The sequence below is a fragment of the Microcaecilia unicolor genome, chromosome 9, assembly GCF_901765095.1.
Source record: "Microcaecilia unicolor chromosome 9, aMicUni1.1, whole genome shotgun sequence".
Classification (NCBI taxonomy): domain Eukaryota; kingdom Metazoa; phylum Chordata; class Amphibia; order Gymnophiona; family Siphonopidae; genus Microcaecilia; species Microcaecilia unicolor.
Window position 1 is genome coordinate 192,421,918 of NC_044039.1, and position 1,153,433 is coordinate 193,575,350.

Consider the following 1,153,433-nt stretch of genomic DNA (forward strand, 5'->3'; position numbering starts at 1 on the left):
ACTTAAGCTAGTTAAAAATATATATATATATGTATATTAAATATTACACACACAATACCAGGACATTCACTTATTCCTTCTGCATGACATCTGTCAAGTATATTACCAATAACCATAATACATAACAAAAACATGTTGTGTGTTACAACATGGCTTAAGGAACGATGGGACATTCAAACATTGCCTTTGTAACAGAGGACTTCTAGAATGTTCTAACATTTGTGTGAAGGAAAAAAATTCATAAAACTATTGGATCAATTACACAACTCTTTGAGAATTGACTTGTTGAAACACAGGGACAAGTTTTCTGCCACTAATCCTGAAAGGCTCCAAGATTTGAAATCAACTGTAGATCTGCTGACAAGCATTAACATTTTTTCAAATGAAGGTTCTAACTTTAACAGAACTCAATTAAAACATGAACAATATACTGAATAAAGTTACAATTAACAAGAATCAGTCATAAACATACAATTCTTCAATTCAATCTTAAAAAGATGTTTTCAGGTTTTTGCAAAACAGTAATTATTTATACGTACTCTTTCCTCGGGAGTCTGATTCCATCATTTGGATCCTAAGTAACATAGGGCCTCTTTTATCAAGTTGCACCTGCAATTCCTGGTGCGGCAATGCTGACAAAGCCCATTCACTTTGAATGGGAACCGCAGTTCGGCTTGATGAGGCCTTTAGAGCTGCAGTGTGAGCTGACTTATAGGTTATGCTTTTGCAACTGGGGAGGTGGAAGAGTAGACAGTCTCTTATTATTAGGTCTGCATTCCATCTAGATAGATCAATTCAGGGCTGTCTCAAGAGGTTGTTGTTGTGTTCTTGACCAACTTTTGTTTTTTTTGTGCCCCCATGCCCTGTCTCCCAATCGTCCTGCCCCTTGCCCCACCCTTACATTGGGGCCAATCTGGAACTATGAGCTGCACAAACTACATCTAAATAAAATCAGAAAAATAAATTGGAACATTTCATTCAGTTGGCTCATCTCTGGCATAGGGAAATGATATAGAAGACCGAAGAGAGTAACAGGCAGATAGTGTCTCTCTTTGGGGGCTGCAGAAAGGTGGTGTACCTCCAATCCACCCTTTATGGCACATGATTCACCCCCATTAGCCTGCCCCCAATCCCCACATGGAACATGATTTCTCCCCTCCATGGCACACATTTACCCCTTTAGCCTGCCCCAATCACCCCCCCCCCCCCACCCATGGCACAAACATAGCATTTCCCTTCCAGAAGCTGTTTCTCTTCCCTTCCCCAAATCTTTAACATCAATGACACACAAGGATTGGCTTTCCATAATTCTCTTTATCCTTCCCCACAGCTATGGCAGGTAGCACATTGGGACTGGGTGAGCTTACTTATTCTAGTGTAACCTACTTGTTTTAAGCTCCATTATAGAGGGCACACTGTTGAGCAACATACTACTACTTCTTAAAATGGGGGACTGCAAATCCTTCCTCTCTTTTATCCCAGAAAAGGATGTGCCCTGCCACTCTGGGTGGGCCGTGGTGCTATACAAATCAGAATACCCTCCTGCGTATTAATTGAAAAGCCTGCTCTGGTATGGTAATGGGCAGTGTATCAAAGAGGTAAAGAAATGTGGGTGGGGGGGGGGGGGGGCATAATTTAAACTGTTTCTACCCTACCTAACCAGGAGAGATGTAATCCATTTCATCTCTCCAGCTACCTAGACATCTATTCCATTAGGAATTCCATTTTAAATGCAAGATCAATCCGTTACCAGGTGGACTCCCATCTGTTTTATTACAGACACTGACTGGAAATTGCTTCCTCACTTCCTGTGCCCAATCAGTAAAGGAATAATCAGGACCTCCAACTTTATCATGTTTGCTTTAAACTGGACAGCTGCAGGGGAGTGGGGTTATTGGGAGACCTGTAGGGATCCCCTCCAGGTCCATAGGGAAGGACACAAGTGTAGTGCCAGGTCTGCCTACCTATTCTTTCCTTGTGTTTCTAAGCTAGATTAGTAATTATAACAACACACAAAAAAATTAATGGATATGGGTAATAGCATTGAAATCTCCATAAGCAATGAGGGGAAGTTATCAACATGGGTTACTGTTAAATTGGGTTATTTTAAGCCAAGGGACAGGTGGGGATGGAGGAGGATATTACTTGATGGATGGGCAGGCACTGAGGAGATGCCCTAGAGATAAAACTACTCCATTAAGGCCTACAGTGGAGTGGCCTAGTGGATAGAGCACTGGTCTTGACATCTAGAGGTGTTCCTTGTGATCTTGGGCAAGTAAATTAACCCTCCATTGCCCCAGCTACAAACTTAAGATTGTGAGCCCTCCTGGGACAAGGAACTACCTTATGTACCTGAATGTAACTCACCTTGAGCTACTCCTGAAAAAGGTGTGATCAAAATCCAAATAAACATGGGCTCTGGGTCAGTCACCATAAAAAGAATAGCATCTTCAAATAAAGCTATTTTGTGTCCCCCCCCCCCCCTAAAACCAATCCAGAATCCATACTTTTGCTTGTCCCCTGCGCCCTCTGTACTAGATGGTCCATAAACATTTCAAATAGTTAATAGCCCCATTAATTTTAATGCATGCCCATACTTTTTATTTATTTATTTTTATTACATTTGTACCCCAAACTTTCCCACTCATGGCAGACTCAATGCAGCTTACAAATTATATACAGGTACTTATTTGTACCTGGGGCAATGGAGGGTTAAGTGACTTGCCCAGAGTCACAGGGAGCTGCCTGTGCCTGCAGTGGGACTCAAACCCAGTTCCCCAGGACCAAAGTCCACCACTTTAACCACTAGGCCACTCCAGCTGTAAGGTTTAGGACTAAATGCCATCTCCTTTAGCACCTGAAACATAAAGGACCAAAAGATCCAATGGAAGGCTTTATCTACATCCACTACCAGCAGCAAGTACGTTTGTAAAAGCTTGGGCTTTCCACATAAATTTCAATACTCTCAAATTATTATAGGCCTGCTACCCCAGGATGAAACCTGGTTGATCTTGACAAGCAGCAGATTGTTCATTCCACATCTTTGTCAACTTATTATCTTGCTGACCTATAGGAGTCCCTTGACCCCTGATGCAGGCGTTTGTACGCCGAAACATGGACCGTGTCGGGTCTCCATTATAAATAAAGAACTACATTTTTCTCAATCCTGAAGGCCCAGTGTTTGCTTTGTTTGGTTGTTCTTGTATACTGTATTCCCTCTCTTTTGTGCCTGATCTTGACAAGCAGCAGGAAGCAATAGACCAAGACCACTGTAAATAAATTTCAAAACAAGGCCCAGTAGGGATATTGGACAGTAAAACCCACAACTATTGCTATTGTTTCCAGCTTTGTGCATTGTTGTAACCCCAGCTAAACAGACCATGGATCAACAAAGTGCTCTCCCACACCCTGTGCATCCTGTGAGTTGCACAGATTTTTATATTAGTGTATCTCATTACTGCTTAACCCACAGCAATTTTAGGCAGGTGGCATTAGGGCCATTTAAGTCAAGTTAAGGGTCAAATAATACAAGTTAAAGCCCTAACAGTGCCTGATGACTTTGCACCTGTCTTTTAAGTGCACTATAGAAAGGTAGAGCCTTCCAGAGAGTTGAGACTGGGGAGGGAGGCAGCACTGCAAATTAGTTTTAAAAAAATGCTTAATGAAGAAGGGATAGAGATGAGTTTACTGTTCCTAAGACCAGAAAGCCCGAGTTGGAACATGAGGTATAAGAAGATTTGAAAGTATTCCAGTTCTCCAGTATGAAGTGCTTTATGAACCACAGTTAAGAGAATAAACTTAATACTATGTAGGCAGCCAATTACAATCAAATTTCTTGGCATTATGAAACAGTTTAAACATAGTGTTCTATTTAGTAGCTTCAGATATTGTAGAAGAGTTTCAACCCATTATAGAAGGAATTACAACAGTCAAGATGTGAAAGAACAGATACATTCCACTGGGTGCAAAATTCCTTAACTGCTATTAGAGGTTAGAAGGCATGTAATTGTCACAGCATGAGAAAACATGTCTGAACAATTTCAATGACAAGGGACAATAGTACATGCCAGTATTTCAAAGAGGTGGCCAATAAAACTGAAAGGCCTAGCATGAAGAGGCTGCCTTGTGATTTACATCATTACCTGCACCTTTGTGTGATTTAGCTTCAACAGATTATGAAGCCAGTGAGCAACTGCATGAAGATACTTATTTAGGGAATCTAAACTTGTCAAGAACTGGATTGCCAACCCCCAAACTTAATGTTTACCTGCAAAATAATCACCTTTAGCATCAAGTGACTGTATCAGAGTTGTCTATGGACTGAGAAGCAAGGACTGATCCTTGGGGGAACACCACGATCCACACAATAAGATTATGATGAGAGGAGATTACTTGATACATTTGATCAGAAAGAAATGATTTAAACCAAATTGAGGAAAGTGTCCTAAAGAAACCATTAACTGACCTCCCTTGACTCAGAAAGGTGAGGAAATCATTCACAAGTCTAGTTAGTAGTCCAGTTTTCAGGATATCCACTATGAATAATGTGTTCACTGTCGATATTCTGAAAACCCAATTCCCACAACCAAAATTTGGGAAGCCCTGATTTACATGGACCCAATATCATATGAAAACTTCAAGTTATTTATACAACTCCTTAACCGAAAACAGTTTAGTACTCTACTCTTAAGGATATGTAATACATGACAGGTTATACTGTATATACAAGATCAGTTATACCAGAATTTTTAAACAAAGGTCAGCTATACTGAGTTCTCCCATTTTGTATGTATGATTTTTTTTTTTAAGTTAGTACTTTTTCCTTTCAGAAAGAGTGGTATAGTAAATCTCTAAATAAAACAAAATCAGAGACTTTTCTAAGTAAATAATTTCCTGCATGTGCTAATTTACTCATGCTAAAATAAGCAACTACACTGAATTATTCCTACATAGGGAATTTTAGACCAACTAATAGTGTAGTACACATATGTTAAAAAAAGTAACACCTGGCACCTTCAATATTTAATTTTGTTAACAGGCAAGGCAAAATGTTAGAAAGCTATTTAAGCTTACATTAGGATTTTGTGCAAAAAATACATGATAATTCCCTATCAATTTCTTTATTCTTCAGATTTTTTTTAGTTCTTCTAATGTACTGTCTCACTTTCAGAGATCAACAGAAGAGAGGCTGGACAATAATACAACCATGTTTATTCTGAGTTAAAAAGTAATTTGACTGAGCTACATGTTTATTATTCCCTCCATAGTTTTTAAAAAGGCATTGCAGCTAATGCACCAAAAGCTTGAAGGGCTCTGAAAAAAAGAGGTTTGGCATTTAGTAATGTGATTATCAACTGCACTGAACACAACTAGGCACGGTGTAAAGGTTCAAAGACACTACAATTAAAAACAGTAGTGATTTAGCCTCGAGTTTACCATTGAACCACCACCCAAGATAAACATACAAGGTACCTTATCCCTCCCTCTCCAGGCACATGTTGTAGGCATTAAGGAAATATACAAAAAGGAACAAAGCTTTCATTTGTTAACCCAAACTCATTATACACTGTGTATGTAAAAAGAAATGGCCGGATGTCTAATCTCTACAAACTGATCAAGTTGAGATGAAGTCTAATTATAAATTGGACTGAAGAACGAGGCTTATACCTTGTTTGTACTATGCAGTTAACAGCATAGAAACCACATTATATCTAAAATGCAAGATGTGCTGCATGGGTGGCGAGATAGTCCTACAGCTGAAATAGTCATGGTGCAGTATGCAGTTGCTTACCAAACCCCCCCACCCAACTCAAATGTTATTGTTACAGAACCATGAAATACAGGATTCAAGCAATGCAGAAAGGAGGTGGTAGAATGGAGGTATTAGACTTGCAAAATTACTGGCCCTGCTCATTTTAAATGCCCATATCAAAAAGTTAACATATTGCTTACGTGAAACCATACAAGGAATTTCTTGTACAATGTATTACTTCTGTACCAAACATTTAATTCCAATGAGTAAGTACAAATCAATACAAAACAGAGTAAACAAAATACCCTGTATAATTCAATATTGTTTAATATTTGAATTAGAAATATCACTACTCATCTTCAAAAGATGAATGACTAGTGTATTGATCCATTCCCCCAATCACCGATTTAAATTTCTTGTACATATAATACAGAGTTCATTGAAACTGGAAACAATATCAAAATAAATGTTTAATAGATACAAAGGATATTCTCTCTCTCAGGTTTTCCAGGAGTCCTCAAACACCCATTTTAAAATAATTTCTCAATTAGCATTAAACTATTTAAGTGCAAACAATTTTTTTTAAATCTATGATTGCAGCATCCATCTTCCTGAATTACATTTTCAAGTCAGAAAACGATGACGTTTTATCCACAAGTGCATTCCAGGCTGTCTTCTAACCATTTCTGGTTAAACAAAATCAGTGCAAAGTACACAGTGGTGAAACACTAACTTATAACTATCTAACTAACTGGGATATTTCAAGAAACATTTTTATTTTATACACTATGTATATCATTAAATTACATCAAATGTCAAAGTATAAAGCAAGAAAAATGTTTTTGTTTTTTGTTGTTGTTGTTTTTACTGCAACACCAAAGCATTGTTAAAGGTAAATGTGTCTTTGGCTAAGCAGTCTACAAAACTCACTAAAAAAAGAACCCATTTCCATAATTCTTCTACCAAGAATCGTTTGATTCACGGAATACCAAATTTACACACTTTCATTTTCTAATTTTGTTGTTCTGTGGCTGAAGAACAGCTCCTGGCTCCACTGTCATTACTTCTTGTCCTGTGGCCAATGTTTTGCTAGCAGTAGTGTGTTGGCTATACTACAGTCCCACTTGGAGAATTGGCTTGGTTTTGGGATGACAATAAACCCTGCAAACAAAGCAGTTTATATTAATCCAGCAAATGATCCTGGGCATTTTTTTTAAAGACACTGTAAAATGTTATAAATATTGTGACAAATTAGTTTTTACTAAGGAAAAACAAACATTTTATTTAAGCTCTGCCTATGCGGTCTCAGATCACGCACCATTTTTAAAAAGCATTCCTACACTAAAAATACAATTCAAGTTTAAATATACTTTCAATTATTTGGCACATCCTTTAGAAGGAGCAGCAGTAGAGGGAGGTATGTAGCAGAGGGTTTAGGTTAGGGAGGTGTTATTAAAATATCACACTATTTTCCAAAAGTATCTTAAGTCTGCCCAATATATGAACTTAACTACATTTAAAAACAAGAACCACCAAATTCTTTCAACAATGAAAATTGGGCTTAGCTTACATTCTTCTCAGTTATTGCGAATACAAGCAATTTCAGAGTAATCTTTCAATGTACAAAATGAAAGCTATTGTTTCCTAGGCTTTCTTGCATTACTCAAATATATCAATAAAATATACAGTTGCACAGGGACAGAAGTTTCACCCATCCATCCCCGCAAGAAAATCTCCTCCATTCCCTGCACTAAAATAACCCGACTTGGGGTAAAATAACCCAATTTAACAGTAGCCCATGTTGATAACTTCCTCTATCAGTGCTTATGGGGATTTCAATGCTATCAACCATATCCATTAATATTTTTTACTATTATAATTGCGAAGCTATCTAAGAAACACAAGGAAAGGATAGGTATGCTGGCCAGGCACTACACTTCTATGGGTACCCTGCAGGACTAGCATCCATCCTTGCAGGATCCCTGTGGGCCTGGAAGAGATCCCCACTAACCCTGTTCCCATGCAGCTCTCTAATAAAACGCTGCAATAGTTTCTAGTGAATACAGAAATACAGTACTGTAGGGCTGGCCCAGTGGCAATGATGTGTACTGCCATGTAAATGGACCTGGACTTGACCACTGGCTAAGATCTTCTAATCCCCAGCATCATAGCACAAGGGAGGGAGGCAAGTCATCCTGCAATAGCAACTAATGGTCAGTTAGGGCCCTAGTCAATGACTTAGCAAACCAAGTTGAGAGGGACATGAAATAGGGGAAAAATCCACAAGTAATTCTGAACGTAGGTTTATGGCTCCAGACTGCAGCTATGGCAGCAACTGAGTTCAAAGCTCAAAGGATAGGAGTTAAGTATGATGTAAGAACATCCTCCGCTCTCGATGCTATAAACAAACATTATTTTACAAAAATGCAGCATGAAGACTACACATGTAGTTTTCACCAGTATGGGCTGCTATTAAATTACCCCTTAAAAGTACATTTTATTAAAAATGTTTATAAAACAAGATAGTTGCAGATTACCAGTCTCTCTAAATCTTTCATAACAGACGTTTGCAGTAGGCATACAATGCAAGATCACTTCAAACAGAATGAATCTTCCATAAATTTGGAGAGGCTGAGTCAATTATATATAAAAGGGTTAGCTTGTCTTTTTGCTGCAGTTTAGCAACATTCAAGACTAGTTCACATTGGGGGCCTTTTACTGAAATGCACTAGAATCTAGGCTTAAAATCCCACACTTCTCATGTGTTATATGCTAAGCTCAATTTTAATGCAATACGTTTAGGATTTTGTTTTTAATATGGAAAAATGTCTTCTTACCTGAATTTTCTATTCTTTAGTCAGTGACACTGTTCAGAACCAATGGGTGTTATCCCTTCCTACCAGCAAGCGGGGGTAAAGAAAACTGAATTCTGTCAGTGACATCACCAGCATAAGCTAAGGCGCTCCCTGGAACAATCCAGTATGTATCTGCCCAATCAGCAGAAGGTCCCTTTGTAACGCACCCATGCCCCATCAACCATTACAGCTGCAATGATAGCCAAGCTAGCAAAACAAATACAAGGATGTAGTGATATCACAGGAACCTGTATGGACAATTTCTTTTCTTGAAGCACTGAAAAGGAAGCAAAGAGCACACCCATAACCCTGAGCCAAAGTATTCCAAAGACAGAACTTCAGAACAGTGTCACTGATTAAAAGAAAAGAAAACGATCAGGTAAGACAATTTCTCATTTCTTCGTGTCAGCTCCACTGTTCTGAACCAATGGGATGTACCGAAGCAAATCTATTGGGTGGGTGAAGACAAGGACCTCAAATGAAAACTCTGCCAAAGTCTGAGCGGGCTTTGTCCAAAATATCCAATCTGTAGTGCTTAGTAAATGAATGAAGCGATAAAAAAGTTGCCACCCTGTAGATCTCAAAAGGGGATATCGCCCAGCCCTCTGCCCAGGAAGCAGCCTGAGCCCTAGTAGAGTGGTCAGAGCCCCTGAGGCACTGGACGATACTTGCCGATGTAAACGGACTCAATAGCTGCCTTAATCCACCTCGTAATGGAGGCCTTTCTAGGCTGCCTGACCATTCAGGAGGGCCATGAAAAGGTACAAAGAGGAGGTCCGAGAAACGAAACTCGTTCACCTGAGCAGCATCCTCCACACGTACAATTCACATGGAACAGAGACACCACCTTGGGAAGAAAGGATAGAACTGTGCACAAGGACATGGAATCCTCCAAGAAGGAGAGTTAGGGATCCTGATAACAGGGCCTGCAATTCCGAAACCCTCCTAGCAGAAATGAAGGAGCTTAGTCAAGATCGGGAGGCAGGGCTGGTGCTTGGGAGGCGGGGATAGTGCTGGGCAGACATACGGTCTGTGCCAGAGCCGGTGGTGGGAAGCGGGACTGGTGGTTGGGAGGCGGGGATAGTGCTGGACAGATTTGTACAGTCTGTGCCAGAGCCGGTGGTTGGGAGGCAGGGCTGGTGGTTGGAGGTGAGGATAGTGCTGGGCAGACTTATACAGTCTGTGCCAGAGCCGGTGGTTGGGAGGAGGGGCTGGTGGTTGGGAGGCGGGGATAGTGCTGGGCAGACTTATACAGTCTGTGCCCTGAAGAGCACAGGTACAAATCAAAGTAGGGTATACACAAAAAGCAGCAAATATGAGTTCTTGTTGGGCAGACTGGATGGACCGTGCAGGTCTTTTTCTGCCGTCATCTACTATGTTACTATGTATTCTTGATGGAAGCCAAGCGCAGGGGCTCAAATGGAGCCTTGGACAGTGCCTGGAGGTCCCAAGAAGGAAAGGAAAGCTGAAGGGGGGGGGGGGGGGACACAGATGTGCCATCCCCTTCAGAAATTTAGCTACCTCTCTATGCAAAGCCAGAGATGTCTTTCAATTCCCTTGAAAGTTGGACAGCACAGCCACCTGGACTCTCAAGGAGATCAAGGCCAGCCCCTGTTCCAGGTCCTGCTGCAGAAAACCCACAACAGGAACCTGAGCCCTACAAGGAGATAGGGACTGTTCCCCGCTCCAGGACACACACACCAGATTCTGACATAAGCAAATGACAGAGGACTTCCTGGAGTGAAGCAAGGTTGATGCCATTGCAGGGGAAAACCCACGCTTCTCTATCGCCTCTCAAAAGGCCGGACCGTAAGCCTAAAGAGATCTGGATCTTCCATCTCTACTGGTATGCAAAGTCAATCTGATGTCACCCGCAAGACCAGATGAGGATGACGCGCAATCCTGAGCAACAAATGGCGAATGAAGGAAGATATAGAGGGACTCTATTACCAGTCAAGGCTGTACACCAGGGCATATATCCACTGAGAGATCAGGTCCCTCCATTGACTGAAAAGGCGCACCGTTATCGCACTGGCTCTGGTAGCCATCAACTGACATTGAGGCCCAGAGGGGCACATAACAAGCTGGAAGACCTAAATCCCAAGCTCCCATTCTCCTGGATCCAGGAGAGAGCGACTGAGAAAGTCCGCCTGCACATTGTCATTGCCCATAATCTGGACCGCTGAGACAGCCTTTGAATGCATCACCGCTCGACAGATTCACTGCCTTCCAGGGCCACCTCCAAATTCCTGGTTCCACCATGCTTGTTGATGCAAACCAACGCTATGGTGTTGTCCAGTATCACTCTGACTGCTTTCCCTTCCAAGGGCAGCTGAAACTTCTGCAGAGCCAGATAGACCGCCCCGTTCTCCAAGTGGTTGGTGGACCAGTATGCCTCAGGTACCCTAAGCCACAGGCCCAAGACTGTGCGCTCCTCAACTGAGGAAATTTGCATCTGTAGGGACCAGCAACTACCAAGGAGGATCCAGAGGAACCCCTCTCAAAGGTTCACCAGACTGTCCCATCAGGCCAAACTGATCCTCAGCACCCACCAGGACTACAGGGCCTGCTGTACAGGGAGCACGTGAGCCCTCACCCACGGTACCATCTCCAGAGCTGTGCCATGGAGCCTAGGAGCTGCAAATAGTCCCAGATTGTGCACTATGGAACTCGCACAACCGGTGCCTCTGTGCCCTCAGCTTCTCTGCCCACTCCTCCAGAAGGAAAACCACCCCCCGGCTCATGTTGAAACGGACTCTCAAATACTCCAGAAACCTGACACACAGTGAGGTGGCTCTTGGATTGATTCATGACCCAGCCCAGGGACTCCTAAAGAGATGACCTGGCCTAACTGGCCTCCACCACTGAATCCACTCAAAGCAGCCAATTGTCCAGGTAAGGGAGAACCTGAACTTCTGGAGTCAAATATGTGCAGCCACCAGCCTTTGGTGTCTTGTAGACAATATGCTAAAATCTTCTGCCCAGTGTGCAGCAGCGGCCACAAAAGCAAAAAAGGATGCTAGGAATTATTAGGAAAGGGATGCAAAATAAGACCAAGAATAATGCCTCTGTTTCGCTCCATGGTGCAACCTCACCTTGAGTATTGCATTCAATTCTGGTCACTGTATCTCAAAAAATGATATAACGGAATTAGAAAAGGTTCAAAGAAGAGCGATCAAAATGATAAACGGGATAGAACTCCTTCCATATGAGTGAAGGCTAAAGAGGATAGGGCTCTTCACCTTGAAAAAGAGATGGCTGAGGGGGTATGATTTGAGGTCTATACAATCCTGAGTGGTGTAGAACAGGTAAAAGTGAATTGATTTTTCACTCTTTAAGAAATTACAAAGCCCAGGGGGACACTATGAAATTAGATGGAAATACTTTTAAAACAAATAGGATGAAATATTTTTTTTTCCCACAAAGAATTGTTCTGGAGCTCACTTCCAGAGGATGTGGTAACAGCAAATAGTGTACCTGGGTTTAAAAAAAGGTTTGGACAAATTCCTGGATTAAAGTCCAGAGTCTTATTGAGAGGGACACAGGGGAAGCCACTGCTTGCCCCGGGATTGGTAGCATGGAATGTTGCTACTAACTGGGTTTCTGCCAGGTACTTGTGACCTGGATTGGCCACTGTTGGAAGCAGGATACTGGGCTAGATGGACCATTGGTCTGACCCAATATGGCTATTCTTATGTTCTTAACATGTGCAGTGATGTAGCCATGCCAAAAGGCAACACCTGAAATTGAACATGCTGCCCCAGCGCACAGAAGTGATCTCCTGTGATGACCCACAATGGGAATGGGTAGAGAAACCTCCTGAGGTCCAGGGAAGTCAAAAACTCCTGACCACACAGACGTGATGACCGAGCACAGAGCCTCCATCCAAAAGTGCTGGATTCTGAGGCAAGCGTTGACCTCTTTGAAATCTAAGATAGGCTGGAAGAAACCACGCTTCTTTGGGACCATGAAATAGCTGGAGTACCAGTTCAGCCCGCGCTTCGCTGGCAGAACAGGTTCCACTGCTCTCATATCGCAGATACGCTGAAGGGTAACGATGAAGCCTGGCACTTTAGAGCTGAGCCACAGGGAGAGGTCACGAAGGTGTCTGGAACCGAATAGGTGAACTCCATGGCGTTCCCCCCCTCGACCACCTCCAGAACCCACCGATCTAAGATGATGTGGACCCACTCATTGCAGAAGAGAGAAAGCCTGCTTCCCACTGGTAACAAGGGACCCTGCGCACCCTCACTTTGGGCCTACTCTGTGCAACCCCTCCCCCGGGCCTGGTCTGAAGGGCGCCAAGCGGACCTGAAGCAGTCTGCCCCCTTGAGGGCAAGGAACACTATGCACCCTTGCCACAGCTCAGGGAGACAGAGCCATGCCTCCCCCATATCCTCCACCAACTTCTCCAAGACATCACCAAAGAGCAAGTGCAGCTGACTCAAAATATTCTTGGAAGCTATACCTATACCCAGTGGTGAAGCCACAACCAATGGCGACCCCTGCCGATGCCACTGAGCAGACCAAAATAGGCCGACCCAGACTCCAGGTGAGATGTCTCCAGAGAATCCGCCAACGTCTGGAACCAGTGCGGCATGGAGCTAGGTAACTGCCACATATAGTAGCCTGAATGTTGGGTCCCCCCCACTGAAAAGGCCAGGCAGAGCTGCTGCTTCACATACTTTTCAAGAAGCTCCCTAAGGACCAAGCCTCTTTGGACAGGTACAGCAGTCACCTTTGTGACTGCTGTAACCAGTGTTCACCTTCAGAAAGGTCCAACACTTCACCTCCTCAGCAAAGGCAGATAGATGAGCAAGAGACCCTGTGACCATGAGGGGATCACCCAAGGACTCCCACTCCGCCATCAATCAAGCGGATGATGACCTTACGGCGCAAAAAATGCTTTGAGGCTCCAAGGGGCCCACTGCTGGAGACTGAAGTATATAGCCAAGGCCCCCATGACCTTGTCTAAGAGAGACAGCTCCTCAAGACAAAAGGGCAGTCAGACAGGTCTGTGTGCATCCACAACCGGAATCCACGGGGGACTGGGAGCCCAAGAGGACCTCTGAGTCCTCCACTTCCTCCAAAGAACATGGATCCCCCACAATGACCAGATACATTCTTCAGTGCTGAGACCCCTAAAATTGGCCTACCAAGAGCATGAGGGTTAAGTGAAAGGCTAGGATTAGTCCCAAGAGGCGAACTGTTCATCATCGGAGTCAAGCTCTAGAGCCAAAACACCAGCAGGGCCCAGTCAGGGACTCCCTCTACAAAAAGAGACCTGGGGTCAGCAGAAATGAAAACGCCCATCACATGACTAGGGACTTGTCCTCCCAGTCTGAATGAATTGCGAGAGAAGAAAGGATTCTAACTGCCAATGTGTCTTGGCAGGCACAGATGTAAGAGAGAAATCTATCCATTTGAACTGAAGTGGGGAGGGAGGCAACAGCACATGTAAAATGCTTACAGAGAAAAGACAGACTGTATGAGTCCACATTTACACACTATAAAAATAATCCAACATTCCTGATCAGTTACTGGCTCTGAAGGCCATGCAGTGCATGTTGACAGCATGCTCTACCACATGGCAGATGCACACAGACCTGTCTGACTGCTCCGGCCTACCTTGGCCTAGGGATCAAGCAGGGACGTAGCCAGACCTCGGCGGGAGGGGTCCAGAGCCCGAGGTGAGGGAGGGCACTGTTTAGCCACCTCCCCCCCCTGCTGCCACAACTGCAAACTCCCCTCCCCCCCATCAGGTACCTTGTTTGCTGGTGGGGGTCCCCAATCCCCGCCAGCTGAAGAGTCTTCTTTAGCGCCAGTCGACTCCGGCGCCTTCATTGTGTCATCATCTGTTTCTGACGCCTTATGTCCTGCGTGGGGCTACATGCACAGTGCAGGACGTAAGGCATCAGAAACAGATGATCACACAACGAAGGCGCTGGAGTCGACCGGTGCTGAAGACTCTTCAGCTGGCAGGGTTTGGGGACCCCCGCCAACAAACAAGGTACCTGATGCGGCGGCGGGGAGCGTCAAGGCGTAATCTGTGGGGGCCCATGCCCCCACGCAGCTACGCCCTGGGATCAAGCATCTCTGCTGTTCTCAACTCTATCTGGGTGTGAATAGAGGGAAATACCCTACTCAATTCTTTACCATAGCATTAGCCCTTGACAAAGGGCATAAAGCTAGACAGGCCAACTGAATTTTTTGAGGGCATATGTGCTGCTGAAGCGAGCATTTTTGGAAAGCCTGGCAGCTGAAGGGAGAGTCTGTGGGGGGCAGTAAATCCAAACAAGGTGAACAGGCAAGAGGGGTGGGGGTGAGAGGATTAGGGACCTACATCCCTCAAGCAAGGCCCTGCATGACCAAGCGAAAGCCTCAAAATGGCATTAAGAAGTGTGAAATTACCAAGCTCAGAGCTCAACCAAGTATGGTTCTAAGACTGTAACCTTGGAGCGTCTGTTATGCTTCACCATGCTGTGTGGCGGCTATGACGAGCAGAGCAGGGAGCTAGGCCAGGGACCAGAGCTTCTTCAGTACAACCTACCACTTGCTGAAGATAGAGAAAAACACTGGACTGTTCCAGGGCACACCTTGGCTTATGCTAGTGACCGAATTCAGTTTTCTCTACCTCCACCTACTGGTAGGAAGGGATTACACCCGTTGATTCAGAACAGTGGAGCTGAAGCTAAAATATTTTTTTATTGCAGGTCATGCACCAATGTTGTCATTAGTGCATGGTACCTGTATAGCGTTAAAGCATGAGTAAACAGGAGGCGATGAGTACTCATGCGTTAAGTGCTCTTTCATTAACTGCATTATCCAGTTAGCGTGCACTAATTATAATGCATTAGGTGGATAACGCAGGGATGCCCACTCTCTGCCCATGACATGCTCCTCAAAAAAAATATTTTAAAATGGTAATGCATGGGATAACATGGGCAAACTGCAAAACACTTTAATATATTTCTGCAGTAGGTGGGCTCCATTGTTAATATCTGCCTTCTGAAGACAACTCAACATACTAGTCATTTCAAGCCAAAACAGTACCCTATGTTTTCTTAATTTGCAGGTTTCACATCAAGTGTGAAAATAACTAGGGAAAAATTACCTACATTTACAGTTCATTCACAGTTTTATTTAACTACAGTATAAATAGAACAAACTGTGGCAATATAATTTTGTAAATCAAGTATTTAACTGAGGTTTTCTAACATTGACAGCAAAACAGTATAAACAGTGTAAAACATGATTAAGTTATAATTATACCAGAATTAGAATACGGATGTTTTTAAAGTTTGATAGGCACTATTGCAACATTTAACAATCTCATGTTAAAAAGGCTCTTTATGAATATGCTCACCAAGTTATCAAGATATTAGATGAATGTAGAACACTCAACTATTTACTATGAATATGTGTGATCTAATTCTCTTATGATCTTGTATATAAATCACCTAATGTTAAATTATAACCCAGCCAGGCGTACAGTATTAATAAAATATAAGTAGTAAATGCTAAATCTTTCACACATGGATGAGTGATTTAGTTCTAACATGTATGTGAACTAGACAGTTCTCAAACAAAAATGATATTGTAGGGGGATTAGGAGTGGGGGATGGCAGTTGTACAGTCATTTATGTAATATAACCAAGCTACAAAATGTGATGGTTCAAAACTGTTTAAGCATTCGTTTTGAAAATATATTTTCAGAATTATAAGATAATGAAAGCTAATAAAGGCAGCTTATAAGTATGGCTCAAATGACAGGTTTCTATTTCCTATTATAGTTCTCTTAATATTTCTTTCCTGCAAAAATCACTCTTTCCAATTTGATATGAGATCATGTTATGTAAATTATTTTTTCTAATACAAATATGAAAATGAGTTTTATTGTAAAACAAAGGTAATAGAGGGAAATAAAAACCCTTTTTGTACTAATTGCATCACCATTTTGCAATCTTAATACAGTTTTTTTTTTATTTAGAAAAATTACACCATTCTAAAAATATGAATCTACAATTGTTTTAATTTATATATTCACATTGAAATAAAGCATTTATAACAATCATAAGCAACAAATCTATTTAGGTGCTCTATCATTCAGAATTATCACAATTATATTCTGTCCAGCATCCACTGCCATTTCCTTAACATACACACTATTGTTATACAAAATTTAGGAATCGCTTTATTGGAAAAGGTCAAAAGGATTCTCTTTCGCTTTGTGCTCAAAACAAATTATTAATGGATTAAGCCTTCACCACCCTCAAAGCTTTGTTTATTGTACCTTGAGCTTAGTCATAAATTGAAATACATAGTAACCTGTGGAACTTTGTAAGTGTTAAGTGCTTTGAAAATGAGTCTCATGGTGTCCAGAAAAAAAAAAAAACAGGACTCACATTTTTCCAAACCACCTCAAAACAAATGTACTATTATTAAAAAATGACTACTACTGACAACTGTTACTGTAAGATATTGTAAAAACTGGATGATCCCAGTTTTCAACATGACATCATTCAGGAAGTGACCATTAAGATCAGTTTTAGCAAAATGATGTTCAGTGAAGATGATGCCTGCAATTAAAATTTTATGACAAAATAAAGAATATGGCACACAGCGTTTGCTAAGGGATTTTCCTAATAAAAGGTTGAACTAATGTATTTTCAAAGGTCAAACTAAGGGCTAGGTTTACTAAGCGGCACTATGGGTGCATTAGCATTTTTAACATGCGTAAATTGTGTACACGCATTAAACGCTAACGTGCCCATAGAAATGTATAGGCGCGTTAGCGTTTAACGCACCTTAAATTTACAGGCACGTTAAAGTAGTTTGAATATGTTACGGGGTCCATTTTTTTTCTGGACACCGTGTAGTTTCCTAGATAATAAATATTAGCCTAACCTATATTTGCAACCTGTACCTTTTTTTCTTCTTTTTTAAAACTAACAAGGCTTTAGTTAATACATTTATGTAAATCTTCCAAGTATCCTCTTTGATAATTCATTGCCTTCAAGATTTTGAGAAAAAAGGTTTCAGAAAGTATTGCTACCTGCTATGAACAAAACCAGAAATGCAACTGCTTAAATGCAATTTCAACATACAGAATTTGTTATGCACCAATATTATCTAGCATCCTTGATTTGCTCAGGAATATTTCCTGAAATTGACGCGAGAAATCTTTTGAGTTCCAACTCTACGGAATCTGTTCTATGCAAAACAGTACATGAAATGGGACCCTAGCTGTTAAAATAGTAAATATACTGGGTCTTTAATTAATATGTCAAATGAGCTAACTAAACTTTCTCCCAGTCCTAAGATGTTCTATTTTAATATTAGATGTTAATGCTTTCTAACTTTGGGGCCCTTTCACTGAAGGGCATTAAGCCCTAACGCATGCTTAACACAAGAAAACACTGAGTTAAGGCAGTAAGTACTCTTGTGTTAATTTTTTTTTAGCAACGCTTGTGTGCTAATGAAACGATTAGTGCAGGACTTGCAAAACATTTTTTTTTAAAGCCTTCAATACTGCTGCATTGAATCTAGGCTTAGCACGCAGGAAAGTCCCACATTAAGAAACTCTAACGCCCTTAAGCAAAGGGCCCTTTTAATTATGTTAGGGAGATTACACACAGTACTTCATAATTAACCTCCATCTACCAGTTCTAATATTATAATGAAATCAATGTTTTCACTTGTAACTCCTTATTTGCCAAGATATCCTCTGTACAAAATACATGAACTACAGTGAGTTGGGGTATGAATGGATGGACACTGGGGCCTATTTTTGCAGTCTTTACCTAGAAAGATAGTACCCTCTCCCCACAGTGTTCTCTCTGCTCAGATATATATTTAGTACATGGCAAGCTAACAAACCAATTTCATCTTGTAGATTTTCAAAGATTTCTTGCCTTCAGAGAATGAAATGTGTTTGGTTACAATTTGTCTCTTCACTAGGATCCACAGAAACTGAAGTGCTGATTCCTCTCACTAACTGGTGAATAATAAAGACTAATACGAACTGTCCAGAGATAGCAGGAGGCATGACTGCAGATGGCGTGGTGCCCCCATGGAGATGGAAAAATGCTATCAAATTTTATTCTTGTCCATTTTAAAGGGCTTTGAACTATTTTAAAGGTGCTTTCCCATTTAACTTCTGTATCATCCTACTAAAAAAATAAAATAAAATAATACCACTTAACTGGCTGTTTTAAAAATCACAGACGTCTGTATTTTTCAAACTGTTTTTCATTTTCTACACAAACTGATGTTCTAAGTCAGTGGTTCCCAAACCTGGCCCTGGAGGCACCCCAGTCAGGATTTTAGGATACTCACAATGAATGTTCATGAGAGGGATTTGTATGCATTGTCTCCATTGCATGCAAACCTCTCTCATGAATATTCATTGTGGATATCCTGAAAATCTGACTGGCTGGGGTACCTCCAGGATCAGGTTTGGGAACCACTGTTCTAAGTGAAGTATTTAGATACCTCATCACTTGGATGTAGCTCGCTGCAGAATAAAGTGGCCTTAGTGTACCCTTAACATGGTTTTTCCTGCGCGCTAAGGCCATTTTTAATTTCCATTTTTTTTCAATTAATGGCCATGCATTAGTGTTACCTTTAGTGCACAGCCATTAATTTAAACAGAAAAAATTAGCACACGAATATTTACAGACACCTATTTTGTAAGCGGCAAGGGCTCACGTGCTAATCCTGCACTATCAGTTAGTGTCTAATAATGAAGTTACACCCACCACTCTCTGACCCCAGACAAGCTTCTTTCTGCAATAAAATAATATTGTTTATAGCATGTGGTTTGTGAGCACAGACCAGAAAACTACTGAAGGATGCCCGAGTGTGTCCGACGGTAAGCCATTTTAAGATGTGGTAAGTGCGTACTACTGCTTATTGTAGCATAGTAAATAGACCCCTAAATTTACAGTTCCTTACTATATTTTATACATTTTAACTGCCATGTTGATTTGTTCATTTTAACGTACTGAAATTTCATTTAATCAACGAAGCTCAAGATACAAGGAGAAAAAAAACATTAAGAAGCAATTTAAACCATGGTATAGGCAGGTCTTCTTCTGCAAAGTTAGATGGTTTATTAGAAAAGTCCAAATTGAGAAGTCAGAAGGTAATAGGCTTGATCCATGAGGAAAGGAGAGGAAGAAACCATAAAGGTCTTTGACTGCTCCAAATTGATAATTATGAAACATTTCTGTCAATCTTGTAGATACAGGAACATCCTGCCTTACTGTAATGTGATAAGCAAGGTATGTATAAGTCTGAAGAAAAAAAAAAACACTGATGGAAAAGGAAAGACAAAAAGAGTAACGGTGGTTTGGGAACAACAGGATAGGTTCTGCCCATTTTCAGACTTCTACAAGCAAATGTACTAGTGAAAACAAAACTTTAAAAAAAAATCATAAATTAATCATTAGTGCTTTTTAAACTTGGAAATCTTGTACAAACTACAGTATGTTTTGTAAGAATTCTACTGCTCTATAAACAAAGAAAAATGAATATTATACTTCCTCTATAAAATAAACACTCCAAAACAGTCCAGTTCCTAGAAACATTTCTAGTTTATGTTAGGTTCACTGTAAATACAAACAAAATCAAATCAGAGACAAGATTAAAGTCATTCAAAAAAATGTATATGCAAATAAATATGCCCTAAACAATACCCTGCATTTACAAAAGTGCAATATATTAATTTTGCAAAAAATAAAAAAGGAAATTCTTCATGAAGACTACTTACCTGTAATAAAACTTTCCCAAACTGCGGGAAAAAGGGCCTTGCACTGGAAGGGGGGGGGGGGGCTTTTTCCCCCATGCACCAGGGCCCTTTTTACCACAGCGGGCAAAAAAGCCCCCAGCTCAAATGGCCATGTGGTAACAGAACTCCTACCGCATGTCCATGCGACGGGAAGCCTTACCGTCACTCATGTTGGGCTTACTGTCGCTCTGTAGAAGGGCCCCCTAAGTAACTTGGAATTTTTGATACTGCATTTCCAACATCTCAGAAACATTTAAAATTTGATATATTTTGGATCACAATGGCAATTCTACAACTGGGTTCCTCCATTTAGGCTCCCCGAGTGCATGTAGTAGGATCCTGTCTATAACAGAACCTAGGCAATTAGATTCCATTAGCGAATATGAGTGTAACCTGGCATTGGTGTGCCTGTTTAGGTGCCCACAGATATACCAGCATAGAGCTGGCTTGTGCAGGCGCGTAACCGGACACACACAACTTTACAGTACCTTATAAGTTACATGTGTAAATGGGAGCCCTGCCCATGCTCTGCTCCTATGTCCCCACCCCCCTTATACATACGTGCTATATTAAGCAGGTGTTTGTATAATAAATAGTGCTTAGGCACCCTTCTAGTACCAATGTGGATATATGCACACATATGCATGTAAGTGATAGTATTCTCAACATTTATATGTGCAAGGGGCATTATAACTGCAGGCACATGGATTATAGCACTGCCCTTAAGAGAACCTGAATTGTTGTTTACTTTGTCTGCCAATAAAGCATAATATTAAAATGGGAAAAAAAATCCTGAAAACAGAATTTACAGTTGTTTGGATTATATCCAGTGTAAAACCCACAAACTTACTTGTCCACTAACCTTTTAGAGAAAGCTCATGTTGAGTAGAAAACCTCCAAATAAAGTAGGGGCAGAAGGGGCAGATATTTGTTCTACTGTACATGTGGCTTCAATACTGAAATCTGCAACTATTTATATACCTTGCTCTCAAAATATAAAGGCCCAAGAACGGCATTTTCTTTGCATTTACCATTTCATTCAGCAAGTTCACTATTGGGCAATCATTCCTAATTAGTAAGTTATTTAAAAGGCGAAAGATACACAGTATTATTCTGCAATCAACTGCACCAACTCTAGATGTTTACCTGGCTATAAAAAAATGCCAATTTGTATGTTACTGTTTTGGGGTCTTGCCAGGTACTTGTGACCTGGATTGGCCACTGTTGGAAACAGGATGCTGGGCATGATGGACCTTTGGTCTGTCCCAGTATGGCAATACTTCTGTACATGTTGATGGAAAAATTACTTATTAATGGCTCAAAAATATAAGCCTCAAATTAGATACATCAGATACAAACATTTAAACACTGTTTGGGTAAGGGTCAGAATTTGTTTAAATTGAAAATGGCTGCTGATGGAAATTTCCAAAAAGCATTTATCTGGGTAGAAATGGTCCATCTAAAATGTTGTACTGGTGTTTATCTGTTAAAAAGTAGAATTGGAAGTTCTAGTTATAAATTTAGATTACCTTGAAAAGGATTCTTTAGGCTTATTGTTGTGTCAAGGACTCTTTATGCTAAATGGCTCAGCCATGAGATTAAAAACAAAAACCACTCCACATCCCTATCTGCTAAAGACAGTGTCCATTACTAGTGAGAAGACACAAAGGAGGAAAGTGTCATTTAATAAAGCATACTGGCTTATCAGACTCAAAAATCTGGTTAAGGTAAAATACAGATTGTTTGGTTATAAAAATACTGTACACTTACTGGATGAACTTTCTATTACAATACTCTACTTTGAAAGCAGTGCAAGAAAAAGGAAGCTTTGACTATTTGTAGTGAAAGCAAACAACAATTAAAATCCCTCCTTTTTTTTTTGCTCAGGTTTATCTGTCTTTGAAAGCTACTATTTAAGCTTCTCCCATAGTTATTTAATCTAAGCACATCAGAACACTGCTGCAATGATCTTTACCAGAATCCATTTTAAGTATAAAAATATAATACAAATGTCAGCATGAGCCTAGAAAAACAGAGCCAATCATAATTATAAAGGGTCATACATTTATTTCTTAGCAAACAAGAGAAGTAGATCAAGGAATAAAGACCCATAAATGAAGCAACAAAGCTAAGAAAAACTGAGGTAATTTTCTGGAAAAGTCTAGACAGTGCTGCTGTTTTAAATAAATAAAATAAACACTAGGAGAGCAACTGCAAAGTTCTCACAAATGAAATCATAACCTCATAACTCAGGTTGTACTGAAATTCCATATTCAGATTTGTAAAAATGCGATGGCCTGTGAATTTGCATGTTATGTAAAACATATAATCTAAACTCATGATAGTCTATTGCGATATTAGCGCCAATTGATATAATGAAGCAAAGGGATAATCAAAAGCATGCTTTACGAATTGCCATTAAATTTACTCTAAGCCCATAGAGTTAGTGTTTAAACAATGCAGTCCATTTTCCGACATACATTCTTCATAGCCCCCATTTGGAACAAGACAAAACTTGCAACAATTTGTGGATATTACTGAACAGTACAACACATTATTACAAAGATATAAACTGAATTATTCCCTGACTACTGGCCTTCATTCAACCTTTTAGGACCTCTTGAGATGACAGAATGGATGTAAACTTGTATCTCAGCAGCTCATCACCTCTCCCCTTAATAAACTGGATTATATGCAAGTTGCAATGCCTTTTTAGTGCACCAGGTATTACTGTACACAAACCTGTGGAACCACATAGGACTGCTATTTTGTAGGGTATGTCAACAGAAGATGCCATAATCTGAAAAGAACCCAATGTTCTTCAGAATAAATGACTGCTCATACTTCACCCAATAAGAAATAGCAACAGATTTCATATTCATTCCTCCTTCCTGCCTGAGGAGAAACCCCACTGCTTAGTAAGAGGAAAATAGCAATACAGGTTACGCAATTGGCCAAAAAATGCTATATTCACTAACATTTGTGTGAATGTACAATCCAAATGACATGTAATAATTTTGTTTCCTAATGAGGATATATGCGGTGCCTTGCTTCAGTATAAACCGATTACACAGTATACATTTTACTTACCTGTCGCCCCAATGCATGTCTGATGGACATTTACATAGAGAAATTATAAGACAATAAAAATGGATTTGAACAGTTTTATACTGAAGTAATGCAGTGTCAAAGGGCATTATTACTGAACAAAATAAACACCATGTCAGGTGGACTGCTAATAAAAATCAAATTTCTCAAAAAGAAAGAAAGAAAAAAAGATAAGATTGCACAGTGGTATAGTTATTCTAAACTGCAGATATCAAAGCCTCAATATGTCAGTTTTCCTTACAAATAAGTTATATCAACCTTTAGTGGTAAATGCAGTAGGAAAAGGGATACAATTATAAAATTTTGTAGGTTACTCAAATTCATTTATCAATGAATTATAGATAATTTAGCACTGAGAGGTTAATTCAACCCACATAACTGTTTTGAATTTTTAGAATAGATACTCAAGACGTACAGTACCTTTAATTATTCTCTCTTTGGTTGGCACTCATTGCTAAAATATATTCAAGGTACTGCACATAAAAAAAAATTCAAATGATTCCGAAGTAGATGGCATGCAGTATCCAAAAGTATGGCTCAGAGAAAGATTCTCTTTTTACATTGAGCATAAGGAAATGTCACTATAGTCAGCATTCAGTATTTTTTTTCCCAGAAAACTTAGCGATTCAAGTTGTAGTTCTTGATGCAGCATTAAGGATTAAAACTTACCACTTTACCAGGCCTTGCCCATGTGCAAATAAATCCCTCCTGACAAGCAGTGACTATACAGTCTTCAAGAAAAATTAACACAGTCAGTCTTTCATGTGCTATCTTTTTACAGATAAGAGGCTCTAACAAGGGAACGTCTTCCATTCTGGGACAAAGAGGTGTTCCCAAGGTTTTAGCTGGGTCCGTTTTGGTTTTACTAACTAAATTCAGTTTGTCACTGCTCTTACTAGATATATGTCCCATGCTATGGTTTCTTTTGTGATCTTTTTCATGGTGTCTTTCCTTTCGATCATGTAGTGATAGGGTTGCAAATTTGCTAACACCAGAAGCAATGGCACCATCCATGACACTGCTTTTACTGCCAGCATTAGAGACTGCAGAATGTGGAAGGCTGTTTGATCGAGGAAGAGGAGGAGGTACAGAGTTTCCAGGTGTGGTGATGCTGTTTCCATTGCTTCCTGGATTAGGACCACCACTTCCTGCAGGTGGACTTGTGGCATTCATGACATTTGTGTGTGTCCTCGCTCTTGACAGAGGCTGGTGAGGGAAAAGAATATCTTCTGTAAGGTCCCATAAACAAAGCTGTGTGTCCTGCCCTACTGAGCCAAACCTATATGTTACGCTCACTGGACGACTCTCTGTAGAGTTCCTTTTCGATAACCTAGATTGTGTACTGTTTGCTCGATCTCTTCCAAAATGAATTAAATCCTGGAAATCCTCATCACTGCCACTAAATTCCATAGGGTCACACTCTTCTACACTAGTAGTATAGGGGTCAAAGGCTACAACACTGACCCATGATTTATGTCCATGGCCTCTAGCTATTACTCGGCAGTCCACAAAAGACCACACTGTTACCAAGTCATCCTCTCCACCTGTTACAATATATTTCCCGTCTGGACTCCAACATACACATAACAGTCCTCCAAAGTAGCTTTTCATTGTACCATGCAATTCCACTGAATCAAAATTAAATACACGAAGAAAACCATCCTGGTTCACACATGCAAAGAATTTCCCATCTGGGGAAAAGGCAAATTCATTCAGAGCTCCCTCTCCTACTGTCCATTTGAGCAGAGGGTTTCTTGTGGATTTGCTCTTGCAAGTATGGACGGCAAAGCTTTCTCCTTGTTTTAGGAGCTGATAGTGTGGGGCTGTGGTACCACAAGTGTGCTCCACATTATATAAGTACATATTGCCACTGGAATGAGCCACTAGGAAAAGGCTTTCTGAGCCTGGCACCCATTTTACGCAGCTTACTCTGGACTTGTCTATTAGCCTCTGTAAAAAGAAAAAGAAAAATGTTAAAGGTTTACAGTTCAATATTTTGTTAAATTGTCAACTTATTAACACAAAAACAGTCTGGTATATTTTCATGAAGCTCCTGAAATGATAGCACATTATGGGGATCAGAATGAAGTTGAAATCTAACACACAGTGAGTACTATGTTGCCTGTAGAATATGACTCCTAACCTGAAATTACACTGCACATCAAATCAAGACTCCCTTTTTCTACAGTTATTTTTTTAAATGTGTAGCATGCTAAACATTAATACTTTTAAATTCTCTTCTAAAGAAATACAGAATAAAAATTAACACAGAATACATTTCAAGTGTTACTGGATTTTTACATAATCAAACATAATGCCAGTTTTTTAAAAGGGTAAAAACTAGTAGAAGTCTATAAAATAAAATTGGTTAGCAAAATATTTTAATAAAAGAGAAAAAAAGACCTCAGGACTTAAACAGCCTTGGGTCACTTAGGGTTATGTTTACTAAGGCGCGTTAGCGTTTTTAACGAGCTTATAAAGTTAAGGCGTGTTAAACGCTAACGCACCAATACATTCCTATAGGCGCTTTGGGGTTTGACGCACGTTAAAAACACTAACATGCCTACAGTGCGCCTTTGTAAACACAGGCGTTTATGTGGTACTTTCATAATAGCAGCATTTCATTAGGAGTATTGAATGGGACATTTTGAGATAAGTATGAAATTTGAGTTCTAGAAGGTTTTACATGCTAATATGCTTTTAATTCATCATATTGCAATTGATAGTTTTTTTTTAAGATTTTTTAAAATTAAAGTTTTAATCTTGTATTACATACAATACAGAAAAAAAGAGGCAATTATATATTGGGGAAAATACATTTAAATTTATCTTCAAGTCTACATCAAGAGGAAAATTTCAATATACAGAAGAGAGGAAAAAATATAAAAGAAATCTAACTACATCAAATGTTTTGCATTACAGGCCAATAAACCTAAAATCTAATACTCTAACCTCCAGCAGTACAGGATCTAAGAAAACATAATGATTCTCAGTCTATCAGGCACAAACAAGGAAATTTAAGGAAAATGAATCCTCCCACAGCCAAAACTCTAGGATTAAGCCGTAGGAAGGCCTTTCTACAAATTTGAGTTGGTCTGGACACATCTGTGAACAACTGTATTGTTTGAACACAGAACACTAAATTCTTTTTAGGAAAATAAGATTCAAGGATCTTCAACTTATATTCCTTAGATTGCATAACCACTAATAAATGTAGCATGTTTATTTATGATATCCTGAGAGGATTCCAAAAAATGAGAAACACCTAAACTATCCGGTGAATTAACAACATCAAATGCTCCTCCTTCTTTCATCTCCTTAGAGACTCTAGGTAGGTAATATTCATTTACTACTTGAACTAATTCATAATCAACAAGTTACAAAACATCACGTAAATACATTTAAAAAAAGTTCCATTGCAGACAGCCAGTGTGTGACTGGGAAGTTGAGTAACCTCAAATTCCGTGCACACTTGGAATTCTCAAGAGACTCCATCTAAAGATGTATCAAAAGATTATCCTTAGTTACATTGGTTAAAACAGCCTGAGCCATTTTAACCTGAGAATCGGTTTTTAGTAATGTTTATTCAAGAGTCGCTATACGATTCTCATGTTCCACTTACATAGATGAGTCTTCTACTGAGAATTTAGATAACAAATGCAATGTTTTTTTCTATCCAGAATAGAGAAGAGCCAATATCTTTCAAAGTAAGATCTTGTAAAGCTACAGAGTTAACCTTAGAAGAAAAAGAATCAGCTGAAAGTTTTACTGGAACCAGTAATAACTGTTGAGAAACCATTAGGAAAGCGGGAGAAAGCCCTAACAGCTGATAAATCAGCTTCAAGGGCTTTCACTCCTCCAAACTTTGGAAGGCAGCAACTTTTCCTGCACCATCGCAGGCTGGGGAGGTAGGGTACTTATGCCAGGCTTCCAATTTATTTATTTATTGCATTTGTACCCCACCTTTTTGCAGGCTCAATGTGGCTTACAGAGTAGGGTTATGCTAAGGTCAGTACAAGATTAAAATACAGTTGATCAAGGGCTGAGGTAAACAAGGAGTTAGCTAAAGTCAGTACATGATTAAAAGATAGTTGATCATGAGCTGAGGTAAACAAGGCGTTAGATGGACAGATGTTGGGTGGGATGTGAGGTGTTTTAGGTGTGCTTGGGTGGTTTGGGGGATGATTTGTATCATTGAGGGTGACTTTTGTAAGCTTTGTTAAAGAGGTGTGTTTTCAGAGCTTTGCGGAAGCTGGTTAGATTGTTCATGGTTTTCAGGGCCTTGGGTAGCGCATTCCAAGACTGTGTGCTTTTGTATGCAAAGGTTGTAGCATAAGCCTGTTTGTATTTCACTCCTTTGCAGCTGGGGAAATTCAGATTGAGGAATTTGCTGGCTGATCTTTTGGCGTTTCTGGGCGGTAGGTCCACTAGGTTTAGCATGTATAGTGGGGCGTCTGCATGAATGATTTTGTGCACGGTTGTGCAGATCTTGAATTCAATGCGTTCCTTGAGCGGAAGCCAATGTAGTTTCTCTCTTAGGGGCTTCGCACTTTCAAATTTAGGCTTTCCAAAGATGAGTCTGGCTGCCGTGCTTTGGGTTGTTTGAAGTTTTTTAATGGTCTGTTCTTTACAGCCTGCGTACAGAGCGTTGCAGTAGCCCAGGTGGCTTATTACTAGCGACTGAACCAGGGTGCGAAAGGCGTTTCTTGGGAAAAAAGGTTTAATTCTTTTGAGTTTCCACATGGATTGGAACATTTTTTTTGTTGTGTTCTTCACGTGGGTATCGAGTGTGAGGTTTCGATCAATGGTGACTCCAAGAATTTTCAGGTTTTCTGAGATAGGAAGTGTGCAGTGAGGTGTGGTTATGGTGGAGTAGTTTGTGTTGTATTGGGAGGTGAGAACTAGGCATTGGGTTTTTTCTTTTTTTTTATTTATCTTTATTAACATCAATACAATACATGCGTTCAGTATGCCAGACATTGTACTTTCCTCTATTATATCGAGAGTCTATTACAAGTGTCCGTTCAATGGAACGCTAGTGCACTAGCACAGCACAATTGCATCAACATTTTTCATTTTTTCCCCCCCGTACTATTAATACCCCTCTTCTGCCCCTTAAGAAACTCTTCATTCAGAAAGAAAAAGGATTCACACCCTTCTCAGACAGCCAACTTATACACATCCCTTACCTATCCCCATCCCTTCCCCCCTCCCCCTTATGGTACCTGTAAGTAAGACATATGTTTGAAAGAACCTTAGTTCCTTGCGAGCTCCTTGAGCCGTTGCCACAACATTGCATATTGTCTGCCTTCCACATTTGCAGATTTCCTATACAATGAAATCTCATAGTGTGCTATCTCTTGTACTTTTACCAACCAACATGCATACGAAGCCGGGACCTCACTTGTCCAAACCTGCAGAATGGTCCTCTTGACCGCCAGTACTGACATGTACAAGAATCTCCTCTGCGGCTGAGACAAGCCTTGTGCAATTAATTCTGATTGATCCCCCAGCATCAGTGCTTTATATGACCACTCCACCGTTAACTGTAACACCCTGTTGAGCAGTGCAAACACTTCATTCCATATCAATTTAGGACATTCCAAGAAAGTATGTAGGAAAGTGCCAGTTCCCGACTTACACTTAATACATCTGTCTGAGTCCCACATGTTCATTTTTTTCCCCTTCTCACGAGTAATATATGCCCTGTGTAGCAGTTTAAATTGGGTTTCTTGCCAGTCTGCCGATTTTACCATTTCAAATAGTGTCACATACATCATGTTAAACTGTGGCTGTGAGTAATCTGTTCCTAATTCTTCATTCCATCGGGTAGCAGCCCCCACCGCTCCACCCTCTGGAATGACCATTTTCACCAACTTATACCAATTGGATAGCCGGTTGCCCGCTACTGGCATCCGCAGCATCAACTCATCCAGGCTACCATAAGTCCAAGACTCCCCATATTTCGCTTTCATCTGTAACCAATAGTGCCTGGCTTGCATGTATTGTATCATATGAGTGTTGGGGATCTGCCATGTGTCTTTCACCTGTGCAAATGACAACGTTATCCCCCCCTGCAGGGACCAAATCTCCTAAAGTCACACACCCTTTCCTTGCACATGTCTTGAAGTATGAGGGGCCCACCCCCGCGGGAAAATCTACCAGTCCCACCAGTCTCAGTAAGGGTGATGCATACGGACTCCGTGCCTGTCTGCTCCTCCACCACTTCCAAGCCATTCTCAATGGTTGAAGAAAACTATACTGCCTGTTTAACTTTGTGCCCAACCCCGGAGGTGTATGTAGTAGGTTTATAAACGTATACGGAGAGCACCAACCCTCCCACCATTGAGACGGTGTAAATTTCGACTGCCCTATTATGCCCTCATAGATCAGTCTCATTAGCGCAGCCACATTATATAGTCGGAGATCTGGCAACTTAATGCCACCCTTCTCCCTATTAAGTATTAACGTTTGATGTGCTACTCGGGAACCCTTTTGCCTCCATATAAACGATCTAATTATAGACCGGAATACTCTTTCATCTTGCCGTTTTATCCAAATTGGCATGGCCTGTAACGGGTATAGGAGCTTTGGCAGCAATACCATCTTAAACCATTGCTACTCTACCAAATAGTGACAATGGTAAGTCTTTCCACCGAAGACATGATTGTCTTATTTTATCTATTTGGTCTAGAATATTTCGTTTATACATCACAACTGGATTAGTACTCAGGTGTATGCCCAGATAACGCATTGACTGCTGCACTGGTGGGATTGGCAGTTTCCCAAACCTTGAATTTTCTTTGCTACCTGCTAGGGGGAGTAGTTCAGATTTATCACAGTTGACTCGTAAGCCAGAGATTCCCCCAAACTCCTTTACCAGTACTAGTGCCTTCTCCAGGTGGGTGAAGGCATCCGCCAAATAAAGTAGTATATCATCCGCAAGTAGGTTAATGCGGGTCTCTCGCCCCCCCACCTGGAGACCCTTGAGCTGGTCACTCTGTCGTATTTTTATAGCTAATGGTTCAATTGCTAGGAGGAACAAGAGTGGGGACAGCGGACATCCCTGTCTCGTTCCTCTTTGTAGATCAAAACTTTCTGTCAGTGTATTGTTAATCAGCAGTCTAGCCTTTGGCTTGGTATAGAGAACCCGGACCCAATCAGTAAATCTTCCCTGTATGCCGTACTGTTCCATCACCCAAAACAAGTACTTCCAGGAAATACTGTCAAAGGCTTTTTCCATGTCTAATCCCGCTATAGCCTCCTTCCCCCCTTTCCCTCTATAGATATGTATGGCCGCCAGAGCTCTGGTTAGGTTCATCGAGGCATACCTCCCTGGGACAAAGCCCGCCTGGTCTTCATGTATTACTTGAGGGAGGTATATGTTCATTCTCCTGGCTAGGATAGCTGCTAAGATTTTAGTATCTTGGTTCAGTAGCGAGATCGGCCTGTATGATCCTACTTGCTCTGGATCTTTCCCTGGTTTTGGTAACAATATAATGTGTGCTAAATTAGAATGCTCACCAACCCCCTCCCGTTTGAGGCTATTATACATGTCAACCAGTGGGCTAGCTATATCCTCTGATAATAGTTTGTAAAATTCTGGTCCATATCCATCTGGTCCCGGTGCTTTAGTGGGCTTTAATACCTTGATGCCCTGTCTGACCTCCTGTAAAGTTATGGATGTACTCAGCCCTTGGATTTGGTCTGTGGTGAATTTTGGTATAGACAGATCCTTAAAGAAGGCATCTCTCTGTGCATAGTCCATCTCCCTCTCTTCATACAAAGATTGGTACTATTTAACAAATTGTTGTTGTATTTGGGCCTCCTGCCGGTAACTATGGCCAGAGCTATCTCTGATTGATGTAACCATCTTGTCTCTTTTTATAAGGTCGTACCAAGTTAGCCATAAGCCTTCCAGCTTTATTCCCCCATTTAAACAATTTAAATCTTTGGAAGTATATGTCCCATTCAGCCCTGGAATTGAGCAGTTGGTCAATTTGTCTACGTAGCTCCAACATGCGCATTTTTACCGTTTTATCTAAGCTGCTTACATGTTGTTGCCGCACCCTCTGGTACTCTAGGGATAATTGTAACAATTCAGCCTCCGTTCTTTTCTTCTTGCTGGCTGTATACGCCAAAATATAGCCCCTTAACACTACTTTGGCTGCCTCCCAGTATATAACTGGGTTCACTTCTGGCGTCTTATTATACCTCTGATAATCTGCCCATTTCTCTCTTAAAAAAGATCTGAAGTCATTATCATAATACAACGAAGGTGAGAACCTCCACACCTTCTCTGTTGTGCTCGCTGTGTACGATATAGTTAGAGTTATGGCCGAGTGATCAGACAGGGTATTATCCACTATATGCGCCGCTATATGCGAAATGAGAAAGTAATCTATTCTAGAGTACATGTTATGGGGGGCAGAATAAAATGTGTAATCTGTATCGTGTGGATGTAATAGTCTCCAGATGTCCACTGTCCCCAACTGGTTTAGCAAAAAATTAATTCCCTTGCTCTCCATCCCTTTACTTCTCTTTTTGGCTGGTTTACAATCGATAGTTGGATCTGCATATGTATTTAGGTCTCCTCCCAGAACCAATTGATATTCAGGATGTGCGCCCATATTTGCCACTATATCAGAAAACAATTTGTGGTGATAAACATTAGGACCATAGATATTACAGAGACCTATCTTTCTACCCCACAATTCTCCCAGAACTATAACAAATCTTCCTTCCTTATCAAGTAACGTTTTATGAATATTTAAGGGAAGCTTTTTGTGTATGAGTATGGCTACCCCTCTTTTCCTGCTATTAAATGATGAGTAAATTACTTCTCCCACCCATCCTCTCTTCAGCTTCACATGTTCAGTATCGGACAAATGTGTCTCCTGCAAATAGGCGATATCCGCCCCCTCTTTGCTCAGCCACGACAATATTTTGGTTCGCTTGACCGGGGAGTGTATTCCATCCACATTAAGAGATAAGCTTTAAGTTAACCATTGCTGTATTTGTCCATCAATATTGAGCATAGATTCCTCTCTTACCAACCAGCAAGCCTCCCAGCCAAGCCTGCCAGTTTCGATTTCCTCCTGTGCAACTGCCCTTTGTGTGTAATTCTGCTGTCCTATCTCATACAGGCCCTCGCCCCCTTGCCCCTCTCCACAGGTACTCCCCCTATCGCTTTTTCCCCTCCCCCTCCTATGTACATAACCTTCCCCCCACCCACCCAGTCTACCCTCCTAACCCACCCTCCCCCCACTTCCCCAAAACCCCATCCCAAATTAACTATCCAACACATCCACCTTCTCCTTCCCCTGACCATACAGCAAGATAACAGAGCTTAACGTCCCACATCCTCCCTGCCCCCTTTTCCCCCTTCCTCTTAGGTGAATAAACTAAAATTAAACAATCCAGTCCCAAAGAACATACAATCTGGGAAATCATCTGGTGCCTCAGCATGCCCATGTATCTTGACTTCTTCCGCTGCTGTTCCTCGCTCTCCTTCACAGCCTCTCTCCCGTCACAGTGCTTCCATCCGACATTCCTTTGCTCTCTGGAACTCAGTTTATGGTTGTAACTTTGATAGCCTTGTACTCGCAAATTGTATCTGTTTTTATAATCCTCCGAACGCTGTGGTTACTGCAGTCTTTTAGGGCTCTCCCTCAGGTCTTCCCTGTTAAAGTTGTCCAGGAAAGCCCTGGCCTCCGCTACTTCCGAGAACAGCAATGATTTTCCTCCATGCCACACTTTCAATTTGGCCGGATACAATAGCGAGAATCTGAGTCCTTTTCTATGCAGTAAAGTGCAGGTGGGGGCCATGGCACGCCTTAGCTGCGCCACCGCGGCAGAGTAGTCTACTACTACTACTACTATTTAGCATTTCTATAGCGCTACAAGGCATACGCAGCGCTGTACAAACAATAGCAATATTTTATGACCATCGTACTCTATGGGCTCTCACCTGAAACGGCTGGATTTGAGCAACAGCTCTTTTTCCCTCCAATTTAGGTAATGCACTATAGCTGTGCGGGGCTTGCTATCCCCCTCTCTTCGGGCCCCGATGCGGTGTGCGCGGTCACACTGCCATGTGCTTGCGTCTCCCTCAAGGCCCAGCTGTGATGGCAGCCATGAATAAAAAAATTTGTAAAGTTCTTTATCCTGCACAGTCTCTGGTAGTCCTATAACCCGCAGGTTATTACGCCGGTTTCCGTTTTCTTGCTCTTCTACTCTCTCTTTTAAGGCTGCTGCTTCTTTTTGGAGTTCTGAGATTTGTGCCACCATTCCATGCGTTGTTTCTTCCTGCGCTAGCACTCGTTGCTCTACTTCTTCGAGTCTGCGCGTCTGCGAGTCAAACTTCTCATTTATTTCTTCTACCGCTGATTGAATTTTATTCAATCTATCTTCCAGCGCCGCGGTTACCGTCAGTGATACCTCTCGTGCCCAGTCTCCCGCCATTTTTTCACTTACATTCGGGGATTCTGGGGCCGGCGCCATCTTGCTTGCCTTCATCGCTGGAGCGTTTTTGTTCTTCAAGCCTCCCTGGTTCCTTGTGGGCATACCTTCTGCCCTCGGGCTCCGTTTTCAATTTTGCTGCTTTCTCACAGCTCACCAACCCTGCGCGAGACTGTAAGGTGTTCCGGGGTGATTTCTAAACTGTTGATAAAGCTGATTTTTGCAGGGATTCTGAGGAGCTCTCTGCTCTCGCTGCCGATCAGGAAGCAGGCATCACGTGACCCCGCATTGGGTTTTTTCTGCATTGAGCTTTAACCGGATTGAGTCCGCCCATGAGAGCGTGATCTGGAAGCTCTGGCTGATCTTGTTGTTATTTCGTTTAAGTCACTCTTAAACGGGATGTAGATTGTGACGTCGTCAGCATATATGTATGGGTTAAGGTTTTGACTGGCCAAGAGTTTGGCTAGTGGTATCATCATTAGGTTGAAGATTGTGGGTGAATGGGGGGAACCTTGAGGTACTCCACATTCCGGTGTCCAAGGCGGTGATCTGGCAGTCTTCGTTATAACTTGGTTGGATCTAGTGGTGAGGAATCCTTTGAACCATTTGAGAACTGGGCCTCCGATTCCGAAGTATTCTAGTATGTGTATTACTATTCCATGATCCACCATGTCGAAGGCACTGGACATGTCAAATTGTAGTATGAGTAAGTTCTTGTCAGTTGCAATTGTTTTTTTGAAGGAGTTCGTTGCAGACACAAGTACGGTTTCGGTGCTATGATTTGATCGGAATCCTGACTGTGACTTGTGCAGGATTGAGTGTTTGGTCAAATAGTCCGTGAGTTGCTTCGTCACTATGCCTTCCATCAGCTTTGTAGCGAGTGGGATAGAGGTGACTGGTCGGTAGTTGGTTAAGTCCATTGAGCTATTCTTGGCATCTATTGGCAGCGGAGTGAGTAATATGTTTCCATTTTCCGTAGGGAAGAGACCATGTAGGAGTCTATAGTTTATTTGGTTCGTGAGGTCTTTTTTGAATTGTTTGGGTGCAGCTTTTATTAGGCTGGTAGGGCAAACGTCGAGTTTGCACTGAGATTTGGCATATTTTTTGAGCCAGTGTGAGAGTTCATCTACTGAAATTAAGTCAAAATTAGACCACATTCGTGAACTGTTCACAGCAGAAGACCCAGGAAGTGAAGCAATAGAAGGTATATGCTGGGCCACTGAGTCGGTTCCAGTAAGAGGTCCAATCTTCTTCACCACTCCTCTTCCATTCCCCATATGAACAATCAAAGGAAGAAAACCTTGTCTGCTCCTGACTTCTCAGAGCTCCAAAGGGCTGTTCCTCTTCGGTCACACCCGTTTGGGCACACACCTACGTCCGCGTTCACGGCAGAGTTCTTAAAAGATCCTTCAGGACACGCTTGTGATGTCTGCAATGCTGCCTCCAACCGCAGTAGTGCCTGCACATAAAAGGCACTTCCCCATACCCGAGATCTTCCCATGGAGCAGTGGCAGGGCAAAGTTCTTGGAGAAAGCATTGCAGACGTCACATGCAGGTCATGAGGGATTCTTTCCCTCATGACCTGCATGTGACATCTGCAATGCTGCCTTCAACTGCGGTAGTGCCTGCATACAAAAGGCATTTCTTCATAGCTAAGATCTTCCCTTTTTTATTAAGATCTTAAATTCACTATCATGTGACACAAGCCTATGTAAGTTCTGACATTTTTTTTTCTCCTTTTTAATTTATTTTTGTCACTTTTGAGGTGAATTGTTAGATTAATGGTGGTTTAGTTACTATATTCAACATCCTGTTTCCAACAGTGGACAAACCAGGTTACAAGTACCTGGCAAGATCCCAAAACAATACAATATATTTCTAGAATAAGCAGCATAAAATGAGCAGTGGATTTTCTCCAAGTCCATTTTAAAAAAAGATCTATGAACTTTTCCTTTAGGAAGCCAGTCTAAACTAACCCCACTAAACTAACTGCTTTTACCACACTTTCTGGCAACAAATTCCAGAGTTTAATTACACGTTGAGTGAAGAAATATTTTCTCTGACTCATTTTAAATTTACTACTTTGTAGCTTCATCGTGTGACCTCTAGTCCTACTATTTTTGGAAAGAGTAAACAAGCGCTTCACATCTACCTGTTCCACTCCACTCATTTTATCGACCTCTATTATAACTCCCCTCAGCCGCCTTTTCTCCAAGCTGAAGAGCCCTAGCCGCTTTAGCCTTTCCTCATAGGAAAGTCATCCTTTCCCCTTTATCATTTTCGTCACCCTTCTCTGTACCTTTTCTAATTCCACTATATCTTTTTTGAGATGTGGTGACCACACCATGGAGCGTATACAAAGGCATTATAACGTTCTCATTTTTGTTTCCATTCCTTTCCTAACAATACCTAACGTTCAATTTGCTTCCTTAGCAGCCACCACCACACTGAGCAGAGGATATCAATGTATCGACTACGCCTAGATCCCTTTCCTGGTCGGTGACTCCTAATGTGGAACCTTGCATTACGTAGCTATAGTTGGGTTCCTCTTTCCTACATGCATCACTTTGCACTTGTTCACATTAAACGTCATCTGTCATTTAGATGCCCAGTCTCCCAACCTTGTAAGGTCCTCTTCTAATTTTTCACAATCCTTTGTATCACCAAATTTAATTACCTCACTAGTTACTCCCATCTCTACATCATTTATAAATATGTTAAAAAGCAGCGGTCCCAGCAGAGACCCCTGGGAAACCCCACTATCTACCCTTCTTCACCAAGAATACTATTTATCTTACTCTCTTGTTTTCTATCTTTTAACCAGTTTTTAATCCACAATAGCACACTACTTCCTATCACATGACTCTCCATTTTCCTTTGGAGTCTTTCATGAGGTACTTTGTCAAATGCCTTTTAAAAATCCAGATACACAATATCGACGGGCTCAGCTTTATCCATGTTTGTTCACCCCTTCAAAGAAATGTAATAGATTGGTGAGGCAAGATTTCCCTTCACTAAATCCATGTTGGCTTTGTCTCATTAATTCATGCTTTTGAATATGCTCTGTAATTTTGTTCTTTATTCCAGAGATCCTGCTACAAAGCAAGTGACTTGTAATGGTGAGAAATTGGGGTTCACTCCTGTAGTCTGGGGACAGTTAGTTCCTATTTCTAGGCTGTCAAAGGATGTTAGCTCTCATGGGCATGGTTCATTAGCCAAATATCTTCAGCTTTTAGTATTCTCTTCTCAGGTATAATTCTTAGTACTGTAACAGTATATGCACAGATACTAATTTCTGTGTAATTCTTACTCAGATCTTTAGTGTAATTCTAGCAGTATTTATTTTGTGTGCTTGTTTGTCATTCTGCTAATTATTGCACAACAAATATATTTCCACATTGGCATAATTCTTCATTGGGTACTACCAGTGGGAAACAAATCCTGTTTGTTCTGTAGTACCATTCCCTAGACACAAGAATCCAGACAATTCCTAGACTGGGTAATTTCTATCTCTGGAAGAATTACTAAGTTCTGTGATTATCTGCTCTTTCCTAGCATTTTTCACTACACTTCAAGGAATCCTTCATGATTTCGAGCACTCAGTGCCTGTAAACCATAGAGATCAGTTCTTCCATCCAAGCTCCAATTTAACGACTATCCCGCCCATTAATAATGTATGAGTGGCATAAAACCTAATGGAAACAGCAAAGAAAAAGAAAACAACCACAAAGAAGAAGTGGGCAGAGGGAAGAACTACAATGTTAATAGAAAAGGAGATGAGGGAAAAAACACACAAGGGAAGATGTGTGAACCAGGTCCAGTGCGCGTGTGGCCCTGCTAGGATATGCATCGGTGAACAGGTGAGTTTTTAGATCTGCTCTGAAGAGTTGAAGGGAGGAATGGCGCCTGAGACGACTGGGTAGTGCATTCCAAATTTCAGGACCCTGAACAGAGAAGATTATGTATCTGATAGAATCGTGGACTATGTCACGGAATGAAGGAATGAGTCTGTTCTGCTAAAGGGAACGCAATGTTTCAGTTTGACAGTAGGGCATCCATCAGAAAGCAAGGCAGTCGAGAGATGCAGATCCTGTACACCAGATGAGCTTAAAAATAAGACAATGGGATACAGGCAATCAGTGAGTGGCCACTAGGAGTGGTGTGACGGTCAAATTTCTTATGACCAGTGATCAGCTTCCCAGTCGTGTTTTGATCAAGCTGGAGGTGTTTCAGTCTGATTCTAATTTCCCGGTAAATTACAATAATCAAGTGCCTCATAACGAGTGAATGTACAAGAATATTTAATGCAGATTGATCTAAGAAGGATCGAATGGAGCTGATCATTCAGAGCTTGTAGAATTAGCATTTGACAGAGGAAAACTGAGTAGTGAAAGTTAATGACTAATCGACAATGACTAAGAATCTTTACAGTATTGGTCAATGGAACAAGTGTGGAACAGAGAAGTATAGGCAAATCAAGAACTGTATTTCTAGTGCCAGAAAAAAAAAAAAAAAAGGATAGCGTGGGACTTAGCAGAATTGATAGGCAGTCTGTTATTGTGCAGACAGGTGGTAGCTGTTAGCAGATGATTTATAGTGGAAATCTGTTGCGTGTCAGCAGGATCCAAGGGAACTAGGCCCCTCATGAAGGCTGACATATTCTAAGACTGGAGGAGAGTGAGCAGAGAAGAATAATCCAAATCATAGTTACCTAATGCTGGGGTCCACCTTAGAAGTCAGCACTCAAGAAAAAAAAATCTAGGTGTCATTCTAGACAATAGGTTGAAATCTTCTGCCCAGTGTGTGGTGGCAGCCAAAAGAGCAAACAGGATATTGGGAATTATTAGGAAAGGGATGCAAAATAAGACCAAGAATATTATAATGCCTCTGTTTCGCTCCATGATGCAACCTCACCTCGAGTACTGCGTTCAATTCTGGTTGCTGTACCTCAGAAAAAATATAGCGAAATTAGACAATGTTCAAAGCAGAGTGACAAAAATGATAAAGGGGATGGAACTCCTCCCATATGAGGAAAGGCTAAAGAGGTTAGGGATCTTCAGCTTGGAAACAAGACGGCTGAGGGGGGATATGACTGAGGTCTATAAAATCCTGAGTGGTGTAGAACAGGTAGACGTGAATAGATTTTTCACTCTTTCGAGAAGTACAAAGACCAAGGGAAACTCTATGAAATTACATGGAAATAGTTTTAAAACAAATAGGAGGAAATACTTTTTCACTCAAAGTGAATTGTTAAGTGCTAGAATTCACTGCCAAAGAATGTGGTAACAGCAGTTAGCATGTCTGGGTTTAAAAAGGTTTGGACAAGTTCCTGGAGAAAAAGTCCATAGTCTGTTATTGAGATGGACATGGGGGAAGCCACTGCTTGCTCCAGGATTCGTAGCATGGAATGTTGCTACTAACTGGGTTTCTGTCAGGTACTTGTGACCTGGATTGACCACTGTTGGAAGCAGGATAGTGGGCTGGATGGAGCACTGGTTTGACCCAATATGGCTATTCTTATGTTCTTATATTAGAAATGTTGACGAGAGTGGGCGCAAGAACTGAGCCTTGTGGGACACCGAGTCGAGGTAGATCCATTTATGTGAACTATATGAAAGGTACGAAGAGAACCATTTCAGAACAGTGCCATGAAAGCCGATCTGGTAGAGTTGGTGCAACAGGAGAGAGTGATCCAGAGAGATTGATCCACTAAGTCAAAAGCTGAAGAAAGATCGATGGACAGGACATATTTGCCCCGTTCCAGATAGGAGTGAATAAATGTGATACACAGAAGGGTTGTTTGTGCTGTGATGAAGCTGGAAGTCAGTCTGGTTTGGGTAAAGGGCACTGTTTTTATCCAAAAAATCTAGTAGCTGATTGTGAACAACAGATTCTAAGATCTTAGACATGAACATTAGGTTGGCAATGAGGCAGTAGTTACTGCAGTTGCTGGCAGAGTTCTTAGGGTTCTTTAACTTTGGTTTTACAGCAGCAAGTTTCTAGGTGGGAGATTCATGGCCATCCTTAGGACTGGAAGTAACCAGCAACAGAAGGAAAGGAAAAAGGAGTGCATAGAATGTTAGATCATGAAAGCATTGCTAGAAAAGAAATGGAGAAAACATAAGCATTGTACCATAGTAGGTCATGTCCATCTCCCACAGAAAGTTAACCTACTAACTACAGAGACCTGCTTCCAGTCCTTGTGGCTGACTGAGACCAAATGATTACTACCGCTGAGACACCAAACAAGAACCCCAATCCCTCAGGATCTCAGCTGGCTCTGGGATCCTTGCAGACCAGAGAGAACCCCAGGCCCCGCTTCAAAACAGTAAGCTTTTTGCATAAGCAGCATAAATTTCAGAGAAAAATCTGCAGTGCTCTGAAACCTCCTTCTCCTAGAGGCACCTATCAGCCAACCCACCTTCTTCTGGTGATACTATCAGAGCACTATAGTAGTGACTTCCTCTGCAGACATTAATATTAGATGCATAAAGTGCTGCAGAAGTAAGAAGTAGTAGTAGGGTGGGAGGGCCAAGAGACCTTTTCAGGCTACCCTTATGCAGCAGCCTCGTACCTGGAAACCTTCCCCCGTCATGTTTTTTCTATTGTAGGAGCCTCAACACAGCCCACCCACGTCCTCCAAGCTGCCGTGGCATAATTTTATTGTGTCTTGATCAAAAATAGTTTGAATCTATGTACAACACGTATTGGATTTGCCAAAATTTCCACTACTTTCAAATTGAAAATAGCTCACAAATATTAAATCAACAGAACCTCAAACTTCCCAGTAGGGAAAGTGACAAACGGCACTAACAAGTCCACTACTCTACAATGGGAACAGAGTATTATCATAGGTTCTTAAAAGTGTAGGATTAGAGGGAAAAAGAACCCCCTGTAAAAACCACTTAAGGGAGAAAAACCAGGCAGTTCCAAAATACCACAATCCAAATCAAAGAAATCTGGAAAGTCCATTACATAGTGACAAGAAAAAAACCTATACAGGTTGCCAAAAAAAACTGAAGAGGCACAACCACTGTCTGCAGCACTGAAAAAAACTGCAAAAAATATCTGCAATAGCCTAGATTCAAATAGGCCCAAAAACTTAGGGCTAAAATAATATAAACCCTCTAGGTACCAACAAGAACCCACAAAAGAAAAAATATATTAACCCTTAGCTGCTGGATGTCTTCAAATGGCGTCCTCAAATACAATTTCAGAGCAGATGCCACAACTTATATCAACTTCATCCAGTCAGTTCGGTCCGTACTGGGACGGTATTTCTCCAAATATTTCACAGAACAATTCCTGCAGAAATCACCACACAGGGGGAACACCCTCAGGCCCGACAGCAAATCTCACATTCAGTCCAAAAAATATGTCCTTACTTCCTTCATTCAGTCCAAAAGTATAACATCCTTCAACAAGAACGTCTTGTTTCGCTCAAAAAAGCTGCTTCAGGAAGGACCAAGGCTGTTACATATCACATTGAATCAAAATGGCGGGAGACATTTGAAGACACCCAGCAGCTAAGTGTTAATATATTTTTCTTTTGTGGGTTCTAGTTGGTACCTAGAGGGTTATTATTATTTTAGCCCTAAGTTTTTTGGACTATTTGATTCTAGGTTATTGCCGATATTTTTTGCATTTTTTTCAGTGCTGCAGACAGTAGTTATTCCTCTTCAGTCTTTTTGGCAACCTGTATAGGTGACTTGTGCCTGCACAGTGCTTCTTGTATTAAAAGTCTCAGAAGTATCATTTTTCTATCTGCTGGTAGAGGGGCAAAACATAGGGTTTGGGACTGGTGGGACAATAATCAATACATTAAAATTCTATTACCCGTCACCTTTCGCTATATTTCATTTCTTGATATAATACTATTCATAAGTGCTTATAATAAATTTAAAAACACCTAGAGACATCTTCCTTTCTTCAGATCAGTGGCATACTTCTTATGATTCACTTCTATTTTCTAGTATTGTTATCTTTTGCTTATTTTGTTCAATAAAGATTAAAAAAACAAAAGGTAGAACAGAAATAAAAAAGGTATGTAAGTGAACGCAGCAACCATGCTAATTTTTACAGTTCTTTTCTAGTAATGCTTTTATGATCTAGCACTCCATATATGCATCTTAACCCCCATAATAGGAATACTTATGCTATCATTTATGCTATGTAAATTAAAAATATTTTAACCCCACAAAAGTTTTAATATACAGACATCCCAGAAGAAAACTAACTTGAACAAAAAGCTAAATGAAAGGAAGAACAGTAACAGTTCAGTAAATGGCTAGCCAACCCTTAAAAATAAATGCAACAAGTAGTTTCCAACTTTGTAATAACTAAGAGATGACCAAATTTGCCATGGCTCTTGCAGATTAGATGTGTCAATGCTATGAGGTGCTTAATGTGGTCATTCTTAGCATGGGAAGAACATCTGAAAACTGCCATATTTATAACACTTTTTAAAAATAACCTAATAAAATAAACTTACCTTACTTTTCTGTACATAAAAATGAAGGCATTTGTTATGAAAGTAAAAACAATAAGCATTTATCAAAAATAGATTAGAGATTGCCTATTGCTTGCTTGATCCCATGCAGCTCAACATATGGAGATTGGTATAAATAGAGGAAGAAGGAAAGCAGAGGCCTCACAATGAACAAAGAAAAAGTGAATGACTTAAGGACTAATAGTGACAGGGATGCTAAAATCCATAACCAAGTTCATTTGTAATTCTAGGATTCTTCCCATCTCTGTTTCCCCTGCGCCTTGCAGCCGTCATTGCGATACACTCAAAGTAAACCTATGTAGTCCACTGTAAGCCAGCAAGGCAATTAGGGTAATCTCTGTTTCCCCTGCACCGTGCAGCCGTCATTGCCATACACTCAATTTAAAGCAAACCTGTAAGGTGCTGCATCCACGTTGTCGTTCACCGTCCTCCCTCCCCTCTCGTAGTAGACAGGAGTGGAAGTAAGCCTATGTAGTCCAGTCAGTGTAAGGAAGGAAGGCAATTAGGGTAATTCTGTTTCCCCTGTGCCGTGCAGCCGTCATTCCCATACACTCACAACAAAGGAAACGTGTGAGGTGCTGCATCCACATTGTCGTTCTGCTGTTGGCGCGGCGGGATGGCGAGCGCGAGCAACTGCGAACATCGGGGAGGAGGGTGAGTGAGGGAGGGCTCAGGGCGGGGTGATGTCCAGCGGCGCTGGCGAGTTGGGACAGGAGGGGGCCTGGGGGGAGGGAGACAGCGTACTGCGGGTCCAAGGGCGGGGCTGGAACTTGGAGGAGAGGGAGGGCGGCAGCCAACAACTCAGGCTCCAAGGGGCGGCAGCGGTTCGGGAGAGGAGAAGGAGGTCGGCGGCGGTTTTTTTGAGGGCGGTTGGCAGGGGGCTTACTTCCACTCCTCGGAGGGGACCGAGGGAGGGAGGGGGGATAACCTTGCTAGCGCCCATTTCATTTCAGCCAGAAACGGGCCTTTTTTACTAGTTTTACAAATAAAAACAGCTATAAGGATGTAACATTTTTGTTGCTAAGTGGGATAATAAAACAAAACCTGAACCTGACTGAGCATACTATGTCCAAGCTGCTACACCGCCACTCTTACTATCATTGTATATACAACTAACTGCACATCTAACTGAATATTGGTAATATATAACCAATTCCAAAAGAAAAAAAAAATCCCCTGAACACTTCACATCTAAGCAAACTATGAAAACCTTGTAATAAATGTATATTTATGTATACTAAATATAAAAAAAAGAAAATACATACTTACTTCTTCATTAAATAGCTTGCTGGTTTCTTTTTTTATAGGGTCAATAAGTTGGACTTGGCCTGCAGAGAAACCAACTAACAGTGAAACACTTTCTGCTGTGGCCGTTAGGTGATTGAAGTCATGACACGTAGGCTGTGTTCCTTTGTATATCCTTTTGTCTATTGGTTTACTCAAGTCAGCAGCCTGTTAAAAAAAAAAAAAAAAAAAAAAGGCACCACCACACTTAAAAAATATACACTGCACATTCTGGCTATCAGCATTATTTTCAACAACTAAATTAAGTCTTATTTGGTGAATATTTTTGATATAGGTACCCATTTAGTAAATAGGGTTTTTGAATCAAGGTTCTGCATTGTCTGATTCAGTTATAAGAAATTTAGGGCTTCTTTTACAAAGCCGATCTGGTGATTCCCGCATGGCACATGAAAGGAAGCCCACAGGAATTGAATGAACTTTCTCTCGTTTGCCACACCACGAATTGGTAGCACAACTTTATAAAAGAAGCCCTTAGTAGACAGAAAAACACATTTTGAACTTTACCTACATATGCAATGGATCACTGAGAAATGAATATAAGAAAATCAAAGAACAGGTGCATGGTCAAAAACCAACTGAAGTTCAAAAGCAACAGACACACTGTTGGAGGAAAAGGCTTATGAAGCACGACAATATAGTTATGTTGTAGGGAACATATTTAAAAAAGGTATAAATTCTAAAGATGGTCACAAGGCATAAACACTGAAAAATGTTAGAAAACTGGTAAAAAAAATTCTATATATTAAAGACTCTCTGAAATTGCCATATTGTACAACTATAGCCAAAATTTAGTGTCAAGATGGGGATTAGCACCACTGCTCTTTTATAAATTGCCTTAGGACCTAAATATCAGAGCGGTTCTTTCACTAAGCTGCATTAGGCACCAACGTATGCCTAATGCAGCAAAAAGCCTATTGTGCTATGATGTGTGTTTTGGTATGTGAGCATGTAGGAGGAGTATGTTGTTACCAGTTGCAATTGCTTGTTTGAATGAGCTCATTGCTGATACTAGAACGGTTTCGGTGCTGTGATTCGACCGAAATCCTGATTGAGACTCGTGCAAAATTGAGTGTTTATTTAGGACCAAATTACAAGGACACTGTAATCCGTTGGGTTGGTCGTGAGCCCTTGGGCCCTGGCCGAGGCCAGCAGGGCGCCGACCCAGGCCAAGGGGAGACCGACCCACCACCGCACACCCCAGCTACACAATACCCCCTAAGCTACCCCTCCCCCCAGTCCCTCAGGAAGAAGGGAAATAGGCATACAGGCGGGCCTTGCGGCCGAACCGGAACCCACGCAGACAGAGCCACTCGTGCGAGCCTCACGGCTGAACTGGAACCCAATCACACACAGGGAGGGGTGAAAGAACCCAGAGGGCCCCAAGATGCCAGACACGCGCTGAACACCAGCAATAGGGCAGAGGGGGAAACAAAGGACCAGAGCGGGCCACGCCCACGCAGGGGACTAGCGCAGGACAGGGGAACTAACACAGCAACCCCCTCCCCACCAGGGTAGGAGCCCCAGGCAGAAGCCAGAGGAACCAAACGCAAAGGAAGGCAGAAAGCCTTTGCCTCAAACCCACTGTAGACAGAGGCACACAGAACATAAAGGGTTAAGCTTGTAGAGCCAGCAGAGAGAGAGTGCCATAAATCAACAAACAATCAGAGAGAATGCTTCCCCTCCCGAGAGGGAGTGGGGCCCATCCAAACAAACACACTGGCAGAGGCAGGAATACAATACACACAGTACACAAAGGGTTAAACTCACTGAGCCAGCAGGCCAGGACACTGGGAAGAGAAATCCTTAAAACAAACAAACAAAGGAGAACGCTCTCACTCAGCCCAGAGCCCCTGAGGCTGAGCAATGCCCAGCCCCCACTAAACAAACGAGCAGCTGACCCTGATTACAGAGCTACGCGCACACACACACACAGCAGCAGCTAACCCAGAGGGAAGGAAAAGAATACTCTAAATCAACACAGATCCCTGTCAGAACCTAGAGCACGTTCTGAGAGAAACCTATCAGGCTTTCCTGTTACCACCAGATAAGTAACGCAAAAGCAGAGAAACTCTTCAGCTGCAGGCTAAAGTACTATCCCCTGACGTCAGCACAACCCCTGGCAGCCAATCAGAAGAGACGTCCCCCCTCCCCCTCAGCCAAACCGGCAGAATCATATCACCACCCCCCCTTCAAGGGCCCCTCCTACCCCGTCCACGAGGTTTAGGTTTGTGAGGGAAAAGGCGATGGAACCGTCTGACTAGGATTGGCGCGTGGACATGAGTAGCGTCCTCCCAGGAATTGTCTGCCGGTCCATATCCCATCCACGCAATGAGATACTGGAGATGTCCCCGGAAGCGCCTTGCATCCAAGACATCCCGGACTTCGTATTCCCCCTGGGAGGCTGAGATGGCTGGACTAGCAGGCAACGCGGGCAAAGCCCCTTTTCTCAGAATCACAGGCTTCAGCAAGGACACATGAAAGGTGTTATGTACCCGTAATGTAGGTGGTAACTTTAGCTGATAACAGACCCGATTCACTTGCCTCACAATGGGATACGGGCCCACAAATCGAGGTGCAAAGCGGGAGGAGGGAATCTTCAGACGAAGATTACGCGTGGACAACCACACCAAGTCGCCAGGCTGGAAGTGCGGTTCCACTCTGCGAGACCGATCCGCTTGGCGTTTCATACGAGTGGAGGTCACTCGCAGCGCTTTCTGAACTGATGACCAAATTGCTTGGAGCGAGGTCACCACATCAACCGCTGCCGGGACATCCAAGTTGGTTTTCAAGGGGGCTGGTATCCGCGGGTGTCGTCCATATACGATGTAAAAGGGCGACGCGCCCGTGGCCGAGCTCACTCGGTTGTTATGAGCGAATTCTGCCCAAGGCAGCAGCTGACTCCAGTTGTTGTGGTGCTCATTGACATACATCCGTAGGAACTGCTTCAAGCATTGGTTCACTCGTTCTGTTTGGCCATTGGATTGTGGGTGATATCTCGACGAAAAGTTCAGCTTTACTTCAAGGGCCCGATTCAGGGCTCTCCAGAACTTTGAGACAAACTGTACTCCTCGATCAGAGGTAATAGATTCTGGCAGACCATGGAGACGAAAAATAGAGCTGATGAAATACTGTGCCAGCTTCACCGCCGAAGGAAGGGTAGGCATGGGTATGAAGTGGGCCATTTTAGAAAACCGGTCCACCACTACCAAGACAACTGTGTGCCCTTCAGAGTTAGGCAGATCCGTAACAAAGTCCATGGCAATGTGGGTCCACGGTCTCTCAGGTACCGGTAAAGGCATCAGCAACCCCTGGGGTCTCCGACGGTCAGCCTTATGCTGGGCGCACTCAGGACACGCAGCCACAAACTCCTGCACATCCCGATCAAGTGAAGGCCACCAATACTGCTGGGAGATGAACCGCTTGGTTCCCAGGATCCCGGGATGTCCTGCCATTCGAGAGGCATGCCCCCATTGGAGTGTCTTTTCTCTCAGCCGGGGTGGCACCAAGGTCATACCTGCAGGTACTGCTAGCGTCATCGCGGGCACAATGACATCAGGTTTAATTACATACTGCAGGGGTTCTTCCTCCAGGTCAGCCTCCATGGACCTGGAGAGGGCATCTGCCTTGATGTTCTTCTCCGCTGGACGATAGGTCAGAATGAAATCAAAGCGGGAGAAGAATAGTGCCCACCGGGCCTGGCGAGGATTCAGCCTTCTCGCTTCTCGTAAATAAGTCAGGTTTTTATGGTCCGTGAACACCGTGAAGGGCTCCTGCGCCCCTTCCAGCAGATGACGCCATTCTTCCAGGGCCAATTTAATGGCTAATAGCTCCTGATCCCCGATGGCATAATTCTTCTCGGCAGGGGTATACTTTTTAGAGAAGAATGCACATGGGAGAAGTTTCCCACTGGGGTGGGCCTGGGACAGCACTGCTCCTACGCCAACCGATGATGCATCCACTTCCACGAAAAATTTATTTGTCGGGTTGGGATGGCGCAACACTGGAGCTCCAACAAATGCCTGTTTCAGATTCTCAAAGGCCTGACACGCCTCAGGCGACCAGTTGCGAGCGTCAGCGTTCTTCTTAGTCAAGGCAGTAAGAGGGGCAGTCAGGGACGAGTAATTCCAAATAAACTGCCTATAGTAGTTGGCAAAACCTAAGAAGCGCTGTAGAGCCTTACGCCCCGTAGGTTGCTGCCAGTGCAGGATGGCTGTCAGCTTACTGGGGTCCATACGCAGCCCGTGGTTAGAAATGATGTACCCCAGGAAGAGCAGTTCGGAGCGATGGAATTCACATTTTTCCAATTTCACATAGAGGTGGTTCTCCCTCAACCGCTGCAATACGGTCTTCAGGTGCTCCTGGTGCTCTTCCTCAGCCCTTGAAAAAAATCAAAATATCGTCCAAGTAGACCATCACAAACTTATACAGGAGATCCCTGAAGATGTCATTCATGAAGGCTTGGAAGACGGCTGGAGCATTAGCAAGTCCAAAGGGCATTACCAGATATTCGTAATGCCCGTCGCGGGTGTTAAACGCCGTCTTCCACTCATCCCCCTCCTTGATCCGCACAAGGTTGTAGGCCCCCCTGAGATCGAGCTTGGAGAAGATCTGGGCCCCCTGGAGGCGGTCAAACATCTCAGAAATCAAGGGAAGGGGGTATTTGTCCTTCCGCGTGATGGCATTGAGTCCCCTGTAGTCAATACAGGGGCGCAACCCCCCATCCTTCTTCTCCACGAAGAAGAATCCAGCCCCCGCGGGTGATTTAGAGGGCCGGATGAAGCCTCGAGCTAGGTTCTCTCGAATATACTGGGACATGGCTTCCGTCTCTGGCCGGGATAGGGGGTATACGCGGCCACGGGGAGGTTCAGTGCCAGGTAGTAGCTCTATGGCACAGTCATAGGAGCGATGAGGAGGCAGAATCTCTGCTTGCTGTTTGGAAAAAACATCTCCAAAGGATCTGTAGGGCCCCGGTAACATAACATTGGCTCGATCCAAAGGAAGCGTCACTGGGGCTGGCGAGACCTTATCCAAACAGACCTTCTGGCAGCCCGGGCCCCACGCCGTCAATTCACCCCGGGCCCAATCAATGCAAGGGTTATGCAGGCGAAGCCAGGGTAATCCCAGGATTATGGCCTCAGTGGCCGACGGAAGGACGTAGAAGGAGATAACTTCTTTGTGTAAGACTCCTACCCGTATGGTCATAGGCACTGTTCTGGAGCAGAGAACTCCCCGAACCAGTCCCCAAGCCGCTGAGACGGTGATGGGCTGAGGTAACTCCATCGTAGGAATTTGATGAACCCGCACCAGGTCCGCGCTGATAAAGTTGCCTCCCGCCCCCGAGTCAACTAGCGCCTCAAAACAAGGGGTATCCTTAATCGCCAGTAGAACTGGCACCAAAACCTGCATCCAAGGGGAGAAGGACTTTGGCCCTGACCCGGTCTCCCTAGCCGGTATCAGGGCTGCTGGTTTCCCGACTTCTTTCTCTTCGGGCACTCACGGACAAAGTGCCCTTTCACTCCACAATGCCGGCACAGCCCCTTAGAGCGTCTCCGCTGTCTCTCCTGGGCCGCCCGGTCAACCTGCATAGGTTCAGACCCATCGGGCACACCCAGCGACGGGGAAGCAGGGCTCTTGTGCGAGCTCCTCGAGTTAGCCCCTGCAACCTGCTGACCAGCGCGACGTTCACAGGCCCGCTCCCTGAACCGGATGTCCACCTGGGTACAGAGACGGATGAGGTCATTCAGATCTGAGGGCAGCTCCCGGCCTGCGAGTTCGTCCTTAATGTTGGCCGAGACACCATGCCAAAATACCGCAGTCAGGCTTGGGTTATCCCAACCTAGCTCTGCGTCCAAATTCCGAAACTGGATGGCGTACTCACCCAGAGAGAGTCGCCCCTGATGTAGGTTCAACAGCTGAGTCGCCGCCGAGAAGGGCTTCCCGGGTTCCTCAAAGATGAGCCGAAATGGTTTCAAAAACTCTGCCAAATTATCCAGGAGGGGATCCTTCTTCTCCCATAAGGGCGAGGCCCAGGCCAGAGCGGGGCCTGCCAGTAGAGAGATAATATAAGCCACCTTCGCCCGATCCGAAGGAAAATCCCGGGCCTGCAACTCGAAGACAATTTGGCATTGATTGAGGAACCCCCGGCAGGTCTTACTGTCGCCCTCGTACCTCGGGGGCGTAGCCACCCGAATCCCTCGGCCACAGGCGTGGGAACTAGGCGGAGTAGCTGCTGGCGGGACCACCGCAGCCCCCGTGACAGTCAGCGAGTCTACCCGTTGAGACAGTGCGTTCACGACTCCCGATACCTGTTGTAGCTGAGCATGCAATTGCTGGAGCAGCTGCATGGGGGATGGATCGGTCGAGCTCATGGCTTTTGCGTTCTGTAATCCGTTGGGTTGGTCGTGAGCCCTTGGGCCCTGGCCGAGGCCAGCAGGGCGCCGACCCAGGCCAAGGGGAGACCGACCCACCACCGCACACCCCAGCTACACAATACCCCCTAAGCTACCCCTCCCCCCAGTCCCTCAGGAAGAAGGGAAATAGGCATACAGGCGGGCCTCGCGGCCGAACCGGAACCCACGCAGACAGAGCCACTCGTGCGAGCCTCACGGCTGAACTGGAACCCAATCACACACAGGGAGGGGTGAAAGAACCCAGAGGGCCCCAAGATGCCAGACACGCGCTGAACACCAGCAATAGGGCAGAGGGGGAAACAAAGGACCAGAGCGGGCCACGCCCACGCAGGGGACTAGCGCAGGACAGGGGAACTAACACAGCAACCCCCTCCCCACCAGGGTAGGAGCCCCAGGCAGAAGCCAGAGGAACCAAACACAAAGGAAGGCAGAAAGCCTTTGCCTCAAACCCACTGTAGACAGAGGCACACAGAACATAAAGGGTTAAGCTTGTAGAGCCAGCAGAGAGAGAGTGCCATAAATCAACAAACAATCAGAGAGAATGCTTCCCCTCCCCAGAGGGAGTGGGGCCCATCCAAACAAACACACTGGCAGAGGCAGGAATACAATACACACAGTACACAAAGGGTTAAACTCACTGAGCCAGCAGGCCAGGACACTGGGAAGAGAAATCCTTAAAACAAACAAACAAAGGAGAACGCTCTCACTCAGCCCAGAGCCCCTGAGGCTGAGCAATGCCCAACCCCCACTAAACAAACGAGCAGCTGACCCTGATTACAGAGCTAGGCGCACACACACACACACACACACACACACAGCAGCAGCTAACCCAGAGGGAAGGAAAAGAATACTCTAAATCAACACAGATCCCTGTCAGAACCTAGAGCACGTTCTGAGAGAAACCTATCAGGCTTTCCTGTTACCACCAGATAAGTAACGCAAAAGCAGAGAAACTCTTCAGCTGCAGGCTAAAGTACTATCCCCTGACGTCAGCACAACCCCTGGCAGCCAATCAGAAGAGACGTCCCCCCTCCCCCTCAGCCAAACCGGCAGAATCATAACAGACACACACAAACTCTTCTCACTCAAACTCCTAAATACTACACCAGTCACCTCTAACAATACAGACACCCCATCATCAACCAATCTTGCGAACTACTTCAATTAAAAAATCATAAAGCTCCGACTCAGGATACCCACCAACATAACAGATTACACAATCATCCTTGAATGTCTATATCCAAAACCCGAGGAATGCCCAGCAGATCGATCATAGACCAACTTTGACACGCTCTCGTCAGATGAAGTCTCACATTGGCTCGGAAAATATGCCAAATCACAATGCAAACTTGATATTTGCCCTATCAGCCAAATAAGAACTGCACCCAAACAATTCAAAACAGACCTCACGAATCACATAAACCACAGGCTTCAAAATGGGCTCTTTCCCACGGATAAAGGAAACATCTTACTTACTCCGTTGCCAAAAGATGCTAAGAAAAGCACAATGGACTTAACCAATTACTGCCCAGTAGCATCTATCCCGCTCATAACTAAACTCATGGAAGGCATAGTAACGAAACAACTCACTGAATACCTAAACTCATGGAAGATATAGTAACGAAACAACTCATTGAATACCTAAACAAACACTCAATTTTGCACGAGTCTCAATCAGGATTTCAGTCGAATCACAGCACCGAAACCGTTCTAGTATCAGCAATGAACTCATTCAAACAAGCAATTGCAACTGGTAACAACATACTCCTCCTACAATTTGACATGTCTAGTGCCTTTGACATGATTAATCATGAAATACTATTACATATACTAGAATACTTCAGAGTAGGAGGCACAGTTCTCAAGTAGTTCAAAGGATTCCTGACCACAAGATCATACCAAGTAACAACGAACGTGGACAGATCACCCCCATGGACACCTGAATGTGGAGTTCCCCAAGGATCCCCCCTCTTACCAATCCTATTTAACCTAATGATGATACCTTTAGCCAAATTTCTAGCGAAGCAAAACCTCAACCCCTATATATATGCAGACGATGTCACAATCTACATCCCGTTCAAAAATCTCAATGAAAATCACCTACGAAATCAACCAAAGCCTCCAAATCATGCACACCTGGACAGATGCATTCCAACTAAAACTTAACGCAGAGAAAACACAATGTCTTGTACTCACCTCACAACATAACACAAAAAACTTCTCCACCATAATCACACCATACTGTTCTCGGCCCGTCTCACAAAACTTGAAAATTCTTGGAGTTACCATTGATCGAAACCTCACCCTCGACACCCACATGAAGAATACGACGAAAAGATGTTCCACTCCATATGGAAACTCAAAAGAGTAAAACCTTTCTTCCCGAGACACATCTTCAGTACCCTGGTACAGTCAATGGTAAGCCACCTGGACTACTGCAACGCATTGTACGCTGGCTGCAAAGAAAAGACTATCAAAAAACTCCAAACAGCCCAGAATACGGCCACCAGATTCATATTTGGAAAAACTAAATATGAAAGTGCAAAACCCCTAAGAGAGAAACTTCACTGGCTCCCTCTTAAAGATCTGCACAACTGTACACAAAATCATTCACGCAGACGCCCCAATCTAAATGCTAAACCTCGTGGACCTACCTCCCAGAAATGCCACAAGAACATCCCGCAAATTTCTCAATCTGCACTTCCCCAGCTGTAAAGGACTAAAATACAAGCTGATGCATGCTTCTACCTTCTCTTACATGAGCACGCAGTTATGGAATGCATTACCTACAGACCTTAAAACAAATCGACGAAATGAACAACTTTCGCAAATCTCTGAAGACATATTTCTTCAACAAGGCATACAAAAAGAACCCACAACCATACTAATCCACCTCACCAACCACCCAGTTATGAAAACCCACCTTCTATACTCACCCGCCTAACAGTCTCCTTCTTTCTCCCCTTCACTTAATCTTTGCACATCACTAATTGTATCTGATATCCTGTATAACAATGTCATAACAAAACTATGTAAGCCACTTTGAGCCTGCAAATAGGTGGGAAAATGTGGGATACAAATGCAATAAATAAAATAAAATAATGTGCTAATTATTTCTGTAATTGTTTTTGAGAGGGCATGTCAGCGATGGAAAGTGAGAATACCTGCACTAACCAGTTAGCAACCAGTTAGCATATGGGAGCCCTCACTGCCTACAAAATAGGTGGCAGTAAGTGCAAATATGGTAATTTAAAAAAATGGCAACAATAGTGCATGGCCATTAATGAAATAAATAGAAAATTGGGGTTTTCATGACCTTGGTAAAAATGGCCTTGGCGCACAGTAAAAACCTGCATTAGGGCACACTAAAACCATTCCATATCTTTCAATACTGTTACCACTGCAGCCGATTGCTTTCTTTTTATAAATGCATCTAAGTATATTACTAACGTGACCTATCCTGGTCTTCTGTGCAATACAACTTCTTAGTGTTTTTTTTTTTTTTTTTTCTCTTATTCTCCACTGGATGGTTCCTTTTGTGTGGAAGAATGGCTCTCTCATACGTTCCTGCTAATGCTTCAGGAGGCCCTTGAACCATTTGAAGACTTACCACAGGGGGTGAAAGGGCGAATCATGGGTGTGAGGAATTTGAGGAAAGGTGTTTTAATCTGACTGATAATAGCATCCTTATTGAACATGTTGAACAAAAGTATGAAAGATTTGTTGAATAAAAGTATGAAAAATGCGGAGTGGAAGGCTCCATGATTACAACAAGCTGTTTTAACACTAACCCTCCTGAGGCATGAAAAGAATGTGGCAACACATTAGCCAAAGGCAGGCTCCAGAAAGTCTGTGGGCTAGAAGTTAGGGGGGGTAATAGAAAGCAGATGTTCTGCACATGATTAACAGTTTGTGGTACTCAGAGACTTGCACAGGAATGTTGTATGAGAGAATTAGTCAGAGGCCCGGTATAAAAAGAGAGGGAACAAAGAAATAAGTAAGCATTTTGAATTTCTCTTTGTCTGTGTATAGCATTTTGATTTGCCTTAAGCTTGCTGTATATTGCTTGTGTGTAGATATGCTTTGAGTACAGAAATGCTTCCTGACTACCCCTATTGATGGTAATCAGTTTGTACACTAAACAAATGAGTAAACTTTTTATATTAAATACTCGTTTAGCCTTTTCTTCAAAGTGGCGAGCCAGCCAGGAGTAGGCCGCAAACGGAAAAGAGAAGGCGAGACGAAGAACAAATTAAGTGTGTGTTGTTAATGAAGTTTTTTACAGGATTTTGAGAGAGCAAGCGTTGTTTAAGCCTAATTTCTGTGCTCCACTGATGTGGGATTGATCAAACTACTGACGTGGACATACAGGTGATAACTCCTGGGCTTGCTAAAAAGAGAAATAAGAAGACGCGTGAGTAAGCTTACACTGTGGCCTTATTACTGGTATATTTGTTTAGCTTTGTAGTTTTCTGTTTTGTATATTTTCTTGGTTTAGGTGCAGTAGTATATTTTTGTAGGTTGTGGCTTTATAGGAGAAATTGTAATAGTCAGAATAAAATGAAAGGGAAAGGGGCAGATAAGAAAGAACAGCCTCCTGTATATGCTATGTATTTAGATTTAGATAGTTCAAAAAAATGCTCCCCTTTGCAGCATGTCATAGAATTATTCCCATTAGAAAAAAAAACAGATTGAAAAAATACATGAGAAATGGTATGATGCAAAAGATTCTTTTTTGAGCTGGTCTCAGTATGGATCGTTTGAAAAAATACAGCAAGAGCGGGAAAAGCAACCTTTTGTTCAGCCTGAAGGTTGAGGAATGTCATCTGTTTTTGATTTCTCGGGTGTCTGGCTTTACAGGTTAGAAAGGTCAAGAAGAACTGAAATTTTTTCTTTGTTCCTTTTAAAAGATTGTTTTAGATTAGATTTAAATAAGTTCTTTGTCTTATAGGGAATTCTGATCTCTGTTTATTTTAAAATATGTGTTATTCTGTTTCTAGTTCTCTATGTGGAATGTCTTTGCAATTTAACTTTGTTTGACTCTTTTTTAAGTGAGATTCCTGCAGTGTTAAGAGATCATCTGGCTTAAATTAGTCACAGTCCTAGCTAGTTTTGTGTGTAGGGCTAATAGGGGAAAGAGGTGATTTAAAATCTTTAATAAACATCTGAACAATATGATTTGTCAGCAATATGGTTACTATGCTTCAGAATGTTATCAGAATGCAGGAATGCCCCAAGTACAAATGCAGACGCAGCAAGGATTAATGCCACAAGTAGTAGGGATACCTGCGAGTGCCCCGCAGACTGCCTTACAGCAGCCGGCGATGCAATCACAGGGACCAGGAGCTGCAGTACAGAGACAAGGCACTGTAAATGCCTTTCCAACTTGGCAGAATATTTCAGACCAATGCTATTGACTGGAAGCAAACCCGTGTCAGGAAGAGGGAATGATTTTCAGATTAGACACAAGGGAACCCTTTATTACATTGACAATTGGCAAATATGGAACTCCTGTGAGATTTTTGATAGATACAGGGGCGAGTACCTCTGTGTTGTGTGCAAAACCGCAGGGAGTTAAGCTTTCAAATCAGTATAGAACAACAGTGGGATTTACGGGGATAGAACAAAGAAAAAGGCTAACAGAACCCACTCTGGTGCGCTTGGAATGCCAACCGCACGGTTCAAGGGAGGCTGTGGTACCCTTTTTAGTGGCACCTGATTGCCCAGTAAATTTGTGTGGTAGAGACTTATTGTCTCAATTAGGATTGTGTTTAGATTTTGGAAATAAAGAAATACCAAGTTTGCTCACCATGGTTCAACAGTTGAATAATGAAAATAAAGTAAGGGTTATGGAAGAATTACCACAACATATTTGGAGTACAAGTGATTCACCATATGGACTAGCCATAAATGCAAAACCCCATAAGATAGAATTAATAGAAGGGGCAAAGGGGCCGAAGCAAGACCCTTACCCCATACGACCTAAATTAGTATCCAAAACCCTGGAGCACATTGATAAATTATTGAAATGTGGTATTATTGAACCTTCAGTATCCCCGTACAATACCCCATTGTTTCCTGTCCCAAAAGGGGAAACAATGTAAGGATAGTACATGATTTAAGAGAGCTAAATGAGGTTACAAAAAATCAATTTCCAATTTGTGCAAATCCTGCTACACTTTTGCACACTCAGAATATATATGCATATAACACTGTTATTGACTTGTCTAATGCATTCTTTTCAATACCTCTTCATCCAGAGTCTAGGGATTTGACGTCATTTATAGTACAGAATGAGGCATACAGGTGGACTAGGATGCCTCAAGGCTTTACTGATAGTCCATCGGTATTCTCAAAACAACTAATGATGGATTTAAAGGATTTCAGGAGTCACTTGCCTGACACGGTGTCATTGTTTGTCTATGTAGATGATATTCTACTGTCTGCTGAGACTGAAGCAGAATGCCTAGATTGGACTACAAAATTATTTTTGTTATTAGGAGAGTTAGGATATAAATGTAACAGGGAAAAATGTATTATAGCTCAGTCTACTGTCACCTTTTTAGGACAAAATGTTTCAGCAGAACATAAGGTAATTATACCGGAGGTTATATCTATTTTAAATGAGACTCCGGTACCGCAAACAGTTACCCAGTTACGTGCTGTTTTGGGAATGTTAAATTACTGCAGACAATGGATACCAAATTATACACAAAAAGTAATGAGACTGTATAAACATTTGAAACTGCCCGCAGCCACACCAAAGAATACACTAATTGTATTGGAAGAGCAGGATAAGATGGTACTGGCTAAGATTGTGAGGGATTTATTATCTCCAGGACCGTTAGCAGTAATAGATATCCAATCACCTGTGCATTTGTGGGTAAAAGACATGGGAAATAGTTGGGCAGCTATGATTAATCAAAATAATGAAGTAAATGCACCAGTAGCTTTTTTGTCAGGCTCTTTTAATCATGTGGAGAAGGGAATGAAAGAAATACCAAAGTTACTGACAGCTATTGTGGCAGCAATAGGCAAGTGGAGAGCACAAATGCCTTTTGTTCCTATTGTAATACATACTAACCACACGATTAAAACGCTGTTGAGCCCTAGCCAGACGGCATTGACAGCCACTAGATTTGGAAAATATCAAGCAGTACTTTTAGGACAAGATATAAGAATAATACCATTAACTAAAGAACAGAGAAATAAGATAGATCTGCTTTTTCCTGTCAATCTGGAGGGTGAGATCGATACTATAGAAATCCCTACATTTCACTGTCTTACTTTTGAACCCTTATCTGATGGGTTAATATGGTTTGCAGATGGAGCTTGTGAGAGGACTGTTGCAGGCTTTGCCTGCGTGCAGGTAGATGAGAATCTAAGAAAGATAATGCAAGTACAATATAAAACCCCTCCTAACCAGACTGCACAGCATGCTGAACTTTTGGCCGTTATTGCGGCCTTGCAGCACACTGATATGACTCAGGATGTCACTATATATACTGATAGTGGTTACGTTGCAAGTTCACTACAGTATCATATATTAAAATGGCAGCGTAGGGGGATGATAACCAGTGCAGGTAAAAATTTACAACATTACACATATTGGAAATTGCTGTTTGAAATTTTGGCAAGGGAACGTGAAGGTAGAAAAACTGCAGTTGTGTGGACCCCGGCCCACACTGAAAGGCCAACCTTTGAGGCACTAGGTAATGCAATGGCTGATGCAGCAGCAACGGAGGTGGTTAAGCAAAGTGAAAAGATTTTGTATAATACTAGACAGACACAGGAAGGGCCACTTACGAATGTAGATAAGATTGAAATGTGGCAGCCAGAGGGACAGGAAAGTGAAAAATGGTTGAAGAGAGGATGTATGAAATTGGGAAGTGAATGGTTTAATGCAGAAGAAGGATTACCTTGTATGCCAATGAGCCAGGCGATTAAGGTATTGGCTGGTTGGCATGCAACCATGCATTGGAATAAGGAAACAATGAGGCAACAGTTTGAGCAAAGATTTTGGACTTTAAAAATTGATAACTTGATTCAACAGGTTGTGCAGAATTGCATGGTATGTAATATTAACATACCTAAACGAGGTCCTAAAATATCGCCTGGGACACTTCCAATACCAGAAGGCCCAGCAAAAGAATGGTATATTGATTTTACCGATATGATTGTTCCAGTACAGGGAAAAAGGTATTTGTTAGTTTGGGTGGATGCTTTTTCAAGGTGGGTAGAAGCATTTCCATGTAAAAGGGAGACAGCACATGAAGTGGTACAATGCCTGGTAACTCATATTATGCCAAGACATGGGTGTCCATCTAGAATAATTTCTGATAACGGGACACATTTTAATAACAGTGTTTTGAAAGAAATGGCAACGATTATGGGTTTAACACACAGAAAAGTATCAGTGTATCGCCCCACCTCCAATGGTTTGGTGGAACGCTACAATGGTATTTTAAAAACTAAATTGAGAGTATTACTGAAGGCTTTAAACAAGGAAACAGCAGGTAAACCATATACCTGGCTTGATTTGTTACCATTAGCTTTGATGGTTATAAGGGCCCAACCTAATGGGCGTACTAAATTGACCCCATTCCAAATTCAGACAGGACGTCATTTTTTCCCGATGCAGACAGCAAGTACTGATAGCACAGCTCAGTACTGGCAAAAGCTACAACCTATGTTGAACCTGACAAGTGATATGATCCGAACAAATGTAGCATCACAGGCAGGAACTACTAATGATGTTTGTGCTTTTAAAGTAGGTGACCTAGTGCTACGAAAGAATTTTACACATAAAACATGGAAGGATCCTGTGTATGTAGGGCCTTTTGCTATCACGGCCCTTACTCAGACCGCTGCCTGTCTGGAAGGTCATACTTCTTGGATACATTTAGCAGATATTCGACGAATTAATAACATTGAAATGGACAAAGAACAAACAAACATCATGTCCCTAAACATGATGGTATTGGACTGTTGTTGTTTGTTAATGGACAATGAACACATATGATAACAGACTTGTTGCAGCGGCCAAAATGTTGAATTTGACTGATTGTATCATATGTGCCCACATCCTTGTCCTTGCCAGCTATGATGTATGGGACTACAATGATAAAATTGAGTGGGCACCATGACTGTGATCCCAATAATACCTGTGTAAGAGATGATGAAAACCTTCATTGGACAAATGAGACTATTTATAAGCAAGCCTTGCTTATGGACAAGTACCCACAGACATCATGTTGGTGTCTGATTAATAGTATGACAACTGAACACATTCCCCCGATAAAGTGCACTTACATGCAGAATGTTGTAACAACTGATTCAATGAATGTTATGCTTTTAATTTGTGTAATTGTTAATGCCACATCAGCTAATGAAAAGTAAGAATGAATGACAGTGTACTTCCCTTTGATGAAGCTCACTGTCCTATAAATTATATACCTCAAGAGATATAAATTTTGTACCCTAGTACAATTAAATCTGTTTAATGCAACATGTATTAGCATGTTTGCAAAGATGTGCCAGGATGCTTTTAAAATGACAATGATAACTGAAATTCAGAATAAATAGAACTTTAATATGTCAGCCAAAAATATTGAAAAAGCGTGCAGAAACTGAATGCCACAAACAAGGGGGGAGGAAATTTAGAAGGGAGGTAAGGATACAGACTGGAGCTAAAACAGATGTTTGAGTCCTGGAATACCAGGCCTCAAAAGGGAGGATTTGTTGAACAAAAGTATGAAAGATTTGTTGAATAAAAGTATGAAAAATGCGGAGTGGAAGGCTCCATGATTACAACAAGCTGTTTTAACACTAACCCTCCTGAGGCATGAAAAGAATGTGGCAACACATTAGCCAAAGGCAGGCTCCAGAAAGTCTGTGGGCTAGAAGTTAGGGGGGGTAATAGAAAGCAGATGTTCTGCACATGATTAACAGTTTGTGGTACTCAGAGACTTGCACAGGAATGTTGTATGAGAGAATTAGTCAGAGGCCCGGTATAAAAAGAGAGGGAACAAAGAAATAAGTAAGCATTTTGAATTTCTCTTTGTCTGTGTATAGCATTTTGATTTGCCTTAAGCTTGCTGTATATTGCTTGTGTGTAGATATGCTTTGAGTACAGAAATGCTTCCTGACTACCCCTATTGATGGTAATCAGTTTGTACACTAAACAAATGAGTAAACTTTTTATATTAAATACTCGTTAGAAACAAAGACCTTAGAAATTTGTCATCTAGCATGCCACACTCTACAGAAGGGAATAGATTTCTGCCAAGTATCTAAATGGTTTGCTAGATGGCTAGCAAATATTGCCTGGCTGCGTGGCCTCTTGCTTACAGTAATGGGTTTCCTATGTGTGATTCTGGACAGAATCATCGGGGGGGGGGGGGGGGGGGGGGGTCCAGTAGGAGACCAAGGAGAAACAGGGTCTTTGGTCAGTCATATAAAGAATTAAGGTGTTTTTTTTAATGAGAGCTGTAACCTTGGAGGGAACGAGCTATGAATATTATCTATTGTTTAGCTTAGCACAGATCAATCCAGAACTTGTGTGTTAAGCCAGTCTGCCAGCGGGTGGAGAGAGAGGGCACTCAATTTCACCACCCCTAAGAGCCATTGCATAGTTAAACTATTCAGTATCCTCTAACTCCAGGAGGTGGATGATAGGTACGGACGGGGAGAGGGATCTTGGGGTGATAGTATCTGAGGATTTGAAGGCAACGAAACAATGTGACAAGGCGGTGGCCGTAGCTAGAAGGTTGTTAGGCTGTATAGAGAGAGGTGTGACCAGCAGAAGAAAGGGGGTGTTGATGCCCTTGTATAAGTCGTTGGTGAGGCCCCACCTGGAGTATTGTGTTCAGTTTTGGAGGCCGTATCTTGTTAAGGATGTAAAAAGAATTGAAGCGCTGCAAAGAAAAGCTACGAGAATGGTATGGGATTTGCGTTACAAGACGTATGAGGAGAGACTTGCTGAACTAAACATGTATACTCTGGAGGAAAGGAGAAACAGGGGTGATATGATACAGACGTTCAAATATTTGAAAGGTATTAATCTGCAAACAAACCTTTTCAGGAGATACGAAGGCGGTAGAACGAGAGGACATGAAATGAGATTGAAGGGAGGCAGACTCAAGAAAAATGTCAGGAAGTATTTTTTCACGGAGAGAGTAGTGGATGCTTGGAATGCCCTCCCGCGGGACGTGGTGGAAATGAAAACGGTAATGGAATTCAAACATGCGTGGGATAAGCATAAAGGAATCCTGTGCAGAAGGAATGGATCCTCAGGAGCTTAGTCGAAATCCGGAGGCGGGGCTGGTGGTTGGGAGGCAGGGATAGTGCTGGGCAGACTTATACGGTTTGTGCCAGAGCCCGTGGTGGGAGGCGGGACTGTTGGTTGGGAGGCAGGTATAGTGCTGGGCAGACTTATACGGTCTGTGCCAGAGCCGGTGGTTGGGAGGCAGGGCAGACTTATACGGTCTGTGCCCTGAAGAGCACAGGTACAAATCAAAGTAGGGTATACACAAAAAGTAGCACATAAGAGTTGTCTTGTTGGGCAGACTGGATGGACTGTGCAGGTCTTTTTCTGCCGTCATCTACTACGTTACTATCTCCTGGTTTTGGGGTCCTTTGGCAGTCTGGTGGTGCCATTTCTCCTACACCAGATTCCCTGGTGTCAGTTGAGTGAGGACCCTCCTTGACTTGAGGCTGGGACCCTTTCGGCTGTTCTCTGTTCTCAGCTGGTCTCTTTGCTCTGTTCAAAAAAACAAAACAAAAAAAAAAAACTCACAAGGGAGCTTCTGCTGTCAGCCAGCATCACCAGAGGATTCTTCACAGCTGCTGTTGAGGAGGGGTCCTCTAGGGGCGAGTACTGCAGTTTTTCCTGCAACAGGGACGATGGCACCCTCAGAAGCAGACAAGTGCTGTACAAAAAGAATATATCTGACAAGCTAGAAGCAATCCGGGCGCTTTGTAGTAAATGGAAGGACTTTCCCATCTCATTTTTAGGCAGACTGGCATTGGTTAAGATGTTCCTTTTTCTTAAGATACTGTACCCTCTTCAAATGATGCCACAATGGGTTTCGAGTAAGGATGAGCGAGCTTACAAAGGAGTGTTTTCTTCCTTTATATGGGGAACACGGAGGGCATGAATTGGGTATAATAAACTTATTCTAGACAGGGGTGGGGGAGTCAACTTGCCTGATGATATTGGACTATACAACGTTGCAGCGCTCTTAAGATGGATTCATGAGATACACACAGGGACTTATGTACTTTCACCCCCCCCCCCCCCAGGTGTATGGGAGTCTGCTGTAGCGCCCTCCTTTGTATTTTCTGCTCTTCATAACCGGGGTTCTCAGTTTAGATTGTCACCACTTATGTGACTGCTTAGATTGGCCTGGGATTGGTGGTGGAGTAGGCTGGGGGGGGGGGGGGGGGGGTTGGCATTTCTTGGAACTACAGAACCCACAGTTTTCAGCAGGGCAGGGTAGGTCACCTTTTCTGTTATGGGCTAGACTTGGGTATTGTTATGTGGGACAGTTGCTTGTCGCAGGTGGGGTCAGTGTTCCTTCTTTTCAGTTTGTCAGGCTACTTGGCATCTTCCACAGAAACTATTCTTTTCCCATTTACAACTTTCACATTATATCCAAGCTCTGAGAAATCCTGACAATACATATCCAACATTTACCACTTTAGATACAGTTTTTATGCAGATGCCTACTGAACAAAAAAAAGATTATCCCAGTGGTACCAGGTAGGTAAGGATTGGCGACTTTCCCCTTTTTTTTGCTCAATTAGCAGGGCAATGGAGTACGATTCTGGGGGTAGAGGTGACAGAGAAGGAACTGTTTCACTGTTTCCTCTTAGCATTCAAGATTACTCCTAACGCAGGGTTCCATGAAATTCAACTTAAAATCCTACATAACGCATATATCACCAGATGTAAGGGTAGGGCGATGGGTCTATGGGATTCAGAGGACTGTGACAAGTGTTTGAGGGGCAGAGGTACCATAGTACACCATTTTCTAGAATGCCCTGTTCTGTGGGATTTCTGGTGGGGAGTTCTGGTTACATTGGAGGAGGTACTTCACTCCTCGTTGGAGTGGTCCCATGGAATTCTACTATTAGGATCAGACACAGACCTTGTGGCCCAGGGGTTTTCTGATTATCACTGCAAGTTCACCCTCCTGGCCATAGTGCTGGCTTTAAAAGTCATTTTGCAACAGTGGGTGGATAAAACTCCCTCTCCCATAGCTAAATGGTATGCCAGTATGCTGCAGATGGCGGAACTGGGAGGGGGGGGGGGGAAGGGAGAGGACTCTCGATCCAACCCGTAAGCGTGATTATATGTACAGTAGTCTTTAGCGGAAGTGTCAGGAAAAACTACTGCCAGTGTCAGACACAAAAAACAGCCCACACAGTTGTAGGAGAGTTTTATTCAGCCTGAGGGGGAGGGGGTGTGGGGGAGGGAGAGGGTGGTAGTGTGGGTCGGGTTTTTTTCTCTTACTTTCTGGAGGGGGGGGGGGGGGAGTGCAAGGAGAGAGAGAGATTTTAGTGATTTATTCCTGATAGGCTGGTCACAATAGCGGGTGATGAGTATACAATGTATTGTATAGCACTGTAGAGGATTTCATTGTATCATTATACCAAATGGTAAAATTATGTCTTACCTGCTAATTTCCTTTCCTTTAACTGCAGCAGATGAATCCAGGAGCTGGTGGGTTAAGTCCATCTACCAGCAGATGGGGATACAGATAAACAAACTGAAGGCAGTGATGCCAGACGGCCAACCCCTTTCTCATTTAGTATGTCATTCGTAAGCAGTAACCAAGGCAAGAATAAGAAACAAAAAACCACTCTCACTATGAAGAACAGAGAACCAAACAACGAACTTGAATCGACTTCCATTTGTTCTACAAACAGGCATTCCTTTCGTGGCCCCATGTCTGTCTGAACTCTGCAAAAAAGAACATAGAAGGAAAAGCCACATATTCCTTGCGAAAACAAAAACAGTCAGCTGAGCTAGGGGGGGGATCCTGGATTCATCTACTGCGGTTAAAGAAAAGAAAATTATCAGATAAGACAATTTTACCTTCCTTGTCACCTGCAGCAGATGAATCCAGAAACTGGTGGGATGTACCAAAGCAATCCCTAATTAGGGTGGGAAGCCGACGCTCCCCACGCCAACACTACTGCCCCAAAACTCGAGTGTTCCCGAGCAGCCACGTCTAATCTGTAATGCTTCGTGAAAGTATGTCAGGATGCCCAAGTAGCCGCCCGACAAATCTATTCCGGAGATAAAGCAGACGTCTCCGTGCAAGAAGTCGCCTGTGCTCAAGTAGAATGGGCCTTCAGAGCCCCGGGAGGCGAACGTCCGTGTAAAATATATGCCGCTGCAATGGCCTCCTTAATCCACCGACCAATGGAAGCCTTAGAGGCCGCCCTGCCTCTGTTCGAGCCCACCAATAGCACAAAGAGATGATCTGAGCGCCGAAACTCGTTAGATACCCGCAGGTATCTAAACAAAGCAACGCAAAATCCTCTGGATAATTCTCCCTTCGAAATTAAGGAAGATAAACAGTCTGATATGAAAAACCGAAACTACTTTAGGCAGAAACAATGGAACCGTCCCAATCGACACTCCAGCCTCAGAAAACTGCAAAAATGGATCTCGGCAAGACAGTCTGAATCTCTGAAATCCTTCGAGCCGAAGTTATGGCCACAAAAAACACCGTCAAGTGTAAGATCCTTCTCAGAGGCCTTGTTCAAAGGCTCCAAAGGCGGGGCCTGTAGAGCTCATAGCACTAAATTCAAATCCCACGCCGGACACAGCCACTGCAGAGGAGGGTGGAGATGAAGAGCCCCGTGAAGAAAATGAACCACATCTGGGTGAGCTGCCAACGAGGAACCGTCCAGTCTCCCTCGAAAACAGGCCAGCGTTGCCATCTGAACTCAAAGGGAATTATATGTCAACCCCTTTTGAAGACTGTCCCGAAGGAACCCCAAAATCACTGAAATGGATGCCCGAAAGGGCGACTCTGTATGCAGCCCACACCACACCGAGAAGGCCTTCCACCCGAGCATACGCTGCCAAAGTGGACTGCTTCCATGCTCTCAAAAGGGTGGTAGTGACTGGTTCCGAAAATCCCTTCTTCCTCAATTGCCGCCTCTAATAGCCAGACCGTAAGAGCAAAGTGGGAGGGACTTTCCATCTGGACTGGTCCTTGATGCAGAAGATCCAGAGTCACCGGTAGTCGCAACAGCGGCTCCGAGAGCACCCGAATCAGATCCGCATGCCATGGACGCCGGGGCCACTAGAACCACCAGCCCTCGATGACGCCCTACGTGAAACAGAATCCTCCCTATCAGAGGCCATGGAGGAAAAACATACAACAGTTTCTCTTCCAACCAGGGCTGAAGAAAAGCGTCTAACCCTGCGGTTCCGGGTTGCCTACTGCGACTGAAGAACTAGGAAACTCTGGCATTGCAGGCCGTGGCCATGAAATCCATCACTGGCGTTCCCCAACGCCAACAGATCAGACGAAACGCCAAGTCAGACAGCGTCCACTCCACCACATCCAAAAGATTCCGGCTGAGAAAATCTGCTTGAGCGTTGTCTTGACTCGCAATGTGTGCTGCTGATAGACACAGAAAATGAGCTTCCACCCACACCAGAAGACGAGACACTTCCTCCGCCAGGGGGAGATTGCAAGTGCCTCCCTGTCGATTGATGTAGGCCACCGTTGTGATGGTGTACAAGAAAACTCGAACCGCCTGACCTCGCAGAAGATCCTGAAAACTCTGCAGCATATTCACGACTGCTCGCAACTCCAGGCGATTTATTGGCCAAGTTGCTTCGAGTGGAGTCCAAGATCCTTGGGCTGCCCGATTTAGACAATGGCCTCCCCACCCTGAAAGGCTGGCATCATAAGTACATAAGTATTGCCATACTGGGAAAGACCAAAGGTCCATCGAGCCCAGCATCCTGTTTCCAACAGTGGCCAATCCAGGTCACAAATACCCGGCAAGATCTCAAAAATGTACAAAACATTTTATACTGCTTATCCCAGAAATAGTGGATTTTCCCCAAATCTATTTAATAATGGTCTAAGGACTTTTCCTTTAGGAAGCCGTCCAAACCTTTTTTAAACTCCGCTAAGATAACCGCCTTTACCACATTCTCTGGCAACAAATTCCAGAGTTCAATTACACGTTGAGTGAAGAAATATTTTCTCCAATTTGTTTTAAATTTACTACATTGTAGCTTCATTGCATGCCCCCTAGTCCTAGTATTTTTAGAAAACATGAACAGACGCTTCACATCTACCCATTCAACTCTACTACCACTAATACTACTATTTAGCATTTCTATAGCGCTACAAGGCGTGCGCAGCGCTGCACAAACATAGAAGAAAGACAGTCCCTGCTCAAAGAGCTTACAATCTAATAGACAAAAAATAAAGTAAGCAAATCAAATCAATTAATGTGAACGGGAAGGAAGAGAGGAGGGTAGGTGGAGGCGAGTGGTTACGAGTCAAAAGCAATGTTAAAGAGGTGGGCTTTCAGTCTAGATTTAAAGGTGGCCAAGGATGGGGCAAGACGTAGGGGCTCAGGAAGTTTATTCCAGGCGTAGGGTGCAGCGAGACAGAAGGCGCGAAGTCTGGAGTTGGCAGTAGTGGAGAAGGGAACAGATAAGAAGGATTTATCCATGGAGCGGAGTGCACGGGAAGGGGTGTAGGGAAGGACGAGTGTGGAGAGATACTCCACTCATTACTTTATCGACCTCTATCATATCTCCCCTCAGCTGCCTTTTCTCCAAGCTGAAGAGCGCTAGCCGCTTTAGCCTTTCCTCATAGGGAAGTCGTCCCATCCCCTTTATCATTTTCGTTGCCCTTCTCTGCACCTTTTCTAATTCCACTATATCTTTTTTGAGATGCGGCAACCAGAATTGAACCCAATATTTGAGGTGCGGTCGCACCATGGAGCAATACAAAGGCATTATAACATCCTCATTTTTGTTTTCCATTCCTTTCCTAATAATACCTAACATTCTATTTGCTTTCTTAGCCGCAGCAGCACACTGAACAGAAGGTTTCAATGTATCATCAACAAGGACACCTAGATCCCTTTCTTGGTCTGTGACTCCTAACGTGGAACCTTGCATGACATAGCTATAATTCGGGTTCCTCTTTCCCACATGCATCACTTTGCACTTGCTCACATTAAACGTCATCTGCCATTTAGACGCCCAGTCTCCCAGTCTCGTAACGTCCGCTTGTAATTTTTCACAATCCTCCCGCCATTTAATGACTGTGAATAACTTTGTGTCATCAGCAAATTTAATTACCTCACTAGTTACTCCCATCTCTAGGTCATTTATAAATATGTTAAAAAACAGCGGTCCCCGCACAGACCCCTGGGGAACCCCACTAACTACCCTTCTCCATTGAGAACACTGACCATTTAACCCTACTCTCTGTTTTCTATCTTTTAACCAGTTTTTAATCCATAATAGAACACTACCTCCTATCCCATGACTCTCCAATTTCCGCTGGAGTCTTTGTCAAATGCCTTCTGGAAATCCAGATACAGAATATCAACTGGCTCACCTTTATCCACATGTTTGTTCACCCCTTCAAAGAAATGTAGTAGATTGGTGAGGCAAGATTTCCCTTCACTAAATCCATATTGACTGTCTCATTAATCCATGCTTTTGAATATGCTCTGTAATTTTGTTCTTAATAATAGTCTCTACCATTTTGCCTGGCACCGACGTCAGACTCACCAGTCTATAATTTCCCGGATCTCCTCTGGAACCTTTTAAAAAAAATAGACGTTCCATTGGTCACCCTCCAATCTTCTGGTTCCACGCTTGATTTTAAGGATAAATTACATATTTCTAACAATAGCCCCGCAAACTCATTTTTCAGTTCTATCAGTACACTGGGATGAATACCATCCGGTCCAGGAGATTTGCTACTCTTCAGTTTGTAGAACTGCCCCATTACATCCTCCAGGTTTACAGAGAATTCATTAAGTTTCTCCACGTCAGCTTCGAATACCATTTCCGGCACCAGTATCCCACCTAAATCTTCCTCGGTGAAGACCGAAGCAAAGAATTTATTTAATCTCTCCGCTACAGCTTTGTCTTCCCTGATTGTCCCTTTTACTCCTTGGTCATCTAGTGGTCCAACTGATTCTTTAGCCAGCTTCCTGCTTTTAATATACCTAAAAATTTTTTTACTATGTGTTTTGCCTCCAACGCAATCTTTTTTTCGAAGTCCCTCTTAGCTTTCCTTATCAGCGCTTTGCATTTGACTTGACATTCCTTATGCCGTTTCTTATTATTTTCAGTCGGTTCCTTCTTAAGGATTTTCTTTTAGCTCTAATAGCTTCCTCACTATTTAACCACACCGGCTGTCGTTTGGTCTTCCGTCCTCCTTTTTTAATACGCGGAATATATTTGGCCTGGGCTTCCAGGATGGTGTTTTTCAACAGCATCCACGCCTGATGTAATTTTTGACCCTCACATTCGCTCCTCTAAGTTTTCTTTTCACCGTTCTTCTCATTTTATCATAGTCTCCTTTTTTAAAGTTTAAACGCTAAAGTATTTGTTTTCCTATATATACTTACTTCAAAGCTAAAATCAAATCCGATCATATTATGATCACTGTTATCAAGCGGCCCCAGCACCATTACCTCCCGCACCAGATCATGCGCTCCACTAAGGACTAGGTCTAGAATTTTTCCTTCTCTCGTCGGTTCCTGTACCAGCTGCTCCATAAAGCTGTCCTTGATTTCATCGAGGAATTTTACGTCCCTAGCGTGTCCCGATGTTACATTTACCCAGTCAATATCAGGGTAATTGAAATCACCCATTATTATTGTGTTGCCCAGTTTGTTTGCGTCCCTAATTTCCTTTAACATTTCTGCATCCGTCAGTTCATCCTGGCCAGGCGGACGGTAGTACACGCCTATCACTATCCTTTTCCCCTTTACATGTGGAATTTCAATCCACAGTGATTCCAAGAAGTGTTTTGTTTCCTGCAGAATTTTCAATCTATTTGATTCAAGGCTCTCCGTAACATACAATGCTACCCCTCCACCAATTCGATCCACCCTATCACTACAATATAATTTGTACCCCGGTATGACAGTGTCCCACTGGTTATCCTCCTTCCACCAGGTTTCAGAGGTGCCTATTATATCTAATTTTTCATTTAGTGCAATATATTCTAACTCTCCCATCTTATTTCTTAGGCTCCTGGCATTCGCATATAGACATTTCAAACTGTGTTTGTTGCTCCTATTTATATCATGCTTAGTACTTGACAGTACTAATTTGCAATCTTTTGTTTGATTTTTATTTTTATTTAGGGACACCTGATCTACTACAGTTTCTTTTGCAACCTCACTATCAGGATACCCTATCTTCCCTGTTTTGGTGATATCTTTGAAAGATACCTTATCTCGAACCATGCGCTTTTGAGTGACTGTCGGCCTTCCCCCCCCCATTTCTAGTTTAAAAGCTGCTCTATCTCCTTTTTAAATGCCAATGCCAGCAGCCTGGTCCCACCCTGGTTAAGGTGGAGCCCATCCTTTCTAGAATAGGCTCCCCCTGCCCCAGAATGTTGCCCAGTTCTAACAAATCTAAAATCCTCCTCCCTGCACCACCGTCTCATCCACGCATTGAGGACTCCGGCGCTCTACCTGTCTTCTTGGGCCACTGCACGGTGAACGGGGTTTTAGCATTTCGAGAAAATTCTACCCTAGAGGATCTGGATTTGAGCTCTCTACCCCCAAGTGCCTAAATTTAGCTTCCAGAACCTCTCTCCCACATTTTCCTATGTCATTGGTAACCACATGTACCAAGACAGCCGACTCCTCCCCAGCACTATCTAAAATCCTATCTAGGTGGCGCGCAAGGCAGACAAGTCACCAGGCGATCCTCACGTCCTATGTCATTGGTACCCACATGTGCCAAGACAGCCGACTCCTCCCCAGCACTATCTAAAATCCTATCTAGGTGACGCACCAGGCAGGCAAGTCACCAGGCGATCCTCACATCCACCAGCTATCTATATATCCAATGATCGAATCACCAACTACAACAGCTGTCCTAACCTTTCCCTCCTGGGCAGCACTTGGAGACATATCCTCGGTGCAAGAGGATAGTACATCCCCTGGTGGGCAGGTCCTGGCTACAGGAGTACTTCCTACTTCACCAGGGTGATGCTCTCCTTCTAGGAGACCTCCCTCCTCCAAGGTAGCACAAGGGCTACCAGACTGGAGGTGGGACTTCTCTACAACATCCCTGTAGGTCTCCTCTATGTACCTCTCTGTCTCCCTCAGCTCCACCAAGTCTGCTACTCTAGCCTCAAGAGAATGGACACGTTCCCTGAGAGCTAGGTGCTCTTTGCATTGGTCACACACATATGACATCTCACCAACTGGGAGATAATCATACAGGTGACACTCGATTGAAGACTGGATTAACCCCCTCTCGCTGCTGGACTGCTGACTCCATCTTAGTGTTTTGGAGTTTTTCAATAATTTAAAAAACTTGCTACAGTATTAAGGCTATTAGCCTAATATAAAAGCGTCTTTTAGTTTATATAGTATATTGTATGATTTAGTTAGTGTTTCCTTCTTAGATGGTAATGAAATGTATTTAAAACTCTGTAAGAGAACTCCTTGCTTGTTACCCTAATTACAATAACTGACTATAAATGAAGAGTTGTCCTAGGGGTGGGTGGGAAGACTAAACTAGATCCTGTTAATGATGTGGTACGAAGTTTTTAAAACTAAGTGGAAAAGACTATGGAGATTAGTTGATAAAATTTGCTTTTTATATTTTTATTTTGCCTAACACTAACCTACAGTTCCTCCTTTAAACCCCAATCTTTAAGTTTCCAAAGCACAAAGCAAAATAGCGTTCACTTACCAGAGAAATGTTCACTTCTCTCGGAACGTCTCAGAAAGAAAGTTCAGTGGGACCTTTCTTCTTTATATAGTTTTGAATCTAAGGGGCCTATTTTAAACAGGCTCTTATTGTGTTTGTAATGCTGTTATCCGCTTTCCAAAAATACTAGGACTATGGGGCATGCGATTAAACTACAGTGTAGTAAATTTAAAACAAATCGGAGAAAAGTTTTCTTCACCCAACGTGTAATTAAACTCTGGAATTCATTGCCGGAAAATGTGGTGAAGGCGGTTAGCTTAGCAGAGTTTAAAAAGGGGTTGGACGGTTTCCTAAAGGACAAGTCCATAAACCGCTACTAAACGGACTTGGAAAACTCCAAAATCCCAGGAATAACATGTATAGAATGTTTGTACGTTTGGGAAGCTTGCCAGGTGCCCTTGGCCTGGATTGGCCGCTGTCGTGGACAAGATGCTGGGCTCGATGGATCCTTGGTCTTTTCCCAGTATGGCATTACTTATGTACTTAGAGTTGAAGGACTGTGTGGAGTGGAACCTTTTGAAATAAATAAATTATATCTTCCTGGTTTACAGGTTTGTGTTTCTATCAGCACTGATTATCATTTCTTGCACTGGCATCTCTCCCACATCTTCCTCAGTGAAGACTGAAGCAAAGAATTAATTTAATCTCTCCACTATGGCCTTGTCTTCAAGTGCCCCTTTTACCCCTTGGTCATCTAGCACAGTGTTTCCCCAAGTCCAGTCCTGGAGTACCCCAAGTCCAGTCAGGTTTTCAGGATATCCACAATATGCATGAACTTGATTTGCATACACTGCCTCCATTATATGCAAATTTCATTCATGCATATTCATTGTGGATATCCTGAAATCCTGACTGGCAAGGGGTACTCCAGGACCAGACTTGGAAAACACTGATCCAACTGATTCTTTTAGTGGCTTCTTGCTTCTAATATACCTTAAAAAAACGTTTTTACTATGAGGCATATTTTCAAAGCACTTCAATGCAAATTTTTTTTCTACATCTCTCTGCCTTCCTATCAGTGCTTTGCATTTAACTTGTCATTCCTTATGCTGTTCCCTATTATTTTCAGTCGGATCCTTTTTCCATTTTCAGCAGGATTTTATTTTAGCTCTAATAGCTTCTTTCACTTCACTTTTTAACCTTGATGGCTTCATTTGGCCTTCCTTTCTCCTTTAATACTTGGAATATATCTGGTCCGGGCTTCCAGGATGTTTTTTTTAATAGCATCCATGCCCAATGTAAATTTTTGACCTTTGCAGCTGCTCCTCTAAATTTTTGTTTTTTTTAACCAGAGTTTCCTTTTTGAAAGTCAAATGCTAACGTGTTAGATTTCTTTTGTGTACTTAATCTAGAGGACAAAGTTTGCTCCTGTCCCGTCCCCACAATATCTGCCCTCATCCCCAAACTAGCAAACTACGACTGATCCCATCTGCAGAAGCCTCGCATAGTTAGGATTTTATATTTAAAGCATTTTATTAAAGTATAAAACAATATTCTGTACAACTGCCATTTTATAAATCACAAATACAGAACAAGGATCAATAAAACCCTAGTCTCCTCTCTCCCCTCACAAATATCCCCTCCACTACCAGGAAAACTGAACATGCCAAATTACTACAGAATACTACTAGAAAATTCATGCTAACATAATACCTTGGTCACACACACAGAACATAGCTAACTAAAAGTGATAAACATAAATTAAACCAAAATTTCAAGCTGCCACACCAAAGAAATAGAAAGAAATGAATGTCCTCCAATATTGTACAAAATATAAAGATCATGCATGCCAGGGATGGTGTAGGAGAAGTGCAATTAGGATAACTGCCCCCTGGCTAGAGAGCCTAAGCCTGTTGGAATCTGAAAAAGGCATGACCTGGGTTTTGGGGTCCCCTCCCAAATTTCTGCCCTAGGCCCCATCCATGTCTAACACCAGCTCTGGAAGGACACATATTTCGAAATCTCTCTAATAAATGACCTGTGACTGACGTGACACGCCTGCGTCACTACACCCACTACGCCGCCACTACCACCCCTCCAACCCCACGAGGTCAACGCCGCAAGCGCTACACCCTCCAACACCCTCCCCGAGGTCACATCCGCAGGAGCACCTACCTCCACCCCCCTTCCATGACGTCGCCACTGCCGCACTCCTCCGTGAAGGGCTCAATAACTACGCCGCCGCTCCCACACCTACACCCCCATGAGGTTGCCGCAAAACCCTCCACGACGCCGCACCCACCCCCTCCATGCTGGGCCCCCTGCACTGACATGATGGCGTCTCTCACCTACATGTTAAACCACTGCAGATCGATGCAATGTCACTGCAGGGAACCTGGTGGCGAGGAGAGTTGCTGCACGGGGGGGGGGGGGGGGGGGGGAGGCCAGGAGAGGAGGGTTGCTGGACATAGAGGAAGGGCAAGGGAGAGAGCAAGGCAGCCAAATGGAAAGTTGTGTGGGACCGCGGCGGAGAACAAACAGGAAACCGCAAGACAACAAAGACATGGAGACCACTACGCCGCCACGCAAACGCCGCTGCACACCGGACCCGAACTAAGTGGATCCACCCGCATACGCTACGTTTCAGATGTAAAAGTTTTAGTTAAAGAGGACAAGGTAAATTAATTGAAGGATCTAATGCTGTTTACACAAAGCACAATCTATATAAATAATTCTCACCTCCAACGTTCTGAACCTCACTGTGTGGCAGGGAAACACTGAAGCCTTGTAGTCTTCTAGGCTGTCAGCACCACTCACTCTCTCTCTCACTCATAGACCCGCCCTCAGCCACGCCCCATCCACACCCCCAACATTCTAAATGCAAATTTGTAGTTGCAAGATCCCATGAGTGTATGCCCCGCCCTCGCATCACAACATGATGATGTGGAGGGCGGGGCTATGACACTCAGTCAATCGCCAGTTCCACCGCCCTCCGACGCTACCCCCCCCATGTACTGCGAGAAATACCGGCCTACGCAGGGCCTCCACCCCCCCCCTGACGCACAGCGATAAACACTGAGCTACGCAGGGGAAGGAGTGCCATCCGAACACCTGATCCGCCGGGACCCCGAAGCTGCCGCCCGCCAAAAAAAAAAAAAAAACTACCCACCTGCACCCTCCCCACGCTGCCGCAAGTAAACCTTGCTAGTGCCCGTTTCATTGCTCACAGAAACGGGCCTTTTTTACTAGTAGTATATAAAAGTGTACTATAGACCAACTCACATTACGTTCATCAACTTTTAAATTACATTTCAGAAATAAAAACTCTTGCCCGTTTTAATGGGCTTAACGGCTTGTTTCACATATTCTAATTACAAAACAGAAATAAAAAAGAAATAAAACTATATTTTTTCTACCTTTTGTTTTCTGGTCATTTTTTCAAATCATGTTGGTCCCAGGCTCTGGTTCCTGTTTCCCTTTATCTTCTCTTAACTCACTCACCAGGGTCTCCTAACCATTTAACATTTCTTCTTTCTCCAGGCTCACCATCCACCTTCAATCTCTGTGACCCATCTTCCCCCATGTTCAGCATCTCCCTTCTCTGTGTCCCCTATACTTCCCTGTCCAGCATCTCCCAGCATTCATCATCACCACCACTCTATATCACTATCCCTTCCCCCTGTGTCCAGCATCACTCCTCTGTGTCCCTATGCCCCCAAAGTCCAGCATTTCTTTTCTGTGTTCCTATTCTCCTCCATGTCTAGAATCTTCCTCTGTGTCCATATACCCTCCCCCATGTCTGGCATTATTCTACTGTATCCCTATACCATCTGCATGCAGCATCTCCCCTTTGTGTCCCTGTCCCTCTACGCCCATCCTCTACCCCGTTTCTAGGTTCTCCTATCTCTTCCTTCCACACACCAATGTATCTCTCTCCCTCTCTTTCCTCCTTCCGCTGTATGTTCAGTATTTCACTCCCTCTTCCTTTATCCCCTTGATTCTTAATTTCTTTTCCCTTCCCTCCAGCCCCCAATCCCATGGCCATAGCACCCTTTCCCTCCAGTTCAAGCCCCCCTCCCACCAGCTCCAGCACATCACTCCCTTCCTTTCTGCTCCAGCACCTCTCTCCCTTCCCTTTTGCTCCAGCCAGCCCCCCCCCCCCCAAGTGGGTCTTGCACCTCTGTCCCTTCCTTGAGCTCCAGCCATAAGTAATGCCATACTGGGAAAAGACCAAGGGTCCATCGAGCCCAGCATCTTGTCCACGACAGCGGCCAATCCAGGCCAAGGGCACCTGGCAAGCTTCCCAAACGTACAAACATTCCTGGGATTTTGGATTTTTCCAAGTCCGTTTAGTAGCGGTTTATGGACTTGTCCTTTAGGAAACCGTCCAACCCCTTTTTAAACTCTGCTAAGCTAACCGCCTTCACCACATTTTCCGGCAATGAATTCCAGAGTTTAATTACACGTTGGGTGAAGAAAGATTTTCTCCGATTTGTTTTAAATTTACTACACTGTAGTTTAATCGCATGCCCCCTAGTCCTAGTATTTTTGGAAAGCGTGAACAGACGCTTCACATCCACCTGTTCCTCTCCACTCATTATTTTATATACCTCTATCATGTCTCCCCTCAGCCGTCTCTTCTCCAAGCTGAATAGCCCTAGCCTCCTTAGTCTTTCTTCATAGGGAAGTCGTCCCATCCCTGCTATCATTTTAGTCGCCCTTCGCTGCACCTTTTCTAATTGTACTATATCTTTCTTGAGATGCGGCGACCAGAATTGAACACAATACTCAAGGTGCGGTTGCACCATGGAGCGATACAACGGCATTATAACATCCTCACACCTATTTTCCATACCTTTCCTAGTAATACCCAACATTCTATTCGCTTTCCTAGCCGCAGCAGCACACTGAGCAGGGTTTCAGTGTGTTATCGATGACGACACCAGATGCCTTTCTTGGTCCATAACTCCTAACGTGGAACCTTGCATGACGTAGCTATAATTCGGGTTCTTTTTTCCCACATGCATCACCTTGCACTTGCTCCCGCGTGTCCAGCAGTTTGGCTTCCTTATTTACCTTATAGAGCCTGCCTGCAGCCACCAACAGGATCCCCACTGGCCTGCTCCAGGGCCTTCCCTCTGTTGGGTCCCACCTTCTGATGCAATTTCCTGTTTTCGCAAAATAGGAAGCTGTATCAGAAGGCAGGACCCGGCAGAGGGAAGGCCTTGGAGCAGGCCTGTGGGGATCCTATTGGTGGCTGCAGGTAGGCTCCACAAGGAAAATATTGCAGCGGGAGGAAGAAAACACAGAGATGGAACCCCTGAGTGGTAATAGGGGGAGGGGTGTTTTACCGCAGGAGCAAGGCTTCTTATCTTTCCCATGGGCTGGTTACATTGTTTTGCTCCAGCATCCACAGTAAATGTAATTTTTTTTTTTACCACGGATTTATCATGAGTTCCCATCCCCATGTTATTCTCTAACTTACTCTGGAGATTATATTAAATCTGATCATGTTATAGCCCCATCACCATTACCTCCTGAACCAGATAATGCATTCTAAGGATTAAGTCTACAAATGTTCCCTTTCTTGCTTGTTCCTTAACCAGCTGCTCCATAAAACAGTCCTCAATTTCAGCATGGAATTTTACCTCCCAGCATGCCCTGATGTTACATTTTCCCAGTCAATATCAGGGTATTTGAAATCACCTATTATTGTGTTACCCATTTTGTTAGCCTCCCTAATTTCTGATAACATTTCTGCATCAGTCTGTTCAATCTGGCCAGATGAATAGTAGTATACTATCACTATCCTTTTCCCCTTTACCCATGGAATTTCTATCCATAAGGATTCCAAGATGTGTTTTGTGTTTTGCAGAATTTTTAATCTATTCAATTCAAGGCCCACCTTAACATATAATGCTATCCCTCCACCAGTTTGATATACGATACCAGACTTTGATGTCCTTGATCTTGAATTTTTGTTATGTTTATTAGGAGAGTTTGGAATTGTAGGGAAAGTAATAACTTGGTTTGAAGGTTTTTTTTTTGAAGTTTAGGTCTTACAGAGAGAGTGAAGGTGGGAACTGAAACATCTAAGCCTTGGCAGGCTATGTGTGGGGTGCCTCAGGGCTCCCCGCTTTCCCCAGTTTTATTTAATGTTTTTATGTCTACCTTAAAAGGTCTGTTTGATTCTACTGAAATATGCCTCTATACTTATACTGATAATATAAAACATTGCTTATTCCTTTCTCCTCTTCCTTATTTAGTGTTTCACCTCAATAATTCACTGTTCTTTTTTGAAAATGGAAAGATAGGCTAAACATGCTACCAATCCCAGGGCAAGCAGTGGCTTCCCCATGTCTAGCTCAATAGCAGACAATGGACTTTTCCTCCAGGAACTTCTCCAAATCATTTTAAAATCCAGATATGCTAACAGAGTCCCAGAGCTTAACAATTTGTTGAGAAAAAAATATATTTCCTCCTGTTTGTTTTAAAAGTGTTTCCATGTAACTTCGAGTGTCCCCTAGACTTTTTTTTTTATTCTTTCAAAAAGTACAAAGATTCACTTCTACTCGTTCTACACCACTCAGGATTTTGCAGTCCTCAATCATATCTCCCCTCAGCCGTCTCTTTTCCAAGCTGAAGAGCCCTAACCTCTTTAGATTTTCCTCATATGAGAGGAGTGCCATCCCCTTTATAATTTTGGTTGCTCTTCTTTGAACCTTTTCTAAAGGGAAATTAGGTCCTACCTGCTAATTTGCTTTCCTTTAGTCCCTCCGGACCAGACCAGAATGACTGATAGGTTATGCATGCCTACCAGCGGGTAGAGACTGAGAAAACTGATTTTGAGCCAGCCAATAAGTGCCCTGCTCAGCCTCCTGGAAGCCTCAGTATTAATGCATCAAAGTAGCAGGAAAAATAGAAACCAGACATCTGTGTGCCAGTTGGTTTACACAGCCACCTACAAACAAAGAGAGCCACTGCTGGCAACTGTTAAATAATTCAACTACCCAAAATTGAGATCAATATCAGTAAGGTACCTATGTGCAACCATGTAGTACCAGTTGTGTAATTGGTCTCTTTGTTGCTGGTTTTTTTTTCCCCAAATAGCTCACGGAACTACCATAACTACCAAAACCACATAGGGAGAGATCTGGGCCAGTCCAGAGGGACAAAAGGAAAGCAAATTAGTAGGTAGGACCTAATTTCTCCTTCCTTAGCGTCCCTCCGGACTGGCCCAGAATGACTGATGGGAAGTACCAGAGCAGTAATCCATGGGAGGGACCGAACAGAACCACTGTAACAAGCTCCTGACCAAAAACTGGACATCTATTCAAGAATCCAAACAACAAAAGTTGTCAGGAATCCCTGAGCACAGATGTGCCAACCTTCACCAATGGCACTGGAGAATGCTCCATTTAAAAGGAAACCTGCCTTCTCAGGAAACGAGAAAGAAAAAGTCTCTGAAACAAGACAGAACCAAATGAGCTGTCAAGTCACCAAACAAGGGCCACCTCAGACCCCTCCGGGCCTCGTCACTCTCCCTCTAATCACACAGGGACAGCTACCCCACTGTGTGCACAGACAACTTAAATTGAGGAACAGTGATCCTGAGAATCCCAGGCAATGCCTAGAGGAATAAGGACCATAAACCGGAAATATGAAAGGACAACCAGACCTTTTGATGACAGAAAGGAACTGGTCCACCTTACATCTGCATGGACCTGCAACATACACACAATCCCATCTGCAGAGGAAGCCCCCCCCCCCCCCCCCCCCCCAAAATAAAGAGAAGGGAGAGGAGAAAAAAAAAAAAAGAAAAAAGGATGAAGCAGAGCGAAAAATCTAAGATTGAAATCACGAGTGAAGAAAGAACCCCTTTAAAGATTGAAGAGAATTAACACCTCACAACATCCAAAAGACTCGTAAAGAGACCCAAGGGGAATCCTGAAAGAAGCCAGCACTGCCACCTGAAAGGGAAACAAAGGCTATTCTCCAAATTAACCATTCTGTAACAAAGAATTAATCAAAAATCTCCTGAACATCCCATGAGACCCCACAGAACAGGACCGAGCAAACCCATGACCATCACATCGATCTCTGGAATGTCCCGATATATGACAGCAGGCAAACAAGAAGAGTGATGCCCAGAAGCAAGTTTACTAACCATCACTTCCACAGAAAAAACGCCACCGTCTTAACAGGTGCCTCACCAGAGCCACACCAAAGAACATAAATGAACTGGACACGGCCATTGCACCTGGAAGAAAAGAACTATCAGCTTGAGAAAAGGAAGAAATTACCCCACAACCAGATACTGCACCACAGAACAAGGACACCCAATGCAAACTGGAACAGAACCAAACATTGAGCCTCTCCATCCACTAGACCAGCTGGCCTCACCAAAGCAAGGGAGGGCAATCAAACAGGAGACTCCCCAACTCACCAGGGAGGATAACAGCTTCTCGAGGCTACTGACTGCCAAACCTATGAGGAGAGCAGACATCTCCATCGGCAGATGCCTGATCATGCTGCACCAACAGAAGACAAGAGTAACACCGATGTTTCAATGACCGACTAACCTGGCAGCATCATTATGCTGAAAAGAAGCTGAAACTTGCAGTGCAACAGTCAAATCACTGCATTTGAGGAACCTGAGAATGTACTCCAGCTGACTCACAGTAGGCCCTGAATCAGAGATATGTTCATCCTCGATGCAGATCAGCCAAAACCAGTAGCCTAGCGGTCTAAGGAACACAACTGTGGTGACCACTCTAAAAGGAGAGGCGACATCTGGGATAGCAGGAACCCTAGAGTCAAGATAACATCCAAGCAGTAATAGACCTATAGAAACCCCTACCCCCACCAAAAACAAAACAAAACCAGAGTTCATGGGATCAGAATGTAACTTATCTGGTCTTAACCCATGTGAAAAATGATGGGCCACTAGCTGAGGAAGCCAACATGTCTCCAGATACAAGGGCAATAAGAAACTAATATAAGAAACCAACATCCGATTCTAACCCAAGAAAAAAACCACCAAAATCTCAAGAACGGCATCCTGGTAAGGTTGCAAACATTCATGAAGCCATAAGGAAACATGTAACCTGCATAAAATTTGTGACCTGGATTGGCCACTGTTGGAAACAGGATGCCGGGCTTGATGGACCTTTGCTGTCCCAGTGTGGCAATACTGATGCACTTAATGTACTTTCATGTCCCTCCTTGCTTGTCTATGTTCAACAACCTTTTGAATGAGATGTACAGCATACTCGGTGAAGGAAGGCAGTCTTAGGTGATGTAAGTCACAGCCATATTTGGCTGTGGGTTACATCACCCAGACTGCCTTCCCCTGCACCAAGTATACTGTGATCTCATTCAAGAGGACAGTCAGCACAGTCTCAGTAATATGTCCAACTCTAAATCCTGATTGGTAAGTGATGAAGGTTATCAGAATGTTCTACACGGTTAGAAACCCAGGAGAAAACTAGTTTCTCTGTAAACTTAGATTTAAAAAAAGATTGAGTCTGAGACAGTTGGAAGTAACAGAAGAATCATCAGACATGAGTTTCTTCAGTATATGGCAGACAAGAGCTCACTTCCAGGTCAGAGACCGTCCCAGCAGCCAAATTATATTAAATAAGGAATGCCAGAGGAGTAAGATCTAAGACAGGTTCTCCATAGCCCACCTTCTTGTTCTTCAGCAGTAGTATTTGCTGATTCTCTCAATGGCAAAGTAAACCTGCTCACACAAGCACATTTTTCAATTCCTGCCAATGAGAATGTACAAAAACTTTCAAGATCATTACTATGCAAGTTAAATCTTGATAGCTCAGATGCACCACCTTCTTTGGATAATTCATGTCTTATTTTCTTCCTGATTTATAACCTGCCTTTTCAAAGACAGAATTAAATTAAGTTAGTATTTATTACGGTAGGGTACACTTTTCTGTGCCTAATAAAAAGCATAACTTTTCTGGCAAGTTTCCCTGGGATTAATATTTTTTTAATGATTACTAAAGCCCTGCGCACTACGTGCTCTAATAAACTTATATCCATAAAATTATTTTTCAAAACTCTCTACAAATTATACTATATACAACTTTAAAAAAACAAACCACCATTTGTGGTCTGGCTGAGACTCCTGGCTGTTAAGGAGCCTGTTTAGTAGAAACACAGTCAAGGTGTTGCTATAGCAGGCCTTATTTTGCGGAATGTTCTGTCTATTGAACTCTGTCAACTGGATTCTTCCTTGGCTTGTCAGAAAAAGTTAAAGTACCATTTACTATTAATAAATGGATTTAGAATTTGTTGCTTATCTTGTCATTAGCAGGATATATATGATGTTTTCTTGAAAGTTATGAAATGTTTTTGTTGATTTTATGTATGTTTTATTGTGATCCAACCTGAATAAAGGTGGAATATAAACTGTGAAATAAAATAGTTATTCAATGTTTAACATATTTTTGTATTGGGCTATTATGTATTAAATAATGATGTATTTATGCTTGCTCTTCTAATCTGCCATCACCACTTTGGTTTGTACTAGTTAAATAAAAACAAAACAGCTCTATTACAAACAAAAAAAAAGAATATATATCTGGAAATATTCTGTACTTCAAGTTGTGAAATACTAACAGAACTGCACATGATTCTAAAGACTGACAAGAATTCAGGGACTAAATTCAAAGAATATACTGGAATCTCGTGAACAAAAGGGATACAGAATAACAAGCCATAACTTACTATAGGTACAGGCAACCAAATTAGTTCTCTCTGAAGGCACTCATTTTTAAAGGGATTCATAACCTTATAGCATTCACTTGGTGTAAAAATGAACATTATGGAGAAGACCAACAAAGAACTAGGTACAGAATCAATAACTTAAGCAAAACATTATATTAAGAATTCATAAGAACAATACTGTTTACCCAGAGAACTCACTGGTTGAAACAAAAATAAAAAGCTAGCTTAGCAGCTCATGCAGAGGAATCTGCATTCAATTATCAAGCTCAGGCCATCTAAACTGTAGAGACACATCCAAAACCTCTACGGCAATATCAACACCTAGTGTCTGAATGTGAAGGGCAATTCTATAGCCTAGGCATTTAAATTTCTATGTTTAGAATACCAGCACTTATACGTGTATCTGCAGCACATATTTGTAAGGGGAGTGTATGCAAGGGAGCAGCATGAGTGAAACTTAGACATGACTCCCACTTATATAGGTGAATTACAGAGGTTTCCCTGCTGCATTTAGGTGCCCACACTTACGCCAGCTCTAGGGCTGGTGTAACTGTGAGCTCTTAAATGTTAGGCACGCTAATACTGGGATATGCTAGTATTGTATAACAGAAGTAGGCACTTAGATGGCTCAGAGCACCTAAATGGAGGCTCCCACTTATAGAATTTCCTCTTTAGGGCCCACAGTTGGAGGATGGTCAGGAGCAGCCCTGACACATGGACAGTGCAATGGGTGGGCTAGATAAGTTGAATTTCTGAGTGAGCTGGAAGCACAAAGAAGCAGACAAATACCATGATGTATAGAAACAAAAAAAAGTAGTAAGCTTTATAATCTTAATAAGTATTAAGATGAAAGCTTCAGAAACATTTAGCTCCCTAAGTCTCTAGAAATGACATTACCAAAAAAGATAACACAAAAGTCACGTGGACATATGCATTAATCTCACAAAAGTACACTTTGTACATGTTAGTTAATGTCCTTTAAAAACATTTTCTGGCACAGTAACAGTACCTCTTTTATACATTGTTAAGCAAGCTATCCTCTACGTTTTGTAAGGCATAATAAGCATTTTTGGACACACAAATCGGAACAAAGTTGTGTATCATATTAGCTGTGTTTTACACATCTATTCTTTAATGCTTAAGGAAATATACCAGACAGCCATTCATAAACTCCATAAACAGTGAGTGTAACTTTAGCTAACCAGTAATAAGACGGCTGAGGGAAGATATGATTGAGGGCTACAAAATCCTAAGTGGTGTAGAACGAGAAGAAGTAAATTTTTACTCATTCCAAAAGTACAATGACTAGGGACACTCAAGGAAGTTACATGGAAATGCTTTAAAAACAAATAGGAGGCAATATTTTTTCACTCACAACGAATAAGTTAAGCTCTGGAACTTTTTGCCGGAGGATGTGATAACAGCGGTTAGAGTATCTGGGTTTAAAAAAGGTTTGGACAAATTCCTGGAGGAAAAGTCCATAGTCTGCTATTGAAACACATGAGAAGCAACTGCTTGCCCTGGGATTTGTAGTATGGAGTGTTGCCATGATTTAGGTTTCTGCCAGGTACTTGTGACCTGGCTTGGCCACTGTTTGGAAAACAGGATACTGGGCTAGATGGACAACTGGTCTGACCCAGTATGGCTACTCTTATGTTCTAAGCAGAAGAACGTAAGTTAGTACAATCTTAAACACGTTTATCAAGAAAAAAACTGAATACCACCCAGTTCAATAGATAACACAAGACTTTACAAACATGTTATAACGTCTATATACCTAGCCAAATATCAAAGCCTAAACTTACAATAAATTACAGCCTCAACTTCTTCCTCATCTTCTATAAGTAAAACAGCATTGCTCTCTTCAAACCCATAAACAGAAGGGCGTTGAAGCCATATGCCATTGCCAGCTGCAGGTGAACCAGGCCCACCTTCAACATGCATGCAAATAAGGAGCCAAGGAAACATAAAGGAAGGCAAAAACATGCCAATAAAGGCAGGAAAACAAATCTAAGCTAGAAGCCAGATACGAAATAAGAACCCTAAATACCTTTTTGACGCTCTTGTAAATGTAGAAATAGAGCTCCCGGCCCACATTGAAGCAAATTCTATCCCCGTTACCAGACTGGTCATTCACGTTCACAAATGAGACTTTCACCGGGTTGGAACCCTGGGAATTAAAAGGTACTCTATTAGGGCGGCTGTATTCGGAGTGCGTAAGAAGTTTATAAAGACCTTCCCGGGTAGTGAACTGTGTTTTAATTTCGTTCATCTCTTTCCCTCCTCCCTCCGCCGCCATCTTGGAAAGTAGCATTCATCCTGCCGTGTACCCGGATCTAGCATACTACGCATGCGTATTCCTCAACTCACTTTCAGATTTTTGTTACTATCGCTTTTTTTTCTCTTTCCGCAGGCGTATACAATTTACGACGTCAGGAGGCTTGTTTACTGGTGGAGTGCGCATGCGTACTAGCTGTTCATCTCGGAGTTTTGTTTTCGGACGGTGGTTGGGGAGAATTTTTAGGTATGTTTCTCTGTTAGATATTTATTATACATGTAAAGCCCCTAGAGTGGGGGAACGTTTAGGGAAGGAGAGGACCAAACAGCGGCAGTGGAAACGAGGGGTTCAAATTTCGTGGCCAACTCTGGTATTGAACTCACATCCCAGAGCATCGTGTGAACTTTTAAAGGTGTTATTTGTATTCTTTGCCTCTGCTCAGTGAAATCAGTATAGCACGTCCTATACTGCAGCATAATAGGGATGTCAGAAATCCAGGACTGACTTGAAAGCTCCCTCCTGGAAATGGGCAATGAAGAAAATGAATGGCGGGGTTGCCCAGGTACTGTTAAGTACAAGCATTGCTCTTCTGAGACAGGCCAAAGGTCCAATACGCTCACTATCCTGTTTCCAACAGTGGACCAATCCAGGCCACAAGTACCAGAAAATATCTCAAAAACGTAAAACAGATTTTTTTTGTTGTTGTTGCTTGCCCCAGGAATAAGCAGTGGATTTTCTCAAGTTCATCTTAATGGTTTATGGACTTTAGGAACTTTCCCCGAACATTTTTTAAAACCCTGCTATGCTAACCACTTTTATCATGTTCTCTGGCAAGGAATTCCAGAGCTTAATTACGTATTGTGTGAAGCAATATTTTCTTTGATGTGTTTTAAATGTAATACTTAGTAGCTTTGTTGCATGTCCCTTAGTCCTTGTATTTTGGGAAAGAGTAAATAAGCAATCCGTGTCTACCACTCTACTCAAGATTTTATAGACCTATATCATAAGTCCACTCAATTATGAACGCACACCCTCTATAACTACCTTAACAACTCTCGTCCTTCTTCCCTCTCCCCATCCTTAATCGCTACACATAACTAACTGTATCTGATATCCAGCTATGACAATGTTATCAAATCTATGTAAGCCACATTGAGCCTGCAAATAGGTGGGGGAATGTGGGATACAAATGCAATAAATAATAATAATAGTACATAAGTGTTGCCATACTGGGACAGACCAAAGGTCCATCAAGCCCAGCATCTTCCATCCAACAGTGGCCAATCCAGGTTACAAGTACCTGGCAAGATCTCAAAACAGTACTGTACATTTTATACTGCTTATCCTAGAAATAAGCAGTGGATTTTCCCCATGTCCATTTTAATAATGGCTTATGGACTTTTCTTTTAGGAAGCTAGCCAAACCTTTTTAAACCCTGCTAAGCTAACTGCTTTTACCACATTCTCTGGCAACAAATTCTAGAGTTTAATTACATGTTGAGTGAAGAAATATTTTCTCAGATTTGTTTTAAATGTTAATGTACTACTTTGTAGCTTCATTGCATGCCCCCTAGTCCTAGTATTTTTGGAAAGAGTAAACAAGCGATTCACATCTACCCATTCCACTCCACTCATTATTTTATAGACCTCTAGCATATCTCCCCTCAGTCGTATTTTCTCCGAGCTGCAGAGCCCTAGCTGCTTTAGCTTTTCCTCATAGTCATCCTATCCCCTTTATCATTTCCGTCGCCCTTCTCTGTACTTTTTCTAATTCCACTATATCTTTTTTGAGATGCGGTAACTACAATTGCACACAGTATTTGAGTTGCAGTCGCACCATGGACTGATACAAAGGCATTATAATGCCCTTATTTTTGTTTTCCATTCCTTTCCTAATAATACCTAACATTCTATTTGCTTTCTTAGCTGCTGCTGCACACTGAGCAAAGGGTTTCAACGTATTATCATCGATTGCTCCTAGATCCCTCCATCGCTGGAAGTCCTCTCACAGCACCTCTTCTGTTTTGCATCTTATTATTATGCAAATACCATAATTTGATTTGCAATGATATACCACAATTCAAATTAAGGCCAAAAAAAAAAAAAAAGCACAGTAAAATAAGTAAAATAACCCCAGCTTTTTGCAGGTTATTTCACTGCCCAGGAGCATCAGGCTGCAAAGCCACCGCCCAATGCTCTCTGGCCAGCAGAGCAGAGTCGCCCTGACCCACCGACCACCCCCCAAAGACCATACATGCCCTCAGTTCAAGCCATACTTATCCATATAAGGAAAAATGACACCTAGTGGTAATCACGTGAGACTACCACTGCAGGCGCCGTTTTGCATCTAGCGCTGAACTGGGCAGGAGTGAATGAACATTGCTCCTGTCTGAAGACCACTCTGGACCACCAGTGGTTATAAAGGTAGCCCTTTTAAAGGGTTGAAGGCTGGGAAGTGGGAGGTGGGACAGGGCTTGAGCTGGTGGGGCATGTATGACCTGTGTTAAGCCTGTAAGCCAGGGGGACCCCGCTCTGCAGGCTCAGGAGCATCATGCTGCAGCTCTTTGGCCCAATGTTCCAAACCACTGGAATAACAGATACATCTATTTAATAAAGCAATGTATCCCCCATACCCAGAACAATGTTGTTTATTAAATAACATTTTTTAAAAACTTTTTTTGAAATTTCAGATAAGAACATAAGAGTAGCCATACTGGGTCAGACCAATGGTCCATCTAGCCCAGTATCTTGCTTCCAACAATGGCCAAACCAGGTCACAGGTACCTGGCAGATAAGTAGACGCCAATCACATCCATGCTGGTAACATAGTCCATGAAGAAATGATGGAAAAGGAATATAAGGTATTAAATATTCACAAATACCCCTATCATATTTTCCCTTCTTCAAGCCAAGGAGCCCTCTTTAGCCCTTTCCTCATAATGAGGTCCTCCCATCCTCTTTTTTTCATTTCAGTCGCCTTTCTCTGTACCTTCTAATTCTATAACTTTTTTTGAGATGCGGTGACCAGAATTGCACAAAAATATTCAAAGTGTGGTATGATACAAAGGCATTATAATATTCTCAGTTCTCCATTCCTTTCCTAATAATTCCTAACAATTCTATTTGCCTTTTTTAGCTTCTGTTGCACAATAAGCAGAACAGTCCAGTCCCCAGCGTGAAGGGTCAAAGAGTGTGCCCCTTCACTCCCTCCATAACCACCACAACACCCTGATGGAAAGACATGGTAGCCAAACAACTTACTGACTATATACACAAATTCTCAATATTACATGAATCTCAATCAGGATTTCGCCCACTTAGTGGCTTACCTAGGGTAGTGACACACCGGCGGACCCGGTCATTTTTTAACCACCCCCCTCCAAAACCCAGTACTAGGCATACCAAGAATACAAAACACTCCAGGACCTATAGAGCAAGTCTACCATACCATAAGCAGTCATTTCTACGAGTCACACAAGGAAAAAGAAAGCATCTTAAACACTACAGTGAGCACTAGAACATCAATTCACCTATTGTAAAACGAAACCAGACAGAATAGTACAGATTGTCAATCCTGCACAGTCAATGCCAACTGAAAGTCATGTCTTTTTCACAAACACAGATACACCCTAATCCACTATAGAACAAGTAATCATAAACTTTCTATTTAGACAAAAATTAAACTGAACCCCCAAGATGCCAGACTCTGCATACAATGCAACACCACAGAAACAGAAAATGTCCCCTAGTTCTGTGCAAAATATAAAGACAGCAGATGTAAATTTGAAAAAAACTAACAAATACCAATCACCACTTTACAAATTAACAAATAGAAATAAAACAAATATAGAAAATAAAATACCATTTTATTGGACTAATACATTTAGCTGTCAGAGGCCAAAACCTTCTTCCTCAGGTCAATACAGTATAGTGTGTTACAGTGTCCTAACCTGACCTGAGGAAGGGGGTTTTATTCTCCGAAAGTTAGTCAAAATTTATTAAAATTAGTCCAATAAAAAGATTACCTTATTTACATGTTCTATTATAAACATTTATTTACACAGCTACAATACTACTTTATCCTAAAGCAAAAAAAAATATATATATATATATTTTATTTACAGTTTGTTGTCTCTGGTTTCTGCTTTCCTCATCTTCTTTTCACTGTCTTCCTTCCATCCAGCATCTGTCTTCGTTCTTTCTTTGCCATCCAGTGTCTGCCCTCTCTGCTGTCCCCTGCATCCAGTGTCTGCCCTCTCTCCCTGCCCTTTCCATTCACTGTCTGCCCTCTCTCTCTCTCCCCCTTCCATTCACTGCCCTCCCTCTCCCCCCCCATCCATCCAGGGTCTGCCCTCCCCTCTCCCCCCATCCATCCAGGGTCTGCCCTCCCTATCCCCCCATCCATCCATCCATCGTCTGTCCCCTCTCTCTCTGCCCCTTTTTTCAGCCCCCAGTTCCAGCCCTCTTATCCCACCTGCCTCTAGTTCTAGCCCCAGCCCACATCTCCCACTTGCCCCCCCCTTTTCAGCCCCACTATCCCACCAGTCCGCAGTTTCAGCCCCAGCCCTTTTCTCTCACCAGTCCTGAGCTTCAGCCCCAGCCACTTCTCCTTGTCCCCTTTTCAGCCCCCAGTTCCAGTACTAGCCCCCTTATCCCACCTACCCTCCTTTTCAGCCCCCAGTTCCAGCTCCCTTCATCCACATGCCTTGCATTAGGGACCCCTTTTCAGCCCCAGACCCATTTTCCCACCAGCTCCAGGCATGGCTCCCATTTTCTCGCATGGCCCTTTCCCCACCCCCCTTCTCCCCACCCATCCCCTTCTCCCCTCTTCTCCCATCTGAGATCCCCCTCCCCACCCTAGTCCCCTTATCCCCTCTTCTCCCATCTGAGACCCCCTCCCCACCCCAGTCCCCTTCTCCCATCTAAGACCCCCCTCCCCGGCAATCCCCTCCCATCTGAGACCCCCCACCCCCCCTTTTCCCCACCTCAGTCCCCCCTTCTTCCCTCTTCTCCCATCTGAGACCCCCTCCCCACATCCCCTTCTCCCATCTGAGACCCCCAGTCCCCTTCTCCCCTCGTCTCCCATCTGAGATCCGCCCACCCCCCTTTTCCCATCTGAGATTCCCCTCCCCAGTCCCCTTCTCCCCTCTTCTCCCATCTGAGGCCCCCCCTCCCCAGATCCCCTTCTCCCCCTCTTCTCCCATCTGAGGCCCCCCCCCCCCACCCCAGTCCCCTTCTCCAATCTGAGGCCCCCCTCCCCAGTCCCCTTCTCCCATTTGAAAACCCCCTCCCCAGTCCTCCTCTCTCATCTAAGCCCCCCCCCCCAACTCGACCCACCTACCACCTTCGTGGAGAGACGACAGCCTCCTGCCTCCATCCTGCTGTGCCTTTAAAGAAAAATTTGAAAAGCGGCATGGCAGGCATGCTTCGCGTCTGCCCTGCCTGCTTGTAAAAGAAAGCAGCAAATCTCCTTGTCGACATCGCGACGTTGCGTCGGGTCTTCCCTCACTGTGAGGGAAGACCCGACGCATCGTTGCGACGCCAACTAGATTTGCCACTTTCTTTTACAAGCAGGCAGGGCAGACGCGAAGCATGCCTGCCATGCCGCTTTTCAGATTTTTCTTTAAGGCACAGGATGGAGGCAGGAGACGAGGGCTGCCTGCAGTCTGCAGCGCCGACGGAGCATCCCCCCACCCACTGACACCCGGGGCGGACCGCCCCCACCGCCCCCCCCCTTGGTACGCCACTGCGCCCACTACACAGCACAGAAACAGTACTACTCACTCTTCTAGCCAAATTCAAGCAGGAAATAGCAACAGGCAAAAACATCCTCCTCCTCCAATTCGACTTGTGTAGTGCGTTCGACATGGTAAACCACAATCTACTATAATAAAACGCAGCCTCAACGTTCTGAGGACACTGACGTCACTGAAGTCACTCACACACCGGTTTGTGGTTTCATGGTGGTGAAGCCACAACATCTTCATGCCCCGCCCTCGCGTCACACATGATGACGTCGAGGGCGGAACACGAAAACAAATTAACGCACGGGGAGCAGTACTCCTCCCCTTCCAACAAATCCCAGCCACCGCCGACGTGCACATGAACCCGGCCCCTTTCACCACATAGCCCCATCCCTTACAACTTACCGCCCCGCCCACGGTAGCACACGCTTAACCTCACCAACCTCCCTCCCCCCCTGTCACCTCCCCTCCCCTTACGCGTGTCTCCCTGGTGGTCTAGAGGTACCTGTTCCGTCGGCCCAGGAAAGAAAGAGCCCCCTCTTTCCTCCCATAGCGGTGTCTTCCTTGCTGCATCGTGTGGGAGTCCGGCTCTCGGCGTTTGAAAATGGCCGCCGAGAGTTCAGCTGCCTCGCGAGACTTCAACTCTCGGCGGCCATTTTGAAACGCCGAGAGCCGGACTCCCACACGATGCAAGCTACCACCACCGCTACGGGCAGGAAAGAGGGGGCTCTTTCTTTCCTGCCCCGACCGAACAGGTACCGTAAGGGGAGGGGAAGGGAGTCCCGTGCCCGCTAGCGCTCGTTTCTTCGGCGCCAGAAACAGGCCATTTTTACTAGTATACTACTAAGACTCCTAGATAAGTTCGGGATTGGTGGTAACATACTTAGCTGGATCAATGGTTTCCTAACCACAAGAACATACCAAGTAAAATCAAAATCAACCATATCATCACCGTGGAAAGCAGACTGCGGAGTACCACAAGTATCACCGCTATCACCAATTCTCTTCAACCTAATGATGAGTCCTTTAGCCAAGACCCTAGCCAACCAAGGCCTGAACCCTTTCATATATGCTGACGACGTCATCATATACATCCCTTACAAATCTAAACTGACAAATCACCAATGAAATCGAGAGCAGCTTGAACACCATGGACTCCTGGGCAAACACATTTCAACTAAAACTAAACAGAAAAAACTGACTGTCTCTTTGTCTTATCCCAACATAACGCGGACAACTCTACATTTATCAACACCCCAGATCACACCCTCCCTATCTCAGACAGCCTGAAAATCCTTGGCGTTATAATAGACCGCAACCTAACACTAGAGAAACAAGTGACATCCACAACTAAGAAAATGTTTTACTCAATGTGGAAACTTAAACGCGTGAAACAATTCTTCCCGAGGAATACTTTTCGCAACCTGATCCACTCAATGGTATTAAGTCACATGGACTACTGCAATGGAATCTATGCGGGATGCAAAGAACAAACATTAAAGAAACTCCAGACCGCCCAGAACACGGCTGCCAGACTTATCTTCGGAAAAACTCGATTTGATAGCGCAAAACCTCTCTGCAAAAAACTACACTGGCTGCCAATCAAAGAACGTATTGCTTTCAAAATCTGCACAATGGTCCATAAAATTATCTACGGTGAAGTCCTGGGATACATGATAGACCTGATTGACCTATCAACCAGAAATACTTCAAAATCAACACGAACGTACCTAAACCTGTACTACACAAGCTGCAAAGGACTCAAATACAAGTCAACTTATGCATCCAATTTTTTCTACATAAGCACACACGTGGAATGCATGTCCAAAAGCCTTAAAAACTATATACGACCACCTACACTTCCAGAGAACACTAAAAACGTATTTGTTCAAAAAGGCATACCCTACCACCTCAACATAAATGCCTGACTGCTGCAACACAATCAAAACCATAATACAGAATGAACACATTAAAACCAAAATAACCTTATCCTATCTCATGTGGCAATACCACATGAACCTTTTCTTATCTCCACATCACACTGTATTTGTTTACACCAGAGTCTGCAACCGCACCTCCGGTACTATGTAAGCCACATTGAGCCTGCAAATAGGTGGGAAAATGTGGGACACAAATGCATTAAATAAATAAATAAAGTATGGTCCTTTCCACCTTCATGTGCATACACACTCATTCACTATAATTCCCTTCTCCCACATACTTGATGTACTTTATAACTAATTATGCAGTATTTTATAACTATTATACAGTATTCTTATGAATTATGTACTTCATGTCTTATATATTATGTGCTTTGTTCCTTATCCTATGAAATAGCAGAATATCAAATGAATATTAAATAACATTAATACCCCATACCCATAAGACCCACACTAAACATATACTCCCCCAAGCACACCCCCTACACAGATACCTCCTTTCCTTACACATTAAAGGCAATTCTTTAACAAGTTGCTTACATTTATGCACAACCTCTGTGCCTAAATGTACCGAATACTGACATTTGGCCATAAGTGTAAGCTTACCCATAAAAATGTCATTTAAGTGCCTAAGTGGTATTCTACAAATAAGCACTCAAATGGCATGGCATGTATTTGTAAGGGGATGTCACATGGGCAGAGCATGGATTGGCCATAGGTGGAGAACAACTTACAGAATACTTAGTTATTCATGTGCCTACTGCATGTAAGCACCCCCATTTACACCAGGTCTATGGCAAGTGTAAATGGGAGCACTTAAATGTACACTAATATTGGGCTCCTAAATGTAATTGGTATTCAGTAAGGGCACTTGGAGGCTCATTTTCAAAGCACTTAGCCTCCCAAAGTTCCATAGAAACCTATGGAACTTAGCCTCCCAAAGTGCTTTGAAAATATGCCTCTTCGGCACCCAAGTGTGCATACAGAATAGGCTTTCACACTGTATTACTAAGGCACCTAGGTGGAGGTACCTTGTTGTAGAATTGCCCCCATAGAGCTAGAGTAATTGTGCACCTGAGTGCCCATGATACATGTGTAACCTATAGTAATCTATATGTTAAAACATTTAAGTGTGAGTCCTGTTCATGTTTTGCCCAGAGTCCACCCATGTGTCTGCTAGAGGTGTGCATGGGGATGCAGTCAACATGAAACCTGTGGAAATCCATGGGGATGGGAGGAAATGGGATCAAAAATGAATGGGGATAGGAGGGGATAGATTGGAAGTGAATGAGGATGGGGAGAGTGTGGGGACCACATTATGTCCCCGTGCACACCTTGACTTTGAAAATTGACACCAACACTTCAGCTAAGAACAATAACAAGAAAAAGGAGCTCACCTTGATGAAAACTGGTACATGTGTTCAGCAGTTTTGGCATGGAGAGAGACCACTGATAAACCAGTGAGAATATCTGTCAATTTCTTTTGAGCATTTTCGCAGAGTATAATCTCCACTCATCTATATGCCCGATAATGCAGCTAATACGAAAGCAATAATTTGAAATAAGGTCTGGATGGGTTGTTCAGGTCATAATCTCATTCTCGTACTCTCTCATGGACTCCCATCCATCAAAAACTGAAGTTGATCCTAATGACTTCCCCGGTGAGGTAAGTGGACTTATAACATTGTGCAAGGAGGTGGTTATATTCACCAAGCGAACAAAAGTCAACTGTTCGTAGAACAAAATGCTCAAGCAATGCATGTCAACTTGGTGGAACAGCATTCTACTGATATTGAAACCTGTGGCAGAGGATATGGAGGATCTGTGTGCAATTGCCACTAAACCAGGTGCAAACAAGTCAGTTCCTGACCAAATTGCAGTTGATGACTCCTTGCTGGCAGATGTTGATATGGCGTTGGAACCATTTGATAGCTACAAAAGAACTAACGACAAAATATCAGTTGAAATGGCATGTGACAGTTTATTTAGATTTGATATACCACCCTTCACAGTTCCATCAGAGTGGTGTACAATAACCAATTAAAACCAGCAGGAAAGGAACTACAAATTACATAGAAAAGAGGAGAGAGAGTGGGAAAAATGGACTGATTAATTCTTCAAACTAAGTAAAACAAAATAAAATTAGGTAGGCTGTAGCGCTGAGCCAGGATTGCTGGAGGGGGTAACTAAAGGAAAGGCTAGTTTGAATAAATGGGCTTTCAACAGGGACTTGAAAAGGCAAAAGGACTGTTGGAGCAGAGGGCTAAAGGGAAAGCATTTCATAGAGATGGGACCAGATAAAAGAAAGCAGAGTGGCGGGTAGATTCTAAGTAAAAAAGATGAAGTGCGGGGATAGAAAGGCAAGAGGCAGAAAGGGAATGGAGAAGGGATGTAGGGAGAGATAAGAGTAGTAAGGTAGGTAGGAGAGTCTAAGTGAAGAACCTTAAAAAACAGAATAAGAAGCTTGAATTAAATATGATAGAAAATGGGGAAACCAGATAGCTATATGATAGCTTCCTTAAAGAATCATCTTGTAAATCACCTTGATCGCTATATTACAGTTACAGAGACACACTTGGCAGCAACATTGCAGGATCTATAGCTGAAGAATCATTTAGATCTGACAGTCGAAGGGTGGAACAGTGCTTTATAAACAGACTGCGAACACTGACAACTGAGGTGCAGCTGTGGAAGAGGTCCAATAGGGGACCAAGGAAAAGTGGAGAATTTGTGTCAGTGGGATCCAGTAGGAGACTAAGGAGAAATGGAGTCATATAAAGAAGAATTATTAAATTCTTCTTTTGATGATAGCTGCAACCTTGGAGGGAACAAGCTGTGTTATCTGTAATTGCTGAACCAGAATGTACTATACAGGACCTTGAGAAATTAGACATAAGGGAGGAAATATCTGTGTAGTCTGGCCAAAGAAAAGGTGTGCTGTAAATGTTACAAGCAATGTGTGAGAAAGAGAGAAGTACATTTTGCGCCAAATTTGTGATGTATAGAATGTGCAGTTATGTTTGATTATTGCTAATAAAAAAACAGAGCTTAGAAGAGAAATCAGTCAGTTGCACATGGCTGCTCAGTTTCTGCAGCTATGACACTGACCTCCCTAAAGCTTTAGCTAACTTGCAAATACATTTGGTAGTGGTATGTCTTATTCCCTCGTACACACCTACGGCTCGACAGAAGAGACGAGGATACACATATTGGGGAACTGGACCACCAACATAATGTCCAAAACGAATTGGGGGCAGATGATTTTTTTTTTTTTTTAGACTTGTTCAAGAGCCAGGAAGCAGCTTCAGTGACTTATGAAGTGAGTACATTCATATGGAGCTTGGACAAAGACTTCTGCTCATCGGTTACTACCTACTGGCAACAGAGGTCCCATGTGTGGCCGAAACACATGTTGCTTGCCCCCTACTTGGAACTCCTGCCACCAGCACATCATCTGAACATTATTTTTGAGTTGCAGGACAAACATTTGAGGAACGTAGAACGGAACTAAGCTCTGTCTCTGTAGTTAGTTTATTATTTTTACATAGTTTGAAATGATTGTTAAATATGCAAGAAAAACATTTAGCATGGACTGCAAGAAAACAAATTTATGCTATTGTTTTGTATTAAATTTTAACAAGTTATAGGATTCATTTTATGTTTTTTATTTATTTTTGTTTATTTATTGCATTTGTATCCCACATTTTCCCACCTCTTTGCAGGCTCAATGTGGCTTACAATATATCGTGAATAGTGGAAACATATAAGAAAGTGTACATTTAGTAAAATAGAAGGTCTTGGGTAACATGATAATGATAAAACATAATAGTAGATTAACAAGCAAAAAGGCAGTTCTGAATGTATGTTTATATTTGTTGGTCTTTGTGGTATGCTTTGCTAAAGAGATGGGTCTTCAGTATTTTGTGTAAGTTAGTTAGTTCATATATCGTTTTTAAGTTGCACAGCAGCGCGTTCCAGAATTGTGTGCTCAGGTAGGAAAAGGTTGACGCATGCGTTAGTTTGTATTTTAGACCTTTACAGTTGGGGAAGTGAAGATTAAGGAATGTGCGGGATGATTTTTTAGCATTCCTGGGTAGTAAGTCTGTCAGGTCTGACATGTAGGCTGGGGCGTCTCCGTGGATGATTTTGTGAACTAGGGTAATGTACAATATCTTTTAATGCAGATTAGGTACAGGGATAGTGAAGCGACGGCACCAATATGATAGTAATGGCGTGGAGCTGGAAAAGAATTCACTGGGGATAGTAAGCAGATTGTATCAATATGATGGGAATGGGTGGGGGGACGGAATAGAATTGACAGGGGATGGATGGGGACCAGATTATGTCCCTGTGCACACCTCTAGTGCATGCCCACCTGTAAAATATGCGCAATGAATGATATGCACATATTTACGGAATAGTTCATAGATGCATATCTGACGTATTCTCATATGTGCACACATACCTGCATATATTCTAGTATTCTGAACATTTACTGGCATATAAATGTTAGTGCTTCATTGAATTGCCCCCATACTCCAAATATACCACTTATGGTACGCTGAATTTGCTGTTCAATTTGTCAGCCATTCTCTTTGGATTTTTAACTGTGTCTTCCTTAGCGTCCCTCCAGACCGACCCAGAATGTGACTGATGGGCTGTGCACGCCTTCCAGCAGGTGGAGACTGAGAACTCTGACACTAGGGATAGCTAGAGACAGATCCAATATTCTCAGTCTCCAGCAGGTGGAAGGTGGTGTGCCCTTCAGTCTCATTCCTTGCTATTTCTCTCTTTTTCCTTTTTTGTTCTTTCTGTTTTGGTTTGAGGATTAGCAGAGGATAACTCTGTGGATCCAGGGTATTGCCTGTTGTTGGAGGCTGAGGCCCGTGGGGGTCTCTAGCAGCCTTGGGAGTGTCACACTCAGGTGGCCGGGTCCTTCCCCTCATGTCCTCCCTAGCATCGGAGTGATGCCCTGTTATTAATTGGCTATGTCTCAGTCTCTTCAGGGGAAGAGCTGTGTAGACAGGGAGAGGCTACCGCTAAAAAAAAAAAAAAAAAAAGGAAGCGATCAGCTGTTGCTTAGGTGCAAGAAAGCAAGGCAGCTCCCTTTCTCATTTCATTGTGGCTGGCCTGCCCTTTTCTTTTTGCTGCTTTCTGCGAGGCATTGTTTAAAAAAAAAAGCCAGTTCCCAGCATCATGGCAGAGAAAGTCCGGTGCTGTTCTGTGTGTCAGTGGCAGGGCCTGGGAGTGAGCGGTTGCTGTAAGTATTGCACTGCAGTGGGTATCTTGTTGGAGGTAGGTGTGGCTGCTTTTAAGTCGTTGCTGCCAGTGTCGGGGGGGGGGGGGGTCCCATTCGTGTGTTTCAAGAGATGTACAGTCGGCTCCGGTTTTGGCAGGAAATGCCGCTGTCTTGTCTCCTCTGTCAGTCTTGGCATCCCAGCCTGCTTCTTTGCCAGTGCCTCTAGCTTTGCTGCCTGCAGCGAGTGTTATGAAGGCAGCGTTTGAACAGGGGGTTTCCTCCTGAATTCATCCTGCAGAATTATCAGGTCTTTCTGCTTCACAAATCTAACCCTCCTGAAGCTCCTATCAAAAGGCCTGTGGTCAGTTGATCTCTGCTAATAGACCTAGACTGTCCTGGGATCTGGAGGAGGACTTAGCCTCTGATCCAAACCAGGAGATGCCATCTCTTGAGGAGCCAGAATTTTTCAGTGAGGGGCAGTTTGCTGAAGATTTTGATCAGGTTGATTCAGGAGCTGAAGCTCTTCCCCTGGGGGAGGACCTGTCGGTGGTAAGAATATTGCATAAGGAGGATTTACAGGAGCTAATTTTGTTAGTTTCCACCACTTTGCATTTTGAGGAGCAGGAGTCCCCTGCTGTAGAGAGACGGAGGGTTGACCTTGTGAAGGGCATTCGAAGGCCAGGTAGGACCTTTCCTATCCATCAGGATATTGGGGACATTATTCAGGTGCAGTGGGATGTGCCAGATTTCTTATTTTCATCTATGTCTATGGTTTATGGCGAAGTCTATGGTTTGTCTTTATCCGGTTCTGGATTCAGACAAATCTCTTCTGAAGCCACCGGTGGTGGACGCTTAGTCTCTGCTGTTACTGAAAGGAATACAGTTCCCGTAGATGGCAGAACAGACCTTAAGGATGTTCAAGATCACTGTATAGAGTCCTTGTTAAAGAGTAGCTTTAATGTCTCTGCTTTGGTGGTGCAGGCGGTTATTTGTGGTGCTTTGGTAGCGAGAGCTTGCTTTTGGTGGTCTGAGAAGGTGCTGGATTGGTCTTGGCTATAGATACCGAAGTGGCTAAGATAGAGATGGGTTCAGCCTTTTTGGCAGACGCTTTGAATGATTTGCTGAGAACCTCTGCTAAGCCTATGGCTTTAAGTGTGGCGGCACGTAGGTCTCTTTGGCTACGAGGTTGATCAGAGAATGCGGCTTCTAAGTCTAAGCTCAGTAATTTCCTTTTAGGGGTTCTCTTCTGTTTGGTGATAAGCTGAACAAGTTGGTCCGCAGTTTGGGAGACACTAAGGTCATCCTTACTTGGACGATTGGCTGATCAGAGCAAAATCGTATCAGGAGAGTGTTCAAGTCATTGACCGAGTAGTAAGCTTCTTGCAATCCCTAGATTGGGTAGTCAATTCGCAGAAAAGTCATCTGCAGCCATCCCAGTTACTGGAGTATCTGATAGTGAGCTTCGATGCTCGGCAAGGTGGTTGGGTTCTTCTTTCAACCTGTATCTTCAAGTTGCAGTCTCAGTTTTGCCTGTTTTTGCAGTCCTCGGTACCGAGTGCAAGGGATTATCTTCAGGTATTTGGATCCATGGTGGCAAGGATAGAGGTAGTGCCTTGGGCAAGGGCACACATGAGACTTCTTCAAAAGTCTCTGCTTTCCAGGTGGTCACCACAGAGGGATTCTCTGCAGAAGAAATTGTCCCTCCCAGCACAGGTGAGGGACAGTCTCCGCTGGTGGCTCTGGATGACCAATCTATCCAAAGGAATACCTTTAGATTCACCGAGATGGATAGTAGTCACGACAGATGCCAGTCTCAGGAGCTGGGGAGCTCACTGTCAGGGGCAGTATGCTCAGGGTCTTTGGTCTCAGCCGGAGACAACTTGCTCGATCAACCTCTTGAAAACCAGAGCAATTCAGCTGGCTCGCCAGGCATTTTGCCACCTGCTGTTGGGTGAATCGGTTTACATCATGTCGGACAACGCCACAGCGGTGGCCTATATCAATCGCCAAGGAGGGACGAGGAGTCATCAGTTGGTGCAAGAAACGGTGAAGCTCCTGAATTGAGTGGAATTGCATCTGGTTGCTTTATCTGTGGCTCACATAGTGGGCATAGAGAACGTTCAGGCAGACTTTCTCAGTCAAAACACCTGGATTCCAGAGAATGGGCTGTCAGCGAGGTAGCATTTCAAACAGTGGTAGAGCGTTGGGGGCTTCTGATGATGGATCTTTTTGCTTCTGCGCTCAATGCGAAGCTTCCTCTATACTTCAGCTGAAAGGACCTCAAAGTGCAGGGAGTAGATGCGCTCCTTCAGCCTTGGCTGGTGCACAGGGGCCGGGTAATCTTGGTGTTGCTGGATTGGCCTTGCAGACCTTGGTCCGCTGATCTGCAGCTCCTTCTAGTCGGTTCTCCTCTTAGGTTTCCAGAGACTCTCGGTCTCCTAGTACAGGGCTCGGTGTCTCATCCAGACTCAGGTAGATTTTGCCTTATGGCTTGGCTCTTGAGTGGGCGCAGTTGACAAAGAGAGGGTACTCTGCGAGCGTGGTTGCCACGATGCTTCGGTCAAGGCGTCAGTCTGTGTCTCTTAATTATGTAAGAACTTGGAGGATTTTTGAAGCATGGTATGCTGATTTGAATATCTCTCCCTTTGGCCCATTGGTACATCGGATTTTGGAATTCTTACAGCAAGGGTTTGACAAAGGTCTAGCATTGGCTTCCCTTAAAGTACATATTGTTGACTTGCCCTATTTTTGGGGACACGTTCAGGGAAAAGCCCTAGCTAGCCATCCGGATGTTGCCTGGTTTTTATTCAGGGTGAACCTCATCCGTCCTCCCGGTTGGTTTTTCCTCTGGGGGATCTTAATTTGGTGCTCTCGGTTCTCAAGAAGCCTCCGTTTGAGCCTTTGGCTTCCTGTACTTTAAAAGACTTGATGTTCAAGACGGTATTTTTCGTGGCTATCGCCTCAGCAAGGCGAGTAATGGAGTTGCAGGCTCTTTCTTGTAAGTCTCCGTTTTTGGAATTCACTAAGGATCGGGTGGTATTGCGCCTTGTTCCTTCCTTTCTCCCTAAGGTCTTGTCCCGATTCCATTTGTCTCAGTCGGTGGTTTTGCCTATACTCGGTTCTTCTTCAGGATCGGAGGATCTGCGTCGCTTGATGTCAGGAGAGTTCTGAAGCATTATTTGAAGTCTATGGAGGAATTTCATAGGACAGGTCGTCTGTTTCTTCTGATCGGGGGTTCGCGTAAAGGGTTCATGGCTTCTAAGCCTACTATTTCTCGATGGCTTAAAGAAATGATAGCTTCTGATTATCTTCTCTCCGGAAAGGGGGTAAAGATACACTCTACTAGAGGACAGGCGGCATCATGGGCAGAGTGTTTTCTGGTGCCTCCTTTGGAAATCTGTAAGGCGGCAACTTGGTCTTTTTTACATTCTTCTTCAAAACATTATAGATTGGATGTACAGTGTCATCAGGATGCAGTTTGGTATAAAGGTTCTCACAGCATAGTTACTTGGATCCCTCCCATGATCATACTGCTTTTTTACTTCCTATCAGTCACATTCTGGGCTGGTCCAGAGGGGCACTAAGAAAGGAGAATTTAGTTCTTGCCTGCTAATTTGCTTTCCTTTAGTCCCTCCGGATCAGCCCAAATCCCTCCCTCAGATTATCCTGTCTGTTTTCTATTATTCTGAATGTTTGGGTTTTTTTCACTTGGAGCTTTGTTGTACATTTGCTGTTGCATTGTTCTTAAAAAAAAAAAAAGAAAGAAGTGCTCTACATATATTTGCATATCCAGTGGGCACATTCATTAAGAGGTGTGTGCTCTATGTTAGCAAAGTGCCAGTGGCTACTCAGGTTCACGGATGCACATACGGTATTTCTTTTCTTTCTGCTTTGTTACGATAATACTGGATCTGTCAAGGGCACTTATTGGCTCTCCCTAGATTCAGAGTTCTCAGTCTGCATCTGCTGGAAGGCGTGCACAACCCATCAGTCGCACTCTGGGCCGGTCCAGAGGGACTAAAGGAAAGCAAATTAGCAGGTAAGAACTAATTTCTCCTTAGTTTACTTTTTAATACCTTGCCAACTCCTGATGCAGACTTCTTAGCTGAAACACAGTGACCGTTTCAGGTCATTTTAAATAAAGGTTGTTTGGGATTGCACATCGCCTTCACATATTACCACCCGCTGCTGGTGCATTAAGTGGAAGGGGAAATATGCTATTTTATCACACTATAAGTGTGCATGTTTCATCTTGTTATTATTCACTGTCTTGGTCTTCAGCAGTACACCTAAAATGTTTGCAATTATGTTTGTGGGTAGCAATGTGCTTTACTAGAATTACTGCCTAATGGACTGTTATCCTATTAAGAGGCTCATTTTCAAAGCACTTAGCCTCCCAAAGTTCCATAGAAACCTATGGAACTTAGCCTCCCAAAGTGCTTTGAAAATATGCCTCTAAGTCTACTGTGAAAGTTACATGCCAGTCTGTTCACCGTCTGCACCTCAGCGTATTTCTCTGCTGTTGGAACTGTTTGTCTAATTGATACTCACACTGATGGTGTGCGTGAAGCTATACATTATATTCTGAGGATACCAAGTTCCACATCATATGATACTCGGAGGAATATATCATTGAAAACATCAAGACGTTTGAAAACTGTCTGTAGAATCCTCTCTTGTCATTGGTGTGACCCCTGACGCAGGTGCGGCAGCACTGAAACACAGCCCGTGTCGGGTCTTTCTTCAGTCAAAGTTCATTATTAAAGTTATTTTTTCAATGAAAGAATTTTGTACCCTTCGTTTTTAAAGGCCCTTTGTGCTGTTTTTTCTGTTATGCCCCTTAGTGTAAAACAGCATACAAAATAATACAGAAACAAAAAAGCAACACTGGGCCTTCAGGATTGAGATGATCAAAGTCTCTTGTTTATTAATTGAGTTTTTTTCAGTTGCTATTTCCTCATGCTGATTAAAAGTTTACTGATATTTACTGGACTATTAAGTTGGTAGCTGAGCTGATGTTTAATGGTATTGTTAATTTGTGTGGTGGTTGTGATAGAATATAACCATTTTAAATTGCTGTTCTAGGGACTTGCTATGTTACAAGGGGACTTGATTATGTTTTAAATTATATCATGGCTGAATGGAATATTCCAGCTCAACTGTTCAACAGAGACTATTATAATATCTGGTTTAGGAGATCTGTTAATCCAAACTATCTCATTGATTGCTTTTATTCATGGTAGAAAATATGCCAAGTTCTTTCCAGGTAATACCCATTTAGTAATATAAATGGTGGGAATTTGATATATATTTAACCATCAGCTGATGTGCTTAAGTTATTCACTTTGGTACCCTCAACTTTCTTTCTGAGAAGTTGTGAGAGAAGAGGACATCTCTGTGGGTAAGTGACTTTATTTTATTCAGAGCTTGGTAACTTAAAGATTAGGGTTTAAAAGAGCAAACTTTGTTAGCTAGTCTCCATAGCCTTTCCCCCATAAGTTTAAAACTTGAAGCTTCTGCCACAGCTTAAAGATTAGGGTTTAAAAGAGGAATTGTAGGATATTGATAAACACAGAATTTTAAAATAAAAAAGTAAGCTAACTTTATTACCTAGTCTCCATACCCTTTTCCCCATAGTTTTAAAACTTGAAGTTTCTGCCACAGCATTAACAGATAGTCTCTAGAAGGCACAGAAGGGCCCAGTCCCCAAATCCCACCAACCCCTAGCTCAACTCTTTATTTATAGTCAATTATTCTAATTAAGACAACAAGAGGGCAATTTTCAATTTCATTGAAGTCTGAATTACATTTAATTAGTTTCTAAGAAGCAAACCCTCAATAAATTACAAATTAAAGACGTGAAACAATCAGTGTACCTTCTTGGTAAAGCTTGTTATCATTTTGGATTCTGCTGATGTTTGTTATTAGAAACTGTGTAAGAGCATATTATTGGATTTTGTGTTGCCATCAATAAAAAATTGTTTCAAGTTAAATTACAAATTAAAGATCATTATATTAATCTGATATTCCTAGTGCCTTAAGAAGTTTTAATTAAACACGATGCAGACAGTAGTCCAGCAGCAAGAGGGGTGCTATCCAGTCTTTTGCACTGAGTGTCACATGTATAATTATCTCCCATTTCGTGAGATGTTATATATGTGTGCTCGATTCAAAGAGCTCCTAGCTCTCAGAGAACGAGTCCGGTCTCTTGAGGCTAGAGTAGCAGACTAGGAGGAGCTAAGGGAGACAGAGAGATACATAGAGGAGGCCTACAGGGACTTGTAGAGAAGTCCCACCTCTAATCTGGCAGCCCTGTGCTGTCTTGGAGAAGGGAGACCTCCTAAAAGGAGAGCATCACCCTGGTGAGGCTGGAAGTAATCCTGTAGACAGGACCAGCACACCAAGGAATGCAATATCCTCTCGCACCAAGGATGTGTCTCCAGGAGCTACTGCCCAGGTGGGAAGGGTTAGGACAGCTGTTGTAGAGGGTGATTCGATTATTAGGCATGTAGGTAGCTGGGTGGCTGGTGGACGTGAGGATCGCCTGGTGCCTTGCCTGCCTGGTGCAAAGGTGACGGACCTCACGCATCACCTAGATAGAATTTTAGATAGTGCTGGGGAGGAGCCGGCAGTCTTGGTACATGTGGGTGAGCCGGTCGTCTTGGTACATGTGGGTACCAATGACATAGGAAAATGTGGGAGAGAGGCTCTAGAAGCCAAATTTAGGCTCTTAGGTAGAAAGCTCAAATCCAGAACCTCTAGAGTAGCATTTTCTGAAGTGCTACCCATTCCACACGCAGGGCCCAAGAGACAGGCAGAGCTCCGCAGTCTCGATGCATGGATGAGACGATGTTGCAGGGAGGAGGATTTTAGATTTGTTAGTAACTAGGCAACATTTTGGGGAAGGGGGAGCCTATTCTGAAAGGATGGGCTGCACCTTAACCAGGGGGGACCAGGCTGCTGGCATCGGAATTTAAAAAGGAGATAGAGCAGTTTTTAAACTAGAGACTGGAGGAAGGCCGACAGTCGCTCAAAAGCGCATGGTTCATAATAAGGTATCTTTTAAAGATATCACTAAAACAGGGAAGATAGGGTATTGTTTTAAATCCCCCCCCTTATAGACCTCTTTCTGACTCCGTCACACGGGGGACTAAAGGTACTTATTTCATATATCAGGTTCTGTATAGTTTCTCTGACCTCCATTGTCACCCAATCACAAGGGGGTGGCATTAGGAGCCGTAATTGAAAACTAATTCCCATAACTACTGCTTTCTGTCCAAAACTGAGTGTCACTTGTATGTGATCTACCTTGTAGGCTAAATGTTAGGTAAAGAGAAGATAGAATCAATAAAAATAGAGACAGAGATAGGTTTAGATAGATAGGTACATTTTATTTCCATATCATCAAGCTGATCAATCCATAGACTGGTGGGTTGTGTCCATCTACCAGCAGGTGGAGATAGAGAGCAAACTTTTGCCTCCCTATATGTGGTCATGTGCTGCCGGAAACTCCCCAGTATGTTCTCTATCTCAGCAGGTGGTGGTCACACACAGCAGCAGCAGCTCTGGCTAGGCCTCCAAGCCTAATTTTTAGGTTTTGTTGAGTGCCTGGGGTTGAGGGCTCTTTTGAGCAAGTGCAAACCTGGTGGTGCCAGGTCCCTCCTTTTCTCCCCCCTCCCGCTGGCTCCGTTAAAAAAAAAAAAAAAAAAAAAAAAAAAATTTTAAACGTCTTTAAAGGCGTTTATTTCGACGTTTCTTTAAGCGTCTATTGCAGCTACTCACTGGGACACCAGGTCGTTACAACTCGGAGCGGACAGCAGGTAATTTTACCTTTTATAGCGGGCGGGGGTTCCCCGATTCTTCTCCTCGTGGCACATGGCGTCGGAGGGCGAGGGCGCAAAGGGTCGCTCCCCGGGTCGCTTGAGCGCTTCTAGAGGGGATGCGGGGGTCTTAAAGCCTGATTCGCCCTTGTTGGGTGGCAGTTTCGTGACCGATGAATGTCCCGGTCCTTCCTCCGGCGTGGCGGTTTTTCCCGCCATAAACGCCCATCCCCCGCTCCTCGCCTCCGCCATTTTGGCCGGCCACGCGGCTCGGACGGCTTCTTCTTGGGCCGCCCTTGAGGTTGGAGACATTAATGCCATGAACGCCCTTAATTTGGGCGACGGCACAGAAGCGGCTAAAGTTAAGAGCCGTTCTTCCCGCGCGGCTCCTTCGCGGAGTTTCGCGCCGGACGCCATTTTGGATGCGCAGCAGGCCTCTCCCCCGCTGTTGCGAGCGCCGGTTGAGAGTGCGCCTAGGGCTGTTGCCCAGGCTGCGGAAGTGCACAGTCTGGGGGGTTTCTCCCCCGAGTTTGTTTTGCTGCTGCATCAGGCCTTCCTCATGCACAACGCTGCCCCCGCTCCCTCGTCTGGTAAAGAGGTTGAGGTTCCCAGAGGTAAACGCCCTCGGGTTGATTCCCAGGCCTTGGAGGAATTTGTCTCCTCCGATGTAGATGAGGGCAGCGTGTCTGAGGTCTCCCAACGGTCCTTTGCGGATTCCTTGGAGGAGACGGATCCCCGCTCGGATGGAGCGGATGACCCCTCTGCAGCGCGGCTTTTTCGCCCAGAGGATTTGCCCAACCTGTTGTTACAGGCCATGGACACTTTGAAGATTTCCTCTCCGGAGGACGTCTCTCCCTCAGCCCCTGTTGGCTCTGCCATTATGCTGGGGACGAAGCGCCCGCCTAGAACCTTCCACGTGCATGATGCCATGCACACCTTAATTTCGGCTCAATGGGATGTCCCAGAAGCGAGCCTTAAAGTGGCTAGGGCTATGTCCCGCCTCTATCCTTTGGCTGTGAGTGAACGTGAGGCCTATCTGTGGCCTACCGTGGATTCTTTAATCACTGCGGTGACTAAGAAAACGGCATTGCCGGTGGAAGGTGGCACGGCCCTAAAGGACGCCCAAGACAGGAGATTGGAGGCGGCCTTAAGGTCGTCCTTTGAGGCGGCTGCTTAAGTTTGCAGGCCTCAGTTTGCGGCTCCTATGTGGCCAGGGCGTGCCTGACTATGGTGCAGCGGGCTTCCCCCTCGGATCATTCCTTGAGGGATGATTGGCCAGCCCTGGAATCGGGCTTAGCCTATGTGGCAGACTTGCTGTATGATGTCTTGAGAGCCTCAGCTAAAGGCATGGCTCAGACAGTCTCTGCGCGGCGGTGGCTTTGGCTGAAACATTGGTCTGCTGACCACGCCTCTAAATCCCGCCTGGCTAGGTTGCCTTTTAAAGGCAAGCTGCTCTTTGGGGTCGAGCTGGACAAAATCGTGACCGATCTCGGCACATCTAAGGGCAAGAGGTTACCAGAGGTCAGGGCTCGGGCTAGTGCTCGTCCCGGTACCTCCAGAGGACGGTTTCAGGAAGCCCGTCGGTACCGCCCGGGCAGGTCGGGTTCTTCTGCCCCCTCTTCTTTTAAGAGGCATTTCTCCCCCAAGCAGCGTTCCTTTCGCAGAGACCGCCGTCCCGGAGGTGCTCCCTCCGGTCCTCCCCCAGGGTCTCGTACCCAATGACGGGGTCTTGGTCCACGCCCCAGTGCAGATTGGAGGACGGCTGTCCTCGTTTCTGGGCGAGTGGACCACAATGACTTCAGACGCTTGGGTGCTGGAAGTCATCAGAGACGGCTACAAGCTAGAGTTCTGCCGACCCTTAAGAGACGGGTTTGTACTCTCTCCCTGCAAGTCTCCGGTCAAAGCTGTGGCAGTGCAGCAGACTTTGGACAATCTGATCCGCCTGGGTGCGGTCGTTCCGGTGCCAGAAAGTCAGCTTGGCAAGGGGCGTTACTCCATTTACTTTGTGGTACCAAAGAAAGGAGGTTCTGTCCGGCCTATCCTCGACCTCAAAGGGATCAATCGGGCCTTGAAAGTGCGGCACTTTCGCATGGAGACTCTCCGCTCTGTTATAGCGGCAGTGAAGGCAGGGGAGTACCTGGCTTCCTTGGACATCAAGGAAGCGTACCTGCATATTCCCATCTGGCCTCCTCATCAACGCTTTCTGCGTTTTGCAGTCCTGGGCCGACACTTCCAGTTCAGAGCCCTCCCGTTCGGGTTGGCTACTGCTCCGCGGACCTTTTCCAAAGTAATGGTGGTCATAGCGGCCTTCCTGCGAAAGGAAGGAGTACAAGTCCATCCTTATCTGGACGACTGGTTGATCCGAGCCCCCTCTTATGCAGAGTGCGGCAAAGCTGTGGACCGGGTAGTTGCTCTTTTGAGCTCCCTGGGATGGATCATCAACTGGGAGAAGAGCCAGCTGCGCCCAACTCAGTCCCTGGAGTATCTGGGAGTTCGATTCGACACCCAAGTGGGCAGAGTGTTCCTGCCAGACAATCGGATTGTCAAACTTCAGGCTCAGGTGGACCAGTTCCTGGTAGCCTCTCCTCTTCGGGCTTGGGACTATGTGCAGCTGTTGGGCTCTATGACGGCCACGATGGAAGTAGTGCCCTGGGCCAGGGCTCATATGAGACCACTACAACACTCTCTGCTGCAGCGCTGGACTCCGATGTCGGAGGATTATGCGGTGCGTCTTCCCTTGGATCCAGCAGTGCGCAAGGCGCTGAGCTGGTGGATGCAGGCAGACAAGTTGTCTGCAGGAATGCCTCTGGTGACCCCAGAGTGGATTGTCGTCACGACGGACGCCTCATTGTCGGGCTGGGGAGCCCACTGCTTGGGAAGGACAGCGCAGGGGCTCTGGTCTCCTGCAGAGGCGAAGTGGTCTATCAACCTCCTGGAACTCAGAGCCATTCGGTTGGCGCTTTTGGAGTTCATCCCGGTACTGGTGCTGAAGCCTGTACGGGTACTGTCGGACAATGCCACGGCTGTGGCCTATGTCAACCGCCAGGGAGGTACCAAGAGCGCCCCTCTAGCCAAGGAGGCTATGAGTCTATGCCAGTGGGCGGAAGCGAACCTGGAACAGCTGTCAGCGGCCCACATTGCCGGAGTCATGAATGTCAAGGCGGACTTTCTCAGTCGCCATACCTTGGAGCCCGGAGAGTGGCAGCTATCTGCTCAGGCGTTCTTGGACATCACGAAGCGCTGGGGCCAGCCGAGCCTAGATCTGATGGCGTCATCGGCCAATTGCCAAGTGCCGCGCTTCTTCAGCAGAGGACGGGACCCTCGATCCCTGGGAGTAGATGCTCTTCTCCAACAATGGCCGACACAAGAGCTTCTCTATGTGTTCCCACCCTGGCCCATGTTGGGCAGGGTCCTAGACCGGGTGGCAAGACATCCCGGCAGGATAATCCTGGTGGGTCCGGATTGGCCCAGACGTCCCTGGTATGCGGACTTGATCAGGCTCTCAATCGACGATCCTCTGCGGCTGCCAGTGGAGCAGGGCCTGTTACATCAGGGTCCCGTGGTGATGGAGGATCCCTCCCCCTTTGGTCTTACGGCCTGGCTATTGAGCGGCAGCGTCTGAGGAAGAAGGGCTTCTCAGACAAGGTCATCGCCACTATGCTGAGAGCGAGGAAACGCTCTACTTCTACTGCTTACGCCAGGGTTTGGCGTATCTTTGCAGCGTGGTGTGAAGCAGGCTCACTTTCTCCCTTCACTGCTCCAATTTCTTCAGTGTTGGCGTTCCTGCAAGAAGGTCTGGACAAAGGCCTGTCGCTCAGTTCCCTTAAGGTCCAGGTAGCGGCTCTGGCTTGCTTCAGGGGCCGCCTGAAGGGTGCTTCCCTGGCTTCCCAGCCAGATGTGGTGCGCTTTCTCAAGGGAGTTAATCACCTGCGCCCTCCTCTGCACTCAGTGGTGCCTGCGTGGAATCTCAACCTGGTGCTAAGAGCATTGCAGAAGCCGCCGTTTGAACCCTTGTCGAGGGCATCTCTGAAAGACCTGACGTTGAAAGCAGTCTTTTTGGTGGCTATCACTTCAGCCAGAAGAGTTTCCGAGCTCCAGGCGCTCTCATGTCGAGAGCCTTTTCTGCAGTTCACTGAGGCAGGAGTGACTATTCGCACAGTGCCTTCCTTTCTGCCCAAGATTGTTTCTCGCTTCCATGTGAATCAGCAGCTCTGTCTCCCTTCCTTTCGTAGGGAGGACTACCCAGAGGAGTACTCTGCTCTTAAATATCTGGATGTGAGACGAGTCATCATCAGATACTTGGAAGTGACCAATGATTTCCGGAAATCGGATCATCTGTTTGTACTGTTTGCAGGTCCTCGTAGGGGTCTGCAGGCTGCTAAGCCTACAGTGGCAAGATGGGTCAAGGAAGCCATTGCAGCGGCTTATGTGGCCGCAGGGAAGGTGCCGCCTATCCAGCTGAAGGCTCACTCCACAAGAGCTCAGGCGGCCTCGATGGCAGAGGCCGGTTCCGTCTCCTTGGAAGAGATATGCAAGGCGGCAACTTGGGCTTCGGCCCATACATTCTCCAAGCATTACCGCTTGACTGTGGCTGCTCGGGCGGAGGCCCGGTTTGGAGCTTCAGTGTTGCGGTCAGGGATTTCTATGTCCCGCCCTGGGTGAGTACTGCTTCGGTACATCCCACCAGTCTATGGATTGATCAGCTTGATGATATGGAAGGTAAAATTATGTATAATCATACCTGATAATTTTCTTTCCATTAATCATAGCTGATCAATCCATAGCCCCTCCCAGATATCTGTATTGTTTTATTCTGGTTGCATTTCAGGTTCAAGTTTACTCTTCAGTTACTTCAGAAAGACTTCGTGTTCAAGTTTTTTCACTTGGATTCTTCAAGAGTTAAGACGAGTTTGTGTTACAGTGAGCTGCTGCATTCCTCTCCCCTCCGTTTTACGGGGCTGGTTTGAGACTTATAATTCTGCCGGCACTCCCTCCCGCTTCGTGCGGCTGTAGGGCAGTTTTGTACCCCTCCCGCTTCGGCGGTGTTCGGGTCAGTCAGCTCCTCCCGCGGTTGCGGTTGCAGGATAAGCCAGATCCCCCCGCATCGGCGGGTGTGGTGTCCCTCCCCCGCTCCGCGGGGATGAGCTGGACGGATTCCCCTCCCCCACTTGTGTGGGGATGAGCTGGGTTAATTCCCCTCCCCCGTTTCGGCGGTGGTGAGCTGGGCAGAGTGTCCCTTCGTGGGTGTAATTCTCTAAGTGCTGAGTCCTGCGGATGGAGCTTTGATATCGACATACTGAGGAGTTTCCGGCAGCACATGACCACATATAGGGAGGCAAAAGTTTGCTCTCTATCTCCACCTGCTGGTAGATGGACACAACCCACCAGTCTATGGATTGATCAGCTATGATTAATGGAAAGAAAATTATCAGGTATGATTATACATAATTTTACCTTCTTACCCAAACACAGGTCTTCAAGTTGATACAAATACAGACATCAGATTCTGGTTTCATCCGCACAGGGCTTCGCCGTCTGACAGAAGCTTTGGAGAAGACTCTCAAACTAAGCCAAAATCTCCCCTCTTTTATACACAAACCTCTCCATAGAAGTGAATGGTGAGAAACCTTGCTCCTAATCTTTCTCACTTTCTGAGATCATACTTTCCCATGCGATCTGCTATCTGATGTGCCCACCTCCTTCCGTTCTCAGCTACTGCTAATTATCAACATGTTTTGGGAAGCGTTGAGATAACAGTTTCACATCTTCCGGCTGCAATACTTTTCATACCATCTCATGAACTCTGTATTACCTCTGTATCATTGTATACCAAAACTAATAAGCTCCATTTTATTCATCTGATCTTTCATTACAGGTGCTATATTTGAATTAAAAATTGTACCAATTTGTGGCAGGACTCATTGTTCAGACCTGCTTTTTGCAGATTCTCAAATATTAAATCATTTCAGTACTTTTTAGCAGTTTAGGCTGTTTAAGGTATGTAAATTGACCCACCACTATTCCAGTGGATGGATCCCAAGCGGGGACACATATTAACTTACAGGAAATGCAAGTCCTTGCTCAGCCAGTCATAGATTTTTAAACCTAGCTGGTATTTTTACAGCCTGAGTCCTAAAATCTGGCCTTCCACCCTTCCGGTGGGCATCCAGTGAGGGCCTCTTGCTGTAGTATAATTATACATTCCCCACTTGTCACCCCCTCTGGAGAGGGGTGACACAAAGCTCGTCAAGCTCGTCATCATCCATTCCAGAAGGTGGCAAGCTATCAAACGAGAGGGGGAGTTTTGCTCTTATGCATTGCTAGCAGATATTATGCCAGACAGAAAACTTCATTCGTAGGTGGTATATTTTTGGGCATATGGAATTTCCTTTATATTACCCAAACCCTTGGGCTTAATCTTGATGTTACCCCTCTTGAGGCGTACTCAAACCTGTAGTGAGAGAGGTTTTATGATTGGAACAAAACCATGAGTTCATCTACAAAATCCCATGAAGTATAGGTATGCGGGTAATAGCAATTTCAGGTGGATCATACTAATAAACACTTTCAGGTCTTGCTATGACTTCTATTGTATCTGTTGCATAGTACATGGGGAGATAATCTAATGTATCTATCTCAGTGGTCCTCGGAAGGAACAGTGGTTTTGATTAAGCATTGTTATGGGCTCAACAAATATGTGATTAGTATTCAGATTGCAGGCTGTTGTAGGTATTCAGAATCCTTAAACAGGTCGGGATTCCTGGACCTTACTAGTACTCATCATTGGCATCCAATCATGAGCACTAATAAGTGGATAGCAAGTATGAGGTTGCCTCATACAGCAAAAATGGTCAATCCTAGGAAAATTTATATTAACCAAGGTCATGCATGGATCTTGACATATGCATAATGACCTGGAAGTATGGGAAGCATTGTATATATCCGTTACCCCACTTGGAGCTTAGTCAAACCTACAGAAAGACATGCAGCTCAAGTAAGCCTACACCAAAGTTAAACAATTGCATAACAGGTTGATACTAACAGAGTTTACATCTACATTATGATATCTTAGCCAGTATTAGGGTTTGATGTTACCCTTGTATCCGAGCAATATCGACTTCAATTTAAATTACATAAACAGAAATAACGGGGAAACTCGTGGAAAAACAATTAGAACAATAAAGGAAATAATAGGAAATAATAGGAAAATAAAAATAAAACCTTTTCAATATCTAGACAGGATTGCTGCTAAACTGAAAATAAAACATAATATGAATCTATAATGTCCATAAACAGCAACAGTAGTTCTCAAATTAAGTATCAGTTCAAAAGTTTCTTTCATCGATCATGGTTGAGGCGGTGGAAGCGCTGAAGAATCTGGACGGAGATCTGGAAGATCCAACAGGGCTGGGAAGTGGCCGGTCTTGAGATGGTTAGGCTGGTAACATCTGGTTCTGCGGCTGAGTAAACACGTATATCTTTCACATGTGGTCCAGTAGTTTGCAAGGTGTAAAGATTATTGCCACAACCTTGGGGGATCTAACATCATTTGGACCTTAAAGACGTACTTATGGTGTACAAATTGGGATCTTTCCATGTCTTTATTCTACCATCAACTTAAAATTAAATAAAAAAAAAATTGGAATTGGGATTTGGAATTGGGATTTGGAATTGGGATTTGCATAATATATCCCCACTTCTGGCTTGCATAATGTGCGAGACAGATTGGTAATTTTTAGAAAGACATGATCAAATAACAATGGTAAAGTATATGGAACAAAAGAGAAAAACAATTAAAATTTAGAGATGATGGTAAATGTTCAATTATTGATGTATGGAGGGCAATGCGTCGCCATTTATCGCCAATAGATATGGAATCTTCACCTACGATGACTACCATTCACCAAGGGTTGAGCCCTCAGCTGCAGGAGGCCAGCAGGACTTACGAGTTAGATGATTCAAAAAGAAGGGTAGAGGCCAAATTTTCTTGCAACTTCAGTAAGTGGAGAGCCTGTCTCTTTTGTTCATGGACCAATTGATGCATCTGTCGAAACTCACGCTCAATAATGTCTTGTTTCTGAAACCAGGTAATGTTGGGGTCTGTGCATCTGTCTTTTAATTTAGCGATTCTTTGCTGTAACATAACCTTCAGATCGGATACATTATCGGGTAGCTGTTCTTTGCTAGCAGTCGTCTCCTCGGTGAGGGACGTCAACGGGATTCCTGTATCCATCTGGGGAAAGGCAAAACTTTAAACAGACCAGTAGTGCAATTTATGTGGTTAAGTTATTGAATGAAGTCATAATGCTAGGAGGCGGGTCGTGGGTATAAATGGGGTCCAGGAAGGAGGCATGGTAAAAAACAAAGCATCGAGAATGAAAAAAAATTAAAAAAAATTAAAATATTTAAAAAAAAAGCACCTTGAAGGGTGTAAGACAAAAATAGGCTTAAAAAAAAATAAAACAAAATATGATACATCTGAATTGCAACAAGGCATATTCAAATGGCAATGCAAGAAAAAGGTTCCTCAAAAAAGACAAATGGAAGAAAAAACATTAAAAAGTGCAGCTACTTGATTGACCTTCACATAGAGTTTAAGTAACCCTTTTCAATCAGTCAAAAAAGTAGGGAGCAGCATATCGCTTTAAGACAAAACCACTACGTGGCAAGAGTTAGTTGAAGCAAGGTGTTAGTTAAATACACAAAGCATAAATTACACACAAACAATCTACATCAGTTTTTCTCACAATCACTCACAGTGAAAGACAGAGAGACAAAAAGAGCAATAGTTGCCATTCCTGTTTCGAATAGAAAGGAATCAGAAAGTGGAGTGCATAATTTTCCTTATTCATGTCTGAAAGCCTCACCAATTCCCAGTTCAAGAATACTACAAAATCTATGAGCAGCGCAAAATGATCCCCCAAATGGCCAGTTCAAGGGAACATTTCTCCGCATTTATTCCATATAACGGATAATGGTTATTAAATATTTCTTCTTTCTTAGACAAGGAAATAATGAAAAGCCTTCAGATATCACACATACCATAGAGAGATTTCAAAAATGAAGGCTTTATATTCATGAAAAAAACTAAAGAAGTGAATGTCACATCAATTTAAACAGCATAACAGTTAAAGCAGAAAACATTTTAAAAATGTGCAATACACAGCTTTTATTAAAAAGGGATCCCGTATAAAGTGAAATGGCATAAATAAGTCAGTTCAGGTATACATATAAAAAACATAAAATGAACATCCTCTGGGGATCGCTCATCCCTGCAGTTGATAAGGACTCCCCAGGGAAGGTATGCAGAGAAATAAATAAATAACTTGCTGACTCAGTTAGGTCATTTGTATGGTACCATAAATATACACTTGAAATTAAACCAGGAGAAATATAAAATAAAAACATGTTACCTGCAATAGAAACAGAAACATCACACCAACACATATACAGAGAAATGGTTTCTGGATACTAAATGAGGAGCTGAGTACTATGAGTAATTGTGAACTACAAAATCAGATCGGGTTCGGAATACGCCTAGTCATTATGGACGGGTGGGGTGGGCGATTTTGATTTCTGGGCCAATGTTGAACTGGCAGAAGACATTTAGATGCATAATGTCCAATTTGACGGCAACGGAAACATGTCACACTAGCACGGCGATAGGGACTAGATTGGGAATCCTGGTTTCCAGCTTTAAGGCCTCTGCGATTGTCAGCATACCTGAATTGGGGGTTATGTTTTTCATAATCTGGCAAATCAGGGTAAACACGAGGGCAAGTAGTAGGTGAACTGGAACTAAGGATAACAGGGTACCTAGTGCCATGAGGAGAGGAAAGCAAATATAGGGTGGACGGGGTGCTAGAACTAGAAGGTGTGGAGGGGCTGATCTTAGAGGACATCTTAGCCTTCAAATCAGCAATCTGCAACATTGTGAGATTCCTGTGCAAAACCTGGTCCCGGCGGACCTCTCTTTGCCTATTCTCAATTAGTTGCCTACAATAGTGAAGGACATGTTCCCGAACCTGTGGCCATTCCATGTGTTGTAAACCTATCGTCTTATCTAGGTTCTTCCTGACCTTAGAGGGTAAGGTCTGTTTAAGTAAGTAATAGAATACAGGGAGAGCATTGTCTGAGTCAAATCTTTCCTCAATCTCATCATGAAACAACTGCTGCATCCTAATTAGGTAAGCTTCAATCAGTTCTGACCCCACCTCCCATCGTTGTGAAGTGATGACGGAGAAATCTTTCTGGGCAGGGAAGGAAGTACGTATCTCTTGAAACAATTTTTCTTTAATCACTGTCAAGGGGGCACTATCATACTGATTCTCAGTCACAAGTTCAGCATAGCCTGCTTGTGTGAACAAATCAGTGATGCTAGCATGGGCGGTCCTGCCCAATATGGCCTTCATATTTCCTACTGAAAGAGCTGTCCCTAGAGTGGCCTGTTGTAGTTTTAGTAGCCACTTGTTCCCTCCTTTAGTAATATTCGGGAGTCGCAGAACAAGGTCATTCAGCTCAGTTGCAGACAGGGGAGTAGTAATATACTCTGTATGAGGAAGACCAGCTGACATTCTATTCAGCAGGGGGAAAAGATTTGCAGCTCGGGAAAAGTTTAGCACCCTCTCCCCAGGAGGGGGTGGTGTGAGGGTGATCATATTGATTAAAATATCCAATGGTGGAATTTCAGCAATGATCTAGAACGTAGGTAGATAACTGTGGGCTAGAGCAAATATACATGAAACCCAGGCCTAGAACCAGTGGTTTGAAGCCATAAGTTAAGGACGGGACAAAATAAGTATCAGTGATAGTTGTATAGTTGTATAATAGTGAAAATAAATTATATAATAATTTTTTTCAGAGCCGCTATAGAACCCGATTTTGAACACAGTCCTAGGACCAAGGTTTCAGAGAATACAGTAGAATTATGAAAAGAGCTAGGGGCGGTACGCCAATAGTTTACAAGAGCATGCGATACTCACGTGTCTTCTATTATACTCCAATTCTGTGTAGGAGGTCCAAAATATAAATGATCAGTCGGCATAAAGATCTACATACTAGTCGACATACAGAGGAGAGGTATAGATAATTCATATTAAGATAAAGGTAAAGATAAGAATATACGCTAGTGTGTATGCAACTATGTATAAATACTGCCTTCCAGGGTAAGCCTCTGGTCAAGAGCCAAATAAGCGCCTCATCAACCACTCTAGTCAAGAGCCCACTAAACGCTTCATCAACCACCAGGAGCCAAAATACACGCATCTCCGGTGCCAGGAGCCACAATACACGCTCACTGGTAGAGCCCTAAATCAGGGAGTGCACCCATCAAGGGATTCAAGTACCCGTGAAAAAGGTACAGTGAATCCGGAAGGCAGTAACCCAATGAGTTTTCACGTGCTAGGAGCCTTAAACGCATCAAAAACGCATCAACTGTGACAAGAACCCTAAACGCTTCAACCAGCTCCCACTGGGTTTTCAATTAATCAAACTATAAATTTACGACCTCTGATTAGACTAGCTAGTAGGAAACGGTACAGAGGCGTCCCTCAGGAGTACCGGTGCTACAGGTTCTAGCCTAATTGGAAAAGAGGCAAGTGTTATAGACTGGGGGGCCGGGCACACCCTGAAAACTGGGTGGTATTAATGGCCCAATCCCTAACAATTTAGGTACCGTCATCCATCCAAGGGACAAAAATTTTGCCCCGTAGAGGGGTGTAAGCCCTTCCCCTTACCTTTCGCCGGGCATCGGTACGTAAGCCAATGGTTCTAGCGTAACACAAATAGGAATGAGAGTAAGGGTATAGTATGTATCAGGGAAGAGTCCCTAAAATATACTTCAGAAAAGGAAAAGAGGGGTGGGTGTGGATCATTAAAAGGAGTTTAGCCTGTAACAGGAAAAAAACTTTTGGGCACCTTATGGGCGGCGGCCGATCCAGAAGACTTTAAGGATCCAGCCACGAAATAAAAATAAAGTGTACATATTATATGGAAAAAACTGGGCCTACCTAATTTGTAATGTAAGGCCAAAATAAGCTGTAAGGGTAGGTTGGGAGCTGTATATGGCATCTAAATATAGACTTTAAACAAGACATGAAACTACTACATACTATAATAAGAGGAACAGGGGAGAACCATATATGTAACTGGAACACCGATTTCAACAAAAGGCAAGAAAATGTATACTAACAAAGACATTATAACATGTGTAGTCGGGAGTTATAGCCCTAGAATAACTGAAATAAAGTTAAATACATATTAAATGCTTTTGGGGCGGGTACCGGATAGGTTGGAAGTAGCATCTAAACAGGAAAATATAAGAGAAGCATATAAATCAATAAATTTTGAAACAGGACACCAAAATCGTGGTGTAAAGATGACAAGCTCATACCCATAAATATACACTCAGAAAAGGGACATAGTAAATAAAATAAACCCGAATGCAATGGCAGGAAGCTTTTGTGGCTAAACAGGTGAAAGGGGAAAAAAACAAATTAAAACATGTGATTCTTACACCAAGAACTTCTAATGATTCGGCATAAAACATACATAGTCAGTGACTGAAATGATATGTCTAAATGATGACAAACAGAACAGCTGCAGCATTAGAAGGAAAGAGAAGGTGGGTTGGGTTATAAAGAAACAACAGGAAATAACTGGAGATGTGAAGCAACGTTGTATTATCATGGCATGCAGCCATCATCTTCTCAACCAAAAAGGTAAAACTTATTTTATATGCATATCTATTAAGGTAAAAGTAAAGGAATGCTTCTATATAGTACATAATACTTCTACTATCATATAAGTTATACAAGGGATTATCTAGCTCTTAATGTAACAATAAACCACTGTAATTTTATGTGACTTTCTGTGTTGGATCCCGGTTTACAATGCTGTCGAGTAAAAATAGAAAATTTTTTATAAAGACTTACACAATTTAATACATTATAGAACCATATTATTTAAAAGTGATTGTCATTCTTAGAACGTGGAAATATTCATCAAGAAATATTATAACCTAGCTCATTATTACAAGTGTTTAAAATAAGCCAGGACGAAAATCACAATGCAAGCGAGGAAGTGTAGTATTTCTTGTAGATAACGTTATAATATAGTCCTTAAAATGGGACTTAAATATGAGGACAATTTATAATTCTGACAATCTATAATACTGTTCAAAAATCAATGTTTCCTGAAGATAAGCAGGCTTGTATTAAACTAACACGATAGTACGGTGCTGGGGCTGTAACTTATATTTCTTTTAAACGAGTACACCATTAAAATAGAGTACAAGAAACTAGAACCAGAGTATCGGAGATCCAAAGCATACGAGAATCTTATCTAGAGGGTAACATTGTGGTTAAAAGACTGCTTCTGGGAAGTAAAACTTTTAATATGATTTAGCAGTAATCCTGTAGAGAGTTTAAGAAGAACCAGAACATCAAAGAGGTTTACAGAAAATTGTTATAAGGATTTAATGTTGACGTGGATGTTATAGGAAAAGGAGAATAAAAACCAGAAGGGAAGTGTGCTTCCTGTGCTTAATTTGAGTTTACTGCTCACTGCAAGCATTGGACATTACGGCTACTGAAAATAGAACTATACAGCACATAAAAACTGTAAGTTTAATTTTTCATATTAAAACTTTCTGCTGTTATAATTAATCAGGATAGGATTTTATCAGATCAAACGTATTGCAGTTCTTAGGAACTATTGTGTAAGGAACCAGGGAGTTAAAGTTTGAGAAAGTATGACAATTCTAACTGCGTTATTACTTTACTTACTCAGATAGACAGCCGTAATCATTATGTGTTCATATGAAAGCTGAAACTGTCAATTCTACACTTAATACGACAGCTCCTTTAAGGCAAAAATTTCTAATGTCTTCTACTGTGTTTTTTAAAATAACGGCAATCTAAATTTCATTACTACCAGCATATTGCTTGATTCTGTTAAGTAAGGGTTAATTTTTAGTTTCCGGACTAAGGCTTCCTAGAAGCATTGTAATGTGATCACAGGAAACCACACTAGGACAAAGAAGGAGAAAGCTGGTTTTTAAAGGGGAAAGTCAAGTAATGTATGTTTGAAGGAAAGATACCCTTTTAAAACTTTGTAACCACATGGTGTGGTCTATCAAACTGTCACTTGCAGTACAAAAATAAAGAAAAACCTGTCTCGGGGTTAAAATCACGGCTCAGAGACAGAATGAGAAAGCATTAGAGTCTCAGACGGTCTATTGTTTAAGGGAAATGAGATAAAAGAGAAAGAAACGCTCAAAAGTCAAAGCAATATGAGCAGAAAATTTTGGAAAGTGGGGGACAACGTCCTAATAAAATGACACAAAAGAGGAGAAAAAAGTATGCCCTGATAAAAGGAGAATGCAGAGTAAGACTAAGATACAGTGAAAGCAAAGAAATACATCCGTACATTCTTACATGCTCAGAAGTGCACTTACAACGGACTTGGCAGTATGAGGCATGAAAAGATAAGTCATTTTACAATTATGGTGCCTGCTTAAGGAACCAATTTTTGAGGGGAAACCGGAGTTGAAAGATACCTGTGTATCAGCATAGAACAGGGACAAAAACGAACGGAAAAGGGGGAGAGAAAAAAAAATCACTTTCTTAGCTTTTAAAAGTGAACTGTAGAGCCTCCTCTGCCAAAGCAGTGCTGGATTGATAAGGCAGCTAAAGTGGGCAATCTTCCCAGATTCTCATGTCCTTGAGATAGTGAACTACAGCACTTGTTAGGGAAAACCTTTAAAAGCTACCGAAAGAAATGGCAGTTTCGGAAGCCTGGATAAGGATATTAAAAAAAAATATGTGAGAAAAAGGGGTTTAGAACTTACAACTCTTCGGGCAAGTTTAAATAGATTTACAAAGGCAGATTCGAAGCCCAAGAGGGAGTATATATTTACTAGTAATGTAATAAGCTTTGTTCCGGAAAGAGAATCAAACCTCACAGCACATGGGACTGAGAATGAAAAAGAAAAGTTTTCTAGGAAATCCAAAAAAAAATGATTTCTGGTTTGCACAAGAAGCTAAAAAGGTGTCTGTAAGGTATTAAGTTACCCCAATTGGTACCACAGACATATGGTGTAGGAGTCGGTAGAGCATCAGAGAGGAGGGCAGGGAGGATTATTGTGGCAGAAAAAGGGGGACAAGAACAAAATGTTGTGGAGGAAGGGATTCAGATTGGACTTAAGGAAAGAAAAATGGCTATGGGGGTGGGGTGAGAGCACAGGACTGAGCAGCTGTGAAAAAGAGCAATCAGTTGAACTACGCAGTAAATAATAAAGATTTTGACAGGTGGAAATGAGAAATAAGAAAAGCAGAGACGGCAGACAGAGTGCAAAGACACATACAAAGATGCAAAAGGAAAAGGAACGGAATAAGAGATACTACGCAGTTATTCATGCTGCACTATGAAAAAGAGCCGAGAAAAGTGTGGACAGGAAGGGGGGGCTGTGGGCAGAGTGGTTAGAGAAAAAGCATAGTTCAGAAGACTGAAGGAACTGATTAGATAAGAGGAAAACAGCAGTTGGACGACGGTAAGCAGCTACAAAGCTGAACACCGTAATTACTGTTTTCAATAGGAAAAAAAATGAGGAGGAATAATAAAAGGGACAGTCCCGAGACGTGAAAAGAATCTCGTGGATAACTGTTACAGCACAAGATCGCACACACGGAGTGTAGGCAATAGCAGATGTGAAAAGGTGGGGGCTGTCTGTCAGTTTTGAAGAGTGGTTATAAGAACAGAGAATTCAAAAGGATTTTAAGGGAGAGAGCAATCTGAAAGCGTGCTGTTCTCCTAGAGTACCGGAGACAAAAAGGGGGTGCTGACATGGACTTACGTAGGGAACGAAGTCCTTCTGAAACGTATACGAGATCATCTCCTATAGTGGCTAAGGTGAGGCCGGGGGACGGCAGACGGCCTGCACCTGAAGGGACTGGCGTGTCAAGGGGAAAGGGCTTGGGTAGGTCAAGGTGAGAAGAATCTCCTTCCCTCGAGGAGGAGAAACTTAGTACTGGGGGAGGTTCGTTTCGAATATCCTGCAAATCAGATTTACTTGGAAGTTGTTGTTTTAGTACTTCCCAGGCTTCTTCTAATGGAGAAGATATTACTTTTGGTAGACCCCCGGTACCTGGTTTGGCTGGAAGTATGAGAGGACGGCGGAGAAGAGCCAGATCCTCTGCTAATTGGGGAATTTTGCCCTTGGGGCGTGCACCCAATTGATCCCATCCAGGAGGAGTAGAACACTCAGGTTCTAGAGTGGGTATGGAAGAGTCTTTCGGAGCTGGGGGAGTTTTAATGAAACCCCGATCATAGAGTTCCTGACAAATAGTCCGTGTCTGTGTGGCAGGACTACATGGAATGAAACCCATCTGTCGTAATTGGGACAGAATAGACTGTAGGGATTCAGCAGGCAAGGGACCAGTTTGGACAGAAGAGTCCAAATGTAGTGGTGGAGGTGATGTCTGAGTTGTGTGCCCCATATATGGGTAGGTAGAAGTTTGGGTGGTCATGTGTGAGGTCAATCCTGATCCAGGATAAATGGAGGTCTGGGCAGCCACATCAATTTGATTGATGGCAGGGTGCTGGACGGTGACCGGAACCGATGGGTTCGGGACACAAGGATATTGCTCAATAATGGGTGGGGGTATCTCAATCTCATAGCCTCCAATAGAACGATATACATGAGGTGGTGGTGGGGTTAGCGTCTGGGTTGTTGCTTGCATCGTTGGAGTAGAGGTAACAGTGGGTAATTGGGCAGTGGTCGTGGCCACTGGGATTGTTGAAGGGGTTAAGGGCGTCTGGGTTTGTACTGACCCCTGAGATATTGGAATTGGGTCTTTTTGTGATGAGGGAAGAGATAGATCAACTACACCGGCAATGTGTACGGTAGTAGGTGGGTCAAATCTTATAGGAGCAGGAGATACCGCAGGCAGCGAGGGTATCACTGTCTGAGATGCCTGAGATAAGGGGATTTGTGTCTGAGATCCCTGAGAAATTTGTAGCTGAGGTTTATCACAATATCCTGGGGGTATTGGTGTATATCCCACTGCACATGGTAGAAGCTTGGTAGTACCTGCAGCATCATAAGGTGGTGGGGCAGTAGGTGTTATTGCCTCTTGGTAAGGGGCTTGATCGCAATCAGACTTCGTTAGGGCTCTGTCATGCTGGTGTTGTGCAATAAGTATAAATTTATTAATAGCAGCTAAATGCTTCTCCCTAGATTTTCCTGTTTTGTTGGATTCATTATAGCAGACCAAGGCTTGGAGCTTGCCCTGATCAAATGAGCCCTTTGTTGGCCATTCCAGTCCCGGGTCTTTGGCGGACCAAACGGTATGCCAGGTCTGACATAAACGGGAAAGTTCTTTTTTATCAGCGGGGAAAAAGTTGAGAACTCTTTCCAGGGGACTAGTGGAGGACTGAGTGGACATAATGGAATTAGGAATAAGGGGAAAGCAATCCACATAGGTGGAGGTGTGCAGTGTAAAATGGCAAATTAAATCTCAAGTTGGATCCTAGTTCAGCAAGAGGCCCTCACTGGATGCCCACCGGAAGGGTGGAAGGCCAGATTTTAGGACTCAGGCTGTAAAAATACCAGCTAGGTTTAAAAATCTATGACTGGCTGAGCAAGGACTTGCATTTCCTGTAAGTTAATATGTGTCCCCGCTTGGGATCCATCCACTGGAATAGTGGTGGGTCAATTTACATACCTTAAACAGCCTAAACTGCTAAAAAGTACTGAAATGATTTAATATTTGAGAATCTGCAAAAAGCAGGTCTGAACAATGAGTCCTGCCACAAATTGGTACAATTTTTAATTCAAATATAGCACCTGTAATGAAAGATCAGATGAATAAAATGGAGCTTATTAGTTTTGGTATACAATGATACAGAGGTAATACAGAGTTCATGAGATGGTATGAAAAGTATTGCAGCCGGAAGATGTGAAACTGTTATCTCAACGCTTCCCAAAACATGTTGATAATTAGCAGTAGCTGAGAACGGAAGGAGGTGGGCACATCAGATAGCAGATCGCATGGGAAAGTATGATCTCAGAAAGTGAGAAAGATTAGGAGCAAGGTTTCTCACCATTCACTTCTATGGAGAGGTTTGTGTATAAAAGAGGGGAGATTTTGGCTTAGTTTGAGAGTCTTCTCCAAAGCTTCTGTCAGACGGCGAAGCCCTGTGCGGATGAAACCAGAATCTGATGTCTGTATTTGTATCAACTTGAAGACCTGTGTTTGGGTAAGAAATAAAATGTACCTATCTATCTAAACCTATCTCTGTCTCTATTTTTATTGATTCTATCTTCTCTTTACCTAACATTTAGCCTACAAGGTAGATCACATACAAGTGACACTCAGTTTTGGACAGAAAGCAGTAGTTATGGGAATTAGTTTTCAATTACGGCTCCTAATGCCACCCCCTTGTGATTGGGTGACAATGGAGGTCAGAGAAACTATACAGAACCTGATATATGAAATAAGTACCTTTAGTCCCCCGTGTGACGGAGTCAGAAAGAGGTCTATAAGAAGAGGTAATTAAAAACAGTATCCTGATAGTGAGGTTGCAAAAGAGACCATAGTAGATCAGGTGTCCTTAAATAAAAATAAAAATCAGACAAAAGATTGCAAATTAATACTGTCAAGTACTGAGCATGATGTCTATATGCGAATGCCAGAAGCCTAAGAAATAAGATAGGAGAGTTAGAATATATTGCACTAAATGAAAAATCTCTCTATATAAAAGGCACCACCAACGTTCTATGAAGCCTCCAGCCGGAAGTGTGAAGGGGGAGAGATATCCGGTTTCCCCATGAGTGTCTGCCCCGCCCTCTCTGTAACACAAACAAAGCACGAAATCAAATCGCTCTCTCTGTAACAGTGAAGGACTCAGAGGGGGTAGGGGAGAGAGGGCAGAGGGCAGGGACACACACACTCCCACATGCACACAGAAGAAAACGTTGCTAGCCCCCGTTTCATTTGCATCAGAAACGGGGCTTTTTTACTAGTTAGATATAATTGGCATCTCTGAGGTCTGGTGGAAGGAGGATAACCAGTGGGACACTGTCATACCGGGGTACAAATTATATCGTAGTGATAGGGTGGATCGAATTGGTGGAGGGGTAGCATTGTATGTTAAGGAGGGCCTTGATCAAATAGATTGAAAATTCTACAGGAAACAAAACACATCTTGGCATCCCAGTGGATTGAAATTCCATGTGTAAAGGGGAAATGGGACTTGATATACCGCCTTTTTGTGGTATTTTGCAACTACATTCAAAGCGGTTTACATATATACAGGTACTTATTTTGTACCTGGGGCAATGGAGGGTTAAGTGACTTGCCCACAGTCACAAGGAGCTGCAGTGGGAATCAAACCCAGTTCCCCAGGATCAAAGTCCGCTGCACTAACCACTAGGCTACTAGGAGTGTACTACCGTCTGCCTGGCCAGGATGAACAGACAGATGTAAAAATGTTATTGGAAATTAGGGAGGCTAACAAACTGGATAACACAATAATAATGGGTGATTTCAATAACCCCGATATTGACTGGGTAAATGTAACATCAGGGCATGCTAGGGAGGTACAATTCCTTGACAAAATCAAGGATTTTTTTATGGAGCAGCTGGTACAAGAGCTGACGAGAGGGAATAATTCTAGACCTATTCCTTAGTGGATCGCATGATCTGGTGCGGGAGGTAATGGTGATGGGGCCGCTTGAAAGCAGTGATCATAATATGATCAGATTTGATGTTACCTTTGGAATAAGTGTAATCAGAAAATCCAATACGTTAGCGTTTAACTTTCAAAAAGGAGACTATGATAAAATGAGAAGAACTTAGAGGAGCAGCTGCAAGGGTAAAAAATTTACATCAGGCGTGGATGCTGTTCAAAAATACCATCCTGGAAACCCAGGTGAAATATATTCCATGTATTAAAAAAGGAGGACGGAAGACCAAATGACAGCTGACATGGTTAAAAAGCGAAGTGAAGGTAACTATTATAGCTAAAAGAAAACCCTTCAGAAAACTGAAGAAGGATCGACTGAAAATGATAAGAAACAACATATAATTTCCTAATGTGTCTATCACACATGACCTTTATTCTACCATAACTTCACTCTGTAATTGTTCATACCAGTATTGGCGATTGCCTCTACGGTACTATGTAAGCCACATTGAGCCTGCAAATAGGTGGGAAAATGTGGGATACAAATGTAACAAATGTCAAGTCAAATGCAAAGCGCTGAAAAGGAAGGCAAAGAGGGACTTTGAAAAAAGATTGCCTTGGAGGCAAAAACACATAGTAAAAGCTTTTTAAAGTATATTAAAAGCAAGAAGCTGACAAAAGAATTACTTGGACCGCTAGGTGACCAAGGGGTAAAAAGGGCACTCGGGGAAGACAAAGCCATAGCAGAGAGATTAAATGAATTCTTTGCCTCGGTCTTCACTAAGGGAGAGATACCGGTGCCAGAAATGGTATTCAAAGCTGAAGAGTCAGGGAAACTAAATGAAATCTCTATAAACCTGGAAGATGTAATGGCGCAATTTGACAAATTGAAGAGTAGCAAATCACTTGGACCAGATGGTATTCAACCCAGAGTACTGATACATTGAAAAATGAACTTGCAGAACTATTGTTAGTAATATGTAATTTATCTTTAAAATCAAGCATGGTACTGGAAGATTGGAGGGCAGCCAATGTAACGCCAATTTTTAAAAAGGTTCCAGAGGTGATCCGGGAAACTATAGACTGGTGAGTCTGACATCAGTGCCGGGCAAAATGGTAGAGACTATTATAAAGAACAAAATTACAGAGCATATTCAAAAGCATGGATTAATGAGGCAAAGCTAACATGGATTTAGTGATGGGAAATCTTGCCTCACCAATCTACATTTCTTTGAAGGAGTGAACAAACATATGGATAAAGGTGAGCTGGTCGATATTGTGAATCTGGAGTTTTAAAAGGCATTTGACAGAGTAACTCATGAAAGACTCCAGAGGAAATTGGAGAGTCATGGGATAGGAGGTAGTGTTCTATTGTGGACTAAAAACTGGTTAAAAGATAGAAAACAGAGAATAGGGTTAAATGGTCAGTATTCTCAATGGAGAAGGGTAGATAGTGGGGTTCCCCAGGGATTTGTGCTGGGACCTCTGCTTTTTAACATATTTATAAATGATCTAGAGATGGGAGTAACTAGTGAGGTAATTACATTTGTTGACAACACAGTTATTCAAAGTTGTTGAATCACAACCAAGATGACGTCCGTGACCAGACGCTAGGAGGATGACCTCTGTGTTGCTTCCTTTCAAGTAAGGATCCCCCACCCTGCTTAGTCCCCCATTGTTAGCTACTGCTCCCCTTATCTATTCTTTGTCAACTTTACTATATTTTCTTAAATTGTAAATTTTCCTAATTTTTCTTTAAGCCACATTGTGCCTGCATGTGTGGGAAAATGTGGGATACAAATGAACCATAAATAAATAAATTAGTACTCCCACAGTCTCTCAGACTTCTGTGTTGCGATTCTTTTCCTTAGTTTCAGCTTCCACTGGGGCAACAGGAGACTTGCTTGCTGTGCTGGAGAGAGAGGGAGGCTCTCCCACCCTTGAGGAAGATGGCTCGCTGTCCTTCAGCCCATATTGTCCCACAGCCCGCTGCTGTAAGCTGTCCACTGTTGCAGGGGGCATGCTGCTGGAAACCGGATGGGAGACAGTTGAGTTGACAATTTGGAGTTCCCCGCAGGAGGCAACATCGCGAGGAGCAGTGTTGCAGCTCTAAGCACTCAATGCAATGGGACCCAAGGAAACTCTGTTAGGGCTGCATATGGAGTCAGCAAAGGCCCCGACAGGATTCCCAGAGGGGCTGGTGGCCCTGCAGAGTGGGAGTACTGTCACGGTCCCAGGCTTTAAACAAAGTCACGGACTCTGGAACAACGTGAGCCCTTGGCCTACTGTCATCGAGTGGCAGCAGGAGGCAAACCCCCCCCAACTAGGACTGGACTAACAAGCAAGAATAGAGCTAAGCTGTAGGCAGGCAATGCTGGAACAGAATTCAGGATACTCCAAGCAGGATTCTCAAACAGGCTTGGCTGGAACAGGATTCAGGATGCTTAAGCAGGATTCAGGATGCTCAAGCAGGCTTGGCTGGAACAGGATTCAGGATGCTTAAGCAGGATTCAGGATGCTCAAGCAGGCTTGGCTGGAACAGGATTCAGGATGCTTAAGCAGGATTCAGGATGCTCAAGCAGGCTTGGCTGGAACAGGATTCAGGATACTCAAGCAGGATTCAGGATTCTCAAACAGGCTTGGCTGGAACAGGATTCAGGATACTCAAGCAGGATTCAGGATTCTCAAACAGGCTTGGCTGGAACAGGATTCAGGATACTCAAGCAGGATTCAGGATTCTCAAACAGGACTGAAGCTGAAGGTAGAGGGGACTAGAGCAAGCAAGGCAGACTAGGCAAGACACAAAGCTGACCCACACAGACAAACAACAGAACTAAGGCTGAAGCTGAAGGTACAGGGGACTAGAGCAAGCAATGCAGACTAGGCAGGACACAAAGCTGACCCACACAGACAAACAGAGAAGAACAGAAGCAAAAGTGCACACAGGCACCCTAAACAAGAAATCAAGACAGAAGTGCCCACGGGCACACAGACTATGAACAAGGCTACAAAAAAATCAAGACAGAAGTGCCCACGGAACAAGGCAACAAGAAATCAAGACAGAAGTGCCCACGGGCACACAAACTAAGAACAAGGCAGAAGTGCTTCACTGCACACAGACTAACCTGGAGACCTTTGGCATTGCAAAGGCCCTGAATGAAAGTCCACCACTTCCTTATAAACGGGACAAAGGCAGGAAACGCACTGAACACCAAAGTGAGGCTTGAAACACACAGGAAGTGGAAACCCTACAGGACAGAGGCAGGAAACACACTGAACACCAAAGTGAGGCTTGAAACACACAGGAAAGAAACAACAATGCAGACAGGAGCCAGCTTAGAAGCTGACCATCGGGAAATAAGGTGAGTCAAAGAGAGGTCACGACCACAGTCGTGACAAGTACTATACCAACAATGCCGGTAACTCTTGAGACTCTCTGGCAGGCTATTAGAAAGTTGGATTTATCTGTAAGTGGAAGACTTTTTCAAGTAGAGAAGGACTTGGAGCGTATAACATTTAAGTTTATAGAATATGAAGGGACTTCAGTGGGTGATTTAACCTCTAAGGAAGACCTAGGCAGGAAGATTGTTGGAGTACAAGAAGTTCAAAGTAAGATAATTCAGGACTTGACAGGATTACATTAGAAGCATGAAATGCTGGAAAACAACACGCGAAAGTTAAATTTACATTTTTTTTTACTTTCCTTGGATACCCGATGTGACACCAAGGGATCTTTTTAAGAAATATTTAAGAGAAATTCTGAAGTTGCCACTTGAGGCATTACCCCCACTGAATAGGGTTTTCTATCGACCCTATAAGAAAAAGCGAGCTGTGTGTAAAGTGACATCTGCGGCTTCACCAGATTACTTGAATCTAACTGATATATTGGAGATATCTAACTGATATAGTGGAGGACCGAGCAACTCTACTTGTGTCATTTGTTTTTGGATGTGATAGAAATACTGTTCTAACTTTATTTTTTCAACATAGATTTGAATTGTTTTTAGATCAAAGTGTATGGTGTTTTCCAGGTATCTGCAAGGAGACCCAGGAAAGGTGGAAGCAATTCCTGAGTTTGCGAATTAGAGTGATTCAGAATAATGGTATTTTCTTTTTGAGATTTCCTGTAAAAATTTTTATTTTTGTTACATTTGTACCCCGCGCTTTTCCCACTCATGGCAGGCTCAATGCGGCTTACATGGGGCAATGGAGGGTTAAGTGACTTGCCCAGAGTCACAAGGAGCTGCCTGTGCCTGAAGTGGGAATCAAACTCAGTTCCCCAGGAACAAAGTCCACCACCCTAACCACTAGGCCACTCATATTGTTTTATGACCCTAAGCAATTGTAGTCATTTCTTGACAATAAATTTCCTCAACTTGTAAACCCTAGCTAGTTAGGTTACAATGAGGCATATTTTCAAAGCACTTAGCCTCCCAAAGTTCCATAGAAACCTATGGAACCTAGCCTCCCAAAGTGCTTTGAAAATATGCCTCAATGGTTATTAATACGGTTATATTTATTAGGTCTGGATTAGGGTCTTTTTCTTTTCCTTATGGATTCAATTATTTAGTTGTTTCTTAATTATTCCTTCCACGTTTTCTGGAGTCCTAGGTACTGGGGACAAATGGGAAGGGAGAGCTAATTGATTTGTTGGGGGGGGAGAGTTTCCCTCCTTCCTTTTTCTTCTGTAAATGATGCAACTTTTTATTAGTTTCTGTGCTCATTCCTTCCCTTATTTCTGAGCAAGTGTATTTACTATAAATAAAATATATAAAAAAAATTTAAGTTGTTAAATCGAAAGAGGATTGTGGAAAATTAAAAGAGGACCTTACAAGACTGGGCATCGAAATGGCAGATGACGTTTAATGTGAGCAAGTGCAAAGTGATGCATGTGGGAAAGAGGAATCCGAACTATAATTACGTGACACAAACCAGGAAAAGGCTCTAGGTGTCATCGTTGATGATTAATTGAAACCTTCTGCTCAGTGTTTGGCGATGGCTAAGAAAGCAAATAGAATGTTAGGTATTATTAGGAAATGAATAGAAAACAAAAATGAGGACTTTATAATGCCTTTGTATCACTCCAAGGTATGAGCGCACCTCGAATATTGTGTGCAATTCTGGTCACTGCATCTCAAAAAAGATATAGTGGAATTAAAAAAGGTACAGAGAAGGGCGACAAAAATTATAAAGGGGATGGGACGACTTCCCAATGAGGAAAGACTAAAGCAGCTAGGGCTCTTCAGCTTGGAGAAAAGATGGCTGAGGGGAGATATGATAGAGGTTTATAAAATAATGAGTGGAGTGGTAAACGTGAATTGCTTATTTACTCTTTCCAAAAATACTAGGACTAGGGGGCACGCAATGAAGCTATGAAGTTGTAAACTTAAAACGAATTGCAGAAAATATTTCTTCACTCAACGTAGAGTGATCTGGTAGCCATTAGTCCACTTTTAAAGGTAATCAATATAAATAAAATAAAACATAGAAAATAAAATAAGATGATACCTTTTTTATTGGACTAACTTTTTTAATTAGCTTTCAAAGGTAACCCTTCTTCTTCAGATCAGAAATAAGCAAATGTCGATAAATAACAGTATATATAAGTGAAACACCAAAGCATTCCAATGACAGTCTGACAGGAAGAGGGTGGGGTTGGTAAGTTGAAAAAATGGGAGCTGGGTGGATGAGAGACAGGGAGAGATGCATGGTAGATAAGGGTGACAAAGCAGTAGAATGTTAATAGTTTACAAAGGGCTAGAAAACCTAGATCTTTGTAAAGTCCTGTCAGGTCGGTGTCAAAATATTTAATCATTCTGTCTTCAAAGGTCTTACGTTCCTGGATTGTCTTAAAGTTTCCTTTTAGTATTCTCACCATAAAATCATTGATACGGTGTTCTGGTTTTGTAAAGTGCTGTTGCACAGAGGTGACATCCTGTTTGGCAGTGGCATTTTTCATTTGATGTCTATGTAAATTAAATCTCTTCTTTACCATCTGGCTTGTTTCTCCAATATAGCACCCTTCTTCACACTTTTTACTCTGGAATTCATTGGTAGAGAATGTAGTAAAAGCAGTTAGCTTAGCAGGGTTTAAAAAAGGTTTGGATAGCTTCCTAAAAAATAAGTCCATAAGCCATTATTAAGATGGATTTGGGAAGAATACACTGCTTATTTCTAGGATAAGCAGCATAAATGTATTGTACTGTTTTGGGATCTTGCCAGCTGCTTGTAACCTGGATTGGCCACTGTTGGAAACAGGATGCTGGGCTTGATGGATCTTTGGTCTGTCCCAGTATGGCAACACATATGTTCTTATTTTCATACGGTATTGTGTATCCACCTCCTTGAGTGGAAAAGACAGTCAACATCTCAGCACTGGGCTCTTCCTCCGTCTCCAACTTAAATGGGGTGGCAGCAGTTATCTCCTTTACAAACCCAGTGAAAGACAGTCCCTCAGGAGGGGATTTTCATTTCTCTTGAGGTGGAGAGGGATCAGAGGGTATTCTATAGGATTCCTCTTCTGAGAAGTAATGTGGATCCTCCTCTGATTCCCATGAGTGGTGTCAGTCAAACTCTTCAGCATATTCAGATATAGCTGAGTAAGTCTGCACCGGCCATGGCCCAGTGGATCTATGCCCATGCTCCGAAGAGCCCCAAGATACAGCCCTAGCATCAGGCTCTGGGGAAGTTTCCTCCTCTGATATTGAGAGCGATATGTGTCGATGTCAAAGTCGATACCCTTCAAGGTGCTGATGTCGAGGATCTCTGCACTGGCTTCGATGCAGTCTCAGTGGGGGGTTTGGGGCTGTTCTGCCAATGGCACAAGGACCTTCGGTGCCTGTGTGGTGTGCCTGCAACCGCCCATTGAATGCAGGCATCAGCAAAGGCAGGAGAGCAAGGAAAGAGGGAGCCTGAGAAAGTTTCAGTGTCGAACTGGATGTGGGGACGTAGCTGCTAGGTGACATGCACACCCGCATCTCTCCCGAAGAAGGGGAATGCTCTCCTCGGTGCCGGCGCTTCTTAGGTATCAGTGATTCCAATGCCCCAGCACTTCTGACACTGTGCATCGAGGAGGACCGTTACTAATCCTTCTTCGGTTTCCCCCGATGTATAGTGTCCCGCTCCCCCTTTGCTAATGAGGATGATGTTGAACCCGCATGCAGCCTCGGTGTCATATCTGATGCTGACTGATCCCGGGACATGCTATCAACACCTGATATCGAGGCAGGTGGAGACCTCCTCGATGCTGGTTCACTCTCAGTGGATGTAGAAGTCTTAGCAGCCATGGAGGTGTAAGCTTCTTGAGCAGGGACTGTCCTTCCATTTTAAATTGTACAGCGCTGCGTAACCCTAGTAGCGCTTTAGAAATTTTAAGTAGTAGTAGTAGTAGGTCGATGTATCATCCTTCGAGGAGCTAAAGATAGCTCCTGTTAATCCTTCCACACCTGCTGAGTTCTGAACTGCATTTTTAAACAGAAAGAACAGGAGTTAGGCTCATGGTCAGGTCCAAGGCACCCGATGCACCACGAGTGCGGGTCCATTACAGAAGTCACCCGATTACATTGAGTTCACCTTTTGAAGCCACTGGAGAGATCTTCTGAGACATTGAAAAAAGAATCACGGCTAAATTAAACTCCTCAATCTTGAACTATCAAAATGGGACGGCATTCAAATTAAGGTTGGGGCTGCAGCATAACTTGCCCAGCCCCTGACAAAAAAGAAAGGAAACTTAAAAGTGCCGCAAGCATCAAAATAAAAAAGAGAGGTAAAAAATATAATAACTGAAGGAAAATAAGGAAACAAAGTGCAAAACACCTGTACGGGAAGACACTTCCAAAAAGAGAGAAAAATTTCATGCTGATGGAGATCATTATTACAAGACTTTCTTCCCCTTGAGTTCCCGACCTGCCATTTAATGAGCAGATATATACCTGGAACACCTCTTTACAGGAGGCATTTAATCATATAGCTCTTCTTACCTTTGTCCAACACCATGTGAATAATCATCAGGCTTGGTTTCATAGTGGTCTAAAACTTTGTAAGTGCCAAGTCAGGAGGGCTACAAAACTAAAATTAAAATCTCACTGAAAATTGCTAGGCTTACTCAACAGTTCTATGTATCTCAACTTCATGCTGTCAAAAGATGTATTTTTCTGACCAAATTCGACAGGTAGCTAATTCTACAAAACAGCTGTTCTCAGTTTTCAATAGACTTACTACTCCACTTCTCCATTTCACGGCACTTCTACAGTTCATTTAACTTTTGATGTTTTAGCCACCTATTTCACTTCAAAAATTGACTCACTACAAGCTACCATCTCTTGTTGTGTCTCTCCAATCTTCCCCTGCTCCGCAGGCTCTGTCTGCGTCATGGGCCACGTTTAACATTCTTTCATTTTAATCTTCTTAAAAATGTATTTATTTATTTATTTATTTATTTATACATACATACATACATTCTTGTATCCCACTATTTTCCAAAAGCAAGATTCAGTTCAAAGTGGCTTACAATTTTACAGTAGAAAAAAAAGAGGAGGAAAACCCTCACATGCAACAAAGGCAATAGAACAAAAAAGTGAGGACAGCTGAAGGAGGATGTCAAAAAGTCTTTAATATAACAGCTACAAAAACGACCCGACACGGCCGTGTTTCGGCTCCAAGGCCTGCATTGGGGTCTATTAAATCTCTTGTGTTTGGCTGATGGCTTAATCAAGCGAAAAGTAGCTGTTAGGCTTCCTTAGCTGAGAAAATCCAGTACTGCTGTATACCGTGATGGTGGAACGCTACTTTTCTCTTGATTAAGCCATCAGCCAAACCCAAGAGATTTAATAGACCCCTGATGCAGGCCTTGGAGCCAAAACACGGTCGTGTCGGGTAATTTTTTTAGCTGTTATATTAAAGACTTTTTGACATCCTCCTTCAGCTGTCCTCACTTTTTTGTTCTATTACAATTTTACAGTTACAGTTTTAGCGTTAGGTGAGGTTACAGGTTAGAAGTGGCTTACAGTTTTACAGTTACAATTTCACAGTTAAGTGACATTACAGTTAGAGGTGTTTTACGTAATTTGCAGTCTTTGTTGTTAGTTATAGAATTTTTTGAAAAGGTGTGTTTTCAGTTATTTTCTGAACTGTAGTTAATTGGTGATGGTTCTTCAGCCATGGGTATTGAGTTCCACCATTTGGAGCCTAGGTAGCTAAACCCAGCCATGTAGTTTGTTTTGTAGATTGTGTTTCTGCAATTTGGTAGGTGCAGAAGTAGGTATCCTGGTTTCTAGACTTGCATTTCTTAGGGATAATTCAATCAGGTCTAACATATATTCTGAGGACATTCCAAATAATATTTTGTAGATGAGGGTACTTATTTTGAAAACTATTCTTGCCTTGATAGGTAGCTAGTGTAATATTTCAAGAAGTGGAGTTGCTCTCTCGTATTTTGATTTTTTTTAATATCTGTCTTGCAGACGTGTTTTGGATGTACTTTCTTTTCATCCTGCATATGCTGCATTACAGTAGTCTAGTTTTGATAATATCATCATTTGTACTATTAGCCAGAATAATTGTTTTGGAAAATAGTCTCTGATCCTTCTCAGATTCATAAGTACATAAGTATTGCGGGACAGACCGAATGTCCATCAAGCCCAGCATCCCATTTCCAACAGTGGTCAATCCAGATTAGAAGTACCTGGCAAGATCCCAAAATAGTACATTTTGTGCTTCTTATCCTAGAAATAAGCAGTGGATTTTCCCCAAGTCCATTTTGATAATGGCTTATAGACTTTCCTTTCAGGAAACTATCCAAACCTTGTTTTAAACCCCGATAAAAGCGAACTGCTTTTACTACATTCTCCTGGCAACGAATTCCACCTTTTACTACATTCTCTGGCAACGAATTCCAGAGTTTAATTACATATTGAGTGAAGAAATATTTTCTCCGATTCGTTTTAGATTTACTACTTTGTATCATTTTCGTTACCTTTCTCTATACCTTTTCTGATTCCACTATATCTTTTTTGAGATGCTGTGACCAGAATTGCACACAATATTTGAGGTGCAGTCGCAGCATGGAGTGATACAAAGGCATTATAACATCCTCGTTTTTGTTTTTCATTCCTTTCTTAATAATACCTAATATTCTATTTGATTTTTTAGCAGCCACCACACACTGAGCATAGGGTTTCAACATATCATCAACGCCTAGATCCCTTTCCTGGTCGGTGACTTCGAATGTGGAACCTTGCATTATGTAGCTATAATTCAGGTTCCTCTTTCCCATATGCATCACTTTGTACTTGCTCAAATCAAATGTCATTTGCCAATTGGATGCCCATTTTCGCAGTCTCGTAAGGTTCACTTGTAATTTTTCACAATCCGCTTGCGATTTAACAACTTTGAATAACTTTGTGTCATCAGCAAATTTAATTACCTCACTAGTTACTCCCATCTCTAGATCATTAATAAATATGTTAAAAAGCAGAGGTCCTAGCACAGACCCCTGGGGAACCCCACTGTCTACCCTTCTCCATTGAGAATACCTACTATTTAACCCTACTATCTGTTTTCTATCTTTCAACCAGTTTTTAATCCACAATAGAACATTACCTCCTATCCCATGACTCTCCAATGTCCTCTGGAGTCTTTCATGAGGTACTTTGTCAAATGCCTTTTGAAAATCCAGATACACAATATCGACCGGCTCACCTTTATCCACATGTTTGTTCACCCCTTCAAAGAAATATAATAGATTGGAGAGGCAAGATTTCCCTTCACTAAATCCATGTTGACTTTGTCTCATTAATCCATGCTTTTGAATATGCTCTGTAATTTTGTTCTTAATAATAGTCTCTACCATTTTGCCCGGCACCATCAGGCTCACCAATTCATAATTTCCCAGATCACCTCTTGAACGTTTTTTAAAAATCGGCATTAATTGACCACCCTCCAATCTTCCAGTATCATACTTGATTTTAAAGATAAGTTACATATTAACTAAGTTCATTTTTCAATTCTGTCAGTACTCTTGGATGAATACCATCTGGTCCAGGCGATTTGCTACTCTTCAATTTGTCAAATTGTGCCATTACATCCTCCAGGTTTATAGAGATTTCATTCAGTTTCTCTGACTCGTCAGCTTTGAATACCATTTCTGGAACCAGTATATCTCCCAAATCTTCCTCGGTGAAGACAGAAGCAAAGAATTAATTTAATCTCTCCACTATGGCGTTGTCTTCCCTGAGTGCCCCTTTTACCCCTCGGTCATCTAGAGGTCCAACTAATTCTTTTGCTGGCTTCTTGCTTTTAATATACCTAAAAAAAAATGTACTATGTGTTTTTGCCTCCAACGCAATCTTTTTTTCAAAGTCCCTCTTTGCCTTCCTTATCAGTGCTTTGCATATGTCTTGCAATTCCTCATAATTTTCAGTCAGATCCTCCTTCCATTTTCTGAAGGATTTTCTTTTAACTCTAATAGCTTCCTTCACCTCACTTTTTAACCATGCCGGCTGGTCTTCCTTCCTCCTTTTTTAATACACGGAATATATTGGGCCTGGGCTTCCAGGATGGTATTTTTGAACAGCATCCACACCTGTTGTAAATTTTTGACCCTCGCAGCCGCTCCTCTAAGTTTTTTTTTCACCGTTCTCATTTTATCATAGTCTCCTTTTTGAAAGTTAAACACTAACGTATTGGATTTCCTGATTATATTTACTCCAAAGCTAATCAAATTTGATCATATTATGATCACTGTTATCGGGCGGCCCCGTCACCATTACCTCCCGCACCAGATCATGTGCTCCACTAAGGACTATTTTTATTTCTCTTATTGGCTCCTGTACCAGCTGCTCCATACAGCAGTCCTTGATTTAATCAAGGAATTGTACCTTCCTAGCATGCCCTGATGTTACATTTACCCAGTCAATATCGGGGTAGTTTAAATCGCCCATTATTATTGTGTTGTCCAGTTTGTTAGCCTCCCTAATGTCTGATAACACTTCTACATCTGTTCATCCTGGCCAAGTATATGGTAGTACACTCCTATCACTATCCTTTTCCCCTTTACACATGGAATTTCAATCCATAGGGATACCAAGATGTGTTCCGTTTGCTGCAGAATTTTCAATCTATTTGATTCAAGGCCCTCCTTAACATAGTAACATAGTAACATAGTAGATGATGGCAGAAAAAGACCTGCACGGTCCATCTAGTCTGCCCACGATAAACTCATGTGTATACCTTACCTTGATTTGTACCTGTCTTTTTCAGGGCACAAACCATATAAGTCTGTGCAGCAGTATTTCCCGCCTCCCAACCACCAGTCCCGCCTCCCATCACCGGCTCCGGCACAGACCCCGTATAAGTCTGCCCTCCCCCATCCTAGCCTCTCAACCACCAACCCCTCTTCCCCCCGCCACCCAATTTCAGCTAAGCTTCTGTGGATCCATTCCTTCTGCACAGGATTCCTTTATGCCTGTCCCACGCATGCTTGAATTCCATTACCGTTTTCATCTCCACCACCTCCCGCGGGAGGGCATTCCAAGCGTTCACCACCCTCTCCGTGAAGAAATACTTCCTGACATCTTCCTACCCCTCCACCTATTCACCCTATCACTAGCTGGTTTAGCGATCACATTATTCAGCAAGAAATGCACAAAGGGATTCTATAGGCTCTTTTCTGTTCACGGTAGCAGCCAACAGGAGTCATATGCAAAGTTATTATAATGACTGATTACTATTCAAATATGCATTCTGAGCAATGCACAGCCATTCCCGAGTGATGTACTTAAAGGAACGCCTACCTTTTCTGACTAAATTTTAATGAGAGGTCAGGAGCTGTCGTAGCACAATGGTAATGAAGCTGAAGAGGCAATTTCTTCTATGCCTTTAACCCTCCTTGTACCTGTTCTTTGTATTCTTGTGTATTTTAACCCCCTACTTCTCCCTGAGGAGAAATTTATTTCAAGACATCTGAGCGACTGTCTGCATATTCGTTTGCAAAGTTATTACAATGACTGATTACTGTTCAAATATGCATTCTGAGCAATACACAGCCATTCCCGAGTGATGTACTTAATGCCTACCCTTTATGGGAAATTTTAACGGGAGGTCAGGAGCTGTCGTAGCATGATTGTAAGGAAGCTGAAGAGGCAATTTATTCTGTTCTCTGGTACTGTTAACCCTCCTTGTACCTGTTCTTTCTACCCTTGTGTCTTTTAACTTCTCCTTCTCCCTGAGGAGAAATTTCTTTCAAGACAGCTGAGCGGGTGTCTGCATATTGTTGAGGCGCGCTTATGGCACACATGTAGTTTAAAATAAAAGGTATACATGGCTTTCATACACGCACATAATAAACCCATGGCATGTGTAACAGCGGAACCACACAGAGTATCACAGTACCTCGGGGGGGGGGGGGGGGGGGATACTCATGAGGTTTGTCCAGATACCTCAAGTTTAAAGCAAGTTCTGTTACGTTCATAATGTTTATCATCAATAAAAAACGTTGAAACACAAAGCAAGTTTTGTTACACACCACGCTTTCTTGCCTGCAGACCTAGCAAAACAGTTTTCCCTAGGCTGGTTTTCCTTCTGTGCAGTTCTAACAGCTTCCTTCCCCTCCTGTTCTGGGCATGCATATAGCATCCACGCTTAGCAAGAGTGTTCTGGGCATGCATATAACATCCGTGCTTAGCTAGAGTCTCCTACGCATGTGCTGCTTTACAGATGGTCATTTTACGAGTGCGCTGGCTTTTTCCCTACTATGTAAATGTAATTGCAAGCAGCTGATTTGCATACGATTCTCTTTCAGCCAGGGGTGTAGCTATGGGTGAGCCCCGGCCCACCCAGGCAGCCGGCAGCTGTCCGGTCCTCTTCCTCCTTCCTGCTTATTGTAAGGAGGTTGGAGGCTCTAAGCAGGTCAGGAGGAGGTATGGGGCCAGACTACATTCCCCACAAGGCCCTGAGAGAAGGGATCGGGGGGGGGGGGGGGGGGTAGGTCCCAAAACCCGGTAGGGACACCACGTGGAAGGGAGGGGGAAAAGGACTGGAAAGGGCAGCTGCTATGGCAGACGAGGGTCAGAAGGGGGAGCCGTGATGGCAAAGCTCAATTCCCTTGGGTTAGAAATCAGTACAAGATTCTTTCCACCTGGGAAGGGGAGGAGGTCTCCAACCAACAGCCTAGCAGAGAAGCAGAGTTAATGGAGTGCTTGGAGGAAGGAGAGTCTGGAGGGCCTAGTACACCAGGTTTGGAGGAACCGATTGACATGGACTGTAATTGTACTTTGGGGTAGAGTTGCAGGGACTGAAGGCAGCAGGGGTCACAGGAGTCAATTAGCTGTGTTGTGGGCGGTGTACTGCCATTCTGCAACCACCCAAGCAGAAAGACTTTTAAAACTGAAACCCAGGCAGTTGAACTGGGGAGAACTTGGATTTAAAGAGAAGTTTTTTTTCTTGTTGCTTTGTTTTGAAACTGAATGGGACTTTAACCCCCTTGAACTGAGATTTGTGGAGGAGGGGAAATAAACTGCTTAGAACTAAAAGCTGTGTTGTCTGGAAGGACTTTGTTTGTGGACTGCTGAAGGGAGCCTACCACCCCCTGAAGGTTTGCTACCGGGATTACAGTTATTATATTATATATATATATATATATATATATATATATATATATATATATATATATATTTTTTTTTTTTTTTAGTGCAGGCCGGGTCCTGAAGGAAGTTGGTAGACTATTGTAGCACTGCACGCCGGTACTCATTCCCTGTCCAGATTCACTCTGCTGCTATGCCTTGCTTGTTCCCCTACCCCACCCAGTGCTCAAGACAGTGCTACAGTGCTGCATGGAAAAATATGCCCTGCTGGCTGCCGTCAGTGTCGCGGACTCACGGTTCTTTCACAATGTGCCCTGCTGGATCAGGATTAGCCTTCCCCCCAGGCCTCAGCACTCCCCCTCGGCCCCACAACAGCTGAGCACACACGGAGTAGAGCACATTGAGTGCTCTCTGTCAGCATCACCTGCCACCACTGAAGCACAGCTGCCCAGGTAAAGTGAATTATTTATTTATTTATTTATTTTGCATATTTATATCCCACTTTTTCCACAGGGATGCAGACTCAAAGTGGCTTACAATGTTGTACAATTACATGAAACAGGAGAGAAGGAGCAGAGTTAGAAGAAACAGGGAAAGGGAAGAGAGACTATCTGAAGATGGCAGTCAGAGATAGGCTGGTCTTTGTTAGACTCCAGATGTTGAGATGGCTCAGAGTAGCTAGGACAACTGTCTGCATGGCAATCCATGATGGAGAGCTGGCGAAATACCCATCCAGACCAGGAGAAAGAAGCAGGCCACAAATAGAATCGGGGAAGGCTGGAAAAGATGTGAAGAGGCCGGACTGGCCAAGCCGGAACAACATGGTGCTGACCACCAGCACCCTAAACGAGTGGAGCAGCGACCAGGAGATGAGGTGCTAGAGGCCCAACGGCGCTGCAGCAATGAACAATGGCTGGTGAACAGGCTGAGTACCAGAAGCAGGAATGGCCCGGAGAGATGAAACGGGAACTGGGGGCAGGTCCAGCTGAAGGTAGTCAATCTTGGGAGAGAGAGCAGGGAAGTTGTAGCCAGGAACAAATGCTAACGCTCACAGTACAAACAGGTCAGACCGCAGTTGGTCGGCGGCTGGTCTGCGGAACCACAGCAATGACTAGACAGACGGTAACCCATGGCGCCCCGGTCCAAAACAGGCACAGGTCCAGTGGTAAGGAGCCGATCCACAGCCAAGCACCGGCGGATTACCCGAGGGCCCCCAAGACCAACGACACAGGCAACACGAGCACTGACGATGTGATCGGGCTGACAGCCGGCCCACTGACACACAGGAGATGAGCTATGTTGGCCAGAGCTCCCCCTCGGTTTTCCGCACCATAACAGGTAAAAAGGAGAAAATCAGTTCACCGCAGCAACAAGGGAGCCAGCGCAAACAAAATGGGGCCAATATACAGCCAATATGTAACCGATCAACGGTTAGCTCCGAGATGGCATCAGGAGCTAACGGTTCTTTAGCCTGTTATGCAGCCGCCATTTTGGATTTAAATATGTACAGTGACCAGTCAGTGGGTGGGCTCTTCACTGCCTAGGGCTAAAAATGGTATATTTCATCATTAAATATACTTTTTTTTCCCTAGGCAGTGAAGAGCCTACCCACCCAACCATCAATAACTTTTAATAGTACCCAGGTTAAAATTTTTAAAAGGTTGCATATTATTTGTTAAGGTGCCTTGGTAGGTTTTTGAGTGGGACTGGTCTCTGCAGTGCCTGGGTTAAAAATTAAAAAAAAATTTACTCTAATGTAGGTGGGTTTCTGGGTGAAGGTGGGCTCTGCAGTGCCCAGGACATTAAAAAAAAATTATATATAAGACCTTTGTCTTAAATATAATTCTGGTTGTCCTTCAGGGTGAGGGAAGGAGATTCCAGACCATGGGGGATGGGTAAGCAGTAGGACAGGGAGGGGCTGATGGATGGTGGGGAAGGGAAGGGCTGATACCATGCTATAGGGATGGATAGGAGGGGGTAAGGTAGAGAAAGGTAGGGCTGATGCTGGGCTACAAGGATGGATGGGGGGTAGGGAAGGGAAGTGCTGATACTGGGTTACAGGACAATTTCTAATTTTTGGTCCTTTATTCTGTAATTGATGAGGGTTGGTCTGTGTTCTGCATGTGACCAAGTAGGTGAGAAATTCTGCTGGTATGTGGTTTGTGTGGGGGATCTACGCGTCTTGTCTGGCTTTTCCAATGGTATGCATAGTGCTGTTGTGTATATTGCTGCCTTTGTAAGGTATTGTTTTTGGAATTGGTGTTAAGGTTTGCAACTTGAAGTCTCTTTGCAGGATTTAGTGTTACTTTACAAAGTACCTGGCAGTGACTGGATTTTGTTGCTATTGTTGAGGTGCTACCAGAATTTGAATATATTGTTATATATTATTGCTGTAATTATAGTGCAGGATCCTGTCATGTGCGTTGAGATGTTTGCCATTATAGTAGACATGTCTGGTCAAGTTTGATATGGCATAATATATTTACAAATATCAATTTTTCCATTAAGTATGTATGTGGTTTATATTGCTGCAGCGCAGATGTTGGGCAGACTACTTAGAAATCCATCATCAAGTGCATTCTAAGGCATTATTTTGTAGTATCCCAAGAAACACTACTCACATAGTAACCACCCACATTAGCTCTGGGCCCACCCAAAAAGTCAGGTCTGGCTACACCACTGCATTCAGCATTGCTCGTTATTTCACACTGGTTAATCTTTTACCTGGAATCTCAAGCAACAGGTTTTTTAGGGCATTGTGCATCTAGGCCTGAGTTTCTATTTAATTCTCTATAGTGGTGCTTCTCAATCCAGTCCTCAAGGCACATCCAGCTAGTCAAGTTTTCAGTATATTGTCAATGAATAAGCATGAGATAAGGGGGCACAGCATAGGCATTGTGAATATCCTGAAAACCAGACTGGGTTGAGAACCACTACTCTAGTCTCTGGACTTCATTCCCATCTGGAAAAATTGAGTAAAGGGGTTTCTAAAGCTATAATATGTACTATAGCTGATTTAAAGGGGGGAGGGGTGTGATGTACAGAAATGTCACTTTGACTTGCCTCCTCTCCCAAATACTTTTGCCTAGTGACACCACTAGTTATAAATACAGAGCAAGGACCAGCCAAAATATTTCTTCCTAAAAGTGAGTAAAAGGCACATTCATAACACTTCTCCAAGACATGGTAAAAATAAAGCTCAGAGCATGACAGAAAAATCAAAGTAGTCCCATTACTATGGCATGAATTAATCAGCTGTATCCTACACCTAGGAAGCGAGAAAGCAGTTCAAACTTGCAAAGACTATAGGTTAACTGAAAGTAAGACAGTAAAAATGCTTCAAAGAAATGCATCTCCCTAGTTAACCAAAGTTAGTGTTATGAAGGAAGAGATATTTCCTAAAGAGAATAAAACAAAAACAACAAAAAAAAAGCAGTTACCCCTCAGGCTGAACTGTAGCAACATACCAGAGCTACTTAGGGAAATGTTAGAGCTGTCCTGGTTTTCTGACAATCCTTTTATGGTGCATTATGGGACCTCCTGCATGGATTTCAATAGGTAGAACCTATAAATCTCACACTGCTTTGGTTATGTACATTAAAACCAGGATTTACCAGGTGGTCTCTTAGAACTGGTTAAGTAGCATCTCTAAAGTAGTGCGCAAGATTCAGAAGCAGAGTATAACTAATAAATGAATAGTTTAATGTGTTTGGGCTGTTATAGTTAACCAAATAAAGCAGGGGCGCAGCTACGGGTGGGCCCAGGTCCACCCAAACTTAGCTGAGGCCCGCCCAGTTTGTCCTGCTCCAATGGGTGCCGGTCTTCTAGGCACTGGTTAGGGTCAGCAGCTGCACTGTGGAAGTGCACAGCCTTTTAGTTTGCTGTGGCTCAGCCATGTGTGTTTAGGAAGCATCTGCTTCTACCTGTGAAGCAGCGGAACCAACTTATTTTTGTGCAGGTCGGGAATGGTGGCTCCTTCCAGCACTGTGCTATTGCTGCTGCACTCACTGCTCTCCGACGAGCGTCTCACTCAGGATGCCTGCCTTGCATTGTCTCTATTCCCCGCACCGAGCACAGAAACATCTGCTGCCAGTGCCGCAGCTCAGTCTTGGCCTACAGGGTTTCCTTCACTGTTCCAGGCTGCCAGCAATAGTTGAGAGGTTTGATGCACCAGCACAGGAGCCAGCACAAGGAGCACACTGCAGTGCTCTCTTGTTTACACAGATAAGCCCAGCTGCCAGGTAAAACAAATGTTTTTTTTTTTTGTTAAATATATGTACAGTGTAATGGTGGTGGTGGGCTCTTCACTGCCTGGGGGGAAGGTATATTTATTTAATCATTAAATATACCTTTTTTTCCTCCTTGTCAGTGAAGAGCTCACCCCCACCCAGAAACCCAACAACATTAAAACATGTTGTTTGTGGGTTTCTGGGTGAGGGTAGGTTCAGTGCTCAGGTTAAAATTTAAAAAAGGTGTAGTTTTCATGTTGGTGTGGGTTTTTGGGTGGGGATGGTTCTGCAGTACCCAGGTTAAAATTTGAAAAAAAAAAAAAAAGTTTTATATGTAATGAAGAGGGGTTTCTAGGTGGGGTTAGTCTCTGCAGTGCCCAAGACATTAAAAAAAAAAGTTTTATATTTAATGTTGGTGTACTTCAGAGTGTGGGGAGAGGAGATGCCAGACTGTGGGGGGTAGGACAGGGCTGATGCTAGGCTACAGGGAGGGGTGGGGGTAGGGTAGGGCTGATGCCTAGCTATGGGATGGATGGTAGGAAAGGGAAGGGCTGATGCTGGGCTATTAAGATGGATTGGGGGGGGGGGGGGGGGGTGGTAGAGATGAAAGGGCTGATGGATGTATGGGGGTAAGGAAGGGACAGGCTGATGCCAGGCTATGAGGATGGATGGGTGGGTGGGGGATAGGGAAGGGTTGATGCCGAGCTATGGGGAGAGGGAAGGGACAGGCTGATGCTAGGCTATAAGGATGGATGGGGGACAGGAGAGGGAAGGGCTGATGCTGAGCTATATGGGAAGAGGGAAAGGCTGATGCGGGGTGATGCCTGGCTATGGGGATGTATAGTGGCCACCCAAAATGTCAGGTGTGGCTACACCACTGAAGTAAAGTGCATTTACTGTAACCATAGGAGCCAACTTTTCAAAATTATTGGGGGTGCTAAGTCCAATGGAAATAACCCCTCCCTGGATACATACAAGGAATTTTCTTAATATTGGGGGTGCTCAAGCACCCACAGAGTCGGCTCCTATGACTGTAACTACCTACAGAGAGACTTTGCACCCAATAAGGGCATGTTTAGCTCAGTAGTTTTAACAAATGTAATTACCATTAGACACATTTAAAATGGAAGCCTTTCATTTTCAGTACAGTTCTACCACTCTACTTCCTGTGACTTTTTTTTTTGTAACTTATTCCCTTTCTCCGTAACAAATTACATCACTGTAAACGACTGTGTTCTACAAATTTCTAGCGTTTTCTACATTGTTCATATCTATGCTGAGCGGATCTAAAATACGCTTGCGCAGAGCGGCGCCTGGGGGCGGTTGGAACTGTGCTTTGCAGAACCCCGCCCGCTTCTCAGTGTCCCTGAACATTCCAGACGCTTCTGGAAGGTCTGAGGCGTTTCAGTAGGTGCCAGCAGAATATATAATTGTCGTAAGACGCTTGACTTCAATTTAAACTGTCATTCTGTATAGCGTGCGAGTTAGCATTACTTGGAGGAGTACAGTAGCGTGGTAAGGTAAGGTAAATTAAGCTTCTGGGGGCATTATAGATACAATGAATACAGCGTGTTTTGGAAGAGGTATTGTGAAGAATTATAGGGTTTAGGAAAATGTGATTTTTTTTTTTTTGCTGTACTCTATAGTATGCGATTGTTCAATGACTTTTTTTTTGTTTTTTGTCTAGCTTGTAGGTAGGTACTAGCCGAGTAGCTTATAAAGTAAAGTGACCTGGCGGATATCGTGGCTTAATAAACTTGAGTTTGCTAGTGTAGTGGTGTATTTGTCTCTCTCCCCTCCCCATTTTTTTTCGTGTTCTAAAGCAGTTTTTGCATCCTATTACTTTTATAGTGCAAGCGATATTATTTCTAACGCAAGGTTTTTGTCGTGTTGTGAAGCTGTTTTTTTTTTTCATACTATTCGTTACTTTTATCGTGTAAGCTATATTGTTCCTAACGCGTTTTGTTTTATTTCGGGGCGTTCAGCTACCGCAGTGCTGCGAACATTAAAATGTGCGCTCGAATAAGAGACATATATAAGCAACATAAATAATGGCTGATTCTATCGTCTCTGTTTTAAGTGAAGGGATTAGCGGGAGGGGGGGGGGTCTGTTCAGGTAACGAAGGCACGGAAAAAGGATTACTGGGAAGAAAAAGGGCTTATGGATTCGTTCCTGTCAATTCCCCCCCCCCCCCCCCCCCCCCCCCCCGACAGCAGTATAACTTTTTTTTGTTTGTATGCAACAGCTACTTGGAATCTCCCACGCACATCAAATAAAATCTCTTCACTACATTGCTGGAAGAACTGGGGGGGAGAGGGGAACCTTGATATTTTAACTAAGCGTGGTGCTGATAACATCGGGTAGAAAAACTTAAAATAATCTGGGGGAAAAAAGGCCTGAAACAAACCAATGAGAGTAGGCTATAACCGCATCTCTAGATGGAAGCAGACTAAGGTGGTTTGATGTGGGGAAAGAAAACATCTGAGCTTCTATATGGATGAGTAAAATGAAGGGGATGTCGTTCTTGTGGGTGGTGAAAGCCTAGGTAGCTTCTAGAAGCTTGCAGTTGTAGGAAGCTGCCTTTAGGGTAGCATTGCCATTTAATATCACTATTGCCTGTATCCAAATTCTTTTTGGGTAGGCTTACCAATGGATTAGATTTAGACCCGTGAAGCCACTTTATATCAAGTAAAAAGTATTGACTGTTGCCAGTAGTACAAACGAATTATCGGTCTAGTAAGTTTTATACAGAGTCTACTTAACAGACCAGGTGAAAATTTTGACAAATGGGACTCTTTAATACCGAAGAGACATATTAACCTTCATGCATTTTGGTATTTTTTGATTAATAAAGCAGACATAAATACCTAGAATTAGTAGAAGTTTTGGATTTAAAAAAAAATTGTAGTTTAAGGTGTTACTGGATATGACTTGAACGATTTACCACGTCTCTCGAGTAGGTACAACCTGTATGAGACAACAGCAAAACACACTGCTGATGATATTCACTCTTAAACTTCTTTCCATGCCCTTTAGAGATCTTTGTCCAATGTGTGGCCTTGAATTGTCAGTCTATCCTTCCCCCTCCCATCCCTCACCACTCCAAAAATTAAAAACAAACAAAGTAGGGTTTTAAGATCTCTGTAAAAAGATATGCAACAATAGATGTTTGGTTTCATTCAACATTGATATATGTTAAACATGCAACTGTAGTCTTATCAGGACACAGGTTTCCCCTTTTAAAAAAGGATTTCTATTAAAAAAGATTTAAACATAAAAGGTAGTGTTTTTTTTTTTTTAAAGATATGCAACAATAGCTGTCTGGTTTCTTAAAGTATTGCTGTATGATGACCATGCATCAGAAAACTTTTTATTGGGAACTGGATTTGATTAGAAACTTCTTTTGTTGTATTTTTTATAACTAAGCGCTAAACCTTTTAGTGCAGCAGTCCTTCTCCAAAGAAGAAAAGGGGTCTTTCCAGCTCCAGCACTCATAACCTGCTAAAGTGCTGTATCCAGTAACACATTCTCAAAAGGGCTGGATCAGCAATCCTTCTCCAAAGAAGAGGGATCCTTCCTGCTGCAGTACTCATAACCTGGTAAAGGGCTGGATCCAGCAGTCATTCTTCTCTGAAGATCCATGTCCACCCGGATCCAGCACCTAATCCCTCTAAAAGAGCTGGTTCCACCCAGATCCATTGCTCATTCCCACCGGATGGGCAGTATGTACCCTGATCAGCACTTCCTGTGGGGGCAGGACCCAGCAGAGAAGAATAGAGCACATAAGTTCTGGGGCATTCATTCTTAAGGGAGTACTGAGAGGATCTGTGGAATCCAACTTTTACCTTTTTTGTTGGAAATACTCCTTCAGTACCAACCTCTGTCAAATGGGAAAGCAGTCTGTACTATTTCTATTAGAAATTAGCTTCTGAGCTTCCAGACAAATATGAGAAAGCAACCTATAAAATGCTATAGACATTCTATCTGATTACAAACTCAATACTGGCAGCAGAGATGGTAACATTCAACTTCAAAAGTGTAGCTACTAACTTTTTTTTTTTTAATTTATTGAGAAACACAAAAATTGAGAGAGTTGAACCTCAACAGGCCACCCTTTTACAGATCTAAATTCCCCAAACTGGAGTAACTGTCCAATCCACTCTAGTATTGCACAAAATGCGTGGGATAAACATAAAGGAATCCTGTTCAGAAGGAATGGATCCTCGGAAGGTTAGCACAGATTGGGTGGTTGGGAGGCGGGGCTAGTGTTGGGTAGACTTCTACCGTCTGTGCCCTGAAAATGACAGATAAAAATCAAGGTCGGGTATACATATAAAGTAGCACACATGAATTTTATCTTGGGCAGATTGGATGGACCGTACAGGTCTTTTTCTGCTGTCGTCTACTATGTTACTATGTCCCAAGTCAAGTTTAGTCATCTGGTAAATATCCATTTTCTGAAGGACTTTGTCCATATGGGCTGCCTGTGATTGCTTCCAAGTAGGTGCAAAAACAAGCTTGCTAGCCATAAACATAAAAAGGTGGTATTTTTATGTTCCCATTGGTTTAAAATGAAGTAAACAATACATTGCCTGGACGGGGTAAGTCACCTGTAATATCTGCTATAGAGTAGTCATAATAATGCTCCAAAAAGGCTGTATTCATTTTGTTTCAGCATTTGTACCCCATGTTTCCAATCAAGTTGTCGGTTCAATGTGGATTACAGTTTAGTTCAGTAAGACTTGTTAAATTGCTGTTTCGAGTATCAGCAAACTTTGTTCAGTTTCCTTCAATGATCAAGCATCATGGTGAGTAGGTTCGCTGTGTGGGTTTGATAGATTTTCTGAAGAACTGGTCTGGTGTTCTTGGAATAGTCATTCGTGCATTTTAGGACTTGTATTCCAGATCTTGGGGCAAGATGTATGTGAAGTTGGTCAAGTATGAAGATTCCTATTTTAGTCCTTGGAATCTAAGGTTAGGTATGTTCTTTCTTCAATGTGTTGCATGTAGGTAGTTTTGTTAGGTTTGCTTGTATTCTGTAGGCCAGAGAGAATTTCTTGAAGGATATATGTGATTTAATGGGTAGCCAGTGTAGGTTTTGGAGCAACGGTTTTGTGCTTTACGAATCGGTTTGTTCCGAATATTAGTCTTGCAAGCTGTGTTTTGAGCTGTATGCATTTTCCTTAGTAGTTCACTACATGCAGCATAAATTCCATTGTAATAGTCTGCATGGGGTTGGATTAGCAGGCAGAATACGTTTCTTGGGAAGTAATTTTTTTCATGCATTTTAGTTTCCACATGGTTTGGAATCACTTTCTTCATAGTATTTGCGATTTGCTTGTCAAAGGTGAGGTTGCGGTGCATGATAACTCCTATCAGTTGTGGGGGAGAGAGATACCCATGACAGTGTTTGGTGAAGTGAGTGAGAGTATCAGCAGTATGTGTGTCTTTTCCTTGTTCAATTTGAGCTTGAACAATGCTGCCCACGATTCCATTATGTTTATGTAGTCTGCTATTTGATTATAATTCTGTATAAGTTATTATTGAAGGGGGTATAGATTGATATTGACATATGAGGGTTGAAACCTTGTTGGTTAGTATTCAGGCAAGAGGGGGGGGGCATTAAGTTGAATAGCATTGGTGAGAGTGGTGAGCCCTGAGGGGACCCTACATTCCACTTTTCAGGCAAGAGAGAGGGAGGTGTTTTCTCTTGGTAGGATCTGGCGGTCAGAAGCCTAGGAACTATTTAAGCACCATTCCTCCAATTCCAATTTTGTCAAGTGTTCTTTTGAGGCTTTGAAGGTCATTACTTATCTAATCAGTTAATTGGTTGGCTGCTGTCCCATTGCTTTTATTAGGGGTATGGATGCCACAGGTCTATAGTTTGAGGTGTCGCTGGCATTTTTCTTGTTGCCTTTTGGGATGAGTTTGAGCAGAATATTACCTTTTTTGTTTTCTGTATAGAAACTGGGCATGGCCATCGGATATGGCACATGTTGACCACAGTTTCTCCACCAGTCTCCAGTACCACCTTTATCTGGTTAAGACAACAGGGGGTTAGTATCAGTGACATTTCCATAGTGTCCCACAGATCAATCCAGAGATTTGTGGGTTAGGTCCATGTACCAGCAGGTGGAAATAGAGAACTCAGAGGTTTATTGTATGTGGTCATGTGCAGCCAACTACACATCAGTATTCTCTGTCTAGCAGGTGGAAGGTCGTAGCTGTGCAGCTTTGGACTGATGCGGCTCCTGGTACTCTGCTGATCTGGTTGAGGCCCTGAGTGGGCATTCGGGGTGCACACCTGGTGGTGCCAGGTCCCTTCCACTCTTTCCCCCCCCCCCCCCCCCCCCCCCCCCCGCTGCTCTGCTGGGGTTTATTGGAATCCAGCTGTCTCCTGCTTTAAAATAAAAAACAGCCCCGAGGTAAGATTGGTATTTGCTTTGGAGGACTCCTCTCTGGAACAGTAGTTTGGCTCAGAAAGGAGGGGCAGGGACTGTTCTTTCGGCGGTCTTCAGTTTGTGATGTCTGTCTTCAGAGGCTGCGAAGCGCCGGTAAGCAGTGTCCGGGGAGTGCAAAGCGTGTATGAGGCAAACTGCGACTGAAAAGAAGTGTGCTTTGACTCCCCCCCCCCCTCCCCCCCAGGCAGGCTGATGTCAGGACAGCTTTGAGCATCAGTTTGACAGGAAGCTCTTGACTTGTCGCGTATGCTGGCAGGTGCCATTTATTTTTTCCAGTTTTCCCGCGTCCAGAAAATGTGACTCTGGGATGCATTTCGGCAGCTCTCCCTTTGGGCGGCGATGAGCTCTCCTTTGATTCAGAGACAGTGAGTGCCTTGGCCTCTGCAGCAGAGCCTTTTTTGCCGGAATTTGTATTGTTGATGCACAAGGCGTTTCTTGCACACTGGGGGTCCTTTAACCTCTTCTTCCTTAGCATCCCTCCGGCCCGGCCCAGGATTGGACAGATGGGTTGTGCTCGCCTTCCAGCAGGTTGGAGACTGAGAAAAAAACTCTGACTCTAGCGAGCCAATAGGAGCCCTGGTCACGTGACCCTAGCCTCAGTATTTTCTCAGTCTCCCAGCAGGTAGGAAGTGAGCCTATTAGTCTCTCTCTCTTTCTGACTTGTCTGAATTTTTTGTCTAGTTGGTACTTTATTCTGTGCCACAGGAATTCTTTGGAGGCTTGTTAGAATTTCAATTTTGCCTCAGGGGTGTTATACTTGGGTGTCCCGGGTCCCTCCCCCTTTTTCCTCCTCACCTCCCTGCTAACGAGTAAAGATTTTCAGGGAAGGGCCCCCTTTTGACAAGCAAAAGGGTGTTGCCTTTGGGAGAGACAGCCAGGTTTAAAATATATTAAAAAAAAAAAAAAAAGAGAGAAAGCTAAGCAGAAGCAGTGCTTTCCCATAGACCTAACGAGCAGACAGCTCCGTTTAGTGTTTGTTATTTTTCTGTCTGTGTGCATGTTAGCAGCTCCTTAAAAAAAAACAAAAAAAAAAAACGCTGAGAACTTTTCTGTTTCTGGTTCTCCTATGGTTGTTTCGCGGGTGTGTAGTTTGCTAAGCGCTATTTTTGTTTTCGGAGCGTCTTTGGCTTTAAACGAATTTAGGCGCCAACCAGCTCGTCGCATGCACGCGCGTTCCCGCGATGTCAGCAAAGCTTAAGCGGTGCGCTGTATGTCGGGGGGGGGGGTGGTGGCTCCTCCGGCGCTTGCAAATTTTGTACGGCGGTGATTGGAGTGTCGGGCTGTACGGTTCTTTCTGCTTCGGGGATTCAGTCTTCAGCTCCCGTTCCTGCGCCGTCGCGGTACGCGCGTCGCCGCCATGTCAGAGATGCTGAAACGATGTGCTGTCCGCCAGTGTCGGGGTTTTCTTCCGGCTCCTGTAAGTACTGTACCGCTCAGGCGGGTTGCGTCGAGCCCTTCTTTGCCGTCGTTGTCGGCAGTTCCGTTGTCGGTTCAAAGTTTATCGCCGTCGATGCCGGTGTCAGTAAGTTCTGAGGGGTCAGGTGCCCGCGCCAGAGGCCGCTCCCGTGGTTTGGTGCGAACGGCGGCCACTTTGAATCTTGCTCTATCTTCGCCATTGCGTGCACAGACTTTTTGGACATCAATGTCTCCAAGCCGGATTCTGGTATTTTGGGAGCTCTGGTGCAATCTGGGCCTACTCAGGCAAGGGGTTTTCCTCCTGAGTTTGTGCTCCAGATGTACCAGGCCTTTTTGATGCAGCAGCTGGGGCAGGGAATTCTGTCAAGCCTGCTCTTCCACCTCCAAAAAGATTTAGGGAAGGTGATTTTTTATGGCGATCAGGAGAGGTCCTATTTAGTAGAGCAGGAAGAGCTTGCAGAAGATTTCTGGGATGGTCTCTTCTCTGCAGATTCAACTTAAGCGCCATAGTAGCTCCAAACATGTCTATTCACCTATTCTTAGGGCATAGGATAAAGCATCTTTGTGCTTGCTTAAAGAATTGTTACACAAAATATTACTTTTTCCATCAAGCCATATACTTTGCATGGCTTTACATGCAGCAGTTTTTCTACAAGAAATGCTTTCTTTTGGCAGGAAAGCCCTTTGTACATTGACATGGCTCTTTAAGCCTATCATGCTGTATGTTTTCTTTGCACACTGGGACGCAGCTGTTACAAGCATGTTTTTTCTGTTGGAACTTCACAGGCCCATGTCCTCCGAAGTAGTAAAGAGAGTCACCTCTCCTTTAGACTACTGCAATCTGCTTCTTGCTGGCTTCCCACTTAGTCACCTCTCCCCTCTCCAGTCAGTTCAAAACTCTGCTGCCCGTCTCATCTTCCGCCAGGGTCGCTTTACTCATACTACCCCTCTCCTCAAGACCCTTCACTGGCTCCCTATCCATTTTCGCATCCTGTTCAAACTTCTTCTACTAACCTATAAATGTACTCGCTCTGCTGCTCCCAGTGTCTCTCCCACACTCGTCCTTCCCTACACCCTTTCCTGTGCACTCCACTCCATGGATAAATCCTTCTTATCTGTTCCCTTCTCCACTACTGCCAACTCCAGACTTCGCGCCTTCTGTCTTGCTGCACCCTACGCCTGGAATAAACTTCCTGAGCCCCTACGTCTTGCCCCATCCTTGGCCACCTTTAAATCTAGACTGAAGCCCACCTACTTAAGATTGCTTTTGACTCGTAACCACTCGCCTCCACTACCCTCCTCTCTTCCTTCCCGTTCACATTAATTGATTTGATTTGCTTACTTTATTTTTTTTTTGTCTATTAGATTGTAAGCTCTTTGAGCAGGGACTGTCTTCTATGTTGTGCAGCGCTGCGTATGCCTTGTAGCGCTATAGAAATGCTGAATAGTAGTAATTTTAGAATAATGCAGTTTGTTTTTCTTTTCAATGCATCTTAAAAGCTCACATTTCCCTTCCTCCTCCTTCCCCCTCCCCCTCCCCCAGTTTATTATTTTACTGGACATTCCCACAGGAAAGCTTTAGGAACAGTAGGGAGAGTAGCACTGCTACTTTCAACAGCTATTTGCAACATCTTAACGGTAATAACTAGTCTACTCTTTTACATGTTCATAGATCTTTAAATACAAAGAAAATACAGAAACTGTTTTTTCATAAACCGCTCGGTGCAAACCAATTGAGCATAGTTTTGAGGCAATTCTCTGGCTGTGCACAAGGCTTCATTTGTTGGCACATTTCCAACTTTAAGCTGAAGCCATCTTTTGTTCCCCTCTCCTTCTCAGAATGTCAAGATGCTCATAATTCTGTTTATTCAAACAGCAAAAGTATCCTTGGATCTGGTATAGGCAGTTGAGGGAAGTTCTGTACTAGTTTTCAGATTGGAATACTCAGAGGGATTTTGTTGAGCAGTATAACTGTAACTTATTGTGGTCTATACTACCAGCCTTCTAGATCTATGAAAATTAAAAGCAGTCTTCTGGTACAATTTTGCACATCTCTTCAACTCTGCATGCTGCCTGAGAAAAAAAAATGTACTCTGGTTCAAGACATTCTAGTCAGCTGCATTGTATTTTAGCCTACTTATTTACAGGCAAGAATGATCCACAAAACTAGTAAACCTGTAGCACTTATAAGTGTTCTATTTAAAATGCCCTATGCCTCCACACAATTTGGGGCATTCAAAAAATGTTACTTCTACTATATTAAGTGTAAGCATTGTGGATCATCATACTTGTTTTCACTGACCTTGCTACTGCAAGTGCAACTTTTCAGGGCAATACGCACAGCGCAAGACGGTTAATGGGATGTAGGTGCTATGAGAACAGTTAGAGGAGTGTGCCCATCCCTTATGGAACCCTCACATTTAACCAATTTTGAAGCCGGTTTTCCACACAGATGTACAGGTTAAAGCTTAGCTTAAGTCTCGGCTCTAAAAAAAAAAAAAAAAATTTCATATTTGAAATTTTGTAAACAAATAGCAACTCATTATTTCTCTATTACGTGGGATAATTGTAAGAGGTACCCTGGGGGAAGGGGGTTCACTATATTGGGCTCCAGCATATCTCTGGTTGGACTGACGATTTATCAGTGAATGGCACCCAGTGGCTTGGTGGCCTGGGAAGAGCACTAGGGGAAGATTAGACTACTAATTTCACAATGGATAGGACCTTGTTACAAGACAATATCAATTTGGTTTTGGGAAGAGACAAGTATTCTTTCCCCCATTTTGCTTGGTCTGCCAGGCAACTGCAGATTGACTATATCCATGTCCTCTTTCTTTCTTCAAGTGCATCTTCTTTACTGGCGTAGTATCCTGCTCTTTTGCCTTTCTGCCGGTTATAAGGCTGGTAGTTCTTGACAACGCCTCGGCAGTAGTCTATATCAATCGGCAGAGGGTAACAGGGTGCCAGTAAGAGGCGGGGTGTTCCTGGTATGGGCAGAAGCTCATCTCACTGCCATATCAGCCTCGCATGTAGCAGGAGTTGACCAATATTCAAGCGGACTTTCCCAGTCGTCGCACGCTTGATCCAGGCAAATGCGCTCTCAGCAATCTATGCATTTTAGTTGCTAGTACGTCATTGGGGCACTCCTGTTTTCCATCTGTTTGCTTACAGACAACTCAAAGTTCCTCCAAATTTCTTTACGCGCTTCCTCCGTAGCCTCTATTAGATCGTTTCCTTCAAAAGATAGAGGAACATGGGAAGCCAGTAATTCTGGTGCTCCCAGATTGGCCTTCACGCTCTTGATACGCGGAATCTGCAGCGGCTGAAGGTGATGTCTTCTCTTCGACTTCCGCTATACAAGTCCTTGCTGATTTCAAGGGCCAGCTTCCCCGCTCGATTTTGTCTTACGACTTTGTTTATTGAACGAGCCCGTTTAGATCATAGGGGTTTTTCCTTTCCACCGTGCTTAGGTCTCGTCGTGCCTCACCTCTCAGCTATGTTCGCACCTGGAAAATTTTTGAGACTTGCTGTGCAGATGCTGCGATTGCTCCTTTTCAAGTTTCCGTGGCTCAGATGTTTTGCTGCAGCGAGGATTTGAGGAACGACTGTCTTTCTTCACTTAAAATGCAAGCGGCCAGTTCTTGTCCGGTTTCATAGGTCGGATTTGGGGTAAGTTGGTGGTGGTCTTCCCGACGTCGCCCATTATCCCATTTCTTAAAAGGAGTTCGCCTTGACGCACCGGTCAGATCGATCTTGCCATGTTGAGACCTTAATCTGGTGTTTTCGGCTCTCACGGGGGCCTCCGTTTGCACCATGGCAAACTTGTTTTTTTGAAGGACTTAACCCTAAAGGCAGTGTTTTTTGGTGTCTCTTGCGTCCGCTAGGAAAGTTTCGGAGTTGCAAGTTTTTTCCTGCAGGTCTCCATTTCTACAGTTTTTCTAAAGAGCGAGTGGTCCTTCTCTCTCGCTCTTTCATCTGTCAGTCTGTTTTCTTCCTGTTCTGGGATTGGTCTCAGGAAATCTGGACTGACCCTACTCGACATTTCGCCCATTAGATTTTAAGCTCCTTGGAGCAGGGTCTGTCCTTTTTTTTTTTTTTTTTTCTTGATCTGTACAGCGCTGCGTAACCCTAGTAACGCTTTAGAAATGTTAAGTACTACTACTTAAACATTTCTAGAGCGCTACTAGGGTTACGCAGTGCTGTACAATTTAACAAAGAGAGACAGTCCCTGCTCAAAGAGCTTACAATCTAATAGACAAGTGAATGGTCGGTCCGATAGGGGCAGTCAAATTGGGGCAGTCTGGAATCACTGAACGGTAAGGGTTAGGTGCCGAACGCAGCATTGAAGAGGTGGGCTTTAAGCAAAGACTTGAAGATGGGCAGGGAGGGGGCTTGGCGTAAGGGCTCAGGAAGGTTGTTCCAAGCATAGGGTGAGGCGAGGCAGAATGAGCGGAGCCTGGAGTTGGCGGTGGTGGAGAAGGGTACTGAGAGGAGGGATTTATCCTGTGAACGGAGGTTACGGGCGGGAACGTAAGGGGAGATGAGATTAGAAAGATAGTGAGGGGCAGCAGACTGAGTGCATTTGTAGGTAAGAAGGAGAAGCTTGAATTGAATGCGGTATCTGATCAGAAGCCAGTGAAGTGACCTGAGGAGAGGGGTGATACGAGTATATCGGTTCTGGCGGAATATGAGACGTGCAGCAGAGTTCTGAACAGATTGAAGGGGGGATAGATGGCTAAGTGGGAGGCCGGTGAGGAGTAAGTTGCAGTAGTCCAGGCGAGAGGTAATGAGAACGTGGACGAGAGTTCGGGTGGTGTTCAGAGAGGAAAGGGCGAATTTTGCTGATGATAAAGAGGAAGAAGCGACAGGTCTTGGCTATCTGCTGGATATGCGCAGAGAAGGAGAGAGAGGAGTCAAAGATGACTCCGAGGTTGCAGGCAGATGAGACGGGGAGGATGAGGGTGTTATCAACTGAGATAGAAAGTGGAGGAAGAGGAGAAGTGGGTTTTGGTGGAAAGACGAGCTCGGTCTTGGACATGTTCAGTTTCAGGTAGCGGTTGGACATCCAGGCAGCAATGTCGGATAAGCAGGCCGATACCTTTGCCTGGGTCTCTGCGGTGATGTCTGGTGTGGAGAGATACAGTTGGATGTCATCAGCATAGAGATGATACTGGAAACCATGAGATGAGATCAGGGAGCCCAGGGAAGAGGTGTAGATTGAGAAGAGAAGGGGTCCAAGGACAGATCCCTGGGGAACACCAACAGATGGGGGTGGAGGAAGATCCATGAGAGTGAACTTTGAAGGTGCGGTGGGAGAGATAGGAGGAGAACCAGGAGAGGACAGAGCCCTGGAACCCAAATGAGGACAGTGTGGCAAGAAGTAAGTCATGATTGACAGTGTCAAAAGCGGCGGATAGATCGAGGAGGATGGGATTGGAGTAGTGGCCTCTGGATTTGGCAAGGAACAGGTCATTACAGACTTTAGAGAGTGCTGTTTCTGTCGAGTGAAGTAGTAGTAGTACACACGAGCAGTAGACATTGCGTGCTTTGCATGGTAAGAGAGTGCTTAAACGATATCTCGCATCGGATTGTCTTTTGCTTGTTGCTGGTCACCATAAGAGGTTTTTTTTTTCCGGCTTCTAAGCCTACGTTATCTAGGGGGGTTTAAAGAGATAACTTCAGCCTACCTCTTGGCAGGCAAGGCAGTCCCGGAGGCTAGTAATGCTCATTCCACTACAGCGCAGGCAGCGTCCTCCACGGAGTATTCCTTGATGCCTCCTGCAGAGATTTGTAAGGCGGCGACTTGGTTCTCTCTCCATTCTTTTTTCTATACATTACAGAATTGATGTTCATTGTTGGCAGGAGACGGTCTTTGCATCGCGGGTACTCACTGCGGCCTTGCTGGGGTCCCACCCGTAGAACTACTGCTTTGTTACGTCCCATCAGTCCAATCCTGGGCCGGTCTGGAGGGATGCTAAGGAAGGAGAAATTAGACCTTACCTGCTAATTTGCTTTCCTTTAATCCCTCCGGACCGGCCCAGGCCCCTCCCTGTTTCAGTTTTCTGTCTGGGTTTGCATGTTCTATTTATTTGTTTGCAGAGCTGTTTTTTTGCTAGTTAGACAAATATTTAAAAAAAACCCCAAAACAAAATCATTGATCTTCTGTTATGGTAAGGGTATGTGGTGAGCCATTACAGTGAGGCCATACCGCTGCTCTGGTAAGGGTACGTAGTGAGCCATTACAGTGAGGCCATACCGCTGCTCTGGTAAGGGTATGTGGTGAGCCATTACAGGGAGGCCATACCGCTGCTTTGGTGAGGGTAGTTGGTGAGCTATTAAGATAAGGCCATACTGCTGCCCTGGTAAGGGTACGTGGTGAGCCATTACAGTGAGGCCATACCGCTGCTCTGGTAAGGGTACGTGGTGAGCCAGTACAGTGAGGCCATACCGCTGCTCTGGTGAGAGTTGTCGGTGAGCCTTTATTAGAGCACGTTTTCAATAGTGCTCCCTGGTTGCTGGAATTCCTTGGGGCACAGAATGTCTTGTTCTTCTTTGTTGTTCAAATACTGAGGCTAGGGTCATGTGACCAGGGCTCCTATTGGCTCGCTAGAGTCAGAGTTTTTTCTCAGTCTCCAACCTGCTGGAAGGCGAGCACAACCCATCAGTCAAATCCTGGGCCGGTCCGGAGGGATTAAAGGAAAGCAAATTAGCAGGTAAGGTCTAATTTCTCCTTTGCCCTCTCAGACTGAGCCCACTCCAGCCTTTCCCTCAATCTTTTTTGCCCAAGCAGCCTTGAATAGATTTAATGGATTTGGAGGATGTATCAGAAGGAGAGGAGTATCGCTGTCCTGAGGGTTCTCCCTCGGGATAATGTGGAATTCATGGGTGATGCGGAACTTCAGCCAGAGGAGGGGGGTGACTACCGTGGCACGGCTGTCCTGCAGGGAAGAGCTTTCTAATTTGATAGGGCGCTGGAAACTTTGGATATTTCTTCACCGGATGCGGGTCGGTAGTGCCGCCGCCTCCTCTTTCCATAATGTTGGGCACAAAGTGCCCAACCAGTTCTTTTCATATTTATGAGGCCATGAAAATCCTTTTCAGCTCAATGGGACATACCTGATAATGGCCTCAAGGTGGCGCGAGCTATGGGGGGCGTCTTTATCTGCTCCCGGCGGTGGACTTTTTTTTTTTTTTTTTTTAATTAATTACGACAGTCACCACTCTCCCTGTGGAAGGAGGCACAGGCCTTACAGATCCTCAGGATAGGAAGCTGGAATGTGCACTGAAGTTATTTTGAAGTGGGCGGTCCCTTGTCTTCAAGGATGTGTGTGGGTCCTGTGCGGCTCGGGCGTGCCTGTCTTGGGTCCAGAAAGTTTTCTCGACAGGAGCTGGTTAATTTTTTACCGGCTCTGGAGTCCAGCCTTGCTTATTTGGTGGATCTGCTTTATGATCTCCTGAGGGCTTTCGCCAAAGGGATTTCCCTTGTGGTTACTGCACACCTTTGGATATGGCTGTGACATTGGGCAGCGGATGTGGCGTCTAAATCCCACCTGGCGAAACTGCTCTTTCGAGGGAAGTTGGTGGTTCGGAGAGGAATTAGCAACGATCGTGAAAGATCTGGGGGACTCCCAAGGGTCAGCAGCGTCTTCTGGAGGATAAACCTAGATCCACAAGATCTAACTTCCTCAGTCTTGCTTTAGGGAGACTAGGCATTTATAGGCTGGTTTGGCTCGTTCCAAAAGCCTCGTTTCTCTCAAGGCCCACCCTTTCATGGAGACCAACCTCGGGCTCTCGATCTCTGCCATTGGCAAGAGCTTCCCAATGATGGGGGCCCTGGTCCATCCCCTGTCACTCATAGGGGGCCGTTTGTCCCTCTTCTTGGGATGAATGGGTCTTGGAGGTAATCCAAGACGGTTACAAGCTGGAGTTTGCTCGTCTTCTGTCAGATTTCTTTCTCGAGTCTCCATGCAAGTCACCCACCAAGGTGAAGGCAGTCTAACAAACCCTGGACAATTTACTTCAAGTCAGGGTGGTTCGGCTAGTTCCTCAGTCAGAACTTGGGCAGGGATGTTACTCCTTTTACTTTGTTTTTCCCCAAAAAGGGAGGCTCTCACTGGCCAGTTCTGGATCTCAAAATGGTAAACAAGGTGATCCGGGTGCGCCATTTCTGCATGGAAATCCTCCGTTCAGTTATTGTGGTGGTTCAGCCAGGAGAGGTTTTGACCGCCCTTGATCTCAAGGAGCTTACCTTCATATTTCCATTTGGCCTCCTAATCAGCGCTTCGTTTCGCGGTCCTTGGGCGTCATTTTCAATTCCAGGCCTTGCCCTTCGGGCTCGCTACTACTCCGCGGACGTTTCCGAAGGTTTTGGTCGTTGTGGTGGCTTTCCTCCAGAAGGAGGGGTTACAGGTGCATCCTTACCTAGATGATTGGTTTATTCGAGCACTTTCTTACCAGGAAAGCGTTTGGGCAATGGACTGGTTGATCTGCCTTTTGCCATCACTGGGCTGGGTTATCAGTTTTCCCAAGTATCTCCTGTAGCCCACTCAGTCTTTGGAGTATCTGGGAGTGTTGTTCAACGCCCAGGTGGGGACGGTGTCCCTCCCAACAGCTCGCAGTATGCGGCTACAATCGCAAGTTATGCAGTTTAATGCAGAATCCGGCACCCAGGGCCTGGGATTACGTGCAGGTCTTGGGATTGATGGCGTCCAACTTGGATGTGGTTCTCTGGGCCAGAGGACACGTGCGGCTGCTTCAATTGCATCTGCTCAGTCGGTGGTCTTCCCTCAGGACTACTCAGTCCAGGTTCCGTGGTTGACGCGGTTGCAGACTGAGATGGGCTGGTGGTTGCTACCGGAGAATCTATTCGGGGATGCTCCACTGGCCCCCCTGGAATGGGTGGTGATAACTACGGATGCATCCTTCATGGGTTGGGCAGCGCACTGCCTCGGTCACACAGCCCAGGGAAAGTGGTCCATGGGGAAATTGACTTCCATCAACAGGCTAGAAAGTCCATACGCTTTGCTCTGAGGGAGTTCCTCTTCTCGATCTGGGATCGACCAGTGCGGGTAATCTCCGACAATGCATTGGTGGTGGCTTATGTGAACAGAAGGGGGCACCAGGAGTGCTCTACTGGCTCGAAGTGGCTCGTATTTGCCTTTGGGCAGATGCTCATGTGTTCCTTCTGTCAGCGGCCCACATAGGGTCGCAGAATGCCCAAGCAGACTTCCTGAGCCGTCACAAGTTGGATCCACAGGAATGGGAAATTTCTCCCCTGGCCTTCCAACAAATAGTATCATGGTGGGGACTTCCAGTACTGAACTTGATGGCGACTCTGCGCAATGCCAAGGTGTCCAGTTTTCTTCAGCAGGGGCAGCGAGACGGGCTCAAGCAGGATCGATGCCCTTCAGCAATGGCTGGGTCTCCTATACGTCTTTCCTCCCTGGCCCATGGTGGGGAGGCTGTTAGGTTGTATAGCTGGTCACCCCGGCTGAGTGATCCTGGTTGCCCCAGATGGGCCACGGCGTCCTTGATATGCGGATCTCTGGCTGCTGTTCGACCGCCCTTTACGTCTCAGCATAGCGGATGGCCTTCTGTTTCAGGGCTCTAGGGTTATGGAAGATCCCTCCTCCTTTGGTCTTATGGCATGGCCCTTGGAAGAGAGTGAGGAAGACAGGCTATCCAGAACCCGTCATTACCACCATGCTTCAGGCTCGAAAGCAATCTACTTCTACAGCCTCTGTGAGAGAGTGGTGCACTTTTGAGGCATGGTGTTCAAGGTCAGGGGTTTTAGCGATGTCGGCCTCCATATCCGTGATCCTCGCCTTTCTTCAGCTGGGACTGGAAAAAGTCTCTCCTTGGGTTCATTGAAGATTCAGGTGGCGGCATTAGTGTTTTTTAGGAGTAGTCTTCAGGGTACTTCTCTGGCAGCCCATCCAGATGGGCTGTGTTTCCTGAGGGGCGGTAAATCATGTCCACCCTCCTCTGTCTCCAGTGCTTCCAAGTTGGAATCTCAAAGCCGTGGAAAGACTGCCTTTCGAGCCTTTAGGGAAATTGACGTGGAAGGATCTTACTTTGAAGGCCGTCTTCTTGGTTGCTATTGCTTCAGCCAGAAGGATTTCAGAGTTGCAGGCACTGTCGTGCACAGAATCCTTTCTTCAATTCACAGAAGCTGGAGTGTCCATTCATATGGTCCCTTCGTTTTTACTGAAGGTGATTTCACGTTTCTATGTTAGTCTGTCATTGCCGGTGTTTTGCGGAGAGGGTTACTCAGAGGATTTTTGGGCCCTTCATTGCCTGGATGGCAAACGTATTTTGCTACGTTAAATGGAGGTGAGTTCCGGCATTCGGATCACCTTTTTGTGCTTTTTGCGGGGCACAAGTAAGGTACTATGGCTTCTAAGGCTACGGTGGCCCGCTGCTCCGTGAGGCGATAGTTTCAGCATACTTGTCCTTGGGAAGGTCCCCTTCCCTACAAGTTCGGGCTCATTCTACTAGGGCACAGGCTTCTTTGCATGCGGAAGTGCATTTGGTGTGGTTGGAGGATATCTGCAAGGCAGCCACACGGGCATCAGTACATACCTGCATTGAGTGGATGTGGTGGTGCGTCAGGACGCTGTTTTCGCAGCGGGGTTGGGGATTTCCCACCCTACTTGACTGCTTTGGTACATCCCATAAGTCTCTGGATTGATCTATGGACCGCTGTGGAAGGAAAAATTAGTTCTCACCTGATACTTTTCTTTCCATTAATCCCAACAGATCAATCCAGAGGCCTGCCCAAATATATATTTTTCTGCTGTTCGTTTTTTTCAGTTTTATTGTGAATTCTACGGGGATTCCTTAGTCTGGTTTAATAGTTCGATTTGTAGTTGAATGTTTTCCCGCAGAGGTGGTTGAGGTTCTGAATTCTTACTGAAGAAGCAGGAGAGTGGGGCTTCTATTCTTTTCCACTTCTTTGGTATCATGTTGACTGCACATGACCACATATAGTAAACCTCTGGTGTTCTCTCTCTTTCCACCTGCTGGTAGAGGGACATAACCCTCAAGTCTCTGGATTGATCTGTTGGGACTAATGGAAAGAAAATTTAGGTGAGAACTGATTTTTTCCAAATTTCCTATTTTCCACTAAACTACTAGCAATGGAAACGGGCAAATATTTCAAATTTCCCATGACTCCCATTCTCAGAGGACAAGCAGACTCTTATGTTTTCACGTGTGGGTAGATGTCAATCCACGTCTTCTGGTCTGGCATTTATGCTAAAGTTAAAAAACAAAACAAAACAGCTTTGTGAAGCGCAAGCTGTGCGCCATTGCGCGAGTGCCTTCCTGCCCGCCACGAGAACATGGTTTCCTTAGTTTCTTTTTCTCTGCATGAAGAGGTGCACTTTTTCAGTGTCTCTTCACACACCTATTTTTTTTTTTTGAGCTTTTGAGTGCCTTTGCCCTCTTTTTCTTACCCAATTTTGTTTTTCTTAGCTTCTTGGGCTGCCCTAGGCCCTGACTCCGGTCAGGGACCTTCCTTTTTTTTTTCTTTTTGTGCCTTTGTCCCTTTTTTAGGCACCATCCAACTGTTTGATTTGGCTAGCAAGGTCTTCCTGTTTATGGCCACAAAGACTCCAGTGGTTTCAAGCGTTGTACCCAACCAGACCATCTCGGGGAAAGACACCCATTCTTGGTGTCGGCAGTGTCTTGGGCCCAACCATAGGGCCTGTTAACTCTGTTCTCTGCCTTTTGTGTGAAGAAGAGAACCCAGGTTTCCCGAGAGGCTCAATGCGAAAAGATATTTTATAGCCAGGTTCGGTTTCACAGCACCAAGGTAGGAGGCATCGGCATTGATGTCAAGTGACGTATCGGTAAGCGTGGCTGCTTTGAGACCTCAGGACACTGGGAGCAGTGAGGCATTGAGTGGGTCTCCACCTGTCTGGAGGCCTTCTGCTGTACAGGCCCATCGTCGGACCCGACCCCAAGGAGATGTGAAGATTCAATGTCGGCACTGTGGAGTATGGGTGACATACTTCAGGCAAAGGCCAAGAAGCACTGTTACCGGTCGCCCTCGATCCATGGTACTGGGAGCTCCGGGGCACTGAGGGACATAGCACCCGAGAAGTGCAGGGAGGACCGATCTGTCGACACCCCCCCACCCCGGTGGTTCTGCAACCTGTGCCTCAGTTGAGACCCCAGCTTTTCTCGATGTTGGCCCTTAAGCCCATCTGAGCCTTGCTCTTGGAACTGCTGGATGGCCTTATGCAGCGATGTGCTATGGTGTTGATGCTTGCACCTGCTTTACTTCCCACTGCAGCCCTGTCTGGCCCTCAGCCTGTGGTGCGGCCTCCGGCGCCACTTGTGGCCCCAGTGTTGACTGCCACCCAAGCTGGTGGTACTCGGATGTCTGTGGAGGAAGCTTTGCAGGAGTTGAGGCGGGAGCCAGTCTCTTCGCCACTCAAGGACATGGTTCCTGGGCATTGAGGCAGGCTCGGTCATCTCGTAGGAAGACACCGAGGAGGAGGGCTTATGGGAATTGGAGGAGGATCCCAGATAATTTTCATCAGTCCTATGGGATCCCTTCTGAGCCTTCACCACCTGAGGAACAGTCTCCACCCAAGAACCTCTTTCCCACCTTTTGTGAGGGAAATGGCTGATGCTATTCCATTCCCCGTGGAGGATGAGCCCATGGCAAAGATCCTCAAGGTCCTTGGCTATACCTCCCCTCCTAAGGAGGCTGTGACGGCTCCTCTCTGCAAGATAATCAAGGCAGTCCTCGTTAGGAACTTTGTGTCCCTGTTGTCCCCTCTATCCCCAAGAAGAGCGATACCCAGTACTGGATCCACGGTGAGCCTGGGCTTGTGTGGCTTCAGTTGCCTCACAACTCATGGCTGTAGTATCTGCTGTCAAAAGAGCCAGGACTATGGGACTATGCCTCTGCTGCCCCAGGCAGAGAAGCTAGAACCCTGGATTCTTTTGGGAGAAAGATGTACCAGACCTTTATGCTAATCTCCCACATTCAATTATACCAGCTCTTCAGTGTTTTTATTTGCGGAATGTGATGACACAGCTGTCTGACTTGGTTGATATTCTCCCTCCGGAGCAGGCAGTCTTTTCGCCATTTGTCAAGTAGTAGGTGTGTCGCAAGTCCTTGGCTGGGGCACTTGACACTTTCGATGTGGCATCTAGGATCTCTGCTCAAAGTATAGCAATGCACAGACTCTCATGGCTGCGTTTTTCTGACTTGGAACATTCTGTTCAGCAGAGGTTGGCGGATGCCTTTTGCCGGGTGTTCAATCTTTTGGAGAGAAGGTTGAGGAGGTCACTGACCAGATTAAGAAACACTGACCATCTCGTCTTTCTCCTATCGGACGTTTTCTGCATCTCTCATCTAGGAGATTTTTAGTAAATCAAGGAGTGGCCCCTACTATTACTACTCTAGGCGCGCCAGCCTGCTCAGGCTCAGCCCCAGTATGCGTTCTCTTCATTAGCGTGCGCATAATCCTCTGTCGCTCACCAGTCAAGCAAGGAATGAGATTTTGGCAGGTACAAGTGTCCGTCCCAGATTACTTGCCGGGGGGGGGGGGGGTGTGGTCTCGCAATCTCCGACCGGTGGTTCTTTTTTTAAATTTTTTGTTACATTTGTACCCCGTGCTTTCCCACACTCATGGCAGGCTCAATGCGGCTTACATATTATATACAGGTGCTTATTGGGGCAATGGAGGGTTAAGTGACTTGCCCAGAGTCACAAGGAGCTGCCTGTGCCTGAAGTGGGAATTGAACTCAGTTCCTCAGTTCCCCAGGACCAGAGTCCACCACTCCTCCACATAGTCTTCAAATAGTCTGTCTTGGATACACCCTCAATTGGCATTCCAAACATCCAAATTGCCCAAAGAGAGCTGATTAATTCAGTTCTCAGCATAGGCAGTTACTTGCAGAGGAACTCTCCGTCCTTCTGAATGCCCATGCTATCAAGCCCATTCCACCAGGGGAAGAAGGGGAGGAATTCTATTCCAGATACTACTTTGTGCAAAAGAAGAAAGGGGGGGGGGGGGGGGGGGGGGGGGAATGTGTCCCATTCTAGACCTGAGGGCCCTGAACAAACGTCTAGTCTGAGAAGAGTTCAGGATGGCTTCCCTGGGTACCCTTTTCCCAATGATTCAGGAAAACAATTGGTTATGTTCTGGATTTAAAGGACACATATACTCATATCCTGATACTGATATAAATATACCATCAGACAATCTAAAAGGTCTTATTACAATTCCAAAATAGGGCAAGACTACAAAGACTTAAACAAGCTATTCCAATTTGTACATAATCTTCTAGGTACCATATCAGTCACCTTAACTAATACAGATACCCCATTAGCAGATGATCTAGCTACTTTAATGAGAAAATCATTAAACTAAGATCCACCTTACCAACTAATTCATCTTTTGCTTAGACCCAACTATGATGAATACCCAGCAGACTGAATATGGACAAATTTCTATTTACTAACGGAAGATAATGTTGCCCAAGGGATCAACAAAGTCACCAAATCCCACTGCAAACTGGATGTATGTCCCAGCTACTTAATAAAATCTGCGCCCCCCCAGCGTTTCATAACAGATCTCACCCTCCTACCTAAACCACATCCTTCAACATGGATTCTTTCCCACGGATAAAGGCAATATCCTACTCGCACCAATTCCCAAAGACCAGAAGAAAAAAAAACTAAATGATAAACCAATTATCGTCCAGTGGCATCCATCCCTCTAAGTTAATGGAAAGCCTGGTAACTAAACAACTTACCAACTACTTGAGTAATTTCTCAGTATTACACGCATCCCAATCTGGATTCCATGCTAATCACAGTACCAAAACAGTTCTTATAACACTTATGACCAAATTCTAACAACTGGTAATGTTCTTCTTTTACAATTCGACATGTCTAGTACGTTCGATATGGTTAACCACGATATTCTAGTAAACATCCTAGAATATTTTGGAATTGGAGGAAATGCTCTGAATTGGTTTCATCATTTCCTAATGGCAAGAACATACCAGGTGATTTCTAAATCAGTCATATAATCGCCATGGAGACCTGAATGTGGTGTGCCTCAAGGATCTCCGCTTTCACCGATTCTCTTTAACTTGATGTTACCACTGGCCAGATCATTTATCCAACCAAGACCTCAACCCATATATCTATGCTGATGATGTGACGATATATAGTTCGTTCAAAAACATCAGAAATTGCAGATAAAATTAACCTCAGCTTCCAAATTATGAACTTACGGGCGGATGCATTCTAGTTAAAGCTTAACGCAGACTGCCCCTATCGGACCGACCGTTCACTTGTCTATTAGATTGTAGGCTCTTTGAGCAGGGACTGTCTCTCTTTGTTAAAATGTACAGCGCTGCGTAACCATAGTAGTGCTATAGAAATGTTTAGTAGTAGTAGTAAAAGACACAATGCCTTATATTATCATCGCAGTATAATAAAATCAGTTATACCAATATAAATACACCAAGCCATACTGCGGACACCCTGAAACTCCTAGGTGTAACAATTGACCAAAATCTTAACCTAGACAGCCATGTGAAAAATATTATAAAGAAAATGTTCTATGCAATGTGGAGACTTAGAAGAGTGACGCCTTTCTTCCCAAGGGAGACATTCTGCAAACTGGTGCAATTTGGTATTGAGTCATTTAGACTATTGTAACTCCTTATACGTGGGATGCAAGGCACAAATCATTTAAACTCCAGACTACCCAGAACACCGCAGCCAGACTGATATTCGGAAAGGCGAAATATGAAAGTGCCAGACCCCTTAGAGAAAAATTGCATTGGCTCCCACTAAAAGATCGAATCGTATTCAAAATCTGCACATTGGCTCATCAAATCATTTATGGAAATGCCCCATTTTACATGTCTGACCTGATTAGATTTACCAGAGAGAAACAACAAAAGTTAACCACGTACCTTCTTAAACCTCCATTACCCTAGCTGCAGAGGACTTGGTACAAATTATACATCTAGCTTCTCATACATCTGCACACAACTATGGAATGAATTACTGACCATCATAAAAGCACACGATTTGACAACCTTTCAGAGATTATTGAAGACTAACCTGTTCAAAAAGACGTACATAAAAGATCCTCCATAACGAACTGATACCTAAACTTCACCAGATTTAACTACTTGGAACTCCTCTAATTTTGTTCATTTTAGTTACACCTTCATTACTGAATACTATATACTGCCTGATCTCGTTGTGCTTTATCCATTTATCTACGTCTAATCCTACATGATATTTTTATGCGCCTCATTTGTAACAGCTCTGAAAATCTCATTCCATTATTATGATTGCCATGATATTCTTAGGCACCTTATTTGTAACAATATTCTGAAATTCTTATTAAATTAATGGGATTATCTTTATAACATATTGTAAGCCACATGTCTGCAAATAGGTGGGAAAATGTGGGATACAAATGCAGGAAATAAATACTTTGTCAGGAAGTGAAGTATCTTCGATTTCGGCTGAGATCACATCACTTTCAGTAGCACATGTTGCCTTTTGGCCTTGCGTCAGCTCCGAGGGTCTTCAAGTGTCTAGCGGTAGTCACAGCATCGCTACACAGACTGGGAGTCCATGTGGTCTGAATCTCAACGATCGGCTGGTGAAGAGCACCTCAGAGGACAGTGCTTGGGAGTCCATGTGGATGACTGTAAGGGTGCTAAAGCTACTAGGGTTTGTTTTAAACTACCCCAAGTCCTTTCTGCACCCTGTCCAGAAATTGGGAGTTGATAGGAGCCTACTCAACATGCAGAAGGTATGAGCCTCTGCAGGTTACAGCTCAGCAAATGTTAAAGATTACTGGAACACATGGTTTCCACAGTGTATGTTACACCCATGACATGTCTTCACATGAGGCCAGCTCAATGGACCCTGGCTTCTCAGTGGTATCAAGCCATGGGAAGCCTGGAAGATATCATCCAGGTGTCCCCAGAGCTTGTTCGCTGTCTTCAGTGGTGGACAGTTGATCTAATTTAATTCTGGGACTTCCATTCCAAATTCCTCAGTCGCAAAAAGTGGCTGACAACAGATGCATCTCTCCTGGGATGGGGAGCTCATGTCAACGGGCTTCACACTCGAAGATCTTGGTCCCTCCAGGAAACGAAACTTCAGATCAACCTCCTGGAGCTTCGAGCGGTCTGTAACGCCCTAAAGGCTTTCGGAGATAGGTTTCTCGTTCAGACAATTAGTTTGCAATGTATTATATCAACAAGCAGGGGGGCATCGGATCACGTCTTCTGTGTCGGGAAGCTGTCTGAATGTTGGCATTGGGCTTGCCTGCATGGCATATTCCTTTGAGCCACTTATCTGGCGGGCATAAACAATGGTCTGGCCGACAGACTGAGCAGAATAATGCAACCACACGTGTGGTCTCATCCACATGGGCATGGCCCGCAAGATCTTCTGAGCATGGGGCACACCCTCCGTGGATCTTTTTGCCACTCAGATCAACCAAAGGTCCCTCAGTTCTGTTCTAGGCTTCAAGCCCACAACAGACTAGCGTTGGATACCTTCCTCATTTGGAGGGCAGGTCTCCTATATGCTTATTCTCTGATACTTCTAGAAAGAAAAGGTTTGAAACTCGAGCAAGACCATGGAACCATGATTTTGGTTACGCCATACTGGCCAAAACAGATTTGGTTCCCTCTTCTGGAATTATTCTCCAAAGAACCATGGAGATCGGAGTGTTTTTCTATCTTATCACACAGAACGAGGGGTCGCTGGTACATCCCAACCTCCAGTCTCCGGCTCTCACAGCTCCGATGTTGAGAGCTTAGAATTAGCGTCCTTGAGTCTTTCAGAAGGTATTTGGGTCTTTCTGGCTTCCAGGAAAGATTCCACTAAAAGTTGTTATCCTTTTTAAATGGAGGAGGTTTGCCATCGGGTGTGACAGCAGGGCCCTATATCCTCTAGTCCTACACAGACCCTGCTTGAGTACCTTCTACACTTGTCGGAGTTGGGTCTCGAGACCAACTCCGTAAGGGTTCACCTTAATGTAATTAGTGTTTATCAACATGTAGAAGGTAAGCCCATCTCTGGGCAGCCTTTAGTTGCTCACTTCATGAGAGGTTTGCTTTTGTCAAAACCCCCTGTCAAACCTCCACCAATGTCATGGGATCTCAATGTCGTTCTCACCCAGCTGATGATAGCTTCTTTTGAGCTACTGAATTCCTGCCATCTGAAGTACTTGAACTGGAAGGTTGTTCTCTTGGTGGCTGTTACTTCAGCTCATAGGGTCAGTGAGCTTCAGACCTTGGTAGTGGATGCGCCTTTATACTAAGTTTCATCACAACAGAGTAGTCCTCTGCCCGCTCCCTAAGTTCCTGCCAAAGGTGGTGGTGGAGTTACATCTGAACCAGTCGTTTTATCTTGCTAGCATTCTTTCCTCAACTTCATGCCTATCCTGGCAAAAGCAGCTTGCACACCTTGGATTGCAAGAGTGCATTGACCTACTACATGGAGGGGACAAGGCCCCACCCCACAGACGTTCCACCCAGCTTTTTGTTTGTTTTGATCCCTACAGGATGGGGGTTGCCATCAGGAAATGCAATCTGCCAGCTAATTAGAAATGGTGCATTTCCTTTACATAATGCCCAGGCTAGCCTTAGAGGGTCGTGCCATGGCTGCGTCGGTAGCACACGAGCTCAGCCTCCATTGAGGAAATCTGCAAGGCTGCAATGTGGTCTTCAGTCCACACATTCATATCTCACTAGTGCCTTGAGCTGGATACCCGACATGAGTCGGTTTGGGCAGTCAGTGTTGCAGAATGTTTGGGGTCTGGAATCCAACTCCACCCTCCCTAGGTCCATTTTTATTCTGTTCCAGGCTGCACTAATTCAGATATAATTTCAAGTTTAATCTGTGTTGCGTCCTCGCCGTTGCAAGGCCTAATTGACCACTGTTTTGTTGTTTGGTGTGAGCCTGGATGCTAGAGCCTGCTTGTCCTTGGAGAAAGCGAAGATAATTACCTGTAGCAGGTATTCTTCAAGAACAGCAGGCTTCATATTCTCACAATCCCACCAACCTCCCTTTGGGAGTTGTCTTTTTTTCCTTGTTTTTGCTTTAAAATTAAACTGAGGGAACCATGGGTGGGCAGGAGGGCACTTATGTATGCGCAGTGGAGCGTGGCTCGTGCTTCACAAAGATTTTTTTTTTTAATTTGGGCATAAATGCTGGACTTGACGTGGATCAGTGTCTACCCACACATGTTAATATGAAGCGTGCTGTCCTTGAAGAATACCTGTTACAGGTAAGTTATTTTAGCTTTTCTGCCCCAAAGCTGTTTCCCATGTGTGATACTCCCCTAAGCACCTCCCCCCCCCCCCCCCCCCCCCCCACACACACACACACATACTGCATGCTCCAAACGTCTGCACCAGTCCCAACTCAACCACAGGCCCTTTGAGCAATAAAATATCTCAGCTGCCAATACTGGAACTGATTGTATGTCTAAAAGCCCTTTTGTCCTGCAGATCTGAGTAAGGAAGAAACTCCCCCCTCTCCAGATCTGGGCCAAAGTGCAAAGCCCCTGCCACTACCACCTCCTCACCTCCTATGTTTTGTAAAACTCAAGACCCTTCAGGAGTGTCTTCAGTAGAGCAGGTTTTGGGAGCCAGATTACAGCCCAGATTGGAGTCTCTCTGAATCATGATTGCGCAAGGCACACCCAAGCCTTGGAGGAGCCAGAAAGCCACTCGGAGAAAATGCAAAGCTAAGCAGCTTGAAAATACAACTATAAAATTAGGAACTCCCATTTCTCCATTAGTTTTAGGTTGATATAACACAGACCTGTGGACACTCGGGGTGTGTGGGAGGGGTGCTGCCTCCAGATATAGGTGAATACTCACTTGAGTATTCTTCTACTAACATTTCTTTAATGTATTGATTCTCTTCAACAGATGCCAGAAGAAGTAGTGACTGCACCTGAAGATTCCACAATGGAGGAAGATGTGGAAACTTTTGCCTTTCAGGCTGAAATTGCTCAGTTAATGTCTTTGATCATAAATACCTTCTACTCGAACAAGGAAATTTTCTTGAGGGAGCTGATTTCCAACTCATCTGATGTAAGTTGGGTTTTTCCTAGTAAACTATTACAACTTCTGTTTCTTTTTTTTTGTAGTTAATATGATGTTTTTGGATGTTTGCAGGCTCTTGATAAAATAAGATATGAAAGTTTGACAGATCCAAGCAAATTGGATTCTGGGAAAGAACTGAAGATTGACCTTATTCCCAACAAGGAAGATCGTTGTCTGACCATAATAGATACTGGAATTGGTATGACAAAGGCTGATCTGATTAACAATCTTGGTACTATTGCCAAGTCTGGAACCAAGGCCTTCATGGAAGCATTGCAGGCTGGTGCTGATATATCTATGATAGGCCAGTTTGGTGTTGGCTTCTATTCTGCCTATTTGGTTGCTGAGAAGGTAACGGTTATCACAAAGCATAATGATGATGAGCAGTATGCCTGGGAATCTTCAGCTGGAGGATCATTTACTGTCCGAATTGATAGTAGTAAGTACTACTGCTATGAAACTTGGTGTACAAAAGTTATACTTGAGGCTAATCTGTAGCAGGGTGTGTTAACTAATTAGGTGGACTAATTGATAGTAGAAAATGTGCTAATACCTGCAAGGGCATGAACACCTATAATGGGTACATAGCAGTGATAAGTGCTTCTGTATGATGATCACTCAAATATAATGGTAGCTTGATAGAAAATGGGATTTTTATTTTTTTATTCTATACGGAGGAAATGGAGGATCCTGCAGTCGTCAGAGCCTCCATCTTTTAAAGTGGTACTTTTTTGGCTGATCTGTGTGCTTTTTTGTAAGGGCAAACAAGTTACAACCAAAACTGATCCAGCTCTGTAAACAGTAGTATTGCAGATAGTCTCATTTAAGTTTATTCTGGATGACATTTTCAAAGAGATAAAGCTGTTCATGCAATACTTGCTCCTCATTTCTGTTAGTCATATTCAGTTTTCAGTAACTTGAAAAGTAAGCAAGGTTATGTTCTCTTAAGGTGAGCCTTTAGGTCGGGGGACAAAGGTTATCCTGCATCTGAAAGAAGATCAAACAGAATATCTGGAAGAAAGGCGCATCAAGGAAATTGTGAAGAAACATTCTCAGTTCATTGGCTATCCAATAACACTTTTTGTAAGTAGGGGAAACATGAAAGCACAAAAATTGGACTAGCAGAAAGGCGGGTAACTCCTCCTTTTTTTTTTTTTTTCTGGGAGGACGGGCAGCATTGCTAACATTGGGTCAAAGCAGTAGGAGCTTTACATAGTCTCCTGTCCTACTGGGATTGGAGCTAAGACTGCATCTATCTACCCCCTTTCCTCCCCCACCCCAATCAAAAGTTGCAATAACTTCTGCGTTGTTACTATGCTACATAACAGCCAGCATTAAGCTATATTTGATATTCTGTGTAGTAGAAACTAAAAGGGTAAAGCTTTTAAAACTGTTGCCTATTTCAGTTGCATCCTATAGCTGGTGATGAGCACAGGTGACACAAGGTCTTATAGGACTTGCCTGCTTCTCATGATAAAACAGCTCTAAGCTTTGTCACTTGTTGAATGCTACTAGAACTGGTTAGATGCTGTCTAAAATATTTTCCTGACAGGTGGAAAAGGAACGTGACAAAGAGGTAAGTGATGATGAAGCAGAAGAAGAAAAGGAGGAAAAGAAAGAGGAAGAAAAGGCAGAAGATAAGCCAGAGATTGAAGATGTTGGCTCTGAAGAAGAGGATGAAAAGAAAGATGGTGATAAAAAGAAGAAAAAGAAAATAAAGGAGAAATATATTGATCAGGAAGAACTGAATAAAACAAAACCTATTTGGACCAGAAACCCAGATGACATTACTAATGAAGAATATGGAGAGTTCTACAAAAGCCTAACTAATGACTGGGAGGACCATTTAGCAGTGAAAGTAAGTGAACAGTACTAAATACTTAAAGAGATTGTTTAATTTGATAGGCTTGGTGATCTAAAGACGCACTTAACAGAAAATGTTGCCCCACTAGAGTGTTTGTTCATTCAGTCTTGTGTCCCACATTATCCAAAAAGTCGTTTTGGTTCAGTGTGACTTAGTTTCAGTGAAAAGAAATTAGTTGTATTATACAGTTCCATGAACAATATCAGATAGCAGGTACTGATACATTAGCTATACAATTGTCTTGAGAGGGTAGGTTTTTAATGTTCATTCCGTAGATCACATTTAGCAAATGCTTTTTTTTGTCAGGAAGGGTAAAGAATAGTTTTGTCTGCTTCTGCTTACAATATTAACCCACAAGTCTTAACTGCAAGTGCTATCCAAACATTGGAAACCGTTTTTGGATCAGGGATTCTAACCTGTTAAATGTGGTTTGATCAACATGTAAAGCTGCTCAGTGGATTAACTGGACCCACTGGAACATGTAGCTATTAACATGATAGGGAAATTCAGCTTTAAATGTAAGCATGTATTCTCAAAACAATGGTAAAGTACAGCCTTAGTCAATCTGACATCAACTTCTTTATTAGCATTTTTCTGTAGAAGGCCAGCTGGAATTCCGTGCCCTGCTCTTTGCCCCACGACGTGCACCATTTGACTTGTTTGAAAACAGAAAGAAAAAGAATAACATTAAATTGTATGTGCGTAGAGTGTTTATTATGGACAACTGTGAGGAGCTTATACCAGAATATTTGAGTAAGTAGAAGTTTTATATATATATATTTTTTACAAGCTACAGTAAACCTGGCTACTAAATAAAGGCTCTAAAAATATTGTGTTACAGACTTTATCAGAGGTGTGGTGGATTCTGAGGATTTGCCGCTTAACATTTCCCGTGAAATGCTGCAGCAAAGCAAGATCTTAAAAGTTATCAGGAAGAACTTGGTCAAGAAATGCTTAGAACTTTTCACAGAATTGGCAGAAGACAAAGAAAACTATAAGAAGTTTTATGAACAATTTTCTAAAAATATTAAGGTCGTTCAATGACTAATAGCAAGACCAAAAACGGCCCACCCACTTTGCCCTGTAAAGTGGTTTGTGTTGTAACGGATATTCTGCGTTCATGACTCCCCCCCCCTCCCCCCCCCCCCCCCCCCCCCCCCCCCCCCCCCCCGCCTTAAGTGTAAAAGTTAGGTTAGTGTGGTTGAGCCAAGGTATGTAATAACTCTGTTTCTGTTTTAGCTTGGTATCCATGAAGACTCGCAGAACAGAAAGAAACTTTCCGAGTTGTTAAGATATTATACTTCTGCATCTGGTGAAGAAATGGTATCGCTGAAAGACTATTGCACACGTATGAAGGAAAACCAGAAACACATTTATTATATCACTGGTAGGTTTAAATGTAGTCAAGACTTGGGAAATTTGTAGAAATGGTGCCTTTTAGAATACAAATATTGATGGAGTGCTTATGCTGCATGTTAAATATGCATAAAAATGGTAACCAGTAAGGGTCAAGAGCAGGAATAGCATTGCACATCATACATATGTGCCTTGTAGAGGCTGACAACTGGGACAGTGTTTGAGAGGATAGCAATAATCTTGGTTGGTGTTGGGAGGTGAGCACAGGCATGAAATAATACTGCAAGAATCTGAACTCTTACACAGGTTTTGTGCATGACTGTACAGTGCAGGAACCCGGATGAAGTGGGGGTGGTGGCTTAAGACGTGCATATTAAACTCTTGCCACTTCCATGGCTTTTTTGTACATAAGGCTTTTAGGTTTGTAATTAGCTAGATCCTTATACATGGTAGAACCAATTTTAACATCTTGAAAGTATGTTGCTTTTCTGCCTAAAACACTCATCCAATAGATAATGCAGAATTGCCTTAAACATAAAATCCTTTCTCCGAGGACAAGCAGCCTGCTTGTTCTCACGACTGGGTTGATGTCCACGGCAGCTCCCACCAACCGGAAGAAAACTTCGCGGGCGGTCCCGCACGCAGGGCACGCGCACCGCGCATGCGCGGCCTTCTTCCCGCCCTTGCGCGACCGTTCCCGCTCAGTTTTTTCTATTCCGATCTGGAGAGAGACGCGTTATTGTCTCTCTCTCTCTCTCTGTCAGCCCCGGAAACTGGATCGTGGCCTAGCCGCGATTTTTCTTTGCGTACGTGTTCGCATATTTCTTTTTTCAATTGTTTAAAAAAAAAAAAAGGGAAAGTGTCCTCGTCGTTCTTAGCTGCGAGGGCGCGTGGTTGTGGCCGCGCGGTCGTTTTCTTTTTCGGGTGTGCCTTTTCACCGCCACCATCGACTTTGACTTCGCCGACGCGATTTTTTTCGTCGATGTCCTCGAAGGTCCCGAGTGGATTCAAGAAGTGTGGTCGGTGCGGCCAGCAGATCTCGCAAACCGATACCCACGCTTGGTGCCTCCAGTGCCTCGGGCCGGAGCATAATACCAAGACGTGCACCTTGCGTCTCGGCTTAAGGAAGCGGACACAGGTGGCGAGGCAAGTTCTTCGGGACCGTCTTTTTGAAACTTGCGCCGGCTGTTCGACGTAGACTTTGACGCCATCGGTGTCGACAGCCGCATCTTCGGTACTGGTACCGATGACGACGAAATCGGCGCCGACTCTGGCACCGACCCCAGGAGTACAGGTACCGTTGGCTCACCGGCCTGCCGGTGACAGCGGGGGTGAGCGGCCTCGCGGGCAGTGGGCCCCGGCCACTCCCTCTACCCAGGGCCATCGGGACCAAACCCTGTCGGATCCGATTCCTCGAGGCCGAGGAGGGGTTCTACCTTCTCTTCGTCTCTGCCACCGAGCACCGATGACGGGCATCGAAAGAAAGCCAAGAAGCACTGTCATCTGTCGCCCACGGCGCACGGGACTGCCAGCTCCGGCACCTCGAGGGAGGACTCGACGCCCAGGAAGCGGCAGTGCCGGGAGGAGCGCTCCCCCTCGGTCGAAGAGGTGTCGCTGCGTCAGTCCGCTGGTGCTTCGGTACCGTCTCCTGGACCCGAGCAACTTTCGACACCCACACCGGCCCCCCTTCCTTTCCCGACAGCGGGCCTGGACGAGTGCCTCCAAGCCATCCTTCCGGGGATTCTGGAAGGGCTGATGCGCCAGGCTCTGCCGGCACCGGGGGGTGCTTGTGCCCCCGGCGCCGGTGTGCTCTAGCCCGATGCCGAGGCCTCCGACGCCGCTTGCGGCACCTGTCGACCGCCACGCAGGTGGAGTCCCCGCCTTCGATGGAAGGAGCTTCATCCCCGCCGGCGCGGGAGTCCACCGCTCGACGCCATCACCGAGGACGTAGTTCCTCGCAGTCGAGACGGGCCCGGTTGAGGTCTGAGCTGCAAGAGCTCATGTCCGACACCAAGGAAGAGGCGCAGCGGGGGGAGGAGGAGGACCCCAGATATTTCTCCTCAGAGGAGTCTGTTGGCCTTCCCTCTGACCCCACTCCATCACCGGAGAGGAAGCTCTCGCCCCCTGAGAGCTTCTCATTTGCCTCAGTCAGGGATATGTCTATTTGCATTCCCTTTCCCGTGGTCACTGTGGATGAGCCAAGGGCTGAGATGCTCGAGGTCCTCGACTATCCATCACCACCTAGAGAGTCTTCCACGGTGCCGTTGCACAACGTCCTCAAAGAGACACTGCTTCAGAACGGCTGAAGCCATTATCTAACTCCACCATCCCCAAGAAAGCGGAGTCCCAATACAGGATCCACTCAGACCCAGAGTTGATGCGGCCTCAATTGCCTCATGACTCGGCAGTCGTGGACTCTGCTCTAAAGAGAGCACGGAGTTCCAGGGATACCGCCTCGGCGCCCCCTGGGCGGGAGTCTCGCACTCTGGACTCGTTCGGGAGGAAGGCCTACTAATCTTCCATGCTCGTGACCCGCATCCAGTCATACCAGCTCTACACGAGCATTCACATGCGGAACAACGTGAAGCAACTGGTGGACCTGGTCGACAAGCTCCCTCCGGAGCAGTCCAGGTCTTTTCAGGAGGTGGTCAGGCAGCTGAAGGCGTGCAGAAAGTTCCTGTCCAGGGGTATCTATGACACCTGTGATGTGGCATCTCGAGCTGCGGCCCAAGGTATAGTGATGCGCAGACTCTCCTGGCTGCGTGCCTCTGACCTGGACAACCGCACCCAGCAGCGACTGGCGGATGTCCCTTGCCCGGGGGGATAACATTTTCGACGAGAAGGTCGAGCAGTTAGTGGACTAAGTACACCAGCGGGAAACCGCTCTCGACAAACTCTCCCACCGGGCGCCTTCAGCATCCACCTCTGCAGGTGGACGTTTTTCCCGGGCCCGGCAGGCTGCTCCCTACGCCTACAACAAGCGTAGGTACACCCAGCCGGCCCGAAGGCCTCCTTAGGCACAGGGATAGTCCCAGCACGCTCGTTCCCATCAACAGCGTGCGCCTAAGCAGCCCCCTGCGCCTCCACAGCAAAAGCTGGGGATGGGCTTTTGACTGGATCCATGGGAACATAGTCGCCATCAAAGTGTCCATACCGGACGACCTGCCGGTCGGAGGGAGGTTGAAAGTTTTTCACCAAAGGTGGCCTCTGATAACCTCCGACCAGTGGGTTCTCCAAATAGTGCGGTGCGGATACACCCTGAATTTGGCCTCCACTCCACCAAATTGCCCACCGGGAGCCCAATCCTTCAGCTCCCATCACAGGCAGGTACTTGCAGAGGAACTCTCCGCCCTTCTCAGCGCCAATGCGGTCGAGCCCGTGCCACCCGGGCAGGAAGGGCAGGGATTCTATTCCAGGTACTTTCTTGTGGAAAAGAAAACGGGGAATGCGCCCCATCCTAGATCTGAGAGGCCTGAACAAATACCTGGTCAAAGAGAAGTTCAGGATGCTTTCCTTGGGCACCCTTCTACCTATGATTCAGAAAGATGATTGGCTATGTTCCCTGGATTTAAGGGACGCTTACACTCACATCCCGATACTGCCAGCTCACAGACAGTATCTCCGATTCCGTCTGGGGACACGGCACTTTCAGTATTGTGTACTGCCCTTTGGGCTCGCCTCTGCACCACGGGTGTTCACGAAGTGTCTCGTGGTGGTTGCGGCGTATCTACGCAAGCTGGGAGTGCACGTGTTCCCGTATCTCGACAATTGGCTGGTGAAGAGCACCTCAGAGGCAGGAGCTCTTCGGTCCATGCAGTGCACTATCCACCTTCTGGAGCTGCTGGGGTTTGTGATAAATTACCTGAAGTCCCATCTCCATCCAGTCCAATCTCTGGAATTCATAGGAGCGCTGCTGAATTCTCAGATGGCTCAGGCCTTTCTTCCCGAAGCAAGGGCGCAGAACCTTCTATCCCTTGCCTCTCAGACTAGAGCGTCTCAGCAGGTCATAGCTCGGCAGATGTTGAGACTCCTGGGTCATATGGCCTCCACGGTTCATGTGACTCCCATGGCTCGCCTTCACTTGAGACCTGCTCAATGGACCCTAGCTTCCCAGTGGTGTCAAGCTACCAGGAATCTAGAAGATGTCATCCGCCTGTCCATCAGTTGCCGCAATTCGCTGCACTGGTGGACCAATTTGACCCTGGGATGTCCATTCCAAATTCCGCAGCCTATGAAAGTGCTGACGACGGATGCATCTCGCCTGGGGTGGGGAGCTCATGTCGATGGACTCCACACCCAGGGACTGTGGTCCCTCCAGGAACAAGATCTTCAGATCAACCTCCTGGAGCTCCGAGCGGTCTGGAACGCGCTGAAGGCCTTCAGAGATCGGCTGTCCTACCAAATCATCCAAATTCGGACAGACAATCAAGTTGCAATGTATTACATCAACAAGCAGGGGGGCACCGGATCTCACTCCTGTGTCAGGAAGCCGTCGGGATGTGGCGTTGGGCTTGCCAGTTCGGCTTGCTTCTCTAAGCCACATACCTGGCAGGCGTAAACAGTCTGGCCGACAGACTGAGCAGAGTCATGAAACCGCACAAGTGGTCGCTCCATTCCAGAGTGGTACGCAAGATCTTCCGAGAGTGGGGCACTCGGTGGACCTTTTCGCCTCTCAGACCAACCACAAGCTGCCTCTGTTCTGTTCCAGACTACAGGCACACGGCAGACTGGCGTCGGATGTCTTTCTCCTCCATTGAGGGATCGGCCTCCTGTATGCTTATCCTCCCATACCTTTGGTGGGGAAGACCTTACTGAAGCTCAAGCAAGACCACGGCACCATGATTCTGATAAGGCCTTTTTGGCCCCCTCAGATCTGGTTCCCTCTACTTCTGGAGTTGTCCTCCGAAGAACTGTGGAGATTGGAGTGTTTTCCGACTCTCATTTCGCAGAACGACGGAGCGCTTCTGCACCCCCAACCTTCAGGCTCTGGCTCTCACGGCCTGGATGTTGAGGGCGTAGACTTTGCTTCGTTGGGTCTGTCTGAAGTGTCTCCCGCATCTTGCTTGCCTCTAGAAAGGATTCCACTAAAAAGAGTTACTTTAAGTGGAGGAGGTTTGTCATTTGGTGTGAGAGCAAGGCCCTAGAACCTCGTTCTTGTCCTGCACAGAACCTGCTTGAATACCTTCTGCACTTATCAGAGTCTGGCCTCAAGACCAACTCAGGCATCACCTTAGTGCGATTAGTGCTTACCTTCATCGTGTAGAGGGTAAAGCCATCTCTGGAGAGCCTTTAGTCGTTCGATTCATGAGAGGTTTGCTTTTGTCAAGGCCCCCTGTCAAGCCTCCTGCAGTGTCATGGGATCTCAACGTCGTCCTCACCCAGCTGATGAAACCTCCTTTTGAGCCACTGAATTCATGCCATCTGAAGTACTTGACCTGGAAGGTCATTTTCTTGGTGGCAGTTACTTCAGCTCGTAGAGTCAGTGAGCTTCAAGCCCCGGTAGCTCATGCTCCTTATACCAAATTTCATCATAACAGGGTAGTACTCCGCACTCACCCTAAGTTCCTGCTAAAGGTGGTGTCGGAGTTCCATCTTAACCAGTCAATTGTCTTGCCAACATTCTTTCCCAGACCACATACCCGCCCTGCTGAACGTCAGTTGCACACATTGGACTGCAAGCGAGCGTTGGCCTTCTATCTGGAGCGGGCACAGCCCCACAGACAGTCCGCCCAATTGTTTATTTCTTTCGACCCCAATAGGGAAGGGGGTCGCTGTCGGGAAACGCACCATCTCCAATTGGCTAGCAGATTGCATTTCCTTCACTTACGCCCAGGCTGGGCTGACTCTTGAGGGTCATGTCACGGCTCATAGTGTTAGAGCCATGGCAGCGTCAGTGGCCCACTTGAAGTCAGCCACTATTGAAGAGATTTGCAAAGCTGCGACGTGGTCATCTGTCCACACATTCACATCACATTACTGCCTCCAGCAGGATACCCGACGCGACAGTCGGTGCTGCAGAATCTGTTTGGGGTTTGAATCCAACTCCACCCTCCAGGACCCGATTTTATTCTGGTCAGGCTGCACTCTGTTAGTTGTTCTTCGTAGGTCAATTTGTTATACCCTCGCCGTTGTGAGGTTCAATTGACCTGGGTTCTTGTTTTGAGTGAGCCTGAGAGCTAGGGATACCCCAGTCGTGAGAAGCAGCCTGCTTGTCCTCGGAGAAAGCGAATGATACATACCTGTAGCAGGTGTTCTCCGAGGACAGCAGGCTGATTGTTCTCACCTACCCTCCCTCCTCCCCTTTGGAGTTGTGTTTTTCCTCATTCCTTTGCTTGTCATTCAACTGAGCGGGCACAGTCGCGCATGGGCGGGAAGACGGCCGTGCATGCGCGGTGGGCGTGCCCTGCGTGTGGGACCGCCTGCGAAGTTTTCTTCCGGTTGGTGGGGGCTGCCGTGGACGTCAACCCAGTCGTGAGAACAAGCAGCCTGCTGTCCTCGGAGAACACCTGCTACAGGTATGTATCATTCGCTTTTCCTGAGCAAAGATTGTGTCTCTTTCAGGTGAAACTAAAGAGCAAGTGGCTCACTCTGCATTTGTGGAGCAACTCCGGAAGCATGGCTTAGAGGTTATCTATATGATAGAACCCATTGATGAATATTGTGTGCAGCAGCTAAAAGAATTTGAGGGCAAAACACTGGTGTCTGTGACTAAAGAAGGATTAGAGCTTCCAGAAGATGAAGATGAGAAGAAAAAACAGGAGGAGAAAAAAGCCAAGTTTGAAAATCTATGCAAGATCATGAAGGACATATTGGAAAAGAAAGTTGAAAAGGTATTGTACATGCCTTAAAACTTCACACTGCTAACTAAATAGTGGATATCAGCTACTGCATTATGGACTAGTACAGTATAAGACACAGTGGTTCTGACCATGGGGCAGTGTGTATACAAGGCTGTTTGTCACGGAAGCATATGTGCATTAAGTAGCTAGTAGTGGAAATGCCTTAACTTCCCTTGCATGAGTTCTCCATCATAAAAGCCATCTGGGTCAGACCAGTGGGTCATATAGCTCAGTATCCTGTCTCTTTATTAGTGGCCAATCCATGCCAAGTACCTGGCAGAAACCCAGATAGTAGCAGCAGTTCATGTTACCAATCCCAGGGTTAGTGGCTTCCCCATGTCTATCTCATTAGCAGACAGTGGACTTCTCCATAAACTTTTTTTTTAACCCATGCACACTGACTGCTGTTACCACATCCTCTGGCAACAAGTTCCCAGAACTTCTTGAGTGAATAATACTACTAAAAGCGTCTGTAACTTCATTGCATGTCCTCTAGTCCTTCTGATCTATACATGTAATGGCTAGGCAGGGCATAGAGGCAAAGCAACCACCAACAGACACCACCAGTCAGGAAGCTGATGTCGGTGTTTAGATACTAAAATGCTACTTACCTGTCACGTTTTCCAAGCAGGAACTGGGTTTTGGAGCCCTTGGGCCGCTGCTGAGGAGTGGCAGCAGCAGGCAAAACCACCCCACACCAGAGGCAAGGCAGAACTCTGGCAAACAGTGAGACTTCACCTGCACATGGCCACCTTTCACCAAGAGTTGAGCCCCTGGCTGCAAGTGGCCGGCAGGACATAGGACAGGGCTGCACAGGGACTGAGGGTCAGAGGGGAAAGGAAATAAACATGGACCGCAGGGCAAGGAAGGGATAAGCTAAAGGACAAGACAGGAAGCTGCAAGCAGCCACTAAAACGGAACAAAACACTGAATAACAAGACACAGAACTGCTGCAGAGCAGCCACCAGGACACACAGACTAAACACAAAACTAAACCCAGAGACAAGACTAGCAAACAAACCACCTAATCTAACTACCCACAGACTAACTAAAACAGACAAGAATCAGAAACCAGACTGAGCAGAAGTGCAAACAGCATCCCAACAAACCTCAGGGCCTTAGGCGATGCAAATTCAGAGAATTTCCAACTGACTAATAAGCACAGCAATCACTAAGCAACTACGGGGGCTGTGCAGGTTCAAACAGAGGAAGTCTGGCAGTCTGGAAGATCCGGACCGGACTAGCCTGAAATTTGGAACGGGTGACAATAACCAGACAGTTCATTGCAGCCACCAGGTCTGGCCACCAGGTGGCGAGAGGAAGGGGAGCATGAAACATGGGCACAACCGTGACATTACCCAGTTACTATCTCAAAACAAAACCTGTATCTTTGTGCAGGCATTTCCTGAAATGTGGCCATGTCACTTGCTTTCAGTAAAGCATCATGGCTGCCAAACAAATGCTTGCTCCTTTGTTCATTTGCCTGGTTTTCTCCTGACCCCAGGGTATCTGTCTGCTACTAGAATGTAATATGTCTTGCTGTGCTGGTTCTGTGCTTTCATCTGTGGAAGGTCATGATGTAATAAGGCATTTATTTGATTACAGGTTGTTGTCTCCAATCGCTTGGTGACTTCCCCATGTTGTATTGTAACAAGCACTTACGGTTGGACTGCAAATATGGAAAGAATAATGAAAGCTCAAGCACTTAGAGATAATTCTACAATGGGTTACATGGCAGCAAAGAAACATCTTGAGATAAACCCTGACCATTCTATTGTCGAAACACTAAGACAAAAAGCAGAGGCAGACAAGAATGACAAGTCTGTGAAAGATCTAGTCATCTTGCTCTATGAAACAGCACTCCTGTCATCAGGCTTCAGTTTGGAGGATCCACAGACACATGCCAACCGCATCTATAGGATGATAAAACTTGGTCTTGGTATGTAAAACTGAGGGGGGAAGAGGCTAGGAACTAAAGATCATTTTTGTAACTCTGCAATTTGAAGTAATTTGAACTGATCAAATGTATTGATACAAAAGAGATTCCAATGTATGAATAAAGTTTAACTTTTTTCTTTCTCTCCCCCACCCCCAATCAAATAGGCATTGATGAAGATGAGGGTGCTACAGAAGAGTCGAGTCCTGCTGCAACAGAAGACATGCCACCACTTGAAGGGGATGATGACACATCACGAATGGAAGAAGTAGACTAGTGTAGTCACTGTACAGTTAACACTTCAGCTTAATCTGAATAGGCTGGGGATTTGTATATCATGAAAAGTGGTTTATCTTAATGTTTAAAGTTTATTTTTGTTACATTATACCTTCCCCTTTTTTAAATGTTAAGGTGAGGTTTTTGTTAAATCAGCTGTTTGTAAATACTGTAATTGACAAGGAAGCTTCAGATATGCAGGAGTTGAACGGTAATATTGCTAGTAGTCAACACTACTGGCTTATTAAGCTTCTGAAATCTCTTGTCTGGCATAAGCTGTACCAAGTAGCATGCATGTGCATGGTAGTCAGGGCTCTTAAAACTATCTTTACTACAGTAACATTTAAAGGTTTTAACAGTTTCTACTGTAGTCACTAAAATCTGTTAAGCCTGTGACTTCCATATTTGCATGTATGGTAAAGATGTGAGTTGAGAAATAAAGGTTACATGACTTGATTCCTTCTGTGAACGTCTGTTTTTGTCTTCAGCATTTTCAGTTGTCAGTGCTGAGAAGTACAATGTTTTAGCTGTTGCCTCAGTCTGGTACCATGTGATTGGCAAAGTACAGCCACTAAGCTTCAGGCTATAGTAGCTGGACTTATAAAATGTAACAAAGGGGTGGGGAAGACTTCAGAATAATACGTATCAGTTTTTGTCTATTTCCTGGAAAATATATGACAGCTTTTGGAGCATGGATCATTTGTATTATGTGGTATGTCCTCTATCCTCCAGGCAAGCAGAAATTGTTCCATAGAAACTGAATACTGTACTCTATGCTGCCTTGTCACTTCCAGCCCCAAATGACTTAAAATAGCTCAACCCTGGTTACTTTTATTTGCTGCATTTGTATCCCACATTTTCCCACCTCTTTGCAGGCTCAATGTGGCTTACATCATGCCGCAATGGCGATCATCATTATCGGAATGAGAAATACAGAATATTATTGTGTTTAAGGTACAGAAAATGTAGTAGAAATTAGAAATGAATAGATATACATTCATTTCAGATATTTGAGAACAAGGATCAAGTATAACATTCAGTAATATCAATGAGATTACAGTAAACAAAAATTTCAATGTTAGCTTGCGTAAAGTTGTGGTGATAGTTCATTGAGATGGGTCCAAATAAGTCTCTTTGAACAGGTTAGGTTAGTCTTTAATAGTTTCCAGAAGGCTACCAAATTGTGCGTTGCTTTAATGGCACTTGGTAATGCATTCCAAAGTTGCGTGCAGATATAGGAGAAGCTAGATGCATGAATTGATTTATATTTGAGGCCTTTGCAGTTGGGGTAATGGAGATTCAAGAATGTGCGTGATTTTTTTGTTCCTTGCTGGTAGGTCTATGAGGTCTAACATATAAACCGGAGCCTCACCATGGACAATTTTATGAACTAGGGTACAGGTTTTGAATGTAATTCGGTTTTTTAATGGGAGCCAGTGTAATGTTTCTCTGAGGGGTTTGGCTCTTTTGTATTTCACTTTTCCAAACGTGAGTCTGGCTGCCGTATGCTGGGCTGTTTGGAGTTTCTTAATAATTTGTGCTTTGCATCCGGCATAGATGGAATTGCAATTATCCAATTGGCTCAACTCCATAGACTGCACCAAACTTCGGAATACCTCCCTCGGGAAGAAAGGTTTTATCCTTTTGAGTTTCCACATTGCGTGGAACATTTTCTTTGTTACATTTTTCACATGACAATCTAGTGTGAGATTTCGATCAATAGTGACTCCCAGAAGTTTCAAGGTGTCCAAAACAGGAAGAGTATAATTTGGGGTATTTATGTTGGTATGATGGATCTTGTTATATTGCGATGAAAAGAGGATAATACGTTGTCTTCTCTGCATTTAGCTTCAGTTGGAATGCATCTGCCCATAAGGTCATTATTTGGAAGCTGAGATTGATTTTGTTTGAGATTTCAGTGAGATCATTTTTAAATGGGATGTAGATCGTAACATCGTCTGCATAGATGTATGGGTTGAGGCCTTGGTCTGATAATGATTTGGCCAGTGGAGTCATCATTAAATTGAAGAGATGGAGAAAGCGGTGATCCCTGAGGCACTCCACATTTAGGTTTCCATGGTGGTGATGTAATCGACTTCGAAATCACTTGATATGTTCTTGCGGTTAGGAAGCCATTAATCCATTTCAGTATGTTACCTCCAATACCAAAATATTCTAGGATGTTCAATAGAATATTATGGTCGACCATGTCAAACGCATTGGACATGTCAAATTGTAAAAGGAGAACATAGTTGCCCTCTGCAATTATTTGTTTAAATTTAGTTAAGTGTTAGCACTGTTTTTCAGTGCTGTGACTGGATTGGAATCCTGATGAGATGCATGTAATATTGAAAAGTTGTTTAAGTAATCGGTAAGTTGTTTAGTGACTAAACTTTCCATTAACTTAACTATAAGAGGGATGGATGCAACCGGGCGGTAATTATATCATTTAATTTTTTCTTAAGGTCTTTAGTATATTTCCTTTATCCATAGGGTCTTTAGGTACAGGAGTGAGTAGTGTATTTCCTTTATCCATAGGGAAGAATCCATGTTGAAGCATGAAATTTAGGTAGGAGGTGAGATCTGTTATGAAACGTTGAGGGGCAAATTTTATTAGATAACTAGGGCACGAGTCCAGTTTGCAATGGGATTTGGCGAATTTGTTGATCATTTGGGTGACTGTTTCCTCCACCAGAAGATTGAAGTTTGTCCAGATTTGGTCTGCTGGGTATTCGTCATTGGCTGGGTCCAAACAGTTAATAAAATTTTCATAATCGGTGGTGGATCGTAATTTTATAATTTTCTCGTTGAAGTAAGTAGCCAGATCATCAGCTGATGGGGTATCTGTATTGGTTGTGGTGACTGGTGAGGTGTCAAGAAGTTTGTGTAATGGAAAAGTTTGTGTGTGTCCTTATAATCTGGCCCTATTTTGGATTTGTAAAATCTTTCCATTGCGTCCCCAGATCAATCCAGAGACTTGTGGGCTATGTCCCTCCACTAGCAGGTTAGAACACGAAGTTCGCCCGTAGAGGGCATGTGCAGCCAGCCTAACTCAGTATTCTCTCTATCTAGCAGGTGAAGAGACATATATTGTGCAGCTCTGCAGTGATTTGGCTCCTATCCCATTCCCTCGGGGGTTGTTGAGCTTATATTGGGGTTGACGTGCTTTGGGCACGTTGGGGTTACACCTGGTGGTGCCAGGTCCCTACCTGTCTCCCCCACCAGCCTGTCTGCTTCCTCAGGGAGTTAGTTCTGTTGGTGTTTCTCCTGCCTCTTGAAGAAAAAAAAAAAAAGATACAGAACGGAGATCCCTAAAATTAAAGCAGCGATTTCTGGCTCCAGACTTCAGAGGTACGTGAGTGCTAGGGGGGGAAGCAAGCTTTTGCCCGATGTCGGCGTCAAACTGTCAAGAGGTGTTCGTGGTGTGATGCGCGTAAGATGGTGTCCGGGGCATGTGAGAGCTGTGTCGGGGCCTTGGGCAAGCCCTGGCCAGAACAGGCAGACTGTTCTGTGGAGGGGGGGGAGCGGCGGAGTCGACCGATCCCCACATGGCAGGAAAGCTGTTGACGGCAGCGCGTGGGTCGGCCGCCGCCATTTTCTCCCCTTCTGCTCCTCAGCCGTAGGTAAGCGCGGCGGGGGGATTGCAGCTCAGCTGTTTCTGCCCTGCAACGCGGAGTCTCGGGGGCACCACGTACAGCGGCGTTTTCTCTGGAATTTGTGCTCCTGCACAAGGCTTCTTTATTAAAAGCAGCGGGAGGAGGCGAGATGGACGGCATTTTGGATAGCCAGCGTGGCTCTTCTACTGATTTCTCTCATGCAGCCCCTAAACGCGCCCGTTTGAGTGTTTTGGCCCAGGAGCTGAGGTGTCGGGACAGTGTGACTCTCTGATGAAGCTCAGTTGTCAGGGGATTCCCTACGTGAGACCCTGTAAGACGGGGAAATGCCGGCGGGAGAGCGTGATGACCCTACCATGGCAAGGCTTTTTCGTAGGGAAGAGCTTCGATCTTTTATTATAAAGGCGATGGAGATATTAAATATATCTGCCCCTGAACCCCCGGCTCAGTCGGAAGGTGCGCCCTCTATTATGTCAGACACTAGGACTCTGTCCCGAGCTTTTCATATTCATGAGGCCATGCAGGTGCTCATTAAGGCACAGTGGGATTCGCCAGAGGCCAGCCTTAGGGTCGTGCGGGCCATGGCCAAACTCTGTCCCTTACGGCAGGAGGATTTGGACTCGCGTTTGCCGACAGTAGATTCGTTAATTACTGCTGTGACAAAGAAAACAACTTTACTGGTGGAGGGCGGCACTGCCCTCTGAGATCTGCAGGATTGAAGACTTGAAGCTTCGGTGAAGGCATCATTCGAGGTGCCGGCATTGTCATTACAGGCCTCTATTTGTGGATCTTATGCGGCAAGAGCTTGTCTGTCCTGTGTTCAGCAGGTGGCGTCTACTGAAGACCTGGTTGAATGTCTCCCGGCGTTGGAGTCAGGTTTGGCTTACCTGGCGGATGTCCTTTATGACATTCTCCGAGCTTCATCAAGTTTCGTTGGCCGTGTCGGTCCGTAGAAAGTCCCGTTTGGCGCGGTTGCCTTTTAAGGGGAGTCTCCTCTTTGGGGAGGAACTTGCTCAGATTGTTAAGGAATTAGGAGATTCCAAGGGTCGTTTGCCAGAGGACAGAGGTAAGTCCGAGGCGAAGACCTTCAGGCCTCGCTTTAAGGAGGCCAAGCCATTATAGGCCTGGTAGATCTGGGGGGTTTTCAAAGCCCCATTTTCAGCAGAGACCGCAGCCCTTTTGGCCCGCCCACTGTCAGCCTATTGCGGCCTCTCGCAATCAGCAGGGCAGCAAAGGTACCCAATGATGGGGCCCTGGTTCATTCCTTTCCGGCAATAGGGGGATGGCTGTCTCAGTTCGGGAAGGAGTGGGCCGGAGTAACTGGACGAATGGGTGCTGGACATCATTCGAGACGGCTACCAGTTGGAGTTTGCCCGTTCACTGTCAGACAGCTTCCTATTGTCTCCTTGCAAGTCTCCGCTAAAGAGAGCAGCGGTACAGGATACTCTGTTGGAATTACTGCGCTTAGAGCCAGTAGTTCTGGTACCTTCGGCCGAAATTGGCCAGGGTCGCTACTCTATTTACTTTGTCGTGCCAAAGAAGGGAGGAACGTTTCGGCCAGTTCTAGATCTCAAGGCGGTCAACAGAGCCCTCAGAGTGAAGCATTTCAGGATGGAAACTTTGCGCTCCGTCGTGGCGACTGTGCAACTGGGAGAATTTGACAGCTCTTGATGTAAAGGAGGCATACTTACACATTCCCATTCGGCCGCCTCATCAGCGCTGCCTGTGCTTTGCGGTTCTGGGACAGCATTTTCAGTTCCGAGCAATGCCTTTTGCTCTGGCTACAGTGCCTCGCACCTTCTCCAAGGTAATGGTGGTAGTGGCAGCTTTCTTGCGAGCAAGAGGGGTGCAAGTTCACCTGTATCACGACTGTCTCATTCGTGCGCCGTCTCAGGAGGAGTGTGCCTGGGCTACGCAGTCGGTCATGAATCTTCTGCGTTCGCTGGGCTGGGTGATGAACATTCAGAAACGTCACCTCATGCCGACCCAGACTTTGGAGTATCTCGGCGTTCAGTTCGATACCTCTCAGGGTAGACTGTTTTTTTTTTCTCCCGGAACCACGCAGATTGAAGCTGCTGCAGCAGATTTCCTCAGTCCTAGAAGTAGCGGCTCCGAAAGCGTGGGATTATGTTTAGGTGCTTGGGTCTATGGCAGCGATGCTGGACGTGGTCCCTTGGGTCATGAGTCATACGCATCCGTTGCAGAGGTCCCTACTCAGCCGTTGGTCCCCGTTGTCTGAGGATTATGTGGTTCGAATCCCATGGGTGGCTCGTGCTGGTGGCTCCAGCTGGAGAATCTTCACGGCATGTTCTTCGCCACTCCGAAATTGTGGGTAGTCATGACTGATGCCCGACTGGGGGGCTCATTGCCTGGGTCATTCGATGCAGGTTGTGTGGAGTCTGAGGCTCGCTTATCAATCAATCTTCATTGCGGGCAATTCGGCTGGTGCTGCAAGCCTTCGAGATGTTAGTGCTGAACCAGTCGGTACGAGTTCTCTGCAACGATGTGACAGCGGTAGCCTATGTCAATCGCCAAGGGGGCACTCGGAGCGCTCAGTTGTCAACTGAGGCTCTTTCCCTCTGCCACTGGGTGGAGAAGCGTCTTTCTTTTGTCAGCGACTCGCATTGCGGGAGTTCTGAATGTGCAGGCAGATTTCCTAAGCCGGAACCGGGTTGGATGCGGGGGAGTGGGAGCTCCCTCGAATAGCATTCGACTGGATAACGCCCCATTGGGGGATGCTGGTAGTGGATCTAATGGCCCAGTTTTCCAATGCCAAGGTGCCCCGTCCTTTCAGCAGGGGCAGGGAATTCGGGTCCGAAGGAATAGACGTGCTGTTGCGAAGGTGGCCGCAGGATTTCCTGTATGTCTTTCCTCCATGGCCCATGATCAGTCGTGTGGTTGGCAGGATCGCGTGACATCCAGGAGTAGTCATTCTGGTGACTACGGATTGGCCCAGGTGTCCTTGGTATGCGGATTTAGTGCGTCTGTTGATAGATGAACCGTTGAGGCTGTCGAACATTCCCGATCTTCTGGTTCAGGGATCCCATCCCGTTTGGTCTTACAGCTTGGCTATTGAGAGGTCGCGACACAAGATGCAAAGGATATTCTTTTTATTTATTTATTGATTAATATATTTCAACATTTCACTACAAACTGTGAGTAAGCAATCGGCATTACAATCAGGAAATCCATAAAAAAATAAGGAAAAAAAAATCTTTTAAGGCCTATTCGTCCACAATTTAAGGAAAATTAGATTCCAAGAATTCAGAAACATAGATAACAAAGTAATTTAAGAAAATAGTTTACCGGTTGCTACCTCGGGTTACCGACCCTAGCCTGCTAATTATGGAGGGCATACAACATTCATATCTACTCTAGCATCAAGAAATTCTTTTAACTGTTTTGGGTCTACAAACTGAAAATGTTTACCCTCAAGCAGTAAGTTACATGTACAAGGAAATCGTAATACAAAATTTATTCCCAGTGCCAACGCTGTAGGACGCTGCTCCAAAAAAGCCCTGCGCCTAGATTGTGTAGGCTTTGAGAGATCTGGAAAAATACGGACCTTTGAGCCCATAAACAGGTTTTCTAAATGTCTTAGAGAAAGTCTTAGAACAGCATTGTGATCAGGCTCCAGGGCAAAAGTGACCAGCATAGTTGACCTCTGGGTAATAATTTCCAGTGAGCTCTCGAGGAATGAAATCAGATTCATTCCATCCCCCACTACTGGGGGGTTTCCATCGCCCCACTTCGGGTTCCAGATGTAATAGGCCCGTGTTATGGGGGGTAGCGAGTCCTTATCCATTCCAAGAATGTCCACCATATATTTTTTTTTCCATTTCAACAGGTGAAATTAGAGGAGATTTAGGGAAGTTAAGAAACCTAAGTGTCTCTTAGCCTGATTCTCCAAATACTCCATTCGTTTATGCAGAAAATTATTATCCTTAACCAATGCAGTTTCTAAAGTTCCCATTTCTTGCAATTTAATATTCACATTTTCCAGTTTCAAGGATTGCTGTGCAGTCACTTGCGCTTGAGTAGCGCAGCTTCAGAAAGAGTTTTTATATCAGTATTTTCTTTTAATGTAGTTTGCATAGAGGTTTGAATGTTATAGACCATGTCCCATAGTGACTCTGTCACAGTTGCTGGTCTAACCACGCCACTAGCACCAGGGAGGGATTGAGATTGAGCCTCAGCACGAGAGAGTCTAGAAACAATGTCCTGAGGTAATACCTGTAGAGCTGATTGAATTAATGCCTCTCGTGGTTGGGGTCCATTCTCAGTCGCTGCAGACCTTCCCTCGAGCAGGTTAGGTTGAACCCCATCGGTTTCCGTCGCTGCTCGGGCTGTTAGCAACTCCCTCCCAGGCTGAGGCGGAGCAATGCGCTCCACAGGGCTCAGGGAAGCCCCGTTAGCGCTCTCAATCGACGCTGACGCATCGAGAGTTGCAGAAGGGGTCAAAGTTCCCCGAGGACCCGGTTGTTGCTTCGGGAATCACAGAGTCGTCTGCCGCCACGCCGAAGATGTTTCAGGAACCGAGGGATGTTCCTTAACTTTTCCCCTCCGTTTCCCCATTGAGAAAGATGAGGCTACAGCGGTAGCGAAGAGGCTGATCAACAGAGCTACCTCGGGAGCCAACTCAGGTGCGTCTGTTCAGAGCGCCATCTTGGAACCTCTGGGAAACAGCCCGCAAAGGATATTCTGAGTCAATGATTGGGACGATGTTGCAGGCGCGCAAGTGATCTACTTTGGCGTATACTAGGATCTGGCGAACCTTTGTATCTTAGTGTTTGTTGTCAGTCATCTTGCCGGAGTCTGCCCCTCTCATCACTATTCTACCCTTTTTGCAGGAGGGGTTTGAGAAGGCGCTGCCATTAAGCTCTCAAGGTACAGGTGGCGGCGTTGGCCTGTTTTAGAGGCTGCTTGGGTGGTGGTTCGTTGGCCTCTCATCCGGATGTAGTTCATTTTCTCCGAGGCGTTAGCCGTGTTAGACCGCCTCAGGTGCCGGTGGTGCCGTAATGGAATCTGAACCTAGTACCTTAGGCGTTTCAGCGGGCTCCGTTTGAGCTAATCTGTAAGACGTCTTTGAAAGATCTGACGTTGAAGACATTTTTGGTGGCAATGACTTCAGCCAGAAGGGTATCGGAACTTCTAGCTCTGTTGTGCAGGGACCCATTTCTGCATTTTTCGGAAGCAGGGGTTTCGATTCGTACGGTGCCGTCCTTTCTACCGAAGGTGATCTCTCGTTTTGACGTTAACCAAGAAGTGAATTTGCCGGCCTTCAAGCAGGAAGATTACCCGGAAGATTTTTGTCAGTTGCGGTGTTTGGATGTAAAAAGGGCCCTGATGGCCTATTTGGAAGCGACTAATTCCTTCCGGAAGTCCGATCATCTGTTTGTCCTGTTTGCTGGACACACAAAGAGAGAGATGGCTTCTAAAGCTACGATCGCTCGCTGGCTTCGGGAGGCGATCGGGTCTGCTTACCTTTCCATGGGGAAGCCTCTTCCTCTTCAGATTCGAGCGCATTTGACTAGGGCTCAGGCTGCGTCATTTGCAGAGTACCGGTTGGTACCGTTGGAGGACATTTGTAAAGTGGCTACTTGGGCGTCGGTTCATACTTTTTCTAAACATTACCAGCTAGATGTCGCGCTTCGGGATGCGCTTTTTGGCGCTTCTGTTTTGGCTTCCGGGGGAGTTCGATCCCACCCTGCTTAAGGATTGCTTTGGTACATCCCACATGTCTCTGGATTGATCTGGGGACGCAATGGAAGGTAAAACTAGTTCTTGCGTGATAATTTTCTTTCCGTTAGTCCCATCAGATCAATCCAGAGGCTTTTTAGCTGATTCTGTATGATGTATATATTGAAGGTTTTGGTATGGTTTCTTTTGCTTCTGTTCACGTTCTTCTGTTAGTCTGGAAGTTTTGGTTTAAACAAGTTATTAGAAAACAGTTGTTACTGTGGAGCAGCATGGAGGTTTTTCTTCAGATATATGCTGCTTTCTAGAGGCAGGAGAGAACTATTCAAATGATTTCTTATTGCTTTGGTATCGTATACTGAAGTTAGGCTGGCTGCACATGCCCTCTAGGGGCGAACTTTGTGTTTTCTCTATCTAACCTGCTAGTGGAGGGACATAACCTACAAGTCTCTGGATTGATCTGATGGGACTAAGGGAAAGAAAATTATCAGGTGGTAACTAATTTTACCTTTGGTTTGTCTGATTGTATACTTACATTTTAGCATTTTTTTCCATGCATTGAATGTGTTTTCATCTTTCCTTTTGTTCCATGCTCATTCCAGTCTCCTTACCTGGGTTTTTTTAGTTTGTTTTTTTTTTTTTTTTTCAGATCTTCTTTAACCACGGTAATGAGCTAAGTCTTCACGAGGTTCTTGTTTGTAGTGGTGCAATTGTGTCCAAAATGCTTTTACATCTATTGTCCCAATTTAGGAGGTGGTATTTTGATTCTATTTGTAATGTCCATTCTTTCATATATGTCACAATTGTGACTATATTTCCTGTCTGACTTGCTTTTGGGGTTCCTACAGCCAAGCTAAGTCGGCGTGGAAATCCTGAAATCTGTTCCAGTCCAGGCTAGTCTATTCCGGGATCCTGTTCCAGCCAGGCTGTGCTCTGCTCTTGTGTTGCTAAGCCCCACCCTGCTGGTGACCTCACCTGTAGTGCCTTTATTAAAGCACCTGGGAAGTTTCAGGCTTTGCCTTTGCATCGCTATAGGTCAGTTGGTGTGCTTCTGCGTTCTGTTTGTGGGCTTTTGCCCCCTATTAGTGTGTGTGTGGGATTTTGTCTACTGCCTTCGCGTGTGTGTTGGTTTGTGGGCTTTTTGCCTACTGCCTTCGCGTGTGTGTTGGTTTGTGGGCTTTTTGCCTACTGCCTTCGCGTGTGTGTTGGTTTGTGGGCTTTCTGTTGTGTTCTGGTATTAGGTGGTAGTTTTAGCCCAGCTTTGGGTTTAGCCTTGTCTATTTTGTGTTCTTGTTTCCCTCTTCCTTTCCCTCAGTCCTTGTTTGTGCAAGCTTGTTGCTGAGTCCTGTTACCTGGGGAGGTTTCCCCAGTTCTGTGTCCTGATTCCGGGCCCTATTAGTCAAGCTTGCTCTTGAGTCCATTCCCCTGTGTGTGTTCCTGGATCCTGTAAGTCCTGCTGGCCACCTGCACCTGGGGGCGCTCAACCCCTGGGGAATGGTGGTCAAGTGTAGGTGAAGTCTGTTCCAGTCCTGTACCCCTGCCTGCTTATCTACGTCTGCAGTTCCCTGCCATGTTGGTGTGTTGCCCAGTACTGGTTGGGGGTTTTGCCTGCCACTGTTGCTCTACGGCAGTGGCCCAAGGGCTCACAAATCCGGTTTCCCCTTGAGAGGCCTGACAATATAGAACTGTTGGTGAATATAACAGAAACCCTCATGAAATTTTTAAACAAAAATTATTTCTCTCATTACTCATATTATATATATATAGTTACTTTTTGTGCAGAATCCAATAAAATATATAGGTATTTATTTGTTGTGCTCAGTTTTTTGGTGTATTGCTGTGGACTGAAAATCCAAGCTTAGCAGGGACACCACCCTTACATCATAGCACATCCTACCTCCATCCTAATAATGCTGTTCAATAGATGGGCAAAGTCCAAGAAAAATATTAAGACTTGATGTTCAGAAAAATTAAATAAAATCTACTTAGCTTAAGCAGAGATGTACAGAATCAAAGATCTTCTTCCTGCCAAGTTCTAGTCCACTGCAATACTTTTTTTCAAAAGAATCCTTCCGTGCAAAGTTTAAGAACAAAGAAAACACAGTCCAGCAATTCTAATTCCCTACATGGGCCATGTTTCGCCAAACTAATGGCGTCTTCAGGGGAACTGATCTGAAATACAGGTAAAGATTTTATAAAACCTAGCACTTCATTTCATATCTAGAAGTAAGTGTAGAACAACCATACAAAACTTAAAATATAAAGTATACTCCTTTACAGCAGAGAATACAAAATATAACTCACTGTTCAGCAGAACCAGGGAGGAGCCCCACCCTGTCCGGTTCACAAACCTGCTCCTGAACGCCCACACATGCGCAGAATATATGTCAGGCATCAGCTGTTTCCAAACGGCGGGAAAAGATTAAATGAGAGCTTGCCATTCTATTTCTCTATTCAGGCCACTAGGGGCCACTGTTCGCCATCGAAAAATAAATTCTTGCTCTTTCTGAAGTAACAAACGAGAGGCATCTCCACCTAAAGGTAGAACAATCTGAAAAAGCACAACAAATTTTAAGTCTTTGATGTCATGATGTGCCTGTAACCAGTGATCCACAAGTGGAGCTTCATGTTTGCTGTTTCTTAGATTACTCAGATGTTCTCCAATCCTCTGTTTAATCCGTCTCATGGTGTGCCCTATGTACCATTTAGTGCATGGGCACACTATACCATAAACCACTTGTGAAGAATTACAATCTGTAGACTTATTCAGAAAAAATGGTTTATTCGTCCAGGGATTAGTGACTCTCATAGTTTGCCAGGCATGCTGGCAGTAGACACATCTACCACAGCTTTTATGACCTTTTATCTCAGATGCAGAGGCAGTCCACAGTCCTGGGTTGACAGATGCCAATATCTCACCTAGATTGTGATCACGCATATAGGCAAATGTAGGTGTTTGATCAAATCCAAGAGTGGTCAACATAGACCAATGTTTGTTAATAATATCCTTTATTTCATTCGTTTGGCGAGAATAAGGCAGCACACATACTATTCTGTCATCTGTACAACATGATTTAGGTGGTGGATTAACCAACCAATGTCGGTCAGCACTCATTGCTCTCTTAAAAGCTCTTTTAATGATCCTATTAGGGTATGCTCGAGCTCTAAACCTACTGTATAAATCCGCAGCCGAACTCCTAAAGCTCTCTTGCGATGTGGATAATTTCTTTACATGCAAAAATTGACCCACTGGGATTCCATTTTTTGAAGCTACTGGATGAAAACTTTGATAATGAAGTAGCGTGTTAGAGTCAGTGATTTTACGATATATTTCTGTAATGAAACTCCCCTCCTGCAACTGGATGGTCATATCGAGAAAATTAATCGATTGCCCTCCAATAGATGACTCAAATTTGATATTTGTATCTACTGAATTTAGATAGGACAAAAAGCAGTGAAGCTCACCCAGATCACCAGTCCAAATGAGAATCACATCGTCAATAAAACGCTTCCATAGTCTAATATTAGAGAAAAATCTTGATGGATATAGAAATTTCTGCTCAAAATCTGACATATAGAGGCATGCGATAGTAGGTGCAACAGTAGCACCCATCGCAATGCCATGTATCTGAAGAAAAAATTGATCACCGAATCGAAAATAATTCTTCTTGATGATAATCTCTGCCATTTGATTTAGAAGAGTCATTTTATCCAAAGATATTTCAAGTTGCTCCAGATGAGAGTTCACCAAATTACAGGCATCAGTGTGTGTAATACTAGTGTAGAGAGATACAACATCTAGTGATACCAGTATAGCAGGAGTTTCAATAGGTTCAATATTTTGCAAAATCTGTAACAAATGAGCCGAATCTCTAAGATAGGATATATATTTTATTGGATTCTGCACAAAAAGTAACTATATATATAATATGAGTAATGAGAGAAATAATTTTTGTTTAAAAATTTCATGAAGGTTTCTGTTATATTCACCAATTTTGTAATTTGAAACCGTTTCTTATAGAATACCCAGAATTACGTTTAATATAGAACTGTTGCCAGAATAATACAGGATCGGTTTGGCCTCTTGTGGTATATGTTCTCTTCTTGTTTCTGGAATGAATCTTTTTTTCTGCCATAATAGGACTAAGTTTTTAGTTTATATTGGTCTGATCATGGTATATCTGACCATTTTGTATCTTAATGTAAGGGTTTGATCTGAGGAGAATTTGTGTGTGATAAGATCAAGTGTGTGTCCTTCAACATGAGTTGCTTGGATATTAGTCCAGTTAAATTCCCATGATTGGAGAAAATCCTTGCATTCACGTACATTCTTCGCATTAGGGTCTTCAAGGTGCAAGTTAATGTCCCCTAATATAAGAAGATTGGGTTTAGATACACAAGTATTTGAGATGAAGTTCATGAAGTGTGGTTGACATTCTTGCCAGTTACCTGGTGGTCTATAAAACAAAACAATGTTTAGATGGTCAAGCAAGGTAGTGTAGTTAATTCTAGCTGAGGCAATTTCAAGTTGTGGTGTTATAGATTCAGCTGTTATTGTTACTGTGAGATGGGATTTATAGATCAACGCAATGCCGCCTCCTCTCTTGCCTTTTCTTGTCCTTGTCCAGTGAATAATATTGTAGCCTGGAGAGCAAAGATCTAGTAGTATTGGGTCATTGTGATTATGAATCCATGTTTCACTGATGATTAATAGATCCAGGTTGTCATCCATAATCCAGTCTATAATATTGCTTTGCTAACAACTGATCTGGCATTAATGTAACCTATTTGAATTATTTGATAGGGATTAATTGGATTTTTTTTTTTTTTTTTTTTTTTTGTTACATTTGTACCCCGCGCTTTCCCATTCATGGCAGGCTCAATGCGGCTTACATGGGGCAATGGAGGGTTAAGTGACTTGCCCAGAGTCACAAGGAGCTGCCTGTGCCAGGAATCGAACTCAGTTCCTCAGGACCAAAGTCCACCACCCTAACCACTAGGCCACTCCTCCACACTGTCCCCAGTACCAGCTCTTGGATTACCCAGTCAAAGAAATTGGTCAGATTTATTTGGACAAGACCTACCTCTGGCAATAAATGCAATCTTTATCTGGAAACTGGGACAATACAGTCTTTATCAGGTTATTCCCACGGTCTGGCACCGATCTACCCCGCTGAACCGGTGTGTGCTCCATTGCACTGCTGTCTGGTCCCCAGTTCGAGCAACACAGCTGGCCCTCAGAGGCAGGAGTTCCCATAGCCCATCACGGCTTGGCACTAACCTTCTGTTCCAATCCGGCGCTTATTTCACCGCCTTGCAGTCCGGTCTCAGTGTGGGTGCAACCGTTGGACCTCGGAGCCAACAATTTCTGTGAATCCTTGGCACTCAGATTCTGAAAAGCAGGTTGAGATGGCTTTTATTTATTATTATTTTTAGATCCGTGAGGTCTACGACAGTTTTAGCTAGTTCTTCCTGCTGCTCGCTGCTCAATTTCAGTTGGTCGGGCAGAGCCAGTTCGCGGCTCGCCACGTGCACTCCTCGCAGAGGTTCTCTTGTCTCTTCCAACTCCAAAGATGTCGTTAGTTATCGGGCTCAATGGTATCTTTATGATTTTAGACTTATACGGTCTGTGCCATGAAAAAGACAGGTACAAATCAAGGTAAGGTATACACATGAGTTCATCTTGTTGGGCAGACTGGATGGACTGTGCAGGTCCTTTTCTGCCGTCATCTACTATGTTATGTTACTATGGGATTTACTGCACCGACCTATTTCAGTTATTTCAGGCCAACGTTCCTTTTTGGAATCGGAGCTCCCAAAGGTAGGTGTTATTACAGCGTCATCTTGTTGTTTCACTCTATCAAAGCTTCATTAACACATTTATTCCCTGATGCTTAGAGGTAAACATGGGTGCTTGAGGCCATTAGCAGTGGACTAGCACCCACATTTACCTGTGCTTAATGTTCAGAGACACAGAACAAAGGAACGCATCGTCTATCAACACAAGTAGCAGGTTAATGTATGCATTGGCGCTCTTGTGTGTTCCCACTCCATGCTCAAATACACACTGAAGGATGCCCTACCGCTTTAGAACCCTATGTGTCTCGCCCCTCACCTGCGCGTTCCTCGCGGCCAGCTCCCCGGTCCCACAGTGAAGGCGAGCGTCTGCCATGCTGACTGGGCCGCTCTGCTGGCTTCGCCGGCCGACATGGTTGTGCCGGAGCTAAGCTCTTGCCATCGCTGCAGTGTGGACCGCCGGCCATGTTGGCAGCGCCGGCATCCCAGGGAAAGAGGTTCTCTTCCAGGTGCGGGGCCTGGGAGCTCTGGCCACTCAAGTCTAGACCCCGCCTCCTCCTACCGGTCGGCCAAACTGTGTTTCCCTTGCCAGCTGATATTTGTCTCCTTGATGATGGGGGGGCTATTTAAGGAGCGCAACGTCTCTCTACAAACTTTGCTTCGGCTTCTACTTCGGTAGGTTCGCTTGTGCTACTGTGTGACTTTGTCGTCTACTCGCTCTACTGTCTACTTTGTTGCTGACCTCTGCCTGGACCTCAACTGCTCTGTGCTTATCACCTGACCTGACCACCGCCTGGACCTCGACTGCTCATTTGCTACTGCCAGCCTCGCTCGCCTCCTGCACGCTGAGTCCTCTCCCCCAGAGTCCTCTTTGCCTGTTGCCTGCGGCCGTCTGACCCCTGCCAGCCTCTGGAAGTCCTGTAGGCTGCCTGCACCTGGGGCCTCAACCCTCGGGGAACAGCGGCCATCACAGGTGAAGCCTCAGTGTTTTGCCAGGCTGCCTAACAGTGCAGGTTTCAGTCTTCATCTTTGTGCTCCGCCTGGGCACAAGGACTCATGAACGTCACACTATGCTAGCTCAGCGCTGGCATTTTGGGCAGGAGGGAAAGCAGACTAGACTGGACAGTAGCCCCCCCCCCCCCCCCCCAAAGCATTTGCCTGTGGAACCGTTAAGCATCAGCATGGGGTAAAAAAAACAAACTTTAGGGACTTGCATGGAGGCTCGATCTAGTGCACAATGATATGACACGAGAAATTTAAATCTTCCTGGTACAAAACCCATGTTTGCTAGCAGTACCTGTTTAAGCAGCCTGGATCTTTGGGGCGGCCGAGTCCCTCCCTGCCCTGAATTGCTGACACCCAATGTATCCCTTCTGCCCAGTGGAAGTTCCACATTAGGAGTCACCTGACCAGGAAAGGGATCTATGTGTCATTGATACGTTGAAACCCTCTGCTCAGTGTTCAGCGGCTAAGAAAGCAAATAGAATGGAAAACAAAAATGAGAACGTTATACCTCCATGATGTGACCACACATCGAATATTGTGTGCAATTCTGGTCGCCCCATCTCAAAAAAAGATATAGTGGAATTTAGAAAAGGTACAGAGAAGGGCAAGAAAAATGATAAAGGGGGATGGGATGACTTTCCTATGAGGAAAGGATAAAACGACTAGGGCTCTTTAGCTTGGAGAAAAGATGGCTGAGGGGAGACGGGTCTATAAAATATGGAGTGCAGTTGCACAGATGTGAATCACTTGTTTACTCTTTCCGTCTGAGAAAATATTCACTCAATGTGTAAATAAACTCTGGAATTTGTTGCCTGAGAATGTAGTAAAAGCAACTTAGCGGGGTTTTAAAAAGTTTGGATGGCTTCCTAAAGGGAAAGTCCATAGAACATTCTTAAAATGGACTTGGGGAAAATCCACTGCTTATTTCTCGGATAAGCAGCATAAAATGTACTGTTTCGGGATCTTGCCGGGTACTTTTAACCAGTATTGGCCACTGTTGGAAACAGGATGCTGGGCTCGATGGACCTTTGGACTGTCCCAGTATGGCAATACTTGTGTAGCACAGTCCATCCCTTCTTAAGGATCACTTTTGTGCATCCTATTTGTCTGGACTGATCCTTGGGACATAACGGAAGGAAAAATTAGTAATTACCTGATAATAGTCCTAAAAGATCAGTCCAGAACCGCCCTTCAATGATGGTTTTGTTTTTTAGGGTTCCATGTAATTTCAGGTGTTTATATTCTGGTTCTGTTATTTCTAAGTACAGCAGAGAGAGGGAGCAAAGTACAAATGGACTCCAATATTGAAGGAGAGCATTACTATTTTATTACGCATGTGGAGGAATACATATCGCTGCCACACGTAGTATCCAGTATTTCTGCTGAGTTTATCTGCACGTTTTCTTGCTACCATCTTGACCCCTGATGCAGGTGCTATGTGCCGAAACACGGCCCGTGTCGGGTATTGAAGACTGTTCTCTAAAAGTGTACGATTAAAGAATTACGTCCCTTTTTTGAGGCCCCTGGTGCTGGGTTTTTTTTTTTTTGTTGTTGTTGTTTGCACCTCCGTTATTTCTAAGGCATAAGTTTTTCCCTTTATTTCATAGTTCTTTTTCTAGTTGGAAGCTGGAGTTGATTTTTTTTCACTCTGGAAGCTACTGTTTCAGTGCTTTTATCAAATACTGGTTTGGTTGCTAAATGCAGGAGCTTATGAGGCACAACTAAATCTTCACCTACTGTGGCAGATGGTCACAACCTATTTCTCTGGACTGATCCTTTGGGACTAAAGGAAAGTTGCCTGATGATTTCCAAACTAATTTTTCCATCATGTAGTTGGCAGTACTTATTCAGGTACTAGCAATATTCATACCAGTACACAGGAAGATTTGTGTGTGTGTGTGTGTGGGGGGGGGGGGGGGGGGGGGTTGGGGGTGTTCTTCCCTAACTTTAGCCACATGTGTGCTTAATAAACAATATTGATGCTAAAAACATAATTCCCCACTCTGCTTAGACACCACCGCTAGACTAGCTAATTTTCAAGGCATTAAATTCTAGACCATTGTTCAAAACTTGCTCTCCTTGTGCTATCCATACCATCGGGACTGTCTACCCTAAAAAAGATTTTGGTTTCTTGCACAAAGACAAACTGTACCAGACAGCCCTTCTGCAATATCACAAACACATGTTAACAAGCCACATTTGTCACCTTCTGTTTAACCAGTTTTCTAACCCAGTGCCTTTTGGGCCCATACCCAAGAGCATTGTTTGTCAACCTAAGAACACCCCTTCTTTAGTGCTCTTCCTTGATCAGTTTGTTTTGTCACCCAGTCAAAACAATCAGGTTTGTCTGACAAGACCTACTTATAGTAAAACCATGCTGCCTCAGGTTATGCAATCATTTGGATTCCAAAAACCTCATCCTCTGTTTTAGAAGTGTTCCCATTGAGTCCTGGACCTTTGCTTCTGTGGAAAGGGACTATATCTACTGGTCAGTCTTCCAAGACCAATCACAACTCTAAAGAAGCATTGAAAAGGTCAGCCAAGTTGCTTAAGTACTCTTGGATGTATGCCCTCCAACTCTGTCATTTTTGTCAGTCTTTAGCTAGCTCCCCACAAGCACACACTTCTAAAAATTCATATGATATTTCATTCCTACTTATTTCTTTTTGTGGTCCTATTCCCAGCCATTCATCTGTGAACACAACAACTATCCCTTAGCATAAGTTCAGAATCTTTGGTTATGTATGTCTACCTACCACTAGATGGAGCCTGAATATGCGTTTTTTTGAGACCCCTATAACCTTCCAAAGTTACTAGCTACCCTGTTTCCCCGAAAGTAAGACATCCCCCGAAAATAAGACCTACTAGAGGTTTTCCTGAATTGCTAGATATAAGGCCTCCCCCGAAAGTAAGACCTAGCCAATTTTTGTTTGAAAGCAGGGCCGCCGAGAGTTGGACAAGGCCGGGCCCCCCCTCCACCCGCCCTCCGTTGCTCCCGGAACTAACCTTAAACGCCTCCTTTCACCTTCGCAGCAAGCAGCAGCAGGGCAGACCTCTCCTCCCTTCCGTGCCCTGTCCTCGCGGACATTACATCAGGCAAGGACGAGACATGGAAGGAAGGAGTGGCCTGCCCTGCTGCTGCTTGCTGCAAAGGTGAAAGGAGGCGTTTAAGGTTAGTTCCGGGAGCGATGGCGGGCGGGCGGGCCAACCCCGATGTTTTCCCGAAAAATAAGACAGCCCCTAAAAATAAGACCTAGCGCATTTTGGGGGGCAAAAATTAATATGACAGTGTCTTATTTTTGGGGAAACACGGTAGTCAGTGTTTCTCAGTCTCCAGCAGATAGTTGACATGGTAAATCTTGTGAAATTAATGGGGTCCTTTAAAAAAAAAAAAATCCATAGCTTGTTAACAGTTTTGGGTACCTTGAAGAGTGCATCTTTTGCCTGCTGTTTTCCTGGAGTCTTGCTGCCACTACTGATAAAAGGGAAATCTTCAAAGGTTGCTGTAACTGCAGGGTGTGGTAACTGTTCTATAGGGAGTACATGGCACCAATTTAATTTTGTGGCTCCCAAAAATGAAAGCACCTGCCTCTCTTCCTTAGAACTCAAGTAAAATTTGATTTGAGGATCCCAAATGGAAGTGTTTGGTTATCATGGCAGTGAGTTTCTGACTTCCCTAGTCTTCATGCAGGCATACCGGCATAAGCCGATATAGTAGGGTCATCAGAGATTCCTTCATTTTGCAGTTTTAGGAAAACATTTTTAGTATTGTGCTCTTCCATTTAGGCTGGTGATAGCATCTTGGACGTTCTTCAAAGTGCTGGTGGTAGTTGTGGCATCTCCTGCAAGGAAGGGATTCAGGTACACCTGTATCTAGATAATTGGTGCAGAGCATTTGGGTTGGATGGGCAAGAGCATCTGTTGCCGCTCCGAAGGGACACCACCTTGTAGTGGTGGAGGGGCTTCTGTGTTTCAATGACTCAGAGGGCTATGCTGAAGGGTTACCCATATCAGACAGGCCTCTGAGGAGAAACCAGACAAAGAGTGTCCCAAACTAGGGAGAGTGGAAAGATAGTGACCTGAAGCTTGTACGCTCAACGGCCCAGCTGTCCGCTGAAGTTCTGTCTTTGTTTACTTGAAATTTCCTCTCTGCATTTGCAGTTACCTTAACTGAGAGGAATGGGACAATGGGGGGGGGGGGGGTCAGCTACCGATGGCCACTGTTTGTCCCTGGTGCAGCAAGTGTGGGACCGCTGCGCGACAAGCTGCCCACAGATGACTGGGTGGGTGAGTCCTTTGATCAGCACCGACAAAGGATGCTCTTGGACTTGGAAACAACTTCATTGCTCCCAAATCATTTAACCACCATGTCCAAAGGAGTGGAGGAGTGAGTTAGGAGTGTATGCTGAAACGGAAGTCGTTTAAAGCTGAAGGTTGGATCCTACAGACTTATTTATTCATGACATTTATACCCCACATTAGCCTGGAATAGTTTCAAGTTCAGTGTGGCTTACAAACAATAAAGTGAATAAAACAATGTACAGAATATAACACAAATTACAATAAGTTCAATAAGCAAACTAATACACGTGCAGTGAGTGACCAGGGATTTAGACTGTCTCAAGGACAAACAAGGATGGATAGGGGAGAGCATAATTAGGCAGGATTAGATGGGAAAGCATAATTAGGCAGGATTAGATGGGAAATTAAATTAAGAAAAGGGTGTGGGTAAAATTCTACTATTACTACTATTAAACATTTCTATAGCGCTACTAGACTTAGGCAGTGCTGTACAAATCAACATGAAAAAGACAGTCCCTGCTCAACAGAGCTTACAATCTAAATTGGACAGACGAACAGACAGGGGTGGGGAAATTGCAGTGGTAAGGGTGATAAGTGAGGGTGTTGAGTAAGAGAGTCATGGTTAGGAGTCGAAAGCAGTAGCAAAGAGGTGGGCTTTAAGCTTAGACTTGAAGACAGCCAGAGACTGAGCCTGATGTAAGAAAAGGGTGTGGGTAAAATTCGAATAGTTCTTTCTATTCAGAAAGGCCAGACTGAAGAAGTGTGTTAGAAGACTTCTAAAAGTTAGGTAGTCATCTTTAAACTTGATTGATGTAGGACGTCAATTCAAAATTTTGGTGCCTTGATAGGAGAAATTAGCAGAGTGAAATGTTTTATATATCACATTCTTACAGGTAGGGAAATGTAAGACAAGATATTCTCTAGATGATGAATCAGCAAGACAAGATATTCTCTAGATGATGAAACAGCATTATGAGGATAATTTCTTTTTACTTTTTATTAATTATAACACAATATACACAGGCTGAATGCCAACAATAAGCAATTCACACATAATTATCTAATCACACTTCCCACCCTTTTCCTTCCTCCACCCCCCCCTCCCCCATGAGAAAAAAAACAGTTTTCAGTTATTCTAGTAGCTTAAACTATCTTCATAAACCTATGGGCTGCTACTACCCCCAACACCCCCCCCCCCCCCCCAATAGTACTAAGAGTGGCCCATCAATTTTTTATATGGAGCCCACACTGCGAAAAATTAGCCCATCCGATCACACTTAATGGCTATTAATTTTGACAGGTAAAGATAGTCCAATTTTACAGTCAGCTGGTCCTTGCTGGGTACTTAAGGCTTCCTCCACGCCGCTGCCAGACACAGCCTTGCTGCAGTAACCACCATATGAGTCAATCTAGTGATTCCCATGTCCTCCAATGAAGAAGAGCCATTGAGCAAAAAGATGAGCAGAAGGTTCACATTCCACTCCCAACAGATAACCCAGGAATTGGGACACCATCTCCCAGTATTTCCGAAGTTTAGGGCAGGTCCACCAGATATGGCCAAAGGTTCCATCCCATCCACACTCTCCAGCAGAGACCAGTACCAGAGTCAAAAATCCTTTTCAAACGTGCTGGGGTAAAATACCACTGAAAAAGCATTTTATAACCATGTTCTATATAGTTAGAGGCAATGGTAACTTTGATGAGCCTTGTGTAGATCAGTTGCCACTGTGAGTCAGATAGAGGCACTCCCAACAGATCCTCCCAGCTGTGTTCATATTTTTGGGTGATAGGTTTGCTATACAACAATGCTTTATATAGTCTAGAAATTAACCCATTCCCCACTCCCAATTTAAAAAGCTTCAGTATGGCCTGGTCCCTCTGTCGCCAATCAGGCAGTACCTTTCTATGAATCAAATCCTGTAATTGACAATATGGGAAGTAATCTGCTTCAGTCAACTCATACTGTTCTCTCAAAAGGTCAGCTTGCACATTCCTGAATCTCCACAACCCCAGTTGTAAAGGACTTAAATATAAATCAACATATGCATCCAGCTTTTCCTACATTAACATGCAACTATGGAACGCATTACCTCCCTCAAAAAACTCCTGCCTTGTTTGATGAAAAAAAATTGGCTATGTCCTCCAAATCCAACTCTCGTAGTGTTCTCTGGCAATTCGCCAACTTTCCAGTCGTGGCTACATGAGACGGCTGACAACGATGGAGTCGCTCCAATCTACCCAATCGTGATAATAACTGCACTCTGCGAGCATTACGTGCCCGGGCCTTGTATGCACTGCGAGAAATACATTTCCCCCTGGCAAAGGCCTTAAAGCCTTCCCAGAGAACAACTGGGCTAACTGTACCATTGTCATTGAATTCAAAATATTCTTGAAAGTCCTTAGTTGCTCCTGCACATCTACATCCAGCAACGCACGTTCATCCAAGCACCAATAGCACCTGCCTGTTTTTGGTAAGGACTGTTTAAGCACCAGCAACACCGGAGCATGATCAGACCACACCTTAGGTTCAGTGGTCACCTTCACAACCTTTGGGCAACGGCCGCTCTCTACCAACCAAAAATCAATCCTTGTGTAAGAGTCATGGAATGCAGAGTAAAAACAATAATCTCGTTCCCCTGGGTGATACAATCTCCATACCTCTTCTAAACCCATCTGGGCTATTAACTGGCGCAATTGCACCCTGTCCCTTTTAGCATATCTAATCTTGCCAGAGGAATTATCAAGCTGCAGCTGGATGGTTAAAGTCCTCTCCGATCACCAGAATACTGTCTCTGAAAGCCAACAATTTAGATTCCAATAAAGCAAAAAACATTGCTCAGTATTAGGGGCATAGATATTAACCAAAGTATACAGTTTGACCTCAATCTATCTCCGCCTTCATGAAAAGATAATCTACCTTACGGATCTGCTGACATTTCCCGAAAGGCCCACTTAACGTTCTTATGCACTATAATAGCCACTCAATTTTTTTTTTATGAGCTTTATTGGTTGCCTGATAGATCATTGGGTACTGTGGATGAGATAAGAGAGAAGAGTGCTTAGGCATCAAATGAGTTTTCTGAACAAATCCCACATCCATTTTAGTCATGTGAGCTTCTCTAAATAATAACCTTCTCTTTTGAGGGGTATTTAAACCATTCACATTATAGGTCAAATTTTTTAATTTAGTCATGGTATGTAACAGTTAGGAAGGACCAGGTACATACCTCCACCCATTGATCAAACATAAAAAGTACATGAAACACATTGAAGTAAGCCCAACCTATCACTCTCCACGAAAAAAAAGATAGCATTAGAGGCAAAAAAAGCATAGTAAACATTTTTTTTCGGTATATTAAAAGCAGGAAGCCGGCAAAAGAATCGGACTGCTGGATGACCGAGGGGTAGATAGGGTTTCTGGATAGTGAGGTTGCACAACAGACCGTGGTAGGCCAGGTGCCCTTAAATACAACTAAAGATCAGACAAAAGATGTCAAATCAATAGTGTCAGGTACTAAGCATCATGCAAATAAGAACAACAAACATACTCTGAAATGTCTATATGCAAATGCTAGGAGTCTAAGAAATAAGATGGGAGAGTTGGAATATATTGCACTAAATGAAAAATTGGATATAATAGGCATTACTGAGACCTGGTGGAAGGAGGATAACCAGTGGGACACTGTCATACCGGGGTACAAAGTATATCATAATGATAGGGTGGACCGGACTGGTGGAGGGGTAGCATTGTATATTAACGAGAGCCTTGACTCAGATAGATTACAAATTCAGCAGGACACAAATCACACCTTCGAATCATTGTGGGTTGAAATTCCATGTATAAAAGGGAAAAAAATGGTGATAGGAGTGTACTACCGTCTGCCTCGCCAGGATGAGCAGGTAGACACAGAAATGATAAAAGAAATCAGAGACGCGAACAAAATGGGCAATGTGATAATAATGGGTGACTTCAATTATCCAAATATAGACTGGGTAAATGTAACATCGGGACACACTACAGAGATACAATTCCTTGATGAAATCAGGACAGCTTTATGGAGCAACTGGTGCAGGAGCCGACGAGAGAAGGAAAAATTCTAGACTTGGTCCTTAGTGGAGCGCATGATTTGGTGAGGGACGTTATGGTACTGGGGCCGCTTGATAACAGTGACCATAATATGATCAGTTTTGACATCGACCTTGAAGTAACTGTACACAGAAAGTCAAATACGTTAGCGTTTAACTTTAAAAAAGGAGACTATGATAAAATGAGAAGAACGGGGGGCAACTGAAAGAGTAAAAACTGTACAACAGGCGTGGACGCTGTTCAAAAATACCATCCTGGAGGCCCAGGCCATACATATTCCGCGAATTAGAAAAGAAAGACGGAAGTCCAAAAGACACCCGGCCTAGTTGAAAAGTGAGGTGAAGGAAGCTATTAGGGCTAAAAGAAACGCCTTCAGAAAATGGAAGAAGGAACCGTCTGAAAATAACAAGAAACAGCATAAGGAGTGTCAAAGCAAATGCAAGGCGCAGATTAAGAAGGCCAAGAGGGAGTACGAAAAAAAGATAGCATTAGAGGCAAAAAAACATAGTAAAATTTTTTTTCGGTATATTAAAATCAGGAAGCCGGCAAAAGAATCGGTTGGGCCGCTGGATGACCGAGGGGTAAAAAGGGCGATCAAGGAAGACAAAGACGTAGCGGAGAGACTGAATGAATTCTTTGCTTCGGTCTTCACCGAGGAAGATTTGGGTGGGATACCGGTGTCGGAAATGGTATTTCAAGCGGACGAGTCGGAGAAACTTACTGACTTCACGGTAAACCTGGAGGACGTAATGGGGCAGTTCAGCAAACTGAAGAGTAGCAAATCTCCTGGACCGGATGGTATTCATCCTAGAGTACTGATAGAACTGAAAAACGAGCTTGTGGAGCTACTGCTAGTGATATGCAACTTATCCTTAAAATCGAGCGTGGTACCGGAAGATTGGAGGGTGGCCAATGTAACGCCCATTTTTAAAAAAGGCTCCAGGGGAGATCCGGGAAATTATAGACCGGTGAGTCTGACGTCGGTGCCGGGGAAAATGGTAGAGGCTATTATTAAAAACAAAATTACAGAGCACATCCGAGGATATGGATTACTGAGACCAAGTCAGCACGGCTTTTGTGTGGGGAAATCTTGCCTGACCAATTTACTTCAATTCTTTGAAGGAGTGAACAAACATGTGGACAAAGGGGAGTCGGTTGATATTGTGTATCTGGATTTTCAAAAGGCGTTTGACAAGGTACCTCATGAAAGGCTACAGAGGAAATTGGAGGGTCATGGGATAGGAGGAAATGTCCTATTGTGGATTAAAAACTGGTTGAAGGATAGGAAACAGAGAGTGGGGTTAAATGGTCAGTATTCACAATGGAGAAGGGTAGTTAGTGGGGTTCCTCAGGGGTCCGTGCTAGGACCGCTGCTTTTTAATATATTTATAAATGATTTAGAGATGGGAGTAACTAGCGAGGTAATTAAATTTGCTGATGACACAAAGTTATTCAAAGTCGTTAAATCGCGACAGGATTGTGAAAAATTACAAGAGGACCTTACGAGACTGGGAGACAGGGCAGCTAAATGGCAGATGATGTTTAATGTGAGCAAGTGCAAGGTGATGCATGTGGGAAAAAAGAACCCGAATTATAGCTACGTCATGCAAGGTTCCACGTTAGGAGTTACGGACCAAGAAAGGGATCTGGGGGTCGTCGTCGATAACACACTGAAACCTTCTGCTCAGTGTGCTGCTGCGGCTAAGAAAGTGAATAGAATGTTGGGTATTATTAGGAAAGGTATGGAAAACAGGTGTGAGGATGTTATAATGCCGTTGTATCGCTCCATGGTGCGACCGCACCTTGAGTATTGTGTTCAATTCTGGTCGCCGCATCTCAAGAAAGATATAGTAGAATTGGAAAAGGTGCAGCGAAGGGCGACTAAAATGATAGCGGGGATGGGACGACTTCCCTATGAAGAAAGACTAAGGAGGCTAGGGCTATTCAGCTTGGAGAAGAGACGGCTGAGGGGAGACATGATAGAGGTATATAAAATAATGAGTGGAGTGGAACAGGTGGATGTGAAGCGTCTGTTCACGCTTCCAAAAATACTAGGACTAGGGGGCATGCGATGAAACGACAGTGTAGTAAATTTAAAACAAATCGGAGAAAATTTTTCTTCACCCAATGTGTAATTAAACTCTGGAATTCGTTGCCGGAGAAAGTGGTGAAGGCGGTTAGCTTCGCAGAGTTTAAAAAGGGGTTGGACGGTTTCCTAAAGGACAAGTCCATACACCGCTACTAAACGGACTTGGAAAAATCCAAAATTCCAGGAATAACATGTATAGAATGTTTGTACGTTTGGGAAGCTTGCCAGGTGCCCTTGGCCTGGATTGGCCGCTGTCATGGACAGGATGCTGGGCTCGATGGACCCTTGGTCTTTTCCCAGTATGGCATTACTTATGTACTTATGGGTAAAAGGGGCGATCAAGGAAGACAAAGACGTAGTGGAGAGATTGAATGAATTCTTTGCTTCGGTCTTCACCGAGGAAGATTTGGGTGGGATACTGGTGTCGGAAATGATATTCTCCGAGGACAAGCAGGCTGCTTGTTCTCACTGATGGGTGACATCCAGCGGCAGCCCAGGACCAGAAAAACTTCCTTAGCAACAACAGTTTGCTAGTCCCGCACTTCCGTGCGTAGCGCGCATGCGCGGCCGTCTTCCCGCCCGATCGCAAGCGTGCTCGTCAGTCTTTTTTCCACGGTTCGGGAACGCTGCTTTGCCACTTCTCTGCCCAGGATCGACCTCTTGCGCTATTTTATCGTTTCTTAGCCCGGTTTCAGCGAAATATTTCTCTGAGTCTTTGATTCCTCTTTTTTCTTCTCTGTATAAAAAAAATTTAAAAAAAAGACGAAAATTCCTTTACTTTCTTTGTTTTTTTTCCCTGTAAGTTTCCTTTTAGTTTTTTCGCGCGGCCATTTTGGGCCGCCCGGGCGGTCCCCTTTTTTTCTTTTGGTGTCTTTTTCTCAGGCACCATCGCGTTCGACCTCGCCGGCGCGATTTTTCCGCCCATGTCCTCGAAGCCTACCAGCGGCTTCAAAAGGTGCATGCGGTGCCGCCGGACCATCTCCCTTACTGACAGGCATGCTTCGTGTCTTCGGTGCTTAGGTGAGAGTCATCGACCTGATGCCTGTCTTCAGTGTCTCCAATTGCAGAAGCGGACTCAGGCAGTGCGTTTGGTTCAGTGGAACGTCTTGTTCGGAGCCCGGTCCGGTTCTTCGACGTCGACGGAGCCAGCGGTACCGATGTCATCGCCGGTATCGATGTCTGCATCGGAGGGTGCATCGTTCTCCGGAGCGCAGGTAATGGCTGTCCAGAGACCCCATGCTGGTAGCAGTGAGCCTTCGAGTGGATCTCCACCTGCCTCGAGGACTCCTGCTGTGCAGGCCCACCGGGACCGTCCTTCTTCAGACCTGGCCCCGAGGAGTCGTTTGGATTCGACGTCCTCGTCGGCACTGGGCAGTACCGTTACCGAGCTTCAAGCGAAGGCTAAGAAGCATCGGTCACCGTCCCGACACGGTGCCGAGAGCTCCGAGGCGCCAAAAGATTCGGCACCCGGGAAGCGCCGATGCCGGAGGGACCGCTCACACTCGATTCAAGAGGTGTCGGTGCGCTCATCTCCGGACAGCCCGGTACCGCCTCCACGCTCCAGGCAGGTTCTTACATCTTCTCCTGTACCGGTGCCCTTGCCTTTCTCTACAGCCACTCTTAACGAGAGCCTCCGAGCCGTTCTCCCAGAGATTCTGTGAGACCTGTTATGCTCATCTCCGGTACCGTCGAGGGAGGCAGCAGTTGGCTCATTGCCCGTGGTCCGGTCTCCGACTCCGATACCGCTTGCGGTGCCGGGGGCGAGTGCCACCCAGGTAGACTCTCCGCCGTCATCGATGGAGGGAGCTTCATCGCCTCCAGTGCAGGAGTCTTCCTCTCGACGACATCACGATGGACATCGATCCTCGGAGTCAAGACGGGCTAGGCTTCGGACAGAAGTTCATGACCTTATGTCCAATTCCGCAGAGGAGGGCTCGTGGGAAGCAGAGGCGGATGACAGGTACTTCTCAGAGGAGGAGTCTTGTGGCTTGCCCTCTGATCCTACTCCCTCGCCCCAGAGGAAACTTTCTCCCCCGGAGAGTCTTTCCTTCTCATCTTTTGTCCGGGAAATGTCTACGGCCATTCCCTTCCCGGTGGAGACTGTGGATGAGCCCAGGGCTGAGATGTTCGAGGTCCTGGACTATCCATCCCCTCCTAAGGAATCGTCCACTGTTCCTTTGCATAACATTCTGAAACAGATGTTGTTGGAGAACTGGATGCATCCATTAACTAACCCCCACATTCCCAAGAAGATTGAGTCCCAATTCCGAATCCACGGAGATCTGGAGTTGATGAAGACTCAGTTGCCTCATGACTCTGGAGAATTGGATTTGGCCCTTAAGAATGCCAAGGGTTCTAGGGATTATGCTTCGGCGCCCCCGGGGCGTGAATCTAGAACTATGGATTCTTTTGGGAGGAAGGTCTACCATTCTGCTATGCTCGTGTCCAAAATTCAGTCTTACCAGCTCTACACGAGCATCCACTTGCGGAATAATGTAAGGCAGTTGGCGGACTTGGTTGACAAGCTCCCGTCGGAGCAGGCCAAGCCGTTTCAGGAGGTGGTCAGGCAGCTGAAGGCGTGTCGTAAATTCCTGTCCAGGGGTGCTTACGATACTTTTGATGTTGCATCCAGGGCTGCCGCTCAAGGTATAGTGATGCGCAGGCTCGTGACTTAGATGGTAGAGTCCAGAAACGTGTCTCGGATGCTCCTTGCCGGGGGGATAACATTTTTGGCGAGAAAGTCGAAAAGGTGGTAGATCAGCTCCACCAGCGGGATACCGCTTATGACAAACTCTCCCACTGGGCGCCTTCAGCATCTACCTCAGCTGGTAGACGCTTTTCGGGGGACTGCTCCCTACACTTATAATAAGCGCAGGTACAACCCACCTTCCTGACAGCCTGCCCAGGCTAAGTCCCAGCGCGCTCGTTTACGTCAACAGCGTGCGCCTCCTCAGGCCCCTGCGGCTCCCCAGCAAAAGCAAGGGACGGGCTTTTGACTGGCTCCAGCAGAGCATAGCCGAGATAAAAGTATCTGTGCCGGACGATCTGCCGGTCGGGGGGAGGTTAAAGTTTTTTCACCAAAGGTGGCCTCTTGTAACCTCCGATCGTGGGTTCTTCAAATAGTCCAGCTGGGATACTCCCTCAATTTGATATCAAAACCTCCAAATTGCCCACCGGGAGCTCAATCTTTCAGCTTCCAGCACAAGCAGGTACTTGCAGAGGAACTCTCCGCCCTTCTCAGCGCCAATGCAGTTGAGCCCGTGCCACCGGGGCAAGAAGGGCTGGGATTCTATTCCAGGTACTTCCCTGTGGAAAAGAAAACAGGGGGGATGCGTCCCATCCTAGACCTAAGGGCCCTGAACAAATATCTGGTCCGAAAAAAGTTCAGGATGCGTTCCCTGGGCATCCTTCTTCTCATAATTCAGGAAAACGATTGGCTATGCTCTCTGGACTTAAAGGACGCCTACACTCACATCCCAATATTGCAAGCTCACAGGCAGTATCTGCGATTCCGTCTGGGAACACGGCACTTTCAGTATTGTGTGCTACCCTTTGGTCTCGCCTCTGCACCCAGAGTGTTCACCAAATGCCTGGCTGTGGTAGTGGCGTCTCTTCGCAGACTGGGAGTGCATGTGTTCCCTTATCTCGACGATTGGTTAGTGAAGAACACCTCTGAGGCAGGGGCTCTACAATCAATGCAGATGACTATTCGACTCCTGGAGCTACTGGGGTTTGTGATAAATTATCCAAAGTCCCACCTTCTTCCAGTTCAAAGACTAGAATTCATAGGAGCTCTGCTGGATTCTCAGATGGCTCGTGCCTACCTTCCCGAGCTGAGAGCCAACAATCTTTTGACTCTCGTCTCTTGGGTGCAGGCATCTCAGCAGATCACAGCTCGGCAGATGTTGAGATTTCTCGGCCACATGGCCTCCACAGTTCATGTGACTCCCATGGCTCGTCTTCATATGAGATCAGCTCAATGGACCCTAGCTTCCCAGTGGTTTCAGGCCACGGGGGATCTAGAAGATGTTATCCTTCACAGATTTTCTCAGATCCCTGCATTGGTGGACAATTCGATCGAATTTGACCCTAGGACGTCCATTCCAAATTTTTCAGCCACAAAAAGTGCTGACGACGGATGCATCTCTCCTGGGTTGGGGAGCTCATGTCGATGGGCTTCACACTCAAGGGAGTTGGTCCCCTCAGGAACCCGGTGTGCAGATCAACCTCCTGGAGTTACGAGCGGTCTGGAATGCTCTAAAGGCTGTCAAGAATCGGTTGTCCAATCAAGTGATTCAAACTCAGACAGACAATCAGGTTGCCATGTATTATATCAACAAGCAGGGGGGCACCGGATCTCACCCTCTGTGTCAGGAGGCCGTTAGGATGTGGCTTTGGGCTCGCCGGAACGGCATGTTTCTTCAAGCCACCTATCTGGCAGGCGTAAACAACATTCTCCGAGGACAAGCAGGCTGCTTGTTCTCACGACTGGGTTGACGTCCACGGCAGCCCCCTCCAAGCGGAACAAAAATCTTGCGGGAGGTCCTGCACGCAGGACACCCATCGCGCATGCGCGGCCGTCTTCCCGCCCGTGCGCGACCGTTCCCGCTCAGTTTTTTCCTTTCCGCGCTGGAGAGAGACGTATCTTCGTCCCTCTCCTTGTCAGCCCCGGAAAACCGGTTTGCGGCCTAGTCCGCGCTTTATTTTGTTGTGTGCATTCGTGTTTTTTTTCGTTACGAATAAAAAGAAGAAAAGATTCCCTCATCGTTCTTTAGTCGCGGGGTCGCCTCGTCGCGGCCTTGTGGCCACGCGGTTGTTTCTTTTCTTTTTTCTGGTGTGCCTTTTCACCGCCACCGTCGACGATTTTGATTTTGCAGACGCGATTTTTCCGTCGATGTCCTCGAAGGTCCTGAGTGGATTCAAAAAGTGTGGTCAGTGCGGCCGGCAGATCTCGCAGACCGATACGCTTGGTGCCTCCAGTGCCTCGGGCCGGAGCATAATTCCAAGGCGTGCACCTTGTGTCTCAACTTACGGAAGCGGACGCAGGTGGCGAGGCAAGTTCTTCGGGACCGTCTTTTTGGAACTTGCGCCGGCCCTTCTACGTCGACCTCGACGGCATTGGTGTCGACGGCCGGGTCTTCGGTACCAGTACCGATGTCGACGGCGTCGACTATGGCATTGACCCCAGGAGCACAGGTTCCCTTGGCCCGACGACCTGCCAGCGATGGCGGTGGTGAGCAGCCGCGTGGGCAGTCCGCCCCGGCCACTCCCGCTGCTCAGGGCCATTGGGACTGAACCCTGTCGGATCCGATACCACGAGGCCGTGGGGACTCTACCTCCTCCACGTCTCTTCCGCGGAGCGCCGATAACGGGCATCGGAAGAAAGCTACAAAAAAACACCATCATCGGTCGCCCACGACGCACGGGACTGGCAGCTCCGGGACATCGAGAGAAGACTCAACCCCCAGGAAGCGGCAGTGCCGGGAGGAGCGCTCCCCCTTGGTCGAAGAGGTGTCGATGCGCAGGTCGTCGGGTACCTTGGTACCTTCTCCTGGACCCGGGCAGCTTCCAGCACCGACGCCCACACCGGCCCCCCTGCCTTTTCCGACAGCGGGCCTTGACGAGTGCCTCCGAGCCATCCTTCCGGGGATCCTGGAAGGGCTGATGCGCCAGGCCCTGCCGGCACCGGGGGTGCTTGCGCCCTCGGTGCTGTTGATGGAGGCGCCGGTGGGCTCTGGTCCGGTGATGAGGCCCCCGACGCCAACGCCGCTTGCCACTCAGGTGGAATCCCCGTCGATGGAGGGAGCTTCGTCCCCGCCGGCGCGGGAGTCCACCTCTCGACGCCATCATCGATGACGTGGTTCTTCGCAGTCGAGACGGGCCCGGTTGCGGTCTGAGCTGAGAGAGCTCATGTCCAACACCGAGGAGGAGGCCTCGTGGGGGGAGGAGGAGGACCCCAGATATTTCTCCTCCGAGGAGTCTATGGGCCTTCCCTCCGACCCCACTCCTTCACCGGAGAGGAAGCTCTCGCCTCCTGAGAGCCTCTCCTTTGCCTCTTTTGTCCAGGATATGTCTATCAGCATTCCCTTCCCAGTAGTTACTGTGGATGAGCCGAGGGCGGAGATGCTTGAAGAACTCGATATCCATCACCACCTAGAGAGTCTTCGACGGTACCGTTGCACAATGTCCTCAAAGAGACACTGCTTCGGAAATGGTTGACGCCATTATCTAATCCCACCATCCCCAAGAAAGCAGAGTCCCAATACAGAATCCACTCAGACCTGGAGTTGATGCGGCCTCAATTGCCTCATGACTCGGCGGTCGTGGACTCTTCTCTCAAGAGAGCACGGAGTTCGAGGGATACCGCCTCGGCGCCCCTTGGGCGGGAGTCTCGCACTCTGGACTCGTTTGGGAGGAAGGCCTACCAATCTTCCATGCTCGTGACCAGAATACAATCATACCAGCTCTACATGAGCATCCACAAGCGGAACAATGTGCGGCAACTGGCGGACCCGGTTGACAAGCTCCCCCCGGAGCAGTCTAGGCCTTTTCAGGAGGTGGTCAGGCAGCTGAAGGCGTGCAGAAAATTCCTGTCCAGGGGTATCTATGACACCTGTGATGTGGAATCCAGAGCTGCAGCCCAAGGTATAGTGATGCGCAGACTCTCCTGGCTGCGTGCCTCTGACCTGGACAACCGCACCCAGCAGTGGCTGGCGGATGTCCCTTGCCGGGGGGATAACATTTTTGGCGAGAAGGTCAAGCAGTTGGTGGACCAACTACACCAGCGGGAAAACCACTCTCGACAAGCTCTTCCACCGGGCACCTTCAGCATCCACTTCCACAGGTGGACGTTTTTCCCGTGCCCGGCAGGCTGCACCCTATGCCTACAACAAGCGTAGGTACACCCAGTTGGCCCGAAGGCCTCCTCAGGCTCAGGGACAGTCCCAGCGCGCTCATTCCCGTCAACAGCGTTGCGCCTAAGCAGCCCCCTGCGCCTCCACAGCAAAAGTAGGGGACAAGCTTTTGACTGGATCCATGGGAACATAGCCGCCATCAAAGTAGCCGTGCCGGACGGCCTGCCAGTCGGGGGGAGGTTAAAAATTTTTCACCAAAGTGGCCTCTTGTAACCTCCGACCAGTGGGTTCTTCAAATAGTGCGGTGCGGATACACCCTGAATTTGATCTCCACCCCACAAAATTGTCCACCGGGAGCTCAATCCTTCAGCTCCCATCACAAGCAGGTACTTGCAGAGGAACTCTCCGCCCTTCTCAGCGCCAATGCGGTCGAGCCTGTACCACCTGGGCAGGAAGGGCAGGGATTCTATTCCAGGTACTTCCTTGTGGAAAAGAAAACAGGGGGGATGCGCCCCATCCTAGACCTAGGAGGCCTGAACAAGTATCTGGTGCGGGAAAAGTTCAGGATGCTTTCCCTGGGCACCCTTCTCCCCATGATTCAGAAAGACGATTGGCTATGTGGATTTAAAGGATGCTTACACTCGTATCCCGATACTGCCAGCTCACAGACAGTATCTCCGATTCCGTCTGGGGACACGTCACTTTCAGTATTGTGTGCTACCCTTTGGGCTCACCTCTGCACCACGGGTAGTCACGAAGTGTCTTGTGGTGGTTGCGGTGTATCTACGCAAGCTGGGGGTGCACGTGTTCCCGTATCTCGACGATTGGCTGGTGAAGAGCACCTCAGAGGCAGGAGCTCTTCGGTCCATGCAGTGCACTATTCAACTTCTGGATCTGCTGGGGTTTGTGATAAATTACCCGAAGTCCCATCATCAGCCAGTCCAATCTCTGGAATTCATAGGAGCTCTGCTGAATTCACAGACGGCTCAGGCCTATCTTCCCGAAGCGAGAGCTCAGAATCTTCTGTCCCTCGCTTCCCAAATCAGAGCGTCTCAGCAGATCACAGCTTGGCAGATGTTGAGACTCCTGGGCCATATGGCCTCTACAGTCCATGTGACTCCCATGGCTAGTCTTCACATGAGATCAGCTCAATGGACCCTAGCTTCCCAGTGGTGCCTAGCCACCGGGAATCTAGAAGATGTCATTCGCCTGTCCATCAGTTGCCGCAATTCGCTGCGCTGGTGGACAATTCGGACCAATTTGACCCTGGGACGCCCATTCCAAATTCCTCAGCCCACAAAAGTGCTGACGACGGATGCATCTCGCCTGGGGTGGGGAGCTCATGTCGATGGGTTCCGTCCCCCCAGGAACAAGATCTTCAGATCAACCTCCTGGAGCTCCGAGCGGTCTGGAACGCACTAAAGGCCTTCAGGGATCGGCTGTCCTGCCAAATTATCCAAATTCAGACAGACAATCAGGTTGCAATGTATTACATCAACAAGCAGGGGGGCACCGGATCTTGCCCTCTGTGTCAGGAAGCCGTCAGGATGTGGCGTTGGGCATGCCAGTTTGGCATGCTTCTCCAAGCCACATACCTGGCAGGCATAAACAACAGTCTGGCCGACAGGCTGAGCAGATTCATGCAACCGCACGAGTGGTCGCTCCATTCCAGAGTGGTACGCAAGATCTTTTCGCCTCCCAGACCAATCACAAGCTGCCTCAGTTCTGTTCCAGGCTTCAGGCACATGGCAGACTGGCGTCGGATGCCTTTCTCCTCCATTTGGAGAGCGGCCTCCTGTATGCATATCCTCCCCTACCTTTGGTGGGGAAGACCTTACTGAAGCTCAAGCAAGACCGCGGCACCATGATTCTGATCGCGCCTTTTTGGCCCCGTCAGATCTGGTTCCCTCTTCTTCTGGAGTTGTCCTCCGAAGAACTGTGGAGATTGGAGTGTTTTCCAACTCTCATTTCACAGAACGACGGAGCGCTTCTGCACCCTAACCTTCAGTCTCTGGCTCTCACGACCTGGATGTTGAGGGCGTAGATTTTGCTTCACTGGGTCTGTCTGAGAGAGTCTCCTGTGTCTTGCTTGCCTCTAGAGAGGATTCCACTAAAAAGAGTTACCTTTTTGGAGGCGGTTTGTCGTTTGGTATGAGAGCAAGGCCCTAGAACCTCGTTCTTGTCCTGTACAGAACCTGCTTGAATACTTTCTACACTTATCAGAGTCTGGTCTCAAGACCAACTCAGTAAGGAATCACCTTAGTGCAATTAGTGCTTACCATTATCGTGTAGAGGGTAAAGCCATCTCTGGAGAGCCTTTAGTCGTTCGATTCATGAGAGGCTTGCTTTTGTCAAAGCCCCCTGTCAAGCCTCCTACAGTGTCATGGGATCTCAACGTCGTCCTCACCCAGCTGATGAAACCTCCTTTTGAGCCACTGAATTTGTGCCATCTGAAGTACTTGACCTGGAAGGTCATTTTCTTGGTGGCAGTTACTTCAGCTCGTAGAGTCAGTGAGCTTCAAGCCCTGGTAGCCCATGCTCCCTATACTAAATTTCATCATAACAGAGTAGTCCTCCGCACTCACCCTAAGTTCCTGCCTAAGGTGGTGTTGGAGTTCCATCTTAACCAGTCAATTGTCTTGCCAACATTCTTTCCCAGACCGCATACCCGCCGTGCTGAACGTCAGTTGCACACATTGGACTGCAAACGAGCATTGGCCTTCTATCTGGAGCGGACACAGCCCCACAGATAGTCCACCCAATTGTTTGTTTCTTTCGACCCCAATAAGAAGGGGGTCGCTGTCGGGAAACGCACCATTTCCAATTGGCTAGCAGATTGCATTTCCTTCACTTACGCCCAGGCTGGGCTGACTCTTGAGGGTCATGTCACGGCTCATAGTGTTAGAGCCATGGCAGCGTCAGTGGCCCACTTGAAGTCAGCCACTATTGAAGAGATTTGCAAAGCTGCGACGTGGTCATCTGTCCACACATTCACATCACATTACTGCCTCCAGCAGGATACCCGACGCGACAGTCAGTTCCGGCAGTCGGTGTTGCAGAATCTGTTTGGGGTGTGAATCCAACTCCACCCTCCAGGACCCAATTTTATTCTGTTCAGGCTGCACTCTCAGTTAGTTGTTCTTCGTAGGTCAATTTCTGTTATGCCCTCGCCGTTGCGAGGTTCAATTGACCTGGGTTCTTGTTTTGAGTGAGCCTGAGAGCTAGGGATACCCCAGTCGTGAGAACAAGCAGCCTGCTTGTCCTCGGAGAAAGCGAATGATACATACCTGTAGCAGGTGTTCTCCGAGGACAGCAGGCTGATTGTTCTCACCTACCCTCCCTCCTCCCCTTTGGAGTTGCGTTTTTCCTCATTCCTTTGCTTGTCATTCAACTGAACGGGAACGGTCGTGCACGGGCGGGAAGACGGCCGCGCATGTGCGGTGGGCGTGCCCTGCGTGCAGGACCTCCCGCGAGATTTTTGTTCCGGTTGGAGGGGGCTGCCGTGGACGTCAACCCAGTCGTGAGAACAATCAGCCTGCTGTCCTCGGAGAACACCTGCTACAGGTATGTATCATTCGCTGTCTGGCCGACAGACTGAGCAGGATCATGCAACCTCACGAGTGGTCTCTCAATTCGAGAGTCGTACACAAGATCTTTCAAGCATGGGGCACCCCCTTGATCGATCTTTTTGCCACTCAGATCAATCACAAGGTCCCTGAGTTCTGTTCCAGACTTCAGGCCCATGGCAGACTAGCGTTGGATGCCTTTCTTCTATATTGGGAGGAGTGCCTCCTGTACGCGTATCCTCCCATACCCTTGGTGGGGAAGACTTTGCTGAAACTCAAGCAAGACCGTGGAACCATGATTCTAATTGCTCCTTTCTGGCCCCGTTAGATCTGGTTCCCTCTTCTTCTGGAGTTGTCCTCCGAAGAACCGTGGAGATTGGAGTGTTTTCCAACCCTCATCACTCAGAACGAAGGGGCAATTCTGCATCCCAACCTCCAGTCTCTGGCTCTCACGACCTGGATGTTGAGAGCGTAGACTTTGCCTCCTTGGGTCTTTCTGAGGGTGTCTCCCATGTTTTGCTTGCTTCTAGGAAAGATTCCACTACAAAGAGTTATTTCTTTCTCTGGAGGAGGTTTACCGTCTAGTGTGATAGCAAGGCCCTAGATCCTTACCCTTGTCCTACACAGACCCTGCTTGAATATCTTCTGCAGTTGTCCGAGTCTGGTCTTAAGACCAACTCCGTAAGAGTTCATCTTAGTGCTATCAGCGCTTTTCATTACCGTGTACAGGGTAAACCGATTTCTGGACAGCCTTTAGTTGTTCGCTTCATGAGAGGTTTGCTTTTGACAAAGCCCCCCATCAAACCTCCTACTGTGTCATGGGATCTCAATGTCGTTCTCACCCAGCTGATGAATCCTCCTTTTGAGCCACTGCATTCCTGCCATCTGAAGTACTTGACCTGGAAGGTCATTTTCTTGGTGGCAGTAACTTCAGCACGCAGAATCAGTGAGCTTCAAGCCCTAATAGCTCATGCGCCTTATACCAAATTTCATAATAATCGAGTAGTCCTCCGCACTCACCCTAAGTTCTTGCCAAAGGTGGTGTCGGAGTTCCATCTGAACCAGTCAGTTGTCTTGCCAACATTCTTCCCCAGGCCTCATACCCGCCCTGCTGAGCGTCAACTGCACACATTGGACTGCAAAAGAGCATTGGCCTTCTATCTGGAGCGGACAAGCCCCCACAGACAGTCCTCCCAATTGTTTGTTTCTTTTGATCCCAACAAGAGGGGTGTGGCTGTAGGGAAACGCACCATTTCTAATTGGCTAGCAGATTGCATTTCCTTCACTTACGCCCAGGCTGGGCTGACTCTTGAGGGTCATGTCACGGGTCACAATGTTAGAGCCATGGCAGCGTCAGTGGCCCACTTGAAGTCAGCCACTATTGAAGAGATATGCAAGGCTGTGACGTGGTCTTCTGTCCACACATTCACATCTCACTACTGCCTTCAGCAGGACACCCGATGCGACAGTCGGTTTGGGCAGTCGGTGTTACAGAACCTGTTTGTAGTTTAGAATCCAACTCCTCCCCCCTAGGCCCATTTTTATTCTGTTCCAGGCTGCACTGTCTGTTAGTTGTTAAAATGTTAGGTCAATCTCAGTTATGTCCTCGCCGTTGCAAGGCCAAATTGACCATGTTTGTTGTTTTGAGTGAGCCTGGGGGCTAGGGATACCCCATCAGTGAGAACAAGCAGCCTGCTTGTCCTCGGAGAAAGCGAAAGCTACATACCTGTAGCAGGTATTCTCCGAGGACAGCAGGCTGATTGTTCTCACAATCCCACCCGCCTCCCCTTCGGAGTTGTGTCTTCTCTTACTTTAGCTATGTACTGGACTGACGAGCACGCTCGCGATCGGGCGGGAAGACGGCCGCGCATGCGCGGTACGCACAGAAGCGCGAGACTAGCAAACTTTTGTTGCTAGGGAAGTTTTTCCGGTCCTGGGCTGCCACTGGACGTCACCCATCAGTGAGAACAATCAGCCTGCTGTCCTTGGAGAATACCTTCTGCAGGTATGTAGCTTTCGCTTTTCAAGCGGACGAGTCGGAGAAACTTACTGACTTCACGGTAAACATGGAGGACGTAATGGGGCAGTTCAGCAAACTGAAGAGTAGCAAATCTCCTGGACCGGATGGTATTCATCCTAGAGTACTGATAGAACTGAAAAATGAGCTTGCGGAGCTACTGCTAGTGTTATGCAATTTAACTTTAAAATCGAGCATGGTACCGGAAGATTGGAGGGTGGCCAATGTAACGTCCATTTTTAAAAAAGGTTCCAGGGGAGATCCGGGAAATTATAGACCGGTGAGTCTGACGTCGGTGGCGGGGAAAATGGTAGAGGCTATAATTAAAAACAAAATTACAGAGCACATCTGAGGACATGGATTACAGAGACCGAGTCAGCACGGTTTTTGTGTGGGGAAATCTTGCCTGACCAATTTACTTCAATTCTTTGAAGGAGTAAACAAACATGTGGACAAAGGGGAGCCGGTTGATATTGTGTATCTGGATTTTCAAAAGGCGTTTGACAAGGTACCTCATGAATGGCTACAGAGGAAATTGGAGGGTCATGGGATAGGAGGAAAAGTTCTATTGTGGATTAAAAACTGGTTGAAGGCCCCTCCGAAGGGACACCACCTTGTAAGTGGTGGAGGGGCTTCCGTGTTTCAATGACTCAGAGGGCTATGCTGTAGGGTTACCCATATCAGACTGGCCTCTGAGGAGAAACCAGACAAAGAGTGTCCCAACCTGGAGGCTCCAAGATGGCGTTGAGGGAGGACGTACGCTAGTTGAGTTCCTGTTTTACACCAGAATGTCTGAAGAAGAGGGCGCGCTCCCCAGGGAATGGGGAAGAGAAAAGGCAAAGCCATGGTGCTGTCCTCCTCAAACATGGCTGGGGTTCCCACCACTTCTAAGTCTATTTTGGAGAGATTCGGGGTCATAACGTCGGGGATATCGGTTCTTGCTTCGGGGAACAGCAAGGCTATATTGCCAAATCTCAGTGGAGGGAGTGACTTTGAGTCCCCCTGTTGGCACGACCCCTCCAAGACCCGGAAATAGTATTGCATCGCTATGGAGGTCAATAATGGAAATGCCCGAAGTGGGTTAGGATTTCATGTGACCCGAGGAGGTCTTGGCGCAGCATCGACTCGGATAATAAACCAACTGGGGGATTGGAGAGTGAGCTCTTCCCCCCGAAGATATCTGAAGCGGTTTCTGTGGAGAAATTGGACTTGGTGAAGCCAATAATGTCATAATGGACGTCCTATGGGAACTGCAGCAGAATGTGAATAACTCTCTTCTTCAGATGTTTAAAATTTTTCACTATAATATGTGAGTTAAAGAATTTATATTAATACTTATCTAACAAAGTGGAAGTCCAAGATATAAAATAGATAAAATAGAGACTTTGATTACGGAAATGGCTTCTCTATGAAAATCAGATAATTTGGTAATGAAGAATAGTTATCTTTCTTGTAAAAATTGGAATTTCTGGAGAACCAATTAAGGGAAAATAACTTGAGAATGATAAATTTACCTATAATATCCTATATATCAGCTACTGAATTCTTGAAGAAATATTTCTCTGATACTTTGCTAATACCTTCTGATAGCCACCTTTTGGTGACTAAAATTATATTTCCTTTAAAATCTTCTTTATCAGAGAAAAGAGATGTAAGTTTAACTGACATTTTGGAAAATTCAGAAGTTATAGAGTTATATTATTAGTGACTTTCATCTTTGATTTAGATAGGAACAATGTTTTGAAATTGTATTTCTGATACATGGTTGATAGTTTTTTGGGTTCAAAGATGTATATATTTCCTGATACATCAAGGGAATCGCAGACTGGGAGGTGTGAAGTCTTGGCTTTTAAGCCAGGAATCATTGCCCTAGGTGGGACCTTCCTAGCGCGATTCCCTTGTAAGTGTTTTATTTCCTTATTACTTATTTGTTTGAACCTAAGAAATTATAAGAGTTTGTGGAAACAGATGATGAATCCTCTGCAGCAACTTCCTTCAGTTACCACTGTACCGGCTGCAATAACCGATTAACCTTCTTCCCTCAGAAAATGTAAAGTGTAAGATTAACCATTTTGAGTTTTTCTTTTCTTTAAGATTGTTTTCCTGATCTTGGATCTTCCAATTGTGGACAATTATGTAAATATATATTGTTGAGAGAAAATGTTTTCCTTTTTATATTAATTTCTGTATTTCCTTACATTTATGTGATAAATGTGAATGTAATTAAGTAAAATGATAAATAAATAATTAAATAAATAAATAAATAAAGGGAAAAAAAAACTGGTTGAAGGATAGGAAACAGAGAGTGGGGTTAAATGGGCAGTATTCACAATGAAGAAGGGTAGTTAGTGGGGTTCCTCAGGGGTCTGTGCTAGGACCGCTGCTTTTTAATATATTTATAAATGATGTAGAGATGGGAGTAACTAGTGAGATAATTAAATTTGCTGATGACACAAAGTTATTCAAAGTCGTTAACTCGCGACAGGATTGTGAAAAATTACAGAAGGACCTTACGAGACTGGGAGACTGGGCGGCTAAATGACAGATGACGTTTATTGTGAGCAAGTGCAAGGTGATGCATGTGGGGAAAAAAGAACCCGAATTATAGCTACGTCATGGAAAGTTCCACGTTAGGAGTTACGGACCAAGAAAGGGATCTGGGTGTCGTCGTTGATAATATGCTGAAACCTTCTGCTCAGTGTGCTGCTGCGGCTCGGAAAGCGAATAGAATGTTGGATATTATTAGGAAAGGTATGGAAAACAGGTGTGAGGATGTTATAATGCCGTTATATCGCTCCATGGTGCGACCACATCTTGAGTATTGGGTTCAATTCTGGTCGCCGCATCTCAAGAAAGATATAGTGGAATTGGAAAAGGTGCAGCGAAGGGCGACTAAAATGATAGCGGGGATGGGACGACTTCCCTATGAAGAAAGACTAAGGAGGCTAGGGCTTTTCAGCTTGGAGAAGAGATGGCTGAGGGGAGACATGATAGAGGTATATAAAATAATGAGTGGAGTGGAACAGGTGGATGTGAAGCGTCTGTTCACGCTTTCCAAAAATACTAGGACTAGGGGGCATGCGATGAAACTACAGTGTAGTAAATTTAAAACAAATTGGAGAAATTTTTTCTTCACCCAATGCGTAATTAAACTCTGGAATTTGTTGCCGGAGAACGTGGTGAAGGCGGTTAGCTTGGCAGAGTTTAAAAAGGGGTTAGATGGTTTCCTAAAGGACAAGTCCATAAACCGCTACTAAATGGACTTGGGAAAAATCCACAATTCCGGGAATAACATGTAAAGAATGTTTGTACGTTTGGGAAGCTTGCCAGGTGCCCTTGGCCTGGATTGGCCGCTATCGTGGACAGGATGCTGGGCTCGATAGACCCTTGGTCTTTTCCCAGTGTGGCATTACTTATGTACTATTTGAAAATAAATTATAATCAAAAAAACAAAACAGAACAAAAAAAAACATCATTCAACCACATCCAAGCCTTCGTGTCTCCTTCATTAAACTCCTCCCGACACCCTCCCTCCTTACCTTTGTAAAGAAGCCCACAACAAAAAACAAGAGGGCTCATTACAAAGGAAGGACAGATTTATCTCTAACATGTCACAGGGGGCAGGGGACAGAGGGACATTTGCTGGATATGGGTGGATGGAGGAGAGGCAGGGGAGAATGGAGAGTTGCTGGAAATGGATGGATGGAGGGGAGAGAAGTCAGGAAGGAGATGCACATGGATGGAGGGGAGGGAAGAAAGGAGAAATGCTGGACGGATGGAGTGGAGGGCAGGGAAGAGAGGAGAAATGTTGGACAAGGATGGAGAGAAGGAAAGACAAAGGAAAGAAGGAAGGAGATCCACATGGATGGAGGGGAAGGGAGAGAGGAGAAATGCTGGACATGGATGGAGGGAAGGGAAGACAGGAAGTAGATGCACATGGATGGAGGGGAGTGAGGAGAAATGCTGGATATAGATGGAGGGGAAAGTGCTGAGTTTTAAGGGCTGGTTTGGAACACGTTGAGGGCAGATACTGAAACTCAAGGATAGGGACAGAGCTACAGATGGTAGACAGGACGCATAATGACACAGGAGGGAGAAAAACATATCAAATGGAAAGAAGACACCGCATAAAACTGAAGACACTGGTACCAAAGCGAATAGAAAAACTAAATGATCAGACAAAAAAGGTAGAAAAAAGTATTTTATTCAGAATTTGTTAATTGTGAAATATGTCAGCTTTTTTAAATGTGCATCTGTGATATTTTGCATGTAAGTTTCAATTTTTCTGGTATTGCTGCATGCTGAGTCTGATTTCTTGAGTTAACTTTCCAGTTCAGTATTTTGCCTTCATATTTTTTGATTTCTAGTTCCTTGTGTCATGTCTGTTGTGTCATGTGTTTTTCATGTGTGATCAAGGTGCAGTATTCTGCTAGCGTGTAGTATTTGCAGCCCTTTTTGTTTTGCTTTTTTTTCACGAGGTAGTGTATTGGTGTTTTAGAGCCTGGTGTAATTACAGTTCTGCCTTTTCATGCATAAGGTTGTAGCTCGTCCTGCCCTTGGAATTAGTGCTGTTATGGTTTAGTAAGGTTATGAGTGTGTTTTTGCACAAGTTTGTGTATAGCGTTTTGCAGTGGAGAGATTGTGTGTTAGCCTTACTGAGGTGGCACCAAAACATCAGAAAGGGTGTAGAGCCTAAATCATGACACACTACCTCTTGAAGGATCTACATATAGAGCCTATGCATTGCTAAGGTCAATACTGGCATGGTATGGGAAAGGGGGTGGGGAAATACTACTGGAGAGGAAGAGGGAGTGCTGGGTAAGGAGGAAGGAAGGGAGAAAGAGGTGGCTTGACATCTCATACATATTCATTATGGTTATTCCCAAAAAAAGCCAGCTCTTTTTCCCTTCCTTCCTTCCTCCGTATTAGCATATTCATTTGCATATATATATATATGTATATATATATATATATATATATATATATATATATATATATATATATATGCAAATGAATATGCTAATATGCTCTGCCCCATCCGTTGCCCCCCCCCCCCCCCCAAAATGAAACAGTCAAACTACGCCCATGGTGTCCAGCTCAGTCAACCATGTAATCTTTTCTGGTGCCTTCTTTTGTAGGGGGCAGGTTAACACCTCTACCTTTTCTGTTAAATTTAGTATGAACCATTGGTAATATTCAACCAAACCCAGGAAAGCACGTACTTGCTTATTTGAGTGAGGAACAGGCTTTTGCATTACTGCATTCACTTTCCATATCTGTGGGCACACTTTCCCCTTCCCTATAGAATATTCTAGGTACTGGATCTCTTGTCCTCCCTCTTTGAGCTTGCCATTGAAATGGCTTTATGCAAGCTTGATAGGTCTGCTTCTACTTGGTTCAAGAAGAAAGAAAGAAAGAAAGAAAGAAAGAAAGAAAGAAAGAAAGCTTCCAGTCTTTACTGTATAATCATAACATCATCCAAGTAGCTGCTGTATAAGGTCCACGGGGTCTCAAAAGGTCTGGAACTGGAACATAGCAGGAGCTTCATGAAGTCCAAAGATCAGCACAGTAAACTGAAATATGCCTTGGATTAAGGGGTTCTTGCCAATACCCCTTGGTCAGGTCCAATGTGGAAATAAAATAGGCTCTTTCCAGTCTCTCAATCAATTCGTCACACACACAGGTTAATATGTAGAAGCATGATATCATGGAGGGGGGATTAGGGGCCTGAAAGTTGATTGGGAAAGGGACATAATGTTGAAGATTGCCTAGGGCACCCAATACTCTTGCACTGGTCCTATAGAAGACGTAACACTACCAGCTTTTCAAAATGATTGGGAGTGCTAAACCCAACACAAATTGCTCCTTCTCCCAACTACCGCCCAGTAGCATCTATTCTGCTGATAACCAAATTAACGGAAGGAATGGTGACCAATCAACTCACCGACTACCTAAATAAATTCTCCATACTGCACAACTCCCAATCAGGATTCCGGTCTAACCACAGCACCGAAACAGTATTAGTTACTCTCATGACTAAATTTAAACAATCGATCGCAACTGGTTACAACATACTTTTCCTACATTTCAATATGTCCAGCGCCTTCGATATGGTTGATCACGGAATATTACTACACATCCTTGAATACTTTGGAGTTGGAGGCAACGTCCTCAAGTGGTTCAAAGGCTTCCTAACCACACGATCTTACCAAGTGATCTCTAACTCTGCCACCTCAGACACATGGACACCTAAATGTGGAGTCCCACAAGGATCCCCCCTCTCGCCGACTCTCTTCAACCTAATAATGACACCCTTGGCCAAATTATCCAATCAAAACCTTATTAGGAAGGGTATGGAGTCCAGGTGTGCGGATGTTATAATGCCGTTGTATCGCTCCATGGTGCGACCGCACCTGGAGTATTGTGTTCAGTACTGGTCTCCGTATCTCAAAAAAGATATAGTAGAATTGGAAAAGGTACAGCGAAGGGCGACGAAAATGATAGTGGGGATGGGACGACTTTCCTATGAAGAGAGGCTGAGAAGGCTAGGGCTTTTCAGCTTGGAGAAGAGACGGCTGAGGGGAGATATGATAGAAGTGTATAAAATAATGAGTGGAATGGATCGGGTGGATGTGAAGCGACTGTTCACGCTATCCAAAAATACTAGGACTAGAGGGCATGAGTTGAAGCTACAGTGTGGTAAATTTAAAACGAATCGGAGAAAATTTTTCTTCACCCAACGTGTAATTAGACTCTGGAATTCATTGCCGGAGAACGTGGTACGGGCGGTTAGCTTGACGGAGTTTAAAAAGGGGTTAGATAGATTCCTAAAGGACAAGTCCATAGACCGCTATTAAATGGACTGGAAAAATTCCTCATTTTTAGGTATAACTTGTCTGGAATGTTTTTACGTTTGGGGAGCGTGCCAGGTGCCCTTGACCTGGATTGGCCACTGTCGGTGACGGGATGCTGGGCTAGATGGACCTTTGGTCTTTCCCAGTATGGCACTACTTATGTACTTATGTACTTATGTACTCAATCCATACATTTACTCAGATGACGTAACGATCTGCATACCGTTTAAACAAGATTTAATGGAAATTACTAATGACATCAACCAAGGTTTCCATATCATGCATTCATGGGCGGATGCATTTCAGCTGAAACTCAACGCAGAAAAAACGCAATGCCTTATACTCACCTCACAACACAACACGAACAAATTCACCACCATAAACACACCAAAACTATCCCTTCCCGTATCGGACACATTGAAAATTCTTGGAGTTACCATCGACCGACATTTTACACTTGAAAATCATGTGAAAAATACAACTAAAAAGATTTTCTATTCAATGTGGAAACAAAAAAGGATAAGACCTTTCTTCCCAAGGACCATCTTTCGCAATCTGGTAGAATCACTAGTGCTTAGGCAATTAGATTTCTGCAATGCACTTTACGCTGGCTGTAAAGAGCAAATCATCAAGAGACTGCAAACTGCCCAGAATATTGCAGCTAGACTCATATATGGAAAAACAAAATATGAAAGTGCTAAGCCCCTGAGGGAGAAACTACACTGGCTTCCACTTAAAGAATGCATCACGTTCAAAATATGTTCTCTAGTTCATAAAATCATCCACGGAAATGCCCCAGCCTACATGTCAGATCTGGTAGACCTGCCACCCAGGAACGCTAAAAGGTCATCTCGAACATTCCTTAATCTGCACTTCCCCAGTTGTAAAGGCCTAAAATACAAACTAACGCATGCGTCTAACTTCTCTTACCTGAGTACACAGTTGTGGAACGCATTACCGCACAGCTTAAAAACTACTTATGAACTAATTAACTTCCGCAAATCCCTGAAGACCCACCTATTCAACAAGGCATACCAATAAGAGCAACAACTATAAATGTAATACATCGCAACCTTACCTATTATCAACAATGTTCTTGCTTATATCTACTTGTTTGAATTTCGATCACGCTACTTTCTATGACATCTCCACCTTACCTATTATCAGTAATGTTTTCTACTTATATTTACTTGTTTAAATTTCGATGATGCTACTTTCTATATAACACTGTTATCTCCTAATCTACTATCTACTAACAACGACACATTGTAAGCCACATTGAGCCTGCAAAGAGGTGGGATAATGTGGGATACAAATGCAATAAATAAATAAATAAATTTATTGAGGGTGCTCAAGCACTCACTCTCAGACCTGCTAAGTCTCCCACTGGGAAGCAAAAAGCTCCTGCTCTGCAGTCTTTCCATTGACAGCAAGAAATCTCACAGCTTTTATAATGAGACTGGTCCTGCAGCACATAGGAATGCTATGGGATGGTAGTTGCCACCCGCAAAAAAATAGTTTACCACCCCTTTGCTACCCCAGTTTGACCAGACACATAGTTTGGGAGGAAAATAGCAGGACAGGATGCTTCACTTGCTGTCTAGCATCTTCTAAACTCCTCTTGCCCCACAGTTTGGCATCTTTCACCTGCACCCTCTCCTCCTGAGGTCCGGTAACTTTCTTTATTCCCTTCCTCCTCTCTCCTGGTGTTCTTCAAATGTTCTCATTCATCGCCAGCAATCTAAGCAGGTTGATCCTGGAAGCTTTCTTTCTGTACTGTCCTGCCTCCTCTGATACAACTTCCTGTTCCCACATAGGCAAGACACTGCAGAAAGAAAGCTTCCGGGACCAGCCTACCTAGATTGCTGACACTGCTAGCAACGAATGAGAAGGTTGGAAGAGTGGCAGTAAGGATAAAGGGAATAAAGAGTTACCAGACCTTGGGGGGGGGGGGGGGAGGGAGGAGAAAATATGCCTGACCATGGTATGAGGCAAGGGAGTCAGCCTGGAGAGAAGAGAGAGATTAGGTAAGGCAGAAGGGAAGAGACTGGGAGAGAGGCTGGAGTCACAGAGGGAGGGAGGGAGAGAGAGATACTGAGATAGGGGGAGGTGGATGAGCAGAGGGGAGAGAGATGGGGAAAGATGCTGGACCCAAAAATGGAGAGAGATGCCTTGGGATGAAGGATGCAAGAGGAAAAAGGGAAAAGAGGGGGAAAAGCTGGTAAAGAGGGGCAGTGATGCAGCAGAAGAGATATAGACAATGGGCAGGTCCTGAACCTGGGGGGGGGGGGTAGAGATGGAAACACAGAGAGTAGATGCTACATAGGACAGGTGGCGATGCAGAGGGAATGATGGTGTACATGGAGAGAGAAGAAATGTGAAATGAACCACAGACCTTGGAAAGAGAAATTGGGATTCAGAAGTGGGGGGAAAGAGTAGAAGATAGATGGAACTAGAGGGGGCTAGGGGAAAAGAGCAGATGATTGGAAATTGGTGATTGAGTTGGGAAGTATTGGGGGGGGGGACTATGGATGAGAGAGATGGAGAGAGACTTTTGAGGGGATAGTGAGAGGGGGTTTTGATAGGCTGTGAGTGAGGGTGTGAAATGGGGGGGGGGAGAATGAGACATAATGTGAAGGAAGACTGGTGAGAAGATGACAGGCATCGAAAAGGGATGGGGGTCCTGAGGAAGGGGATGGTTGTCAGAGGGGGTTGAGTGAGGGTGGAAATGGGTTAAAAAGGTGGTGAAACAGTGACAATATCAATGGGGTAGAGGATAAGATATTAAAAGGATAGCCTGGAGGCAAGGGAAGAAAGGAGAGGCAGGGATAGAGCTGGTGCTGGTGAGAGGATGAGAAGCAGTGGAAGGGAGGTGAGGGCTGAAAGGGAGAAACAGAGAATGTTGAGCAGACTGGATGGACCATTCAGGTCTTTCTCTGCCTTCATCTACTATGTTACCATGAAATGGAGGACTAGGGAGAGACAGAGGGAGCAAGGGGAGTGCTGGAGAAGGGATGAGAGAGAGATGGGAAAAGCTGGTAGGTAGATGAGAGGTAAAAAGGAGAAGATTAAGAAGAGGGTGAGAGAGGGTGAATTAGGGTAAAATCAACAGGTATAAAGGCAGAGAAGAGAAAAGTAGAAAAAAAAACATAGAAAGATGATCAGTGACAGACAGATGTAGAAAAGGAAAAGAAGAACAGAGAAGAAATGGAAAGGCAAATCTGGAAAAGAATTTAGGAGAAGACTGACACAAGGAAAGTGGAAAAGAGACTGGGACCAGTTTATTAGTGCTCTAGGATCTGGTGTAATATTTACACTGTTATGCTTTGTTAAGTTTGCTATATAGGTTTTGAACGTTGTTTTTGTAGCTTTTGTAGGCCCTTGGCATTCAAAATCAAAATGCTCAAGACTAGTGGTCTCCACATCATGTAGAGTTATCACACAAACAAAAAAAAACATCTGATTTAAAAGAAAGTGTCTGGGAGTGGAAGGAGCATGTGCCATTGAATATATTTTTTTATATAGCATGTTGTAAGGGGGATAGCTCAGTTGTTGGGGAATATGGGATTTCTGATACAGAATTAGAGGTGCAGGGTTTATATTGAGAGTCTGACCAATCCTGTACAGAATCCAGATTTCAGGCAACATAGAAGAATTTGCTGAATGATGCTATCAATTATAATAGTGGTTTTACCTAGTAGCTGAAACTAGCTGGTGAAGGGTTTCTTAACGCAGAGAAGTTCATGGTGTCTTATATTGGTACCCTGTTTCCCCAAAAATAAGACAGTGTCTTATATTAATTTTTGCTCCCAAAGATGTGCTAGGTCTTATTTTCAGGGAAACACGGTAACATGATTGGATTATTGCAGTTCTTTACTCCAAGGCTTGCCTAAATATGAGCTGTAGAGGCTACAAGCTGATCAAAATACTGTACTACAGTAAAATTGCAGCTTCTTAGAGAAAATGGCCACTGCAACTTTTAGCAGTAGCTTCCTAGAATTTCAGCAGCCTTTTTAATTTCACAGCAGCAGGACAAGAAGTCAGCATTAAGTAAATTAAGGGGAAGCCTTGATACAGCTTGGTGAAACATGAGTCGGCACAACAATCCCCCTACAACGAAAAAGAAGGAAACTGAGCAATACAGTGCATAGAATCTCCATTTACCTACCGTAAGATAAGTACAGCATTCTAAGTAAGCTTAGTCCTTAGGGTTCCTAATACTCCCTTCTCCCCATGTACCATCTGTTGGGACACTCACCCAGTTTTAACGATGTCAGGAGGTTGCCGAACGTCTATGGGGAAGGGCAGCGGCGGCTTGACTTCAGCCTTTCCCTTCAATGTCCCGCCTTCGTGGAAACAGGAAATACCTCATCAGAGGAAGGCGGGGATACTAACGGGAGAGACTGGACTCAAGCTGCCGCAGCGACTTAAAATAACAGCTGAGCTTTAAACGCAGGGCGGCGTGTCCGGAATGGAATGGAAGGTAATATGTCGGGAAGTTGAGGGCGGGCTCAGCCGGGGGGCAGGAGGCGGAAGATACAATTTGGAGCTAGGTCTTACTTTCGGGGGAGGCCTTATATTTAGCAATTCAGCAAAACCTCTACTAGGTCTTATTTTCAGGGGATGTCTTATTTTAAGGGAAACAGGGTAGTTAAAAGAAAGGGGGGGGGGGGGGGGGAGAGAGGTGGCTTATTGGCCCCTGGCCGCAGAATTTTGTTGGACCAGGGGGAGCCAAGAGGGGCAGGGGCTATGCTTTAAAATCTCTCTCTCAAAAACAGGGCCCCCCACAAACCTGAAGATGTGGAGGAACTGGAAGTTGCCCGCAAGGCGGCAGGCCTGTACCTGTAGGAAATGGCAGCAGGGGGCGTGCTGGAAGTGTCTCAGAGCCAAGCTTATAAAGGCCAAGTCGGCTGCCCCACCTCCTGCACCCAGAGCACTAGAGATGTCAGCCTCGGGGAGCAGGAGAAAGCGGCGAACTCGAGGCCGGCGGGGTGCTGCCTCAGGTACAGATTTCACGTCTCCGCCGCTTCCGCCCTCCCACGCGGTGATAAACAATCCGAGTCCCAGCTGCAGACTCTCATGTCTGTCGTATGGCTCTTCGGTTACACAGCTTACTTTGGTCAGCCTCTTTTGAGGTAGAAAAGAGACGTCTCGCATCCATGGAGGGTTTGTGGCAAGTACAGCTAGTTTCAGAGGAAGGGTTAGGGCGCGGCTGGAGGTCAAGGGAGGAGAGATGAAGCTGGACTGGAGCTGGAGCATCTCTCTCCTCCGGGTTCCCGCGCTTAGCAGCGGAGAAAGGTGTCTGTGGAACCGCCTTAAGGCTGTACCTTAATTTAGGGGCTTTTCAGTAATCTCTATCTCTCTTTCTTCTTTTCCCTTAGATCCTTGTAATCTAATGGAGCTTGATACAAGTCTGGATGTAGTGGACACATTGACGCTTAAATATATGGTAAAAAAACAAAGAAAAAAAACCAAAACTTTTACCTTCAAATACGTTTAGTCTGTAACAGGTGCTGAGTATGGATAAACTGTTGTAAAATTTCAGTGCTCTTTAAACTGTTCAGTGGTGCCTCTTTACACTGCAACAACAGAGACACCCAAAGTAGGTATAACCTGTGGGGGTGGGGTGATGCAGTGGTCTACAGGCTCCCTTGACTACAGGGGTGAAGTTACTTCTGCTAATTTATTTGAAACAGTTTTTGTGACGTTTTCTTTCTTTCTTTTTTTTTTTTTATTGTATAATCTTTATAAGAAATCCTTCCTGTTAAATGGAGCCTTATGTCCATAGGACATGGAACTTTTTATGTTGAGCTCAATGCTATTGGTGCAGAGAACTCAGAACATGGATATGGTAATTTTCTAGGGGCAATTTCTCCAAATGGGTTAATTTTGCACATACCATGATAGGAATGAGCCTCACTTCTAAGCCAGGGTATGTGGTATATGATCTCCATCTCTCAAATTTACTGCTAATGCTTGCCATAGTACTTGCATTGTGCCAAAGGGAGCTGCTTTCTTGAGTTCATAAGATGTAACATGTATAGGCAATTTATCTAGATGTGCTTGGAAGATCTTTTAATCAAGCCTGTATCTTCTCCCCCTCTCCCCCACTGTCATTTCTTGGTAGTTGAGGAACTTCCCTTTAGCTATGCGATTCACTGAGTAATTGCATGGAGCCAACACCTCTATAATTAATGCTATTCTGATGGGTTTGTTTCTTTTATCACTATATCTGGTTTTCTGGTATCCAGCTTTTATCAGTCAGAATAGGGATGTCCCAGGTGGTAAGCTCTTCATTTTCCACCACTTAGGGTCATTGATGTGAGCCCCTAGGCAGCTGCCTAAACTGTGAATTCTGTGCACAACTAATTCACCATCTCCCTGCCTGCCATCTAGACACTACAAGCTCTTACCTACAGCCTATTCTGCCTCCCTAATCTGGGTCGTGAGGCAGCCTGCTGTAAACTCTTCACTGTTTGTAGTCTATATTGCTCCTCCAAGGCTTACAGTTATTTTGATTTCCCAAAGACATGTACAGATAACACTCAGCCAATATAGGTAATAAAACAACTTAACTTTTATTTGCATACGAGAGAGTCTTGGCAAACATATGTGGTGTAAGCTCAGCTGCCGTGAACCAAGGATTACAGGAACAAATAAGAAACGGCAAACTCCAAAATCCTTCCTGTCTGTCTTCGGAGTGCTGCCTAGCTGCAGAGTTGCTTTTGCATAAAGAAAGTTAGTAGTCCCAACAAAGAGACAGTGGTGCAATACATGAGAAGGCAGAGAGAGGGAAAAGGGGCACCAAAAAAGAGAGAAAAGTACTTAAGGATATACCTCAGTTCTGATCATCCTAGGCTGGCTGTCAGCCAATTAGGAAATCCCTGACATAGGGAAAAACTGCTTTCAGGCTAGGGACTCTCTCCTTGTCAGATAGGAAGGAATGTGAGGAATCTGGCTTTTACTCTGACTTATTCAGAGTGCAATTCGGGTTTTAACAAAAAGTATGCAGTTTACTGTTATACTAATGTTAACTAAAATAATATAATACAGGAGTACAATGCCATGCCTAGGCAACTGCCTGTGCACCAGCTAAACTAGGCTACCACACTAATAACACAGTACTCAAAACTAGGGTATGTGTGTGTGTGTGTGTATATATATTTCTCCGAGGACAAGCAGGCTGCTTGTTCTCACTGATGGGTTGACGTCCTCGGCAGCCCCCTCCATCGGAAAGTTTACTAGCAAAGGCCTTTGCTAGTCCTCGCACGTGCATGCGCGGCCGTCTTCCCACCCGAAACCGGCTCGAGCCGGCCAGTCTTCTTTCGTCCGCGCTCGGTACGGTCGTGTTACGCCGTTCGTGCCCCAGAGAGTCGACCTCGCGCGTCCTTTTCGACGTGTTTTTTGCTGTTTTTTCCTTGAAAAAGTTCGGGAAGCGCTCCGGTAGTGTTCCGGAAGACCCTTTCGGGTTTTCTGCCCTTCCCGTATTTCTCAGTTTTTGCCCCGTAAGTTTTCTTTCGTTGTCGGGGTAGGCCTCTTTTGGCCTCGGTCGAGATTTTTCTCCCTCTAAATTTTGGTGCTTCAATTTTCGCCATTTCGGCTTTTGATTTCGCCGGCGTGATTTTTCCGCCCATGACATCGAAGCCTTCCAGCGGCTTCAAGAAGTGCACCCAGTGCGCCCGGGTAATCTCGCTCACTGATAGGCACTCTGCGTGTCTTCAGTGTCTAGGGGCCCAGCACCGCCCTCAGAACTGCAGTCTGTGTTCCCTGTTACAAAGGCGGACTCAGGTAGCGAGATTAGCCCAGTGGAACGTTTTGTTCTCGGGCTCTTCGTCGGCATCGGCACTGGAGGCATCGAGTGCATCGACGTCGTCAGCGTCCGGACCATCTTCCTTGGCTGCCGCTCCATCGACTGCATCGAGGCATCGGACCTCTGCATCGGCGCCGAGGCATCGGGCGACTGCATCGACGTCGGTGGTACCGAGACTTCGTCTGCTGATGTCGTCGGACGGAGGTGCATCGTCAGGAGTGCAGGTGAGGGCTGTCCATTCCCCTGCTGGTGGCGGTGAGCCTTCGGGTGGGTCTCCTCCTACCCTGAGGGCTCCTGCGGTACAGCCCCCCCGGGATCGACCCTCTTCGGTCTCGGCCCCGAGGAAGCGACGGATGGATTCTACGTCCTCCTCGTCGGTGCCGGGGAGCTCCGGTGACATGCTTCGGAAGAAGTCGAAGAAGCATCGACACCGGTCTCCTCCCCATGTCGGCACCGAGAGCTCTGGGTCGCCGAGGGATTCGGCACCCAGCAGGCATCGGCACCGAGAGGACCGCTCACCCTCTGTTCAGGAGGTGTCGATGCGCTCCACTCTGGACAGCCCGGAACAGCCTCCTCGCCCGGAACAGGTTCTGACGTCGACGCCTGCATCGACCTCTCAGCCTTTCTCTGCAGCCGCTCTAAACGAGAGCCTCCGGGCCGTTCTCCCAGAGATTCTGGGAGAGCTGTTGTGCCCTACCCCTCCGGTACCGGCAGTGCTTGCGCCTCCGGTACCGTCGAGCGTGGCGCCGGCTGGCCCATCGCCCAGGTTGAGGTCCCCGACGTCGGTACCGCGTGCGGTGCCGACAGCGGCCACCTCCCAGGAAGGCTCCCCGACTACGTCGGCGGAGGGAGCTTCGCCGATGCGGGCGAGGGAGTCTACCTCTCGACGCCCCCACCGTGGACGGGGTTCCACCGAGTCGAGTAGGGCGAGGTTGCAGACGCAGGTTCGTGAACTTGTGTCTGACACCGAGGGTGAGGCCTCGTGGGAGGAAGAGGAGGACCCCAGATATTTCTCTGACGAGGAGTCTGAGGGTCTTCCTTCTGATCCCACTCCCTCTCCTGAGAGACAGCTTTCTCCTCCCGAGAGTCTGTCTTTTGCTTCCTTTGTCCGGGAGATGTCTACGGCTATCCCCTTCCCGGTGGTTGTGGAGGACGAGCCCAGGGCTGAAATGTTTGAGCTCCTGGACTATCCTTCTCCACCTAAGGAAGCGTCCACTGTTCCCTTGCACCATGTCCTAAAAAAGACATTGCTTGCGAACTGGACCAAGCCACTAAGTAATCCCCACATTCCCAAGAAGATTGAGTCCCAGTACCGGATCCATGGGGACCCAGAGCTGATGCGCACTCAGTTGCCTCATGACTCTGGAGTTGTGGATCTGGCCCTAAAGAAGGCTAAGAGTTCTAGGGAGCATGCTTCGGCGCCCCTGGGCAAAGACCCTAGAACCTTAGACTCCTTTGGGAGGAAGGCCTACCATTCTTCTATGCTTGTGGCCAAGATCCAGTCTTACCAGCTCTACACGAGCATACACATGCGGAACAATGTGCGGCAGTTGGCGGGCTTGGTTGATGCTCTTCCCCCTGAGCAAGCCAAGCCTTTTCAGGAGGTGGTCAGGCAGCTGAAGGCGTGCAGAAAATTCCTGGCCAGAGGAGTTTATGACACTTTTGATGTTGCGTCCAGAGCCGCTGCTCAAGGTGTGGTGATGCGCAGGCTCTCATGGCTGCGTGCCGCCGACCTGGAGAATAGACTCCAGCAGCGGATTGCGGACTCGCCTTGCCGTGCGGACAACATTTTTGGAGAAAAAGTCGAGCAGGTGGTAGAGTCTCTCCACCAGCGGGACACCGCATTCGACAAGTTCTCCCGCCGGCAGCCTTCAGCCTCTACCTCTACAGGTAGACGATTTTTCGGGGGAAGGAAGACTGGTCCCTATGCTTCTGGTAAGCGTAGGTACAATCCTCCTTCCCGACAGCCTGCGGCCCAGGCTAAGCCCCAGCGCGCTCGCTCTCGTCAGCAGCGTGCGCCTCAGCAAGGCCCTGCGGCTCCCCAGCAAAAGCAAGGGGCGAGCTTTTGACTGGCTCCAGCAGAGCATAGCCGACATCCAAGTGTCAGTGCCGGGCGACCTGCCGGTCGGGGGGAGGTTGAAAGCTTTTCACCAAAGGTGGCCTCTCATAACCTCCGATCAGTGGGTTCTCCAAATAGTCCGGCAGGGATACACCCTCAATTTGGCCTCAAAACCTCCAAATTGTCCACCGGGAGCTCAGTCTTACAGCTTCCAGCACAAGCAGGTACTTGCAGAGGAACTCTCCGCCCTTGTCAGCGCCAATGCGGTCGAGCCCGTGCCATCCGGGCAAGAAGGGCTGGGATTCTATTCCAGGTACTTCCTTGTGGAAAAGAAAACAGGGGGGATGCGTCCCATCCTAGACCTAAGGGCCCTGAACAAATATCTCGTAAAAGAAAAGTTCAGGATGCTTTCCCTGGGCACCCTTCTCCCCATGATTCAGGAAAACGATTGGCTATGCTCTCTGGACTTAAAGGATGCCTACACACACATCCCGATACTGCCAGCTCACAGATAGTATCTGCGATTTCAGTTGGGCACACGCCACTTCCAGTACTGTGTGCTACCCTTTGGGCTCGCCTCTGCGCCCAGGGTGTTCACAAAGTGCCTAGCTGTGGTAGCAGCGGCACTTCGCAGGCTGGGGGTGCACGTGTTCCCATATCTCGACGATTGGCTGGTGAAGAACACATCCGAGGCAGGAGCCCTGCAGTCCATGCAGATGACTATTCGCCTCCTGGAGCTACTGGGGTTTGTGATAAATTACCCAAAGTCCCATCTTCTCCCAGTGCAGAAACTCGAATTCATAGGAGCCCTGCTGGATTCTCGGACAGCTCGCGCCTATCTTCCAGAGGCGAGAGCCAACAACTTGTTGTCCCTCGTCTCGCGGGTGCGTGCGTCCCAGCAGATCACAGCTCGGCAGATGTTGAGATTGCTGGACCACATGGCCTCCACAGTTCATGTGACTCCCATGGCCCGCCTCCACATGAGATCTGCTCAATGGACCCTAGCCTCCCAGTGGTATCAGGCCGCTGGGGGTCTAGAGGACGTGATCCACTTGTCCACGAGTTTTCTCAAATCCCTGTATTGGTGGACGATTTGCTCCAATTTGACTCTGGGACGTCCCTTCCAAATTCCTCAGCCACAAAAAGTGCTGACCACGGATGCGTCTCTCCTGGGATGGGGAGCTCATGTCGATGGGCTTCACACCCAAGGAAGTTGGTCCCTCCAAGAACGCGATCTACAGATCAATCTTCTGGAGTTGCGAGCGATCTGGAACGCTCTGAAGGCTTTCAGAGATCGGCTGTCCCACCAAATTATCCAAATTCAGACAGACAACCAGGTTGCCATGTACTATGTCAACAAGCAGGGGGGCACCGGATCTCGCCCCCTGTGTCAGGAAGCCGTCAGCATGTGGCTCTGGGCCCGCCGTCTCGGCATGGTGCTCCAAGCCACATATCTGGCAGGCGTAAACAACAGTCTGGCCGACAGACTGAGCCGGATTATGCAACCTCACGAGTGGTCGCTCAACTCCAGAGTGGTGCGCCAGATCTTCCAAGCGTGGGGCACCCCCTTGGTGGATCTCTTCGCATCTCGAGTGAACCACAAAGTCTCTCAGTTCTGTTCCAGGCTTCAGGCCCCCGGCAGACTAGCATCGGATGCCTTCCTCCTGGATTGGGGGGAGGGCCTGCTGTATGCTTATCCTCCCATCCCTCTGATGGGGAGGACTTTGTTGAAACTCAAGCAAGACCGAGGCACCATGATTCTGATTGCTCCTTTTTGGCCGCGTCAGATCTGGTTCCCCCTTCTTCTGGAGTTATCCTCCGAAGAACCGTGGAGATTGGAGTGTTTTCCGACCCTCATCACACAGGACGAGGGGGCGCTTCTGCATCCCAACCTCCAGTCTCTGGCTCTCACGGCCTGGATGTTGAGGGCGTAGACTTTGCCTCTTTGGGTCTGTCAGAGGGTGTCTCCCGCATCTTGCTTGCTTCCAGGAAAGACTCCACTAAGAGAAGTTACTTCTTCCATTGGAGGAGGTTTGCCGTCTGGTGTGACAGCAAGGCCCTAGATCCTCGCTCTTGTCCTACACAGACCCTGCTTGAATACCTTCTGCACTTGTCTGAGTCTGGTCTCAAGACCAACTCTGTAAGGGTTCACCTTAGTGCAATCAGTGCATACCATTGCCGTGTGGAAGGTAAGCCGATCTCAGGACAGCCTTTAGTTGTTCGCTTCATGAGAGGTTTGCTTTTGTCAAAGCCCCCTGTCAAGCCTCCTACAGTGTCATGGGATCTCAATGTCGTTCTCACCCAGCTGATGAAACCTCCTTTTGAGCCACTGAATTCCTGCCATCTGAAGTACTTGACCTGGAAGGTCATTTTCTTGGTGGCAGTTACTTCAGCTCGTAGAGTCAGTGAGCTTCAGGCCCTGGTAGCCCAGGCCCCGTACACCAAATTTCATCATAAGAGTAGTCCTCCGCACTCACCCTAAGTTCCTGCCGAAGGTTGTGTCGGAGTTCCATCTGAACCAGTCAATTGTCTTGCCAACATTTTTTCCCCGTCCTCATTCCTGCCCTGCTGAACGTCAGCTGCACACATTGGACTGCAAGAGAGCATTGGCCTTCTACCTGGAGCGGACACAGCCCACCAGACAGTCCGCCCAATTGTTTGTTTCTTTTGACCCCAATAGGAGGGGAGTGGCTGTAGGGAAACGCACCATATCCAATTGGCTAGCAGATTGCATTTCCTTCACTTACGCCCAGGCGGGGCTGGCTCTTGAGGGTCATGTCACGGCTCATAATGTTAGAGCCATGGCTGCGTCGGTAGCCCACTTGAAGTCAGCCTCCATTGAAGAAATTTGCAAAGCTGCGACGTGGTCATCTGTCCACACATTCACATCTCATTACTGCCTGCAGCAGGATACCCGACGAGACAGTCGGTTCGGGCAGTCAGTTCTTCAGAACCTGTTTGGGCTTTAGGATCCAACTCCACCCCCCGAGGGCCCTGTTTGTTCTGTTCCAGGCTGCACTCGCAGTTAGTTGGTAAATTTTTTAGGTCAATCTCAGTTATGTCCTCGCCGTTGCGAGGCCCAATTGACCATGGTGGTTGTTTTGAGTGAGCCTGGGGGCTAGGGATACCCCATCAGTGAGAACAAGCAGCCTGCTTGTCCTCGGAGAAAGCGAATGCTACATACCTGTAGAAGGTATTCTCCGAGGACAGCAGGCTGATTGTTCTCACAAACCCGCCCGCCTCCCCTTTGGAGTTGAGTCTTCCCTTGAAGTGTATTGTCTTGCTACATACTGGACTGGCCGGCTCGAGCCGGTTTCGGGCGGGAAGACGGCCGCGCATACGCGGTGCGCATGGGCGCGCGAGGACTAGCAAAGGCCTTTGCTAGTAAACTTTCCGATGGAGGGGGCTGCCGAGGACGTCAACCCATCAGTGAGAACAATCAGCCTGCTGTCCTCGGAGAATACCTTCTACAGGTATGTAGCATTCGCTATATCTATATCTGAAAGTCAAAAATAGGCAATTGCCTAAGTAACACAAAAATAGCTAACTTCTACATAGTTTTTTTTTTTTTTGCGGTTCCCATCATTCCACCTCTTGGAAGTTAGGCTAATGTCTGCTGCAATAGTGCTATTTCTAAATGTCCAGTTAGACTTGCACCATTGCTGCTCCCTTGAGGGCATTTCACTGTAACATTATACATCATTCACACTAAAATATAAATTCCAGGTTAAATAATATACACTGGTGTGTGTGTGTATAGAGTCAAAGTACTAGTCTTTAACTCCGTGCTTGACCCACTCCCTGCTTGAAGTGGGAGAATTGGTGGGCAGAGCTGACAATTTGATCACTTCTGCAGTGGCACCATAGAACTTGTGGAGGGTTTTGCCAGTTCATGCAATTATGGTGCTGCTTGTCAGGAGGTTCAAACTGCAGGCTTGGAGGAAGGCATAAGCGCCCGGTATAAGAGGCTTGGGGAGGCTAAGCCTCCCAAGCCGCAAGCCCCAAGCGTCTCTCTCATCCCCCCCCCCCCCCCCCCCCCCCAATGCAGTGTCTATCCCTCTCACTCACTCCCCGCAATCCCTCTAATTTAATCAGGTCGCCGCTACTGACAGGCTCTCTCTCATCCCCACCCCCAATGCAGCTTCTATCCCCCTGGCTGTGGTCCCTCTAATTTGATTTAGATTGCCCATCGCTGCCGGTAGCGGCATGCCAACGTACTACAGCTTGCTTCGGGGCTTCGGCCTGATGGCATGACGTGCCCCGCCTCCTCTGACCAAACTTCCTGCTTCCGCGAGAGCTGGACGTATCATAAGGAAGGCTGGTCATAGGAGGCGGGGCACGTCATGCCGTCAATCCGAAGCCCCGAAGCAAGCTGTAGTACGATGTTGGCGTGCTAGCAGCATTTTAAACCTTAAATAGAAAAGGTCTCTTAGACATTTCTTGATGATAAGCATGCAGGTTTCATGTTTGAGCCGTGATGGCAATCTGTTTCATTCAATGGGTCCATAGATTGAAAAAGTACCAGTTGCATGACTTCCAAGCGCGCGTGCTGAAGTGCGGGAATCACAAACTCATTTTTTTGTTGAGATCTCAAAGCACAAGCTAGCAGGTACTGTTTCACGGGATTTCTTAAATAATAAGCACAATCATGATACATAAGGCTGATGGACCATCACATCAATATATATATATAATATCCTCCAGCGCACTGGCAACCATTTCAATTGCTTCATATGGGAGGGGCGGGGGTGCATTTCAGGCAGTAGGCACAGAGGAGCTTATAAAAGTGATCCCCATGCCTCATAATACTACTGCTCTTGGTGATCTCCCCCTACTTAACTGGATAAAAGCAATTAAAACAGATGCCATAGATAGCATGCTTCAGATAATTACAGTTGGCTCCTATTGTCAATGGAGATGGTGACATCTAACTTAAAGAAGCCAAGCTTAGATGCCCTGTGGCTAAGTTCTTACTGTCTGATCACCATCATATCATTTCTGGCTATGTTAATCAAGCATGTAGTTGTAATGCAACTGCAGAATTTTATTGATGTAAATCATCTATTAGTCATGCAACATTGTGGGCTTAGAAAAAAAATAATGTTGTCAAGCCACTAATGGCATCCATGGGTTTTTTGTTTTAAATTTATTTCTTTTTGAGCATAAATTACAAGCATACAGTGAAACTCCATAACAACTGAAAATACATGTAGATTACCCTCCCCCCCCCAAACCCAAACAAAACTATAACTTAAGAAAATTCCCAAAGAAACAACCAATATTTGTAGCCATACAAAATCAAAGCATTATGAAGAACAAAGTTACCATCAGACGATACATAGCAGGCAGTTACACATCAGTTCAGTATTTTGCCTTCATGTCTGTTGTGTCACGTGTTTTTCATGTGTGATCAAGATGAAGTAATCTGCTAGCGTGTAGTATTTGCAGCCCTTTTTGTTTTATTTTGTTTTTTTGTTTCACTAGGTTGTGTACTGGTGTTTTAGAGCCAGGTGTAATTATAGTGCTGCCTTTCCACGCATAAGGTTGTAGCTCGTCCTGTCCTTGGAATTAGTGCTGTTATGGTTTAGTAAGGTTATGAGTGTGTTTTTGCACAAGTTTGTGTATAGTGTTTTGCAGTGGAGAGATTGTGTGTTGGCCTTACTGAGGTGGCACCAAAACATCAGAAAGGGTGTAGAGCCTAAATCGTGACACACTACTCTTGAAGGATCTACATATGGTCGTTAATAAAAGGAGCTCATTGTGAACACTATCCACCCTAAAAGGGTGTTTTGTGGTTCTACATGAGAATTGTGATATTATGATCCCTTGTTTCATATTGTTGACGGTCTGTATTTTCCGTATGGTGGTATATTGATGTATTAGGTTTGTCCAGTGTAATATTTATGGTACAATAAGGTTATGACTGTGTTTTTGCACAAAGTTGTGCATAGTGTTTTGCAGTTGAGCGATTGTGGTTAGTATATGCTTTGATCAACCACTTTATTCTTTGACATATGATACATCTAAATTTAATAAAAGGTATTAATTGTGATTATTTTATTTTTACTTATTTTTTTTCTGTGTTGTCAGACAATTATGGATGTAAGCCCTGCCCCTGACCCCACCCCTAACCCTGCCCCCTTTAGCCTCCCCAAACAGTTGGGCCACCGACCGCCTATGGAGGAAGGCCTTCATCTTTCAAGGCACAGCGATGACCTGTGGGCAGAAACATAAACAGCAGTATCTGACAAATTGCCAAATAAGTATCCCCTTCTCTCAGAGCACTGATTCTCTCCATTTCGTTCATTTCTGTGCAGTATACACAGGCTTATTTTCAAAAGAGAAGGGCGCCCATCTTTTGACAAAATCGGGAGATGAGCGTCCTTCTCCCAGGGTCGCCCAAATCGGCATAATCGAAAGCCGATTTTGGGCTTCCTCAACTGCTTTCCGTCGCAGGGACGACCAAAGTTCATGGGGGCGTGTCAGAAGCATAGCAAAGGCGGGACTGGGGCGTGCTTAACACATGGGCGTCCTCGGCCAAAAATGGAAAAAAAGAAGGCCGTCTCTGACGAACACTTGATTGACTTGCTCCTTTTTTTTTTTTTACAGTCAAGCCACAAAAATGTGCCCTAAATGACCAGATGACCACTGGAGAGAATCGGGGATGACCTCCCCCCTACTCCCTCAGTGGTCACTAACCCCCTCCCACCCTAAAAAAAAAATATATATTTTTTTTTTCAGCCTCTATGCCAGACTCAAATATCATACCCAGCTCCATGACAGCAGTATGCAGGTTCCTGGAGCGGTTTTAGTGGGTACTGCAGTGCACTTCAGGCAGGCAGACCCAGGCCCATCCCCCCCTACCTGTTAAACGTGTGGTGGTAAATGTGAGCCCTCCAAAACCCACCACAAATCCACTGTACCCACATCTAGGTGCCCCCCCTTCATCCCTAAGGGCTATGGTAGTGGTGTACAGTTGTGGGCAGTGAGGGTTGGGGGGCTCAGCACACAAGGTAAGGGAGCTATGCACCTGGGAGCTTTTTCTGAAGTCCACTGCAGTGCCCCCTAGGGTGCCCGGTTGGTGTCCTGGCATGTGAGGGGGACCAGTGCACTACGAATGCTGGCTCCTCCCACGACCAAATGGCTTGGATTTGTCGTTTCTGAGATGGGCGTCCTCTGTTTCCATTATCGCCAAAAATCATGGACGACCTCTAGGACAACCATCTCTAAGGTTGACCTAAATGTTGAGATTTGGGCGTCCCTGACCGTATTATCGAAACGAAAGGTGGCCGCCCATCTTGTTTCAATAATACGGGTTTCCCTGCCCCTGTCTGGGGACACCCTCAGGAAAACTTGGGCGCCCCATTCGATTATGCCCTTCACTGTCACCTTTCCTCATTCAACATCTTTCTCTGGCATAGAAAATCTCACTGCAAATGTGCACATGATTTTCAGTACAACAGATCTGTTCTACCTCAATATAAGCACTTGAGCTTCTCCCTGTTACTTGGTATGCCCACCCTGAAGTGTTCTGTACAAACCCTCTGGTATGGTGTGCATCTAATTGTTCATCTTTCCCTACCCAGAAGGTGTATGTAGTGGTGTTGCATGAAACTATTTCTAGAAGCACGGTCCCTTACTGCCCTAACCTAGTTTTTTTTTTTTTTTTTTTTTTTTGAAAACTGCACAACCAGTCAGTACTTTCCAAGAGAGGTGGTCTGCTACAACTGACCATTACCTCTATCTCCAGAGCCTGGACTTCAGGCTTTGAGGACAGTAAACCCATGTATTTAAAACAAGGTGTGGCTCCCCCAAGTGGGTGATTTTTCAGATTGGGTACCACTTGTGGGATTATTCTGACCCAGCCTTTCAGAGTACAAGAGGGTGTATTCTCGCATGTGTCTTCTTTTCTGTTTGTTTATGCACTCAGTCTTAAAGCCCTGGGATGGTAGCCAATATGGAAGATCCAGCAGCCTTTGAGCTCAGCAGCCCACCGTTGCATGGTCTGCCTGATGAATTGACTGGTGTATTTCTCTTGGCAACCCATGCATCAGGATCATAGTAACATTGTAACATAGTAGATGACGGCAGAAAAAGACCTGCACAGTCCATCCAGTCTGCCCAACAAGATAAACTCATATGTGTATACCTTACCTTGATTTGTACTTGCCTTTTTCAGGGCACAGACCGTACAAGTCTGCCCAGCAGTATTTCCCACCTCCCAACCACCAGTCCCGCCTCCCATCACCGGCTCTGGCACGGACCGTATAAGTCTGCCCTCCACTATCCTCGCCTCCCAACCACCAACCTCTCTTCCCCCACCTGCTCCGCCACCCAATTTCGGCTAAGCTTCTGAGGATCCATTCCTGCTGCACAGGATTCCTTTATGCACATCCCACGCATGTTTGAATTCCGTTACCGTTTTCATCTCCACCACCTCCCGCGGGAGGGCATTCCAAGCATCCACCACCCTCTCCGTGAAAAAATACTTCCTGACATCTTTTTTGAGACTGCCCCCCTTCAATCTCATTTCATGTCCTCTCGTTCTACCGCCTTCCCATCTCCGGAAAAGATTTTTTTGTGGATTTATACCTTTCAAGTATTTGAACGTCTGTATCGTATCACCCCTGTTCCTCCTTTCCTCAGGGTATATATGTTCAGGTCAGCAAGTCTTTGGTCATACGTCTAGGAACGCAAATCCCATACCATTCTCGTAGCTTTTCTTTGCACCGCTTCCTAGATCATCAGAGCTTCTGTGGTGGTACTCTTCTTATCACAAATGACCACTGGAACTATTGCAATGACCCCCACATCGCTTTTTGCTGTCTTGAGGTAGAGGTTCAGTATAATCTATTTGCCACTTTTCGTTTACTTGTGTGTTTTGCTTAATGTGGCAATATGGTTTAGGCGTCATTGGCCACTTCTTCACTGTGGAACAGGGATCATGTTACTTGTGCCTCTCACAAAAATGCAGGCCAATCTCTTTGAAGGGCCCACTGCTGAGTTTTTCTTTCTCCACATGCCCATCTCTCTCGTACGTCTACTTGACCTTTGCTTGCAGTTCGTCTTCATCTGCTCTGTAGATGCAGTCACAGTGTACTCCTAATATTTCTACTTGGAGACCAACTTGGGCTGGGGAGGTGATCAGTGGGGTGTGGGCATCCACATCTACAAATGGATCCCTGAGGTCCCAGTTGCCATATAGACTTCCACAGTTTTTGCCCATCCCAAGGTGGGTGAATTTTCCACCTCTTGGCTTTCCAGTCTGGGATCCCTTGTGTCCGGCCTTTGCTGTTATAGATAACTGTCTTCTCTTCCAGTAGCTTGCAGCTCTGAAGGTAATTCTTCACATGGTGGGGCCTCGATACAAAATGTATCCTGTAGTCCCAGGCCCATGTGGCAGGTTTTAGCAAAGTACCTTCTTGTAACTGTAACAAATTTCCACCTTGTAACTTTGTAACTGCACCCTCATTAATGTTTGGTTCTGGGCAGCCTCTGTCTTGGTCTCTAGGCCAGTGTCCCATGCCCATCTTGTTATGGGGTATTCCTGTCATTGCTTGAATTGGTTGGCTGTTAGGTACACACTCTGCCAAATACTTGGTCTTGCACCAGATAAAATCAATGTGGCTTGGTGTCTGATATTGCATGATAGGTTCTTTTGTATCAGCAAAGTCTCTTGTTCAGACTCCCATAGAAAGAGAGCTTTTTCTTTTACAACGTCCTGGCTTCGCAAAAACCACACTGAATTATGATAGGAATTTAGAGCACATCGACTGATGTCCATCTGCAATAATTTGCTGACCATCTCTTATTTCTCTGTGTCCCTCTGGCAAGAGATACTGTTTTGCATGGCATCTTGCGGTCTGCTGAATGGGACGAATTTCCTGCATATATCTGTCAGGACTAAACATCCCATAATACATGTGCACTGTTCCCCCTAAGAGGATGTCTGTGCTCAGCATGCCCTTCGGTATGTCATAAATTCAGCTGTAAATGAAGGGGAGGGGCCCACTGCCGCTTCCCTTTTATTACTGCCATGCAAAAGGCTCTTTGGTTTCTGTATCAATTAAATCAAGCATTTGCGTGTTTCCCTGTGGGTTATATGGGCGTAGATCTCCTGCCCCCACTGTTTGAACTGAAACAGGAGATCTGTCAAATTGTCATTGTGTGGTGGAGGGGGCCTGCCATTGTCCTAAATCAGGATATAACCTGCTCTGTCTTGATTTCCCTCTGCCCGGGGGGGGGGGGGGGGGGAGCAGGGTCTTTGTTTCCTCTCCCTTCTCATGTTTCTCTGCTGTCTGACATTTTTCTTTCCAAAGTTTTAACACAGCGTTCAGCCCCACCACCTGCCCACCCCTTGGACAACTCTTCATTTATAGTCAAGGAGTGCTTGAATTTTAAATACATTTCATTACCATCTAATAAGGAAACACTAAATAAATCGCACAATATACCATGTAAACTAAAAGACACTTTTTTATATTAGGCTAATGTCCTTAATACTTTAGTAAGTTCTAAATTATTGAAAAACTAAAAAATACTAAGATGGAGTCAGCAGTCCAGCAGTGAGAGGTGTGCTATCTAGTCTTTTCCATTGAGTATCACATGTATGATTATCTCCCAGTTGGTGAGCAGTTATATGTGTGTGCCCGATGCAAAGAGCTCCTAGCTCTCAGGGAACGGGTCCGTTCTCTTGAGGCTAGAGTAGCAGACTTGGTGGAGCTGAGGGAGACGGAGAGGTACATAGAGGAGACCTACAGGGATGTTGTAGAGAAGTCCCACCTCCAGTCTGGTAGCCCCTATGCTACCTTGGAGGAGAGAGGTCTCCTAGAAGGAGAGCATCACCCTGGTGAAGTAGGAAGTACTCCTGTAGCCAGGACCTGGCCACCAGGGGATGTACTATCCTCTCGCACCGCAGATATGTCTCAAAGTGCTGCCCAGGAGGGAAGGGTTAGGACAGCTGTTGTAGCTGGTAATTCAATCATTAGACATATAGATACCTGGGTGGCTGGTGGACGTGAGGATCACCTGGTGACTTGCCTGCCTGGTGCGAAGGTGGTGGACCACACACGTCGCCTAGATAGGATTTTAGATAGTGCTGGGGAGGGGGAAGAGAAATGGGACTTGATATTTCGCCTTTCTGAGGTTTTTGCAACTACATTCAAAGCGGTTTACATATATTCAGGTACTTATTTTGTACCAGGGGCAATGGAGGGTTAAGTGACTTGCCCAGAGTCACAGGGAGCTGCAGTGGGAATCGAACTCAGTTCCCCAGGATCAAAGTCCACTGCACTAACCACTAGGCTACTCCTGGTCTTGGTACATGTGGGTACCAATGATATAGGAAAATGTGGGGGAGAGGTTCTGGAAGCTAAATTTAGACTCGTAGGTAGAAAGCTCAAATCCAGAATCTCTAGGGTAGCATTTTCTGAAGTGCTACCTGTTCCACGTGTAGGGCCCAAGAGACAGGCAGAGCTCAGGAATCTCAATGTGTGGATGAGACAATGATGCAGGGAGGAGGGTTTTAGATTTGTGAGGAACTAGGCAACATTCTGGGGAAGGGGGAACCTATTCCGAAAGAATGGCTCCACCTTAACCAAGGTGGGACCAGGCTGCTGGCATCGGCATTTAAAAAGGAGATAGATCACCTTTTAAACTAGAAACCAGGGGAAGGCCGACAGTTGCTCAAAAGTGCATGGTTTTGGAATAAGGTATCTTTTAAAGATATCACAGGGAAGATAGGGTATCCTGATAGTAGGGTTGCAAAAGAGACCATAGTAGATCAGGTGTCCTTAAAAATAAAAATCAGACAAAAGATTGCAGATCAATACTGTCAAGTACTGAGCATGATAAATAAGAACAACAAACATAGTTTGAAATGTCTATATACGAATGCCAGGAGCCTTAGCAATAGAGGTGGCCAGTTCAAATCCTACTGCTTCTCCTTGCGATCTTGGGCAAGTCACTTAATCCTACATTGCCTCAGGTACAAACTTAGATTGAGAGCCCTCCTGGGATAGAGAAATATCCAGTGTACCTAAATGTAACTCACCTTGCTACTACTGAAAAAGGTGTGATCAAAATCCAAGTAAATAAAATAAATAAGATGGGAGAGTTAGAATATATTGCACTAAATGAAAAATTAGATATAATAGGCATCTCTGAGACCTTGTGGAAGGAGGATAACCAGTGGGACACTGTCATACCGGGGTACAAGTTATATCGTAGTGATAGGGTGGATCAAATTGGTGGAGGGGGTAGCATTGTATATTAAGGAGAGCCTTGAATCAAATAGATTAAAAATTCTGCAGGAAACAAAACACATCTTGGAATCACTATGGATTGAAATTCCATGTGTAAAGGGGAAAAGGATAGTGATAGGAGTGTACTACCGTCCGCCTAGCCAGGATGAACAGATGGATGCAGAAAATGTTAAACTGAGCAACACAATAATAATGGGTGATTTTCAATTACCCCGATATTGACTGGGTAAATGTAACATTAATTGATTTGATTTGCTTACTTTATTTTTTGTCTATTAGATTGTAAGCTCTTTGAGCAGGGACTGTCTTCTGTTTGTGCAGCGCTGCGTACGCCTTGTAGCGCTATAGAAATGCTAAGTAGTAGTAACATCAGGGCTCGCTAGGGAGGTAAAATTCCTTGACTAAATCAAGAACTGCTTTATGGAGCAGCTGGTACAAGAGTCGAGAGAAGGAAAAATTCTAGGCCTAGTCCTTAGTGGAGTGCATGATCTGGTGCAGGAGGTAATGGTGCTGGGGCTGCTTGATAACAGGGATCATAATATGATTGGATTTGATATTAGCTTTGAAGTAAGTATACATAGGAAATCAAATACATTAGCGTTTAACTTTAAAAAAGGAGACTATGATAAAATGAAAAGAACGGTGAATAAAAAACTTACAGGAGCGACTGCGAGGGTCAAAAATTTACATCAGGCGTGGATGCTGTTCAAAAACCCCATCCTGGAAGCCCAGGCCAAATATATTCTGCGCATTAAAAAAGGAGGACGGGCCTCTCTGAAGGGACACCACCTTGTAGTGGTGGAGGGGCTTCTGTGTTTTAATGACTCAGAGGGCTATTCTGAAGGGTTACCCATATCAGACAGGCCTCTGAGGAGAAACCAGACAGAGTGTCCCAAACTGGGAGAGTGGTAAGATGGTGACCTGAAGTTCGTATGCCCAGCTGCCCTCTGAAGTTTTGTCTATGTAATTTCCCTCTCTGTAATTGCACTTTTCTTAACTGAGAGGAAGGGAACAACCGGCGGTCAGCCACTGATGGCCAGCGTTTTGTCCCCTGAGCAGCAAGTGCAGGACTGCTGTGCGTCGAACTGCCCACAGATGAAAGGGTTGGCGAGTCCTTTGATTAACATCGGCGAATGAGCGTCGATGCTCTTGGACCTGGAAAAACAACTCCATCGCTCCCGAATTATTTAACCACTATGTCCAAAGGAGTGGAGGAGTGAGTTAGAGGCATATTCTGAAACGGAGGACATTTACAGCAGAACCCGAATCGGCGGAACCACTTCTAAACACCTCAAGAGAAATCACCTTGGAGTTTTATTTGGCTTCCGTGGAGGTTACATTGAATGCCATCTGGAAGGCGCTTCGGGACCTGACGGTGGTAGTAAATAACTTTGTTTCAGATATAATCTTATTGGAGAGTTACATGGACAATTTGACTGAACCCTTTGAGAGTGAAAAATTGATATAATAAATTAAGTTCTACACAAGCTAGAAGTGGTTATGATCCTGAAAATAATGGACCAGAAACTTTGAATGATAAGGTGGATGTTATTGTGGATGATTAATGTCGATTATTGTTTTTCCCAGAGTTCCAGGTATGACTCCTAAAGTTTTCCTCAGAAATATTTCCTTAATTATTACTTCGAAAGGAGTGAAGCCTGTGAAAACGGGGATTGCTTTAATCAGTGGGATTTGAATTAGAGACTTAAGTATATGTATTGTTAAATAATTTCTGGTTTTTAAAAGAGAGAGAATTTAATCAGATGTATTATTTCTAACTAAAATATGGACAATAAGTATGTTCTTAATGAAATGAATTGACTATACACCGTATTTGGTCTTGAAGCCAACCAGATGATCAATGTGGAATAATGAATTAGATGAATAATATCTGGGGATAATCAGGTTAATACCATGTTTTCTTTTTTTCTGTTTAATTGATCTCCTTGTCTTATCTCACTCTCCCTATTTTTCTTCACTTTGTGATCTAAGAAAGAGATTGTATATAATCCATATATCTAGTTGGGATTGTTTTCATCTTATCTTGTATTAATGTGCAGTTATCTCTGTATTACTGTTTGCAAGTGACCCTTGTAAAATGAAAAATTATCCTGGGGGGGGGGGGGGGGGGGGTGGTTAGGACAAGGTTACCTTTGTTGATACAGAGTTTAGAACACGATTGTTTGTAAGCACATTGAGAGGGAATACATGGATCAGTTTGGGGTTATATCTGATTGAAATATAAATAGAGGAGGGGGGTGGGGGATAAAATGTTAAAAGGTTTGATGACGGATGGTAGCAATTTGACTCGCCTGAGTACATTTTCATATTTGAGTTCTGTATATTCAGAATGTGGACAGTGTGTCCTTTGATTTGTCATCAATAAAAATGTTGAATCAGAAAAAAGGAGGACGGAAGACCAAACGACAGCTGGCATGGTTAAAAAGCGAGGTGAAGGAAGCTATTAGAGCTAAAAGAAAATCCTTCAGAAAATGGAAGAAGGAACCGACTGAAAATAATAAGAAACAGCATAAGGAATGTCAAATCAAATGCAAAGCACTGATAAGGAAGGCTAAGAGGGACTTCGAAAAAAAGATTGCGTTGGAGGTGAAAACACATAGTAAAAATTGTTTTTAGGTATATTAAAAGCAGGAAGCTGGTAAAAGAATAGTTTGGACCGCTAGATGACCGAGGGGTAAAAGGGGCGATCAGGGAAGACAGTCATAGCGAAGAGATTAAATTAATTCTTTGCTTTGGTCTTCACCGAAGAAGATTTGGGAGAGATACCTGTGCCAGAAATGGTTTTCGAAGCTGATGAGTCGGAGAAACTGAATTCTCTATAAACCTGGAGGATGTATTGGGGCAGTTCTGCAAATTGAAGAGTAGCAATTCTCCTGGACTGAATGGTATTCATCCCAGAGTTCTGATAGAACTCAAAAATGAACTTGCGGAACTATTAGTAATATGTAATTTATCCTTAAAATCGAGTGTGGTACTGGAAGATTGGAGGGTGGCCAATGTATCGCTGATTAAAAAAAAAAAAAAAAAAAGGTTCCAGAACAGATGTGGGAAATTATAGGCTGGCGAGTCTGATGTTGATGCCGGGCAAAATGGTAGAGACTATTATAAAGAACAAATCTATAGAGCATATTCAAAAGCATGGATTAATGAGACAGCATGTATTTAGTGAAGGGAAATCTTGCCTCACCAATCTACTACATTTCTTTGAAGGGGTGAACAAACATGTGGATAAAGGTGAGCCGGTTGATATTGTGTATCTGGATTTCCAGAAGACGTTTGACAAAGTACCTCCTGAAAGACTCCAGAGGAAATTGAGAGTAATGGGATAGGAAGTAGTGTTCTATTGTGGATTAAAAACTGGTTAAAAGATAGAAAACAGAAGTAGGGTTAAATGGTCAATATTCTCAATGGAGAAGGGTAGTTAGTGGGGTTCCCCAGGGGTCTGTGCTGGGACCGTTGCTTTTTAATATATTTATAAATGACCTAGAGATGGGAGTAACTAGTGAGGTAATTAAATTTGCTAATGACACAGTTATTCAAAGTTGTTAAATCGCGGGAGGATTGTGAAAAATTACAAGAGGCACTTACGAGACTGGGAGATTGGGCGTTTAAATGGCAGATGACATTTAATATGAGCAAGTGCAAAGTGATGCATGTGGGAAAGAGGAACCCGAATTATAGCTACGTCATGCAAGGGTTCCACGTTAGGAGTCACAGACCAAGAAAGGGATCTAGGTGTCGTTGATATGTTGAAACCTTCTGCTCAGTGTGCTGCTTCGGTTAAGAAAACAAATAGAATGTTGGGTATTATTATGAAAGGAATGGAAAACAAAAATGAGGACGTTATGCCTTTGTATTGGTCCATGGTGCGACCATACCTCTAATATTGTGTTCAATTCTGGTCGCCACATCTCAAAAAAGATATATTGGAATTAGAAAAGGTGCAGAGAAGGGCGATGAAAATGATAAAGGGGCTGGGACGAATTCCCTATGGGGAAAGGCTAAAGCGGCTAGGGCTCTTCAGCTTGGAGAAAAGGTGGCTCAGGGGAGATATGATATAGGTCTAAAATAATGAGTGGAGTTGAACGAGTAGACGTGAAGCATCTGTTTACGCTTTCCAAAAATACTAGGACTAGGGGGCATATGATGAAGCTACAATCAGGGGCGTAGCTATGGGTCGCCGCCAACGTTAACAACGAGAAAAAAATGTAAAAAAAAATTAAAAAGCGCAGCACCGTAGGCAGCCTCGAAGCATTGGCTGCTGGCTCTGCAGGCTCCTCCCATCTCTTACGTCACTGCCCCTGGAGTGAAGCAGGGGCAGTGACGTAAGAGACGGGAGGAGCCTGCAAAGCCAGCAGCCAATGCTTCGGGGCTGCTTGCGGTGCCGCGCTTTTTTTTTTTTTTAAACATTTTTTTCTCGTCTTTAGCGTTGGTGGCGGCGCTCAGCTCAATCAGCTGAGCGCTTCTTCTGTTTGTAGCTGGGGCTGGCGGGCCTGAATCGGGTGGGCCTGAATCGGATGGCAGGATGGGGACTGGGGAGAAAGAAGGAAAACGGATGGCAGGATGGGGACTGGGGAGAAAGCCAGAGGGAAAACAGAAGGATGGGGAGAGAGAGGGAAAACAGATAGGAGGATGGCAGAGAAAGAGGGAAAACGGAAGGATGGGGAGAGAGAGGGAAAACGGATGGCAGGATGGGGACTGGGGAGAAAGGGAAAACAGAAGGATGGGGAGAGAAAGAGAGAAAACAGATAGGAGGATGGCAGAGAGAGGGAAAACGGAAGGATGGGGAGAGAAAGAGGGCAAACAGACGGAAGGATGGTACAGAGAGAGAAAAAACGGATGGAAGGATGGCAGAGAAAGAGGGAAAACGGATGGATAGGAAGAGAGATACTGGATGGAAGGATGGGGAGAGAAAGAGGGGAGATGGATGAAAGGATGCAGAGAGAAAGGGGCGAGACTGGAAGGATGTGGAGAGAGAAGGGACACTGAACAGAAAAGGGTAGAGTGACACAGAGACACTGGTTAGAAAGAGGGAGAGAGAGACATTAGATGGAAGGATCAGGAGAGAGGGTAGATGGGTGGAAGGATGGGGAGAGAAAGAGGGAAGACGCTGGATGGAAGGGTAGGGAGAAAGAGGTGACACTGGATGGAAGGATGCAGAAAGAAAGAGGGGAGACTACTGGAAGGATGGGGAGAGAGAGGGGAGACACTGGAAGGATGGGGAGAGAAAGAAGAGAGCTGCTGGATGGAAAAGGAGAGTAGTGAAAGACTGGAGAATAAGAGGAAGGGGCATGGGGAGAACAAGGGTGAGAAAAAGATGAAAAGCCATAAGTAGATGAAGGAAATTAAAGAATGGATAGTAAGAATGAATTAAATCTGGACCGAGAGAGAGAGAGGCAGAAAAATATTGAAGAAAGCAAAGAAAAAGGAGAGAAAAATGACAAATGGCCAGGAAACCCTGGCAGAAGAGTTAAGCGAAAACGAAGGAAAGCAGAATCTAGAGACTGGGAGCAACACAATGAGAAAAAGTAAATGGCCATACAACAAAGGTAAAGAAAATAATTGTATTTTTAATTTAGGATAAAGTAATATGGTGTTAATAAAGTTTCAGAGACCAATACTTCCTTCCTTAGGTCAGGAGAGGATACCGTAACAGCATTATACTGACCTGAGGCAGGAGGTTTTGGCCTCTGAAACTCACTGAAAAGGATTAGGCTATTAAATAAATTGTCTGAAATCTGATGCACTGAAAAACAGCAGTTTACCCTGTGTGACAAATGTATCTGAGTGTGACTACATTTTGCTGGGGGAGGGGGGTAGAGAGAAAATTTTGTGCCCACCCAAAATTGGCAGTCTGGCTACGCCACTGGCTACAATGTAGTAAATTTAAAACAAATTGGAGAAAATAGTTCTTCATTCAATGTGTAATTAAACTCTGGAGTTCGTTGCCAGAGAATGTGGTAAAGGCGGTTAGCTTAGCAGAGTTTTTAAAAGGTTTGGACTGCTTCCTAAAGGAAAAGTCCATAGACCATTATTAAATTGGACTTGGGGGAAAATCCACTTTTTCTGGAATAAGCAGTATAAAATGTGTACTTTTTGGGGATCTTGCCAGGTATTTGTGACCTGGATTGGCCACTATTGGAAACATGATGCTGGGCTTGATGGACCTTTGGTCTATCCCAGTATGGCAATACTTATGTACTTATGTAGCTGTCAATCACTTTTCTAGCAATACCTGATTTCAGTAAGTCCATGAACATTTGCCTTCTGTTTATGCATGTGACTTTTCCCTTTGCTCAAACAGCACGTTTGCCTAAGCTGGGAGGGGACGTCCATATTTTTGTTTATATCTAACATTTCTGCCTGTGTGAAATCCCTAATTGTGAATTTCTGGTTTTTCCCTTCTCCCCCACTTGGCCCTTTGATTTACGTTGATGTACGTGTGTTACAGCCATGGTATCTATCTGCTGTGTGACCTGTATCTCCATGGATTGTAGTCAGTTTGTAGATGCTCATTCTGGCAAAACTTCAGTTTCACCATTCTACTATGTGTACATCTAAAAATGTATTTTATATGATCACATGCGCCGTTTTTGGATGTTTGTTTTGAAAATGAGCCCTATCGTATCTCTACTGTATTTTCAAAACGTCTGACATTCAGAATACTTCAGAGACTTCTTTGTGGATTCAACCAAGGCACTCCTCTTCCAGCCAGCTATCGTTGGCTTCCTTTCACTTACAAAGTAAAACTCAAAATCTTAGTCTTGGTTTTGAGCTCTCCTTACTAGGTATTTGGTATATATGCCTGGCTTTTTGATATTTCACTGTCCCATTGCAACAGAACTTCTCAAAACATGACTTTTTGGTAGCCTTCCTCCCTCCAGAATACACTTGGAATTTACCCTTTTAATTGGCTTTCAGCTATGTGGTGCCAACATTGTGGAACTTGTAGGTGGTTATAGATAAATTTTGTAAGAGGCCAATTCCTACCTATGTACTCGCTTATGTCTAGGGGGCGTGGCCTCTGCCCAACCTTAGCTGCATGGAAAATAACGGACAGACCAATGGAATATATTAGTTTATTTATACAGCGTTATATACAAAAATATAGAAAACTCTTATCAGCTTATAGCATCAGCAATTCCTGATTGCATGTACAATGATACCAAAATATAGAGAATAACTACGATTATCCTATGGGCTAAAATCTGTAATGACAGATAAACACAATACCGAGATCCTAATGATTACCACACAAATCTTATACTAGGCTAACAGCAACTAGAGATCATAAATCCTGACGTCACACATCTGAGGGGTCCGAGCACAGACTAATTATCTAACCCAGCCTGAAGGAAGTAAACTATGATCTCACCGTCCCGGTCACCAGATCAGATTCCTTCCGATACCTCAGCCGAATGTCTCAGCGAGGTCCCACAAGCTCAGGTGATGCACTTGTCTTGATCAGCCACAGATGATACAGACTCAGTATAGATCCTGTAGACAGCTGTAATCTGGGGAAAAGCTTTGCCAGGTATTATCAGTAAGTCTCTCAGGTAAATCAGGTGCTTGCAGAAATGCAAGTGTTCTCCTCTTCTTTTCTTCTGTTCGGTTCTTCAGCAACTAACTTCTTCTGTTCCCGCTTCTCAGACCAATCAGTTTTCTGGGAGCCAATCAGAAATAATCCCACCATGTACTCCCAGCATCTGTATGAAGCTTCCTTTGTCAGTCTTATCTCGTAAGCTCTCTCTCTCACTCTCTCTCCCTCAGGGACATGCATTCTCCCCCGATACAGAGTGACCTTGGAGGTGGTGCAGGCTTCAGTAAATCTATTACAAGCTGAAATGCTGACTTCTGCACAGTTGGTAGTCAGACATATAGGTGAAAGGTTGCAGCGTCCATTTTGGCTGTAAAGGTGCTCTCATGTGCACCCCGGGTGGGTGAGATCACAGCAAATACTCCTACAGATTCCCCCCCTTGGAGATGGAAATTACTACAAGGGAGTAAAGGCCTTCTCCAACCTAACTACAAAAATAAGCCAGACAGTTCAGTCAGGATTCAGGTACAACTTCATGGTCAACTACAAAAAGTTTCAAAGTAAATCTCAACTAATGCAAACTAACACACTTCCAACAGTTCTATTAAGCAAAATAATGTTCACAAGGAAATCAAAAATGCTAATACAGCAAAATACTGAATAATAGAACCCGCATGTGCAGTTAGTTAAAAGTCGTAACACATGAAAATTAATCAAACAAATCATGAACCATAATCACATAGATCATGAAAATCACATCATGCAAAGCAAAGCATATTAGTACAGAAAAGTGAAAACGGAATAAATTGTTGGCAAAACGCTGGTCAGATGTAACTACATAAAGTCTTGCAATCTCATCGCCGTAGGAGACAAAGTGTTTACGCGATAGCGTAAATGACGAAGGTCTCTCCAAAACACTACAGCACACAGGAGCATGATGACCCACGAGATGGTCAAAAGTGGGATGACAACGTGAATGGACATGTGGAACTGGGTGACATCAGATGAACGACGTTTGTAATCTGCAACCTCGAGAGTCTCATGGTCGACAGATAATTCAACAGTGTGAGAGTCTTTGGATTGTAAAAATGGTATAAGGTCCATAGCAAAGTCAATAGGATGTCCACGAAATACATCAAGCACTTCCAACTCAGAAACAACCGGGTCTGTGTCAAGATAAAACAGGGAAACTCCTCCTACATGGGCAACAGCATACTTGGGTACAGCGATCACACAAACATTGCAAGGAAGAGTGTAACGGTTGATTACATCATGCTTCTGAAAGGTGACAGTAAGTTCCGTACTAGGTGTGCTAACTAACCATACCGTATCCAGTACAGCTACAGTGGTATCAGAAAAATCGTCATATTTTGACACGGTAACCTTACATTTCTCTTGGACATTCTCTGTGGACAAGCCACAAAGAGCTTCTGTTGTGTCTTTCAGGAAAGGTTTACCAGGGCATAGCCAATTAACATCTTTAGTTTTGTGGCAAAGGTCTAAGTTAGGGACCAAATAATGTTGCGGAGCATCCTGTTGGTAAGCAACATACTTAGGTGTATCAACATTAAGGTACAAATTCTCATGCCAAGTACCTACATTTACAACTTGTTTAAGCTGGTATACATTCTCAGGCATAATAAATGGCAAATTAAGGATGAAGGCAATTTCCATACGCTCCATATCCAAATAAAGGGGAAAGGCAGTACCTAAATGAAATGCGATTTGAATTTGAAAAGGTTCAATAGACAAACGGGTAACTTTGGCAAAGGCATCTTTAACAACATCAGATGGTATTAGGTACGTTGGTATCTGTCCCTGCATTAGCTTACTAATACTAGTATCTACTTCCCTAAATAAATCCTGGATAAGGTCCTTAACAGGTTGTATAAACACACGGTCTTCATTCATGGTACCTTTAATTGTCAACAAATCAGCTGTGTTAGCACTAATTTTATGTGTATGTAAATTCACAAGAGTGACCGTATCAGCAATAGTTTTACCCTGGGCCACAAGTTGGCTCTGTTGGACTACCAATTTGGTCTCGATGGCTTTCAAGTCTGCTTGGATGGCTTGTATATTGGCCTGCAGCTTTTGGACAGAAACTACGTTGGCAACAGACATGGAAATACCAAAAAGTGAACCAATGGCCGAAAAAATCAAACCACCGGCCAGACCAAGAAAACGCTTAGATCTGGACCTGGAATTATAAGGTTGCATAGGTTGTACCATGACTTTGTCCAGTTGATGCAAAATGTTCTTCACTTGTGCACGGGCATTTTGCATATAATTGAGAAACCAGGAATGGGTAACAGCAGACAGAGATAAGTTACTCATATTGAAATGTTTCAGTAGTACATGCATTGGATCAAGGGACACAACTACTTTCTGGGGAACAATCTGGGACTGGGTAATCAGGAAGCCAGGGGTATCTTGCAGAACAACTCCAGACATGGGACCAGGTTCGATCATCTTGGACCACGATCCCAGCAGCACGGAGATCCAGAACACGATCATCAGGGTTCTTTTCTGCATCTGCAAGGTACAAAGAAAACAGACTATGCTGTTGGGGTGTTAGTACAGTTCGTGTCATCAACACATACGTCTGGAATCAAATGACTGGGATGACGTGGTCTCAACTGATTGATGTGGACCCATTTAAGGGTGTCTTCACCCTTAGTATTTTTCTTGAGGCAAATTTGGTAAGCCACAGGTGAAGCTTTTTCCACTATTGGGAATGGACCACGCCAACTAGGCAGAAACTTCCTTTCTTTAACCTTGTTTCTGGCAAAATTGAAGTAGAATACCTTGTCGCCAATTTGGTATTCTTTAGAGGTAGTCCCTTGATCATAATAGGCTTTTCTACCTCTAGCGCTACTTTCCAAATTTTTCTGAGCAAAGGCACTTTGCAAATGCTTACGCAAATGGGTGACATATTCATGAGTGGAGGTAGCACTGGACAAGTTCACATCATTAGTCCTGTACAACAAATGAATTGGTAATGTCATTTCCCTACCTGTCATCATCTCAAAAGGAGACACTCCGGTGGAACGGTGGGGTGTGGAACGAATCGCCATAAGGACCAATGGTAAGACAAGGTCCCAATTCTTACCTGAGGATGACACATACTTCTTCAGAATGGTCACGATGGTGCGATTAGCTCTTTCCACCTGTCCTGAAGATTGAGGTCGGTAAGCTATGTGCAACTTACTCTTTACTCCAAGCATCTTCCACATATGTTGAATCACCTCTGCCGTGAACTGAGAACCTTGGTCTGAATCCACTCGCATAGGCAAACCCCACCGGCTGAACACATGATTCAGTAGTAAGGTAGCCGTGGTTTCTGCCGTGCAGTTGGGTGCAGGCAGACACTCCAACCACTTGGTGAACAAGCAGGTGACTGTGAGCAAGTACTTGTTACCACGAGTGGATCGAACTACAGGACCAACCCAATCAATCTGGATATCCGACCAGGGCATGGCGATACCCTTCTTCCTAAGTGGTGCTCGGTGAGATGGTGAAGATGGCTGGAAACGACAACAGGTCAAACACCCTCGCGTGTACAACTGTACATCCTGTCGCATGTGAGGCCAATAAGCTACTTGCTTTAGGGTCTCATAGGTGATATTCTCCCCTCGATGTCCAGCACATGGTTCGTCATGGGCATGCTGCAACATAATGCCTCGATATTCTTTAGGCACCACCCATTGCTCAATGCCATGCTTACTCGTCCGAATAAGCAGGTCCTTGTGAAGTTTGAACTTCTCTCGGGAGGCGTAGAGTATCCTCATTTCCTCATCTTGCTTGTGTTCTTCCGTCAGGGAACAGTCTTGCGGATTCCATATGTACTCATAAAATCTACCGATCACCGGGTCGGATTTCTGTGCCATGACAAGATCAAAGGATGGGACTTCCCTGCACCACTGGACCACCGGCGTGTCGTTGGACTGCTTCGCCTGTCGTCGGGTGACTGCATGGACAGCCGCAGTCTCCACATCTGGGGGTCGCCATAATTCTCCTGTAAGCGCACCCTCCTTGGCCAGGTGATCGGCCAAGTCGTTTCCCAGCTTGTCGGGACTGTCAACTTTTGCATGACCCTTGACCTTCTTCCAATAGATGGTCATGTCATGGTCCTTTACCAGTTGATCTAAAATCTGGATCAAGTTTCCATGATGTACTGGTTTTCCTTTGGAATTTAACATATTTTTCTGCTTCCAGATGGGCAAATGGGACACAAAATTCTGTCTCACATAGTCCGAATCCGTACATATGACCAACTGTCGGACTCCTTTCTGAATTGCAGACTGTACCGCCACCAGAGCTGCCACAATCTCAGCGTACTGATTAGTTCGCGAGCCCAAGCTGTGTTTCAGGGTCTCTTCAAGATTGGTTGGATCCCATACCACTCCTACTCCTGCAACCAATTCCTTGACTGTATCACGACGGTAAGCACAACCATCTACATAGACCTTAGGCATGGTAGCACAAGTCTGTTCATCATACAGATGGTGTCGATGAGGTTCTTTCTCTAGCGGGGGAACATCTGCTTCGGTAATACCTGCAATGGAATCCTGTTCTGCACACTCATGTAGGTCAGCCATACCTTGGGCTACTGCGTTACGATGTTTCTGAGCATACCTTACCTCCAGAGGCCAGCCTTGAAGAGCCAATGTCCAGGAGACTATTTTGCTGTTTGACACTCGACCGGTCTTAATTCGGTCACTACCCAAGAAACTGATGGGCTGGTGGCAAGTCTCCACAATTAGCTTCTCACCTTGGATGTAACTTCTGAAGTGTTGCAAAGCCCAAACGGTAGACAGGAGTGCTTTCTCACAGTCGGAATACTTCCTCTCCACATCCGTTAGTCCTTTACTGGCATACGCCACTACCCTCTTATCCGTGTCATACTTCTGATATAGGACAGCACTCATAGAGTGTTGGGAATATCCCAAGTCCACGTAGAACTCACGACCTCCCTCGGGGTATGCGAGGCATGGGAAGCAGCTAAGCTTGTCTTTCAGCTCCTGCATAGCAGATTTCTGTTCTGGCCCCCAGACCCAAGGTGTATCTTTCTTCAACAACTTGACCAACGGTCGGGTGATCTCCGCATACTCATCTATGAACTGTCTGGAGTAGTTGCAAATTCCTAGAAAGGAACGAAGTTCAGTGATATTGGTGGGCTGTTTCAACTGTTGTAAAGACTGCACTCGCTTCTTCTGGGGTCGCAGACCCTCAGCAGAAATTTCATACCCTAAGTAATTCAGTGATTTCCTGCACCATTGTCCTTTGGCAAGAGTCAGTTTAGCTCCAGCATCTGCCAACTCTGTGAAGACATGCTCCATCTCCTCCAGGTGTTCCTGAAAGGTAGGACTCTTGATCAGAATGTCATCCACATAGACCACTGTTCCTCGAGCTTCAGCATCTGGTAGGGCTTTGTGTAGGAAAATGTTGAATTCAGCAGGTGAATTGAGAAACCCAAAGGGTGTCCTGTTCCACGTATACTGCTTCTTCCCAAACGTAAAAGCCAGTTTATGCTGATCGTGGGGATGGACTGGTACTGTCCAAAACCCTGATGCCAAATCCAGGCTGGTGAAATACTTAGCCCCCCTGATGGTTGCAAGGTTCTGATCCAGTGGAGCCATAGGCCACCGGGACAAGGGTACTCGCTTATTCAACTGACGGTAATCCAGAGCGATTCTCCAGCTGTTATTCTTTTTCAAGATGGGCCACAGAGGGGAGTTGTACGTGCTGTTGCATTGTCTGATGATACCCCTGGTCTCCAAAGTGTTGAGAATCTCCTGTACAGACTCATAGGAAGCCAATGGAATCTTATACTGACGCACAAAGACAGGCTTGCTACCAGGTTCCGTAGGCACTCTGGTGACATGTAGGTTCGTAAGTCCACAGTCATACGAATCTACAGCAAAAAGGTCCTTGTAATTGTACAACAACTGAGTCAACCTCCTCTTCTCTGTGTGAGTAGTACAAGCATCAGCCTGTTCCACTTGCTCTTTCACCATAGCATCAAACTCTGAGAAAGGTTGGTTGGATGAAATTTCCACCTGTTCTTCAATGTCCTCCTGCAAGGTTGAGGTTTCCACAGAATTCACCCTTCGAGGCTTCTGAGGTACAGACATTTCCCTGGACAGAAACAAGAAGTCATCTTCCACCTGTACCTGAGCACACGTCGCATCATAGGGCCAAACAAACTCGAGAGATATGAGGCCCCTGGGAGAGGTAAACCAACTGTCAGTCGTCTCCCCCCCCTGGCAGGTGTCCCAAGAAGAAGGCAGCCTGCCAAGGATAGGCAAACTTACCTCGACATCATGGAAGGACTGGCCAACCAGAAAGCCAACAGAATCTCCAGCAGATAGCTCAACTTCAGCAGACTGTGGATTGGTGACCAACAGGTGGTATAAGGTGGTACCGGTGACCTCCAAACATGGCAGAACACCAATTGCCAATCCAAGGTCTCGAAAGTGGGCATGTGGGTTAAAGAACACTACATCATCCAGCAGACGTTGTCCTTGAGCGAGGCGAAGCTTGAGGGAAAAATCCCGAACTCTTCCTGGAATGGTTACATCCTTGTCACAGACTACCTCACAGACCTGGGGAATGGTCTGTCCAGACTTCAAACAAACAGCCGTAGGTTCAAGTTCCACTGGGTTGTTCTGCATTCTACTCCACAGGACAAGATTCACCAGGTCCACATAAACTCCCAGTCGTGCAAGGCAATCTGACCCCAAACATAAGGGTTCCCTCAAGCCCCGGACAATAGAGAAGTGGTGAGTGAATGTCTTCTTTCCCACAGTCAAGGGAAGGCCACATATTCCGTCAAGCGGCTTGGAGCCTTGTCCCCGTACCTGTACCGAAGTAGAGGAACATCTGCTGAAGGGAAGTTGTACAGACTTACGAATATGGCTGTACAACGAGTCACTGATGTACGAGAGATCACTAGTGAACAGTAAAGTAGCTTGAAGCAATTGGGTGTTAGCCACTTGAACTGGTATGGTGAATTCATCACCTTTCTGGGTGATGATAGTCACCTTGCAAGGATGAGCAAAATCAGGACCAGAGATAGGAGGTGATTTTTCAAGTAATGCTGGAGACACAGTATCTGTTAAGTCATCCGTCTTGGCTGAGTCCTGTGAAACAATCTCTAGTTGGTCCGCTTGTTGCACCAGCTCTTCATGCTTCTGACCCCCTTCTGGTGCCTCTGTCAACGGAGGCTCCCGCATGGGCGGATCCGCGGAACACCGGAGATCAGTCCGCAGGGGAGTGTCCTGTAGCTCCACAGAGTTGGCATCACCGACTGTACGCCAGTATCTCCCTCGCACATATTTAAGGGGTCGAGTGACTTTAGACCAGATCGTTTCCTCATCATAATCCAAAACAGGCCGAAATCTCTTCAAAAGGTCATTTCCAATCAGAAATTCTTCACCCTCGCTGGTAGTGATGATGGCTGGGTGCCTGACGGTCATCTGTCCAAGCTGTAAAGATAGCCAAACCTGTCCCACAGTTCCAATACTTTGATTGCCATAGGCCACCAGTGACAAGTCGCTCGGTGTGACATGCAGCACATCCTGACCCCCCCCCTAGAGATGCCTCTAGTTTCTGAAACAGGCCCTGGGTGACCAAAGTCACCTCTGATGCCGTATCCAGGAGACCTTCACAGGAAAGTACTTGTTGAATTAACAACTCCACGGTATATCTGTAACCTTTAGATATAAGCTTACCTAGAAAATACCTGACTTCCTGGGATGAGTCTTTTGAAAGAGGCCCTTCCTGGTTCGAGGGCTGCGACGCGGCATGGTTCCCTGGGGACTCCTCACTGAAGGACGACAACGCATCCACGTGGACCGTGGGGACGCTTGCGGTAACAGGTGTCGTGGCCACGTCTAGTCATGCTTGTTCTTCCTCCGAAGAGGATGGCTGTTCCACCTCAACAGATTTAACACTCAGCCCCGGAGGGGTCGGCGGTCTAGAAGACTGGTCCTTCTGCTTCTGGAATTTGACCTTTTTATGAGATGGAGGTGTCTTAGGTACATTGCTAGACTCCGCGATTGAACATCTGGCCATCAATTGGTCCAGCTGAGCTTGCATAGCACGGATCTTCTCTGCATTCCACTTCTTCTGATTAAACCGCTTCTTTTTAGGTTGTTGCTGTCCCTCCTGCGCAATAGGAGGCGCTGCATCCCGCGGCAGGGCCTGAGAGCCCGGCGGCGTAGTTGGTCTCGGCGCTTTGTTTTCCAGAGAAAGCGTGGAAGTGACCGCACAAACAGCGGGTGGTATCACCCTGTTGCGACTCTTGGATGCCGGTTTCGGAGTCTCTGCGATTGGCTTGGCGCGGCAGATTTCAAAAATTCCTTCAGCCTGCTTTAGAAGGCTGGAATAGGGTTCTGCGTTTTTTCCTGCCAAGGGAATCTTTATCGGATCAGGCAGACCCTGTATAAAAAGTTCCCTGAAATCACCAAATTCAAGATCTTTAGAATCAGGTGGCACCCCCCCCTTGGTAAAATGCACGCTTCAAGCGATGGGCCCACTCCCGCGGACTCTCCTCCGGATTACAACTAATAGTATACGCTGCACGCTTAGCTTCAAGAGAGTTGGCAAAGAGACCGTAGCGCTTCGCTAAGGCTTGCTCCACTGACCGTAAATCGGGGTTATCGGACATGATCAAATCTAGAACTTCATGGCACTCGGTACTAAAGGTCCATTTGAGGAGGGCTCTGATGTCATCCTCAGAAGAGACGTGCATGGTCTGCAGGAGTTCATGCACTGCCTTAAGATGGGTTTCTATGGATACCGAGGCAGACGCTTTAAAAGGCGCTATTACGGTGCGTAGCATCTTTATAATATATGCTTGCCTCTCCATAGACATTCCTTTCTTGGGTTCCGGCTTGAAATGCCGCTGATCACTACCAGGTGTAGAGAACCTCGGGGCAGGTGTATTGCTAAAACTGGGTGGATCTGCCGAAGGCTGAAACCCTGAGCTAGGCACCTGACCAAGTGAGCTGATGATTTCAGCAGGCAGTCCCTGGACCCGTGCCCCCAGTGGGTGTGTCACTGTCTCGGGTCTGCTGCTTAGGTCACCAGCCACTATGGGGCTGGATTGTACAGAGGGGCGGGAAAGAGCCGAAGCCATGCCCCCAATGGGTGTGTTTAACTCGGGTCCCTCCCGGCTCACGTAACGGTTCATTTCGGGAGCTGGGCTTGGGTGACCCGCAGCAAAACTGTCGGGGAACTCTAAGGTATACGGTACTTCTTCCTGCGCCATGTGCGTAAGCTCTTGCTGCATTGTGGAAATCTTTACAGTGCACTCATCTAATGCTTTAGACAATGAATCTCTGTCCTTCACTGTACATTGTAATTGCAGTGAGACTGTCTCCTGCTTCTCTTTTAACTCAGCCAACTCTAGCTTGGCCGCGTGCCAATCTTGAAACACAGACACAGATTCTTCTTGAGTGGTCACTAGCTCCCTGCGCAACTCACTCTGAACACCTTCTGAGACCTGTTTTAGCTCCCGATTTAATGTCTGCAACTTATCTGTTTCCCTAATCTGGTTGTGTAATGCATCAGTCAAACGAGAAAATTTCTCTTGCAACGAATCAAAAGACACGAGGTACTGGGCAATTTCTTGCTTTAATGTGTAATTAAGTGCTTCACAATCAGTTAGGTCACACTGCAAAGTTTTACACTTATCATCCAGTGTCTGGCACTCCGTACAAATCTCTTCAGAGGAGTCAGGTGGGGCGGGGCTTACATTGGTCCCTGCTAAAGCAGATTTGGCAGTGTCTAAATCAACTCGTAATGCAGCTAACTCACTGTCTCGCTCCTGGACAGTTTCCCTAGTCTGGGACAAATCTAACTGCAACTCCGCTATGCGATCTGTTAGAGGTGCAGATACCTCTCTTATCTCATTCATCAAAGAGTCTTTAACTGCCAAAAGAGACACGCCCAGTTCACAAAGCATCCATTGTGACAAATGCTGTTTCTCTTTTATAATTGTATTTAAAACCGTAGCATATGCTTCTGAGCTATTCGGTGAACTGCTACTAAATAAAGCACGTACAGACTCTACTGTAGGAGGTGTTGGTTTCGTCTTACTATGAGAGAGTGGCAGTAATATTTTCAGCACGCCCTTCTCCTGTTCACTTAGGAGCATTTCAGGCAATGTGCCAACCATGCCGGTCGCCATGTTAAAGACTAAACACACCCTGTTTTCCTTCCTTACAGAATTAGAGAAACCGTTTTTTCTCTTTTGGAGCTCAGAGTAATAAATCTGTCAACCAATTACAGCAATAAAACACAGCTGTATAAACAAAGGTCTGCCGTCAGCTAGGGTAAATCTGCAGTTCGTGCAAAAAGAAACAGAGGGTTAAACCAGCTTTCTGAAAAGACCCAGAAAAGTTTTAACTTCTGCTATTCTTGCACCAACCATCCCGGACGAGAGCCCAATTTGTAGGTGGTTATAGATAAATTTTGTAAGAGGCCAATTCCTACCTATGTACTCGCTTATGTCTAGGGGGCGTGGCCTCTGCCCAACCTTAGCTGCATGGAAAATAACGGACAGACCAATGGAATATATTAGTTTATTTATACAGCGTTATATACAAAAATATAGAAAACTCTTATCAGCTTATAGCATCAGCAATTCCTGATTGCATGTACAATGATACCAAAATATAGAGAATAACTACGATTATCCTATGGGCTAAAATCTGTAATGACAGATAAACACAATACCGAGATCCTAATGATTACCACACAAATCTTATACTAGGCTAACAGCAACTAGAGATCATAAATCCTGACGTCACACATCTGAGGGGTCCGAGCACAGACTAATTATCTAACCCAGCCTGAAGGAAGTAAACTATGATCTCACCGTCCCGGTCACCAGATCAGATTCCTTCCGATACCTCAGCCGAATGTCTCAGCGAGGTCCCACAAGCTCAGGTGATGCACTTGTCTTGATCAGCCACAGATGATACAGACTCAGTATAGATCCTGTAGACAGCTGTAATCTGGGGAAAAGCTTTGCCAGGTATTATCAGTAAGTCTCTCAGGTAAATCAGGTGCTTGCAGAAATGCAAGTGTTCTCCTCTTCTTTTCTTCTGTTCGGTTCTTCAGCAACTAACTTCTTCTGTTCCCGCTTCTCAGACCAATCAGTTTTCTGGGAGCCAATCAGAAATAATCCCACCATGTACTCCCAGCATCTGTATGAAGCTTCCTTTGTCCGTCTTATTTCGTAAGCTCTCTCTCTCACTCTCTCTCCCTCAGGGACATGCATTCTCCCCCGATACAGAGTGACCTTGGAGGTGGTGCAGGCTTCAGTAAATCTATTACAAGCTGAAATGCTGACTTCTGCACAGTTGGTAGTCAGACATATAGGTGAAAGGTTGCAGCGTCCATTTTGGCTGTAAAGGTGCTCTCATGTGCACCCCGGGTGGGTGAGATCACAGCAAATACTCCTACAAACTCTGATCCTCGTGGTTTAAGGACAGACTACAATTGTTCATCCTTCAGAACTGACATCAAAGACAAGCTTTGGACATCACTGCTAAGTTTCCATTGTTTGTCTGCTTTCTGATATAGTATCTGTACTCCCTAGTCCATTTTTCCCTATAGCATTTCTATTAATTCAATGGCTCTCTGTAGTTCTTTTCCTACTGTTGTAATTGCTTTTGCTATCCTGACTTATATATCTGTCTATATATACTGTGTCCTGTGTTTTGACTTAAATTTATCATGTAAGCACTTTGTAAGATAGTATATCAAATGGATACTCTAAACTGTATAGTCAGGTTTTATACAATTTTGTAATCATCTAAGACCAGCATTTGAGTTCAACCATAAATTCAGAATTTGAGAGAGTGAATAAGTAAATTTATTGTCCCCCCCACTCCCCCCGATAGCTACATGAAAATGTTTGGGCACTATAATTGCAAGCAAATGTTTACATTTTCAATCTTTTTTTTTTTTTTTTTTTTTCTAAATACCAGAAAAAAACTTGCTCATGTTTGAGTCGCATATTCATTAAGGCCAGTGGGACTATGATAGAGGGAAGATATACTTGAAGATTTAGAGAGGAGGATAACAAGATCAGTTACCACTGCAGGGATAATCATTTACGGTGTTGGTGCATAATAAAAGTTTTGCAAGGAAGAGTCTTCTGACTTTCTAAGAAAATATCCGAAGTGCCCTACTTTGAGATCAAAGGTCCATCTAGCTCAGAGTTCTGTCTGATCTAAGCACCAGATGGTTAGAGGAACTGCTTAAGAAATAGGACATGCATAGTTCTTTATCAGACCTTTCCAGATTTTAGCCCTTATGGTTTAGGGACATGCCATCATGAGTTTTATTGCATGAATCATCTTGCAAATAAGGAGAAAAAGTGGAAAAGATAAAATCTCTATATTGGTATTTCTGTTGCAATAGTAATGGTCCAATGATCTTCCATTGTGAGACGGAATTAGAGATGAGTGACTTTACCCAATAAATTCCAAAAAGTGAACTATTACTAGATGAACTTGACTATTCTTTTTTTTTTTCATTATTTCAGTGGTTATAAGATGCCTAGAAAAGCCATAAAAATGATACAAACTAATTACTGCTTAGTTGGTCTATAAAAGAAAGAGAAAGTAATTTGGACTTGCATTTGATATTTTACTTTTTCTTTAAACAGAAGTGTAAAGTAGACTCCAGCACTGACTCTGAATCTGACATCAATACTGAGGTAATTTCTGCATCTTTCTTTTAACAGTTTGAAATGTGGCATTCACACAGTCCTTGCAAGAAACAATGTTGACAAGTGTTTTGTTTGTAATTCTTAATTTTGAAAAATGTCTTGTGGTACGATTTGGCTATAATTACTTTAGCTGGCTAAAATACAGCAATGAGAGGGTGGGCAATTCTACATAATGCAGAGGGCCAGATTACTTACAATGGACTTTATTTAAATTTGGCTACCCTGTCTGGATAATGCGGTAAGCAAACTAAGTATATTTAAATTATCTGCTGTTGTCCTACATTTGAGTTGAAAGCTGGACTTAACAATTTATTTGACTACCAAGAGAAGTAAGTATTCAAGACCTAGGGCCCTGTTTACTAAGCCACGCTGTAGGTGCGCTAACATTTTTATATGGGTGTCTCTAGCGTTAGCGCACACTAATTTTTAGCATTCAATAAAAACACTAGCGCACCTTAGTGAACAGGGCCCTTAGTTTAATGGACAGGATGAAGCGTCACTCTGTGGTAAAAGGCAGGATAAAGTGGCCATACCATTGATGACATCCGTCTGCTTCCAGGATGAAGATGGGCTCTTCTAAAGCCCAGAATATTCTGAGAAGCTATACTGGGTAGGAGTGTGAATTCCCTTTAGTCTGCTGATACAAAGTTTTTAGGCAATACCCTTTATGTTAAGTCCACTTTAGGGACAAACTGAGATTTTCTTACTGACCCTTCCATAAGGTTGTTCATTATGTACTTATTTTTGCTGGAAAGCATATCAAGTCCTTGTATTAGTGCAAACTTTTGTTGTGTGTTTGGCTTTGTGCAAAAATCCTGTTAAAGTCCTTAAGTAGTAGTCCCACAGGAAAAGAAAAAAAAAAGGCTATCTCCTAATATATTAATCACTTTGCATACACAATATTTTTGTATCTAACTACTGCTATAATTTTAAAGAGCTAATTTAGATTTAACGTGTGGTGATAAGTGTGTGGGTCCATGAAAATGGGAAACCAAGAAGCTGCAGCTGGCTGTTTAATGTGAATGGACTTGCAGGGTCTTGTGCAAACACTTGTACCAAATACTATTTTTGTGATGTCCAATAAACATGACACACAACTTTTTACGTTGTTATACAGTGTGGTGTAATATGACAGTCTCTAGAGCACACATCTTTTATTAGCACAACTATTGCATTATTAATTGAACATTAATATTTAGACAAAAAATGTTAAGCTTTAAACAGTAGCCTTGTTTTTGTTCTCACATTGCTTTGATGTAAGGGTTGACAACTATAATATAACCTGTGAACGATGGCTTTCACAGGAAAATATCTAAATACAAGAACTGCTTAAAAGTTTCTAGCATCTGCAAGGTAATGTGGCCAGTAATGCTTTAAGTAGATTCTATCCATCCTTGTTGCTGATGTTACCCACCTTGTTATGGCATACAGGCCACAGCCTACAGATGAAACCAGCCAATTGTTCTAACATAGTGTGAAACTCTGCAGGACTTACAGTGGCAGTACAGTGTTTCTCAAGTATATGCCTAACCACATGATGACTTATCCTGTAGCAAGGCCTGAAACATTAAAGCAAAGCAAACAGAATTAAAATAAGTGCACACAAAACTTAAACAGGGGTCTAACAAGCATTAAAAAAAAAAATCAGAAGCCTTCCATCCTGCTTCCAAGAAAATAAACATGCCACTTCCTAACCTATCGGATGTTGAAAGTTTGGATCAGGGCATTAGTCTGTGACATGCCTACCTTGCACTTGGTGCATCTGATGTGTACTCTTGGGTGCGGCCCCAACAGCAATTTTTGCTGCTGCAACTGCAGAAACTTCAACAAACAAACCTATGTCCTGGTGTTGCCTTAAGCTTTGCATATACCCATGAGCTGGGGGGTGGGGGTGGGGAGAGGCCATGAGCTACTCAGATTAGCTCCTGTGCTTCACTTGTACTACATGAGACCTGTCATATCTACAAGAAATCTGGGCATTTCCTTCACAGTACCTGATGTTTGTTTTCAGACAGTGAAGAAAACCAGTCACTCCTATACCAGGACAGGAATGAGCAATATGAAGACACAGATAATACAGTGCAGAAGCTTCAATGTACAGGGCTATACCTGGATCTTTCTTCTGTAGACTCTAGAGAGAACCCCACAATGGGGAACACTACCTATTCTGTATTCCTTTAGAAACTTTCAAAGGCACTGCCTCTGGGCATTCCAGAGGTTTCACATGAAAGGCAGGATTTCAAGGGTTGGTTGTGCTGTTTTGGTACATAAGATCTACAACGTTGGCACACCCTTTTCCTCTCCAGCAACATTCAAGCACCAGGACTTCAAGGACATAGTGCAGTTAGCACTCAGTTGTGAAAGTCTCAAATCCCATGCCAGTTGGAGGCAGCTCTCAAAAGAGCGTAGTAACATTGTAGATGATGGCAGATAGAAATGTATGGTCCATCCAATCTGCCCAACAAGATAAACTCATTGTATGAGTTTACTTTATATGTATACCTGACCTTGCCATTTGTAGGGCACAGACTGTAGAAGTCTGCCCAGCACTAGCTTTGCTTCCCAATTACCGGTGTTGCCACTCAGACGGACAACTCATCTGGTTGAACTGTCCTTATCTCCGTATGGTTGATAAAGAACACCTGCTCATCTCTGTGACCGAGAGAAATATGATGAATATCTTAAAACTTTTATCAACTAGTCTCTATACTGTTCCCCTCTCCCTAGTTTTAAAACTTGAACTTTGTACTATAGTATTAAGAGAGCCTCTAGCAAGCACAGCAGGACCTACTTTAGTTTTCAATCCCGCCCATCCCAGCCTCTAGCAGGCACAGCAGGAGTTAGTTTAGTCTTCAGTCCCGCTCACCCCTAGCACAACTCTTCATTTATAGTCGGTTATTCTAAATCTTCTGTTCAGTGTATGGCAGCAGTCAAAAAAGCAAACAGGTTGCTAGGACTTATTAGGAAAGGGATGGTGAATAAGACTTAAAATACTATGCTTTTGTTTTGCTTCATGGTGTGACCTCACCTTGAATATTGCATTCACTTCTCTTTGCCGTATCGCAAAGATATAGCGGAATTAAAAAAGGCTCATAGAAGAGTGACCAAAATGATAAAGGGGATGGAACAGAACGCCTCTCGTATGAGGAAAGGCTAAAGAAGTTGAGGCTCTTCAGCTTGGAAAAGAGATGGATGAGGGAGATATGACTGAAGTCTACAAACAAGATGTGATTGAGGTGTAGAACGAGTAGAAGTAAATCAAATTTTTTTTACTCATTCCAAAAGTACTAGGGGACACTAGAAAGTTACATGGAAATACTTTTAAAACAAATAGGGAATATTTTTTCTCCGAGGACAAGCAGGCTGCTTGTTCTCACTGATGGGTGACGTCCTCGGCAGCCCCTCCAATCGGAATCTTCCTAGCAAAGTCCTTTGCTAGCTCTCGCGCGCCCGCGCACACCGCGCATGCGCGGCCGTCTTCCTGCCCGAAACCGGCTCGAGCCGGCCAGTCTTCTTTCGTCCGCACTCGGTACGGCTGTGTTTTTTGCCGTGTTGAGCCCCGGAGAGTCGACCTCGCGCGTCCGTTATTTAATCGACGTGTTTTTTCTTCGGAAAAGTTTTCTTTCGTTCGGAAAGTGTTCCGGAAACCCCCTTGGGTTTCGTTTGCCCCTTCCCGTATTTCCAGTTTTTGCCCCGGTAAGGTTTCTTTCGTTGTCGGGGTAGGCCTCTTTTCGGCCTCGGTCGAGATTTTTCTCCCTTAAAGTTTTGGTGCTCCAAATTCGTCATTTCGGATTTTGACTTCGCCGGCGTGATTTTTCCGCCCATGACATCGAAGCCTTCCAGCGGCTTCAAGAAGTGCACCCAGTGCGCCCGGGTAATCTTGCTCACTGATAGGCACTCTTCGTGTCTTCAGTGTCTGGGGGCCGAGCACCGTCCCCAGAACTGTAGTCTGTGTTCCCTCTTACAAAGGCGGACTCAAGTAGCGAGATTGGCCCAGTGGAATGTTTTGTTCTCGGGCTCTTCGTCGGCATCGGCACCGGGGTCATCGTGTGCATCGACGTCATCAGCGTCCAGACCTTCTTCCTTGGCTGCCAGTGCATCGAGTGCATCGAGGCATCGGCCCTCTGCATCGGCGCCGAGACATCGGATAGCTGCATCGACGTTGGTGGTACCGGGACCTCGTCTCCTGATGTCGTCGGACGGTGGTGCATCGAGTGGAGTGCAGGTGAGGGCTGTCCATTCCCCTGCTGGTGGCGGTGAGCCCTCGGGTGGGTCTCCTCCTACCCTGAGGGCTCCTGCGGTACAGCCCCCCCGAGACCGACCTCCTTCGGCCTCGGCCCCGAGGAAGCGACGGATGGATTCTATGTCCTCCTCGTCGGTGCCGGGGAGCTCCGGTGACATGCTTCGGAAGAAGTCGAAGAAGCATCGACACCGGTCTCCTCCCCGCGTCGGCACCGAGAGCTCTGGGTCGCCGAGGGAGTCGGCACCCAGCAGGCATCGGCACCGAGAGGACCGCTCACCCTCTGTTCAGGAGGTGTCGATGCGCTCCACTCTGGACATCCCGGAACAGCCTCCACGCCCGGAACAGGTTCTGACGTCGACGCCTGCATCGACCTCCATGCCTTTCTCTGCAGCCGCTCTGAACGAGAGCCTCCGGGCCGTTCTCCCAGAGATTCTGGGAGAGCTGTTGCGCCCTACCCCTCCGGTACCGGCGGTGCTTGCGCCTCCGGTACCGTCGAGCGTGGCGCCGGCTGGCCCATCGCCCGGGGTGAGGTCCCCGACGTCGGTACCGCGTGCGGTGCCGACTGCGGCCACCTCCCAGGAGGGCTCCCCGACTACGTCGGCGGAGGGAGCTTCGCCGATGCGGGCGAGGGAGTCTACCTCTCGACGCCCCCATCGTGGACGTGGCTCCACGGAGTCGAGCCGGGCACGGTTGCAGACGCAGGTCCGTGAACTTGTGTCTGACACCGAGGGTGAGGCCTCGTGGGAGGAAGAAGAAGACCCCAGATATTTCTCTGACGAGGAGTCTGAGGGTCTACCTTCTGATCTCACTCCCTCTCCTGAAAGACAGCTTTCTCCTCCCGAGAGTCTGTCTTTTGCTTCCTTTGTCCGGGAGATGTCTACGGCCATCCCCTTCCTGGTGGTTGTGGAGGACGAGCCCAGGGCTGAAATGTTTGAGCTCCTGGACTATCCTTCTCCACCTAAGGAAGCGTCCACTGTTCCCCTGCACCATGTCCTCAAAAAGACATCGCTGGCGAACTGGACCAAGCCTTTAACTAATCCCCACATCCCCAAGAAGATCGAGTCCCAGTACCGGATCCATGGGGACCCAGAGCTGATGCGCACTCAGTTGCCTCACGACTCTGGAGTTGTGGATCTGGCCCTAAAGAAGGCTAAGAGTTCTAGGGAGCATGCTTCGGCGCCCCCGGGCAAAGACTCTAGAACCTTAGACTCCTTTGGGAGGAAGGCCTACCATTCCTCTATGCTCGTGGCCAAAATTCAGTCTTACCAGCTCTACACGAGCATACACATGCGGAACAATGTGCGACAGTTGGCGGGCTTGGTTGATGCTCTTCCCCCTGAGCAAGCCAAGCCTTTTCAGGAGGTGGTCAGGCAGCTGAAGGCGTGCAGAAAATTCCTGGCCAGAGGAGTTTATGACACTTTTGATGTTGCGTCCAGGGCCGCTGCTCAAGGTGTGGTGATGCGCAGGCTCTCATGGCTGCATGCCGCCGACCTGGAGAATAGAATCCAGCAGCGGATTGCGGACTCGCCTTGCCGTGCGGACAACATTTTTGGAGAAAAAGTCGAGCAGGTGGTAGAGTCTCTCCACCAGCGGGACACCGCATTCGACAAGTTCTCCCGCCGGCAGCCTTCAGCTTCTACCTCTACAGGTAGACGATTTTTCGGGGGAAGGAAGACTGTTCCCTATACTTCTGGTAAGCGTAGGTACAATCCTCCTTCCCGACAGCCTGCGGCCCAGGCTAAGCCCCAGCGCGCTCGCTCTCGTCAGCAGCGTGCGCCTCAGCAAGGCCCCGCGGCTCCCCAGCAAAAGCAAGGGGCGAGCTTTTGACTGGCTCCAGCAGAGCATAGCCGACATCCAAGTGTCAGTGTCGGGCGACCTGCCAGTCGGAGGGAGGTTGAAAGCTTTTCACCAAAGGTGGCCTCTCATAACCTCCGATCAGTGGGTTCTGCAAATAGTCCGGCAAGGATACACCCTCAATTTGGCTTCCAAACCTCCAAATTGTCCACCGGGAGCTCAGTCCTACAGCTTCCAGCACAAGCAGGTACTTGCAGAGGAACTCTCCGCCCTTCTCAGCGCCACTGCGGTCGAGCCCGTGCCATCCGGGCAAGAAGGGCTGGGATTCTATTCCAGGTACTTCCTTGTGGAAAAGAAAACAGGGGGGATGCGTCCCATCCTAGACCTAAGGGCCCTGAACAAATATCTCGTAAAAGAAAAGTTCAGGATGCTTTCCCTGGGCACTCTTCTCCCCATGATTCAGCAGAACGATTGGCTATGCTCTCTGGACTTGAAGGATGCCTACACTCACATCCCGATACTGCCAGCTCACAGGCAGTATCTGCGATTTCAGTTGGGCACACGCCACTTCCAGTACTGTGTGCTACCCTTTGGGCTCGCCTCTGCGCCCAGGGTGTTCACAAAGTGCCTAGCTGTGGTAGCAGCGGCGCTTCGCAGGCTGGGGGTGCATGTGTTCCCATATCTCGACGATTGGCTGGTGAAGAACACATCCGAGGCAGGAGCCCTGCAGTCCATGCAGATGACTATTCGCCTCCTGGAGCTACTGGGGTTTGTGATAAATTATCCAAAGTCCCATCTTCTCCCAGTGCAGAAGCTCGAATTCATAGGAGCTCTGCTGGATTCTCGGACGGCTCGCGCCTATCTCCCAGAGGCGAGGGCCAACAACTTGTTGTCCCTCGTCTCGCGGGTGCGAACGTCCCAGCAGATCACAGCTCGGCAGATGTTGAGATTGCTGGGCCACATGGCCTCCACAGTTCATGTGACTCCCATGGCCCGTCTTCACATGAGATCTGCTCAATGGACCCTAGCCTCCCAGTGGTTTCAGGCTGCTGGGGGTCTAGAAGACGTGATCCACCTGTCCACGAGTTTTCTCGAATCCCTGTATTGGTGGACAATCTGGTCCAATTTGACTCTGGGACGTCCTTTCCAAATTCCTCAGCCACAAAAAGTGCTGACAACGGATGCGTCTCTCCTGGGGTGGGGAGCTCATGTCGATGGGCTTCACACCCAAGGAAGCTGGTCCCTCCAGGAACGCGGTCTACAGATCAATCTCCTGGAGTTGCGAGCGATCTGGAATGCCCTGAAGGCTTTCAGAGATCGGCTGTCCCACCAAATTATCCAAATTCAGACAGACAACCAGGTTGCCATGTACTATGTCAACAAGCAGGGGGGCACCGGATCTCGCCCCCTGTGTCAGGAAGCCGTCAGCATGTGGCTCTGGGCTCGCCGTCAAGGCATGGTGCTCCAAGCCACATATCTGGCAGGCGTAAACAACAGTCTGGCCGACAGGTTGAGCAGGATTATGCAACCTCATGAGTGGTCGCTCAATTCCCGAGTGGTGCGCCAGATCTTCCAAGCGTGGGGCACCCCCTTGGTGGATCTCTTCGCATCTCGAGTGAACCACAAAGTCCCTCAGTTCTGTTCCAGGCTTCAGGCCAACGGCAGACTGGCATCGGATGCCTTCCTCCTGGATTGGGGGGAAGGCCTGCTGTATGCTTATCCTCCCATTCCTCTGGTGGGGAAGACTTTGTTGAAACTCAAACAAGACCGAGGCACCATGATTCTGATTGCTCCTTTTTGGCCGCGTCAGATCTGGTTCCCTCTTCTTCTGGAGTTATCCTCCGAAGAACCGTGGAGATTGGAGTGTTTTCCGACCCTCATCACGCAGAACGAAGGGGCTCTTCTGCATCCCAACCTCCAGTCTCTGGCTCTCACGGCCTGGATGTTGAGGGCGTAGACTTTGCCTCTTTGGGTCTGTCAGAGGGTGTCTCCCGTATCTTGCTTGCTTCCAGGAAAGATTCCACTAAGAGGAGTTACTTCTTCCATTGGAGGAGGTTTGCCGTCTGGTGTGACAGCAAGGCCCTAGATCCTCGCTCTTGTCCTACACAGACCCTGCTTGAATACCTTCTGCACTTGTCTGAGTCTGGTCTCAAGACCAACTCTGTAAGAGTTCACCTTAGTGCAATCAGTGCATACCATTACCGTGTGGAAGGTAAGCCGATCTCAGGACAGCCTTTAGTTGTTCGCTTAATGAGAGGTTTGCTTTTGTCAAAGCCCCCTGTCAAGCCTCCTACAGTGTCATGGGATCTCAATGTCGTTCTCACCCAGCTGATGAAACCTCCTTTTGAGCCACTGAACTCCTGCCATCTGAAGTACTTGACCTGGAAGGTCATTTTCTTGGTGGCAGTTACTTCAGCTCGTAGAGTCAGTGAGCTTCAGGCCCTGGTAGCCCAGGCCCCTTACACCAAATTTCATCATAACAGAGTAGTCCTCCGCACTCACCCTAAGTTCCTGCCAAAGGTTGTGTCGGAGTTCCATCTGAACCAGTCAATTGTCTTGCCAACTTTCTTTCCCCGTCCTCATTCCTGCCCTGCTGAACGTCAGCTGCACACATTGGACTGCAAGAGAGCATTGGCCTTCTACCTGGAGCGGACACAGCCCCACAGACAGTCCGCCCAATTGTTTGTTTCTTTTGATCCCAACAAGAGGGGAGTGGCTGTAGGGAAACGCACCATATCCAATTGGCTAGCAGATTGCATTTCCTTCACTTACGCCCAGGCTGGCCTGGCTCTTGAGGGTCATGTCACGGCTCATAATGTTAGAGCCATGGCTGCGTCGGTAGCCCACTTGAAGTCAGCCACCATGGAGGAAATTTGCAAAGCTGCGACGTGGTCATCTGTCCACACATTCACATCTCATTACTGCCTGCAGCAGGATACCCGACGCGACAGTCGGTTCGGGCAGTCAGTTCTTCAGAACCTGTTTGGGCTTTAGGATCCAACTCCACCCCCCGAGGGCCCTGTTTGTTCTGTTCCAGGCTGCACTCTCAGTTAGTTGGTAAATTTTTTAGGTCAATCTCAGTTATGTCCTCGCCGTTGCGAGGCCCAATTGACCTTGGTTGTTGTTTTGAGTGAGCCTGGGGGCTAGGGATACCCCATCAGTGAGAACAAGCAGCCTGCTTGTCCTCGGAGAAAGCGAATGCTACATACCTGTAGAAGGTATTCTCCAAGGACAGCAGGCTGATTGTTCTCACAAACCCGCCCGCCTCCCCTTTGGAGTTGTGTCTTCCCTTGAAGTGTATTGTCTTGCTACATACTGGACTGGCCGGCTCGAGCCGGTTTCGGGCGGGAAGACGGCCGCGCATGCGCGGTGCGCGCGGGCGCGCGAGAGCTAGCAAAGGACTTTGCTAGGAAGATTCCGATTGGAGGGGCTGCCGAGGACGTCACCCATCAGTGAGAACAATCAGCCTGCTGTCCTCGGAGAATACCTTCTACAGGTATGTAGCATTCGCTTTCACTTCTAGAATAGTTAAGCACTGGATCTCTTTGTTGGAGGAAGTGGTAATAGCAGTTAGTGTATCTGGGTTTAAAAAAAGGTTTGGACAAATTCCTGGAGGAAAAGTCCATAGTCTGCTATTGAGACAAGACATGGGGAAGCAGCTGCTTGCCCCAGGTTTAGTAGCATGGAATATTGCTGCTAATTGGGTTTCTGCCAGGTATTTGTGACCTGGCTTGGTCACTGTTTGAAAAACAGGATACCGGGCTAGATGGACAATTGGTCTGACCCAGTATGGCTACTACTCTTATGAATTAGTCAACCTTTGTGGATTACAAACTGGCTAAAAGACTGGACATGGACTAGGACTGAATGATTAATTCTCCACTTAGAAAAGAGTCACTAGTGGAGTCCCCCAAGGGGTTTGTATTTGGTCTGTGCTATTTAACATATTAAATGTCTTTGAGATAGGAGTGATGAATGAGATGATAAGATTAAAAGAGCTAAATGTGAGGACTTGCAGAAGGATCTTGTGCAACTAAGAGACAAGCAGGTGAAATTTATATAGTTATATTTAGCTGGCAAAAAAACGCTACCGCAACAGCTCCTGTTGCTGCGGCTCAATGTGTAGCTTCATAAATACAGCTCTTTTCATATTGCAAATGATGCAGTGCACTGCCGATCTACCAAGCTTCCTTTCCTGTCTTCAACAAGAACGCCTTGTTTCACAATCTTTTGCTGCTTATGAAGCTACACATTGAGCCACGGAGTGGTTGAGATAGCAGGGTTTTTGCCAACTAAATATAATTTCTCCTTTTTGGGCATGCCTGCTGACTTTTCCAAATTTGAATTTGAACTGGGAGTTATTTGATAAAGCAGCTTCACTTCCCGTAGCTTGTGCTAGCTTAAAATCAAGGTGGTTTTTTTTTTTTTTTTTAATCAATGTTTTTTTTCTCTCAATGGGAGTTTTTTTTTCCATTGTCCCCCCCCCCCCCCCCCCCTGTAATAGTGAAACTGATGATAGAAATGGACTCCTGATGGAGTAGAGGGTTATATTCAGTAAAAATTCCCCAACTAGGAGGCTTAAGGTTCTTTTGTTAAACTCGTTGTGTACACATCACCGAGACTGATTGGTTGCATAGAACAAACTAATTATTTACAGCATTGTCAGCAGTGATAGTTTTTATGTCCCATTTTTTGAGTTTGTATTAATCAGGTCTTTTAAACCATAAGATTTTTGTTTTACTTGGGTTCTATTTTAATTTATTAGAATAAACCCAACTCTGAATCCTATTAATCCCAGACATATCGGGCAGGTCCATGCGGGCTATGTGTGTGAGGGGGGGGGTGGTAGTGGTGAGATGTATACCTGGAAGCTTTTATATGAAGTCCATAGCAGTGCCCCACTGGGTGGCCAGTGTACTAAGATTGCTGGCTCCTACATCCCAATGGCTTGATTTTGTGCATTTTTCACTTAGACTTTTTTTTCCCAAAAGTGGACCAAAAAGATGAATGCACAGAGCACAAAAACATCTTGCTTATGGCCATTTTTGGGAAAAGAAAAGACGTTTTGCTGTTCCAAAAATGGCTATCGGGCTCATTTTCAAAAGAGAAGGACGTCCATTTTCGACATAAAACGGAAGATGGACGTCCAAATCGGTATAATCAAAACCCGATTTTGGATGCCTCAGCTGCAGTCTGTCGCAAGGACGTCCAGATTTCAAGGGGGCGTGTCGGAGGTGTAGCGAAGGCGGAACTTGGGCATGCCTAACACTTGGATGTCTTTGACCCATAATCGAAAAAAGCAAGGACGTCCCTGACGAACATTTGGACGTTTTCACCCGGACGTGTTTTTTTTTTTTAATGAATAAGGCACAAAAAGGTGCCCAAAATGACCAGATGACCACTGGACGGAATCGGGGATGACCTTCCGTTACTCCCCCAGTGGTCACTAACCCCTCCCACCCTAAAAAAAAACTTTAAAAATATTTCGTGCCAGTCTCAGATGTCATACTCAGGTCCATGACAGCACATGCAGGTCCCTGGAGCAGTTTTAGTGGGTACTGCAGTGCACTTCAGGCAGGTGGACCCAGGCCCATAACCCCCTACCTGTTATGTTTGTGGAGGAAACAGCGAGCTCTCCAAAACCCACCACAAACCCACTGCACCCATATATAGGTGCCCTCTTCACCCATAAGGGCTACGGTAGTGGTGTACAGTTGTGGGTAGTGGGTTTTGGGGGGGCTGAGCACACAAGGTAAGGGAGCTATGTTCCTGGGAGCAATTTATGAAGTCCACTGCAGTGCCCAGTTGGTGTCCTGGCATGTCAGGGGACCAGTGCATTACAAATGCTGGCTCCTCCCACGTCCAAATGGCTTGCATTTGGACGTTTTTGACATGGACATCTTTGGTTTCGAAAATCGCTGAAAGTCAGAAATGTCCAAATGCAAGGACGTCCAAATCTAGGGACATCCAAATTTAAGGATTTGGATGTCTGACAGTATTTTCAAAACGAAAGATTGACATCTTCTTTTGAAAATATGGTTTTCCCTGCCCCTTAATTTTGCCGTTTTGCAAAGACATCCAAATCACAACTTGAATGTTTCTTTCGAAAATGCCCCTCTAGATCTCCTATTCGGATTTGGGATGTTTCCAAAGTCTGACTTGGACATCATATCGAAAATTCTCCTCTTAATCTCTCCCTTAATTGTAGCCCTTCATTTATGCATTATATTCTCTCTTCGCTGAGTCTAATTTCTATAAATTAACTTATGTGCAAAGCATTGCATTAAAAACAGGAACATCATCCTAGTCATGCAAGGTTCAAGGCCATGCAATCAACAAAGAACAACAAGAAACAGAGTGCTGAAGGAGGTGATCAATACAAGCAACGAGAGCCACCAGAGAAAAAATCCACTCTCTGCTCAGACAAACTATTTCACAGAAACAGTTTGATCATGAAGTCTTGTTGATGATTGCAGAAGATATGATGCCACTTGCAACAGTTGCACGAAGTTGCTTTAGAAAGTGTCTTGCCATCATTGATTGCCTGCTGTCCAACTTCCAAGTAGATGCAATCTAATATGAAGCTTAAATGAATTGCGACATTCACAGGAACTTGCTTATTACAGAATTACAACAGGTGGAATATGTTTCTGTAACATCAGATCTGTGGGGCAGCCACAAGTGCAGTTTTCTTGGAATGATAAGCAAGGAGACACTATTGCACCATTCCCATATTGTGGTTGTTTGAAGGTTCAAACATTCCCACACTAGGGAGAAGATTGCTCAAACAATGGCTGAACTATTCAAGGAATTCAATATAACTAAGATCTGCTGTGTTACTGTCAATGCAGCAAATATTATAAAAGCCTTGCATCTTGTGAACAACATTTGCGCTGGTGGCAATGAAGTGAATGATAGTTCATACTCAACAGAGGCCAAAAGCCAGTCGCTTTCCAACATGCAGATGTTGATGAAGAGGTGGCTAGTCTAACATTCCTCAATCCAACCAGGTGGGTTTCAGATTACTTAGCCATCAGTCAAATGTTTACAATTGGAGTGGAGAAGATATGAGAATATCAACAAAAATAGGAGTAAGACTGATACTGAGATGGTGTTCCTAAGGAACTGTCAGCATCACAAAACCATTGTCGGCTGCAACTGATATTCTGAAACTGACTGCTATGTTGGGCATGTAATCCCCACAATAATGGGAATTCAGTCAAAATTACAGGGATTGGATGATAACATGGATAAAACAATGCAGCCACTAATGATGGCTCTGACAAAGGAATTGCTTCAAGGTTTGGTCCAGTATTTGAAGATGACTACCATTATTGCAATGATGCTTGTTCCAAAGCTGAAAATGGCATAAGAAGACGCAGCTGCTCATTTGTTCTGTGGCTGTAACAGATACTGAAGTCAGTTAGTAGCATAGTGGAATTAGAAAAGGTACAGAGAAGGACAATGAAAATGATAAAGGGGGTGGGAGGACTTCCCTATGAGGAAAGGTTAAAGCGGCTAGGGCTCTTCAGTTTGTAGAAGTGATGGTTGAGGGGAGATGTGATAGAGGTCTCTAAAGTACTGAGTGGAGTGGAATAGGTAGACGTGAATCGCTTGTTTACTCTTTCCAAAAATACTAGGACTAGAAGGCATGCAATGAAGCTACTAAGTAGTTGTGGCGAAACAGTGGATTTTCAAGCCTGTGAATTGTAAATGTTTTTATGAAGTATATTTCTCTTGATTGGCCAACAGCATTTATTTTGTGCGTTAAAGCTGTTGCAGAGAGAGCTGTTTTCCAGTTTGTTTGTGGAAAGGCAATCTGCAGTACCATTGACCAGATACTTTCAAAGTTGTTGCTCTGGGTTCTGATTGGTTCTGGAGTTCAAATCTAGCTAGAAGGTACTGGATTTTCCCCAGTCTGCTATGGAGAGCAGAGGGTGAAAATCTCTGATCTGAGACCCTGTTCAAGATTTGTTAGTAGTTAATTTCCTGAAACTCCTCAGGTGCTACCCGGATAGTAACTAAGTGTTTAGACAGTTTTAATATTGATCCTTATTCAGTTACCTGTTATTGCTTGCTGTTCTTTTTTTTAACTTTTCAAGTGTTCACTGTTCTACTGTGATAATAAACCTGTTAGTTCATTAGCTCTATTGTCCTGGACTGACTAAGAATCCTGGTGGTTTGTGTATTGGATCTGTGGGTGCTTTCTAGGAACTATGGGACCCCCTAAGAGTGTGGCCCCAGTGTCCTAGAAATCACTGGGGAATAACTTGAAAGTGGGAGATTTGCCCAGAGGCAAGTGGGACCTAGTCAGTGTGAGGAGGGTGCTAGTATAGAGCATGTACCCAGGTGTAGGTGGGCCTGAGCAGTGCAGGGGACAGACCCTCCAGGTGGCTGCAGGGTTAACCCCAGGTGTGTGCTAGGCATTCTGTGACAGTAGTGAATTTAAGTCAAACCAGCGAGTATGTAACTAAACTGTGGAATTGCCAGAGAATGTGGTTAAAAGCAGCTTAGCAGGGTTTAAAAAAGGATTGGATACTTTTTCCTAAAAGAAGTTCCATAAGCCATTATTAAAGATGGAGTTGGAAAACTCCATTGCTTTATTTATAGGATAAGCAGCATAAAATCTGTTTTACTGTTCTGTGACCTGGATTGGCCACTGTTACAAACAGGATACTGGGCTTGATGGACCATTGGTCTGTCCCAGTATGGCAACACTTATATTCTTATGTTCTTAGAGGGTACTGGTAAAAGAAATAAAATATAATCTGCATAAGAGAACAATAATTCACAAGTATTCAAGCAAATGCTTCCTAAGTAACAATTACAGTACCGGAGACAAAGGCGAGCCCTGGGGAACTCCGCAACCTGGGGACCAGTATTTAGAAAAGATTTTATTCTGTAGAACACAGTAGAATGTAATTGGTAGGTGTTTTGTAATCTGATGACTGTATTTTTTTTTTTCAGTCTTGGTAGAGACTGTTAAAAATTGCCAGTACCAACTATATTTGAAGTTTTCATTGTGGGATACTGGGAAAAAATTTCAATTAGCAATAATAATGTTTTAAATAATTGACTACACTTGTTGACCTTTAGAGGCAGACATTGAGCTTTAGTGGTCTGTTGTTGGCCCTTAATTTTCAATAGGTGTACGTAACTGGGGCTTAGTTCTGTGTTCTTTCATTTTTGAAAAATGGAAATGTATTCCATAATTACAGGCTAGATCTCGGATTCTTTTAAGCAGTCTGTTAATCACTGAAGTGCAAAGAAAATCTTATGGGTTTTTGTTCTTTGACTAATTCATACACATGTTTGGTGAGTATTTGTGGCGTTGAGGAATCATTAATTTGTGCTTTTCTTTCCATGTTTTCTTTAATGTGTATTTTCAATGGATTTGTAGGTCTGTTGCCAAGCTAATGAAATTGGGAATAAGTTATCAAAAATGTTTGTTATAATATATATACGTCAAATTAAGATAACTTACAGGTGCAATATTTGCTGCAAAGCAATTTAGTTAGTACTTGAAAGAATGGGAGATAATGAGTTGCCTGTGGCAGAAGCAGGGCTTTGGTCATCCAGGTCTGCTACTTAGACCACTTCTTTTCATCTTTTTTTTTTTTCCTTTTACCTAGCTGTTTTCCATCTTTTACTTTGTATCTCTGGTGTAGTTGTAATTATGGCTAGGATCTGGCAACATGAGCCTTCATTCAAAAGTATATGTGGATTTTGCCCCTATTTCCATCCCCTCCCCCCAGTATTCTGCAAATTAATATCTAGTCTGTCCATTTCATCAACAATCCTGAACCAAAGTTTCTTCTAGAACCTTGTGTTCATGAGCCCCGAATCAAACCACTCAGTGACCCTAACTGCCTATCCCTTCTCTCCCTTACTCCAAGAGCTGTGAACGCTGCCTTTGCATCATTCTCGGCTAACTCAAGGAGTGGAAGAGACAACTCAAGAATTGTTGGAGACCTTTCTATATGGCAATGCATAGCACTGCCACTTGGCCACCGGGCAATGCCTTTCTATATGGAAACCCTGTATTTTGTTTTAACTGTTTTTGTTTTTTTGTATCCATAACTTTTTTTTTGAGAAACAAATTATACAGTCATAAACAGCAACACAATCCACCATTCATCAAAAAATGATTCCCTCCCCCACCAAAACAAACCTCCAACCCCCTTCACTGTCTTCCATCCTCCCCACAACAACAAAATTCTTCGGAGAAATGCAGAAGTCACACACTGGTCTAACATTTTGTTTTTATTCATCTTTTGAATAGGGTTTTACAAGTATGACAACTCAAGAGAAGAAATCGGGTGACTTGAGCCTTCAAGTAGGTTTGTGCATTTATGAATTTTACTGTCACAAGGTAGAATTTATTTTTATTTTTAACTAAAGACTGGGTAAGAGTTATATCTGCTGGGGCTATTTGCCTCCGAAGAGGAAGTTGTATATACTGGTCTCTTGACCTGCCACTTGTACTCGGGTGCTGAAAAAAAGTCAGGTTATTTTCCATGGGCAAACAGGATGAGCCACTCACAGAATGGTGATGCCATCCAACAGTTCAGATGAGCTCTCCTAGTGCTCAGAAAAGCATAGAAGCATGAGGCATATGGCATGGCTTACAGTTGGGTCTCCACAGATATATTTATAAACATCTTGTAAACACCCCTTCTAGGAGAGAAAGCTGCTTTGGTGATAAGGGCAAAGAGACTGTAAATGTTTCAAAGATCAGTGCACTGTCTTCAGGTCTGAATTACAAATCATTGACCTGAAAGTCACATGGGTCACAGTTCCACAACCCTTATAATCAGTCGCAATGCCTCGGTCAGCAATTCTACCATACGTTGTACCATTCTTGTTAACCAGCAAGACCACATCTGAGGGAACAAAAGCAGCAGAAACAATAGTCTGTCTTGGCTAATAAAACCACACCTACTTTTTATCACAACACACTGGGAGGGATGCTTGATGTCATTTTGCCAGTTTGGGCCAAAGTAACTAACAAATGGTTCCTGAATGTGATAACACAGAGAGTGCATGATTTTAAACTCCTTCTTTCTACCACACCAGGTCTCCTGTACCCAAACATCAGATTATACTCATCTAGTCAGATATAGTCTCTTCCAGACTGGAACTTGTCCTTATCACTGAGATCAGTTAAGGATCACGGGACTTTCTTCCCGTTCTAGATCTCAGGGAGCTTTACATCTTCACACACAAGGAAAAGATGAGATTGTATTCCATAAGAATGATACTCCCATTTCTCCAGTTCACTTCTCTCTAGGATATGTACACTTACATTCCAATAAACAAAACTCAAAGTGCCTGTGTTTTTCAGTTCTTCAATCACTGCCTTCTGTTCTTCTGTTTGGACTGTCCACAGCACCAAGGGTGTTGACCAAGTGTGTAGTAGTAGTTGCAGTGCACCTTTCTAAAGCAGAGCTATACTTTTTTCCACATTTGGATGATTGGCTTATTGCAGCACAACATGACAGGAAGCCAGAGTAGCAATCTGGGATATAGTGGAAACTGTGAAAACACTATTGACATAATGTTCATAATAGTGCACATTCAGATACCACTATCAAACTGCTACATTCCAGTCAAAAGAGAAAGGGCTCTAACTTCTGAGATTTCTAACCTAGCTCCACTGGAGTGGAATATTGCCAGAATTTTCTATTCCTTGTGGCTGACTTAATTGTAGCTTTACACATGGTACCTGTAATCAAACTCCACATGAGGCATCTCCTTTGGTAATACAGAGTTCACCAGACCAATCATCTTTGTGATAGACTGTTCCAACAATGCCATCCTCGGCTAACTCTGACCACAAACCTTCTTTCAGAGGTCGTGGAGCTGATGTGCTTCATTTACGAGCACATTTTGCTTGGTTCTCCAAAGAAAAGCACCACCATATCGGTTTCTTACTGCTCCATTGGCTACACTCAGAACTTTCAGTATCTGAATTGCAAACAAGATCCTCTTGGCAGACAGTCAAGTTGGTTGTTTTTATGTAAAACAAACAAATCGGGGTGTGGAGACACTCAAGCTCTGGAGGCTTACAGAATTAACAAATTTGCTCTGTTGGTGTAATGTTTCTTGCAAACTTCCTACTTGCTGTGGGACCTGAACAGCCTCACTTGCCTGTTAGACCCACATGAGGAGTCATCTGAATCCTCGTATAGTAGCCAGCTTGTTCTGTCAGTGGGGTGAACAGACAATGGACCTCTCCACCATCCAAGACCACACATTAGGATAGTGCCAGATGCTTCATCATCTACAAAGGAAGGCATCCCCTTTATGCATACCTCATTTCATTAGTTTATAAAATTGAGAAATGACTAGGCCACCATGATCCTCATTTCCTATTGGCCACATCAGTCATAAATCTACTGGGATGGCTGGTCTCAAAATGCTGGCACAAGGCTATAGGACATCCTGAGGGAAACCTTCAGCTGTATGGTACCCCCCCCAGCAATTTGAAGTCCATCCTTTCCCTACACCTCCCAGTTGGCCAGCATTCTCCTCTCTATTCTACTTTCCCCATTTCAATCCAGCATCACCCTTCACTTCCCCTCCCTATTTCCAGACCTGTTGCCACCACCCCCTGCTTCCTTTTGCAGTGTGTGGGCCCTATAGGTACAGGCCTGCACTGAAGAGCTACAGTGTTCCATCACCTTCTAACAGGAAGTCTGCTTCAGAGGGGTATGGGACCAGACAACTCATTTTTCTTTAAGCTTGGGGGCTAGCACAGGAGGAGGTAATGGAAAGGTTTTCACCTGTGCCAGAGTTTGTTTATTTAAAACTTGGAACCTTGAATATGGCTTGGGAGCCAGAGTGCAAAGAGCAGGATGGAACATAAATTTTGAAGTAGCAGCTAAACATGAAGGGATCTTATCAGTAAGTCTTCAAAAAATCAATGTTAAATTTTAAAATGTATTTGCCACCACCCAGCAAATTCTGCTGCCCTTATTGGCAGGGCCTCTCATGGTTCCAGTGGATTTGTGACTGAATTGTCTTTGTTACTATTAGGCAGGTCTTCAGCTATCTGATGAGGTTCATACTCACCTGAGAGCAATACCAGCTTCTTTTGCTCACCTCTATTGATTCCTCCATGAGATTTGTAAGGCAACCCTAGCTCTATATCTTTGCCAAACACTATTGCTTCTACAAGTAATTTCAGAAGGATCGCATTTTTAGCCATACAGTATTGCAGTCTCAATAGACTCTAAATCTGGTGTCAACATGGGTTAAGTAGAACTTATGGCCTTTTTTTACTTATTCATAACAAAAACAATTTTATGTAGTGAAGGCCTAAGAAGTGAAATCTGTTGTAGTTCTCTGTTGTCCTTTTTGTATTTCCAGAGACAGCCAGTCTCCATTAAGTGGCATTAGTTTTCTTTACAAAAAAAGACACGAGGGCCAAGTATACTGACATAGGGTTAATATTCAGAAAGGTTTAACCGGACAGGAGACGCTCCTGCCTGGTTAAACATCACTGAGCTAGCTGGCTGCTGATATTTAGTTGGACTTAATCAGGTAGTGCCATTGAATCACTGCTACATAGAAACATGACGGCAGATAAAGGCCATATGACCCATCCAGTCCATATAACCCCCAATTCTACCTGTTCCTAAGCGATCCTACATGCTTATCCCATGCCTTTTTAAATTCTGGAACAGTCCTCGACTCCACCACCTCCACAGGGAGGCCATTCCACGCCTCCACCACCCTTTCTGTGAAATACTTCCTTAGGTTACTCCTAAGCCTATTCCTTCTTAACTTTGTCATATGCCCCCTCATTCCAGAGCTCTCCTTCATTTGGAAAAGGCTCTCTTCCTGTACATAAATGCCCTTGAGATAGTTAAACGTTTATATCATGTCTCCTCTCTCCCTCCTATCTTCCAGTGTATACATGTTGAGGTTCATAAGCCTGTCCCTATAATTTTTGCATTCAAAACCGCTTACTAATTTCGTAGCCGCCCTCTGGACCGACTCCATCCTGTTTATATCTTTCCGTCGGTGCGGTCTCCAGAACCGTACACAGTACTCCAAATGGGGCCTCACCAGAGACTTATACAACGACACTATCACCTCCTTTTTCCTGCTGGTCATGCCTCTTTATGCACCCAAGCATCCTTCTGGCTTTGACCGTCAGCTTTAAGGTCATCAGACACAATCACCCCCAAGTCCCGCACTTCACCCCCTATACTGTACTGTTCCCTCGGATTTTTGCGACCCAAGTTCATGACCCTGCATTTTTTGGGATTAAACCTTAGTTGCCAAATATCGGTCCATTTCTCTAGCTTCGCTTGGTCCTTCCTCATGTAATTCACACCCGCCAGGGTGTCCACCCTGTTGGCAGAGTTTAGTATCATCTGCAAAGAGGCAAACCTTACCAGACAGCCCTTCCACAATATCGTTCACAAAGATGTTAAAAAGAGCCGGCCCTGGGGGGGGAGGAGTCAAGATGGCGGCTCTGGCTCGAGGCTCCGCTGCAGTCTGAGCTGAAATCTCTTTTGCTTTTGCTTTATTCCTTCCAGATGCCCCATACTAAGAGAAAAGGGGTAGTAAAGGGTCTACCGCTGTCGGCCCGAATACTTACCCCTGGTCAGCGAGCACCCCAGCGGTAACCGGCGGAAGGGATCCCGCATATGGAGCTGTCAGAGGAGCGACATCCCCATTAGGGATTGAGACATCTTTATCCCCACCGGCGCTTACTCCACCGCTTTGTCCTGCTATTCTTCGGGAACGTGTGGAGGTCTCTACGGAGCCAGAAGTCGGCGATCAGAGGGCCTCAGAAAGCGGTACACAACCCCAGGAAGTAGAGATTATGAACATGGAGCTTTCTTCTGCTCCCCAAGCGGTGACTCTACAAACTATCTGGACTGCTTTACAACAGTTAACGGCAGCAGTAACAAAAACGTCTCAAGAAACGTCTTTAATGGTTAGTAAACTTGACTCTTTAACATCTGCGCTTGAAAATGTTAAAACTGAATCGTCAGCCCAAAAATCTGAGATCTTAACTTTGAAATCTGTAGCGGAAACACTGATAAAGGATAAAACCAGGACTTCTTTAAAGTTGGAACAGATAGAAAATTATAATAGACGGTTGAACTTGCGGTTTATAAATTTCCCCATTGTATATGGAATTTCACCGATGGATCTTTGGAAAAAATACCTAATTGAAATTTTGGCCTACCCTCAAACTGCGGTTCCACCGATTAACAAAATTTACTATTTACCTGAATCCAAACAAACTAAAGTGACTCCAACAGATAATAACCAGGTTACGAACCTTCAAGATATTTCAGCTTTCCTGGAAGATTCTATGACAGAGGTGTCCACTCGTAGGACGCTCCTAGTAACATTTGTATTCGAACAAGACTCAAATGCCTTATTAAGATTGTTCTTTAAGAATTTACATAAATTATTTTGTGGACAGAAAATCTGGATATTCCAGGATGTGACTAGATTAACACAGGAACGAAGGAAAGCTTTCTTAGTCTACAGAGAAGAAGTTAAAGCAATGGGGGCTACATTTTTGTTAGCTTACCCATGCAAATGTTGTATAAAGTACTTGGGTAACAAATATGTCTTTTTTTTGAATCAGACCAGCTTAAATTGTTTATTGAAAATAAGAAGTTGTCCAGGTAGGATGTGTTGAGTTATTTAGCGTTAGAATTAAGTTGGGGGTATAGAACCAGGCCATTTTCTTTTTAATTTGATTCTATCATTTAATCTCCTCTTTTTTTCTTTCTCCTCCCCCACCAAGTATGGTGGTCTAAGGAAGCAATTGTTTATTATTATATTTGTTTAATTTGTCATTGAGCTTATATAAAATTTTGTATTTTACTGACAAATAATGTAGTTGGTAAATGTATGGCTGTATTACCATTTATAAGTGAGATCTTGTAAATTTTCAAAAAATAAATAAATAAAGAAAAAAAAAAAAAAAGAGCCGGCCCTAGGACCGATCCATGCGGTACTCCACTGACGACATCTTTTTCTTCAGAGCAAGCTCAATTTACCACTACCCTCTATCTCCTATCATTCAACCAATTTTTAACCCAATCAGTTACTCTAGGTTCCATACCGAGGGCACACAATTTATCAGTCGCCTGTGCGGAACCGTGTCAAAGGCTTTGCTGAAATCCAAGTATATCACATCAAGCGCCCCTCCCACATCAACTGTTTGGTCACCCAGTCAAAGAAGACAGATTCGTTTGATACGACCTGCCACTAGTGAAGCCATGCTGCCTCGGGTCCCGCATTCCATGTAGTTTAGAAATCTCACAATTCTCCTCTTTAGAAGCGTTTCCATTAGCTTACTCACCACCGAGGTCAGACTGACAGGTCTCTAATTCCCAACCTCCTCCTTACTTCCACTTGTGCAAAGGAACCACATCTGCCCTTCTCCAGTCCACCGGGACCACTCCAGTTTCTAAGGAAGCATTGAAGAGGTCCATCAGCGGAGCCGACAGAACTTCTCCGAGTTCCTTAAGCACCCTCGGGTGTATCCCATCAGACCCCATCGCTCTGTCTACTTTTAGTTTGGCAAGCTCCTCAAGAACACAGTCCTCCATAAACGGGTCTTGGTCTACCATACATCCATCCCCTTTAGCCTTTGTTTTCTGCAGCTCTATCCCCGGTCTTTCATTTGTGAACACAGAGCTAAAATAATAATCGTTAAGCATTTCAGCTTTATCCTTATCTTCCACATATTTCTCTCCCTCAGCTTTGAGACTCGCAATGCTATTCTGGCACTTCCTCTTGTCACTTATATCTGAAAAAGGTCTTGTCCCCCAATTTTACCGTATTAGCTATCTTTTCCTCCATTTGCCGCTTCGCTTTCCTGATAGCTTTTCCAGCTTCTCTTCACTTATTTAGGTATTCTCTCCTGTCTTCATCTTTGAGTCCTCTTATAACGTGCAAAGGCTAGCCTCCTTTCCCTTATTTTTTCAGCTACTACATTCGAGTACCTGAGAGGCCTTCTTTTCCTTGTACATTTAATGAAATTTTCTAACATAAAAGTTAGTTGCTTTTATATTTCAACAGTTTTTATTAATGGTTCAGCATGTTAAACATGAATGTACATTTCGATGTACAATTGTGTAAATAATATAACATACTTATATGGAACAATCATTGGTTTCTGTTATCTAGGTTTTTTCCCTCCCCCCCCCCCCCTCCCTCCCTCCCACATTTCTCCCCCCCCAAACCTTTGTGCTTATAAACAGAATATTTATCTCTTTGTTTGTACATAAACATCCAAATAAAATATTAAATTCAACTAATAACTCTTGTTGTATGTTGCTGATTGGTTGCCTATCTTGATCCACCGAAATCGCAGATCACATACCTGGCCGTTTAATATTGCGGCAGTATCCTCTTGTAGACCAAGGTTTAAGATAATACAAAACAACCATCTATTTTGTGTTTTAGAAGCTTTTCTCCCCCCTATGCCCCCCATCCCTTCCCCCTCCTTCTCAGGTTGGTATACTTTATTAACTTTATTAACTTCAAAATGACCTGAGCCTCAGTCATCTAAAACCTTCCCTGAACTGGGAAATAACCGTAATATATGTTGACCTCGTTAAACAAATGTCAGGTATGGTCTTGAGATCAGGGCCTCATCCATCCTTTAACCTACCTAGCCAAGACTCTTTCCTTATTCCCCCAAAATCCCCCCCCTCCCCCCCTCCCTTCCCCTCCCTGCGCATTGCTTATAGTCCAATTCCCTTCACTGGTCCCAGGGAAGTCTATTCAAGATCTGACTTCTCGCCTTAGGTGATATGGTGTTTATATATGCCCCCCAGATTGCTAGAAACCTCCGCTGCCTTCCCGGCGACAGTCCCGCTCCTCTAGACTCCCATGTCAATAGTTCCTGGAGTCTATTCCTCCAGTGCCAAAAGGAGGGTGGGCAATCCTCAGTCCAGTGGAGTAAGATGCATTTTTTCCCCAATATGCAGGCCTTGCTGAGAAACAATTTCTCTCCCCTCGTGGTTCCCATCCAGAGTCTGGGCATACTGAATATAGCTCTTTCAAATGTTATGCTGATTGTGCGCCCCAACACCCTTGTCAGGTATCTACCAATTGCCGCCCAGAATGATGATATTGACCTACATTGCCAAATCCCATGAAATAAGTTTGCCTCCAACCTGAGACACTTCCTACAGTTCTGTGTGGTCAAGACTCCTGCTCTAAAAGCTTGTCTCTGAGAGAAATAGGCCCGATGGATAGTGCGGAAGTGACACTCCTGTAATTCTGCATTGTGAACTATGGTTACCCCACTCTGAAGAGCTGACGATATTAACTGTGTAGAGATGTTTCTGCCTGACTCTATACTCCATCTATGTGCCACCTCTGTCAGGTCCCGTTCCCTTGCAAGCCTACCTAATTTATTGTAAAACCAGGACACTGAGATTTGTCCCGCTGCATCTCCTTCTAATAATTCTCTTAATTGTCTCCCAAATCGTGGGTGTAGACTATCTGGTGGGAGGGTATGCACATAGTGATATAACTGCCTGTACGCCAGCCAAGTGGCCGTTTTCTGCCCACACTTCTCCAAGAAGTCAGCGTACGAGAGCAAGGATCCATCTTCCCTTACCAGCTCGTCCAACGAATGGACTCCCCTACTCTCTAATAATCGGAAAATCCTATTTTCATCTCCGGGCCTGAATGAAACATTCCCCCTCAGAGGCAACCACACACTTCCTCTACTATCCTGCCCCCAATACATGAGCACCGTTTTCCACACATGTCTCATTGACTTTAATAGCACACTTCCTCTTACTTTTTCTGGTAAATCTCTCCTTGGAGAGTGTATCAAAGATACCAGGTGCCAAGGCCTAAAGAGGTCTCGCTCAAGCTCCACATGTGTATAAGTATCTGAGTCCATCAACCAATCTTTCAAATGTCTTAACAGACACGCCTGGTTATACTTGCGGATGTCTGGGAGTCCTAAGCCCCCCATCTTTTGTGCCCCTAATAGGTATTTCCATCTCACTTTAGGTTTTCTACCCCCCCAGCAGAATTTCATCACTAATTTCCTAAGGGTTTCTAAATCTTTTTTGAGTAGCCACAGAGGAAGGGTTTGTAGAAGATAGAGCCATCTAGGGAAGACCATCATTCTGAACAAATGCAATCGTCCCAATAAAGTCAATGGCAAATTTGCCCAGTGCATCAGTTGCTCCTTTGTCTCCCGAAGGAACCTTTGCACATTAATGTCATATAACCTCGTCGGGTCCATTGCCAGCTGGATTCCTAAATATTTAAATGATGCGTTTGCCCACTGCAATGGGAATCCCTCTCCCCACAACCTCCGCAAATCATCTGAACCAGCCAACGCTTCTGATTTTAAAAGATTTAATCGGAAACCAGAAAAGTCCCCATATTCCGCCAGACTCTCCATCAGGTAGGGGAGGGAATCTCTAGGTTCAGTTATCAATACCAATAGGTCATCTGCAAACGCAGCTGTTTTAAAAAGAAAGTCCCCTATATGTACCCCCTTTACATCGGGATTAAGCTGCAGTTCCCGCAGCAGTGGATCCAGAGTTAGAACAAATAGCAGAGGGGAGAGAGGGCATCCCTGTCTAGTTCCTCTTCTAATCTTAAATCTATCTGAAGTTATACCATTTGCGTATACACGGGCTTCGGGGTCTTTATACAATGTTTGCACAGCTTCATTAAACCAGCCTTCTATCCCGTAAGCCTTTAATATACCAAACATGAAGCCCCAGTCCACTCTGTCAAACGCTTTTTCAGCGTCAAAGCTGATGAGTAAAGCTGGGTGTCCTTCCCTTCCAATTGTCTCCAAAGCCGCCAGAATCCGTCTTATATTTTTGGCTATAACCCTTCCCCGAGTAAACCCCACTTGTGGCTCAGCTACTAATGATGGTAATACTCTTGCCAGTCTGTTTGCCAATATCTTGGCCAAAAGTTTGACCTCAGTGTTAAGTTAGTTGCTTTTAATATAGCTCCTTTCAGTCTTGTCCATTGCTGTTCTACATCCTTCAGCTGTTCCCATCCTGCTAACTGTTCCTTGAGAAATTCCCCCATCTCGGCAAAGTTAGTTGCTTTGAAATTCAGGACCTTCAATCTCAAATGAGCCCTCTCTTCTGTTTTAATATTGAACCATATCATACAATGATCACTAGATGCCAAATGGTCTGCCACCTTGATGTCAGAAACGTACTCTCCATTCGTAAGCACCTGGTCTAGAACAGCTCCATCCCGTGTCGGTTCCGTCACCCACTGCTGGAACTTAGACTAACTGTGCCCCTGGTATACCACTAATTTAGCTGGTCATCCCCTAACCAGCTAGATTAGTGGTATACCAGGGGCAGAGTTAGGGTGGAGTGGCAACTTAGCCAATTAGCAGCAATATTCAGTCTGCTAACCGGCTAAGTAAGCACAGATCAGGATAGCAAAACAGCAGTCCTAACTTAATGTGCAGAGTTTAACTGGACACCGATCTGAATATTGACCGATGCCTGGTTAACTTCCAGGTCAGTGGACATATACAGATGTTCAGTGCCAGGTACCGTGCATGCCCCAGCTTTGAATATATCTGGGGCTAGGTCATTCCATGACTGGAAGAGGCTTATAAAATTGTTAAACATCACAGGCTGAATATTACCCCTTTGGTTGCTAATGAATATAAGGAGATGGTGCTTTTCTGTCTGTGTTTGCTACTTCATTCTACCGCAGTACTCTGTACAGGTTGTAACTAGATGGACCATACAGGTCTTTGCCATAATTTACTATGTATAGGGAGAGCAGGGGTCTTCCTCAGTGTATTGCCCTTTACCACCCTAAGCTTGGGAGTCACCATCTTATTCTGTTTGTCCTTGGAAAAAGCATGGGTGCTTATATTATGGAGTTTCTCTGTGGATAGTAGTCTAAATAAGTTACATAAATGCTCTTGCTATTCCTTTATCAACGAAGCTGTCTGCAGCTTGACGACTCGCTGAGAAGAACTTGTTTGAAAAAGGGAAGGTTGGCACATGCTGAAAGGGCTTTTAGGCTTCTGAGCTATGGTAGAGCTGATGACGCCAAACATTGCATATCTGATTTACTACTACTTAACATTTCTAAAGCGCTACTAGGGTTACGCAGCGCTGTACAATTTTAACATGGAAGGACAGTCCCTGCTCAAGGAGCTTACAATCTAAAAGACAGGTGTAGAGTCGATCTGATAGGGCATACTATATTTCTCGAAAGGTTAGGTGCCGAAAGCAGCATTGAAGAGGTGAGTTTTAAGCAGAGATTTGAAGATGGGTAGGGGAGGGGGCTTGGCGTAGGGGTTGAGAAAGATTGTTCCAGGCATAGGGTGAGGCAAGGCAGAATGAGTGGAGCCTGGAGTTGGCAGAGGTGGAGAAGGGTACTGAAAGGAGGGATTTGTCCTGTGAGCGGAGGTTACGGGCGGGAATATAGGGGGAGATGGAGGTAGAGAGGTAGTGAGGAGCCGCAGACCGGGTGCATTTGTAGGTGAGGAGGAGAAGCTTTAATTGTATGCGGTAACTGATCGGAAGCCAGTGAAGTGACTTGAGGAGAGGGGTGATATGAGTATATCGGTTCTGGCGGAATATAAGACGTGCGGCAGCGTTCTGAACGGTTTGAAGGGGGGATAGGTGGCTAAGTGGGAGGCCGGTGAGGAGTAAGTTGCAGTAGTCAAGGCAAGAGGTAATGAGAGCGTGGACGGGAGTTCGTGTGGTGTGCTCAGAAAGGAAAGGGCGAATTTTGCTGATGTTGAAGAGGAAGAAACGACAGGTTTTGGCAGTCTGTTGGATATGTGCAGAGAAGGAGAGGGGAGGAGTCGAAGATGACTCCGAGGTTGCGGGCAGATGAGACGGGGAGGATGAGGGTGTTATCAACTGAGATAGAAATTGGAGGAAGAGGAGAAGTGGGTTTTGGTGGAAAGACGATGAGCTCGGTCTTGGACATGTTCAGCTTCAGGTGGCGGTTGGACATCCAGGCAGCAATGTCGAATAAGCAGGCCGATACCTTGGCCTGGGTCTCCGCGGTGATGTCTGGTGTGGAGAGATATAGCTGGGTGTCATCAGCATAAAGATGATACTGAAAACCATGAGATGAGATCAGTGAGCCTAGGGAAGAGGTGTAGATTGAGAAGAGAAGGGGTCCAAGGACAGATCCCTGGGGAACTCCAACAGATAGTGGGATGGGAGTGGAGGAAGATCCATGAGAGTGAACCCTGAAGGTGTGGTGATTTATCGTACTGTCCATGAAGAATCTTTTTTATAGATAAGCAACTATGCGTAGGAAGTGTTCTGAGAGCAGGATATGTCTTCACTGATGGGTGATGTCATCTGATGGTGCCTAGTGTAGTAAAAGAAAATATATTAAAGCTTGCTTAACCCCCTGTTTACTAAGCTGTGCTAGCGCTGATACAACCCAATCACTTTGAATGGGCTGTGTCAGCATTTCTGCATGGATTAGTAAACCGGGGGGGGGGGGGGGGGGGGTAAGTTTGTAGAGCTTTCAAGCACGGAGATCCATGCCTGTGTGGGACTTCATGCTGACATGTGCAGGAGCCATTTTGGTTCCAAAGCTTTAAAATTGGTAGAAGCCAAGTCTCAGGGTTATTGAAGACTTATCCTGATGTCCTCAGAGTACATTTGGTACAAGAAGTACTGCTTTCTTTCTCTGACAATCAAGATACTAAACCCTCATTGCTGGGAATCTCTAGTTACAGGTTGCATGTTAATAAAAAGGGAACATAAAAATAGAATGCCAGTGGGCCACTATTTGTGTTTCTGCAACCATTTTTTGAAACTTATTTGTGTTTTCCAAATTTAAACTGCATCGTCACAACACATTCACTTATCAAAAGTAGTCTTCACTTGTCACTCTTCCCCCTAACTTCAACATTTAACACTGTAATATTTCATCTCAGGCACCCTGTTATTTCTTCAGTGTGCCTTCTTTGGTCCATTTCACATGGTTATCTTTGGACTAACCCCGTTTAAGGGATTTAAGTCCTAAGGGATACAGAATTTTGCGCTTACCTCCCCCTCGCCTATCTATCCGTATAGCCATGATTTATAAAAAGCTTTTTTTAAAGTAAGATTACTTGATTCAGAAAGTTTGCCTGGCATGCAAGTTACAGGAAGCTTCTGTATATAATGAACCAAACTAGGCCCTGTCATTTACAGGTTCAGAGGCCTGAGGCTGTCAGCTAAGACCTAAAAATCATGCCCTCTGTGTAACCCAAAGGCTCACTTGTTCATGTGACAGGCTTACTGACAGGCTTGCAGAAAAGATACTCAGAGAGCACTTCATGTGCAGCTTTGTTGTAACTCCCATGAGAAAAGAAACAGTCTGTATTCTTGCTTGGTAAGTAAATAAAGAATAATTTATTTGTAGCATTTGAATAATTTATTTGTAGCATTTGTATCCCACATTTTCCCACCAATTTACAGGCTCAATGTGGCTTACATTATGCCGTAATGGCAATCGCCATTACTGGGTGAAGAATTACAAATGATATTGCATTAAGGCACATACATGGCAAAGTGGAATACAAAGTGGTATTACATAGAAGTTCCTGCTTGATAGAATAGGTTATAACGTAAGTTAAATAGTCAACTATAGAAGAACATTTCCAGCATAAGAAATAAAGTGGTAGTGCGTATTGCGTAGCTTATATTGGTAGCAACGAGGTAGTCCGTCAAGTATAAAGAGTTCGGTTTTGTCTAGTTTGTGTAACGTCTAGTTGTCTGGTATTTAGGAAGAATCGTTGTGGTATGCCTTCTTGAATAGGTCAGTTTTCAGTAGTTTTCGGAAGTTTGTTAGGTCGTTCATTGTTTTTATGGTCTTCGGTAGTGCGTTCCAGAGTTGAGTGCTAATGTAGGAGAAGTGGATGCATATATGGTTTTATATTTAAGTCCTTTACAACTGGGGTAGTGGAGATTCAAGAATGTGTGTGCTGATTTTTTTGTGTTCCTAGTTGGCAGATCTATGAGGTCTGACATATAGATCGGGGCTTCGCCGTGAACGATTTTGTGAACCAGGGTGCAAACTTTGAACGCAATGCGTTCTTTTAATGGGAGCAAATGTAGTTTTTCTCTTAAGGGTTTGGTGCTTTCGTATTTCGTTTTTCCAAATACGAGTCTGGCTGCTGTGTTTTGGGCAGTTTGAAGTTTCTTAATGATTTGTTCTTTGCATCCAGCATAGATGGCATTACAGTAATCTAGGTGGCTTAGTACCATTGATTGTACCAGGCTGCGGAATATTTCCCTTGGGAAGAAAGGTTTAATTCTTTTAAGTTTCCACATTGAGTGGAACATTTTCTTTGCTGTGTTTTTCGCATGGTTTTCAAGTGTGAGGTTTCGGTCGATTGTTACTCCAAGAATTTTCAGACTGTCTGAGACAGGAAGGGTGTAGTCTGGGGTGATTATGGTGGTGGGTTTGTTCGTGTTGTATTGTGAGGAGAGAATGAGACATTGTGTTTTTTCTGCGTTTAGCTTTAGTTGGAGTACGTCCGCCCATGAGTTCATTATTTGGAGGCTTTGATTGATTTTGTGATTTCGGTTGGGTCGTGTTTGAACAGGATGTAGATCGTGACATCGTCTGCATAGATGTACGGGTTGAGTCCTTGATTAGATAGCGATTTGGCTAAAGGTGTCATCATTAGGTTAAAGAGGGCTGGTGAGAGTGGTGATCCTTGGGGTACTCCGCATTCAGGTTTCCATGGTGGTGACGTTTTTAAATTTCCTATCACTTGATATGATCTTGCAGTTAGGAAGCCGTTGAACCAGCTAAGCACTTTTCCTCCAACACAAAGTACTCGAGTATGCTCGATAATATTTGGTGGCTGGACATGTCAAATTGCAGGAGAAGTACATTATTGCCAGTTGCAATTGTTTGTTTGAATTTGCTTAGGAGAGTAGTTAGCACTGTTTCGGTACTATGGTTAGATCGAAATCCTGACTGTGATTCGTGTAGTATTGTGAATTTGTTCAGGTAGTCGGTGAGTTGTTTGGTTACCATACTTTCCATTAGTTTGACTACCAGAGGGATGGATGCTACTGGGCGGTAGTTGGTTGTCGTTTTTTTTTTTTTTTTTCTTTAAATCTCTGTTACTATGTTATGTTACTATGTATAGGGGTGAGTAGTATACTTCCTTTGTCCTTGGGGAAAAGACCATGTTGTAGCATGTAATTCAGGTGTGACGTTAGTTATGTTATGAAGCGTTGGGGGGCAAATTTTATTAGGTAGTTGGGACAAATATCCAGTTTACAGTGGGATTTGGCAAGTTTGTTGATTGCTTGGGAGATGGTTTCTTCAGTTAAAAGATCAGTTTGTCCAGATTCGATCTACTGGTTATTCATCGGGGGTTGGGGTCCAAGCAATCAATGAATTTTTCATGGTCGGTGGTATTGAGTGGTAGTGTGGATCATAGTTTGATAATTTTCTCATTGAAGTATTTGGCGAGGTTGTTTGCTGATGGGGTGTCTGTGCTGGTTTTGGTTACCAGTGTGGTGTCTAGTAATTTATTCACGAGTTGATAAAGTTTGTGCGTCTTTGTAGTCTGGTCCAATTTTGGTTTTGTAGTATGTCCTTTTGTCTTATTGTGTACTTTGTATTTTCTTTGCATTTGTTTCCATGCATTTCTCATCTCTGCGTGGCCTTCAGTTCTTCCCCACTGTAACTGTATGAGTGTGTGGAACATTCTGTTGGGTTAGGGAGGGAGAAGAACAAAAATATTTTAGAGGAAAGGTGGAGAAAATAATGTGCTCAAGTTAGTGGAGGACAAAGAACTTATTTTAATTCTGATTTAGTGGGGAGACATACTAGTAAACAGATTAGGGAATAAATTTCAGTTGGTTCAGCATGATTAGATCCATGCACCAATTAGAAAATTTGCAGGCTTGCATTGTGTACTAGATGTCTATCCTAATTAACAATGAAAGACATTTCATCCCTTTGTGTAAATATACTAAGAAGTTGGCTGAATTTGAAATTCTGTCAGGGAACTTTTTTTTTATCAAATTATGGAATTATTCTTACTCCAGTCCTTAAGAATAATAAAGCCATTTTTCAACTTCTAATTATAGGTCAGTAGCTTCCATCCTGTTTTCACTAAAATCATGGAAGGATGTATAGCGAAAGCTGATATTCTATATTCATCTCAATCAGGATTTCTAAGGAGCACAATATAGAAAGTGTTCTTTTTCTCTTTAATACCTGAAGACAGGTCATTCATTGTTAAGCAGAGTGCAATTTGATCTATCCTGTGTATCTATGCTAGTAGATCATAATTTATTGCAGATATTTAGTGAAATAGTGATGATAGTATATCTCACCAGCATTTGTCAGACTAATTGATTTTGACAGGTGACATGCCCACTTCCAGGTTCTCAGGCATTCAGACGTGAGGACACACCCATATCCCACCCAAACTACACCCACTTCCCACCACCTTCAATGTCACCGGATATGACATACTCCAACTCATTTGCATAACCATTCCCCTTGCCCTATATTTGCATAACCCTGCCCCAAACCCCACCCCTTTTAGTGAAATCACAGGAAGTTGTCATAGCCATGCCCCTTTTCCCAAGATGGCAGCTATCACCGGGCACACTGTCGCTTCCTGTTTTCACTACTAGCTGCCATCTTGGATGGAGTCACATGATGGGAAGTAATATAGTAGAAGATGGCAGATGAAGACCTGTATGGTTCATCCAGTCTGCCTGAGAAGGTGAACTCATTACATAAGGTATGAGGTGATACAAAATATGTATACCTGATCTTGATTTGTCCATGCTATTTTCAGGGCACAGACTGTAGATATTGCCTGGCACTGTCCTTGTTCTAAAACGTTTGACATTTTCATTGAAGCCCTTGAAAAGCTCCATTCCTGACCATAGAAGTCTGCCCAGTACTGGCTTTGCTTCTCAATTACCAGTGTTGCCATTTCCTTCTAAACATGTTTCCTATGTGTTTATCACATGCATTTTTGAATTCCATTTTTCATCTCCACCATCTGCTGCAGGAGGGCGTTCTAAGTAACCACCACCCTTTTGGTGAAAAAATACTTCCTGACATTATTCCTGAGTTGGCCTCCCTTCAACCTCAATTCTTGTCCTCTAGTTCTATCACTTTCCCTTTTCTGGAAAAGGTTTGTTTGCATATTAATACCTTTCAAATATTTGAACATCTGTATCATATCATCCGTGGTTATCCTTTCTTCCAAGGCAGTACACACCCTCTAAATCTATAATGTCCTGGAGGTACCTGAGAAATCATTGGAATACCAGAACTCAGACAGAATTTCTCCCAAATTCCTTCCCCTTTCATATAAAAATTTTGGTCTTTGGTGAAACTTTGATATCTCAAAATTATCCCAATTTTTATAGGGCCTCTTTTACAAAGCCGAGCCACCAATCCCCAGTGCGGCAAATGATGCCAAATGCCCCCTGACATCGCCCCCTACAGCCATGGAGGAATGTGTGCAGCTTAACCTCATTTCTCACAGGAAAGAAAATAGGCATATTGGCCTTCAGAACTTTCCTTTTCAAAAGGATCTGTTTTTTTCACAACATAAAGCAGAAGGCAGCAGAGCAAAGCTGTGTTAAAGATTTAACTTTCAGAAGAAACCATGGGGGGGGGGGGGGGGTCTGACCCGTCAGGCCGACTTTCGCTATTTGCAACTTTGGCTTCTCTTCTTTAAAGTGGACTCCTCCCTTTCTCTCAACTTTTCAGTAGAGAATGACATGACCAGAAAGTTTGTTCCTGCCCAGTCTCTTTGAGCTCTGTCCTCGCCCTGTCCCTGCAATGTAAGAAAATCAAAGTGGTGAAGGAGAAAAACAGGAGAACAGCACAGATAACAGAAATGTCAGTGTCAAGTACTTAACCTGTACATCATGTAGAGACAGAAAAAAAATCCCCTAGTACCAAGCTTATAGTTACATACCAAAAAATGGAGAATTATTTCTGTATCTTTCAGGCCTCTTCTGGGATCACAGCACTCTATCTTTTATCATCAGAACCCTATTTGAGAGCTTCAAAAGTCTTTCGTCCCTGGATTCTTTTAAAATGATCAGATACTTTGGAACTAATAAAAGACTTAAAGATCTGGGTTTTCTATCACATTATAAACCACAAAATTATACTGCTTGGTTACCTTCTGATCACCCATCTATCGTTCTGTGTCCCTCTATACCACCTTTTCCCCTTCAGACTATCACTGGAATGTTTTTGATTCATATATGTTTATGAATATTGAAAATATTTGATATACCACTTTTACTAACTAGTAGGACAAAGTGGTTTACAAAATTACAGAATGCCTTCTTGTCACTGCATCTACTTTCATAAGCATATACTGTGCAAGAATAATCTAGTATTGTCAACTTCTGCTTATTCTGTCCTGTCCCAAGATGCTGTTAAAAGCCAGATATGCAGCCCATCCTTGGATGTATCCAGCGGTCCCCACCAACCCCCAGCATGTATATTATTTCAGAAATATAATTGGCAAACAAGGCAGTGATTAATTTTTATTATCAGGAGATGAAAGGTCACTGCTTTTATCATGTAGCGGCATTTACATGTCAACCTACGCAGCAACACATCATCTTTTTTTTTATTCCACCCCATTTTGCTCTCCGACTATACCTAGGTTCAGCAATACCAAAAACACTGTCACCATCTGACTTTCTGGAGAAGCCCAAAATAACATCCAATGGACAGGAAAATCTCCCCTTTTACCTACTCTTTGAAGAAAACGCACTGAGCGTGAAAGCTTAACCTCTTCAAATTTCTTTATTGCTTAGCGCCCAGAATGAAGATGATAGCGCAGCTATCTTCATGACAGAGTACTTGCAAGCACCTGCCAGAAAGCGTGTGCAAGCCTTTGGACTTCAATGCGTGAGCTCATGAACTGACGCACGCACAGCCAATTCTCTTCCAGCCGTGTAGCCCAAGCATCGGGGAGCCTCTTAATATTTTAAAAAGTTGAGTACAGACACATCAAAATCAAATGCATAAGATAAATCATCAATGAAAAAGGGAGTTACTATTTTAAAAGTGCACTCATTCTGTAAAATCTGCCTACATAAGTACTGTTAATAATGGGCTCCCCTTATCACTCTAGGATTATCACTGTCTTTTCACTCTCACTCCAGTGTCCCATATATCCACTACTTAGTATTGTGGAGTGCTGAAAGACCAGTGGCGGTTAGTATTTTTACCACCTCTCTAAACTATCATATATAAAGTCTTTAGAGAGAGAAAATACAAGGCCACACATATGAGAAAGTGAAGTTAGAGATTTTATTACTCACCAAGAGAAAGTTACAATTGCAAATTTTAACCTCTCATGGGGGGGGGGGGGTCACAGAGCCACAACACAACCATGATGCTTGCATCTGAGACTCCGAAGACTATATAAGCAATCAAATACTTTTATTATTCTCCAAGTATATGTACAATTAATTGCTTATGAGAGTACAGTACCACAGCTACACATAGGTGTTCTTCTGGGTCTGAGTCTCTAAAGAAGTAGGAAGTACATACATTTTTATAGGTCTTTTCAGGCTACAGGTAACACAACAATCATGCCCCATTGGACACATGACAACACCGTGGCCAACACTGAGTGGCTATGGTAATGAGTTGGTTAGTTCTTGGAAATGCTAATAATATAATATAGCTATTATTTACTTAGAAATGCTAATAATATAGTGGGCTAGGTCATTTTCCTGAGGAGTTATCTTGTTCTGTCAGCTGCAGAACATCTGTGACCACCATGTTGCTGTTTTTCCACCTACGTCCGTTCCTCATTCTGCCGCATGAGTGTCACAACAGATCATGAGTTCTGCAGTCACACTGGAGTTCAGGTTAGAGCCACGGGCCTGTAAGGTTTTCTCTCATTTTAGATCCTGAACCAAAGTCAGGCCTTGATTCCAAGCTCTTAGCTATGATGATATCTCCCCCCCTTGAAGGTCTTTGAAAGTAAGACCTTCACTAAATATGGGAATGGCTAGTGCTCCTTGCAAGTGACCTAGTCCTGCACCTAGATGTTTGCTTTCACCTTAAAATCAAATCTTGAGCTAGGTCTTTATTACCATGAGCTCAAAAAGGACATGGTTAGTGCTCTGATTGTAGGCTGTCTTAGGTTGCAGGCATCCTAGAATCCCTAAGCAGGTTGGGAGTTCTGGGCCTTACTTACTCGTCATGGCCACACAATCTTATGAGTACTAAGAGGCATATAGTAAGTATGAGAGACACTAGTAAGGGGAGTCTGTGTGTTTGCCAATGGTGTAACTAAAAATAGGCTGAAGGCAACATGGCTTCCATCACAGAGCAAAATGGTAGCAACGTTTTCTATGAGTAATTCCCATATACCTTTATAATTACGAAACTCCAAAGGAAGAGAACCTTGAGGAAAAAAAAATTATACTAAGAAGGGTCATAGTATGGTTTAATATACTAAGGGAGGTTACACCATATCTAAATTATTGTCTGGCTAAATGCTATCTAAACAGGGAAATAGGAAGGAAGACCAGTCCTAAAGCTATGAGTGACCAGTCAAAAATCTGAAGGGAATTGTTGGTTCATATAACTGATTCCTGTGTCATGTAAGGAAATCAAAACGGTATGGGTAACTTGAGCAGAAAAGCAAGTATGAAAGTGGAGACAAAAGTCCCACAAGGGTTAATTTTAAGTTCTGTGGTGTCAACCACTCGCGGGGAAGTGACAGGGTAGTTTCTTGTATTAGCTGTGCTTGGTCTAAGTCTCCTTCAGGTGTGTCTGGTGTGAGCATCTGGATGCTTGGACAATACAATATTACTTCTAAAATAAAAATGTAAGTTTTTAAATGCTTATCAAAAATTTATGCAGGTGTAAGGGTAATTGGTAGGTGTAGAATTAATGTTCAAACAGGTTGAACTTGTTTAAATGCTTAGAGATTCTGAAAGGAGAAAAGAGGAAGTTAAATAGAAAAAGGTTGAAATATTAAGAAAGTATTCTATATTTATGCAAAACAACTTATGCAAAATTAACTCAAAACTAAAAGCTCATAACAATCAGAATTCTATATTTCCCAGCAGACGATATGGTATGTTGAGTTGTTTAAATGCTTAATCGTTTGCTGTAGAGGTAAAGTATTTCGAAAAAGAGAAAGTTGTGATACTCAATGCGTATGTGGAACAAACTTATACTAAACTAACTTATCCTAAAATGTTTCTAAAATAAACAGAATAAATGCAATGATATTGTAAAACAGGATAAGAAACATCAACCTAATGTTTGCTTCCAACATAAACCAACTAAATGCAAATATGTTGCAAGACAGGATAAAAAGTATTATTCTTTCAGTAGTGATCGTAAGTCCATGATTCCTTTAAGCAGACCTGAAATAAAATTTGTCAAGCAAGAGTAAAATTAATGCTATAATGAAAATGAGCCAAAAAAGAAGTCCATATAGTCTTAGTATATACTTATAGAAAGTATAATTAATGCAGAAGTTATCTGTTTCCTGCCCCTGTAGTGTCAGGGACACTTCCGAATACAGGCATACCTCCAGGGCCAGCTGTGTTAGAGGCACTTGCACTTTCTCATTTTGATACTCCAGCTTCAGTAATGTAAAAAGTATTTTTAACTGTGTCTGAATTTAATTCTGTAGCATGTAAGTAACGATTAATTGTCCTCTGGCCAACGTGCATTAAGTCTGTCAAGTAGACTTAAAGCAGTACCCAAGTACTCTTGTAAAGTTAGTCACAGCTAAAATAAGAGCAATCAGAATGGCTGTGGTTCTGGTGTGTCACCTAGTTCTGTTATTTGAGGGTTAATCTTTGGTTCCTGGACTGGAGCTTGTCTGATTACTCTGATGTTTTTCATATGAACCCAAGATGTGTGGTCTTGTAGTTTAACTGTAGTAGCTGTTATGGCTTCAACTTTAAAGGGTCCAACATATACCGGATCCTTCCAGATCTTGTGTGTGTAGTATTTTCTATGGACTAAGTCTCCTATCTTCAGATCTTTGGGGTTCTCTGAACTATCACCCCCCTTCTGTCTGGCGATTTCTGAGGAAAGCAAGACAAAGATGTTATTACAGATTGTAACTGATATACGCCCTAACAGTGCTTTTATATCCCCAATGGCAAGTGTTATGCCCATGGTTAATTCTGAGAACTTGCATATTCATTTATTTTCACCTTCAGTGAGGTCAGGTAACTGTTGAGCTAAGCTCGTCAAATAAACAGAGTATGGGACATACTCAGTGTGTGCTACTCCATTAGACAATTTGTTAAACAGAGGTAATAGTTTAGTTAGAGGACTGATGGGAAATTTACGTAGACATAATTAAGCTTAATTCTATTCAGTAGATATCTGACACAATTTAAAACTCAGGAAGTGTGGTAGCTCAAATTAATAAATCTAGCCTTTTAAAGCACCCAGTCTAACACTCGAGACTTAGGACAAACTAGGAATTGGCAATGTACCCTGGCCTTTTAAAACACCAACGGGTGATCAGACCGTAGGACCAACCATGGGTAACTGTTATTCTGCTCTTTTGAAACACCTATGCTAAGAATATAGACCTAGGACCAAGTATAAATAACTATAAACAAAGTGTTCAAAGTTTACTCACCAATCTTTGTCCTCACCAGGACATGCAGGCGTGTTGGGAATCCAGTTGCTTGAAATACGACACTTCTTTACTTTTGTTTTCAGGTGCCTCAGGGATCTCACGGCATGAAACCTGGGCTTTGTTTACTGCACACGAGTGTATCCTGAATCTCCCGACTTGAAGCAGGACACTCGGTAACTGGGACTTCAAAAAGTGGGTCAACCAGATACTCCCCCTAATACAGTTTTAGTGATAGTTATTGCAGAATAAAATCAATTGCTAAATTTAAGATCTTTACCATGGTAGTTTTCTCTTCTTTGGGTAACCAGAGTTAAGCCTTTGCTTAAAATCATTAGAGAGGCACATTTCAATTATGGAATAGCAAAGTAGAAAAATTACATCAGTATCCAATTGCTAACTGTAGAAATTAAGGAAAATAAAGTTGTAAACTTGTCCAAAGAAAACTAGTTAATAGCTTGCATAATGGATGAAAATAGGGCACCAAATAATCAGGGAGGTGCACAGTTTCCCCATTTATACAAAACAAAGCAGAGAAAAAAAAAAGTAAGAGAAAAGTATAACATTCTAACTGCTTACATTGAGTATCTAAATTATAGATGTGTGATTTAGAAGCCATTCCTCTTGTTGCTGAGATAAGGACAAACAATTATTCATTTGTAAGATAGGAGAAAAAGTGTTCAAATTCAGGTAATATAAAACAATAAATTGAGAGAGGTTATACTCAGATAATGGTCCCAAATAAGAAATCTAACAGTGTATCTCTTAGGGCAAACAGGCAGTTGCCTAAATAGGCACTGTCTTTGTTCTAGGACAGTATAAAAGATTTTCTTTCTACATACACAAACTATTTATATCTTAATCTTATAAATTTAAACATTCATCTAGATTTACCTTTCCTGTGGGGCAATTTCTCTTGGATCTCAGTCATCTGAGGTCTCACAGTTGATGTAAAATTTATCCTTGTATGTAAATATGTCACGTTTTGAGTGCAATGCAACAAAAATCAGCTTTAAAAAATCTTAGAGGCAGACAAAAGCTGCATCCTTGATTGACGTACAAAGATACACAGAGATCAATCAAGAAATGTAGGATATCCAGTGCTTTAAACTATAAGACGAACAGCACAGCTATAAGTCCTGCATTTGAAGTAGTGTAAGAATCAGGAAGTCAGTATTGCACGACTTCAATGGGGATTTTATCAGGAGTGTACTGGATAGCAGCAAAGCCAACGTTACCATTTTGACAAGATCCGTCCGTAAACCAGACTGGTCCCATTTGCAAAATTTCAAAGTGAATGCTTAAAGAAACAGGCAATGAGGTCAATTTGGCAGTACACTAGTGAGGAAATAAACCACATTGTTCACCACATAACCTGTAGATTAAACAAGGTATTATATACAAGTAAGTAAGGTAAGTTACCAAAATAGTATTCTAGGGCGAGAAGTACTTCTTATGTGAGATAGCTACTCCAGAGGTAGGGGGAGAAAAAAAGTACAATAGTACTGTTTAAATGCTCCATTGAGATTCTGTATCCTCTGCAGCAGATCAGAAACCTCGTTGGAGTCCATTGAAATAATAAAAAAGAGAGAAAATTTCTTTATATTCCACTTGTGTAGCTATGTCAACTTTTCCATCTATTGGGACACTTTCAATTATTTACCTGTGCATACTTATGTAAGAGGTTTTATACTTTATTACAGCACATTAAATAGAATAAGAATCATAATATAACTTAAAATCTTTTGTGGTTTCCTCCTTACATCTGTTTCCCCTCACTAAAGAAACAGGAAGTGAACCTTAAACCACACAGAAACAGGCAGACTTAATTTACGAGATACGTTCATTTCAGCAATACTCAGGAACCTTCACTTATTATTAAAGGTAAGTTAAGATTGACATTCACTGTAGCATATTTCAAACAATAGACATTAATTCTATAACGTTTAATTATAGTAACAATTTACTGCAACACAAAGGTTTTTATTTATTTCATGCTGCGACACAGATCAAAGTACTTCCTTAAATCTAAGCTAAGCAGGATGACAATTCAAAACTCCATTCTTACTCATATACATCAGATACACAAAGTAAGCCATAGTACAAACAGTGACAGCATTAGACAAGAGCATGCCAGCACAGGACTTAATCAGCCAACGAATCTTCCCTAATCTGGCCACATAACACTTAAAATTAAACAGACTTTTAAATGTAATCTCCTGTTAGCTGTTATCAGGTTGAGTACTCAAGTTCTGCTTCCTCTGCATAAAATTATTCATTATTCCCTTTAAAGAACACAATTTAGAATAGTTATCAGTAGTCCCCATTACATTTGCATTACTGGGTAGACAGTTCATGTGCCTTTTTTTTTTTTTTTTTTTTTGTAAAGAGCACAGTAGCTCCAGTAATCGGGAAAACTCAGAGCAGAAAAAGGAAGAGTTAAATAAAAATACATTTCCCCAATAGAGTAGCAAGAAGGGAAACATGCACACATCGTAAGTTTGCCACAAATGCACTTCACGGGTCACATCAACCGTAGCAAGTGCGGAACTCTGCATTACATCTTTTACTAATGCAACCAAAACAGGAGCCTTAGTTTCACTAAATTGGACGTGCTCAATTTTAGAATCATATTTTCCCAGTATCTTCTCGTAAAAAGGATCCGTTTATTAATGGTAGGTGTTTAATGCACGATTAACCCCCTTTTGTGGGTCTCATTGTAATGGATCAATTTATTTAAAGCAGTTGTATCAAAGGATCCATCTATGGGCTAACAAAGGTCAGCCCTTTTATTGCACTTAAAACCAACTATTACAAATTTATGTGAGATCCTTTCTTTCTCCTGCAAAATATCTATCTAATCACTAGCTCTAGAGGTGTGGCCATAATGTGACAGAGGACCTGGTATTTTAAAACACTTTTTCTAACAAATAAACCTTCACGAAAGGAGTGCAATGGGACACTGAAATGCCCAATGGGGCAGTAACCCCCCCCCCCCCTCCTTCACGCTCAGATTTGACGTAAGGAGTTCAATGAGCAATAAAACCCCCTTCACACTGAAATTTGAAATTGTACCTACCAGGAACTCTGTTAACTTTAAATACTCTTAAAACACAATAATACCATCAAGAAGAGATTTCTTAACTTACCACTATCCGTGCTACACGCACCTGGACGTCCCATCCACTGCTGGCACTGGTGGTGGTACTGCTCCCCGGTATTGGTGTGCTAATATGGAAGCGTGTTATCACCCCTGTGGAAACTATCGCCAAACGGCTTATCCAGTACTCCCTGCATTCAATCATTCTGCAAAATCTGCCTACATAAGTACATATAAGTACTGTTAATAATGGGCTCCCCTTATCACTCTATGATTATCACTGTCTTTTCACTCTCACTCCAGTGTGCCATATATCCACTACTTAGTATTGTGGAGTGCTGAAAGACCAGTGGTGTTTAGTATTTTTACCACCTCTCTAAACTATCATATATAACATCTTTAGAGAGAGAGAATACAAGGCCACACATATGAGAAAGTGAAGTTAGAGATTATTACTCATCAAGAGAAAGTTACAATTACAAATTTTAACCTCTCATTTGGGGGGGGAGGGTCACAGAGCCACAACACAACTGTGATGCTTGCATCTGAGACTCCAAAGAATATATAAGCAATCAAATACTTTTATTATTCTCCAAGTATATGTACAATTAATTGCTTATGAGAGTACAGTACTGTTGCAGGAATTGAGATAGGAATTTGTGATGCTTCAGGAGTCAGACAGCACACACCAGTATGAGAGAAAAATCTTCTTTATTTGCCAGCAAACAAAGCAGGACATCAGCATTAAGTCTCTTCTTCTCTTTCTCTCAGCTCTTTTTGTGTCATGTGGCTTCTGTCTCAGCTGCTTCTCTTCTTATGCTGTCTTCTCCTTCTTCTGTCTGTTCCTTCTGTCCTTCTCTTTCTTCTGAGCTCCTTCTGACGTAAACTGCTTCTGCTCCTACTTAAATACAGTTCTATCCAGCCTAGCCTAGCCCAGCCCCCTTACTCTCCAATTGGTTAAGGAATAGATTGGTCACTTTGCCTCAACCAATCATTACTTTTGAAATATCAGTTACATAGGTTTGGTATTCCTCAAACTGACCTCTAACCTGGGGCCCCTTAAGCCAGACATTTGGTCTCCAGAACTCTTACATTTCTCATTATGATTGATTTCTCATCTATAGCTTAACCTGGGTTCACTTAGAGACCAAGAGGCCCTAGTGAGATTGGTTATTCTCATATTCCTAGTCTGGTTCATACTAACTGCTAACTAAACTCTGGCATTCATTAAAGAGGTCAAAAGTCAGTCTTACTTAATAGCATACATATCAGGTTATCACTTTCAAGACCATTTCTACATTTTACCTATAATTAATCAAGGAGAAGAGAGCTGACTAGTTCTGACCTTGTTCACCTATCAGCTTATACATTGAACCAGCCAGAACTGCAGATAAGTCAAAACACATGTTTGACCTCTTCACTGCAGTCCTTGCTTAGAAACATCAGACAAAGAATTGATACAGAATTTAAAAAGGTTTTCTACATTTAACTACACAGAATCAGTATTTCTTATAAGACATATTCTAAATATCAAAAACTTGTAAATACTAATCTATTGCCTCTCTCTCTCTAAATAGTATTTTCTATCTAAGCATTTTTCTATTTAATCCTAAACAAACTGCCTGCCTACAAAACTATTCAGTATGCCTAATAATATACAGCTGTTGAGCTAGCTTTCATTATTCACAAGGGTGAAAGAAATTCCTGTCTCTGACCTTTCTAACCCAGCCCGGCAAACGCTAGAGTTCAATATAATCTGAACCATCTGGCATACCTTCACTTTAGTTGCAAAGTAAAAAGCTAGAATTCAAACTTCAAGCTTTTTAATATCATTTCTTATGTATCAGAGTTAACACTTTCTTTGCCCACTGCCTCATTCCCCCCTTTGAGACTAAAATCAGCTTATGCAGAGATAAGTCTCATAACTCAAACTCTGGAGATTATAGTGATCCTAATTAGGAATAGACTTGTGAATCACCATTACCCTACTTGTTAAAGTTCGACGGCATACTGCCGAAGCACATGAGGCCAGGAAACAAAACAACAACCCTGCTAAAACTAAGACTATTAGGGAAATGAACAAAGGACGTATCCAGGAGGTCAATGACCACCACCAGGAGGTAAGGTCTAATCCTCCTCGGTAATCCTCCACATTAAGGCTGGCCAACTGTAGGACTTTATCCATGGCATGCCTAACCACATGCGTCCTATTTATGACAATAGTACAGCACTCTGAAGAATTTAGCACTGTGCAGAGACCACCCTGAGCTGCAAAGAGATAGTCAAGACCCATACGATTATACCGAGAAACTATACTTAATTCATTAATTTGATCCTGCAATGCATTGACTACCACATTCAGCTCATGAACTAAAACATGGAGTAGGGACTGAAGTCTCCGGGTAGCCATACCTAGTTCAGTAATACCCGCTACCGGGCCTCCAATTGGAATCCAGGCTGTGGCAGAAAGGGCTACAAGTCTCTTTTTAGTCAGAGGATAAGTAGAATTAATATACTGGAGGGCTAATTCAATCGCCTCATCCTCTGTGGCAACGGAGGAAGGTAAGGACAAAGCCTCTCGCTTAGAGCGGTGCGGGGATAGTGGCTTAAGAGGAATAACTTTAGGAAAATAATTCAAGGTTACCAATACACAAAAATCATATGTAGGGGGAAGAATCATGTGGAGGACATTATCACAGAGCCAGTAATGACCAAGGAGAGGGTGAGGAAAGTTCCCAATAAATGTTGGCTCAGGCTGGACAGGGTACTTAGGGTGCCCATAATGCGAGCCCCTATCCCAGGGGGAACGAAGACGAAATGGAGACTTTGCACACCATAGGCGCCAATCCCCAATTGTGACAGGCTGCTCATTTGTTAGTAACTCTTCATACCCCGGGGACTTATGAAAGTAGAAAATAAGCTTGGACACTATAGTCTTCTCAGTGGTACGCTTAGGAGCCAGATAATCACCTGGGTCATAATCTACAGGTATGGTAGCAGGGCACATAGGAGTACCTGGAGAAACTACCCACACAGATTCTCCTTTTTCTGGGAGAACATTAGTATAGTTACAGGGAATGGGAAGAACAGTTGAGATGCTTCTTGTTAAACAAAACACTCCAGAGGCTGGATAGGGAGACGTAAAAACAGGCCTTAGAGAAGAGTCAGAGGGGGAAGTAGCATTATAAAAGGACCACCAAGTATAATCCTGGCTCCAAGGGCCTGAACTCGAAAAGTAGGGAGGTATAAGAGCTGGGAGTTGCACAGGGACAGGAACAGCTGGGACATCTGTGGTATAAGGAGAAAATCGGGAACACACAATACAAGGGGAAGTAATCTTTGCCTGGCTAATTAGTTCCTGGACTGAGTGTAACCAAAGGTTGGAGCGAGTTGGGGTATTAGGAACAAGGAGGCAAGGAGTAGAAAACAACAAAAGCATCCAAACTACTAACATTTTCTCTCTTCCTAATCTAAAACAAATACAGCAAACTAATTAAGCAATAATATTTCAACAGTCTGTGCTAATCACAGATTACTCTAATATAATGTTCTCAGTCTTTGAGTTCTTATACCAGTTGGGATAGACCCTCAACTGACAAGGATCAAGCTTTCAAATTCCAAGAAAGCCAGAATCTGGGCAAGAAAGAGTCTCAGTATGAAGCCGAAGTTCAGCCGCTCCTGCAATATGCAGTTGACCCTTCTTTTCAGCTAGTAGATTCTTTGGTTCGGGTCAAGCGCAACTTCAATGGCTCCGCTGGATCACTTTCTGCTCTCCACTGTCTAGGCTCCGTCTGATCCGTGCTGGGCTCAGTCTGGTCAGCAGACTTAATTCGAGACCAATGGACCCATGGAGTAATCCCTGCGACCTTCACAGCTGCAGGGGTAGAAAGCAAAACAGTAAAAGGTCCTTTCCATCGGGGCCCCAAAGGCTGGAGCTTCCAATCTTTCACCCAAACTCTATCCCCTGGCAGGAAGGAATGTACCTGAGCCTGGAAGGGGACAGGGTTTATTTCTCTCACATAAGACTGAAGCTCAGAAATTATCTTACCCAGGAGGGCTACCTGCTCCTGCACCTGGGCAGACCCTAAAATCCCTATGTCTCCCTTAATTCCCTGTAAAATGGCTGGGGGCTTCCCATACACAATTTCAAAGGGAGAGAGGGCTGTTCCTTTAGTTGGGGTGCATCGGAGGCGGAAGAGGGCTAGTGGCAATGCCTGTGGCCATTTCAATTGGGTTTCCTGACAAATCTTTGCCAGACTATTTTTCAAGGTTCTGTTTGCCCGTTCAACCTGCCCTGAACTCTGGGGACGATAGGCACAATGAAATTTCCAGGTAATGCGCAATGCGCGGGACAGGGCCTGAAGTGTAGCTTCAACAAAGGCGGGACCATTATCTGAACCTATGGCAAGGGGCAGTCCATACCTGGGGATGACATCCCTAAGGAGAGCTCGAGCTACTTCTGTGGCTTTCTCAGTGACTGTAGGATATGCTTCCACCCACCCAGAAAAGGTACAAACCATAACTAAGAGGTATCGGAACCTACCACTCCTGGGCATTTCTGTGAAGTCTATAACTAGGGACTCAAAGGGTGTTAGTCCTCTAGACTGAACTCCTGGTGGAATACGGGGCCCCTGACGAGCATTATTCTGGGCACAGAGAGTACATCGGGCAGAGGCAGTGGCAACCAGACTATCCAATCCTTCCAGCACCACTACTCGACTGAGTAGGCGGGCTAGTGCTGTTTTCCCTAAGTGTGATAGGTCATGAGCTTGAGACACTACAGGCCAAGCTAGGTGGCGTGGCACCAGAACTCTGGTATCAGGGAGATGTAACCAGCCATCAGGTCTCCTTACTGCACCTTCTTCTTGAGCCCATTTCTCTTCCATTTGGGTATACATAGGCGTCCATTCTTGCAATCGAATTTGGAACAGGGGAGTCACAGTACTTGCTGGAGGTCCTCGAGCAGCTTCCTTGGCCACCCGATCAGCATGGCGATTCCCTCGGGCCACTGGAGTATCTATCCTTTGGTGTCCCCTGCAGTGAATGACAGCTACCTTCTTAGGGGCCCAAACAGCCTCTAGCAGCTGAAGTATTTCAGGTCCATACTTAACAGGTTGGCCTGCAGCATTTATGAGTCCCTTTTCCTTATACAAAGCTCCATGAGCATGTAGAATTGTAAAAGCATACTTGGAATCAGTATAAATGTTGGTTACCAGTCCTGCTGCTAACTCCAGAGCTCGTATGAGGGCCACAAGTTCTGCTTTCTGGGCTGAAGTTCCTTGGGGCAGGGCTCTTGCTTCTATCACCTTGTCTTCTGTCACCACAGCATAGCCTGCCAGTCGCTTGGAGTCCTCCACATAACTGCTTCCATCTGTAAAATAAATTACATCTGGGTCCCTCCAAGGCACATCTTTAAGATCTGGTCGACTGGAGTACACTTCATCCATAGTTTGGATACAGTCATGATCTGGAGGTCCCTCAGATGCTGGCAAAAGAGTGGCAGGATTAAATGTAGCCACTGTTTCCAGGTGTATCCGTGGATTCTCACACAAGCTAGCTTGGTACTTAACCATACGGTTATTTGTAAACCAGTGGTTGCCCTTATACTCCATGAGGGTGAGAACTGCATGGGGGACTTTAACAACCAGTTCTTGCCCCAAGGTCAACTTATCAGCTTCCTGGACCAGTAAGGCTGTTGCTGCAATGGCCCTCATGCAGGCTGGCCATCCTTTAGCCACTCCATCCAGCTGTTTAGACAGGTATGCAACAGGCCTCTGCCAGGATCCCATCATCTGGGTCAGCACACCCAGAGCAACCCCCTGTCGCTCGTGGACATACAATGAGAAAGGTTTCTCCACATCAGGAAGGCCCAACGCAGGGGCTTGGAGTAGGGCTTTCTTTATGGCAATGAAGGATTGTTGAGCAGTAGGTCCCCATTCAAATGGTTCCTTTTCACCCCCCTTTGTGGCCTGGTAAAGGGGTTTCGCCATCAATGCAAAATTTGGAATCCAAATTCTGCAGAATCCGGCTGCTCCCAGAAATTCCCTAACTTCTCTTCTGGACTTGGGTTGGGGAATTGCAGCAACTGCTTGCTTCCTACTAGCATCCAGTCTCCGACTTCCCTGGGAAATACAAAAGCCCAGATACTTCACTTCTGACTGACAAAGTTGGGCCTTTGAGCGTGAGACCTTATAGCCTGCATCCAAGAGTAGCTCCAGCAATTCTCTGGTAGCCTCAAAACACTCTTCCTGAGTCACTGCTGCAATCAGGAGGTCATCTACATACTGGAGTAAAACTCGCCTGGAAGGCTCAGATTTAAAAGTCTTAAGGTCTTGCCCTAGGGCTGTCCCAAAAATAGTGGGGGAATTCTTGAACCCCTGTGGCAGGCGGGTCCATGTGTACTGAAGCTTCCTTCCTGTTACTGGGTTTTCCCATTGAAAGGCAAAAAGCAGTTGACTAGCGGGGGCCACCCGAATACAAAAGAAGGCATCTTTTAGGTCTAGTGTCGTGAAATGGGTAGCTCCAGAAGGTATCAATCCTAACAGGACATATGGATTAGGCACTACAGGGTGTAATGAGATAGTGGATTTGTTGACCACTCGTAAGTCTTGGACTGGCCGGTAGTCCTCAGTCCCTGGCTTCTGAACTGGCAATAGTGGCGTATTCCATGGAGACTGGCAAGGACGAATAATTCCATGGGATAACAGACGATTCAAATGTGCTTGAATCCCTTCCAGAGCCTTTCTGGGAATTGGGTATTGGCGAAGATGGATTGGCCGGGCATTTGGAAGTAAGTCTACATGGACAGGAGGAATATTTCGGGCCAACCCTGGGGGATTATCTTCTGCCCATACCCCACTGACCTGAAAGCTGTCTGCCAGGGGTAGGTCAACTTGGCCATGCGACTGATGCAGCCGCCATTCTTCTTCAAGAGGGCAACAGAAACTCAATATACCCTTAGGGCTGGATGCTGGGGCCGAAAGGAGACTGAAGTCTGGCCATCAGAGTCAAAGGAAATTTGGGCCCTAAGCTTGGACAGCAGGTCTCGACCTAACAAAGGGATTGGACAGTCTGGCATATACAGGAATTCATGAGTGACTATGTGTGAGCCTAATTGGCATCTACGGGTTGTCAGGAAGGGCCTCCGGTTCTGCACCCCCGTGGCTCCCACCACTCGGACAGTTTTTCCAGACACAGGCGCTAATCGCTCCGTCACAACAGAATGTTCAGCTCCTGTATCAATCATGAATGGAATTGAGCGGCTCCCTATAGTTAGCTTGACCATAGGTTCCTGGGAGCCCAGTTTGTAGGAACCCGGTCTGTCCTATTCGTCCCATTCTGCCATCTCGGCTATCCCGATGATGTCAGATTCAGGAGGCTCATATCTTCCCTCTCGAACTCGGCCTCGGCTTCCTCGATCTCCTGGTCCCCTTCTCAGTCCCTGGCGCCTCTGGGGGCATTCATCTTTCCAGTGCCCTCTTTCCTTACAATAGGCACACTGATCCCTCTCCAATCTTGGTCTGGGATTCTCCCCCCTTGGCCGGGATTGATTGAAGGAATCTCGGGGCCTGGCTGGTGGTCCGGGGTCCCACTTTGGCTTCCCATTAGCTAGAGGTCGACCTCGGTTAAGGGTGGAATTAGTAATGGCTGCCGCTAAAAGGTCGGCCTTCTTCTGCATCTTCCGGTCAGCCTCTCGGCGCACCTCCTGATCTCTATTAATGAAAACCTTGGTTGCGATCTCAATTAGCTGGGTGGTATTCATCCCTGCGAATCCCTCCTGACGCTGCAACTTCTTCCGGATATCTGGCATACTCTGGGCCACCAATGCGCTATTCACCATTCTCTGGTTTTCTTGGGCTTCAGGGTCAAATGGAGTGTATGTTCTGTAGGCTTCAATTAGTCGCTCTAGAAAGGCCCCAGGGGATTCAGTTGCCCCTTGGAGAATTTCAGAAACCTTTGCCAGATTAATGGGCCTCTTTATGCCTTTCCTCATACCTTCCAGCAAGTCCCGGCAATAGCCAGACAACAGTTCATAGTGCTGCCCATCATTTGGATCCCAAGCTGGAGCTGCGCGAGGAAACCGAGCTCTAACCCATCCCTCTGGATCCTGTGTCCCCCCGGGGACACGCTCTCGCGTGATGGCCTCAGCATTTTGCAAAATCTTCCGCCTCTCCTCAGTTGCGAAGAGGGTCAGGAGAAGTTGTTGACAATCAGTCCAGGTTGGGTTATGGGTGGCCATAATGCTAGCCACTAGGTCCACCACTGCCTGAGGCTTTTCAGTATAAGAGGGGTAATGCGTCTTCCAATTCAGGAGATCGGTGGTTGTGAAGGGTACATACTGATAGGCCTGTGCCTGTATAACCTGACCCTGATTATTAGGATCCGGTCGAGTGGTAGTTACCTGGCGGAGGGGCAGAACTCTCGAGGAGGTGGGAATGGAACCTGAGGTAGAGCTAGGAGCTACCCTCCTATCATGCTCAAAGGTGATTGCAGCAGGTCTAACCCATTCAGTGGAGGTGTGTTGAACCCCTGAGGGATGGGGAGGGGTACTCATAGACTGAGAGGTGGTCACAGGTGATTCAGTCCATTGAAAGGGATGCCGGGCCCCTAATGAGTGGGTAGGGGTATTAGAGGGAGAGGCTGGGCTGTCGGGAGTTGAGGAGTCAGGGAGTGGAACCCAAAGCGGGTCTTCAGAGGTTAACAGGAGAGGATGTGGCAGAGGAGAGTAGAGACTGGGTGAAAAGTCCAACCTAGGATGTGGCAGGTTTTGCACAGGAGGGGAAGAACTATCCGGAGAAGCCTGTGCTGGAGAGGCTTGGGCTGGGCGGCGTGGATCTCTGGGGGTGGCACGGAACCCCAACAATGGGCCATAAGGTGGTGGCTCAAGGTCTGAGGGGTCATCAGAGAGTATGGGTTTCTCAGACAGGGTAGGGGCGGAAGCCACCGATTGGGTGGTAGGCTTCCTAGGGCTCTTTCCCTCTTCTAGTTTAGATTTTCTAATCTTTCTTTGAACACGGCCTAACATGAATTTTACTGGGGATCCCATATAAGTTTTTAACCAGGAGGGAGGGTCAGTCACAAGGCTGTCCCAGGAATCTATATAAGGGAGTTGTTCAGAATATTCTGGTTCTCCTACAACTATGCTGTAGACCTTCCGGATTACTTCAATATCTAAGCTGCCACTAGGGGGCCACCCCACTCCCATAGATGGCCACTCAACTTCACACAAGGTTCTTAAAGTACTTGAGCTTAAAGTCTGTCCATAGTCATTAATTAAAAAGCCTTTTTTAAAGTTCTTAAGCATACAATCTAGGGGGGTAGCAATTTGTCTAGATGATGTCCCACCCATAATGCTTACAGTTACAACACACAAAAGGGAGGGAGTTTTTGGATTTGCGGTAAGGGGTCCGCAGATCCGGAAACAAAAGGGTAGAACAAACAACAATCGCTTCCTTCCGTTGCTGGTCAATTGAACTCGCGTTAATTGAAAACGCAGCTATAAGAAGTCCGCACTCAGTTAATCATTCACGCATCACACATTCCATACAGAAAATCCCACCCAACAATTTCAGATTTCTCAGATACAGATAAGCTCAAGCGTTTTCGCTTCTAGTCCCCGCGACTAGAAGGTACTAGGGCCTTCGCTGAGAGTTGATCAGGCTCTCCTTCCTCAATTTTTTTGAGGGGCTGATTTACAATTTCCTAGCTAGGATTACAATACAGAATACAGAATACATACCCGGCGAATGTTCTCCAGTCAGTTGGGTGCTGGGATTAATGCAGGATTCATCCCACCGCTGCCACCAAGAATTGTTGCAGGAATTGAGATAGGAATTTGTGATGCTTCAGGAGTCAGACAGCACACACCAGTATGAGAGAAAAATCTTCTTTATTTGCCAGCAAACAAAGCAGGACATCAGCATTAAGTCTCTTCTTCTCTTTCTCTCAGCTCTTTTTGTGTCATGTGGCTTCTGTCTCAGCTGCTTCTCTTCTTATGCTGTCTTCTCCTTCTTCTGTCTGTTCCTTCTGTCCTTCTCTTTCTTCTGAGCTCCTTCTGACGTAAACTGCTTCTGCTCCTACTTAAATACAGTTCTATCCAGCCTAGCCTAGCCCAGCCCCCTTACTCTCCAATTGGTTAAGGAATAGATTGGTCACTTTGCCTCAACCAATCATTACTTTTGAAATATCAGTTACATAGGTTTGGTATTCCTCAAACTGACCTCTAACCTGGGGCCCCTTAAGCCAGACATTTGGTCTCCAGAACTCTTACATTTCTCATTATGATTGATTTCTCATCTATAGCTTAACCTGGGTTCACTTAGAGACCAAGAGGCCCTAGTGAGATTGGTTATTCTCATATTCCTAGTCTGGTTCATACTAACTGCTAACTAAACTCTGGCATTCATTAAAGAGGTCAAAAGTCAGTCTTACTTAATAGCATACATATCAGGTTATCACTTTCAAGACCATTTCTACATTTTACCTATAATTAATCAAGGAGAAGAGAGCTGACTAGTTCTGACCTTGTTCACCTATCAGCTTATACATTGAACCAGCCAGAACTGCAGATAAGTCAAAACACATGTTTGACCTCTTCACTGCAGTCCTTGCTTAGAAACATCAGACAAAGAATTGATACAGAATTTAAAAAGGTTTTCTACATTTAACTACACAGAATCAGTATTTCTTATAAGACATATTCTAAATATCAAAAACTTGTAAATACTAATCTATTGCCTCTCTCTCTCTAAATAGTATTTTCTATCTAAGCATTTTTCTATTTAATCCTAAACAAACTGCCTGCCTACAAAACTATTCAGTATGCCTAATAATATACAGCTGTTGAGCTAGCTTTCATTATTCACAAGGGTGAAAGAAATTCCTGTCTCTGACCTTTCTAACCCAGCCCGGCAAACGCTAGAGTTCAATATAATCTGAACCATCTGGCATACCTTCACTTTAGTTGCAAAGTAAAAAGCTAGAATTCAAACTTCAAGCTTTTTAATATCATTTCTTATGTATCAGAGTTAACACTTTCTTTGCCCACTGCCTCAGTACCACAGCTACACATAGGTGTTCTTCTGGGTCTGAGTCTCTAAAGAAGTAGGAAGTACATACATTTTTATAGGTCTTTTCAGGCTACAGGTAACACAACAATCATGCCCCATTGGACACATGACAACACCGTGGCCAACACTGAGTGGCTATGGTAATGAGTTGGTTAGTTCTTCTTGGAAATGCTAATAATATAGCTATTATTTACTTAGAAATGCGAATATAGTGGACTAGCTCTTCTTAGAAAGCTAGGTCATTTTCCTGAGTTATCTTGTCCTGCCAGCTGCAGAACATCTGTGACCACCATGTTGCTGTTTTTCCACCTATGCCCGTTCCTCATTCTGCTGCATGAGAGTGTCACAACAGATCATGAGTTCTGCAGTCACACTGGAGTTCAGGTTAGAGTCATGGGCCTGTAAGGTTTTCTCTCATTTTAGATCCTGAACCAAAGTCAGGCCTTGAATCAAAGCTCTTAGCTATGATGATAATATATAGTACATAAGTATTGCCATACTGGGACAGACCAAAGGTCCATCAAGCTCAGCATCCTGTTTCCAACAGTGGCCAATCCAGGTCACAAATACCTGACAGGATCCTGAAAAAGTACAAAACATTTTATGCTGCTTATCCCAGAAATACCTGTGGTGCACGAGAATTGCTTTCTGTGAAATTCCTTATACTTGACTCTAAGTGTATGTGCTTTAATATCTTATTGTGATTATCACTTTTTTAATATGATTTTTTTTCCCTCAAGTGCACTCACGGGGTTTTGTGTCTTTTCCTTAAAAAAAACTTATTGTCCTGTTGTAGTCAAACAAAGCAATATGGGAAGGATAAGTATATATTTGACTTATCTCAATTGTCTCATAGAAGCTGCGGGTTACTGTGTTGCTTTCATTCCAACATTTGTTGTACCACTCGCGCTTCACTTGTAGAAACTTGATCAGATCTCCCAGAACAATGCCTACCCGACAGGAGCCTGTTTTGCTATTGTTTGCTTTGTCAAGGGCAATAGGCATGTATCTGTATAAAATATAAAAAACATATGCTTAATCTACAAGGCTGTTGATAGATATTAGATATTTTACGTACCGTGTAAATTTATGGCGTAAGGTCTTACTTTAACAGCATTCAGTATAGGCAGTATCTGATAAAAAAATGGCGCTGGCGTTCAACTTTTAAATACAAGTAACTCCGCCTCCCAATTGTGACGTGTAGAGCAACTGCACGTCACAATTCTTAAAAGAAACAGGTCCAATGTAAAGAGGTATTCAGGCCATGTGGTTCTAATGTATTGAGGCGATATATCCACCGTGCCTCTCTTTGTAAAAGTAACCTGTCAATGTTGCCGCCTCGAGCATTGGGAATTATATGGTCGATAACCATACATTTTAGAGATTCACTGGAATGTTGATTATTAATGCAATGTTGGACTAATGGGGCGCCCATAGTTTTTGCTGATATGCGTGATCTGTGTTCTACCATTCGTGCATTTAAAGATCTTTTGGATTTGCCAATATATGCCTTGCCACAGGGGCATAAAATATAGTATACAGTGGGGGAAATAAGTATTTGATCCCTTGCTGATTTTGTAAGTGTGCCCACTGACAAAGACATGAGCAGCCCATAATTGAAGGATAGGTTATTGGTAACAGTGAGAGATAGCACATCACAAATTAAATCCGGAAAATCACATTGTGGAAAGTATATGAATTTATTTGCATTCTGCAGAGGGAAATAAGTATTTGATCCCCCACCAACCAGTAAGAGATCTGGCCCCTACAGACCAGGTAGATGCTCCAAATCAACTCGTTACCTGCATGACAGACAGCTGTCGGCAATGGTCACCTGTATGAAAGACACCTGTCCACAGACTCAGTGAATCAGTCAGACTCTAACCTCTACAAAATGGCCAAGAGCAAGGAGCTGTCTAAGGATGTCAGGGACAAGATCATACACCTGCACAAGGCTGGAATGGGCTACAAAACCATCAGTAAGACGCTGGGCGAGAAGGAGACAACTGTTGGTGCCATAGTAAGAAAATGGAAGAAGTACAAAATGACTGTCAATCGACAAAGATCTGGGGCTCCACGCAAAATCTCACCTCGTGGGGTATCCTTGATCATGAGGAAGGTTAGAAATCAGCCTACAACTACAAGGGGGGAACTTGTCAATGATCTCAAGGCAGCTGGGACCACTGTCACCACGAAAACCATTGGTAACACATTACGACATAACGGATTGCAATCCTGCAGTGCCCGCAAGGTCCCCCTGCTCCGGAAGGCACATGTGACGGCCCGTCTGAAGTTTGCCAGTGAACACCTGGATGATGCCGAGAGTGATTGGGAGAAGGTGCTGTGGTCAGATGAGACAAAAATTGAGCTCTTTGGCATGAACTCAACTCGCCGTGTTTGGAGGAAGAGAAATGCTGCCTATGACCCAAAGAACACCGTCCCCACTGTCAAGCATGGAGGTGGAAATGTTATGTTTTGGGGGTGTTTCTCTGCTAAGGGCACAGGACTACTTCACCGCATCAATGGGAGAATGGATGGGGCCATGTACCGTACAATTCTGAGTGACAACCTCCTTCCCTCCGCCAGGGCCTTAAAAATGGGTCGTGGCTGGGTCTTCCAGCACGACAATGACCCAAAACATACAGCCAAGGCAACAAAGGAGTGGCTCAGGAAGAAGCACATTAGGGTCATGGAGTGGCCTAGCCAGTCACCAGACCTTAATCCCATTGAAAACTTATGGAGGGAGCTGAAGCTGCGAGTTGCCAAGCGACAGCCCAGAACTCTTAATGATTTAGAGATGATCTGCAAAGAGGAGTGGACCAAAATTCCTCCTGACATGTGTGCAAACCTCATCATCAACTACAGAAGACGTCTGACCGCTGTGCTTGCCAACAAGGGTTTTGCCACCAAGTATTAGGTCTTGTTTGCCAGAGGGATCAAATACTTATTTCCCTCTGCAGAATGCAAATAAATTCATATACTTTCCACAATGTGATTTTCCGGATTTAATTTGTGATGTGCTATCTCTCACTGTTACCAATAACCTACCCTTCAATTATGGGCTGCTCATGTCTTTGTCAGTGGGCACACTTACAAAATCAGCAAGGGATCAAATACTTATTTCCCCCACTGTATGATATGTGTTGTACGGCACGTGGTTTGATGTTGCAATTGATACAAAGTGCCGTTGTGATACAGCTGGACGGACTCAATGGTTGAAAGGCAAGTTTTACAGCCAGTTTTATTGCACTTGGAATGACTACCCTGTTGTCTAGTGGGTGTCAAACCCAGTGGAGGCAGGTCTGCTGGACTTAATAATTCATTTAAGTTACGAGCCCGTGAAAAAGCTGTTCTCATACGATGATTGGCAAAAACGGGGTGAGCACGCATGATATCCCAATGCTGTTTAATAATTTTAGAAGCTGTTTCTCCACCCTGCACATATCGCATTACGAATGTCATAACTTGATCTTCTTGAGAGTCTCGTTTTATGTCTTGCAATAGTAGATTTCTGTTGACATATTTAGCCCTAGTATAGGCTCGCTTAAGGATCTTCTTAGGGTATCTCCTATGCAATAATTTTGAACTAAAGGTGTGAGCCTGTTGTCTGAAATCAGCATCTTCTGTGCATATACGTTTAAACTGTAGAAATTGTGAGAAGGGCAAGCTGTCACGAAGAGTTTTTGGGTGGCAGCTGCCATATTCCAAGATGGTGTTCCTATCCGTGGATTTGGTATATACCTTGGTCTGGAAGGTGCATTGATTTAAGCATACTTCAACATCTAAAAAGTGTATAATTTTGTCTGATGAAGTCGCAGTGAATTTTATACGTGAATGACAATCATTGAGCCACAATAGAAAATCACTGAGCTCTGTGTTGGTACCTGTCCATAACATAAAAATGTCATCAATATATCTGCGCCATATCAAGATGTTGTGTTTAAACGGAGAAATAGATAGCCATCTTTTTTCAAATGCATGCATAAACAAATTCGCCATTGTCGGGGCGAAAGTGGCGCCCATCGCTACTCCCGAAGTTTGCATATATATCTTGTCTCCAAATTTAAAGAAGTTCTTACATAGAGCTAACTTGAGTAAAGATATGAGGAAACTGGTCGGTACTGGATGAGGTCTTGGTCTTTCATCAAGTATTACACCCACTATTTCTAGAAGTTCATCTTGGGGGATCATCGTGTAGAGGGACTTGATATCAAGTGTTGACATAATACAACTAGATTGTGGTAGTTGAATGTTTTGCAAAATCTGCAGAAAATGATTTGTATCTTTGATGTATAAGGGGCATTGTTGTACCTCGTCTTTTAGAAAGGTGTCTAAATAAATCGATAGAGGTTCTAAAAGGGAACCTCTTGAGGACATGATAGGCCTGCCCGGGGGATTTTTTTCATTCTTATGGATTTTCGGTAATAAGTACATGACAGGTATTGTGGGAGTTTTATTGTTTAAGAACTGGTGCTCTTTAAGTGTAAGAAAACCAAGTTCTAGGCCTTCTTGTGTGATATCTTGAATAATTTGTTGTATTTGGGAAGTACAATCATGATGTAATTCTATGTAGGACGTTGTGTCGGACAATTGGAGTTCTGCTTCTGTTAGATATTGAGACTTGTTTTGTACTACAACAGCTCCGCCTTTGTCAGCTCTTTTGATTACGATCGAGGAGTTGTTTTTCAACTGTTTGAGAGCTTGACGTTCATCTTTAGTTAAGTTATCATTGATGTTATATGTCTGTTTATCATAGAACTTGTGTATGTCTCGTAGAACTAGTTGTTTGAAAGCAGTTACTATAGGGTCTGTAGGAATCGGAGGAGACCATTGAGATTTATTAAAAACTCTAGAATGTGGATTTGATACAGTAGAGTCTGAAAAATATATCTTCAGTTGTAAACTCCTAATAAATTTTTCAAGGTCTACCCGGAATTGAAACGCATCAAAGGTATTGGTCGGAACAAAAGATAAACCCCTTGCTAACAGAGATGTCTGGGCTTCTGTCAGGGGGTTATTAGATAAATTAATGACGTTATCATCTGTTAGAATTGTGAGCGAGTCCGAGGTCTGGTTCTGGACTGCCCTCGATATCCCCCGCGACGGCCTCTTCTTCTTCCAGTTCCTGGCGTTTGTCTGCTGTCTAAAAAATTCTCTTGATCACTACTGCCTGAGGAGCTTTCGGAAAATTCAAACATAACTCTATTAAACAGCATTGGGATATCATGCGTGCTCACCCCGTTTTTGCCAATCATCGTATGAGAACAGCTTTTTCACGGGCTCGTAACTTAAATGAATTATTAAGTCCAGCAGACCTGCCTCCACTGGGTTTGACACCCACTAGACAACAGGGTAGTCATTCCAAGTGCAATAAAACTGGCTGTAAAACTTGCCTTTCAACCATTGAGTCCGTCCAGCTGTATCACAACGGCACTTTGTATCAATTGCAACATCAAACCACGTGCCGTACAACACATATCATATACTATATTTTATGCCCCTGTGGCAAGGCATATATTGGCAAATCCAAAAGATCTTTAAATGCACGAATGGTAGAACACAGATCACGCATATCAGCAAAAACTATGGGCGCCCCATTAGTCCAACATTGCATTAATAATCAACATTCCAGTGAATCTCTAAAATGTATGGTTATCGACCATATAATTCCCAATGCTCGAGGCGGCAACATTGACAGGTTACTTTTACAAAGAGAGGCACGGTGGATATATCGCCTCAATACATTAGAACCACATGGCCTGAATACCTCTTTACATTGGACCTGTTTCTTTTAAGAATTGTGACGTGCAGTTGCTCTACACGTCACAATTGGGAGGCGGAGTTACTTGTATTTAAAAGTTGAACGCCAGCGCCATTTTTTTTATCAGATACTGCCTATACTGAATGCTGTTAAAGTAAGACCTTACGCCATAAATTTACACGGTACGTAAAATATCTAATATCTATCAACAGCCTTGTAGATTAAGCATATGTTTTTTATATTTTATACAGATACATGCCTATTGCCCTTGACAAAGCAAACAATAGCGAAACAGGCTCCTGTCGGGTAGGCATTGTTCTGGGAGATCTGATCAAAGCGCGAAGCGCGAGTGGTACAACAAATGTTGGAATGAAAGCAACACAGTAACCCGCAGCTTCTATGAGACAATTGAGATAAGTCAAATATATACTTATCCTTCCCATATTACTTTGTTTGACTACAACAGGACAATAAGTTTTTTTTAAGGAAAAGACACAAAACCCCGTGAGTGCACTTGAGGGAAAAAAAATCATATTAAAAAAGAGTGATAATCACAATAAGATATTAAAGCACATACACTTAGAGTCAAGTATAAGGAATTTCACAGAAAGCAATTCTCGTGCACCACAGGTGGTAGGGGGCAGTCCATGATTACACTTTGTCACAAATATATAGGCTCAACAAAAGCCAGACACATACAAGTGTCCATGTGACTGTATGAGACGCTTCCTGTATGCTTATACATTTATATATTTTCGATACATCCCTGTTGTGTCAATAAGCTCTCCTTTTCTAATTTGTGTATGCTACAACCATATTGAGGTAGAGCTCAGCCATTTCCTTTTCTTTTTTTTGTATATCCCAGAAATAAGCAGTGAATTTTCCCCAAGTCCATTTTAATAATGGTCTATGGACATTTCCCTTTAGGAAGCTGTCCAAACCTTTTTAAAACTCTGCTAAGCTAACTGCCTTTACCACATTCTCTGGCAACAAATTTGAGTTTACTTACATGCTGAGTGAAGAACAATTTTCTCTGATTAGTTTTAAATTTACTCCTTTGTAGCTTCATCGCATTCCCCCTAGTCCTAGTATTTTTGGAAAAGTGTAAACAGACGCTTCACGTCTACCCGTTCAACTCCACTCATTATTTTATAGACCTCTATCATATCTCCCCTCAGCCGCCTTTTCTCCAAGCTGAAGAGCCCTAGCCGCTTTAGCCTGAAGAGCCCTAGCCGCTTTAGCCTTTCCTAATAGGGAAGTCTTCCCATGCCCTTTATCATTTTCATTGCCCTTCTCTGCACCTTTTCTAATTCCACTATATCTTTTTTGAGATGCAGCGACCAGAATTGAACACAGTATTCGAGGTGCGGACTACAACAGCAAAAGCATATATATATTTATTTTGTATGAAACTCATTGTCTTTCTTATAGCAATAGCTTTTAAGAGTGAAGACTAAATAAATGGTGCTGTGCACGAGACGTGGTGAACAAAAAACTGAAGCTTACCCGTTCGGTTAGAGAGTAGTAACTCAGTGCATCAGGATAGTAAAGTCCCTTCGTTCCTTGATTAAGGATCAAACAGAGGTACGGTTGAATTATTCAGTTTAAATATATCAATCTGGATGATGTTTGGAATGACGATTAAGTTGACGTCACAGACTTGCTTGGTTGTGTTTAAATTTACATATGGAAACAAATGGTAGCAGATGAGTACAACCTTGTATTCTAATCATTTGCCTTTTTATAATGGAATGCATGTATAAAGAGTAGAAAAAGAAGTAATAAGTGTATGTGGAATGTTAATGAGAAATATGGCTTACAGCGTTGTGGACTTAAAAACGATGTGTATTTTTTGTGTATAAAAAATATGGCGTATATTTTTTCAAGATCGAGGTGTGATGAGAGGCAAAATAGAAATAAAGAAAAAACACATAAATGATGTTTTCCAACGATGAAGTGAGTGGTAATTACAGAAGCCCAGTAATATTTAAGCAAAGCATCAAAACAATAAATAATAAAAGTAACATTGTGAGACTTTTCTAGGTTTGGTAAAATAATGCATTAGCACATAAGTAGTAAAAGTGATGTCCAAAGATAACAGCACAATATCCATAAATAGTAACGTGTTTAAAAAGAAAAGAAAAGGGTAATACCGTGAATGTTCATTTTGACAGTGCTATTATGTGATCCGAGGCTTAACAGAAGGGGGGATATATGATTTCTGTAGTTCACACAGACCACAAAATAGGTATGCTATATTGGTGTTAGGCAATACATTAGTTAAGTAATAATAGAGATGATATTGTATGACTACTCTAAATTTTGGAAACATAGTGATCAATAGAAATTGCTATCCTCAATTCTGTTTCCTCTTAAATACTTTCTTCCTTTCTTCATTATCTTAATTATAATTCCTTAGCGTCCCTCCGGACCGGCCCAGGATTGGATTGATGGGTTGTGCACGCCTACCAGCAGGTGGAGACTGAGAAAAAAATTCTGACTCTAGAGAGCCAATGAGAGCCCTGGTCATGTGACCCTAGCCTCAGTATTTTCTCAGTCTCCCAGCAGGTAGGACGTGAGCCTATTAGTCTCTCTTTTTGGTATTTGTAGATATTTTCTTTATTGGTTCTTCTGTGCCCAGGAATTTTATTGAGGTCATTACTGATACTAAGTGCCTTAGTGTTCAGCCTCTGGGGTGTTAAACTCGGGTGCCCCGAGTCCCTCCCTCCTATTTCCTCCCCATCTCCCTTCTGGTGTATCCTCACACAGCTTTATTAATAACTAAGGGAAGGGCTACCCTTTCATTGTAAAGGAGTATTGCCTTTGGGAGAGGCAGCCAGTACTTTAAAAAAAAAAAAAAAAGAACTGAACAGCTGAGTAAGCTATCTGTTCCCCGCTGACTTAACGAGCAGGCAGCTCTGTCTTTTCAACTCTTTAAACTATATTCGCACGTGGAGAATTTTTGAGGATTGGTGTGCAGAAGCTGACATTGTTCCTTTTCAGGCGTCAGTACCTCAGATGTTAGACTTTTTACAGCGAGGTTTTGATAAGGGGCTCTCTCTTTCGTCGCTGAAGGTGCAGGCGGCAGCTCTGTCCTGTTTCAGAGGTAGAATAAGGGGTAAGTCTTTGGCTAGTCTTCCCGAGGTGGCTCGTTTTTTGAAGGGGGTCAGCCTTCTTCGTCCTCCGGTCAGATCGGTTTTTCCATCTTGGGACCTTAATCTGGTGCTTTCGTCTCTGACAAAGCCTCCTTTTGAGCCTTTACAAACATGTTCTCTGAAGGATTTAACGCTTAAGACGGTGTTTTTGGTGGCTATCGCGTCAGCTAGAAGAGTCTCAGAGTTGCAAGCTTTTTCCTGTAGATCTCCATTTCTGGAATTTTCTAAAGAGCGAGTGGTCCTTCGGCCGGTTCCTTCCTTTTTGCCCAAGGTACTATCTCGGTTTCATATGTCCCAGTCGGTTTTTCTTCCTATTCTGGGATCCTCCTCCGGAACGCAGGAGCAGCGAAAGTTGCATACTCTGGATGTTAGGAGAGTACTTAAACGGTATCTTGCGGTTACGAAGGACTTCCGTCGATCGGACCGCCTCTTTCTGCTGTTTGCTGGTCACCGCAAGGGCCTTGCAGCTTCTAAGCCTACTTTGTCTCGGTGGATCAAAGAAATGATAGCGTCTGCTTATCTCTTGGCAGACAGACCAGTTCCGGCAGCGCTTAAAGCTCATTCTACCCGGGGGCAGGCAGCCTCGTGGGCGGAGTGTTCCTTGGTGCCTCCAGCGGAGATCTGTAAAGCGGCGACTTGGTCGTCACTTCATTCTTTCTCTAAGCATTACAGGCTAGATGTACAGTGTCGTCAGGAGACCGTCTTTGCATCTCGCGTACTCACAGCGGGTTTGCTGGGGTCCCTCCCTTAGGACTACTGCTTTGTTACGTCCCATCAGTCCAATCCTGGGCCGGTCCGGAGGGATGCTAAGGAAGGAGAAATTAGACCTTACCTGCTAATTTGCTTTCCTTTAGTCCCTCCGGACCGGCCCAGGTCCCTCCCGTGTTCTATGGTTCTCAATTTTACTGTGTACACAGATGCAACTGTCGTCTACAGAGCTGTTCTGCTAGTTAGACAGTTAAAGGAGATACATTATGGTCTATAAGAAATACATTATGTTCTACAAGTTAAATGTTTTGCAAGTTCTCTGGTTATTCAGTTCATAATATTATACAACTTGCACAGTTTATGGGATACACATTTCTGTACATAATTGGCCATGCCACGGCTCTGAACCGAGTTGTTGGTGCGCCCAGTGTTACGGCGAAGCCGTAGTTTAAGCACGTTGGTTTCTCTCGTGCTGCCTGGCTGCTTAAATTCCTCAGGGCACAGAATATAGGTCCTTCTTTTCCTTTCTGCTTGGTTATTCAAATACTGAGGCTAGGGTCACATGACCAGGGCTCTCATTGGCTCTCTAGAGTCGGAGTTTTTTTCTCAGTCTCCACCTGTTGGTAGGCGTGCACAACCCATCAGTCCAATCCTGGGCCGGTCCGGAGGGACTAAAGGAAAGCAAATTAGCAGGTAAGGTCTAATTTCTCCTTACCCTTCCTACCTAATGAATATGCATATTTCCAGAATTCTGTATTTCCTGTTATGGTGAGTCTTGTTCCAGTATGTTCTATCATTTATTCCTTCATTGCTTTGACAGTTTAAAGCCTGTCATAGAAAGCATAAGTCTTCATTAGATAATGGGTCCTTGTTATGCTAGTCACTATGCTAGACCCCAACACCCTCTTGCTGAACCTACAATTTCACCCACATCCACTTCTCCTTCTGTTTATCTGGATACTTCAGGTGTCCTTAGTCATAGGGGTCTCTGGCTCTTTGTTGCTGACAGCAACTTATTACAAGTTAGCATAGGCCAAATGTCAAACCATTAACTTCTAGCTATCTTGTAATTTCATGGCTGCTCCCAGCTCAGAAAATGCAATATAGCTATACTAAAATAAAAACTAGAAATATGTATGGTTTGCACCTTTTCATGGCCTCTGTGATATACAGTTTCCATACCTGAAAAAAAAATCAGAGGCAACTCGAGATAAGGAACCAAGCAAACATATGTTCCAGGAGTCCCCAAAGAAAATAAAGGCTGAAGAGTTGGCGTTCCAGAAATACAGAAAAACTCAAGAAAAGGAACACATGGAGGAATACCGGATGAAACTGAAAGAAGCCAAGAGAGAGAGACGACTGGCAAAAGCGGAAGAACAAATGGCTAGAAATGTAAGGAGGGGTGACAAAAATTTCTTCAGGTATATTAGTGAAAGGAGAATGACTAAAAAGGGAATTGTGAGACTAAAAGATACTGCGAACCGCTATGTGGAAAATGATGAAGAAAAAGCAAATTTGCTAAATAGATACTTTTGTTCTGTTTTCACAGAAGAAAATCCTGGAGAAGGACCGCGATGGACTGGAAATAGTACAAATGAGAATGAAGTGGATAGAGCACCGTTCACGGAAGAAAGTGTGTATCAACAACTTGAAAAGCTAAAGGTGAACAAAGCCATGGGACCGGATGGGATCCACCCCAGGATATTGAGGGAGCTCAGAGAGGTTTTGGCGGGTCCTCTTAAAGATTTGTTTAATATATCCTTGCAGACGGGAAAGGTTCCGAGGGATTGGAGAATGGCGGAGGTGGTCCCTCTTCACAAAAGTGGTGATAGGGAAGAAGCTGGAAACTACAGGCTGGTAAGCCTCACTTCGGTTATTGGAAAAGTAATGGAAACGATGCTGAAGGAAAGGATATAAGTACATAAGTACATAAGTAGTGCCATACTGGGAAAGACCAAAGGTCCATCTAGCCCAGCATCCTGTCACCGACAGTGGCCAATCCAGGTCAAGGGCACCTGGCACGCTCCCCAAACGTAAAAACATTCCAGACAAGTTATACCTAAAAATGCGGAATTTTTCCAAGTCCATTTAATAGCGGTCTATGGACTTGTCCTTTAGGAATCTATCTAACCCCTTTTTAAACTCCGTCAAGCTAACCGCCCGTACCACGTTCTCCGGCAACGAATTCCAGAGTCTAATTACACGTTGGGTGAAGAAAAATTTTCTCCGATTCGTTTTAAATTTACCACACTGTAGCTTCAACTCATGCCCTCTAGTCCTAGTATTTTTGGATAGCGTGAACAGTCGCTTCACATCCACCCGATCCATTCCACTCATTATTTTATACACTTCTATCATATCTCCCCTCAGCCGTCTCTTCTCCAAGCTGAAAAGCCCTAGCCTTCTCAGCCTCTCTTCATAGGAAAGTCGTCCCATCCCCACTATCATTTTCGTCGCCCTTCGCTGTACCTTTTCCAATTCTACTATATCTTTTTTGAGATACGGAGACCAGTACTGAACACAATACTCCAGGTGCGGTCGCACCATGGAGCGATACAACGGCATTATAACATCCGCAGACCTGGACTCCATACCCTTCCTAATAACACCCAACATTCTATTCGCTTTCCTAGCCGCAGCAGCACACTGAGCAGAAGGTTTCAGCGTATCATCGACGACGACACCCAGATCCCTTTCTTGATCCGTAACTCCTAACGCGGAACCTTGCAAGACGTAGCTATAATTCGGGTTCCTCTTACCCACATGCATCACTTTGCACTTGTCAACATTGAACTTCATCTGCCACTTGCACGCCCATTCTCCCAGTCTCGCAAGGTCCTCCTGTAATCATTCACATTCCTCCTGCGACTTGACGACCCTGAATAATTTTGTGTCATCGGCGAATTTAATTACCTCACTAGTTATTCCCATCTCTAGGTCATTTATAAATACATTAAAAAGCAACGGACCCAGCACAGACCCCTGCGGGACCCCACTAACTACCCTCCTCCACTGAGAATACTGGCCACGCAATCCTACTCTCTGCTTCCTATCTTTCAACCAGTTCTTAATCCATAATAATACCCTACCTCCGATTCCATGACTCTGCAATTTCTTCAGGAGTCTTTCGTGCGGCACTTTGTCAAACGCCTTCTGAAAATCCAGATATACAATATCAACCGGCTCCCCATTGTCCACATGTTTGCTTACCCCCTCAAAAAAATGCATTAGATTGGTGAGGCAAGACTTCCCTTCACTAAATCCGTGCTGACTTTGTCTCATCAGTCCATGTTTTTGTATATGCTCTGCAATTTTATTCTTAATAGCCTCCACCATCTTGCCCGGCACCGACGTCAGACTCACCGGTCTATAATTTCCCGGATCTCCTCTGGAACCCTTCTTAAAAATCGGAGTAACATTGGCTACCCTCCAGTCTTCCGGTACTACACTCGATTTTAGGGACAGATTGCATATTTCTAACAGTAGCTCCGCAAGTTCATTTTTTAGTTCTATTAATACTCTGGGATGAATACCATCAGGTCCCGGTGATTTACTACTCTTCAGCTTGCTGAACTGACCCATTACATCCTCCAAGGTTACAGAGAATTTGTTTAGTTTCTCCGACTCCCCCGCTTCAAATATTCTTTCCGGCACCGGTGTCCCCCCCCAAATCCTCCTCGGTGAAGACCGAAGCAAAGAATTCATTTAATTTCTCTGCTACGGCTTTGTCCTCCTTGATCGCCCCTTTAACACCATTTTCGTCCAGCGGCCCAACCGACTCTTTGGCCGGTTTCCTGCTTTTAATGTATCTAAAAAAATTTTTACTATGTATTTTTGCTTCCAACGCTAATTTCTTCTCAAAGTCCTTTTTTGCCCTCCTTATCTCCGCTTTGCATTTGGCTTGGCATTCCTTATGATCTATCCTGTTACTTTCAGTTGGTTCTCTTCTCCACTTTCTGAAGGATTGTTTTTTGGCTCTAATGATTTCCTTTATCTTACTGTTTAGCCACGCCGGCTGACGTTTAGTCTTTTTTCCCTTTTTTCTAATACGTGGAATATATTTGTCCTGAACCTCCAGGATGGTGTTTTTAAACAGCATCCACGCCTGATGCAAGTTTTTTACTCTGCGAGCTGCTCCTTTCAGTCTTTTTTTCACCATTTTTCTCATTTTGTCGTAATCACCTTTTCTATAGTTAAACGCTAGCGTACTTGATTTCCTAGTTTCACTTCCTTCAATGCCAATATCAAAACCGATCATATTATGATCACTGTTATCAAGCGGCCCTCGTATCGTTACCCCCTGCACTAGATCATGAGCACCACTAAGGATTAAGTCTAGTATTTTTCCTTCTCTTGTCGGCTCCTGAACTAGCTGTTCCATGAAGCTGTCCTTGATTTCATCAAGAAATCTTATGTCCCTTGCGTGTACAGATGTTACATTAACCCAGTCTATATGCGGGTAATTGAAATCCCCCATTATTATTGTGTTGCCCAGTTTGTTTGCGTCCCTGATTTCCTTTAACATTTCCGCATCCGTCTGTTTGTCCTGGCCAGGCGGACGGTAGTACACTCCTATCACTATCCTTTTCCCCTTTGCACATGGAATTTCAATCCACAGTGATTCCAAGGAGTGTTTTGTTTCCTGCAGAATTTTCAATCTATTTGATTCAAGGCTCTCGTTAATATACAATGCTACCCCTCCACCAATCCGATTCACCCTATCACTACGATATAATTTGTACCCCGGTATGACAGTGTCCCACTGGTTATCCTCCTTCCACCAGTGAATTTCCTGGAAGCCAATAAGTTGCAAGATCCGAGACAACATGGTTTTACGAAAGGGAAATCGTGCCAAACGAATCTCATTGAGTTCTTTGATTGGGTGACAGGAGCTATGGACGTAATCTACTTAGATTTCAGCAAAGCTTTTGACACGGTTCCCCACAGGAGGCTCTTAAATAAACTGGAGGGGCTGAAGATAGGACCTGAAGTGGTGAACTGGATTAGGAACTGGTTGACGGACAGATGCCATGGTGGTGAATGGAATTCGCTCGGAGGAGGGGAAGGTGAGTAGTGGAGTGCCTCAGGGATCGGTGCTGGGGCCGATTCTGTTCAATATATTTGTGAGTGACATTGCCGAAGGGTTAGAAGGTAAAGTTTGCCTATTTGTGGATGATACTAAGATCTGTAACAGAGTGGACACCCGGGAGGGAGTGGAAAACATGAAAAAGGATCTGAGGAAGCTAGAAGAATGGTCTAAGGTTTGGCAATTAAAATTCAATGCGAAGAAATGCAAAGTGATGCACTTAGGGAATAGAAATCCATGCGAGACGTATGTGTTAGGCGTGGAGAGTCTGATAGGTACGGGCGGAGAGAGGGATCTTGGGGTGATAGTATCTGAGGATTTGAAGGCGACGAAACAGTGTGACAAGGCGGTGGCCGTAGCTAGAAGGTTGTTAGGCTGCATAGAGAGAGGTGTGACCAGCAGAAGAAAGGGGGTGTTGATGCCCCTGTATAAGTCGTTGGTGATGCCCCACCTAGAGTATTGTGTTCAGTTTTGGAGGCCGTATTTTGTTAAGGATGTAAAAAGAATCGAAGCGGTGCAAAGAAAAGCTACGAGAATGGTATGGGATTTGCGTTACAAGACTTATGAGGAGAGACTTGCTGAACTAAACATGTATACTCTGGAGGAAAGGAGAAACAGGGGTGATATGATACAGACGTTCAAATATTTGAAAGGTATTAATCCGCAAACGAACCTTTTCCGGAGATGGGAAGATGGTAGAACGAGAGGACATGAAATGAGATTGAAGGGGGGCAGACTCAAGAAAAATGTCAGGAAGTATTTTTTCACGGAGAGAGTAGTGGATGCTTGGAATGCCCTCCCGCGGGAGGTGGTGGAAATGAAAACGGTAACGGAATTCAAACATGCGTGGGATAAGCATAAAGGAATCCTGTGCAGAAGGAATGGATCCTCAGGAGCTTAGTCAAGATTGGGAGGCGGGGATAGTGCTGGGCAGACTTATACGGTCTGTGCCAGAGCCGGTGGTGGGAAGCGGGACTGGTGGTTGGGAGGCGGGGGTAGTGCTGGGCAGACTTATACGGTCTGTGCCAGAGCCGGTGGTTGGGAGGTGGGGATAGTGCTGGGCAGACTTATACGGTCTGTGCCCTGAAAAGTACAGGTACAAATCAAAGTAGGGTATACACAAAAGTAGCAAATATGAGTTATCTTGTTGGGCAGACTGGATGGACCGTGCAGGTCTTTTTTCTGCCGTCATCTACTATGTTACTATGTTACTATGACTTGCCCCTTGGATCTTGCCCCAAGGAGCAGGACCTGCTCCTTAAGCATGTTCCTTCGGCACATACCTGTGGAATGCCACTGAGATGTTTTATAATCACTGGTGCGAGTGACATCTGGAGGTTACATGATTTACAGCAATCCAGTCAAATGGAAAGCCCAGAGAAACTGAAAAACAAGAAAACAAGTGGCAACATCAACATAAAGCACACTATCATGCTTAGCAGCAGTATTTTATTAAAAAGCAAGCAGGCAGGCAGGAACACCGCAGAGAAGTTTATTTTATAATCACTTTGGCGTGTTTGTTTCACATCCGGGGCTCACGTGATACAGAGTGATCCAGTCTAATGGAAAGTCCGGAGAAATTTAGTGCGTTTGAGTGATGTCCGAGAGTCACTTGATGCACAGCAATCTGGTCTGATGGAAAGCCCAGAGAAATCTGGTGCATTTGAGTAACATCTGGGGGTCACGTGATGCACATGGATCCGGTCTGATGGAAGGCCCAGAGAAACTGAAAAACAAGAGGTAGCATCAACATATATAAAGCACACTATCGCGCTTAGCAGCAGTATTCTGGTAAACCGTAAGCAGTGGGATTAATCAATTTAAAATAAGTGCTTCGGTAACCATGACTCTGTACTTAAAAACACATCTAGTACATATGTGAAATCATGTCCATAATAAGAGCAACCTTATCTCTTACACACTGGACATTAATCACACTTGTCTTCATTAAATCTGACTCATTCTCCCCAAACGTAGTTGGACCATTTTCTGAAATCACATTCAGCCCTAATACAAAATCAGGGTGCTCTCTTGCCTACCTGTTGCAAATTCTTGGCCCTCATGGCCTGGAAGTTGAGCAGTGCCTAGTTGCTTTTTGAAGATGATCACCTGCTTGTAGCATGGAAACATTCCACATTGCAATCCTATGCTTTCAAATGGATGAGGTTTTCCATTTGGTGTTCTGCACAAGTCCAAGTTTTTTTTTATTTGTTTACTGCATATTATTCCCCTTACCTCTATCAATGGGGTCTTGAGATGTCATCCCAGCATGTATCTCCGCATCCTATCCTCCTATCATATCCTGATAGACTAAGCTCTGGTATTCTAATGTCCAGTTATGAAGAAAACACCTCATGAATTTCAAATCTCCAGTTCAGAAGCCAGAATTCTCATGGCCCATGAGCCATGGGCTTTCTTTTTATGAAACACCACAGCCATCATTTTGATTACAACAGTGGTGGGCTTCTGGGTGGGGGTGGGCTCTTCACTGCCTAGGGCAAAAAAGGTATATTTTAATCATTAAATATCTCTCTTTTGCCCTGGCCTAGGCAATGAGGCGCTCATCCCCACTCAAAAATTCCCCAACAATAAATTTTAATAGTGCCCAGCTAGCTTAATTAAAAAAAAAAATTACATGATGTTAAAAAAAAAGTGTTTAAAATGTAATTACCTGCAGTGCTGGGCAGCTGCTTAGCAGTAAAGTTGCATGGTTGCAGAGCAAAGTGTTACTGATCGTATCTCCAACAAGAACCTTTCCAATCCTCGCACTAGCATCCTCAACCCCTGGCAGTAAGCGTGCAGCTATTTGACAACGAGCAAGAACGAGGTTGAGCACGCCGCGCAGGTGGGATGGAACAACACGAGTCATCACGCAGCGAAGGAAGAGGATGTCACGCACGGGTCACCACTAGAGGTCAAGAGCTGCGACCTGTATTTCAGTTCCGACTGCGTGTGTGTGCCGTCGTGCCGAGTCTGCCTCTACTAAAAGCCGAAAAGGTAGGTGGGACTGGAGATCAGCTGAGCAGGCGGCCACTGCCGAGGCGCCACAATGCGGTAGAAACAAACGTGAAAAGGCTGCTGCAGTGTGTGTGTGCTTTTCAACCCAGGACTGCCCATAGCTACGCCCCTGCTCCAAAAGACATTACATGATGTGATAACCCGCAAGCGAGCCTTCTCCGGAAGAGCCCCCATACTCTGGAATGCACTGCCTGAAAAGCTCTGTTTAACACAAGACTATCTCTACTTCAGGAAGCAGGTGAAAGCTTGGCTCTTCAACCAGGCCTTTAATGGAAGAAGTAACTAACGTATTAGTCTCACTCACACACACAAGGAGTGACTCTGGATGCACATACTGCAGCAGGACATGTTTACCCTCTTCTACCCAAACTGAGATATTTAACCATCTATCTGACCTCATGTACAACTTTCTTTAAATGTCACCTTACTTTCTAACTCTTCTTATACTCTTACCTATCTGTATGTTCCATCTTTGCTTTACCCTTTGCTGTCAATTATAATGTTCTATTACGTATTGTGTTGACATTGTAAGTAGTATACCATGCCATACTCTTTGTATTGTTGTTTGAATATTTTTACTGTTGTAATTGTCTATTGCTCATGTTTGATCTGTTCTTACTGTACACCGCCTTGAGTGAATTCCATCAAAAAGGTGGTAAATAAATCCAAATAAATACATATTTATTTGTTGCATTTGTATCCCACATCATCCCACCTCTTTGCAGGCTCAGTGTGGCTTACAATACATCATGAATAGTGGTAATACATGAGGAATTATACATTTAGTAATAGCAGAAATGTTTTGGTACATAAACTAGTTTAATGGCTAGCTGTATGTATTCAATTCTTTTATGATCAAGCAACTATCTCCCTGCCCAGCAGAATCATACTCCAGATCAAAGCCATGGCTGCATCTATAAAGCAGCTCCTTGGTCCTTGTTCTCTGCCTCCATAGTTTTACTTCATGCTACTGCTTAGATCATCCTCAGAGAAACTGCCTTTGGTCGAGCAGCACTGAAAAATCTGTCCATATGACATATTCCGTTCTGTTACCTGAGTAGGTTGCAGTGGCGTACCGGGGGGGGGGGGGTCTGCCCCGGGTGCACGCCGCTGGGGGGGTGCTGCGGCGCGCGCCTGTGGGCTCCGACTTCGCTAACTTCGCTCGTTCGCTGCAGCTCCCTTTGCCCCGGAACAGGTTACTTCCTGTTCCGGGGCAGAGGGAGCTGCAGCGAACGAGGGAAGTTAGTGAAGTCGGAGCCCACAGGCGCGCGCCGCGGCACCCCCCCCCCCCCACAGCGGCGTGCACCCGGGGGGGGGTGTCATTTCGCCAGGGGGGGAAGGTGTAATTTCACAGGCAGGGGGGGGGGGGCGTGCTGCACCCGGGGGTGGGGGGGAACGCCACTGGTAGATTGTTCCTCAATAGTGGGACAATTCTCTTAGACTTCAAGCTCCTCTGAACTCGTGAGTTGATATGAAAAGTTAGCAGTATGGATTGTTTTGTAGGTTACTTTCTTACAATTTGGGAAATGTAAGATAAGATATTCTCTAGATTTAGACACGTTACCTTTTTCATCTTAGAGGACTGGGGGGAGGGGAGGTCTGCTGCTGCACAAGGGAAGGGCCGTTTAAGCTCAGAATAAGTTATTCTATCCCAGCCATCTTATGACACTCCCTTATGTGCCTGAGTTTAATCCTGCTTTCTATGGAGAACCTTTTGGAGGTAATCAATTCTGGTTTTTATTTCAATGATATATAACACTTTTTTTTTAATTAAAACAATGGCATGACCAGCACATTCAGAAACTGGTAGATACTGGTCAATATCTTTCAGAATGAGACAAATATAATGCATATTCCTTGTTTGATTACTGGGGCTAACCACTATGGTAATAATCTGTTACAGAAATATGAATCCAACCAGAAGGGCTCAGTCTTTAATCAAGACAGCATCTTGAATAAGAATAGTCCATGTTCAATGGCTTGCTTTATAAGAATATCTATACCCAATAGCAGGCCCCTCCTGCCTCATACTGAATTCAAAATTCAGTATAGTGCTTGTGACTCAATTGTAGCATTTTACTCGGTTTTATCTTGATACTTTGTATGATGGAAGTGTTCCCCAAAATGAATTTAGAACATATTAAATTAACACAATAAAAAGGTATTATCCTATATAATAATTCTCACCTCCAACATTCTATTCGTCTTGCTGACTGAGACCGTGGCTCCTTGGTCTGCTAGGCTCCGTAGATCAGGCTGATGCCGCAGGAGGAGGGATGAAAGGGGCAGGGCACAGGGGTGGAGGCAGAGCTTCAATGACAACACAATCCAAGGCAGGCTGGAATCAGCAGGCAAGGGAGGTGCAGATTGGCCAGCCAGCCGGAGGAGGTGGAGCCAGGACGCAAGTGGCCAAACCGGGGCATCGGAGGCGTGGCAAGAGTTCCCGGGCCCTGCTCTTGGAAAGGAAGCTCTATCCTTGGAGCGCTGGGGCTGCCAAAATGGCTGGCACTCCAAACTGTAGCAGTGGCAAGAGCGCCGCACCGGAAGCCGCCATGATGGCTGGTGTAGCATGGATTACGACCATGCTTCTCCCTGCTGGTTCGGGCCCTGGGCTCTTCGAGAGACTGCAGGGAGAGACTGGATCTGATTTGAGCCAGCAGCTGAGAAGAGGCATCCGGGAGGAGCAACCCGACGAAACACCAACCGGTACGCAAAGGCTTGGCCAGGGAGAGACCGACGTCGCAGCACCAAGCTGACTACAGAGGTCGCGGTAGGACCAACCTGGGAAAAAGCCGGAGTCCCATAGACAGGGTGTAGAAGTGGCCCAGCGCCGTGGAGCACATGTTGTGCTTCCGTCTGGGCACATAATCCCTACTCGAGCAGCACTCACACTGACGAACCCTGGACCTATTCCACTGCTGCTGCCTCCAGCTGCTGACAGGAGTTTCTAACACACAGACACAGTCAGTCTCTCTGTCTTTGTCCCTCCCCTCTGTTGCACACAAACTTCCTTGCGATGTCTACACCCATGCTGCTCCCCTGACTGGCCCCGCCAATCCCCCTCTGTGCATGTGGCCCCCTCCTTGAAAATCACCTAATTCTGCACCCCACCCTCTCTCTGACTCACAGACACATTCTCTAACACACACAATCAATCGACATTCTGACTTTCTCCCACACACTAAGTCATCTCTCTCTCTCTCACACACACACAGTCACTGTCAAACACACTGTCAAACATACACACTCAAAGGAAAACCTTGCTAGCGCCTGTTTCATTTCTTACAGAAACGGGCCTTTTTTATAGTATTATATATTTTTGTCTGTATATTTATTTCCTTGCATTCAGTGCACTAGCACCTTTAACTTGGTTTGATACTTGGGGCCCTGTTTACTAAGCCATGCTATAGGTGCATTATCAGTTTTAGTGCACGCTAATACTAGAGACACCTTAGCAAACAGGAGGGCCTTTGGAGTATTATTTAAATGTAATGTTTTTTTTTATTTAAATACATTACTTTTTTAAAAGAAAACCTGACTATGTGGAAGAAATTTGCATTTAAAATGATTTGACCTTTGTCCTAAAACAGATATATTTTATATTGGCACTGAAGCAATTTTATTTTATTTTTTTTATAAAAGTCATTCTTGGTTTGTGAGTACCAGAAAGAAGACACTTGGGTCTCCCTGCAGATAGGCTAACAAGAGCGAGGGGAGGGTTACTGGTTAGAAGGGAGGAATACTGCTACAAAGGAAATTGGATTGGTGTTTAAAAGTTTTGCTTTTGTGGTTTTTTTTTTTGTTGTTTTGTTTTTGTTTTAATATTGGGGTTAACTAATAAGCAGAGGGGAAAAATGGCTGTGAGAACCAGGTAAGATTTCATTTACAAAGTGGGTCCTACAGTCTTAAGAGGCGTCTGTAAAAAGGGGCACCTTGTAAAGAAGTAATACTCAGTAAATACAGGGGATTTTAACTTCTGCAGGGGCCAATCCACAGCTAGAGAACAAAGCAGCTGTATAGGATGATGACTTCATTTATTTTTTTTAAGAACTCTGTTTTTTGGTCTCCTGTAACATTTGATTTGCATTTAACACAGCAACATAAATTTCCATCTGACTAATTTTATATGGCTTCAGTTTCTAGATCCTTATGATGGTGACTCAGAAGATACATCAACACATTCTGATGGCAGCTCAAATAGTCAATATCTGTTTGGTAACAATGATATTCATTCACTGGTGTGTAGCATTCAAAATGAGGCAGCCTTGGGGGATGTATCCTATGATAAAGATGTTTGCTTGTTGAGTAAAAAGCAGGAATCTCTCTCTCCTTTTATAAAATGGGGCTCTCCTTCAATGGAAGCTAGTGATGTCCTTATGCAGTCTCTTCCTGATTTAGGAATAGCCTTTGGAACTATAGCTAAGGAATCATGGACTTGCTCAGCAGCTGCAGGATCACCAGAATGCTCTTTGGAGTCTAGCATTCTTACTGGGCCTTCAAGTCAGTTTATGCTGCTCACTATGGATCCACTCAAATCCCCAGACCAGCCCGTAATGGCTTTGTTGCATGAACGTAAACCAAAGTCTGAGATCAGCAGTGAATTTACATCTAAATCTTCTGTAGCAAAGAGAAAACTTGGACTGACAATTTTTGATTATAGTGGAGAAAAATTAGTAAAGAAACAACGTGTAGCTGAAAGGAGTACATTTGCAAAGACCTGACAAGTTTTCTACAAATGTTTTTTTTCTACATGAGGCTACTTTGGGGGGGTTTGCTCAGGACCTAAATTAATAGCCATGCTGGGTTTTTTTTTTTTTTTTTTAAATAGAAACCATATCGATGGTATGTTGGTAGAATAGAGACATCAACCGTTATAAGGCACAGTGGGTAAAGACTAGTGAAGCAGGTTAAATGTTGCTGGTATTATTGATATTCTAATGCCTGGATTTTCACTCATAGTCCTTGAAGGCTGCTATAAGACAGATTTACATACAGTGGAGATAGCAGGCATGCAAATCATGCATCTTAAGGCTATCCTGAATACCTGATCTGGATATCCTGATCTGTTGGCAGCCCTCAAGAACTGAGAATGTACCAGAGCAAACAGTTCACTTCTTCTTTTTTTTTCTTTTTAGGGCCTTGTACTTCAGTTCCAGTCTTCAAGGATTGTCAGAGGGAGATCTTGGACACCTGATAGGGGAATATGCATGAGAAAGATCTGCCTACAATAAAATTAATAGGCATGCAAATCGCTCATGGCATATTCATGTAGGGATAGCCTGAAAACCTGATCCACTGGTAACCCTTGAAGACTGGGATCAAATAGCAAGGCTTTAGGAAGGTAATCAGACTAAGTGCTAGCAGTGGCATTGTATCCTATGTGCCTTTGCAGCTGTAATAATTACCTGCTTGCACTAGTGAGTTTGGTTACTTCATTGATTTAATGAGATGAATTAACAGTGGTGAGGACTACAGTTTTGGACCATTTTAAAGAAGAAAAAGCCTTTTAACAGACTCCATTCAGAAGTCTAGACAAATACTGGACTAGCAAAAGAAAATGGAATAGTCTGTACAAGTGGGTTTTTTTTTTCTTTGTCTCAGATTAGAAATAAGTTTATTATGGAAGTCAGATTATAAAGCATGGATTGTAGCTTAGTGTAGATAAACTGAATGTTAAAACAAAAGACAAGAGAAAAAATGCAGATTGCCTGTGTATTGCAGTAGATGAGGTCTCAAGTAAAGCTACAGTTCTGTTGGAACCCATGAAGACAGCCAAATCTAAAATATATTATTTAGCTATATTATTTCTGTGTTGCCACTATTTGTTCTAGAGGATAAAAACTACTGTAAATTGTGTTGGAGTTGTAATAATGACCACCACTGCAACAGATGCACTAATGTTGCTATTACAGAAAGTGCAGAAACTCTACTTTGACTAGCTTCAAACTGTTTCTTGTAAAGTTTTCAAAATGTTTTTCTCCTTTATCTGTGTGTGGATTGCATGTGGTACTGCTAGCTGTGAGTAAAAGCTATTGAAATGCAAAATTTAAAAGGTCTAGGCTGTAACTAGAGAATGTCATGGGGACAAAGTTTGTCTCTGCCCCATCCCTGCAGGTTCTGTCTCCGTTCCCATGGGCTCTGTCCTCATCTGCTGAAGCCTCAAACAATTGTGATTTTATATTTAAATCTTTTTATTAAAGTATAAAAGAGACAATATTCTGTGCTACTATTGTGTATAAATTACAAATAGAAAACAATAATAACAGTGACCAGCTATAATAACCATCCTCACCACCATCCTCTCCCCTTCCCCAGCAATAGCTGACTTCTACTAGCTCAAGGAATCCTAGTCCACCCTGTTAAAATGTCCAGGGGTACAAAATACAACCCATTCTGCATGCCCTAGAGGGGAGAAATACGCCCTACGAAGCACTGTCTAGCTCTCCTATCTTCCACAGTCCTTCCTTCAATAGAAGATGTCTTATTAGAAGATGTGCCAGTAGCAGAATGTACAGAATCCCCCATTCAAATTTTGCTAGTTGTGGCCAGCATGTTTGCTTGTTTTTCCAAAACATCAAAATATCATCTGAATCACTCAAACATAAATAACAGTCCAGTTCATTAAGAGGCTTCAAAGTAGAAAATGACATAGGGAAAAAGTTTGTCCCCATCCTTGTCTCCCATCCCTGCAGTTACTGTGGGTCCCTGTGTCATTGTCTAGCTGTAACTAACTCAGAAGCACCAATCTTTCCATATCCCCTTCTCTCAAATACTGTCTTGTAGAACATCCTAAAGTTTAACTAAACCCAAGTAGACCATAATAAATGAAAATAGGCAGCTGAGACCCTACATCCTCTTCTGCCCCGTTGCTCATCGCTATGATATTATTCCCTGGTAAAGGCAGGGAATACTGTTATACTGTACAGTAAACTACGGTAATGCAGGTGTCAAGATGTGGTATAAAACAGGCTTCTCTAATCTTTTCCTATTGGGGGCCATATTTTATAACATTCAGAGGGCCAAAACACAAAACATTGTATTTTGCTGCATGTTTCATCAAAATGTGACAAAATGACAGGTGTATTGTCCCCTCCCCAACTTTTAACCGGTCCTACTCTTGCTCATGTAACCCCCCAGCCTTCACCCAGTTTCTTTTCCCTTAGCTGGCTTTGGCTGCAGAAGAAAACAATGGGATTCCTGCTTGCCCACCATGATTTGGCTCTTTGCAAACTTGAGCCATGCCATGTTGGAAGGCCAGGTTGCTCTCGTGGTTTAAAGTCTCGCAAAGCTTGAAACCATGAGATCAACCTGAACGTCCAGCATTGAGTGGCTCATGCTTACAGAGAACTGACTCGTAGTGGGAAAGCAGGAATCTTGGTGTAAGTATTACCAGAATTGCCAAGCTTATGAGGGTTAAAAAAAAAAAAAAAGCAATGATGGGCCAGGTTGGACAAGCCTGGTGTAAACATTGGCTGCAGTTTTTATTAAGTAGCAAAATACATGATCCCATTTTTGTAGAATTTGTCTGCTATGGGACCAGCAAGGGTATTGTCTCCACCTACAGCGCTGCATACATCTAGTAGCACTATAGAAATAAGTAGTAGTAGTAGTATTGTACAGGACCACCCATTAAAAGCAGCAGCTAACCCAGCTTCTCATTCAGTGCATTGCTTCTCCACCTAATCCTTGGGGCACACCCAGGTGTAATCAGGTTTTTAAGGTTATCTACAATGAACATGCATGACAGAGATCTGAATACACTGCCTCCTTGGTATGCAGATCTCTCTCATGCATATTTATTGTATCAGGTGTACTTGTTAGAGATCTTGGTCTACAAGTGATTCTGCTCCCCCGCATCTTCCCTCGGAGGAACAGTGTTCTAAGAGATGAGCTAAGAATTTTAGGGATCTAGATGAGCTCGCTGTAGCTTTTGGGCATGATTTTGAGGCAGCCCTTTCAGTTGCTCTCTGATTTCCATCTGCCCATATTGTGGATGGAGAGTTTCCTAATGTGGAAGGGGATGATCAAACAGCAGCCAGGCTTCTCCATAGAGAGGAACTCCCTGCCCTTATTAAAGCTCTGGAAATTCTAAATATTTTCTCATCTTCTCAAATTCCTGCATCTTCAAATTCTATTGTCAGGCACGAAGAAGCCGCCTTCCATATTCATGAAGTTGTGCAAGACGTTATTTTGGCTCAATGGGACACATCTGATTTCTAGTCTTAAGGTAGCATGAACTTTCACAGCTGTGTCCTATTCTCCCTGAGGAACTAGGTTTAGATTGCCTAGGGCAGATGCCTTAATCACTGTGGTAACGAAGAAGAGCACCATTCCATTGAAATGAGGCACTGCTCTACTGCTGTTAAAGATGTTCATGACCACAGATTAGAAGTTCCTTTGAAGCTCTCTTTTGTAGTGGCTGCCTTATGCTTTCAGGCTACTGTTTGTTGTTCTTTTGCAGTGAGAACATCTCTCCTGCGTGCTGCAGTCCTCTACCGTGGAGGCATGGTCTGATTTCCTTTGTTCCCTAGTTTTTGGGGAAGATTTTAGAGAAGTTAAAGGTCTCTGAGAGTATAAACCTGAGGACAAGTCCAAGGCTCCATTATGGTCCTCTGAATCTCACTTCAGATTTAGAGATGCTAAATGTTATTGGCTAGGGAAGTCTAATTCTTCTTCTTTTCAGAGATCTTGGTTTCAGCAAAGACAGCCATCCTTTCATGAGGACAAAAAGAATTTGTCCTCAGACTGAGCTTCTAATGTCTCCATTCTTCCTAATGATGGGGGTCAAGGTTCATTCCTCAGATTTGTTCATTGGGGTTTGTCCAGCCAGCTTTTACAAGCAGTGGATCAAAATCACATCAGACCAGTGGGTCTTGAAGATAATAAGGGCCGGATAGGATACAAACTGGAGTTTCTGCACCAACTAGCTGTTGTTTTTTTTAAATCTCCATTTAAGGTACCCGAGAAAAGACGAGAAGTTTGAGTGCATTTCTACTTCACTTAGGTGCAGTTCAATCTGTTTCACAAAGTGACTTGGGGACCGGCACATACTCAGTTTAATTTGTGGCTCTCAAAAAAGGAGGTTATTACTGTCCAGTACTAGATCATAAGCATGTCAACAGGGTACTAAAAGCACAACACTTAATTCCGAAAGCTTCCATTCTGAACACTGTGCCAAGGAAATTCTCCAATGGCATGGGAGTAGTAGCAGCCTTCCTCCTTTGGGATGAAATTCGAGTTCATCCATAGTTGGATGGTTGGTTGATCAGAGCCTTGTCTTGTCAAGAAAGCTTTCACGTTTCCTTTACAGTTGTGGCTCTTCTTCGCCCCCTGGGCTGTTGTCAGTTGACTCTTTCTCAATCCCTAGAATATCTTGGAGTTTTATTCAGTACAAAGAAGAGGAGGATATTTCTTCACTCAATGTGTTGGCTCAAAATTCAGACACAAATCAGTTGCCAAGGACTTGGATTATGTTCAGGTTTTAGGAACCATGACTTCTGGAAGTTCTCTCTTGGGCAGAAATGCATGAGAGACCACATCAGCTGTCTGCTCGCTTGTTGGTCTCCTTTAATGATAGATTACAGCATTTGGCTTTCCTGGACCCTGCAGGCTAGATGCAGTTTGCAGTGATGGACTTCTCCTGCCAACTTTTGGAAGAGCCTTCCTCTGGCTTTGCTGAACTGGGTTGTAGTGACTGTGTATGTTAGCCTGTTGGGCTGAGGTGCTTATTGTCTTCAACACACAGTTCAAGGCTTCTGGTCTCTGATCAAAGCCTCTTGGTCAATCTATAGCAGGGTTTCTCAAACCGTGTGCTATGGCACAAGGTGTGCTGCCAAAGTTTTTAACTTAATGGATGGCTGAGATGAGAAATATTCAGCAGAACAAAATTCACCCTGCCACAGTGCCAAAGTACGCCCTTCAGATGGTCAACACCCCTCCTACCAAGAGGGTCAAGACTTCCAGAACAACCCTTGACATGTGCAAGTGAGTCATCTGGATTTCGACTGGGCCATATGATCCTGTTCCACGTACGCCAGGTTACCTCGATCGCGTGGCACCATGGAGCCAGGAATGCTCAGCTGCAGGCCAAGATTAAGCACTGACAGATTATAAAGCTCTGGCTCAGGCTGTCCAGGGTCGGTCAGCCAACACATGCCATGACTCTATTACAGCTGCACTGTTAAGTTTAGCTATTCCATTTTCAGTAGTTTGACTTCAATTTTGTATTAATATTACCATTTGGCTTTTTCACATTGGATAAGTATCTGGTTACCAAAGAGAGGTTTTCATCCTCCAATACAAGCGTGAAGGAACCCGCTGCAAAGAAGGATAAGATAATCAACAGACAGTATAGTGACAATTATCTGCATTTTGGATTTGCGTGGACAGGTAATTCTTCATGTCCAGTGCCGTTATGCTTTGTATGTGGTGAGACACTTTCAAATGGGTCCATGGTACCAAGTAAGTTAAAAAGACATCTCGATGGTAAACATTCATCATTGTCCCACAAAGATGTACAGTTTTTCATATGTTTGCAAGACCAGACTATAAAGCAAGCACAGTTTTTCCGAGGACAAGCAGGCTGCTTGTTGTCACTGATGGGTGACGTCCACGGCAGCCCCTCCAATCGGAACACTTTACTAGCAAAGGCCTTTGCTAGTCCTCGTGCGCCCATGCGCACCGCGCATGCGCGGCCGTCTTCCCGCCCGAACTGGCTCATGTTCGTCAGTCTTCTTTTGTCCGCGCTCGGGACGGTCGTGTTTTGCGCCGTTTCGCGCCCCTCAGAGTTGACCCTCGCATGTCTTCGTTTTCGCTGAGAAAAAAAAAAAAAAAATAGAAAAAGACCTCTACGGTCTTTACCCCTTTCCCGTGTTCCCAGCGTTTGCCCCGCGTAAGTTTCCTTTCGCTTTCGGGGTAGGCCTTTTTTGAGGCCTCGGTTCGGGTTTTTTCTCTCCCTATTTTTGGTGCCCATATCGCCATTACGAGTTTTGATTTCGACGGCGTGATTTTTCCGCCCATGTCATCGAAGTCTCCCAGTGGCTTCAAAAAGTGCACCCAGTGCGCCCGGGTAATCTCGCTCACTGATAGGCACGCGTCGTGTCTTCAGTGTCTGGGAGCTGGGCACCGCCCGCAGGCCTGTAGTCTTTGCGCCCTTTTACAGAAAAGGACTCAGGTAGCGAGATTGGCCCAGTGGAACGTGTTGTTCTTGGGCTCTTCGTCGGCAACAGCACCGGGGGCATCGAGTGCATCGACGTCGACAGCTTCAAGACCTTCGACCTCGGCATCGACTGCATCGAGGCATTGACCCTCTGCATCGTCGGTACCGAGACATCGAAAGGCTGCGTCGGCGTCGGTGGTACCGGGACCTCCACTAGTGCTGATGTCGTTGGACGGTGGTGCTTCGACTGGAGTGCAGGTGAGGGCTGTCCATTCCCCTGCTGGTGGCGGTGAGCCTTCGGGTGGGTCTCCCCCTACCCTGAGGGCTCCTGCGGTACAGCCCCCCCGAGACCGACCTTCTTCGGCCTCAGCCCCGAGGAAGCGACGGCTGGATTCTACGTCGTCCTCGTCGGTACCGGGAAGTTCCGGTGACATGCTTCGTTTGAAAAAGTCAAAGAAGCATCGACACCGGTCTCCTTCCCGCATCGGTACCGAGAGCTCTGGGTCGCTGAAGAACCGTGGAGATTGGAGTGTTTTCCGACCCTCATCTCACAGAACGAAGGGGCGCTTCTGCATCCCAACCTCCGGTCCCTGGCTCTCACGGCCTGGATGTTGAGAGCGTAGACTTTGCCTCTTTGGGTCTGTCAGAAGGTGTCTCCCGCATCTTGCTTGCTTCCAGGAAAGATTCCACTAAGAGGAGTTACTTCTTTCTATGGAGGAGGTTTGCCATCTGGTGTGACAGCAAGGCCCTAGATCCTTGCTCTTGTCCTACACAGACCCTGCTTGAATACCTTCTGCACTTGTGTGAGTCTGGTCTCAAGACCAACTCTGTAAGGGTTCACCTTAGCGCAATCAGTGCATACCATTACCGTGTGGAAGGTAAGCCGATCTCAGGACAGCCTTTAGTTGTTCGCTTCATGAGAGGTTTGCTTTTGTCAAAGCCCCCCCGTCAAACCTCCTACAGTGTCATGGGATCTCAATGTCGTTCTCACCCAGCTGATGAAACCTCCTTTTGAGCCACTGAACTCCTGCCATCTGAAGTACTTGACCTGGAAGGTCATTTTCTTGGTGGCAGTTACTTCAGCTCGTAGAGTCAGTGAGCTGCAGGCCCTGGTAGCCCAGGCCCCTTACACCAAATTTCATCATAACAGAGTAGTCCTCCGCACTCACCCTAAGTTCTTGCCGAAGGTTGTGTCGGAGTTCCATCTGAACCAGTCAATTGTCTTGCCAACATTCTTTCCCCGTCCTCATTCCTGCCCTGCTGAATGTCAGCTGCACACATTGGACTGCAAAAGAGCATTGGCCTTCTATCTGGAGCGGACACAGCCCAACAGACAGTCCGCCCAATTGTTTGTTTCTTTTGATCCCAACAGGAGGGGAGTGGCTGTGGAGAAACGCACCGTATCCAATTGGCTAGCAGATTGCATTTCCTTCACTTACGCCCAGGCTGGGCTGGCTCTTGAGGGTCATGTCACGGCTCACAATGTCAGAGCCATGGCAGCGTCAGTGGCCCACTTGAAGTCAGCCACTCTTGAAGAGATTTGCAAAGCTGCGACATGGTCATCTGTCCACACATTCACATCTCATTACTGCCTGCAGCAGGATACCCGACGCGACAGTCGGTTCGGGCAGTCAGTGCTTCAGAATCTGTTTGGGGTTTAGAATCCAACTCCACCCCCCTAGGCCCATGTTTATTCTGTTCCAGGCTACACTCTGTTAGTTGGATAAGTTGTTAGGTCAATCTCAGTTATGTCCTCGCCGTTGCGAGGCCCAATTGACCATGTTTGTTGTTTTGAGTGAGCCTGGGGGCTAGGGATACCCCATCAGTGAGAACAAGCAGCCTGCTTGTCCTCGGAGAAAGCGAATGCTACATACCTGTAGAAGGTATTCTCCGAGGATAGCAGGCTGATTGTCCTCACAAACCCGCCCGCCTCCCCTTTGGAGTTGTCTTCCCTTGTCTTTGTCTTGCTACATACGGGACTGACGAACACGAGCTGGTTCGGGCGGGAAGACTGCCGCGCATGCGCGGTGCGCATCGGCGCGCGAGGACTAGCAAAGGCCTTGGCTAGTAAAGTGTTCCGATTGGAGGGGCTGCCGTGGACGTCACCCATCAGTGAGAACAATCAGCCTGCTGTCCTCGGAGAATACCTTCTACAGGTATGTAGCATTCGCTTTATGGCTGGTGTAACAAACGTTTCTGAGAGCACTGGAAGCCAGCTGCCTCGTTGCTGAGCTTGTTGCTGTGCTGTCAAGAAATAGTCGGTTATGCTAGGTGAAGCTGCTGCTGCTAAAAAAAAAAAAAAAAATTGCAAGTGTGCCTTTGTCGGTATGATGAGTTTTCGAATTGAAGTCAGGCGATATCTTGGGCCAACTTTGGATAAAATTGTTATCAAGTGCAGGCTTTGCTTTACAACTTGATGAATCTACAGATGTAAGAGGGAGGGCTCAACTTTTGTTATATGTCAATGACACTTTCATTGCTGAAAATTTTCTGTTTTGCAGAGAAATCATTGGTCCTACAACAGGGGAAGAGGTTTTTAAAGTGACTGCAAAATGTTTTGAGAACAAGGTCTGCAATGGAAAACCTACACAGATGGAACAGCTGCCCTGACTGGTAACGTGAAGGGATTTCTGGCCAACATGAAACAGCAAAGTTCTGATGAAAAAACTAATCATTGTTTTCTGCAGTGAGAGGCCCTAGTTGCTAAACCTTTACCACTGGAACTCAAATCAGTGCTTGATTTGGCTGTAAAGATTGTCAACTTTCTCAAATCCTATTCACTGAAGTCATGACTCTGAAGCATTGTGTGCTGCTCAACTTCAACAAACTAGACTTGGGACAAATTTTGGCTAACCGTTAACAAAAGAATATCCAGATAGTGCTAGACATTCTGTTGCCATATACTACCCCTTACTTTTGCGAGACAGGCTTTTCTAGCCTCACTCGAATTAAGACCAAATTCAGATCTGAACTCAGTGGAACACGAGAGTGTGTTTGTCCAATATTCCTCCATGAATAAAGATATGTACCTCCAAGCAGGATCACATTTCATGCTGAAAAAATGCAATTTGAAAATAAAATTTAGAACCTCTCTAAAATATTTTCATTTTTGTCTTACTATAAAAATATATTGTAATAAGAATTTGACTATAGGCAATGTACATAGTGTGTTGCAACAGAAAATTACATTTCGAAGTATGCCGCAGTCTTAAGTTTGAGAACCACTGACTTACAGCTCAGAGCACTTCAGAAAGCATTGTCCTTCCAGCTAATTCATCAAGGTAAACTGATGAGAATTTTTTTTATGACAGCTATAGACTATATCAAAAGAGTAGGGAGAACAGAGTGCCCCTCTGATGGAGGAAGCCAGCCTGTTATTCCAGTGGGCGGCGTGCTATGTGCCTCTCATCTTGGCAGCCCATATAGCAGGTGTGTTGAACACATAGGTAGACTTCCTCAGCAGTCACTCTAGCTCAGGGAAAGTGGCAGCTGTCAACAGAGCCATTCCATCTGCATTGGGTGGGGGTGAGGTTGGGGAGGGTGTTCCAGTGCTGGACTTCATGGTCACCAAGCGCAGTGCAGAAGTTCTTCAGTTGTTGCAGGGAGATTAGTTTAGAGGGCCTAGGTGCTCTTCTCCAGCAGTGGCCAACCAATGGTGTTCCCTCCCTGGCCACTGGTTGGCAGAACTCTCCAGCACATTGTTCATCACACAGGACCTGTGCCTTTGGACTGGCTCAGAAGACCCTGGTATGTAGATCTCATTTGTCTACAGATAGGTTTTCCAGTTTGCCTTCTCACAGAGGCCTACTGACCCAAGCACTCATAGCATGGGACAATCCCTCCCCCTTTGGTCTTATGACCTGGCTCTTGAAAGGTCAAGGTTAAGAAGTAATTACAACTCTTTTAGAGGCTTGCAAGAGATCCACTTCTACTGCTTATGCCAGTATGTGGAAAACATTTGACCATTGGTGTGCAGAATGTAACATTTTGCATTTTAGTTCTTCTCTAGCTCAGATACTGGATTTTCTTCAGGCAGGTTTTAAAAAGGGCCTAGCTCTAGATTCCCTTACAGTGCATGTTGTACTTGCTTGCTTCAGCGGATGCCTACAACATTCCTTCTTGGTGACTCATCCAGATGGCTGGTTCTTGAGAAGTTGATCTTTTGAAACCTTGTTAGCTGTATTTGTCCAGAGTGGAGCCTTTTTATTTTATTTAAAAATTTCCAACCTGCCTACAAGTAGGCAGGTAACAAAATCAACATACACAATTAAAATAAAACAAACGCAAAGATAGACAAACTAATAAAATATTCCACTAACCTGGCAGAATCATTCTGTATTGTTTGTACTGCGTGCATCTTGGATTTTGACAAACCCAAGTACAACACATTGCAAAAATCAATGTGAGAAATCACCAAACTCTGAACTACCAATCAAAAATCATATTGTTACAACATAGGTTTTAACTTTGCCAGCAAATGAAGTTGGTAAAACGCTGACTTAAGCACATGTAATATTTGATCTTTCATAGACAGTAATGGGTCTGAAATTACATCCAATATGCGCATTTTCTCTTGCACAGGCAACACATGACCTTCCAAGTTCACAGAACTTCAGAACCTTAATCTGAAGTCTCTCCAAAAACCTCCTTGTGAGCCTTTCTGCAAGACCACTATTAAGAACCTTTCCATAAAGACAGATTTTTCTAGTGACCATGTCCTCAGCTGGTGGGTGTCTGAACTCCAAGTGTTGTCTTGAGGAGACCTCTTTCTCTGTTTTTCTGAAGCTGGAGTAACAAGAAAAGTTCCTTCATTTCTATCCAAGTTAGCTTCATATTTCTGTCTCAAGCAAACTGATCTACCTTCCTCTTCTTTCTTAGTACATAAGTATTACCATACTGGGCTAGACCAAAGGTCCATCAAGCCCACCATCCTGTTTCCAACAGTGGCCAATCCAAGTCACAAATACCTGGCAAGATCCCAGAAAAGTACAGAACTTTTTATACTGCTTATCCCAGAAATAGTGGATTTTCCCCAAGTCCAATTTAATAATGGTCTATGGACTTTCCTTTAGGAAGCCATCCAAACCTTTTAGCTAACCGCCTTTACCACATTCTCTGGCAACGAATTCCAGAGTTTAATTACACGTTTCATTTTAAATTTACTACTTTGTAGCTTCATCGCATGCCAACTAGTCCTAATATTTTTGGAAAGTGTAAACAGACACTTCACTTCTACCTGTTCAACTCCACTCATTATTTTATAGACCTCTAGCATATCTCCCCTCAGCTGCCTTTTCTCCAAGCTGAAGAGCCCTAGCCACTTTAGCCTTTCCTCATAGGAAAGTCGTCCCATCTCCTTTATCATTTTCGTCGCCCTTCTTTGCACCTTTTCTAATTCCACTATATCTTTTTGAGATGTGGCAACCAGAATTGAACACAATAATAGAGGAGCGGTTGCACATGGAGCGATACAAAGGTATTATAACATCCTCATTTTTGCTTTCCATTCCTTTCCTAATAATACCTAACATTCTATTTGCTTTCTTAGCCGCAGCAGCACACTGAGCAGAAGGTTTCAACATATCATCAACGACACTTAGATCCCTTTCTTGGTGAGTGATGTCTAACGTGGAACCTAGCAGGACGTAGCTATAATTTGGGTTCCTCTTTCCCACATGCATCACTTTGAACTTGCTCACATTAAACATCATCTGCCATTTAGACACCCAGTCTCCCAGTCTCGTAAGGTCCTCTTGTAATTTTTCACAATCCTCCCGCGATTCAACGACTTTGAATAATCTTGTGGCGTCAGCAAAATTAATCACCTTTCTTTCTTTCTGGGTGAGAAGCACTGCTTCAGATGTTACAAATGATTTCTATTATTTAAACAATCTTTTCATTCTCTCTTTGGAAGATGATGAAGGCCTCTAAAGCCACCATTGCCTCTTTTAGCTGCCGAGCAATTTCTACTTCCCACAAGTCAGGACTGATCCTTGGGATGTAATGGATGGAAAATTAGATCTTACTTGCTAATTTTCTTTCCTTTAGTCCCAAAGTATCAGACCACAACACACCCTTCTTGGGATGTTGCTGTATGTTCTCAGTTTTTTTTTTTTTTTTTTTTTAGTTCATAGGCAGTGTAGGATTAGTTTTCAAGTTTTGTAATAATATTCCTTTTTTTCATTTCCATGATGAGATTAAGGATGCAGGAGTTTTGGATTCCTTCTTACGTTTAGTGCTTGGATGTTGAAATAACATGCTAGGAGCAGCTGCACCATAACCTTTAAACCAGAGCGCTGCTGTACGCATAAGTCTGGCCTGGTCCTTTGAGACTAAGGAAAGAAAATGAGGAACGATCTAATTCTATCTGACTTGGCTGGGTGTGCCTGGGGGAGTGGGCCAGGATCAGTGTTGGTGGTAGGGTCCCTCCTAACATGATTGGATACAGTCAGATATCCTAATATTATCAATCCTTGTTTGGTTATTCCATCTTGAGGTAGTTGCTGTGAAACTTGCCCCAGGTAGGCTGCTTTACTACAGCTACTGCTGTTATTTATGTAGCTTACAAATGGGTGCATCTTAAGCACCTCTTATGTGGTATTGTTGAATAAATGATTCAGTTTTCAACAGGTGCATTCAATTCTTTCAGTAGGAAGGGTGAATAGTGGAGTGCCGCAGTGATCTGGACTGGGACCAGCACTATTTAACATATTTATAAATGATCTGGAAATTGGCACGATGAGTCACGTGATTAAATTTGCAGATGACAAAAGTATTCAAAGTTGTCAAAATGCATGTGGATTGTGAAGAATTGCAGGAAGATCTTAGGAAACTGGAAGACTGGTCATCCAAATGGCAGATGAAATTTATAATATAGACAAATGCAAAGTGATGCACATTGAGAAGCATAATCATAGTTATCTAATGCTAGGGTCCTTGGAGTCAGCACTCAAGAAAAAGACCTAGGTGGCACAAGGATAGCTCCAACTCTCGGACAGAACTCCTTTATCATTCACTCTATATCATATGATCTTAATCCTAGAAACCCCTTAAACCAGTTCAACACATTCCCATCAATAAGTTCAAGAAGCAGTAAGTTATGGTCTACTAACTCAAACATACTGTAGCAGCAAAGCCTTGCCATTTTCACACACAAAACATTGGGCTGTATCCAAAATAAAAACTACCACTGTCTCTGTGCTATGGCAGGAGTGAAAACCTGATTGGATGTAAGATATATTTTGTTAAATAGAAGTACAATTGAGAACAGACTGAACCTTCTGTTAGTTTAACAAAAAAGGTATCAATGCAACTGGTTCTATAGTTCAAGCTCTATAGTCTGGTCTCTTGGGCTGTCCATTTCATTTTTTTCTTACATATCCAAAATTGAAACTACCACTATCTCCATGCTATGGCAGGAGTGAAAACCTGATTGGATGTAAGATATATTTTGTTAAATAGGAGTCCAATTGAGAATAGACTGAACCTTCCACGAGTTTAACAAAAAAGGTATCAATGCAACAGCTCTATAGTTCAAAACTACTCCTCCTGCTTCTTTTAAATCCTTTACAGTAGGAGTAATGACTCTCTCACCCATTTTACTAGGAAAATGACCTAAAGTAAATGAATATTGAATCTAGTTAGAGAATACAAAAACTCATGAGGGAGTAAATCAGAGATGTAGGGGGGGGGGGGTAGGGGGGGAAATCCAACATACTGCATGCTTTTGCATATCTACCAAACAAAATCATAAACAGTCTAGTCAAAAGGTGAAAATTCTGTCCAAACTCTTACCTCCAGGCGATTCTGATGATTTACAGTATCACAGGTGTCACACTGAACTGTATTGGAAAATGAGGTTCTAATCTTGAGGCTTTTATCCTGCAAGTAGCCAATTCTGCTGAAGTAGGGCTTTTTACATTATCTAGTCAAATTAGAGGTGTTTGTTAAGCCTGAGACTAATTGAAACATTTCCTATCAACTGGGAGTATCACCGCTTCTTTTTAGTATAAAGTGCTGTCTTATAAATCATAATAGCACGCTTCCAGTCCTTTTTATCCTGGTCTGAAGACTTTAACCAATTCCTCTCAAGTCTCCTAAAGGTCTGTTTCAAATGTAATAGTTCTGTATCAAACCACTTATTACTTTCACCTGATCTTTTTACCTTTAAACGCCTAGGTGCTATTTTATCTAGGGGCCCTTTTACTAAGGTGTGCCGAAAAGTGGCCTGCGCTGGTGTAGGCGCATGTTTTGGACACGTGCAGGTCACTTTTTCAGCACGCCTGAAAAAGCATTTTTTTTGTGTGTGTGGCAGTAAATGGTTGTGCAGCAAAATTAAAATCAGCATGCGTCCATTTTCGGGCTAAGACCTTACTGCCACCCATTGACTTAGCGGTAAGGCCTCACGCGCTAATCAGGCGGTAAGCGGCCAGTGTGCGTAAACTGCTGATTACCACCAGATAAGCGCCACGTGGTAGAAAAGAAAATATTTTCTACCGTTTTGGGTGCATGTCAAAAATGGAATTACCACCCGGGGCATGCGGTAGCCGGGCAGTAGTTCCAATTGGCATGTGTTGTGTGTGGAGGCGCCTACGCGCCTTAGTAAAAGGGCCCCTGAGAGTTTTATCACAGAACTCCCTTCCACCTAATATTGAAATCCTCAGGACAACTAACTAGAAAAGACTGAGGAAATTTTGACCAGAAGAGGTTAGTATCAATGGGACCTCTAGCATAATAAGGTTCCTTAGATTTCAGTTTAAGCTTCTGCTAACTATTCTGTTCCTAATTAATTTACTAAGTGATAGTCTGTGTTTTCCATGGGTAACCATCATGAGCAATTCTGTTCACATGTAGGTTCTGTGTAGGAATCTGTAGCAGTGGGGCTTGGTGTCCCAGAATATTTGCACTGCTGACTTTTCATATGTCGTATTGATGCAGTTTGAACTTTTGGTGCTGGTATGATTTGGTTAGCTTTGCAGTGTCCATTTGTAGTCTGTTGTGTTACTTCACACATAGGAGCCAACTTTTCAAAATGATTGGGGGTGCTGACATTTTTTTTTTTTTTTTTTTTACAGGCAGGGTGTTCTCTCTCCCCCCCCAACTTACAATCCTGTCTGTTGCAGTCTTCACCTGGGCAGTGGCACCGCCACTTATAGGCTGCCTGAAACCTGCACCAGGACTACTTCCCTGAACAGTCCCACCCCTCAGTCCCCCTGTACTGTGCAAATACGTCCATTTTTGAAATTGGCATCTCTTTATATTTCAATCACTATAGGTTAACAAATATATTTTCCTGATGATATTTTTATTGGACTAAATACATTTTTCAATTAGCTTTCAAGGCCAAAACCTCTTTCCTCAGGTCAGGACAGTATACAGCTGTTATGGTATTCTGTTCTGACATGAGAAAGGAGGGTTTAGTCTCTAAACATTAGTCAAAAATGTATTAAAATTAGTCCAATAAAGATATCACATTACTTCCATTTTCTGTATTTATTAACACAGCTACCACACTACTTTATCAACTAAAAATAAAATTAATTTTTTCCTACCTTTGTGGTCTGGCTATTTACTGTTTCTAATTGTGTTGGTCCCAGTCTCGTTTCTTCTTTCCTTGATCTTAACTCTCCCCCCTTTCCATCCAGCGTCTAACCCCTCTCTCCCCTTTCCTTCCAGCATCTACCCCCTCTCTTCCCTCTTTCCATCCAGCATCTATTTTCTCCATTTGTAGTTTTTCTCCTCTTTTCCCTTTCCCTCATCTGTATCTCCTTCCTCTTTCTTCACTCCCCTCCATCCATATGCATCTCCTTCCTTTCGTCCCTCTCCTCCAGCCCCGTCCACCATTTTTCCTCTCTCCGCCCTGCCATCCATGTTCAACTCACTTCATCTCTCTCCACCATCCATGTTCATCTCACTTCCTCTCGTCCTTCTCCACCATCCATGTCCAGCATCTCTTCTCTCCCCTCCATCCATGTGCACCTCCTTCCTGTCTTCCCTCTCCTCCATCCATGTCCAGCATTTCTCCTGCCCTCCCCTGCATCCATGTCCAGTAACTCTCCTCTGCCCTCCCCTCCATCCAATTGAGGTAAAGGATCATGGACTTGATATACTGCCTTTCTGTGGTACAACAAAAGTGGTTTACATGTTCAATGCAGGTACTTTCTCTGTCCCTACTGAGCTCACAAACTGTTTTTTTCAGTTGGGGCATCGGAGGGTTAGGGGACTTGCCCAGGGCCACAAGGAGATGCAGTGGGAATTAAACCCAGTTCCCTAGGTTTTTTTTATTACATTTGTACCCCGCGCTTTCCCACTCATGGCAGGCTCAATGCGGTAGGCAATGGAGGGTTAAGTGACTTGCCCAGAGTCACAAGGAGCTGCCTGTGCCGGGAATCGAACTCAGTTCCTCAGTTCCCCAGGACCAAAGTCCACCACCCTAACCACTAGGCCACTCCTCCACCATTAGGCTTCTCCTCCACTCTATGTGCATAGTTGTTGTTATAGCAGATTGGCTACTCTCTCTCACAATGTACTGACTGGATGTTTATCCTGTTGACAATTGCTGTTATCTGACCAGAAAATCACCTTCACATGCTGTAGCTGTACTTCCCAGGTAGTATGGCCATCACATAGGGAACAGCTCCAGGACTGTGAAGGTTTTAATGACTGATGAACTGAGATCAATATCACAGGACAGACTGGTCATTCCTCCTATTACTGGATTTTCATTGGCAAGAGTGCATTATTTTGTCTGGCACCTGCTTTATGGAACCAGCTTCCTACAAATATTTGGGAAATAGAATCTTTGCCTAAAAAAAAAAAAAAAAAAAAAAAAGACTGAAAAAAGTGTTTGTAGATGATGCTTTTTCAATGTATTTTAAGTTGTCTCTCTTTCTCTTTCTATACATACATACCTACTAAGTCTTTACTGTAATATTGTTGCCACTTTATTCTTTGACATATGATACATATGTACATTTTTAAAAGGTATTACTTGTGACTATTTTACGTTTTGGCATCAGACAGTTATGGATGCAAGTCCCACCCCTGGTTGCACCCCCTGGAGCCTCCCCAAACAGTTGGGTTACCGACAACCTATGCCTAATGATATGGCAAGTTATGTGGTAACTGTACTAAGCACCCTACTGATGTATCATTCTGAAACCTCAGACTGAGATGGTCAGATATTAAAGAAAAAAAGCAAAAGCCTCATTAGTTTTGGTTTATGTTTAGATTGCAAAAGTTTGGTGGAAGGATATGAAGGACGGCTCAATACTGGGAATTTGTATGCTCATCTACCCAGGATTGTGATACTTACTAGACATGACTAAAACTCACCTTTGACTGCTGAAAATAGATATAAGGTAAATCCAAATGTCAATCATGGAGAATTAGAAGAAAAAAAAAAGATTTTTATAAGATGTGGTATCTTACAGCCACTCAAGCCTCTGTAGCTGAGATATTCCTGTCCACACCAGTGAGGCAGACTGGCTGGGCCAACTGGTCATTTAGGCCATATCAGAGGTTCCCAAACCTTTTCAGTTCATGGCACCTCCTGCCTGGCCACATAGGTCTCCACTCCCCCCCCCCCCCCCACAGATCTCTACTGCCCACCCCCGTGTCTCCATCTCCCCCTTTTCCTGTCCCAATGTTCCTCCATGCCCAAATTCTTTTCTTTGTCCATGTCTCTCCCCATATTCAGCTTCTCCCTGTACTAGCCTGCCCTGCCCACCTTACTCCACTTGAGTGCCACATCTGTTACAGGCCTGCCCAGCCCCTGAACAGTCTGACTTCTCTCCCCGTCAACCTTCCTCCTCCAATCAAGTCTCTCTTCCTGCCTCCCAGTGAGCTCTGCATCTCTTCCTCTTGCCAACTCTCCTCCATAGCCCCAGTCCCCTCTACTTCTCCAGCAGTAGCGATGATTACGAAAGTTTTCTGTCAGCATCGGGGCCTCTTCTCAGGAGTGTCCCACCTACGCAGATAATAGGAAGTTGCATCAAAGTAGGTGGGATGCTCCAGAGATGAGGACAGCTCCAACACTGGTGGAAAACTGTCTCAGTTGCTGCTACCAGAGAGGTACAGGGACCTGGGGCTACAGAGGAGAGCCAGCAAAAGGGAGGAGATGCAGGACTCAAGGGGCACAGTGACGGGAAGAAAAAAAGCGACATGAGGGAGCAGAAGCGGTTTGGGTGGCAGTGGGAGTTCAGGATTTGCCATGGCACTCCTGCGAGTTCGCTGCGGTGCACCAGGGTGCTGCAGCGCACAGTTTGGGAAGCGCTGGGCTATATACTTGTGTGAGTGATAAATGCTGGGCATACTAAAATATAAGCAGCCAGCGCAATCTGACTCCTTAGGCAAACCTTCAGCTGTGTGCCCCCACTTACCTCCATAATAAACATCTCTCATTCCTTTCCCTACCCTTCCTGTGTCCAGCATCTCTCTCTTCTCTTGTCTACTCCCAAGGTCTCCTGCCCCTCTCCCTTCTGGGTGATCAGCACTCTCCTCCTCCCTCTTTGTCCAACACATCCCTCCTCTTTTTCTGTGGCATGGAGACAGCTTTAAGGTAAAGAGTTGTACGGGGACAGAAATCTTACTCATCCCCGCAAGAATTTAACCTGTCCCCACAAGACTAATGGTACATTAAAAAAAATTCTGGTCGGCTCTCTGTCTCTGGGTTTGAGCCACCGAACTGCCGGCAAGGACGGAACAGAAGTTGGAACTTGGAACAGTCTGGTGCGCACGTGTAAGACTTGTCTCTGATTCACTGGCACTGTGTGCTAAGAGGTCACCACATGCATACGAAAGTTGGTCATGTGACATCTGATGCTTGTGTCTGTGTTAGAGCTGAGGTCTGCGCATCAGCCCGGGAGCAGAGAGGATTAATAGTAACATAGTAAGTGACAACAGATAAAAACCTGAACGGTCCATCCAGTCTGCCCAACAGTCACATTATCAATTCATGATTAAATCAACAATGAACATGATGATATATACTTAATTATGGTCTTTCTTTGGCGTTGCTGGGACATAGATCATAGAAGTCTGCCTGGCCCTGTTCCAACTGTTGGAGTTGCCGTCGAAGCGCACTCCAGCCTATTTGTCTTCTCATTTGCAGGACACACACTGTAAAAGTCTGTCCAGCACTGTCTTCATGTTCCAGACACTAAAGTTGCTTTCCAGCCCATCCTAAACCAGACCGCCATATATGAGACACAGACATTACAAGTCTGCCCGGTATTGGCCCTAATTCATCACAGCAGGAGTTGCCATTTAAGCGTCACTCGACACATCCACACATATGCAGCCATTTGTTTAGGTTTTTTATAAATTCCATTTTCTAATTAGAGATCCTTTGTGTTCATCCCATGCCTTTTTGAATTCAGTCACCATTTTTGTCTCTACCACCTCCTTAATGTAGACTTCTCGCATCTGTGCTGTTAATGAAAGGAGGAGGAGGCAGCAGCGACAGCACTCAAAAGAACTTGGTACTCGGTAGGTGAGAGGCTGGCAGACGTGTAGTGTACACTTCCACAGGAACCCCCAGGAATTGTTTCAGTCCCCATGGGATCCCCGCAGAACTGCTTCCGTCCCTGCAGGTTCCATGAGATTCCAGCAAATCCCATTCCCGTGCAAGTCTCTAAGGTGCTGCTCTCATGCCATGCAGAGCCACAGTGTCACCGCCACCCCACCCCATTCCACCACCATAGGTGGATGGCCTGGTCTACCTAATAGTAGGGGAAAAATTGCTAATCAAAGTTTTTCAAAAACCTCATAAAAATTTACACCCCTTGCTGAAATCCCATTCATATGTCAATATTTGTAAAATATAAAATTAATGTTTTTCATATTCACTTGTTTTAGTGAAAATTGTACTGCCAACAGATAGTTGGAACTGTTTAATAAGCTAGTATTAGATTATAGCACTGTACCAAAATGGTTTACTAAAGGGTGGTGAGCCCCACTTATACCATAGGAATCAAGAAGCAGACACCAGAGAAGGAAAAGCTTCACTTTCTCAGCAATATTGATAGGTCAATGTTCAGTTTAAGGGTTTCATCTTTATAACTATTTTAATTCTTGTGCCTACTGTCAGAGAGGACTGGTAGTAACTCATTACTTCCTGAACAAACCTCAAGTTTTAAAAATGTGTTGACGCCAAAGGAGCAGCTTATTGAAAAAACAAACAAAAAAACCCACACAACTGATGCTGCAGAATTTTATTCAGTTTAAAATAAGTATCCACCAACAGTACAAGCATCAAGATAAAACTCTACAATTCTTGTTTTCCCAACCACAAAACCTTCATCCCATTTTGAATATCAACCAGAATCCACTGCTTCAACTTACTATACATCCAGCATGTTAATCTACAGACTTTTCAGAGATCCACCCAACCACCTCTGGTCTTTCTGCAACTTTCCAAAACACATTCTACATGTCACTTTTCAACTTCACATTAATCCATCTGATGCACAACCACAACCTGAAGTAGTAAAACTTTCTAAAAAAAGTTGTTAATTTTTTTCCCATTATGCATACCAGCAGAATGTAACTAGTTTTACAGTAAGCATTAATGGAGAACAAGTCCTCATTACTCTGTGCAGAGAACTGCAACACCACGCTCATAGAAGCTGTGAGGATCTTCTTTGGTAGCGATGTCAAAATCTACAGTAAAGATCAGATCCGCACGAGTAAAGTTCAGATACACAGGAAGTGTAACCTTAAAAAAAAAAAAGAATTGATTTATATTTAAATTTTATAAAACAGAATATTGAAGAATATACAGCAAGCTAGAAGAAAATATCAATCAAGTGAATATAACAAACACTACAATTGTCTATCATCACATTCATTTTAGTTTTGTTTGTGAAAGTTTCTTAAACATATCAATTGACATATTTAAGCATGAGCACACTACATTTAAGACAGTTTGATACAGTTATGCTGCACTCTTGCTCGTTACAACAGGATTAACAGTAGTCATAAAGCAAGTAATTTAAGCCATCAATGCACCTCCTTTTAACACAGTCTCATGGATGTCTGATGTGTTGACGTATTCATTATGGAAAAAGTCTGGATGGCATAACATCAAAACTGCTCCCACTCTGAAGTTGGCACTTATTGTGCTCTAACAGCTGTGACTGGTGCCTTCTGAAAGGGATATGTATCATATGGGATTTTTGTTTAATTATTGTTTCAGCTAAAAGCACACACATTTTTACTTGGACAATGATAATAGTCTCAGGATATCTGAATGTGTTGTACAAAACACAAAAAAAGAGCAGAAGTGGCCCCCTAACAACAGTCCACAATACAGAAACAAAACCAAAGGAGGGGATAGACCAATGTGGTTCCAAAACAGGTGGTTTATTGAAGGATGACAATTAAAATGACTAGACGCAGTCCTGTGTTTCGGCGCCACTTGCGCCTGCTTCAGGAGTCTTGTTCTGCAACAGCAAAATAACATACATACACAAAATAAAATACATAGAGAAACAATAAGAAGACAGCAAACACGGGCTGTGCAGGTAACAAAAATAATAGTAAATGTACATAACTAATACGAACTAAGGAATGTAATTAAAATGATAACATACCATTAAATCAAGAAAGCAGGTAAATTACTAATAAAATTCCTGATTAATCATAAAGGAGCAAAACACCAATGTGAACACATAAAAATAAAATAAAAATTGAACATTGAAATACATATAAAATAATATTGAATGTAAAACAGAAAGAAATAGTGAATAGTTTAATGTATGAATAATTAGTTCCTATAGACAAACTCATTACATATTTAGAGAGATCGTTTCCACAAAATAAAAGCAAAATCCCACAAAATGAGGACAAAACATACCAGCCACAGATGACAAATTGCAAATGTAAGGATAAAAGCATCCAATAATTCAGCATCTATTTAAGAACATAAAATTCACTGAATGGTTTGAACATGGTGCTTGAAGAAAATCACTAATAGATAACGCAGCTAACAAATGTAGGAAATGTGCTATGATCCGATTTCACCAGTTTTCTTCTGTCCCTCATCTTTATTAAGTTTACAGATTGATGCACTTTCCTTTTTATTTATAAAAATTTCTATTTCATGGTTTTCACACAGTTCCTTTTATCACAGTAGGGTCTCCTGCTAAGTATTTGGATCATAGCACATTTCATACATTTGTTAGCTGCATTATCTATTAGCGATTTTCTTCAAGCACCATGTTCAAACCGTTCAGTGAATTTTATCTTTGCTCTTAAATAGATGAATTATTGAATGTTTTCACCTTTACATTTGCAATTTGTCATCTGTGGCTGGTATATTTTGTCCTCATTTTGTGGGATTTTGCTCTTATTTTGTGGGAACGATTTCTGAGTTTTAGTCTATAGGAGCTAATTATTAATACATTATACTATTCACTATTTTTATCTATGTTTTACATTCAGTATTATATATTTTGTATGTATTTCAGTGTTCAAGTTTTGTGTGTTCACATTGGTGTTTTGCTCCTTTATGATTAATCAGCAGTTTTATTAGTAATTTACCTGCTTTCTCGATTTAATGGTATGTTATAATATTACATTTCTTAGTTCATATTGGTTATTATGTACATTTACTATTATTTTTGTTACCTGCACAGCCTGTGTTTGCTGTTTTCTTATTGTTTCTCTATGTATTTTATTTTGTGTATGTATGTTTGTTATTTTGCTCTTGCAGAACAAAACTGTTTGACTCCTGAAAGTGGCGCCAAAACGCAGGGCTGTGTCGAGTCATTTTGTCATCCTTCAATAAACCACCTGATGTATTGTACAAATATACATAAAAATACTCCTTTATATTAAGGGGTCCTTTTACTAAGCTGCAATAAGCACTACCGCTTAAAATGGTATACAGTTGGATACACTCGGGTGTCCTGTGGTAAATGCCAAATCAGTTTGCGCTAATCATGCACTTAAAAATATTTCCACCTGATATTGAGTCCGCGGCGGTATGCGGTGTTGGAAGTTGCTCACAGTCATGGGCTGAACTGAAGAGCACTTTTCCAAAACTTAATTTTTTGTTAGTTTTCAGTTATGTGATTAATTTTGTTCATCAAGGAAATATTCACTTACTGTAGCTTATTCCTGTGCCAAAATTCACCAAGTCCATGGTATTTAATGACTGTGTTGAGTACTCTATGCAATAAAAAACTCTCTCATTTCAAAAGCTGCTACCTATTTTTCTCAAAATTGCTGTTGATGGATTGAGTGAGTTTTGGAAAAGTGCTCTTCAATTGACCCCAGATATTCAATGCCGGGGCCCAGCATCAACAGTTACCCGGAAGTTAACTGGGCACTGGCCAATATTCAAACCACTGCCTTGTTAACTGTAGTGCATAAAGCCTCATTGTCCTAACTTTATCCTGTTACTTAGTTGGTTAGCGGACTGAAAATTGCCACTAACTGGCTAAGCAGGCACTCCGCAAATTCTCTGCTCCTAACTTAACTGGTTAGGAGATGGCTGGTTAGCAGCACTAACCAGTTAAATGCTGCTGAATTTGGTTTGCCAGGTTGCTCAGCGGGGTTTAACTGGGCAGGAGCCTCTCTTGCCCGGTTAAACCCTTTAAATATTGGGCAGATTAATTTTTGCGCAGAGGCGGCACAGAGTAAGCGTTTCTGCGCCAATCTGTTAGTGCAGCTACTTTGTACTAAATGATTAACGCAGGATTACCACATGAGCTCTTACCTACTACAAAACAGGTATCACTAAGTGTTAACATGGCAATTTTTTTTAATGGCTGTGTGCTAATGGAGATATTAGCACATGGCTATTAATGCAAAAAATGAAAAATGGGCCATTTTAACTGCTGCAGGAAAAATGGCCTTAGTTCACAGGAGAAACTCATGTAAGGGTTTGCTAAGGCCACTTTTACCACAGCAGCAAAATGATCAATTTTCTATTTTTTGCATTAATGGCCATGTGCAGTTTAGTAAAAGGACCCTGAAGCTTTTCTATTACTGCAGTGTCCGTGTTCATCACTTGCATAGTTATTGTTATGCTGTCTACTTATTTTCAGAAACAATGTGCTACACTCCACCTCTCACTTTAATAAGAATTCCTATCTCAAAAAAAAAAAAAAGGAAAACCAGGCTAAGAAGTTTTACGCTGCATCTCTAACTCAGTTACCATTAAGTTACATTTAGCCTTAAAAAATGTAGCACTAGCTGCAACGTCAGTCAAATACTGTTCTAATTTTGTAGGTACTACCATGGTGAACTATCTCTGCTGGTTTTGTTTCAGGTTATCTGAATTCTCACTGAAATCTAAATTTAAGACCACTACACATGGCTGTCCCTTCATTAAGTGATTTTGACAGCGAGACATTATCTTAGTTGATGTCCGTTACAAATAATTTTGTTTCATTTACTAATGACTCATGGATTTCCTAGAATTAGGTTACTTGCACCCTAAAATATTTTCTAGCATGACATTAGTTTTAAACCTTTTAGAGTGTATAAATATGTAGTAAGAGTTAAATGTTAAATTAAATCATGCCACTGACAGCTGAACAATTTAAAGGGACAAGATCAGGGTCGAGTGAAAGATTCTGAAAGTCATTGGCATTTTTATCTGTGGTGAAACAGCAATGATATATTGAGCAAGTGAGTGTGGAGTGGCATACTGTGGCCATATGAGGCTAAAGAGAATAACTAAGCATTGTGCTTAAAAAACAACTCCCATTTTATGAAGCCTGAAGGTATCATAAATATACACTATATTACCAGCCTGTGCTCATATATTTGTGTGCACAATATAAGCTACTTACTACATTGGCCTCTCTCTCAGCACTGGTCTGCTTGATCCAACGAAGCTGTGTCAATGGTAACACAGTTGAAATAGCATTTGAGAGGGACAGCTTATTGTTACTGCAGGTAGCCCCTTGAAGCTTTAAACCTACAAATACAAATAAGCACCTTTATGATAGATCAAAACTTTTTGTAATAAAGTCCAGTGTATACAGTGTAACATGATTCTCCCTATCACAGTAAATACTTAAAGCATGCATTGTTGCATTCCCACCCCTATGTACTCTGTGAGCTGTGTATAGATGGAAGTATTTGACCCACAGCTCCTCTGCTGCTCTCATGCAGAAATTAGAGGCTTCTAATAACCTCACTGTGTCAACACCACACCTCGGGTTTTGTTGCCATCAGGTTCCAAAGTTATTCCAAAACTTGTTTAGGCTATAGGTACTGACTCGAGACAGTGCTGCTTAACAGGAACCTGGGAGATGTTGCTTATAACTTTGGTAATAAGAGCAGCATCCTTTTCCCCAAAAGTTACACCTAAAAATGTATCTATACATTTGACTAGTTCTGTTTGAGTAGCACAAAAGTTGGAATTGAAGCTTTACTGGTGGCTAGGAGTCAGAAGGAGCAGGAGATGTGGGATAGAGAAGGGGAAGGGAGGAGTGAAAATAAATTAGATCATCAAGAAGGGTGTGACTGATCTGTATGTCCCTTTTGGAAATGTGAATTTCTTAATTGCACTTTACTGTTTATACGTTTGCAGTGCAAACAGGGTGGATTCTTGAGGTTTTATTTCAATTTTTAGTCTGTACATTTGTAATCAAATTTGTACTTGATGAGGTCTGTGTTCTGCAACATAGGTGAGGTATTCTTCTAGTAAGCAAAAATATGTATATTCTTTGGCTGTATTTTGCCAACATGACATGCTCTGGTCTTGCATGGTTGTCTTTTCTTAGGGAGGGTTCTTATTGGGTCGTAAGAGCTAGTGCTGCTATGGTACAGCAGGTTTGCTATACCTGCTAATTTGTTTTTATTTGTAGATTTTTTTATTTCACAAACTGCCTGGGAGTTGAGGGAATTTGTGTTGCTGTTACTGAAAGGACACCCACATTTTTGGTATGTTGGTTTATATAAGGAAATATCCTAGTTCTACTCCATACCCTCTTGGTGTGAGGGGAAGTTGGAGCTTCTCTGGGTGCATACTTAGCCCAAGAATTCTATGTGTCATGAATCATTCAAGTGAGCTTCATCTGTCAGGTATACCTTAATGCTCTAAAAAAATGATTTTCAATCACTAAGACCACTAGGTGCCTGCCTAAGGCACTCCAATCTGATTGCAAACCTAAGTTAAACTAGAAAAGGAATTCTACAAACCAACCTGTTACTCCAAAACTATAGGCATCCAGAACTGCATTCTGAGCGGTTGTAACACTGACTTCCAGACAGAGTTCCTCCAAAGACCAGCTGTTTGCCTGTGCAACATATTGTCTTGTGGCAGTGATGTAAGCTTCTGGTACGAACAACCCACCAAGCCAAACATGAAGGTTCTGTTAAAAGAAAGCTCAATTAATAAATGTTAACATAACAGTTTAGGATACACTGTTCCTGCTGATTTCACATTTGACATTTATTAGTGGAACAATTTAGTTCAGATCCTCCCAAATACTTGATCTAGTAAAACAGAGGACATTTCTTTAACAGTTAGTGTCACGAAACGCCTAGCCACCCGCCTGGCGCTACCCCGTGGCCACTTAGAGGGTCTATCCCCAGCACAGCTCAGGTCTGCCTGCACCTGCCACTTGTGGTCTACACTAGTACCCTTGTGCCACCGACTGGGTCCCAACTGCCTCTGTTCTAGTCTCCTGCTCTCAAGGTGTTCCCCAGCGATTTCTAGCTTACTGGGTCCACACTCCCAGTGGTCCCACAGTTCCTAGAAAGCACTCATAGACCCAACACACCAGGATTCTTCGTCAGTCCAGATAAGCCGAGCCAATAAACTAAAAATGTTTATTGTCATGAAAAATTAGAACAATGAACAGAAAACCAACCAAACAAATAAAAAAAAAAAAAGTGCAATAAGCAAACAATAATAAGCAACAGAATAGGGATCAATTATAAAACTAATTAAACATCTGTTTACTATCTAAATAGTACTTGGGAAGTACAAGATATGTAGTTGCTCACAGGTTACAGAATGTAACTGCTTACATGGTCTCAGTACAGAGGTTTTTCTCTACTGGAGAATGTAGCTTTTGATAGGTTACAGAATATAACTGCTTACAGGGTTTCAGGAAAGAGGTTTCTCTATTGGAGAAAAATCTAGTATTTCCTATATGAATTTGAGCTCCTGGGCCAATCAGAGCCCAGAACAAGTAGTTTTAGTTCAAATCTATTTATTGAATTATACAAGGTTAAACAGTGACTAAAATATAAAGTGTACAAACCAGGCATCACATCTAAATGTACTAAACAATTGAAAAAACAAACCAAGTAGAGAGCTTTGGCTCCAATAACCCCCTACTCGAAAGCATAGAACTGTCATTAACTCAACCAATCTCATCTCTACCCTCCCACCCTGTATACTAACAATAGTATGTTATTGGACAGTCAAAACCAATACATTCAATAGTAAACAAAGACAAATAAGCAACTGTCAAAACATACAGACATTAAAAAAAAAAGGGACTGTAAAGCTACCGGGGTGAGCAAAATTCCCTCCCTCCCCTCCCAATAATATGAAATCATCAGGAGAATAGGTTCAATTTCTCCCGATGACCTAAAAGCTCTAGTGAAGTCTATTTTCTTTTAAAGATGTAACTTATTTAACACAAAACGTCGTATCTTGGGAGGTAAAAGGTTAATATAAACCAGCCAAACAGCCAAAAATGATGTCAGTCTTTTAAAAGACAGATTAGCACTTCGAAGTTCAAATAGCATCAATGTATGGAATTGGGCAAAAAGTTTTTACTATGTGCTTTTGCCTCCAACGCAATCTTCTTTTCAAAGTCTCTTTGCCTTCCTTATCAGCGCTTTGCATTTGACTTGCCATTCCTTATGCGGTTTCCTATTATTTTCAGTTGTATCGTCCATTTTCTGAAAGATTTTCTTTTAGCTCTAATAGCTTCCTTCACTTTTTAACCATGCCGGCTGTTTGGCCTTCCTCCCTCCTTTTTTAATAAACAAATATATCTGGCATGGGTTCCATATTTCTTTTTTTTTTTTTTATCATCATCCACGACTGATGTACATTTTTGACCTTTGCAGCGGCTCCTCTGTTTTTTTTTTTTAACCCATTCTTCTCATTTTATCATAGTCTCTGTTTTGAAAGTTAAAGGTGAACATAAAGGAATCCTCCTCAGAAGGAAGGGATCCCCAGAAGCTTAGCCAGTGGTGGGAGGCAGGGCTGGTGGTTGGGAGGTGGGGATAGTGCTGGGCAGACTTATACGGTCTGTGCCAGAGCCGGTGGTGGGAGGCGGGGCTGGTGGTTGGGAGGCGGGGATAGTGCTGGGCAGACTTATACGGTCTGTGCCCTGAAAAAGACAAGTACAAATCAAGGTAAGGTATACACAAAAAATGGCACATGTGAGTTTATCCTGTTGGGCAGACTGGGTGGACCGAGGTCTTTTTCTGCCGTCATCTACTATGTTACTATGAACGTATTGGATTTTCTGCGTGTGTGTACTTCAGACATATCAATTCTGATCGTGTTATGATCAAGTGGCCCCAGGACCATTACCACCTGCACCAGATCATGCAGGTCTACAATTGTTCCCCTTCTTGCTGGTTCCTGAACCAGCTGATCCATAAAGCAGGCCTTGATTTCATCAAAGAATTTTACCTCCCTAGCATACCCCAATGTTACATTTACCTAGTCAATATTGGGGTAATTGAAATCACCATTATTGTGTTTCCCAGTTTGTTAGCCTCTCTAATTTCTGATAAGATTTCTGCATCTATCTGTTCATCCTGGCCAGATGGATGCCAGTACACGAATCACTATTCTTGTCCTATTTACATGTGGAATTTTTATCCATAGGTATTCCAAAATGTGTTTCGTGTACTGCAGATTTTTTAGTTTATTCAAGGCCCTCCTGAAGTTATATTGAGGGGGAGGGGGAACTGGACAAAAGAGGGTATTGTGTTCAATCCTGTGCTACAGAGCAAAACAAGTCCACTTCAACTGGCATGGTCTTCTGGTGACTGCTTCTTAAAGGCAATGAGAACCTCCTGGATTTCCTTAGCAACCAGAAGCAAGGAGATCAACAGTCTTTCAATATTCATTTTGTGAGAACCAGGTATTTCAAGCTGGCATCAAGGAGACGTCTTTCTTGTGTAGAAGGGAGGGATGGAGTCCCAAGTGGAAGGGTTCTGCTACCAACAATGTTGCCAGCCACGTATCATCTCTGGTGAAGCCAGTAGAGGCAACTAAGGTTGTGTGTGCCCAGTGCTGAATGATTTTCTGAAAGGTCTCAGATATGAGTGGAATGGTAAAAAGAACTTCACCCTATTGAATGGAAAAAATGTCTGGTGTTAATCTGTTTATGGCTGGCCCAAAGAGATGCCGCCTGCTAAATAGACAGTAAGTAGTACCTTGCCTGAGGGAGCATTTGTGAATCGTCTATTTTGCAAGCAAAAATTGTCCATTAGCTGGTTCTGGTTTCCTGGTAGTTAGAAAGCCTGGTGGGAACATGCATAAAGATTGAGAAGTTCCATATCTTTGTTCCAATACAAAACCTGTAGGACTTGGACCCACCCTGTTGACATAAAACATGGAAACTGCCTGGCAGTCCAGATGAGAAGTATCTTCCCTGTAATCCATTCCTGAAATACTTGAGTACAAAGTTGATGGCTCATAATTCCAGGTAATTGATGATAGTTTCTCACAATGTGTCTTATGTTGGCAGGAGTTTTCAACTATAGAAGGGTGTGGCATACGGTCGGGGTAACAGATCTGTTGTGTGCAGGTGGGATGCTGCGACTGCACAGCATTTTGTGAAGACTCATATAAGCCAACCAGAGGCCAAAGTGAAGAACTCTATACTGGTAGGGTTGACCCAAAGTAATAAAGCACAGAAATATCTGGTGTCACAGACTGATTCTGCTAAGAAGGATGAAGGTGGATAGGAGAGGGGGAGGAGATGCTATTGAGGGATTGGGCAAAGGGATTAGTTTTTATTAGTTCAACTATTGTTTTATTGCACCTAACCTTGCACCTTTCTGAAAGTGTGTGCAATCAAATGGAATAAATATGGGTGTAGGCATCCTTAAAGTCTAGGGAAGCTAGCCAACCATGGTAGAGAAGGATAATACTTGCAGAGCTCAGTAAACCTTTTGATGAATTTGAGATATTGGGTATAGATAGGTCCAAACTGAGAATGTACACGGAACAGAATCCCCGGCTTCTAATGTGTGCAGGGAGCTCTGCCATAAGCGTCTCATGGTAAGATAGGAAGGTGGTGGTAGCAGGGATTTGCATGGCAGATAAGTGAAGTTTCTTGTAACCTTAGATAATCTTCAGAACCCATTTGTCTAAAGTGATCCAATGCAATGCTTCCCTGAAGAAATGAATCTGTCCTCTGACTGGAGAATAGTCAAAACTTGGGAGCACTGGTTGTTGGTTCTACTGGTAAGTTTGCATAGGTGTCCAATGCTGTGGAGGGCAGGAATAAAGTTGGTACCTCTTTTTTGGTAGTATTGTCTTAAATATAGAGTGGATCCATCATGCAGAGTAATCTGATTTTGTGGCTAGTTCCTAGAGGATCACTGTACAAACCTATATTTGGTTTACTGTGTCTAACCTTCTCTCTATAAAGACTGTTTCATAGTAACACAGTAAGTGATGGCAGATAAAGAGCTGAATGGCCCATCCAGTCTGTCCAACAGTCACATTCCTTATCAATTCAAGATTTAAATCAACAATGAATGTGATATTATATACTTGATTATGGTCTTTGGTCTTTCTGGGACATAGACCATAGAAGTCTGCCTGGCTCTCTCCTTATGTTCCAAATACTGGCGTTGCCATCAAAGCCCCACTCCAGCCTATCAAAATCAGTCTGGTCATTTGCGGGACAAAGACCGTAACAGTCTGCCTAGCACTGTCCTCACGTTCCAAATTACTGGAGTTTCCATCGAAGCCCTCTCCAGTCCATCCTAAACCACTGCAATATGCGGGACTCAGACCGTGCAAACCAGCTCAGCACCGGCATTAGCTGATGCAGCCAGAGTCACCATCTAGGCACCACTTGACATGCAAGCACCACCATATAGAAGACATTTGTGACCCACTGTGATGAAACAGGATTTATGTAAGTAACTTTGTATGTAAATGTATGACATATTTGTTCCCTAGTGCATTTCCGTTGTTTGGTCAGCAGATGGAGACTGCCTTTTTTTTTTTTTTTTTAAAAGCTGTTACAGAAGTGACAGTTTTTTCCTGCCTGATCTGTGAGGTAATCTTTAGTCTCAAGACAGGGAGAAAAGAGAGAAAGATCTTTTCACGGAGGCCCTGTGAGCAGCTATACTTCCTGAACTCCCCAGGTACTACTCGAGTAGTAAACAAATGTTTAGCTAGCTTTAATAGTGATACTTGTTTGATTTACCTGTTATTGTTGCTAAATTCACACCATTTGCGGCCTGGACTCACTAAGAATCCTGGTGGTTTGTGTTTTGGTCTGTGGGTGCTTTTTGGGAACTGTGGGACCCCTGGGATTGTGATCCCAGTCTCCTTAGAAACTACCGGGTGGGAGACTCACCCAGATGCAAGTGGAACCCAGGAGGCAGTGGAAGGATATGCCAGTGTAGAGCATATGTGCAGGTGGTAGCGGACCTGAGCAGTGCTGGGACAGGCCTTTTAGGTGGCCGCGGGGTTAACCCCCCCCCCCCCAGGTGGCCTATAGGCATTTCGTGACACCCATTCATAGATATCCTGAAGCTCTGAGACACATTCTGTATTCACTGGCAGGGTTAACCCCCCAGGTGGGCTCTAGGCATATCATGACACCCATTCATGTACATCCTGAGACTCTGAGACACATTCTGTATTCATTAATGACTACCACTGCATACTTCTCTGTATATTTAAACTAATCTGAGAAAGTTGGAATTAAGGTTGTGGTGGAAGAGAAGGAAGGAGACTGAATTCTCTATGAGTGAAAGAGTACTGTAGTGATTCTAATGTTTAACATTGCTTTGGAGGATTTTTCTACCAACATCAAGTGTTCTCGAGTTTTTGCCAAGTGAATTCCTGGAGTGGATTTGGAGCTCTTAGATGTCCTTCAAGGCTACCTCTATGATGGACTCATGAAGCAACTGATCTTAACATGGCCAGGTGCCAGCTGTACTTTGTACTTGAATTAGTGTCTACTGGACACTGGTGGTTGTGGGATATAAATGCTATAGGATTTTGTGGATGGGTAGTGCAAAATTTGGGGGTACTAATAAATTTTACTATGTCCATGAAAAAAAAAAGTGTCTAGCTTTTGAGTACATTTGATAAGAGGAACTTTATATAAAAACGACACTTGTACTAATGTTACACTGGGTTATTGGTATTGGGGGGGGGGGGGGGGGGGGGGGGGAATCAGTGGAGGTCTAAATGGGACCATGTTCTTCTAGGAAGGATGGCCCAGAGCACATTCCCTTGGGAGCCTAGAAATCCTGCTACATTAGTCCAGCATGGGTCACAGTCTACTAGTGACAGAGAGAAAACTGTTAAGTGCCTCATCTGTAAAATTGTTTTATTATAGAGATATCACTGGAAAGTTGTAGCCCTCTGCTTCCATCTCCTGGTAGTGTGGCATAAACTCATACATGTAGACTGGTGTAGCAGGATAAGGAAATTCAGCTTTAAAAGTTCATGCTTTCTTATTTATTTATTGTTCGCTTATATCCCACATTTTCCCACTCATGCAGGCACAATGTGGCTTACAAAACATTAAATAAAATTACAGAATAGGAAGCTTAGAAAAGTATACAAGGAGTAAGCAGGGGGAAAAGCATCTAACAGGGTGAACTAGCGGGGTAAGAGACAGAAGGGGTGTATCAGTCAGCGGTATAAAGTGAGGGGTAGGTCTTGGCAAAGAAGTAGGTCTTCAACAACTTCTTAAAGAGGGCCGCTTGAGTTTTGAGGTGTTGCGGGAGAGCATTCCAGTGCTTAGGGCTCCAGTAGCGGAAGGACGAGGCGAAGATCTTCTTGTACTTGACACCCTTACAGTTTGGGAAGTGCAGATGAAGGTAAGAACGAGCAGCAGGATTGGCGTTCCTGGGCGGGAGGTCGATCAAGGGGTGCATATACTCCGGGGCAAGCCCATAGATGATTTTATGGGTCAAGGAGCAGAGCTTAAAGGCAATGCGCTCCTGTACAGGCAGCCAGTGTAATTTGAAACGCAAGGGTTCAGCATGTGCAAAGCGTCGTTCTCTTAGGATGAGTCTCGCGGCAGTGTTCTGAACTGTTTGGAACTTTTTCAACAGTGAGGCCTGGCAGCCTGCATAAATTCCGCTGCAATAGTCCAAGTGGGAGAGGACAAGCCAGTGGACAAGTGTGCGGAACAAATCTCTAGTAAGGAAGTATCTTATGCGCCGAAGCCTCCACATGGCATGAAACATTTTTTTGGAGACCAAGTGCACATGATTGTCCAGCTGGAGGTGTGTGTCCAGTTGCACTCCTAAAAGCCGCAGGCTGGTGGCAATCGGAAGGGCAGAGCCCAGTACTGGGAGCACTGTGTCATTTACTGGGGTGTGGGTGGATGAGAGGATAAGCCAAGCTTTATTTAGAGATTGTTCACTGTTCATAAGTCACTTCTGTGTAACTCATGCAATAAAATCAGTGACAGGACCAAATGAATGTCCATACATATTTAGTGGAGATGGGAACTTAGACATTCCCTGAATATTCAAGTCACATACAAGTCCTGAACCAGCTATCCTTTCTGAATTATGAAAATTTAGTCTGAAGTTTTAAATTATTTAAAAATATAGTTATAAACAGAAATATTTAGTTCAAGAATCAAGGAGCATTTCCTCAGTCCCCCCCCCCCACCCCCCCCAATCATATCTTTGCTGGCGGGGATGCTCAAGCCCCACCAGCCAAAGTTTTGCCGACAGAGCCCTACAGGTGCTGTCCAAGAAGTGAGGAAGCAGGCAAGCTGCTCCAGTCTCTGATGCCAGCACTTCTACACATGTTTCAGTTCAAATACAAACTAAGCATGTGTGGAAGTGCCGGCATCAGCTGCTACAGCACCCTGCTGACTTCCTGCTGCTCAGGAACTTCGGCTGGCAGGGCTTGACCTCCCCCACCAGCCATATATCAACTGCCAGAATGTTGGAGAGGCCGTGAGCCTGAAGAGGGGTGGGGGTTGTCAGCCCCCCCTCCCTCAGCCACATCACTGCTAAGGATTCTTCTATAAAACCTAAATACCTTCAGTTCTTTTGCACCACCAGAGGCAGCTGCCTGTGAGATATTCTGCAGTTGCTTGATACGGTCGCTGAAGTCTGCTACCCATTGTAAAACAGTCATGCCAGCAGGGACAGTGAATCGAGACCAACTGTGAGGGAGAATTCCTGCAAGTAAAAACAGAAAAAAAATTAGTCCCTGAAATACAACCCAGTTATTCCAACAGACAACTCAATAGGCTTAGAAAGCCAATTTCAAAAAATGAGAAACATTTATCCCAAGAAATGGAATCAATGCATTGGCTGCTTGTATGTTTCAATATTTTTATTGATGACATAATACAAAGGCAATAAACCATATAATTACACATTTAAACAACGCTATAGTAACTTCTCGTGTTTCAAAGTTAAAGGAAGTGCAAATCAGCCATCAGATTTGTGGTTTAACAACTTTTTCTCCCCCCTCGACCCCCTTTACCCACCATCCCCCCCCTTCTCAAGTTGTTATACTTCTAAAGATACTTAATGATATTAGCATACATCATCCAGAAACTTCCTTGTATCAAAAGGTAACACCATGGAACATATTGAAACATGGGTAATATAGACAATATGATATCCTTATTAACAGAACCAGAACTTGTCTTTAAACTCTCTTACCCAAAACTCTTCTTCCCTATCTCCCAGAACCTCCCCCCTCCCCTCCTCGAGCATTGCTCAGATTCAAATTCCCTTCACTGGTTCCAAGGAAGTCTATTCAAAATATGACTTCTCGCCTTAGGCGGCATTGGCTGCTTGTAATGTGTCACGATCAGAATTACTACATTTTAAATATTGGAGTTAAAAAAAAAAGAAAAGTTTACATTCCCTTCCCTCCTTCAACTATGCCACTTCAAGATACACCCCCCCCCCCCCAAAGACTAGATTAGAAGTAAACATTTTCTAAAATGCCTATGTAGCGAAAAGTCAGGAGCATCAATGGAATAGGAAACAAATTGTTTTCTAAAGCTTTCCAGTGTCAACTCATGGGAAGAGACTTGTAGCAGAAGGAACCCTGTTACATCATTGGGTGTTTTCCCAATTGAAAATTAATAATCCATTGAAGCACATTCTAAAATAGATGTTAGGATCTGCTGGGAGAAGGCAGATTAGCTAATAAGAACCCCCTCCCCCTTTACATTATACCTTTCACAAGTTCATTTATTAGGGTACGTAGGTAATTGGTTTGTTTCTTTTTTCCTTCACACACTTGAACCACATCAGCAAGGTCTTGACGAACATCTTGAAGCAGTTTGGCTCCCATCTTTACTTCTCTTTCAAAGAACCTGAACAACGGATCCTAAATTTTCAATAAAGGGATTAAACAAGTTTAATACTATGCATAAATGCAACCACCAAAACAACACTAACTTTAGTCTGGTGATTACACTGTACTAAGAAACCTGATTTACTACTTTGGATATTCAAGCATTTACTATCCATCCTTTGTATCTCAAACATTTCCCAGGGTTTTAAAGCCCACACAGTGTTCAGGTGAAATATGCTAAATATAAACATGGAAAAATTGTGCTCAAGAACAGTCATTTAAGGAAAGCAGCAAAATACCGTAGGGTCTGTTGCTCTTGAACGCTAAACACGAACATTCTGTATTTTGTCTTGCATTTGGAAACTTACAGATAAACAATTGATATTTATTTAGGTTTTTAGATAGGACAGAATCTCCAAGCTAACATTCTCAGAAATGCTTCCCATTCCACATGCAGAATCCCAAAGAGAGGCAGAACAATGGAATCTCGATGTGTTGAGACAATAGGGCAGGAAAGAGGTTTTTAGTTTTGTTAGAAACTAGGGGTGGACAATTGTGGCAAAACACGGGACTTTTGTCTGCTGTATATTATGTGGCTGTATAATATCTCTTTTTCCCCTTAGTGCATTTCCCTTAATTAGCCAGCAGGTGGTGCCTGTCCTGTGCTTTAAGAGGAAAGCCTCTGAGAAAAAGTAACCTGCACTACCATTGGCCAAATACACTCAATGTTAATGCTCCGGGCCTTGACTGGCCATGAAGTGCAAGATCCAGCCAGAATGTGCATCCCCCAATTTCAGAGTGGGAGTGTGGAGATCTCTGCACTGAGATCCTGTCCAAATCCTGTGAGCAGTTATTTTTCCTGAACTCCTCAGGTACTAAAGTAGTAAGAAAGTGTTTAGTTAGTTTTAATGTTGATTCCTGTTATTTTTACCTGTTACTGTTTATACCCTTTCACCGTTTACTGTTCTACCTTTTTATGATAATAAACCTATTAGTTTATTAGCTCTGTTGTCCTGGACTGACTCAGAATCCTAGTAGTTTGTGTTCTTGGTCTGTGGGTGTTTTCTAGGAATTGTGAGACCCCTGGGATTGTGGCCCCAGTGTCCTTAGAAACCACCAGGGAATTAATCTGCCGGTGGAAGACTCACCCAGAGGCAAGCGGGACCCAGTGCGGTGGCTGGAGGGTGCCAGTGTAGGAGTTTGTGCACAGGTGTAGGCGGGCCTGAGCAGTGCTGGGTTGGATCCTTTAGATGGCCACAGAGTTAACCCCAGGTGAGTTCTAGGCGTTTTGTGACTGGAGAAATTAGGCCTTACCTGCTAATTTGCTTTCCTTTAGTCTCCTCTCTGTTACTGGTAACTGAACATATGATATTTTAGAAGAGAGGAGGCTTTTTTTTGGCATCGCCATTTCAAAATCAGTTGGTAACTGAATATATGATATTCTAGAAGAGAGGAGCCCAAAGAAGTCTTCGTTTAAGTAAAATTTCACCAGTGTATGTCCATACACTAGATCATCTGAAATTGTTCAAGACCCCTGAGGAAGGCCTTAGGGCCGAAACACGGCCGTGTCGGGTCATTTTTTAATACAATAAAGTGTTTTTTTGGTATCCTCACTTGGTTTTTCCATATGCACTACCTCCTATCCCATAACTCTCCAATTTCCTCTGGAGTCTTTCACGAGGTAATTTGTCAAATGCCGTTTGAAAATCCAGATACACAATATAAACTGGCTCACCTTTATCCACGGCTCACCTTTATCCACATGTTTGTTCACTCCTTCAAAGAAATGTAATAAATTGGTGAGGCAAGATTTCCACTCACTAAATCCATGTTGGCTTTGTCTCATTAATCTATGCTTTTGAATATGCTTTGTAATTTTGTTCTTTATAATAGTCTCTACCATATTGCCCAGCACAGACGTCAGGCTCACCGGTCTATAATTTCCCGGATCTCTTCTGGAACCTTTTAAAAAAATTGGCGACATTGGCCAACCTCCAATCTTTCAGTACCATGCTTGATTTTAAAGATAAATTACGTATTACTAACAATAGTACCTCAAGTTCATTTTTCAATTCTATCAGTACTCAGGGATGAATACCATCTGGTCCAGGAGATTTGCTACTCTTCAATTTGTCAAATTGAGCCATTACATCCTCCAGGTTTATAGAGATTTCATTCAGTTTCTCCGACTCGTCAACTTTTGAATACCATTTCTGGCATCGGTATCTCTCCCAAATCTTCCTCGGTGAAGACAGAAGCAAAGAATTCATTTAATCTCTCTGCTATGGCTTTGTCTTCCCCGATTGCCCCTTTTACCCCCTCAGTCATCTAGCGGTCCAACTGATTCTTTTGCCGGCTTCTTGCTTTTAATATACCTAAAATACATTTTTACTATGTGTTTTTGCCTCCAACGCAATTTTTTTTTCAAAATCCCTCTTTGCCTTCCTTATCAGCGCTTTGCACTTGATTTGACATTCGTTATGCTGTTTCTTATTATTTTCAGTCGGTTCCTTCCATTTTATGAAGGATTTTCTTTTAGGTCTAATAGCTTCCTTCCCTCACTTTTTAACCATGCTGGCTGTCGTTTGGTCTTCCTTCCTTCTTTTTTAATACATGGAATATATTTGGCCTGGGCTTCCAGGATGGTATTTTTGAACAGCATTCACGCCTGATGTAAATTTTTGGCCTTCGCAGCTGCACTTCTAAGTTTTTCTTTCACCGTTCTTCTCATTTTATCATAGTCTGTTTTTTGAAAGTTAAATGCTAACGTATTGAATTTCCTGTGTGTACTTACTCCAAAGCCAATATCAAATCTGATCATATTATGATCACTTATCAAGCGGTCCCAGCACTATTACCTCCTGCACCAGATCATGCACTCCACCAAAGACTAGGTCTAGAATTTTTCCTTCTCTTGCTGTCTTGTGTCCTGTCCCCTCTCTGTGTCTAGAATCTCCCTCTATTCCTTCTCCTATCTAGCACCCCTTGTTTGCAGATTTTTTTCACCATTCCTTCCCTCATAGCCTTCTCTATATATTCCCTTTTCTCCTCTCCATCCAGGATCTCCTCTATATTTCTCTGTCCTCCTCTGTGCCCTTATAGCCCTTCCCCCTCCCTTCTTCTTAGTGCCCTAGCATCCTTCCCTCTAGGTCCTTATCTCCCACCCACGCACCCCTTTTAAGTTCTTCTCCAAATCTTCCTGTTCCCTGCTGCAGCAATACCAGACCCTTACCCGTGGCTGTCACTAGATCACCTGAAGACCTGAAGGCAGCACGGGACCTCCGAGCCAAATGCATGCTGATGGCTCTGCAGCCTTGGGAAGAGGAGGGAGGGGTGGCTGGGAGGTCCAGCGTTGCCTTCCGACAATGGCATCATTACTAAGGGCCTTGGACAGGCTGGATATCAGCTGCAGCAGCAATTGAGAGAGGTGGTTGGGAGGGAATGCCACCAGCGGTTGGCAGAAAATCAGCACTTACAGTAGCTGTTTTCTGTTCTCTTGGTCAGACCACCAGTTGCTAAATGGGCCTGGGATGAAGGTGATGGGCCCAAGCCCAACAGTGGCTACTGCCCCCCTTCTCCACTGTGATTCAGCTCTCTATGAAATTTGAGCCATGTGGTGTAGAAGTTCAGCCCAGTGTCATAGTTTCAAGTACCATGAGACTTCCTGGATGTCCTGCACCGCATGGTTCAAGCTTCATTGAGATGCAAATCATGATGCAAAGCCAGAAACACATCACCTGAGGCAGCTGTACAAACAAAAATTGAAGGCATGAAACTCTGGGTGCCAGCATGGAATTTCTAGGCGCCATTGTGAACTGGCACTGAGGATTTGTCGAGCCCTGTCCTAGAAATTTGAGCATTGGATTAATATTTAGGCTAAAGGTCATACATTCGAGATTTTCTGCTACTGATTCTGGAATTCTGGCACTCTGGCCAAGTCACTTTCTATTTGCGTCACTGGGATCCAGTTGAAAACCACAATTTGCCTTAATCTGTTTTTCCTGTTTAATTCAGTCGCATCCTACTCCAAAGAGCATATAGGGTTATGTATACTGTCATGTCAGCTATTCTGTATCTTGGTATAAAATAGTCCCCAGCACCACAAAAGATCTGTATTAGGGGTATACAGCTCTAATCTAAAAGGGCTGCAAGCTGACCTGGCTTGTTATAATCAGTGAAAGAAAGTTAATCTGTTCTTGGATCACATGTACAATTACCCTGTAAATCAGACCAGTTTGCATTTGAGGACCAAGTCTGTACACTCCTGATTTATGTCATGCAAAAGTTAGTAGACAGACAAAAGGACAGTGTATTTCATGAGAAAGTGAAAACAAATATACACGATTAGGTCATCAACTTATCTTACTCCTCAGAGAGAAATGTTACTGAAAAAAAAAGTCAACATTTCACACCTTAATGTTGTCCACAGTGCGTTTAAGAGAATTAAGGGACTGTGGAATGACATGAAGCCAGTTGCAGGCAGTAGTATGTAAGGTTCTCATCCAGGCAGGGCGCCCATCAGATGTGGAGCCAGTTCTTTGTTTCTTTTCTGTTTCTGCATATGCTAAGTCATCTTCATCCTCCAGCATCTGCATTTTCAGCATTTTACTGATCATATCAATGCCTGAACCACAGAAAATAGGAAAAGGGTTAAAACAAAAAAACAAAACAAAGCAACAAGAAAACTCTCCAACAGAAAACACACCCTTTATCTTCAAAGATGAATATAAATATCATTTGACTATGGAATGCTTTAAACAGAAGGTTTTTTTTGTATTTTTTTTAACAGATTTATTTCTACAATTCACAAAAGGAGAAGAAAGTTACCACCATAAAACAAGATAAAAAAATAATTAACAAAAGTATTTCCAACAGAAGCCCACATTAGGCAGAAAAAAAAGGATCAAAAGTAATAATAATCAAAAGGTTTAATCCTCCTGGTATGATCAAAATCCAAAAACTGTGGCCCCTCCTTCCATCGGGTTCACAGGCTGTTCATTTCAATCAAAAGGGATTGTATTCTGCTCATAACTCAGACCCTATAAAAAAAACTTAGCCAAAGACTAGAAAGTGATAAATAAGGAATTTGAGTGAGAACCAACATTTATTTTTATTTTAAGTTTCAAACATCATACACTGGACAAAATATCACAATGAAAACAACCTCTCATTAAGAAAAAAAAGATACATTAATGAAAGAAAATCTTAAAGAAATTAACAAAATGAGAAGCTCTATTAGACCTCAAAAGGGGGAGAACTTGAAATGGAAAAATGAGAATATATACTAAATAGATTTAAACAATTTTATTGGTGAGTAAACAAAAAGAATACATTACACTCAAACTATCCAATGAGTAAACAATGCTATCACCAACATTAATGATGTCGAATGAATTGACATATATGTACATATGTAACATAAAGAGGGATTAGTTCTGTATGTAAGACCTTCTTTAATCATAAAGATATTATGTAAATTCTATAGCGAAAGGAGTTATATTGAAATTGTTAAAATACAAGAAGAAATGATGCTGTAACAAAGAAGACTAAGACAAGAGCTATTGGGGGGAGGGAGGGGTTAAAGGGGGGAAGAAAAATGAAAAATTCACACAGACTTATGGTTGTAATGATTTATTGCTTGTTCAATAAAAAATTGTTTTAAACTAAGATGTCGAATGCATAAGAAGCCTCACCATGTTTTATTTTATACCCCCAACTTGATTTACTTTAATTTATAATCTCTTTATTAAATGAGAAAAACATTTTCCCATAAAACTGACCTAACCCCTCTATGTATTCCCAAGAATCATGAGAGATATCATTGGAGATACTGTGATATTGTGTTTGTACAGGAGACGCACCTTCGACGATCTCATGAGGGGCTCCTGGATCATCCTTTCCTCACGTTTACCATGCTTCCACAGCCATGGGGTATAAGAGATGTGGGGTTGCCATCTTGTTACACTCTTCTTTGCAGGTGCAGATCCTTCAAACTAAGCATGATCCAGAGGGACGTTTCCAGTTTATTCACCTTCTTCTAGACCAGGCTAAGTGACCATAGCAGTTGCTTACGCCCCAAATGAACACCAATAAGTATTTTACTCCATGCTACAAAAGCTCTGTCTCCCTTCTTGAGGGGTAAGCTAATCTCTTGGTTTGGACATATTGCTACTGTTAAAATGAATGCTCTCCCTGCCCTTTTATATCTTTTTCAGGTCCTTCCAATTCGATTGCCTTGGAGCTTCCTTGCTAACATACAGGATCAGTTTCTCTGCTTCATTTGGGCTAATAAGCAACTGCAATTGCCCTGCTCTTTTCTTTATAGAGATAGGAGGGGGGGGTTTGGGGGTCCCGAATATTTTTTTGTATTATCGTGCTGCTCAGGCCAGGGCAGCCTTGGAGTGGTATCAGGTGCTTCTTCACAAACTATGGATACACATGGAACAGGCTTCTGTGGGACTGCAGTCATTGGGTGCTCTGATGTGGCTTCCCCAAACACAGGCATTTGGGGGAGGAACTCTGCCCTTTGATTCTTATCACTATGTATAATTGGGATGGGTTGTTTTTTGCTTCTTCGGACCAGGTTTTCTCTGATCTTACTCCTATAGCTTTTAATCCACTGTTCCTTCCCGGTTTGACTGCTAGCCCTTTTCACCACTGGGCTGTACTTGGCCTTAAGACCTGGGGGCAGCTCTTTGATGAAGACTCTCTGGTTCCCTTTTCCACCTTACAGGACGAGTACTCCTTGCCGCCCTAAGATAGATTTGCCTACACACAATTGACACATTTTCTTACTATTTGTTCTAAATAGTAAGAACTTCTATGTGTTATAAAATACTAGGAGAGGACTCCTTCCTGGAAGATCTCTGTGAGGACTCAAAAGTACCCATGGGCTGATTACTTGCTTATACAAGCACCTTCGGGCTTGCTCTCCACCCTACATATTACACCGTATAAACTGGCAGAAGGAGCTAGGCCTGGGGTTGACTGAAGATGAGTGGAGCTCCATAGAAGGTCTCTGCTTCCGTTCCTTTTCAGGAAAATGCTATTAAAGTTATGTACAAATGGTACCTTACTCCTGTGCGTCTTCAATACATTTAGCCAGGTGTTTCTGTGCAGTGCTGGAGGGGATGCAGGGAGCCCAGTATCATGGGTCATATATGGTGGGCCTTTTGGAGTATGGTTCCACACAGGTTGCAGTGCTGTCTGGGCAGCTAGATACCTTGGTCCTCAGTCTTTTTCTTGTTTCCCAAGAAGGGGCCTGGTCTCAAGCCACCTCAAGCTCTACTAGTGTGCCACGCTATGTGTGCTGTTCGAGTCACCTTGACTGCACAATGGAAACAATAAGCAGTGCCACGCTTGATTAAGTGGCTTAATAAACTTTGGTATATCTGTGACATGGAGAAACTATTGGCTATTAGACACCATCGCTTGCACAAATGGGAACTTTTTTGGGAGCCTTTCATACGACTCTGCAGCTTGAATGCTGCCTATCTTTTTGTTTCTGGTGTCTGGGTTGCCCTTCCGGGTCTGTCACTGGTGTCCCCAATAAGTGAGCCAAGAATCTCCTAACTCGTTCCCAAAAATCCTTTACCCCCGGACATGTCCAAAATGCATGAAAGAATGAATGTGGGGAGTGACTACATTTAACGCAACTTGCTCCTTGTGAAGTGCCTATGTGGGACAACTGTTGCCCCAACATATAGGCGCGCATGATTACCCTGTAGCCGCACTCTCGTAGTCTTTCATCTGAAATGAGGGCTAAGATACCCTGCAGCGTGGCTCCAACTTCCCATCCCACTAGGGGATTCCCTGACTCTTGTTCCCATCTATCTTTAATAGCTTCATAACTTCTTGGGCTCCGATGAACCAGTGCTTTGTGGTGCTGACACCGTCAACCCTGTAACTTCCATTTCCTGGAAAAAGTTCCTCACTCTCTGTCCCAGGCGCGTTCGCAACATGGATTGATCCAATGCGGACATGTAGTGTTTAATTTGGACGTATGTGAACCGGTTCCCCCAAGAAACTCCTATCCGAGCTTGCAACTCTTCGTAGCCGAGCAACTCCCCTTCCCTCCCCAGTAGATGTTCTAACCTCATAATTCAAACTCTCTCTCCCATGTTATAAATACTGGGTTATCTCGGCCTGGTTTAGAAGCCGGGTTCCCCCTGATAGCCAGTTGGTCAGACACCGTATGACTCCCCCATGTCTCTTCACCAGCTCCTTCCACGCTTCCCACAACGGATTAAGTATCACACAGTGTCTAAGATGCCGCGGGAGTTGTTTCCGGGTTTGGTGCAACAATGAGATAAAGTCATATGGAGCAAAATACTCCCGTTCCATGTCGATCGGGGTATACACACTGGTTTGGCAAAACCAATCCCCTAAATGGCGTAATAAGCAGTCTTGATTATACAGATATAAATCGGGGATCCCCAAACCCCCTGCTTCCAGCTCCCCAGCAGGTAGGAGAACCTTAACTTTGGCTTCTTCTTCGCCCAGCAGATCCTGCTAAAGGCCGCATATAATCTCTTCAGATCTTTCTGTAATAGATGAAGTGGCAAAGTCACTGTGCTGTGCTTTCCTGTAATGATTGGAGTTCCATTGTTTGTCCAAACTGTACATATGTTGTATTGTTCTTTTTCTATTTTACAAACTGTAAACCGTTCTGTCTTGCAGTCGCAATAAGATACGGTATATAAATTGACGTAAATAAACAAACACGTAAAGCCACCGGGAGAATATAATCATCTGCACTAGATCTACCCTACCTCGCAGCGATAGTGGAAGGTCTCCCCAATTCTCCAGTTGGGTCTTTGTTTCTCTCATCAGGGCTGTAATATTAAGGTTATATAATAACTCCAAATCTAGAGCCAGCCGAATACCTAGATATTTAAATGAACCATCAGCCCAGCGGAAAGTCCCTACCCCATAACTGTTTCACCTCCTCTGAGGAAGCCAGTGCCTCCGACTTATCCAAATTTAAGCGCAAGCCCGCATAATCACCATATTCCCTCAGGATGTCCATTAAAGCTATAAAAGAGTCCCGTGGATCTGTCAACAGCACAAGAAGGTCATCTGCAAAGGCCGCGATTTTGAAGTCCAGGCTACCTACTCTCACTCCCTTCACTGAGACATTGTCCATCACATCCTAGACAAGGGGATCCAGGGTTAATACAAATAACAAAGGCGACAGCAGGCATCCTTGTCTCATTCCCCGAAGTATAAGAAAGGTCTTTGATTCCACACCATTTACCAAAACTGTAGCCTGGGGGGAATGATAGAGAGCCTGAACTGCAGACATAAAGCGCCCCTCAAAACCATATGCCTTCAAGGTGGTAAACAAAAAATCCCAACGTATCTTATCAAATGCCTTTTCGGCGTCAAAACTGATAAGCATTGATGGCGCATTACTCCTTCTTTGGGTCTCCAATGCAGCCAGTATTTTCCTTAGATTCTTTGCTACAGTTCTCCTCTCCACAAACCCTACTTGCACTTCGTGTAGCAGGCCCAACCATAATTTTGGCCAGCATTTTCACCTCCACATTCAATAATGAAATGGGACGGTACGACTCTGGCAAGGTCAGATTTTGGCAGAACAACTATTTGCACCAAGGAAAGAGCGGGCGGTAATTTCTCAACATCTACCAATCTATTTAGATATCTAGTCAAAGGCGGTATGATGTCCTCTCCCATGGTTTTATAGAATTCCATTCGAAGCCCATCCGGTCCTGGGGTTTTAAACAGGGAACCTCTTGCTATCACCAAAGTCACCTCTTATTCCTGTATCGGCCTATTTAATTTTTCCAAGTCCGTCTGCCTCAGAGATGGTAGATCGAGGTTATCCAAATATAGATGCCCCGGTAGACCCTGCTCCTGAGGCTTTTCATATAGCTGACTATAGAATTTGTAAAAAGCCCCACAAATATCCTCATCCGTTCGCACTGCAGCCCCCTGGCTATCCTTCAGTTGGAGAACCCTTCCCCCTCCTCCCCTGGGTTTCGCCAGTTGAGCTAATAAGCAGCCCATTTTATTACCATATTGATATAACTTATATTTATAATAGGCTTGGGATTTGGAGGCTGGCTGGTGCAGAAGCTCGTTTAACGCCACTTGCAATTCCATTAAGTGTGTTCTATGAGCTTTGCTATGTGTCTGACCAAACTGTTTTCGGGCCTTGCATATTTGTGAGCTTAGTCTCAATATCTCTCTATTGTGTGCAGCTTTCACGAAATGCAAATAGCTAATGATTTCACCACGTAGTACCGCCTTTGCAGCATCCCAGTACAAGATCGGATCATCTACATGCTCCCTATTCAGAGTTGCAGTCGCGCCAGTACTCCACAATTTTCCCTTTAAAGATTGCATCCCTATATAGCTCAATTGGAAACCTCCATAAGTTACTTCCTCTAGGTTTAGGGCCCGCTGACCAGTCCAGGAACACCCAGGCATGGTCTGAAATTGTATACGCCCCAATGTCTACTTTAAGGACATTTCCAAACAGTCCCTTAGAAACGAGTATATAATCGATCCTTGCCTGTGTGGAATGGGCCCTTGATAGATGTGTGTAGTCCATCTCCGTGGGGTATAGCACCTGCCATACGTCCACTAGGTCTAACAACCACCCCAAACGTCACAATTCCCTGCTGGATGCCCCCAAATCTTGTCCCCTGTAAACTATCTAGCTGTGGGTCCCATACCGTGTTAAAATCTCCCCCCACCACCAAATGGGCCCCTGAATAATTGAGTAGATGATTTGTCATGATAGTGAAAAAATTTCTGTCATATTGATTAGGTGCATATATATTGCAAAGTAAGATTTTTTGGCCCTGCATTTCCAGCTCTACTAAGACAAACCTACCCCCTGGATCAATGAATATTGGCTGAATAGCAGCTGCCACCCCCCTACAAACTAACACCGCCACTCCTCCTTTCTTACCCAGGGCTGCTGCGGCCACGCAATCTCCTATCCACCACGTTTTTAATTTAGCATGCTCTACCTGTGTGAGATGTGTTTCTTGCAATAATGCCACATCAACTTTATACCTCTGCAACTGCTGTAAAAGTTTAGATCTTTTTATCGGAGAATTGTGGTAGCCGTGTTAGTCCACTCTTAAAGGTTATCAATAGAAATCAAACAAAATAAAACATGGAAAAAAAATAAGATGATACCTTTTTTATTGGATATAACTTAATACATTTCTTGATTAGCTTTCGAAGGTTGCCCTTCTTCCTCAGATCGGAAATAAGCAAATGAGGTAGCAGATAGTATATATGAGAGAAACATCAAAGCATTACTTTGACAGTCTGACAGAGTGGGAGGGTGGGGGTATGCATGGGGACATCAAAGCATTTCATTGATATTCTAACAGAATGGGTGTTGGTAGGTGAGAGGAGGGTAATAAACAGAGAAATAAACAGAGAAATACAGCTTTATGTTTTATAATGAGTTAGAAAACCCAGATCCTTATTAAGTCCTGTTTGTTGGGTGTCAAAATATTCAATCATTCTTATTTCAGAGGTCGTACGTTCCTGTACTGTTTTAAAATTACCTTTCAGTATTCTTACTGTGAAATCACTGGTGCAGTGTTGTGGTCTAGTGAAGTGTTGGCCCACAGGGGTGGGGGCCTGACTGGCACCAGCTATTTTCATGTGATGTCTGTGTAGATTGAATCTTGTCTTAAGCATCTGGCCTGTTTCTCCAATATAGCATCCTTTGTTACATTTCTTACACTGAATGATATATACCACATTGGAAGATGAGCATGTAAAATAGTCCTTTATGTTGAATATTTTTCCTTTGTGAATGACCTTCCGACAGCCACCAAATTTAAAACACAAGCTGATCAGAAGTAAAATTTCAACACAGACGGAAAAAGAAAAGGGCACGTTCCCGTGTAACACAGCCAGCTGCAAACTATGCCAAAACATTTCACAACACCCCACAGTCCCTTTTGCAGCTATCATCACCCTACATTGTGAACCACACTTATTTTGCAAATGATGGTATACCAAATTATTAAATAAGTTGACCTTTAAAACATTAACAATGACAGTACACCTTACAGAGAAGGGATTGGGACATGCCAATGGCTCAGTAGCAGTGCTACATATTACCATATGTGGACTCCCTTGTTTGACGTCCCAATAAAGTGTTTGGTACCTTGGGTTAGCAATGGCTAGTGATGCTACAAAAGGCAACATTAAAAACCCCAGAGGGCTGTGGGACAGGGGTCCAACAATGGTACATAAGTACATGCCATACTGGGAAAAGACCAAGGGTCCATCGAGCCCAGCATCCTGTCCACGACAGCGGCCAATCCAGGCCAAAAGCACCTGGCAAGCTTCCCAAACGTACAAACATTCTATACATGCTATTCCTGGAATTGTGGATTTTTCCCAAGTCCATTTAGTAGCGGTTTATGGACTTGTCCTTTAGGAAACGTCCAACCCCTTTTTAAACTCTGCTAAGCTAACCGCCTTCACCACTTTCTCCGGCAACATATTCCAGAGTTTAATTATACGTTTGGTGAAGAAACATTTTCTCCTATTTGTTTTAAATTTACTACACTGTAGTTTCATCGCATGCCCCCTAGTCCTAGTATTTTTGGAAAGCGTGAACAGACGCTTCACATCCACCTGTTCCACTCCACTCATTATTTTATATACCTCTATCATGTCTCCCCTCAGCCGTCTCTTCTCCAAGCTGAATAGCCCTAGCCTCCTTAATCTTTCTTCATAGGGAAGTCGTCCCATCCCCGCTATCATTTTAGTTGCCCTTCGCTGCACCTTTTCCAATTCTACTATATCTTTCTTGAGATGCGGCGACCAGAATTGAACACAATACTCAAGGTGCGGTCGCACCATGGAGCGATACAACGGCATTATAACATCCTCACACCTGTTTTCCATACCTTTCCTAATAATACCCAACATTCTAGTCGCTTTCCTAGCCAAAACAGCACACTGAGCAGAAGGTTTCAGTGTATTATCGATGACGACACCCAGATCCCTTTCTTGGTCCGTAACTCCTAACGTGGAACCTTGCATGACATAGCTATAATTCGGGTTCTTATTTCCCACATGCATCACCTTGCACTTGCTCACATTAAACGTCATCTGCCATTTAGCCGCCCAGTCTCCCAGTCTCGTAAGGTCCTCTTGTAATTTTTCACAATCCTGTCGCGATTTAACAACTTTGAATAACTTTGTGTCATCAGCAAATTTAATTACCTCGCTAGTTACTCCCATCTCTAAATCATTTATAAATATATTAAAAAGCAGCGGTCCCAGCACAGACCCCTGAGGAACCCCACTAACTACCCTTCTCCATTGTGAATACTGCCCATTTAACCCCACTCTGTTTCCTATCCTTCAACCAGTTTTTAATCCACAATAGGACATTTCCTCCTATCCCATGACCCTCCAATTTCCTCTGTAGCCTTTCATGAGGTACCTTGTCAAACGCCTTTTGAAAATCCAGATACACAATATCAACCGGTTCCCCTTTGTCCACATGTTTGTTTACTCCTTCAAAGAATTGAAGTAAATTGGTCAGGCAAGATTTCCCCACACAAAAGCCGTGCTGACTTGGTATCAGTAATCCATGTCCTCGGATGTGCTCTGTAATTTTGTTTTTAATAATAGCCTCTACCATTTTCCCAGGCACCGACGTCAGACTCACCGGTCTATAATTTCCCGGATCTCCCCTGGAGCCTTTTTAAAAAATGGGCGTTACATTGGCCACCCTCCAATCTTCCGGTACCACGCTCGATTTTAAGGATAAGTTGCATATCACTAGCAGTAGCTCCGCAAGCTCGTTTTTCAGTTCTATCAGTACTCTAGGATGAATACCATCCGGTCCAGGAGATTTGCTACTCTTCAGTTTGCCGAACTGCCCCATTACGTCCTCCAGGTTTACCGTGAAGTCAGTAAGTTTCTCCGACTCGTCCGCTTGAAATACCATTTCCGACACCGGTATCCCACCCAAATCTTCCTCGGTGAAGACCGAAGCAAAGAATTCATTCAATCTCTCCGCTACGTCTTTGTCTTCCTTGATCGCCCCTTTTACCCCTCGGTCATCCAGCGGCCCAACCGATTCTTTTGCTGGCTTCCTGCTTTTAATATACCGAAAACATTTTTTACTATGTTTTTTTGCCTCTAATGCTATCTTTTTTTCATAATCCCTCTTGGCCTTCTTTATCTGGACCTTGCATTTGCTTTGACACTCCTTATGCTGCTTCTTGTTATTTTCAGACGGTTCCTTCTTCCATTTTCTGAAGGCGTTTCTTTTAGCCCTAATAGCTTCCTTCACCTCACTTTTCAACCAGGCCGGCTGTCTTTGGTGGCTGGACTTCAGAACTGATGAAACAGGGGTTCTGGATGGAGCCATTATGCATGCCTCCTAGCTTCAGGACTATTCTATGAGCAGACTAGGACCAGTAGAAAACAGTATTTAAACAAGGGAAATCATCAGGTAGGTACAAATGCCTCATGGTAAAAGAATCCCAGAAAACAACTCCCACATGGTTTATACTTTTCCATCAATTTTTGGAAACACCGGAACACAGTTGGGGGTCCAAGATATTAGCAACAGACTTCTCTACTTTATCACAGAGTTTAACACTGGTATATGAAGGTATGGTAAAAAAAATTCACAAATTTACATTTAAAAAAAGGAAAACTACTTCTAAGAAGCTGGATTACACAATGTCATGTTGTGAAAATATTTGCCACCTTTGACTTTATAAGAACTCCTAACACTGTCTCTCACTAAGACAAATACACTATAGTAATGGCATGCTGAGTTGCATTGAAAGCCCAAATATCATATATATTATAAAATCATGTTCAAACATAGATTTGTTGGAAGACTGTACATGGCAACGTGATCTCTGCTATTCTCACTAAACAACTTGGGGCAAATTGTCAGCTGAATGATATCCTGATAAAGTTATTTGGATATTTAAAAAGGCATTTACTACTACTACTAGACATTTCTAAAGCGCTTAAGGCATTTAGTAAGTCAGGGCTACTGAACATAGCTGGTTAAAGATAGATACTTATCACAGGTTTAAGATACATAGATATTATATCTGCAGCCAGTCAACATAGCTGGATAATTACTGGATAGCGGCTAAATATCAGCAGTATCCAATTAAAACTTAAACCTGTCCCTGAAATGCCTGTAACTCCTTTCCACATTACAAAAAAGGAACTTTTTGCTGGTTATCGACAAGTTGTATTTAGTACTCAGGAAATCTGAATATACATTACTATAATCAAGTTAACTCCTGAAGTTAACCAAACACTTTCAAACATCAACCCCAGTCAACCCCTTGTTTTCTATTATATGATTTAAAATATTTAGAAAGAGGTTATAAAAAACAAAAGCAAACTTTACCCTGTGTGGTGAGGAGAACTCTCTCTGCATTATTTGGCAAGCCAAGCCAGGATGGTGTTTGAGTATCTGGAAGCAACTCAACCCACTGAACAAATTCATCACGTCTGCCAATAAGAAACAAGTAAAACCTCAATAAGATTGATCATAAGGTAACTTCATAAATAATTTCAACATAATAATTTTCAAATTGAAAACATGATTATTCATGTAGGGCTTCTTTTATAAAGCCACGCTAGCGATTCCTGTGCAGCAAATGAGAGGAAGCCCACTGAATTCCTATGGGAATCGCTAGCGTGGCTTTGTAAAAGCAGCCCATAGTGCTGAGAAAGTCTGCAAACCCTCTACACTCAAAACATGATTAGATCCCAATCTTAACCCTGATGACAGAACTCAAGGAATAACTTGGACAAAATGGGATACAGTAGTTTATTCAACAAAAGAATTCAATACGTATCTTTGTGTGAAAAACAATGCAAAATCTTCAGGTGGCACCTCCTTGAGCAGTGAAAACATGATGTTTCCTGTAACTTGATCTGTTACGCACATCACAATTGAGGGATTATTGTCTATTCTTCCATAAAGTCAGCTCAACACTTGAGGGCTTCCTTGCATGAACAACTGGCTTCTAGTCGTGCCACATCGGTTGGGACTTTTCGTTAATCCAATACAAAAAATTATCTTCACCCTTTCTGTAATAGATTTACTCGAATGCCCAGGGTACGTTTCTTGATACAGGATGCAATCTCAGCCCAGCTTCAGCTCATAGAAAGATGTCCTGACAGTTTCCTCTAGAATTTGATATAAAGAAGAATTCATGGATCTCTTGATAGCAAGCTGTCCAAGTCCTCATGCAACAAAAGCAGTTCTATTCACTTGACAGTTGCTATGAGGCTCCTACAAGCAAGGTTTGGTTTTTGCCAAACAGTACATTTATTATAACTGAAAAGTTTGATATTGACTCATCTGCAGAGAAAACATTATTCCAGAAACATGATGGGTCAGGCAGATGTTTTCTTGTGGAACCGAGGGCAGCAATGGTTGACACATGAACCCCTCATATCAGATACAGTAAGAGATCTTTGAATGTTAGTCTGGGGTTCCATGTGACTTTTGGAATAATTTTTCAGTTTGCTGTTGGGATGATCTTGGCAAGAAGTTGTTCTTGGGCAAAGTCACTGTAGTCTTAGTGGATGCATGGACCTCAAGTGTCTAGAAACAAACAGTGTTATAACCCTGCCTAGAAAGATGATCATCAACTACTTTCATGTGTTCTCCAATTTCATTTGATTGTGGCATGAGTGTCCATGAACTTTATGTTAAAAAACAAACTCAAATCCTTTTGGTCCTTTATACAGGACGGGATGCCCAAACTCAGTTCAGATTTATTATGCAGGGTTGTTTTCTTATTACACAGTTAAATAAGCACTTGATTCTACAGTAATTAGCCAACTGTGCTAAGGAAGCTATGGGTTTGAGATTCAAGGCGAAATACAGTAAAGAAAACTGATATAAGCATCAGGAATTACAAAATTCATAAAATTGCAATTCAAATCATGATATCTAACTGACCAAGCTAAGCTCATACTTTACTAAACTCTACAAACGTATAAGTTTTCAGAACTTTACAAAAAGAATAATGTCAAACGTAATTTCAAAGGAAGATTATTCCATAAGCGAACTGCCAAAACCGAAAAGGAACGGGGAAAAAAGGCCTTAAATCTCACAGATTTAACTGTAGGAAAACCAGAAGAAACTGATTACAGCTCTTGGAGGTCAAATTGGAATTCATTGTCTTCAAACCCTCAGGGCAATTGCCTTCCAAAGATTTTAAATACTAGGCATAGAACTTTAAAATGGATATAGGCTTGCACCGCCAACCAATGCAGCTCCTTCAACAAAGGAGTCACATGGTCAACACGAGAGCTGGAAAAAACCCCAAACAAAAATCAGTCTTACAGCTGAGTGTTGAATCAGTTGAATTTTATGAGTCAACTTAGAAGTTCTACCTAAATATAGGGAGTTAGAGTAATCAAGTAAAGCGAGAATCAAAAGTTGCACAATAATTTGAAACAGTCCCTAAAAAAATAAGAACGCAATAGACGCAGCTGCTTCATCTTAAAATAAGCTCTCCTAACTAGACTACTAATCTGAAGCTCCATAGTCATAGAGGAGTCCAAGAGCATCCCCAAAACTTTTGATACCTTTTCAATATTAAGCTGAATTCCATCACTAGTTTGAATAGATTGTGGGATGTTTGACAGATTAAAAGTGAACCATAAGATTCTAGTCTTGTCAGCATTTAGTTTGAGATGAACAGAGGTTGACCAGTCTCTAAACAATTATCAATAACAGAAGAAAGAAGACCTGCATCATGACTAATAGGAACCAGCACAAAGACATCGCCAGCATATGACAACACAAGCTCACCTGGATTCCAAAACATTTGTCCAGGTAAGCTCATGTATAAATTGTAGAAGCGAGGGAAAATAGGGGACCCCTGTGGTACCCTACAAGGGGGCTTCCATGACGATGAGTAAGTACCATCGTTCAACACCAAATACTATTTTCCAAGAAAGAGGTAAACCAGCTGAAAACAGGACCCACTAATCCAACTCTAGAAAGTAAACAATAAAATCTCACCATTAACTATATCAAAGGTTGATGATATCAAACTATACTTTTTTTTCACACAATACTTATTGTTAAATTTTTTAAATGAAAAAAAAAAAAGGAGAAATTAGACCTTACCTGCTAATTTGCTTTCCTTTAATCCCTCCCAACCGGCCCAGGATTGGACTGATGGGTTGTGCTCGCCTACCAGCAGGTGGAGACTGAGAAAAAAACTCTGACTCTAGAGAGCCAATAAGAGCCCTGGTCATGTGACCCTAGCCTCAGTATTTGAATAACAAAGCAGAAAGGAAAAGAAGAACCTATATTCTGTGCCGTGAGGAATCCAAGCAGCCAGGAAGAACTAGATAAAAGTGCCTAAACTACGGCTGAGCCGTGACACTGGGCTCACCAACAACTCGTTTCAGAGCTGAGGTATGGCCAATTATGTACAGATTTATGTATTTGTTTAAACTGTTCAACTTGCATAACTTTAATTATGAAATTCTTTAACTGTTCAACTTCCATAACATAATGAATTATTTAACCCTGTAACTTGGAGAACAGTATGTAATTCCTTTAACTGTCTAACTTGCAGATCAGCTGTGTAGACGATAGTTGAATATCTGTACACAGCAATGTTTAGACTGAAAGATAGTCCACGGGAGGGGCCTGGGCCGGTCCGGAGGGATTAAAGGAAAGCAAATTAGCAGGTAAGGTCTAATTTCTACTTCCTTAGCATCCCTCCGGACCGGCCCAGGATTGGACTGATGGGACGTAACAAAGCAGTAGTCCTACGGGAGGGAGCCCAACAAACCCGCTGTGATCACTCGGGATGCAAAGACTGCCTCCTGACGACACTGAACATCTAGCCTGTAATGCTTAGAGAAAGAATGAAGAGAAGATCAAGTCGCCGCCTTACAGATCTCCTCTGAAGGCACCAAGAAGCACTCCGCCCACGAGGCTGCCTGCCCCCGGGTTGAATGAGCCTTAAGCGCCTCAGGAACTGTTTTGCCTGCCAAGAGATAAGCAGACGCTATCATCTCCTTGATCCACCAAGATAACGTGGGCTTAGACGTTGATAAGCCCTTGCGGTGACCAGCAAAAAGAAGAAACAGACGGTCCGAGCGACGGAAATCGTCAGTAACTGCAAGATATCGTTTAAGAACTCTCTTTACATCCACAGTATACAACTTCTGCTGCTCCTGCGTACCTGAGGCCGATCCTAGAACAGGAAGAAAAACTGAGTGGGACATAGGAAAACGAGACATAACTTTAGGCAAAAAAGAAGGAACTGGCCGAAGTACCACTCGCTCCTTAGAAAATTCCAGAAACAGAGATCTACAGGAGAAAGCTTGCAATTCCGAGACTCTCCTGGCGGACGCAATAGCCACCAAAAACACTGTCTTAAGCGTCAAATCCTTCAGAGAACATGCTTGTAATGGCTCAAAAAGAGGCTTCGTTAGAGCCGAAAGAACCAGATTAAGGTCCCAAGATGGAAAATTGGTCTGATCGGTGGACGAAGAAGACTAACCCCCTTCAAAAACCAGGCCACCTCGGGAATACTAGCCAAAGACTTACCACGAATCCTACCTCTGAAACAGGACAGAGCTGCCGTCTGCATTCTGAGTGAAGAAAGCGAAAGACCTTTATCAAAGTCTCGTCGTAGAAAATCTAACATCTGAGGCACGGACACCCGAAAAGGAACAATGCCAGCATCCTTACACCAAGCCTCAAAAATTCTCCAGGTGCGAATATAACTCAGAGAGGTGGAGCGACGACGAGAGCGAAGCATGGTGGAAATTACTGGAGCTGAGAAACCCTTCTTAGCTAAACGGGCCCGTTCAAGAGCCAAGCCGTAAGACAAAATCGAACCAGGTCTGGATGAGGAACTGGCCCTTGTACCAGCAAGGTCTTGTGCACTGGAAGATGAAGAGGAGACGCCACCATTAGACGTTGCAGATCCGCATACCAAGGACGCCGAGGCCAGTCTGGTGCCACCAGCACTACCGGCCCCCCGTGTTCCTCGATCCTCTGTAGGAGACGACCTATTAGTGGACATGGAGAAAACGCGTAAAGAAGACCGGAGGGCCACCGCTGCAAGAGAGCACCGACCCCTACCGCTCTTGCATCTCTTCGGCGACTGAAGAAGCGAGGAGCTTTGGAGTTGAGACTTGAGGTGAAAAGATCTAAAACTGGAGGACCCCAAAGGTCTACTATCAACTGAAACGCCCGATCGCCGAGAGCCCACTCCCCAGGATCGAGAGTGTGACGACTGAGAAAATCTGCTCGAACATTGTCTACTCCTGCTACATGCGAGGCTGATATGTGCGTGAGGTGAATCTCCGCCCAGGCGAGAAGACTTTCCGCTTCTCGACACAGTAGATGGCACTTCGTTCCTCCCTGGCGGTTGATGTAGGCCACTGCCGAGGCGTTGTCCGAGAGAACTTGCACCGCTTTGCCCACCAGGAGAGACTTGAAGTGCTGCAGAGCCAACCGAATCGCTCTGGTCTCCAAGAAGTTGATGGATTGAGCTGTCTCCAACGGAGACCAGAGACCCTGGGCCCACTGGTCTAGGCAATGAGCTCCCCAGCCTCGGAGACTGGCATCTGTCGTCAACGGTATCCACCGAGAAGACTCCAATGGCATCCCCACAGTGAGATTCTGCATCCGTAACCACCAAAATAGAGAGATGCGGTCCCGGTTGCGCAGAGACAACTTCTTCAGAAGAGAATCCGTTTGAGGCGACCACCGAGACAGAAGAGACCACTGAAGAGACCTCATGTGAGCTCTGGCCCAGGGCACTACCTCTATTGTGGCTGCCATGGACCCGAGAACCTGAAGATAATCCCGAGCACAAGGGACCTTGTGATGTATCAAATTCAGAATCTGAGACCGGAGCTTTAGAATCCTGCCCTGCGGAAGCAAAACTCGACCCCTCGCCGTATCGAAGATGACCCCCAAATACTGGAGAAACTGCGAGGGAACCACACTGCTCTTGGCTAGATTCACCACCCAACCTAGGGACTGCAAGAACGCTACCACTCGCTCTGTGACTTGACAACTTTCTTGATAAGACTTCGCCCTTATCAACCAGTCGTCTAGGTAAGGATGGACAAGAATCCCCTCTTTCCGAAGGGCCGCTGCCACCACCACTATAACCTTGGTAAACGTGCGTGGTGCTGTCGCAAGCCCGAAAGGCAAAGCTCGAAACTGGAAATGATGGCCCAGAACTGCAAATCGCAAGAACTTGTGGTGAGCCGGCCGAATAGGAATATGCAAATACGCCTCTGTCAGATCTAATGCAGTGAGAAATTCTCCTTTGCGCACTGCTACTATTACGGACCGAAGAGTCGCCATACAAAAACTCGTAACCTTGAGAGCCCGGTTGACAGCTTTGAGATCTAGAATAGGACGAAAGGTATCCTCTTTCTTTGGGACCACGAAATAAATGGAATAGCGACCCCGCTTGTGCTCCGCCAGAGGGACAGGGCAAATGGCTTGAAGACCCAAGAGTCTTTGTAGAGTCTCCCGAATCGCCGCCGCCTTGAGAGGAGAGTGACAGGGAGACTCCAGAAAGGCGTCTGAAATAGGCCTTGCGAATTCTAAGGCATAACCATCTCAAATAACTTCCAAGACCCACTAATCCGAAGTAATTTGGGCCCAACTCTGATAGAACTGAGTTAGCCGAGCCCCTATGGGTATCAGAGGAGAGGCCCTCGCACCTTCATTGGGAAGCACGCGATGGGGAGCGAAAAGTCGCAGCTGAGAATCTGCCTCCTCTGCGGTAACCGCGAAAGGATTGAGTCCTGTTGAAAAACCAAGTTCTCTGAGTTTGAGGACCCCTATCAGATTGAAACCTACGGAAAGAGCGCATGCGACCATGACCAATCAAAGCCCCACGACTAGACTGTCGAGGTCTATTCTCCGGAAGATGCGGAACCTTAGAATCCCCTAGGGCAGTGATGGGCAACCTTTTGAGCTTGGTTTGTCAAAATTCGCCAAAAAACCGAGCATAACTCAGGTGGTGTGTCACTTCGAGAAAAAAAAACCCATAATTTCGCGATATTTATAGTTTAAACAACAAAAATGTATAATTGTAATATATAACTGTATTTAATAAACCAAAAACTAATTATTTAACTTACCTGCTTAGTGACTTCTTTGTTCATCTGTCAGTCAGTTTCTTTTGTTGGTCTTGATATTTAACTTGTGTGGGGTGCCGTGAACTAAGATAAGTGAGGGGGAGGGGGAATTCTTTAACTAACCTGCCTATTAGTGACTTTTTTTGTTGCTGAATTTCATTGGCTAAATCTTCAATTGAAGGTTGGTATTTTGTACACTTCAAGCCCAAGCAAGCGCTACTAACTTCATCTGTCAATCTGTTTCTTTTGTTGGTTTTGATATTATTTAACGCTAAGAATAAGGTTTCACAAAAGTACGTAGAGGGAAAAATTGTGAGTAAAGCCATTGCTATATTTTTCAGGGTGCTAAAAGTGTCTGGTAATCGGATCCAGGCACACCAAATTTCCTGCTAACTCAGATATTCTCTTAATAATTGCATCTTTATTCTGCATATCGTGAAATAGAACTGGTGCACATCTTAGGAGAGTTTCTTTAATAAATTCTCCCTCACTGAGTGCTTTTCCATGCTGAGCTATGGAGTGAGCAATGCTCAAACTTGCAGATGTTAAATTTGTAGATCCTTTTACAAATTTAAGGATGGAATTAGATTGGCTCTTATAAAAGTGTAGCTGCCTGGAAATGTATTCCTTCCTTTCATCCTCACTTTTTTTCAAGAGCTGGGAATGATTAGTTTCAAAATGTCTATTTATATTCCATGTTCTGCTTACTACAGTTTCAGTACATAGAACGCAAAATGATCTGCCATTTTTTTCTATAATGCCATACATCTCGGTCCATGTCTCTTGAAAGGGTCGGCTACTGCTACTACCACTTCCTTTACTTAACCTTGTTTTTTTATTTTTGGGGTTCTCCATCAGGGGGGCAGTGACAGAAGATAGAATTATAGATAGCCTGTTAGCCCTGCAGGCAATTAGGGATTAACTAGCCTAACTGACCACCTTGGCGCTATTTCTAATGGCAGGACACAGCACCCATAGCACATGCCCTCGCCTCTCCCTCACCTATCTCAGTAATGATGGTCAATTAGAAATCCACGACACCCCAGAACAGTAGATTGGATGATGGTTGCTGGTAATGGCGATCACAGGGCCCCCAGAGATGTGTCCCCCACAGCATTCCGCTGCTCTCTGCTCCGCCGGCCGGAAGTGAGGTCAAAGATCCCCTAATGGCCGTGCAGGAGCCGGGGCAGAGAAAGCAGCAGGGAGGGAACAAGCGGAGGACTCGGAGGGAGCCAATAGGAGCGCACACGGCACCCCCCCCCCCCAGCGGGTAAACATGCACCGGGGGGGGGGGGGGGGGGGAGGTCGCGCTGCACCTGGGGGGGGGGGCGCATCGGCGATCCGCCCCAGGTGTCAGCAAGGAATGCCGCTGCTTCTCTGTATGCGGCCACGTGTCACCGAAAATGGCTATGCGTGTCATAGGTTCGCCATCAGGGCCCTAGGGAATGAACCAACTTATCCAATTCTTCTCCAAACAAAAAGGAACCTTTAAAGGGAAATTTGCTTAATTTAGACTTGGAGGCCGCATCCGCCGACCAACCCTTCAACCAAACAGAGCGACGAGCTGCAACCCCCAAGGCCAAGGACTTAGAAGAAGCCCTCAACAGATCATACAGAGCATCGGGAGAGGCGCAGAGGAAATGTCAAGCGCCGTGCAGTACTTACAAGCGCCGGAGGCATTAACGCCCCAACGCTGACATACAGCGCATCTCTTCAACTTCTCCATCTCAGAGGAAAAAAACGTGCACGTGCGTGCTCGCGCCGATGTGGTTCGTGCGAATTCCCTTTTATCTAATTTCTTAACAAAGAACTCCCCCAATAGCGAAGAACGAACGGCATTGTCAAATAAAATACAGCACTACTCTAAAAGAGGGCACAAACTAAATACTGCAGCTTAAATAGTTCTTTTTCTTGGTTTTTTTTTTTTTTTTTTTTTCACACAGCTGAGTCACAGCCAGCAAGGCATTCCCAGACCATCAAACAGAGCTGTCTGCTCATTGAGTCAGTGGGGACAGTTCTCCTTTTTTTTTTTTTTTTAAATACTGGCTGCCTCTCCCAAAGGCGTACACCTTTCCCCAGAAATGGTGGCCCTTCCCTTCTTTTACCAATTAATAACCACTTCATTAGGGAGATGGGGAGGGAGGGGGAGGGACCCGGGAACACCCGAGTGTGACACCCCAGAGGCTAAACAGTAGAAAAGTAGAACAAAAAGCCTCTAATAATATTCCCCAGGCACAGAAAAAAAAAAAAGAGAAAAAAACAGAATACAAATATAGATAGATATATATTCTACAAAGAGAGACTAATGGGCTCGCTTCCTACCTGCTGGGAGACTGAGAAAATACTGAGGCTAGGGTCACATGACCAGGGCTCTTATTGGCTCTCTAGAGTCAGAGTTTTTTTCTCAGTCTCCACCTGCTGGTAGGCGAGCACAACCCATCAGTCCAATCCTGGGCCGGTCCGGAGGGATGCTAAGGAAAACCCATTAGAAATGTGCATTAAAACTAGTGGGTGCTAACCTGAATTAACACAAGTCAATTTTAGTGCATTAAATGTATTAACAAAAGTTTTGAAAAACTGGTCTAAAAAGGACAAAATCTGAACATTTTTTGTGTGCACTCATGCCTAAAAAATTTTGGAGTTATTTATTCAGTGATTCTATTACCAGGATTTAGATTAGAAGCCAATTATGTTTTTCAGTGTACATTATGCTAGTATACGACCATCCTAAGGGGATTCACAAAACTTTCTCAACTCAGCTGGGCTACTCGGGGTCTCCACAGTAGAGATGTATGTCATCATGCTGGGTACTAGGGTTAAATTCCTGGTTTGTTTTCTGCTCAGGCTAGTAGAAAATGAGGATGCTGCGAGATTTTCTTCTATGGCTACTCCTTTCATTCCCATTACACGTTGGAGGCACTTTATGGCTAGCTAATTTTGGATATATATATATATATAAAAAACAGACTACAGGTAGACAGACTGCCCCTGACAATTCACTGGCATGGATGACTTGATTAGATGAAGGGATTTAAAAAGAAATCTCCTTCCTATCTTCGATCCCTATGTACCTGAATATACTAACCTTACCCAACCCTAATATCAAATTGTATTTGTTTCCATACTGGACTTGGCGATCGCCTTTACGGTATTATGTAAGCCACATTGAGCCTGCAAATAGGTGGGAAAATGTGGGATACAAATGTAACAAAAATAAATAAAAGATTACTGCATCATGTCTTCTTGAATCATAAAGGTGGTTAATAAAATCCCAATTTAAAAAAAATAAATAAATAAAAACCAAGCTGGCTCCAACTGATCTGGAAGCATGAAGGAAGAAGTAGAAGTGCCTGATAAATCAAATTTTTACAAAAGAAAAGCACATTACCTGATTCCATCTGGCATCTGGATGTCTTTATGCCCGTCAACCTTACATGCCAATTTAAATTCACTATCAAAACTGGCAGTGGTGAATATCCGTTCAAGGAAAGTGTTCAACAAACGCTGGTCAAATTCATTATCAACACGGCCACCATAAATAGACTGTGCCATTAGAGTCTTCAGGGCTGACCATGGTATCTTATCAGGTGATATATTCTGTCTCCCCTAAAAATGATATTTTAAAAAGAATCCATCACTTACTGTTTCTTAATTTAACTTTGCAAAGTAAAAACGTAATCTAGAAACTATATACAATAATTTGAGTTATTAATGTTTTTCATTCATGAAGCCCTGTAACTAGATGTCTAAGAAGAGTGTAAATTTTTCAACTTAATATTTGTTGAATACAGCCGAGTCAGGAACATGTACATCAACAATGATATCAACCAATGGATACAGTACATCTTTTCAGCAATGAACTATATAGGGGTGGGGGGAAGCAGTGTCTGTTGCCTCAAAAATCCATTATTCCCAAAGTACATTATGATCAATGAAACCCACAGTGGATGCCGTTTTTTTTTTTTTACAAATTTTTACTCATGAAAATACAGTAGTGTACAATTAGCAAATTCAAAAGTAATGTACTTATAAGGTGTAAAATCAGTTCCAAGAAACAAGTAAAAAAAAAAACCCCCACAAAAAACTTCCATTAAAATTGAAAATAAATTACAGAAGATGCCTAAGTTTCTTGTACCCTACTTTGAGAGGTGAAATTGATGAGGCTGTAGGCTTAAAAAAGAAATCCAAGTCAGCTAGCATTTCATGGAATACTGTCTCAAAGATTAATTCTCTGTAAATCATCCAAATAGTTCACATACTCCAGGATCTTGTCCATATTTTTGCAGCTCAGAATACTTAAGTTTGTAGGCCACAGCTGCTGCCTTACCTTTCTTGGTCATCTTCCTCCTAATCTGCTTGGCTACATGCCCCCATCATAGATGCAATGTAGTCATCCTCCATGAGGGTGCTATATCCTTGGTCGTCTTCATCTTTCTCCAACCATGAGGTCACAACCTCTTCTGTTGTCTCCTTTTCCCTTACTTCTGTGAACATCTGCTAGAAGTCAGGGTTCTCAAAACCTTCAAATTAAAATTCAAGGTCAAATGTCACGTAGCAATTTTTTCCAAACACTTCTTTCCACACTTCAGCTCAGTTGAAGACTGCTGATTTTATATTGTGGGAATGGAGGTGCTGGAGTTTCTTTTGAACACATTTGCTCACTCCTCCCACCAGCTCCATGTTAGTGTCCACCACAACCAAGATGTCGTTAAGAAAATGGTGATGGTACACTCTTTGTTGTCACAATGCCTTGGGTCCATGGGCTGTTTGAGGGATGTTGTATTCGCTGGAAGAAATCAATTCTTCTGCACTTGCTTACCATCTTGTCTGCTGCCAGATGTGAAGGTGGGTTGTACAAAAACATGACAGCCTTGATATCCTCCTTGTATTTAAGGTCTTCCATTTGGTATTGAACCACCTCAAGTACTAAGTGGTTGTAAACCAGTCCTCTGATGTCACAGGTGAGCCAAGCATTGCCTAATGAACAGTAATGTACTAGTAGCTCCTGCATGATGTCTCTAATAAGCCCTTGGCTGCCTGATGATCTCAACAATCAATCATGGAGTTGGTGAATGGGTACCAGTTGGCATTGGCACAGAGAAGCACTGACAAATGTCACTCCTGCCTCAGCCATAGTCCTGCCTCAGCCATGGCTAAAAGTTGTAGCTGCCATTTTGAACAAGGAAGTGGCATGGGCAGCAGCAACCACTCCTGCATACCATATTCTAATTCAAAAGGCATTGTTAAGGTAGGGCCTGGAGGCCTAAAGGTGAGCAAGAGAATCCTCAAGAGGGGAGGGAGTTTTTTTTGTGGGAATGTTCTTAGGTATGTTCAGGTTGGGAGTGGATGCTTATTGCTTTAATGTGTGTAATTTATGCTCTATTTAGTTTAGTAGTGCACATGTAGGTGTACTGAGCAGTTATCACAGCTCCCACTGTTTATCAGCCAGCCAATCAGAGTGGGCATGAAAATATTCTTGGTAGGGTCTTTTTTTTTTGGGGGGGGGGGGGGGGCAGGGGCTCACTTCTGTCTGGTATCCATTGCTCTGGAGAAGTACTGTGCATCTTTTTTCCCCACTTGAAGTCTCTAGCTCACTTCCCCTGTGTGCTTTTGTTCAGACATTTCATATATACCTTCTATTTTCTCTCAAACTTCTAATTCCAGTCTTGCCCCATGGTTAGTGAAAACAGAGCGAAGTGTCTTAGGGGACTACTAACGAAGGATCACAGTGCTTTTCCAAGCCACAGCCAGCTCCATTCTTGAAGACACTTATATTGGTAAGTGCTGGTCAGACCAATGGGTCCATCTAGCCCAGTATCCTACTTCCAACAGTGGCCAATCCAGGTCACACAAGCACCTGGCAGAAACCCAAAATAGTAGCAACATTCCATGTTACCGATCCCAGGGCAAGCAGTGGCTTCCCCCATGTATATCTCAATTGCAGACTATGGACTTTCCCTCCAGGAATGTGTTCAAACCTTATTTAAACCCAGACAGGCTAACTGCTATTAGCGCTTCTATGGCAACGAGTTCCAGAGCTTAATTATTCATGAGTGAAACAATATTTCCTCTTATTTGCTTTAAAAATACTTCTACACAACTTCATTGAATGTCCCCTAGTCTTTGCACTTTTTGAAAGAGTAAAAAATCAATTCACTTTTATCCGTTCTACACTACTCAGGATTCTGTAGACCTCAATCATATCTCCCCCACCCTCTCAGCCATCTACTACGCAGGACCCTTCCGGACAATTATCAGGAAAAGTGACAGCAGATATACTTTGAAATCCAATATCCACTTTAGCTCAATTGAAGATCACCTCCCATACCACTACCCAAAATGGCACAATATGCTTACAATGCCACCACATATGAAAGTATCACATTTCCCCCTTCCTCTCAGACACCTCTTTGCCTGTTCCGTACATTTTCATCAATTTGAAGGGCATCAGGCAACATTCATAGATTAGCTTATACCCATTTTACACTATGTTAGTGGAGATATATCAAGCAACATCAAAATTATCTATCTCCATCCATTCACGATTCAACTCCACACCTAAATCTCTTTCCCATGCTCAAGCTTAGAAGACATCTTAGCAGAGAGCAGTTTATAAAGATGTGAGATTGCCCCTTCTGAGCATAAATGGTTTAGCATACAGCGAGTCAAAAAAGGATTTCTCCCTTACCATCCCTGTGCCCTCAGGTAGTGCTGAAGTTGAAGGTATCCATACATGTGAGGAACTCCCAAGCAATATTTGTCCTTTAAGGCTGGAAAGTTCAAGAAGTGATCTCCTCTTAAAACACTGTCCAAGAGTACACAAAAATTGCTTCTCTTTCATGTCTTAAAAATAAGGGTTCATACCTAGCCCAACGTCTACCTTATACAAGATGAGTGTATAGGGAAAGGTACAGCTATTAGGCCATTCATTTCATTACCCTCTGAAATTGGTCTGTCTTGTAGTATTGTCTAAAGTCAAGCAACACCGTATCCCCCCATCCCTTTTTGCCCCAGAGAGCACTCAAGCATCTTCAGAAGCCTCTAATGCCAAATAAACCTCTTCAATTTTTTCTGGAATTTGCTGAAATGTCTGACATTTTTGCAGTATCATTTTAAACACCATCCAGGATATATCCAATTAAGACCATATCGACAGATAACTATACACATCTCCTGTCTGAGCTAGATCGAAGTCTAACACCATTATGGGACAGTTTAAATCCTAGATGTTTTACTCCCTGTTGGCCCACTTAAAGAAGACGTTAGCCTTAATCTGAGTGCTTGCTCATCCAAAGTTATATTAAACAGCCCCCGATTTATCTATTATTCACTTTAAGACTGACACAGCCATAGATCCTAAATTCATGCAGTAGCAATGGAAGGGAGGTTAATACCTTCATGACATTAAGAATATCATTTGCAAAGAGTGCAGTTTTGTTCTCCATCTCTCCCCCAACCCCTGCAACATCCTTGCTGTCAGGAGCTCAAAAAATAGCGTAGACAGTGGGGAAGTGGATACCTCTGCTGGGGAAATGCCTGTGAGCAGATTCCATTTACTCTGACAAATGATTTGGAAGATGGTAATACATCTTTTGATCAAAGATAGTGTAGTGGTTTACCTGTAACTACAGTTCTCTATAGAGAGCAGGGGAGGCGGCATATTAGCCTCAGTCCTGATATTTTTAGCCTTTTTAAGGCTGCTCTGGAGACAAACCAATTGATGGGAGAGTTGAGAAAGCAAAGATACATACCTGTAGCAGGTATTCTCCGAGGACAGCAGGCCATTTATTCTCACAAGTGGGTGACATCATCCATGTTACCCAGTGCAGAGCATTAAAAAGCTAATATTGCTTTACCCTTTAGTGTCCAATGTTCCCATAATAAGCCATATGGGAACAGATTGATGGGAACATTGGACACTAAAGGGTTAAGAGCATATGAAGCTTCCCCACTGAGAGCACATGGGACCAGCAGTACAATACTATAGCATGGTATCAACTCCAAGGGGAGGTGGGAGGGTATGTGAGAATGAATGGCCTCCTGTCCTTGGAGAATATCTGCTACAGGTAAATATCTTTGCTTTCTCCAAGGACAAGAAGGCCTTATTCTCGCATAAGGGAATCCCTAACTATGAGGTTCACTGAAAAACCACCACCATTGGTCAATTGGACCTTGCAATGGCAAGGTCAAAATGAGTCATTCCGTGTCAAGTGGACCAGGGGTCCCCACCTCACCATCTCAGATTTTGATGAAATTTGGTACATAGTTTCTTTATGATAAAAAACTAAGCTGTGCAAAACTTTAGTTCAAAAGACTAAAAACTGGAGGTTCTAGGGGACCTCAAGTAAAGGGTTGCAAAATGTCGCCTGAGCAAAAATGACATTTTGGGCCAACTTCCAGAAGCTGTAAAACTGGAAGTTTTAGTAGTACAAGGGGGATATTTGGAGAACCTGCACTACTTTTAGGGCTTAATGAACTGGCAAAACCCCATGTTCCTAGTCCTCTTACCTTTTGAATGGTTTAGGCTCAAACTTTGCCAAAAAAACGGCAAAAATCAATTTACAGCGATGTTGAGGCTGCTGTAGTTTCTAAACTAGTTGGCCTTTCAGGTTGATTTTTGGTAGGTGTACTAAATGCAGGGCTGTAATGAGGCATTCCAATTTGCAGCACTTTCCTTCAAGTGGTTGAAAAATTATAAGCGTTCAAAGTTGGTATAAAAAGCATTTTTGCCCATTTTGGGCTATCTTTGATGCCCTTGATCTCCAGTGGGACAGCTTCAATATTCTTTCTTTTAGCACCATTAGAAAGAGCAGATTTCCTTCTATCAGAATATGTAGTTTTCATTTTGGAGTCTCATCATATCATCATATAAGGATTGCAAAAATGCCCTCAAATGTTTGCGGGCAGCAGCCTGTGATATCTTCACTACACCCTTGATACAAGTGTAGTAAAAGTGATTCTTCTTTCAAAAAGCACCAATTTTTTAAAATAAAGAACACATTATGTTATAAAACTGTATTCAAGAAAACTAAAAAACAGGAATGTTTTTTAGGATGTGGAAGGATGAGGCCAGGTTTCATGACAGGTTTAAAGAAAACTGCAGTCAGTTAGGATGACCGACTTGGCCAATTATGATTGGTGGACCCTGTTGCAAGGCGTCTGAGTGTCTGTTGCTGGTGTTTCTTCACCCTTGCTACAGTTTGACCTCTTAGTGAACTGTAGGCATCGAAGTAAGCCTAGCAACAGACACTCAGGAGCCAGGAGGTACCAGAAGCATACAATTGGGCAATGAAACAAACAATTCTGCCTTGCAACAGGGTTCACCAATCATAATTGGCCAAGTCTAACTGGCTAAAGAAGTTTTCTTTAAATATTATGTTATAAAACTGTGTTCAAGTAAACTAAAAAATAGGGTGGAAACCATTGTATACATACTTCTTGTTGAAGAAACTCGCACCTGCACCGACAGGCTCATTTATATTGAATTAAATGCCACAAATGAAGATATTAATCACTTTAGACTGAAGTAAAATTTTACCCATTGAAAACCTGATTGCAAGAATAAACGCGTTTGTTGAACTGATGCTAATGGTCATCAATGGATCCAGAAAGATCAGATGAATTTCCACTTTGTTCAGTTGGCTGTTCAAGTACATCAGAGTGTCATTTACTGACATACAATAAAAATAAAGGTTTGAAATTAATTGAAGAGCTTCTGCCTGATCAACAGAAGTTGTTACAAGAGCATTCTGGTCAACTTTTCTATGCTGGATCAACTATTTGCCTTCATCATGAATCCTTACTGTTGAAAAAGTTTGAATTTTTGCAAAGAACCTGCTGTAACCCATTTTCCAAAGGTGGTCATAATGCAAAAAGGGGCTTAAGAGTGCTGGATGACACACTAGCAGCCCAGCTAAAGGCCTTAACAAGCAAAATATTTGTGCCGGGTCAGAAACTATGTCCATCTTGTCGAAAAGACGTCAGTAACAGAGCTGCTGATTCTTTATCATCATCAACAGCAGCAGATGATGAACACAGTGACATTTCTGGCAAGTTGAACACAAGTTTGACATCTCTTGGTTTTTCTCCATTAAAGTTCAAAAAAGTCAGCAAGCGTGATGTACGAGGCTACACCAAGCGCAAAATCAGGCGAGTGCAAAATACTTTGAGAGTCATCATCTTGCAGTTGCTGGTGGCTTAGACATTCTACCAGTCAGAAATGTGACAAATGTTCTGATTATGATGACCTGCTAAACGAGTTGAAAAACAAAGTCCAAGTTTCAGCAAATCATGCAGAAAAACTGCAAATACTAACTTTAGCACCAAACAGCTGGTCTATTCAAAGAACTGCCTCAGAATTCATGGTTTCAACTAGAATGGTTAAAAAAGCAAGAAATCTGAAATCAGTTTGTGGAATTCTGGCAAAACCAGACAAGAAGAAAGGTAAAGTTTTACCAGAAGAAACAGAAAAAAAAATTCTTGGCTTTTTTGAAGATGATGAATTCAGTAGACTGTGCCTAGGGAAAAAAGATTTTGTCTCTGTCAGAACTGGCACTGAAAAAATTCAAATGCAAAAGCACTTGCTGCTTAGCAATCTAAAAGAAATGTATGTTGCATATCGTACTCGAAATGGGCCAGAAGTGGGTTTTTCCAAATTTTGTGAGCTAAGGCCAAAATGGTGTGTCACTGTTGGCTCATCTGGTATGCATTCAGTGTGTGTTTGTGTCATTCATCAAAATGTGAAGCTTATGCTTGCTGGAAGCCATCTGCTGAACGAAGATTACAAAGCACTGATGGCTAAAACTGTGTGCAATTTGGAATGCAAAGAATGCATGCTTCACAGGTGTGAAATATGTCCAGGTAAAGATGTGCTTGAAAATTACCTGACAGAAGTGTTCATTGATGCTGACCCAGGTGAAACAATCGAGTTTAAGCAGTGGGTTCATACAGATCGCACCACACTGGAGACCAAACAAATGTATGTTGATGATTTTGTATCTGAGCTTGCATTGAAAGTTTCAAACCTGTCAATTCACCATTACATTTCCAAACATCAGACACAATACTTAAAGAAAACCTAAATCCTTGTGAAATTGTTGTTCTCTTGGACTTTGCTGAAAACTACTCCTTTATTGTCCAAGATGCTGTTCAAGGTTTCCACTGGGAAAACAGTCAAGCTACACTGCATCCATTTGTTGGGTACTTCCGTGATGCTTCAAGTGAAATTCAGTGCATAAGTGTTTGCATAATAAGTGACAGCTTGCGGCATGATGCAGTTGCTGTACATGCATTCTTGGAAAAATTAATCGCGTTCTTGAAAAGCAAAATTGGAGAAATAAAATATGTAACATACTTTAGTGATGGCTCAGCTGCACAATACAAGAACTTCAAAAACTTTGCCAACTTGTGCTATCATCAAACAGAATTTGGAATAAGTGCACAGTGGAATTTCTTTGGCAGAAGCCATGGCAAGTCACCATGTGATGCCATAGGTGGTACAACAAAGCGACTAGCTGCTCAGGCTAGTTTGCAACGACCTAAAAATAGCCAAATTCTCACAGCACAAGGCTTGTTTGAATTTTGTGATCAAAAAATAAATAAAATCAAGTTCTTTTTTGTTTCCAAGGATGAAATTGAATCTTCAAGATCTGCACAAGAGGAAAGATTCAGTAAAGCTTCCACAGTTGCTGGAACTAAATCACCAGTTTATTCCCATTGACTTGAACCAAATTTCAGTCAGTAGAATGTCAAATGATTCCTCCTCATTTGTTGTCAAACTTTGTCAGTCGGATGACCCAGTGAGTGTACCTGGCATAAATGTGTGTCAACTTCAGCCTGGGCAGTATGTTGCCTGTGTTTATGACGACAAATGGTGGATTGGCAATGTCTGTGACACATCATTTGAAGAACATGATGCCTTGGTCAACTTTATGCATCCATGCGGGCCTGCACGATCATTTCATTGGCCTAGCAGAAGAGATTCTTGTTGGATTTCTGAACAGCATATTCTAGCAGTTCTTCCAGTACCAGCAACTACACACTTGGACGACAGTATACATTTCCAGAAACAGCAGTGAAACTTATCAGTGAAAAATTCTTGTCACTTCAGCACTGAGGTTTTACTTGGGAACCATTAAGACACCCCCATTAGGCTTCAGAAACTAGGCAAAGACAACCAAATGAGGCTTGGGAACCTCAAGTAAGATGCCCACCTTCAGGCTTGGGAACCTGTGCCAAGTGGCTGGACTTGCCTTGCTATCGGGCGTGACCTCTTGGCGATGAGGTTGCCACTTCCTATTGAACTGGTAGTGGCATAGCCACCATGGACCAACGCATGCTTAAATCAACTGAGTGACTTATACAGCAATTAGAAACATTGATGGGCCCTATATCCGTTTCAACTATCATTCAACAATACTGGCCAAAAAACACTTTTTTTGCAATCCTTATATGGAGAGACTCCAAATTGAAAACTACATATTCTGATAGAAGGAAATCTGCTCTTTCTAATGGTGCTAAAAGAAAGAATATTGAAGCTGTCCCACTGGAGATCAAGGGCATCAAAGGTAGCCCAAAATGGGCAAAAATGCTTTTTATACCAACTTTGAACGCTTATAATTTTTCAACCACTTGAAGGAAAGTGCTGCAAATTGGAATGCCTCATTACAGCCGTGCATTTAGTACACCTACCAAAAATCAACCTGAAAGGCCAACTAGTTTAGAAACTACAGCAGCCTCAACATCACTGTAAATTGATTTTTGCCGTTTTTTTGGCAAAGTTTGAGCCTAAACCATTCAAAAAGTAAGAGGACTAGGAACATGGGGTTTTGCCAGTTCATTAAGCCCTAAAAGTAGTGCAGGTTCTCCAAATATCCCCCTTGTACTACTAAAACTTCCAGTTTTACAGCTTCTGGAAGTTGGCCCAAAATGTCATTTTTGCTCAGGCGACATTTTGCAACCCTTTACTTGAGGTCCCCTAGAACCTCCAATTTTTAGTCTTTTGAACTAAAGTTTTGCACAGCTTAGTTTTTTATCATAAAGAAACTATGTACCAAATTTCATCAAAATCTGAGATGGTGAGGTGGGGACGACCTTTAAAATTGGTCCACTTGACACGGAATGACTCAAATACTAATGAACTTAAAACTAGACAGCTATGTGAGAGTGCAGCCCAGAAGAGAACAAAACAAGCCTAGTGGGTGTGGAGTTGGATTCTAGACCCCAAATTCTGCAGCACTGTCTGTCCAAACAGACTATTGTGTCAGGTATCCTGTTCAAGGCAGTAATGAGATGTGAATGTGTGGACTGAAGACCATGTTGCAGCCTTGCATATTTCTTCAATGGAGTCTGATCTCAAGTGGGATACCAATGTCGTCATGGCTCTGACATTGAGCCTTGACATGACCCTCAAGAGGCAGCTCTGCTTGGGCATAAGTGAATGAAATGCAATCTGCCAGTCAATTGGAAATGGTGTGTAAACCTATGAACTCCAATTACTAAATGGGATGGAGATGGGACTTGGGGTAGTTTAAAATGAATCCTAGTAGCTTGAACACCCAAATAGCTCTTTGCATGGACTCCTGAGCACCGTCTCTCGACACCAGCCAATCGTGCAGATAGAGGAACACGTGGACTCCCAGTCTGCGTAACAATGCTGCATCTACTGCAAGACACTTAGTGAAGACCCTGGGAGCTGAAGCAAGGCCAAACAGCAACACCCAGGTACTGGAAGTGATGTGTCCCCAGCTGAAATTGAAGAAGTATCGGGATGTGAGGGTAAACATCCTTTAAGTCCAGAGAGCATAGGCAACTGTTTTCCTGAATCATGAGGAGAAGGGTGCCCAGAGAAACCATCCTGAACTTTTCTTTGATCTTGAATTTGTTCAGGGCTCTTAGGTCTAGGATGGGACACATCCCCCCCCCCCCCCCCCCGTTTTCTTGGGCACTAGAACCTGTAATCCCAGCCCTTCTCCTGGTGGAATGGGCTCAACCACTTGGGCCTTTAGGAGGGCAGGGAGTTTCTCTGCAACTACCTGCTTGTGTTAAGAATTGAAGTGAGACGCTCTCAGTGGGCAATCTGGTGGTCTTTGATGCCAATGCATGGTGTAACTAAGACGGATTATTTGAAGAGCCCACTGGTCAGAGGTTACAAGGGGCTACCTTTCCTGGAAATAAATTTGGCTTTCACCCAACCGGCAGGTCATCGAGGATTTCACTTTTACTGCAGCTATGCTCTGCTGGAGCTAGTCAAAAGCTCATCCCTGGTTTCGGACTGGGGAGTTGGCTGGGTCTTGGGCATATGCTATTGATGAGAACGAGCGTACTGGGGCAGAGTCTGCTGAGGTTGGCAAGAAGGACTGTACCTACATCTCAGAGTAATAGGGACCCCTCTTCAACTTGTTCAAAAACCTCCTGGAGGAGGAGAAAGGTATAGAAGACGTACAGAAGGAGAGAGTATCAATGGTGTCAGTGTGTTACTTGATAAGGTCAGTGACCTCCTCCTCCTCCACCTCATCTCCAAAAAGGTTATCCCCCTGGAACATGGCATCTGCCAACCTCTGCTTTGCCACCGGGTAATTCCAATCAAAAGATGGAAGCACATCACACTACATGACTTTGCTGCTTTCTTTCAACCTCACTAGTATATACTAGTATATAATCCAGGCTTTTCCTTAAGATATTTCTTGAGCTGTGGGGCCATAATGGTGTTGCTTGATCCACATCCGTGGGTTCAGGGTGCCTTCCCTTATCCCTCATTTGTTATCACACAGCATTGGTGCCACATGTGAAAGGTGCACAGGTGTGCCTCAAAAGGGCATACATATGCTTGCGACCTCATGGTTCATCAAAAGCTTTTTCAGCCATCAACAACTTGGTTAACCTTTTCACCATTCAACCAGCATTACACCTTGGTCTCCCTCTATTTCCTATAGGCCCACTGGGAATCATGCACAGACTTCCGTGCAGGTTTTCTTGTGCCTTGCTGTCATGGCATCTGCAGTTTGTCTGCCTGTCCAAAAGGTCAATGCTGCACCATTAGCTGACACAAACACATTTATCAGTTGCACATGCAAAGTGAAACATAAGCTAAAAGTGATTTGCAAGATCGCTTTACAATCTTGAATAACTGTAATGCTTAGATAGTTAAGTACAGATGTACAGTAACTCAAAATATAATGTTGATGTGCGTCTCTGTAGCAAACTTTCATTAGAAAAAACAACAACAAAAAACCAGCGGGATCAACCATCGAAGTGGAGGAACAAAGACCACTATGAACGTGCCAAGTCAAACAAAGGAGTAGTGTGGTCAACAAAACACATCCAAAGACGCCAGGAAGAAGGAAGTAGTCGTACACAATTTCATAAAATAGATGATGTATAAAAATGATGACTTTACAAAACACCATGTTTCAGCCAGAGTGCCTGCCTGCCTCAGGAATCTACAAAGTATAAATAAATAAAAAATAAACATACAAACACGTTGCATCAAAATATAAAATGAATTAAAAATAAGAATACAAAAATAAAATTACAGCTTAAGTCTTAATAAAAACAGTGATAAATAATCAGAAGTCATAAAATGGAAATTAAAACAATAGCCAATTATAAAAGAGCAGCCACAAAAAGCTTATGTAAAAAATATACATACTGTAAATGAAACTAAAACTACATGACTAGAAAGTAAATATTGAAATTCCATATTTCTTCAAAAAAGACTAACCTGTATTTTATTTATTTATATTTTGCTCACACCTTTTTCAGTAGTAGCTCAAGGTGAGTTACATTCAGGTACACTGGATATTTCTCTGTCCCAGGAGGGCTCACAATCTAAGTTTGTACCTGAGGCAATGGAGGGTTAAGTGACTTGCCCAAGATCACAAGGAGCAGCAGTGGGATTTGAACCGACCACCTCTGGATTTCAAGACCGGTACTCTAACCACTAGGCCACTCCTCCACATGAAAACTCCAAATAAAACAAAAAGGCTTCACAAAGCAAAAAGATGTGGTACAGGCCTCTAAGGTTTTCCTGGCCCATGAACACACTAAAATAGCATGGCCTCGGTTTCATCTGGACATGCTTGTGCCTGTGTCTTAAGATCCTGTACGGGTATTAAGGTATTTGAGTGCACAATGCATAGTTCTACTTGAGTGCTGACAAGTACGTTGTGAGTTACCTTGTATAGCCCACAAACACATATATCCTTAACACTTCCTCAGGCCTAACTAATAAAGCGATTCATAAGTACTACCTTCCTGCGTTGGAGTGTCTGTTGGTCAACCACTACTTCAGTTTGGTTGCACTGTCTACACAAAGGTCCCTCCTGTTCGTTGTTCCTGAAATGGGTAATCCAAGCACTTCCTTAGGAGCATTGAGTCACTGGAGAATTTGTATTGAAGTCTTGCTTTTCTTGTGCAACAGCAGAAAGCTCTGAGTGCTGTGGAGATGATTTGAGTGGGACGGGAGCATAGGATCTAAAGGAAGAGGTTCTTCAGAGGTAACAAGTCCAGTAGGTAACCAGAACCACTAAAGAGTGAATCAATATGGTCTAGGAAAGCACCAGTGCTGACAAGAGCTCATGGAAGATTGTGGTGGTGGAGCTGTAGGGGTGTGTGTGTGTGTGTGTGTGTGTGTGTGTCTGGTCTTTTGACTGACTGTGCTCCTTGTCACAGAGCATGTGTTCTTTTGGGAACAGGTATTTTTCTCATGTTTAATTTTTAATTTATTTATTTTTTGGAATGTTTACCTGCTCCATGGTCTACCACCAAATGGGCTGCATGGAGGGGGGTAGGAGAAGATAGGTAATGGAATGCACAATGGCAGGCTCTTTTTTTGGGGAAGCTGTACATTTGTGGTGCGTGGGAGCTGCAGCCTTGGCAATACAATGTATCATGAGGACAGCTGAAAAAAAATGGCAGTCAGGGTAGAAGTGTGGCTGTTCCATTCTGGAGGACCTGGTTTCTGTGCCGCACCAGGAGCCAGCGTGGTGTAGCACCTGTTGAAGTAATGCAGTAGAGGGGGATTTTTAAATGCTGTTGCTCTAATTGGGTCAACAGTTTTCTGTTTTTGCTTCTTCCACTTTGCAGCCCATAGAGTCAGCCTACCCCAAACCACCCCCTGATGCAATTCCACACTGTTACAGGAAACCTCTCCACAGTAGAACAACAATTCACCTATTGTAAAACGAAACCAGATAGTACAGATCGTCAATCTTGCACAGTCAATGCCAACTGAAAGTCATGTCTTTTTCACAAACACAGATACACCCTAATCCACTATAGAACAAGTAATCATAAACTTTCTATTTAGACAAAAATTAAACTGAACCCCCAAGATGCCAGACTCTGCATACAATGCAACACCACAGAAACAGAAAATGTCCCCTAGTACTGTGCAAAATATAAAGACAGCAGATGTAAATTTGAAAAAAACTAACAAATACCAATCACCACTTTACAAATTAACAAATAGAAATAAAACAAATATAGAAAATAAAATACCATTTTATTGGACTAATACATTTAAGCTGTCAGAGGCCAAAACCTTCTTCCTTAGGTCAATACAGTATAATGTGTTACAGTGTCCTAACCTGACCTGAGGAAGGGGGTTTTGTTCTTCGAAAGTTAGTCAAAATTTATTAAAATTAGTCCAATAAAAAGATTACCTTATTTACATGTTCTATTATAAACATTTATTAACACAGCTACAATACTACTTTATCCTAAAGCAAAAAAAAAATAAAAATATATATTTTATTTACAGTTTGTTGTCTCTGGTTTCTGCTTTCCTCATCTTCTTTTCACTGTCTTCCTTCCATTCAGCATCCGTCTTCGTTCTTTCTCTGCCATCCAGTGTCTGCCCTCTCTGCTGTCCCCGCCATCCAATGTCTGCCCTCTCTCCCTGCCCTTTCCATTCACTGTCTGCCCTCTCTCTCTCCCCCTTCCATTCACTGTCTGCCCTCCCTCACCCCCTTTCATCCATCCAGGGTCTGCCCTCCCCTCTCCCCCCAATCCATCCAGGGTCTGCCCTCCCTATCCCCCCCAGCCATCCATTGTCTGTCCCCCCTCTCTCTCTCTCTGCCCCTTTTTTCAGCCCCCAGTTCCAGCCCTCTTATCCCACCTGCCCCTAGTTCTAGCCCCAGCCCATATCTCCTACTTGCCCCCCCTTTTCAGCCCCACTATCCCACCAGTCCGCAGTTTCAGCCCCAGCCCTTTTCTCTTACCAGTCCTGAGCTTCAGCCCCAGCCACTTCTCCCTGTCCCCTTTTCAGCCCCCAGTCCCCCCAGTTTCTGCCCCTGCCCCTTTTCAGCCCCCAGTTCCAGTACTAGCCCCCTTATCCCACCTACCCTCCTTTTCAGCCCCCTTCATCCACATGCCTTGCATTAGGGACCCCTTTTCAGCCCCAGACCCATTTTCCCACCAGCCCCAGGCATGGCTTCCATTTTCTCGCATGGCCCCTTCCCCACCCCTCTTATCCTCACCTGTCCCCTTCTCTCCTCTTCTCCCATCTGAGGACGGGACCCAGTGAGGGAAGACCCAACGCAACATTGCGACGTCGACAAGGCATTTGCCGCTTTCTTTTAAAAGCAGGCAGGGCAGACACGAAGCATGCCTGCCATGCCACTTTTCAGATTTTTCTTTAAGGCACAGCAGGATGGAGGCAGGAGATGCGGGCTGCCTGCAGTCTGCAGCGTCGACGGAGCACCCCCCCACCCACTGACACCCGGGACGGAGCACCCCCCCCCACCCACTGACACCCGGGGCGGACCGCCCCCCCCACACCTCTCCAGTATCGTTAAAGACAAAATATTCCTGCAAGATGCTCCAGGTGTAGCGGCTAAATAAGACTATTAAACAATAGAGATTTATGCACAAGTTCCCCCTTGCCCCACCCCCCCTTAATAAGTATTGCATTTTTTGTGCCAAAATGTAATAATAAAAATGATATATACCTCAATATTCTGTGCACTGTTTTGGACCAATGAATGTCAAGCATGTTGGAATAGGCACCTCCAAAAATAAACAAGGGGTGCTTTTTGTAGGTGCTGTTGAAAGCCTGACATTAAAACCCACTTACCTTTGCTGTATCATCCAGCCATGTGTCTACTGTATCACAAGCAGATCTCAGATCAGATTCACCAAACTCGTATTTCTTGGACCAGCCCAGCGGTGCATACCGTAGTCGCTCTTGAATAATAGCATGAAACCAGGCAAGTAGGAAATATAAGCGGGCCCGCTCATTTGGAGACTAAAACAGAAACACCAATACAAGCTAATTAATCACTACAGAACCGTGCCTCCAAGGATGGTCCACTTCACCCTTTACAGTTCCCAGTCTTGTAAAATGCTATTCCTACCACTGATACTTTAAAAGATGGGGATTATGTTTGCTCCCTATTCAATAAGCTAAAAACCTTGATGTAAATAATGCCTTTGTAATTACTTGCTCAACACTACCCATAAACAAATGTACAATAGAAAAGGGACAAGGAGAATGTTTGCTATTCCATATTTAATTTTATTTTTGGGGGGTCATGCCAACTTAGTAAGAAAGGACAACAGTATTAATATGTTGTAGTTTGACTTATTATTCCATGTTTTACAGATTCTTATTCAATATGTAATTTTACTCTGTTACTCTTATTCCTCAGCTTGAGGGACTCTGCCTATAAAAAAAAAAAAAAAAAAGTAAAAGTAATGAGCCAGGATAGGATGACTTCCTTAGCGTCCCTCCGGACCGGCCCAGAATGCAACTGATGGGTTATGCACGCCTTCCAGCAGGTGAAGACTGAAAACTCTGACTCTAGAGAGAGCCAATAAGAGCCCTGGCTGTTACTAGACTCAGTATTATTTATTTTATTTTTGTTACATTTGTACCCCGCACTTTCCCACTCATGGCAGGCTCGATGCGGCTTACATGGGGCAATGGAGGGTTAAGTGACTTGCCCAGAGTCACAAGGAGCTGCCTGTGCCTGAAATGGGAATCGAAGTCAGTTCCTCAGTTCCCCAGGACCAAAGTCCACCACCCTAACCACTAGGCCACTCCACTCCAGTCTCCAGCAGGAGGAAGGTGGTGAGCCTTTTCAGTGTCTCTTTCTCTACTCCTTTATAGGGTTTCTGTGAACTGATTTGGGGAGTAGAGGGTATCTTGGCTGTTGGTTTATTCTGTGCCCCGGTGTTTCTTGTATTTCTGGGGGCTGAGACCCACGGGGGTCTCTTTAAGCCTCAGGGGTGTCACACTCGGGTGGCCGAGTCCCTCCCCCCAATCCTCCCTTGGTCTCCCTGCTTTTGGCTTCCTTACAGGTTGTTAGCTGGCCTCAGCCTCTTCAAGGGAAGAGGATCTGATGGCTTTGGGAGAGGAAGTCACTTAAAAAAAAAAAAAAAAGGGAATTAAAAAAAAAATAGCACCAGAACTTTTGCTTCGCTGGCATGTCTGAGAAGTACCAGCGGTGTTCAGCGTGCCTGCGACGGGGGCTTGCGGCTTCGGGGGTATGTAAATATTGCACTGCGGTCGATACCGAGAGGGAAGACGGTCTGTCAAGATCTGTTCCATCGTCAGCACCTGCAGTTATCAGAGATTCGGGTGGTTCGGAATCAGTGCCGGCTTCGGTGCTGGCGGGAAACGCAGCCATTTTACCTTGTGTTGCTGATGGAGCAGCTTCCTGCGCTGCAGCCTGCGGTTTTACAACAAGCAGAGGTGGTTTTATCTGTGCCTGCGGGACCCTCGTGGGGGGGGGGGGGGGGAGGGTCCCACTGGAGTTTGTTTTACAGATGTAGAGGGGCCTTTTTGCTGCACAAGACCAGTCCTCAGTCTGTTCCCTTACAACATGCATTGGAAACGCGGACATTGCCTACAAAGCGGCCCAGGGGAGCATGGGACTTATAATAGGATCTGATTTCTGATCATGAGCAGGAAATGCCAGCTGTGGAAGGAGCTGACTATTTGGGAGAAGGTATGATCTCTGATGAGACCGGGCTGATGGAACAGGGTGAGGAATCCCTTCTTCCAAGGGAGGACTCGTCTGTGGTCTGGATTTTTCACAAGGAGAATTTGCAGGAGCTTATTTCTTTGGTGGCTACTACCTTACATTTTGAGGAAGAACAGCCCACAGCTGTGGAGGGCATAAAGTAGACCTTCTGGTGAAAGGTATTCAAAAGTCAGGTAAGACCTTTCCTATGCATCAGGATATAAGGGATACTATTCAGGCTCAGTGGGATGTCCCGGATTCCCCCCTTTAGGCTTGCTAGGTCTATGGTTCGCCTCTATCCGGTTCCAGATGCTGACAAGTCCCTTCTAAGGCCTCCTGTGGTTTACGCAGTGGTTTTGGCGGTTACTAAGAGAAACACAGTCCCCGTGGATGGAGGCACAGCTCTTAAGGATGTTCAAGATAGATGTATAGAAGCTCTCTTAAAGAGCAGTTTTGATGTCTCCGCCTTAGCAGCTCAGGAGGCTATCTGTGGTTCCCTGGTGGCTAGAGTGTGTTTCTGGTGGTCCGAGCAGGTACTGGATAGCGTTTTGGATGACTGGGCAGTGGTAGATACTGAGGTAGCAAACATTGAGATGGGCTCCACCTTTTTGGCAGACTCCTTATATGATTTGCTCAGAGCCTCGTCCAAATCTATGGCTTTAAGTGTAGCTGCTAGGCGCTCGCTGTGGTTGCACGGATGGTCCATGGATGCAGCTGCAGCGTCTAAATCTGTTTCCATTCCATGGATCCTCTCTCTTTGGAGATGAGTTGGACAAATTAGTCCGTAGTCTGGGTGATACTAAGGTGCCTTGGCTCTCTGAGGATAGACTCCGGGGGTCAAGTCGTACCCCGCTGTCTGGTAGAGGTCAAGAGAGAAGGCCAGGGAGAGTTGCTCCAGCTCAGCAGTCCCAATTTTTTCAGGGAGGTCAGTCCTTTCTTGGGAATCAGAGAGGAGGTCGTGAGTCCGGAGCCTCCTTGCAGTCTTCCTCCCGTCCTGCCCAATGAAGGTGTCTGGGTCCAGCCTCTAGTTCCTGTGGGAGCTCAGCTAACACAGTTTTATTGGAAATGGGCCCAGATTACCACTGATCAGTGGGTGCTAGAGGTTATTCGAGAATTCGCGCGGCATCTTCTGGTTGCCTTTCTAGAGTCTCCCTATCTCTACTGGCTCAAGGTGCGCGCCGTCTGGGAGACTCTGCAAAGGCTTCTCAAGCTATTTGTACAGTTCCCACCTCAGAGGTCAAACAAGGTCGTTATTCTATTTATTTTGTAGTCCCAAAGAAGGAAGGAACTTTCCAGCCCATTTTAGATCTCAAGCCTGTCAGTCGGGCCCTCAAAGTCTCCTCCTTTCGCATGGAAACCCATCGGTCGGTAATAGTGGCGGTCAGGTCTGAGGAGTTTTTGACGGCGTTGGATCCGACAGAAGCATATCTGCATATTCCAGTTCGGCCTCTGCACCAGTGTTTCCTCTGTTTTGCGGTTTTGGGCAAGCATTACCAGTTTCGGGCTCTTCCATTTGGTTTACTACTACTACTATTTATCATTTCTATAGCGCTACAAGGCATACGCAGCGCTGTACACCATACACAAAAGACAGTCCCTGCTCAGAGAGCTTGCAATCTAGATAAGACAGGCAAACAGACAGAACAATTAAGGGTAAGGGAATAAATAGGTGAGGATAAATGATAGGGCAAGTGAGTAGTGGTTAGGAGTCAAAAGCAGTGGTAAAGAGGTGGGCTTTAAGTTTGGACTTAAAAACTGCCAAAGATGGGACTAGACGCACAGGCTCGGGAAGTCTATTCCAGGCGTGGGGTGCAGCAAGACAAAAAGGAAACGGAGTCTAGAATTAGCAGTAGAGGAAAAGGGGACGGATAAGAGAGATTTATCTACAGAACGGAGTACCCGAGGGGGGGGGGGGGGCATAGGGAGAGACAAGAGTGGAGAGGTACTGGGGACCGGCAAAGTGAATACACTTATAGGTCAATAAGAGAAGCTTGAACTGGATACGGAAACGGATAGGGAGCCAGTGAAGTGGCTTAAGGAGGGGGCTAATGTGAGCTTAGCAACTTTGGCGGAAAATGAGTCGCGCAGCAGAGTTTTGGATTGATTGAAGAGGAGAGAGATGGCTAAGAGGGAGGCCAGTGAGAAGCAGGTTACAATAATCAAGACGAGAGGTGATAAGAGTGTGGATAAGGGTTCTGGTAGAGTGCTCAGAGATGAAGGGATGGATTTTGCTAATGTTATAGAGAAAGAAACAACAGGTTTTGGCAATCTTTTGAATATGAGCAGAGAAGGAGAGAGAGGAATCAAAGATGACACCAAGGTTACGAGCTGATGAGACAGGGAAAATGAGAGTGCCATCCACCGAGATAGAGAAAGGGGAGAGAGGAGAGGTAGGTTTAGGGGGAAAGATGTGAAGCTCGGTTTTGGCCAAGTTAAGTTTTAGATGACGTTGAGACATCCAGGCAGCGATATCAGATAGGCAGGCTGAAACCTAATAATTAATAACCTGAAATTAATAGAAGTTTTTGAGCCTGAATTGCCATACAACCAACCAAAAGGGGGTTAAAAGCTTACAGAATTAAGGGAGGTCCGTATGTGACACAGGATCTGGACTCTAATTTAACCCCATAGTGGGTGCCTGGTCGATGGATCACGGTGGCGCTGCCCACAGCACACCTGACAGAGTTTACATGTTGCTAATTTTTTGGTTTAGCTACAGTACCTCGCAAGTTCACAAAGGTGATGGTTGTGGTGGCTGCGGCTCTCAAGAAAGAGGACATTTTGGTTCATCCCTACCTAGACGATTGGTTGATCAGAGCAAAGTCTTATCAGGAGAGCTTGCAGGTCACAGACTGAGTGATTCACTTTCTGCAGTCTCTTGGTTGGGTGGTCAACTCGCTCAAGAGTTGGCTGGTTCCGTCGCAGACCCTCAACTACTTAGGGGTGTCCTTTGATATGGCTCGGGAGTGAGTATATCTTCTCCAGTCCAGGATTCTCAAGCTGCAGTCCCAAATTCAGGTTTTCTTGAACAAGGTGGTGACCCATGAAAGGGATTATCTTCAGGTGTTGGGCTCTATGGCGGCAATGATAGAAGCAGTTCTGTGGGCCAGGGCACATATGAGGCCTCTTCAAAGATCGCTTCTATCCAGATGGTCTCCGCAGAGGAATGCCCTATTGATGAAATTGCTGGTGAGGGCCCAGGAATGTGCCAGCCTTCAGTGGTGGCTTCGAACGCACAACCTGACCAAGGGAATGCCTCTGGATCCTTCCCAGTGGATAGTGGACACAACGGACTCCAGCCTCAAAGGTTTGGGAGCTCGCTGTCAGGAGCAGTATGCACAGGGCCTGAGATCTCGGACAGAGGCTTCCTACTCGATCAATCTATTGGAAACCAGGGTGATTTGATTAGCATTGGAAGCATTTCCGCCTTGAGTGAATTCCTTCAAAAAGGCGGTAAATCCTAATAAATAAATTTTTCACTCTGCTGCTGAGCAAACCAGTTCGCATCTTATCGGTCAATGCCATGTCAGTGGCGTATGTCAACAGGCAGGGGGGAACAAGGAATCTTCTATTGGAAAGAGAAGCAGCTCTGCTCATGAGTTGAGCACAGAACCATCTGTCCGCTATCTCAGCAGCTCATGTAGCGGGAGCACCGAATGTTCAGGCAAATTTCCTAAGCCGTCACACTCTAGACCCGGGGGAATGGGCTCTCAGTCCGACAGCTTTTCAAAGCAGTGGTGGATCACTGGGGCTTCCCATCATGGACCTTCTGGCTTCAAATCTCAATGCAACGGTTCCTCAATACTTCAGTCGACAGAGGGACCACAAAGAAAGTGGAGTAGACGCTCTGCTCCAACCCTGACCGTCGGGGTTTCTGTACACTTTTCCTCCATGGCCCCTTCTGGGTCCTCTCATTCAAAGGATAGAAACGCACAGGGGTCGGGTAATCTTGATAGCTCTGGATTGGCCTTGCAGGCCGTGGTATGCCGATCTCATGCACCTTCGCTCAGGTTGCCAGAGTATTCCAGCTTGTTAGTACAGGGACCAGTGGTTCATCCAGACCTGGCTCGATTTTGTCTTACGGCTTGGCTCTTGAGCAGGCTAGGCTGACAAAAAGAGGTCACTCCGCCAATGTGGTTGCCAAGACGCTTAGGTCATGTCGTTGGCCTACTTCTCTTAATTACATTAGGACTTGGCAGCTCTGAGTCGTGGTGCTCTGATCGCGACATTGCTCCGTTTCGGCCTTCAGTTTCTGAAGTCTTGGATTTTTTACAGCATGGTTTTGAAAAGGGTCTAGCTCTTTCTTCTCTTAAGGTTTAATTAGCGGCGTTGTCTTGTTTTCAAGGGCGTGTGCAGGGTAAGGCTTTGTCTAGCCATCCAGATGTCTGTCGGTTCCTTCAAGGAGCGAGTCTTCTTCGTCCTCCTTCTAGGGCTCTCTTTCCCGCTTGGGATTTGAATCTCGTCCTCTTACTAAGCCTCCGTTTGAGCCCTTGGCCTCCTGCTCTCTTAAGGACTTAAATCTTAAGATGGTATTTTTGGTAGCTGTTTACTCGGCTAGGAGAGTTTCGGAGTTGCAGGCCTTTTTTTGTCTGTTTCCATTCTTGGAATTCTTTAAGAAACGGGTAGTTTTACGACCACTTCCTTCTCTCCTCCCTAAAGTATTGTCACGTTTTCATTTGTCTGAGTTGGTAATTTTGCCGGTTTTGGGTTCTTCCTCTGGTTCAGAGGATCAACATTGCTTGAGGTGTCTGGATGTCAGAAGAATTTTGAAGCACTATTTGAAAGCACCATGGACCGATACAAAGGCATAACAGCCTCATTTTTGTTTTCCATTCCTTTCCTAATAATACCTAACATTCTATTTGCTTTCTTAGCCGCAGCAGCACACTGAGCAGAAGGTTTCAACGTATCATCAATGACGACACCTAGATCCCTTTCTTGGTCTGTGACTCCTAACGTGGAACCTTGCATGACGTAGCTATAATTCGGGGTCCTCTTTCCCACAAGCATCATTTTGCACTTGCTCACATTAAACGTCATCTGCCATTTAGACACCCAGTCTCCCAGTCTCGTAAGGTCCTCTTGTAATTTTTCACAATCCTCCCACGATTTAACAACTTTGAATAACTTTGTGTCATCAGCAAATTTAATTACCTCGCTAGTTACTCCCATCTCTAGGTCATTTATAAATACGTTAAAAAGCAGCGGTCCCCGCACAGACCCCTGGGGAATGCCACTAACCACCCTTCTCCATTGAGAATACTGACCATTTAACATTACTTCTCTGTTTTCTATCTTTTAACCAGTTTTTAATCCACAATAGAACACTACCTCCTATCCCATGACTCTCCAATTTCCTCTGGAGTCTTTCATGAGGTACTTTCTCAAACGCCTTCTGAAAATCCAGATACACAATATCAACCAGCTCCCCTTTATCCACGTTTGTTCACCCCTTCAAAGAAATGTAGTAGATTGGTGAGGCAAGATTTCCCTTCACTAAATCCATGCTGACTTTGTCTCATTAATCCATGCTTTTGAATATGCTCTGTAATTTTGTTTTAAATAATAGTTTCTACCATTTTGCCCGGCACCGACGTCAGACTCACCGGTCTATAATTTCTTGGATCTCCTCTGGAACCTTTTTAAAAAAATCGGCATTACATTGGCCACCCTCCAATCTTCCGGATAAATTACATATTACTAACAATAGCTCCGCAAGCTCATTTTTCAGTTCTATCAGTACTCTGGGATGAATACCATCCGGTCCAGGAGATTTGCTACTCCTCAGTTTGTAGAACTGCCCCATTACATCCTCCAGGTTTACAGAGAATTCATTACGTTTCTCCGACTCTTCAGCTTCGAATACCATTTCTAGCACTAGTATCCCACCCAAATCTTCCTCTGTGAAGACTGGAGCAAAGAATTCATTTAACCTCTCCGCTACGGCTTTGTCTTCCCTGATCGCCCCTTTTACTCCTCGGTCATCTAGCGGTCCAACCGATTCTTTTGCTGGCTTCCTGCTTTTAATATACCTAAAAAACTTTTTACTATAAGTTTTTGTCTCCAACGGAATCTTTTTTTTCGAAGTCCCGCTTAACCTTCCTTATCAGCACTTTGCATTTGACTTGACATTCCTTTGCTGTTTCTTATTATTTTCAGTCGGTTCCTTCTTCCATTTTCGGAAGGATTTTCTTTTAGCTCTAATAGCTTCCTTCACCTCACTTTTTAACCACGCCGGCTGTCATCTGGTCTTCCGTCCTCCTTCTTTAACACGCGGAATATATTTGGCCTGGGCTTCCAGGATGGTGTTTTTGAACAGCATCCACGCCTGATGTAAATTTTTGACCCTCGCAGCCGCTCCTCTTAAGTTTTTTTTCACCGCTTTTCTCATTTTATCATAGTCTCCTTTTTTTAAGTTAAACGCTAAAGTATTTGATTTCCTATGTATATTTCAAAGCTAATATCAAATCCGATCATATTATGATCACTGTTGTCCCGTTCCGGGCCCTTACCTGTGCCCCAGCGGGGGGGAGCAATGGTCGGCGGGGCTCGCGGGGTCCAGGGCGGCGGAAACGAGCCGCCGACGGGGCCGGCGTTGCCTCGGGTCGGCCCGAGGCCGGCGACCCGCTGGAGCGAACGCCGGCCTCGGAGAAGGGAACACGCCGGCCAAGATGGCGGCGCCGGCGTCTCCCTGGGCCGGAGCGGACCAGCGCGCAAGCCCCGCCTACTCGCGCCGGATTGGCGCATTGAAGTGGAGACTCCGCCTGATAGGCAGGCCGGCCAATCCAGGCGCTCCTTGCCTGCCAGGGCCGGGGGGATTGGCTCCTCTTCCTGGGAGGGGACGGACTGGCGGGAAATTTAAACGACGGAACGGGAAGGGTCCAGTGCTTCCGTTTTAGATGTCAGAAGCCGACACAGTGGATCTCGGAGTGTTGCTCTTTAGAGACTGTGTTCCTTTGCAGCGCTAGCCGTCCTCGCTAGCCACCTCCAGAGACTGGGTCCATCTTCAGTGCTAGCCGTTCTCGCTAGCCACCTCCAGAGACTGTGTTCCATCTTCAGTGCTAGCCGTCCTTGCTAGCCACCTTCAGAGACTGTGTTCCTCTTCAGTTCTAGCCGTCCTTGCTAGCCACCTTCAGAGACTGTGTTCCTATTCAGTGCTAGCCGTCCTTGCTAGCCACCTTCAGAGACTGTGTTCCTCTTCAGTGCTAGCCGTCCTTGCTAGCTGCCCTTCAGAGACTGAGTTGCTGACTACCAGCCAGGCCGGCCATCACCCCGCGGTTCCAGCAGTCCTGCTGGCCGCCTGCAGCTGGGGGCTCAACCCTTGGTGAACGGCGGTCGCCGCGGGTGAAGATTTGGGGTGCGCGGCTGTCCTCTGAGGTCTTGCGGGGCCTCAGGGAACATAAGGGCTCACCTATAACAGAAACAGGACAACTGTTATCAAGCGGCCCCAGCACCATTACCTCCCGCACCAGATCATGCGCTCCACTAAGGACTAGGTCTAGAATTTTTCCTTCTCTCATTGGTTCCTGTACCAGCTGCTCCATAAATCTGTTCTTGATTTCATCGAGGAATTTTACCTCCCTAGCGTGTCCCGATGTTACATTTACCCAGTCAATATCAGGGTAATTGAAATCACCCATTATTATTGTGTTGCCCAGTTTGTTTGCGTCCCTAATTTCCTTTAACATTTCTGCATCCGTCGGTTCATCCTGGCCAGGTGGACAGTAGTACACTCCTATCACTATCCTTTTCCCCTTTACACGTGGAATTTCAATCCACAGTGATTCCAAGAAGTGTTTTGTTTCCTGCAGAATTTTCAATCTATTGGATTCAATGCTCTCGTTAATATACAATGCTACCCCTCCACCAATTCGATCCACCCTATCACTACGATATAATTTGTACCCTGGTATGACAGTGTCCCACTGGTTATCCTCCTTCCACCAGGTCTCAGAGATGCCTATTACATCTAATTTTTCATTTAGTGTAATATATTCTAACTCTCCCATCTTTATTTCTTAGGCTCCTGGCATTCGCATACAGACATTTCAAACTATGTTTGTTGTTCCTATTTACATCATGCTCAGTACATGACAGTATTAATTTGCAATCTTTTGTCTGATTTTTATTTTTATTTAAGGACACCTGATCTACTACGGTCTCTTTTGCAACCTCACTATCAGGATACCCTATCTTACCTGTTTTGGTGATATCTTTGAAAGATACCTTATTCCGAGCCATGTGCTTTTGAGCGACTGTCGGCCTCCCCTCCCCCCCCCCCCCCCCCCCCCCCCGTTTCTAGTTTAAAAGCTGCTCTATCTCCTTTTTAAATGTCGATGCCATCAGCCTGGTCCCACCCTGGTTAACGTGGAGCCCATCCTTTCGGAATAGGCTCTCCCTTTCCCAAAATGCTGCCCAGTTCCTAACAAATCTAAAACCCTCCTTCCTGCACCATCGTCTCATCCATGCATTGAGACTACAGAGCTCTGCCTGTCTCTTGGGCCCTGCGTGTGAAATGGGTAGCACTTCAGAAAATGCTACCCTAGAGGATCTGGATTTGAGCTTTCTACCTAAGAGCCTAAATTTGGCTTCCAGAACACCTCTCTCCCACATTCTGGGCCGGTCCGGAGGGACTAAAGGAAAGCAAATTAACAGGTAAGATCTAATTTCTCTTTAATATCTCAGATAACAGCAAAGGTTGAAGTCTGTCAGGGCTAGCTCAGTTTAGACATACAGGGTCAGATTCTAGATATGGTGCCGGAAAAAAAAAAACAAGCTTAGCGCCATTCTGTAAACCTCACCTAAAGTTAGGCATGGTTTATATAATACGTGTAGTGGCTGCCCCCAACAAATAAAACCTGGTATAAATGCCCACATCTTATTTAGGCACAGATCGGGCATATTCTGTAACAGTGCGTATAAATTTCAAGAATGCCCATGACCTGCTCATGACACTACCATGGCCACGCCCCATTTTGTGATCCACACATCAGAATTTACACGCACCACTTTACAGAATATACTTAGATAGTTGCACACGTACATTCTAATTACTGCTGATCATTGGTTGTTAGAGGCTAATATTATCAGCGCCGATTAGCTTGTTAAACAAATTGCATATGAAAATTGGCTATGTGTGCTGATTTGCACATGCAACTTTAGTTGCCATATATAGAATCCAGGGGATAAGGCATGATACACTCGTCTGGAAAGAGAAGACAGCTAACTTGGAAGCTTACAAGACAAAATCAGCAGGACTAAGGAAATCTCAAAGAAGACTTCCATTCAGCCCTTCTGGCAAGTATGCCTATGCATCACCGAAACATGTTGCCCAGGGTGGATTCCATTTTGTAAAGGGAAAATAGGAAGGGGAAAGATGGAAAGAATAAGTCAAATCTAATGAGACAGAAAAAATCAATTAGAGAAGGGATGGGCAACCATAGTTCTCAAGGGTCACAATCTAGTAGGGTTTTCAAGATTTTTACAGTGAATATACATGGGACCTATTTGCATACAATGGAAGCAGTACATGCAAATCAATCTCATGTATACTCACTGTGGAAGTATTGAACCCAAATGAGTTGTAGCCCTCGAGGCCTGTGGTTGCTCACCTCTTGGATTAGAGGAACACTAACTTGATTAGAAAGAACCTGCTGCTGGGTTAAATCTAGCAGGCTACATGCGCAGCAATAATCACAATTTCTACTGCAAATGCAGGTACTTACTTACTCCAGCTTCAAAATAAATTTATCATATAATGTTCAAACGTTTTTATCATTTTACACTTATATATACATATATCTCTGTCCTGGAACTAAAGTAATGGTAAATATAAAAGCTATATTTACCAGTAATTTAGATCCAGAACAAATAATTTAAAGCCTAATGGGTGTATGGATACAGTACTAAGAAATAAGTCTACCACAGTAAGTCACAAGTGAGAGAAGTATCTTTTAAGTGAAGAATTTTCTGTAATTCACTGACAAAAGAAACTAGCAAAATGAATCAAACAAAAGACTTATTCACCTTGCATATTCTGGAAACTGGTATGCTGCTGAAGGTTCTCAGCATATTGGCTTTTACTCCAGGTGGTGGTTCAAATACAAAAATTCGACCAGCCCGCAGCAAATTCACTGGCACCTAAGCATACAAATAAAGAACATGTTTATGCTTATTTAAAACTTAATATACCGCCCTTTCTAATAAAAAAGGAGAGGCAGTTTACAAAGTTTATTAAATAAGTGATAAAATTAAAGGAAATCCATTAAAATAGGAAAGAATGCATTCATTCAAAGGATGTAACAGCATACAATTAAGACACGGTGGCTCTAGGAGACTATACAGGCTGCGCACAGCACTTCTAAGTAACTGAGAGATTAACAGCAAGCTGAAAGTAACATCTTTTTAGTAAAGTCTTGAATTTGGATAGAGTAAGCTCTGCCCTCATGTTAGTGGAAAGATATTCCAGAGGCAAGGTGATAAGTAAAAAAAAATGCAGAAGAAATCTAACAGTAGTGTTGATGTATATGGAATAACTAAGGAATCCAGGTAAAGGGGGCTCCTAAGATGTTAAACTTTGTGAGTAATTTTGAATTGGATTTGGTGTTTTATTGGTAACTAAAGTTGTTGAATTAGCATAGGAGTAACATGGTCATACTTCTTTGCACCAAATACTAAATGTACTGCTGAGTTCTGGAGGGATTGTAAATGACGAAGATGATATAGAGAAATACTAGCATACGCAATGTTATAATAGTCTAAACCAAGAAATAATAAATGCATGAATCAAGGTATGAAAAAATGGAAAATCCAGAAATCTTCTAATAGAACAGAGATGGCAGAGCCAAAAGAAACCCTTTTTGACAACCTCTGACTTGGAGATTAAAAAAAAAAAAAGTTAAGAATCTATTATACTTAAGCACTGAAAGCGAATGCTACATACCTGTAGAAGGTATTCTCCGAGGACAGCAGGCTGATTGTTCTCACTGATGGGTGACGTCCACGGCAGCCCCTCCAATCGGAATCTTCCTAGCAAAGTCCTTTGCTAGCCCTCGCGCGCCCGCGCGCACCGCGCATGCGCGGCCGTCTTCCCGCCCGAAACCGGCTCGAGCCGGCCAGTCTCGTATTGTAGCAAAAGAGAAACAAGGGAAGACTCAACTCCAAAGGGGAGGCGGGCGGGTTTGTGAGAACAATCAGCCTGCTGTCCTCGGAGAATACCTTCTACAGGTATGTAGCATTCGCTTTCTCCGAGGACAAGCAGGCTGCTTGTTCTCACTGATGGGGTATCCCTAGCCCCCAGGCTCACTCAAAACAACAACCATGGTCAATTGGGCCTCGCAACGGCGAGGACATAACTGAGATTGACCTAAAAAATTTACCAACTAACTGAGAGTGCAGCCTGGAACAGAACAAACAGGGCCCTCGGGGGGTGGAGTTGGATCCTAAAGCCCAAACAGGTTCTGAAGAACTGACTGCCCGAACCGACTGTCGCGTCGGGTATCCTGCTGCAGGCAGTAATGAGATGTGAATGTGTGGACAGATGACCACGTCGCAGCTTTGCAAATTTCTTCAATAGAGGCTGACTTCAAGTGGGCTACCGACGCAGCCATGGCTCTAACATTATGAGCCGTGACATGACCCTCAAGAGCCAACCCCGCCTGGGCGTAAGTGAAGGAAATGCAATCTGCTAGCCAATTGGATATGGTGCGTTTCCCTACAGCCACTCCCCTCCTATTGGGATCAAAAGAAACAAACAATTGGGCGGACTGTCTGTGGGGCTGTGTCCGCTCCAGATAGAAGGCCAATGCTCTCTTGCAGTCCAATGTGTGCAGCTGACGTTCAGCAGGGCAGGAATGAGGACGGGGAAAGAATGTTGGCAAGACAATTGACTGGTTCAGATGGAACTCCGACACGACCTTTGGCAAGAACTTAGGGTGAGTGCGGAGGACTACTCTGTTATGATGAAATTTGGTGTAAGGGGCCTGGGCTACCAGGGCCTGAAGCTCACTGACTCTACGAGCTGAAGTAACTGCCACCAAGAAAATGACCTTCCAGGTCAAGTACTTCAGATGGCAGGAGTTCAGTGGCTCAAAAGGAGGTTTCATCAGCTGGGTGAGAACGACATTGAGATCCCATGACACTGTAGGAGGCTTGACAGGGGGCTTTGACAAAAGCAAACCTCTCATGAAGCAAACAACTAAAGGCTGTCCCGAGATCGGCTTACCTTCCACATGGTAATGGTATGCACTGATTGCGCTAAGGTGAACTCTTACAGAGTTGGTCTTGAGACCAGACTCAGACAAGTGCAGAAGGTATTCAAGCAGGGTCTGTGTAGGACAAGAGCGAGGAGCTAGGGCCTTGCTGTCACACCAGACGGCAAACCTCCTCCATAGAAAGAAGTAACTCCTCTTAGTGGAATCTTTCCTGGAAGCAAGCAAGACGCGGGAGACACCCTCTGACAGACCCAAAGAGGCAAAGTCTACGCTCTCAACATCCAGGCCGTGAGAGCCAGGGACCGGAGGCTGGGATGCAGAAGAGCCCCTTCGTCCTGTGTGATGAGGGTCGGAAAACACTCCAATCTCCACGGTTCTTCTGAGGATAACTCCAGAAGAAGAGGGAACCAGATCTGACGCGGCCAAAAAGGAGCAATCAGAATCATGGTGCCTCGGTCTTGCTTGAGTTTCAACAAAGTCTTCCCCACCAGAGGAATGGGAGGATAAGCATACAGCAGGCCCTCCCCCCAGTCCAGGAGAAAGGCATCCGATGCCAGTCTGCCGTGGGCCTGAAGCCTGGAACAGAACTGAGGGACTTTGTGGTTCGCTCGAGATGCGAAGAGATCCACCAAGGGGGTGCCCCACACTTGGAAGATCTGGCGCACCACACGGGAGTTGAGCGACCACTCGTGAGGTTGCATAATCCTGCTCAGTCTGTCGGCCAGACTGTTGTTTACGCCTGCCAGATATGTGGCTTGGAGCACCATGCCGAGACGGCGAGCCCAGAGCCACATGCTGACGGCTTCCTGACACAGGGGGCGAGATCCGGTGCCCCCCTGCTTGTTGACATAGTACATGGCAACCTGGTTGTCTGTCTGAATTTGGATAATTTGGTGGGACAGCCGATCTCTGAAAGCCTTCAGAGCGTTCCAGATCGCTCGCAACTCCAGGAGATTGATCTGTAGACCGTGTTCCTGGAGGGACCAGCTTCCTTGGGTGTGAAGCCCATCGACATGAGCTCCCCATCCCAGGAGAGACGCATCCGTGGTCAGCACTTTTTGTGGCTGAGGAATTTGGAAGGGACATCCCAGAGTCAGATTGGACCAAATCGTCCACCAATACAGGGATTTGAGAAAACTCGTGGACAGGTGGATCACGTCTTCTAGATCCCCAGCAGCCTGAAACCACTGGGAAGCTAGGGTCCATTGAGCAGATCTCATGTGAATGCGGGCCATGGGAGTCACATGAACTGTGGAGGCCATGTGGCCCAGCAATCTCAACATCTGCCGAGCTGTGATCTGCTGGGACGCTCGCACCCGCGAGACGAGGGACAACAAGTTGTTGGCTCTCGCCTCTGGGAGGTAGGCGCGAGCCGTCCGAGAATCCAGCAGAGCTCCTATGAATTCGAGTCTCTGCGCTGGGAGAAGATGGGACTTTGGGTAATTTATCACAAACCCCAGTAGCTCCAGGAGGCGAATAGTCATCTGCATGGACTGCAGGGCTCCTGCCTCGGATCTGTTCTTCACCAGCCAATCGTCGAGATATGGGAACACATGCACCCCCAGCCTGCGAAGTGCCGCTGCTACTACAGCTAGGCACTTTGTGAACACCCTGGGCGCAGAGGCGAGCTCAAAGGGTAGCACACAGTACTGGAAGTGGCGTGTGCCCAACTGAAATCGCAGATACTGTCTGTGAGCTGGCAGTATCGGGATGTGTGTGTAGGCATCCTTCAAGTCCAGAGAGCATAGCCAATCGTTTTGCTGAATCATGGGGAGAAGGGTGCCCAGGGAAAGCATCCTGAACTTTTCTTTTACGAGATATTTGTTCAGGGCCCTTAGGTCTAGGATGGGACGCATCCCCCCTGTTTTCTTTTCCACAAGGAAGTACCTGGAATAGAATCCCAGCCCTTCTTGCCCGGATGGCACGGGCTCGACCGCATTGGCGCTGAGAAGGGCGGAGAGTTCCTCTGCAAGTACCTGCTTGTGCTGGAAGCTGTAGGATTGAGCTCCCGGTGGACAATTTGGAGGTTTTGAGGCCAAATTGAGGGTGTATCCTTGCCGGACTATTTGCAGAACCCACTGATCGGAGGTTATGAGAGGCCACCTTTGGTGAAAAGCTTTCAACCTCCCCCCGACCGGCAGGTCGCCCGGCACTGACACTTGGATGTCGGCTATGCTCTGCTGGAGCCAGTCAAAAGCTCGCCCCTTGCTTTTGCTGGGGAGCCGCGGGGCCTTGCTGAGGCACACGCTGCTGACGAGAGCGAGCGCGCTGGGGCTTAGCCTGGGCCGCAGGCTGTCGAGAAGGAGGGTTGTACCTACGCTTGCCAGAAGAGTAGGGAACAGTCCTCCTTCCCCCAAAAAATCTTCTACCTGTAGAGGTAGATGCTGAAGGCTGCCGGCGGGAGAACTTGTCGAATGCGGTATCCCGCTGGTGGAGATGCTCTACCACCTGCTCGACTTTCTCTCCAAAAATATTGTCCGCACGGCAAGGCGAGTCCGCAATCCGCTGCTGGAGTCTATTTTCCAAGTCGGAGGCACGCAGCCATGAGAGCCTGCGCATCACCACACCTTGAGCAGCGGCCCTGGACGCAACATCAAAGGTGTCATACACCCCTCTGGCCAGGAATTTTCTGCACGCCTTCAGCTGCCTGACCACCTCCTGAAAAGGCTTGGCTTGCTCAGGGGGGAGAGCATCAACCAAGCCCGCCAACTGCCGCACATTGTTCCGCATGTGTATGCTCGTGTAGAGCTGGTAAGACTGGATTTTGGCCACGAGCATAGAGGAATGGTAGGCCTTCCTCCCAAAGGAGTCTAAGGTTCTAGAGTCTTTGCCCGGGGGCGCCGAAGCATGCTCCCTAGAACTCTTAGCCTTCTTTAGGGCCAGATCCACAACTCCAGAGTCGTGAGGCAACTGAGTGCGCATCAGCTCTGGGTCCCCATGGATCCGGTACTGGGACTCGATCTTCTTGGGGATGTGGGGGTTACTTAGTGGCTTGGTCCAGTTCGCAAGCAATGTCTTTTTCAGGACATGGTGCAAGGGAACAGTGGACGCTTCCTTAGGTGGAGGATAGTCCAGGAGCTCAAACATTTCAGCCCTGGGCTCGTCCTCCACAACCACCAGGAAGGGGATGGCCGTAGACATCTCCCGGACAAAGGAAGCAAAAGACAGACTCTCGGGAGGAGAAAGCTGTCTTTCAGGAGAGGGAGTGGGATCGGAAGGAAGACCCTCAGACTCCTCGTCAGAGAAATATCTGGGGTCTTCTTCTTCTTCCCACGAGGCCTCACCCTCGGTGTCAGACACAAGTTCACGGACCTGTGTCTGCAACCTCGCCCGGCTCGACTCCGTGGAGCCACGTCCACGATGGGGGCGTCGAGAGGTAGACTCCCTTGCCCGCATCGGCGAAGCTCCCTCCGCCGACGTAGTCGGGGAGCCCTCCTGGGAGGTGGCCGCAGTCGGCACCGCACGCGGTACCGACGTCGGGGACCTCACCCCGGGCGATGGGCCAGCCGGCGCCACGCTCGACGGTACCGGAGGCGCAAGCACCGCCGGTACCGGAGGGGTAGGGCGCAACAGCTCTCCCAGAATCTCTGGGAGAACGGCCCGGAGGCTCTCGTTCAGAGCGGCTGCAGAGAAAGGCAGGGAGGTCGATGCAGGCGTCGACGTCAGAACCTGTTCCGGGCGTGGAGGCTGGTCCGGGCTGTCCAGAGTGGAGCGCATCGACACCTCCTGAACAGAGGGTGAGCGGTCCTCTCGGTGCCGATGCCTGCTGGGTGCCGACTCCCTCGGCGACCCAGAGCTCTCGGTGCCGACGCGGGGAGGAGACTGGTGTCGATGCTTCTTCGACTTCTTCCGAAGCATGTCACCGGAGCTCCCCGGCACCGACGAGGAGGACGTAGAATCCATCCGTCGCTTCCTCAGGGCCGAGGTCGAAGCAGGTCGATCCCGGGGGGGCTGTACCGCAGGAGCCTTCAGGGTAGGGGGAGACCCACCCGAAGGCTCACCGCCACCAGCAGGGGAATGGACAGCCCTCACCTGCACTCCACCCGATGCACCACCGTCCGACGACATCAGGAGACGAGGTCCCGGTACCACCGACGTCGATGCAGCTATCCGATGTCTCGGCGCCGATGCAGAGGGCCGATGCCTCGATGCACTGGCGGCCAAGGATGAAGGTCTGGACGCTGATGACGTCGATGCACACGATGACCCCGGTGCCGATGCCGACGAAGAGCCCGAGAACAAAACGTTCCACTGGGCCAATCTCGCTACCTGAGTCCGCCTTTGTAACAGGGAACACAGATTACAGTTCTGAGGACGGTGCTCGGCCCCCAGACACTGAAGACACGAAGAGTGCCTATCAGTGAGCGAGATTACCCGGGCGCACTGGGTGCACTTCTTGAAGCCGCTGGAAGGCTTCGATGTCATGGGCGGAAAAATCACGCTGGCGAAATCAAAATCCGAATTGACGAATTTGGAGCACAAAAACTTTAAGGGAGAAAAATCTCGACCGAGGCCGAAAAGAGGCCTACCCCGACGACGAAAGAAAACTTACCGGGGCAAAAACTGGAAACACGGGAAGGGGCAAATGAAACCCAAGGGGGTTTCCGGAGCACTTCCCGAACAAATTTAGAACTTTTCCGAAGAAAAAAACACGTCTATTTTAAAACGGACGCGCGAGGTCGACTCTCCGGGGCTCGACACGACAAAAACACAGCCGTACCGAGTGCGGACGAAAGAAGACTGGCCGGCTCGAGCCGGTTTCGGGCGGGAAGACGGCCGCGCATGCGCAGTGCGCGCGGGAGGGCTAGCAAAGGACTTTGCTAGGAAGATTCCGATTGGAGGGGCTGCCGTGGATGTCACCCATCAGTGAGAACAAGCAGCCTGCTTGTCCTCGGAGAAAAGACTCTACAGTAGGTACCAGAAGTCAACGCAACACATTTTCTAGCAGACTAAAGTAACTGTCCTGCAAATAGAATTATTTTTGTATTTTCCTCACAAATTTCCCTTTTCATACTTTTCTCCCTTACCATTTGCTTTTATTTAATATTCTGACAATATAGCAACTATTAAAAGCACAACATAGAAATCTTCACATATTTAACTTTATTGATCTGTTTTATTTTTTTGTACTTGTATTCCTCATTCTCCGAGGACAAGCAGGACAGTTGTATCCTTACATCTGGGTTACATTATCTTGATGGTGCAGATGCTGCCCAGTGCTCTATTACTTTAAGAGGCTTTTGGCAGAGGCCCCACTGTGCATACAGTGGTGGAAATAAGTATTTGATCCCTTGCTGATTTTGTAAGTTTGCCCACTGACAAAGACATGAGCAGCCCATAATTGAAGGGTAGGTTATTGGTAACAGTGAGAGATAGCACATCACAAATTAAATCCGGAAAATCACATTGTGGAAAGTATATGAATTTATTTGCATTCTGCAGAGGGAAATAAGTATTTGATCCCCCACCAACCAGTAAGAGATCTGGCCCCTACAGACCAGGTAGATGCTCCAAATCAACTCGTTACCTGCATGACAGACAGCTGTCGGCAATGGTCACCTGTATGAAAGACACCTGTCCACAGACTCAGTGAATCAGTCAGACTCTAACCTCTACAAAATGGCCAAGAGCAAGGAGCTGTCTAAGGATGTCAGGGACAAGATCATACACCTGCACAAGGCTGGAATGGGCTACAAAACCATCAGTAAGACGCTGGGCGAGAAGGAGACAACTGTTGGTGCCATAGTAAGAAAATGGAAGAAGTACAAAATGACTGTCAATCGACAAAGATCTGGGGCTCCACGCAAAATCTCACCTCGTGGGGTATCCTTGATCATGAGGAAGGTTAGAAATCAGCCTACAACTACAAGGGGGGAACTTGTCAATGATCTCAAGGCAGCTGGGACCACTGTCACCACGAAAACCATTGGTAACACATTACGACATAACGGATTGCAATCCTGCAGTGCCCGCAAGGTCCCCCTGCTCCGGAAGGCACATGTGACGGCCCGTCTGAAGTTTGCCAGTGAACACCTGGATGATGCCGAGAGTGATTGGGAGAAGGTGCTGTGGTCAGATGAGACAAAAATTGAGCTCTTTGGCATGAACTCAACTCGCCGTGTTTGGAGGAAGAGAAATGCTGCCTATGACCCAAAGAACACCGTCCCCACTGTCAAGCATGGAGGTGGAAATGTTATGTTTTGGGGGTGTTTCTCTGCTAAGGGCACAGGACTACTTCACCGCATCAATGGGAGAATGGATGGGGCCATGTACCGTACAATTCTGAGTGACAACCTCCTTCCCTCCGCCAGGGCCTTAAAAATGGGTCGTGGCTGGGTCTTCCAGCACGACAATGACCCAAAACATACAGCCAAGGCAACAAAGGAGTGGCTCAGGAAGAAGCACATTAGGGTCATGGAGTGGCCTAGCCAGTCACCAGACCTTAATCCCATTGAAAACTTATGGAGGGAGCTGAAGCTGCGAGTTGCCAAGCGACAGCCCAGATCTCTTAATGATTTAGAGATGATCTGCAAAGAGGAGTGGACCAAAATTCCTCCTGACATGTGTGCAAACCTCATCATCAACTACAGAAGACGTCTGACCGCTGTGCTTGCCAACAAGGGTTTTGCCACCAAGTATTAGGTCTTGTTTGCCAGAGGGATTAAATACTTATTTCCCTCTGCAGAATGCAAATAAATTCATATACTTTCCACAATGTGATTTTCCGGATTTAATTTGTGATGTGCTATCTCTCACTGTTACCAATAACCTACCCTTCAATTATGGGCTGCTCATGTCTTTGTCAGTGGGCAAACTTACAAAATCAGCAAGGGATCAAATACTTATTTCCACCACTGTACGTGAGTTCCTTCCTATCTGACATGCAAGTGCAGGACCCTCAGTCTAGAGTTTTCTGCGGAGCTAGGACGTCACGTCTCTATCTCCTCAGCAACTTTTTTTTTGCTGCGTGTTTCTGTCTTCCTTTGTGGGTATTTTTACTTTTTTAATTTATTTTTCATAGTACTCCTTCTCCCTGTATTTCTGATGTGTTTTGGGCTCTTAAGTTTTCTTTTCTATGATTTATATTTTTATTTTACATTTACATATTAACATAAATGTTTCAGCAATATCTCAGTTAACATTATCCAAAAATCTTCCCAAAGAAAACATATTCTTCAACTTTGTCCACATAATTTGGATCCAAGAACCAGGAAATAGAAAACATACAGTGAAAAATAATCATCAATAGAGCAGTAGACAGCTTAACACATGCAGCCGATATACAGCAAATCAATTATTGAGTGCGACCAGGGTATCCCTAGCACCTTCTTTAGAATTTACAAATTCTATCAGTTTCTTGGGATCAAAGAAAACAATTTATTGAATTCAAAATCACTAAACATCTGCAAGGGAATTTCAAAACAAACAAACCACCTAAATTAAGAACTTTCTTCACATCTGGGGCAATGGAAACAGGAACCATGTGTAATAGAAAAAGGGCAGGAAAGTGGTGTCAAGTTACTGTATAGATGGTATACAGAACATGTGGCGTTAGCACAATATGTTCCTGCCAGCTCGAGGGACTGTTGGAGGGGATGTGGGAACTTATTTCCATGTGTGGTTGGACTGTCCTTATATTAAATCCTTTTGGACTGATTGGGTCAGGGTTTTCTCTACAATGCTTTCTGCTTCAGTGGTGGCGGACCCTTCTCTTTTTCTATTACATGTGGTTCCTGTGTCCATTGCCCCAGATGTGAAGAAAGTTCTTCTCTCCTGTACTGCAGTTAAGAGGGAGTGTCCAAGTGGTGGGAGGCAGGGCTGGTGGGTGGGAGGCGGGGCTAGTGCTGGGCAGACTTCTATGGTCTGTGCCCTGAAAATGGCAGATATAAATCAAGGTAAGGTATACACAAAAAGTAGCACATATGAGTTTATCTTGTTGGGCAGACTGGATGGACCGTGCAGGTCTTTTTCTGTCGTCAACTACTATGTTACTATACGTTACTATGTAAGTCACCAATTCTTCCGACTCAGAAGCAGTTACGAGGTGCCTTGTGGGATGCCTACTATCTTAGTAAGTTGACTGCACAGAGGGCATCTGGATACATTTCAGAAAACCTGGGTTTTCTGCATGGTACAAGGCCTCATTTCCTTTAAGGGCCTTGCTCAGACAAAGAGTTTTACATTTAGCCCTGTGTTGTAATGGTAGCCAATGAAGTTTTTGCAAAAATGGTGTGATGTGGTCACGTCGCTTGCAACCTTCTATGAGTCTTGCTGCAGCATTCTGAATCAATTGGAGCTGGTGCAGGCCCTTTGTAGTCAGACCGTTGTATAGTGCATTGCAGTAATAGTCTTGATGTTATCATGGCATGCACAACTGGGATAAGATTTACCTTCTCGATGTAAGGAGGAAGGCAGAGTACCTGTCGCAAATAATAGAAGCAGCTCTTGAAGTTTGCTTGGATTTGGGGAATCTGAGTAAGTGTTGAAACTAACTGTATTCCAAGGTTCCTGACTTGTGATTTGAGGGGGAATTCATACTCCCCCCCCCCCAAAAAAAAAATACTTTGATGTCAGGTATGTATCCAATTGTGTTAGAGACCCAGAGAAGCTTGGTTTTACTTGGGTTCAGGCAAAGCTTGTTGTGTTTAGCCCATTCTTGAATTGATGTTAAACAGGTAGTCAGTTTATTCAAGGCTGTAGGTAAGTCAGGTTCAATGGGTATGAGTAGCTGCACATCATCTGGAGATGTAGAACTGAGTGTCCAATGACAGAATCAGCTCAGCTAGTGGCTTGAGGTACATACTGAACAGAATAGGTGAGGTATCAATCCTCGTGGTACCCCGTAGGTCCCTGCCCATGGTGGCAATGAGTTGCTGACAAACATAATGGATTGTTGCCTGTCTGGATCTGAACCAGGCAAGAACTGTTCCATTGATACCTGTTTCTGTTAAGTCGTGCTAGCATATCATCATGATCCACAGTGTCAAAAGCTGCTGAGAAATCTAGCAGTACTAACACCGAGGCGAATTCCCCTGTCTCTGTGAAGATCATCTAGTAGGGATATGAGGACCGTTTCTGTTCCATAACTGGGTATGAATCCAGATTGACATGGATCTAGCCAGTTTCTCTCTTCTACAATCATTAAGTTGAACGCATACTGTTTGTTCTGTAAGTTTACCTAGAAATGGGATGTTGGATACTGGCTGGTAACTTTCAAGTTTGTCCTGATCAAGGTTGTTTTTCTTTAGCAAAGGGTGAACCACTGCCCTTTCTAATGTTGTCAGTAGTTGCACATTAGAAAGAGAGGCATTCACAATTTTTGTGGTGCCTTCTATGAGGCCCATACTTGCCTGATGGACAGGGGTCAAGGGAGCAGGTAGTTAGTCCAAGGTCTCTTAGGACTTTGTCAAGGCTCTCCTCTGTCATTGGGTTAAAAGTGTCCTATCTGTCTTTATCAGGAGGGGGCAAGTTTGTGCAGTCCTGGTTAACTGATTGGAGATTGGGTGGGATTGCTTGCTGGCGGAGACTTTTAATTTTGTTGGCAAAGTATGCAACAAAATCATTGCAGTTCAGTTTAGATTGGGCAGGCTGGTTCTGTTGTGGGGGTTACAGTAGGATGTTTAAATACTGAACAACTGCTTAGTTGAATTGGCAGCCTGTGCAATGCATTGAGAGAAATATTGTGGTACTTTGTCGTGTGCTTCCTACAGTTTAGCCTGTCTTCATCCAGGTGAGATTTGCCTTCTCCTTTCCAGTTTCCGTCCTTCGCGTTTAAGGATCTGAAGTTCTGGAGAAAACCAAGGTGAGTGGGGCATAAGACCTTTTTTAGTGGTGCTGTTTTCTTTAAGGTCTTGGCTAAATGTGTATTCCAAATGTCAACCTGTTCCGACACTGTAGTTGTCTTTTCATCCACATGTGGATAGTCCAATGCCTGTAAGAAATTCTCAATGGTCAGCTTTTTTTTTTTTTTGTCTGATCTCCTTCCAAACTCTGGGAGGTGACATTTGTTTCAGGTGGTCACTTAGGAAAATTTTAATTAGAAAATGGTCTGGCCATGATAGAGGTGTTATTTCAATACTGATATCCCAGAATTCTAGGATGTCAACCGCTTTGTAGAATACCAGGTCTAGTATGTGATTGGAGAAATGATCACCTGTGTAAATCCTAGTGCTGTCATCATGTCCAGAAAGGCAGCTGTGGTGGTATCTGGGGTTTCGATGTGTAGATTGAAATCCCCCATGATCACCAGCCTAGGGTAATTCAGGGTCACTTGAAATCAAGTCTAGGAGTTCTTGCAAAGATAATGTGTTGTTTTGAGGTGTTCGGTATACCAAGAGCAGCCAGATTGGTTTCTCCTCTTCAAGCTGGATTAAAAGAGATTCTGATTCATGTAGCTGGGAGAAGGAGATTCTGCACAGTTTGATTGTATCCCAAATCAAGATTGCTACCCCTCCACACCGTCTTCCTGGTCTTGGTTGATGTTGGATGTTGAAACCCATTGGGCATAGTTCAGCCAGCGGTAACCCCCCCCCCCCCCCCCCTTTCATCTAGCCAGGTTTCAGTTATTCCTAGGATGTCGAGATGATGCTCATGTATGACATTATGGATCGCCGAGGATTTCTTTGCAGCTGATCTGGCATTCACCAGTTCTAAGGTTCCCAAGGGTGGTCTAGGAGTGCTGTGGGTAGCTTTGGTGTGGCAATGAGGTGATCTTTTAAGTACTGTTGTGTAGGTACTCTTGCACTTTTGCCTTCTCTTTGGTTGGTGGGGATTATAGTTTCCTTTTCCACATACCACTGAGATCCCGGAGGTCTCATGGTCTGCTGGACCAAGGCACATTTTTTGTGTCATAAGCTAGTTAGGCAAAATTTCATTGGATGACACTGCAGTCCACCCTGTGGAGTTCACACTGTGGATCAGCAATCTTACTAGTTGGCAATGCAGGGTAGCGAAAGATACATACCTGTAGCAGGTATTCTCCGAGGACAGCAGGCTGATTGTTCTCACTGATGGGTGATGTCCACGGCAGCCCCTCAGAACCGGAGAGTTTCCCTAGCAAGCTCCAAACGTCTTGCAGGAGGTCCAGCGCGCAGGGCACGCCCACCATGCATGTGCGGCCATCTTCCCGCCCGTGCGCGACCGCTCCCGCTCAGTTAAATGAATAGCAAAAATGAAACAAGAACAACTCCAAAGGAGAGGAGGGAGGGTTTGTGAGAACAATCAGCCTGCTGTCCTCGGAGAATACCTGCTACAGGTATGTATCTTTCGCTTTCTTCGAGGACAAGCAGGCTGCTTGTTCTCACTGATGGGGTATCCCTAGCACCCATGCTCACTCAAAACAACAAAAAGGGTCAATTGGGCCTCGAAACGGCGAGGACATAACAAGAATTGACCTACGAAGAACAACTAACTGAGAGTGCAGCCTGAACAGAATAAAACAGGGCCTAGGAGGGTGGAGTTGGACTCTAAACCCCGAACAGATTCTGCAGCACCGACTGCCCAAACCGACTGTCGCGTCGGGTATCCTGCTGGAGGCAATAATGTGATGTTAATGTGTGGACTGATGACCACGTCGCAGCCTTGCAAATCTCTTCAATCGTTGCAGACTTCAAGTGGGCCACTGACGCCGCCATGGCTCTAACACTATGAGCCGTGAAATGACCCTCCAGCTTGGGCATAAGTGAAGGAAATGCAATCTGCTAGCCAAATGGAGATGGTGCGTTTCCCAATTGCAACCCCCTTCCTATTGGGGTCAAAGGAAACAAACATTTGGGTGGACTGTCTGTATGGGCGCGTCCGCTCCAGATAGAAGGCCAATGCTCTCTTGCAGTCCAATGTGTGCAACTGACGTTCAGCAGGGCGGGTATGCGGATGGGGGAAAAATGTTGGCAAGACAATTGACTGGTTCAGATGGAACTCCGACACCACCTTTTGCAGAACTTAGGGTGAGTGCGGAGAACTACTTTGTTATGATAGAATTTGGTGTAAGGAGCATAGGCTACCAAGGTTTGAAGCTCACTGACTCTACAAGCTGAAGTAACAGCCACCAAGAAAATAACCTTCCAGGTCAAGTACTTCAGATGGCAGGAATGCAGTGGCTCAAAAGGAGGTTTCATCAGCTGGGTGAGAACGACGTTGAGATCCCATGACACTGTTGGAAGTTTGACAGGGGGCTTTGACAAGAGCAAACCTCTCATGAAACGAATAACTAAAGGCTGTCCAGAGATGGGCTTACCCTCTACACAAAAATGATAAGCACTAATCGCACTAAGGTGGCTTCTTACTGAGTTGGTTTTAAGACCAGACTCCGATAAGTGTAGAATGTACTCAAGCAGGGTCTGTGTAGGACAAGAGTGAGGATCTAGGGCCTTGCTGTCACACTAGATGGCAAACCTCCACCGGAAAAAGTAACTATTTTTAGTGGAATCTTTCCTGGAAGCAAGACTCGGGAAACCCCCTCAGAAAGACACAAGGAAGCAAAATGTATGCCCTCAACACCCAGGCCGTGAGGGCCAGAGACTGGAGGTTGGGATGCAGAAGCGCCCCCTCGTTCTGAGTGATGAGGGTTGGAAAACACTCCAATCTCCACGGTTCTTCGGAAGACAACTCCAGAAAAAGAGGGAACCAGATCTGACGGGGCCAAAAGTGCGCAATCAGAATCATGGTGCCGTGGTCTTGCTTGAGTTTCAGCAAAGTCTTCCACACCAAAGGTATGGGAGGATACGCGTATAGAAGGCCGTTTCCCCAATGCAGGAGGAAGACGTCTGACGCTAGTCTGTCGTGGGCCTGAAGTCTGGAACAGAACTGAGGCAGCTTGTGATTGGCTTGAGTGGCAAAAAGATCCACCGAGGGGGTGCCCCACTCCCGGAAGATCTTGCGTACCACACTCAAATTGAGTGACCACTTGTGCGGTTGCATAATTCTGCTCAACCTGTCAGCCAGACTGTTGTTTACGCCTGCCAGGTACGTGGCTTGGAGAAGCATGCCGTGCCGGCGAGCCCAACGCCACATCCTGATGGCTTCCTGACACAGGGGGCGAGAACCGGTGCCCCCCTGCTTGTTCATGTAGTATATTGCAACCTGATTGTCTGTCCGAATTTGAATGACTTGAAAGGACAGCCGATCTCTGAAAGCCCTTAGAGCATTCCAGAGTGCTCTCAACACCAGAAGGTTGATCTGCAGACCTACATAAGTACATAAGCACTGCCACGCTGGGAAAAGACCAAAGGTCCATCAAGCCCAGCACTCCGTCTCCGACAGCGGCCAATCCAGGCCCCAAGAACCTGACAAAAACCCAATTAATAAAGATCAATGGAGCAAGGCCAGCTGCCGTCACTACCTTCTCTGGCAATGAGATCCAGAGTCTAACCACGCGCTGAGTAAAGAAAAACTTTCTCCAATTTGTTTTAAACCTACCACATTCTAATTTCATCTTGTGTCCCCTAGTTCTATTATTGTTAGAAAGCGTAAACAAACGCTTCACATCTGTCCGCTCTACCCCACTCATTATTTTGTAGACCTCTATCATATCACCCCTCAGCCGCCTTTTCTCCAGGCTAAAGAGTCCTAGCCTTCTTAACCTCTCCTCATAAGGTAGTCGTCCCATCCCTTTTATCATTTTTGTCGCCCTTCTCTGCACCTTCTCCAATTCCTTTAAATCTTTTTTGAGATGAGGTGACCAGAACTGAACACAATACTCCAGGTGCGGTCGCACCATGGAGCGATATAACGGCATTATAACATCCTCATGCTTGTTTTCCATCCCTTTTCTAATAATACTCAACATTCTGTTCGCCTTCTTAGCTGCCGCAGCACATTGAGCGAAAGATTTCAACGTCCTATCCACGATGACTCCCAGATCCCTTTCTCGGTCCGTAACTCCTAAAGTGGAACCTTGCATGACATAGCTGTCATTTGGGTTTCTCCTTCCCATGTGCATCACTTTGCACTTGTCAACGTTGAACTTCATCTGCCATTTGGACGCCCAATCCCCCAGTCTCACGAGGTCCTCTTGTAATCTTTCACACTTCTCCCGCAACGAGACGACCCTGGATAACTTTGTGTCATCTGCGAATTTAATTACCTCACTAGTTACTCCCATCTCAAGGTCATTTATAAATATGTTAAAAAGCAGCGGTCCCAGCACAGACCATCGAGAATAATGACCATTCAACCTTACTCTCTGCTTCCTATCTTTTAACCAGCTCTTAATCCATAATAATACACTTAGGCTCATTTTCAAAGCACTTAGCCTTCCAAAGTTCCATAGAAACCTATGGAACTTAGCCTCCCAAAGTGCTTTGAAAATATGCCTAACTGCCTCCGATCCAATGACTCTCCAGTTTCCTTTGGAGTCTTTCATGAGGCACTTTGTCAAACGCCTTCTGAAAATCTAGATATACAATATCCACCGGCTCCCCTTTGTCCACGTTTGTTCACCCCCTCGAAAAAAATGCAGTAGATTTGTGAGGCAAGACTTCCCTTCACTAAATCCGTGCTGACTTTGTCTCAGTAGCCCATGCTTTTGTATGTGTATTTTATTCTTAATAATAGCCTCCACCATTTTTGCTGGCACTGACGTCAGACTCACCGGTCTATAATTTCCCGGATCTCCTCTGGAACCCTTTTTAAAAATTGGCGTTACATTGACCACCCTCCAATCTTCCGGTACCACACCTGATTTTAGGGATAAATTGCATATTGCTAACAGTAGCTCCACAAGTTCATTTTTCAGCTCTATTAATACTCTGATTCATGGAGGGACCACAGTCCTTGAGTATGAAGCCCACCCACATGGGCTCGCCACCCCAGGAGGGATGCATCCATCGTCAGCACCTTTTGCGGCTGAGGAATTTGGAAAGGGCGTCCCAAAGTCAAATTGGACCGAATCGTCCACCAGTGGAGAGAATTGGGAAAACTGGTGGACAGTTGGATTGCATCCTCTAGATTCCCCGCAGCCTGATACCACTGGGAAGTTAGGGACCATTGAGCAGATCTCATGCGACGACGAGCCATGGGAGTCACATGGACTGTGGAGGCCATATGGCCTAGGAGTCTCAACATCTGCCGAGCTGTGAACTGCTGAGACGCTCTGGCCTGAGAGGCGAGAGACAGAAGATTCTGCGCCCTCTCCTCGGGTAGATAGGCATGAGCTGTCTGTGAATTCAGCAGAGCTCCTATGAATTCGAATGTCTGACTGGGTGGAGATGGGACTTTGGGTAATTTATCACAAACCCCAGTAGTTCCAGAAGTTGAATAGTCATCTGCATGGACTGTAGTGCTCCTGCCTCCGAGGTGCTCTTCACCAGCCAATCGTTGAGATAAGGGAACATATGCACTCCCAAGTTTGCGTAGAGACGCCGCAACCACTACCAGGCATTTTGTAAACACCCGTGGCTCAGAGGCGAGCCCAAAGGGTAGCACACAATACTGAAAATGCTGTGTTCCCAGATGGAATCGAAGATCCTGCCTGTGAGCTGGTAGTATCGGGATGTAGGTATAAGCATCCTTTAAATCCAGGGAGCATAGCCAGTCATTTTTCTGAATCAGGGGAAGAAGGGTGCCCAGGGAAAGCATCCTGAACTTTTCTCGGACCAGATATTGGTTCAGGCCCCTTAGGTCTAGGATGGGACGCATCCCCCCTGTTTTCTTCCGCACAAGGAAGTACCTGAAATAGAATCCCAGCCCTTCTTGCCCTGGTGGAACGGGCTCGACCGCATTGGCACTGAGAATGGCGGAGAGTTCCTCTGCAAGTTCCCGCCTGTGCTGGGAGCTGAAGGATTGAGCCCCTGGTGGACAATTTGGTGGGTTGGAGATCAAATTGAGGGAGTACCTGCACCAAACTATTTGCAGAACCCACTGGTCGGAGGTTACGAGAGGCCACCTTTGGTGAAAATATTTTAACCTCTTCCCCCCCCCCCCCCCGGCATATCGTCCGGCATGGGCACGTTTATGGCGGCTATGCTCCTCTGGATCCAGTCAAAAGCCCATCCCTTGCTTTTGCTGGGGAGCTGCAGGGGCCTGCTTGGTTGCATGCTGTTGACGCGAACGAGCGCGCTGGGGCTGAGCCTGGGAAGGCTGACGGGAATGAGGATTGTACCAATGCTTGTTATAAGCGTAGCAGCAGTCTTCTTTCCCCTGAAAAAACGTCTGCCTGATGAGGTAGATGCTGAAGGCGCCCGGTGGGAGAGGTTGTCGAGGGCGGTTTCCCGCTGGTGGAGCTGGTCGATCAACTGCTCGACTTTCTCACCAAAGATATTATCCCCCCAGCAAGGGACATCCGACAGCCGCTGCTGGGTCCGGTTGTACAAGTCAGAGGCACGCAGCCATGAGAGTCTGTGCATCACTATACCTTGGGCAGCGGATCTGGATGCAACATCAAAAGTGTCATAAATACCCCTGGACAGGAATTTGCGACACGCCTTCAGCTGCCTGACCACCTCCTGAAACGACCTGGACTGCTCCAATGGAAGCTTGTCAACCAGGTCCGCCAGTTGCCTCACATTATTCCGCATATGGATGCTCGTGTACAGCTGGTAAGACTGGATCTTGGCCAAGAGCATGGAGGAATGATAGGCCTTCCTCCCAAAAGAGTCTAGAATTCGAGACTCACGCCCCGGGGGCACCGAGGCAGTATCTCTAGAACTCTTGGCTCTCTTGAGAGCAGAATTCACAACCGCAGAGTCATGTGGTAACTGAGCCCCCATCAACTCCGGGTCGCTGTGGATCCTATACTGGGACTCAGCTTTCTTCGGAATGGTGGGGTTAGATAAAGGCTTCACCCAGTTCCGAAGCAATGTCTCCTTTAGGACATTATGCAACGGAACAGTGGAAGACTCTCTAGGTGGTGATGGATAGTCGAGGACCTCGAGCATCTCAGTCCTAGGCTCATCCACAGTGACCACAGGGAAGGGAATGGACAAAGACATGTCCCTTACAAAAGAGGCAAAGGAAAGGTTCTCAGGTGGAGAAAACTTCCTTTCCGGCGAAGGAGTGGGGGTCAGAGGGAAGACCACTTCTTTGCCAAGACCTACCCCTCACTTTATACCGCTGATACACCCCTCCTGTCTCTTACCCCGCTAGTTCACCCTGTTAAATGCTTTCCTCCCTGCTTACTCCTTGTATACTTTTCTAAGCTTCCTATTCTGTAATTTTATTTAATGTTTTGTAAGCCACATTGTGCCTGCATGAGTGGGAAAATGTGGGATATAAGCGAACAATAAATAAATAAATAAATAAATAAATAAATAAATAAATAAATAAATAAATAAAGACTCCTCGGAAGAGAAATATCTGGGGTCCTCCTCCTCCTCCCCCCACGAGGCCTCTCCCTCGGTGTCAGACATGAGCTCTCTAACTTCAGCCCGAAACCGGGCCCATCTCAACTCAGAGGAACCAGGTCCTCGATGGTAACGCCGAGAAGTGGACTCCCGTGCCAGCGGTGACGAAGCTCCCTCCATCGACAGGGAGTCCACCTGAGTGGCAGCCGAGACTGATGCTGCAAGTGGTACCGGTGTCGGCGACCGCACAACAGGGCCTGAGCCAGCCGGCGCTTCTATCAGCGGTGCCGAGGGCGCAGGCACCCCTGGCACCGGGAGAGACTGGCACAGCAGCCCTTCCAGGATACCCGGAAGAATGGCTCAGATGTACTCGTCCAAGGTCTCTGTCGGGAAAGGCTGAGGGGCTGGTGCAGGAGTCGGAGACAGAATCCGCACGGGGTCCGGAGGCGGTACCGGACTGCCCAATGACCAACGCATCGACACCTCTTGGATGGAGGGTGAGCGGTTCTCCCAGCGTCAACGCTTCTCGGGTGCCGAATCCTTCGACGCCCCAGAGCTCTTGGTACCGTGTGAAGGAGGAGACCGATGACGATGCTTCTTAGGTTTCCATTGATGCACGTCATCGGCGCTTCTCAGTACCAACTCGGGGTCAGGTCCGAGATAGGTCGGTCCTGATGGGCCTGCACAACAGTAGCCTTCGAGGTAGGTGGAGGCCCACTCGACTGCTCACTGCTTCCAGCGAGGGGCGGTCGTCGGGTCGGTGTTACCTGCTCTCCTGAAGTCAATGCCATCTCCGGTGCTGAAGCCGCCACCGATGCTGTCGATGCCGAAGGACTGGGTCCAGCTCCGAACAGACGATCCCGCTGAGCTTGCCTCAACACCTGTGTCTGCTTCTTAAGGCTTAGACACAATTTACAATTCGGAGGATGAAGCATGCAATGAGGTCCCAGTGGATATCAGAGAGATAATTAAGTCTGATGTGGTGGGCTGGTTACAGGAATTGAAAGCGGACTTGGCGGGGGTCCGCAAGAATGTGCAGGATATTTTAAAAGACACCAGAGCTGAAATCGGAGACTTGGGCACCCGAGTGAGGTTGAGGACGAGCTCGGTGCTATTAAGAGTGATATGGGAGCGATTCACAAAACAGTGACTAATGATAGTTTGGAAATTCAGCAGCTGAGAGAGCAGTTGGAAGACCTGGAAAACAGATCCCGAAGATGTAATTTGCATTCAAACTGATGCGCGCCTAGACCATTCCACTGGGAGAGGGCATTATAGCGGTCCCAGTCGCAAAGCATTGCTACATTTTTTTACAGGCTTTAGAAGTGGTGGATTGCTGGAGATTGCTGCATGGAGTGCAACGTAACTACACCTTCTACTCCCACACTACTCAGACTTATACTCGTATTGATGGGCTTTGGATTCACCGCAATGGGTGGGGCATGGTAGGCGAGGCTACTATTGGTAATATACAGATTTCAGATCATGCTCCAGTGTGGATTAAGCTTTGTGGGACATGGAATTTCAGGGGGCGAGGTTTTTGGAGAATTAATGAATCATCGTTGGGAGAGAAGGTGCAGGACGAGGTTTGTCACACTATATGAGAGTTTAGGCAGCTTAATGACAATGGGGAAGTGAATGATGCTTTTTATGGGATGCTTAGAAAGCAGTGGTTCGAGGGACCCTGGTTAAATGGGGGGTACGGAAGAAGAGGGAACGAGGACAACTTTCACTTTGTTTGCAAACTAGGCTATTGTGATTAGAAAACCAATATAAATGGGTGCCTAAACCTCAGATCTGGGAAGAGTTGAAAACAGTGAGGGGGGAGCTTCAGATGGTGGAGGTGGATTTTATGAGAACCAAACTTGAGCAACAATTTTTTGAATTTGCCAATAAATTGAGTACTATGTTAGTTCACTATCTTCGTGCCCGGAGAGTGAGGTCCACAATTCACAAGATTAGGGATAGAAGGGGAAGTTGGCAGTATACCGACTCTGAAATTCAAAAATGTTTCTTGAATTATCAGGACTTATATCGAGCATCAGATGGAGAATCGGCCACAGCGATAGCTCAATATTTGGACTGTATCCTCCTTACAAGACTTACTGAGTCAGAGAGTGCGCAGTTGGGAGAGCCCATCAGGCTAGGGGAGGTACATGGAGTTATCTGTAGGCTTTCGAATGGAAAGGCCCCAGGGTTGGAAGGGTTTACTGCAAGGTTTTATACGTATTTTGTGGAGGAGTTAGGGGCCTTTTTGGTAAGGGTGGGTAATGGAGTCCTATGACTGAGGCAGGTGTAACAGTTCTACCCAAACCAGGGAAGGATCCCTCTGTGTGCGGATCCTATAGACCCATATCTCTCTTGAATGTTGATACCAAGATCCTGGCTAAAGTGTTGGCTAATAGACTGGCTAGGGTGCTGCCGCAGCTGGCCCATATAGATCAATCTGGGTTTAATCCCTAGGCGGCAGGTAGGTGATAATATTCGGCGTACCCTTCATTTGATCTGGGAAGCACACAACTCTTTGTCTGGTGTGGCTCTCTTAGTCATGGATGCGGAGGCAGCTTTTGATTGAGGAGTTAGTTGGACGTTTCTGTGAGGCCCCAAAGGCATGTCTCCATATCAATGGGTCTTACACCTCCTTTATCCCCTATTGGAAGAGGGACTAGGCAGAATTGATGTCAGCTTCCAGACATTCGGGGAATTCCGGTAGGGGGGTTGGAACATCGCATTGCCCTCTTCGCGGATGATGTGCTTCTCTATATTAAAGTCCCCGGCTTGACACTGCCCATTGTGCTGGAGGTTTTCCGGGAATTTGAGAGGTTTGCAGGTTTAAATGTTAATATGGATAAAAGTGAAATCTTGGGGATTTCTTTATCCCAGATGGAGGAAGATAGATTGAGAGCTGCTTTTGCATTTAGATGAGCTCCCCATAGCATCTGCTACTTGGGAATTCGAACACCTAGGAATCTTGGTAGGTTATTCTCTCTGAATTATGATAAGATCGTGGATCAGATTTGGGTAGAATTGTCTCGTTGGAAGGGGTTATGGCTTTCTTGGTGGGGTCGCACTGCAGTGGTAAAGATGAATGTGTTACCTAGGTTACCGTTTCTATTTCAACCCTTACCTGTTATGGTCCAGAGGCAATTGCTTAAACGTTTACAGGGTTCTTTTTCTCAGCTTATTTGGGGTGGTAAACGTCCCTGACTGGCCGAAAGGCTTCTGTGGGGGGCTCCTGAGTAAGGAGGGAGAGCAGTACCTAACATTGAATGGTATTATTTAGCAGCTCAACTCCGGCTGATCTTAGATTGGGAGAAGGGGACATCTAAAACTGCTATTTTGGTGGAGCAATCCTATTTTTCTCATCGTCCATTGTTTGTGGACCTCTGACGGAATGAGAGTAGCATCATCTGGGATCCAGAATCCATTTGTAAGACATCTGTTTGGGATTTAGGAACAGTACGGAAACATTGGGGACAATTAGATCGGATTTCTTCACTAGCGTCGATATGGAAGGAACCAAATTTTGTGGTTGGTAGGAAGAATGCAACATTTATTCGTTAGGAACAATCAGATTTGATTTGTTTTAGGGATGTTATTCAGTGGGGGCGAGTTATGGACTTTGAAGCTTTGCGCTCCATGTATGCTCTTCCTAAGGGAGATTTTTTTCTCCTATTTGCAAATCCAGCATTATTTGTGCACATTGGGTTGGCATCGAGAGGATCCCCATAAACTGGAAAGTTTTAAGAATTTATGGGTCCTTTTACAGAGGTTGCCTAGGCCAGTCTCGGTGATATACAGGGTGGGATCCCAAGCCATTTAATTTTCAGGGGGCCTGGGAGACAGATTTGAATTGTAAGTTTTCTGTCAGGGAGTGGGAAACCATATGCAGAGAAGTACAGAAGGCCTCAGTGTGTGTGTTAGTGCAGGAAAATGCATACAAGGTCCTTACTCGATGGTATTATACGCCTGAAAGAATGAAGCGTATGTATCCTAATGAGTCCGATATTAGTTGGAGGTGAAAGTACCAGAGGGGTACATTTCTACATATTTGGTGGACTTGTGCTTTGATAGATGCTTTTTGGTTGGGAGTAATGAAAGCGCTTTCAGTTATGTTGGGGACTTCCTTAGTATATGGTCCCCCAGTTTGTTTATTGGGTTTGCATAATGAGAGGGCTTCCTCGGGAGAGAGCAAAATGTTGCGCTGGGGCCTAGTGGTGGCTGGAACAAAGTAGAACCCCTGGACCTGGGGGTTTGGAAGCGTAAGCTGGGGCAGCTGGTTCATATGGAATGCCTTACAGCATATCGCAGGGACAGGTTTTTACTACACAAATGAGAGTGGGATAGATTTCAATACTGTTTAGCTCATATTTGAAATGGGGGGGGGGGGGGGATGAGAGCTGGTGGGATAAGGATTTGTTGGGGTTGGGTAGGGGAGGTTATAAGAAAGGAAGGGGGCATATTGGGGAGATTGTCCTGAAGAACTCATGGGGCAATCTCATTGTGTTCAGGGTCATGGAGTGAATGGGGGGGGGGGGGGGAGCAAAAGTTAACTGGTTCAATATGGTTGTGTATTAATGGGAATTTTGGTATTCTTAATGCTGAGGCATATGGGAAGGATTTATTTGTGTTGTGATTTCATAATTTAATTTGCTTATGCTATTGTTGCGGTGGAATTATGCATGATGGATGATTAAAATACAATAAAATATTTAAAGATTAAAAAAAACCCCAAAAACCAAACTTGGTCAGAAGTGAGATGTTCTAATGTACAGCTCATTTGGTTTTGGCTGGGGAAGAGACTGCAATTAACTAGTTGTCCAGATAAGGAAACACCTGAAGTCTACACTAGAGACTATGCGAAGGGTCTTGCTGCTGTTGTGGACAAAATAAAACTGGCTAATGGCTGTGGTGCCAATGGATAAATTATGGCGGGAATACCCGCGTATGGGCAGAAAATTCTTCAAGAGATTTCTGGGCTTGGGACTACCGGGTCAGCTGCGACGCAAGGGCATCATCCATTTGTGTGGCTGGACAGATCACTGTCCATGGAGAACACCTGCTATAGGTAAGTAACTGCTTTTTCTATATCGACTTGTATATCTAGCAGAAATTTGCTTTTCATAATGCGTAATCAGATCTCTTTTTCCTTGGGTTTTACGTAGAATACATCATGTTCCCAATGTTTATTAAAAATTCTTATATCACTTTACCAACCTAGAAGGCATCCAAAGTGGTTTAAAATCAGTCTAAAAATACATAAAATTACATTTAAAAAAATGTACAGACCAAACCCATCAGCTACTCTAAACTTCCCACCAATTACCATATCATCTTCTTCAACTATTACTATCCAATTCCCAAGCTTCCTCTCCCCGATTGCTTCCTGAAAGAAAGGAACATGTTCTTGTATTGACAACTTAAACCTTCTCATTTTGCTGTCCATTAGCTTTTCAAACAAGGTAAAGGTAAGTTACTTACAGATGTTCACATGACAGAACTTTAACTTTACCTTGGGATTGATTTCCATTGTAAGAAATAGTCTGAAGCAGGCATGAGGTTGTAAAGAGTGCAGTTTTTTCTCCAACTGCATTAACCAGCCTGGTGCTAAATGGACATTCTTCAGCATAACCCACCTAGAAGAAAGCAAAAGTGGCCAACGTTGTATTATGTTCAAGGCTACCTCATATGAATCACTATCACTTTGCACAAAAACCTCAAGAGGGGTGCACAGAACCAGAAATGAGTAGAAGTATATAGGGTATAGGGAATTAGGGCTTGCAATTCATTGACTCTTCTGCTAGAAGAACAATTAAAAACAGCATTTTCCAAGAAATTTGAGATGTTTGGCTCATTGGTTCAAAGGAGCAAGCATGAATTGAGCAAGGCCAGCAGTCAGATCCCATATTTACTCATTGGGGAATTCTGTGCTACTGCGCATCGTAGAATTCTGCACACAGACTAGGAGTTTTCTGGGCTTGGGACTACCGGGTCAGCCGCGACACAAGGGCATCATCCATTTGTGTGGCTGGACAGATCACTGTCCATGAAGAACACCTGCTATAGGTAAGTAACTGCTTTATCTATATCGACTTGTATATCTAGCAGAAATCTGCTTTTCATAATGTATAATCTAGAATTCACTGCCAGAGAATGTAGTAAAAGCAGCTAACTTAACCGGGTTTAAAAAAGGTTTGGATGGCTTCCTAAATGAAAGGTCCATAGACCATTATTAAAATGGACTTGGGGAAAATTCACTGCTTATTTCTAAGATAAGCAGCATAAAATGTACTGTACTTTATAAAAAAAACAAAGAATGCCTACTGATTTTTCTCCTTTGGTCTCTGTTGCTGTGGCAAATGTTGCATTTGTGGTAATTTGTGGTAGCCCTGTTAGTATTGTTGCTTGAAGAAAATGGGTTGGTTTATTTGAGAATTAGAAGAAAGATCTGTGTTTTGATCAGATAAGACTACATTTATCAATCTGAGCCACATGTCTAATGTAATTGCCAAATATAGAATCTCCATGACATGATGCATTGGCAAGATACTCTTGCACATCTTTAAGGAGGCCAGAGGCTCTGAGACACAGATTTCTGTATGGTGACTGCAATGATTCTGAAATATGATCTTAAGCAACATAGGTAGACTGTATTAGGTAAATGCTACACTCCTCAATATAATACTACTGAGGAACTGTGAGAGATGCATGTGAACTGATAGAACTGACTTCAGGTAAAGGAGAAATTAGATCTTACCTGCTAATTTGCTTTCCTTTAGTCCCTCCGGACCGGACCAGGATTGGACTGTTGGGTTGGGTTGTGCCCGCCTACCAGCAGGTGGAGACTGAGAAAAAACTTTGACTCTAGAGAGCCAATAGGAGCCCTGGCCATGTGACCTTAGCCTCAGTATTTGAATAACAAAGCAGGAAAGAAAGAAAGAACTTATGTGCCGTATGGAATCCTAGCAGCCACAAATTCCTCGGCAAAACCGAGTACTAGAGCTCACCAGTAACTCTCACCAGAGAAGTGGTATGGCCCATTTGTATTAGAGCTCACCAGCAACTCTCACCAGAGAAGTGGCATGGCCCATTCATATTAGAGCTCACCAGCAACTCTCACCAGAGAAGTAGTATGACTCAAGGCTTTATATATATTCCAGCAACTGAACTCACCAGCAACTCTCACCAGAGAAGTGGTATGACATATTTAAGGCTTTATATATATTCCAGCAACTGAACTCACCAGCAACTCTCACCAGAGAAGTGGTATGACATATTTAAGGCTTTATATATATTCCAGCAACTGAACTCACCAGCAACTCTCACCAGAGAAGTGGTAAGACATATTTAAGGCTTTATATATATTCCAGCAACTGAACTCACCAGCAACTCTCACCAGAGAAGTGGTATGACCCATTAAGGTTTTATATATATTCCAGCAACCGAGCTCACCAGCAACCACCAGAGAAGTGGTATGGACCAAGCAAAGTCTTTTTTTTTTTTTAAACATTCCAAGTGTGGTAAAGGAACGAATACACTTCCAAACTTAATAAAAGAATCTAAAGAGTTGATAGAACATGGGAGGGGCCTGGTCCGGTCCGGAGGGACTAAAGGAAAGCAAATTAGCAGGTAAGATCTAATTTCTCCTTCCTTAGCATCCCTCCGGACCGGACCAGGATTGGACTGTTGGGAAGTACCAAAGCAGTAATCTTACGGGAGGGACAGACATTGAGAATGTGGTAGAGTCCCTGAAGACACCCAAACTAGGATGAATACGAAGCCAAAGCTTGACGATCCAAGAACCGCCAATAAACTAAATAGAATGACTACAAAGCAAAAAAGCTGAGGCTGAAAAGTCCAAGCGACGCTGAACATTGTCCCCTACCAAGTGACCGCTATATATTGTCCCCTACCGCATCAGTGCAGCGGAAAGGACAGAGAGACTCGAGAAAAAACGACTGAAAGAAGGATGACAAAGGTAGAAGCAGAGCCGCCTGGAAACAAAAAACTGCAATGAATCTACCTCAGCTGAGAAAGTGGAAACCGAAATCCTGAAGTACAATACTCCAGATATTGTAGACTATTGCTGACCTAGCAACAGATTGGAAGTATGTAAAGCCTGTCAGTGAGAAAGTACCTGATCACTAGAAGCTAAATAGGTAAAAACAAGAATGCAGTTAAATACTATGCAGAAGAAGGTACCTAAATCCTTGCTGCAAACTAGACTGAAGGTCCAAATAAACTGACAGCCGCTGCAGTTACCCAACATGAAAAAAAAAAAAACATATCTCAGAGCGCAATTCAACTGAGAGAGAAAGAATCATCTGTAGCTGTTGCCTCTGCAAGCCAATCACCTGAGACTCTTGTCGTAGACCCCAATTAGTGAAAACGGGAATAAATCAATAGTAGACACTTGTTAGTACCTTTCATCTGTTAGAAACATATAGAAGTCCATAAAACACTACACAGTTCCAGGAACAACATGTATAGAATGTTTGTACGTTTAGGAATCTAGCCAGGTGCTCATGGTCTGGATTGGCCGTGGACAGAAAGGTGGGCTCAATAGGACCTTTGAGCTTTTCCCAGTGTGGAATTACATATGTACTTATGTAGTAGAACTATAAATATACATATATTTTCACAGATGCAGCCATCAAAAAACTGGTCACTGTGTATATGCTCCCGGCATACCTGCAGGAAGAATGCTCAATCTCAACCACCAGACCACTAGTGAGAATACAGAGGCCAACTGAGCGGAGGGATTCCATCAGAGATAAATATCTGGATAGGAGAGGGCATCTATCTCTGCCGCTGACAAGTCTTTTTAGCAAGAGAGTAAGCGAGGCACATGGAAGGTCAGAGCAAAAAGAAATAGTTGTAGAACTGGGACCTCCCCTTAAGGTACTATCCACTGAGAACTCTTTTTTTTTTTTTTTCCTTCAATGGTCACGAAATTGACAGAGTGAAAAGCTGCCCAAAAAAGACTACCGAGACTCCAAAGCGAATGAAGAAAAAATTCCTTCTTGGGAGCTAGAAAGTAAAATTTTACTCTGCAAAATAGAGCAAGGTAATGGCCGAAGGCCCAAGAACATCCAGAGAAAACAGAAAGTGGGACGCTTGCAGAGAAGACAAAAACAGTCTGCACCAACTTGACTAAACAAAGAGAGAAAAAATAGAAACATGCTATGAAATCTAATGAGATCACACGAGAGCTCAAATGAGAGACCTGGCTACATGCACCCCATAACCTAGGGTGTGCCCGAAATGCACCACCTGTTGCTTGACCTGACAACTCTGCCAATGAGACTGTCTGTAATGAACCAGACATCTATGGAAAGGATGAAACGACGAGACGTAGTTTCATGAGCGCCGCTGCTACTATGACCATAACTTAAGAAAAAAGTGCGCGGAGCCGACGCGAGACCAAAGAGCAGGGCAAGAAAACTGGTAATGAGGACCTTATTATCCTCGTATCACGGACATTACTCCTCCTATACTGAGATGTACTAAGATGTACCGACCCACATCCATAAGAAATGAATGTGGTACTTGCAACCTGGATTGACCACAACTGAGAACAGGATGCTGGGGTTAATGGACTCTTAGACTTTCCCCGTATGACCATACTCATATACTAATAGCAAAAATGCACAGGAAGTGAAAGAATTCCCTTCCAATTGAAAGGAAGGTCTGGAATGAGGACATATAGAATGAAAATGAAAGGATCACCATATGTTGAGCGTGGACTGAGACACACTGGCCTTTAATTTTACCGGATCTCCCCAAACCTCGTATCATGTCATGCCTCCTTCCTCACTGAGATGTACAGAGATGAACAGATGCACACTCAAGATATGAATGTGGTATTTGCAATCTGGATTGACCCCATCTGAAAACAGGATGGGGACTCTTGGCCTTTCCCATTATGGCAACACTTATGCCCTTATGGCAAAAAATGCACAGAAAATGAGTGAATCTCCTTCCAAGAGAAAAAAACTCTGGAGAAGAATAAAATGAAAATGAAAAGGAATAGACCTGGAAAATACCTATTACGGAAAAGGTGGTGAATTTGTGCCACAGAAGACAAGACTGTACCTGACGTCAAGAAAGCTTGAAACAAGACCCTAAAATCTGTAAGGAAGAGAAAGGGATAGCAGATGTTATGGATGGTCATAATGGACAAAACCAGAATGTTTACCATGTGCCCAGGCTGAATAGATAGAGGAAACAAAAATACAAGTAGATGGCATGAGGACCTCCCACTATCCTTAAGTGGGAGAAAATGCAAATTGACCTGATAACTTTACTCCCTAAGTGGACATATATCTTGTAAGTCCTAGAAGAAAACTAAGATAACACATGAGAAACTCCAAGACAGTTGGAAAGTAGAGAAGATGTGAATAAAACATGCCTTCTAAAGCATCTGAGAAAACTGGGTGCTCGGTAGACAGGACTGAGTCTCCTAGAATATGAGAACCATCTGAACCATGTAGCCTATGCAACTGTCATCTGCTATGCCAAAGAGAACGCATAGCCATGAAAGAAAATTGCTGAAAGGAAGTAAGACCTTATGTCCAGAATTGCAAAGTACGCAACAATTGAGTATCAGACAATGTATTTCATTGCACATGGCATCTGAACCATATAGCCTACGCTCTAGAGAACGTTTGTTAAGATTTTAAAACACTGTATAAGAACATAGCCACGGAGGAAAATTTCCTGAAAGGAATTAAGATCTTATGTCCAGCATTGTAAAGTACCAAACAATGGCACCTGAACCAGATAGCCTATGCCATAGAAAATGTTTGTTAAGTTCTTAAAACACTGTATAACATCATAGCCATGAAGGGAAATGCTTGAAAGGAACTAAGATATTATGGCCAGATTTGTAAAGTACTAATCAATTGACTATTAGACAATGTAGTCCTATTCACCAGGAAATGAGAAAGACACAGAGTGACACACACTGGACCTCCATAAAAATTGCGCTAGACAATAGCAAAGACCTTTCCTCCAAACATCACACACAAGGGAAAGGAATAGGAAATTGGTTATTTTGGAGCTGAGATATAATTTAATTCGCCCCATTGTCTAAAACAGAGAATTCCCGACTGAGCTGCACTTTGAATCGGAGTCTTGCCAAGAACAAAGAAATCGCCAACTGAGCTGCACTTTAATTCACAACATTGCTAGCAACCAAAAAGTCCCCGACGGAGAAAAAACAGAGGGAAAAACAAAATGAGCGCCATTCGCATCGTAACATTTCGTTTTTTTTGTTTTTGTTTTGTTTTTCAATAGCTTGAAAAATACATGTAAAAATTAATTGCGGGGAAAATATACTACCAATTGCCCCAACTACCGTAGAAACAATATCTCCTTTCCATTGCACAAACAGCCAAACACAGTAAAAGCAGAAAAACGCTGCCGCATCAAGGGAAATTGCAGCTGCAGGCAAAACAATGGCGGCCAAGCGCGCCAAAATGAGAAGAATAAAGTTCGGGGGAGAAAACCATTGACCAGACCGACGAAGAAGCAGGAAATCCGTGCCGCTGAAAAACAGATAACCTCCGATGCCGCACAAAACATGGTTTAGCCTCTGGCCCGACAGGAACCGTCAATACAGCTCCCAAGCTATACAGACCTGTCCAAGAGCGAGCACGCACTTAACAGTTCGCGCCTCTTTTTGTTTTTTTTTTACAACTACCGCCGCTAACAACACCGGATAGCAGAGGAAAAATAATGAAGATAACAAAAAACCACCGATTAAAGTCACAGACGCTGACTTTTCACTTTTTTTTTTTTTTTTTTTTTAAATAGCTCCGCCAGAAAAGAAAATAAAGACTCTTCAAACAGAATAAGACAGAAGAGCTACCTGCTCGTTATAAGACTGGGGAAAGCAAAAACTACTTCCTTTAAATTCCTTTCATTTGAATTAAATTTTTTTTTTTTTTAATTTTCTTTTACTTGATTTAATTCTTTAAAAACAGCTGCCTATTAAAAGTGGCTGCCTCTCCCAAAGACGGTACACCTTTCCAGAGAAAGGGACGGCCCTTCCCTGCTAAGCCAGGGAGATGGGGAGGAAGGGGGGTGGACTCGAGACACCCGAGTTTAACACCCCAGAGGCTGTCAAAGAAAGAAAAGAAACCCTGTCAAGCCTCTAATTACGATTCCAGGCACAGAAGAAGTATTATAAATATATCTGTAATATCTTATAGAGAAAAAGAGAGAGAGAGACTAATGGGCTCACTTCCTACCTGCTGAGAGACTGAGAAAATACTGAGGCTAAGGTCACATGGCCAGGGCTCCTATTGGCTCTCTAGAGTCAAAGTTTTTTCTCAGTCTCCACCTGCTGGTAGGCGGGCACAACCCAACCCAACAGTCCAATCCTGGTCCGGTCCGGAGGGATGCTAAGGAAATAGCCTCTGTTCAGTTACAGAGGGTAACAGTGGTGCATGTGTAGCTGGTGAGCAGTGATCCTGGAGTTTAACATGGATCTCTGAACTGGAAGTATTAATGTTGGTTGCAGAAGCAGCATATGCAATGGATTATAAAAAGATCTTATGCCACAGCAAAAGGTGAGGGAGAACATTTTGCAGTCAAACTTGAATGCTATGAGCCAGTCTTCACTGGCTTACTCCTCCACCTGGCTCCAATTACATTTTGCATATTTTAAACAGAAGGATCTGATGAAAAGGGGAAAGAGTGACCTACCTGCCTGATTTTACTGCTGTGTTTATTGCCTTATCTGCCTGATTGAAACCTTCAGCAGAACCTGAAAGTAAAAGAACACAACTTAATACAAATAGAGAGCATATCACAAGTAATCATCAATTCTCAAAAGAAAATAATTTATGTCTATTAAAAAAAGTCTTTAGATGTCAAATATAATCATTAGTTTATCTTTACTTACCAATGGCAATAGATGTAATCTGTGTATTCTGTTCAGCTGCAAGATCTTCAACACGCCCACTAGCATCATATCCAGGTACTGAACACATGAGTACTGGAGTACTAGGCTTTACCTTTAGATGAAAATGCAAACAGAATGAATACTAAATACTCTTAAGTGAAATAAAAATAGAAGCAAAGCCAATGAGGGTCACATTCCTTCACAATGGCTCAAAACTAACAAATATAAAATTAGAAAATGCCAGAGAATGTGGAAATCCATAAGTCCAAGTGATGTGGTAGCTGTGTTATTCCACTTTCAAAGGTAATAAATGGTCTAGTGGTTTGAGCACCGGTCTTGCAATTCAGAAGTGGCCAGTTCAAATCCCGCTGCTGCTCCGTGTTATCTTGGCCAAGTCACTTAACCCTCCATTGCCTCAGGTACAAACTTAGATTGTGAGCCCTCCTGGGACAGATAAATATCCAGTGTACCTCTAACTCACCTTGAGCTACTACTGAAAAAGGTGTGAGCAAAATCTTAATTAATAAATAATAAAATAAATAGAAAATAAGATGATACCTTTTTTTATTGGACTAATACATTTTTGATTAGCTTTCAAAGGTAACCCTTCTTCAGATCAGATTTCTGATCTGGTTACCTTCAAAAGCTAATCAAAAATATGTATTTGTTAGTCCAATAAAAAAAGGTATCATCTTATCTTCTTTTCTATGTTTTGTTTTAAAATCCATAAGTCTAGCCCATCAAAATATAAAAGTCTATGCATTTCTCCTCAAACCATCAACAGATGGTCACAGAGACAAGGTTTCAAAAGTGTACACATTAGAACAAATACAACGTGTACTTATTCAATTCTCAACATACTCAAGTCACGTTTTCCTCTGTTTTGTGTGTATATATAGATCTGAAAAAATGATTTATGTATGTACTTTTTCTCCAATGTAGGCATGTTCTTGGTCATCTCACAATGTGGTTAGAAGTCTGCATGTTACTTTTATCATTGGAGGGTGGCTAATTTGAGACAATTTATATTGGTAAAGGGCTTTTTACCCAAAACACCTTGAATATTGCCTTCATGACTAATTTTCTGATATACTGTTCACAAGCAAGTTAAAAATAAAAGTTGTACACTTACTAGCAGGACCGGTCTTAGGCAGAGGCGGCAGAGGCGACCGAGGCGGCCGCATAGGGCCCCGCACCTAAGGGGGCCACGCGCGGTACGCCTCGACTCTGCCTCTCCGACCACACTCGCCTGCCCTCCACCCATGTCCCGCAAAGCGAGTCTCCTCATTCCCCTGCTGCTCCCCCTCCCTCCAGGCACTTTATCCCCCCCTCCCGTCTGAGCCCCCCCCCTCCCCAACCCACCAAACGACCCTCTTCTGCCATCCGACCCGCTGGCACCTCACCTGACCCAGCATTTAAAAAAAACCTCCAAGTGGCGGTGCCTCGCGTCTGAGAGAAGAAAACTCGCTTCGTCGTTGGCCGGCCTTCCCTCATGTCCCGCCCTTGCGGAAGTTACATCAGAGGGCGGGACATGAGGGAAGGCCGGCCAACGATGAAGCGAGTTTTCTTCTCTCAGACGCGAGGCACCGCCGCTTGGAGGTTTTTTAAAAATGCTGGGTCAGGTGAGGTGCCGGCGGGTCGGGTGGCAGAAAAGGGTCGTTTGGTGGGTCGGGGGGGGGGGGGGGGGGGGGCTCAGATGGGAGGGGGGATCAGGTGGCTGGAGGGAGGGGGAGCAGCAGGGGAATGAGGAAACTCGCGTCGCGGGACATGGGTGGAGGGCAGGGGGGACGGGGGGGGGGGTTACTGGACATAGGTGGATGGCAGTTGGCAGGGGAGAGCAGGGGGGACAGGAGGGTCGCTGGACATGGGGTGGATGGAGGGGAGGGGGGTTTCTGGACATAGGTGGAGGGCAGGGAGGACATGAGGGTCGCTGGACATGGGTGGATGGCAGGGGAGGGGGTTTCTGGACATAGGTGGATGGCAGGGGCGGGCAGGGAGGACAGGAGGGTCGCTGGACATGGGTGGATGGCAGGGGAGGGGGTTTCTGGACATAGGTGGATGGCAGGGGAGGGCTACGGTAGGGTGGGGCTAGGATGGGGCCCCACCAAATTGGTCTGCATAGGGCCCCGCACTTGCTAAGACCGGCCCTGCTTACTAGGATTTGCTAGGACTGTCCATTTAATTTTCCATAAAGCATATCCAATCAGTTATTCTAATCTTTTCTTACAGTACACTGAAAATATGGATATTACTAATACATTCATAAAATTTAGACTTGAGTAATTTGCTACTTTATGCAGTATCAACACCCTGCAATTCAAAATGAACAGAAGCCACTGCAGCCTCCAAATATCTATAAATGCCCATATTTACAACATCTCCAACTCACCTCATTTTCTACAATGGTCGACAAATCCAATGGTTGATCTATGACAGACATGAAAGTTTCGCCAAGAATTGTTGACACAAATATGTGAGCCATGGCTAGTAAACGATCTGGGCGGAAAGTCTGGATCACCAGCAAGCGATGAATAGCCTGTCCAATGGGTGCTGAGAACAAACAAACAAACAAAAAAGATTTCAACAAGACTGTGTGTAACCTAGATCTGCCTACTGACATTTCAAGCTCCATCAGAGAAGGGAAAAGGTCTGAGGTGTGTTGGTTCAGATGCATTCTGCTGCTGGAAAGGGATAAGTGGTGCCCTACTTCACTTACTTGAAGGCTTCTCTTCCACCCAAAGATATGGCACAGTCTGCTCTGGTGAATTACTGTCCAACCAAATACAGAATTGCTGCAATAAAAAGATGAAACAACCATAATACATGGCAGATGACAGGTGCATTCTTTTGAATATTTTAGACAGCAGGTCATGTCTACAGCAGGAACACTGAGAAACAGATACTGCTGAATATTTTGATACTGGGACATCAAGAATTGCTAACATTATTCTGGTATGCTTACTAAAAATTAAGCATAAGAAAATTCATACAGAAAGAAGAGGGGACTGAGCATACCATACCACTTAAATAGCATGATGCACTAAATGAAAACCTTCCTTTCAAGTCTGGGAGTATATGCATTCAATTTCTGAACTTACTTTATCAGCCTGGACCTTTGAAAGCAAGTCCCTAAATGCAGGAAGGCTGCTTAATCTCATAACTGCTTCTACTTGCTCTTCACTGAGACCACTGATTTTGGGAACAGAGGCAGCACTGAGCACAATTTCCTTTCCTCTTAAGAAATGTTGGAATTCTGCATCATAAGTAGGCTCCCTAGAAAACAGGGAAATAAAGGACACTGGTCTAATGCTTATATAAGACAAAATGTCATTAAACAGAACTCCCTCTCCCTAAATATATAATATTTCAGAATTATCTATATGGTCTGTACAAAGCAGAAAACCACTGGAACCAAAAACAATGCATGAAAACAGGATAGTGCCTGCGTGCTATGAGCTATGATGAGTGTGTTTAGATTTAGCAGTAAAACGATTTGATTCTTGGAAAAACACAAAAACAACACAAACCTTCATGCGTTTCGAAAAGAAAATATTTACCCAATAGTGCCTTTAAGTTTGATTCTTGCCAATAGCATTGAAAAGGTTATGTGATCTTGATGCAGCATACCACGAGCCACTCTATTGAATGCTACCTGTTGGCAAACAGATTATGGCATGGTTATAATATAGACCAACAATAAATTAGAGTCAAATTCAAGTTGGCTTTGATATACCCCTCTAAACAAAGTCTAGGTGGTTTATAACATAATCAAAATAATATATGTTCCATAAATCCTCTCTCTTCCTCCCTCCCCCAAGGAGAAATCAGTAGCACAGAATAAAAATCAGGCCTTCTATTACCAAATCAAAGGAAAGCTGCTAGCCAATCCAATTCCTCCATCTATTGAAACATTTTTGGGTCAATGGCATGACAGCACTGTAGTATGACAATCAAATTCTTTGGGGGGCTTGGCAGTTTCCTCCTTCTCTTTCCAATTCATGCATGTTGTGATTTAATGCTATATGTCTTCATTTACAACTACATGGGGCTTTTTCCTCTAAATAACAGAGCTACCCTTCCATTGTTTAATATGGTCACTGAAGCAACGATCCTGAAGCTGGGTTCCAGGCACCAGGGCAACTTCTGGAACCCAGTGTTATGACCTCTAAATCCAGCCACAGCTGCTTCCTCCCAAAATGACTATAGTTTCTCTTCCTCAGGACTGTAAATAGAGCCTTCACAGTATCCTGGGTGTGAAGCATGCCAACCTAGGTCACATTAACAGAGGTCCAAATGCTAAATATGGGCTTCCAAGAAAAGAATTGTGGAGCTGTCAAACCAGCACCAAGTTTCACAGTACTTACTGCTGAATAAATAGGCCATCGTTCTGAACAGTTTAAGAACCTGAGACAACACTATGGTGTTCATGACCTTGATTGAATATAGTTAACTATAAGAGGTCTAAATTCAACAAAGCAGCATAAACTTTCCAAAACCATCTTGAAGCAGAAACTTTCAGATGAGAGAGTTTAATTTTCATTTGTAGAACAGCATCTACTGTGTACATACCCAATCATACTAACAACGTTTGGGTAAAATCAAAAAAAGGAAACATTGTAAAACTGAGTCTGGGAGACTAGATGCACTCTGGGCTCTCTTTGGCCTTGCTTCTCGACTTTGTTAATGAGCACCTGGTGTAAATCCTGCCCCAAGTGCTGTTTCTATCAGGAGTGAACACACTGGTGTGTAGCCCTTGGACTATTGTGAGATGCAGCTACCACAAGCTGCCCTGTATCTGAGCTGCTACAGTGGTTTGACAACATTCCTTCTAAAGGACTATGGCCTCGAGGAGGTAGCGAGATGGGCTCACTCCTAATTCAAACAGTAAAGCTGGGCTCATTTAGCGAGATGGGCTCACTCCTAATTCAAACAGTAAAGATGAGTTCATTTAAGTCATTTAGACCAGAAGTTTTATCTGCAAAGTTCAAGTTCCAGTCAAACTAAATTTTATGGTGTTTAAAATTGGCTACAGAAACATGCCTATGAAACAGCCGCCAAACTGAAAACCTTTTCTAACATGATTTGTGCCCATTATTAGTTACTTTCAGCCATAATAAGACTAATTACTAAAACAATTTATATTCAAGAGTGCCTCTGATAGAACCAGAAGAATGTGTAGGTAATTTAGCTTCATGCCTACAGGTTTCAGAAGATCCAATTTGGCAATCAAATTGAGGACTGTAAAATTAGGGCTGCATTTCGATTAAAATTTTGCGTGATTAAAGGTGGGGCATAGCCAGCAGTCCATGGGGGGGGGGGGGGACAGAAATGGGGGTCATACATTTCCTCTCCCTCCCCCCCACCACATTAAGTATCATACCTTTGCTTGTGGGGATGCTGAAAACCCATCAGTAGAAGAAATCCAGTGCCAAAGCTGCCCCCTTCCGCCTCAGGAGTGAGGAAGTCAGCAGGGTGCCTCCAGCTGCTGATGCTGGCACTCCATGAGCAAGCTCAGTTCATGTATGAAATGGGTATGCTTGGGGAGTGCAAACATCAGTGGCTAAAGACATGCCTCTGAGTTCCCTGCTCCTGATGCAGTAAGAGAAGGGGGTGACTCAGGCAGTGGATTTCGTCGGCTAGCAGGGCTTCAGCAACCCCACCAGCCACTGAACAGGTACTGCAGCTTTGAAGGGGGCTTGAGCCAAGGATTCGCCCCCTGCCAAGATGTGCTGCTGATTATAGGTCCAATATCTTTCTTTCTCTTGCCTCCAGGTCCAACTCTCTCTCCCCCCTAGGTCCATCATCTCTCTCTCTTCCCTCCCTCCCAGACCCAACACCTCTTTTCTTCCTTTCCCCCACCCTCTCCAACCCAGGTCCACTATCATCCTCCCCCCTCCCTCCCTCTGAGCCAAACGTATCTCCCTCTTCTCCCTCCACTTACATCCCTCCCTCAATTTGGCATCTCTCTGTATTTCTCCACCTCCCCCCATGCCCAGTCCACCATATCCCCCTTCCTTTTTGGCCCTGCCTGCAGTTCTCTCTCAATTCCCTCCTGTCCCCTACCCTGCACGGGGCCCACAGTTCTTTCATTCCCCCCCTCCAAGTCCAGCATATCTCCCTTCCTGTACCCCCCCCCCCCACCCGTGTACCTTTTTAAACAGAAGTCAGCTGTACTCGGCCTTTCTCTCTGACCTGACCCAGTCTGCCCTGCCCGTTCTGACGCAACTTCCTGTTTTCATAAGGGGCAGGCCAGGTCAGAGGGAAAGGCCCGTGCAGGCCTGGCATCCTTTTGAGTATGGATGCCAGTGGCCTGCAGGAGGAGGAAGGAGAAGAGCAGGGAGCAACGCCGGACCATATGGCACGGGAGGGAGGCAATTATTAATCATGATTCAAATTCTTAATTGAAATTAATTAATGCGTTAATGCCGATGTTAACCACGATTAATGAGCAGCCCTATGTTGAATTGTATGGTACTGCAAACAGTCCAGCACATCTTAAGATTCTAATTGAAGCAGCAACACATTTTCTTAATTTTGGTTTAATCTCAGCAAGTCAAGATTTTCTATCTATACAATACCATCAAATGTTTTCACAAATGTATTCCTCAGAATCAATGTAAAAACAAAATCCAACCAGTATACTTATAATTATACCCAGGTAAATTCAACACACAGTAAAAACACCCAAGTCATATGCAAAAGCAGCTCAGCTAGCTATTTAAGATACTTAGACTATCAGATAGTAGGGATGGAATCAGATTTTTAAAAAGTTTTAAAATGCACACATTCTAGTGTGATGTAATGTGTCGCCCCTTCCTTCATTCACAGACTCAGACAGGTTGGTGTGGAAGTTTCTGTCTGGCAGCAATCTTATGAAAATGGCCACACAGAACAGGAGCAGCCTATTGGTTAGTGCTCTGGACTGTAAACCAAGGGACACATGTTCAAATTCCACTGTAACTTTGATTTTATAAATGTGATCCTTCCAGAAAGGGTATGATACATACCTGTAGCAGTTGTTCTCCGACGACAGCAGGCTGATTGTTCTCACGACTGGGTGACGTCCGCGGCAGCCCCCACCAACCGGAAAAAAGCTTCGCGGGACGGTCGGCACGCAGGGCACGCCCACCGCGCATGCGCGGCCGTCTTCCCGCCCGTGCGCGACCGCTCCCGCCAGTTGAATGACTAGCAAAAAGATGAAACACACAACTCCAAAGGGGAGGAGGGAGGGTAGGTGAGAACAATCAGCCTGCTGTCCTCGGAGAACAACTGCTACAGGTATGTATCATACCCTTTCTCCGAGGACAAGCAGGCTGCTTGTTCTCACGACTGGGGTATCCCTAGCTCTCAGGCTCACTCAAAACAATAACCCAGGTCAATTGAACCTTGCAACGGCGAGGGTACAACAGAAATTGACCTACGAAGAACAACTAACTGAGAGTGCAGCCTGACCAGAATAAATTCGGGTCCTGGAGGGTGGAGTTGGATTTACACCCCAAACAGATTCTGCAGCACCGACTGCCCGAACCGACTGTCGCGTCGGGTATCCTGCTGGAGGCAGTAATGAGATGTGAATGTGTGGACAGATGACCACGTCGCAGCCTTGCAGATCTCTTCAATAGTGGCTGACTTCAAGTGGGCCACCGACGCTGCCATGGCTCTGACACTATGAGCCGTGACATGACCCTCAAGAGTCAGCCCAGCCTGGGCGTAAGTGAAGGAAATGCAATCTGCTAGCCAATTGGAGATGGTGCGTTTCCCGACAGCGACCCCTAGCCTGTTAGGGTCGAAGGAAATAAACAACTGGGCGGACTGTCTGTTGGGCTGTGTCCGCTCCAGATAGAAGGCCAATGCTCTCTTGCAGTCCAATGTGTGCAACTGACGTTCAGCAGGGCGGGTATGCGGCCTGGGAAAGAATGTTGGCAAGACAATTGACTGGTTAAGATGGAACTCCGACACCACCTTCGGCAGGAACTTTGGGTGGGTGCGGAGCACTACTCTGTTGTGATGAAATTTGGTATATGGAGCATGAGCTACTAGGGCTTGAAGCTCACTGACCCTACGAGCTGAAGTAACTGCCACCAAGAAAATGACCTTCCAGGTCAAGTACTTCAGATGGCAGGTATTCAGTGGCTCAAAAGGAGGTTTCATCAGCTGGGTGAGGACGACGTTGAGATCCCATGACACAGTAGGAGGCTTGATAGGGGGCTTTGACAAAAGCAAGCCTCTCATGAATCGAACGACTAAAGGCTCTCCAGAGATGGCTTTACCTTCCACACGATAATGGTAAGCACTAATCGCACTAAGGTGATTCCTTACTGAGTTGGTCTTGAGGCCAGACTCTGATAAGTGCAGAAGGTATTCAAGCAGGTTCTGTGCAGGGCAAGAGCGAGGTTCTAGGGCCTTGCTCTCACACCAAACGACAAACCTCCTCCACTTGAAAAAGTAACTCTTTTTAGTGGAATCCTTCCTAGAGGCAAGCAAGACCCGGGAGACACCCTCAGACAGACCCAACGCAGCGAAGTCTACGCCCTCAACATCCAGGCCGTGAGAGCCAGGGATTGAAGGTTGGGGTGCAGCAACGCTCCGTCGTTCTGCGAAATGAGAGTCGGAAAACACTCCAATCTCCACGGTTCTTCTGAGGACAACTCCAGAAGAAGAGGGAACCAGATCTGACGGGGCCAAAAGGGCGCTATCAGAATCATGGTGCCGCGGTCTTGCTTGAGCTTCAGTAAGGTCTTCCCCACCAAAGGTATGGGAGGATAAGCATACATGAGGCCGGTCCCCCAATGAAGGAGAAAGGCATCTGACGCTAGCCTGCCGTGTGTCTGAAGTCTGGAACAGAACAGAGGCAGCTTGTGGTTGGTCTGAGAGGCGAAAAGATCCACCGAGGGGGTGCCCCACTCTCGGAAGATCTTGCGTACCACTCTGGAATGGAGCGACCACTCGTGCGGTTGCATGACTCTGCTCAGTCTGTCGGGCAGACTGTTGTTTACGCCTGCCAGGTATGTGGCTTGGAGGAGCATGCCAAACCAGCACGCCCAACGCCACATCCCGACGGCTTCCTGACACAGGGGGCGAGATCCGGTGCCCCCCTGCTTGTTGACGTAATACATTGCAACCTGATTGTCTGTCCGAATTTGGATAATTTGGTAGGACAGCCGATCTCTGAAAGCCTTCAGTGCGTTCCAGATCGCTCGGAGCTCCAGGAGGTTGATCTGTAGATCCTTTTCCTGGAGGGACCACAGACCCTGGGTGTGAAGCCCATCGACGTGAGCTCCCCACCCCAGGCGAGATGCATCCGTCGTCAGCACTTTCGAAGGCTGCGGAATTTGGAATGGACGTCCCAGGGTCAAATTGGTCCGGATGGTCCACCAGAGCAGTGAAGTGCGGCAACTGGTGGAGAGGCGGATGACATCTTCTAGATTCCCGGTGGCTTGGAACCACTGGGAAGCTAGGGTCCATTGAGCAGATCTCATTTGAAGACGAGCCATGGGAGTCACATGAACTGTGGAGGCCATATGACCCAGAAGTCTCAACATCTGCCGAGCTGTGACCTGCTGAGACGCTCTGGTCTGCGAAGCCAGGGCCAGGAGATTGGTGGCCCGCGCTTCGGGAAGGTAGGCCTGAGCCGTCTGGGTATTCAGCAGCGCTCCTATGAATTCCAGAGACTGGGATGGCTGGAGATGGGACTTTGGGTAATTTATCACAAACCCCAGCAGCTCCAGAAGTTGAATAGTGCACTGCATGGACCGGAGGGCTCCTGCCTCCGAGGTGTTCTTGACCAGCCAATCGTCGAGATATGGGAACACGTGCACTCCCAGCCTGCGTAGGTACGCCGCCACCACCACGAGGCACTTTGTAAACACTCGTGGGGCGGAGGCGAGCCCAAAGGGCAGCACACAATACTGAAAGTGCCGTGCGCCCAGGCGGAATCTGAGATACTGTCTGTGAGCTGGCAGTATCGGGATGTGAGTATATGCATCCTTTAAATCCAGGGAACATAGCCAATCGTTTTTCTGAATCATTGGCAGAAGGGTGCCCAAGGAAAGCATCCTGAACTTTTCTTTGACCAGGAATTTGTTCAGGCCTCTCAGGTCTAGGATGGGACGCATCCCCCCTGTTTTCTTTTCCACAAGGAAGTACCTGGAATAGAATCCCTGCCCTTCCTGCCCGGGTGGTACGGGCTCGACCGCATTGGCGCTGAGAAGGGCGGAGAGTTCCTCTGCAAGTACCTGCTTGTGATGGGAGCTGAAGGATTGAGCTCCCGGAGGACAATTTGGAGGCAGGGAGGCCAAATTCAGGGCGTATCCGCACCGCACTATTTGGAGAACCCACTGGTCGGAGGTTATGAGAGGCCACCTTTGGTGAAAAAATTTTAACCTCCCCCCGACCGGCAGATCGTCCGGTACGGACACTTTGAGGGCGGCTATGTTCCCGTGGATCCAGTCAAAAGCCCGTCCCTGGCTTTTGCTGTGGAGGCGCAGGGGGCTGCTTAGGCGCACGCTGTTGACGGGAACGAGCGCGCTGGGGCTGTCCCTGTGCCTGACGAGGCCTTCGGGCCGGCTGGTTGTACCTACGCTTTGCAAAAGAATAGGGTGCAGCCTGCCGGGCCCGGGAAAAACGTCCACCTGCTGAGGTGGATGCTGAAGGCGTCCGGTGGGAGAGCTTGTCGAGAGCGGTTTCCGGCTGATGCAGTTGGTCCACCATCTGCTCGACCTTCTCACCAAAAATGTTATCCCCCCGGCAAGGGACGTCAGCCAGTCTCTGCTGGGTGCGGTTGTCCAGGTCAGAGGCACGCAGCCATGAGAGCCTGCGCATCACTATACCTTGGGCCGCAGCACGAGATGCCACGTCACAGGTGTCAAAAATACCCCTGGACAGGAACTTTCTGCACGCCTTCAGCTGCCTGACCACCTCCTGATAAGGCCTGGACTGCTCCGGCGGGAGCTTCTCGACCAGGTCCGCCAGTTGCTGCACATAGGTCCGCATGTGAATGCTCATATAGAGCAGGTATGACTGGATGCGGGTCACGAGCATGGAGGATTGGTAGGCCTTCCTTCCAAACGAGTCCAGAGTGCGAGACTCCCGCCCCGGGGGCGCCGAGGCGGTATCCCTCGAACTCCGTGCCCTCTTGAGAGCAGAATCCACGACCGCTGAGTCATGGGGCAATTGGGGCCGCATGAGCTCTGGGTCAGAGTGGATCCTGTACTGGGACTCTGCTTTCTTGGGAATGGTGGGGTTAGTTAATGGTCGCACCCAGTTCCGGAGCAGCGTCTCCTTCAGGACATTGTGCAGCGGCACCGTGGAGGACTCTCTAGGTGGTGATGGATAGTCGAGGACCTCGAGCATCTCGGCCCTCGGCTCTTCCACAGAGACCACGGGGAAGGGAATGCTGATAGACATATCCCGCACAAAGGAGGCAAAGGAGAGACTCTCAGGAGGTGAGAGCTTCCTCTCCGGTGAAGGCGTGGGGTCCGAGGGAAGGCCCGTAGACTCCTCTGAGGAGAAATATCTAGGGTCCTCCTCTTCCCCCCACGAGTCCTCATCCTCGGTATCGGACATTAGCTCATGTAGCTGAGTCCTGTACCGGGCCCGGCTCGACGTCGAGGCACCGAGGTCTCGGTGTCGTCGAGCGGTGGACTCCCGCGCCGGTGGGGACGGAGCTCCCTCCATCGACGTCGACGGGGACTCCACCTGCGTGGCAGTCGAGACCGGCACCGCAAGCGGCGGCGGTGTCGACAGCCCCGGCGCCGGGCTAGAGCTCGCCGGCGCCACAGTCATCGCCGGCACAGCCTGGCGCATCAGCCCTTCCAGGATCCCCGGAAGGATGGCTCTGAGGCACTCGTCCAGGCCCGCTGCCGGGAAAGGCGGTGGGGCCGGTAAGGGTGTCGGTGCCGGAAGCTGCTGGGAGCCAGGAGACGGCACCGAGGTGCCGGAACCCCGACGCGTCGGTACCTCCACAACCGACGGAGACCTCTCCTCTCGACGATGCCGCTTCGGCGTCGACTCCTCTTCGGGATGCACCGAGGGCGTCCGGTGACGACGCTTCTTATCCTTTTTTCGATGCACGTCACCGGCGCCGGAGGGCATGGAGGAGGAGGAGGTCGATCCCCCTCGGTCTCGAGGCACCGGGTCAGACAGGGGTCGGTCCCGTGGCTCACGAGCTGAGGGAGTGACCGGGGCCGACTGCCCACGCGGCCTCTCAACCCCACTCTCACCGGCGGACCGGCGGGCCAACGGGACCTGTTCTCCTGGGGTCGCTGCCATCGGTGCCGATGTCTCGGGCATCGATACCGGTACCGAAGAACCGGCCTTCGATACCGATGCCGTCGAGGTCGACGCCGAGGGGCCGGCGCAAGTTCCAAAAAGACGGTCCCGCAGAACTTGCCTCGCAACCTGAGTCCGTTTCCGGAGACCGAGACACAAAGCACACGACTTGAGATTGTGCTCCGGCCCGAGGCACTGGAGGCACCAAGCGTGGGTGTCGGTCTGCGAGATCGGCCGGCCGCAGCGACCACACTTTTTAAATCCACTCGGGACCTTCGAGGACATCGACGGAAAAATCGCGTCGGCGAAGTCAAAGTCGTCAATGGTGGCTAAAATCACACCACGAAAAGATAAACGACCGAGCGACCACTAGGCCGCAATGTGGCGTCCCCGCTGGAAGCGAGGGAAAAGGGGAGCGCGTGCTCCACACGCGCAGAGATTTTCTTTTTTTTTTTTTTTTTTTTAACAAACAAGAAAAAAAGGAAAACCGAACGGTAATCCGAGCGAAGCGACGATCCGCGTAAACGCGGTCGAAAAATCCGGCGGCTGAAACAGAGAGAGTGGCAGAAGCACAACTCTCTCCAGTCGCGGAAAAAAGGAACTGGCGGGAGCGGTCGCGCACGGGCGGGAAGACGGCCGCGCATGCGCGGTGGGCGTGCCCTGCGTGCCGACCGTCCCGCGAAGCTTCTTTCCGGTTGGTGGGGGCTGCCGCGGACGTCACCCAGTCGTGAGAACAAGCAGCCTGCTTGTCCTCGGAGAACTTTAGGTACAGTATTTTTATGTTCCTGGAGGAAGCCCCAGAAAAAAAAAAACAGATTTAAAGTGGGATTTGAATATCTGTACCTTGGTTTACAGTCCACTGCAATAACCACTAGGCTGTTCCTCTGACCTGTTCGCTGCTTTGTTCAGAATGGACATAATACCTGCAGCTGACAGAGCCTGGTTTTTCTTTCAGGTGAGAGGGAGGAGGACAGCAACTACCAGGGGATTAAGGAGGGGTCATGCCTTAATCCCTCCAGTGGTCAGGCGCTCAGAGCACCTTTTTGTAACTTGGACGCAATGACGTTTCTTCCTGTGAAAATCACAGTTGAATGTCTTACTTTTGGGTCCTCCCTAGTCCCGTCTGTAACATGTACCCTTGCTATCTGGATGAACTGCAAGTGTGAATCATCCAAATTCCGACTTTCCAAAATTGGGATTTGGACATTTAAAACATTTTTTTTTTAAGTATTTTGAGGTGTCTGCTTTGAAAATGAGCACCACAGTATTGGGCGAGTAAGCAGAATGACAATAGCTCATACTGCACCTGAAAGAGGTCTTTTGTAATCCTGGAGAGACGCTGAGTGTGGTCTGTAACGCCCTTCAAGTTGGAGTTCTCATACAGAACTGTATGATAGATATCCAGGAAGAACTGGAGAGAGTACTGGTATAAGAAGTGTATCTAAAAAAAAAAAAAAAAACCAACATAAGTACTATCAGGACACAGCTATACCACTCACATGGTCTTGATTCAAGCGCAGGTAACTGCTCAGCAATCCTTGAAGGTTGAAAGTTTGGAATCTAGAATACAAACTTTGGAGAATGTAGAGGCTGTCTCAATTAAGGACAAAAATTTCCTACATTGACATTTAGAATACCTGGAAAACCAGGTTAGAAGACTTAATTTGAGATTCCTCAACTTCCCCAGATCATCTTTGATCCCCTTGTCTATCCTTTGTCAACTTTGAATGTTCTCTTAAATTGTAAATTTTCCTAATTTTTCTGTAAGCCACATTATGCCTGCATGTGTGGGAAAATGTGGGATACAAATGAACCATAAATAAACAAATAAAAGGCAAATCAGGATAGCTGTCATGCTCACGGTAATGCAATAATCAAAAATAGGCTTAATATAACAACTTACAGCAAGGGTGCACCCCAACTACAATTTGCACTTTGATTGTTCTGCATTGAAAGGATTTTAATTCTTGAAAAAAGATGGTCACAAATTCATTACTTCAGTCCTGGAAAGGTTTCTAATACCCTTTATTTCTACTTACTTGTACCTAGATCATTAGTAACAAGCTAAGGTGCTTTTACTAAGCTGCACTATTAAAACGGGCTTAGTGCGCCCTTATTCAAGCCCTTCCCTGACCTAAGCCCATTTCTAATGCAGATGTAAAACAGGCATTTTTCTAACTGTAGAATTTCTGCACTTGGGTTATTTAGGAGATGGTAAGGGCTCCTGCGTTAGCATACGCTAACTGATTAACATAGACCTAACGTCAGCATACAGCATCCATGTCTAGTCTCTGCACCCTAACATGCCCCTCCAAAATTTTTTTTTTAAATTACCACTGTGCAGTTAGCGTGTACAGATGACAAAACTAAAGTGGAACACTTTAGCGCGTCCTGCATTAGGCAATTTGTGTTGAGTTAGGTGCATGTAAGTGCCTAACACAGCTTAGTAAACAGACTCCTAAGGTAGCTATAGTAAAGAATTTTTTTAATTGAATTTTGAGGTTGGTTAATTTCTGAATAACGCACCAATTGTAATGATGTATTCAATTAATATAATTTACAAGTAGCAGATCTCTTGCTTTTCCTATTCTTGCCTGTTTTAAGGACTCCATTGTGAAGTAAATGCTGCTACAGGCTGTAGAAAGTGGCAAGTATTGCTGTGAGACACTCTCCACCTCCTGCATGACAATATCAGTTTCTTCCACCTTCCTGGTGACTTCAGCTGCCTCTTTTTTCAGATTCTCTAGAGTGGTGATAATGGTGTCATCATCCAAAATACGGCCCTTGACTTCATTAAGAGCTTGAAGCAGAGATTTCTCCAACTGTCGAAGGCGCAGCTGAAATTCACCTAAAGTAAAAGGGAAAATTCCAAATTGCAACATTCACAGAGCATTGCCACTGAACTAATAAAAATGTGCATTCTGCATTTCACATGCACAAGTTTAATCAAATTGTTTCAACAATGAACATACGAAATGAGCATGTTCTGAAAGTAGCCAGTTGCTATCTGATAACAGAATTTAAATATATGTACCCTGGAGCTTCAGGAGGTCTGAACGTTTTTCATCTACATCAGGTCTTTCAGCCTTCAGGACTTCATTCAAACACTGGCTCTGTAAACTGCTGCGTGTCACTGTGAAGTTAACAAATGTGACCCGAGAGCAGAGATCTGGTGGGAACTCAACCTGTCAAACAAATTGCAGGATCAGCTGCTAATTACAGTCATCTCTCAAAAGCATTAACTAGTACCATGGTTTACTCAATCCGCTTTGCAAGTAGTGTGATTTTTCAAATCTCTTAAGACAACTTACTCAAATCTGTAGAATAGTTCACTACTGATTTCCCAGCTCAAGGGGCATGACTATGTGCGTCAAAAACTTTATGACTATTATTGCTGCTGCCTCCCCATCCCCGCTAACAATAAAAATTTGTTTACCGTCGGATCTCTGGTGGAAAGGAAGATGACGAATGATGGAGACAAGTCTATATCCTGATCACCAAGGGTAATAAGTACTCTGCCTCCAGTTCTGCGAACTTCACGATTTAGTACAGGATTCAAAATGGGATCATAACTCTCCACATCCTAGAAAGAAGATTTATTATTTATATATATGCACAACATATATATAAGCTAAAGATTCCAAGGGTGGTGTGGGACCTAGCTGGTGCAGCTCTGATTCAAGAGGACATTGCAAGACCTCACACACAGGACCCTTGGTTGAACACACTATGCAGACAGGTCACTCATTTGAAGACTATAGGTTGTGTTCTGGTTAAACCACGACCCTCTTGGAAGGGCGGTGATGTGGATTTACTTTTACTGCGTACTGAGCAGAGACTTATTTTTAGGTTTAATTCCATGACTCCTCATGGACTGAATCTTGAGAATGATTACTCTGTTTTCCTTTAATTTAATTTATTGCATTTCTATGATTGTTAGACTTGCTTTCTGTTAATGTATAAGTTTCTATTTATATGTACTAGTTTAGTTTTTTTAATTTTATGTATGTATGGTTTTAAGATTATTATTCATTATATATGATCTTATGCTACTTTATCTTATGTTTTGAGTATGAATTTTATTATTTTCCTTTGTATTTTACAAAATGGTGACTTAATTTATAAGACTTTAGTCCTTATGGGAAATGCCTTTACTTCTATGTTGTATTTATCCTTACGGTGTTCTGTTTTTCAATGATTTATATTTTATTGCATTTTTTATATGGTTCGTTTGCTTTCCCTATGGCTTTTATGAGGTTTCTGCTTGTTCTCCTTTCAGTCCCTATATTGATATATATACAATGTCATCATTGGAATGCATTATTTTTTCATATGTCACCTTCATATATATATAACATTTATTATTTAATTGGAGAACTTTTTTTTTTTTTACATTTTAGAGCTTAAGGCTGAAAATTCCAGAAAATCAGTGTTTCAGATTATTGGAAGGTGAGCCTTTACTTGGCAGCTCTGTTGTTTTATGTGATTGCATTAACTTTTTTCACGTATTTAAAGAAGAGATTATTTTAACTTTGTATGAAAAGTTGCAGACAATTTGTATTAATAAAGTTTGTTCTTGAGTGCAGGGGAAGAAAGTTCTTAATGGCAAACTTTGACCCCACTATCATTTGAAGGCAGCTTGTATGTCAGGTTGTTGTGGCTGCTGTAATTACTGCTTGTAAATGCAAACCTTTTGAAAGTTTTTTGTGCTTTATTGGGGAGTATTTTACTTTTGTTTTGACATTCCTCATATGTATCTGAGCTGCTGTTACTGCGGCTTGTAAAAGCCAACCTCTAGCTTGTTTCTACTGCTATACTGGCAAGTATTCACTTTTGTTTTGGCATTCCTCTAATGTATTTGAGTTACTGTGACTGCTGTTGTATAAGCAAACCTCTTGATAGTTTTTAATGCTGTATTGGTGAGTATTTAACTTTTGTTTTGGCATTCCCCTTATGCATCTGAGCTGTTTTATGGGACTGTTTTTTTTTTGTCTTCCGTTAATCAATTATTCATATACTAGTAAAAAAGGCCCGTTTCTGACACATATGAAACGGGCGCTAGCAAGGTTTTCCTCATAATGTGTATGTTTTGGAGAGTGTATGCGAGAGTGACTGTGTGTGATAGAGAGAGTGAAAGTGCAAGTGTGTGTGTGTGTGTGTGAGAGAGAGTGAGTCTGGGTGTGAGTGTGTCTGTGTGAGAGTGTGTGTGTGTGAGAATGAGAGTGTGTGCAATTGCGTATGGGAGACACAGTGTGATAGAGAGAGAGAGAGTGTGTTTCACACAGATACAGTGTGTGCGAGAATGAGAGTGTGTGTGAGGCACAGATTGTCTGTGAGACTGAGTGTATGAGACCAAGCGAGTATGTAACTGACTGTGTGACACATAGAGAGTGAATGTGATACACTGTGAGACATAGTGTATGAGAGTGAGAGACAGAAACACATTGTCTGTGGGAGAGAGAGAGTGTGTGAGAGAGAGAGAGAGTGTGTGTGTGTGTGTGACAGAGATACCTCCCTCCCTCTCTCTCTATGGTGTCAGGCCCCCCTCTTTCTGTGGTGTCTGAGTTTGCTGCCACTGCACCTAAGCAATTGGTGTGCTGGAGGAGAGGAAGAGAGAGAGAGAGTGTGTGTGTGGGGGGGATGTGTTGGAGGGGTTCAGCTTGGAAGAAGAGGGGTGTGGGGGATTCAGGATGCGCTGCCAGATGAAAGTTAGAGAGTGAGTGTGTGTGTGTGTGTGGGGGGGGGGTTCAGGAAGCAATGGCAGATGACAGAGTGAGGGAGTGTGTGTGTGTGTGTGGGGGGGGGGCAGGGGGTACAGGAAGCGCTGCCAGATGAGAGAGAGAGTGAGTGTGTGTGTATGGGGTTTCATGAAGCGCTGCCAGTTGAGAGAGAGTGAGTGTGTGTGTGTGGGGGGGGGGGGGGGGGGGGGGGGGGTTCAGGTAGCGCTGCCAGATGAGAGATAGAGTGAGTGCGTGTGTGTATGGGGTTTCTGGAAGCGCTGCCAGATGAGAGTGTGGGTGTGTGTGTTTTGGGGGTGTGGGGGGTGTGTTGGGGGGGTTCAGCTTGGAAAAAGAGGGGTGTGGGTGGTTCAGGAAGCGCTGCCAGATGAGTGAGTGTGTGTGGGGGGGGGGCGGTTTTTCAAGTTTTGCCAGATGATAGTGAGTGTTTGTGGAAGCACTGGCAGATGAGAGAGTGAGTGTGTGTGTAGGGGGGGGGGGGGGTTCAGGAAGCAGGGCTAAATGAGAGTGAGTAAGTGTGTGTGTGTGTTGGGGGGGGTTCAGGTACGGCTGGCAGATTAGTGACTGTGTGGGGGGGGGGTGGCAGGGGTTTCAGGAAGCACTGGCAGATGAGACAGAGTGATTGTGTGGGGGTGGGGATGCGTGGAGGGGGGGGGTTCAGGAAGCGTTGGCAGATGAGATTTTGTGAGAGTGTGTATGTTGGAGGGGTGTGGGGGGTGTGTTGGGTGGTTCAGTTTGGAAGAAGAGGGGTGTGTGGGGGGTCTGGAAGCGGTGCCAGATGAGTGTGGGGGTGGTTTATCAAGCTTTTGCAGATGACAGTGAGTTTGTGTGTGGGGGGGGGGGGGGGGGTTCAGGTAGCGCTGCAAGATGAGAGAGTGTGTGTGTGTGTGTGTGTGGTGGTGGTGGTGGGGTGGTTCAGGAAGTGTGGCTAAATGAGAGTGAGTGAGTGTGTGTGTGTGAAGGGGGGGGGGGGGGGGTTCAGGAACAGGTGCCAGATTAGTGAGTGACTGTGTGTGGTTGTGGCAGGGGTTTTAGGAAGCACTGCCAGATGAGAGTGAGTGTGTGTGTGTGTGGTGGTGGTGGGGTGGTTCAGGAAGTGTGGCTAAATGAGAGTGAGTGTGTGTGTGTGTGTGTGTGGTGGGGGGGGGGGGGGGGGGGGGGGGGGGTTCAGCAACAGCTGCCAGATTAGTGAGTGACTGTGTGTGGGTGTGGCAGGGGTTTTAGGAAGCGCTGCCAGATGAGTGTGTGTGTGTGTGTGTGTGTGTGTGTGTGTATATACGTGGTTTCTGGAAGCGCTGCCATATGAGACAGAGTGTATGTGTGTGTGGGGGGGGGGGGGGTTCAGGATGCGCTGGCAGATGAGATTTTTAGAGAGAGAGTGTGAGTGTTGGAGGGTTGTGGGGGGTGTGTTGTGGTGTTCAACTTGGATGAAGAGGTGTGTGGGGGGGGGGGGTCTGGTAGCGCTGCCAGATGAGTGAGTGAGTGAGTGTGTGGGGGCAGGGGTTTCTGGAAGCGGTGCTTTGAAGATGAGTGAAGGAAGCGCTGCTAGATTGCAGGGGTTTGTTTTTTTGCCTTCACTGCCTCCTCGGCGCGATGTTCCCCCTCCCCCCCCGCCGCCGCCGCCGCCGCCGCCGCCGCCGCCATCCCACCCAGCACGATAGTCCCGCTGTCGCCGCCATCCCACTCACCGTTGCGTAGTGTTGCTGGCGGGGGACACGAAACCCCGCCAGCATAAGTCCTGTCTTCAGACTCCGGCTTGATCTTCAGCATTGCTAGCCTCTGCTGGGCGGGGTTATGTGCGTCTGACGTCCTGTACGTGCAAGACGTCAGACGCACAGAAGCCCTGCCTGCAGAGGCTAGTAATGCTGAATCAAGCCGGAGTCTGAAGACAGGACTTATGCTGGCGGGGTTTCGTGCCCCCCGCCAGCAAAGGTACGCGACGGTGGGTGGCTTGGGGGGGGGGGGGGTGTTGCACCTCCTGTCTTTTGTGGGATTTCTTTTCTTCTGTGAGATTTGTTGGTTGTTTTGGGGGGGGGGGGGGGGGGCGTTGCGCGAGGGGGGGGGGGGGTGTTGGACCTCGGTCATTCTCTGGCGGGGCTCCATTTTATGTATGTAGCTTTTGGGTGGTTTTCTAGCCAGCGTTTCCTTGGCAGGGGGAGGAGTAGGGAAACACGCTCCGCGTGTTTCCCTACTCCTCCCCCTTCCTTGATGCGGTCCCTTCTTTCATTTTATGTTGGTTTTCCGCCCTCGACGTCATGACGTTTGACGCGAGGGCGGGGCAGCAAGTTGTTCAGTGGCTTCACCACCACGAACTTACGAACCGTTCTGGGACTCTGACTGACTTCAGTGACGTCAGTGTCCTCAGAACGTTGAGGTTGCCTTTTATTATAGTAGAAGATTAGATGAGCCGTAGGTCCGCCCCTTCTTTTGTTTGATAGGTGCATGACCCGTGATTGCATTCCGTTGCGTGGCAACGGCAACTGACGCCTTCGCCTCAGACGCTCCTCCCTTGTTGTATTCCTATTGGTGTGTTGCAGCTGTGACGCTCGTTTCAGATCATGGCGGCGCCCAGATGTACTGTGGTTAAAAGTGGTTACACAGCTTCGAACATTCAAACTTTTGAAGCTTCAAAGTGTGGTTCAGAACGTTCATGGTGCTTTTTATGTCCAGTTGGGGCGTGGCGTAGGTCGCAGATGGGGCGTGGCTTAGGGCGGTGGTGAGTAGTCCGAATAGCCAGGAGGACTACAGCAGTTCAGGACTCACTGCCACAGTTGGAGGGAGCTTCAGAACGTTCAAGGTGGGATTTATTTATATAGATATATATATTTTTAGCAGTAACCAGACAGGGAAAACATTGGACTGCTCCTGCTGGATATGTAGTTCTTCCTTTATTTGTATGAGATATATCTTTTATATTTAGTTTGTTTTAAGTTGTAGATGTTTTAAGTACTTTATCTAATGGCCTTTTATTTATTTATTTACAGTTATCTGTTTAGCACCTGATGCAGCCCTTGTAGGGCAAAACATGGCCATGTTAGGTGATTAAAGGAAATTGCTGTTTTGATGACATGAAATATAATTTTACTTACGTGGGTTGCTCTCTTTTCTGTTTTTCTGGATCTAGCAGAGCGTTTGCCTGTTTGATTTTTGGGACACACTATTTAAGAGCCATAGGACTGTAAACAGACAGGTCTTGGACCTCTACAACAGTATTTCTCAACAATGATTGCGTATCATACAGATTTCTACATAAGGGGTTTCCAAAACATGCAAATCTATCTGATGAATACTCATTGTGGTAATCCTGAAAACCTGACTGGCTAGGCATGATGAGAAAAGGGGACCGAGGGAAAATCATGCTAGTTTTGGGCTGGGGAAGTGGAGAGTAATGGGGTCTGGGTGGGAGACTACAAATATCCTTTGGTGAATTTCAACAGATGTATGATGGTATACAGACACATACAACACTAATACTAACCTGAACAAGTAGCGGGTTACCAAATCGCAAAGCACTTTCTAAATTCTTTCTGAAAGCATCATCCAAGAAGCTAGTACGGGTTATCTTGCGGTCTTTATATTCATTCATAATAAATTCAGTAGCTTGCCCAGAAGGATCGATAATCAGGGGATACCTAGAGAGAGAACATTAACTTCATATATTTTAAACTATGTTATTAGGTACAACTAAATTATATATAGCTGGATAAAAGTGATGGATTTACTTCAACCAATAGATGGGGTATGTCAGTGTTGTGCGCACCTTTTCTTCTGACCTCTTTAAACCCTCAGTGGCCCTCCCATTTGGACTGGGCTACCAGTGTGGCAAATGTTTGTCACTCTCTGGACTATTTTAAAAGATGGACAGTAGAACTTAAAGCACGTTCTTTAAAACTGTGAATATGAAGATGTGCTGCCAACACTGCAACTGTTGCTGAGACCACCAGGAAAATTCAGTAGTGGTTTACAGATAAGCCAGACATATGAAAGACTTCAGATTATGGAGAAAATTAAAATTGCTTTTTATACTTCAGCACAATATACTTGGAGAGCACATTTCAACCTAGCTCTGTGAAAATAATAATTTTACCTAAACACAGCTCTCTTTCGAGTAATTATTTTAAGCGCCAATATCCATGCGAAAGAACTTATTCAGAATTGTAACAAGTCATCCAATATAATAATTTGCACCTCCAACGTTCCATCGCTGTTTGGGTTCGTAACATCTCATGACGTCAGCCAGCCTCCAGCATTCCATTCCCCCTCATTGCCCCACCCTCGCGTCAAAATGTAATGACGTCAGAAGGCAGAACAGTGAGAGGGAGCGATGGAGGCTAGCTGATGTCAGGATGTTACCAATGGAAGGGAAGCCAGCCAAGCCAGCCAGAAAACGATGAGGTACAAAGGAAGAGAGAATTGCGGGACATCGCAGGGCAGAGCACAGCACAGCAAAGAACAGCAGAATTGATGGACATGGATGGGATGGGAGGAGAGAAGAGAATTGCAGGACACGAATAGGAGGGCAGGGAAGAGGAGAATCGCTGGACATGGAGGGGAGGGGAGGGCAGGGGAGAGACAAAAAAATTGCTTACAAGAGAGCCTTCCTAAGGCCCGGGGGTTTCACTGTTGAGGAAACGGGCTGGGTTCCACTAGTCTTTCAATAAAATGCTTTGAAAGTTAGAGCTATTAATTTGAATAGATAATATACATGTATTTTAAATCAGCTGTAAAGGGTTTCAACTCATACTGTGGTAACCACCATACAAATTGTTATAACAACCCAGTCTATTTGTTAGGAAATCATTGATTAATGTTGCTAAATCCTTCTGATCCAAAAACTTCACATCCAATACAAATTCGTAAAAGATGCCTCAACTATAAATACTTGGCTAGCAAGAGGTTTCCATCCAGTATAAGCCCTAAACTCTTCACTGACCTACTACTCGGCAGAGGGGTCAACTTCAATAACCAGCCCATCTGACAGCAATTTATCCTGCCTACTGACACACAGTTATTCCAATTTAGCCAGACTTATCTTTTAATGTTACGCTCTGAAACTAATCTGGAGGCCTCTCCTGGTTGTCCCTGACAAAAATACATTGCCGCAAAGACGTGACTTACAACTTCAAAATCACTCAACCATCCCAACTAGCAGACTTACACAAGGGAGACCAAACTGAAGCTTGAGAAAAGCTACACGTAACTGGTACAATTGCTAATTCTTGGCCTTCCCATATCTTTTATATTCTCCCCCTGAGAAAGAATGACAGCTACTCTCAGTGCCTAAGAAGAATGTCTTAATAGGACATGATCTACCATATCAAATGAGACAAAGGTCTACAAAGATCAAAACACCATTTCCTTTATCTCCCACAAAAGGCTCTCTTTTATTAAAGAGACCAATATACTCAGTAGTTTGTCCATAAAGGAATCCCAATTGCCTAGGACTCAACCTAACACTGGCTTCTACACACTAACATGCTGATATATAATTGGAACACTGGGCAGTAAAAGGCCAAATCAGTCCTGTCCAGCTCCCCTTCCTTAATGAGAGTTTAATCACTGCTTGCTTTACAGGAAATGGGATATGACCCTGATTCAGATCCATTATACTATGCAACTGAACCATCAATCCCTTAAGAAATACCACTGGGAATAGGTCCAGCCAAGATGACACCCGCTGCATCTTCTTGTTCTCCCCCGTTGAAATATCCTTAATTGTATAAAACCATCACTCTTTACACTCCTATACAAATACTTTAAATTTTCCCTATAAAACAAGAACTAAACTGGCCAGCAGCCAATTTTATGCCACCCAATTTCTGCATGGAAGGATTTAATAATTCCTTCAAAAGGCAGAGCTGCTGTGATCTGTTCTTTGATGTTAACCCACTGGCCACAAACTTCTTCCTGCCTATAAATGTACATGTAATTCCTACTTTGTTCCATCTTCTCTCCAAGTGCCTACTCTCTTTAACAAGAGCAGCCCAGGATGAAACAGATTGTCAATTCTTTTTCCAGTACTAATTTATCTGAAACTGCCTTAAATTCCTCATTCCCATTTAGCTATCTGTTCATCCATACCTTGGCCCTCCAAATATTAGCCTGTTACCTTTTGATGTACCACCTCCAAGTACAACTGATTTGTTTGCTCACTGAAAATTCCTCAGTTTCTAAAATATTCTTAGACCAGTATGATATGATGATTATGAAAAACTCAAGTGCTTTGAAATTACAAATACCTATTAAATCGTTTCAGCATAATTGCATTTTCTGTACACAGGTCATCTGCAGGTAATGAGTTTGCTTGCCAGCGAAGGCGCTCGTCTGCATTAGAGAGGTACTCTGTTCTTGCAATGTCAGTGCGAAACTGAAACAAAATAAATGCAAATTTACTGATTACACATTACAAACTAAAGAGCCATGCTGGTCACATCAATGGTTCAAACTCAGCGAATTCCACAGTGGAACTGTGTATTGCCTGAACACACTAGGCTAGTTTTAAATCTGCTGGCAACAAAAGTTAAAGTGACAACTACTTGAACATCTAAACCACTAATTCAAGGCATCTAATAGTTTAATTACTACTAGTTGAACACTAAATCTTAGAATCAAGCTTTTATGAAACAGTGTGACCTCATGGCCAACTAAAGATTCTCCAGTCTGGCAAGAGTCAATGTACCTGTTGGAAATTAGTCACTGGAGTTAGCTTAAAATTACCCCTAACAAGACAGATTTCCTTCCTTCTCCCTCTCTTTCTAGTTTGCCACTACAAACCCCCTCAACTACAGAGTTGACTGGATGGAATGTAGACAGATTATATAAAAAAAAGTTCTCACTACTTTCTTACCTGGATATTGGCTTGCTGCAAATGATGAGACCAAGTAGTGAACAGGTTCTGTCGCATTTGTTGGTCAAAGTAACCAGCATAAGCAATAAAAGCAGCTGACAGCAAACAGTCTCCAGCAATAGTGGACATCTGGTTCTTGAATGTTTCACTTGTTTTTTCCCACCTATCCCGTTCAGCAGACAAGCTCTTTAACAAAGCTGTACTACGGTTCACCTGTAAGTTTCAAAATACAAAGTCAGAAGAGAAAGCTACCAATGCTTGTCTCTAACCCACCTAAAGTTAACACACATTGCTGTGATTTTCCTGTGGCAATTTCTGAAAATCTGTGAATTTTCAGACTGTGTCCAAACTACAGAACTTGCAGACAGTGACAGAGCTACAGGCCTTTACCTAAGGGAAATAACATTCTAACCTTTAAAGAAACATTTTTCACTCTGGGCTGGGGGGGGGGGGGGGGGGGGGGGGGGGGCGCTTGATGGTAGGGGTTGACTCCTCTGCTCAGACTGGGAAGCAGGAGAGAGAATGACAAAAAAATAGCAGTGTAGGGCCTTGGAGTCCATGTGTGCGCTAGATGTCTTTTCTGCCTCTCAATCAACTCGAATATTATCCCTCTTTCTCACTATCCAGTGTTCCTCTTTTTACTGCTTCTATAGCTTTCCATTTCTTCCACACCTACGTCCATTGTTTTTCCTCTCCCTCAGTGTCAGGCATTTCCCCCTCTTCCCGTTCCCTATACCTAGCAATTCCCCCTCTCATCCCTTCTTGCCCACTTCCCAGTATTTCCCCCCAATCTCCCCCTTCCACATGTCTCACGTACAGCATGTCTCCTCACATCAGTTCCCACACTAATACCCTTAGGCTTGAAGCAGAAACACAAAATTGCAATGTGGGGTCTCGGAACCCAAGCACATACATGCTTGGCATCTTACACAGGAGGGGGTGTGCTTGGGTTCCGAGATACCACATTGCAATTTTGTGTTTCTGCTTCAAGTCTGAAGGTAGTAGTGGGAACTGATGTGAGGGGGCATGCTGTACGTGAGGAATGAGGAAGGGGAGATTGGTAGAAATGCTAGAAAGTGGACAAGGAATGGTGGGGGGGGATTGCTAGATATAGGGAACTGTAAGGGGAGGTAATGCCTGACATGGAGGGAGAGGAAGGGAGAAGAAAAACAATGGACATAGATGTGGGAGAAATGGAAAGCAACAGAAGCAGTAAAAAGAGGAATTTTGAAGACTGGATGTGAGAAAAAGGAATAATATTCAACATGACAGAGGTAGAAAAATAAATGGAAGAAAGCTGGAACATGAAACATCAGAGTGAAGACAGAAGGTGATAAAAGAAAAGGCAAATGATAGGGTCTTGGAAAGCAACTAAAGAGGATACATGAAAGAAAAGCCAAGAGACTGGGACCAATATGATTGGAAAAATAAAATCACCAGGCAAAAATATATATATATATGTATTTTTTACATTAGTGATTGGAATGTGTCTGTTTTCAGAACTGATGCTATCTTTATATTTTGCACAGTACAGGAGGAAGTGCATCTCTATTTTTCTGGTGTTGCACTGCATGCAGAGCCTGGCATCTTAGGGGTTCAGGTTAATTTTTGTCGATGCATTTCTACTTTTAGTTTGTGGTTGCTTATCCTGTATTTGGAGAGCGTGCTCTCTGCATATGTGACCGAGGCCATGGATTCTGTCAGCATTGAGTGTCTGTAGAGATCAGTAGTAATCCAGTGTGTTCAATTTTCCCAATAGGTGAACTGATGTTCTAGAGCTCACTACAATATTTACAGTTCTGCCTTTTCCTAAGAAGGTCCTTGTTGGTGTTGGTATGGGGTGGTAAAACAAATCTTCAGATCCTGAGTGACTTCTGTTGTGTTTTGTATTAATTCATAATATATCTGGCTAGTGGACAGGTTATGTTGCTGTTACTGAAATTAAACCAGAATCAGACTTTTTGTATGGTGAATTCTAAAGGGAAATGCCCTGGTTCTCCTCTGTACCCACTGCTGCATGAGGAAGTCTTTTTAGACATCCCCACATATTCTTATTGTCCTAGGTACCACTACTGAATAGCCTGCAGGGGAGTGTACTTTAGAAGCAAGCAGGAATCCAGTTGGACAGCGGATGGTTATCAAATATAGAAATACGCATGCAGATGAGGCCCATAGCAGTGGTTGGTAGGATTCCCCCCCCCCCCCCCCCCCCCCCACACACTTATTGTTCATTAGGGTTAGAAGAAAGGCACTGATGCAAGCTAATTGAACCCCAGTAGAGCTGTTTTTCAAGTCTGAGTTATGTCACTTAAAACCATAAGCCTGCCTGGCAGACTCCTGGGTTTATTTTTAAAAGTATCAACACTTCCACAAACACCAAGCCTACTTAGTACTACCCTCAGCATCTGAGTCTCATGATGATGAGGGACAAAGCATTGAAGTGTATCTGGTTTGAACAGATTCCTGCCTAATGGGTTCTTTTCATGGATATCTTCAGTACAAAAGAACTATCAGTCTCAGCCTTCCCTGTCTGAGGTTTCACAAGGCTTTGCTAAAAAGGCCAAGAAAACATACTTCACAATACACTGTTTCCAGTGAAGGGAGAAATTATGCTGCAAAATTTGTTTAGGAAAGGGGAGGGGATTTGGATTAGCTCATGACTTTTCAGAAGTAGCTCAAAGTGTTACATTCAAGTATGGTACATAAGTACATAATTCTGTTCCTGTAGGGCTTACATTTTAAATCTGAACCTGGACATCAACCCCCTCATTCTATAATCTTGTGTGCACATTTTTGAATTTAGCAGGCAAAATTGCATGTGCAGCCTACAGAACAGGGCCACACATACAGTTTGATTGCCTAATTAGGTGTGAATTGACTAACCAATAATCAGTGATTTATTAGAGTTAACTAGCACCAACTGGCCTTGGTTGGAGCTCTATTCATTTCCTATATTTTGTTGATTTTAACTTTAGACCACTTTGATTTTATTTTATGAAAGGTGATATATCAAATGACAAACTAAACTTAATTTTCAGTTAGGCATGTAATTGCACTAAGGTGCTATTCTAGAATATTAATGCCTAAATTATGGCATGGACAAGGGAGGGACATGGGCAAGGCAGGGATATGCCAACCAGTTATGCCCCAAACCTTTTCAATACTGCCAGTTACATGTGTAACTTCTGCATTTAGGTTCATACATTTAGGCCTGCCACAGAGCTAGTGTTAAGTGATCATGCCTAGAGTTACATGCATAACTGAGGACTTGCACTAACAGTCTATAACAGTTATGAAATGCTTAATTGCCATTACAGAACTTGGTGCACACACTAGGTGTGTAACTTTAAGCAACCTGTACAGAATTGCTACCCAAATAAAAGAAAACCTGAACGAACCACTAGCCTAGCTCAGTGCAGTTCAGCAAAACAGAATGGCTTATTACAATTTGATAGCAGTCAACAGAAATGAACAAAACAAATCCCACCACAACTTGTGTGTCAAAGAGCCCAATGTTGATGAAAATTTTGTGATGCATAAGAAACAGAATGAATAAAGCCCAGCAGAGAGCTGGTACAGCTGTAGGTCCAATGCTGAGTTGGTTTCTTCTCATACAAACTTGGAGGCTTGTTTTAGGAAAATCTCCAAATGTTTCTCCAACATATGACCTGCCTACCTTCACTATTGCTGCTCACCAGAGAACATCAGGTGTAAACATGTTTGGTGTCAATATTCAGCCAGTTCCTGAATATTCAAAGCTGGGACCTGTGCGGGCTTCGGCTTTGAATATCTGGTTATTTTTAAGCCAGTTAACATGGTTGCTTAAGTTGGTATTTATCACTTAAACAGCCATGGGTTACCATATAAAACAGGTGATGGTATTCTGAAAATGTGATCTTACTTTAGCTTCCACAGCAGCCAGATCTGCTTTAATGGCTTGGGCCTCAGAGATGAGCACTGCGTACTCTTCCTTGTAGCGAGCAATACTGGCTTCCAGATCACGAATCATTTGTTCAACTTCATTTGCCTTCTGTTGGTTGTCTTTGGCATCATCCTCCAATTTCTGCAGTTCATTGCGCAGGGGCTCCACTCGCTTCAGCATATCTGCATAGTTCAGCTGTAATTTTAAATCACAAATTAGCCCTTCTAGTATCATAACTATAGTCTCACCCTATACGTAATATGCCCGTAAGGCAGCAAACACTATGTGAGAGGATTAATAAATTGTGTATTCTCAGCACATAATAGCCGGTAAAGGTTTCAAGCCATATAACAAAAGCATGCAATTAACTGGTCTTGGGAAGGTCTAGGACTCATGGTATAAAATTGGAACCATGAAAATTCCTCTGAAATCATCCCATAGATGTGGAGAATGAAGGAAATTCTTAACAGCTGAAAAGGAGGTTTAACAGGAAAAATAAAAATAATTCAGATGTGTGCTGAGTAGGAGCACTAGAATAGTGCAACCAATTAGCTCCTTGGAAAAATGGCGATTGTGCAACAGCGGCAGACAGGAAATGTGTGCATATGCACAGTGCCATGTTACAAAGAGCTGTGGTGGTGAGCATTCCCATGCAGGCTCCACCGGAACAACACTACCTACATTTAAGGCTCTTCATTCCTGCTTGTTCTCAGGATTCAGAGAATTAGCTAGCTAATGGAGGTGGATCTGAACCTGGTGGTGTGGAGGGTGCCAGGAATAAAGAAATAAAAGCAAAGACAGTTTTCTTATGTTCTTGAACTAGATAACGACTGGACTTCATGTGTATTTTTGACATAGGTCTTTATTTTTTGCCAAGCAGATTTGGGCATTTTCCAAACTTGTTACAACGCACAGGCCAGGAGAAGTTATTCTTGACCATGTGCCAGAAATGCTTAGATCTGAGTGCAAAGGTCTATTTGCAATACCCTTGTGAATGCTCCTTGAAATTTTCTAATGAAAACTTTGTGCTTCTTGATCCTAAAAGGCTCAGAAGCTTTCTCAATGCTAGATCTTCTCCTGGTAGAATGATTACAATTACAGCTCCTACATATTGACAATTTGTCTGCCTATTGCCTATCTTGACAATTTTTTCCTTTGTTGTTAGTGCTTTTCCAGTGCTGGTTCTTTATGTATTATGGGCTATTGATGGGATATGGTTAAGATTTTGTATTTATTTATTAAGTTTCCTTACCTGCTACTGCTTTGTTTTTACTTTGCCTGTATCCCAATTATTCCTCTCAAGAGGCAGTCTAGGTTTGAAATATTTTGTAAACTAGATTAAAAAAAAAAATCAAGTCCAGTAAAAAGGCTTAAAACTAGGCTTTGAGCATTGACGTGGTAGCAACCTGATAATTCCTGAAATAAAAAATGTCCTATTTTTGGTTTTCACAAGTGCAGGTAAAAGTGGGATGTTTGACCACGGAAAAACAAATCCTGGAGACAGTGATCTTGAAAATGCTTATTTATTTGTTAAAAAGACTCGACACAACTGTTATGTTTCAACTGTCAGGCCTGCATCAGGAGTCTTAGACACCTAAAAGAACAGCTGATCTGTACGAAGGATGACCAACGATATAGTAGTCTGTAGGCATGCTGCTTACGATACCAGACTTGTTTACAAGCTGCATTTAATCAAAGGTCTTTTTAAAGACCATTTTGCCTACAGACTACTATATCGTTGGTCATCCTTCGCACAGATCAGCTGTTCTTTTAGGTGTCTAAGACTCCTGATGCAGGCCTGACAGCCGTTAACAAATAAATAAGCATTTTCAAGATCACTGTCTCCAGGATTTGTTTTTCCGTGGTCAAACATCCTACTTTTACCTGCACTTGTGTTTTCCCGTGGGGCGTTCGAGTTCTCCGCTGTATTGCGGATTCTTCTGAACTATTTTTGGTTTTCTGCTACTCTGCACAAAAGAAACAGAGCTCCAGAAGGAACAGTAAAATTTTCTTGCTGAACAGCCATGGAAATGTATTGATGATGGCTGCTCGGGCACAAAATATGGAGGTAGACCAAAGAAAGTGGAAGGGACGGAGAAATTAAGCCTTATTAATTTGCTTTTCTTTAGTCCCTCTGGACTGGCCCAGAGACTGATGGGTTGTGCACACTTACCAGCAGGTGGAGACCAGCAGTATTCAATTTTTTTTCCCTAAATGAGCCAATAAGTACTCTGCACACTTCAATCAACTTTAAGCTGATGACTCCCAGATCTACCTCTCCACAGTAGGAATTTCCACAGGAATACAGACCAAAGTATCAACCTGCGTGTCTGACACTGTTGTTGGATGTCTCACTGCCTTCTGAAACTAAACATGACCAAGACTGAGCTTATTATCTTTTCCCCTAAATCCATCTCTTCTCTTTACCCCATTCTCTATCTGTGGATAACACTCTCACCCTACCTGTCTCATCAGCTCGTAACCTTGGGGACATCTTTGACTCCCCCTTTCTCTTTCTCTGCACATATCCAACACTTTCTCTACAATGTCACCAAAAATTTGTCCCTTCCTTTCTGAGCACAATACCAAAAACCTTATCTACACTCAAACTATTGCAACTTGCTTCTCACAGGTCTTCCATTAAGCTATCTCTCTCTCTCCCCTTCAATCTGTTCAAAATTCTGCTGCACAACTTATATTCTGCCAGTGTCACTATGCTCATATTGGCCCTCTCCTCAAGGCATTTCACTGGTTCCCTATCAGTTTCAACATAAGAGATCAAAACTCCTCTTATTGACTTACAAGTGCATTCACTCTGCAGCTCCTCAGTACTTTTCCACTCTTTTTTTTTTGTTTCAATGATTTTTTATTGAAGTTCTCACATAAACACGTCAACCCACAGCAATACAGTATCCAACACTCACACCAGATACTTGTCACAATGCAACCATAACATTAAAGCATCAATTCTTCCATAATTTTTTTATCCCCCTCCCCCCATCTTTTATTTCTCCCATTCCAAATATCAAGTCCTTAAACCCCAACAAGAATACATGTAAACCCCAACAACTTGACCCCACCATCCTAACTACAAACCTCTATACCCAACCCCAAAAGAACTCTCCTACACCTGACACTCCTCCAGTACTCCTCACCCCCACCCAATCCCTCCTCCCCCCCCAAACCCCCCTCCCCAACCCCCCCTATCGTTTAAGCCAGATTTAATAGCTTCCCCTGCAACGTCCCACCCTCTCTGATGATACCAAAAACATTCCAGTCTTATAGTTGTATGTCTCCATTTGAAATAGATACTGCACCTTCTTACTTTTCCACTCTTATCCCTTCCTACACTCTTCCCCGGGAACTCCGTTCATTGGGTAAATCTCTCTTACTTGTACCCCTCTCCTCCCCTGCCAACTCCAAACTCTGTTCCTTTTATCTTGGAGCACCATATGCCTAGAATAGACTTCCTGAGTCAGTATGTCAAGCACAATCTCTGGCCATCTTCAAATCTAGGCTAAATGCCCACCTTATTGAGGTTGCTTTTAACTCCTAACCCCTATTCACTTGTTCAGTACCCATGTCCATTTTATCATTCCCACATCCATTATTTGTCCTGTTTGGCCTTAGACTTTAAGTTCTGTCGAGCAGGGACTGTCTCTTCATGCTCAAGTATACAGCGATGCATATGTCTAGTAGCGGTATAGAAATAATAAGTAGTAGTAGCTAGACTCAGTATGAAAATACCAAAGCAAGGTGTTACGAAATGCCTAGCCACCCGCCTGGGGTTACCCTGCGGCCACTTAGGTCTATCCACAGCACAGCTTTGGTCCAACTGCACCTGCTACTCATGCTCTACACTAGCACCCTCCTCCCACCGATTGGGTCACAACCGCCTCTGGGCAAGTCTCCAGCTCTCAAATTACACTCCCAGTTGTCCCACAGTTCCCAGAAAGCACTCACAGACCCAACACACAAACCACCAGGATTCTTTATCAGTTCAGATAGCAGAGTCAACAAACTAAACAGGTTTATTGACTACGACCTCCCCCATCTCTGCTATCAAAAACATATCTGCCATGTACACAATGACAACACACACACAAACACCCATTCAAGTACAGAAAACTAGAGCAGATTCTGGGCCAGTCCAGTGGGACTAAAGGAAAGCAAATTAGCAGGTAAGGCTTAATTTCTCATTCCTTAGCATTCCTCCAGACTGGCTCAGAGACTGATGGGAAGTAAAGCACTAAAATTAAGGGAGGGACCCTTTTACTGCTTTAATTTTAAGGGAGCCCTGCAGTAAGAACTTGAGTCCCAAATGCCGCATCCTGATGGGCCTGAACATCCACATAGTAGAGTCTGACAGACAAATGTAAGGACGACCAAACCGTCGCCGACAAATATTCAGAGAAGGCACAAGAGAACTCTCTTCCAAGATGATGATATCCCCTGAGACTTTCTGGAACCATCCTGCTGCCAAGGTAAGTAGACCAAATAGTCTCTTTAATCCATCTCACAATAGTAGCCATGGAAGCCCCCAAGACTTTTCCTACAACTTCCCAGGAGAACAAACAGATGATATGAGTGCTCAGACTCCTCCATCCTACACAAATACTCCTTCAACATTCTCCTGACATCCATTGTGAAAGCAGAATTGTTTCTCCGACTCCTTGGTGGACCCCAACACAGGTAAAACCACCAACTGACATGAAAAGATGACAGAAACCTTGGTAAGGAAGGACGGAACCGGCCGCAAAACGATTCGCTTCATGAAAAACTCCAGAAAGGGAGCTCTGCAGGAAAGGGCTTGAAGCTTCAACACAAGCTACGCCGAATAGATAGCGACAAAGAAAACTGCCTTCATAGTAAGATCCTTAAGCGAATAGGACAGAGGCTCAAACAGTGGCTGAACCAAGGCGGCCAGTACCAAATTACGATGGAAAAATCTGGACGGTGCAAAGGACGAGGAAGGGCCACTCCCCAGAAGAAATGAACAATATCCAGATGGCCAGCCAAAGACTTTCCCTTAATACAGCCCCTAAAACCCACCACAGCCAATACCTGCACCTTAAGGGAAGCCAAGGTTAAACCTTTATCCAAGGTATCTTGAAAAAAATCCCAAACCTGAACCACCAAGGCATGCAAGGGGACCAACTCCTCTCTCGTCACACCAGTTATCAAAAATTCTCCAAGTTCGCACCTACACGAGTAAGGTAGATCTCCTGAAAGAGCACAGTATAGTGCTGATCACTTTAGACAAGTAGCCTCTCTTCCTCAGCTGTAAGACAAAATTGAGCGGGATCTGGCATGGCCACTGGTCCCTGCATCAGAAGTCTCACTGACACTGGAAGCCACAGAGTCGGCTCCACCACCAACCTGATCAGATCCGCACACCACGGACAGCATGGCCAATTCATTGTCACCAAAGATCATCAGGCCCGGGTGCCCCTCTATTCTCTGAATTACACGCCCCAACAGCGACCACAGAGGGAAGACATACAGAAGGTCCATCGGCCAGGGCTGAAGAAGAGCATCGATGCCATCCACACCTCGCACCTGCCAGTGACTGAAAAATCTGTCCAACTTGGTGTTCTTGCTGGCCACCATGAGATCCATCACTGGCACCCTCACCCATGGATGATGCTGTTGAAGGCTTCGGCACTTAGGGACCACTCCTCTGGCTCCAGAGCACGACTACTGAAAAAGTCAGTCTGAGCATTCTCCTTTCCAGCTATGTGAGCGGCTGACAGATCCTCCGGATGACTTTCCGCCCAGTGCATGAGAACCACCATCTCCTCTACCAACTGATGACTGTGTGTTCTGCCTTGATGATGTAAAAGGCCACCACTGTTGCATCCTACAGAAGAGAGTGGAACCACAGCAGAGCCATATGGCTCTGGTTGCCAACAGACTAATGGAGCAACACAACCCCTCTGAGAACCAAAGGCCCTGAGCCAGATGACTGGCACTGGTCATCACCACTGTCCACCACGGCGGATTGAGTCGAACCCCTTTGGACAGGTTAGGAGAATGAAGCCACCATCGCAGACTGTGGTAACCCGCTCGAAGGGGTAATTGCATCTCCAAAGACAAGGACTGAGGATTCTATCTTGAGAGGAAAGAGTTCTGCAAGTGTCGCGTATCGACCCCAGGACCTGAAGATAATGGAGAAGACCTTGAGACTGATGCTTTTGAATCCGTGCCTCCAGGAGAAACACGTGGCCCTAGACTGTACCGGACTCTGAGGTATTCCAACACCTGCGTCGGCTTCAAGTGACTCGAGCTTGTTGATCACCCAAACCGAGGGACTCCAGCAACTGCATCACATGTGCCATAACCCGAAGTTCCTCTGATAAGAATCCGCATGACTCAGCCAATCAACGAGATAAAGGTGAACTTCAATCCCTTCCTCGTGCAGGGAAAGGTATGAGGTAGAAGTATGAGGTGCTGTCACCAGACCAAAAAGCATTGTATGAAACTGTCTCCCCAAAACTGCAAAACGAAGGAACCATTGTGAAAATGTGCCTCTGTCAAGTTCAAGGCTGTCAAGGAACTCCCCCCGAATGCACCGCCATAATGACAGACCGCAGCGTCTTCATCTAGAAACTGGGAATGCGGAGTGCTTGATTGACCCCCTTGAGGTTCAAGACGGGATGACGCCTCCTTTTTGGGAAACAAAAAGTAGATGGAATAACAGCCTATCTGGAGCTTGTCCTCAGGATCCATACACAGCCCACAATGGCAGCAAGCTTTCGAGGGTGTTGCAGACTGCTCCCACATTGACTTGAGATCGACAAGGGGATTCCAAAAAGAGATCTGGCAGAGGAAATGCCAACAACCTCAAGGACCCACTGGTACAACGTTATGTGGGACTATCTCCAATGGAATTCCCACAACCGAGTGCCTACAGCCACCAGAGGATGGGCCCCTAAACCTTCACTGCAAGACTTGTCCAGGTGCCTGGGAACACTGACCACGGTCTCTACCTCCCCCACAGGTACCACGAAAGCACTGCGAACGCTGAAAATACTGAGATTGTTGGAAAAGACCACCTCTGTAAGGCCAAAAATGGCAAACTAACGTGCCTGGCTTCTAGCCGCTGCAAAGCCCCAACTCACCCCCAGGGGCGAACTTCCAGTAGGCACGGCACCTTAGTCTCCTCGAGGCTCCTAACCAGCTCCTCGCTGAACGATTCCCCCTGAAAAGAAAACTTGCTCAACTCTGCCTTGGAGGCCACATCCGCTGAACATCACCGAAACCACAACAAGCACCTGGTCTGTACTGCTGAATTAGATTTTGCTGAAGTCCATAGCAAGTCATAAAGGGTATCCAACAAAAATGCAGACTTCATTTCGAACTTAGCAACTTCCTGGTCCATCAGCGAGAAGCCATTTGATGACCTGTCCAAGGCCTTCTCCGCCCATCTGAAGCTCGCCCTCGCAACCTCACTACAAATGGCTGCCTGGACCGCCAGAGCTGACACATCAAAACTACGCATCAGAAGGGTTTCCATCCTGCGATCCTGAGTGTTTTTAAGAGCCATACCCCCATCCAAAGGAACTGGAGTCTTTTTGGTGATTGCAGAAAGCACAGCATCCACTACAGGAGGCTTCCTGTTCTGGCAAAGGATAAAGCCTGATCATGGATCTTGCTAGTCAGAAAGGTGTGTCGGCAAATCCCACTGCGCCTGTACAATGCCACTAATGACCTGATGCACTGGGATGGACTTACCAGCCTTCCGAATCCCCTTCATCAACAGATCCACCTTATGAACCCTCCAAAATTCAAAGTGGAGGAGACAAGGGATATCAGTTCCTGACGATCTTCCTTATGGAACACCCAGACCACCAAGTGATCCTCCCCTGGAGGTAGACCTGCAGAAGATAAAATCTCCTCAGGAAACTCCTGATCCCTGCTATCCAGAGGGACCATCCACTATGTCATCACCCAAACAGAAGTCCGAGCCCAGAAACGCCCCGGGTCTTAAAAATCCTCTTCCTTGCAAGTCAGCCTGGGGCATTTGGCCAGCAAGGATGTCCCTCTGGACGGGCCAAACTCCGGGTCTACTGAGTGCTGGGTCTATTTCAGCAAAACGACTTTGTACATGGCCAGGACAAACTCAGGAGGGAATCCCATCTCAAGGGCTCCACCCTGCCCTGCCACAGCCTCTGCTGGAATCGCCGAGGTCTGTGGAGACAGCAGCATTGGCCGCTCCCTATCCAGTGTGTGTACATCCAAAATGGTGGCAGTTTCCACTAAATGGGAACCGCAAGTTTCTGCACTGCCAACTCCGCTCCCATAAGACCAGATGAGGGCTCCCCTGAACCCCCGAGGCAAAGTGGTCTCCCCCAGCACCAAGGACTTCACTGCCACCGAAGCTGCATAAGACTTGTAGGCCCCAACATTGGCATGATACACATCAGCGGAGCTTTTCAGAGCTCATGGCAGGAAAGCAACATGGCCCCTAGGTGACCTGCATAAGTCAGCTCAGTAACGCAAACTGTGCACAGGAAGGCAGCATTACCCACCAGAAGCCTATTAGTAATCCTCCCATTCGGCGTTCTGGTTAGTATTTATTTTAAGGAAGGAAACAGATCAAATCAAAGAAAACAAAAAAAATCAGACTGAAGGGCTCACTGTGTCTACCACCTGCTGGAGACTGAATACTGAGTCTAATTAGGGATGTGCAGGATACTTATTGGCTCACTTATGGGAACCCCCCCCCAAAAAAAAAAACCAAAAAACATTTACATACTCAGTCTCTACCTGCTGGTAGGCATGCACAACCCATCATTCTCTGGGCCAGTATGGAGGGACACTAAGTTAACAGTGTCCCTTCCCCCATATCTATGACAAGCACATAAAATATCCACGTTTTTTTTAAGCGCCTAAAATTACATTAATGAGATTACCTGTGCAATTGCCCATTTTACCATTGGACCACAGGCCAATGATGCTCTATTTACAATTTCATAATTGTAACTTGGATTTGACAAATAATTCTTCTTCATCTTCTCCCGAATTGCATCACTAAAAAAAAAAAAAAAAAAATCCTCAATTATAAACATTTTTGCAGAGAGATCAAAACTGAAAGCATCTACTATAGTATATGGAATGCTGATTCTTTAGAACATGTTACAAGGATCAAATTTGGTCTTACCTTCAATGTCAAACTGCAGGCAGAGGTCCTTCATTACTGATAGAGAGAAATCCTATGAACTACCATCCCCCTCCTCCCCATAAAAAGGGAATTCAGAATTCAAAAATAAAACCCCCAACTTCTGGGAATGAACTATGCTATCAAACCTCATAAAAATAGGCACTGCAACAGAAGCACAAATTTTATTTGGGGGTGGGGGGGTGGGGGGGGTGGGCGCCCAGAACTAGTCTGAAAGAAACCAGGAAAGAAAATTAACAGGTAAGACCGAGCTTCATCATCTTTATAGTCCCTACCACACCAGTCCAGAACCAATGGTATGCATCAAAGCTCCCGTGTATGTGTTATGTTCCTCACCTGGTTCAAGGCCTGCGCGGCCGATTCACCGGCGAGGTGCGGTCCGGCTGAGATAGCCGGCTATTTTGGATGTGGTTTCTCCAGGATGGGTCCGTTTCTGTTTCCTGTTTCTGGCAGCCGTCATCTTGGTTGGATCAAGGGCAGCAGCCATCTTGGCTAGCACAGGAGGGGGCAGCCATCTTGGAGTTCAGGAAGCCCATATTTGGACATAGGCACCTCTGATGATGGGGGCAGCCATCTTGAATTAGCTGCACATGCTTGAGCCTAAATCCTCCACTACTTAAGGCCCTGCGCCTTTAGTCCTTCGATGCTTCGGCCTCAATTGTGTTTGAGGTCCACACCGGTGCTCCTTGCTTTCAGTTCCAGTGTTGCAGACCTCGGCTTGTTTCCCGGACCTCGCTTGTTTTGCTGCCTGCCTTGACCTTGGACTGTTTTTGACTACTCTTTGCCCTACGGATTTACCTGGCTTTTGGACTGTGTCTGTTCGCCTGCCTGTCTGGTCAGTGGTCGTTCAACCCCGCCTGTTCCAGAAGTCCTGGTAGCTGCCTGAACCTGGGGGCTCAACTCCCAGGGAACGGCGGTCGCTCCCCAGGTGAAGCTAGGGGTTTGTCTGGCTGCCTGACCGAGTGCGGTGTCACTCCAGTCGGGGCACAAGGGCTCACATTTCTCCAGTCATAACAGTATGTGGTGGGAGTCAGAGATCCTTGCTCTAAGCACAGAAGCCCCAAAAACCACTTCCTGTTTTCAGTTCTTTTTTCCTAAATGATCTCCTTGTATTTTGTTCCCCTCCCCCCTTGTTTTTGTGGTCTAAGGAAGGGAATGATGTAATGATGTTACTTGAGTTATGATAATTTCTCAATATATTCTGTTTTGCTGTATCAAGTTTTTTTTTTTTTTTGGCTTATGTTGACAGTTGCTAAATCAGCGCTTTTCAACTGGTGTGCCATGGGGGGGTGTATTAGTCTGTGGCTGGAGGTTTAAGAATTGAGGGAGAAGTGCTGGACTGGGGCTGGGGGTTTGAGAATGAAAGGGAGATGGCTGGGGAGGTTTCAGAATGAGAGGAGATGTTGGGGATAGGGATCTGAGAACGAGAGAGAGGTGTTGGACTGGGCTGTGGAACTGAGAATGAGGGGGAGATGCTGGGGCTGTGGGATTGAAAATCAGGGAGAGTGCTGGATTGGAGGGGTGTGAGAATGAGAATGGGGGGCAAGGAGGGAGAAAGGTGTTGCATCAGAGGAGGGGGGCAAGAAGGGAGAGCGATATTGGACAGGGAGGTCAGTTAGGGAACAGATAGATCCAATGAGGTGGGCAAAGAAGACAGGGAGTGTGGAGAGGGAAAGAAGTGCTGGACTTAGTGGGGAGGAGGAGAGAGGTGCCAGGACCTTTGGGGAAAGAAGGATGAGGAGAGACAATACCAGAGGAAAATGAGTGACATGTTGCACATATAGGGTAGGGAAAAGGGGAGACATGCTACACATGAAGAGAAGGAATGGGAAGCGGGGAGAAGAACTGAACATGAAGGAAAGAGGGGAAACATGCCGCACATGAAGGGAGGGGAAGAAGGGAGACAGGCTGCACATGAAGGGAAGAAAGAGAGAAACCATGAAAGATTTGAGAAGGAGGCAAAGAAATTGAAAAAATCTGAACGTGAAAGATCAAAGTCAAACAGACATAGGGAAGGATATGAGAAAAGAAGTAGCAAATGGAAAAGAAACCCTAGAAACAGAGTTAAGAGCACACACAGAGGAAAGCAGAACCAAACAAGATGATTGGAATAATAAAATCACTACAAAGGTACGAAAAGGTGAAATTAGGTCTTACCTGCTAATTTTCTTTCCTCTAGACCCTCCAGACCAGTCAAGATGCTTGGGTTATGCATTCCTACCAGCAAAGGGAAACTGAGAAACACTGAACTTTAAACACTGTATATGTAACCTGTGCAGAACCTGAACTAGCCAGTATATCGATAAAGCAGAGAAGAAAAACCAAACAACCTCACAGAACCCTTTAAGTGGCAACTCAAAACCAAGAATGTTTGTGCTTCCACAGGCTGGCCACAATGCGCAACCAAACCTGCACCAGACTAGTACCAGAATCTTCACCTGGCAACTGTAGCCTGAATAATCCTAACAAACAATCATCAGCTGCAGCAAAAAAAAAAAAAAAAAAAAAACAGGCTCAAAAGAAGAAAACAAACTGAACAACTCATGGCCTTACCTCTATACAGGGCGGGTTCTTGACCGGTCTGGAAGGTCTAGAGGAAAGAAAATTAGCAGGCAAGACCTAATTTCACCTTCCTCAGCGACCCTCCAGACCAGTCAAGACGCATGGGACGTACCAAAGCAGAAAACATCTATGGGCGGGACCCCCGATGGTCAGAGGTCAAAATTGCTGTACCAAAACTCGCATGAACGTCAATCCTATAATGCTTTACAAAGGAATGTAAGGAAGACCAAACCTTTGCCCTACAAATATCCTGTGGAGGGATCATACTATTTTCCGCCCAGGAGAAAGCCACTTCCCTAGTGGAGTGAGCCATAAAAGCCCGAGGCACCTCATGGCCCTTCAGTAAATAGGCAGAGGCAATTGCCTCCTTCAATCACCTGGCTATAGTTGCCTTGGACATGGCTGCCCCCTTCTTAGCTCCGCCATGGAGAACGAACAACCGATCCGAGGCCCGAAACTCCTGAGTTCTCTTCAGGTAAAAACGTAAGACCCGCCAAACATTTAGTGAAATGACGCTGCTCTGAATCTCCTGCCTTATCCCCCAGAACTGGCAGAGAAATCACCTGATTCACATGAAAATCAGAAACTACCTTAGGCAAAAAAGATGGCACTGGCCTTAAATTAACCTTTTCTTTGGAAAAAGACAAAAAAGGAGCCCTACAAGACAAAGTGTAAAGCTCCGAAACCCTCCGTGCCGACATAATGGCCACCAAAAACACCGCTTTAGGGGAAAGATCCTTGCAAGAAGCCATCTCCAAAGGTTCAAATGGCGCTTGCACCAAAGCATCCAAAACAAGACTCAAATTCCACGGGGGGCCCAATGAACACCAAGGAGGACGAATCAATTTAACTCCCCGCAGAAAACGGACCACATCAGGTGCAGAAGCCAAGGACCTCCCTTGAATCCTTCCCCAGTAACAAGACAAGGCCGCAACCTGCACCTTCAAGATAGACAGGGCCAAACCCCTGTCCAAACCATCCTGCAAAAATTCCAACACTTCCATGATCGAAGTGCAAAAGGGGAGATATGCCCGATCCTGACACCAATGCTCGAAAAGCCTCTATACCCGTACATATGCCAGAGAAGTGGACTGTTTGCTGGATCTTAACATTGTAGCGATGACCCTGGAAGAAAAACCTTTCTTCCTCAACCTGTTCCTTTCAAGAGCAAAGCCATAAGTGAGAATGGAGATGGGTCTGGCATCACAATCGTACCCTGACACAATAATACTGCCTCTGTCAATGGAATCGGATCTGCTTCTGCTCCTTGAGCAGGGACCTTCCCTCTATGTTAAATTGTACAGCGCTGCGTAACCCTAGTAGCGCTTTAGAAATGTTAAGTAGTAGTAGTAGTAGATGCACCAGATCTCTGTACCACGGACGACGCGGTCAATTCGGGGCTACCAATATCACCAGACCTGAGTGACGCTTGATGCGCTGAACTACTCGACCGACCAGAGGCCAAGGTGGAAAGCCATACAGCAACTCCTGAGGCCACGGCAGAAGAAGCGCGCCGATCCCCTCTGCCCGAGGATCTCTTCTTCGACTGAAAAAGCGTTGTTCCTGTGCACTGCCTGCTGTCACCAAGAGAGCCATCACTGGAAGAGCCCATTCCAGCACAATGTGAGAGAAAACTGACCACTCTCCGGGATCCAGAGTATGTCTGCTCAGATAATCCGCGTCCACGTTGTCCACTCCGGCCATGTGCCCCGCCGAAACAACCTGAAGATGAAGTTCAGCCCAGCGAAAAAAACTCCGTTGCCTCCTCGGCGGCAGTTGACATAGGCTATGGCCGTGGCATTGTCACAGAGAACTCTGACGGCCTTGCCAATAAGCAGATCCTGGAAGAACTGACGGGCCAAGCGGACGGCCCGTGTCTCCAACCAATTGATGGACCACTGCGCTTCCTCCAGAGACCACCAGCCTTGAGCTACCTGACCGAGACAATGAGCTCCTCAGCCTCCCAAGCTGGCGTCCGTGGTGAGAGCTATCCACTCCGGGGATTCCAAAGGCATCCCCTTTTCCAGGTTTGGCGTGTGGAGCCACCACCACAGGCTGAGACGGGGAACCCTGGTCAGAGGCAACTGCATCTCCAAATCCTGTGTTTGTGGTGACCAACGGCTCAGGAAAGCCAACTGCAAATGTTGAATGTGCGCCCTGGCCCATGGAACTACCTCTATGGCCGCCACCATCATCCCCAGTACTTGAAGGTAAGCACGGGCCGTTGGCACTCTCTCCGCAAGAAGCCGACGAATCTGTGCCTGCAACTTGGAGATCCGAAGCGGTGGTAAAAACACACGGCCCCTTACCATATTGTAAAGGACCCCCAGATACTCCAGAGACTGCGACGGACTCAGATGACTCTTGGCCAGATTCACAACCCAACCAAGGGACTCCAAGAAACTCACCACTCGAGAAGTTGCTGCTTTGCTCTCCGCCCTTGATTTGGCTCAGATCAACCAATCGTCGAGATAAGGGTGCACTAAAATGCCCTGCTTCCGCAAAGCTGCTGCTACTACCACCACCACCTCCTTGGAAAAAATAAAGGGAGCTGTCGCAAGGCCAAAAGGCAGCGCACAGAACTAAAAATGCTTCCCTAAGACAGCAAAACGAAGAAAACGCTGATGAGTCGCTCGAATGGGAATGTGCAGATAAGCTTCCATCAAATCCAACGAAGTGAGGAACTCCCCACGACATGCTGCAACCACCAGGGCCATATTCTTGGCTGACGCTTGCAACAAGTCGTAAAGCGCATCGGACAAAAAGGACGATCCCATCTCTAACTTGGCTAACTCCTGTACACAAGAGGTCCTGTCATCCACCGAATCATCCAGAAACGTTTCAGCCACCCACTCCTGAGAAATCATCTCTCTGAGGTCCTTATTCATGGGAAAGGACTGTGCCTTTTGCTGAATGCCCTTGACCAAGGGGTCCACCTGCTTCACCTCTCCCACGGGAACCTCTGTCTGCTCAAACCTGAGAGTAGAAGTCACCTGATCTATAAGCTCCGCAAGCTCATCTCTATGAAAATTTCGGACCACTGAGGGATCCTCCCCGGGAATCAAGCTATCCTTCTCCTGAGAACATTCAAAAAGATCAGCCTCCCCAATCTCACTGAGAGCACACTCAGAACTTTGTATAATTATTGTAAACCATTCAAACATTTTTCTTAAGGGCAGTGTATCAAATATATAAAACCTGAAACATGTACTTTGAAAGAGTTGACAGCCAAATCACTCATGAGGCTCTTGAACAAAGGCCAAAATCTGGGCCTTGGATGTTCAGGTAGAGCAATACCACTTTGAGAACACCAGGACTCACTCTCCAAAGTCTCGTGTATGCTACCAAGGTAGATCTATTCCTTGCTTGAAGGGTTATAACATCATTAGCATAACCTAGCGTTTTCAAGGGCTAGGCTGTAACACAAAACAAGACAGAGCCTCCGTTACAACTGGACCTTGAAATAAAAACAAATTGAATTGCGATACCAAGGCAACCTGGGTCAGTCCAGTGCTACTAACGTGACCAAGCCAGGACTAGCAATCCTCTGCAAAACCCACCCCAGTATGTGCCATTCAAGGCCAGGGTTGAAGTAAAGCATCCAGACCCACTGAGCCCAGCTCTCATTTCCTGCTGTAAAACCCGGACACTTTCACACTGTGCTTGGTGGCCATGTGATCCATGAATGGGAGACCCCATCACTCCATTATTAAGATGTCAAGAAATATACTTGTACATTTCAAACTCCTGCTGTGTGTGCTGCTGAGATCGCCACTAGAAAATGCATGAACAAGCATGGCAGCCTCCTGTGCCACTGCTGAACTTTTCATTTCTTCTTGCCCATTAGCCACCATCATGGTGTTGCTGGAAAATACTCCGATTGCCTTGCTGAACAATAACGTCTTGAATGCCTCTTCAGCTCTTCAAATGGTTCTCATCTCCTGGCAGATTAAATCGATTAGCCTGCCTCGCTTCGTCCAGTAACCTTCGGCCAACCAACCTGGCAATGTGCCCCCCAACCTGTTAGGCTGGCGTCTGATCAGAATGACTCAAGTAGGCAATTCCAGTCTTGAGAGACTGTCCTTAGAAAACCACCAGATCAAGTTGGCCCTGGCTGCCAAAGTCCAAGGAAGACAAACCTCAAAATGAACTGAAGTTGCCCAATGGCTTAAAACAGACACTGAAGGGGACCACATCCACAGGTATGCTCGCAAGATACTATGGTTGCTGCCATGGACCCTGGTAACTGTATGAAATCTCACAAACTTGACTTCTGCTACCAAGGATTTAGAAGACTAAGCACCAAGGAAGACTTTCCCCAAACTTCTGTCAAATCAAGCTCCCAAATACGCCAGACTCTGAGAAGGAACAAGCCTGCTTTTCTGGAAGTTTATCACTCAAGAAATTGAAAAAGTTGCACTACTTACGCAGTGACTCCATTACTCATCTGCCGAGTTGACCCTTATTAGTCCTGTCCAGATATGGGTGGACTAACATTTCACAACAACTACTACAATGACTTTCGAGTAGGTCCTTATTGAGGTAGCCAACCCAAATGAAAGAGCTTAAAACTGATAGTAGTTGTTTAAAATTATAAAGTACAGAAACCTCTGATGAGACAGCCAAATTGGAACACACAGATAGGATTCCTTAAGATCTAAGGATGTGAGAAACTCACCATAGCAAAAAGCATTTCCATTTGCAAATAAGGAATCTTTTAGCATTGAGTTTACACTTTTCAAATCCAGAATTAGTCGCAAAAAAATCCTCTTTTCTTTGTAACCACAAAGTAAATTGAACACCAGCCTCTCCCCAGGAACAGTAACCACTGCACCCAACTCCAACAACTTGGTAAGGGTTCTGTGGAGCAGTAGAAATTTGGCTGCAGCCCAACAAGGTAAAAAATAAATCTGCAAGCTGGCAGGAAAGTCCCAGCTTGCAACCAAACTAACATATAAGATCCTCTGGTCAGAAATAATTTCAACCCACTTCTCAAAATCTGGATAGATGGCTGCCCAGATACTTTAGCAAGGAGGGGGTCCACCTCATTTCACTTTACAGTCTGGGAGGTACCAGAACCCCTTGGCCCAGGAGCTGCACCTCTTCTGCATATGAAAGGATGACAAAGCAAAATCTGGAAATTTTAAATGAACCAGACCTCTGTGGCCTTTAATGCTTTACATCTCAAAACTTCAACTGGTTAGAAACAGAGCATGAAGACCTTGACTTTTCCTCTGGAAAGTGCCGAGGCCTAGGTTCCCTTAGATCATTTACAAGTTTCAGAGATTCTACTCAAACAGAAATCTCCCCTAAAAAGGAAACAGATGTTTTAGAAGCTGTATCCACAGACCAGTTCTGAAGCCAAAGTCACCTTCATGCAGAGACTGAGATAACCAGAGAACTACAGTAACTAAAACTGAAGTTATATTAAGCGTCAGGCACATAATCCAGCCCTGCCTTTAAATGCACAGACTCCAGAGGAATATTCACATTGTCTTCCAAGAGTTCCAAATGGGAATGCTAAACTCAGCGAATGCAAGCTCTAGAGACACAGGCACTACACATCTCTGCCTGGAGAACCAAAGCAACAACAAAGGCCTGTTTCAAGGCAGATTTCAGCTTCCTATCCTGAATATCTTTGAAGGCAGTACCACCCTCTACTGCAATAGTAGTGTTCTAGATAATTGCTGTAATCAAGGCATTCATGTTAGCCAATTCTTGGATTTTCACCTCATGAACCAGGACACAGATTTGGCAGAGCTATGGGTAAGCTCTAAGTCCAGCTTCTGGAGCTTCCCACTTTGAAGATATTAAGACTTAACTTGCTCAATGAATAGGGAAAGCCCTAGGCAGCTTACAAATTCCTCAAAAGATAGGGTCACCAGAAGAAATAACTGAAGTACCATGGTATCCGAGATACTTGAAGCCTCCAAAGAGATTAAGCAATAATGTTAGCATGCTCCTCCCCTTCAGAAGAGCCTAACTACAGAAGGATCACCACCTTCACCTACAGACTTCTCCAGAGGACCAAATCCTTCACCTAAGGACCTCCAGAGGACCCAATCCAGAAGCTATTCTAGATCCCACACTGGGACACTTTCCCAAACCAAAACCTCTGCTGACACAGGCAACTAGTGGCTCTAGACTCTTAGGGTGACTAGGGTCCCCTGACTCTATCCCTTGTAGCTTATTGCAGTAGGAGAGGAACACCCTGAGAGTTTCTAAAGAAAACCTTTATGTAATAAAACAAAATTGTGAGAAAACCGGGCCCCCTTCCAAGGGCCTCTCTACCTACTGCCCCTAAGGGACTGAGAGCCTCAAGTGGATTGTACAAGACATGCTTCTCCAAATCTACCTCAGCCTCTGCTTGGCAATGAGAAGATGCAGCTAAATCTTAAAATGGCCAATCTTCCCACAGGCTCAGATGTAGGGGACTCTGCCCATAAAGAAAGGTGTCCACGGCTGCAGAAGGACAAAGACCTCTGAAGCAGAATGGTGACTCCTTGCTGATGTACCTTCGCTGCCAGCATCAAGAGAAGACCGATCATGGCATATTCTGAAGGGTTCCTATGGCTTTTACAGTGGGAATATCACTCAGAAATCAACTCCATTTTGCAAATATCATTGCCATGGCTAAAAGAGCATTCCTGCACAAACCACATGCAGCAACTGGCAGTTCAAAAGACAAGAAACCCAATGCTGAAGAACTGTTCTTGATTCAAACAAGGAGCAGCTTATTGTAGGGCTGGGAGCAGCCCTACAGTAGGGCTGCTCCCAGCCAAAACTCCTCTTTGTGCTACTGAGTTTCCTGAAGAAAAAGGCAGAGTTGGACATCCCTGTTCTACACAGAATATTCATCACCCAAATGCTGAAGACAGTAATACTGAAGGGCTCTACCTCCACAGTGCCCTATTAGGGCAGGCTTCCAGTTTGATTGACTCTGTTTCCTATCTTCTGGTTAAGGGATGCAACCATTGGTTCTGACTGATCTGATAGGGACAAAAAGGAAAGGGACTTCTGTATAGCAATAGTTTACTCAAAATAGAATGAACCACATCAATCCCAAATTCAGTGCTTCAGTTAAACTAATTCCTGACCACTTATGCCAATGTTTCTCAACCCTTTGTTGAAGGAACACTTAGTCAGCAGGTATACATATTGTAAAATCTCATTCATATTCATTGCGGTAATTTCGATAACCCAACTAGCAAGATGTGCCTCCATGAGTGGGAAGCACTGACCCAGGGTTCTTAATTCAGCCAATTCCCCAAGTTAGTTCATTGTTTACATGCATAAAAAAAATTTTACCATTAGGTTTGTGTTTGGATGATGCTTTTAGCAAAAAAGGATCTCCTAAGAGGCACAAAAATGAAATGAGATACTTGTGTTTTTTTCTATGGTATGTCAAACCACTGTAAAATCCTGTTTAGGAGCAGCGCTGAAAAGGTTATAGTGCTTTAAACTATCAGACATGGAGATCGTTTTTAATTCTTTCCCCATGGGGTATTTACCCATTGGAAACACCCTGCTGACTATGGATTAAATTTTCTATGCTAATCATGGCATAAGTACTTTTATCCATGTCAAAAATGTGGTGGAGTCTGGTCAGAGGAGGGAAAGTCCATAAGGCTTTTACTCTGAATGGCCCCAAGCCCAACTTCTGCAGGCATATTCGAACTTGCTCCGAAGCAGATGTACACACATACACCAAGTACCTGTTCCCCCTGCAGCCTAATTTGAAAGACAAACCCCAATGTGTGACAGGGAGAAACTATAAATCAATCTGAGAAACTCCAAACATCTGGCCTTTCCTCACTATGTACAGCACCCATCAGCAACATTATTTGGGTCCACTCACCAAACAAATAAATAACTGGACAATTACCCTCCTTTTCTTTTGAACTGTGGGCATTTTAAAATTCACAAATCTTTTGAAAGAACATACATGTCCATTTTTTAGACAGCATTTCTCAATGAACAATTTCATTAAGTTCACCAACTTGAAATTAACTCATTCACCTGATCTCTTCAGCAGAAAAGTTCACAATAGTTGGGATGAAGTTCTCTCTCATGATGATGGAACGTATCTGTTTCCAGTCTGTTGTACTTTCACCCAACAGCAGACAGATGGATTCTAGTGCAAGTTTCACTGCTGCAGGTGGATTAGCCATAGAGCGAACCTCCACCAAGTGTTGTTTCTTTATTGATTTCACAGCTAAATCACAGAATTACATTTTAGCATACTATTTAAAAAGGGTCACAGCATTACTCAAATTCAGTACAATAAGAAAACAGTAAATGAAAATAGGATTGTTTGGGAGAGAGAAAAAGTACATTTTGAAAAATCTAAACTTTTTTTTGTACTATTAGGATGTCCAAATCTAATCTATCACAGAAATCAAGCTAGTAGTAAGGTTCACACATGTACTACTCCCTGCTTCCGAAGAAGAGAGGCGACAAGGAGGAAAAGAATGTGTAAAAATGCAAAAGTTAAGATCAAAACCTAAAAATAGCACAAAAAAGCTACATTGAAAAAAACCTGACAGACAAGAGAGCAGAAGTCCAAGAGAAAAAGTGAACTTTTTTTTTTTTTTGCCATAGTCCCTAAAGATTTGTGGACACTTCTGTTTTCTAAATGTTTTTCTATCCACGATGATACATTTTGATTATACTGAAAATACTGTTTAATCTTTCCAAAAATACTAAGACTAGGGGGCATGCAATGAAGCTACAAAGTAGTAAATTTAAAATGAATTGGAGAAAAGTTTACCTCACTCAACGTAACATAGTAGCATAGTAAATGACAGCAGATAAAGACCTGTACGGTCCAACCAGTCTGCCCAACAAGATAAACTCATTTACATGGCGTGTAATTAAACTCTGGAATTCGTTGCCAGAGAATGTGGTAAAGGCGGTTAGCTTAGCGGGGTTTAAAAAAAAGGTTGTGATGGCATCCTAAAGGAAAAGTCCATAGACCATTATTAAAACGGACTTGGGGAAAATCCACTGCTTATTTCTAGGATATAACAAAATATTTAAACACACATGAATACAAGTGTATTGCTTCTTCAGCTTATTGAGAGTGGAGTAGTCTCATATATAACACACGATAAAGATTATTTGATTTTTCACCCAATGACTGGGTGTATTATCTGTGTGTATTGTCTAATCATTGACTTAACCTCCATAGGAATGCGGCTACACTTGCTGGTGACATCCTCTGGATGGATCCTATATGCAGTTCATAAACCTGTAAGGGCCCCTAAGAATATGTGGGTGCTCCACCAGCATTTTTATTTAGAATACAAGTAATTATACAACTAATATGCCTTTTAGAACAATTTTGTAAGTAACTTTGTGCTGCATCTTGTTTTTGGTTTTAGAACTGGTGACTCCCCCTTGAAAAAGTAGCCACGAAACGGGGACCTGTCGGGGTTTTAAGAGCACCAACTTGTTCAAGCTAAGTGCTGCATAAAATTAGATGATAGCATATTGATAAACAGAAATATATTTTCATATATAAGATTAGCAAAGGGTGGTGGAGGTTAAGTCAATGATTAGACAATACACACAGATAATACACCCAGTCACTGGGTGAAAAATCAAATAATCTTTATCGTGTGTTATATATGAGACTACTCCACTCTCAATAAGCTGAAGAAGCAATACACTTGTATTCATGTGTGTTTAAATATTTTGTTATATTTTGATGCTCGACAGAGCACAGGCACAATTGTTTATTTCTAGGATAAGCAGCATAAAATGTTTTGTACTTTTTTGGGATCTTGCCAGGTATTTGTGACCTGGATTGGTCACTGTTGGGAACAGGATGCTGGGCTTGATGGCAATACTTATGTACACTTACTGATTCAAACATGCAGTATTTAATAAGGTACTTACAATCTGAATGTAATATTTACACATAGCAATACTAACAAGAACAAGGTAGATAAAAAAAGACCAGTTGTATTGTATTTGCTCACCATTTTGAGCTTCAATAACAGCAGGCTCAACTTTATCCAGATCTTCCTTCACACTCATTTGCTTGTCTGCAATAACCTCTTGCTGTTTGTGCAGTTGTTCTTGAATTTCCTGGCTCATCACCTTCAAAAATATGGAGAGAAAAAAAAAGGCTAAAGAAGTGGACTATTGTTTCTGAAGCTGTTTTTCACAAAATGTAGTTTTTTTTAAAGTACTGAAATATGTAATTCATGCTAGAAATTAATGAATGAGTGGTTTCAATATAGCTTTATTCACCAAGACAGAAGTACCTAGAGTGTGAAGGCACACACTGTGCCTACTAAACCTACTCACCCCTCCAAAAAAAAATAAAAAAATAAAACCACGATCTGTCTCTTAAAGGTAAGGGCAGATATATACACTCCTGAAGCAGGCGTAAATGGCTCTTCAAAACTTTGCATGGGTGCATATGAATTTATAACGAGCTAATCTCATGGGTGAGGTAGACAACATAGGAATGCGGCTACACTTGCTGGTGACATCCTCTGGATGGATCCTATATGCAGTTCATAAACCTGTAAGGGCCCCTAAGAATATGTGGGTGCTCCTGTGTCAACTGTTGCTCATTCTTCTTCCTCATTAAACACCCTTTGATTTCACATGGTAGATGAAGGGATGGTGGCTTGGTAAAAGGTGTGAATTTCCCTGCTGTCTAACTATAGGCAAGCAAGGGAAATACAGGCCCACCTGCTAACAATGGAGCTAAGGGCCGTCCGCAATGGATAAGTTTGCTGCGCCACTAGAGCAATGGTGGTGGACAGTCTTAAAAGAGCGAACAGGCTTGCTTTGTTATGTTAATACTGGTCTGCTGGGGGATTATAAAGAGTATTTATAGGCTCATTCAAGAATACGTCTCAGTTTCCACCTGCTGGCAGGCATGCATAACCCATCCATTCTATCTCTGTCGATCTGGAGGGACGCTCAGGAAGCAGCAGCTTGAGGTAACATAATAAAGCTAGTCAACATCTGAGGAGTGTGAAGGATCTTTTACCTTAGTGGAATGAGGGTTGGGAAAATTATGGATTGATTGATATGAAATTCTGACACTACTTGAAAGGCATTTATGATGAGTGGGCAGACTACTTATGTGTGAACTGTGTATGGTGGACAACAAACAAGAGCAAGAGTGGACAATCAGGGTCCGAGGATCCCAACTCAGCTGGGTTTTCAAGATTTCCACAATAAATATGCATGAGATCTCTGCATTCAATGGAAGCAGTACATGCAAACAATCTCATGTAAATTCATTGTGGAAATCTTGAAAACCTGAATGGGTTGTGGCCCTTGAGGATCGTGGCTGCTCGCCCCTGGACTAGAGCTTGCACTTCACTAACTCGTGTAGCCAACTTCACAGTGGCTAGGAACTCCTCCTCCCATGTAAGATGCTTAAAAGTAGCCTGCCTCATAGGTTTGAAAGGGTTTTCAAACAGCTGTGCCAGAACAATGCTTAGATCCAAGTCAGCCACATGTTTCATACAATGGTAGGTGTAGCAAGAATGGTCTGTCCTTCAACAATGACATGAAATGCCAATTCAGATAAGATGAAATCAGAGAAGAGGTTTTGAGGCCCTAATTAAAGAAAATAAGCTAGAACATCCTGAACTGGGCAAGGGATAAGGTTTATGTTACTTTCCTTGCTCCAATGAGCAAAACAAGTCCATTTGGATCTGAAGGACTTTTTAGTTTTAGCTGTCAGGAGTCTTTCAACAATCTCCCAGATTTCTTTTTATACTGGGATGTCATCTAGATTCTTGTAAGGTCCTCCTGAAGTTTCTCAATCTGCATGCAATTATTCAAAGTTGTTAAATTTTGTGTTGTCTGAAAATTTGATCATCTCAATCATTACCATTTCCAGATCATTTATAACTAGATTAAAGGCATCAGACTCAGTACAGATTCCCTGTGGCACAACATTACTCACCATCCTCCACTGAATTATCTGTTTAACCATATTCTGTTTTCTTTTTATTTACCAGTTCCCAATCCACAACAGAACACTGTTGCCTATCCCATGGTTTTTTTTTTTCAGTTTTCTCAACCTAAATATCTAAAACCTTTTTTGTTTTCATTACCGCTCTAGGGCCCTACCAATTAAATTTTAAGGGAAAAGACTATTTAAATGAAATTAAAACCAATTTTATCAATACCTAAGCTATAAGTCATCAGATCTCTCAGTTTTTCCAGAACTCTGCTGTCACTGCCATCAGACATTTTGTGAAAACTCTGGGTGAAGGGGAGAGGCCAAATGGGAGCACGTGGTCCACTAGGAAGGTGAAGCAAAGAAACTACCAGTGGCTTGGGCGAATAAGAATATGGGTTGTAGGTATCCTTGAGATCCAGGAAAGCTAGCAGATCATTTTGTCTCAGGAGTGGCAGGATTGTGGCCAGGTATTCGATAGCTATGGATGTTTACCATTTAGAAAATCTATTATGAATGAGAAATTATACATGAAGCAAAGAGAAAGTTAATGGTAAATAGAGTAATAACCAATTCAGGTAATAATTAGTTGAGATATAGTTGTTCTTTGTGAGGGTTTGTTTGAATAGGAACGATTTGAGGATTTTGCTGAATCTAGTATATTCCTGTATGTTTCTTATTTTGGTTGGTAAGGAATTCCACCATTTGTTTCCTGGGTAAGAGAAGTCTGCAGAGTGGACAGTCTTGTAGATCACTTTTTTGCAATTTGGGAGGTGTAGTCTGAGATAGGTTGGACGTGCAGTGTCGTCACGATGCAATTTGTTTGTGCGAGGGTTCTCACGGCAGTCTTGCTAGGGGCCCTCCCCTAGAGTACTGCTTTACTTCCCATCAGTCAGTTCCTGGGCCGGTCCAGAGAGACGCTAAGGAAGGAGAAATTGGTTCTCACTTGCTAATTTGCTTTCCTTTAGTCCCTCCGGACTGGCCCAGGTCCCACCTGATTTTCATTGCTGATAGTATTAAAGGTAGTTTGTTGATTGATTTTGTTTTTGGTTACTTTTGCATATTGGTTCTGGAATGTCGCTGCTTTGTGCGTTTCTTAAAAACAAAAACATAAGAGGCGCAATTTGCCAGATATCTCTGTGAATGTGCAGCACAGTGGTTCTGTGTAATTTCTGGCACATTATTGTTCTAATTACCTGGCTACTCAGACTCCCGGAGGCACAGAATAGTTTTATTTCTTTCCTCCTCCTTCTTCTTCTGCTTTATCTATATACTGAATCTAGGGCTAGTTGGCCAGGGCTCTTATTGGCTCTCTAGAGTCAGAGTTCTCAGTCTCCACCAACTGGAAGGAGTGCATAACCCATCAGTCAGTTCCTGGGCCAGTCCAGAGGGAAGGAAGGAAAGCAAATTGGCAGGTGAGATCTAATTTCTCCTTAAGCAGAGGGTTAAGGAAATTTGTAACTGCACTGTGTAGCTCTGAATAATACACAGGTTTGCATGGATATTAACCAGTCAGGGCTATAATAACAAAGGAGTATGTTAACCATTGTACAGTCTCCGTTCTTGGCACTGAATCACTATGCTTTACTAACTGCCATTGCTTCTACTTCAACCACTATCTCCTAAGCTGCTGCATTTTGAGCAGCTGCCACTGTTATCCTCCACTTCTGATTAACCAAAGTGTTTTAACGCTATTCTATAATACTGGTTAACATCTTCAATGAATATTCATAATAGAAATAATTTTGTAGTGGCCCATGCAGATGCATGTTACACTTAATGTTAAGTGCATGTCTCTCTTCTACTCATTGTAGAGAGCTGCTGAGAAAGGTTTGACTTTTGTGGATGGTACCAAAATCTATTACAGGATTGATAGCCTGGCAAGTGTAGAGTTTGGCAGCTAAAATTTAATACTAAAATGCAGGGTTATGCTGTAAAAACCCAAAGGAGCAATTCAGTATAGATGTGAAGTTCTGTGCAAAAAAGAATGGGACCTGGGGACGATTGATCTTAGGTAGTCAAATAGTAGGTAAGGTGATGGTAAAGCTAAAAGGATGCTTCAGTGATTTAAGAGTAATCAACAGGAAAAAGGAAATGCTAGTGCCTCTTCATAAACCTTTGAGACCTCAATTGGGTTCATGTATGCAGATCTGGAGAATGCACCTTTAGATAGGAGAAACTGGATGTAGTCTATCCGGGGGGCAGCTACTAAAGCATATGGTGTCATATTTGGAAAAACAAGATATGAAAGCGCCAAACCCTTACATTGGCTCCCAATCAAAGAACGAATTGCGTTCAAAATCTGCACCCTGGCTCATAAAATTATTCATGGCAAAGCCCCGGCCTACATGACAGATCTCATAGATTTACCAACCAAGAACACAAACAGGTCAGCACACACGTACCTAAATCTCCACTACGCAAGCTGCAAAGGACTAAAATATAAATCAACATATACATCCCGCTTCTCCTACATAAGCACGCAACTATGGAATGCACTACCAAATGTCATGAAAACAAAGCACGACCTAACAAACTTCCGGAAATCATTAAAAACCAATTTGTTCGAAAAGGCATACCATAACTATCCAACCTAGTCACCTGAACCCTACAACACAACGAAACCTATACCAGATCTGGACAAAACTTAACTCTGCCTCCTAGACTATCTAATTCGCTCTGTCAATTATATAACTTTAATGCAATACCACTCTGTATTTCTCTAACCGAAATTGGCAATCACCAATACGGTACTTTGTAAGCCACATTGAGCCTGCAAATAGGTGGGAAAATGTGGGATACAAATAAATAAATAAATAAATAAAATCTGAATTTTTCTTAGACATATAAATTTAGGTCCTTCAAGTAAAGAATGGGAATGAGGAAGTTGGAACTCTTTTCCTTTCTGGCATATTGGTACTTCAACTATAAACCCAAAATAGTATATACTCCTGGATATAGGACAACAATACAAAAATCAGCAAATATAAATCATGTTAAATAATGCATCATCAACATACAATGAAAACACAATGTGAAAACCCTTATAATTGAATATGAATGTCCTCCACATTGTGGCATCTTTCCCCAGTACCCAAAGCAGTGACAATGAAACTCAGCACAGAGTCTGATTCTGGAGACCATTTGGAAGATTGTCAGACATGTTGCAATATAAGAGCTACTTCAGGTAAGTTTGAGACATGATTGTTTTCTATATTGTAAAATTCTTTATGAAAAGTAAGTGGCATTTTAAGTGGACCCTTTTTCAAGGGAGAATATTTGGTGATGTTGAAGGACAATCTGTATCTAGATTATATCAACAGCTGATGTTTGGCTTACTGAAGTATAAAACTCTCTCTCGCGTGCTTTGTAGGTACTTTTCCATATGTCAAGTTTTAAGTTCTAAAGAACCTGGCAAACTGGAAACTAGAGATTGTGTATTCTCATGACCTTTAGTATGGAATGGAAGTCTCCTTTAGAGTCTGGAGCTTCTGTAGTACCTAAAGATAGTGCTTTTATCATTTTAAGCAAAACTTTTGTACATTAGAATTTTATTTATACACCACCTTTATCCAAAGTGGATCTATAAAAAAACACAATAAAATAAAAACAAGTACAACTTTGAGGACAGTAAATAGGACATTTCTGTGGGTAAGTGACATTACTTTATTCTGTGCTTGGTAACTTAAAGATTGAGTTTAAAAGAGGAATTGTGGGATATTGATAAACAGAATTAAAAAAAAAAGAAGAAGAAGCAAACTTTATTAGTCTCCATACCCCATAGTTTTAAAACTTGAATTTTCTGCCACAGCATTAACAGTCTATAAAAGGCACAATATGGTCTAGTTCAGTCCTCCTCATTATTATTACTGTTACTTTATAGGTATATGCACATGCATATGGGTTTGTACACATTTTTTACTTACAAATTCACTTATCTATCCTCTTTTTGTCATGCCCTTCCATCTCTGGTTGTTACTGCCCTTGCATTGCCAACGCATATTAAGTAGTTTTTTTTTTTCAAGTTTATCAGTTTTTTTTCCCTTATGCATTCATACACATTCACTGTTTCTCACTATCACTTTTTTTACCTCTCTTCATATTTTTTATTTTTACTGTCAGCACACTCATCATATACCATCATTTTTCACATATAGTATGTAGTTTTATCTTTTATATTCATATCTTCTGACAGTCCTATGATTTGACGTTTGAAATATATACTTTCCTATAGCCTATTTTTCGTCATGCATTTGAAAGTAACATGTTTATCTTTATTTTTATCCCATTTTCACTTTTCCCATTTTCCATAAGAGCACTATCTTTACTGTTATCTCTCTGCTTCTTGTTTCATACTTTCTGATTTAATATAATCATTAATTCAATTCATTTTACTGCACGTTTCTTTATTGTTTTTATGTTATTGATAGACCCCTGAGGAAGGCTTTTATGCCGAAACACAGCCCGTGAAGGGTCAAGATAGTTCACGCATTTGATGAGTAACACTGAGGGGCATAATCGAAAGGGACGCCAAAGTTTTGCTGAGGACGTCCTCACAAAACGTCCCGGTGGAGGGGCGGGGAAACCCGTACTATCGAAACAAGATGGACGTTCATCTTTCATTTTGATAATACGGTCTGGGACACTCAAATCCTGAAATTTAGGTCGTCCTTAAAGATGGTCGTCCCTAGACTTGGTTGTTTCTGATTTTCGGCGATAATGGAAACCAAGGACGCCCATCTCAGAAACGACCAAATGCAAGCCCTTTGGCTGTGGGAGGAGCCAGCATCCGTAGTGCACTGGTCCCCCTGACATGCCAGGACACCAACCGGGCACCCTAGGAGGCACTGCAGTGGACTTCATAAATTGCTCCCAGGTACATAGCTCCCTCACCTTGTGTGTTGAGCCTGTGTGTGTACTTTTGGAAGACTGTTGAAGAATAAATGTTTTTTTGAAAAGGTCCTGGGAACTGTAGCCAGCCAAAGGGCATTGCTGGTGAAGCCAGTGTTTATCGATACTAAGCTCCTTCCTAAATGAACCCTGACGCAGCTAGAATCAGCGACTACTATAGCGAAACGCTGGCCAACGTCGGCAATAGGAACAAGCAGCTTGTGGCAATCACGAGAGATCACAAGAGATCTACTTGCAAGCTAAGTCATGTATTAAATATCACTTTTGTTTGAAGATCATGATATTTCAGTAAAGATTTGAATATTTCATAAGATTTGGTACTGGGAATTGTTGGGGGTTTTTTCAGCCTATGATGAGGTATAGATCCTCTTAAGACTGAGTAATTGGTCACCAGGATTGATTGATGCTTGGAAGATTGTACAGATCTCAAGCACCTTGAGGCTTTTTCCCCCCTCATATTTTCAGTCACTTCATTGGCTTCCGATCAGATATCGCATACAATTCAAGCTCCTCCTCCTTACCTACAAATGCACTCAGTCTGCGGCTCCTCACTACCTCTCCACCCTCATCTCCCCCTATGTTCCCGCCCGCAACCTCCGCTACTACTACTACTATTTAGCATTTCTATAGCGCTACAAGGCATACGCAGCGCTGTACAAACATAGAAGAAAGACAGTCCCTGCTCAAAGAGCTTACAATCTAATAGACAAAAAATAAATAAAGTAAGCAAATCAAATCAATTAATGTGAACGGGAAGGAAGAGAGGAGGGTAGGTGGAGGCGAGTGGTTACAAGTGGTTACGAGTCAAAAGCAATGTTAAAGAGGTGGGTTTTCAGTCTAGATTTAAAGGTGGCCAAGGATGGGGCAAGACGTAGGGGCTCAGGAAGTTTATTCCAGGTGTAGGGTGCAGCGAGATAGAAGGCGCGAAGTCTGGAGTTGGCAGTAGTGGAGAAGGGAACAGATAAGAAGGATTTATCCATGGAGCGGAGTGCACGGGAAGGGGTGTAGGGAAGGACGAGTGTGGAGAGATACTGGGGAGCAGCATAGTGAATACATTTATAGGTTAGTAGAAGAAGTTTGAACAGGATGCGAAAACGGATAGGGACGCTCACAGGACAAAGCCCTTCTCTCAGTACCCTTCTCCACTACTGCCAACTCCAGGCTCCGCTCATTCTGCCTTGCCTCACCCTATGCCTGGAATAAGGTGAAATTAGATCTTACCTGCTAATTTTCTTTCCTCTAGACCCTCCAGACCGGTCAAGACGCATGGGTTATGTCCTCCTACCAGCAGAGGGAGACTGAGAAAAACTGAACTTTTGAATACTGTATATATAACCTGTGCAGTACATTCACTAGCCAGTATAACCCTGACAAAGCAGAGAAAACAAAACACCAACTGGAACTAATAACCCCGTACGTGGTAATTGTCAATTGGACACTTTCCTCATATCCTTCATTGTGTCCTTCAGATAGTGTGTGCTTCCACAGGTGGACTAACAAACACGGTCACACCTGACCAGACTTATCCAAACCAAGTCTGAAACCATAGAATTCACACTCAACAGCTGCCAAGATAGAACAACAGACTACAGACCTCTTGGCCTACAGTACAGACAGGGCGGGCCTTGACCGGTCTGGAGGGTCTAGAGGAAAGAAAATTAGCAGGTAAGATCTAATTTCACCTTCCTCCACGACCCTCCAGACCGGTCAAGACGCATGGGACGTACCCAAGCAGTAATATCTTAAGGGCGGGAACCCCGTAGGCCCGAGGTCAACACCGCAGCCCCAAACCCTGCCTCTTCCTTGGCATGCACATCAATCCTGTAATGTTTAACAAAGGAATGCAATGACGACCAAACCGCCGCTCGACAAATATCTAACGGAGGAATCAAACTACTCTCCGCCCAGGAGGCCGCCATACTCCTGGTAGAATGAGCCGAAAATTCCTTAGGGACCACGCGGCCCTTCAGCAAATACGCCGACGCAATTGATTCCTTCAACCATCTAGCTATCGTAGCTTTGGAAGCTGCCGCGCCCTTCCTTGCACCACCATGGAGAATGAACAAACGATCAGAAAGCCTATAGTGACGAGTTCTGGAAATGTAACAGCGCAAGACTCTGCGCACATCTAACTTAGCCAGTCGACGCTGCTCTGCATCCCCGGCCAAGTCACCCAAAACTGGCAGGGAAATCACTTGATTCACATGAAACTCTGAGACCACCTTGGGCACAAAGGACGGCACCGGGCGCAACGAAACCTTCTCCTTGGAAAAGGACAAAAAGGGCTCTCTACAAGACAAAGCCTGAAGTTCTGACACCCGCCGAGCTGAAGTAATAGCCACCAAGAACACCGTCTTTAGGGACAGATCCTTATCTGAAACAGAAACCAAAGGCTCAAACGGCGGCTTCACCAAAGCATCCAAAACGAGATTCAAATCCCACGAAGGCACCATCCGCCGCCGCGGCGGGCGCAGTAACTTAACACCCTTCAAAAATCGAACCACATCAGGACTAGAAGCTAACGACTTTCCCTGGATCTTCCCACGAAAACACGACAAGGCCGCTACCTGTACCTTCAAGGAAGACAAGGCCAAACCCCTGTCCATACCATCCTGTAAAAACTCCAAGACATCTGTCACCGACGCCCGAAAGGGCAGAACCTGCCTACCTGCACACCAATGCTCAAAAACTCGCCAGACCCGGACATACGCCAACGATGTGGACCGCTTACGCGAACTCAACATCGTATCGATAACTCTGGCCGAAAAACCTTTCTTCCTTAACCTGTGCCTCTCAAGAGCCAGGCCGTAAGCGAGAACCGATCCGGATCTGGCATAACTATCGGTCCCTGACACAACACCCCTGAATCTGACAACGGCAGAGGATCCGCTATCGCCAACCGCACCAGATCTCCGTACCACGGCCGACGCGGCCAATTCGGGGCTAACAGAATCACTTGTCCGGGGTGTCGAGCAATGCGCTGAATCACCCGACCGACCAACGGCCATGGGGGAAACACATACAGCAACTCCTGCGGCCACGGCATTAGAAGCACATCTATGCCTTCCGCTCGAGGATCTCTCCGGCGACTGAAAAACCTCTGAACCTGAGTATTGCGGGCCGTTGCCATGAGATCCATCACGGGAAGTCCCCAGACCGACACAATGCGATTGAACACTGACCGATGAAGCGACCACTCTCCTGGGTCTAGCGCATGTCTGCTCAGGTAATCTGCCTCCACGTTGTCTACTCCAGCCACATGTGCCGCGGAGAGCGCCAGAAGATGAAGCTCCGCCCATTGACACAACAGCGCCGCCTCCTCCGCGACCGCCTGACTTTTTGTGCCCCCCTGACGGTTGACATAAGCCACGGCGGTGGCGTTGTCGGAAAACACCCGGACAGCTTTCTGCCCCAGCACACTCCGAAACGCCAGAAGCGCTAGTCGAATGGCCCGGGTTTCCAACCGATTGATGGACCACTGAGCTTCTACCTGAGACCAGCGTCCTTGAGCTACCTGACCGAGACAATGAGCTCCCCAGCCCTGAAGACTGGCGTCTGTGACGAGAACCACCCACTGCGGAGCCTCCAATGGCATTCCCTTCTGTAGATTGCCTGGGTCTAACCACCACTGGAGACTGCGGCGTGGGGAAACCGGTAGCTGAAGGCGTACATCCAACTCTTGCGACAGAGGCGCCCACCGCCTGAGAAGAGCTGACTGCAACTGCCGCATATGCGCCCGGGCCCACGGGACTACCTCTATGGTGGCCGCCATTAACCCCAGGACTTGCAGGTACTCCCGGGCCGTCGGAGCCGCCTCCGACAGAAATAGCCGAATCTGACTCTGCAACTTGCGAATCCGGGGGCCTGGCAGAAAGACCCGACCGTTCCTGGTATCGAATAGAACCCCCAGGTACTCCAGCGACTGCGACGGCACCAGGTGACTCTTGCCAAAATTCACTACCCAGCCCAGAGACTGAAGAAAATGCACCACTCGAGCAGTCGACTCCTCGCTCTCCGACTGGGACTTCGCCCGAATCAACCAGTCGTCCAGATACGGGTGCACCAGAACCCCCTGCTTCCGCAAGGCCGCCGCCACTACCACCATGATCTTGGAAAACGTTCGCGGAGCCGTTGCCAATCCGAAAGGCAGAGCACAAAACTGAAAATGCTTCCCCAAAACCGCAAAACGCAGAAAGCGCTGATGAGCGGCCCGAATGGGGATGTGCAGATAAGCCTCCGTCAGATCCAAAGACGTGAGAAACTCCCCTTCCCGCACCGCGACAATGACCGACCTCAATGTCTCCATGCGGAAAGTGGGGACTCTGAGGGCTGCATTGACTGCCTTCAGATCTAGGATAGGTCGAAAGGCATCCTCCTTCTTTGGGACCACAAAGTAGATTGAATAGCAGCCCAAGCGGCGCTGAGTGGCGGGAACAGGTACCACCGCCCCCAGACTGATCAGCCGCGCCAACGTGTCTCGCACCGCCGCCCGTTTGAGTCTGGAAAGACAAGGGGACTCCAGGAACCTTTCGGGAGGCGGGCCGTCGAACTCCAGAGCGTACCCGTCTCGCACCACTTCGAGAACCCACTGATCCGATGTGATTTGGGCCCAGTCCTGGTAAAACTGACTCAGCCGAGCCCCTACCCGAACCAGGGCCTGGACCCGCACACCTTCATTGTGAATTACGCCCTGAAACCTGTCCTCCCTGTCCTCCCGCGGAGAAATCACGGCCTCCGCGCCGATTCCCCCGAAAGGACTGTGTTCGCTGGAAAAACCGACCTCTAAAGGCCCCACTAGACCTCCCGGGCCTATACCGGCGAGCCTCCTTAAACCGACCTCGGGAGGAAGTACCCCTGAACGCCGCCTTAGGACGAAAATCCGGAAGGCGAGGGGCCTTGGCATCGCTGAGACCTTTCACCAACTTATCCAAATCCTCACCAAAGAGCATGGCCCCCTTAAATGGAAGAGAACAAAGCTTAGCTTTGGAGGCCGCGTCTGCGACCCAACCTCGCAACCACAGCGCCCTACGTGCCCCCACCAGCATAGCCATATTCTTGGCCGAAGCTCGGAGCAAATCATAAAGCGCATCAGACAAAAAGGAGGATCCCATTTCCAATTTGGCTAATTCCTGTACCCCGGAGGTCCCAACCTCCACGGAGTCATCAAGGAGTTTCTCGGCCCAACGGAAACACGCTCTCGCAACCAGCCCCCCACAAATCGAGGCCTGCAGGGCCAGGGCCGACAAATCAAAACTCCGCTTGAGGAAGGCCTCAAGTCTCCTATCCTGGGGATCCCGGAGAGCAGTCCCCCCGTCCACCGGTATAGCCGTGGCTTTGGTGACTGCTGTCACCACCGCATCCACTGTGGGAGCCTTAAAGGAATCTCTATCTTCCTGTGGGAGCGGGTACAGCCTAGCCATCGCTTTAGACACTTTACAGGGAGAATCCGGCGAAAGCCACTCTTGAACTACCATATCCCGGATGTCCTTATTCATGGGAAAAGACCGAGCCTGCCGCTGGATCCCCTTAACCAAGGGATCCACCTGCCTAGCCTCCCCCAAAACCGCCTCTGGCTGTTCGAACTTAAGGGTGGAAGAAACCTGCTCAATGAGATCTGCAAGCTCTTCCCTGTGAAAAATTCTCACTACCGAAGGATCCTCCCCAGGGACCACCAATTCCGGCTCTTGAGGACCCTCAAACCCCTCAGGATCCGCGCTATCACTCAAGGCCCCTTCAGATCCTACAGGGGAGAATCCCTCCTCGTCGTCCCACTCAAAACGAGGCCTCTTAACCGGGGCCGCACTAGCCCCCTCCCCCAAAGGTGGGGGTCCCGCCTTCCAGGCTTGAAACAGGGTCCATACAAAATCCGGAGGAAAGCCAACGCCTCCTGGACCCTCCGGTGCCAACTTCGGGGCCGATCCGGGAGCAGCCGGGCCAAAAACAGCTGATTCCGCGGGACGCGCGGAATCCAAAATGGCGGCCGTTCCCGCCAAAACTAAATTCGTAGAAAACGGCCCTGCCGACGTTGCTGCCACTCCTGACACCCCCGAACTAGCTGGGGCCTCCGCTATTAACACCGGGGGTGCCGCCACCGGCGCGACCTGCTTTGGATCGCCGCACAGCCGGCACTGACCTCCCGGCGTCTCTATGCCCCGACGCGAGCACGCGCGACAGCGAAGGAGTTTGCCCGCCATATTTCAAAGCCCCGACCGGCGCAAACACTCTTTTTCACCGCTTTCCCCCACAACAATTAGCCTCTCTGCTCTCTCTCTGCTTCGCCAGCAATAGGAACGGACCTGCCGACCGTTCCTATGTAAAGAAAACTGCAGACGACTTTTAAAGGGATATCACCCATAAAACTGCAGACGGCTCTTAAAGAAATATTACTAATTTCTTTTGGCAGCTGTAAAGTGGGGGCTCTCAAGGCTACAATCAGAGAAAGCAGCCGAGGCACAAGCTGCCAGCGTCTCCAAAGAGAGCAGCACAGGGGGAGGGACCTGAAAACAGGTGTGACACCCCAGGGGGAAAAACTGGGCCCCACCGGACCCAGGGCCCCGAAGCACTTTTTTTTTTTTTTTTTTACCACGTACAGGGCATATGCCAAACCAATAAACAAGGAAATAAGAGGAGAAACCCCCTTAACTATAGAATCAAACTACCTCACCAGACTATTAAAGACTGCACAGGCTGTCCATCTACCTCTGCTGAGACTGAGAAAATACTGGCTAGTGAATGTACTGCACAGGTTATATATACAGTATTCAAAAGTTCAGTTTTTCTCAGTCTCCCTCTGCTGGTAGGAGGACATAACCCATGCGTCTTGACCGGTCTGGAGGGTCGTGGAGGAATCTTCCTTTACCCATACGCCATGCCCCCTCCCTACCCATCTTCAAATCTCTGCTTAAAACTCACCTCTTCAATGCTGCCTTCGGCGCCTAACCGAAATATAAAATACCCCAATCTATCCACCCTATCAGATTAACTGTTCACTCGTCCTCTAGATTGTTCACTTGTCTTTAGTTTGTTCTCTTGTCTTTTAGATTGTAAGCTCTTTGAGCAGGGACTGTCCTTCTATGTTTGAATTGTACAGCGCTGTGTAACCCTAGTAGCGCTTTAGAAATGATTGTTGTTGTTATCTGCAATAGTGCCAATAGTTAAAAAAAAAAAAAAAATATAGAATTTATTACCTTTTTCTTCTCAGCTTCTTGTTGATCTTTTACCATCTTTTTCAGTTTGTCATTTGCTGCTGCATTCTTCACTTCTAACTCCTGGCTCTTTATTCTCAAGTCCCGACGCAATTCTTCCACCTTAAATACAAAATAGGCTAACAATTAGTATGAAAAAAAAAATCTGAAGAGAACATACTAAAACTTTTGAGATTTAAAGTAATCTATTCTTCATGTGTAATCTGTGGTCTCAAATGACAACTGCATCTTTCAAACACATTTACATCTATCCACTAACAGCTACCTTAAAAACATCTGTCCGAGATCAATATGGCTATTAAATCTTGTAATATATATATATATCTATATATATATATATATCTTGTAATATATATATATAAAAGAATAAAAACCCAGAAGAAAGCATATTTTTCTAACTTAAGTTCCTACCTGATCAACAGTTTCTTTGATTTTTCTAAGACCAACATTAAGGTGCATTTGCTGTTCTTCCAGCTCGCTGCGTTTCTCATTGAACAAATCAGCATAATGATTGATAAAATCCAAATAATGACGAGGGGTGATTGCCATGGTCCTGCCTCCTCGTTTTGCTAAACGGGTATTAGCCTGTAAATAAAAGGAAATGTTGTATATTAGCAGTCTCCAGTATTAAATTCTGCAGATACAATTCAGCTTAGAGGAGCTGATGGCACCTACAGGCTAACCAATTTATTAAAGCAAGGGCTTTCAAGGACATGCACTGAAGTGGATGCTTACCTGCTTAAGATATTTACTGTTCACATCCAATTCTTCACAAACTTATTCTGTATATACTATTAGAAATAATTTTTCAAACACAAAACTGAAGCTCACAGATGACTGAAATAAAAAGCAATTGTGAACCAGCCTAGCAAACCAGCATATAGAAGGCCCAGTGTCTATTTACAAGCTCAACATTTGTGCCCCAGACAGATTGGAAATGCTATGGTGGCAGCATTCATAAGGAATCTCAGCCAATACTGGGTTCTAGAGGGAGCTACGGTTTGGCCAAAGAATCTTCACTTCAATGGTAGTCTGGAAGGTTATAAAAATAGGAGAAATATCCCAATAAATGTGAATGAAAGCTCCATTTGCTGGTTTGTGAGTACAACCCACTAATCTGGACTGATCTACTACATAATAAGGAGATGTACACTAAATTCCTTGCAAAATACATATTTAACAGTGGAAGTGAGGAACAGCCTAGTAGGTCTGCGAACCAGGGAAGTCAAGTTTCAAATCCTGCTTCTCCCACCGATGGTTATTGTGACCTAGGAAAAGCCACTTCACTTTCACTGCCTCAGGTAGCACTGAGTGCGAGTCCGCTTAGGCAGGAAAATGATTTGTGAACCTGAATATAACGTACCTTGTGCTCAGATCTGGAGAAGCCAAGTAATAAATCTGAAACAGCTAGTCTTTGCAGTGCTATTTCAAAAAGGAAACACTGTTCTACCATGTGTCAATACAAAGAAAAAAGAAAACTTAACAAGGAAGAATGTAGAGCTCACCTCTTTATTAGAAGACGAGCGCAAGACGAACTAGATTTAGAAGAGACAACCCTCAAACTAGCAATGCGCAGGGGAGGGGGCAGAGGTAGTATATCCCGGATATATCTTGCATTATTGGGTAGAACAGACCCTCAAACTACTTATCCTAAGAGGTGGGAGAGGGTGTTGCAATGTGCACACCCTAGAACAACATGGATGAGCAGTTATAAATATTTACTCAAAGCATCCCCAGCACAATCTATCAATGAAAATGGGCATAAATTACTATACTGGTGGTATTATACCCCAGATAAATTGCAAAAGATATATCCGTGAACCTCGGGACAATGTTGGCGGGGATGTGGTCTCCAGGGCACGTTCTACCATATTTGGTGGACGTGTCCGAAAGTGGAATTGTTCTGGGAGGCAGTAGTGAAGTTGGTAAATACAGTGCTGCTCCAACCATACCCAAAGAAGGCAGAACACTGCCTCCTCCATTTCCGGCCCCGCTCATTTCCCAGTGGACAACATAGATTGGCTACTCAATACTTTGTAGCGGCCAAGATAGCCTTAGCTCAAGCCTGGAAACAAGCAGAAACACCTGCATTGCAAATGATAACTCAAAAAGTAGACTTTCTATACCAGATGTCGAAATTGACCGCCAAGAGGAAAGGCACCATGAGAACTTTCACGAACATCTGGTCAGCATATGAACAATCTCAAGAGCCGGAATCAATACCACTGACTGAAGGAGGGAGGGAGGGAGCGGGACCATAGAATAGATACAGGTTGATGATATCTGATATTGTTTCGTTATGTTTGTAACTTGCTGTATTATCAATAAAATATTTACAAAAAAAAAAAAAAAAAAAGAATGTAGAGCCCACCTGATGAAGGGTTTGATGAACAAACACACAACTATTTATGATAGCCTCTCTGTGTGATGGTGTTTGTGGTAATTTATCATACACTATAGGCATATAGTCTGGAACAATGTAGTTTGGTTTCTCAAGATCCATTTTACTAGTAAATTCTTTCCCAACTTGATACAGGGCTTCAGTTGACCAGTCACCAAACCAATTCAACACACACCTGAAATGAGATCAGATCAGAAGAGAAATTGCATTTGAACATGCCTTCTTTGTATATTTGGTTATCTGTGCCCCAACACATATTGCAGTACTGCTGACTCATAATAAACATATAGTCAAATCAAGTACCATCAACACTCAAAAGATGTAGCAAAGGGAAGTTTGGGAGATCTGTTCATGCCCTTTTGTGAAAATCTGTTTACGATTTGCTTAGCGTGAAACTGCCTTCTATATCAGTAAGTACACAGGTTTTCAAAAGTACATTGAGAGGTTTTCACTATATTGCTGAAGTGCAACTTGGCTTTGAAATTGCCATGGAAGTTATATCTGTATAAAAGCTACTGAAATGACACATCATGGAAGGATAGATTTCTCTTTCAAGACTATTTCAGATGCTGCATTGACATTCACTATACAGCCTCTATATTTACTGCAGCAGACCACTACATAATTGAAAAAGGTTTAGTTAAGGTATTCAAAGTGCACTCTAACTAGTGGCCTGATATTTCATTTTAGATCTGGGAATGCTTCAACATCCTGATTTGTCATCAATCTGCAAATACTACTACTACTACTAACTAGCATTTCTAAAGCGCTACTAGGGTTACGCAGCGCTGTACAATTTAGACATAGAAGGACGGTCCCTGCTCAAAGAGCTTACAATCTAAAAGACAAGACAAATACAGACAACCCTTTCATTACATTGTATTTGAAGCTCTTCATTATATTTAAGATCAGCAGAATATTCACTGAAAACTATTAATCTGTCCCTCTTGGTACACATTCCTTCACTGCCTCAATCACCTGTTAAAAAGAGCCGGGGAAGTAGCAGCTCTATCCTTCAATCCCTCCGAGGATGGATTCATGGTAAAAACAACATGGAGGTTGCGAATAACCTGACTGGTGAACCACTTATATAACTCTTCATGAGAATCAAGCATCAAGCCTTCCTTCTGCGTGCCCTCCTTGCATTGCGTCATGAGGGTGGAATACTCATCACCTTCAAATAGGCCAGGAACCTAACCCCAAATAAAAAGGTACACCTTTAGTTTAATGTCATGTGCACACTGAAGATATAATACAAGAAATACAAGAAACAAAATTCTGAAGTTTTAAAAAATTGCCCTGCTCCCATTTATAGGTGAAAGCATACATACCATTTTACAGTATGAGTACTTCAAGCCACATAAAATGGGTAAAGTTAAGTTTGGAAAGGGAAAATAAATATTTATAGTCTGTATTTTACAAGCATATGCATGAAGAACCAAAACTTTAAATTAAATGCAAGATTATGGTTGATTATTGTTCTATAGGAAACATTAATATAGAAAAAGATCATACCACTGAACTACTACTACTACTACTACTTATCATCCAATGCATGTTTCACATTTTGCAATCACAAATAATCCCTGGTTTGATTTCTGTCTGCATCCAAGTAGGTATTCGTTTGTGCTGCACAAGTGAAACTTGTTACTTAAAAGACCACTGAGTTGCTTCACTGAATCATACATTCTTTTTGAAATCATCCTGTGTACTTCTAGCCACACATTTTGCACCTGCTTATAAGCTTGTGGGCCTGTGGATACAAAATACTATAGGTACAAAAAAATCTAAAATGAACTCAATTCTGAAATACCTCTCCATTGGCGAGCAGGGTATTCATTCGCTCTAGAAATCCAGAATCCAAGACATTTGATTCATCCATTATAAAGGCTATCTTTTCATTTTTGCATCCAGAGCGTCTCAGTACTGTCCTGAGATCTTCATCAAAGTCTTCTCCAGTATATTTTCTGTGTACCTAAAAGGTTCCATTTAATAGTTATTATTGGACCATTTTAATATCATCCACACAAGATGCATCATTTTAAAATGTTATAAGCCAGGTAACCACCAGGGAACTGGTAAAGAAATCTGGTATGTAAAAAAGTTTCACTGCATTACCTTAATCTGATAAACACTTAAACCATTCATCCAGGCTACAAAACGAGAAAGTGTTGTTTTTCCTGCACCACTAACACCAATGAGAAGTAAATGGCCCTGGGGCTGCCGGAAGATTCTGAAAGCAAAAGCAAAAACTGAATAGCAGCACATTCCACTATAACAACATTGTATAAATATTCCTGAAAACTCCCAAACTTATAAAATATTTAATAACTTTTTTTCAATAGTGAATAAGCAGGTACTGAAGCTACATCTATAAAGCAGAAATAGTATAAAATGCTGAACTTAACAGCTCAGCAGGCTTTAAGAATCTTCTGTTACATATATTTTGTATGTCAAGGTGTGCTGTGGGATGACCTCTAATATATGCATGAAACTAAATACAGCATAAATTACAAGTGTGGACTAGGGGAGGAAATGTTTACAAACCAGGTTGTAGTTCTCAACCTAGTCCTCAGGACACATCTAGCTAGGTTTTCAGGATATCTGCAATGAAAATGAATGAGATTTTAATGAACTACCTCCATTATATGCAAATCTAATGGAGGTATTTCATGTAAATTTACCTCATGCATATTCACTGCAAGTATCCTGAAAATTTAACTGACTAGATGCGTCTCGAGGACTAGGATCAGAACCATTGATATAAGGTGTACAGAACTCTTCCTTTCAGTGGAATCTGACAACTAGTTGTCAGTGATGTCAGAATGACATTCATGAATTAGACAAGGCTTCTCCTTCCAGAAATCTAACTTACCGGTCAATTCTGAGTACATGATCTAAGACTTCGTTGAACAGTACAAGAGGCACATCAAGCTCTTCTTCATAAAACACCTTCAATCGAGCTTTGACATACTCCCTTAGCTCTTCCTGATCAACTGGGATATAGTCCTAGAAAGAACATCCACATGTTTATCTAAGATTCTACAAAATTAATTACCACTATTACAGAATAAGCGACATCCAAAATTAAGACATATTCAACTTTCAAGCTAGTCATGTGAAGGGCAATTCTATAACTGGGTGACCACATGTCCCTTATCGCCTAAGTGTACAGAAAACTAGCACTGTACACAATAAGTATACATTTACCCACGAAGAGCCAGCTATTCTGAAGTGGGGCCTATATATGGGTGGGGCTCCCATTTGCACATGTATCTTAAATAATATTGTTTGTTACATGCATCCCTGCTGCATTTATGCAACTGCAGTTCCATCAATCTATGACTAGTGTAACTGACGATACCGGGTTATGCTGGTGTTTTATAAATGGAATTAGGGCACCCAGATGCTATTATAGAACAGGTTCACATTACGCAGCATTAAGGGACCTAAATGGAGGTGCCAACTTACAGAATTTCCCCCCTTACCTTTGTCTATAAGAATTCTCAAATCCTTGTCATCAGACTCTCAGACAGTATCCATGAGTATGTATGAAATATTTACATATAACTTGAGGCAGCACACAAATATTTATGCATATTCATTGTGGACATACTCAAGGCGCACACTTTCACAAGACAGTACTGCTTGAATCACCAGAATTACACTGGTAGCTACTTTGGCTATTCTGAACGGTGCTCTCAGGCCTCCCTCGACACACTGCTCTGGACCTGTGGCTCATGGTACCACAGTTATTTGGATATCCCAGGCAGTTTGTTTCTTGGTTTCAAGTTGTTATGCCTTATTCAATTGTTTTCATACTATTTGATTTTCCTTTGTGGTTGCCTACACCTGTTCTTTCTTGTACTGCTGGATCTAGTTTCTTCTTGCAACATAGCTTAATCTACACATTGTTCCTCCAATGAAGGGTTTTCTGCCCTGTTAGCGCACTAACTGTAGTTTCCATTATGGCCACTATTTAACCTTCTTTATGGAGTTTCATCCTACCACAGCATTCTGCAAAGGCTGGGTGTGTGTGGGTGTGTGTGGGGGGGGGGGGGGGGGGGGGGGGAGAGGACACTCCTCCACAGAATGCCGCTTCACAGCCTTCAGTTTGAGAGTCACCCGTTTGTGATCGACTCACCTACTTGTACACGAAGAAAGTGACGTTATCTGTAACGAGGGTTCTCCATGGGCAGCAAGATAAGTCAGTCACACAAACCACCCACCTCACCTCTAGTAGATGAGTCTTACAGCTCTGGAATGTACTGAAGCAGAAATGGGTAGGCACTGCACTAGGGGGTGAATGGCACATGCTCAGATGGGCCCTTTTTCAGGTCTAGGAGAACAGATACATGCATGCTGCTGGATGATATCACCAGTGTGTTGTTGACTTATCCTGCTGCCCATGAAGAACCCCCATTATAGGTAAGTATCTTCACTTTCCTGATCAGCTTTTATGAATAAACTCCTTTGTTTCTGAATTATACACACACACTTCAGCATGAGTTCATCAATACTGTACTACTTTGTTTTTGATCAGAGAAAACAAAATGCAATACTATTTGAATTAGATCCTACACAGGATTCTCTCAAAACATTTTTACCTTGGATAGCCAGTTACTGTATAAGATGGGTCTGTTCAAAGCTTTATCCCTCTCTACGTTGGGGAAATGTTTTAGAGCTACAATATCAATGTTCTCATCAGTCCAATGCCTCTCTTCATCTTCCACTAGTCTAATTTAGGAAAAAAATAATTGTGTTAAGGTCAGTTTTAAATGTACAAATATACTAGAAAGTAAACAAATGGGTACAAAGAATTTAATATGCATCAAGCCTGGAAAATAAGACTAAGAAAAAATCTGGTCTCGATGGCTGACTTTTTTTTCCTTGAGTCCTACCAGACCAGTCTGGAACCAATGGGCTATGCCCATCAAATAGCAGATGGAGACAGCCCGTCTAACAGCTTCTGCTTTCATTCACCACAGTTGCTATATATATTCAACACCGCCTGACATCTAGACTCATATGGGAGTATATTCAAATGATAAATGATATGAAGATTTAATAATCAAAAAATTAAAACATTAACAAAAAAACAGATTTAATTTATAAAAGATCTCAAACATCGGTAGGAGGGGGTCAGTCTATGATTATAAGCATCACTAAATAGGGGCTCACCTGTATTTGTGTCAAGTATCACCCCAGTGACTGTATGAGACTTTCCCTGTGCATGTCAACAATATATGGTAACAGACTTGTTATTCTACTCCCAAGTTCACCTCTACTAGCAATGTATTATATGTTGTAGACGATATAGTAGAATATTGCCACTAGTATTTGACAGTTTATTTGTAGGATGGGCAGCATAAAATGTACTGTATTGTTTTGGGATCTTGACAGGTATTTGTGACCTGGATTGGCCACTGTTGGAAACCGGATGCTGGGCTTGATTGACTTTTGGTCTGTCCCAGTATGGCAATACTTATGTACTTATTTTGTATCTGGAGCAATGGAAGGTTAAGTGACTTGCCCAGAGTCACAAGGAGCTGCATTGGGAATTGAACCCAGCTCCCCAGGATCAAAGTCAGCTGACTAACCACTAGGCTACTCCGCAGATACTCCAGGCATTACGAGGGGTGAAATTTGCTGTTGAAGTTCATGACCCAACCCAGAACCCTGGAAGTTGCCTGACTGCTCTCTGTAAAGAAAGACACCAGAATCAGTCAGTCATCCAGATAGGGATGTACCCTGATTTCTTTATAATGTAGAAAGGCAATCACCACCACCATGACCTTGGAAAAGGTCCTGGGAGCCATGGCCAGGCCAAAGGACAATGCCCAAAATTGGAAATGATGATTCAGAACTGCGAAACAAAGGAACTTCTGGTGCAGCAGCCAAACTGGTATGTGGGGATACACCTCTCCTTGAGGTCCAGAGCGGTAACAAATCCCCCTGGATGAACGGAGACGATGACAGACCCAAGCATCTCCATGTGGAAACGGATACCTGAAGGCAGCGACTGACACATTTCAAGTCCAGCACCAGCTGAGCACCCATGTTCTTGTTGGGAACTATAAAGTAAATGGAATAAGTTCCCAGCCCTTTCTTCACGTGGAACATAAGCTACCGCCCCCAAGCTGAACAGGGCTCTCGGCGTCTCCCAAAACATGGCCAGCTTTCTCATGGGACACGGGGATACCAAAGAGGACGGAATGGGCAGGCGGCAAAATCCCAGCCTGTATCCCTCTCTGATAATATCCAGGACCCAGTGGTCTAAAGTGATTTTGGCTCATTCCCCATAAAAAGAGGACAGATGTCCTCCAATGATGATTGAAGGAGAATGGACTAAAACCCCATCATTGGGATTTGCGGGAGGCCCCAGTTGACCAAGCGGTTTGGAAGGAGGGCTTTTTGTCTAAACAAAAGGAAGACTGTGGGCTGATACCATCCCCACTGAGAATACTGAGCCCGAACCAGCCAACAGCACCTTGTCTCCCTAAACTTGGAACGGGAGGATGAAGAGGAACAAGATAAAGTCTTCGGCCTATCTTCCGGGAGATGCTGGGACTTAGTCTCTCCTAACTCCTTGACCAAATTGGTCCTGTCCTCCCCAAATAACCATTACCCTTAATGGAAGCTTGACCAAGAGGGACTTGGACGCAACATCAGTGGACCAGTGCCGCAACCATAGCTGCCAACAAGCCATGACTTGAGAGGACGTACAGCATGCATGAGTGTGAAGGAGATCATGGATCACGTCTGTCAGATAGGCCAGACCCGCTCCAAGCATGGACCATAGGCAGACTCAGGACCTTCCCAGTCTGGAAGAGAAGACAAAGAAGCAGCAGCCTGACCCTGGCCACAAAGGAGCTGCAGATCGTAGCCTGCAGCCCCAGAGAAGTCACCTCAAACAATTGTTTCAGGGCCGCCTCCAGCGTATGGTCTTGAAAATCCTCCAGGGCAATAACCTCTTCCACCAGAAGCATAGTCTTTTTAGTGACGGCCATCACCAAAGAACCGACTCTAGGCAAAAGCTTCTCCTTTTCTTCAACCACCAAGGGGTATAAGCAAGACACAGCCCTGTCAAACTTAAGGCCTGTCTCCGGAGATTGCCACGCTGCTCAGATTAGATTCTGAATGGCCAGATGCATTGGGAAAGTCTTGGAGGGGACCCCCCCCCCCCCCCCCCCCCCGAGTCCCATCTTAATAGAAGAGACAAGGGCCACAGCTGACATCCAAGTATCTGAGATGCTATTTAATTTTCGAAAGGGCAACTATAATAAAATGAGAAAAACGGTTAAAAAGAAACAAAGGATTGGCTGTAAAGGTTAGGACACTAAATCATGCGTGGACATTATTCAAAAATATCATCTTGGAAGACCAGTCCAGATGCATTCCACGTATTTGCAAAGGTGGAAAGAAGAAAAAACGTCAGCCAGCATGGTTAAAAGGTGAAGTAGAAGAGGCCATTACAGCCAAAAGATTGTCCTTCAAAAAATGGAAAAAGGACCCAAATGAAGAAAATAAGAAGCAACATAAGCACTGGCAAGTCAGAAAGCATTAATAATGAAGGTTAAAAGAGAATATGAAGAGAAACTTACCGCAGAGGCTAAAACTCACAGTAACAACGTTTTCAGGTACATCAGAAGCAGAAAGCCTGTGAGGGAATCCATGGGACCATTAAATAACGAAGAAGCAAAAGGGGCACTCAGGGAGGACAAGCCCATACTGGAGAAACAATGAATTCTTTGCTTCGGTCTTTACGGAAGAATATGTAAGAGATATGCCTGTACCGGAATTGACTTTCAAGGGTGATAATGCAGAGGAACTGAAAGAAATCTCTGTGAACATGGAAGATGTACTGAGCCAAACTGACAAGAGTAGTAAATCACCTGGACCGGATGGCATGCATCCAAGGATACTCAAAGAACTCAAGCATGAAATTGCTGATCTGCTGTTAGTAATATGTAACCTGTCATTAAAATCGTCCGAAGACTGGAGGGTTATTGGACAGAAAACAGAGGGTAGGGTTAAATGGCCATTTCTCTCAATGGAGAAGGATGAACAGTGGAGTGCCGCAGGGATTGATAGCCCTCCACCATAATACCTGTACAGTTAGCAATACTGTGCAAGAACCATGAACTATTCATGACCTTGTATATACACAATCTGATAGCCTAAGCAAGTCAGTACATATAACTCATTGCAGCTGGCCTCACCCAGCTCCCATGAGGATTTGTAGTTACACACATGATACCACCATCTGCTATACAGACAATGTGCACCAGGGCATGATAGATATATCTGACATCCTTATGTTTCTGCAGCCTGATTAGTTTCCTGCTGATGTAGCAAAAGCACATCCTTCCTACGCTGGGAAAGGAATTGCAGTGGGAAGCACAGAAGCATGCGTTTACACTATTCTAAGATAACCTTTGTATATAAGTATGAACTGCACAAGACAACTTTGGGACAGTCCCTGAGCAGTGCTTTGCAGCCAGTATCCGAGAAAGGATTTTCCCCTCAGCTAACAATATTATTTCATTATCTTTGTCATTCTCCTGTACTGTAAGTAACTTACATTTATTGTATTATTTATGATATTCTTTCTGCCATACAATAAAATTACCTATGTTGTATACCTGATATTGTTGGCTATGTTTATCCCCGAACACCTCCCTTCTAAAGGTAGCCAGGTAAGGGCTACCAGGGGAACTACCCAGCTCCCTACAGGATCTGTACTGAAACCAGTACTATTTAACATATTTATAAATGAAATAGAAATCGGAATGAGTGAGGTGATCAAATTTGCAGGTGATACAAAACTATTCAAGGTTGTTAAAACATGTGCGGCACACTTTTTACATACCGCAATACGTCACGCACCAGGATTCACTCCGGGATCTTTGGATTCACGTTATAGGAACTGGGAGCGGGGAGGCTTATGGGAGTTGGGGCAGATGTGGGGGGAGGGGGAAATACTAACTTTTGCAGACGTGCAAGAGGAATATGGGATCCCCACTTCTAATGCATTTCAATATAGCCAACTAAGGGACTACATTTTGAGGCGAGCAAAGGAAGAGTTGAGTTTGGAAGAAACACAATTTGAGAGGGCTATGGCTGGTGGAGGGGGTAGAGGGGGAATCTCTAGGCTATATAAAGCGCTTTTATTACAAACACAGCCAATTCTATACTATACACATAAATGGGAAAAAATACTGGGGGTCTCTTATGAATACTCAGTATGGGAGCGGGTGTTTGTTTCGTTGCTTAAGGTGTCAATTTCCAATGCTCTTGTAGAAAATGGCTACAAAATATTATATAGCTGGTATTACACACCACAGAGATTAGCTAAAATGTTTAAAGGGGGGTTGGCTCTCTGTTGGCGTCAATGTGAAATGTTAGGAGATATGGCTCATATATGGTGGGCCTGTCCTCATGCTCAACAATACTGGACAAGAGTGGTGAAGTTGATTATAAGCATAACGAAATCAAACTTTCCTATGACAATGGACTTTTGCCTTCTGCATATGCGACCCCAGGGGTCCAAAAAGTATGTGTATCAGCTGGCCACACAGATATTGGTGGCTGGTAAGTTGGTGTTGGCAGCGGCATGGAAACAACAAACTCTGCCGGGACTCAGGACTGTTATAAGGAAACTGGACTACATTCAGCTAATGTCTAAGCTAACTGCGATGCGACAAGGTCGCCTGATAGTGTATCATCGAATATGGGATTCATATATTGAGTGGTCGGCGCAACCGGACCCTGCCTTGCCAATTAACTAAGAGGGAGGGAGGGGGTAGAGGGAGGGGGAGGGGGTAAGGGATATATAAGGGGATTACAGAGTAATAAAAACAAAATAAAAAACCAATGTTGATGTTGCAGATGGAAGTAGTGATACTGTATGTTTACAATTATCTCTGTGCGATATGTGTATACTCAATAAATATAAATAAACATTTAAAAAAAAAAAAATCATGTGCGGACTGTGAAATATTCAAGGAAGACCTTAGGAAATTGGAAGACTGAGCATCCAAATTGCAGATGAAATTTAATGTGGACAAATGCAAGGTGATGCACATTGAAAGAATAATCCGAATCATAGTTACATGATGCTAGGGTCCACCATGGGGGGGGGGGGGGGGGGGGTGGGGGTCAGCATTCAAGAAAAAGATCTAGGTGTCGTTGTATATAATATGAGGAAATCTTCTGCTTAGTGTGTGGCGGCAGCGATGGCCAAAAAAGCAAACAGGATGCTAGGAATCAGAGTCAGCATGGGTTCAGCCAAGGGAAGTCTTGCGTCACCAATTTGCTTCATTTCTTGAAGGCGTGAACAAACGTGGATAAATGTGAGCCGGCTGATGTAGTGTATCTAGATTTTCAGAAAGCTTTTGATAAAGTTCCTCATGAGAGACTCCTGAGAAAATTAAAGAGTCATGGGATAGCATGCAAAGGTCTGGTGTGGAATAGGAGGGTAGAAACAGAGGGTAGGGAAGGAACAGAGGGTGCAACAATGGCCAAAAAATCAAATACGATGCTAGGAATTATTAGGAAAAGGATGTTGAATAAGACTGAAAACACTATAATTCCTTTGTATCGCTCCATGATCCGTCTGCACGCTGACTATTGTGTTCAATTCTGGTCGCTGTAAAAAAAAAGAGATATAGTGGAATTAGAAAAGGTTCAAAGAGCGACCAAAATGATAAAGGGGATAGAAATCCTCTCATATGAGGAAAGGCTAAAGAGGTTAGGGCTCCTCAGCTTGGAAAAGAGATGGATGAGGGGAGATATGATTGAGGTCTACAAAATCATGAGTGGTGTAGAACGAGTAGAAGTAAATTGATTTTTTACTCGTTTCAAAAGTACAAAGACTAGGGGACACTCGAAGTTATGTGGAAATACTTGGAAATATGTTTTCAATCAACGAATAGTTAAGCTCTGGAATTCTTTGCCGGAGAATGTAGTAATGGCAGTTAGTGTATCTGGGTTTAAAAAAGGGTTGGACAAATTCCTGGAGGAAGAGTCCATAGTTTGCTATTCAGGCAGATATGGGAAGCAAACTTCTTGCCCTGGGATTTGTAGCATGGAGTGTTGCTACGATTTGGGTTTCTGCCAGGTACTTGTGACCTGACTTGGCCACTGTTTGGAAAACAGGATACTGGGCTAGATGGACCACTGGTCTGACCCAGTATGGCTACTGTATATTCCTTCCTCTGTTAGGCCTGTTGCTAAGGGCTAGGCCTGCCACTAAGGTCTAAGGCATGTACTTTGCTCAGTTTGGTTCTCACAAGATGGCCTAACAAGTTAGCATCTTTGCAACATACAGTGCTTTTCTCAGGAGCTGAGATCATGCCTTTCATATAAGGTAACCTTGGCAGTTGCTGACAGGCTGGGGACACAGTGTGAGCCTAACATGTCCAGAATGTTTCATTTGGGGAGATGGACAGAGAGAGGACACAAGGGTATTGTTCTGGTTGTGCATGCTATACAGATAAGTAATCAGCCAATGGCCACCAAGTGTGCATGTGCACATAACGTCAGGAGAGACTGATATACCCATATATGGTACAGGCTACTTTCTGATTCCAGTTTAGGGGAATCACATGATTTATGAGAAATGTAACTTGCAACAGTATATATGTGATGTCCGGGACAGTGATAGCTGAGCAGTTTTTTGTTATTCAGGATGCGCACTGCTGACTGACAACCTGCTCCAGGGAGAGAACTATTATTTGTATTTGGCTCTGTGAGATACCAATAAAGGTAATTACTGGTTGCACCTAACGGAGTCTAAGTTCTCTTTCTTATTATTTTTTTTCTCCTGTGTTTCCCCCCTCCCTGTGAAGGCTAAGGGATGGGAGAAAGTAACACACTGCTCTTATCTTCTTATGACCTCGAGCGATTTAGTAATTAAAGTAGGCAGTACCACCTGGTGGAACAGGGTAGAACTTTAGGGTCATCACCCTCCTCTGGAGGTAATACACACTCTTCCAGAGGGTCCTGCAAGGAACACGATCTAGGTAAGATCAAGCCCCGATCAGAATGATCTGGAGAACACAGAATCAGTGTCCCTAAACTCTGGGGATTCCACAAAAACCCTCTTAGGAGCAGGAGGGAGAAAGAGAAGCAGCAGCAGGGACAGCGAAGTAGAAGCAGCCTGACCCTGCTTCAATAAAAAGGACTGAAGCATCAATAGAACACATTTGGGCCCCTAAGGATCTGCTAGAGAGCCCCAGAGCAACAAAAGACTTGTTTTCTAAGAGGAGCTCTGCTGTCGCATTCCCCTCCCCCAATCCAAAATGGCCGCTGTTGACTACGACTGGGAGCCTGAGAAAGACGTGGTTTCCCCTGATTAAGACCCAACTTTCATCTGCTTCTGCCCTGGACTTGCAAGCACACTTCCCTTCCACTAAGCGCCGTGACCTGCAAGTCCCATCAGCACTTGCCCGCTGCAGGTGACTCCATAGGCCCAACGTGCAGCAGGATGGGAGGAGGACAAAGTACACTGCGTGGGAGCCGCTAAGCAGTGACGCTTCAAAGAAGAAGACGTAGTGATCAAATCACCAGATTGGCCTTTTTTTTGTGTGAAAACACTGCAGGTACTTACCCCAGGCCCCCTACCAAACCCCCACCCTGAGTGCTTCCCAGCCCTGAAGGCAGATGTGTGAAAATCTACTCTGCAATGCCTTTTGCCTCTATTTCCCCCCTCCCCCACGGGGAGAGGATGGAGATCAGAAAAGGGCAGAAGGGAAGAGGGGGGCAGAGGAATAAGGGGCAGTAACAGGTGATCTAGAGACCCTAGGAAGTAAGGAAATCCCCAAGCTCAACTGGGAGCCAGCTGACCAACTGAAGTAGGAGAATCTCTGAAAAAAAAAAATCAGGAGTTGCTAAGCACACTTTCAACCACTTGCTGGAGACAGAAAATACTGAACTGCGGGAGCTGGGTACACCACAATTCTGAGTTCTCCATCTCTACCTGCTTGTCGATGGACAACACCCACCTTTCTGGAATAATGTAGGATGACAAGGAAATTAGCCTGAGGGCCAATTTTTTTCCTTTCACCAGAACAATCCAGAACCAATGGGATGTAATAAAACATCCCTAAACCAGGTAGAATTCATAAACCCCTGTTCTAAGCACTCCTGCACCAGATACAGATTCTTCCCTGCTGAAATCATACAGCCAACAGTTTAGAGAAAGCATGCACAGATAACCATGTTGCAGCTCGACAAACTCTGCTCAAGATGTTGCCAAAAAGACCTTAGGTAGAACTCACCTGGGAAGAATATAAGCCAATGAGATAGAATTCTGACTTAAGGAGGCAATGGCAGTTTTGGAAGCTGCTTCACCTCTGGGGGTAAAAAGCATCCATAGAATCCTCAGAGTTTAAAACTAACATTTTGTAGTATCACTGATCACGAAGCTGGGCTGCATCTGAATAACTATAGCCAAATTTGCTAGAAGTCAAATGCCCTATCCCAAACCTATACATCTTAGCCAGAACAGCCTATCCTATCCTCCCCAAGCAATAGCTAAATACAGTGAAACTTGTCTAGATGGGGATCTGTAAGATTTCATTACTTTACTTGTTACCCTAGTTTGCTTCCAATTATTTGTTAATAAATTTCCATTTTTTTAAAATTAGATAAGCAAACCCAAAAATGCATTCATGGATCTTACAAAAGACCACTTCCCCCCAAATCTTCTCCTGTTATTTGGTCTGCAGGTATAATTTATAGGAAACTGATCCTTGGTTTTGTGGAGGTCTATGTCCCTAGAAACCATCGGGAAATAATTAGTAGCATGAGGTAACTAAATACCCTTGTGCAAATCCAGTTGACAGGAGGGAGGCTGCCAGTTTAGGGTCATGGGCACAAGTGCAGGTAGGATCTGAGCAGTGCTAGTGTCCTTGGGTTTACCTCGATTTCATACTAGAGAGCAGCATTAAGGCATTCTAACACAGAAATGTGCTTCTCTATTGAAAGTGGCTACCTTGTCTGTATTGAAAGGCTTAAGGCAAAAGCAAAAAAATCCCAATAAATAAAATTTCAACTTAAAAAACCAATTTGTTGGAATACCTGTCTTGGAAAAGGCGGAGTGCTTCATGTGCCCAAATTCTTATCAGGCCTTCAACAGGCAAGGTCTCCAGTGGTCTCAGGGCTTCAAATATTCCTCTCACCCATCGAGTCATTTCACGGGGTGAATAGATGTAATGTGGCTGTATATCTTGAGTAAATCTTTCCTGAAAATAAAAGCAACTCCACTATTAAGAGGAAAAATATTAGCGCAGTGAAGAGGAATAATCTGCAAAATGTTTAGGTTTTTAGAAGTAAAAACAAGGATGCTTAAAAAAACAAATTAGTATGCATGCTAAGGTCCTGCTCTGTGTACAAGCTAGTAAACATTTAGCACATGTGTGCAAGTGAACAACCAACAGATATAGTAATCAGGATGGTGACCCAAAATTAAACCATATACATTAATCCAGGCTGCTAATGTTCTATGGTTAACAGATGCAAGGAAAAGAAAAATGCATGTATGCATCATCTATTAGGAACTATTTTATAATGCATGCTAGCACTAAACAAATGCTGAAAAAGTCCATTATTCCCCTTAATCCAAAACCATGATCTTGACATTAAAGGGAAAAATCTCTTTCCCGATAATTTTCTCTTTTTTAGTCCTACTAGACCAGTCCAAAACCTGTTTGGTTATGTCTGTCAAGCACTGGATGGAGACAGAGAAACAAAGTAGTTCAGTATGATTCACTCCTTTTAGTGCACAGTGCAGCCTTACTGCTCAGTATTTTGAATGACCAAGTAATGGTGCTCCTTTTTGCATTTCTGATCAAGCGTTCCTCCGTTACCTTATTCAGCATTCTGCAGAATGACGCTACATTCAGACTCTGAAATAGGGGACACTAGGGAAGAGAAGATGAAATACAAATCCATCTATGCATCCAGCTTTTCCTACTTAAGCGCACAACTATGGAACGCACTGCCAAAAGCAGTAAAAACTACGCTCGACCACCTAAATTTCCGGAAAGCACTAAAGACATACCTGTTCAAAAGAGCTTACCCCACCGGCCCAACACAAAAATACCTGGATACCTGCGACACAACGTACCAAAGACCGTAATGAACATTACCTGACTCTTCCTCTCCCTCTCTAAGTTCCCCCCCCAATTGTACCTAACATACATGTACCTCATTCTACCACAACATCACCCTTATATTCGTTCATACCGGAATCGGCTAAAGCTGTTAACGGACCTATGTAAGCCACATTGAGCCTGCAAAAAGGTGGGAAAATGTGGGATACAAATGTAACAAACAAATAAATAAATAAATAAATAAATATCACCATTTTGAACTGTTCGTCTGTCTGCTCCCAGGCCACATGAAATGTTCCCATTGAGTTGCAGAAATGTGCACAATGTGCAGAAGTCCTTCCCTCTAATTTCAGAATTAGTAGCAGCAACTGGCAGAAAACATTTGGCCAAAAAGCAGTAGGAAAACAGTTTGCCTCTCTCTGGAGACTGAAGATGCTTCATGAAATCAAAAGGAAAAAATATGAGGCAACTTCAGGAGTAATTGAGACTCCAAACACTGGCAGAGTTTGCCAAGAAAAAGCCAATTGAGGAACTTCCTAGCTTTGCTACTGGTGGAAGATGTCTGTTCAGATAACTTCCACCATACTTACAACTATGATCCACAAGCTTCCAAGGAGGACAAAGTTACCAAGTCATTGGGTCCAGTTGTTCAAAGTCCTCTGCACTGACTACTAGGCTGTTCCTTACACTTCCTTGCTGCTCTATTACAAATGGCCATAATACCTGAAGCTGTCAGAGCCTGGTACCACTGTCACTTTCACTTCTTGGGGGATGGGGTGAGGTCAGTAACAACTGGGAGATAGAGGGGTAAATACCTTTACCCCTCTACTGATCAGCTGCTCAATCAGAGAATCTTTTTGTACCTTGGGTGTGATATCAACAGGTCTAGATAAAAACAATGTTGCCTTTGGACAGTTTCTGAAGCCCCCTCTAACTGGGGATAGCGAAGCAGGATCCATAATCATATGCTGATGGAAAAAATGTACGTGGGTCACTCCCTCAAACGAGTAAAACTTTTTGTCTGTTTGGGACTCTTATCTCTCACATCATTACCTCCCAAGGCTCGGAGTTTTGTTCTAAATCCCATAAGTACATAAGTATTGCCATATTGTGTCATTAGATTTGGTTCAAAAATTTTAGAGATATTTTGGGAACAGTTGAAGATAATTCACCATCTGTTTTTAGAACTCCATAATATAAGGGTGGGGGGTTTGGGGGGGCACTAGGCTACCAGGGCAGGTAGGGGGTGGGGATACAGTTGTTCACTGAGCCACCAGGGACATTTCTGGTGTTGTGGGGAGGGGGATAGAGGTACACTCTACCTCCAGCCTCCTTGTGCCATTGTGTTGGGGGGGGGGGGGGGAGTATCAATTGGATCATATCTTGTCAAGGGTGGGTTGGAGAGCCCTGTCCGCTCTCCATTCCTCTGCAAACCCTAATGCCAGCTCTGAGCTGGTGTAGGGTTTACCATTTATTTATTGCATTTGTATCCCACATTATCCCACCTCTTTGCAGGCTCAATGTGGCTTACAATACATCATGGGTACTGGAAATAGAAGTGAATATACATTAGGTTTACAGAGGGTTTGTGTTACATGGTGGTGAATTACATAATGGTGTTGAAGCAAAAGACATTATAAGACAGTACTAGAAATTCAAAAGATTATACATATCTTGTCAAAGAGATAGGTTTTTAATAGTTTGCGGAAATTGGTCATTTCATAGACTGTTTTCAGGTTACGTGGCAGCGCATTCCAGAGCTGCGTGCTCGTATAGGAAAAGGTAGATGCATGCATTGATTTGTATTTCAAACCCTTACACTTGGGAGGATGAAGAATGAGGGGTGTGCGGGAAGATTTTTTGCGTTCCTGGGTGGTAGTTTTATTCAATCTGACATGTAGGCTGGGGCGTTACCATGGATGACTTTGTGGACTAAAGTGCAAAGTTTGAACCATGGTAGCAGCGCCCTTGTTTGGCGCTCTGCCTGTTGAGCACTGGGCAGGAACATCTAATGCCCTGTTTAGCATACACTTGCAAGTTATTTGCAGTCAGAGCCAGCGAGTGCGTGGCTCTGATCATGAGGCGGGAGCAAACACAGGTGCCAGTATGGCGCTAATAGCCTCTAAAGCCCACGTTTGCTTCTGATCATCAGCCCCTCAGAGTAGCACAGTAATCATTCTGAGAACTCTCAGAAAACACAGGTAGCCCATTCTCAAAGTGTTGCCATCCTTAGCTCCCTCAGAGTAGCATAGAATAAACCATTCACACGTGGCTGTCAAGTTCCATTTTCCCAATCTGGCTGCTTACTGCATACTTAAAACACCTATGCAGGCTTCTCAAACATTTAAACTATACCTATTTAAGGGCCAGATGCACTAAACTTAACGAGCCATTAACGAGCAAGTAGTAAACCGTGGCATGCACTAAAGGCTTCTCCGAGCCATTTTCCGATCACGGTAGCAGCTAACAAAAACGGAATGCAGATGATCCAAAGGCTATTATAATGAGCTGCACTGCCGTTGCAAAGCTATTATAAAGAGCTGCACTACGGTTTTCCGATCCCCTTACCGTGAAAAACCTAACAGGAGGTCTACACCTCTCGTTGGGGCAAATCGGAAGAAGAAAATGTCGTCAAGGACGTCCTTCACTCAAAAAAAAACCCCTCTAAAAAGACGTTCTTTTTACAGGCTACAAGCTAATCTACAGTTCAGAGGCAAGAGAATAAAAGCTAACCAGACGATACGGAGGAGCCTGACAAGCTGGAGTTACTGGATGCTGCCATGTCTGTCTCTTTCTCACGTGAACCTTCCAGCCCAGAAAAGCTGCTTTTTATTTTCTTTCAGCCTTGCACAAAGGCAAGCGATCCTTAAGCAGTTTTCAGCTTGCACCCCCCCTCCCCCAAAGATCGGGATGTGCGAGGACACAAATCAAAACTTTTTGGACGTCCCTCCCTCCAGGTCTCTCTCAGTCAATCACAGTGCATTTAGCTGATACTGGTAACAGCTAAACGTGCTGTGATTGGCTGAGAGAGACCTGGAGGGAGGGACGTCCAAAAAGTTTTGATTTGTGTCCTCGCACGTCCCGATCCTGGGGGAGGGGGGGCGCAAGCTGAAAATAACCTTAAGCTCCGTGTCTCTCTCCTGCTTCTCGCTGCTCGGCCAAAGGGATTCCCGGGAAGTTAGTGAAGGACGTCTTTTTTTTATATTGAAGGACGTCCATAAAGGACATCCTTGGCATGCGCAGAGCAGCCAGCATAACACTTGGCTGCTCTGCGCATGTTCGACCTGCCGACTGGTTTCCTATGGAATAGAGAATGCAAGTGAGCTACTACTACTACTTATCATTTCTATAGCGCTACAAGGCATACGCAGCACTGTACACCATACACAAAAAGACAGTCCCTGCTCAAAGAGCTTAAAATCTAGACAAGCAGCTCATTTGCATTCCTTTTCCTTGATGCATGCCCGTTCCTTACCAATTCGCTAAGGGAATCGGTAAGGGAAGGGCTTTAACGATTTTTTAGTGCATCTTCCCCTTGCTATAGAAGTGATAAGTAGTAGTAGTACTCTTGCAGATTATAGGAGACAAACCGCTGAAAAGGCAAGAAGGAGGTGAGAATGAAGAAGTACTGAGAGTCCTTTGAGAATTCCCCCATGAATGGAAAGACAAAAGCATTTTCAAATCGCTGAAGTGAAAAACCCTGCTTTACTGGGAACCAGTTCTTCAACTGGTCCAAAAGCTACATAATCTGTCTGCTACCATCTGCTGGAGACAAAGCAATACTGAGCATTCTAAGGATTCATGGTACCCTAAAGGGGGTGAATCACACAGGACTGCATTGTTTCTCCGTTTCCATCCACTGTTTGATAGACAATCTACAGGTTCTGGACTGGTCTGGTATGGATGCTAAGGAATACCAGTATAAAAAGCAAGCTCTATTGTTAGATTTATGAATTTCATGGAGAGGAATTTAGATGAATTGACTGCAAGTGTTGCAGTTGTATTACTATTTCTATTGCTGGACTGAAGGTTACCTGAGACATCGTATAGAATTCCACCATAGCAGCAGTAAGAGGTTCTGCATATGTACGAAGTGATGGGATGAGCCTCAGCATTGCACGATTAAATGTTCCATAGATCTGAGTAAGTGATGCAGGTCCTGGGTAATCCACATATACAACAGGTATGTGACGTAGAAACCTGGACAGATGGAAAACTCCATAAGACAAACTGACATTTTTCCCTTCTCTGGTTTTATAATAAAAGCAGCAAATTATGCAGATAAAGGTTTGTTTTCTCAATGGATAAGTATTTAAGGAAATGAATGATAAATACTGTCATATTTATCTAGATTTAGATACTAAAAGTTAACTGCACCTGACCCGATTTTATGAAAATTTCACAAACCAAATGAATTAAGAAAACTGTATCCAATACAGAAGTAGACTAATCATAAGCACTCGTTCAAAACACCCAGATACAGCTGTTGGTGTTTGTGGCGAGACAAGGGACTTCATGCTTATGGTTTTGTATTATTGCTCAAATGATACCTTTCTTTAAATGCACTTCCCTTGTTTGGCCAGCAGGGGGGTGTCTGCGTCTGCTATATAGCTGTAATGAGCTCAAAAGAAAACAGACCTCTATCTTCCCACAGAAAAGAGGAAAACCACTGGGGAGAGTAACCTGCAGTGCCATTGGCCAGAAACCCCTTAGCATAAGTGCTCTGGGCCCTGAAGCTTAAGATCTAGCCAGAATGTGCTGGATTGGTTGCCAGGTCAGGTGTTTTCCTGCCCAATTGGGCTGGTTTTTTATTGGTTGTGGGTAATTCCCAGTGATCACTGGTTGCGGGTGTTTGGGCAACTTTTAGCATGTTGTATGTTTTTTTTGGGCGGTATTCAGCCAGTTCCATCTGTATGTCCCTCTGCATTTCAAGTCTCATTCTGGGGCTCCAATAGCTTCTCCTGTTGTCCAATGTGGGGCTCCAACAGGAGAGAAGAATGTTATAGGTGAGTCACATGACATCATCATATCGGGCAGGCACGTGAAGGAGGAAGAAGCAGAGCACATAGGGCAGATGAACAGACCCTCCCACCCCCCCCCCCCCCCTCACACTGTGTTGCTATTTTGGGGCATTAGTTGGGCTGGAAAATTTTATGCTACCTGGCAACTCTGGCTGTGGAGAGAGTGAAGACTTCTGCACTGAGATCCTGTTCAAAACCTATGAGCAGTTATTTTTCCTGACATTCTCAGGTACTACTTAGGTAGTAAGGTGAAATTAGATCTTACCTGCTAATTTTCTTTCCTCTAGACCCTCCAGACCGGTCAAGACGCTTGGGTTATGTACTCCTACCAGCAGAGGGAGACTGAGAAAACACTGAACTTTGAACACTGCCTATATAACCTGTGCAGTCCTTCCACTAACCAGTATAACTCTAACAAAGCAGAAAACAAAGAAAACTAACCAGAACCCTGTACGTGGGCATATCATAATTCCCACATCTTCCATGTGCTTCCACAGGCAGGCCACAGAACAAGCCAAACCAGAACAGAAGCTGGATCAAGGCATCTGAAATTACTTGAACAACAGTCATCAGCTGCCAGGCGCAACCCTATATTGAAAGAATCCCTTCTGGCCGAAAGAACATACTGGGCGGGCCCTTGACCGGTCTGGAGGGTCTAGAGGAAAGAAAATTAGCAGGTAAGATCTAATTTCACCTTCCTCAGCAACCCTCCAGACCGGTCAAGACGCTTGGGACGTACCAAAGCAGTAACCACTTACGGGCGGGAACCTCGGAGGCCAGAGGACAAAACAGCTGCCCCGAAACTCGCTTCTTCCTTTGCATGAACATCAATCCTATAATGCTTGACAAACGAATGCAAAGAGGACCAGACCGCCGCCCGACAAATATCTAGCGGAGGGATCATGCTACTTTCCGCCCAAGAGGCCGCTACTCCCCTGGTGGAATGAGCTGAAAAGACCTTAGGTACTGACCGTCCCTTCAAGACGTAAGCAGACGAAATCGCCTCCTTCAACCACCTGGCTATGGTGGCCTTTGAAGCCGCAGCCCCCTTCGTTGGACCGCCATAAAGAACGAACAGCCGATCCGAGGCTCTGAACTCCCGAGTTCTAGACAGATAACACCGCAAAGCTCGCTTCACATCTAACTTAGCAAGCTGCCGCTGCTCCGAGTCCCCCGCCAAACTCCCTAAAACAGGCAAAGAAATGGTCTGATTCACATGAAATTCCGAAACTACCTTGGGCAAAAAGGAGGGCACTGGCCTCAAGGTAACCCTCTCCTTGGAAAAGGATAAGAAAGGAGCCCTACAAGACAGAGCATGAAGTTCAGACACCCTACGCGCTGATGTAATAGCTACCAAGAACACCGTTTTCAAGGACAAATCTTTGACCGTAGCTGAGACCAGAGGCTCGAATGGAGGTCTGACCAAAGCTTCTAAAACAAGATTCAAATCCCACGGAGGAACCAACCGACGACGGGGAGGCCGAAGCAACTTAACACCCTTCAGAAAACGTACTACGTCCGGTGCAGAAGCTAAAGACTTTCCATGAATCCTTCCACGAAAGGAAGATAAAGCCGCTACCTGCACCTTCAGAGTAGACAAAGCCAAACCCCAGTCCAAACCATCCTGCAAAAATTCCAACACCTCCGGGACCGAGGAACGCAGCGGCCTCACCTCCCGATCTCGACACCAGTGCTCAAAAAGTCTCCAGACCCGAACGTACGCCAGGGATGTGGACTGTTTACGGGAACTTAACATTGTAGCAATGACCCGAGAAGAAAAACCCTTCTTCTTCAACCTGTGCCTTTCAAGAGCCAGGCCATAAGAGAGAATGGAGACGGGTCCGGCAGCACAATCGGGCCTTGACATAACAATACAGTCTCTGTTAGCGGAAGAGGTTCTGCTACCCCCAGACGCACCATATCTCCGAACCACGGACGACGGGGCCAATTTGGAGCTATCAGAATCACCCGCCCCGAGTGACGTTCGATGCGCTGAACTATCCTTCCGACTAACGGCCACGGAGGAAAGACATACAGAAGCCCCTGCGGCCATGGCAGCAGAAGGGCGTCTATTCCTTCTGACCGAGGATCCCATCTGCGACTGTAGAACCGCTGTACTCGCGCATTTCCCGCTGTCGCCATGAGATCCATCACTGGCAGACCCCATACTGCCACAATGCGATTGAAGACCGATCGATGAAGAGACCATTCGCCGGGATCTAGGGTATTTCTGCTCAGAAAATCCGCGTCCACGTTGTCCACCCCTGCTACGTGGGCCGCCGACAGAGCCTGAAGATGGACTTCCGCCCATTGGCACAACTCTTTCTGCCTCCCTGTCGGTTGACGTACGCTACGGCTGTGGCATTGTCGCATAGCACCCTGACCGCCCTGGCTAGGAGCAGAGACTGGAAGGACTGAAGCGCCAAGCGAATGGCCCGGGTCTCCAACCGGTTGATGGACCACTGAGCTTCCTCCAAGGACCAGCAGCCTTGCGCTACTTGGCCGAGACAGTGAGACCCCCATCCTGAGAGGATGGCATCTGTGGTGAGGACCACCCACTCTGGGGGTTCCAAAGGCATGCCCTTTTCCAGGTTGCGCGTGTTGAGCCACCAGCGGAGACTGAGACAGGGGGTTGCACTCAGGGGCAAGCGCACCTCTAAATCCTGCGATTGCGGAGACCACCGACTGAGCAGAGCTGTCTGCAACGGCCGCATGTGAGCCCTGGCCCAGAGCACCACCTCTATAGTCGCCGCCATCATTCCCAGCACCTGCAGATAATCCAGCGCCGTCGGAATTCCGCAAGAAAAAGACGAATGCGATCCTGCAGCTTGCGAATCCGAAGAGAAGGCAAAAACACTCAACCGTCGCCTGTCTCGAAATGCACCCCCAGATATTCCAGAGACTGAGCCGGAACTAGATGGCTCTTGCTGCGGTTCACTACCCAACCAAGAGATTCCAGCACCTCCACCACTCGAGCGGTAGCGACTACGCTCTCCACTCTCGACTTGGCCCAAATCAGCCAGTCGTCTAAATACGGATGCACTAGAATCCCCTGCCGACGCAGCGCCGCCCAGGGCCGTGCCTAGGGTCTCTGGCGCCCCCCTGCAGACTATCAGTTGGCGCCCCTACCCCCCGTGAAAATGATCAGGCCCCCCCCCCCCCCCCCCCCCCGGTGAAAATGATCGCTCACCACTTGCCACACTGACAGGAATTGTCAGCAATATTCTTAGAAACAAATTGCTATACATTGCAAAATAAGATAGCAGATGTAAATTCTCAAAGTGGACATATTCCAAATGCTAGACAAAAATTAAACTGAACCCCCAAGATGCCAGACTCTGCATACAATGCAACACCACAGAAACAGAAAATGTCCCCTAGTACTGTGCAAAATATAAAGACTGCAGATGTAAATTTGAAAAAAACTAACAAGAACCAATCACCACTTTACAAATTAACAAATAGAAATAAAACAAATATAGAAAATAAAATAATACCATTTTATTGGACTAACACATTTAGCTTTCAGAGGCCAAAACATCCTTCCTCAGGTCAATACAGTATAGTGCTGTTACAGTATCCTATCCTGACCTGAGGAAGGGGGTTTTGTTCTCCGAAAGTTAGTCAAAATGTATTAAAATTAGTCCAATAAAAGATTACCTATTATAAACATTTATTAACACAGCTACAATACTACTATATCCTAAAGCAAAAAAATAAAAGTAAATATTTTATTTACAGTTTGTTGTCTCTGGTTTCTGCTTTCCTCATCTTCTTTTCACTGTCTTCCTTCCTTCCATCCAGCATCTGTCTTTGTTCTCTCTCTGCCATCCAGTGTCTGCCCTCTCTGCTGTCCCCTTCATCCAATGTCTGCCCTCTCTCCCTGCCCCTTCCATCTACATCTGCCCTCTATCTCAGCACCTTCCATCCACCATCTGCCCCTGTCTGCCCTCTCTCTCCCCCTTCCATTCACTGTCTGCCCTTTCTATCGCTTCCATCCAGTCTGCCCTTTCTCTCTGTCCGCTCAATCCACCATTTGCCCTCCCTCTCCCATCCATCTAAGGTCTGCCCTCCCTCTGACTCCCCCTTCCATCTAGGATCTGTCCCCTCTCTCTGCCCCTTTTTTTCAGCCCCCAGTTCCAGCCCCACTATCCCACCAGTCCCCAGTTTCAGCCCTAGCCCTTTTCTCCCACCAGTCTTGAGCTTCGGCCCCCAGCCACTTCTCCCTGTCCCCTTTTCAGCCCCCAGTTTCAAACCCAGCCCTTTTCTCTCACTAGTCCCAAGCTTCAGCCCCAGCCACTTCTCCCTGTCTTCTTTTCAGCCCCCAGTCCCCACAGTTTCAGCCCCCAGTCCCAGTACTAGCCCCCTTATCCCACCTACCCTCCTTTTCAGCCCCCAGTTCCAGCTCCAGCTCCCTTCATCCACATGCCTTGCATTAGGGCCTCCCCTTTCAGCCCCAGACCCCATCTGGGCTCCCCTCCCCATCCCCTTCTCCCATCTGGGCACCCCATCCCCTTCTCCCATCTGGGCACCCCAACCCCTACTCCCATCTGGCCACCCCCATCCCCTTCTGCCATCTGGGCTCCCCACCCCATCCCCTTCTGTCATCTGGGCACCCCACCCCATCCCCTTCTGCCATCTGGGCTCCCCTCCCCTTCTGTCATCTGGGCACCCCACCCAATCCCCTTCTGTCATCTGGGCTCCCCACCCCATCCCCTTCTGCCATCTGGGCTCCCCTCCCCTTCTGTCATCTGGGCACCCCACCCAATCCCCTTCTGTCATCTGGGCTCCCCACCCCATCCCCTTCTGCCATCTGGGCTCCCCTCCCCTTCTGTCATCTGGGCACCCCATCCCCTTCTGCCATCTGGGCTCCCCACCCCATCCCCTTCTGCCATCTGGGCTCCCCACCCCATCCCCTTCTGCCATCTGGGCTCCCCTCCCCTTCTGTCATCTGGGCACCCCACCCAATCCCCTTCTGTCATCTGGGCTCCCCACCCCATCCCCTTCTGCCATCTGGGCTCCCCTCCCCTTCTGTCATCTGGGCACCCCACCCAATCCCCTTCTGTCATCTGGGCTCCCCACCCCATCCCCTTCTGCCATCTGGGCTCCCCTCCCCTTCTGTCATCTGGGCACCCCAACCCCTTCTCCCATCTGGCCACCCCATCCCCTTCTGCCATCTGGGCTCCCCACCCCATCCCCTTCTGCCATCTGGGCTCCCCACCCCATCCCCTTCTGTCATCTGGGCACCCCACCCAATCCCCTTCTGTCATCTGGGCTCCCCACCCCATCCCCTTCTGCCATCTGGGCTCCCCTCCCCTTCTGTCATCTGGGCACCCCACCCAATCCCCTTCTGTCATCTGGGCTCCCCTCCCCATCCCCTTCTGTCATCTGGGCACCCCATCCCCTTCTCCCATCTGGGCTCCCCACCCCATCCCCTTCTGCCATCTGGGCTCCCCTCCCCATCTGGGCACCCCATCCCATCCCCTTCTGTCATCTGGGCACCCCATCCCCTTCTCCCATCTGGGCTCCCCACCCCATCCCCTTCTCCCATCTGGGCTCCCCACCCCATTCCCTTCTGTCATCTGGGCACCCCTGATCCGACCCGACTACCAGCTCCGTCGAGATGACAGCGGGTGGGGGGGGGGGGGGGGGGGGGTGCTCCGCTCCCGCTGCTCCCACCCTACCTTCTTTTAAAAAAGAAATCAGTAAAGCGGCGTGGCAGGCAGCGCAGCTTCGCATCTGCCCTGCTTGTAAAACAAGTAGATCTCCTCGTCGGGCCTTCGCTCACTGGGTCCCGCCCTCGAGGAAATAGGAAGTTACCTCAGAGGAGGGCGGGACCCAGTGAGCGAAGGCCCGACAAGGAGATCTACTTGTTTTACAAGCAGGGCAGACGCGAAGCTGCGCTGCCTGCCACGCCGCTTTACTGATTTCTTTTTTAAAAGAAGGTAGGGTGGGAGCAGCGGGAGCGGCGCACCCCCCACCCGCTGACACCCGGGGCGCATCGCCCCCACCGCGCTCTTGGTTCCCTCAGTGTCCGCCTTCTTCTGACGTCAGAAGAAGGCGGACACTGAGGGAACCAATGAGTGCAAGGGAAGGGAGACGTCGGCAGCGCTTTCACTGACGCTGCTGCAGCGGCTGCGACCGAGGTAATTTAAAGTCCTCGGGGGCGCGGGGCGAGGGTAAGCACCGCGGTGGCGCCCTCCAGAGGTGGGCACCCCCCTGCGGCGCTTACCTCGCTTACCGCATCGGCACGGCCCTGGCGCCGCCGCTACCACCATGACTTTGGAAAAGGTGCGAGGGGCTGTCGCGAGACCGAAGGGCAGCGCACAAAACTGAAAATGCTTCCCTAACAGAGCAAATCGAAGAAAACGCTGATGCGACGGACAAATGGGAATGTGAAGGTAAGCCTCTGTCAAATCCAGGGAGTCAGGAACTCGCCCTGCCGAACTGCCACAATGACTGACCGCAGAGTCTCCATGCGAAAGGACGGAACCTTCAGTGCCACATTGACCCTCTTGAGATCTAAAATAGGTCGAAAGGAACCTTCCTTTTTCTTTACAACAAAATAGATCGAATAACAGCCCGAACGTTGCTGAGGGGGAGGAACCGACACTACTGCTCCCAGACTAAGGAGACGCCGCAAAGTCTCCCGCACTGCCGCCCAAGGGGACTCTATAAAAACTTCGGGTACTGCACTTTCGAACTCTAGCGCATAACCCTCTCTCACCACTTCGAGCACCCACTGGTCTGACGTGATCTTGGTCCAGCTCTGGTAAAACTGGCTCAGCCAAGCCCCCACACGTACCAGAGACTGAACCCGCACACCTTCACTGGGAATTACGGGCCACACCTGATCCCCCCGAGAAGGACCCACGGCCCGAGAAGTCACGGCCCCCACGGCGACCTCCTCGAAAGGACTGGGTGTGCTGGAAAAAACGACCTCTAGAAGTTCCACTAATCCTTCCCGGCCTATACCGCTGAGCTTCTTTAAACCGACCACGTGCGGAGATACCTCTGGAACTGGCTTTGGGACGAAACTCCGGAAGACGAGGAACCTTAGCATCAGTAAGGCCCCGCACCAACTTATCCAAGTCTTCGCCAAAGAGCATAGAACCCTTAAACGGAAGAGAACACAATTTGGCCTTAGAGGCCGCATCTGCGACCCATCCTCGCAACCAAAGGGCCCTACGCACTCCTACCACCAGGGCCATATTCTTGGCTGAAGCCCTCAACAAATCGTACAGGGCATCAGACAGGAAGGACAAGCCCATCTCTAACTTAGCCAATTCCTGAACCCCTGAAGAACCAACTTCTACTGAATCGTCGAGGAGCTTCTCGGCCCAGCGAAAGCAGGCTCGAGCCACTAAATCCCCACAGACCGAAGCCTGGAGGGCTAGGGCCGACAAATCAAAGCTACGCTTAAGGAAAGATTCCAACCTCCTGTCCTGGGGATCTCGGAGCGCGGTCCCACCATCCACCGGGATAGCCGTAGCCTTGGTGACCGCCGTAACCACTGCATCCACCGTGGGAGCATTAAAGGAGCCTCTATCCTCCTGCGGCAGAGGATAGAGCCTCGCCATTGCCCTAGACACCCTACAAGGAGCGTCTGGGGCACTCCACTCCTGAGAAATCATCTCCCTGAGATCCTTATTCATGGGGAAGGACCGTGCTTTGCGTTGAATACATTTCACTAAAGGGTCCACCTGACCTGCCTCTCCCAAGGGGGCTTCTGTCTGTTCAAACCTCAGAGTGGAAGTCACCTGATCAATGAGCTCCGTAAGTTCATCCCTATGAAAACTTCTGACCACAGAGGGATCCTCACCAGGAACGGAACATTCCGGCTCCTGAGCACCCTCAAAGCCCTCAGATTCTCCAAAATCACTGAGGTGCCCTTCAGAATCCCTGAGAGAAAAACAATCCCCCTCATCAACCCAATCTACACGGGATTTTTTAGCAGGCATGGAGCTACCCCCTTCCTCCAACTGGGGGGGCCCCGATTTCCATGCTTCATACAGTGTCCACACAAAATCAGGGGGAAAACCAACTCCTCCTGTGCTTTCAGACGGCCCCTTTTGAACCAACATAGGGGAAACAGGCCCAAAAACCGCCGCCTCCGCTGAACGCGCCGGAGTAAAAATGGCGGCCGTTCCCGCCGAAACCGCCGCTTCTGCAGCCCGCGCCGGAGCCATCATGGCGCTCGTTGCCGCCGACGCTCCCTCTTGCGAAACCGCAGGCAGAGGAGAAGCAGCGCACACTGCCCCTTCCGCTGACAACACCGGAGGAGCCGCGGACAGCTGTTTCAGCTCACCGCAGAGACGGCACGGCCCTCCTGGTGCCTCTATGCCGCGTCGGGAACACGCACGGCAACGGAGAAGCTTGCCCGCCATAGCGCCCTCGAAAAGCCACAAAAAACACAGCGCTGCGCCAACGACGACCTGCTTCCGTAAAACCAACAAACACAAGGATCGCGCTGCTCTCTCTCTCTCAGCACAGGTAAGTAGAACCAAAATATCAACTATCCTGATGGATATAGAGCACAATATGGCAGCTGCTGATTGTAGGGCACTCAAGGCTGCAGTACTCAGAAAGCAGCCGAGGCACAAGGCTGCCAGCCTCAGAGAGGGAGAGAGCAGCACCGGGGGAGGGACCCGACTAGCAGGTGTGACACCCCAAGGGGAATAGTGAGCCCCACCGGACCCAGAGCCCCGAAGCACAAAACTCTTTTTTTTTTTTTTTTTTAACACACGTACAGGGAACTGAAATAATAAAGGAAGAGCAGGAACCCTCTCCTTGTCCTCAAACGGACCAAATCCTGTCTCTATCAATAAACTACCTCACCAGACCATTGCAGACTGCACAGGATGTACTGCTACCTCTGCTGAGACTGAGAAAATACTGGTTAGTGGAAGGACTGCACAGGTTATATAGGCAGTGTTCAAAGTTCAGTGTTTTCTCAGTCTCCCTCTGCTGGTAGGAGTACATAACCCAAGCGTCTTGACCGGTCTGGAGGGTTGCTGAGGAAGACAGTATTTAGTTAGTTTTAAAGTTGATTCCTGTTATTACTTGTTACTGTTTACACCTTTTAACAGTTCACTGTTCTACCTATTTCTGATAATAAACCTATTGGTTTATTAGCTCTGTTGTCCTAGACTGACTAAGAATCCTGGTGGTTTGTGTTCTTGGTCTGTGGGTGTTTTCTAGGAACTGGGGAACCCCTGGGATTGTGGCCCCAGTATCCTAGAAACCACCGGGGAAATAACATGGGTGGGAGACTCGCCCAGAAGCAAGCAGGACCCAGCTTGCAGGTGGAGGGTATGCCAGCCTAGGCGCACATGCAAGCAGGCCTGAGCAGTGCTGGGTAGGACCATCCAGTGGCCACAGGGTTAACCCCAGGTGGGTGCTCAGGGTAGCACTAAGGTATTTCATGACAGTGTTGTTTTGTTTTGGGATATACAGAAAACGTTACCTGTGTGAAAGCGGCTTTCTTCCTGGATCAGTCGGTGGATTACAAGCTCCAACAAACTGAATTCTCTCCAGCTTCACCCATGTCTGGTCCGATGTACGATAGAAACCTCCATGTTCCACCATCTGCATCAAAAGGATGATTTTTAAACTACAAATTACAATTATTACTTTTAGAACTTTAAAAATGTATGCAATTTCACAATGAAGCCAACCTGTCTGATGAATGATATGACCCTCTGTGTGCCATATTTGTCCATATCTGGCAAGTTGATCTCATCACAGAACAGCACTAACCACTTTCCTAACTGGACAGGGGCTAGCACCACACCATTAGGCGTACGCCTGTACTCGCAGTAATGATCAAAGGTCTTCAGAAGTAGTTCTGGTGTTGTAGCACTAGAGAAGTTAAGTCCAACAACCTAAAACAAAGGGTGAATGGAAACCAGAATCAGCCAACACACTGGATGTGAACCAGTTTCATACACACTTTTTAAATACAGTGTTAAGGATTGAAACAAAAAGTCCATGCTGCAATCTTATCATAAGAAGTTGTTATAACATTAATACTGTGCTTTTGCCCATCTGCCAATGCAATAATGAGAACTGCTTTGACATCACTACAAGAATTCTCCTCTTATTCAGGAGGTGCATGAATGTAACTGTAGAAATGTGGCGCTGGTTTCAAGTTTCAATCATAACATCATTAAGATGTTTAAATAGAAACTCTTCCCAAAAATCATAGGCTTATTTCAACTGGTGCTCATGCCCAAATATATCCTTACATTTCATGAAGAGGTTTATATAAGGTAGCCTTTGTCACAAATAGATAAAAACACATTTAAGTCATGCCACTACCAAACAACACTGCAACTTTTTTGAAGGACTAAAGACACAAAGTAAATAATGGCATTTGTTCAATTCTACTAACCCTTAGAAGTGAATAACAACTCAGGGCCTAAGTAGCACTTGAATTATATTTCCAGATCCTCTGCTGAAATTACGAAGTTGGCTTCAGCTCACATATGTAAGCCTCAAAATTAAGGCACCGAGGTGACAGATACCTGAAAGTTTTCTTACCTCCATATCAGGTAAGGCTCTCAGGGCACTGAAGAGAGTCATAGTCTTCCCAGAACCTGGAGGGCCACAAAGGACTAGGGGTTTGTGCTCTGCTAGCCATGTATACAGCAAAGCCTCATGGCGGACTGTATCCAAGGTGGGAACCACAACATCAGGAGCAGCAACTTTGTGTGTTTCAACTTCAATCTGAGGAACTTTAGATTGCCAGGGCAACCATTCACCAGTAATAGATACCTACATGAACAAAATATTACATATATAAGGGATATAGTTATAAAACTGAAATACACCATCAACCTCTTAAATCTAATAATTTCTTTAAATTTTTATCTAGGGGCTAGCCTGATGGTTCAGTGCATTGTCATAAGACGGGTCCCACAGTTCATCTCCTGAGACAAGAGTTCAGTACCTTAGATTGGTTGTGGATGCTGCAAAGGCAGTGCTCACAGTACTGGGGAATGGAGCAGAAGAGAAAGGAGTTATATATAAAGCTGCACCCTTGATGCACTGTGCAATATTCGAAAAGGGATACATGACTAGTATCAATATTGCTTTAAGTGATTGAGGTTTAAGAAACTCACACAGTTCCTCTAAAGACTAAACTTAAAAGCAGATGTCATCAGAAATTACTGTCCTCAGTGGGGTATGACTGGCTGTTAGCTATGACATCACAAGCTATTTCAACGCCTGACACATGGATTTAAATCCCAAGCTACAGTTTCAGAGCAGCACTGGTGCATGGGTTCAGTCCTCAGGACTTTGCTGTAATGATTAGGAATAGAATAGGTTGGATCTATTAAAATTGGGGGGGGGGGGGGGGGGGGGGGGGTGGAAATCGCCAGAATCCCAGCACTCACTTTGGCTTAACAGGCTGTAAATTGTAGCTACATATCTTCACAAATCATGATAGTACTGACAAATGCTAACATAAGCAGAAAGTGAAATTGCTTACCTGTAATAGAGGTTCTGTAGATAGCAAGGGAATGCTGCCATCACTAGGAGACATCAGGATGTCACCCATTTGGGTAGCTGCATTCCCTCTATTGACAAATACTATATTAACCATTTTTAACTGAACTCAGATAACCCATAAGACTTTTGAGAGTTCTGAAGTGTGAAAGTGTACTTCAACATCTGAACATAAACAAGGCATACCACCGTGTTCCTGAGCTGACCTATTAGTGACATAAGAAATATTGCAGAAAAAACAACCTATCATCATACAAGGGACTACCAGGATGGACTTAGTACCTGCACTGGAAAGAAAAGTTCACCAAGCAACTGAAGGCACATAATATTGGCTTTAATTTAAAAATATAGAGAGATCATTTGATGCAATGAGCTAGAGCAGGAGGTGAAGTGCTCAGCTTGTGGGCCTACTTGGCTTCTCCACCCCCTACCATTGCAATTTCTGCCTTTAAAAAAAAAAAAAAAAAAAAGATAGCTCACTGGGTAGCAAAAAATTAATATAACCAGTGTCCACAAAATCTAGGGACAGCCACAAAGATTTAACAGCGATGGCGGGAGAAGAGTTGTATGCAAGTGACTAGGATGGAGGATCTACAAGGTCTGTTACCTTCTACAACTAGGTCGGCCTGAGTTGCAGAAATTATGGTGGAGGTAATGGCAGTAAAGTGGTGCTGGATAAAAAGTTCCAACTGATATCTCATAAACCTGAATCCATGCAGAACAGCTAGCCACAAGTCTCTTACAGAGCAAAGGAGTGGTGGCAATTTTGCTGACACACTTCTGCAATGTCAGGAGACAGGGGACTGCCAGCTCTCCCAAGTTACTCTAGACAAGCTTCACAGTTAGTAAGGACATTCTGGGGCAAGCAGAGAGTGCAGAAGCACTTGGGGAGGACTGCCCATTTTAGCCAGATTTCGTACTGCTCCTCCACAAAGCCTTTCTGCTGCACAAGTCCTGGAGGCATGTTGGCTTCTTGGGGGACGGGGATGGGGACCTGAAAGGGAAGCCCAAGTGAACCAATGTTGGAATCTGAATTGCTGAGAGATGGAGTTAGGTATGATTTCTAAATATGGCAGGAAACAAACTTCTTTGACACCTAAACCTTCGTATAAAAATTTCATAAAGTTTACAAGCAATAGGAATCAAGGCTGACGATGGAGAGATGGACAGTAAATGGCAAGCTGTAAACTCAACATGAAGTAAGTAGCATGACTACCATCAATAGTAGCCGGTGCAGACTTCAGGTAACGCGAAGATACTTACCTGCAGCAGGTATTCTCTGAGGACCAGCAAGCTTCACATTCTCACGTGGGGTAGCATTAGCCAATATAGAAATAATTTGAGAGAATTCTGGGGTGCGTGCTACGTCCCACTACACATACTCAGAGCACCTTCCCACCCACAGAGCATCCGCGTCGCCTCCGTTTAATAAAATAGAATAAAAATGAAATAAAATACGAAGAAACAACTAACTCCAAGGGGAGGTGGGCGGGATTGTGAGAATGTGAAGCCTGCTGTCCTCAGAGAATACCTGCTACAGGTTAAGTATCTTTACCTTCTCTGAGAACAAGCAGGCTTACATTCTCACAAGTGGAGAATCCTTAACATGCAGGCTCACCCAAAACAACAAACAGTGGTCAATTGGGCCTCGCAACGGCGAAGTCTGAACGCAGATTAACCTGAAACTATATACAAACTAGACTCTGGAATTCGTTGCCGGAGAACGTGGTACGGGCGGTTAGCTTGACGGAGTTTAAAAAGGGGTTAGATAGATTCCTAAAGGACAAGTCCATAGACCGCTATTAAATGGACTTGGAAAAATTCCGCATTTTTAGGTATAACTTGTCTGGAATGTTTTTACGTTTGGGGAGCGTGCCAGGTGCCCTTGACCTGGATTGGCCACTGTCGGTGACAGGATGCTGGGCTAGATGGACCTTTGGTCTTTCCCAGTATGGCACTACTTATGTACTTATAACTGAGAGTGCAGCCTGGAACAGAATAAAACAGGTCTAGGAGGGTGGAGTTGGATTCTGGACCCCAAACAGATTCTGCAACACTGCCCAAACCGACTGTTGTGTTGGGTATCCTGCTCAAGGCGGGAATGAGATGTGAATGTGTGTGGACTGAAGACCATGTTGCAGCTTTGCAAATCTCTTCAATGGAGGCTGACTTTAAGTGGGCCACTGACAAAGCCATGGCTCTAACATTATGAGCTGTCACATGACCCTCTAAAGTCAGCCCAGCTTGGGCATAAGGTAAAATTATCTATCATATCTGATAATTTTCTTTCCATTAATCATAGCTGATCAATCCATAGACTGGTGGGTTGTGTCCATCTACCAGCAGGTGGAGATAGAGAGCAATCCTTTTGCCTCCCTATATGTGGTCATGTGCTGCCGGAAACTCCTCAGTATGTCGATATCAAAACTCCATCCGCAGGACTCAGCACTTAGAGAATTACACCCACAAAGGGACACTCTGCCCAGCTCACCACCGCTGAAACGGGGGAGGGGAATCAACCCAGCTCATCCCCACACAAGTGGGGGAGGGGAATCCGTCCAGCTCATCCTTGCGGAGCGGGGGAGGGACACCACACTCGCCGATGCGGGGGGATCTGGCTTATCCTGCAACCGCAACAGGAGCTGACTGACCCTAACACCGCCGAAGCGGGAGGGGTACAAAGCTGCCCTACAGCCGCACGAAGCGGGAGGGAGTGCCGGCAGAATTTAGGTCTCAATCCAGCCCCGTAAAACGGAGGGGAGAGGAATGCAGCAGCTCACTGTAACACAAAATCGTCTCAACTCCTGAAGAATCCAATTGAAAAAACGTGAACACGAAGTCCTCCTGAACAGGAACTGAAGACTAAACTTGAATCTGAAATGCAACCAGAATATAAACAGTACAGATATCTGGGAGGGGCTATGGATTCATCAGCTATGATTAATGGAAAGAAAATTATCAGGTATGATACATAATTTTACCTTCCATATCACCATGCTGATCAATCCATAGACTGGTGGGATGTACCGAAGCAGTACTCACCCAGGGCGGGACATTGAAATCCCTGACCGCAACACTGAAGCTCCAAACTAGGCCTCCGCCCAAGCAGCCACAGTCAAGCGGTAATGCCTGGAGAAGGTATGATCCGACGCCCAAGTTGCCGCCTTACAAATCTCTTCCAAGGAGACGGACCCGGCCTCTGTCATCGAGGCCGCCTGTGCTCTAGGGGAGTGAGCCTTCAGCTGTATAGGCGGCACTTTCCCCGCGGCCACATAAGCTGCTGCAATGGTTTCCTTGACCCATCGTGCCACTGTAGGCTTAGCAGCCTGCAGACCCTTACGAGGACCTGCGAACAGCACAAACAGATGATCCGACATCCGGAAATCATTGGTCACTTCCAAGTATCTGATGATGACTCGTCTCACATCTAGATATTTGAAAGCAGAGTACTCCTCTGGGTAGTCCTCCCTACAAAAGGAGGGTAGGCAGAGCTGCTGATTCACATGGAAGCGAGAAACAATCTTGGGCAGGAAGGAAGGCACCGTGCGAATAGACACTCCTGTCTCAGTGAACTGCAGGAAGGGTTCCCGACATGATAGCGCCTGGAGCTCAGAAACTCGTCTGGCTGAAGTGATAGCCACCAAAAAGACTGCTTTCAACGTCAGGTCTTTCAGAGCTGCCCTCGACAAGGGTTCAAAAGGCGGCTTCTGCAAGGCTCTTAGCACCAAATTGAGATTCCACGCAGGCACCACCGAGCACAGAGGAGGGCGTAGGTGATTAACTCCCTTGAGAAAGCGCACCACATCTGGCTGCGAGGCCAGGGAAGCACCCTTCAGGCAACCCCTGAAGCAAGCCAGAGCCGCTACCTGGACTTTAAGGGAACTGAGTGACAGGCCTTTCTCCAGACCTTCTTGCAGGAACGTGTTGTAGTTTCCTGTCTTGTTTAATGTCTATATTTTGTTTCCATACACAGCTTCCAATATAACTTTACAGTTTATTTTCTGCCTTACATTACAAATTAGGTAGGCCCAGTTTTTACCATATAATACGTACACTTTATTTTTTATTTCGCAGCTGGATCCTTAAAGTCTTCAGAATCGGCTGCCGCCCTTAAGGCGCCCGAACAGGGACTTGAACCCTGGACAAACGCCAGCACTGAAGAAATTGGAGCAGTGAAGGGAGAAAGTGAGCCTGCCTCACACCACGATGCAAAGGTACGCCAAACCCTGGCGTAAGCAGTAGAAGTAGAGCTCTTCCTCGCTCTCAGCATAGTGGCGATGACCTTGTCTGAGAAGCCCTTCTTCCTCAGACGCTGCCGCTCAATAGCCAGGCCGTAAGACCAAAGGGGGAGGGATCCTCCATCAGCACGGGTCCCTGATGCAACAGGCCCAGCCCCGCTGGCAGCCGCAGAGGGCCATCCACTGAGAGCCTGATCAAGTCCGCATACCAGGGACGTCTGGGCCAGTCCGGACCCACCAGGATTATCCAGCCCGGATGCTTTGCCACCCGGTCTAGCACCCTGCCCAACATGGGCCAGGGCGGGAACACATAGAGAAGCTCCTGTGTCGGCCACTGTTGGAGAAGAGCATCTACTCCCAGAGATCGAGGGTCCCGTCTTCTGCTGAAAAAGCACGGCACTTGGCAATTGGCCGATGACGCCATCAGATCTAGGCTCGGCTGGCCCCAGCGCTTCGTGATGTCCAAGAACGCCTGAGCCGATAGCTGCCACTCTCCAGGATCCAAGGTATGGCGACTGAGAAAGTCCGCCTTGACATTCATGACTCCGGCAATGTGGGCTGCCGACAGCTGTTCCAGGTTCGCTTCCACCCACTGGCATAGATTCATGGCCTCCTTGGCTAGAGGGGCGCTCTTGGTACCTCCCTGGCGATTGACATAGGCCACAGCTGTGGCATTGTCCGACAGGACCCGTACTGGCTTCAACGCCAGTACCGGGAGAAACTCCAAAAGCGCCAACCGAATGGCTCTGAGTTCCAGGAGGTTGAAAGACCACTTTGCCTCTGCAGGAGACCAGAGCCCCTGGCTGTCCTTCCCAAGCAGTGGGCTCCCCAGCCCGTCAAAGAGGCGTCTGTCGTGACGACAACCCACTCCGGGGTCAAAAGAGCCATCCCTGCGGACAACTTGTCTGTCCTCAGCCACCAGCTCAGCGCCTTGCGCACCGCTGGGTCCAAGGGAAGGCGCACAGCGTAATCCTCCGACACTGGAGTCCAGCGCTGCAGCAGAGAGAGTTGTAGTGGTCTCATATGAGCCCTGGCCCAGGGCACTACTTCCATCGTGGCCGTCAGAGCCCAACAGCTGCACATAGTCCCAAGCCCGAAGAGGAGAGGCTACTAGGAACTGGTCCACCTGAGCCTGAAGCTTGACAATCCGATTGTCTGGCAGGAACACTCTGCCCACTTGGGTGTCGAAACGAACTCCCAGATACTCCAGGGACTGAGTCGGGCGCAGCTGGCTTTTCTCCCAGTTGATGATCCACCCCAGGGAGCTCAAAAGAGCAATCACCCGGTCTACAGCTCTGCCGCACTCTGCATAAGAGGGGGCTCGGATCAACCAGTCGTCCAGATAAGGATAGACTTGTACTCCTTCCTTTCGTAGGAAGGCCGCGATGACCACCATTACTTTGGAGAAGGTCCGCGGAGCAGTAGCCAACCCGAACGGGAGGGCTCTGAACTGGAACTGTCGGCCCAGGACTGCAAAACGCAGAAAGCGTTGATGAGGAGGCCAGATGGGAATATGCAAGTAAGCTTCCTTGATGTCCAAGGATGCCAGGAACTCCCCTGCTTTCACTGCTGCTATAACAGAGCGGAGAGTCTCCATCTGGAAGTGCCGATACTTTCAAGGCCCGATTGACCCCTTTGAGGTCGAAGATAGGCCGTACCGAACCTCCTTTCTTTGGTACCACAAAGTAAATGGAGTAACGTCCCTTGCCAAGCTGATGTTCTGGCACCGGAACGACCGCACCCAGGCAGAACAGATTGTCCAAAGTCTGATGCACTGCCACAGCTTTGACCGGAGACTTGCAGGGAGAGTGCACAAACCCGTCTCTTAAGGGTCGGCAGAACTCTAGCTTGTAGCCGTCTCTGATGACTTCCAGCACCCAAGCGTCTGAAGTTACCCTGGTCCACTCGCCCAGAAACGAGGACAGGCGTCGTCCAATCTGCTCTGGGCCATGGACCAGGGCCCCGTCATTGGGTACGAGACCCTGGGGGAGGACCGGAGGACGCACCTCCGGGACGGCGGTCTCTGCGAAAGGAATGCTGCTTGGGGGAGAAGTTCCTCTTGAAGGAAGAGGGGGCAGAGGAGCCCGACTTGCCCGGGCGATACCGACGGGCTTCCTGAAACCGTCCTTTGGAGGAACCGGGGCGGGCACCACTGGCCCGAGCCCTGACCTCTGGTAACCTCTTGCCCTTAGACGTGCCGAGATCAGTCACAATTTTGTCCAGCTCGACCCCAAAGAGCAGCTTGCCTTTAAAAGGCAACTTAGCCAGGCGAGACTTAGAGGCGTGGTCAGCAGACCAATGCTTCAGCCAAAGCCACCGCCGTGCAGAGACTATCTGAGCCATACCTTTAGCCGAGGCTCTCAAGACATCATACAGTAAGTCTGCCAAGTAGGCCAAGCCCGATTCCAGGGCCGGCCAATCAGCCCTCAAGGAAGGATCCGAGGGGGAAGCCCACTGCACAATCGTCAGGCACGCCCTGGCCCCATAGGAGCCGCAAACTGAGGCCTGCAAACTTAAAGCAGCCGCCTCGGACTACCTTAAAGCCGCCTTCAATCTTCTGTCTTGGGCGTCCTTTAGGGCCGTGCCACCTTCTACGGGCAACGCCATTTTCTTAGTCACCGCAGTGATTAAAGAATCCACGGTAGGCCAAAGAAAGGCCTCCCGTTCACCTTCAGGCAGAGGATAGAGGCGGGACATAGCCCTAGCCACTTTCAGGCTCGCTTCTGGGACATCCCATTGAGCCGAAATCAAGGTGTGCATGGCCTCATGCACGTGGAAGGTTCTAGGCGGGCGCTTCGTCCCCAGCATAATGGCAGAGCCAGCAGAGGCTGAGGGAGAGACGTCCTCCGGAGAGGAAATCTTCAAAATGCTCATGGCCTGCACTAACAGGTTGGGCAAATCCTCTGAGCGAAAGATCCGCGCTGCAGAGGGAATCCGTCTCCTCCAAGGAATCCCCAAAGGACCGTTGGGAGAACTCAGATACGCTGCCCTCATCTACATCAGAGGATACAGAGTCCTCTAGGGCCTGGAAATCCACCCGAGGGCGTTTGTTTCAGGAGGCCTCAACCCCTTTATCGGACAGGGGAACAGGGGCAGCGTTTTGCATAAGGAAAGCCTGATGCAGCAGCAAAATGAACTCAGGGGATAAACCCCCCACTTCTGCAGCCTGGGCCACAGCCCTAGACGCACCCTCAACCAGCGCTCGCAAGAGCGGGGGAGAAACATGCTGCTCATCCAAAATGGCGTTGGGCGCGAAACTCCGAGAAGGAGCCGCGCGGGAAAAACGGCGCTTAACTTTGGCCGCTTTCTTGCCGTCGCTCGAATCAAGGGTGACCATAGCATTAACGTCTCCCACGTCGAGGGCGGCCCAAGAAGAAGCCGTTCGAGCAGAGTGGCCGGCCAAAATGGGGGAGGCGAGCAGCGGGGGATGGCCGTTTATGGCGGGAAAAACCACCGCACCGGAGGAAGAACCGGGACACTGACCGGCCTCCAAACTGACACCCAACAAAGGCGATGCAGGCTTTGAAACCCCCGCATTCCCGCTAGACGCGCACACGCGGTCCGGGGAGCGATTCTTCGCGCCCTCGCCCTCCGACGTCATATGCCACGTGGAGACCAATCGGGGAACCCACTGCCCGCTACAAAAGGTAAAAATTACCTGCTTCTCGCTCCGAGCTGTAACGAACTGGTGTCCCAGTGAGCAGCTGCAATAAACGCTGAAATAAACGTTGAAATAGACGTTGAAATAAACGCCCTTAAAGGACGTTCAAAAAAAAATTTTTTTTTTCAACGGAGCCAGCGGGAGGGGAAGAAAAGGAGGGACCTGGCACCACCAGGTTTGCACTTGCTCAAGAAGAGCCCTCAACCCCAGGTACTCAACAAAACCTAAGGATTAGGCTTGGAGACCTAGCCAGAGCTGCTGCTGTGTGTGACCACCACCTGCTGAGATAGAGAACATACTGAGGAGTTTCCGGCAGCACATGACCACATATAGGGAGGCAAAAGGATTGCTCTCTATCTCCACCTGCTGGTAGATGGACACAACCCACCAGTCTATGGATTGATCAGCATGATGATATGGAAGTGAAGGAAATACAATCTGCTAGCCAATTGGAAATGGTGCGTTTACCAATGGCAACTCTCCTCCTGTTGGGATCAAAAGAAACAAACAACTGGCCGGACCGTCTGAAGGGCTTCGTCCGCTCCATGTAAAAGGCCAATGACCATTTTCAAGTCCTTACTCAAAGCCCATCTCTTCTCCCTTGCTTTTGGCGCATAACCACCTTCTCCATTCATGATACCTACACTTACTACATAGTTTGTTACCTTTAGATTGTAAGCTCTCTTGAGCAGGGACTGTCCTTCCCCATCTTTAAACTTGTACAGCGCTGTGTAACCCTGGCAGCGCTATAGAAATGCTAAGTAGTAGTAGTAGTAGTAGTAGTAGTAATGCTCTGTTGCAGTCCAAGGTGTGGAAGATGCTTTCGCCAGGGTGGGAATGAGGACGGAGACAATCCATGTTTCCCAAGACAATCAACTGGTTTAGATGGAACTCCAACAACACCTTCGGCAGAACTTAGGGTGCATGTGGAGGACTACTCTGTTGTGGTGAAACTTAAAATAATGTGCATCCACTACTAAGGCCTGAAGCTCATTGACCCTATGAGCTGAAATAACAGCCACCAAGTAAACGACCCTCCAGGTCAAGTACTTCAGATGGCAGGAATTCAGTGGCTCAAAAGGAGCTTTCATCAGCTGGGTTGGTCTTGAGACCAGACTCTGATAAGTGTAGAAGGTACTCAAGCAGGGTCTGTGTAGGACAAGAAAGGGGATCTATGGCCTTGCTGTAACACCAGACGGCAAACCTCCTCCATTTAAAAGAATAACACCTCAGTGGAATCTTTCCTGGAAGCCAGCAAGACTCGGGAGACACCCTCCGAAAGACCCAAGGAAGTGAACTGTAGGCTCTCAACATCCATGCAGTGACAGCCAGAGACTGGAGGTTGGGATGTAGAAGCGACCCCTCGTTCTGTGTAATGATGGTCAGAAAACACTCCAATCTCCACGGTTCTTCGGAGGACAATTCCAGAAGAAGAGGGAACCAAATCTGCCACGGCAAGAATGGTGCGATTAGAATCATGGTTCCGCGGTCTTAATTGAGTTTCAACAAAGTTTTTCCCACTAGAGGTATCGGAGGATACGTATACAAAAGGCCTGTCCCCCAATGAAGGAGAAAGGCATCCAACGCTACTACTACTACTACTACTATTTAGCATTTCTATAGCGCTACAAGGCATACGCAGCGCTGCACAAACATAGAAGAAAGACAGTCCCTGCTCAAAGAGCTTACAATCTAATAGACAAAAATAAATAAAGTAAGCAAATCAAATCAATTAATGTGAACGGGAAGGAAGAGAGGAGGGTAGGTGGAGGCGAGTGGTTACAAGTGGTTACTAGTCAAAAGCAATGTTAAAGAGGTGGGCTTTCAGTCTAGATTTAAAGGTGGCCAAGGATGGGGCAAGACGTAGGGGCTCAGGAAGTTTATTCCAGGCGTAGGGTGCAGCGAGACAGAAGGCGCGAAGTCTGGAGTTGGCAGTAGTGGAGAAGGGAACAGATAAGAAGGATTTATCCATGGAGTGGAGTGCATGGGAAGGGGTGTAGGGAAGGACGAGTGTGGAGAGATACTGGGGAGCAGCAGAGTGAATACATTTATAGGTTAGTAGAAGAAGTTTGAACAGGATGCGAAAACGGATAGGGAGCCAGTGAAGGGTCTTGAGGAGAGGGGTAGTATGAGTAAAGCGACCCTGGCGGAAGATGAGACGGGCAGCAGAGTTTTGAACCGACTGGAGAGGGGAGAGGTGACTAAGTGGGAGGCCAGCAAGAAGCAGATTGCAGTAGTCTAAACGAGAGGTGACAAGGGTGTGGATGAGGGTTTTGGTAGAGTGCTCGGAAAGAAAGGGGCGGATTTTACGGATGTTGTAAAGAAAGAAACGACAGGTCTTGGCGGTCTGCTGGATATGAGCAGAGAAGGAGAGTGAAGAGTCAAAGATGACCCCAAGGTTTCGAGCTGAGGAGACAGGGAGAATGAGAGAGCCATCAACAGAAATAGAAAACGGGGGGAGCGGGGATGTGGTCTGTAGTGGGCCTGAAACCTGGAACAGAATTGAAGAACCTTGTGATTTGATTGAGTGGCAAAAAGATCCACCGAGGGGGTGCCCCACGCTCAGATCTTTTGAGCTACTCCCATGTTGAGAGACCACGCGTGAGGTTGCATTATCCTGCTCAGCTGCTGTGTGATCGTGCTTTTCTATGCAGAACAAGCAGCAAGAATTACCCCAAAATGAGAGAAATAGTTTATACTGGTGTGGGAAGTTTATATGATCTGTCTCCCAAAGCTCGAAGTTTAGCATTAAATACCCCAGTAGGGAGGTAATAGAGATGAGTGTAGATACAGAACTATGAATAATTAGGAGTGAGAGACTAAGATTGAATGAAGAGCTTAGATTCAATGGGGGAGAGGGGGAGGCAGAGCAGAGGAGACATGGCAAGGAGAGTTCTTGCCTGACAGAGAAGAGGAGGTAGGGAGCAGGAGAGGGAGGTGGAAATTAGGATGGAAAAGGGGGTATTCAGTTCAGAAAATTCCTGGTGATAAGTTACTGTACTATAGACATGTACAGTAAGGTGTTCTTGATAAACTGTAAATGAGAATGAATGTGTTCATGGTGTCTTGGAAATCACCAAAAAGATTTTTTTTTTAATAAAAATGTATACACATACACACACCATTTAAAAAATTATCCTTTACCTCATAGTCTATTATCGGTATGTTGGGAGTGGAAGGTAGTGGTATTGTAGTTATACGACGGATGTATTCGCCAAGTTCAGCTCTCATTTTTAAACGGCTGTCACCAGAAAAGGACCACAGAATCGCATAGATCAGATAACGCTGTTGAAACAAAGAAAGTTCAAACTTCAGTCTGCTGAAGTGGAGAAATTGTGACTTATTGAAAACTACAACCCAGTAACCTGTTTGTTCACTGAATAATCCATGTCTTAGGATATATTATGTGCATATTTGAGTTATTAAAGGAATCTGGCCATTAAATTACCTGGATATAGCGTTCAAGCTGATCAATCTGCATTGGGAAGTCAGGATGATTAGCATTGTACTGGGCAATGTTTCGACAAGCCTGGTGCAACATTGAAAAGAGAGAGCCAAGACAGCGCAGGCGAGTAAGATCCATAATGTGCTCCAGCTTAAAGGCATGTTCAAGGGCTTTAATGATCAATCCATTCGATGTGAAATACGGCTGCAGAATTGTTGCTACATCTCTCTGAATCTGTGGACAAAATGAACATTTTTGAACTGCTAAAATATTCTGGACATGCTTACAATCATATTTCTTAAAGTTAATCAAGAACAGCATATGTAAGTAACAAAAAAGAATCAACACACATCCCAAAACTGAGCAACTAAATCCTAAACTATTCAGAATTCTACCTGTAGCACAGGTGACGAAGATTCTTCAGTTTCATCTTCTTTGCCTTTTCGCCTACGCTGGGCTTCCTCCTCACCCTCATCCAGAGGGATTCTCTTTAGTCTGGCCAAGAAGTTATTGAATATCATGTCAGTACTCAGGACATCCTCACTGAACCACACCATGCCACATCTCGACACTGTGGCCAAAGTAGCATACTTCAAATCTTGTACTTCAAACATGATGCGTACCTAAAGATTTTAAAAAATCTGATGTTTCAAATTGCAAAGAACTTGAAAACAGAGGAGGGTTTTGTTTTTTTTTTAAATTCTAGTCAGTTATAAAAATGAAAAAGCACACTACATGCGAGGTGATTAGGAATTACGCACATCAAAATTAGTTAAGAGAAATTAAGTCTTACCTGATTTTTTTCTCGAGTCCTTACAGAGCAAGTCCAGATGCCTGGTATGTGTTCCCTACCAGCAGATGGAGACAGAGCGCCACTGGTTTACTAACATCACCTTCTATAGGGTCCCATGCTGTATACTTAATGCTTCTGATTTTAGGTGATAACTGTTTGGAATTTTAGGGGTTTGAGGAAGTTAGGTGTTTTCCCAGAGTCAGAAAAATACAGGTTTCAGCGTATTTGTCATACACAAGGTCGTGCAATTTTTTTGAGGTGGTTTCTGTTCAATGACCCCTGCTTTCCTCCCCCTCTCCCCCTCCAACATGCAGCTCTTTTCCACACAGTCACCACCCCTTCTCCCAGGCTTGCCTTCACACCAGTTCAATGTAGCTGCAGAGGATGACAACATATTTTCAAATCTTTGTATGGTTCTTTTATTCTTTCATTTAGATATTTATTTATCTAGCCTTCCCTTACTAATTCATCTTCCTTTTCCCATGTTTCCTCTGTTCTCTGATTTATAACCAGTCAACATTCAGCTGGCAGGTTTTTAAAAAATAAATATTGACTGTCCCCAGCCAAATTAGCACTAGATATACAATGCCCGGCCATATATGGGCATTAGCATATCCAGGCCTGATAGACTGCTACTAGCCAGCAAAACCTTTACGGGTCCCTGCTGAATACCTCCACACACACTGCTGGATCATGACTATTGTAACCATGTTCTTCACAGAGATTGATATCAAAACATGATAAAAAACCATGCTGCATCAGACCAAGGTCTATCAAGCCCCGCATCCCAACTCAGACATTGGCCAGTCTGGGTTACACCCCATAATACTCTTAAAACTAGTGTTTCACTAGTCACCCTACAATCATAGCTGTTTTGAATGATTAGATTACTTGTAACAGGTAAGCAATCTATTTCACGTTTGGGCTCGTTCAGGACTCTGGTGTCAATACCATCCAGCCCTAATGATTTTTTGCTTGAGTTTGTTAATTTGATCTATTACATCTTTTAGACTTAGAATGATGTTTTAGTTATTCTGAATCATTACCAAAGGCAGTTTCTAGTAGGGGTAAGACATCAAATGTTCTCCTCAGTGAAGATCAAGGCATAGAAATTGTGTTGTTTTTCTGCTATTACCTTATGCTCTCCAAGTACTCCTCTTACCCCTTGATCATTCAATGGTCCAACTGACTTCCCTCATAGGGTTTTTGCTTTGGATGTAAAGATTTTAGTACTAGACTTTGAAAACTTCTTTTAAACAAGGCCAGTACTGAGCATGGTCTATTAGAATCCATCTATTTTTGAATGTCAATCTTCCTTCTTTCTCTAATGGAGTTCTGTTTCTTGCTTCTTTTATTTGTATTGCATCCTGATTTGCTGTGGTGTGAAGAAGAATGAATTAAAAACAAAACACAAAAAGACTGCCCCTAGGAGCAAAACCATCTAACTTACTTGTTAGTGTTTGCTTTCATCTCTATTAGAGTTTGCTTTTCCATTTTCTGAAAGATGCTCTTTCAGCTTTCATTGCATTTTCCACTTTATCACGAAGCCATGTTCACTATTGTTTGAACTATTTCAACCTTTTTTTAATAAATGGTGTATAGAGCTGTTTGGTTTTTCAGATCAGACAGCTTTGAATGTAACATTCTCTTATTTCTGATCTAGTAGGGCAATTAGCTAGCTTGTGTCTTGGTTTTCTCACAGACCATAGACAAGCTTGTTTAACCCTAGTGATAAAACAAGTGTCTGTTTGTTTCAAACAGGCTTTTAACATAACACAGGAACATTTTCACTGAAGGACTACAATGAGTGACAGGCATTCAAGGGACAGAGGTTACAAAGGGCAAATGATGAATATTTGAGAAAAATACCAAGAAACAGAATTACGTGAATGTGACCTTAGAGGTCAGAGTTGAAGAATAAGTAAGAGGAAGTTAGCAGGTAAAAAGCAATACTTAGCTAGGGTACGAACAGACAACCCTGTTCCGTCTATTAGATATTTGGATTTTATATACACGCCAGAAACAGCAGTATCAAACTCTAAAAAAAAAAAAAAAAACCAAAACATTTACTAGGCAAATTTGCATTTGAGAATGATCTCTTCTTGATTTTGAAAGTGAAAGGGATATCTCTTAAGGAATCTTGACTTTGAATGTGAAAGGCAACACCTGTGAAGAAACACTTTCTCTTAAGGAAACTGACTTTCTTAAAGGCCCAGATGGGGTTCCTGAAGGAAAATTACTTTAAAAAAAGAAAAAAAAACTGTAAAAGACTACTAGTAAGCCAGTTGTATCCACACAAACGTTTTGCCTTGATCATTCAGGAGCAAAAGAGAAAGGGGCAGCTATTCTATTTCATAGGGTTTTGCCTCTTCAAAAACTGCAGGTTAAAGCTGACCCTGAAGGTAGATATTTGTTTGCCCGAGTGAGCTTGAACCAAGCAGAAATGACTGTTCCGCACGTGGACCAAGCTGTTTTCTTTCCTAAGATTCATTCTCTGTTGATTTCATTTGCTCTAGGTCCCTTTATAGTAGGTGGAGATTTTAGCTTTGTATGTCCCTTGAATGATTATTCTGGATCCACTACCTGGGATCACAAGTTTAGTTCTAAGGCTTTAGTGGGGAAGGCTTGGTGGAGGACATGGGCTTAAAAGATGTGTAGTGAACACTATCGATGAGTTAAGGATTTTACTTTTTATTCTCATAACACCTACTCCTGTTTAGATTTCTTCTTTTTGGATAGATCTTATAGGGGGCAGGTGTGTTCCTCCTCTATCAGCAGCATAACCATTTCAGACCTTGGCCAAAGAGGATCTTCATGAGAAATGTTGGTCCCTTAATCACAGTTTACTACAGGATGATCAGGTAGTTCAGGACTATAGATTAGTACTCCAAGAATATCTTGCCTTAAATTTAAATTCTGGACCTTCACTGGCTACAATTTGGGCGGCTCTGAAGGCTGTTTTAAGGGTTTTTTGTTCTTCTTTTTGTAACCTGGGTCTCGCCCCCCGGCTAGGCTCGATTCACTCGGAACCAGGCTGAAAGGGACAATTCTTAAGGTTCACCCACACTGTCACAGGCTCAGTTCACTCTCCAGATGAGCTTGAGGGAGAGCTGTGGGATAGGTTTGGGAGAAAAAAATGTGTGTGTGAGGGGGGGGATTTATTTTTGTGTATTTGGTTTAGAATTTGTGTTAACTTTGGGAGAAAGAGGTACTGTGTGGGACAGCTTTTGTTGTTCAACGGTCATTGTTGGAATTGGTTCTTGAGTTCTATTCTCAAGAACTATTCTTAAATTTTATCTTTAACAAATGTTCTTGAAAAATTTAACACACAAAAAAGGCACCCACAACTACTCTCCACAACGCTAGGGAACCATCACCTCACATGCATCTCGATAAAGATGATTTGGGCACAGTTTTTTCAGAGGCCCACAAAGGAGAAGCAAACAGCCTAATCATTTTTTTAAAGGCATTTGCTGTCTTGCTATCTGACAACCACTCTGAGTTTAAGACAGAAAAGTGCTTGTGCATATGAGGCACTTGCCAATACAGTAAGATCACTTGTAAGTTGTGGCCGTCTTCATCTGCTGGAAGGGTTGTATAAAACTCGTGTCTCTGGACTGATCTAGCAGGATAAAGCAGCATTCTTTTCAGAAAATTATATACGTATTACCCAACTTGTGAACATTAGATGGAAGTAAACATACATTTGGCGGAAGGCTGAGACGTTCTCCATTTGGCAAAGTCAGCAGTTTGTTATCATCCAATACAGAATTTAAGTTCTCAACCCATTCAGGGTCCACATCCCCATCAAAGATAATCCACTGACGTTTCTGTAATTCTCCTCTCACATTGTCTATGATCCTACATTCACAGAAGAAAACATTCATGTTAAATTAATTTTACATTATGATATAGAAAAGATGCTCCAGATCCTACAAAGTAAATTATATTTTTATAAGCAGCTGATGCTCTTTTGAAATTATTAAAGCAATTACAAACAACTGAAGTAAACTTGAAATATTACTACTAATTATTTCTATAGCGCTACTGGACATGCACAACGCTGTATAAATTATATGCAGATACTTACTCTGTCCCTAGTGGGCTCACAATCTAAGGGTAATGGAGGGTTAAGTGACTTGCCCAGGATCACAAGGAGCTGCAGTGGGAATTGAACCCAGTTCCCCATTAGGCTACTCCTCCACTCCAAAATACTGAATTATAAATGTATTCACTACCACCACCCATGAACATAAATGTGTCACCATATTTTCTAAGCACACTGCAGAAATTTAACGCAATCTGAAAGTATAATACTGGGTGGTTGACAAAATTACACAATTATGCAAAATGTTATATAAGATTGTCTATAAAACTACAGTTCAATCTGGAGGAAGTATCGAAATAATAAAGTTTGGTGAAAACATGAAGAAATGATCTAGTGATAGTTTTAGCTATCTGATCAGTACCAATCTGAGATTTTCTAAAAATGTTGCTTTTGTGTGGAGGTGGTGGATGCTGCAATCTGAAGATCTCTCACATTAAAACAAGAGAACTAAATCATTCAAGATGATGCTTGCTTGCAGTGCCTCTAAGAAGTCCAGTGTCAATATTTGTGGTGGTTATATACATTGTTGATGACGTCACACTTGCTTTTTCAGATGTGATTGGTAGAGTCAAATGGACGCTGGATTTTAGAGATACTGAAAGCATTCACCATCTTGTATGATTTAATTCCATCGTAATACCCCTGAGCAGTGCAAGCAAAACAAGGGGTCCTCATCACGCGAAGTTTTGAAGACTATGGCAAAAAGATTGTTCCAGGACTTTGAGATAAGCACCCAGTTTTGTATACGAAGGTATGAAGCTATTGTCTACTGTTCTAGTTGGAAGGGGACATTTGTATACATTGGATGTTACATATTTTTCTGGCATTGATACTGTGGACTTAAACTTTATATAATAGTGAAGTTTTTTTCATCTAGAAAGCTTTTTTTCCCTCCTCTTCTTTACAGTAATATTTATGAGGCAGTTGAACAGATGATTAGTTCACTGTAAACCCAGCTTTGAGCAGTAAGCTCTGTTGAGAGCATTTAGCATCAAGGTTCAGTCTTAAAATCATCATCAGAATCTTTGGACTGAATAGACAAGATTTGAAAACCTCTACCTCTCAATCTCCTTGAAGTCAGGAACAGATTTCAGGCAGATGGACCAAGTAACCACTGTATTGAGTCAGTAATGAAGGCTGGTTGCCTAGAGAAGTGCAATGATTCAGTGCTAAGGTTGTGAGTCACGGAAACCTTGCTTAACAGGCATTAATGACTTCAGCCTTGAAACCTGCAGGATTGTTTCAATAATCCTGGAAATCAGAGAAACTGGAAGCAATACTACACAGAACAGGCCCAGTTTCTAGGAACTGCAGAAGTATTTGCTATCCTTTCGTAGGTCAGTTTTCTAGAACACAACACAACTCAGTAAAACCAGAAGTGCACAAACAGTTGGAGTCCTCCATCACCTGAAAAACATCCTGGAGAACAGAATTAGGAAAGGACAGCTTATGGTTTTCAATTGAGCCACTAATTTGATTGAGCTTACGATAGAAGATATGCTGTTTGTCACACTGTTTTTGCTGATCCTTCAACATAAACCTCAGCAACCTCTGATGATCAGAGTGTATGGGAAAATGGGTAAAGGAATTCTTAAGTCTAAAAAAACTAATCAATCTTCTTGGGTTAAACTGAAGCAAATTTGCTAATGAGATGCAGTATACTTTTGAAAACTTGCTGATCTAGGCCCAGGAGCTCAACTGATCTAGGATATACTGGGAGTGTAGTCCCAGTAACCTAGGAATCACTGGGGATAATTTGAGAGTGGGAGACTCACCCAGAGGCGATTGGGAACCAGTCAGTGGGAGGAGGGTGCTAGTGTAGAGCACAAGCGGCAGGTGCAGGAGGACCTAAGCTGTGCTGGTGATAGACCCAAGTGGCAGAAGGGTAACCCCAGGTAAGTGGACAGGTGTTTTGTGACATTTTGGAATGAGACAGTAAAGGTAGTAGAATCTGAAGAGAATTCATGATCCCCTCTCCTAAGCTAGTACGCTGTGATTTTCTATGCTTAAAGCAAGGCTTGAAGGTCCATGTCAAGAACTGAGATAGCTGATGAGATGCTTTCAAGTTGTTTATGGAAGTGCTGATGGTGGAGGAGAATCTGAACTTGAGCTTGTATCCCTGATGCAAAATCTTGAGAACCAACGTTTGATTCCATACTACTTTGAAATAGCATTCTCCCTCCTACTGGCAAGGAGTCAAGCATGGCAGATTAGTGCTTGGCAGTATTATTAGGAACCTGAAGTAGTCTGTGGTAATAGGCTCTTATGGAGAAATTAGGTCTTACCTGCTAAATTGTCTTTCCATTAGTTCTTCCCAGTATTCCAGATTCTGTGAATAGTTGTATCCATCAACCAGAAGTGAAGATAGAGAGAACTGAAAACTGAGCCGAGATATCTCTCAACTTCCAGTCCAGTTCCTCAGTATTTACGTAGACAAGCAGCATGGATAAACTCAGAACACAAAAGCTTAAACAAGTCGCTAACTACTACTACTACTACTTAGCATTTCTATAGCGCTGCCAGGGTTACGCAGCGCTGTACAAGTTTAAACATGGGGAGGACAGTCCCTGCTCAAGAGAGCTTACAATCTAAAGGTAACAAACTAAGTAGTCAGTGAAGGTATCATGAATGGGGAAGGTGGTTATGCGCCAAAAGCAAGGGAGAAGAGATGGGCTTTGACTAGGGACTTGAAAATGGGCAAGGAGGGCGCATGGCGTATAGGCTCGGGAAGTCTGTTCCAGGCATAAGGTGATGCGAGGCAGAAGGGGCGGAGTCTGGAGTGAGTGGTGGTGGAGAAGGGTACAGATAGGAGTGATTTGTCCTGAGAGCGGAGGTTATGGGTGGGAACATACGGGGAGAGGAGGGTAGAGAGGTAATGGGGGGCTGCAGATTGAGTGCACTTGAAGGTCAATAGGAGAAGCTTGAATTGTATACGGTAGCGGATCGGGAGCCAGTGAAGCGACTTGAGGAGAGGGGTGATATGAGAGTATCGGTTCACGCGGTAGATAAGACGTGCGGCAGAATTTTGGATAGATTGAAGGGGGGATAGGTGGCTAAGCGGGAGACCAGCGAGGAGAAGGTTGCAATAGTCAAGACGAGAGGTAACGAGCGAGTGGACGAGGGTTCGGGTGGTCTGTTCAGAGAGGAATGGGCGAATTTTGCTAATATTATAGAGGAAGAAGCGACAGGTCTTGGCTGTCTGTTGGATATGGGCAGAGAAGGAGAGGGAGGAGTCGAAAATGACTCTGAGATTGCGGGCTGAAGAGACGGGGAGGATGAGGGCATTGTCAACAGAGACGGAAAGTGGGGGAAGAGGAGAGGTGGGTTTGGGTGGAAAGACAAGGAGCTCAGTCTTTGCCATGTTCAATTTCAGATGCCGGTTGGACATCCAGGCAGCGATGTCTGAGAGGCAGGCTGAAACTTTGGCCTGGGTTTCGACTGTGATGTCGGGAGTGGAGAGGTAAAGCTGGGTGTCATCGGCATAGAGATGGTACTGGAAACCATGTGATGACTTAACACTAACTTAACACTAACCAGATGAGCAAACATGTATGGACCTCTACCATCTCTGGACAACTTGTAGAGAACAAGAGATATGCAGAAAGCACCATGCAAGGTGATAATTTTTATCTGACCCATTACTTCACATCAACTAAACATCTCAGAAACCTCAGGTGGGCCTCAATAGTGGGAAGGACTAATAAAAAGAAAATGTATCAGGTAAGACCTCATTTCTCCTTCCATTATGTAGCTTCCCATTATTCCATGATCTGTGGTATGTATAAAACAGTTACTAGAGTGGGTGGGATCCTGGCAATGCTGCCCTGAGAATCGAAGACCCAAAACTGACTTCCAAGCACGCCACAACATTCACCCTGTAGTACTACTACTACTAATCATTTCTATAGCGCTACCAGATGTATGCAGCACTGTACACAGTATATGCAGATAGTTTCTCTGTCCCTAGAGGGCTCACAATCTAAGTTTTTGTACCTGGGGCAACGGAGGGTTAAGTGACTTGCCCAAGGTCACAAGGAGCTGCAGTGGGAGTCGAACCCATTTTGCCAGGATCAAAGCCCACTGCATTAACCATTTGGCCACTCTGTACTCACTGTAGTGCTTGGCAAAGGTATGCAGCATTGACCACATCACTGCCTTGCAAATATCCAGAGACAGTAAGGTAGTCCCTGTTCAGGATGTCATTGCACATCTCGTAGAATAAGCAATCAAGGCCCGAGGAGCCTGCTTCCCCACAAGCAATTAAGCTGACGTGCTGGCCTCCCACTTAGTCACCTCTCCCCTCTCCAGTCGGTTCAAAACTCTGCTGCCCGTCTCATCTTCCGCCAGGGTCGCTTTACTCATACTACCCCTCTCCTCAAGACCCTTCACTGGCTCCCTATCCGTTTTCGCATCCTGTTCAAACTTCTTCTACTAACCTATAAATGTACTCACTCTGCTGCTCCCCAGTATCTCTCCACACTCGTCCTTCCCTACACCCCTTCCCGTGCACTCCGCTCCATGGATAAATCCTTCTTATCTGTCCCCTTCTCCACTACTGCCAACTCCAGACTTCGCGCCTTCTGTCTCGCTGCACCCTACGCCTGGAATAAACTTCCTGAGCCCCTATGTCTTGCCCCATCCTTGGCCACCTTTAAATCTAGACTGAAAGCCCACCTCTTTAACATTGCTTTTGACTCGTAACCACTTGTAACCACTCGCTTCCACCTACCCTCCTCTCTTCCTTCCCGTTCACATTAATTGATTTGATTTGCTTACTTTATTTATTTTTTTGTCTATTAGATTGTAAGCTCTTTGAGCAGGGACTGTCTTCTATGTTTGTGCAGCGCTGCGTACGCCTTGTAGCGCTATAGAAATGCTAAATAGTAGTAGTAGTAATAGATTCCTTTAGCCATCTAACAACTGTGGGATTGGAAGCCATGAGGCCAAGACTCTTTACTAAAAAGCACAGTCTGTTCGATTTGCAAAACTCATTCGTGACTTCCAGATACCTAATGAATATTCTACGCGCATCGAGAAATTTCAAGGAATACGGAGCCTCCTCGTCTTCTCTGCGAAAGGATGAAAGCTTCACGGATTGGTTGAGATAAAATTCTGATACCACTTTCAGAAGGAAGGAATCGTGTGCAGGGAGACCCCTGCCTCCGAAAAGCAGAGAAAGGGATCCCAACAAGAGAACCTGAAACTCCTAAGACCTATAAGCTGATGAAACAGCCACCAAGAACAATGAGATAAGTGGCTCAAAGGAACATGCCACACTGGCGAGCCCAATGCCACATGCGAACAGCCTCCAGACACAGATGGCGTGATCCAGTGTCCCCATGCTTTTTGGTATAATACATGGCAACCTGATTGTCTGTTTGAATGAGCACAATTTGATGAGATAGCCAATCTCTGAAAGGCTTTAGAGCATTCCAGATCATCTGGAGCTCCAGGAGATTGATCTGAAGATTCGTTTCCTAGGTGGACCAAACACCTTGTGTGTGAAGCCCATCTACATGGGTCCCCCAGCCCAAGAGAAATGCATCCATCGTCACTACCATTTGTGGCTGAGAACTTTGGAATGGAACTCACAGAGTCAAACTGGATCGAATGGTCCACCTTGAAGGGACACTTGGATGACATCCTCCAGGCTCCCCGTGGCTTGACACCACTGAGAAGTCAGGGTCCACTGAGCTAATCTCATGTGAAGACATGTCATTGGTGTAACGTACACTGTGGAAGCCAAGTGGTCCAACAATCTCAACAACTGCCGAACTGTGACCTGCTGAGAGGCTCGAACCCTGGAAGCGAGTGCAACAAGAGTGTCTGCTCTCGTCTCCAGAAGGTAGGCTCGAACCTTCTGTGTGTCAAGCAGGGCTACTATGAACTCCAATTGCTGGGAAGGGCGAAGATGGGACTTAGGGTAGTTTAAAATGAACCCTAGTACCTCGAGCACCCGAATAGTCCTACTCAGGGACTCCTGGGCACCGTCCTCGCTAGACATTTGGTGAAGACCCTGCGAGCTGACATGAGGCCAAAAGGCAACATCTGGTGCTGAAAGTAATGTGTTCCCAGCCAAAATCGAAGATACTTCTGGTGGGCTGGAAGTATCGGAATGTGAATATATGCATCCTTTAAGTTCAGAGAGCTTAGTCAATCGCTTTTCTGAATCACTGGGAGAAGGATGCCCAGGGAAACCATCCTGAACGTCTCTCGGACTAGGAATTTGCTCAGGGCCCTTAGGTCTAGGATGGGTCTGCACAATGAAGTACCTGGAATAGAATCCCCACCCTTCCTCCCCTGGTGGAATGGGCTCGACTGCATGGGCCTACCTGTGCTGAAAGCTGAATGAGTGAGATCTTGGTGGGCAATTTGGAGAATTCCAATACCAACAGAGGGTGTATCCGAGATGGACTATTTAAAGAACCCACAGGTCAGAGGTGATAAGGAACCACCTTTCTTGAAAAGGTTTCAGCCTCCCCCCAACCAGCAAGTCATTTGAGATGGACACTTTTACTGCAGCTATGCTCTGCTGGACCCACTCAAAAGTTCATCAAACGTGCTGGGGTTGAGTCTGAGCAGTCTGGCAAGCTGAAGGGTTGTACCTAAGCCTTTGATAGTGATAGGGACTCCTCCTTGACTTGACAAAAGTCCTCCTAGCTGAGGAGGTAGATGCAGAAGGTGCCCGAAAGGAAAGAGAAGAGATGGTATCTATATGTTTCTAGATCTGGTCTGTGACCTCCTCAACATTCTCTCCAAAAAGGTTATCCCCCTGGCATGGGGCATTCACCAACCACTGCTGAACAGAATGTTTCAAGACAGAAACACACAGCCATGAGTCTGTGCATTGCTATACTCTGGGCATAGATCCTGGATGCCACGTCAAAAGTATCATAATTGCCCCTGGCCAGTACTTTTGACACCTTCTACTGCTTGGCCAACTGGTGAACTGACTCAGCCTCTCCAGGAGTGTGTCAACCAATTCCATCAATTTGCGCACCGAGTTTTGCAAGTAGATGCTCGTAAAGAGATGGTAGGATTGTATTCAGGAGATGAGCATTGAGGCCTGGAACATACTTTCTCCCAAAAGAATAGAGTTCTAGCTTCTCTACCTGGGGGCGCCAAGGCATAGTCCCTGGAAGTCCTGGCTCTTTTGAGTGCGGATTTCATTATCATGGAATTGTGAGGCAACTGAGACTTATCAAACCCAGGTGTGCTGTGGATCCGGTACACAGAACCGATCTTCTTGGGCAGTACCGGGACCGGCAGAGGAGACTCTCAATTCCTAACAACGACTTCCTGGAGTACCTTGTGGACAGGGTCACAGCCTCCCTAGGAGAAGATGTGTAGTCTAGGATCTTGAGTATCTTGGCCCTGAGCTCATCCTCCAGTTCTAAAGGAAATGGAATGGCTTTAGTCATTTCCTTTACAAAAGATGGAAATGAAAGGCTCTCCAGGGGAGACTTTCTCCTTTCAGCTGGAGGGGAGGGTTCAGAGGATATCTCATAGGACTCGTCTGAAGAAAAGTACCTAGGACGTTCCTCTGACTTCCATGAGCACTCCTCATCAGTGTCAGACAAAACCTCTCTATGGGAAGGTCAAGACTGAGCCTGCCTCGATGCAGAGGAGCCATGTTCTCAAGAATGGCATCGAGGAGTCAGTTCCCATCTCGACTCCAGCGAAGCTTCCTCCACCGATGTCGAGAGGGTCCCAGCTTGGGTGGAAGTCAACACCAGGGACTGCATGTGGTGCCAGTGTCCGCACCACAGGCTGAGGGCCAGGCAAGGCCACAACGGGAGGCAGGGTAGGCGCAAGTACCCCCAGTGCTGATGCACACTTTTGCACAAGGCCATCAAGCAGCTCAAGAAACAAGGCCCGGATACGCTCGTTGAGGGCCGACATCAGGAAAAGATGGGCTCCAGTTGACAAGACTGTCAGGGTCGATACTGGAGATGGCTGTTGGCTGCTGGTAGAAGAGCACATCGGTACCTCCTCTATGGAGGGAGCGTGGTCCTCCCACACAGACGCTTTTCAAGTGCCGAATCCCTTGATGCCCCAAACTCCCGGCACCATGCGTCGAGGGGGATCAATGATGCTTCTTCTTGGCCTTAGCTCGAAGCTCGCCACTGAGATTCCTTGGTACCGAGAAGGACCTGGTCGAATCCTCATGTCACCTCGGGTTCAGGTCCAGGGGCTCTGCACAGCAGTAGGGCTTGAGACAGGTGGAGACCCACTCAATGCACCACTGCTCCCAGTGTCTGCATGTCTAACAGCAGCCATACTTACAATGCTCCCAAATCTGGTGCGATGCCTCCAACCTCAATGCTGATGCCGAGGAACCGGACTTGGCTCCAAAACGTTTCTTGTGTTGAGCCTCTCTGGAAAGTTGGGTCTTTTTCGTCATACAAAATCTAAGGGTGCAGTTTGCAGGGCTATGGCCAGGCATCCAAAAAAGAATAGGGAGAAAACCCAGCCGCAGCCAAGGCAAAGAAAAACACACCGAAAGGCACAAAAGACGTTCTTGGACAGAGCAGTGTGTGGAGATGTGAAAAAAAAAAATACACTCTTTTCACCACAGTAAAAAAGCAACTGAGGTGACCGCATTCACGTGGCGGGTGGGAAGGCACTTGGCGCATGTACAGTGGAGCATGTCTCACACTCTACAAAGCTCTTCTTATGCTTGTCATAAGATCCAGACCGGGCAAAATGGCCTGCGTTACCCACTTGTGAGAACAGATAGGCCTCAGAGAATTCTTGTATTCAACATTTGTATACACTTCTTTCACACATCTAACATATAGGGTTTTGTCCAGGTGGTGTACTAACATACGACTTGCAGGAAACTAGGACATGGATAGAAGAAACCAGGTCCAAATGAGAAACAAAATATTGAAGTTTTGCCACACTGTTAACTATTGAACAAAACCATGACCAAGGCCCTGACATGGTCACATTTCAGCAACTACCTGCATCAGAGGTCTAGTTGTCATGGAAAGATTTTTTTTTTTTACTATAAAAAAAAAAAATCAAAGTTTCCAAAGCTGAATTAGATTGTGTAACCGGGAGGGGAGGGCAGGGGAATAACATCAGAAAGTACTTTTTTTTTTTCTTACAGAAAGGATGGTAGACACCTGAAATACCCTTGCGCAGGGGAGGTGGTGGAGATAAAAACAGTAACGGAACTAAAAAATGCATGGGATAAACACAAAGGAATCCTATATAGAAGGCATGGAACCAAACAAGCTCAATGGTGGTTAGATGGCAACACCAGTAATTGGGAAGCAAAGCCACTGCTGGGCAGACTTTTACAAACTGTGCCCTCATCATCGCTGGACAGATTTGGATAGGATGGAGTGGGACTTTGATTACTTTAGTAGTTGGAGAACAAGGCCAGTGCTGGTCAGACTTCTATACTATGTGTCCTGAAAATAGCAAGGACAAATTGAGACCGAATATACATATGTAGTATCATATCATACCTTATGCTCAGTTTACCATGTTGGACAGACTAGATGGACCCTACAAGTCTATCTGCTGTCATCTACTATGTAACCATGCTCAGTAGTATATAAGCATGACTAAAATTAAAGGTTGACTGCTACAACACTATGCCCTGCTGGAGACAGATTAAAAAAATCTAGCACTGAAAAACAAAATCTTACCTATCATTCAAGAACTTGATTTGCGGTTCATCATTCATTTACTGTGTGTCTCCTAGAGCTGTCCCTATGTTTATTATCAGAGTTCAATTTGGTGATGAAGTGTACCCTTTGGTTGTTTTTCATATGCCCTCTGCACCTTTCCTATAACAATTTTTAGTCACGTCATTGTTTTATATGTAATTATTGGACAGTTCTATCAATTAAGATTTGTTATATATGTTTTGAATCTTCAGTAACATATTAACCCCCCTGTGACAAACCGGGGGGGGGGGGGTTTCAAGCCTGTGAAGTGTAATAATATTTTCATGCAGTGTATTTCTCTTGTTTGGCCAGCGGCAGGTGGTGTCTGTTCTGTGTTTTTAAAGCTGTTGCAGAGAAAACTGCTTTCTTTTTCAGTTTTAGCCCTGTGGAAAGGCAACCTGCAGTGCCATTGGACAGATACTTTCAAAGCTGGTGCTCTGGGCTCTGATTGGCCCTGGAGTTCAAATCCAGACAGGAGGTACTGGATTTTTCCCATCTTAGCTAGGGAGTACAGACCTGCATAGGAACGGGGTTCGCAGAGGCAGAAGCAGTTCCTGCGGGGTTCCCATGGAAGTGTACACTGCACTTGCACCAGCCTCTCACTTACCAAGTACCAAGTTCTTTGACTGCTGTCTCCTCCTCCTCCTCGCTTTAACAACACAGATGTGGAAAGTCTCCATTAAGGAGGTGGTAGACTAATTAGAAAATGAAAGTTATAAAAAACCTAAACTTAAATGGCTGCATGTGAGTGGATGTGTCGAGTGATGCTTAGATGGCGACTCCCGTTGTGTTGAATTAGGGTCGATACCAGGCAGACTTGTACGGTCTGTGTCTCAAATATGGTTTAGGATGGGCTGGAAAGGGCTTAAGACAGCAACTTTAGTGGCTGGAACACGAGTACAGTGCTGGACAGACTTTTACAGTATGTGTCCTGCAAATGAGAATATGAATAGGCTGGAGTGGGTTCGAGAGCAACTCCAGCGGTTCGAGAGCAACCAACACAGACATCCCACCCGCAGACAAACTTGCTAATTACTTTAACGAAAAAAAATAACAAAATTACGCAGCACAGTTCCTCAGCATAACACCGACATCGAAAACTTCATCAATGACCTGGACCATGAACATCAGAGTGTTCCAAGTTCCAACTTCTATTCCTTCCTTGCCTGCAGTGCTGCATCTCGAACCCAGAGAGAGACAGAGAGCCGACTGGAATTTTTAAAAATGTACCATTAAATTCTTGCAGGACTGGGTGGGGACAAGTTACATTCTTGTGGGGACGGGTAAGATTTTAGCGGAGAAGGATAAAATTTCTGTCTCCGTGCAACTCTCTATTAGGGCGTGCAGAGGGTAAACATCTCTGCCCTTAGCCCTGTTCAAGAACTGTGAGAAGTTATATTCCTGAAACTCCCCAGGTGTTACCCAGGTAGTGATAAAGTGTTTAGACAGTTTTAATATTGACCCTTATTCAGTTACCTGTTATTGCTTGTTGTTTTCCCACCTAATTTATAGTGTTCACTATTTTCTTTCTGTGATTTTAAATTCATTGATTTATTAACTCTGTTGTCTTGAACTGAACTAAGAATCCTGGTGGTTTGTGTTTTGGGTCTGTGAGTGCTTTCTACTGTGGGACCCCTGAAAGTGTGGTCCCAGTGTTCTAATCACTGGGCAATAACTTGAGAGTGGGAGACTCATCCAGAGGCAAGAGAAAGTGCGGTTGGGTAGAGGGATGGCTAATGTAGAGCACAGGAACAGGTGCAGGCAGACCTCTAGGTGGCCGCAGATGGGGGTGTTAGGCGTTCCATGACATCCCGTTTACTAAGCCAAACTACGGGCTGCTGTGCGGCAATGCTGACACAGCCCATTCACAGTGAATGGGCTGTGTCGGCATTAGCATGAGGCTTAATAAACAGGAGAGTAAGTTTTAAATGGATGTGTTTTTTAATGTGTTATGCTGAATGTTATTTGATTAGTAATATATTTCCTTATTCAGCTGCAGTATTATATCCCTGATGCAGCCCTCATTGGGGGAATCATGGCCATGTTAGGTTATGATTTTATTTTTAGATGTGTTATAGTTAATAAACCTTTTAAATAGTGTTGTATTTTCTTGGATTATTGGTCTGCTGTGCTATTTTGTACTTTAGCTTGTGCAGACTGTTGGTTGTTAATATAAAAGCCTCATCTTGCTTAAGACCTTCTGTTACAGATAACTATATAACAGGACTAATAACCCTATCCCTTTGTTTGGCTCTGGCAGCACAGGTTTGTCTGGGAAAATGCTCCCAAGAACTGCAAGAGTATGGATCTGTTTGCTGGAGCCATGGGATACTAAGGCCAGCAAAAGTAATGAACTTAAAAAAGATTTGTACTTGTGTAATCCCATTCTATTTCCAGACATGAACAAGGGTTTACCAGAGCCCAATACTGTGTTGCTGCTATTTTTGGTCAAGAATTTAATTTTCTGAACAATGCTCTGCTTCCCTCTTTCATACAAGTTGAAGGTGTCAGAAGGAATACAGGGGCAGCCATAGAAAAATCCAAAGGAAAACAGCTTTTTGTCTTGGCAATTAGAACTGAACTCTAACTTACTTTCTTAACACATGTGTAAATAATCCATCAGTCCATTCTCTGGTATTGGGATCCAATGTACCATACAGATGATCTTTACTAATAGCTTTTGGATCAATGATGTGAGCTACTCCTTCCACTCCCTCCAGTCTCTCCAAGGCTTTTAATAGTACTCTCCATGCCATACTCTTCCCACTGCCTGAAGGGCCCACCATCATCAAGCCATGATTGATCTGAGTGATCTGATAGAGTTGAAGAACCTGTAAAAGCCAAATAATTTTTCATCATCTTTTTCTCATAAGAACGTTAAGTGCATAAGAGTTGCCATACTGGGACAGACTAAAGGTCCATCAAGCCCAGTATCCTGTTTCCAACAGTGGCCAATTCAGGTCACAAGTATCTGGCAAGATCCCAGAACAGTAACTAAAGTTAAATCTCTAAGCTGTGCTGCAAAAAAAAAAAAAAAACCAAAACAGATTTTATGCATCTTATCGTAGAAATAAGCAGTGGATTTTCCCCAAGTACATCTTAATAATGGCTTATGGACTTTTAGGAAAGTATCCAAACCTTTTTAAAACCCTGCTAACTGCTTTTGCCACATTTTCTGGCATTGAATTCCAAAGTTTAATTACATGTTGAATGAAGAAATATTTTCTCTGGTTTGTTTTAAAATTTTACTAGGCTAGAAGTTAAGTGACTGTTCTAGAGCTTACCGTAGCATCAGTATAGAGCAGAAATGACAGACACAGGAAATCCCAGTATAGAGTTGCAACACAACTTAGCCAGTTCAAATACGGAATACAGTGCCAACAGTCACAGGAAACCCCAGTTTAGTTTCCTTAAAATACTTTTCCTTATAGCTTTAGAACTTTAAAATTTAAACTTTCTGCCACAGCCTACAATGTTAACTGATAGCCAAGGCACAGCTGGGCCTAGTTTAGTCTTCAAACCCACCCACCCTCTCCTGCCACCCACCACTAGTACAACTCTTCATTTATAGTCAGTTATTCTAATTAGGATAACAAGGGAGGAGTCCTCTTACAGAGTTTTAATTACATTTCATTGCTTTCTAAGAAGAAAACACTAAATAAAATCACACATTATACTATATAAATATAAGCTAAAGATTTTTTTTATATTAGAGAAATATCTTTAGTACCTTAAGTTTTAAATGATTGAAAAACTCAAAAATACTAAGATGGAGACAGCAGTCCAGCAGCAAGAGTCTTTTGCATCGAGTGCCACATGTATGATTATCTCCCAGTTGGTCAGAAGTTATATGTGTGTGCCCAATGGAAATAGCTCCTAGCTCTGAGACAGCGAGTTCGTTCTCTTCAAGCTAGAGTAGCAGACTTCCAGTTACATAGAGACCTACAGGGACATTGTAGAGAAGCCCCACCTCTAGTTTGGCAGTCCCTGTTCTGCCATGGAGGAGGGAGGTCTCCTAGAAGGACAGCATCACCCTGGAGAAGTAGGAAGTACTCCTGTACCTAGGACCTGCCTACCAGGGGATGTACTATCCTCTCACACAGAGGATATGTCTCCAAGAATTTCTGTCCAGGAGGGAAGGGTTAGGACAGCTGTTGTAGTTGGTGATTTGATCATTAGGCATGTAGATAGCTGGGTGGCTGGTGAACTTGCGGATCACCTGGTCACCTCATGCATCACCTAGACAGGATCTTACATACTGCTGGGGAGGAGCTGGCTGTCTTGGTACACGTGGGTAACAATGACATAGGAAAATGTGGGAGGGAAGTTCTGGAAGCCAAATTTAGGCTCTCAGGTAGAAAGCTGAAGTCTAGATCCTTCAAAGTAGCATTTTCAAAAATGCTCCCCCATACACAGGACCCAAAAGGCAGTCAGAGATCCAAAATCACAATGCATGGTTGAAACAATGGTGCAGGGATGAGGGACTTGTTAAGAACTAGGCAACATTCTGGGAAAGAAGAAGTTCCAAAAGGATGGGCTCCACCTTAACCGGGATGGAACCAGGCTGCTGGCGCTAACTTTTAAAAAGGAGATAGAGCAGCTTTTAAAACAGAATGGGGGGAACAGCCGACAGTTGCCCAGGAGCGCATGGCTCAGTGTGGAGTATACTTGAAGGATACAATTGAAAAAGGACATTTAGGGAATCCCAGTAGAGAGGTTTCAACAATGCTGAAAGTAAGCCAGGTGTACTTCATGAGAGAGCAGGATAAAGGATGCATATTATCCCCTTCAACTTCTAAGCAACTTGTAGATCCAAAGAAAAAAAACAACACAATTTGAAGTGCCAGTATACAAATGCTAGAAGCCTAAAAAATAAGATGGGAGAGTTAGAGTATATAGGGCTAAATGATGAGTTAGTTATAATAGGCATCTCAGAGACTTGGTGGAAAGAGGACACTCAATGGGACACTATGAGGCATATTTTCAAAGTACTTAGCCTTCCAAAGTTCCATAGAAACCTATGGAACTTTGGAAGGCTAAGTGCTTTGAAAATATGCCTCTATGTTAACAGGGTACAAATTGTATCGCAATGATAGAGGGGATCAAATTGGAGGGGGGGGGGGGTTGCGCTATATGTTAAAAAGGGAATTGAGTCTAATAAAATAGACATTCCACATGAAACAGCTGCATGGAATCATCATGGATAAAAATTCCATGTGTGAAGGGAAGGAATATTCTTGTAAAATGTACTACCGGGACAGAACGAACAGATGGATGAAGAAATATTTACAGAAATTAGCAAAGCTGGCAAACTGGAAAACACTATAATAATGGGCGATTTCAATTACCCTGATATTGACTAGATAAATGTTACATCAGGGAGTGTCAGGAAGATAACATTTACAGATGTAATAAATGACTGCTTCTTGGAGCAACTGGTCCAGGAACTGACAAGAGAGGAAGCCATTTTGGATCTGGAACTTGGTGGCATGCAGGGTATAGTGTGAGAGGTGGCGGTGTTGGGTCCCCTGAGAAACAGTGATCATAACATGATCAAGTTTAAGCTACTATCTGGGATGAACCCAGAAAGGAGCTGCATTTAATTTTCAACAGGGCTACTATAATAAAATGAGGAAAATGGTTAAAAAAAAGCTAGAAGGATCGGCTACAAAGGTTAGAACACTAAATCAGGCATGGATGTTACTAAAAAATACTATCTTGGAAGACCGGACCAGGTGCATTCTATGTATTTGCAAAGGTAGAAAGAAGAGAAAATGACAGCCAGCATGGTTAAAAGGTGAAGAGAAAGAGGCTATTACAGCCAAAAGAATGTCCTTCAAAGAATGGAAAAAAAGGACCCAAATAAAGAAAATAAGAAGCAACATAAGCACTGGCAAATCAGATGCAATGCATTAATAAAGAAGGCTAAAAAAATATGAAGAGTAACTTGCCACACAGCCTAAAGCTCACAGTAACAACTTTTTCAAGTACATCAGAAGCAGAAAGCCTGCAAGGGAATCTGTAGGACCGTTAAGATCACGAAAGAGCAAAAGGGGCACTCAGGGAGGGTAAGGTCATAGTGGAGAAACTGAATTCTTTGCTTCGGTCTTTATGAAAGAAGATGTAAGAGATCTGCCTGCCCCAAAAATGGTTTTCAAGGGTGATGATGTGGAGGAACTAAAAGAAATCTTGGCGAATCTGGAAGATGTACTGAGCCAAATCAACAAATAAGAGTAGAAAATCATTTGGACCGCATGGCATACATTCAAGGGTACTCGATGAACTAAAGCATAAAATTTCTGATCTGCTGTTAGTAATAATGTAACCAGTCATTAAAGTAATCCATAGTACATGAAGATTGGAGGGTGGTCAATGTGATGCCAATTTTTAAAAAGGGTTCCAGAAGCAATACGGGAAATTACAGACCGGTAAGCCTGACGTCAGTGCCCGGCAAATAGTGGAAACTATTATAAAGAATAAAATTACGGAACACATAGACAAACATGGTTTAATGGGACAGAGTCAGCATTGGTTCAGCCAAGGGAAGTCTTGCCTCACCAATTTGCTTCATTTCTTTGAAGGCGTGGATAAAGGTGAGCCAGCTGATGTAGTGTATCTAGATTTTCAGAAAGCTTTTGATAAAGTTCCTCATGAGAGACTCCAGAGAAAATTAGAGTCATGGGATAGGAGGCAAAGGTCTGGTATGGAATAGGGACTGGTTATTGGATAGAAAACAGAGGGTAGGGTTAAATGGTCATTTCTCTCAACGGAGGAGGGTGAACACTGGAGTGCTGCTGCAGGATCAATACTGGGACCGGTGCTATTAACATATTTATATATGATCTGGAAATTCAAATGAGTGAGGTGATTAAATTTGTAGATAACAAAACTATTCATGGCTAATAAAACATATGCGGACTGTGAAATATTGCAGAGAGTGCTTAGGAAATTGGAAGACTGGGCATCCAAAAAGCAGATGAAATTTAAATGTGGACAAATTCAAAGTGATGCACACTGGAAAGAATAATTCGAGTCATAGTTACCTGATGCTAGGGTCCACCTTGGGGGTCAGCACCCAAGAAAAAGATCTAGGTTTCATTGTAGATAAAATGCTGAAATCTTCTGCTCAATGTGCGGCAGTGGCCAAAAAAGCAACCAGGATGCTAGGAATTATTAAGAAACGGACGGTGAATAAGACCGAAAATACTATAATGCTTCTGTATCGCTCCATGGTGCAACCTCACCTTAAGTATTGCATTCAGTTCTGGTTGCCATATCTCAAAAAAGATATAGCGGAATTAGAAAAGGTTCAAAGAAGAACAACCAAAATGATAAAGGGGATGGAACTCCTCTCATTTGAGGAAAAGCTAAAGAGTTTACGGCTCTTCAGCTTGGAAAAGAGATGGATGAAGGGAGATATGATTGAGGTCTACAAAATCTTGAGTCGTGTAGAATGAGTAGATGTAAACCTATTTTTTAATCATTCCAAAAGTACAAAGACTAGGGGACACTCAAGGAAAACTTACATGGAAATACTTTTAAAACAAACAGGAGGAAATATTTTTTCACTGAATAGTTAAGCTCTGGAACTCTTTGCCGAAGGATGTGGAAACAGCAGTTTGCGTATCTGGGTTTAAAAAAGGTTTGGACAAGTTCCTAGAGGAAAAGTCCATAGTCTGCTATTGAGACAGACATGGGAAGCAACTGCTTGCCCTGGGATTGGTAGTCTGGAATTTGGGTTTCTGCAAGGTACTTGTGACCTGGTTTTGCCACTTCTGGAAACAGGATACTGGGCTAGGTGGACCATTGGTCTGACCCTATATGGCTACTCTTATGTTCTATTTAGTAGCTTCATTGCGTGCCTCCTAGTCCTAGTGTTTTTGGAATGAGTGAACAAGCGATTCACATCTATCAGTCCATTCCACTTCCAGACCTCTATTATATCTACCTTCAGCCATCTCTTCTCCAAGCTGAAGAGCCCTATCTGCTTTACCTTTCCTCACAGGGAAGTCGTTTCATCCCCTTTATCATTTTTGTCACCCTTCTCTATATCTTTTCGAATATCTTTGAGATGCGGCAATGAGAATTGCATACAGTATTCAAGGTGGAAAGATCATACCGAAGTACAAGAGGGCCTGAGAGCATTTGATTGCTAATTATAATGCTCAAGCCTCCTTCCCCAGATATATAAGTATAAAGAGTAAGTAGGGTATTGTGCACAAGTCGTGTTCCTGATTGCATTGGTCAGCTGTTCCTGGGGCAGTGCAGACTAAGGTGAATGGTTCAAGGTGACAGGAACCTCTCTCCATCCTGGCCTCCTGACAGTGGAGTACCACAGGGTCACCATTATCTCCGATATTGTTCAATGTCATGATGGCCCCGCTAGGTTAAAGATTCAAGGCAGCGGGGTTCATTTACACAGATGATGTCACAATCTATGTCCCTTTTCAAGGTTGGACTTACTGAAATTCTCTCCAAGATCAGGTTTGGTCTTGATTTGCTGGAGTCCTGGGCTTCTGAATTCAAGTTTAAGTTAAATAGAGATGAGACTAAATTTCTTTTAATAACCAACCCTTATGATAGTTTTATCACTGACAGTATATCTATCCCCTAGTCAATACTATTAGAAATACTGGATGTGCTGATAATCAGTCATCTCACATTTGAGCCCCAGGTTTCCTTGGTAGTAAATAAATTCAAGTCCCTTTGGAAGTTGAGAAGAATCAGATCGTATTTCACGCATTAAATCTTTAGGTTGCTAGTTAAATCTTTTATTTTAATTCAATTTGATTACTGCAATGTCATCTATGCTGGATGTAAGGAGAGTGTCCTAAAGAGATTGCAAACGGCCCAAAATACTTTAGCTAGACTTGTCCACAAAGCATCGTGCTTTGACAGAGCCACTCCTTTACTATGTAAACTGTATTGGCTGCCTATCAAAGCCAGGGTTATTTTAAAATCCTGTGTTTTTGACTTTCAAGTATTATATGGCATGACACCAAATTACATACAGTCTTTAATAAACATTCCCCTATGCAATATAGATTTTGGATCCAGGGACTCTCTTAGACATCTCCCAAATTGCAAGAATGTGCGTTATAATTTGGTTCATCTGCTGATTTTAGATATCATGGTGCTAAATGGTGGAACTCTGCCTATTGCAATCAGATGTTAACCTGATTATTTGGCATTTCACAAAAGAAACAAAGCTTTCCTCTGTGACAGATTCCTACCCATTGACGTATGGTAGTTTGTTACTAGCTAACAATGAGCTATTATTTAGTTCTTAACTCTCTCTTATTTTACATGTATGATTACTTTACTCGTTTTATTTATTGTAAGCCACACTGAACTTGAGTATGTTAGGGATAATGTGGGGTATAAATGACAAAAATAAAGTGTTCTAACCACTAGACTACCTTCTCCCCACCTGTGAGGAAAAAGGCAGAAGTCTTTGTAGCAAATCATGAAGTGAGCCATCTTCACTAAGCTGAATAGCAAAATATATAGGAACTTCCATATCTAAATGCTTGATAGCCAATCTTCAAATAGAAAAAAAAGAGATTCACTAACATACACGTGTACAAAAGTAGCTATGTACTCTGCCCCTGCTGTGTCTAGAGATGAGGCTAGAAAAAGGAACTATGAATACTTGAATATTTAATTAAATATGCATAGTTCTCACCCAGGTAAATTACATTCTTGCGACTATCCATAATTACAGTGGCAATATTTATTCCTTAGCATCCCCCCGGACCGGCCAAGGATTGGCCTGATGGGTTGTGCTCGCCTTCCAGCAGGTTGGAGACTGAGAAAAAACTCTGACTCTAGCGAGCCAATAGGAGCCCTGGTCATGTGACCCTAGCCTCAGTATTTTCTCAGTCTCCCAGCAGGTAGGAAGTGAGCCCACTAGTCTCTCTTGGTTGCTTTTTAGCCTTTTCTCTTCTATTTTGGCTTTTGTCAGCTTTTTCTCTGTGCCACAGTAATTCTTTGGAGGCTTGTTAGAACTTCCAGCTTTATTAGCTTTCAGCCTCAGGGGTATACTCGGGTGTCCCGAGTCCCTCCCCCTTTTCCTCCCCACCTCCCTTCTGATAATTCAATTTCTAAGGGAAGGGTTGCTCTTTTGAATAGCAAAGGGTTAATACCTTTGGGAGAGGCAGCCAGGTTAAAATTTAACTAAATAAATTAATAAGGAGTTTTCTTTCCCCATTTCTCTAACGAGCAGGCAGCTCTGGTTGTTACAGTTGTATGTGTGCTGGCTGTTAAAAAAAAAAAAAAAAAAGGCACTGAAAGATTCAACAGCGTTACCTTGTTCTTGCTGGCCTGATCGTTTTCAGGGGTGAATTTCTAGTTTAGACGCTAGCGGGGCCCTCCTTTATAAAAAAAATAAAAAAGGATTTTTGGCGCGAACCGCGTAGGCGCGTGACTGCGATGTCCGAAAAACTCAAGCGATGCGCCGTCTGTCAGCGTCGGGGGGTTTCCTCTTCTGGCGCTTGCAAGTATTGCACGGCGCTAGGTGGAACGTCGGGTCCGGTTCTTTATTCCTCTTCGGGAGGTCAGTCGGCGATTTCGGCCTCCTCACCGTCGCGCTCGGAGCCAGTAGTTGCGGAGGGGGCAGGCGCGCCCCCGGACACTGGTACAGCGATTTTGGCGCGAACGGCGGCCATTTTGAATTCTTCTCCATCTTCACAGATGAAGACTTCAGCTGTAAATGCTCCAAATTTGGATTCCCTTTCCTCAGGAGCTCTGGTGCAGGCTGGGCCTACTCAGGCAGGGGGTTTTCCTCCTGAGTTTGTGCTCCAGATGTACCAGGCTTTTTTGATGCACAAAGGTGATGCAGGAGCTGAAGCAGGAGTTTCTAGCAGACCTGCTCCTCCACCTCCTAAAAGATTTAGAGAAGGTGTTTTGCATGATGATTTTTGGGACGATCAGGAAATGCCCTATTTGGAGGAAGAGGAAGATCTAGAAGAAAATGTTTGGAATGATCCTGACCTCTCCTCTGCAGATCCTGAGGCTGCATCTTTTGTCCAGGGGGATGATCCTTCAGTGGCTAGAATTTTTCACAAAGATGATTTGCAGGAGCTTATAACTATGGTCTCATCTATGTTGAACTTTGAAGATCTTCCGCCGGTTTCTCAAACCCAAAAGGTAGATTCCTTGATTAAGGGGTCTAGATCCGCAGCCAAAACTTTTCCCATGCATCAGGACATTTGGGATGTTATTAAAGTGCAATGGGAGGTTCCCAATGCAGCTTTTCGTCCGACTAGATCTATGGCTCATCTCTATCAGATTCCGGAAGCGGATAAGACTCTGCTTAAGGTGCCAGTCGTGGATGCAGTGGTGTCGGCGGTTACTAAGCGCAATACGGTCCCCGTGGATGGGGGAACGGCTTTGCGGGATGTTCAGGATAGAAGGTAAAATTATGTATCATACCTGATAATTTTCTTTCCATTAATCATAGCTGATCAATCCATACACTGGTGGTTGTGTCCATCTACCAGCAGGTGAAGATAGAGAGCAATCCTTTTGCCTCCCTATATGTGGTCATGTGCTGCCGGAAACTCCACAGTATGTCGATATCAAAGCTCCATCCGCAGGACTCAGCACTTAGAGAATTACACCCACAAAGGGACACTCTGCCCAGCTCACCACCGCCGAAACGGGGGAGGGGAATTAACCCAGCTCAACCCCACACAAGTGGGGGAGGGGAATCCGTCCAGCTCATCCCCGCGGAGCGGGGGAGGGACACCACACCCGCCGATGCGGGGGGATCTGGCTTATCCTGCAACCGCAACAGGAGCTGACTGACCCTAACACCGCCGAAGCGGGAGGGGTACAAAGCTGCCCTACAGCCGCACGAAGCGGGAGGGAGCGCCGGCAGAATTTAGGCCTCAATCCAGCCCCGTAAAACGGAGGGGAGAGGAATGCAGCAGCTCACTGTAACACAAAATCGTCTCAACTCCTGAAGAATCCAATTGAAAAAACTTGAACACGAAGTCCTCCTGAACAGGAACTGAAGACTAAACTTGAACCTGAAATGCAACCAGAATATAAACAGTACAGATATCTGGGAGGGGCTATGGATTCATCAGCTATGATTAATGGAAAGAAAATTATCAGGTATGATACATTTTACCTTCCATATCATCATGCTGATCAATCCATAGACTGGTGGGATGTACCAAAGCAGTACTCACCCAGGGCAGGACATAGAAATCCCTGACCGCAACACTGAAGCTCCAAACCGGGCCTCCGCCCGAGCAGCCACAGTCAAGCGGTAATGCCTGGAGAAGGTATGAGCCGATGCCCAAGTTGCCGCCTTGCAAATCTCTTCCAAGGAGACGGACCCGGCCTCTGCCATCGAGGCCGCCTTTGCTCTAGTGGAGTGAGCCTTCAGCTGGATAGGCGGCATCTTCCCCGCGGCCACATAAGCCGCTGCAATGGTTTCCTTGACCCATCGTACTACTGTAGGCTTGGCAGCCTGCAGACCCTTACGAGGACCTGCGAACAGCAGAAACAGATGATCCGACTTCCGGAAATCATTGGTCACTTCCAAGTATCTGATGATGACTCGTCTCACATCTAGATATTTGAGAGCAGAGTACTCCTCTGGGTAGTCCTCCCTACGAAAGGAGGGTAGGCAGAGCTGCTGATTCACATGGAAGTGAGAAACAATCTTGGGCAGGAAGGAAGGCACCGTGCGAATAGACACTCCTGTCTCAGTGAACTGCAGGAAGGGTTCCCGACATGATAGCGCCTGGAGCTCAGAAACTCGTCTGGCTGAAGTGATAGCCACCAAAAAGACTGCTTTCAACGTCAGGTCTTTCAGAGATGCCCTCGACAAGGGTTCAAAAGGCGGCTTCTGCAAGGCTCTTAGCACCAAATTGAGATTCCACGCAGGCACCACCGAGCGCAGAGGAGGGCGTACGTGATTAACTCCCTTGAGAAAGCGCACCACATCTGGCTGCGAGGCCAGGGAAGCACCCTTCAGGCAACCCCTGAAGCAAGCCAGAGCCGCTACCTGGACTTTAAGGGAACTGAGCGACAGGCCTTTCTCCAGACCTTCTTGCAGGAACGCCAACACTGAAGAAATTGGAGCAGTGAAAGGGAGAAAGTGAGCCTGCCTCACACCACGATGCAAAGGTACGCCAAACCCTGGCGTAAGCAGTAGAAGTAAAGCGCTTCCTCGCTCTTAGCATAGTGGCGATGACCTTGTCTGAGAAGCCCTTCTTCCTCAGACGCTGCCGCTCAATAGCCAGGCCGTAAGACCAAAGGGGGAGGGATCCTCCATCAGCACGGGTCCCTGATGCAACAGGCCCAGCCCCGCTGGCAGCCGCAGAGGGCCATCCACTGAGAGCCTGATCAAGTCCGCATACCAGGGACGTCTGGGCCAGTCCGGACCCACCAGGATTATCCGGCCCGGATGCTTTGCCACCCGGTCTAGCACCCTGCCCAACATGGGCCAGGGCGGGAAAACATAGAGAAGCTCCTGTGTCGGCCACTGTTGGAGAAGAGCATCTACTCCCAGAGATCGAGGGTCCCGTCTTCTGCTGAAAAAGCGCGGCACTTGGCAATTGGCCGATGACGCCATCAGATCTAGGCTCAGCTGGCCCCAGTGCTTCGTGATGTCCAAGAACGCCTGAGCCTATAGCTGCCACTCTCCAGGATCCAAGGTATGGCGACTGAGAAAGTCCGCCTTGACATTCATGACTCCGGCAATGTGGGCTGCCGACAGCTGTTCCAGGTTCGCTTCCACCCACTGGCATAGATTCATGGCCTCCTTGGCTAGAGGGGCGCTCTTGGTACCTCCCTGGCGATTGACATAGGCCACAGCCGTGGCATTGTCCGACAGGACCCGTACTGGCTTCAACGCCAGTACCGGGAGAAACTCCAAAAGCGCCAACCGAATGGCTCTGAGTTCCAGGAGGTTGAAAGACCACTTTGCCTCTACAGGAGACCAGAGCCCCTGCGCTGTCCTTCCCAAGCAGTGGGCTCCCCAGCCCCTCAAAGAGGCGCCTGTCGTGACGACAACCCACTCCGGGGTCAAAAGAGCCATCCCTGCGGACAACTTGTCTGTTCTCAGCCACCAGCTCAACGCCTTGCGTGCCGCTGGGTCCAAGGGAAGGCGCACAGCGTAATCCTCTGACACTGGAGTCCAGCGCTGCAGCAGAGAGAGTTGTAGTGTTCTCATATGAGCCCTGGCCCAGGGCACTACTTCCATCGTGGCCGTCATAGAGCCCAACAGCTGCACATAGTCCCAAGCCCGAAGAGGAGAGGCTACTAGGAACTGGTCCACCTGAGCCTGAAGCTTGACAATCTGATTGTCTGGCAGGAACACTCTGCCCACTTGGGTGTCGAAACGAACTCCCAGATACTCCAGGGACTGAGTCGGGCGCAGCTGGCTTTTCTCCCAGTTGATGATCCACCCCAGGGAGCTCAAAAGAGCAATCACCCGGTCTACAGCTCTGCCGCACTCTGCATAAGAGGGGGCTCGGATCAACCAGTCGTCCAGATAAGGATGGACTTGTACTCCTTCCTTTCGTAGGAAGGCCGCGATGACCACCATTACTTTTGAGAAGGTCCGCGGAGCAGTAGCCAACCTGAACGGGAGGGCTCTGAACTGGAACTGTCGGCCCAGGACTGCAAAACGCAGAAAGCGTTGATGAAGAGGCCAGATGGGAATATGCAAGTAAGCTTCCTTAATGTCCAAGGATGCCAGGAACTCCCCTGCCTTCACTGCCGCTATAACAGAGCGGAGAGTCTCCAATCGGAAGTGCCGAACTTTCAAGGCCCGATTGACCCCTTTGAGGTCGAGGATAGGCTGTACAGAACCTCCTTTCTTTGGTACCACAAAGTAAATGGAGTAACGTCCCTTGCCAAGCTGATCTTCTGGCACCAGAACGACCGCACCCAGGCGGATCAGATTGTCCAAAGTCTGCTGCACTGCCACAGCTTTGACCGGAGACTTGCAGGGAGAGTGCACAAACCCGTCTCTTAAGGGTCGGCAGAACTCTAGCTTGTAGCTGTATCTGATGACTTCCAGCAACCAAGCGTCTGAAGTTACCCTGGTACACTCGCCCAGAAACGAGGACAGGCGTCCTCCAATCTGCACTGGGCCATGGACCAGGGCCCCGTCACAGGGTACAAGACCCTGGGGGAGGACCGGAGGACGCACCTCCGGGACGGCGGTCTCTGCGAAAGGAATGCTGCTTGGGTGAGAAGTTCCTCTTGAAGGAAGAGGGGGCAGAGGAGCCCGACTTGCCCGGGCGATACCGACGGGCTTCCTGAAACCGTCCTTTGGAGGAACCGGGGCGGGCACCACTGGCCCGAGCCCTGACCTCTGGTAACCTCTTGCCCTTAGACGTGCCGAGATCAGTCACAATTTTGTCCAGCTCGACCCCAAAGAGCAGCTTCCCTTTAAAAGGCAACTTAGCCAGGCGAGACTTAGAGGCGTGGTCAGCAGACCAATGCTTCAGCCAAAGCCAACGCCGTGCAGAGACTGTCTGAGCCATACCTTTAGCCGAGGCTCTCAAGACATCATACAGCAAGTCTGCCAAATAAGCCAAGCCCGATTCCAGGACCGGCCAATCAGCCCTCAAGGAAGGATCCGAGGGGGAAACCCGCTGCACAATCGTCAGGCACGCCCTGGCCACATAGGAGCCGCAAACTGAGGCCTGCAAACTTAAAGCAGCCGCCTCGAAGGACGACCTTAAGGCAGCCTCCAATCTTCTGTCTTGGGCGTCCTTTAGGGCCGTGCCACCTTCCACCGGCAATGCCGTTTTCTTAGTCACCGCAGTGATTAAAGAATCCACGGTAGGCCAAAGAAAGGCCTCCCGTTCACCTTCAGGCAGAGGATAGAGGCGGGACATAGCCCTAGCCACTTTCAGGCTCGCTTCTGGGACATCCCATTGAGCCGAAATCAAGGTGCGCATGGCCTCATGCACGTGGAAGGTTCTAGGCGGGCGCTTCGTCCCCAGCATAATGGCGGAGCCAACAGAGGCTGAGGGAGAGACATCCTCCGGAGAGGAAATCTTCAAAATGCTCATGGCCTGCACTAACAGGTTGGGCAAATCCTCTGAGCGAAAGATCCGCGCTGCAGAGGGGTCATCCGCTCCATCCGAGCGGGAATCCGTCTCCTCCAAGGAATCCCCAAAGGACCGTTGGGAGAACTCAGATACGCTGCCCTCATCTACATCAGAGAAGACAGAGTCCTCTAGGGCCTGGAAATCCACCCGAGGGCGTTTGCTTCCGGAGGCCTCAACCCCTTTATCGGACAAGGGAGCAGGGGCAGCGTTTTGCATAAGGAAGGCCTGATGCAGCAGCAAAATGAACTCAGGGGAGAAACCCCCCAGACTGTGCACTTCTGCAGCCTGGGCCACGGCCCTAGACGCACCCTCAACCGGCGCTCGCGACAGCGGGGAAGAAACATGCTGCACATCCAAAATGGCGTCCGGCGCGAAACTCCGAGAAGGAGCCGCGCGGGAAGAACGGCGCTTAACTTTGGCCGCTTTCTTGCCGTCGCCCGAATCAAGGGCGACCTTAGCATTAACGTCTCCCACCTGGAGGGCGGCCCAAGAAGAAGCCGTCCGAGCAGAGTGGCCGGCCAAAATGGGGGGGGGGCGAGCAGCGGGAGATGGGCGGGAAAAACCGCCACACCGGAGGAAGAACCGGGACACTGACCGGCCTCCCAACTGACGCCCAAAAAAGGCACATGCGGTCCGGGGAGCGATTCTTCGCACCCTCGCCCTCCGACGCCATAGGCCACGTGGAGACCAATCGGGGAACCCCCTGCCCGCTACAAAAGGTAAAAATTACCTGCTTCTCGCTCCAAGCTGTAACGAACTGGTGTCCCAGTGAGCAGCTGCAATAAACGCTGATATAAACGTTGAAATAAACGCCCCTAAAGGACGTCCAAATTTTTTTTTTCCAACGGAGCCAGCAGGAGGGGGGAGAAAAGGAGGGACCTGGCACCACCAGGTTTGCACTTGCTCAAGAAGAGCCCTCAACCCCAGGTACTCAACAAAACCTAAAGATTAGGCTTGGAGACCTAGCCAGAGCTGCTGCTGTGTGTGACCACCACCTGCTAAGATAGAGAACATACTGAGGAGTTTCCGGCAGCACATGACCACATATAGGGAGGCAAAAGTATTGCTCTCTATCTCCATCTGCTGGTAGATGGACACAACCACCAGTCTATGGATTGATCAGCATGATGATATGGAAGGCTGGATTCTCTGCTCAGGAATAGTTTTGATGTTTCTTCCTTGGCAGTGCAGGCTGCCATTTGTGGTTCCTTAGTCGCTAGAGACTGTTTTAAATGGGCAGAGAGAGTCCTGGGCAGGACTTCGGATGATCTGCAAGCTATTGATTTGGAGGTGGCCAGGATTGAGTCGGGGGCGGCTTTTCTGGCTGATGCCCTGTATGATTTACTCCGAGCATCTTCTAAGTTGTTGGCTTTGGGGGTCGCTGCTCGTCGATCTTTGTGGTTGAAGGGTTGGTCGGCGGACGCGGCCTCCAAGTCAAAGTTGAGCAAGTTTCCCTTTACAGGTTCTTTCTTATTTGGAGAAGAATTGGATAAGTTGGTTAATTCTTTAGGAGATGCTAAGGTTACGCGCCTACCGCAAGATAGGCCTCGTCTGTCTGGCCGAGGTTCTTTGTTTGCTAGAGGTTCAGGGAGTTTTCCGTAGGTTTCAGGCTGGTCTGGGTTTTCAACCTCACAGGTCTCGTTTTTACAATAGGATTCAGTCCTTTCGGGGTTCTTGCAGAGGAAGGGGTTTCTCCAATCCAGGTTTTAGATCCCAGACCCGTCCTACCCAATGAAGGTGCGAGGGCCTCTCCTCTGGTCCCTGTCAGAGCTCGGCTTTCTCAGTTTTATCAGAGGTGGGCCCATATCACTTCAGATCAGTGGGTCTTGGAGGTTCCTCGAGACGGTTGTGCCTTAGAGTTCGCAAGGCCTATTTCAGACGCCTTTCTGGAGTCTCCCTGTCGCTCTCCTCTCAAAGTGAAGGCGGTTCGGGACACTCTAAAGAGGCTTTTAGATCTTCAGGCTATCTGTCCAGTCCCTCCTTCCGAGTACAGACAAGGCCGGTATTCTATTTATTTTGTGGTACCCAAGAACGAAGACTCTTTTCGCCCTATTCTGGATCTCAAAGCGGTCAATCGCGTATGCCTTGTAGCGCTATAGAAATGCTAAATAGTAGTAGTAGTAGAGTCACAAGCTTTCGCATGGAGACCCTGCGATCGGTCATAGTGGCTGTCCGCCAGGGAGAATATTTGACAGCCTTGGATCTCACGGAGGCCTATTTGTATATTCCTATTCGTCCGGCACACCACAAGTTCTTGCGCTTCGCAATTCTAGGGCAACATTTCCAGTTTCGCGCCCTACCCTTCGGTCTTGCGACGGCTCCACGCACCTTTACCAAAGTTATGGTAGTGGTGGCCACGGCCCTCAGAAAAGAAGGGATCCTTGTTCATCCATACCTAGACGATTGGGTAATCAGAGCAAAGTCTTATTAAGAGAGTGGTCGTGTCACGGATCGAGTGATGCAGTTCTTGCAGTCTCTAGGTTGGGTGGTGAATGTCGCCAAGAGTCGGATAGTTCCATCTCAGTCTCTGGAGTATTTGGGGATCAAATTTGATACAGACATCGGTCGAGTCTTTCTACCACAGGCCAGGATTGTAAAGCTCCGGAATCAGATACGGGATTTTCCTCAGCAGCAGCGTCCCTGTGCTCGGGATTATCTTCAGGTTCTTGGGTCCATGGCAGCCACTATAGAGGTAGTGCCCTGGGCCAGGCTTCATATGCGTCCTCTTCAGTGGACCCTTCTATCCCGATGGTCATCTCAGAGGGACTCTCTACTGAGGCGTCTGCCTCTTCGCCACCGAGAACGCAGCTCTCTGTTTTGGTGGCTGCGGATGAAGAATCTCACAGTAGGAATGCCTTTGGAATCGCCTCGGTGGATACCGTTAACAACAGATGCCAGTCTCCGAGGCTGGGGGGCGCATTGCCTACGCAAATGGATCCAGGGACTCTGGTCTTGTCTGGAAGCAGTTCAGTCAATCAACTTTCTGGAGACAAGAGCGATCCGTTTAGCTCTGCAGCACTTTACTCCTCTCCTGATAGGCAAAGCGGTGCGAGTTCTTTCGGACAATGCCTCGGCAGTCGCCTATGTCAACCGTCAGGGGGGAACGAGATGCCGTCTCCTGTGTCGGGAGGTGGAGACTCTCCTCGCCTGGGCAGAGGTTCATCTCTCGGCCATTTCAGCTTCAACTGTAGCAGGAGTGGAGAACGTTCAAGCCGACTTTCTCAGTCGCCACACTCTCGATCCGGGAGAATGGGCTCTCAGTGCTCTGGCGTTTCAGTTGATAGTGGATCGCTAGGGCACTCCAGTTCTAGATCTGTTCGCCACTAGTCTCAACTCGAAGGTACCTCGATTCTTCAGTCGCCGAAGGGATGCAAGGGAAGCAGGGGTAGTCACTCTCTTGCAGCAGTGGCCCTCCGACCTTCTCTACGCGTTTCCTCCTTGGCCGCTCGTAGGTTGACTCCTTCAGAAGATCGAGGAACACGGAGGACCGGTAATTTTGGAGGCACCGGACTGGCCTCGGCGTCCTTGGTACGCAGATCTGCAACGTCTGTCGGTGGCGGCTCCTCTTCGGCTCCCAGTTCACAGGGCTCTGCTGGTACAGGGGCCCATTCTACATCCAGATCCGGCTCGATTTTGTCTTACGGCTTGGCTCTTGAACGAGCCCGTTTAACTAAACAAGGTTTTTCAGCACCAGTGATTTCCACCATGCTTCGGTCTCGTCGGCGTTCCACTTCTCTAAACTACATTCGCACTTGGAGGATTTTTGAGGCATGGTGTGCAGAATCTAGCATTCTTCCGTTTCGGGAATCCGTACCTCAGATTTTCTTCAACGAGGTTTTCATAAAGGTCTATCTCTTTCCTCTCTTAAGGTGCAAGCGGCAGCTCTTTCTTGTTTCAGAGGTCGGATTCGGGGAAAATCTTTCGCCAGTCTTCCTGATGTCTGTTTTTTGAAGGGAGTCAGTCTTCTTCGTCCTCCGATAAGATCAGTATTTCCATCTTGGGATCTTAATGTCGTTCTTTCGTCTCTGACGAAGCCACCTTTTGAGCCGTTGCAATCATGCTCTTTGAAAGATTTGACTCTTAAGACAGTGTTTTTGGTGGCTATTGCCTCAGCTAGGAGGGTCTCGGAGTTGCAAGCTTTTTCCTGTAGGGCTCCTTTTCTGGAATTTTCTAAGGAGCGAGTAGTGCTTCGTCCTGTTCCTTCCTTTTTGCCTAAGGTATTGTCTCGGTTTCATCTGTCCCAGTCCATTTTTCTTCCAGTTCTGGGATTGGCCTCAGGGACGCAGGAGCAGAGACGGTTGCATACTCTGGATGTTAAGAGAGTGCTTAAGCGATATCTCTCAGTTTGAGGGCTTTCAGCGCACGGACCGTGTTTTTCTACTCATAGCCGGTCACCGTAAGGGGTTGTCGGCTTCTAAACCCACATTGTCAAGGTGGATTAAAGAGATGATAGCGTCGGCCTACCTTCTGGCAGGTAAAGCAGTCCCAGAAGCTGTTAAAGCTCATTCGACTAGAGGTCAAGCAGCGTCCTGGGCCGAGTGTTCCTTGGTACCGCCTGCGGAGATTTGTAAGGCTGCGACTTGGTCCTCTCTTCATTCATTTTCTAAACATTACAGACTCGATGTTCAGTCTAAACAGGAAGCGGTCTTTGCATCCTGAGTGCTCACAGCGGGTTTGCTAGGGTCCCTCCCATAGGACTACTGCTTTGTTACGTCCCATCAGTCCAATCCTGGGCCGGTCCGGAGGGATGCTAAGGAAGTAGAAATTAGGCCTTACCTGCTAATTTGCTTTCCTTTAATCCCTCCGGACCGGCCCAGGTCCCTCCCTGTTCTAGCTTTCTGTCTAGGTTTGCATGTTCTATGTATGTGTTTGCAGAGCTGTTTTTTGCTAGGTAGTTAAAAAAAAAAAAATCATTGATATTCTGTTAAGGCCATACCGCTGCTCTGGTTAGGGTACGTGGTGAGCCATTTCAGTGAGGCCATACCGCTGCTCTGGTTAGGGTACGTGGTGAGCCATTTCAGTGAGGCCATACCACTGCTCTGCTGAGGGTATGTGGTGAGCCATTAAGATAAGGCCATAACGCTGCTCTGGTGAGAGTTGTCGGTGTGCCTTTATTAGAGCACGTTCGCAATAGTGCTCCCTGGTTGCTGGAATTCCTTGAGGCACAGAATGTATTGTTCTTCTTCTTTCTGCTTTGTTATTCAAATACTGAGGCTAGGGTCACGTGACCAGGGCTCCTATTGGCTCGCTAGAGTCAGAGTTTTTTCTCAGTCTCCAACCTGCTGGAAGGTGAGCACAACCCATCAGTCCAATCCTGGGCTGGTCAGGAGGGATTAAAGGAAAGCAAATTAGCAGGTAAGGCCTAATTTCTACTTATTAGCTGCTCTGTGTGGGGCAATTTCCATGTTAACAACTGGTTGGATCCCTTTAAAAAATGCCCTTAAAATGGTCCCCACTCTCATTAGTTAAGTTAGTCTGTGCACTCTAGGAATTTCCTGCTCAAAAGAAAAACTGAGGCAGAAGACACCTATCCTCTGAAATTTAGAAGGGATGGGGGGTTGGAACCTCCAGGTATAACACCCCAAGGTAAGAGAGACAGCTTAAAACTGAAAAAAAAAAATTGGCAACAAGCTTTTTTTTTTTTCTTTTAAGTTTCTCAGAAGAATCACCCTTAAAGCTCACTATCTACTTATTGTTTTTTTTTTTTTTAAAAGCAAATTGGACAGCGCTACTGCACAGGATGTCAGAACTATCACCTGCTTTAAACTGAGAAATACTGGCTGGCCAAGCTAATGCACAGATTAATGCAGAACATCACAGCTCATTAGTTCTCAGTCTCCAAGCACCTGGACTGGTCTGGTAAGACGATAAGGAATACATTCTTAAATACCTCCAAGGTATATACTTTTTGTTCTTTGAGTCTATCCCCATATGCTTTATTTATTTATTTGTTGCATTTGTATCCCACATTTTCCCACCTATTTGCAGGTTCAATGTGGCTTACAAAGTAGCGTATTGGCGATTTCCAATTCCGGTTAGAGAAATACAGAATGGTATTGCATTAAAGTTACATAAGTGACAGAGCGAATTAGATAGTCAAGGAGGGAGAGTTAAGTTTTGTCCAGATCTGGTATAGGTTTCATTGTGTTGTAGGGTTCAGGTGACTAGGTTGGATCATTATGGTATGCCTTTTCAAACAAATTGGTTTTTAATGATTTCTGGAAGTTTGTTAGGTCGTGCTTTGTTTTCATGACGTTTGGTAGTGCATTCCATAGTTGCGTGCTTACGTAGGAGAAGCTGGATGCATATGTTAATTTATATTTTATTCCTTTGCAGCTTGGGTAGTGGAGATTTAGGTACGTGTGTGCTGACCTGTTTGTGTTCTTGGTTGGTAAATCTATGAGATCTGTCATGTAGGCCGGGGCTTCGCCATGAATAATTTTATGAGCCAGGGTGCAGATTTTGAACTCAATTCGTCCTTTGACTGGGAGCCAATGTAGTTTTCTGCATAAGGGTTTGGCGCTTTCTTATCTTGTTTTTCCAAATATGACACCATATGCTTTAATAGCTGCCCCTCGGATAGACTACATCCAGTTTCTCCTATCTAAAGGTGCATTCTCCGGATCTGCATACATGAACCCAATTGAGGTCTCAAAGGTTTATCAAGAGGCACTAGCATTTCCTTTTTCCTGTTGATCACTCTTAAATCACTGAAGCATCCTTTTAGCGTTATCATCGCCTTACCTACTATTTGACTACCTAAGATCAATCGTCCCCAGATCCCATTCTTTTTTTGTACAGAACTTCACATCTATACTGAATTGCTCCCTTGGGTTTTTACAGCTCAAATGCACAACCCTGCATTTTAGTATTAAATTTTAGCTGCCAAACTCTACACTTGCCAGGCTATCAATCCTGTAATAGATTTTGGTACCATCCACAAAAGTCAAACCTTTCTCAGCAGCTCTCTACAATGAGTAGAAGAGAGACATGCACTTAACATTAAGTGTAACATGCATCTGCATGGGCCACTACAAAATTATTTCTATTATGAATATTCATTGAAGATGTTAACCAGTATTATAGAATGGCTTTAAAACACTTCGGTTAATCAGAAGTGGAGGATAACAGTGGCAGCTGCTCAAAATGCAGCAGCTTAGGAGATAGTGGTTGAAGTAGAAGCAATGGCAGTTAGTAAAGCATAGTGGTTCAATGCCAAGAACGGAGACTGTACAATGGTTAACATACTCCTTTGTTATTATAGCCCTGACTAGTTAATATCCATGCAAACCTCTGTATTATTCAGAGCTACACAGTGCAGTTACAAATTTCCTTAACCCTCTACTTAAGGAGAAATTAGATCTCACCTGCTAATTTGCTTTCCTTCAGTCCCTCCGGACCGGCCCAGGAACTGACTGATGGGTTATGCACTCCTTCCAGTAGGTGGAAACTGAGAACTCTGACTCTAGAGAGCCAATAAGCACCCTGGCCAACTAGCCCTAGATTCAGTATATAGATAAAGCAGGAGGAGGAAAGAAATAAAAACTATTCTGTGCCACCGGGAGTCTGAGTAGCCAGGCAATTAGAACAATAATGTGCCAGAAATTACACACACCCACTGTGCTGCACATTCACAGAGATATCTGGCAAATTGCGCCTCATATGTTTTTGTTTTTAACAAACACACAAAGCAGCTGCATTCCAGAACCAATATGCGAAAGTAACCAAAAACAAAAAATCAATCAACAAACTACCTTTAATACTAACAACAATGAAAATCAGGTGGGACCTGGGCCAGTCCGGAGGGACTAAAGGAAAGCAAATTAGCAAGTGAGAACTAATTTCTCCTTCCTTAGCATCCCTCTAGACTGGCTCAGGAACTGACTGATGGGAAGTAAAGCAGTACTCTAAGGGAGGGTCCCTAGAAAGGCTGCCGTGAGAACCCTCTCACAAAAAAATTGCATCTTGACGACACTGCACGTCCAACCTATCTCAGACTACACCTCCCAAATTGCAAAAAAGTGATCTACAAGACTGTCCACTCTGCAGACTTCTCTTACCCAGGAAACAAATGGTGGAACTCCTTACCAACCAAAATAAGAAACATACAGGAATATACTAGATTCCGCAAAATCCTCAAATCGTTCCTATGCAAACAAACCCTCGCAAAGAACAACCATATCTGAAACAACTAATTATTACCTGAATTGGTTATTACTCTATTTACCATTAACTTTCTCTTTGCTTCATGTACAATTTCTCATTCATAATAGATTTTCTAAATGTTAAACATTCATAGCTATCCTAGTATGTTTATGATACTGTGTTGTAAAATTGGATTGTTACAACAAATTACTTTCCCATTCATTATTCTTTGTTATGTATCCTATACTGTTTATTGTAAGCCACATTGAACTCAAACTTGTTTGGGATAATGTGGGATATAAATGTCGCAAATAAACAAATAAACCTGTAGTGCTTGCAGAAAGAACACAAGGAAGACCAAGTCACTGCCTTACAAAATGTCCAAAGGTGGCACTAGAAAATGTTCCGCCCAAGAAGCCCCCTGTCCCCTAAAAGAGTGGGCCTTGACTCCCTCCGGGATTTGCTTGCCAGCGAGAAAGTAAGCGGAAGCTATCATCTCCTTAAGCCGCCTAGAGGCCACCAACCCCTTACGGGAGCCTCCTATAAGAAACAGACGGTCTGAACGTCGGAACACCTCAGTACCTCATAGAAAGTGCTTAAGAACTCTCTTGACATCCAATGTATGCAATTTGCACTGATTCTCAGAACCAGAGGAAGAGCCTAAGACAGGCAAAACAACAGAGAAGAGGCTCCAGGACGATCTTCTGGAAGACAACGGACTTTCGTATCCCCCAAACTGCAGACCAACTTGTCTAATTTGTCTCCAAACAAAAAGGCACCCTTGAAAGGGAATTTGCTTAACTTGGACTTTCAAGCCGCATCCGCTGACCAAACCTCTTAACCAAAGAGACTGGCGAGCCGCTACCTCTAAGGCCATAGATTTAGAAGAAGCTCTCAGCAAATCATACAAGGTATCAGCCAAAAAGGCAGAACCCATCTCAATTTTGGCCATCTCTGTATCTATAGAGGCCAAATCATCGGAAGGCCTGTCCAAGACTCTCTCGGCCCACCGAAAGCATGCTCTAGCCACCAAGGAGCCACAAATAGCTGCCTGAACCGCTAAGGAAGAGACATCACAACTACTTTTCAACACAGCCTCAACCCTGCGATTCTGAACATCCTGAAGAGCCGTGCCTCCATCTACCAGAACCATATTGCACTTAGTGACCGCCGAGACTACAGTGTCTACCACAGGAATCTTCAGAAGAGCCTTATCTGCATCCGGGACCAGATAAATACGAACCATTGACCTAGCAAGCTGAAAGGGAGAGTCTGGAACAATCCAATGTGCCTGAATGATATCTAATATCCTGATGAATAGGGAAAGTTTTCCTGGAACGTCTAATACCTTTAACCTTATATCCCTGCAGGACCATAGGCTGGTCCTCCTCAAAATGTAAAGTAGAAGCTACTAAGGAGATGAGCTCCTGTAAATCATCCTTGTGAAACATTCTAACTACTGATGGATTCTCACCTGGGAGTGAAGATTCTGCCACCGTGTCAGACGAACCGGGGTTCTCTAGCTGGTTTTCATCCAAATCAACCATCTCTGCAAGGGAGATACCGGTATGTCCAAGTCCTGGTCCAAGGTCTGATCCACCTCCAGCTCCCAGGACCCTCTGATCCTCTTACAAGGCATCACTTGCTTGGTGACAGACCCGCCAGAAGGAGAGGGCCTGCTTGCTTCAGCAAGAAGACCTGATACATTTGTAATACAAATTCCAGAGGGAAGCCTCCCTCCTGGACTCCCATCTGTTCGGAAGGCACTACAGCTAAACGGGGAGGAGGAGTAACCAATAAAGAGGCCTGGTATTCTGAAACAGCAGGGAGTGGCAAAATGGCGGCCGTTCCCACCAAAACTGGAGCACCCCCCCCCCCCCCCCCCCCCCCCACTGAACGAACTGCAGAGGAAGAGGAAGTAGAGGGAACCACTACCGGCATCACAGAAAACGAGAGAGCCGAACCGGGAACCACCGAAGACTCTAACGCGGTGCAGAATTTACACGTGCCTGATGCTCCACCCCCTGGAACTGAGACAGCACACCTCCTCAGCTTTTCCGACATGGTGCAGCTCTTGTCATTGGCTCCCTTCGTGGCTCCAAGTTTCAATTTTTTTTCCTTCAAAGAAATGACAGACACTCACCACCCAGAGCAATACTGTGTACTGAAGTGGTGGCAAAGAATGAGCTGCTCTGCTCGTTCGCACCTTTTCTGACCTGAGCTCAGGTTTTTGTTTTTTAATCAATGGCTGCCTCTCCACTAGCTACAATACTCTCCCACTGGAGAGATTGAGCACTCCCCAGCTCTAACATCAAAGGTGCTGCTGGGGGCAACAAGAGGAACCTAGGGGGAGGGACCCAGTACCCCCAGGTGTCACACCCCTGAAGCTGACCGAGAGGAAGCCAGAGATCAACCACTAATGTCAGAATTTGCTGGTGCATAGAAAAAAAAATAGAAAAGAAAAAAAGAATCCCACTATAAATTGCTGAAGACTGAGAATACAGAATCTAGGGCTAGTTGGCCAGGGCTCTAGAGTCAGAGTTCTCAGTCTCTACTAGTTGGAAGGAGTGCATAACCCATCCAGTCAGTTCCTGGGCTGGTATGGAGGAACGCTAAGGAAGCTTAGAATTATGCTTTCCTCAATAAAGATCTCCAGGTTCACAAGGCTGGACTGAATTTGGATTTCAGATTTACTCAACTTTTCTAAATCTGACCTCGAGACAAGTTACAATCAGGTAAACAAGTTATTTCTATGTTCCAGTGGGCTCACAACCTAAGCTGTGCCTGAGACAACAGATGGTGAAACAACTTGCCCAAGGTCACAAGAAAGGGAGAAGCAGTCTGGAACCCTGATTTCCCCTGTTCTCAGCATGCTGCTCTGACTACTAGACTAATCCTCCAGTCTTGTGCTCTATCCTTGAACAAGTACAATATATGGTGCTATGCTAAACATGGCTTCCTGTTTTCTTTAAGATATGGAACTATAATCCTACCTTTTCAACCCACATACCACCAACATCCTCTCCATCTCCATAGGTAAGATACATTTCCTGGCACACTTTCTTCAGTTCTTCACGCAAGGCAGTCATTTCACCACGATGATACTGTACTCCAGGGAACACATCAGACAAGAGACTGAACAACAGAGGGATGTCTTCTGCAACCAATTTTGGAACCATGGTTTCACAAACACTTTGGATTAAGATCTGGAGGAAAGAGTAAACATCCATCAAAGCATTGAGGATCTCATGACTTCAAATTTCAGCATGCATAGAGCTTGAGATTTAAATGACATCTAATCAGTTTGGTAATTACATATAAACAATGTTAAGACTCTTACAGTTGCAAAAACCTTGTATTAAATTTCACAGATCTGAATTAACAGACCCTAAAAAACTCAAATGCTTTCAGGCTTCTGACAATTTCTAGTAGTCACTGCTCCACCCCATTCTACGGCATGATCTGCATGCCCCTCACACTCCACTCTGGCAGAATGAACATTGTGTTCTTCCAAGACCTGGATAATTTAGGAAGCAGAAGTAGGAATAAGGTAATCAGGACCAGGTAGGGTTGCCTAACTCCCTCCTTTTTTCAGGACGTTGGTAAGTTTTTATTTTTAGCCCACTTGCATACATGGACTTGTAGTTCTAATTTCTCTATTGTACAGCTAAGGAAAATAAAACTAAGTTTGCATAAGCAAATAACGGTAAAATTAGGACTCAACCTGTCCTTGGAAAAAAACAAATTAGCAAGGCGTACTCAGCACTACTTCAGTGAGCTGCTGCAGTAATCATCAAGTTTGGATAACAGAAGATCAACTTTTGTCCGTTTAATAGGCAACACTCACCATCAAGACTATGCTGCTGTAACAAATCACTTCCATACATACCTCTTGTTCTGGTAAGTTTTCTGCAATTTCTCCTTCATCGACAACCTCACCACGTTCTTCTTTTTCCCTCTTGATCTTTTGGATCCTCTCTCTCTTCACATTTCCTGCACTCACTAGAACACTCTTCAAAGCTCGCAAGCCAAAATCATAATGGCTTTGAGAAGAAAGCTGCTCATCACACAACCTAAATATTGTTTAAAAGGAGCTTTAAGTAAAGGAACATATATAGTATTGGTTTAAATTATTTCCTCTTTTCAAAGTTATGTAATATTCCATAAATACAGCTTTGTTACTCTGTATTGAATAGCTAAGTGTTAAAAAGGCAAGTTTCAAGCAATAAGATCTATTATGTACAGTATTTCTCTTTTTAACAGCCTAGCTTAGAAGGTAGGGGGATGGCAGTGCCAGCACAGTATGTTTGATTTTTGCTCTGAGTGAAAAGGAACTAAACAAATAAAGGAACTTGAATGTAAAAAAAACAAAAAAACAAACATACATGAAAGCCTTCTAGAGACTTCACCTGGGAGGATGTAAGATCTTCTATTATTGCTGGTTTTTGAAACACTCTAAGCTTGAAGTGGCTCCTTCTGCTTGTCAATTAAGAACTATTTACCCTAGCCAAGATAAATGTTGCCAGAAGTGGTCAAAGCAAAATAGAACAGCTACGTTAAAAAAAAAAGTGCTAGGAACATTCCTAGAGATCAAGTACTTTAAAACTTGGGGTTACATTTTCAGAATGAGCAATAAGAAGAGATCTCCCAGATATTTCTAACTGACCTAGATTGGTCACTGTCTAACAACATGCCGAGTATCATGGATGGATTAAAGGCTTTACTGCAAAAACATCAAATTCGACTTGACACAGCAGCCGTGTTTTGGCGCCTGAGCACCTGCTTCAGGAGTCTTATGATGTCAACTATAATGTCAATGTAGATGAGAAATGTAGATAATAAAGTTCCTTATCAAGTGGGGTATCAAACATAACCCTGTCGATTATAATTGCAGCAGCAGAATGTCCACAGTGACTTGCTCTGAGATAAGGAGCTTGCTGTGCTTAAAATCAGCAGATGAGCAAACCGCCTTTTCCTCCGTCTCCCTTCACAAAAGCTGTGAGGCAAGGCAGCTAGGGAGACATTTCTGAGAAGAGAGAAAACCTCTTCCAGGAAGAAAGTGGCTGCTGCAGTTATAACTGACCCAGTTTGTATACAAATTTTGATAAGGCAATTTATTATCTACATTTCTCATCTACATTGACATTATAATTGACATCATAAGACTCCTGAAGAAGGCAATCAGGCGCCAAAACACGGCTGCTGTGTAGAGTCCAATTTGATGTTTTTGCAATAAAGCCTTTAATCCATCCACACGTCTCCTTCGTTTTGAAAAGAGCCATCTTCCCCTACCCCCTTTTTTTTGGCTTTCATTGCGATACATAGGGAATCAGTGCACCTCCACCTCTTCCGTGGTTTTCTTCTCTCCGCTGGGTATCATGGACCGCTGGTCTGAGCATGGCGTTTCTAAAGGTGCATGCTATATCACTATAAGTAAGAACACAAGCTTTCTGTCTTTCTGGAGTACAGAAGCATGTGCTTCTATTGTGTGGGTAATCAAAAATGAGGATGCGGAAGCACTGGCTTAAAAAAGGTACTGCCATATCACCCATCAATTTCTTAACAGCTGAGGTGGCAAGTAACCAAGTGACAGATCAAAGGAAATATGACCTTGTTACACCATAGAGTAGCCAGGTTGGACCCAACAAGCTAAAGCTCACCAGGGTTGATGTTAGCAGATTGGTTATAATCCAGCAAGCTCATGGCTACTCCATGGTGTAAAAAGCCAGATGTTAAGACAGTCTTCCTAATTTTGATAAATGTTCCTTCACTCAACAAGTTAATTAAACTCAAATTTGTTGCCAGAGAATGTGGTTAAAAAAGTTAGCTTAGCAGGGTTTAAAAAAGATAGACTTGGGGAAAATCCACTATTTCTAGAATAAGCAGCATAAAATCTGTTTTACTGTTCTGGGATCTTGCCAGGTACTTCTGACCTGAATTGGCCACTGTTGGAAACTGGGCTTGGACCTAGGGTCTGTCCCAGTATGTCAATGCTTATGTTTATACTCTTAGATGAATACAAAGCTTGATGGTAAGACATGGAAAAACAGGAATGAGAGCACAGCTGTGTCATTTCATAAGGACAAACAACCTACAAATCAATTATACCTCTGTAGCTGGAACCTAGTATTTGCCCTGAACAGACCAGACTAGAATAACTGGTCAAAGTGAAAGGCCAATTGGTCTTTTTTCTGTTCTCGTCCACCATCTTAAGCTCAAAAGTTATTAATTCACATATTTAAGGAAGGGTGACTGCCCACTTACTTGAAAAAAGGTACAATCTTGTTTGCAAGTATTTCTGCAGTACGGAAGCCTTGAGAGTACAACATAACCTGGGCAATCAGCTGACGGTCTGGCTTAGTCATTGCCAAGCTCCGGAATAACTTCTTCAGGTTGTCAGGTAGATTAGATCTACCAGCATAGCCTGGGTTCATTGTGATGAAAACAGCCATCTCAGGACTCACTTTAACCTGTTTGTTTAGTAGTTCACAAGTAACAGGCAGAGAACCTGAAATTAAACATGTTTATATTGAAACCTTTATATTTTCTGCAGCATTTGGTAAAATTTAGACTAAAAATAAAATGCAAACTATAAGTAATACTTAAATTAGCATGTAAACTAATTATATTCCAATAAAAAGGTAAATTAACGCATCCGATTAGTTTTTGGGAACTGATACTTTCTTGGGTCAAAAGTACGAGCAAAAATGACTCTGCATTACAGTGGTAAGTGTGAAGTGGGGAAAAGCTGAAGCACTGGGATGACAAAAGGTAGTACGAACGTAATAGTTTTCTGCTATGCAGCATAACGCAACATCTCTTATCAGTTCCAAAGTGTCTGGTCACTTTCTCCACAGACAAGCAGGATGAGTCAGTCTTACATGGGTGCCATTATCCAATGGTGCCATAGAAAGATTAGCTCTACTAGAGCTCAGAAAGGCTTAGAACAGCTCACCTCACACCCTGGTGCCTACCCCCCTTTTCTCTTCCATCTATTCAATTTGCCCAGCCAGCAGATGGGATCCTAATGCTCTCCTCAAAATGTTGCTTTCTTTTGCTTGAATTTCTTCATTCTTTTCAGTGCTCCTTTTCTTCTACTAAACTGCCAGCGATCTTCTGCACTCCCGTGTGTTTGCTCCAGAGATTGCTGACGCTCTGCATTAGATCATAGCGCAGTTATATATTCCACAGTGTGCTGTTATTTCCACAATTGACATTCCGTGTTCTAGACATAATTGGACTCCTGATTAAGGTGATTCAGCTAAAACACTGCTTGTGCTACTGAATAGGCGTGGGAGCTGTTTGAAATAAAGGACTTTTTCACCATCTCCAGTCACACACTGTCCCATCTTTTGTTCCCTTTGGTCATCTCCCACTGTTCATTTTGGTTTGTGGTGTGGAGATTGGTTCTTTCCTTTTTCTTCTTTGTTGCAAGCTACACACCATCACTGCTACAATTGTGTTCAGTGCTGACTCCAGAACAGTGGGACAGCATGGGCTCCAGTGCTCTAGCTACTGAAGGTTCCTTGTTTTTGGCAGAAATCTACATTGCTAAGATTAACAGGAGAGCGCTCTCTGCTACAAGATCGCTGCATGCAGAAAGGTCCTCCTATCTTCCTACAAGGCCTCCAAGAAAGGAAGATTCCGTAAGGGGAAGCAGCAGGCCTGCCTCTTGGAGGTCTCTCCACATGTTCAGGCATTTTGCTTCTCAGAAGACCACAGGGTTAAGACTCTTGCATGAGAGTGCTCTCCAGTACCAACATGTCACAGGCAGAAGTCACCCCACACTGGCTAGTGAAAGTTATGGCTCACACCCCCCAGCACCCAGTAGAATATGCTCAAAAAAAAAAAACCCACTCCCCACTGTACAGAGTGCTTTCACCTACTAGGGAAAGCCAGCAAGATTCTGTTACACCCCATATATCCGGTCCTTACTCTTCTACTGTCTGCATCCTATAGTAAAGGTGTATTTCACCAAGGAATAGTCTTCACTTCTCAAGGAAACCTTACCCTCTACATTCCTTAGGGAAAGAACTATTTTACTAAGAATGTATGTTCATTAAAATCAAGGAAACCTTTAACATGGAAGTTTCTTGTTTTTTTGAACATGGTCTGCTTATAGGATTTCAGTGAACAGTACCTATCAGCTCCAAGCTGGACTGCATTCTTCTACATCCATTCAGCTCCAACAGAGCTCTCTTCCTCCAAGCACTGTTTTTTTTTCTTTCATGTCTGTCACGCATTGCTCACTCTCTAGAGTAAAGGTATAACCAAGTGGCCAAAGCAGCAGGCTAAGAACCAGGGGAACCCCAGTTAAACTCACAGCAACTCCTTCCCATCTTGAGCAAGTCACTTAAGCCCCACTGCCTCATGTGTAAACCTTAAGCACTCAGGACACAGGAAAATACCTACTGTACCTGAATATAACCCACCCTCACCTTTAACAACTGAAAAAAGGAGAAATTAGGTCTTACCTAATTTTCTTTCAATTAGTCCTTCCCACTATTCCAAAACCTGTGGTACAGTTATGTCCATCAACCACCAGGTGGAGATAGAGAACTAAAAACGGAGCCGAGACATCTCTGTCTTGGCATGCAGTCCAGCTCCTCAGTATTTACGTAAACAAGCAGTAAAGATAAACTCAGAATTAACACAACAACCTTAAACAACTCACTAACCTAACACTAACCAGATGAGCAAACATATGCGGGCCAATCATCTCTGGACAACTTATAAAGGACAAGAGATGCTTCCCTGCAAACAAATAAGCTTGACGCAATAGATTCCTGCAGCCATCTAGAAATTGTGGGTTTGGAAGCCATGAGGCCAAGCCTCTGCTTACCAAAAAGCACAGTCTGTCCAAATTGTGAAACTCATTTGTGACTTCCAGATATCTAATGAGAACTCTATGCACATTGGGAAGCTTCAAGGAAAAATATTGAGCCTCCTCATCGTCTGAGAAATGACTGAAGCTCCACATATTGGTCGAGATGAAATGCAGACACCACTTTCGGAAAAAAGCAATGTGCAATGCAACGGGACACCCCCGCCTCTGAAAAGCACAGAAAGGAATCCCGATAAGAGCCTGCACCTCCAAAAACCTACGTGCCAATGCAATAGCCACCAAGAACACTACTGTAAGATCTTTAACGGTGGCCTTCCGGAGTAGCTCAAAAGAAGGCTTCTTAAGAGCCCGAAGGACTAAATTAAGGTTCCACTCTGGACACAGTGCACAAGAAAGAGGCTGCAAGCGGCCCGTTCCCCGCAAGAATCAAACAATATAAGCCGCAAGAGACGTCTTTTGCAGTTGGCCCCTTAACCAGGCCAAACATTTTGAGAACCCTACAACAATCCTTTCTGAAGGCCTACCTAGGATGTGCGTAATCTGAGCAGAGAAGGGAGAAAGTCTGCACTCAGAACATCAGCCCTCGAACATCCTCCACACCCTCGCATACGCCATGGATATACAGCATTTTCGAGCCTGGAGCAAGATAGCAATGAACGAATCATAACCTTTTCATCTCAACTGGGCTCTTTCAATGACCAAAGCCATAAGATCAAAGGGGCACTGGACCTTGCTTCAGTAAGACCTGTACTTGTGGAAGATGGAGAGGATCCTCATCCAATAACTGAATCAAGTTCACATACCACACAGCCTGTGCGACCAATCTGGGGATACGAGAATTATTCAATCCCGGTACAATGCAATCCTTTTCAACACATGGCCTACTATGGGCCAAGGAAGGAAGAAAGACACAGTAGATTCGTCTCCAGCCAGGGCTGGAGTAGGGCATTGATCCCAGTTTTCCCGATGGCTGAAGAACTTTGGCAATTTGGCATTCCTTTGTCACCATCAAGTCCAGAAGCAGAAAACCTATTGGTCCACTATCAGCTAATCCTAGCTGAATAGTTCCCATTCTCCCTGGTTTAAGGAATGCCTGCTAAAGTCCACATCCACATTCAAGGATCCAGTGATGTGAGCTGCCAACAAGCAGAGATGATTTTTCCCCACCCTACTCATGACGGAGGCTGCCTCCACTGCCATCAGACAGCTGCAGGTCCCACCTTACTTGTTGATATAAGCCACCGTCATCACATTGTCAGAGAAAACTCAGACCGGGACCCCTGCCAGAAAGGGAGCAAAACTGCGTAAAGCATTCTGCACGGCCCTGAGCTCAAAGCAATTTATCGACCACCAAGACTCCTGTTCTGTCCAGGTGTCCTGTAACAGACGGAATGCAATGAGCTCCCCAGCCAGACTTGCTGGCATCCGTTGTCACCACCTCCCATTGTGTTATTGGAAAGGGAGCTTCAACCACCACTGCATACTCTGTCTGGCAAGGTTGTACTTCTGTGACACTGGAGACTAGCAAGTGAGAAGAAACTCCTGTAATGGCCACATATAAGCCCATGCCCATGGAACCACTTACATCACTGCCGTCACTGACCCCAGAACCTGGACACAGTCCCAGACCCTGGGACTGCTTTGACTGAGGTGGAGGAGTGGCCTAGTGGTTAGGGTGGTGGACTTTGGTCCTGGGGAACTGAGTTCGATTCCCACTTCAGGCACAGGCAGCTCCTTGTGACTCTGGGCAAGTCACTTAACCCTCCATTGCCTGCCGCATTGAGCCTGCCATGAGTGGGAAAGCGCGGGGTACAAATGTAACAAAAATAAAAATTAAAAAAATTAAAAAATAAAAAAATGATGATGATGATGATGATGATGATGATGTATCTATTGAACCAGCTTCAACCTCCTGCATTCCGTGAGGAAGATCCTCTTCCTTGCTGAATCAAATAGAATGTACAGATGCTCTAGCACCTGTGAAGGAGTTAGGCAAGCTGCCACCATCATCATAAACTTAGTAAACATCTTGGTGCCCTGAACTGGAAGTGCAGGTCCACAACTTCAAAATATAGAATCTTCTGATGCAGTGGGCATATGAGTATATGCAAGTATTGGGCTCATTTTCAAAAGAGAAGGATGCCCATCTTTTGACATACATCGGAAGATGGGCGTCCTTCTCACAGGGTCGTCCAAATCGGTATAATCAAAAGCCGATTTTGGGCGTCCCCAACTGTTTTCCGTCGCAGGGACGGCTAAAGTTCAAGGGGGCGTATCGGAGGCGAGACTTGGGCATGCCTAACACTAGGACGTCCTCAACCTATAATCGAAAGAAACAAGGACGTCCCTGACGAACACTTGGACGACTTTACCTGGTCGTGTTTTTCTTATGACCAAGGCACAAAAAGGTGCCCGAAATGACCAGATGACCACGAGACGTCTTTTGCAGTTGGCCCCTTAACCAGGGGGGCCAACTGCACATCGGGGATGTCCTCCCCTTACTCCCCCAGTGGTCACTAACACCCTCCCACCCTCAAAATACATCTTTAAAAATATTGATTGCCAGCCTCAGATGTCATACTCAGCTCCATCACAGCAGCATGCAGGTACCTGGAGCAGTTTTAGTGGGTGCAGTGCACTTCAGGCAAGCGGAACCAGGCCCATCCTCCCCCCCACACCTGTTACGTTTGTGTAGGAAACAGCGAGCCCTCCAAAACCCACCAGAAACCCACTGTACCCACATCTACATGGTAACATAGTAGATGATGGCAGAGAAAGACCTGCACGGTCCATCTAGTCTGCCCAACATGATAACTCATATGTGCTACTTTTTCTGTATACCTGACCTTGATTAGTATCTGCCATTTTCACGGCACAGATTGTAGAATTCTGCCCAGCACTAGCACTGCCTCCCAACCACCAACCCTGCCTCCCAACCACTGGCTCTGCCACCCAATCTCCACAAGCTTCTGAGGATCCATTTCTTCTGAACAGGATTCCTTTATGTTTATCCCATGCATTTTTGAATTCCGTTACCGTTTTCATCTCCACCACCTCCCGCTGGAGGGCATTCCAATTATCCACCTCTCTCTGTGTGAAAAATCTAGGTGCCCCCCTTCACCAGTAAGGGCTATGGTAGTGGTGTACAATTTTGGGTAGTGTTTTTTTTTTTTTTTTTTTGGGGGGGGGGGGGGGGGTTGGGGGGCTGAGCACACAAGGTAAGGGAGCTATGTACCTGGGAGCAATTTATGAAGTCCACTGCAGTGCCCCATAGGGTGCCCGGTTGGTGTCCTGGCATGTCAGGAGGACCAGTGCACTAGAAATGCTGGCTCCTCCCACAACCAAATGGCTTGCATTTAGTCGTTTCTGAGATGGACGTCCTTGGTTTCGATTATCACCGAAAATCAGAAACGACCAAGTCTAGGGATGACCATCTTTAGGGACAACCAAATTTCAGGATTTGGGCATCCCTGACCGTATTATCAAAACGAAAGATGGACGTCCATTTTGTTTCGAAAATACGTGTTTTCCTTGCCCCTGGATGGGGACATTTTGCAAGGACGTCCAAATCGAAATGAGGACGTCCCTTTTGATTATACCCCTCTATGTCTCCCAGAGATCGAGAGCGGTGAGCAATTCTCCCACTTGAACCGAGGCTATGATTGCTCTTAGTGTCATGCTTTTGAATGGAAACACCGAGGCAGCAGTTTAGACCTTTGAGATCTAAGACCGGACGAAAGATGCCTTCCTTCTTTGGGACAATGAAGTAGATGGAGAACCTGCCTTGTCCCTGTTCAGCCTAGAACAATGGCCCAGAGCACCATAAAGGCATCTATGATGGCCTGAACCTCAACTGCCTTGGTTCTCTTTCAACAAGGAGTAGTGCAGAACGAGAAGTGAATCAATTTTGTACTCATTCCAAAAGTACAAAGACTAGGGAACATTCAAGGAAGTTACATGGAAACACTTAAAACAAATAGGCGGAAATGGTTTTTCACTCAAAGAATAATTAAGCTCTGGAATTCTTTGCTGGAGGATATAAAAACAACAGTTAGCGTATATTACATGATGCTACACGATTCTTATATTCTGCAATGACTATTATTAGTTCTATGCGAATCACATAGTCAAGAAAACAGGAACAGTCGTCCTGGAATTACAATTGCATATAGTTACTCAATTATCTTAAAAAAAAAAAAAAAGTTTGGACAAGTTCCTGGAGGAAATGTCTATAGTCTGCTATTGAGACAGACATGGGGAAGCTATTGCTTATTCTGGGATTGGTAGAATGGAATGTTGCCACTATTTGGGTTTCTGCCAGATACTTGTGACCTGGCTTGGCAACTGTTGGAAACTGGATACTGGGCTAGATGGATCATTGGTCTGATCCAGTATAAGCTATTCTTATGTTAAAAAGAGAGGAGCGACCGGACGGGAGAACTCCAACTTGTAACCTTCTGTAAGACTATCAAGAACACCTTAGTTTGACATAATTTTGGTCCACACCTCCCAAACCTCCTGAAGACGTCCTCCCACTAGAAGATGAGAAGAGTGGACCAGCCTCGCATCACTACAAAGCTCGCGAGTCACTGGATACTGTAGCTGACAGAAGAGAAATTCCTGTCCGCACGAAAGGAAGATTGGTGTGCCCGAAAGCAGGACTGCTGACCACCAGGTCAGTACCATCTGCTGTCTCAAAATCAAGAGCCCCCTGAAGACAGATGACCAGAGGCTTTCAGCTTATCCTCTGGCAACTGCTGTGGCTTGGTTTCCCCTAGTTCATTCACCAAGTTCCAAGATCTTCTCCAAATAGCCATTTGCCCTGAAGAGCAGTTTAACAAGACATGACTGACACTGCATCCATTGCCCAATGCCGTAACCAGTGATGCCAACGTACTGTGACAGCCAAAGACATACTGCTGGCTGTAACCCTTAAGATTTTATAAATAGCATCCAGTAAGTAGGCTAACCCCTCTTCTAGCTGTGCATTATGTTGCCCATCTTGTGTTACAGATTGCTGATGTCACTTCAGGCATGCACTTGCCATGAATGAGCTGTACATTGTCGCTTGAAGGCCCAAAGAGGCCACTTCAAAGGCTTGTTTCAGCGAGCCTTCTAGCTGCCTATCCTGTAGATCATTTAGGGCACTGCTCCCTTCCAACAGCAAGGTTATCTTTCTTATTCACTGTCGTAACCAGGAGTCATTAGCACAGCAAGAGCAAAAAAATTTAAAAATTGCAGCTTCCCAGGGTGGAGGCGAGCCATGGCTCTTTCCACTCTCAGCCCCGCATCCAGTGAGACCCATTCTGCTATAATCAGGTCTCGAATGTCTGGATGCATGGAAAGGCTTTAGAAGGACCTCTAAGACCACTGCCTTTAGCAATCTAGGCCCTAAACTCTTGGAATGAGCTCCCACATCAGGTTCAGGATCAACCCACCATTGCTTCTTTCAAATCAGCCTTAAAAACTCACTTTTTCAGAATTGCTTTTGCCTTACCATCACAACCTTTCCCATCAGCTCTCCAAGGGTGGACTCTGCATTTCTTTCTCCCTTCCCCTCTTCTTTTTTGTAAGTTTTTAGGGGTTTTTTTGTTTTTTTTGTAAACTACAGTGAAGCCTATGTTATGTGGCCTATCAAGCTTGCAAAATAAACAAACTCCTGATGCCTGAGAAGAAACTGGTTGATGGACAAGACGCTAGAGGGCGGTGGTCAATGGAATTCACTCAGAGGAAAGATGAGTAGCAGAGTGCCTCAGGGATTGTTGCTGGGTCCAATTCTGTTCAATATATTTTTGACTGACATTGCTGAAAGATTAAAAGGTAAGGTATGCCTTTTTGTGGATGATACCAAGATTTGTAACAGAGTGGACTCCCCGAAGGGAGTGGAAAACATGAAAGAGGATCTGCAAAAGTTAAAAGAATGGTCTAATAATTGGCAATTAAAATTTAATGCAGAAAAGTGCAACATGATGAATTTGGGGAGTAAAATGTCCTAGAAGGTGAGAGGCTGATACGCACAGATGGGGAGAGAGACCTTGGGGTGATGGTGTCTGAGGACCTTAAAGCAAAAAAAAAAAAAAAACTATGCGACAAAGTGGTGGCCGTAGCCAGAAGAATGCTAGGCTGCATCGAGAGAACAGTAACCAGCAGAAGAAAGGAGGTATTGATGCCCCCTATACAAGTCACTGGTGAGGCCCCACCTGGAGTACTGTGTTCAGTTTTGGAGGCCATAGCTTGCTAATGATGTAAAAAAACTAGAAGCGATACAGAGAAAGACAACAAAAATGATATGGGGCTTGTGCCGTAAGATGTATGAGAAGAGACTGGAGGACCTGAATATGTATAGCCTACAGGAAAGAAAAGACAGGAGAGAAGATATGATACAGACATTTAAATACTTGAAAGGTATTAATATAATAACAAATCTCTTCCAGAGAAGGAGAAATATAAAACTAGAGGACATGAGCTGAAGTTGCAGGGTGGTAGACTTAAAACTCTATTTAGAAAATAAATGGTAGAAAACAAAAATTAAATAAATAAATAACCTTAAATGGCTGCAGGGGGTGGATGTGTGAGTGACACTTTGACGGCTACTCCGGCTGTAAAGAACTAAGGCTGCTGCCAGGCAGACTTTGTAGGTCTGTATCTGTATATGGCAATCCGATTTAGGATAAGCTGGAAAAGGCTTCAATGGCAACTTCAGTAGCTAGAACCGATAACAGTGCTGGGTCCCGCAAATGACAAGATAGATTTGGATAGGCTTGAGTGAGCTTTGATGGCAACTCCAGTAGGTGGAACATAAGGATAGAGCCAGGGAGACTTCTACGTTCTATGTCCCAGAAATGACAAAGAAAGACTCATGATAAACTATATAATATCATATTCATTGTTGATTTACTAATGAATTGATAATGAATGTGACTATTGGGCAGACTGGATTGACCGTTCAGGTCTTTATCTGCCATCACTTACTATATTATTATGAAAAGTAGAGACAGGTAAACAATAAAAACAATCCCACTGCATCTCACAGGATCCTAAGGCTAAAGCAGTTCAACAATTAGAAAAAAAAAAAAGTTCAGCTAGTATAAAAGCTGACTGAAACAGGTGTGTTTTAAATAAAATCTTAAATGAGGAAAGGGAGGGCTCTGTACTTAAAAATATGAGGTTGTTCCAAAGTGTAGGTCCCACTACACTAAATATCACCTTCCAAAATGTGGAGGATGGAATTTCACACAGCGAAGGGACAGACAATAGTGACAGTTGGCTGGAACACAAAGCTCATCGGGGAATATAGGGCTGTAAACAAGGTGACAAACTCAGGGAACCCTGTATGAAAGGATTTTGAACACCAGAAGCAGTAATTTATAGGTAATGCGCTATTTATTTATTTATTGCATTTGTATCCCACAGTTTCCCACCTATTTGCAGGCTCAATGTGGCTTACAATACATCATGAATGGTGGAAATATGTTAGAAAATAGACATTTAGTGTAACAGAAGAATCTTGGGTAACATGATAATGAAAAAGCATGATAGTAACATAACAAGCAGATATAACAAGCAGATATTATAAAACAATTCTGAATATATGTGGAGGAGTATGTTCGCATTTGTTGATCTGTGTGGTATGCCTTATTAAAGAGATGGGTCTTCAGTAGTTTGCGGAAGTTGGTTAGTTCGTAAATCGTTTTTAAGTTGCGCGGCAATGCGTTCCATAACTGTGTGCTCAAGTAGTTAAAGTTTGACGCATGCATTAGTTTCTATTTTAGACCTTTGCAGTTGAGGAAGTGCAGATTAAGGAATGTGCGGGATGATCTTTTAGCATTTCTGGGTGGTAGGTCTATCAGGTCTGACATGTAGGCTGGTGTGTCTCCGTGAATGATTTTGTGAACTAGGGAACATATTTTGAACGTGATGCGCTCTTTAAGTGGGAGCCAGTGTAGCTTTTCTCGTAGAAGTTTAGCACTTTCCTATTTTGTTTTACCGAATATGAGTCTAGCTGCAGTGTTCTGGGCTGTCTAAAGTTTCTTGATTATTTGCTCTTTACAGCCGGCGTAGAGTGCGTTGCAGTAGTCTATTCTACTGGCAACCAATGTTCACCTTTTAGCAATGGAGTCACATGATCGTATTTTGTAGCATGAAAAAGTAACTTCACGGCTACATTTTGTTATCAATTGCAGTTTTTTAAATCTCAAATTATTGCAATAATTGAGCCATTGCATAACTAAAGTGTGAATTACAATACATAGCACTTAATCATCAAAAAAGTGCTGAACTGAATGAACCTGATGTAGCCTGAAAAAAAAAAAACACAGGCTTAACGACTACTGAAATATGAGTCTTAAAAGAGAGGGTAGAATCCAGCAGCACACCCACTGTATCACTAGGCTATAGGGACGTATCACCAAAATCCAAAATAAGAAGTGGAAATACTGGATGCAGTAGCGTAGCCAGGTTGAGGGCATGGGGGGAGCAGAGAGCAGAATGCAGACGGTGCCAGCGCATATTTCAAACGCGACAGATCGCATGAAAAGTAAGCGCCAGCGCAAATCTGTTTGGGGGAGAGGCCACTACCATGGTGACCTACCTAGCTACGCCTCTGACTGAATGAGATTTACTGAATATTTGAAGGCTTTTTTTTGTAAATTAAGAACTATCTGTGAGTTTACTCACAAGGAGGAATTATCTAGCGTGTAAAGAGGCACAAGAATTTGTGCACAGCATTCAAACATGGTAGAAATCCTAACTTTTGTAACAAAAAGGCTAAAGGGGCGAAAAAGATGTTAAATAAAACTAGTGTAAGTGGTGGCTCAAAAGGGTCAGAGTTCATCTTGCCAGAGAATTTGATAAGACCGATCAGAAAGATATGAGTGAAAACATTGTACGGCCAGGCTAAATATTCCTATTTCTGTCAAGTGGGATAAAAGCAGTTTATGGACCACCAGTCAAATCCCATCTACATTGAAAGGTTTCATGCCCCAGACTAAAACCCCAAAATGGGTCAACTATAGCTACTGCAAGTCACACTACCCCCCTAAGTGGCTTCTAGAATGCATTCTTACATAATAACATAGCAATGTCAGTAGAAACAGACCTGCAGAGTCCATCCAGTCTGCCCAATAAGGTGGCCAGAGTTGTATTGGTATTCTGACTGGTTCCAGTTCTTCATGATTAAACACTGGCATATATAATCTCTCTCTCCCTGCCAATTTTGGGGCACAGACAGAAGAAATCTGTCCAGCACTGGTCCTACTTCCCAATTACTGGAGTTTCCATTGAAGCCCACTCCAGTCCTGATACTGACCTGTCTCTGCCACTTATGGGACCCAGATCGTAGAAGTCTGCTCGGCACTGGTTTTACTTCCCAACCTCTAGAGCTGCCATCAAAGCAAAACAATGCATGCAAATCAGATTGTGTAAAATAAGCACAGTCTGCATTTGATCTCAGCCACAAGGGGTCAAGCAGCTCTATTTGGCAGTTTGACCCCTAGCAGTAGTACCACAAGACTACCACTAGGGGTTTTGTATCTCATTTTGAATCCAAGCACCAACTGAGCAGGTGTGATCAGGGATTGCTCCTACCCCCACCCTAACACTAGCTATCCGTGAGACTCTTAGTAGGTGCCTGGGGGAGGAGAAGCTTTTTAAGAAGGTGCTAAAATAAGTACCACTATCTGTGCCACTGCAGCGAGAGATGCATGGAGTTCTCAGCTGTTGCATCACCCAATTAAGTTTACTGTGCTAGACTCTAACCTGTATCACAGAAGCAAATTATGTGAAGATAATGCATTTTACCAGAGCTCACAAAACTCCCTTCTATTTAGCTAAAATAACAGACATCATGTAAAATCATCAGGTCAATGTTTTTGTTCATATTTCCCACACGTAAGTTTTGGAAATACTCTAATTTTATGAGAAAATAATTTTTATTGAGCATGTCCAACACAATGAAAAGATTATAATCAGCATATCAACGTACCCAATAGCTCCTTTTCAAACAGCAGCAAAAAAAAGAGGACACTTTACTCAGTAAAAGCACAATATAAAACCCTGTACTATCCCAAAACTCCCTCTAACTCTTGTCTCACCCGAACACCATTACCTCAACACAAGAACTCTATGAAACTAGTTCAAACAAAAGCTTCCAAAAGGCAACACAATTTTAACAAATCTGACTTAGAGTCCTTGACGTTACAGTATTCCAGAAAGGATCCCACATTTTTTGAAAGTGCTGGCCCCTTATAGAAGTTAAGTCCTTAACTTTACATCTCGCCATAGAAAGCAAAAGAATCCGAGTGCACCATAACTGTTCGGATGGCAATTCTGGTGAAATCCAAAGCAACAAAATAACCATCAATGATCTCACATATTCTAATTTTATAAAGAGGCAAGTAATCAAAATAAAATAAGCATACGGATTCTGAAACAGTATACACGTCTCAAATATTCTTCAATCTCTTAGAGAAATATGGTCATCAAGGCATAACCATTCAGCACAAAGTACAACAATAAAACAGCACGAAGGCCCCACAAATTCAGTACAGTGTAATACTAGTATAAAAGTCTCACTTCTCAAAAGACTGAAAAAACTGGACATAACCTATTTTAAGTTTGACTATAGATCCGTAATGTAAAGATTTTAGCTTCCCTTGTTATCTAGGGAAGGATATATACCTTTTTCACGAGCAGGATTGGAATGTTCTCGCAAAGCTTCCTGAATACACTGGATCTGCTGAGATACAGCAGACAGCATACGTTCCTCCAGTCGATTGAATTCATCAAAACAGCCCCATGCTCCAACTTGGCACAGACCCACAAAAATGCGACCCATTGCCTAAAAACAAAATATAAACATATACAACTTTTTTTTAGATATTTCATAATAAAAAGTAAACACTGAAAAGCACAATTATGTTGTAACTTAGGTGATATTTTCATATTAAAAACAAGTGTGACAATATACCTGGAAATCGAAAGTTTCATCACAGTTGAAAACTAACACAAAACGTCCCAGTTGGTGTCCAAGAGCCTTAACAGATTCTGTTTTGCCAGTACCAGCAGGACCTGTTTAAGCAAGCAGATTAAAAAAAAAAAAATCATTTCTCAAAAGGAGGAGTTAAAGGATGTCTGGATGATTCGTATTCTGACAGCCAAATTTGTCTTTATACCCAAGACTGTCTACAGCTCTCTGCTGGTTACTGTTTGGCTTCCTTCTGAACAGGATTCCTTTATGTTTATCCCACGCATTTTTTAATTCCGAGGTGGTGGAGATGAAAACGGTAACGGAATTCAAAAATGCATGGGATAAACAAAGGAATCCTGTTCAGAAGGAATGGATCCTCAGAAGCTTAGCAGAGATTGGGCGGCAGAGCTGGTGGTGGGAGGTGGGGCTAGTGCTGGGCAGACTTCTATGGTCCATGCCCTGAAATAGAAGTTGCCTACCTGTAACGGTAGTTCTCCTTAGACAGAGGATCTTGCAGCCACACAAATGAAGTGACTCCTCTGTGACATCACTAACCTGGACCCGTACCAAAGTATGAAACTTAAAAGCTATTTACATATGCTCTCGTGCAGATTCCCGCGCCATCTAACTGTGTCCAGCCCGAATCCGCCCCTTTTCAGTTAGTATAACAGCTAGTAGCAACGTAAGGGAGGGTTGGGAGGGATTGTGTGGCTGCAAGATCATCTGTCCAAGGAGAACTACTGTTACAGGTAGGCAACTTCTATTTCTCCCTGGACAGAGTATCTTGCAGCCACACAAATGAAGACTCCCAAGCTATACAGCTAACAGACTAAGAAAACAACTTATGTCTATTGAAAAGAAAAAACTGGTACCTGTGTGAGGAGGAGGTGGTAGTTGACGCCTCATAGTACAGAAGACAAGGCAGTATGGCCAAAAACTGCATCAGCAGATGAAGTTGTATCGATGCAATAATGTTTCATAAAAGTGTGCATCATTGACCACGTAGCTGCTCTACAGATGTCCTGTAAAGGAGTTCTTTGCAAGTGAGCCATTGTGGCCGCCATGGCCCTGAGATTGTGAGCTGTCACATGAGGAATGTCTGAGAGATTAGATGACTGTGCCAGCTGATAACACAAAGCAATACACTTCGCAATCCATTGAGATAATGTTCCTTTTGTCACTGGTTGCGGATGTAGAGTAGACCGAAGAGAAAGTAATAATTGAGAAGGTCTATTTTTAGATTTGGTTCTATCAAGATAAATAGTTAGAGCTCTTAGACAGTCCAGGGTATGAAATTTTATGTGATCCTCAGAATCATGCGGAGGAGGATAAAAAGTTGGCAGTACTATTACTTGACTTAAATGAGAAGATGAGACTACCTTAGGTAAGAACTTCGGGTGAGTGCGGAGCACGGCCTTATCATGGAGTAACTGCGTATACAGCAGATAGTAGACTAGGGCCTGGATCTCACCAATATGGCGTGCTGAAGTCAAAGTTATCAAAAATAGTGTCTTCCAGGTAAGATATCTGATGTCTGTGCTGTGAAGTGGTTCAAAAGGAGAAGTCATAAGCACACTGAGTACTAAATTAAGGTCCCACACTGGAGTTGGTAGACGAATGGGGTAAAGGTGCATGAGTCCCTTAAGAAACCTTTTCGAAACTGGATGTTGCATGAGTGTCAAATTGTCCACCGGATCATGGAACACTGAGAGGGCTGACAAATGAAGTCTTATTGATGAGTATGATAATCCTGATTTTGCCAGATGGAGGAGATAATCCAAGACACGAGACAGAGAAGTGTTGTCTGGGTAGAGACTGTAACGGGAACACCAAGTAGAAAAACGCTTCCATTTTGCTCCGTAAAATTTCAAAGTGGACTCTTTCCTGGAAGCTAGAAGAACTTTGAGAACATCCTGAGAAAAAATCATGTTTGATTGGGACCAACTAGCCAAGCCGTGAGGCGTAGAGATGCAATGTTCGGATGAAGAAGAGTGCCCTGATGTTGTGTTATCAGGTCCGGTTCTAGTGGAAGTGGAGGCAAGGTTAGGTTTAGGAGAAACGTGAACCATGCCTGTCTCGGCCAATAAGGAGCTATCAATAAAAGAGACACTCCTTCCGACTTCACCTTCTGTAGTATTTTGAAAATGAGTGGAATTGGAGGAAAAGCATAGAGAAGGCCCTCCGTCAAAGGAATCTGGAAAGCGTCTTCTGCTATTCTGTTCGGACTGGGAAACTCTGAACAAAATCTGTGACATTTGGCGTTCAGAGGGGACGCAAACAGGTCGATGAGAGGCTGACCCCACCTGCTGAACAGAGCGTGCGTAACAGTGCTCTTGAGTGACCACTCGTGAGGCTGCAATTTTCTGCTTGTGAATCCGCTAAGGTATTTTGCACCCCAGGCAGGTAGGATGCTGAGATCGTGGACTGGAGAGCCAAAACCAGATGCCAGATCTGAAGCGCTTCCATGCATAAGTGTCGGGATCCGGTACCCCCTTGCTTGTTGATATAGTACATCGCCACCTGATTGTCCGTTCGGACATGAATTTGTTGATGAGAGAGGTGAATGCGAAACGCTTGAAAAGCCAATTTGATAGCTCGTAGTTCCAGTAGATTGATACTGCACAAAGTCTCCTCGAGAATCCAAAGACCCTGCGTTTTGTAAGAGTTCATGTGTGCTCCCCACCCCTGTTTGGATGCATCGGTAGTTAGATAAATTGATGGTAGAGGAGGTCGAAACTGCATACCTTGAAGTAGATTTGGGGTGTGAGTCCACCATTGCAGAGAAGTTTTTAGACTGAGAGAAAGTCCTATCTTTGCTGATAGAGGATGAAGAGCATGGATCCATCGGTCTCTCAGATGCCACTGCAAAGGCCTCATGTGTAGTCTTGCTAAAGGTACCACTGGTATCGCAGCCACCATACGTCCCAGAAGGACTAACAATGTCCGAGCTGGAAGATAAGAAAATGAATGTGCGTGGCTCTGCTGAGAGGCAAATATGCTAGTATTTGAGATGTATGCAACACTGCTCCTATGAATTGGAGTTGTTGAACTGGAAGAAGTTGAGACTTTTGAGTTGATGAGGAACCCCAGAACTTTTAGAAGACAGGTGGCCTTCTGCAGTGCATGGAGAGCATCTTGAGCAGTCGGTGAGGAGATGAGCCAATCGTCCAGATAAGGAAAAATCGTCCTTCTCTGTTGACGAAGATAGGATATGATTGTGATCACACATTTTGTAAATACCCTCGGTGCTGAAGATAGGCAAATGGAACTTGAAATTGGTAATGAGAATCCACCTGAAAACGAAGATACCTTCTGGACGAACGGTGAATAGGAATGTGCAAATATGCATCCTGAAGGTCGAGAGACACCAGCCAGGCATGTTGATCCAGCAGTGGAAGAATCATTTGGAGAGTTGTCATTCTGAACTTTTCTTTTTTGAGAAATCTGTTTAGGGATCTTAAATCCAGAATACTGCATAGACCTCCGTTCTTTTTTGGAATAAGAAAAAATCTGGAATAAAAACCTGTGTTCCGGTGAGACTCCTGCATCAGCTCGATCGCACTGATCTGCAGGAGACAGGAAATTTTTTCCTGAAGGACATGAAGGTGACAGGAAGGAATCTGAGAAGTGACAATGTGCGTGTGAGGCGGAGGATTCGCAAAATGAAGACAGTATCCTTGTTGTACAATCGAAAGGACCCACCTGTCTGAACTGATAAGGGACCACTGCAGAGCAAAAAATTGAAGATGGCCCCCAACCGGTAAGTCTTTTGAAAGTGACTGGTCAAAAAGAAGATAAAGGTTTAGATGACATAGTGGGCGCTGGCTTAGGTGTTCTCCTTTCTCTGTAAGACTTCTTAGACTGCTGAGGTCTATTTGGTTTATTGTTGTATTTGTAGTTAGAGTTGTACCTATTGAAAAAGTATGGTTTATGAGAATTGTTATCTCCTTTTAGAAGTAACATATGATGAACGTTAAAAAGAAGATCTATGCTGGTTGATATTGTCATCTTCTAAAGTATCTAGAGTTGTGCAATCCTGTTTAATGTTATCGATAATGTCCTTGACCCTATCACTGAAGAGATTGTCTCCTGTACAAGGAGCATCAGCTACTCGGTTGTGAACGTCCTTGCGGAGACCCAATGCTTTTCACCAAGCCAAGCATCTTGTGGAAATGCCCACCGCCGCACCTCTAACTGAAGTGTCATACGAATCGTGGGCAGATCTTATTAAATTAGTTGCACATTCATCCAGGTTTTGAAGTAATGGTCGTAGTTGAGGTTGTATTGCAGCTGGTAGAGAATCCACCACTTTAGACAAAGTGTCTAGTATGGTGAATTGATAGTCGATGTAATGAAATATATGAAGCCCTATCAGGGTATTGAGCGTGGCACTTTGATACATCCTTTTGCCCAACAAGTCCATGAGTTTCATTTCCTTAGTTGGTGGAAAATTAGAATGGTCTCGTGAACTCTTATGCTTACACATGACTGAATGAACTACTATAGACTGATGAGACAACTGTGGCTTACCAAATCCCAAAGTGTCCTGGACTTTGTATTTTGTATCCAAACTCTTTTTTGTGGGTGCAGATGTGAAATGATTAGACCAAATAAGTTTATGTTGATCTGCAAGGACATCATGTAATGGTAATGCTATTATTTCATTCGGTGCCTCTCTGTACCGAACAGCTTGTAGCTTCTTTGATTGCGGGTCAGGTTGCGAGGTTGAATGAATGTCTAAAGCTGATGCCAACTTGAGAAGAAATTTGAGATATGAAACATCCTCAGGTTGAGATGACTTAGATGGCTGCGGAGGAGAGGGTTCTGAAGGCGAACCCAGAGTGTCCGCATCACCCCCATGGATACCTGAATGTGGAGTTCCACAAGGATCCCCACTATCACCAACTCTCTTCAACCTAATGATGATACCTTCAGCCAAACTTCTAGCCAATCAAAACCTTAATCCCTACATATACGCAGACGACGTCACGATTTACATCCCATTCAAACATGATCTAAACGAAATCACCAATGAGATCAACCAAAGCCTCCAAATCATGCACTCCTGGGCAGATGCATTCCAGCTGAAACAACGCAGAGAAAACACAATGTCTCGTACTCACCTCACAGCACAACAAACACAACTACTCCACAATAACTACACCATACTGTTCTCTCCCAATCGCACAAAATCTAAAAATTCTTGGCGTTACTATCGACCGAAACCTCACACTCGATACTCACGTGAAGAACACAACGAAAAAGATGTTCCACTCCATGTGGAAACTCAAAAGAGTAAAACCTTTCTTCCCGAGATACATCTTCCATACCTTGGTACAGTCAATGGTAATAAGTCATCTGGACTACTGTAATGCACTATAAGCTGGCTGCAAAGAATAGACTATCAAAAAAATCCAAACAGCCCAGAATACCACCGCCAGACTCATATTTGGAAAACCCAAATATGAAAGTGCGAAACCCCTAAGAGAGAAACTTCACTGGCTCCCACTCAAGGAACGTGTTGCGTTCAAGATCTGCACGATTGTACACAAAATCATTCACGCAGATGCTCCAATCTACATGCTAAACCTTGTGGACTTGCCTCCCAGAAACGCCATAAGATCATCCCGCAAATTTCTCAATCTGCACTTCCCCAGCTGTAAAGGATTAAAATATTAACTGATACACGCCACCACCTTCTCTTACATGAGCACGCAGCTGTGGAATGCATTACCTACAGTCCTGAAAGCGATTGATGAAATAACTTCTGCAAATCTCTGAAGACATCTATTCAACAAGGCCTACAAAGAGAACCCATAGCCTTACAAAACTACCTCACCAACTCACCCAATTATTACAGTCCACCTTATATCCTGCCTAACATCTTCCTTCTCTCTTCCCTCACCTAATCTTTGTACATCACTAATTGTGTCTGATATCATGGAATGATTATGTTATAACCAAACTCTGTAAGCCACATTGAGCCTGCAAATAGGTGGGAAAATGTGGGATACAAATGCAATAAATAAATAAATAAATCATGCTCAGAAAGATGATCAGGAGAGGAACCCCCAGAGTGACTCTGAGGATGTAGAGAAGATTCATAATTTGTGAAAATTTCTGCTGCCATGGATTCTGATGTAGACACTGACCACGAACGTTTCCTATGAGATAAAGAAGGACCAGTGCATGATAATGGAGCTGCCGCATCTGACGGCAGTTGAGAAGCTGAATGCTGCTGGCTTTGATTTTTTAATAAAAAATCTTGAAGTAGATGGAGAATATCTTGATTAGAATGAGACACTTGAAAAGAAGAGGAGGCATTGCCAGGAAGCATAGTGTCCAAAAATCCTGGTTTATGTAGGAAACAGTATGCTGAACGAAATCCTGTCTGCATTCTGGAGAGAGAGATGGTATCTGATTCGGAGTGGTCCAAGCATGAGAAGGAGAAGAGGAGCCATAAAATTGCTGATAAGAAGCATTATGCTGGTGAGAGGAGGAGGAGGAGCTAGATCGGTTCCCATGAGAAGGGGAGGAGCCAATTCGATGATGAGTGGGAGGAACAAGTTCGATAATGAGAATGGGAGGAGCTGTGTCTGTGCTGACCAGAGGGAGAACAGCTCCTTCGGTGCAGAGAATGATGGTGCCGAGAGTGAGCTCTGTGCTGATAATGCAGTAAAGAAGCAGATTGGTGCCGATGAGAGTGAGGAGATTTGGTGCCAAGCTTAAGATCAGTGAGCATTCTAACTCTTTTAGAAGGAGATTGAGCCAGCACTGATGACACAGGGGGAGTGTTCTGAAGCTGAGTCTCGGCACCAACAACTTTATCAGTGATTTGTGGTGGCAGAGACTGAGGAGATATCAACAGCTGTTGAACAGGCTGTTGATTTAAGAGAGGAAGTGAACCATCTGAGTTTTTGCCCTCACCGGAGTGCTTTCTCTTGCTTGTAGCTTTCTTACCCAGCTGATTAGAAGACGATTGATGAGGTATTCAGCAATGACTGCTCTCATTTTAAGATCTCTAATCTTCCGTGTGTGAGGAAGCATACTAGCACACTTTTCACAGTTAGTAGCTAAGTGTGCCTTTCCCAGACAAAGCACACATCGATCATGTGGATCTAAATTAGACATTTTATCATTATAGCTCACACAACGCTTAAAACCCTGTTTCTTCAGCGACATGACAGGGAAGAGAAGAACTGCTAAATTAAATTCTTTGAATAATGAGAAAACTTTGAGGAAAAAAATAAGAAAAGAAATAAAATTATTAAAAAACAAACAACATGGTTGGCACTCTAATAGGTTAACAAAAACTTTCTCTGTGAACATTTATATCTGTGAGGCTGTATATAAATGGACAATAGAGTATATTTTATTGAAGTGTCATTAATAAAAATGTTGTATAAATAAAAAACAACAGAGAAACTGCACAAGGTAGTAGTATTGAGTCAGCGGGTCTGACCGTCAGCGCGGAAAGAAAATAACTGAAAAGGGGCGGGTTTGGGCTGGACACTATATACTGTTAGATGGAGCGGGAATCTGCACGAGAGCATATGTAAATTGCTTAAGTTTTATGCTTTGGTACGGGTCAGTGACGTCACGGGAGAGTACCTTCATTTGTGTGGCTGCAAGATACTCTGTCCAGGGAGAAATGGCAGATACAAATCAAGGTCAGGTATACACATAAAGTAGCACATAAGAGTTTATCTTGTTGGGCAGACTGGATGGACCGTGCAGGTCTTTCTCTGCTGCCATCTACTATGTTACTATAATGCGTTGGTTTCTTTGAATCTATAAACAAACGATTTAACAAAAATTTCTTCTGGATGAGGCTGCAATTTCCTACTACTTGCATTTGTAGCCCACTTGGGTCCTCCCCAGCCCTAGTCATTACTATTTAGAGGCGGGGAAGTCTAAGACAAAGGTACCACAGCGCTTTATTTGTAGCTACCCATTCCTTTTTTAATCCCATTGACATGTAGACAGGAAGGAAGGGGAAGCTCTTTGGCTCTAGGTAAGGAATGTGGTTCCACCTGGAGCCTCAAGTCAGGAAATATTGCTGTTGTAGGACTGTTGGGACTTCCTTCCCTATCAGGCCTGTAATGCATCTCTATAGCATCCTCAGTTACTGCTATCCAAAGTGGGGAACCAGGTCAAATAATAAAGCTATCATTTTCAAGTATAGATTTGATCACATCCATCTCCTCATTTTAACCAATGTATTCTACAACAGCTTCAAACACTAAACACATGCTTGCTCAGACTTAATTTATTAAACAAATTAGATTTTTATTCTATGAACTAATGCTTACCAAATGGAGACCCTCCAAGTCTTGCTTCTAAGGCCTGTGTCATTGTCAAATAGCAGCGGTCAGTAAGTGGTGTCTGCACAAGTTTATCTTGAACACCAAGGTATTCAAAACCATAGTTGAATTTGGCATTTGCCATCTGAATAGAGAGCTGCTGTAGAGCATCTGTTTGCTTAGGATCAAAGTAGAATCGCATTTGGCTGAGCCACTCAAAAGATTTTGCATTATCAACCCGTGTTTTGATTAGTGTTCTTGTAACATCTCTCTGGTGCACCAATTCTGTAATCTGTAGAATATTTTAGTCAAAATGCATCTATTCCATAAAATTTCAATACAAGATACTAATTTCATAATTTCTCATATAGAAATAATAAATTATGCTAACAACAGTTTTAACATATTATAATAGGGAATCAATAGACTAACACGGCTACCACACCTCTCTACTTATAATAGGTAATAAAAGCTTTAAGAAGCTCATTATCCAATGAAACTGAAGCATGGTAACGTCCACTTCATCGATTTTAATTTAAAAAAAAGAAGAAAAACAAAAAAAAGCACTTCTTTTAATCCAAAAGTGTACAACTAAAGTCTATTAGGTAAAGCAAAGATACTTACCTGTAGCAGGTATTCTGAGGACAGCAGGCCTTATATTCTCACACGTGGGTAACGCGGTCTGTGTTGCTCAATCCAGAGCTTGTAACAAGCTTTACAGAGCTCTTTGGAGCACGAGTCGTGCTCCACTGCGCAAGCGCCTTCATTCACGCCCATCTGCCACGAGAGTGTGGGACCAAACGTACAATACTAAAGCATATTACAAAGAGGAGATACCTCTAAGGGGAAGTGGGAGGGTATGTGAGGATATAAGGTCTGCAGTGGTCAACTGGACCTGTCACAAAACACCTAGCACTCAGCTGGGGCTAACTCTGCAGCCACCCAAAGGGTCTGTCCCCAGCACTGCTCGGGTCCGCCTACACCCAGGCATGTGCTCTACACTAGCACCCTCCTCCCACTGACTGGGTCCCTCTTGCTTCTGGACGAGTCTCCCACTCTCAAGATATTCCCTGGTGATTTTTAAGGACACTGGAGCCACACTCCCAGGGGTCCCGCAGTTCCTAGAAAGCACCCACAGACACAAAACAGAAACCACCAGGAGTCTTAGTCATTCAAGGTCAGAGCTAACTAATGGGTTTATTATCAGAAAAATAGAACAGTGAACGATATAAAACAGGTGGAAAAACAACAAGCAATAACTGAACAAGGATCAACATTAAAACTAAACACTTTATTACTACCTGGGTAGCACCTGGAGAGTTTCAGGAAAATAACTGCTCACAGGTCTTGGAGCAGGGTCTCAGGGCAGAAATGTTTACCCTCTGTACTCCCTAGCTGAAACTAGGGAAAATCCAGTACCTCATGGCTGGAATTTGAACTCCACGACCAATAAGAGCCCAGAGAACCAACTTTGAAAGTATCTGGTCAATGGCACTGCAGATTACCTTTCCACAGGGCTAAAACTGAAAAAGAAAACGGTTTACTCTGCAACAGGTTTAAAACAGAAAAACACCACCTGCTGGCCAAACAAGAGAAATACACTGCATGAAAACAATACAATTTACAGGCTTGAAAACCCCGTTTCATCACAAGACCCGCACCTTTTGGAGACGTGGGCGATCTGGAATGCTCTAAAGGCTTTCAGAGATCAGCTGATCAACCAAACTGTACTCATTCAAATGGACAATCAGGTTGCAAATGTATGACACCAACAAACAGGAGGGCACCGGATCATGCCCTCTGTCAGGAGACCGTCCATATGTGGCATTGGGCAGTCGGCCGTGGAATGCTCCAAAGGGCCACTTATCTGGTGAGCAAATCCAACAGCCTGGCCAACAGACTAAGCAGGGCCATACAACTGCATGAGTGGTCTCTCCACATAGGCGTTGCCCGCAAGATCTTCAGAGTGTGGGGAACCCCCTTGGTGGATCTCTTTGCCACTCAGATCAATCACAAAGTCCCTTGGGTTCTGTTTCAGGCTCCAGACCTACGGCTAGCATCAGATATCTTCCACCTTCATTGAGGGAGCTGCCTTCTGTATGCCTACCCTCCCATACCTCTTGTGTGGAAGACTTTTGCTGAAACTCAGAAAAGAACACAGGACCACAATTCTGATAGTACCATACTGGCCCCAGCAGATCTGGTTCCCTCTTCTGGAGTTTTCCTCTGAAGAACTGTGGAGATCGGAATGTTTTCCGACCCTAATCATGAGGAACAAGGGATCTCTTCTGCATACCAATCTCTGGCCCTCACTGACTGGCTATTGAGAGCTCTCTTGCATCTTCCAAAGGGTGTCTCCACAGTCTTGGTGGCTTGCAGGAAAGATTCCACTAAGAGATATTACTCTTTCAAATGGAGGAGGTTTGCCATCTGGTGTGAGGGCAAGGCCCTAGATCCCATTACCTGCCTTTCACAGGCCTTGCTTGAATACCTTTCTACACCTTTTTGTCACGTCCCTCACCTTAGTGGCGCCATTCCCGTGGCCGCTTGCTGGAGTGGCGCTCCGGGATGCGAGACCCGGTCCTCGGGCCGTTGGGCGGCCATTTCGACCGGGCCCGTGGATCGCCGGCCATTCGGGAAGCCTGCCCTGATTCCGGTATCGCGGTCTGATCACCGGCCATTCGGGAAGCCTGCCCCGATCCCGGTATCGCTGTTCCATCGCCGGCCATCTTGGCAGCCTGCCCCGATCGCCTGCCTGTTGGGATAACGCTGCAGTGACCGAGAAGATGGCGCCGGTGTTTGCTAGCAGTCTTCGTGTCCGGGTTCTCGAGAGGCAACGTTTCACCCTTCCATCTCCTGAGTGGCTGGGTGCAACCAGACTCCGCCTCCTGGCTTCGGTGAGTGGATCCCACAGCCGCCACTCCTAGGGTGATCCCGGCAGTTTCCGCCTGCCCCAGCTGACACTCGGATCCCTGATTGCTAGGGGTATTGAAGGGCAGCGTTTCTCTTCCTCCCTGCTTCGGCTTCTCGTTTCAGAGGACTTAGCTTTCGCGTGTTGTCTGTGGACACTTTACTACTTGACCTGACCCAACTCGACCTCTGCTAGGTTCCTGACTATCCTTGCTTGCTGCCAGCCTCGACCTCTGCTAGTTCCTGACCATCGCTGCCTACTGCTCAGCGCTCCGCGGCCTGCTCCCTGTCCTCTCTCCGTTCGGTCAGCCCGTCAACCCCCGCGGTTCCAGAAGTCCCGTTGGCCGCCTGCAGCTGGGGGCTCAACTCCCGGTGAACGGCGGTCGCCACGGGTGAAGTCTGGAGGTTGGTCGGCTGTCCTCTGGAGGACTGCGGTTCCTATCCACCTCCGCCCTCCGGCAGGACCCAAGGGCTCACGAAGATCTCCAAACAAGACACTTATTGAGTCTGGCCTCCAGACCAACTCAGTAAGGGTTCACCTCAGTACAATCAGTGCTTAGCCCATCTCTGGACAGCCTCTAGTTGTTTGCTTCATGAGAGGTTTGCTGTTGACAAATCTCCATAATCAACCCCCCCCCCCCCGTGTCATGGGACCTCAACGTCGTTCTCACCCGGCTGCTGAAAACTTCCTTTAAGCCACTGGTTTCCTGGAAGGTCATTTTTTTTGTGACTGTTACTTCAGCTTGCAGGGTCAGTGAACTTCAGGCTGACAGGCTCGAACATGAGCGGTAAGAGAAACAAGAGTGTCCACAGGGAGAAACGGTGGAGCCCACTTTGTATCTAGCAGGGCTCCTCCAATTGCTGAACAGGGAGCACACAAAACTTGGGGGTAGTTTAAAAACAAACCCTAGTAACGCCAACACCCATGGACTCCTGACCATCATCCTTCGACATGCTCTTCACCAGCCAATCGTCCAGATAAAGGAACACAGACTCCCAGTCTGCCTAGCGACTGCAACTACTGCAAGACACTTGGTGAAAACTCTGGCAGCAGACGCAAGGCCAGAAGTCAAAAGGCGGTATTGGAAGTGCTGAACCCCCAGCTGAAACCGAAGATACTTCCTGTGAGCTATAAGTATTGGAATGAGAGTGTAAGCATCATTTAAGTCCAGACAGCATAGCCAACTGTTTTCCTGAATCAAGGGGAGAAAGGTGCCCAGAGAAACCATCCTGAACCTTTCTTTGCCCAGGAACTTGTTTAGGGCCCTTAGGCGGCGTAGGATGGGATGCATCCTACCCAATTTCTTTTGCACAAGGAAGTACCTGGAATTGAATCCCTTCCCTTGTTCCCCTGGTGAAACGTGTTCAACAGCATGTTACTTTAGAAGGGTGGCGAGTTCCTCTGCAAGTACCTGCTTGTGCTGAGAGCTGAAGTGATGTGCTTTTGGTGGGCAATCTGGTGGCCCCTACCACCAGTGCAGGGCGTAACCAAGACAGACTATTTGAAGAACACAATGGTCAGAGGTTACAAGGGGCCATCTTTCTTGAAAAACCTTCAGCCTCCCACTGACTGGTAAGTCGTCCAGGACGATCATTTTTATTGCAGCTACGCTCTGCTGGAGTCAGTAAAAAGCTCGTCCCCTGCTTTAACTGGGGAGCTGTCTGGGCCTTAGGCGCACACTGTTGATGAGAACGAGCACACTGGGATTGAGCCTGCTGAGTAGAAGTGGTGTACCTATGCCTCTGAGTAGTAAGTGCACCTCTTTGACTTACTGAACAACCTCCTAGATGAGGAGGTAGCCGCAGGAGGTGGCCGGCAGAAGATAGTATTGATGGTATCAGTGTGCTTCTTGATGGAGGCTGGCAACCTTCTCCACCTTCTCTCCAAAAACATTATACCCTTCCCCCTGGCATGTAGTATCTGCCAACCTCTGCTGGACCATCGGGTCCAAATCAGAGACACGTGGCAAGGAGAGTCTGCGCATTGCTATACTCTGAGCAGAGATCCTGGATACCACATCAAAACTGCTATAGGCACCCCTGGCCAAGAACTTTCGACATGCCTACTGCTGCTTGACCAGTTGGCAAACAGATTTAGCCTGCTCTAATGGAAAAGAGTCTGCCAAATCATACAGACGTACTACGCACCAAGGACTGCAAATACCAAGCCACCTCCTCCTCTTCATCCTTTAACCCACTCCCTCAACCAACCAACCCAGGCCTCCTTCTTCTCTTTTCCTGATATCATCAAGGAGGAAACCGCCCACCTTCTTTCCTCCTCGAAATGCACCACCTGTTCCTCTGATCCCATCCCCACCAACTTACTAAACACCATCTCTCCTACTGTCACCCCCCCACCCCCCCCCCCCCCCCCCCCCCCCCCCCCCCCCCCAATCTGTCATATCCTCAACTTCTCTCTCTCCACTGCAACTGTCCCTGAAACCTTCAAGCATGCTGTGGTCACACCACTTCTCAAAAAACCATCACTAGACCCTACCTGTCCTTCCAACTACCGTCCCATCTCCCTCCTACCCTTCCTCTCCAAGATACTTGAACGTGCCATTCACAGCCGCTGCCTTGATTTTCTCTCCTCTCATGCCATCCTCGATCCGCTTCAATCCGGTTTTCGCCCTCTACACTTGACAAACAGCACTCACTAAAGTCTGTAATGACCTGTTCCTTGCCAAATCCAAAGGTCACTACTCCATCCTCATCCTCCTCGACCTATCTGCCGCTTTTGACACTGTCAATCATAATTTACTTCTTGCTACACTATCCTCATTTGGGTTCCAGGGCTCTGTCCTCTCCTGGTTCTCCTCTTATCTCTCCCACCGTACCTTCAGAGTACATTCTCATGGATCTTCCTCCACCCCCATCCCACTCTCTGTTGGAGTTCCTCAGGGACCTGTCCTTGGACCCCTTGTTTTTTCAATCTACACCTCTTCCCTGAGCTCACTGATCTCATCTCATGGTTTCCAATACCATCTTTATGCTGAAGACACCCAGCTTCACCTTTCCACACCAGAAATCACTGCGGAAACCCAGGCCAAAGTATCAGCCTGCTTATCCGACACTGCTGCCTGGACGTCCAACCGCCACCTGAAACTGAATATGGCCAAGACCGAGCTCATTGTCTTTCCACCCAAACCCACTTCTCCTCTCCCTCCACTCTCTATTTCAGTCGACAACACCCTCATCCTCCCCGTCTCATCTGCCCTCAACCTCGGAGTCATCTTCGACTCCTCCCTCTCCTTCTCTGCCCATATCCAGCAGACAGCCAAGACCTGTCACTTCTTTCTCCATAACATCAGCAAGATTCACCCCTTCCTCTCCGAGCACACCACCCGAACTCTCATCCACTCTCTCATCACCTCTCGCCTTGACTACTGCAACCTACTCCTCACTGGCCTCCCACTTAACCATCTATCCCCCCTTCAATCCGTTCAGAACTCTGCCGCCCGTCTTATCTTCCGCCTAGACCGATATGTTCATATCACCCCTCTCCTCAAGTCACTTCACTGGCTTCCGATCAGGTACCGCATACAGTTCAAGCTTCTCCTACTAACCTACAAATGCACTCAATCTCCCTACCCTCATCTCCCCTTACACTCCTACCCGTAACCTCCGTTCACAGGACAAATCCCTCCTCTCAGTACCCTTCTCCACCACCGCCAACTCCAGGCTCCGCCCTTTCTGCCTCGCCTCACCCTATGCTTGGAATAAACTCCCTGAGCCCATACGCTAAGCCCCCTCCCTGCCCATCTTCAAATCCTTGCTTAAAGCCCACCTCTTCAATGTCGCTTTCGGCACCTAACCATTGTACCTCTATTCAGGAAATATAGACTGCCCCCAATTTGATTGACTGCACTTTTTTGTCCTTTAGATTGTAAGCTCCTTTGAGTAGGGACTGTCCTTCTTTGTTAGACTGTACAGTGCTGCGTAACCCTGGTAGCGCTTTAGAAATGTTAAATAGTAGTAGTAGTAGTGTAGAGCTGGTACGACTGAATACGGGAAATGAGTATAGAGGCCCGACATCTTCCATCCAAAAGAATCCATGGTTCTAGCTTCTCTGCCAGGGGATGACAAAGCATAGTCCTTAGAACTCCTGGCCCTTTTGAACACTGATTTCACCAAGGGAACGATGAGGCAACTTGGACCCATTAAATCCCAGGGAAGACTGAATCCAGCAAATGGTGTCAATCTTCTTGGGGAGGGCAGGGACCAACACAGGGGACTCCCAGTTCTTCACTTGAACGTCCCGCAAGATCTAGTGAAATGGGATATCACAGCCTCTCTAGGAAATGCATAGTCCAGGACCTCTAAAATCTTACTCCTGGGCTTGTCCTCCACTTCCTCAAGAAATGGGAATGGCAGCTACCATTTCCTTAACAAAAGATGGGAAGGAAACACTCTCAGGTGGAGACTTTCTCCTTTCCTGTGGAGGAGAGGGTTCAGATAGGATACCATAAGACTCCTCCTCCAAGAACTACCGTGGATCTTCATTGGAGCTCCATGAACAGTCCTCATTGTTATCAGCCAGGAACTCCTCATGGAAGGGCTGAGACCGAGCCTGCCTCAATGCAGAGGACCCATGTCCCCAAGCGGGCTATCGAGGTGTCGGTTCAAGCCTCTACTCCGGCGAAGCTTCCTCCGATGTTGAGAGGGATGCTGACAGGGGCAGCAGTCAATGCAAAGGCCGCATGCTGCACCAGAAACCTCACCGCAGGCTGATGGCCATACAGGGCAGGTGCAAGTACCCTAGATGCCGATGCACACTGTTGTATGAACCCCACCAAAAGCTCAGGGAGCGAAGCCTGGATGAGCTCAGAGGGCAGACAGCGGGAAAGGCTGGGGCATCGGTGTAGAGGCAGGCTGGTGAACCTGTGGGGTCAAAGCGGGTGCCTGGAGACCCACGGAGCAACACCTCTTTTATGGAGGGGGAGCGGTCCTCCTGGCGCCGATGCTTCTCAGGTGCAGGGGAATCCCTTGGTGCCCCAGAGCTCCTGCACCATGTGTCAAGGGTGATCGATGACAATGCTTCTTTCGATGCCAGGCATTGATGCTCCTCAGCGCCATCAAGGACAACATGAAATCCTCACATTGCCACTGGGTCGGTGATGGGAACTGCAAAAAAAAATCAAACTATGTGGAAGTTAGGCAAATCGCCCAAGTAACACCAAATTATCTGTAATTGACCTGCATGCATCCTAGTTTGTAATGTTATTAGTCCAGTAACCTAGTTTAGCTGGTGCCCAGGCAGATGCCTAGGAATAGCCCTGTATTTCTATGTATTACATTATTTTAGCTAATATTAGTAAACTGTATTCTGAGCTAAGTCAAAGTAAAAGCCAGACTCCTCACATTCCTTCCCATTTGATAAGGAAAGAGACCTCAGCGAGAAAACAGTTTTCCCCTACATGGTCAGGGATTTCCCTATTGGCTGATAGCTAGCCTGGGGTGGTCAGGGCTCACATAGAGGCATATTTTCAAAGCACTTTGGGAGGCTAAGTTCCATAGGTTTCTATGGAACTTTGGGAGGCTAAGTGCTTTGAAAATATGCCTCATAGTGTCTTGTCTATTTTGGCGCCCATTTTTCCCCTCCACCTTTTTTTCTTGACTCTCTGCCTTTTCATCTCTTTTGTTGGAACTGTTGGCCTTTTTCATGCAAAGGAAGCTCTACAGCTAGGCAGAGTTCCGAAGATAGGAAGGATTTTTGGAGTTTGCTGTTTCCGTATGTTCCAGGTTCCTTCCTGGCTTCTGATTTGTATGCTTTATTCCTGACAACTGTGCTCAAAGAAACATCGACCCACAGTATGCAAACAAAAGTTAAGTCATTTTACCTATATTAAATATCTGAGCACATATTTCTGGGAAACGTAAAGAACTGTAATAGCCATGGACAGTATAGATTGCAAGCAATAAAGAGCTTACAGTGGGCTGCCTCATGACCCAGATTAGGCAGGCAGGATAGGCTATACAGTGGGGGAAATAAGTATTTGATCCCTTGCTGATTTTGTAAGTTTGCCCACTGACAAAGACATGAGCAGCCCATAATTGAAGGGTAGGTTATTGGTAACAGTGAGAGATAGCACATCACAAATTAAATCCGGAAAATCACATTGTGGAAAGTATATGAATTTATTTGCATTCTGCAGAGGGAAATAAGTATTTGATCCCCCACCAACCAGTAAGAGATCTGGCCCCTACAGACCAGGTAGATGCTCCAAATCAACTCGTTACCTGCATGACAGACAGCTGTCGGCAATGGTCACCTGTATGAAAGACACCTGTCCACAGACTCAGTGAATCAGTCAGACTCTAACCTCTACAAAATGGCCAAGAGCAAGGAGCTGTCTAAGGATGTCAGGGACAAGATCATACACCTGCACAAGGCTGGAATGGGCTACAAAACCATCAGTAAGACGCTGGGCGAGAAGGAGACAACTGTTGGTGCCATAGTAAGAAAATGGAAGAAGTACAAAATGACTGTCAATCGACAAAGATCTGGGGCTCCACGCAAATCTCACCTCGTGGGGTATCCTTGATCATGAGGAAGGTTAGAAATCAGCCTACAACTACAAGGGGGGAACTTGTCAATGATCTCAAGGCAGCTGGGACCACTGTCACCACGAAAACCATTGGTAACACATTACGACATAACGGATTGCAATCCTGCAGTGCCCGCAAGGTCCCCCTGCTCCGGAAGGCACATGTGACGGCCCGTCTGAAGTTTGCCAGTGAACACCTGGATGATGCCGAGAGTGATTGGGAGAAGGTGCTGTGGTCAGATGAGACAAAATTGAGCTCTTTGGCATGAACTCAACTCGCCGTGTTTGGAGGAAGAGAAATGCTGCCTATGACCCAAAGAACACCGTCCCCACTGTCAAGCATGGAGGTGGAAATGTTATGTTTTGGGGGTGTTTCTCTGCTAAGGGCACAGGACTACTTCACCGCATCAATGGGAGAATGGATGGGGCCATGTACCGTACAATTCTGAGTGACAACCTCCTTCCCTCCGCCAGGGCCTTAAAAATGGGTCGTGGCTGGGTCTTCCAGCACGACAATGACCCAAAACATACAGCCAAGGCAACAAAGGAGTGGCTCAGGAAGAAGCACATTAGGGTCATGGAGTGGCCTAGCCAGTCACCAGACCTTAATCCCATTGAAAACTTATGGAGGGAGCTGAAGCTGCGAGTTGCCAAGCGACAGCCCAGAACTCTTAATGATTTAGAGATGATCTGCAAAGAGGAGTGGACCAAAATTCCTCCTGACATGTGTGCAAACCTCATCATCAACTACAGAAGACGTCTGACCGCTGTGCTTGCCAACAAGGGTTTTGCCACCAAGTATTAGGTCTTGTTTGCCAGAGGGATTAAATACTTATTTCCCTCTGCAGAATGCAAATAAATTCATATACTTTCCACAATGTGATTTTCCGGATTTAATTTGTGATGTGCTATCTCTCACTGTTACCAATAACCTACCCTTTAATTATGGGCTGCTCATGTCTTTGTCAGTGGGCAAACTTACAAAATCAGCAAGGGATCAAATACTTATTTCCCCCACTGTAGCTGAGAGCTTGTAATAGAGGCTGTCTAGCTGGCAGGCGATAGAGGCTGTGGGTTAGCTGCACGCAGAGCTCGCAGTGTAAACAGCTGCCTAGGGGCTTACATCAGTCGGGTCTGATGCTGACCAGTCCCGGGGAACTTGCATAGCAGCTGGCATCAAGGCAGGTGGAGACCCCCTCAATGCACGGTCATTCCCAGTGTTTTAAGGGTCTCACAGCCACACAGACTGACGCACCCGATGCAGACACTGCCGTTGAGGCTCTGGACCTTGCTCCAAAAATTTACTCTCTGAGCCTCTCTGGCTAACTGGGTCTTTTTCTTCATGTGAAGACACAGAACACAAGTAGAAGGGGTATGTTCAGGCCCCAAACACTAGAGACACCAGGAATGGGTGTCTTTGCCAGAGATGGTCCTATTGCACTGGCTACAGCGAAGCCACTGGAACCTTCGATGACATGGAAGGAAAAACAGCCATGGCTAAATCAAAAGACTGAATGGTGCCAAAAAAGGGGCAAAGCACCAGAGAAAAATGAAAGGAAAAACTCGACCGGGGTTTAGGCCTAACAGCAGCCTACCGAGTGCAGTAAAAAAAACAAGAAAACTTAAAAACAGGGAAAACTTAGGCTAAAATAAGGGAAAGGGAAGGAAAAATACCCTGAACGAGGTACAGGATAAAAAATAAAAAAAAAGGAACCGAGAAAGCACCAAAAGAAAGCTCTGTCAATACCGAACTGGCAGCTGTGAGGATTGGAGAGAAACAAAACAAAAAAACCCCACACACGTCCTCTCTCTTCACAGCGGAAAATAAAGAACTGTTGATCCCACACTGCAGGAAGGCACTTGCACATGGGCAGTGGAGCATGACTCACACTCCAAAGAGCTCTATAAAGCTTGTTACAAGCTCTGGACCCAGAAACGCAGACTGCGTTACCCACAAGTGATTATTATAGGCCTGCTTGAACTCAGAGAACAATTGATTGATATATTAATATATATTAATTAAGATTTATCGCCTTTTGAAGAAATTCACCCAAGGTAGTGTACAGCAAGAACAATCTGGACACAGGCAATAGACAATTACAGCATATGGTATAAAATAGTATGCTATTTACAATGTCAACACAATTTGCAATAAAACAGTCAGTATAGACCAACATTTCAAACACTATAGAAAACACAAAGCCACCTCATATCTAGGAGCTGACTTCTTGCATCAGGTATATGAAAACATCTGAAGAGCACACAGAGCAATAAGAAAGTGACAAAAGGAAAAAAGATACTATACATACCAAGTGTTCCAGTTTCCTCCTCCTCAGTGGTGGTTGTTCCATCAGCACAGAGTCTGCTAACACAGTCAGAGTTGCCTCAACGTTAGACTGCACAACTTGCATTGGTGAGGAGTCACCTGCACCACTTGAGATGTTGTTGAGAGCAGATTCTATATTCTCTGACCAGGCAATCTGGGCAGATAGGACAACAAGCTGGGCCTGCAAATAACAAATCAAGTACAGTATTCCTAGATACTACTGCAATTTACAAACAGGAGATAGCTTGGAGTAGCCTGCAAATATACAATGAAAACAGCATACTTTGCGGTTAACTTTCAAAAAAGAAACTACACAGGCAGACTTCACGCTAGAAATGCCTGCATTCTCTGCACCTTTTTTTTCCCTCTTTCTTCTAAAAACTTTAATACAGTCAGAATGGAAGAGGGAAATAGAGAAAGGAAATGAGAGAGAGATAGGGACCTGTAGGACTCCATGTATTTCCTATGTGACTATGTTATGGGGATGTAGAGGAGGTAAACACATACTTGAAATGCCAAAAATGACTTTTTTATTTACCAGGCCAGTCTAGAATGGATGATCATGCCCCTCCACCAGAACAACAAAAACTTGTGAGCCCTGCCCTATAAAGGGCACAGTACAGCCACATGCTCTTCAGTATTTTATCTCCAGCAGATAGTGGATGGACTATCTGTGCAGCATTGGTGGACAGATAGACTTGTCTCCTGGGCCCAGCTGGAAAGCTGGACACCTAGTTGATATTATGCAGATGGAGGCTAAGGGTGGGTGGGAGAGGAGAACCAGGGAAAGATTTGTGTCCTTTGCCTCAACCCCAGGAAATACATGGAGTCCTACAGGTCCCTATCTCTCTCCCATTTCCTTTCTCTATTTCCCTCTTCGATTCTGACTGTATTAAAGTTTTTAGAAGAAAGAGGAAAAAAAGGCCAAAGGATGACATATTGCTCCAGAGGAGCTGCTAGAAAGTAAGGCAGAGTTACCAGAGAGGTAATGAGGCAACAAGGAGCTCAGGACTGTTTGCAGCATCAGGCTGTGCAAAGTGGATGCTCCTGTGCTGCACGCGAATGTTGCAGTAAGATGGGAAGTGTACACTCTTAAATGATAAAAGCAGCATCTCTACATTAGAAAGAAATGAGGTGGAGAGTCCTAGGGAACACTTCAATTCCAGCAGTGGTGTGGAAGAACCAGCAGCAGCAGCTGCTGTATGAAAGGCCTTAATGGAGGTGCCAACAAGTCAGGCCTAGTGCCGTTCCCTCTGCAGGGGTTGATAAGGAAGCACAAGGCTGTGTGGCTCCTACTATGGTGAATCAGCAGGGTAAAACTAACAATCTAGGGCATCAGGGTTATGGACTTACTCCAAAGGAAAGCTAACACTTTACAGAGACACTGCTATTTCACCCAGTCACTCACATGGGAAAAACATTCAGCATAAGGGTATCCCTTCACATGCTCATCTTCAAATGTAGTATATATCATTCAATGCAAAAAGTGTGAAAAAGGGTGCTGTATTGCAGAAACAAGACAGATGGTAAAGACAAGATTCAATCTACATAGACATCACAGTTAGCATAACAATATCAACCAGGATGTCACCTCTGTGGGACAGCACTTTTACAAAACCTGAACACTGCATCAATGATTTTATGGGGAAAATACTAAAAAGAAACAAAGACAATCCAGGAACGCAAGACCTCTGAAGTCAAAATGCTACTACTACTACTATTTAGCATCTCTATAGCGCTACAAAGTGCACGTAGTGCTGCACAAACATAGAAGAAAGACAGTCCCTGCTCAAAGAGCTTACTATCTAATAGACAAAAAATAAAGTAAGCAAATCAAATCAATTAAAGTGTACAGAAATATTTTGACACCCACCAGACAGGACTTAGAAAGATCTGGGTTTTCTATCCCACTATAAATCCTACTGCTTTGTCACCCTCTTATCAGTCATCCATCTCTCCCTCTCACCCACCCACCTCTCCCTGTTGCTGTGAGACTGTAATTGGAACGCTTTTGTGTTTCACTTATATATATGTCAACATTTGCTTATTTCTGATCTGAAATATTACCTTTGAAAGCTAATCAAAAAATGTATTAAGTTACGCCAATAAAAAAAAGCATCTTATTTTCTTTTCTATATTTGGTTTTATTTCTATTTATTACCTTTAAAAGTAGACTAACACGGCTACCACACCACTTTACTCAAATTTATAAAAATAACTTACTCAGATGGCATAACAAAGAATGAAAGTTATTGGCTACTTTAATCAGACATAGGAAGACTAGACAATAACCCATTTTAAAAGCTTCAGAGGGACACTGGTTACCGCAGATAAAAACATTCATATTAGATCAGAGGGCTACATTTTTACATAACTTAACTTTGCCAACCCTTAAGCAAGGGCAGAGAGATTCCGTCAATCAGCCTGTGGGCGATAAAAAGCCTTAAGCTGGTTAAGGCCTTGGGGCCCGATGGGCTGCTCCCTGAATTTTACAAAATTCTTGTGATGCAGCTGATTTGCCTGAGGAGTAGCCTAGTGGTTAGTGCAGTGGGCTTTGATGCTGGTGAACTGGGTTTGATTCCCACTGTAGCTCCTTGTGACTCTGGGCAAGTAACAACTCTCTATTGCCCCAGGTACAAACTAAGTACCTATATATAATATGTAAACTGCTTTGACTGTAACCACAGAAAGGTGGTATATGAAGTCCTGTCTCCCCCCCCCCCCCCCCCCCCCCCCAAAAAAAAAAAAAAACCCCAAACAAACTTTCAAGCATTCTTGTCAGGATCCATGGTCTTTGGCACATTCGTATGGCAGATTGACACTTGCAAATATCAGGGTGCGCTAGGGAAGTAAATTTCTTAGATGTAATAAAATGACTCCTTCTTGGAGCAACTGGTCCAAGAACTGACAAGAAGGGGCGCTATTTTAAATCTAGTGCATACTGGAATACAGAGAATGGTACAAGAGGTAACGATGTTTGATCCACTGGGAAACAGTGATCATAACTTGATCATATTTGAGCTGATATCTGGAGTGAAGTCACTAAAAAAATCTACTGTAACAGCATTCAATTTTCGAAAGGGTGACTGACAACATGAGGAAGAAGGTTAAAAAGAAGCTAGAGGGTCAGCCGCAAAGATTAGGACTTTAAGTCAGGCGTGTACATTGTTTAAAAACACCATTGTGGAAGCCCACACCAGATGTATTCCATGTATTAACAAAGGTGGAAAGAAGAGCAAGCAACAAAAGATGAAGTGAAAGAGGCCAGAAGAGAATCCTTCAAAGAATAAAAAAAAAAGGATCCGAAGAAGAAAATAAGCAGCAACATAAGCAGTGTCAAGCTAGATGCAAAGATCTGTTAAAAAAAAGAATAAGAAAAACTTGCCATGGAGACAAACTCATAGTAACACCTTTTTCAGGTACATTAGAAACAAAAGGCCTGTGAAGGAATCCATGGGACCATCAAACATATAAACGGCGAGTGACCGACTCACTCGCAAATGCGCAGTAGAGACTTCCCTCTCTGTCCCGCCCCCGCGTCAATACGTGATGACGAGGGCGGGACAGAGAGAGAAACTGCGCCGCCAAGGTTGATACCGCTCCCCCCCACCCGAGGTCGCCGCTACCGTTACCCCCCCCCCCCCCCCCCACACACACACACACATACCCGGGCCCTCTCTCCGCTACTAAACTTACACATCCATTCGCCGGAACGCAGCACGCACATCAGCTGAGCTGCCGTCGGCCCTTCCTTCCCTGCCTGTGTCCCGCCCTCGCTGACGTTACGTCACAGGAGGGCGGGACACAGGCAGAGAAGGAAGGGCTGACGGCAGCTCAGCTGATGTGCGTGCTGCGTTCCGGCGAATGGATGTGTAAGTTTAGTAGCGGAGAGAGAGAGGGCCCGGGCCGGGTGGAGGGATGGCGGCGGCGACTCCGGGGGGGGGGGGGGGGAACGGTAGCAGTGGTGACCTCACGGGGAGGGAGGGAGGGGGAAGGAAGGAAAACCCCAATACCAGCCCGTTTTTACGGGCTTAACGGCTAGTTAGATCATGAAGGAGCAAAAGGGGCACTCAGGGAGGACAAAGACATAGCGGAGAGATTAAACAAATTCTTTGCTTCGGTCTTTACAGAAGAAGATGTAAGAGATCTGCCTATACCGAAAATGGTTTTGAAGGGTGACGATGCAGAGAAACAAAGAAATCTTGGTGAACCTGGAAGATGTACCGAGCCAAATAGACAAGTTAAAGAGTGGTAAATCATCTGGATCGGATGGCACACACCCCAGGGTACTGAAAGAATTCAAACATGAAATTGCTGATCTGTTACTGCTATGTAACCTGTCGTTAAAATCACCCGTAGTACCTGAAGATTGGAGGGTGGCCAACGTAACGCTGATTTTTAAAAAGGGTTTCAGGAATGATCCGGGAAGTTACAGACTGGTAAGCCTGACTTCAGTGCTGAAGAAAAAAGTGGAAACTATTATAAAGAATAAAATTAGGGAACACCTAGACAAACATGGTTTAATGGGACAGAGATGGCATGGGTTCAGCCAAGGGAAATTTTGCCTCACCAATTTGCTTCATTTCTTTGAAGGTGTAAAATAAACATGTGGATAAAGGTGAGCCGGTTGATGCAGCATATCTAGATTTCGCTACAAAGTTCCTCATGAGAGAATCCTGAGAAAATTAAAAATCATGGGATAGGAGGCAATGTCCTTCTATGGATCAGGAATTGGTTGCAACGGATGCAAAATAAGACCAAGATATTATATGTTTCTGAATCACTCCATGGTGCAACCTCACCTTGAGTATTGCGTTCAATTCTGGTTGCCATATCTCAAAAAACATATAGTGGAATTTGAAATAATAGGATGGACAAAACAAATAATGTTACAGACAATGAACACCCTTTGTTAGGTTTAACATGGATGCCTTCTACGAAGTAATATAACTATCCCAGGTTTAATGGGAAGACTTGAAAATATTTCTCCTAAGCGCCGTCAGCATAGACATCAGGTAGACATGGTGAACTTTGGACAGTAGGACACTCCTACCTGGGAGGGTAGGTACCTTCCAAGACAAGGCCAGGAGCAATCGACCAGCTGTAACAATCAGATGAATCAATCTTCTTTTATATAAGGATACAATAAAGGGTCCAATATTAAGTAAACAGCCAGCTAGGGATTTATTAAGTGGCATGCCCAAAATATCTGAGGCTATCTGCATAACTTAATCCCAAAACGTTTGAGCTGTAGAGCATTCCACCAAATAAGCAGAAAAGTCCCCTGTGCACCACAACCCCTTCAACATAAGTCACTACCTCCTCCATACATAGCTTTAAGTCAGGCAGGGGTATAGTACCATTGGTGGTAAAGCATTCTGTAGCTATTTTCTGGTCACAGGGTTTTCTACAGACACGGGGGCAGCTTAAAGCAAAAAGAAAATGAACAGAATGTATTTCTGGCTCTATATTTTATCAAGAGGATGTGTTTGTCTTATGTATTTCATTTCTACTTGTTATCTTTTGTACTGGTTTATACTGGATAATGCTGTAATGCATTCTGTTTGATAAGAAAGAAAAGAAACTGTGTAAAGTGAATGCTTTGGGCACTGCAGTGACTAACAAAGCTATTGTCCTTATAGAAAGCTGTATTGTGCTGAACCACCTGCAGGATTGAGGCCCTATTGAACAAGAGTCTCTCGAGTCACCTTAGTGACTCAACATAGAAGAAAAGAGTTTTGACAATGTGTGCTGAGACAAAGAATTTGGGTGCTACCTTTTTGTTAGCTTACCCGTGCAAGTGTTTAGTTCGTTATTTAGGTATCAGGTATACCTTTTTTGTTCCAGCTCAACTTAGAGCTTTTCTGGACTTTAAGAAAATCTCTAGTGGTGTTAATAACTAGTTGGATTATAGTATAATAATTAGCATGTTATGGCATATACCTTGATTTTGTTACCTTAAATTTCTCCACTTTGTAATATGGGACACTCCCCTCTTTTTAGAGGTCTAAGAAAGAGATTGTAGTTGCTTTGCTGGATTGTAAATTGTTTCCTCTTTTGGGTTTATATCTTTTTCTGTACAAAGTGTATGTTGCTTGTAAGAGTTTAAAAATTTAAAAAAAAAAAATTTTTTAAAATGAAACAAGAACAGGTATGCGCCACCAGCCGCAACCTATTCATCCAACCTATCCAGCAGTTTCCCCCATATCCTGCAGAGGAGGGGTGCCTGAACACGAAGGATGTCACCTGACTAGAGAATGGCTGTGTTTAGGCTGCCACACCTTGTATAGCAGTTGTACGCTTTGCTCGAAGATGTTGCAGGCAAGTAACAGGGCAGCAGAGGCAGCTTTGGAGTCTTGTCTTGACTTAGCAAGACTCCCTTTAGAGGCAATCTCCTGTTCAGGGGACCATTTGGAGAAAGGTGGTCAAGATCTCAGTGAGATCAAGTTCCAGAGGCTGCTACAGGAAAAGCCAGAAAACAGCTAGCAGCATATACAGAGAAGCTTCCATTTTGAGGCTCACTGTACTGCTATATACGCAGGATGTTGATCCTGGCATTTGTGCATCGAGAACCCTTTTTGGTAAATTATGGAGACATGGGTTACCATTCAAACCGTCTTCCTAAAGGTTTTGGCTTTTCACATCAGATGACACTTTCAGGCTTTCACAAGGATTGAGGGAAGAAATTCAGTCTCCTCTATAGTTTAGATTGGAACACAGCAAAGACAGAAGCTGCTGCCAAATCCACTACTTAATGGCTCAAGGAAGTGCTCTCCTCACCCATTCTTTGAGAAGGTAGGGCAAGTCCCTGAGGGTTGACAGCCCATTGACTAGAGGATTGGCATTGGAAGATCATTCAGATTTCTCTTGAAAAATGTGTCAGGGCCACGATGGTGAAATTAGGCCTTACCTGCTAATTTTCTTTCCTCTAGACCCTCCAGACCGGTCAAGACGCGTGGGTTATGCTCACCTACCAGCAGAGGGAGACTGAGAACACTAACTTCAAGCTATGTACATATAACCTGTGCCCATCCAACAAAAGCTAGTATACACTTAGCAAAGCAGAGAAACCCCCTGTAACAGTAACTCTGAATCTAGCAACCCCTGTACCTGGAAAACCAATAGTCAACACCAACAGTGTGCTCAGACAGACGGAACGTCAAGCGCCCCGCTCTGTAAAGTATTATGGGCGAAGAAAACTCTCCGGCCCACTGAAAGTAAAGGAATAGTCATAGCAGAACACGGCTCAAATACTTCTGATACTAACAATATCTCTGAAACTCAATAAGGCGGGCTCTTGACCGGTCTGGAGGGTCTAGAGGAAAGAAAATTAGCAGGTAAGGCCTAATTTCACATTCCTCAGTGACCCTCCAGACCGGTCAAGACGCGTGGGAAGAACCAAAGTAGTAGAAACTTAAGGGTGGGACCCTCGCAAAGCAGAAGACAGCACAGCCGCTCCAAAAGACGCATCCTCTTTTGCCTGAACATCAATCCTATAATGCTTCACAAAGGAATGAATGGACGACCATGCCGCTGCCTTACAAATATCCTGCGGAGGAACAAAACTACTCTCCGCCCAGGAAGCAGCAACCCCCCCCCCCCCCCGAGTTGAATGCGCCTTAAGTAGCGGGGGCACCGTACGCCGCTTCAACAAATAAGCCGAGGCAATAGCCTCCTTCAACCACCTAGCCAGAGCCCCCTTGGAGGCCGCAGCCCCTTTCTTGGGACCTCCAAACAAAACGAACAACCTATCCGAAGCCCGGAATTCTCTCGTTCTGTTCAAATAGGACCGCAAGGCGCGCCGAACATCCAACTTAGCCAACCAACGCTGAGAGATATCTCCCGAACGATCCCCCAACACCGGTAACGAAATCACTTGATTCACATGGAACGCCGAAACCACCTTAGGAACAAAAGAATGAACCGTACGCAAAGTCACTTTCTCTTTCGCAAAGGACAGAAAAGGCTCCCTTACAAGACAAGGCCTGCAGCTCTGAAATTCTACGAGCGGAAACAATGGCCACCAGAAAAACAGTCTTCAACGTAAGATCCTTACATGTGATGGACGCCAATGGTTCAAACGGAGGACAAACCAGAGTCTCCAAGACCAAATTCAAATCCCAAGGTGGAACCATCGGACGACGGGGCGGCCGAATCAACTTCACTGCCTTCAGGAACCGCCCTACGTCCGGAGAAGCTGCCAAGGAGACTCCTCGAATCTTACCTCTGAAACAAGACAAAGCGGAAACCTGCACCTTCAGGGAAGAAAGCGAGAGGCCCCTGTCCAAACCATCCTGCAAAAACTCCAAAACCTCCATCACCGAAGCCCGCAAAGGGACAAAATTCCGTTCTTGACACCAATTCTCAAAGATGCGCCACACCCACACATAAGCCAACGACATGGACTGCTTACGCAACCGCAACATCGTATCAATTACCCTGGCCGAGAAACCCTTCTTTCTCAATCTGTGCCTTTCAAGAGCCAAGTCGTAAGCAAGAATGGAGAGGGGTCGGCCATCTCGATCGGCCCCTGCACCAGTCTCACCCGAGGCCCCAGGGGAAACGGATCCTGCACTAGCAAACGCATCAGGTCTCCGTTCCATGGCCGACGAGGCCAACTAGGTGCTATCAGAATCACTAAGCCGGGATGACGATCGATCCGCTGCACCACGCGGCCCACCAGCGGCCATGGCGGAAACACATAGAGCAACTGCTGATTCGGCCACGGCAGTACCAATGCGTCGAGACCCTCGGTTCAAGCATCTCTTCGACGACTGAAGAACCAAGCGATCTGAGCATTGTCAGCCGAAGCCATGAGATCCAACACTGGCCGACCCCACTGCAACACTATCCGCTCGAACACGGAGGGATGGAGAGCCCACTCTCCGGGATCCAAAGTGTACCTGCTCAGATAATCCGCGTTCACATTGTCCACTCCTGCTGCGTGGCCTGCCGAAAGAACCTGAAGATGAGCCTCTGCCCACCCCAGCAACTCTGCCGCCTCTACAGCTAATCCTGGACTCTTCGTCCCCCTCTGCCGATTTACATAGGCGACGGCCGTGGCATTGTCGGAAAGAACCCTGACCGCCTTGCCCTCTAGCAGACTCTGGAAGGACCGAAGAGCCAACCGAATTGCTCGAGTCTCCAGGCGGTTGATGGACCACGATGCCTCTTCCGACGTCCAGCACCCTTGGGCCACCTGCCCTAGACAATGCGCCCCCCAGCCTAACAGACTCGCATCCGTGGTCAGAACCACCCAATTCGGCACGTCTAGCAGCATACCCCTCGCTAGATTCAGAGTGTGGAGCCACAAGCGGAGGCTGCGCCGAACCATCTCCGGCAGCGCTAGCCTCTCCTCCAAACACTGGGACTGAGGGGACCAACAAGTCAACAATGCACCCCGCAACTGTCTCATGTGGGCCCTGGCCCAAGGCACTACCTCTATAGACGCGGCCATCAGACCTAACACCTGAAGATACTCACGCGCCGCCGGCGCCCTCTGAGCTCGGAGTTGACGGATCTGAACCTGCAGCTTGGAAATGCGAGGAGCCATCAAAAACACCCGGCCTCTCTTCGTGTCGAAACAGACTCCCAGATATTCTAGAGACTGTGACGGAACTAGGTGACTCTTGGCCAGATTGACAACCCAACCCAGCGACTGCAAAAAGGTCACCACCCGGGCAGTAGCCTCCTCGCTCTCCGACTGTGTTTTGGCTCAAATTAACCAGTCGTCGAGATACGGATGAAACAAAATGCCCTGCAACCGTAGAGCCGCTGCCACAACCACCATCACCTTGGAAAAAGTGCGAGGAGCTGTAGCCAGGCCGAACGGGAGCGCACAAAACTGAAAGTGACTCCCTAACACCACAAAACAAAGAAAACGCTGGTGCGCCTCTAGGATGGGGATGTGTAAGTAAGCTTCTGTCAAATCCAATGAAGTCAGAAACTCCCCTTCCTGAACCGCTACAATGACCGAGCGCAACGTTTCCATCCGAAAGGAAGGAACCTTCAGAGCCGCATTGACCTTCTTGAGATCTAAAATGGGCCGAAAAGAATCCTCTTTGGAACCACGAAGTAAATGGAGTAACAACCGGTTCCTCGTTCTCCTGGCGGAACCGGCACTAAAGCGCCTAAATCGACCAGACGCGACAGTGTGTCTCGCACTGCCCTTGCCTTGCGCCTTGAGTGACAGGGAGAGACGAGAAAGAAATCGGACAGAGGACCGTCGAACTCCAACGCGTACCCGTCTCGCACTATCTGCAGCACCCACTGGTCTGACGTGATTTGGGCTCACCTCTGGTAAAACAAGCGAAAACGAGCCCCCACGCGAACCAGAGACTGGACCCCCAAACCATCATTGCGACCCACGGGACGTGCCGGCCGCTCCCGAAGAGGCATCTCGCCCCCCCCCCCCCCCCCGAGCGGCCACCACAAAAGGACTGGGTTCTCTGAAAAAAACGACCCCTGGTCCCCCCCGAGGACCTACCCAGCCGATACCGTCTAGCTTCCCGCCTCGCACTGCAACCCCCCCTAGAAGCCTTAGGCCGAAGCTCCGGAAGCCGAGAGATCTTAGCATCACCAAGACCCCTAACCAACTTATCCAATTCTTCTCCAAAAAGCAAAGCGCCCTTAAAGGGAAGCGAACACAACTTTGCCTTGGACGCGGCATCTGCCAGCCAGCCCCGCAACCACAGGGCCCTTCGAGCCGCCACTGCGAAGGTCATGTTCTTCGCCGATGCACGCAACAAATCATACAGCGCATCTGCCAAGAAGGACGAACCCATCTCCAACTTGCCAAATCCTGCACTAAGGCGACTCTATCAACTTGCGGAGTATCTAGTAGCCGCTCAGCCCAGCGGAAACATTCTCAAGCACCAGACCTCCACAAACCGATACTTGCAAAGACAGCGCAGATAAATCAAAACTTCGCTTCAGAAATGTCTCCAATTTCCTGTCCTGAGGGTCCCGCAAGGCAGCCCCTCCATCCACAGGAATTGCCGTAGCCTTAGTCACCGCCGTCACTACGGCATCCACGGTCGGAGGCTTTAAAGAATCTCTATCCTCCTGCGGAAGGGGATAGAGCTTAGCCACGGCCCGTGCCACTCTACACGGCGCCTCCGGCGAGAGCCATTCCTGCGTTACCATCTCTCTAAGGTCCGCATTCATAGGAACCGTACGAGAAACCCTTCTGATCCCCTTAACCAGCGGTTCCTGCTTTTCGGATGGAGCCGGATCTACTGCCGGATCAAATTTGAGCGTAGCAGACACCTGCTCAATAAGATCCGCCAACTCCTCCCTGTGAAAAATGCGGACCACCGAAGGGTCCTCCCCGGGCACTGTCTCTCTATCTGGCCCAGACAAGGACCCCTCCTCCTCCTCCAGGGGACTAAAGTCGCCCTCTGACTCCAGAGGAGAAAAACAGTCCAAGTCCTCGGCCCACTCAACACGTGGCCTCTTAGCGCCCATGACCCCCGTCCCCAGACTAAGGGGCTTCGTGCGCAACGGTCCCGCCTGCCAGGCCTGAAATAAGGACCAAACAAATTCCGGGGGGAAACCCATCCTTCCCGGAACGTCCCTTCCAGAAACACCAGCCACCGGGCTGCCCTGAGGTCCCCCGACTAAGTCCGGGATTCTCGGGGCCGAATCCAAGATGGCGGCGGTTCCCGCCAAAATCGGGACCACCGCTGAACCGCTAGCCGGAGCCCCTGCAACCTCCTGCAAGGCCAGCGCGGGAAGCTCCGCCGCTAACACCAGCGGAGCAGAGGACTGGGCCTTCGGTTCCCCGCAGAAGCGGCAGGAACCGCCACTCGCGTCAACCCCCCGACGCGCGCAAAAACGACAACGAAGCGGCTTCGCGGACATTCTCTATCCAAGGTAAAGGAAAAAGGAACTCACCCAAAACAAGCCACTCACAGCTCCTCTAGAACGGCCGACCAGCTCCGGCACTCCGGAGTGCAGCTGCACAGCTCTCCACACCGTCTGGGTCTTTTTTTTTTTTTTTTTTACTTTATTGCAGCACAATTTGAGCCCTGCTGCTGCTATCAAATCCCTGGCACTCAAGGCTGCAATATAAAAACTGCAGCCGAGGCACAAAGCTGCCCAAACGGGAGAGCTAGCTAGGGGGAGGGACCCGGCCACCCGGGTGTGACACCCCAGAGGGGACAATGGCAGGCCCCACCGGACCACCAAGCCACAGCACACAGAGTAGTCCAGGCACAGGGATGCTCCTCAGAAATTATCACTAGACCAACCTAAAACACTCAATTGATCCCTGACTCCTACCAGACCGGACAAGCTGCACAGGCTGCCTGTCTACCCTCTGCTGAGACTGAGAAAATACTGGCTTTTGTGGGATGGGCACAGGTTATATGTACATAGTTTGAAGTTAGTGTTCTCAGTCTCCCTCTGCTGGTAGGCGAGCATAACCCACACGTCTTGACCGGTCTAGAGGGTCGCTGAGGAAGTGATACTTGCTGCATTCTTTTTCAAAGCACAATTTTGTGCTCACTAGAATATGTTTTTAGAGCAAGGGTGCTCAGAGCAAAGGGTTCATGAATCCCACCCAGTTTAAGAATTGTTCTGTTACATCCCACCTGTTCTGGACTGGTCTGGTGGACAATAAGGAAAAATCTGGGCTTACTATTCATTTTGAATCCTACCAGACCAGTCCAGAATTCTGCCATGGATTTTCTGGTTTAGATACTGGTTACACCATCGTATGATAGTTTTGCCAGAACTTGTGGTGCTGTGGCTGATTTTGAATTCTTCCTGTGTTTGGTGAATTTTTGCTTCCATATTCGTATTCTGATTAGTGTTTCTAACAAGTTGTTAGTATATTGCACAATTTTCTCAAAGCAGAATGATTTGACTGTTACAATACCTGGTACTTATCAATCCAAGATATGTAGGCAGCAGGATCAATTGTATTTGTTTTTCCAAATATTTCAACTTCTGTAACCGACTCAGCAAGAAGTTTAGCAAGTGTAACCCTCATTTCCTTTTCAACCAGAGTAAGCCATTCATTGATTTTGGGATGTTCAGTTATTGAGACTGGAGTCTTGAACATGACCTGAGGGGGAAAAAGTTTAAAGAATAAAACAAGTTCAAGGCAACCCATTAGTTATAGCTAGGCTAAAATAATTGTAAAAAGGCATTTATATAGTTTTTATTTTTATTTTTTTTTTAATATTTTATTTATAAGTTTTTTGAACATAACACAAGCATTACATCTTGTTTAGGAAAAACAGAAACAGAAAAATTCTACTTCAATGTATATAGTCCCCCATTTCAATTAAACTTCTTTCTTAGACCACAAAATTGAGACAAGGGGGCTGGAAATTTAAAAGGAGTTAAATCAGAATAAATTTTTAACAAGAATATGGCCTGGATCACCCCATCAAACACACACATTGTGAATCACTGATCTTAAACTAGCACCAGATCTATCTGTTCACTTTTTTCATGTCTATGAAACTTCTCAAATGTCCAGGATCAAAAAAGTGATATTTGTTGTCCAAATATTTTAACTGACATTTACAAGGATAAGACACAGTATGAAACTGGCTCCTAAAGCCTTAACTTCCATTTATATAGCTTTTAAATCTAAATTTATCAAACTTACCAAAAAAACACTACAAGTTCTATTTAATTTAGAAGTCTAAAAACCACCATATGCACCAAATGCTAGAACACAAACGAAAAAAGCAGTACCTCTTCTCCTTCACGAGATGAAATTCCCAAGACAACTGAACTGTCTTCATTTAGAATGATACTGGAAACCCCAGCAAACATTTTCTTGAAATGTTTCTGCAACTTAGCCACATTCTTACTATTGCCTATAATTTCAAGCAAGTCTTCATCACCAACAAAGTAGAACCTAACAGTAAAAAGATCAAAAATATTACTTGTTTAGCTCACTGCAAGTTACCTACTGCACCCGAAATATAATTTCCTGTCTGTAGAAAGCTTACAGTTTAAGGCTATATGCAGGTACCAAGACACATCATTTGATTTGAATCCTGACTTCCCTGGTTCTCAACCTGCTATTCCACTCCAATCTGGGTCACTTCAGACAGAATATTTTTTTTTGGAGGGGGAGGGGGTCTTGTTATAAGACAGGCTAAGCAGTCCCATCTGTTAGATAATGCTCTCTGATCTCTCATAATAATCTATCCCACAAATATGGGGGTAAGCAAAATAGTCCAAGGATCAAAGGTCTTTCTTTTATGGGGGGGGGGGGGGGGGGGAATAGATATACAAAGTACCTTGGCTCAATATACTTAATAGTTACTGCGGATATCCTGAGAGCAAGAGAAGATCAGGATCCTTGAAAATCAGAATTGCCTACCCTTTGTACAGTACATGAAAGATATTATCAAGATCTGTTTTTGAAGCTGGTAAAATCCTAACTTCCATGCCTAATATCGTCAGGCTTCAAAAATTCCTCCAGCTGTGAAGCTGACTTCTATATTAAAATAAGGACAGATTAACATTTTTCCTAGAAACAAAGCAGAAAATGTAGTCTTGTTACAGGAACCAATGTAACCTTTTAAGTGCAGAAAATGCTTATTTTTAATATTCATCATTGATTTTGTGTTATTTGTATACTGTATAACTGGTGTCTTGGTGCTTTTGTAAGCCACCTTGAGCACTCAAAGATCCAACAGAAGTGGTATAGAAGCCGCATTGAGCCTGCCATGAGTGGGAAAGCGCGGGGTACAAATGTAACAAAAAAAAAAATTTGGTATTACATTTAGATCTTTCTGCTATACAAAAATGTACTCTTATTTTCTTAGGATGGAAGTACATACTGAACTGTAGGTAAATTTCTAAGCACAGATATACAAATAATGCAACTTTTGTAAATAACATTTTGCACTGACCTAATGAAAGAAGTCCTGCAAGTTAAGGTACTATGTGAAATTATGGTTACTTAACTTCATTTATAAAACTATTTATTGGTACTTATATCCCATATTAACCACGTTTAAATATTCAGTTAATGTGGCTAATGTTCAATAATTGTTCAATACAATTGAAAGTTTAATAAATACAGAAGTTTTGGGGGTTTAAGTTGAATTTAGATAAGTCCTTGGCATTGCCCACTGTGTCTGTGAGGGAGATGTGGGACGGTCCCTTCCCTCTAAAACGGCAATCCACCGCTTTTCAATATCTGGGTATTCAGCTTCCTTGTTGGACCTCTATGCTGTATAGGGTTAACCTGCCTGCTTTGCTGGATTATACTAAACTTAGTTTAGCTCTGTGGATGAGTTTTCCACTGTCAGTTCATGGTAGGATTCAGTTCTTTAAATATGATCTTTTTTCCTAAATGGCTTTATGCCCTTCAATTGCTTCTCCTTAAATTATTGAAATGCGACCTGAATGCTTTGCAGAAGCTTGTGACCCAGTTTTGTTGGGTGGGACGGAAGCCACGAATGCCTTTTACTTTTCTTCTGGGTTCTTGGAAGCATGGTGGTATAGGTCTCCCGAATTCACGATTGTATAATTATGCCTATTTGCTTCGCCAACTGGGGGATTGGGTTTTAGTGGAGCAAACTTTTACTCCTAGAGGGTTGGAGAAGGCGTATTATGGCCCATGGCATATTCGTTGCTTCACTGTCCATCGGGTTTCTCCGCCCCCTGGGCTGTGTCAGAGTGTGTTAGACCATTGAGACAGCTATGGCACTATTTAGTTCCACTTTTAGGGGGGTGCCCGGAGATCTCAGATCAGCTCCCTATTTGGGGTAACCTACAGTTCTTACCTGGGCAGGATAATGCTAGTTTTCGGCAGTGGCAGGAACAGGGTGTTTTCTTGGTGCAGCATGTTCTGAATGACGAAGGTCGGTTGCTTTCCTGGGAGGTTTTGCAGGCATGAGAGGTTGTTGAACCTTGAGATTTACTGGCATATCTCCAATTACAGCATTATATTAGGTCTTTAGATTCATCTGCATTGCATCCGTCTTTGGGCCTTTTTTGATAAATTTAGCGATGGGGGTTTGTCAGTTTCTGCATTACATAAAGCACTACAATTGCTTTCCCCAGCTCGGCGCTATAGTGATCTTATCTGTAAATGGAGCTGGGATTTAGGTATCTCAGCTGCTTCCTTGGATTTGCGGACGCTTATTAGACGAGTCCCGGAGGTCTCTGTGAGCGCTGAGATGTGGGAGTATCAATTTCGCATGCTGCTCAGGGCATATTTTACGCAGGAGCAAGTATTCAAGGCAGGTGGTGTGGAATCTCCGATTTGTCAGAAATGCCACCAGGAGGATAATTCTTTCTTTCATGCTATGTGGAGTTGTCCAAAGATAAAACAGTTTAGGAGAGCTGTATTAAATTATCTTGAGAGACTGATGGGTCGGACCTTGCCTTTTTCCCCCAGCAGGGCTGCTGATAGATAAGTATGAGGTTTTTCATTTTTCCAGTCGTACACAGGCGCTGCTTGTTCAAAAGGCGGAAGCAATCGGCAAGCGGGTTATTTTGGGTGCGTGGGTTGGAGATGAGGCACCTTCTTTTTGGGACTGGAGGAATCGTATGCATAGTTTAATGTTGTTGGAACAGAGATCTGCTAAGTGCTCACCTAAGCGAAGGAAGTTACTTTTTGAAGTATGGGGGGGATACATCCAGTCCCTGTCGCATAGGGACAGGAGTTTGATTTTAAATTCCTTTTGATGTGCTATCAGTACAAGGAGGCACCACTGCGTTCCTCAGACGTTGGATGGCGCGCACCATAGGCTTGTCTCTGGTTTTCTTTTTTTTTAGGGGGAGAAGGATAAAGGCGGGGGGTTGAGATGAGATCACAAAAAATCATTATTGATGATGAGTTTGCTTTTGGGTAGCTTTATTCTGTGTATAAGCAGGATTTTGTTCATGCTTTGTTATTATATCTGGACTATGATGTACTTGAAAATCATCAATAATAAAAATTGTTGAATATAATAAATACAGAAATAATGGGATGGGTAAACAAGGTAGATAGATAATGAAGATTAGCATTACTAACAGTTGCATTAATAACTTAATATAAGAGCTTATTGAAAAGAAAGTATTTTAAGAATTTACAGAAGGTCAAGTAGTTATTGATAAGTCTTACTTCCCTCGGAATAGAATTCCACCATTTAGTAACCAGATGAGAAGCTCTCTAGTTAGTGTGGACTTATACTTGATATTTTTGTAAATTGGGAAGTGCAGAATGAGGTAACCCCATGCACCTAATATAGCATTGCGAGTGGGAAGGACTACCATGTCCAGCATATAATCTGGTGCCAACCCATAGATGACTTTATAGATGAACTAGTAAAAGGCCCGTTTCTGACAAAAATGAAACGGGCGCTAGCAAGGTTTTCCTCGGCTCCCCTGCAGCCACCCATGTCCAGCGACCCTCCTCTCCCCCTGCGCCCACTACAGCCACCCATGTCCAGCAAACCTCCTCTCTCTCCTGCCCCCTCTCCAGCCACCCATGTCCAGCGACCCCCTTCCCCCCCCTGCAGCCACCCATGTCCACAGCGACCCTCCTCTCCCCTGCCCCCCTCTAGCCACCCATGTCCAGCAACCCTCCTCTCTCCCTGCAGCCACCCATGTCCAGCGACCCTCCTCTCTCCCTGTGCCCACTGCAGCCACCCATGTCCAGCAAACCTCCTCCCTTCCCTACCCCCTCCTGCCACCCATGTCCAGCGAACATCCTTCCTTCCCTACCCCCCCTGCAGCCACCCATGTCCAGCAACCCCCTGCCCCCCCTGCAGCCACCCATGTCCAGCGACCCTCCTCTCTCCCCTGCACCCCTCCAACCACCCATGTCCAGCGACCCTCCTCTCTCCCCTGCCCCCCTTGCAACCACCCATGTCCAGCAACCCTCCCTCTGGACATGGATCAGCTGTGAGGCATATTCCCCCCCCAGGTTCTGAAGTTGACATCATAATGGCTACGGTGATGTCAGCCTTATCTATGGAGCCTAGCAGACCAACTCGGAATGAGCCACGGTCCCAGGCAGCAAGTCAGAACGTTGGAGGTGAGAATCAAACATATAAATGGCAAGTGACCGACTCACCCGCAAATGCGCAGTAGAGACTTCCCTCTCTGTCCCGCCCTCGCGTCAAGACGTGATGACGTCAGAGGGCGGAACAGAGAGGGAAACGGAGTCGGACGCTGCCACCTGGAAAGCTGAAACGAACCAACATCGCCAGCGCACCAGCCTCCACCCCCTCATCCCCCGACGACGTCGTCATCGCCGCTGCTCCCGCCCCCCTCCGTATCGGGCCCCCTGCACTGACATGACAGCGCCTCTCACCTCCGTGTGGAAGTGCTGCAGGCAGCAGCAGAGCGATCTGCTGCTGCCTGCAGCGCTTTCACACGGAGGTGAGAGGTGCTCTCATGTCAGTGCAGGGGGCCCCAGCACGGAGGGGGGAGGGAGCGGCAGCGAGGAGGGTAGCTAGACATGGGGGGAGGGCAGGGGGGAGAAAGGAGGGTTGCTGGACAGGGAGAGAGCAGGGCAGAGAGGAGGATTGCTGGACATGGGGGGAGGACAGGGGAGAGAGCAGGGCTGGTGGACGGGGGGGGGGGAGGCAAAGGGAAAGAGAAGGGTTGCTGGATATTGGGGGAGGGCAGGGGAGAGAGGAGGGTCGGTGGACGGGCTGAGGTCAGGGGAGAGAGGAGGGCTGCTGGACATGGGGAGGGAGGGCAGGGGAGAGAGCAGGGTTGCTGGACATGGATTGATGGAGCGGAGGGCAGGGGAGAGAGGAGGGTTGCTGGACAATGGGGGGGGGGGAGGGCAGGAGAGAGAGAAAGGGTTGGTGGACGGGGGGGGGGGGGAGGCCAAGGGAAAGAGGAGGGTTGCTGGATATGGGGAGAGGGCAGGGGAGAGAGCATGGTTGGTGAACAGGGGGGGAGGCCAGGGGATACAGGAGGGCTGCTGGACATGGGGGGGAGGGCAGGGGAGAGAGCACAGTTGCTGGACATGGATCAGGGGAGGGGAGGGGAGGGGAGGGAGGAGGTTTGCTGGACATGGATGGATGGAGGTGAGAATTATTACATTTTGAAAAACACAAATCTCGCCCGTTTTAACGGGTTTAACGTCTAGTTATTATGTAGGATGTACAAGTTCTGAAGATGATCCTAGCTTTTATAGGAAGCCAGTGTAGTTTTATAAGGAGTGGAGACCCTGTCAAATTTAGAAACTTTGTAGCTGTATTTAGAGTTCTTTGTAGTTTATTAGACATTCATTTTTACCTAAATAAACGACATTGCAATAGTCAAGTTGTGAGAGAACAAGCATTGGTACAAGTAATCAGAAAGTGGTTGCTAGAAAGAAAGGTCTGACTGTTTTAGTCTCCACAAGGTTCTGAATGCCTTGGTGACTACAGAGTTGACAATCTTCAAGTCATGAATTGATCAATGATGACCTCTAAAATTTTTAATCTAGACTCGAGTGGGTAAGTTGTTTGATTGTGAAACTATTATGCTCATGTATGCTATAAAGGTTAGATATAATTAGGAATTTAATTTTGTCTCTATTTAGTTTAAGTTGAAACGTGGACGCTCAGTCCTCCATCAGATCCAGGACGTCCTAAATAGGACCCAATTCTCAAAGGGTAAACAAATGGTGACATCATCAGCATACATGAACTGAAACATTTGGCTTCAAGGAGCCAGCCTAGTGGTTCCATCATAATATTGAAGAGGATAGGAGAGATAGGTGAGCCTTGAGGTACTCCACAATTAAGGGAAGAAGCTGAAGAAGTAGATCCTGACATTTTAACTTGATATGTTCTAGATTTGAGGAAGCCCTCAAACCACTTAAGGAAGGCTTCACAGATACCTAAGCCATCCAGTAGTGTTAATGTCATACTTAAATTTCCTAATTCATTGGTGTCTTATAACTTGCTTCATTATATCAAACCAGATACGTATATGTCCTCAAAAGTTCTTACCGAGGGAATGAAGATCTCTCTCTTTCCAGGTATTCTCCCAGTGCCTTCTGGATCTTCCCAAGCAAATCTGCTAACCTCTCAAGTGATCTCTGCACACCCTGAATGTTAAGAACATCCATCACCAGAGGGGATTTGGATACCTTCTTCATGAGGGCCAAGAACTCTGTACTGATGCTGTAAACAAAATGTTTTCCACACTGTTTTACTTACATCCACGTAGGGCCACTGTAGTGTAAATCTTTAGTTATTCAACTTCCATGTCATGCAAGATTTAAAAATTCAACACATACCTTTGGAACCTGTGAGTTTCAACTGGCAGTAGATGCTTAATATCAGCACTGCCACTGAAAATACCCTCGAGATATACCCAACGTCTCTGGACATCAATCCACACATCAAAAAGTGCCATGATTCGATTTAGTTTGTCTTCCCAGCTAAGGGCATCTTCTTCGAAGACCTATAATAAAATTCAAGGCTTAAGGTGTTTGAACAATCAGTATTTACATCTACTGGAAAATAACATCCTATGAAAATGCTTAATTATACTCTGCACTATTTACAACCTTTACATGAGGTTATGTAATGCCATGGTCGAGAATGGTGGCTGAACTGCTTAGCAAACGGGCTCTCTCATTAATATTCACCCACTTTTCAAATACATTTCGAGCAATACTACTTCTAACCTCCTGAAGGAGGATCTGAAGAACAAGAGGAAAAATAATTCAGGGTGCTGGACCAGAGAACAGCCTCAAGATTGCAGAGAAAAATAGAGTCAGGCCCCAGAATCCAAGACAGTGGAACAACAAAGTACCTCTGGCTCCTTGATCAGTTCAGTGTGGACTACAGAAACAACAGTTGATGTTACCACTGCAGCCAAGACTGATTTAGACAAAAACTGCAGTTGCTCTGATAAACTGGAGTCTGTTCAAAAGAGCCTGGAGGACTTCAGGTGCAAATTCAGTAACCTGGAGGACAGAATACACGCTATCGAGGGTACACAGGACAATTGCAGACCAGAGTTCTGCTGTTAGAAGACAAGATAGATTACCTTGAAAAATGACCATGATGCAACAACCTTCAATTAGTTGGTATTTTCTGGAAGCTGTTGCTCAAAGACAATTATATATTTTGAGATGGTGGCAGCAGCAAAGGACTTTACGGCTAAATCAAATGCAGGTAATGACTGATTTTGCACAATGACCTGCCACAGAATAATGTTTCGGTACAAGGGAAGTATATAAAAACATTCTGAATTGGCTGCATACAGTACCGACACTATTCTGGTCGAAGATTTCCTTAGACTGTGACAGCAGCCTTAAAATGTTAATAGATAACGCTTGATCTTCTAAGTAAGAAGAATTCCCCCAGTGGTGCAGGCTTTGATATGGCGACTCCAGGGAGACAAGCCCACAGATATTTGGAGGATTGTCCTTGTGCATATTAGACAGCTGTGAAAATTCAAGATAAGACTTTTCAGATTTTAAGCTACTGTGAAGTAGGGTGGGTGGGAGGAAAGAATCTAAATGTTTAGTCAGTGTGATGAGTAGGTGAATGAATGGGCAGCGACTTGAGAGTATTGGTGGGCATAGGGGTGTAGGGAATTTAGGGGGGGGGGCTCAGAACCCCTAATGTTTGTATATTCAGAGCACTCCTCTAGATAATGAAGCAAGGATTACCTGTAAGATTTATTTCATCCCCTCCTAATTATTCTGTTTGCTGTTTTCAATCCTTGCTAAACAGATCAGGCTGCAGGGTGGCCTTGTGAAATTGTGCAAGGACAGCCATGTGACCCACACTCCTTCTGACCAAAAACGTGTTTACGCACTTAGAGTGATTTGTCGGGCAAGTGATGGGAAAAGGGAAAGTGGACCTTTTACGGAGACAGATGTGCGTGGGTGGGGAGATGGTTATGGAAGATCTTGGTGAGGGAGGTGCATTATGAGAATGGAAAAAAAAACAAAACAAAACTTGTTTTATCTGTATTTTTGCTGACCAATGTTAAGGTCATGACTAGGACAAGATACTGTACAAGACAGCTTAAGAATTTATTGATTGTGAACTTTGTTACAAGCTTTTAGTACATGCAAATAGAATGGTCCAATGTAATGTAACTTTAATGGATATTTAGATCTTTGGGCCAAGATTTCCTGTGTTGCATGCAGTTTGAAACCACATTATATCTAGATAGTGAAAATGGGAAGTTGGGCACAGTCTACTAGCCAACCACAGGTCAGCTGGTACAGCAAAGATGGCTTAGTTATAGTTTGGATATGTGATACAAAAAACTGCTGAACCAGAATGAGGAGGGAGGCATGGAATTTGTGACAGAAGGTATGGTGGGAGAGAAGTTTCTAGTAGGTGGATAAAGACAGAATGACTTTGTGACTCAGAGTCAGGCGGGGTGGCATAACTGCTATTCTAAGAATTAGGAATGAACTGATAATTGATAGAAGTTAGATGTGTTGGGATAGGAAGGTAGATGATTGGTTAATGGGATGTGCGAAGATGGTAATTAGTTTCTGGATTATTGTATAACATGTACTAAATCAAAACTGTATAAAAATGAGAGACATCTATGTTCGGGGGGGGGGGGGAGGGGGGTTCTTTGTTTTCAAGGTAGCGAGCTGGTTTGGAGACATGGGGGTCTCTATAATCATTTTTCTGTATTTCAGACTTGCAATAGTCTCTGCTTGAGCTACTACCTACTTGTTTCCAGAATAAACTTTTCTTTTTATTTCACTTCTGACTAAAAGAAACAAACCCAAGAACATGGGTGTTTTAGCAATAGTCAGCTGGGGTAAGCTCCAACGGGGGTGATTATCTAATGTGTGGTAATCATAAGCAGACCCCAACAGGGGACAGGATGAAAGAGGGCATTTGAATAAAATTAAGGGAGGGACAGTTGGGGGAGGTCAACACAAACATGACTGGTTCCTCTGATGGAGGGAATATGGGTGGGGGGGGGGGGGGATGGCAGGAAATAAGACTGGGACAGTTACTGTGGGCATAATGGTTTCATTACATTGGGCACTGTTGGAAACAGGATAGTGGGCTTGATGGACCTTTGGTCAGTCCCAGTATGGCGATGCTTATGTTCTTATCTTTATGTGAATAAAAAAAAATAAAAAAAACTTAGCCCACTTATTAAATGTTGGCAAGCACTAAGAGGTTAACAGCTCTAAAAGAGGCTCATGGGAAGACAGAGAATGAAGACCAAAAAGTTTGCCAGATCTTTAGATATTATGTAGGGCTTTACTCAGCTGAACCAAACCGATCAGGGGATAACTTACCCTGGATGGGAAACAGACATGCTCCAGAACTAGATTAAAATAAAGAGACCAAGTGAACTTTTAATGGCTGATGAAACAGGGTAGGCAATTCAAAGCCCCAGGACCCAATAGATTAGGGAGCAAATTTTATTAAAATATTGAAACAAATTAAGAACATAAGAGTTGCAGTAATGGATCACACCAAGGGTTCATCTGGTCCAGTAGCCTGTTTCCAGCAGTGGCCAGTCCAGGTCAGAAGTACCCGATACAGTCCCAAGCAGCAAGGATTCCATGTTACTTAATCTCAGGATAAGCAGTGATTTTTCCCCAGGGCTACCTTAATGATTCACGGACTTTTCTTTCAGGAATTTGTCTAAACCATTTATAAACCCAGCTACATTAACTGATTTCACTATTTGCTCTGTCAAGAGCGCTCAACTATATTTTCAGTGAAAAAATATTTTTTACTTTTTGTTTTAAATGTGATACTATGTAACTTCATGGAATATCTCCTAGTCTTTGTATGCAAATTGATTTGCTTATCAAAAAAGTACAATCATACAATTGTACAACCATTAAGGCATATGCTTAATGCATTCATAACTGCTGGAAGACATCTAGAATCTGTATCCCTGGCAGACATTACAGTAATAACCAAGCCAAGCAGAAGACACCTAAGAAGTCAGAGTTATACTGACCTCTCAGTATTAAAGTTAAGCTACTGGCAACAAACAGACTGGCTAGGATACTCCCTGATGTTACCATGGAATGTCAAGTTGGTTTTGTAAGGAATGGACATGCTGTAAAAAATATTTTCAAAATACAGACCTCTTTTAGAATTGGTACATGAACAGGGAACCTCTTCTTGGATCATTAGATTTGATGCGGAGAAAGATATGATAAGGTGGACTATATATACATGTTCAATATATTGGGGAAAAGGTGAAATTAGATCTTACCTGCTAATTTTCTTTCCTCTAGACCCTCCAGACCGGTCAAGACGCATGGGTTATGTCCTCCTACCAGCAGAGGGAGACTGAGAAACACTGAGCTTTTGAATACTGTATATATAACCTGTGCAGTACATCCACTAGCCAGTATAACCCTGACAAAGCAGAGAAACCAAAACCACCAACTACAACTAAGAACCCTGTACGTGGTCACTGCCAACTGGACACTTTCTTCATTTCTTTCATTGTGTCCTTTTAATTGTGAGTGCTTCTACAGGTGGACTCTGAAACACGGTCACACCTACTCAGACTCATAACAACCAAAGTCTGAAACTATAGAAATCACACTCAACAGCTGCCAAGATAGAAAGGAGAAACCAAACCTCCTGGCCTCCAGTACAGACAGGGCGGGCCTTGACCGGTCTGGAGGGTCTAGAGGAAAGAAAATTAGCAGGTAAGATCTAATTTCACCTTCCTCCACGACCCTCCAGACCGGTCAAGACGCATGGGACGTACCCAAGCAGTAAGATCCTAAGGGCGGGACCCACGTAGGCCAGAGGTCAACACTGCAGCCCCAAAGTCTGCCTCCTCCTTGGCATGTATATCAATCCTGTAATGTTTGACAAACGAATGCAATGATGACCAAACCGCCGCCCGACAAATATCTAACGGCGGAATCATACTACTCTCCGCCCAGGAGGTCGCCATACCCCTGGTAGAATGAGCCGAAAATTCCTTAGGCACCACGCGACCCTTCAGCAAATATGCCGACGCAATTGACTCCTTCAGCCATCTCGCTATCGTAGCTTTGGAAGCTGCCGCGCCCTTTCTAGCACCACCATGTAGAACGAACAAACGATCCGACCGTCTGTAGTGCCGAGTTCTGGAAATGTAACAGCGCAAGACTCTTCGCACATCTAACTTGGCCAGACGCCGCTGTTCCGCATCCCCCGCCAGATCACCCAAAACTGGCAAAGAAATAATTTGATTCACATGAAACTCTGACACCACCTTGGGCACGAAAGACGGTACCGGACGCAACAACACCTTCTCCTTGGAAAAGGACAAAAAGGGTTCTCTACAAGACAAAGCCTGAAGCTCCGACACCCGCCGGGCTGAAGTAATAGCCACCAAGAACACCGTCTTTAAGGACAGATCCTTATCCGAAACAGAAACCAAGGGCTCAAACGGTGGCCTCACCAAAGCCTCCAGCACGAGATTCAAATCCCACGGAGGTACCATCCGCCGCCGGGGCGGACGCAGTAACTTAACGCCCTTCAAAAATCGCACCACATCCGGACTAGAAGCTAACGACTTCCCCTGTATCTTCCCACGAAAACACGACAAAGCCGCCACCTGCACCTTCAAAGAAGACAGAGCCAGACCCCTGTCCATACCATCCTGCAAAAACTCCAAGACATCTGTTACCGACGACCGAAAGGGCAGAACTCGTCTATCTACACACCAATGCTCAAATACTCTCCAGACCCGGACATACGCCAACGAAGTGGACTGTCTACGCGAACTCAACATGGTATTGATAACTCTGGACGAAAAACCTTTCTTCCTTAACTTGTGCCTCTCAATAGCCAGGCCGTAAGCGAGAACCGATCCTGATGTGGCATAATTATCGGTCCCTGACACAAAACCACTGATCCTGCCAACGGCAGAGGATCCGCTACTGCCAAACGGACCAGATCTCCGTACCACGGCCGACGCGGCCAATTCGGGGCTACCAAAATCACTTGACCGGGGTGCCGAGCAATGCGCTGAACCACTCGCCCGACCAACGGCCATGGAGGAAACACATACAGCAACTCCCGCGGCCAAGGCATCAGAAGCGCGTCTATGCCCACCGCCCGAGGATCCCTCCGCCGACTGAAAAACCTCTGAACCTGAGTATTGTGGGCGGTTGCCATGAGATCCATCACGGGAAAGCCCCAGACCGAGACAATGCGATTGAATACCGACCGATGAAGTGCCCACTCTCCGGGGTCTAGAGCATGCCTGCTTAGATAATCTGCCTCCACGTTGTCTACTCCCGCCACAAGTGCCGCGGAGAGCGCTAGAAGATGGACCTCCGCCCATTGACACAACAGCGCCGCCTCCTCCGCGACCGCCTGACTCTTTGTGCCCCCCTGACGGTTTACATAAGCCACGGCGGTGGCGTTGTCGCAGAACACCCGGACTGCTTTTCGCAACAGAACACTCTGAAACGCCAACAGCGCCAACCGAATGGCCCGAGTTTCCAAACGATTGATGGACCACCGAGCCTCTATCTGAGACCATCGACCTTGAGCTACCTGCCCGAGACAATGAGCTCCCCAGCCCTGAAGACTGGCGTCTGTGACGAGCACTACCCACTGTGGCGTCTCCAACGGCATTCCCTTGACCAGATTTCCCGGGTCTAACCACCACCGGAGACTGAGGCGTGGGCTTACCGACAGCTGAAGGCGCACGTCCAACCCCTGCGACAGGGGTGACCACCGACTGAGAAGGGCTGACTGCAACTGCCGCATGTGCGCCCGGGCCCACGGCACTACCTCGATGGTGGCCGCCATCAAACCCAGAACTTGCAGATACTCCCGGGCCGTCGGGGCCGCCTCCGACAGGAACAGACGAATCTGATCCTGCAACTTGCGAATCCGAGGGCCCGGCAGAAAGACTCGACCGTTCCTGGTGTCGAAAAGCACCCCCAGATACTCCAGTGACTGCGACGGCACTAGGTGACTCTTGGCGAAGTTCACTACCCAGCCCAGAGACTGAAGAAACTGCACCACCCGCACCGTGGCTACTTCGCTCTCCGACCGAGACTTGGCCCGAATCAACCAATCGTCCAGGTACGGGTGCACCAGAATACCCTGCTTCCGCAAGGCCGCCGCCACTACCACCATGATCTTGGAAAAGGTACGAGGTGCCGTTGCTAAACCGAAAGGAAGAGCACAAAACTGAAAATGCTTTCCTAAAACCGCAAAGCGCAGAAAACGCTGATGAGCGGCCCGAATGGGGATGTGCAGATAAGCCTCCGTCAAATCCAAAGACGTGAGAAACTCCCCTTCCTGCACCGCGACAATGACCGACCTCAATGTCTCCATGCGAAAAGAGGGGATTCTGAGAGCTGCATTGACCGCCTTCAGATCTAGGATAGGCCGAAACGCATCCTCCTTCTTTGGGACCACAAAATAGATTGAATAACAGCCCAAGCGGCGCTGCGCAGGAGGCACCGGGACAACCGCTCCCAGATTGATTAAACGAGCCAGAGTGTCCCGTACCGCTTTCCGCTTGAGCCTCGAATGACAAGGCGACTCCAGAAACCTTTCGGGAGGCGAGCCGTCGAACTCCAGAGCGTAACCGTCTCGCACCACCTCGAGGACCCATTGGTCCGCGGTGATTTGGGCCCAGTCCTGGTAAAACAGACTCAGACGAGCCCCTACTCGAACCAGAGCCTGGGCCCGCACACCTTCATTGCGAAGTACGCCCCAACACCTGTCCTCCTGTGGGGAAATCACGCCCTCCGCGCCGATTGCCCCGAAAGGACTGAGTGCGCTGAAAGAACCGACCTCTAAAAGGGCTACTAGTCCTCCCGGGTCTATACCGGCGCGCCTCCTTAAACCGTCCTCGGAAGGAAGACCCCCTGGCAGCCGCCTTAGGACGAAAATCCGGAAGACGAGGGGCCTTAGCATCACTGAGTCCGCGCACCAACTTATCCAAATCCTCACCAAAAAGCATGGACCCCTTAAAGGGAAGCGAACAAAGCTTGGCCTTGGAAGCCGCATCTGCGACCCAACCTCGCAACCACAGTGCTCTACGTGCCCCCACCAGCATAGCCATATTCTTGGCCGAGGCACGGAGCAAATCATAAAGCGCATCCGACAAAAAGGACGATCCCATTTCCAACTTGGCTAACTCCTGCACCCCGGAGGTCCCAACCTCCACCGAATCATCAAGCAGCTTCTCGGCCCAGCGGAAACACGCCCTCGCGACCAGCCCCCCACAAACCGAGGCCTGCAGGGCCAGGGCCGACAAATCGAAACTCCGCTTGAGAAAGGCCTCTAGCCTCCTATCCTGGGGGTCCCGGAGAGCAGTCCCTCCGTCTACCGGAATCGCCGTGGCCTTAGTAACTGCTGTCACCACCGCATCTACTGTGGGAGCCTTAAAGGAATCTCTATCTTCCTGGGGAAGCGGATACAGTCTAGACATTGCTTTAGACACTTTACAGGGAGAATCCGGCGAGTGCCACTCTTGAAACACCATATCCCGGATGTCTTTATTCATAGGAAAAGACCTAGCCTGCCGCTGAATCCCCTTAACCAGGGGATCCACCTGTCTCGCCTCCCCCGAAGACGCCTCTGGCTGCTCAAATTTAAGAGTTGAAGAGACCTGCTCAATAAGCTCCGCAAGCTCCTCCCTGTGGAAAATCCGCACTACGGAGGGGTCCTCCCCAGGAACCACTACCTCCGGATCCTGAGAACCCTCAAATCCCTCAGGGTCCCCTACATCACTAAAAGCACCTTCAGAACCGATAGAAGAGAAACACTCCTCTTCGTCCCACTCAAACCGAGGCCTTTTTGGCACTGCCGAACTAGGCCCCTCCCCCAAAGGAGCGGGTCCCGCTTTCCAGGCTTGATAGAGAGACCAAACAAATTCCGGCGGAAAACCAGCGCCGCCTGTACCCTCAGGCACTCCCTTCTGTATCGAAACGGCAGCCGCAGGCACAAAACCAGCTGATTCCGCAGGACGCGCGGAATCCAAAATGGCGGACGTTCCCGCCAAAACTACACTCGCTGGAGCCGGCCCTGCCGATGCTCCTGCCGGCCCGGACACCCCCGTACTCGCTGGTACTTCCGCACTCAAGACCGGGGGCGTCGCCACCGACGAGGTTTGTTTCAGATCGCCGCACCACCGGCACTGACCTCCAGGAGCCTCTACTCCGCGGCGCGAGCACGCGCGACAGCGAAGGAGTTTGCCTGTCATGGCCCCGATCTCCCAACACGCTGTGCACAAAACGGCGCCAAAGACTTCTCTCACACACCGCTCCCCCAGCACAGCCACTAGCACTGCTCTCACTCGCAACGAACAGAGTATGAATCTGCCGTCCGTTCCTATGAAGGAAACACTTCAGCTCTCTTAAAGAGACAGCACCCAAATTTCTTTTTGGCAGCTGAGGAGTGAGGGCTCTCAAGGCTACAATATAAGAAAAGCAGCCGAGGCACAAAGCTGCCAGCGTCTCCACAGAGAGCAGCACAGGGGGAGGGACCTGCACACAGGTGTAACACCCCAGGGGGGAAAAACTGGGCCCCACCGGACCCAGGGCCCCGAAGCACTTTTTTTTTTTTTTTTTTTTTTTTTTTTTTAACCACGTACAGGGACTATAGAAAACACCTTAAATTTGTCAACCAGATAATAAATTTCCTGACCGTATAATCCAGCTACCTCACCGGACTATTGAAGACTGCACAGGCTGTCCCTCTACCTCTGCTGAGACTGAGAAAATACTGGCTAGTGGATGTACTGCACAGGTTATATATACAGTATTCAAAAGCTCAGTGTTTCTCAGTCTCCCTCTGCTGGTAGGAGGACATAACCCATGCGTCTTGACCGGTCTGGAGGGTCGTGGAGGAATATGGGATTAGCAGATTTTTTTTTTCAAGCTGTTAAAGTATACTCTGCTTCTAGAGTAGCAACGTAGGTCAATGATATTCCTTTAGCTGTATATAGAGGGGTACTAGAAAAGGTAGCCCTCTCTCCCCATTACTCTTTGTTCTCACTTGAGACTCCTGTCTTCAGTTGATACAGATACATACAGACATTAAAGAAGCCAGGAATTTAAAATAGCTCCCTTTGTTGATGATCTTTGTTTACTTGGTGGAAGCCTAGCAATATTTTCCAAACCTAATGGACCAATTTCTGATAAATGGTAATTGCTCTGGTCTAAAAATAAATTTTTCCAAACCAGAGGCATTAGCATGGGATCCTACTACTAAGAGGAACTGGGATGCCTCATTCCCTTTACAATGGGCTTTAAATTATTTCAAATATTTAGGAATCCTTTTGACAGATTAAAAAATTCCTTGCAAAGAATGAAATTTACTAAGCAGGAACTGCAAAAATGGAGATCTCTTCCACTATCTTTGTTTGGAAACAGGGCTATGGAATCAGTAAACCAAACCTTAGACTTGGACACCTATTTTTCTACTGTCGGACTCTGACTCCTACTGATATTAGGCTTTATATTTTTTGTTCTGGATCTAAAGTACTAATAAATAAATACAAAATGATAAATTTACCACATACTATAATGTAATTTTTTTTATTGAAAAGCTGAAGTGAATCAGTATATTTTTATCGACTCCACAGCCCTGTATGGAAGGATTGCATTATTTAAAATGACTTTCTCAAATGGTTCTATGTTATGCAAGAATGTCAGTAAAGTGTTGTGGATAACTTTTGACTAGTTAATAGTGCTTCATATTGTTTATTGCTTCATCTTTTATTTTTGAATATTTGAAAATTTGTTGGGTCATGGATTTATGATACATGGACTTTGTAACCCATGATTGAAAGGTGCTAGTTGCTTTTGCAATGAGTGAGAGCACACTGGCACTATATTTCAGATCTTTTTTTTTTTTTTTTTATCTATATGGGTTTGCAATTTCTACTATAAATATTTCTCACAAAAATAAGAATTTTGCTATTTGGATAAATCGGTGGTCTTAAATTTTTGGTTATAACTAAACCTAAGAGGTCTTTTACTAAGGTGCACTAGCGTTTTTAGCTGGCACTAAATACTGAGACACCCATAGGAATATGATCAGCTAAAAACGCTAGCGCATCTTAGTAAAAGACCCCCTGCTACCAAGACCAATTCCAGAGACCTAGTACAAAGAAGTGATCAACCTACACTGTCATTAGCTTCCGTATTATACTGCTTCCTTGGATAAGTTAGCATTAGCTGCCAAGTATGCCAGAGAGACTTATGAATGGGACGGTGCCTAGGTAGCCCACCATTTCACACCTGCATAAAAAGTTCTACGCACCTTTGGATTTATGCAAGGTGTTTGGCAAATGGATAACAGATTTGGCCATTCCGGGGCCTGCTTTCAATATTTATTACCACAGAGAATACCACAGTTGTCTCTTGCCACTGAGCTCAGGGAATGTCAATATTGGGAATTTTGCTAGACAAAGTGGAAAGTTTAGAAATTCAAGATAAGGGAGACAAGTTTTTTTTAAAGGAAAACCTGTGTATTGGACGTTCTTCAATATTGGTTATTAATACTTAATACACAAATTTTTCCAAGACAGGGAAGTGGTAGAACCAGTGGACATGAAGTTGCAAGGAGGTAAACTTAAGAGTAACCTCAGGAAATATTTTTTCATGAAAAGGTTGGGTAGATGTTTGGCACGCACTCCTTGTGGAGGTGGTAGGGACAAAAACAGTGACAGAATTCAGAGACGTGGAGCAGAGAATCCCAATATAGCAAAACTGAAGTGATCTTCATGCTTCATACAAGGACACAGAGGAGTGTAACTTACAATGAGCAGCAGGTACAACCAGTCATCTTACTAGGCAAACCAGCAACTGATCTGACATCATTTACTATGCTAAACTTTTTCAATAAAATCCAGGATGTCTGTAAATCTGACTTCTACAATAACTAATTTCACTGCTCTAGACCAGAAAATAACATCCTACTGGAGATTTCTATGCTACAATCTGAAAAAGGTTCTGGTGCATTTAAGAACCCAGATCTCAGCCATTGAGAAGAATATGTTTATTTGAATTTGCTATCACTTTATATTCCAAATTTTTCTTATATATTTGAGCCTCTCATTTTCTTTGTATTCTTCTTTGTTAGGCCTCTTACATTAGAACTGTTTTGCAGTCTTGGATTCTTAAACCCCTGGATTATTGTAATGTACTATTGCAACATTAGACTACTATCTTAAACATTTGCAACTTATCCAGAATGCAGCTGCTCAGTTTGATGCATGTAAGATTATTTGATCATGTTATCCTGAAGGAGCTTTTTTTTCTACAGTGTTACCAGTTGAAAGGCACATTTGGTTTAAAGTAATTATGCAATTCTTTGTGGGTAGGTATGTTTCTTCCTATATTCATTTCCCCATTTGTCTATATACTCTTCTGAAAAAAAAAAAACGATCAAGTGCATTTTGACATTCTACAATACCTTGTAATATGGAGATAGCTTCATTGCAGAAACACTGTTTATGTGCTCTTTAACTTTGTTGAAGAGGTCATCCCAGCCACGAATCAACCGACACTTGTTTTGATAATTAACTAAATCCAGCTCATAGGTGTTCCATACTTCTCTGATCTTCAGTGGAAAGAATGAAAAAACATTGTTACATAAAAGATGCTAGTGTAAAAATATCAAACTTGCATTAGTTTTATCTAATGATCGACATATGCACCACAGCATTATGAAACCGCTAAAATTACCCCAGTAAGAGGAAAGTTAATTTGTCCATTTTATTAAATTTCTACAGAGAACTGCACAATTTAATCTTCACCATCACATGTTCCATAGTGCACCCAACAGCTAAATAAAAAAAAGGTTTCACTATCATTGTAGCCTTGATTGTTTACTAAGCATATCAGAACCACATGAAAGCACACCCATGAACTTGGAAATCAATCTAATCTGTGTATCATTTATTTCTTCTATATCACATCCTCCTCCCCCCCCCAAAGTAAAAAAGCCACCCCCAGAGCAGTTTTACAACAGATTATCTCACATCAGATTAAAAACCAACCTACCCAATACAACGCCATGATCCCAAAGCATCCCTAAAGCACTTATCTCCCCTCCCCATTTGCCACCCAGATGTCACCAAAATATTCTTTGAAGTAACTTTAAATATAAATGCACACTGTTACAAGTGGAGAAAATGAGGAATGTGGCTCATGTAATTCTTTCCAACCCATTTCCCTATATCTATGGGGAGAGAGAGAGAGAGAATGAGAATGAATGAGAATAACTACAGAACAGGGAGAGGTAGTTTAAAAGGATGAATTTAACAGCTATGTTTCAATGTATGTAAGTTTCTATTCTACAAAAGTTGGAACTCCTGGTCCCATAAAAATGCACTGGACCATTTTTTTTTGAGGGGGGGGGGGGGCAGGTTGCAGATTATTTTTCTGGAACTCCTGGTCCAGTTTTGCCTATTTTTGAACACTACTAGTTTTATCTATATGCCAAATTTCATTCCATTAAACTCCCCCTCCCTCCAGAACAGAGGAACAGACCTTTGTCCCATTTTGTATAATTCCTTCCAACTTCTGCAGGGTTGGAAACCAAACCAGAATTGGAATAAAGTGCAAGATAGAACTAGGTATACAGATGTTACCCAAAATTAGGTTGTACTAACCTGTTTTAAGAATTCTTCTAAAGCCATTTCTCCTTGAGCTACAAGCAGCACGTCTTTGACAATTGCTTCATTCTTTTGCAAATCCACATCCCATATTTGACCCAAAGTTAGTTCAGAGACAACCCAGTTCACATGAAGCCTCTTCATCAGTTGTTTCCAGTGACGATCTTTAAGAGCTTCAGATTTCAGCTCAATCACCAACATATTTATCTAACATAAAAATGAAACATTAAGATGTGTAGCCTTCCTTCCAAAGAAAAAAATACAATCTTCATGTGCAAACCAAAAGATTTATCCAAGTTATAAAAATATTAACTACACATATCTACCTTCATGTAACCTTTCAGCAATCTCTGAACATATTCATATGAAGCATACTGACGTAAACGAGCAGGGAAATTTTTCAGCTGGTTTAGCAAGCCATCCAAGTTTTGCCGAAGCTATAAGGGAATAAAAGAAAATCTCTCAATATCTTTGTATCAAAATTGATAATTCACTTTGTAAATAAAGAAATGCTGCACATCAAGGCGCACAATATTAAGCATGTAGACTTATGACTAATTTCCATAAATACAAATGGAGAGGACTGGTTAATTAATGTTTCATTGGATCTTTTTTTAACAGTTGCAAATTAACTATTTAGACTTATTAGTCAATGGGAAACACTGGAACCAGGTCCTTCAAATGTATTTAAAAAAAAAAAAACCCTACAACTATAAAAATAAAAAATTCTTAGCAAATGTAATTTAGAGCCGTACCTAAAGCATGATGAATAAAATTCGTCTTAACTATTAGCAACACTGACAATGGTCAAAAACATCAGAACATCCATTTTATTCTGAATAATTCTAAAAGATTTTAAAATAGTTTTTGCATATTGCTAAACATTCTATTGTATTCATAACTATTTCCAAATTTCCATATCTGGACACTTAAAGTTGCTGGTTCTCATGGAGTTTAAAGGATTATATTGCATAACAAATTACTACAGACATCTGCATACAGAACATAGAACTTGATTAGACAGTTTGAATGTCAACTTCTTGCCAGTCAGTGCAGGTACCTGATGACTGCTCACACTGACTGATCATTGTTTACTGCAAGAAAGTTAGTTGCAAAGAAAGAAAAGACTGCAGAGCGTCTTTAAATTCATCTTCGCAATTTTTTGCTTTCATTATTTTGAGAAAAGTTTCACCTCCTGAAACAGCTCAGCGAAAAAATGGGCCCCTTATTGAGGATCATGACTTTGAGCTTTTTGCCTTTGGTCTTTGAACGCTACTGACTTTGTGCTTTGGATTTCTACAGTTAAAGGAAGCTAACTGCATGAATTTAAAGTTAAATTAGAGGCACAGCTCAGGTCTTTGAAACTCTTTAACTTTGAAAAATTGAGTAAAATAGTAGCCATAGTTTTAATTTTTTTTTATTAATGGCAGTTGGTTTTTTTCCAGCAGTGGCTTTTTCTCCCTTAGGGACTTGTTTTCCACTGCGGTTTTTACAACCTGCCATCGAGCCGGTAAGACAGTGCCCCACTAGGTTTTATGTTGTAAAAGTCTATGACTTATCCCTGGGTAGTTGAGGCTCGAATTCATTAAGAAACAGTATATAAGTGGGGTACTCTTTCTCAATTTTTAAGAGCAATATATTTTTTTATATGATCTTTGTATTTACTAATTGCTCTTCAATTATTATTTGTGGTGATTTTACTACTACTGCCATTTATTATTTACCACCTGGATGAGTGTGTTACATATGCATAAAAAAACAGAAAGTTTTATTAAGTTTAACACAATTACGAGTCCATAAAAACATGAAAGAAATACAAGTTTACTTTCATGTTTTTATGTATTGTATGTTTATTTTGTAAACTGCTTTTAAATGATCTATTTGGACTCGTAAGATGCTATAGAAACTTTAAATAAAGATAAAAAAATTTCCACCACAGAACACTGGAAACGTACCTTGCGAGGCTGCACAGAAACCCATGGCTGCTCCTTCATTTGGTCTATCTGCTCCCAGACTTTGGAAAGCTCTGACCAGACTCCTTTGAGATCTTGCAGTTCTTCTAAAGCTATCTAAAAGGTTTCAGAAGCAGGAGAGGCATCAAGAAAAAGTGTATACACAATTATAGTTTCAGGACACTTACTATTGCCCGTCAAAAATAAAATGTTCACAAATTTTATTTACACTGACCCTAAGATGCACAATATGACCAACATATATACATGTGGGGACAACAGTCAGATCCTAGCAGAAACAGAGCTCCACACTCACTAGTCAGAAATCAATAGAAAGGCTTGGCCTGCCACAGGCTTCTTCCTGATCATTTTAGTCTGTGGTTAGGTGACAGCTAGGCAAGTAGGGAAATTCACAAACCCCAGCATCAGAAGATAAAAGGTGAGAGAAGTCAAGAGAAAGCCAGACCAGTACAGAAAATAGGACATGAGGTAGCTTGAAGACCTCAAGTATGCCTTACCTGTACTCGTTCTTCACTACCACTCAACAGTCCTGTATCTGTCAGCTCAAGAGCTTCTTTGGCCTTTGCACATTTTTCACGATCATCTTTTAATCTACTGAATTTTCCTTCATAAATGGTAAGTGCTTGAAGAGCTTCCTCAGGTCGTAGGCTTCCCTGTTAAAATGTTTAAATTTTACCTTATGTACCAGAAGGAGTAGGTAACTTTATCACCTAATCTGAAACTAAACTACTCTACATGGGTCACATTTTATTTAAGAAGTGCTTATAACCCACCTATACTCAGTTCTGGGCAAGGAATATAAGATGAAGTTAAACACAATGACTGACTTGCAACATTCACATCTGATCTTTTTGCTCCTTTTCTTCACTATGCATTATGTACTGCTGTCAAAAGCCTGGCCAAAACATTTAAAGATTTTTTTTCTCTCACTATGGGCTCCTTTTACTAAGCGGCAGTAAGCCCAACGCAGGCTTACCGCTCACCATAACTGAAGTACTGTCAGGCTACTGCAGCAGCCCGGCGGTACTTCCCACCTCTACAGCGCCGTCATTTCTGGCGCTACAATAATTAATTTATTTTTGTAGTGCTGGACTGTACCCGGCGGTAATCGGGCAGTGCCATGCGCTGCCCGGTCACTGCTGGGTTAGCGCGGGAGCCCTTACTGCCACCTCAGGTGCTTTACTTGCCGCCTTGTCATTTCCTGCAGGAAAGCGAGACCTTCCCTTTTACCAGCTGAAAAGGGGCCTCGGTGCACGTGTAAAACACGCACTGACATCAGTGCCGGCCCCCTTTTGTCACAGCTTGGTAAAAGGGCCCCTATATTATCCATCAGTCTTAGTTCTAAACAGTGAGCTACTCTAATCAGAAAGAACCAGCAACAGAAGAAGTCCTGCTCCTTGTTTTACTTAGAGAGAACTGTTTCACAGATGAAATAATGCAACAAACAAGCCCTCCTCCGAGTGTTAAAAGCTAGCAGGCTTATAAATTCTGAGAACTGAACCAGCGCACAAGATTTTTCTAGATAAAGACTAGCACTAACACAAGTTCTGTTAATTTACACAAAACAAGCTTTATGCCAAGCACACACTTAACTTACAGCAACTGGTTTTGTTTTCTCCCAGTCTGTGAGCAGGTCAGTGGTACGGCTCTCCACAGCTCGATCCTCCTGAACAATCTTCATCTGCAGGTTGGCAACCTGCTGCTGAATGGCAGAATCCTTCCTGCGCATAATGTCATTGAAGGCTCCCCATTCACCCTCAATGTTGTCAATATATAACCAGGAAGGGGGGAACTGGAATCTCTGCTTCTCAAGCAACCGCTGGCCATTTCGGTAAAGCTACATGAAAACGAATTTTACAGGTTTCAGCTTATTTTTCAAACACATCAATTGGAAAAGGATACACAATTGCTCACTGAATTTTGATTTATTAAGTGATATACTGCTACTGAATTGTTATACATTGCTCATAATTATCTGCTAAAAATGACCTAGAGATTCTTTTTTTTTGTTTTTTTTCTATTGTTAAAGAGAAGTGTACAAAGATCGGATGTGTCAATATAAGATTCCAAATAACTAGAAAAGCTATATTTTGAGAACATCTTTTAGGTCAAGAAGGATGTATGTAAAGAAGCAAAAACTAAATTACATGAAAATTTTTATGTGGCTACTTACATCAACTTGTTTCTCAAACTGTTTGATCCTGCGCTTCAGGGACTGCACATATGTAATGAATGTCACTGCATCTGATGTACTAGCAGTGTCCACAGAATGCTGCTCCAACTCTTGACGAGACTATTAACCAAAGAGAAATTAACAAGATTTTAAGTGAATACCATTTATTTATAATGGATGCCCTGGCACAGTCATCAAGGTTCCATAGTAAGAAATGATATACCAAGAGTTCACTCATTTAACACACTTGTACATGCACCAACAAGGAGTTCTCAATCAGCAGCTACTATTCTAGCCAATCAGAATTTAGGTTTTCCATTTAAAGGTCTCAAGTAGCAATGTCTTTATGTTCAAAATGCTTTAATGTACATTCCATAACCAATGTTCCTATCAAACATATAAATGGCAAGTGACCGTACTCACTTGCAAATGCGCAGTACAGACTTCCCTCTCTGTCCCGCCCCCATGTCAACACGTCATGACGTCAGAGGGCGGAACAGAGAGGGAAACGGAGCTGAATTGTCGGACGACGACACTGCCACCTGGAAAGGAACATCGCGTGAAACAACCTCCACCATCCCCCCATCCCCGCCGCCGCTCCCGCCCCCCTCCGTATCGGGCCCCCTGCACTAACCTGACAGCGCCTCTCACCAGACCAGACTCCAACAAGTGTAGAAGGTATTTGAGCAGGGTCTGTGTAGGGCAAGAAAGGGGATCTATGGCTTTGCTGTCAAGCCAGACGGCAAACCTCCTCCATTTAAAAGAGTAACACCTCTTACTGGAATCTTTCCTGGAAGCCAGCAAGACCCAGGAGACACCTTTCGGAAGACTCAAGGAAGCAAATTCTAGGCTCTCAACATCCAGGCCGTGAGAGCCAGAGACTGGAGGCTAGGATGTAGAAGCAACCCCTCGTTCGGTGTGATGAGAGTTGGAAAACACTCCAATCTTCACGGTTCTTCAAAGGACAATTCCAGAAGAAGAGGGAACCAAATAATCATGGTTCCGCAGTCTTGCTAGAGTTTCAACAAAGTCTTTCCCATCAGAGGTATTGGAGGCCTATCCCCCAATGTAGAAGGAAGGCATCTGATGCTAGTCTGCCGTAGGCCTGAAGCAGAACTGAGGGACCTTATGGCTGATCTGAGTGGCAAAAAGACCTACCGAATGGGTGTCCCACACTGAGAAGATCTTGTGGTCTACGCCCATATTTAGAGACCACTCGTGTGGTTGCATTATCCTGCTCAGCCTGTCGGCTAGGTCATTGTTTACACCTGTCAGATAAGTGGCTTGGAGAAACATGCTATGTTGGCAAGCCCAATGTCACATCTGGATGGCTTCCTGACAGAGGGCGAGATCCGGTGCCCCCCTGCTTGTTGGTATAATATATTGCAACCAGATTGTCTGTTTGGATTAGGATAATTTGATGGGATAGCCAATCCCCGATACCCTGTAGAGAGCTCCAGGTCACTCAAAGCTCTAGGAGACTGATCTGAAGTCTCGTTTCCTGGAGGAACCAAGCTCAAGTGTGAAGCCCATCTGCATAAGCTCCCCATCCCAGAAGAGATGAATCCGTCATTAGCACTTTTTGCGGCTGAGGAATTTGAAATTGAAGCCCCAAGGTCAAATTGAGTCGAACTGTCTTCCATTGAAGAGAGTGTACAAGCTCTTGGGACACTAAGATGACATCCTCTAGATCCCCCATGGCTTGATGCCACTGAGAAGCTTGGGTCCACTGAGCAAATCTCATGTGCAGGCGTGCCATGCTTTTAACGTGCGCTGTGGAAGTCATGTGGCCCAACAATCTCAACATCTGCCTAACTGTGACCTGCTGCGATGCCCAAACCTTGGATGCCAGGGAGACAAGATTGTCCACCCACGTCTCCAGGAGGTAGGCTCGAACAGTCCTCGTGTCGAGCAGGGCTCCTATGAACTCCAACTGTTGGAACAGGATGGAGATGGGACTAGGGGTAGTTTATAACAAACCCTAGTAGCTCCAGCACCCGAATAGTCATCCGCATGGACTCCCAAGTACCGTCCTCAGAGGTGCTCTTCACCAGCCAATCACTGAGATAAGGGAACACATGAACTCCCAGTCTGCGTAGCGACACTGCAACTACTACTAGATACTTGGTAAGGACTCTGGGAGCTGACGCAAGGCCAAAAGGGAACACTCGATACTGAAAGTGATGTGCTCCCAGCTGAAACCGAAAATACTTCCAGTGGGCTGGAAGTATCGGGATGTGTGTATATGCATCCTTCAAGTCCAAAGAGCATAGCCAATCGTTTTCCTGAATCATGGCAAGATGGGTGCCCAGGGAAACCATCCTGAACTTTTCCCGGACTAGGAATTTGTTCAGGGCCCTTAGGTCTAGGATGGGACGCATCCCCGTCTTTTTCTGCACAAGAAAGTATCTGGAATAAAATCCATGCCCTTCTTCTGGTGAAATGGGTTTGACTGCATGGGCCTTTAGAAGGGCGGAAAGTTCCTCTGCAAGTACCTGCCTGTACTGAGAGCTGAAAGAATGGGCTCTCAGTGGACAATTTGGAAGTTTGGAAAGCAAATTGAGGGTGTACCCAAGCCGGACTATTTGAAGAACCCAACGGTAGGAGGTTATGAGAGGCCACCTTTGGTGAAAAAAAAACCTTTAACCTCCCCCCCCCCCCCCCCCCCCCCCAACCGGCAAGTCATCTAGGATGGACACTTGGACTGTGGCTATGCTCTGCTGGAGCCAGTCAAAAGCTCGTCCCTTGCTTTTGCTGAGGAGCGGCAGGGGCCTTGGGTGCACAGTTGATGAGAGCGAGTGCGCTGGGGAGCCTGAGCAGGCTAGCAAGCCAAGGGAATGTACCTACACCTAGAATAGGAATAGGGAGCACTTTGTGACTTGCCACAATACCTCCTGGTTGAGGAGACAGTTGCAGAAGACGCCTGGCGGGAGAGAGAAGACATAGTATCAGTATGCTTCTTGATTTGATCAGTGACCCCATCAACCTTCTCTCCAAAAAGATTATCTCCCAGCAAGGGGCATCCACCACCCTCTGCTGAACAGAATGGTCCAGGTCAGAAACACACAGCCATGAGAGTCTGCGCATTGCTATAACTTGGGCAGAGATCCTGGATGCCACATCAAAAGTATCGTAAGTGCTCCTGGCCAAGAACTTGTGATACGCCTTCTGCTGCTTGACCAACTGGCAAAACGACTCAGCCTGCTCCAGAAGGAGTGCTGCCACATCGAGTTCCGCAAGTGAAGAGCTGGGTATGACTGAACACAGGCGATAAGCATAGAGGCCTGATACACCTTTCTCCCAAAAGAGTCCAGGGTCCTAGCTTCTCTGGATGGGGAAGCCAAGGCATAGTCCCCACTACTCCTGGCTCCCTTGAGAGCAGAGTCCACCACCATGGAGTCATGGGGTAACTGAGACCTCACCATTCCAGGTTCCCCATGGATCCGATACTGGGTGTCAATTTTCTTGGGGACCACAGGGACAGAGGGGACACCCAGTTCTGTACAAGGAGGAGGAGCCATCACTGCCTCCTTAGGAAGGGAGGTGTAGTCCAGGACCTCAAGCATCTTGGCCCTGGGCTCATCCTCCACTTCTATGGGGAATGGAATGGCAGCCATTTCCCGTACAAAAGAGGTAAAAAAAAGAAGTGAAAGAGAGGCTCTGACAACAGTCTCCTCTCAGGTACAGGGGAGGGCTCAGAAGGAATCCCATAGGACTCGTTGGAGGAAACGTATCTGGGATCCCCTTCTGAATCCCATGAGCGCTCCCTCCTCTGTGTTGGATAGCACCTCCCTCAGGGATGTCTGAAACCAGTCCCGCCTCGATGCCCAAAGAACCATGTCCTCCAGAGCAGCATCAAGAAACTGGCTCATATCTTGACTCTGGCAAAGCTTCCTCCACCAATGTTGAAGGGATGCCGGCCCGAGTGGCAGTCGACACCAGGGCCGTAAGCGGCGCTGGAGGCCGCACTACAGAACGAGGGCCAGGCGGGGCCACAGCAGGATGTATGGTAGGCGCAAGCACCCCCGATACCGACGTACATCGCTGCATGAGGCCATCCAAAAGCTCAGGGAGCAAGGCCCAGATGTACTCATTGAGTGCCTCCATTGGGAAAGGCTGTGGTACCGGCTAGGGCACAGGTTGCAGAACCGCTGGGGCCGGTGCAGGATCTCAGCTGCTAGGAGACACCTATAAAAAGAAAAATCAATCTGCCCAACCCTGGAAATTGCCTGGTCACTTCAATAGGTTTCTAAAGTACACAAGAGATATGGGACAAAAGTAAAGATTTGATCTACTTGAAACAGTGGACCCAACCTTTGGAAGAAAGGACAATTGTTTAATCAACATTCCTGTTTCTGCAAACTGAAGAAAAGGGATCTGTGCATCTTAAAATTTGTAGATCAAAATTCTCTTAGAAGAGAGAGAAAAAAATTACATATTGTTAGAGTCTTCCAAGCTGCTCCTTTAATGGGGGGGGGGGGGGGGGGTGTTAAAGGACAGAAGTCCCAACACCTTAAGCAGCAGTATCAAACCACTCAGGACAGCATACAGCATTCCACCTTAGAGGTGTATTATATATGAATGGAATGCTTAAGAGCGCCATTCAAACAGCCTGGAAAGCATGACAAATTTGCAACTTTAAAAGGACCGCCAAGCTGTTTTTTTATTTGAATTCTGTCTTGAAGAAAAGAAAGATATGAATGAAAAATTCAGAGGGAGAACTGCTTCCTCTGCATATTACTTGTCAAGATTTGCCCAACTTAAGTATGATAAAGAGAAAAAGTGGTTCCAAGACTTTAAAAAAACAAATAACAAAACAAAAAAAACATGGCTGAGACATGCTCCTTTAAAACTACAGTGCTTGAAGTGCGACCACTCAACAGCCAAGCTGTAATAGAAAAATGCAGACAAATTGCTTCCAGAATCTCTTCTACTAGGAAATATGAGGATGTTGACATGTCATAGATTAAGCTAACCAAAACCTTCATGGTTAGTTCAGTATCACAGGAAAACTGCAGCAGAGAAGGTGGACTGCACATAGCTCTAGGAGTGTAGTGACCAGTGAGAGAGAACTCTAAAATGACATCATGTGAGCCCTAGGCCACAAGACTAAATTTATGGACAGTGCCATCAATTCCAGCACCTGCATCTAGCCCTATGAAGGAAGCACCATGTGGCAAAGAAGCAACTAGATATAGAATCAAATTTGAATAGTCCCTGAACTCAAAGCAAAAAAAAAACCAACTTAGTGAATTCTCTCACCTGTGAAATACAGGCATTGACAGGAAACTTGCATGTCCCAGGAGGGACTGGCCACATAGCCAAGAGATTGAAAGTAGTATAGTACTCAGGCCGCCATCTCTTTGGTGTCTTTAAGAGCACTGGCTCAGAACAACCAGATGCACTCAATATAGGAGCCAACTTTTCAAAATGACTATGTCCAGGGAAGGGTAATTTGCATTGGGTTTAGCACTGCCAAATTTTGCTCAAGCACCCACAGAGCTGGCTTCTCCTCCTTGGTGAATAAAAGGCAGAACCAAAGCTCTCAGAGAATCCTTTGGGAGAACTTGCTCAAGCCCAAAGGGAATACACCAGTCAACTGAAAAGAAAATGTGGCAGCTTGAAAAAAAACAACAACAAAAAAAACAAGTAAAAAAGCCTATTGAGTTGCAAGGTTGCTTAAAAATAAAAAATAAGTATCTGCAGCATAGCTACTATTACTGTTTAAGGTTTCAATTTTGAATAGATTCCAGTTCTTCAGACAATTCTGGAAGCATTTTCACCACTCTATCTAGAAGAATTATGCGTAGCATACACAGCTACAACCAGGATAGGGATGTGATTGGCTGTAGGGAAGGAGGTGGTGCCTGGCCATCCCTGAGAGAAGTGACGCCCCCAGGGCATCCTTTTAATTTATTTATTTATTTATTGCATTTGTATCCCACATTTTCCCACCTATTTGCAGGCTCAATGTGGCTTACAATACATCATGAATAGTGGAAATATATAAGAAAATTTACATTTAGTGTGACAGAAAATTTTTGGCAGCATGATAATGATAAGACATGATAGTACTATAACAAGCAGATATTTTAAGACATTTCTAACTATGTATGGAGGGGTTATGTATATTCACATTGGTTGATCTTTGTGATAAGCCTTGTTAAAGAGATGGGTCTTCAATAGTTTGCGGAAGTTCGTTAGTTCGTAGATCATTTTTAAGTTGCGCGGCAGTGCGTTCCATAACTGTGTGCTTAAGTAGGTGAAGTTTGACGCGTGCATTATTTTGTATTTTAGACCTTTGCAGTTAGGGAAGTGCAGATCAAGGAATGTGCGGGATGATCTTTTGGCATTCCTGGGTGGTAAGTCTATCAGGTCTGACATGTAGGCTGGTGCATCTCCATTAATGATTTTGTGAACTAAGGAACAAAATTTTAACCTCAGAGAAGTTCTTTGATTGCAAATTGGAAACTGTGGTAAGAGCTGTAATGGCCCAGCTTGTAACTTGATCCTTCATACAGTCTATTTTAAACTATTTATTTACTGGGATTTATTAGCACCTTTATGAGGAGATTCACCTAAGGTGGTGTATAGCAGGTACATATTTAGAGAATCATTCCAAAAGCTTGGGCTGGTCTCGGGAACTTATACAAAGCTTGGATTTCTGCAAGATATTCCCTAGGATTCCTAGATCTTCTTTGAAGAGCTTTTTACTTTCAAAGGATGTTGTCTACTAAAACTATTACAGAGAGGAAACTGCAGGCCCCTTTACAAAGCCATAAAAGGGGAATAGCCAAAGCTATTAATGGCCCACTTCCTGCAGAAGTTGTAATAAAAATCACATAATCCAAATGTCACATCCAAATGCTTGGAATACACCGATTCCTCAAATTAAACAAGAGCGTAGTGCCCGGGCACTGCTGGATCCCATGCAAGCAAGCATTAGAACTGTACTCTGTCACTTAACAGTTAGGGGTGAGAAGTCTGCTTCCTAAAGGATTCCAGCTAGGAATACTACTATACACTGGGACCGAGATCCCTTTCTCCTGTGATATCACAGCTGTAAACTAAGTCATGTCAGGCAGATTAACTGTTTCCCACCTACTCAGGTACCAAAAATAGGTGCAGGACTGCTTGCGAAGCAGCTCACCAAATGGCTTGATAAAAAGGGAAGGTCTTGCAGACTCTTGGATCTTCTCTATGGTGGGTTCCCTCACTGAAACAGGGCTCAGGAAGAAAAAAAACTGCCATGCTCAAGGACCCCAGAGCATAGGAATTAACCATTCTACTCTCCTTAATGAGACTAGTGAAGGGCCAGTCCTTATGGACACTGGGTGCACACGCTCCTCCAGTAGAGGTACAACTCTAGGCTTTAGACAGCGCAGACTACAAATCTTGACCAACAAACATCCGAATCTCTACTTGCTATGCAGTCAGGTAATCTAGAATTAAAACTGGAAAGAGCAGTATTTCTGAGCTGCCTCACAGCATTAAAATAAAAAAAGGACTTGAGAAAGTCCTTCCAAACTGAGGACTGGGATACCTGGGAGCAGTCATTTCAGATTACAAACTATGAGACCACTTTCCAATGACAGGACCCTCCTTGAGGAATAAGCAACAAAGGCAGGCAGCTGGCCTACTCTGGTAAAGATTACATCAGAAGGATGCCCAAGATGGCCATTCTTCTCATGCTTATACCCATTATCTGTGGGTATGCATGGAACCACTAAATTTCACTCTCCCCACCCCCAAAAGGTAGCTAGTTAAGTCAGGTCTTGGCTTGTTTCACAATTGGCACTTGAATGGAGGCCACTGGGATCAAAAAACCCACTGACTCTGCTAAGGGTGGTCGTCTGCCAAGTGCTCCCTCTAAAACGAAATTTGAGATCTCCACGCAGGCCACGCTATTACGTGAGCCTGCAACTATGCCCAAATGCCATTTAGGAAACTGCTCCCACTGGCAAAGAAAGGCAGCTGCAATCTGACCTCTCCTGGGACAGCTGTATGGAAGAGATCCCTCTCCCCTCCCCACTCTACTCATGGTGCTGGTAGAAGACCTCACTTGCTGCCACACACTGAAAAATACAGATCTGTTCAAGGCTCTTGACAAGACGGCTGAAGGAAGAGAAACCGGGGGTGTGGTACAGTTATCCCTTTCCACTGAAACCTGGATCCTGAAGCACACCCTGAATATTACCTCAGGTGCATGGGCTGAGCTGGAAGGAAAGACTGGTGCTTTGGCCTAGGTACTCTGAAAGAAGTGTGCTGCCAGGCTGAACATATTACCTTTAAACCAAGCTCCCTTGCGGCTACCTGAAGACAGGAAATCATGCCTTCTCACGGTACAGGTAAATATTCCCATCTGTTTACACTAACTGCTAATGTAGCCTGGAAAAACACACATCAGAGTTCTTCTTATGTCTTAAGGTGAGAAAAATCAACCTCCTATCCAATTACGAGAAGAAAACAGCTGTGAACAAGGGGGGGGGGAGGTGTGGGAAGACAGAGAAGAGAAAAACCTATGACTATTATCCTTGCTCCATATCAAAATTTGCTATGTCTCCCCCTCCCCCCCAGACCTTAAAACCTTGAGGTACCCCTCTGCTCAACTGTCACCCAATTCAATTAGGTCAGGAGCTGCTTCAGTAACCAGTCTAACCACCGTCATTCACTGGAGACAAATACTGAGCATTTACGGCTGCATGGTGCCCTTATTGGATGAAGCAAGCAGGGCTTATTTTGTCACCATCTGTTGATTGAAGGACAAAACTCATAGGTTCTGGACTGGTCTGGTGAGAACACTAAGGAATTCAGATTTTTTTTCACCCTTCTATTCCATCCTCCAAAATTCTATCACTGATATGCATATGAAGACACAAACAAAAAATATGCCGCCAGTTATATATTTTAATAATTTTATTTTTATATACTGCAACCAAAAGCTCTTAGTGATTTACAATAAGAATGAAATTATGGTACAAAACATGACACAAAAGCATCATAACATTATTATAACAACACTGAAAAATAGTGCCCTTAAAGGCACAGCACTACAACTCTGGCATCTGGAAATTGTAAGGCACTCAAGGCTACAATACTGAGAAAGCAGCCGAGGCACAAAGCTGCCAAGCAAACAGAAATAGAGAGCAGCACAGGGGGAGGGACCCAAACATAGGTGTAACACCCCAGGGGGAAAAACTGGGCCCCACCGGACCCAGGGCCCCAAAGCACTTTTTTTTTTTTTTTTTACACACACGTACAGGGTACTGCAACAGAATAAAGTTTGGAAGGAAAAAAATCCTACAACCCAATGACAAACTATCTCACCAGACTATTGGAGACTGCACAGGCTGTCAACTACTACCTCTGCTGAGACTGAGAAAATACTGGCTAGTGGAGGTTCTGCACAGGTTATATATACAGGCTTCAAAAGCTTAGTGTTTTCTCAGTCTCCCTCTGCTGGTAGGAGGACATAACCCACGCGTCTTGACCGGTCTGGAGGTTCGCTGAGGAAGAATGAAATTATGGTACAAAAAACATGACACAAAAGCATCATAACATTATTATAACAACACTGAAAAATAGTATTAATACTATGCTACATTAATCTATATAAATAAATCCCACCTTGAACGTTCTGAAGCTCCCTCCAACTGTGGCAGTGAAGTCCTGAACTGCTGTAGTCCTCCTGGCTATTCGGACTACTCACCACCGCCCTCAGCCACGCCCCATCTGCGACCTACGCCATGCCCCAACTGGACATAAAAAGCACCATGAACGTTCTGAACCACACTTTGAGGCTTCAAAAGTTCGTATGTTCGAAGCTCTGTAACCACTTTTAACCACAGTCCATCTGTGCGCCGCCATGATCTGAATCTGCCCCGCCCTGACCTATCAGAGTACATCTCTGCCCTGCCCTGACCTATCAGAGAAGGGAGGAGCGTCACAGCTGCACCGCTCTGACCTATCAAAGGGAACTGAAACAGGAAAAGGGAGGAGCATCACACCAATGAGGGACCTATCAGGGAAGTCAAATAGAAGAAGGGAGGAGCGTCAGAGGCGAAGGGGTCACTCGGGAGGAGCGTCACTCGCTTTGCTGTGCACATGTGCTGGAGGAGTTCTGCACCCGTTTCTCCTCCCTCTGTTTTCTCAGGTGGCCTTGGCAGCTGAATGTAGAACTAACGAGGGCAGGAGCTTTTGCTTCGCATCTGGCAAAGTAAGTCAGCTTCTGCTGTGCACCCTCCCCTCCTGTCCTTTCAAGCAGCGAATACGAGAGAATACGAGCTGGGACTGAACAGGCAGCACAAAACTCCTTTTTGTTTTGTTTAACAAGGGCGGGAGCTTTTGCTTCGCATCTGGCAAAGTAAGTCAGCTTCTGCTGTGCACCCTCCCCTCCTGTCCTTTCAAGCAGCGAATACGAGAGAATACGAGCTGGGACTGAACAGGCAGCACAAAACTCCTTTTTGTTTTGTTTTGTTTAACAAGGGCAAGAGCTTTTGCTTCGCATCTGGCAAAGTAAGTCAGCTTCTGCTGTGCACCCTCCCCTCCTGTCCTTTCAAGCAGCGAATACGAGAGAATACGAGCTGGGACTGAACAGGCAGCACAAAACTCCTTTTTCTTTTCTTTTGTTTACACTTGCACAGCTGATAGCTGGTCGCTGCCTGCCGTGCCCCTCTTCCTTTTTACAAACATTATGCCACTTTTCCTCTTTTTCCCTCTTTTCTTTCTCTACAAACATGACAAGGGGGTTGGAACAGGAGGTCCTGCACAGCTCTCTCCACTGTTGCCACAGGCTAAGCAACAGTTCAGGCACAAGGAGGGAAGGATGAGGGCCAGAACAGGTACACAGACCACAGATGGAGGCGGAGGAGGGGGTCCTGACAGCACAGGTGAAGGGGGGAGGGGCGACCCACAGTCCTGAGAGAAGGGCTGTAGGGAGACCTGAAAGGAGGGGGGGAGACTGACCAGACAAGGAGATGAGGGGTCCTGCGACAACACAGTGGCAGATGCAGACGGAGGGGGGTCCTTCCAGCCAACATAGGGAGGGGGGGGGATGTATCTCCGTCACACACACTATCTCTTACACACACTCTCTCTCTCTCTCACACACTGACTGTCTCTCTCACTCTCTAACACTGTCTACAACACACGCTATGTCTCACACTCGATCACATTCACTCTCTATGTGTCACACAGTCACTGTCAAACACTCTATCACTCTCATACACTCTCGCTCTCGCTCACATACCCACTCAAACACACTGTCAATCTCACACACACACTCTCTAACAGACACACTTGCAGCCACACACATTCAATCTGTCTCTCTCACAAAGTCACTCTCACAAACATACACACTCCGAGGAAAACCTTGCTAGCGCCCGTTTCATTTGTGTCGGAAACGGGCCTTATTTACTAGTATTATATAATTGATTCTGAGCGCCCCAATGCCATTATAGAATTAGGCCAGTGGTTCCCATTCTGGGTACCCACAATGAATATTCATGAGAGAGATTTGCATGCACTACCTCCACTGCATGCAAATCTCTCTCATGAATATTCATTGTGGATATCTTGACAACCTAAATGGCTGGGGTGCCTCTAGGACCAGGTTTGGGAACCACTGGAACAGGCTCTCATCACATGTCCTCTGGATACCTAAACTGAAGTGCCCAGTAATAGAATCAACCTCAAGGCTCAGCTTCTCAGGAACCTGTCCCGGCTCTTTTTAAAGGCAAATAATTATTTCCCCCCCCCCATTTAGGGGGGAGGGGAAGCAAGGTGGGGGTTACTAAGCTGCAGTAAAATATGGCATATTACCAGAGGTCAATGACTCCTGCAGTAAAGGAATAAGAACTTGCAAGTAGTGTTATTCTGCTCCCCAGCAGCAAGAAACCACCAACATACTTTTTGCTTTTGTATTACAGCCTGATCCCTAGTGGGGGTACCACAAAACTAGAGGTTTTAGGCACTATTTGGAACCAGGGACAGGAGTAACTGGGAATTATTCCTGCCCAGAACCCCCCAGACAAACACAAACTGCTTTGGGCTATGCTTAGGGGAAGCCTACCATGAGGTGTGGTTCTGATGGATTCAGACCACACATCTCCCACAGCACCAGCCTAAGATGGTGCCTGGGAGCACTGGGTCACGTGTTAGCCATGATGCCCCAGGACAGGAAAAAGAAAGGCCAGCTCAAAGTTCATGGAGCTTTCCCAGGAATAAATTTCCTCAAATTCAACACAAGCTGCATTATTTGATTTACATAATGAAAAGAATCTGCATGTTTTGCATCTCATTCTGTAGCCTGCATTACCTTGAATCATAGGATCCAGCTCTGTGGGTGCCAAGGGCCCCTAATATCAAACAAGATCCCCCACCGTGTTCAAGGAAGAGTAGTTTGTATTTTGTTTGGAATCCCCAGTTATTTTGAAATATTGGTACATGTGCCTTGAACTAACACCCGTTTACAGCAAAATACTGCATGATTTTGCTACTCTTAACGTGCTGAGGAGCAAAAATTATGCAATATTCCCTTAATGCACTTAATTTTATTCCTAAAACTTTTAAACTGTAATACCTACCATTCTTGGCAGACACATCATTACATAATCAAAAACATGTCAAACAGGCAGTGTAAAATCATCCAGTCACCACATTTAATAACTACTCCCCCTTTACCCTTTTATTACAAAGGGTAAAATTAAACCCATTTTCTTAGACAACTTGGAAGCCAGGATTTGGTGCTATACATCGGAAAAATACAAATTTTAAATGTTTCTTGGGAGAGAAATGCAACTTGTCTTGAGGTTTTATTACCCTCTGAAAAACATGATTGCTTAATACAACTTTCATGGGGGGGAAAGAGGCACTATTTTAACTTACCTTTGAGATTTGTGAATGGAATTCTGTCATGTTCTGACCCAGCATTTGGCCAAATTTACTGAGAACTTCTTTATGCCAAGAATCATATTTCAAATTCACTTTTGATTGCACCTACAATTAAAGAGGAAAATAGCTTGTAATTTTTTTTTTAATAAAACATTTAAGGAATGTCTCAGTAGTGGTTCTAAATTTCTTTTAACTGTCTTTAAAAATGTGGCAGCACCTTAAAAATACAAAATGAAATTATGTATGTTACATCAAGGAGATAACATTTAAAGTACAAGTCTAACTGGGCATCCATCATTTAAATACCCCTTGCACAAGTAAACTTACAGTACACTAGCACTTATGCTTGTAAGTATACAAATGTGTTAGCAGAATACCTAACTGCTATTCTATAATGACATGCATAAGTGGCATAGGAAGTAAATAAAAGGTAGCATACAAGTGGGTAGGCCTCCCACTTACATGTTTTAAGTTCCAAAATACTGAAAGTTATGCGCGACCCTGCAGTTATGTCAGGTCTCTAACCTTGTACTGGCATGCCTGCAATTACACTAGTCAAACTAGCATTCTATAACAGAAGCTGGGTGCCCAATGCCATCATAGAACAGGCTCTCTATGCGTCTTTCAAGCACCTATAAGAAGGCACCCAGTTAAAGAATGACCTCCTTAATGCTCAGCTTCTCAACAGGCTGTCTGAAGACAGCTACTGGAAACAGCTAATTGCTACTGACTCTCCACTGTGCCAGTTCTCGTCTAAGTTTTCCTATGTACAATATTTAGTTTCAGAAAAACCTTTACATTTCTAAATTATTTCAGTTCTTAAGAAAAAAAAATACACAAATGTATGCAGAAATAATGCCAAATCAAATACTCTAACAAATCCAGGCTATCTAGAATGTTGCTGGTTGGTGTGTTGCTTTCTGCAAACGTGCTATATGTATCATTTACATATAGCACGTTTGCAGAAAGCAACACCCCAGACTAACTGCTCAAAATTAAAATCTTGTGCTTAAATAACCAGCAACATTCTAGATAGCCTGGATTCAACCTCCACCTCATGTATTTCTTTTGAAAAAGTTGCATTTCCCCTCCCCCCTTCTCCCATACAATTCAAATGGAAACCTTGGACAGTGGAAATAATAGTTATTTACCTGGTAATTTCCTTTCCTTGAATATCCCCCATCCTCCCACCCTGTCAGACTATCATAGCAATGCTTGAATGTTTTCACTTATATACACTGTCAGCTAGCACATTTGCTTATTTCCGATCTGACGAAGAAGGGCAACCTTCGAAAGCTAATCAAGAAATGTATTAAGTTATGTCCAATAAAAAAGGTATCATCTTATTTTCTTTTCCATGTTTTATTTTGTTTGATTTCTATTGATAACCTTAAGAGTGGACTAACACGGCTACCACACTCCTCTACTTTCCTTGAATAGAAACAGAGAAACATGATGGCAGATAAGAGCCAAACTGCCCATCCAGTCTGCACAGCAACAACTATCTCCTCCTTTCCCTAAGAGATCCCACATCTGTCCCCACGTTTTCTTAACTTCAGACACAATCCTCGTCTCCACCACCTCCATTAGGAGGAGATTCCACGCGTCCACTACCTTTTCTGTGAAAAAGTAATTCCTTAGATTGCTCCTGAGCCTATAACCTAAACTTCATCTTATGCCCTCTCATTCCAGAGTGTTCCTTCATTTGAAAGAGGCTTGCCTCTTGTACATTAATGCCACAGAGCTTATTTAAATGTCTCCATCATATCCCCTCTCTCCCGCCTTTCTTCCCAAGTATACATATTGAGAGTCTTAAGTCTGTTATCTTTATAGGACTAAACAATAGAACGTGGCAGTAACACTGGAGAAAAACAGTAACCTAATACACAGTTGGAATTCCAGTGACAATTAACGTGCTTTTTAGTAAATGAAGAAAAAGCCCTCAGAAACCGTGGGTAAAATGACCCAGGTTTAGTGCACGGTCATATAAATTTATGACACGTACCACGATTCGATCATAGGGCTAAAAAACTTCATTCTATAGTGAGCTTTCAAATTTCTAGCTTTTTACTATATTATTAATGTTTTTAAAGATTTTTTTCTTTAATGCATTCTTTTTCTTTCCCACTTTGAAATAATCATTTTCAATATTTAATTACTAAGGCATGAATTATTGTGCTACTTAGCTTTTTGGTTTGAGATTCGGGCACTTTCTTTTATCTGATCACACCGTTTAGCTTTAGAATCTGGCACTCTCCATTGTCCGGGATAGGATGGCGAGAGTGGAGAATGATTCTGAGAGAGCAGGACAGGAAGAGGGGGGGGGGAAAATGGAAAATACAGTGTGGGGTGTGGACTCTGCGGGTAAAATATTGTTTAATTAATAAGGAAGGGTCAGCTTACGATTTCTGTGTCTTTAAGTAAAATTGTATTTTGCCAGTTTAAAGTGCCTGCGAGCACACATTGATGCACTGTGTTTATAAAAATAAAATAAAAAAAAAAAAAAAAATAGTATAGACCCACCATAGCAAGCATTGTGGTACGTACGTTTTTGGTTCCTGGGTGCGAATCTTTCCTGGAATTTGCAGGTGCATCAAAAAATTGTTTTGGGGGATTCATTTGAGGATGCATTCAAAGTTGTGAACAATGTTAGAAACAATACTGCACGCCAGAGAGGGAGACCCTTCGGTGCAACGTCCAAGCAACAGTCTGGGTTAGATCACTTCCGGTGACATCTGATGAGTAGTTTGGAGTTGCTTCGTCAGCTGGATCTACTTTTTGTGGTCGGGAAATATTGCTGTTTCTCCCTATAGTTTTGCTGTTGATCAGTCTCCTCTGATTTCTGAAGGGCCGAGCACGAGGGGATTTGGAGGTCAGGTGATCAAGAGTGAACTTCCCAACCTCCAAATCCCCTCGCACTCGGCACTTCAGCGATCCAGTCTCACTAGGGATTGGGATATACATCTGATAGGTTTGGTAGAGAGGACGAGGGAACTGGTTGGGGAGATAAGCAGCAAACTGCCCATCATGCCATTAAAGCTCCTGGCCCATCTAACCTTCATAGGGAGAGGAGCCTCAAAAAAAGAGAACCATTGCTTGGGGCAACTCAGCCATCTGCTGGAGACGTTAGAAACTGGTGCTACAAAGGCACCTTACACAGGATGACATGAGCACTTTGTTCTCTGCCACTATCTGCTGGGGGGAGGAGGAAATAATTCATACATCTGAATTAGTCTTGCTAGGATGAAACATTCACTGATATCTCTCCCTCCCCAAAAGACACTATTCCACACAAAGTTTGCTAAAGCTAGATCCAATTGTTCCAAACTTTATGTAGAAAAAAAACAAACATACTACTAGCTGATAACCCTGTATTTGCACTGAACAAAGCACAATTATAAATCTACTATTTATAGAAACACTCGCAGCAGATAACATTACTCTGATTCAGTCTGTCCTATTTTATTACTAGTGAAATGCCACACGGACAACAGTTAACACTAGCTTTCCTCTCATTTCTTTGCAATTAGAAAGTCTGTTCAAGCTCTTAAATTGTTACTTTGTCTCCACAACTTTGACTGAGAGGCCTTTCCATACATCCACTCTGAAGAAAATTCTCTCATCTTGCTCTTTACTGCAAACACGTATAGGAAAAAAATATAACCTTATTGTACTGAGAAATAAGAATATTTCAGCTATTCATCAGTCCTACTTTAATATGAATGTATTTGGATTTAATAGGTCAAATTGTGTCACTGAAATCATCTTTAAGTCTATAATTACCTTGCCATAATCTATGATTACAGGCCCAAATTCCTTTCTGGTTTCCGCATTATCAAAGGTTCCTCTGGCTTTTCTGATCTGAACAAGAAGAGCCTGCCACTTATTTAAATCATCTCCAAGGCGGTTGTAAATGTTTTCTGCTTGCATATCCCACAAGCACTGATACTGCAGCCAAACCTATAATATGAAAGGTAGAAGTTAATTTAACAAGGAATTAGAACTTGAACTTTAGTGTTTTTTCAAAAATGAATTGTGTCACTGATGTTTTACACATAGCTTTACCCTCAAAAGGGACATAAGTGATTTTGAAAGGATGTACCTATTTTAAGAGAACAAGTATGGTAAAATTAGTCCTTACCTGATAATTTTCTTTCCATTAGTCCCAACAGATCAATCCAGAGACATGTGAGCTATGTCTCTGCCAGCAGCGGAGATAGAGAATTTCAAAGGTTTGGCATATATGGGCATGTGCAGCCAGCTTAACCTCAGAATGGTCGATACCAAAGCAGTGGAAGAATAGAAATTCAATCAACAACCCTCTCTTGCCTCCAGAAATCCAAGCAAACATCTCAACTGCTCCCACGGGAGATAACACACCAGCATCACACTCCGTACGAAGTATATTCAAACTTGCAGCTGTGCCTTTTTTTCTTTTAAAAAAACAGACCAAATGAAGGAACTTGTCTGAAACCAGGAACCAAAAAACCCAAACCGTAAACAACTCCTAACAATAAAACAGGATACGCACTGAACAAAGGGTGGGCCTCTGGATTGATCTGTTGGGACTAATGGAAAGAAAAGTATCAGGTAAGGACTAATTTTACCTTCCATAGTGTCCTACAGATCAATCCAGACTTATGGGATGCACCAAAGCAGTCCTCAAGTAGGGCGACCGCGCCACCCCTAAAGAGAGGACTGAGGCTCCAAAGGCCGCATCCTGACATGCCATCATGTCCAATCTGTAGTGTTTGGTAAAAGTATGAACCAAAGCCCACATGGCTGCTCTGCAAATGTCCTCCAACAACATCAAGTGATACTCAGCAGCACAAGTAGCTTGTTCTTGTGTAGAATGTGCCCGCAACCACAAGGGAGACCGATCCATGGCAACGTAAGCCAAACTAACTGCCTCCCGAAGCCACCGAGCTACCGTGGCCTTCGATGCCATCTCACCCTTCTTTCGGCCAGCAAAGAGGACAAAAAGGTGATCCGAATGACAGAAGTCATTGGTGACCTCTAGGTAACGAAAGAGAACTCATCAGACTTCCAGATATCGCAATGTCCATAAGTTGGAAGGATAGTCTTCCTGGCGAAACGCCGGCAGTATCAAGAGACTGATTAAGATGAAAACATGACACCACCTTGGGTAAGAAAGACGAAACCGTCCAAATGGAAACGCTCGTCTCCGTAAAACAGAGAAAAGGATCCCTGCAAGACAAAGCCTGCCGCTCAGACACCCACCTGGCAAAGGTGACTGCCACCAAAACAGTCTTCAATGTAAGGTCCTTTAGGGACAAACAACCCAAAGGCTCAAACAGAGGCCTTTGCAGTGCCCACAATACCAGGTTCAGGTTCCAAGATGGAACGACAGGCAACCATGGGGGCCACAGATTGTTCACACACACACACACCTGAAGAAAACGCACAATATCTGGGTGCGCAGCAATTGAGAAGCCATGAAGGCGGCCCCAAAAACAGGTCAAGGCCGCCACCTGGACTTTCAAGGAACTCAAAGAAAGAGACTAGTCAAGACTGTCCTGTAAGAAGGCAAGGATGAACGCCTCAGAGACAAAAGCCGCCGACAAGTCCGCCAAGGAACACCAAGATTCAAAGGTGTGCCAAACTCGAGCATACACAGCCAAAGCAGAGAGCTTCCGCGCCTGCAGAATAATAGTAATAACTCTGTCAGGGTACCCCTTCCTACTTAAAATTGGCCCTCTCAAGGGCCAAGCGCAAGACCAAAAGGGGATTTGTCCAGGAACCTGACAAGATCTGCATACCATGGACATTGGGGTCAGTCCAGTGTCACCAGAATCACCAGACCCAGATGCCTGGCAATCTGCCCCACTACTCTATCATGGGCCATGGAGGAAACACGTACAGGAGACCTGGGGGCCACCGCTGGAGAAGGCATCGATCCCGACTGACGCGAACTCCCTGCCTCTGTTGAAAAAGCAAGGAACTTTTGCATTGGCCCTCCAGAACATCAGATCGAACACCTGCAGCGAGAGCTCTCACTCTCCCAGATCAAGCTGGGTCCAACTGAAGAAATCTGCTTGCACACTAGAAGCTCCTGCAATGTGTGCCACTGAGAGCAGGTACAAGCATTTCTCTGCCCAAAGATAGAACAGAGCAGACTCCTTCGCGATAAGAGCATTCCTTGTGCCTCTCCCCATCTGTTGACACAGGTCACCGCCATCGCATTGTCCGAAAGGATTCGAACGGGACGGCCCTGCAGGATAGGAAGAAAATTCCAGAGCACCAAGTGAATCGCTCGCAACGCCAAACAGTTGATTGACTAGGACGCCTCCACTGTGGACCAAATCACCTGGGTTGTCTGACCGAGGCAATGCGATCCCAACCGAAGAGGCTGGTGTCTGTAATAACAACCATCCAATATGCGCCGCAAGGGGAGCACCCCTTGAAAGGTTCTTCAAGGTCAACCACCAGCAAATAGCCAAACGGGCATGCAAAGTCCATGGAATCTGAAACAGGTAATCCTCCAACAGATAAGACCAACGACTGAGTAGCAGCACTTGTAGGGGCCACGTATGGGATCTGGCCCAGAGCACCACATCCAATATGGCCACCATGGAACCCAATACCTGACAAAAATACATGCCCAGGGAGCCGGAACTCGCAAGAGTCCCTCAAGTTGATTTTGGAGCTACAGCCAGTGCGCTGCCGGAAGGAACACCATCCCTGTGTGTCGAACTTCACTTCCAGGTATTCCAAAGCCTGCGAGGGAGACAAGTGAAATTTAGGCAGGTTGATCACCCGAGGGAGCGCAACAGCCTGATCATTCTGTCGCCCATCGACTCTCCTCGTAAGATGGCGCCCAACTGAGCCAATCATTGACACAGGGATGGACTTGAACTCCCTCCTTTCGGAGGAAGACTGCCACAACCACCATGACCTTGGAGAACGTCCTGGACGCTGTAGCTACGGTAGTCTGAAGGGCATAGACTGGAACTGGAATGCTGACTGAGAAGCGCAAAACGAAGGAAACACTGATGGGGAGGCCAAATAGGAATGTGCAAATACACCTCCTTGAGGCCGAGGGTGGTCAAGAACTCTTCCAGCTGCACCACTGCAATAACCGACCACAAAGTTTCCATCTGAAAGTGATGAACCCACAAGGCTTTGTTTACATCCTTGAGATAGAGAATCGGATGAGAAGAGCCGTCCTTCTTGGGCACCACGAAATAAATGGAGTAACGGCTGAGGCCTAACTCCAACTGCGGTACAGGCCAAACTGCTCCTAGCCGCAGCAAGTTGGCAGGGGTCTCCCAGACCGCTGCCCCATTGGTGGCAGTCTTGCAGGGCGACTCTAAGAACAAATCTGCCAGAGGACAGGCAAACTAGTTTGTAGCTATCTTGGATAACCTCCAAGATCCAGTCGTCTGAAATTACCCTAGTCCATTCCCCCAGAAAACAGGACAGTCGTCTCCCAATTATTGACTGGGGATGGAGCAGGGCTCCATCATTGGGAAGCTCTAGAAGCAGGCTGTGCTCTAGATCCGGAAGTAGCTGGACGGCGCTCCCCTCAAAAGGGCTGCAACTTCTGCGCAAAACAAGGTCTTGGAAGGCTCCATAACGGCCAGGCCGGTAACACTTTGCATCTCTGAAGCAGAAGCGAGAGAATACAGCATGGAAACTCACCCTGGTCCTATCTTCAGGGAGACGTTGACCCTTGGAGTCACCAAGAGCCTTAACAATATTTTCCAAATCCTCCTCAAAGAGCAGTTTGTCCCGAAAAGGCAATCTCGCAAGGCGCGATTTAGAAGCTACCATCAGCCTCCCAATGTCTCAACCAGTTCCAGTGGCGAGCTGCAACTGCCAAGGAGACTCCCTTGGCCAATGCCCAAAGCAGATCATGCAGAAGATCTGCCAAGAAAGCCAAGCCCAACTTCAAGGCCGGCTAGAAACTAACATGCTCATCTGTGGAAGAAGCCTTTTGAACCCAGGAAAGGCAGGCATGTGCTGCATACGACCCACATACGGACACCTGGAGGCTGAGCGATACCACTTCAAGAGACAATTTGAGGGAAGACTCCAACTTACAATCCTGTGGGTCTTTAAGAGCCATGCCCTCCCCCCTCCACTGGAAGTGTCGTCTTTTTAGTGATCAGGGAATTCACCATGGAGAGTTTCAAGGACTTCAAATCTGATTCAGGAAGAGCGTAAAGGCGTGACATCGCCTGTGCCACCCTTAGACCAGATTCTGGCGTGTCCCATTGTGTGGAAATGAGGACTTCCATGGCCTCATGAACACAGAACGACTTAGGGGAGCTTTTTGTCCCTGGCATAATAGAAGGGGTGCATGAGAGGCCGACGGTGGAAACCGGGGAATATTTAAAACTTCATGCACCCAGACAATAAAGGCGGGAAGCTCGTCTTTCCAAAAATGATGCGCCGCCGTGGGGTCATCCCCCTCCTCCAGGCGGCAGTTCACCTTCTTCCAAGGCAGCCGAGGCACTAGTAGGGGAATCCCCGGGGAGACTACCATCATCTGCATCTGAGACAACGGAGACCACATCCAAATTAGTAACAGACCCAAACCGCGGTCCCTTGAGCAAAGGGGGCTGCTGACAAGACAGTGCTTCAGGCACAGGAGAAAAATCAGAAAGCTGGGAAGCCCCTCAGTGCTTCAACAAAAAGGCTTTGTGCATTAGAAGCACAAATTCTGGGGAAAACGGGACCCCATCTTCCCCTGCACACCCAAGATGGCTCCCCCTATACCCCGAACTCTTCCAGGGCAGGAAAGAGCTACCGAACCAAACATGGCAAATCCAGTATGGCTTGGCGCACACAAGTCTCGCACCCTCCAGAAACTACTCTCCAGCTCCCGCACCTGCAGCAGTGCTTCACAGCATAAGACGCTGATATTGCTGAAAAGAAAACACCCCCAACATCGGTCCTAGCGCCAAACAGCGCTCCCTCGGTTGGCCCTCCTTTTTTTCAAATACTCTACATGAGTCTGCCGTTCTCTACAGCCACTTACTTTTTTTTTTTTTAATGCAGGAGAGCCGGCTGGAGACAGAAAACCACTAACAGGGCAGTGAAAAAAAAAACACTCAGGAAGAGCCAAGAGAGAGCGAGGGGGGGGGGGGGGTCAGTGGGGAGGGGGAAGAGAGGGACCTGGCCTCACCAGGTATACCCTGAACGCCTAAGGCTGGAACCTCAAACCCCAATCCAGGCTCTACTGAACCCGAGGGATGGGCCAGGAGCCAGATCAAATCAGAGGTGCACACTATGTACCCTCCACCCGCTAAATAGAGAGAATATTGAGGTTAAGTTGGCTGCACATGCTCATGTATGCCAACCTTAGATAGAAAGAATATTGAGGTTAAGCTGGCTGCACGTCCATATATGCTGAACCTTTGAAGTTCTATCTCCGCCTCCTGGCAGAGGGATATAACCCACAAGTCTCTGGATTGATCAGTGGGACGCTATGGAAACACACACTTAAGATGTTACTTATATAGATGTAGAGGCACCTGCCTCTCTTCAAATCCTAGGGTAAGCAACAGAAATTGTACCTACATTAAACACAGAAAACTCAACTGCAGATTAAGTATGCACATAAATTGTCAAATGTTATAATTCACGGCCCCTCTACATGCTTACTGGCAAAGCACACATTGTATTACTTTTACAGTGTAGGCAACATACACATGAAAATGACTATATAAAAATACCCTCTATATACGGTAAGATTTTGCAGTTAATATACACTTTTCAAAATTATCATATAGTAACTACAAAACTGTGCTCTGTTGGGGCATTCACATCCATTTCTCATTCAGTTAACTATGTGGTTTTTGTGTTGTTTTTTTTAAGTACACACTACACTTTATCTGCTAGTTTAACTCGCTAACTACTGCCACATTAACTAATCCATGCTCTCTACTGGGTTAACAGCTAACTGTTAAATCGATCTATTAAGTGACACAAAGCTTAATAGGCCCCGAGGGAGGGGGGGAGTTATCAAAGTATTGTAAAAGGCAAGCTTTTAACGTACCTTGATTTCCTACGAGTCTCAACCCGCAGGCTGCTGACTACTGTGGTGAAGGAATAATGCTGCTTGCAGGTCATCTTGCAAGCAGGGTTATTCCAGAAGCTAGTGAACATTAGGCCTCAAAGCTGCAGCCTGATGCTCCCAGGCCATATCTTACAGGGGCCCTCAGAGCTTCTCCAAACGTCACCGATATCATCTCCCATTCCCCACCCCTGATAAAGACCCCTGGGCTATTTTGAAGATAGCACTGGCAAGGGCAGGAGATACTGGGGATCACTCACAAGCAATGACCACTGGACCACCAATGAAAGTAATTGTAGGCCCTACTGGGGGGGGGGTGGGGGAGGGGGGGGGGGAGAGAACAGGGCAAATGTTGGGGATTCAGAATTGCTCCCAGCCAGAGTTTATAGGACTGTATCATTAGGCTGTGGCTTTGAGGACTGATGCTCCTGGCATGATAAAAACTCCAGCTTTTGGCTGGGGTTATTGTACCATGATTTTCTTTTGGTATTTTCATTTTATTTAAAGTTCAAACAAAGGATCCCCTGTGTATCACAAAATCCAAACATATATAAAACAGAAAGTACATATAATCAGGTACCATGATACCAAAAACAAAACAAAAAATTGAACCTTCATTGTATCCCCTTCCTACCACCTCCCCCACCCACCATCCCTCCCCTTCATTCCCCTTCTCCTACAATCAAAGGCCTTTAAGATACAAGGATAATTGGTTCTAGGTTGATGGTTTTCTAGAGCATTTGTTCATCCTTGCTGCATAAAGCTTCTATAGTAACCATGTTAAAGAACCCTCCTGGCAGCTTGGTAGCGTAAATAAATTTGAAGCCCCCAAGAACCCCTTCCCCTACAACAAGAGTCAGGAACTACAATAAAAGGTTGCTTGAAAATTAAGGACATCTCAAGTGCCACCATCTTCGACAGCTCTCACACAACCAGGTATGCCCATCACAGATGAAATAGAGAATTCTTGTGGTTGTCAGACAGGCAAGCCAGCCCAGGCCAAAGGCCTGACCAGTTAACTAAGAAAAACCAGGCAGACGATTGTGCAGACATGGATTGTCAAATAGTTAGCATTAGAGACATGGTTATTACAAAAGGATCCGTTAAAATCAACATGCGCGACATGTATGACTGTGCTGGTGAAGTTATGCAGCAATCGGTGCACTTTGAGTATGACAAAATTGGTGAAGTTATAAATTCTTCTGGAAAGGGACTTACACATATGAATTGCACTAAAGCCTGTATGGAGATACATGCTTTAACATCTGCTCATTATTGCTACAGCATCCTCAGCTTGTATTTTAAGTACATAAGGAAGGTACCAGGAGCTGACTCCGAAATGTTAGGAATTTAGAAAAAAAAAAACTGTAGCTGGCCGGGACACAGAAACAAGATAGAAGGTGGGAAAGATCATTCTGGAACATGGGTGGAATTAGTGACTACATTAGAAATGATTGGTGATACAAGATAGACAGGCATATGAGAGCTATGGGACATAAAGACAGACAGAAACTTATAAAAAGAAGGAACCATTCTTAGTCCGGGGGAAAGGGGGTCTAGGAGGTGGTTAGGGAGCTGATTATCACCTAGCTCCCCACTTCTAACTTTTCTATCTATATGTTTTACTAGCTGCTTGTACTCTGCCCTTGCTTTTGGCAATTGTCTGCGGATTCAAGTAAGAAAATAAAGAGAATTGTGCTTTAGTGATAACTGATTGTGTGACAATCATTTGGGTAAGTCTTCCTCATCATAGAGGTGGTGTGAAGAGGGTATACGCACAGTGAGTGTTCATGTAGGTTGGACCTGCATGGAACAGAACCTATACCACTGCAGCCTCTCCAGCACTGTCAGAAGAGACCAACTTCAACTTGTATAATTCGGCTTTAGAAATGTGCTATCACATGAGAATGTTAACATTAGCCTTGTGAGTAAGCATTAGAATGTCTTTCTGTTGGGAACCAGAGTATTCCACCCCAGATTCTGCTCCCAGGCTAACATATCAGGGGAGCTTTATAAAACATGAAGAAAACAGGCCAGATGCTTAAGACAAGATTCAATCTGCACAGACATCACATGAAAATAGCCGGTGCCAGTCAGGCCCCCACCCCTGTGGGCCAACACTTCACAAGACCAGAACTCTGCACCAGTGATTTCACAGTAAGAATACTGAAAGGTAATTTTAAAACAATACAGGAAGGTAAGATCTTTGAAATAAGAATATTGAATATTTTGACACCCAACAAACAGGACTTAAGAAGGATCTGGGTTTTCTAACTCATTATAAAACATAAAGCTGTATTTCTCTATTTCTCTGTTTATTACCCTCCTCTCACCTACCAACACCCATTCTGTTAGAATATCAATGAAATGCTTTGATGTCCCCATGCATACCCCCACCCTCCCACTCTGTCAGACTGTCAAAGTAATGCTTTGATGTTTCTCTCATATATACTATCTGCTACCACATTTGCTTATTTCCGATCTGAGGAAGAAGGGCAACCTTCGAAAGCTAATCAAGAAAGCGAATGCTACATACCTGTAGAAGGTATTCTCCGAGGACAGCAGGCTGATTGTTCTCACTGATGGGTGACGTCCTCGGCAGCCCCTCCAATCAGAATCTTCCTAGCAAAGTCCTTTGCTAGCTCTCGCGCGCCCGCGCGCACCGCGCATGCGCGGCCGTCTTCCCGCCCGAAACCGGCTCGAGCCGGCCAGTCCAGTATGTAGCAAGACAATACAGTTCAAGGGAAGACACAACTCCAAAGGGGAGGCGGGCGGGTTTGTGAGAACAATCAGCCTGCTGTCCTCGGAGAATACCTTCTACAGGTATGTAGCATTCGCTTTCTCCGAGGACAAGCAGGCTGCTTGTTCTCACTGATGGGGTATCCCTAGCCCCCAGGCTCACTCAAAACAACAACCATGGTCAATTGGGCCTCGCAACGGCGAGGACATAACTGAGATTGACCTAAAAAATTTACCAACTAACTGAGAGTGCAGCCTGGAACAGAATAAACAGGGCCCTCGGGGGTGGAGTTGGATCCTAAAGCCCAAACAGGTTCTGAAGAACTGACTGCCCGAACCGACTGTCGCGTCGGGTATCCTGCTGCAGGCAGTAATGAGATGTGAATGTGTGGACAGATGACCACGTCGCAGCTTTGCAAATTTCTTCAATGGAGGCTGACTTCAAGTGGGCTACCGACGCAGCCATGGCTCTAACATTATGAGCCGTGACATGACCCTCAAGAGCCAGCCCCGCCTGGGCGTAAGTGAAGGAAATGCAATCTGCTAGCCAATTGGATATGGTGCGTTTCCCTACAGCCACTCCCCTCCTATTGGGATCAAAAGAAACAAACAATTGGGCGGACTGTCTGTGGGGCTGTGTCCGCTCCAGGTAGAAGGCCAATGCTCTCTTGCAGTCCAATGTGTGCAGCTGACGTTCAGCAGGGCAGGAATGAGGACGGGGAAAGAAAGTTGGCAAGACAATTGACTGGTTCAGATGGAACTCCGACACAACCTTTGGCAGGAACTTAGGGTGAGTGCGGAGGACTACTCTGTTATGATGAAATTTGGTGTAAGTGGCCTGGGCTACCAGGGCCTGAAGCTCACTGACTCTACGAGCTGAAGTAACTGCCACCAAGAAAATGACCTTCCAGGTCAAGTACTTCAGATGGCAGGAGTTCAGTGGCTCAAAAGGAGGTTTCATCAGCTGGGTGAGAACGACATTGAGATCCCATGACACTGTAGGAGGCTTGACAGGGGGCTTTGACAAAAGCAAACCTCTCATGAAGCGAACAACTAAAGGCTGTCCTGAGATCGGCTTACCTTCCACACGGTAATGGTATGCACTGATTGCACTAAGGTGAACTCTTACAGAGTTGGTCTTGAGACCAGACTCAGACAAGTGCAGAAGGTATTCAAGCAGGGTCTGTGTAGGACAAGAGCGAGGATCTAGGGCCTTGCTGTCACACCAGACGGCAAACCTCCTCCAATGGAAGAAGTAACTTCTCTTAGTGGAGTCTTTCCTGGAAGCAAGCAAGATGCGGGAGACACCCTCTGACAGACCCAAAGAGGCAAAGTCTACGCTCTCAACATCCAGGCCGTGAGAGCCAAGGACCGGAGGCTGGGATGCAGAAGAGCCCCTTCGTTCTGCGTGATGAGGGTCGGAAAACACTCCAATCTCCACGGTTCTTCGGAGGATAACTCCAGAAGAAGAGGGAACCAGATCTGACGCGGCCAAAAAGGAGCAATCAGAATCATGGTGCCTCGGTCTTGTTTGAGTTTCAACAAAGTCTTCCCCACCAGAGGAATGGGAGGATAAGCATACAGCAGGCCTTCCCCCCAATCCAGGAGGAAGGCATCCGATGCCAGTCTGCCGTTGGCCTGAAGCCTGTAACAGAACTGAGGGACTTTGTGGTTCACTCGAGATGCGAAGAGATCCACCAAGGGGGTGCCCCACGCTTGGAAGATCTGGCGCACCACTCGGGAATTGAGCGACCACTCGTGAGGTTGCATAATCCTGCTCAACCTGTCGGCCAGACTGTTGTTTACGCCTGCCAGATATGTGGCTTGGAGCACCATGCCTTGACGGCGAGCCCAGAGCCACATGCTGACGGCTTCCTGACACAGGGGGTGAGATCCGGTGCCCCCCTGCTTGTTGACATAGTACATGGCAACCTGGTTATCTGTCTGAATTTGGATAATTTGGAGGGACAGCCGATCTCTGAAAGCCTTCAGGGCGTTCCAGATCGCTCGCAACTCCAGGAGATTGAACTGTAGACCGCGTTCCTGGAGGGACCAGCTTCCTTGGGTGTGAAGCCCATCGACATGAGCTCCCCACCCCAGGAGAGACGCATCCGTTGTCAGCACTTTTTGTGGCTGAGGAATTTGGAAAGGACGTCCCAGAGTCAAATTGGACCAGATTGTCCACCAATACAGGGATTCGAGAAAACTCGTGGACAGGTGGATCACGTCTTCTAGACCCCCAGCAGCCTCAAACCACTGGGAGGCTAGGGTCCATTGAGCAGATCTCATGTGAAGACGGGCCATGGGAGTCACATGAACTGTGGAGGCCATGTGGCCCAGCAATCTCAACATCTGCCGAGCTGTGATCTGCTGGGACGTTCGCACCCGCGAGACGAGGGACAACAAGTTGTTGGCCCTCGCCTCTGGGAGATAGGCGCGAGCCGTCCGAGAATCCAGCAGAGCTCCTATGAATTCGAGCTTCTGCACTGGGAGAAGATGGGACTTTGGATAATTTATCACAAACCCCAGTAGCTCCAGGAGGCGAATAGACATCTGCATGGACTGCAGGGCTCCTGCCTCGGATGTGTTCTTCACCAGCCAATCGTCGAGATATGGGAACACATGCACCCCCAGCCTGCGAAGCGCCGCTGCTACCACAGCTAGGCACTTTGTGAACACCCTGGGCGCAGAGGCGAGCCCAAAGGGTAGCACACAGTAATGGAAGTGGCGTGTGCCCAACTGAAATCGCAGATACTGCCTGTGAGCTGGCAGTATCGGGATGTGAGTGTAGGCATCCTTCAAGTCCAGAGAGCATAGCCAATCGTTTTGCTGAATCATGGGGAGAAGGGTGCCCAGGGAAAGCATCCTGAACTTTTCTTTTACGAGATATTTGTTCAGGGCCCTTAGGTCTAGGATGGGACGCATCCCCCCTGTTTTCTTTTCCACAAGGAAGTACCTGGAATAGAATCCCAGCCCTTCTTGCCCGGATGGCACGGGCTCGACCGCAGTGGCGCTGAGAAGGGCGGAGAGTTCCTCTGCAAGTACCTGCTTGTGCTGGAAGCTGTAGGACTGAGCTCCCGGTGGACAATTTGGAGGTTTGGAAGCCAAATTGAGGGTGTATCCTTGCCGGACTATTTGCAGAACCCACTGATCGGAGGTTATGAGAGGCCACCTTTGGTGAAAAGCTTTCAACCTCCCTCCGACTGGCAGGTCGCCCGACACTGACACTTGGATGTCGGCTATGCTCTGCTGGAGCCAGTCAAAAGCTCGCCCCTTGCTTTTGCTGGGGAGCCGCGGGGCCTTGCTGAGGCGCACGCTGCTGACGAGAGCGAGCGCGCTGGGGCTTAGCCTGGGCCGCAGGCTGTCGGGAAGGAGGATTGTACCTACGCTTACCAGAAGTATAGGGAACAGTCTTCCTTCCCCCGAAAAATCGTCTACCTGTAGAGGTAGAAGCTGAAGGCTGCCGGCGGGAGAACTTGTCGAATGCGGTGTCCCGCTGGTGGAGAGACTCTACCACCTGCTCGACTTTTTCTCCAAAAATGTTGTCCGCACGGCAAGGCGAGTCCGCAATCCGCTGCTGGATTCTATTCTCCAGGTCGGCGGCATGCAGCCATGAGAGCCTGCGCATCACCACACCTTGAGCAGCGGCCCTGGACGCAACATCAAAAGTGTCATAAACTCCTCTGGCCAGGAATTTTCTGCACGCCTTCAGCTGCCTGACCACCTCCTGAAAAGGCTTGGCTTGCTCAGGGGGAAGAGCATCAACCAAGCCCGCCAACTGTCGCACATTGTTCCGCATGTGTATGCTCGTGTAGAGCTGGTAAGACTGAATTTTGGCCACGAGCATAGAGGAATGGTAGGCCTTCCTCCCAAAGGAGTCTAAGGTTCTAGAGTCTTTGCCCGGGGGCGCCGAAGCATGCTCCCTAGAACTCTTAGCCTTCTTTAGGGCCAGATCCACAACTCCAGAGTCGTGAGGCAACTGAGTGCGCATCAGCTCTGGGTCCCCATGGATCCGGTACTGGGACTCGATCTTCTTGGGGATGTGGGGATTAGTTAAAGGCTTGGTCCAGTTCGCCAGCAATGTCTTTTTGAGGACATGGTGCAGGGGAACAGTGGACGCTTCCTTAGGTGGAGAAGGATAGTCCAGGAGCTCAAACATTTCAGCCCTGGGCTCGTCCTCCACAACCACCGGGAAGGGGATGGCCGTAGACATCTCCCGGACAAAGGAAGCAAAAGACAGACTCTCGGGAGGAGAAAGCTGTCTTTCAGGAGAGGGAGTGGGATCAGAAGGTAGACCCTCAGACTCCTCGTCAGAGAAATATCTGGGGTCTTCTTCTTCCTCCCACGAGGCCTCACCCTCGGTGTCAGACACAAGTTCACGGACCTGCGTCTGCAACCGTGCCCGGCTCGACTCCGTGGAGCCACGTCCACGATGGGGGCGTCGAGAGGTAGACTCCCTCGCCTGCATCGGCGAAGCTCCCTCCGCCGACGTAGTCGGGGAGCCCTCCTGGGAGGTGGCCGCAGTCGGCACGCGGTACTGACGTCGGGGACCTCACCCCGGGCGATGGGCCAGCCGGCGCCACGCTCGACGGTACCGGAGGCGCAAGCACCGCCGGTACCGGAGGGGTAGGGCGCAACAGCTCTCCCAGAATCTCTGGGAGAACGGCCCGGAGGCTCTCGTTCAGAGCGGCTGCAGAGAAAGGCATGGAGGTCGATGCAGGCGTCGACGTCAGAACCTGTTCCGGGCGTGGAGGCTGTTCCGGGCTGTCCAGAGTGGAGCGCATCGACACCTCCTGAACAGAGGGTGAGCGGTCCTCTCGGTGCCGATGCCTGCTGGGTGCCGACTCCCTCGGCGACCCAGAGCTCTCGGTGCCGACGCGGGGAGGAGACCGGTGTCGATGCTTCTTCGACTTCTTCCGAAGCATGTCACCGGAGCTCCCCGGCACCGACGAGGAGGACGTAGAATCCATCCGTCGCTTCCTCGGGGCCGAGGCCGAAGGAGGTCGGTCTCGGGGGGGCTGTACCGCAGGAGCCCTCAGGGTAGGAGGAGACCCACCCGAGGGCTCACCGCCACCAGCAGGGGAATGGACAGCCCTCACCTGCACTCCACTCGATGCACCACCGTCCGACGACATCAGGAGATGAGGTCCCGGTACCACCAACGTCGATGCAGCTATCCGATGTCTCGGCGCCGATGCAGAGGGCCGATGCCTCGATGCACTCGATGCACTGGCAGCCAAGGAAGAAGGTCTGGACGCTGATGACGTCGATGCACACGATGACCCCGATGCCGACGAAGAGCCCGAGAACAAAACGTTCCACTGGGCCAATCTCGCTACTTGAGTCCGCCTTTGTAAGAGGGAACACAGACTACAGTTCTGGGGACGGTGCTCGGCCCCCAGACACTGAAGACACGAAGAGTGCCTATCAGTGAGCGAGATTACCCGGGCGCACTGGGTGCACTTCTTGAAGCCGCTGGAAAGCTTCGATGTCATGGGCGGAAAAATCACGCCGGCGAAGTCAAAATCCGAAATGACGAATTTGGAGCACCAAAACTTTAAGGGAGAAAAATCTCGACCGAGGCCGAAAAGAGGCCTACCCCGACAACGAAAGAAAACTTACCGGGGCAAAAACTGGAAATACGGGAAGGGGCAAACGAAACCCAAGGGGGTTTCCGGAGCACTTTCCGAACGAAAGAAAACTTTTCCGAAGAAAAAACACGTCGATTAAATAACGGACGCGCGAGGTCGACTCTCCGGGGCTCAACACGGCAAAAAACACAGCCGTACCGAGTGCGGACGAAAGAAGACTGGCCGGCTCGAGCCGGTTTCGGGCGGGAAGACGGCCGCGCATGCGCGGTGCGCGCGGGCGCGCGAGAGCTAGCAAAGGACTGTGCTAGGAAGATTCCGATTGGAGGGGCTGCCGAGGACGTCACCCATCAGTGAGAACAAGCAGCCTGCTTGTCCTCGGAGAAATGTATTTATTTATTTATTTTTGTTACATTTGTACCCCGCGCTTTCCCACTCATGGCAGGCTCAATGCGGCAGGCAATGGAGGGTAAAGTGACTTGCCCAGAGTCACAAGGAGCTGCCTGTGCTGGGAATCAAACTCAGTTCCTCAGTTCCCCAGGACCAAAGTCCACCACCCTAACCACTAGGCCACTCCTCCACTGTCCAATAAAAAAAAGGTATCATCTTATTTTCTCGTCCATGTTTTATTTTGCTTGATTTCTATTAAAACCTGAAGAAACTCGTATAGCAGAGGAAATGAGGCCTTGAGCTCCTGGGTATAATAACCATAACTCATAAGTACATAAGTACTACTACTACTACTTAACATTTCTAGAGCGCTACTAGGGTTACACAGCACTGTACAGTTTAACAAAGAAGGACAGTCCCTGCTCAATCTAAAGATGCCACACTGGGAAAAGACCAAGGATCCATCGAGCCCAGCATCCTGTCCACAACAGCGGCCAATCCAGGCCAAGGGCACCTGGCAAGCTTCCCAAACGTACAAACATTCTATACATGTTATTCCTGGAACTGTGGATTTTTCCCTAGTCCATTTAGTAGTGGTTTATGGACTTGTCCTTTAGGAAACCACCTAACCCCTTTTTAAACTCTGCCAAGCTAACCGCCTTCACCACGTTCTCCGGCAACGAATGCCAGAATTTAATTATGCGTTGGGTGAAGAAAAATTTCTCCGGTTTGTTTTAAATTTACTACACTGTAGTTTCATCGCATGCCCCCCTAGTCCTAGTATTTTTGTAAAGCGTGAACAGACGCTTCACATCCACCTGTTCCACTCCACTCATTATTTTATATACCTCTATCATGTCTCCCCCTCAGCCATCTCTAACCTCCTTAGTCTTTCTTCATAGGGAAGTCGTCCCATCCCCACTATCATTTTAGTCGCCTTTCGCTGCACCTTTTCAAATTCTACTATATCTTTCTTGAGATGTGGCGACCAGAATTGAACGCAATACTCAAGGTGCGGTCGCACCATGGAGCCATACAACGGCATTATAACATCCTCACACCTGTTTTCCATATCTTTCCTAATAATACCCAACATTCTATTAGCTTTCCTAGCCACAGCAGTACACTGAGCAGGTTTCAGTGTATTATTGACGACACCCAGATCCCTTTCTTGGTTCGTAACTCCTAACGTGGAACTTTGCATGACATAGCTATAATTTGGGTTCTTTTTTCCCACATGCATCACCTTGCACTTGCTCACACTGAACGTCATCTGCCATTTAGCCGCCCAGTCTCCCAGTCTCGTAAGGTCCTTCTGTAGTTTTTCACAATCCTGTCGCGAGTTAACAACTTTGAATAACTTTGTGTCATCAGCAAATTTAATTACCTCGCCAGTTACTCCCATCTCTAAATCATTTATAAATATATTAAAAAGCAGCGGTCCTAGCACAGACCCCTAAGGAACCCAACTACCCACCCTTCTCCATTGTGAATACTGCCCATTTAACCCCACTCTCTGTTTCCTATCCATCAACCAGTTTTTAATCCACAATAGGACATTTCCTCCTATCCCATGACCCTCCAATTTCCTCTGTAGCCTTTCATGAGGTACTACTACTACTACTACTTATCATTGTCAAACACCTTTTGAAAATCCAGATACACAATATCAACCGGCTCCCCTTTGTCCACATGTTTGTTTACTCCTTCAAAGAACTGAAGTAAATTGGTCAGGCAAGATTTTCCCACACAAAAGCCGTGCTGACTTGGTATCAGTAATCCAGGTCCTTGGAAGTGCGCTGTAATTTTGTTTTTAATAATAGCCTCTACCATTTTCCCTGGCACCGACGTCAGACTCACCGGTCTATAATTTCCCGGTTCTCCCCCGGAACCTTTTTTGAAAATTGGCGTTACATTGGCCACCCTCCAATCTTCCGGTACCATGCTCGATTTCAAGGATAAATTGCATATCGCTAACAGTAGCTCCGCAAGCTAATTTTTCAGTTCTATCAGTACTCTAGGATGAATACCATCCGGTCCAGATTTGCTACTCTTCAGTTTGCTGAACTGTCCCATTACGTCCTCCAGGATTACCGTGAAGTCAGTAAGTTTCTCCAACTCGTCCGCTTGAAATATCATTTCCGACACCGGTATCCCACCCAAATCTTCCTCAGTGAAGACCGAAGCAAAAAATTCATTCAATCTCTCCGCTACGTCTTTGTCTTCCTTGATTGCCCCTTTTACCCCTCGGTCATCCAGTGGCCCAACTGCTTCTTTTGCCGGCTTCCTGCTTTTAATATACCGAAAAAAATGTTTACTATGTTTTTTTTTGCCTCTAATGCTATCTTTTTTTCATAATCCCTCTTGGCCTTCTTTATCTGCGCCTTGCATTCGATTTGACACTCCTTATGCTTCTTCTTGTTATTTTCAGACAGTTTCTTCTTCCATTTTCGGAAGGCGTTTCTTTTAGCCCTAATAGCTTCCTTCACCTCACTTTTCAACCACGCCGGCTGTCTTTTGGACTTCCGCCTTTCTTTTCTAGTTCGCGGAATATGTTTGGCCTGGGCCTCCGGGATGGTATTTTTGAACAGTGTCCATGCCTGTTGTACAGTTTTTACCCTCTCAGTTGCCCCCCTAAGGTTTTTTTTTCACCGTTCTTCTCATTTTATCATAGTCTCCTTTTTTAAAGTTAAACGCTAACGCATTTTACTTCCTGTGTATAGTTACTTCAAGGTTGATATCAAAACAGATCATATTATGATCACTGTTATCAAGCGGCCCCAGTACCATAACGTCCCTCACCAGATCATGTGCTCTGCGCTAAGGACCAAGTCTAGAATTTTTCCTTCTCTCGTCGGCTCCTGCACCAGCTGCTCCATAAAGCTGTCCTTGATTTCATCAAGGAATTGTACCTCTCTAGCATGTCCCGATGTTACATTTACCCAGTCTATATTTGGATAATTGAAGTCACCCATTATTATCACATTGCCCATTTTGTTTGCGTCTCTGATTTATCATTTCTGCGTCTACCTGTTCATCCTGGCAAGGCTGACGGTAGTAAACACCTATCACCGTCCTTTTCCCTTTTATACATGGAATTTCAACCCACAATGATTCAAAGGTGTGATTTGTGTCCTGCTGAATTTGTAATCTATCTGAGTCAAGGCTCTCGTTAATATACATGCTACCCCTCCACCAGACCGGTCCACCCTATCACTACGATATACTTTGTACCCCGGTATTCAATGACCTGCTCCATATAGACCACCATGACTTTTGAGTCAAAGTATTGAATTCTTAAATTATACAATTCCTTGTGTGGTATTCCAAACTCTACCTGTAGTTGCATAAAAGATTTCATACGTTCTTAGTCTATTAATCAATAGTAAAAATCTATTCCATAAGTATCCCATACCACTTCTACACCTGGCCCTTCCTTCCCCCCCCCCCCCCCCCCCCCATGCACTAACTCCCAGTTAAAATGGTAAGTGGCAACTTGGCTTTTCCCTGGATACCCATATGTCTATCCCACACCCTGCACCGTGTAGTTAAGGTATGCTTAGTGTAGGGGTTAGGAATCTCTACCCCCCTCCCCCCTGTAATTTTTTCCTGACCAACATAAATAGAGGGGTTAGTAAATAGCTAAGAGTAACTGGGCCTAGTAATGCTTGTTCCACGCATACATAGTGTTTGTTCCATCCTCACTTGCCAATCCCATATGTGGCCAATTTGTACAGCTTCATAATAGATCTTCAAGTCAGAAACACACCTAAGACTCCTTCCATTTTATGCTTGTGGAGAACAGCCAGACCGAGGCGGGGTGTTTCCCCTTGCAAATAAAGCATGTAATCTATTTGCCACCGTCTCATAAGGTATTTTGAAATATGAATAGGGAAGGCTTGAAATAAGTATAAATATCTAGGTAATATATTCATCTTTACAACTCCAATTCTGCCAAACCAAGTCATGGAGCCCCTATACCACTAACTGAAATCCAAGTGAACAAATCCTCTAATCTACATAGGATCTGCACCCAAAGATATTTAATAGAGCATCTGACCCATCCAAATGAGAAATTCTCTTTTAATTGTTCAAGTTCATCCTCAAGAAGGTTGTTATTTAGATCTTCTCTGTTTTATCAAGTTAACCATGAACTCTGAAATTACCTACTTGTCTAGTTCTTTTAGGAGAACTAGGATGGAAGTAAACGGATGGGACAGCAACAACAGGCCAACATCCACGAACAAAAGGTATTTTATAGTCCTCTCCCCTTATCTACAGCCCCTAATATCTGGATTATTCCTAATGCGTTGGGCCAGAGGTTCCATAACTAGTTCGGGCCGCTGCTGGATCCATACACTAGGCCTTCCGTTTTACCTGCCTCAGTTGGTGTTACCATCTTAAGCCCCTTGCAAGGGCTGGGCGCCTTCTGCAATCCCAAACTAGATTTACTGCCTGTGAACCTATTTGTTGTCTAGATTACACCTTATGGTCATCGCACTTCTAGGAGGGAATCTGAGCACTTTTAGGAGGGAATCTGAGCACTTTTCAGCTTAGAAGGGTGTGTTATTTTATAGCATAAAATTAGTGCCATCCTGACAGAGCTTCACTCAAGCACAACCATCCACACCAGTGATACTTCTTCCTATTATATTATGATTTTCTGCCCATAATACGACTTGCTGTGTGCACCAAAACGTGCTGTTAAGTCACATCCTGGTACTTACATAGTAATGAGCTGCTTTAAATGCATTTGTGTTTTGCATATTATTACTCTGTAACCCATAGCAACTTAAATATCACTGCAGTAAGACAAGTCAAGCTGCATTAGTGCTTTTTAAGTCACATTAAGGGGCAAATAGCATAACTTAAAAGCCCTAATACACAGTTTGATTAAACACAATGGGGAGGTGAGGGAGTTAACACGAGAGGCTCTGCACCAAAACTGTATTAGACAAATTTTCAGTTTACGTTTATTTGAGAATTTGACATACTGCCATCAATCACATAAATGAAAAAGAAATAAGGGGGGAACCACACCACTAAAATTAGGAGAAAGTAAATAAAAGCAAAATAAAATATAAGAGCTAAAATCTATGCAGACACTGCTTCCATAAATAAGCACCCCGGCCTCAGCCACACTTAGCAGACATGATCCAAGACAACTCAGAAAAATGAGTTTTGGGAAGAGATTTAAAACTTATGAAAAGTTGACTGAATAGAATGGGTTAGGTCATTTCGTATCTTAGGAGCCAAGGGGGGAAAAAAAAGGCATCATTTCTGGTGGACTGTGTGACATTTTCATGGGTGGCATGACAAGATGGTGCACATCCGAGTACCACTTGGAGTATATGGGGGCATAGGATTACTTCCTATATTTACATAATTAACTGAGCTCATCAGGTATAGTTGTGATAGCTCAGAGTACTAGATGGCTTCCCCCCCTCCAAAAAAAAAAAAAAAATCTATCTTGAAAAGGTGAACAAACAAACAAACAATCTAGCTGCTTTTCCAACTATCCAAAGAGATGTTAGTGGTGAATTTCCAGACATTAGACTTACATGCGGAGCTCCACAGGGCTCAGTACTCAGGCCAGTCTTAATATTTTTCTTGCTCTATTAACTTACTGCAGACCCTAGGCATAGCTTTCATGTATGTCGACATACAGCTACTTTTTACTCTAGACTGCAGAATATCTTATACCATCTGAAATCTCTGACAAATTGGACACCATCACAAAATGGCTTGCCAACAACAGCCTAAAATGAATCACCACGAAGACAGTTGCCTTGTTTTTCTCACTTCAGCTCCTTTGCAATATTCCCCAACTATATAGGGTACTCCTATTCCCCTTCAGCGCAGTTAAAATTCTGGGAGTTACACTTGATGATGAACTCACCTTCACTAATCACACTGCCTCTGTTGTCAAGAAATCTTTGTCTTGCAACAAAATTCACTCAGCTAACCCCCCCCCCCCCTTTTTTTTTTTTTTTTTTTTTAAATATTTTTCTCTTCCTTTACCAATTCATTCCTTAGTTATAACCCATCTGGATTACTGCAATTCACTTATGCAAGGTATCTCTCAACATCAACCAACACAGCTTCAACTAATATATAATAGAACTGTCAAACTAATTCATGGAGCAAAAAGGTTTGCTAGCGTTACCCCTCCGTTAGGATACCAACCCTGGCTCCCTATATGTTCCCAGTTAATAAAAAATTTAAAAAACAAATAAATAAATAAACCACACATTTAGCATTGGTTCAAACAATTCACTATAGGTTACCCCTATTCCTCTACTGATCTCTAATCCCATATTCACCTTCTCACACTCTTTGGTCATGATAGCAGAATCTTTTATGGTAGTTCCAAGTCATCTTAAAATTCATTCCCATCAAACCAGAACATCATGCTTTGAAGTTGTTGCTCCGACCCTCTGCAATTCGGTCCCATTAGAACTTCCTAAAATTCTCTTTGAATTAAAGCTATTCTAAAATAACATCTTTTTGTAAGGGCCTCTCCTTTTATTCAAAACTGATGTGGCATTTATATCTACAATGCATTCACAATCTCCCATTTAAAAGCTCTCACTTGTCCTTGTCAACTTCTTAACAAGTGTTCTGCCTTCCCTGTGTATCAACAGTAATTTTATTCATTCATCATGTAGATTTTGCTTTTATTCTACCCTAGGATTCCTCTTGTGCCTTTCACCCCGATACAATTTATTGTTAAACCGCATAAGGAGAAATTAGATCTTACCTGCTAATTTGCTTTCCTTTAGTCCCTCCGGACCGGACCAGGATTGGACTGATGGGTTGTGCTCGCCTACCAGCAGGTGGAGACTGAGAAAAAACTCTGACTCTAGAGAGCCAATAGGAGCCCTGGCCATGTGACCTTAGCCTCAGTATTTGAATAACAAAGCAGGAAAGAAAGAAAGACCTTCTGTGCCGTATGGAATCCTAGCAGCCACAAAGCACTCGGCAACGCCAAGTATCAGAGCTCACCAGCAACTCTCACCAGAGAAGTGGTATGGCCCGATATGTATTACAGCTCACCAGCAACTCTCACTAGAGAAGTGGTATGGCTCACTTGTACTATAGCTCACCAGCAAATCTCACCAGAGAAGCGATATGGCTCACATGTAATATAGCTCACCAGCAACTCTCCCCAGAGAAGTGGTATGGCTCACGTATAATATAGCTCACCCGCAACTCTCACCAGAGAAGTGGTATGGCTCACTTGTCTTATAGCTCACCAGCAACTCTCACCAGAGAAGTGGTATGGCCCACTTAAGATTTTATATATATTCCATCAACTGAGCTTACCAGCAACTCTCACCAGAAAAGTGGTAAATCATATTTAAGGTTTTATAGATATTCCAGCAACTGAGCTCAGCCACAACTCTCACCAGAGAAGTGGTATGGCGTATTTAAGGTTTTATAGATAGATTCCAGCAATTGAGCTCACCAGCAACCACCAGAGATGTGGTATAGACCACGTAAAGTTCTGTATATATATAGTATTGTTCCACGAATCGTAAAGGAATGAATACACTTCCTACTGAATACACTTCCTACTTAATAAAAGAAGCTAAAGAGTAGAGAGAACATGGGAGGGGCCTGGTCCGGTCCGGAGGGACTAAAGGAAAGCAAATTAGCAGGTAAGATCTAATTTCTCCTTCCTTAGCGTCCCTCCGGACCGGACCAGGATTGGACTGATGGGAAGTACCAAAGCAGTAATCTGAAGGGAGGGACCCTATGAAAACTGCAGAGAAATGTTCATGCTGCATAGACCACCTGGCGACAACTAACATGTAGTGTGTCCCAATGAGCAAAATAAAATGAAACTAGGACTAAGTTGCCAACTTACCAATGTGCACCGAGAGCACCAAAAATCGCCGTAGTAAGAATAGAGCCCGCTTCTGAAGTTGTGGAATATGTTGTAATACGCTGTGGAACTGCCCTCTCAGCGAGAAGAGAAATAGACATTCTCATTTCCTTGATCCTTCGCGATATAGCGGGTTAGAAACAATGAAAAACTTTTACGCCTACTGGCTAGAAGGACAAAACCAATAAGAAAAAACCGATTGGGAAAGGTGAAAACTTTAAACTACAGCAGACCGAAAAGAAGTTACCAACCGTAGAAGTATTCCACACATAGATCTACTTGCTGCAATGGCTACTGGGAAATACTGCTTGAAGAGGAAAACTTTATAGAAAAAGTTATGGCTACTAGAAAACAGAACTTTAAGAGTCTGTTCACCTAGTTCACCTAGCTGGTGGACGAAGCGGGAGGTACAGGTGCAGGACTCCTTTAAGAAACCGCTTTGACAGTGGATGCTGCATAAGCGTGCGGTTGTCAACAGTATCATGCATCACTGATAGAGCTGCCAAATGAACTCTAATGGATGAGTAAGACAGACAAGATTTCGCAAGATGCAGAAGATATTCCAAAACATGCAAAATGGATACTGTTTGTGGAATGAAGTGGCGAGAGGAGTACCACAGAGTGAACCGTCGCCACTTTGATTCATAGGACTTTAATGTAGATTTCTGTCTGGAAGCAATTAAAACTTGAAGTACTTCCTGCGAAAATATCAAAGATGTTGCAGACCCAGTAACCACGCCATAAGTTTGAGTGACTGGGAGTCCGGATGTAGAAGGGTGCCTTGGTTCTGCGTAAACACCTAGTGAGATGATGGAAGAAACGCATAAAGAAGGTTGAAAAACCCCTGCTGGACGTTGGCATCTGTCCCTGTCTCCGTCAAGACTGTTGCTGAACGGAAGAAGCAAGAAATGTTCGTGAGCCTGAAGGCAAAAAGAGATAGCCCTGAAGTGTCGCAGTGAGGAAGTAAGGCTGAAAAAATGAGAGTCCATTCACCTAAACGCAGGGTGACACAACTAAGAAAAAATGAGTACAAACTCAAGAGTATACTCTTAACTCCTCCTTGGCGGATGACATAACCCATTGCCATGGCAAGGACCAACATAGCTCTCTCCGCCTTGTTTGTCAGTAGGGAAAACAAAATTCACCCGAAGGTAAAACGAATTGCTGAGGTCCCCCAGAAAAAAAATATATAAAAACAAGCTTCTGCCAAAAAGTGTACTGCACGAAGCATCCCAATGACAGAACTAAGGTTCTTGAGATAACTAGATGACACTTAAATAGCGCGATTGATGACCCTGAGATTCGCAATAGGATGAAGGAAAATTCCTTCTTGGGCATTAGAAAGTAAAATTGCATTCTGCAGAATAGAGCGAGGAAATGGCCGAAGGCCCAAGGTCACCAAGAAAAATATAAACTGGGATGTTTGCAGAGGAGACAAAAGACTGTGCGCCAACCTGACTAAACAAAGAGAAAATCAGAGATATCTGATGAGAGATCAAATGAGAGATCAAATGAGAGGCCTGGCTACAATCACCACCCAACCTAGAGATTGTAAGAAATGCAACACTCGGTGCGTGACCTGAGAACTCTGCTGATAAGACTTTCTCCAATTAGGCAGTCGTCTAGGTAAGAATGAAATGACCCTAAGAGTGCAATGAACATCCTCTTAGATCTATAAAAGAACGGAAGAGAGAGTACTGCTGAAAATGACCGGTTAATGCATAAGCAAAAAACTAGCCATTCTCTGGACCCTGAGGAGAAGAGGAAGGGTGACCAAGGACACCAGTTAAATAGGGCTACAAACTCCAACCCTATCTCTATGGCGTTCCATAGTTGGGTAAGTTCTGAATATAGAAAGTTCTGAATATAGGAGTCCACCAGCTATGGTAGTACGCTCCGGACAGAAACAAATTGTCCCAGTATGAACGTCTGATTCACCGGCCTGTAATTTCTTGGATCTCCCTAATCCACATACCACTAATCCACGTACCACGGTCATGCGTCCTCCCTCACTGAGATGTAGATTGTAAGCTCCTTTGAGCAGGGAACGTCCTTCTTTGTTAATTTGTACAGTTAGATATGAATGCTGGACTTGATGGACTTTAGGCCTTACCCAGCATAACCATACTTATGTACCTATGGTATAAATACACAGGAAGTGAGTGAATCCCCTTCCAATTGAAAGAACACTCTGGAGTGAAGGCGCATAGAATGAAAATGAAAAAGGACAAACTTGGAAATTACCTGTAACGAAAAAAGTGAAGTTGTGCCACAGCCACTTGGTGAAGGCAGTGTAGACAAGACTGTATCTGAATTCAAGAAAGCCTGATATAACATCAGGTCTCTAAGGAAGAGGAAGAGATAGCAGATGGTATGTATAGGCATACTGGACCAAACCAGGATGTTTATAATCTGCCAATGCTGAACTGATAGAGTAGAGACAAACACGAGTAGATGGTTTGAGGACCGTCCACTATCTTTAAGTGAAAGGATGACTTTATTCTCTAAGTGACCATATGTCCTGTAAAAACCAGAAGAAAGCTAAAATGAAATATGAGAGGCTTCAAGGCAGTTGGAAAAGAAGGGAAGACATGAATAAAGCATGCCTGCTAAGGCAGCTGAGTGACTGGGAGCTTGGTAGACAGGACTGTCCCTCAGAGAATATGAAAGAGCTGATATATCCCCATGGCATCTGAACAATATACTGTATGCCTCTAGAGAAGGCTTCTTAAAGCCGGAAAAAGAAAACACTGTATAACACTACAGCCATTGAGAGTGTTTGTTAAGTTCTTAAAACACTATATAACATCATAGGCATGGAGTAAAATGCTTGAAAGGAACTAAGATATTATGGTCAGAATTGCAAAGTACCAATCAATTGACTCTTAGACAATGTAGTCCTATTCATCAGGGAATGAGAAAGACAGAAATTTACTCTATGCCTATAGAGAAAGTTTCTAAAGTTCTTAAAACACTGTATAATACTACAGCTATTGAGGAAAATGCTTGAAATGAATTATGATATTATATTATGATAAGATGTAGATTTTCCACCAGGCAATGAAAAATGACTGAGCACCAGAAAAAACTAGTGTTAACAGCCCCGTGATACATAGAAATTTAAAAGAAGAAAAGCTTGTTATATATCCATATATGAAAGGAGCCCCCTTTCAACCAAATATTGCCTGCTGATGTGAAGAGCATTTTAGAATACGCCGTTCAGCACATACAAAAGTGTACACATTTTGGAGCCGAACTGCTCTATGAACTGCAGCCTTACCTTCAGCAGAGAGATCCCCGACTGATAAGATGGAGGGAGAAACAAAATGGCCGCTGTTCGCGCCACTGGCCCCGTGGCAATCGACAGCGCGCCCGACACCTCCGAACAAGCGGAGCCCAGTGGAACGTTGAAGAAACAACAGCCGGCGAAAAAGGCCCCGAAAAAACCGGAGGCAGCACCGGACCCGAAGAAACCTAGAAGGGAGAGCAAAATTTACACGTTCCGGCTGCGTGAACTGCGCGACGCTGACCGACAGCAGCTGTTTGAACTTTTAAGCCATATCGGAAAAAACAGGTGGCCGCGCTTACGCGGTTCGCACCTTTCTTTTTTTTTTTTTTTTTTTCATTTGTTTAAACTGCCGCCGCCGCCAAAACGCAAGAAAATGGAGGAAATTAAATCTGACGAGAAAAATCGCTGTTTAAAGTCACAGATACTGAATTATTTTCTTCTGTTTGTTTTTTTTTTTTTTTTTTTTTTTTTATAACCCCTCAATCATAATAAAACACTGGAGCTGCCTGCTCGTTAGAAGTCTGGGGAAAGAAAGGCTGCTTCTTTGAATTTCCTTTTATTTGATTTAATTCTTTTAAAGCAGCTACCTGTTAAAAGTGGCTGCCTCTCCCAAAGACGGTACACCTTTCCAGAGAAAGGGACGGCCCTTCCCTGCTAAGCCAGGGAGATGGGGAGGAAGGGGGGTGGACTCGAGACACCCGAGTTTAACACCCCCGAGGCTGTCAAAGAAAGAAGAGAAAGGAAACCCTGTCAAGCCTCTAATAAGATTCCAGGCACAGAAGAATTATCACAAATATCTGTAATATCTAAAGAGAAAAGGAGAGAGACTAATGGGCTCACTTCCTACCTGCTGGGAGACTGAGAAAATACTGAGGCTAAGGTCACATGGCCAGGGCTCCTATTGGCTCTCTAGAGTCAGAGTTTTTTCTCAGTCTCCACCTGCTGGTAGGCGAGCACAACCCATCAGTCCAATCCTGGTCCGGTCCGGAGGGACGCTAAGGAATGTGATTTATTGGCAGTATAATAACTTAAAAATGTGAAATAAGTCATTGGATCATGTTTCTCCTCTTCTCTATAAACACCACTGGTTACCTGTGTGCTTTAAAATTTCAAGAATTTTCTGCTTAACTACGGCACAATCTTCAAGGGTGTCCCATCATACTTTTCTTCATTAGTCCCATGGAAGCCAGCCATCTTTGTTCAAATGAACTTTTGCTGTCCCTCCCAGCACTGTCTCAGTCCTCTCTAGACTACTCAACAACTGTCATTTTTTCTTTTTAGCACCAACACTGTGGAATGTTTCCCTACATCCCTACGTGTTAAGCCATCATGGGCAAAGTTCACAGCTGCCCTTAAAAATGCATCCATTTGGGCTTGCCTTCTCTCCTTGTGATTTTGTCTAATGGGACCCGGCGGGGGGGGGGGGGGGGGGGGGGGCTTAGATTGCACCTGGCTATTTCTTTCTGCTATAGCTGGTCATTCAGCATCATCAAATCTCTTGTTCATCCTTCTTCTTTCCTCTCTTGTCTGATTAAGGAGTTCCTCTTCTATTCTCTAAATATTCACTTTAAGCCTGTAAACAGCTTTGATGTGATGCACTAACAGTAGTACAGAAAGTATCAAATAACCTATAGACACGGAAAAGTTACAGCTTTAAAACAATTAGACTGCTGTAAGAACTCCCTGTTCTTTATGATGCTGTTACCAAGGAACTATAAAAAGATATCTAACAAAGCAATGGATATGTGTGGATAAGTACTTGAACATAGTGCATAATAAGCTCCCCTAGCTCTCAGAACTCCATTCAGGTTATTAACATTTACATACCTTCACATACTGCTCAACCTCTGTCACAATTCCCATGACTGCAGAATAGGCCTCCTCCAGCCCTGCTGGGCCATCAGGCATCCTAGTCAGTGCATTCCGATAGAACTTCTCTTCTTCAGAGAGCTCATAGTGAACTCCTACCTGTTTAAAGGATAATAAATTCAAAAATAAAATAAAATCTGTGCCTCATAAATATCTTTTTTTCCCCCAATATTTTTATTAAAGATTTTTAAATCACATCAATAAACAAGAACAGCTAGGAATCAAAATGATACAAATTGCAATGACATTGGTAATAGTATAACCCATCATCTCCCTCCTCCCCTCCCCCCCCATTCCCAAAACATTACTCTACTAGATGGTTAGTCCTCCGTAGTTAGAAAATCATCCAATGTCCTGAAAGTCTCAACTAGGTGGCACCATCAATCTTGGTGCATCAAGGTCTATCCCAGAGCGGGATCTCCATGTGGCATATTTGTCCCATTGTTTATGAAACTGTATGATTTGTCCCGACCTAAGCGCTGTCAGTTTAGACATCTGATAGAGATAATCCATTTTGTAGGTTACTTTCAGCACTGGAGGCGGTAGCGGGCTTCTCCAAGCCGCTGCCAATACAATTTTTCCCGCTACCAGCAGGATTGATAACAAATTATGTATCTCCGGCTGAACCCCTGGTGAGCAAAAGTGCAGAAGACAAGATTCTACTGTCAGCGGATACCGCACTCCTGTAATTTGAGGTAGCAGGAGGATCACCTCGGACCAACAGGTCTTTATCTTTGAACAAGTCCACCAGATGTGGAGCATATCGCCCTTCTCAGAACATCCCCTCCAGCAATAACCCGTTCCTTGTTTGTACATTTTTGCTAGTCTGTACGGGGTGAAATACCAGCGATACAGCATTTTGTATCCATTTTCTATCAATGAGCTAGAGACAGAAGCTTTCAGCATATATCCAAAGGCCTTCTCCCTCATACATATCTTAAATATGTTTAATTATCTGGTCTAGATATTAATAGTCTAATATATTCTCTTTGATCAAATACACAAAGGTATCAACACCATGCTGAAATTATAGATGGATTGTTATGAGTATTTGTAATCTGAATACCTGGTATCTTTGACTCTGAATTCTGGGTAGGGACAGAATTACCATCTTCCAGGAGAACATTTCTTGGTACAGCTTGTACCTGCAGTCTTCAATTGGAGGGTTTAAATAAATCACTTGATTTGTAATCCTCAATTCATGCACAATATTCTGCAGAAAAAAAAAAACAAAATCAGAAAAGTTAAGGACTCGAGTGGGGGAGGAAGTGACGTCACAGACAGGAATGGTTGCATAGGAGAGGAGATCTGGGCAATTCCCCACAAAAGGAGAAATTAGATCTTACCTGCTAATTTGCTTTCCTTTAGTCCCTCCGGACCGGACCAGGATTGGACTGATGGGTTGTGCTCGCCTACCAGCAGGTGGAGACTGAGAAAAACTCTGACTCTAGAGAGCCAATAGGAGCCCTGGCCATGTGACAGCCTCAGTATTTGAATAACAAAGCAGGAAAGAAAGAAAGAAAGAAAGAAAGACCATCTGTGCCGTATGGAATCCTAGCAGCCACAAAGCACTCGGCAATGCCAAGTATCAGAGCTCACCAACAACTCTTACCAGAGAAGTGGTATGGCCCGATTTGTACTACAGCTCACCAGCAACTCTCACCAGAGAAGTGGTATGGCTCCCTTGTATTATAGCTCACCAGCAACTCTCACCAGAGAAGTGGTATGGCTCACTTGTCTTATAGCTCACCAGCAACTCTCACCAGAGAAGTGGTATGGCTTACTTAAAGTTTCACATATATATACTAGCATGGCTTACTTAAAAGTTCACATATATATATACCAGCAATTGGGTACCCCAGCAACTCTCACCAGAGAAGTGGTATGTCCCTTTTGTAGGAAAGCTCACCAGCAACTCCTACCAGAGAAGTGGTATGGCTCACTTGAATTAGAACTCACCAGCAACTCTCAGCACAGAAGTGCTAAGGACCTCAAAGTTCTATACATATATAGATATATAAATATATACATACATATATAGATAGATATATAAATACATACATACACATATACTCCAGCAACTGAACCCACCAGCAACTCCGACCAGAGACGTGGCATGGTCCACTTAAAGTCCTATATATGTACAAGCGTCTTTTTTTTTTTTTTTTTTTTTTTTTAATACCCCGTTGAAAAAGTGACAAAATATGGGAGGGGCCTGGTCCGGTCCGGAGGGACTAAAGGAAAGCAAATTAGCAGGTAAGATCTAATTTCTCCTTCCTTAGCGTCCCTCCGGACCGGACCAGGATTGGACTGATGGGAAGTACCAAAGCAGTAACCTTAAGGGAGGGACCCTTTCAAACCCCTAAGCATCTCCGAGTTGCATAGATCACCTCCTGGCAACAATGAACATGTAGAGTGTATATCAATCAAAAGAGAATGAAGATAAGCTCAAAATGGCACCGTACAAAATGTGCACCTAGTGCACCAAAAATCGCTGTGCGAAGGAACGAACCCCGCTTCTCAAGATGGAGCATATGTTATAACACTCTCAGGAAATGGTCCCCCAGTGAGTAGACAAATAGAAGGTATGAATTCCTTAATACGTCGAGATATAGTGAGGCCGAAACAATGGCAACCTTACCTTGACTAGAAGTACCAAAAGGAAGGACCAAATAGCTTGTAACAGTTCTCTAAATATATAAGATCTGTTTTAATATGTAAAGCATATATAAAGCATATAATTTCCTGTGATCTTGAACGCCAGTAGAAGAGTCCAGACCAGTAAGAAAAAAGTGATTGGAAAAGATGAAAAATGGGAAACTAAGGTAGAGTGAAAAAGAAATACCCAGGTGAAGAAGTACCTCTTACCTAGACGTACTAGCTGATTGGAAAAAAAAGAAAACCTGTAAGAGAGAAACTTGCAGTCCTGACCCTGCTAGCTGAAGCCATGGCTACTAACAACAGTGTCTGAAAGGAGAAAGAAACCTTAAAGGAAACAAGATGATTTTGAATCATCGTGCGAAGAAGAATAACACCCTGTCCCTCTGACAATGTCACTAAGGCACAGAGGCTAAAAGCTGAGAAGAGAATACTGCAACTACAAAAGATGCCATCCTGCTTAGCAAGGCTGAATGCCTGTCCCAGACTGAGAGCATGCACCAGCCTGAGCAAGAGAGAAACAAAGAGGCCGGACTGGGGCAGAGAGAAGGTCCTCTAGAGAAAACAGAAAACCCCCTCGGCTCCATAAAAAGTCAAGATGACAACCTAAAAGGCAGCCTGGTATATCTGCAAGGAAAAACAAAAAACATAAGGGTTACGCCCCTGAGATCCAAATATCTAAGCGAAATGCCCGACCTGAAGAGAAGGCCACCATGCCAGAAGGGGATGGCATGCTACAGGGCTGGTCAGATGGTAGATCCATACAAATGACTCCCCTTGAATAAAACAGACATCAGCCATGAAATAAACCAAACGTCAGTGCGGATGTGAACCCACCTAGGAGGCAGGACGATTAGAGTCAGAGTGAGAACCGAAGCTGGGCCTCCCCGATGACATCTCACTGCACTGTTCGCTAGATTACCCCTTAGGCAGCTTACAGAGAAAAGTGAAAACATGCAAAAATAAAATGACATACATGTCAATCGTGTAAAGGAGGGCACATGCAAGCCCTGTAAAGAAACAGAATGACCAGATAGTAGAACTGTCCGAGGAAAGGATGTACCTTCAATACACAAGAAGACCAGAGACCTACCAGGGGCCTCAATACGTAGCCTAAGAAGGCAACAGACCTACCAGGAGACCGAAGACCATTCTGAAAGAACATAAGCTAGAAACAGTCCTGCCAGAGAGCAGGATTGAGTCTTTGAAGTAACCTAAGATGATAACAGTCCTATGAGAGTACAGAAAGAGCATTCCGGACTAACATAACATGGCAACAATGCTGACCAAAGACAGAGTGCTCAGAATAAAACGCTAGCCCTCAGGGATACCTCCTTGCTCCGAGAGCGACTGACAGTCCCCTAGTTGCAATGTAAAGAGACCACATGGTAATCCTGAAAGCAAACCGAATGCCAAGAGCCAAGAAGGAAAAAATTAAGTTGCAAAGTAAAGAGACCACATGGTAGTCCTGGAAGTAAAACCAAATGCCAGGAGGAATGTCCTACTCAACTAATGCCGAAAAGAAGAGCAGCAGTCTCGGGGAAAAAAACAAAAGGGAAGCTGCAAATGCTTCAGAACACTCAAAAAGATAAAGAGCACGGGAGTGCAGCTCATGAGACTGCAAAAGGCAATTGCCCAGGGAAAAAAACTTGCAACTATGTCGCATGTAACCCCAAAATATTGTGGAGACTGCGAAATATTTAGACGACTCTTGACCACCAGTACTAGGCATCCTGAGAACCATAAAAATTGCACTTCTCGGTCTGCGACTTGCTGACTTGTCGACAAGAGGTTTTTTTTTTTGTTGTTTTTTTAAATAGCTAGCTGACTCGCCATGAGTGAAGAAGAATCTCCCCTTTTCTGAGGGGTAGCATAACTATGATGAACTTTTAGAGACTGGAAAACAGTGTTGTGAAGGGACATTATTGCGCATTGTGAGCTGGTCACCCTTCCAGGACCCAGCCCGGGCGGACCCTGCTTAGCTTCCTTCACACCGGGCTCTATCCTTCTCAGAAACTCTCCTAAGAGAAATATGCAGAAAAGTTTGTATCAAAAAATGTGCTGCACGAAGCTTCACTATGGATCGAAGGCTTTCATGAAAAAGACTTGAGACTTTGAGAGCGCTCTTGACAGCATTTAGAATTGAAATAGGAGGAAGGAAAATTCCTTCTTAGGAACTAGGTTCTTGTGATAAAGATTTGAGACATTGAGAGTGCGCATGACGGCAGTGAGATTCCAAATAGGAGGAAGGGAGATCCATTCTTAGGAACTAGAAATTAAAATTGCATTCGGAAGAATCAAGAGAGAAAATGGTCTAAGATCCAAGAGTCTATGTAGGGAGACCCCTACTTCACATGCCTTGCCGTGAGAGCGATAGAGAAAGGAGGCGAAATGAAAAGCATAACCATCTAAAAATAAAGCCGCAAGAACTCCTGGACAGAGGAAATAAGAAAATGACTGTCATGTAAGAGTAGCCTGCAACTATGAATTCATGACCCAAAGTTAAACAGGTGAGAGTGGCATGTACCTATGATAACATCCTTACTGCCCCCATGCCTGTGGAAGAACAAACGTACAGCTAACATATAGGAAATATCCTGGTATGGAAAGCAACCTAAGTGCAAAGGCATAAAGTATAAAGTACTACATGCATCAACCTTCTCCTACAAGAGCACGCAACTCTGGAATGTACTGCCACGCGGCAGTGGGATACAAATGCAATTAAATAAATAAATAAATAAACCTTTTCGAAAAATGCTATAACAAAAAAAAAACACAACTGTGAACTACCTTCCCACAGTCACATTGGAGCCGACTCTGTGGGTGCTGTGGGTGCTTGAGCACCCCCGATATTGAGAAAAACTCATGTATATGTCCAGGGAGGGGTCATTTTCATTGGACTTAGCACCCCCAATAATTTTGAAAAGTTGGCTCCTAGCCCACAGACAAACGCCACCCGAGATTATAAAGAAACAAACATCAAACAGGCTGGCCAAGTAATGTATATATAGTGGGACACAGACATACAGGAGTCCCAGAAAGAGAAATAAATTACTAAAACTGGGACCTGCACCCAGTTCTGTAGCCCACCTTTTGATGCTGCTTTTAACTCCTAACCCTTATTCACTCTGTTCAGGACCCTTATTTTAAACCTGCTCACTTTAAAATCTCCTTATCTCTTGTTTGTTCTGTCTGACCTAATGAGATTGTAAGATCTGAGGAGCAGGGACTGTCTCTTCATATTCAAGTGTACAGCACTGCGTTTTTCTAGTAGCGCTTTAGAAATGATAAACAGTAGTAGTAGCAGCTTCAGAGACTGTAGTGCTGACTATTAGGCTACAGCAACCAGCTACTCAACATTAAAAACATAAAAGCAAAGAAATGACCCCCCTAAAGAACATAGGCGACTCCTGAGAAAGATCAGCCCCAAACGGCCCGAAGACGGCGAAAAAGAAAGTCCCGATGCACCCCCCAGCGGTGCACAATATTTACAGGAGCCGGAAGAGGAGATCCCCGACGCTGGCATACAGCGCGTCTCAGCTTCTCGGACATGACGGTAACGCGCGTGCACGCGCGTACCCGATTCGCGCCAAAATCTCTTTTTTTTTTTTTTTTTTAAGCCCTGCTCCGCCGAACAAACCGCTAAGGGAAGAACACAAACGGCAGTGCTAAATAAAATACAGCTCAACTCAAAGAGGGCTGAAAACAAAATGCTGCTGCTTACTCTTTTTTTTTTTTTTTTTTTTTTTACACAGCTGACTCACAGCATTCCCATGCAAACAGAGCTGTCTGCTCATTCAGTCAGTGGGGACAAGTTGTCTTTCATTTTTTTTTTTTTTTTTTTTTTTACACCTAAACTCCTCCAAATTACTGCTGCCTCTTTTTTTTTTTTTTTTTTTTTTTTAACCAGCTAGATAATATAGACACCTAAAACAGCCACCAGAGCTGCCTGCTCGTTAAAGTAATGGGGAAAACTCCGCTGAAGAGTAATAGAACAACACATAGCTGTCTGCTCGTTAGAAGCCGGGGGGATGTAGCTTATCAGATTTAATTTTCTATAGTGGCTGCCTCTCCCAAAGACATACACCTTTCTAAACAAAGGGTAGTCCTTCCCAGCTATGTATGGGAGATGGGGAGGAAGGGGGGAGGGACCCGGAGACATCCGAGTTTGACACCCCCAGAGGCTGTAAAAGAAAGGAAAAGAAGTCCCTACCTGACCAGCGTCTAACAGAGAATTCCTAGGCACAGAAGAAGAGGTAGCAATGCTGTTCTTATTGTAAACCTCTAAAAGAGAAAGAGAGAGACTAATGGGCTCGCTTCCTACCTGCTGGGAGACTGAGAAAATACTGGGGCTAAGGTCACATGGCCAGGGCTCCTATTGGCTCTCTAGAGTCAGAGTTTTTCTCAGTCTCCACCTGCTGGTAGGCGAGCACAACCCATCAGTCCAATCCTGGTCCGGTCCGGAGGGACGCTAAGGAACAGCTAATTATCCATATCCATCAGTGTTACCAAAAGTAAACATTTGCTTTGGTGGTAGCAATATTGGCGGGGTACTGTCCTAAAGAACCACAGTGGTAAACAAGGGCATCTGTCTGGTTTTGCCTACTCAGGAGCAGCAGTGCCTAGTGCCACAACACCTGACATAGTGGACAAGATGGCACCAACATCAGAGCCCACCCGATCACAGTCCCCCGATCTGTTTGCAGCTGGGACGATGCAAGCTACACCACCTACCTTCTTTGATGAGCCTCTCCAGGAGATCTGAAATTGTCTTTGAGACAATAAATTCAATATTAAGGCAGTCAGTATTCTCAATGGAGATGGGTAGATAGTGGGGTTCCCCAGGGGTCTGTTCTGGGACCGCTGCTTTTTAACATATTTATAAATGATCTAGAGATGGGAGTAACTAGTGAGATAACTAAATTTGCTGATGACAAAAAGTTACTCAAAGTTGTTAAATCACAAAAGGATTGTGAAAAATTAGAAGAGGACCTTACGAGACTGGGAGAGTGAGCAAGTGCAAAGTAATGCATGTGGGAAAGAGGAACCTGAATTATAGGTACGTAATGCAAAGTTTCCCATTAGGAGTCACCAACCGGGAAAGGAATCTAGGCGTCATCGTTGATAAAACCCTCTGCTCAGTGTGCGGCGGCGGCGGCTGCTAAGAAAGCAAACAGAATGTTAGGTATTAGGAAAGGAATGAAAAACAAAAATGAGACATTATAATGCCTTTTGATCGCTCCATGGTGCAACCACGCCTCGAATATAGTGTTCAATTCTGGTCGCCGCATCTCAAAAAAGAGATAGTCGAATTAGAAAAGGTACAGAGAAGGGGGGCAAAAATGATAAAAGGGATGGGACGACTTCCCTATGAGGAAAGGCTAAAGCGGCTACGGCTCTTCAGCTTGAAGAAAAGATGGCCGAGGGGAGATATGATAGAGGTGTATAAAATGAGTGGAGTGGAACAGGTAGACTTGAATCACTTGTTTACTCTTTCCAAAAATACTAGGATTAGGGGGCACGCAATGAAGCTACAAAGTAGTAAATTTAAAATGAATTGGAGAAAATATTTCTTCACTCAACGTGTAATTAAACTCTGGAATTTGTTGCCAGAGGATGTAGTAAAAGCAGTAAGCTTAGCAGAGTTTTAAAAAGTTTGGATGGCTTCCTAAAGGAAAAGTCCATAGACCATTATTAAAATGGACTTGGGGAAAATCCACTGCTTATTTCTGGGATACGCAGCATAAAATGTATTGTACTGTTTGGGATCTTGTCAGGTACTTGTAACCTGCATTGGCCACTGTTGGAAATAGGATGCTGGGCTTGATGGACCTTCGGTCTGTCCCAGTATGGCAATACTTATGCATTCATGAAGGCTTGCTTTACAAATAGGTTTGTCTCTTTTTGTCTACAGCAGTCTTTTTTCTCCACTTTGCACTATTTTGGCAATCCTGCTGATACAGGGTATTGTTGTAGAAGAGATTATTTTTTAGTAATTTCAATTACCCCAATGTTGACTGGATAAATGTTACATCAGGGAACGCTATTCCTAGACATAATAAATTACTGCTTCTTGGAGCAACTGGTCCAAGAACAGACAAAAGAGTAGTGCTATTTTAGATCTAGTCCTCAGTGGAATCCAGGGCATAGTATGAGAGGTAATGTGTCAGGCCTGATGGGAAACAATGATCATAATATGAACAAATTTGAACTGATGTCATTAAAGAAATCTACTGTAGCAGCATCTAATTTTCAAAAGGGCGACTATAATAAAATAAGGAAAATTGTTAAAAAGAAGCTAAAAATGTCAGTCAATAAGGTTAGGACTTTACAGGCATCGATGTTATTCAAAAATACAATTGTGGAAGCCCAAACCAGACGTATTCCATGTCTTAACAAATGAGGAAAGAACAGTAAACAACAGCCAGTATGGTTAAAAGAAGTGAAAGGATATTAGAGTCGAAAGAACATCGTTCAAAGAACAGAACAAGGATCTGAATGAAGAAACTAAGCAGCAACATAAGCACTGGCAAACTAGATGCAAAGCATTTATAAAGGATAAAAGAATATGAAGAGAAACTTGCCACAGAGACAAAAAAATCATACTAAACTTTTTCAGGACAAAATACAGGATAGTGTTAAACGGTCACATTTCTCGGTGGAAGAAGGTGAATAGTGGAGTACTGCAGAGATCTGTACAGGGACTGCTGTTATTTAACATTTATAAATGATCTGGAAATCAGAAAGACAAGTGAGGTGATTAAGTTTGCAGATGATGCAAAACTATTCAAAGTTGTCCAAACACATGTGGACTGAAATTGGAGGAAGACCTTAGGAACTCAGAAGACTGGGAATCCAAATGGCAGATGAAATTTAATGTGGACAAATGCAAGTGATGCACATTGGGAAATATAATCCAAATCATAGTTATCTGATGCTAGGATCCACCTTGAGAGTCAGCACCCAAGAAATCTAGGTATCATTATAGATAAGACACTGAAATCTTCTGCACAGTGTGCGGACAAAAAAAAACCAAACAGGATGCTAGATTAGGTAAGGATGGTAAATAAAGCCAAAAGTATTACAATGTCTCTCTATCGTTTCATGGTGTGACCTCACCTCGAGTATTGTCTTTAGTGCTGGTCACCGTAACTCATAAAAGATACAGCAAAATTAGAAAAGGTTCAAAGAAATGTGACCAAAATGACATGAAGAAAGGCAAAAAAAAAAAAAAAAAGAGGTTAGGGTTCTTCAGCTTGGAAAGGGACAGCTTGGAGGGGAGGGGGAAATAGATGATTGAGATCTACAAAATCCTAAGAAGTGTAGAACAGGTAAAAGTAAACAATTTTTTATTCTTTCAAATATACAATGGGAACACAATGAAATTAAACCGAAATACTTTTAAAACAAAATAGGAGGAAATATTTTTCCACTCAGAATAGTTAAGCTCTGCAATTCATTGCTAGAGGATGTGGTATCAACAGTTAGTGTATCTGGGTTTAAAAAAGGTTTGGACAAGTTCCTGGAGGAAAAGTCCATAGTAAGCTACTGAGACAGATATGAAGGAAGTCACTGCTTCTCCTGGGATCGGTAGCATGGAATGTTGCTGCTATTTGGGTTTCTGCCAGGTACTTGAGACTTGGATTGGCCACTGCTGGAAGCAGGACACTGGGCTAGATGGACCATTGGTCTGACTCAGTATGGCTATTTTTATGTTCTTATGCAACAATTTTTTTTTAAGTCATCTCAGGACAATTTTTCATAACGAGCCACCCTCTTAATATCTTTATCTGAAAATAAGATAATCCTTTTTAAACTAAAGACTTTAAAACTTATTTTGTGGTGGAAAGGTACAAATGATTCCCTATGTGGCTTGTGCCACTCAGTCACATAGGAAAATTTCTTCAATTGAAACCGCATGTGCTTGCAATAGGGACAAGCTTTTTTTTTTTTTTTAAGTTTCCCTGCAAATGCTTGATAAATACTTCTGATTTAAGTTCTATTTTCTTTGATGTGGATGAAGGTGAGCCGGTCGATATTGTACATCTTGATAAAGAAGTGAAATGATTGCTTGTCAGTTGATGGGAATTTGATGATAATTAGGTCTAAATTGATAGATGAAGTAGTGGTATTGTGAGTTGCACTTGCTTGATTTCCTACATTTTTTTCTTTTTTTGTTTGTACTCCAGTTCTGTTCCTTAATTTGGACTTGTTTTTTTCTTTTCTTGCTACATTCGAATTGTAGGTTTCAAAAATTTACATTAAAAAATGGTCAATATTCTCAATGAGGTTACGTAGTCAAGCATGCTGGGGATCCGTGCTAATTATAAATGACCTAGAAACAGGAATAATGAATGAGGTGATCAAATTTGCTAACAAGGTTATTCAAAATTGTTAAAAATCACGAAGATGTGTCAAAAATTGCAAAAAGAATCTTACAAGACTGGACACCCAAATAGCAGATGACATTTAATGTGCACAAGTGCAAAATGATGTATGTAAGGAAGAGGAACCCAAATTATAGCTACTTGATGCAAGGTTCCACATTAGTAACAACCCAGGAAAAGGATCTAGGTCAGAGGCGTAGCTAGGGTAGTTGACACCAGGGGCCGATCATTTTTTAACACCCCCCCCCCCCCCCAAATCCAGTACAAGGCATACCGAGAATACAAAACACTCAGGACCTATATAGAGAGCAATTATACCATACCATAAGCAGTAATTTGTACGAGTCACACAAGGAAAAGGAAAGCATCTTAAACACTACAGTGAGCACTAGAACATCAATTCACCTATTGTAAAACGAAAACAGACAGAATAGTACAGATCGTCAATCCTGCACAGTCAATGCCAACTGAAAGCCATGTCTTTTTCACAAACACAGATACACTCTAATCCACTATAGAATAAGTAATAATAAACTTTCTATTTAGACAAAAATTAAACTGAACACCCGATGCCAGACTCTGTATACAATGCAACACCAAAGAAACAGAAAATGTCCCCTAGTACTGTGCAAAATATAAAGACAGCAGATGTAAATTTGAAAAAACTAAAAAATACCAATCACCACTTTACAAATTAACAAATAGAAATAAAACAAATACAGAAAATAAAATACCATTTTATTGGACTAATACATTTAGCTTCCAGGGGCCAAAATCTCCTTCCTCAGGTCAATACAGTATAGTGATGTTACAGTATCCTATCCTGACCTGAGGAAGGGGGTTTTGTTCTCTGTAAGTTAAGTCAAAATGTATTAAAATTAGTCCAATAAAAAGATTACCTTATTTACATGTTAAAGCAAAAAAATAAAAATATGCTTTTTAATTTCAGTTTGTTGTCTCTGGTTTCTGCTTTCCTCATCTTCTTTTCAGTCTTCCTTCCATCCAGCATCTGTCTTCGCTCTCTCTCTCTGCCATCCACTGTCTGCTCTCTCTCTCTGCCCCTTCCATCCACTGTCTGCCCTCTCTGCCCCTTCCATCCACCATCTGCCCCAGTCTGCCATCTCTCTCTCCCTTCCATCCACATCTGCCCTCTATCTCTGCCCCTTCCATCCACCATCTGCCCCAGTCTGCCATCTCTCTCTCTCCCTTCCATCCACATCTGCCCTCTATCTCTGCCTCTTCCATCCACCATTTGCCCCAGTCTGCCCTCTCTCTCTCTCCCTTCCATCCACATCTGCCCTCTATCTCTGCCCCTTCCACCCACCATTTGCCCCAGTCTGCCCTCTTTCTCTCTCTCCCTTCCATCCACATCTGCCCTCTATCTCTGCCCCTTCCATCCACCATTTGCCCCAGTTTGCCCTCTTTCTCTCTCCCCCTTCCACCCATCATCTGCTCTTTCTATCCACCATTTGCCCCAGTTTGCCCTCTTTCTCTCTCCCCCTTCCACCCATCATCTGCCCTTTCTCTCTGCCCCTTCAATCCGTCTGCCCTCCCTCTCCCATCCATCCATCCAGGGTCTGCCCTCCCTCACACTCCCCCCTTCCATCCAGGGTATGTCCCCTCTCTCTCTGCCCCCTCTTTTCAGCCCCCAGTTCCAGCCCCCTTATTCCACCTGCCCCTGGTTCCAGCCCCAGCCCACATCTCCCACCTGCCCCCCTTTTCAGCCCCACTATCCCACCAGTCCCCAGCCCTTTTCTTCCATTAGTCCCGAGCTTCAGCCCCAGCCACTTCTCCCTGTCCCCTTTTCAGCCCCAGTTCCAGCCCCCTTCATCCACCACATGCCTTGCATCCCCCCTTTTCAGCCCCAGACCCAATCTCCCACCTGCCCCAGGCATGGACCCATTTTCCCTCCTGCCCCTTGTCAGACCCCAGTTCCAGCTTCAGACCCCTTCTCCCATCTCCTTCTTCCCATCTGAGCACCCCCACCCCTCCCCAATCCCCTTCTCCCCTCCGAGCGCCCATCTGGGCTCCCCCACCCTCCCCAATCCCCTTCTCCCCTCCGAGCACCCATCTGAGAACCCCTCTGGGCTCACCCACCCTCCCTCCCTCCCCAATCCCCTTCTCCCCTCTGGGCTCCCCAACCTTCCCCTTCTCCCCTCTGGGCTCCCCCACCCTCCCCAATCAACTTCTCTCCTCTGAACACCCCTCTGGGCTCCCCACCCCTTCCCAATCCCCTTGTCCCCTCTGAACACCCCCACCCCTTCTCCCATCTGAGCCCCCCCCGACCCGGTCCCGTCCCCCCTCGTGGAGAGCAGACAGAGCCCTGTCTCCTGCCATCACCCTTCATTTGTTTTTTTTTTTAAATCCATTGCAGGCAGCGACGCAGGCAGCGCTTCGCGTCTGCCCTGCGTGTGCTGTGAAGATAGAAAATCACCTCGTTAGCGTCGCCCTTCCCCCGTTGTGTCCCGCCCTCTTCTGAGGTAACTTCCTATTTCCTCGAGGGCGGGACACAACGGGGCAAGGGCAGACGCTAACGAGGTGATTTTCTATCTTCACAGCACACGCAGGGCAGACGCGAAGCGCTGCCTGCGTCGCTGCAATGGATTTTTTAAAAAAAACGAAGGGGGCAGGAGACGAGTGCTGTCCGGAGCACCCCCCCACCCGCTGACACCCGGGGCGGACCGCCCCCACCGCCCCGCCCTTCCTACGCCACTGATCTAGGTGTCATCATTGATATGTTGAAACCCTCTGCTCAGAAAGCAAATAGAACGTTAGGAACTAATGGCAAAGCAATGAAAAACAAAACAGACTATTATAATACCTTTGTGTTCCTCTAAAGTGTGGTCGACCCTTAAATACTGTGTGCAAATCTGGTTAGCAAATCTCAGAAAAGATATAGTGGAATTAGAAAAGGTACAGAGAAGGATGACCAAAATGGAGATGAGATGGGACATCTTCCCTTTGAGGAAAGGCTAAAGAGATGGAATTACAAAGAGGTATAGTTAGAACTCTCCAAAGTCACTTGGGGGGGGGGGGGGGAAGAGGGTTAGAGGTGTAAGAGGAGTAGGGATCCAGCCCGAGGGGGTAGGTTCTGGGATAACTTGCAGAGGAAAAGTGCTATTGAGTAATGATCATAGTTAGGGAGCAGTCAGAACTGATATAAGGGATTACAGAGGATAACACAGGGTCTTTGGTTGCCTGTACCCCCGCCGGGACTCTTGGAGGAGAGGGGGGATCCTGGAGTGGCAGAATAAATGAAGGCTGAATTAAGGAGAGTTAGTGCCCCTAGAAGTGGCAACTGAGAGGAGCAAAGAGCTCCAGGTGGGTAAGGCGAACCTAGCCTGAGAGCAGGGGGAAGCCTGTTCAAGGCCAGGGTGCTAGCTATGAGAAGTGCATTGCTAGAACAAGGACAGCCAAAAGGGTCTGTGCCTGAAAGAGAACTGGACTGTGATCAGGACTACCAGGGAGCAGCCTTGGATTATTGCTAGCCCGAGCTATAAATATGTAAATACTTTGAGCTTATTAAGTGAAACAAGTTGAAAAGTGATTCAGGTATCATAATCTTAAATGAACGGTATGACTGTTTAGACTAAATGTTAATTGTACATATGTTATAAAATGGTTCACCTGCCAATTGCAGAAAGTTCAGTAAAGTTGAATTTGCATAAAGAAACAATCCTTGTAGTGCTGTGTGGTTCTTTGGATCGGGAGTGCGGATGCTCCCTGGACTGGCAGAGAACCCTTTCTGAAGCCCAACTTTATTCCCCATTGCTACTGGATCTTTACTCCGGACCTTGACCTACCCTCAAGCTTAACTAGAAAGGACTCTTTTGATGACCCAGGTCGGATGCTGGAACTGAGCGATCCCCAGGTTACAGAGACTAGGTTTCTTCATCTTGAAGAAGAGATAGACGAGGGGAGATGTGATATATGTCAACAAAATCCTGAGTGGAGTGGAACAGGTAGATGTGAATCACTTGTTTACACTTTCCAAACAAGAAGGACTATGAGACATGCACTTAACACCAGAGAAAACAGGATACAGGGCTTAATGGATCTTCGGTCTGTCCCAGTTTGGTGATGCTTACGTACTTAAATAGTAACAAAGAAGGACAACTGTTTTGATTAACTGCCTACTCCCATGTTCTGTTTTCTCCTGACTTTAGCAGAAAAGATTTGAGTTATCCGAAGTACTCTAGACAATCTCTAGAACAGAAGTGAGGTTTTGGAGATCATTTGGCACATTAACAAGTACAGCAACACTTTTACACACCAAAGTTACAAGCCATCCCACCTAAACTGAGGTTACTTCTTGAATTAGTGTCCAGAACACTTAACCCATTTGCAGGAGTTAAATTATGAAATATTTTACCTCCAAATATTAGGCAATTTAACAGCTATTTATTATTTTGGAAATCTTTAAAAACATGGCTGTTTAGAAAATATCCGTCGTAAGTTTTAGGGGTTGGATTTTCAGTTTGCAGGAAATACCCGTCTTAAGTTTTAGGTTGGATTTTTAGTTTGCAAACAATATGCGATTTATATAATTTATGTAGTTTCCCAGGTATGCCCGGTTGTCTTTACATAATCCATATAGAACTCGACAAGAATATTGCAGAATATAAAACTTGTATTAGATTAGATTAGCACTTATGTACTATTTCTCGAGGAATCTGTTAGAAAAAAAAAAAAAAAAACCCAAGATTTACAAAACGATCATGGACAACTGTTACACCATTTCAACACTTGCAATAATCTACTGCTCATGTAATAAGCCCAACAGAACATCTTACTTTGATTTTTGGTTCCCCACCAGGTTTATGGCTGACTTGGGGGGCATCTGTATCCATATCAACTTCTGCTTTGTCATCAACTTGTCCCAAAAGAACCTGTGTCCAAGTCTTCAGCCCAGCTTGTAGACGAACTCCCAAGATTCTTTCAATCTAAGAATAAAGACAGAATGAAAATAGGCAAGACACACCAAAAAGACCAAATCTGAAATATTTCCTCAAACTACTCAATATTGTAAATATGCATTTGCTTAATGTTTTAAAAAAATTAAATTATTAAACCTAAGGAAAAAAAATTTAAAAAACACACACAGACAAAATACCCAAAACCACCAACTTACTTCCATATCAAGTTTATGGACCCAAATGGGCAAATTGGAATATGAATGAAGATTCAAATCATCCACAGCTTTCTGAACTCTGTTTAGGATTTCTGAAAATGTTTTATGATCATACATGCAGGTTTCCAACGATCGAACCTCCAAGTCTATTTTCTCTTCAATTATTAAGAGATCATCCACCTAAGGGAAAACATTGTACAGCTTGAGTGTGACAATTACAACTAGTTTCTAAAGTCAAAGCCACAAGACAGTAAATAAAGCCAAGAAGTAACAAAAGTTCTATTTAAGAACTTGTCTGCCCAACCCAAACAAAGTGACCTAAATGTTGATTCCCTCCCTCTCCCCCACTAAAATCGTTTTCACCTTGTACAGCAACCTTGGATATATGAGCATGCAACTAAAATCAATAACTGTGGTAGGTTGTCTCCTCTGCTCCCCCTCAGTAACTTGTTAGTATCAATAACCATAAGCCAGTGAAGTGAGGTCAGGCAGGAGATACTGCAGACATCATCTGTTCTCTGAATCACAAATACAAATAAATAATCCCAGTTTTAATAATCCGTTTTAAAATGCTATTCCCTATTCACTCCTTGCCTTCTTCCTCGATTCAAATTTGGCAGTCTAGTAGGTATTGCTTCTTTGAATGCATCTCATGGCTTACTCTAAGAAAATGAAAAAAGACAAACCTTTTCTTGGAAGTTGAAGACTGTCTCTGCCAAGCGTTGCACGTATGGGTCAAGTTTGTATGATTCCCAAACTAATGCAATACCTTCGGCAACCAAAGCTTGGACTTCTTTTTTCAGGCCTGCCACCAAGAGAGAAATGGTGTTGCGCTCTTCCACTTTCTCACATGTGCGTTCATATGTACGAACACTTTCTATTAGAGAGATAGCAAAAGGATAAAGTTGGTTTGCTTGGTGAGCTTTGTTGACAATTGCTAGAGGGACACGAAAACCAAGCCACTTTAGATTCCGAACTTCTTTTGAAAGTGTAATGATCTCAGGAAGGAAGTTAACTTTTAATTTGAGAACATTTCCAGTACGACCTCTGGCACGAGTACTTTCAATGGTGAAGATACGTCCAGAAACACCAAGGTTACGCTGCTGAACCTTCCTAGCCCAGTCATCAAATATTTCTTGAGTGTTAAGCTTCATGCGGAAACTGTCACCGTCCTGTTTCAGTTTTTGACCTTCAACATGATTTTCCCAACCTTTCCCAAGGACATCTTCAACGCGCTTCATATAAGCTGTAAGCTGTCTGTCAATCTGTTTAGCCCAGATGATAGAGCCAGAGACAGGTGGTAAATCACGAACATGGCTCATTTTACAAGACTGACTTTGTGGGTACTGAACTTTAAATTTATCATGAAGAGACTCAATATCGTCTTTTACACGCTGGATTAGCTGGGTTTGGTATTCCCTGATAGCACCTCGAATATGAGGTCTGACGAATAGGGCATTGAAGCGGGAGAAGATCCTAAACATTTCATTAGCATTCTTCGCTGTACCAAGCTGATCTCTGAGACGGGCAGTGATTCGGGTTTCAACCCTGTCGATTCTCTCATCGTATCTTTTCAGTGCTGCTTCCCAAGCTTCTGTGCCCTCTTTGGAAACATCAAGTCCATCTACTTCCTTAACATTTTCATATGCCAGGTTTACTTCCTCAATGGCATTTGCATCAGCAGCATCAAACAGTACCTCTGTTACTTTAATATCTTGGGGTTCAGGTACTTCCCCCTGATTCTGTTGACTGGCTGCAGTAACCTGCAGGAATAAAACAAAAAAAACTGCTGTAACAGGCCGGTTGGGCAGACAAGGTTTATCAGCTTGCAAAAACCAAGTAATCTTAAAAGACACGTTATCAAGTTATCAAAACATTTCAGAGGAGAACTCTAGCAAGTTCAGGATAAGGTGGTAAGGAATTGTAAAGTTTAAAACTAGAGCAATGAATGTACTCGCACAATGTACTACAATTTTGAAGACTGGTAATACCTCACAGATTGTACTTCAAAAGAATAAAAGCATTACATCTCAGTGCTATCCCTAATGCTCAATCAAGGATAAGATCAGGGATATCTGAAAGGTCCTACCAAGCAATGTTCAGACCCTGCCTACATTCTGTGCCTCTGTACTAGCAAACACCCATCCACCAAGTGGGTTACACTTGCCTCTGAGCAAGTACATCATCCTACAAATTACTTTCTTGTGGCTTCTAAGGATACAGACTCAAAACTCAGGGGTCACAGTTGCTAGAAACACACTTTCAGACGACAACAACCACCACCACCACTACCCATGACGAATCATTGACCAGTCAGAGCTAAAACTAAAATTCAACAGCTGGAAACTAAAAATTATATCTTATCTGCTAATTTTCTTTCCTTTAGTCGCAGCAGATGAATAGTGTTAGCTGTCCCAGCCATGCCATGAACTGCTTGTCAAGGCAAGCAATATGGAAGAGTGAAGCAAATGTGCCCCATTTGAAACAGAGTTCAGTACCACAGCTGCCAATATTATGAGCAAACCAGACTTGAACCTGTGACCTTCATGCTGAAAGCCAGACACCTTCCAGAAAAAAACATTAAAAAAAAAAAATCACTGTGCTTCTAAAGCACTGTAACACCATCCTGAAGAGAAATCCAGCATGGGTTTTTTTCTTTTGTTTTGTGTTTTTCTACAGAAACCTGAAACTATGAGCTCTAATCGTGACAGCATACTAAATTCCTCTGTAAAGATGCGAATCAGAGAAAACACTGCAAGTCAGGAGAGCGGATTCCCCCTGTCTCCCTATAAGGCCAGGAGAGCGGATTCCCCGTCTCCCTATACGACCAGTAGACTGGGAAAACATCCCTAAGCTACCAGACAGCTGGAGGCAATCACCCCAAGTTCACTACCAAATGAACTCCTGCATAAATCCGCACACAGCAATACATGTACTGCCAAACAAAGAGAGGTGAACCAAAAGGTAAGATGCAAGACTGACAGGGAAGACACCCTAACATGATCATCTCACATCTCCGGTATTACTATGTCACCATCAGCAAGGCAGAAGGCCATGCTTCAGTAGCCATCAAGCAACCAGAGGCCATGCTGACCTCCAGAGAGAAGACTATGAAAATGCAATATATAGCGCAGGACACCCCTGATCAGCTGCAAAGTGTCAGCACAACTCGCCTAACAGGAGAGAGACAAATACCGACCTAGTATGCAGGACCTCTCCTCACACTGTAGAGCACCCCATGAGTGGTGACATAAGCGGAGAACTGTCCCAGGAACGATAGTCAGACAGGAGGCCCCTGAAGAACCACTCCTCTGCAGCACAGAGTAGGTGGGAGAGACCGAGAAGGTGGAACAGCCAAAAACAGACTCGTGGCAGCTCAGAAGCAGCAGGAAGCATGACAGTAGACGCTCTGTGGAAACTGCTGCTGTGCCGCCAGCATCCCCCTCCCACAATGAGGCCAGAAATCACCAAACAGCGAGGAGGGCAGAGGACCCAAACCCTGGGTGAAAACAGCTGCTCTACCACACAGCACATGGATCTCTGGTTCGTACACTAGAAAGGACGCCAAAGCCTTGCCCACACCACTAAGGAAAATCATACCGTGCTTTTCTTGCGCAGGGAACAAGCGAGGCCTCCACAGTTGCACAGCTTGCCAGGGTGCAGGCAGACTCTGCGGACAAACAGGCACCACTGCAACAGGGCTGAGCCCCATGTCCAGCACACCAAAGCAATGCACAGGTGGAGGGCTGAGGGTATACCCATTATGGCTTCCAACAGAACCGCCACAGCACCATACACTCAGGAGGCACCACACATGCCCTGAAAAAAAATGGCCACGGCAGGCTGAAAAGGAAAAGGGTCCCAGAGGGTGCCGAGAAGAAACCCAGCTCAAGTTTCTCATGCAAACAGCGAAGGCCTAAACAAAACAACAGGCGCCCCAGCACTGGGAAAACCCGGCAGACACTGCCTGAAAGCCTGTACAATTTATGGCAACACTCACCCCAGCGCTGAGAATGAAGCTACCTGCCGCCGTGAAATCATCCAGCTGCCTGAAGCAGCAGTCTAACCCTCTCCAAGAAATAGCTATAAGACAGACACCCCTAAGCTCTACTGAACTGAGAGCCCCAGGAGCCACAATCAGATGAGACCAGGAGCTTGTGAGAGACCGTCCATCCACCTGCTAGACAGACAATACTGACTGATCAGGGAGCATTCTGTCCTATAAGGCAGTGCAGTTCAGCACTCTATCTGGATTAATCTACTGCTGATGCTAAGGAATGGCAAAGAAAAATAAGATTTAATTCTGCCAACATGTAGGGAAAAGAAAAGAAAAAAAATTGCTTTGGAATATAGTGCTAACAAAATTAAGGGGATCCTTTAGAAAAGTTTAGTATGTGCTAACAGAGTGCGCCAAATGCCACATGGCCCACAGGTACAAAATAGGATGTGCAGCTTTTAACATGCACTAAGCTTTAGTAAAATTGTCCTTAAGTATATTGGCAACCAGATTACACAAATATTATACAATCTGTTGTAAGAGAAGACATTTACTTTTAACATTAAGATGACACGACAGCTGTCTTTAATGATGTCTTCAAAGTTACACACTTCTAAGGAGAAAACATAAAACAAACCAGTTCTTTAAGCATGATTCATGAGTTCTAATCCCAAATAGAAGCCCTGATAAACACGCCAATGCAAAGAAAGAGAATGGGGTTACCTGTGGTCTGAGAACTCTCACAATAACAGCCCTGAGCTGTTCATGCTGGCGTCTGAACTTCCTCATTTGGTCAAGACGGGCTTGCAGTTTCCGATGAGCTGGGTTAATACGCCAAACCATTTTCAGATTTTCTTCCCTCTTCCTTTTCACAATATCTCTCAGCAGCACCTGAAGTTTCTCATATTCATCATCCCAAGTCTGGAAGACTTCAAAACAGGCTATCATAACCTGAAAAGCATTTTGGAATATTAGAAACTCTAAATACAAATGGAATGTAGTTAACAATTTTATTTTCAGTTAATGGTAAATAAAGTGACACTTAGCACCACAGCCAAATACCTTTTCAAACTCTTCATAGGCGACATGCATCAGTTTTCTTGTTCCCAACACTTTAAGCAGCTGAGAACTCAGATCTCTTGAGATCGCCTCCACCAGTCGAAGGGCCCTCTGAATAGGATATTTGGTATTCCTAATTTTTCTCAAATGAGTGAAAATAGCACCAAGTGCTTGTCTAATTTTGTCAAGTTCAGTAGCAGACAACAAGTCATTCAGAGGAAAATCTTTCATGAGTGGGTTGTAATCATTTACAGTTTCCAAAGCCTGCTTGAGACCTAAGATTTAAGGAAAAAGGGTGTGTCAGCCTATGCTTTCATGAGACAAACTATCTTATAATAGTTAATTGAAAAATATTACTCCACTTATTGAAGCTCTGTGGGGTGTTATTACCCCACCTCTATTAAAAAATAAATCATTTAGTCTTACAAGTTACATCTGAAGGGACCTAGATGGTCTGAAAAGGACATTTCTTTCAACTGGGCAATGATCATATAAACCATTACAGCCAATTTTCAATTGAACAGATTTAGTAGACTTCAAGACACCGTACAACTTACTAATAGTAAATACTGTACTCACCTGTATCTGTGTCAAAGCTGACAGTAGCATGGAAACGTTTGCCATGTTTCAGGATGTCTAGAGTTAAGAGAACTTCAGGGCTTTCACGTTTTTCCTGAATGCGGAACAATGCACGCTCAAGATTTAGCCAAAAACTGATTTCTTGTAAGGCAGTTCCTGATGCAGGATCTCTATCAAGTTTGGTCACCTTCAAAAAAAAAAAAATATATATATATATTGTTTTTAGTTTATCATTAAACTACGTTTACACAAGGTGTTACTACACAAATACATCTACTTAAGGTTCATTGAGTTGCTTTATAAGTCTGCCTTTCTATCACACTCAAAAGTGAACAGTAAAGACAGCAAACATGTAAACAAAATTAGCATAATATGTAAAGTTTAAAAATGAGCCTTGTTCTTACTTTCTGTATTTCTCTAATCCAGCGATTAACTCCTGACTGTAACTGATTGAGGAATGTTGGATCTTCAACTTTGTCTCCAAAGTCAGTGACTTTAGGCTTCTCTCCATGTTCATAACATTGCTTTGCAGTGTTGGTGATAATTGGATGAATTGGTAAGCTGATCTCTGGAATTTCAATATTCTGTTGCAAATGTAGTAAACCCATTTCAAGTTCTGCAATCTTTTTCTCAACCGAGGGAGCCATTTTGTCACCATCCCTTAACAAAATGAATATGACTTAAAAATGCAGTAAAGTTTCACGTACTTAGATGTAGGTATTAAGTCACAAAAAGCAAATGTCAAAGGAGATCTGAATACTTGCAATATACAATTTCTCCTTTCTTCCCTTGTTGCCACTCAAAAGCTCTAAACACTACTCTTCCTTGCACTAGTCACTGAACCACAATTAAACTTTTTTTTTTATAATTACAAAATGATCAATAACTGCATGTAACAGAAAAATAACCTCTTACCTGTCAGCTTTACCAGATTCTCTGATATAGGACTTGAAAAATGGAGCAACTGCATTGCTGATAAATGAGTGCAGTGTTTCATAAGGAGAATCTTCACTGAGAGTAAGGACCCGCAGCTGAGATGAAATTGGTTTATCTGCATCAATTACTGGTGTACGTTTAATAAACGCCAAGCTGAAGAAAGAATGATTTGTTACTCTCAAATTTTGTTGAACTGTGGTACAGTCACTTTAAATCTATTCCTATGTATCTTATATAAAATTCCAGAGTCATGTTTCCACAAGGAAATAGTCCAAAAGAGGAGCTATCAAATGATCCAGAGCTGAAGACCAGAGACATGTGAGGCACTAAACTTATTTACATACTTGAGACAAATGGGGAAAGATAACATACAAAACACACTACATAAACATTCAGCAATATAAAAAGAAAGTTAGGATGGCAGACTAAGAAATAAAGTATTTCTTCAAGTAAAGTGATGTATGTAAAAGCCTTCCAATGGAGATAGTGAGTAAAAGCACTGAAATTCAAGAAAGCACAGAAAAGTGTTGCAAGAAAATGCAAGAATTAGGCAGGTCTGTAGCACTGAAGATGGGGAAATGGGTACACTGGATTGTAAATCATGGCGTCCTTTTATTAAAGGTAATGCCACACAGCCCACTGTATATCTATGGGCTGCATAGCACTTAATGCACACTAAGTCATTAACACACTTTGGTAAGACCCCCATATGACATAATTTGCATTCAAGTTGCAGTAAACATTAAACAGTATTTGAAGAATCATTCCGAAGATTTCTTTAACTAGGAATTGAGCGCCTGATGCACAGAACTCTAGCGCTGTAAGGACTGTGCAGGAAAACACTGGCTTATTAATGAATCGGAATTACCAACCAATGCTCAACACTAACAGCATGCAAATTATATGCACACTGTTAATGTTGTGCATCGGTCAGTAAAGCAGTAGGCACAGCTGTTATGCGTATGGCCAGTAATGATCAGCCCCCGACTCCCCCCCCCCCCCCCAAACTTGAAGACATCATGGGGATCTGGTGGGTCTAGAGGAAGAAGGGACTAGACCTCCCTCGTGCATCCGACTACCCTAGTGGTCCAGAAGCCCACCAACTCCCCTCAGTGGTCTAGTGTAATTCCCCACCACCACTGACTCCCTCCTCATACCTTATGTAGTCGGGAGGCAGGAGGGAGGTCTACATTCTCCTGCCTCTGGGCCCATGCAGTGCAAAATGGTGGAACCTTGTCCCTGCCCAGTGCATCCTGGGATGTAGTAGGAGGGGCCAAAGTACCATATAAGGAAAAAACTCCTTTTATTGTACTTAGCCCCTCCCCATACATCCCAGGATGCACCGGGCGGGGGCTGGGCGCTGCCATTTTGCAGCAGGTGGGCTCAGAAGCTGGAGGAGAGACAAGGTATGAGGAGGGGGGATTGGGATTACACTAGACCACCAGGGTATATTTTTAGGGGGGGGGGGAGGATCCATCAGACCCCCTCCCAAGGAAGTTAAGATTTTTGGGGGGGCAGTTGGGGAGGGGTCTACTTGATCCCAAGAAGCCTTCAAAGCTTTGTGATGGGGGCGGTCAGAGGTCCTCCAGGGATTTTTGTCAAGGTTAGGGGGGCTTCGGCTCGGGAGGGGGCTACAGCAGCAGACTTTCCTGTCAGTGCCCGAACTCAGGCACCAACAGAAAAGTTAGTACAGGACCCCAACGACAGCTCCAGAACTGTCGATAATTTTTTGCAACTAGGGCAGGGTTTTCCCATGTGCCAGTTTTCTGTGCATTGCACAGAACTGCTAATGAGCTTGTTTTAATACAAGCGGGCTCATTAACATGGGACTTTCAGTCACTGCTTCTGTGCACAGTAAAGCAGTGGCCAAAAGCCTATGTATATTGCATGGAAAAAAAACATGTTTCATTTAGAGTGGCTAAAATCAGTCTAAATGAAACGCTGCAAGCCCATTTGCTTTAAGCATCGGGGCGAGTCTTTCAGAACTGCAAACCTCAATCATGTATTTGTTTGCATAATTCTACTATTACAAAAGACACTTAGGGAAAAGAGCAGTTTTAGAAACTGTAGCATATATAGTGAGAACATACCTGGCCAGTTCTGGCTTTGAACTTACATTCCAAACACCGGGGTATTTGCAGCCTTATACCTACTGAAATCAATGCTGCAGGTTCCATAATGTAGCAGGATAGAGTTGCCCCAAATCCAAGACTGGCCTAAACCTCCCTCTTGGAAATGGATATCTTGGCACCACTGCTTTTACAGTACACCAATATTTTATTTTCTGACAACTTTTAAGTTAGCCCTGTATTCATGATCAATTAGCGTTCAGTCTGTAAGAGCATTTCTAAGAACAGACAGCTGTGACTGGGATTTGTGGTGTCTCGCAATCCCCTCTCCTCCTCTAGTCACACACTTTCCTCCTCACACTATTCCTCCTCCAACACCCCCCCCCCTCAATGACCTTGCTACTGCTTCTCAGACTTTTGTCAGAGTTGAAAGATGTTTTTTCCTCATCCTTCCAAACCTCAACTATGGTCAAACACAATACCTCCTGCTTTTAGGGTTCTCACCAATCAAGATCTTTAAACTCTGATAATCATACTTGCCTGTTTGACTTCAGTCCATAATGAATGTCAATGTTAATGTTATAGGAAGTGAATTCCTTTTCCTCTTCACCTTCATCACCAACATCCTCTAAAAAGAAAGATTACAGGAGATTAAAACTGATACTGAAAAATGCTTTCAATATCACAGAATATACAAGCTATTAATTAGCTGGAAATTCATATACTAACAAGAGCTTTGGAACTATAAATTGGCCAATTAAAGACCCTGAAAAACAATGTACAAACAAGAAAACTCCTCTATGTCCATGGGGTAATTCATAAGAATTACTGTATCCCAAGACTGTACATATCTTTGAGCAAAAGAAGGGATGGGCCTTGGGTTATAAGCAAAGAGGATTCTCTGCATAACCGTATCAACATACTCAAATACACAAAGCATTAAACAGAATTAAACAAAAAAAAGCATAATTTTTTTTTGTTCTGACCTGAGGAAGATGTTTTTTTTGAAAGCTAGTCAAATTTTTTGTTCTTGTTGTTTTGATTGTATGTATTAGCTTTAAAGTGGATTTAACATGGCAACCACACTACTTTATACAAAACAAACAAACAGAATCTGGCTCCATCAGACAAACACATTCTTTTGAGTAAAAGGAATGCAAGAAGACACCAGCACATAGGTCTAGATTCTATATATCACGCCTAAAAATTCAGCGCTGAAATGAAGTTTGCCTACGCACATTCTATAAAGTATGCCTTTATAAAGTACGCCTAAATTGAATAAGTCTAAATTTCTGCATGGTATATAGAATACGAGCGGCCATGACAGCGTTCAACTGTACGCGTAGCAATTTACGCCAGGTAAAATATAGTGTAAATATAAGTTAGGTGCAGAACAGGTGTATTCTATAACCCTGCGCATAGTTTTCCAGAACACCCAAGACCTGCCCATTCCACACCCATAGCCACCCCCCCCTTTTCAAAAGTGTGCATTCAAATTTGCGTATGCCGCTTTGCAAAATACGCTTAACAGGTAGTGCGCATAAATTCTAATTAATGCCAGTGCTAATTGCTTAACAATTATCAACACTGATTAGCTTAACTAATTATGTTGGAGAAATTAGGACTTGATCATTTTCTTTCCATTAGTTCTCCACACTATTCCAGGACGAGTGGGAAGTCATGTCCCTAGACCAGCAGGTGGAGATACAGCATACAGAACTAAGCCCTAGTACATAGCCCACTGTTACCAACCCAGTTCCTCAGTATCAGTCTGAAAGCAAGAAAGAAAGAACCAGGAGCATGTGCAACTACATAGCCCAAAAGAGAAATCCCTAAAAAGTCACCCGAAGGCTCGGCCCTAGTAGCGCTTTAGAAATGACTAGTAAGAAAGGCCCGTTTCTCTGAGCAATGAAACACAGTGAAGTTCAGAACGTTGGAGGTCAGAACGTTGGAGGTGAGAATTATTTATATAGATAAGTAGTAGTAAGAAACAGGACACTCATACTGCGCAGAATTCTGCCCATGGACAGGCGCCAAGAAACGGGAGGGGCTCCTGGAATAGTGTGACGAATGTGAAGAACTAATGGAAAGAAAATTACCAGGCTTAAGTCCTAATTTCTACTTCCATTACGTTTCTTCCCACTATTCCAGGACAAGTGAGATGTTAAAAAGCTATCCCTCCGAGGGTGGGAAGCCTGCCACTCGCAGAACCGATGCCCCAAATGCTGCCTCTGAGTGTGCAGCATCCACCCTAAAGTGCTTACTGAAGGTATGCAGCGAAGCCCAGTCACCACTCTGCAGATATTCCCCAGACAGAACGAGGCCTCCGCCGAAGACATGACCATATGCCTGGTATAGTGTGCCTTCAAAACCTGAGACTTCCCCTCCAGGATATATGCCTCAGCCACCGCAGTGTTGGGCAAGCATTATCAGTTTCGGGCGCTGCCTTTCGGCGTGGCTACAGCCCCTCGCACATTTACGAAAGTTATGGTGGTAGTAGCAGCAGCTCTCAGGAAACAGGGGATTCTAACTCATCCTTACTTGGACGATTGGTTGATCAGAGCAAAGTCGTATCAGGAGAGTCTAAAAGTCACGGGTCATGTAGTGCAATTCCTATAATCCCTTGGTCGGTCAACTCGCAGAAGAATCACCTACAGCCATCTCAAGTCGCTGGATTATCTGGGGATGTGCTTCGACACTCGACAGAGTCGAGCATTTCTTCCCCAAACCCCAATTCTTAAGTTGCAGATCCCACAGTTTCTGCAGTCATGGGTGCCGCATGCAAGGGACTGTCTTCAAATGTTAGGCTCTATGGCAGCGACGATAGATGTGGTGCCTTGGGCCAGAGCACACGAGATCTCTTCAGAAATCCCTTCTCTCCAGGTGGTCGCCACAGAGGCCAACCTATCCATGGGGATGCCTCTGGATAGTAGTCATGACAGATGTCAGCCTCAAGGGCTGGGGGACACACTGTCAGGGACAATATGCACAGGGTCTTTGGTCTGTGACGGAGACGTCCTGTTTGATCAACCTCTTGGAAACCAGAGCAATTCGGCTGGAACTAGAAGCATTTCTTCCTCCGTTGGCAGGCGCATCTGTTCACATCATGTCGGACAATGCCATGGCAGTCGCCTATATCAATCGACATGGGGGGGGGACAAGGAGTCATCTGTTGGCTCTGAAAACAGCACAGCTCACAAGTTTGGCAGAACTACATTTGGTGGCTCTTACAGTGTCCCATGTAGTGGGGACAGAGAATATTCATGCACTTTCTCAGTCACAACACTCTGGATCCTGGGGAGTGAACTCTCAGTGAAGCGGCGTTTCAAGCAGTCGTACATCACTGGGGGCTTCCGGTCATGGATCTCTTCGCATCCTCTCGCAATGCGAAGGTGCCTCTATTCTTCAATCGTCGAAAGGATCCCAAAGCACAGGGAGTGGATGCGATTCTTCAGCCTTGGTCAGCAGGGCTTCTCTACACACTTCACTCGTGGCCTCTAATAGGGCCCCTAGTTCAGAGGATCGAGGCACTCAGGGGTCAGGTGATCTTGGTGATGCTGGATTGGCCCTGCAGGCCTTGGAACGTCGATCTCCTGTGCCTTTTCGTTGACTCTCTCAAGTTTCCAGAGGTTCTTAGTCTTCTGGTTCAGGGTCCAGTAACATCCCGACCTGGGCCAATTTTGTCTTACAGAGCTCTTCAGCAGGCGCAGTTAATAAAGAGAGGTTACTCAGTAGGCGTGATTGCCACGATGCTTCGGTAGCGGCGGAAATCAACTTCTCTTAATTATATTAGGGCTTGGAGAGTTTGAGGCATGGTGTGCTGATCAGAACTTCTCTTCGTGTGTCGGTGGAGCAAATCTTAGATTTTTTACAGTGAGGTTTTGACAAAGGCCTGGCACTGGCTTCACTTAAGGTGCAAATTGCGGCCTTCTCTTGTTTTCGGGGGCGCATTCCGTGGAAAACCCTAGCTAGCGAGGAAGTGACGTCATCCCCTGAAATGGCTGTCTGAGCCACGAGCTCCGATCAGCCCCACGCTATCAGGACACCCACGGAGACGCGAGCGCATAAAAACAATTAGCAAATACATGGAAACAACATCGGAAGCCAAGGGTAAGCGATCCATGCCGAAATCTAAAACGAATCCGATCGACTTACAAGCTTTTGCGTACACGGGCCCAGCGGCGAACATGAGCGCGCCGTCCTCCGAGCAAGTCCCGACCAGCCCTCGCGAAGGCAGTCCCCCGCTGCTCTCCCCGCCACTCTTTATAACGGGAGAGGGACACAACCCAGAAGAAACCCACATACACGAGATCCGCGGATGGCTGCAAGAAATAAAAACTGAAATTATCGCCGCAGTACGAGCGGACCTCGTGGCACTGGGGGCGGAGCTCCGAGGGGAAATAGGCGCGCTGGGCATCAGAGTCGCAGAGACAGAAGATCGCATTGATGAACAAACAGAATTAATACAGGCCATAGACTCCCAGATGAGGGAGGCTAAACTGGAAACAATGCAAATATGGGACAAAGTAGAAGATCTCGAGAACCGGAGCCGACGCTGCAATGTGAGGTTCCGCGGCCTTCCAGACACGCCACTGTACAATGATTGTGAAACAACAGTACAGAGTATTGCAAGCGCCCTGCTGAAAGAAGTACAGATATCAAAAGAACCAGCAACAATCCAACTAGTACGGGCACATAGAGCCTTAGGAAACACCATAAATAACCGCCCAAAAGATATAATTGCTTGCTTTAATGACTTTAAATTAAAGGAACAAATTATGAGGGCTTCACGATCAACACCTGGATTCCAATGGGACTCCTACCATATAGAATGCTACCAAGACCTAGCCGCAGCCACACTGAAAAGAAGAGCAGAGCTCAAGCCCTTCACTAAATTTCTGACGGACAAGGGCATTAAATATCGATGGGGTCACCCATTTGTGCTGCGATTCTACAAAGAAGGGAAACAATATCAAGTGCGAAGTATAGCGGATGTGGCGGAAATATTTCCAGAAGAAGGATCACAGGGGGAAACTACTGCATCAAAGAAACATCTACCCATGATTGGCGATAAACCACGTTGGCAAAGAGTCGTCGCGGGAAAAGGCAGACTACAACGCCAACAATCAGACAAGCAATTAACAAAAATGGACGCCAGAGTAAAGAAATAAACAGAGCCTGTATCCTTGGCATCGGAACCCAGATGCAGGCCGCAACTTGGTGACTATGTAATTGAATTATGTAGAGTTGATGTTGTTAAGAATGCACTACTTAGTGCGGAAAGGAGATATAACTATGATATGCAAATAGCAATGTATAAGTTAATGAAGTGGGACCCAGGTACTTAAAGTTGACAATTAGGGGGGTGGGTCATTATCCTTCTAGACACCCTTATGTATATGACACGAGGATGTTCTCAAATGGAGAGGGAGGGTAAGGGGGTTACTAGTGGGAAAAGACTGACAATATTTAAACACCACATGAAGGGGAGGGATAAAACACAACAAGAGGGGATAACTTGGAAGACTAAGCAGGGATTAAAGTTAAGGGGTGCACTTTCACAAATTAGATGAGTGTTGTTAAATGTATGACCCTAAATGTAAAGGGCCTTAACTCCCCAGGTAAACGCCAACTCATGCTCAAAGAAGTGCAACGCCTAAAAGCAAACATAACATTCATTCAAGAGACCCACTTGCTACAGTCAGCTGAGCGGTTCTGTCAAAGTACAAGACAGCATCAGGTATTCTGTGCATCCAACTTACTAGAAAAGAAAAAGAATGGTGTCATGATCATGCTATCCCAAAAATATTCATGGCGGGTCCAGAGAATGATCAGGGACAAAAAGGGCAGGTATCTGTTAATGATAGTACGAGTGGAGGGGGAAACACTTACACTCCTAAACATATACGCACCTAATGACCAGCAGGGTGCATTCTACCTGGAACTATCAGCGCTCCTCTCCCAGCACATAATAGGCACCCTATTAATAGGTGGGGACTTCAATCTGACGCTGCACCCAACCCTAGATAACACCACACAGGGGGTTCGCTACTCACAATCCGCTCGGTCTCAGCTCCACAAATTTATGAGGCAATGGCATCTAGTAGATATCTGGCGACATAGAAATCCCCAAACGAGAGGATACACATTCTATTCGGCAGTCCACAACTCATACTCTCGCATAGATTTTTGGATGGGCCCACCAACCTTAATGACTGATATCATAGATATTCAGATACATCCGAGAACGTGGTCGGACCACACACCAATGGTGCTAGAGGTGAAGCTGAGGGTTTCGAGCCCTGAGGCGCCGCAGTGGCGCTTCAATGACAAATTATTAGCAGATTCGGCTATCGCTACCAGTCTAGAAGTGGCCATTAAAGATTACATCACCCTTAATGATAATGGAGAGGTGACCTCAGGAATATTATGGGAGGGCTGCAAGGCAGTGATAAGAGGGAAAGTAATAGCTCTACAGGTACATCTTGCACGCCAGACACGAGAAAGGACCCAACAAATACACACAGAGCTGACAACCCTCAGTGCACAAGAAACCCGCCAGAGAGATAAGGAGAAAATACAACACCACATGCATGCATTGAGGATGGAGCTTAGGGAAATCCAGATGGCAGAGATAGCAGAACAACTCCAACGGGTGCGACAGACGTACTATGAATATGGGAACAAGTCCTCTCGGCTAATGGCATTTAAGTTGAAAAAATGGTCTGCCAACACACATATCACAGCCATACATGACAAAGAGGGGAAAATATGCACCACACGAGAAGATATTCGGGCAGCCTTCACAAATTTCTACACAACACTCTATCAGGCCGAGGGAAACTCGGATCCGCAGGAATCCGAGAGATACCTAGCGCAAGCCAAGCTTATAAAATTAACTCCACTAGAGGAGGAGATGCTCTCAGCCCCCATTACATATGACGAAGTGGCATGGGCAATTAAAGATCTACCTAATGGGAAAGCACCGGGACCAGACGGGTTCACAAATAAATTTTACAAAAGATATAGCAAATGGCTAATCCCCCTACTGGTCCGGGCATTCAACGAGCTGGAATTCCAGGGGGAACTACCTCATTCGTGGAGACTGGCAGATTTAGTGGTCCTTCGCAAACCAGGGAAGGATCCACAATTTTGCGGTTCCTACCGCCCAATCTCCCTTCTAGGCTCTGACTATAAAATCTTCACCAAAATACTAGCTAAGAGATTACAAAAGCTAATGCCGAAACTAGTACAGGAGGATCAGGCGGGATTTATCACAGGCAGACAAGCAACTGATAACATTAGGAGGGCACTCCACTTGATGCACGAGGCACGAAATACCCGACAACCTATGTTGCTTCTCTCGTTGGATGCCGAAAAGGCGTTCGATCGGGTTAGCTGGGGTTTCATGTTCAAGGTCTTAGAACATATGGGATTTACAGGTCGTTTTACAACATGGCTTCAATTGATTTACACCAGCCCAATGGCTGCCTTAAGGATCAACGGGAAAAGTTCAGACCCGATAACACTAGAACGGGGGACACGCCAGGGCTGTGCCTTGTCACCACTATTATTCGCTTTGACAATGGAGCCGCTAGCCCAGCATATCCGGCAGGACCCACATATACATGGCATCACTGTGGGGGGTGCGACACATAAAATCATGTTATTCGCCGATGATATTCTACTAACCTTAGTAGACCCGAGCGACTCCATGCCTCAGATAATGCAAGAACTAAACCGATATGGCAAATGCTCTGGGTTTCGAGTGAATATGGACAAATCAGAAGCTTTAGGGCTGGGATTAACAATGAGAGATGAAGCTTCAATACGACAACAATTCCCGATCAAATGGGTCACGAGATCCCTTAAATATTTAGGAGTACACTTAACACCCAAATTGACAGACTTATATCAAGCTAATTTTCCCATGAAGCTCAGGGAACTATTTGAAGATCTGGATAGATGGGAGGGCCTAGAACTATCTTGGCTGGGGCGAGTGGCAGCGATAAAAATGATGATCCTACCCAAATTGCTATATTTGTTTCTTGCACTGCCCCTACCAATGCCGAGGGGGTTCTTTAGGCAACTCAAACGGAAGGTTTTCGCATACATTTGGCAGCATAAACCACCCAGAGTGAAGGCAGCTATACTATATCAGCCCAAGAAGCTGGGAGGTATGGGAGTGCCAAATTTTACACTATACCATCAGGCGGCACAGCTACGTGTGCTGGCGGGATGGAGTGCTGGTAGTACAAAAGCATGGCTCCAGATAGAGCAACACTGGATGGGACTAAACAATTTGGGCTCTCTACTATGGATACCAAAGGGCCAACTACGGACATATATTAAGAGAGCCCCCCCAGCGGTGCAATACCCTTTACAGACATGGTTAGCCATTAGGGGGAAGTATCTTCCTAATCGCTGTTGTTTCCACCAAATGGCAATAAAAACGGCCCCAGGGTGTCCACTAGGGATGGATAATTTAATATACAGACAATGGGAGAAGAGAGGTTTGAACACACTGGGCCAACTATGGGACGAGGGTCAGGTGTTCTCATTCGTAGAATTACAAGAAGATTATGGGCTACCACTATCACATCTGTTCCACTACACTCGCATTAGAGACTATATAAATAAGAGAGCCAAAGCAGAATTACTTATAGAAGAAACGACCCTAGAAAGAGCAATGAGAGTGGGAAGTCACAGGGGGTGTATCTCTCGCATATATGCTTCACTGCTTAATGACAAGGGACCCATACTATATTATATACAACGCTGGGAACGAGTCTTGCAGGTTACCATAGATTACACACAGTGGGAAAAAGCATTGAACCACTTGTTGCGGGTTTCCATATCTAGCTCAATGATTGAAAATAGCTATAAGATACTATATCAGTGGTACTACACGCCACAGAGACTGGTAAAAATGTATGGACAGGGGTCTGCACAGTGTTGGAGAAACTGCTCAATGGTGGGGGATATGTTACACATCTGGTGGTCTTGCCCTAAGATTCAAGCATACTGGACAGAATTGTTGGACCTATTTGCTATAGTGACTGGGGTAAGATACCCTACTAAACCGGAGATTTGTCTGCTACATATCAGACCCCCGGGAGTGCGGCTGTCGGTGCACAGGCTCACAACAGTTTGGATGGTAGCGGGAAAAATCACACTGGCATCAGCGTGGAAAAGCCAGCTGGCTCCACCAGTGATAAAGGTGATACACAAGATGGACTACCTCTACCAAATGTCCAAAATGACAGCTATACGATTGGGACATGTAACAAAATTCAATTTACAGTGGGAACAATATCGAGCCTGGCGATCACAAAATGGGATAGACTTAGATGCACCTAAACTGATTATACCAAGACTGACTGCTATAATACAGTCCTCATATTATGATATTCCACTGGTAACAAGGGGGGAGGGGGGTTGATGGGAAGGGACAGGGGGGAGGGGAGGATTGGGGATACACCGCTTCTTGTTATTGAAGTTCAAACATTCTGTATGTGATACATGACTGTTATAAAGAGGTTGTCAATATGTAATTGTTCAAAAACCTTAATAAATAAATATTTTAAAAAAAAGAAAACCCTAGCTAGCCATCCAGATAATTCTTGATTCTTACGCGGAGCAGGTCTCCTGCACCCTCCCTTCTTAGGCTATCTTTCCGCTGGTACCTTAATGGTTCTTTCAGTTCTCACTAGGTCACCCTTTGAGCCTTCAGCGTCCTGTACTTTGAAGGATTTCATGCTCAAGGCAGTATTTTTGGTGTCCATTGCCTCGGCTAGGAGGGTGTCGGAGCTGCAGGCCCTTTCTCGAACTCCATTTTTGGAGTTTGCTAAAGACCGGGTAGTGTTATGCCCAGTTCGTTCCTTTCTCCCTAAGGTCTTGCCTAGGTTTCATTTGTCCCTGTCGGTCGTTTTGCCTGTTCTAGGTTCTTCCTCCGAGACAACGGATCGGCGGCACTTGAAGTGTCTCGATGTCATGAGAGTCCTGAAGCACTATTTGAAGACTACAGAGGCATTTCACCAGGCTGATCATCTGTTTCTGCTGATTGAGAAATCCATCTTTTTTACAGATTAACTGGCTGTGCTGCAGCTCTGTCTGTACATTTTAGACTTAGCAGCTCTGTCTCTGAATCTCCCCCACAAATTCAAACTTAGTGGGTGTGACCTGATTCTCTCAGCTCTAACCCTCGTCGTCTCTTCGCCACCCTTAACTCCCTCCTCAAAGTGCCCTCCGCTCCCACCCCCCCGTCACTCTCTCCTCAATCACTGGCTGACTACTTCCGCGACAAGGTGCAAAAGATCAACCTTGAGTTCACTACCAAGCCACCTCCTCCTCTTCACCCTTCAACCCTCTCCCTCAACCAACCAACCCAGACCTCTTTCTCCTCCTTTCCTGATATCTCCGAGGAGGAAACCGCCCGCCTTCTTTCCTCCTCAAAATGCACCACTTGTTCCTCTGATCCCATCCCCACCAACTTACTTAACACCATCTCTCCTACTATCACCCCCTCCATCTGTCATATCCTCAACCTCTCTCTCTCCACTGCAACTGTCCCCGACACCTTCAAGCATGCTGTAGTCACGCCACTCCTCAAAAAACCATCACTAGACCCTACCTGTCCCTCCAACTACCGCCCCATCTCCCTCCTACCCTTCCTCTCCAAGACACTTGAGCGCGCAGTCCACAGCCGCTGCCTTGATTTTCTCTCCTCTCATGCCATCCTTGATCCGCTTCAATCCGGTTTTCGCCCTCTTCACTCGACAGAAACAGCACTTTCTAAAGTCTGTAATGACCTGTTCCTTGCCAAATCCAGAGGCCACTACTCCATCCTCATCCTCCTGGATCTATCCGCTGCTTTTGACACTATCAATCATGACTTACTTCTTGCCACACTGTCCTCATTTGGGTTCCAGGGCTCTGTCCTCTCCTGGTTCTCCTCCTATCTCTCCCACCGCACCTTCAAAGTTCACTCTCATGGATCTTCCTCCACCCCCATCCCCTTATCTGTTGGTGTTCCCCAGGGATCGGTCCTTGGACCCCTTCTCTTCTCAATCTACACCTCTTCCCTGGGCTCCCTGATCTCATCTCATGGTTTCCAGTATCATCTCTATGCTGATGACACCCAACTGTATCTCTCCACACCAGACATCACCGCGGAGACCCAGGCAAAGGTATCGGCCTGCTTATCCGACATTGCTGCCTGGATGTCCAACCGCCACCTGAAACTGAACATGTCCAAGACCGAGCTTATCGTCTTTCCACCAAAACCCACTTCTCCTCTTCCTCCACTTTCTATCTCAGTTGATAACACCCTCATCCTCCCCGTCTCATCTGCCCGCAACCTCGGAGTCATCTTTGACTCCTCTCTTTCCTTCTCTGCGCATATCCAGCAGATAGCCAAGACCTGTCGCTTCTTCCTCTTTAACATCAGCAAAATTCGCCCTTTCCTCTCTGAACACACCACCCGAACTCTCGTCCACGCTCTCATTACCTCTCGCCTGGACTACTGCAACTTACTCCTCACCGGCCTCCCACTTAGCCATCTATCCCCCCTTCAGTCTGTTCAGAACTCTGCTGCACGTCTCATATTCCGCCAGAACCGATATACTCATATCACCCCTCTCCTCAGGTCACTTCACTGGCTTCCGATCAGATACCGCATTCAATTCAAGCTTCTCCTTCTTACCTACAAATGCACTCAGTCTGCTGCCCCTCACTACCTCTCTACCCTCATCTCCCCTTACGTTCCCGCCCGTAACCTCCGTTCACAGGATAAATCCCTCCTCTCAGTACCCTTCTCCACCACCGCCAACTCCAGGCTCCGCTCATTCTGCCTCGCCTCACCCTATGCTTGGAACAACCTTCCTGAACCCTTACGCCAAGCCCCCTCCCTGCCCATCTTCAAGTCTTTGCTTAAAGCCCACCTCTTCAATGCTGCGTTCGGCACCTAACCCTTACCGTTCAGTGAATCCAGACTGCCCCAATTTGACTGCCCCGATCGGACCGACCGTTCACTTGTCTATTAGATTGTAAGCTCTTTGAGCAGGGACTGTCTCTCTTTGTTAAATTGTACAGCGCTGCGTAACCCTAGTAGCGCTCTAGAAATGTTAAGTAGTAGTAAGTAGTATTGGAGGTGCTCGTAAGGAGTTTGCGACTTCTAAACCCACCATTGAAAAGGTGGGAAAATGTGGGATACAAATGTAACAAATAAATAAATTTCTAGGTGGGTTAAAGAAATGATAGCTTCCACTTACCTTCTTTCCGGGAAAACAATATCCGAAAAGGTTAAAGCGCATTCTACCAGAGACAGGCGGTGTGTCATGGGCAGAGCGCTCCCTAGTGCCTCCTTTGGAAATCTGTAGGGCAGCGACTTGGTCTTTGCATGCCTTCTTGAAGCATTACAGAGTGGATGTACAGAGCTGTCAGGACGCAGTTTTTGGTGCAAATGTTCTTGTGGCCAGGCTACTAGGGTCCCTCCCAAGAAATTACTGCTTTGTTACTTCCCATCAGTCACATTCTGGGCCGGTCCAGAGGGACGCTAAGGAAGGAGGAATTAGCTCTTACGTGCTAATTTGTTTTCCTTTAGTCCCTCCAGACTGGCCCAGATCCCTCCCCTCTGCTTGTTCGCCAGGTAGAAGTTTGTTTATCGAGCTACATTGTTGGTTTGCAGTTGCGTTGTTCTTGCAAAAAAAAAAAAAAGCCACACTCAGTGCTGCAAGCATATTTGCCTTTTTTTTTTTACAGGCATATCAAGCAAGAGGCACATGTTCATGGTTAATATGGTGCCGGTGGATGTTCAGGCTTCACGGATGCACAGAATGTAAATCTACTCTGGTCTTCTTCTGCTTTATGATAATACTGGATCTGTGGCTAGCTGGCCAGGGCTCTAATTGGCAGCTCTCGAGTCAGAGGTCTCAGTCTCCACCTGCTGGAAGGCACGCACAACTCATCAGTCACATTCTGGGCTGAATTTCTCCACTGTTATGTTGTTACAAATCTAAGATTTATATTAAACTGTACCTGCTGTATACCACCTTGGGTGAAAATCTTCATAAAGGCAGTTAATAAATCCCAATAAAATAAACCAGATCAAATGCTGCACTAAGATCTAATGGAACAATCCACCCCAGGCTATTTATTTATTTATAGCATTTGTATCCCACATTTTCCCACCTATTTGCAGGCTCAATGTGGCTTACATTGTTCCGTAATTGTGATCACCAATTCCGGAAAGAGAAATACATAGTTATAATGGAGGTGACAGAGTAGATTAGGTAATCAGGTACAGAGAGTTCATTTTCATAATAAGAAATAAAAGGTGTTGGGTTAAAATACAATCGTGATAGATAGATTATTATAGAGTTCCGTTTTGTATAGTTCTGGTATAAATTTTGTTTACTGGTATTTAGGATGGATGGATCTTTGTAGTATGCCTTATTAAATAGGCTGGTTTTCAGTAATTTTCGGAAATTATTTATGTCGTGTGTTGTTTTTATGGATTTTGGTAGTTCATTCCATATTTGCGTGCTTATGTAGGAGAAACTGGATGCATACGTTAATTTATATTTTAGTCCTTTGCAGCTGGGATAGTGGATATTCAGGAATGTACGTGATGATCTAGTAGAATTCCTGGTTGGTAGATCTATGAGACTTGACATGTACACCAACTGTACATTGTACCTATTGTGATCCAATTTTTGTTTTGCTGTGAATACAAAAAATTGCCAATGTAGTGTGTGATTAGCCTTTTTTTTTTTTTTTTTAACTGGTTCATCTTTTCAAGTTTATTTGAATTTTCTAATCCAACAGTCAGCTATGCTTCCTAGGCGGCATATAATAACATATTTTAAGAGATAGGAGATAGAAGCGATTATGTGACAAAACAGAATGAGGGAAGAGACGGGAGAACTATTTTTCAAGAGAAAGAAGAGGGGGGGGCATGACAAAAAGGAGATGCCTTTGGCATTTCAGAGGGGTACCCAAGCCATGCGTTAGGAGGAACCAAATGCTTCTGGAAACAGAAATGTTTTACGTTCAGAGAATTTTTTTTTTGGGGGGGGGGAGGAGGTCTCAGAGCTGCAAATAGTAGACAGTTATATATAATTTTTTTTTAGTTGTACGCTATGATTCCCCTACTCATTGTGCAAGCTGTAATTATTGTAATTAAAATACAAAAAAAAGAAAGCGCTAGTGGATTGATAAAAAAATATATAACCCAATGAAGAATATAAAAAGTAACAAAGCAAAGAAACAATAGCTTATATATTATGAAATATAATTAGTTACTACTACTGCTTTAGCAAACATATTTTTAAAATGCAGAACTACAAGCCATAATGAACAGCTATACCACACAAATATTAGAATGCACAGGGATCTGCACTTGTCCCTTTACGATTTTATTCTCAAGCTGGTTTAAAACTGAATATGGGGGAAATGGCTCAAGAATCATGAGCCTAGCTAGCAGATCACACGGTTGTGATGTAGTTCTATAAAACCACTGCAATGCAGTACAAAATGACTTTCAGTACAGACACACCCTTAAGAAGCGGAAAATTAAGGCAAGTCAAAGAAGTCTCCTATAGTCTATCCTCATTCTGAGCACGTGATTGAAAAGGCAAAAATTACCTTACTACTACTAAACATTTCTAGAGCGCTACTAGGGTTACGCAGCGCTGTACAGTTTAACAAAGAAGGACAGTCCCTGCTCGAAGGAGCTTACAATCTTGGATTTGCCTTTACATTTGATTTTAGGGGCATTTCTGTGGATGTGTGATGTGCATTGCAGAAACAGAAATTCTACTACAGACCTCACCCCTATATAAGAATTGGTTGAATGATCATTTGTATGTAAGCATTAAAGCAAGCATACATATCATTGTCTAATAGTTGTCTCATTCTAGTCCTTGAATAAGCAGATCTAGTGCACTGCTGTTGGTCAAATACTGTCTTCCAAGTATTGACAGCTAACACAGATCAATAGATCTGAATCCTAGCCTAGTTTGCTAGTTCACTTTAAATCGATTTTCCAGGAAATTCCAAATATTTGTTGCCTGAAAGAAAACGATGCAGTCCCTATACTGAAAATGCTCATTCTTGCAACTCTGGAATGACCTGCCTTCTGTGATACGAAGAAACTGGATTGTTTTGTCCTTTCAGAAAAATTGCTAAAAACTTGTTTACATGTGCCTGCTGTGCTGGTTAAAATCATGTAATATAATTTTACAAATGCTTTACTCTTATGTGCTCAGAAGTGTAAATGAGCAGGTTACGTGTATTAAATTAAAAAACGAAATGAACAGTGCCAGACTACCACGTGAAATTGAAAATCTCAATAAAACAAGCAGTTACAAATACATTCTATAATAACTCTCTCTACAATATTAATAGTAAACACCGATGAGCTTAAGCACATTTTATTGTTATTTTATGAACTGTAAACTGCTTTGTTCAAGTAGTATACCAAGTTTTAATAAACAAAGCATTTTTGAACTTTCTGATTCCTACTGCAATATTAATAAGTAAATTTAATTCTAAATTAGATAACCCAGTTTTCTAACAAGCAATGCAATCTCAAGTGAACCACAACACAGCTATGCTAGATTACATTGTAAGAGTACATAGCATTAGATAAAAGTCCAAATTGGTCAACCCAATTAGCATGCTCTCTACCACCTTGGGAATCTATTTACTAATCTACACAAACTTAACCAGTACTGGCTTCCATCCATGTCTGCCTGACCTTTGAAGTCAGTCTCTAGCACTGCTACTGTACTTTCAGACTTACTTTCTGTGGAACCTTCCCCACTTTGTCCTGTCCAGTTTTTATGTACTTTCAGATCCATTTAGTCTTTTAACCTGTAAATTATTTTGATATACTCCTATATATTTTATTTTTATTTTTTTATTGCAATTGTATCCCACATTTTCCCACCTTTTTGCAGGCTCAATGTCGCTTACATATTGCCATTACGGCGTTAGCCGATTCCGATCTGAACAAATACATGGTACAAATGAATACAAGGTGGTGTTGTGGTAGATAAGGTACATGTAAGGTAGGTAGGTGTAGGTGGGGGAACTTAGAGAGGGGGGGGAGGAAGAGTCAGGTAATGTCCTTTACCTTCTTTGGTTGCATTGTGTTGCAGAGTCAATGTATTATATATATAACCCCTCTACATTTATGTGATTTGCAAACTTTGTGTAGCCTCACCCTTACTTGGGTGAGAATAGCCTACTCATTAGGCCCTAGTGTTTACAGCACCAGACTGACAACCAAAGCCTAGTTCATAACCCACTACTACTGCTTGTAATGTTTGACAAGTCAATAACCCTTCATTGCCTCACGTATAAAATCAGATTGAGAACCCTCCAGGGACGAGGAAATACCTACAATACTTGAACATTACTCACCTTGAGAGCTACTACAAAAAGAGTTGCAAGGTAACTCCAAATCAATAAAATACTTTTAACCTGCTACCATGCATGTACCACATTGTGCAAAGGATGATATGCACACACACCTTAGTGAGAGTTTCAGTAGGCTTATCTCTACTTATTAACGACAAAATTTTATTTACAATAACGTCAATCACGCACGCCTGTCTTTTCAGTTATTTACAAAAAGAAAAAAAAAAAAGAACCAGAACAGCCAAACAAGTGAACCATAAAACCACAACAACCCTCATTACCTACCCTAAACTCCAACTTTTTAAATCAAACATCACAACCCTGTCAAAATCTCCCTACAATGGATTTCAACCTCTAACAGGGATTTCACCCCTCTGGAAAACTGCAAATAATCGGGCTCATTCTTCAAAAGCCATAAAAAATTTCCAAAACTATGACAATACCCAAAACAAAACTTTTGGCGCAGCTCCAACAACTTCTGCATCTCTGAACACAATGTCCTTCTTGGGTGATAGCTTTTTTACTACTAGGCAAAGTGGCTCAAATCCATGGGGCACTTAACGGAAATGGGACTTGATACACCGCCTTTCTGTGGTATTTTGCAACTACATTCAAAGCGGTTTATATATATACAGGTACTTATTTTGTACCTGGGGCAATGGAGGGTTAAGTGACTTGCCTACAGTCACAAGGAGCTGAACCAAGGATACAATCTTAAACAGTATCCTAAGCCATACCAGCAGACAATGTAGTTTATCCAAAATATAGACTGATGTTCAACTTAATGACAACTGAACAGCCACATTCTGATTTATAGAAGCCCAACAGTCCTCACAGGCAAGTGTATAAATAATGTCCATTACAACAATACTTAACACTTTTTGTAAGTGGAAACCCATCATCAGTCACAGAAAGCATGCAACCCCCTTGGGGGCATAGACTAATGCCTTATTTATAGGCAAAGTCACAACCCCAAATCAACACCCAATGAGGTCACAAAACCTGCAACTCAGTTTACAAGAGCCCTGCAAAATTTAAATCATTATTAGCAATAGCACAACCATTCTTTAAAAAAAAAAAAACAATTTGAGAAAAGGTGGGAGGTTCTCAAACAGCCCAATAAGTCTGGGAGAGGAGCTGTTAGGAAGCTCATAATAGCAAAGGGGTGGGGCATAAGGATGAAAGACCCTAATACCCTTGGCAGCAGCTCTATCAGCACAGCTCACTCAGGTTTATAAATTCAGTTATATGTTGTTTTTGTTTCTAACTATAAGAAACAGATATGCCACGCCTTTTTTTTTCTGACTACAGATACAACACCAAATCCAAGCAGTATTATATATAGATCTCTTACTGGGAACTTCAATTTCCACAATGCCAGTTCTTATTCTTCCAACACAATTTCTTCACCACCCACTTTTTTTTTAAATAATTCATCAGAACTCTTACATCCTCGCCTCAGTAGTGCAAAATTGCCTACAGATACAACACGGCAGCACCCCATTACCATTTTTAGTATTTCTCACTGTAAATCTAAAAGAGCTATGAATAATTAACAAGAGAAAATACAGAATGCCTAAAGACACATCTGAGCCCCCTGACAGATTCGGTCCATGCAATAAGTCTTTGGAGCAGATCAGCCCAGTGTCTGAAGGGAGTGGCCGCGCCCGGCTTGTCATTCCCACAGAGATGGGGCCGGGTGGTTGGCTGAGGGCCAAACCGTGTCCACACGACTCACCCTTCAGCGTCGTCCTCTCCACCAGCACGGTGTGAACCTGCGGGTCAGAGAGGAATTTCCTCATCTGCTCCAGCGCACTCTTCTCCTCAAGGGCACTCTCCAAGGCGGCCGGCACTTCGCCGCCATCTTCCAGGAGCAAAGGCACCAGCTTGCGGATATGCTTCTGCAGCACCGACGTGTCAGCCACGTTCTGAACGGCTACCGACACGTCCAGAGCGGATGAGCTATCGTCTCCGCCTCCCCCGCTGTCCGACATGACTGAAGAAAACCCCGGGGCGACGCCCGCCCTGGTCCCCACAACACACAAGAAGCGCAGCAACAGCACCTCAGTAACTGACCGAGCGAGAAAAAGCGTTAAGAACAACCACGTGACTCCCTCCGCTTGTATAAGGTGTCCTGCCGTGACAGAGGACTCTGGGAGTTGTAGTTCCTGGTGATGACAACCGCCGTACTGCGACAGGGGAGCGCGAACTACAATTCCCACAGAACACAGCGAGCCCGGCTTCTGCGGGTGATGATGGCAGCGCTGGCTGGGAGGGATGCGAATATTATTAAGGGTATTTTTTTCGGACATGGAATCGTGGTAGCCATTTTTGCTGGGCGCTTTCTGCTTTGGCGACTTATATTCGTTACCCTTTTTTTTTTTTTATCTGTATGTCTGATTATGTTTTGCTACAAAATATAGGTGCACGTTTAAGTTTTCGCCGATATTGATACACCAAAGTTTTTTTTAGGTTAGGATATGTCAATGGACCACCAGCAAGAAAGATGATAATATTTCGAGTGTGTTGGGATCTGTGACAGAGGGCATTTGTATGTCTGAGGGGTGGGGGGGGGGGGGGGGGGCACTGGTTTCTACATCAATCCAAGAGAACAATGCCTTTCGTAGAACTACAGAGGACTTAGAGAGAGGATGCTTATTACATCCATCTTGCGTTAGGTTAGTTAGTCTTTTACAGCGCTATAACTGCAAAAAAAAAAAATGCTAGTAAGGAATTGATTAAAAAAAAACAACAAGAACGCGTTTTGAGCGTTATAGAACATGCATTTCTTTTCTTTCTTGGTATCTCTTTAATCACTTAACATTTCATATTTGAAAAAGTGTGAACGGTTGCAGGACTGGTACAAGGATATTCAGTACTCTTCTAGGCAAACCTTCTGTTCGTGCCCAGCCTTGTACACAGGCTGAAGGTTTGCCTAGCCCTAGGACAATTAAATGGGCATTGATGACATCTACCAACGCTTGCTTATTTCCGATCTGACGAAGAAGGGCAACCTTCGAAAGCAAATCAAGAACTGTATTAAGTTATGTCCAATAAAAAAGGTATCATCTTATTTTCTTTTCCATGTTTTGTTTTATTTCTATTGATTACCTTTAAAAGCGGACAAACACGGCTACCACACTACTCTTGATATTACATCTAAATCCAATTTTGGACATTTTGCTGAAAACGTCCAAAAATCAAGTACGTTTTGTGCTCAGGTCATTTTACTTTTGTGATCATTAAAAGAAACATGTACTAAAACATTGAAGTTTATTATAAATTGTTTCATAAGTGGTGGGAGCATATTATTGCAAATTCTTGGATGTTATAAGTTTGAAAATTGTTGATGATGATACTCTGCAATGTGTTAATAATTGCCTCATTGTTAGCACTTTGTTTATTCTCCCATATTTGAATAAAGACTTCTTTCAATTAAAAAAAAAATCCAACCCACAACAACGTTGGACCATTGGGACATCTGGGGAGGGGGGAGGGGGGGAAGGGGGGGAAGGGGGGAAGGGGGCAGCATTCTTTAGGCTGGCACTACAGACATCCCAGCAGAGCAGTACAGCACTCTAGGGGGCACTGCAGTGGACTTCACATAAAAGGTCCTGAGTACACATCACACCATCATTACCTCTTTATACTGGATGGTGAGCCCTCCAAAACCCACCAAAAATCTTCTGTACCCAACTGAACAGCACTACAGTAGCCCTTATATCTACAGGTGTCACCTACATGAGAGTACAGTATGGTTTTGGAAGGTTCATTCTTTCCACCTCAAGTGTAACAGTGCACTGCACTGACTTTTGGCTACTCCAGGGACTTGTTTGCTGCTGTAACAGGACTGGCTATATTAACATCTGAAGCTGTCACAGAGGCTGGTATGTACTATTTAATTCACATCTTTGCAGGGTGGATAGAAGTCAGTGAGCACTAGGGGCGTACGGAGGGGAGTCATGCCTTAATTTCTTCAGTGGTCATTTAGGGCACTTTTTTGTGACTTAGTTGTCATAATTGAAACAGGTCTAGACCAAAACATATAACTTTTTAGCCCAGGATATTTTTGCTTGGGCTCATTAAGGCAGAAAAGTTCTGGGAGTGCCCAAATCCCACCTTCTGTGATTTTTGACACACTGCAGAAGAACTGCATAGAAAGTCTTAAGAATGGATTTCGAAAATAGCAATTTGGACATTTTGGCAAAAAAAAAAAAAAAAACCCTACCTGCTGCTTTTTGGATGTTTTTCTGTTTTGACAGTGAGCCCCTTGATATCCTTGAATGGTTCCAGTCTAGTCAGGAGGTATGTGGGTCACATTGCTGTTCTTACACAATCTCTAATTTCACTCTGCTGTCTGACTTGACTTACAAAGTAAAAAAAAAAAAAAAAAAAACAGCCTTCAGGGTAGCTGGGTCTTACAGATTTTACAAGTGATCTTGAATTCTACTCAGAGAGATGTTTTCAGTGTACTCCCGATCACCAGGTCCAAACTGCCCATTAAACTGACCCCTACAGACTGCAGCAGGTCATTGCATGAGCAGCCCAAAACAATCCTCCACCTAAGAATTGATATCAGAGAGGCAGCCCACAGTACAGAGGAAACATCATTGCCGATGTCAGGGCAGCATAGGGGGAGTGCTGCTGCTGACTTTTGTAAAACACTACTACTACTACTACTATTTAACATTTCTAAAGCGCTACCAGGGTTGCGCAGCGCTGTACAATTAACAAAGAAGGGCAGTCCCTGCTTAAAGGAGCTTACAATCTAAAGGACAAAAAGTGCAGTCAATCAAGATTGAGGCAGTCTAGATTTCCTGGATAAAGGTACAATGGTTAGGTGCCGAAAGCGACATTGAAGAGGTGGACTTTGAGCAAGGATTTGAAGATGGGTAGGGAGGGGGCTTGGTATATGGGCTCAGAGAGTTTATTCCAAACATAGGGTGAGGCGAGGCAGAAAGGGCGGAGTAGAGTGGGCTCCGGGAGGGGGGGGAGTTAAGGAAGGAAGGAAGGAGGAAAGATGCCACTCCATAAAGAGTCCTAGGGACTGCCTAGTCTTGCCCGATGGTTGGGCTCACCCTGGTTGGGAGGGGGCTTGAAGTAGGTACAATTTAAGTTAATAAGCAGAGTTGAAGTATTTCTTTTGTGAGGAACTAGTGAGATGTATAACTAAAACCCATTCGTAATGTGTTGCATTTTATGGGGATCTGTCTCACTAACTGGCACAAGACTACAAAGGCCAAGAGAAACAAGTGCAGTTCATTTGAAAATATCTTGGGAGACTCAGGGAAGTTGTTTAGCTTGAGAACCATTTACAGACCACCCAAAATCCATACAGTCCTTTTTGATAAATTATCTATAGATATTCATCAAAAACATGGACAGTCGGAGGCGATTGGTACTGCTATATTTTCTGTCTGTTGGAAACTACACGTAATGAATATATAGCTCAGGTGTTTGGTGGTGTTTTTGTTTTTTTAATAACAAAAGCAACATCATAATTTACAAGGAAAAACACTTTGCATTATGTAGCTAACAATCTTCTAAATAAGTATTGCCATACTGGGACAGACTGAAGGTCCATCAAGCCCAGCATCCTGTTTCAAAGTACCTGTATCCTCTTCACAGGCACACTGACCTTTAGAATTTGTGGTGGAATGCTTGTGAACAGGATTTAAGATGGTGAATCTTCATTGTCTTCACAGCATGGACCTAAATTCTTTTGTGGCTTGGGTCTTTCATACAAATTCTTCAACAGTGGTACTCTTATTTCTTTGTTACATTTGTACCCCGCGCTTTCCCACTCATGGCAGGCTCAATGTGGCTTACATATAAAAGTACGTACTTGTACCTGGGGCAATGGAGGGTTAAGTGGCTTGCCCAGAGTCACAAGGAGCTGCCTGTGCCTGAAGTGGGAATTGAACTAAGTTCCCCAGGACCAAAGTCCACCACCCTAACCACTAGGCCACTCCTCCACTGTTGCTACTATTTGAGATTCTACATGGAATGTTGCTATTCCACTAGAAGTCGGCCCTTACAGATCACCAATGTGGCCGCGCAAGCTTCTGCATGGAATGTTGCCAGTGGAATAGCAACATTCCATGTAGAATCTCCAATAGTATCTATTTTATTTTTGTTACATTTGTACCCTGCACTTTCCCACTCATGGCAGGCTCAATTCAGCTTACATGGGGCAACGGAGGGTTAAGTGACTTGCCCAGAGTCACAAGGAGCTGCCTGTGCCTGAAGTGGGAATCGAACTCAGTTCCCCAGGACCAAAGTCCACCACCCTAACCACTAGGCCACTCCTCCACTCCTCTTGGCTGGCTGGCTTTCTTTCTTTTTTTTTTTTTAACCAGCATCTCTAAGACAACAAAAGGTGATTTAGCCCATAGGTAGCAGGATGGGATATGCCAAGACCTGATCAATGTTCCATTCCGTTTATTTACTTGATATACCACCACTTGCTATTTGCATAAGGTGGTTTATATTACAGTGGATAAAATTACAACAAACATTCAAATATATCTAGGGAGATCACGTGATGCAATGAGGAGAAGCAGACACTAGAAAATCCTCTTTGGGGTCCCTATGTCCAAAGCCATTATTTTCTGCTACAAACAAGACACCATTGAATCCCCGAACACACCCTTTACAGAGCTAACGCCACATGGACAAATATCTTTGTGTTTCAGGAGAAAATATGACTGGTAATGGGCAACAAGTTACAAAAGAGTGGCCTAGTGGTTATGGTGATGGACTTTGGTCCTGGGGAACTGAGGAACTGAGTTTGATTCCCACTTCAGGCACAGGCAGCTCCTTGTGACTCTGGGCAAGTCACTTAACCCTCCATTGCCCCATGTAAGCCGCATTGAGCCTGCCATGAGTGGGAAAGCGCGGGGTACAAATGTAACAAAGAAAAGCTGAAAACGCTGGAGCTCAAAATGGAGAAGGCTACACTTCCAACCCCAGCTTTTATGGAGCAACAACTGCAGCAGCTCTCTCAGGCAGTGGGACAAGCGTTGGACCCCAAATTTGGACAACTAATAAATCAACTTTACCAGACTTGAAGCAATGCTACTTGACAGTCTGGAGAGCTTGAGCAGCGAGTGTCTGCTTTCGAAGACGTGGATCCCAGAATTAAGGTAACAATCTCTGTCCTGGAGCACCAGCTTAAAGAACAAACTGATAGGTCCTTTTACTAAGCCGCTTAAGTGTCTACACGCACCCAACATGCACCAAAATTGAGTTACCGCCCGACTACCGCATGGTAATTTGGCATGCGTCCGATACGTGCGTCTGAAAAATATTTTCAGGTGCGCATAACGGACAAGTGGCATTTGGCACACATAGGTCATTACTGCCCAGTTACCACGTATTTACCACTAGGTCAATGGCTGGCGGTATGGTCTCAGACCCAAAATGGATTGCCGCACATCCATTTTCGGGATAAATTTTAAAAAGGCCTTTTTTACAGGCGCGTTAAAAAATGGATCGGTGCGCACCCAGAACCCGCGTCTACACTACCGCAAGCCATTTTACAGCGCGCCTTTGTAAAAGGATCCCTGAAAAAATAAAAGACCTAGAAAACAGGTCTCGTTCAGTGGAGCAATTTAAGAATAGTTGGCCTTCTGGACAGTGTGGCAGACAGGTTCTTATGCATTGAATTAGAAAAGTGGCTACAATCAGAGTTTGCTCTATCTGATTGCATGGGTCCACTTTGCGTAGAGAAGGTGCACCACCAGATGGCTGCAGAAACTATGTTCATAAAGTAGAGATTCTATATGGATTTCATTTGAAGAGAGAAACTCCGCAATATCGGGGAGAGCCAGTAAAAAAATTTCATGACTACTCTGGCTTGCTACAGGCCCTATCTGCACGTTGCTCCATGAGAAACACATCAAATTTATGTTGCTCTACCAGCCATATTGAAAATCCTAACTCAGGGAAAATGGCACTCATACACGCAGACCAAACAGGATTTGTCAAGGGTAGGCAATTGGAATATTTGTAAATTATTACTTACGCTAGCTCATTGCCAAAAAAACCCCAAATATCCCTCTACTGATCACTAGCCTAGACGGCGTGAGCGTGCATTTGACCAAGTGCGCTGTTTTTTTTTTTTTATTTGAAACACAAGTATATTGGGGTGGGGGTGGTTTGTAAAGGCAGTGGAGACCCTATACTCAGACCCAAGAGCGGCTCTTCTGGTGAATGGGTTCTGGACAGAAACATTTCCCATTAGTAGTGGCACTCGTCAGGGGTGCACACTATCTCCTCTCCTATTTATCCTCACGCTGGAGTCTGTCCTCCGCACTACGTGACAGACAGAGAGCTTGAGAGGAGCGACAATACAAGGGTGACCCTTCAAGGTATTAGCTTTTGCTGAAGACTTGCTTTTATTGCTTACAGACCCCTCTGCATCCCTCTTAAAGCTGTTGGATCTTTTGCAGGAATATGGAGCTTTATCTGGATTTAAGCTTCATAAAACAAAATCACAAGTGCTTCCCTCTGCACCACAGATTAGACTGTCCTGGTCAGGAAAATTCCCACTTAGTTGGGCTGAGGGATGTATTAAATATTTCAGAGTGCAGATCTCAGTAGACCTCTCAGAGTTATATGGGAAGACCCTGGGAATGTGGCAGGCGCTCCCTTTGTCTTTGCTAGGGTGCATTGTGCTCTATAACACGATTATAATACCTAAGTGGCTTTATATACTTAAAATGCTCCCAATTTTACATATGAAAGGAGAGCGAATGTTGACCAAAATGTTACATGGGGTATGTGTGGCAGGGAAAAGCATGCCCGGTTGGCAATATCAGTACTACAAAAACCTAGATCACATTGGGGGGGGGGGGGGGTTGGGGATGTTAAACATGTGATATTTAAATGTAGTCTGTATAATGGGGCATGTAAATGATTGGTATCAGGGTATGGAAGATTTTTCTGTAACCAGTATAGAGCCGTTATTTGCCAATGACCACTTTAGCTGGCAAATACACACAATGCAGGGCCAAGCTCCCAAGAATTTGTGTTGGAACCCATTCATTCAAACTGCGCGGGCTACCTGTCATTGGATCTGTAAAAAAACATCGGTTCTAAACAGCAGTGATTCCATATCTAGCTATCCAGCATAATCCAGACTTCCCTCCGGGGACTGACTCTGATATTTGCCAGATGGCAGTCCAGGGGAGTACTATATTTATCAACTGTTGGCGGAGGATGAATCCCTTAAGTCTTTTGACAGTTAAAGATAGAATATAACCTCCCACAAACAGATATATTTGATTACTTTCAACTTTGCCATTATGCGCATAGGCTCCCTTGGACGGGCCTTTACGAAGATGTGCAGGAGATGTTAAATTAAGCTTTCATGTATCATCATAGATATTTGCAAGATATCACGGAAGATGTGAACTACGCAGGTCTAGCCACTCAACGGTCAAGAAATCTGGAGGCCCCCACCAAGATGCAATAAGATTTGTCCTCAGAGCATACATTTCTACGCACCTAGCACAGTGTGGTGCATTTGCAGAGTCAGCAAAGTGTCCAAAATGTAACCATACCCCTGCAACATTGGGCCATATGTTTTGGAGCTGATCAGTGGTGCAGGACTTTTGGACAGATGAATGTAACACAAGACTAGTGGTTGGACCCAACACGCCTCTTTGAGGAATATCATCTCGTGGCTCCTGTTGCTCCCGGTATGGTGGCATTTCTAAGGCGAGCAATCCTTGTGGCTAAAGGTGTGATTCTGCAGTGCTGGAGAGAGTCTGCACCTCCACAATACTTCAGTTGGCGTTCCCAAATGATCTCGTTGCTTTGCTATGGAGAGAAGAACAGTTCAAGACTTTTCAAGTATAAATAGGAAAGCCTTTCAGCACCGTTGGTAGCATTTTTGGAACACACTGCAACCTGAAGCCCGTAGTCGGATTTTGAACTCATAGATCTCCTTGCTTGGGCCCCTCCAACAAAAAAGGTGTTCCACTGCCCCTGCTTTAGCCTAATGCTATTTTGTGTAAGCCTCTGAATACAGCAGCATTTACTGTGCAACAGAGTTCAAAACAGTGTTTTAGTTTGTAGAGTATGTAAGCAAGGATTTTCAGATGATCCTGTTTATACCTTTGGCCACATACCAGCACAGGGCTCAGAACAAAAGAGGGATGGTGTACAAAGAGAGCTCAAGAGTTCAAGCTAAAATCCCTACATAGGCTTCACTCTACTAGGTAGAAATGGGCTGAGGACTAAGAGGAACATTTGTAATTTGGCTGCCAGAAAATTACTCTGGTTTCAAATAGTGAAAAGTATGTGCATTGTGCCAGGAGAAGGATTTGAGCCAGCAATTCCACTGGGGATGGTGTACTGTATTTTCTTTAAAGCATCTTTATTAGGTGGATTCCCAAAAATAAGCCAGCCAGTGTATTCAGGTGGCAGTGGTCAACGTTTTGTTGTTTTTTGTTTGTTTTTTTTAAACACTGACCTCCACCAACTAAATATTAAATGCTGGGCATTTTCCAGGCACCAGCTTTGAATATTCAGATCTGACTGGCCAAGAGTTTGCCACCAGGATTTATGCGGGTGCTAGCTGCTATTCAACCAGGAGCCACATGGTTCAGAATAAGGTATCTTTAAACGATATCACCAAAACAGGAAAATAGAGCATCCCAATAGCAAGGTAGCAATAAAGACCACAGGGGGATCATTTTCAAAGCACTTAGAATTACAAAGTTCCATAAGTTACTATGGGGCTGATTTTCAAAAGAGAAAAACATCCAAAAAGTGGCATAAGTCTGCATTTCATAATTTTTCTCACAAAAATGTGCAAATTGAATTTTTCAAAACCGATTTTTAGATATTTTTCTATGAAGTCCACCAGAAGTGCGTTCAATTCACAAGGGGGCATATCAGGGGTGTGTTAACGGCAGGTTCTGGGCATTCCTAACACTTGGACGTTTTTCTGCCATAATGGAACAAAACAAAAACATCCAGGGCTATAAATTGGACGTTTTGGTCTAGACCTGTTTTATCCTAAATAATAATTTGCACCTCCAACGTTCTACGTCTGGATGCCTGGGTTCGTAACACAATTCCCATTGGTCCACTCTCGCGTCTGAATGTGATGACGTCAGTTGGTGAATCAATGAGAGGGAAGGGAAACCAGCACCAGCCAGCCACAGAACATTGGAGGTGAGAATACAATCGCGGGAGAATCGCCCCCCTCCCTCCCCCCGTCCGAGTTCCATGCCCCCCCCGCGCCTCCCTCCCTCTCCCCTCCGAGTGGCAGCCTGACCTGCATTGCCCGCCCTCTTCTCCCAGTCCTCCGCCTGCCCCTCGCCTTCCTGCGTGCCGTCCAGAATTTAAAAGTTCTTACCTCAGGGTCCGCCAGCAGCAGTGAAAGGCGAGCAGACACGGCGCTTCAGCCTGCCTTCCTGTCTCTCTCAGCTCTGCCTCTGGTCCCGCCCTTCCAGAAACAGGAAATGAAGGCGGGACCAGAGGCAGAGCTGAGACAGAAGGGAAGGCAGGCTGAAGTGCCGTGCCTGCTCGACTTTCACTGCTGCCGCCAGACCCCGAGGTAAGAACTTTTAAATTCAGGCCAACATGCAGGAAGGCAAGGGGCAGGCGGAGGACTTGGAGAAGAGGGCAGGCAACGCAGGTTGGGCTGTCACTCAGAGGGGGGAGAGAGAGAGGGAGGGAGGGAGGCACGGGGGTCTGGAACTCGGAGGGGAGGGGAGGAGAGGGAGGGAGGGAGGAAGGGGGCATGCAACTCGGAGGGGAGTGGGGCCTGGAACTCGGCAGAGAGGGAGGGAGGGGGTATGGAACTCAGAGGAGAGGGAGGGCAGGGGCATGGAACTCGGAGGAAAGGGGGGCCTGGAACTCGGAGAAGAGAGAAAGGGAGGCCTGGAACTCGGAGGAGAGGGGGGCATGAAACTCAGAGGGGAGGGGAGGAGAGGGAGGGAGGCCTGGAACTTGGAGGAGAGGGGAGCCTGGAACTCAGAGGAAAGGGAGGGGGGCCTGGAACTCGGATGAGAGGGGGGAAGGGAGGGAGCCAAGCTGGAACTCGGAGGATAACCTTGCTAGCGCCTGTTTCATTTGTGTGAGAAACGGGCATGTTTTACTTGTTAACAAATAAGCCAAAAAAAATGCCCTAAATGACCACTGGAGAGAGTCAGGGATGACCTCCCCTTACTCCTCCAGTGGTCACTAATCCCCCCCCCCAAAAAATGTGATTAAAAACATTCTCCAAGGACAAGCAAGCTTTATATTCTCACAAGTGGGCGACGCTGACCCACATTGCCCGGTCCGGAATTTACCAAAGCTAAATGAGAGTTTTGTGGAGCGTGAGACGCACTCCACCGCACATGTGCAAGTCCCTTCCTGCCTGCCACGAGAACGCAGTCTCCTCAGTTCTTCTTTTTCAAAGTGAGGGATATAAGGAACATATTGAGCCCATCAGAATTGCTAAGAAAAGCACTATAAAAATTGGGATCTTAAATGGACAGTGCATGATTTTAAAACACAAGTAAAACTAAGTTTAACAACATTAAAAACAGGGCTTTTACCTTCAAATACCACCAGATTTTATTCAAAACAAGTAGAGTTTAACACAGGCAATCCTATTCTTTATATAATGGCTAAAACACATGACCCCACATGGCAGTGTCAACCCGGTCCTTGGGGTACATCCAACCAGTTGGGTTTTCAGGATATCCACAATGAATATGCATGAGAGAAATTTGCAGACCAAGGCAGTAGTGCATGCATATGTATCTCAGACATGTAGATATATTGAAAACCTGACTGGGCGTGCCCTGAGGACTGGGTTGAAAAGGTGTTGGTAAGCATTCTAGTACAAGCAGTGAAAAACTACATTAATTTTAAGTAACATCGTAAAGAAGAAAAGATTATTTTAAATATCATATTTCTCCTTAGCTATCACATAGAGAATGACATGGGAACAAATTTTGTCCCCTTCCCTGCCCCATCCCCGTGGGTTCTGTCCCCATCCCCACAAATTCTGTCACCGTCCCCACTCCTTCCTCATGGGATCTGTCCTCATCTGCAGAAGCCTCGAACAATTATGATTTTATATTTAAATCTTGTTATTAAAGTATAAAAAGGAACAATATGCTGTACAACTATTGTGTATAAATTACAAATAGAAAACAATAACAACAATGAGCAGCTATAATAACCCTCCTCACCACCACTCTCTACCCTTCCAACCCCAACAATAGCTGATTTCTACTACCCCAAGGAATCCTAATCCACCCTGTTAAAATGTCCAGGAATACAAAATACAGCCCGTTCTGTATGCCTTAGAGGGGAGAAATATGCCCTATGAAGCACTGTCTAGCTCTCCTGTCTTCCACAATTCTTCCTGCAATAGAAGATGTCTTCTTAGAAGTTGTGCTGGTAGCAGAATGTACAGTATCCCCCATGCAAATTTTGCTAGTTGTGGCCAGCATATTTGCTTGTTTTTCCAAAACATCAAAATATCATTGCATCACTCAAACATAAACAACAGTCCAATTCATTAACAGGCTTCAAAGTAGAAAATGACGTAGGGACAAAGTTTGTCCCCATCCCCGCAGGCTCTGTCCCCATCCCCGCGAGCTCTGTCCCCACCCCTGCGATTACTGCGGGTCCCCGTCCCCGTGTCATTCTCTACTATCACATCAATAGATTCCATTTCATGAATTATTTGCACTTCCACATGGTCCAGTTAGAATTAAGTACATGGTTTTTGATACTATTCTAACATGTTCTATATGACTTTTAAACATCAAAATAATATTGAATACGGAATAATACAAACATTTTTAGCATTACATTCTGGTAGTAAATTTATTTTTAATCTGAAAACTGAGGCATAATATGCTGTCTCATATGGGCAATTTAAGACCCACTTGTTTAAAAAGGCATACCCCACAGATCCAACGTAACTGCCTGATCTCAGTGACACAACAACACTAAAGTTCGTAATGGCCATCACCGAACCCCCCCCCCCCCCCCCCGACAAACGTTCCCTCTATGTGGTCCTACCACATAAACCTTACCCTATCACAACTTCACCTTTGTATTTGTTTACACCGGAGTCTACAACCACTCTCCGGCACTATGTAAGCCACATTGAATCTGCAAAGAGGTGGGGAAATGTGGGGTACAAATGTAACAAATAAAATAAATAAATACATAAAATAAATGCTATTCTGAATTTATACAGTAGGTGGTGCTGTGCCATTTTTTTTATATTAACATCAGCCTCTATCACCACAGATCCTGTATATGCTGTCTCATATGGGTAATTTATACTATTCTAAATTTAAGCACTAGGTGGCACTGTGTCATTTTTTAAAATATTTTCTTAACATCAGCCTCTTGAACCATAGATCCCAAATCTACAGATAAAACTGACAAATCAAACTTTACACACAACTATTTTGTCCAATTTATTACTAGCAATGAGGAGAATGATCTTGAAATAAACTGACTAAACTATTTTTTGGTAACAGGGTTACCCAGCATCATTCTGTTTTATGAATGAAGCCATTGGGGGCACATAGCAGCAACCACCTTGCGCTGGCTGTCTCGCACCCCCCCCCCCCCCTTCTCCAGTGACTTCCTTAGACCACCTCTACTCTGGTCTCAATCAACTTTTTATTAGATTTTTAATATGGCAGCCCCAAGTCTAATGGCATTAAGCTCCTATTTTCAATGTGAGTCCTTCCCCTTTTTGTGCCAGTCGGCTTCCGCTATGTTGGGAGGAATTAACAAATCTTCCTTCCCGGGCGGGTTACCATATGGCTCCAGAAAAAGGAGGACAGATCGAGCCAGGCCAGGTTTTACTTCCACCAGAGCTGCGTGAATGAAAGCCATGTGTAGCTTTCTTTTTTTCCCAATCATGTGGCAAAAGTGGGAATGGGGAGAGGCACAGCAGTGGTCCTTCTGGGCAGGATGTCACAGGAGCCCGCAGAAGAAAGAGGGAGGAAGGCGACTGATGGCTCCATTTTTTTTTAAATACTGTTGAAAAGGCTGATTTTTTTTATGGGGACCTGACAGACTTCAACAAGGGCCTGCAGTTGATCTGGTAAGTGTTGCTCATTAAAGGCGGGCAAACCTTGCTGTGCATCGCTGCCACCGCAGACAAAAAACAGCCCGTAGAACCCCTGGAGCTGGCCAAAAACACACGGTGCTGGGCCGGTAATGTTTGTGCATCAGCCTCCTCTTTGCTTAAGCAGCATGTCTACCTTTTAGTTCAAAAATTGTCTAAGACAAAATGGGAAAAAAATTAACGGGCCCTTTTATGAAACGGTGTTAGGTGATAGCGCATGCCTAATGCAGCAATAATGGCCTAACGTGGGATTCGTTAAAGTGTTCCGCACTTGTTTTGCCATCTGTATATGCTAACTGCATGGTCAGTACTTAAAAAATTATTTTTTTTGAAGGGGCGGAGAATGGACATGGATGCACTATTCAGCCAGCATGCTGACATTAGCACACACCAAGTGAGTAATGCATGGAAGCCCTTACTACCTCCAAAATAGAAGGCAATAAGTGCTCCCGCATTAATGAACCGCTGCTCACTAATGCTAACAGTAGTGCATGTCCAAAAGAAATTATATTAGAATAAGGCCAATTTTATGACCATGTTAGAAATGGGCTTGGCACAAGGGAAAGAACCATGTACGGGCACAGTAAGCCCATTCCTTACTGCAGCTTAGTAAAAGCCCCCCCCCCCCCCCACCCTAGGTTATTTACTGCAGAGTTTAGGAGATTCATTTGGATGTTATCTCCTGCTAAACTGTGGGAACTTATCAAAGATCCACTTATAGATTGCAGACTCCTAAGAGGAGCTGGAGCATGTCTTTCATTGGCACACGCTACAGGACAGAAGCTCCTGTAAACTGTTCTTTAGATCAGCAGTACTAATTAAGATTTCTCACACCATCAATGGACAGAATCTTGGTCTATTTCCCAGATCTCTTTTCTTTTGTTCCTAATCTGTTTTCCTTATATTGCTACATTTTTGGGCATCTTTACTGAGAATAAAACCATGGCCAGTTTGCATGATACAGTTATACAACATACTGGCTGCTGGCAATTGGAAGCATCTAAGTCATGTGAAGCTCCTAATAGCACAGTGTCCTGCAGATATTTAATTCATATAGTCTAGGCCTAGCTTAGAGATATAGGACTGGACATATGTACCCTGAAGGACAGAGTCAAGTATATGTGGAAAACACTTGCAACTTCAAGACAAGAAATACAGATCATTTAGAAAGGACAACAGAGAATGCATTGGAGTGCATTAACTAAATTTGTTACTGACTTTTTGCTGCTGGGGGGGCAACTGGATGTGTTCATCATACATCTAGGAAGTAATGATCTCTGTTGCTGGACACCTAAACAACTGATCACGGCTTGACAAGATATTATGGAACTGGCCCAAATGCTTCCTGGGTCAATATTCCTTTTGGTCTAATGCAGGGGTTCTCAATCCCATCCTCGGGACACACCAGCCACTCAGGTTTTCAGGATACCCACAATGAATATGTATGAGAAATTTGCATATAATGGGGGCAATGCATGCAAATTATCTCATGCATATTCGTTGTAGGTGCCTTGAAAACCAGACTAGCTTGGTGTGAGGTTGAGAAGCCCTGGTCTAATGTAAAATCAGATTTCAGTGAAACACTGTGTTTTGCAGAATGCCACTACCCTGATAAATTGTGGGGCCACATTGGCTCCGCCCAGACACTAGAGGCAGTCTGTAAGGATATTCAGAGACACTATCTGGATTCCTTGCTCTCATGATACTTAAAGTGAATATCAAGTATATTAAGCCAAGGTACTTTGCACATTTTGGTTTTCATAAAAGGTAGACCTTTAATCCTTGGACTATTTTTCCTAACCCATACATGTGGGATAGATTATTAAGGGAGATCATATAGCATGAAAATCCATTATAGATGGGACTGCTTAGCCTATCTTTTATAATAATACATCCCCTCACCCTCCCCATTGGTTTAGTTTATTTCTTGATGTATCACCCTTCAAACCAACAAGCACAGAAGCACAATAACAAGAATTATATAAAATGAGGAAAGAAATACAATACAGACAAATACAACAAATGTATAAGATATTAATAATTGAGTCTGATGTGACCCAGAATGAAGTGGAGTAGCCAAGTTGTTAGCAAAGGCAGGGTTCAGATCAGCTTGGTCCAAGTTACTTCACCCTCTATTGCTTCTGTACAGAGAGACTGTAAGTCCTCTGGGAGTATAGACTGCAATCTTTTTATTAGGGCAACCAACTGGTCAGTGTTTTGAAGGAGAGAACCTTTCCTCCCCAGGGCCATCACCACCCTCTTACCTCCCTTCATCTGCTCCTGTTTGCCAGGACCCGGGTTATTGCATTAATGATCACCCAGGTCCCAACACACAGGAGTAAGAGAGAGACAGACCGAGGGAGAACCTTCTGGTGCCAGGTTCCCCTTAAAGGTCAGGCCCGGGGAATCTTGCCCTCCACCCCTGCCACTTGGCGGCCCTGTTCCTCCCTGCCTGCTCCCTAACAGGAAACATTGAAGCTCTGATGATCAATTCCCCATGCGGTTCTGAAATAGCACCAGAAAGGTGTGGGGAATTAACTCTCCAACGATCAACGCTAATAACATGCAAATTTAGTTGCATTATTAGCACTGATCATTGGGGGAAGTGCAGGACAATTGTGCCTGGGCATACACTCAGGCACAATCCTCCTGCACTTGTTTGACAGGTCCGGGCTGTTAAAAAAAAAAAAAAAAAGCCTGGACCTGTCAAACATTCAAATGCCCCCCTCCAAGGCAAAGCCCTGGTAACCTAGTGACCCCCAAGCCCCCCAGGACACCAACAAGGGGGGGGGGGGCTAGAAGTCTGGTGGACCTCCAGCCCCCCTAACAGCCCCAATAGAAGAGAGTGCTGCAGATCACTGGACATCCAGCCCCCACTTGGTGATCTAGTGGCTCCGAACCCCCCTCCCATACCTTTAGATGATGGAGAGAATAGCATTCCCTCCTCCTTCCAGCACCACCTCTCAAATCTAGAGATGGGGACAAAAAAACAGAGGAGGATGTGGCGTGAAGTTGCGGAAGGCAAAGAGCAGTGCAAGGGTTGAAAGAAGGGGGCAGCTGCTTGACAGTGCACAGGGAAAAAGAACAGACTGGGCAGAGATAGTGGTGGTGGTGTTTCTATGAGGGTGGGAAGTGTTACACTGGGGCCACTGACTCCCAAGTGGCGGTGTTGTGGGAGTGGGAAATGTTATATTGGGTGCACTAAGCAATTATGATTTTTTTTTTTTTACTTTATCAAAATCTATGGGTAAGAGAAGGGTTAAGGAAAACTACTAACATAGTAACATAGTAGATGACGGCAGAAAAAGACCTGCATGGTCCATCCAGTCTGCCCAAGATAAACTCATGTGTATACCTTACCTTGAATTTGTACCTTATCTTGAATTTGTACCTGTCTTTTTCAGGGCACAGACCATATAAGTCTGCCCAGCAGTATTTCCCGCCTCCCAACCACCAGTCCCGCCTCCCATCACCGGCTCTGGTACAGACGGTATAAGTCTGCCCTCCCCTATCCTAGCCTCCCAACCACAAACCCCTCTTCCCCCCACCTGCTCCTCCACCCAATTTCAGCTAAGCTTCTGAGGATCCATTCCTTCTGCACAGGATTCCTTTATGCATGTCCCACGCATGTTTGAATTCCGTTACCGTTTTCATCTCCACCACCTCCCGCGGGAGGGCATTCCAAGCGTCCACCACCCTTCTCTGTGAAAAAATACTTCCTGACATCTTTCCTGAGTCTGCCCCCCTTCAATCTCATTTCATGTCTTCTCGTTCTACCGCCTTCCCATCTCCGGAAAAGATTCGTTTGCGGATTAATACCTTTCAAATATTTGAACTTCTGTATCATATCACCCCTGTTCCTCCTTTCCTCCAGGGTATACATGTTCAGGTCAGCAAGTCTCTCTTCATACATCTTGGAACGCAAATCCCGTACCATCCTCGTAGCTTTTCTTTGCACCGCTTCCATTTTTTTTTAACATCCTTCGCAAGGTACGGCCTCCAAAACTGAACACAATAATCCAGGTGGGGCCTCACCAACTTCTTATACAGGGGCATTAAAACCTCCCTTCTTCTGCTGGTCACTCCTCTCTCTATACAGCCTAGCAATCTTCTAGCTACGGCCACCGCCTTGTCGCACTGTTTCGTCGCCTTCAGGTCCTCAGATACTATCACCCCAAGATCCCTCTCCCCGTCTGTTCCTATCAGACTCTCCCCGCCTAACACATACGTCTCCCTTGGATTTCTACTCCCTAAGTGCATCACTTTGCATTTCTTCGCATTGAATTTTAATTGCCAAATGTTAGACCATTCTTCTAGCTTCTTCAGATCTTTTTTCATGTTTTCCACTCCCTCCGGGGTGTCCACTCTGTTGCAAATCTTGGTGTCATCTGCAAAAAGGCAAACTTTACCTTGTAACCCTTCGGCAATGTCACTCACAAATATATTGAACAGAATCGGCCCCAGCACCAATCCCTGAGCATTCCACTACTCACCTGTCCCTCCTCCGAGCGAACTGCATTCACCACCACCCTCTGGCGTCTGCCTGTCAACCAGTTCCTAATCCAGTTTACCACTTCGGGTCCTATCTTCAGCCCGTCTAGTTTATTTAAGAGCCTTCTGTGGGGAACCGTGTCAAAAGCCTTGCTGAAATCTAAGTAGATTACGTCCACAGCACGTCCTTGATTTAATTCTCCTGTCACCCAGTCAAAGAATTCAATGAGATTCGTTTGGCACGATTTCCCTTTGGTGAAACCATGTTGTCTTGGATCTTGCAACTTATTGGCTTCCAGGAAATTCACTATCCTTTCCTTCAGCATCGCTTCCATTACTTTTCCAATAACTGAAGTGAGGCTTACCGGCCTGTAGTTTCCAGCTTCTTCCCTATCACCACTTTTGTGAAGAGGGACTACCTCCGCCGTTCTCCAATCCCTCGGAACCTCTCCCGTCTCCAAGGATTTATTAAACAAATCTTTAAGAGGACCCGCCAGAACCTCTCTGAGCTCCCTCAGAATTTTGGGGTGGATCCCGTCTGGTCTCATGGCTTTGTCTACCTTTAGCTTTCCAAGTTGTTGATACACACTCTCTTCTGTGAACGGTGCTCTATCCACTTCATGCTCAGGTGTACTTTTGCCAGTCCCTCTCGGTCCTTCCCCAGGATTTTCTTCAGTGAAAACAGAACAAAAGTATCTATTTAGCAAATTGGCTTTTTCTTAATCATTTTCTACATAGCGTTTCGCTGTATCTTTTAGTCTCACAATTCCCTTTTTAGTCTTTCTCCTTTCACTAATATACCTGAAGAAGTTTTTGTCTCCCCTCCTTACATTTCTAGCCATTTGTTCTTCCGCTTGCGCCTTCGCCAGACGTACCTCTCTCTTGGCTTCTTTCAGTTTCATCCGGTATTCCTCCCCGTGTTCTTCCTCTTGAGATTTTCTATATTTCTGGAACGCTAACTCTTTAATCTTTATTTTCTCAGCCACTTGCTTTGAGAACCATATCGGTTTCCTTTTTCTCTTGCTTTTATTTACTCTCCTTACATAATGGTCTGTGGCCCTGTTTATTACTTCTTTCAGCCTGGACCACTGTCCTTCCACTTCACGTATGTCCTCCCAGCACATCAGCTCCTTCCTCAGGTATTCTCCCATTTTGTTAAAGTCAGCTCGCTTGAAATCCAGGACTTTCAGTTTAGAGTGGCCGCCATCCACATGAGCCAATATATCAAAACAAACCGTTTGATGGTCACTGCTTCCCAGGTGTGCAGCCACTCGGACATTTGACACACTATCCCCATACTGAGGAAGATAAGTGATCTTAGGCCACAGTTAAAACAAACTACAAAAGTTCTGGTTGAGATAGGGGAAAATGTTAACTGTTTAACAATTTAAAGATTACTCTACAAATATACCATGTACAGGAAGATAACAAGAAAGGAAGCTGCTGCTGACAAAAAGCCACATAGCATTTGCACAGAAACTCTGGGGACATTGCACTGATCGGAGAGAAGGGTTTATGATCTGATGAGGTCTAAGTGAAAGTTTTTGATCTCTGTGCTGATTATGTGTGGCATAAAACAAATACAGTACATCACCCTGCTAACACATCCCTATAGACCCTTAAATCATAGTGGGGCAGCACTATATTGTGGGGATGCTTTCTAGCAGTGAGGACAGCAAGCTTGTAAAGGAAGATGGATGATGTAAAGCAGAGGTAGATTCTGGAAGAAAAACTGTTCCAGTCTGCCATAGACATGTAAATGGAAAGAACATTGAACATTCACCTATTAAGCAGGATATAATCCTAAGCACAAAACAAAAGCAACAATGAGATGACTCAACAAGAAAGTGAATGAGTGGCCTAGTGGTTAGGGTGGTGGACTTTGGTCCTGGGGAACTGAGTTCGATTCCCGGCACAGGCAGCTCCTTGTGACTCTGGGCAAGTCACTTAACCCTCTATTGCCCCATGTAAGCCGCATTGAGCCTGCCATGAGTGGGAAAGCGCGGGGTACAAATGTAACAATCAATGACCTTGAGTGGCCCAGTCAAAGTCTAGGCCTCAATTCAATCAAATACCTTTAGTTTACATTAGTTTATTTAAAACTTACTGTCTTTCCACACAAGTGGTTCACAATAAAAATCAGACAAGGGTAAAGAACTCCATTAAAATCAATAGGAAAGAGAAATTGGAAGAAAGAGAGGAAAGAAAGGAGACTTAGTAATCAAGAGAAGAGACCCCCCCCCACACACACACAAGGGACTGCACATTGCTGCTAGACCTAAGTCCCATCCTATCCCCTAGGGAAAACCATAGAGAACAAATGAGCCTTTAATAGGGCTTTAAAGTGAACATAGGAGGGTTCTGAACAGAGTGAAAGGAGGGAATTACAAAGTGTGGGAGCAATATAGAAGAATGCTGAATGACAGGTGAATTCTAGGCGAGAACAACAGACTAATGGAAGGGAAAAAGTGGTGGGCGATGGCTGAATGTAACGGATGGACGGAGTATAGGGACTAATAAAGATACAAAAGGATACCAGAGCGGAGAACCTTTTGGGCTAAAGTAAGATTTGAAGATTATAATCCACAGATGATCCCCCAACCCACTTTAGAGAGCTGGTATCATTCTGTGAAGAACAGTGGGCAAAAAGCATCACCCCACTACCGGTAGACATTTATTCTAAACAACCCACGACTGTTATTGCTGCAAAAGAGGCTCCAACAAGCAGTGAGCCAAGGGATGATTAGACCAGGGCCACCGAGAGGGGGAGGCAAAATTCCCCAGGCCCAGGCCTCCGGGGGGGGGGACGACCCGGCGCCGCCGCTGCCGTCGCAGTCCAGCCCGCCTGCCCTCCGTCGCTCCCTGGCATTGAACTTAAGTGCCTCACCTTCGAAAGCGCAGCATGCAGCGGCAGACCACTCCTTCCTTCCGTGTCCTGCCCTCACCTGACGTAACTTCCGCGAGGGCGGGACATGGAAGGAAGGAGTGGTCTGCCGCCGCTTGCTGCGCTTTTGAAGTTGAGGCGCTTAAGGTCAGTGCAGAGGGCCCAGGGGTGGAGAGAGGGCCCGGTGGCGGGTGGAGGGGGGGCCCGGCGAACTCAGGTGGGGGTGGCCCCAGGAGCGGCCTTGTCCCGGGCCTGGCCCAGTCTCTCGGCGGCCCTGGATTAGACTTCTACAGTGAAGACATTTTGGTTTCTTATTCTGAATTACTTTTTGAATAATTCTACAATGATTTCTTCACATTCATTTATTGATCTACACAATAAGGGGAATTCTATAAATGATGCTTAAACTAGCATGCACAAATTTGGGCACATGCTCAGTTTGCAAGTGCAATTTAATACAATAAGCCAATTATCACTAATAGCTGGGTATCAATTATTGGCATTAATTGGCAACAATTTGCATTTATGCGCACATCTTCCTAGTTGATGTTCTATAAAAATGTGCACATAAATGTTTAAGCTCTGATCCAAAGAGGGAGCATGGTCATGGGGGGGGGGGGGGGGGGGCATTTTCAGAATTTGTGAGCCGTATTATAGCATATGGTTGATCCACGTTTAATTTAGGTGCGAGGATTTACACCAGGTTTCAGTTGGTATAAATCCTTACGTCCAAAATTGGGTGAAGATCCTGATGCCATGTGCTATTCTATAAATGGCACCCAGCTCGGTGTGCTGTTGATATAATATTGCTCAGCGCTCACTTTTTTGGCGCCCTAATTAAAACTTAGCCAATATGCTCTACACTTTCAAAAACTTATTGTAAGGCATTTTCAATTATACTTTTTAAGACAGCAGAAAGTGAAAAATGTACAAGGATAAGAAAACTTTTACAAGGCACTGTACGATTAAAGACTAATATGTAATACAATCAAGCTTATCAATCAGCAACAGTCCCTGTTCAATAAGGGGGATGTCAAGGAAGCTGAGGATGGGCAGGTGGAGACTGGGGACTGAGAGGCAACAGTGGCAGCAAAGCACCCCTTTTTATTTGCACCTGGGGTGGACGCCCCCACCGCCTTACCCTTGGTACGCCACTGTCCATTGTAAAACTGCTTATAATTTCTTTATTAAGGAAGAAAAAGCAGAGAAATTAGAGGGATCAAACTATACCAGGATTTGAACATCATCCGCATAGATGGACACAAAACCAGCATTCATTAAAAAGTGGCTGGGGGGGGGGGGGGGGGGGGAGGAGGGCATAAAAAATTGAATAGGGGAGCTAACAAGGAACCTTAAGATACCCCATAATGAAGTGGGATGGATTCTGAGAATACTTCTTGCCACAGTACAACTGCCTCACCCTGTCATCCTTCAGAACTGTTTGCTTTGACTTCATACATACATGGAATTTTAGTGTAAGTGGCCCCACCCTATGGGAAATTCTCCCTCTCATTTTATGTTTAGAATGCTCTCATGCTGAACTTAAAAGCGCTTGAAACATTTTTCAAGATACATTCCACCCAGGGCCAGTCTCAGGCAGCGGTAGCAATTTTCAATTCCTGTCAGCTGCCAAACCCAGAGCCTCCTCACTGCTGTGTCCCACCCCCTTTTAATGTCACTTCCTGCTTCCACAAGGGTGGGTGATGGGAACAGCAAAAAAAAAAAAACCCACGTGGAAGTTAAGCAATCGCCTACGTAATAACAAATTACCTGTTTTTGACTTGTACATATATACACATGTATCCTAGTTTGTAATGTTATTAGTCCAGTAACCTAGTTTAGCTAGTGCCCAGGCAACTGCCTAGGCAGGACATTGTATTCTTATGTAGTACATTATTTTAGCTACTATTAGTAGACTACATACTTTTTGCTAAAACTTGAACTGCATTTTGAGCTAAGTCAGAGTAAAAGCCAGATTCCTTGTACTCCTTCCCATCTGATAAGGAAAGAGGCCTCAGCCAGAAACCAATTCTTCTCTACGTAGTCAGGGATTTCCCTATTGGCTGATAGCCAGCCTTGGGTGGTCAGGGCTGAGTTATATCCTTGAGTGCCTTTGTCTATTTTGTCTCCCATCTTTCCCTCCTTAACTCTCTGCCTTTTCATCTCTTTTATTGGGACTGTTGGCCTCACAGGGAGGATTTTGGATGCTGTTTCTATATGTTCCTGGCTTCTGACTTGTATGCTGTGTTCCTGACGATTGTGCTCACTTAATCCTGTACAATCTACAGTAGGCAAATAAAAGTTATTTTACCTATATTAAATGTCTGGATGTTATCTGCACATATCTCTGGGAAACTTAAAGAACTGTAATAGTAGTGGACAGTATTGAATGCAAGCACAAAAGAGCTTACAACAGGCTGCCTCATGACCCAGACTGGGAAGGCAAGATAGGCTGTAATTGAGAGCTTGTTGTAGAGGCTGTTAGTTGCATGCAGAGCTCACAGTGTAGGCAACTACCTAGCAGCTCGCATCAGTGGGACACAGCAATGAGGAGGCTCTGGGCTCAGCAGCTGATGGGATATGAAAATTGCTGCCGCTCTCCACTGAAACATGGTGGATACACATCAAGATGTGGGGTGAGGTGGTGTTCTGAGAGCTCTAAACCTCCTTTTAATCTGATAAATTATGATTTATGGTGGAAGGTGGGGTCCACCCACAATTTCTAAGACTGGCCCTGATTCCACCTGTGATACCCTCTTCCTCAGCCTGCCTGACAGGATCCAGAGCAACCAAACTCTTGGGATCTGTCAGACTGCTCTGTCTCCTGTCTTGTACTTCCTTTCTATCCTGTATTCTCTAATAACTACCCACCCCTCCTTTCAGGGCCATAAAAGCCTTTAATTTGTCTAATATCCACAGTTTTGTTTCCCCAATAATCACCCATCCCCAGCCATAACCTTGAGAAGAGGTAAGAAATGTCTGGCCATTATGGGCGGGTGGAGGGTTTTGGAGAGAAATGCCTCAGTGCCCCTTCTGTCCTTTTTGTCTGCAGCCATGTCACGTAGCTCTCCTTGTAGCACCTCAGGTTTGTTTGTTTTTTTAATTGCCCCTCTGCAGAAAACTTCTTTAGCTCCACACTCCTCCCCTCAACCCCTAACACAAATTACTGCCACTTATCAAACCACAATCTTTCCCTTTGCAGTGTGTGTGTGTGTGTGTGTGTTCTGGAATGCAAGGCTTGCAGAATCAAGACCGCTGCCCCACCCTCCACCACCTCTGATCTTGCTCGACTTCCGCCTGGCACAACCATGGGGTAGCAGTGATTCAGTGGGCACAAGCACTGTTCTTCTAAGCCTGTTCAGCCAGCTGTAAGTAAACAAACCCACAGTAACCTTACTGTCAGTAATGCAACTGTGACATCAACCTCTAAAGCTTCCCTGAAACACAAAACTCCCCCTCCTCCTCTTTCAGCAGGGAATACCCCTTCCACATGGCAGAAATCCAGTCAGGATAACAATACAAACATGCCATTCCTTAGCTCAGCAGGGCAATTTACCTCTGTTGTTCCTGCTCAGAGTGATGCAAATTTAATGTTAATACAGCTCCTCAAGTGCTTTGTCCAGCACAGCCCAGCAATTTTACAAGCTTCAGAGACTGCTCCATCTCCATAGTAACAGTCTACTCTTAACACAGCACATCCAAATACACATTAATCTGTCTGATCTCAGCCTCAATCCCCACTTTCTCCAGTTATTTAGCTTAAATAATGAAAAAAGCATGGTTAGAACATAATAAACAACAACAAGGTATTGTTTCACTCATTTATTTCAATAATTAAAAATTGTCGAACATTTCAGCAGTCTGTTGGCTGTTTTTGACTTGTGTCATCAAATTCAGGCTTCCTAAAAAATTGAAGTGCCTCCAATAGTAGCCCTTCCTAAACTTCAGAAAGCCCAGGGGTCCTTTTAACAATCTGCGGGGAAAAAAGGGCCCTGTGTTAGAGGTGGGGGCTGTTTTTCCTGCACGCCAGGGCCCTTTTTACTACAGCGGGTAAAAAAAAGCCCACAGCACACATGGCATTTGGTAAAAGAACTCTTACCACATGGCCATGCAGCAGGGAGCCCTTAGTGCCACCCACTGAAGTGGCAATAAGGGCTCTCGTGCTAACCGGGCAACATGCGGCAATGCCCGATTACTGATGGGTTATCACTGCAGAAGCCATTTCTGGGGGTTTTCTTTTTCCCCTTGAAATGGCACATACTCGGGGCAAAACTACCGCTGGCGGTACTCCTGTTAGATTGAACAGTAACAGCTTTCTGCCGCTCTGCAAAAGGGTCCCCCAGTGATTATTATAGAATATGGTATTTTAAAATATAGTTATTGTAAACAGATCTGACAGGAACATAAAGGACAGTATATCAAGCATTAATAAAACCTGATCTTTATTTTGTGATTTAAATTCTACATTGTAACCTGTTCTGTATGTTTTGTTAAGCTGAAAGTGGTGGGCTAAAAACTTTATACTAAATTATATAAAATATATACCTTTATAACATTATCCCAAGGAAAGTAAGCACACATTTGGAACATAAAAAATAATACTGAGTCAGAATATTGTCCATCACACTCAGAATCCTGTTAGTTTTTAGGGGAAATGCAGGTTTGGGAATTCTGGCTTTACACCGTGCTCTGGGGACCACAGAGTGTTAATAGGAGATATTTTTTTTTAATTTTGAAGAGGGACCCAAAGGGACTTTAAAGGAATTTACTTCCATGATGGCTTGAGATTTATCAGAATTTATTAACTGCCTTTATGAAGATATTCACTCAAGGCAGCGTACAGCTTGACATAAAACCTACAATTTTTTTTTTAACAGCATAAGAATAGTAAAATGACCAATATGAGCAAACAATCAATGAGGTAAATTTTGAGTTGGCAAATTGAATCCTAGTAATAGGATTTTTGTGATACAGTATCAGAAATATAATATTTAACAGCACTGTAAAACAGTCATAACAGAAATAAGATAGATGTCAGAAATAACAGGCAACATGGAAGAACATTTATATAACAAATATGATACTGATGTCAGCACAATTAAAATGAACCACCTTAACAGGCACATATTAGAACAGCTAAATAACATTTAATATGTGGAGGGCCCCAACCATGAGCCAGGACGCTTAACACTTTACTGATATTTGTAAATGGTATTTCCAAAGGGGTTTTGACAGAGGTAATGTAATGGTATCAGTTTATTACTGAAATATGTAGCATATTTGCTGGATTATATATACACCAATATATTTGTGCAGCTTTTACACTGCAGCAGAGAGAATAGTTTCATTTCAAGCCCCTCTCTCTCCATCCCTTTTTCTGGGAACTTCTGATAGCAGGGATAGTTAATTACAAACACTTAACAAAGACAAAAGAGAGATATATAACTCTCTCTGCCCTCCCACCTAAAAAGACTGAACAAAAGCATGACTAAGGTGGGTACCTGGACATCTCTGAAAACCAAAGACCCAAGAGACAGAAAGGTGTGAAATCCAACTTGAAGACAAAGAACTCAGAGGAAAAGCATAAACAGGACATTTGCTTGTCAAAGGTATACCTGCCCCTCCCATCAGCTTTCAGACATGTGCAGAAAGGAAGGACTTGTAATGTGTATCTGCTCCAGAGACTGAGCAGGAAGCCCTGTACATCAAAAGACCATTTGCCAGCAAAATCCAGACAGCAAGTCTCGTGATGTCATAAGACATGAGACCAAGACTCAGGGATCGTGTGCAGACATGAGACTAAGATACCACAATGCTTTGCAAATGCCCAAGGGTCGTGTGGAAACCAGGAAAAAGATCCACATGGCATATCCTCCTGCAGCTTGCAAGATATAAAAGCAAAAGCTGTTTCCCCAAGATTCAGATTCTCTTCAGCTGCAAGCAACTCAGATGATCCACTCACTGCAGAAGCCCTGTTCCTGTCCTAACCATGTGCTCATCAATCAGCTGGACCACAGCATGCTTGTAACAAGGACTTGTAAGTTAACCTAGCTGCTACTTTGTTCTATTTTATGCACAGATTATCTGTAAAGATCTCTTAAAACCTACCTCTCGTGTGCAATTGTATATTAAATCAACCTTTTTGAAGCTAAAAATATGGTCTCTTTGTTCTGAGTATATGGTATCTTTTATATATACTTAATTTATTTCATTTATTGCAATTATCACCTTTGGTGATTGGTGGAGAAATTAATATCCTAAAACTTATAAATACAGCACCTGCTCTTAAATTATAAACAGTAGCGAGTGCTCTAGAGCTCTTTCCCCAAAGTAAATCATTTCTTGTAACAGTAACACAGTGGGTGCCTTGGTTTGATTATATGGTCATAGTATGCTCCTTGTAAGGTCTTAGAGACAACTGTATGGAGAAAAAGCCTATAGCTCAGACCTTTCTCCTTAATGTTTCCTCTGAAATTTTACAGTTCCTTTGGATTGGAAATCTGAGATAAGCTTTCATTTGGGGAAGAATACTTAGTGAGTGGAATGTTAAAGAAAGGGATTGATAACATTGCTCCCATGAAGTTAGCTAAACCAAGACATAGGTGGTGAACCTGTTGGCATACAGTCAGTTTCCATGAATGGAAACAGGTTTTGGACAATCAGAAAAATGATGGCAAAAGGCTAGGCATGCAGAATTACAAGCATTACAGAAGGAAAGAGTACCCTACACAAGGAAATGCTGTATAGGGCAAGAGGGAATACTTGGATCAACATGCATGACGGTCTCTGGAGAAATATGACAAAACTCATGGATCCAAAATGTTACATCATCCCAAAAGCAGTCACCTTTTTTTTTTCTCACATAAAAGGATGGGGTCTGTGGTTTGGACTGTTGTATTACAAACTGCTTGCTCGAAGAGAATTGATTAAAACTAGGAATGGGCAACAATTAAGAAATTGTAATCACAATCAATAATGCAATATTTTTAATCGCATGATTTAACATGATTAGCTCTGGCATGCATTTTGGCCCCATAAAGTGTAATTCAAACCAAATGTAATACTGAAACTGAAAAACAATAATGATACTGAACTTGAATATTTAAACTTTTAAAACTGTCACATGCCTTTTATTCTTTTTATTTATAGTTTACAATATTATTTTCAAGCATTACATTCTTGAAAGAAAGTGATAAATATAAAGAAATTTTTAAACTGTTAAATTACTTTCTTTAGATATTACAAATATCACTCAAGTTCTCAATTAGGGATTCCAAAATCAAAATGGAGGAATAAATAATTAAAGAAAAAAAAAAAAAAAGGAAACAGCATTTGCGAAAAGATTGATGTTACATTTTTTTAAAATAAAGCTCCAGAAGTTGTCTTGGAGGCGATGAGTGTTGAAAGCTGAGATGGATCCATAAAGGTATATTTGGTAGTACCAAACCTTATTATATACACTTGCAGGGGTATCGCAGAAAAAAGGTACCACCTGCTTGTATTACTGCCGGTTTCATTATGAGAAATTGTTTCCTTCTTCTCTGCGTCTCTCTTGAGAAATATCCGGAAATAAGGAAATACATAGACCCAAAAATGGCTTTTCCTTATGTTTAAAAGCATCTGGAATATCCATTGTTTGTCCAGAGGTAAAGCCATGGGTGCAACCAGTGATTTTAATATGCCTGTTTCAAGGTCATCTAGAAGTAAGGAGATCCTAGATTATTTACAGGTAAAACTGTTCCAGCAGTGCGTAATGGAACCCATGCAAGATGGGACCATACTGAACTTGATGCTTATGAATGGAGAGAGTATTTCGGATGTTAAAGTGGGTGAACATCCAACATCCATTGATCATCGGATGGTGTCGTTCAATAGTAAGAAACACATGGAGATGATTCATTCAAAAGTGAAGGCTCTAGACTTAAAAAAAACAAACAAAAAAAAACCTAACTTGGTCAAGATGGGAGAATACCTCAAGGAGTCTTTAGCTGAATGGGGGAAGTAGAGAAGCACGGGGCAAGAAAAGTAAATAAAAACAGGAGGAAAAGAAGGCTGATTGGTTCTCAAAGCAGTAGCTGAAAAGCTGACAGAAGAGAGGTGAGTGTTCACAAACTAAAGATCACCGAAAGAGAAAAACAAGCAACAGTATCTGGAAAAGTTAAGAGAAGCTGGTAAAGTTGTCAGGAGAGCAAAGATGCAAATTAAAGGTAAAATGGGGGGGGGGGGGGGGGGGAGGCAGTGAACAAGACTTGGCATTGTGAGGATCAAGGGTGGATAAGAGGAACATGTAGAAGCTGGTAAGAAGAAAGTGGAATTGCTTAAATATTTCTATTGTGCTCATAGACAAAGGACCAGAAATAGGACCCCAGTTCAGACTGTAGCATCCTCTCCCATAGCGAATGTGTTGGACACAGAATAGTTAGTCTTCGATGTATAAATGTTAGTTTAAATTATTTTTATTGATGACCATTAACAGTACAAAACAGCTTTACCTGGCATCAAAGAACACTCGAGAAAAGTCATCAAAAAGTTTTTTTTTAATGATCAAACCCCAACCCTCCCCACCCATCTCCAACTCTCCCACTTTGTTCCAACATATTCATTAATAACAAGTGAAAAAGTGAAAGAGAAAAGAAAAAACCCCAAAAACAAACGAAGTTTCAAAGCCTATTAAGTATTAGGCTACGAGCTTTAGGTGACAGAGACTGTATATATGGTTCCCAAATTTCCAAGGCTTTCCTTCTCTTGGGTTCTATGTATAAATGTTAATGTAACTGTAGCCTCTGTAAGGAATTTCCTATTCATTTTCCTAATATATTGGAATAGGTTCTCCTCCTTTCCATTTTCTTTTGCCCCTCTCATTTCTTTTTCCTTTTACTGAGGTTGTATATACTATGTCTGTATTTGAATTTCCTTGTTTTTGATTGATGTTAGTTTCTTGGAATAGATGGCATTTTTTAAGTGTTCTACATGAGATGTAATATAAACTTGTTATACAGAAAAAAAAGGACCCCAGAAGAAAAACACAAATAAGAATTCAAGTGTTATAGTCCTTGAACAATTTTCAGAAGACTGTATTTGTGAGTAGTTACCTGAAGGTAGACAAACAATGTGGCTGGATTAAATACAAAAGTACTGATGACTTAGGGAAGTGCTGGAGAAAGGTGGATATGGTTCCTCTCCACATAACCAGAAGTAAGGATAAAGCTGGCAACCAAAGCCCGCAAGTCTGATTTCTATGGTGAGTAGAATATTGGAAATGGAAAATAGTGAGATTTCTGAAATCCAGTGGATTACAGGACTAAAGGCAGTATGGCTTTTGTAGAAGGTAGGTCTTTGTCAAACAAATCTGATTAATTTTTTTGACTGGGTGACCAGAGTTGAACCGAAGAAGAGCACTGGATGTGGTGTACTTAGATTTTAGCAATGCCTTAACAGAGTGTTCTTGGTATAGACCCGAAAATGACTGACTGGGTTAGGAATTGGTTGAGTAGAAGGGAACAAAGGGTAATGGCAAATGGAGTTCACTCTGAGGAAAGGGCTGTTACTGCAAGGCCAGGTTCTTCGTCCAATTTTTTTTTTAGTTTCAACATTTTTTATTGATGACAATTCAAGGTATACAAAGATTCATATAATAAAATGTATACAGTAACAATGATACTTCTACAGACCGTCATCAAGTTTTTAAAAGTTTTATCCCCACCCCCCTTACCCACAGCAATTTGTAGTAACCTCCTCATCTACCACCTCCCAGCTAACCCCCCTCCGCTCTCCCTCCCAACTTCTAACCCCTCCTACCCTCTTACCCACGTGGGCTTGTACTCTGATAGTCCACGTGAGTCCCCCCTCCCCACCCATGGGTCCTACTACAAATCAGGGAGAATCATAAGAAAACATACCTAGTCTCCGTGAAGAGCATATTATTCTAATCTATTAAGTAGCAAATTTCGCCCTCGAGGGCTTAATCCTTGTATATAAGGGCTCCAAATCTGCGTAAAGTGTTGCACCAGTTTCAGGGATCCCTTCACCTCTCTTGCTTCCCACATTGCTAACACATGTATCTGGTTCCTCCATTGCCAATAAGCTGGTGGTTCTGGAGTTATCCAACTTTGTAGAATGCTTTTTTGGGCCACTAGACAGTTTGCGACACAGTAAACATGCTCCCTTAGTTTGTGTACAGAAAGCTAGTTGTGTATCCAGCACAAAATGTTCCCAGGTCCCAGCCACGGGGGTCCCTAAGGTTTTAATCATAAAACCCCAGATGCGCTCCCAGAAGGCACGTACACGCGGGCAAGCCCAGAAGGCATGAAAAAGAGTGTGAGGCGAGTGGCCGCATTTAACACATTTGGCCTCCTGCGAGGGACCCACATGACCCAACTGTTGTCTAGACATGTAGGCCCTCATGACCACCCTATATCCACATTCTCATAGTCTCTCATCAGATGTAAGGCCCGGGACCCCCCTCACGTTGTCCCAACATCCCATCCCGCTAGTGGCCGCCCCAATTCCTGTTCCCATTTGTTTTTAACTATTAAAACCTTTTTTTGAACTATCCCGTTTCACTAATGCCCTTTGGAGTGACGACACTGACACTCCCGTGGCCTCCAGTTCTTGAAAAAATGCACGTATGTATGTCCCAGTCGTGCCCTAAACAGTGTTTGATTCAAAGTTAATATGTAATGTTTAACTTGGGCATATGCAAAATGATTCCCCCAAGATGTGCCAATCCTACCTTGTAATTCTTCATAATTTATTAAGTTCCTTTCGCGTCCCAATAGATGTTCAACCCTTATGATTCCAAACCTCTCCCATGTGAGATACACTGAGTTGTCTTGGCCTGGTCTAAAATCTAAATTGCCTCTGAGAGCTAATTGGTCCAAAACTGAAGGGTTCCCCCCAATCCTTTTAGCCAGTAACTTCCATATCTCACTCAATGGTTGGAGTAGTGTGCAATGTTTAAAGTGGGGCGGGAGTTGGCCTCGCTTGTGGTGTAGCAATGTTATAAGATCATAAGGGGCAAAATATTCACGTTCTAATTCAATTGGTGTAAACTCACCAGTTTGGCAAACCCAATCCCCTAAATGCCGCAGCAAGCATGCTTGATTGTACAGGTATAAACCGGGTAGCCCAAGCCCTCCTTGTTGCCACCCTCCTAACATAAAAGAAGTCCATAGTTTAGGTTTCTTTTTTGCCCAGCAAAAGCTACTAAAGACCCTGTATACACTTTCAAATCCTTCTGAAGTAAGCGGAGCGGGATTGTCTGCAATGCATACAGCCAACGAGGAAACACTACCATTTGTATCAGGTTCACCCTACCTCGCAATGAAAATGGAATTCCTTCCCTCTTCCCCAACTGATTCCTCATATCTTCTAATAAGGCAGTAATATTAAGGGCATATAGCCGTCCAATTCTTTTAACATTCTTGTGAGCAATATTGCAGAAGGGCTGTCTGGTAAGATTTGCCTCTTACAATATGCAACAGAGTTGATACCCCTGATGGTGTGGATAATATGAGGAAAAAATCTAGTGAAGTTTGAGGAATGGTCCAGAATTTGGGAGCTAAGATTTAGTGCTAAAAACCCCACAAAATGCAGGTTCATGAATTTGGGCTGCAAAAAACCAAGGGAGAGGTACAGTTAGTGGATGAAGAACTTCTATGCATGAAAGAAGAGCCGGACTTTAGTGTGATTTATTTAATGATCTACAGGTGGCCAAACAGGTAGAAAAGGTGATGGCAAGCACCAGAAGGATGCTTGGGTGCAGAGGGAGAGGAATGGCCAGCTGGAAAAAGGAGGTGATAGTGCCTCTGTATAAGTCTGTAGTGAGGCCTCATTAGGAGTACTGTGTACAATTCTGGAGACTGCACCTTCAGAGAGATACAAACAGGATGGAGTCAGTTCAGAGGTGACTACTAAAATGGTTAGCGTCTGTCATGAAGCGTATGGGGACAAAGATCTCAATATGTATATTTTGGAAGAAAGGTGGGAAAGGGGAGATTTGATTGGAGCATTTAAATACCTCTGTGGCAAAAATGCAAGGAGAGTCTGTCACTTGACAGGAAATTCTGGACTGAGGGGGCACAGGATGAGGGTGAAAGGGGATAGACTTAGGGGTGATCACTGGATGGTGTGGTTCAATAGTAACTAACACGTGGAGATGAGTCATTCAAGAGTGGAGGAGTGGTCTAATGGTAGTGAAGTGGGCTGCAGACCTGGGGAACCAGGTTCAATTCCCACTACTGCCTTAAGGTCGGCAGTGGGTTAAGATCCTGAGCCAGGTTCAATTTCCTCTGCAGCTCCGTGTGACCCTGGGCAAGTCACTTAGCCCTCCATTGCCCCAGGTACAATATACTCAGATTGTGATCAGGGACAGTGCAAGTACTTGAATAATTATATGTAAATTGCCTCAATTCATGCTTCAAAAGAGGCGATATATCAAATTGATACACAAACTTGATCTAAGGAAATATTTCTTTATGGAAAGGGTTGTGGATGTATGGACACGCCTCTAAGTGGAGGTGGTGGAGATGAAGACTGTATCTGAATTCATGAAACCATGAGAAAAGCATGCAAGATCTCTAAGGGAGAGGAAGGGATAGTGGATAGTACAGATAGGAAGACTTGATGGGCCATATTTTTTTAAAATCTGGTATAATTTTCTGTTTCACTTTCAATGTTAAGAAATCTGAAGTACTTTTTCTGGGGAGGGGAATATAGCAATCACGTTTGAATCTTAAAATCTGGTCCCAAGAGTTGCTACTAAAAGATTTGGCATGGAACCTAGGCGTTTATTTGGATTCAGATCTGTCTTTTAAAGTTCATACATCTCAGTTGATTAGGGTTCAATTTTTATTTATTTTATAAGTGATTACATAGGTTCAAATTTAACCGAGTAAAGAAATTCATGCAGTACTTGCCTTGATTATGGTAATATTCTGTTGGGCTCCCTAAGATGTATTTAATTTACCTTCAAATACTGCAAATTACTGCTGCACATCTCATAGGAAGGCTCCAGATATCTAACCATATTACTCCAATGCTGAAAACGTTACACTGGATGAATATTTAATCTTTTCACAATTGTTTTTTGTTAAAACAAGGTTGTGACTCAGATAAAATATATTAGATAGCAAATTGAAATCAGCTCAGTAAAATGTTATGTACCACCCAATAAAGATGTTAGGCTTCACATTACTAGGACAATAGCAATTTGAGTGGCAGTTCACCATTTTTGGGTGCAATCAACAATATGTTTTTAGTAGTCAGATTATGTCAGATCCCCGTAAGGGGATGAAGGCTTGGCTCCAGAACAGGCATATGGAGAGAGATCAGAGCAATATAGGTACATTTTTAGGTTCACTTTGCTGTTTTGATTTCTTGTTCTGATGCTTTAATATTCTAATGTTAAGAAGGTCTTGTTAGAGGCTTATCACATTAGTTGTTCATCTCTAAACCTTTCCTAGTTACACTGTGTCTGTTTGGAGATGGGGCTCTGAGGAACGAATAACCATGCATGTGTGAGCCATAACGAATTATCTGCACATGCTGTGTTCTATAAAGTATGCATATAAAATGCCAATCCTGTCTCTACAACTGGGAACACCTACTATGTAAAAGTAGGTGCTATGTGTCTGTGTATATACTCCTGGGCATTTTTTTAAAGAGTGACAATTTTAGCATATAAATCACTGTTCTACAAGCTCAATCTCCTTATAAAGTTATTCCAAGCTGACACCTTTAACAATGGCTTCCCCTTTATAGCATCTCCAACCCTGGCTCACCACCCATGGTGCTGAGGACCTGATGTGGCGATCCTCCAAATGGCAGTAAGCATCACTGCCACTAAGCCAGCCCTGGAAAAAAAAATTCCAAGATGACATTTGCAATCTTTATATTTTTTCTCTCACATTATATTTTAAATAATAATAAAAAAGCTTAAATGAACTAAAACAGCAACATTTGGAGACCAGCGTACCTCGAGGGGACTTTTTATTTGCCATTGTCCCCTACTTAGCTACTGAACAGAAAGCTGCAACCAACAGGTTCCATCATGGATCAGACAGACTAGGGACATGGTACACAGACTTCACCTTAAAATGAAGAAGATAAAAAAAAGCAATCCCAAAGAAAAACATTGCCTGTTTTTCCTTAGTCAGGTGTGCAATCATTATATAGCCCTTTAATACAGTCCAGTATCATGGACTGAATGTTTTTACCTAACAAGGTTTATGCAGAAGCTCATTTAAAACATGCACTTTCTTTTGCAATTTAAACGAGAGCTGCTATCATCCTGAATTGTAATCAGGTGGAAAGCAACCGACCTATGCAAGAAAATTAAAAATTTTACAGTTTCAATATTTTATATGACAATAATAAACCCAGAGAAATTTTGTCTACTAAAGTGTCAGTAAGTTTGAATAGCAGTGGTGTACTTACTCAAGCTCATTTTTCCTTTGAGTTGTAAGTTTGTCAGGCATCCACAGAAGGAAATCCTTAAGTAAAACATTTCCTTGACGGACAAAAACGAAGCTAAACAAATAGCTACAGCTAGTTCTTTATAACTGGGATGCAGACATTCAAGTTAATGTATCTACCAAACGATGAATGGTTCAAGATCTTAGATTCAGTAGGGGGGAAGTGATTGCTTCCTGGATGTAGCTGACAGGTGAGACAGTGCTGCTCTGTGCAGTTTTCCTAAGCGGAAGATGCAGTGCTGTAGGTAAATTTAGCTTACATAATGAAGTAGTAAAATTCACATTGTTTTATTTTATCCATATAATACACCATTTTCAATCTTGTAAAACTAGATAAGAGAGCACATTAAATGGAAAGTGTATGAAGGTTTTCGTCAAAAACTTAAATGTCAGAACAAAGAGAAATTTTGTATTACAAAATGTCAGAAATAGGTACACTTGAACTCAACATTCCCCAAGGCAGAAAGTTACAGGTAAAGTCTAGAAGAAAATAAATTGTCTCACTTACCTACAACTGCAGTTTCTAGGAACTCTTTATTCTGTACATAGGACCATTTTGTACAAAATATGAAGTCTACAGTTTTATTATTACCATAAAACAAAGTACAGTGTATGTACAATATTAAAATGAAGCCATACTAAAGCCACACTAAAAGACACTTGTCATATTACAGTTGACATTCCTGATATACAGCTATAGGTTTTGAAGAACACGTGAGGGTGTCAAACATGAACTTTATAAAGAAAAACAATCACCAAAATCCCATTCAGATTTTAATATTTATGTAATGAAGTATTTTTAAACTCCTGCAGAGAAGGGTGTGCAGATACAATTTAGAAGTAAAACAATTCTATGATTTTTTTTCCTTCTATGCGCGAAATTCATTTTGCATATGACATTAGGAAATGTTCCATGGATCACAATCAGTCTGTGCCATTTTAGAAAATACTATTTTTAATCAACATGGCATTTCCTTTTTGGTGAATGCTTGTCTTCAATAAAGAACAGAAATAAAATCTAGACAAAGAAAGATGTTTGTATATGTTGAGCTTTACACAGTCAACCAATCATTTATATATATGTTTTTCTGGGCGTAAATAAAAAGATTACTACCTTTCAGAAGCAGTTTGCCAAAAAATACCCACAAATCAAAGGTATCAGATAACTACCAGCCAAAGATGGAAGTTCAAACAATGGTATATCAAGTATACAAACACTAAAAAAGCACCCTTTACCCCTCAAAAGGAGGCAGCATCATTAAACTGCTTTTATTTGCGTCATTATAACAACAAAGCATATACTTTTCAAGTTTGACAGGAAGTATTTCTTTTCAAAAAGAGAACTTTTATTAAGAGGGGTGTAATGTGTCAATTTACTTTTCTTTATTGGTGCCACAGTCTTCTCCTGACCTAACCCTGCTTCAATACGAGATTAAAGAATTCGGAAATTGCACTCTTGATTAATAGACAGCTGATACTATTGTTTATGCAGGCGACTATGAATATTTTGATCTGTCATTATTTTTGTGGACACAAACTACAGTTGCTGTAGCTTCTGAAAACCACAGTTTGATGTTCTCATGCACAGAAAAAAAAAAGATCCAAAACCTAATTTGCTGGCAAACACAAAATAAAGTGAAACCTTCTTGACAAGCAGGAACGAATAAGACAGCAAACAGATTCAAAACAGGGCAAATATATCAATATTGGCCACCCTGAGAAAAATCAAATGCAGAGGACACGGCACTACATTAAAATGTTATTTTTTTCTCCTAGTGATGTGCCAGCCACAACAAAAACCTCAGTCATGTATGTAATCTTGAGAAAATATAGAAGCATTTGAATCTAATAGCAATATACATGCATTTACATTTTCTGAGAGCTGCATTTGCAATAAATGTGCTTAACAGTGAAAAAGGTAGATAACATTCATATATAACTGTCATTGCTGTCTTTGCCTAGAGCTTTTAGACTCACATTTGATAGAATGCAGAACAATGTCATTTAATGCCTACTTTCTAATAGACAAAAGTGACAGACCATCATGTCTACTTTTTCTGTATTAAGCTGAAAGGCAAAACACCCCAAGTGAGCTGAAAAAATTCAGTAACAAATGAATTCATGCTGCCTCCCATGGAATACTGACGTTCCTAGGGCCAAATAAGCAAATTCTAAAAGCTCAGGAGGAAAGGCAGTAGTGAATTTGCTTTCTTCAAAAATAAAGATACAGAAAAATCCACCCCTCCACACACACATATTCTAACAAATACACTTTGTAAACGAAATCCTTGATTAGAATCCAGTCAGGTTGGATGCAAGTTGATCTAAGAACAAATATTTTCACCTGTTCACTCCGGAATACTAATGCTGCATTACTGACATATTAAAGACTGGAAAAATATGGCTTTAAATTACACAGAAACTACCTGGTCATAGTACATATTGCGTTAATCCAAAGCAAAGGAACAGCTGACAGAATTCAGAAAAATAATACAATCGGTAACTAAGGATTGTCATAGAAATTAACCCCTTTATGGCCTACTTTTTATAAGACGCAAGTCAAGCTTTTCAACTGTATTAGTTTCTAAGTTGCTGGTAATTTGTGAGATGCACATAACATGGAAAGTTTTAGGTTTGCAAAGTCTTGGAAACGTTTAGGAATCTCAGCTGTAGTTTGCATTCTGAACATCATACTGATACCACCATAATACCAGCTACTATTTCCATGACTTCCAATCTGCTGGAAGCATATTACAATAACTATATTACAGACATTTTATGTAACTTATATGCTGGTACTATGATGACACCAACAGACATGGTCATTTAATACTAGTCAACCCATGGTCCTGTATATTGAATCAGATAGTTTACCATTGTTTGAACAACTAATCTTGAGCTGCAAACTGGACTGTTATTGCCTAGAGAACTGGGACGAAGAAAGCTTTGACTGTGTAAGTAATTGGTATGGCACCAAAAGTAAAATTTTCTACTGTGTAATTGAGTCCAGAAATAAGTCCCCCTTCCCAATATTTCATGGTCGTTATCTAATGCCCATCATGTGCTATGATCTCATCAGCTCTGCAGTGGGATTCCAAGGCTTTCATGGTATAGATGTCCTGAGGCAGTTCTGACTTGCGCCGCACAAGGGGACGTTCTTTTTTCATATCTTTCAGTGCCTGAAATGCAAAAATTTGGCCATAAGCCAATTATCTGATATACCTAAAAATCTACCTCACAAGAATGTTGAAACTGTGATTAGACAGATACTACATATTAATACAGACAATAAATTTTAATTATGGAAACATCTACAATTTAGTAATATTTTTAAGTATAATACTCCTAGTTTTAAGGGTTGTACTTTTAAGTTTCACTGTATAATAGCTTGAATTTTAGGCCCATTATTCCTATTCAAACTCTCAGTTTTCAATGATTTTAGAACTTCTGGTTTTATAATGCTTTAAATAAATGAAAAACTATTTTCAGAATACAGACCATAAAATCAGAAGCCCTAAGAACACTGTACAAGCCCCTGTTCTTTAAAAAAAAAAAAAAAAAGTATCAGAGACCATTTTGGCTTTTGGTCCAGTTCTTCACAATGTGAGAAGCTAATTTAAGTAGAATATGGGGCTCATTTTTAAAGCACTTAGACTTACAAAGTACCATAGGTTACTATGGAGCTAATTTTCAAAAGAGAAAAACATTCAAATTGGTATTTTCAAAACCAATTTTTAGAAGTTTTTCTATGAAGTCCGTCAAAAGTGCATTCAAATCACAAGGGGGTGTATCAAGGGTGTGTTAAAGGCGTGATCTGGGCGTTCCTAACACTTGGATGTTTTTCAGCCATAATGGAACAAAACAAAACAGTCCAGGTCTACAGCTAAGATGTTTTGAGCTAGACCTGTTTTTATAATGAATAAGGCACAAAAGGGTGCTCTAAATGACCAGTGGAGGGAATCAGGCGTGACCACCCAATACCCTCCCCAGTGGTCACTGACCCCCTACCACCCCCCACAAATGTGAATACAAATATGATTTAGCAACCTCTAAGACAGCTTCAGATGTTAGAGAAAGGTTTATTAGAGCAGCATGCAGGTCCCTGGAGTACTGTAGTGGTCAGTGCAGTGCACCATGGAGTGGGGCACTCTGGTCCCTATCTCCCTCTACCTGTCACATTTGTGGTGGAAACTGTGAGCCCTCCAAAACTCACCAGAAACCCACTGTACCCACATACAGGTACCCCCTTCACCCAAAAAACATGTGACACCTCACAGTTGCCTGGCCAGGCTTTGTCCCCAAATGGGGGGTCTGCAACCTCCATTTGGGGTCATGACCCCACAGTTTAGGAAGCTGTGCATGAAGTGACTGTGCATAATGGCTACAGACTGAAAAAACCTGCCACACAATATGAAAAATCAAAGAAATAAAACAGGCGGAGTTAAGAACATAAGAGTTGCCTTACTGGTTCAGATCAAGGGTTCATCTAGCCCAGTATCCTGTTTCTAACAGTGCTAATCTAGGTCACAAACACCTGGCAGAGTCCTAAAAAGTACCACGATTCCCTGCTACTTAACTTCAGGGATAACCAGTGGCATTTCCCAGGTCTACTGTGATAATGGTTTATGGACTTTTCCTTGAGGAATTTTACAAACCTTTTTAAACCTAAGCTACATTAATTGCTTTTACTACTTACTCCGGCAATGAGCTCTAGAGTACAGAATGACACGGGAGCGGGTAGCCGTGGAAATCTGCGGTTACACCGCAGAATGGCAAAACGTTTCCATATTTTACTGCAGGTGCAAACTGCAATTATTTCCCCACTCCGCGGGAGTGGTAGTAATACCTATACCCACGCTAAAACAGATGCCTACCTTTACCGCAGTTTTACTGCTGGGACACGTAATCCAGCTTCCTCCTCTCGTTCTTCTGCTCCTCCTCCCTGCCCGCATGTGCAGGAAAGCATGCAAACAGTTCTCCAAACGCCGGCACATCAGATTCCCCTCCCCACCCACCATGCTGACATCACCAGGACCCTGACTGGCCTCTTTTTGTCTCATTTAACTCTGGCACCAGCACCACACTGTTAAATAGTGTGCCACCACAGTAGCCATTTTATGGATTATTTTTCAGTGTGGTGGTGGTAATGTGGCTGGTGTCGTCGTACAGTAGTTAATAATGCAGGTTAAGGAGAGAGAACAGCGGCTGCGGGTGGCACAGGACTGAGGACAGAGTTGGGAGTTGAGACTACACTCAGACATTGTAAAGACCACGGTAAGGTGCCCCCTCTAGCCTTGCCCACCCCCCCCCCCCCCATGCTGGCTTGTGCAGCATATGGATGTACACAGAGGAAATATTACTGGTTTTATTGGTTAAAGTAGTAATTAGTTCATTTGGAAGGGCTGGTTATAGGGACACCCTGAGTCACTGCAGAGGTGTTTTCATCTAGTATAGATAGGGCCACCAAAAAACACAGACATCATATGAGTTCAGATGCTCAACAATTAGACTTACATTACTATTTATAATTGTTAAAAAATCATTAATTAGGTTGAGACCTGGCCTGGGAGCATTTAGCATCTTCTTTTCCTGTGCTTACATAAAAAGAAAAAGATGGCACGTGGGAACCTGCTCCTTTTGTTTTGTGGGAATGCACTGGTATATTATAAAAATGCACTTGCCTTTTTTACTACTACTATTTCACGGAGAGGTAATGAGGGAAGGGCTTCCTTCATTCAGAAGTTCAGAGAGTCAGCATAAATGTGGCAACATTGTCCAGTTCGTAAGTTAATTATTCTGGAACCTTTGTAAGTGGGGCATGGAGGGGAGGGGATGTTTGTTAAAGGGAAGAGAGGGAAGATGGGGGGGATGCATCTTCTATTTTTGCTTCATAAATGATAGTTGAGAATATTGTTTCATTTGATACTATAATAAAAAGATTTAAATATAAAATCAACTGTTTGAGGCTTCTGTGGAAGGGGTCAGAGTTCGCTGGGACGGGGACAAACTGTCTCCGCGTCATTCTCTACTCCAAAGCATAACAATATTCTGAGTGAAAAAATATTTTCTCCTATTTGTTTTAAATATGCTACTATGTAATTTCATGGAGCATCCCCCAGTCTTTGTACTTTTGATAGAGTAAACAATCAATTTGCATTTACCCATCAACACTCCATTAAGGATTTTTATAGACCTTTATTACAAGGCTTGACAAATCCCAGGTGCTAGGCCACCATGTTACCTAGAAATTGCATGCTAGTGCCTATGATTTTATTATCGCCCCCTCCCCAAATTTTGTGTTTCGTAGAGCTGCCTCAAATGGCATGTTTCCCACTTTTGCATCGCAATTTGGCTCTCTGTAAGCTTGAGTCTTATAGGATTTGAAACTGTGAAACCAGCCCAAAGTTCTTGTACTGCACAATTCAAGTTTACATAGAGAGATAAATCGCATTATTGCCAAGTAGCTCCAACACCATTACCTCTTGCACCAAGTTTTGCACTCCACCAAGGATCAGATCTAAAATAGCTCCCCCTCTGGTTACTTCCTGAGCCAGCTACTCCATGAAGCAGTCATTTATTTTACCTAGGAAAAATTAACTCCCTAGCACTTCCTGATGTGACATTTATCCAGTCAATATCACCCATTTCTATAGTGTTGCCAAATTTGCTAGCTTCTCCAATTTCTGCTAACATGTTATCATTTGTCTGTTCATTCTGGCCTGTCGGACAGTAGTAAAGCCCCACCTGTATTCTCTTTCCCTTGACACATGGAATTTCTATTCATAAGGATTCCATGTTACCAACTGTGTCCTGCTGAATGTCTCCATTCTATATGTAACTAGTAGAAAAGGCCCGTTTCAGGCACAAATGAAACGGGCGCTAGCAAGGTTTTCTTCGGAGTGTGTGTGAGAGTGACTGTGTGTGTGAGAGAGAGTGAATTTGCGAGTGTGTGTATGTGACAGAGTGAGTGAGACTATGTGCGAGTGTGTGTGCCTGGGGTCCCTCCCTCCCACCCAGTTCCAGTGTCCCCCCTTCTGTGAGAGAGTGTGTGTGCCTGGGGTCCCCCCTTCCTCCATGTTTCCGGGTCGTCCCCCCTCCCTCCAAGTTCCAGGGTAGTCCCCCCCCTTTTTTTTAAACTTTTTTTTACAGGTAATGCATTCCCCCCCCTTCCCCTCCTCCGAATTCCAGACCCCGTCCCTCCCCCGTTCCAGACCCCCCTCCGAGTTCCAGACCCCCCCCTCCCTCCATCTGAATTCCAGACCCCTCCCTCCCGCTCTCAGAGTTCCAGACCCCACCTCCCTCCTTCCGATTTGCAGAGCCCACCTCCCTGCCTTCCTCCCTCTGATTTCCAGACCCCCCCCTCGGAGGCTCCTGACCCCTGGACCCCCCTGTCGCAAACGTCTCGAGCCCCCTTCCTGCCGCCAAACCTCCCCCGCCGCCGTCGCGTACCCCAGCTGAAGTCTCCTCTTCACGGCCGCGCGGTGTGGACGAATGACGTGATCAAGTTTGAATCAGTTTGTGCTCGTGTGTCTGACGTACGCACACAAACAGATTCCAACTTGATCACGTCCCCTGGGTTTTCGGCGTAATGCGCCCAGTGACGTCAGCTGGGGTTTCGGAGCCCAAAGTTACGGACACAGGCAGCCAGGCTCATAGCACGTTGGAGGTGAGTATTATTATATAGGATTTCTACATATACATTCACAATATATAATATCTAATGAAGGAAGGAAAATACACACCCCCAAGAAAAAATACTACTCAGAAAATAAACAAGTAACAACTAAGTGGCACAAACTGTTACAAATCAGCCAACTAGATTTCAAAACCTAGCCAAAGACATTAGCATCTTCCCTAAACAAAAGAAAACCTAACAACTGCACGGGTTTAAAGAAAAGGAAATAACCACCACAAAATACAAAAAAAACCTACACATAAAATGGTAGACCTCAGGGTCAAAAAGTCTTTCCCTTGGATTCCATATATGGCACCCAAATTTGGGCGTGCTGCCTAGATGTGCATGCAAATTGGTTACTGAGCTCTTAACGATCAATAATTGGGTGCAACAACACTCACTAAAATCTGTGCATGTATCTGGCCATTCTATAAAACAGAGCACCTAACTCACTTAACACGTATCCTGAAAGGGGGCATGGTCATGGGGTGGGGGGGCATGGGTGTGTCAACACATTCCAAAAGGTATGTGTGTAGTTATAGAATACTGGGTAGGTGATCCCTGCCACCTGAGTAGCAGCAGGGAACAAGAGCTCCATTGAGATCTTGCAAATACCTGCTTTCATCTTGGGTTTCCCCCTATCGTTTGGCTCCCTGACTAGCGGTACCGTTTTGTATGCAGTACTGGGCACAGTCTGAGGTGAGAGCATAAGATAGACATGAAGGTATGCCCAAGAGGAACCAGCGAGGCCTGAAATATCATCGACCAAGAATGGCCAAGATGGTGGAAGGGCAGGCAATGGTGGCAATGCCGGAGTGCGAATGGGCACAAGAAATATTTCACATGGTGACAGCTCTAGAGGATCGCCTTAAACATCAGTCTGCCATTGGTGAAATCAATGAGAAGTTCAATTCGCAAGCTTGTCGGCTGACAAGAGGTGGAACATTGGGTGTTGGCACATGAGGATGAGGCCCAGAGTATGGCGTGTCAGACAGCTGACCTACAGAAAGAGAACAGTGAGCTCCACTATAGACTAAGAGAATCGCAACCGCCAAAATAATCTGTGAGTTGTTGGCTTACCTCAAGCGGTAGCTGATAAGGATCTTTACCAGTTTTTCAGTTCATGGCTTCTGAAGCAGTTGGGCCTCACTGGCGGTGGTATGTCTTTTTGCTGTGACCACGTACACAGGATCAGAGCAAGGGGAGCACCAAACAGTAAATCGCGCACCGCTATAGCTCATTTTATCAACTGATTGGAGAAGGAGCAACTGTTGAAAGTGTTTCTTACCAAGGAGAGTTTGGAATATGAGGGGCATCGCTTACTACTGTTTAATGACTAATCTGCAAGGATTGCTCTGCTGAAGAAAGTTATGGCACCCATCTGTACAGCGTTACATCAGAGGGGTGTCCGCTTTGCTTTGATGTACCCAGTGAAATTATGGATATAGCATGCACGTCAGTCTGTTCTGTTTTCAGAAGCAGAAGTGGCACAAGCCTTTCTGGATCAACACTGCCCCATTTCCCTTTTAAACCAGGATATCAAGCATCTTGCAGCTATACTTAGTTGAACGCTTTTATCCCCACCATATGCCTGGTGCTCTGAGCTGGCGTAGGGTTTGCCCCGACCAGCGAGCCAATTCTTGAAGCGCTGGTCGCTGATCACTGGGGAGGAATAGGTTTAGCATGCATTTGCATGCTACTTTTAAAAAAATTTTTTATTACATTTGTACCCCGCGCGTTCCCACTCATGGCAGGCTCAATGCGGCTTACAGGGGCAATGGAGGGTTAAGTGACTTGCCCAGAGTCACAAGGAGTGGCCTGTGCCTGAAGTGGGAATCAAACTCAGTTCCTCAGGACCAAAGTCCACCACCCTAACCACTAGGCCACTCCTCTCACTCTAAGAGCCTTGTTTTCCATGCATTTGTATGCTAGTTGCATTCAGAGCCCGTTGCTTCATGTGCTCGGGAGCTCTGATCATGAGGTGGTAGCAAATGCAGGTGCTAGTATGGCGCTAACAGCCTCTAGCGCCTGCATTTGCTTCTGATCATCGGCCCATGAGAGCTTTATTTTACAAAGGGAGACATGACAAGTGTGCCCCTTGTCCCTGCCGTTATTCTTGCTTGCCATTGAGTCTTTGGCTATCAAGATCTGACATAGTGATCAGCTGTGGGGTATAAGATTTTGAAGATGACCCTTTTCAAAAATACTAGGACTAGGGGGCATGCAAAGAACAAATCAGAGAAAATATTTCTTCACTCAATAATTAAACTCTGGAATTCGTTGCCAGAGAATGTGGTAAAAGCAGTTAGCTTAGCAGGATTTAAAAAAAAGGGTCGGATCATTTCCTAAAAGAAAAGTCCATAAGCCATTATTCTTGGGAAAATCCACTGCATATTCTAGGATAAACAGCATAAAATTGGTCTTACTGTTCTAGGATCTTGCCGGGTACTTGTGACCTGGACTGGCCACTGTTGGAAACAGAATACTGGGCTTGATGGACTTTTGGTCTGTCTAAGTATGGCAATGCTTATGTTCTTATTTAGGTGCCTCAATGCAGCATGGGGAGCATCTATTCTATAACAGCATCTGGGTGCCCTGATTCTGTACAGCTGATGTAAACGGGTATGCCTAAGACCACCATGCAACATATAACTTATTATGTAAGTTGGAGACATGCCAATACCACTCTCATGCCCCCTTGCAGTTGTGTGCTATGTTATAGGAAGCACAGTGCACTTACACACACAAATGCCACTTTTCTGTGCACTTACATATGCCTACCATAGGCACATACCCAGTTACAGAATTGCCTTTTATGTGACTACGCACCTACAATGTATGGGTATAGGCACACCTTTTTAAAATAGTACATAATACAAACAAAATATATTAAGATAATAATAAAAAAAAAAAGATTTGGAGATGTGATCAAAAGAAGCAAGAGTCAAGAAAACAAGCAAGGTGATGTTCTGGGCAATATACACTGCTTCTGATTTAAGTGGCTGCGGAGATTATCAATTGGTAATTAACTAATTGCAGTTAAAAACCTTGAGTCAGGGGGAGGCAGCAATTATCAAGTGAATCCATCCCTCTTAGAAAATATCAATACAAATGGGAAAATTCTAAATGATTTCTTTTTAAACTGTCTCTTCCAGATTCTATCATCAGGCAATGTCTGCCATATCTTGCAGCTAATTGACTAGTAGCAATATTCCCCTCTAAATATTTGTACTGCAGCAGTGTTTTACCTGAGAAGCCTCTTCTTTCATTGCCTTTTTCAACATCTGTACATCTTCAAGTAAGGGTCCATCTGTTTCCATTGCTACTGGACTGTTGAGAACACTGAAGTCCGTATACTTTGGATACTAAAATGTGCATAACCCCCACACCCCCCCCAAAAAAAACAAACAAACCACACATTATTCACATATACTTCACTTAAATAGCTCTTGTATCCTACACTATCACCAATTCTAGGCGGTTCACAACAAAACAGATATAATAATAATGAGCACAACAAAGCAATATAAAAACAATGTCAATACATTAACAACACTGATGCTAAACAAGAACACTCTGCAGGAAAACTCCGTATGACTATTTAGGATAATGCTTCCTGAAAAAAAAAAAATGTGCTTTCAAATGTTTCCCAAAAGAAACAAGAACTGGAATAGAACATATACACTGTGGTAGAGTATTCCAAAATATTAGTTCTGTTACCATAAAAGTTATTTCTGGTGAGCTGTTTGGCTACATTATTGCTCCTGCTTGGGAAGTTTTCATTTATGTCTGCCTACTGATTGTTGCTTGTTGTTTATGACTTACTCTGTTTTGTGTGTATCATTGCTTAAAAAACAGATTTACCAAAAAACAAACCTGTCTAAAAGAGGGCACATCTATCAATCCTGTATCACGTGGAGTGTAATATCATACTCCTGCTTCAAATAGCATTTTCTCATCTGGATGGACAATTAAAGTCTTAGTTTTGCTTTCTTGGTAGTCCTCCAGCACCCTTTAAGCTCCCAGTCCATTATTAGTCCATAAGAATTAATCTCCTTGGGGAGGCAGAAGGGTTGTGAGGATTCAAGTCCTGCTATCTTTGGAGAATACCTGATACAGGTAAGTAACTTTCTCTGAAGACATGCAGGGCTGTGAATGATCACATATGGGACTACCTAGCTACAGTCTGCCTTCAACATAAAAAGGGGAAAGACTACGGGGAAAGAACATAATAAGTGACGATACAACAGGAATAGGTGGCTTGGAACTGAAAGAGAAGGGCCTAGGGGGATGGAGTTGGATTCTAAACTCTAAACAGATTCTGGAGGACTTTCTAGCCTAACCTACCACTGTGTTGGGAGTCCTGATCTAGGTAATAGTAGAACATGAATGTATGATTGGAAATCCATGTTGCAGCTCTGCAAATCTCTTCTATTTATTTTTGTTACATTTGTACCCCGCGCTTTCCCACTCATGGCAGGCTCAATGCGGCAGGCAATGGAGGGTTAAGTGACTTGCCCAGAGTCACAAGGAGCTGCCTGTGCCGGGAATCGAACTCAGTTCCTCAGGACCAAAGTCCACCACCCTAACCACTAGGCCACTCCTCCACACTATGGTAGTTGACTTCAAGTGGGCTACCAGTGCACCTTAGCTCTGACATTATAAGCCATGTCATGACCCTCTAAGAGCAGAGATGGGCAACAATGGTCCCCGAAGGCCACAACCCAGTTGGGCTTTCAAGATTTTCACAATGAATATGCATGAGATTGATTACATATACAGCTTCTATTGTATGCAAATAGATCTCATGATTATTCACTGTAGAAATCTTGAAAACCAGAGTTGTGGCCCTCGAGGACTGTGGTTGCCCACTCCTGTAGAGTTAGCCCAGCCTAGACATGTGAGGGAAATGCAGCCTGATAGCCAACTGGAATGTGGGCAATTGCCAATGTAGCCCCCATCCTGTTTGGGTCAAAAGAAACAAAAAGTTGGGGGAACTTTCTATGGTCTTTAGTCTACTCCAGATAGAAGGCCAAGGCTCTCTTGCAGTCCAAATTGTGCAGTCCCCTTTACCTTTATGGGTATATGGTTTAGGTAAAATAGTTTGGAACAACTATTAACTGGTTAAAGTGGAACCCCGAGTCAACTTTAGGAAGGAACTCGCAAAATCACTGTATTATTAAAAGTATTAAACTTAGCATGGAATGGTGCTACTAATTGGGTTTCTGCCAGGCACTTGTGAGACTGGGCTAGATGGATCATTGGTCTGACCCAGTATGGCTATTCTTATGTTAGTATGAGTAGGATTAGTTACTGGGACCTAGAGTTCACTAACCCCGTTTACTATGCCGCACGCTAATGCCGACACAGCTCATTCACTTTGAATGGGTTGTCAGCATTCCCGTGCAGCTTAGTAAATGGTCGGGAAATAACTGCCACCAAAAATAAGCCACTCCAGATCAAGTGGCAGGTATTTAATGGCTTGAAAGTGTGAGATTTTCACACTTAGCAAGCAATATACAGGAAGTCATTTGCAAACACTGAACCTTTTTAGAGGGACACGATTATTTTTAAAGTAAAAAATTGGTTGTTATATACTCTACAGAAAGAAATCTAAGGAACAAATTGGAATCCTCAGCGTTACAAATAATACCTTCATCATTAGACACAAATTGCTAGTTGGGCCAAAATAAATGTGGATCTTGTAGTGTTTGTCAATACGCTATGGTTATTTCTATATTTACATATCCACAGACAAATAGAAAAGTTTGACAAACACTCATTCAATTGTAATAAGACTCAAGTGATCTATATTATTCAGTGTCCTTGTTTCCTAGTATACGGTGGAAAGACTAAAAGGATGATTAAGACTTGCATAATTGAACATCATAGCTGTCTTAATAGAAATATACTCACAGCACCTTTAGTAGAACACTGGAATAATGATGGGCATTCTGGTAGTGACGTACAGTTTTTTGTATTAAAAGTTTTCAAATGTAGATGGAGAGGAGGTGATTTGGACTCTTACTACGTGAAGAACAACGTTGGATTTTCCATATGAACTCTTACACCATCTGGGATAAATTTAGACATGAACTTGAGGCCTTTTCTTTGAGGTGGTATTCCCCGTTTCCCTTTCCCCCCTCCCTAACTCCTTCCTTCTCCCTGTCCTGTCTGCCCCTTTTCCTCCCTCCACCTTCTCTCCTTCTTCCCTTCATCTTTTCCCTTCCCCCTCTTCCCTCCACCCCTTTGTAGGTCCGGTATGCTTTACATACTTAATTTCATATTTGTATTTTTCTTCCCCCTTTTCCATTTTTTCTCATCTTTACTAATTAGTCTTTTTAGGTGTGCTGATTAGCACCAGATAACACGCCAAGTTATCTTTTTCTCTAGTTACTGGTCCAATGTGTTTGCACTGTACTCTAAGTGCATGGTATTTTAAACCCTGTATTTTCCCAACTGGTGGCTTTATTTTTTCATTTTAATATTTGCCAGTGTTCATCAGGCCTTACGATATGAGAAACACCTTATTTTTCTTCTGTTCATTGATAAGTATTTTTATCATTCCACTCTCTACTTCAGTGCTTATATACAATTACATCTCAGTTTTCTGTTTTTCAGCATTTGTCTTGTCTGTATTGAGCAGGCTCCTGTCTGTTTTCTGGAGTTCACTGATTGGGGCTTTCATGAAATCATGACTGACACAGTTTTTAATCCATGAGGGAGTATGCGCCACATTTTTGCCATGACTAGGGGGCACACAATGAAACTACAAAGTAGTAAATTTAAAACTAATCAGAGAAAATATTTCTTCACTCAGCATGTAATTAAAGTCTGGAATTCGTTGCCTGAGAATGTGGTAAAAGCAGTTAGCTTAGTGGGGTTTAAAAAAGGTTTGGATAGCTTTCTAAAAAAAAAAAAAAAAGTCCATAAGCCATTATTAAAATGGACTTGGGGAAATACACTGCTTATTTCTGGGATAAGCAGCATAAAATATATTGTATTGTTTTAGGATCTTGCCGGGTACTTGTGACCTAGATTGGGCACTGTTGGAAACAAGATACTAGGCTTGATGGACCTTCGGTCTGTCCCAGTACGGCAACACTTATGTACTTAATCCAGGCTTTTCTGCATTTGGTTTGCAAAGGCATGTTTATTTGTACTGGTAAGATTCCTTTCTATGTTTCTCTAATTTGTTTGCTTATTTATATTTCAAAATCATATACAAAGCATAGAACACTGACAGAAATATAGAAAAAAGAAATTTATCAACAAATAAAAATATAAACCATGAATATGAAGTTCACAACTGGGGAGAGAAGTCAAATGCCATAGGAAGAGGGGGAAAAAAATCTAAAAAGAAAATGGAGTTATCTATATCCTTCAAACTAAAATCAGGCCTAAGAGATAACTAAGAAGCAATCTGGTAAGAACCCCTTTACCCTATAGAGAAAGTTGTAGCTGAGAGGGCTCAAACAAAACATACTGAGTATTTGATAAGTAACAGAACATTTGCAATGAAACCTTAATTGATAAGCAGTCCCCAAAGACAAAACAGCAAAATGCCAGGACAGAAATGTTTTCCGCCTAATCATGCCTATCTAGAGACATTTGGGGAAACAGACACTTTTTCTCCAAAGAAACTAGATTCCACAGATGTATTAATAAAGTCTCAAGACTGTTTCTTTGTCATGAAAAAAATAAAAAATGATGCCAATAGTGTAGTTCTTCCAGAAACTTTTACTTCAGATGATTCCAGCCAAGACATCTGGCGCTGTTTGAACAGTTTGTGTATTCTTCATCTTAGTTGTAGGCAAATACAATTTTTGCATAGGAGGTAAATAAGACTCTATCTAGCATTTTAAGTACTGATGTCAAAGAGCATTGAAATAAATCTCTAGGGGTAGCTGCCAGCCTAGAGATTGGAAATTCAATAGCCCAAGATTCAAATTTCTATTAGAGTTCTCAGACTTTTCAATTTTCCTCTTTCCTCATCAGCATAACCTTGTCTTGAGTATACTGAGAAGCAACAGTTTTAAAATCTTGTACAAAAGTTTCCATTGTCCCAAATTTGGTGTCATGTTCAGAAAGTGCAGTCTTCAGAGTTTGCAGCTTAGTTGAAACATTTAATGAAATCTGAGGAAGAACAAACCTTGTGGAGGACTTTCCACTGCTAGCCACAAAGCATCCATGGTCACCTCCTGAGGCTTCACAAGTGGATGAAGGGGGGGTAACTGGGCAGACACATTACATGAGGTCTACCTACCACCAGAGATGGTCCTATCTCCTTCCCTCCGCCTGGCTGCCTCAAAGGCCTTTCCTCCAAAGTTGGTGCTGGAGAATCCTCTAGCATAGAAGCTGTTCCAAAACTTTCAGGTATCGACTAAGAAGCCTGACCAGACAGCTCAGGTTGCATGCTGAACTCCTTCCCAGACCTAACAGGCTGCTGAGCGAAAATTCCCAGAATCAGAGGAGAGACAGGGCCCAAAGGACTCAGTGAAGTATTGCCGCCCTGGCCGGAGTCCTATCTAACTCCAGCAGCTGATTCGCCCATAGAGGGGACTGAAAAAGCTGTTATCACAGTCTGTCACAGTGATGGAGTTGCCACAGAGGAGCGAGGAACACCCTTCAGTTCCCCTTACGTTTGAGGAAAGATGAAGTACGAAGTAAAATGCCACTTAAGATAACCAAACTTACCAGGAGCCTCCACTGCAGCGAGTCACTCTGTCGCCATTTTGACTCCTCCCCCAACACATTTTTTTCTCTAGAATTGTTTTCTTTGTTTACTTTTTTATCGATACTTTTCTTTGGTTGACCGAACATCTGTGTTGCATTATTGCACTCAATAGTTTTTAGCAAACGCTTCATAAGTTGCTAACAACATTTTTTTTTCTTTTGGAGTGCTTCATGAGTAGTTCATGGCAATTCCACATGCACTGTTTTTGCTATTCTGTCTCAGTGGTCTAAGAGTGATTTTCATTCTAGATGGCATGTATTCGTACCATGGTTAAACACCAATCTCAATATACAATTTTTTAAAATTCAGACACTGCTACTGACAATTTCAAAAACATTTTTGCGCTGGCATGACTTCCCACATCATTTAATATAACAAAGGGTATAAAATCTCCCTTTTTATTAGTTTTTTTTGAACATTTATTTGACACAGTATCACATATACCACCTTTTCTTTGGTCTTTTTCTTTATTTTTTTGTCTCTTTAAGGTATGTCAAACCTTTTCCCAATGATTGGTGGCTCAATTTATTTAGATCACAGTTTAAAGTTTTGTGTTTTTTGCTGGATGAGCACATTCATGCCCTATACTATAGACCACTTACAAGTAATTCACCAGACTACTGATGCAGGCCCTACAGCCAAAACACGGCCCATGTTGATCTGAGTGAAGACTGATTATTAAAGATATTGAAGTAACCAGTTGTCCCTTGCTGCCTCCACTGTTTGCTTTAACTTATGTTTCAATCATTTCTTTTGGAAATAAAGTAACAATATACAACTGTGCGGGGTCTTTCTTCCTACCAATACAGAATACATGCTCTGAAGTTGCAAACAGACCCAGAAAACAGTGGAACAACATACTGAATTTATCCATCCATCTCCCCCCCCCCCCCCCCCCCCGGAGAAGCCATGCACCATGAAGAATATCATTGTGGTCAAATAACATGAAGGACACAAAGATTAAAGTTCATATGTTCAGCAATCGACTTTTAGCCTGGGATGCAAGGGGCTGGCTCCCAAATATTGCAAAAACAGGTACCCGTAGCATCTGCAAAAGCATGGACCTGAAGCTGATCCATTCTCATCTAGTAGAGCATATAAGAGTGCCATTTTTGCCACAAAAGGTGAAGCAGATGACATCCAAGAAAACAAAATCGTTTTAAGGCCCATCAAAATTACCAGACTTAAATAAGATTTACATGCCATCAGAACAGGTCTATCAAAAATATAATCATCAAACAAGATCAATGGTGACTGCTGAACTGTTAGAGAACACAAGTGATGGAACCCAGTCAGCAGTCCAGCCTAAAACTGCTGTATAGCTGAGAAGGACCACAACACATGGCCCAACATTGCCTTGGAAGAGCAGGAACAAGTTATACAACTAGTTGAAAGTTCCACGGTATGAAAGTGGCCAAACACTAGCCACATTAGTACCGTGGAACTTTCAACTACATGTATAACTTGTTCCCGTACTTTCTTGGCGTCTCTTCATGAAGTTTTGAATGGACCTGTCTTTTTCAAGACAAGTTTGTTTTTTAACCATTGGATTATGTGTTTCTTTGGCGACAATAGACTCCCTGATGCAGGCATCTGTTGCTGAAACGTGGATCGTGTCGGGTCTGATTAATAAAGTACAGCTGATGGCTCTTAGATAAACAGGACTTTACTCCACGTAGGCTAGAGGAGGAATTTTTCCAGCCATATCACCTATACTTTCTACTACAAAGCCTGAAGAAAATATTACCAACCAGGGTTAGGGATAGTATATTACTGAGACCCCCTAAGAGAGATATGGGGTGAGCTGAATAGGTTATGGGGCCTAGCAGCGGATGTATCAGACCTAATGCCGCTACAAGGGAACCCCCCTATTTAAACCGGGGTCAGAGAACAAAGTGTTTCGCAGATGGGCGTAGTTGGGGATCACTAGATTAGAACATGTCCTAGGGGCAAGGAGACAGTTGCTGGGATTGGGAGCCCTGGGGGTGGGTATTAACGCAAGTCACCAATTTGCCTATTACCAGCTGGCGCATTATGTCCGCTCTCTGGAGCCTGGAAAGCTGGGTAGTGGTCACGGGCGTCATATTCGAGAATTCTTCAGAGCCGTGCCCAGGGAACATCTGTCAGTGTCAGGGCTGCATAGGGTGCTGGGGGAGCACTACAAAGGCAAAGCAACCGGACATATCCTTCAGCGCTAGGCCCAAGACCTTCAACGCCCTAGTTTACAGTTGGACTTCCAGAAACTATTGGCATGCATATCTACCTTGTCAGGGAATGCAATCCTGAGGGAATGTCAATATAGAATATTACATAGAGCACATATGTCAAAATATCAGGTGTCTAGGTTCGTGGGGACGGCGGACCCCTTGTGTACTAAGTGCGGGCAGAGGGAGGGCACACTATTTCACTATCTATGGGAGTGCCACCTGATAAAAAGTTTTTGGGGTCGGGTGATCAGCTTTTTGGAGACTGTATTACAGGGGAGAGTTCCACTTTCCCCCTTGGGTATCTTATTGAATAAATATGGAGTGTTCGCTTTGCATACCAGGGGGGCACGACAGTTTATTAGAAAAGCTAGTATTGTGGGGAAAAAGCTTATTATGAATGCGTGGGTATCCGAAGATCCTCCTGAATATTGGCACTGGAGGAACAAGCTGCATGACCTGTTACTATTAGAGCGGGGGTGGTGGTGGGATCCTCCCCAAAAAGGAGGAATGCTTTTCTGGAGGTATGGGAACCATATATCCAAGTACTAACACCCAGGGCACGTAGTTTTATTTTAAATCGTCTTTGAAGTATGGAGAGGGCTTTTCCTTTTTTTTTTTTTTGTCTGTTTAATGATAATGTTAAAGTGTAAGAATCAGGATCGGGGGGGGGGGGGGGGGGGGGGGGGGGGGACACAGCAATGAAAATGTTTGAGGATGTTTCTGATTACTTGTGTTTCAGTGTACAAAGTTTATGCTACGCTTTTGCATAGTTGGGAAGAATGTGGCATTGTATTTCATAAAAAGGGGAAAGGCACAGAAAAGAAAAGAATGTAGAAACAGACAACGTGTTGGAGCATTGGGGCTAGTTGAGGAGGGCTATCAGAGTACAGGTATTCCTCCTTTCTCTAGTGTATCTGCTATGTTGAGACTCTAATGGTTAATTCTTCATGTTCTCCTTGGGAGCAAGCTTGTCACTATTCATCGGGGGGGGGGGGGGGGGGGGGTAAGAGGGAGGGGTGGGGGGCATGTATTGGAAAAAGTTGCATGACTTGTAAGTTGTATTTGGATTGTTCTTTTATTGGTTGACAGTGTTGATAGTAGAATGTATACAACAATCAAACCATTGGTTATCTTTAATAAAAATGATTTAAACAAAGTACAGCTGAGATGCTACCATTTTTGAAGGTTCCTTGTGCTTTCTTGGATTTTAGCTTTTGCAGCTTTGCTTTTGGATTCCCTCTACCTCTGTATTTTCCAATGTAGCCATGGCCAGGCTACATTCAGGACAAGCCCCATCAGTGTCCAGCCCAGTACGAGCAGCCCACTGAGGGGGAAAAATATAAACGAAAAGCAAACTTATAGAGCAGCTCATAGTGAGGGATAGTAACTATATGCTTTGATAGTGCAAGGATAAAAAGCTGGGAGGCCAATAATTGAAACAGCAGGCCTTCACTCCAGTTGGCAATTTAGCAAATGTCTTGCGGAGGAAGCTGGTATGATTGTTGTAGTTCTGCAAAGGTCGTCATGCGCCCTTCGTCACCACCTGCAGCAAATATTTAAGTTCTTTATGGGCCCATTGTTCAAATACACTATAATTCTGAACTGGTGGAAAGGGTTATTACAGACTGACATGAGGATTAAAGCGGTAATGCTTGCAAATCCATCTCCAAACCACACGTCCCATCCACAAAACTGGATTATTCTTAAAAGTCCTAGGGGAGAACCCACTAATGCCATGACGCAAGTAACTAAAATGTTTGTGGGATAAAGTGAGTTTCTATATAAGTTATGGAAAAATCCTGAGTGCCTCTAAACCAATCATTTAGGTGACGATTGCCACAAACTATGGTCAAATACCGTATGCTTAACAAGCCCATACCCATGTGCAATAGGAATTTGTAATCAGGCCACTGATAAATCTTGGTCTCTTTCCCTGCCAGAGGTAAGTATGCAAAACCCTATTTAAAAAGTTTCATCCCCACGAGACAGATATAAGGGTAACATTTGAAAAACAAAGCCACTTTGACACCAAAATAATATTGCATAATACTATGCGTCCCCAGAGAGTCAGTGGATACGACTCCCAGAGCTGTAATTTGACTCAAGTAGTCTCTAGTAACGGTGTCACATTGATAAAAGAAGCACAAATTAGATGGAATAAGGATGCCAAGATACTGTAATTCCCCTCCAACTGGTGCACATCAATGTAAGCAATGGCAAAGCTTTGGACTTAGCAAGATTAAGTCAGAACCCTGAGAACGCAACATACTCCCCAATCACTTATAATAAAGTAGAGAGGGCCTGCTGCGGATATGTCAGTACAACCATTAAATCATTTGCAAATGTTAAAGCTTTAATCTGACTACTGTGAAGCTCCACCCCTGGAACCCTGGGATCCGCGTTAATGAGTAAGGGCTCAAGTGAAAGTACAAACAAAAGAGGGGAGAGAGGCCAAACCTGCCTTGAGTCTCTACCTATGGGAAAAGAGGAGGCTTGCCAAAAGCTGGGCCATCGGCAGAGTATATAAAGCCTTTACCGCCTGGAGAAACCAACTCCTAATCTCAAACTGAGATATCACGGCAAACAAAAAATCCCAACTGACTTGGTCGAATGTCTTTTCAGCATCAAGGATAAGGGCCAAGGCAGGCATCCCCCAGAATTGGCAGTGGGGTAGGGCCATTTTTCTTTAACTTATTTGGAACACTTTTTATATACTTGTCAAAAGTATCACACACAAATTTAGGAGTGTTCCCGATTTGCATGCACAAATAAATGAGCCGATTAGTGCCAATAACTGGTTTAACAAGCAATTGTCATTAATTAGATTTAATTGGGACCTACGCGCCTAAAATTTACAAGTGGACCGAAAAAGGGGGCATGGAAATGGGAGGGTCATGGATGTTTGGGGGCAGATTGGGGACATGCTTTTGAGTTACACATGTAATTATAGCATAACGGTGCTCTGCATGTAAATTTAGGTGCAGGCATTTGCACCATGTTTTCAATGGTGCAGATAGTGACACCTAAATTTACATGCGACCTCTCCACTTAAACGTTAATTCTATAAACCATGCTGAACTTTAGGCATGGCTTATAGAATACCGCTTAAGCGTTTTCCCCCCCCAGTGCCTACTTTTAGGCGCCATAAATAAAATCTAGCCCCATATGCATACCCTGTTGGCTGGAAATAGTCTACATTTTGAAGGTTTTACACTTCTGTATACAGATATGTAATTTGGTTGTTCGATGAGTAAATTATATGTGTATGCACTCTTTTAGATAATATATATATACTAGTAAAAAAGGCCCGTTTCTGACACAAATGAAACGGGCGCTAGCAAGGTTTTCCTCGGAGTGTGTATGTTTGGGAGAGTGTATGTGAGAGTGACTGTTTGAGAGTTGGAGTGAAAGTGTGATTGTGTGAGAGAGAGCGTGAGTCTGGGTGTGAGTGTGTTTGTGAGAGAGTGTGTGTGTGAGAATGAGAGTGTGTGCAAGTGTGTATGTGAGACACAGTGTGAGTGAGAGTGTGTGTGTGTGGGCGAGAGAGAGAGTGTGTGTGAGACACAGATTCTCTGTTTCAGTGAGTGTATGAGACCAAGCGAGTGTGTGAGTGACTGTGTGGCACATAGAGAGTGAATGTGATACAGTGTGAGACAGAGTGTGTGAGAGTGAGAAAGACATTGTATATGAGAGAGTGTGAGCCGTGCCCTCCCAATCCATGGCCATCTGTCCCCTGCCCCCTCCATTCATCCTTTTCCAGCAATTCCCCTCTGTCCGTGAGCCCTGCCCTCCCAATCCATGGCCATCCATGTTTGTCTGTCACCTGCCCCCTCCATTCATCCCTATCCAGCATTTCCCCTCTCTGCTTGAGGCCTGCCCTGCAATCCATATCCATCCATGCCCATCTGTCCCCTCCATTCATCCCTATGCAGCAATTCCCCTCTCCCTGAGTCCTGCCCTTCCAATCCATGCCCATCCATGCTCCTCTGTCAACTGGCCCCTCCATTTTTCCCTATCCAGCATTTCCCCTCTCTGCCTGAGGCCTGCTCTGCAATCCATATCCATCCATGCCCATCTGTCCCCTCCATTCATCCCTATCCAGCAATTCCCCTCTCCCTGAGTCCTGCCCTTCCAATCCATGCCCATCCATGCTCCTCTGTCACCTGGCCCCTCCATTTTTCCCTATCCAGCATTTCCCCGCTCTGCCTGAGGCCTGCTCTGTAATCCATATCCATCCATGCCCATCTGTCCCCTCCATTCATCCCTATCCAGCAATTCCCCTCTCCCTGAGTCCTGCCCTTCCAATCCATGCCCATCCATGCTCCTCTGTCACCTGGCCCCTCCATTTTTCCCTATCCAGCATTTCCCCTCTCTGCCTGAGGCCTGCTCTGTAATCCATATCCATCCATGCCCATCTGTCCCCCTCCATTCATCCCTATCCAGCAATTCCCCTCTCCCTGAGTCCTGCCCTTCCAATCCATGCCCATCCATGCTCATCTGTCACCTGGCCCCTCCATTTTTCCCTATCCAGCATTTCCCCTCTCTGCCTGAGGCCTGCTCTGTAATCCATGCTCCTCTGTCCCCTGCCGCCTCCATTCATCCTTTTCCAGCAAGTCCCCTCTCGCCCTTCCATGACCCCCCCCCCCTCGCATCCATGCTACGCTCTCTCCCATGTCCCAGCCTGGCCCGCCCTCTTCTTCCCCCCCCCCCTTCGCATCCATGCCCCCCCCTTCGCATCCATGCCTCACATCCATGCCCCCCCCCTCGCATCCATGCCCCCCCACCCCTTCGCATCCATGCATCCCTTTTTTTTTTTTAATTCTTTTTAACTTTACCTCCGTGGCGGTTCGTGCAACGAAGCGTCAGGGAAGGAGGCGGCGCTCCCGACGTCTAGCTTTCCCTTCGCTGTGTTCCGCCTTGTTTTGAAGGCGGAACACAGCGAAGGGAAGGCTAGACGTCGGGAGCGCCGCCTCCTTCCCTGACGTTTCGCTTCCGGATTTGTTTGTTTTGTCGCGAGGGCGGGGCAGAGACGGCTGGCTGGCTTGAAGGCTTCACACCACGAATCCCCGAACCCTTCAGCCTCAGCCTGGGAGTGACGTCAGATGGCTTCAAGGCTTCAGACTTCCGGCTTCAAGCTTCCGGCTTCACAGAACGTTGTCTTCAGAACGTTCACGGTGCGTTTTATTATATTAGATATATATATATATATACACACACTTTTATTTTCCATTCCTTCCCTATTAATTCCTAGCATTCTATTTGCTTTCTTGGATGTTGCTGTACACTGAATAGATGATTTCAACGTATACCCATGATGACTCATTTTCCTGGGTGGTCACTCCCAATGCTCTTGCACTTGTACACATTAAATTTAACTTTCCATTTGGATTGTCTACTCTCCATTTTGCAAGGTTATTTGCAATTTCTCACACTATTAATATGTGTCATCTACAAATAGACGAATTTAATGATACGTTTACAAATTACTAATTAGGACTGCAATTTATTTTTTAGTTCTTTCAGCACTCTGGTTTGTATGTCATCCAGTCCAGATTACTTGCTACTCTTTAGTTTGTTAATTTTCCCTGTTACATCATCTAGGTTCACTAAGATTTGTTTCAATTCCTCTGAATCTTTGCCTTTAAATATTATTTCTAGAATAAGTATCTCTCCTACACCTCCTTCAGTAAAGACTGAAGCAAACAATTAATTTTTCTGCTATTGCCTTGTCCTCTCTTAGCGCATCTTTTACTCCTTGATGCTGCAGTCTGACCTACTATTTACAGTTGTGTTTAGCCAATATCGTTGTCTTGTTTTGAACTAACCTTGTGAAAGGGTTTGAAACTCTAAAATGCTAGGTAAAGATGTGTTTAGTCCGATTGGAGAGTAACCATCTGCAATCTGTTTGCTGACTTTGTTCGCTAAACATTCAAGTATATTAATTAGTTTTATTTCATTATATCCATAGAGGACTAGATTCAGTAAATGGTGCCCAAATCTGGGCGCTGAAAAAAAAAATGCGCGCTATTCTATGAAATGCATTCTGAGTTGGGCGCTATAGAATAGTGCTGGGATCCATGCTCAGAGGATTTATACCAACTGAAGTCTGGTGTAAATCCTAGCACATAAATTAGGCGTGAATCCCCCAAATTCTATAATACTGTGTGCATCTTTAGTGAACACCCTTGACCTGCTAATTCCCCTCCCATGGCCATGCCCCTTTTTCAGGTGTGTCCTAAAAGATTTACACGTGCATCTTTATAGAATAGCACTTAGCAAGATGTGTGTGTAAATCCTAATTGGAGCCAATTAACTGCAATATGTGTTAGCTACTGCCTCACGGTACTATGTAAGCCACATTGAGCCTGTAAGTAGGTGGGAAAATGTGGGGTACAAATGTAACAAATAATAATAATAATAATTGGTTGAGTGGAGGAGCAGCCTATCGTTAGTGCAACAGGCATTGATCCTGGCGACCTGGGTTCGATTCCCACTGAAGCTCCTTGTGACCTTGGGCAACTCACTTAACACTCCATTGCCCCAGGTACAAAAACTTAGATTGTGAGTCCTCTAGGAACAGAAATAGTACCTGCATATAATGTGTACAGCACTGTTTATGTCTAGTAGCACCATAGAAATGATTAGTAGTAATCGGCTTGTTACTCAATTAAACTGTGAGCACAAATTAGGTGCATGCCCAAATTCACATGTGCAATTTTGGGAACCACATAGAGAATCGGGGGGAGAATGCTTTATGTGAAATTCTTGTTTCAAAAATTTAGCTAGTTGTATACTTAAAGAGCTGTTCACAGTTAGAATTTATATATACCTGTGGATTAGACTTGGCTAAATTTTCAATTTTAACCCATGCTTCTTCTCGTTCTTTCAATTTTAGTTTTTCCCTGGAAGATAATAAAATAAATTTAAACAGTTAACATTTTGAGGATGAGGTAAATGTTTGAATTAGGACAAGCATGTATTCTTTAGAAACCGAACTCAACAACTTTGGTAAAACACCGTATTTTGCTTTTCAACTGTCTTTTTTTTTTCTTATGTCCTTTTATTTGACAATGCTAACACTTTAGGTCAAAGCAAAACAGCAAAAGTAGAGACTGACAAATGCGCAAACTAATAGGGAGATGATATAAAAAACCAGTTAATTCAGAATATTCATATCAAGGACCCGACACGGTCTGTGTTTCGGCGCCAAAGCGCCTGCCTCAGGGTCACAATCAACTTTCTCTGAGAAGAAGCTGATAGGCTTGAATAATTCCTTTATGTATGCAAGTTAATCCACAGAGAGAACAAAAGAACAGCCAACCGATCAGCAAACACCATGTCAACAATGCTCTGTGTATTACACATATAGTGACATGAGACAGATTTCAGCTTGAGCACGTCTGAATGAACAGCTAGCTTGCTCAGAGCCATCATGAATATATCAGTGCTATATATGAGACCCAGGATGGAACAACGCTAGATCCCGGAAACAAGTATTTAATCTAAGGTGATGAGAACTTTCCACAAGAGAGCAACTTTGTCTAGGGCCTATCTTAAAAGGAGTGGATAAACATTTACACTAAAATTATTATTCTATTTGCACAGGAAAAAACATAGCAACATTATTAGAAGACTCAACAAGGTTAAATCACAGAAATCCAAGTATTCTTCTGAGTGCCAGTGGGGCAGGGAGGAAGCAGAGTGAGGTTGGGTGTTGCAGTCTAGTTTATCTTAAGCTTGCTGTAAAAGGCAAACATGAAAGCAAAGCCCTACCACATTGTATTTACCATTATTTTTATTATAAATCAACAGCTCTTACATTTGATTTGGTAAAGATTATTTAAATACCTTTTGTTTCCATATTGCAGTTTAAGAGACACTAGCTGTATATTGTGTACATAAGAATCTACTATTTATCATCTGGATCAGGCTTTGCAAAGGTTTTTTTTTTGGCTCTAGGTGTAGTCTTCCACATCATAAAATATTTGAAACACACTAACACAATGTAATTATCTAATGACAGTCATAAGTCCATGCATCACTGTGATGTATGGACATACGACTGTCATTAGATGTTGATCATAAGTCACATATAAGATCTGCGCTGGTTTTTTAAGACCTTGATGCAGTGGAATTTTGATAACAATTGCTGGAACATTTATGGCTTCTTAATAAAGGCGTTATAGAGAAGATCACCGAGTAGCCCCTGACACAGCCCTGCTGGGCGAAACACGGCCTGTGTGGGGCATTATTTCATATGCAAATTGACTAATAAAGTTTGTATACATCCTTTACTGATCTGCTCTTTTGTCTTCCACTTTGGAGTTTGCGGATCGTCTGTCTTGTTGTTTCCTATCACTATGCTAGGACACAATGTTATCGCAACTTGTTCAAAAGATACACTCAAGCTCATTTTCAAAGCACTTAGCCTCCCAAAGTTCCATAGAAACCTATGGAACTTAGCCTCCCAAAGTGCTTTGAAAATATGCCTCATAGTGTCATGTTTACAGTGTAGTATAGTATAGGCAGGTGTGAGTGCCTTCCCATCCATCGCAAGCAGGACCATCAGTACAGTAAATTAGCTATAAAAACAATTTCAAGGGGAGGCGGGAGGGTATGCGAGAATGAATGGCCTGCTCCCCTCAGAGAATACCTGCTTTCTCCAAGGACAAGCAGGTCATGGTTTTAAATTTTTTTGAGGGGGGGGGGGGGATTTTACTCGCACCTTTTTCAGTAGCTCAAGGCGAGTTACATTCAGGCACATCTTATTCTCACATGTGGAAATCCCTAGCTATCATGCTCACGGAAAACAACAGTAGGACAATTGGAACTCGCAATGGCAAGTTCCAAATATTAATTGGATATGAGTTCTGCACAACTCTGTCCAAACTATCACGTTGGATTTCTTGCTCAAGGCAATAGTGAGATGTGAATGTGTGGACTGAAAACTATGTAAAGCCTTGTAAATCTCTTCTATAGAGGCTGATCTCAAGCGGGCTACTAACACAGCCATGGCATTATGAGTTCTGATATGCATAGGCGATGCTACAGGGTGCAAATGCACCCCCCAAAATCTTCGTTGCACCCTCTTTGCACCTCCAGTGAAAGACACACACAAAAGCTCAGAGTGCCTGGACCTACCTGAACGGTTCAAGTAGGGGACTCAGGGCTTTCCCTAATTCATGGAGCGAGCTTTGATGTTGGTAAAACAGCAGCAACCCCCACAATTGCTGCTTCCCATGCCAGCTCCACAGTCCTAAATGCTGGCTGTGAACTCTCAAGACTACTGCGAGAGGTTGCAGTTGCCATTTTGATTCTCAGAGCCGGCACGGGCAGCAGCGACTAGGGATTGCTGCTGCTCGAGGAAGAATGGTGCTGCATCATGGGCAAGGACGGAGAGGTGCTACATGATGGGAAGAGAGAGAGGGAACTGCTGCACTTGGATAGGAACGCAGTGAAGGGGGGGGGAGGAGAAGGCTGCACATGAAGGGAAGGGGAGACAGGCTGCACATGAAAGGAAGGGAAGGAATATGGACAGGAGAGCAGGGAAGGGGAGACAGGCTGCACATGAAAGGAAGGGAAGGAGGAAAGTTGGACAGATTTGAGGAGGCAGCAGAAAAATTGAAGGAAACAATGTGAAAGATCAGTGCCAAACACACAAGGCAGGAAGTGAAGAATGGAGGTGAAAAAAAAAAATGAAATGGAAAGGAGGCCCTGGAGACAGAGTTAAGAGCACAGAGGAAAGCAGAACCAAAGATTGGGAACAAGATGGTTAGAATAATAAAATCTCCAGACAACAAAGGTATGAAAATTTATTTCATTTTCACTTTAGTGACTGAATTATGTTGGTGTTGAGAGTTTACATCTGTTGGCTTTATTTTGCCCTGTACAGGAGAACATGCATTTCTTTCTATTTCTCTAGTGCTGCACGACATGCAGAGTCCGGTATCTCTACTTTCAGTTTTTTTCTCCATTTCAGTTTTTCTCTGTATGTCTTTTGGGGTTCCCTATTTTGCATCAGGTGAGAGTCGTGTTCTGCATCTGCAACTGAGGTGAAGGATTCTGCTGGCATGTGCTGTTTGTGTGGGATTATATAACAGTACATTCTGTTCCAATTTCACAGTAGCAGGTTATTAGGGCCTGTCTTCATAGGTGGGTTAGGGCTATTATGATTTGGTAAGTTTTATATATAGGTTTTGAGTGCCTTTTTACAGCGTTTTGTTTTACTTTTCAAAGTGCCTGGCTTGTTTGAAAAATAAAAATGCTCAGGATTAGTGGGGTCTCCACTTCTGGAAAAGCAGTGCTGGGCACACCCAGCCAGTAGGGTTTTTGGGATATCCACAATAAAGATGCATGACCGGTCTATGCCCTGATCGTGACTGAATAGATAGGGATGGGCTGGAGTGTAAATTTTAAGGGGCTTCGATGTTAGCTTCAGAATTTAGTACAAGAACAGTACTGGGCAAACTTCTACAGTCTGTGCCCTGAGAAAGGCAAAGGCAATCAAACTCAGGTATACAAATAAAGTATCACTATGATAATGCCTCCTTGGTATACAGATTTCTCTCATAGATCTTCATGGCAGATATCCCGAAAACCCGACTAGCTGGGTGTGCCCCAAGGACTGGGTTGAGAAGCACTGCAGTAGTCACCACACACATAGGAGCAGACTCTGTGGGTGCTTGAGAACCCCCAATATTGAGAAAATTCCTTGTATGTGTCCAGGGAGGGGTTATTTCCACTGGGCTTAGAACCCCAAATAATTTTGAAAAGTTGGCTCCTATTTCCATGCAAACAAAAAGCCATGTACTTTAAACAAATTATCTGAAAGTAGAAGGTGTGTGTGCTGTTCCTAAGTTGATTGGCTTATTTGAATATTTTTGGTGTGGCCAATTGTAAGGGGGTAGTAGCTTCATTGTTGGGGAATATGAATTTATGATACAGACCTGAAGCTTTAATGTTTATATTGAGATTCTGACCAATCCTATAGAGAACTCAAACTTCACACCTACATAGAAGAATTTGTTGAATGATGCTATCAATTTTATAATGATGGTTTTATCAGATAGTTTAAACAGGCTGGAGGGAGAAGGGGGTTATGTATGGAAATGTCATTTTGACTTTTTTTTTGTTACATTTGTATCCCACGCTTTCCCACTCATGGCAGGCTCAATGTGGCTTACATGGGGCAATGGAGGGTTAAATAACTTGCCCAGAGTCACGAGGAGCTGCCTGTGCCGGGAATCGAACTCAGTTCCTCAGTTCCCCAGGACCAAAGTCCACCACCCTAACCACTAGGCCACTCCTCCAAATATTGTCCCCCCCCCCCCCCCAAATATTTATGTCGAGAGACGCCACTGTTGATATGACCCTCAAAAGTCAGCCCAGCATTGGTGTAAGTGAAAAGAAAAGCAATCGGCCAGCCAATTGGAGATTGTGTGTTTCCCAATGGCGACCTCCATCCTGCTGGGATCAAAAGAAACAAAAAGCTGGGTGGACTGTCTGTAGGGCCTAGGCCGTTCCAGGTAAAAGGTCAATGTTCGTTGCAGTCAAAGGTGTGCAGTGCGCTTTTGCCAGGATGGGCATGAGGTTTGGGAAAGAATGTTGGAAGAATGATAAACTGGTTCAGATGGAACTCTGACACAACCTTAGGCAGGTGCAGAGAACTACTCTGTTATGATGAAACTTGCTGTAAGGTGGATCTGCTACTAGGGTCTGAAGCTCACTGAACCTGTCAGTTAAAGTAACAGACACCAAAAACAAGACCTTCCACGTCAAATACTTCATGGGGTACATGCATGGGCAGCTGTCTGTGACCTCATCACAGGCTGAGGGCTCTGCGAAGCTGCAGGTAGAGGCACGGCTGGCACAAGCACCCCTGATGCCAATGCACTCTGCTGTAGTATGCCTGCCAATTACTACTAGAGCATGGCCCGGATGTACTCAAGGGTCAACAATGGGAAAGGCCGGTGTGTAGGTTCAGAGACAGGCTGCTGATCTGCCGGTGTCAACTCAGGTACCTGGTTCTGGCTGCATAGAGACCCCAGCGTTGGCACCTCCTTGATGGAGGGGGAGTGCTCCTCCTAGTGCAGATGTTTCTCGGTGACCAGATCCCTTGGTGCCCCAGTGCTCTTGGCACCATGCATCGAAAGGGATTGATGCTTGTGCTTCTTGGCTTTCGCCCGATGCCAAGCATCGACACTCCTCAGTGCAGACGAGGAGGATGTTGAATCCTCATACCTCTTCGGTGTTTGGGTCTGATGCTGACCTGTCCCGGGGGCCCTGCACAGCAGATGGCATTGAGGCAAGTGGAGACTTACTCGAAGCACATCCACTCCCCACTGTCAGACATGGGTCTAGCAGCCTTAGGGACCAACCTGATGCTGGTGCAAGTGCAGATGTCAATGCTAACAATTCGGACCTGGCACCAAAAATTCTCTCTCTGAGCCTCTCTGGACAACCGTGTTCATTTCTGTACATGCTAGCAAAGAAGATAGCTAGTAGGACTATGTCCTGGCCCCAAACAGTGGAGACACCAGGGAATGGGTGTCAGTTCCAGAGATGGTCCGACTGCATACCGAGCATAGTGCTTGAAACCACTGGGAACCTTCGATGAAATGGAAGCAGTACTTTTTTTTGTGCTGGTATTGAGTACCGGCACCTTTTTTCTTCCTTCCTCACACATCTGCCCCACCTCCTGTGACCACACAACTGCTTTCCTATGAGCAGCAACAGAGCCGCAGGCACAGCATTGTAAAGAGTAGCAGGTACAGGGCTCCAGTGCTAGGACATGCACTGTTGTCTCTGCTGATCCCTTGTCCTGGAACAGGAAGCTGACGTCACAAGAGCAGGGGATCGGCAGAGCCAACAGCGCGTGTGAGCACTCTGGCCTTGCACCTTTTTCTTGATTTTCCTGCTGCTAGAATTGCTGGATGTGGAGGAGAGGGGACAAGGGGAGAAATACTGGATGAGGAGAAGAGGGGACAAGGGGAGAAATGCTGGATGAGGAGGAGAGGGCGCAAGGGGAGAAAAGCTGGGTGGAGAGATAAGGGGCAAGTAGAGAAATGCTGGGTGGGGAGAGAAGGGGCAAGTAGAGAAATGCTGGGTGGGGAAAGAGGGGACAAAGGGGAGAAATACTGGGTGGGGAGAGTGGGAACAAGGTGAGAAATGCTGGCTGGGGAAAGAGGGGGCAAGGGGAGAAATGCTGGATGGGGAGAAAGGGGACAAGGAGAAATACTAGATGGAGAGAGTGGGGATAAGGAGAGAAATGCTGGATGGGGAGAGGGGATAATGGGAGAATACTGGATAGGGAGAGAGGGGACAAGGGGAGAAATATTGAATGGGGAGAGAGAGGGCAAGAGGAGAAATGCTGGAAGATTGGATAGTAAGAAAGAACTAAATGTGGATAAAGGCAGAAAATAAAATCGAAGAAAGCTGAAAGGAAAAGGAGGAGAGAAAAATGACAAACAGGAAATTCTGGCATCAGAGTTAAGAAAAGACGAGGAAAGTAGAAGCCAGAGACTGGGACCAACACAAATGAAAGTACATGGCCAGACAACAAAAGGCAGAAAAGAAGAATTTTATTTTAAGATAAAGTAGTGTGGTGTGTGGTAGCTGTGCTAATTTTGTTTTATTTGTTGTTAATTTGTAATATAGTGAATGGAATATTTGAAATTTATGCCTGCTATTTTTACAGCAAGGGGAAAATATTTTTGTTTTTCTGGTGTTATCCTGTATGCCAGTCTGACTTTGGGGTTTTCAGCTGATTTATTTTGTCTACATATTTTCTTAGTTTATAGTCAGTCTTAAGGGTTCTTTTGTTGGGCCTAGGGACTTGTGTACTATTTTCAATGATACTTTTTTATATGCTCCATGCAGAGCTGCCAAGGGGTCCCAATTTTTGAGAGGGAGATTTTGGTACTCGCCTCCAGCCCCACCCCACTTTGTCTTGGCTCCACCCACTCTACATGGCTCTGCCCCCAGGCACACCTAAAACCCACGTCCAATTCAGGAAATATTTTATTTAATAGCCTAATACCCTTTTCAATTAGCTTTCAGAGGCCAAAATCTCTTGCCTCAGGTCAGTATAATGCTGTTATGGTATCCTCTCCTGACCTGAAGGAAGTGTTGGTCTCTGAAAGCTAATAAAAAATGTTTTAAAATCAGTGAAGGTATCACCTTATTTTCTATTTTGTGTTTTATTTACATTTACTGAACACTGGTACCACATTACTTTATCCTAAATTAAAAATACAATAATTTTCTTTATCTTTGTTGTCTAGACATTTACTTTTTCTAATTGTGTTGCTCTCAGTCTCTTGATTCTGCTTTCCTTTGTCTTCTCTTAAGAGTCATTCCGTGTCAAGTGGACCAATTTTAAAGGTCGTCCCCACCTCAGATTTTGATGAAATTTGGTACATAGTTTCTTTATGATAAAAAACTAAGCTGTGCAAAACTTTAGTTCAAAAGACTAAAAATTGGAGGTTCTAGGGGACCTCAAGTAAAGGGTTGCAAAATGTCGCCTGAGCAAAAATGACATTTTGGGCCAACTTCCAGAAGCTGTAAAACTGGAAGTTTTAGTAGTACAAGGGGGATATTTGGAGAACCTGCACTACTTTTAGGGCTTAATGAACTGGCAAAACCCCATGTTCCTAGTCCTCTTACTTTTTGAATGGTTTAGGCTCAAACTTTGCCAAAAAAACGGCAAAAATCAATTTACAGTGATGTTGAGGCTGCTGTAGTTTCTAAACTAGTTGGCCTTTCAGGTTGATTTTTGGTAGGTGTACTAAATGCAGGGCTGTAATGAGGCATTCCAATTTGCAGCACTTTCCTTCAAGTGGTTGAAAAATTATAAGCGTTCAAAGTTGGTATAAAAAGCATTTTTGCCCATTTTGGGCTATCTTTGATGCCCTTGATCTCCAGTGGGACAGCTTCAATATTCTTTCTTTTAGCACCATTAGAAAGAGCAGATTTCCTTCTATCAGAATATGTAGTTTTCAATTTGGAGTCTCTCCATATAATGATTGCAAAAAAAGTGTTTTTTGGCCAGTATTGTTGAATGATAGATGAAACGGATATAGGACCCATCAATGTTTCTAATTGCTGTATAAGTCACTCAGTTGCTTTAAGCATGCGTTGGTCCATGGTGGCTATGCCACTACCAATTCAATAGGAAGTGGCAACCTCATCGCCAAGAGGTCACGCCCGATAGCAAGGCAAGTCCAGCCACTTGGCACAGGTTCCCAAGCCTGAAGGTGGGCATCTTACTTGAGGTTCCCAAGCCTCATTTGGTTGTCTTTGCCTAGCTTCTCAAGCCTAATGGGGGTGTCTTAATGGTTCCCAAGTAAAACCTCAGTGCTGAAGTGACAAGAATTTTTCACTGATAAGTTTCACTGCTGTTTCTGGAAATGTATACTGTCGTCCAAGTGTGTAGTTGCTGGTACTGGAAGAACTGCTAGAATATGCTGTTCAGAAATCCAACAAGAATCTCTTCTGCTAGGCCAATGAAATGATCCTGCAGGCCCGCATGGATGCATAAAGTTGACCAAGGCATCATGTTCTTCAAATGATGTGTCACAGACATTGCCAATCCACCATTTGTTGTCAAACACAGGCAACATACTGCCCAGGCTGAAGTTGAGACACATTTATGCCAGGTACACTCACTGGGTCATCCGACTGACAAAGTTTGACAACAAATGAGGAGGAATCATTTGACATTCTACTGACTGAAATTTGGTTCAAGTCAATGGGAATAAACTGGTGATTTAGTTCCAGCAACTGTGGAAGCTTTACTGAATCTTTCCTCTTGTGCAGATCTTGAAGATTCAATTTCATCCTTGGAAACAAAAAAGAACTTGATTTTATTTATTTTTTGATCACAAAATTCAAACAAGCCTTGTGCTGTGAGAATTTGGCTATTTTTAGGTCGTTGCAAACTAGCCTGAGGAGCTAGTCACTTTGTTGTACCACCTATGGCATCACATGGTGACTTGCCATGGCTTGTGCCAAAGAAATTCCACTGTGCACTTATTCCAAATTCTGTTTGATGATAGCACAAGTTGGCAAAGTTTTTGAAGTTCTTGTATTGTGCAGCTGAGCCATCACTAAAGTATGTTACATATTTTATTTCTCCAATTTTGCTTTTCAAGAACGCGATTAATTTTTCCAAGAATGCATGTACAGCAACTGCATCATGCCGCAAGCTGTCACTTATTATGCAAACACTTATGCACTGAATTTCACTTGAAGCATCACGGAAGTACCCAACAAATGGATGCAGTGTAGCTTGACTGTTTTCCCAGTGGAAACCTTGAACAGCATCTTGGACAATAAAGGAGTAGTTTTCAGCAAAGTCCAAGAGAACAACAATTTCACATGGATTTAGGTTTTCTTTAAGTATTGTGTCTGATGTTTGGAAATGTAATGGTGAACTGACAGGTTTGAAACTTTCAATGCAAGCTCAGATACAAAATCATCAACATACATTTGTTTGGTCTCCAGTGTGGTGCGATCTGTATGAACCCACTGCTTAAACTCAATTGTTTCACCTGGGTCAGCATCAATGAACACTTCTGTCAGGTAATTTTCAAGCACATCTTTACCTGGACATATTTCACACCTGTGAAGCATGCATTCTTTGCATTCCAAATTGCACACAGTTTTAGCCATCAGTGCTTTGTAATCTTCGTTCAGCAGATGGCTTCCAGCAAGCATAAGCTTCACATTTTGATGAATGACACAAACACACACTGAATGCATACCAGATGAGCCAACAGTGACACACCATTTTGGCCTTAGCTCACAAAATTTTGAAAAACCCACTTCTGGCCCATTTCGAGTACGATATGCAACATACATTTCTTTTAGATTGCTAAGCAGCAAGTGCTTTTGCATTTGAATTTTTTCAGTGCCAGTTCTGACAGAGACAAAATCTTTTTTCCCTAGGCACAGTCTACTGAATTCATCATCTTCAAAAAAGCCAAGAATTTTTTTTTCTGTTTCTTCTGGTAAAACTTTACCTTTCTTCTTGTCTGGTTTTGCCAGAATTCCACAAACTGATTTCAGATTTCTTGCTTTTTTAACCATTCTAGTTGAAACCATGAATTCTGAGGCAGTTCTTTCAATAGACCAGCTGTTTGGTGCTAAAGTTAGTATTTGCAGTTTTTCTGCATGATTTGCTGAAACTTGGACTTTGTTTTTCAACTCGTTTAGCAGGTCATCATAATCAGAACATTTGTCACATTTCTGACTGGTAGAATGTCTAAGCCACCAGCAACTGCAAGACGATGACTCTCAAAGTATTTTGCACTCGCCTGATTTTGCGCTTGGTGTAGCCTCGTACATCACGCTTGCTGACTTTTTTGAACTTTAATGGAGAAAAACCAAGAGATGTCAAACTTGTGTTCAACTTGCCAGAAATGTCACTGTGTTCATCATCTGCTGCTGTTGATGATGATAAAGAATCAGCAGCTCTGTTACTGACGTCTTTTCGACAAGATGGACATAGTTTCTGACCCGGCACAAATATTTTGCTTGTTAAGGCCTTTAGCTGGGCTGCTAGTGTGTCATCCAGCACTCTTAAGCCCCTTTTTGCATTATGACCACCTTTGGAAAATGGGTTACAGCAGGTTCTTTGCAAAAATTCAAACTTTTTCAACAGTAAGGATTCATGATGAAGGCAAATAGTTGATCCAGCATAGAAACGTTGACCAGAATGCTCTTGTAACAACTTCTGTTGATCAGGCAGAAGCTCTTCAATTAATTTCAAACCTTTATTTTTATTGTATGTCAGTAAATGACACTCTGATGTACTTGAACAGCCAACTGAGCAAAGTGGAAATTCATCTGATCTTTCTGGATCCATTGATGACCATTAGCATCAGTTCAACAAACGCGTTTATTCTTGCAATCAGGTTTTCAACGGGTAAAATTTTACTTCAGTCTAAAGTGATTAATATCTTCATTTGTGGCATTTAATTCAATATAAATGAGCCTGTCAGTGCAGGTGCGAGTTTCTTCAACAAGAAGTATGTATACAATGGTTTCCACCCTATTTTTTAGTTTACTTGAACACAGTTTTATAACATAATATTTAAAGAAAACTTCTTTAGCCAGTTAGACTTGGCCAATTATGATTGGTGAACCCTGTTGCAAGGCAGAATTGTTTGTTTCATTGCCCAATTGTATGCTTCTGGTACCTCCTGGCTCCTGAGTGTCTGTTGCTAGGCTTACTTTGATGCCTACAGTTCACTAAGAGGTCAAACTGTAGCAAGGGTGAAGAAACACCAGCAACAGACACTCAGACGCCTTGCAACAGGGTCCACCAATCATAATTGGCCAAGTCGGTCATCCTGACTGCAGTTTTCTTTAAACCTGTCATGAAACCTGGCCTCATCCTTCCACATCCTAAAAAACATTCCTGTTTTTTAGTTTTCTTGAATACAGTTTTATAACATAATGTGTTCTTTATTTTAAAAAATTGGTGCTTTTTGAAAGAAGAATCACTTTTACTACACTTGTATCAAATGCCCGCAAACATTTGAGGGCATTTTTGCAATCCTTATATGATGAGACTCCAAAATGAAAACTACATATTCTGATAGAAGGAAATCTGCTCTTTCTAATGGTGCTAAAAGAAAGAATATTGAAGCTGTCCCACTGGAGATCAAGGGCATCAAAGATAGCCCAAAATCGGCAAAAATGCTTTTTATACCAACTTTGAACGCTTATAATTTTTCAACCACTTGAAGGAAAGTGCTGCAAATTGGAATGCCTCATTACAGCCCTGCATTTAGTACACCTACCAAAAATCAACCTGAAAGGCCAACTAGTTTAGAAACTACAGCAGCCTCAACATCGCTGTAAATTGATTTTTGCCGTGTTTATGGCAACGTTTGAGCCTAAACCATTCAAAAAGTAAGAGGACTAGGAACATGGGGTTTTGCCAGTTCATTAAGCCCTAAAAGTAGTGCAGGTTCTCCAAATATCCCCCTTGTACTACTAAAACTTCCAGTTTTACAGCTTCTGGAAGTTGGCCCAAAATGTCATTTTTGCTCAGGCGACATTTTGCAACCCTTTACTTGAGGTCCCCTAGAACCTCCAATTTTTAGTCTTTTGAACTAAAGTTTTGCACAGCTTAGTTTTTTATCATAAAGAAACTATGTACCAAATTTCATCAAAATCTGAGATGGTGAGGTGGGACCCCTGGTCCACTTGACACGGAATGACTCTTAACTCTCTTGCCAGGATTCCATTTGTCATTTTTCTCTCCTTTTTCTTTGTTTTCTTCAATATTTTTCTGCCCCTCTCTCTTTCCAGATTTAATTCATTCTTACTATCCATTCTTTAATTTCCTTCTTTTTACTTATCTTCCTATGTCTTTTCATCTTTTCCTCACCCTTGTTCTCCCCATGCCCCTTCCTCTTATTCTCCAGTCTTTCACTACTCTGTCCTCTCCCCCTTTCCATCCAGCAGCTCCCCTCTTTCTCTCCTCATCCTTCCAGTGTCTCCCCTCTTTCTTTCTGCACCCTTCCATCCAGCGTCTCCTCTTTTTCTCCTTACCCTTCCAATCCAGCATCTTCCCTCTTCTTTTACCATCCTTCTACCCACCTACCCTCTCTCCTGATCCTTCCATTTCATGTGTGTCTCTCTCTCCCCCTCCTATCTAGTGTCTCTATCTCTCTACCCTTTTCTGTTCAGTGTCCCCTTCTCTCTCTCTCGCTCCACATCCTTCCAAGTCTCTCCCCTTTCTCTTTGCATCCTTTCATCCATCTCCCCTCTTTCTCTCACTATTCTTCTATCCAGCATCTTTCCTCTTTCTCTCCCTATGCTTCCATCCAGCGTCTTTCTCTCCCCCATCCTTCCATCCATTTCCCCTCTCTCTCTCCCCATCCTTCAATCCGTCTACCCCCTCTCCCGATCCTTCCATCCGGTGTCTCTCTCTCTTTCTATCCCCTTCTTTCCATCCACTGTCTCTCTCTCTCTCTCTCTCTCTACCCTTTTCCATTCATCATGTCTCCCCTCTCTCCCCATCCAATGTCTCTCCTGATTCTATCCCTACCCTTCCTTCCAGCATCTTCCCTCTTTCTGCTCTCAGCCAGGATCCCCCCTTTCTCCCCATCCTTATCTCCAGCAGCTTCTCTCTTTCGCCAGCCCTTCTCCATGTCCCCTCCTTCTCTCCCCATCTTCCCACTCTCTCTATTCTACCTCCTGCCTCCCGCTCCCCCCTTCCACCTGATATTCATTTCCTGGCCACTGCTGCTTCTCCTGTTGAGCAGCAGCGGCCGCGACAAAAAAAAAAAAAAAAGAGCTAACAAAAAATTTAAAAAGCAAGCACGGTGCAGCAGCAGCCTTCAGGCATGGGCTGTCGGCTCTGCATCCGGTCCTCTCTCTATCCCCGGACTCTAGAGTGGAGCAGGAAGTCAATGCCAACTTCTTGCTCCAGGGGCAGAGAGAGGAGGGGCAGAGCTGACAGCGCATGCCTCAAGGCTGCTACGGCCCTGCACTTGCTTTTTTTATTTGGTCACGGCCGCTGCTGCTCAACAGGAGAAGCAGCAGTGGCCAGGAAATTAATACCAGGTGGAAGGGGGAGCTACTGCCAGTGTCTCAGCGGAAGACTTTCCCGCTTTGGCAGGAGATGACCTGCCAAAGCGCGAGTCTCCTGCTGAATGCGGGAGACTTGGTAGGTCTGTCCATGGCTGGTAAAATGGGTGTGGCTACTGTAGGAGTAGAGCCATAGTGATCCCGCCCTTAAGGTTGGCACTGTATGAGTACCGGCACCTTTTTCCCTATAAATCAAAGCACTGCATGGTAGGAAAAACAGCAGTGGCCAAATAAATGACTCAATGGTGATAATAAAAAGGGGGGAATCATCAAGAAAAAGGAGGGGGAAAATCCCAAACAAAGCTCAGGCCTAAAGTGGGCCTTGTGAGCATGAAAAAGTCAAGAAAAAAAATCTTAAAAATAGGGAAAAAGTAACTAACACTTTAAGGGGAGGGAATAAAAATCTCTTGAAAAAATAAAGCAAAATCGGACAAAAAAAGTACCCAAAGGGAAGGCACAAAAATAGCTCAAAGGCAGCAATGCATCAGACACTGTGGGGAGCCACGAACAGCGTGTTCTCTCCTCACGGCAGATGAAGAGAGACTGATGGTCCCGCACTCTTGTGGCAGGCTGGAAAGCACTCGTGCATGCGCGGGACAATGCTGGCGCGCGCTCTTAAAGCTATGCTTTAAAAGCATTACACACCAGGCGTTGTGGACGACATTACGCACATGAGAGAGTAACATGGTCTCCTTGTCCTTGGAGAAGTGTCATCCAAGATTGAAACATTACTTTTCATAAATAATTCTACAGTACATTTTCACTATAAAAAGTTCCAAGGAAATCTTCAGAAAAAACACTTTAAATAGAATAGTTAAAACAAAAATGGAATTTAACAAAACTATGATGCTCACTTTTGCTTTTCTGCTTTAAACTGCTGGGTGCAGTCATCAAACAATTTTTGGTTCATCTCCATGAAGAGTTTCAAAGCATTGTATATCAAACCATGTATGGTCCTACAAACAAAACACTGGTTTAAACTCAGAACTTTTACAATTAAGACATTAGTTTAGTCATAAAAAGTCACAGAAAAGTCTGCATAAAAGGCAAACTTATACTATTAGAAACAGATGAAAATCCAAATTAAATCAATATTTCATATAACCTACACTCAAATGGACACAGGCAGACTTTAGGCTAATAAAATTAAACCATAACCATTTTATGCACAGAAATAGGCTTTTTAAAAATTAACCAGGACCTATGCACGTAAACTTACATTCATAAGCTTCTGCATCTTGAGTGGATGTATTCCTGGGGGTATGTTTTGGTTATTTAAACAAACTTATATCCCACTTATCAATATTACTATAGATTACATGCATAATCCCTTACTTCCCCTCACGTCAACTCCGTTCTCTCAGATATCCTCCTCTAAATCCCATCTCCACTTTATCTCTCCCTTTCCCGCAATACTGCTTGTAGCTTACTTAGGGCCAGATGCACTAAACTTAATGAGCCCTTAATGAGCAACTAGTAAACCCTGGCATGCACTAAATACTTTTTTCCAACGACAGTAGCAGCTAACGAAAACAGAATGCAGATGAGCAAATTGTGTAGAAACCCCTATTGTTTTGAGATGCACTAACCTTTTCCGAATGCCTTAACGCTGGAAAACGGTGGAAAATCTAACGAGAGATCTGTACCTCTCGGGTCTGCACGGGATTGGGAAAACTTCATAAAATGTTTTTTAAAAAATCGGGGGGGGGGGGGGGGGGGGGGGGGGGGGGGGGGGGCGCAAAACGGCCAAGTGCTCGTCATGGACGGCCATTATGGGAGTGCTCCACCCGAAAAACAGCCCAAATGCGTCCTTCATATTCTTCAGTATATATATAAAAAAAGAAATCAAACAGGCTCCGATGCTGCAGGCTCTTTTTTGGACCCCGGAATAATAAAAACGCCTTTTTTGGCCGTGCTTCACGCAGCTGAGAGACCTGGAAGTCTATGAGCCAATCACAGCGCGTCTAGCTCGGCTGACTGTGTTGTGATTGGCTCAGGGACTTCCAGGTCTCAGCTGAGTGAAGCACTGCCAAAAAAGACGCTTTTATTAAGGGGGCCAAAATGGACATTTTTTTTTTGGATGGGCACCCATTTTGGCCGCCTTCCCCCCCTTGCAATAATAAAAACGTCTTTTTTGGCAGTGCTTTACTCAGCTGAGACCTGGAAGTCCCTGAGCCAATCACAATGCGTTCAGCCAAGCTAAACGCGCTGTGATTGGCTCAGAGACTTCCTGGTCTCTCAGCTCAGCGAAGCACTGCCAAAAAAAGACGTTTTTATTATTGCAAGGGGGGAAGGCGGCCAAAATGGGTGCCCATCCAAAAAAAAACAAAAAACGTCCATTTTGGCCCCCTTAATAATAACGTCTTTTTTTGGCAGTGCTTCACTCAGCTGAGACCTGGAAGTCCTTGAGCCAATCACAACACAGTCTGTCCCCAGCACTGCTCAGGCCCGCCTGCACCTGTGCATGAGTTCTACACTGGCACCCTCCTCCCACCGACTGGGTCTCGTTACCTTTGGGCAAGTCTCCCACCCACAAGTTATTTCCCTGGTGGTTTATAAGGACACTGGGGGGCACAATCCCAGGGGTCCCCATAGCTCTTAGAAAATACCCATAGACCCAAAATATAAACCACCAGGATTCTTAGTCAGTCCAGGACAACAGAGCTAATAAACTAATTGGCTTATTATCAAAAAGAAAATGGAACAGTGAAAGGTGGAAAAAATAGATGAAATTAGCAAACAATAACAGGTAACTGAACCAGGATCATCTAAACACTGTAGTACTACCTGAGTAGCATCTGGGGAGTTCAGGAAAATTAATTGCTCACAGTCTTTGAACAGGGTCTCAGTGCAGAGATCTTTACCCTCCACACTCCTTTGCGGAGACTGGAGGAAATCCAGTACCTGCTGGCTGGATTTTGAACTCTAGGCCAATCAGAGCTTTAACTTTGAAAGTATGTGACTAATGGCACTGCAGGTTACATCCCTCAGGGCTTCCCTCTCTTCCCGTGGAAGATAAGCTGAAAGGAAAACAACTGCAGCCTTAAAGTATAGAACAGGCACCAACTGCTGGCCATTTAAGGGAAATACATGTCATATAAAATAAGAAAAAAAAATAATAATACAGATCACAAGCATAAGTCCCCTGTTTGTCACACTCTGGTATTACCAATTTTTGATTACTGTAATGCACTGCTATTAGGTCTTAAAAAAAATACATTATATGCTCTACAGATAGCTCAAAATGCTGTGGGGCAAGGTTGTTTACTGGTCTTCTACGGTCAACAGACCAAACAGTAGGGTGGGTTGGCTCTTTGAAAGAGCACAAGGGAGACACAATAATTCTTATGCATGATTTTTTATTGAAAATACACCAAAAGATTTGACACAGTGGCTGTGTTTTGGCACATGGGCACCTGCCTCAAGTGCTGAAATATACAGACATACCTCAAGCCTGGGCGCTGACAGACAAACATCCTTAGATCTTTCAGCACAGGAAGAGGTCACTACTACAAACCGGGAATAGCCCTGCCAAGCTGCCTCACTGTCCTGAAATGTAAACACTCTATGTTAAAGAACAAGACATATCTGCCTTAGTCTTTAACTCAGAGTGTTTACAGTTCGGGACAGTGAGGAAGCTTGGCAGAGCTATTCCCAGTTTGTACTAGTGACCTCTTCTTCTAAGAGAAATATCCAAGGATGTTTCTGTCTGTCTGCACTTGGTCTTGAGGTACGTCTGCATATTTCATCACCTGAGCCTGTCTTTAGAATCTGAGCTTGAGACTCCAGAGGCAGGCACCCAATGTGCCGAAACACAGTCACAGTGTAGAGTCTTTTGGTATATTTTCAAAAAAAAGATCAAGCGTAAGAATTATTGCGTCTCCCTTGTGTCCTTTGGTAGAGCCAACCCCACCCTACTCTTGGTCTGTGTGTGCTACAGTCATAGGTACAGAACACGTTCCTTTATGTCTTTTGGTCGTTCTCTCCCTTCCACGGTCAAGTCATATTACTCCAGCTTTGAAAGCATTGCATTGGCTTCAGATACATTTTCGAGTTCAGTTTAAGGTGCTCTCATAAAATTGAATAATGAAGTACACGCTGGCATTAGCAGCTGCCCTTAGAGTATACCATCCAATCATAACCTGAGATCTTCTGATAAATTATTATTGGATGTTCTTATACGTAGACAAATTACACTTGATATTTATTGTTCAACAATTGTTCAGGTTGAGGGAGCACGACTTTGGAACACATTACCATATAAGCTGAAAAGTGTTAGTTCAATGCTACAGTTTAGAAAACAGCTGAAAAAGTGTATTACTTTACCCAAGCATACTGCACTTAAGCATGGTAGTTTGCTTATTTACTGTTTTGCTGACTGGTCTATTTTAATAAATAATATACCAGACTCAATGTTTTTGTTTGGATTTTTTGTATGTCTTATTTTGTACACCGACTAGAAGAATCCATAGAACATTAATATTTTGAGTTCAATGGCATCCAAGAAACTAATGGGTCACTATTTAAACACTCTGGGTCAGTACTTCATTTAAGTGCTGGCCATGGCATTTGATCCTCAGCTCCAGCCAATTTCTGCCAGATAGCAGCACTGAATTTCTGGCTAGAATGGGAAGCACTGCTGTTATATGGGTAGCAGCGATATTCAAACCGCTACCCACATAACTATCCAGATAAAGTTAGGTCAGCAAAATAGCCAGGGCTCAACAAATCCCAGGCGCCGGTTACCATGGTGCTTGGGATTTCAAACTGCCACTATTTTTTTTCTTCCTCAATGCTGCCTTAGACTGCTTCTCTCCTCCTCCATGGTGATTGGGCTCTGAATATACATTCTGCGTGGTGCAGGGGAGTTTGGGAAGTTTCGCAGGATTTGAAACCGCAAAGCTTTCCCAACTTCCTGTACTGCATGGCTCAAGTATATGCACAGCCTGATGCCATGCACGGCCAAGAGAAGCAGTTTGAGGGCCATGACAGAGAATGGGGGAAGGCTGGAGGGGGCCACGAGGGACAGATATTGGGGGTATGAGACAGACAGTGAAAGCTGTGTGGGGAGGTATGAGAGACACAGACACACAGACTAGGTGAAGGCTGTTGGGGGTAAGCCTCTTTGCTTCACCTATCTAGAGGGCGATAGCTGACAGCATGTCTTGGGAAGTGAGATTATTAACTTTGCAGTTGATTAGAAGAGGCACCTTAATGAAAAAAGTTCTTTTGCACTCAGGCACAAAATAGAGGGGAAAAACATCTTAGTCAATTTCTAAAGAGCTACTTGCTAATCTAGGATGGGATTCCAATCCCTCCCCCTTCAAATTTCACTGGGGACAATTATTGAAGGGTGGACAGGAGAAACGAGAAAGGTCTTATATGCTGGCTTCTTGATTTAATGAAAATTTGTCGAGGCCTGAAAATAGCTGTCCTACCTTTACCTGGATAGCTGATTGGATATCACTGGATACGTTTTTCCTCTGCCCTGTATCATCCTTGTGCTAAGTAGATAGTGCTAAGGCAGTTTTCAGTGGCACTAGGGATTGGCCTTGGCCAGTGTTGCCTATACAGGTAGCAATTGCTGCTACCTAGATAAGTGGCTTTGAATATTAGGCCACATGATTTTAGCTAAAAGGTAAAAACAATCACCCAGACCCCAGGGCTGGATTAACACTATATTGGGCCTTAAGAAAACACATTTCTGGGCCTCCTTACCATGGAGCCCCCATTTACGTTTCTCACTCCACCCCCCTCCAGGGTCACATTTATTTTTCCCAGCCCACTCACCCCTTATCTTTATTCATAGTCTTCCTCCCAAATTAATCTCTCCAGAAGAAGCAGGGAAAAAGTGCAGAGCCCAGCTGTGGGTGTGGTGACAGTAATAGTTTGTCAGTGATGATGGGGACTAGGCAGCACAAACTTTGAATGAAATGTCTTAATAATTAGAGCTGGATAGCTGCCAAGTTCAAAGAGGCAGATTTGAAAGGGAGATTTTAAGCCAGTCCTGTAGTGCTGACTCCCTTAATTTGCTGTATTATGGAACCTGTAGTGCTGAATTCAATGAGTAAAAGCAGGGACTATAACTAAACTCAATATACTGCCTTTCAAAGAAAATCAAAGCTGTTTACAATGCCAACAAGAAAAACAGAAAGGAATTAAAACAAATGGAAAGGAAATAAGCCAGACTAAACTGGGATACAAGTTTAAAAACAGGACTGACCAAAACATCTCCTTGTTGGGACTGGATAACTTAGCAGATTTGGAGCAATGGACTGAGAATTGGAGAAACAGAACACATTCAACTTCCATTGCTTCTAAAGAGCGAGATGTATGGCAATGTGTCTGAAGTATAAATTTACAAAGTTTTGTGTGTGAAAAAAACTTCACAAATGGAAGAAACAAACTTAGCTTTCTTTGGTACATCTGAAAGATATTGGCAGAGTGAGAAAGTATTAGGCTACTTTTCACATGAATTTTCTCAGGTAACAACAGTTAGATTGGTAGAATTCCAAGGGCTGAAAATTTCCCTTTACTTAGTATGCACTAGGCACATAGATACAATTGTACCACTACTACTACTTATTAATTTCTATAGCGCTACTAGACGTACGCCGCGCTACTAGACTTCTCCACTGCCGTTCAAATTTTTAAAGGGATGCTCTATTTTTAAGACAGTCGTCATCAGAATCACAGGAACACACACACACTCTTCAGAGAAAAACACACGTGCAAATGCATGAATGGGCCTCATTCTTCAGACATACAAACTTGCAGTTCTAGCAGCCTTGTTGGCAATCCTGGCCTTCTGAGTCCTGAGCACATTTGATGCCCCCCGCTCCTCCAAAAATCATTTGGGCCCTAGGCATGAGCCTAGTTTGCCTATGCCTTAATCCAGCCCTGCACAGCTGTCATTATAGATTCAAGGGTAAACATGTGGTTTATTGAGATTCTAAACTACAGTTTATTTATAAGGAAATTTTGATGGCTACCACAAGAAAAAAGGAAAACTGTTGTTCCAAGGCTGAAACCTAGTAACCCCCCCCCCCCCCCCAATCCAGGTATTTTGTGTATGGGCAGTTTATTGTTTCACACATTTTATTTGCTTGGGACATTAATCTGAACTAAGTAATCAGAGTAAAATGATTAAGTCCCCTACCTATAACTGAAGATTTTTCATTTCCCTTTTTCCCCTTACTTTCTGCATTGAGATAATGAGTGAGGTTTGTGACTGATTTTTTTTTGTGCAGCTCTATTACACAGTATACACTGTATGATGGTAGGCATTACTCATTGATATTCTTGTCAAATTTTAATTTTCTTTAGCACAATATACATATAAATTTTCTATCTCCACCTACACACTAATTGAGAAAGGCATCAAATTTAATCAGCATACTAATATCAGCACCATTTGAAACTCGTTACTCATCAGCATGTGACAAACAAGGCACAAGAACCTGTAAAGAACATCTTGCATTTTAATCCTGTGTTCACAATTCTGTGTCTAGATGAATCTAGAGAACATTTTAAAAATACTAATTATATTTCATTGCATTATGTACAAAGTAAGACAACATCATTGAACTCTGTAAAGTAGGCAAAGAGAACAGCTCTGTTAAGGTTATCAGCTATTTTATTTCTAAAATATCTTACTTGTTCCAATGTGTCTTTGAGTTGCGGTACAATGATGGAAACATAATAGGCAAAATCTTTGCTGCATTATCACTAATTAAACTCATAATGTACTCATTATTCCAATAATACAAAGCTCTTTCTGCTACCTGCAATGTAAAAGAAGAAAATTATTTTCTTATAAATAACTACTATACTTAAAACTACTACATATCTGCATGATAGCAATACTAAACAGACCTGCGAAATAAACTCACATGAAAAACATGTAACCAAGTATTTCATGAGCCTGCTATAAACATTTCTCCAAAAGCTTTTGGCTTGAGCCCAAGCATTATTTCCAGATTCCTATAAATGTCCTGGCTTGAACTCTCATGCCTGAGTCAATTCACTTCCCTCTTTTCCTCACCTCTACGTTGGTATGACTGTTAACACTCAGAAATATGGCCAAGTGAGGTTTTTGGCTGTCAACTTGTGCGATTTTTTCAGTTGATCTCATGATGAGCCAGCAAATTCATACCATCTGCACCAAATATTTGGAAAATTTTCTGGTTTCACATGCATGCCCAATGGATCCTGGGTCCTTCTTAAGGCTTTTCGGGTGGGAAGCATTAAATTGATGCAAAACATTGTTAATGTGTGTATTCTAATGTCCCTAACCTCTACCATGTACACATTCATTATGCTGTTTTTCTTTTCCAGCTTTAAGCTCTTTGTATTACTATTGTTTCATGTCACATAACGGTTATTTCATAAGACAAGTTACCACATCATCCTAATGTGATTATGTTACTCTGATCATTTGGCTGGCACTTCTGTGGGATTGGTAAGTATGCTGGTGATGGGAGGTTTCAAAGCAAGATGTCAATCAGTGTTCCTAAATGAAAAGTACTGCTTCTATTAAACTGATGTAATTTGGAAGACTAGTACAGGTTAACTTTGCTTAGGCTCTTGTTCTAAAGCTTACATTTCCAACTTTTTGTAGGCTAGTCCTAATATGCACTCTGACAATACCTGCAAATATTTAGCTTAAAAAAACCCACATAAAGTGACATCAACATTGAAAATTCCACTACCTCTATCTAGGAGCACCTAGGCCACACCTAGCCAGTCAGGTTTTCAGGATACTCATAGATACTCACAATGAATATACATGAGATAAATTTACATACCATGGAGGTAGGGCACGCAAATCTCTCTCTCGCATATTCATTATGCGTATCCTGAAAACCTGACTGGCTACGTGTGTTCCGAGGACTGAGTTGAGAATCCCTGTCCTACAAGAATGTCGACGGAGAACGAGTACTTTCATATGTAATGGGAATATTAACACCCTTCTTTTTGGATCAGAATGAACATAAAACCAAGACACTGCTACGTGAAGATTAAGAAAATCACTTTCTTTGAACAATTTGAGGGCAATTTTCTAAAAGGCTACCCAAATTAAGTAACAAATGCATATACAGTGGGGGAAATAAGTATTTGATCCCTTGCTGATTTTGTAAGTTTGCCCACTGACAAAGACATGAGCAGCCCATAATTGAAGGGTAGGTTATTGGTAACAGTGAGAGATAGCACATCACAAATTAAATCCGGAAATCACATTGTGGAAAGTATATGAATTTATTTGCATTCTGCAGAGGGAAATAAGTATTTAATCCCTCTGGCAAACAAGACCTAATACTTGGTGGCAAAACCCTTGTTGGCAAGCACAGCGGTCAGACGTCTTCTGTAGTTGATGAGGTTTGCACACATGTCAGGAGGAATTTTGGTCCACTCCTCTTTGCAGATCATCTCTAAATCATTAAGAGTTCTGGGCTGTCGCTTGGCAAACTCGCAGCTTCAGCTCCCTCCATAAGTTTTCAATGGGATTAAGGTCTGGTGACTGGCTAGGCCACTCCATGACCCTAATGTGCTTCTTCCTGAGCCACTCCTTTGTTGCCTTGGCTGTATGTTTGGGTCATTGTCGTGCTGGAAGGACCCAGCCACGACCCATTTTTAAGGCCCTGGCGGAGGGAAGGAGGTTGTCACTCAGAATTGTACGGTACATGGCCCCATCCATTCTCCCATTGATGCGGTGAAGTAGTCCTGTGCCCTTAGCAGAGAAACACCCCCAAAACATAACATTTCCACCTCCATGCTTGACAGTGGGGACGGTGTTCTTTGGGTCATAGGCAGCATTTCTCTTCCTCCAAACACGGCGAGTTGAGTTCATGCCAAAGAGCTCAATTTTTGTCTCATCTGACCACAGCACCTTCTCCCAATCACTCTCAGCATCATCCAGGTGTTCACTGGCAAACTTCAGACGGGCCGTCACATGTGCCTTCCGGAGCAGGGGGACCTTGCGGGCACTGCAGGATTGCAATCCGTTATGTCGTAATGTGTTACCAATGGTTTTCGTGGTGACAGTGGTCCCAGCTGCCTTGGAGATCATTGACAAGTTCCCCCCTTGTAGTTGTAGGCTGATTTCTAACCTTCCTCATGATCAAGGATACCCCACGAGGTGAGATTTTGCGTGGAGCCCCAGATCTTTGTCGATTGACAGTCATTTGTACTTCTTCCATTTTCTTACTATGGCACCAACAGTTGTCTCCTTCTCGCCCAGCGTCTTACTGATGGTTTTGTAGCCCATTCCAGCCTTGTGCAGGTGTATGATCTTGTCCCTGACATCCTTAGACAGCTCCTTGCTCTTGGCCATTTTGTAGAGGTTAGAGTCTGACTGATTCACTGAGTCTGTGGACAGGTGTCTTTCATACAGGTGACCATTGCCGACAGCTGTCTGTCATGCAGGTAACGAGTTGATTTGGAGCATCTACCTGGTCTGTAGGGGCCAGATCTCTTACTGGTTGGTGGGGGATCAAATACTTATTTCCCTCTGCAGAATGCAAATAAATTCATATACTTTCCACAATGTGATTTTCCGGATTTAATTTGTGATGTGCTATCTCTCACTGTTACCAATAACCTACCCTTCAATTATGGGCTGCTCATGTCTTTGTCAGTGGGCAAACTTACAAAATCAGCAAGGGATCAAATACTTATTTCCCCACTGTACCTCTATACAAACTTTCCAATTGCAACTTTGCAAGTATTTTTCCTTTGGATATTATCCAAACACACACAACCATATTTATTTATGCAGACACTTGTTTTTTGGGAGAAAACATGTAAAATGGCACTATGCACAGACAATTTTGTAAAAGGCCATTTCTGCAGGTAGTGTGCTGCTTTACTTATACATTTGAGTTTGCCAAGTTGCGAACTTTAGAAAGCAACTGAAAGCATGTTTGTTTCAACAGGCATTTACAGCAGTACTAGCCTGCAGCAATAGCTGATAAACTGACCTATGTACTATGGTATTACTATGGTATATTTTATATTAGTTTTGCCATGGTGTTATTGATTTTTTGTGAATGTTTTAATTGGAACATGCCTAGATTGTAGAATACAGAGGGCTATTAAATAGTGCTTATATTTATGTGAATTCACAAAAACAATCAATCCCACTACAAAAAATATATACGTTATCAGGTTCCAAGGGACCTGTACTTAAATATCATGCTTACAATCTCAAAAAACTTCTTTAAAAGGGAAACAAAGGAGAATTCATTATAGGCTGTAATCTACAGCCGAGCTTGGCTCACTTAAAAAGCTCTGTACATCATTAATATTCCTAATTATTCCCTTCCCATATTTTATTTTTATATATATCAAAATATGATTGTAAAACTCCGCTAAGCTAACCCGCCTTTACCACATTCTCTGGCAACAAAATTCCAGAATTTAAACGTTGAGTGAAGAAACATTTCTCCAATTCGTATTAAATTTACTACTTTGTAGTTTCATCGCATGCCCCCTAGTCCTAGTATTTTGGAAACAGCAAACAAACGATTCACATCTATCCGTTCCACTCCACTCATTATTTTATAGACCTCTATCATATCTCCCCTCAGCCGTCTCTTCTCCAAACTGAAGAGCCCTAGACGCTTCAGCCTTTCCTCATAGAGAAGTTGTCCCATCCCCTTTATTTCCATCACCCTTCTCTGTACCTTTTCTAATTCCACTATATCTTTTTTGAGATGCGGTGACCAGAATTGGAACAGAATATTCGAGATGCGGTTGCACCATGGACCGATACAAAGGCATTATAACATCCTCAATTTTGTTTTCCATTCCTTTCCTAATAATACCTAACATTCTATTTGCTTTCTTAGCTGCAGCAGCACACTGAACAGACTGTTTCAACGTATTTTTTTGTTGTTGTTGTTACATTTGTACCCCGCGCTTTCCCCACTCATGGCAGGCTCAATGCGGCTTCATATTGTATACAGGTACTTATTTGTACCTGGGGCAATGGAGGGTTAAGTGACTTGCCCAGAGTCACAAGGAGCTGCCCTGTGACGCCAAGATCCCTTTCTTGGTTGGTTACTCCTAACAAGGAAACTGGCATTACGTAGCTATAGTTCGGGTTCCTCTTTTCCACATGCATCACTTTGCAATTGCTCACATTAGACATCTGCCCATTTAGACACCCAGTCTCCCAGTCTTGTACGGTCCTCTTGCAATTTTTCACAATCTTCTCGTGATTTAACAAACTTTGAATAACTTTTTGTCGTTAGCAAATTTTATTATCTCACTAGATACTCCCATCTCTAGATCATTTATACATATGTTAAAAAAGCAGCGGTCCCAGCACAGATTCCTGAGGAACCCCACTATCTACCCTTCTCTATTGAGAATACTGACCATTTAACCCTACTCTCTGTTTTCTATCCTTTAACCAGTTTTAATCCACAATAGGACACTACCTCCTATCCCAAGACTTTCCAATGTCCTCTGGAGTCTTTCATGAGGTACTTTGTCAAACGCCTTTTGAAAATCCAGGTACACAATATCAACCAGCTCGCCTTTATCCACGTTTGTTCACCCCTTCAAAGAAATGTAATAGATTGGTGAGGCAAGATTCCCTTCACTAAATCCTGGTAAAACAAGGAAAGCAGAAACTAGAGACTGGGACCAACACAACTGAAAAAAGTAAAGAAAATGGAAATAAGATGTTACCTTTATATTGGATTGATTTTAATACCTTTTTGACTAACTTTCAGAGACCAAAACCACCCTCCTCAGGTCAGGACACCCTAACAGCGGTATACTGTCCTGATCTGAAGGAGGTGGTTTTGGCCTCTGAAAGCTAACTGAAAAATATATTTAGTCCAATAAAGTGGTATTTTCCATTTTTTGTATTTGTTAATTTGTAATGTAGTGCTTAGAATGTGTTACTTTTTGAAATTTATTTTTGCTATCTTTATATTTTAGGCAGTACAGGGGGATATGCATTGCTTTCTTTTTCTCTGGTGCTGCACAGTATAAAAAGAGTTTGGCTTTTTGGAAGTTCAGTTTAATTTTTATTTCTAATTTTATTTTGTGGTTACTTATTCTTTTCTGGGTGAGGGCCTGTGTTCTGCACGTGTGAAAGAGATGTGGCTTTCCGTTAGCATTGACTGTGTGATCTGCTCTAATCTGGTTTGTTTAGTTTTTTTTTTTTTTTGGGGTCCATGTATCTTTATTGAAATATGTCATATAAGAACAGATCAAAAATTCAATAATAAGGCAAAAGAGACATAGCAGTACACAACTAAATTTGACTGACAATCATTGGATATATATGTAATGAAAAACATCAATTATAAAAGTAATAATACATTCTGAGTATAAAGCAGATCTAGTTCCTATGACTGTATGAGGACAGTTTTTAGAAATGAATCTTTTGACATAAAAAGTATATATATGTATGAAGCCATGTGACCAGAATTAAATATTTTTTCAACAAAGGAGATTATGGAAGGTTGCTGTGTTGCAAGTGATTTAATCTCATTGTAGCCACTTAAAAAACAATTAGAAGGTAACACATTTATTTGCAGTACAGAGGAGTTTAATATGCTATTAATCAGTATGTGATCCATATAGTAAATTTCTTTCTTATACTAATCATTCCAAAAAAAGGATGCTTTATTTACCTTGATGTGAGGATTGCCCCAGATCATGGAATGTATTGATGTCAAATAGCAAAGTAGGGAAGGGACGTAGGCCAACCAAAAAACAAGTGGGACTCTAGAGACCAAAGTCTCTAATCCCAGAGCGCAAATACAATAAGCACAAAGTCTTATTTCCAAAGAGAACAGATACAATGGACTTGACATGGTCCTGTGCTTTGGTAACAAAACTGTGTTGCCTGCTTCAGGAGTCTAGTATCTGATAAAGTATCTCAATGTGTACTCACAAAGCAGATAGAGCATAAAACCAGCTGCTACAATAGTTGGTCTTTAACTACACAAGAAAATGAAAAATCCATAATTTTGTCCAACTCAATTAAGCATTTATGAGACGAATTAAGAACAGGATTGACATTCAGGTGTTTTGTTAAGTAGAAAGGAATATGCTGTGGGATTAAATAATGAGACCACAGTTCTTGCTCAAATTTTAACCAAATAGGTGTGTAGCCCGATTGTGATCTGACCCAATGACAAGTTTGTTGAGTGATAAATGCTTTATGATATGTCCAAAATCTGGAAAAGCAACACCAGCAAGTTCTTTAGGGTTTTCAGGGTTTTCAAAGCTATCCTTGGAAGCCCATAAGAATTTTGATAAAAGTTTATCTATTTGTTGGCTTAGAGTGGTGGGGAAGAAAACTGGAATTATGCTTAGAATAAAGGTGCAGCGGGCTCCAGGAAAGAAGCATTTTGTTCAGTTTTCAAATAGGTTTATTGATGTTCTACTGCTCACTGTTTGTGGTACTCTCTTTTCCTAGGTAGGGTATTCGTTGTGTGACTTGTGGAAATTCCTGCTATTATAGTATGCTGGAATTGCTCTGTAGGTCCTGAGTGACATTTGTAGTGTTTTGTATTACTTCACATTATGCCTGATACTGGATTTGGATTTTAGACCATACCTTTCTCAGTAACAGCTTGAGGCAAGTTACAATCAAGTACAGTAGGTATTATTCATGTCCCTGGAAGGCTTGCAGTTTAAGTTTTGTATCTGAGGCTTATCGCTCGCTCTTTGGGACTACCGCCGGCCCAACATGGCCGCTGGCTGTAGTCCTGCCCCAGTGAGTGCCATTTCTGGGGGGGGAAAAGAAAACCCCAGGAAATGGCTAGCGTGGTGGTAATGGTCATCGATGCGTGCTGCCTGGTTACCACCGGGTTAGCACTGGAGCCCTTATCGCCACCTCAATGGATGATGGCAAGGGCTCTCCACTGCATGGCCACTCGGTGACAGTTCTCACCGCGTGCCTTTTTTTTTGGGGGGGGGGGGGGGTCCTGGTGCACGGGGAAAACTGTCCCCGCCACCAGCGCATGGCCCTTTTTCCTGCAGCTTAGTAAAAGGACCCCTAAGTGATTTGTCCATGATTTCAAGGAACATAAGTGGGATTTGAACCCTGGCTTCCCTGTTCTCAGCCTGCTGCTCTAACCATGTTTGGTACCTCATCAGCAAACTAAAGGGTAATGGAGCTGAAGCCTGGTGTCCATTTGGCAACTTACCAAAAACCTTAATAGGTAGATTATTTTATGGTAACCAGTAACCTCACGATTTTTGTTACAGTGCTGCTGAACATCTCTGTTACATGGCCAACAGGAAGATGCTGGACTAGGGAGCTAGGGCAGACAAGGAGGGGTGGGGGGGTACTCAGAAGTTGCCATTAACATCAATGTATGTAAACAGTCACTGCTGAACTTATCGAACATGGAACAGCGACTGATGCTCAAAGGAAATCACATGCAAATAAGATATGCAGGAAGTCTACGTGCAGCTTGGTAGAAAAGGTCCTAGCACATGTGTAGAACAGTCTCACAGTAAGTGTCCATGCTTAGTGCGTGCCCAACAACAACAAAAAAAAAGCAAAATGGTACCAAGTTTATTATGACTTGATATACCACACCATCAGGCATCTTCTGGGCGGTTTACAACAAATTCAATAAAAAGAAAAGAAAGGAACTACATAATAAAATTGGGACAAATTAACAAAGATATAGCAACAAACCAGTCATCTAACAGTGAACCCATACATACACTCAAAAATCATACCCCCCCCCAAACGCATACACACTCATACCATAGAGACTGGAGAAGTCACATCCTATGCAGCACACAGAAAGCCAAGGCGGAAAAGCCTAAGCACGTAGATAAGTTTTTAATCATTCCTTAAATTTTGTTAATGAGGACTTCAAGTAGAGAGACCGCGGAAGCTCAAAGTTGAGGCCCAAGGCCCCCCCCCCCCCACCCCCCCAAAGAAAAAGTTTACATAGGTGAATTGCACAAATAGAATTGTAAGTAGGCACTACCAACAACGCGACTGCAAGGATCTTAAAGAACGGCAAGGTTCATAGGGAATTAAATATTGGGTTAAATCGAGTATTATGAACCTGAATTTTAAAAAATCTGAAGCAATATTTTAGTAAATAATCTAGAAGGGAGTGGAAGCCAGCGTTCTGCTCTGTAGGGTAATATGGTTATAATTAGAAGTGCTTGTAAGCAGAAGAAGGGCAGAATTTTTGCACTAACTGAAGCCATCAAAGTTCAACTTCAGGCACAGGCAGCTCCTTGTGACTCTGGAAAGTTACTTCACCCTCCATTGCCCCCGTGTAAGCCGCATTGAGCCTGCCATGAGTGGGAAAGTGCAGGATACAAATGTAACAAAAATAAAATAAACTGTCCAAGCGCCAACTAAAAGAGAATTACAATAGTCTAGCTGAAATATACTAAAGAATGAATAACTACTCGAGAGCAGAAAGGGGTAAAAAATAGATCAGTCACAACTTATAAAAGCAAGACTTAACAATGGCAGTAATATGTTCAAAGAAGCGAGAGCGTAATGTCAAAAATCACTCCCAGTACCTTGTAGATTGTACCAGAGGAAGAACAGTACCTGAGACAGAAATGGCATAGTAAACAGGCAATGCCCTGCACAATGAAACAAAAGTGTCTCAACTTATCAGGGTTCAATTTAAGCTGATGAGAAGCAAGCTAATGTGCTATATGAGATAATTTAGTGCTAAGCTGTCACTCGATCTAAAAAAAAAAAAAATATATCAGTTGAGTAATTCTCCCCCTGTCTGATGAGGATGCAAAGATGATTATAATCTATGCACTCCATCAGTGATGCAACACGATCTTTTCTGCTAATTTAGAAGTGGGTACGTGTGCTATAGGTCTAAAATTAGGCAAGGTTGAAGAACCTAACTTTGGATCATTTAATTTAGGCAATATATAAGATGTCTTCCATAAATCTGGAAAACAGCCTTGAGAGAAAAAGATGCCGTCAAGAGCAGACAAAGAAAAGGAAGGAAAAGCTTAGAACAAGCCTTTACTAGACTCTTAGGAAAAGGATCGTGAGGGGACAAGACTCTTAGGTAAAGGATCGTGAGGGGCCGTAGCAGAATGTAAACTATGCAGAGTGGTCAACAGAGAAGCATCTGATGGAACAAATGTGTCTAAAACTATGTTTGTACGTAGTTCAGAAATATCAACATTCCCAGTAAAAGAGAACTGAGAACGAAGAGCATCAATCTTCTGTGTAAAAATCTCTGCTAATCTGCAGCCTCAAGTGGAGAATCCTGCTTATTGGCAGGGTACGGTCCCAAGTAAGAGTCACAAACAAAACTTCATATAAATTTGCTTGTGTTAGGTGAATGAAGTATCTGGTCAGAATTATAATCATGTTTGACCTTGACTATTGCACCCTATATAATCCCCTCATATACGTTCATGAGAATTGATTTGTTGTTTATTGTTCCATGACACTGCTACGTGTGGAACACACACATAATACATGTACATGGTACATTTCCCCACAGACAATACACAGGACACATTTCCCATACACATGCAGATACTATTAAAAAATGCAAGCAGATTGCTTTCCAATGGGTGGAACATGCACACAAATACACACAGATGGCATATTTCCCCACTCATAGCATATTTCTCACACATGAGCATGCAGATACAATTAAAAAATGCTAGCAGATTGCTCCACCGAGAAGTAGCCTTCATGCAACGACAGCTCAGAACTGCCAGAAAATTTTGAATGTTACAGGTAAGCACTCCTTTCTGTGCATTGCTCAGAAACGTCTGTGCTAGAGACCTGCACGGAAATGGGGTTCGCTGGATTCCCGCAGGACGGAAGCAGTTCTGTGGAGATCCCATGGAGACAGAAGCTGTTCTGTGGGGTTCCCATGGGGACGGAAACAGGTCCTGCGGGGGTACCCGTGGAAGGGTATGCTGCACTTGTGCCAGCCTCTCACCTACCGAGTATCAAGTTCTTTGAGTGCTGTCTCCTCCTCCTCCGTGCTTTAACAGCACAGATATGGAAAGTCTCCATTAAGGAGGTGGTAGAGACACAAACAGCGATGGAATTCAAAAAGGTGTGGGATGAACACAAAGGATCTCTAATTAGAAAATGTAAGTTATAAAAAACCTAAACTTAAATGGCTGCACGTGTGTGGATGCGTCGAGTAACACTTAGATGGCAACTCTGATTGTGATGAACTAGGGCCGATACCAGGCACACATACGGTCATATATGGTAACCTGGTTTAGAATGGGCTTAAACAGCAACTTTAGTGGCTGAACATGAGGACAGTGCTGGACAAACTTTTATGGCCTGTGTCTGGCAAATGAGAAAACAAATAGCTGGAGTGGGCTTCAATGGCAACTCCAGCAGTTGGAACATAAGGATAGGGCCGGGCAGACCTCTATGGTCTATGTCCCAGAAATGCCAAAGAAAGACCATAATCATGTATATAATATCATGTTCATTGTTGATTTAATCATGAATTGATAATGAGTGTGACAATTGGGCAGACTGGATGGACTATACAGGTTTTTATCTGCTATCACTTACTATGTTGCTATTAATCCTCTCTGCTCCCGGGCTGATGCGCAGACCTCAGCTTTGACACAGACACGAGCATCAGGTGTCACCTGACCTACTGGCGTGTGCATGTGGCAACCTCTTAGCACACAGTGCCAGTGAATCAGAGACGTCTTACAGTGCACACTAGAGTGCTCCAAATTCCAACTTCCGTTCCTTCCTTGCCTGCAGTGCAGCAGCTCGAACCCAGAGAGCCGACTGGAATTTTTTTTAAATGTACCATTAAATTCTTGCGGGACTGGGTGGGGACATGTTAAATTCTTGCAGGGACGGTGTTAAATTCCTGCGGGGATGGGGTAAGATTTCTGTCCCGTGCAACTCTCTAGTCTGTGCATCACAAGGAATCTCATTTTCATAGATTTGCATACCGTTTTCATTCATTGCTTGCCGTGAATGATAAAAGCACTGTTGAAACCCTAAACTGGCTAAAATGGGTCTAACTGAAACGTTGCAAGCCTGGTTTACTTTGAGTAATGCCTCCTGAAAGCCAAGTGTTAAAGTACCTGCCTGTATTTCCAGAATACTAGTAATACTTTTCTGTTTAATATTGCATTATTTTAACCAGCATTAATTTGGATTTTTTGGTACGTAATTCCCTAGAGTGCATAGGGGGAGGCAGCTGAGAGACAGTGAATAGGTTCTCTCTTCTGTGCTCAAAGGAGCCCCCTACAGTCTTTTTATTTTTTAGAGTGGTGCTCATACAGAAGGAACAGTGTTCCTTTTTAATCAGCGCTAAACATCCAGTATCTGAGTAAAATTCAGAGTAACTACAGGTAAATAACTAGGGAAAGTATACAGAGTATGGCTCATAGAATTCTTTCCAACTTCCCTGCGAGTGTTTATGTATGTGTGTGCATATCTGTGTATGTATCTGTAAGAAGTGCTCACAAGGTTAAGGTAACAGAAAATATTTGCTTACGTCAACTCAGAGGGAACACTGCTGTAGACCCTTTCAAGGGTAGATGGATTTGGCAGTCGGTCCCAGGGAAAGTACTTTAGAAATTCTTATGTAGTCCCCAATGTTGCTACTGGAGCTGGCTTTTCCTTCACCGTCTGCCCACAGCTTTCTTCAAGAAACCCTGGGAACTCTGGCCATTTTGGGAACTCAGACAGACCCTGCAGTAGCATGTCCCACTGTTCCCACGCAGGCTGCAGATATAATTTTACAGCCTGTACATCAGTCTGACCTTGCTGTAGCATGTCAATCGATGTTCACTCCTGAATTTGTATTGTTGACAGAATAGGAAGTAACGTTCTGTTGTGGATTGGGAACTGGTTAAAAGATAGAAAACAGAGAAAACTTAAATGGCCAGTTCTCTGAATGGAAGATGGTAAATAGTGGAGTGCCACAGGGATCTGTACTGGAACCAGTTATTTTTAACATTTATATATGATCTGGAAATTGCGATCAAATCTGCATATGACAAAATTGTTCAAACTTGTTATACTGCATGCAGACAGAGAAATTGCAGGAGCACTTTATGAGACTGGAAGACTCAGCATCCAAATAGCAGAGGAAATTTAGTGTGGACAATTCCAAAGTGATGCATACTGGGAATAATAACCCACATGTAATATACCTACATGATGCTAGGTTCCAATTTAACAGTCACCACCCAGAAAAAAGACCTAGGTGTCAATGTGGGTAGTACGTTAAAATCTTCTGAGTGTATGGTAGCAGCAAAAAAAAATAAAAAGCAAACAGAATGAGCAATTAGAAAAGGAATAAAGAATAACAAAGAATATCACAATGCCTCTATCACTCCAAGAAGCGATTTCATCTTGAGTACTGTGTGCAATTCTGATCGCTGTAGCTCAAACAATATATAGCAGAATTAGAAAAGGTACAGAGAAGGGCAACCAAAATGACCAAGGGGATGGAATTCCTCTCAAATGAGGAAAGGCCAAAAAGGTTACAGCTCTTTAGCTTGGAGAAGAGACAGGTGAGGGAGCATATGACCAAGGTCTATAAAATCCTGAGCAGAGTGGAACGAGTAAATGTGAATTGTTTTGCTCAAAGTACAAATCACTAGAGGACACTCCATGAAGTTTTAAGACAAATATGAGACAGTATTTTTTCACTTAACTGAATAGGTAAGCTCTGGAACTTGTTACCAAACAATGTGGTAAAAATAGCTAGTATAACTGGGTAAAAAAAAAAAAAAAAGAAGAAAGGTTTAGATAAATTCTTGGGTAGACCCAGGCAAAGACACTGCTTATCCTTGGGGATATATTGTATGGAAACTTGTTACTTTTTGGGATTCTACCAGGTACTTGTAACCAGGCTTGACCACTGTTAGGAGCAGGATACTGGACTAGATGGATCTTTAGTCTGACACAGAATGGCAATGCTTATGTTATGAGGACTGAGGCTGAATTTGCCAGTTTGAATAGCTTTGCAGTATATCTGCACTGTTACCAGAAACAGATTCTGTGCAGTTGATCTGCGTTGATGGTGCAGAGAGAGAACACTGCAAGCAGAAGTAGGAACATGATGGTAGTGTCCCTGTGCTGTCATGGAGACAGTCAATTGTGCAGGCATGCAGGAACAGTACAGATCTTGGAAATCTCAGCGCAGATTGGAATACAACTTTCATGCACTTCTGAGGGGGTCAGCGAAGATGCTGTGAACTCAGGCTTGTGAAAGCATTGTGAAGACATCTGCACTTTTGGCCTGGCAACCTCCAAGGACCTTTTCATTCTTGGAGCCAATTTCATTGCTACTTTGCAACTAGACTTTTGAAATCACTTTGCAGGAATGTGCATGAAATTTCTGCTGAAAAAGGCAGAGTGAATTGACCTCTGCATAGAGGACGTATTACGTCTTCCCACTCAGTTAATAGCAGCCTCTCCTCTTCCTCCTGATACAGTAGGTCTCTCTGGGCTGAAGGAGACATACAATCTCAATACTACAATCAGCTTCTCTGTTTTGAGCTAAGGCAATTTAACTAACTGGAGTAGGTAGCAAAGTTGTGGATGTTACCACCACTGAATAGGTGTGGACCTCGAACTCTGGCTGGAACATGTTCAAAGAGAACAAAACAGGTTCTCTTCTTGAAAGATGACAAAAAAAATGGAAAAGAGGTTTAACCTCTGAAGAATAATCAGGACAGCATAGTTTTGACATCTTTTGGCAGACAGGGAAAAAAAACAGAGATGCTGAGGAAATAACTGTACGTGGGAAGGGTCATAGATACTCAGAAATTTACACATAGTTCTGAGCTCTAGGATAACCATTGTGTCCTAATGACTTCACTCACTTGTGTACCTGACTCAGTCCTGATGTTGATGGAAAACATTAACTATTTAGATTACTACAAAGCTATGTTGTTAGACATAGGACAAGAGGGGTGAAATATCTTAATAAAATGGGAAACATTTAGGGTAGAGTACTGTGACAGAACAGTTGGGTTTTTAAGCCTGTAAAACTGCCTAAATTAATCCTTGAAGTGTATTTCTCTAGTTTGGCCAACAGGTGGTGCATGTTTATGTTTAAAGCTATCACAGAGTAAAGACCTGCAGTGATGTGGCCAGGGTTTTCTTTTTTTACACTTGTTGTTCTGGGCTCTGATTGGCCCTGGAGCTCAATTTCATTTGGAATGTACTGGCTTCTGCCCCAGTCTTAGCCAGGAAGAAAAGAGAAGGATCTCTGCTGAGGCTCTGTGAACAGTTATATGTCCTGATCTTCCCAGGTAGTACTTGGATAGTATACAAATGTTTAGTGTTATAATTAATCCATATTTCAGTTACCTGTTATTGTCTGCTGATTGCCCATTTTCTGTTCACTGTTCAAGAGCAGGAAACTCACCCAGAGGCGGTTGTGACCCAGTTGGTGGGAGCTAGTGTAGAGCACAAGCGGCAGGTGCAGGCAGACCTGAGCTGTGCTGGGGATAGACCCTCTAAGTGGCTGCGGGACAACCCCAGGCGGGTGGCTAGGCATTTCATGACAATATAAATGAGGAAGATTACAAAACTGTCCTAGATCCTATCTATGGTGGATAGTATGAATGTATTGTTATTCATGGGCAAAAGAAAAACTAGAGAGAATAGTCTCTTGCTGCCATTACCTATCACGTTACTACACCAAAAAATAAAATAAATTTGCTTACATATTCTAATCCCTTATTACTGTGGATTAAATGTTATATAAGATTTCTATTTGTAACATTCAAAGATTATTACAATTAGCATGGTTAAAGAAATACTACTTTATTGAACAAAATAACCTAGGGAAGGCAAATTAATCAACTAAGCACAGTATGTACACAGGCTTGTATTTTTAATCTGCTATAGCCCCTTGCTGTCCTGTCTACATTATTAAATTGGCAATTAAATACTACTGAAACATTTCATGTGAATATTGTTTCTCTAAAGCACTCACCTGGAAATGTGGACTGGAAACACATTTGGCTAGCTGCCTAAAAAGGGGTTCCATAACTTTTACAAATTCAGATGGCTCAATAACATCTAAAATCTCTTCTAGTTCATTTAAAAACATGACTTCTTTTGGACTGTGCGTTTTTGGCCAGTATTTGAGCAGTGCCATAACCACCTGCAAACAAATATATAACAGAAGTTAAAGTGAGACTCTAAACTGTGTAGATTTCTGCTTGGCTTGTATCTTTTTTTCAGTTAAGAGAAACTGTTAGAAATATTTTACTATTTAACTCTCAGTTGTGAACATTAGATCATCATCATTAACTTTGATATACAGCATATCTCAACAGAAACTAAATGGTTCACAATAAGCAATGAGTCAACAAGGGGGAATCAAGAAGAGTACGATACATAAATACACGTAAAAACATGTGATCTACAAAAGACACCAAGTAAACAAATCTAACATACAAAAAGTCAGAAACAATATGGTGTCAAAAGATGACTCAAAAGTGTCAGAAAACAGAAAGAGGCCAAGTTCAACAGGAGAATGCCTACCCAAAACAGACCTTTAAATTCTGGAATGAGTTTTCTAACCTGAGATTTATAGGTAAACATTCCAGAGATGGCGTTGAACACAAAACTGGCGTGCTTAGTAATCGTTAACCAAATTTTACAATGAGAAGGCACTACCAAGCAATTGTGTTTCACTGATAAAGTGCTTGGTTAGAGTATTGTGCAGGCAGTGGGAGTTAAGATGGCTATGAGTGGTAAGTGGCCTGTGAGTGATTAGTGGATGCAGGCTAATCAATAGTGGGTCTGAATCAGTGAACATGGAGATTCTGAGTGCCGGGAAGTGATTAATCAGTGATTAAGTACATGCAGGGTTACGAGTGGTGGTAGGAGCTCAATGAGTGAGTGACTGCATGGGCTACCACCTCTTCCTCTTCAGCAGCAGCCATGGGGTAGGAACTGTGCCACTGTCTACTTCTTCAGTTCAGTCTTCTATTCTCATTCTGTCTTCATATGCATAGGATTTGCATGCACATGAATATGGATGGGCAGACATGGAAACTGACTCTCCAAAATAGGCAGTTGTGCCTGATGTGAAACATGCCTTAAAAAGCACTGATTTACTGATGATGCTGATATTTGTGCCGCTTTGCAACAGTATTATCAGAACCTTTTGCGAACCCCCCTCCCTGGATCAGAGATTAAATAGCCATATGTATCAAGATAACCTGTGTCTGACAGCCCTAAATCAGGTGGACAGAGATCTTTTGAATGCCCTGTGAGGGCTGAGGTCTACTGGGCGATAAAGCAAAGCCCTTTACTGAAAGTGCTTGGCACCAATGGTTCAGGGCTGAATTTTATAAACTATTGGAGGAGGACATCATGGTTCCCCTTGCAAATATGTTCAATCTTATGGTTGAGGCAGTGCCCCACTCTCTGAATGTGGCAAAAGTAGTGGTTTTACCAAAGCCTATGAGGGATCCTGCTCTCCCCGAGTCATATCACTCTCTCTCTCTCTTGAATGTGGAAATTACATTTTTGGCCAAGATTTTGGCTAATCGGTCAGACGGGATGTTACCTTCAATTATATATGAATCTCAGGTAGGATTCGTTCAGAGTTGTGAGACAAACAGGAACTTGAGGAAAATTCTGATCTCACTGGGGCAGTGGGAGTGGGTCCGCATTCCGTCTTTGTTAATCAGTTTTGATGAGGAAATGGCGTTTGACCGGGCGCGTTGGGAGATCCTCTTTGCTATTTTGGATCGACATGGGTTCCCTGGTCAGTTTGTTTCGGCAATAAAGGCTTTATATTCCTTACCCAGTGCTAAAATCATGGCTGTCGGGCGTCAGCAAGCTTTTCTACCTTTCGAGGAAATCAACAGGGTTGCCCCTTATCCCCATCTCCTACTTGTCTTAACACTGCACCCCTTGAGAGATATTTACGCGACTCCAGATATCCAAAGTGGGTCATCATTGCTTTAAAGTTAGCCACTTTTGTGAATGATCTTTTAGTGCACATAACCAATCCTGATACCTCCGTGAGATTCTTACAGGAGCTTTTTAGAGAATATGGGGACTATGTGGGTTTCCATTTGAATTTGGCGAAATTGGAAGTCTGGCCTCTTCGGAACAGGTGCGTTGGACCTATGTACTGCTATTTCCTTTGAACTGGACAGAGGGGTCTTTCAAGTATTCAGGCATACAATTCGTGCTGGATGTGGAATCCTTATATTCTCTGAATGACCCTAAATTATTGACAGATACACAGGCCTGTTCAGAGGGCTGGAGGAATCTGCCTGTACTTTTGTTGGGGAGAATCAGCTTGGTGCGCATGATTCTCTTGCCAAAATGGCTTTATCTTCTGCAGACCCTTCCACTTCATAAGAACAGGAGACTAGCTATACTGGGTCAGAACAATGGTTCATCTAGCCCAGTATCTTACTCTATCATTGGCCAATCCAGGTCACAAGTACGTGGCAGAAACCCAAATAGCAGCAACATTCCATGCTACCAAACCCAGGACAAGCAGTGGCTTCACCCATATCTATCTCACTAGCGGACTATGGACTTTTCCTCAAGGAACTTGTCCAAACCATTTTTAAACCCAGATATGTTAACCGCTGTTGCTACATCCTCTGGCAGCGAGCTCCAGAGCTTAACTATTCATTGAGTGAAAAGAATTTCCTCCTATTTGTTTTAAAAGTATTTCCATGTAATTTCACTGAGTGTCCCCTAGTCATTGTATTTTTTAAAGAGTGAAAAATCGATCCACTTCCACCAGTTCTACACCACTCAGGATTTTATAGACCTCAATCATATCCCCCCCTCAGCCGTCTCTTTTTCAGGGGGAAAGTGAAATGGGACTTGATATACTGCCTTTCTGAGCTTTTTGCAACTACATTCAAAGCGGTTTACATATATGCAGGTACTTATTTTGTACCAGGGGCAATGGAGGGTTAAGTGACTTGCCCAGAGGCACAAGGAGCTGCAGAGGGAATCGAACTCAGTTTCCCAGGATCAAAGTCCACTGCACTAACCACTAGGCTACTCCTCCACTGAAGAGCCCTAACCTCTTTAGCCTTTTCTCATACAGGAGTTAATTCACCTTCCTCCATTGAGAAAAATGGCCATTTAACCCTATCTTCTGTTTTCTGTCCAATAACCAGTTCCTAATCCATAGAAGGACATTGCCTTCTAGCTCACGACTCTCTTAAATTGTCTCAGGAGTCTCTCATGAGGAACTTTGTCAAAACCTTTCTGAAAATCTAGATACACTACATCAACCTGCTCACCTTTATCCACATGTTTACTTACGCCTTCAAATAAATGAAGCAAATTGGTGAGGCAAGACTTCCCTTGGCTGAACCTATGCTGACTCTGTCTCATTAAACCTTGTTTGTCTACCTGTTTCATAATTTTATTTTTCTCAGCACTGAAGTCTGTCTGTTCGTTCTCTCCAGGCAGATGGTAGTACAGCCCTACTTGTATACTCTCCCTTCACACATGGAATTTTTATTCACAAGGATTCCACACTGCTATCTGTTTCATGTAGAATATTTATTTTGTTTGATTCAATTCCCTCTTTAACATATAGTGCAACCCCCCCCCCCCTCCAGTTTGATCCTCCCTATCATTGCGATATAATTTGCATCCTGATAACACGGTGTCCCATTGATTGTCCTCCTTCCACCAGGTCTCTGAGAGGCCTATTATATCTACCTCTTAATTTAGTGCTATATACTCCAACTCTTTCATATTTAGGCTTCTAGCATTTGTATATAGACACTTCAAAATGGTGCTTTTTTTCCTCTAAAAGCTGCTTTGAAGTTGAAGGGGATAATCTGCATCCTTTACTCTATTCTCCCATTAAACACTCCTGGCTCTCTCACCATTATTGAAATCTTATTGGGATTCCCTAAAGATTCTGTTTCAACAGTATCTTTTGAGGATATTCCACACCGAACCATGCACTTCTGGGCGACTATCAGCTCCCCCCCCCCCCCTTTTTAGTTTAAAAGCTGCTCTATCTTCTTTTTAAAAGTTAGCACCAGCAGCCTGGTTCCATTCCGGCTAAGATGGAGCCCATCCATTTGGAACAGGCTCTCTCTTTCCCAGAATGTTGCCCAGTTCCTAACAAATCTAAATCCCTCATTCTTGCACCACTGTCTCAACCATGCATTAAGACTGCAGAGCTCTGCGTGGGTCCTGTGCGTGGATCGGGAAGCATTTCTGAAAATGCTACCTTGGAGGATCTGGATTTCAGCTTTCTACCTAAGAGTGAAATTTGGCTTCCAGAACCTCCCTGCCACATTTTCCTATGTCACTTGTACCCACATGAACCAAGACAATCGGTTCCTCCACGGGACTATCTAAAATCTTACCTAGATGACACGCGAGGTCTGCCACCTTCGCACCAGGCAGGCAAGTGGCCAGGTAATCCTCATGGCCACCAGCCACCCAGCTATCTATATGCCTAATGATCAAATCACCAACTACAACAGCTGACCTAACCCTTTCTGCCTAAGCAGAAGCTCCTGGAGACAAATCCTCTGTGCAAGAGGATATTGCATCCCCTGGTGGGCAAGTCCTGGCTACAAGAATACTTCCTACTTCACAGGGTGAAGGTCTCCTTCTGGACGACCTTCCTCCTCCAAGGCAGCACAGAGGCTACCAGATTGGAAGTGGGGCTTCTCTTCAACATCCCAGTAGGCCTCCTCTATGCACCTCTCATTCTCCCTCAGTTCCCCAAAATCTGCTACTCTAGCCTCAAGAGAATGGATTCATTTTCTGAGAGCTAGGAGCTCTTTCCATCAAACACACACATATAACCTCTCGCCAACTGGGAGATAATCATACATGTGACACTCAATACAAAAGACTGGATAGCACCGCTCTTGCTGCTGGATGTCTGCATCTCAGTAATATTGTGTTTAAACTTCTTAAGGTACTAGGGATATTAGATTAATATAAAGAACCTTAAGATTCTATGGTGTATTGTGTGATTTATTTAGTGTTTGCTTCTCAGAATATAATTACTACTAATGAAAACTCCCCTGTTATCCTAATTAGAATAGCTGACTAAGTTACAACTATAAATGAAGAGATGTGCTAGGGGTCTGTGGGAATGAAGACTGAAACTAGGCTCTTCTAAAGGCTGTTTATGCTGTAGGCTGTGGTTCAAGTTTTAAAACTATGGGGAAAAGGGTATGGAGACTAGTTAATGTTTGCTTTTTTAAAATTCTATCAATAAACCTACAATACCTCTTTTAGACCCCAACCTTTAAATCACCAAAGCACAGAGTACAAAAAATGTTTATTTACCCAGATAAATGTCCGCTGCTTTCATCAGTTGTTTTCTAAATTCTGGTGTCATGTTCCTTGGTCAGACCACAAGACTCTGGAGTTCACTCTTGACTGGAGGGAAGTTACTATATCTTTTTTCAGTTCAGTATTGAGGACCACTCTATTTTGTAAATAATGTATTTAAAATAGTGCAACCTCTCTCTGTTGTGACCACACAAGTTGGTCACTGCTTGAGGAAAGGGTGAAATCAGGTCATTCCACTCAGAGAACCCTTGAAACCTTCTCTCAAAGTCATGGGAGACAGATGGAAAACTAGAGAAAGCATGCCTACCCAAGGAAGCAGCAGCCAAGACCTGGGAGAAAGCCACAGGAAGGGAATTGCTGTGAACCTAGAGGAAGGGGTAGCTGTAGAAAACTCTGGGAGGCAGACAGGTGCAGCCTTGGGTTGAGGAGGATGCTCCAGGAATTCTGGAAAAATGTAGTCTCTGGCCTTGGCATCCAACAGAAAAGCTGAGCCAATAAGGAAGAATCAGGTCCAGGGATGGGGTTTGGGAGATGGGAACAACTGCTGGCTTAAAACAGACTTCCAAAGAGCAGAGATGGTGTGGGGGAATGAGCAAGAAAGGGGGGAATAGATGGGTTCACATGCCAGGGCTCTAGGTCCCTGAGAAAACCTGCCAACCCAAAGCAGGGCATGGGCTGCAAACCCCAGGGGCTCAAAGCTCCCTAAATGTGTGTCAAAACAAGGAACAGGCTGCAATCTCTAGGGGGAAGTCCCTAAAGTAAAGAAAAGCCAAAGTATTGGTGTGGAGACTTAAGGTTAATAGTGAGCCTTAGAAAATTAATTTTTCAATGTTCACTGGTTTGTTTACTAAACGTGTACGTTTAGAAAACCACTTGTGAATGACCTGCCAAACAATGCATGAGGGCAGGGTCCTCTCTTTTGCTTTACTCAGTGCCCTGGTAGGGTAAAGGCACCTAAGATGGTGTAAGGCTAACCAAAGAAAGAGGGTGTTTATGAAGTATAAGTTACCCTGTATATTTAGGCTTTGAAACTGTACTGTGGGTTATATAAAAAAAAAAAAAAAAGTAAACTGGAGAAAACTGTAGGGAATTGTTTGCAGCCCTGATTAGGGCCTGGAGATGTTGCAGCAGAACTTTTTTTTTCCTCTATTTTTTTTTTGTTGGGGGTGGGGGAGGGGGAGACTTGTGCTACATCTAAAACTCAGACTATTTAAAGACTGTACCTGATGTATTCTGTCCAGCAAAGGTAGAAAAATCCTGAGTATATTGGTATACTATTTGGAGTTTTGCCTACTTTGTATTAACCTGTGCCTCAGTAAACAGTGTTTAAAAGCCTAGGAACCAGCTGTGACTACTGTACCTGGAAATGACCATAGCCAGGGGTAGAAAGTTGGTGTTTTGTGAGCTGCCACTTTTCTTCTATTTTTAGTAGTTCTAGATCAATTAGATTACAGGGTTATGAGTCTTCATTTACAACTACTCAGTTTTCTTCCTCCATTATACACACCCTTCCTGGCTATTGCAGTGATAAATGTGGGATATAAATGCAGCAAAATAAAATAAATAAATAGTCTTTAGTCACTGTCCACAAAATCCGGAGTGGAATGGAATGGGTAAACAAGGATCAAATGTACATTTTGAAAGAGAAAATGGACTAGGGGACATACCATCAAGTTGCATAATAATACTTTTAAAACAAACAGGAGAAAATATCCTATATAATAATTTGCACCTTCAACGTTCTACGTCTGGATGCCTGGGTTCGTAACATCCATAACCACTCATTGCCCCGCCCTCGCGTCAAAACGTAATGACGTCAGAGGGCGGAACAGCGAGAGGGAAGGGAAGCCAGTGCCAGCCAGCCAGAGAATGTTCAGGCACAAATCGAGGGGAGGAGAGAATCGCGAGAGGAGGGAGGGAGGGACGAAGGGAAGGGGAGGGCAGGGCAGAGGAGAATGGATGGAATGGGAGGACAGTAGAGGAGAGAATAGTGGGACATCGAGGGGAGGGCAGGGCAGAGGAGAGGAGAATTGATGGACATGGATGGGATGGGAGGACAGTAGAGGAGAGAATCACAGGACATCGAGGGGAGGGAGGAAGGGAAGGGGAGGGCCGGGCAGAGGAGAATTGATGGACATGGATGGAAGGTCAGTAGAGGAGAGAATCGCGGGATACAGATGGGCGGGCAGGGAAGAGGAGAATCGCTGGACATGGAGGGGAGGGCAGGGGAGAGAGAGAGAGAGAGAGAAAAAAAAAAAAGCTTACATGACTGCCTTCCTAGGGCCCGTTTCATTGTTGAGAAAACAGGCATGGTTCCACTAGTATATATATATATTTTTTTTTACTCTTAATGTATAGTTAAGCTCTGGAACTTGTGGTAAAAGCAGCTAGCATAGTGGGGTTTAAATAAAGGTTTGGACAAATTCTTAAAAGTCCATAAACTATTAAAGTAGGCCTGGGCCTCTGCCTATCATTAGAGAGGGTAAGTAGCATGGAATCGTGCTACTTTTTGAAATTCTGCTAGATACGTGTGACCTGGCTTAGACACTGTTAGAAGGATACTGGGCTAAAAGGACCTTTGGTCTGACCCAATATGGGCAATTCTTATAGCTCTTTTTAGAGCCTGGTATGCATATACCCTTAGTCTAATCAGGGTGTTGCTATTGTGAGATGATGGGAACTACCTCATTCCCTGTTGCAGCAACCCAATTCCAAACAGCTTGAGGACCACGTTTACTGCATGGCATTGCTAGCTCTATATGGTCTATTTCAATATTGACATTTTATAAAGGATTTTTCATGCACATATCCCAGCATACGCACATAAAATGTTTTAAAATGACTCCCCCCCACCCCAACATACATACAAGCTCACATTGTGATAAATAATCATACTTGTACCCGACTGGTATAGCTGTATGTAGGCGGAGTTGAAATTTACATGCAACATTTACAGAATGCACACTGTACAAGCTGGGTAAATAAACATAGCTTCATTATAGCCATAATTTCTGCAGTTTTCAGGGAGCAATTTTATAGACCCAAAGGTTCTAAAGCAGTGTTTCCCAAGTCCGGTCCTGGAGTACCCCCTTGCCAGTCATGTTTTCAGGATATCTACAATGAATATGAATGAAAGAGATATGCATATAATAGAAGCAGTGTATGTAAATCAAGTTTATGCATATTCATTGTAGATATCCTGAAAACGTGACTGGCAAAGGGTACTCCAGGACTGGACTTCGGAAAACAGCATTCTAAACTATTATTTTCTTACATCCAACGGAATGAATAATGACTGAGGGTTACCTAAAATGTTTTGTAAAACCTGAAAATGCTTATTATGGAGGTACATTTTTAAAGACATTTTGGTGCATAAAGGCTTTCTTATGTACCCTAAGGGGTTTTTATAAAATTACTGCAGGGGTTATGCATGTAAAAGTATGATAACTATTACACAACCCATGTGGAGGCAAAATTTAGGTGGAATGCAGGCACTCAAGATTTACGCACATTTATAAAATACGTGTTCACGTATTTTAGATATGAACATTTATGCCTGCTTCTTCAATTTAAATATGATTTCTGCTGCTTTGCAAAGCTCTCATGTGAAATACACACAGACATGTGTATTTTATAAATGTGCGTAAATTGTGACTGCCTGCTTTCCGCTGAAACTGCATTCCTTACCAAGCTTACACATGGTTTGTGTAATAGTATGCATCTTCTCTACACCGTGTATACTTTTACACATGTAACCCTTGGGATAATTTATAAAAGTTCTTTTACAGGTGTAAGAAGGCATCACTCTTTTTAAAAGTACTCCCATAATGAGCATTTGCATGAAGATTTTAAAAACTAATTTTAGGTAGCTTTGATATCAGAAAAATGGTCTAGAACTATATTTATAGGTAAGCATTTGCTTTTCAGGGTTATCATTTCTAAACTTTTGTGCCTGTCAAGGGTAACTTATCAGCAGTGGCAAAATCCTACTACTGTCAGTAATTATGGCAGCATAGAATTTTTGTTAGTGATTTAGGATTCTTGCTGCCCCTAAGAACTCCAGGAAAGGCAAAGGAAGCAGAGATTTCAAGGCACAGCCCCTAGGTTTCTGTGCCAGTTCAGAAGTAGATTGTGGGTCAAGAGTAGCATAGTTTCTGAAATTGTGTACCAATTCTACAGCAAAATTTACATCTTTTGACATATTAAGTCATGTCAATTCTACATTACTATGTATAAAACAGCACTCCCCCCCCCAATATATATACTTATATATATTTATATACTTATAAATATATATAAAATTTGGGGGAGGAAAAGAGTTCTCAAGTAGCAGCAGCACAGGAAGGAGAAGAGAATGGGACAAAAACAGTGATCAGCAGTAAGGACTAGGAGGAATGAGAAGAGAAAAAAAAAAAAAAGACCAAAAATAGGGCAAATGAAAAATGACAAAAATGAAGGGGAGGGGGATTAAGTTCTGGGATCAAGAGAAGGAGGGCCTAGGAATTTAATAGGAATGTGGCAAAGGGAGAATGTTTAACTGGTTGTCAGTTGAGCAACATATATAATATAAAGTGGTTACGGAGAAATTAGGACTTATCTGATAATTTTCGTTTCATTAGTCCTTCCCGCTGTTTCAGAACCTGTGGGATAGTTATGTCCATCAACCAGCAGGTGGAGATAGAGAACTGAAAAATGAGCTGAGACATCTCTCTTTTGGCATCCAGTCCAGCTCCTCAGTATTTACTTAGACAAGTAGTAAGGAGAAACTTAGAATAAACACAACCACAATAAACATCTCACTAACACTAATCAGACGAGCAAACATGTGTGGACATATCTCATTTCTGGATAACATGTAGAGAACAAGAGATATGCAGGAAGCACTATGCAAGATGACAATCGTTATTTAACCCATTACTCTGCACCAAATAAACATCTCAGAAACCTTGGGCAGGCCACTGAAAAGTGGAAAGAACTAATGGAAAGAAAATGATCATCAGGTAATACCTAATTTCCCCTTCCATTACGTAGCTTCCCACTATTCCAGAACCTGTGAGATGTTTAAAAGTAATCCTTAGAATGAGTGGGATCTTGGCGCCGATTCCACCAATGCCTACCCTGCAGTGTCTGGCAAAAGGTATGTGTCACCGACCATGTCGCCGCCTTGCAAATATCCACTGAAGACAGTAAGGTAGTCTCCACCCAGGATTGTCACTATACACCTGAAAAGCCTACTTCCCCGCAAGCAAATAAGCCGACACAATAGCCTCCTTAAGCCATTGTGGGCTTGGAAGTCGAGGCCAAGCCTCTGTTTACCAAAAAGCATAAACAGTCTATCTAATCTGCAAAACTCATTTGTGACTTCCAGATAACTAATGAGGACTCTACGCACATCAAAAAGATTCAAGGAAGAATAGTGAAACTCTTTGTCCTCTCTGCGAAAAGATGGAAGCTGCACAGATTGGTTGAGATGAAATACTGATACCACTTTCGGAAGAAAAGAAGGAACTGTGCACAGGGAGATCCGCCTCCGAAAAAGGGATTCTGACAAGAGAGCCTGAAGCTCCAAAACCCTACATGCCGACACAACAGACACCAGGAACGCTGTCTTTAATGTAAGATCTTTCAAGGAAACCTAGTGTAGTGGCTCAAAAGGAGGCTTCTGAAGAGCCCAAAGTATTAAAATAAGGTTCCACTCTGGACATGGTGTACGAAAAGGAGGCCATAAGTGGCCTGCTCCTCACAAGAATTGAACAATATCCGGGTAAACTGCAAGAGACATCTTCTGTAACTGACCCCTGAAACTGTCTAAAGCTGCAATCTGAACTTTCAGAGAACCCAATGCCAATCCTTTCTGAAGACCTGCTTAGAGAAATGCTAGGATGTGCGTGATCTGAGCAGAGATGGGAGATAGTCCGCATTCAGAACAACAGCCCTCAAATGTCCTCCACATCCTTTCATAAGCCATGGCAGTACAGCGATTCAGAGACTGAAGCAAGGTAGCAATGACAAAATCAGAGTAACCTTTTTGTCTCAACCAAGTCCTTTCAATAGTCAAGCCATAAAACCAAAAGGGGCACGGATTCACCATTAGCACCGGACCTTGCTTCAGTAGGCTGTGTTCCTGTTGAAGATGGAGGGGACCCCTGTCCAGAAGTGCAATCAAATCTGTGTACCATGGCCTCTGAGGCCAAACTGGGGCTATGAGAATTATTCAACCCCGGTGCAATGCAATCCTTTTTCACATGCGTCTACCACGGGCCAAGGAGGGAAGACATACAGTAAATGTGTCACCAGCCAGGGCTGCAGCAGCATGCTGATCCCTATTGAGCCTGGTCATTTCCAACAGCTGAAGATCTTGGGAACTCCTTTTTGTTGCCAACAAGTTCAGAAGTGGAGAACCCCATCAGTTGACTATCAGCCGAAACCTCTGGCTGGACAGTTCTCATTCTCTCAGGTCCAAGAAGTGCCTGCTAAGAAAGTCCACCTCCACATTCATGGACCCCGCAATGTGAGCTACCAACAAGCAGAGAAGATTCTTCTCTGGCCAACTCATGAGGGAGGCTGCCTCCACCACCACTGGATAGCTGTGGGTCCACCTTGCTTGTTGTTAAGCCACAGCCATCGCTTTGTTGGAGAACACTCAGATTAGGGGCTCCCACCAGAAAGAGAACAAAATCACGCAAGGTATTCTGCAATGCCCTGAGCTCTAAGCAATGTATCGACCACAGAGACTTCTGTTCAATCCGTGCCCTGTGCCGGATGGAACTTGTAATGAGTTCCTCAATCCAATCTGATGGCATCCACTGTGATCACCTCCCATTGTATTACTGGAATGAGAGCTTCGGTGAAAATATTCTTGCGCAACAACCACCACTGCATAGTCCATCTGACAATCAGCGTCCAAAGAAGATGAAGGCCATACTTCCACAACACTGGAGACAAGTGGCTGAGAAGAGATTCCTGTAATGGCCGCATATGAGCAATTACCCACTATACCACTTCCACCGCCGTCGTCACTGACTGAAGATGACTCTATTGAACCAGCTTAGACCTCCTGTGCTCTGTGAGGAAAATCCTCTCCCATGCTGTGTTGAATAGAATGCCCAGATACTCCTTGGTAAAAATTCTTGGACTCGTGGTGAGACAAAAGGGCAAAGCTGTGAACAGGAAGTAATGTCCCAGCACCACAAAATGTAGACACCTCCGATTTGGCAGCCATATGGATATATGGAAGAATGCCTTCTTGCGATTGAGGGCAGTGAAAAATTTTCCCGCTTGAACTGAGGCTATGATTACTCTTAGTGTCTCCATGCAAAAGAAGGACACTTGGAGGCAGCGGTTTAGACTTTTGAGATCTAAGACTGGATGAAAGGTGACTTCTTTCTTTGGAAGAATGAAATAGACTGAGTATCTACCTTGTACATGTTTGGCCTGGGGAACTGGAACAATGGCCCAGAGCTCCAGCAAGGAATCCACGATGGCCTGAACCTCAACCATCTTGGTTCCCTTGCAATAAGGAGACTGCATGATCGGGTGGGAGATCTCCAACTTGTAACCTTCTGTAAGAATATCCAGAACCTATGGGTCTGCTGTGATTTTGGCCCACTCCTCCCGAAATTGCTGAAGATGTCTTCCACCAAAGGAATAGAAGAGTGGACTTGCCTCAGATCATTGGGCGCTGTAGCTAAGAGGAGGACTTCCTGTCTGCATGAAAGAACGATGGGTGTGCCTGAAAGCGGGACTTCTGACCATATTGCTGACTAGGCTGGTACTGTCTGCCGTCACGAAATCTCCTTGAAGACAGATGACCAGAGGCTTTCGGCCTATCCTCTGGCAACTGCTGTGGCTTAGTTTCTCCCAGTTCTTTCACCAAGTTACTGAGATCTGCTCCAAATAGCCACTTGCCCTTAAAGGGCAGTTTAACTAGACATGATTGATGCTGCATCTGCTGCACAATGCCACAACTACAGTTGCCAAAGTGCCATGACAGCCAAAGACATACTGTAGTCTGTAACCCGTAACGTCATGTCATAAATAGCATCCGTCAAGTAGAGCCCCACTTCCAGCTGGGCATTATGGCGTACATCTTGTGTTGCCGACTGCTGATGCCACTTATGCATGCATGCTCTTGCCACGAACGAGCTGCACAGTGGTGCTTGAAGACCCAAGGAGGCTACTTCAAAGGCTTGTTTCAGCAAACCTTCTAACTTTCCATTCTGTGGGTCATTTAGGGCAATACCCTCTTCCACCGGCAAGGTGGTCTTAGTCACCACCATAACCAGGGAGTCCACACACTGTAATGCTGCAATTTATCTTTCTCCTCTAGAGCTAATGGGTAGAGGCAAGTCGAGCCATGGCTCTTCCCACTTGCAGCCCCATGTCCGGGTCATGCATTTGTGCTGCAAAAACATGAGTGAATGATAGCTCTTTTTGGGGGGGGGGGGGGGGGGGGGGGGGAGGGGGGGAGAACTTTTGTGCACAAAAGAGGAGCGGGACTTGGGTGTGATCATATGTGATGGACCTTAAGGAGGCCAAACAGGCAGAAAAGGTGATGGCGAAAGCTAGACGGATGCTTGGGTGCTTAAGGAGAAGATTGGTCAGTAGGAAAAAGGAGGTGATGATGCCCCTGTATAAGACTCTGGTCTGGTGAGACCTCATTTAGAATATTGTGTACAATACCTTCAAAAAGATAAACAGGATGGAGTCGGTAGAGATGGTGGCTACTAAAATGGTCAATGGTCTTCACGTATAGGGGCAGATTTAAAAATCTCAATATGTATACTTTGGAAGAAAGGCAGGAGAGGGGAGATATGATACAGACATTTATCTATGAAGCATAAATGCACATGTGGCTAGTCTCTTTTGAAAGGAAGCTCTGGAATGAGGGGGCATAGGATGAAGGTGAAAAGGAATAGACTCAGAAGTAACCTGAGGAAATACTTCTTCATGGAACGGGTGGTTAATTCATGGAATGGCCCCCCAGTGGAAGTGGTGGAGACTAAAATAGTATCTGAATTCAAGAGAGCTTGACCCAAGTACATAGGATTTCTAAGGGAGTGAAAGGGAGACAGAAAGATGGACAGGCCATATGGTCTTTATATGCCTACAGTTTTCTATATTTCTAAGATACCCATTCTGCTGTAATTGGATCCTGAATGGCTGGATGCATCAGGAAGGACTTAGAAGGGACCTCTAAACTCCTCATTATTGATGAAGATGGAAATCCTGATGCTGAAGCAGAAGGCTCCTCAACAGAAAGAACTGCTAGTGCCTCAGAAATAAGAGTTCTAAGCTCCTCTTTATGAAACAACCTCAGTACTTTTGGATCATCCCCCTCTTCAGTAGGGAACTCTCCTCCCCTAACAGCGTTTCAGTGATGGCTCCTCTGAATAGACCGAGACCATGTCAGATAGGGAAGAAAAAGCAGAGATAGCTTCATTTGCCCAATCCTGGAGGTCTAAATGAGATCTCCTAGAAGCTGGAGGGGCAGAAGGGCAACAAACTGAAGCATCTGAATGTCCCTGCTTCAGTAAATAGGCCTGGTATAAGACAGCAATACAAACTCCAAAGACAACCTGAAGGCCCCAGCATATTTCAGATGTTGCGCCAAATCTTAAGATGTGCTGCCACTGACTGTTTCTTCCATATCCCACAGGATTCCCAGCTTTCACACACTGCAAACCCCCTCCCCCCGATGCAGGCGGCTCCCACAGCGGAAGCACCACTTAACTGCCTCTGCAGGGAGCTGTCATTCACCCCGACAACCACAAGCGTTGCACATGTCCTACGTGGTGAGCCAGGATCCCTGCCCTGAACCAAGTAGAACTTGCAGCTCTTTAAGTGGTTCTGAGTCAAGCTTTAGTCAGACGAAACACTGACAGTTGCTCCTCCCAAAGTCACAGTCTCCACAAGTCTTACCACAGATAAGAAAGAGTATCAGTCCTGAGCCTGTCTCACACTAACCAGCAACTTTTTTTTTTTTTTTTTTTTTTTTTAAAGGTTGTTCTGCTGGAAAAGGAGAGCTCCACAGGAAACAAGGGAAAGGTGAGAGAAGGGAAGAAGAAAATTCACGGGGCACCATAGATAGGGATCTGAAGACCTCCAGATACGACTGCAGACTCAAGTCACCTGCGAAGCTCAACTGGGAATCAGATGACCAACTGGACCAGGAGCAAAGAACTTGGAAACAGAGGCTGAAAAGTGTGTCCATTCACCTGCTGCAGACAGAAAATACTGAAGAGCTGGACTGGATGCCAAGATAGAGAACTGAAAACCGAGCTAAGACATATCTATCTCTACCTGCTGGTTGATGGACACAACTATCCCACAGGTTCTGGAATAGTATGAAGCTATGTAATGGAAATTTTTGTTTATATCATTCTTGATTGTTTATGTTTGCTTCTTCAGCTGCATTTAACGAGTCAGCTGACGCATATGTCCCAGTCTATGTGGACTTTGGCTCATTAGGTTGATGGTAGGCTTACTCTAACCCGATCACGAGCCTTTCCTTATTATACACCTCCCTTACATAAGAACATAAGCATTGCCATATTGGGACAAACCAAAGGTCAACAAGCCCAGTATCCTGTTTCCAACAGTGGCGAATCCAGGTCTCAAGTACCTGGTAAGATCCCAAAACAGTACAACACATTTTATGCTGCTTATCCCAGAAATAAGCAGTGGACTTTCCCAAGTCCATCTTAATAATGGCTTACGGACTCTTCTTTTAGGAAGATATCCAAACCTTTTTTAAACCCCGCTAACTGCTTTTACCACATTCTCTGGCAATGAGCTCCAAAGTTTAATTACACGTTGAGTGAAGAAATATTTTTTCCGATTTGTTTTAAATTTACTACTTTGCATGCCACCTAGTCCTAGTATTTTTGGAAAGAGTAAACAAGCGATTCACATCTACCCATTCCACACCACTCATTATTTTATAGACCTATATCATATCTCCCTGTCAGACATCTTTTCTCCAAGATGAAGAACCCTAGCCGCTTCAGCCTTTCCTCACAGGGAAGTCGTTCGATCCCCTTTATCATCTTCGTTGCCCTTCTCTGTATCTTTTCTAATTCCACTATATCTTTTTTGAGATGCAGTGACCAGAACTGTACACACTATTCGAGGTGCGGTCACACTATGGAGCGGTAACAAAGGCTGTAACATCCTCATTTTTGTTTTCCTTTCCTAATAATACCTAACATTCTATTTGCTTTCTTAGCCGCCGCACACTGAGCAGAGGGTTTCAACGTATCATCAACTCTGATACCTAGATCCTTTTCCTGGTAAGTGACTCCTAATGTGGAACCTTGCATCACATAGCTATAGTTCAGGTTCCACTTTCGCACATGCATCACTTTGCACTTGCTCACATTAAAAGTCATCTGTCATTTGGGTGCCCAGTCTCCCAATTTTTCCACAATCCTCTTGTAATTTAACAAATTTGAAAAGCTTTGAGTCGTCAAACTTTAATTACCTCACTAGTTATTCCCAGTGGCATTACATAATGCAGATGATATTGGCGAATTTTGTAGGTTTTTAAAGGCCTATTTATTTAGAAGTGCTTATTTTTGCTAGCATTTTGTTATAAACCATCTGTTTCTTCTGACTTTGTGCCTTATTATGCTTTTTGTTTATTATAATTTTTGACTGCACCTAGACCTGACCCATGGTGATTTGGAAGGTTATAAGCGTTGTAAATAAATAAAATAAAGAAAAAGGCAGGAGTCCCTAAACCTGCCTTAGTTAACCACTCCCTTGCACCTTCATACCCATATTGCAAAGAAATGACTGAAGTGTTTTTAATAAACGTCATTCCATTTCAAAAATGTAAATATATAAAACTGTAAAAAATAAAATAAGAGGATCCAAGAATCAGACACAAGGCCCTTTACCGCTTACGATATATTATATTGAATTGTAGTATGACTCCTGTAATAGGTTATCATTTGTATTGTCATTGCACCCACTTTATATCGTGACAAGTTTATTACATAGATTCAATCACAAGGGAACTAAAACACAGGGGAGGAGAGGGGGTTAAAACTAAAACATTTGAGGACTGTCAGTAATATTATATAGCTGTTTATTTTTGCTATGTTCCAGCCTTGAAATAAGAAGATTGTTTTGTAATTGTTGTGCAGAGGAGAAATTGTGATGTATGACTTGTCATCAATAAAAACCGTTGAAACATAAGAGGATCCAAGATGGCATCATGATAGGACAGAGATGCTGATGCTCCTGGCTGTTTTGGTATTATTTTGCTGGTGCAACACTTGTCTGTGTGATATGGGCAAACAGAAGGGAAAGATTTGGGCAATTCCCTTGGTGTCTGTTTTAGAATCCCGCTTCAGCAGACTATACTGCAAGGTTTTTGGGTATCAGAAATTCCTGGGCCAACTCCCTCTTCTGCCCTCTTGTTGTCTGAAGCTATCAGCAGCAGAATGAATGGGGGATCATTGAGCCCTTTTGATCAAGCAGCACCTCTTCCACCTGGAAGCAGTACCATGTGTAGAGCAATGCCTGTTGGGGGTTGGATTACAATTCACTCTCGCCATTTAACTAGAGGGGCCACCGCTGCAGTGTCTTCCCTCAGGAAGGAGCCATTCCAAGGAGAAGAGGTGTAACTGAACAGCCCTATGCTGAGGGAGGCTCTGCTTTTAAATTTGGGTTGAAGGAATTTCTTAGACCTGCTATAGTAACCCATGAGGCTCTCTGGGACACCACTTATGAACAGAATACTTCTCTCTTAAAATTATCTGCTAAATTAGTTGAAGATTTGACTGTGGTATCCGAGACTTATTATCCAGACTCACGAAACAGACCACCATACTGCCAAACTGAAAGAGATGGAACTAAAGATTAGTGAAGTACAAGAAATCAGTAATGTATTTGTGAAGGATAAGACCTTTTTACATTGGAAGGTTAAATATCTGCAGAATCAGATTAGAAGGAATAATCTATGATTTTTAAACTTTCTTAGGTCCCCATTATTTCACCGGTGGATGTGATGAAGAAATATTTTATGCAAGTTTTAAAAATTCCAGCTGAAGCCATTTTACCTTTGGTCCAAGATCATTCTCTCTATGTAATGGAGACAGAAATGGTGAACAATAGAGAAAAATGTTTAGAATCCTTCTTGGAAGTGATCACAAAGAGAACACTGGTAGCAACTTTTGCTTTGGAACCTGATCGCAATAACATTTTACATTTGTATTTCTGGCATATGCATGAGTTGTCCATGGGTTAAAAATGCGAGCTTATCCCAATTTATCTAGAGATGCATAACCGAGGCAAGAGGCTTTCTTGGTCTTGTGTCCCAAAATGTTGGCCTTAGGAGCACCTTTGTGTTGAAGTTTTCCTGTGCTCGTGTAGTGTTCTTTAATGCTAAATCTTGTATGTTCTTTGATCCTAAGAAACTATTAGAGCTTATTACTGTGAAGAAGGAATTGAAAGTTAATGTTTCAGCTTTTGGAGCTGGAAAAACACTATATGGGCAGGCTGAAGATATTGATATTGAAGATAGGGAAGGCTGAGGATATTAACGTCCTATATTATTTTTTTCTTTGAATATTTTTCCTTTCCTTGGATCCAGTTTCCTGTGTTGTGGTCAATTGCTGTACTCTTATTTTTTTTCCCTTGTTTAAATATAATTTCCCTCTTTTTGTATTACCATATTTCCTCTATCACTGAATTAGTAAGTGATTATAATTAGAAACTTATACAAATAAAATTAAAATAAAAAGATAAACTGGAACACCATCAAATAAAAATAAACCAAGAACCATGAAGTAAACTGTCATTAGTATTAGAGATCCTCCTGTTTAGAAAAAAGCTTTGTTAACAAGTTTAGATTACTTTTGTAAGCAGAAATCTGACATTTTTGGAGGCAACATCAACTCAAAATTCTGAACTATAAATCAAACAAGTCTGCAAATAAAACTGTTGTAATTATTTTCATTGAATTCATTTATTATAAAGTAATAATAAACCTACTGGTTCAGTAAGTGTGCTGTCCTTCTCTAAAAATTGAACTACACAGTACGCCAGCTAAACAAAAAAAACAAAACAAAAACATTAGTAAGTGTAATACCCATACTTTAATAAGAAAATAATCACTAACATCCAAACTACATCAGAATACCACTATAAACATTTTAACTGCTCTCTTGCATATCCAAAATTTGGGAGCATCTTCTGTTGTCTTGTATGAATTGACTAAAGAGAGCAGTGAAAACCAGACATTTACTGTAGACACTTGTGTATAGGTCGCAAAATTTGTAACTAATTTGAAAATAAGTCAGGGAGGAAACTGATATGCAAGTTGATTAACGGTCCAGCATTTCCCTACCCTTGCCCCCCCCCTGGTCCAGCATTTCCATACCCTTGCCCACCTCTCCTAGGTCCTTCCCCTTCCTATCTCCCCCCCTCCCCCCCCAAATCCAGCATCTCTTTTCCTATTCTCGTGGCCAACGTTTTCCCCCATTCCCTTCCCCATGTGGCTAATATCCCCCATACCTCTTCCGGAGCTCCAGAGGTGACCTGCACCAGCATGAAGATTTCCAGTAGAAGTCCGTTCTTGTCTGCTGCCTCGTCCTGCCTTTTCTCTTATAGAAAATGCACCATGGAAGCTTCTGTTATGAATTTCCTGTCAGGGAGACAGCAGGATGTGGCAGTGCTTGAGTGCAGGCTTCTACTGGAAGGTTCTGTGCTTGGAGAGTTGAAGGAGGTATCAGGGTCAGAGTGGGCTGCATGGGGAAGGGTAGGGGGAGGGACAACGAGATGAGACACTAGACCACAGGGAGGATAGCCACCTAAACGTGAATCATGGAATTTTCTCATCATTTAAAATTCAGAGGTTAGGGTGTGACACAGTAAAGATGACCTATATGCGAGTATCTTCGGTAAAGTAATTAAACAATCTACTGTAGTACATTTATCTGTAAAATAAGCTTCACACCATCACCATATATAACGGAACTGATACACACATGATTAAAAAACACCAGAGAACATTCTGAAATGTTTTCTACAGGTAAAAAGCATGTATAAATGGGCTGTTTGAAAATCATCCATCCTCAATGCAGCTTTAAGTTTGTGCGCTGTTTCATAATGCATGGACCTCTAGCCACACTGTGAGCAGGTAATTCCTGGGATGTGTTTAGATTAGGGGGCAAAAAGTACATGTGTATACATATATACATTACATTTTCAAATCTATGTGAATACGTTTCAAGCAAAATTCTACCTGCATAAAAAGCAGGTGCAAATGATTGTGTACCTTGAATACGACAACAATCTTTTTAAATGCTTACTTCTGCTTTGAATAAAGTGTATGCATAGTGTTTACCCCAATGTGGACAGTTTGAAAACTGCCCCCAAATCAAGACTGACAGTAGATAGAGAGAGTAATGAACTAAGAGTTGGTCTGCTACCTCAGTGCCATGTATTGATAGGCGGATGATCTGTTATCGATTCCTGGGTTAAATCTTCCACTGCTAAAGTAGGCCAGTGCTAGGTATACTGTGGAGGCTGTCTTCAAAGCTGGAGGAAGGGAGTTTCAGTCGTTGTGCAGTAGAGTGAAAATACTTACCTATAGCAGGTATTCTTCGAGGACAGCAGTCTGATTATTCTCACAGTTGGGTTGGCGATCCGTGTTGGCCCGGGAACCGGCATTTCACATAGCAAAAAGCTTGCTAAAGCCTTCTGAGCGCTGTGCATTGGACCGCGAATGCGTTGAGTGTCTTACCGCCGCGAGGCCTTCCTCCTCAGTTCAGTGAAGGGTAAAAAAGAGAGAAAAAGAAGCAACAACTCCAAGGGGAAGTGGACGGGTATGTGAGAATAATCTGCCTGCTGTCCTCCGAGAATATCCGCTACAGGTAAGTATCTTCGCTTTCTCTGAGGACTAGCAGGCTGTATTATACTCACGGGGTATCCTTATCATCCAGGCTCACCCAAAACAACAAAGGTTGGTCAATTGGACCTCGCAACGGCGAGAACATAACATAGATTAACCTGAATATACACAACTAGCTGAGAACGCAGCCTGGAACAGAATAAAATGGGCATAGGTGGGTGGAGTTGGGATTCTAAACCCCAAACAGATTCTGCAGCACCGACTGCCCAAACAGACTGTCGCGTCAGGTATTCTGCTCAAGGCAGTAGTGTGATGTGAATGTGTGGACTGAAGACCATGTTGCAGCTTTGCAAATCTCTTCAATGGAGGCTGACTTCAAGTGATCCACCGACGCAGCCATGGCTCTGACATTGTGAGCCATGACATGACCCTCAAGAGACATACCAGCTTGGGCATAAGTGAAGGATATGCAATCTGCTAGCCAAATGGAGATGTGTGTGCTTTTCAATGGCGACTCCCCTCCTATTGGGATCAAAACCAACAAACAACTGGGCGGACTGTCTGAAGGGCTTCATCTGCTCCACGTAAAAGGCCAATGCTCTCTTGCAGTCTAAGGTGTGCAAGCTGCTTTCGCCAGGGTGGGCATGAGGATTGGGAAAAAATGTTGGCAAGACAATCGACTGGTTCAGATGGAACTCCAACACCACCTTGGGCAGGAACTTAGGGTGAATGCGGAGGACTACTCTGTTGTGATGAAACTTAGTATAAGCTGCATCCACTATTAGGGCCTGAAGCTCACTGACCCTACGAGCTGAAGTAACAGCCACCAAGAAAATGACCTTCCAGGTCAAGTACTTCAGATTGCAGGAATTCAGTGGCTCGAAGGGAGCTTTCATCAGCTGGGTGAGAACGACGTTAAGATCCCATGACACTGGTGGAGGTTTGATAGGGGGCTTTGAAAAAAGCAAACCTCTCATGAAGCAAACAACTAAAGGCTGTCCAGAAATAGGCTTACCCTCTACACGCCGATGATAAGCACTAGCTGCACTGAGGTGAACCCTTACGGAGTTGGTCTTGAGACCAGACTCTGACAAGTGTGGAAGGTATTCAAGCAGGGTCTGTGTAAAACAAGAGAGAGGATCTAGGGCCTTGCTGTCACACCAGACGGCAAACCTCCTCCATTTGAAAGAGTAATACCTCTTAGTGGAATCCTTCCTGGAAGCAAGCTAGACTCGGGAGACACCCTCCGAAAGACCCAAGGATGTGAATTCTAAGCTCTCAACATCCAGGCTGCGAGAGACACAGAATGGAGGTTGGGATGTAGAAGCGACCCCTCATTCTGTGTGATGAGGGTCACGAAACACTCCAATCGCCACAGTTCCTTGGAAGACAACTCCAGATGAATAGGGAACTAAGGGACCATGTGAATGGATTGAGTGGCAAAAAGATCCACCGAGGGGATGCCCCACTCTCGGAAGATCATGTGGGCAAAGCCTATATTCAGCAACCACTCGTGAGGTTGCATTACCCTGCTCAGCCTGTCGGCCAGACTTGTTTATGCCTGCCAGATAAGTGGCTTGGAGAAATATGCCGTGGCAGTGCGCCCAAAGCCACATCTGGACGGCTTCCTGACACAGGGGGCGATCCGATGCCCCCCTGCTTGTTGGTGTAGTACATCGCAACCTGATTGTCTGTTTGAAGTAAAATAATTTGGTCGAACAGTCGATCTCTGAAAGCCTTTAGAGCGTTCCAAATCACTCAAAGCTCCAGGAGGTTGATCTGAAGATCTCTTTCCTTGGGGGACCAGGCTCCCTGAGTGTGAAGCCCATCTACATGAGCCCCCAACCCCAGGAGAGATACATCAGTCATCAGTATTTTTTGTGGCTGAGGAATTTGAAATGGATGTCCCATGGTCAAATTGGATCGAATTGTCCACCATTGCAGAGAATGAACAAAGTCGGTGGACAGACGGATGACATCTTCTAGGTTTGCGGTGGCTTTACACCACTGAGAAGCTAGGGTCCATTGAGCAGATCTCATGTGCAGTTATGCCATGGGCGTAACATGAACTGTGGAGGTCATGTGCCCCAAGAGTCTGAACATCAGCTGCGTTGTGACTTGCTGAGATGCTCGAACCATGGACACCAGGGACAGAAGATTGTCTGCCTGAGTCTCGGGGAAATAGGCTCAAACTGTTCTCGTGTCAAGCAATGCTCCAATAAATTCCAATTTCTGCACTGGATTAAGATGGGACTTGGGGTAATTTATTACGAACCCTAATAGTTCCAGCACCTGAATAGCTGTCCGCATGGATTCTCGAGCACCGTCCTATGAGGTGCTCTTCATCAGCCAATCATCGAGATAAGGGAACACATGCACTCCCTGCCTGCGTAGCGACGCCGCAACCACTGCCAGGCATTTTGTGAATACTCTGGGCACAGATGCCAGGCCAAAGGGCAGTACACAGTACTGTAAGTGCTGCATTCCCAGCAGAAACTGAAGATACTTCTTGTGAGCTGGAAGTATTGGGATATGAGTGTAAGTGTCCTTCAAGTCCAGAGAACATAGCCAATCGTTTTCCTGAACCATGGGAAGAAGGGTGCCCAGGGAAACCATCCTGAACTTTTCTCGGACTAGGAATTTGTTCAGGGTCCTTAGGTCTAGGATGGGACACATCCACCCTATTTTCCTCTGCACAAGGAAGTACCTGGAATAGAATCCCAGCCCTTCTTCCCCTGGTGGAATGGGTTCAACCGAATGGACCTTTAGAAGGGCGGAGCGTTCCTCTGCAAGTACCTGCTTGTGCTGGGGGCTGTATGAATGAGCTCCCGGTGGACACTTTGGAGGTTTGGATTCCAGATTGAGGGTGTATCTTAACTGAACTATTTGAAGAACCCACCAATCGGAGGTTACGAGAGGCCACCTTTGGTGAAAAATCATTAACCTCCCCTGGACCGGCAAGTCGTCCGGTACGGACACTTTTAGTTTTGCTATGCTTTCCTGCAGCAAGTCAAAAGCCCGTCCCTTGCTTTTGCTGGCGAGCAGTAGGGGCCTTGGGTACACGCTGTTGATGGGAATGAGCGCGCTGGAAATGAGCCTGAGTAGGCTGGCGAGACGCCGGAGTGTACCTACGCCTGGAATAGGGGGCACTCCATGGTCCATGAAAATACCTCCTAGTTGATGAGGTGGTAGCAGAAGGCGCCCCGCGGGAGAGAGAAGCCGTAGCATCTGCGTGCTTCTTGATCTGGTCAACCAGAGCTTCTTTCCGAAAAGATTATCCCCCTGGAAAGGACCATCCGTTATTCTCTGCTGGACTGAGTGATCCAGGTCAGAAACACGCAGCCATGAGAGTCTGCGCATTGCTATACCTTGAGCAGAGATTCTGGATGCCACATCAAAAGTGTCGTATGCGCCCCTGGCCAGAAATTTACAACACGTCTTCTGCAGCCTGACAAGCTTGCGAAAAGAATCAGGCCTGCTCAGGAGGGAGGGCATTGACCAAACTAAAAGGGTGCTGCACCAAATTACGTTAAGTGGATGCTCGCGAAGAGCTGGTATGATTGGATACAGGCAGCTAGCATACCAGCCCGATACATTTTCCTCCCAAAAGAGTCCAAGGTCCTAGCTAATCTGACTGGGGGCGCCGAAGCATAGTTCCTAGAATTCTTGCCTCTTTTGAGGGCGGAGTCCACCACCATGGAGTTATGGGTTAACTGAGACCTCATTAACCCAGGTTCACCATGGATCCAGTACTGGGATTCTGTCTTCTTAGGGATCATGGGGCCAGACCGAGAGGACACCCAGTTCCGCATAAGGACTTCCTGGAGTACCTTATGCAAAGGGGCTTTCACTGCCTCTTTAGGTGGACAGGTGTAGTCCAGGACCTCGAGCATCTCAGCCCTGGGCTCATCCTCCACACCTACATGGAATGGCCTGAGCCATTTCCCGTATAAAAGAGGAAAAGAAGAGGCTCTCAGAAGGAGACAGTCTCCTTTCAGGTGTAGGGGAAGGTTCAGAGGGAATCCCAAAGGACTCATCTGAGGAGAAGTACCTGGGATCTTCCTCTGACTCCCACGAGCGCTCCTCCTCGGTATCGGAAAGCACTTCCTTCAGTGACCTCAGAGACTGAACCCGCCTCGATGCCAAAGACCCATGGTCTTGATGGTGGTCAAGGGGCCTACTCCCGCATGGACTGCGGCGAAGCTTCCTACATTGATGTCGATGGGGAGTTGACCTGGGTGGCAACCGATACCAGAGCCGCAAGCAGCACCGAGCTCGAAAACCTCACCGCAGGTAGAGGGCCAGAGACAGCAGCAGGCGACGCGGTAGGCGCAAACACCACCGACGTCGATGTATGCAGCAGTCCCTCCAGAAGCTCTGGAAGCAAGGCCCTAATGCGCTCGTCGAGAGCCGCCATCGAAAGAGGCTGCAGGGCCGGTGGAGCATCGCCTGGGGTTCTGAAACAGGAACCAGGCTGCTGAGAGACCGACGCATCGGCACCTCTCGTATGAATGGGAAGCGATCCTCCCGGCATCGACGCTTCTCGGGTGCTGAATCCCTTGGCACCCTGGAGCTCCCAGCATCATGCGTCGAAGGGGAAAGGTGTCGGTGCTTCTTAGCCTTCACTTGATGCACCTCACCGAGGACGACGTCGAATCCCCACATCACCTCAGGGTCGGGTCCAACGATAGACGCTACGGGGGGGGGGGGCTGCACAGCAGGAGGCCTCGAGGCAGGTGGAGACCCACTCGATGTCTCACTGCTCCCAGTATACCGTGACCTCCCAGCAGCCATGCCTACCTCCACTCCCGACGATGTGTCCCTCGATGTCGATGCTGCCGACCTCGGTTCTGATGCCGAAGGACTGGACCGAGCCCCAAAAAGTTTTTCTCTCTGGGCTTCTCGAGCCACTTGAGTCCTTTTCTGCATTGAGTGGAGGAGTGGCCTAGTGGGTTAGGGTGGTGGACTTTGGTCCTGGGGAACTGAGGAACTGAGTTCGATTCCCGGCACAGGCAGCTCCTTGTGACTCTGGGCAAGTCACTTAACCCTCCATTGCCTGCCGCATAGAGCCTGCCATGAGTAGGAAAGCGCAGGGTACAAATGTAACAAAAAAAAAAAAAAAAAAGGGCGCAATGAGCTGGGCTATGGTCGGGTCCAAGGCACTGGATACACCACGAATGGGTACCGGTGGCTGAGATGGTCTGGTTGCACCAAGTGCAGCGTTTTTGAAGCCACTGGGAGTCTTTGATGACATTGAAGGGAAGACAGCACCAGCTAAATCAAAAGTCTCGATTGTGCTAAGAAAAAGGGCACAAATGGAGGGAAGGACCCGGTCAAGCAGCCTAAAAATGGCCGTAACGGAAAATAAAGGAAACTTTACCGTGGAAAAAATAAACTAATGAAAATAAAGGTATTTACCAACTTTTTTTTTTTAAACAAAAAAAAAAAAAAAAAAAAAAAAAAAAAAAGAGGAAAAAGAAGAAAATACAAAAACATTTGCTGAAACAATGGTCAAGGCTCTTTCCTGGGCACATAGAGGAGCCCCAGAAACTCACTGTTGCTCCTCGCGCAGAAGAAAAAGGAACGTGCGTGCTCAAAAGGTTCTAGCAAACTTTTTGCTATGTGAAATGCCAGTTCCCGGACCGGTGCAAATCGCCGACCCAACTGAGTATAATATAGCCTGCTTGTCCTCGGAGAACAACATCTACAGGTCATCCTTGGGGCCCACAAATGCAGGGCTTCAAATGGAGCCCAGATAGGTGGCTCATGCCCAAGAAATGTCACTCCAGCAATCTGGCTAAGAGAATTGGAAGGGTGTACAATATACAGGTGAAAAATCTCCATGAAGTTGGGAATGCAGGCTTATAACACCAAATCACAATCCTGGCTCCCAAATGAGTAGTAAGCCCAGAGGAAGAGGAGGAAATTTACCAAGCAAAAAAATAAAAATAAAAAAGGTCCATGAATCAGAATACATGGTTCAAATCCTACTTCTTCAATTGACTCATTGTGGCCTTGGGAAGTCACTTTCCTTCTCACTGTCTGAGGTATTCAGACTGAAATCTTTCTGAGGAACTCAATGTACCTGTAATTTGTAAAGTGCTCTACTTTTCAATGCTACATAAATGCAACATTGTTTGAGACATGATGCAGGGATAATGTGGTGTAATGAGTGATAAAAGTAGAGAAGATCTACTGATATAATGCTCTTTAGGCACATAAAAACTGCTCTAAATTGTTTAGATTTAGCGTATTATATTTAGAGGTTTTCTCAGACACATCACTTATTTTGTTGGTTTGCACAACAATATTAATATATATAATTTTTTATTTATTAGGATTTACCGCCTTTTTGGAAGGCGGTGTACAGTAAGAATAAAACATAATAGACAATTACAGAAGTAAAAATATTCAAATAAAATTACAAAGTATGGCATAGTACACTACTTACAATGTCAACACAGTACGTAATAGAGTGTTTTAATAGACAGCATACATAGGGTATAAGCAAAGAAGGAGCATATAGATAGGTACTACTACTACTACTACTACTTAGCATTAAGAGGAGTTAGAAAATAAAGTGACTAATGTAAAGAAAATTGCATATATATATATTTAACTTAAAAGGCTTGATTCTAGAACACCACATATTAAACTGTCAAATAAATTGATCACTGATGCCACCAAGCTAAATCAAATTTGAGAGTTCTGGTAAAGCGATTTAAGCAAGCAAAAGCCTCTTCTGCCCACTTAAATTGCTTTCTGCTGCCTTAAAGAGAGGGTGCCGATGAATATCCCCACAAGCCGCCCAACCAAAAGTGGTTAGGTGAGGTGCGGCACTGAGGAGGAGCCTGGGGCTATGTGGGTGCTGGCACTATTCAGTGCAGGCACCTGCATAGCTAAGAGGCCTAATTTAGGTCAGTTAAAAAAAGATGTCCTAAATTAGGCCACTTAGCTATGCGGGGCCAGCAATGAATATTGGGCCGGCATCCAGATAATGATTTTTTAAAAACACAAATCCTCCCAATACTCCCTCCGAACCCCACTGCCATGTTCCTAAGTTCCTCCCCCTCACCCATGAACTAACATTCCTGCCCCCATCCCTTTCCCGATGTCTATCCATGGTGGTGTAGTGGGGGTCTTTGGAGGCAGGAGCACAGCTCCCTTGAGTATGCCGCAATGCGACAGTCATTTTGAAAGGTAGCCACAAGGGGGCTGGATCCCTGCTGGACCATCATGAAGACAGGTAGGCCTACCTAGACATCTGGAGTGCTGGGGGTGTGGGGGAGCAGAGGGGGGGGGAGGAAGGAAGCTGGGAGGGCTTTATTAAAAAAAAAAAAAAAGTTATGCAGGTCCCAGCCGATATTCAGCCAGTTCCCATATAAGCTCCAGCAGCCTGCCCACCCATACTTAGCCCCCAATATTCAGTGCTGTTGCCCAGACATGGCCTGGCACTGAATGTTGGGGGCTAATTCAGCTGGTAACCATTAAAAAAAAAAAAAAAAAATGCTGACCGCCACTGGCTGAATATCTGGGGGGGGGGGGGGGGGTGTCTTTTCTATGTATGCAGAGGACTTCCAATTCTGCAGTAACTATAAATCCTAATAAATAAACAGTTTCAGTTTCCATTCAACAAACATATATTAATGCAGACAATAACTCTCAAGGGAAGGAAAAAAAAAGTACGTATGACTAGAGAGGCCTGTCGTTTTCAGAACACACATGCTATAAGTAAGCAACATTATTTTCTCTTAAGAAAGCAAGCCCATCTTGGGCTCCCTAGCTAAGAATTCCCATTGATAAAATAAGAGAAAACAAAAAGGATTACCAACACTCAGGAATAGTTTCGTTGGCAAAAATCCATTCTGTATTGTCTATTTTTACATAGGAAAAACCGCCTGAAACCTCAAATGTGCAATAAGTGGAAGGAAAATGGGCTTTGCACCTTTAAAAGGCTACTGAAGGGCACCATTCTCACTATCCTAACAAGTTAGATTATAAAGAAATGTGGTTGTGCGGCCTGAATTCTACTCTGAAACCCTATAAAATCTCAAGGGAGTCTGAATTTAGATTTGTAACTGATGTTACCTTGGCTCTAACACGATGGGTTATGACATGTCTCTAAAATCAATCCTGCCCAGGTGTAATAAGATGCCATAGGCTATCCAATTGGGAAGTGCCTTTTGTCACTGCATTACCAGGTCTGTTGGTATTAACAAAAACAGCTGGACAGATTTCCTACTGCCTTGAATCTACTCTAGATAGAAAGTAACAATTTTCTTGCAATCAAAAACCATGGAGAGCTATTTCACCTTTATAGGCATATGGCCTAGAAAAAATGTTGGTACAGTGATGCCTAATTAAGGCAGCAGTTTAACATGTTTAACTACTACTACTACGAATTTGTACACAGCATTACACTATGATGAAATCTGGCATAAGGGGACACCAACCGGGCACCCTAGGGGGCACTTCTAGAAATTAAAAAAAAAAAAAAAAAAAAAAATATATATATATATATATATATATATATATATATATATAGCTCCCAGGTGCATAGCTCCCTTACCTTGGGTACTGAGCCCCCCAAATCCCCGTCAAACCCCACTCCCCACAACTCTACACCATTACCATAGCCCTAAGGGGTGAGGGGGGAGCACCTACATGTGGGTACAGTGGGTTTTGGACAGCTCAACATTAACCACCACAAGTGGAACAGGTGGGGGGGATGGGCCTGGGTCCACCTGCCTGAAGTGCACTGCACCCACTAAATACTGCTCCAGGGACTTGCATACTGCTGTCAGGGAGCTGGGTATGACATTTCAGGCTGGCAAAAAACTTTTGATTTTTAATTTGTTTTGGGTGGGAGGGGGTTGGTGACCACTGGGGGAGTAAGGGGAGGTCATCCCCGTTTCCTCCCAGTGGTCATCTGGTCAATTGGGGCACTTTTTTGTGACTTGGACCTAAAAATAAATGGACCAAGTGCAGTCAGCGAAATGCTCGTCTGAGCCGGCCATCTTTTTTCCATTATGGGGTGAAGCCGGGTATCTCGTAACCACGCCTCGCCCCGTCCCGCCCCCCTGCCCCGCCTTCTGTACCCTCCTTGAAGGTTGGCCGGCTCCACAACGAAAAGCAGTTGGGGCTGGCTAAAATCAGCTTTCGATTATACTGATTTGGCCGGGATCAGGAGATCGCCGGCCATCTCCCGATTTGTGTCAGAAGATGGCCGGCGATCTCTTTCGAAAATAAGCTCATTAGTGGGAAGCTTCAATTAAATTAAGACTTACGTGAAATCTGATGACAAAGGCTGAATAGAAATAGTGAGGACCAATATTCAGAACAAGCTATGTATTCACTGGCAGGTGGTGAACATAACGCTCATCTGTGTATTTTTTATTTTATTTTATGGATAATATTGGGATATTCAACTTACTAAATGGCCAAATATTGGCCACATAAAGAACCAAGTTAGGGGAAGGGGCAGAGGCAGCACCAGATGGTATTATTCAGCCTGATCAATAGCTGGCCTAAATCAAACAGCCAGTGGTAGTAGATACTGCTTAGTTCTATACCCAGTGGTATTAAGTTAAATGTATAGTGCCGCTGAATGTATGTACAAAGTTAAGTGCCGGGGCTGGTGTTTAACTTTACATGGCAGTCACTCCAGTTGAATATAATTTCATGTTTCCACATACTGGTAAATAAGTGACAACTGCATGGAAGAGTATCTTATTGTAGCTGGTTTTTAGGCTGGATTTAGAGATACAGAAACTATTCAAGCAATTTGTATGTGGAGCTTGAGAAAGTATCTAAGTCCCTGCCTTCACACCAGATGGCAATCTCATTTATTTGAAACCTAAGAGCTCCCAGTGCACTTCTTTCAAGGAGTCAGAAAACCTTTGAACACATCTGACTTTCCTGAATCAGATCAGATCAGATTCAGGAAAGTCAGATACATCCTCTTCAACACCAACAATATGAGAGCAAGTGATCAGATGTAAAGATGGAACAACCATTCCTTGTTTTGCACATTTAAGAGAGGTCAATACATTTCACAAACTGGTTTCTTAAGAGAACTGCGAAACAAATATTTTCAAGTCAAAAAAGAGCTACAAGTACCATAGTTTCATGTTTCTTTCTTAGATCTATCAGTTTTTGTTACTAGGGTTACTGTAGGATACTCATACAGAATATCATCCCTAAAGAATGGAAAAGGCAAGTGAATAAGTGGTCTGCTGATTAGAAAAATGAGCTGAGAACCAGGAAATCAGAGCTCTAATCTTGCTTCTCCACTTTCACTCCCTGTGATCTTGGCATGCAACTTTACTTCCTGCCTCAGTTATCCATTTAGATTATAAGCTCTTTGAATAGAGAATGTTTGTACCTTGAGCATTACCTGGAAAGGCAGGATAAATTAATAATAGGGTTTTTATTAAATGGAACTACTGCCTACCTTCTAATCTCTTTCTAAACCAGAAGACTGGCACCTTTCTGTTCAGGACTGCTGCAAATAGATTCATTTCAGGAATGCCCCACTGGGGGAAGATTATAAAGCCAATGTAATAAAACAAAATGTGTGCTAAAATTTCACACAACTATTTAAACTTGTACTAAGACAATTATTTACAACTAGCAGGTGTTCTCCGAGGACATAAATCCTCACAGGTGACGTCATGGATGGAGCCCGATGCGGAAAACACTACTCTTGCAATCTTTCCAGACACATTTGAGCAGGCCTACTATGTATGCGTGACTTCCTGCTTGCTACTGTAGTGTGGGATCTCCTTGGTTCATTACATGCTAGAGCAGTGCTTGTCAATTTTTCTTTGGCTGTGACCCCATGATCATAACCAAATGGAATAGTGTCTCTACCCCCCCCCCCCCCCCCCCCCCCCCCCCAGAAATGCATAATAATGATACACTTATGAAGAATTCATCCAAGTCACGACACCAAACATGGGTTTTATGACCCCATTTGGGGTCTCGCCCATAGTTTGGGAAGAAGCTCTTTGTCCAGCTATCCTCAGACAATACCTGCTACAGGTAACTACCTCAGTTTTTCTCTGAGGATAAGACAGACTTATAAATTATCATGTATGGGACTCCCTAGCTACAGGCTGCCTACCACAGAAAAATGGAAAACAATGTAACAACTGGTGCAGCCAAATGCCAACAGACCATATTTATCTTTCTTTTATTTTTTAAAGAATGCAGTCTAGAACTAAAAGTGAAGAGCCTAGCGGGGATGGAGTTTGATTCCAAATAGATTCTGAAGGAATGTCTAGCCAAACCTGTCAAATCAGGGGTACTGCTCTAGACAAGTATGATATGAACCCTTCTTGGTACCACACTAGTTTCCTAAAGGCAATCCTACGCACTTCACAGACAGACGCTAGAAATATTAGTCTGACATTTTCCAGTCCATGTCATTATAAGGTCATTGCCCTTTTTAGCTCCAGTTTAATCTTATTCAAGCTTGTGTTTAGCATTGGTTGCTACATTCCTAGTCATCATTTGACTATGTAGAGATCTACATCCCGATATTTAGCATCATACATGTTCTTTTGTCCTGACATGGCTAAGTTTCAGCAGTCCAAACCTGCTTTGGGGGATATGGCAATTGCTTCAAAAGTCACTTAAATTACCAAGAACTTCCACTGAAGGACAACTGTCATAGCAGCACATAACACTGTTCCAACCTTCTCGAGGACCATTTGTGGAGGTCCAGGTGATAACTTAGCAATTATGCCAGGACACCAAGTACCCAAATTCCACACCTTAACTGCTTTTTGGCACAGAGATCGATTTTTTACTACTTCCAAAAGTACAAAGAATAGTTAAGCTCTGGAATTCTTTGCTGGAGGATGTAATAATGGTGGTTAGTGTATCTGGGTTTAAAAAAGGTTTGGACAAGTTCGTACAGGAAAAGTCCATAGTCTGCTATTGAGACAGACATGGGAAAGATACTGCTTGCCCTGGGATTGGTAGCATGGAATGTGTTCACATCGGCCACTATTTGGGTTTCTTTCCACAATCAACGAAGACAAGAGTTTGAAGACTCCTCTGGAGATTCTGAAGGTAGTTCGGGAGAGGATAATACCAATAAATCAGAATGGGGACAGGATTCGTTTTCCTCCAGTGGCCATTGAGGAAGGGGACAGACAAGAGGCAGGGGAACCATGGGAAAAGATGGAGGAGGTACACGACAGAGCACCAGAAACAAGACGATGATACACATTGCAAACACAACTGACAGTTCATCAAAAACAAATATTAAATTTGGGTTTGGGATTTATTCCAATGATGAAATATGATTCTTTAAAAATAGAAAAGGATTATACAAATTTATTCAAAAATTACAATTAAAAATGTTTTCCAACACACTTTCCAAATCCAGATATATCAATAAATTCCAAACGGTACTCTCGAGGGCCAATGGGCCCACACTGATAAGTGTTTAAAGATTTAGTGGAAAAAGATTTATTTGATGTTTGAGAAAATCTTGTCACCATCACGTAAAATATGCAATCTCATATTTGATCAGAGAGGCACTGCAATAATTGTGGAATCAAAATGATATGATTATTTATACGGCTGATAAGGGTGGGGTGGTAGTAATACAAACAAAAAATTAATATTTGTGAGAAGCGGAATTACATCTTTCCCAGTAGAAGTATTACAAAAAGCTGGAAGGGAATCCAGTGACACATTTAAAGGAACAAATTAAAATGATTGTTCAACCTAGATTTGAGGCAGGAAGGTTTACTAAAACGGAGGCAATTTTAATGCAGTTATACCCTAAAACTCCATATATTTATTTTGTTCCTCAGGTACACAAGAATATACAATAATCTCCAGGATGTCCAATTGTTTCTACAAAACAATTCTGTGTTGGAACCCATATCAGTATTACTAGATGAATTTTTAAAGCCAAAGGTAATTGAAATAAAATCATATGTACAAGACACTACTAAGAAATTAAACCATTAACAGGAGGTTCAAGATGTGTCTGAAGATTGATGGTTACACTAGATGTAGCGGCTCTCTACACAGTCATGACCTATGTCAAGCAGAACTGAATTTAATACAAGTATTATTGGATCAAAGAAGTTTACCGTCCCGGATTTCTACTACTGTATTAATGGATCAAAGAAGTTTACCGTCCTGGATCTCTACTACTATATTAATGGCTCAAAGAAGTTTACCGTCTCAGATCTCTACTACTGTATTAATGGAAATGACTCAATTAGTCATTCAACATAATTATTTTTGGTTTGAAGGACAATATTTGCAGACTCATGGGGTAGCGATGGGAGCCACATTAGCACCATCAGTGGTAATCCTTTATAAAGTTTGAGGAAGACAAGCTATATGGTGCACCTCAGTTTAATAAGATTTTGATGTGGAAAAGATTTTTAGATGACATTTTTTTATTTGGAATGACACAGAAGATGAATTAAAAGAATCTGTCATATGGATAAACTAGTTGGATCCAAAGAGAAATATCATGACAGTAAAGTTATTAATTATCTCGATTTGAAGATCATTAAACAAGTAGGAAAACTAATTACTATTTATAGAAAGGAAGCGGATTGTAACAAAGATCTTACAAAGTGAAAATGAAGAGAACCTTGCCTCCACCTTGGTCACCGGACTGTGGAGTTTCTCAGGGCTCTCCCCATTATATCTATGCATATATCTCCTTCAAAACGAACATCCAAGATATCTTATGAAAGGCAAAACTTTGCTTAAATTTGATGGAAACCTGGGCCTCAAAATTCAAACTAAAACTAAATAAAGACAAAACTACATTCATCGTCATCAATCTATTTGAACAAACCGACTACCACAGTTTCACAATAGACAACATTCATTTCCCATTGACAATAATCTGAAGAATTATAGACAAACATTTAATATTTGATTCTCAAGTTCTCAGTAATCACAAAATCTTTCAGGTGTCTTTGGAAACTGAAAAGGATCAGACCCTATTTCTCATCAGAAACATTCAAATTATTGGTACAAATTATTAATCTTATCCCAATTCGACTACTGTAATGGCGGCTGTAAGGAGTACCTGTTGAAAAATCTCCAAACAGCTCAAAACACTGCAACCAGGTTCATACACAAAATCTCTCATTTTGAAAGTACCTCCCATTTATTAATCAAGGTACTCTGGCTTCCCATCAAAGCGAGAATCACCTTCAAATTATGTGCCTTTATCTTTCTGGCAGACTATATGGTACCATTAATAAACTTACCTCACAGAAACGCTAAATATGAGGCAAAAGACTATCTCAGACTACATCTCCCAAATTGCAAAAAGTGATTTGCAAAACAGTTCACTCTACAGACTTCACATACCTAGGAACCAAATGGTAGAACACCTTACCACCCCAAATTAAAAGCATATAGAAATACACCAAATTCCACAAAATACTTAAATCATCCTCTTCAAGCAAATCCTTACAAAGAACAACTAATTCTCCCCTGAATTGGTTATTTCTTTATTTACCATTAGCCTTCTCACTGTTTTATGTACAATTTCTCATTCATAATAGATTTTTCAAATGTTGAATAAGCTATCCCAGTAGGTCTATGATACTATATTGTATAATTGGTCTTACAAATAGATTACTCTCTTATGCATTAGTCTCTGTTATGTATCCTATACTGTTTATTGTAAGTCACACTGAACTCAAGCTTGTTTGGGATAATGTGGGACATAAATGTCACAAATAAATAAATACATAAATAAATTTCAAATTTTATAGTTTCCATCCATATCGGCTAAAAGCAAGTTTGCCAGTTTTTGAGATTACAACGTATTTCTCATGATGAAAATTAGTTTAATATACAGGTTGAATTGTTGAAACAATGTTTTTTTGGAACATGGTTATCCTATAAGTGATTAGAAGAATATATCTAAGGGCACGTTAGGCTTAGAGATCATTACTGTTACAGTACAAACGTAACACAGAAGACGACAAAGTAGTGTGTGTGTGTTACCATATTCTGAAATTTCATCTCAACTAAGCATTGGCATATTTTGCAATTACACGCTGGTTTTCAGGAACACCCTATAATAGCATATAATAGAGAGCATAAAATAGGAGAAATATTAAAATATAAAGGAGAAAGACCAACATCACCAACAGAGGCTAAGCATAGTAAATGTAATTCTTGTCAATGGTGTGAGAATACTATGGAAGGTACAGAATTGACTGATCTACAAATATTAAGATTAAATCTAGAATAGATATTATCTGCACATCAAAAATTATTATATATCTTACATAATGACCATGTCCATGTGATAAGATTTATGTAGGTCGAAGTACCAGAAAGACCAAGATTAGATTGGCTGAAAATAAATCAAGAATACATACTAAGAATCTTGAAGCCCCATTGGTACAACAACACTGGTGTAGAAAGGACATGGAGAATCACTGATACTGTAGAGAGTAGGTGGGAGGGTGGTAATTATGAAGAACTGTTAAATTACAAGAAACAACTGTGGATATATAAATTAAATATGGTCAAACTGGCTGGCTTGAACAGAGAGATAGAGTAGATGACATTAGTCTGACGGGAGTTTGTGATAGGCTACATAGTTTGTCAGCTGACCGGGGCTTTAAAAAAGCATCAAGAAATGCAGCGGCCAGAGAGGAGCAGGTTGAAGAATCACCGCAGTAACATTAAGGTATTTTGGGGGCTGTATGGAAATGAATAAGCAAAGTATGAAAATGGCAATATTGCTATTGCTTTTTAGGGGATTGCCTTGATAAAGCTAAGGCAAATCACATGTCAGCACTATTTCCCTGCAGAAGGTATCATTTGAGATGATTACTTTCATTAGGAAGTTTTGAAGCAAAATGCAGAACTTAATTGACGTGATTTGATTTGAACTGAAAAATGAACTATTTCTAAGTAATCTGAAAACCTAAGAAAAATTTACAAAAAGCAAAGCTAATGTAACACATTCAAGTGGACTGATGATATAAGGTGGAATACCTACTCCCATAATTTTGAAGGAAAGCCATTGGCTCAATGGAAGATCATCTCTGAAGGTCCATGAAATCTAATAAAATTAAGTTACAATATATTGAAATATAAAACAACAGAACTGTGTGATAGGTTATCAGACTATTTGGGTTTCTGCCAGGTACTTGTGACTTGGATTGGCCACTGTTGGAAACAGGATACTAGGCTAGATGGACTATTGATCTGACCAAGTATGGCTATTCTTATATTCTTAATGAAGAGTGCTAGATGGGCAGTAAGGTATAAGAATGTTAAACTGGTATACAGGATGGTCAACATCATGGGCCTTATGAGCAAGAAGGATCTTAAATTGTATTTTGCTAGATATCGGTAACCAGTGCAGTATTCAGCTGATGTAAATGATGGTGTATATATTAAGGTAGGCCAACAAGAACAGAATTACAATAGTCCAATCAATGTCTTAAGAGCTGCCTTGTCCGAAAAGGGTTTAATGGACCTGATGTCTCAAAAGCACAAAATACTTTTTGTATGAGACATGAAATATATGGGCTGAGAGCTATCAAAAGACAACTCCTAGGGACCTGTGTTGCAAAATGTTATTGTAAATTGGTTTATTGATGACTAAAATGAGGGAGATGAATAAATCTTCAGAAATTAGTAGGATTTAACTGCTGTTTATGATCAGTTAACCAGGAGGATATTCATGATAGGTTGGAGGTTCGGTCATCCTGAAAGCCTAGGTCCTATTTATCATGGGCCACTAATAGTTGGATAACATTTACATACATGTAAAATGAGTCCTAGATCTTTTATAAGGATAGACAATGGAACCAAGAATACACTAGAGAGAACATGTGCAAGAACTGAACCTTGTGGGACTTCTGCCAGTAGTGAAAAGATGAAGAAAAATGCTCCCTGAAAGCAATCTGGAATGAATGGGAAGAAAAATGGGAAGATCTGAAACAATTTAAGGGAGTATCTTTAATTCCAGACTTCCCGCCTGCCACGTGAGTACCTCAGTTAAGTCTAAATCATAAACAACTTAAGTAAAAACAAACAACAACTCCAAGGGGAGGTGGGTGGGATTGTTGTGAGAATATTCAGCCTGCTGTCCTCGGAGAATACCCGCTACAGATAAGTATCTTCGCGTTCTCCAAGGACAAGCAGGCTATATAATATACTCACGTGGGGTATCCATAGCATCCAGGCTCACCCAAAACAATAAACAATGGTCAATTGGGCCTCACAATGGCAAGGACAACATAGATTAACCTGAAACTATATACAGCTAGCTGAGAGTGCAGCCTGGAATAGAACAAAAAAGGGCCTAGGTGGGTGTCGTTGGATTCTAAACCCCAAACAGATTCTGCAGCATCGACTGCCCAAACTGACTGTAGCGTCAGGTATCCTGCTCAAGGCAGAATGTGATGTGAATGTGTGGACTGAATACCATGTTGCAGCTTTGCAAATATCTTCAATGGAGACTGACTTTAAGTGAGCCACCGACGAAGCCATGGCTCTGACATTATGAGCTGTTACATGACCGTCCAGAGACAGTCCAGCTCAGGCTTAAGTGAAGGATGTGCAATCTGCTAGCCAATTGGAGATTGAGCGTTTTCCGATGGCAACTCCCCTCCTATTGGGATCAAAAGCAACAAACTGGGCGGACTGTCTGAAGGGCTTCATCTGCTCCACGTAAAAGGCCAATGCTCTCTTGCAGTCTAAGGTGTGCAAGCTGCTTTCGCCAGGGTGGGCATGAGGATGGGGAAAAAATGTTGGCAAGACAATTGACTGGTTCAGATGGAACTCCAACACCACCTGGGGCAGGAACTTAGGGTGCGTGCGGAGGACTACTCTGTTGTGATGAAACTAAGTATAAGGTGCATCCACTATTAGGGCCTGAAGCACACTGACCCTACGAGCTGAAGTAACAGCCACCAAGAAAACAACCTTCCAGGTCAAGTACTTCAGATGGCAGGAATTCAGTGGCTCGAAGGAAGCTTTCATCAGCTGGGTGAAAACGACGTTGAGATCCCATGACACTGGTGGAGGTTTGATAGGGGGCTTTGAAAAAAGCAAACCTCTCATGAAGCGAATAACTAAAGGCTGTCCAGAGATAGGCTTACCCTCTACACGCCGATGATAAGCACTAATTGCACTGAGGTAAACCCTTACGGAGTTGGTCTTGAGACCAGACTCTGACAAGTGTAAAAGGTATTCAAGCAGGGTCTGTGTAAAACAAGAGAGAGGATCTAGGGCTTTGCTGTCACACCAGACGGCAAACCTCCTCCATTTGAAAGAGTAACACCTCTTCGTGGAATCTTTTTTGGAAGCAACCTCAGGACACATCCTCAGAAAGTCCCAAGGAAGCAAATTCTAAGTTCTCAACATCCAGGCTGTGAGAGCCAGACTGGAGACTGGGATGCAGAAGCGACCCTCTCAGTGATGAGGGTTGGAAAACATTCCAATCTCCACGGTTCTTCAGAGGACAACTCTAGAAGAAGAGGGAACCAAATCTGATGCAGTCAGTAGGGTGCAATCAGGATCATAGTTCCACTGTCTTCCCTACTAGAGGTATGGGAGGATACGTATACAGGAGGCCTGCTGCCCAATGAAGGAGAAAGGCATCAGATGCTAGTCTGTTGTGGGCCTGAAGATTGGAACAGAAATGAGGGACCTAGTGATTGAGCTGAGTGGCAAATGGATCCACCGAGGGGGTGCCCCACGCTTGGAAGATCTTGCGGGCTATGCCCATATTCAGTGACCACTCATGAGGTTGCATTACCCTGCACAGCCTGTCGGCCAGACTGTTGCTTACACTTGCCAGATAAGTGGCTTGGAGAAACATGCCCTGACGGCGTGTCCAAAGCCACATCTGGACGGCTTCCTGACACAAAGGGAGAGATCCGGTGCCCCCCTTCTTGTTGGTGTAGTACATTCCAACCTGATTGTCTGTTTGAAGTAAAATAATCTGGTTGGACAGCCGATCTCTGAAAGCCTTCAGAGCGTTCAAGATCGCTCGGAGCTCCAGGAGGTTGATCTGAAGACCTGATTCCTGGAAGGACCAGGCTCCTTGAGTGTGAAGCACATCTACATGAGCTCCCCACCCCAAAAGGGATGCATCCGTCACAGCACTTTTTGCGACTGAGGAATTTGAAATGGTCGTCCCATGGTCAAATTGGATCAAATTGTCCACCACAGATGAGAATTCCGGAAGTCGGTGGACAGTTGGATCATATCTTCTAAATTCTCCGCAGCTTGATACCACTGGGAAGCTAGTGTCCATTGAGCTGATCTCATATGTAGATGTGCCATGGGTGTTACATGAACTGTGGAGGACATGTGCCCCAAGAGTCTCAACATATGCCGAGGTGTGACCTGCTGAGACACTCGAACTGTGGACACTAGGGACAAGAGGTTGTCTGTCCGTGTCTCGGGAAGATAAGCCCGAGCTGTCTTCATGACCAGTAGTGCTCCAATGAACTCCAACTTTTGAACTGGAGTGAGATGGGCCTTGAAGTAATTTATTATAAACCCTATGTCGCGTCTCTCGCGCTTGCCACGCTCTTGGGGACCTTGGCATACTTTCAGGCTTCTTCCCCGGGAGCACGGGGTTGTGAGTCCATAGGCCACTACCGTGGAGCGGCAGTGGCAGGCAAGATCACCTTCCAGGTGGAGATGAGACAACACTGGACCGGAACCCCGGACTGGAGTTCTACACAGGAATACTCGGAACTGGAACACACCGGACGGGTGCGCACTGGAGTGGGGCCCGCTGGACTGGACACACTGGAGTGGCCCCACTGGACTGGAACATACAGGAGTGAAACCCGCTGGACTGGAACACACTGGACCTAGGCTTCACCTACACTTGACCGCCTTTCCCCGAGGGTTGAGCCCTCAGGTTCTGGCAGCCGGTAGGACTTACAGGAAAACCCGGAACTGGAACAGCAGGAATGAAGATCCAGGAGTGCCCCCTGGCACCTAGGCGGAGGCAAGGCAGACAGGCAGGGACTGTCCGGGTTCTGGCAGTCGGCAGGTTTCACACAATGACTAGTAAACTGTACCCAGGCTAATAGGAACGCTATACCCAGGCAAACCAGTCATACACAAGAAACATACACAGAGCAAACTCAGGAGACTTAGGAAGCTATACACCAGCTAACCACAAAGCTGTGCCCAAGCTAACAAGTCATGCACTGGAAACATACACAGAACACTAGCAAAGCTATACACAGGCTACAAGCCACACGGTGCCTAAGCTGGCTAGTCAAGTATTAGGAACAAACACAGGGAACTAGCAAAGCTAAGCACAGGCTAACAAGCCAGACGGTGCCTAAGCTGGCTAGTCTACCCTAGGAACAAACACAGAGAACTAGCAGAGCTATGCACAGGCTACAAGCCAGATGGTGCCTAAGCTGGCTAGTCTACACTAGGAACAATCACAGTCTTGGGATAGTGGCTAGCAAGGGCGGCTAGTCTAACACTAGGAACAAATACAGACTCGGGATAGTGGCTAGCAAGGGCGGCTAGTCTAACACTAGGAACAATCACAGTCTCGGGATAGTGGCTAGCAAGGGCGGCTAGTCTAACACTAGGAACAATCACAGTCTCGGGATAGTGGCTAGCAAGGGCGGCTAGTCTAACACTAGGAACAAACACAGAGAACTAGCAGAGCTATGCACAGGCTACAAGCCAGACGGTGCCTAAGCTAACTAGTCTAAACAAACACAGAGAACTAGCAAAGCTATACACAGGCTACAAGCCAGACGGTGCCTAAGCTAACTAGTCATGCACTGGAAACAAACACAGAGAACTAGCAGAGCTATACACAGGCTACAAGCCAGACGGTGCCTAAGCTAACTAGTCTAAACAAACATAGAAACTCACACAGAGCAAACACTGAAACTGTGTACAGAGCACTCTATACACCAGGACCTTTAGATGAGATGCAAAGGCCAGGACTGTAGTCTTCAAGTGATTAATAAAGCCCTTCAACACCAGAGCCACAGATGCAGCAATCACCTTGCAACCAAACAGAGGCTTGACACACAGAGCAGTCATCCCATAGGAAGGAACAGCGGGAGCCATATTGGATACTGGCAAAGAGGAAGAGGCGGCAGCCATCTTGGAAGAGGCATAGCCCACACAGGTGAGGTTCAGTAGGGCAATCAGCACACAGAGCCAGAGAGAACCTAAGACAGACACAGACACAGAGACAAGCAGCAGCCAGCACAGACACTGGCTCCCAGAAACAGGGTAAGTCTGAGGGTTGTCACGGCTACGGACAGGACACCCTAGTAGCTCTAGCACTTGAATAGTCATCCGCATGGACTCCAGAGCACCGTCCTCAGAGGTGCTCTTTACCAGCCAATCATCGAGACAAGGAAACACATGTACTCCCAGTCTGTGTAGTGATGCTGTGACTACTGCTAGGCACTTTGTAAACATTCTGGGCAAAGATGCCAGACCAAAGGGCAGTATACGGTACTGAAAGCGCTGTGTTCCCAGCTGAAATCGAAGGTACTTCCTGTGAGCTGGAAGTATCAAGATGTGTGTGAATAAGCATCCTTTAAGTCCAGAGAGCATAGCCAATCATTCTCATGAATCATGGGAAGAAGGGTGCCCAGGGAAATCATCCTGAACATTTCTTGGACTAGGAATTTGTTCAGGGCCCTCAGATCTTGGATGGGACACATCCACCCTGTTTTCTTTTGCACAAGGAAGTACCTGGAATAGAATGCCAGCTCTTCTTCCCCTGGTGGAATGGGTTCAACCGCATGGGCCTTTAGAAGGGTGGAGAGTTCCTCTGCAACTACCTACTTGTGCTGGGAGCTGTATGAATGAGCTCCCGGTGGACACTTTGGAGGTTTAGATTCCAGATTGAGGGTGTATCTTAACTGGACTATTTGAAGAACCCACCGGTCGGAGGTTACGAGAGGCCACCTTTGGTGAAAAAACATTAACCTTCATCCAAATGGCAAGTCGTCCGGTACGGACACTTTTACTGCGGCTATGCTTTGCTGGAGCAAGTCAAAAGCGCATTCCTTGCTTTTGCAGGGAAGCAGCAGGGGCCTTAGGTGCACGCTGTTGACGAGAACGAGCATGCTGGGGCTGAGCCTGACTAGGCTGTCGGGCCGTCAGAGTATACCTACGCCTAGCATAGGAATAGGGAGCACCCCACGCCCCCCAAAAAAAACCTCCTGGTTGTGGAGGCTGTGGCAGAAGGCACCCGACAGGGGAGAGAAGCCATAGCTTCACTATGCTTCTTGATCTGATCGAGCATATCTTCCACCTTCTTTTTGAAAATGTTATCCCCCCGGCAAGGTATATCCGCAATCCTCTGCTGGATCTAACGATCCAGGTCAGAGACATGCAGCCATTAGAGCCTGCGCATCGCATGTAGATCAAACGTATCATAAGCGCCCCTGGCCAGGAATTTATGACACGCCTTCTGCTGCCTGACCACCTGGCGAAAAGGCTCGGCCTGCACTAGAGGGAGGGCATCAAACAAGGTAGATAGCTGCCTTACCGAGTTCTGCAAGTGAATGCTCGTTAAGATTGGATATGAAACACAACACCACCAAAACACGCTCACTGTTCATTAATGCATCAATACATCCACTTCTGAACTCTCATCCCCAGTAATCTCACCTCACTCATACCTTTATTCACAGAAATATGTATACCATATGTCTTCGTGTCTTAATATTGCCCTTTTAGCTTCCCGTTGTCTCTTTCCAATGTTTCACGGTTTTGTTCCATTGTTATATTCCTTAACGATACTTTGATTGTCTCGCATAACTCTTCACAATGTAATCCATAACCAAGTTGTAACAAATTGTACTTCCATTATTCATAATATATTGTAAGCCACACTGAGCCCGCAAAAAGGTGGGAAAATGTGGGATACAAATACAATAAATAAATAAATAAACATGGGCAGCGAGCATAACTGCCTGATACGTCTTCCTCCCAAAAGAATCCAAGGTCCTAGCTTCTCTGCCTGGGGGCGCGAAGGCATAGTCTCTAGTACTCTTGGCTCTTTTGAGGGCGGAGTCCACCACCATGGAAATGTGGGGTAACTGCGACCTAATCAACCCAGGTTCACCGTGGATCCAATACTGGGAATCAGTCTTCTTTGGGATCATGGGACCAGACAGAAGGAACGACCAGAATCGCACAAGGACTTCCTTGAGTACCTTATGCAAAGGGACCGTCACAGCTTCCTTAGGTGAAGAGGTGTAGTCCAGGACCTTGAGCATCTCAGCCATCTCAGCTCATCCTCCACTTCCATAGGGAATGGAATGGCCTCAGCCATTTCCTGCACAAACGAGGAAAAAGAGAGGCTCTCAGGAGGAGACAGCCTCCTTTCAGGTGTAGGGGAAGGTTCAGAGGGAATCCCAAAAGACTCATCGGAGGAAAAGTATTTGGGATCTTCCTCTGACTGCACAAACTGATCAACAACCAATCACAATCCTAAAGGGTTGTGTAAGGTGAGTAAATAACAATGAAGAAGCGGGAAAAACCCTCAGAAACCAAGGTATTTACCAAGGTCTGACCAACACGACATTAATATCTATATAAGATTTTTTGTCTGTGATCTAATCTCTTTCATAGGGTTTACTTTCCCACTTTCTTACAATCAAAAATGCCCATAATACAGCCTTATGTTTCAAAGAAGCATTTCTGAGTATACACACTTCAAACAAGCCAAAACTAAAGCATGAATTAACTTAGCTTATAGCGCAGATGGCTTGATAACCCCAATTCAACTGCACATTTTTTTCAACGGGGCCCAAAATGTTTCACCCACTTCAGGGCTTCATCAGGAACCACCAGTTTGATCATAATGGGGGTGTTAATCTAAATGGAAAACAGATGTTAAACTCATAACTTTATTGCTAACACAACACTCACTCAAACATTGTTGCACTCACATTCTACTTAAAACACAAAATACTAAATACAAGATACAAAACCCACCCAACTCGTGGCACTTACTTCCTGCTGATAAAGCTTCACTAGGAAATGGCGACAATCACAAACGTTCACCAAACTTTCCAAGTATAAAAGCGCATCAAAATTAACTGCAACCAATCACTATATTAGAAACAACCAACGTCATTCCAATCCCGACTGTTAAGAGATATTGATTGGCTGAAAGTGCGTTGCTATATTTCAAAATGTATGCTTACAGATCATATACCAAATTAAACCAAACCATAACTTAAAGGCTTACATGAATCTCACAAATCCCAAAGACTTTTGAAAAATCGCTGTTCTAACTCCCAAGGGTAGTAAACTCGCAATAGCGCTAACGTCATTGCGCATCTGACGTCATTATGTAAACGGAAAATCACTACAGCGTAACGATGTACACAATATTTTACCGCTGGACATCACTAAATACAAAAAATAATTAAAAAAACAAATAAAAAACATCAACGATAGTAAAGATGTATTTTTTAAAATCCGCTACTGCGTTATTGCTGATATTTAATTAATGCTGATGTCATCGTGCATCTGACGTTCCCATCCAGGCTGATGAATATAGCGATATAAACAGAGTCTTGTATTAAATATTGCTGAATGAATAAAGAATCAAAAATCATCTCTTAAAAAACATCCAATGTGATAAACATTTATTCATGAACCCACTCCTGCACTACTTCAGCATTTGCACAGCATTATCAAATGCAGAACCGTCATATCACAGAGCACTCACAAACTTCATTTCAAAAATATCACTGATAATCCCTCACAGGTGAAAAAATATATCATATCACAAGTATCTCATCATTGATCACTTCGTAACGTTAGTGATACTTAAAGATGTAAACAAACAGTATTAATAGAAAGTATTCCATTCTATATTGTTGTTAAGACCATAAGGTTCCATGTAGGCATAGAAACCTATGGAACTTTGGAAGGCTAAGTGCTTTGAAAATATGCCTCATGGTGTTAAATGTAAAAATCCATCTGATCTCTTTTCTTTGAAGTAATAATTTGCGATTGTCATCCCTTAAAAGGGGCTCTACTCTGTCAATGACACAACATCTTAGATCTTCAAATATATGTTTAAATGTCAAACATGTTCTAACTAAGGGCTCCTTTAAAACTGATCTTTGTATATTAGACTTATGCTCAGATAGCCTAATTCTAAGCATCCTAGTTGTCATACCAACATAAATCTTATTACAAGGGCAAGTGATAGTATAAATCACAAAATCTGTTGAACAATTGGAACAAATTTTCAATGGATAAATAACATTCATTGCTGCACTGACAAAAGATTTTGCTTGTAGCATTATCTTGCAACTTTGACACTTGCCACATTTAAAGTGACCCACAACTTAGATGATCTCTTCTTTCTCAAATCAGAAGGACTCAATTTTTCTTTTTTTTCATTTATAAAATTTTTATTGATCAAACAGGTTTACAACATTCCAGAACCATAGGTTCCCTCAACAATTCAACTTATAAATATATGAACATTTTTCCACAAGCCTCTTTTTTAGGACTCAATTTTTCTTTCAAGTTATTCGCTCTTGAGAAAGCTATTCTGAAATTTTTCTTACAAAAGATGGGAGAAGACTGTATAATGTCCCATCTGTTTTTTAAGATGTCTGCTATTTGTGTTCCAGCTTCAGTGTACTTAAGAACCATAGTAATGGTATCTTTGTCAGTGTTCCTAGGAGAAGTAGTAGATAACAGTAGATCTCTATTGTTATATTTGGCTCTACGGTAAGCTTTAAGTATCTTCTTAGAATATCCACGTTCTTTCAGTCTAGTCATAAGTTCCTTAGCCTGTAATTTGAATGTTGTATCGTCACTACAAATTCTTTTAATCCTTAAGAATTGAGAAAAAGGTAAGTTGTTCCACAGGTGTTGAGGATGACAACTCTCATGATGTAAAAATGTAATCCGTTCAGTCTTCTTATGATGTACCTCGGTGGAGAATCCATATGGGGTTAATGTTACATCAACATCCAGATAACTGATGTAAGTATCTGACAAATTGCTGGTGAATTGGATGTTATTATTACAGCTGTCAAGCCAATCAACAAACAAAGAAAAATCTGACGACGTACCCCTCCACAGAAGAAAAATATCATCAATGTTATCTCCACCAACAGAAAATCTGGGCACAAAAAGGAGAAGACTATCCACTCTGCTTCAAATTGTTCCATATATAAATTGGCGACCCTCTATCATTTTGGTCGCTCTTCTTTGAACCTTTTCTAATTCTGCGATGTCTTTTTTGAGATACAGCGACCCACAATACTCAAGGTGCGCATGCACCATGGAACGATACAAAGGAATTATTAGTATTTTCGGTCTTATTCGCTATCCTTTTCCTCATAATTCCTAGCATCCAATTTGCTTTTTTGGCTGCCACTGCACACTATGTAGAAGATTTCAGTGTATTATCTACAATGACACCTAGATCTTTTTCTTGAGTGCTGACCCCCAAGGTAGACCTTAGCATCAGGTAACTATGATTCGGATTATTCTTTCCAATGTGCATCACCTTGCATTTGTCCACATTAAATTTCATCTGCCATTTGGATGCTCAGTCTTCCTATTTCCTAAGGTATTCCTGCAATATTTCACAGTTCGCACGTGTTTTCACAATCTTGAATAGTTTTGAATCATCTGCAAATTTGATCACCTCACTCGTCATTCTGATTTCCATATCATCTATTATAATAAAACTCACCCTCAATGTTCTGAAGACAACGTTCTGAAGTCACTCAGTCACTCCCTGAAGGGTTCATGGATTCATGGTGGTGAAGCCACAACACTGACCATGTCTCTCTGCCCCGCCCTCGCATTACGGACCAATCAGAAAAAAACACCCTCAACATTCTGAAACACAAAGGACCATCACAACACCGTTCCCAGGCAACACTAGGCAACGTAAGACGGACCAATCAGAGGAAACTACATGACAATAAGGGAGGAGCATTCCCCAGCAGAATGGCTCATTATCTGAGCAGCATGGAGAGCACAGAACCACCGCTGGAACGAGAGAAGAATATTCCTGCTGTGGGTATGTGCAAAAATAGACCCCGGGGGGGGGGGGGGGGGGGGGAGAAATTTTTAAATGCCTAATGCCAGTACTGAAGAGTGCCAGAGGGCCTATAGCACAGACTATATTTGGGATCGCTTGACATGGAGTCAGAGGAGCCGGAAAACAATGTGCCCGTCACCATCTGGGACGTGGGCGAACAGGACAAGCTGCGGCCCAGCTGGAAGGATTACCCGCGACCCAGCCAGCAGCAAACAGCGACCAAGGACAGCACAGCACATCCCCCAACCCCCAAGCAAACAAAACAAAACAAAAAAAAGACACACATCAACAACCTGCACACACACTGCACCCTCACACACACACACAAAATAACTCTGTGACACATACACACACACAAAAAAAAGCCACATGCTAGCGCCTGTTTCATTGGTTTCGGAACCGGGCCTTTTTTTACTAGTTTATAAATATGTTAAATAGTACCTGTCTCAGTACTGATCCCTGTGGCACTCCACTGTTCACCCTCCTCCATGGACAGAAATGACCATTAACCCTACCCTCTGTTTTCTGTCCAATAACCAATTCCTAATACACACCAGAACCTTGCCTCCTATCCCATGACTCTTATTTTCTCAGAAGTCTCTCATGAGGAACATTATCAAAACTATCTGACAATCTAGATATACATCATCAACCGGCACACCTTTATCCACATGTTTATTCACGCCTTCAAAGAAATGAAGCAAATTGGTGAGGCAAGGCAGCTGAGCCCATGCTGACTCTGTCCCATTAAATCATGTTCATCTAAGTGTTCTGTAATTTTATTCTTTATAATAATTTCCACTATTTTGCCTGGCACAGACGTCAGGCTTACTGGTCTATAATTTTCTGGATCACCACTAGAACCCTTTTTAAATTTGGCGTCATGTTGGCCACCCTCCAGTCTTCAGGTACTACAGACGATTTTAATGACAAGTTACATATTACTAAAAGCAAATCAGCAATTTCATGTTTAAGTTCTTTGAGTAACCTTGGATGTATGCCATCTGGTCCAGGTGATTTACTATTCTTTAAATTTGTCAATTTGGCTCAGTACATCTTTCAAGTTCACCGAAATGTCTTTCAGTTCCTTCGCATCACTACCCTCGAAAACCATTTCCAGTACAGACAGATCTCTTACATCTTCTTCAGTAAAGACAGAAGAATTCATTCAGTTTCTTCACTATGGCCTTGTCCTTCCTGAGCGCCCCTTTTGCTCCTTCATGATCTAATGGTCCTACGGATTCCCTTGCAGGCTTTCTGCTTCTGATGTACCTGAAAGCTGGCTGAGGTTTTCCCTTCTTTCCACCTTTGCAAATATGTGGAATGCATCTGGACTGGGCTTTCAAGATGGTATTTTTGAATAACATCGATGCCTGATTTAGTGTCCTAATCTTTGAGGCTGATCCTTTTAGTTTCTTTTTAACCATTTCCCTCATTTTATTATAGTCGCCCTTTCAAAAATTAAATGCAGCTACAGTAGATTTCTTTTGCAGGTTCATACTAGATAGTAGCTTAAACTTGATCATGTTATGATCACTATTTCCCAGAGTACCTCTCGCACTATGCCCTGCACACCACCAAGGACCAGGTCCAAATTGGCTCCCCCTCTTGTTGGTTCCTGGACTAGCTGCTCCAAGAAGTAGTTGTTTTATTACCTCTAGAAATTTTATCTCCCTGATGTAACATTTATCCAGTCAATATCGGGGTAATTGAAATCACCCATTATTATAGCATTTCCCAATTTGCCAGCTTTCCTAATCTCTGTAAACATTTCTTCATGTTTCTTCGTTCTGTCCCGGCAGACAGTAGTACAGTCCTACAAGAATACTGCTTCCCTTCACACATGGAATGTCTATCCATAATAATTCCACGCTATCTGTTTCATGTGGAATGTTTGTAATTTGACTCAATTCCCTCTAACATATAGAGCAACCCTCCTCCAATTTCATCCTCTCTATCATTGTGATACAATTTGTACCCTGTTAACACAGTGTTTCATTGATTGTCCTCTTCCCACCAAGTCTCTGAGATGCCTATTACATCTACCTCATCATTTAGTGCTATATATTCTAACCCCTCCATCTTATTTTTTAGGCTTCTAGCATTTGTATACAGGCACTTCAAATTTTTTTTCCCCCTTTCATCTACAAGCTGCAAAAGAAGTTAAAAGAGATAATGTGCATCCTTTATTCTGTTCTCTCATTAAGCACACCTGGCTTACTTTCAGCACTGATGAAACCTCTCTACTGGGATTCCCTAAATGTCCTGTTTCAATAGTATCCTTCAAGGATACTCCACACCAAACCATGTGCTCCTGAGCGACTATCAGCTTTTCCCCCAATTCTAGTTTAAAAGCTCTTTTATCTCATTTTTAAAAGTTAGCGCCAGCAGCCTGGTTCTATCCCAGTTAAGGTGGAGCCCATCCTTTCGGAACAGTCTTCCCTTTCCCAGAATGTTGCCCAGTTCCTAACAAATTTAAATCCCTCTAAGTCTAGACTAGGTCCTGCAGTGCCTGATAGAGGATGTTAATGCTATGGTACAAAGTTCAAATTTAAAACTAGGGGAAAAGAGTATGGATATTAGTTGATAAAGTTTTTTTGTTTTTTTTTTAATTTTTAGAAGTCTTTATTGAACATTGTTAATTCTGAACATAGCGTACTTAACACATTCTCAATACTAAGTTATCCAAATACACATAGCAATGTGCCAAGTACATAACAAAGAGTGCACAATAGCGTTTGCAATGCATAATCAAATACAGAATTTACTTCAACTTTTTTGTTTTTGTGAGTGTCCTCCCATTCCCTGCCTATCACCCTCCCCTCTAATACCTCCCTCCCCCCCCTAAATCCCTATCCCCCCTCCCCTTCCAAACCCTTCGCCTTTTATCCAGGATACGCTTTCACAAAGGGCCCCCAAATCCCTTCCCATTTATGCAAAACTTTCCTTTTCACAGCCGTCAGTCTCTCCATCTCACATATATATTTCACTTTTGTAATCCATCCCGCTATTGGAGGGACCGATGCCACTTTCCAATTCTTTGCCAAATTGATGTGGGCTGCATGTAAGGATCCTCTCACCAGAAGCCACTGGTTTAAGGTGAGACCCTCTGGCCTTTGTCCCAACAGGAAAATGAAAGGATGCCACTGTACAGACTTCCCCACCCATAGTTGCAAACGTGCACGCACTCCCTTCCAGTAGGCTTGTACTTTAGGGCAAGACCACCAGATATGTCCCATCGACCCCACTGCTCCACATTTCCTCCAACAGTCTCGTGACACATTGGCATACATATGGTGCAATCGCATAGTTGTAAGGTACCACCTGTAAAAGACTTTTATAGCGCTTTCCTTTATAGCTACTGCTATAGAGGACTTCAATATCCCTCTCTCCAATTTTACCCAGCCTGCCTCTGACAGGGTAAACTGTAGTTCCCGCTCCCAGTTCACTCGATGCAAGATGGAGGGTTTAAGTTGTGCCATCGAATATGCATATAGTTTCGTTATCATTCCTCTCGTACTTTGTGAGGCCACACACACCTCCTCCAGAGGATGTATCTCTCTATTCATTCAGCTCTGAGCTGTTTTTCTCTGGCTCCCGTCTGCTGGCAGGGGGATATAAGCCACTTATCTGAGGTGATCTGCCAAGGATGATAAGGAAAAAGCTCTCTTGGTCAAAGACAATTTGAGTCTTCATAGGAAACAGACGCCTTTGAAAATATTTAAGAAGAATTTGTATTTGATGAACTTTCCTAAGACTGAAATTTCTGCCAAGGAGATGAATATTTCACTTTTGTTTTGAAAATGTCATCTGAGGCCCCATCAGCTTTGGTTTGGGCTTTATACTAAACCTTGATCCAGGTACCTATGACATCTTCTGATTTCTTTAGATCAGCGGTGGTCAACCAGCATGTCGCGAGCACCCAGGAGGTGTGCCGCGGTGCTAGCACACAATGTTGACCTTTTTTTTTGGTGGCAGGATTTCTTCACTTTTTCCCTTCCCCCTCCCTTCTGCTATGGAGCCAGACCTCATCCTCCTCTGACCACATGATTCAAGCACCTCTCCTTAGCCAGCCCCCCTCCCCTGCTGGTCAAACCTTCCCTTCTTCATCGGCAGTCATCGCAAACTGCCTGGGCTCACCCAGAGCCTCTCAGCTGCAGCTGTCCTGCTCTCATGTAAACAAGAAGTTGCATTAGAGGGCGAGACAGCTGCAGAGGCGAGGCTCCGTGTCAGCCCAGGCAGTTTTCTATGACTGCCGCTGCTGAGGTTTGACTAGCGGCGGAGGGGGGCTAGCCAAGGAGAGTTGCTGAGGGCCGCAGATCAGAAGAGGGTGATGTTCTGGATCCATGTGGGGAGCTGAGGCGCTGGAGTCATAGGGCAGGGAGCTCTGGATCCACAAAGGGCGGTGGTTGAGGTGCTGGAGTAGTGGGAAGGGGCTGAGGACAGAAGAGGGTGAGGTGCTGGAGTTGTGGGGGTTCTTTGTATCCACAATGAGGTATGACTGAGGTGCTGGAGTTGCGGGGCCTTCTGGATCCGAAAAGGGGGGGGTGGCTGAGGCACTGAAGTAGTGGAAAGGGGCTCAGGACAGAAGATGGTAAGGTACTGGAGTAGTGGGAGTGGGCTTAGGGCAAAAGAGGGTTTGGTGCTGGAGTCACAGGGAAGCTCAGGGCAGAACAGGGAGGTGCTGGAGTCATGGGGGGGGGGGGGGGGGCTGAGAGAGAACAAGGGAGATGGAGGCAAAGGGTGGAGAGGTGCTGGACCTGCAAGGGGAGAGGTACAGGAGAGATGCTGAACCTGTGAGGGGAAAGGGGACAGGAGAGATGGGTGAAATACCGGACTAAAGGGAGAGGTCTGGGGAAATAGGGAGCCTCCATGCTGTGGAAGGAGGGAGATACCTGGATTGTGGGGGATGGAGGGAAGAGAGGAGACATGCATCACAGGAGAAGCAGCTATACAAACCCTGATGCCATGCTCCCTCCTGGGTTGTTTAGGTGGTAAATAGCACTTTAGTAGGCTTTCAGTTCCAGTGCATGGTTTGCCGCAAACACAACCCAGGAAGGAGCACAGCATCAGGATGTGTAGCTGTGTATTTTGCTGCTGGGCTGTATTTCCTGCGGTTGCTCTCTCAGCCAAGCTACAGCCTTGCTAAACATTAAAGCTGCGCTTTTCTTTTTTTGGGGGGGGAGGGGGGGGAGTACAGAGAGTTAGCAACATAGTGGTAAAAGGGAAGAGAAAAGACAGAGAGCTGCTGCTCCACAGCAATGAAGGAGAAGGGAGAAAGAACAGGAAATTGCTGGACCATAGGAGTGGAGAAGAAAGAGGGACAAGGAGATGCTGGACAACAAGTGTGGGTGAAGAATGAGATGCTGGGCTACAAGGATGTGGGAAGGGGAAGGTAGGAAAGATGTTTGTTATGGTGGAACCATGTGGGAGAGTCCACAAGGATTCTCAAGGAGATGAGTGAGAGGAGGATGATAAGTACAGAAGGTAGCGGTAGTAATAGGGAGTGGATGAAAGAGAAGTGAATAAAAGGCCAGCGAAGGAGTGAGTCAGGAGAGCTAGGGGGAGAGAGAAGGCGATGGAAACTTGATAGGTAAGCAAAATATAGAGGACTGAAGAGTGAGAGGGTGGAATATGAGTAGGCAGATGGAGAAAAAAAAAGAGAGGAAATATGTCAGAGAGCTGTAGTAAGGGAATGGAAGAAGATAGGAGGAAAGTGGAGAAAGGACAAATGGACAGCACCCACTGGAAAGAGAGCAGAAGACAGACAGGAAAGCAGTAAAGAGAAATTAAGACAACAAGCTTTGAAAAATAAAATGCCCAGACAACAAAGGTAGAAAAAAATGTTTTATTTTTATTAGGTAGAATATGTTAGCTCTAGGAAACATGCAACACAGATGTCTTTGTATTTTGTTTAGTAGAAAAGGAAATGCATTTGTTTTTATTTCTCCTATGAAGTGGTACATGCCTAGTTTGATTTCTTGGGGGTCCCATTTCAATTTGTATATTTATATTTCCATTTTTAATTTGTGATCCCTTGTTCTGTACTTGGTGAGGGTTTGTCTGTGCATTGTAGGTGCGGTATTCTGTTTGTTTGTAGTTTCTGTGTAGAACTGTGTAGCAGTCCCACTTGTTCTGTTTTACCTGTAGTAGGTATACTGGTATGCTAGGGTCTCGTGTAATATTTGTAGTGCTGCATGTTCTTAGGCAAGGTTCATGTTTGAATCATAGGAATTAGTGATACTGTTGTAAGGTAGATTTGCTAAATGTACTTTGATTTATAATTTTTTCAGGTTTTATATTTTACAGCTTGCCCAGTAGTGGAGAGATTTATGTTGCTATTACACTCCAATAACATGAGTATCATAATTTTATTTGCTTATTTTTATATGGTAATTTCTATGGAGAAAATATGCTAGTTATGATCTGTGCCTGTTGTTGGGGGGAGATAGGGTAACCTGTGGGGATGCAGAGCATGTTTAAATTTAATTCATAAGAACTGCTATACTGTATCAAAGCAAAAGATCCTTGACGGTCATGTATGTAGTGTGTCACATATGCGATCATCTGCCATCAGGTGGATCCAGAGTGCCGACTGAAAAAAAGGTTGAGAACTACTGCTTTAGATAGTTTTGATTTACCTGGATTTTTAAAGTCATCTCTAGTCATCCCAAGCCACCATGATGATTACTTTTGTGCTTGACCCCAATTGTGTTTGGGTTCTTAAACTATTTTGAGCATAGGGAGGAACTATTTCATAATACTGAGGATTTTTTCTGATCTTTCTAGAGTTAATTAAAATTAATAAGTTAATAAAAAAAGAAAACAATAATTCCTCTTTATGCATCCTTGTGTCTTGCAAATTGGGGCCTTGCAATTTTGGAAAATTCTGTTTAAGTGTGTAGTGAAATATGTTTTTTGAGTGATAAGTATCCACAAGAATCCAAGAAACTGGTGGCTTCTGATTCTCCCTCCCCCTTTTTGGATGCTGTAGATTAGTTGACCCTGGATGATATAGATGCCTCCTAGCCAGTGTGTTTTTTCTAGCAAAAAAGGTGCCGGTACTCAAATGCTAGGCCACCCTTCAGGGGTGGGATGATCACTGAGGGACCCACCCCACAATAGCCAGGCCCCCTACAACCACTCACAGAATCTATGACAAGGTAGAATTGGTGTGTAGAGCCTGAGCTCTTTCAATAAAACTTGGAGTCCATGGGTCAATTTTAGCAGAGAATGGAAAAGGTGCTGGTACTCAGTACCCCCTCAAAAAAAGCCCTGCTCCTAGAATGCTAGCAGCAATTTGATAGCTTTTTATTAATATTGGGGTTTTGCACTTACCACAGGTTCAATGCCCTACATTTACTGGACTGCATTACCTACAGTGGCAGATAGCGCAGTCGTGCATTGCCAGTGCAGGTAACATGGCACAGGCCCAGCACAAGTAAACAAGTGACAATGCCTCTGGGGCAGCGCATCTAACCATACACATGCCTCTGCCTCCCGACACCCCAATGTGCACCCGATCACCTCCAATTGATCCTCGTTGTTAAAGCTCCAGTCTGCCTTTTAAGCCCCATCACCTGGCCTCCCTGAGTGCCCCCCTCTTTCATAGTCTGATCTCCTTCTCTCCTTTCTCATCTTTTAAAACCTCCTTTTTTTTCCCTTTGCTTTTGGTTTTTCGCCTCCCTTTACTTAGTGCAGGGTTGCTCGCCACCGGTCACCTGTTCAGTTTGACTATTTGCTTGTGTGTTTGTTCTAGCATGAATGTTCTGTCCTATAGTTGGAGTTCTTTTCTGCTTCTATTTTTATTTTTATTGTGAACAGTAATCTTTTTGTAGAAGTGGCGGTATATTCAAAATTTTAATAAACAAACTGGTAGAAATATGGGTGGTATAGTAGTCCCGGGTGGCAGCGATCCCCCTTCACTGCTACCTGGGACCACTAATACTAATGATTTCTACTTGTATGAACTGGTAAGTTTGTGATTGGGAGCAGTATTATCGCTGGGAGGGTTGGGGTTTAAAGGCAGCGGGAGCTGGTGCTGTTTGGGTGTTGGGGAGAGGGATCGCATTCAGCAGTGCAGGTTGGAGTGCTGCCATGTACCTTGATTTGACAGCAACCACAATACCTGACTGCCAGTAGCATGCTGCACTTACTGCCTGTAGTAGAACTACACACCTTCACCTATCCACACCAAACCCAGAACTTGCTCATTACCAAGTTACACAGCTAATGCAAGATTATTATGTCAGTGGTTGCCTTTTTAATTCAGAAGACAATAGCATGGGTCTGCACTACTGTCTACAGTGCTGTAAATCCCACATTAGCTGCTTAACACAGCTTAGTAAAAGGGACCCATTATGTTGAAGTTATTGTGCTGTAATTCGCTTCTCCATTATGGACTTATCAGAACTTTATTTTTATCTTGTTCGCTAAAACACTTCTCTAAAAGCCCATGAAAAAGATAAAAGCTAGTCCACTGTACACAAGTACCAAGTCCCAAACAACTTATGGGGACTGCCACTTGTGTGAAGGTCTCTTGGCAGACTATTAGTGGGGTGGTTTGCCACCGCCTTCCCCAATCATCTTTACCCACCAGCAAAAGCTGGGTATTTCATTTACTGATCAAAGTGGATGGATGGATGTCTGTGTTGACCAGAAACTGGCTATCTGACAAATTCCAGCCTGGGATATGAACTCAGGTCACAGGCACAATAGGCAAGCAGGTCATCACTCTTCTCCAAAAGCCCATGAAATATAAGCATAATTAATGAACAGTAGAGTATAACTACTGGAAAGGAAACTTTGTGACCAGATGGAGAATACTACAAGACCTGTCTGAATCATTCCTCAACAAAACAAAACAAAACTGTGGGGATCTCACAGTACCAGGGAACACAAGCAGCATACATTTTTCTAGTTCTAGCTAGGGAGCTATCCACAGTGAGATGCTACTGATGTCATTCCACATGAATGAATGATTGCTTGTCGAAGAATTGTAGATTACAGCTAGCTATTGGAGAACACCAGCCCATACCAAACAGTGTTGGTAAACACAGGTAATTAAACTATACATTTATATATTAAAATCATTTCCCTCTCTTCAATCCATAAATGTTCTTAGTAGGTTATGATATTAAAATACACATTACATAAAAATAAAAGTATGAAAAACAAGTCAATACATAAAATAAATGTCCAAAGAACTAAATATGAATACAACCAATGACTCTGTCTCCTCCACAACACTCAGTGCAGAGTGAAGTTTATGCATCAAAACACTGATGCTGTTATTACATCTTGAAAGTACACAGGCATAAATAAAATGATTTAACCACCAAGCAAGCAACTGATGCAGAAAAATGTTATGATTTAGTGTAGTGGCTTACTCCAGATTTTTTTTTTTTGTTTTGTTACATTTGTACCCCGCACTTTCCCACTCATGGCAGGCTCAATGCGGCAAGCAATGGAGGGTTAAGTGTCGTGCCCAGAGTCACAAGGAGCTGCCTGTGCCGGGAATTAAACTCAGTTTCTCAGTTCCCCAGGACCAAAGTCCACCACCCTAACCACTAGGCCGCTCCTCCATTTTCCCATGCTAGTCTTATTTCTGTTGTAAAAAGTATCCTAGTGTGGGAAAATCTCGAGTAAAATCCCACTGTGCTAAAGGATAGTGCAGTAGGCAAGCAAAATTCTCAAATAAAAAATAGCTCCTGATGTAAAAAAACTGTGCTAGAATTCTGCAGATTTACTCTAATGCTGTATCTTTATACCAGCTCAGGGGTGGTGTAAAGACACAACATAGTAACATACATACATAGTAAATGACGCCAGATAAAGACCTATACCAGTGATGGCGAACCTTTTAGAGACCGAGTGCCCAAACAGCAACCCAAAACCGAATTATTTATCGCAAAGTGCCGGTACTCAGTATGGGCGGGGTCACCACATATGACTCCACCCCTATGATAGCCACACCCCTTACACCAGCCATGGCGCATATAAACAGACATCATTGAAAATATTATACTAGTGTAGGAGAAAAAAATAACATGATTTTCTTCCATTATAAATCATTTCTGTAAGCTGTTACAGCTCCAGTATGCCCAGTGCAAAATAAGACAGCAGATGTAAATTCTCCAATTCGACATATTCCAAACACTAAAATGAAAATAAAATGATTTTTCCTACCTTTGTTGTCTGGTGATTTTGTTTTTCTATCCATATTGGTTCTAGTCGCTGATTCTGCTGCTCTCTATCTGTTCTCTTAACTCCGTTTCCAGGGCTTCCTTTCCATTGATTTCTTTACTTTCCTCCTTTCTTCTTCATTTCTTGCCCTCCATCCATGTCCAGCAACCATCCTCTCCCCTCCAGCCACACATGTCCAGCAGCCCCCCTCTCTCCCCTGCCCTACCTCCCAGCACCCGGCAGCACCCAGCACCAGGCCTCCCTCCCACCCAGCACCCACCATCAGGTCTCCCTCCCACCCAGCAGCACACAGACAGCACCAGGCCGGCCTCCCGCCCTCCCTCCAACCCAACGAGCATCAGGCTGCCCGCCCGTCCGTCCTCCCTCCCTCCCAGCACCAGGAACCCCCCCCCCTCCTCCTAAAGTTTAAAAAGCGTACCTCCTCAGTCGGGGTTAAGGCGGCGTGCGTCGGCAGCGAAGCGCCTGTGCTTCGCTCGACGCGCCTTCGGCCTTCCCTGTCTCTCAAGCTCTGGATCCACAAAGGGCGGTGGTTGAGGTGCTGGAGTAGTGGGAAGGGGCTGAGGACAGAAGAGGGTGAGGTGCTGGAGTTGTGGGGGTTCCTTGTATCCACAATGAGGTATGACTGAGGTGCTGGAGTTGCGGGGCCTTCTGGATCCGAAAAGGGGGGTGGCTGAGGCACTGAAGTAGTGGAAAGGGGCTCAGGACAGAAGATGGTAAGGTACTGGAGTAGTGGGAGTGAGCTTAGGGCAGAAGAGGGTTTGGTGCTGGAGTCACAGGGAAGCACAGGGCAGAACAGGGAGGTGCTGGAGTCATTGGGGGGGGGGGGCTGAGAGAGAACAAGGGAGATGGAGGCAAGGGGTGGAGAGGTGCTGGACCTGCAAGGGGAGAGGTACAGGAGAGATGCTGAACCTGTGAGGGGAAAGGGGACAGGAGAGATGGGTGAAATACCGGACTAAAGGGAGAGGTCTGGGGACCAGAGCCTGAGAGACAGGGAAGGCCGAAGGCGCGTCGAGCGAAGCACAGGCGCTTCGCTGCCGATGCACGCCGCCTTAACCCCGACTGAGGAGGTACGCTTTTTAAATTTTAGGAGGAGGGGGGTTCCTGGTGCTGGGAGGGAGGGAAGTAGGGAGGGAGGACGGCTGGGCTGTTGCTCGTTGGGTTGGAGGGAGGGCGGGAGGAAGGCCGAAGCCGCCGAACTGGGAGAGTGGGCGGACCAGCGATGGCGACGGCGCGCGTGCCCTCTCTGGCACGCATGCCATAGGTTCCCCATCACTGACCTATACGGTCCATCCAGTCTGCCCAACAAGACAGGAAAAAGGAGTTCATCTGAAGTGAACTGTGGCACTTTACTTCAGATGACTCAAAGATCACTAGTGGCCTGATGCTACACCCCCACCCCCATACCAAAATGTCCATAGCATTTCGTTGGTGGCCCCTTACATCTCCCCCTGATACTCCAGAACTCTCCCCCTACACCTTTAAAGTTTGGAAACAGGAGAGATGCCCATTCACTAGGTAAATCTCTCTTATCTGCACCCTTCTCCTCCACTGCTAACTCCAGACTCCATTCCTTTTATCTTGCTGCATCATATGCCTGGAATAGACTTCCTGAGCTGGTACGTCAAGCTCCATCTCTGGCCGTCTTCAAATCTAAGCTAAAAGCCCACCTTTTTGATGCTGCTTTTAACTCCTAACCCTTATTCACTTGTTCAGAACCCTTATTTTATCATCCTCACTTTAATATTCCCTTTTCTGTTTGTCCTGTTTGTCTGTCCTAATTAGACTGTAAGCTCTGTCTAGCAGGGACTGTCTCTTCATGTTCAAGTGTACAGCGCTGCGTGCATCTAGTAGCGCTTTAGAAATGATAAGCAGTAGTAAGTAGTAGTAGCAGCAGCATTTGCTCCTGTCTCCATGCAGTCATCCTGAAAAACGGTTGCACTGACCCCAAACAATACATCCCAGGACACTCTGAATGGATTCAGTTGCCACCATTTTCCAGGACGGTTGCACAGAGGCAGGAATGAGCAGGCACATTTCTGCATCCCAAATTTTAAAGGTATACTTGTGGGATTCTCGGGGGGGGGGGGGGGGGGGGGGCTTATATGCATCAGGGAAATTTCTGGGATGGGGTGGAGGAGCTCTGAGGATTCCAACACATTTCCCTTCCTGTCAGTGCTGAGCTAATCCCTGAGCTAATAATTTACTCCTGACGCAGCACAGCTGCATCCTATCACAGCAGTGTGCACTGCTTTTTTCTGGTAATGTACACTTTCGAAACAGTGGCAATTTGCATGTTGCTTACAGTATTGGAGAGCAATATTTTTGTGTTAGGAAACCATGCACAGAGCTTTAGTGGATGGCTCTAGCACAAGATAACTTAATTGGCTTCTAAGCTTAACAACTTTAAACAATCTGACACAAAATGGACAACCAGTGAAAACTCTACAGCATGGGTTTAATGTGATATTTATGTAAACAACCATAAAACACATAACAACCTCATAGGCAAACCTAGAAATAAGCCATTAAAATACCTAAGAGTGGAAAAAAATCAAAGCCTATAAAACAATGTCACTGGGTAAAAGCAACAGTTTCAAAAAATATAAAACCTTTAGCTTAAACATGATTACCTGTGGATGGTACACACTGAGTGATTTCACTTTGTGCAAAGGTAATAACACCTTCAATAAGAAAATTTTGTGCTCCTCTTTTAATGGTAAGGCAAATCCATTTATTATGCTGTAGACAAGAAAAAAAAGAATTTTATCACTATTCATGTATAATTTAACATTAAAAAAAATACTGAATGCATACAAATGAAGATTTCTTTATTTGCTCTCTTTGGCCATGAAGATATTTTCAGTATAAAACAAAATGGGCCCCAATTAAAAGATCTCATACGTAAAACATGTATTCAAATATACACTACAAGAAAAACTCACTACATGTACATATAACCTCCTGTTAGGCCCAGATGATCAAAAGCAAATGCGGGCACTAGAGGCCATTAGTGCCAGACTAGCGCCTGCTTTTGCCTGAGCCCCAGGATCACAGCTGGCCAGCGCGTGTAATAACGCACTCGCCGGTTCTGAACTCTAATACAATGCAAATATATGCTAAACAGGGACATCTGTGTTTCACCCCAACGCTCAGCGGGCAGCACACCAAACTAAAACGCTGCTAACGCTGTAAACCCTACTCCAGCTCAGAGCTCGCGTTAGGGTTTACAGAGCATTGGGAAGCCCTGTCCAGTATGTATCTGTATGCTAAGAGGCCCCCCATCCCCCCCCTCGCCAGAAGAGCCCGGAACCGACCCCCCCCCCTCCAACAGAATAGAGGGCTGGACCTTCAGCCCTCCCCTGGTGGTCTAGGGACACTCCGAACCCCCCCCCCCCCCCCAAACGTACCTTCAAGGATGGAGGGGAGTGTAGCACTCCCTCTTCCTTCTAGCGCCACCTCCAAAAAGACAGCACCCTACCCACTGCATCCTGGGATGCACTGGGCAGGACTTACATACCATATAAGGAAGCCATTTTGGAGGCGGCGCTGGAAGTAAGAGGGAGCACTACTCCCTCCTCTGTCATTGAAGGTACAGAGAGGTCGCTACACCACCAGGGGATGGCTGGAGGTCCAGTCCTCTATTCTGTCAGAGGGGCATGGGGGAGGTCCACTGGACTTCTAGTCCCTTGGCATGTTTGTCAACAGGTCCAAACTTTTTTTTTTTTGACAGCCTGGACCTATCAAACAACTTCTGCAGGAAGATTGTGCCTTGGGCGCATGCCCAGGAACAATCCTCCCACATAAGTAACCCTATGATCAGAGCTAATAGCGTGCATGAGCTTTGATCATAGGGGCGTTATTGCCCCCCATAGTTCCAGTGCTAATTTTGGAGTGCTGTTTGGAACAGTGCAGGGCTTTTGATCATCTGCACCTGAGAGAGTCAGTCCCTGTAGAAAGTCACTGGAGAAGTGACTGGGAGGAAGCCCCAGCCCAAGGGGAGTAGTTTTGAAATAAAATGCAAAGAGATACTACTACTATTACTTCTACTATTAAACATTTCTATAGCGCTACTAGACTTACGCAGCGCTGTACAAATGAACATGAAAAGACAGTCCCTGCTCAACAGAGCTTACAATCTAAATTGGACAGACAGCTAGGGGTGGGGAAATTGATAGTTCTAGAAGACTGAAGAGTAACAAGAGGGGGGGGGGGGGGGAGTTGGAAGGAGATACGTGTTTGCCCTTTAGAGGGGTTTCTGGTTGCCTGCAAGCCCCTTCCAAGTGACCTGAACAAGGAGAAAGAGGATTCCATTTAAGAGAAGCCAGCCTTTGGCTGCAAAGAGGAGCTGTGGCTCAGCAAAGCAGCAACTGTGGCAGAGGAGAGTTATGGGTGGGCAGAGGAGAGACCCAGCCCGGGAGTGTAGGACAGGAACCAGGGAGTGCCCATCCCAGTCCCAAGGTGAGCCAACACAAAAGTCACCTTGGAGGGGCGTCAGGCCAGAAGGGTCTGGACCTGTAAAAGTGAGGAGCACAGCCTTTGGGACACTAGTCTCTGGGATAGGCATGGACAGGAGTTTATAAAAAGTGTAAATAAACCTGCTGAGAAGCCTCTGTACATAGAAACAAGGAAGGAGAATACAGGAGTTTCCATTGAGGAACACCAGAAGGATTGTGGTTTTAAAAGACTTGCCCTAAATGTTAGAAAGTTGATCCTTGTTGATGTTCCTATTTTTCCAGAGTTGAAGAATAAACCATTTGAGTCTGTATGAACTGCTGACTCCAGAGTGGGTTTTGGATTTTTAGAGAATATACGTGTTTTTTTTAAACTTGACTAACTTAACAGCCAACCATATTTCCCATAGCAGCATTTGGACTTATTTTTGAAGTTCCTGGGGGAGAAGAGGGTCATCCTACCCACTAACACTTCTTTCCTCAGATAGAGGCACTACGCGCCAAGCGAGTGAGGGAGGGTCTGACAGTCTGCCCTCCGGGGGGGGGGGGGGGGGGGGGGGGGGGGGGGGGGGCGGCGGCTCCAACCTGCTCAGACCTTGGACACAGAAGCACCCAGGTAAAGGGAAATTACATATAAAAACAGCAAAACCTGCACTGTCAATTTAAATTGTACATTTATAATGTTTAAGATACATGCTTCCAGTGCACAAAACAACTTTAAAATATTCATCATTTGGTAAAGTTGTTCTCCCCTTGTATGCAAAATCCTTTTTCTCTTAGAAGAAAGAGTAGAAAGGCTTTTCCCTTTGCTCCAGGGGACTTTTGAAGTGATAGTTTTATTTTAAAAACTTGTTTCTATATTTAGGAGCTGCTTAACATTCTTACTGGCACAATTGTTTATATTCTGCCAACTGAAGCTCACATGAGAGACAAAGTCAGTTCAGTATATATTTTTTCACTTTAATTTTTATTTTATTAAATTATTAAATGAGAAAGGAGAAACTTTGCACAAGCTTAACAAAAAAGAATACATGATAAGATAACAGGACATCCAAAACTATGTCCGACAAAGTTACATAAATTTATCTATCCAGCTTATTTTCAAAACAGAAAGACGCCCATATTTCGACCCAAATCGGGAGATGAGCGTCCGTTTCCAGTGGGCGCCCAAATCGGTATAATCGAAACCCGATTTTTGGCGTCCTCAACTGCAGTCTGTCACGGAGACAAACAAAGATCACTGGGGCATGTCGGAGGCGTGGCAAAGGCGGGACTGGGGCGTGGTTATTGGCCAAGGAGAGACGGGCGTCTTTAGCTGATAATCGAAACAAGAAGGGCGTTTTTGATGAGAATTTGGTCCGCTTTATTTGGACCCTTTTTTTTCAGGTCCAAGTCCCAAAAAAGTGCCCCAACTGACCAGATGACCACAGGAGGGAATCGGGGATGACCTCCCCTGACTTCCCCAGTGGTCACTAACCCCCTCCCACCAAAAAAAACCCACTTTACAAACTTTTTTCCCCAGCCTGTATGCCAGCCTCAAATGCCGTACCCACCTCCATGACAGCAGAATGTGTTATATCCTCTGACAGCCTTTCCCTGGTTCTGATGTGGGTCTCGGGTGAGTGTGACACCTTTTCTGTTAAGGGCACTGCAGAGTCACATCAGCAATGCATTGTGGTGGGTGTAGGGTATTGGGCTCCGTGATTCCACTAGCTTGTGTTAAATGCTCACGATGTTGGTAGTTGGTAGGCTCTACTCCCATGGTGCTTTTCCCTCTGCTTACTGGGTCAGAGTGTGCCCTGTTTTGTTTCCGGTAGTCCGTGAGGTAGTGGCCATTTGTGTAAGACACTTTTAGATCCCTTTCATGTGTTAGCCACGTTACAGCACTTAGTTCTTACCTTGAATGTTGCTGAAAGAGGGCATTGTACACCATTCTGCCAGCTCTGACCTACTGCTAATCTCAGTACCAGCGAGACTCGTTGCCAGTGGGGCACAACCTCTGATCTGCAGTTAACTGTGAGTAAAGGTGCTTATTCAAATAAAGGACGTTTTCAGCGAGATTAGTCTTCAGGTGTCAACTGATGTGCCAAGGTTATACACCAGCAACAAGTCCTGTCCCTGGAGCACTTTTAGTGGGTACTGCAGTGCACTTCAGGCAGGCAGACCCAGGCCCATCCCCCCCCCCACCCGTAACACTTGTGGTGGTAAATGGGAGGCCTCTAAAACCCACTGTACCCACATGTAGTTGCCCCCTTCACCCCTATGGTAGTGTTGTACATTTGTCCCTCCCACGACCAAATGGCTTGGATTGGAACGTTTCTGAGCTGGGCGTTTTTAGTTTCCATTATCGCTAAAAAAAAAAAAAAAAAAAAAACGCCCATCTCAGAAGGGACCAAATCCATGGCATTTGGTCCGTCCAAACCGTATTTTCGAAACGAAAGATGGACGCCCATCTTTTTCGATAATACGGTCTGTCCCGCCTCTTCACATACCCGTTTTCGGACATAGACGCCCATGGAGATGGGCGTTCACATTCGATTATGCCCCTCCACGTGAACCCCAATAGGTCCCACATACTGCATGCTTTCCTAACTATGCTTCTATACATAGGAACAATACTTCAAACTCAACAGCTATACAGGTGCAACTCCCTACGCCCCCTACAGTTATAAATAAAAAAAAATTAACAAATAACTTTGATAACTCACACTCGCATGCCCTGTTCCCCCCCCAGTCTTAACTTATAACTAAGCCGAAACTCGATCCACTAAACCCCCCTATCCCCCCAAACTCACAAAACTACAACATAACTATCAAAAACTCAATGAAGGTGCATGAAGATCAACTAAAGCCCCCAGGACAGGGAGATGGCGTGAAAGAAAGGAACTGAGCACCAGCCACTGCAAAACATGCCACCTAGGGCAAAGGCCACCTTCCTGGAATTGAGTGACAGCAAAACACTGAAAAAGGAGTGAACTACTTGGAGGTGAAGATACCCGTCTCCATTGAGAATACTGCCCATTTAACCCCACTCTCTGTCCTATCCTTCAACCAGTTTTTAATCCACAATAGGACATTTTCCTTCTATCCCATGACCCTCCAATTCCTCTGTAGCCTTTCATGAGGTACCTTGTCAAACGCCTTTGAAAATCCAGATACACAATATCAACCGGCTCCCCTTTGTCCACATGTTTGTTTACTCCTTCAAAGAATTGAAGTAAATTGGTCAGGCAAGATTTCTCCACACAAAAGCCGTGCTGACTTGGTCTCAGTAATCCATGTCCTCGGATGTGCTCTGCAATTTGTTTTTGATAATAGCCTCTACCATTTTCCCTGGCACCGACGGCAGACTCACCGGTCTATAATTTCCAGGATCTCTCCTGGAACCTTTTTTAAAAATCAGCGTTACATTGGCCACCCTCCAATCTTCCGGTACCACGCTCGATTTTAAGGATAAATTGCATATCAGGAAGTTACCGCCTGGGATTTGGTGCCCCCTTGAGGGAAAATATAGTGTACCCCAATATCTACCTTTAAGTTTAAGAATTTCAGCAAGGGATAACTTTAGTTTTTTTAACAACACTATATCAGCGTGAATATCTTTCATATGCTTTAGTATCCATTTGCGTTTTTTTGGTGATTCATTCTACTCACATTCCATGTGGCCAGCTTATATCCCTCTATCACCATGGTTAATTGTAGCAATCCTGCACAGCAACCCTCCCCTTTCCCCTGCCTTCCCCCAAGAATCATGCCTTTCATCCCTCCCCCTCCATACACCACTCCACTCTAAATCTCCCCCTCTACACCTTCTACCTCCCCCTCCTCCCCAAGAGGACAATCCCCTTTCCCCTCATCACCACTGTTATAGCTTCTCATCCTCCCGCCCCCCCACTCTCCCTGTCTCCCATTCATTCCCACATATTTCACCCTCATGAAGACCATCGCATTCACACCTGCTTTTACACTAACCCATCCACTTTGCATCCTAAGCCCACAATGAAATGCTATCACAGAGCACCCTTCCCCAACCACTCAGTCCACCTCACTAAGTCCTGAGCATACTATGGCAGTACTCAAAATGTTGATCTTGGTCTCTCTGCCGACGCCTGGTGGTGTGAAGGTCCTTGTACTTCCTCAAGAGCCTCATTTGAGATGAGAACCATGCCTCCCGCTGCTCCTGGCGCTGTACTGTGGGTATCCGAAACCTTGAACCATCCGATTCCTCCTCCTCTGCCATCTGTGCTACAAGGGAGACCATTTCTACTGTGCGAAAAGCTTAGCCTTCTGAAGGAGTTGTAATGTCTTTGTTTTTTGCCGCATTGCTATCCCTGTGCCCTAAAATTTCTTGATGTAGATGGTCCCAACGGGACACTGCGTCCTTGGTCTCCCACTTTCTATATGGTTCCTGTTTGTTTTTGAGTATATTCCAGTGATTTAATAATGCTCTCAATGTCTTTAACGGCATCGAAAAATGTTTGCCCATCCTGAAATATTACCAGCCTGGCTGGATACCACAGCCACATCTGGAGGCCTCATGCCATCAGCACTTGTTTGTATTTCAGCAACTCTTTACGCTTATGCATAGCTTTACGATAAATGCCTGAGGGGGTAAGACAGAATCAGGCCTTGGGCATAGCTCTCTATGCGCCCTTCCAATTTCAAACCCTTGGCTGCGCTAGCAAGTCTGGGAAACAGGAATTCAGTATTTTCTGCACAAATGATATGGGCTGCCCCACTTCCATGCCCTCCGGAATGCCATAGATCCTAATGTTGGAGCGTCTTTTTTCTCCAAATTCTCTAATTTCTCTGTGAGCGTTTGAATCAATTGACTTTGAGAGCTCAACATGTCTCCCTCTTGCTCCTGCGCCATCTCTGTATCGTGGATTCTCCCTTCCAGACCATCCACGCACTCCACCACCACTGCCATCCTTTTTTCCAGCTGACTCACCACCATTTCTGCAATCACCAATTTCACCGCTCTTAGTTCTTGCAGTACCAAAGTCAGCGCATTGACTGGGGTTTGGCTTGAGGGTGCTGTCTGCGATGGGAAGTGCTCTCTGCTTGTACCACATTACATAAGTATTGCCACACTGGGACAGACCAAAGGTCCATCAAGCCCAGCATCCTGTTTCCAACAGTGGCCAATCCAGGTCACAAATACCTGGCAAGATCCCGAAAAGTTCAATACATCTTATGCTGCTTATCCCAGAAATAGCAGGACTGCTGCTCCCAACTGCCTCTAGCTTAGGGGCTTTACCGGCATATAGCTCCTTGATAGATGGGGTAGGCTTGCTCTTTAATATTCGCAGTATAGCTCCTTGCCTGTGTCTTAATGCTTCTCTGAGCTTATACTGAAAATCTTTTTGTCTCTGCAGTGGTACAAAGTTAAGAGGGTTAGAAGCAAGGGCCACAGAGCAACTTTACTCACGTCCGCCCAACGTGAAGGCTCAACCGGAAGTCCAAAGTCAGTTCAGTATGACTATGGGGACAAGTCACCTGATAATGCAGCAGGGTTGACACACCAACTCCCATCAAGAAGCTGCTAAGAATACAGAAGGTAAAAAATACAATACAATTACATTTTCCAAAAGGTATTATGTGGGACTCTTTTCTCCATTTCAGAGAGACATTCTTAAAAAAAAAAAAAACAAAGCCTTCTCCAAATGAATAATAATCTTATAGCTTGTGTATAAAATATATGACCTCTAAAATAAAAAAAGATTTTTCTAAAGCGGAAGCAAAGTGCCCTTTCTCCTTGAACTCTGGGAACTGTTTTTAGCAAGTCAACTGATCAGCACTAATGAATGGAAAAGGGATCAAAATATTAAGTGATTACTTCCAAGGAAATTCTCCATCTTTCATCTACACCTAAAGCATATGTAAGAAATTTCACACTTTCTTTCCAGTGTGTCACTCAGTGACCAGAAACATGCTTTGAAAGTTAAATGAAGCACTGTTTCATGCAGTTTGCAGACTTGCAAATGGATACAAGAAAACAAATTTGCATATTCCTATTCAAACTTTAATAAAAGCACATTGTCAACAATTCACTATGGAACACAGAAGATTCAGAAACAGTGAGGACTGCAAAAATCATGCACAAAGGGCCAGATGTATTCAGTGATGCCATTACACAAATTATTGAAGGGGGTACACGGGGGTGTGTGGAAGCAACCCAGGCATTGGTGGAAGCACGCCAAAGTGACATTTTTGCACATCACAGCCCTCTCCCTCTTTAGTTTCAGCCCTCTAGTGAAACAAGAATTATTTGATAGCTTCATTCAATTAATTCTTTCATACGAGAGTGAAGTCTGTAGACTACAGAGGATGGGACGGAATCTCAAAATAAACCTGTCACACCCAGTTCTGTAACACAGTCCACAACAAAGTAGCACCATATGCCTTTATAATTCAGAAAAGATATAAAATTCAAATTGTAGTATTGTACTGGCAATACACATTTTCCACTGAAAATGCATTCTGAAGTAACAAAACCCTGCAAATTATACTCAGCAAACAAAACCAAAATAGCTCTGAACTGTGAAAAGGCAACACTGCAAATATTGCACAAGGACCTAGAACAGTGGTTCTCAACAACTGTGCCAGGAAAGTGTGTTAGGATTTGTTACTAAAAAGGACTAAAAAGCCCATCTGTTCCTTAAACACGTGTGCCTGCAGGCTGAGGAGAACAGAAAGCTGGGGAATCAAGTACTTGAAATCCTCCACAACTATTCCATGTATTTGATTCCCCACTCTCCCAGTGACCATTACTCCAATTAACACTAATTGGTATAATGTTCTAAGGTTTGCTTTTCCCCCCTCCAGCAGTCACTACCACCGAGTCCTTAAGTTATCTATATTGCCACTGCAATCACTGCTGCACCAAGCAAGGGCTAGAAATTCTACATTCTGCACCCTCCCCATGCTGCCCCAATCACCACTGTAAGTCTGTTCTTGTCTGCCATATCTGGCTGTAAAGGAGGAGATGACGACTTGAGAAAACATCCTTGCTCCCTTTCTCTTTCTACCAGCTCTAATCACTGAGTGGAGAGGATGAGATTTCAAAGGAGAACTGGTGGCGTATGAGTACTGAAGGGGAATAAAGAAAAGGGATAAGCTTGGGTTTGGATAGTTCAGAGAGTTGAGAGCCTAGGAGGATGAGCCTGTTACAATGGCACTGTTATTGGGGGAGAGGGAGAATCCCAGAGGTGGCACGTGGCTCCCCCCTCACCCCCCAAAAAATGGCTGTCAAGATTGAGATTGGATAGTGATTTGGAAGAGGAAGAACTCAAGGATTTGAGGGGAATGTGGGTACTTAGTAACTGAACAGGGACTTGGTGAAGGTAGGAATGGTGACTCAGGGATTGGGTGGCAGAGAGGGCAGGCAACTGGAGGGGGTGTAAGTATAACACTGTGTTAAATAGGATAGGGTATCTGAAACAGGGGATGGGAAAATGAGGTAGGGTGAAGAGATGGTATAAAACTGTGGAGTGGCTGGAAAAGGACAGGTCTGTGAAGGAATGACAGACAAAAACGGAGGAGGTGGGAAAGAGTGAAAAGAGGTATAGGAATCTCAAGAAAAGACTAAAGGCCAGGGAAGGCATGGGTAATAGGAAGGAGATGGAGCTGGTTAGGGGACGAGAGGCAATTTAGATTGTAAGCTCTTTGAGCAGGGACTGTCTTTTCGTGTATGGTGTACACCACTGCGTATGCCTTGTAGCGCTATAGAAAGGATAAGTAGTAGTAAGTAGTAGAAGTAGAGGAAGAGCAAGAAGGCTAGAGGAGGGCTTAAGTACAGAGGTTTTGAAAAGTGAAGATACATACCTGTAAGCAGGTATTCTCTGAGGACAGCAGGCTGATTGTTCTCATGATTGGGTCGTCGTCCGTGATGGCCCAGGAGACCAGCAAAATTTGTATAGCAAAACAAAGAACCCTTCAGAATGCTCCATCACGCGAGCAGCACACACCGCGCATGCGCGAACGGCTTCCCACCCGCGACGCAAGCGTGCCCTCCTCAGTTTAATAAAAAGCAAAACAGAGAACTGGAACAACTCCAAAGGAGAGGAGGGTGGGTTTGTGAGAACCATCAGCCTACTGTCCTCGGAGAATACCTGCTACAGGTATGTATCTTCACTTTCTCCGAGGACAAGCAGGTTGCTTGTTCTCACGATTGGGGTATCTCTAGCAGCCAGGCTCACTCAAAACAATGAACAGTGGTCAATTGGGCCTCGCAACGGCGAGGACATAACAGAGATTCACCTGAAAAGAAACACAACTAAGTGAGTGCAGCCTGGAACAAAACAGAAATGGGCCTAGGAGGGTGGAGTTGGATTCTAAACCCCGAACAGATTTTGCAGCACCGACTGCCCAAACCGACTGTCGCCTCGGGTATCCTGCTGAAGGCAGTAGTGAGATGTGAATGTGTGGACTGATTACCAGGTTGCAGCCTTGCAAATCTCTTCAATGGAGGCTAAGTGAGCCACCGACACAGTCATGGCTCTAACATTATGAGCGGTGACATGGCCCTCCAGAGTCAGCCCAGTTTGGGCATAAGTGAAGGAAATGCAATCTGCTAGCCAATTAGAGATTGTGCGTTTTACGATGGTGACTCCCCTCCTGATGGGGTCGAAAGAAACAAACAACTGGGAGGACTGTCTATAGGGCTTTGTCCGCTCCACGTAAAAGGCCAATGCTCTCTTGCAGTCCAAGGTATGCAACTTGTCTTCACCAGGGCAGGTATGAAGATGGGGGAAGAATGTTGGCAAGACAATTGACTGGTTCAGATGGAATCCAACACCACCTTCGGCAAGAACCTAGGGTGAGTGCGGAGGACTACTCTGTTATGATGAAACTTAATATAAGGTGCATGCACTACCAGGGCTTGGAGCTCACTGACCCTACAAGCTGAAGTAAAACAGCCACCAAGAAAATGACCTTCCAGATGGCAGGAATTCAGTGGCTCAAAAGAAGCTTTCATCAGCTGGGTGAGAACGACGTTGAGATCCCATGACACTGGTGGAGGTTTGATAGGGGGCTTTGACAAAAGCAAACCTCTCATGAAGCAAATAACTAAAGGCTGTCCAGAGATAGGCTTACCCTCTACACGTTGATGATAACCACTAATTGCACTAAGGTGAACTCTTACAGAGTTGGTCTTGAGACCAGACTCTGATAAGTGTAGAAGGTATTCAAGCAGGGTCCGTGAAGGACAAGAAAAAGGATCTAGGGCCTTGCTGTCACACCAAATGGCAAACCTCCTCCATTTGAAAGAATAACACTTTTTCGTGGAATCTTTTCTGGAAGCAAGCAAGAACCGGGAGACACCCTCTGAAAGACCCAAGGAGGCAACTTCTAAGCTCTCAACATCCAGGCCGTGAGAGCCAGAGACCGGAGGTTGGGATGTAGAAGCGACCCCTCGTTCTGGGTGATAAGGGTCAGAAAACACTCCAATCTCCACGGTTCTTCGGAGGATAACTCCAGAAGAAGGGAAAACCAGATCTACCGAGGCCAGAAGGGAGCAATCAGAATCATTGTTCCTTGGTCTTGCTTGAGTTTCAGCAAAGTCTTCCCTACTAGAGGTATGGGAGGATACGCATACAGAAGACCTGTCCCCCAATGTAGGAGAAAAAGCATCTGACACTAGTCTGTCGTGGGTCTGAAGTCAGGAACAGAATTGAGGGACTTTGTGATTGATCTGAGTGGCATAAAGATCCACCGAGGGGGTACCCCACGCTCGGAAGATCTTGAGGACAACGCCCATGTTGAGCAACCACTCGTGAGGTTGCATGATCCTGCTCAACCTGTCGGCCAGACTGTTGTTTACGCCTGCCAGATACGCGACTTGGAGAAACATGCAGTGATGGCATGCCCAAAGCCACATCCAAATGGCTTCCTGACACAGAGGGCGAGATCTGGTGCCCCCCTGCTTGTTGGTGTAGTACATAGCAACCTGATTGTCTGTCTGAATCAGAATGATTTGGTTGGACAGCCGATCTCTGAAAGCCTTGAGAGCGTTCCAGATTGCTCTTAATTCCAGGAGGTTGATCTGAAGACCCTTTTCCTGAAAGGACCAAGCTCCTTGAGTGTGGAGACCATCTACATGAGCTCCCCACCCCAGAAGGGATGCATCCATCATCAGTACTTTTTGAGGCTGAAGAATTTGGACTTGATGTCCCAAGGTCAAATTGGATCAAATGGTCCACCACTGAAGGGAACTGCAAAAGTCGGTGGAGAGATGCATCACATCCTCTAGATCCCCCTGTAGCCTGGCACCATTGGGAAGCTAGGGTCCATTGAGCTGATCTCATATGTGGACGTGCCATGGGAGATACATGAACTGTGGAGGCCATTTTGCTCATTTTCAAAGCACTTAGCCTCCCAAAGTTCCATAGAAACCTATGGAACTTAGCCTCCCAAAGTGCTTTGAAAATATGCCTCCATGTGTCCTAAGAGTCTCAACATCTGCCTAGCTGTGATTTGTTGAGACGCTCGAGCTATGGACACGAGGGCCAGGAGATTGTCTGCCCTTGCCTGGGGAAGATAAGCTTGAGACATCCGTGTGTCCAACAGAGCTACAATGAACTCCAATTTTTGAACTGGGACAAGATGGGACTTTGGATAACTGATTACGAACTCCAGTAGTTCTAGCAGTCGAATAGTCATCTGCATGGACTGTAGAGCGACTGCCTCCGAGGTGCTCTTCACCAGCTAGTCGTCGAGATAAAGGAACACATGCACTCCCAGTCTGCGTAGCGATGCTGCAACAACTGCCAGGCACTTTATGAAAACCCTGGACGCAGACGTGAGGCCAAAGGGCAGTACACAGTACTGAAAGTGCCGAGTTCCCAACCGAAACTGAAGATACTTCCTGTGAGCTTGGAGTATCGAGATGTGGGTATAGGCATCCTTTAAGTCCAGAGAGCATAGCCAATCGTTTTCCTGACTCATGGGAAGAAGGGTGCCGAGGGAAACCATCCTGAACTTTTCTCGGACTAGGAATTTGTTCAGGGCCCTTAGGTCTAGGATGGGACGCATCCCCCGTTTTTTTTTGTACAAGGAAGTACCTGGAATAAAATCCCAGCCCTTCTTCCCCTGGTGGAACAGGTTCAACCGCATTGACCTTTAGAAGGGCGGAGAGTTCCTCTGCAAGTACCTGCTTGTGCTGGGAGCTGTAAGAATGAGCTCCTGGTGGGCAATTCGGAGGTTTGGATTCCAGATTGAGGGTGTATCCTGACTGGACTATTTGAAGAACCCACCGATCGGAGGTTAAGAGAGGCCACCTTTGGTGAAAAAAAATCAACCTCCCTCCGACCGGCAAGTCACCGGCACAGATACTTTTTTTGAGGCTGTGCTGCACTGGAGCCGTCAAAAGCCCATCCCTTGCTTTTGCTGGGGGGCCGCAGGGGCCTTAGTCGCACACCATTGACGGGAACAAGCGCGCTGGGACTGAGCCTGGACAGGGCTGCCGAGAAGCAGGAGTGTACCTACGCCTATTGTAGGAATAGCGAGCACTCCTCTTCCCTCCAAAAAACCTCCTAGATGAGGAGGTGGTAGCAGAAGACGCCAGGCGGGAGAGAGAATCAATAGCATCATGGTGTTTCTTCATCTGATCGACCATGTCCTCTACTTTTTCGCCAAAAATGTTATCCCCCCGGCAAGGAACATCCGCCATTCGCTGCTGGGTCTTATGACCCAGGTCACAGACACGCAGCCATGAGAGTCTGCGCATCACTATACCTTGAGCAGCTACTCGGGATGCCACATCAAAGGTGTTATAAGTACCCCTGGCCCGGAATTTACGACACGCCTTCTTCTGGCCTGACCACCTGGTGAAAAGGTTCGGCGAGCTACGGAGGAAGTGCTTCAACCAAACTAGACCGTTGCCTCACCGAGTTCCGCAAGTGGATGCTCCAGGTGGGGCCTCACCAACGACTTATACAGGGGTATTAAAACCTCTTTTCTTCGGCTGGTCACAACTCTCTCTATACAGCCTAGGAACCTTCTAGCTACAGCCACCGCCTTGTCACACTGTTTCATCGCCTTCAGATCCTCAGATACTATTGCCCCAAGATCCCTCTCCCTGTCCTTACATATCAGACTCTCACCGCCTAACACATACGTCTCCCTTGGATTTCTACTCCCTAAGTGCATCACTTTGCATTTCTTCGCATTGAATTTTAATTGCCAAAACTTAGACCATTCTTCTAGCTTCTGCAGATCTTTTTTCATGTTTTCCACTCCCTCCCGGGTGTCCACTCTGTTACAAATCTTAGTATCATCCGCAAAAAGGCAAACTTTACCTTCTAACCCTTCGGCAATGTCACTCACAAATATATTGAACAGAATCGGCCCCAGCACCGATCCCGGAGGCACTCCACTACTCACCTTTCCCTCATACGAGCGAATTACATTAACCACCACCCTCTGGCGTCTGTCCGTCAATCAGTTCCTAATCCAGCTCACCACTTCGGGTCCTATCTTCACAGCCTGTCAAGTTTATTCAAGAGCCTCCTGTGGGAAACCGTGTCAAAAGCTTTCCTGAAATCTAAGTAGATTACGTCTATAGCACGTCCACGGCTCAATTCTCCAGTCACCCAGTCAAAGAATTCAATGAGATTCGTTTGGCACGATTTACCTTTGGTAAAACCATGTTGTCTTAGATCTTGCAACTTATTGACTTCCAGGAAATTCACTATGCTTTCCTTCAGCATCGCTTCCATTACTTTTCCAATAACCGAAGTGAGGCTTACCGGCCTGTAGTTTCCAGCTTCTCCCTATCACCACTTTTGTGAAGAGGGATCATGTCTGCTGTTCTCCAATCCCACGGAACCTCTCCCGTCTCCAAGGATTTATTAAACAAATCTTTAAGAGGACCCGCCAGAACTTCTCTGAGCTCTCTCAATATCCTGATGTGGATCCTGTCCGGTCCCATGGCTTTGTCACTTTTAGATTTTTCAAGTTGTTCATAAAATGACTTCTGCTGTTTCACCTCCAAGATCTACTAGTCTGAAGTGGACTGGGGCTACTAATGGTAGAAACTGCAGTGCCAGCCACTCACTTCCACCTCTGAGGGGCCCTGCTGACCATCATCTTTGGTGCAAGATGTCACAGCAGCCATTTTGAGAGCAAAGACGTCATGGGCAACTGCAGTCACTTTTACCCCGACTTCACCTAAGAAAGGGATCTAGGTGTCGTCGTCAATGATATGTTGAAGACTTCTGCTCAATGTGCTGTTGTGGCTAGGAAAGCAAATAGAATGTTGGGTATTATTAGGAAAGGGATTGAAAATAAAAATAAGGATATTATTCTGCTGTTGTATCGCTCCATGGTGCGACCGCACCGCGAATATTGTGTTCAATTCTGGTCGCTGCACCTCAAAAAAGACATAGTGGAATTGGGAAAGGGTGCAGAGAAGGCCGACAAAGATGATGCAGGGGATGGGATGACTTCCCTATCAGGATAGGCTTGGAGAAAAGGCGGCTGAGGGGAGATATGATAGAGGTCTATAAGATAACGAGTGGAATGGAACGGGTCAATGTGGAGTGTCTGTTTACGCTTTTCAAAAATACTAGGACAAGGGGGCATGCGATGAAGATGCAGTGTGGTAAATTTAAAACGAATCGGAGGAAATTTTTCTTCACTCAACGCGTAGAACTCTGGAATTCGCTGCCAGAAAAGGTGATTAAGGCGGTTAGCAGACTTCAAAAAAGGGTTGACGGCTTCCTGTAGGAAAAAGCCATAGAATGTTATTGAATGGACAAGGGAATAATACAGTATTTCTAGGATAGGCGGGACAAATTGCTTGTTCTTTTGGCCGCTGTCGGTGACAGGGTGCTGGGTTTGATGGACCCTTGTTCTGTCCCAGCATGGCGATGCTTATGTACTTATGTACACCCCTAGACCACCCACCAGGTATTTAAAGGCAGGCCGGGGGCACTACTGACATGAGTCATCTAACTGTATTTGAAAACATAAAAACTTCCTGAGCCCTTATGCCAAGCCCCCTCCCTACCCATCTTCAAATCTTTGCTCAAAGCCCACCTCTTCAATGTTGCTTTCGGCACCTAACCTTTATACCTTTCAGGAAATCTAGACTGCCCCAATTTGACTGACTGTACATTTGACCTTTAGATTGTAAGCTCCTTTGAGCAGGGACTGTCCTTCTATGTTAAATTGTACAGCGCTGCGTAACCCTAGTAGCGCTTTAGAAATGTAGTAGTATGATGGAATTACAAAGATAATACCAAGAAGACTGAATAATTCAAGATGGTGTTTAGGGAATCAGGAAATTAAAAAGAAATGTTGGCTGGCCAGTGTAAAATGAGTGGTGAGTGGGCTTCGTCAGCTTTTCCAATAGAAAGTTTTGGTGTTCTACAGCTGCAGTGCTGCTTTTCAAAGGTGCAACTCTTCCTATTTGTGTCCTGAGTTAGTGTGGTGTATTTGCTCTGTTTGCTATATTTTTTCTGAGTAGTTTATATGCAGGGTTTTGTGTTTTCACAAAGTATGTGGGCAATGGAAGAATTCTGTGCTCCTGTTACTGAGGTAACAACAGAATTTGACTATATATGTTTTTTTTTCCTATGGCAAGCCATGAGGGGAAACATTCTAGTTTTTTTATGTTCATAGTAAGCTAAGTGTGTAGTATATAAGTCTTGGATTTCTCACTAAGAAAGGTAAAACTTTTGTGAGCAAAAATAAAGTTTAAAAACTAATTTAAGTAAGTTTTATAAAAATAAAATTATGTTAAGAATATATTTCCCTTGTACCATTTTTAACAAGGAAATGATAGGATATATTTTTTTTTTGGGGGGGGGGAGGGCTGTGAATTACAGTGAATGTAATACTTTTAAAACAAATAGGAGGAAATATTTTTCACTCAATCATAAATGGTTAAATTTTGGAACTTGTTAGAGGATGTGGAAACAGCGGTAAGTATCTGGGTTTTAAAACATTTTGGACAACTTCCTGGAGGACAAGTCAGAGAAAAATGTAGCTAGATAAACACTATATGGCCTATCCATGCCTATCACTCCCTTAGAGATCCTATATACTTCTCCCAAGCTCTCGAATTCAGATACTGTTTTCATCTCCACCACTTCCACTTGGAGGCCGTTCCACAAATTCACCACCCCTTCCATGAAAAAGTATTTCCTCAGGTTGCTTCTGAATCTATCCCTTTCACCTCCATCCTATGCCTCCTCATTCTAGAGCTTCCTTTCAGTTGAAAGAGACTTGCCTCCTGTGCATTTATGCCACATAGGTATTTAAATGTCTCTATCGTATCTCCCCTCTCTCACCTTCCTTCCAAAGTATACATATTAAGATCTTTAAGTCTGTCCCTATATGTTTTATGACAAAGACCACTGATCATTTAGTAGTTGCCCTCTGGATCAACTCCACCCTGTTTATATCTTTTTGAAAATGTGTTCTCCAGAACTGTACACAATATTCTAAACAAGGTCTCACAAGAGTCTTATACAGGAGGCTTATCACCACTTTTTTCCTACTGGCTATTCCTCTCCCTAGGCAACCAAGCATCCTTCTAGCTTTCACTGTAACCTTTTCTACTTGTTTGGCCACCTTAAGATCATATACAATCACGCCCAAATCCTGTTCCCCTTTCATGCACAAAAGTTCTTCACCCCCTAAACTGTACCTGTCCCTCAAGGTTTTGCAGCCCAAATACATTACCATGCATTTTTTAGCATTAAATCTTGGCTGCTAAATTACAGACCACTTCTCTAGCTTTGTTAAGTCCTTCCTCATGTTATCCATACCATCAGGGTTGTTTACCCTAAGAACCAGTCCAAAAAACGAACCTTGCAGCACACCATAAGTAACATCCTTTGCCTCAGAATGAGCTCTATTTACCACTACCTTTTGTCGCCTTCCACTCAACCAGTTCCTAACCCCGTCAGTCATTTTAGGGTCCATACCAAGGGCCCTCAGTTTATTTATTGGTCGTCTACGCGGAACCGTGTCAAAGACTTTGCTAAAATCCAAACATACTCCATCTAGCGCTCTCCCTCGATCAAACTCACTGGTAACCCAGTCAAAACGCTCTCACTCGATCCAACTCACTGGTAACCCAGTCAAATTAGTCAGGTTTGTCTGGCAAGACCTGCCTCAAGTGGAATCATGTTGCCTTGGGTCCTGTAATCAATTAATTCCAAAAACTTTACTATTCTCCATTTTAAAAGCATTTCCATTAATTTATTTACCATAGAAGTCAGGCTTTACTGGCCTGTAGTTCCCACCCACTTTCTTACTTCCACTTTTGTGGAGAGGGATTACATCTGCCAACTCATCATAAACCCATTCTTCTGAAAATCGTTCAGGGACTACCACCTCTCCATTCTTCTTTGTGTTTGTCTTCTAGTTACCTGATGCTAGGATCCATCTTGGGGGTCAGCAACCAAGAAAAAGATCTAGGTGTCATCGTAGATAATACACTGAAATCTTCTGCTCAATGTGCGGCAGTGGCCAAAAAAGCAAACAGGATGCTAAGAATTATTAGGAAAGGCATGGTGAATAAGACTGAAAATACTATACCTCTGTATCGTTCCATGGTGAGACCTCACCTTGAGTATTGTGTTCAGTTCTGGTCACAGTAGCTCAAAAAAGATATAGCAGAATTAGAAAAGGTTCAAAGAAGAGTGACCAAAACAAAGGGGATGGAACTCCTCTCATATGAAGAAAGGCTAAAGAGGTCGGGGCTCTTCAGCTTGGAAAAGAGATGGATGAGGGGAAATATGATTGAGGTTTACAAAATCCTGAGTGGTATGGTATAAGTAAATCGATTTTTTACTTGTTCCAAAAGTACAAAGACCAGGGGGCACAGGGCCAGTCTTAGCAAGTGCGGGGCCCTATGCAGACCAATCTGATGGGGCCCCATCCTAGCCCCACTCCCACCCTAGCTCCAGGGCCGCCCGCCCCTCCCTCTGAGCTTCAAGGCCATCCCCTGGGCTCCCCAGCTCCAAGGCCTCCCTCCCAGCTCCAAGGCCAGTCTCTCTCTCTCTCTCCCTCCCTCCCACCAGCTCCCTCCCAGCTCCAAGGCCCCCCTCCCACCCAGCTCCAAGGCCGGCCGGTCTCTCTCTCTCCCTCCCATCCACCAGGCCCCCCCCCACCCAGCTCCAAGGCCCCCCTCCCTCCTCGCTCCAAGGCCTGTCTCTCTCTCTCTCTTCCACCCACCAGCTCCAAGGCCCCCCGCCCTCTGAATGTTAAAAGTTACCTCGTCGTTGACGTCGGGTTACAGCGGCCGGCAGGTAGCAGCAGCAGTGAAAAGCGTGCGAGAGCAGCAGTGAAAAGCGTGCAAGCTGATGGGCGGTGCTTCAGGAGACTTCCTTTCTCTCGTTCAGCTCTGGTCCTGCTGAGTGAGGGAAAGGAAGTCTCCCGAAGCGCCGCCCAGCAGCTCGCACGATTTTCACTACTGCTGCTACCTGCCGGCCGCTGCCTGTAACCCGACGTCGACTATGAGGTAACTTTTAACATTCAGAGGGCGGGGGAACTGGAGCTTGGGCGGTCGGGGCGGAGCGACTTCAGGTGCGCCGCATGGGGCCCCTTGAGTGCGAGGCCCTATGCAGTCACCTCGCCCTAAGACCGGCCCTGAGGGGGCACTCAAGAAAGTTACGTGGAAATACTTTTAAAACGAATTGGAGGAAACATTTTTTCACTCAACTTATAGTTAAGCTCTGGAACTCTTTGCCAGAGGATGTAGTAACAGCAGTTAGCATATCTGGGTTTTAAAAAAGTTTGGACAAGTTCCTGGAGGAAAAGTCCATAGTCTGCTATTGAGATAGACTTGGAGAAGCAACTGCTTGCCTTGGGATTTGTAGCATGAAATGTTGCCATGATTTGGGTTTCTGCCAGGTACTTGTGACCTGGCTTGACCACTGTTGGAAACAGGATAAAGGGCTTGATGGACCATTGGTCTGACCTACTCTTACATTCTTATGTTCTGCGGTCCTGCTTCCGGCCCGTCAGCTGTGAACACAGAACAAAAATATTGTAGCTTTTTCAGCTTCTACATATTCCTCCCATTCACCTTTGAGTCTCACAATGCCACTTTTGAACTTCCTCCTATCACTAGCATATCTTGAAAAAAAAAAATTAAAAAAATCTTGTCCCCCATTTTACTGTAAGGGTTATTCTTTCTTCTGTTTGCATTTTTTGCTTTCCTAACTATTCTACCAGCTTCTCTTAGCTTTTCCAGATATTGTTGCCTGTCTTCCTATTTCTGTGATCTCTTGTAGTTTATAAAGGCTAACATCTTCTTACTTTTTCAGTTACTACTTTTGAGAACCATAGTGGTCTCCTTTTCCTCTTACTGTTATTTACTTTCTTTACAAAAAGGTTTGTTGCCCTTACAATAGCTCCTTTCAGTTTTGCCCACTGCTTTCCAGCTTCTTCTAGATATTCCCATCCAGACAACCTTGAGATAATCTCCCATCTGAACAAAGTTAGTTTTTTTTGCTTTTTTCTTAGCTCTAAAACCTTAGCTCATATCCCCACAGTACAAAAATGCGAGAAAGAACATACATGCAAATTACGGGGTAAGAAACACCTACAAAGAACTATGCAAGTGACTAGATCAAGGTCAATTTGCCTCTATCTCAGTTTTTTTTACTTGAAACGAGACCTCCCCCCACCCCCGTCCATCCATGATGACTTTCGAGAAGTATCATCTTCTGCAGGGTGTCCTGTTGAGAGCGAGGAAAATATTTTACTCCATAAATCCCAATATTGGCGTTGCCTTATTGAGATGGAAAACTTGAGAGGTGAGTATCCAACTGGCCATCTCTCGCATAAGGCCGTGCCAGGTGGCTATAGAGGGGGGGGGGGGGGGGGGGCGGTATCTACCCAGGCCTGTAAAATGCATTTTTTAACTAGTAAAGTGGCTAACAGAATGAACTTACACTGCGCCTCTCCCAATCCTTGCTCTTAAAGGGAAGCTGAACTGCCCAGCAATACTGCCGAGTACGACCAGTCAAATGAACACTGCAAAGTGCTCTCGATGGTGCCCAACGCACCAGACCATAGTGGGAATAGAGTGGGGCACTCCATAAAGGAGTGCAAAAATGTGCCCACATGCGCCCTACACTTAACACGTGTCATCCTCCCACAGACCCATGACTTTTCCTTTTTGTTTGGTGATGTGCACTCCATGCAAAATTCTGTATTGAATGTCTTGTAGCGCAGCATTTTGGGGGGTGGGGGGATGTCACAGAATGAAAGCTCTCAAACACAGCCCCCAGCCATTCCTCTGAGACGAGTTCACTGTATCCACACTCCAGACCCCCGCCAATTGTGCCAGATAAGGGGCCTTCCTAGTGCCTCGAATCAACTGGTAACATTGTGACAATTTGTTTAGACATGAAAGGAGTTGCAGAAAAAAAAACTGGTCCAGTTGCATAAAAATCACTTGCGCCTTTTGCCGGCGCTCTGTGACCAGAATATAGTCTCTGACCTGAAGGTAAGCAAAAAATTGTGAGTTTGGAACCTTCCATGCACGCCTGACTTGTTCGAAAGATGGAAAATCCCTCCCCCTCAACTGCCTCAAGTGCCCCAAATACCTACATTCTCTTCCCCTCCACTGACTGAACACAGATGTATCCAAACTAGCGGGAAAATCAGTGTTGCCCGTCAAGGTTAGACATGGGCTTAACCCCCTAGGTGCCCCTCCATGCTCCCTCCACCACACCCAAGCACGTCTCAAAGCATTCAAACATGGATTCCCGTGCAATTCCCTCAGTTTCCAGAGGTGCCAGGATTCCAAAACAAATTGGTCATTTGGTGCACACCAATTGTTCCAGAAATAGGTAGGGGCAAAAAAACCTAGCCCCTGAGTGAATCTCATGTACCTAGCACAGAAGTGCTGCAACATTATAAGCCCTCAAGTCGGGTTCTTGAATAATAGCCATTACCAGTGGTATATTCGATGACGCATTATCTAGCAATAACAACATATTGTCTGCAAATAAGTTTATACGATACTCTCCCCCCCCCCCCCCCCCCCCCATGGAAACCCCCTTCAGGGCTAGGCCCTGCCAAATTCTGGCTGCCAGGGGTTCTAGAGTGAGGATGAATAAGAGGGGAGATAGGGGACTAGGCCTAGTGCCTCCACCCAGGGAAAGTACATCAGTAAGGGAATCGTTAATAATCTGGGCTGTGGGGTTAATGTAAAGTACCCGGATCCACTCCAGGAACTCCCCCTGAATACCAAAACACTGCAGCACCCAGAACAAATAGTCCCACACTACTTTATCGAAGGCCTTCTCTGCGTCCAAGCTAGCCAAGAATGCGTTCCCCGCCTGCCAGCTCCCCTCAAGTAGGATACGACTCACCTTCGGGACATTGGCGAAGGCGAACCTGCCCACGACAAAACCCACTTGGTCTCGGTGGACCAGGTGAGGGATTAATATGTTTAGCAGGGACACCAACACTGCTGCCATTATCTTGACATCATGGATGAGCAGAGATATTGGTCAGTAGGAGCCTACCAGGCTCTGCGTCCTTACTTGGCTTAGGGAGAACCATATGTAAACATGATTCAGTGAGGGGCCCCATAAGCTGAGAGTCCCTCAGGTCACCACACATGGAGACAAAAAAGGGGACCTGCAAATCCTGTAATATTTTGTAAAACTCTGTGCCCAGACCATCTGGACCCGGCGCTTTGCCAATTTCAATTTCTTAATAATCTGTTGCACTTCCTTCCCCTGTAGGGGCACATTAAGGTACGCCAGCTGATCTGTTGTCAGAGGGGAGTTTCAGTTTAGCAAAAAAATCTGCACACCCTTCAGCGGAGAATGAACCATTACTATAAAGAGAGGAGTAAAACCGAACAAATTCCCGCTTTATGGCATCCACTCCTGTGTGGAAGGTCCCTTTTATGTCTGTTATTCTGCTGATGTAGTTTTTAGCTGACCTCTGTTTCACCAGAGAAGCAAGCAACTTACTTGCTAGTCTTATTACCCCACTGGTGTAGTCGGTATTTCTAAAGTTTGACATTATAGAGTACCCTGGCATCCAGCAACACCTGCATTTGTTTCTTAATCTCAAAATAAGCTTTGCGTGTGGTTTCAGAAGGGGCAAGAATAAAGAGCCTCTGGGTGTCTCTGCTCTCAGCGCTAGGTTAAGGACGCAGTATAAGCAATGATTTTACCACTGAGCACTGCCTTAGCCGCTTCACAGTAAGTTCTAGGCCCTACAGGCTGGGTGTCATTTTCAGCCACATAATCAAGCCATCCCTGGTGTAGATACGTACGGAAATCTCGGTCTTGGTATAGAGCAGGGTTCATGCGCCAGCGAAAGGTGCCAACCCTCTCCCAAACCTCAAACTGGCCCACACAGAGGCATGGTCAGAAACGTCCGGATCCCCTATTCCCACCCGGTTGGTCACTTAGACCAGAGACTGGGACAGAAAAATATAGTCTAAGCATGCATGGACCCCATGGGTATGGGAGAAAAAAGTGTAATCTCAGTCATCTAAATGGAGAGGTCGCCAGAAATCTATCACTTCCAATTCTCTGGATAGGAAATTCACCCCCCGCCCTTCATGGTCTTTACAGGGCCTTTTAGGGGGTCGACAGTCTATCAAGGGGTTACTGGTAATGTTAAAGTCACCTCCCCCCCCCAAGATAAGCGGACAGTTGTCAAAGGTCATTAAGCGAGCTGTCAGGAGCGTAAAGAATTTGTGGGAGTAATTGTTAGGTGCATAAATGCTGCAGAGACCCCCTGCAGAAGTCCCGCTACAATCACAAAAAGACCCTCTGGATCCTGGTAAAGTCTATACATAGCAAACTCTACAGTCTTCTTTATCAATATGGCCACTCCCCTTTGCCTAATATAAGCAGCAAAGTAAAGGTCACCCACCCAATCTCTTTTTAATGTGTGATGTTCTGACTTCCCTAAATGAGTTTCTTGCAGCAATGCTATATCAGCATGCTGCCTTTTGAGCGCATGCAGGATCTTGGTTCACTTTATGGGAGAGTGCACACCATCAACATTCAAGGATACAACTTTAAGGTTAGCCATGAGCCATCGTCATTAATTGGGGAACATGCAAGCGAGTTAAGAACTTGTATATGTTCAGGGAGCATCCCAGCTGAGCCCCCCAGGCAATCATGTAATCAATAGGGTGAAACAACAAATATATTGCCCTCTTTATATCAAGAATATTCATGCCCCACCTCAGTTGCTTAATAGGCCACAGCAAGAATGAACAGGACAGTACCCCCCCCCCCAATTCCCCCATCCCCTCCCTTCCCCCACCACCTTAGAGAAGCTGGCAGTACATACTCTACCCATTTCCAACTGTCACGCATAGAATCTTTAAAAAATACTACACACAAACCAAACCAGATCACAACATTCATTCTTTCTTGCCACCAACCCCCCCCCCCCTCCCGTCCTCCCACCACCCATCTTCCCAAAACCACAGGTAAGCCTCCCACGAAACAGAACCCCAAAGACATTCTCTTGAATACTTGCCCTATGGCATTGTTAATATACATGCAAGGAAAATATGATGCAGGGTACATGTTAGCTGCAATGTTAAAGTCATCAGTCCCAAAAAGAACATCCAGCAAAATGCCAGGGTCCTCCAGCAGCGCTCTCGGCTGGTGCAAAAGATGATGAAATTAGGGCCCCTGGATCCTCAAGTAATTATGACAAAATACAGGAGGCACCAAAGTAGAGCCACAAGCCACATTGCTCGCAGAGTCTTAGGTGTTGATTTCATTTTTGTAATTTATCCACAAAGCTGCTTAGATCTTTAGGGTTGGTAAAATAAAGGGTCTTATTTTCATGTAAAACACGTACTTTAGCTGGATACAGCAATGCAAAGCGCACCCCTTTATCAAAGAGGCATTTGCAATGGCACCCCATCTGCTTTCCTTGGTCAGAGACATGTGCTGAGTAAACATGGAAAAGCAATATTTTGTGGCCCTCAAATTCCACATTCTTCTTTCCTCTGTACGCCTGCAATATCTTGTCCTTTTCAGCATAGATGAGAATCCAGGCCCACACAGGTCACGGCCACTGCTCTCCCTCACGCATAATGCCCTCCGTGGACCCTCTCAACGCGCAACACATTAACTGAAAGCTGTAGGCCCAGTTGATCCAGCAGCCAATATTCTACCAGTTTCCACAGATCCTTGTCTTTCACTGATTCAGGTATCCCAATGATTCTAAGATTGTTGCGCCTGCTTCTGTTTTCCTGATCGTCAACTTGCTGCACTAGCTGCATGCACTTCTGTTCAAGAACCACGATTATTGCGCTTGCGGTCTCCGATTGATCCTCCTGGCGTGAAATGGGATCCTCGGTGTGCTGCAAACGCATGTCTTGCCTCTCCGAAGAGTTTCGAATTTGGTCTATAGAGGCTTGAAGTTTAGACAGTTTCTCCTCCAAAACTGCTGACATCTGCTGGATTAAGAACTGGACAGCCTCTACAGGCAAATTGACCAAGGAGGGACCCTCTTGCACCGCCATTTCGAAATGCAGACTTTGTGTGTGGTGCTTCTTTGTCCACAGGGCCTTACAAGGCATAACCACCTTTCAGTACTCTGGGGAACGCTGAAACAACGCGGAAAGCACTCAGACCTTGTATCACCAGTCAGTAACTTTGGGCTGCAAAAATCTGAGGGAGTGGTACAGGTTAGGTGTGTGATCATATGCATGATCTTAAGGTGGACAAACAGGTAGAAAAGGCAACAGCGAAAGCTAGAAGGTTGCTTGGGTGCCTAGAAGGAGGAATGGCCAGTAGGAAAAAGGAGGTGATGATGTCCCTGTATAAGACTCTGGTGAGACCTCATTTAGAATATTGTGTACAATTCTAGAGACCGTATGTTCAAAGATATAAATAGGAAGAAGTAGGTCCAGAGGGCGACTACTAAAATGGTCAGTCGTCTTCGTCATAAAGCGCATGTAGAGCGACGTAAAGATTTCAATATGTATACTTTAGAAGAAAGGCAGGAGAGGGAGGATATGATAGACATATAAATATCTACACGGCATAAATGCACAGGAGGCGAGTCTCTCAATTGAAAGGAAGCTCGAATGAGGAGGCATAGGATGAAGGTGAAAGGAGACAGACTCAGAACTAACCTGAGGAAATACTTTTCATGGCTCTACCTTCAACAGCTATGTTATGTGCTACTTAACATTGAATCCACACACACTTATTTCCTGTTTCACAATCAAAGGTTTATTTTTACTATTTTTGTTTAACAAATGAAATTTTTCATATACAATTTGTGCAGTGAAATGTTGAATAAGAAGCTGCTGAAAGCAAATTAAGTTTAGTAACTTACCTTCCCAAGATTTCCAGTAATTCTGCTATACCATTGTGATGTTCTGTTTCATAAATAAACCTGAAATAAACAGATATGAACTCAAGCACATTTTATTGCTAATGCTGAAACTAAATACTGAAACTAATGTACATAAAAATTTCAAAATATTTTTAATACAGTAGAAAATACAGTGCAGTTGTACACAGATTACAAATGTTTTGTGTATGCAAACTCTATAAATTTGGGACCTCATTGTGCTTGCTCTCTTTTTTATACTCCATTGCAAGCTGTTTGGAAGAAGGTGGTGTGGATTCAAGTTCTGAATTCCCAGGTTACACCTTTCTTGTCCCTGACTTGAGCAAGGATGTGGGTTTTCCTCAGGATTTTCTGACAGGGCCTTTGATCACTGGCTTGCTAGAGGTGTTATCAGTGCTTTTTTTGTAGAAAAAAAGGCGCCGGTACTCATTATGGGCGGGGTCACCACATATGGCTCCACCCCTATGATAGCCACACCCCTTATACCAGCCTGTTTGATTTTTTTTAAATAAAGCTTCACTAAAAAAAAAAAAAAAAAAAAATGTCCATTTTGGGCACCCCGCCCCCCCCCCCCCCCCCCCCCGCAATAATAAAAACGTCCTTTTTGGCCGTGCTTTACTCAGCTCAGAGACCTGGAAGTAAGGGAGGGACATCCAAGTAAGTACAGTTGTGGCCAAGTGGTTAGAGCAGTGGTCTTGTAATCCAGAGGTGGCGGGTTCAAATCCCACTAATAGATTTGTTAAAAAAAAAAAGACAAGCACTTGGATTTTTTCCCCACTATTTTAAGTTGTATGAAGTCTTTATTGAACATCAATTAAGTGACGAGCACTTTGGCGGTTTTTCGGGTGTAGAACGGCCATAATGGCCGTCCATGATGAGCACTTGGCCGTTTTAGACCCCCCCCCCCCCCCCCCCCCGATTTTTTTTTCACATTTTAATAATTTTTCCAATCCCGCACAGCCCCAAGAGGTACAGACCTCTCGTTAGATTTTCCAGCGTTAAAGCAATCGGAAAAGGTTAGTGCATCTCATTACAATAGGGTTTCTACACAATTTGCTCATCTGCATTCCGTTTTCTTTAGCTGCTACTGTTGTCGGAAAAAAGTGTTTAGTACATGCCAGGGTTTACTACTTGCTCGTTAATGGCTTGTTGAGGGCTTGTTAAATTTAGTGCATCTGGCACTCAGTAACCTTTCCAAATAATCTACTTCCTCACACCTTAATTAACACCTAATTATGTCCATCTGAATTTTCTGATATGATGAGAACAATTGATCCTCCATAAGGACACAGAGCATGTACAAAATGCTCTGTATGTTTCAATATGTTTGAGCAATCCAATTTATTAATCCGCTGGATGGAAAAGATTTTCAACTGAGAATTACTGTAATACTACCCGTCTGTCCTCTTATGTTGTATACTGTATTTGCTATCCATGTCAAAAACTGTATGTTGGGCGAACATCAAGAGCTCTGAAATTGAGGTTAACAGAGCATAAATGCACTATTCAGACATGTAAAGAGACATCACCTTTAGCTGTACACTGTACACAATTTAAACACAGCTTTGCGTCTTTAAAGAGTATTGTGTTAGAACAGATATTACCGAAAAATAGGGGAGGGAATCAGAGATGTCAGTTGCTGCAAGCCGAACAGCTTTGGATCTTTAAACTGAAACCCTTAGAACCCAATGGTTTAAATGTGAAGATAGAATGGCAACACGTCTTTTGACTGAAAGCTGTTTGAAATTTTGCCTCCCTTTGAAATGATTGGTAATTGGGTATCTTTACGTCACAATTATAAGAGTTGTTAGAAATGTAGGGAAGCGGTAGTACGCTGTGTTTTGCTAGTGAGAGCATTTCAGTAAACAACAGCTCCCTAAGTTTTTGACGTATGCTAATCTGTTTTACTTTTTTTAATAGATTTGCACTTTTTAGATTATAAGGATATGTTTGCCTTACACAAAATGTGCTCCTGCCCATTCACTACCGCAAATCCCTGAAGAAGATACAAAACGCTGGCCACCGTCAGACTTATGTGGTGTCATTAAACTTACAAGTATGATGTTCTGAAAGAATGTGCAGGAGAGCTTACTACATTTTTTGATTTATCAAATAATAGAAAATAAATAATGCAAAAGAGGTTTTTTATGTCGATGACAGACACTGAACTCAGGTTGGCTGTAATAACATAAAATAGCTGGGGTCTGCTGAGGCTTTTTCCTCTGTGTTTTGTGCAAATATTTTATAAAACATCTTTGGAAGCTGTGCAAGAATTGCTGAGTATTCAGTTTATGATATTTATTATGTTTTGAAAATTTAAAAATACTTCACCACCTTCCAATTTATGATTGATAAAGGCCATTTTTACTACAGCTGTAAAACAGGGGGTTTTGTTTCCTGTTTTTAAATGAATGGCCATGTGGTAATGGTTTAAAATTACTGTGTGAGCACTTACCGCCACCCATTTTGTAGGTGGCAAGGGCTCCAGCTGTATCCGTGTGCTAACCAGTTAGCACGCGGTAGTATAGATGTGCCAACTCTCTGCCCAACACACCTCCTAAAAAAACATTAGAAACATTTAGTGCAGGTAGCATGCACAGATTTCCAAGTTACTGCAGGTCACTTGAGCACATCCCACAGTATTTCATGTCTTGCCTTAGGCACAAATTAGCACCTAATGCAGCTTAGTAAAAGGACCCCTTAATTAGATAAAAGTTCTTGAAACAGCCATGCCTTCAAGGCATACCTGAAATCCTTACAAGAAGATAAACTTCTCAGTTCAGAAACCTGAGTACACAAAATGCTCTTGATTCCAAACAAATCAAAAGAATCAAATGCAAAGAAATATATAATGAAAGAAGTGTATAATTAAACCACATTTCTAGGAAACGGGATGAAGGGCAAAAAGTTCACAAGACAAAATATTTAAGTGGCACCATCTACTAACACAGGGGAAGATGTAACAATTGGTACAGGAGAGATCTAGCTTCTAGAAAATTCTTGACATGATTTGGGTCCATACATACAAAAGGTTTTATAATATATTTACATGAAAACTACAGGAAAAAGTTTCCTCCCAGGGCTATCACTTGAGAAGGAAAGCCTTTTTGGCTTATAAGCTTCACTTGTATAGGCCTGGATAGGTCAGTAAAAAAACATTTTTTTTGGCCAGAAAACATCAGATTTTAATAACATAAATGCAAACCTTAGAACTCATGCGCTCTCATGTTCTAAGGCAAAAGCAGTGATAAATAGTAGCTTTAGATTCTACTTCATCTGAACTCTCTAGGAATTCTATTGAATTAAAATTCCCAGGTTCTCCTATTCTCACCACTCTAAAAGCCTGAGGGCCCAATGCAGAAAAGCACCCGTTAAATACTGGTGCTGTCGGAAAATTTAGAGTTGTAAATGGCACCCAATGCACAAAGGGGATCACATGCAAATGAGATGCATGGATCCCCCTTTGTGCATCGGTCACTGTTTGCAATTCGAAGTTGTACAATACATTTGATAGCTTGCCCACAAGTTTTTTTGAGTTGCACCAGGGGGAGGGGGAGTCTAGCAGACCCCCCCCTCTCGAGCCTCCCCCATCCCCTGGAGCAACTCAAAAAACTCCCTGGTGATCTAGTGCCCTGCCTCCCGACCCCCCCCCCCCCCCTCCAGATTTTTTTTAACATTCCCTGTTGGTCCAGTGGACCATCAGCCCGACCTCCTCATTCCCTACTAGACCCCCAAGCAAAAAACCCTGTGGTCTAGTGAACCACCTTCTGAACCCCCCCCCCCCCCCCCTTCACTGTAACCATCACTCCCTGGTGGTCTTAGTGACCCCCACACCCCCCACCATACCTCAAATGTGCTGGAGGGACCGGCCTTTTCAAAATGGCTGCACCCAGCCCCTGCCCAGTGCATCCTGGAATGAACTGGGAGGGGCTAAACACCAGCCCTGACCACAATGGAAATTTAGGAAAGTTCAGAAGTAAAGATTTAAATGCCCTACACAGTCTTCTAATACCTCCAACTTATTCTTTATAACCGTATCATTAATCATAGCCCCCTGGACAGTTTTTAATTCTTTAACAGACTGCTCCATATCCTTAAGTCCTTTATTTTAGAAGTTCTATTCATGTTCTAGATGTCTGAAAAACAGCATTTAGACTGTATCTACAGGACTCACCACTAAGGTATAAAGAAATAATGCACATACACCATTTTGGTTTTATTCGCCCCGATGCAGCCCATGGTAAGGGCGAAACATGGCCATGTCGGGAATTGTATTTTTTTTTTTGTTACATTTGTACCCTGCGCTTTCCCACTCATGGCAGGCTCAATGCGGCTTACATATTGCATAAAGGTACTTATTTGTACCTGGGGCAATGGAGGGTTAAGTGACTTGCCCAGAGTCACAAGGAGCTGCCTGTGCCTGAAGTGGGAATCAAACTCAGTTCCTCAGTTCCCCAGGACCAAAGTCCACCACCCTAACCACTAGGCCACTCTCTCTGTCATAGAAACCTAAAAAAAAAAATCATCAATAGACCGTTCCTTCTTCCAGTCTGTTTGTCTGAATCTCCACCTTCGATTTTGCATACCATTTGCCATCCTGCTTTTTAACATACCGAGTTGGATGACCTTTTTAAAATGCTATTCTAAGTCTCTCTTCCTACTCGTGTTTGCAAAGAAACAGAGCTTTCCAGTACTTAAATTTTACTCAGCAAAGACTTCTCCAATGAACCAATTGCCATCCACATCTCTTTCAAAGTAATGAGATCACACACCTTCACATCTCCCATATTTATTTATTTATTTATTGTATTTGTATCCCACTGTTTGGCAGGTTCAATGTGGCTTACATATTGCTAAAAAGGCGGTTATAAAATTTAGATTTGTAGAAGTCTAGTACATAAGACATATGTCCATATAATCTGGTCATCTCAGATCTTCTGACAAACCTTGCACCCGTTCTTCAAATTTTGAAATTTGGGCATTGCCAACAATGATTGCCCCGTCTGCCAGGGCAATGTACCAACCATTCTGGTAGCTCCTGCTGGCCCCTGAAACACTTGGCTGCCTGCTCTTTTAAGTCTGGGAGTCTCATTTAGACCGGGGCTCAACGAGATCGCCAAAGGTATATGAACAGGTATAGGAATAAGCTCTTCCTTATCAAACTTGTGTGTCTACCAGCCTAAAACACTGATTGCTGGGGTAACAAAATTTAGTTACTATGGATTGCTATACAAGATTCAAAGGAGGCACATCTGCAGACGGCAAGGACACACCATTCCTGTGCATTTCAACGATGCACTCGCATGCCTTCTCAGTGTCTAACTGGCCAGCTTAGCCCCTTCCATCTGCCATCTTGCCCCTTTCCAAGACAGATTTATTTCTAGTTTCCTGTAATCTGAGGACCTTGACAGTGGAAAAACTTAAGAGGATTCCCTCAGTTGAATGCAATAACCTTTGTAGTACATATAAAAATAAAACACCGCAAAACAGACAAACAAAACCACCATGGAAAAGGTAGAGAAAGGAAACAACAGTAGAGGAGACTAAAGAGATCCTCAAACATGATGTTCAAAAATGTTTACTGAAGTCTTCACACGACCCGACACGAATGTTTCGGCCAAAACAGCCTGCCTCAGGGATCTAAACTCTGCACAATGCTTGAAAATGCTTTGTCAAAATACTTTAAAGAGGCCAGAAATGGCAACTGCAGATCAGAAAAGACAGTGTCTGCAGTTCAGTTCCAAATTTTCGCTTTACTCAGCTACATTTTTAGATGATTAGATTCAGTAGTGAACTCTAATCTCTACAATGCCAGCTTTTAGAGCCATCAGCTTCACAGATGAAGCAGATTCACCACAAATTGCTGCTGCTTTGAAGTGAAGGTAAGATTGTGCTTCTGATCTGACAGAATGTATTCATAGCCACAGTTTTTTTTAGTGATGCAGCATGCCATTAATTATTAATTGAAATGTTAAGTGTGGCATCTTATACAGGCTTATTGCCCAGCGGCACTACTAATGGTATAAACTTTGTGAAGGAAGAAGTTTTACTGGGGCAGATTGATCATGTTTAGATATCCCACTCTTCAGTATTTTATTAATCAAGAGATTTAAGATAGGGGTAGTACTGTTACCTTTGTTCTTGTTATTGAATACTAACTGGGCATCTTTTTACTTGTAGTTTTTATCATTAGGTGATATACTTTTGGAAAACACCTCTTGGGTATGTGAACTTTTACATTCACCTCCTTTTATATGCATATATGTTTGAACATTATTTGTATGTGTGTGTTTTATATATTTGTTGTTATTTACATATATTGTTTTACATATGCTTTGTGGCATCAAGATTGTGACATGATTTTACTGTTTATCTGTATGATATATGAGTTTTATTATTTATACTGTGTTTTCTTATGTATGTATTGGCAGTTTTTATAGCCCCCGATGCAGCCCTTGGAAAGGGCGAAACACGGCTGTGTCGGGCTTTAATTATTTATGTTTTTACATGGTGAATAAACTTTTCCACCATTAATCTGCTGTGTTGTTGTCCATCTTGAATTTTATAGATTGCTTTCTAATGACAGATACAGCCATTTTTTAAAAAATGGCTAAAAAGAGATGATTTTCTCTCAGGCCTTTCATTAAATTTGTTATCCCACCATTCTGTAGACACTGGTGTAATGGTTGGTATTCTAGACATAGCTTGTGCCTTTTTCAGTTGTAACTCAAGATGAGTTATAATCAGGTACAGCTGGTATTTTCCTGTCCTCAGAGGGCTTACAATCTAACTTTGTACCCAATATGAAGGGTTAAGTGATTTGTCCAAGATCACAAGGAATCACAGTGGAATACGAACCCTTGCCTCCCTGTCTCTCAACCTGCTACTCTAACCATTAGGCTACTTCTGTTTGATTGATGTCTTTAATTATGTTTTAGATTAGATTTTATTTTCTGTTTACATCTTGACATTCTTTTGTATTCATATGTTTTCGGATTATGTACATTTTGATTACATTCTATTTAGATATCATGATGGGCAGTTTATAAATGTATAAAATAAATATAAAAAGGGACACTGAACTGCACCATAAATATTTTCCTGCTTTTGATTTATATACCTATGAAGAATTTTATTTAACCCTTTAAGCAGATATAACAGTCAAAAGATGGAACTCCACTCGTATGAGGAAAGGCTGAAGAGGTTAGGGCTCTTCAGCTTGGAAAAGAGACAGATGAGGGGAGATATGATTGAGGTCTACAAAATCCGGAGTGATATAGAACAAGTAGAAATAAATTTTTTTACTCATTCCAAAAGTACCAAGACTAGGGGACACTCGAAGTTACGTGGAAATACTTTTAAAACAAATAGGAGGAAATATTTTTTTCACTGAATGAATAGTTAAGCTCTGGAACTCTTTGCTGGAAGATGTGGTAACAGCGGTTAGCGTATCTGGGTTTTAAAAGGTTTTGGACAAATTCCTGGTGAAAATATCCATAGTCTGCTATTGAGACAGACATGGGAAGCAACTGCTTGCCCTGGGATTTGTAGTATGGAGTGTTGCCCCGATTTGAGTTTCTGCCAGGTACTTGTGTCCTGGCTTGGCCACTATTTGATAAACAAGATACTGGGCTAGATGGGCCATTGGTCTGACCCAGTATGGCTACTTTTATTTAACATGGCCATGACAGATATTTTACATGAGTTTTAACTGGAGACTTTTAATATCATTTTTTTTTTTACAGATTAAAATTTACTACATTGCCAGGTTCAAAGAGATCATGGCAGTTTACAATAACATTATTTTAAACCATGCAGACATATAAAAATTAACAATAATTAAATTTAATGCTCTTGATCAGAGGTGACAACAGAAAAGAACTCCACAAGGGAGAGGTAAAATACTAGGCAAAAAGGAAACAGAAACCAACCACAATCAAAACAATTGATATTCCTAGCGTACCTTCAATGCTTTCTTGTAAAAGTATGGGAAATTAATCGTGAAAAGGGAGAGTTCAGTATAGGCTGCCCTCGCAGCACAGCCAATTTTTAATGAACCACGCTATCAAATACAGCTCACATGAATGCTCTATACATCACCATCCTTCCTTTGTAAAGTGGTAATGTGCCAAAAACAAATCAAACTTTTGTGCTTTTTACTTATTCTTTATGAATACCACCCCAATAAGGATACTAGACTCTCTGAAATAAGTTTATTTAGCTATTTAGAGTATAATAATCCAACTGCTCAAATTATAATAGATCACATGGGCAGCACCGAAGAACAATCAAAAACAGCAGAGGTGACTACTTATCTGAACTCTCCGCTGAAGTAGAATGTCCGACAGAGAACCCTGTTTTAGAAACACCTTCCTCAGGTGCAAAGTGAACCCACGGAAACACACTCCAATCTCTTCTTCAAAGTTAGCAGTGGATAAAAAACCGAAGGTGCGCTAGGAGTCTCAATTGTTTTGATTGGGATTAATTTTTATTTCCTTCTTGATCAGGGGTGGGCAACCTCGGTCCTTGAGGGCCACAACGTAGTTGGAGTTCCAGGATTTTTCCAATGAATATACACAAGATCTATTTGCATGCACTGCCTCCACTGTACGCAAATAGATACTATGTATATTCATTATAGAAATCCTAAAAACCCAACTGGATTGCAGCCCTCAAGGATCAAGGTTGCCTACTCCTGCTCGTGATCCAACGTGGCTTAGCTGCCATTTGTTTCCTTCACCCGTATGTCAAACCAATAGCAGAGGAAACCAAACACTGGGAACAAACTAAAAGATCTAGTAAGCCAAAGAAAGACTAGACCCTGAGGAGACAGAATCATCAAAAATCTCAGACAGGGTAGAACTTCATATGCAGGCAGACAAATATGAGAAACAGGTAGAATTTCAATGTAGGCAGACAAATGTGAGAAAAGATTAGGCAAAAGGCATACATAAAACCAAGTCTATTGCACCATACTGAGCCAACTTTTTAAAGACAGTTTAAAAAAATCCACTGCTTAGCATAGTCTATCATTCTCTATTGCTTTTTTTTCTGCAAACAAATGAGGTGAGCTTAAAACATGGTGCAACAAAAACAGAATTCAATATGGCAATGTCTGCAACAATCAAGTTTTACTTCAAGTTGCTTGTACTATCTATTTTCACTTGGCCGAACAGAATCCAAAACAAAGAATACTGACATACCTATAAAATATATTATTTATTTGTTTCCTGATGTAAGCTCGTAGGCCTAAAAATTTTCCATAGATTCTGTGAAGGGTAGTTTTAAGAAAATCTCTCTCTCGAGGATCTTCGCTGTCAAAGAGCTCTAAAAGCTGTGGAAAACAGAAATATACTTAAGTTTAAAAGACCAACAGAAAAGTACAAACTTCACTAGACAAATTATGACCAGACACATACACATCCTTACCTGCAAGACAAACTTTTGATCAATATATTTCTTGGCTACATTAGGTTGGAAATCTGGAGATTCTAAAAATCTTAAGAAGAATTCATAAACAAGCTGAAATAAAACCATACAAAAACCAGTTAATTTCTTCATATATTTACCACGTACACAAATATTAGTGGAGAGAGGCAAAACTTCAAAACTCCTTACAGGCTACTCTGCCAATCCAAAATGCAGGGCTCAACTGATTGCTCGACTAGTGGCAGTTATGACAGGTTTTTTTAGTGAGTGGGGCAAGGTTTTTGCATGAGATAAACAAGTGATTCTCCATTGGTTGTATGAACGTTAACTGTCCTTTGTACTATTATATTTTTATTGGGGTTTTTTTTAAATGAATGCTATTCTCCATAAATTCCTGGATCTCTTCAGATGTAATCCACATAAAACCTAAATGGGTAACTGTGGAATATATGAACAAATGTAATGTAAGAGTGTTACTGTAAAAAGAGAGAAAACATTTAAAATAGGATGGGAAAATGAGTACTAAACAGTCTGCAAGCATTTCATGTAGGAGGTAGATAAATTAGGCAGCAGAAATATATAAAAATGCAAAAGATTGGATACCATTATGATGAACCAGAAGTCTAGGAGCAGAGATGGTATAAAAAAATTCAAACAGTGACATTAAAAATACAAGGCTCAATTCACCCAGTATCATCTTACTCCCCAGAGTGCACTGCTGAAAACACTAATAGCAGTCATCAAACTCTGAAGTTTAGAAGAGATTCAATCCCAAAACATATTTATCACTGCCTAAAACAGAGATTCAGAGCAAATCAAGAGGAGAAGCCACTAAATATACGCCGTTCATGTGTCCCACTTCACTGAGAAACATGGACACAAAAACATATTCACTAAACTATATACAGTGGATGCATTGTAAAAATATTTACATTATTGTACATTTTTAACATTCCGCTGTCTAAAGCCCACCCATGTCCAATCACAATAGCTGAGCAAATTCAAATACACCTAGACGAAGGATCAAGCTGTTTCTGTTGTATGAAGTGAATTTGAAGCAAACGTCAACCATGTCCAACAAAGAGCTGCTGAAAAAAAACTCTGGGGTATTTATTCAAAAGGTAAAGACTGAAATTTTCTTAAAGCCTTCCTTAACTGTGCTTGAGTATTGCCTGGGGCACACCCAGATCCTTCATGAGAAATTGCTTAAAAGTATTATCATGGAAGTCTCACAGTGGGAGGGAAGGGAGGAGATGGGTTATGAGAAAGGGATGGAAAGAGAATGTTAACTGTGGTCTGTATAATGAATTTAATATGACATGTTGTAAAGGGTTTAGAAGAATAAATATACAGAGTTTTAAAAAATACCATCATGTGGTGAAGTAAAACGGCAGCCACCTAGTGTGGTGATGCTCTCCACCTTTTCCTAGTTTCAGAACGGGCAAGAGGAGGGGAAAATCATGTCCAGGTGTGGGCTCTACAGTACCCTTAATCTCCCCAAAGACCAGACTGATTCTTTTGTATGCTGGATTCCTGGTGTATGCTTGGCTTTGGAGGATCAGCCACTAGGAGAACTGTCCGTGGAAAGAGGTCCGACATCTCCCCAGGCTGCAGAGATCACTCTAAGCCCCAAAGATGTCCCTCTGACTCTGTTGCTTTGGAATCAGTTCTGTCTCAGGTGGAGCAAACATCGCTTCTCTTGGATTATGTCAGGGCTGAGCTTGTTGTGGGAGACCTAGTGGCCTTGGGAGCTGTCTCTTCAATTTCACCTTTACTAGAAGCTCTGACTTCAGGTGAGCCATTAGACACTTTCTCTTCTTTTTCCAACGTAAATATAAAATACAGCCAAGTTTCATCTTTAAAAAACATGCTATATATATATATATATATATATATATATATATATACAGTGGGGGAAATAAGTATTTGATCCCTTGCTGATTTTGTAAGTTTGCCCACTGACAAAGACATGAGCAGCCCATAATTGAAGGGTAGGTTATTGGTAACAGTGAGAGATAGCACATCACAAATTAAATCCGGAAAATCACATTGTGGAAAGTATATGAATTTATTTGCATTCTGCAGAGGGAAATAAGTATTTGATCCCTCTGGCAAACAAGACCTAATACTTGGTGGCAAAACCCTTGTTGGCAAGCACAGCGGTCAGACATCTTCTGTAGTTGATGATGAGGTTTGCACACATGTCAGGAGGAATTTTGGTCCACTCCTCTTTGCAGATCATCTCTAAATCATTAAGAGTTCTGGGCTGTCGCTTGGCAACTCGCAGCTTCAGCTCCCTCCATAAGTTTTCAATGGGATTAAGGTCTGGTGACTGGCTAGGCCACTCCATGACCCTAATGTGCTTCTTCCTGAGCCACTCCTTTGTTGCCTTGGCTGTATGTTTTGGGTCATTGTCGTGCTGGAAGACCCAGCCACGACCCATTTTTAAGGCCCTGGCGGAGGGAAGGAGGTTGTCACTCAGAATTGTACGGTACATGGCCCCATCCATTCTCCCATTGATGCGGTGAAGTAGTCCTGTGCCCTTAGCAGAGAAACCCCCCCAAAACATAACATTTCCGCCTCCATGCTTGACAGTGGGGACGGTGTTCTTTGGGTCATAGGCAGCATTTCTCTTCCTCCAAACACGGCGAGTTGAGTTCATGCCAAAGAGCTCAATTTTTGTCTCATCTGACCACAGCACCTTCTCCCAATCACTCTCGGCATCATCCAGGTGTTCACTGGCAAACTTCAGACGGGCCGTCACATGTGCCTTCCGGAGCAGGGGGACCTTGCGGGCACTGCAGGATTGCAATCCGTTATGTCGTAATGTGTTACCAATGGTTTTCGTGGTGACAGTGGTCCCAGCTGCCTTGAGATCATTGACAAGTTTCCCCCTTGTAGTTGTAAGCTGATTTCTAACCTTCCTCATGATCAAGGATACCCCACGAGGTGAGATTTTGCGTGGAGCCCCAGATCTTTGTCGATTGACAGTCATTTTGTACTTCTTCCATTTTCTTACTATGGCACCAACAGTTGTCTCCTTCTCGCCCAGCGTCTTACTGATGGTTTTGTAGCCCATTCCAGCCTTGTGCAGGTGTATGATCTTGTCCCTGACATCCTTAGACAGCTCCTTGCTCTTGGCCATTTTGTAGAGGTTAGAGTCTGACTGATTCACTGAGTCTGTGGACAGGTGTCTTTCATACAGGTGACCATTGCCGACAGCTGTCTGTCATGCAGGTAACGAGTTGATTTGGAGCATCTACCTGGTCTGTAGGGGCCAGATCTCTTACTGGTTGGTGGGGGATCAAATACTTATTTCCCTCTGCAGAATGCAAATAAATTCATATACTTTCCACAATGTGATTTTCCGGATTTAATTTGTGATGTGCTATCTCTCACTGTTACCAATAACCTACCCTTCAATTATGGGCTGCTCATGTCTTTGTCAGTGGGCAAACTTACAAAATCAGCAAGGGATCAAATACTTATTTCCCCCACTGTATATATATATATATATATATTCAGAGAGAAAACAAGATGGCTGCCGCACCTGACGGTTTTTGAAGCGCTCCTGGCGTCTTTGAGCAGAATTACCTATTCTTCATTGAAAATGCCACATACTAAACGTAAAGGAGTGTTGAGAGTAGTGCCTCCACCTTCCTCAACCTCCTCACCTGCACAAGCGTCGTTGGATCGTTTCTTTCCGGGTGTATCCAGGCTTCTACGGGGAGAGGATCCCATTGTGGAGGGATCTGAAGGAGCGGATTCCCCGCTGGAAGAGGAAGTCTCCCTGTCTCCACCATCCACTTTGTTGATCCCTCCAAGCCCGGCGTCGAGAGTGTCCCTGGCGGGAAACTCCACGGCCAAGGAAGACGTGTCAACGGGGAAGACTGGTGAGGACCCAGGCACGCAATCGGTGATTCGGGACACAGCAGGAAGTTTGTCCCCTGTAGTGCAAACCTCGGAGGTGACTCTACAAACCCTAAAGGTGATGTTAGACCGGATTACAGCTACACTAATACAGACGTCAGGTGATGTTCTTAATTTAAATACTAAGTTTGAAGAGTTGAAAAATACTGTAGATTCTGTAAGAAGTGACTTAACAACTCAAGTTCATGATATACAAAAGGAGGTGGAAACTTTGAATTCCTTTAAAAATGTGGTTATTAAAGATACCACTGATATTAGACGAAAAATAGAACAAATTGAAAATTATAACCGGCGCCTAAACCTCCGATTTTTGAATTTTCCAATATTAGCGGGGGTAACTCTGAAAGAAACTTTCTAGAAATATATGACTGAAATACTGAAAATTCCTGCAGAGGCAATGCCCCCGCTAAATAAGATTTATCATATTCCTGTTAGAACTGGAGCGCAAGGTCCGGAAAAAGACTCTTTGTACTTACAGAATATTTCAGATATTCTGGAGCAATCATCTCAAGTTATACTGAATAGAACTACGATTGTATCAATGGTATTTGAACAGGACTACAATAATACCCTAAGACTCTAAAAATTCTAAAGCTTTATTTTATGGTTCCAAGGTGTGGATCTACTCAGATGTCACAAAGTCAACACAGCAAAAAAGGAAGTTATTTCTTGCCTTAAAACAAAATACAATAGATATAGGTGCTTCCTTTTTCTTAGCATACCCATGCAAATGTGTAGTGAAACACGGTCTAACTAAATATATGTTCTTTTCGCCGGAACATCTAAAAGAATTTATAGAATTGAAACGAGTGAAATGAAATGTAACCTGGATAAGTCAGCCTATTCATATTTGATTGTTTAAAGCTGGAATCCCTCTAATTCTTTTTCTCTCTCTCTCCCAATTTGGGGTCTAAGGAAGGTAATGTGATTGTTATGGTAATGACAAAACATTAACTGTAGATTTTCTTTATATAGTGCTTAAAAGGTCATAAGAGGATGTTTTGAAATATTATTATAATTTGTTTCAACCTGTATTTCCAAACAAGGTTTTCTCCTTGAATAATGTATTAAAAGCATAAATAAATAAAATGCTATTTGGTGACTTTGGAGACACTTTTGTTGGCCATCAAAAATCTCAGTTTGGGAGATCAAACTGCTAAATTGATGGCTACAGCATCAACACAACCAGAAAACTTCTGCTTGTAGTGGGAGACTAGACTGCAGGTTTACAACAACTGGAGAAAAATGAAAATACTTTTGTTGAAGAATCTGTATCTCCATAGGAAACTGGAGGCATTAGAAAATGTGATTAGAAATCTTCCATTTATTACTTTTCCAACAGAGGCACATATTTCACTGAGAGAAGTATTAAATGAATACATGATAGAGATTTTGGCAATGGCTCCAGCTGCTTTGCCCTCCTGTGGTGTGCGTTTATTATGTTCCATTTGTTAAGAGTGAGACTAGGACAATAGAGCAACTTGAGACATCATTAATGTCCACAGATAGTCTGGACGTTTATACCATGTCTATTAGAAAGGATGTTGTTCTTTGGCTACCAAGGTAGTTCAGTTTACCTACAAATCTTGTTTTTGTTTGCTTTTTTTTTTTTAAACAGAAGCATGTTTTATTTCATAATACTCAAAGCGAAGTTACTCACTTGTGCTAGTGTTCACGAACAGGTTGTGAATTCTCACATGTGGGTGATGTCACTGATGGGAGCCCTGGTACAGATGCTGCCCAGCATTCTATAACTTTTAGAAGCCTTTGGCAGGACCCCATGGCACATGTATGAGTGCCTTCGGAGTCACACGGGACCCACAGTTGGATAAAAAGTATAAAGAATGCAACTCCTAGAGGAGAAGAGAGGATATGTGAGAATACTTATCCTGCTGTCCTCGGAGAACAACTGCTACAGGAAAGTAACTTAACTTTCTCTGATGACACATGGGAATCCCTAGCTACCAGGCTCACCGAAAACAAAAAGGCCAACCAACAAACACTATCAAATTAAACAGGCCTGTTGTGAAGGTGCAGTCTGGAACAAAGAAGAAAAGACCTAGAAAGGTGGAGTTGTATTTTAGATGCCAAACAAATTCTGCAGAACTGTCTGATCAAACCAGCTGTCACATCAGTTATTCTGCTCAAGAAAGTAATGATATGTGAATGTGTAAACTGAAGACCAAATTGCAGCTCTGCAAATCTCTTCAATGGAGGCAGACCAAGTGGACTGCAAATGCAGCCATGGCTCTGGTATTGTGAGCTGTGATATGACCCTCCAAGGTCAGCATAGCCTGGGCATAAAATGAAAGAACTGCAGTCTGCTAGCCAACTGGATAAAGTGTGTTTATCAATGGCTATCCCCATCCTGTCTGGATCAAAATAAATAAAGTTGGGTGGACTGTTTCTGGACTTTAGTCCGCTTCAGATAGAAGACTAAGGCTTGCTTGCAGTCCAAGGTGTGCAGTGCAATTTCGCCAGGATGGATATGAAGCTTTGGGGAAAAATGTTGGTAGGATGATTAAGATGGAACTCTGACACCATCTAAGGAAGGAACGTAGAATGAATGCAGAGAACTATTTCTTCACTCAACGTGTAATTAAACTCTGGAACTCGTTGCCACAGAATGTGATAAAAGCAGTTAGCTTAGCGGGGTTTAAAAAAAAGGTTTGAATAGCTGCCTAAAAGAGGTCCATAAGCCATTATTAAGATGGACTTGGGGAAAATCTACTGTTTATTTCTAGGATCAGCAGCATAAAATATATTGTACTGTTTTGGGATCTTGCCAGGTATTAAAAACCTGGATTGACCACTGATGGAAACAGGATGCTGGGCTTTGATGGACCTTCGGTCTATCCCAGTATGGCAAAACACTTATGTTCTTCTAAGCTTATTTCTCTGGAACTGCCTGACTGATCTTGCCCATTTTTGAATTCTATTTGTCTTCACCAGTTTTTCCTCCATGCCAAATTTGGTCCTGTTCTGTTAAATTTCAGAGGTTATTTTGTCCAGACAGACACATTTTCAACTTCTTATGCATTATTCCTTTTTGAATACCCACTGGGTTGGAAAGAACAAAAGCCCCAAAATGTAAGAAAAAAATCTCACCAATCTGACTATTACATAAAATTCTTCCTGTGCCGCAGTTTAGTGCTATATAAACATATAGGCTTTCAAAACAAAAATTCCATGTAGAATATCTTCATGAATTTATTTCCAAGTCCATGGCTAACAATTAACTGATATCAAAACAGATTTCCATGGGAACAGGTATCTGAGCATCAGATAGCAAACAAATGGATACGTGGTACCTTAGACCAGTGTTTCTCATGTTGGACCTGGAGTACCCCTTACCAGTCACGTTTTCAGGATATCCACAATGAATATGCATGAAAGAGATTTGCATATAATGGAGTCAGTGTATGCCAAGTGTCAGGGCTCATAGGCACCAAATGGTCAGAGTAACCATGTTCATACGTGACTGTGCACAAGAGCTAGCATGTGCATTTATTTCAGATTTAAGAGAAATACATATAGCCATGTAAGTCTCAAAAGCAAAAAAAATTAGAAACCTACTGCCTGCATTAAAAGCATACACCAGAATTATTCTCTGGTGTGAGTTATCGGTCTAGTTCCTTCTGCAAGGAAAGGACAGGCTCAAGCTGTCATCCACATACTGTGGCATGACATCCTGATGACAGGGTCCTTAGGGCTGTACATTCTAACCTGGAACAGTATTGGTTTGACCATCTTGACCTGAGAAATATGAGCAATGAAAAACACATTGGTAAGCAAGTTTGTTGATTAAGAATTGATTATATTGAAAACATTATAAGCATACACAAACAAGACACATCAACTATACGGTAACAGACTTCTCAGAGTGTGTTCCTCTCTTGCTCTCAATAAACCTAAAATAGAAAAAAAATGCACAGGAGAGTACAATATCTTCCTCTGCCTTCAGCAGTGGCTCTAGCACACCATTCCTAAAGAGAGGCATTGCCTTGACCTCTAGATTATCAAGCAAGTAGTTCATGCAGCTGTCGTACTTATTAGTTAGTATAATAAAAATAAAAGACAGGGGTGTGGCATAAAGTCCTGTACTTCAACATAAATGTGATGCTGTACAAAACTTTAAAGGCACCTTGGTTATCTGACAGTGCTGATGTAATATATATTTACATAAGGCCTTTACAACATAAAGAAGAGTAAGAAGTGTAATCTGTATACAGACCATTAGTTCCGTTCATTGAAGGATATGTACTAGATGAACACTGGCTGTACAGAAATCTGTTTCCTAGCACGCCATCTGATAAATTAATGAATATAAGTATTTATATACCACTTAGACCTAAGCGGTTTACAGTTTCATTTTACAGGTACTGGGTCTGTCCCTAATGGGCTCACAATCTAAGTAGTACATATCTCATTAGGTAGGAAAATGCTTGTCGCCTTTCTGTATACATAAAATCCAGTTTGGAAGTATAAGCTTCACATTAACTGCCACAAAAAATGAAATGAGTAAAGTGACACGATTCTATCCTTTTAACTTGTGCTAGCATGTCACTTCTTTTGCGCATACTACAGTAGCAACCATCTTTCAGTTTATCCCTTATGGCTACACACATTTGAGAACAGGTACTTTGCTGCTTCCATGAAACAGGTTACTTTGTGAAAGAAACAAAGCACTTCTTGCTTCTAGTGTTCGAAAATTCTTCAATTCATGAAAGGGCTTCTTTATGTCAAGCAACCAATTCAAAAGTCTCCTGTGCCATGGGACCTCATTGTTGTCTATAGCTTTCTCATGACACAGTCTTTTGTGCCAATATAATCTGCTTCACCCAAGCATCTTACCCAAAGAGTTACTTCTGCTAGAATGATAAGTGAACTTCCTGACTCAGTCACCTATGAACTGAATACTCAATTTCAGCACAACAAAGTAGTTCCACATACATATCCAAAGTTCTTACCAAAGGAGGCAACATCTTTCCATGTCAGTGAGGAAACAGAACTTCTTAAGTTTCTTAAACTACATAGGAATCCACATGAGAAGTACCTTCACACTCTGAACTATGAAAGGTTTTTACTTTCTAACTTAAAATAACCTAAATTAACAAATCTATAAAACTTTCTCCTTCCACCTGCCAAAGTTTTGGCATTCCCGTAGTGTAATGAGCTTCAGTGAATTGGCTAGCATCCGCTATCTAATTTTGTTACAATCAAACTGGTACTCTTCTAGCTCTCCTAAAATATGTTTTGACGGTCAGCATATTCAAAGCACCTATTTGGTCTGTGTTTCATACCTTTATTTCACACTGTTTGGACCAGTCCACAACCAGAGACGGTAGATTCTGCCAAAAAGCGAAGATACTTACCCGTAGCAGGTATTCTCAGAGGACAGCAGGCTGATTGTTCTCACATGTGGGTCGACGACTGCGTTGGCCCAGGAAACGGAGCAAATTTTTGAAGCAAAAATAAAAAGTTTTGCCCAGAGTCTTCTGGCGCGTGAATCACGCCCACAGCGCATGTGCAGACGACTTCCCGCCTGTCGTGTGAGCGTGCCCCTTGGTTAAATCAAAAAGCATACAACAAACTAGTAACAACTCCAAAGGGGAGGTGGGCGGGTTTGTGAGAACAATCAGCCTGCTGTCCTCGGAAAATACCTGCTACAGGTAAGTATCTTCGCTTTCTCCGAGGACAAGCAGGCTGCCTGTTTGTTCTCACATGAAGCTCTCAAGAAAGACACAGGTGTCATTGTAGACAATATGCCGTAATCCTCTGTGCAGTGTGTGGTGGCAGCCAAAAAAGCAAACAGGTTGCTAGGAATCATCAGGAAAGGGATGGTAAATAAGACCAATACTATAATGCCTCTGTAACCCTCTATGGTGCGACTCCAATTTGAGTTCAATTCTGGTCGCTATATCTCAGAAATGATATAGCAGAATTAGAAAAGATTCTAAGAACGGCGACCAAAATGATAAAGGGGATGAACTACTCATATATGAGGAAAGGCTAAAGAGGTTATAGCACTTCAGCTTGGAAAAGAGACAGCTATGGGAAGATGTGACCGAGATCTACAAAATCCAGAGTGATTCACCTTTACCTGTTCTACACCAATTTTTTACTCTTTCAAAAATAGGAAAGACTAGGAACACTCAATGAAGTTACATGGAAATACTTTTCAAACAAATAGGAAGAAATATTTTTTCATGCAAAGAATAGTTAAGCTGTGGAACTTGTTGCTGGAGAATATGGCAACAATGGTTAGCATATCTGGGTTTAAAAAAAGGTTTGGACACGTTCCTGGAGGAAAAGTTCATAGTCTTTTATTGAGATAGACATGGAGAAGGCACTGCTTGTCCTTGAGTTAATAGCATGGAATGTTGCTACTATCTGGGTTTCTGCCAGGTACTTGTGACCTGGATTGGCCACTGTTGGAAACAGGATACTGGAGTAGGTGGACCATTGGTCTGACCAGTAATGACCCAGTATGGCTATTCTTATGTTTTTAAATTATTTTTTTCACATGTGCAGTCACATTTGCTTGTAAACATAGATAAAAAAATGTGTGTGTGTATATTTACAGGTATTTTATGGTACCCCTGATGTAGGCACTTGCTGAATCGTGGCCACATCAAGTCATCTGTATTTTGTTGTCTTTTATTTAAAATTTACTCCTTTGCTATACTGGTGGTTCTCCTCTTCATTGCTGATCAGGTCCTTCCTAACTTGCTTTTAACTGACTTGCTTACCTTTCGTGATTTTTGTAGTCTCTTTATATTACTCCTCTAAACATGTCACCAAAAAAATGCTCAGATCTAATTTTTCTCAGTCTTCTCCACCTTCAAACCTCTTAGTAGAACCATAAACATAAAAGGCTGTAGAAATAGCAGAAAAAGTAGAGGGTTCCAAACACAAAATCTCTTTGAAATATTTTTTCAACATCTACAAAGGTGAGATCAATCTGGAGTGGAGATATATTTTTTAACCAACTGATTTTTCAATAAAACCTTCCCCTTCACAAGAGCATTATGCATAGTATTCAAAGAATTCAAAGACTGATCATGTGCCAATAACTTTCTTTAACCTTATCTAGCTCTGCTTCCTCTACTTGAAACTTATTCACAGTTTGTCCTAAGAAAGAACGCAGCTAAGACAAACAATTATTAGTAAAGGCTTACATCCTAGTCAATAAATGCCAGAAGTCTATATTAGTTAGTTCTTTAGGAGATTCACCAGATGAGGCCTCCCAAATTACCAGAAAGACCACAGGCTTTAAGACAGAAAACGACATATTAACCTCATCAAGATCAGTCAATTCCACAACCAATTTTTCATTCCTTTGAAAACTCAGTCACTTGGGGTATAAGAGTCAAAGAACTCTTCATCAACTCCCTGGTGCTCTGGTGAGACAGCAAGGGATGCTGCAGAACTGCTTCTGAGGTTGGCAACACATATGGGATCAGGGGAGGTGAAGAGGGATTATGGCTAAGGGAGGCTTCCTCTGATGATTTGAAACAGTTAGTACCAGAGTGAAAGATTACGAAACTTGAGATAATATTATAAATGAATCCATACAGCCTATAACATGCACCCACTTGGAGCCTACACCCACCACTTAAATCTCCCTCATCTGTTTGCCAATACCATAAATGAGAAAAACCCACCACATCCAGTCCAGAATCAGTTTCCACCACAGTCTCCATTCAGGCTTACACCAGGGATCCACTTGGACTCCAAAGGGTCTTTTCCATTTTGGGCATACACCTACAACTATGTATCTGCAGCCACATTCTGTGGCAGGGGCTGATATTTTGAAGAACTCAGCTGGCCCCCAACACTGACATTACTTCCAGGGTCAGTCCTGATCAACATGGTGGATGGCAACTCATGGGTAAGACTTCATGTGAAAGACTCCTCTCTGCTTAAGAGGGTCATCAGTCTAGTTTATCCCATCCCCCCCCACACTATTTTTATTTTTGAAACTAATACTTTTTTTGACAGAAACATTATGATTTTGGGTGAATTGAGCCCACAGACTGCTGTGATTTGGGCAAAATAATGATATAAAACTTAGACTAGAGTACAGTGGAATGAAAGATGATCATTTTTTGCTTGAAAGCCAAACAGAAAATGAGAAGACAAGCTAAAAGGAAGAGTGATAAGTAGAAAGAAAAGTATCTATGACTGGGGACAAAAAAGGAACAATGGGTGCAGAGAAGAGGCAGGAAGCAAGCACAGCTTTTATACATGCCATATTTGAGGAAATAAACTATCATCCTAGATGGCTGGTTACTGATACATCAGAAAACATGCTGACAATAAGTGATGTATCAGAGAATCATTTCTGTAGGACAGACAAATTTAGAGGAAGAAATACCAAAACTCAGAAGGGTTAGAGGAAAAAAGGACAACAGAGGGTCAAGTGGTGAATACTGACCAAAGTCAGAGGCCACAATAGTCTCTAAAAACGCTCTACTACAACTGTCTTCTGATTAGGTTTCTGTTTCTTGAGCTGTAGCAGGTGCTTACTAATTAGTAAAAAGTTTCTCATGCATTCAATAATATGAAATACATCAATTAACATGCATCCACATGTAGCCAACTACATGAAGCAATAAAGTATGAAGTTTGTTTGTATTTTTTTTTTTTTTTTTTTTTTTTAACTAAAATGATTAAAATTACATTTTGAAAAAATAAATAAATGAAGATTAACTTTACCTGTAGATGAGGCCAAGCAGCCTCTAGTGTTGGTTCATCTTCCTCTGGATCAAATTCAGCTCCTGTTGGATTGGAGGATGGGGGTAACGTTCGAAACATATTTACTGCAAACTAAAACAGAAAATATACAAATTAAGACTAAAACCACACAGTCCATTGTAAATTTGAAATGTTGCAGCAGAATTAAACATAGATCTTCAAATAGCGCCACGTATCTGGTAGGCCTACACCCCCTTGGCTCTCACGCTGAGCCAGGCATCTGCAGCTAATTTTGGCCTCTATAGATAAGCATATCCTGAGGGATCCTCAGAAGCTTAGCCGAGATTGGGTGGCAGAGCCAGTGGGGGGAGATGGGGCTGGTGGTTGGGGGGGTGGGCCTTGTTCTGGGCAGACTTCTACAGTCTGTGCCCTGAAAATGGCAGAAACAAATCAAGGTCAAGTATACCCATAAAGTAGCACATATGAGTTTAAATTCTTGGGCAGACTAGATGGACCGTGCAGGTCTTTTTCTGCCTTCATCTACTATGTTACTATGTTATGTTTGTTCAACTAAATGCTGGTGTATACCCATTAAAGACAAAGGAGCCCTTCCACGAAATGGCATCAAGTTCTTTAGATTGTAAGCTCCTTTGAGCAGGGACCGTCCTTCTTTGTTAATTTGTACAGCGCTGCGTAACCCTAGTAGCACTCTAGAAATGTTAAGTAGTAGTAGTAGTAGTTTAAGGTTTGATTAACATGCAGAAACAGGCTACTGCACAACCCTGTTAAGGGGTTTTGTGGTAGTTTGCCTGTTTCCATATGTTAAACTGTGCATTATTGCCTTTTTCAGGGTTTTTCCCCCCCCCCACTCAGGAGGTGTGGCATGGGCAGAGAGTGGGAACAGAAGCATTAGAATGCTAGTGAGCTACACTTATCCAGCAGTAACTCACTAATGCAGAGTTAATGCTCTGCAAGTAGAGCACATGGGAACAGCCTGCAATAAAAACAGTAGGAATGCCCATAAAAAGAGTGAGGTAAAACTTGCAGTTACTGTGCCGTAAAATCCATTGTTAAGCTGTAACAACTCTAAATTTTGGTGCATTTTAGTAAAAGGGCTCCAAAGCTACTATGCAGTCTGGAAACAAAATTATTTACATGAGTTAAAGAACAGAGATGTAAATATTACTTAAAATGTTAGCTATTAAAAAAAAAAAAAACACTAATTTATTGACTTTCCTCCCACCCTTGGGCTAGCCAACAGCAATATAAAGTAGCCAGGGCAGCTGCAAAACCAGCTGAAAGGAAGTAACAATGTCAGCTGCAGCTCAACTCATTCCCTTCTGTCCTGGCAAATATTAAAATAGCGAAATGGAGTAAGTGGTTAGACATCACCCAAATTCTGCTAGAATATTTTCTATTCTGGCAAGGAGCACTACAAATAGAAGAAAATGCTTCTCATATCTCCTTATCTTTTGACTTAAAGCACTGTAGTAAGGCCTTCAGAAGAAAACACCCCCAGGGCTCTTCCATGAAAATGAAAGCAGAAGACCTGAAGCAGTAGATGAACTGATCAAAACTCCAGAGAGATGAAAGATCAGAATACTAAATAAATAAATATGGACCTTTACACCACCTGATCCTGAAAATGAGCATCCCAGTCAACAGTATGCAATCTGATATTATTAATCAACTGGGAGCTTTAAGGCTAACACCTCAGTATAGAACGCTGAACCAAGGCCATCACCTTATACTGCACTGCACCAGAACTCCAAGGGTAGACCGGACTTGTAGCTGTAAGAAAGTAGTGACAAGCACAAGAACAGAGAACTCTGTGAGACTCAAGTGAACTTGAGGGTACTAGACAAATTGTAGATGCTACCACCGTTTCCATCATGTGCATCTGGTCCAATGACTGATGCTTCATGTAATGCAGAAGCAACTATATGCAGAAAATAATTAAGAATATAAACATCAGGTTGATGGTCTATCAAGCCCTGTATCTTGTTTCCAACAGTGGCCAATTCAGGTCACAAGTACCTGGCAAGATCCCAAAAGAGTAAAACAGATTTTATGCAGCTTATCCCAGAAACAAGATGTGGATTTTCCCAAGTCCATCTTAATAATTGTTTATGGACTTTTCTTTTAGGAACATGTCTAAACCTTTTTTAAACTCTGCTAAGTGAACTACATTTACCATATTCTCTGGCATGGAATTCCAGAGTTTAATTACATACCGAGGACTATAGATTTAGTCAATGGCGACTAGGTATCGTTAAGATCTGTGCTCAGCGCCAATTCTCTAAGGGTCCCTTAGCACTAAGCAACATTTACAGAACAGCGCTTAGCGTGGATTCAAGTAGTTTTAGAAGGAAGGGGGGGGGGGGGGGGAATTCATCTAAGAATATGTGAGAGGTTGATGAACAGTTAAAGGAAATGTTTAGTTGAAGTTAGTGCTGCCCAAGAAGGTGCCACCAGTTACTGAAAGAAGGGTTCACAAAAGTTCAACAAAAAGAGTCCTTCTGTGAAAACGTAACTGCTGGATAGTTAGAATATCTACCTTATTCAATGGGGTAGCGAAGATACTTACCTGTAGCAGAGCAGGTATTCTCCGAGGACAGCAGGCTGATTGTTCTCACATGTGGGTCAACGTCCAGGTCGGCCCAGGAATCGACATTTTGCAAGCAAAATAAAAACGTTTTACCAGAATATTCTGGCACGCGTGCAGCGTGCACCGCGCATGCGCAGACTGAATTCCCACCCGTCGTGTGAGCACATCTCGTCAGTTAAATAAAAAACCTTATAAAGAAATAAATAACTCCAAAGGGGAGGTGGGCGGGTTTGTGAGAACAATCAGCCTGCTGTCCTCAGAGAATACCTGCTACAAGTAAGTATCTTCACTTTCTCTAAGGACAAGCAGGCTGCTTGTTCTCACATGTGGGGTATCCCCAGCAACCAGGCTCACTCAAAACAATGAACATTGGTCAATTAGGCCTCGCAACGGCGAGGACATAAAGATTGACCTGAAACCATAAACAACTAACTGAGAGTGCAGCTTGGAACAGAACAAAAATGGGTCGGGGGGGGGGGGGGTGGAGTTGGATTCTAAACCCAAAACAGATTCTGCAGCACTAACCTGCCCATACCGACTGTCGTGTCGGGTATTCCCCTCAAGGCAGTAGTGAGATGTGAATGTGTGGACTGATGACCACTTTGCAGCCTTGCAAATCTCTTCAATACAGGCTGACTTTAAGTGAGCCACTGACGCAGCCATGGCCCTATAGAGTCAGCCCAGCTTGGGCGTAAGTGAAGGAAATGCAATCTGCTAGCCAACTGGAGTCTGTGCGTTTTCCAATGGCGACTCCCCTCCTGTTGGTATCAAAAGAAACAAACAACTGGATGGACTGTCTGAAGGGCTTTGTCCGCGGCACGTAAAAGGCCAATGCTCTCTTGCAGTCCAAGGTATGCAAACTGTTTTCGCCAGGGCGGGTATGAGGACGGGGAAAGAATACTGGCAAGACAACTGACTGGTTCAGATGGAACTCCGACACCACCTTGGGCTGGAACTTAGGGTGTGTGCGGAGGACTACTCTGTTGATGAAACTTAATATAAGGTACATGCACTACCACGGCTTGAAGCTCACTGCCTCTATGAGCTGAAGTAACAGCCACTAAGAAAATGACCTTCCAGGTCAAGTACTTCAGATGGCAGGAATTCAGTGGCTCAAAAGGAGCTTTCAATCAGCTGGGTGAGAACGACGTTGAGATCCCATGACACTGGTGGAAGTTTGACAGGGGGCTTTGACAAAAACAAACCTCTCATTAGGCGAACAACTAAAGGCTGTCCAGAGATAGACGGTATTCAAGCAGGGTCTGTGTAGGACAAGAAAGAGGATCTAGGGCCTTGCTGTCACACCAGACGGCAAACCTCTTCCATCTGAAAGAGTAACAGCTCTTTGTGGAATCTCTTCTGGAAGCAAGCAAGACTCGGGAGACACCCTCTGAAAGACTCAGGGAGGCGAATTCTAAGCTCTCAACATCCAGGCTGTGAGAGCCAGAGACTGGAGGATGGGATGTAGAAGCGACCCCTCGTTCCGGTGATAAGGGCTGGAAAACATTCCTATCTCCACGGTTCCTCGGAGGACAACTCCAGAAGAAGAGGGAACCAAATCCGGCATGGCCAGAAGGGTGCAATCAGGATCATGGTTCCGCAGTCTTGCTTGAGTTTCAGCAAAGTCTTCCCTACTAGAGGTATGGGAGGATACGCATACAGAAGGCCTGTCCCCCAATGTAGGAGAAAGGCATCTGATGCTAGTCTGTCGTGGGCCTGAAGCCTGGAACAGAACTGAGGAACCTTGTGATTGATCTGAGTGGCACAAAGATCCACCGAGGGGGTGCCTCACGCTCGGAAGACCTTGCGGACTACGCCCATGTTCAGTGACCACTCGTGAGGTTGCATTATCCTGCTCAATCTGTCAGCCAGACTGTTGTTTACGCCTGCCAGATACGTGGCTTGGAGAAACATGCCGTGACGGTGTGCCCAAAGCCACATCTAGACAGTTTCCTGACACAGAGGGCAAGATCAGGTGCCCCCCTGCTTGTTGGTGTAATGCATGGCAACCTGATTGTCTGTCTGAATCAAAGTGATTTGGTTGGACAGCCGATCTCTGAAAGCCTTCAGAGCATTCCAGATCGCTCATAATTCCAGGAGGTTGATCTGAAGACCTTTTTCCTGAAAGGACCAAGCTCCTTGAGTGTGAAGCCCATCTACATGAGCCCCCCACCCCAGGAGGGATGCATCCGTCGTCAGCACTTTTTGTGGCTGAGGAATTTGGAATGGGCGTCCCAAGGTCAAACTGGATTGAATCGTCCACCACTGAATGGAATTCCGAAAGTCGGTGGACAGTTGGATTACATCCTCTAGATCCCCCCCAGCTTGACACCACTGGGAAGCTAGGGCCAATTGAGCTGGTCTCATGTGTAGACGTGCCATGGGAGTTACATGAACTGTGGAGGCCATGTGCATCAGGAGTCAACATCTGTCGAGCCGTGATCTGTTGAGGCGCTCACACTATGGACACTAGGGACAGGAGGTTGGTCTGCCCTTGCCTCGGGAAGATAAGCATGAGCTGTCTGTGTTCAACGGAGCTCCAATGAATTCCAAGTTTTGACTGGGGTGAGATGGGACTTGGAATAATTTATCACGAACCCCAATAGCTCTAGCACTTGAACAGTCATTCGCATGGACTGTAGAGCACCTACTACCTCAGAGGTGCTCTTTACCAGCCAATCGTCAAGATAAGGGAACACATGCACTCCCAGTCTGCGTAGCGATGCTGCGACTACCGCTAGGCACTTTGTGAACACTCTGGGCGCAGACGCCAGACCAAAGGGCAGTAGACAGTACTGAAAGTGCTGTGTTCCTAGCCGAAATCGAAGATACTTTCTGTGAGCTGGAAGTATCGAGATGCGTGTGTAAGCATCCTTTACGTCTAGAGAGCATAGACAATCGTTCTCTTGAATCATGGGAAGAAGGGTGCCCAGGGAAACCATCCTGAATTTTTCTTGGACTAGAAATTTGTTCAGGGCCCTTAGGTCTAGGATGGGACACATCCACCCTGTTTTCTTTTGCACAAGGAAGTACCTGGAATAAAATCCCAGCCCTTCATCCCCTGGTGGAACGGGTTCGACTGCACTGGCCTTTAGAAGGGCGGAGAGTTCCTCTTCAAGTACCTGCTTGTGCTGGGAGCTGTATGAATGAGCTCCCGGTGAGCAATTTGGAGGTTTGGATTCCAGGTTGAGAGTGTATCGTAACCGGACAATTTGAAGAACCCACTGGTCGGAGGTTACGAGAGGCCACCTTTGGTGAATAAACATCAACCTCCCCCCTAACGGCAAGTCGTCTGGTACGGACACTTTTACTGAGGATATGCTGAACTGAAGCCAGTCAAAAGCCCATCCCTTTTGTTGGGGACCACCAGGGGCCTTAGGCGCACGCTGTTGATGAGAACAAGCGCGCTGGGGCTGAGCCTGGGCAGGCTGCCGAGAAGGAGGAGTGTACCTACGCCTAGCATAGGAACAGGGAGCACTCCTCATCCCTCCCAAAAAAAAAAAAATCTCCAAGATGAGGTAGTAGCAGAAGACACCTGGTGGGAGAGAGAATCCATAGCATCATTATGCTTCTTGATCTGGTCAACTACATCCTCTACTTTCTCACCAAAAAGGTTATCCCCCTGGCAAGAAACATCCGCCATCCGCTGCTGGACCAAATGATCCAGGTCAGAGATAAGCAGCCTTGAGAGTCTGCGCATCACTATACCTTGAGCAGCAATCCTGGATGCTACATCAAAAGTAAAAAGAATCGAAGCGGTGCAAAGAAAAGCTAAGAGAATGATATGGAATTTGCGTTACAAGACGTATGAGGAGAGACTTGCTGACCTGAACATGTATACCCTGGAGGAAAGGAGAAACAGGGGTGATATGATACAGACGTTCAAATGTTTGAAAGGTATTAATCCGCAAACGAACCTTTTCCGGAGATACGAAGGCGGTAGAACGAGAGGACATAAAATGAGATTGAACGGGGGCAGACTCAAGAAAAATGTCAGGAAGTATTTCTTCACGGAGAGAGTGGTGGATGCTTGGAATGCCCTCCCCCGGGAGGTGGTGGAGATGAAAACGGTAACGGAATTCAAACATGCGTGGGATAAACAAAGAAATCCTGTTCAGAAGGAATGGATCCTCAGGAGCTTAACCGAGATTGGATAGCAGAGCCAGTAGTGGGAGGCGGGGCTGGAGGTTGGGAGGCGGGGATAGTGCTGGGCAGGCTTATACGGTCTGTGCCAGAGCCGGTGGTGGGAGGCAGGGATAGTGCTGGGCAGACTTATACGGTCTGTGCCAGAGCCGGTGGTGGGAGGCAGGGATAGTGCTGGGCAGACTGGTACGGTCTGTACCGGAACCGGTGGTGGGAGGCGGGACTGGAGGTTGGGAGGCAGGGATAGTGCTGGGCAGACTTATACGGTCTGTACCAGAGCCGGTGGTTGGGAGGCGGGGCTAGTGCTGGGCCGACTTGTACGGTCTGTGCCCTGAGGAGCACAGGTGCAGATCAAGGTGGGGTATACACAAAAAGTGGCACACATGGGTTGTCTTGTTGGGCAGACTGGATGGACCGTGCCGGTCTTTTTTCTGCAGTCATCTACTATGCTACTATGTTACCCCTGGCCAGGAATTTTCGACACAACATCTGCTGCCTGACCACCTGGCGAAAAGGCCCGGCATGCTCTGGAGGGAATGCATCAACCAAGCTGGACAGTTGCCTCGCCGAGTTCCGCAAGTGGACGCTCGTGAAGAGCTGGATCTCGGCAGTTAGCATAGCGGCCTGATACGTCTTCCTCCCAAAAGAGCCCAAGGTTCTAGATTCTCTGCCTGGGAGTGCCGAGGCATAATCCCTAGTGCTCTTCGCTCTTTTGAGGGTGGAGTCCAACACCATGGAATTGTGAGGTAGCTGAGACTTCATCAATCCAGGTTCACCATGGATCTGATATTGGGATTCAGCTTTTCTCGGGATCACGGGATTAGACAGAGGGAATGACCAGTTTCGCATAAGGACTTCCTTCAGTACGCTATGCAAAGGAGCCGTTGCAGCCTCTCTAGGCGGAGAAGGATAATCCAGGACCTCGAGCATCTCAACCCTGGGCTCATCCTCAACCTCCATAGGGAAGGGAATAACAGCAGCCATTTTCCTAACAAAGGAGGTAAAGGATAGACTCTCCGGTAGAGAAAGTCTCCTTTCTGGTGCAGGAAAAGGATCAGAGGGAATCTCATAGGACTAGTCAAAAGAAAAGTACCTGGGATATTCCTCTTCGTCCCATGAATGCTCATCTTCAGTACAGGACAAGACATCCCTCAGAGCAGTCCGAAACTGAGCCTGCCTCGACACCGAGGAACAACATCCTCGATGGCGGTGCCGAGAAGTCGACGACCGCCTGGACTCCGGTGGAGCTTCCTCCACCGACGTCGAAGGGGAGTCGACCTGGGTGGCAGGCGGCACTGAGGTCAGGGACCTCACCACAGGCGAAGGGCCAGATGCTGCTGCAGCAGACAGTACGGAAGGTGCAAGCACCCCCAACACCGAAGCAGACTGGCGCAGCAATCCTTCCAGAAGCTCTGGAAGCAGGGCCCTGATGCACTCGTCGAGAGCTGCCATCGAACAAAGTTGTGGGGTCGGTAAAGGAGCCGGTGGCAAAATCTGTCAAGGCTCGGGAGCAGGTACTGGGCTGCCAGAAGCCCGACGCATTGGCACCTCCTGTATAGAGAGGGAGCAATCCTCTCGGCGCCGACGCTTCTCGGGTGCCAATTCCTTCGACGTCCTGGAGCTCCCGGCACTGTGTGTCGAAAGAGAATGACGACGGCGCTTCTTCGCCTTCGCTCGATGTCCGTCATCGAGACTCCTCTGTACCGATGAGGACGTGGAATCCACAAGCCTTCTCTGGGCCGGGTCCGACGAAGGTTGGTCCTGGAAGGCCTGCATAACAGGAGGCCTCGAGGCAGGTGGAGACCCACTCAATGCCTCACTGCTCCCAGCGTGAGTTGGTCTTTGAGCAGCCATTACCTCTGCTCCAGACGTCGATGCTTCCTTCGATGTCGATGCCGCCAACCTCAGTACCGATGTCGACGTACCGGACTGAGCACCAAAAAGCTTTTCTCGTTGGGCTTCTCGAGACACTTGGGTCTGTTTCTTCATATGAAGACACAGACTACAAGCGGCTGGGCTATGGTCAGGCCAAGGCACTGGATACACCAGGCGTGGGTATCGGTAGCTGAGATGGTCCGGTTGCACAGAGTACAACATTTGAAGCAGCTGGGTGTCTTCGATGACATGGAAGGAAAAACGGCTTCGGAAAAATCAAAAGACGCGATTGTACCTGTTAACAGAAAAAGGGCACAACCCGGCCGCGTGGAAAAACAAAGGAAACTTTAAAAAGTGAAAAAAATCTAACAAACTACGGGACGAGACGGGACCCCACATGGATACTGCCCGACCGAAACCCACCCGCTATAAAGACAACCTGCGAGCAAGAAACGAGCACGCAAGAACCTGGGCTAGAGAGCTCGATCGAATCCCACCCATCGGAGAAGAGGACCAATTTGCAAGCAGTGAAATGGGACTTCCACCGAAAATCCTCCCAAGTGAATTGATTCTATGAACGGCTCAACTCAACCAGGGAGCACAGCGTGGCCCCGCCGATCCGATACTGCATGCGATCAGGACGAGGGGAGCAAAATCCATCTGCTAGCAGCTGGGAGCCAACATGCTTTGTAGCATGCAGTAAGACCTTCTTAAATGCTGTAAATGCTTTAAAAGATTGCACTAAATGCTCCAAATGCTTTGTATATGCTTTGCAATATGTTGAATAGATTTCCTTTAAATGTTTAAATGCTTATAGACTTTAAAAGCTTTATATTTACCTTGCAACATGTTAACTGACTCCTTTAAATGCTCCAATGCTCTATAAGCTTTAACTAATTAATGTTGATACTGATCGCAGCTGACACTGCTTAATGCTGACACAGCTTAATATTGATATTACTAGACGTTGATACTGCCTAATGTTGATACTGTTTATTGCTGGTAACGCTGATGTTAAGCATGCTCAATGCGGATACTGCCTAAAACTACATTTAAATCTCTGTTTAATGTGCACAATGCTGATGTTGAAATTGCCTAATGCTGACACTGCTTGATGTTCATACAAAATTTCACTAATACCCTCAGGAATAACCAAACATCACGAACTGAAGCCAACATGAACACCAGCAAACTGCTCATGATAATTTACTTCCTCCCACTAATCTATTACGCATGGACTACTCCCAACATAAACAACAACCTACCCACAGCACACAAACCCTATAGACAACCTGTATACAACTCACCAGACCAAAAGAACAACCACCAACTAAAAGGAAAAACAAATACATAGGGAAATAACCAACAAAAAGGGAAGAAAGGATGTAACAAAACCAGATTCCAAGAAAATAGGCAATTAATAAAAATGAACACATCTATGTCTCAAACCAAACCATACCATTCAATCCAATTGGGATACGTAAATGCCAGATCAGTAGTAAACAAAACAGAAACCATAATAGATTGGATCACTACAGACAATCTTGACCTCCTATTCATCACTGAAACCTGGATCCACGACCTCAAAGACCCCATAATTTTAGATTTATGCCCACCAGGATACAAAAAGAGGAGGAGGAATAGCTATAATATACAAATCCGAATTCACCATCACAACCACAGCTGAATCCATTCTGCCACAACTTCAAATCGCCTCGGTTAGAATTAATCACCCCAAACTGCAAGAACACCTCAACGCAGTCCTACTCTACAGACCACCAGGCAATTGGCAAGATGCCCAAACACACTCCATGGACTTTATCTCGAACACTTGTGTCTCTACCTCAAACCTCATCATAATCGGAGACATCAACCTGCACCTTGAAGATCTTACCTCAATAAACACCCAAGAATGCAAAGAGTTCCTACAATTATGGGATCTTCACAGACCAAACACGCAACCAACTCACACTAAAAGACACACACTAGACATTATCACACACAAATTCAAACCTGACTCCAACCTTATAATAACAGATACAAAATGGACACCCGTACCGTGGTCAGACCACTATAAAGCATTCATCTTCCTCCAATGGCGAACGAAAGAATCACTTAAACAAGAACGAAAAACCTACTCCACGAGAGGAAAAATAGATCTGGTAATATTCTGGCAACAAATCTACCACAATGGATGGACAATAAAAGCAGATACAAACCAATTCCTCCTAGAATGGGACGATAGATGTAGATCAATATTAGAATATATTGCCCCAACTCAAACCAGAACCTCACACAGAAAGAACTCAACACCATGGTTCAATGAAGAACTGAAAAAAAATTAAAACACAAGTTAGAAGGTTAGAACGAGCGTGGAATAAAAAGAAAGATGAACCCACACTTAATGCCTGGAAACAACTTCAAAGAAAATGTAAATATACTATAAGACAAACCAAAAGATTACATTACAAAACTGTAATTGGACCTAACTACAAGGACACACATAAACTCTTCCAACCTGTGAACAAACTATTAGATATCACACCAGTCACAACTAACAGTAAAGATACACCAGGAGCAGACAATCTCGCAAAATACTTTAATGAGAAAATCATACAACTACGACTTAAAATACCTGTCAGTACCAACGACTACGCCGTACTCCTTGACTGTCTAGACCCAGACCCTGGTGTATACCCAGCAGACAGAATCTGGACCAAATTTGAGATATTATCGGAGGATCTCATCTCCCAAAAGCTCAAAAGATTCGCCAAATCTCATTGCAAATTATACATATGCCCAAACAACCTTATGGCATCTGCCCCTCAACAATCGCCACTCAAAGGCAATAGATGGGGAGACCCACTGAGCAGAAATGACTTCCTGCATGGCCTCATGCACTGGAAAAAGACAGAAGCATTATTCTACTGCTCACCATTTTAAAGATTAGCAGGTGCAGGTGTAGCAGGATCAGAAGAAGAAATATTAAGAACCTGGAGAGCCTTAGGTACAGTATAAAGGAAATCATCTCTTCCCTTATGAAACACCTGCACTGAAGTGGGATCATCAGATTCCTCTGCAAATAGCTCCCCCTCCTCCAATTCCTCCTGCCTCTGTGCAGAAAGAGACTGCCCTGACCTGACTCTCTCAAACAGAAGGAGACAGGGGAGCAATAGATCCTACTTCTGAGAAATTATCTCCTCTTTGGGGCAAGGTCCATAAGTGAAGACTGAGGCAGGGAACAAGCCAAAAATCTGCAAAGGCTGAGCTAAAAAGGAACTGTCAGTTCCCCCACCAGAGTTCTGCAACATATAGGTATTATGGAGCAGCAGAATGAGTGAGGGGGTAGGACAGAAGACCCCAGCCCCAGAGAAACCTGCAGAGGCACCGATATGTGTAAGGACCTCTGATGTGTGTAAGGACCTCTGAAGCAGTGCCAGGTAAAGGAGCCACCGGCAGCGCTGCTCCTGAATCGTGCTGATGTATAAAAGGCTACTGGATCACTTTCAGCCCCACAAAGATAATGAGCCCGCATCTCTCCCACACTGGAAACTAACAAGGCCTCCTCGAACACGGTCCCTTCTGCCAGAGGAGAGCCTGAACAGCTACCTGGACACTGCCCAAATGCTGCTCTCTGCTTCTCTCAGTGGGAGCAGTTTTCAACAACTTTGGCAGCCATTGCAAAGAACACAAAAGTAAAACCGCAAATGACCCAAAGGTGAAAGAAAATTCAAAGATACACTCTCCCTGGGACAGCCAGATGTTGGGAGTCCTGCCTGCGCTGCTGGAAGCACACTCACCTCCTCTCCATCACTAAGCCCTTTATACTGGCCCAAACCAGTACCTCTCCTACAGCCAATGCTGTGGGCTTTAAAGAATTATGCCCCAAATTTTTTTTCAGTGAGAAAGGAGAATGGAGGAAGGGCTGGAGAGGGGAGAAAGGTGGGGGAGGGACCTGGTATCACCAAGTGTACCCCTAAGGCCGACACCACTCAGCCGCACACCCCAAAGCTCTACTGAACTGAGAGACCCAGAACAAGAGACCAGGAGCTTGTGAGAGATCATCCATCCGCCTATTGGGGACAGAGAATACTGACTGACCAAGGAACATACCATCCTATAGGACAGTGCAGTTTAGCGCTATCTCAACCTGCTGGTAGATGGTCACAACCCACAAGTCTCTGGATTCATCTGCTGCTGATGCTAAGGAGAGTGGAGCTTGTCAGGGGTCTGTGCTGGGACAGCTGCTTTTTAACATATTTACAAATGATTAGAGATGGGAATAACTAGTGAGGCAATCAAATTTGCTGATGACACAGTTATTCAAAGTTGTTAAATCACAAGAAAATTGTGAAAATACCAACATCCCATCTGCAGACAATCTTGCTTACTACTTCACTGAAAAAATCTCAAACCTACGCAAAACCCTACCTCAGGACAGCATGGACATTGAAAACTTCATCAATGACTTGGAACCCATGGTGAATACCCAGCGGACCGAATCTGGTCAAACTTCGCTCTCCTCACCGCCGAGACAATAACCCAAGCGATTAAGAGGTTCTCCAATACCCACTGTCAACTGGATACCTGCCCCAGCTACCTAATAAAATCCGCCCCCCACCGCTTCATAGTAGACCTTACATCTCACTTAAACTACACGCGTGCTACTAAGTTGTAAATTTAAAACAAGCCAGAGAAAATATTTCTTCATTCAACATGTAAGTAAACTCTGGAATTTGTTGCCAGAGAACATGGTAAAAAGTAGTTTGCAGGGTTTAAGAAAGGTTAGGATAATTTCCTAAACAAAAAGTTCATAAGCCATTATTAAGATGGCTTTGGGAAAATCTACTGCTTATTTCTAGGATAAACAACTAGGTAATGAAGAATAGACAAAGTAGTCCACACATAATGCACACTTAATTTGATAAGAGGGGGAGAAAAAGCCTCATAGTTTCACAAGGAAGGAGTGTGGAAATCACAGTCAACGCTTAAGAGCTGGATGATTGTCCTTTGCTGATTGATGTAATCATAGGCAAAACCCCCTCCTCCAAATTGTGCCTATATTTATGATAATAAATCTTCAATAATATTTTTTTTAACTTTTTTCAATATGCTTATTGTCCAGTTTTAAGGTGGTAAAATGTTGCTTCTCTTGACAGATCGTTCACTTAGGCCCAGATCTATTGATAAAGCCCTAGCGAAACAGGTACCTGGGTCGAGGTCTGAGAAGCCGACGGAACGCTAAGTGATTATACCTTATAGTTGATTTACCGCCTTAAAATTGGACCATAAACATATTGAAAAAAGTAAAAAGAAAAAAAATATTATTGAAGATGTATTTCAAGGATAAGCAGCATAAAATCTGTTTTACTCTTGAGATCTTGCCAGGTACTTGTAACTGGATTGGCCACTGTTGGAAACAGAATAATGGGCTTGATGAACCTTCAATCTGTCCCAGTATGGCAAAGCTTATGTTCTTATGTTATGTTCTGTACTCCTGATCTAAAAAGGTATAGACTGCCTCTGGACCTCTGGTTAACTAAGTCATACCTTCTATTTCATATGCCAGCCAAGGTCCACTTTTCTTCATTAGCATTTTACCATTAGGCCTTGCACTGCCACTGTATTATTTCCTTTTGTGGTTATTACTCTTTTTCTGTTTTTCTCTGGGAAGTTTTTCCTCGTCTTTGTATCATTAGCCATTTTGATTTATTGTATTAATGTTTAATTGCTGTAATCTGCTGAACGTTACTGTATCACTGAATGTAAACAGTTATACGTAAATCAACCCTGATAAGTCAGGAAACGTTTCTTTCCTGGGTTCTGTAGGATGATTTTGGGTAGATTAGAATTAGCTTGGCTAGTCTGAAAATTTGGATCACTCTATACATGCTCCATATGAAGACAAGGAGGAAAATGAGAACATATAGGAAGGAACCTGAAATAATGCACCTCTAGAAAGGGACAAAGTCAAAATATTTTTTTTTTGAAAGTTAGACTAGGTAGAGGAGATACGAAAAGATAAGCACAAAGCTGTGATGCAATAAAAGGATTTAAAAATATTTCTACCCTTTTCAAAAATGACTACTTACCATATGTACTACTTCTGGGTAAATAGGCTCTGTGATAACATTACGGTTATGTGTGATATATTCTACCATTTCACTTAAAGCAGCTCTTTTTACTTCTTTCCACTTTAGGTCGCTTAGTGGATCCGAAACAAAATCAAAGAGGACACAGCACTGACGTAGCTTCTGAATAAAAAGCTTTTCTTGTTCTCCAGAAGGAACATCTAAAAAAAAAAAAAAACACAACCAAAAATATTTATTAAAATGTTTGGCATTAACACAACACTTAAATTACTTATCTATTGTTAAAGTTAAGAAAACAGGACACATCTTTGGAGAGGAAAATGCACCACTTGTACAAGTTTACAAAACTAAAACAAGTTATAAATTTCACTGTTAACAGAGACTGGATATGCTATACTTCATGTATATGATCCTATAATTTAAGTGACATTTATAGCAACAGCAGTAAGAGAAGTTTTGCTATACACTATGACCACAAGAGTGCAGTCTAGAAAATGAAAATGTGGACGTTTAAGGTTGCTACAAAGTGTTTTGTCAGGATTATTACAGTAATGCTAGCAAAGACAGTTTCTGCATGGACTGTTATATATTATCACTGGACATCATGATTTCTCTATCTATAAAGGAGTACAATGGCAAGTAATTTCTGTGAAGGAGATGAATCAAATTCCACACTTCAATAACAAATGCCTTGAGCAACGTGCTAGATACCTGGCCAGTCATATGTCTGAAGCATTAGGTGATTAAGCTAGAAAATACCCATTAAAAAAAATGTGTTCATAAATCTTAATTTTATCTAATCAACAACTGAACAAGTTGTATGAGGGTTTAAAAAAAGGTTTGGACAAATTCTTGGAGGAAAAGTCCATAGTCTGCTATTGAGACAGACATGGGAAGCAACTGCTTGCCCTGCGAATTGTAGTATGGAGTGTTGCCACAATTTGGATTTCTGCCAGGTACTTGTGACCTGGCTTGGCCACGGTCTGGAAAACAGAATACTGAGCTAGATGGACCACTGGTCTGACCCAGTATGGCTACTCTTATGTTCTTACGACCCGAGTGGTTTGACAGAGTTGAAGACACAGGAACCAAAGGCTCCCAATAGAAATTAAATCAGAGGTCTGGGCACTCCCTAGGGGAAAGTGTTCTGGTCCTAGTAGATATCGGATGGACATTTACAACACCTCTCCACGAAATGGATCTTTTAATTTAATGCATTCAATATTTGGGGATATCCATGGTAAATTCAGATTCTCCATTGGATGCCACTATCGCTCTAGTTCACAAGATAGGAAAGAACAACACTACATCCCCTTAGTCAATGCAGACATCAGAATCTTGGCCTAACTTCAATGCAGATGGAATGGAATCCTTACCCAATTCCCCACACCAAACAAAGTGTGGAGGCAAGGGTCACCAATTTGATGAAATAAATTGGATGGAATCAATTCAAAGGGTGGCTTACTAAAATGGTAAATGGTCTTTGTCAGAAAACATATGGGTATAAAGATCTAAACATGTATATCTTGAAGAAGAGGCAGGATGAGGGGAGATACCTTACAGATATTTAATACTTCTAAGATATACATTTGCAGAAAGCAGAGACACCTTAATGGCAAGGAAACAAGGGGGTACTAAGATAAGGGTGAAAGGGGACAGCTGGAGACCTAATCTAAGAAAATACTGCTATACCAAAAGGGCAATGGATAAAGTGGAACAGCCTCCCAGAGTGGAGGCCAGTCCCAGTCCAAGGGTATCCAACACACAAGAAAATTTTTGATCCATGTACTCCATCACAGCAGTTCAAGGCAATCTAATGCCGAAGATGAAGGATGAGTTGCCCCCCCCCCCCCCCCCAATCCAAGGAATCCAAAACGGAGGGTCCCATCAAACCTGTGGTTAGGGCATGAAAAGGGAAGGAGGGACAGTTGGTCCCAAGAAAAAAAAATGCAACATATCTCTGAATATACATTAAACAAATGAAAATTTTGCAACCTATGGTTATTTGGCAAAAAACTTAAACCACTTAATCATGTAACCTAGGATTCTGATATGAAAATACCAGCCCTTGATCTTTCACACTGGACCATTATGGTAGTAATGGTAGATACTTTGCATCCACAGACATCCCGATCACCCAACAAGAGTTGAAGAGCAGAACTAGGGCATTTCCCCACTGAGCTTGCCATACAAAAGAATGCCCTATTCTGGATTCATTTCAGTAAACAGCAACATAATACCTCTCTAGTACCAAACATATTATGAAAGAATACAAAAACAGAAAGAAGCCTACCCAGTAAGGTTGTATGGACCCCTTATTAACCTCCCAAAAATTCAGGGACCCCCCTCCAAGTTCATCCTCACCACTCTTACTGGATCCCTTTCTCTTAGTGCCAAGCCCATCCCCATTAGCTCTCCACTATTCCCTTCCTGTCTTCACCAGCTCTTTCCCTCCTCCGTCAGCCAATCTCCATCTGCAATTTCTGCACAGCTGCTGCTTTTTCAATCCTCCACAGCCACTGCTTATCCCGCCTCAACAGAAACCTCTCTATTCTTCTCACATGGCTTACACATCAGCATGGAACATCAATAAAGCTACTTTGAAAACTGTATAAGCCCTTTTATTTCAGATTCTTATGTAGAAACATGCTTTCAGAATACCTGGCCTCAGTCACATGAGCTAAACAGCGATAGACCCCTACTAAGCATAAAATAAATTATCACAAATATTAAAAATATGCAAACGTTAAAACAAGAATTTAATTATCCATCCCATGCAACACCAAACAGCGATGCTTTTTCCTCAGAACAGTGCAAAGTGTAAATATAGGAAATGTAATTAGAGAGAAATATGTCAGTTTATGTTTTTGCAATGTGATACATCAAAGAGACTTTGATTAGCAAAATGTGAACCAAATGCAACAAAGAAAATAAGCAGAAATTATATATTATATATATACACACACACACATATACACAGTACACTCCATTTAAGTGCACGTCGGATAAGCGCACCACTGATAAGTGCAAGATTCGCTTATATGCATGGTTTAAGACCATTCCTCTGCAGGAAAGACTCTGCATAAGCGCGCACACGGTATATGGAAACCAATTGGCGCGTGACAAAGGGGCAGTAAATTTGAAATCTCGTTGGTTAACTGCCACAGGCAGAATAAGCAAAAGAATGTTGTTAGAGTGTACACTGAAGTCGTCCTCTTCGTCGCGCAACTGTAAGACTAACACTGGCTGAATGAGTTCTTAAAAAATTAGAAAACAAAAAGTCAAGCACCAATTGCTAAAGAATATGGTGTCAATCCCAGTCAAATTTCACATATCTTGAAACAGAAAGACCAGCTTCTGGAAGACTGGCAAAACAATATAAATCCACACCGGAAACGAAAACGGGCGGGAAAAGTTGAGGAGGTAGAAGATGCTCTTCTTCAGTGGTTTTCTCGAGTCAGAAGCAGACAGTTTCCTGTCAGTGGTCCACTGCTTATGGAGAAAGCTAATCAGCTAGCTGAAAGTCTTGGACTAACTGAATTCAAAGCCACTGTTGGATGGTTGGAAAGATGGAAGGAGAGGAACACATAAAATTCAAAAAACAGCATGGTGAAAAACAAGACGCTGATGACTTTGGTGCTGAAAATTGGGTTGTTTCAGTTCTTCCTACCATCTTGAACGAGTTTGCACCTTGTGACATTTTCAAAGCGACGAAAATGGACTCTACTGGCGAGCGATTCCTGATGGAACACTTGCATTCAAATATGCCGAAACTACAGGAAGTAAAACGCCAAAGGACCGACTGACGATCCTTCTTTGCAGCAATATGGATGGGAGTGAGAAGTTGCAACCACTCGTCACTGGAAAGAGCAAACAGCCCCGTTGCTTCAAGAATGTTAAGCAACTTCCTGTGTCATATGAGGCTAATGCAAATTCATGTCACTCTCAAATATATTGAACAGAGTTGGCCCCAGCACCGATCCCTGAGGCACTCCACTACTCACCTTTCCCTCCAAGCGAATTCCATTAACCACCACCCTCTGGCGTCTGTCCGTCAACCAGTTCCTAATCCAGTTCACCACATCGAGTCCTATCTTCAACCCGTCAAGTTTATTCAAGAGCCTCCTGTGGGGAACCGTGTCAAAAGCTTTGCAGACATCTAGGTAGATTACGTCTATAGCACGTCCCTGATTCAGTTCTTCGGTCACCCAGTCAAAGAATTCAATGAGATTCGTTTGGCACGATTTACCTTTGGTAAAACTATGTTGTCTCTGATCCTGCAACTTATTGTCTTCCAGGAAATTCACTATGCTTTCCTTCAGCATCGCTTCCATTACTTTTCCAATAACCGAAGTGAGGCTTACCAGCCTGTAGTTTCCAGCTTCTTTCCTATCACCACTTTTGTGAAGAGGAACCACATCCGCCGTTCTCCAATCCCACGGAACCTCTCCCGTCTCCAAGGATTTATTAAACAAATCTTTAAGAGGACCTGCCACAGCCTCTCTGAGTTCCTTCAATATCCTGGGGTGGATCCCGTCCAGTCCCATGACTTTGTCCACCTTTAGCTTTTCAAGTTGTTCATACACACTCTCTTCTGTGAACAGTGCTATATCCACTCCATTGTCATATGTACTTTTGCCAGTCAATCATGGTCCTTCTCCAGGATTTTCTTCTGTGAAAACAGAATCTATTTAGTAAATTTGCTTTTTCTTCAATATCCTGCATACCTTGCAATCGGGTTTCCGACCGCTCCACAGTACTGAGACTGTGCTTGTCACTCTTTTGTCCAACTTCAAGAGGGAAATAGCTGTAGGGAAGAGTATTTTGCTCTTGCAGTTTGACATGTCTAGTGCCTTCGACATGGTCCACCATGGCATCCTGCTGCAGCTCCTAGATTATTTCGGTGCCTGTGGAAACATACTGGCCTGGCTGAGAGGCTTTCTTACATCAAGAACTTACCAAGTAAACGACAACTCTACCTTATCACCTCATTGGAAAGCAGACTGTGGAGTGCCACAGGGTTCCCCACTATCGCCAACCCTCTTCAACATGATGTTGATTCCCTTGGCAGCGGCTCTTTGCAAACTGGGACTAAACCCATTTATCTATGCTGATGATATCACTATCTTCATCCCTTTCGAGAAAGACCTAAGTGAAATAACTAGTAAGATCCGACAAGGCTTTAACACCATGCTTGACTGGGCCAACTCATTTTGCTTCAAAATCAACGCCGAGAAAACACATTGTTTGATCCTCTCCTCTCACTTCAACAAACTCAGACCTCCTAATCACTCCTGAGCTCGTCCTGCCAATTTCGGAGTCCCTAAAAATCTTGGGAGTCATAATTGATAGATCTTTGACATTGGAACAGCATGTGAGCTCTGTAGTCAAGCAAATGTTCTTCACTCTTTGGAAGCTTAAGCGTATCCAGCCTTATTTCCCTAGAGAGGTATTCCGAAGCCTAGTCCAGTCCCTAGTTATAAGTCGTCTCGATTACTGCAAAAGTATCTATGGGGGATGCACATCCACGTTACTAAAAACATTGCAAACTGCTCAGAACACAGCAGCTTGACTCATCTTCGGTAAATCAAGATTTGAAAGTTTGAGCCCACTACGTGACAGGTTGCACTGGCTTCCTGTGAAGGACTGTATTGTTTTTAAGATCTGCGCGTTGGTGCACAAAATCATCTATGGAGACGCTCCTGCTTACATGGACACTCATTAACTTGCCGCCCAGGAACTCCCGCAAGTCAGCTCGCTCGTATCTCAATCTCCACTATCCAGCTTTTAGTGGCCTAAAATATAAGACTGTCCTCCTCTTTTTCTTATCTTAGCACTCAATTCTGGAACGGGCTGCCCCAAGTGGTCAAATTCACCCCAGATCACCCGACCTTTAAGAAGCGGGTCAAGACCTTCCTTTTCGGTAGAGCATATGCTGTGAGCCCTCCTGGTGTCGCATCCTTCTGAGCCATGGCTGCCATAGCGACTAAAATTGTCACCTTCTCCTCTCTCTCTCCCTCTCCCCCCTGTTGTTCCTCTTTCCCTCCTACGACACTAATTACTGTATTTTGTATTATTGTTGCTTAATAGACTATTATACGCCACATTGAGCCTGCCCGTGCCATAAATAAATAAATAAATAAATGTATGACTGGGGAAATTTGGAAGCAGTGGTTAAAGAAGTTAGACACTAGAATGCGGGCACAAAAGCGTCAGATTTTGTTGCTTTGTGATAATTGTGCTGCACACAGGGATGATGTCAGGCTGTCTAACGTCAAGGTAGTCTTCCTGCCACCAAACACTACCTCTCTGATCCAACCTATGGATCAGGGCATAAAAGCCAATTTCAAACAACATAATCGGGCTCTTGTGCTACGTCGTCTCATGAGCATTATGGATGACCAAACTGGCAAGGATAAACGTGCTGTTGAACTGGCTCGTAATCTATCACTGTTGGATTCCCTACATATGCAGAAAGAAGCCTGGAATCATGTTACACAGGCAACCATCGTGAACTGCTACAAGCGGGCAAGCTTTGTTAGGGATATGGAGAGGGACGAAACAGAGGCAGCTGTTGCAAACGCGTCAGATGAACAGGCTATTGACATCCCAGCCGGTGTTACTGAAGAGGAATTTCATCACTACGTAGCTGTTGATTACGATCTACAAACAGCTGACGACAGCACTGATGTCGAGATATGCGCCTACACGCAGGCAACAACGGCTGATGATGAAACAGAGAATGAAATGAGCAGTGAGGCTCATGCTGACGAAATTCAACAACCTCCTCCTGTCACGTTTGCAAGAGCGCTGGAGAGTCAACACCGTGCGGGCCTATCTGGAGGCCACTGGATGTCAGTGCTATGACAGTTTTTACCATCTGGCAGACGTAGTCTATGGCACTCACAGACACAAGAGTGTACAGAGGACTATGATTGATTACTTCAAGTAAGCCTAACGTCAGTTAACGGAGACTGTATACTGTACGTATAATAAACAGTACTGTACATATGTTTATCAGATGTCAAGCTTCTTTTTTGGGTCACAACGGTTAAGTGCACGCTCTGGTTAACTGCATGTATTTCATTGGTCCCAGACCCTTGCACTTAAGTGGATTGCACTGTATGTAAAAATCCTCGGCGTTATACTGGACCGCAACTTAACACTAGAGAGCCAAGTGAAATCCACAACAAAGAAAATGTTCCACTCAATGTGGAAACTCAAATGAGTGAAACCATTCTTCCCGAGAGAAATATTTCGCAACTTCATACAATCAATGGTGCTAAGCCACTTAGACTACTGTAATGGAATTTATGCAGGATGCAAAGAACAAATATTTAAAAAACTTCAGACCGCTCAAAACACGGCAGCCAGACTTATATTTGGAAAAACGCGGTTTGAAAGCGCAAAACCCCTCCGTGAAAAACTACATTGGCTCCCAATCAAAGAACATATTGCCTTCAAAATCTGCACCCAGTATCTCTCCACACTCGTTCTTCCCTACACCCCTTCCCGTGCACTCCGCTCCATGGATAAATCCTTCTTATCTGTTCCCTTCTCCACTACTGCCAACTCCAGACTTCGCGCCTTCTGTCTCGCTGCACCCTACGCCTGGAATAAACTTCCTGAGCCCCTACGTCTTGCCCCATCCTTGGTCACCTTTAAATCTAGACTGAAAGCCCACCTCTTTAACATTGCTTTTGACTCGTAACCACTTGTAACCACTCGCCTCCACCTACCCTCCTCTCTTCCTTCCCGTTCACATTAATTGATTTGATTTGCTTACTTTATTTTTTTTTTTTTTTTTTTGTCTATTAGATTGTAAGCTCTTTGAGCAGGGACTGTCTTTCTTCTATGTTTGTGCAGCGCTGCGTACGCCTTGTAGCGCTATAGAAATGCTAAATAGTAGTAGTGCTTCATAAAATTATCTTTGGTGAAGCCCCGGGGTACATGACAGACCTCATTGACCTACCTACCAGAAACACAACCATATCATCACGGACATATCTAAATCTCCATTACCCAAGCTGCAAAGGACTTAAATACAAATCAACCTACGCATTCAGTTTCTCCTACATTTGCACACAACTGTGGAAGGCCTTACCAAGAGCCTTGAAAACAACATACGACCACCTAAACTTCCGGAAATCACTAAAAACTAACCTGTTCCAAAAGGCATTTCTTATCGACCCAACTTAAATGCCTGAACTCTAACATAGCACAACAAAAGTACGTAATGAACATAACACAACTCTTCCGCTTTATGATCTCCTAATGTGACCGTTCCAAATGGACCCTACCACAATATCACTTTGTATTTGTTCACACCGGAGTCAGTGTGAGCCTCTCTGGTATTATGTGAGCCAAACTGAGCCTGCAAATAGGTGGGAAAATGTGGGATACAAATGTAACAAATAAATAAATAAAATTTTATATTACATATATATTCATATAAATTAATAGAGAGAGGATTAAGTCACCTCACCAGAGGAAGTAGAAGGCAATATAATAAAATAACAGTGATAGGGCTCCAAATTTTATAGAAGGCTTAGAACTGAGGACTACATCATAGGTTCTCCTTAGCTATTTCTATCCCTTCCAAAAAGGATTGCAATTGGGATGAATCAAAAGTAATCCATATTTACAGGGAAACTTTAATTGACATTTAGCTCTCAAGGATATAACGTGTGGTCTATAAGCAAGACATTTCTTTCTCCTAAATTGTGTAAATTTAAAAGTATTCAGAAAAATAGCTATCTTCCCACATAAAAATTTACATATCAGAAGATCTAAAGAAAAGACGCAACAAATGACATTTGTATCTTACATGATAATTATTTCCTTCAGTCAGCTACACTGTTCTGAACAATTGGGTTACCAGCAGATGGAAGTTACCGGTGACCTCACCAGTATTAGCTGGTAGTACTTCCTGGAAAGAACCACTATGCATCTGCCAAAGTAGCAGAAGGTCCCTTTTTGTAATGCATTCATCCCCTATCAACCACAGCAGCTGCAATGAACAGCAGACAAACATAAAATCACCGAGTGGCACGTGCTACCCTGCATATTCCAGGATATAGCAATATTAATGGAACTTGTAACAATTGTTATTTAATACTTTACATTTTTCTTACTTTAAAAAAATAAACAAACACACCACTAAAAGGGAAATTGCATAGCGCATCCAGATTCCTGGACCCAAGTCTTCCAAGGGCGGGCTGAATTGTAGCTAACTAAAGGAAAATAAAATTATCAGGTAAGACAATTTCTCTCTCCTTAGCATCAGTTCCACCATTCTGCACAACTAGCATGTAACGAAGCATATCTACTGGGCAGGAGAAGACAAGGCTCCCCAAATGATGGCCCTGCAGTGGCTACCATATCCAATCTGTAGTGCTTGACAAAGGAATGGAGTGATGACTACATCACCACCCCTACAGATTTCTTTAGGAGTCAGCACCCAGATCTCTGCCCAGAATGTGGCCTGAGCCTGTGTAGGGTGGGCTTTCAGGCCCTCAGGTACCGGCTTATTCTTACAAATGTAAGTGGTCTGAATAGCCACCTTGATCCTCCTCACAATGGAGGCCTTAGAGGCCACCTGGCCCTTTCTTGGACTGTGGATAAGAAACAAAAAGGTGAATGGTGAAAACTGCTTGTCTCCTTCAGGTACCGTTGAAGCGTCCTCCAGACGTCCAGCCTGTGGTCCAGAGGAGCAGAGCCCACCTCCACAAAAGGAGGGCAAAAAAACTTCCTGATTCATATAGAATGGAAAGACCATCTTAGGGTGAAAGGAAGGGATCATACAAAGATAAACTGAATCCTCCACAATGGAGAGAAATGGGCCGCAACAAGATAGTACCCGCTGCTCAGAAACTCTTTGAGCCGAGGTGATAACCAGAAACACTATCTTGAGAGTGAGGTCTTTAACAATGGCCGAACACAGAGGGTCAAAGTGAACCTTGACCAGCACTCCAAGAACCAGATTGAGGTGCAACGAAGGAAAAGGACGAAGTCAGTGGTACAAATGTGCCCTGCCTCTCAGAAAACAGGAAACCTCCCTATGCAAAGCAACATAGATGTTTTCATTTTACCTCAAAAACTAGAGACAGTAGGTACCTGGACCTCAGGGAGCCCAACACCAGACCCTGGTCCAGTCCCTGCTGCAAAAATCCTAGAATATAGAGTCAAAATCCTAGAATATAGAGCCCTGACACCTCCAAGGAGACAGAAACCTTCACGCATGTACCCTCCCTTGAGAGGCTGATTCTATCCGATGATTGACAAAATGCTTTTTTTTTTTCATATTGGCTGTGGAAACCATAAGGTCGAACTGCAGAGGGCCCCAGCGGTTCAGCATGAGCTCCAACTCCCCCGGATCAAAAGAGAGCAAGTGAGAAACTCTATTTATACATTGTCCTTGCCTGTAATATGGACCACCAAGGGCCTGCAGGTTTTCCCCTGCCCACCGACAGGGGCACACTGCTTCTAAGGCTAATGCCTGACTCTTGGTACTTTCCATGTTTGCTTTTTTTTTTTTCAAAATTTTACATTTGTATTAATTTTTCACCCAGAAAAGCTACAAGTAAGGGAAAGGGAATGGGACTTCCTTTCCGTGGGTTTTGCAACTACATTCAAAGCGGTTTACATAGTATATACAGGTACTTATTTGTACCTGGGGCAATGGAGGGTTATGTGACTTGCCCAGTCACAAAGAGATGCAGTGGGAATCGAACCCAATCCCCAGGATCAAAGCCTGCTGCACTAACCACTAGGCTACTCCTCCACTACAATAAGTAAATAAAAATACAAAGTAAGGATTACAACACTCCCCTTTACAATGCTAGTAGTACCTCATCATTGAGCATTAACAGAACATCAACACAACACAACACAACAAATGTCTTGTAGACCTCTAATACCTTGTAGTTCTAAGAGATTAACAGAACAAGAACATTAGGTATACATCCATTTCATTAATCATCCAGGGGAACACAGATTCAAATAAGCATTGAACCTTTTAACTACTTAACCCCCACCAACCTCCCATCCCTCCCTATAACTTTCCCCCACCACCCTCATGAAATCCCATAAACATGATGTTGAGAAAGCAATGAAACCAGTTGTAAGACAACCCCTTTTAGAAAAATGAAATATATCAAGCAGACAAATGGTATCACAGATCGCCCAGCAAGAGACAAGTAGCCTGTTATTATTATTGGGATATCAGAGGTTTAGAAGCATGCTTGCCTTTCAAGCCATAAGAGATTTTATCATATCTTTTCAGCTTCAGACAGAGCTTTCCACGCACTGAATGTGAGTATTTGTGAGGACTTCCAATTTCTGGCAAAAAGCCATTTTTGCAGCCAGCAACAGGGTCAATATCAATTTCTCCCTATCTGGTGTTTGTGTACTGTCATCTATCATCCCCAAAATGCATATCCTTGATGAGCTTCTCCATCTACTCCGGTCCACCGAAAAATCTTATCCTACACTGCCCCCTCAGAAGGTTTGCGCCTTTGCCAAGACCACACACGTGTTTGTAGTCTGCAGTACTTCCATAATTTCTCCAACAGGCTTCTTCCCCTATACCCTCCAACTGTATGTTTTTATTTATTTGGTGTCCAGTAAAGTTGGTTTCTGAGCTGAAATTGCATCTGTTTATACTCTGTAACTGCTGAATATTTTGAAGTTCACATGGGCCTTTTCCCAAAATTCATCCCCCATTGAGGTTCCCAGCCATTCTTCCCATAAACTGATGTGATCTGAGAACATTCCCTGACCTCGCCTAGTGCTGAGTATACCTGTGACAATTTGTTCCCCAACCCTCCCTTAAAATACTACCACCTCCAATTGCATCTGAAAATACTAAAAATATTCTGGTTGCAACCAGATCCTGCAGCTGCAAGGATAAATAGCCCTGCAAAAAAAAATCCATACATCAGAACAACCGAACCCCTTATAGCTGCTTTTGAAGAACCCGAAAATATGAGGATATCAATCAGCTATAGTTCCTCAACTTACTAAAAGCATGGCGTGTGCCCCGGATACCCAAATCTTTCTTGCTACGGTGCCATTAAAGTCTTAATGGTATCAGGAAAGAGTGAACGACAGACTATCTTTTGCTCATAAATGTTGTGAATCTCCACCAACCATCTGGAGTTCAAAAATAAACTGAGGTGCCAAATGCTCCTGCTCTATATGAACCCAATGATTCTGCTCTTGCTGATCCTGAAATGCTTTCAAAATCTTAAAAACTACTGCCTGGCAGTAGCGTCTCATATCAAGTAAGCCCCACCCCCACCGTAGGCTGAGTTAAACTACACCAGCTGATTTTGGCTCTCTTTCTTTTAAACTTTCCATAAGAAGGGAAGCATCATATGATCCCAATGTTGAAAGAACTAGGCTAGGAGGCAAAGTTCTAGTGTGGATTAGGAAATGGTTATTGGTCAGAAAACTGAGGGTAGGGTTAAATGCTCATTTCTCTCAATGGAGGAGGGTGAACAGTGGAGTGCTGCAGGGATCTGTACTGGGATTGGTGCTATAACATATTTATAAATGATATGGAAATTGGAACAATGAATGAGGTGATTAAATTTGCAGATGATACAAAACTATTCAAGGCTGTTAAAACAAGTGTGGACTGTGAAATATTGCAGGAACACCATAGGCAATTGGAAGACTGGGCATCCAAATGGCTGATGAAATTTAATGTGGACAAATGCAAGGTGAGCCACATTGGAAAGAATAATCTGAATCATAGTTACATGATGCTAGGGTCCACCTTGGGTGTCAGCGTCCAAGAAAAAGATCTAAATGTCATTGTAGATAATACGCTGAAATCTTCTGCTCAATCTGCAGCGGCAGCCAAAAAAGCAAACAGGATGCTAGGAATCATTACGAAAGGGATAGTGAATAAGACTGAAAATACTAAAATTGCTTTTGTATCGATCCATGGTGCGTCAGCACTTTCAGCGTTGGTTCAGTTCTGGTCGCGATATCTCAAAAAAGATATAGTGGAATTAGAAAAGGTTCAAAGAGTAACCAAAATGATAAAGCGGATGAATGTCTCGTATGAGGAAAGGCTAAAGAGGTTAGGGCTCTTCAGTTTGGAAAAAAGATGGATGAGGGGAAATATGATTGAGGTCTACAAAATCCTGAGTGGTGTAGAACGAGTAGAAATAAATCTATTCTTCACTTGTTCCAAAAGTACAAAGACTAGGGGACACTCGAGGAAGTTACATGGAAATACTTTTAAAACAAATAAGAGGAAATATTTTTTCATTCAATAAAATAGTTAAGCTCTGGAACTCTTTGCTGGAGGATGAGGTAACAGCGGTGAGAGTATCTGGGTTTAAAAAAAGGTTTGGACAAATTCCTGGAGGAAAAGACAGACATGGGAAGCAACTATTTGCCCTGGGATTTGTAGTATGGAATGTTGTCATGATTTGGGTTTCTGCCAGGTACTTGTGACCTGGCTTGGCCACTGTTTGGAAAACAGTATATTGGGCTAGATGGACCACTGGTCTGACCCAGTATGGCTACTCTTATATTCTTATGTTCATGGACGGAAAACTTTGTCGGTTAAATTAAATAACGTGATGCTGCCTGAAAAAGGGGCAAGGAACGGGAAAAAAGGGAAGGGAAAGTTAGGGCCTAAAAGCGGCCTGATGACAACGGAAAAAAATAAACAAAACTTAAAACCGGGCAAAAAAAAAAAACTCTAAGTAAATTAAAGGAAAAGAAGATGGAGGTTCCAACAACAGGACACAACTAAGATCCAAAAAAATAGCCGGAAGGCACAAAAAATAGCTAAGACTGAGCAAATGAGGAGATAAGAAAAAACACCTTCTCACGCAGAAATAGAACTGAGATCACGTTCACGCGACAGGCGGAAAGGCATTCCTGCTTCACAAAGCACACATTTAGCTTTGGTAAATATCGGACCAGGCGACAAGGATCGGCATCACCCACTTGTGAGAATAGATAAGACCGCTTGTCTTCGTAGAAAAAAGGCCACATCAAAGAGGCAAAGCAACGTGCCATTCTCCAAACTAACACAGCAGCTAACCCCTGCCGTAGCCTCAGAGCTAAGAACCAAAAGGAATCCGGACCCCCAAAGGCAGACCAGGAGAACCACAACCACCAACAGGACCAAGGGAGGCGCCCACAAGATAGATGGAGGAACGCATCGCCTGCCTGAACCAAGATAATCAAAGCACAATCCAGCCATGGGACCATGAAGGATAGGGAACTGGACCACAACCCAGTGGTAGACATGCTCCTCAGCTCCAGACGAGGAAATGAACTCTCCTATGAGAAAAACGGCAGAGGCACGGTCCCAAGGAAGAACACAGCCAAGGCACAAGAGGGTACCAGGCAAAAGCCGGAGCAATGCTACACCCGAAAGCCAGAGGTGGAAGCCTCCGCCTGGTCAACATCCAAGCCAGGAACTACAGCCTGAGCTGGAACCATGTGCCAACAACGCTCCATGACTAGAGAAGGGGCAACGCCCCCACATCCAGGAATGAAGAAGCATCCTGCAGCCAAGTGAGAAGACCCCTCCCCAAGGAGGAACAGCGAGGAAGGGACGTCAAGTATCTGGGAACGAAGTCCTGCTTCAGCTCCCTAGAGGGGGCCAGGAGTGAAGCTCGCCAGCCAGTCAGAGAAGGTGCGAGGCTCACCAGCCAGCGATGGAGCATCACAAACAAAAGAACACGCCAGATAAGCCCCGGGATAAGGTTTTAAGGAGAAATTAGGTCTTACCTGGTCATTTTCTTTCCATTAGTTCTTCACACTATTCCAGGACAAGCGGGTAGTTATGTCCACCGACCAGCAGATGGAGATAGAAAATCCAGAACGGAACACTACTACCTAGCCACATGCTAGCCGCCCAGTTCCTCAGTATTGTACATAAGCCAACAGAAAACCAACCTAAATGAATGAACAGCAACCAACCAACAAACAAACAAACAAGGCAAAAAAAAAACAAAACCGACAGGATCCAGAACAGTGAGCAGGGCAGTCAGAAGCAAAATAGGCCGAAAACACCAGGAGGGCTCCTCGAATAGTGTGAAGAACTAATGGAATGAAAATTATCAGGTAAGACCTAATTTCTCCTTCCATTACGTTCTATCCCACTATTCCAGGACAAGTGGGATGTTCAAAAGCAATCCCTGCGAGGGTGGGAAAATCGGCCCTGCTGTTCTTAAGACCGCTGCCCCAAAGGACGCATCTGACCATGCAGCAACATGCAGCAATGCTTGCTGAAAGAATGCAATGACAACCACGTCGCCGCCCCGCAAATGTCTACCGGAGAAGACAAAGACGTCTGTGCCCATGACGTTGCCACACGCCTAGTCGAGTGGGCCTTCAAACCCAAAGGCGAAGCCTTCCCTGCCAGGAGGTAGGTGGACAACACCGCCTCTTTCAACCAGCAGGCAATGGATGCTTTGGAGGCCATTAGGCCCAACTTCTGTTTACTGAACAAAACAAAATCTATCCGAGCGACGAAACTCGTTAGTCACCTCCAGATACCGGATAAGAACTCTTCAAACATCCAGAAGCTGCAAGGAAGCATACCAGCTGCCCACATCCGCCGACGAAAGGAAGGCAGCTCTACTGACTGATTAAGATGAAATTCTGAGACCACCTTGGGCAGAAAAGACGGCACTGTTTGTAGAGACAACCCCCCTCCGAAAAACGGAGAAAGGGGTCCCTGCAAGAGAGCACCTGAAGCTCAGAAACGCGACGGGCCGAAGCGATAGCCACCAAAAATACCGCCTTCAGAGTAAGATCCTTCAGGGAAGCCTGACGAAGAGGCTCAAAGGGAGGACGCTGAAGTGCGCCATGCACCAGATTGAGATCCCAGTCACGGCAGGGAGCCTGGAAGGGCGGTCGAAGATGACCTACTCCTTTCAGAAAATGGACCACATCCGGGTGAGCCGCCAGCGAAGAATTGAACAAGCACCCTCGGAAGCAAGCCAAGGCCACCATCTGGACCTTCAAGGACCCCAGTGCTAAGCGCTTGTGTACCCCCTGATTCAGAAAATCAAGGATGCTGCCTACCGAAGCGCTAAAGGGATCCAAACCCTTTTCTGAGCACCAATCTTCAAATATATGCCAGACGCTGGCATAGGCCGAAGTAGACCGCTTGTGAGCCTCAAGCAGGATAGCAATAACCGAATCCGAATAGTCCTTCTTCCTCAAACGAGACCTCTCAAGGGCCAGCTCATAAGAGCAAAGTGGGAGGGATCTTCCATGGCTACCAGTCCCTGCCGGAGAAGACCCCTCTCTCCTGCGGAAGCCAGAATGGCTGGCCGTCCAGAAGACTGATAAGGTCAGCATACCAAGGGCACCTGGGCCAGTCCGGAGCCACCAAAATCACTCTGCCGATATGAGTTGCTACTCTTCTCAGCAGATGGCCCAACATCGGCTAAGGAGGAAAGACATACAGGACTCCCTCTACTGGCCACAGTTGAAGGGCATCCAGACCTAACGAATCCTGCTCCCTGCGATGACTGAAGAACTGTGGAACCTTGGCACTGTCCTTCGTGGCCATCAGGTCCATGCAAGGAAGGCCCCATCGCCGCACCACTAGTTGGAACACCGTGGCAGACAGCTCCCACTCGCGGGGATCCAAAACATGACGACTGAGAAAGTCGGCTTCTACGTTGAGGACCCCGGCAATGTGGGCGGCTGAGAGGTAAGACAGGTCCCGCTCCGGCCAGACCATCAAGAGGCCGGATTCCCTGGCCAGGTGGTGGTGGTGGTGGCGGCGGCGGCTGCTGTGGGTCCTCCCCCCCTCCCCCCCCCCCCGTTGATATAAGCTACAGTTGTCGCATTGTCAGAGAAGACTCGGACCGCCGTCCCCATCAGGAACGGGAGAAACGACTTCAGAGCTAGCCGCACAGCCCGAAGCTCCAGAAAATTGATGGTCCAGCAGGACTCCTGCGGTGACCACGTACCCTAAGCTAATGGGCCCCCCAGCCCGACAGGCTGGCATCCGTTGTCACTACCTCCCACTGCAGAATGGGAAAGGACATTCCCCGAGCCTGAGACTGGGGGCAGAGCCACCATCTCATGCTCCATCTGACTTGGTAAGCCTCAGACAACGGAGACCAGCGAGAGAGCAGAGACCTCTGAAGCGGAAGCATGTGAGCTCGCGCCCAAGGGACTACCTCCATGGCCGCTGTCATGGACCCTAGAAGCTGGACGTAGTCCCAAACCCGTGGCCTGGCAGACAAAAGAAGGGAATGTACCCACCTCACCCGCCGCGGGTTGGTCAGAAAAACCCAAGCTCGCTGGGTATCAAATAGAACACACCTAAGTCTTCCAGGTGCTGAGAGGGGTTTCAGGCAGCTCTTTTCGAAACTGATCACCCGTCCCAAGGACTGAAGCAGCCTGATAACCGTGGAAGTTGCTTCCAAGCTGTCCTGGTAGGACGACGTATGAATTAGCCAGTCATCCAGGTAAGGGTGCACTCGAACACCCTGCTTCCAGAGGAAGGCTGCCACCACTACCATCACTTTGGAGAAGGTCCATGGGGCTGTAGCAAGGCCAAATGGGAGCACACGAAACTGGAAGTGCTGACCCAGTACCGCGAAACAAAGGAACTGCTGATGGAGGCCCCAAATTGGAATATGAAGGTACGCTTCTTTGAGATCGAGAGATGAGAAACTCGCCCTCCCGCACGGAGGAAATGACGGACCTGAGGGTTTCCACCCGAAAGTGTGTAACCCGCAGGCACCTGTTGACATTCTTGAGGTCCAGAATGGGCCGGACCGTACCTCCCTTCTTGGGGACCATGAAATAGATGGAGTACCTCCCCTATCCGCGCTCGTCGAGCGGCATGGGCACAATGGCCTGAAGAGACAGTAAAACCTGAATGGTGGACTTGACTTGTGCCTCTCGGACAGAACCTCAACACGGAGACTGTAAGAAGAGAGGAGCGACCAGGCGGCAGAATTCTAACCGGTAACCGTCGCGCAGGATGTCCCAGCACCCATCTGATCTAAGGTGATGGAGGCACAGGCATCCTGGAACACCTGAAGACGCTCTCCCCCCCCCCCCCCCCCCCCCCCATCGGACTGAATGCATGGACCAACGCACCATCATTGCGACTGTTGGGCAGGAGGACCTGTCTGACCTGACTTGCCGGTCCCCTTCCTGTCCCCCCGAAAGGATGACTGGCGGGGCTGAAACTTAGGCCGTTGCCAAAGGCCGGGCGACCTGGTCTGTATTTCTTACTGTCCTGAAACCAAGGACGAGAGAACCCGGACTGCCGACCAGACGACCTAGGCCGGTCCTCAGGCAGTCGCTGGGGTCTAGACTCTCCAAGCTCTTTCACCAGATTACTCAAGTCCTCGCCAAACAGTAACTTCCCCCGAAAGGGCAGCTTGACCAACCGGGCTTTGGACACCGCATCCGCAGACCACGCCCGGAGCCACAACTGTTGCCTTACGGAGACCTCCAATGACATCTGGCCGAAGCCCTAAGCATGTCGTACACGGTGTCCACTAGATAAGCGAGACTTGCCTCCATCCTAGCCACCTACGAGCCACTCCTGGCCCCCAACCTTTGATGCCACTGCAGACAGGCACGGGCCACAAAAGGAACTGCAAATCGCAGCCTGCAAGCCCAAGGCAGTCACCTCAAAAGCTTGTTTCAGGGCCTGCTCCAATTTCCTATCCTGAAGGTCCTTCAAGGCCACCCTGCCTTCCACAGGCAAGGTCGTCTTCTTGGTGACCGCTGTCACCAAAGAATCCACCTTAGGAAAGTCCAACTTCTCCCTTTCCTCCGGAACCAAAGGGTAGAGACAAGCCATGGCTCTCCCCACTTGCAGACCCGCCTCGGGGGTATTCCACTCTGCAGAGAATAAATCCTGAATATCTGGATGCATCGGGAACACCTTAGAGGGACCCCTAAGCCCCCGCATGGGACCAGGACCAGACTGCTGGGAACCTGAACAATCCCCCCCAGGTTCAGATATGGAGAGAGCCGACAAGGACTCTGAAATCAACGCACCCAATTCATCTTTTTGAAAAAGCTGGAGCACCCGAGGGTCATCCCCATCTCCCAAGGGGAGCTCCCCCTCCTCTAAAGGCTCCAGGACCGAAGGGCCCCCCCGATGAAGCAGAGTCCACGTCTGAGCCCAGAGAAACGGTTGAACAACCCTCCAAAGGGTCGTCCAACAGGATAGGCCGAAGTCTCTTGGGAGGAAGAGGGGCTGAGGCCGACTCCGCACCCCCCCCCCAGGACACCTGCAGTAGGCAGAGCAGCGCCCCCCCTGCTTCAATAAAAATGCTTGGTGCATTAACAAGACAAATTCAGGGGAAAAAGGCATACCCTGATCAGGTAAGCCCCCTGCTGCGACTGCTCCTTTCTCTGCCACCGGCAGAGAACATTCCCTGACCGCGGAGGAGAAAATAGCCGAAGCTCCCGCCTCCGCAAGAGAGGAGTCGCCAAGAGATCCCCCCGGGGACCCAGAGCGCTGATCCAGGCCCATTATCCCTAGAGAAAGGCCACCAGGATCTCCTCCTCCACTCGGGGACACTGGTGTGCACACTGTGCAGCGGCCCGAGGAGAGTCTACCCCCACAGGAGGAGCAGCGCTTTACCACCTCAGCGGGGACCGACATGCCGCTGCGCCAAAAAACACCCGGTCAGAGGCCCGACTTGCAACAGCTCACTTACTGCAAGCCCGCTAACTTGCTCCCTCTTATTTATTTTTTTTACTTTTGGCGCCAGTGTTTAATAGAAAAAAAGGTGCACCGCAGGAACTGTGCGACCGTTACCACGGTCCGCTAACAGATCCCCAACTCACCACCTGGATCCTAAAACAGGGTGCAAACCCCCCAAACTCTCCAACCTCCTCAGCCAGAACCGACACCACCGGAATGGAGCCGTTCTGATACGGCCAGAAGAAATGTGGCTCTCTTTTTTTTTTTGGGGTTGGTTGCTGCACAGACACTGCCACAAGAGAGGCTCAGGAGAGAAATAAAGGGAAGAAAGCCTCCAGGCAGGAGCAAGACAGGGACCCAGCACCACCAGGTATGTCTAAATTTCATCAGGTGTGACTCAACTGGGAACCAGTCACCAACCGGACCCGGAGAAGCCAACTGGAACACAGAGAGAAACGAAGTATGTCCATCCACCTGCTGGAGATAGAAGATACTGAGGAACTGGGCAGCTAGCACGTGGCTAGGTAGTAGTGCTCAGTTCTGGATTTTCTATCTCCTCCACCTGCTGGTCGATGGACATAACTACCCACTTGTCCTGGAATAGTGGGATAGAACGTAATGGAAAAATATTTTTTATTTTTTTACTGCTTACCTTACAAGCAAAGAGAGCCTGTCACAGTTCACATTGCAAGCAGAGAACAATAAACATACATGTCCAGAAGAGCAAATGCCAGTCTGTACCATACCACATCCAAACCCACCAAAGTCACAAGGATCCAGGTGAGGGAGGAAAGGGGAGGGAACTGGTACCACTAGGTATCCCCTAGATGGCAGGTGAGGGACCCAGGACCACTGGGTGTCACCATAAAAGCACCCAAGACTGGGTTACCAAAACACCCCTGTTCAACCATCCCCCAGCAGAGCTGGGACAGTTGCTTAACCAGCAAGCACCAAGAAGAGCTGCACATCCATCCATCATCCTCTAAGAGACAGAGAAAATACTGGGTACTCCGGGCTGCACAATATCCATAAGTGAAGTATTTGGAACTATTTTCTCTGTCTCCTTCTGCTGGTGGATGGACATAACCCATTGGTCTAGTACTGACGAAAAGAAAATAAAGATGGCAGACACCCAGTCACACATGACAAGCTGAATAAACTAGCATGCTGATACAGATGTGCAGGCTGATAAATGTAGCAGATCTATTCCATTAGTATGGATCCATGGAAAAGACCATCAGTGAACTAGTGGCAGCATCCAAAAGTTGGGTGCCCCAACTTCTGCTCTTACTGGTACAGGTAAGGGATAGATGGGTATCATCATCTATCATCCAACTGAAAAACACCAACAATAGTGCTACACAAAGTTAGAAAGAAAGACTTGTTGATGCTGTTTACAACCTACCCAGCAACACTCAAACAGTCAGGTATTGTTTCATGGCCTAGGTGGAGCACCAGAAGAACCAAGCATGCAAACAATTAAATAAATAAAAATAAAATGAACAGGCTGATCAGTGCATTATCTTCCAGTGGGACGCTGCCATATGCCATGATGGACACTGAAGGACTATAATCAAGCAAATAGTATGCTTCTGGCAAACATTGATAATGATATTCATGACACTGCAGGATGTGAATGAAAGGAGTTTTCAGGTATGATATAAACATGGTCATAGGTTCTTCTGGGGTCTAGTGGTAAGTGAGTACCCTAGAATGTGGTCAGTACTTGAGTTAGAAGGCTCTCAGAGGGGAAACATTGGTAAGGCTGCTGTATCAATCTCGAAAAACAGGAAGGAAGCAGTTTAAATGTCATCTGGTCAGCTAGCTGGAGACAGAGACGGATGCAATTGCAGGCTTAACTACAGGGTTACCAAGGGTTGAATGCTGGTTGTACGCACCAAGCAATGCAGCAAGGATTTATGTGCGGGTATTAACTCACATGGAAGACACAGCCACAATGTGTATTAAAATGTATGCTGATGAGCTGATTTAGATATTCCATGCAATGCAGAGCACCCCACTGACTGACACACACTGAGAACTTTCTGCCAGGATACAGGGTAGCATGGAAGATGTCGAAGAGAGGATTTCTTGTCAATCTTTCACATTGAAGTGCTGGTTTTGTCTTATCATGCGAGAAGGAAGCCCATGCAAGTTTTAAAATCAGATGGTAAGTAACGTGTCCAAACAAAAATTGTATGCATACATCAGCACCTGTTCTTCTGCGCCTAAATATAGTAACATACTAGATGACGGCAGAGAAAGACCTGCACGGTCCATCCAGTCTGCCCAACAAGATAAACTCATATGTGTTACTTTTTTTGTGTTACCTGACCTTGATTTGTATCTGCCATTTTCAGGGCACAGACCGTAGAAGTCTGCCCAGCACTAGCCCCGCCTCCCAACCATTAGCTCCGCCTCCCCCCACCAGCTCTGCCACCCAATCTCTGCTAAGCTTCCGAGGATCCATTCCTTCTGAAGCTTAGAGGAGATTGGTATGAGCCTCTCAAAAATTTAAAGTGGAAACAATTTGTGTATGGCTCATATTTAGGAACAGAAAAGCAAGCACTAACGTGTATGGACACTTTTGTTTTGAATATGCACACAAGAAGCCATGCTTACTGTGAAACTGTGTGCATGTGTCCGGCGAACTCCTCCCATATTTGCCACCGGTTTGCTGTGCATAAAATTTTCATGCAATTTACTTCCTGCATGATGCAGTATTACACTGATGGTAGAAGTCACATGCTCAGACATCTGCAAGCCTTTCTGCCCCAGTTAGCCCCATCAACCACTACCTCAGTGGATAGCAGGCTGAGAAGCAGCGGAGTGGGGGAATAGAGTCAAAATAGAGGAATTTTGACTGACTCTAGCACAGGACATACCATATTTTTCTATACAATAAAATTATGATCCTGTTATACTTCCAAATAAATGCATCATCTTGTATTTGAGAATGGGGGCTTGAAAGGGGGTAGAGTTGGGGATGAAGTTACAGTGAAGAGAACTTACAGCTCTACAGTCTGTGTGGTTTTGAAAGCTCACCCACATTTATTGTGGCACCTTTTTAAAAGACCAAATCAACAACCTTTTTTGTTGCTTAAAACTTGCTAAATATGCTACACTGTATCTGTTCTAAATGCAAGTAACAGCCTGAAAACAAAAATGAGTATATCAAAGCAAACAGCATACCAGGGAAAGCTGAACTCCATTACAGCTTTTGTTAAGGTTGCTAGGAGACCACCCATGGCAAAGAACTCTGCAACCAGAAAGGTGCTAAATGACAGCTGCTTGTGACAGTGCAGTTTCTTCAGAATACAGATGAACTTCAGCTCCCCATGTAAAATCAATTACAAAAACTTTCTCATCTACAAAAATTTAAGAACTCAAACTACAATTAATTTGCAACAAATTCAAATGATTTCTGCCTAGTAAAAATATAGCTCTGAGGTGTATTCATCTGTATTTATAGCTGTATGACTCAGGCCCCTAATTGTATCTTGCTATCTGTATTTAAAGCAGACTGACTGACTATATGCTTAATAGAATCTGTCATTTCATCATAAGAGCGGACAAATTTGGAGCCACACAACAAACATTCAAAATATCTTGAGTAAAAAGGAAAGGCATAAAAGAGAAATCTCTCTCAGAATGCAAGGCAACATCTGAATGTGACCAACAAAAATGTTGGTAACAATCCACTGCAACACCACATTAAATGTGCCTGTATCTTCCAAAATAATCAGCTACTACAGCAGATGTCAATTAGTTATTATTACATAACTACCCTAATATAAGAAACACCCTGAGCGATGTATATTTTTCTTTATGCAGTAAATTAAAGGGTAATGGATTTGATATACCACCGTTCTGTGGTACAACCAAAGCCATTTACATAGTACATTCAGGTATTTTCTCTGTCCCTAGTGAGCTCACAATCTATTGCACCCGGGGCAATTGAGGATTAAGTGACTTGCCTAGGAGCTACAATGGAAACTGAACCCAGTTCCCCAGGTTCTCAGTCCACTGCACTAACCATTAGGCATCTCATATTCCATTACATTCTACTACTACTTAACATTTCTAGAGTGCTACTAGGGTTACGCAGCGCTGTACAGTTTAACAAAGAAGGACAGACCCTGCTCAAAAGAGCTTACAATCTAAAGGACGAAATGTCAAGTTGGGGCAGTCTAGATTTCCTGCGTAGAGGTATAGTGGTTAGGTGCCGAAGGCGACATTGAAGAGGTGGGCTTTGAGTAAGGATTTGAAGATGGGTAGGGAGGGGGCCTGGCGTATGGGCTCAGGGAGTTTATTCCAAGCATGGGGTGAGGCGAGGCAGAAAGGGCAGAGCCTGGAGTTGGTGGTGGTGGAGAAGGGTACTGAAAGGAGGGATTTGTCTTGAGAGCAGAGGTTACGGGTAGGAACATAAGGGGAAATGAGGGTAGAGAGGTAAGGAGGGGCTGCAGAACGAGTGCATTTGTAGGTTAGTAGGAGAAGCTTGACCTGTATGCGGTACCTGATCGGGAGCTGGTGAAGTGACTTGAGGAGAGGGGTGATATGAGTATATCGGTCCAGGCGGAAGATAAGACGTGCAGCCAAATTCAACAGAAACCGAACAGATAGAAATTAGAAGTAAACAGAGCAGGAATGCACAAATATTCTGAAGATCTGTTATATAAGGGCCAGACCCATCAAACCTTTGCTCCAGGTCAGTCCTGATAAAACACTTGTAAATTTTGTCTTTGGAATACTGTCATAGAAAATACTGGGATAAAACTTAAATGATATCCTACTGTAATTGCTGACAAAATATATCTAGAAAAAAAAAAAAAAAAAAGACTTGAACAAAATCAAATAAGAACCACATTTTATAAAGTACAGATGTTCCTATTTGATGGGTCTTGCCCAATTTCTTCATTTTTTTCCCCTTTTAAGTAGCACAATCACCTACTCACTGAAATTTGTAGCAAGCAAGCAGCTTGCAGCTATCTAGAAAAACAATGTTTTGCAGGGGCTTATTAAAAATTATAAAAAGAACAATTATGTTACATTGCAAAATCTGAAAAAGATGGTGTCACATGCCATTACATTTTGTTCTTCCACACTTCTTCTATGAATATAGAAAATACCAACTGGATGCAGTTTCAAAAAAAAAAAAAAAAATTAAGAAATAAATTTTTTAAAAAAATGAAGGGGGCATCTGGCTGATGGGACACTTACCTATACCTGACAATGCTTTATTGCTTTGAAGGGGTATGAGTTATCTGACAGTGGAACAGCATCCGCTTTTATCAATTATCATTTGAAGAGAATGTTAGTATTTTGGGATTCATTTATGATTATGATCTTAAAGTATGGAGATGTAGTGTGTGACATACCTATCCACATTTATATTTTTGGTATAAAATTATCTTATAGAGTGAATTTTTTTTTTAGGTTATTAGTTTGCAAAATAATCTGGGCTACAGGTTCTGTAACTGTTATTCACAGCCACACTGGAGATCCTTACTCCAGCTTCTGCACATCATGTTTTCTGGGGTTGGTACCCAGGCAGTATACAATGGCATACCTAAAGTGGGAAAGCTCAGCCTTTGTAAAATGGTGATATATAGTAACTAAACTAAAGGAAAAGTTAATAGACCGTTATTAAATAGACTTGGGGAAAATCCACTATTTCTGGGATAAGCAGTATAAAATGTTTTGTACATTTTTGGAATCTTGCCGGGTATCTGTGACCTGGATTGGCCACTGTTGGAAACAGGATGCTGGGCTCGATGGACCTTTGGTCTTTCCCAGTATGGCAATACTTATGTAAACTTTGTTCAAGTCCCTTGCTTCCTCCAGTAATCTATCATTTCAATGGCCCCCAGTTGCACTTCTGGGGGGTGGTAGACAGGACTGGATGGAGTTTTGTATTTAGCTCATGGCCTTTTCAGGTGTATGCTTGGTGTCTCAATACCGGAATAACAGGGGGCTATGCAGAGCAGGAGTGAGGTGCAGTGGCAGAGTTGCACGTTTGAAGATCTCAGTACAGAAATATCATGGGATACTTCAGGGCAGGAGTGAAATGCACTGGCAGAGCTCAGTGTGAAGGAGTTTGCAGTATTTTTATATTAAAATTAAATGAGAAAATAGATTGATGTAATGGAAAGCATGTTGCACCTCTTGAGGAGCTTTGATTACCCTAGAGCAAGGAGGGGAAACAAGCAGCAGCCTGGGGAGGTGGGGGCAGGTTTACAAATGGTTTTCATGCTGGGACTCTCTCAAGTGTTAATTTGGGATGACCTGTACTTTCAATTCAATTCAGGTCAGGTCTTATATACCGCTAATATCTCCTGTTTAGGGTTCAGTGCAGTTTACATCATTGGTGGGACAAAAATGGTATATTATAGGTAGGACACTGCGTGAATACTTATAATTTTTATGATTAGCTTTCCTCTGCTTTACTGATGCTTGATAATAAGCATATTCAGATATGATTTTTCTATATTTCAATATTAATATTACTTTGCCCGGTGCAAGGAAGGAAAGGTTTAGAATAATTTTGATCCAGTTGTGTGATTCAATTTTGTTTTCACTACACTACAGTATTCTAGCATTCTTAAAAAGCTATCATCATTGCTGAAATGGTGGTAGCCTGCAGCATTTAAGAGAACATTAATAAGCATGACAAGTTTGGGACAGATATTTTTCCAGGTACCGGAGATATTAGCAGATGACCACAGCTACTAGAATGCCAAAAATTAAACAGACAGCCTTTTCTGTTCCAGAGACATAACACTAAGCAGAGCCATTTCTGAGTTGCACGTATCTTAAAGCTGCAATTCCTCCTACTCACGGCAAAATTAGAATGTGATGAGAAATGAATGCACTTCCTTCAGGTTTGTTTTTTGTGTATGTGTTTTTCAATATGCAATATCTAGTTAGCAGACCACAAATTGCACAGAATAGCTTCAACGCTGGGGTGAAGGTTACCTATAGTTTGCTAACTCACTAATGAAAATGACCCACACCTCATAAGGCTGAGGTCATTTATTATTTATTTATTTATTAGGATTTATTTGCTGCCTTTTTGAAGGAATTCACTAGAGGCTGTCTGTGTACAGCAAGAATAAGTCAGTCAAACAAGCAATAGACAATTACAGCAGAAAAATATTCAAATAATACAAAGTATGGAATGATATACTACTTACAACGTCAACAATACATGATAAAACATTTTAATAAACAGCGTAGGGTATAAGCAAAGATGGAACATACACACACACACACATACATACATATATATATATATATATATATATATATATATATATGTATGTATGTATGTGTGTGTGTAAGAGGAGTTAGAAAATAAAGGGACAAATTTAAAGGAAGTTGCACATGAAGTCAGGTTCTTAAATATCATCAAGAACCTATCTGACTTCATGTGCAACTTTCTTTAAATTTGTCCCTTTATTTTCTAACTCCTCTATCCTCTCAGCTAGGGTAGGAGTACACAATCATTTAAAATAAGATCATGTTGAAAAAAGCTGCAAATCCATGCATATGCATGGATTGTCTTCTCTCATTTTAACACACATTGAGCAGAAGATAGTAAATCAGCTGAAGAACAAAATAGGTATGGTGACAGATAACAGAATCTCATTTACTTTATTTAAAAACAAATACGGCTTCCCTACATTTTTGTCTATTCAAAATGGTGTTCATTTTACATATAAACATAAAGGAAATCACAAGCCCTCCTCCTATGCCTCTTCCCCCAACAAACCATTCTTAAAAGCTTCAACATAACCCACATGCCACCTTCTAACCCAGATTTTTCACAGGTGGCATTTTAGATAGTGGTGGAATTTCCAACAACATAAGCTGAGAAAATCTTAAGGCTTGAAAAGGAGCATAATTGACATCAAATATATTTTTCATGGAATCTATACCCACAGGTTTAAAGGCCAGGGTTAAGATTTAGACTTGAGTTCTATAAGCAATCAACAGCCAATAAGGAGCGGGCAAACAGTGTAGTGACACAGTAAAACTTCTTGGCATAGCAGAGAAGCTTGATGGCATGAATCAATTCCAGTCATAAAACAGTAGAGGAACAAAGGAGAGAACCTCTCGCAGATGGTGTCCAAAACTTCTTTATTACATTAATCTTCAGAAACAATAAAAGAGAGCTGACATGACTCGTGTTTCAGCCCTATCAGCCTGCATCAGGGGTCTGGAAAATTACAGAAAATACAACAAATTGATTATATATATACATATATATATATACATATACACACATATATATATACACACACATATATATATATATATATATACATACAAGCAGATGCATGCAACCACCTTCTCCTACATGAGTACGCAACTGTGGAATGCATTACCTACTACCCTGAAAACCATTGAAGAAATAACCAACTTTCGAAAATCTCTGAAAATACACCTCTTCAACAAAGCTTACAAAGAGAACCCATAACCTTAATAAATCACCCCGCCAACTAGCCCAGCTATGACAGTTTAATCTCTTTACCTATCCACCTAACCCTTTTCTTCTCTCCCTAACACTTTTACATCACTAATCATATCTATTATCCTGGAATGGCAAAACCATAACAGAACTCTGTAAACCACATTAAGCCTGCAAATAGGTGGGAAAATGAGGAATACACACACACACACATACATATATATATATATATATAAATAAAACAAAGGGGGTTCATACCTAGGAATTTGTCATATCATACTTATTCCCAGAATGATCATCAAAAAAAGTCTCCTACTGACAATACAAAACATGTATAAAATGTAAAATATAAAATTTAACAATAAAATTTAAATATTAAAAATATAAACATACATATTTATATTTAAGAGACACAAAAGTGGCAACAGGATCATAAAATTCCATGCATTTCAAGAAGGATGTCATTTTGTACCTCTTGTATTTCTTCAAGTTCCATTACATCTTTGAGATGGGGTGATCCTCTACAGATCTCCTAAATATAGTTGCTGGGATGATGTGCAGTAAGTGTGTATTCCATAAAGGCAATTGCACATGCAATTGCCATTACAGAATACTAGAGTAAATCTGCATTTACATGCCTAACTTTAGGTGTGACCACTTACAGTTCAATGACTGGTGTAAATGCTCACACTCAACTGTAGGCAGTTAGGCACGTAAATGCTAGCATTCTATAACCCAATGCGTATAAGTGCTAGGCATGCTCCTGACCCGTCCAAACTCTTCCCAGGTTCAGACCCTCTTCTAGTTGTATGCTCTGGATTTTGTGAGTGCAGTTTATAGAATACCATCTAATGGCATACACAACTGCTAATTAGTGACAATTGAGATCAATTACGGTCAATTGTCATTAATGCCAATTAGCAACTAATTATAATATTAAGTTAACATAGTAACATAGTAGATGACGGCAGAAAAAGACCTGCACGGTCCACCCAGTCTGCCCAACAAGATAAACTCACATGTGCCATTTTTTGTGTATACCTTACCTTGATTTGTACCTGTCTTTTTCAGGGCACAGACCGTATAAGTCTGCCAAGCACTATCCCCGCCTCCCAACCACCAGCCCCGCCTCCCACCACCAGCTCTGGCACAGACCGTATAAGTCTGCCCAGCACTATCCCCACCTCCCAACCACCAGCCCTGCCTCCCATACCACATCATCCCAGCAACTATATTTAGGAGATTTGTAGAGGATCACCCCATCTCAAAGATGTAATGGAACTTGAAGAAATACAAGTTATGCATATAATTGACATTACTCTATAAGTTATGTGCACAACGTTGCATACTAAGCATAAAATTGTGTGTGAAAATTTCTAGAATTAGGGGGAATAGTCAAGATGTCATTGCATGATAGAGCCACACCAAGACTTTATAGTATCCTCTGTCTGATATGACCAAAAGAAGTAGAGTCTTAGAGAACCTGTAAAGCTAAAACAGTAAAACCCAATGAAGCAATTAGTCACTCTTTTCTTTTGCTGATAAAAGTAGTTTAAAGGCTGTGGGGGAGGGTTATTGAAATGTATTTGAAATTTACTATTGTGCTTGCGTTGTTCTCTCTGTATGTACGTATCTCTCTCTCTCATTATATTATATTTGCCATCTGTTGTATTTGAACGCTTCTTACTCTGTCACATTTGGATGGTAGTTTGTTCTTTGTTGGATTGATGCACTAAAAAGATTTTTCTTAAAAACACACACATACACACACAAAAACTTGTCTAAAGATACAAGTGAAACTGGCATAAAGGAGAAAAGCTGAACACTGAACATGCTGGTTATCTGCTAGGACCACTGGTGTCCAGTTCTGTTTATCTCTTGAAGTAGGACAATGGCCATAATGAGAGTTTCATAAGACCTGAATGCAATGTTATAAGTTTTAATAAATTGTCTTTAGTTGCTTCATTGGATTTTACTGTCTTGGCTTCTGTTTTATTTTCCATTCCTTTCCAAATAATTTCTAACATTCTATTTGCATTTTTGACAGCTGACATACACCAAGCTGATTTCAACATATTGTCTAAAATGACTAGGATCCTTTCCCTGGGTAATGACACCTAATAGGAAACTAGAACAGTGTAAGTGCAGTTTGTTTGTTTTTTTTCCCCCCAATGTGCATCACCATTCACTTCTCCACTTTAATTTTCCTGCCATTTCAACATCCACTTCTCCATTCTGACAAAATCCTCCTGCAGTTCCTCAGTCTGCTTGTGTTTTAACTACTTTGAATATTTTTGTGTCATTTACAAATGTGATTAATTCATTCATTTCTCCCTTTTCCAGCCCAGATCTTTATGGTGGAACTTGATACCAAAACCCATAAGAAGCATCACAAATCTCCTCCAATTCAGAAAAGAAACAAAACCTACCTCTACAGCTAATCACAAAGATATCATCACCTTCCTTTCAAATCTACCTCTTTAAAAACTATATGAAAGTATCACCAAAACTATACAATCGAACACAAAATCGAACGCTACCTTTTCCTCTTCAAATCCATCTCTTCTAAAACTGTATGAGTAACAACACGAACTATAGATGCCCTCTCCACACTGCACAACACTATTGTAACTCCACCAAAATGTAAATTGTAAGCCACTTTGAACCAAAACTTGCTTTTGGATAAGGGAAAATCAGGTTCTTACCATGATAATTTTCTTTCCTTTAGTCATAGCAGATGCAGCCATTACAGATGGGTTGTGTCCATCAACCAGCAGAGGGAGATAGAGAGCACACTTTTTTCAGTGCCTCATACCAGCTTGCTCCACTGCCTCTCTTCAGTATTTGAAGCTTCCAAAGCAGTATGGTAAATCGCAATGAGAATAACATAAGCTTTCCTCACAGCGAACGATGGCCCTACAACAAAGGGCATTAACTCAGAATGGAGGGAATGAAACATCCTCCCGGAGGGAATAAACTCATCCTCCAAAACATGAAACTGGAGGGAATTAAGTCATCCTCCTTTAATTGAACAAGAATCCTGAAGACTGTTTTCCGACTTTCTCCCAAGGACGGAATCTCCAGGAAACATGAACAGAACCTGAAATAGATTTACAGCAGATAGCATCAGACAGGGAGGGATCATGGCTGCATCTGCTATGACTAAAGGAAGAAAATTATCACGGTAAGAACCTAATTTTCCCTTCCTTGTCATCAAGCAGATGCAGCCATTACAGATGGGATGTATCAAAGCAATCCCTAGATAGGGTGGGAACAAGCCACACCACGCGCCAGCACTTGCGCTCCAAAATGTGCGTCCCTCCTGGCAGCCACATCCAGCCTGTAATGTTGGGCAAAAGAGAGCTTAGAAGCCCATGTTGCTGCACTACAAATCTCTTGAACAGAGAGTGCTCCAGTTTCAGCCCAAGAAGAGGAAATTCCTCTAGTGGAATGCGCCTTAAAGGCATCAGGCGGAGGCCGGCCGGCAAGCAAATAAGCTGAAAAGATAGATTCTTTAAAGCCAGCGGGCAATAGTGGCTTTAGACGCTGGAGACCCTCTGCGAGGACCTGATAGCAAAACAAACAGATGATCAGAGGTCCTGAAAGAGTTAGTAACTCGCAGATACTGCAGCAGAGTCCTGCGCACGTCCAACAAGTGCAATTGCCCAAAAGATTCTGGAAACTCCTCCTCGACAAAGGAGGGCAAGAAAATAGGTTGGTTTAGGTGAAACGCTGAAACCACCTTAGGCAAGAAGGAAGGCACGGTCCAAACCGTGACCCCGGACTCTGAAAACTGCAGAAAAGGGTCTCTAAAGGACAGCACCTGGAGCTCTGACACCCGTCTCGCTGAAGTAATGGCCACTAACAAGACGGCCTTCAGTGTCAAAATCTTTCTCTGAAGCACGCTGAAGCGGTTCAAAGGGAGCACCCTGAAGGGCCTTCAGCACTAGCCCCAGGTTCCAGCTGGGCAAGGTGCACACACGGGAGGACGGAGCTGAAGCACCCCTCTAAGAAACCGTGCCACATTACTACTACTACTATTTAGCACTTCTATAGCGCTACAAGGCGTACGCAGCACTGCACAAACATAGAAGAAAGACAGTCCCTACTCAAAGAGCTTACAATCTAATAGACAAAAATAAAGTAAGCAAATCAAATCAATTAATGTGTACAGGAAGGAGGAGAGGAGGGTAGGTGGAGGCGAGTGGTTACGAGTCAAAAGCAATGTAAAGAGGTGGACTTTCAGTCTAGATTTAAAGGTGGCCAAGGATGGGGCAAGACGAAGGGGCTCAGGAAGTTTATTCCAGGCGTAGGGTGCAGCAAGACAGAAGGCGCGAAGTCTGGAGTTGGCAGTAGTGGAGAAGGGAACAGATAAGAAGGATTTATCCATGGAGCGGAGTGCACGGGAAGGGGTGTAGGGAAGGATGAGTGTGGAGAGATACTGGGGAGCAGCAGAGTGAGTACATTTATAGGTTAGTAGAAGAAGTTTGAACAGGATACGAAAACGGATAGGGAGCCAGTGAAGCGACGTGAGGAGAGGGGTAGTATGAGTAAAGCGACCCTGGCGGAAGACGAGACGGGCAGCAGAGTTTTGAACAGACTGGAGCGGGGAGAGGTGACTAAGTGGGAGGCCAGCAAGAAGCAGATTGCAGTAGTCTAAACGAGAGGTGACAAGGGTATGGATGAGGGTTTTAGTAGAGTGCTCGGAAAGAAAGGGGCGGATTTTACAGATGTTGTAAAGAAAGAAACGACAGGTCTTGGCGATCTGCTGGATATGAGCAGAGAAGGAGAGTCAAAGATGACCCCAAGGTTTCGAGCTGAGGAGACAGGGAGAATGAGAGAGCCATCAACAGAAATAGAAAATGGGGGGAGTGGGGAGGTTGGTTTGGGGGGAAAAATGAGAAGCTCGGTTTTGGTAATATTTAATTTCAGGTGGCGTTGAGACATCCAGACTGCAATGTCAGACAAGCACGCTGAAACTTTGGTTTGGATGCAAGGTGAGATATCAGGGGTAGAAAGGTAGATTTGGGAGTCATCAGCATAGAGATAGTAGGAAAAGCCATGGGATGAGATTAATGAACCAAGGGAAGAAGTGTAGATAGAAAAGAGGAGGGGACCAAGAACAGAACCCTGAGGTACGCCGACAGGCAGAGGGATAGAAGTAGAAGAGGATCCACCAGAGTGAACACTGAAGGTGCGGAGGGGAGAGGTAGGAAGAGAACCAGGAAAGGACAGAGCCCTGGAATCCAGTGAGGACAGGGTATCGAGGAGTATGCTGTGATCGACAGTGTCAAAAGCAGCGGAAAGATCAAGAAGAATGAGGATGGAATATTGACCTCTGGATTTAGCCAGTAATAGGTCATTGGAGACTTTAGTAAGCGCAGTTTCGGTTGAGTGGAGAGGGCGAAAACCAGATTGTAGTGGGTCAAGAATAGCATGTGAGGAGAGAAAATCAAGGCAGCGGCGATGAACAGCACGCTCAAGTAATTTGGAGAGAAAGGGAAGGAGGGAGATGGGTCGGTAATTAGAGGGACAAGTAGGGTCGAGTGAAGGCTTCTTAAGGAGAGGCGTGACCACAGCATGTTTAAAGGCAGCAGGGACAGTCCGCAGTGGAAAGTGAGAGGTTGAGAATGTGACAGATAAAAGGAATAATTGCAGGAGAGATGGCATTAAGAAGGTGGGTGGGAATGGGATCAGAGGAACAGGTGGTACATTTGAGGAAGAAAGGAGAAGTGTAGTTTCCTCAATAGTAACTTCAGGAAAGGAGGAAAGGGAATGAGGGGAAGGAGAGAGGGGAACGGACTAGTGGAGGGAGAGGTGGTGAGGTAGAGAAAGCAAGGTTTATCTTTTGAACCTTGTTGTGAAAGAATTCAGCAAGGGTCCTGAGGAGATAATGAAGGGGGAGTTGGGGGAGGGGGCACCTTGAGGAGAGAGTTCAATGTGGTGAAGAGAAGTCGAGGATTAGAGCCAAGAGAGTTGGTCAGTTGGATATAATAATCCTGTTTGGCACGTAAAAGAGCAGATTGGAAGGAGGTCATCATGAACTTAAAGTGTAAGAAATCAGCAAGGGCCCGAGATTTCCGCCAGAGGCGTTCGGCGGAGCTAGTACAGGAACGTATGTAGCGGATATTAGAAGTCAGCCAAGGCTGGGGTTTTGTACGCCTTATAGGGCGGGTCATCAAACGGTGCAAGGAGTGTCTAAGGCAGAGGATAGAGTATTGTTGTAAGAAGAAACAGCCCTCGTTGACAGACGTGGATGGTGCCACAGTAGAGAGGAGGTTGGAAACATGGGAGGATAGAGATGAAGGGTCAATATCGTGAAGATTCCTAGATAAATTAGATAAGATAGGACGGGAACTGGGAGGGAGGAGATTTAAGTGTGAAAGTTATAAGATGGTGATCAGAGAGGGGAAGATCAGAGTCACGGAAACTAGATGGTGAACAGTTGAGGAGAAGATGAGATCAAGACAGTGACCATTTTGATGAGTGGGGGAGGGGAGCATAGTTGGAGGATTAAAGGAGGATGTTAAAGCGAGTAACTTTGAAATATAAGAGTTGGAAGGATCATTAGCAGGAATATTAAAGTCACCAAGGATGAGAGAGGGGGAGGAAGGATCATGGAAGAAGGCAAGCCAGGCATCAAAGTCACTGAGAAAGGATGAAAGGGACTTATCAGGGGGACGATAAATGACCGCTATTCGAAGAGGCAGAGGAGAGAAAAGGCGGATAGAGTGGACTTCAAAGGAGGAAAAACAGTGAGATTGAGGTAGAAGAAGGGGTTGAAATCTGGAGGAGGGAGAGAGAAGTAGTCCAACACCGCCCCCCCCCCGACCAGCAGGGCGAGGAGTATGTGAAAAAAGATAACCACCATGGCAGAGGGCTGCGACTGAAGCAGAGTCATCAGGGAAGAGCCAGGTTTCTGATATGGCGAGCAGATGGAGGTGACGTGAGATAAACAGGTCATGGATATAGGGGAGTTTGTTACAGATAGAGCGGGCATTCCATAGGGCGCAAGAGAAGGGCAGAGAAGAGGAGGGGAGTAGAGGAATAGAGATGAGGTTAGAGAGGTCACGGTGAGATCTGTAGAGTTGGGATAATAGTTGGTGAGGAGGGCCAGGATTGGGATTGATGTCATCGGCTGAGAGTAAGAGGAGGAGTAAAAGAGAGCGGAGGAGAGTAGGAGAGGTGTGGTCACGAAGGCGTCAAAGGCGAGAGGTATTTAGGTGGAATGGGGAAGGCAAAATGGAGGGAAGAAAGAGACGGAGATTAAAAGCCAAGAGGGAGGAAGAGGGTAGGAGAGAAGGTGAGGTGATGAAGTCAATGGATGGGCAGTGAGTTCCTGTAGCGGAGAGAGGTAGGGGGTGAGGGAAAAGATTAGGAAGGGGCAGAGCTAAGAAGAGAATGTGAATAGGGGCCATAAACGATTGAGGTACTTTAGCAACTGGAAAAAGATTAGATATAAAGAGAAAAATGCCCCACGTGCCGTTAGGCGCGAGGCACCTAGAGCGTAGGGCCCTGAGTGGGTCGGAGTGGACCTGGGTGTCACCCCGGAGAAGGCTGTAAGGATATGCAGATGAGCTGCAAGTCCTCCACAGCACCTGAAAGGCAGCTGGTGGTAGAGCTGGGCACCTCTCAGCTGAGGAAAGGCTTATCAGGGTTTAGGCCGAAGCCAGCATTTCTCCCCGAGGGTCGCCTGATCCAGGCGGATGAGCAGCTAAAGACACACCTTCAACCTTGCCACGCAGGGAGGCCAACGCTGCCACTTGCACCCGCAGGGAATTATAGGCCAAGCCTTTTTGTACACCATCCTGCAAAAAGTCCAGAATCGGCGAGACAGGAGCCCGCAGGGGTGTGATCTCTCTGGAAGCACACCAGACTTCAAACTGGCGCCAAATCCTGGCATAAGCCACGGAAGTGGAACGCTTGCGGGCCTTGCAGGAGAGTGGTAATTACTTTATTGGAATAGCCTCTGCCTCTCAATTGCGCCCTCTCAATCGCCAGGCCATAAGACCAAATCGGCCGGCGTCCTCCATGGTCACCGGACCCTGTGACAACAGGTTGGGTACCAGAGGTAACTGAAGGGGATCCTCTACGAGCATCTGTCGGAGGTCCGCATACCAAGGCCTCCTGGGCCAATCCGGGGCAACGAGAACCACTTCTCCTGGATGCAGCCGAATCCGCAGGAGCACTCGCCCTATCAAGGGCCACGGGGGAACACATACAGTAGGCCCGGAGGCCAGGGTTGAGCCAAGGCATCCAACCCCGCCGCGCGAGGATCTCTCAGTCTGCTGAAGAAGCATGGGACTTTGGCATTGGTGCTTGTCACCATTAGATCCATCACGGGCTTGCCCCACTTGGCACATATCTGCAGAAACACTTCGTCTGCAAGTTCCCACTCCGCTGGATCGATCTGATGCCTGCTTATATAATCGGCATGCACGTTGCTCTGACCTGCAATGTGAGCTGCCGACAGAAAACTGTAGATGCAGCTCAGCCCAGTGGCAAATTTGTTCAGCCTGCGCGGCTAGAGCTCTGCACTGAGTGCCGCCTTGTCGATTTATGTAGGCCACTGCTGTCGTGTTGTCCGACATCACTGACAGCCAATCCTTCCAGGGTCACTTGAAAGGCCAGAAGCGCCTGAAACACCGCTTTCAACTCTAGGCGGTTGATGGACCACTCCGACTCCTCGGGTGTCCATAGACCCTGGGCATGCTTCCCCTTGCAATGTGCGCCCAGGGTCTATGGACACCCTTGCATCTGTCACCAATAGGCACCAATCGGATGGAGCTCAAAAGAAGCTGCAGCCACTCTGCTAGGGGAGATAGAGAATACTGAAGAGAGGCAGTGGAGCAAGCTGGTATGAGGCACTGAAAAAAAGTGTGCTCTCTATCTCCCTCTGCTGGTTGATGGACACAACCCATCTGTAATGGCTGCATCTGCTTGATAGACACAACCCATCTGTAATGGCTGCATCTGCTTGATGACCAGGAATAGTGGGATACAAGAATGCATAAATAAATGTTTATCCCTTTGCATGGGGAAACTATTTAGTCTGACTTCCATTCCTATTTTTTAACCAGCCAGCAATCCATAGTAAAGCACTGCCTCCTATGCCATGACTTAGTCCCTTAGGAGAGGCCCCATAGGCTAGATAGTGATCTTCACTATTTTTCTAGCAGGGGCCAATGGTAAAACAACTTCAGTGTAAGAGCTTAGAGTATCGCTTGACAAAGTGGATGGCGCACTGGGTGCAGGGAGAGGAGAGTCCTTTTTCCAACGAGGAGTGGAGGAGTGGCCTAGTGGTTAAGGTGGTGGACTTTGGTCCTGGGGAACTGAGGAACTGAGTTCGATTCCCAGCACAGGCAGCTCCTTGTGACTCTGGGCAAGTCACTTAACCCTCCATTGCCTGCCGCATTGAGCCTGCCATGAGTGGGAAAGCGCGGGGTACAAATGTAACAAAAAAAAAAAACAAAAAAAAAAGAGACAGCTGTCCTGAGAAAAATCCCCTTTGATACAGTCAACCTGGCTGCTCAAGCACCCTTTGAGTAGTCTGTATAACTAAAATGAAGTTTAACCCCCGCCTCATCTCCCCTCTACACACATTCTCTATTCTTGTTCACCAGCTCTTCTCCCCAGCATACTCTTCTCTATCCCAGCTTGTCCAAAGTCTCATCGACATCCAATCCCCACTACTCCTCACAATCCTGTCTCCACTTCCAGCCCCTTCAAGCTGGCTCTCCCCCTCAGTTTTTAAATCCTCCTTTATTTGTTCCATAGCCTCACTGCAGTGTCACCTCTAAATTATTTTGTTTACTTCTGGCACTACATGACTATCAGCAAGTTTGAGCTTCTCAGTGGCCAATCTCCCATACTATTCAGTCTTTTAAGACTAATGAAAGCATTTGGGCAACTCACAGCTCAGATATGCAGACAGCTGAATGGTAACATAGTAAATGAATATTCATTTTGAGTGTCCTGAAAACTTGACTGGCTGAGGTGCCTTCAGGACCAGGTTTGGGAACCACTGAAATATGGTGTGGATGATCACTACTACCTAGGTGGGCACCCACCCGGATATTGGAAACACTTCCTCCATTTGTGAGCACTAGATCCAGCATCAACCCTTCCCTCGTGGGTTCCGTCACCATTTGTCTGAGCAAGGCACTTTGACAGGTGTCCACAATCTCCCTACTTCTTTCCGATGCTGCAGACAGAACGTTTCAATCCACATCAGACAAGCTGAATCTCCCAACAGTAGCACCTCCCCTTCCATATCAATCTTTTGAATATCTTCTGTCAGATCCTTGTCTAGCTTCTCTGTTTGTGCCGGAGGTCTGTAGATAACCCCCCGTGTGGATACATGTTCCATCTTCTCTTTCCAAAACTAACGCTGGACGAAAAGTAACACTACCAAAGGGCAGGATAAAGGACAGCACAAAGCGCCATCAGAAACAACGCTGAACACGGTAGGGCTCCTGGAATACTGTGAAGAACTAATGGAAAGAAAATTATCAGGCAAGACCTAATTTCTCCTTCCATTACATTACTTCCCACTATTCCAGGACGAGTGGGATGTTCAAAAGCAGTCCCTACGAGGGTGGGATAGCGGCCCTGCTGCCCACAAGACTGACACTCCAAAGGCCGCCTCTGATTGTGCAGCCACATCCACCCTGTAACGCTTTCTGAAGGTATGCAACGAAGACCACATCACCGCCCTACAAATGTCCACTGGAGAAGATAAGTAGGATTCCGCCCAAGATGCAGCGACCCACCTAGTGGAGTGTGCCTCCTTCAACCTTGGACACCATGAGACCCAACTTCTGCTCACCAAACAGCACAGAGCCTATCTAAACGGCAAAGGTTGTTAGTCACTTCCAAGTACCGCAGGAGAGCCCGATGAACGTCCAGAAGCCGCAAGGAGGAGTACTGATCCCCCACATCCTCCCACCGAAAGGAAGGAAACTCCACCGATTGATCAATGTGGAAAGCCGAGATGACCTTGGCAAAGAACGAGGGCACCATCCTTAGTGAAACCCTCCCCTCCGAGAAATGGAGGAAGGGATCCCTACAAGAAAGGGCCTGCAGCTCCCGACACACGATGGGCGGACGTAATGGCCATCAAGAATACAGTCTTCAAAGTAAGATCCTTCAAGGTAACCTTATGAAGAGGCTGAAGAGGCCCAAAGAACCAGATAAGGTCCCACTCTGGACAGGGTGCCACCACCTGGACCTTCAAGGAACCCAGCGCCAACCCTTTGTGCACTCCCTGCTGCAGGAAGGCCAGAATGTGTCCAACTGAAGAGGGAAAGGGATCCAGACCCTTCTCCTTGCACCAGCCCTCAAAAAACACACCAGACCCGGGCATAGGCTGACGAAGTAGAGCGGCTTCCTGACTCGAAGAAAAAAGATAGCAATGACAGAATCTGAGTAGCCCTTCTTCCTCAACCGAGCCCTTCAAGGGCCAGGCTGTAAGACCAAGGGGGAGGGATCCTCTATGGCCACTGGCCCCTGACGGAGAAGACCCTGCTCCTGAGGAAGGCAGCTGTCCGTCCAGGAGCCTGCGAGATCCACATACCACGTGCGCCTTGGAAAGTACGGGGTCACCAGAATCACCTTGCCTCAATGATCGCCACCTGACACAGCAGACACCCAACATCGGCCACGGCGGAAAGGGAATATAGCAAGCCCCCTCCGGCCACGGTTGCAGCAGGGGCATCCAGACCCAAGGAATCTTGTTCCCTGCGACGTCTGAAGAACTGGGGAACCTTGGCATTGGCCTTGGTGCCCATGAACTCACCACAAGCTGGAAGGCACCTGCCGACAGCTCCCACATCGCCGGGGTCCAGCACGTGGCGGACTGAGAAAATTGGCCTCACGTTTGACAGCCCCTGCGATGTGCGTGGCCGAGAGGCAAGGTAGATGTCCGCTCTGCCAGAGCCATTAACAGACTGGCCTCCCGGGCCAGTTGACTGCTGTGGATCACCCTGTTTGTTGATATATGCCACTGCCGTCGCATTATCCAAGAAAACCCAAACCGGCGCCCACTGCAAACAGCGGAGCAAAGAACTGCAGAGCCATCCAAACCGCTTGAAGCTCCCAACCTCGACTGATGGGCCAGCAAGCCTCGTCCCTTGGAGGCCAACAGCCCTGAGCCAGGTGGCCCCGGTAATGTGCTCCCCAGCCCGGCTAGCTGGCGTCTGTGGTCACTACCAACCCAAAGCAGAATCGGTGAGGAAGACCAAACGGCTGCTGGCATGGTTAAAAAGTGAGGTGTAAGGAAGCTATTAGAGCTAAAAGAAAATCCTTCAGAAAATGGTTAGAAGGCACCCGATGAAAATAATAAGCAGCAGCATAAGGAATGTCACAGTTCATATGCAAAGGCGCTGATAAGGAAGGGAAAAAGGAACTTTGAAAAAAAAGGACTGTGTTGGAGGCAAAAACACATAGAGGCATATTTTCAAAGCACTTTGGGAGGGCTAAGTTCATAGGTTTCTATGGAACTTTGGGTGGCTAAGTGCTTTGAAAATGAGCCTCATAGTATATTAACAGAGGTAAAAGGGGCGATCAGGGTAGACAAAGCCATAGCGCAGAGAATAAATTAATTCTTTGCTTTGGTCTTCACTAAGGAAATTTGGGAGAGATACTAGTGCCAGAAATGGTATTCAAAGCTGATAAGTCGGAGAAACTGAATGAAATCTCTATAAACCTTGAGGATGTAATGGGGCAATCTGACAAATTGAAGAGTAGCAAATCTCCTGGACCAGATGGTATTCATCCCAGAGTCCTGAAAGAATTGAAAAATGAACATGTAATTTACCTTTAAAATCAAGTGTGGTACCAAAAGATTGGAGAGTAGCCCATGTAATGCTGATATTTAAAAAAGGTTCCAGAGGGGATCCAGGAAATTATAGACCGGTGAGCCTGAGATCGGTGCCAGGTAAAATGGTAGAGACAAAATTATAGAGCATATTCAAAAGCATGGATTAATGAGACAAAGCCAACATGGATTTAGTGAAGGGAAATCTTGCCTCAACAATCTATTACTTTTCGTTGAAGGGGTGAAAAAAATGTATGGATAAAGGCGAGCTGGTTGATATCGTGTATCTGGATTTTCAAAAGGCGTTTGACAAATTACCTCATGAAAGGCTCCAGAAGAAATTGGAGAGGCTTGGGATAGGAGGTAGTGTCCTATTGTAGATTAAAAACTGGTTAAAAGATAGAAAACAGAGAATAGGGCTAAATGGTCAGTATCCTCAATGGAGAAGGGTAGATAGTGGGGTTGACCAGGGGTCTGTGCTGGGACCGCTGCTTTTTAACATATTTATAAACGATCTAGAGATGGGAGTACCTAGTGAGATAATAAAATTTGCTGACGACACAAAGTTATTCAAAGTTGTTAAATCACGAGAGGATTGTGAAAAATTACAAGAGGACCTTACGAGACTGGGCATCTAAATGGCAGATGATGTTTAACGTGAGCAAGTGCAAAGTAATGCATGTTGGAAAGAGGAACCCAAACTATAGCTACGTAATGCAAGGTTCCAATGTTAGGAAACAAAGACCAAGAAAGGGATCTCGGCGTCATTGATGATACAATGAAACCCTCTGCTCAGTGTGCTGCTTCGGCTAAGAAAGCAAATAGATGTTAGGCATTATTAGGAAAGGAATGGAAAACAAAAGTAAGGACATTATAATGCTTTTGTATCAGTCCATGGTGCGACCGCACCTCAAATACTGTGTTCAATTCTGGTCGCAGGTCTCAAAAAAGATATAGTGGAATTAGAAAAGGTGCAGAGGAGGGCGACAAAAATGATAAAGGGGATGGGATGACTTCCCTATGAGAAAAGGTTGAAGAGTCTAGGGCTCTTCAGCTTGGAGAAAAACAGCTGAGGGGAGATATGATAGAGGTCTATAAAATAATGAGTGGAGTGGAAGAGGTAGACGTGAATGGTTTGTTTACTCTATCCAAAAAATACTAGGACTAGGGGGCATGATATGAAACTACGATGTAGTACATTTAATACGAATTGGGAGAAAATATTTCTTCACTCAACATGTAATTAAACTCTCGAATTCGTTGCCATTGATTGTGGTAAAGGCGGTTAGCTTAGCGGGGTTTAAAAAGGGTCTGGACGGCTTCCTAAAGGAAAAATCCATAGACCATTATTAAATTGACTTGGGGAAAATCCATTGCTATTTCTGAGATAAGCAGCGTAACATGTATTGAACTTTTTCGGGATCTTGCCAGGCATTTGTGACCTGGATTGGCCATTGTTGGAAACAGGGTGCTGGGCTTGATGGACCTCTGTCCCAGTGTGACAATACTTATGTACTTATGTAACCCGAGTCAACGACCGAGGGCAGAGCCACCACCGCATGCTCCGTCTGGCAGCCAACGTCTAGGCAAGCCAGACGCCGTAGGCCTCCGACACCGGGAACCAACGGCTGAGCAAGGACTACTGTAGCGCACGCATGTGTGCCCTGGCCCAAGGAACTACTTCCATGGCCGCTGTCATGGAACCCAGGACTTGCACATAATCCCCAGGCCCACAGCAAGGAAACCAAGAGGAGTGGCCACACCTGGCCCGCCAACTTCACACGCCGCCCCTCTGGATGAAAGACTCGAGCCCGCTGGGTATCGAAGAGGACGCCCAAGTACTCCAGGCGTTGTGATGTGGTCAGGCAGCTTTTGCTGAAATTAATCACCCACCTCAATGAGTGCAGAACGCGGACTATCGTGGCAGTCGCTTCCAAGCTGTCTTGATGAGACGATGCCCGAATCAGCCAGTCATCCAGGTATGGGTGAACCCGGATTCCCTGCTTCCGCAGAAAAGCCACCACCATCACCATGACCTTGGAAAAGGTTTTCGGAGACGTGGCCAGGCCAAAGTGAAGGACCCAAAATTGGAAGTGACGGCCAAACACAGCAAAACGAAGGAACTGCCGGATTGTGGCCCCAAATTGGGATATGGAGGTACACCTCCTTGAGATCGAGAGGTGAGAAACTCCCCTCTCGCTTCGAGGCAATAACGGACCGAAGGGTCTCCATACAAAAATGCGCCACCCCCAGGCACCTGTTGACACTTTTGAAGTCCAGGATCGGGCGGACAGTGCCCTCCTTCTTGGAACCACAAAATAGATGGAGTACCATCCCAGCCCGCATTCGGCAGCAGGGATGGGCACAATTGCCCAAAGGGCCAGCAAAGACTCCACCATAGACCTGATCTGTGCTTTGCGGGAGACCCCCTCAACAGGGAGACTGTAAGAAGAGAGGAGCGACCTGGCGGGAGAATTCCAAGTTGTATCCCTCGCACAGAATGTCCAACACCCACTTGTCCGTGGTGATGGTGGCCCACACATCCTGGAACTCCTGAAGGTGTCCCCCTGATCAGCCCAAACGAGTGGGCTGGTGTGCCATCATTGAGACTGACGGGAAGCAGCGACCGCCCACTCTGACTTCCCAGAACTCTTCCTGTCCTCTCAAAAGGAAGACTGGTGGGACTGAAACCGAGGTCGCTGGCCAAGGGCCGGGTGACAAGGCCTATACTTCTTGCTGTCCTGAAAACAAGCCCGAATGGGACCAGACTAACGATCGGACACCCAAGGTCTGCACTCCAGCAGCCTCCGAGGTCTAGCCTCCCTGAGATCCTTGACCAGGTTGCTAAGGTCTTCACCAAACAGCAATTTCTCCCAAAAGGGCAGCTTGATAGCCCAGGCCTTAGAGGCAGCATCCGTCGACCAAGCTCGAAGCCATAGCTGGCACCTCATGGTGACTGCCAACAACATGCCGTACAGAGCATCCACCAGATTTTTTTTTTGTTACATTTGTACCCCGCGCTTTCCCACTCATGGCAGGCTCAATGCGGCTTACATGGGGCAATGGAGGGTTAAGTGACTTGCCCAGAGTCACAAGGAGCTGCCTGTGCCTGAAGTGGGAATCGAACTCAGTTCCTCAGTTCCCCAGGACCAAAGTCCACCACCCTAATCACTAGGCCACTCAGATAAGCTAGGCCTGCCTCCATCCTGGCCACCCTAAAACTACTCCAGGCCCCCAACCTTTGATGCCATTGCAAACAAGAATGGCAACAAAGGAACTGCAAACGGCCACCTGCAGACCCAAGGCAGCCACCTCTAAGGCCTGCTTCAGGGCCTGCTCCAGCTTCATGTCCTGCAGCTCCTTCAAAGCCACCCTGCCTTCGACCAGTAAAATGGTCCTTCTTGGTGACTACAGTCACCATGATGCCACCTTAGGGAAGGCCAACTTCTCCATCCCCGGCACCAAGGGGTAGAGATGGACCATGGCTCTCCCTACCTTAAAGCCAAGTCAAGAGTGTTCCATTCCGCAGAAATCAGATCCTGGGTATCCGGGTGCATCAGGAACACCTTGGACGGACTCCGGAGGCCCCTCATAAGGCTAGTCTGCTGAGCTCCCACAGAACTCCCTACGGGTTCAGCAATGGAGAGTGCCACCAGCCTAACTCGTTCCTCTGGAAAAGCCAAAGCACACGAGGATCATCCCCCTCACCTGAGGGGGGCTCCCCCTCCTCCAATGGCTCTTCAATAGAGGGAACCTCTGAGCAGACAGACCCCACATCCGACAGCGGACAGTCCGAAGACCAGGTCCCTGCGGGTTCATCCAATGGGGCAGAGCAAGACTTTCTGGAGGGAGGAGGGGTCACTGGGGCCGGAAGAGGAGAGCCCCCCCCCCCCCCCACTTCAAGAAATGGTTTGGTGAAGCAACAAAACGAATTTGGGAGAAAAGGGAACGCCCTGACTTGGCAACCCCCCCCCCCTTGCACCCAGCAGGGAAGCTGCACTGTCAGCTGTAGGCAAAATGGATGACGCTCCAGCCTCCTGCTAAGCCAAGGCGCCAAGGGAACCAACTGGGGAGTCGGAGCAGGAGGCTACCTGTTGGGAACTAAAATCTGCCCCTGAAACGCTATCGGAATCCCCACCTCCACTCGGAGTAACTGGCCTGCATACCGTGCACCAGCCCAAGGAGGAGCGCCACCCTCCACACAAGAAGCAGCACTTCACCCCTTCCGCAAAGGCCGCTATGCTGACACGCACTGAAGAAAACCGGCGGCGTTTCACTCCAAAAATGTCACCTGAAACCGCTAAGGAAATAAAAACATGGGCTTAGCTGTAATTTTTTATCGTCTTTGCAAAAAGAAAAAGAGTAGCGCCGCTGCGAGCGCTAAACCCACGACCCAAAGGAGGATCGGGAAACTCACCACTGGGGGCTGCAATCACCACCACCACCTCCGACTGACACCGCCGGTCTGGCCCTCTCCCCTTGCCGCCAACAGCACGGTCGAACAGCCCAGCTGAACTGTTACTCTTTTTTTTTTTGGTTGCTGAACAGGCACCACAAGAGAAGAGACAGGGGAGGACAGAAAGTGAAAAACCTCTAAGCCAGAGACAAGACAGGGACCCAGCATCACCAGGTATGTCTGTACTACACCAATCCTCACTCAACTGGGAGCCAGTTGACCAACTGGGCCAGGAGCTAAGGCCTCGGGTCCAGAGACAGAGCAAGTCTGTCCATCCACCTGCTGGAGATAGAAGATATTAAGGAACTGGGCTGCTAGCATATGGCTAGGTAGTGGTGCTCAGTTCTGTATTCTCTATCTCCACCTATTGGTCGATGGACATGACTACCCACTCTCCTTGGAATAGTGGGAAGTAACTTAATGGAAGTCCAAGTTTTCTTGAAACATCAGGACTTGCCAGTCTTGAACCTTTTTACTAGACTACGAGCATTTGTGCTCATTGCTTTCCATGTGCTTAGTAAGTTTAGATGCTTCTCTGTATTTAGTTGACCTTTCCCTCTGCCATCATGTTTATTCTGGGGGTGACTTTTCTGAATTCCCTTGTTTCTTTGGAAAACATGCGGAGGTTCAAAACATAACTAATATGGATATAGTGCTGGAAGGTTGAGAGGGCCAAACTTTGGGTTGAGGGGGCTGCCTCCGGGCCTTGCAAATGAAGAACACAACATAGGGAACCCACACCTTTGTAAGCGCAACAGTAATTTCCCTACCTCTGGTGGGCAATAAATCAAAATCCCAATTAGCTATTCATCATTAGCTTTAACCAACAAACCATTACAGATTAGACAAAATATCACTTAAGGAAACCCAAGACCTTCTCATTAAATTAAGGCAACTCCTTCCTAATGACCTTGCTGTTTTTGCTGTAACAAGTCAGACAAATCTGAGGTGCTAAAATGTCCATTCCTCACCAACTAAGGTTGTTACGAAAAGAATGGCAGGTGCTTCATCCTAAATTAAATAATGAAAAGTTAATTATCCTCATTCTTCATTTGTATGGACTTAAGTACTTTCTGGACATTTGAGTTAATCCACCTCTTAAGTTCCACCCACCTCATAACAATCAAAATTCTTCCACTCAAACCTCTTCTCCAAACATCCTAGATCATGCAATATTAATGATGCATGTGGGAAAAAAAAGAACTCGAATTATAGCTACATCATGCAAGGTTCCACGTTAGGACCAAGAAAGGGATCTGGGTGTCGTCATCGATAATACACCGAAACCTTCTGCTCAGTGTGCTGCTGCGGTTAGGAAAGCAAATAGAATGTCGGGTATTATTAGGAACAGGTGTGAGGATGTTATAATGCCGTTGTATCGCTCCATGGTGCGACCGCACCTTGAGAATTGTGTTCAATTCTGGTCGCCGCATCAAAAGAAAGATATAGTGGAATTGGAAAGGTGTAGCTCAGGGCGACTAAAATGATAGCGGGGATGGGACGACTTCCCTATGAAGAAAGACTAAGGAGGCTAGGGCTTTTCAGCTTGGAGAAGAGACGGATGAGGGGAGATATAATAGAGGTATATAAAATGAGTGGAGTGGAACAGGTGGATGTGAGCGTCTGTCCACGCTTTCCAAAATACTAGGACTAGGGGGCATGCGATGAAACTACAGTGTAGTAAATTTAAAACAAATCAGAGAAGTTTTTCTTCACCCAACGCATAATTAAACTCTGGAATTTGTTTCCGGAGAACGTGGTGAAGGCGGTTAGCTTGGCAGAGTTTAAAAAGGGGTTAGACGGTTTCCTAAAGGACAAGTCCATAAACCACTACTAAATGGACTTGGGAAAAATCCACAATGTATAGAATGTTTGTACGTTTGGGAAGCTTGCCAGGTGCCCTTGGCCTGGATTGGCCGCTATCGTGGACAGGATACTGGGCTTGATGGACCCTTGGTCTTTTCCCAGTGTGGCATTACTTATGTACTTATAACATTTTCAAACTATATTCTCTACTTTTCCTCAGTATTTAGTCCAACAGTATGGCAGATAGCATTCCAAGTAGCATATCAAGTATATATCCCTCAGCCAGGGCTCACGTCTGGGTTCACATTTTTAGTGCAGGAAGATGTTATCACAGTCTGCACTGAAGCATCAAAGTCCCAGGGCATCATGAAAGTTCTCTACTACCAAACTGCAAATTTTCCTTCTGGCATAGTTAACAAGTCCGCCTTGGTGCTCCCACTTATCAGAGACCAAGCAATCAACTGAATGCTCTTCAGTATATGCCACTGTCACAAATTGCTGGCTATATATTTTAACAGGGTAATCAACCCCCTCGCTATCCGCAGCTGCCACTGGTAACGCTGTCCGGCCGCTGATGCTTCTCCTGTTGAGCAGCAGCGGCCGCTACAAAAAGGAAAAAAGCAATAAATGTTTTAAAACCTGAAACGCGACACCATAGACAGCCATCAGGCATTGGCTGTCTGCTCTAAAGCCGCTCCTCCTCTCACCTCTCTGTGCTCCTCCGGGGTCTTACTCCAGGGCAGTGACGTGGAGGTGAGAGGAGAGCGGCTGCCGTGTTTCAGGTTTTAAAACATTTATGGCTTTTTTTTCTTTTTGTAGCAGCCGCTGCTGCTCAACAGGAGAAGGCAGCGGCCGGACAGCATTACCAGTGGCAGCTGCGGGGGTGGCGAGGGGGTTTGATGCGCGGGGGGGGGAGGCACACACTCACTCTCTCTGACACACTATCACACTCTCTCTGTAACACACACTCCCCTCTCTCTCTCAAATACACACTCCGAGGAAAACCTTGCTAGCGCCCGTTTCATTTCTGTCAGAAACGGGCCTTTTTTACTAGTTGGATTATAAAAGTGTTCATACAAAACGATTAAACATACGTTTTGAAAATTTTTGCCATAAGGAAAATCACATCCATCAGCCCATTTATGTACTACTTTTTGATAAAACAGAAAGACGTCTACATCATTTTATAATCATGGGTCAAAAGGACTTCGACCACAGCATTAAAGCACATGGTAAATCAAACCAACTACATCTATTCCAGCTCTGCATTCAAACCTGCCACTGTATTTAAAAAGGTAAAACCAAAACTGTTACCTAAAGTTCGATAATTGTTTGCAATCACTACCACACCAATCAGAAGTAACTATATCAATCACCCTCTAACTTTTTCAAACTTCTGCTTTTTAAAAAGAATTCACTATAGGAGCAGCTATAATATTAGTATTAAGGAAGCCTTTTACAAAGCCACGCTAGCACTTTTAGCTCACAGTAAAAATCAGCTGGCGGAAAACTGAGACACATCTCAGCGTTTACCACGAGCTAAAAACACTAGTGTGGCTTTGTTTTTTGAAAATATCTTTACTGAGTCAGAGAGACAGGTACAATGAAAAGCAAAGAGAACGTTCCGTAACATCACAGTACAAATGTTAAAGAGATACATATATGCAAATTTCAGATTAACAAACACACACAGAGAGCTGCACAATTAACTAGAACAAAACCAGATCATCCCTGAATCAATTTTATGGCATGGAAAACTTTCCCCCTCCTACCATCCCCTGCTGGTACAGGGGCTACTTATGGGTAAAGACTCCGATTTCCCAAAATTTATACTAAGACCAGAAAATGCACCAAAATCTTTGAATGATGGTCATTACCTGTGCTAGACTGGATGACGCATTGTCAAGCAACAAAAGCATATCATCCGTGAACAAATTTATTGATAATCTCCCCCCCCCCCTCAGGCCCGGGGTCCTGTTGAATCCTTGCTACAAGGGAGTGAGGACAAATAAAAGAGGGGACAGGGGACAGCCCTGCCTGGTTCCTCCACTCAAGGAGAGTACCTCAGTGAGGGTGTCATTAATAATAATCTGAGCTGTAGAATTGCTGTAAAGTACCCGTAATCCAGTCCAAAAATGCCCCGTGGATACCAAAATGCTTTAACACCCAAAACAGATAGTCCCACACTACTTTTGAAGGCCTTCTCTGCACCCAAGCATCCCCCGATTGCTGACTCCCTTCGAGTAGGATGCGGCTCACCTTTAAGGTATTAGCTGAGGTGAACCTGCCAGGGACAAAACCCATCTGCTACTACTACTACTACTACTACTATTTAGCATTTCTATAGCGCTACAAGGCGTACGCAGCGCTGCACAAACATAGAAGAAAGACAGTCCCTGCTCAAAGAGCTTACTATCTAATAGACAAAAAATAATTAAAGTAAGCAAATCAAATCAATTAATATGAACGGGAAGGAAGAGAGGAGGGTAGGTGGAGGCGAGTGGTTACAAGTGGTTACGAGTCAAAAGCAATGTTAAAGAGGTGGGCTTTCAGTCTAGATTTAAAGGTGGCCAAGGATGGGGCAAGACGTAGGGGCTCAGGAAGTTTATTCCAGGCGTAGGGTGCAGCGAGACAGAAGGCGCGAAGTCTGGAGTTGGCAGTAGTGGAGAAGGGAACAGATAAGAAGGATTTATCCATGGAGCGAAGTGGAGTGCACGGGATGGGGTAGGGAAGGACGAGTGTGGAGAGATACTGGAGCAGCAGAGTGAGTACATTTATAGTTAGTAGAAGAAGTTTGAACAGGATGCGAAAACGGATAGGGAGCCAGTGAAGCGACTTGAGGAGAGGGGTAGTATGGGTAAAGCGACCCTGGCGGAAGACGAGACGGGCAGCAGAGTTTTGAACCGACTGGAGGGGGAGATGACTAAGTGGGAGGCCAGCAAGAAGCAGATTGCAAGTACTTAAAAATGACGTGTTGAGATGCTCAAAAAAATAAAAAAAAACGAGAGGTGACAACGGTGTGGATGAGGGTTTTGGTAGAGTGCTCGGAAAGAAAGGGGCGGATTTTACGGATGTTGTAAAGAAAGAAACGACAGGTCTTGGCAATGCTGGATATGAGCAGAGAAGGAGAGAGAAGATCAAAGATGACCCCAAGGTTTCGAGCTGAGGAGACAGGGAGAATGAGAGAGCCATCAACAGAATAGAAAACGGGGGAGCGGGGGTGGGTTTGAGGGGGGAAAATGAGAAGCTCGGTTTTGGTCATATTTAATTTCAGGTGGCGTTGAGACATCCAGACAGCAATGTCAGACAAGCACGCTGAAACTTTGGTTTGGATGCAAGGTGAGATATCAGGGGTAGAAAGGTAGATTTGGGAGTCATCAGCATAGAGATGGTAGGAAAAGCCATGGGATGAGATTAATGAACCAAGGGAAGAAGTGTAGATAGAAAAGAGGAGGGTACCAAGAACAGAACCCTGAGGTACGCCGACAAGCAGAGGGATAGAAGTAGAAAGGATCCACCAGAGTGAACACTAAAGGTGCGGAGGGAGAGGTAGGAACCAGGAAAGGACAGAGCCCTGGAATCCAAGTGAGGACAGGGTATCGAGAAGTATGCTGTGATCGACAGTGTCAAAAGCAGCGGAAAGATCAAGAAGAATGAGGATGGAATATTGACCTCTGGATTTAGGCAGTAATAGGTCATTGGAGACATTAGTAAGCGCAGTTTCGGTTGAGTGGAGAGGGCGAAAACCAGATTGTAGTGGGTCAAGAATAGCATGCGAGGAGAGAAAATCAAGGCAGCGGCGGTGAACAGCACGCTCAAGTAATTTGGAGAGAAAAGGAAGGAGGGAGATGGGTCGGTAATTAGAGGGACAAGTAGGGTCGAGTGAAGGCTTCTTAAGGAGAGGCGTGACCACAGCATGTTTAAAGGCAGCAGGGACAGTCGCAGTGGAAATGAGAGGTTGAGAATGTGACAGATAAAAGGAATAATTGCAGGAGAGATGGCATTAAGAAGGTGGGTGGGAATGGGATCAGAGGAACAGGTGGTACATTTTGAGGAAGAAAGGAGAATGTAGTTTCCTCAATAGTAACTTCAGGAAAGGAGGAAAGGGAATGAGGGGAAGGAGAGAAGGGGAACGGACTAGTGGAGGGAGAGGTGGTGAGGTAGAGAAAGCAAGGTTTATCTTTTGAACCTTGTTGTGAAAGAATTCAGCAAGGGTCTGAGGAGATAATGAAGGGGTTGGGGGAGGGGGCACCTTGAGGAGAGAGTTCAATGTGGTGAAGAGAAGTCGAGGATTAGAGCCAAGAGAGTTGGTCAGTTGGATATAATAATCCTGTTTGGCTCGTAAAAGAGCAGATTGGAAGGAGGTCATCATGAACTTAAAGTGTAAGAAATCAGCAAGGGCCCGAGATTTCCGCCAGAGGCGTTCGGCGGAGCGGGTACAGGAACGTAGGTAGCGGATATTAGAAGTCAGCCAAGGTTGGGGTTTTGTATGCCTTATAGGGCGAGTCATCAAAGGTGCAAGAGTGTCTAGGGCAAAGGATAGAGTATTGTTGTAAGAAGAAACAGCCTCGTTGACAGACGTGGATGGTGTCACAGTAGAGAGGAGGTCTGAAACATGGGAGGATAGAGATGAAGGGTCAATATTGTGAAGATTCCTAGATAAATTAGATAATATAGGATGGGACTGGGGGGACCAGATGGGGGAGTAATGCATTTAGCCTGGACGCCAAGACCGCCGCCATAATCTTAACATCCTGATTAAGCAGTGATATTGGTCAGTAGGAACTCACTAGTTCTGCGTCCTTTCCCGGTTTAGGGAGGACCGTAATATAGACATGATTTAGTGAAGGTTCCATTCTCTCAGGTCACACATGGAGACAAAAGAGGGAACTAGCAGATCTTGTAATATTTGTAAAACTCTGTGCCCAGGCCATCCGGGGCCCGGTGCCTTGGCCAGTTTCAACTGTTTAATAACTTTCTGCACTTCTTTTCCCTGCAGGGGTGCATTGAGGTGGGCCAATTAATCTGATGTCAAAGAAGGCAGGTTTAACTTAGCAAAAAAACTCCTCACAGCCTTCAGCGGAGATCTGCCACATGGATGAGCGCGATTATACTTTTTTTTCCACACCCCCATGGAGTCCATGCACGCCTAGACTATACTCATGTCCCACTCTCTGATCTGGTTGACTTATCAAGTGGGAATAGGGGAACCGGATGTCTCTGACCATGCTCCCATGTGGACCAGCATGCGATGGGGGAGGTGGGGGGGGGGGGGGGGGCTCTTTCCGATGGCGAATGAACCCTGCTTTATATCAGGACAGAGATTTTCATACATATCTGAGGCAGGGCTGGCTCAATTATGTGGCTGAAAATGACATGAATTCTATCGGGCCTAGAACATAATGGGAGGCGGCAAGGCCGTGCTTCCGGGTAAAATTATAGCTTATATGGCATCTTTAAATAAGCATCGTGAGTCTAAAATCTGGGACCTCATGTCTAAACTGAGAGATGCCCAAAGGCTTTTTATCCTTTCTCCCTCGGAGGCAACGCGTAAAGCCTACTTAGAGAGCAAAGAGCAAATGCAAGTATTGCTGGACGCTAGGGCACTTTATAATGTAAAGCTGTATAAATATCAGTTGCACCAGTGGGGCAATAAGACAGGCAAGCTACTCGATTCTCTGGTGAAACAGAGATCAGCAAAAAGTTATATCAGCAGGATAGAGATGAAGGGAACTAACCACACGGGGATAGAGACCATAAAACAAGAATTTGTTCGGTTTTACCTCCTCTCTTTATAGTAAGGATTCTTTCTCCGCTGACAATGTAACGATTTATTTACCAGGTGAACTGTCCCTCCTTAACTGCGGACCAGCTAGCATATCTTAATGCGCCGCTGCAGGGGACAGAAGTACAACAACTTCTCAAGAAACTGAAATTAGCCAAGGCAACCGGGGGCCGGACGGCCTGGGCACTGAATTTTATAAAATATTACAGGATTTGCTAGTCCTGTCCTTTATTTCAATGTGTACGATCTGAAGGCTACTGGAGTAATGGGCCAGTCATTGAATCATGTATACATTACAGTTCTCCCAAAACCAGGAAAGGACGCGCTAGTGGGCTCCTTCAGAACCAATATCTTTGCTCAATCAGGACATTAAGATCATGGCAACAGTGCTGGCGTCACGCTGAAACGTAATTGGCCCCGGCTGGTCCATCCGGACCAGGTGGGTTTTGTGCCAGGCAGATTTGCTTCTGCCAACATCTTGAAGGTGAGCCGCATCCTGTTTGCGGGAAGTCGCCAGACAGGAGATGCAATTTTGGCCAACTTGGACACTGAAAAAGCTTTTCATAAGGTAGTGTGGGACTATCTATTTGTGGTGTTGCAGTGCTTTGGCATTCAGGGGGATTTTCTGAACTGGATTCGGTCTCTAGAGCAATCCCACGACCCAGATTATTGTCAACGATTCCCTTACAGAAGTACTGTCCTGAGTGGAGGCACTAGACAAGGATGCCCCCGTCTCCCCTTTATTCATTCTCACTTTAGAGCCCTTGGCAGCTAGAATTCGGCAGGATCCGGCTTTGAAGGAAATCTCTTCGGAGGCAGGGAGTACCATATAAACCTATTTTGCTGATGATATGTTATTGCTGCTAGATAGTGTCGACGTTCCCCGTTGGTAATAGCTATCATACTGGATTTTGGTGCGTTCTCTGGCTTAAGTATAAACTTTGGGAAATCAGAGGCGTTGCCTATAAGTTGCCCTTGTGCCAGTGCTGCCTTGCCAAGTTTTCCTCTCTCCTGGGCTAGAGTGGGCATAAAATATCTTGGCATATTTCTCAATGCAGACCAGGTCTGGGTCTATAGGAAAAATGTGCTAGAGAGGTTAGAAGCTGTCAAAAGCTTTGTCATCAGTGTAGGGATCTTCCTGTGAGCTTTATGGGCCAGATCGCATTAGTTAAAATGGTTTTGCTGCCCGAACTGCTTTACCCCGATGCAGAAGCTACCGATCTGGGTTTGCAAACCTGAAGATGACATCTTTCGCAGTACGACTGGCTCTTTTATTTGCATGCTAAATGTCCCAGGATATCTTTTGCTAAACTAACTCATAGGTAGGCCCACGGGGGACCTCTGCTTACCAGACCTGAGGGCTTACAATGTTGCGGCCCTCCTACATTGGGTACATGAACTGCACTCCGGAGCTAGTTTCTTTGCCCCCACTGATTTTTGGAGCAACTGTGCACTCCGAACGACCAATTCGTTGTTCTAGAACAGCTGAGGCTCCGGAATGCAGGCCGGCCTGATGGGGAACCCTTTTTTCCTAGCTTTACAATGCGCTTGGATATGGTGGAGGGGAGCATGGAGGGGCGTCTAAAAGGTCCAGCCATTTTTCACATTGATGAGGCAATACATTTCCCTGCTGAGTTGGGGGCTTCAGTGTTCAGTCAGTAGAAGGGTAGGGGGTGTAGATACCTGGGGCATTTAAGGCAGTTGGAGGGGACAGGTTTCCCTTCTTCTGAACAGTCAGGCGTGCGTGGGTGATCCCTAACTCACAATTTTTTGCTTACCTTCACGTAAGGATTATGTGCTAAGTGTAGAGCGTAGACATAAGGTGCAGGTGATCTTCACACAATTGGATCAAGTTTTTCTGCAGCTGCCCCCTAGTCTGAACAAGTTGTCACAGTGGTATCAGCTGATACGGGACTCTGAGAGGGCCCCTATCTGGCATCGCTGGCGGGAGTCTGGAGCATGGACACAGTGGAAACCATAACAGAAAGGAGATTGGGGGAGGTGTTCAAGAATTTCCATCGTGTGACCCCTAACGCGGTACTACAGGATATTCAGTATAAAATTTTGCACATAGTGCACATCACCAAACAAAGAGGGAGGGTCATGGGTTTAGGTTTAATGATATCTGCAATAAATGCAAGAGACACGTGGGCACGTTTTTACACTCCTTTATGGAGTGTCCCATGCTGCTCCCATTGGTGGTCCGGTGCGTTGGGCACCACTGAAAAGTGTTTTGCAGTGCTCAGTAGAATGGGGGGTACACAGCTGTGCTGATGGGAAGTGCAATCCTCTCTTCGAGAGCAGGGGTTGGGAGAGGCCTAGTGCAAATGCATACTGCTAGCTACCTTGTTGGTTAAAAATGCATTTTAACAGGCCTGGGTGGATCCTGAACCCCCTTCGACGGCCCACTCGCATAGTGTTTATGAGGGAGATGGCCAGCTAGGTGCTCGCCTCCCTTAAGTTTTCTACTTCATTGGGACAACGCCATTACTGGGATCTGGGGGGCAGAGCGCTCTCACAGAGTGCCTATCAGATGATGCTTGCTGATCATATTCTGGCGGACAGTGGGGGGGGGGGGGGGGTGGGGGGGGGGGGGGGGGGGGGGGGGGGGGGGGGGGGGGGGGGGGGGACCTTATTTTATTTTATTCACTTCACTGTTGTATAGTTAAAGTAAAAATGTAATAAGAGGCGACTTCGCTTTTGTACCACTAAGTGCAAAGTTCTTTGTTTGGGCTGGTCATCCTACCCTTCATTTGTGAATTTTTCTCTCTGTAATATTGTGATGTGGGGGCCTAGTGTGTTTCCCCTTATGTTTCACTGTATTTGCCTCTATAACTCAAAGATATTTAAGAAAGAAAAAAAAAAAAAAAAAAAAAAAAAAAGAGAGATCCCATGACACTGGTGGAGGTTTGATAGGGGGCTTTGACAAAAGCAAACCTCTCATGAAACGAACAACTAAAGGCTGTCCAAAGATAGGCTTACCTTCTACACATTGATAAGCACTAATCAAACTAAGGTGAACCCTTACAGATTTGGGCTTGAGACCAGACTCTGATAAGTGTAGAAGGTATTCAAGCAGAGTCTGTGTAGGACAAGAAGAAGGCATAGCACTAACCTATCGATCCCACTTTACAACCCAAATCACTGCAGAGTCCATAACAACCCAACTTGAAATTGCCTCAATCAGAATCTACAGCAAACCCCTGCTTGATCATCTGAACTGTACCTTGTTTTACAGAGCACCAGGTAATTGGAACGAAAGCCAGCCAACCTTCATGGACTTCATTTCACACTTGTGCAACCAACTCTAACATACTGATACTAGAAGATATCAACCTTCACTTAGAAGACCCAAAATCTGCCAATGCACAAGAATGCAAAGAATTCCTCCAACTATGGGATCTCAAATGGCCACAGATGCAAGCAACCCACGTCAAAGATCACACAGTTGACCTCATCTCACATAAATTGGCCACAGACCAAAACCTATTGATAACTGATTATTAAGTGGACAGAAACACCATGAACCGACTACTACAAACTAAACTTATCCCTACACTGGTGGAAGAAAGGCTCACACCACATACAAGAACACACAACCTACAGCACAAGAGGCCAAACAGACCCAAAAACATTCTGGCAACAAATATACAATAGCGAATGGACAACACAAACAGACTCCATACACCACCTCTCCAACTGGGACAAAAGATGTAGAAGCATACTAGACGAAATAGCACCCTTACAAACAAGAACAACGTGAAGACATATCTCGATACCATGGTTTAACGACGAACTGAAAAAAAAACTCAAAACACAATCCAAGGAACTAGAGTTTTGCATAAGGACTTCCCCGAGTACCTTATGCAAAGGAGCTATCACTGCCTCTTTAGGTGGACAGGTGTAATCCAGGATATCGAGCATCTCAGCCCTGGGCTCATCCTCCACATCTACAGAAAAAAAGGAATGGCCAGAGTCATTTCCCACACTAAAGATGAGAAGGAGAGGCTCTGCAGAGGAGACAGTCTCCTTTAAGGTGGAGAGGAAGGTTCAGAGGGAATTTTAAAGGACTCATCTGAGAAGTACCTGGGATCCTCCTGTGACTCCCACGAGCGCTCCTCCTCAGTGTCGGAAAGCACTTCCCTAAGTGACCTCCGAGACCGAACCCACCTCGACGCCGACCCATGGTCTCGATGGTGATGCCAAGGGCCCAACCTCCGTATGGACTGCAATGAAGCTTCCCTCTACCGACGTCGATGGGGAGCGACCTGGGTGGCTGCCAACACCGGGACCTCATTGCAGGTGGAGAGCCAGACGCAGCTGAATTAAACGGCACGGCAGGCGCAAGCACCCCTGACACCGAAGCAGATTGGAACAGCAGACCTTCCAGAAGCTCTGGAAGCAAGGCCCGTATGCGCTCATCGAGAGCCACCATTGGAGAAGGCTGTGGGCCAGTGGAGCAGTCGGAGGCAGAGTCGCCTGAAGCTCGGGAGCAGGAACCAGACTGCTGAGATGCTGACGCGTGAGCACCTCCTGTATGGAGGGGGAGCAGTCCTCCTGGCGCCAACGCTTTCGGGTGCCGAATCCCTCTGCGCCCCGGAGCTCCCGGCACCATGCATCAAAGGAGAATGGTGTCGGTGCTTCCTAGCCGTCACCCAATGCACCTCACTGAGACTCCTCGGTGCAACAAAGACGACATCGAATTCCCACATCGCCTCAGGGTCGGGTCCAACAATGGATGGTCTCGGGGGGCCTGCATAGCAGGAGACCTCGAGGCGGGTGGAAACCCACTCGATGCCTCGCTTCTTCCAGCGTGTCGTCGCCTCTCAGTAGCCATGCCTACCTCCACTCCCGACGTCAATGTGTCCATCAATGCTGACGTCGACACTGCCAACCTCGATGCCGAGAGACCGGCTCGAGCCCCAAAAAGTTTCTCTCTCTGGGTTTCTCGAGTCAGCTAAGTCCTTTTCTTCATACGAAGCCAAAGGACACAATGAGCTGGGCTATGGTCGGGCCCAAGGCACTGGATACACCACAAATGGGTGTCTGTGCCTGAGATGGTTCGGTTGCACCGAGTACAACGTTTGAAGCCACTGGGAAGGTAAGACAGCACTGGCTAAATCAAAAGTCTCGACTGTTCCGAGAAAAAAGGGCACAAAAAGAGGGACCCAGCCAAGCAGGCTAAAAACGGCAACAAGGAAAAAGAAAGAAAACTTTACCAGGGAAAAAATGAACTAAAGAAAATAAAGGGAAATACAATTTTTTTTTAAAAAACACAAAATGAAAACAAATAAGAAATCCGAAGAGAAAAAACACAAAAACGGTCAAGGCTCTTTCCCGGGCACACAGAGGAGCCACAGAAACTTGCTCCTCATGCAGAAGAAAAAGAACTGAGAGTGTGGGTGAGAAGATATTCGGCACATGTGCGGTACGGCACGGGGCGCACTCAGACGGCTCTACCAAACGTTTTGCTATGTGAAATGCTGGTTCCCAGGCCAGCAAAGATCGCCGACCCAACTGTGAGTATAATACAGCCTGCTTGTCCTCAGAGAAAAGGAAAGAACAAATCTTGAAATGTTTCCAACTGTGGGACAGAAATAATTTGCCAAAACCTCATTTGTTGGATAACAGTCACTAACAGTTGGGCAAGAGGATTAAGTAAGCTTTGAAAAGGAGGAAATAAAGTTGCTTACTAGTATTAGATGGCAATTTAATTAGTCTAGGAAAATAATTTTTCTTAGCATCATGCAGTTTGTTCAGGTAGTAACGATGAATAATTTTACAGACTTGAGATGCCTCAGGGGTCTTTCACTTTTTCCATAGTTGCTCAGCACATCTAGTCTGGCACTTAAGTGGTCTCAGGCCATCATGAAACCATTGACGACGACCAGGTCTAGTTCTTAATATACTGTAATAGAGCTATTGAATTCTAGGGTAATCACACAAGGTGGAATCCCAAAGATCCAAGCTAGCTGACTTAGGCCCAGATGCACAAAACTTTAACAACCCTTTAACGACCATTTTTCGAAGAAATCGCCAACCGTTTCATGTACTAAAGCCCATTTTTTACTTAGCAGTTCAACTCAAACTTTTTCATCCAAGAATGCTGAGGAATAAAGTCAGCTAACAAACTGAAAATCCTATTTACTAAAGCATGATTTTGCAAGTACTGTGTGTTAGTTGCCAAAATTAAAACAAGTTAACTGCAAAACATCTGTGTTAAGTGTGGGGGCTACCATAAGCTTAACTGCACGGTTACACAGGATATTACTAGACTAGCAATGTGTGCGTGTGGGGGGGGGGGGGGGGGGTCATCGCAAGCAGGTGTTATCTCATGCAGAAGACATGAATGCAAAGTGCATGGAGGTTACTGAGGCCATTAAGCATTCTGCTTCAATGCACAGGAAAAAAAAATGAATTCAGGGACTTCTTATGCATGCACAACATAAACTTTTTGCCATGTGTAGGTCAGCTTATATATGCTATATAAGGGAATTTTCCTCTTATTTGGTAGTATGGGTGAAGACTACCAAACAAGGGGAAATATCTCTTATTTGGCACACTGAATCTACTCGTTCCATCCCACGATGCTCTGCATGGGGGTCAGAAACTGTGGCACCAGACGCAGCAGCGAATGGGCCTCACTCCTGCCTATTTTAAGATATGCCTCAAGGGGGCATATCTTAAAATAGGCACACAGTGAATTTGTTTTTAAATCATGGTCAGACTGGGTCAGTGGGGCAGGTCGACATGTTTGTGGGGTGGGGAGCCAATCAGAATGCTTTTTTTTTTTTTTTTTGGCCTAGTACTTGTTTTTCTCTTTCGCCCTTTTTTTTGGTCACCATCCTACCTGTCACAGTGTATGAGCCAATCATAGCTCACCACACTGACAGGAAAAGCAACATTTTGCAATGAAGCACGAATTACTGCTACATTTTTAACCATAGCAGGTAATCTGCATGCTCATTACGTACAGGATGCTGAGGTATGTTTGTCACTACTTTCCGGTAGAAGCTGTGTGCTGAGCAGGCTCTACTGTGAGGCTGTCTGTATTAGCCCCCGAGACAATACACTTATTACACATTATTGCACATTAACTGCACTGCTGATAACGTGGCAGATAATTCAGAGCAGGTAAAAATACTACCACCACAGATGGAGTTAACTGCAGTACATTAACAACACATGGAACATTACTGTGCTTTAATTATAAGGCACATTTCCATTCTGCAACTGGTTAATATGGTTAGCATGCTAATTCTTGAATTAACATGAGGAGTGTGCATAACACACTTTACTTAGTGGTGGTCTGAGTATTCTTAAAGGAGTGGGAGGGAAACTTTCAATGAAGCTCCAGACAAGAGTTGGTCATTATATTTCATAACGAAAAATCTGGCATGCTGGATAATAAAGAGACTAATATCACTATGTTATTAGAATACTATGAAACAATTAGTTTGGATTACATTCATATAAACACACTATACTGCTATATAGTGTCTGAATAAAGAGTTTTTAAAAAATCCCATCTGGTACAAAATGTTCCTGCAAGGATTTATTGCTAAAATAAAGCATGTTAAACTCTTAGGAACAGACAAAAGTTATTCTATCCTTAATTTAGTGTCTGGTGCTAGCCAAAATAATAACACTCTCTGCATTAAGTTCTTCTCCAAAGATATGACAGAAGAGTCTGGTTTATCTGGTTAAACTGAATTTCCAATGCTTTCTTTTCATGAAATTCTTAATCTAACAAAAATGGAAATCTATCCTTTTATTTTTTTTTCAGCTGTACAAAGTTTTAATTTTCATTACATGTATTTATCTACTTACAGCATTATATCCCACATTTTCCCACCCAAGGGTAGGCCCAATGTGGCTTACAGTAATTTACAAAAGCATACATCAAATCTTCAACAAATAGTCAACGGCATTGTAGGGAAAGGGACAAGTAATAGCAGAGGTGGGAAAATATGGATAGAAAATAGAATTCAATAGGTAGCAGTGCGGAGGCGGGTCAAAAGTGTAAGCCTTTCCGAAAAATTAGGTCTTAAGGTATCTTTTGAAGGTCGGATGATCACGGATAACTTTCACAGGCTTTTTATAAACTGAATTAAATCAAACCTATGAAAAAAAAAGTTTGCCTGTATTACCAAAAAAATTGTGTCCGAATCCAAAACAAAAATAAAATATCCATGGCAAAAAAATTGCCATTTAACATTTTAATCTCATTATTTAAAAATGTAGGAGAGAAATAGTATGAAACAAAAGGATATTGATTTGAGAAATTATTTGAACATGTAACACATTCTTAAGTTTTTGCCCAGGCTATTCACTATAGCAGTGGTTCTCAAACTAGTATGTGATCACTGTTAATGGGGCCCAGGATGAATCACTTGGGCTGAGGGGGGGCTGCAAGAGGCTTGGTTTGACATAACTAATTGAAGTCCTATTTCACTCTTCTGGGAGGTGGAGAGCTGAAACTATTATAGAGTAGATGAATAAAATAAAAACAAAAAAGTGGGGGTGGAGGTGAAGCACAACCTACAAATATTTGAAAAACAGCACTACAGCAGATCACGTCATCACAGATTTTTTTTTGTTTCAATACAATAAATATGGGTGAAATGTTCACTAAATACAAAATATTCATGAGTACATTCTGTAACACTGCAAATCATTAAATATCTTGTGTATTATACAATGATTTTAGCACACAATTTAACCTAAATGTTCACAGAATGTGCATGAAAACATATAGGTACCTATTTCTGAATGCACATTTTCCAAGGGAAAAAAAACGCACACCTCTTAGAATATATTTTTGTATGCCCGCTTTTTCATTTTTTTTTTATTTTTGCCAGATACTGATTGACTTCCTACAAATCACAGTAATTGCACTACACGAAGAAACCTTTGCTACCTAGCAAAACACATTATCAATGCACTGTGCAGCATAAATATGAAACTGCTGGTTTCCCCCAGCCAATACCTTTCTGGAAGAGTTACTTCATATCCTTTGACATCAGCACACAGCTTGGAAGGGGGATGGGGAAGGCACAGCCGAAAGCAGTAAAACCAGCTTTTTACCATGCATGATTACTTTAAAGCTTGTAAGGAACCATTAAAATAAAAAACTAACGCTTCATCTTATTTTGCTAAGCTTGCACCAAAATGGAATTGATTTTACTACAAACAACTTCCTGCTTTCCTTATCTACGGATCACAATTGCTATTTATTAGCTAAACACACAGAGCTGCAATTTACTGAAACACACAATAACTTACCTCTAATGTATAAAAGGGCCACGGGCTGAAATGGCCCATTGGAATTTGCTGCATCCACCACCATCCTGCTGCCAGCTTTATTACATGTCAACATTTAGAATCCAGCAGGAAAGCAGTGTAATCCTTACAGCAAGAAACCATCCTCCATTTTAGTTAAAAAAAAAAAAAAAAAAAAAGGCAAACTGAAGCTCTCTGCAGCTGGAAGGAACTGGCTAGAAAGTGATGTCAGTAAACAGGAGACATCCGATTGGCTACAGGCAGCAACTTAAAATGACACTAAAAATTGCAAATAGAAAGAGAGCTCCAATTGGCTGTCACTATACACTAGGCTTGTACATTGATCAGCTTTAGGTTCAGTCTCCATTCATCTGTAACTTTTAAGCAAAGGCTCTTTTTCTTAGCTAGTAGGGATCAGCCCATGTAAAAAGCTGCACTGTTCAAACAAACTGCTTGCTTGGCAAATTACCTTGAACAAATTACTGCAAGTTTAAAATTAAAAAAAGAAAAATGCTCCCGAGCAGACAAAAGAGAAAGTTTTAAAATATACAGTACTACAAACATAATGGGGGATATATTATTTAAATGCTCATTAACATCACATTTGTTCATGGTTTACTCATATATATTCTTTTGGCACTGGCAGTTCACAAAGTGCATTTTATTTTTTTATTTGCAGAAAACTACCTCTGCTCTCTCCAATTCCCAAAACTTAAATACAAATTTTACAAGAATAATTTAACTGCATTTGTACCTTGACCCTGGTATTTTATTTAAGCAGATTACAGCTTATATGCAAAGTCAAATAAATAGGTTCCTATTGACTAAAGCGCAGTAAGACTTTGCAGTTGCCATGAGGTAACTAGAAAACCTCTGCATTAACTGCTCGAGGCATTCCACACATTTTTAGAAGGGTTGTCTTATTGTTAATGCAGAGAAAGGTGCTACTGCATGTTAACTACATGGGATATATGTGATTACGGGGTCCTTTTACTAAGCTGCGGTTAAAATAGGCCTTACTGTGCACTTACACGGGTCTTTCCCATGCATTAATCATGTTAGCTTGGGCTAACACAGTAACATACTTAGGGACCCTTTTACTAAAGCTTAGTGTATGCTAACGAATATTAGCACGCACGACATGCTGCATGTCCTATTTTATACCTGTGGGCCATGTGGCACTTTAGCACCAGCTAATATCCTTTAGAGTGCACTAAGCTTTAGAAAAAGGGCCCCTTAGTAACAGCCTAAAAGCTAGAAAAATATCCCACAAAAAAGATTAATTTTACATATTATCCAATATACTGTAAAACCATCCGAGATCTCTTCTTTTAATCGGTGCTATGACTTGAGGCAAAAGACTTCTCATGCTGACAGGATAAAAAAATATTTACAATTAAGACAAGTCAGAACAAGGCTCATGGAGAATGAATGAGTGTGTGTCTCTTTTTATCTGTGTTTTTATCTGTGTTGCCTCCATATGTATCTATCTGAGCAAGTGCAAGGTGATGCATGTGGGAAAAAAGAACTCGAATTATAGCTACGTCATGCAAGGTTCCACGTTAGGAGTTACAGACCAAGAAAGGGATCTGGGTGTTGTCGTCGATAACACACTGAAACCTTCTGCTCAGTGTGCTGCTGCGGCTAGGAAAGCGAATAGAATGTTGGGTATTATTAGGAAAGGTATGGAAAACAGGTGTGAGGATGTTATAATGCCGTTGTATCGCTCCATGGTGCGACCGCACCTTGAGTATTGTGTTCAATTCTGGTCGCCGTATCTCAAGAAAGATATAGTAGAATTGGAAAAGGTGCAGCGAAGGCAGACTAAAATGATAGCAGGGATGGGACGACTTCCCTATGAAGAAAGACTGAGGCGGCTAGGGCTATTCAGCTTGGAGAAGAGATGGCTGAGGGGAGACATGATAGAGGTATATAAAATAATGAGTGGAGTGGAACAGGTGGATGTGAAGCGTCTGTTCACGCTTTCCAAAAATACTAGGACTAGGGGGCATGCGATTAAACTACAGTGTAGTAAATTTAAAACAAATTGGAGAAATTTTTCTTCACCCAACGTGTAATTAAACTCTGGAATTCATTGCCGGAAAATGTGGTGAAGGCGGTTAGCTTAGCAGAGTTTAAAAAGGGGTTGGACGGTTTCCTAAAGGACAAGTCCATAAACCGCTACTAAATGGACTTGGAAAAATCCAAAATCCCAGGAACAACATGTATAGAATGTTTGTACGTTTGGGAAGCTTGCCAGGTGCCCTTGGCCTGGATTGGCCGCTGTCGTGGACAAGATGCTGGGCTCGATGGACCCTTGGTCTTTTCCCAGTATGGCATTACTTATGTACTTATGTAGCATCTCAGGGTCGCTGGACAGAGGTGGAAGCCTCATGGTCCATCAACCTCTTGGAGCTTAGGGCAATCAGGATGGCATTACTTTTGTTTGCCCCAGTTCTACACTGGAATCCAGTTTGAGTCTTTTCGGACAATGACAGCAGTCTCCATCCACAGAGAAGGGGGAATGAAAAGTGTGCTGAGCTCTCTCCCCCTCTTCCACCTGGTTTTTCTGCAGACAATTTAAACGCTTAGGTGTGGCAAGCTTCTGTTGAGAGAACTGGGCAGCCTCGAGGTCTTTGCTTGTCTCCTGCCTGAAGGAAACTCACACAGATAAGACTTGTGCTGGCTTTATTCCTGGCTATCCCTACACTAAAGCTGTGGTTTTGGACATTTCTGGAGCATTTTTTAACCTTGTCTTCCCCTTGTCCCAACCAGCTGTGTAGCTAAGTGGCTTAATACAATTCCAGAGATAGGTTTTACAGCAAACACATTCCACAGGTTTTAATTTTAGATGCACTTAAAGCAACTTCTAAGACTGCACAAAATCATGCTACACAGAATCAAGCCAAATTCACACCACTGCCTCAAAGGATAAAACCACCTAAGAACAGATGGTTCACGGCAGGCTCAGGCAGACTTCGTTATGTGACACAGAAGCATCTGCCCTCACAAGTGTTGCCACTACAGAATTCTTTGCCTCCATTACAACATTGTAATGTTCCTGAAAATAGAACTGAGGCAGAAAAAAAAGCAATGAAAGTGGAACAAAAAGATATGAAGGTACCCAAAGAGAAAAGACACCCCCAAATCACATACCAGGAAATGTAGATGGAAAGCAATGACCACAAATGCTCGCAGTCTAAGCAATAAAGTTCATGACCTGCAAGCCCTAATGTTGGAGGCAGACTTAGACGTTGTTGCAATCATGGAGACGTGGCTCAATGGTTCCCATGAATGGGATGCAAACATACCAGGCTATAATCTATTTAGGAAGGGATAGAGATGGTCGTAAAGGTGGAGGAGTAGCTCTGTATGAGAAATGATATCGAGGCGACAAATGACAGGGACCTGGGGAAAGGAAGAAGCGATATGCATCACCTTAAAAAGAGATGATAAAACCTCTGTCCACGTGGGTGTTGTCTACAGACCCCCGACACAATTGGAGGAACTAGATAAAGATCTGATCGCGGATATTCAAAAGTTGGGAAAGAAGAGAGAGGTGCTGTTGCTGGGAGATTTCAATCTGCCAGATGTAGACTGGAAGGTTCCATATGCGGAATAGGAAAGAAGTAGAGAGATCGTGGATGCTTTTCAAAGTGCTCTGCTCAGACAAATGGTGACGGAACAACACTGGATCTGGTGCTCACGAATGGGGATAGTGTGTCAAATGTCTGAGTGGGTGCCCACCTGGGCAGCAGTGACCATCAAACGGTTTGGTTTGATATGACGGCTGAAGTGGAGGGCAGCCACTCAAAACTCAAAGTCCTGGATTTCAAGCGTGCTAACTTTAGTAAAATGGGGGAATACCTCAGGAAGAAACTGATGGGCTGGCAGGACAAACGAGAAGTGGAAGGACAGTGGTCCAGGCTGAAAGAAGCTATAAATAGGGCCACAAACCTTTATTTAAGGAGAGTAAATAAAAGCAAGAGAAATACAGAAAAACTCAAGAAGAGGAACATGGAGAGGAATATCGGATGAAACTGAAAAGAAGCCAAGAGAGAGATATGTCTGGCGAAAGCGCAAGCAGTAGAAAAAATGGCTAGAAAGGTAAGGAGGGGTGACAAAAATTTCTTCAGGTATATTAGTGAAAGGAGAAAGACTAAAAAAGGAATTGTGAGACTGAAAGATGCTGCGAACCGCTATGTAGATTATTTATTTATGGCATTTATATCCCACATTATTCCCACCCACGGGCAGGCTCAATGTGGCGTACAATAGTCTATTAAGCAACAATAATACAAAATACAGTAGTGTCGTAGGAGGGAAAGAGGAACAACAGGAGGGAGAGGGATAGAGGAGAAGGTGACAATTAGTCGCTATGGCAGCCATGGCTCAGAAGGATGCGACACCAGGAGGGCTCACAGCATATGCTCTACCGAAAAGGAAGGTCTTGACCCGCTTCTTAAAGGTCGGGTGATCTGGGGTGAATTTGACCACTTGGGGCAGCCCATTCCAGAATTGAGTACTAAGATAAGAAAAAGAGGAAGCATAGACAGTCTTATATTTAGGCCACTAAAAGCTGGATAGTGGAGATTGAGATACGAGCGAGCTGACTTGCGGGAGTTCCTGGGCGGCAAGTTAATGAGAGTGTCCATGTAAGCAGGAGCGTCTCCATAGATGATTTTGTGCACCAACGCGCAGATCTTAAAAACGATACAGTCCTTCACAGGAAGCCAGTGCAACCTGTCACGTAGTGGGCTCAAACTTTCAAATCTCGATTTACCGAAGATGAGTCAAGCTGCTGTGTTCTGAGCAGTTTGCAATGTTTTTAGTAACGTGGATGTGCATCCCCCATAGATACTTTTGCAGTAATCGAGACGACTTATAACTAGGGACTGGACTAGGCTGCGGAATACCTCTCTAGGGAAATAAGGCTGGATACGCTTAAGCTTCCAAAGAGTGAAGAACATTTGCTTGACTACAGAGCTCACATGCTGTTCCAATGTCAAAGATCTATCAATTATGACTCCCAAGATTTTTAGGGACTCCGAAATTGGCAGGACGAGCTCAGGAGTGATTAGGAGGTCTGAGTTTGTTGAAGTGAGAGGAGAGGATCAAACAATGTGTTTTCTCGGCGTTGATTTTGAAGCAAAATGAGTTGGCCCAGTCAAGCATGGTGTTAAAGCCTTGTCGGATCTTACTAGTTATTTCACTTAGGTCTTTCTCGAAAGGGATGAAGATAGTGATATCATCAGCATAGATAAATGGGTTTAGTCCCAGTTTGCAAAGAGCCGCTGCCAAGGGAATCAACATCATGTTGAAGAGGGTTGGCGATAGTGGGGAACCCTGTGGCACTCCACAGTCTGCTTTCCAATGAGGTGATAAGGTAGAGTTGTCGTTTACTTGGTAAGTTCTTGATGTAAGAAAGCCTCTCAGCCAGGCCAGTATGTTTCCACAGGCACCGAAATAATCTAGGAGCTGCAGCAGGATGCCATGGTGGACCATGTCGAAGGCACTAGACATGTCAAACTGCAAGAGCAAAATACTCTTCCCTACAGCTATTTCCCTCTTGAAGTTGGACAAAAGAGTGACAAGCACAGTCTCAGTACTGTGGAGCGGTCGGAAACCCGATTGCAAGGTATGCAGGATATTGAAGAAAAAGCAAATTTGCTAAATAGATTCTGCTGTCACAGAAGAAAATCCTGGAGAAGGACCGTGATTAACTGGCAAAAGTACATATGACAATGGAGTGGATATAGCACTGTTCACAGAAGAGAGTGTGTATGAACAACTTGAAAAGCTAAAGGTGGACAAAGCCATGGGACTGGACGGGATCCACCCCAGGATATTGAAGGAACTCAGAGAGGCTGTGGCAGGTCCTCTTAAAGATTTGTTTAATAAATCCTTGGAGACGGGAGAGGTTCCGTGGGATTGGAGAACGGCGGATGTGGTTCCTCTTCACAAAAGTGGTGATAGGAAAGAAGCTGGAAACTACAGGCTGGTAAGCCTCACTTTGGTTATTGGAAAAGTAATGGAAGCGATGCTGAAGGAAAGCATAGTGAATTTCCTGGAAGACAATAAGTTGCAGGATCAGAGACAACATAGTTTTACCAAAGGTAAATCGTGCCAAACGAATCTCATTGAATTCTTTGACTGGGTGACCGAAGAACTGAATCAGGGACGTGCTATAGACGTAATCTACCTAGATGTCTGCAAAGCTTTTGACACGGTTCCCCACAGGAGGCTCTTGAATAAACTTGACAGGTTGAAGATAGGACCCGATGTGGTGAACTGGATTAGGAACTGGTTGACGGACAGACGCCAGAGGGTGGTGGTTAATGGAATTCGCTCGGAGGGAAAGGTGAGTAGTGGAGTGCCTCAGGGATCGGTGCTGGGGCCAACTCTGTTCAATATATTTGAGAGTGACATTGCCAAAGGGTTACAAGGTAAAGTTTGCCTTTTTGCGGATGATACTAAGATTTGTAACAGAATGGACACCCGGGAGTGGAAAACATGAAAAAGGATCTGCGGAAGCTAGAAGAATGGTCTAAGGTTTGGCAATTAAAATTCAATGCGAAGAAATGCAAAGTGATGCACTTAGGGAGTAGAAATCCAAGGGAGACGTATGTGTTAGGCGGTGAGAGTCTGATATGTACGGACGGGGAGAGGGATCTTGGGATAGTATCTGAGGATCTGAAGGTGACGAAACAGTGTGACAAGGCAGTGGCTGTAGCTAGAAGGTTGCTAGGCTGTATAGAGAGAGGTGTGACCAGCAGAAGAAAAAAGGTTTTAATACCCCTGTATAAGTCGTTGGTGAGGCCCCACCTGGAGTATTGTGTTCAATTTTGGAGGCCGTATCTTGCTAAGGATGTAAAAAGAATTGAAGCGGTGCAAAGAAAAGCTACGAGAATGGTATGGGATTTGCGTTACAAGACGTATGAGGAGAGACTTGCTGACCTGAACATGTATACCCTGGAGGAAAGGAGAAACAGGGGTGATACGATACAGACGTTCAAACATTTGAAAGGTATTAATCCACAAACTAACCTTTTCCGTAGATGGGAAGACGGTAGAACTAGAGGACATGAGATGAGATTGAAGGGTGGCAGACTCAAGGAAAATGTCAGGAAGCATTTTTTCACGGAGAGAGTGGTGGTTACTTGGAATGCCCTCCCGTGGGAGGTGATGGAGATGAAAACGGTAATGGAATTCAAACATGCGTGGGATAAACATAAAAGAATCCTGTTCAGAAGGAAGGGATCCTCAGAAGCTTAGCAGAGATTGGGTGGCAGAGCCGGTGGGGGAAGGCGGGGCTGGTGGTGGACAGACTTCTACAGTCTGTGCCCTGAAAATGGCAGATACAAATCAAGGTGAGGTATACACAAAAAGTAGCACATAAGAGTTTATCTTGTTGGGCAGACTGGATGGACCGTGCAGGTCTTTTTCTGTTGTGACTAAAGGAAAGAAAATTACCAAGGTAAGAACCTAATTTTCCCTTCCTTGTCATCAGCAGCAGATGAATCCATTACGAATGGGATGTATCAAAGCAATCCCTAGATAGGACGGAAACAAGCCACACCAGGTGCAAGCACTAGTGCTCCAAAAAGTGCGTCCCTCCTGGCAGCCACATCCAGCCTGTAACAACGGGCAAAAGAGCTTAGAAGCCCAAGTACCTGCACTACATATCTCTTGAAGAGAGAGTGCTCCCGTCTCAGCCCAAGAGGAAGAAATCGCTCTTGGGGAATGTGCCTTAAAGGAGTCAGGCAGAGGCCAGTCAGATAGCAGATATGCAGAAAAAATGGCTTCCTTAAGCCAACGGGCTATAGTGGCTTTAGTCGCTGGAGACCCTCTGTGAGGACCTGACAATAATACAAAAAGGTGATCAGAGGTCCTGAAAGCATTAGCCATCTGCAGATACTGCAACAGAGCCCTGCGCACATCCAGAAGGTGCAACTGCCCAAAAGATTCTGGAAACTCCTCCCTAGTAAAGGAGGGCAGATAAATAGGCTGGTTTAGGTGAAACGCTGAACCCACCTTAGGCAGGAAGGAAGGCACAGTACGTACCGTTACTCCGGACTCTGAAAATTGCAGAAATGGGTCTCGACAGGACAGCGCCTGGAGCTCAGATACCCGTCTCGCCGATGGAATGGCCACCAAAAACACTTGTCTTTAGATTCACATCCTTCTCCGAAGCTCGCCTCTGCAGCTCGATGGCCAACACTGAAGAGCTTTTAATACTAGCCCCAGGTTCCAAGCCGGACAAGGGGCCCGCATGGGAGGCTGGAGCCGAAGCACTCTTCTAAGAAACCGTGCAATGTCCGGATGCCAAGCCAGGGAGAGGCCAACAACCTTCCCCCGAAAACATGCCAAGGCTGCAACTTGAACAAGCAGGGAATTATAGGCCAAGCCTTTTTGTATACCATCCTGCAAAAAGTCAAGTATCAGCGAGACAGAAGCCCGCATGGGTATGATCGATTTAGAAACACACCAAACCTCAAACTGGCGCCAGATCCGAGCATAGGCAAAGGAAGTGGAACGCTTGTGGGCCTGCAAGACAGTGGAGATGACCTTGTTAGAATAGCCCTTGTCTCTCAATTGCGCCCTCTCAATAGCCATGCCGTAACACCAAAGCGGCAGGGATCCTCCATGGTCACCAGGCCCTGCGTCACCAGGTTCGGTACCAGAGGCAACGGAAGGGGAGCCTCCACCAGCATCCGCCGGAGGTCAGCATGCCACGGCCGCCTGGGCCAATCCGGGGCAATGAGGATCACCACTCCTTGATGCAGCCGAATTCGCAGGAGTCGCCGCCCTATTAAGGGCCAAGGAGGGAACACATACAGGAGGCCTGGGGGTCAGGGTTGACCAAGGCATCCAACCCCGCCGAGCGAGGATCTCTCCGTCTGCTGAAAAAGGACGGGACTTTGGCATTTGTGCTTGAGGCCACAAGATCCTCTACGGGCGTTCCCCATTTGGCACAGATCTGAAGGAACACTTCGTCTGCCAGTTCCCACTCCTCAGGGTCGATTTGATAACTGCTTAGAAAGTCGGCTTGCACGTTGCTCTGACCTGCTATGTGAGCTGCTGACAGAAGCTGCAGATGTAGCTCAGCCCAGTGGCATATCTAAGCGGCCTCTGCGGCCAGTGGTTGACACAGAGTGCCGCCTTGTCGATTTATGTAGGCCACTGCTGTCGTGTTGTCCGACAGAACTCTGACAGCCAGTCCCTCCAGAGTCTTGTGAAAGGCTAGAATAGCCTGGAATATCGCTCTCAGTTCCAAGCGATTGATGGACCACCCCGTTTCCTCGGGTGTCCACAGACCCTGGGCATAGCTTCCCTGGCAATGTGCTCCCCAGCCCCTCAGGCTGGCATCCGTTACTACCAGGCACCAATCAGGAAGTGCTAGCGGCATTCCTCGCCGCAGAATGCTGTCTGAGAGCCACCACTCCATACTGAGTCGGGCCGCAGGGAGCCACGCGAGTCTGCGTTGATAATCCTGGGACATAGGAGACCATCATTGAAGCAGGGCAATCTGCAGAGGTCTCATGTGTGCTCTCGCCCATGGCACCACTTCCAAGGTGGCCGTCATCAACCCCAACAGCTGGGCAAAGTCCCAAGCTCGCGGGCGAGGCATCCTCAGGAGCAGACGAACCTGATTCTGAAGCTTGTACCGCCTTTGGTCGGGTAGAAAGACAAACCCCGAGGCCGTGTCGAACCGGACCCCCAAATACCTAGAGATTGAGAGGGGGTCAGGAATTTACCCGTCTATGCTTAGCGTGCATCCAACGCTCAGGGGCATCCACATCTGACATCAGCCCCAGGCCATCATCAGTCGGAGGGGGAACAGGTAGCAACGCGGTGTCAGACACCTGCGGGAGAGCTCTTTTCAGCATGAAGGCTTTATGTAAAATAAGCACAAACTCGGGGGAGAAAAACTCACCCTGACCTCCCGTCTCCGAATTAGGAGCCACGGGGAACGGAGCTCCTCTGGTAGCCTCGGCCTAAGGCGCCCCTCTGCTCTCAAACTCCTCTGCAACCGCGGGGGTCGAGCCATGCGGCGCTTCCAAGATGGCGCCCGCTGCCAACTCCATCGAGCGGGAAGAATCATTGCTCGCCATGCTCGTACTGGCTCTACCGTCTAAATAGCACATTTTACAGAGCCCCGCTGCTGATCTGTGCTTGCCACAATGGGAACAGTGCTTAACTCCCTCAGCAGCCATTGCCGAAAAACGGCGAATAAAATTCAAAATGGCGGCTTCGCGCCAAAATCACCCCGATCGGAACGCTGTCTGCGGGCCCTCCCCGGAGGAGCTGAGTACCGCTCTTACCTCAAAGGACTGAGTCCACGAGCTCCGGTCACGCTGCACAGTCAGGAAAAGCCTCAGAAATAGCAGCACTGAAAAGCGTGGGGTTTTTTTGTTGTTTTTTTTTTAACTCTGTGAGGAAAGTCGGAGGCAAACAGCTACAGAGGTACTCCGGAGGCACAAGAGGGTGGGAAAGGGTGAACCTATATGCCTACACCCACACAGGGGGAAGGGTAAGGCAGGGAAAGGGCGAACCTATGTGCCTTTAAAGTGGGCTCCACTTAGCCACAACACCCCTGCTACAACTGGCAAAAGCACAGGAGCCACCCCAGGCAGAATCTTCAAGGAGCTGAACAAGCTGCGTCCAACCCTGCTGGGAGATAGAGAAATACTGAGAGGCAGATGGAGCTAGCCGTCCTAGAGGCACTATGGTTTTCATTGTTCTCTATCTCCCCCTGCTGGTAGGTGGACACAACCCATTTGTAATGGATTCATCTGCTGCTGATGACAAGGAAAAATATGTTAAAAAGCAGCGGTCCCAACACAGACCCCTACTATCTACCCTTCTCCATTGAGAATACTGACCATTTAACCCTACTCTGTTTTCTATTTTTTAACAAGTTTTTAAACCACAATAGAACACTATCTCCTATCCCATGACTTTCCAATTTCCTCTGGAGTCTCATGAGGTACTTTGTCAAATGCCTTTTGAAAATCCAGATACACAATACTGACCAGCTTACCTTTATCCACATGTTTGTTCACTTCTTCAAAGAAATGTAACAGATTGGTGACGCAAGATTTCCCTTCACTAAATTCATGTTGGCTTTGTCTCATTAATCCATGCTTTTGAATATGCTTTGTAATTTTGTTCTTTATAACAGTCTCTACCATTTTGCCTGGCAACGTCAGGCTCACTGGTTTATAAATTTCCCAGATCGCCTTGAAAACTTTTTTTTTTTTTTTTTAATTGGCGTTACATTGGCCACCCTCCAATCTTCCGGTGCCATGCTTGATTTTAAAGATAAATTACATATTACTAACAATAATTCTGCAAGTTCAATTTTCAATTGTATCAGTATGCTAGGATGAATACAACCCGTTCCAGGCGATTTGCTACTCTTCAATTTGTCAAATTGCACCATTACATCTTCCAGATTTATAGAGATTTCATTCAGTTTTTCTGACTCGTTAGCTTTGAATACCATTTCTGGCATCGGTATCTCTCCCAAATCTTCTTCGGTGAAGACCAAAGGAAAGAATTCATTTTATGTCTCCGCTATGGCTTTGTCTTCCCAAAGTGCCTCTTTTACCACCCCCCCCCCCCCCCCCCCCCCAATCATATAGCAGTCCAAATGATTCTTTTGCCAGCTTCTTGCTTTTAACATACCTAAAAACATTTTTGCTATGTGTTTTTGCCTCCAATGCAATCTTTTTTTTCAAAGTCCCTCTTTGCCTTCCTTATCAGCGCTTTGCATTTGCCTTGATATTCCTTATGCAGTGGGAGTTAGCAGGATACAAGAATCAGTTACTCTCCAGAAAACCACTTTCCTTCTCTCTCTCTTTTTAAGGTTCTTGTGCTGGAAAAGGAGAGTTTCACAGGAAACAGGGGAGAGGTAAAGGGAAGGAAGAAGTAAATTCACAAGACTCCAGAGACAGGGATCTGATGACCTTCAGATAAGACTCTGCAGACTCAAGCCACCTGCAAAGCTCAACTGACCAAATGGACCAGGAGGAAAGCATTCAGAACTAAGAGGCTGAAAAGTGTGTCCATCCACCTGCTGAAGATAGAAAACACTGAGGAGCTGCACTGGATGCCAATAGAGCTATGTCTCAGCTCAGTTTTCAGTTCTCTCTCTCTCTACCTGCTGGTTGATGAATACCACTACCCCAGAGGTTCTGGAATAGTGGGAAGCTACATAATGGAACCAGATTTATTAAATACATAGAATTTTTTTTAAAACAGCCTATGTCTCAAGAAGAATATTAAGCTTCAGAGTGCTAATTAACTGCCTTTTCAGATAAAAAAAAAAAAAGTTTTACCAAGGTAATGTACAATCATAAGAATATAGAAAACCATAATCAAAAATAAAATCCAAAACATACCATAAATGTTGGAACATAACCAATGGAATACAAATAAGTTATATACTCCATATTAACAGATGATTAACTATGATGACATAAAATTACAACTGAAAACTCTACAAACCACAAAATGACTAATAGTAATTAATATTAAAGTGTACATCTTAATTCAGTTTCACCAGTCAATTATTAGTAGTATAATACCTTAGATAAGGTCACACTAAATTTATTCTGACATTATTCTTTTAAGAATAAAGCACCTACTATTTGAATACACAGTGAAGCAGCATTAGCAGTACTATTAACAAATAAAAGACTCATCAGAACGCATAAGATTCCCCGAAATCATATTTTATTTCATAAGCACACGATTCGTGTACAGGATCTTATAACATCAATTATTTGTAAGACATAAATTACCTTAGAAACAAAACCCAAGTCTAGTTTATATCAGCTATCAGTGTTTAATCGAAACTATACAAAAAAAAAAAAAAAAAAAGAAGAGGTGAGCTGGTGTGCTTTGGAAGATAAAGATACTTAGGGCTGGCTCCTTGTACAATGCAGCGCTACTGGGTAGCATGTGTTGAATGCGAAGAATCCCATGGGAATTGAATGAGCTTCTTCGCATTCAGCGCATGCTAATCAGTAGTGCGCTTTGTATAAGGAGCCCTTAGTATTAAAGTGACATTCTATAACCAGACCACACTGGTCAGGATACTAACATGTATATGGATTTTAATTTTCCAGTTAATGTTCTGGCACATGACCTCAAAATGATATATCCTAGGTAGTCTTTAGTTTTTATTTATTTTTGAATGACAGGCAGATGCTATGTCATGTCTGAAGGGATTAGGACAGCCAACAGAATTGCGAAAACATTTATAAATGACCATAAATCAAAAATATTCAAATGAAGCTTCTTAACTAGCACTTATCGTGGACAACATTGATACCCACTATCAAGAATAAGAAAAAATCTCCTTATACCTTAATTTGCCAAAAGCATCTTGAAAACTTACTTCTTCCCAAAGAGTGCAAAAAAGCTTCATTTAAAAAAAAAATTAAATTAAAAAAAATATATATTAAAAATCAGAAGTACATGGCCCCTAAAGAACCAAGATGAGTTGCATGAAGACTTAACAAAAATGGAACAAAAAATAAAAAATATTTACTTTTCTCTTGTGAATCATTAACATCTTCCATCACTACAACTCAGAGCAACTTATATCATTAAGGGGTCCTTCTACTAATGTGCACTAACAGATTTAGTGCATGCTAATGATTAATGTGTGCTAAATAAGATGCTCATAGGAATATAATGGGCATCTTATCATTTAGCATGCACTAAATCCATTAGTTCACCTTAGTAGAAGGACTCCTAAGAGAACCAATCAAGTATCAGCAACAATGACAAATAACCCACATAATTCATACACATACAGCATCCATTAATAGCTATTCTAATAGTACTCTAACAAATCAACCCCCATTATATATTTCCCAAATAAATACGACTTGAGGTTTTACGAAAAATCCTCTAAAAAAGAAATACATCTGAATTGGAATACACCATTTGGCCACCAAATACGGAAGAGTAGCTGAATGTATAAGCTTATGCTTTATTCCTCTTGGATTAGGAAGGTAAAATTATGTATCATACCTGATCAATCCATAGACTGGTGGGTTGTGTCCATCTACCAGCAGGTGGAGATAGAGAGCAAACTTTTGCCTCCCTATATGTGGTCATGTGCTGCCGGAAACTCCTCAGTATGTCGATATCAAAGCTCCATCCGCAGGACTCAGCACTTAGAGAATTACACCCACAAAGGGACACTCTGCCCAGCTCACCACCGCCGAAACGGGGGAGGGGAATTAACCCAGCTCATCCCCACACAAGTGGGGGAGGGGAATCCGTCCAGCTCATCCCCGCGGAACGGGGGAGGGACACCACCCCGCCGATGCGGGGGGGATCTGGCTTATCCTGCAACCGCAACCGCGGGAGGAGCTGACTGACCCTAACACCGCCGAAGCGGGAGGGGTACAAAGCTGCCCTACAGCCGCACGAAGCGGGAGGGAGCGCCGGCAGAATTTAGGTCTCAATCCAACCCCGTAAAACGGAGGGGAGAGGAATGCAGCAGCTCACTGTAACACAAAATCGTCTCAACTCTTGAAGAATCCAATTGAAAAAACTTGAACACGAAGTCCTCCTGAATAGGAACTGAAGACTAAACTTGAACCTGAAATGCAACCAGAATATAACCAGTACAGATATCTGGGAGGGGCTATGGATTGATCAGCTATGATTAATGGAAAGAAATTATCAGGTATGATACATAATTTTATCTTCCATATCATCATGCTGATCAATCCATAGACTGGTGGGATGTACCGAAGCAGTACTCACCCAGGGCGGGACATTGAAATCCCTGACCGCAACACTGAAGCTCCAAACCGGGCCTCCGCCCGAGCAGCCACAGTCAAGCGGTAATGCCTGGAGAAGGTATGGGCCGATGCCCAAGTTGCCGCCTTGCAAATCTCTTCCAAGGAGACGGACCCGGCCTCTGCCATCGAGGCCGCCTGAGCTCTAATGGAGTGAGCCTTCAGCCGGATAGGCGGCACCTTCCCCGCGGCCACATAAGCCGCTGCAATGGCTTCCTTGACCCATCTTGCCACTGTAGGCTTAGCAGCCTGCAGACCCTTACGAGGACCTGCAAACAGGACAAACAGATGATCCGACTTCCGGAAATCATTGGTCACTTCCAAGTATCTGATGATGACTCGTCTCACATCTAGATATTTGAGAGCAGAGTACTCCTCTGGGTAGTCCTCCCTACGAAAGGATAGGAGACAGAGCTGCTGATTCACATGGAAGCAAGAAACAATCTTGGGCAGGAAGGAAGGCACTGTGCGAATAGACACTCCTGCCTCAGTGAACTGCAGAAAAGGCTCTCGACATGATAGGGCCTGGACCTCGGAAACTCTTCTGGCTGAAGTGATAGCCACCAAAAAGACTGCTTTCAACAGCAGGTCTTTCAGAGATGCCCTCGACAAGGGTTCAAAAGGCGGCTTCTGCAAGGCTCTTAGCACCAGGTTGAGATTCCACGCAGGCACCACTGAGTGCAGAGGAGGGTGCAGGTGATTAACTCCCTTGAGAAAACGTACCACATCTGGCTGCGAAGCCAGGGAAGCACCCTTCAGGTGGCCCCTGAAGCAAGCCAGAGCCGCTACCTGGACTTTAAGGGAACTGAGCGACAGGCCTTTCTCCAGACCTTCTTGCAGGAACGCCAACACTGAAGAGATTGGAGCAGTGAAGGGAGAAAGTGAGCCTGCTTCACACCACGCTGCAAAGGTACGCCAAACCCTGGCGTAAGCAGTAGAAGTAGAGCGCTTCCTCGCTCTCAGCATAGTGGCGATGACCTTGTCTGAGAAGCCCTTCTTCCTCAGACGCTGCCGCTCAATAGCCAGGCCGTAAGACCAAAGGGGGAGGGATCCTCCATCACCACGGGACCCTGATGCAACAGGCCCTGCTCCACTGGCAGTCGCAGAGGGTCATCCACTGAGAGCCTGATCAAGTCCACATACCAGGGACGTCTGGGCCAGTCCGGACCCACCAGGATTATCCGGCCCGGATGCTTTGCCACCCGGTCTAGCACCCTGCCCAACATGGGCCAGGGCGGGAACACAGAGAAGCTCCTGTGTCGGCCACTGTTGGAGAAGAGCATCTACTCCCAGAGATCGAGGGTCCCGTCCTCTGCTGAAAAAGCGCGGCACTTGGCAATTGGCCGATGTCGCCATCAGATCTAGGCTCGGCTGGCCCCAGCGCTTCGTGATGTCCAAGAACGCCTGAGCCGATAACTGCCACTCTCCGGGATCCAAGGTATGGCGACTGAGAAAGTCCGCCTTGACATTCATGACTCCGGCAATGTGGGCCGCTGACAGCTGTTCCAGGTTCGCTTCCGCCCACTGGCATAGATTCATGGCCTCCTTGGCTAGAGGGGCACTCTTGGTACCTCCCTGGGGATTGACATAGGCCACAGCCGTGGCATTGTCCGACAGGACCCGTACTGGCTTCAATGCCAGTACCGGGAGGAACTCCAAAAGCGCCAACCGAATGGCTCTGAGTTCCAGGAGGTTGATAGACCACTTTGCCTCTGCAGGAGACCAGAGCCCCTGCGCTGTCCTTCCCAAGCAGTGGGCTCCCCAGCCCGTCAAAGAGGCGTCCGTCGTGACGACAATCCACTCTGGGGTCACAAGAGGTATTCCTGCAGACAACTTCTCTGTCTTCAGCCACCAGCTCAGCGCCTTGCGCACTGCTGGGTCCAAGGGAAGGCGCACAGCATAATCCTCTGACATCGGAGTCCAGCGCTGCAGCAGAGAGTGTTGTAGTGGTCTCATATGAGCCCTGGCCCAGGGCACTACTTCCATCGTGGCCGTCATAGAGCCCAACAGCTGCACATAGTCCCAAGCCCGAAGAGGAGAGGCTACTAGGAACTGGTCCACCTGAGCCTGAAGCTTGACAATCCGATTGTCTGGCAGGAACACTCTGCCCACTTGGGTGTCGAATCGAACTCCCAGATACTCCAGGGACTGAGTCGGGCGCAGCTGGCTTTTCTCCCAGTTGATGATCCACCCCAGGGAGCTCAAAAGAGCAATCACCCGGTCCACAGCTTTGCCGCACTCTGCATAAGAGGGGGCTCAGATCAACCAGTCGTCCAGATAAGGATGGACTTGTACTCCTTCCTTTCGCAGGAAGGCCGCGATGACCACCATTACTTTGGAGAAGGTCCGCGGAGCAGTAGCCAACCCGAACGAGAGAGCTCTGAACTGGAAGTGTCGGCCCAGGACTGCAAAACGCAGAAAGCGTTGATGAGGAGGCCAGATGGGAATATGCAAATACGCTTCCTTGATGTCCAAGGATGCCAGGAACTCCCCTGCCTTCACTGCCGCTATAACAGAGCGGAGAGTCTCCATGCGAAAGTGCCGAACTTTCAAGGCCCGATTGACCCCTTTGAGGTCGAGGATAGGCCATACAGAACCTCCTTTCTTTGGTACCACAAAGTAAATGGAGTAACGTCCCTTGCCAAGCTGATTTTCTGGCACCAGAACGACCGCACCCCGGCGGATCAGATTGTCCAAAGTCTGATGCACTGCCACAGCTTTGACCGGAGACTTGCAGGGAGAGAGTACAAACCCGTCTCTTAAGGGTCGGCAGAACTCTAGCTTGTAGCCGTCTCTGATGACTTCCAGCACCCAAGCGTCTGAAGTTACCCTGGTCCACTCGCCCAGAAACGAGGACAGGCGTCCTCCAATCTGCACTGGGCCATGGACCAGGGCCCCGTCATTGGGTACGAGACCCTGGGGGAGGACCGGAGGGCGCACCTCCCGGACGGCAGTCTCTGCGAAAGGAATGCTGCTTGGGGGAGAAGTTCCTTTTGAAGGAAGATGGGGCAGAGGAGCCCGACTTGCCCGGGCGGTACCGACGGGCTTCCTGAAACCGTCCTCTGGAGTTACCGGGGCGAGCACTGGGCCGAGCCCTGACCTCTGGTAACATCTTGCCCTTAGACGTGCCGAGATCAGTCACAATTTTGTCCAGCTCGACCCCAAAGAGCAGCTTGCCTTTAAAAGGCAACTTAGCCAGGCGGGACTTAGAGGCGTGGTCAGCAGACCAATGCTTCAGCCAAAGCCAACGCCGCGCAGAGACTGTCTGAGCCATACCTTTAGCCGAGGCTCTCAAGACATCATACAGCAAGTCTGCCAAATAAGCCAAGCCCGATTCCAGGGCCGGCCAATCAGCCCTCAAGGAAGGATCCGAGGGGGAAGCCCGCTGCACAATCGTCAGGCACGCCCTGGCCACATAGGAGCCGCAAACTGAGGCCTGCAAACTTAAAGCAGCCGCCTCGAAGGACGACCTTAAGGCCGCCTCCAATCTTCTGTCTTGGGCGTCCTTTAGGGCCGTGCCACCTTCCACCGGCAACGCCGTTTTCTTAGTCACCGCATTGATTAAAGAATTCACGGTAGGCCAAAGAAAGGCCTCCCGTTCACTTTCAGGCAGAGGATAGAGGCGGGACATAGCCCTAGCCACTTTGAGGCTCGCTTCCGGGACATCCCATTGAGCCGAAATCAAGGTGTGCATGGCATCATGCATGTGGAAGGTTCTAGGTGGGCGCTTCGTCCCCAGCATAATGGCGGAGCCAACAGGGGCTGAGGGAGAGACGTCCTCCGGAGAGGAAATCTTCAAAATGCTCATGGCCTGCATTAACAGGTTGCGCAAGTCCTCTGAGCGAAAAATCCGCGCTGCAGAGGGGTCATCCGCTCCATCCGAGCGGGAATCCGTCTCCTCCAAGGAATCCCCAAAGTACCGTTGGGAGAACCCAGATACGCTGCCCTCATCTACATCAGAGGAGACAGAGTCCTCTAGGGCCTGGAAATCCACCCGAGGGCGTTTACTTCCGGGGGCCTCAACCCCTTTATCGGACAAGGGAGCCGGGGCAGCGTTTTGCATAAGGAAGGCCTGATGCAGCAGCAAAATGAACTCGGGGGAGAAACCCCCCAGACTGTGCACTTCAGCAGCCTGGGCCACAGCCCTATACGCACCCTCAACCGGCGCTCGCAAGAGCGAGGGAGAAACATGCTGCGCATCCAAAATGGCGTCCGGCGCGACACTCCGCGAAGGAGCCGCGCGGGAAGAACGGCGCTTAACTTTGGCCGCTTTTTTGCCGTCACCCAAATCAAGGGCGGCCATAGAATTAACGTCTCCCACCTCAAGGGCGGCCCAAGAAGAAGCCGTCCGAGCAGAGTGGTCGGCCAAGATGGCGGAGGCGAGCAGCGGGGGATGGGCATTTATGGCAGGAAAAACCGCCGCACCGGAGGAAGAACCGGGACACTGACCGGCCTCCAACCTGACACCCAACAAGGGCGAATCAGACTTTAAGACCCCGCATCCCCGCTAGAAGCGCACACGCGGTCCGGGGAGCGATTCTTTGCGCCCTCGCCCTCCGACACCATAGGCCACGTGGAGACCGATCGGGGAACCCCCTGCCCGCTACAAAAAGGTAAAAATTACCTGCTTCTCGCTCTGAGCTGTAACGAACTGGTGTCCCAGTGAGTAGCTGCAATAAACGTTGAAATAAACGCCCTTAAGGACGTCCAAAATATTTTTTTTTTTCAACGGAGCCAGCGGGAGGGGGGAGAAAAGAAGGGACCTGGCACCACCAGGTTTGCACTTGCTCAAAAACAGCCCTCAACCCCAGGTACTCAACAAAACCTAAAAATTAGGCTTGGAGACCTAGCCAGAGCTGCTGCTGTGTGTGACCACCACCTGCTGAGATAGAGAACATACTGAGGAGTTTCCGGCAGCACATGACCACATATAGGGAGGCAAAAGCTTTGCTCTCTATCTCCACCTGCTGGTAGATGGACACAACCCACCAGTCTATGGATTGATCAGCATGATGATATGGAAACATCCATTTCATATATGTTCTTATTATCCTTTGCTTTCTGTTAAATGGTAAAATAGTAACATAGTAGATGACGGCAGAAAAAGACCTGCACGGTCCATCTAGTCTGCCCACGATACTCATATGTATACCTTACCTTGATTTGTACCTGTCTTTTTCAGGGCACAGATCGTATAAGTCTGTCCAGCAGTATTTCCCACCTCCCAACCACCAGTCCCGCCTCCCATCACCGGCTCTGGCACAGACCCCGTATAGGTCTGCCCTCCCCTATCCTAGCCTCTCAACCACCAACCCCTCTTCCCCCCGCAATTGTACAGAAATCACAGCTGTCATAGGCCATAGACCTATTCCACAATATTTCACACAGTATTTCAAGAAACCTGTCTTTGACCTGTTTAACTACTAGATCCATTTTCAGCAGCTGCCACATAAAAATTTCTTCATTTAAAAGTATACCTGGTATTCACCTGTTGGCACTTAGGAGAAATGCCTTACCCGATAATTCTTTTCTTTAGTCAGCGATACCATTCTGCACAAAATGGGTGTTATCCCTTCCTACCAGCAGGTGCAGGTAAAGAAAACTGAATTCCTGCCAGCGACGTTACCAGCATAAGCAGAGGTGCTTCATGGAACAATTCAGAATGCATCTGCCCAAGCAGCAGTAGGTCCCTTTGTAACACACCCATGCCCCATCAACCACTGCAGCTGCAATAATAATCAAGCGAGCAGAACATCAGAGTGGCACTCCTACCCTGCATATACCAGGATATAGCAATATCACAGGAACCCTGTATGGCTGCCAATCACAAAAAAAAAATTTTTTTGAAGCAGTGAAAAGGAAAAACAGAGCACACCCAGAACCCCAGGCAGAGGTCTTCCAATGGCAGGATTGCAGAACAGTGTCGCTGACTAAAGAAAAGAAAATTATCCAGCAAGACAATTTCTCCTCTCTTAGTGTCAGCTCCACCATTCTGCACAAACAGGACATACCAAAGCAGTCTAATATGCACAAGAAGACAAGAGCCCCCCTCACCAAAATGACAGCTCTGCCCAAGTACGAGTGGATTCTAGTCAACACGTCCAACCTGTAGTGCTCGGCAAAGGAATGGAGCGATGACCAAAGCTGCCAGCCTGCAAATTTCTTCAGACGACAAATTCTTGAGCCTGTGCCCAGGCGCTTTCTCAGCCCTAGTAGGATGGGCCATCAGCCCTTGAGGCACCAGACGATTCTTGCCAACATAGGCAGACCAAATAGCCCCTTAATCCACCTCAGAATGGAGGCCTAGAGGCCGCCTGCCTCTTCCAAGGGCCATGGAAAGCACAAACATGTGGACAGATTTTATTCATCTCCTTCAGGGCAGCATCCTCTGGACATTAGCTCATGGAGCTTCAGATGCCCAGGAGCTGAATCTTCTGCAAAAAAGGAGGGCAAGCAGACCTCGTGATTAACATGGAACTGAGACACCACTTTTGGCAGACACCACTTTTGGCAGAAAGGAGGGGACTATACACAGGGGAAAAAAAAAAAAAAAAAAAAAGAGATACGGGTTCTGGCAAAATAGTGCCTGCAGCTCAGCGATTATACAAGCAGACGTGATAGATACCAGAAACACCACCCTGACAGTAAAGTCTTTGGAGGAAACTAAGCACAGATGCTTAGTCAGCCTTAGTCAGCACCCACAGAACCAGGCTGAGGTCCCACAAAGGAAAGGAAGGGTGTAGCAGAGGGTGAAGATGAGCCACCCTTCAGGGACCGAGCCACTTCAGAGAGATACCCCTCACCTTCCCAAGAAAATTGGCTACAGCTGCCACCTGGATCATCAAGAAGCTCAGACCCAGCCCGTGATCTAGGCCTAGCTGCAGAAACCCCAAAATATTGGGATCGAGTCCTCCAGGGAGACAAGAACTACTCCCCAAACAAAGATTCAGGAACTTGTCAGACCCTGACGTAAGCCAGGGCACTAGACGCCTTCCTGGAGTGCAACAGCATAGAGACCACTATGGGGGAGAAACCATGCATCTCCGAACGTCTCCTCTCAATGGCCAAATCATAAGACAGCAGGAATTCGTAGCTTTCATTTCTACTGGCCATTTCCAAAGCAGACCCCAAACCCTGGGCAGTGGAAGAGGATCCTCCACCAGGAGGTGCCACAGACCTGCATACCAAGGCCTGTAAAGCCAGTCTGGTGCCACCAGCAGGACCAGATGATGATGACGCACAATCCTGTGCAAGAGACAACATATCAGAGGTCACAGATGAAAGACTAACCTTCTAGACCACTCCTTTCTTTTGCACCAACTTCACCCGATAGTTTTGAGGAACACAGTACTAGCATGGTTCTCCTCCTACCTTTCAGACCACACTTATGCAGTTCACATTGATTGTTCCATTTCCCTACCATTTTCTCTAGATTCTGAGGTACCACATGGGATCGATCCTCTGCCCATCCTCTCCAACATCTTTTTGGCTCCACCCTCCTTCAGTCCTTAGATTTCACGACATTTGTTTATGCAGAAGACATCCAGGTTCTTACCACTCTACATCCTACAGATGCATTGCAAATCTATAATATAAATCAGAACTGGTCATAACTTGGCTTAGAAACAACAAATTATCCATTAGCCCTAATAAATCTCAAGCTGTGCTTTTCACTGACAATATTATCAAGGCCCTTATAAATGCCCATACTCCTTTGTTTCACCCCAGTTCCATTGACCAGCAGTGTCAAAATCTTAGGAGTTATTGTTGATAACTCACCAACACTTACTTCTCAGATATCTTCCATTGTAAAATGTTCATTCTATAAAATTCAAATGATCCATTCAGTATGCTTAACTGTCCCTCTGAAGAAACACTCAAGCTCATCGGGAATAAAAGTTGGCGCTGGCGCCAGCCTGCTCCTGTTGAAATTAAACACCCAACCCAGACGAAAAACTGGGGGTGAACCAGCGCTGAAGGGGTCTCGAGTCATCTAGGTACAAGAGAACACAAAAACCTGTGTCTTCGCAGAAAGACCGCCACTATGAGCATTACCTCAAAAAGGGTCCTCGGGTTCGACAGAACCAACTGGCAGGGTCCAGAACAGGAATGAACTGCCAAGACAGCACGTAGCGGGAAAAAGAAGTATGCCTCCTTGAGATCGAGAGCAGAGAAAAACTCTCTCTCCCAAATGGAGGCAATCAGAAACCTCAGGGCCACCATCCGAAAATGGATACCTGTGGATCCCTTGAGATTGCACTGTTCCCGTCTTCCTGGAAACCCCAAAAAGGACGGAGTACTGACCAAAACAGCGCTCGGCAGGAAGGACAGGAACAATGGCCCAAAAGGATAGCAGCACCTCCACTTCTCTTCCACTCTGAGCAGACAGAGGCCCCCTCTGACAAAGAGACTGCAAGAAGAGAGGGTCTACCAGAGGGGAGAACGCCAGCCAGACGCCAGCACCCCGAAAATCCAGCACCTAAGCTGAGAAGGTAGTCCACACATCCCGAAATGCCCCAAATCAGCTCCATGTCGGTCTACATGGGCCAGCCAGCCAGGCCACTCAAGGATGCTCGGGAGACAGCAGCCACTCACCCAGAGTGCCCTGCTGGTTCCTGGTTCCCCGTCCCCCGGAAGGAGAATGCCAGGCTCGACACCGAGCCCTCTGGCCAAAATTCTGAGGACTAGACCTACCCTTAGTGCTGACACAAAACCGGGCACTTGCCGAGCCCACAGGATGGTCTAAGAACGAGGAACGTCCCCTGGCAAACGCTGGAGTCCGACTCACCGAGCTGCTGAACCAAATTGCTGAGGGTGTACCCAAAAGAGAAAGGTGCCCCAAAGTGGAAACCTGACCACGCAGGCCTTGTATGTGGCAACCACCGCAGGCAGAACTGACAGCTTGTGGTGAATGCCAAAGACATACCCTTGGCCGAAGCCCGAAGAATGTCATACACAGCGTCCACCAGACAGGCAAAACGTGCCTCCAACCAGGCAGTCCGGGGACTGCCCCGGGAAACAAACTGCTGCTGCCACTGCAAACACCGCAGCCCACGACCAGGAAAGACAAAGGGCTACCAATAGAAGCCTGCAGCTCCTAATGTAAACGCCTCCAAGACGGGCTACAAGGTCTGATTTAGTTCCCCATCTAGCAGATTCCGCGAGGCAATACCGCCAGCAACCAGGAAGGGAAAATTCAAGGTGACTGCAGACACTGAGTCCAATGTAGAGAACGAGCTTCTCCTTCTCCCTGCACTAGAGAAAAGAAGTGGGCCATGGTTCTCCCAACCTGCAGGCCTGAGTCAAGTACACTGTACATTGTGGAAAACAGGCCCCGAATGACCATTACATGGGGAACACCTTGGACAAGCCCCTGAGGCCCTACGCAAGGCTAGTCGCAAGACTCTCCTCCAGAGAACCCCAAGGGTTTCGCTATGGGAAGCGCTGCTAACGTCAACAAAAACAGGGAGCCAAACTCCCCCCGCTGAAACAGACCAAGCACCCGAGGGTCATCCCCCTCCCCCAGAGGGAGCTCACCATCCACCAAGGGCTCTGACAGAGGAGACCCCATAGAGCAGCCCAACTGCAGCAAAACAAAATGAAGTCTCCACATGTTATCCGTTGCAAACTCCTGGGAGCCGGCGGGGAAAACCCTGTCCCGTCCCCCAGGAGATGCTAGGGCCGTTGGAGACGGGACTACTTGCATCAACCCAAAGTCTGGCAGAGCACAAGAGAACAAGCCCGGAAGGGTAGGCTCTGACTCAGGGGGGAACTGGACTAAATACCGTGCAGCAGCTGGAGGAGGAACCCCGCCCGCTGCAAGATGGGCAGCTCCTCACACTCCCAGCAGGGGCTGCCATAAACGAAGATTGTTGCAGCGCAAGAAAGCATATGGCACACCACTGGCCCACCAAACTCACTGCGCTGCCTGCACTGTTCCTTATCTTCTGAAGTAGACTGGTTGCTGAGCAGGCTCCCTAAGAACGCAGAACACTCCAGGGAGGAAAGCACGACAGGGACCCAGGACCACCAGGTATGTCTGCCCACTATGCTCAACTGGGAACCAGTTGACCAACTGGACCAGGAGCAAGGCCTCAGAACTAGAGAAAGTCTGTCCATCCACCTGCTGGAGATAGAAGATACTGAGGAGCTGAGCTGCTAGCAGGGAGCTATGTAGTGGTGCTCAGTTCTGTATTCTCTATCTCCACCTGCTGGTTGATAGGCATAACTACCCACTTGTCCTGGAATAGTGGGAATGAAGGTAATGGAAAGTAGCTTTCATCAGCTGGGTGACAACGACGTTGAGACCCCATGACATTGGTGGAGGTTTCACAGGGTGCTTTGACAAAAGAAAACCTCTCATGAAGCGAACAACTAAAGGCTGTCCAGAGATGGACTTACCTTATACACGTTGATGATAAGAACTAATTTAACAAAGGTGAACCCTTACAGAGTTGGCCTTGAGACCAGACTCTGACAAGTGTAGAAGGTACTCAAGCAGGATCTGTGTAGAACAAGAGGATCTAGGGCCTTACTCTCACAACAGATGGCAAACCTCCATTTAAAAGAATAACACCTCTTAGTGGAATCTTTCCTGGAAGCCAGCAAGACTCGGGAGACACCCTCTGAAAGATCCAAGGAAACAAATTCTAGGCTCTCAACATCCAAGCATGGGCCTTCAGAAGGGCAGAGAGTTCCTCTGCAAGCATCTGCCTGTGCTGAGAGCTGAATGAATGAGCTCTCGGTGGCCAATTTGGGGGGTTGGAATGCCAACTGAGGGTGTATCCGAGACAAACTATTTGAAGAACCCACTGGTCAGAGGTTAGGAGAGGCCAACATTGGTGAAAACATTTCAACCTCCCCCCGACCGGCAAGTCGTCCGGAGTGGACACTTGCTGCAGCTGATTGAGCCAGTCAAAAACTCGTCCCTTGCTTTGACTGGGGAGCAGCAGGGCTTTAAGGACATGCTGTTGACGAGAACAAGCGCGCTGGGGCCAAGCCTGAGCAGGCTGTCGAGCTGAAGGAGCGTACCTATGCCTAGCGTAGTAGTAGGGAGAGCTCCTTGACTTGCCAAAAGACCTCCTAGATGAGAAGGTAGACGCAGTAGGCACCTGGCAGGAGACAGAAGAGATAGTATCAGTTTCTTGATTTGGTCTGAGACCTCCTCAACCTTCTCTCCAAAAAGATTATTCCCCCACCCCCACAAGGAGCATCCACTACTCTCTGCTGAACAGAATGTTCCAAGTCAGAAACATGCAGCCATGAGAGTCTGTGCATTGCTATACTTTGAGCAGAGATCCTGGATACCACATGAAAAGTGTCGTAAGTGCCCCTGGCCAAGAACTTTTGACACGCCTTTTGTTGCTTGACCAACTGGCAAAAAGGCACAGCCTGACCCGGAGAGAGCGTACTGACCAAGTCTGACAGCTGCTTCACTGAGTTCCGCAAGTAAACACTCGTGAAGAGATAGTATAACTATATACGGGAGATCAGCATTGAGGCCTAGTACATCTTCCTCCCAAAAGAATCCAGGGTTCTAGCTTCTCTGCCTGAGGGAACCGAGGCATAATCCCTAGTAATCTTGGCCCTTTTGAGCGCGGATTTCATCACCATAGAATCGTAAGGCAACCGAGGCCTTACAAACCCAGGCTCACTGCGGATCAGTTACTGGGTGTCAATTTTCTTGGGGACAACGAGGACCAACAGAGGGGATGCCCAGTTCTTGATAAGAACTGCCTTGAGTATCTCATGAAGAGGAGCCATCACAGCCTCTTTAGGAGGAGTTGTATAGTCCAGGACATCAAGCATCTTGGCCCTGGGCTCATCCTCCACCTCCAAAAGAAATGCAATGGCATCAGCCATTTCCTTTACAAAAGATCGGAAAGAAAGGCTCCCCAGCGGAGTCTGTCTCCTTTCAGGTGGTGAAGAGGGCTCAGAAGGAATCCCATAAGACTTGTCCGAGGAAGAGTGTCTGGGATCCTCCTCCAATTCCCATGAGCGCTCCTTGTCTGCGTCAGACAAGATCTGTCTATGGGATGTCCGAGACAGAGCCTGCCTCGATGCCGAGGAGCTATGTCCTCGAGAGCAGCATCAAGAGACTGGCTCCCGCCTCGACTCCAGCGAAGCTTCCTCCACCAAAGTCGAGGGGGTACCGGCCTGGGTAGCAGGTGACACCAGGGTCGCAAATGGCGCTGGTGTCAGAGGCTGTACCACAGGCGGGCTACAGCAGAAAGTATGGCAGACACAAGCATGCCAGCTACCGAAGCACAGTGCTGCATAAGGCCATCCAGGGAGCAAGGCCCAGATGCGCTCATCGAGGGAAGACATCAGGAAAAGCTGGCTGAGGCCAATACAGGAGCAGGATCTGGGCTGCTTGAAGACAAGCGCATCGGCATCTCTTGAATGGAGGGAGAGCAGTCCTCCCGACATAAACGCTTCTCGAGTGCCGAATCCCTCAGCACCGTAGAGCTCCCAGGCTCCTCGGTGCCGACAAGAACGTCATGAAATCCTCATGTCACCTCGGGGTCGGATCCGATGATGGACGGTTCCAGGAGGCTTCGAGACATGTGGAGCCCCACTCAACACCTCACTGCTCCCAGTGTCTAGAGATCTCAAAGCAGCCATGCTTACGGATGCTCCTGATGTCGAGGAACCGGACCTGGCTCCAAAAATCTTTTCATAATGAGACTCTCAGGAAACTTGGGTCCCTTCTTCATACGAACACAGAGAACACAGTTAGCAGGGCTATGGTCAGGCCCAAGACACTGCAGATATGAAGAATGGGTGTCTTCCCCAAGATGGTCCGGTTGCACCAGGTACAATGCTTAAAGCCACTGGGAGTCTTTGTAGACATGGACGGGAAAACTTCGCTGACCAAATCAAATGACTCAATGGTGCCTGAAAAAAGGGGCGAAGGCACAAAACAAAGGAAGGGAGAACCTGACTGGAGTCAGGGCCTAAAACTGGTCTGTGACGTCAAAAAATAAAGAAAACTTAAACGCAGGCAATATAAGGGGGAATTTGCAAGGTTTAAAAAAAAACAAAAACAAAGAAACAAAACACAAAATGAAAACAAAAGAAAACAAGCTCTTACACCGGGTGTGTGAGGAGAGACCGAGAATGAGGCTACTCCTCAAGCGGAAAAACACAAAACCGAGAGGACCGCGTTCTTGAGGCTGACGGGAAGGTACTCGCGAATGTGCAGTGGAGCGCAGCTCACACTTCACAAAGCTCCAACTTTTTTACTTTGGCATGCCAGGCCGGGCAACTAGGATCACCGTCTAGCCACTTGTGAGAATATGCAAGCCTGCTTGTCCTCTGAGAATGTGAATGACTCTACTAGACATTCCATCTTCTATCCAAGGTCCTACTCTGGAATGCTTTACCAAATTACCTTAGACTCCACTCTTCCTTCCAAATTTTTAAGGCAAACTTAAAAACCTACCTGTTTACCAACACCTACTCTTAGGTAGGTTTCCACGAGGCAGGCCTGGACCGTGCAGCTGTCCCTATGTGTTTCCCCACCCCTCTTTCTTGTTACCATTGCAGTTCTCTCTCCACCCCCCCCCCCCCCACCCCTTCCCTTGCTTTCTTTTTATCTTCATCCTCCCCTTCTCTTGCTTCTTACATTAAATTGTAAGCTGCCTAGACATCTATTTCATGAACAGGATAGTAAATCTTTAAATAAAAACTTACATAACATAATAGTCATACTGGGTCAGACCAGTATCCTGCTTCCAACAGTGGCCAATCCAGGTCACAAGTACCTGGTAGAAACCCAAACAGGAGCAACATTCCATGCTAAGAAGTGCCCCCCCCCCCCCCCCCCATGTCCGTCTCAATAGCAGACTATGGACTTTTTCGCCTTCAGAAGAAAAATTATCCTTCTGGCCATGCTGAAGCAAACCCCGAGATACTCCAGGGACTGAGACAGGGCCAGATAGCTCTTCCCTACTCAGCCCAGGGATTCCAGGATGGAAATGACAGAAGTAGCAAAAGTGGCCTCCAAAGCCGAGTCTGCCCAAATCAGCCAATCATCCAGACCCGAATATCCTGCTTCCGTAGGTGCACAGCCACTACTCCCATCACCTTGGAAAAAGTGCAGAGCACCATAGCCAGGCCAAAGGACAATGCCCAAAACTGAAAAGCCAAGAACTCCCTGGCTGTTCCAAGGCAATGACCCCAAGATGGGGTGAAAGGAACTGTCCTTCTTTAGGACCATGAATAGGTGGAATACCCTGTCCAGGCTATGTTCCACCGGAAGAGCAGGTTCCATCGCACCTATATTGCAGGGATGCTGAAGAGTAAGAGCAACAGGTTGTCACTTTAGAGCCAAGATGCAGAAAGGACATGAAGGTTTCCACTGAGTACTCTTGACCACCTCCAGAAGCCACTGATCTGAAGTGATGAAGACCCACTCATTGCGGAAGAGAGACAGCCTGCCTCACACCAGAAACTAGGGGCCCAGCGTACCCTCATTAGGCAGGCCAAGCAGATGCAATCCCACTCGAGGGACCGAAGTGCCCAGCTTGCTTGGAGACCTCGAAAGGACCCCTGCTTGATGGACCTAATCTGTCCCCTGCCTGTGCTGGAGGGTGCCGAGTGGACCTGAAGCAGCCTGCCACCTTGAGGCAGAGGATCGCTGTGCACCCTTGCCGCAGCTCAGGGAGACAGAGCCACACCTCCCCCAACAGCAAGTGCTCCCTAAAAGGCAGCAGACTCAAAAGCTTCTTGAAAGCCATATCCATACACAGTGGCAAAGCCACAACCAACGGCAACCTTCAACACTGCCACTGAGTGTGAAGCCAGATGGACCAGATCGTAGAGGACATCCACCCAAAATGGCAATCCCAGCTCCACACGAGAAATATAACTATTTTATCCTGCTGTACTATGTAGTTTCTTGTAACTTTGTTAGCCACATTGAGCCCGCACAAGCTGGGAAAATGTGGGATACAAGTGTACCAAATAAATAAACAAATCTCCGAGACCCCTGGCAACCATTGGAACCCCTGCAGTATGGAGCTATGTAACCGCCACAAATAACCTAAATGCTGCCCCCCCCCCCCACTGAAAATGGGGGACTGGGAGCCCAAGAGGTCCTCCCCCCCTCCCCCAAAAGAACCCAGCCACTCCAAAATGGCCAATCTGTTCTATGGCACCAAAACCCCAAAATGGGGTCCCTGCCAATCCCCATGGAGACCTCCACCAAAAGGATGGGAGTTAGGGTTAGGGTCAGTGCTACGATAAGTTCCCACAGGGCACCCGTTCAGGGCCTGCTCAACCATCTGGGTAAAATGAATCCAACAAACCACCGGAACCCCCCTGTAGAGGGATGGTCAGGAATGAAATACCATCTCATGACCAGGGCTTTATTCTCTGTGAGTGAATTGAGAAGGGAGGATTCCAACTGCCAACATGCCTTGACAGGACACTGAGGAGGAACGTATTCATTTCAGGGTGGAGGGGAAGAGTACACATAAAATGCTCACTGTGGGAAGAGCCACACTATAAAATTAATCCATTACTCTCGCTCAGCAGCCTGTGCAGCTTATGCCAGCCAGCATGCCCTACCATGTGGCAAATACACAAGAACTTGCCTGACTGCCTTGGCCTACCTCGGTCCGGGGCTCCAGCATATTGTCCCCGGCTCTCTCTGGGTGCACCTAAAGGGAAATTCCCTACTTAGTTCTTTACAACAGAATAAGCCTCTGACAAAGGGCATAAAGATAGCCAGGCCGACTGATTTTTTTTTTTTTTTTTGGGGGGGGGGGAGGGGGGGAGACAGAACTTTTGGAAAACCTGGGAGCTGCAGGGGGAGCCCGTGGAGAGCACACCCAAACAAGGTGAACGGGCATGAGGGGTAAGGGGATGGTGACCCTCACCTCTCAGTCAAGGGCCCCACAAGACCAAGCCAAAGCCTCAGAGTGGCACTAAGAAATGTGACTGGGGACTGCGGAGCCAAGCTCCTCGCTCAACCAGGTATGGTCTCGAGACTGACCTGGGAGGGGTCGTTAGGCTTGGATCACACTGTGTGGCTGCGACAAGTAGAACGGGGAGCGATGCCAGGGACAGAAGCACTGTCGGGATACCTACCACCTGCTGAAGTGGAAGTTGTCATTAGGCTTGACCATGCTGTGCGGCTGTGGCAAGTAGAGCAGGGAGCTAGGCCAGGGACGGGAAAAATACTGGATTGTTCCAGGGACTCTCTCTGCTTATACTGGTGATATCACTGGCAGAATTCAGTTTTCTTTAACTCCACCTGCTAGTAGGAAGGAATAGAAACCATTTGTGCAGAACAGTGGAGCTGACACTAAAAAATTATGCATTTTGTAACTGAAGTGCATCACTGAACATATCAAGCTTTTCAGTGCCCTCACTCTGCCTCAACCCACTCTCTCCTTTTGTAACACATGCCTAACAGAGTTTTATTCATAAAAAGGCTAAAACTGTACAAAGGTCTGACCCCCAATTTTACAAGTACTTTTATGGTGGTGGTGGCACAAAAAAACACATTAACCCCCGGATTCTATATAGCGCAGCTTATGTTGGGCGTGCAACGTGCAACTCCAGTTGCATTTGCACGTGCAACTCAATTAGTTCATAAGCCAATCAGCGCCAATAACTGCAAATTAAGCAATTAACACTAATTACGCGCAGAACTAAGCGTATTCTACAACATGCTGCGCATAAATTCTAAGTTGCATAATTGAAAAGTGGGCGTGGAATGGATGAGTCATGGGCGTTTCTAAAGCCTATGAGCATTGTAACAGAATACATCTAGTCCATGCCTAATTTCAGCATTGGGACTTACACCAAGTTACTTGGCGTAACTGCCGCAACTACATTTAGTCAGGCATAACTGTACACAACTAGATTTAGTTGCGCAGACTGGCATTTGGCCTATTCTATAAACCAAGTAGAAATTTAGTTTTATTCTATAGAGCATGCCTAAATTAGGACATACCTTATAGAATTCTTTAGGCACTCCTAAATGCTTTACAACACAGACTTCATCTCTTGGAGTCCCTACTCTTTTACACCCACTAAAGCTTCTGTGATCGCATAATTCCCAGGAAATATCTTTGTCGTGTCATATTGTTTCATGCAGATCTATTATAATACAAAAGTAATCAAACAAGTCTCACTTAAGAAAACTGAAAACATTTCATCAAACCTCAATTTATATTGCTCTTGGCCTACAGAAATTGTTGATGACATCTTTGAATAAGATAAGAAGTTTTTAATCTTCAAAATTAGTAAATACGTTATGCACAGGTACTCTGGCTCCTTGTTGCCCAATAAAACAGATATTTTAAGATCACAATACTGCTTCAGTAAATTGAATGTTTTATTTTTTCTCCTAGAATGTTAAAAGTATATGGTAAATCCCTTTTATTAATGAAAATGATCTTTTTTTTTTAGGAATTAAACCTCTATATTGTCATTCTAAGTCCTACTACTCTTTTTGAAGAGTAACTTTTTAAGTTTTGTAATTCACAATACTTTGGGTCTCTTTTACTAAACCACACTAGCGATTCCCGGCACGACAAATGTGCCACAACCCATTCATTTTGAATGGGCTGGGTTGCATTTGCCACATGGGAATCGCTAGCGCAGTTTAAGAGGCCCTTTATTTCATAGCCCTACATACCCTCCAGTACCATTTCAACCTAGCTGGGGAGAGGGGTTTTACTTGGTGAGGTTAAAACATCTTGGAATAATCAATGCAATTTCCATAATGGTACGAGTCCTTCAGGACAAGCCTAAAAAGGTATTAGCCAAAAGGCACAGATTGTAAAATTAAAACAGGAAAAGCAAAGGATGAGGATATTGAATATCTCATTGGGAAAGTAACTCAAAGGAGGAACCACATAGAACCACCCACAATGGAAAAGATAGTTTTCATATCTTTTCATGGGCAACCATTAAAAAAACCTTATAAAATACTCTCTTAAAATGCCTTCTACACTATGTCTTACATTATTGCTAATTATTATTACACCACACCAATTACAATACATGTCATGAATCCTTTGGAGAGGATCACTTTTACAAATAAGGCCTATGTATTTATCATCATTTAGACCGCCATTTGCTGTCTGATTCAAAAGCAGCTTGCAAATAGGTTCACATTAAATATTAATGGCAGCTTTTCCATATTAAATATTTAAGTATATAATGGAACTAATCACTCTTCTAAACTTCATGTTAAGCCCTTACAAATTCTTAAAGTATTTTGCTCTAAATCTGGCATTGTGTTAAAAAACCAGAATACTGTTAGGGACTTATATGAACAGTAGGTACTTTTATAATACAACCTCCCAGTGAAATAAATTATAGAATTATACAAATCAAACTGTAGTACAAATTAAAAATAAACATTTCATATACCATAAGCACTTCTTCCAAGTATTCATCCACAAAATTTAGTGAGAAAGAAAGTACCATACCTTTTAAAGCCGACAGTTTTTGAAGCTCTCGGTTATTGCTAACATTAAACCTAGAAGAACTCTGTCGTTTTTCTTTCTTCACTACAGCCTGTGGGGTGGGTATTTTAATCTTTGATATTTGTGCTGTGGGGGGTATGTTGTTTGTTTTTTTGTTTGACACCTGGAATATAAAAAGAAAAATAAATCAAAATTAAATTGGTCTACCCTCCCCCTCAGTAGCCTGTGTTGCTGCTCATCTTCCCAGACAGTATGCCAATGTTAACTCAAGGAACCCTTAAACTAACCAATGGCTGGAGGAGCATAAATCCAAGGTGAACCAACAGATGCTGCTCATTGCTTGCTATACAAGAACAGCCCTTTCCTGGGCCTCTGCTCACTTACTCCCAAACCCAACAGACCCCGACTGATGAGGAAGGAGGTGGACAGAAGTGGGTATATAAGACTTTTGATGGCCTCTACCACAATACTCACCACTACAGCCAGAGCCATTGATTCAGAACCTATAACAACTTACATATTTAGCTTGAAAACTAGACTAACTTACGGCACTTGACTGGAGTAACCTACTCTGAACTTGTGACCACCTCCTGAGCTTGGTAATCTGGGGTGGGGGCAAGGAAAGGTCAGAGGAGTTGCAAGAGAACATCATTCCTTGGGTTTTCTCTTCTTCCCATCTTATGACATTTTGGCTGCACCTCAAACCCCTACTCACCCCTCAATTCTTCCCTTACCTCCTGACAAAAAAAGCCATAGCACTTTGCAGTCCTCCTTAAATGTTATTGAGCATTTCCCCTAAGCCAGTATCTAGCGCTTGCCACCATTACAAGACAGCAACTACTGCTCAATTTCCAACAAATATGGTCTCTGACAAGAGTCCCAGTTGGCATCTGTTGCCCGTCTTCATCAAATTTTACTCCCCCTTTTCTACAGTAAGCTGCCCCACTGGAACCAAAATAGATGCTTAGATTAAATGAACTTCCTGTAGAACTTCCAATGGAAACCACAAAGAAACTAAGGCCCCATTCTGTAAGTAAAGTGTTCTATTGTGGATTAAAAACTGGTTAAAAGATAGAAAACAGAGAGTAGGGTTACATGGTCAGTATTCTCAATTGAGAAGGGTAGTTAGTGGGGTTCCCCAGGGGTCTGTGCTGGGACCGCTGCTTTTTAACATATTTATAAATGACCTAGAGATGGGAGTAACTAGTGAGATAATTAAATTTGCTGATGATACAAAGTTATTCAAAGTCGTTAAATCGCAGGAGGATTGTGAAAAATTACAAGAGGACCTTATGAGACTGGAAGACTGGGTGTCTAAATGGAAGATGACGTTTAATGTGAGCAAGTGCAAAGTGATGCATGTGGGAAAGAGGAACCCAAATTATAGCTACGTCATGCAAGGTTCCAAGTTAGGAGTCACAGACCCAGAAAGGGATCTAAGTGTCATTGATGATGATACATTGAAACCTTCTGCTCAGTGTGCTGCTGCGGCTAAGAAAGCAAATAGAATGTTAGATATTATTAGGAAAGGAATGGAAAACAAAAATGAGGATGTTATAATGCCTTTGTATCGCTCCATGGTGCGACCGCACCTTGAATATTGTGTTCAATTCTGGTCGCCGCATCTCAAAAAAGTTATAGTGGAATTAGAAAAGGAGCAGAGAAGAGTGACGAAAATGATAAAGGGGATGGGACGACTTCCCTATGAGGAAAGGCTAAAGCGGCTAGGGCTCTTCAGCTTGGAAAAAGGCGGCTGAGGGGAGATATGATAGAGGTCTATAAAACAGTGAGTGGAGTTGAATGGGTAGATGTGAAGCTTCTGTTTATGCTTTCCAAAAATACTAGGACTAGGGGGCATGCGATGAAGCTACAAAGTAGTAAATTTAAAATGAATCGGAGAAAATGTTTCTTCACTCAACAAGTAATTAAACTATGGAATTCGTTGGCGAAGAATGTGGTAAAGGCGGTTAGCTTAGCAGAGTTTAAACAAGGTTTGGACAGTTTCCTAAAGAAAAAAAATCCATAGACCATTATTAAATTGGACTTGGGGAAAATCCACTATTTCTGGGATAAGCAGTATAAAATGTTTAGTACTTCTTTGGGATCTTGCCAGGTATTTGTGACCTGGATTGGCCACTGTTGGAAACAGGATGCTGGGCTTGATAGACCTTTGGTCTGTCCCAGTATGGCAATACTTATGTATTAACACATTGTTTTTCAAGCATGTTCTGTCAGCAGCGGATTTCACCCCCCCCCCCCCCCCGGCTGCCTAACAGTTGGCCTTAGATGGGGGGGGGGGGGAAGTGGAAGCCCCCACCCCCCATGGAGTGTTGTCTACTCTGATCCAATGCTAGTATGCCAATACTACTTATTGTGTCAGAGGGTATGACCGACCCACACATCTTCACACTGATCTTACCACCGATATCACTGCAAGAAAGTGATGGGGAGAGCGAGCATGCACTGCTTTACCCGATGAGGGAAGAGAGGAGGGAGGGAGGGAGGGAGGAAAGACACAAGGATGTTGGACTATGTTGGAGTGGAGAGAAGAGAGGGGAGATGCTGGGCATGGGGAAAGATAAGAGCACATTAAAGGGTAGTAACTAAAGGGAGATAGATGATGGACATGGAGAAAAGATTGGCTTCCGCTTAAAGAACGTATAACTTTCAAAATTTGCACTCTGGTGCATAAAATAATTCACAGTGATGCCACGACCTACATGTTAGACCTTACTGATTTACCACCAAGGAATGCTAAAAGATCAGCACACACATTTCTAAATCTTCACTTCCCCAGCTGTAAAGGTCTAAAATATAGATTAATACATTCGTCCAGCTTTTCATACTCGCAAATGTGGAATGCTCTACCACTTGATCTGAAAATAATTCACAATCTAATTAATTTCCGTAAAGCACTGAAGACACATCTCTTTAATATGACATACCATAATGACTCATAACTGAACCATAATTCAACATCATTTATTTAAAAATCTGATTATTTTCTCCCTATATTGTATTGCCTAATTTTATTTTGTTATCCATGTTCAATATGCAATACCTATTGTATGTTTTGTTTCCCTTTTTTACTTGACTGTTCACTTTATCATCCATGTTCTATATCCATTACCAATTGTATCTTTACTCTGAAATGGCATAAGTCATGACAAAAAATTGTAAGCCACACTGAGCCTGTAAATAGGTGGGAAAATGTGGGATACAAATGCAACAAATAAATAAAATAAAGTATCAAATACCAGAAAAATCCCCAAACTCTGTCATACATTTTAGCAAGGCCCCAACCGAGACTTGGGGATTAATCACATGAACTAGTAAATCATCAGCAAATGCTGCTATTTTAAAGGTGCCTACGCCCAATTGAATACCTTGTATATCTGGAGTCCTCTGAATATCCTGAATCAGGGGATCCAGGGTAAGAACAAACAAGACAGGTGATAGCAGACAACCCTGTCTAGTACCCCGATATATGGAGAATGGAGAGGAAAGTAGTCCATTTACCCACACCTGAGCCTGAGGAAGATAATACAAGGCCTACTGAAAAACCCATATTCCATAGACATCCAAAACCCCAAATAAAAAGTCCCAAAAATCAAACAACCGTTAAAAATTGTCTCTATCCTATTGGAGCAAGCGTGGGGGGGGGGGGGGGGGGGGGAAGGGACTCTCCCGCTTATATACAGCTCTTCTCTCCTATCGTAAACCCATTATGTTTTGAAGTGGGAGCAGAGCTCGGTGCCACTTATGAATATCCTCAGTGGGAATGAACATTTAAACATCTCCGTAAAGTATCCATACCTAGAAATTTGGTAGAAAGCGGTTATAACATTTTTTACCGCTGGTACTATACTTATCATCATGTTAAGATGTTTCAGCAGGGCTCGGCCTTGTGTTGGAGGCAGTGTGGCCAAGCGGGGGATATGCACCATGTCTGGTGGACTTGTCTGCAGGCACAGCTTTATTGGACTATGGTGTTGAAATCTGTTTCTAGCCTCACTCAAATTTCCTACCCCATGAAGGCAGATCATTGCTGTTGTAACTGTGCTTTTTCGTTAATAATCTTTAAATAAAACTTTTTTTTAAGTATCTATTTCCTGCAGCAGCTACGAAATCTCTCCCCATATACTGAAAAGACGAGTTTGACCATGGTGACCAATGCAATAATGTCACGACTGGACTACTGTAATGCTCTGAACACTGGTCAAACCAAAAGAGTTTGGACCAGTTCTAATTCAGAATGCTGCAGAACTGATAAATGGCTACAAGCAGAAAGACCACATCACACCCTTCCTGCAAAAAACTCCTAACCCTTATTCACTTGTTCAGAACCCTTATTTTATCATCCTCACTTTCATATTCCCTTATCTCTTGTTTGTCCTGTTTGTCTGTCCTAATTAGATTATAAGCTCTGTCGAGCAGGGACTGTCTCTTCATGTTCAAGTGTACAGCGCTGCGTACGTCCAGTAGCGCTATAGAAATGATAAGTAGTAGTAGTAGTACTCTGGTTACCAGTATCTTACAAGGCTAAATTTAAAACTGTTTGATTTTCAACATCCTCACACAAAATGGGTAGGGGTACTTAAAGAATAAAGTTAGCCCTCTAAGGTCCTCTCAAGGAGCATCACTACCTGTACCCTCATCAAAGGAAATTGTATGATGTGATACCCACCAGCAAGCCCCAACACTCTAGAACTTACTCCCAGAGGGGTTACATCTAACTCAAGACTACCTCTACTTCAGAAAGCAGGTGAAAGCCCAGCTCTTCTCCCAAGCCTTTAATTTATGTAGTGACTAACTTATAACACTTCCTCATATCTTGTTTATTTGTACTTAGAACTTGCCTTGAATTTAGCCACCCAACGATTTATCCCAATTGACTCTGTACCAGCCACCCAACAATTTATCCCAACTAACTCTGTACTACCCATCTTGTCCCTATCTATATATCTGTACTTGGCCCCTCAGCTATCATCATCTGTATTGTTTTACTATGTACTTATTAGGTGTTTCATTGGTATTATACTTATATATCTTAATTATTTGAATGTTCTCTCATACTATTATAATAAATGTCTATACAATACAAGCAGAATCATATCTCTGTTATACAATTAACAGCACAGAACATCAGTGTATATTTCCGATTCTATTTCATGATAATCCTATTATTGTTTCAATTTGCCATTTCCAAATTTACCTCATTTATTGTATTTAGATTTATATTTGGTCATTTCACTATTGTTAGGCTGTTAAATAATTGTTTTATGTTAAACCCTACCTGCTCTACACCACCTTGAGCAAATGTTCATAAAAGTGGTTAATAAAGCCCAATAAATTATTTTTTTTTAATTATTCACTAAGGACCTCATTACTATTTTGAATAAAATCCATAGTGCTAGGAGCCTCCTGATAAACTGTACAGAATTGCTTGGCAGCATGAATTGGGCTTTGTTTATTCTGGGAAGCAATAAACTCAGATCTTAAAATCTTTTGCAGTTATAAAATGCTCTAGATGGTATTTAACTCCATCTTGATTGGATCCGTGTTTTTGTGGTACGACAGATAGATGCTGGACACTATATAGATGAAAGGGAGACATGGCTCATATATTTTATTTATTTATTTAGAGTTTGCTCAAGGTGAGTTACATTCAGGTACACTGGATATTTCTCTGTCCCAGGAGGGCTCACAATCTAAGTTTGTACCTGAGGCAATGGAGGGTTAAGTGACTTGCCCAAGATCACAAGGAGAAGCAGTGGGATTTGAACCAGCCACCTCTGGATTTCAAGACCAGTGCTCTAATCACTAGGCCACTCCTCCACTTATATGGTAAATGTGTCCAAAAATATGAGCATACTGGAATGCTATTTGATTCAGAATATGAATATTAATAACTGAGGACATGCTTTGAGACCCAGGAACCTTTTTGTTTTATTTGCATATTTGTGACTTACTTTCCCATCACAGGATACTAACATGGCATTGTTTAAATGCTGCAGAACTTCTCTGATTTCCTTTTGACAAAGAGATGTCCCACCACCTAAAGATTTGTTAAGATAAGCAATAACCTCTTGTAGCAATTATTATTGGCTGGATTGTATCTTGCTGGAGCTCTGGAAGGCCAGATCTCTTTGCTCGAAATGATGTATAAAAAAAGTCACAAAACAACAATTCAACCAATAACAATTGCTACAGAAGTATATCATTCATCATTTTAAGATAATATGGAGGTTAAACAAAAGACAAGAACTACAACTGTAAATGTATTAAATAATCCCAAATCATAGGGAGTGGAGCACCTTGAGAACCAGGGGAAGTGGGTTCAATTTCTAATGGATCTCTTTGCTCATATAAGGCTTTTTATCTCTGTAGACCAATAATTCCAAATCTGTCCTAGTTGAACCCCAGCAAATCAGGCTTTCAGGATATCAACAATATGCATAGGATCAATTTGCATACCAAGTAGGCAGTGTATGCAAATCAACGTCACTTCATATTCATTATGGATAGCCTGGAACTCTGAGGTTCTCCCAGGACAGGTTTAAAATTACTGGTCTACAGAGATAAAAGCCTTTTATATGAGCAAAGAGATCCCTCTATGGTTCAGGGCTGTTGGGAAAAAAATGAATATGAAAGAAAAGAATAAGGGAAATCTGTACCAAATCATTCTCTTTCACAACAGAAAACAAAAATTAGCTTGCCTTCAGTGTTCTAATTCTGAGAATTTTACAAAACAAACATTTACACTATATTTAAAGTTTCCCCAAGCTCTGACAAAAACTTTCCATTTGGAAGAAATCAAAGATGCAATTTAAACTATGGTACGTACTTCATGTTCTGGATTATCTTGTCCTTCTTTGCCACTTTTGCCACTTTTCCCTGATTTTGGAGGCTCCTACAAATGAATGAAATTACAATTAAGGCACATATATTTTCAGAGTATTACACCAGACATCATTTGACAAATTAATCTACCGAGTTGTTTTATCAAAGTTCCCAAGCAGTATTTTTCCTACCAAGTTGTGTAACTAATATTACTTTTACTCTTCTATACAAGATAAAATTAACTGTAAACACTACAGAAAGCAAACAAATACAACCACGAATAAGGGTTCTTACAATCAAACAGCATGACAGTATCTTAAAATATTTTCTACTATAATGCACTGATCGGGGAATGCAAGGTATCTGTTGGCTACGTCCACTTTTCTGTCAACAGTCCTTGATGAAAGCCGTAACTAAAGTGTGTTTTGTTTTGTTTTTTTCAAAACGGAGTACAGATAGTGCACCTCCAAAAAGAAGGGGGGAAAAAAGCCACACACTTCAGTTTAATGCCGACACGGAAATGCTAGGACTCCGCCCAAAAGCAAGTAGGAAAACACGACGACTATGAAAAAAAAAAAACAACAGAGTGCACAAATAAATAAAAGGGACAGCCAGTAAACCCACGTTAAGTATAAACTCCTGGGCGTAGCGAGCTCAAATCCCACCAGATACAGAAAGGCCAACTGAAGGTTCCACGGTCCTCCGGCGATGAGCCCAATTGCTGAGCGAGGCTAAGCCAGCAGCAGAGGTTCAGCATCAGCAGCAACACTTTAACTGACAAATACTTCCAGGCAAGTTGTGCGAGTTCACAGCCTCAGCATCAGTGGCGCTAGGCCCAGAGCTTCCGCCTCTCCTCCCAGCACCCTCTCCCACCACCCGCCAAAGTTCAATCCCTAACCTCCCGCTCACAAACCCCCCAACGAAAGGCAGCTGCAAGGCCTCCCCCAGTAAAACTCACTTTTTCCTTTTTGTTTTTATTCGGCATGACTGTACGTTCCGACGCAGCTGCCTCCGAGGGATTAGTTTACTCCGCGGCTCCCTCCGCTGCTCGCTGCTTCCCCTTTTTTCCAATCTCCCAGGCAGCTGCTACTGCAGCTACTACTGGGCACCGCCACTGCTGTCGCTATTGCAGCTTCTAACCTCCAGTGACGGCTCTTTCCATTGGCTGCTTTCAGTCACGTGCACCAACGTGCTTTTCTAGTTTTACCCCTCTTCGCTCTCTCTGACTGCTTTTAGTGCCTACGCTTGTGCTGTGTGTGTTTGAGTAGTAGGGTATGATTTGTGAGCTACGTTTTCTCTGATGGGTTACGCTCTGATTTTTTTTTCTCTCTTTCCCCGCTTGTAAATGTCTTTTTAAAAGACGATTTGCAGAAGCACAAAAATTATGCATAGCTACAAATATCACGGAGGCGCACTTTATTCGAGGTATTTAATAATAAAGAAGAACCTCCAACTAGGCTCGAATCACAGTTGTTATAAAAGTGATGCTGATTTTCGTCCAGCGTTGGATTTTGGGGTGTTCTAAGTGAGCGTGAACGTGGTCATAATCAGGATGGGGGTGGGGGGAATCACCGCTGTTATTACGTATAATAACTCTTGCCTCCTTGAGTATGAAATAACTGGGAATCCCTAAACAAAATGCAAATTCGTGACGACGTTACACGTGAACGGAGGAAGTGCGGCGAAATTGCCTTCCCCCAGTGCTCACACTGGTTGTTTCTGTTTTGGTTTCGGAATTCGGGGTTAACACAGCGTTAGTGCGAGAGAGGGAAAAGTTGGTGGGAGGAGGTGATGACGCACAACCTAATAACTGCTGAGGGCGGATCGTGGGAGGAGTTTTAGTGGCGAGAGCAGGTTGCCTCGGCCGTCGGCTCGCGTGCCGGCAGTTCACCCAGGGAGGGCGGCCTTTTGTTTTATCCGTCTGTAAGGGCGTGCGCTCCTTTGAAGTCAGTTTCTCAGGCTGCTGCCCCTGGTGGCTGAAGTAGACTTTACAAGACCGCAGGGGCGTGAGAAAGCTGAGGGAGGGAGAAAAGAAGGGGGCAGACTGGACCGGTGTGGAGGATGCCTCACCTGGTCCAATGGTTAAGCCCGCCCTTCATGTGCTAACCATGAGCAAAGCCTTGTAAGCCACTAGTACACAACACATTTTAAAACTGAAGTTATTAGTTATGCTACTAATAGTTATGCTACTATTTAGCATTTCTATAGCGCTACAAGGCATACGCAGCGCTGCACAAACATAGAAGAAAGACAGTCTCTGCTCAAAGAGCTTACAATCTAATAGACAAAAAATAAAGTAAGCAAATCAAATCAATTAATGTGTACAGGAAGGAGGAGAGGAGGGTAGGTGGAGGCAAGTGGTTACGAGTCAAAAGCAATGTTAAAGAGGTGGGCTTTCAGTCTAGATTTAAAGGTGGCCAAAGATGGGGCAAGACGTAGGGGCTCAGGAAGTTTATTCCAGGCGTAGGCAGTAGTGGAGAAGGGAACAGATAAGAAGGATTTATCCAGGGAACGGAGTGTAGGGAAGGACGAGTGTGGAGAGATACTGGGGAGCAGCAGAGTGAGTACATTTATAGGTTAGTAGAAGAAGTTTGAACAGGATGCGAAAACGGATAAGGAGCCAGTGAAGCGACTTGAGGAGAGGGGTAGTATGAGTAAAGCGACCCTGGCGGAAGACGAGACGGGCAGCAGAGTTTTGAACCGTATGCTGAAAAGTATCAGGGAAAGGTCTGAGTTCACTTTAGTCCACTCTGAAACATCCTGTACTTGTTCAACCCTAAACACTGTATCTGACAAAAATTATCTAAACCATTTGAGCATTTCCCACCTATACCTAAATCCTATTAAATGATCTAACAATATCCAATTAAACCATAAAAAAATAAATCTATTCCTCTGTCAAAACCTGCTCTCACACTATCACATACTGGGATCAATAATGTTTCTGTTGAAAATTTGGGACGGAAACCAAACTGAAAGTCATCTAGAATATGATGTTCCTCCCAAAAAATCTTTTGCAACTGGAATAAAACAACCTTTTCAAAACGTTTTGTCAGAAAAAGGTTAGAAGATATTGGTCAATAATTCACAATCTCTGAGCTATTTAAATGTTATTTTTTAAATAAAGGCTTCACTGTTGTACTTTTGAACAAATCTAGATATGAACCTTCTGACAAATCAATACTGCTATATGACTTGCTAATTCCTTCTTCATGCTTCTAATTAAGGTAGGGGAACATATACCATATTGTTTCTAATAATAGCCCACCTTCCTGTTTCAGCATTGAAAAACCCTGTAAATATCTTAAAGCCAAATTTAGATTCTTCTAATAATAGTCCACCCCCTGAAATATATGCAGTAACCAGCATTGCTACCCTTCCCCCCCCCCCCCCCCCCCCCCCCCCTGTGATGACAGGATCATTTTTCTCACAGTTCTGGCGCTGGGCCGGTTCGGGGCCTTGAACATGCACAGATGCTCAAGGCCCTGCACCAGCCTGGGGGTGGGGGAATGAAGGAGAGCATACTGGTTACTGCGGGGGAAGGGGGGGGCAAGGTGGAGGAGAGAAATCTTGCTTCCTAGCCCTTCCTAGACCCATTCTAATAAACGCCTGGGTGTTTATCATAAACAATATGGTATCTAAAGAATTTGTAGTACAGTTAACACCCATAATATTTGTTTTCCACCTGTTTGGCAGTTACTGTTATAAATTTACACCAACTATCAAAACTTACCAGATGAGAGCCAACTACCTCAAATCCCTCTATTCATTCTGAACGATAAATGTTTAACTATAGTAAATAATTATCTTGATGATGAATCTTTATCAAAATAATCCCTTTTTGCAATCATTATTGCGAAAATTGTGTGTGCATGTGCATGCAGAGCAACTCCAGGTGCTGAGATTTGTGCAAGATATAGCTGTTGTTGCTAGTGCTGACTTCTGTGTGCATGTATCCGATTTGCTCTCCCAATTCAGTGCACATTTTGGCTAGATTTACTTTATTTCTTATATTCTGCATCTACCCATAGAGTTCAGTGCAGATCACAACAAGCAGCAAACAGGCAGACCCTGCAAATTAAAAGCTAGTCAAAAAAAGAAAAAGTAAACATTTTAATTATAAAACTTCTTAGAAAAGTTTTTACAGCTTTCCTAAAAACAGATATGCTCTGACTTTTTCTAAATTGTCTAGGGAGAGAATTCTATAGTAAAGGAGTGTGATACATAAGACTAGCAGAATAAATGGTCTTATTTTTCAATTTGATAGGACTTGGATAGTGAAATAGAAAATTGTTTCTAAGGTCTCTATCTTTGTTGGCCATTTGAACCCAATTGAGCAAGTACTCTGGAGTTACTGTAAAGAATCTTATGAACTGTAATGCAAACCTACATTATCATACTTATGAGCAGGGAAAAAACTTAATCGTGCAGCCGTGTTTTGAATGGTCTGAATCTTTCTTAAAAGTCCTTTTTGACAGCCTGCATAAATATGTATATAAGTACATAAGCAATGCCACACTGGGAAAAGACCAAGGGTCCATCGAGCCCAGCATCCTGTCCACGACAGCGGCCAATCCAGGCCAAGGGCACCTGGCAAGCTTCCCAAACGTACAAACATTCTATACATGTTATTCCTAGAATTATGGATTTTTCCCCAAGTCCATTTAGTAGCGGTTTATGGACTTGTCCTTTAGGAAACCGTCTAACCCCTTTTTAAACTCTGCCAAGCTAACCGCCTCCACCATGTTCTCCGGCAACGAATTCCAGAGTTTAATTACGCATTGGGTGAAGAAATTGTTTCTCCGATTTATTTAAATTTACTACACTGTAGTTTCATCGCATGCCCCCTAGTCCTAGTATTTTTGGAAAGCGTGGACAGATGCTTCACATCCACCTGTTCCACTCCACTCATTATTTTATATAACTCTATCATGTCTCCCCTCAGCCGTCTCTTCTCCAAGCTGAGGGGAGACATAATCTAAAACAGATAAAAGTAAGCTTTGAGCAACCAATCTAAAAGTATGGGTATCAAAGCAATTTCTTATTCTTCTAAGTTTCCTCATTAAAAAAAACTAAGAAAACAAAAAAGAAAATACATATTTCTTAATGAGTAAATTCACCTGTAAGTCTAAAGTCAGAGAACTGATAGGGTAACACCAATGATCCTAATGTTTTCTTCAAAAGTAAAATGTGAACTACTTCAACACATTATCATTCCATATATGTGTAGATGGACCTAACAAAATAAACTTTGTTTTAGTCTTGTTAAGCATTAGACCATCCAGTTTTAATCTCTAACTCTAATTGCAGTATCCTCAACTGTCTGAGAGACAGGGAGTAATAAGGCGATTTCATCTGCATAAGTAAAACTTTGAAACCAGCAGAACTCAAAACCTGGCTCAAAGCAGACATGAATACATTAAACAAGAAGAGCCTTTCAGAACTCCACAAGTTGCTCTCCATGACTCAGAAGGGGATCCTTTAAATTTCACTCTGCATGCACTAGAAACAAGAAAACCCTGGGACTGTCTCTCTATGTCAAGTGTTCAGCGCTGCGTGCGGCTGGTAGTGCTATATACATGTTAATAGTAGTAGTAGTCGTAGTAACCAAGATATAAAACATTACCTCCTACACCAAACCCATCCAAAATTTCTAGTAATAAACAATGGTCCACCAGATCAAAAGTGCATAAGAGATAAAATTGTAGGCCTTTGCTTAAAAGTACCCTGCCCTCTGCTAATAAGGCAACCAGCACCATTTTCGTGCTAAAACACTTCAGAAAACTGGATTGAGAATCACGAAGTAAATCATAAGCTAACAAAAAAATCATTCAACTACTTTGTTATTAAATCCTCCATAATCTTAACAAATAGGGGAATGGACGCAACAGGGAGATAATAACATCCATAATACTTCCATTTTTATTTTTTACAATCGGAGTTAACACTATATTCCCTTCATTTATTGAAAATTTACTATTCTCGTCAAATAAAGGGGACAAATGCCCAACAAACAATAGGAAGAAATATATCGGTTAAACAAAGGAAAAGTCACCCCAACAAAGTTTTAAACTCAACCAACATCATGTCCACAGGGTTGAGGGTATTAAAGCCTCGATAATCAACAAGAAGCAGGTTCAGTTACTTGTATTGAACTATTTCAGTTTGTAACTTACTCCTCATGTTTTTAGTATCCTCCAAATGTAAATTAATATCCCCCAATTGCAAAAAATGATCAGAACCCAAGGAGTTCTTTGCTAAAATATCATTAAAAACACCCCTTACCTCTGACTGTGTGGAGGGCAATAGAACAAAATACAGCAATATGCACCTTCTAAAGTATCATCCACAACCTCACATACAATTAATTATAGACCTGGAATGTTCACAGAATCCACAAGGATAACCTTCAAAAAGGATTTAAAAATTAAAGCGACCCTACCTCCCTTCTTCTTAGAAGATCTAGGTAAGTGTAATACATAACCAACAGGACACAGTGATTTTAAAATCAGATCGTCGGGCATTTGCAACCAAGTTTCAGTTATCATTTCAAAAAACAGGTTGTTGAGTTTCAATTAAATCCTGTATAATATCTACCTTATTATTCACTGATCTTGCATTAATATAAATACAAGGAATGGATAGATAGTACAAAGAATTCAATACATGTTGCCTACAGGGTACCAAAACATGTGGTCTACTTAAATTTGTATTTTTATGCTTTGTTGGTTTACCATTTATAAAAGATAAAACTGGAATTTCATGTTGCAAACGTTCTGAACAATCAACTAAGTAACGATGTCTAAATTCCTACCTAGGCGCCCCTGTATAAAACAGATCTCCAGAAGGAAAAACAGAGTGTAACCACCCTGTTACCACTGGAGGCAGAAAAATACATTCCCACCAACAGCAAATAATAGATTTAAAAATACAGCCCAAACATTTTGAATTCAAGCTTTGGTGTAGATAATATCCTAGTTGTAGACCTATTAGAACAAACCACCACTAAAAAAAAGTCTCCAACTTGTAGGTATACCAGTCCAGCAACAGTTGCTGTACAGAAGGTGCATTCCTTAGGCGGTGTGTTGAGTGGCACTGCACCGCCAAGAAATTCCTGCAGTGTCTGATATCAATAGTTGGTAGACGGAGCTTGCTCCCAAGTCTAAATAAATGTTGACAGAATGTAAAGCCAGTCACCTCCAGCAAAAGCAGGTAAGTGCAGGGAAAGATTCCAAGACTGCAGAGATGTTATCAATGTAGCAGGGATAAAGGTTTCAAATACCTGCAGCGTCTGATGTCACTAATTGTTAGCTGGAGCTTGCTCCCACACCTAAATGATGTTGACAATGTAAAGCCAGTCAACTCCTATGGGATCCTACCCCTTGTGTCAGGAGGCAGTGGGGATGTCACAGTGGGCCCTCCTTCATGGAATGGCCCTCTAAGTCACATACCTGGCAGGACAAGACAACTGCCTGGTGGACAGACTGAGCAAAAGGGAGGTGGAGTCGCTTTAAATTTTTAATCCTTTTTGAAGGTTACCCTTGTGAATTCTGTAAACATTCCAGGTCTCTAATTAATTGTATGTGAGGTTGCAGATGATACTTTATAAGGTACATGTTGTTGTGTTTTGTTCTATTGACCTTCACATAGATGGTCAGAAGTTAGGGGTATTATTGGGGTACCTGACAGCATAAATTCTAAAAGGAATAGGTTCTGGTAATAGCCTTAGTGAGTAAAATGTCAGAAGCAAATGTGTTCTCTCTTATCCTTAGATCGAAGCTCACTATATCCGAAATGATAGAAAGAACTAACTTCACAACCAAGAATTATAAAAATAGAGTGTGCATTTATTTACAATAGCAGCAAAGATAATGTGCATTGAAGGCAAGAAAAAAAGATACAGGAAGTCTTATCACAGAAACAGCTCAGAGTAAACACACATAAATCCCTAACTAGACTCCTGAGTAAAGAGTCACACTGAGCCCACAGCGCTTATACAAAAGTACATGGCACGCAGACAACCCGATGAAGACTTTTAGCCTGTGGCAGCAGGTTCCTCAGATGTTCAATCAGATTCAGCGTAGTCTACTGCTTGCATGGAATGTCAACACAGCAGCCTTTTGCCTCAGAAAATAGCCCTTTTTTTATATAGAAATCATGGGCTGCAGCTGTACTAATGATGTACATTCTGGCCTTGAGGGTGATGCACACGTAACACTGTTATCCCCATTATAATGACTTCAGGGGTTCCAGCATTGTCTCACTGGCTCCACACTGATGGGGTCACCTTGACAAGAAGCCGGGGTTTCATAAAGATTGTACAATTTGCCAGCCACAGGTTCTATCATGCTGCATAGGAGACTCCAAGAGTCTTTGGCTGTTTGGGCCATGACGTTGATGCTAATAACACCCTTGTTATTCTAGCACATCACGCTTGTCAGCAGTCTTCATCTGCAAGGTCACAGCTTCAGCAAATAACAGGCTTTAGCAACAAAAGTTGGAATAACACTGAGGAGGAGGGTTTTAGATTTGTAAGGAACTGGACAACATTCTGGGGAAGGGGGAGTCTATTCCAGAATGATGAGCTCCACTTTAACCAAGGTGGGATCAGACTGCTGGTATTGGCATTTAAAAAGGAGATAGAGCAGCGTTTAAACTAGAACCTGGGGGAAGACCGACATTCATTCAAAAGCACATGGTTCAGAACAAGGTATCTTTCAAAGACATCAACAAAATAGGGAAGATAGGGTATCCCGATAGCAAGGTTGCAATAGAGACCATAGTAGACCAGATGGCTTATTTTTGAAAGAGAAGGACGCCCATCTTTCGACACAAATCGGAAGATGGGCATCCTTCTCACAGAGTCGCCCAAATCGGCATAATCGAAGGTCGATTTTGGGCGTCCACAACTGCTTTCCATCGCAGGGATGACCAAAGTTCCTGGGGGTGTGTCGGAGGCGTAGCGAAAGCGGTACTTGGGCGTGCCTAACACATGGATGTCCTCGACCCATAATAGAAAAAAAAGGGTGTCCCTGATGAACATTTGGACGACTTTGGTCCAGTTTTTCTTACGACAAGGCACAAAAAGGTGCCCGAACTGACCAGATGACCACCGGAGGGAATCAGAGAAGACCTCCCCTTACTCCCCCAGTGGTCACTAACCCCCTCCCACCCTCAAAAAAGAACTTTAAAAATATTTTGTGCCAGCCTGTATGCCAGCCTCAAATGACATACGCAGGTCCCTGGAGCAGTTTTAGTGGGTGCAGTGCACTTCAGGCAGACAGACCCAGGCCTATCGCCCCCTACCTGTTACACTTGTGGTGGTGAATGTGAACCCTCCAAAACTCACCACAAACTCACTGTACCCACATCTAGGTGCCCCCCTTCACCTGTAAGGGCTATGGTAGTGGTGTACACTTGTGGGGTTTGGGGGGCTTAGCACACAAGGTAAGGGAGCTATGTACCTGGGAGCTTTTCTGAAGTCCACTGCAGTGCCCCCTAGGGTGCCCTGGCATGTCAGGGGGACAAGTGCACTATGAATGCTGGCTCCTCCCACGTCCAAAGGGCTTGCATTTGGTCATTTCTGAGATGGGCGTCCTTAGTTTCCATTATCGCCGAAAATCAGAAACGACCAAGTCTAAGGACGACCATCTGTGGGTACGACCTAAATGTCAAGATTTGGGTGTCCCCGACCGTATTATCGAAACGAAAGATGGCCGCCCATCTTGTTTCTATAATATGGGTTTCCCTGCCCCTTCACCGGAAGTCCTGCGAGGACGTCCTCAGGAAAACTTGTGCGCCCCTTTCGATTATGCCCCTCCAGGTGTCTTTAAATAAAAAGCAGACAAAAGAATGCATATTAACACTGTCAACTGCTGAGCAAGATATAAATAGGAACAACAAACATAGTTTGAAATGTCTGTATGCAAATGTCAGAAGCCTAAGAAATAAGATGGGAGAGTTAGAATATGTTGCACTAAAAGAAAAATTAGATATAATAGGCATCTCCGAGACCTGGTGGAAGGAGGATAACCAGTGGGACACTGTCATGCCGGAGTACAAATTATATCGTAGTGATAAGGTGGATCAAATTGGTGGACGGGTAGCATTGTATGATAAGGAGGGCCTTGAATCAAATAAACTGAAAATTCTGCAGGAAACAAAACTCATCTTGGAATCCCTATGGATTGAAATTCTATGTGTAAAGGGGAAAAGGATAGTGATAGGAGTGTACTATTGCCCACCTGACCAGGATGAACAGACGGATGTAGAAATGTTATCAGAAATTAGAGAGGAAACTGCACATGTGGGAGGAAATAAATAATTCATCCAGGCATTATGGGCACGCGCCAAATCTGAAATTACTACCAGGGGAGTGCGCTGGCCAGGCGGTAGTCTCATTTTGGCGCACACTGCACACGCGTAGAGCCTACCACAGCTCAGTGAAAGGGCCCCTCTGTTTCTATGCCCTAGTGTGGCCAGTCTCTCTGTGCATTTTAAACATTGACTACTTTGTGACATTCCCATTAGAAAAGCTGTTTTAGAGGGTGTATATACTCTGTACAGAAATGTATTTATATTGGTTCCCTGTGGAGCATAGATGTTATTTTAACTAATGATGTACATATCAAATCCTGTAGCAATTCTGCAGAAAAATCAATCCTCAAATCCCATGCCCATGCTGCAGCCTATTGTTGAAAAATAGCAAATCTGCACTAGTACCCGATAATAAAAGGATACCCTAGGAGTTCTGTTGCCTCCAAGTACATAAGAACATAAGAGTAGCCATACTGGGTCAGACCAATGGTCCATCTAGCTCAGTAATCCTGTTTTTCAAACAGTGGCTAAGCCAGGTCACAGGTACCTGGCAGAAACCCAAATCGTGGCAACACTCCATACTACAAATCCCAGGGCAAGCAGTTGCTTCCCATGAATGTCTCAATAGCAGGCTATGGACTTTTCCTCCAGGAATTTGTCCAAACCTTTTTTAAACCCTGATACGCTAACCTCTGTTACTACCTCCTCCGGCAAAGAGTTCCAGAGCTTAACTATTCGTTGAGTGAAAAAAATATTTCCTCCTATTTGTTTTAAAAATATTTCCATGCAACTTCCTTACTTTTGTAATGAGTAAAAATTGATTTACTTCTGCTCGTTCTACACCACTCAGGATTTTATAGACCTCAATCATACCTCCCCTCAGCTGTCTCTTTTCCAAGCTGAAGAGCCGTAATCTCTTAACCTTTCCTCATACGGGAGGCGTTCCATCCTCTTTATCATTTTAGTTGCTCTTCTTTGAACCTTTTCTAATTCCACTATATATTTTTTGAGGTACAGCGACCAGAACTGAACACAGTACTCAAGGTGCAGATGCACCATGGAGCGATACAATGGCATTATAGTATTTTCGATCTTATTCACCATCCCTTTTGTAATGATTCCTAGCCTCCAGTTTGCTTTTTTGGCCGCCGCCACCACACACTGAGCAGAAGATGTCAGCGTATTATCTACAACGACACCCAGATATTTTTCTTGAGCGCTGACTCCCAAGGCCTTCTCTACCTGTTCTGTCATATCTTCAGCGAGAGCTGTGGCAGGTAAGGAGGAAATATAATGCTGTACGTGTAAATAAGCTCAGTATTCAACAGATGATATGTCTCCCTGAGATGGGAAAAGGAAGAAGACTTCTGCTTTGTTAACTTGAATATTACATTTTGATAAAATCAAATTTGAGGAGCCTGTTTGGTAAAGTGCACTAAGCTTAGCACATGAATTAGTGCACAAGCGCAGTAAATGTTACTGTACTGGCATGACAGCATGCTGATTCATGCATTAATTGCATGCAAGTTGGTGGCTGGAAACTGGACAGATTATGAGTAGAGAACGGGTGTGGACTGCACATTGCTGCTACAGCATGGTACTTACTGTGGACTTTCACTTGTACAGTTAACACAGATGCATCTGTACTAATTGTGAAAAAAACAATGTGCAGTAAAGAACTTTTCTGTGTGGTATCCACAGGGAACATGCTGGGCGTGCCCCCAACAGTTACCACACAGCCTTCGCACTTACTGCATGTTAATATTTGCAGTTAAAACACAATAAGTGCAAAAACGTTCTGCACTACAGTATAAAAAACAGACTGATTTATGTTCTTATTTTGTAAAAATTACAGGCCCAATATTCAGTGGTAGGAGCAACTCTTATCCAGATAAGTCCCATTCACTGGGTCATACCCAGATTTTCAGCAGCACCTATACAGTGCCCTATCCAGATGATCCAGGGTAGGATCTGGGCAGAACCAAGAGTTGGATAGCGGCAATATTTAATCTGCTAACCTGGTGTCTATATGGATGAAGTTAGGACAACAAAACGTCTGTCTTAACTTTATCTGGGTAATTATCTAGGTACCAGTCTGAATATCACTATGACAGCCACATTGTACCTGAATATTCAATGTCAGTATCCAGGTATGACCCGGTGCCGAACATCTGGATATAAAAAGCCCACAGCAGCTGGTGTTTAATAAAAATGTTGACCATCACGGGCTGAATATTGACCCCTATCTCTCTAGAATAATATTTATTTATTAGGATTTAGTTACTGCAGTACAATTCTCTCCCAGGATATCACAAAGTTTCTCCAATTAGTTATTTTCTAACCAAAGCCCTGTATAATTTATGAAAATTACTTGAGAAATTCTGAGTTTCTGTTTGTACAATTTGCATCTCTGTCGTTATGCTGTGGCCCACCCTCATTTTAGAAGATGATTTGTGATATAAATATGGAATCACCAGCACATATAAGTATGTATTGCATACACATGTAAAACCTAATTTTAGAAACCCAGTTTCTACATGTGCTATCTTGAACTATATGTTGGAAGGAAGCATGGTTTGGGTGTATTGTGGGTGGTAGTTAGGGCAAGACCATAACATACATGTGTATCCCTATTTTGTGGAAGGAATACACATATATGTCGTGACAGATACACATTGAGGGGCATAATCGAAAGGGATGCCCAAGTTATGCTGAGGATGTCCTCGCAAAACGTCCCAATAGAGGGGCGGGGAAACCCGTATTATCGAAACAAGATGGACGTCCATCTTTCATTTTGATAATATGGTCGGGGACACCCAAATCTTGACATTTAGGTCATCCACAGAGATGGTCATCCCTAGATTTGGTCATTTCTGATTTTCGGTGATAATGGAAACCAAGGACGCTCATCTCAGAAACGACCAAATGCAAGCCGTTTGGTCATGGGTGGAGCCAGCATTCGTAGTGCACTGGTCCCCCTGACATGCCAGGACACCAACCGGGAACCCTAGGGGGCACTGCAGTGGACTTCATAAATTGCTCCCAGGTACATAGCTCCCTTATCTTGTGTGCTGAGCCCCCCAAATCCACTATCCACAACTATACACCACTACCATAGCGCTTATGGGTGAAGGGGGGCACCTAGATGTGGGTACAGTGGGTTTGTGGTGGGTTTTGGAGGGCTCACATTTACCACTACAAGTGTAACAGGAAGGGGGGATGGGCCTGGGTCTGCCTGCCTGAAGTGCACTGCACCCACTAAACTGCTTCAGGGACCTGCATACTGCTGTGATGGACCTGAGTATGACATTTGAGGCTGACACAAAATATTTTTAAAGATATTTTTTGAGGGTGGGAGGGGGTTAGTGACCACTGGGGGATTAAGGGGCGGTCATCTGGTCAGTTCGGGCACCTTTTTGTGCGTTGGTCGTAAGAAAAACTGGACCAGGTTAAGTCGTCCAAATGCTTATCAGGGACTCCCTTTCTTTTCCATTATGGGTTGAGGACGTGCATGTGTTAGGCACGCCCAAATTCCGCCTTCGCTATGCCTCTGACATGCTCCTGTGAACTTTGGCCGTCCCTGCGATGGAAAGCAATTGGGGACGTCCAAAATCGGCTTTCGATTATACCGATTTGGACAACCCTGTGAGAAGGATGCCTATCTTCCGATTTGTATCAAAAGATGGGCGTCCTTCTCTTTCGAAAATAAGCCTGATTGGGATTTACACCTGCTCATTCCTACAATCAGGCAAAGAGAAATAATGTTAAGGTGCAGTAAAAGGTACTGCACCTTACTGGCTACCCAATCCTATCATTACTTCCAATGCAAAGGTTCCCTTCCACCCCCCCCCCCCCAGATCACAGCTTACTCTGCAATGCTAAAGTCCCCCCCACACCCCCCCAAAGTACTCCCTTTTTGATCCCCTCCCTGGACCCAATCAGCGTTCCCAAATCCCATCTAAGCACCTCCCACTCAGCCAAGCTTCTCCCCCTTTACTGAAAACTATTCTTCCTCCAGCCCCTGGACTTCTCCTCCTCAACTCCCTTATTCACCCTTGGGACCTACCTGGAGATGATCCCTGGTGGTCTAGTGTTCCTGGACAGGAGTGGTCCCTCTCCATTCCTGCTGGTACTATGCCAGCTTCAGGATGGCAGCCAAGACCAGATGGGAGTGGAGAGGAATTGCTCCCATCCGGAAACACTAGACCACCAGGGATCACCTTCAGGAAGGTCCCTGGGCTAGAGAGGGGCTTGGTTGTGTTGGAGGGATTTGGATGGAGTTTTTGGAACTTTGATTGGGAGAGTGGGGGAATGGAAGGGGCCTCTGGTTGGGAGAAGGGAGGGAATTGAAAGGGGATCTTTTGGGGGTGAATAAGGAGGGGGGACTTTGGAATTGGAAGGGATGCTGTGATCAGGAAGGAGAACCTGGGCATTGGAGCGGATGCTGTGATTAAGGGGGAGGGGAACCTTGTAATTGAAGGCAATGATGGGATGGGGGGTAGCCAGTAAGGTGCAGTAAGAGGACACCTTTTACTGAACCTTAATGGCTCCCCCCCCCCTCCCCCCCGTATGAATCTCATGCTGAGCACATGTTTAGGTTTGCAAAATGGCAATCCCATACAGGTATGAGCTGTAATTTTAAACCCTACTGCTATAGGTGTGGGTTCATACGTTTAACTTTAAAAAAGGAGACTATGATAAAATGAGAAGAACGGTAAAAAAAAAACTTAGGGGGGCAACTGAGAGAGTAAAAACTGTACAACAGGCGTGGACGCTGTTCAAAAATACCATCCTGGAGGCCCAGGCCATACATATTCCGCGAATTAGAAAATAAAGACGGAACTCCAAAAGACAGCCGGCCTGGTTGAAAAGTGAGGTGAAGGAAGCTATTAGGGCTAAAAGAAACGCCTTCAGAAAATGGAAGAAGGAACCGTCTGAAAATAACAAGAAGCAGCATAAGGAGTGTCAAAGCAAATGCAAGGCGCAGATAAAGAAGGCCAAGAGGGATTACGAAAAAAAAGATAGCATTAGAGGCAAAAAAACATAGTAAAAATGTTTTTTGGTATATTAAAAGCAGGAAGCTGGCAAAAGAATCGGTTGGGCCGCTGGATGACCGAGGGGTAAAAGGGGCGATCAAGGAAGACAAAGACGTAGCGGAGAGACTGAATGAATTCTTTGCTTCGGTCTTCACCGAGGAAGATTTGGGTTGGATACCGGTGTCGGAAATGGTATTTCAAGCGGACGAGTCGGAGAAACTTACTGACTTCACGGTAAACCTGGAGGACGTAAATGGGCAGTTCGGCAAACTGAAGAGTAGCAAATCTCCTGGACCGGATGGTATTCATCCTATACTGATAGAACTGAAAAATTAGCTTGCGGAGCTACTGCTAGTGATATGCAACTTATCCTTAAAATTGAGCATGGTACCGGAAGATTGGAGGGTAGCCAATGTAACGCCCATTTTTAAAAAAGGCTCCAGGGGAGATCCGGGAAATTATAGACCGGTGAGTCTGACGTCGGTGCCGGGGAAAATGATAGAGGCTATTATTAAAACAAAATTACAGAGCACATCCGAGGACATGGATTACTGAGACCGAGTCAGCACGGCTTTTGTGTGGGGAAATCTTGCCTGACCAATTTACTTCAATTCTTTGAAGGAGTAAACAAACATGTGGACAAAGGGGAGTCGGTTGATATTGTGTATCTGGATTTTCAAAAGGCGTTTGACAAGGTACCTCATGAAAGGCTACAGAGGAAATTGGAGGGTCATGGGATAGGAGGAAATGTCCTATTGTGGATTAAAAACTGGTTGAAGGATAGGAAACAGAGAGTGGGGTTAAATGGGCAGTATTCACAATGGAGAAGGGTAGTTAGTGGGGTTCCTCAGGGGTCTGTGCTAAGACCGCTGCTTTTTAATATATTTATAAATTATTTAGAGATGGGAGTAACTAGCGAGGTAATTAAATTTGCTGATGACACAAAGTTATTCAAAGTCGTTAACTCGCGACAGGATTGTGAAAAATTACAAGAGGACCTTACGAGACTGGGAGACTGGGCGGCTAAATGGCAGATGACGTTTAATGTGAGCAAGTGCAAGGTGATGCATGTGGGAAAAAAGAACCCGAATTATAGCTACGCCATGCAAGGTTCCACGTTAGGAGTTACGGACCAAGAAAGGGATCTGGGTGTCGTCGTCGATAACACACTGAAACCTTCTGCTCAGTGTGCTGCTGCGGCTAGGAAAGTGAATAGAATGTTGGGTATTATTAGGAAAGGTATGGAAAACAGGTGTGAGGATGTTATAATGCCGTTGTATCGCTCCATGGTGCGACCGCACCTTGAGTATTGTGTTCAATTCTGGTCGCCGCATCTCAAGAAAGACATAGTAGAATTGGAAAAGGTGCAGCGAAGGGCGACTAAAATGATAGCGGGGATGGGACGACTTCCCTATGAAGAAAGACTAAGGAGGCTAGGGCTTTTCAGCTTGGAGAAGAGACGACTGAGGGGAGACATGATAGAGGTATATAAAATAATGAGTGGAGTGGAACAGGTGGATGTGAAGCGTGTGTTCACGCTTTCCAAAAATACTAGGTCTAGGGGGCATGCGATGAAACTACAGTGTAGTAAATTTAAAACAAATCGGAGAAAACTTTTCTTCACCCAACGTGTAATTAAACTCTGGAATTCATTGCCAGAAAATGTTGTGAAGGCGGTTAGCTTAGCAGAGTTTAAAAAGGGGTTGGACGGTTTCCTAAAGGACAAGTCCATAAACCGCTACTAAACAGACTTGGAAAAATCCAAAATCCCAGGAATAACATGTATAGAATGTTTGTACGTTTGGGAAGCTTGCCAGGTGCCCTTGGCCTGGATTGGCCGCTGTTGTGGACAAGATGCTGGGCTCGATGGACCCTTGGTCTTTTCCCAGTATGGCATTACTTGTGTATTTATGTACTTACAGTGGTGGAAATAAGTATTTGATCCCTTGCTGATTTTGTAAGTTTGCCCACTGACAAAGACATGAGCAGCCCATAATTGAAGGGTAGGTTATTGGTAACAGTGAGAGATAGCACATCACAAATTAAATCCGGAAAATCACATTGTGGAAAGTATATGAATTTATTTGCATTCTGCAGAGGGAAATAAGTATTTGATCCCCCACCAACCAGTAAGAGATCTGGCCCCTACAGACCAGGTAGATGCTCCAAATCAACTCGTTACCTGCATGACAGACAGCTGTCGGCAATGGTCACCTGTATGAAAGACACCTGTCCACAGACTCAGTGAATCAGTCAGACTCTAACCTCTACAAAATGGCCAAGAGCTGTCTAAGGATGTCAGGGACAAGATCATACACCTGCACAAGGCTGGAATGGGCTACAAAACCATCAGTAAGACGCTGGGCGAGAAGGAGACAACTGTTGGTGCCATAGTAAGAAAATGGAAGAAGTACAAAATGACTGTCAATCGACAAAGATCTGGGGCTCCACGCAAAATCTCACCTCGTGGGGTATCCTTGATCATGAGGAAGGTTAGAAATCAGCCTACAACTACAAGGGGGGAACTTGTCAATGATCTCAAGGCAGCTGGGACCACTGTCACCACGAAAACCATTGGTAACACATTACGACATAACGGATTGCAATCCTGCAGTGCCCGCAAGATCCCCCTGCTCCGGAAGGCACATGTGACGGCCCGTCTGAAGTTTGCCAGTGAACACCTGGATGATGCCGAGAGTGATTGGGAGAAGGTGCTGTGGTTAGATGAGACAAAAATTGAGCTCTTTGGCATGAACTCAACTCGCCGTGTTTGGAGGAAGAGAAATGCTGCCTATGACCCAAAGAACACCGTCCCCACTGTCAAGCATGGAGGTGGAAATGTTATGTTTTGGGGGTGTTTCTCTGCTAAGGGCACAGGACTACTTCACCGCATCAATGGGAGAATGGATGGGGCCATGTACCGTACAATTCTGAGTGACAACCTCCTTCCCTCCGCCAGGGCCTTAAAAATGGGTCGTGGCTGGGTCTTCCAGCACGACAATGACCCAAAACATACAGCCAAGGCAACAAAGGAGTGGCTCAGGAAGAAGCACATTAGGGTCATGGAGTGGCCTAGCCAGTCACCAGACCTTAATCCCATTGAAAACTTATGGAGGGAGCTGAAGCTGCGAGTTGCCAAGCGACAGCCCAGAACTCTTAATGATTTAGAGATGATCTGCAAAGAGGAGTGGACCAAAATTCCTCCTGACATGTGTGCAAACCTCATCATCAACTACAGAAGACGTCTGACCGCTGTGCTTGCCAACAAGGGTTTTGCCACCAAGTATTAGGTCTTGTTTGCCAGAGGGATTAAATACTTATTTCCCTCTGCAGAATGCAAATAAATTCATATACTTTCCACAATGTGATTTTCCGGATTTAATTTGTGATGTGCTATCTCTCACTGTTACCAATAACCTACCCTTCAATTATGGGCTGCTCATGTCTTTGTCAGTGGGCAAACTTACAAAATCAGCAAGGGATCAAATACTTATTTCCACCACTGTATGTACTTATGTCAGCGGATTCTGTTCTAAAATACTACCAGAATTGTATATGTACTGAGAAAGATATGTAAGTTCTAGTTTCTAAGCTTTTTAAAAGAAATGTACCTCCACATAATTATCACAGTTTGAGTACAAAAGAATGAATCTGAACATAATAGATATCTAATTGTTACTGACAACTAGGTGATTTGATTGTTAATTTAGACTGCAAATACCTATGCTGTGGTGTTTTGTTCATTTTCTGCATGCAAATATTTGAGCTATCATTTAAGGAATTCTTTTTTAATAAGTGAAGATACAATAGTGTCCTCTAGTGGTTAATATTTGTGCAAAGGCATACGTTTACATGGATTGTTTCTTCAGTTTAGATTTGGCATACTGTGTACATTGTATAGCCTAGTTATGGGAAATATAATATTTGGGTAATGAAAATTATTTTTAAAATGTATTAACTCAAGTCTGATGTGATGACACAGGGCTATAGTAATTGTTGAATCACTGGAATTATTCAGAGCAAGTTCATGGTTGGGACTCCAAAGTCAAGAATATATTCCTACACTTTTCAAAGTAGACACTCTGAAATTGTGTACATTGCAATTTACTGACAAAACTCAAATAAACTAGTTTCCATACCAAAATAAAGTATATGGTGGGGGAAAAATTAACAAGATTCAATAGGATACCAAAAAAGAATTACAACAACCATCTTTATTTTATCATTATCTTAAAGTCCTGCTTGACTATTTGTGTAAATACTTTTTTTTTAATCCAAAGGTACTGAAAGAACTCAAACATGAAATGCTACTCTCCTGTTTGTAATTAAAATTGTCCGTAGTACCTGAAGACTGGAGGATGGTCAATGCAATAATTTTTTTTTGTTACATTTGTACCCCACGCTTTCCCACTCATGGCAGACTCAATGCAGCTTACATGGGGCAATGGAGGGTTAAGTGACTTGCCCAGAGTCACAAGGAGCTGCCTGTGCCTGAAGTGGGAATTGAACTCAGTTCCTCAGGACCAAAGTCCACCACCCTAACCACTAGGCCACTCCTCCACTGTTGCTACTATTTGAGATTCTACATGGAATGTTGCTATTCCACTAGAAGTCGGCCCTTGCAGATCACCAATGTGGCCGCGCAGGCTTCTGCTTCTGTGAGTGACATCCTGCACAGAAGCCTTCTACATGGAATGTTGCTAGTGGAATAGCAGCATTCCATGTAGAATCTCCAATAGTAGCAACATTCCATGTAGAATCTCCAATAGTATCTATTTTATTTTTGTTACATTTGTACCCCACGCTTTCCCACTCATGGCAGGCTCAATGCGGCTTACATGGGGCAATGGAGGGTTAAGTGACTTGCCCAGAGTCACAAGGAGCTGCCTGTGCCTGAAGTGGGAATCAAACTCAGTTCCTTAGTTTCGCAGGACCAAAGTCCACCACCCTAACCACTAGGCCACTCCTCCACATAATGACTTTGAAAAAGGGTTCCAGGGGTGATCTGGGAAATTACAGACTGGTAAGCCCAACGTTCATGCCTGGCAAAATAGTGGAAACTATTATAAAGAATAAAATTACTGAACAGATAGATAAACATGGTTTAATGGGACAGAGTCAGCATGGATTCAGTCAAGGGAAGTCTTGCCTCAACAATTTGCTTAATTTCTGTGAAGGCATGAATAAACATGTCAATAAAGGTGAGCCAGTTGATGTAGTGTATCTAGATTTTTGGAAAGCTTTTGACAAAGTTCCTTGTGAGAGGCTCCTGAGAAAATTAAAAAGTCATGGGATAGGAGGCAATGAGGGGCATAATCGAACGAAAACATTTATCTCCGAGAACGGGTCCGTGAAGGGGCGGACCGAACCGTATTTTCGAAAAAAATAGACGTCTATGTTTTATTCGACAATTTGTGAGCTGGGCGTTTTTGTTTTTCAGCGATAATGGAAAATGAAAGCGCCCAGCTCAAAAACGAATAAATCCAAGGCATTTGTTCGTGGGAGTGGCCAGGATTCATAGTGCACTGGTCCCCCTCACATGCCAGGACACCAACCAGGCACCCTAGGGGGCACTTGTACAAAAAAAAAAAAAAAAAGGTAAAAGAGCTCCCAGGTGCATAGCACCCTTCCCTTGTGTGTTGAGCCCCCCAAATCCCCCTCAAATCCCACTGCCCACAAGTCTACACCATTATTATAGCCCTAAGGGGTGAAGGGGGGCACCTACATGTGGGTACAGTGGGTTTGGGGGGGGGGGGTTGGACGACTAAGCATTAAGCAGCACAATTGTAACAGGTAGGGGGGGATGGGCCTGGGTCCACCTGCCTGAAGTCCACTTCACCCCCTAACAACTGCTCCAGGGACCTGCATACTGCTGCCAGGGAGGTGGGTATGACATTTGAGGGTGAAAATAAAAAGTTGTGAAACATCATTTTTTGTGGTGGGAGGGGGTTAGCGACCACTGGGGGAGTCAGGGGAGGTCATCCCCGGTTCTCTCTGGTGGTAATCTGGTCATTTAGGGCACTTTTTGGGGCCTTATTCATGAAAAACAGGGTCCAGGAAAAGTGCCCTAAATTCTAGCTACAAACGCATACTTTTTTTTCCATTATCAGCGAAAGGCGCCCATCTCTGTTCGGGTGCTAACCATGCCCCAGTCCCGCCTTCACCACGCCTCTGACACACCCCCGTCAACTTTGTACGCTTCCGCGATGGAGTGCAGTTGAAAACGTCCAAGTTCGGCTTTCGATTATACCGCATTATTCGTTTTTGTGAGATAAACGTCCATCTCCCGATTTAGGTCGGAACTTGGGCATTTTTCTCGTTCGATTATAAGCAGGAATGTCTTTCTGTGGATTAGGAATTGGTTATTGGACAGAAAACAGAGGGTAGGGTTAAATGGTCATATCTCTCAATGGAGGAGGGTGAATAGTAGAGTGCCCCAGAGATCTGTACTGGGACTGGTGCTATTTAACATATTTATAAATGATCTGGAAATCGGAATGTCAAGTGAGGTGATAAAACTATTCAAGGTTGTTAAGAGACATGCGGACTGTGAAAAATTGCAGGAAGACCTTAGGAAATTGGAAGACTGGGCATCCAAATGGCAGATGAAATTTAATGTAGACAAATGCAAAGTGATGCACATTGGAAGAATAATCCAAATCATAGATACCTGATGCTAAGGTTCACCTTGGGGGTTGTTAGCACCCAAGAAAAAGATGTAGGTGCCATTATAGACAATTTGCTGAAATCTGTCCAGTGTGTGGCTGCAGCAAAAAAAGCAAACAGGATGCTAGGAGTTATTAGGAAAGGAATGGTAAATAAGACAAGAATAGTGTAATGCCTTGGTATCGCTCCATGGTGCAACCTATCCTTGAGTATTTCATTCAGTTCTGATCGCCATATCTCAAAAAAAAATATATAGCGAAATTAGAAAAGGTTCAAAGAAGAGCGACCAAAATGCTAAAAGGGATGGAACTCCTCTCATTTGAGGAAAGGCTAAAGAGGTTAGGGCTCTTCAGCTTGGAAAAGAGACGGTGAGGGAAGATAAGATTGAGGTCTACAAGATCCTGAGTGGTGTAGACTGAGTAGAAGTGAATCGATTTTTTACTCTTTCAAAAAGTGCAAAGATTAAGGGACACTCAATGAAGTTACGTGGAAATACTTTTAAAACAAATAGGAAGAAATATTTTTTCACTCAACAAATCATTAAACTCTGGAACTTGACGGAGGATGTGGTAACAGTGGTTAGCATATCTGGGTTTAAAAAAGGTTTGGACAAGTTCCCGGAGGAAAGGCCCATAGTCTGCTATTGAGATGGACATGAGGATGCCACTGCTTGCCCTGGGATTGGTAGCATGGAAAGTTGCCACTATTTGGGTTTCTGCTAGGTACTTGTGACCTGGATTGGCCACTGTTGGAAACAGGATACTGGGCTAGATGGACATTGGTCTGACCCAGTATGGCTATTCTTATATTGATATACTGCAAGAACAAAAGCATGCATTGAAACAAGTCAAATGTATTGTAAAAACTATAAAATCATTAGGATTTAATAGCTGCAAAAGGATTTGCAGCAAATGGAAATATGCAAAAGTATTACAATACATGGAGGGATGTTTACTAAATACTTGCTATTTTACTGTTAACCCCAATTATTAGTACATTGCATAAAATGGGATCTATGGTAAAATAACACATCGGTAAAATAACACATCTTAACAGTAGACCACGTTGATAACTACGCCCCTCAGCTAACTGCGAGTAGGGGTGGGCAGAGAAGAGGCAGTGATAGACCATGGCTGGCTGTGACAGCTAGTCACAGGTGGGTGCCGTGCTGTAGCTCTCATTACTTCCAATAGGTGGTGCTAAGTGTACCTGTGCTACCTGCACTCCAGTAGTGCAGCACAGCCCTATAATGTAGTACCCTTGCACCCCCCCCCCCGATTAAGCCCCCTGCATTTACTAAATAGATAATACCCTTAGTGCACCTTAACTTTAATAGTTAAGGTACAGTAGGTGCAAAACTTTATCACACTTTAGTAAAATACAATACAATAAAATGTATATTCCACTATTTTCCCAACTAGGATCAATGCAGATTACAATCAATAAAAACTAGGCCATCATTAGGAAGAAATTACAATGTCCAAAATAAAAATTAAACCATTAAACTAATTGCTTAAATAAAACACTATGTTAAATAAATTGGAAAATAAACGAGACTTCAGCAATTTATGAAATCTCAGATAGGATTTTACCATTCTAAGCTCCATGGGAAGAAGATTCCAACATTGCACTGAGCCGTATACAAAACTTGTACTGTGATATGTTTTAAATCTCACATTTTTCACAGATGGAAATTTGAATAAATGACAATCTTTGGATCTAAGAGAACGAACTGATATCTGTGCAGTGAACAATTCCAGTAAATAATTTGAAAGAAAACCTTAAAATAATTTATGAATAAAAACACAAAGTTTAAATTTACATCTCGCCTCGATAGGAATCCAACGTAAAGTCCGTAACACAGGACTGACATGATCAAACCTACTCCCTCCACTAATCAATCTAGTAGCAGCGTTCTGCAAAATCTGCAGATGTTTCAATGATGACTTAAGACAACCAACATAGAATACATTGCAATAATCAAGCTTAGACAACACCACGGTCTGCACCACTATCCAAAAATGAGTTTTACTCATCAAGAGCCCTGTTTACTAAGCAGCGTTATAGGCGCTTTAACATTTTTAATGCGTGTTAACCATGTACGCACCTACAATATCCCTAAAATTTGACTATTAACTTCAATACAATTTACACATTAATACATTCAAAAATATCAACAATAACCTTTGTTGTATTTATTGAACATTATACATACACACCAGATAAAGTCCTCACTCAAGTTTTGTACCATAAATCCACTTTACAACAGCTGTAATAATGTCCAACACTGCATGTTTTGCCTAAAGATGGATTATCTGATCTAACGTGATGCTGTCATCATACCAAAAGCTGAGGGAAGCCATGGTGCACCTAACGCTCTAATGAGGCTGCTAAAGGTACTTTGTTTAAATAGACTTCAGATTAAAAGTATGGAGTAATGTATGGGATTGTGTGAAATTTTATATGCTGCTTATATAAGGTCTCCTGAAGAAGTTATATGAAACACGGCCTGTGTTGAGACCAGACAGAGGTTGAGTCAATGTTGGAGCGTGTGAAAACATCCAGATGGAGCCCCACTAAAAGAAGTGTGTTGTGATGAATTTGTTTCAGCAGCTGTGAAAGATTAAAGAACGCTGTGGAGAAGGTTGATGCTTAGAGCATCAGCTTATTATTTATTGGATTCACTTGATTAACTATTGGAACTGGGATAAGCGATTGGCATTACAAGATGAATACACTGGAGTGTTGCAATCCATAGAACATTTTCAGATGGACATATGGAGGTGGCATATGCTGCTATGTTTAGATTGTAAGATCATCTTTAGGCAAAACACGCAGTGTTGGACATTATTACAGCTGTTGTAAAGTGGATTTATGGTAAAAAACTTGAGGACTTTATCTGGTGTGTATGTATAATGTTCAAAAAATACAACAAAGGTTATTGTTGATATTTTTGAATGCATTAATGTGTAAATTATATTGAAGTTAATATTAGTCAAATAATATGGAAAGTTGATATGTATGTGACTAATTAATGAAGGTTTAACCCTTTTATTAGTGAGAAGTACAATATCCCTATAGGCACCTACATGATTAGCACAGGGGCAAAGTGTAGGCACGCTAAAAACACTAACACACTTAGTAAACAGGGCCCCAAGTGTTTTATACACTGGAGTTGTCTCAACCTACAAAACCCTTTCTTTACTAACTGAGAGAACTGAAGTTTCATAGTTAGATGTGAGTCCAAAATGAACCCTAATGGAGGGCTCCAAAATAAAATTGGAACCATGAATGTTTACATTTAGACTAGATGGAAGAGTTGTTTAAGTTGTTAAACACAAGATCTTAGACTTGGCGGTGTTTAATTTTAACTTATAACACTAAACCTATTACTCCATAATCTCCAGATAGGTTTTTATTTCAGAAATACTATTTTCAAGTGCTTTTGTTATGGGAAACATAATCGTAATATCATCTGCATACAAATAAATATATATTTTTTTTTAATCAAAACTTTGCCTAATGTCATCAAAATATTAAGCAAAATAGGCGATAAGGATGAGCTTTGAGGGACCCCCACCACAGAATTCCAGTACCTCAACATTGTTTGCTCTTTAGAAACCCTATAGACCCTGTTTTCCAAAATACACCTAAACTATAAGTACATACTGGGACAGACGTGGAGAGGCATAATCGAAAGGGATGCCCAAGTTTTCCGAGGGACGTCCTCGCAGGATGCCTCCAGCAAGGGGTGGGGAAACCCGTATTATCAAAACAAGATGGTCGTCCATCTTTCGTTTCGAAAGATGGACGCCCATTTGGGTGTCCCCAAATTTGCTGATTTGGGGACACCCAAATCAGCAAATTTAGGTCGACCTTAGAGATGGTCGTCCCCAGGACTTCTGAGATGGGCGTCCTCACTTTCTATTATCGCTGAAAATCAGAAACGACCAAATCCAAGCCATTTGGTCATGGGAGGAGCCAGCATTCATAGTGCACTGGTCCCCCTGACATGCCAGGACACCAGCCGGGCACCCTAGGGGACACTGCAGTGGACTTCACAAATTGCTCCCAGGTACATAGCTCCCTTACCTTCAGCCAGATGCACTAACTGAACAGAAAAAACCCTTCCCTTACCGATCCCTTAGCGATTCGGAAAGGAATGGGTATGCATGAAGGAAATCGCATGCAAATGAGCTGCTTGCTGTTAGCTCATTTGCACACGATTTCTTTCCTAAGGAGGGGAAGCCAGTGCAGAGCAGCCAAGCATTATGCACGGCTGCTCTGCGCATGCCAAAGATGGCTTCATACATAAATAGCCATCTACAACCTTAGAAAAACACAAGTCCAGGTGAAAACATCCAAGTGCTCATCAGGGGCGTCTGAGTATGGGTGAAGGACGTCCTTCGCTATGCCTCTGCCCCTGTGATGGCGTCCAAAATGTGGGAGATGGGCGTCCTTCTTCCAGGTTCACCCAAATTTGCATAATCGAAAGCCGATTTTGGGCATCCCCAACTGCTTTCCGTTGCAGGGATGACCAAAGTTCACGGGGGCGTGTCGGAAGCATAGCAAAGGTGGGACTGGGGCGTGCTTAACACATGGGCATCCTCGTCTGATAATGGAAAAAAGAAGGGCGTCCCTGACGAGCACTTGGCCGACTCTACTTGGTCCATTTTTTCTTACGACCAAGCCTCAAAAAGGTGCCCAAACTGACCAGATGACCACCAGAGGGAATCGTGGATAACCTCCCCTTACTCCCCCAGTGGTCATTAACCCCCTCCCACCCTCAAAAAAACTTTTACATATATTGATTGCCAGCCTCTATGCCAGCCTCAGATATCATACCCAGCTCCATGACAGCAGTATGCAGGTCCCTGGAGCAGTTTTAGTGGGTGCAGTGCACTTCAGGCAGGCGGACCCAGGCCCATCCCCCCCTACCTGTCACACTTGTGGTGGTAAATGTGAGCCCTTCAAAACCTACCAGAAACCCACTGTACCCACATCTAGGGCCCCCCTTCACCCATAAGGGCTATGGTAGTGGTGTACAGTTGTGGGTAGTGGGTTTTGGGGCGGTTTTGGGGGGGCGCAGCACACACGGTAAGGAAGCTGTGCCCCTGGGAGCAATTTCTGAAGTCCACTGCAGTGCCCCCTAGGATGCCCAGTCGGTGTCTTGGCATGTCAGGGGGACCAGTACACTACAAATGCTGGCTCCTCCCATGACCAAATGGCTTGGATTTGGTCGTTTCTGAGATGGGCGTCCTCGGTTTCCATTATTGCTGAAAACCGAGGATGACCATCTCTAAGGACGACCATCTCTAAGGTCGACCTAAATGTTAAGATTTGGGCATCCCCGACCGTATTATTGAAACGAAAGATGGACGCCCATCTTGTTCCACCCCTTCCCGAGGATGTCCTGTGAGGACGCCCTCAGGAAAGGGCACCCTGTTCAATTATGTCCCTCCACGGAACTTTGTAAGTCTAAGTGCTTTGAAAATGAGTCCCATATAGTATTAACAATCTGACATAACTGTTTTATATTTGATCTTGCTGAAAATATTACAGAATCATTATATTCACATCTGTGCTATTCTCTACTGGTTCTTGAGTTGTAACCCATTTTCATTCTAAATGTCAGCAAGATTGTTTTAATTCTAACAATTACGAATTATAGTAAGGAGCATTGACCTGTGGGAAACAGGAATTTTCAGTTACTGGTGCTATCTTATCCAATGTTGTTTTTACTAAATTATTCCAATCTTCAAACGTTAAGGAACATTCCAGCTCATTTTCAGAACTAGAAATTTCTAGGAGCAATCTACTATACAAACTAGGGATAACAAGCTTCCAAAATTGATTAGAATCTATTTTTCCTCTGGTCTTAAAATATTTATTTGATCTAAAACTGTATATTAAACTCGTAATAATTTTCCAATGTAATGTGAATTCTATTAAGAAATGGTCAGACCAGATCTTTGGAGACCAGCATGAATTATTTATTGCTATCTTGTTAGAATTATTACCCATAAAAGCTAAGAAGTTAAGCTGATGACCATTAATATGGATTGAGTTAAACCCCACAATTAAAAAAAAAAAACTACAAAATCCTGGACTATCTTCCTTAGGGCCCCTTTTACTAAGTCGCGTAGAGGCCTATGCGTGATGAACGCATGCCAAATTGGAGTTACCACCTGGTTACCGTGTGGCCCTTGCATTAATTTCAATTTTGGTGCACGTCCGCTACGCGCGTCTGAAAAATATTTTTTATTTTCTGGCGCATGTAACGGACGCGCGCCAAGTGGCATTTGATGCGCGTAGGTCATTACTGCCCAGATTCTTTACCATTAGGTCAATGTCTGGCGGTAAGGTCTCGGACCCAAAATGGACGAATGGCAATTTTGATTTTGCCGAACGTTCATTTTTGGCAAAAAAAGGTGTCTTTTTTACAGGCGCGCTAAAAATGGATCGGCGCGCACCCAAAACCCGCGCTACACTACTGGAAGCAATTTTTCAGTTCACCTTTGTAAAAGGACCCCTTAATTTCTAAAAGAGCTCTTAAGAAAGGAAACTTCTTGGTATCTCGCGATCTACAAGGATTACCCCTGACATATGCAGGGCTTCAATTAACTCTCCAGGTTTCACAGTTATCCAAGTCCTCACCAGCACCAGGTCTAGACAGACCTTTTAATTATTAAATATGTTTCATTATCCAAATAACATCTAATGAATTATGCCCATCAATTCCAAACTAATTGGCTCGTCTTGAGGGCCCAGACTGCAGGGACATACTAATGAAAGTTATATGCCTTATGCAATACAAGCACTTTGTACCAGAATATAAATAAATGGAATAAATAACTTAAAAATGAAAGTGGCCTCATGTCCTGAAAGGTAATAGGCTGTACACCAGGTCTGAGAGTGTAATGTTGTAACTTTGAAATTAAAGGAAAGCAATCACCTAGTTCTGTTTAGCCCCCTGTGAGGGAGTGAGTGGTATAGCGCCAGGTTCCCTAACTTCACTGGTGTTGAAGTTAAACCACCTTACAGCAGGTGGCACTAATCTGCTGAGTCAGAAAGGCAGGCGGGTGGTTAAATGCCCTGGGACAGAACAGTTCAGAAAGGCCCTGAGGGAGGCTCCAAATGAAGTAAACCTCCCAGAGTGTTGGCTGTGTTGCAGTACCTGTGGGGGAGTCCCAGGGAAGCAAGGAGTGGCCTTAGAGGTTTTGCAACCTATATTAAGAAGTAGACACCCATGGATTGCATGAGAAGAAACAGAAGACTTCAAAAGTAAAAGAGTGCCTTTATTTATCTGTGAAGACCCAGGTCCTGAGTGTCCCAGCTGGAACCAGGCCTGGATTTATGTGTGAGTAACTTGAACTGTGCTGAGGAAGCCTGGCAAGATAGAACTGTTAAGAGGAAATAATTGTTAATGTGGTTGCTGCCCATGTTTGAGCCTGAGTCTGAGACAGGCACCGACTGTGTTATTTTGATTGCTGGTTCAATAATAAAGCTTTCCTTTTTGATTTACACTACACTCTTCCTGGCTGTGAAGGCTTCATGTCTATTTGTCAGCCACGCTACCACTCCTCTTGAGAAATTATTTTCATGGCCTCCATATTGCCAAAGAGAGACTGAGATAAGATGCGGACAGCTGACCACAAAATTGCGGATGTGGCAAGCCCTCCAGTCTTGGAAGTGGGGTTCATGTGGGTGTCAGAGATCTCTAAAGAACTAGCTTCCTTAATGGAGAAAACATGGGATATTAAGTTTCAACTGGATAAACTGGAATCTTTAGATATTCATATGGGTAGTTAGAGAGCGGAGATTTTCAGTTGCACTTAGCAGATCTTGAGGACGAGGTGCACGGGGCTGATAAGGAATGCTTGGATCTTTTAAAGCACTTAACATTGGTAGAAGAAAAGGTGGAAGATTTAGACAATTAATTATGCAGAAACCACTTGCACTTCGTTGGACTGGCATAGAGTGTGGCAGATCGAGATTTGCAGACCTTTTTGGAGACCTGGCTGGCGCAGAACTTGGGGTTCACTGAAACTGAAGGACCTTTTCGTATTGAAAGAGCACATGGGGTGGGTCCCCAGAGAGAAGGGAATGCGAGACCCCCAAGTGGTGTTATTTAGATTTTTAAATTTTGTTCGCAAGTCTGGGTCTTGTGCAATGGAAGGGCTCTGAACCATGAAGGACAGTGTGTACTCTGCTTTCAGGATTATTCATCTAAAGTTTATTCTCAGCACCAGGAGTTTGCCCCAATCTGCTCCCAATTATTTCAAAAGAAACTCAAATTTGCACTTCTTTACCCCGCTAAGTTGCAGGTAATGGATCAAGGCAAACTGCTCTTTTTTACCACAGTGCAAGCATCTAAAGATTTTCTGGCAAGTCTGGAGACTGGAACTGGATCCATGTCCACTGGGACATGACTGCAATATGAAGGAGCTCCTGGTTGGTAGCGGTAGTTTTCCTACATGGGGCATGATTATTTTGCAGAATCATTTCTACTATTGGCAGATTTAGCTTGGAATGCTTTATAATAATCCACTCTTACAGTGGTTTGGTTCATTGGGACACTTTTAGTCACCTAAGCTTGGAACTGGAGGACGCTGTTCAATATTCTAATTACCGTTGATTCTATTATAGCACTGTTTAATTTGGTATCTCTATGAGGATAACCTTCTACAGGGTATTTGCATTGCCTAGAGTATTCTGGTATAGTAATCCTTTTCATGTCATGTTCACTTGAGGTGGAAACTGTCAATGGCGGACCATCTTCATTAACCTTAATTGTTCTTGGTACATAGTGGTCTGTTTCGTCATCTCTTGATGGAAGATTCTAGAGGACCAGATGGCCATCTCTATCACTTATGGGGAGCAAGGAACTGAGTTTAAATGGCTGATGATTGGCTTCTGTACACCTTTGAGTGCATTCTGGTTATGTGTAGTTCTTAATGTTTTTTTTTAATGCTCTCAGCACAGTTACTCTTTATATGTTTGCATTATAGAGGAGCAGTGTTCTGTATAGTTAATCAGATTGTTTGAAGAGATTGCAAAACTATGAGAGTTGGCTGCTGAAGTTTGTTTACTCTTTTCATGTTTCTTTGGGGCATACAATTCTTGTCTATAATGTTTTTATAAAGGGGGCAGAGGTTGGGGGTAGGGTTGCCAGATTTATACCTTCTCAAATGTTGAGGGTTGGGGATACAGGAAGAGGTAGGGTTGAGTGTTAATTCATCTTGGGTGGGGACAGTAAGTAACAGGGGAAGAGATATGGGAGTGGTTCAGTTGGTGGGGTTTTGGGTGGGAGGGCATAGGAAGGCCGGACAATAAGGGGTGTAATAATCTTGGGGATTTGGATGTATTCTTGTTCATGGAGTGGGGGGGGGGGGGGGGGTGTTTGGCTGGGGCGTCCTCCTTTATTTCAGCTATTGGAACATTATCATCAGTTTCTAATCCTGTAGTGGTTGAGAAGCAGTAGAGTCATTCCTGTAATGTAGGCATAGTAAAATCTTACAAGCACTCAACTGGAAGAAGGTTTCCATAGCAATGTTAAGGAGACTCACCTTGACACCCTAGAACATGCTAAGCTAAAACGATGGTGGGTGGGGGACTATATTTCCACATTAACAGCAAATAGGAAAGCAAGATGTATAATTATTTTCTAGAAAAATTTACTGGTCAAGAAGCATACAGTATATGTGGGGGACGAAGGGAGATATTTTTTTAGCTCGTGTGTCAATTGATTGGTGTCCAAACCTTTATATAATATATACGCACCCAATCTCTATGATAAATGTTTGTTGCAAAACACATTAGAATGATCTCTGGGATGGGCAATGTACCACTTATACTGGGAGTTGATTTTAATTCTGTCCATGATCCTCTAATGGATAAATTTCACCCAACACCAAGAGATAAATTAGATCCCTTAAGGGACATACCATTAGTGTTAGAAGCTCTCGATCTTTTGGATGTCTGGTGGGTCCTACATCCACAGGATTGAGATTATACTAATTTATCTAGGGTGTATGACACTTAGGAAAGAATAGATTATTTACTAATTTCTAGGAGTCTATTTTCATACATCTCTTCCGCAGAAATTGGGCCCTATGCCATTTCAGATCATGCTATGGTCTGAATCAATATAGAATTTCACCATTCTTCACCAAGCTCCTATCACTGGCGATTCCCTTTGGATCTTTATCATGATACTGATTTTCAAGATCTTCTCATTCAGAAATGGAAGGCATATGAGGAGTTTAATTCCAGTTTCAAAGATAGGCTTGTCATATTTTGGGAAGCAGCTAAAACTGTCCTTAGAGGGGAAATAATTGCTTATGCAGCACACACAAAAAATGGCTAGGGACAGGGAAATATTGAAATTAGAGAAACTTGTTCAACAGCAGTGTAGACTCTATGGTGAGCTTCCTTCTTGAATCCATAAGGAACACCTGATGGCCACTCAAGCGGCTTTAAATACCTATCTTCATCAACGTGCAGTAAAATTGCAGATATATTATAAACATCAGGTCTACTATTATATGACAACAAGGGTGGAGCGATGCTCGCCAGATTGACAAAGCAATGGGGAAGGAACAGATGTATTTTGCCACTGAAAAGATAGATGGGAGAGGAAATCATGGATGATAAGGGGATTTGCACTCTTTTCAAAGAATATTATGCTACCTTGTATAATGACCTCAACAGGGAGGAGATGGATGGGGATGTCTATCTGTCTAGCATAGATCTTCCCGTTTTGGACCAATTCTCTAAAAGCATGTTGGACCATCCAGTTCTGGAAGATGAAATTACTTTGGCAGTGAGATAGAGCCTTGTCACAAGATGCCTGGGCTGGATGGTTTTCATGTGGAATTTTATACAATTTTACTAGCACATGTGGTGCCTTCTTTGCGTGCAATATTTACAATGTTCATAACTGATAAAAAACTAGCTGAGACCTTGAACTTTGCACAAATAATATAGTTCTCCCTAAACCAGCCAAAGATCATCAAATGCCTGAATCCTACCACCCCATTTCATTATTATATTATGAGACTAAATTGTTGGCAAAGGTCTTGGCAAACTGTCTGGTACAGGTGCTTCCTTGTATAATATTTGACCTACAAGTAGGCTTTGTGCGAGATAAACAAGTGATTAAAAATGTTGGGAGAATCTTTGCTTCATTGGAGGTGGCTTCTAACAGATCCTTGCCATCGATATTAATCAGTTTTGATGCAGAGAAAGCCTTTGATAAGGGTTTCATAGAATTTTATGTTTGCGGTTCTGAATTAATATGGGGTGGGAGACCCTTTTATTAGGGCAGTACAGGCTCTTTATACTTCCCCTAGATCAGTAGTTTAGGTCAATAGAGAATATTCGGAACTGTTTCCTATTTCAAGAGGTACTAGAGAGGGCTGGCTGACCATTGTCTCTGTTATTGTTTGTGCTTCTGTTGGATCCTTTTATCAGAGAGTTTCTGGGTAACCTGGATATTCACGGAGTTTCAGTGGGGGCACACACATTCAAGATCGCAGCTTTTGCAGATGATCTCCTGGTTCATTTAAGAAAGCTCATTTCAAACATTATTGGATAGTTTCCAAGAATTCAGTAGAGGAGTGGAATTCAGTGATTTCAAGGGCTTTAAATTAAATCTGGATAAGTTGGAGGCTTTGTAGCAGGATGACACCTTGTTCAGAGGTTGGAGGGGGGAGTTCCCCCTGTTCTGGGCAGAGGACTAAAATACAAACTAACACATGCATCTAGCTTCTCCTATATAAGCACAAATTGATGGAACGCACTTCCAATGGATCTGAAAATAATTCACAATCTAACTGACTTTCGCAAATCACTGAAGACCTATCTGTTCAACAAGGCATACTGCAATGACCCATATTAAGAACTGCAATATAACACAACACCTCACTTGATATCCAAATGTTTTCTCCTTATGCTTATTGTTTAATTCTTGTAGATCATCAATACTCTCTGTATCATAAAAATTGCATCTATACTTTTAAGGTTATCAATAGAAATCAAACAAAATAAAACATGGAAAAGAAAATAAGATGATACTCTGAAATGACATGCTATTAATCTATCTCTTTAATCTACCAGGTCATCAATATTCTTTAGGAAATGTCAGTTGTCTCTTTCACCCTATAATGTCGATCCATTACGTTATTTACTTAATCGATTATGTCTACCTGTTCTTCTATTTAATGTCAATTATACCTTTTTACTCTAGATTGGCAAATGCCATGAAGGAAAACTGTAAGCCACATTGAGCCTGCAAATAGGTGGGAAAATGTGGGATACAAATGCAGCAAATAAATAAATAAATAAATAAAATACCTATTGATGTATCCAGTTGTCTATGAACACTAGGGATCTTTATAGGATAAATGTTTCACACTTGATTTGCACTACCAAGCAACAACTTTGCATTTGGCGGAATCTACCTTTACCCTTATCTGGCAGAATAGTGTTAATCCATATGACATTGTTTCCAAGATGGCTTTATGTGTTGCGTACTCTCCTGTTTCATCTTCTGTGTAAAGATCTGCATATATTAAGGTGAGAATTGGGGAGATTCTTTTGGGCAGGGAAGAAGCCAAAGATGTATCTAGACCTTTTGGTAGGCAGCTGGAAGTTATGAGGATTGGGTTTTCCTCATTTTCAAAAACACAATTGGGCATGCCAAATGCGCTATTTACATGATTGGATTTGTGATAGGGATGTTTATACTCCTTGAGATTATGAGAAAGTGTATTTTTTGCTGTGGCATTTTAATTACTTGCTTCAGGCCCATCAAGGTAGAATTCCACAACCTATTATGAATAGTATACTTCTTAAGTCTCTTTGTGAAGTTTGGAGTTCCCTACATAAGCTCTGGGGTACAGATAGTGCTAGCTGTTGTCTTCTTCTATTAGTTGGTAATGCTGTTTTTGCACACTGGCGGGCAGGGGACATCTTGTTGTTGGATCACTTTCTCCGGGAAGGAGGCCAACTGATGTCTTTAGATGTTATAGAACAGCAGGTCAGCCTTTGCCCTGATAACAACCTGGCATATTGTCAATTGTCCCATTACTTTTGTTCATTGAATGCTACAGATTTATCTACGGGATACTCATACGTACATGTGTTACCATACTGGGACAGTCCGAAGGTCCATCAAGTCCAGCATCCTGTTTCCAACAGTGGCCAATCCAGGCTACAAGTACCTGGCAAGATCCCAAAACAGTACAATACGTTTTATGCTGCTTATCCTAGAAATAAGCAGTGGATTTTCCTTAAGCCATCTTAATAATAGCTTATGGACTTTTAGGACGCTATCTAAACTTTTTAAAAATCCTGCTAAGCTAACTGCTTTTACCACATTCTCTTGCAACGAATTCCACGGAGTTTGAGTGAAGAAATATTTTCTCCGATTTGTTTTAAATTTACTATTTTGTAGCTTCATTGCGTGCCCCTTTGTTCTAGTATTTTTGGAAAGAGTAAACAAGCGATCCACGTCTATCCGTTCCATTCCAGTCATTATTTTATCATATCTCCTCTCAGCTATCTTCTCTCCAAGCTGAACAGCCATAGCTGCTTCAGCCTTGTCCCATCCCATTTATCATTTTCATAGCCCTTCTCTGTACCTTTTCTAATTCCACTTTATCTTTTTTGAGATGCGGTGACCAAACTTGTACACAGTATTCGAGGTGTGGTCACACCATGGAGCAATACAATGACATTATAATGTCCTCATTTTTGTTTTCCATTCCTTTCCTAATAATACCTTTCTATTTGCTTTCTTAACCACCACCGTCGCACACTAAACAAAAGGTTTCAATGTATCATCAACGATGATGCCTAAATCCATTTCCTGGTCAGTGACTCCTAATGTGGAACCTTGCATTATGTAGCTATAGTTTGGGTTTCTCTTTCCCACATGCATCACTTTGTACTTGCTCACATTAAACATCATCTGCCATTTAGGCGCCCAGTCTTCCAGTCTCGTAAGGTCTTCTTGTAATTTTTCACAATCCTCTTACAATTTAACAACTTTGAATAACTTTGCGTCATCAGCAAATTTAATTACCTCACTAGTTACTCCCATCTCTAGATCATTTATAAATATGCTAAAAAGCAGCGGTCCCAGCACAGAACCCTGGGGAACCCCACTAACTACCCTTCTCCATTGAGAATACTGACTATTTAACCCTGCTCTCTGTTTTCTATCTTTTAACCAGTTTTTAATCCATAATAGGACACTACCTCCTATCCAGGGGCGTAGCCACGGGTGGGCCTGGACGGGCCCAGGCCCACCCACTTTCCCTCCAGGCCCACCCATCCAAATCCTTCATTGCTGTTGCTGCCTTTTCTCCCGCGGCTTCCGGGAACGGCCATCCGGGAGGCAGCGATCAGCGTTACCTGTCAGTGCCTGCCCTGAAATTGTGCTTCTCTTCTCCCCAGGCTTCGCCCCGCTCTTTTCTTCGCTCGTCGCGCAGCGCTGCGCTGCTATTCAAACAGGCAGCTCCGCTCCTCTCTGCCGCGTCCATCCGGCCCTACTAAACAGGAAGTGCATCAGAGGGCCGGATGGACACCGCAGAGAGGAGCGGAGCTGCCTGTTTGAATAGCAGCGCAGCGCTGTGCAACGAGCGAAGAAAAGAGCGGGGCGAAGCCTGGGGAGAAGAGAAGCACAATTTCAGGGCAGGCATTGACAGGTAACGCTGATCGCTGCCTCCCGGACGGCCGTTCCCGGAAGCCACGGGAGAAAAGGCAGCGACAGCGATGAAGGATTTGGATGGCGGGCCTGGAAGAGTAAGTGCTGGATTTGTGGTTGGTTGGTTGGTTGGAGGGGGAGAGGAAAGGGAAGGGAAGGGATACTTTTGCCAGAGACAGAGTCAGACTTGTAGGAGGAAGGGGATTAGAGGGAACTGGGAAGGAAGAGAGCTGCTGGAGGTGGGAGGAAAAGGAGGAGGGGATCAGGATAGAAGGGAAAGAGCTGCTGGACATGGGAGGAAGGGGCTGGAGAGCTTCTGGACAAGGGAGGAAGAGGGAGGGAAGGGAGAGAGCTGCTGGACATGGGAGGAAGAGGAGGAGGGGACTGAATGGAAGGGAGAGAGCTGCTGGACATGGGAGGGAGAGGAGGAAGGGGCTGGAGAGCTGCTGGACAAGCTAGGAAGAGGAAGAAGGGACTGGAGGAAAGGGGGAGAGCTCCTGGACATGGGAGGAAGAGGAGGAGGGGACTGGATGGAAGGGAGAGAGCTGCTAGACATGGGAGGGAGAGGTGGAAGGGGTTGGAGAGCTGCTGGGCAAGGGAGGAAGAGGAGGAAGGGACTGGAGGGAAGGGAGAGAGCTGCTGGACATGGAAGGAAGAGAAGGAGGGGACGATGGAAGGGAGAGAGCTGCTGAAAGAAGGGGAGGAGGGGACTGAATGGAAGGGAGAGAGCTGCTGGACATGGGAGGGAGAGGAGGAAGGGGCTGGAGAGCTGCTGGACAAGCTAGGAAGAGGAAGAAGGGACTGGAGGAAAGGGGGAGAGCTCCTGGACATGGGAGGAAGAGGAGGAGGGGACTGGATGGAAGGGAGAGAGCTGCTGGACATGGGAGGGAGAGAAGGAAGGGGTTGGAGAGCTGCTGGACAAGGGAGGAAGAGGAGGAAGGGACTGGAGGGAAGGGAAAGAGCTGCTGGACATGGGAGGAAGAGAAGGAGGGGACGGTGGAAGGGAGAGAGCTGCTGAAGGAAGAGGAGGAGGGGATCTGGGTGGAAGGGAGAGAGCTGTTAGATGTGGGAGGAAGAGGAGGAGGGGATCTGGATGGAAGGGAGAGAGCTGCTGGACATGGGAGGAGAACTGGAGGGAAGGGAGAGAACTGCTGGTACAGCACAAGGAGGGAGGGAAGGGAAACAGAGATACCAGACCAAGGAGATGAAGGAAAAGGGAATATTAAACCTACAGCTTGAGGGAGGGAGGCAGGAAATCAAGCAACCAAACCAGATGCTGGAAGGAGGAGGGAGTGAGAGGGAGAGAAGCTGGATGGGGTAGGGTCAGAGAGGGTAGAGATATATTGGCACTGGGGGCAAAGAGAGGGGAGAAGATGGACAGAGTAATATAGGGACACAGAGAAAAGGAGATACTAAACATGGAGTAAGATAGAGGTACAGAGATGGAAGAAGATGGAAGGATGGCAGAGAAAGAGGGAAAACAGATGGAAGGATGGCAGAAAAAGAGGGAAAACGGATGGATGGGGAGAGAGACACTGGATGGAAGGATGCAGAGAGAAAGGGGAGAGACTGGAAGGATGTGGAGAGAGAAGGGACACTGAACAGAAAAGGGTAGAGAGATAGACACTGGTTAGAAGGAGGGAGAGAGACATTAGATGGAAGGATCAGGAGAGAGGGTAGATGGGTAGAAGGATGGGGAGAGAAAGAGGGAAGACGCTGGATGGAAGGGTAAGGAGAAAGAGGTGACACTGGATGGAAGGATGCAGAAAGAAAGAGGGGAGACTATTGGAAGGATGGGGAGAGAGAGGGGAGACACTGGAAGGATGGGGAGAGAAAGAGGAGAGCTGCTGCATGGAAAGGGGGGAGTAGTGAAAGATTGGAGAATAAGAGGAAGGGGCATGGGGAGAACAAGGGTGAGAAAAAGATGAAAAGCCATAAGTAGATGAAGGAAATTAAAGAATGGTTAGTAAGAATGAATTAAATCTGGACACAGAGAGAGGCAGAAAAATATTGAAGAAAGCAAAGAAAAAGGAGAAAAAAATGACAAATGGCCAGGAAGGAACCGTCTGAAAATAACAAGAAACAGCATAAGGAGTGTCAAAGCAAATGCAAGGCGCAGATTAAGAAGGCCAAGAGGGAGTATGAAAAAAAGATAGCATTAGAGGCAAAAAAACATAGTAAAAATTTTTTTTCGGTATATTAAAAGCAGGAAGCTGGCAAAAGAATCGGTTGGGCCGCTGGATGACCGAGGGGTAAAAGGGGCGATCAAGGAAGACAAAGACGTAGCGGAGAGACTGAATGAATTCTTTGCTTCGGTCTTCACCGAGGAAGATTTGGGTGGGATACCGGTGTCGGAAATGGTATTTCAAGCGGACGAGTCGGAGAAACTTACTGACTTCACGGTAAACCTGGAGGACGTAAATGGGCAGTTCGGCAAACTGAAGAGTAGCAAATCTCCTGGACCGGATGGTATTCATTCTAGAGTACTGATAGAACTGAAAAACGAGCTTGCGGAGCTACTGCTAGTGATATGCAACTTATCCTTAAAATCGAGCGTGGTACCGGAAGATTGGAGGGTGGCCAATGTAACGCCCATTTTTAAAAAAGGCTCCAGGGGAGATCCGGGAAATTATAGACCGGTGAGTCTGACGTCGGTGCCGGGGAAAATGGTAGAGGCTATTATCAAAAACAAAATTACAGAGCACATCCGAGGACATGGATTACTGAGACCAAGTCAGCATGGCTTTTGTGTGGGGAAATCTTGCCTGACCAATTTACTTCAATTCTTTGAAGGAGTGAACAAACATGTGGACAAAGGGAAGTCGGTTGATATTGTGTATCTGGATTTTCAAAAGGCGTTTGACAAGGTACCTCATGAAAGGCTACAGAGGAAATTGGAGGGTCATGGGATAGGAGGAAATGTCCTATTGTGGATTAAAAACTGGTTGAAGGATAGGAAACAGAGAGTGGGGTTAAATGGGCAGTATTCACAATGGAGAAGGGTAGTTAGTGGGGTTCCTCAGGGGTCCATGCTAGGACCGCTGCTTTTTAATATATTTATAAATGATTTAGAGATGGGAGTAACTAGCGAGGTAATTAAATGTGCTGATGACACAAAGTTATTCAAAGTCGTTAAATCGCGACAGGATTGTGAAAAATTACAAGAGGACCTTACGAGACTGGGAGACTGGGCGGCTAAATGGCAGATGATGTTTAATGTGAGCAAGTGCAAAGTGATGCATGTGGGAAAAAAGAACCCGAATTATAGCTACGTCATGCAAGGTTCCACGTTAGGAGTTACAGACCAAGAAAGGGATCTGGGTGTCGTCGTCGATAACACACTGAAACCTTCTGCTCAGTGTGCTGCTGCGGCTAAGAAAGCGAATAGAATGTTGGGTATTATCAGGAAAGGTATGGAAAACAGGTGTGAGGATGTTATAATGCCGTTGTATCGCTCCATGGTGCGACCGCACCTTGAGTATTGTGTTCAATTCTGGTCGCCGCATCTCAAGAAAGATATAGTAGAATTGGAAAAGGTGCAGCGAAGGGCGACTAAAATGATAGCGGGGATGGGACGACTTCCCTATGAAGAAAGACTAAGGAGGCTAGGGCTATACAGCTTGGAGAAGAGACGGCTGAGGGGAGACATGATAGAGGTATATAAAATAATGAGTGGAGTGGAACAGGTGGATGTGAAGCGTCTGTTCATGCTTTCCAAAAATACTAGAACTAGGGGGCATGCGATGAAACTACAGTGTAGTAAATTTAAAACAAATCGGAGAAAATTTTTCTTCACCCAACGTGTAATTAAACTCTGGAATTCGTTGCCGGAGAAAGTGGTGAAGGCGGTTAGCTTAGCAGAGTTTAAAAAGGGGTTGGACGGTTTCCTAAAGGACAAGTCCATAAACCGCTACTAAACGGACTTGGAAAACTCCAAAATTCCAGGAATAACATGTATAGAATGTTTGTACATTTGGGAAGCTTGCCAGGTGCCCTTGGCCTGGATTGGCCGCTGTCGTGGACAGGATGCTGGGCTCGATGGACCCTTGGTCTTTTCCCAGTATGGCATTACTTATGTACTTAGGAAACCCTGGCAGAAGAGTTAAGCGAAAACGAAGGAAAGCAGAATCTAGAGACACAATGAGAATAAATGGCCATACAACAAAGGTAAAGAAAATAATTTTATTTTTAATTTAGGATAAAGTAATATGGTGTTAATAAAGTTTCAGAAACCAATACTTCCTTCCTTAGGTCAGGAGAGGATAACAGCATTATACTGACCTGAGGCAGGAGGTTTTGGCCTCTGAAAGCTCACTGAAAAGGATTAGGCTATTAAATAAATTGTCTGAAATCAGATGCACTGAAAAGCAGCACTTCACCCTGTGTGACAAATGCATCTGAGTGTGACTAAATTTTGCTGGGGGGGGGGGGGGGTACAGAGAAAATTTTGTGCCCACCCACTTTGGGTTTAGGCCCACCCAAAATTGGCTGTCTGGCTACGCCACTGCTCCTATCCCATGAATCTCCAATTTCCTCTGGAGTCTTTCATGAGGTACTTTGTCAAATGCCTTTTAAAAATCCAGATACACAATATCGACCGGCCTCACCTTCATCCACATGTTTGTTCACCCCTTCAAAGAAATATAGTAGATTGGTGAGGCAAGATTTCCCTTCACTAAATCCACGTTGGCTTTGTCTCATTAATTCATGCTTTTGAATATGCTCTGTAATTTTGTTCTTTATAATAGTCTCTACCATTTTGCCTGGCACCAACATCAGGCTCACCGGTCTATAATTTCCTGGATCACTCAATTTGTCAAATTGCGCCATTACATCTTCCAGGTTTATAGAGATTTCATTCAGTTTCTATGACTTGTCAGCTTTGAATACCATTTCTGGCACCAGTATCTCTTCCAAATCTTCCTACTCATCAGAAGTAAATAATTCTGTAGAGTTCAGTGCAAGATCCTCCTTCGGTGTCTATATAAGGCCGTATCAGAGTTGGGTACCATTAGGTATTATGGGGAGCTGATTGCTTGATGGCAGGGAGAGCTGAGGTTTGTTCCTCAGACTCTTGATATCTGACGGATAACTTCTGCAATCCCAACTACATTGCAGAATGCTGATTACAGGGAATGTTGGCTCCATGTACTTCATCAAGCCTATTTTTCACCAGCAAGAGCATTTAGAGTGGGTTGTGTGGGCTCATCTGATTGTCTTAAATGCTCTAATATTAAGGGAGATCTGGGTCATATGTTTTGGGAAAATGCGGGATACAAATATTGCAAAATAAATAAAATAAATATACATTTTGGAGTTCTGTCATACAATTTTTACAGGGCATTTTAGGACAGACTTTTAAGTATCTTCCAGTAGGTTAGGTACTGGGGAAGGGGGATGATTTAGGATTAGCTGGGAAAGGGTCTAAATTATTTATTCTGAAGGTTAGAGTGATTGCTTTAAAATGTGTCTTGGAATCATGGACACAGAAGTTGGCTCTGTCTTTTTGGGAATGGAAAAATACGGTGAATGCATTAATTGTGCTGGAAAGTCAAAGTGTCAAGTACTACCCTAAAAAGAAAAAAAAACAATTCTTACAAGTTTGGGAACCTTATATACAATGTTTATCTCTGAGAGTAAGAAGTTTGGTAGTTAATTTTTCGAGGAGATAATTTATACAGTTATGAGAGTACGTTTGGTGGCATGGCTGGGAGGATGGAGGGAGTAGGATGGGAAATGGGGAATGGAAAATGTGACATTATTGTTCTAATGTTCAATGTGACCATATTGTAGAAGGGACTATAAGAACCCAAGTCCCTTCTGGCTTATAATGGTTGCTTCCTGATATGATTATTAGTCTGTACATTAATGCATGTGACTCCTGAGGACTATTGATATTGCACATTTGGTATCCCTAATTTAAGGAGAGGAAGGGAAGGGAGAGGTTTTTTTTTTTTGGGGGGGGGGGGGTACAAAGGACTTTTGTGCTATTGGCTGCCATTGGTATGTTTGGGATTTCAGGGTGGAGAATAGGGCTGAGTTTGGAAAGAGGGTATTTATTGTTTATGACCAAACTTTTGTTGGTTTATTGATACATATTGATATTGGTTTGTTTGTGTACCTTTAGTATATAACAACATTGTTCAACTAACTTTTTTTTTTTGGAAAATATAATAAAAATATTTAAATATAAATTACATACCCTATCTGCTGTCTGCTGTCCATCAAACATTACAACATCTTGTAGCACACAGTTACCGAAAACACTCTTAAACAGAAGAGCTTTCAACTGTTTTCTAAATGCATCCACATATAAATCCTGATTTTACAAAACCCTGATATATATGTCTAAAATTCCTTAACAGCAATCCAGACCGGTCAAGATGCTTGGGTTATACACTCTTACCAGCAGATGGAGACTGAGAATACTCACTGTGAGAATTGTATAAGACCCTTGTGGATTTTCCCAGCCAGCTGGTATTTCTCAGTCTCCCAGCAGATGGTAGAAGTGCAGTCTGAGGTAGTTTGGTAGGCCCGGGGTGTTGAGATTTTGACCTTTTACTTTTTGGGAGATTTCTATTAGGGATTAAAATTAAATAGATAACATAAAACTTTTCTATCCCTTTGCCTCTGCCAGTTGCTTTGTGAAAAGGAGAAATTCTCAGAGTAAGAACTCACCCAAGCAGAATGCCACCCTAAGGTTAAAGGCTATTCCTGGAGGGTGGACAAGTTTCTCTATCATTGAAAATCTCCTAAGCACCAATATACACAAATATGAGCAAACCTAAGTGGACAACAGAGGGACTCTGCCAGCCTCAGTAATGTATTGGCGTTGAAGAAAGTATAACGACGCCTGGAAAAGTTATAGCTGTTGGGTATAGTGCAAACACCCGACAGCATTGAGATAAGTGCGCCTTTACATCTCCATATATATGCACACTCTTCATATATTCTTTGTTATATTCTTTATAACATCAGTATTAAATATATTATTGCTAGACTTGGATTATACTTATGTGAGCCATTGAACTATGTGAAGTCTTTAAAGTTACAGCGTTCAAAGTATAAGGGTTTAGCAAATATAGGTAGTATTTGTAGTCAACATTTGAACAAGAGTCAGCATTTATTTGAATATGAGTCGGCATTTAGCCACTAGATTTGTAAGATAAAAATTTGCTATATGAAAGACAGAGTTAGTGAAGTGTATACAAGAATGTGTGAGTATGTGTATGGGTATGTGTGAGTATTTTTCATATATAGTAGATATAGTAGAATTGGAAAAGGTGCAGCGAAGGGCGACTAAAATGATAGCGGGGATGGGACGACTTCCCTATGAAGAAAGACTAAGGAGGCTAGGGCTATTCAGCTTGGAGAAGAGACGGCTGAGGGGAGACATGATAGAGGTATATAAAATAATGAGTGGAGTGGAACAGGTGGATGTGAAGCGTCTGTTCACGCTTTCCAAAAATACTAGGACTAGGGGGCATGTGATTAAACTACAGTGTAGTAAATTTTTCTTCACCCAACGTGTAATTAAACTCTGGAATTCATTGCCGGAAAATGTGGTGAAGGCGGTTAGCTTAGCAGAGTTTAAAAAGGGGTTGGACGGTTTCCTAAAGGACAAGTCCATAAACCGCTACTAAACGGACTTGGAAAAATCCAAAATCCCAGGAATAACATGTATAGAATGTTTGTACGTTTGGGAAGCTTGCCAGGTGCCCTTGGCCTGGATTGGCCGCTGTCGTGGACAAGATGCTGGGCTCGATAGACCCTTGGTCTTTTCCCAGTATGGCATTACTTATGTACTTATGTACTTGTCTGTGCTTATGTACTTATATGAGGATATGGATAGACAGATTAAGTCAGTTAGTTAAAAATAATAAATTGAACATATATTGATTTGTTTGTCACTGTTGGATTGTGGCTGCCTATACTGTATGTCTTTACAAAATAGGTATGTAATGGGCATGTGTTTAATTTTCCAACCTAGGTGATCTTTTACAAACTTACTGTCAAGGAGGGTAATTTATAAAAGTTTGCCTAGGTTGAGAAGGCAAGTAGAAACCTAGTTTAGGCATCCAATGGCCTCAACCTCTCCAGCCCTAGCTAGTCTGGGGAGAGGAAGATCCGGCTCTGGGATTAAACCAGGGACTTTCTGCAGAGCAGTGAACAGCTCTGTCACTGAACCATGGGGCAGTCCACTAATAGATGACTTCTTACTTCTCCTCTACCTCATCACTGTACCTGATATCCTTAGGGGCTCATTTTCAATACACTTAGACTTACAAAGTTCCATAGGTTACTATGCAACTTTGTAAGTCTAAGTGCTTTGAAAATATTCCTCCACGTGTATTATTATTTGTGATCAGCAGCCTTGGTGTCATGTTATCCTTGCTACTGAAAGAAGTGCAATTGCAGAAGAAGAGCCCAAGGCTGTCACTTTCTTTTTTCGTATTTCTTCCCCTAAATATGATCTCTCTCTTGCTGTACCATCTGTGCCTACAGTTTGGATCTTGCTGTTCCTAAAGCTTGGCAAGCACTGAAAACAGTGCTAGGGGTATATTTATGAAGACTTCATGGGAGAAGGACCAGAAGAGGATAGAGCTTTATTAAGCTAGTAGTAGTGGGGCTACTTTGATTACAAAATAATAAAATACGCTTTTTTTTTCTTATTATTCTGGGGCCAGGCAGTTGGACACTAAGGGAATTTTACAAGTGCTTCTAATACTACTGCTATTGGCTTTCTTACTCTTGTTCATGGATTTTTGTTTGGTTTTCCGGGGAGAATATGTTGACTGCGTCAGGCTTTGAGATGGTTGTCTTGTGATAATAATTTTGGGAATAGGATGGCATCAGTTCCAGTTGTGTTTGTAATTTATTTATAGTTCTGAAATGAAGGTGAAAGGAGATAGACTCAGGAGTCATCTAACAAAATATTTTCTTGTGAAAAGTGAAAGGGTAGTGCATGTGTACATGTTTGGAATGACCTTCCAATGGAGGTGGTGGAGATGAGAACTGTATCTGAATTAAAAAAAATCATGGAACAAGCACAGAGGACTGTATGGGAGAGAAAGGGATTGTAGAGCTTAGTGGCTTGTATAGTGGTTGATATTGATGGGTAGACTTGATAGGCCATATGGTTTTTACCTGCCATCATTGTCTATGGTTCTATTTGTTCCAGAGCCCTTCCCTAAAGAGGTATTCTGTTCCCAAAATGTTCTAGTATGTTACTATTAATCTGCTATAAGTACTATATTGTATACACATGCTTTTAAATTTTATATGTTATGTGAAATAAGCAGTATTATATTATATTTTCAGAATTGTTCTAATCATAAATGTGAATATGAGGAATTAAAAATGTTAAGGCTATTGCAAGCGATAGTGCCAGCCAGGGCCACCGAGAGGGGGGGACAGGGGGGGACAAAATTCCCCGGGCCCAGGCCTCCGGGGGGGCCCACCGCAGTCCAGCCCACCCGCCCTCCGTCGCTCCCTGGCATTGAACTTAAGCGTCTCACCTTCGAAAGCGCAGCAAGCAGCGGCAGACCACTCCTTCCTTCCGTGTCCCGCCCTCGCCTGACGTAACCCGCGAGGGCGGGACACGGAAGGAAGGAGTGGTCTGCCACTGCTTGCTGCGCTTTCGAAGGTGAGGCGCTTAAGGTCTGTGCAGAGGGCCCGGGGGTGGAGAGAGGGTCCAGTGGCAGGTGGAGGGGGGGCCCAGCGACCTCGGGTGGGGGGGGCCCCGGGGGCAGCCTTGTCCCGGACCTGGCCCAGTCTCTCGGCGGCCCTGGTGCCAGCATAGCTTAGATTTCATGAACCATGTAATTGCGTTTCACTTTTTGTTTGTAGAGCATAATCCAAACATAACAGATTCGACATTTGACCTCAGAATTCTAGAACCTTAAGTACACAATGGTTTATCGTCTGTTTATAGAACTGGACAGACTGCTAAATTTACTAAGAAAATTATACCAAAAATTAAGCACAATTCATTCTAGACTTCCTCCAGAAATTATTGTGATAACATGCAGGAAGCTAGGCTTTATAGATGCACGTCAACCTAGCTGACTATTTTGCCATAGAACTGTGTTTTAGCACTAAACATCATCACTGGTATTTC

The 1,153,433-nt window shown here is 44.4% G+C and overlaps 5 protein-coding genes across 25 annotated transcripts; 2 read left to right on the plus strand and 3 right to left on the minus strand.

Moving 5' to 3' along the window:
• Positions 1-6,061: 6,061 nt before the first annotated feature.
• WDR20 (WD repeat domain 20) lies at positions 6,062-84,186 on the minus strand. 5 transcript variants are annotated; one of them, XR_003943455.1, is made up of 4 exons: positions 83,899-84,186; positions 43,746-43,928; positions 23,927-25,456; positions 6,062-6,913 (listed from the first exon to the last, which is right to left on the minus strand). XR_003943455.1 is itself a non-coding variant. In XM_030215421.1 (4 exons), exons 1-4 carry the CDS (start codon positions 84,160-84,162, stop codon positions 6,860-6,862), a joined length of 1,782 nt encoding a protein of 593 aa, XP_030071281.1. In that variant the 5' UTR covers positions 84,163-84,186; the 3' UTR covers positions 6,062-6,859. The 5 variants fall into 5 exon arrangements, 4 of the variants coding, with proteins under 4 accessions (XP_030071281.1, XP_030071282.1, XP_030071284.1 ...); XM_030215421.1 differs by having other exon boundaries at positions 24,176-25,456; XM_030215422.1 differs by lacking the exon at positions 43,746-43,928 and having other exon boundaries at positions 24,176-25,456; positions 83,899-84,165.
• Positions 84,187-144,716: 60,530 nt separating this feature from the next.
• Positions 144,717-184,104, plus strand: HSP90AA1 (heat shock protein 90 alpha family class A member 1). Of its 2 annotated transcripts, none has more exons than XM_030213835.1 (11): positions 144,717-144,882; positions 171,194-171,358; positions 171,443-171,809; positions 172,320-172,453; positions 172,923-173,228; positions 173,822-173,987; positions 174,076-174,266; positions 174,474-174,621; positions 181,152-181,420; positions 183,035-183,368; positions 183,533-184,104. In XM_030213835.1, exons 2-11 carry the CDS (start codon positions 171,194-171,196, stop codon positions 183,640-183,642), a joined length of 2,190 nt encoding a protein of 729 aa, XP_030069695.1. In that variant the 5' UTR covers positions 144,717-144,882; the 3' UTR covers positions 183,643-184,104. The 2 variants fall into 2 exon arrangements, with proteins under 2 accessions (XP_030069695.1, XP_030069696.1); XM_030213836.1 differs by having other exon boundaries at positions 144,747-144,769.
• Positions 184,105-233,925: 49,821 nt separating this feature from the next.
• LOC115477180 lies at positions 233,926-356,758 on the plus strand. Of its 11 annotated transcripts, none has more exons than XM_030213845.1 (7): positions 233,950-234,005; positions 234,301-234,525; positions 234,904-234,971; positions 271,901-271,951; positions 288,283-288,340; positions 310,713-310,821; positions 356,183-356,758. In XM_030213845.1, exons 1-6 carry the CDS (start codon positions 233,999-234,001, stop codon positions 310,787-310,789), a joined length of 486 nt encoding a protein of 161 aa, XP_030069705.1. In that variant the 5' UTR covers positions 233,950-233,998; the 3' UTR covers positions 310,790-310,821; positions 356,183-356,758. The 11 variants fall into 11 exon arrangements, with proteins under 11 accessions (XP_030069701.1, XP_030069705.1, XP_030069708.1 ...); XM_030213848.1 differs by having other exon boundaries at positions 288,283-288,336; XM_030213843.1 differs by lacking the exon at positions 310,713-310,821 and adding an exon at positions 346,660-346,761 and having other exon boundaries at positions 288,283-288,336.
• An 11,121-nt stretch (positions 356,759-367,879) lies between these two features.
• On the minus strand, positions 367,880-783,061 carry DYNC1H1 (dynein cytoplasmic 1 heavy chain 1). Of its 2 annotated transcripts, XM_030213839.1 has the most exons (79): positions 782,729-783,061; positions 765,106-765,193; positions 762,476-762,649; positions 761,965-762,220; positions 761,561-761,747; positions 760,985-761,256; positions 760,646-760,873; positions 756,612-757,688; positions 755,926-756,105; positions 755,588-755,737; positions 740,816-740,962; positions 739,708-739,848; positions 711,728-711,904; positions 707,939-708,049; positions 695,054-695,173; positions 694,478-694,717; positions 693,378-693,533; positions 692,863-692,976; positions 691,234-691,344; positions 690,905-691,114; positions 689,704-689,850; positions 677,583-677,749; positions 677,293-677,466; positions 671,081-671,246; positions 670,251-670,439; positions 657,354-657,551; positions 645,596-645,878; positions 637,284-637,384; positions 636,995-637,154; positions 623,737-623,980; positions 621,362-621,545; positions 620,466-620,678; positions 595,835-596,073; positions 583,156-583,312; positions 579,054-579,281; positions 578,662-578,892; positions 578,358-578,498; positions 566,346-566,579; positions 565,481-565,687; positions 565,270-565,391; positions 554,817-554,982; positions 549,749-549,912; positions 540,271-540,400; positions 538,539-538,672; positions 537,782-537,896; positions 537,477-537,638; positions 536,642-536,856; positions 535,634-535,838; positions 533,674-533,847; positions 533,245-533,364; positions 519,192-519,312; positions 517,228-517,423; positions 506,381-506,498; positions 497,445-497,660; positions 493,544-493,756; positions 492,936-493,063; positions 490,175-490,328; positions 484,395-484,541; positions 483,993-484,143; positions 483,553-483,806; positions 482,265-482,399; positions 472,246-472,340; positions 471,787-471,961; positions 471,405-471,480; positions 471,078-471,238; positions 468,689-468,800; positions 468,490-468,550; positions 461,291-461,414; positions 436,314-436,427; positions 424,397-424,567; positions 408,710-408,927; positions 398,570-398,673; positions 387,579-387,790; positions 383,046-383,199; positions 381,886-382,028; positions 373,846-374,014; positions 372,485-372,612; positions 368,223-368,397; positions 367,880-368,177 (listed from the first exon to the last, which is right to left on the minus strand). In XM_030213839.1, the coding sequence occupies exons 1-78, from the start codon at positions 782,982-782,984 to the stop codon at positions 368,269-368,271; spliced, it is 13,944 nt and encodes a 4,647-aa protein (XP_030069699.1). In that variant the 5' UTR covers positions 782,985-783,061; the 3' UTR covers positions 367,880-368,177; positions 368,223-368,268. The 2 variants fall into 2 exon arrangements, with proteins under 2 accessions (XP_030069699.1, XP_030069698.1); XM_030213838.1 differs by having other exon boundaries at positions 367,880-368,397.
• Positions 783,062-818,470: 35,409 nt separating this feature from the next.
• Positions 818,471-1,107,715, minus strand: PPP2R5C (protein phosphatase 2 regulatory subunit B'gamma). 5 transcript variants are annotated; one of them, XM_030215539.1, is made up of 16 exons: positions 1,107,540-1,107,713; positions 1,106,586-1,106,651; positions 1,099,742-1,099,901; positions 1,004,168-1,004,367; positions 989,471-989,581; positions 976,820-976,912; positions 976,594-976,724; positions 967,373-967,432; positions 941,240-941,348; positions 899,461-899,514; positions 880,124-880,294; positions 864,831-864,958; positions 858,029-858,130; positions 843,400-843,472; positions 828,875-828,991; positions 818,471-821,130 (listed from the first exon to the last, which is right to left on the minus strand). In XM_030215539.1, exons 1-16 carry the CDS (start codon positions 1,107,564-1,107,566, stop codon positions 820,999-821,001), a joined length of 1,734 nt encoding a protein of 577 aa, XP_030071399.1. In that variant the 5' UTR covers positions 1,107,567-1,107,713; the 3' UTR covers positions 818,471-820,998. The 5 variants fall into 5 exon arrangements, with proteins under 5 accessions (XP_030071399.1, XP_030071401.1, XP_030071400.1 ...); XM_030215541.1 differs by lacking the exon at positions 828,875-828,991 and having other exon boundaries at positions 1,107,540-1,107,715; XM_030215540.1 differs by lacking the exon at positions 899,461-899,514 and having other exon boundaries at positions 1,107,540-1,107,714.
• Positions 1,107,716-1,153,433: the final 45,718 nt, after the last annotated feature.

Bases quoted from the DNA above. Each gene is read 5' to 3' on its own strand.
- WDR20 (XM_030215421.1), bottom strand. From the start codon at position 84,162: ATGCTACTTTCCAAGATGGCGGCGGAGGGAGGAGGGAAAGAGATGAAC. The intron at 43,929-83,898 runs GTATTTAGGGTT...TTTTTTTAACAG, and splicing joins TTTACAAGAGCGTCAAAAAG to GCTGCTGACTTGAGTAAACC. The intron at 6,914-24,175 runs GTAAGTTTTAAT...CTTTGTTTGCAG, and splicing joins GGGCAAGGCCTGGTAAAGTG to GGTTTATTGTCATCCCAAAA.
- HSP90AA1 (XM_030213835.1), top strand. From the start codon at position 171,194: ATGCCAGAAGAAGTAGTGACTGCACCTGAAGATTCCACAATGGAGGAA. The intron at 173,988-174,075 runs GTAAGTAGAAGT...ATTGTGTTACAG, and splicing joins GCTTATACCAGAATATTTGA to ACTTTATCAGAGGTGTGGTG. The intron at 174,622-181,151 runs GTAGGTTTAAAT...TGTCTCTTTCAG, and splicing joins ACACATTTATTATATCACTG to GTGAAACTAAAGAGCAAGTG.
- LOC115477180 (XM_030213840.1), top strand. The intron at 234,526-234,903 runs GTACAGATTTCA...CTTTTCCCTTAG, and splicing joins CCGGCGGGGTGCTGCCTCAG to ATCCTTGTAATCTAATGGAG. The intron at 288,337-346,659 runs GTAGGTTTGTGC...ATATGGCTTCAG, and splicing joins CGGGTGACTTGAGCCTTCAA to TTTCTAGATCCTTATGATGG.
- DYNC1H1 (XM_030213839.1), bottom strand. From the start codon at position 782,984: ATGTCGGACAGCGGGGGAGGCGGAGACGATAGCTCATCCGCTCTGGAC. The intron at 740,963-755,587 runs GTAAGATGTTCT...TTTTTTCTGCAG, and splicing joins GTGGGGAACCAAAAATCAAA to AATATTGTGCATGAATTGAG. The intron at 645,879-657,353 runs GTATGTATAGTA...AATATTCTACAG, and splicing joins GGAGGAAACTGGAACACTTG to ATTACAGAATTGGTGCACCA.
- PPP2R5C (XM_030215539.1), bottom strand. From the start codon at position 1,107,566: ATGCCGAATAAAAACAAAAAGGAAAAA. The intron at 1,004,368-1,099,741 runs GTATGGTACTTT...TTTTTTTTTTAG, and splicing joins AAAACTGTCGGCTTTAAAAG to ATGTTCCTTCTGGAGAACAA. The intron at 976,725-976,819 runs GTAAGGATGTGT...TGTTTTCCACAG, and splicing joins ATCAAAAGTTTGTCTTGCAG to CTTTTAGAGCTCTTTGACAG.